Raw genomic sequence first — 1,147,841 nt, forward strand, 5'->3', positions numbered from 1 at the left:
CAAGATCTTGCAAATAAGGTTCCATCCTACAAAACAGCTTCACGCCTAGTACTTGTTACTTCTGACTCATAAGAGCCAGAACTCTACCAAATAGCGAAGATCTGGCCTTAATGCAATACAATATACCATCTATTCATTAGTAACAGAGGATTTTAAAAAAACAATTAAGATCAGAGTTTTAGATCTCTGCAACACTCAAAACATTCTGTTAAAAGAATCTTTTCTTTCTTACCTTAAGCCAGGGGTTGGGAAACTTTTTTGGGTTGGGGGCTACTGACCCACAGAAAAAAAAAATCAGCTGGGGGACCTCACACAAGTGAAAAGCAAAGTGAGAAAACGCTGGCTGAGAAGGACAAAGACTCTCCCCACAGTCCTCTTGCACAGAGCCTAGGGGGGCCCAGACTAGTGGTTTCTATGTGAGGGGGTGAGTGGCTTGAGTGCCAGCACAGACTCCTCAATGCTGTACCTCAGGGGCCAGATCCAGGCAAGCAGGGGGCCGGATCTGGCCTCTGGGCCTCAGGTTCCCCTCTCTGCCTTAAGCCATTAACACCTATGTAAACTTTGTTTGAAATGTAATTGTGTGAGTGTCTTGGCACACTCCCACCCCCACCCCACAGCCTGTTTCAGGTCCTTGGCAAAGGAACTCTTAGGCCACGTCTACATTGCACTCTTTCATGCAAGAACAAATGCAAATGAGGCACGGTGATGAATATCACCGCACCTCGTTTGCATAGTTAATGAGCCGCCATTTTGCGCAAGGGGTTTTTGCACTTGTTCACACTGCTCCTTCTTGCACAAAAACCCCCTCTTGCGCAAGAGCTGTTCTGCTGCTTATTTTCAGGCAGAATGGCTCTTGCGCAAGAGGGGGTTTTGGCGCAAAAGGAGCAGTGTAGACTACTCCATCTTGCACAATAGCCCCTTGTGCAAAAATGGCACCGCATTTGCATATGTAGATACAGCCTCATAGGTATGAAAGAAATCCTCCCTCCTTTAGCTGCCCAAGATAACATCTACATAACAAATTTACCAGAGGCTTCAGTTTGCACAGTTCCTAAGGAAACACATAGCTCACAATCATCTTACTCTTTCATTCAAAGTCTTGCATTTCACCTCTCACAGTGACCCCTCACAACAGGGGGTTCTTTCCCTTTCCCCCAAATCCTTACCAAATACCTTAATTCCAGCAGAAAACTGTCTCTCCTCTCTCCCTGCCCCCATTTGCAGCCTCTGCACATGTAGACTGAATGTCCTGTTTCCTGACAGGGAGGGAAGCTTTCCAAGCATGGAACTCAGATTTTAAAAGGTGGGGGACAGGGGAAAAGTGATCAGAGAGATGGGGGTATTTCCCATTTTCAGTGACATGGTTGGGAGGAGTTTGGTCTTGCTCTCGCTGGAGGAGATGGTGATCTGATTTTAAACAGGGTTAAAGTATGAAAGCACAGGAGAGGGGAAAAAGAGAGGTGCTGTCTTGTTACCCCGGGGGGGGGGGGTAATGCAAATTGGCAAGAGCAGGAGGACAATAGGAGGCAGAGAAGTAAAAACCAAAAACAAAATACAAACAAAAAAACCTCAACAGTCCTGCTCTGAATGGGCAGCAGGGGAGTGGACACAGGGAAAAGAGGGGATCCCTGCCCAGCCAGTTCCCCCAATGGAAGGGCTAGGCCAGGGGATAAGCGGTGGGAGGGGGGAGGCTGTTGACCTGTTAGCAGTTCACAGGGCAGGGGAGGATCTGGGAGCAAAGCAGAGAACTTGATTGGATCTGGCAGTGCCAGTAACTTACTCAGCTTATCCCACATGGACGGTGGCAGGCAATGAAGCATGATCCCTCCTCCCCTTCAGGCGGCACCTTCACCATGATCTAAGTCACATGATCCCAAGTACTTCCTGCCTCCTTGATTGGAGAACTTGCTCCCCCCAGCAGGTACAGACCTTCAGGGTGTGGGGGTGCAGGGGAAAGACCCAAGTAGAATCTGGAGCCAGTAAAGCTAGTGTCCTTCCCTCCCTTCCCCAGACCATCAGCTTAGCTGCCTGCCATGTGTGCCACTGAAAATCAACTGTTGTGACACTTACGCATAGGCTGCCAACCCCTGCTCTAATAGAAATGAGCTTTTTTTTTTACGAGCCAGCTAATAAAATCCAAGAGGTTCCTTCCTTAGGGGTTTTGCTGAGGTGGGATGTATGTGGAGTCTCTGATGTCTATTAAGGTGGGAGGCGTTCACGATGCATTTCCCCACAATCAAGGCATGTATCTGGTCTCTCTCCCATGTGGGTTCTCTCATGTTTAACGAGGGCTGATTGTATAGTGAAACCTCTCCCACACTCATTGAATTTATATGGTCTCTCCCCCATGTGGGTTCTCTCATGTCTACTAAGGGCTGATTGCTGAGTGAAACCTTTCCCACACTCAAGGTATTCATTGGGCCGCTCGCCAGTGTGGATTCTCTGATGTAAAATAAGGTGTGATCTCAGAGTAAAGCTTTGCCCACACTCAAAGCATTTATGGGATTTCTCTCCCCTGGGGATAATCTCCTTTTCATTATGGTATGATAGTTCAATCAAACACTTGAGGCACTTACAGAGTCTCTCTCTTGTGTGCCCTCTCTGGGGCAGAAGGCGGCCTGACTTCTCAGTCAAACTTTTCCAACAGTCAGAGCATTCACAGGGTTTCTTTCCATTGCAATTTGACTGCTGGACTAGAGTTTCCTTGGGATCCCTGGATCCTCTCCCACCTTCACTAGATTCTTCCGTTTTCCTGCTTGGATTATGCTCCAGCTGCTTCTCTGCTCTGTGTCAACTGCCCCAGGATTACCCGCTCTACACACTGGGAAAAATCCCTTACAGCTCCTTCCAAAAATGTTCCCTGTGATTCTACAGTGCCAGAACCTTCATGCTGTCAATTCTCTTCGTTGTTCTTCCTCACTGACCTATCACCTTCAGGGGCAGAGAGAAACCAGACAGGACTCACTATCTGTGCTGGGAGGAAAGGGCCCACATGGGAATGACAAAGACAGAAAGCACAACAGAAAAATATCATGAGTTTTTGTGGGCACGCGTAAGCTCATGATACTATCTACGGGTATGTCTACACTACCCCGCTAGTTCGAACTAGCGGGGTAATGTATGCATACTGAACTTGCTAATGAAGCCCGGGATTTGAATTTCCCGGGCTTCATTAGCATAAAGCCGGCGCCGCCATTTTTAAAAGCCGGCTAGTGCGAACCCTGTGCCGCACGGCTACACGCGGCACGGGCTAGATAGTTCGAACTAGCTAGCTATTCCGAACTATCTGTACTCCTCGTTCGAACTATCTAGCCCGTGCCGCGTGTAGCCGCGCGGCACGGGGTTCGCACTAGCCGGCTTTTAAAAATGGCGGCGCCGGCTTTATGCTAATGAAGCCCGGGAAATTCAAATCCCGGGCTTCATTAGCAAGTTCGGTATGCATACATTACCCCGCTAGTTCGAACTAGCGGGGTAGTGTAGACATACCCTACATGTTTTGTTAGTCTTTAAAGTGCTACCAGACTATTTGTTGTTTTTTAAGTTTATCTGTACAGACTAACTCGGCTCCCCCCTGAAGCTTTGGAACAAAATAATAGTTTGGGGGACTGAGACATTGGATTCTTCCCGCCCACTCCACCCAACTACTCCCCAGGAAGGAAATGTAGGGTGGAAACTCCTGACAGCTAACTAGGTGGCTGTGGAGTTATGACAGATATTTGCCAGGATGATACCTGCAAGATGATACCTGCAGCTGACATGGGGCAGAAGCGAGGGTTCTCACTCACTGTTCATTTTTGGGAGTCCCAGCTTTCCCTGCACTCTCTGGAAGGTTTCTGTGTACATTTCCTTGACTCCTCACCTATGTGGGTTCCTCTCAGGATCCCCATTTTATTGGAGAGTTGGAGATGTGGGACCCACAGCTCTTCCCCTTGTTCCAGCTGAGTGATCAGCTCAGGTTTGGGAAAGGAGAATCCTGCAAAGGGGTGAGATCAGGCAATGTGAAGGTACATAGGCTATGTTTATACTGGCATGATTTTCCAGAAATACTTTTAACGGAGAAGGTTTTCCGTTAAAAGTATTTCCGGAAAAGCGCGTCTAGATTGGTCCCAGAGTTATCGTTATAACAATGCATTTTTGCGGAAAAGTGCGTCTAGATTGGCGGCGCGCTTTTTCGCAAAAGCAGAAGCCCGGAACCATTTTGAAGAGGGCAAAAGGCCACCAGACCTTTCTGGGGGTGGGGCCGGAGCTCCATTCAGACACGTGCTTAAAGGGGTCTCGCCGGACAGCCGTTTGTCGCCTGCTCCCAAGAGTCATCCGCCTGCGCGATGTGGATGGTACCATGGCCGGCTTCGCTGCCCGCGGGTTCCCCAACTGCGGGGGAGCCCTGGACGCAACTCACATCCCCGTCCAGGCCCCGAAGCATCGAGCAGCCCATTTCATGAACAGGAAGGGGTACTGCTCGATTGTTCTCCAGGCCCTCGTGGACCACCAGGGCTGCTTCCTGGACATCTACAGGGGCTGGTCCGGCCGGGCACACAACGCCCGCATCCTCCACAACTCCGGACTCTTTTGCAGGCTGTAGGCGGGCACCTACTTCCCCCAGCGGGACTTGACTGTCGGGGATGTGCCTATGCCCATCTGCGTCATCGGGGACGCGGCCTGCCCCCTGCTGCCCTGGCTAATGTGGCCCTACACGGGGCGGCTGGACCAGAGCAGGGCCCGGTTCAACAACCGCCTCAACTGGGCCCGAAATCAGGTGGAGCTTGCCTTCGGACGTTTGAAAGCCCGCTTCCGTTGTTTGCTCACCCGTCTCGAGATGGGTGAGCGGAATGCAACGGAGGTGCTGGCTGCGTGCTGCGTGCTCCACAACATTGTGGAGCGGAGTGGGGAGGCCTTCCTCCCTGCATGGAATGGCAGCCGAGGCACAGACGTTCGAACAGCCCCACACAGCTGCCGTCCGCCAGGCGCGCCAGGATGGGGAGCGCATCAGAGAGGCCCTGATGGACATGTTCGCACAAGCCCCGTAGTAGGGTCACCTGGGTCTCCCCATACGACTCCCTCCAATCCCCTCCTCTTTCCCACCCCCTCCCCTTACCTCCCAGCAACACTACAATCGTCCCCTTGCATCTAGACTATGTTACATATTCTTTTGTGTGCGTCTTTTAACCTTTCTTGCTTGTTTGTTATCTATGTTAATATAGTTGTGGTTTAAATTTTACTTAAAAGTCTCAGTATTTATTTATGCGCCACAAACCAATGACCACTTAAAGGGACCACCGGTGATAGAATACAGCATTTGGTGTCTGCATTTTGTAACCCTTTTAAATTTAGGTGGCTAATTGGCATCTCAAATCATTTATTACAGTTACCTCGAGTAACACAATAACCAACACAATAATCAACAGAAAAATTGTCTTTTTATTTACAAGGAGGAGGAAGAGACCTTCAACTGGGACGGGCAGGGGGAGGAGCTACAAGGACGGGTGGCCCCTGCGAGCGCTCCTGCGAGGGCGGACCTGCACATGCGGGGCAGGCTGAATCAGGGCAGGCTGCACGGAGAGGTGGGCAGGAGCAGGGGGCATTACAGGGGCGGCAGGGGGCATGGGCAGTGCTACGGGAGGGATGGCGGGGGTATGGGGTACGGCCATGCCATAGTGAATCGCGTGCGCGATGTGTGCTGTGAGGTTGGCCATGGAGTTGGCCATCCTTGTGCACTGGGCCTGGAAGGCGCCCCAGGTCTCCTGGCACCATTGCATGTCCCCCTGGACGCGTTCCTGAATGGAGCCCTGTATTGCCTCCACCACCTGGACATGCCGGCGAAGGAGCTGGTCCCGGTGGCGGAGCCTGCGCCTGCGTGGTTGGGCAGCTGGGGGTGCCACCGCTGCTGGATTGGAGGGTCCCCGGCTTGTGCTCGGTCCCGCTGCAGGGAAGAGAAGAAAGGATGGATCAGTCAGGGAGGCCGGCCACTGTCCCCACACCTCATGCCCTCCACCCCTGAGCCCAGGTGACCCCAAATTGTGTGGCTTGGGCCCACTGGGTTCCCCTCTTACCCCCCGTGTTGTATGTTTGCAAGGAGGACTGCCCCTGGAGTAGGGTCCTCCTCCATGTATTGTAACCACCGGTCTGTGTCCTGGCCCTGTGGAGGGCGGGAGGGCGCTTGTGTTGCGTTAACCTGTGGAACTCCCTGCCGGTTGAGACTGTGAAGCTTTGGGCTAATCACTGGTGTTTGACAGGGAGCGAGATGCATCCCCACACAGTGCCTGGGAGCACATCTGACAGAGGTGGTCTGGGCTCTCAGATCCCCATTACGTGGGATATCTCCTGGACGGAACCAGAAGAGTGACTGGGGGGGGGGGTTGTCCCATCCTTGCAGCAAAACTCAGGGTGGCCCTAAGGGCCGCCCGAGCGCTTCCTCCCCTTCTCCCTCCCACTATCCCTCACACAACCCTGGTAGCCCAGGGACATGTGTGGCCACAGTGGGGACTTCCCTTGGGGAGCCAGCCAAGGCACCGGGAGCAGGCGAGGGGCTCGGTGGGGGCCACGGTCACAGGGCTGTGACGCTGCAGTTTGCCCAAGAGCAGCTGGCTGTGCCTCACAGTCAGGCATGGGACAGTGTGCCGTTTTCTGTGCTGCACTGTCGAAGCAAAAACACGCTCCTCTGTGTTTAGGCAGCTAACAAACAGCTTTATTAATTAATAAAGCACAGCATGAGCCAAACGTGGTCACAGCAGAGCCAGACCCAGTAAGGCTGCTAATACAATCAATCCTAGTATCTTTATACCCTTAGCCAAACAGTCTGACGTCAGGGCATCCAATTACAGAAATCCTCAATTAAATTTGGAAAAACCAAACCTTATCAACAAGATGGCGGACAGGTGCGAGGGAGTACATCTCCTGTCCCAACCAGCCCAATTAACACATACCAATAGCCCATCCTGTAGGCCTCTTCTCACGGGGTGACAGAAAGTTCACTCTGGTCTACGTGCTTGAGAGAAAAGCTGAAATGGTTTCTGATATACAAGATGCCTTCTAGCTAAACATGAAAATGGTTTACACCCTTGGCGGAGGTGCGGGCTCTGGGCTGAGTCCCTGGAGCCCTGGCCGGTTTCAGCCGGCATCCACCCTTCCCCCTGGTCCCGCCGAATGTGTGTGAGCAGCACGGTCCCAGGTGTGCCCTGCAGCTGGCTGCCGCGGCCACATGCCACTCGATCACCAGGCTGCACGTGGTTGCACGTGCTGCTTGCTGCCTAATGCTACACAGCATGCAGCTCATGTGGCCTGAGTGACATGCTCTCTCCCTCCCCCCTCTGAGTGCCTGGCTCCCCCCCCCCCCCGCCCTCTGCCCTTGTGAGTGCAAACTGCAAAGACTCAGTGGTGGATCCTTCCCCAGCCTCGGAGGAGCTGCTGGAGGGGGCCTGTTGGCTGGCAATGCTGGCCGCCTCCCCTGAAGTGCTGCTTTCCTCTCCTTCCCCCGCCTCGGTGGTTCGGATGACGGGAGGGCTCTGGCAGGTGTCCACCGGCACATCTGGGCCTTGCGGGGCTGACTGGCCGAGGATGGCATGCAGCCGGTCATAGTGGGGGCAGGTATCTGGTCCTGGCCCCCACCCTCGCTGGCCCGCATGTACCCGAGCTGCAGCTCCTTAACCTTTGCCCGGACCTGGTCAATGTTCCGGGCAGGGTGTCCACGCTGGGCCAGTGCCTCGGCCATTCGGCCGAAGATATCGGCATTGCAGCGCCAGGACCGAGTATCATGGAGGCCCTCCTCCTCCTGCCAGAGGTCAAGGAGGGTCTGCAGCTCCCTGGGGGTCCAGGAGGGAGCCCGTCTTTTGCGGCCCCTGGGGGCCTCCTGCGCTGGGAGTGCAGGTGGCTCAGCGCCCGGAGCTGCCATGGCTGGCTCAGATGGCTGCTGGTCAGGGCAGGGGCGCCGTGACAGACCTCAGGTCGCAGGTCTGAGGCATGCTCCTGCCACGTGCACTCAGCAGCCTGCGTGTTCTTTCAAGAGCTCGGGTTACCAGGAAGTCCGGGGATCCTACGGGGTCTCCAGGTGTCCAAACTGCTTTTTTCCGTTTATTCTGCTTTTTCGGAAAAGCGTTAGCTAGCTGTCTACACTGGCCCTTTTGCGCAACAGTTTTTCAGAAAAAGGACTTTTGCCCGAATGGGAGCAGCAAAGCTTTTCCGGAAAAGTGGCTGATTTCGCACAGTAGATCGTCATTGCTTTTGCGGAAAATCAAGCGGCCAGTGTAAACAGCTGGCAAGTTTTTCCAGAAAAGCAGCTGATTTTCCGGAAAATCTTGCCAGTCTAGACACAGCCATGGAGTCTGGGCTCAGTGTGTGTCAGAAGGAACATTCCCTGATCTCAAACTGATCCTATGTGGGACTGGGGTAACTCCGACATCTTGACAACAGCAGACTTCTAGGGGAGAATGGGCTGGGGGATGTGATGAAGTCAGGATTGTAGTCACTCTATTTGCCTTCTTATGCTCTATGTGGTTTTATTGCCCTGTAGTAACCCCATGTGGGTGCCTCAGTTTCCCAGAGCACGGCACCACTATTTAGATGAGGATGGGAAATTGGGGGTGACTCACTGAGGGTGGATGCCCAGGTCAACATATTCACTATGACCCAGGCTCATGGCAATCTGAGCGTAGGCGGAGTGTGTGACCAGATGACACCTTTTGCTGGAGAAGCTGAAAAAAGGCTTGAGATGGGGCTAGCTGCCAGAAGGGGTTAGCTAGAAGTGTGTTAGCATCTCCTCTTGGCTACCCAGGGAACTGGCACTTCCTCCATCCCTTGGTGCTTGCCAGTGCAGAGCAGATGCCTTTCTGAAGCGCGTTTTGGTGCAGAACTCACAACTGTGTCATGCAGGAGGCTCGTGGTCTGGAGGAAGGTGTCAGATTAGAACTGATGTTTCCATGTGATTTGATGTTTCCTCTCCTGGCCTTACAGCACTGAAATCTCTGCAAACTGCAAGTGTCACTGAGCAGCCTCTGAAGTGACAGCCCCAGAACTAACCCTCAGGCCTGCGCTGCACTAGGACTTTACCTCCACTTTAGCCACAGATGGATGATTTTGTAGTTGATGGGTCCACACTACAAAGTTGACCTTATGGGCCAGACAGACGCTCTCCTCACCACAGCTCAGTCACTCAATGGAGCCCAAGCTGCCAAGTCATTGAGTGGTTGAGTGGCACTTTCTGCTTTCTGTGCACGAGGAGTTACGCTGTTCCTGACTGTCCACGGCTGAAGCTGTGCCAGTGCAGATGCAGTGTGGCCATGATGTCGCTGCTATTGGCCTCCAGGAGGCTCCCACAGCTCCCTGCACTGACTGCTCTGGCCACAATGTCTGCCTCCGCTGCTCTCCCGCTGGGCTCAAAAGCCCCTGTAACGCTACTAAAGCCAGGGGGGCCCTGTCAGCCGACGGTCAGGGCAGTGTGTGTGTGTGTGTGTGTTTCCGAGAAAAGGTTTAACATCCGTGTCTTTACTGCTAGGACTGGGGTTCCGTCGCAGAGGGTGGCCAGCAGGCCAACAGACGCCCCGTTATATAGGAAGAGCTTATTACACCTTAGATTTTAGCTGCTAGAACACAGGGGTTCCTTCGCAGCGGGCAGCCTAGGAAAGGCTGAAAAGGTGCCCCAACGGATCTTGTCACCTGGGAGTGACACAGATCCAAACGCCCAAGCTCTCCCTATGTCTGTCCCTTTATGACCAGCTGAAGTTCTTTTAAATTGTGCTTGGTTCTATTACAGCAACTGAAGGAGTCAGGTTAAAGCTTACACAGTTACAGGTTTATTAAAGAAGCTTATAAATCACATGGTTACAATGGCTATTGCTCTATTTCTTAAATGCTAGCAAATATATATATATATATATAGGTCTTAAAAATGATTACAGGAAAAAGGTAAAGATAGAAAATAGAAATAATGGTACCAAGTGACAGCTTAATCTTTAAAGAGCTCTAACACTATGTATATATATACTTAAACAAAGGACCACATCCAGGTACAATTTTTACCCCTTTCTGTGCCTCTTGACTCCAGCGTGTCAGGCCAGGGCCGGTCTCTCAATTCCTAGGAAAGACGAATACGAGGTGGGCGTCCCCTCTGGAACCTCGGGAGATCAAACACCAAACCCGACCAGCAGATAGATGGTAGATTGACACTCAGAGAAAATGCGCTGCTGGACCCATCTATATACCCCTGGGGGCCCGTATCCTCTTTCTTATCTAAGAGGCCAAATTCTATTGGTCCGTTTTGTGGCGCCAGTTCTTACAAGCAAGTTTCAAGTGAATTTACACTTGCAAGAGAGATAACTAAATTGTGAGTACTAAACATTTTTTTACTGGGCGAGAGATTCCTCCCCCCCGTGGACGGTTGTGTGTTCGTATCAATATGGGTTAAGTCAAGGACACTCCTTGGCAGCCTCTTGGTCAGCAATTGACATGTCTCTGTTTACAGCCATTCATGGTCACAGCAGCCTGGGCCTTCTGCTCTGTGTGCCCTGTATGCTCCAGGCAAGCAAAAATGGATGTTACAAGGGGGGGGTTCCTGTCTGGCTACATTCCACCCCCTGATACGATACACCACGTCCCAGGATACAAGATGGCGGTGATACCAGCACCTCTTGCCCACCTTGGGGGAATCTTGAAGTGCCCGATGGCCGGAATAGAAGGTTCAGGATCTAGGAATTGGCTAGGGTCTTTTCCTAGTGCTGTATATCGAATGTGCACAGAAAAGATGGCTGCCTTAACTAGACATTGCACAATACATAGGGTTATGCAGAAAATGATTACAACAATTATAATGGTTAGAACAGTGGTTAAAATAAAGTGTAGGAAAGGAGTTAGGGAAAATTCTAGCTCTTGGGCTAACCAATTTAGCCATGAGATGTTTACATTCTTAGTTACAGCATGACTTACCCCATACAGTCCGTTGCCACTTCCCTTGCCTCCCCCCAAAGTTATTTTGAGGATTGCGGTGGTCGCTGTCATCAACCACACTGGTCCTGATTGGGAGATGTCGCTTTTGTTTCACCAGTTGTTTGGGCTGAGAGGGACAAACTCGATTCCCAGTCTAGTAGAGGAGTCAAGTAAGGTGTTCTGGTACAGCAGTAGCAGTTGGAATGAGGAAGAAGACCATGGTGAGTTGGAGTACCATGTCTTGCTTCAGCTTACGTTTTTTTCTATAGTTTAGTCTAGTCTATAACAACAGCAATTGCAAGCGCTGCAACAGCAAGCGGTATATATACAAAAAGTTCATGATGGTTTCCTGGATCCACACCAGCGCTGGGAGGGATCCATCCCACTGGAGCAATTTTCGGGGCCATTGCCTCAGTATCCTGTAATAAAACAAAAAGTTCGCCGGTCTTGGATACAATCCAAGCCTCAGTAATGGTTATTAGTGTTAGCCCAGCGTCTGCAGTGGTCCAGACTCCTTTTCCCTTGTAGGAGTGCAGTACGCGGATCGAGAGAAGGAGCGCCAGGACCGAGAGAAGGAGCACCAAGATCGAGAGAGGCAGCGCCAAGATCGAGAGAGGCAGCGACAGCATGAGTTGGCCATGGCAGAGCGGAGAGCCGGCGAGGCACCGGCTGTGCCAAGAGTGGATGGGCCCCAGGGTTCCGGGACTGCCAGATGCTTGGAGAGGCTTGTGGTGGCCCAATTGAAGGACATGGGCGACCTAGACGGGTTCCTCAGCTCCTTTGAGAGGGCCTGTGGACTGCACGGGTCCCCCCAGCTGACTGGCTGCAGGAGCTCATCCCTGCACTGAACCAGGAGGCAGCCGGAGTGCTCAGTCAGCTGGAGGACCTACAGCCAGGGGATTACAGCTGAGTCAAGGAGGCCCTGCTGCACAAGTTCGGGCTGACCCCCGAGATGTACAGGAAGAAGTTCCGGGGGGTGCAGAAGGAGCCACGGGAGACCTATGTGGACCTGGCCTCCCGCCTGGCGCAATACTGCCGCAAGTGGGTGTCTGGAGTCGGAGCCTAGACAGGAGAAGAGCTGCTCAAGCTGGTCATGATGGAGCAGTTCTTTGAAGCGTGCCCACCCAAACTGAGGCTGTGGCTCAAGGACCGCAGACCAGAGAACCCCCAGGAGGCCGGGAGACTGGGGGATGAGTTCAGGGAGAGCCGGTCCAGGTGTGAACGGGAGTCCCGGAGAGAAAGGGAATCGCGCAGAGACCGGTTCTCAGCTGAGCAACGGAGAGAGACACCTCCGAGGTGAGCCCCAGGGACCAGGACCAGTCATCGATACCCCAGAAAACCAGCCAGGACCCAGGCAGAGCCGACCCAAAAGGGCCTGCAGAACCTAACTTGTCATCGCTGTGGGCAACGAGGCCACAAGAGGGCTCAATGCACCAGACACAAGAACAGGTCCCATGACCTGGGACTTTCCAGGGTTAGCTGGCTGGGGCGGGAGGAAGGGCAGGATGCCCCAGAGGCAGGGGCTGGCCGGCAAACCTCAGCTCAAAGGAGGGGGAAAAGGATGCTCAGTGCACCTCCCCTGGAAGGTCTGACCCTCGGGAGGCGGATTTCTCCGTGCACCGGGTGGGGGCAGGGCAGCCTCTGCGGAGGGACTGCCTCGTGCCCCGGAGGTGGATGGTAGGAAGGTGACGGGTTTCTGGGACATGGGGGTGGAGGTGACGCTGGCCCGACCTGACATAGTGGCCCCAGACTGTATGCTACCCGACACTCAGCTGACACCGAGGGGCATAGGTGGCACCCCATTTAAGGTACCCGTAGCCAGGGTGCATCTGAAGTGGGAGGCCAAGGAGGGCCCCAAGGAAGTGGGGGTGCACCCGCACTTGCCCACCGAGGTGCTGATGGGGAGTGACCTGGAGGAGTGGCCAGACGAACCCCACAGGACGCTGGTCACCACCCGTAGCCACAGCAAGCGAGGGGCTGGTGGCCCGGAACTCGAGGAGGTTCCCCAACAAGGCGCCCAGGGCCCCGTCCCAGCAGACCTAGAGTTGGACCTAGGCAGTGGGGGAAACCATGGCCCTGTCCCAGCCCCAGCCGCTGAATTCCAGGCGGAGGTGCGAGCGGATCCCTCCTTGCAGGCCCTGAGGGACCGGGTGGACCTGGGTGCAGCTCAACCCCTAGGAGGAGATTGCCAGAAGTTCCGGTGGGAGAGGGGATTTCTGTACCGGGAATGGCTTCCTCCCGGGATGGTAGGGGAGTGGGGGCTCCAGCGGCAGCTGGTGGTCCCCCAAAGGTATCGCCGCAAGCTGCTACACCTGGCCCATGACATCCCGTTCTCGGGACACCAGGGGATCCGGTGCACCCGGCTGAGGCTGCTCCAAAACTTCTACTGGCCGGGGATGTTTGCAGCTGTCCAGCGGTACTGCCGCTCCTGCGACTCCTGCCAACGGGTGGGGAAGGCCCAAGACAGGAGGAAAGCTGCGTTGAGACCCCTGCCCATCATAGAGGAGCCTTTCCAGAAGGTGGCGATGGATATTGTGGGGCCCTTCAGCAGAGCGACCCAGACGGGGAAGAAATACATCCTGGTGGTGGTGGACTTTGCCACCCGCTACCCCGAGGCCGTGGCCCTGCCCTCTATCGAGGCAGACACAGTGGCAGATGCACTGCTGACCATTTTCAGCAGGGTGGGGTTTCCCCAGGAGGTTCTCACGGACCAGGGATCCAACTTCATGTCTGCCCTGCTCCGGTGCTTATGGGAGAAGTGTGGAGTCCAGCACACCTGGGCCTCGGTGTATTACCCCCAGACCAATGGGCTGGTGGAGAGGTTCAATGGGACTCTGAAGCAGATGCTACGGACCTTCATGCACAAACACCCGCAGGACTGGGACAAGTACCTACCCCACCTGCTGTTTGCGTACAGGGAAGTGCCCCAGGAGTCCACGGGGTTCTCGCCGTTCGAGCTGTTATATGGGAGGCGAGTGAGGGCCCCCCTCGACTTACTGAAAGACGAGTGGGAGGGGAAGGTCTCCCCGGAGGGTGAGCCGGTCGTGGAATACGTCCTGACATTCCGGGAAAGACTTGCCGAGCTCATGAGCCTGCCAGAGAGAACCTGAGCAGGGCCCAGAGGAAGCAGAAGGTCTGGTACGACCGCAATGCACGGGCCCGCGCCTACGCTACCGGGGACCAGGTGATGGTCCTGATCCCCGTGAGGAAGAACAAGCTGCAAGCCACCTGGGACGACCCCTTCAAGGTTGTTAAGCAACTGAATGAGGTGAACTACGTGGTGAAGCTGATGGGCCGGACGCGCGGCCGGCGGGTGTATCATGTTAACATGATGAAGCCGTATTGGGACAGAGAGAACTTGGTGCTGGCCGTTTGTAAGCCCTGGGAGGAGCAGGGGGAGGATCCCCTGGTGGGGCTGTTCCCTGGGACCGGAGAGGACTCTTCGCTGGAGTCAATTTCCCTCTCGGACCAGCTCACCCCGGCCCAACAGGCCGAGATCCGAGAGGTGCTGCGCTCCCGCCAGCAGCTGTTTGCCAACAAGCTTGGTCTCACCAGCCTGGCTGTCCACCGGGTGCAGACAGGCACTCACCCCCCGGTGCGCTGCTCCCCATTCAGGGTCACGGGGAAAACAGCCCAGGACCTGGAGAGAGAGGTCCAGGACATGTTGGCACTGGGGGTGATCCAGCCATCCTCCAGCCCCTGGGCCTCTCCCGTGGTGCTGGTTCCCAAGGACGGGTCGATCCGGTTCTGCGTGGACTACCGGAAGCTCAACGCCATCACGGTGTCCGACGCCTACCCAATGCCAAGGCCCAATGAGCTCCTGGACAAGCTGGGAGGAGCTCGCTACCTCACCACCCTGGACCTCACCAAGGGCTACTGGCAGGTGCCGCTAGACCAGGAGGCCAGACTGAAGTCGGCTTTCATCACGCCGCTGGGGCTCTATGAGTTCCTGGTCCTGCCCTTCGGCCTCAAAGGGGCGCCGGCCACCTTCCAGCGCCTGGTGGATCAGCTGCTGCGGGGAATGGAGAACTGTGCCCTAGCGTACATAGATGATATCTGCATCTTCAGCCAGTCCTGGGAGGACCACGTGGCCCAGGTCAGCCAGGTACTGGATTGGCTGAGGGAGGCTGGGCTGACCGTAAAGGCTGGGAAGTGCAAGGTTGGAATGGCCGAAGTATCCTACCTGGGCCATAAGGTGGGGAGCGGCTGCTTGAAGCCAGAGCCAGCCAAAGTGGAGGCCATCCGAGACTGGCCTGTACCCCAGACCAAGAAGCAGGTCCAGGCTTTCATTGGGATGGCGGGGTACTACCGGAGGTTTGTACCCAACTTCAGCTCCATCGCTGCCCCGATCACAGAGCTGTGCAGGAAAGGGAGGCCCGACAGGGTGGTCTGGACGGAGCAGTGCCAGAGGGCTCTCTGTGCACTGAAGGAAGCCCTGGCCAAGGCTGGGGAGGGGGCTGGGACTCCCCCATCACAAGGGGGGCACTGAGGCCTCTTAGCCCCAGTTCCTGTAACCAGATTACATCTGTGCTGTGCTATATCCTGGAGAAGCAATAAACTACCTCCATTCTACTGGCTGGTGGAGTCTGTTCATGCCATTTCGGGGTGCAGGAGACGGGGGACCCCAACGCGCCATCACACATAGATACACACTCTATATAAATAGATAAAGACCAGTAATGAATCTTCTGGCTCATTACTAGATTTTTTTTTCTTGCTTTCTGCTGAGCTGGGGGGAAAGCACTGTGTTTCACTATTCAATCACCAGACTACAGGCAGTCCCCGGGTTAAGTACAAGATAGGGACTGTAGGTTTGTTCTTAAGTTGAATCTGTATGTAAGTTGGAACTGGCGTCCAGATTCAGACACTGCTGAAACTGACCGCCAGTTCTGACTTACATACAGAATCAACTTAAGAACCCCAGGCGTCCCCAAGTCAGCTGCTGCTGAAACTGATCAGCAGCTGATTCCAGGAAGCCCGGGGCAGAGCAACTCTGCCTGGGGCTTCCTGTAGTCAGCGCTGGTCAGTTTCAGCAGAAGCTGACTTGGGGACGCCTGGGGCAGAGCAGCTGGGGTGCTGCCGGGTTGGTCCAGTAGTGCCCAGAGTGGGCGCTGCAGGACCAATCGGCAGCGCCCCAGCTGCTCTGCCCCAGAGTCCAAAACAAAAGCCTGGTCTGCTGGGGGGGGGCACACTAGCTGCGCCCCCCCCCCCAGCAGACCAGGGACACGGGGAGCAGAGCCGCAGCGGCAGCGGGGTGCTGCGCCTCTGAGGCTTTGCTCTGGCAAAGCCTCAGAGGCGCGGGACCCCCCCGCGGCTGCGGCTTCAGTCCGGGTGCCTGTGGTCTGCTGGGGACCGTCCCCAGCAGACCACAGGCACCCAGAGTGAAGCGGCAGCAGCGGCGGTTCCCCGCGCCTCTGAGGCTTTGCTCTGACAAAGCCTCAGAAGCGCGGGAACCCGCCCGGTGCCCCTGGTCTGCTGGAGACGGTCTCCAGCAGACCAGGGGCACCGGAGCAGCTTACGAACGGGGCTTTCTCGCCCCGACCTCCGGGGCGAGAAAGCCCCGTTCGTAAGTGCAGATCCGACATAAGTCGGATCCGCGTAAGTCGGGGACTGCCTGTACAGGGAAAAGGAAATAAAGGCCTCAGTTCAAAGGGGGATTATTATGCTTGGTTCAGAGCCACAGGCTTGCTGAGAGCCTTACTGGAAAACTTCTAAAGGATCCTCCCCAAGTCTTGTGGGAGAGATCACTGAACCTACCTTCCTAGAGAAGCTAGATAAATTCATGGAGGTTAGGTCCATTAAAGGCTATTAGCCAGGGGGTAGGAAAGGTGTCCCTGGCCTCTGTTTGCCAGAGGCTGGAGAAGGATGGCACGACACAAATTGCTTGATCATTGTTTTCAGTCCACCCCCTCTGGGGCACCTGGTGCTAGCCACTGTCGGCAGACAGGATACTGGGCTAGATGGACCTTTGGTCTGACCCAATATGGCCATTCTTATGGTCTTATGTTCTTAAGTGATTATGGAGGATAACTAATGAAAAACAAGTTCAGAGGTGCAAAATGAGGGAAGCAGAGGGGGACACAGGGCAGAGAATCCCAGACAGTGCCCACTGCTCCTCAAAGCAGTCTATGGAGCAGTGGATGCTGCCCAGAGGAACTCTGTCTGGATAGGTGAGATCAGGGCGGAGTGGAAATAGGCCAACAGTTGCAGAGCATCTCCTGGTATTGTAGATAGCAGCCTTGGTCAGGAGCCTGCAGGAGGAGGTTGACAAGAAGGTCCTGCACCTTCATGGGGCCATGTACAAAAATGAAGAGGTACGGGGAAAAGTGCGGCCAGAACCTCAGCAGAGCTGGAAAAGGGGCTGCAACCTGGCACACTTGCACAGCACTATTACCAACCCCCACAGGTCAGACCCCAAAATATCATGAGCATGGGCAGTCAGTATTGTAGGCAAGGGAAGGCACAGCCTTCCCAAAACTGCCTACATGCCTGACCACCTAAGGCCGGAGCTACTGCTGGGGAAGGCTGGGCTGTGGTGCAGCAGTCCAGCTCCACCTGGCTTCCAGGGAAGAACAGGGCCACTGTGCAGCAGTCCAGCTCTCCCTGGCTGCCCAGGAGTGCCGGGCCGGGGTTACAGCTGTGGGGGAAATCTCACTCCCCTGGGGTACAGAGCCCCAGAAGGGTCCGAGGCTGGAAGTCAAATCAGTGAGGCAGGAGAGAAACCTAGAAGGAAAACTTTATTATGCATGCATGCAGGCTGACAGCAGAGCAATAGCAGTCAGCCCTGAGATACAGGTTTAGGGATCCTTTATACAGAATGCTTAGACAGTTCAGTTGTGGATTGTTTTCTTTAACATATCAAAGTCTCAGCAGAAGTACTCTGAGACATTTCTGTTCATACCAGGAGTGCTAGAAGTAAGTTTTACAGTACAAAGCCACATCAGAACTTGAGTGGAGAAGTCTACAAGGCAAACTGTGACAAAGATAAGGGTTTACATGACAAATTGTGACAGACTAGGAGTCTTCACGAACTTGAGATAGGCATTGCAAGGTTCTTGATTAGAGTTAATTTGATTTCTCTCAGTTACAGGGAAAGAGGCCTGGAAAACTTTTAACCCTTACAGCAGTTTTCTTTTAGAGAGTTTTTATTTCCTGCACAGTCCCCCCTTTAGACACAATTGGAGTTATTTGATTTTTCTCCCACACAGCACAGCAGCCCTGGCTCTCCACATTGCTTGGAAGGATCAGTGAGTAGGCACGGTAGCTTTGGGCAGAAGGGGTGGGGCTGGGACTTGTCTTCCCCAGCTGGCCCCAGAAATATGAGGCTGTATTTTTAGTCTTTTGATTTTTGAACATCAACCCTCTCCCCCATTTGCCACATGTGTGACAATTAGTGCTGCCTACTATTACTGGACAGTGATTTTGACATTTGCTGCAGGAGGTCTTGTTACCTGCACACATTTCCTTATCCTTTCCACAGTTTAGGGACACGCACCTTTACCCAATTCCTAGGGCTCAAAGTGCAACCCTGTTAATTTAAACACCTTCCTTTACCAAATTCCTAGGGTGTAACTTCCTGAGGGTCTGCAGGATCTTTTGCCACTGAAAGAACCTTACAAAGTAATATTCTTATTCTCTATTGACAATTACCAAGCAAGCAAAATACACATGCTGAGCACACAGTGTCATGCTCACCAATCCTGATCAAGACAAGCAAACTTCTCATTGGCCAGGCAAGGTCAGTGTCTCTGGATCCTAGTTGCTGCACGTCAGGGTCGTACAGCGGAGTTCTGGCAGCTCTGATCTTGGAGGTGAACTCTTCTTCGAGGTCTTTCCTCCTCCTTCTTCTTGCTGTTCCTTTCTTCCTTTCCTCTTTCCCTTTCCTGCTGGTCTCCTTGGATCCCAGTTTATATAGTGAAGCTTGAGTCCTTCTTATCTATACTTTAACCAATTATTTTACTAACAAATCTTAACATACTGTAACAGAATTACCTAATCAATTATACCCCACCACCTTAGTTGATTTACACCTAGCAAAATTAATTATATAGCAGACAGAAACAGTTAAAAACCAGAGACCATACAAACAATAGGAAAGTGAGGACCATAATCATAGAAGGAGGATTCCACAACCTCAACTATTGATAAACAGTTTCTTGCCAGACAAAATGCTGTTAACTATTTTCTCTACCCATCTTGCATTCTATTTCTTTATCTGGTGACAATGACTGCCATTAAGATAGGATTGCCTTCTAACAGCCTGGCATGACACTATTTTAATGCAATTCAGATAGAATGTGAGTGTGTGACTTCAAGCTTTATAGCTAATGGCTGCTGCTCTTTAATCTGGCTGCAGAGGAAGGCTTTAGGCCTTCCAATATGACAACAGGGAAAAAACCATATTGTTACAGCCAAGGCAATATTGGGACACTGACACTTAGCTACCTTCATAATCCTGGGCTGCATTGCCTTCATAAACTTCAGGTAGGGTTGCCAGGTGTCCAGTATTCACCCAGACAGTCTGGTATTTTCGCCTCCTGTCCGTTAAACAAAATTCAGTCCGGTATTTTCTGAAATTTTCCCCGGACAGGAGGCGAAAATGCTGGGCACCTGGCAACCCTACAAACACTCAGCGCCTGGCCCCCCCCAGCTCGCAACACCCCCAGCCCCCATGCTTACCTGGTTCCGCAAGGCTGCCGGCACAAAATGGCTGCCAACCAAGAGTAAGCAATACTTCCCCTGGGTCTTAATGCTCAATGTCTCTCCTGTTCCTAGTCCTGCACTCACTCTCAAAGGGGACATGCTGTTTTATTTTTTGCTTAGGTCTTGGAGTCCTTTTTTTTTTTTTGCTTGGTCTCCCCCATCCCCCTTTTTTTCCTTCAACAGAATTTTTCCCTGGTGGGTTTTTTTTTTGGGGGGGGGGGGGGCGGTGTTCGGTATTTTTGTTTCAACCATCTGGCAACCCTAACTTCAGGGCCGGGCTAAGGACTGAAGACTGTAGATCTTTCTTGTTATTTAATAGTTGAGCCTAGTATTTATATACAGCCAAATTAAAAGTGTACTTAGTTACACAAAGCATGATAATATTAATGGCAACTCCTGGGAGGCAGGTCCTATAGAATGTAAGACTTAGAGTGCTTCCCTCCACACTGGTGATACACATAGAATACATGCAGCCACTGTGCGATATGCCGATGACACTCACAGGGACAATGGAGTCAGGTCCATATTAACTGCTCTCTTAACTTAGCTAATTTCTTGTAGGTGTCACCACAAATATGTAATATGTATGTATATAAGTTGTGAAGAGAGGTTTGTTCAGCAAGGGTATACCATGCATAAGGGGCAGCAGGGGAAAAAGTGCAAAATCAAGAAAAAGGGGAAACATACAGGCACAGACTAAAGCTTTGGTGGAGTAGAGGAAGTGAGGGAAAAGGTCAGTTAAATTTGTAGTATAGTATTTGCCAGTGAACCAGCACACTAACCTTTCCTCAAACCCTCAGGCTGGCTCTGTGTGTCTATGGGTGTGTCTAGACTACTGAGTTTTGTCGACAAAAGTGGACTTTTGTCGACAAAACTATACCAACGTCTACACTACCGCTGAGTTCTGTCGACATAACGTCGACAGAACTCAGCAGTTTTGTCGACACTGGTATCCCTCATTTTACGAGGCATAACACCTTCTGTCGACAGAGTTCTGTCGACAGAAGGTGTCATTGCCTGTAGGGTTGCGTCTAGACTACAGGGTTCTGTCGACAAAGCAGCTTGCTTTGTCGACAGAACTCAATATGTCTGGATGCTCTTTGTCGACAGAAGTTTTGTCGACAGATACTGTCGACAAAACTTCTGTCGACAAAACCCGGTAGTCTAGACGTTCCCTAACATAGAATCATAGAATCATAGGACTGGAAGGGACCTCAAGAGGTCATCGAGTCCAGCCCCCCGCCCTCAAGGCAGGACCAAGCTCCGTCTGCACCATCCCTGACAGATGTCTATCTAACCTGTTCTTAAATATTTCCAGAGAGGGAGATTCCACCACCTCCCTTGGCAATTTATTCCAATATTTGACCACCCTGGCAGTTAGGAATTTTTTTCTAATGTCCAATCTAAACCTCCCCTATGTTCAGGAGTCCTCTTAAAACCTTGAACTGTAGCAAAGAACTGTTTGTATGTAGACTGACCCAAATCCCAAGTGGCTTTGTGTGGGGCTCTGACAGAAATGGTGTCAGACACAGCAAACCATCAGCTTGATTTATTATTGGTAACGGACGGGATCCCTGGAATGGCAGGGACTCAGCGCTGGCCGGGGGATTATTTTGATGTGCAGGTTTGTGGTATGTGTGCGCATGCCACACAGGGGCTGCAGGCTGAGGGACTAAGAGTGGGGAGGAAGGTGCCTGGGGCGCGGGGGTCGGGGTTGCCCAGCCAGGGCTGTGCTGGGGCTGCCAGGGTTCCCCGCCCCAGCGCTGGTTTATCTTCGCTCGCCTTTGCCGAGAGGTTTCCACTTCGGACGGGCCGGCGGGGGCGCGTCCGGGGGCGGGGCGCCGAGTCCCGCCCTGCGGCTACAGCGGCCTGATGGCGGGCGCGCTCTGCTCGGCGGGCGGCGGCCGGGGGCAGCTGGAGCTGGAGCTGGCGCGGCTCCGGGAGCCCGCGGGCGGGCGCTGCTCGCGGCAGGCCTGGAGCCGAGACAACCCGGGCTTCGAGCCGGAGGAGGCGGCGGCGGCAGGGCCGGGGCTGCAGCCGGAGCCGGACGTGGAGTGGGGCAGCCGCGCGGCCGCCTCCTCCCCCGGCGCCAGCAGCGCCCGCGGCCCGAGCGGGGAGCCGGACAGCGGGCGGCGGCGGCGGCGGCGGGGGGAGCGCGGCGGGGGGGCGGCCTCCTGCCCCAGCCGGGCCGGGGGGGACACGCTGGCACCACCCCTGCCCCCGGATGCAGCCCCGCTGCCGCGCCGAGCAGCCTGGGCCAAGCGCCTGGCGCGCCGCTTGCGAGGTAGGAACCAGCCCCGCGGCCAAAGCATCCCCCACCCGGAGCCACCCCCGTCCTGCCCCGGGGGCTCCCCCTCCCTGCTCCCTAGGAACTCAGCCCCCCCCAGCCGCGCCTCCTCCGTCGCAACCCATCTCCTGTCCTTCCCTCCCCGCTCCATGGCCTCAGTGCCCCTCGCCCTGAGCCACTTTATCCTGCAAACCTTGAGCCGCCCCCCCCCGTCCCCATGGGTTCATTGCCCCCACACAGCCTGAGCCACCCCCCGTCCCATCCTATGGGCTCTGCACCGCCCCCATTCCGGATCTGTTCCCCTGTCCTGCCCCGTGCACTCAGAGCTGTCACCACCCTGAGCCTGCCCCATCCTGCCCCGTGGCCTCAGTACTTTCCACCCTGAGCTGCCATTCTTCCCCTGTCCTGTCCCCTGGGCTTACATAGACACACTTACCCACGCTTGCCACTGGTGGTTAGTTACCAGTTGCTCACATTAGCCTGCTGGGCAAGTTGGCTACGTGTGAGGAATCCAGGTTCGCTTCTGCCAGGACCTAGATTCCAGTCTGATTATGGCAGGATGGAACCCAACTCTTATAGGAAAGCAGGCCTCCTTTTATAATGGTTCTTCTCCATCAGGATTAGTAGGTTTTATAGCATCTTGCTGTTTTTCTGGCAGATATCTGTTACCCCAGTTGTTCTTGCCCCTTATCATCTTTGTTCCATCATGCTAAGCTGGTTTGGATAATGAATATCTTATCCCAATTGATAAATGCTCGAGTTTTCCCTCAGTGTCCAGGGTTGCCGATCTGCTCTCTTTTGTTTTGCCTTCTAGTCTGTTGTTCAGTATCCCTGGTTCAGTGGTGGCCTTCATATCACTCACATGTTCCTTACGCTCACACATAACAAGGATTAAAAGCAATTTTTTTAAAAGCAAAACATTGCATTCTTTCACTATGCTGTGTTATGTGCTTTAAAACTAAACAAAATAATAATAAAAATCCAAATCTATTTCTATAGTAACTCTAAATCATTTCTATAACTATAAAAATCAAAATCTATTTCTAATTTAAAATATTAGAACTTGGTACATTAAAACTTAAATGCTTAAAATGTCACTAAAAATAAAAAATAGGATTTATTTCTACTACACTGCTGTGTTCCTCCCATCCTGCCCAGTCGCCTCAGTACCCCTCCCCACTCCAAGTCACTCCTCATCCTTCTCTGTGGTCTCAGCGCCATCCCCACCCTGACCTGCCCCCACTCTCCTGTTCCCTGGGCTCAGCGACACCTCCTTTCTGAGCTGGCCCCTGACCTGCTGCATGGGCTCAGCGACACCCTCATACTGAGCAGTACCCCATCCTTCCCTGTCGGATCAGCTCCCCCTGCCCACCCCGAGCTATACCTCATCCTGTACCTCTCCCACTGTAACCCATCCCCCACTGTGCGCTGTAGGCTCAGCTTGTCCCCCCTTCTAAGCTGTCCCGTCTTGCCTCATAGGCTCAGTGCCTCCCCCCCACGAGCCACATACCCCATCCTGCCCCGTGACCTCAGCATTCCCCTGCCCTCCCCTCCCCCCGCCCTGTCCTGCCCTGTAGACTCAGGGCCCCTGTCCCAACCCTCTGTCCTGCCTTGTGGGCTCAGCACAACCCCTATTCTGAGCTGCCCCCCTGACATGTCTCATAGGTTCAGTGACACCCCCACTCAGAGCCACCCTGTGGCCTCAGCGCCCTCCCCACCCCAAGCTGCCCCCGTCCTCCTCGTGTGCTCAGTGACCCTCCCCAACCCTGATCTGCCCCCTGTCCTGACCCATAAGCTCAAGGCCCACTGCCCTGTCCCGCCCAATGGGCTCAGTGCCTCTCCCCACCCTGCACCGGCCCTTGTCCTGTTCCGTGGGCTTAGTGGCTCTTCCACCCACTCTGAGCTGCCCCCAATCCTGACCTGTGGGCTCAGCACTCCCTCTTCTATCTCAGCCCCCTTGTCCTGCCCCATCGGTTTAGTTATATTCCCTCCTATCCCCCGTTCAGTCCCCCAGTTCTGTCCCATGGTCTGAGGTTGCCTGAAGTTCAGTTCCTTGAGCCCCCTCTCTTGTTCCCTGATTTGCCTACCTAGCTTGAATTAATGAGCTAGTGTAGACATACCCTAAGAGTGTATCTTAGCGGAGCTGCATGTCCTTCCCCCCTGGCTGGTAGGGTTACCAAGTAGACCCTCCCCCCCAAACTACCGGACACATTTGATCATGGGGAGGGGAGGAAGGAACCGGCTGGGGAAGGGGCAAGGCTGGCCAGGAGGAAGGGAGGCGGGGCTGGCGGAGGGGTTGAGGGCATGGGGCTCGCCGGGAGGAAGGGGGGTGGAAAGCAGAGCTGGGGAGGGAGCAGGAGCCGGGGAGGGGCTGGATGGGAGGAGGGCAGGAAGCAGAGCTGGTGGCGGAGGGGGGAGGAGGAGGAGGGTGCAGCCACTGGCCGCAGCCTGTGCCCCGGCAGGCACTCCCTCTAGTTGCTAGTAGAAGCCGGGCAGGAGTAGGGGGCTCCCCCACTCCTCCTTCCCGGTGTCTGCACGCAACCAGAGGCTCCCAGCTGGGAGGCAGGGCCGTGATTGGCGCTGGGAGCCTCTGGTTGTGTGCAGAAGCCGGGCGGGAGGAGTGGCTGGGAGTCTCAGCCAGTGCCCCCGCCCCGCCTGGCTTTTGCACGCGACCACAGGGCTCCCAGCATCATTTGCGGCCCCGACTCCCGGTGGCTCCCCCGCCAGGCTTCCATCCGGTGCCCAGCCGGAAATTCAGAAAATACTGGACATTGCACATGTCTGGTATTTTCTGAATTTTTCTACTGGTCAGAGGGCGCAAATATAGGACTGCCTGGTAGAAATCCAGACACCTGGCAACCCTAGTGGCTGAGGGGGTGGGGACTGGAGGCCCAAGGCCTCCCCCCTTGTTGTGAGGAGGGACTGGAGCCATCAGGTCTCCTTCCTTTTGGGGGCGGTGGGGGACCAGGAGCTGTGCACCCTCCCTCCTTGCAGGGGGGAGCAGGAGCCTCACTCCTCAGCCCAGCCCCCTGGCAGCTGGAGGGAGAGAGTCCGGCCAGCCTCGCCCTCACCCAACCCCCCAGCGGTTGGGGTGGTGGAGGGAGAGTCAGGGCTAGCAGGACCTCAGTGGGGTCGGGTGCCTCAGCCTGGACCTCCCCGGTGGCTGGTGGGAGAGCCGGAGCTTCCTACACCCCGGAGAGGGGGGTTGGCGAGCATAGTGAGCAGGGGGCACAACCCCTTAGTAGCATTTTAAATTTGTCTTTGTTGAAAATCATGTTGTTGTCCATAGCCCAATTTTTCAAGATCCCTTTGAACGTAAGTTCTATCTTTCAAAGTATTTGAAATCTTCCATCCCCCTCCCCAGCCTTGTTGATCCATATGATTGCAAATTTGATCCATATGATTTTGGTCCTTACCTCCAGATCATTCATAAAAATGTTAAATAACACTGGAGCAAGAATATAACACTGTGGAATCCCACTTGAGACCTCCTTCCATTCAGATACAATTCCATTAATAGTTACTCTTGCTGTTGTTTAACCAGTTATGTATCCAGTTAAGGTAGTTCTACGAAGCTTGTATTTCTTCAGTTTAAAATCTTACAGAAGAAAGTGCATCAAAAATTGTTTCATGGTTTGTGTCACACAAAAATATATTAATTCAAGTACATTAGTAATGTGACTAATAGGTGATGCCATATGTGTATTTTTTTAAAAAAATTCTCTCTAAAGGTCTGTGGGGTACAAGACTGATGGAAGAAAACACGAGCAGAGAGAGATACCTGAAGAGTGTTTTACGAGAACTGATCACATATGTGATTTTCGTTGTGGTCTTGTGTGTCTGTAAGTACCATTTTCTATTTAACATTCCAAGTTATATTCTTGTCTGTTCTGTGACCCAAAAGTGAACAGTGAGGGTCCCCTCCACCCACAGATGATATTCTAATGGTTAGGCTAGGAGGCTGGTATTTAGGATACTTAGATTCTGTTTCTAATTTTGCCATTGACAGGGTGGATTTAATTTAAATCTCTAGTCAGGAAGATTTGATTTAATCATGGTTTTCTACATAAAAGTGCATTCTTGTTGGTTGTTTTAACCTTAATACGTATTTTTCATGATTCTAAGATAGACATAGATTTCATTTTTAGGAGGTATATACTATACATTTTTAAGCAGCTATATCAGAAAATGAATGATTGTTTATTTCATTTACCACAGATATTTGAAGCAGATATGTATGAAGTCATTGGGAGGTAAACTATCTCCAAGTTAATCATTAATATTTGGAGGATTTTCTTGCCATGCTGTACTAGGGGAGAACATCACCAGACAGACATTTACATGGTTTTATTTAACTAAAACAACAACAACATTATGTATTTTGATTTTTTTCCCCAACAGAAAGCATTAACAAAACAAGCATATACACTTTTTAAATGTAAACATAATTCATTTTTTTAGAATCAGATTTGTTTTTGTTAACTTTCTTTTAACTATTTCAAGCAATTATAATTTAGTTTTTGTATTTTAGAATATATGTCAGGTCACCATGAGAAACTTATAATATTTCCTTTTGCAACTAACTTGGTCGTCTTCACCTTCATATTTTCCTGTTTGTTCATAATCTGGGGAAAAAACCCTAGTTTTCCTGCTTTATCAGGTCCCAAACAATTTCTTAATTTGGAATGAATTAGTTCAAAGGAAGAAAATATTCTTTCATTAGCAGTAGCTTCTTCTGCTGGTGTAGAAAGTGAGATTATCACTTCAATAGTCTCTGAATCCAAGTGCTTAAGTGACTTCCACCAGTTAACTGGTGTGACTTTTTTTAAAACAGCAGTAAAATATTTCATAGATTCATAGAACACTAGAACTGGAAGGGACCTCAAGAGGTCATCGAATCCAGTCCCTTGCCCTCATGGCAGGACCCAGTACCGTCTAGACCATCCCTGATGTCTATCTAACCTGCTCTTAAAATATCTCCAGAGATGGAGATTCCACAACATCTCTAGGCAACTTATTCCAGTGTTTCACTACCCTGAAAGTTAGGAAGTTTTTCCTAGTGTCCAACCTAAACCTCCATTGCTGCAGTTTAAGCCCTATCCTCAGAGGCTAAGGAGAACAATTTTTCTCCCTCCTCCTTGTGACACCCTTTTCGATACCTGAAAACTGCTATCATGTCCCCTCTGTCTTCTCCTTTCCAAACTAAACAAAACCAATTCGTTCAGTCTTCCCTCGTAGGTCATGTTCTCTAGACCTTTAATCATTTTTTTTTGTTGTTCTCTGGACCTTCTCCAATTTCCTCTACATCTTTCGTGAAACATGGTGCCCAGAACTGGATACAATACTCCAACTGAGGCCTAATCAGCGCAGAGTAGAGTGGAAGAATGACTTCTCTTGTCGTGTTCACAACACACCTGTTAATGCATCCCAGAATCATGTTTGCTTTTTTTTGCAACAGTGTCACACTGTTGACTCATATTTAGCTTGTGGTCCACTTTTTCCCCTAGGTCCCTTTCTGCAGTACTCCTTCCTAGACAGTCGCTTCCCATTCTGTATGTGTGAGACTGATTGAAATAGGGGGCCTCCAGCCCTTCCCAGGGTGCCCTGCTGGCCCCTCTGGTCATAACCAGGAAAACTCCTCTCCTCCCAACCCTCCCCGGAGCCCTTAAAGGGGTAGAGTCTATTTGGCCACAGTGCCTGTGACAGTTCCAGGCCTGCCAGCCCAGAGCCAGCAGTTGCTGCCCATGACCCAATTGCCTCTTCATTATTGAGGCAAAATAACTTTAAAAAAGGATTTTTACACCTTTCTGCCACATACTTAGGCAGCTGACTAAGGTTGTCAGAAGCAAAAACTATGGTATTACATAGTGCTTGGAATTATTAGAGGTCTGAATATACTTTGAAAAAAAAGTTATAAAGTCTCTCAAACAATTTAATTTCATTTGTAATATTGTTCTGCAATGGCCAACACAGATACGTATGTTTTCATATTATTTAGGCCTGGTCTACAGTAGTGAAGAAAATCGATGCAAGATACACAACTCCAGGTAGAATTGATGTACCTTGTACTGATTTTCTGAGGTGGCCCCACAGCGGGAGGTCAACGGGAGAAACAGTCTCATCAATTTCCCTTACTCCTTGCGAGGAGTAGGAGTACTGGTGCTGACAGGAGAATCCTCAGCATTCGATTTAGTGGGTCTTTACAAGACCCGCTAAATTGGACCTTGGAAGATTGATCATCAGAGCATTGATCGTCCAGTAAGTGGAGATGTGGCCATAGTGGTCCAAACATAGTGTAGGGAAACTGGTGGGGTTCTCTGTTCTGCCCCATATTTCAGCTTTGCAAAATATAAAAATTTACCAGCCTAAACATAAAATCTATTCCCCGATTTTTTTTTTCTTCTGATGGTAGTTATGAAACTAATATTTTCCTTGACTGTCAGAAGAATTACTTGCTGCAGTTTAATATAATTTTGGAAAGCTGGGCTTATTTTGTATGCTCCTTATTTTTAGCATGGCAATAAATACACAATTTAATATTTTCAAGACCAATTAATTTTAAACTAAAATATGAAGTTGTAGCTTTGAGAGCAAGTATGATTTCTTTGGCATTTTCCTTAACTTTTTAGTACAATAGTATGTCAGGTGAATTAGTATAAACACAGTACCAGCATTTCTATCATTGTGTCACCCAACAATATTCAGAACTAGTAAAGATAAGTGATAAAAATTCCAGTTGATTATTTAAAAAACAAAGAAACAGGATATACAAGGCTTTGATGTAGATCTACATTTTATTCTCCTGCAGAGTTATAGCACTTCTAGAAGACATAACTGTTCATAGATCTGTCAGCTGAGTAACTTGATGCAAACTCACATTAGATAGTCTTCAGGCAAAAACATTTCCTACAAATATTTCGTGCACAATTTCCCCCTCTAATGTTTTTAAAGCGGGGAAAAGGAATTACAGTATTTTGAAAATACAGTCCTTTATGTCAAAAAGACATTTTAAACATTTGTATTTATTTTTCAAGCAGTTTGCTTTTGATTTTTTTACAGTTGTGAGTCCTGCAGTTATTGTTTGGCATAATTTAGATGGCCATTTTTTAGTACAAGAAAAGTGGGAAAGAATTTCATATGTTACTAGTATTTTTAAATTGAGTGTGAGTCGGTATGCTGTATTATTAATTCATACATTCACCATTAAAATGTAGAAGAAAATGTTCTTCTTTAAACTTGTTTATAGGAGGCTTTAACTTTTAAAACTGTGTATATTGCATATTATATAGTGTGTGTGTGTGTGTGTGTGTGTGTATATATATATATATATATATATATATATATATATATATATATATATATATATATATATACATACACACACACACACACATACATACTGTGGCAGAGCTCTAATTGTACCTCTTGGTTCCCATGTCTCCTGGTGTTTTTTTAATATGCCTCAGACTCATGGTAGCTCTCCCACTACCTCTTGTCTCTCCCAGAGGCAAGGGTGCCCACTTAATGAGCCATTCTCATCACAGGCAAGTCACTGACTTGGGGAAAATCCTTCCATGGTCCTAGGCTCCACTTTCTTCTTGGTGGCAGCCCACCGGGTGAGGGCAGGGTTGGAAGAACCTGGTCCCTCCCACTTACTCTGGGTTCTGGCCCTAGGTAACAACCACTAGTAGGGCTCTTGTCCTTATCCCCACAGAATAATAGCCTCTCCCTGGGCCACTTCTCCAACCACTCCCACAGAAACTTCTCCCACTTGTAACCTTCAGTTCTCTTCCACTCTGCACTTCCTCCTCTCCAGTCTGTCACTCTTCTCCTTCACCCTCCCCTGATGAACTCTTAGGCATTGAATTATGCCTTACTTTGTGTCTGAGTAATCCTATTCCTATGCAGCAAAGCACGTAATCGTATGAGTAAGCATGTGCTCAAGTGTTTGCTGAATAAGATTGGGATTTCTTTAAATGTTTAAATATTGTTGAATCAGGTATTTAATAATTTTCAGTGTCTGCTTCTAATGGTGCATTGGGGAAGCAGTATGTCTACAAACAGCACCAGTACTATGCTCTATGAATAGGCAGAATGTTAGAGACCGTTGCATCTGCTGCTACTGCTACTACTACTACACTTAACGTGCGCAGTGTGCCTATAGAAAAGGAATAAAAAAACAGGACTATGTAGCACTTTAAAGACTAACAAGATGGTTTATTAGGTGATGAGCTTTCGTGGGCCAGACCCACTTCCTCAGATCAAATAGTGGAAGAAAATTGTCATAACTGTATATACCAAAGGATACAATTAAAAAAAATGAACACATATGAAAACGACAAATCAAATTTCAGAACGGGGGGGGGGGGGGGAGGGAAGGTAAATGTCTGTGAGCTAATGATATTAGAGGTGATAATTGGGGAAGCTATCTTTGTAATGGGTAAGGTAATTAGATTCTTTATTCAAACTCAGGCGTAAAGAAAAGGAGTGGGCAAATTCCAGACCATGGGCCACTTCCTATCCATTTCCACTCCTGCCGTGGACTGCTCCAACTTTTGTCCGTGGATCGGTCCTGCACTCAGTAACTCTTCCCCCTCCCCTCCATCAAAGAAACCAAAGTCTTCTTTCCATCCCTCTTATAACTTTTTCTGTATGGTTCTCAGCCAAGGACTAGTCCAATCGGAGCAAAAACTAAATATATATTTAGGGGTATCTAAAGATCTTTTAAAGTTTATAATAAATAGCTCATTATTTATAGTTATAGGTATCTCAAGTAGGAATGTGAACGACTAGTCTACTATCCGATAAGCAAATATATATTAGAGGGATAAATACCAGGGAGGGAGAGGAATTATTTAAGCTTAATACCAATGTAGACACAAGAACAAATGGATATAAGGTGGCTAGTAGGAAGTTTAGACTTGAGATTAGACGAAGGTTTCTAACCATTAGAGGAGTGAAGTTCTGGAATAGCCTTCCAAGGGAAGTAGTGGGGGGCAAAAGATCTAGTTGGCTTCAAGATTAAACTAGATGGGTTTATGAAGGGGATGGTTTGATGAGATAACATGATCTTGGTAACTAATTGACCATTCATTATCAGTGGGAAATAGGTCAATGGAGGGATGATAGGAGTTACTATAGAGAACTTTCTGGGTGCCTGGCTGGTGAGTCTTGCCCACATGCTCAGGGTTTAGCTGATTGCCATATTTGGGGTCGGGAAGGAATTTTCCTCCAGGGTAGATTGGCAGAGGCCCTGGGGTACAGATCACAGCTGGAGGATTCTCTTCATCTTGGGGTCTTCAAAGTATTTGAAGGTTCAATATCTGAGATATAGGTGAAAGGATTATTCTAGGAGGGGTGGGTGAGATTCTGTGGCCTGCACTGTGCAGGGGGTCAGACTAGATGATCATAATGGTCCCTTCTGACCTTAAAGTCTGAGTCTGAGTTGACAGACTAGTCGCTCCCCCCCCCCCCCTTGGTGCCCCTATCAGAAAGAGGCAGCAAGGGGGAGGAGACAAAATGGGTGCTTCAAAGTGGCAGAGCTGCGTGGAGCCCGGGATCAGCTGGAGTTTGAGTCCTCAGCTGACTTGGGGCTTCATGTGGCGCTGCCACTTTGAAATGCCATGACGAGCACAAAGCCAGCAGGGGACTGCTTGACTTTCCCATGCTCCCCACAGCACTTTCACCTTTCCAGTGTAGCAACAACCCTGGGGCTATTGCTATACTTCAAAGGCGGAGGCATGCTTATCAACTAACCGATGGTCAATGCAAATTGCATCAACTATTGGATTAGCCAGTTAATCTAAATTTAACATCCCTAATCTCAAGAAAGCAGAGTTTTAACATTAAATATTTTAAAGCTGATTGCCACTTCTTCTGTATTCATTTTACACGAACGGTAGGTCTACACTGCAGTTAGTCACCCACAGCTGGCTCATGCTAGCTGGCTTGGGCTGTAACTCTTTCCATCTCTTGGGATCCTAGAGTCTGAGCTATATGCTGAGCTCAAATGTCTACATCTCAGTTAAGTAGCCCCTTAGCTCTATGAGCCCAGTTCAGCAGCTATGGCCAGTCACAGGCTTTTAATTGCCATGTAGACACAGCAAAAGACAACTTCAGTGTGATTAATAGTGATTATTGGAGGGAGGAGGAAAAGCTTGTCTTGAGTTTTATTGTAATTAGGAATGTCAGCACTTCTGTATGAAATACAATTGGATGCTGTTGAAATTTTAAACTTGGTTCCATCTTTTTCTCTCCCCCTACCAAAAATGTCTCCTGCAGTGACGTATGGGATGGTGAGTTCCAGTATGTACTATTACACTAGGGTAATGTCACAGCTGTTCTTGGAAACACCTTTATCGAAAATGGAGAAAACCAATTTCAAAACCTTATCCACCATGGAAGACTTCTGGAAGGTGAAGGGAAAACAATCTTATTATTACTGTAAATTAGTTATTTTTTCTCCTCTGGACTCTCAACTTTAATATGTAAATATTATTTAAATTTTCCATCATAACCAACAATCTCTTAGATATGAGCTACACTTTGCTGGTTTAGTAATGTTGCCTGGGAATGTAATTTTTTTGTAAATACACTTTTATTCTAGCAAAAATGCTTTGCTACTATCACTTATTTTGTTCAGCAAACTTGTATAAGCCATATGAGCAAAAGCATTCTTTTGTCACTATAAGCTGCATCTACACTAGAAGGATTTACTGGTATATTACACCAGCAAATTTTTGTAGTGTAGACAGAGCCACAGTTATTGAGGGCACTCAAATACAAATGCTGAATTTAGGAATCTAGATGTCACACTGGGTTAATACTTGGTTAGATTCACTTCTGGAACCTGGATTTCAATCATGAAAGATAATGCTGGTTTTCATATACTAATTTCATATACTAATACTAATAATAATTTCATCTGAAGAAGTGGGTTGTGCTCACGAAAGTTTATGGTATACCATCTACATGTTTTGTTAGTCTCTAAGGTGCTGCAAGACTGTTGTGTTTTAAATTTTTCCATATACTAATCCAGTTACCTATCAGATCTGTATGCTACTGACCTAATTGATAAAACACCTGCAAAGTTCCTGTTATGTGCTGCATCAAGAATTAGTAATGGTAGTCTTGTTGATTTCATTGTTACAGTAGAAGCTCAGTTATGAACTGATCTGACAGCCACATACCTCATCTGGAACTGTAAGCATGCAATAGGGCAGTGCCAGAGATGAAAAAAAAAAAAAGCAAATGCAGTACTATGTTAAACTATAAAAAAGGAAAAGTTAAAGATAAAGAAAGGAAACAATTCTTGTGCTGGTTTTAGTGTAAATTAAGATATTAAAATCATTTTTTTCTGCAGAGTTTCAAAATTATATTAGGTCAATGTTCACTTTTAAACTTCAGAAAGAACAGTCATAACAGTTTGTTCAAAGTTGTTTCTAAACTCCTGAGTTGGACTGTACTTTGTGTTTAAAGCTAATTACATGTATAACTGTTTGCAGCATTTGGACCTTTGTTTGCATTCCCTTTTTTTGCACTATTATCAGGGCTGGCATGTCAATACAATAGTCTTTGCATTGTGCAGAGGGTGGCTGTAGCTGTCTGCTCAAGCATGACAATGCAATAATTAATACATAGTGTGGCTATGTGACGTACTAAAAATATTTAAAACAATTTCAATATACCAAAACTAATTTTATTCCTCTAATCCCTCGGAAAACATACTCATCTACAGATTTAAGGTAATATTTTTCAAAAATGACTTTTGCACTTACACTTCTAAGTCCCATTGACTTTCAAAGGCACCAAGTCAATTTTGAAAAAATACTTGGGCACTTTTGAAAATTTTACCCAATAATAATTGTTCATAAGTCACTTTAATTCATGTATTTTAAATTTCATATTTTTCATCTTTGTAACTCAACCAGGCACATTATTTTAATGTTTAATACAAAAATCTGTGCTCTATTGACTCAACTGCAATGAGCATAAATATGAGTGAAGAAGAGAGATGCATCTAGCTGAATTCATGGCAGATTTATTGGGAATATTTTCCTAGTGCAGACATGGCCACAGAGGATCTCTCCATTTTTAAAAGAACTCAGAATCCTTCATTATTCCTTGCTCTAGTCCAGGGGTGGGGAGCCTTCACAGAAAAATCAGTCTGGGGCCAGACACAAGTGAAAAGCAAAAAAATGAAAAACCACAGCCTCTCTGACCTGACCTCCTCAAAGATATGCTCCCCAACTGAGAAGCAGATGTAAAAGGCATACCCCTCACTTCCCTCAAGCTCCAGCCCAAGGGTGAGGGAGCACTGCTGAGGCTCAGAGTTGGATTAACTCTTCTGGGGGCCTGGAGTTGTGAATTTTGTGCCCCCCTAGGTTCTGGGGTGGGGATAAAAATGAGGGGTTCAGTGTACAGGAGGAGGCTGCTAGGGAGTGGATTGGGGATGCAGAATCTGGGCTGGCGGTAGGTTTCAGGAGGAAGCTGGGGTTGAAGGTGCAGGGTCTGGAAGGGAGGATAGGTGCAGGAGTGGGCTTGGGTGTAGAGTCTGGAACAGAGGGTGTAGGAACAGGGTGGGGTGCAAAGTCTGGGCAGGAGGTAGGCTGCAGAAATGGGGTGAGGATGCAAGGTCTGGGTGGAAGGTGAGGTGCAGGTGTGGGGTGCAGACTCTGGGAGGGTACAGCAGTAAGCTAGGGGTGGGAGTACAGGGTCTAGGTGGAAGAGGGCAGGAGATTGGGCGCCTACCTGGCGCAACTCCTCGTGGGCAAAGGTATCTTTGTGTGGCTCTGTATGCTGCAGGAAAGCACTCCCTGCAGACACTGCCCTTCTACTGCTCCCATTGGCTGATGATTCCTGGCCAATGGGAGCAACTGGGGATAGTGCCTTTGTGTAGTGTAGGCCATATGTAGGCCTGCAAGGGTTACATTTCTATTCTTCTAGGCCAGCCATAAATCCTGCTGGCAAAATCATCAGCTGCAGCCCTATGCTTCCTAGCTGAGAACTGAGTATGGGATAAATAACATGACCTCGGTTCTCAGCTCCATGGGAATGTTGAGAGTGGCATTGAGCCAGTGCATGCACACTCAGTAAACAGCTAAGGTATAAGATCATTGGGAGTCCTGCCCCTGGTGAGTTTCACCTGGGACCCCAACCTCGAGCATGCCCGGATTTCCCTCAGCTGGAGTCGCGTCACCCTGGTGCGTGGGGACAGGAATGGGACTTCCCGCAGACTGACGGGATGTAAGCATTTACAAGTGCCTGTTACTCTTTTATGCATTGCTTTGCCTGTGCTTATTGATGTGTCACTTGGCAGTAGCTGTGTAACCAGTATTTGGCAGCATTAGCCCTGTAATAGTAGTGATGTAGAGAAATTAATAAAAGCAACTATCCCTAATCTACTCTGTGTTGAAGAGAATCCATAATCCTGTTTGTCAATGGCCCTGTGAGCTGACAGCCTGCAGGGAGCGTTTCCCTGCAGTGTAGGAGCCGTCTTCTCCCTATGCCAGGCAGAGCTGGCTCACAGCTTGCTTGATCAGTCCCATGAATCGCCGGGCTTTCCCATCCCTGCCCCCCTGCCAATCAACATGTAAAATACATCCTCGGCAGGAGTGGATGTGTGTAAAAATGTCAAGTGTTGGTTTAGAGAGAAATTAGCATCCCTAAAATTCTTTTTCCTTAGTTCACAGAAGGCCCTTTGCTGGATGGTTTGTACTGGGAGATGTGGTACAACAATAAAACCACGACAGAAAACAGAAGTTTCATTTATTATGAGAACCTGCTTTTGGGGGTGCCTCGTATTCGGCAGCTGAAAGTAAAAAATGGGTCATGCTCAATACCTGAGGATTTAAAAGATGAAATTAAAGAGTGCTATGATGTTTATTCTGTTGCTAATGAAGATACTGATCCTTTTGGGCTCCAAAATGGAACAGCGTATGTATTTCTCCTCATTCTCATAGACTTGTGTTCATTCTACAATTTTGTGGATGGTTTTTAACTGATTCTTCAGTGGTATTTGCCAAAAGCTGTATACTATTTGGCCATGTCTACACTGCAGGCTTCTTGCGCAAGAACTTGCGGAGCGTCCACATTACAAGCCCGTTCTTGTGCAAGAAAAAGTACAGTAAAGTGTAAGAATACAGGGCTTTTTGCGCAAGAGTTATTCCTCTCCCCATGAGGAATAAGCCTTTTTGCGCAAGAGCTCTTGCGCAAAAAGGCTAGTGTGGTTGGGCAACAGGGGTTTCTTGCGCAAGAAACCCCTATGGTTAAAATGGCCATCAGAGCTTTCTTGCACAAGAGAGCATCCACACTGCCACGGACACTCTTGTGCAAAAGCACATCTCTTGCGCAAAAGCACATGGGAGTGTGGATGCGCTCTTGTGCAAGAACTTTTGTGCAAGAACTCTTGTGCAAAAAGTTCTTGCACAAGAAGCCTGCAGTGTAGACATCACCTCTGTCAAGGTGACAAAGGCTTTATGAAGGCTAATTTGTAATGTATTTTGTGCAGAAATTATTTGTACAAAATACAAGCAGTGTATGCATGCTTTTTGTTTCATTAAGCAAAAATACAACAATATCCTGGGAGGTTAATATGAGGGGGAAAGGAATCCAGGAGAGCTGGCAGTATTTTAAAGAGGCCTTTATTGAGGACACAGGAATAAGCCATCCCAATGTGCAGAAAGAATTTCAAATATGGTAGGCGACCCAATTGGCTTAGCAGAGAGATTTTTCTGGGAGCTTAAACACAAAAAAGAAGCTTACAAGAAGTGAAAACAGGGACAGATGACTAGGGAGGAGTATAAAACTATTGCTTGAGCGTGTAGGGGTATAATCCAGAAGGACAAAGCACAGTTGGAGTTGCAGCTAACAAAGGATGCGAAGGATAACAAGAAAGGTTCTACAGGTATGTTAACAAGAAGGTCTGGGGAAATGTGGGACCCTTATTGAATGGAGGAGTCAACCTATGACAGAGGATGTGGAAAAAGCTGAAGTACTCAATACTTTTTTACCTTATTGTTTACAGATAAGGCCAGCTCCCAAACTGCTGCACTGGGCAGCACAATATGGGGAAGAGGTGGGTAGCCCTTAGTGAAAGAACAAGTAAAGAACTGTTTAGAAAAGCTTAGACATGCACAAGTGCATGGGGCCTGATGCAGTGAATCTGAGGGTGCTGAGAGAGTTGGCTGATGTGATTGCAGAGCCATTGGCCGTTATCTTTGAAACTTTATGGCAACTGGGGGAGATCCTGTCCAGTTGGAAAAAGGCAAATGTCCATCTTTTGGGAAAAAAAATGAGAATCCAGAGAACTACAGACTGGTCAACCTCGCTCAATCCCTGAAAGAATCATGGAGCAGGACCTAAAAGAATCCAGTTTGAAACACTTGGAGTAGAGGAAGTTGATCATGAACAGTCAACATGGATTCATCAAGATCAAGTTATACCTGACCAATCCGATTGCCTTCTATGATTAGATAACTGGCTCTGTGGATATGGGGAAAGTGGTGGATGTGATATACCTGACTTAACCTAAGCTTTTGATAGTCTCCCACAGTATTCTTTCCAGCAAGTTAAAGAATGAATGAATGGATTATAAGGTAAATAAAGAGGTGACCAGATTGTCAAGCTCAGCAGAAAGTGATCAATGGGTCGATGTCTAATTGGCAGCCTGAATCAAGCAGAGTGAGCCAGGGATTGGTTAGGGGGCCAGTTTTGTTCAACATCTTGATTAATAATCTAGATGCTGGGATGGATTGCACCCTCAGCATGACTGTAGATGACACTAAACTTGAGGGAGAAGTAATAACACAGGAATGGCCATAGTGGGTCAGACCAAAAGTCCATCTAGCCCAGTATCCTGTCTTCTGACAGTGACCAATGCGTGGTGCCCCAGAGAGAATGAACAGAACAGGTAATCATCAAGTGATCCACTCCCTATCATCCATTCTCAGCTTCTGACAGAGAGGTGAGGCACACCATCCCTATCCATCCTGGCTAACAGCTATTGATTGACCTATTCTCCATGAATGGATATGCTGGAGTGTAGGGATGGGATCCAAAGTGACAGAGACAAATTGGAGGATTGGGCCAAAAGAAATCTGAGCTTCAGCAAAGACAAGTGCAGACACTGCACTTAGGACAGAAGAATCCCATGCACTGCTGCAGACTGAGGACCAATTAGCAAGTGGCATTTCTGCAGAAAAGGACCTGGAATACAAGATAGGAGGGTGTTGAAATACTGGAATGGGTTACTTAGGGAAGTAGTGGAAACTCCATCCTTAGAGATTTTTACAGCCATTCTTGACAACACCCTGACTGAGATTTTGTTTGGGGTTGGTCCTGCTTTGAGCAGGGGAGTTGGAAGAGATCTCAGGCTAGTTGAACCCTAATCTTCTATTATACTAACTCCCTGTGTCAATTGAAAATAATCTGTTGTCAAGACTTAGTTGATTTACTGTGACTTGTCATTATCTGTTAATTTTGTCTGTTAATATTAAGCAACTTCATAGTGCAACTTTATTAAGCAACTTTTTTCTTAGTAGGTCTTAAAAATCCCAATAGCTATACTTTTAAATGATATAATTATATAACAGCATATATGCGATGTTATATATGAAAATAATAACATATTCTCTCTCTTGGAATTTTAAACTAGTTGGATTTACACCAGTGAACAAGATTTGAATGGGAGCAGCCATTGGGGGCTGATTGCCTCATACAGTGGGGCTGGTTACTATCAGGATCTGTCAAGAAGCAGAGAGGCGACTGCAGCACAGATTGCTAACCTTAAGAAACACTTGTGGCTGGATAGAGGAACAAGGGCCACCTTTATTGATTTCTCTGTATATAATGCGAACATCAATCTATTCTGTATTGTCAGGTATTTGTAGAACTTTGGATAGTATTTCTGCTCTCTCAAATGAAATTGCACAAACAGTAGATATGGGATTTGCTTTATTTTGTATAATGGGAATTAATATGCACTGAATGTTACTGTGTAGTGAAGTCCTTTAGGAACTCTTCAGCAAAAGGAGGAGTTATTTGTATTATAACAATTTCCATCCCAAAGATTACATTTGGATAGCTTTTGGAATTAACATCTACTGCCCTTAGGTAGTCCCTTGGAAAAACAACTAAGTATCCTGCCCACTGACTTCATAGAGACTTGCCTCCTTTCTCTTGTATACTTTTTCCTTCTGATTGACAATTTTGAAATTAAAAATATTTGACTAAAGTTTTTTTTCCTAGTAAATCCTGTTCAAGAAGAAAGTATGCATTTTTCATTGTGTTCAGAATTTCTGTCCGCTATCACTACTAGGATAACTTAGTACATTTGAAAGAGGTTAGCTGGAGGAAGTAGAGCCTGGGTAGGATTATGAGAGCATCTTTTTGATGTTGGGGATGATTTATCCTAGATGAGTTAATGAACAATGTAGCTTTATTTATTCTGTCAGATGCATGATATAACTAGTTTGTAAACATTAGGGTTTTTTTTGTGACTTTAAAAAAATCCCAATATTTGTTTTAAATTCTGCTGCAATTACCAAAATGGTATGAAATCCATGACTCTGTTCCAAAGGGATGCTGTTGAACCTTAATAGTCACATGCAAAAAAAAAAAAAATTCCTTACGTGTATTAGTAACAGCGCCTACAATTAAGAAAAGGCCAACATTTATTTTAAATTGCCAGAAGGGGTTTTTTGTATTATATTTTGCCTGGACAGTGAAACTAGACAAATCAGTTTCAATTCCTGATACAAAAGGTGCAGACAATAGGAACTAACATTTAAAGCATACGCAGATTGGATACGCAATTAGGAATTTGTATGAGGGCTGTCAAGTGATAACCAAATCATGATTAATTGTGTGATTAAAAATTAATTGCACAATTATTTGGGCTGTTTAAATAAATGCCATATTTTTTAATATATTGATTTCAATTACAACAGAATACAAAGTATAAAAGAATAAACTTTTTGTATTACAAATTGCTCCATAAAACACAAGAAATAGTTTCTTTTGTAATTGTTATAGTATTTGTAATAAAAAATATAAAGTGAGAACTGCACACTTTTTAGTCAATGTTGTAATTGAAATCAATATACAGGCAGTCCCCGGGTTACGTACAAGATAGGGACTGTAGGTTTGTTCTTAAGTTGAATCTGTATGTAAGTCGGAACTGGCGTCCAGATTTAGCCGCTGCTGAAACTGACCGCCAGTTCTGACTTACATACAGAATCAACTTAAGAACCCCAGGCGTCCCCAAGTCAGCTGCTGCTGAAACTGATCAGCAGCTGATTCCAGGAAGCCCGGGGCAGAGCAACTCTGCCTGGGGCTTCCTGTAGTCAGCGCTGGTCAGTTTCAGCAGAAGCTGACTTGGGGACGCCTGGGGCAGAGCAGCTGGGGTGCTGCCGGGTTGGTCCAGTAGTGCCCAGAGTGGGCGCTGCAGGACCAATCGGCAGCGCCCCAGCTGCTCTGCCCCAGGGTCCAAAACAAAAGCCTGGTCTGCTGGGGGGGGGGGGGGCACACTAGCTGCGCCCCCCCCCCCAGCAGATCAGGGACACGGGGAGCAGAGCCGCAGCGGGGTGCCGCGCCTCTGAGGCTTTGCTCTGGCAAAGCCTCAGAGGTGCGGGACCCCGCCACGGCTGCCGCTTCAGTCCCGGTGCCTGTGGTCTGCTGGGGACCGTCCCCAGCAGACCACAGGCACCGGGACTGAAGCTGCAGCCGCGGCGGGTTCCCGCGCTTCTGAGGCTTTGCTCTGGCAAAGCCTCAGAAGCGTGGGAACCCGCCCGGTGCCCCTGGTCTGCTGGAGACTGTCTCCAGCAGACCAGGGGCACCGGAGCAGCTTACGAACAGGGCTTTCTCGCCCCGGAGCTCGCAGGTAGCAATCCGCCACCTTGACCTCCGGGGCGAGAGAGCCCCGTTTGTAAGTGCGGATCCGACATAAGTCGGATCCGCGTAAGTCGGGGACTGCCTGTATTTGAAAATGTAAAAAACCAGCCAAAAATACATAGTAAATTTAAAGTAGTGTTCTGTTGTTTAACACCGTAATTAAAACAGATTAATCATGATTCATTTTTTTAATTACTTGTATGAGTTAACTGCAATTAATCAACAGTCCTAATTTGTATACATACTACCTGGCCTTACACAATGCTGTGTGTGTGTGTGTGTGTGACTTGAGTGCACCTTAAAATCTGAGAAAAGGAATTTCTAAGTGTTCGTCCTCATTTAGTTTAACTGTAACATTTTTAAAAATTAAAGCCCGTGAAAAAGTTTGTTACTGCTAGATGTTTGTAAAACTCCCTGTTTGTGAGGTAATTTCCTTTTTGTTTCAAACAATTTTTTTTCTTTTTAAAATGCAGGTTATTGGTGGAGTTTCCAGCAACTGGAGGTCTCATTACTTCTTGGCAATTTCAGCCAGTGAAGCTTACCCACTACATTTCTACTTTTGATTTCTTCCTGGCAGCCTGTGAAATGGCCTTTTGTCTCTTCATGCTTTATTATATAGTAGAAGAGATCTTGGAAATACATATTCATAAACTGCATTATTTCAGGAGTCTCTGGAATTGTCTTGATATTCTCATCATTATGGTGAGTATTGGCTTATGGATTTAAATATTTACAGTATTCTAGTACTGCTTTAATTTAAAAGGTGTTCTGGAAGAGTTGAATGCGCTCAGCACTAGTAGCATGAGTACAGGCAACAAGTGTGTGTTGAAAGGGACAACATTCTAATTACATGACTGCAGTAAGACTTCTCATGGCAGAAGATACTATTCAGTGTGAGTCTCCCTCTCTCCAACCCCTGCTATGCAGAGACGGGGTACAGAGGCAGAGGGACAACCTGACTTCAGCACCTCATGTCCCCCTGCTCTGTTCAGCTAGCAGGATAATCCTGGAAGCAGCTGGGCTGCAGGTCAAAGGAGATGGGGGAGGGGCAGCTGAACACACGCTGCTGGCTGCAAGTATGCACGCTCTGCTAATCAGCTGCACAGGCTGGAGAGAAATGCTTGGCGGGCCAGATTTGGCCCCTGGGGTTGATTTTGCCCACCCCGACACTTATAGACATACATTTACCAATACTGTAATGATTGAAATAATAGAGAGAGACATAATCAGAAGCTAGCAGTGTCTTCATTTTTATACTAGACTGTTTCACTGCTCTCTAATCTTTGGCAAGTCACTTTAACTTCTCTGACTTAATATTCTGTCTGTAACACAGAGAATAAATCCATACAAGGAATTTCTTTTTTTTCTTTTCTTTTCCTTCCTTCTGCCATTTCACATTTTCCAATCCCAGTAAAGTTCACTTCTGAAACCATTATCCAGCCCATCCATTAAAATAATCAAGATGGGAGTCATTGTTTCAGGCCATCTGTAGCCTGACAGACAGACATGAGTTCATCGATTTAAACTATGCTCGTGTTTAGAAGGTGTTAGGCACATGAGAGCTAGACCTGTTTTATTTTAAATGAAAGCTTTGATTCTGGATGTTATGCAGGCTCCAGTAAATCCCGATTGTGGGATTTTTCTTAAAGATTGGTATGGCAATCTATTTATGTAGTGGCATTTAAAACCTATTGATTCAAGTGTTTTCTTGTTTATATATTTTTCTACCTAGTTATCAGTAGCAGCTATAGGAATTAATATATATAGAAGGTCAACAGTGGACAGGTTACTGAAGAAACAACTGGAAGATCAAAATACTTTCCCCAATTTTGAACCTTTGGCATATTGGCAAATACAATTCAACAACATTTCTGCTGTCACTGTGTTTTTTGTCTGGATTAAGGTAAATAATATGTCTGTTTGGAATGAAGCTTTTTAGCACATATGCTAATGCAGTGTTTCTCAAACTTTTTTTTAAAAGTACTCCATTTAAAAAAAAAATTATAAAGTGCTCCCAGTAACTACAGTTTTCAGACATGCACATTTTTTTTCTACCATTGCAACACATTTATTTAAACTACTTAATCATAGCCGGGCGGACGATGAAATTTTGGGGTGTAAAAAGTACAAAAATAATAAAGCATTGTAAAAAAAAATTTCAGTTTTCTCCAAATTGACGTACTTCCCAGACTTCTCTTGAGAACCCCTGAGGGTACTCGTACCACTGGTTGAGAAACACTGTGCTAATGTAACTGAAAGAGATATATTTGATCTGTTAATGTACCCTGGAAACAACAGACTGTCTTCCAGGTTTGCTCACATTTCTGCTGAGGCCAGTCATAGAACATTTCAGACCAAAAGCATAACTATGTGCAAATGAAAGCAGGGTTATTATTTTGAAACCTAATTTTAGATTTAAAAAAAAAAATCGGTGAAAGCTCCAGCTGTGTCCCATGGGTCCAGTCCAGCACTTCAGGGGGTTATTGTACACCTCAGAGGCTCGCTGTGACCCTCCACGCTGCCTCATGCCAAACCAACCTGATCTCCTTTTTTGAGAAAGTAACAGTTTTTTTAGATAAAGGAAATGCAGTGGATCTGATCTACCTCGACTTTAGTAAGGCATTTGATACAGTACCACGTGGAGAATTATTGGTTAAATTGGAAAAGATAGGGATTAATATGAAAGTTGAGAGGTGGATAAGCAACTGGTTAAAGGTGAGACTACAGCGGGTCATATTGAAAGGTGAACTGTCAGGTTGGAGGAAGGTTGCTAGTGGAGTTCCTCAGGGATCAGTTTTGGGGCCAATTTTATTTAATCTTTTTATCGCTGACCTTGGTACCAAAAGTGGAAGTGTCCTGATAAAATTTGCGGATGACACAAAATTGGGAGGTATTGCCAATTCAGAAAAGGATCGGGATATCATACAGGAAGATCTGGATGACCTTGTAAATTGGAGTGATAGCAATAGGATGAAATTTAATAGTGAGAAGTGTAAGGTTATGCATTTAGGGATTAATAACAAGCATTTTAGTTATAAGCTGGGGACACATCAGTTGGAAGTAACGGAGGAGGAGAAGGACCTTGGAGTCCTGGTTGATTATAGGATGACTATGAGCCGCCATTGTGACATGGCCGTGAAAAAGGCTAATACGATCTTGGGATGTATTAGGCGAGGTATTTCCAGTAGGGATAAGGAGGTGTTAGTGCCATTATACAAGGCATTGGTGAGACCCCAGTTGAATACTGTGTGCAGTTCTGGTCTCTCCCACGTTTAAGAAGGATGAATTCAAACTGGAACAGGTACAAAGAAGGGCCACTAGGATGATCCGAGGAATGGAAAACCTGTCTTATGAAAGGAGACTCAAGGAGCTTGGCTTGTTTACCTTAACCAAAAGAAGGCTGAGGGGGGACATGATTGCACTTTTTAAATATATTAGAGGGATAAATACCAGGGAGGGAGAGGAATTATTTAAGCTTAATACCAATGTGGACACAAGAACAAATGGATATAAGCTGGCTAGTAGGAAGTTTAGACTTGAGATTAGACGAAAGTTTCTAACCATTAGAGGAGTGAGGTTCTGGAACGGCCTTCCAAGGGAAGTAGTGGGGGCAAAAGATCTATCTGGTTTCAAGATTAAACTAGATGGGTTTATGAAGGGGATGGTTTGATGAGATAACATGATCTTGGTAATTAATTAACCATTCGTTATCAGTGGTAAATAGGTCAATGGAGGGATGATAGGAGTTACTATAGGGAACTTTCTGGGTGCCTGGCTGGTGAGTCTTGCCCACATGCTCAGGGTTTAGCTGATTGCCATATTTGGGGTCGGGAAGGAATTTTCCTCCAGGGTAGATTGGCAGAGGCCCTGGAGGTTTTTCGCCTTCTTCTGTAGCATGGGGTACAGATCACAGCTGGAGGATTCTGTGCATCTTGGGGTCTTCGAAGTATTTGAAGGCTTCAGTATCTGAGATATAGGTGAGAGGATTATTCTAGGAGGGGTGGGTGAGATTCTGTGACCTGCACTGAGCAGGGGTCAAACTAGATGATCATAATGGTCCCTTCTGACCTTAAAATCTGAGTCTGAGACTCTTACCTTTTCTAGAGGCTAGGGTCACAGCTTACTGAGCCATCCTCATCACTGGCAATGTCAAAGGACTAGAGTGAAACTCCTCTGTAATTCTGGCCTCCCTTTCCAGGAGCAGATTTTAATGGCGTGAGGAGGGTTGAAGGTAGCCTGGATTCCAGTCCAGGGACATTATGCAGCGGCAACTGTCAGGGTTTTCTCCTTAGCACCGATACAACAACCTTTTCCCAGGGCCACTTCCCCAAATGCTCCCCTAGTACCTTCTCTCTGGTATCTGAGCAAATCTTTCCTGCTTCAGACCAAATACTCTTTCCTTTTTGCAGTCCCTAGCTCTGTAGCAACACACTTCCACACAGTGAGGGGAGACCAAAGTTGTTGAGAAAAAAAAAAAAAAAGCTGTACCTTTAAATGGCGCTGCGCTCCTTACTCCCCCGCCCCTGCCAGATATGGCAGGGGAAAATTGTCTCTACCGGGCTTCCATCCAAGGGAAACAGGAAATACTGGACATTTCACATATCCAGTATTTTCTGGTTTTTCTACTGGACAGGGGACCCAAATAACGGACAGTCCGAGCGAAAACCAGACACCTGGCAACTCTACTCTTGATATATCTGCCCTCCACCAGACTGTAGCCAGCTACCCTGAGTCTGTCACAATTCACCATCAATTACAGTAAAACTCCATTAATCCGGCATCCAATGCTCTGGGACTCCTGATGGTCTGGCACCATCAGGAACCCGGAAGTGCTGGGGCAGCCGGACAGGCTTCCCCCATTCAGCTGCTGCTGAAACTGACCAGCAGCTGAATCAAGGAAGCCGGGAGCAGAGCAGCTGGGGTGCTGCCAGGTTGGTCTCGTAGCGCTGCCCCTCGGGGCTGCGGGACCAACCTGGCAGGACCCCAGCTGCTCTGCCCCGGGCTTCCTGGAATCAGCCGCTGATCTGTTTCAGCAGCGGCTGAATCGGGGACCCCTGGGGCAGAGCAGCTGGGGTCCTGCCAAGTTGGTCCTGCGGCGCCGTCCTTTGGCGCTGCGGGACCAACCCGGCAGCACTCCAGCTGCTCTGCCCCAGGCGTCCCCAAGAGCAGCTGGGGTGCTGCCGGGTTGGTCCCGCAGCCCCGAGGGGCAGTACTACGGGACCAAGCGGGCAGTACCCCAGCTGCTCTGTCCCAGGCGTCCCCAAGAGCAGCTTGAGTGCTGCTGGGTTGGTGCCGTAACGCCGCCCCTCGGCGCTGCCGGACCAACCCGGCAGCACCCCAGCTGCTCTATTGCAGGCATCCCCGATTCAGCTGCTGCTGAAACTGACCAGCAGCGGCTGAATCAGGGACGCCTGGGGCAGAGCCGGACTATCGTAAGGGGGGGCTATGAGGGGTCCGGGGTGGCATCCCCTCCAACCCCACTCCAGACCCCTCATAGCTCCCCCTTCTGATAGTCTGGCATATCTGAGAATCCAGCACCCCCTGGGTCCTAAAGGTGCCAGATTATCAGAAGTTTACCGTATATGAAAAAATCAGTCTAGTTTGTAAGTGGGTCAAGGAATTACAAAACTACTAGCCCTAGTTGGTTCAACTGTAGCCACTTTATCCATCCATCAACCTATATACAAAAGTCCTGGTGTTAAGACATGAATAGTTTTTAAAATGTGTGGGTTCCATATTTTCCATGATTTCTGTGTTGAGACTACATACTCATTAGTGTTTAATATGATAATATTTTTGCTTTAATTGAGTCTGTCTTGTTGCCGCTCACTTTTTTTGTTTGATTCCCTTTTTGTGACTTTCTGATTTAGTCAAATTGGAAATTATACCAATACCAAAGCCTTACACTGGGGCAGCTGGTTTTAAATTGTGTTTTCTGTCCAACCATGTCTATGGAAAGCCTGTTCTGATTAATGGAATGTTAGGATAAGATGACTAGCTTCATCGACTGGTAGTTATTATGGGATGTAATTAAAGATTTAGCCATTTAATAACTAAACTTCAAAATGGAGCAACTTCAAATCTGTGCTGTTCTAATTACAGAACATGAAGGCTTGATAATATTGGCAGTTTTTTCACAACTGAAAGGTCTAGACACTTTTTAAAATGGGAATAGCCTCTTTGGGGTTCCATGTTCAGTGTGGCTCAGTGATTTCCACATCATGTTTGCTTAGGCTTTGTCTACACTAAGAGTGTAGGACAAATTTAGCCACATAAGGTTGATTTTTATAAACAATGAGTCTACTCTTCTAAGCCTGTTCCATTGACTTGAAAGGCGACTGAAGTCCATTTCAGGACTGCAGCTTTTCACAAGGAGTAATACAAAGTTTGACTTTGCATGGTTTAATTTACGGTAGTGTAGACCCAGTGTTGCAAAAGTCAACGTTCTTGGCCTCTGGGAGGCATACCATGGTGCCCTGAACTCTGGCCAGAACTTGCAACTCTACTGCTCTCCAAGTGAACAATAAAGCCCCCAGACAGTTTGAATTTCATTTCTTGTGTGGCCAGTGTTGTGAGCAGGCAGCACATGTGGCCATGAATTCCCTGAGCTCCAGTTCCCAACGGTGCAGAAAAGCACCAGCATGGAGTGCAAAGGAGACCTTGGACCTCATTGAGGCATGAGGAGAAGAATCCATTCTTGTGGAGCTACAAACCAGCAACTGAAATGCTGATATCTATGTGAAGATTGCAAAGCCCATGGTGAAAAAAGTATCCATGAGGGATTCCCAGCAGTGCCATATTGAAATAAGAGCTGAGGCAGTCCTACCACAAGACAAAGGAGGCAAACAGACAGTCTGGTGCATCACTGCAAACATGCTGCTTCTACGACCAGCTGCATATGATCTTAAGGGGGTACCTGATGAACTTCCCAAGACAGACTATGGGACTATCAAGACATTCAGGGCAGCAGTGTGGAGGAGGAGGAGATGGAGGAGAACAAGGAGAGTGGCTAGCTGATGAGCAACGAGAACCAAGATCTTTTTATAACCTTCCTAGGATGTCGCACAGTTGGGCACTGATCCCAGGGAGGGCACTTCTGGTGATTTGACTTGTGTTTTTTTGTGCTACAAGTGGATTAAGGCAATTGGGTGTGATGTGTGGTTGTGTGCACGCAGCATAGGGAGCCCAGAACAGCTTGTTAAGATGTTTGGAGATGGAGTGAAAATAATCCTTGCACATCTCCATAAAGCTCTCAGATGAACTCTTTCCTTCTCACAAGGTTTCTGGGGAGGCCTACCTTAGTCCATATTCATGGTAAGACACCATTCCATGCTAAGCCAGGAGTAATTGGTCTGGTATCATTGCTGCACAAAGCATTGCAGCATAAGGCCCAGATTTCTAGCCACATTCAGTTAGCATCAGCTCCCTGTTACTGGATGATTTGGAGAAAACCGATATCTCACATGGCAACCTAGATGAAGGAGGGAAAGCTATTAGCTGCTGCCTCTTTTGCTAGTGTGGCTTCAGCTGCTGATACCTCCCCCTCTCTTTCTACTGTCCTCTAGGGATGTAAGTGACTAATCAACTAGTTTCTTCCCCTCCACCCGATGCCTCTATTAGAGGCAGCAAAGCGGGGGGAGCAGGAGCTGGTGCTGGGGGGAGCTGACTTAAAAGCTGGTTTCCCCCAGCACCATCTCTAGGAGAGGCAGGGGATAGTAGGGACCGGGCGCAAACCAGGAATCAGCTGATTCCAGGCTCACACCCAGCACCAGGACACTGCGCCTCTGCTTTTGAAATGTATTAAGAGCCAGCCAGCTCTTAAAAGGCAGAGCCGCAGTGGGGGTTAGTTCCCAGGGCTGGGAGCTAATCCTGCTGTGGCTCCTGCTTATCAACTAGTGAATGGAAATTCCATCTACTAGTCGATTAGTTGATTAAACTAAATTTAACATTCCTACTGTCCTCCTGCCCACGGCATTCTCCCAGGAAGCAGGGTGTGTCAAACACAGATGAGGAAAGCCACACGAGCTACCCCTTTGCCCCACTGGCATGACCAGATCTAATTTCCCCTCCCCCTCTCAATCTCCTGTGGGATGTGAAAGTAGCAGTCTCCTAGCAAAAAAGGTGTGCCAGTCACAAAGGGGTGCCACATGAGCCACCACCTTGCCCTGCCAGCATGACCAGACCCCGTTTCTCCTCCTGCCCACAGGATTGTGCCCTGGCAGACCCCTTACCATGCCTGCCTCTAAACTGCATGAGTCCAGATGCTCCCTTGAGAACTCTGTTGTGTACCTACTGTACAGTGGCCAGTTTAAAGCACAGTTGGCTTTAAAACTGGCCATGCATAAAACTTAATTTCCAAGCCTGTGTGGTTTGCTTTGTGCTGTGTCCTCCTTATTGCCCTGGTGTCTGGCTAGTCAAAATCTCTGGATAGGCACTGTTCCTCAGTTCCCCGCCCTGCCGGATAACTTCCCCCTTGCTCTCACAAATATTATGGAGCACACAGCAGCTGCCACCGGAAAGGGACTGTTGCATTCACTGAGGTCTAACCTAGTAGGTAGACTCCTAAACCTTCCCTTTAAATGTCCGAAAGCACATTCCACCACCACTGTGCACTTGCTAAGCCTGTAGTTGAACTGCTCCTTGCTGCAGTCCAGGCTGCCCATTTACAGCTTCTTGAATCATGGGAGGAAGAAGTAGACTGGGTTGCCAACAATCACTATTGGCATTTCCACCTCTACATCATGCATCTTTCCCGACCATCCCACTCCGATGTCAGTGAAATGGCCCTTGTGATTCACAAGTGCCTGCAGCACCATTGAGAAGTATCCCTTGTGGTTTATGCTCCATCTATCACCCCACTGCATGTACTTCTCCACTGTCAGAGCAGGTCTCATTCAAGTGCTCTTGAGCTTCAAGTCAGGGGAAAGCCATTTGCAAAGTTCAGTGAAAGTGGTCTTGCACATTCAGAAGTTATACATGCACTGCTGATTGTCCCATACCTGCAGCACTATGAGGTCCCACCAGTGTGTGCTTCTGTACTGGGGTGGAGTGGCCGCCCACTGACCCTGAGGAGGAAGATCCCCTCTGCCTACCAGTTGAGCTGAGGCTGATCCTGACCGGAAGCCAGGGGGAAGGCCAGAGCTATAAAAGCCCAGCTAGCAGCCTCAGTCAGGGCTGAGCCTGCAGAGGGTCGTGACGTTTGCTCAAGGCTCTCAGTCTGGGAGGCTGAGACTGGGGCCTGGTCTGGGCCTACAACCCGCCTGAGGCCGACTACCTGCTCCCGGCCTGGGCGGCTGTGACTGAAGCCTGGCCTGGGCCTCCAACTTTCCAGGAGCCAGAGGCTGACTACTGGCTACCTGCCTGGGAGGCCAAGACTCGGCCCGGCCTGCATTCCTTAGCAGGCCTGCGGAGGACCCAGAGGGCCATCTGGGTTCCGTGCCCAAGCCCCTGCCCAGGAAGCTGCTGCCGCTGCCAAAGCCAGAGGCTTGGCCCAAGCTCCTGGCAGCACCTGACCCTGCAGACTGGCCCGGATGCCTGACCCCACCTGCACCAGGAGACTGGCTGAGTCCTGCAGACCTGAAAGCCGCAGAGGACTGGAGTGGGCTGCCGGGACCCCGGTGGGATGAGACCACCTGGACTCTGCTGATGCCACTAGCAACCCAGGTACTGGCTGAGAGGGAGAACAGAAGTCGCCCAAGGGTTAGTGAGGGCTGCTAAAGGTCCCAAGGCCAGTATGTTTTGGGCTGGCGCGTACGCTGAGCCCATAGCAGTCTGTATTGCTGTCCTAGGGCCCTGGGCCGGGATGCAGTGGAGTGGGTAGGCCTGTGCCCCCCCTGCCACCCATCTACTGGGTGGCAGTCTCCCCCCTCGCCACGGCCTTATTTGTCCGCTGCAACACCCTGAACCAGGGTCTGGCTGTGCTTGCTAAACTGACTGTACTGTTTGTTTGTTGCCCTGCCCTGAACCAAGGGCCTGGCCTAACTGACTGGGGTTTGTTGCTGCCACACCCTAAGCCAGGGCTTGGCCAGCCCCAAAACTGACTCTGCACGCGCGCGCGCGTGTGTGTGTGTTGCCCCACCCTGAACTAGGGCCTGGCCCACCCATAAACTGACTTTGCTGGGGTGTTGCCATGTTCTGAACCGGGGCCTGGCCGATACTTAACTGACTCTGGGGTTGTCTGTTGCCATGCCCTGAACCGGGGCTTGGCCCATCCCCAAACAGGCTCTGTTAACTTACCGCCCACCCTGCACCAGGGCCGGGGCTAGATAGAGAGGGTCTTTATGTGCCACCCGCCTGAAGGAATGCCAGGCATGGACTAGTGACTTAGGGACTTGCCTAAAGGGGCCAGTGCAGTGGGGGCGGAGTGGCAGTCCACTGACCTGGAGGAGGAGGAACCCCTCCGGGAAGCTGAACTGGCTACAGCTTGTCTGATGGCAACAGTACTGGTGTTTCACTGGGTCCAAAGGGTTAAATATCTGCGATATTTCCAATTTGCTCAAGTCAAGTGCTTGCCTGAACAGTGTGTTTATAGGATCCCAAGATTCATCCTCTACTTCTTCCTGGAGTGCCATTCGTACTTCACCATTAGGTGCACTAATGTAAACATCATTATCACAATGCTTTGATGCACAATGGGACCCATGAGGGGGTCCGTGCTCGTACTGCAATGGCATCTGCGTGGGTAACCAGGGCCAAAAAAAGACGCGAAAAGTCTTGTTTCCTATTGATCTCAAGCAAGGGGGTCGGGAATACACAAGCGCATTATGGGACGCTGACAACATGAATCCAGAACTGCCCATTGCACAGTTTTAGTCCCTATGTGCCTGGGAGCATAAACCAGAACGCGAAGCAGCACAGGCACTGTGGGATAGCTCCATGGCAGTTTCTCTACTGGGGATGCACTGCTTCGAACCTTCGACTTTACATAATCAGGTAGTAAGAAATCAGCCTTAATAAATGTAATCTTATCTCACAGCATAGATATGACCTTAGTTTACAATAAAAATGTCTTTTCCTAATTCCCAACCCTGACAGATTATCTTGGAGTCTGCGAGTCATGCTGGGTTATTCCCTCCACACGTAATTGCTAATAATAAAACTTCTTTGGACCAAATCAGGCTCTTAGGTTGCACAGGTGTCACAGTCAGCCCTTAGTGGGCTTGTTTGTGTATAATTCACCAGAATTTAAGCTCATTCCATTCTGCTTATGAATTGAAGAATAGAATCCAGCTGAGGCCACCAGAGCTGTGTAGGATTAGCAGGGTTGATGGGAGTAAAAACAAATAACAATTAACTTCTCTTACTTAAAATTAATATAGCACTCAGGGAGCTGATTTTCTGAGGTAGAAGTTGACACGTTTGTAGTCACTTTTCTGAATAGAATTGCCCATAGGAAAATTAGGTTTTAGAGTAGCAATTTCCAAATTGGAGGGCAGAGGGATTTCTGAAGAGTCTGCCACTCTATTTTCCTAACTTGCCTGTCTCAAAAGCGGTATTGTATAGTGCTGCTGTTGCAACCTTGCTTACTGTACCTCAGATAACAATCCCATTTAGAAATTCTGTCTAACAAAATGAGAGAGTTGAGATTCATGTTTTTGGAAGACTTATCAAGTGTGAAGACATTATTTTGACAGAACCTACATTGCCCGTAGCTGTAGGACACTTCTATTACAGCTTTTCCATCTTGCAAGAAGTAGTTTATAAAATATATAAAATTCCCTCTGGCTCTTCTGTGATCTCATTTTATGCTTCCAAAATTTTTTAGTAATCTATTAATTTCTGGATATGAAGGTGATAATAACTCAATGATAGTAACTCATTGTATCGTGATGTGGAGAGAGGGAACCTTGAAATATGAGTGTATACTACATGGCACTACTTAAAGTACTCTGGTAAATCCAAATCCCCCGTGATAGGTTTTTTTTCTGTCCATGTCCATCTTTGCTTTCTGCCCCCTCGAACTGCGGAAGCTGTCTAATGGATGGGCACCTGAGCATTAGATTGGAGGGAAAGAATTCCTGCTGCATGCTTTAGGAAGTAACACAGATTTATTATTAATTTACCAAGTAACTTGTGTATTCTACCTCTATGATATAAAACAAAACACAATTATGTACATTTTTTACACCAAAGAGGTGATTAATATTAAATAAAAAACAATCTCAGTATGTCTGTTAGGTTAGATAAAAATGTATGCTTCAGTATTTTTCCCTCCATCATACTAGTTCTAATGTTGGCAGTCCAACATCAGCACAACTTTGCATTAAAACCAATGGACACATATAGTGGAGCAGAATTGGAAATTTGGTTCTCCCTCAGTGACTTTTCTTCCCATTTCTAGTATGAGTGTTAGAAAGGATATTTCTAAAAATAAAAGTATATTCATTTTCTGTATCTTCATTATTAAGTTCTCTTGGATTAGAATACACTGTGAGTGTGAGAGGTTAAAAAAGCTGCTCATTTATAAGTAGTTGTCTCTTGTTTTTACATCTTTTAACAGCTCTTCAAATTTGTCAGCTTCAACAGAACAATGAGCCAGTTATCTACCACTATGTCTCGCTGTGCCAAAGATGTCATTGGCTTTGCTATTATGTTTTTCATTATTTTCTTAGCATATGCTCAGCTGGCTTACCTTGTGTTTGGAACTCAAATTGATAACTTCAGCACTTTCCAGGACTGTGTGTAAGTATAATAATAAACAGCAAATGACCTCCGCTACCTCATCAAAGACAGAAGATTTTATAATAGCTCCAGATAAATAATGAAAGTTCTAGACAGCTGATGTAGATGTATGGGATTTCTAAAAACTGAATTAAACTTTTTAGAAATTGTTTCGGTTATATATTTATATTTATATTTTTTGGAAAAAAAAACCCTTCACTCTACAATCACAAATAAGACAATTGCTTATAACAAAATTATTTTCCTGAGAATTGCAAGTATTTCATGACAAAAACTATATTAAACATAGACTTATACTTTTCCCCTTAACATCTGAAGAGATGAGCAATTCTTCCAAATAGGTAGAAGTGATAGGCTTTTAAGAATGTATCATTGACTATTACATTACTTTACATTGTAGTAGTGAATGCATGTAGTGATTACACAGTAGCCTAAAAACTGCAGTACATCTTTATAACTACCTGTGACTAAGAATTGAATACTGCTTATTAGACATTATTAGAAATTATTAGTAATTAGCAATTATTCCAAGATTACAGGATAATTATTTAAAAATGTCTAATTTGTAAAAAGGTTGGATTTAGTTTAATTAGGTTCTATTCCTCTGTGACTGTGGTGAAAAAACTTAGCTCAAAATAGAGTGAAATGTCACAAATTGCTGCCAGAATTCAAAAATGGTTTAACAGATAGCTGTGTTTTTGTTTTGTTTTTAAAGCTTTACTCAGTTCCGCATCATTTTGGGAGACTTTAACTTTACAGAGGTTGAAGAAGCTAACAGAGTTTTTGGACCAATTTATTTTACTACATTTGTGTTCTTTATGTTCTTCATCCTTTTGGTATGTAAGCTTTTGTTTATGAAGGAGGGCAGGTGTCACACTTGAGTTTTAAGTTACTTTCCTTTTTACATCTCTCAGTCTTTGGGTGACAGCAAGCTTACAATGCAAGTGGAAACATAACCTTTAACAGATGCCCATCTCCACACTCTATTTGTCTTTCAAAATAGAGTTGCATTGCATTGCCACAGTTCTTCAAGTGTTTTCCTGGTTCAAGAATACAGGATACCCTTACAATTCGCGGAATCACTATTCATGTTTTTGCATATTTGCAGGTCTCTCCTGCCCTCCCCTTTGCATCCCATCCCTTAGCCTGGGAGGAGGAGAAGAACGTGACCTCAGGGAGCAGCAGTCAGGGTCCCCCTCCTGCAATCACTGCAGAGTCCGGGAGCCACAGGGAGCACACCAGGGCTCCTGATCCCAGTGATGAGTTCCCTGTGGCTCCCAGCTCTCCATTGCTCACGGCCCTGTTTTAAAATATTTATGGAGCAGTGGTACCCTTTCTTCAATAAGATGCAGAGAAAGATGGGATCTAGCTTGTTTTGATCAAAGTCAGGGTATGTCTACACTACAAAGTTAGTTCGAACTAACTTTCATAGGCACTACACTAGTGCTCCGTTAGTTCGAATTTAATTCAAACTAACGGAGCGCTTAGTTCGAACTAGGAAAACCTCATTTTACGAGGATTAAGACTAGTTCGAACTAGCTAGTTCGAATTAAGGGGTGTGTAGCCCCTTAATTCGAACTAGTGGGAGGCTAGCCCTCCCCAGGTTTCCCTGGTGGCCACTCTGGCCAACACCAGGGAAACTCTTCTGCCCCCCTCCCGGCCCCGGACTCCTTAAAGGGGCACGGGCTGGCTACAGTGCCCGTGCCAGGTGCAAGCCTGCCAGCACCCAGCCAGCAGACCCTGCACCTGGCACGGATCGAGCCACCCACCCGATGCCCCCCAGCCCTCCCCCTCTTCCCGGGACCAGGCTGGCAGCTCCCGGGAGCTTGCCCGGGACCGCAAGAGGCGGGCACCCGCCTGGGCTAGTGCAGACATCGTGAACCTCGTCCACGATCTCCGCACTAGGCACAGGAAAGTGGCCGTCTAGGGCAGGAGAGCTGCCAGCCTGGCGACCCAGGAGCAGGTGTGCAAGAGAATCAAGGGGGTCCAGTGAGACCCCCGACCCTGAGCTTACAATGGCCGTCCTGGGTCAGACCAAAGGTCCATCTAGCCCAGTAGCCTGTCTGCCGACAGTGGCCAACCCTAGGGACTCTGGAGGGGATGGACCGAAGACAGTGACCAAGCCATTTGTCTCGTGCCATCCCTTTCCAGCCTTCCACAAACTTTGGGCAGGGACACCACTCCTACCCCATGGCTAATACCACTCCATGGACCCAACCTCCATGACTTAATCTCACTTCCCTTTAAACTCTGTTCTAGTTCTAGCCTTCACAGCCTCCTGCAGGAAGGAGTTCCACAGGTTGACTCTCTGCTTTGTGAAGAACAACTTTCTGTTACTGGTTTGAAGCCTGCTACCCATTCCTTTCCTTTGGTGTCCTCTAGTCCTTCTATTATGGGAACTAATGAAGAACTTTTCTGTATGCACCCTCTCCACCGCACTCCTGCTTTTAGAGACCTCTATTCTGTCCCCCCCTCCGTCTCCTCTTTTTTCTAAGCTGAAAAGTCCCAGTCTCTTTAGCCTCTCTTCATATGGGACCTGTTCCCAACCCCTGATCATTTTAGTTGCCCTCCCCTCTCCCAGCCTCTCTCTTCCCCTCTCCCACCTCCTTTTCCCAGTCTCCCCCAGTTTTGTTCAATAAAGACAGATTCCATTTTGGAAGACACGTTATCTTTATTTTGTACATCAAGAAGAGGGGCTAGGAAAGGGTAAGCGGAAGGAAGTGAGGGAGGAATGGGGCACGAGCCCCCGATGGGGAGCACTGGGCTGGCTCTGTGGGCTTCTGGGGGTGGAAGCTCTCCTGCAGCCCCCCAATTGCCCCCTCTCCCCAGATGGCAGCCTGCGGCAAGTGCAGCCGGGCTGATGGCCGAGTGCTGTGATGTGCCCAGTGTGGGTAGTCCGGACACTCCGAGCCAGGACTGCTTTGCAAGCGGGGCACCCCTGAGAACTCTGTCCAGGGTGGGGGTCGGGACCCTTTAAGCACAGCCCTCGGCTAGACTGAGACAGCATCTCCACGCTCTATGTCCTTCTCTGATGCCCTGCCGGCACTGCTTCCGGCCATCCTTAAGCCCGGTTCAGGGTCCACTTAATGTGGACATGCTAGTTCGAATTAGCAAAACGCTAATTCGAACTAGTTTTTTAGTCTGGATCCGTTAGTTCGAATTAGCTTAGTTCGAATTAATTAATTCGAACTAAGTTAGTTCGAATTAACGTTGTAGTGTAGACATACCCTCAGGGTGTTATGATTTTAGAACTCTTTTTAACAGCCTAGGCCCTAGAAGGAAAATCTACAAGGTTTTGATGCTATTATGGAGAAAGAACAGAGATGAAAAAATCTACAAAGAGCCTTAGAAGCTAGTTATATTTTTTTTCTTTCACTGAAACTGTTATAGGCCAACATCACTTTTGAAAATGGGACTTAAATGTTTTAGGGACTTCACTTTTGAGAATTCTATTCCAGATTTAAAAAAAAAAAAATCCTTTAATTAAAAGAGTATTAGTATTCTCTTGGAATGCTTCATCCACAGATTGATTACATTTGGTGGTAAAAGCAATTTCAAAGCCACTCACAATATATGTATACTTTTCCAATTAATTAGATGCTATAAAAGTTAATCTCAAATCTTGGGCTTCCACATGATGATTTGTTATGCTACTGATAACCTATTATGTGGGACAAGATTTTTTTTTATATTGATTCTGTGGTTAATTCAGTACTATTGTGTGAAACAGCCTTCTACATTATTTCATGATGTCTCTTATCTAATGGGAGTTTAATATATTTTGGGGGTGTTATGTTTTTTTGCATGTGACAGGTGTTGAGCTCCTCTATAGTACTATAATTATTATGAGATTAAGAAGTTTGTGAAAAATGTAGCTGGCCTGAGGAAGAGTGAGCTAGAAACAGCATATGGGACACTTGAACTTACAAGGGATGTTAAGCAGGTTTGAAATCCATTGTGAAACATCTCAAAGTTAAAACAAAAGGAGGTTGGTATTTTACAGGAGGAAAAAGCCCTTTTAATTAGATTGTGACAGCATCACTGATGGGCGTGGTCCCACAAGAAGTTGCATCTACTTCATTGGTATTGTTACATAGCAGAGTAAACCTCATACACTGTGGCTGTTTTCTTTTTATAATGTTATGGCCTGTCGGAATTTGCAGGTCTACACCATTTTCAGGTATTGTTATTAGGGCTTAATGGAATTGTATTGAAAGCTCCTGTAGAGCAGTCACTAATGTGATACAAAGCAGCATTCTTAAATTTTGTTGTAAATTGAAGATAATAAAATGAGCATAAGTCAAGGGTGAGACTCAAGCCAGACATTTTAATTGTCCTGGCCTTTGGTGTATTGCACACTGACATAGTGATACATTTTAAAAACAACTTTTAGAGAAAAAAATACTGAGAAATTTTAGAGCAGTCCAACTAATGCCTGTCATTTGCTCAAAGACAGTGGTTTGAGCATTGGCCTGCTAAACCCAGGGTTGTGAGTTCAATCCTTGCTGAGGCCATTTGGGGCAAAAATTCATCAGGGATGGTACTTGGTCCTGCTGGGAAGGCAGGGGACTGGACTCGATGACCTTTCAAGGTCTCTTCCAGTTCTAGGAGATGGGCAATCTCCATTAATTTAATTTAAAAAAACACTTGTGGGGCATATATGAGCCTGATTGGTATATTGATACATATATTTACTTTTTCAAGTAGTTAGTGTATGTCTGGTACATTAAATATTTGACACGTAGTAATTTGAAATGGTTGACTTACTCACTGATATCGTTATAGCAATTAAATTCTTATCAGACTTCATATTCAGGAAACATATATGTGCCCAGTAGCTGATTGTGTTTTAGACCTGCTGTATACTAAAAATGTAACTGCATTTGTAATCAGTTAATTACACTGTCATCTGAGCTGATTAATATAGTTGTGTCCACACACAAGCTTTTATGTCATCCATCTATGTTAGTAGTGAAGCTATGTCATGCAGTCTAAATCATGTATAACCGCCTTCTGGGAAAATCTGGGCAGCTATTTGAAACCATCTAAGCAGGGGACAGTTGGACAGGAGGTCATGTGTGCAAAAGAGAACTAACATCTTGTGGGATATTACCTTCTGAGATGTCTTGCCACAGAGAATAATCAAATAAGTGACAAGGGCAGGATTTGTGGTCCTATCAATAGTACAATGAAAGTGTTCCAAACTATAACAGGAAAACTTTTAACTGCCTAGAAAAACTGCTGGAAAGGCAGAACATTAATAATGGCCACATTTATTGGAATAATAATTAGTACAGGTTAAACCAGCACAGTGGAGAGTGCAGCTGTGACCTGGGTGGGGGTGCAGTCCCGGCAGTGCTGGAGGCAGTGGGGCTGGTGGAAGTGAATGCAGGAGGCAGCAAGCCTGGGGGCAGAGCCGACAGCTGGTAGAGGAGCCTTGACTGCCCCTAGTCTGGCAAACACCATGGTCTCACGGGTGCTGGACCAGGAAGGTACCACCTGTAATAATCAATTAACTGTGCAGTTTACTGGTTACATTCTCAGTTAAATGTTGTAGTTACAGAACCTTAAATTTCAGTATCTTGACTGTTCAATATTACTTTCTAACTAAGATCACTCCTGCCTTTAAAAAAAATTGTATCCATAGTATGGATTTTCTAGGGTGTTTGTAAGATTGCTATAGCAGTAGTAATAGTCAGGCATGCTGATAAACTCTAGAGTTGTATTTTTAAGATGATTTTTTTAAATTTATTTTTTTAAACAGAACATGTTTTTGGCAATTATCAATGATACTTATTCAGAGGTCAAATCAGATATGGCCCAGCAGAAGGCGGAAATGGAACTGTCTGATCTTATCAAAAAGGTATAAAAAAATTTGTTACAAATTTCAACATTTGTTTTGGCCAGATTCCAGAATCACTGCTGCCTGGTTTACCGTATAAAATACTAAACTACTGTAAGGGCAACGCTGAGTACAATTTAGTGGTGAATAAAGAAAAAAAAAAACCAGCGGGCAGTAAAGACAAGTCAGTCCGAATTAAGTACAAATTAAAATGAATTAGTAACCTGACACTTGGAACATTGGATCCAATCTTCTTGAATATGATAAAATGGAATAGCGGAATCTGCATTGATAAAGAACTATAGATCTGGAATTGGATTAGACTAACCCTAGGATTTCGTTTGCTTACTTTATTTTGAATTCTGACTTGCAGTATTTCTGCTCCACAACCATATGTGCACATCCATATGTGTATGTGGAGCTGTTGATTGCAGCCACTATTTTGGCTAATAAAATAAGGGGTGGCTGGGTGTGTAATATCTTGGCCTAGATATAAATTTGTCTTCTAGAAAGTGGCTTAAATTTATAGCCAGCATCCTCTAAAGTTTTGAATATGGCTGTTAAAATGGTGGAGAAAACTAAAAGTGTTATATTTTTGCAGTGAATTGGTGCAAAATTGTATTATCAGAATATATTTCAAAATGTGATGTTTTACAAAATGAATAAATAACATAGTTTGTTTTCTACCCATAGCTATAGAATTAAATACCCAAATAGCATTGACATTCAGTTTGAGTTGGGTATCTGAATTTTTTATGCTCCTTTGGTATCCTAACCTCTAGTTGCAGATAGTGTAATTCATAGAAACATGGAAATGAGAGATGGGTAAGACTTACTGAATTATCTTGTCCAATCAGTGCCTAATGTCCCAGAATAGTCAAGGAGATGACTGAGGGGATATCTGAGCCATTAGTGATTATCTTTAAAAAGTAATGAAAGACTGGAGAGATTTCAGAAGATTAGAAAAGAGTAAATGTAGTCTTTCACCCTCCATCTATAAACAAGGAAATAAGGATAACGTGGGGAATTACAAAGCAATCAGCTTAACTTCAGTACAGAAAAGATAATAGAGCAAATAATTAAGCAATCAATTTGTAAAATAAGGTGATATGTAACTGCAAGCATGGATTTGTGAAGAACACATTTTGTCAAAGCAACTTAATAGCTTTTAGAGTAACAAAGTTTGTGGACTGGGAGGAAGTAGTAGATGTTGATGTATCTTAACTTTAATAAGATACTATTTTGTATGATTGTCTCATAAATAAACTACATGGGCACTATAAGGTGGGTGCATAACTAATTGGGAAATCGTTCCCAGAGTAGTTATTTGTTTTTTCACAGCAAGGGCATTAGGGGAAAACTTCCTACCTGTCAGGATAGTTAAGCATTGGAATAAGTTCCTTAGGGGGTTGTGGAACCTCCAGTCACAGAAGGTTTTAAAGATCAAGTTGGACAAACTCCTGGGCTACGTCTAGACTGGCATGATTTTCCGCAAATGCTTTTAACAGAAAAGTTTTCCGTTAAACGCATTTGCGGAAAATAGCGTCTAGATTGGCACGGGCCCTTTTCCACAAAAAGTGCTTTTACGGAAAAGCATCCGTGCCAGTCGCCATTTTCGCGATCGGGGCTTTTTTACGCAAAACAAATCTGAGCTGTCTACACTGGCCCTTTTGTGCAAAAGCTTTTGCGCAAAAGGACTTTTGCCCGAACGGGAGCAGCATATGAGAGAACATGAGATCGTCAGTGTTCTTGCGGAAATTCAAGCGGCCAGTGTAGACAGCTGGCAAGTTTTTTTGCAAAAGCAGCTGCTTTTACGGAAAAACTTGCCAGTCTAGACACAGCCCTGGAGACTGAACTAATAATCTCTCAAGGCCCCTTCCAATCTTACAGGCCTATGATTCTTCCAGTGCTTGTCAGAAAATATTAAATGTGGTTTGGTTTTATTCAAATGCAGGCAATCTTCTTTACGTGAAACAAGCAAAACAAAATTAACTATATTAGTAGAAGTAAAGTTTTATTTTCTCTCTTACTTTATTTTCTGTTAGGGATACAGTAAAGCCATGATCAAACTTAAACTGAAAAAAGCTACTGTTGATGACATTTCAGAGAACTTACGACAAGGTGGGGGCAAGTTAAACTTTGATGAACTACGACAAGATCTCAAGGGGTAAAGAAACTAGTATTTTCTATCTTAAACATATGCAAAGGATCCTTCAGATTTCCTCAAGGCCTGTAGGATGTGAGGGGGAGGGAAGTCCTTATTAAGGTACATTAAAGCAAATAAAAAACAATATGTGAGAATACTTCTGTATCTGGTGGGTTGCTAATAAAGCTTACACTTTCTTTTGTATCTAATGGAAGTGTTCTTATGTAAATAAATAGGGTGCTGGAAAATCTACAGTCTGTTAAGATATTCCAAGGGCATTGCAGAAATAAAACCCCTAACAAAAATGGAGGTGAGGGAAGAGAGAAATAATGTCTAATGGTGTGAGCTTGAGTGAGGTAATTTGATTTTCTTTGCTTGCTGCATCATACTAGTTATAAGCTGGACCCTTCCATGTTCCATGAGGCGTTTTGGCACCATTATTGAAGAGGATTGTTAACTCATTGAGAGAAGGGTGGTAGTTACATTTAAGTAGGACCCTGCTCTAAAGGCTTACCAACAGTTGCCCTCTTTCTAGCCTCCTGTTTTTTTTGGAAGGTTAGAAGTTGGCATTTGAACAACTTAGTTGCATTTTTTATTCACATTTTTTATTCATATTTTGTTCTCGGTCCTGAGAAGGGTTTTAGATTTGAGGTGGTATTGCAATCCATAGAGAACAATTTTTCTGGTATTTTTTTCTTTCCAGTCTCTCAATAGCCTTTGAGTTGACTTGTCTTCAGGATTTCATGAGGATGGATGGGGTATCAACAAGACAGGAACACATCCACTGTAACCCAGAGACAAATGAAGAATATTTCCTCCCACAAATGCTGTTATAAATGGGGTCCCATAAAATTTCATTTAGTTGCCTGGCCAGTTAAGCAGAAGTACAAATCAAAATGTTTCATGAAGAGTCACCTGCATGGAGAGGATAGTTAAGACTAGGGCTCCTGCTGGTCAGATGGCATTACTGTATTCTCTTTTTTCCCTCACATAATTAAGAATGTGGGTAACAGTAAACTGTCCTGAATGCAGTCTAGAGAAGAGGGAGTAGTGTTGTTGGGGAGGAGGGGGGTGGAGGAACTTCTAAAATAATGGTCTGGGGCCAGGACTGTTAGTTACATGTACCCAAGCTTTGCCAGCATAGTTAGTGGGTTTTGATTTGTGATGGAGAAATTTGTAGGCAGCACTGAATTAAGCAAGTATTTTGTCTTTTAGAATCTTTGCTATAGTTAAAACTTTTTGTTGTCTTCCCCTGCACCTTCACATTCTATATTTTTTGCCAATCAAAAAGGGGGATCTATTTTACCTTCTTTTCAGGAAGGGTCACACTGATGCAGAGATTGAAGCAATATTTACTAAATATGACCAGGATGGGGATCAGGAATTGACAGAACATGAACATCAGCAAATGAGAGATGATCTAGAGAAAGAGAGGGTAAGTCATGCTTTAGGGTAATTGCAAGACCTTAAACAGTTGGGTCCTTGAAGTTTCTAAGCATCAATTCTCATTTGCATTAGATTTTCTCTTACTAATCTATTATGTTGTCTAATATTCACTCCCAGCAAAGTTATAAAACGGTGAGAAGTAGTTCTATCAATGAAGTCATGCGCCTTTGATCTTCAGCACACAGGTGAGAATCTAAGGATGACTTGTTTGTTTTTCATGAAGGAAGATCTAGATCTGGACAGGAGTGTTCTACCACGTCCAATGAGTGGTCGAAGCTTCCCTCGCAGTCTGGATGACTCTGAAGAAGATGATGATGAGGACAGTGGACACAGCTCCAGAAGAAGAGGCAGCAGTTCTAGTGGAGTTTCATATGAAGAATTCCAAGTGTAAGTGTAAACACTGGCGCTGTGTTCTTTTAAAATATATATATTGTTCTCCAATATAATTTTTGGTATTAACCAAATGAAAGCTAAGAAATGTATTACAAAGCTAACTTTGTAAATAGCTATTATCATTTGAAATCTGTTCTTGCGTTCAAGCTGTTAAAAGATCTTGGATGAAAGTGGAAACAAAAGAAATATCAGCACCCAGATTAAATTAACCAACTTAAAAAGTGTCTGAGAGGTAGCTATGTTAGTCTGTGACTTTAAAAATAACAAGAAGTCCTTTGGCACTTTAGAGACTCACTATGGGTATGTCTAGATTGCAAGCTTCTTTCGAAAAAAAGCATCCACAGCTCAACACTGGATTGAAAAAGCGATCTGCTTTTTCAAAAGAGAGTGTCTGGACGGCATGGATGCTCTCTCGAAATAAAGCCCTGATTGCTATTCACAGAATGGCTTTCAGGGCACCTGTGATTTTTTGATTGCCTCTTATTTCAAAAAATGTCCCTGTTCTACATCCATACGTGTCTTTTTTTTTTTTTTTTCAAAAGAGCTCTTTCAAAGAAGGCGTTCTTCCTCGTAATTTGAGGTTTACCAATGTCGAAACCCCCTCCCCCGCGTTCTTTTGATTTAATTTTGAAAGAACATGATAATAGTGTGGACGCAAGTGAAGTTTTTTTCGAAAAAAGGGCAGTTTTTTCGAAAAAATGTAGTCTAGACATACCCTATATATAGAGCCGTGGTCACCAACCAGTAGATCGCTATCTACCGGTAGATCTCAGGGGTTCTAAGAGTAGCTCTTGAGCCCTCTCTGAACTACGCGCTTGCACAGTACATTTACATTAGATTTCCTCATTTGAGGAGCAGCTACTCACTGAACTAAAGGATTGTCAGGAATTGGTATTACATAAGTAATATAGCTATGCATTTAGCTGAAGTGGTCTCTTTCTGAAGGCCCCAGTCACAGCAAGCATGAATGGAGTGGTTATGATTTAGAGTAGCTGGGACCTGATTGATCATCTTCCTTGTTCAGTACTGATTGTGTGTAATGATCCCAAACTGTATTATAATCAGATATCTGTGCAATGGATATATTTTCCTTATTCCCATGTAGCAGCATTTCCCAAACTATGGGCCAAGGCCTGGTACCGGGCTGTGGGAAAAAATACCAGGCATCAGCGTGGCTGGTGATTTCTGGGAGGGGAGAAGAGCGGAGTAGGCTGGGAGGAGGTGGGGGGGGAGGGGAACTGGCTGCTGGGAAGCAGGGTTGGGGGCGGTTGTCCCGCAGAGATCAGGGCAGGCGGGCGGCCGGCTGGCGGAAGCAGGGTTAGGGGTAGTGGGGCTGTCCAGCAGCAATCCGGGCGGGCGGCAGAAGCAGGGTTGGAGGCAGAAGGGTTGTCCCGCGGAGATCCAGGCAGGCGGGCTGGCGGAAGCAGGGTTAGAGGTAGTGGGGCTGTCCAGCAGCAATCCGGGCGGGCGGCAGAAGCAGGGTTGGAGGCAGAAGGGTTGTCCCGCGGAGATCCAGGCAGGTGGGCGGACGAGCAGCAAAAGCAGGGTTAGGGGTAGCAGGGCTGTCCCGTGGAGATCCGGGCGGGCGGGCAGCAGAAGCAGGGTTGGAAGCAGCGGGGTTATCCTGTGGAGATTGGGGAGGGCAGGCGGCGGAACCAGGGCTGGACGGGGAAGATCAGGAGGAGGAGGATGGGAGAACCAGCTGCCGGAAGCAGGGTTAGACGGGGGCAGCGGTGCTGGTTGGGGGGGTCATTGTGGGAGTGTGGCTGACCGGAGGAGATTGGTGGTGGTGGTGGGGAACCGGCCACCAGAAGCAGGGCTGGACGGGGGCAACAGGGCTGGACTGGGGAGATCGGGAGGAGAAGGGGGAGGGAGCGGGACTGACCCGGGCACATGTGGACCCTACAGACCCTGGCAGATGAGTGAGTCTGACCGGGGATTCCATTTTCCCTCCCTCCTCCCCTCCCACATACCCTCCCTCGAGTAGTTGCGAACTGTCTGGCTGGTAGACACACTCAGGCAGCCTGAGCACATCTACCAGCCAGGCAGTTTGCAGCTAAGGACTGATACACCTAATTATAATGAAACTTACCTCATTAGAAAATACCAGACAGTGTATATGTCTGGTAACGTCTCAATTTTTCCTGGACTAAACCCTCAAATACTGGACTGTCGGTACAAAACCGGACACCTGGCAACCCTACCCTTCCTTGCACCCTCCCTCCTAGCCAGATACTCTACCCCCAATCTGCTCCTGCTCCCACCTCCTGGAGTGCCCATGCGGCGCCAGGTCCCCCAAGCCCTGGCCCAGGCTGGGCGGAGGATGCAGCCGGGTGAAACACTGGAAAATGTATTCATTTTTCATTCTTTTTTTAATATGTGTTTATATATTTGGGCTGCAAAAAACAGTACTGAAAAAAACGGGTTCCAACTAAAGTAAAAAGTTTGGGAAACCCTGATCTAGCCAGTTTTCTATGCACCTTACAGTCCATTTATCCAATCCATGTTCCCTTAACTTGCTGGAAAGAATATTGTGGGTGATTGTATCAAAAGCTTTGCTAACGCTGGCACTGAGGGCTTTGGGAGGACCAGGAACAACTTATTTGAATATTCATCATTTGCTTAATGAATGTGCAAATATGCAAATGAATGTTACCAGTCCTCCAAAAGCTCGTGAATGTATTGACTGGTCCCCATGTCAAAAAGTTTGGGAACCCCTGCCATATGGGATGTAGAACATGTCAGTTGATTTGCTTGAGATGGCACTACCTCCAACAACACAATTTACACTTGTTACTTGCTTTCTAAATCTCCCTTCACTGAAACATTTCATTAACGTTAAGATTGTATGCTATGTTCACCAGCTTGTATGTGACAGAGTGAGTGTGTGGACAGATAGTAACTAGGTCTAGGGAAAAAATAAACCTAGATGCCATGTTTCCGTAGACTCCATAATCAGTTATTCTCAAACCATCATCAAAAATAAAATGATCATAGAGAATTATTTTATATACATATAAAAAACAATTATGTCTGTAAACACCTAGCTCAATTAGCTTACATAGAGACCAGAATATGGAACCCTACTTTCATCGTGGAAATGTGTGTCTCTCTCAAGACATAGCAACACTTCTACTTATTTTTTTTCTTCTCTCTCAAAGAATTGCATTGTCCACCCAGGATACTATGGAAGTAGCACTCTTTTTCTCTGTGGAAAGCAGAGTGCCTCAATCTTCTGTAGCAAACACCAGAAGTGGTACTGACCAGCTCTTGAGTGAGTCCCACCCGGCCCTTCTTTACTGTACAATTTATATCAGGGCTGGGCAAAATATCACCCACAAGGCTGAATCCGGTGCACCAAGCCGCCAGATCCAGACCTGGGAGCCTCATCCAGCTCTCCGCCTGCCCTGCTCCCAATCAGTACTCTGGAAAGCCTGCTGCAGGGCTTGGAGTGTAGGGTTTGAGAGGTGGTATAGGTGCAGGAGAGGATTCTGGCCTGGAGAAGGATGTAGGAGGGAGGGAGTGCAGGTTCCGGGAGGGGTTGTGACCTGGAGCCAGGAGTGCTTGATCTGGGAGGGAGTTGTAACCTGGGGCAGGGGATTGGAATGCAAGGTTTGGGAGGGGGTATAGCTGCAGGAGAGGATTCTGGCCTGGGGGAAAGGTGGAGGAGGAGGGAGTGCAAGGTCTGGGAGAGGTTATGACCTGAGGCATGAGTGCAGGCAAGGGTGCAGGAACTGGGAGGGAGTTGTAACCTGGGGCAATCCCCTGTCCCAGGTCACAACCCAAACCACTGCACTCCTACCATAAGTCATAATCCCCTCCCAGACACTGCACTGCCTCCTGTACCCCAGTCCCCTGCCCAAGGTCACAATCCCCTCCTTCTCCCAAATCCCAAACCCTTACCCCAAGCTCCCTTCTGCACCAACCTCCATCCCAGACTCCTCATCTATATTAATGTAATGGAAGAGTGCAGCCCATGCCACTTCTCAAATTCTTGGAGCTGCCCCCTCCCCCATAAAAAATGATTGTCCACTCCTGGTTTATATATGATCCCTTAAAGAGAAGGAAATAAGAGAAAACAATTTAGAATTTTGCATTTGCTGTTGCACCTCTCCCTTGTTGAAAAAATTACAAAGTTATTCCACTGTCTTTTGGTTTTGTAGCTTTAATAAAAGTGTACAGATGTCATCTGATAAACTTCCCATTTCTTACAAGTCGATTGGCTACAACCAAATTAATGGTTTAAAAATGGCAATAACATTAAAAATTAGCAAATATCTATTGCCTTCAGGCTGGTGAGACGAGTGGATCGCATGGAACATTCCATAGGGAGTATTGTTTCCAAAATTGATGCTGTTATTGTAAAGCTTGAAGCAATGGAGCGAGCCAAGTTGAAAAGGAGAGATGTGTTGGGAAGACTGTTGGATGGAGTTACAGAGGTAAGGAACATTCATTATGATATGAGTAGTTAAGTCGACTGATCAATAACTAAAGAGCTATTTTCCTCTCAAGTAAGATGATCTCATTTGTTTTCTTTTCTACTACTTCACACATAGGATTGTGATAACTGAGATGGCACTTTGGCAATGGTAAGCTAGTAACTTATAGCTTGAGTTTATTTCCAAGCACTTGATCAAAGTTGTGCCAATGACTATTTATCATAGGGAATTAACACATCCCTGCGTGAAGATTCTGCCATATCATGACAATGGGCACAGTATGAAAGCTTCTTGTCATTATTCTGCAGCTGCTACCACAGCACTTTCATTTCTTGTTTAGAAGAGACAGTGCTTGGTTTAGTACGTGTTTCTCAAAGTGGGCTAATAGGCCACTCCTTTTTTTTTTTTTTTTTTTTTTTAAAATCTGAAAGCTCCGTAGCCACAGAGCCCAGTGGCTCCGGTTCACTGTATCCAGCTAAGGCAGCTCCCCTTGGCAGGAAACAGTGAACCAGAGGCAATGGTAATCGCGAGGCTCCATAGCTATGGAGCCCTTATATAAACAAACCAAAGTGGCCCATTAACAGCTTTGGCCCACTTCGAAAAATACTGGTTTAGTACAAAGCCACACTTCACAATGAATTCATCTGAGATGTTTTAGAATATTGTATGTACCTTCTTCCAGAATTTTGATCACAATCAAATTTGGAAGCTTACACATTGAGCTGATACCTTTCTTTGCATTTAGGATGAAAGATTGGGACGTGACAATGAAATCCACAGGGAACAAATGGAGCAATTAGTGCGAGAGGAATTGGAGCGTTGGGAGTCTGACGACACAGTTTCCCGAATGAGCCACTGCTTGGGAACACCAGTTGGCCTAAATAGCCAGCCTCGTTCTAGGAATTCTCGTCCATCCTCCTCTCAATCAACAGAAGGCATTGATAGAAGCGGAGGAGGGAATGGTGGTAGCAATATCCATGTGTAATATTCTTTGTTTTTTAAATGTCATTCCTGTATTGTCACAGTGAATGCACTATTTACTATTTGTTTTCCAAAACCAGTGATGAATGTTAAACCTACCAGTGTCCCCAGCTAAGGTTTGATCAGTAAGCCATAGGAACATCAAATCTACAACCACTATGTCAGATGTAGAGGGGCATTAGATTCCTACCCCACTAAATAAGGTGGTGTTCCCATTGCCACCTAAACTGGCTTTAGGATCATAATGCACCAGCAGCATTGCTTAAAAAGTAACTGCACTTACAGGATCTGTGCCTGAGGAATTTTATAGTTTCCGTATCCTCATTCAGTAAATACAACTGTTCTTTTTTTTTTTCTAAGAACTTCCATCTTAATGTTGCTACACAGCAGGAGTTCATTTTGGTTAAGTAAAATAGGACAGTAAGGCTACATCTACACTGCGGAACTATTTCAGGATACTGGAGGTATCCCCAAAATAGCTATCCCGCATCTTAACAGCAAGCCCTTGTACACCTCATTCCATGAGGAGTAAGGGACATTTTGGAATAGTGGGCTATTTCGAAAATTATGAAATAAGCTATTTTGAAATAAGATCAAAATAAGATATGCAATTTGCATAGCTCAAATTGCATATCTTATTTTGATCTATGATGCAGTATAGACACACCGTAAGACTCTACTTTCCCATTAGATAATGTTGGAGAGTAGTTTCAAAGTCGTTGTGAAATAATGTCTTCTAAAAGTTTTGATTAATAGCTAGCCAAAAATACATTTAACTCTCAACTTAAATGTTTAGATTTCCAGTGCTTTATAATGCAAAATATTATTCTTAAATTCTAAAATATATTAATAAGATTTCCTATATAGTTATTCCTGTCAATTATTCCACACTAATTACAAACAAGTAACACTATCTTCTTCTTTTGGAGTTTTCATTTAGTGTGCTAAGATTTTCTTCAATTGATTTTTAAAGTAACATTTCCTATGTGTCAGTGAATTAATGGCTTTTTTTCTTTAAGGGCTTGTCTGTACTGAGAGGATTGACCTTGCGGAGGTTGATCTTCTAGTGTTCGATTTAGCGGGTCTAGTGTAGACCCCCAAATTGAATGCTCAGGGCAGCCCCCATAAGTGTCCTGTACTCCTTATTCTGCAAAGAGTAAGGGTAGCTGATGGTAGACACTGTGGTGGCTTGGCTTAAGGTAAGCCATTTTGCGTAGCTGGATGATGTACTTTAAGCTGACCTGCCTGGTCTAGTGTACACCAGGCATAAGACAGAAGGTTTTGTTTAGTTCATTTTTATTATGAAGTAGAAGTATATGCACGTGACATCTTATTCATATTTTAGTGTTTTAAAAGAAACTCTATGGAAACTGCCTCTTACACATAAGAGCGACAAGGTGGGTAAGGTAATACCTTTTATTGGAATAATTTCTATTTACACAACTAATAGACACTACACATATCTTTCTGTCTATTCATAGCTGGCTTTTAAGGACAAATTTTCAAAAATGAAGACCTTGGAGCTTCATGTTCATAACTGTACATGCAGAAACTGGGTAAACATTAGTTGTGAAAATCATCAATGAATCTTGGTGGTGGGGGTAAACAGGATTGACATTTTGAACATTTCTGACCAGCTTTAGCAAGTATTCATACCATTTCAAAGGCAGGTGCCTAATTAGCTGCTTATGTATGCACTTAGCTAACCTGCATGAGCAATTGCAGTTATATTTTTGCATGTAAACTTTTTTCCTGGAGGGAACTATATTGCGTTTTTCTGAAATTGTTCTTTTAATATAATTAGCACATTTTAGTACAAAATTTGCTAGATTTGAGACAGCAGTAGAGCTTTGAAGCAGCAACAGCACTGACACTGAAGTTGGAGGCAAATATTTTTACTATTTTTATAGTAACATAAGTTTTGTTAGTGAAATATGGAGTCTTCACTCAAGCCTAAGATTTACAATAGGTTTAAAGGGGAATAGAAAGCTTAATATTCAAATGAAGTACACAATATTCTAAAGTGTGGATATTTGTAGCATGTAAGAAGGAAAATATCTGTGCCTTTTTATTGATGCTGGTGGCTTTTATGTTGTGTTTATTATTGCCTCGGATAAATAACCCTGAGTACCTTATATTTCGTGTTAGTATTTTTGGTTTGCTATTGGATCAAATACAACTCCAAAAATTCGTTTTCAAGCACGTGTAGTTACATTACATTGTCATCTAAGACCATTCCATATGATCAAGCACTTTACCTTGATAAAAACAAAACTTTTCATATGTTTACAAGAAAGTGCATGTTCGATATCTCAGATGAAAGGACTTCTCCCCTACAGAGAGCTGAAATTTCCCAATAGTGGTGGTCAAGCGCCACCACTGCCAAATAGATAAGAAATTAATCCAAATGAATTTACAGCAGAATAGTTCAGGTTAAGATTTTATCACTGTTGTTTTCAGTAAAGGGCAGGGACAGGTCACAACCAGTAAACAAAAATGTATGGGAAGCCCTGATTTGTTCCTGACTTACTAAAAATAACTGGCAAAAGGGGGTTGATGAGGGGATGAGAGCCTGAGTCCTGCTGCAGGAGGGAAGAGGGATCCAATACTGCTGGCACTGTGGCTCTCAGGTGTGTGGGGCCCACCGAAGCCCAAAGTGGCTCAAAGCTCTAGGGACCCTGACAGCTCTAGGCTATTAGCACTTGGTCTGTTAGGTAGTAAGAGTATCAAAAGGCCAGATATGGTATTATGTGGCATATATTTAAAGTTTAAAACCAATCATCTGACCAAATGATTTGGCTTCACATGAAAGGTTGCTAGTGCTCAGGTAAAGTGATCTTTTTTTATAAAGATGAGATGTGTTGTATGTCTATTGCTACAATATGCTAAAGAACTAAGGAAATTTGCATGGGGAGAGTGTTTGTTAGCTGTGCCTTTTCAAAACACTACAGCTATCACTGTGGTTTAAAATGTGTTATAAAACTTGTACCTTTTCTAAACTAATATTGAACAATTTTCTTAGTATGTTAATTATGAAAACCAAAATGTTTGTATTCATAGCTATATTCATCTATATATCTGTAACGTGTCGTTACTTAATAACAAACTTCATTTTGAAGTGCAATAAGCTTTCAAGGAGTACCCATGTGTATTGACAATGTGCCATGCAATAAATACATGGCAACTAGACAAATGTGTTATACATGTCTTATTTTAAGTTTAGATTTTCTTGTAACTGTAACTTTGTTTCTAGAGTAAAGGGTTTCTTCTATGTAAATGTAAAGTCTTTGAATTAACATTTGGTCTTATTAGGAAGCTGTTAATTATGTAAGTCTTCCAGTGTTATCAAAGATTTTTTGCTCTATAATACTGAGCGCTTTATTTCCTAATAAAGATTTTACTTACGAATACCACCATGTATGAGTATTCCGGACAAAAATAAGCTGCATTTAAATCTGTCTCAGTATAATGAATGTCCTATATTTGACAAGTTGCTTCTTTCTTTCCCTTTCTTCTTATCCTCTAATTCAGTTTCAAAAATTAAAAAAATACAGCTGTAAGACCATACCAATCCTCCCCTTTGGTAGTGTTCAAAGTAAAGTGAAGGCCTACTCAATGTCACTTACTGCCCTGCCTTCCTGTACTAAGGATCTGCATTACATAAGAGAACAAAATTCTCATTCAAATTCACTTTATAGCATTTTAAACTACGTATTTGTAGGTAAACAAGTTTTGATATTTTTCAAGTGCTTTCTGAGCTAGCTGCCTGTCTCTGTCAATAATGCAGAGTAGGCCTTTGTCACCTTACGATGTCAAATAGAAGAGCATATTTACGCATATTTACATCTCCCTTCTGTTCTGGGACTTCTACAGCATTTCATGGTCCCTGGAAATCCTGAGCCTAAATTGTAAGCTGTCAGCACTCCTTTGCTGTTTTTATGCCCATGAGATCTAGTACAAACTGAACATAGTTATCAAAATCTTTAATGTAATCTTTGAAAATGTTAAACATTTTAGGCCATTCACTATTAAAATCACATTGCATTGTGTTATATTAAATGCTTGTTAACTCATCTGAATTAAGAGAACTTCTTCAGGAAACGCAGTTTCAAATACGCAATAGTAAGGAAGATTAATGTCATGCACAGAAGAGCCACATAATTCCTCCACATGCCCCAAGCTGAAACTTCAATGCCTTGTATTTTCAAATATTCTTCTCCTGTGCAGCTAGTCAATACAAATTAAAGTTTAAAAAGTTAACCCTTTGCAAAGATCTGTAACTGAATATTTAATTTGTTTTCATAATTTTGCTGAAAATATTGTGGTTCAATGCAAACAGAATGGTGACTGAGAATAGATTAAACGGTCCAAAAAAACCCAGTTCTAACCTTAACTCAAACATTGAATTTGAACATTGATTATTCAATTTGCATCAACCTGCATAAGTAATTACTCTATTCAATTAGCTTTGGACCTTTAATACTTTTTAGGGCCTCAAGCTAGCAAATGTTGCAAATCAGCAGGTTGCATATTGTGGAGAAAAGAAAAATCTGAATCTCAAAGTCTTTGTGAAAAATTTAACAAGACTAGCTGGATAGAATCTACCAGAGGGTACCAGGGCCAAGTGTACTCTTCCCTTCACTATTCTTTGGCAATACACTGTGGGGTCTTTTTTCAAAGTGCAATTTTCTATATGCTAGAAGAAATTATTACAAATATATAAGGCACATTAAAAATAGTCTGAGTCCTTTTCTGCACAGGAAAACTTTCCATATCCTGAAATGGTATTCAAGACCAGCTCTTTAACTGTTTCAGCCTCACTACCTATACTCTCAGATTCTTTACCTTTTCTAGCTGTTCACTTGAAATAGATTTAAATATCTAAGGCCTGGCCTAAAGTGGGAGTTTAGGTCGAACTTAGCCTCATTCGGTTGAATTTCTAAATAGTGAGTCCATACCACCAAGCCCGTTCTGCTGATTTTAAAGGCTGATAAAGTCGATTTTGATACTCCTGCTTTTCATGAAGTGTAACGCTAAATTCAACCTCATGTGGTTGACTTTACAGTAGTGCAGTTGCAGTGCTGTGAAAGTCAAAGCGTTTGGCCACCAGGAGGTGTCCCACAGTGCACCATGATGATCACAGTGCCAGCATGGCAAGCAGTGCTCAGAGCAGCCAGCACACCTCAGCACATCTGACTGAGTTCCCAGTATCACAGACAAACACCAGCATGGGGCACGCAGGAGATCCTGAACCTCACTGCTGCGTGAAGAAAGGAATCTGTTCTTGCAGAACTAAGAACCAACAAAAGGAATGCAACATTACAAAGGACATGCAGGAGAGAGGATTTGCCAGGAACACCCACCAGTGCCACATGAAAACAAAGGAGCTGAGGTAGTCATACTAGAATACAAAGGAGGCAAACAGATGGTCTGGATCATTGCCACAAACATGCCACTTCTATGAGCAGCTGCATGCGATCCTAGAGAAGGACCCAACCTGTGGATTCCTCCCAAGACACCCCTCTGGCAGCTTTGGGTAACAGTGTGGAAGAGAAGTGGTGTTCAGCTGGTGAGCAGGATAACTGAAGTCATTGATAGCCAGGATCTTTTTATAACTTTGGTACTAATCCTGGGGAGGACCCTTCTGGTAAGTTCACATTTTTCATCATGCTACAAGTGGGTTAAGGCAATCAGGCAAGATCTGTGGTATTCACTGTGCCTGCACAGAGCAGGGCCCCAGAACAGCTTGTTAAATGTTTGGAGATGGAGTGTGGGAATAATCCTTGCACATCTCCATAAAGCTCTCATATAGGAACTCTTTAATCCTCACAATTTTTGGGGAGACCTGTCTTATTCCATCCTACATAGTAAGGCACCTTCCCATGCCAAGCCAGTAGTAAGTGGTCTGGCATCACTGCACCACAAAGGATTGCAGCATAAGGTCCAACTTTCTGACCACAGTCAGTCAGCATCTACTCCCTATCGCTCTGTGTGATTCAGAGAAGATTGATATCACACATGGCTACCTGGATGAAACAGGGAAGCTACTAGCTAATGCCTCTTCAGAAAACCACGTTGGCTCACCCCCAAAGAAGCATGGTTTCAGCCTCTGCTCTGTTGTCATGCTTGGACCACCTTCCCCCTCCCACCTGCATGTGGGAAGGGAAACTTGCACTCTACTGGCAAATGGGGTAGGAGGGGTGTGTCAAACCCATGGGCTCCCAAGTTCTCTCCCCTTCACAGGCTCAAGTCCTGGCCTGTCCCCTACCATGCCTGCATCCAAACCAAGACCAGCTGCTCCCCTAAAAACTCTGTTGTGTACATTTTACATAGTGGCTACTTAAAACGTAATTGTCGCCTTATACATTCTTCCTCATTCTGGCAGACCCTGAGTACACTCTGGATATACTTCAGCACAAGGCTCACCATTGTTAATATGATTGTCATAATGCTTTGATGCTGAAACAGGATCACAATGCGTTCTATGCTTATGCTGCTATGGCATCTATGTGGATAACCAGGGGGAAAAAGGACACAAAGAGACTGTTTGTCATTGCTTTCAAGCAGGGGAGGGAGCAGGAGGAGATGAATGTATTATGGGACGCTAACAACATGTACCCAGAACTGCCTGCTGCACACCTTTGGTCCCATTGCGCATTGAGAGCATAACCCATGAAGCAAAGAGGAGCAGGAAAGAGATGTTACTCACTTTGTGCAGTAATGATTGCTCTTCGAGATGTGTCCCCCTCGTGGGTGCAACACAGTTGGTATCAGGCTCGTCCTGACACCACAGATCGGAGATTTTCAGAGCAGTGATTGGATGGGCTGTGCATGCGTGAGCAGAGAGCGGCACTCCTGCCTTTAAAGTCGTGCACACAGCCTGTTTCTCCTCTGTTTCTTCTTTGAAACCCTCATGGGCTACTATTATTGCCCAAAGAAGTGGGGAGGAGGACAGGTATTAGAGCACCCACAGGGACACACATCTCAAAGAATAATCATTACTGCATGAAGCAAGTAACTTCACTTTCTTCTCCAAGTGATGTCCCCTTGGGTGCTCCTCAGTTGGTGACTGTGTAGCAGTGCCCATTGAGATGGATAGTGGGTTTTGATCAGTTGCTACAGATTGTGGAGAGAACCACATTGGCTACTGCAGTATCTGTTGTGGAGCATGATGGAAGGTGTGAAGGTGTGATTAGACAACCATGTTGCCACTCTGTGTATTTCCTAGAGTGAGACTCCCTTTAGGAAAGCAGCAGATGTCGCCATAGCTCTGGTAGAGTGGGCCTTTGGATTTGTTGGTAATGCCCTATTCTGGAGCAAGTAGCATGTAGTAATGCATGACTTTATGAGCTTTGATATGCACAGGGAAGACAGTGGTTTTCCCTAGGACCTCTTGGCCAGGAAAACCATCAATCTCTGAAATGATCAAAAGGACTGAGTCCTATCGAGATAAAAGTCAATTGCCCTTCTGACGTCCAGAGTGTGTAATATGGCTTCTTCCCTGGAATGAGGAAAATCTGTGGGACGCAATCATACCGGGATATAAAATATATAGAAAGGATAGAGCAGGCCGTGTGGGTGGCGGAGTGGCACTGTATGTGAAAGATAATGTAGAATCAAATGAAATAAAAATATTAAGTGAATCAACATGTTCAATAGAATCGCTATGGATAGTAATTCCATGCTCCAATAATAAGAAATTAGCAGTAGGGATATATTACCGACCACCTGACCAGGACAGTGATACTGACATTGAAATGCTAAGGAAGATTAGAGAAGCTACCAAAATAAAGAACTCTATAATAATGGGGGATTTTAATTACCCCAATATTGACTGGATACATGTCACCTCAGGAAGAGAAGCGGAGATAAAATTTCTCAATGGCTTAAATGACTGCTTCTTGGAGCAGCTGGTGCAGGAACCTACAAGGGGAGAGGCAATTCGTGATTTAGTCCTGAGTGGAGCGCAGGATCAGGTCCAGGATATAACCGTTACAGGACCGCTTGGGAATAGTGACCATAATATAATAATATTCAACATTCCTGTGGTGGGAAGAACAACACAGCAGTCCAGCACCCTGGCATTTAATTTCAAAAAGGGGAATTACACAAAAATGAGGAGGTTAGTTAAACAGAAATTAAAAGGCACAGTGACTAGAGCCAAATCCCTGAAAGCTGCATGCAAACTTTTTAAAGACACCATAATAGAGGCCCAACTTAAATGTATACCCCAAATTAAAAAACATAGCAAGAGACCTAAAAAAGAGTCACCATGGCTTAACCACCATTCAAAAGAAGCAGTGAGGGACAAAAAGGTATCTTTTAAGAAGTGGAAGTCCAATCCTAGTGAGATAAATAGAAAGGAACATAAACACTGTCAAATCAAGTGTAAAAATATAATAAGAAAAGCAAAAAAAGATTTTGAGGAACAGCTAGCCAAAAACTCAAAAATAAATAACAAAATGTTTAAGTACATTAGAAGCAGGAAGCCTGCTAAAAAACCTGTGGGTCCCCTAGATGATCGAGCTATAAAAGGAGCAATCAAGGACGATAAAGCCATTGCAGAGAAACTAAATAATTTCTTTGCTTCAGTCTTCATGGCAGAGGACGTTGGGGAGATTCCTGAATCTGCACCGTCCTTTGTGGGTGATGAATCCGTCCCGGATTGAAGTGTCATTAGAGGAGGTTTTGGAACAACTAGAAAAGCTTAATGTTAACAAATCTCCAGGACCGGATGGCATTCATCCAAGGGTTCTAAAAGAACTAAAATGGGACATTGCTGAGCTATTATCTGTGGTTTGTAACCTATCCTTTAAATCGGCTTCCATACCTAATGACTGGAAGGTAGCCAACGTGACACCAATATTTAAAAAGGGCTCTAGAGGCGATCCTGGCAATTACAGACCGGTAAGTCTAACTTCAGTACCGGGCAAATTAGTCGAAACAATAGTAAAGAATAAAATTGTGAAGCATGTAGAAGAACATGATTTGTTGGACAAAAGTCAACATGGTTTCTGTAAAGGGAAATCCTGTTTTACTAATCTGTTAGAGTTCTTTGAAGGGGTTAACAAACATGCGGACAAGGGGGATCCAGTAGATATAGTATACTTGGATTTTTAGAAAGCCTTTGACAGGGTCCCTCACCAAAGGCTCTTGTGTAAATTACACGGCCATGGAATAAGAGGGAAGGTCCTTTCTTGGACTGAGAACTGGTTAAAAGACAGGAAACAAAGGGTAGGAATGAATGGTAAATTTTCAGATTGGAGAGGGGTAACTAGTGGTGTCCCCCAAGGGTCAGTCCTGGGATCAATCCTTTTCAACTTATTCATAAATGATCTGGAGAAAGGAGTAAGCAGTGAGGTAGTAAAGTCTGCAGATGATACAAAACTGTTCAGGATAGTCAAGACAGAAGCAGACTGTGAGGGACTCCAAGAAGATCTCACCAAACTGAGTGATTGGGCAACAAAATGGCAAATGAAATTTAATGTGGATAAGTGTAAAGTAATGCACATCGGGAAAAATAACCCCAACTATATGTACAGTATGATGGGGGCTAATTTGGCTACGACAAATCAGGAAAGAGATCTTGGAGTTATCGTGGACAGTTCTCTGAGAACTTCCACGGAGTGTGCAGCGGCGGTCAAAAAGGCAAATAGGATGCTAGGAATTATTAGGAAAGGGATAGAAAATAAGACCCAGAATATCTTACTGCCCCTGTATAAAACTATGGTACGCCCACATCTTGAATACTGTGTACAGATGTGGTGGTCTCACCTCAAAAAAGATATTTTGGCCGTGGAAAGGGTTCAGAAAAGGGCAACTAAAATGATTGGGGTTTGGAACGGGTCCCATATGAGGAGAGGTTAAAGCGACTGGGACTTTTCAGTTTAGAAAAAAGGAGACTGAGGGGGGATATGATAGAGGTATATAAATCATGAGTGGTGTGGAGAGGGCCGATAAAGAAAAGTTATTTATTAGTTCCCATAATAGAAGAACTAGAGGACACCAAATGAAATTAATGGGGAGCAGGTTTAAAACTAATAAAAGAAAGTTCTTCTTCACACAGCGTGTAGTCAACCTGTGGAACTCCTTGCCAGAGGAGGCGGTGAAGGCTAGGACTATAATAGAGTTTAAAGAGAAGCTAGATAATTTCATGGAGGTTAGGTCCATAAAAGGCTATTAGCCAGGGGATAAAATGGTGTCCTTGGCCTCTGTCTGTCAGAGGCTGGAGAGTGATGGCAGGAGACAAATCACTTGATCGTTGTCTTCGGTCAACCCTCTCTGGGGCACCTGGTGCTGGCCACTGTTGGTAGACAGGATACTGGGCTAGATGGACCTTTGGTCTGACCCAGTACGGCCGTTCTTATGTTGTGATTTTTGGGTAAAAAGTGGGCAGGATTATCAGTTCATTAATATGGAAATCTGAGTTTACTTTGGGTAAGAAGGACAGGTATGGCCACAGGATGACCTTGTGCTTGTGAAAGGTATGGAGGCGAGGCCAGGAGAGCTGCTAGTTCACTGACCCGCCTTGCAGAAACCATCACCAAAAAGAGCAACGTTTTCATGGTAAGAAAGGTAAGTGGTGTTGGTTCGAACAGTGGTCCTGTGAGTGAGTGTAGGAACTGTTTTAAGTCCCACATGGGGGGAATGGGTTTTTGAGTTGGGTGAAGGTTCTGCAGGCCCTTCCGGAATCTTTTTGAGATGAGGTGTGCAAATATGGAGAACCCATCAATGAGAAGGTGGAAGGCTGTACTTGCGGCCATGTGCACCCGGAGCAATGAAATTGACAAATTTTGTTGTTTCAGAGGCATCATGTACTCCAGTACTTGGTGGAGAGGCACCCCGGATGGTTCGAGTATCCTGTGTGCACACCACTGTCTAAACTGGTGCCACTTGTATAGGTAAGTCTTGTGTGTCGTTTGTCTCCTGCTGTGCAGCAGAACATTTTTCACTTGTTAGGAGCGCTGTTGCTCCACTTCCGAGAACCAGATAGGTACCATGCCATCAGGTGCAGCGTTTGTGGTTGGGGGTGAAGTTTTGACCCCTGGTTCTGGGAGAGCATATCTGGGCAATTCAGAAGCAGGTAGGGAGGTCATAGAGACAGGTGATAAAGACATGTGAACCATGTCTGTCAGAACCAAGCTGAGGCTATCAAGTTCACTTGGGCCCCATCCGTCTGTATCTTCCGGAGGACTCTGGGAATGAGAGGAATGGGTGGGAAGGTGTATAATAGGTGCCTCCCTCCCCCCTGCCCCGAGTGAGAAGCATGGTATCGCCTAGGGAGTTGCGCCCTATGCCCATTTTGGAGCAGTACTGGGGACATTTGGAGTTCTGTGTGGTGGCAAAGAGATCTATCTGTGGTCTCCCCCATTGGTGGAACAGCTTGTGGGTGATCTGATTAGTTACCACTCATGTTCTGTGAGAAATTTGCGGCTGAGGGTATCTGCCATATTGTCCTTGTCTCCAGGTAGGTATTCTGCCGAAATGGTAATATTGTGGCAGATGCACCAATTCCAAAGCCCGATCACCTCTGTGCATAGTAAATGGTATCTCACACCCCCTTGGCAGTTGATGTAAAACATAGTTGTCATACTGTCAGCAAGGATCCACATGGAAGAGCCTTGGATGTAAAGGAGGAAGTGTTTGCATGTGTTGTGCACTGCTTGAAGCTCGAGCAGGTTTATGAGCAGTCTTGACTCATCTTTCGACCATTTTCCTTGTGCAAACTGTTGTTGGAAGTGTGCCCCCCCATCCCATCATAATTTGTTTGGACAGCTGGTCCTGATGGAAAGGCACCCTGTTGCAGAGGTTATGTGCCTCTGTCCAGGTGAGGACTTTTGGTGGAGGGGAAACATGCCTGTGGATCTGATAGCTGGTTGGTGTGTACACTGAAGAGGTCCAGTGTTGGAAACTATGGAAGTACAGCCAGGCATGCGGGACAACATATGTGATAGCTGCCATGTGCCCCATAAATTTGAGGCACATTATGATGGGTATCATGGGGTTAGTGGTAATGGTCATAACGAGATTTCTTATATTGTCGAATCGGTGATTGAGGAGATAGGCTCGAGCTGTTGTAGAGTCTATATGAGCCTCTATGAACTCCAAAGATTGTGTGGGACATCATATGGTTTTCTGCTCATTGATAATGAAGCCCAGTGACTGAAACATGGTCTTCATGAATGTGATCATGTCTTAGTTGTGAGGGACCTCGGATAAGACAGTCATCTAGCTAGGGGAATATTGTGATCCCATTGGTCTTAGATGTGCCATTGCCACCACGAGAGTCTTGGAAAAGACTCTGGAGGCGGAGGAGAGTCTGAACGGGAGTACTCTGTATTCAAAGTGGTTGGAGACTACTGTGAATCATAGAAAGCGCCTGTGGGCATGGTGCATTGTGATGTGAAAATATGCTTCTTGAAGGTCGAGGGCTGCAAACCAGTTTTCCCCCCCTCCCCCCGTCCAGTGCTGGAATTATTGTGGTGAGCATGACCATTTTGAAGCGTTGCCTGCCAAGGTATTTACTTGGCACAGGTCCAAGATAGGTCTACATCCTCCTGTTCTCTTTTTGGTGAGAAATTGGTTGTAATAAAACCCCCTCCCTTTGTATTTTTTGGGGACCTGCTCTATGGCTCCTATTTTTGAGAAGGTGTAAAACCTCCTGGTGAAGCAGAGTCTCGTGAAAGAGGTCCCTGGCGAGGAAGGGAGAGGGTAGGGAGGTTGGAGGAATTGTCATGAAGGGGTGTGACGGGGCGAGGCAGCCCCGCACTGAACCTACAGGGCCCAGCCAGGGTTACCTGGCTGCAGAGGCCCCTCCCTCACAGCCCTACCGAGCATGCCCGGGCTGCAGCAGGGCTATAAAAACCTGGGCCAGGACTCAGTCAGGGGAGGCAGCCGAAGGAGAAGGACTGGAGAAGGGAGCTCTCCCTCAGTGGTTGCCAGGGACTCCAGGAGAGGCCGGAAGGAAGGCGGAGGCGAATCGGTGCAACCCAGAGACTGCCTGCCGAGGGGACGCTGGCCTGGAGATCGCAGCCAGCTGGGCAAGTCCAGGGGAAGGAAGCCCGGGGGTCCAGGTAGGAAGTGGCCCAGGGCAGGAGCAGGAGCCGCCGCTCCCGTCCCGAGAACCTCGGCGCGTTTCGGCTGGATGGCCCCGCTGAGAGAGTGACCCGGTACCTGGTCGCTCACAGGGCCCTGGGCTGGGACCCGGTGGAGTAGGGGGGGCCCGGGTCCCCCTACCTGGGGTGTGCCCCCGCTACAATGACAAACTGCGTTGTGGATTTGGCCTTGCTTAATGGGCCAGCTATAGACTGTTTTGTGGACTCAGGCCAGGGGCCTTAGCCCTGCTTAAAGGGCCAGCTATAGACTGTTTTGTGGACTCAGGCCAGGGGGCCTTAGCCCTGCTTAAAGGGCCAGCTGTAAACTGTGCGGACTCCAGCCAGGGGGCCTTAGCCCTGCTTAAAGGGCCAGCTATAGACTGTTTCAGGGACTCAGGCCAGAGGGCCTTTGGCCTGGCTTAAAGGGCCAGGGAGAGACTGTATCACAAGGGGTCGGGGGCCCAGGCAGGAGGGGCCCGCCACACGGGGATAGAATAACCACGGTTGACGATTTCTAGGACCCACAGGTCTGTTGTGATTGCTGCCCACTGATTGTGCAAGCGGTGGTGAAATATATCGTGCTTGCCTGGTACTGTAATTGGGGGGAGGTCAGGCAGACCCTCGATCAAATTTTCAAACTTGCTGCCTCGGGGCCTGGGTCTCAGAAGAGTGGTTTTTGGGGCTCTTTCATTGGTTTTGAGGTCTGAAGCAGTTTTGCTCAAAGTGTAAGTATTGGTGTTGTCTAGTGAAGGTTGTGTCCCTGTGTCTCTGATAGGGTAGTGCTTTCTTTGGTAAGGAGGAGTATACATCCCCAATGTGTGAAGGGTAGTGCGCGAATCTTTGCTAGAATGCAGTGCATCATTGGTACCTGCAGCGAACAATTTTGCTTTGTCAAATGGCAGGTCCTCTACTTTGGCCTGGAGGTCCTTAGGGACTCCCGCTGCTTGCAGCCAAGATGAACATCTCATCACCACGGATGTTGTAATGGACCTAGCCGCAGTGTTTGTGGCATCCAGGGCCATTTGCAACACTGTACAGGATATAGTGTAACCCTACTTAATGATTGCCTTGAGGATAGGTCTTTTATCCTCTGCAAGATTGTGCATGAGTTCAGTTTATTTCGTGTAGTTGTCAAAATCATGATTTGCAAGCAGTGCTGTATTATATAAGTTAGCTATGCGTAGCTTGGAGGGTTGATGAAGAATACACTTTTCTCCCAAACACATCCAGGTGTTTATGGTCCTTGTCCAGTGTATGTGTTTTGTGTTGTGGGTTCTTGGACCTTTCACTGGCAGCAACAACCACTAAGGAGTTTGGTTGAGGGTGCAGGCAGAGAAAGTCCTTGCCTTTAGATGGCACAAAATACTTCCTATCAACCCTTTTATTAGTTGGAGGGGCCATGGCAGGTGTTTGCCAGATTTCATTGGCTGCCTCAAGGATTGCTTCATCTAGAGGCAATGTGATTTTAGACTTGCAGAGAGCTGTAGGTTCTTTATGAGTTTGTGCTGTTTCTCCCAGCCCTCTGATAAAACTACCTCCTGACTGGTAGCCACTCTTTTAAATAGGTCCTGGAATTGCTTGATATCATCAGTGGGTGTTGGGTCTTTTGGAATAACTGCTTCATCAGGAGCAGAGGATCATTCGGTGCTATATCAGATCAGTGGACAGTTGGGTCATCCTTAGTCTGTCCTTCCTCTAGATCTGAGCTCTCAGATGGGGAATGTGATGCATCTGGGTGCATGGAGGGCAGTGACCTTTGTGTGGGTGTAAGCGGTGTAGTGGAAGTGTGTCGTGGTGCCCAGTAACAATAGGGGGACCATCGGCTGCAATGAGTGTCATAGTAATGCCAATTAGTGTGTCACAGGGGATGTGGTGGTCTGTATGCCCCATAACATGCATGTGCCCCATCTGGGGAGGAGTGTTGCAAGGAGAACATGCTCCCTATATCCACATGGTAGGTAGGCACTGAATTGTGATAAGGATGGTGAGTGTAGCAAGCCCCTTGTTCATAGTGGGGATTGTGAATGGTGTCGTGGTGAAGGCTCAGGAGGGGACAGGGTCCCTATGCCTCCTGTCATGTCCTGGTGGCGCTTGTGTTTTGTGACCTGAGGAACGGCGATGGGGTGCAGGCTTGTGACCCATTTCCACACTGGTTGGCACCTGTGGTGGTGTCATAGGTGTAGCCATGACCCCAGGGGATCTAGAGTTCATGTAGGGTACTAGGGGGTGGCTGGAGCTAGCCCTATTGGTTTTCTGTGCCACAGGCAAATGTTGTGCTATAGGCTGGCAATGTACCAGGGATCTTGAGTGTGCCTGCAGCGAGCCAGATGCCCTTAATGCCAGTGGTGCCCTTTTTGTGGTAGCTGATTTTGAGGCCTGTTTTGGGAGCGTCTTTGAGCCTGTTATTGAGGAGGCTTGAGACTTTGCCATGCCTGAAGTGCCTGACTCATCTCCTTTGCTAATTCTTGAGGGGAGAGAGTGAGCTGGTGAGGGTCTAGTTCCTAAGCGTGTTCTCTGAGGAGAAGGGCTTGGATGTTTGCCTTGAGGGGAAGTTGTGCTCAAGCCCCCTAATAATTATGGAGGTCTAGGGCTCTATCCATAGACGGCGTGTGCACTGTGAGCTCCCTTTCTTTGCGAGCTCTGGTTGTGAGGCTACGGCAATGCACACATTTCTGAGGTACATGTATGTCTCCCAAACAGCGTATACATTCGCTGTGGGCATCAGAGGCTGGTATAATTTCTCAACATTTGCCGCATCTTTTCTCCTTAGGAGAGTTTGGCACGTCTCCCAGAAGCTAAGACTGCTTGTGGGTTGCTGGTTTCTGTGTCCTGTTTCTTTTGTTCGCTTGCTGCGGCTTGCCGCTGCGTGGCAGTAAAATCTGGTAGTGGCTTTTTGTTGTTGTTGTTTTCTGTGTAAAAAGAAGGTACTCCTGAGTGCCTCAGGACTATCTAAACTGATAAGATGGTTCTGCTTTGTCCTGCAGAGCATGCTGAGGAGGAGAGAACCAAGCTCTGTCTGTGGCCAAGGGCAGTGAAGAAAGAACTGAGGAGAAGCGGGCTGCACGTGCTACTTCGAAGGCAGGAGCGCTGCTCACGCATGTGCAGCCCGCCCAATTGCTGCTCTCAAAGTCTCTGATCTGTGGTGCCAGGACAAGCCTGACACTAACTGTGGAACACCCATGGAAATACCACTCAAAGAAGAACTGTGGGATTGCAAATGCATTGCTCTCAAAGTTGACAGTAGCTATCCTGGGGATGCGCTGCTTTGAGCTGCATGAAATTCTTATGCACTGTGAGGGTATGCACCTTCAACTTTACAAAATCAGGTGGTTTTTTTTATACATTTGACCTTATCTCATAGTGTAGACATGGCCTACGCTTTATGTGACTCATCTGAAATGAATGCGATACTGCTTCAGAGCCTAAGTATTAAATTATAACGACATAAATCCAATAGTAGCTGAGGTATCAGGCCAACAACAACAAAATCTCAAATTCAGATTTGTAGTTTACTGAATTTGGGCTCTTTGCAAGAACATATTTATAATGACTGAATACTTACATTGTAAATGGACTAGAAGTCAGGCAACTTACATTGACCCCAGTAACACTGGCGTTCTGGCAAAAGTTTAGACCTGTAAATTCATTAATTTGCAAAGCCTTAAAGATAAAAACAAAAATGTTAGGTATTCAAGGGGGAACCACTAACCAGGTTTATTAAATTACTACATACTAAACAAACCTACAGAAGCTTCCTTTGAAGTAGATATCAAAATTGTAAGCCACAATCTGAAAAAATGTCTTTTTTCTAGGCTGTTGGAAAAAATCCTTCCACTGAAAACTGGTTAGTCTAAATTTCAGCTGAATCACATTTAAAGTATTGGTAAAATACAGTGCAAATACCTCTTTGTGACATAATTCGTGCACATTGTCTTTGCCATACATAGATACAGGGCCTGCTGCTGCACATACTGCTAAGGGGAGACCTACACAACTGAAATAGAGCAAAAATGTCTCTTGGAGCTAAAATGATATTGCTAGTTAATTTCTCTTATGATATAAGACACAAGAGAAAGTTACTCACTTGCGCAGTAACTGAGGTTGTTTGAGATGGTTGTTCCTGCGGGTGCTCCACATTAGGTATCTTTGCATCCCTGCACCTCAAATTGGAGAATTGTGGTATCATTGCCTTCATTAGGCTATTCATGTGGGAAGCCAGCACATGCATTTTGGAGCCACTATCTCACATGCACAGCCAGCTGACCTTTTGGTTCCTTCTCTGCCTCAAAAGATCAAGGATGTTCTGAAGCAAAGGGGAGGAAGGGTGGATAATGAAGTACCCATAGGGACAACCATCTCAAAGAACCTCAGTTACTACACAGGTGAGTAACTTGCTCTTCTTCAAGGAGTGTCTAGGTGACTATGGAACAGAATTCATGCTTGGAGGAGGGGTTTCAGAGTCTATGGTTGCATGGTGCAGATGACACTAAGCTAGGGTGAGGGCACTTGAGGGCAGAGATAGGGTCCAGAGTGACTTAGACAAATTGGAGGATTGGGCCATAAGAAATCTGATGAGGTTCAACAAGGACAAGTGTAGAGTCCTGAACTTGGGACAGAAGAATCCCAAGCATTGTTACAGGCTAGGGACCAACCAGCTAAGTATGGTAGTAGTTCTGCAGAAAAGGACAAAGAAGTTACTCACTTCTGTGCAGTAACGATGGTTCTTTGAGGTGTGTCCCCGTGGGTGCTCTACGTCTGGCGTCGGGCTGGTCCCGGCGCCACAAATCGGAGCTTGCCAGAGCTGTGTTCGGCTGGATCGTGCATGCTCGAGCCGGTTTCACGCCTTTCATGTGCAGCGTGCGGTCCGGCACCCACCAGTTTCCTCTCACCGCCCCTCTGCAAGACAGAAACAGAGGAGATTCCGTAGCGGGGAGGAGGGCGGGTCGTGGAGCACCCACGGGGGGACACCTCAAAGAACCATCGTTACTGCATGGAAGTGAGTAACTTCTTTTTCTTCTTTGGGTAGTCCCCGTGGGTGCTCCACATCTGGTGACTGGAGCAGTAATCTGAGTTAGACGTGGGCTGCAGAATCACGATTTTGGTGACTAGGGAGTACTGCTAGAGCCACTGCTGAATCAGAAGCTAGGTGCTGCATGATTGCATAGTGCCTTGAAAATGTGGTATTGGAAGACCAAGTGGCTGCCTGGCAGATGTCGCGTAAAGGGACTCCCCTAACGAATGCTGCTGGCGTCGCCACTGCTCGCGTCGAGTGGGCCCTTGGCTGCGATGGGAGCGGCTTGTCGCGAATGGTGTAACAGGTGGTAATGCAGGAGACGACGAGTTTCAAAATACGCTGGGCCGAGAGGGTTTGGCCCTTAAAGCGGCCTGACGCTGAAATAATAAGGCGATCTGTTTTCTGGTTGTTGCGGGTTCTATCTATATAGAATGCCAATGCCCGACGGACGTCCAGGGTATGCAGGAGCGCATCCCGCTGAGAGATGTGAGGCTCTGGATAGAAGCATGGCAAAACGATCGGCTCGTTAATATGAAATTCTGTGCAGACCTTAGGTAGGAAAGCCGGATGAGATCTCAATGTTACAGATTCCTTACTAAATACTGTACAGGGGGGCGATGCCATTAGTGCTGCCAGCTCGCTGACCCTACACGCTGATGTAACGGCCAAGAGGAAGAGTACTTTCATTGCCAGTATAGGCCAGGGTACCGTCGCCAAGGGTTCAAAGGGAGGACGCGTCAGGGTGTCCAACACGAGGTCTAGGCTCCATGTGGGTGGTGGGGGCCTGCGAGGTGGATTAAGGTTAGTCAGGCCTTTGAGAAATCTTGTGACCATGGGGTGAGAAAAGACCGACCTGCCCTCTACCGGGCCGTGAAAGGCCGCAATTGCTGCTACATGGACTCTGAGTGATGATATGGAGAGCCCAGCAACCTGTAACTGAAGGATTATAGTCCAAGAGGACATGCGGTGGTGAGAGAAAAGGGTTTAGGCCCTTTGGAACACACCAACGTGTGAACCTAGACCATTTGGATAGGTAAGTTTTCCTGGTAGAGTCTTTCCTGCTATGCAGCAATACCCGTTTCACCTGGTCCGAGCAAAGACTCTCGGACGCGCTGAACCATCTATCATCCATGCAGTTAGATGCAGAGTGTTCAACTTCGGATGCATAAGGGCACCGTTCTGCTGCGTCAGGAGGTCCGGTCGATGTGGGAAGCGGTATGGTGGTCGCGTGGACAGCTGCAGGAGAGTTGAGTACCATGGCTGTCTGGGCCAGGCCGGAGCTATGAGTAAGACTCTCGCCTTGTCCATGAGGATCTTCTCGAGCACTCTGGAATGAGCACAACAGGGGGGAATGCATATAACCGTGATGTTCCCCAGTGTCGGAGAAAGGCGTCTTCCAGGGAACCGGTGCCTGCTCCTGCTCTGGAACAGTATGCTGCGCATTTCCTGTTGGACCGAGTGGCAAAGAGATCTATCATCGGATGGCCCCAGCGACGGAAGAGAGGTAGGAGGACATCCGTACAGATCACCCACTCGTGATCGTGATGAAAGTATCTGCTCAATGCATCCGTGATGGTGTTGTTCGCACTGGGTAAGTATGATGCGACTATAATGATGTCGTTTCGAATGCACCACGTCCATAAGCGGACTGCCTCCATGCAGAGGGACCGGGACTGGGCGCCTCCTTGTCTGTTCACGTAATACATCATGACGATGTTGTCGGTGAGAATTCTGGTTGTCGTGCCTCTTATATGCATCCTGAACTGTCTGCAGGCATGGAACACCGCCCACAACTCGAGATGGTTGATATGTAACACCTGTTCCGATGCGGACCAGCGGCCCTAAGCTGTTTCCGTGCCGATGTGAGCACCCCATCCCACGAGAGAAGCGTCTGTTGTTATTTCCTTTGACGGTTGTGTCGCATGGAAGGGGACTCCTGACAACATATTGTTGGGGTTGGCCCACCAATGGAGGGACTTCTTTACATGTACGGGTAGAGCCACGAGTTTTCGGGTGTTGTGTCTGACGGGGTTGTACACCGTGCTCAACCAATGCTGCAGGCACCGCAAATGCAACCTTGCATGCCGCACGATGATCGTAGTGGCTGCCATATGGCCTAGGAGCTGCAAATATACCCATACTGGGAGTGTTGGAGCTTGTAAGACTGTGCCTATTAAGTCCTTTATGACTTGGAAGCTCCCGACTGGAAGATGAGCTCGCTCTGAGAGAGAGTCGAGTCGGGCTCCTATGAAGGTTAGAGTTTGTGTCGGTTGCAGACGCGATTTTTGCATGTTTACAATGAGGCCGAGGGAGTCGAATAGATCCCGTGTCGCGGCTACCATGTAATGTGTCTCCGACTGCGTGTGACCCTTGATGAGGCAGTCGTCGAGATACGGGAAAATTGAGACCCCTGTTTTGCGTAGATGGGCGGCCACCACTGTTAGTGTCTTTGAGAACACTCTTGGGGCCGATACCAGGCCGAAAGGGAGCACCCTGTATTGGAAGTGCTCGTCTCCCACTACGAACCAAAGAAAACGTCTGTGCACTACGTGCATCGTGATATGAAAGTATGCGTCCTGTAAATCTAGGACTGCGAACCAGTCTCCCTTGTTTAGTGCCGGTATGAACTTGGCCAGCATGGTCATCTTGAAGCGCTGCTTTCGAATGTAGCGATTGAGGCCTCTCAGGTCGAGTATAGGCCTCTACCCCCCAGACTTCTTGGGGACTAGGAAATACCTGGAGTAGAAGCCTTTCCCCCGGAACTCCGCGGATACTCGTTCTATGGCCCCAATCTGTAGAAGGTGGTAGACCTCGTGTTGAAGAGCGACCCCGTGAGATGGGTCCCTGAAAAGGGATGGGGTGGGTGGGGTAGTGGGGGGAACTGAGGTAAAGGGGATTGTGAGGCCTGATGATATCACTTCCAGGACCCATCGGTCCGAGGTAATGCTGGTCCATTGATGACGGTATGGCCTCAGCCGATGATGGAAGAGGTTGTTTGCAGGCTTCTGTGTGAAGATGACGAGAGACTTGTTCGAGTCCTTGACATGGGAGTCAAACCTGCTGCTTAGAAGCAGGCCAAGCAGATGTTCGATTCTGTTGCTGTCGCTTGCGCTGTGGGCGCTGTCTAAATCTGGACTGGTCAGGTCCGCGTTGTTGCTGTTTGAAGGATGAATAGTCGTACCTCCTTTGGAAGGGATAGTATCGTTTACGCTTGAACGGAGGGGTGTACGTGCCCAAGGTTCGGAGGGTAGTACGAGAGTCCTTTCCCAAATGTAGAATCTCATCGGTCGTGGAGGCAAACAGCTTCTGTCGATCAAACGGCAGATCTTCGACCTTGGACTGCAATTCTTGAGGGGCTCCCGCTGACAGGAGCCAGGAGGCTCTCCGCATGGCGATGCCCGTCGCCATGGCTCGTGCAGCCATATCCGCTACATCTGCGGCGATTTGAAGTGATGTTCTACACGCGGTATACCCCTCCTGGACAACAGCCTTTAAAAGAGGTCTCTTGCTGTCGGGAAGGTGTTGCATCAGATCCGGAAGCTTTGAATAGTTATCAAAGTTGTGGTTTGATAGGAGGGCCGCGTAGTTGGCGATTCAGAGAAGTAAGGTTACGGAAGAATATATCTTACGGCCAAATAAATCCAATTTTTTAGAGTCCTTATCCGGGAGGGAGGTCTTAAAATGGGGCGTCTTAGCTTTGTGGCGGACAGCGTCCACTATTAAAGAATTAGGCTGTGGGTGATTGAAAAGAAAGTCTAGGCCTTTGGAGGGGACGAAATATTTTTTGTCCGCCCTTTTATTCGTAGGTGGTATAGATGTTGGCATCTGTCAAATCTCCTCAGCTACCTCCATGATAGCCTCATCTATAGGGAGGGCGATCTTCTGTTGATGTTTAGGATGTAAGTTCTTAAACAGCTTATGCTGTTTCACCTCAGCCTCCGTGAGTTGTACCTCCTGAGACTGCGCCACTCGTTTAAAGAGGTCTTGGAACTCTTTAAGATCATTTGGGGGTGATGTCTCAGCCAAGGTTACCGCTTCTCCCAGCGCGAGCATGGAAGAGCGAACACTAGGAGACATATCCAGTTCCGTTTCGGAGAGCTGGCCTTCTTCCATGTCTGATTGTGGATGAGTGGGTGGGGAGCGTGGTGGTAATATAGGTCGGGGCGGAGATTGATTCCGAGGTTCAGAATGCATCGAGCGCGGGCTGGTCGATCGACAGGAGCATGGTGATCTGTGGCGAGATTGCGAGCGGCTGTGATGGGGTGACCCATAGTAATAGGATCTATGGTAATGCATGGAATGTCGATCAGAGGCTGCAGGTGATGAACATCTAGAGGATCCCACGGTGCCGTGCCTGACATAGTAAGTGCTGCGTGGCACACAAGTTGGGGAATGGAATCGCCTTGACAGGGATTGAGATCTGGAATATCTATAATGTGAGCAGCTACATTCCCTATAGTGATGGTGGCGAGAGGATAAGCTTCACCTATGATGCTCCTTGCGCCCCACTGCATGGTGTACAGATGTGGAGGGGTGAGGCGATGGCTCTGGAGAGAGGGAAATTTCATGGATGTTCGTCCTTGGTGCTGCACTAGTAGAAGCTGCTTCTAGCTGCTCAGAGATTGCAGGCTGCAAGCTTGGAGGGTCAGGTGGCTGTGCTGTTGGAGTCATTTGTTCAGTGCTGGGTACCATGGGTGCCGGGGGTGCTGAAGACAGCTCCCTGTGGGGGGGGGGGTGTGCACTGCATTCAAAGAGCCAGGCACCGTCGGTGCGGGGCAGGCTGTGTCTTTAAGGGGCCCCCCTGCCATCTGCGGTGCCGGAGGCAGCCCCAGCCGGGAAGTGCTGGCTGGCTTCTTTGAAGTGGCCGCACGGACTGTCTTTGAAGTTGAAGTGCCCGGCTTATCACCTGCGCTCACCCGCTGCTGCGGGGCAATCTGCAGGGAGCGAGCAGGAGAGGCTTTCTTCCTCTTAGGGGAAGACATAGCCGGGGAGGGAGCCCTCCGCTTTCCTGTGGTCGGGTCCGATGCCGAGGAGCCTGGAGCGCTGGAAGGCAGGAGAGCCTTATCAAGGAGGATCTCCTTCAGCCGTCTTTCCCGCTCCTTGCGGGCTCTCATCGTGAGCTTGGCACAGTGACGACATTTTTGGGGGATATGTGCCTCCCCAAGGCAGCGGACACAAGCCGAATGTCCGTCAGAGACAGGCATTGAGTCCCTGCACATAGTGCACTTTTTGAAGCCGGGGGAGCCCGGCATACTGGCTGTCTGAAGGGGGTTTTCTCTCGTTTCACCAACTGCCCCTTTCTGTCTCCTTTAGGAATGGTAACTATGCCTATTTTATTATTTGAGTCTTGTTCAAATAAAGGGTCGGAGAACTACTGAACTTAGCTCAAGCGGAGCTAGCCGGGTAACAATGTAACTCTTCTTACATTTTTACTTTTTTTTTTTTTTGTAAACTAGGAGTTGTAACAGGTAAATGTCCGTAGAAGGCAACAATATAACTATATACAAATGGTAACTGTTTCTTTTGCTATCATTATGCTGCCTCTCTCTTTTTTCTTTTTTTTTTTTTTTTTTTTTTTTTTGCCAGAGCCGCGGCAAATGAGTGGTTTTAAATGGGCAAATGAAAGCCATCAAGGGTGTTTCCAATGCTGGGACACCTCAACATCTGAGTAATCATTTACAAACAGCCTCCTTTGTTTTTTAAGCAGTGGTTGGTCTTAGGAAGACATGTGACCACCCCAACTGGTAGGGTCTGACAAGGTAATTTTCCATGTAAAGGGAGAATATAAAACAAAGAATTCCTGCCTAAAATGAAGGCTATTTAAGATGCAAAGTTTTCAAGCTTTGTCTTTGGCTGGCACGTCACTCCCAAGAGAGTAAACCAGAGACCCGAGGGAAACAAGATCTTCCCTGGCTTGGAGGTGTAGCTGAAACAAGAACAGTTTATGGGGAAGTTTGCAATAAGCTTTAGGGTGTTAGAACTAGCTAAGCATTTTCTGTTGTTTAAAATTTTTAATTTACTTTGCCTGTTTTCACTTGCAACCACATAAATCCTACTGTTTATACTTAATAAAATTACTTTTATTTATTATCAAGCCTAATGTAAATAATTATTACCAGAGGGAGCAATCAGTGTGTACATCTTCCTTTCATTGTTAAAGAGAATCATGCCTAAATGATTTATTTGGAGTTCTGATCCCATTTGGGGAGTGGGTTTCCTGGAAGCTGTGCCTGAAACTGCATTCTCCTCATACCTGAAGAGTTTCAGTGTCTATATTGCTCTTTGGGGGTGGGGAGCAGTGATCTTAGCTCTGTGTCTTGGCTAGGGGAGACCAGGATATCTGGCCCAGAAAAACAGGGTGGTGAGAAGCCCCAGAGAGCAAAGAAGTGAGTATCAGTGACTTTATCAGCACACCGGGAAGCAGCCTCAAGGGGTTTTCTGTCACAGATGGAAATGATGGAAACCTGCACTGGGAATTTTGTGGCTCCTTTGGCCCTCCACCAACCCTTCAAAAGGTCTGTCTTGCGGTTAATGGCTGAGAACCAGATGATTGTTCATCAGTTGCCTGCGCCTAGTTTGGTGCTATTTTCATCTGTTGTCATAGTGTCTCTGGAATTGTGTAAAAACCCTTCTCTGTTTTCATTTGGTTGCAGGGACATGGATCCCTGAGGTCTTCAGGGTGGACCTTGTGACCTTAAGTGTGGAGAAAAGCATTGGTGGACTCTACAAAGAGTTTGGAACTTTCAAATGGCAGATCTTCCTCCATCAACTGGACTTCTTTTGGAAACCCTGAAAGTTTCAGTTGGGATGCACACTGCATTACCACTGTGGTGGAGACAGACCGGGGTGGGCTATAGTTTCTGATAGGGGCCACTCTAAGATTTTGGAAAGTGGTCAAGGGCCGCACTCTTCCATGGTATTAATGGAGGAGATGTGGGGTCTGGGATGGAGGTTGGGTGCAGAAGAGAGCTTAGGGTAAGAGATTGGGGTGCAGGAGGGAGAATGGAGACTGGGAGGGAGTTTGGGTGAAAGAGGCAGTTGTGACCTGGGGCAGGAGAATGGGGTGTAGGTTTTGGGATGTGACCTAGGCTAGGAAGGGATTGTGATTTTGGACAGGAGACTGGGCAGGAGATTAGCAATTCTGAGTTGTATGGTAGCAGATGAATAGGCTTTCCTGCCAAATGAATCCAGCTGTTTCCAATCCCTGTCATAAGGGTGGTATGGGTGGCATTCTGCATGCCCCTCTGGTTCACCACATTGACCACTAAAGAATTAGGAGTGGGATGGGTGAAGAGGAAATCTGCTACCTGGGTGCAACGTAATATTTTTTGTCCAATCATTTTCATGAAGTAGCGATGGTTGCAGGAGTCTGCCGGATTGTTTTGGGTAGATACTTGAGCACTAAATCAATTGGTAAGGCCAGTTTAGCAGCTGCAGAGGCATGGAGAATGTCCATAGGCCTATTTTGTGTTTCTGGTGGTTATTCCAGAGAAATCTCCAAGGTATCTGCCACTCTTTTATATAGCTCGTAAAATGATTTAAAATTATCTCCTGAGGTGGGTGGCAGAGGCATACTAATCATCTGGTGAAGAGGAGGTATATATGTGTGGGCACTGGAGAATCAATGATAGCTTGATCCTCCAAGCCTTCAGCAACCTCTTCAGGATCTACGACTGATGGAGGAACTGATGGAACTGGAGAGGTTTGTGAGCTATGCGATGCAGCTGGCTGCTGAACAGGTTGAGGGTCCTACACTCTATACATAGTCCAGGGTCTATACATAAAGCCAGTTAGGTGGTATTGGCAGTGGTGGAGGACCCATGAGGAGGCTGCCACTGTGTTGGTTGCTGCATTTGCCTTGGTGATGTGCAGCTTAGTGTAAGGCTGAAGAGATTTCTTCCTTCTCATCACTGGATGGTAGATGGGCTGACCCTGCAGGAGAAATAGAGGCTGAACTGGGAGGTCATCCCTGGTGCCGCTCATACTGAAGAGCAGTGTTCCTGGTGCTGAGGTGACTACCAGATATGCATGGCTGGTAAAGTGCTGCAGTGTGGGGAAGAACCATGCTGACATAAGTGCCAGAAGCAGAGCAGGTAGGGGAGTCCGTACTGACAGTGGTGACTGCTTGCTATGATGATCCAGTGCAGTATGTGGCTTTGTTTGTGCTGATAGAGACACTTGAGGTTTCAAGTAAGAATCTGTATTAGAGCTGGCCCGTGCTGGGTCTTTTGCTCCTTGGGTTGTCTCAGTACCAGATGTACCTAGTTGCCTCATGGTCCGGTGCTTTCAGTGCTGCTGGTGCCAGGGCTGGTTTTCTTTGGCAAAGAGTGCTTTTTTTAGGAGAAATCACCTTGAGATGACAAATGGTAGCACTTTCTGGAGGTAGCAGTGGGAGTGGCATCTCTGGAGCTTGCCCCTGAGGAACCTTTCTTTTCTGACACTGCCACAGGAGATAGTTGTCTGGGTGGTGTCGTATGCTCTGGGTTAGGGGCTGAATGAAGCAACTTCTCCATAAGCAATAGCTTACATTAGAGCACTCTGGCTTTCTGGCCCTTGCAGTGAGAGCACTTTTGGGTAACATGTGCCTCACCTAAACAATGGGCACACTGAGAGTATCTGTCAGAAATAGGAAGGGAGAATGTGCAAGTCAGACAGTGTTTAAAGCTGTGGGAGACCAAGTATGTCTAAAAGGTGGACAAGCCACCAAAGTGGCAACAATTTTTTTTTTAAGAGAAAATCCAGGGGAAACAACTAAGTAAAATGAGGGGAAAAAAAAAAAAAAACAGTGAAAGTTAAGGATTTCAAGACTGATTGCAAAGGTGACTGCTAAGTTCCAACTAAGACCAATGATGGTAGAAAAGGAACTGAATGGTCGGCTGGCTGCTCATGGGGGATAGCAGCTCCAAACAGCACATGACAGCTGTCTGCATGGTCTCCAATTTGAGGTGGAGGAGCAGGAAGTGGAGCATCCACAAGAACCCTCCTTGAAGAAGACTGTCTTTTCCTTTTAGCTTTTTCAATAATTTATTTTATATGATAAATCTCTGAAGCATCACTTTTCTTCTTCTTCCTTACAATCCCCCAAAACTGATCATCTTGACTATGTATACTCCACTAAATTTTGTAATTATAAAGCCAGAACGAACCACTGTAATCCTCTAATCTAGCCACCTGTACTATCCAGGTCACAGAAGTTCCTTAAATTAATTCTTGTTTGAATAAGAGCATATATTTTAGATACTGTGTTCAGCAGTACAAATCCCTTTAAGTGACATGATTTAGGCAATGGCCACACAAATCAGAAAATAAGGTCTGAATTATGGTTATAATATAAATGACATAAGTGTATAGTTTCAAAGATCAGCCACAGGAGGCCACTTCTACAGCAGCAATAGGGATACAGCTTTCAGATTAGCACTGCTAAGTTCACTGTAGCAAACTTGTATAAACATTTGAAAGGGCTACACTTGTTTATTTGCGTTACAGTTGTGCCTAGAGGCCCTTACTGAAATCAGGATTCTACTGTGTAAAGCATATATGAGCACACAGTAAGTTCCTCATCTGAAACATTTACAATCTAAATAGAAAATGTGAAAGAGATATAGAAAAAACAGGATTTTGGGGGGGGGGGTTGTGGAAAAGAAAGCGACTTTTTCCCTTCTTGGCAGCTATTGCTGAAATTGACACAACCTGTTTTTTAAATATCCCACCCTTTGCATAACCTATAGCACACTGATAACACAGACCTGCAGTTATTAAAATGATAGGACAATAAAGAGATTATAAAATAAGCAATGGACGAAACATAAGAAATGCAGGTGTGCTGTAGGAAGTTATTCATATTTCTAAGATGAACTGAAAAACACCATTACAGAATATGCTTAAATTACAAAAGCAGAAATTGTGTGTTGTGGAGAGCAGTTTTGCAACCTGCTAGGGATCTAATAGAGTGTCTCAAGTAATCTTTTTTCTGGACCCACTGATATTTATGATTCTGTTTTATCTATTGATGGCATTTTCTTGTGATATTCTAATTTGTATTACAATACATACATGATACTGAGACCTATTGCACTATATTAAGAATGTAAAAAGACAGAGAACATATCTATGTAAGTTATATTTACCAATTATAACTGGAATAATATTGTTTGACATTTCTTATAATGATGATCTCTTTCAAAAGAATGCACAGAAAATGTAGCACTCACTGTCAGGCCATATCGAGGGATGCTGAAATATTTCAGCCAGAAAATCCAAGATTCGATGCTTGTGAGATTTACCAGCAAGCCAGAGAAAATCTACAAACAGTAAAGAAACTATCAAATGTATGTCATGGAAATTTTGCAAAGTCCTAAGTTACTTTAGATTGTAACATGCTTAGGGTGCTTGTCTACACTTGAAATGTCCTCTCCACCACTGAGGTTGTAGCTAAGTCAATAGGAGAATTCTTCTGTTGGTGCTATCTACAAAGGGACTTATATCATCTTCATATGTGGTTTAGTGTGTGGATTTTTCATACACCTCATGCAATAACCTAATTTTCTAGTGCTTTATTCCATTTATAGAAATAATTCCCATTAATGTTAAATGTACACATGCACGATGAGTATACAATCCTAAACTTGGGTTTGATCCTATAAGACTTACCTGCTCCCTGTCAATAGGAATTGACCCTTTGTTCCCAGAGATGTTTAGTTGTTCCATGGTCTAGGACAACCAGGGACAAATCTTTACAGGACAGTTTCTACCTGGAGCGATAGTGACCTGCTGAGCCATCACTAATTTTTTGGCAGGTATAGTAAAATGAAGGCCTAAAACAAAATCCCATGTATCACAGGCCTGGTTTAAAGCCTGAGACCTAGCTAACAGTAGAGAAAACATGGCTAACATAAAGCAAAACTAGGCTCTGAGTAAGAGGCAGGCCCCTGCTCACAGAACTTGGCATGAACAGAGCTGAGAGTGCAAAACACTAATTGGTAATAGGCCCAAGTGTAGAAGAGTAATTGTTACTGATAATAAATTGAAAGCATATGGTACCACCAGCTCATTAAAAAAGACCTTGATGCCCATTCTCCACAGATACAGACCCAGGTTCAGGAAAGGGTCTAAAATGACAGCATGATGGATAGAGATGATCTAATCAAACTACAAGTTGCAGGGTGTTGGGTGCTATCTAAGAAGTGTCAGACGGTAGCAACCTGACACGTCAACAGTAATGTGTAAGTTGTTAGTACCTGTATATAAAGTGGTGTCTTGGGGTGACAGTCTTTGTATGACCAAGGAGACAGTGGAAATTTCCCATTGACTGAGTCATTCCATTGTTAATAAGGTACATATGCATAGTGGTTCAGTAGACTCTACTGACAACCATTACTGTACTTCGCTTAACAATAAACATGGCCTGGCACCTTTGATCCTTATCTGGTTTGTGGTCTTTGGGTGCTCTCCTGGGGTCTATTGTGAAGACTAAGACTACATCTAGACTGCTTTCTTCTGCCAAAAGAATATATACAAATTATGAGCTAATTTGCATATCTTCTTCTGATCGCATTATCAGAAGAGGTTTTGTTGAAAAAGAAAGCAGCTTAGACATGGTTCTTTCAAAAAAACAACCACCCTTTTTCAAAAGAATCCTGCATACCTCATTTTTTTAGGAAAAAGGGTTCTTTCGAAAAAGGGTTTTTTTTCCCGAAAGAACTGCGTCTGAACTTTCTTTTTTGACAAAACCTCTTCCAATAATGCGATCAGAAGAAGATATGCAAATTAGCTCTGAATTTGCATATCTTTTAGCAGAAGAGGCTACCTCTAAACTGCTTTGTGTGCAAGCTGACACGGCCCACATCATTAAGCACACACGCAAACAGCTTTCTGATTATCATCATCAGTGGAGCCAGAGACCTATGAGGACACCTTGGCAGTAAATCCTGACTGCTTCCTGAATAACTGCAGCAGGAAACAGGATTTTCACACAGAAGCATGGATTTTAAGCCTCCTTGTATAGCATGAATCCTTAGGAAAATGAGCCTTTATCTGGTCTCCAGGAGCAGGTAAGCTTGGAATTTCCCTTAAATCATACTCAAGTGAATTGGAGCTTCACTTTTTTAACCTTTGGCATCCTAAAATAAGAAGAACTCGAGGGCAAATATGGTAATTCCTCAGCAACATGACCTAAATCTAGAAACAAAAGGCCTTAAATCTTTGACAAGATAAGCAATGAGTAAAAAATAGAAATAAAACTAGCAGAAATCACCACCATCATGCAAAGGAAAAGCTCTGAAATCTGCTCTGGAAGAGCAAGACAGTAGATTTTCTCTGGATAGATAGGCATTATTTTTATCAGAAGGAGACAAAAATACTGAGTTCAGGGACTTTGAATAGTCTGTTCTATTCCACAGACAAGCATAGATTGGTGAGATGAGGAGGTTACTTACCTTTAGTAGTAACTGATATTCTTCAACATGAGTATCCCTGTGGGTGCTCCACAGCAGGTGTGTCAGTGCATCCCAGCACCATAGACCCGATTCTTCACAGCAGTGCATGGGGGGCCATGTATGCACTGCAAGGGAGGTGCGCAGGCGCTGCTCAGGACTACTGCACATGCCTGGCCACCCTCCGCTCAGTTCCTTTTCTACCTGGACACCTGGCCTGATAAGAAAAAGGATTCTGAAGTAGAGGGGAGGGAGAGTAGTGGAGCACTCACTGAGACGCTCATCTTGAAGAACATCAGGTACTGCCAAAGATGAGTAACCTCCTCTTTGAGACAGAGAGATGTCCCTGGGGGTGCTCAATAGCAGGTGACTGGAAAGCAATGTGTCCAATGGCGGCAGGGACTTCAGATCAGGTAAGTAGGCCATTGACAGGACAGCCTTTGCCACTCTTGTGGAGGAAAGAGGTCCCTGAGAGAGTGCATAGTGCCTGGCAAAGGTTTGGTCTGAGCTCTGTGTAGCACATATGTCTTTAATAGGGACCTTGTGAGGGTAAGCAACCAATGTAGCTACTGCCCTGGTGGAGGGTGCACAAATCAAGGTAGGTGGTGGCAATTGGTTTTGGTTGTAACATATTTTGATGTACTCTGAGATCCAGTGTGACAGTCTTTAGGATGATATCTGCTGTCCCTTGTTATGATCTGCGATAGAAATACAGGCTATGTCTACACTGTAGGCTTTTTGCGCGAGAACAGCCATTCTTGCACAAAAACTTGTGGAATGCCTACACTGCACGTGTGTTCTTGCACAAGTACATTTTCAGTAAGGCGTCGGAGCAGAGGACTTCTTATGCAACAGTTATTCCTCTCCCCATGAGGAATAAGCCCTCATGCGTAAGAGCTCCTGCGCAAGAAGGCAGAGTGGACAGGCAATAGGGATTTCTTGCGCAAGAAACCCCTGTGGCTAAAATGGCCATCAGAGCTTTCTTGCGCAAGAGAGCATTCACACTGCAATGGACACTCTTGCGCAAAAGTACATATCTTGTGCAAAAGCACACGGCAGTGTGGACGCACTCTTGCTCAAGACCTTTTGCTCAAGAACTCGCAAAAAGCCTGCAGTGTAGACGTAGCCACAGAGTTTAGGGGACACGCCGAAAGGTCTTGTTTTAAGGAGGTAGGGCACTTTCCTTCTATGTACATCAAGGGTATACATCTGTGCTCCAAAAGTATTGGCATGAGGCTTGAGGAAGAACACAGGTAAGTGGATGGTCTGGTTGATGTGGAAAGGTGATCGTACCTTGGGGAGGAACTTGGGATGGGTGAGCACAGACACCTTTGAAGAAGATAGTGTATGGGGGAGGGGCTGCCATTAGAGCATACATTTCCCCTACCTGATGGGCCAATGTTATCGCCACTAGGAATGCCATTTTCAAGAATAGGAGAAGAAGCAAGGATGTAGCCATGGGTCAAATGTCCCGCGATGTATGTGGAATGGTTATATCTGAGTATAACGTTTGGAGGCCTTTCAGGAATTGCTTCATTGTGGGATGTGCAAAAACCAGGGTGTCATCAGTTTTCATATGGAATGTTGCGATAGCTGTCAAGTGTATCTTAACTGAATTGACAGATGGGAGTTTTGAAGGTGCAATAGGTAGTCAAGTATCACAGGTAATGGTGCTGTCTCCAGACCTATATTGTGGGGAATAGCCCAGTAGACAAATCATGCCCATTTGTCCCTCTATGGGAGCGTCCAGACTATCGCGCTGAGCCGACAAACAGCTGATCAGCTGTTTGTCGGCTCAGCGCGGCAGCCATGTAAATTTAAATGAAGCGGCGATTATTTATTATTTATTTATTATGTCCGGTACCCTAATCTACATGCCTCTGGCGACAGAGGCATGTAGTCTAGACGTACCCTATGTCTTGCGAGTTGAGGGGGCTCTACTGTGGAGAAGCACGTTTTATACCTGGGTGGAGCACTGTAGCTCTATCCCTGAGAGCCATCTAGTTGCCAGGCTTTCAGGTTCAGTGTTAGAAACTGTGGGTATGGGACTTGGAGCGCTGGTTGGAAAAGGATCTTCGGATTACTTGGAAGCATGATTGGAGGACATAGAGCCATTCTCTTCAGGAAAGGGAAAAGAACGGTTACTTACCTGTAACTGTTGTTTTTCGAGATGTGTTGCTCATGTCCATTCAAATGAGGTGTGCGCACTGCGTGCACCGTGTCTTCTGGAGCGTTTTCCCTAGTGGTACCCATAGCGCCAGCAGGGCGCCCCCTGGAGTGGCGCCACCATGGCGGGGCATAAGTACCCCTGCCGGCACTGCCCCACCTCAGTTCCTTCTTGCCGGACACTCCGACGAAGGGGAGGTAGGGTTGGAGTCGAATGGACATGAGCAACACATCTCGAAGAACAACAGTTACAGGTAAGTAACCGTTCTTTTCTTCGAGTGGTTGCTCATGTCCATTAGAATTAGTTGACTACCAAGCTAACCCACTTCAAGGAGGAGGGGTCGGAGCAGTCAGAAACAAAAGTCCACGAAAAGTTGAACAACCCAAACAAATGTATTCAACCAAGCGAACACAGAAAAACTTGTATAAAGTGCAATGTGACACTGATAAACCAAACATATTTACAATACAGAGATGAGGACTGCAGAGCCCACCCTTGTGTCCTGCCTGGCCTGTTGTGCCAGCGCATAGTGCGCCGTAAAGGTATGGAGTGATGACCACGTGGCCGCCCTGCAAATTTCAGTGATTGGAACCTGCGCCCCAAACGCGACAGAAGACGCCTGCGCCCTGGTAGAGTGTGCTGTAACCCGGGGCGGGACCTTCCCGGCCAGGGCGTAACACTCCCTGATGCAGCCTGTGACCCAGTTGGACAACCTCTGGGTTCAAATGGGGAGCCCTTTCACCCTGTCTGCGACAGCAATAAACAGCTGCTAAGACCTGCGAAAGGGTTTGGTCCTATCAATATAAAAAGTTAGTGCACGCCTAGCATCCAGGGCTCCTTGGGTGAGGCGTGAGGTTTTGGAAAGAAAACCGGGAGTTAAATTTCTTGAGACAAATGAAAACGTGATACCACCTTGGGGAGAAAAGCCGGATGGGGGCGAAGCCTCATGTTATTATCAGAAAACACCAGGTAGGGCGGATTTATAGTCAACGCCCTCAATTCGGAAACCCTGGAAGCCAACGTAATGGCCACAATGAATGCAACCTTCCAGGAGAGGTGCTTCAAAGAACACGTAGCCAGCGGCTCACAGGGGGGTGACATAAGCCTAAACAACACGAGGTTGAGGTCCCAAGCTGGGAGAGGGGGTCTAACCGAGGGATACAACTTATCTAAACCCATAAGGAACCTTTTGACCACTGGGTCAGAGAACAGAGAAACTCCTGCCAAACCAACATGGAAGGTGGAGAGAGATGCCACATGGACTTTGATGGAGGAGATAGAGAGGCCACTAGACCCAAGTTCAAAGAGATATTGCAGAATGGATGGGACAGGGGCACAGGATGGGTGCACTCCCCTGTGGGACGCCCAAGACGAGAAGCGCTGCCACTTAGCAGCGTATGACAGTCTGGTAGAAGGTTTCCTACTACTTAGGAGCACCATCTGTACCTCCTGGGAACATTCCCTTTCTGGTTGGTTCAACCATGGATAAACCAGGCCGTTAGGCCTAGAGTCTTGAGATTCGGGTGAACCATGATCCTCCCGTCCCACGGTTGGGTTAGGAGATCCCAGGCTGGCGGGAGCATTATCGGCTCCTTGGTGGACATGTCCACCAGTACAGGGAACAAGAATTGTCTGGGCCACCTGGGGGCTATCAGGATGACCGTGGACCTGAAGGTCTTGACCCTGGTCAGAACCCTGGGAATTAGAGGGAATGGGGGGAAAGCATAAAGGATGCCTGTCGGCCACATGACCGTCAAGGCATTCCCCCCAGGAGTGTTCCCCCAGCCACAATAGGGAGCAGTAACTCCGACACTTGGTATTGCGTGCTGAGGCAAACAGGTCTAGTAGGGGATAGCCCCACCTGCAGAAGATCTGACAAAGGGCTAGTCGTGGGCTCTGAAGGACCTGCTCAGAGCATCGGCCAGTAAGTTTTTGCACCCTGGCAGGTACTCTGCCTGCAAAACTATGTTGTGCTGTACACACAGTTCCAGAGACTCAGGGCCTCGCGGCAGAGGGGAGGCGACCAGGCACCCCCCTGCCTGTTGATGTAAAATACAGCTACCGTGTTGTCCAGGCGGATTAGAACAGAGCGGTGAGAGAGCTTCGACAGCAAGGTCTCGCACGCTCTCCTGTCCCAGTGGCCCCTGGATTGGTTGAATGCCGTTGCCAGCCAAGCCTGTAAAGGTCTGAGTCTCATCCGGGCATGGCGGACCATGTACGTACACGCCACCATGTATCCCAGCAACCTCGAGCACACCCTGGCCATTGTGATGGGGGACTGGGCTAGTTCGGAGACCAGCTCCACTATGGCCAAGAACCTGGCTCTGGGGAGAAGTGCCCTCGCCACTCTGGCATCCAGGTAGGCACCCACGAACTCAAAGTGCTGAGAGGGTGTCAACGATGACTTTTCCTCGTTTAGCATGAGTTACAGCCTTACGAAGAGGGCCCTTGTGAGGGATACGTGGGCCTCTACTTGTTCATAGGAACGAGCACGAATTAGCCAGTTGTCCAGGTACGGGAACATGTGTACCCCTGATCTGCGGAGGAACGCCGCCACGACTGCCATGCATTTTGTAAAAACCCTGGGTGCTGTAGAAAGGCCAAATGGGAGCACAGCAAATTGGAAGTGGCAGCGGGACACAATAAATCGGAGGAACCTCCTGTGGCTGGGTCATATTGCCACATGGAAGTAGGCGTCCCTGAGATCGAGAGTGGCATACCAGTCTCCTAACTGTAGATCCGGAATGACAGAAGCCAGGGTAATCATTCTGAATTTGGATTTCACGACCACCTTGTTGAGGTCCCGTAGATCTAAGATGGGACGGACCCCGCCCTTGGGTTTGGGGACTAAGAAATATCAGGAGTAAAAACCCTTGTCCTCCAGGTGCGGTGGAACCCTCTCTACCACCCCCTTTTGGAGGAGCGTGAGCACCTCCTGGCGGAGGGTGTCTTTGTGAGAAATGTCCGTGAAAAGGGACGGGAAAGGGTGGTTGGAAGGGGGCAAGCTCAGAAAGGGGATGGTATAGCCACTCCTGACTATGTTTAAAACTCAGGCGTCGTTTGTGATTTTTGCCCAGGCTTGAGCAAACCGGGATAACCTGGCCCCAAACAGGGGGCCAGGGTGGGAGGCTGGTGTGCGACTCTCTGGGAGCCTGTCATAATTGCTGCTTGTGTTGTTGGGAGGGACCTTGACCAACCCCACGGGGGTTGTCCCATCTCGTGCGGCGCCTTCGGCCCTTTGAGGCCGAGAAGCCCGCAGCCACCCCCGTGCTCCCACCGGAAACACGAGGACGGTGTCTCCAGTATTCCCCATGGAGGATCTGGGACTGCGGCCTCCCCTGCTGTCTATATGGCAGCTGACGACGCTGAGGAGGAGGCGTGTGGATCCCCAAGGACTGAAGGGTAGACTTTGTGTCCTTGAGCGTATGGAGCCTCGAGTCCGTATGCTCCGAGAATAATGCCTTGCCGTCGAAAGGCAGATCTTGGATAGTAGACTGGACATCAGGAGGTATTCCAGACACTTGAAGCCAGGCACCATAGCGCATGACCACACCTGACGCCATGGTGCAGGCTGCACAGTCGACTGCGTCCAGGGAGGCATGGAGGGCTGTACGGGCGATGGCCTTATCCTCAGAGGGTCATGGCCGCAAACTCCTGACGTGACTCAGCAGGGAGCTTATCCTTGAACTTATCCATGGCCTGCCAGGTATAAAAGCATAACAACTTAGCATCGCCTGCTGATTAGCGATGTGGAGCTGCACCCCACCAGTGGCTTAGACTTTTCAGCCCATTAAGTCAAGGTGCTTAGGTTCCCTAGCTTTCGGGGACGGGCCCGGCTGGGGGAGCTTTTCCCTCTGGGACTCTGCCTGGACAACCAAGGACCCCGGGATAGGTTGGGAGTACAAGTGCTCGTGCCCCAACTGGGGAACATAGTAGCGCCTCTCGACACCCTTTAAGGTAGGGGTCAGGGTCGCCGGTGTTTGCCACAGGGCATTAGTAATTTTAGCCCCCGTTTTATTAAGTGGCAAAGCCAGACAGGCGGGCGCGTCATCCGAAAGGATATCGACCATCAGATCTGTGTCCTCCACGACGGGTTCCACCGGGACACCTAGGTTGGAAGCCAGACGCCGGAGCAGTTCCTGATGTGCACAGGCATCCATGGTAGGCAGGGCTGGTGCCAGATCCGCAAGGGCCTCGTCAGGAGATGATGATGACGACAACTACTGTATCGGTGCCGGATCTACCGCAGGAACCGCATGCGGTACTGGTTGGACATAGGGCACCGCCTGCGGGCATGTTTCCGGGACGGGGCCTGTGCCTGTGCCGCAAGGTCAGACATAGGTGGCCTCTGGGGGAAAGGAAGAGGTCGGGAGAACGACGCCAATGGTTGTGTTCGGCGACCCGAAGCATCCGACACCACAGAGGGGGGCACAGGCCCCTTCCACTGGTGGCAGGTCCACGGCGTCCAAAAAGGCCACTGCGGATGAGGCGGCCAGGTCTGCTGTATCTGTGAATGGTCACATCGATGCCAGGAATGGGGCCTATGGACTGAGGAGGCTCCCGAAGACCCCGACCTGAGGGATGTCACATCGGAATCGGACGAATAATTGGACTCTGGCCAGGGAGGTGCCGACGAAGAGTGGGGGGCAAACCTGGCCATGGACTCGGGCTTGCTGGCATGTACACGGCTGGGACGTGCCTGTTGCGACACCGGGGGGCCCAGGCCCGGTGCCAAGAGAGTTGCTGGCACCTGCGGCACCGGGGGACCCAGTGCCGAAAACGGTGTTGGCGCTGAAAGAAGTGCCGGGAGGCCAGAGCAGAGCATGACGGTGCCGAGACGAACCCGGAAGAAGACGACATCACTGTCGGCTGGGGCACCGGCAAGGTCCACATGGTCGGTGCCGGTGCTTGCGACGGTGTCGAGACATGCGTCGGTCCCGAAGAGCCCGGTGCCGAGGAAGGCGACGGTGCCGCAGACGTTGCCACAAGGCTAGAGTGGTACGGCACCGGTGCAGCCAAACGAGGAGCTGGGAGAGAGCTCAGCATCAATGGGGGTTGGGCCCAGATGGGTGCCGAGTGAGGCTGAGGATCAGGCATCGATAACTGCGTTGATGTCGAGGCAATCGGTACTGGTCCTGTGAGGGACAGTCCCGACGTGTAAGGTGCCTGAGCCTGCCGGTCATGCTGGTGCGGAGGCGAAGCCAGAGCCAACACGGCCTCTGGCGTGGGTGACCTCGACCCTTCTGCCTCAACTGACGACAGAGGGGAGGTGGTGAGACTGATGAGGTCTTGTGCCACCTCAAAGGTATCCGGCATGGACGGATGGTGCGGGGGCAGTTGCCCTGGGCTGGAAGGGTGTTCTGCTCGCTTACGCCGCACCGAAGAGGATGTGTGCACCGGTGAGTCGGCACCACTGTGCCGGGCAGGCGTGGTCTTCCGAGACGGGGACCTTCTGTGAGACTTTTTCGCCCTCTTGGATGCCGGAGAGTGAGACCGGTGCCGGGATCTCGACGCCCGGGCCCGAGGCAGGACATCTCGCGTGGATGCCGGTGCACTGCGCACCGTAGGGTGGCCAGTTAGTACCAGCTGTAAAGCCGTTTCCATGAGGAGAAGTTTTAGGCGGGAGACCCTCTCCCTTTTAGTGCACGCCTTGAAAGACTTACAGATCTTACAGGCGGCTGCGAGATGGCTCTCACCTAGACACTTCAGACAGCTGTCGTGTGGGTCGCCTTTGGGCATGAACTTTGCGCAGACAGTGCACACCTTAAAGCCTTACGGCCCTGGCATTCCTCACCCCCAAAGGGGGAGGAGGAACAAAGGACAAAGGAGACACTAACTACCTAATAGAACTATTTACAATGTTAAGAGAGAAACGGGAACCATTAACTAAGCCTATCTTTGTAATGGTTAAGATAGTTGGAGTCTTTCAAATCTGCACTTGAAAGGGAATCCTCTGAACTGGCATTCATACTAAAATTCGACACTCTCCGCAGGGGACTTAACAAAGACTCCAACTATCTTAGCCATTACAAAGATAGCTTCCCCAATTATCACCTCTAATACTATTAACTCACAGACATCTACCCTTCCCCACCTCTAATATCATTAACTCACTGGCATTCACCTTCCTTTCCCCCCCCCCCCCCGCATCCCCCTTCTGTTCTGAAATGTGATTTGTCCTTTACATATGTGTTCATTTTTTTAAATTGTATCCTTTGGTATATATGGTTGTGACTATTTTCTTCCACTATTTGATCTGAGGAAGTGGGTCTGGCCCACGAAAGCTCATCATCTAATAAACCATCTTGTTAGTCTTTAAAGTGCTACATAGTCCTGTATTCTGTTGAGAAGGGGAATTAGAGGGAAGGCATATAGTAGGTGATAGGTCCACTTGAGAATGAGGGTGTCTCTGAGGAAGCCCTTGCTAATGCTGACCCTGGAGCAGTACAGGGGACACTTTTTGTTTGTCTTTGTGGCAAAGAGGTCTCTCTGGGGTATCCTCAAACTTCAAAGATTGTAGCAAGGACTCTGTGATCGATCTGCTACCTGTGGTCCTGAGACAGGGTGGTTCTTAGTGCATCTGCGGTGGTGTTTAAGTTCTAGGAAGGTGGCATGAATTTATGGTGATAGCATGGGTAAGGCACCATTTCCACAAGGCCTTTGCCTCTGTGCATAAGGCATGGGATTGGGCTCCACCTTGTCTGTTTATACAATATATGCAGGCGATGTTGTTGGTATATATTCTGATGTGTTTTTCGAGTATGTGAGGTAGGAAATGTTGAAAGGCAAGCTGAATGGCTCTGAATTAGAGGACACTAATGTGTAGGGCTCATTCTCCTGGCTCTGAGTCATGAAGTCTTCATGTGTGCCCCCCACCTTGTAAGGGAGGCTTCTATAGTGATGACCACCATGGGCTCTGAAGTTTAAAAGGGGATGCCTTGGCATAGATTCTCTGGTTTTGTCCACCATAATATTGCACTTTTTACTGTGGGAGGAATAGACACGGTTTTGGTTAGAGGGTGGAGATTTGGCTTATAGGCCAACCTGAGCCAGCCTTAAAGGCATCTCATGAAGAGACGAGCATTTCGAACAATAGGGTTGCAGGATGCCATGTGGCCTAGAAGCTGAAGATATTTGTGCATGGTGACACGTGGTATTAGGCACAGTCCCCAACTCCAAATCACATGAGGTGGGGGAGAAGGGGATGCTTTGTACCTCCAAATAACACCTGGGAACCCCCCTATTCACCACTTCAATGTGACAATGTTAGGCTTGGCACAGCAGATGCCTTGTGACGCATTTAACAAGGCATGGGGGGGGGGAACAGGGGCCTTTTAGGTCAGGGCCAAGGTTGGGAGAGGGAGGGAGAATTGAGAGGCAGAACTCCTGGGTTCTGTCCTGGCTCCAGGAGGGGCCTGGAAGCCCAGAGATCCCCCCACATCTGCACCTCCTGGTGGCGACTGTCCCGGGGTAGGCAGGGCTGAGAAGGACTCAAGAGTGTGCGGAAGGGCAGTTCTGGAAGCTTTCCCCACTGACTTCAGAGGCGCCATCTCCCTGCAGCTGCTTCAAAGGGGGAGGGGAGAAGCTGTGGTCGGAGCAGCTCCCAGTGCCAGCTTCCTGCCACAAGGCTTGTCCCTGGTGCTTGCAGCTTTAAGAGCTGTCAGGTGACAGGAACTATAGAATTGTGATTAGTCTGGACAGAGTGGCCACGAGGGCACCTGTGTTTTTTCCTGGAGGCCTCTTCTTTCAAAAGAACTCCCTTTCAGAAAAAGGTTTCTTCCTTGTAGAATGAAGTTCACTGCCGCTAGAAAACCCCCTCCGTTCTTTTGACTTTCTGTCAAAAGAACTCAATAGGGCTGTGTCTAGACTGCATCCCTTTTCCGTAAAAGGGATGCAAATTAGACACATCACAATTGCAAATGAAGCGGGGATTTAAATCCCCCCCGCTTCATTTGCATAAACATGGGTGCCGCTTTTTTCCGGCTCGGAGCTTTGCCCGAAAAAAGCACCAGTCTAGACGGGGATCTTTCAGAAAATAAAGCCTTTTACAGAAAAGGGATGCAGTCTAGACACAGCCTAGCGGTATTGTTTTTCCAGAAAAATGCTGCAGTGTAGATGCCCCCCCAGTCTCCTGCCCTGAGCCCCTCATATACCCACCCCAGACTCCTGCAACCCCACATCACCAGCCCTCTGCCACAAGATTGACAAAAGACAGTTTGAAACCTCAAAGAAATGTGTGAAAAGACGAAGCAGCAGCAAAAGTCCCATTAAATAAAGTCTGTGAGTACAGTGTTTCATTTATGCTATTATTAATCATTATGTTAATTATCAATAATATTATGTTGTATATTTTCAGTCATGCAAAAAGGCATTCTTATACAGCTCTTTGTTGATCACTTGTTCTACGTTTTGATATAGGGGCACTCTGGTTTGAAAAGGTTGCTGACTATTCTTAAAAAGGTTTAGCCAGTAGTCTTAAAAATCCAAACATCTCTGCTGATATTATTTAAAATGCATGTAGTTTTAAAAACATTAATTATGAACGGTATTTCATTGTAATTTTTGTCACACAACAAAAAATTGAGGGGAAAAAGCAAAAAATTATTACTTACAATCATAAAAACAAAGCAAATACTTATGAGGAGATTGGCAACAGCCACAACGTCTTGTCCCGTTGCTATAGCCAGAGCCATAGAACTGGCTGTGTAGGCGACTAGTATAAGGGTAACCATCATGATAAAGAAGGCCTCAATAGTTGGCTTGAAACCTAAGAAATGGGGGGAAAAAATCAGTCTATCTTTTTTATATTAGGGTTTTAGTGTGTACTATGCATATAGCTTTTTTTTTAGTACCATAATACATCGTTTGCAGATAAGGAGTATCATCATCCATAAATATACTGTCTTAGTGCATGAATAATACTTTAAAGAAAATAAATATCTTTGATTATATTAGGAATTAAGAATGAAAAGCTGTACATATTGTACAAATAATGAAGTCAATTAAAAGGCCAAATTAAGTAGTCCAGCTGCAGGGAAAGAGCAGAAGAGACATCTCTCTTCCTACTCATTCCCACTCATTAAGCAACCTTACTCTTTCAAATGCCTTCCACTTCCTTTGTCTTGATTTCTACCCTTGATTTTTACTCTCATGCTATCTACTCCTCACCTTAGTTTATACCTTAAAATATCAGATTCTATAAATTACTGTATAACACTTTTGCATGCAGTTTTCCTTCTTCCCACCCCTTTCTGTTTTCTATGCTTGCCTAATTTAGAGCACTATTTATTAATTTTTTTACTTTCACTCATGGTAAGCAATCCTTTTGATTTGATTGTATTAAACTATAATCTAAAAAAGAGAGAGAAGATGTCTTTAAATATTTGTTAAGCTCCATACAATAGTACTATATTTTCTATCATGAAGAGTAATAGCTGGATAGATCCTCACCTGGTGTAACTTGGGGCAGCTCTATTAATATTCATGGAGCTATCCCAATTTACCTCAGCAGCAAATCTGGTCCAATAAATTTATTAGAATGGTTACAAGTAGCAAAGTAAAGTTCTCTTGCTTCGTAACTAGTAGATTGAACAGATCATAAAAAGACACATAGAATTTGGGAGGAATACATAAATCAGTGTAAATGTGCCCCCTTATCAAAGCTAACTTCAGATTTGTATTAACAGTAAATAGTTTCAAAGCATTTTATTTACCCTACTCCCAGAATTAAGGCTTTCTATAAGCTTGTGTTAAAAGGGAGTGAAAAAATAAAAAATGGGACAAGGAACATAGTCTGATAAGGAAGAAGTGCAAACAGACTACCCACGGATACCTGTATTATTTGCCAAAAGAAAAAAATGAATGATCATAGTTCATTATGATGCAGCTTTCTTTTATGAGATACTTGCCTATTAAGAAATAATTTATAGAGGTAAAGATGATGCCTGGTAAAGTCCTCATGGGTATTAGATCGGCCATTATCTTTGAGAAAAAATATGCAGACACTCTGTAGTAACCACTGATATATTCATGTCTAGAACACAGAAATATATATGTATATTACATATTATATTTCAGTAATAAATTATATACACTGGATTTAGACACCCAACAGCCATAAATTTTAATGTGTTCAGGGCACTTAAATCCCAGTAATCGTCTATAATGACCAATTTACATTTCAAGAGCCCTTGATACTTTATGATACAGACTACATAGGAGTACTGACCTAGCTTCTCTTATTGTGCATTATTTTGTTTATTTTAGTTAAGTGTTATATCATTAATCCCACCTCTAATCTAAACAATCTCAATCTCTTCAAGATACTGTAAACACCTCTCAGGGATAGATTAGATACTTGGCCCAGCCATGAGTGCAGCAGACTAGACTTGATGACCTCTCAAGGTCTTGTCCAGTCCTATTATTCTATGGTTTTCATATGAAACTGTGCCTCAAGTCATATTCTGTGTACTCTTTTTGAGATTGGATGCCCTGGATTGAAGACCGATGCAAAAAATCATTTAACTTCTCAGCAGTATTTTTAGTCCTTAATTGTTCCCTTTGGATACGTCTACACTAGCCCCCTAGTTCAAACTAGGGAGGCTAATGAGGGCAACCGAAATTGCTAATGAAGTGTGGGATATAAATATCCCGCGCTTGATTAGCATATTCCCGGCTGGTTGCCATTTTGGAAACTGACTAGCCCAAAGTAACTGCCCGCGTCTACCCACGTCACAGAAGCGCGATTCCGAGATAAACCCCTTAGTTCGAATTAACAGTTAAATCTCATTCCATGAGGTTTAACTGTTAATTTGAACTAAGGGGTTTATCTCGGAATCACGCTTCTCTGTCACGTGTAGACTGAGGTTTAACTGTTAATTCAAATGATAAGGTGATAAGGTCATTGCGGAGAAACTACGCACTAGTCTACACTGGGGTGTTATTCCGAAATAACCTCCTTTAGGTTGAATGTATAAGCGGAGTGTCTATACTACAAAGCCCATTATTTTGAAACTAGCCAGTTAGCCCGTCATAAGATGGGATTTTCAGTTCTCTCCTTCACATCGGTCTTCTCTTCTGAGCCTCTGGTCTCTCGCTCCGTCTCTCTCTCTCTCTCTTTCTCCTCCTCTTTCTTCCCCCCCCCCCTCAGCTCTCCTCCGCCTTCTGCCTCTCTCTCTATTTCTCTCTTTCTCTTCTCCCCCTCCTGCCTCTCACTCTCTCTCTGCTCCATCTCTCTCTTTCTCTTTTCCCCCTCCTGCCTCTCACTCTCTCTCTGCTCCATCTCTCTCTTTCTCTTCTTCCTTTCCCTCTCTCTCCACTCCTCTGTCTCCGTTGGGGATGCATGCTTGTCCAGGCCCCGCCCTCTGGGCATGTACGACACTGCCCCACCCCCCTTCGCCTCCCACCGTGGCACTTGGCTGACTTCTGTGCTACTCAGCCGGGTCGCCACGCGGGAGCAAGTGGCGCAAATGGCCTCTCTCTCTCTTCTCCTACTGCCTCACCCTCTCTCAGATCTTGTCCGCCTCCTGCCTCTCTCTCCCCAGTTTTGTTAAATAAAGAGAGTTTCTATTGAACACACGTGTCCTTTATTTTTACATCAGGAAGGGGGGCTAGGGAGGGGTAAATGGAAGGAGGTGAGGGAGGAATGGGGTACGAGCCCCCACTGGGGAGGACAGGGGTGGCTCTGCGGGCTCCTTGGGGTGGAAGCTCTCCTTCAGGGTCTCCTGGACCCTGACAGCCCCCTGATTGACCCCCCCCAGATGGCAGCCTGAGGCAAGTGCAGCCGGGCTAATGGCCGAGTGCTGTGATGTGCCGAGTGCGGGCACTCAGGGCACTCCAAGACAGGACTGCTTTGCTGTCCCTCATTGAGGTAGACAAGCAAGCGGGGAACCCTGAGAACTGTCTGTCCGTGGTGGGGGTCGAGTCCCTTTAAGCACAGCCCTCGGCTAGCCTGAGGCAGCAGCTCCACGCTCTAGGTCCTAACCTGATGCCCTGCCGGCACCTGTTCCAGCCAGCCTTAACTTCGGTTCAGGGTCCACTCAATGTGGACATGCTAGTTCGAATTAGCAAAACACTAATTTGAATTAGTTTTTATGTCTAGATGCACTAGTTCAAATTAGCTTAGTTAGAACTAAGTTAGTTCAAATTAGTGCTGTAGTGTAGACACACCCTTAGAGAGGAAACTGACAGGCCTTTTTTCAGGTGCATGATATAGTCGAGGATTACATGAAGAGGTAGAATGCAATAGGTCACACACCGAAGTGTGAAGCGCTTCCACATATAGGTGGAATTATATAGGTATTGTGAGTGGTGTGCCTTCTACTCTGGAGTAGAACAGCTTTTACTTGTAGGGAACATCTTTTCTATGCTTTCGAGAACCAGGTAGGAACCAGGCTGTCAGATGCAGAGTGTCTAATTGGGAATGGAGAAAAGTGCCTTCATTCTGAGATAGGAAATCTGGGTGAGTCAGAAGAGGGTAAGGAGATCGAAGAGACATTTGAGAGAGATAGGGAAACCAGGTCTGTCTGACCCATGACAGGGCTATGAGGATGACTTGAGCCAGACAGACCTGGTTTCCCTATCTCTCTGGATGACTTGAGCCAGACAGACCTGGTTTCCCTATCCCTGTGGCAATTGTGCTCTTGGGGGTGGCTGGCATTTGAACTTTCTGAGGACTCTGGCTTTGAGTAGAATGGGAGGATAAGTGTAGTGGGGATGAGCAACCAAAGAAATTAGATGTGCAGACCATCTTCCCTGAGCAAAATAATTGGGTAGGTGCGTGCCTCACCTAAGAAGAGAAGTATCTGTCGTGATCTGGTTCAACGGCTTGGCTTGGTGGAATGTGACACCCACAAGAAGGTTGTCTAGACTTGTCTAACATCATAGCAAAGTGAGTACAGAGACTTGCTTGCGAATGTGGTATTTGGAAGGGGTGGATACTAAAGCAAGCCAGTGTTGAAGGCAGCGAAAGTGCAGTCAAGCATGTTGAACCATGTATATCGTTCATGGCCCATGAGGTAAATACAGATGAGTACTGGTACTGTAGGGCTTATAATATGATGGACACCAAGCTTCTTATTGCCTTGAAATGGTGGTGTGGAAGATAAACCCACACTGCCAGGGAGTCCAGGCAAGATCCTATTAACTCTAAAGTTTGGGTCTAGTTTAGGGTAGACTTCTGATGGTTTATGATGAGGCCGAGAGAATCAAACAGCCTCTGAGTAAATAGCATCATGTTCTTTGTGGCTTGTCGGGAAAAGCCTCGTATGAGGCAATCATCCAAGTAAGGAAAAATCATGGTGCCTCTGTGACATAGAAATGATGCCACTACTGCCAGTGTCTTGGAAAAGACTCTAGGAGCGGAGGAGAGTCCAAAAGGCAGGACCCGATACTGGAAATGTTCTGAGGGTGACTGTAAATTGAAGAAAACATCTGTGCGCCAGGTGAATTGTTACGTGGAAGTAGGTGTCTTGGAGGTTGAGATCTGCAAAGGAGACTCCCTTGTCCAGTGCCAGGATGATTGACACACGTGTAATCATTTTGAACTGCTGTTTGTGAAGGTATTTGTTTAACTGTAAAAGATTGAGGATTGGTTCCCACCCACTCTTTCTCTTTTTCTGTAAGTAGTTCAAGTAGAATCCCCTGTCCTGATATCTTTCGGGCACCCTCTCTACAGTTCCTATGTGAAGGAGATGTTCCATTTCTCAGCGAAGGAATGTTTCATGAGAGGGGTCCCTGAAGAGGGACAGGGAGGGTGAGGAGGTTGGTAGACAGGTGGTAAGAGGCAGGGAGTATCCACATTTGATGATCTCTAAGACCCAATGGTCTGTGGTAATTGCAGCCTCTTGATCAAAAAAGGGGTACAAACGGTGATGAAAGGTCTCATGTTCACAAGCAGGGCCGTCCTTAGGCATACACAGAGTACACAGTTGCGTAGGGCACCAGTATTTCTGGGGCACCACTCTGAAGAGAGAAACAGGAAGCAGAGAGCAGGCGACAGCAGGGCTGCTGGGTCCTAGAGAGAGCTGAATGAGCACAGTCTGAGGGAGGGGATTGACTGCTGGGGTCTCTGGGAAGGGGAGCAGGTAGGGGCGGGGGAAGGAACTTACCTCTGTGATTCTCTCCCCTAGCATAAGGTGAGGCAGGCTGGCTGGGCGGCTCTGTGCCAGTATCCCTTCTTCTCCCCTCCCCCCACGGAACATCCCTCTCCCCCACAGAGCACCCCTCTCTCCCCCCTCTGCTCCGGCAGGGCTGGATTTGGTGAGGTGCTGGGGGGGGGGGGGGATTGGGTGAGGGGCTGGAGAGGAGGGGGGCTGGCTGGCTGAATGCTGACTGAGGCAGGGGCGGACTGGCCCAACGGGCCGTCCACCGAAGGGCCTGCTGGCGGCAGATTAAAAACCCTGGTGCCGGCCAGGGCACTGTGGCTATGTCTAGACTGCAGGCTTCTTTCGAAAGAGGCTCTTTCGAAAGCATCTTTCGAAAGAGCCTCTTTCAAAAGATCGCGTCTAGACTGCAGGCGGATCTTTCGAAAGAGAAATCCGCTTTTTCGAAAGAGAGCACCCAGCAAGTCTGGATGCTCTCTTTCGAAGACGGCCTCTTTACATTGAAGAACGCCTTCTTTCGAAAGAGGAACTTTCGAAAGAAGGCGTTCTTCCTCGTAAATTGAGGTTTACTGCCATCGAAAGAAAAGCCGCGTTCTTTCGAAATAATTTTGAAAGAACGCGGCTTGAGTCTGGACGCAGGGGAAGTTTTTTCGGGAAAAGGCTACTTTTCCCGAAAAAACCCCTGAGTCTGGACACGGCCTGTGTGGGGCCAAGGCAGCGCATGTGCGACGTGTTTAAACGCCGTGGAACATCTGAGAGGGGAGAAGCCTCAGCGTCTTCCCTCTCAGCTGGTTTGAGCTCTGCACATGGATGCTGCCACTGGTAGGGTTACCAGGTTAGAATCCTTCAAAAAAACCAGACACACTTGATTGTGGGTGGGTGGGCGGGTGGGGGGGGCAGGAAGCAGAGCTGGGGGTGTGTGCAGTGGCGCTGGCCAGGGGAGATCAGGAAGAGGAATGGGCCAGTGGGAAGCAGAGCTGGGGCGGTCAGGGCATTTGATACATCAGGAATGCCTGTCAGAGGCAGGCATAGGGTCCTGACACGTACTGTACTTCTTGAAGCCCGGAGATCCCGGCATAGTTGCTGTGTAACGGCAAACTTGACAGTGAAGTCCTTAAAAGGGTTGGGGTTTTTTGAATGAACTATCAAAACTACTACAACTATTAACTAAGAACTACTAAACTAATATTTTCTCTCAGGATCAGAGGGGAAGAAGTTCACTCCATCTGTGACCGAGAATGGTCAGGAGGAACTGGCGAGAGCCGCACCGCATGCTCTCAGAAATGACGCGAATGGCACAAGGCGCCAGACAGGCATGTGTGGTCCGTCTAGATCACTGCTGACGAATCTCTGATCTGTGGCACCAGGACAAGCCCAACACCTACAGTGGAGCACCCACAGGGACGCTACTCGAAGAACAACAGGTAATCATCATGTGATCCCTCTCCTATCATCCATTTCCAGACAACCTGGGTATGTCTACACTACAGCACTAATTTGAACTAACTTAATTCGAATTAGTTAATTCGAACTAAGCTAATTCGAACCAGTGCATCTAGACCTAAAAACTAGTCTGTTAGTTTATAGTACTGCTCTGCAATTACTTTATCATCTTTGACTGCTTCTTTAGCATCTCAATGGTCCAAGGGCCCCACTGGTTGTTTAGCAGGCTTCCTGCCTCTGATATACTTTAAAAAACATTTTTCTATTACTTTTTGAGTTTTTGGCTAGCTGTTCTTCCAACTCCCTTTTGGCTTTCCTTATTATATTTTTACACTTAATTTGACAGAGTTTATGCCCCTTTCTATTTTCTTCACTAGGATTTGACTTCCACTTTTTAAAAGATGTCTTTTTATCTCTCACTGCTTCTTTACTTGGTTGTTAAGCCATAGTGGCACATTTTTGGTTCTCTGACTGTATTTTTAAATTTACGGTATACATTTAAGTTGGTCCTCTATTATGGTGTCTTTGAAAAGTTTCCATGCAGCTTGCAGGGATTTTGCTTTTGTCACTGTGCCTTTTAATTTTAACCTCCTCATTTTTGTGTAGTTCGCCTTTCTGAAATTAAATGCCACAGTGTTGGGCTGCTGAGGTGTTTTTCCCACCACAGGGATGTTAAATTTTATTACATTATGGTCACTATTTCCATGTGGTCCAGTCACATTAACCTCTTGGACCAGATCCTGCACTCCACTTAGGACTAAATCAAGAATTGCCTCTCCCCTTGTGGGTTCCAGAACCAGATGCTCCAAGAAGCAGTCATTTAACGTATGCTGGAATGAAGAACCTCGTCAGTTTTGGTGACAAAAAGGTTTTCTTTTTCCAACGGGAGATCCTCCACCCTGGTTTGAAGGTCCTTCAGAACTCCTGCTGCTTGAAGCTATAGACTCATAGACTTTAAGGTCAGAAGGGACCATTATGATCATCTAGTCTGACCCCCTGCACAGTGCAGGCCACAAAATCTCATCCACCCCTCCTAGAATAATCCTCTCACCTATATCTCAGATATTGAAGCCTTCAAATACTTTGAAGACCCCAAGATGCAGAGAATCCTCTAGCTGTGATCTGTAACCCATGCTACAGAGGAAGGCGAAAAACCTCCAGGGCCTCTGCCAATCTACCCTGGAGGAAAATTCCTTCCCGACCTCAAATATGGCGATCAGCTAAACCCTGAGCATGTGGGCAAGACTCATCAGCCAGACACCCAGAAAGTTCTCTATAGTAACTCCTATCTTCCCTCCATTGACCTATTTCCCACTGATAATGAATGGTCAATTAGCTACCAAGATCATGTTATCTCATCAAACCATCCTCTTCATAAACCCATCTAGTTTAATCTTGAAACCAGATAGATCTTTTGCCCCCACTACTTCCCTTGGAAGGCCGTTCCAGAACCTCACTCCTCTAATGGTTAGAAACCTTCGTCTAATCTCAAGTCTAAACTTCCTACTAGCCAGCTTATATCCATTTGTTCTTGTGTCCACATTGGTATTAAACTTAAATAATTCCTCTCCCTCCCTGGTATTTATCCCTCTAATATATTTAAAAAGTGCAATCATGTCCCCCCTCAGCCTTCTTTTGGTTAAAGTAAACATGCCAAGCTCCTTGAGTCTCCTTTCATAAAACAGGTTTTCCATTCCTCGGATCATCCTAGTGGCCCTTCTTTGTACCTGTTCCAGTTTGAATTCATCCTTCTTAAATATGGGAGACCAGAACTGCACACAGTATTCCAACTGGGGTCTCACGAATGCCTTGTATAATGGCACTAACACCTCCTTATCCCTACTGGAAATACCTCGCCTAATACATCCCAAGATCGTATTAGCCTTTTTCACGGCCATGTCACAATGGCGGCTCATAGTCATTCTATAATCAACCAGGACTCCGAGGTCCTTCTCCTCATCCGTTACTTCCAACTGATGTGTCCCCAGCTTATAACTAAAATTCTTGTTATTAATCCCTAAATGCATAATCTTACACTTCTCACTATTAAATTTCATCCTATTGCTGTCACTCCAATTTACAAGATCATCCAGATCTTCCTGTATGATATCCCGATCCTTTTCTGAATTGGCAATAGCTCCCAACTTTGTGTCATCCGCAAATTTTATTAGGACACTTCCACTTTTGGTGCCAAGATCAGCAATAAAAAGATTAAATAAAATTGGCCCCAAAACTGATCCCTGAGGAACTCCACTAGTAACCTTCCTCCAACCTGACAGTTCACCTTTCAGTATGACCCGCTGTAGTCTCCCCTTTAACCAGTTGCTTATCCACCTCTCAACTTTCATATTAATCCCTATCTTTTCCAATTTAACCAATAATTCCCCATGTGGTACTGTATCAAATGCCTTACTAAAGTCGAGGTAGATCAGATCCACTGCATTTCCTTTATCTAAAAAATCTGTTACTTTCTCAAAAAAGGAGATCACGTTGGTTTGGCACATTCTACCTTTTGTAAAACCATGTTGTAATTTGTCCCAATTGCCATTAGCCTCAATGTCTCTAAATACTTTCTCCTTCAAATTTTTTTCCAGGATCTTACATACTACAGATGTCAAACTAACAGGCCTATAGTTACCCGGGTCGCTTTTTTTCCCTTTCTTAAAAATCGGAACTATATTAGCAATTCTCCAGTCAAATGGTACAACCCCTGAGTTTAGAGATTTATTAAAAAATTTTGCTAATGGACTTGCAAGTTCATGTGCCATTTCCTTTAATATTCTTGGATGAAGATTATCTGGGCCTCCCGATTTACTCCCATTAAGCTGTTCAAGTTTGGCTTTTACCTCGGATATGGTAATATCTACCTCCTTATCTTTAGTCCCATTTGTTAACTTACCATTATCCCTAAGCTCTTCATTAGCCTCATTAAAAACTGAAGGAAAGTATTTGTTCAAATATTGGGCCATTCCTAGATTATCCTTAACCTCCACTCCATCCTTAGTAATTAGCAGTCCTACTTCTTCTTTTTTTGTTTTTTTTCCTGTTTATATGGCTATAAAACCTTTTACTATTGGTTTTAATTCCCTTTGCAAGGTCCAACTCTACCTGACTTTTAGCCTTTCTCACTTTATCCCTACATGCTCTAACCTCAATAAGGTAGCTTTCTTTACTGATCCCTCCCATTTTCCACTCCTTATATGCTTTCTGCTTTTTCTTAATCACCTCTCTGAGATGCTTGCTCATCCAGCTTGGTCTAACACACCTGCCTATACATTTTTTCCCTTTTCTAGGGATACGTGCTTCTGATAGCTTCTGCAACTTTACCTTAAAATAATTCTAGGCCTCCTCCACTTTAAGATCCATAATTTCTTTAGTCCAATCAACTTCCCTAACTAATTTCCTTAATTTACTAAAGTTAGCCCTTTTGAAATCAAAAACTCTAGTCTCAGATTTATTTTTGTTTATCCTTCCATTTAATTTAAACTGAATTAGCTCATGATCATTCGAGCCAAGGTTGTCTCCTACAACCATTTCATCTATGAGGTCCTTGCTACTCACCAAAACCAAATCTAAAATAGCATCCCCCCTTGTTGGTTCAGCAACTACTTGATGAAGGAATTCATCAGCTATCACATCTAGGAAAATCTGAGCCCTATTACTATTACTAGCACTTGTTCTCCAGTCTATATTTGGAAAGTTGAAATCTCCCATGATTACAGTTTCCATGAGTATTTACTTCATTAAAAACATTAAAGAGGTCTCTATCCATATCCAAATTGGATCCTAGTGGTCTATAACACACCCCACGCACTATCCCAGGGGAGGATCTGTTAGTTTTCTTCCCCAATGTGATTTTTGCCCAAACAGACTCTGTCTTCTCCATTCCATCACTTTTTATTTCTTTACAATCTACCTCATCTTTGATATACAATGCGACTCCACCACCTTTACCCTTATTTCTGTCTTTCCTAAACAGCACATACCCTTCAATACCTGTACTCCAGTCATGGTGAATGCCTTATCAAAACAGAAGTTGTCATTGCTCTTGCAGCTACATCGGTGGAGTCAAGAGCCATTTGGAGGGCTGTGCGTGATGTAGTGTAGCCCTCCTGAACTACTGACTTCAGGATAGGTCTTTTCTCATCAGAGAGATGTTACTTGAGTTTAGTTAGTTTTGTGTAGTTGTCAAAGTTGTGCTTAGTGTGAGTAATGCAGTAGAGTTAGCTATTCTAAGCTGCAGGGTAGAAGAGGAATACATTTTCCTACTGAATATGTCCAAACACTTATGGTCTTTTTCCTGCAGAATGGATTTGTATTGAGGGGTTTTGGACCTATGTTGTGCTGCATCCACCACCAGCAAATATGGCTGTGGCTGGAGAAATGAAAAGTCCATGCCTTTGGATGGAACAAAATATTTTCTATTGGCCCTCTTGTTCATTGATGGGGCTGAGACCGGTGCCTGTCAGACCTTGTCTGCCACTTCCATGATAGCTTTATCTATCGGAGGCACGATCCTTGATTTTTGCAGGTGCCTAGAGAGTCTTTAAGTGTTTGTGTTGTTTCTCCTGGACTGCTGATAATACAACCTCCTGGATGGTGGCGACTCTTTTAAACAAGTCCTGAAATTGCTTCAGGTTATCCATTGGCAATGGGTCATCTGGAATAATAGCCTTGTTAGATGAGGAAGAGGACTTATCAGTTGGGGAGACATCAGGTTGTTCTGCATCTGCATCTTCAGTAATGTGGCCCTCCTCCATCTCTATGTCCTCAGTCAACTGGGGAGAACTATGAGGATGAGAGATAGGTATAGGAGCTGGTGTTGACAATGCCATTGGTCAGTGCCATAAGGGTGGCCAATAGCGGGGAGAGTAGTGGGAATGATAGGACTAGTCCGGGTACCAGTCATAAGATACATGTGCTCTAATGGGAGATGAGTGTTGGGATGAGAATACACTCCTATGATCATCCTCGTAGCTGCTATAATGGGATAATCCTGGTGATCGAAGTGGACAAAGGAGAACGAGAGTGATGCCTCAAGGGAGAGCCATGACGGCTTCTAAGTCATGGTGCTGTAATCAGTGCTGGCTCATGGTACTCTAGGAAGTGCAAGGCAGAATGGTGGTGGCTGAAGGAAACGTCATGCGGTTCTGTGAAACTCTATGCCAAAGGAGTGGGGAGGCTGCAATTCTGGGCTTGGCATGCAAGGCAAGGGCTTAGCATATTTTGATTTTGCCGATGCTGAGGTCTTAAACGGTGCTGAGGACTTATCCAGCTCCTGGGGACCTGCCCTTTTCAGGGCTGAAGGCAGCAGTGCCATACTGGGTGGTGCGCGGCTTTGGGTCCATTACAGATGCAGCACAGGGGCATCCAGTGCCATAGGAGCTGGGCTTATCTCTCGTACTCACTACAATCTCTGTTCTTTGTAGAGTTGGGCAACGAGGAGCTCAAGCCCTTAGTATGCCTGCTGGCATTCTCAGACTGGCTGAGTTCGTCCTCACTAGTTTGAGACTCTAGAGCCTTGTCAAAAAGCAATGTACACAGCCTCAGACTCTTTGCAGGCTCTGGTGGTGACACTGCAGTAGTGTATACATTTCTGGGGAACGTAAGCCTCACCCTGACAGCATATACAAGATGAGTGATCATTTGAGGCAGGCATTGGGTCACGGCATTTCTCACATTTCTTGAAGCTCGGGCATGTTGCTAGTCTTTGTCTCTTCTTCTTGTCACTTTTTTTTTTTGCTCCGCTCTACATGAAGGTTTGGGTTTTATTTATTTATTTTGGATGGTGTGAAGCATAGTCCTCTGAGAGAAGAAGTGATGATGTGGTCACTTCATCCCCCCAAAAAGATATCTTGGCAGTGGAAAAAGTTCAGAAAAGGGCAATAATGCCTGCCATATGAGGAAAGATTAATATAACTTGGAATTTTCAGCTTGGAAAAGAGAAGACTAAGAGGAGATTCAATAGAGATTCATAAAATCATGACTGGTGTGTAAAAGATGAATAATAAAGAGTTATTTACTCTTTCCCACAACACAAGAACTAGAAGGTATAACAGGGCAGGTTAGATGGCTTGATCATAAGGGGGAGAAAGGCAACTCTAAAATAGGAACTGCTCTGGTTAATTAGGGGCAGCTGAGACAGGGCAGCTCTAAGGCAAATAAGGGCCAGATGAGGTGACTTCAGGCTGCCACGAGACCTCATTAAAAGCCTTCCCTGTGGGGAAGGGTGAAGAGGAGAGTGGAAGAGGAGCTTGGAGGGAGGCGGAGAGGAGATACAACTGATAAGGTTAGAGTCAGAGAGAACGGCAGCACTGCCAAGGGAGGAGGAAGAGAAGTTACTCACCTCTGGAGCAGTAACAAAGGTTCTTCGAGGTGTGTCCCCATGGGTGCTCCACATTTGGTGTCGGGCTGGTCCCGGCACCGCGAATCGGAGCTTGCCAGAGCTGTCATCGGCCGGATCACGCGTGTGCGAGCAGCTTTCGCACCTTTGATCAGCCATGCGCGATCCAGCCCCCACCAGTTCCTCTCACCGCCCATCTGCAAGAAATAAATTAACGAGATTCCGTAGCGGGGAGAAGGGCAGGTCGTGGAGTACCCACGGGGACACACCTCGAAGAACCATCGTTACTGCACCGGAGGTGAGTAACTTCTCTTTCTTCTTCGGGTAGTCCCCGTGGGTGCTCCACGTTTGGTGACTCCGGAGCAGTAATCTACTAGATGTGGGCTACGGAATCACAATTCTGATGGCTTGGCAGCACTGCTAAGGCCACTGCTGAATTGGAAGCCAGGCACGGCACAATCGCATAATGCCTTGAGAGCGTCGTGTTGGAAGACCAGGTAGCTGCGAGGCATATGTCACGTAGAAGGACTCCTCTCACAAAGGCTGTTGACGTAGCCATTGCCCGCATAGAGTGGGCCCTAGGCTGTGATGGAAACGGCCTCTTGCAGATGTCATAGTAGGTAGTAATGCAAGAAACGACGAGCTTTGAAATGCGTTGGGCCGATAGGGGTTGGCCCCTAGAATGCCCTGAAGTGGAAACAATAAGACAGTCTGTCTTCCTAGCATCGTCTACACTGGCATGATTTTCTGGAAATGCTTTTAACGGAAAAGTTTTTTGTTAAAAGCATTTTCAGAAAAGCGCGTCTAGATTGGCAGACGCTTTTCTGCAAAAGCACTTTTTGCGGTAAAGGGTCCGTGGCAAATCTAGACGCTCTTTTCCACAAAAAAGCCCTGATCTCCATTTTCGCAATCGGGGCTTTTTTGCGGAAAACAAATCTTTGCTATCTACACTGGCCCTTTTGTGCAAAAGTTTTTCGGAAAAAGACTTTTGCCCGAACGGGAGCAGCATAGTATTTCCGCAAAAGCACTGACAATCTTACATGAGATCGTCAGTGCTTTTGCGGAAATTCAAGCGGCCAGTGTAGACAGCTGGCAAGTTTTTCCGCAAAAGCAGATGATTTTGCGGAAAAACTTGCCAGTCTAGACACAGCCATTAAGAGGGGTTTATTTCGCACCTCTCTATGCTGCCCTGTTCTCCATTTTTGTTTGTTTGTTTAAAGAACGGGACTTAAATGTAACAGAAACAGTAGCCACCACAGAAAACTATGACTAGAAAACTTGCAGAAATGTATCCTTTCTCTTTTTTTTTTTTTAAAGGAAGCTCAGAAATGAAAGACTGTAACTAAGAGGAAAACTGTAACAATATACAAATTGTAACTGTTTAAGTTCCTAATGTTATTGACGTCTGTCTTTGCTTCTTTGTCCCCTTTGTTCCCCTCCCCCCCTTTTTTTTCTGAGGTGATGAGCCCCGTGGGGCTAAGGGCTGCTGTGGCAACAGTATCGGAGAGCCGCGCTTCCAACTATAATTCTTAAAAATGAAATATCAGAGTTGTTTTGTTTTCTCTTTCTTTTGAAGAACAAAGCAGTAAACCACAGAGGGTAAGAAGTTATTCTGTAAGTCTTTGTTTATCTTATTGTGAGGTAAATGAGGAGATGAGGAGAGCTCCGTCCGTGACCAGGGGTGGATGAGAAGGAACTGGCGGGGGCTGGATCGCGCGTGGCTGATCAAAGGCACGAAAGCTGCTCACACACGCGCGATCGGGCCAATGAGAGCTCTGGCAAGCTTTGATTCACGGCGCCGGGACCAGCCTGACACTAAACGTGGAGCACCCACGGGGACTATCCAAAGAAGAAAGGGGAGGTGCTCCAACAGGGAGTGTTTGGGCTCCCTCCCCCAAGCAATCAGAGTCCAGCTGGTAACTGGGGAGGACTGGTAACCCAGCCCAAGCTGACCAGAAGCATCTGTCCTGATAGCCATTTTGCAAAGGGACAATCCTCCACAAAATGCTGAAAGGGGAAAGAAAAACCTATGCTGCAGTACCTAGACTTGAGACTGTGGACTGAGCAAGGGTCTGGGACCCAGGAGTGGGACTGACCCTGTCACAGGGGTCACAGAATGAAATTAATAGGCAGCAGGTTTAAAACAAAGAAAAGGAAGTACTTCTTCACACAACACAGTCAACCTGTAGAACTCTTTGCCAGAAGATGTTGTGAAGGCCAGGACTATAACCAGGTTCAAAAAAGAGTTAGATAAATTTGTGGAGGATAGGTCATGACTATTAGCTAGGATGGGAAGGAATAGTGTCCCTCACTTCTGTTTGTCAGAAGCTAGGAATGGGTGACCAGATCACTTTATGATTATTTGTTCTGTTCATTCCCTCTGGGCACTTAACAATGGTCACTGTTGGAAGACATGGACCTTTGTTCTGCTCAATATGGCTGTTCTTATCTGCTTCTACATACTATACAGTGAAATATAAGTACAATAATTATATTCTAGTTAATGTATTTTATAACGACATTGTAAAAATGAGAAAATAAGCAATTTTTTCAGTAACAAATGTGCAATGGCACTTTATTATTTTTATGTATCATTTTCATAGCAGAATACTCGAACTGGAAGGGACCTTGACAGGTCAAGTCCATTCCTCTGCCCTCACAGCAGGACCAAGCACTATCTATATCATCCCTGATGGATATCTATCTAATCTGCTCTTAAATATCTCCAATGATGGAGATGCCACAACTTCCCTAGGCAATTTATTGCAATGGTTAACCACTCTGACAGTTAGGAAGCTTTTCCTAATGTCCAACCTAAATCTCCCTTGCTGCAATTTAAGGCTATTGCTTCTTGTCCTATCATCAAAGGTCAAGGAGAACAATTTTTCTCCTTCCTCCTTGTAACAACATTTTAGGAACTTGAAAACTGCTATCATGTCCCCTCTCAGTCTTCTCTTTTCCAAACTAAACGAACCCAATTCTTTCAGTCTTCCCTCACAGATCGTATTTTCTAGACCTTTAATCATTTTTGTGGCTCTTATCTGGACCCTTTCCAACTTTTCCATGTCTGTCTTGAAATGTGGTACCCAGAACAGGACATAATACTCCAACTGAGACCTAATCAGAGCAGAATAGAGTAGAAGAATTACTTCTTGTATCTTGTTCACAACACACCTGTTAATGCATCCAGAACCATGTTTGCTTTTTTTGCAACAGTATCACAATGTTCACTCATATTTAGCTTGTGTACCAGTATGACCGTTCGATCTCTTTCTGCAGTACTCATTCCTAGACAGTCACTCCACTTTTTTTAAGCACTTGGAAGAGAGGACAATGATCAGGAATAGTCAACATGGCTTCACTAAGGACAAGTCATGTTTGACCCACCTGACTGCCTTGTCTGACAAGGTGACTGGCTCTGTGGACATGAAGAAGGTGGTGGATGTGATGTACCTTGTCTTTACCAAAGCTTTTGATATGATCTCCCACAGCATTCTTGCCAGCAAGTTAAGGAAGTATAGATTAGATAATTGGGCTGTAAGGTGGATAGAAAGCTGGCTAGATTGTTGGGCTCAACGAGTAGTGATCAATGGCTCGATGTTTGGTTGGCACTTCATATCAAGTGGAGTGCCCTAAAGATCAGTTTTAGGGCCATTTTTGTTCAACATTATTATTAATGATCTAGATAAGGGGATGGATTGCACCCTCATCAAGTCTGCAGATAACACTAAGCTAGAGGGCTCTCCCTCTAGGGGATAGGGTAGGGATAGGGTCCAGACAAATTGGGAGACAAATTGGAGGATTGGGCCAAAAGAAATATGCTGAGTTTCAACAAGGACAAGTGCAGAGTCCTGCACTTGGGATAGAACAAGCCGAAGCATAGCTACAGGCTGGGGACCAACTGGCTAAGCAGCAGTTTGGCAGAAAAAGACCTCAGGATTGCACTGGATGAGAAGCTAGATATGAGTCAACAGTGTGCCCTTGTAGCCAATATGGCTAACGGCATATTAGGATGCATTAGGAGGACCACTGCCAGCGGATCTAGAGAAGTGATTATTCCCCTTTATTCAGCACTGGTGAGGCCACCTCAGGAGTTTTGCTTCCATTTCTGGGGCCCCCTTTACAGAGAGGATGTGGACTCATTGCAGAAAGTCCAGTGGAGGGCAACAAAGATGATTAGGGGATGGCACACATGACTTACAAAGAGAGGTTGAGGGATTTGTGCTTATTTAGTCTACAGAATAGTGAGGGGGGATTTGATTGCAACCTTTAACTACCTGAAGGAGATTCCAAAGAAGATGGAGAGAGGCTGTTCTCAGTAGTGACAGATGACAGGAGCAATGGTCTGAAGTTACAGTGGAGAAGATCTAGGTTTGATATTAGGAAAAACTATTTTACTAGAAGGGTGGTGAAGCACAGGATTAGGTTACCTAGGGAGATGATGGAATCTCCATCCCTATAGGTTTTTAAGTCCCAGCTTGACAAAGCCCTGGCTGGGATGATTTAGTTGGGGTTGGTCCTGTTTTCAGCAGGGGGTTGGACTCAATATCCTCCTGAGGTCTTTTTCAATCCTATGATTCCCATTCTGTACATGTGAAACTGATTGTTCCTTCCTAAGCGGAGTACTTTGCATTTGTCCTTATTAAACTTCATCCTATTTACCTCAGACCATTTCTTCGGTTTGTCCAGATAATTTTGAATTATGACCCTATCATCGAAAGCACTTGCAACCCCTCCCAGGTTAGTATCATCTTCAAATTTTATAAGTGTACTCTCTATGCCATTATCTAAATCATTGATGAAGGCATTGAACAGAACCGTTCCCAAAACTGACCCCTACGGAACCCCACTATATATGCCCTTCCAGCATGACTGTGAACCATTAATAACTACTCTCTGAGAATGGTTCTCCAGCCAGTTATGCACCTACCTTATAGTAGCCCCATCGAGATTGTATTTCCCTAGTTTATTGATAAGGTTATGTGAGATCATATCAAATATTTTGCTAAAGTCTAAGTATACCATGTCTACCACTTCCCCCTTATCCACAAGACTTGTTATCCTATCAAAGAAAGCTATCAGATTGGTTTGACATTTGTTCTTTACAAATCCATGCTGGCTACTACCTATCACCTTATTATCTTCCAGATGTTTGCAGATGAGTTCCTTAATTATTTGTTTGATTATCTTTTGCACATAAATTAAGCTGACGGCTTTGTAGTTTTCTTGGTTGTCCTTATTTCCTTTTTTATAGATGGGCACTATATTTGCCCTTTTCCAGTCTTCTGCAATCTCTCCTGACTTCCATGAATTTTCAAAGATTTTGTAAGTAAGTAGTTTTTAAGTGAAGTGAAACTTGGGGCTACATAAGACAAATTAGACTCCTGAAAGGGGTACAATAATCTGGCAAGATTGAGAATCACTATCCCAGATTAAGCATTTCTAAGAAACACGTGTTTAAAATATCAAGAAATTATTTCATTGTAACATTTGATTAGTTTACGTATGAGCAGCTGATTGTGGCAAGAGAAAGTTATATTTAAATTCTGCACCTAGCCAATAAATCTTTTAGGAGCCTCACTCTTCTTAAATAATATCCGTGGTAGAGCATGAATGACCTAGGGAAAAAATATTTTCTAAAATTCTCCAACTCCTGTTTATATTCTACTTCTCCTTAAATTGCTACTTCTCCATGAAAGATTTGTAGCCCCAGTGACTTTATTCAATTCGGGTATGTCTACACTTGCACCTAGTTCGGACTAGGGATGAAAATGCAGGCATTCGAAATTGCTAATGAAGAGGGAATTGAAATATCCAGTGCTTCAGTAGCAAGATCTCACCGATGTGCTAGTTCTAATCACAGCTGATTCGAACCAGGACGTGCGTGCTGGGACGCATTAGTTCGAACCAAACCCCTTGGTTCAAAGTAATGTTACTCTTCAAAAAATGAAGCGCAAGATATTTAAATCCCTGCTTCATTAGCAATTTCAAATGCCTGCATTTGCATCCCTAGTCCAAACTAGGGTGCAAGTGTAGACATACCCTTCCTCTCCCTGAAGATAAATATCATGACTATTCAGTTAAGAAAGAGGAACATTATCACAACTTTAAAAGTTGCTTTATATTTCTCACACTTTAAAAATGCCATATTATTCAGCTGTGAAAAATCACAGATCTGAAAACTGACTTCTATTACACTACCCAATAGTGGAGTTTTTTACCATATCTATTAAGCCTATAATAATTACAACTAGTTTCTGGTTTGGAGCTCTACTTCTACCAAGAGACTTTAGTAAACAGGCTAAATTGTGTGGGGTAAAGTGGGGTGATTTATTCAAGCTTTGTCTCCAGCCCCAGAATAGTTGTGTTTTTCTATTAACAATGTTGAAATTCTTATTATCAATAAACTTTTGAGTTAATATCATAGAAAAAGAGATAGGCTAGTTCACCTCTATCGTAGCACCAAATGATAATAATAATTGCATCACTAGTCCCTAAAGATGACTGATAGATAACCCCTTGGTTATCTACATGGTGACTTTAGACTAAAACTTAAAGGTAAACTGATACAGCACAAATAAAACAACATGCAATGCTTTCTACTCCACAGAGATTTACCTACATAAATATCTTTTTTTCTGTGACAAAAAGTTCTATGGTTGTAACACTGCTCAAACACTGATTGGTGGTCAAAAAGAATAAAGCACCAACTCTGTGGAAAGAATAAACAATTAGTAAGAAAATTATGCAAATAGTTTTTTGTGAATGAGGAAGAAATAGCTATGCCATTACTATATGAAAATGGAATCAAGATTCAGGAAGCAAATTAATTGTTTACTGCAAACAGTAGGCTTTTGATCTTATTTTAGAAAATAATCAAACTTCTGGCTGATGACAGATGAGCACCAGGGTTCCCTCTAAGCTGCGCACTTGCTTGGGCATGCAGAAAAAACTTCCACCCCAACCATCACCTACACAGAGCTACACAGCTGGTTTCAGCAGCCAGGGCTGGAGCCAGGTCTGTCCCAAAGCCTGCAAGGAAGACTCAGGGCAGGAAGGCAGTGAAGGCATCATTGGAATTTCCCCCATGTCCCCTGAGTTAAATCATTCCAGTGAATCATCCAAAATAATTTGTATCGAATATCAATTTTCTGTATGAACTTTTCCCTGGCTGCACAGGAGTATCTCTGCTGACATGGCTCCCTAATCAGTGGCGGCCCATCAATACAGGTAAATTAGGCAGTTGCCTAGGGTGCCAAGATAAACGCCGTTGAGGGCTTTGGAGGCGAGGGCACCGATCGCGTGCTGATTGCACATTTTGCCTAGGGCGCCAGTTGCCGGCAGCTCATCTAGGGCCGCTCCTGTCCCTAATTCTGCTGATAGGAGACAAGAATCATAGGACTGGAAGGGATCTCGAGAGGTCATTGAGTCCAGCCCCCCGCCCTCAAGGCACGACCAAGCTCCGTCTACACCATCCCTGACAGATGTCTATCTAACCTGTTCTTAAATATCTCCAGAGAGGGAGATTCCACCACCTCCCTTGGCAATTTATTCCAATATTTGACCACCCTGACAGTTAGGATTTTTTTTCTAATGTCCAATCTAAACCTCCCTTGCTGCACTTTAAGCCCATTACTCCTTGTCCTGTCCTCAGAAACCAAGAGGAACAAATTTTCTCCTTCCTCCTTGTGACATCCTTTTAGATATTTGAAAACCGCTATCATGTCCCCCCTTAATCTTCTTTTTTCCAAACTAAACAAGCCCAGTTCATGAAGCCTGGCTTCATAGGTCATGTTCTCTAGACCTTTAATCATTCTTGTCGCTCTTCTCTGTACCCTTTCCAATTTCTCCACATCTTTCTTGAAATGTGGCGCCCAGAACTGGACACAGTACTCCAGCTGAGGCCTAACTAGTGCAGAGTAGAGCGGCAGAATGACTTCACGAGTTTTGCTTACAACACACCTGTTGATACAACCTAGAATCATATTTGCTTTTTTTGCAACAGCATCACACTGTTGACTCATATTCAACTTGTGGTCCACTATGACCCCTAGATCCCTTTCTGCCATGCTCCTTCCTAGACAGTCGCTTCCCATCTTGTATGTATGGAACTGATTGTTCCTTCCTAAGTGGAGCACCTTGCATTTCTCTTTATTAAACTTCATCCTGTTTACCTCTGACCATTTCTCTAACTTGCTAAGGTCATTTTGAATTATGTCCCTATCCTCCAAAGAAGTTGCAACCCCACCCAGTTTGGTATCATCTGCAAACTTAATAAGCGTACTCTCTATCCCAATATCTACATCATTGATGAAGATATTGAACAGTACGGGTCCCAAAACAGACCCTTGCAAAACTCCACTTGTTATCCCTTTCTAGCAGGATTTAGCACCGTTAACAACAACTCTCTGACTACGGTTATCCAGCCAATTATGCACCCACCTTATCGTGGCCCTATCTAAGTTATATTTGCCTAGTTTATCAATAAGAATATCATGCGAGACCGTATCAAATGCTTTACTAAAGTCTAGGTATATGACATCCACCGCTTCTCCCTTATCCACAAGGCTCATTATCCTATCAAAGAAAGCTATCAGATTAGTCTGGCATGACTTGTTCTTCACAAACCCATGCTGGCTATTCCCTATCACTTTATTACCTTCCAAGTGTTTGTATATGATTTCCTTAATTACCTGCTCCATTATCTTCCCTGGGACAGATGTTAAACTGACCAGTCTGTAGTTTCCTGGGTTGTTCTTATTCCCCTTTTTATAGATGGGCACAATATTTGCCCTTTTCCAGTCTTCTGGAATCACCCCTGTCTGCCATGATTTTTCAAAGATCATAGCTAAAGGCTCAGATACCTCCTCTATCAGCTCCTTGAGTATCCTGGGATGCATTTCATCAGGACCTGGTGACTTGCTGACATCTAACTTTCCTAAGTGATTTTTAACTTGTTCTTTGTGTATCCTATCTTCTAAACTTACCCTCTCTCTGCTTGTATTCACTACGTTAGGCACACCTCCAGACTTCTCGGTGAAGACCGAAACAAAGAAGTCATTGAGCATCTCCGCCATTTCCAAGTTTCCTGTTACTGCTTCTCCCTCCTCACTGAGCAGTGGGCCTACCCTGTCCTTGGTCTTCTTCTTGCTTCTAATGTATTTATAAAAGGTCTTCTTGTTTCCCTTTCTGCCTGTAGCTAGTCTGATCTCATTTTGTGCCTTTGCCTTTCTAATCTTGCCCCTGCATTCCCGTGTTGCTTGCCTATATTCATCCTTTGTTATTTGTCCTAGTTTCCATTTTTTTATATGACTCCTTCTTTATTTTGAGATCATGCAAGATCTCCTTGTTAAGCCAAGCTGGTCTTTTGCCATATTTTCTATCTTTCCTACACAGCGGAATTGTTTGCTTTTGGGCCCTAACAACGTCCCTTTGAAATACTTCGAACTCTCCTCGGTTGTTTTTCCCTTCAGTCTTGCTTCCCATGGGACCTTACCTACAAGTTCTCTGAGCTTATCAAAATCTGCCTTCCTGAAATCCATTACCTCAATTGTGCTGGTCTCCCTTCTACCTTTCCTTAAGATCATGAACTCTATTATTTCATGATCACTGTCCCCCATACTGTCTTCCACTTTCAAGTTCTCAACTAGTTCCTCCCTATTTGTTAAAATCAAATCCAGAACAGCTTCTCCTCTGGTAGCTTTTTCAACCTTCTGAAACAGAAAGTTGTCTCCAATGCAGTCCAGAAACTTATTGGATAGCCTGTGCCCCGCTGTGTTAGTTTCCCAACATATGTCTGGATAGTTGAAGAAAGCAGCTGGGGAATAAACAGGAGGCGAGCCAGAGTCACCAAGGTTGCAGGGGTGGGAGAAAACGTTAAACACACTTTACAGTAAAAAAAAAACCCTAAGAAGGCAATGATAAAAGGGCAATTTTCTTCCTGTGTTATGTTAAGTATTCCTTCTTCTAATGAGCAGCAGGCAAGCCAACCACTTCCCCCATTTCACTTTTTTCATATGGGTTTTGTCTTTTATTTTGACCTCTTTTCATTTTAATGTGGACACCCTGCCTTATTCAGGGTGGTGCTAAGCCCCCACCCGGTCTGCTGAGCCGTATCAGATTTGCAAGCCATCTCAGGATCAAGGCTAAAGAAAGGTGCCAGCTTTCTGCTTCTACAAGGGATTAAGAAGGATTTGTACCTGTTCCCATTTACACACAGGACATTACACATTTCACTGGTCAGCCATGATACTGCTGTGTCTTTAGTCCCAGGACAGATTCAGCATGATTAGGGGCAGAACAAGTGCCCCCTTGCCAAAGCATAAGAACTGTGCTGCAGAAGGGGTTGCTGTGGGAGGGTGAAATTCCAGGGGAAAATTGAAATGAGAGAGAGGACTTGTAAAACAACCAGAGCCAAAGAGCAGCTTGCCTCCTTCCCTGTCCCTTCTCCAAGGTCTTACTCTGCTTACTTTGTGGAGATGGAATACAGAGAAGGGAACATCTTGTTATCAGCACCCCCTCTTTTACCTCCTCTACCCTGCAGAGCAAGCAGGAGGTTCCTGGGGGGGGGGGGGGAGGGTAGCTCCAAGGTAGAGGACAGGAGTGTGGTAGGGTTGCTACCTATCTTGGAAAGGAAGATTGAAGAACAAATCTGTCACAGTGTCACGATACTGGGCCAGATTCTGCTGTAAGGTGATGGCTGGCACTACCCGTAATTGAGATAAGAATGTGGTTGCTTCTGAGCCAAGTTGCATCATGAGTGTGTGATGCTGTGCCAGGAGGGTTTCATGATAGCACATTGGGACAGAAAGTGGTCACCTGATATTGTGACTGGATGCTGTCATGCTGCAGTCCAGTATCATGACATCGATGCACTATGATCAGCGTCATGATGATGGAGTTGCTATGTGGGAGCCCAGGAGGAAGAGTAGTGGGGCAGGTACCAGGGTCAGTACCAGCGGGGGAGGAAGTTGGGCTAAGGATAGCTGGAGCCTAATGTTGAAGCTGGCCAGGTGGGGGGCTAAGGCACCAGCCATCTGTACTGGGGGAAGGTACTGGGTGCAAGTAAATTCCAGGGGTGGGGAGAGGGCGAGGTGCAGGGTTGGACACAGCTCTCTGGACAATGGTGCTTGGGCTGTGGGCCCCAGGCCCAGGTACTGGCTGTTTGTGTTTGGGAGGGGCAGTTAGCCTGGCCCTGGAATATATAGTGGTGGCATATAAGGAGGCAGATTGCAAGGCTGGGCACAACTACGGGGGGAGGCAGTTAGCCAGGCCTATGCAGATACCAGCTGATTGTGTGTGCGCACAGGCAAATGGGGCATGCACAGTATGTGTTGGGGGCAGAGGCCAGCAAGCTGGGTGGTTTTCAGGGTGGCTGGGTGCAGAGTCATGCACCTTGTTAATGTTGTTAGTAATTGGTGGGTGCCACAGTGGCACACATACAAGCAAGCACACATGATGTTAATATTGGTGGAGAAGACAAAACTCACACTGATTGGATGGAAAATCTTAGAACACTGGTGGACGCTACTTCCTATATTGTTCATCAACTCCCTTTGTTGTATATACCTTAAGTACTGCTTCACTACAACATAACTTTATGGAGCTTATAAACTCAGGGAAGGAACTGTGTTTTTGTTTGTACCTGTACAATACCTTGCACAGTGGTGTACTGGTCTATGGTCCCTTGATGCTAACACAGTACAAATAAACACATCCCATATTTCATCTCTCACAACTTCTTTAAAATATAATTTATTTTCTACGGTGTTCTACAGAACAAAGGCTAAGTGCAAAATCAAAAAAAAAACTAAAGTGTGTATTTGTATGCAAATATTTAGTTTCCATGCTTATTTACCTGTTTTGAATGCCACTGGAATCATTTTTTATTCCAGAGAAAATGACTCCTACAACTACTCCAAGACCAGTTGTAATACACAGCTGAAAGAAAAAATCAAGTAAGAATTTGCATGTTGTTACAGAAAATTATAATTGAAAATGTAATAATCACAGTAATGACTTAGCTAAACACCAGTAGCAGTTACTTATTAATGCAGTGACAAAAATGTTTAAAAAATACTGTAGAGTACTTCATTGTCTTCTATTTTCATTTTAAGTTCTGACAAGAGAATAATGTGATTTTATAAACAGAGTATTATATTACTAAAAATAGTTTAATTGCAGAAGATATAGATAACTACTGAACAGTTCAAATGTAGGAGGATTGCTTCAAACAGATATTAAAACTGATTTAATAATAAAGGGATCCAGAGATATGCTCCTTACTAGAAAATAAACATCTGGTTCTTTCACTATTGCCTCAGTAATCAGCTCTAATATCAGCACAGAAAGTCTGTTGTGGAGCCAAAGCAGGTCTCCAATGTAAACTCATGACAGCAATGAGAGAAAATAATTGGCATTCTGAAACGTTTCAGATTAAAAAGCAACATGAATAGCATCTACTAAAAACTGAAGTGCATCTGTGGACCAGGAAAAACAAAAGGAAGTGTGATACTCAGCACAGAAGATGACATAGAAAGATAAATTGACAAATTTGAAATTATGTCTTCCTGGAGGGCATCAGAAACATGTCATCACTAATTCTAAGAGGTCAGCTGATAATATAAGCAAGTCCAGCTTTAACATTTTTAAAAAATCAGTAAATATACATATCAGCTCAAAAGTCACTCCTGACTAGGACTTCTAGCTTTGTTATGAAAATACAGAATGTAACATATTCTTTGTAGATTATTTGTATCTATTTGGGAATTTGAAGTCAGCACGAGTGTCTAAGTTTTAATTATCTTTCCTATGTATCAGCAATAGAGTAGAAAATACAAGCGGATTTGCTTTCTATATATCTATGGTTTAAAGCTTTCATAGTTTTATAAATTTAAGATAAAAAGGAACCAATGTGTAGAGGAGCACATGGATTGGACATGGATCAGACAGACATCTCCTAGGGGAGGATCTATTAATAGAGATTCTGTATGTTCTAGAGGATGGAAGATGATAAAAGTATGGGTAAGATCAGTGCTGGCCTTACCACGAGGTGAACTGAGGCAGCTGCCTCAGGTGCCAGATTATGGGGGGGGGGGGGGGGGGGGGTCACTTGGACCCAGAGTGTAGAAAATTGTGTCTGCTGCTGGTGCATATGTAAGTAGCAGAGCAGTACCATGAGAGGAGTAGAACAGGAAGAAGGCAGAATTGAGACCTTTCAAAGTTTTGGCCCAAGCAAGAGGACATGGAGGTGTCATTTCAGCTCCCCGCCCAAAATGTTATGGGCTGGCCCTGGATAAGATCAGGTGAGAAACAATCAAATGAAAATGAATCTAACACATCAGGCAATGGCGGACAGATAAATAGTGATGAGTTTTAAAGTGCTTATACATAAATGCTAGAAGTCTAAATAATAAGATGGGTAAACTAGAATGCCTCATATTTAAAGGAAAATTTTGATATAATAGGCATCACAGAAACTTGGTGAAATGATAACAATCAATGGGACCAGGGTACAAAATATATCCTAGGTTCAGAACAGGTTGTGCTGGTGGGGGAGTGGCATTGTACATGAAGAAAATATAGAATCAAATGAAGCAAAATGTTCCATAGAATCCCTATGGATATTAATTCCATGCTCTAATAATAAGAATATAGCAGTAAGGATATATTATCGACCACCTAACTAGGATAGTGATAGTGACTATGCAATACTATCAAAATAAAGAAATTCAATAATATTGGGGGATTTCAACTATCCCCATATTGACTATCAACTATCCCAATAACCCCATTCAACTCAGGACAGAATGCAGAGATAAAATTTCTTGATACTTTAAACTTAAAAAGCAACAAATAGTCTGGTAGTACTTTATAGACTAACAAAACATGTATGGTATCATGAGCTTTCGTGGGCACAGCACGCTTCTTCAGATGACCGGAGTTTTGAGTTTAGGACGTCCAGGCTGAAAATATAACATAATATATAGTAAAAAACCAAAATAAAATATTTTGGGCCTAGACATCCTAAACTAAAAACATTGGTCATCTGAAGGGGTGGGCTGTGCCCATGAAAGTTCATGGTACCAGCTACATGTTTTGTTAGTTTATAAAGTGCTACCAGACTATTTGTTGTTTTTTAAGTTTATCCTGTACAGACTAACTCGGCTACCCTCTGAAACTTTTGATACTTTAAATCAGTGTTTCTGAAGGTGTTCCATGGGAACACTTAGAGAAACACATTAACTGTCTGCCCTGGTGTGTTTACTTACTGGTGCAGTGGTCACAGAGCCTCATGGCTCCCATTGGCTCTGTTTCACTCTTTGCAGCTTCCCGCGGTTCCCCTTGGCTCCAAAGGATGAAACAGAGCCAATGGGAGCTGCGAGTCTCTGTGGCTGCGGCGCCCATAAGTAAACACACAAGGGCAGACAATCAATGTGTTTCTCTAAGGGTATGTCTACACTGCCCCCCTAGTTCGAACTAGGGTGGCTAATGTAGGCATTCGAAGTTGCAAATGAAGCCCGGGATTTAAATATCCCGGGCTTCATTTGCATCTTGCCGGGCGCTGCCATTTTTAAATCCCCGTTAGTGTGGACTCCGTGCCCGCGGCTACACGCGGCACGGAGTAGGTAATTCGAATTAGGCTCTCTAATTCGAACTACCGTTACTCCTCATGGAACGTGGTGTACCGGTAGTTCGAATTAGAGAGCCTAATTTGAACTACCTACTCCGTGCCGCGTGTAGCCGTGGGCACGGAGTCCGCACTAAGGGGGATTTAAAAATGGCCGCGCCCAGCAAGATGCAAATGAAGCCCGGGATATTTAAATCCTGGGCTTCATTCGCAACTTCGAATGCCTACATTAGCCACCCTAGTTCAAACTAGGGTGGCAGTGTAGACATACCCTAAGTGTTCCCACAGAAACACTTTCAGAAACACTGCTTTAAATGACTGCTTCTTGGAGCAGCTGGATCTGGAACCTACAAGGGGAGTGGCAATTCTTGATTTAGTCCTAATTGGAGTATAGGATATAGTCCAAGGGGTAAATATAACTGGCCTGCTTGGAAATAGTGACCATAATGCATTAATTTCAGAAAGCGGAACTACACAAAATGAGGAGGTTAGTTAAACAGAAATTAAAAGGTACAGAGACGAAAGTAAGATTCCTGCAAGCTGCATGGAAACTTTTCAAAGAGACCCAACTTAAATGTACTCCAAAATAAAAAACACAGTAAAAGAACAAAAAAAGTGCCACTGTGGCTCAACAACCTAGTAAAAGAAACAGTGAGAGATAAAAAGGCATTGTTTAAAAAGTGGAAGTTAAATCCTAGTTAGGCAAATAGAAAGAAACATAAACTCTGTCAAATTAAGTGTAAAAATTTAATATGAAAAGCCAAAAAGGAGTTTTGAAGAACAGCTAGCCAAAAAATCAAAAATAGGAAAATGTTCTTTTCAGAACATCAGAAGCAGGAACTGCTAAATAATTTCTCAAAAGACCGGAAACAAAGGTTAGAAATAAATGGTAAGTTTTCAGAGTGGAGAGAGGTAACTAGAGGTGCCCCCCAAGGGTCTGTACTAGGACCAATCCTATTCAACCTGTTTATAAATGATCTGGAGAAAGGATAAACAGTGAGGTGGCAAAATTTGCAGATGATACTAAACTGCTCAAGATGGTTAAGACCAAAGCAGACTATGAAGAGCTTCAAAAAGATATCACCAAACTAAGTGATTGAGCAACGAAATAGCAAGTTAAAATGAATGTTGGGAAATGTAAAGTAATGCACATTGGAAAAAATAATCCTAACTATACATACAATATGATGGGGACTAATTTAGCTATAACTATTCAAGAGAGATTTTGGAGTCATTCTGAATAATTCTCTGAAAACATACACTCAATGTGCAGCAGCAGTCAAAGAAGCAAACATAATGCTAGGAAACATTTTAAAAGGGATAGCGAATAAGACAGAATATCTTATTGCCTCTATATAAAACCATTGTTTTATATCTTATTGCCTCTATATAAAACAATACTGCGTACAGATGTATTGGATGTATTGGTATTGAAAAAGGTTCAGAAAAGGGAAACAAAACTGATTAGGTGTTTGGAATGGGTCCCCTATGAAGAGAGATTAAAAAGACTAGAAAAACAACGAGAAGTGCTCTGGCACTTTATAGACTAACAGATTTATTGAACCCTTTGTTTGATGCAACTCATTTTAAATAAACACTCACCCTCTAGTCCAGTGGTCTCCAACCTTTTTACACCCAAGATCACTTTTTAAATGACAGAACAAGCCAAGATCTACCACCCCGCCCCTTCCTTGAAGCCCCGCCCTCTCCATTCTTCTCCTCTCTATCACTTGCTACCCCCAACCCTTATACTGCTACTTTTTTCCCCAATTTTTCTGTAGGAAGAAGTTTTTCCAACGTTTGGCCTGTCTAGACTGGACCAAATGTCAGAAAAAAACCTTCTTTTGGAAGCCCCCTTATTCCTCATGGAAAGAGGCATATAGGAATGACCGAAAGATCATGTTTGCTCTTCCACTAAACAAAGTGGAAGAACAAACGCATCCCTGGATACAGAAGAGTTTTTCTGGGATATGTCCAGAATCCTGAAAAACTCCTGCAGTCTAGCTGTACCCTCTCGCTGGGTTGAGACAGGATGTGTAGGCTCCAGGGTGGGAATAAGGGATTTGAGTGTGGGAAGGGGTGAGAAGTGCAAGCTCTGGGAGGAAATCTGGATGCAGGAGGAGGTGGATAAGGGAACGCTGGCTCAGGGAGGGGGCTCCAGGCGGGGCAGTGTTGGGGTCAGATGTAGGGTTAGGGTACTAAGCAAGCCACAGACTTCTGGATGAAACAAAAGACAGGACTATGCAGCACTTTAAAGACTAACAAGATGGTTTATTAGGTGATGAGCTTTCGTGGGCCAGACCCACTTCCTCAGATCAAACTGTGGAAGAAAATTGGCATGACCATATATACCAAAGGGATACAATTAAAAAAAGTGAACACATATAAAATAGACAAATCAGATTTTAGAACAGAGGGGGAATGAGAGGAGAGGTTAATGTCTATGAGATAATGATATTAGAGGTGATAATTGGGGAAGCTGTCTTTGTAAAAAGTGCTGTATAGTCCTGTTTTTTGTTTCAGCAAGACCAGACTAACACGGCTACGTCTCTATTACTAGACTTCTGGATGTGAGGGTTCAGGAATTTGGGTTGGGGTATGTGAGGGGCTCAGGGCAGGGGGTTCCAGTTAATGATAGGCTCAGATGTAGGGTCTGGGGGAAGGAGGAGTGCAGGAGTGTTATGATGCTGTGGCCAGATGGGGGATTGGCCCCAATTGGGGGTTTGTTGGCCAGGCTTCATTTTTAAATAAAATACTATGTCAAACACAAAAAGTTTCTGCATTGTCTTTATTTCTGAAAAGGGCAGGGAACCTTTTTTGAGTCAGTGGTCACTGACCCACAGAAAAGTCAATTGGGGCCACACAAATGAGATGCAAAAAACCCCTTCCTCCAACCCCTCCCCCCCCCCAAGCTTCATGTGGCCCCAACTGTGTTGGTGGGAGCAAGGGACATAGTACTGGGGAAGGGTGCTAGTGGGTGCTTGGGCACGGGACAGGGTGCCAGTGGGGACAGGTTTCTGAGGCTGGGGAGTGGGGAGAGGGAACAGAGGGCTGGGGAGTGGGGAGAGGGAACAGGGTGCCAGGAGGGCTAGGGACAGGGTGCCAGTGGGGACAGGTTTCTGAGGGTGGGGAGAGGCAACAGAGGAGTGGGGAGTGGGGGTCGGGAGGGCAGGGGACAGGATGCCAGTGGGGACAGGTTTCTGCAGCTGGGGGAGGGGAGGGGAGAGAGGACAGGGTGCCGGGAGGGATGGGGATAGGGTGCCAGTGGGGACAGGTTTCTGAGGCTGGGGACAGGGTGCCGCTGGGGACAGGGTGCCGCTGGGGACAGGTTTCTGAGGCTGGGGAGTGGGGAGAGGGAACAGGGGAGTGGGGAGAGGGAACAGGGGGCTGGAGAGTGGACAGAAGTAAGGGTGTGTCTAGACTACATGCCTCCTTCGACGGAGGCATGTAGATTAGCCAGATCGGAAGAGGGAAATGAAGCCGCGATTAAAATAATCGCGGCTTCATTTAAATTTAAATGGCTGCCCCGATCTGCCGATCAGCTGTTTGTCGGCAGATCGGGGCAGTCTGGACGCGACGCGCCAACAAAGAAGCCTTTCTTCATCGGCACAGGTAAGCCTCGTGAAACCAGGTTGGAAATGCGTTGTGTGGAGAGCTGTTGGCCTTTTGAACGTTCTGCTGTAGATAAAAGAAGACTCTGTGATTTTCTGAAAACATGTGTTCTTTCAAGATAAAAGGCCAGCGCTCTTCTGATGTCCAGTGTGTGTAAGTGCATCTCTTCCATGCTGGAATGAAGTTTCGGGTAGAATGTCGGCAGGCTTATGGGTTCGTTTATATTAAAGACAGAGTTCACCTTTGGTAAAAAGGGAGGGTGAACGCAAAGCACTACCCTGTGCTCGGTAAATAATGTGTAGGGCGGATCAGCAGAGAGAGCCACTAACTTACTCACCCATCGTGCCGAGGTTCTGTCAAGCAAGAACGCCACCTTCATAGTGAGCATGCAGAGATCGCATGTTGCAAGTGGCTTTAAGGGGGGGCAAGTCAAAGTGTCCAGGACCAGACCTAGGTCCCACGGTTCTGGCGGAATCCTGAGTGGGGTACAGATTTATGAGCCTTTTTAAAAATCTTTTGGTTAATGGGTGAGTGAATACTGAATGATCATCAATGGGAGATTGGAAGCCTGAGATTGCCGCCAGGTGAACCTTGAGGGAAGATATCGCCAGGCCTGTCATCTTTAGATGTAGGATATAATCGAGTATTTGCTGGATAGGAAGGGAAAGAGGGTTGAAGCCTCTTGCTGAACACCAGGACTGGAACCAATACCATTTGTGGAGGTAAGTCTTTCGAGTGGTGTGGCGTCTGCTGTGTAAGAGCACATGTTTTACCAGCTGAGAGCACCTCATTTCCAGGGTTTAGAGCCAACTACGAGCCATGCGGTGAGGTGCATGCTATCGATGTACAGGTGGATTATTGTACCCTGCTGTTGAGACAGTAAGTTGTACAGCTTTGTTAGTTGCTGTGGTCGGGATGCTGACATTCGCGATAGTTGCATTAGCCAAGTCTGTCAGGGCCAAAAAGGCTCTATCGGTATCACTATTGCACCATCCAATACTATCTTCTCCAGTACTCTCGGGATGAGTGGGAGAGGGGGAAAGGCATACAGCAAGTGGTGATGAGTCCAGTCGAGTAGAAAGGCATCTCGTAAGGAAGCTGTGCCGATGCTTGCTCGCGAGCAATAACGATGGCACTTTTTGTTGAGATGAGTGGTGAAGTGGTCTATAATGGGAAATCCCCAGTGTTGGAAAAGATCACGGATGACCTCGTTGTGCAACTCCCATTTGCAGTGCTTGACTAACGGTGGAGAAAGCCGCTCGCCAGTCCCACACTGCCCATGCGCAAGACCCGCATTGCGCATGCACACACCGCAAATGAACGGGGCGCCCGGCTGACATCTACTCGCCACGGGCAAGTAGATTCGATACTTTGTCGAGCCCTGCCCATTCGTGTTGTGGGATGAATTGTCTGCTGAGGGTATTGGCAATGGTGTTGTCCTTGCTGGGAAGGTATGTTGCGGTAAGGGTAATACCATGTTGAATACCCTAGTTCCACAATTGGATGGCCTCTGTGCAGAGGGATTGAGAGCGAGCTCCACCTTGCTGGTTGATATAGTAAACAGTACATATATTGTCAGTGAGGATCTGAACTGTAAAACCTCGGATCATGTGAAGAAAATGTTTGCAGGAGTTGAATACCGCTCGTAACACAAGGAAGTTTGTGCTGCAGAGACTTTTGAGGCATCCAGAGACCCTGAGCCCAATGGTCTTGCAAGTGAGCACCCTACCTGAGTAATTCATCCATTGTGATTTGAACTGTGGGTTTCTGATCATGGAAGGGGACACCCGTTAGTATGTTCTTGGGATTGTTCCACCACACTAGTAAGTCCCTGACATCTTTTGGAATGGAGATTGTCCTGTGTGCTCTGAACACTTGGTGTAAATACTGTGAATAGCCAATGTTGAAGGCCCCACAGATGAAGTCTTGTGTGAGGCACCACATACATGGTGGCAGCCATGTGTCCTAACAGCTGTAGGCAGGTAAGTATACGGGTTTTGGGAGCAATCGATAAAGTTTGAACTAGGTCTTGGATGATGTGTAACCTTTTTAGGGGTAAGTATGCTCTTGCAGTTAATGAATTGAGCCTCGCACCAATGAATTCTAGGGAGTGATGAGGCATTAGGGAAGATTTGTAGAAACTGATTATGAGCCCCAGAGCTTTGAACACTGTCCTCGTTATGGTGACCACCAATGTACCCTCGTCCCAGGTGGAAGCCTTCAGTAGACAATCGTCTAAATAAGGGAAGAGCGTGATGCCGAGACGCCGAAGGTAGGCAGCCACAACCAGGGCTGGCTTTAGGAAGTGCGGGGCCCAATTCGAACCACTTTGGCGGGGCTCCACCCGCCACCCAGGATTTTTTGATGAGCACACACACACAAAAAAAACAAAAAACAAAAAACAACGCACCCACAACATGTAGTTGAACATTAAAAGAAAAAATGCCATCCTTTATTATGCAAAATTTTACACATAATTAAATCAGTTGCCTTAAGTGCAGGTCAAATATTTTCAACTGCAAACTATCCAATCTTTTCAATAAAGTTTAAAGTTTGATTTTTAAAAAGTTACCAGAAAGCGTTGAAGTTTTCTGTTACATTGATTTACTTTTTAAATAGCAAAAATTGAGTCTTTGTTAAGAAAGTGTCAGTTCTGTGGTCAAATTCCAGTCCTTAGTGATTTCAGCACCAATGATTTCACTAGGTAATATGGTACCTCACCACCATTGCCTCCTTTGCACTGCCCTTCAACACACTGCCTGCATGTTGCGTCCAGGGTCAGTCTAGACAAGATTTTATCAATGATTTTTCTCAAGCGATCACTGAGACAAGACAAGGACTCTTAGTTGATTCTAGTCAGCTCTGCCTTTAAACACTGGGGCTGTGTCTAGACTGGCAAGTTTTTCCACAAAATCATCTGCTTTTGCGGAAAAACTTGCCAGCTGTCTACACTGGCCGCTTGAATTTCTGGAAAAGCACTAACGATCTCATGTAAAATCATCAGTGCTTTTCCGGAAAAACTATGCTGCTCCCGTTCGGGCAAAAGTCTTTTTCCGAAATACGTTTGCGCAAAAGGGCCAGTGTAGACAGCATAGTACTGTTTTCCGCAAAAAAGCCCCGATCGCGAAAAAGGCGATCGGGGCTGTGGCGGGTTTACGGTTGCGAGCACTGCTCCCCTACTTCCTCCCACGAGGGAGAGAGGGGGCTCCGCGGACCCTCCGCCTTAGTCTGCCCGGTATGCGGGCCGGGTGTGATCACCCATCTGCCTCAGCCGACAGAGGGGGTTCAGCGGACCCGTCAACGCGTCACCCTTGGCGGGGCTAAAGGTTCGGCCCGACTGCGGGCCTTTGGGTCCCAGCCCCTTTTCTCGCCCCTCCAAAGGGCGGTTGTGCGTCCATAGGGCTGGGTCATGACCACTGTCCTCACGGTGCCCTTGTCGTGGGGGTGGGGAGGGGTCTGGTCACTTGAGGGTGCTTTAGGGGTGGGGGTGTGAGTGTGTGTATGGGGAGTGGGGGACCTGGGCCCGCCCTCTCCTCTGGGTCCCAGCCCGAGGCCCTAAGTGGAGCTCGGTGCCTACAGGCCGCTCTCCACGGCAGACGGGGCCGCTGCCCTCAACTCGTCTGCCCACTGGTGCCAGAAAGGCCCCGCCTCGGGCTCCTTCCACTCCCCGCCTGCCGGCTCCCTCGGCATGGTGTGCGTTGGGTCACTCACCCCGCCAGAGATGCCGGGTCCATCCCAACGTGATCCGCCAACTGCAGGCACTGTCCTTCTTCGTTGCCCGGGGGGCAGGAGGCTTGGTACCCCTGGAAGCCAGGGTGGCTGCTTCTTCGCTCCCCCAGTCCTAGGCGTCTGGCTGCCACATTTAAAGTCCCCGGGGAGTGATGTCAGGAGGGTTAGCCCCGCCCCGCCAGCACCTCCCTGGTGCGTGCCCGACGCACCCCGGCAGGACACTGCTCGGCGGCTCGAGTCCGCCCCCGCTTTCCCCGGCACGTGCTCGCCCGCGCAGCCCTGTGTCCTGGCTCCGGTGGTGCAGAGCTGTTCCCGCCGCTGCCGTCCGTGGCAGCCGTTCCCTGGGCCGGGGGGGGAGTTCCTTCCCCGCGGCTAGTGTGGACCCTGCCGGGTCTGTCACACACCTCCCCCCTTTGGAGAGGTTGGTTGCGGGTTGGGGTCTGTTCTCCTAGCCACGAAAAGAAATCCGTGTTAAGGTGGGTGGCCCCTGGTCGGTGCACTACCTCGAAACAGTAGGGCTGCACGGCCAGGTACCACTGCATTATGCGGGCATTTGTATCCTTCATAGAATTTAGCCAGACCAAAGGGGCGTGATCCGTCACCAACCTGAATTTATCTCCCCAAAAGGGGAGAAGCCAGTAGATGACTGAGGGACTTCCCTTACCACAAATAAAAGCCCGGGCAGCATCAGGTCCCACCCCCAGGGGTCATCCTGCACAAACCATCGTAACATCCCCTTCAGGGTCTGGTTAAATCGTTCGACCAGCCCGTCGGTTTGTGGGTGGTAGACCAACGTCTGCAACCGTTTGATTTTTAACATTTTGCAGAGTTCTTTGATGACCCGGGACATTACATTCGGACCTTGGTCGGTCAGGATGGCCTGTGGCAGGCCGACCCGCGAGAAGATCCTCAGGAGCTCTCGCGCCAGGGTCGGGGCCTTTGTGTTCCTTAAAGCGACGGCCTCAGGGTAGCGGGTGGCATAATCCACAACCACCATGATATATCAGTTCCCCCTCCCCGACAGTTCCAGGGATCCGACCAGGTCCATGGCCATCCACTCAAATGGACTTCGACTATCGGGAGGGGCACTAACAGGGCTCTCGGGACCCGGGGCGGGGCTGTATTTTGGCACTCGGGGCACAACTCACAAAAGTACCGCACGGCCTGAAAGACCCCTGGCCAATAGAACCTTTGCAGGATTCGTTCAAGCGTTTTCTCGCGCCCCACGTGTCCCGACCAGGGGTTAGCGTGCCCCAATTCCAGCACCTCCCGACGGAAGGAGGTGGGGATCACCAGCTGCTTCCGGACTTCCCCGCCCTGCTCGGTGGTGACCCGATACAGGCGATCGTTCCATACCTGGAATTGTGTCCCTTGGGTCGGCCTAGTTACTTCCGGCTCCGTTTCCTCTGGCGCAGTCGCTTGGTCCCAGGCGTTCTGCAGAGTGGGGTCCATCCTCTGCTCCATCATGAAGTCCGGATCTGCCTCCAGCTCCATACAGGTCCCCTCTCTCTGGGGCCCTCTGGGGGGATCTCCCTCCCCAGCCTCCTCCGTGCCTGAGTGCTCCCGACTCCTTAGCAATGGCCCGAACCCCAGCCAGTCACGTCCCATGAGCATGGGGTAGGGCAGGGTCCTGGCCTTGCCTACCCTCCACATGCGGTCCTCCCCGCCGCCCGTTATGTGGACCTGGACGGTTGGGTACGCTTCTACCTCCCCATGGACGCATCTCATCCATACCGGCTGGCCTTCGGGTCGCCCGAGGGGGATGAGGTCGGCCCGCACGAGCGTTACTGAGGAGCCGGAATCCACTAGGGCTTGGACCGCGCGTCCCTCTATTGTCATTTTCCGTAGTACCCGATTCCCTTCTTCGGGGTCACCGTACTCTAGTTCAGGTCGTTCTCCCTGATTCAACATGCAGTCCATCAGGTGGCACTCCCGCTTGAAATGCCCCTCTTGGCCACACTGAAAACATGCCCCCTGGGGTCACGGTCGGGCCTCCTTCAGGGCCATCTCCAGCCACTCCCCCCCTTCTGCCTTCTCCAGGGGCAGGCTGGGCCAGACGGGCGCCAGCCGAGGGATATTGTCCCTTCCCTGTCGAACTCCCGGCGTTGGCTCCCACTCGGCGGGTTTACCCTGGGGCCTGGGCCCCCCTACCTTCAAACCTGGCAGGGTCTCCCGTCTGCTGCCGCCGTCTTCTCGCTCGGCCAGGAGGTGGGCCTCCATCAGGGTGACCACCTCGTGGAGGGTCGTGGGCTGGTTCCTCCGTACCCACCTTTGGCCCTCCCGCGGCAGGATGTATACGAACTGCTCCATTACCACCATCTCTGTGACCCGCGCGCCGGTCTTGTGCTCGGGTTCCAACCAACGGTTAGCCCACTCCTGCAGTTGTTGCACCACCGCCCGAGGTCGGTCGCCGGGCCTAAACACCTCTTGGCGAAACTTCTGCCGGCAGGTCTCGGGGGAATGGCCAAGCTGGTCCAATATGGCCTCTCGCACCTTGTGGTAATTCAAAGCGTCAGTGATCGCCAGGCTGCGATATGCCAGCTGGGCTGGTCCACTCAGGTAAGGGGCCAGCAAGGTGGCCCACTGCTCCGATGGCCATCGGGCTGCTGTTGCCACGCGCTCGAACGTGGTGAGCAACGCTTCGGGGTCATCCTGGGGTCCCAGCTTGGTAAGGCGCAGGGGTAGGTTGGGTCCCTCCCCATTTCCTCTGGGTCTGCCCGTGGTCGTCCCCCACCTTCGCTCCACCGTCTGCTGCCACTGGTCTTGTTGCATGGCTAATTCCTGGATCAGCTGTCTCTGATGCTCCTGAAATTGGGTAGTCAGCTGCTGGACCAACTGCTCTTGTTGAGCCTGCTGCTGCTGAGTCTCCCCGAACCACTCTAAAAACTGTCGGGGCTCCATAGGTTCGTCCACTTCGCTGGAGGCTCCCGTTGAGGCAATCGATTGCTTTGCCTGGTCTCTTTCGTCTGTGGGGGTATGTCTACACTACCACCTTAGTTCGAAGTAGGGTGGTAATGTAGTCAACCGGAGTTGCAAATGAAGCCCGGGATTTGAATTTCCCGGGCTTCATTTGCATGTTGCTGGGCGCCGCCATTTTTAAATGTCTGCTAGTTCGGACTCCGTGCCCCGCGGCTACACGCAGCACGAACTAGGTAGTTCGGACTAGGCTTCCTATTCCGAACTACCGTTACTCCTCGTTCCACGGGGCTAGTGCGGACCCTGCCTGGTCCATCACAGGGGCTTTTTTGCAGGAAAAAAAAAGTGCTTTTGCGGAAAAGCAGCCTGCCAATCTAGACGTGCTTTTCCAAAAATGCTTTTAACGGAAAACTTTTCCGTTAAAAGCATTTCGGAAAATCATGCCAGTGTAGACATCGCCTTAGGGTATTAGGCTTAACTGGCTTGTTCTGTTTATTTTCATTTAGTAACTTAGTTCTTTGAGATGTGTTGCTCATGTCCATTCAACATAGGTGTGCGTATGCCTGTCACATGCACCAGTGCTGGAAAATTTTCCCTAAGACTGCCCTGGGCTCTCTGCTGCTCCACAAGAGACCACAGAGAGATTGGGTGTGTTACCACAGCACTGAAATCACCACATCACTCCGGTATGAATGATGGACAGACTATTTGTGAGTCTTCCTCATCCAAGCAGTTGATGATTTAACCAGCATGTTAAGAAGCCATGTGAAAACACTTGGCGTGTCCACGGTGAGGTAGGGTGCATTGTCTCTTTCCAGAGAGGGTTGTCATGACTTGTGTGTCTGGGTAAACAAGCTCTTTGTTTGCTTTGTGAAGAGGTGTGATGTTCTGACTTCCAATTTCAAGGGATTTGTTCTTTTGTTTTTGGGCTGCACATTGCCTAAACCTGAATGGAATTAGCTGCTACAATGCATTTCTGAGTTATTCTGACACACAAAGTTAAACCTGTGCAAAAAACCCCATGTCCAGTGAGAGAAAGCTCTGCTGTCAGAAGAAGTCAATTCAAAGTCTCTTCAATTTTCTTCAAAGATCGCGTCTACCAGGCAGTGGGGTTTTTACTGATAGTTCCTTTATATTTTTGAAGGGTGACTAAATGTTAACTGGATCTTGAGTAATGTTAACAGATTGCTTTGGGCCCAATCCTAGCTTAGTTTAAATTGGATCAGGCCCTTTGTAAGCAGGTTGGGAAGAGGTCTCATTTGGCAGTTAAGTATTACTTACATAATATAGGCATTGCCATCATGGTATTGACATATACATTTCTCAGCAGCTTTACATATAAAATAGTTCAGCCCCATTGACCTCTATGAGAAATGTACCTTTCAAGCAGTTGTGGTGAGGGTTACTGACATGGTCTTCTTCACCCTGTAATTGTCATGATTAGTTCAGTATTTCCAGGATGGATTGTGAAAATGGAGGACACTCAATAGTTTTGCAGTAACTTAAAAAAATGTAGTTTCAGTACATTTAGGGATGTAAATTCTCATTAATCAGTTAACCTGTTAATGTTAACTCACAGCATGGCTGCTGTTGGCTCTCAGCCCCCTCTGGAGTAGCTCCTGTCCACAGGAGGCTGGACTCCCCACAGAGACACTGCTCCAGACATTTGCGCAGTCCCTGACTGCCAGTGGGCCCTCCCACAGACAGGGACTGCTCCAGAGGAGAGCAACCCCTGTCTGAAGTGGGCCCTCTGTGGGGCTGCAGCAGCCTCCTGTCTGCAGCAGGTGGGGAGCTGCTCCAGCCCCCAACGATTACCAATTCATTGGAATTCGTAAGCATCTTCCATTAAGAGGACTAAGGAAGTAGTCCCATGAAACTGTGGGATAATTCAGGATGACTCCTAGGCCCAGAGTCAAATGGGGCTACATTTACTATGTAAAGTAAAAGGTCTCAGATCTTGAGACCTATTGAATCGACTTAATGGACCTCTAGTGCTGCAGTGTCATGGGACGCTAGGTCTGGGGCCTGGGTTAATGCAATTGTAGAATAGTTGGATGGGGGCATCTTATTGTGCCCAAACCCATTACTCTTGGTAGAGGACAGTGAGAGGAGTTCTGAGAAGGGTCACATGAAACTTCTGGTCATGTATCCATCTTGATCCCAGAAGTACTACCCCCAGGGGTGGGACTTTCCTGTGGCAGGTGGGTGTGGCTAACAGGGGTCGGGGCATGGCTAGCCAGGGTCAGAGGGTGTGGCTGTGTCCCTATTTTTGCTTCAGAAAATATGATCACCAAACCTATAGATTAAGCTGGAGAGGGAGTTGAGTCAGCAGGCTGCATGCCCTCCGTAAGACTGGTCCAACCTGTTTCTCCCCACTGTTTCAATGAGAGTGAAAGAAAGGCTCCCTAAGGAATCTCCTGTGGCTGGACTGTGCTTTGGGCCAAGAGCTGAAATCACTGTGAGTTGAAATCACTAGATTTGGTCCAGAGCCAAATCCACCACAAGCCAGTGGAAGATGCGATGAGCAGCTAGTAGGGTGAAAATGTAGAGGTGTGGGGAGCAGCCAGCAGAGAGGAGGCAGTGAGGGGCGACGAACGGCCAGCAGAGCAGCACCAGAGCAGTGAGCAGGTTGATGGCGAGTGACCAGTACAGTGGGTGAGATGCCTCTTACCCCACTCCTCCCTTCTCCCCCACTCAGGATGGATGGTGAACTCTGCAGATCACCTCTCAACTCTGGTCTGCCTTGACCAAGAGCAGTGACAGTGAGTGGCATACAAAGATGGGTTGGGCATATGAAGGGGACGTTTACATTGCTGGGCTTGAGAGGAAAAGGACACTGCTGAACCTACTTGAGCTTGGGATATTCATTCATGGTTTTGGTTATGAACTTTGTTTGTGGTGTTTTCCCAAAATAATGCCACATTACTTCCCTCCCCTTTTAATAAAAGTTTCTTTTCCACACTCAGACTCTGTGCCTGCGAGTGGGGAAGCATTGCCTCCCAGAGGAACTCAGGGGTGTTGTGTGAATTTCCCAGGTTACTGGGTGCAGGCTTGAGCCGTGCTCACCCACAGCCGATTCTGTGATGGATCAATGGAGAGGAACTCCTAGATAGTTAATCCAACCCTGACTGCTGCTGGTGCTACCTGACAGAAAGGTTATATCATCTTTACTCATATTGAGAAGTATATTGCTCCATAAGTTGTCTCATTTAAATCAATGGAACCAAATGCAGAGTATAAGATATTCCATGTAAGTAATGATGACATGATCTGGCCTGAAGTCAATAGGAATTTTGTCCGTGTTCAGACTACTAGAGCTCATTTATTTCTGAAAATGCAGCCCATTGCTTTGGAAATGATTATCACATAGAGAACATTCTGACCTTAGCACGTGATAAACAGATGTAGGACTGGGTAGCAGAAAACCTTTAACATATACAGTAGAACCTCAAAGTTATGAACCCCTTGAAAATGGAGGTTATTCATAATTCAGAAATTTTTGTAACTATGAACAAAATGTTATGGTTGTTCTTAACACTGAACATTGATTTAACATATAATTGAAACTTTATTATGAAAAGGAAAATTAAAAATAAAAGATAAATGCTGCTTTCCCTTTATTAATAGTTTATTTTCACACAATACTGTGATTTATTGTACTTTTTTAAAATCTCTGCTGCTGCCTGATTTTGTGTTTCCAGTTCCAACTGTAGTGTATAGGTGACTGGTCAGTTCACAACTCTGATGTTTGTAACATTGAGGTTCTACTGTATTTGATACTTAGCAAAAGTGCCAAAGGCAGCTCTGAAAAGAATGAAGGTCTATTTCTCTGTTAATGATCTATGACTATGTAAAGATTTCCATAATGTGAAAGAGTTTAAAGTCATACTGTTAGCTTATCAGTCAGATGATTTTTTTTTTTTGGCCAATTTCTTAATTATTAGAAGCCAAAATTTTGTATTTCAATCAAATTCATCTTCAGGAAGAAAAAGACTATTTATAAATATTCATGTATTGAAGATTCACTACAATTACCTGGGCCGTGGAGTTTTGTGGATTATATATCAAGTTTTTAAATGTGCGTCTCGACACCCACTTGAGCTGGTGTAAGAAGGAAGTGCTGTATGTTATTTGTTGGAAATCTGCACTCATCCTCCTTTTATTTTTCAAAGACAGTTTCTCTAATTCTGCTTTTGTTTCTTTGTAGTAAAGGGAACTGGAAAACAGCTCTGCTAATCTCTCAGCAATAGTCTTATCAGCTCTCACCTCTTCAATGGTTTCTTCAGATTAAAAAGAAAAATATTGTTGTAGGAGCAGTAGTAATAAAAAGCTAAAGACACAAATTACTTCATGTCAGTTTAGGTATGCTGAAGTTTTCTTTTTTTTTCTTCTTTCCCAAAAGTGCTCCTTTTTATTCTCAAAAATCTCTTACCATAAATAAATAGAGATGAGATTGAACCAGAATCCCATATCCAAACCTGCAGAATGGTACAACAATTCAGATCAGGATCAAAGTTTCAAAGCTCTAGTTAATTTCCGTATCAGGCAAAAGAGAGAATCCCAGCAGCAGGATGGCTAGGACCAAGTTAGGGATTATATGGAAATGTTTATGGAAATGATGACATGCACTGTACAATTTATTTCTGGGCACCGTCTCCCAGGTATTTTAAGTGAATAAAACTGTGACCTAGTTAAATTACATTTATTGCCGCCTGCTTTTCTTTCATTATGGCCAGAATGTGTAATGGCAAACTAAACATATCCCAGAATAAATTGTGTGATTTAGATGCCAAGACTGAAGAGGTGGAAAATAACTAAGTAGAAATACTTTGTTACACTACTCAAGTACATTTTTTTAATATTTGTACTTTACTCAAGTAATTTATTTCTTTAATACTTTGACTTTTACTCAAGTCGTTTTAAGTACTTAGTGGGGTTCGGAAAGCAATGAGTAACTGACAGTTGAGGAAGCCAACATTCCGATTTGCTAAAGCACAGCTGCATGTGCAAAGCATCCAATTGTCATGCAGTGATGATTTAAAAAAAATAAATCAAGAAACACAATGACCCTGCCAATGAAGGAGCCTTTTAATAGCTGCATCAACACATTTTCATTCAAAAACAGTATATATGCAGGGGTGGAGAGCCCCGAGCCTTCAGGGCCAGATCCAGCATTTTGGGGAGAAGAAGTGTGGTACAGCGCAATGCCACTCCCCCTCCCCCTGGCTGGGGGAATGTAGTGCTGGAAACCACTTATGGGAAGGTTTCCCCACTGCTCCCATTAGCCAGATTTTGGCCAATGGGAGCAGCGGGTAGCGGCAGGGAGCACAGAGCTCCCCCTCATGGCCAGCCCCTACACTCCCATCCCTCTCCTATGCCTCCCCTCCCACCCAGCTCTCCCAGCCCTGGTCCGCTGCTGCACACTCCCACCCTTCCAGACACTCCACCCTTCCAGACATCCCACCCTCAGCCCACTCCAGCACCCAATCTTCCACCCACACCCCAACCCTCACCCCCATCCCTATCCCACTCCTTGGCAACCCCCTCCTGCACACTGAATCCCTCATTTTTGCCTCACTCCAGAGGCTGGGAGGGGGGGCTCACAAAATCTACTAACTCTGGGACCCCAAAAGAGTTAATCTGCCCTGTGGAAAGCCCTGAAGCTTGGTCCTCCCTGCCTCCTCCCCGCTTCCTCCCCACTGTGGGGCTAGAGCACAAGGGGAGCGAGGTCTCTCAGTAGGGGGCGACATCAGTGAGGGTTTTTAGGGTTTGTGTGGGGTTTTTTTTGTTTGGGGGGGTTGCCTCTCACTTGCGTGGCCCCCCAAAGGATTTTTCTGTAGATCAGTGCCCCCGTGACCCAAATAATGGTGCGCTATGATAAATCAGGTGGATAACCATAGATTTCCATAGGACAGCTACTTTTTACTTCTGGATACTTGAGTACAATTAATGTGTGATACTTTTTGTACTTTTACTCAAGTACTTTTGCAGAAGGATACTTCGACTTTTACCTAAATTAATTTTTTTTCTAAATAGCAGTACTTTTACTCAAGTAATTTTTTAAGGTACTTTTTCCACCACTGCAAGATTGTCACACAATTTTCTGTTTGTGTTCTCAGAGAGCTTATATTTTCTGAATGCAACTTTCTAAGAAGTTCCTTAAGAATGTAAAGCAGAAAATTGTTAAAATCTTGGAAGCTGAATCACACAATCTAGCCTTAATCAAGTAACTGTAGACACAAAATTAGAAGCAAAACTGTTTTCCACGTTTAGATAAGAAGTAGCATATGGAACAATGCCTCCTCTACCATACAAATGACTTGAGACCTCTGGAGTGGCTGTTGTTAACAGACACAGTGCAATTGCACCACAGGCATGTCTTGAAGCCCAGAGACTTGGAATCTGACCTGAATATGGGAATATCCTTGTATACAGAAGGAGTGTAGGCAAGCTCTTAGTTAAGTCCTCCTCCCAACAGGCAAAACACAATTTAAAAATGAAGGTTACTCACCTTGAGCAGTAACTGGAGTTCTTCGAGATGAGTGCCCCATGGATGTTCCACATCTGGTCTTGGTGCCATACTGGCATCTGGATCGGAGATTTTCAAGAAGTCCCCGAATGCCAACGATGGTGCCAACGATGGTGCCAATGTCATCAGTGCGGTGGCCTTTGCTGGCACCAGTTTAGGATGTTTGGATCTTTTGGGATTGATACCTGAGCTGGCAGGCAGTGCCATGGTGCCACAGACACTGGGGGCATCATAAGTACTGACACTTGATGACCTCAGCCTTGTAGAGGACTGTTTCTTAGCAGAAACAAGGAGAAGTCCTGTGGCACCTTATAGATTAACAGATTTATTGGAGCATAAGCTTTCATGGGCAAAGACCCACTTTGTCAGATGCATGTTGCACACAAAAGCTTATGCTCCAATAAATCTGTTAGTTTATAAGGTGCCACAGGACTTCTCCTTGTTTATGGAGATTCAGACTAACACGGCTACCCCTCTGATACTTGTTTCTTAGCAGAAAGATTCCTGTGAGGTACTGAGGAGCTCCTCTTCTCGGGCATCTTCTTGCCCTGAGGAGAACCTGGAGGCGATCGTACCACTGTAGGTTGTGATCCCAGGTGAGAAGCAGTGTGCAAATTCTTCTCTAGTAGAATTAACTTCAATCAAAGGTCTCTATCCCTGCAAGCTCAGCCAGCGGTTCCCAACCTTTTCCAGATGGGGACCCATTTTGACAATTCAGGAAGACTTGGTGACCCAGGGCAATTCAAAAAATGTATGAATGGCTCCTTAAGAGCCACCTGGGGAGATACCTGGTGACCTTTTTGAAACGCAATGGTGACCCATATTTGGGTCCCGTCTCATAGGTTGGGAAACCCACCTAGCCTTAAGTTTGGCCCAGTGAGGGCTGTGCTGAGGTGAATAATCTTCTCTGAGGCATCTGACGAATTGAGAATGTCCCTCAGAAACTGGCATCACCTCTCTGCAGGAAACAGTGTTTGAAGCCTGGAAAACCAGACATCTTGACAGAAGAAACAAAGTTTGTTTGTTTTTTAAACTACTAACGAACTAACAGTAAAAGTAACATGAAGAACAAGAACTATCTAACAAACTAGCTAAAGAAAAGGAGGTTACTCACCTTAGCTGTAACTGGGGGTGCTCCACAGCAGGTGTCAATGCGTCTCAGTGCCACAGAGTGGAACGAGATGTAACGGTAGTTCGAATTAGAAAGCCTAATTCGAACTACCTACTCCGTGCCGCGTGTAGCCGCGGGCACGGAGTCCGCACTAACGGGGATTTAAAAATGGCGCCGCCCGGCAAGATGCAAATGAAGCCCGGGATATTTAAATCCTGGGCTTCATTTGCAACTTCGAATGACTACATTAACCACCCTAGTTCGAACTAGGGTGGTAGTGTAGACACACCCAAGGTAACCTGCTTCATACCCAAGGTGAGTAACCTAGGGGTGGTCCACAGCAAAGCAATTTGTCTTATGGTGATAGGGACTTTGGATCAGGGAGGTAAACACTCTTTAGTATGGCCTTTGCTACTATTCTAGAGTGAAAAGGGCTGGAGGAAAGTGCACAGTGCTTAGCAAAAGTTTGTTATGATGTCCATGTAGCAGCACACACATACCGTCAATAGAAACCTTCCTCAGGTAAGCAACCAAAGTGGCAACTGCTCTCATGGAGTGTGCACGGACTGAGGTATCTGGTGATAAATTATTCAAATTGTAGCACACTGTGATGCAGTCAGAGATCCAATGGGATAATCTTTGAGATGATATCTGATGCCCCTTGCTACACTCTGCAATGGAGACGAAAAGTGTTGGGGACGACCTATAGAGGCTAGTTCTGTGGATATAGAAAGAGAGCGCTCTTCAGACGTCAAGCGTGTGCATCTATGCATCGAATGGGTTGGCATGAAACTTGAGAAAAAATACAGGTAAGTGTATTGTTCGATGAAGGTGGAAGGCAGAACATACTTTAGGTAAAAAATTCGGATGTGTCCATAGAGAGACGTTGTCCTTAAAAAAGATGATGTACGGTGGGTCTGCCATTAGGGCAGTCATCTCTCCCACCTGATGTGCTGACTTTATTGCACCTAGGAACGCCATTTTGAGCATTAAGTAGAGAAGAGAGCATGTGGCCATAGATTCAAATGGAGGTTTTGTGAGCATGCTTGGTACCAAATGTAGGTCTCTCAGTGCCTGTGGGGCAGCAACATCAGGATATAACACATGTAGGCCTTTGAGGAAGCATTTGATTGCGGGATGTACGAAGACCGTGGTGTCATTAACTGTCATGTGAAAGTGTTATTGCTGCAAGATGTACTCTAAGGGTATGTCTAGACTACATGCCTCTGCCAACAGGGGCATGTAAATTAGGAATACTAACATAGTTAATGAAGCGGGGATTTAAATATCCCCCGCTTCATTAGAATAAAAATGGCCACCGCATTGTGCCAGCTCAGCTGTTTGTTGGCATACACCGGCAGTTAAAGACGGGGATCAGTCAACAAGGAAAGCCGTTGTCAACTGATCACTTATGCCTCGTGAAACAAGGTTTACAGAATCGGTCGACAACGGCTTTCCTTGTCGACCAATCCCCGTCTTGACTGCTGCTTTGTGCCAACAAACAGCTGATCCAGCACAACGGGGTGACCATTTTTATTCTAATGAAGCGAGGGATATTTAAATCCCCGCTTCATTGACTATGTTGGTATGTCTAATTTACATGCCTCCTTCCGCAGAGGCATGTAGTCTAGACATACCCTAATTGAGCTCATAGAAACGTGGGATTGCTTGAGATACAGTAAGTATTCAAGGATTACAGGTAGAAGGGCATCCTCTAGCAATATGTTACAGGAAGCGGCCCAATGTACAAAAGAGAGAGTTACTCGCCCTGTGCAGTAACGTCTGTTCTTCGAGATGTGTGTCCCCATGGATGCTCCACTCGAGGTGCTGGGTCCGTCCCGGCGCCGCAAAACGGAGAAACTTCCACAGCAGTAGCCCTGACGGCCCGCGCATGCGCTTCTGATGCCTCGCGCCATTCGCGCCGTTACAGCTGAGTGCGGGCTGGCTCGTCAGTTTCCTCCCAACCGGAAGCATCTGAAAGAGATAAACAGAAGCTCCGAAGCAGGGAGGAGGGTGGGTCGTGGAGCACCCACGGGGACACACATCTCGAAGAACAGACGTTACTGCACAGGGTGAGTAACTCTCTCTTCTTCGTCGAGTAGTGTCCCCGAGGGTGCTCCACTCGAGGTGAGTACAGAGCAGTGGTCAAGCACTATCGGTGTGCTTCGGACTTATGATCTCTGTGCTGTGGCCAAGACTGCTTGCGCCACCGCTGAATCATTTCTCAATATTTTCGCAAGAGCATAATGCTTGGCAAAGGTGAGCGAGGATGACCAGGTTGCTGCACGGCATATGTCCTGTAAGGGTACCCCTCTAAGGTACGCAGTAGATGCGGCCATGCCTCTGGTGGAATGAGCGCGAGGTCATCCTGGTAAGGATTTGTGTCGTAGGGCATAACAACGTGAGATACAGGAGGTGATCAAATTGGAAATACGTTGTGTGGAGAGCTGTTGACCCTTGGAGCGCTCCGCCGTAGCTATAAAAAGGTGCTGAGACTTTCTGAAGGCGCGTGTTCTATGCAGGTAGAAGGCCAGTGCTCGTCTAACATCGAGGGTATGTAAACGTGAGTCTTCTGGCGAGGAATGAGGTTTCGGATAGAATGTTGGCAGAATTATGGGCTCGTTTACATGGAAGGGAGAATTTATCTTCGAAAGGAAGAGAGGATGAACGCGAAGCAGAACCCCTTGTTCAGAAAATAAAGTGTATGGTGGATCGGCTGAAAGGGCGGCCAACTCACTAACCCGCCGTGCTGACGTGATTGCCAGAAGGAATGACACTTTCATTGTTAGCAAGCGCAGGTCGCAAGTTGCTAACGATTCAAAGGGGGGACAAGTTAGTGCGTCCAGTACCAAAGATAAGTCCCATGGCTCCGGAGGGATTGTGAAGGTCAAATATAGGTTATCAAGTCCCTTTAGGAACCTTTTAACTAACGGGTGAGCAAATAGCGAATGTCCGTCGATGTGCGGGCAGAAGGCCGAGATTGCTGCCAAGTGCACTTTCAACGAAGCATTCGCTAAGCCCTCTGTCTTCAGATGGAAGATGTAGTCCAAAGTATGCTGTGCACCGGTAAAGAAAGAGGGTCAAAGTCCCTTTCCAGACACCACGCTTGGAACCGGTGCCATTTGTAGGTGTAGGCCTTGCGAGTGCTATGGCGTCTGCTATTCATAAGTACGTTTCACTTCCTGAGAGCAAGTCATTTCCGGTGGCTGAAACCAGTTAGGAGCCAAGCCATAAGATGCATGCAATCGATGCTCGGATGCAGCATCAAACCGTGCCGTTGAGACAGTAAGTTAGGCATCAGTGGAAGTCGTTGTGGCTGAGCAACCGACATTCTGGACAATTGTGTCAGCCAAGTCTGTCGAGGCCAATAGGGTGCTATGAAAATCACTGTTGCACCCTCCGTCGCTATCTTCTCCAGTGCCCTCAGAATGAGAGGAAGAGGCGGAAACGCATAGAGAAGTTGGTGAGATCCCCAATTGAGCAGAAGAGCGTCCCCCAAGGAATTCTTGCCAGTACCCGCCTGTGAGCAGTAATGATGACACTTCTTGTTGTGACGAGTGGCAAAGAGGTCTATACTCGGGAACCCCCAGAGACGGAAGAGACCGTGAGCCACCTCATTGTGTAACTCCCACTCGTGCTGAGGAAGGAAGTGTCTGCTCAGGGCGTCGGCGATGATATTGTCTTTGCCTGGGAGGTACAATGCAATAAGGATTATATTGTGGTGGATCGACCAGTTCCACAGTCGTATCGCCTCCGCGCACAGGGATCGTGAACGGGCCCCGCCTTGTCTGTTGATACAGTACACCGTGCATATATTGTCGGTGAGGATGTGGACTGCACGACCTCGGATCCTCTGAAGGAAGTGCCTGTATGCATTGGATACAGCTCGGCGCTCGAGGAGATTTATGTGTAGAAGTGACTCCTGTGCCGACCAAAGTACCTGAACTCGATGTAGTTGCAGATGTGCGCCCCAACCGATCAGAGAAGCATCCGTTGTGATCTGCACTGTGGGTCTTCGTGCGTGGAAAGGGACCCCTGATAACAAATGTTGCGGGTTGTCCCACCATATTAGTGAAGTCCTGTCATGTCCGGGAATGGACACTGTCTTGCTCACAGCGTGTACCCCCTGTGTGTAGACTTTGAATGCTGTGTGTAGCCAATGCTGGAGACTGCGTAGATGAAGTCTCGCATGCGCCACCACATATGTGGTGGCAGCCATATGTCCGAGCAGTTTCAGGTAAGTCAGTATGCTGGGTCTGGGAGCAATTGAAACCGTACGTACCAAGTCCCGAATCATCTGGAATCTTGTTGCAGGCAAGTATACTCTCGCACTCAGTGCATCGAGTCTCGCGCCGATAAACTCCAAGTCCTGACTCGGTGCCAAGGATGATTTGCCGAAATTGATTATGAGGCCCAGAGCCTCAAATACGGCTGTGGTGGTGGTCACTGCCCACGTAGCCTCCTCGCGAGTCGGGGCCTTTAATAGGCAATCGTCGAGATACGGGAAAATCGCGATATTGAGGCTTTGGAGGTAGGCAGCTACCACCGCCAGGGTTTTGGAAAACACCCGTGGTGCTGCTGACAGACTGAAAGGTAACACTCGGTATTGGTAATGTTCCGCGCCCACTACGAAACGAAGGAATCGCCTGTGGGCCGGGTGAATGGCTATGTGGAAATAGGCGACCTGTAAGTCGAGGGACGCAAACCAATCCCCTTTGTGGAGAGCCGGGATGATAGAAGCTAACGTGACCATTTTGAATTTTTGTTTTCTCAGGTAGCGGTTGAGTTGACGCAGGTCCAGGATAGGCCTCCAACCCCCTGACTTCTTCTGGGTGAGGAAGTACATGGAATAAAAACCTCTCCCCCGAAATTGAATGGATACCCTCTCCACGGCTCCTATAGTAAGTAGTCGGGACACCTCTTGCTGTAGAAGGTTCTCGTGAGAGGGGTCCCTGAAAAGGGACGGGGAGGGCGGGAAGGGGGGGGGAATGGAGTTGAAAGGGATGGCATATCCTGAAACAACTATGTCGTTGACCCATCGATCGGTGGAAATCAGAGACCAGCGATGTTGATAAGGCCTCAGCCGATGATGGAATAAAGCTACCTGATTGTGTGATGCACCCGACAAAAGAGTTGCACGCAGTCCCTCGACCGACCCATCAAACTTGTTGCCGGCCCTGCTGCTGACCGGAAGTCTTGCCAGGTTGTTGTCTTCGCTTTTGCTGGCGTTGTCTTGGTCTCTGTTGTTCATATGGCTTGGGGCGGAATGTTGTGTAAGAGAAGGGTCTCTGTTTGTTGTAGGGCGTATACCTCTTACATTTATACGGAGGCGTATACATGCCAAGCGTTCTAAGAGTCGTACGGGAGTCCTTGCCCGAGTGGAACACCTGATCAGTGGACTGGGTGAAAAGAGACTGACGATCGAAAGGTAAGTCTTCCACTTTGCTTAATAACTCACTCGGGGCAGCTGCTTGGTGCAGCCACGACCCGCGATGCATAACTACCGCAGTAGCCGTGGCTCTAGCTGCTGCATCAGCCGTGTCTAGGGCGATCTGAAGCGCTGTTCTGGCCATTGTGTAGCCCTCTTGTATTACCGCCCTCAAGATCTGGCGTTTTGAGTCTGGTAGGTGCTCTAGAAGAGGAACTAATTTGGAGTAGTTATCGAAGTCGTGATTGGCAAGAGAAGCCACGTAATTGCACATCCGGAGAACTGAAGTGGCAGAAGAATACACTTTTCTACCTAAAATGTCCAGGCGTTTAGCCTCTTTATCACTTGTGGTATTTTTATTTTGGGCCGTCTTTGATCTTTGCTGGGCGGCGTCCATAACAAGGGAATTGGGCTGGGAATGCGTAAACAAAAAGTCCATCCCTTTTTGATTTATAAAGTATTTCTTGTCCGCCCTCTTGTTAGTCGGTAAAGAAGCGGCGGGGGTCTGCCATATATCATTTGCGATTTCCAGGATAGCCTCATCGAAGGGCAGAGCCAGTTTTGATTTTTGTGAGGACTGCAAGTTCTTCAGCAAGGGATGTTGCTTTTGCTGTACGTCCGTAATCTGGATACCCTGAGATTGTGCCACTCTGGCAAAGAGCTCCTGAAACTGTTTGTGATCTTCCGTGGGGGATAGTTCACTAGGAAAGACAGCATCGTCCGGAGATGATTGGTTGGCCGGAGAGTCAGGGGTCTGTGGTTCCCTATTTGGAGTGTAGTTGTTTTCATACGCGTCCTGACTAGTAACTGGCATCCTGACTAGTAACGCGTCCTGACTAGTAATCGCCGGCGAAGGTGCGCGAGGTGGAGACGCTGGGCGTGTGGTTTGCGGAGATCGTGATTGTGGATATCGCATGTTATGAGGACACCGGCGGTCATCATAATGACGGTCCCATCTCCGACCGTGAGTCGGGGATCGTCTAGGAGTGTAGGCTCTAGACTCCTCGCATCGACGTGAATATCTCGAACGTCCCGAAGACCTCGGTGATATAGATCTGTCAGAAAAACGAGATGGTGAACGAGAATACAGTGAGCCCTCGCTACTTCGCGGTTCGACCATCGCGGATTCACGACTTCGCGGACTTTTTTCATTACGTATGTATATATTATAAAAGAAATATATCGCGGATTTTCCGGAAATTTCGAAAATAGCCGCGATATATGAAGACCCCAAATATTTTGTTAATTCCATTAAATATGGTGTCCCTACTTCGCGGATTTTCAGCTATCGCGGTCGGGTTTGGAACCTATCTACCGCGATAAACGAGGGTTCACTGTAATAGGAATAGCGTTGTTGATTGTGGTAGCGATAGTGATGGTACGACGGTGATCGCTGCGGTGATCTATGATATCGGTCTCTAGTGGAGACATAATGAGAAGCACGATGGTTTTCAGAGCAGATTGAAGCTGGTGACCAAGGTCCCAGAGAGAACCGTGCTCTTTCAGGCGTGAGTGAAGGGGTCCGCACGCGCCTTGACTTGAAGGGCACCTCATTCGGCACCGAACAATCTGCAGGAGAAGACGGTGCCGTTTGAAGTGGTGTAGTCCCGGTGGCATGGCTGCCCTGGGGTTGAATCAGCAGTGCCACGGGAGTTAACAGCTGTGCCGGTGCCGGAGGAGGCTGCGGTGCAGAGTGCTGTACGGTGCCGCTGGCCACCTGCGGTGCCTGAGGCGGCACCGTTGCTTGCGGCACCGCAGGGAGCAAGGTCTCATCAGCTGGCACCGTGGGCATGCGTGCCGGCGGAATTGTCATTGACTGCGCATGCGCAGTATCAGCCGGTGCCGGGGCCGCCATTGCTGCTTGTGGCCCGACCGTTGGAGCCTTTGCCGGTGCCGAGTCTGCCCGCGGTCCCTTACAGGGAGCCCGCATCGGGTCTTTTGATCCAACCAAAGTCGGAGCTGAGGCACTGCGGCTCTTGCCCGGCTTCTCTGTCGGGTGCCTCGGCAAAGAGCCAGAGATACCCGGTCTGTCCCGTACGTTCCTGTGCTGTGGCTCGGCATTGTGGAGGTCCTTTTCAGGTGAACGGGACAAGTGAACTCCCGAGGTAGCGGGAGAAGACGTGGTTGCATCGGACTGGAGGGCTTTATTGAATAAAATCACCCTCAGCCTCATTTCTCTATCGCGCCGAGCGTGGGCTGTCAGTTTCATGCAGTGAGGGCACTTCATAGGGATGTGCCCGTCCCCTAGGCATTTAACGCAGCGCGAATGCCCATCTGAGTCTGGCAAGGCCTCCTGGCACTGGGAACATTTCTTGAAACCAGGCATTTTGTCTTTTCTTTCCTTTTCTCTCTCTCTCTCTCTTTTTTTTAAAGGCTACTACAAAAAGTAAATTAGGATGGAAACAAGGAACTTGAGACTAACTAACTAACTAAGTAAAAACTACTAAGAACTATTAACACTATCCTAACTCTAAACTGCCAAGTGGCAAACAAATTTCTAAATGAAACTCCCTTTTTTTTCCCCCTCAGGCCGGAGAGGGAGCACGTCCTAGGTCCGTCTGCGGCCGCGGACGGTTGAAGGAAACTGACGAGCCGGCCCGCGCTCAGCTGTAACGGCGCGAGGCAACAGGAGCGCATGCACGGGCCAGCAGGGCTACTGCTGTGGAAGTTTCTCCGTTTTGCGGCGCCGGGACGGACCCAGCACCTCGAGTGGAGCACCCTCGGGGACACTACTCGACGAAGAACAAGACCTTTAGTTACTGTATGTCTTCCTTGTTGCAGGGTCCCTGTTGTCCCATACTTGGCCTGAACATTGTAATTCTATGCTTATGAACCATCGAGCTACAACGCCTTGAGGTACAGTATGAAAAATTGTGGATGGGGAGCTTTGGGTCCTGGTTGGAATAGTATACTCCTGTTGCATGTGAGTGTGATCGGGCGATGTAGGGTCATTCTGTTTAGGAGGCGAAACCACAGTTGCCGGGGTCAACAAGGTGCTATTAGGATAACTCTCGCTTTGTCCTTCCATATTTTGATGAGTACCCTGTTGAGGAGGGGAAAGGGAGGGAATGCATAGAGTAGGTGATCGTCCTACTTGAGGATAAGAGTGTCTCTGAATGAGTGCTTTCTCATGCCTGCCCTGAAGCAATAAAGTGGGCACTCGAGGAGTAACAGTAGTTCGAATTAGCCTAATTCGAACTACCTACTCCGTGCCACGTGTAGCTGTGGGCACAGAGTCCGAACTACCGGGGATTTAAAAATGGCGGCGCCCGGCAAGATGCAAATGAAGCCCGGGATATTTAAATCCCGGGCTTCATTTGCAACTTCGAATGACTACATTAACCACCCTAGTTCGAACTAGGGTGGTAGTGTAGACATACCCTCACAAATTATGCATATACATGTGATTACTGACTGGTGTAATTTGCATGAGAGAGAAGACACTATAAATCTAAGGCATCTTGCAGAGGGACCCCAGGTCTTGTCTTGTCAACATCAGAGCATCGATCCAGATCAGCAGAAGCTTGGCTTCACCCCTCCTCCGTCTAACTCACTTAGCCAGTGCAGTTAGGAGGAGCAACTATTGGTAACAACAACAAGACGGAGTGTGCTTGTGTGTGTGAGTACACATATCAGTGTTTCTCAACCAGTGGTACGAGTACCCTCAGGGGTACTCGAGAGAAGTCTGGGAGGTACGTCAACACAACTGAAATTTGGAGAAAACTGAATTTTTATTTTAAGTTTTATAGCGCTTTATTATTTTTGCACTTTTTACACCGAAAAATTTCATTGCCTGCCTGGCTACGATTAAGTTGTTTAAACAAATGTGTTGCAATAGTCAAAAAAAATTGTGTGCGTCTCAAAACTGTAGGTACTGGGGTACCTATAATTTTTTTTTGTTTTGAAAAAGGGGTACTTTTTTTAAAAAAAAGTTGAGAAACACTGTTATATATCATGCATATGAGAAGTGTTGATTGATATATGTGCTACCAATAAAAGGGGTGTTTTGCCTTTTCCCCCGAAAATATCATGTGCAGTAATTTTAAGTACAACACTGTGATCTCAGGCACCGTGCTGTTCAGCGTCGTACTTGGTGCCGAGTTTTGTGAGGCAGGCACTGAATAGCCTGTCACCTCTATACAGGCACCATGTGAGCCACGTTTATGGAGAGCTTGATCAATACCGGATTATCATAGGTGCTGTGAGGCATGATTTGTCAGCTTTTCTCGCCTGCCTCTCGGTCAAACACCATTTAGGCAGCTGCAGGTCTTGTGGCAGAGAGGTGACAGATTTCTTCGGGGATTTTCTGGGTTTGTCCCCCTTATCATTGGCAATCTGCTGAGAGCCCGGGTCTGAGGAAGGGTGTTTGCCCTTCTCAATCATAAGCATTTTTAAAGGGAGATCTGTCTCTCCGTATTTGTGCATTAAGTTTAATGCAGTGTAGGCAGTCCTGTTGAACATGGGTATCCCCCAAGATACTTGATGCATTTTGCGTGGCCATCTGAGGCCAGCATTGCCTTATTGCAGTCTGTGCAACGTTTAAAACCCGATGAACCTATCAACCCAGGTGGGTGATCTTAAGCAGCAGGAGAACCAACTTGGGGAAGAATGGTGGTTTTGGGGGATGGAGGGATTGCAAAGAACTTGGCAAACAACTATGGAGAAGAACTTGGAGTTAACTAATCTACTTATCTACAAAGAACTATTGAGGAACAAAAAGCACTGCAGAGGTCCATCTTGAGCTGGGGACGGTATGAAGGAACTGAGGGGAGGGTGGCTGCACATTCGTGGTAGTATCAGAGAGCGCCATGTGCCTTGCATGCCGCACATGCGCGACCCCCAATGCAATGCTAGGAAGAATCCACTCTGCAGCACTGAGATGCACTGACACTTGCTGTGGAGCAACTATCTAGATCTGAGAAGAGTGCAGAAAACTGCACAGCTCCATCTCAGGCTGAGGACAGTTGAGAAGGAACAGGAGAGCTCGGGATGCATATGTGTGCTACTGATGGGTATAGCATGCACCGTCGGCGCCATGCATGCATAGCCCACACAGGGACTGCTTGAAAAATCTCTGATCCAGGCATCTGGATGGCATCAAGACCAGACGTTGAGTATCCACGGTGACTTCTCTCAAAGAAGAACTAACAAATTAAATCCTAAAAAGCTAAATGAGCTCACAAAGTGAGTTAGGAGAAGTTATGCTGCACAAAGGCACATGCTGCAGGCATTCCAGCTCATGCTACAGTTAATAAGGAGCAGAGTAATAGTTCCACCCACTCCATCTCTTATCTCCCACCTATGATAGCCAAAGAGGTCTTTAGGACATCAGGTGGGGCCCTTACAGTTGCTGCTTTTCAAAAAGAATTGCAAACAATGAAGATCAGTGTGGACAATCATTCGACCGCTAGATCCCATACCTGATAAATTCCATTGATTGACAGATTCTGATTTACTGAATGTCACAGCAGTTGAGTCTCCATTAATGATATCCAGAAAAAAATCAGCAGGATTGTTGTATGGCTCACATTCATAGCCTGAAAAGAAATACTATCAGGTATCTAAAGTCATTCAATAGATGGGAGATATATTTTTCAATATTAAGGGTAATATTATTAAAACTTGTCTTACAGGGAAATCAGACACTCCACTATCAAAAGGGACCATCTATGTAACAAGTCAGCTTTACCAGAGGCAAAAGTAGAGTCAGCCAAAACTACAAAGTGTGTGGATCTTTGGTTCCAGAATTTTGATTCATTCCATTATGGCAAAGTTCAGATTTGGATTTGGATCATCATGTTTTTAAATGCTTGTCTAAAATGGGGCTTTGAATGAGACACTGAGTTGTCTGAAATCTATCCAGACCAAACAGTGATAAATTTAGGGTGGCATAAACATCTAAAGGGTTTGTGGTCTTTATATTTGAGAATGTACCCATCACTTTTGACTGAAGTACATTACACTGGTTTACAGCTAAATCCCTGACTCCTTCTGGATTCCAGGGAAGCATTAGTAGTCTCAAGTATCTTTTCCATTTGGTTGTGAACATTTTTCTCTTTGATGAATCTCATCCATGCCTTTGTAATTTCCTTGTGGGATTCTCATACTATGTTTCATTTGGGACTAGACCATTTGGAAACAATACTTGGTTCAGAACTTGGCTCACTTAGGGTATGTCTACACTACCCTCCTAGTTCGAACTAGGAGGGTAATGTAGGCATACCGCACTTGCAAATGAAGCCCGGGATTTGAATTTCCCGGGCTTCATTTGCATAAACTGGGCGCCGCCATTTTTAAATCCCTGCTCGTTCGAACCCCGTGCCGCGCGGCTACACGCGGCACGAACTAGGTAGTTCGGACTAGGCTTCCTAGTCCGAACTACCGTTACTCCTCATTCCACGAGGAGTAACGGTAGTTCGGACTAGGAAGCCTAGTCCGAACTACCTAGTTCGTACCGCGTGTAGCCGCGCGGCACGGGGTTCGAACGAGCAGGGATTTAAAAATGGCGGCGCCCAGTTTATGCAAATGAAGCCCGGGAAATTCAAATCCCGGGCTTCATTTGCAAGTGCGGTATGCCTACATTACCCCACTAGTTCGAACTAGCGGGGTAGTGTAGACATACCCTTATTGAGCAGGGCAGACAGTACAGGGATCATTACAGGATTAATTCTCCAAGGTTTGAATAGGGTTCCTCTTATTCATTTTTGGATGCTGTGACAAGGTCCTTGACCAGGCCCCTTGCCCTGGGACCCCTTCTTCAGCCACAAATCACCAGGAGACCCTCTCTTGTGCAATCACCCATGGTTTTTTTTATTCCTTGTGCCAACTTCCCACCACCTTCTATTTACAAAGCTTGGTTATCCCAGCTAACTCAGCTACCTTCTCCTTCTAGCTGGAGTGCACACACACTCGGCTACTCTCTGGCTTCTCCCTCGCCCTCCTCTGGCTGCCTTATATAACCCTCTGGCTAATGAGGCCCATAGCTGCTTCCATTAGCCCTTCAGACATGGGCTTATTCAGCTAGCTGTAATTGACCTTTTCAGAGAGGCTGAAGTGGCAGAGCTCTGGTTTAGCCAGCAGTCTGTCACAATGCAATTCAAGGTTTTGATAGTAACATATCAAATTCTGCAAGATTTGGGACTCAGCAACCTAATAAATAACTTCTCTCTGTGTGTGCATTCTGTATAGGTGCAATAAGTTGCGGTGCTCTTGCTCAAAAGTAGTCCTGATATACAAACATCCAGGATTGCAGGCAGGATGTTATTAGTGGAGGGCCATTGACCATGGAGGTAAGTGCTCTCTAAGCTGTGTGGCTACACGGCCATGCAGGAGCCTATTAGCACCGTGCTGGGACTCAGGGATGTAGCAGGGAAAACATGCCTGCAACAACAGAGATTTGCCACAGTTGGAGGAGAAGCATCTCTCCCATGCAGCCCATGTGCTACTGTGGGAAAGAGAGACAGCTGAAGATAGTTCTCTCTCTGTGCTGTAGCCCCTGGGAACCCTGTACCCCAAACCCCTCATCCACGGCCTCATGCCAAAGCCTGCACCCCCAGCCAGAGCCCCCACTCTTCCTACACCACAACCCTCTGCCCCAACCCTGAGCCCCTCCTTCCCAGCAACATCCAAGAACTCTCTCCTACTTCACACCCCAGTTTGTTGCCCCAGCCCAGCATCCTCAACCCCTCAGCCCTACCCCCACCACATGAATTTTGTTATGTGTACATTTAAGACTTTTTAATTAAGATATGTGGTTAGTAAACATGTAGTTGTTTAAAATATTAAAAACTGCTATATCTAATTGGTCATATCTCACAGTCCTTTTGATTCAAGCTCTACAGGAAGATAATGATTGTATACACTCACTTTGGTCTTGGGATCTAAAGCTTTATCATAGTCCATCATCTCAGAGGCCACAGTGACAGATATCATCGCTTAAAAATAAACCGTTTTTGCTACATTTTTTTATACCAACTGCATTTTTAAACAAAATATCATTCCTTACTTATGCTGTAGGGGCCAGATCTTCTAAAGTATTTAGGTGCCTAACTATCTTTGAGATTCTGTGTCAAAATCAGTATACTGTGCTGAAAGACCAGATGCCAACATCAATACAATGTGCTGTAAGACCATCATTGTGACTTGAGCTCCCTATGAAAGCTCACCAATAGATTTGAAGTATTGTAGAGCATTCCGAGCAGGGCCATGGTACAACAGTTTTCCTGCAGCCAGTAACGTCAAGCTATCAAACAATCTGAATATGGAGAACCTGGGCTGATGGATTGAAAAGACTATTGTTTTCCCATGAGTTGACATCCTGAATGCACAAAAAAGAAAAAGGCATTAAATAGCTGCAATTGTCTCTTTTCTGTTATATTTTCTTTTTGCTATGAATGCCTAATAATACTCATAATCTGAAGTCAAGACAAGCATATCAGGTCAAAACCTGAGTTCCTTTCAATTTTTACTCAATCCTTACTTAAGTAAGGGCCCATTACCTTCAATAGTAGCTTGTTTAAGTAAAGTGCAGGACTATGTAGCACTTTAAAGACTAACAAGATGGTTTATTAGATGATGAGCTTTCGTGGGTCAGACCCACTTCCTCAGATCAAACAGTGGAAGAAAATAGTCACAACCATATATACCAAAGGATACAATTAAAAAAAATGAACACATATGAAAAGGACAAATCACATTTCAGAACAGAAGGGGGATGAGGGGGGGGGGGGGGAGAGGGAGGAAGGAAGGTAAGTGTCTGAGTTAATGATATTAGAAGTGGGGAAAGTTAGATGTCTGTGAGCTAATGGTATTAGAGGTGATAATTGGGGAAGTTATCTTGGTAATGGGTAAGGTAGTTGGGGTCTTTGTTCAATCCCCCCCGGAGAGTGTCGAATTTTAACATGAATGACAGTTCAGAGGATTCCCTTTCAAGTGCAGATGTAAAAGGTCTTTGTAGCAGAATGCAGGTGGTTAAGTCGTTGAGACAGTGTCCTTACTGGTTGAAATGGCAAGAAATAGTTTTTTCTTTGTGATCTTGTCTGATATCTGTTTTGTGGGCATTAATCCTTTGGCGAAGTGTCTGAGACGTTTGTCCAATGTACATAGCAGACGGACACTTTCGGAACGATAGCATAAATTATATTTCTGGATGCGCATTCAATATTCTCTTGCTGACTTAATAGCTGAAATGAGGTGAAAGGCCATATATTTTCCAAAGAAAGATTTATAGAAAACACATTCTTGTATAACTACTTGTAACATCTCAGAAAAGCTGTATGTTGTTTCACAAGATATAACTGAGCAAACAAAACAGAAAAAAGTTTTAAAGGGCCAAATCCTAAGGCCCTTATTATGCTGAGCAAAGAGAAAGAGGGAAGAGTCGAGATTCTAACTTCCCAAAGCTACAGTCTAAGGACAAAGTAATTAAGTTACTGCAGAAGTATTTAAGTGTAAAGTAAAAGAACAAGTTAAAAATCACTTAGGAAAGTTAGATGTCAGCAAGTCACCAGGTCCTGATGAAATGCATCCCAGGATACTCAAGGAGCTGATAGAGGAGGTATCTGAGCCTTTAGCTATGATCTTTGAAAAATCATGGCAGACAGGGGAGATTCCAGAAGACTGGAAAAGGGCAAATATTGTGCCCATCTATAAAAAGGGGAATAAGAACAACCCAGAAAACTACAGACCGGTCAGTTTAACGTCTGTCCCAGGGAAGATAATGGAGCAGGTAATTAAGGAAATCATATGCAAACACTTGGAAGGTAATAAAGTGATAGGGAATAGCCAACATGGGTTTGTGAAGAACAAGTCATGCCAAACTAATCTGATAGCTTTCTTTGATAGGATAACGAGCCTTGTGGATAAGGGAGAAGCGGTGGATGTCATATACCTAGACTTTAGTAAAGCATTTGATACGGTCTCGCATGATATTCTTATTGATAAACTAGGCAAATATAACTTAGATAGGGCCACGATAAGGTGGGTGCATAATTGGCTGGATAACCGTAGTCAGAGAGTTGTTGTTAACAGTGCTAAATCCTGCTGGAAAGGGATAACAAGTGGAGTTCCTCAAGGGTCTGTTTTGGGACCCGTACTGTTCAATATCTTCATCAATGATGTAGATATTGGGATAGAGAGTACGCTTATTAAGTTTGCAGATGATACCAAACTGGGTGGGGTTGCAACTTCTTTGGAGGATAGGGACATAATTCAAAATGACCTTAGCAAGTTAGAGAAATGGTCAGAGGTAAACAGGATGAGGTTTAATAAAGAGAAATGCAAAGTGCTCCACTTAGGAAGGGACAATCAGTTCCATACATACAAGATGGGAAGCGACTGTCTAGGAAGGAGCATGGCGGAAAGGGATCTAGGGGTCATAGTGGACCACAAGTTGAATATGAGTCAACAGTGTGATGCTGTTGCAAAAAAAGCAAATATGATTCTAGGTTGTATCAACAGGTGTGTTGTAAGCAAAACTCGTGAAGTCATTCTGCCGCTCTACTCTGCACTAGTTAGGCCTCAGCTGGAGTACTGTGTCCAGTTCTGGGCGCCACATTTCAAGAAAGATGTGGAGAAATTGGAAAGGGTACAGAGAAGAGCGACAAGAATGATTAAAGGTTTAGAGAACATGACCTATGAAGCCAGGCTTCATGAACTGGGCTTGTTTAGTTTGGAAAAAAGAAGATTAAGGGGGGACATGATAGCGGTTTTCAAATATCTAAAAGGGTGTCACAAGGAGGAAGGAGAAAATTTGTTCCTCTTGGTTTCTGAGGACAGGACAAGGAGTAATGGGCTTAAAGTGCAGCAGGGGAGGTTTAGATTGGACATTAGGAAAAAATTCCTAACTGTCAGGGTGGTCAAATATTGGAATAAATTGCCAAGGGAGGTGGTGGAATCTCCCTCTCTGGAGATATTTAAGAACAGGTTAGATAGACATCTGTCAGGGATGGTGTAGGCGGAGCTTGGTCCTGCCTTGAGGGCAGGGGGCTGGACTCGATGACCTCTTGAGGTCCCTTCCAGTCCTATTATTCTATGATTCTATGAAAAGGGAGTTACTCACCTTGTGCAGTAACGAGTGTTCTTCGAGATGTGTGTCCCCATGGGTGCTCCACTGTAGGTGAAGGGTCGCCCTGAGCCTCAGATCGGAGCTTTGTATAGCAGTTTCCCCTGTTGAGCCACGCATGCCCAGGAGGCGTCTCGAGCCCTTCCCGCCTCCTGAGGAGCGCGGCTCAACCCCCTCCCTTTCATGTCCTCGTCTCCGCCTGAGTAATTTCGACTCCGAGCAGAGGGGAGGCAGGGAGGGTCATGGAGCACCCACGGGGATATACATCTTGAAGAACACTTGTTACTGCACAAGGTGAGTAACTCCCTTTTCTTCTTCGAGTAGTGTCCCCGTGGGTGCTCCACTGTAGGTGACTACAAAGCAGTATCCAGCATATGGCTGGAGGGAGCCAGAGTCAATGTTTGGCAGTGGTGGAGAGCACTGCCGTGGCAACTGCTGAGTCACTCTTAAGTTGTGGAAGAATAGCGTAATGTTTAGCAAAGGTATGATCTGAAGACCATGTTGCTGCCCGGTAAATGTCTCTTAAGGGGACATTGCCCAGAAAGGCTGTAGAAGCAGCCGTGGCTCGCGTAGAATGCGCTCGTGGTGGGCGTAGCAGCGGTCTATTGCCCAGAGAGTGGCACTTAATTATGCATGTCGATATCCACTTTGAGATTCGTTGAGATGATACTGGTGTCCCTTTGGATCGTTCAGCAATGGAGATAAAAAGTCTTTCAGATTTACAAAATGGTTTTGTTCTTTCTAGGAAGAAGGCAAGAGCGCTCCGGATGTCCGGAGTGTGCAGGCTGGCATCTGTCTGCGAAGAATGCGGTTTTGGGAAAAAGGTAGGTAACACGATTGGTTCGTTGAGATGGAATTCTGTACAGACCTTTGGCAAAAACGTGGGGTGGGGTCTAAGTATGACCCTATCCTTTGTGATAACTGTGTAAGGAGGCTCTGACATTAATGCTCTGAGTTTGCTCACCCTCCTGACGGAGGTGATGGCTAAGAGGAAACAGACCTTCATAAACAGGAAAGGAAGTGGTACTGTTGCCAGTGGCTCAAAGGGAGGTCTGGTGAGGCAGTTCAAAACAAGATTTAGGTCCCACAAAGGGGGTGGGGCCCTATGTGGTGGGTACACATTCTGGAGTCCCTTGAGGAATCTTTTTGTAATAGGATGGTTAAAAATGGAAAAGCCATCTACTGATGTATGAAATGCTGCTATTACAGAGAGGTGTACTCTTAGGGAGGAGATTGACAGTCCTGATGCTTTAAGGTCCAGAATGTAGTCTAGGATGGTATCTAGTGGTGAGGCACGGGACTCCACTTTGGCTCGCTGACACCAGTGACAGAAACGTGTCCATTTCTGTTGGTAAGTTTTCCGAGTAGACTGTCTCCTGCTGTGGAGGAGGACGTCTTTTACTCTCTGGGAGCAGTGATTTTCTACCTCCGAGAACCAGAGAGAAGCCATGCCTGAAGATGCAGGGTATTGAGTTGTGGATGCAATATCCTGCCGTCGTCCTGAGATAGTAGGTCCATCCAATACAGTAGTGGGTAGGGAGGCTGGAGCGCTAGCCTGTGAAGGTATGGGTACCAGGTTTGGCGAGACCATGATGGCGTAATCAGGATGACTAGGGCTTTGTCTCTCAGGATCTTGCGCAGGACTCTTGGGATGAGCGGTATGGGAGGAAAGGCGTAGTGTAGGGGGGCTGTCCATTTGATTAGGAAGGCATCCCCCAGAGTGTTTGCCAAGTCCCGCACGTGAGCAGAATTGGGGACATTTGGTGTTCTGGGTTTCTACGCAAAGAGGTCAATCAATGGCCATCCCCACTGGTGAAAATTGTGTTCGTCAGCTCCGTATGTAACTCCCATTCGTGGTCCGAGGGACAAAGTACTTCCTGTCGATTCTCTTATTAGTTGGTTGAATGGATGCAGGTGTTTTCCAGAGGTCTTCCGAGGTCTCCATTATTGCCTCGTCTATAGGCAGGGCAATCTTGCTATGTAATGTAGGATGGAGATTTTTTAGCAATTGGTACTGTTTCTTCTAGACCTCCTGCAGGGAAACATTCTGACTTGTCGCTACCCTCTTGAATAGTTCCTGGAACTGTTTTAGATCATCAATTGGTGAAGAATCTGATGGTACTACGGCTTCATCTGATTGTGTATCGGGAGCATCAGAATGTGTGACATTTATTGAATGAATGTCTGATTCATTGTCAGAGATTCGGTCCACCTCTTCATCTGAAAGAGTTGCTGGAGGTAGGGGCTGCGGCCGAGATGAGCTTCTCCGGGATGGAGTGGAGTGAGTTGGGGAGCGTCGTCCACATGGCTCCCCGTGTTCCCAGGGTGGTGGATAAGGTGGGGGGTGGGTAAGACCAGTATGGGTGCAATGGGTTCTGTTGTGGTGAAGCCCTGTAATGATGGGAGCGAGACTGCCTAGGTGATGCATGTCTCGAGGAATAAGACGTGCGGTGGTCATCCTCAGGAAGAGGAGCGTCTTGGCCAGATAAGAGTGACGTAGACCTGGGAGGGGATAGCCTTGATGGGGACCTCCCAGGTGAGTAAGATGTGGAAGGCAGGCACTGATAGTAAAGGCTGCTGTGTGAGTCAGTTTCCTGCTGAGACTGATCCCTAGCAGTCTCATCTGGCTGCCTGTCTGGTTGTGCTGGCAGCGTTAGTGCAGCATCATGCTGCTTAGTTGGAGCTGGTGTCGGGCGCTTAACAGGCTGTAATTCGCTCTGCTGCGGTGCCGTGGCTTTAGTCGGCACCACAGCTTTAAGCTGTGCTGTGGCTTTCGGCGCCGCTGGAGCTTGAGGCAGCGTCGGGGCTGGAAGCGGTGCCGCGGTTTGAAACGGCACCGTGGTTTGCTTCGGCGCCGGCTTTTCTTGCCGTGCCGACTGTTTGGAGCGCTCCCGGGCCCGCTCAGCTGTAGCACGCCCCGATGCCGGTGTGGAGCGGGAGGATCGCCCCGAAGCCTTCGTAGCAGGGGTCCTCCCGCTCTGGTGTGCCTCTCCTCCATGTTTTGGAGAGGAAGAGGCTGGTAGGGAGCGGGATGGTGAGGGTCTGCCCCATGGCTCACTCCTGGAGGGTAGGGGGGGGCTCTTGTCGCGTTGCCGCCTGTTCCCCAGCGGGCTGTAAAGCCTTTTCAAATAAAATCATTCTTAGGCGGAGCTCTCGGTCCTTCCTGTCTCTCGCCATGAGTGAATTGCAATGAGTGCAGCTGTGGGGAGAGTGAGATTCCCCCAAACAGCGAATGCACTTTGAATGCCCATCTGAAGCAGGATTAGGATCCCAGCATTGGTCACATTTTTTAAAGCCCGAGGAGCTGGACATGGCCGGTTCTCTCATCTTTGAGCTTGTTCTATGTATTTATTTGGCTGTTACTGTTGTTCTCGTCTGTCTCCGTGTGTTGGGTTTTTTTTTTTAAACTCTTTTCTTTCTTTCCTGTGTTGAACAGCTGTGAGAACGCCGGTACCTCAGAGTCCCGGTTTGAAGCGGGTTCAAGCCCCTTGAGGGGGGATTTAGGTAAGAAAAGGTTACTCACCTTGTGCAGTAACTTCTGTTCTTCGAGATGTGTGTCCCCGTGGGTGCTCCACTACAGGTGTCGGGCTCGTCCCGGCGCCGCAAACCGGAAACTTCTTCGTAGCAGTAGCCCCCTCCGGAGGACCGCGCGTGCGCAGTGTGTCCCGCGGCGTTCGCGCCTTTTCTGCGTCGCGCGGTCCGACCCGCCAGTTCCTCCTAGCCGGAACATCTGCAAGATACAAGAGAGATCTCCGAAGCAGGGAGGAGGGCGGGTCGTGGAGCACCCACGGGGACACACATCTCGAAGAACAGAAGTTACTGCACAAGGTGAGTAACCTTTTCTTCTTCTTCGAGTGATGTCCCCGTGGGTGCTCCACTACAGGTGAGTATGAAGCAGTCACCCTCGCACTGATTGTGCTTCGGATTTACTTGTGCACGGACGAAAGGACTGCTTGAGCGACTGCTGTGTCAGCGACCTTGAGACGGTCAAGGGCATAGTGTCTAGCGAAGGTGGATGCGGACGACCATGTCGCTGCCCTGCATATGTCTGTAAGAGATACATTTTTCATAAAAGCCGTGGAGGCAGCCATACTTCTGGTTGAATGCGCTGTTAGCGAACAGGGCAGAGATTTCCCCCTGAGAGTGTAGCAACGGGTGATGCAGTTAACTATATGTTTGGAAATACGTTGGGACGACAGCTGATGACCTTTAGAGCGATCAGCGAGTGATAATAGCAAACGCGGAGACTTCCGGAATGGACGTGTTCTGTCAAGGTAAAATGCCAATGCCCTTCTAATGTCCAGAGTGTGCCAGCGGGCTTCCTCCGGTGTAGCATGCGGTTTGGGGTAGAAAGTAGGGAAGATTATAGGTTCATTGACATGAAAGGACGAGTTGACTTTTGGCAAGAAGGATGGGTGACATCTCAGTGAGACTCCCTGCTGAGTGAACATCGTGTATGGCGGGTCCGCTGAGAGTGCTGCAAGCTCTGAAACTCGCCGAGCTGAGGCTATTGCCAGGAGAAAGGTAACCTTTATCGTGAGAATTTGTAACTCACAAGTCGCAAGTGGTTCAAATGGTGGGCGGGTAAGGGTGTCCAGTACAAGGCCAAGGTCCCATGGCTGCGGGATAGGCTTGTGTGGTGGACAAATATTGGAAATTCCCTTGAGAAATTTCTTCGTAAGTGGATGAGAGAAAACGGAAAAGCTCTCTATGGGAGCGTGAAAAGCCGAAATAGCTGCCAAGTGTACTTTTAGCGAAGCAGCGGCCAATCCTTGGGAGTGTAAATGCAGGACGTAGTCCAGAATACGCTGGATCTGCACATTTAGGGGGTTAATGGCTTGTGGCCGGCACCAGGCTGAGAAACGACGCCACTTATAGATGTACGATCGTTGGGTGCTGTGTCGTCTGCTTTGCACGAGTACATCCATGACTGCTTGGGAGCAGGTTAACTCTAGGCCCTGGAGCCAGTTAGGAGCCAAGCTGTCAGGTGCAAGCGGTCGACATCCGGGTGGAGAAAGTTGCCGTTTTGTTGTGAGATCAAGTTGTTGATCCTTGGAAGACGTTGAGGTCTGGACACCGACATCTGCATGAGTTGCGTGAGCCAAGTCTGGCGCGGCCAGAAGGGAGCCACGAGGATTACTGTCGCCGAGTCTGATAGTATTTTCTGTATTACCCGCGGTATCAGCGGGATTGGGGGAAAAGCGTAGAGGAGATGGTACGCTCCCCAATTGAGAAGGAAGGCATCCCCCAAGGATTGGTTGTCTATCCCCGCTCTCGAACAGTAAGAGCGGCACTTCCTGTTGTCGCGAGTGGCAAAGAGGTCGATCTCTGGGTAACCCCATGCCCGAAACAGATCGAGGGCTACAGAGTGAAGGAGCTCCCATTCGTGTTGGGAGTGGAATGATCTGCTGAGCGTGTCCGCAATTATATTGGTTTTGCCGGGGAGATAGGAAGCTACGAGCGCGATCCTGTGGCGGATCGCCCAGTTCCACAGGCGCACTGCTTCCGCACACAAAGTCCTGGACCGGGCCCCGCCTTGCCGGTTGATGTAGTAAACCGTGCATATGTTGTCGGTAAGGACTTGTATGGTGGTCCCCTGTATATGTTGGACAAAGTGGCGGCATGCGTTGAAGACTGCCCTGAGCTCCAGGAAGTTTATATGGAGTAGGGATTCCTGATGGGACCACAGTCCCTGAATCCGGTAGTGCAACATGTGCGCCCCCCAGCCTATTAGCGACGCGTCCGTGGTCAATTGAATGGATGGGGGCTGGATCCGGAATGGAACGCCTGCTAGAGTATTGGCAGGTAGAGTCCACCAAACGAGCGATTTCCTGACTCGGGCAGGGATGGTTATGAAAGTGTTGATATTGGTAATGCCCGGTTTGTAGGCTATGAGGAGCCAATGTTGCAGACATCGCATGCGGAGGCGAGCATGGGCTATGACGTATGTGGTAGAGGCCATGTGGCCCAATAGTTTCAGGCAGGTAAGGTAAGAGACCTTCGGGGCTGTGAGCAAGACGTTCGATAGGTCTCGAATGGTGTCGGCTCTGTCCGTAGGCAGATACGCCATAGCAGTGGTAGAGTCTAGTCTGGCCCCAATGAACACGATGGACTGGGCCGGAGTTAGAGTAGATTTTGGCAGATTGATAATTAGGCCAAGGGTCTCGAAGATGCCTTTTGTAGTGGCAACTGCCATCTCGGCTTGTTCTCTCGAAGGTGCTGAGAGGAGGTAGTCGTCGAGATAAGGGAAGATGGTGATCCCCGCTCGACGGAGGTATGCCGCTATGACTGCCATGGTCTTTGAAAATACTCTCGGAGCTGCGGATAGGCCGAAGGGAAGTACCGCATATTGGTAGTGGTCGTCTCCGACGGTGAATCGCAGAAACCTCCTGTGAGCTGGATGGATAGGAATGTGGAAGTATGCGTCCTGCAGGTCGAGAGACGCGAACCAATCCCCCTTTTGTAGTGTTGGAATGATGGAACCCAGAGTAACCATCTTGAATCTGTATCTTCGCAGGTAGCGGTTGAGACCGCGAAGGTCTAGTATCGGCCTCCATCCCCCCGACTTTTTCTCTGTGAGGAAGTATCGGGAATAGAACCCCCTGCGATGGAATTCGGGAGGAACTATTTCCACTGCACCTATGGTAAGTAGGTGTACTACTTCCTGTCGTAACAGATTTTCGTGGGAGGGGTCCCTGAAAAGGGGTGGGGAGGGAGGGTTGGTGGGAGGCAAGGTGGAGAACGGAATGGTGAGTCCTGAGGTTACAATCTCCCTGACCCAGCGGTCTGTGGTGATGGCAAACCAACGAAGGGAGTATGGATACAGACGGCGGTTGAAGAGTTTGGTTACTCTCGCGTTGGGTTCTAGCTGAGGGATGGCTCGCAGACTCTCGATCAGTATGTCAAACTTGCTGTCTAGATTGTTGCTGGTTGTTGGCCTTGTTAGGTTGCTGGCGGCGACGTTGGGGGCGCTGCCTCTGTCTATGCTGGTCGTATGGCCTAAATCGTTGGTTGGTATAGTAGGAAGCCGAAGAAGGAGGCGGCCTCTGCCTGTTATATGGCCAGGCTCTCCTGCGCCTGAAGGGCGGGGTGTACATCCCTAGAGTTCTTAACGTATTTCTAGAGTCTTTTCCTGAGTGAAACACTTGGTCTGTGTTTTGAGCGAACAGGGATGCTCGGTCAAATGGGAGGTCCTCCACCTTAGGGTGTAGATCCTTTGGCACGGAAGCCAGGTGGAGCCAAGAGTCTCGTCGCATGACGATGGACGTCGCGGTAGTGCGGGAGGCCGAGTCCGCGATATCGAGGGATATCTGGAGCGCATTACGGGCCACTGTGTACCCCTCTTGTACTATGGCCTTCAGTACCTCCCTTTGGGAATGTGGGAGATGCTGTATGAGCGGCACTAACTTCGAATAGTTGTCGAAGTCGTGGTTGGCAAGATGGGCAGAGTAGTTTGCCATCCTCAATGTGGCCGTAGCAGATGAATAGACCTTTCTGCCTAGCAAATCCAAGCGTTTGGCCTCTTTGTCCGCGATAGAATTTCTCGCCTGCGCGGATCTCGCCTTTTGCTGTGCTGCGTCAACCACGATAGAGTTCGGAACAGGATGGGTAAAGAGAAACTCTGCATCCTTGGCGTCGATAAAATATTTCCTGTCCGTGCGTTTGTTGGTAGGAGGCATAGACGCCGGAGTTTGCCAGATGTCATTGGCTACCTCCAATATCGCGGCATCGAAAGGAAGAGCTAGCTTGGATTTACTAGAATGTTGTAAATTTCTGAGCAGCGGATGGTGTTTTGGAGGCGCCCCCGAGGTGCGTAAGTTTTGTGAATCCGCTACCCGTGTAAAAAGCTCATGGAACTGCTTATAATCATCTGCTAGAGGGGGTTCGTCGTTAAACACCGCATCATCAGGAGAAGAGGAAGCGACATCTGTCGGGGAGGCCACTGACTGGTGTTCCGCCACTGGTGACTGAGTGGTATCGTCCTGTGGGACCGAAGTCGTGGACGCATCTCCCGTAGGCGCTGGTGGGCGTTGAGCCGGTGGAATAGAGCCTTGGGTCGTTGGCGAATATATTTGCTGTCGGCTCGGAGACAAGGGTGAGCGCCTCGATATTGATCGTGAACGCTCCGAATGCGGTGAGCGGTGACGAGACGCACGATGAGAGTATTGTGGAGAATAGGACAGAGTGCTCCTATGACGATAATAGCGGGAGCGGGTAGGTGATCGAGGGGAACGAGAACGGTACGAGTAACGGTACGGCGATCTGGAGTAGTATGATCGGTGATAGTGAGGCGGTGTGATGGACCTTCTCGGGGATCTATAGTAGCGGCGTGCAGGAGAGTACTCGTGATAGTGGCTCCGCCGTCTTTGAGGTGAAATCGAAGGTCCAGGCGAGAAGGCTGCCCTGTCCGAACCTGGAGAAGGGGTACGAGGGTGGTGTGTTTTCCTCTGTGCCTTCGTCGGTACCGCTCTAGAAGTATGGGGGACCGGGCTATCTGGGATCGAGATAAGTGAGGCCCCATCAGAGATTTCCCCTGGAAGGCATGGTGATTGAGGCGCAGGAGGCGAGGAAGGCGGAAGCACTTCTTGTCCCGACACCTGAGGGTGTAAGGTCGTCGGATCCGGTGCCGAAACGGGAGACTGAGACGGCTGCTCCACTTCCAGCGATCGGTCGGTGCGGTGCGGTGCCGACGCGCCCTGAGGATGAGGAGTGGCTGCGTCGCTAGGCTTTGGATGGGATCTGGGTGCCGAGTGTTTCCTCGGTGCCGTGTCCGGTGCCTTAGGTTGTTGCGGCTTAGGCTTCGGTGCCTGTTTAGGCTTCGGTGCCGGGCCGGCCACCGGTGCCGTCTTAGTCGGGGCACGGTCATGCGCCGACGGTGCCGATTGCCTCGGTGCCGAGGACCGCACCGAATCCGGCTGCGGTGCCGCTCGGAGGCTCGGTGCCGCTGATGATGGTGCCGACTCCGGACGGGTTGGCGGGGCCGATGCCACAGAGAGTACAGGGCTCGGCGCCGATGTGCTACGGGCTTTGGAAGGCTTTTCCATCGCCTGTGGGTGGCCCGACGCGGCTCTCGAGTCTGCCGCACTTAGGCTCCTGGACGAAGCGGAGGCCTTTTCTTTGGTCTTGTGCGTACCCTCGGTCTCTCGCTCTGTTGACGTCGGCGGCTGAAGAGCCTTGTTGAAGAGGAGCATTTTAAGGCGCATCTCTCTGTCACGCCTCGTGCGCGCCGTTAGCTTGGCGCAATGGCCACACTTCTGAGGGATATGGCCCTCCCCTAGACAGCGAATGCAGCGGGAGTGGCCATCCGACACCGGCATAGCCTCGCCGCATGATGCGCACTTCTTGAACCCGGGAGAACCGGGCATGGTTCGCTGAGCGGGTGTAACCCCCGGGATTAAAACAGGGGGTTGAAGTAACAGGGGTGTTTTTTTTTTTTTTTTTTTTTTTTTTTTTTTAAACAATTAACCAATCTAACTAACTAACGATATAACACTGACTAACACTACGTTGGGAAGGGGCTAACTGGGAAACAACTGAACATATATCTGATTTTTTTAACTAAACGATTCCTCCTCAGGAGAGGAGCGTGTTCCAGATCCGTCTGCGGCCGTGGACGGTTAGGAGGAACTGGCGGGTCGGACCGCGCGACGCAGAAAAGGCGCGAACGCCGCGGGACACACTGCGCACGCGCGGTCCTCCGGAGGGGGCTACTGCTACGAAGAAGTTTCCGGTTTGCGGCGCCGGGACGAGCCCGACACCTGTAGTGGAGCACCCACGGGGACATCACTCGAAGAAGAAGTGTATTGTTCTTGTTACTAGGTTGTTTTTTTGTTTTTTTTTGAAAGAAACAAGGAAAGCTAACTTGGAATAACAGGGGAAAAGAACTATGACTAAACTGGGGAAAGGAGAGTAGTCAGAGAGTCTGACAGGGAGCTCCTGTTTGCTCCGTCCGCTGACGAGGGCGATTAAAGAGGAACTGAAAGGGAGGGGGTTGAGCCGCGCTCCTCAGGAGGCGGGAAGGGCTCGAGACGCCTCCTGGGCATGCGTGGCTCAACAGGGGAAACTGCTATACAAAGCTCCGATCTGAGGCTCAAGGCGACCCTTCACCTACAGTGGAGCATCCACGGGGACACTACTCGAAGAAGAACTAACATTGCTATTCTTTCCAATGAGGTGTGGCATTTCCTCACCCATTACAAACAATGAGACAGAACTGGCAAGATAGCTAACTGTGCATGCATAAGATTTCTACATCTAAGTCCCTTTCCCCAGGCAGATCCTCCAAAATAGTTTGTTACTACAAACTCCTGGTCTCTTTTGTGGGGTGTGGGACAGAAGAAAGAGTCTGACCCACTATAGTGAGGCAGAGTGGCCTTCCACTGACTTAGAAAAGGAGAAGCCACTTTGTGATTCTTGGTGAGCAGAGCCATGCCAGACTCACCCATCTCCTGGAAACTAAGGGGTAGGACAGGAAGCATGAATCTGAGCCAGGGAAGTGAGCAGATGTCTCCTGGCTGCTACAGCTCCCTGGACTGCACCTTGCCACACTATACCCTGCTGCTGGAGAAGGCTGACCCGGGTGAAAACCTGCCAGGACTGCTACTTGCCACATATCCTGAAGAGGCCAGGAACAACTCTGAGCTGCAGATACATTTTGGTGGGAGGGTAGAAATTAGCTCAGAGACAGCTGACTATAGTCCGATTGTTTTGCTGCCTGATTCTAGGCTGGATGCCTCCTTATCCAGTTGTGGAACTATCTGCCACTGTTAGGGCCTTGGGCTAAGACCTGGTAGAGTACAGTAGGGCTGGAACCCCTACTACCTGCTGCCAAACCCATTCTTGAGGTGACAACCTCCCCACCTTAGGCCAAGGGGCCAGCATTTGTCTGGAGTCTGCCAGAGCTAGGATGACAGGCTGTATGGTGTTCTGCCCTGCCTGAGGGCCTGAGCTCTGCTTGCTTGTGGCTCCACTCCTATACCCTAAGACTGTTTGCTCTGTCATGCCTGTGAGTCTGAGCCCCACAACTATTTGATTCCTTCACACTGAGGGCCTGAGATTGTTTACCTTATTCTATCCTGCCAGAGCTGCCTTGACCTCACTGCTTGAATCTGCCCCACGTCCCCCACAAACTGGATACAATTTTGTGGTGACCTTGAGGCTTTTTTTCGCCGCCTCCACCTCTGAGAATATTTCCAAACTACCAATGAACATCAATCTGACCTACCAGATCCCCCCTATCAACACCAAAGGAAAAACAATTCTATATGGACTCCCCCTGACGGTCGGAATTACAATCTGGATTTCTATATACAAAGCTTCCGCAACAACGCACAGACTGACATTATTCGCAAACGACAACAAGCGACACACAATCTCAGCTGCGCTGAACACCATGCCATCCAGAGTCTCAAAAACAACCTGGACATTATAATCAAACCAGCTGACAAAGGGAGTGCTGTGGTCATTATGAATAAGGCCGACTATAACCAGGAGGCAACCAGACAACTCTCAAACACATTTTACAAACTTCTCTCCTCTGATCCCACCTCGGAATACCAAAAGAAACTACACTGTCTCCTTAAAAGCCTCCCCACAGCTACTCGGGAACAAATCCACACAGAAACACCTTCTGACCCCTGACCAGGATTGTTCTATCTACTTCCCAAGATCCATAAACCTGGACACCCCGGACGTCCCATCATCTCTGGTATTGGCACGCTCACTACTGGTCTATCCAGCTATGTAGACTCTCTTCTCAAACCCTTCGCAACCAACACCCCCAGGTATCTCCGAGACACTACTGACTTCCTAAGGAAACTACAAAACATTGATAACCTCCCCAATAACACCATCCTTGCCACCATGGATGTAGAAGCTCTATACACCAACATCCCACATGAAGACGGATTACAAGCAATTAGAAACACTATCCCAGAGGACACTACTGCCAACCTGATAGCAGACCTATCTAACTTTGTTCTCACCCACAATTATTTCCAGTTTGAGAACAACTTATACCTCCAGATCAGCGGCACAGCCATGGGTACATGCATGGCCCCACAGTATACTAACATCTTTATGGCTGACCTAGAACAACGTTTCCTCAACTCCCGTCCCCTTTTACCCCTTCTCTACTTACGCTACATCGATGACATCTTTATGATCTGGACACATGGCCAAGAAACACTGGAGATATTCCACAGAGATTTCAACAACCTACACCCCACCATCAACCTCAGCCTGGACTATTCTACACGAGAGGTCCATTTCCTGGACACGACAGTACAAATCAACAATGAAAAATTAGACACCACTCTCTACAGAAAACCCACTGACTCATACAGTTACCTACATGCTTCCAGCTCCCATCCAGCACACACCATACGATCCATCGTCTATAGCCAAGCCCTTCGATACAACCGCATCTGCTCTAATCCCACTGACAGAGACCAGAAACTTCAGGATCTCTACCAAGCATTTATAAACCTCAACTACCCACCCGGAGAAATAAAAAAGCAAATTGAAAGAGCCAGACGAATACCTAGAAACCATCTACTTCAAGACAGACCCAAGAAAACCAACAATAGAACACCACTTGTCATCACCTACAACCCCCAACTTAAACCTGTCCAACACATTATCAACAAACTACAGCCTATACTGGAACAGGATACCAAACTCCAAGAGGCTCTGGGAGACAGACCCATAGTCTCCTATAGACAACCACCTAACCTCAAGATGATTCTTACCAACAACCACAGGACATACCACACTAATACCAACCCTGGTACCTTCCCTTGCAACAAACCCCGTTGCCAGCTTTGTCCACATGTTCACTCTGCTGATACCATTATTGGACCTAACCAAGTGAGTTATAAGATCAAGAACACATATTCCTGCACATCCAGAAATATAATTTATGCTATCATGTGCCGAAAGTGTCTATCTGCTATGTACATTGGACAAACGTCTCAGACACTTCGCCAAAGGATCAATGCCCACAAAACAGGTATCAGACAGGATCACAAAGAAAAAAGTTTCTTGCCATTTCAACCAGAAAGGACACTATCTCAACGACTTAACTACCTGCATTCTGCTACAAAGATCTTTCAAATCTGCACTTGAAAGGGAATCCTCTGAACTGTCATTCATGCTAAAATTCGACACTCTACATGTGAGTTTAAACAAAGGATCTAGCTATCTTACCCATTACAAAGACAGCTTCCCCAATTATCACCTCTAATATCATTAGCCCACAGACATTCACCTTCCCCCCCGCACCCCCCTTCTGTTCTGAAATTTGATTTGTCCTTTTCATATGTGTTCATTTTTTAAAATTGTATCCTTTGGTATATAGGGTTGTGACTATTTTCTTCCACTACTTGATCTGAGGAAGTGGGTCTGGCCCACGAAAGCTCATCTAATAAACCATCTTGTTAGTCTTTAAAATGCTACATAGTCCTGTATTTTGCTTCAGCTACACCAGACTAACACGGCTACATTTCTATTGCTTGAATCATGACTCCCCTGAAATGAGGTGGTACTCCAGTGATATAATGAGATTGAGTGACCTCCCTCTGAACCAGAGAGGGGAGCGATAAATACTAATACACTGCATGGATAGCAGAATTAGAAGGAAATTTCATTTGTGGAAGCCCATAGTTTCCTTTCCCAGATATATGGAGTTAATTTCTATCAAAGACCTTTCTATCAAAGTTCTTTCCAGTCACCTTTTTAGGAGCAGTAAGACAGCATTGGCAGTGCTGGCATCCAACCCAGTAGTTGGTTCATCTAAGAACAAGACTGCAGGATCAGTAATAAGTTCCATTCCAATATTGGTCCTTTTTCTCTCTCCCCCAGAAACCCCACGAATAAACTGGGTGCCAACCTAGTGCAAAAAAAATTAACATCTAAAAGAAGAGTTGTTTTTTAAATAAATAAGTTAGTTGTTAGTCTCAAAATCCAGGAAAACAGTAGAGCCAACTTCAGGTGTTAGACCAGAAATCAATATTTACATGGAATAACACATTCACATGATTTAGCAATGCATCAAAAATAAGCCAGTTTTCTAACAAAAAAAATCCATTAAGAATCCGTTAAGATAAAGTTTGTAAATTTAGGTAACTTTTAAAAAAGCCTTATTAGAATGCTGTAAGTTTAAAATAAGAAAAATCTTTCTCCATACTGCTAATCCCTATGATTTCTAAGCACCGCAAGATAAAAAATATATGTATAGACCTGTACTTACAGTATATGAATGGTGCCACAAATGGTGGGATGTTAGGGAGCAAAGAGCAACACTATTATCAAAAGTGATTACATATAAAATGCACATTCTAACTCAACAAATCTGATTCCTGCATGTATGCAGTCACGTCTAGTGACTTTCAGCACAACAATAATATGTACTGCAATTTACTTCCATTAGCGACACTAAGATGGTGTCTGTTCTTTTCACAGAATTATTTTATTAACTTCCATTTGCTCAACCAATCAGTAACATCTGCACACTCCCCCATTCACTTAAGAGGATTGCATAAGTATCATAAGGAATCATTTAATATGCAGTATCTTTATTATGGGTGAAAATGTGTTAGAAAGAAAGATCCCAGCTTCATTTAAGAACCCAAGGTTTGTCTCAGAGATGGAAGTTTAAAACACACTTTTTGAATCGCAAATTGAACACATTTGATATAGAAATTACTGAGCTATTACGTATAGAATATCATAATGGCATTTTCCAATCTCTTTTCATTAAGGTAGTCTTAACTCTGAATTCCTTTTTTTTCAAATGCTATCTTGTTTGTAACTACAACATCCTAAGGTTTATTTGTTAAATATTATGTAATTTCAATGATTCCTCAGCTTTTTGTTTGATAATATTAAATACTATGTCGTGCTATACTATGTGTAATTACCTTAGAATCTGCAACTTTGACCAAACCCAGTTCCCTGATGATTTGGTTAACTCGTTCCTTCTTTTCCTGTTCGGGCACAATGCTTGGCAAACGGAGTGCAGCTGAGAACTCAAAATTTTCTCTCACTGTCAGAGTCCCCATAACCACATCATTCTTAGAAGACACAAAATATTAGCAAGGTCTAGTTTGTCTTAATTTTTTCTTTATTTATACCAACATGTAACAATATTGTAACAAGCATGGAAAGAAAAACCATACAAGACCAAGGTTCATAAATATACTTTTGATGCAAAAATCCATGAGAATTTTCCATCACCAAGAAAAATCTTTTCAAATACATGCTTCGTCTTTTACAATTAAATGTTCTGTTAACATCGTTTAACTTCCCACAGTGTTATCTGTGCTGAGGGATTTCCTGCCCATGAACTGGAGTGATTCCCCAGCACAGAGCAGTCCCAACCTGTTTACTTGGGCTGGAGAATGCCTGGCAATGGCCTGTGGAAACTTCTCAGGAAATAGAAGCCTGAGGGTATGTCTACACTACCACCCTAGTTCGAACTGGGGTGGTAATGTAGGCAACCGGAGTTGCAAATGAATCCCGGGATTTGAATTTCCCGGGCTTCATTTGCATCCCTCTCCTTCACCCAAACTCCCTCCAGATCCCACACCACCTCCTGCACCCCAATCCCTTACCCCAAACTTCCTTCTGCACCCAACCACCATCACAGACTTCACATCTCCTCCACTAATATCATGGAAGAATGTGGTCCTTCACTACTTACAAAATTCTTAGAGTAGCTCCCCATCAAAAATTATTACTCACCCTTGCCCTAGTGGTTTGGATATGCAGTGCTAGATAATCTAAAATCATGATAGAGATCTATACAATCCTGACTGGTGTGGAGAAAGTAAATAAGGAAGTGTTACTCCTCATAATACAAGAACTAGGGATCACCAAATGAAATGAATAGATAGCAGGTTTAAAACAAATGAAAAGGAAGTATTTCTTCACATAACTCAGAGTTAATCCATGGAACTCTTTGCCAAAAGATGTTTTGAAGGCCAAGACTGTAACATGATTCAAAAAAGGGTTAGTTAAGTTTATGGTACATCAATGACTATTTGCCATGATGGGAAAGGATGGTATCCCTAGTCTATGTCTTCCAGAAGTTGGGAATGGGTGACGGGATGGATTATGTGATGATTACTCATTCTGTTCATTCCCTCTGAAACAGCTAGCACTGGCCACTGTCAAAAAATTTTACTTGACTAGACAGACCTTTGATCCGATCCAGTATGGCCATTCTTATTTGGAAAACCCCAGTATAGGGAAAGCCCATTCTTTGAATGGGATTTTACCATGTTAGGGAATCCATAAGGGCTAGGGACGGGGCTTGGGGCTTACCTTCACCCACTGCCCATGGGAGCAATATTCACAGAGCAAGCCCCGGATAGAAAAGCATGGAAAAGACAAGACACAAAACATTTTTTTTTTTTGCTGATCCCACATTAAGGTTGTCTCTGAGAGAAGTAACTGCTCAGAAAAGACTTTAAAAATAAGTAGAGCCATTTTCTGATCTCCATAGAAATGGTCAGAAAAAATGTATATATATTAATTGTGTTACTATAGTTTACACCTTTATGCCTGGCTTTAAATCTGGCTCATAGTATCCAGAAATATTTCACTAGATAGCTATGTTAAATCTGAATATTATTCTGCTAATTGGTGCCTTAACTGTATTACTATGTCTTTTGCAAACTGTGGTCTATCAAAGAATACTTCAGGAGTTTGTCGAATTTTAAATCTCTTTAAGCTCAATATATAGATTTGTTTTAAATAAGAAAACTGAGATCATTTACAAGCTTACAAAGCCACTTTTTTGGTCATACACGGTTGATCCATAAAAGAAAGTTACAGTAACTCTCTACAGTAACTCCTGTGCAGTAAGGGGGATTCTTCAAGATGTGTTCCCCTGTGGGTGCTCCACTCTGGGGTGCTGGTGCATCCTTGCGCTGGAGACTTTTCTAGCAGTGCCTTGCCATGCTGCTCATGTACACAATAGCGTCTTCTTGTGCCATTAGTGTCTATCAAGAGTGTGCATGGTGCCTCCGTTCCTTCTCTATCTTGGTTCTAGCCCCCAAACAGGTTCCAAAGTAGGAGAAGGAAGGAGGATAGTGGAGCACCCACGAGAACACACATTTCGAAGAACCCCCGTTACTGCATGGGGTGAGTAACATTCTTTTCTTCTTCAAGCGATGTCCCTGTGAGTGCGCCACTCTGGGTGACTACAGAGCAGTGTTTGTATCATGAAGGTGGGTTTGGAGCCCTGTTCCCAAAATTGAGAATAGCACCGCTTATCTGACTGATGTTGCTGGAGAAATAGCAGAGATAAGAGCATAGTGTTTGGCAAAGGTGCTACCATGCAAATGTCCTCTAGAGGAATGTTGTTAAGGAAGGCTGTGGTAAAAGCCACTGCTCTTGTGGAGTGAGCTGTGATGATGCTTGGCAGCTGATTGTTATGAGTGGTATAAGCATGTGTGAATTCAAAACGAGATCCATTTGGATATTTTCTGAGAGGAGACAGCTTGACCCCTGGAGTGCTCTGTGAATGACAAGAGGAGTCTTGTTGAGTTTCTCTAGGGTCTCGTTTGATCGAGTTAGAAGGCAAGTGCTCTTTCAAAAAAAGGTGCTATGTAATGCAAACTGTTGTTTTTCAAAAGAGAGCATCCAGACTGCCTGGGTGCTCTCTTTGAAAAAGTGGCTTGCTTTTTCAAAAGTACTGGATGTATCTAGATGCTCTTTTTTGAAAGAGGCTTTTTCGAAAGATACTTTTGAAAAAACCTCTTTCGAAAGAGTCTTGCAGTCTAGACGTAGCCTCTCTGAGCAGATAGTTTTGGCATTCTGGAGACATGAAGTTGCCATGTCTTCAGATGAAGTCTCTCTGGATCAGAATGGAGAATGTGGCCGTGGTGTAGAGTAAGGAGGTCACATTGTGGAAGAAAGGTCTGAGGATCTGCTGTCGCTAATCTGTGCAAGTAAGGGAATCAGGTTTGTCTCGACCATGCTGGTGCAAGGAGAATTACCCAAGCTTGGTCTTGTCTGATTTTCATTATTATTCTGTGAATTAGAGGAAGAGGTGGGAATGCATCCCATTTCAAGAGAAAAGCCCATCTTGTAAAGGGCTGCTCGGGAGCAGACTAGGTGGCACTTTCGATTGGACATGGTTGTGAACAGGTCTATGTCTAGTTGTCCTCATTTGTGAAAGACCTCCTGCAGGGCTTAAGAGTCTAGTTCCCACTAGTGTTGGTCTGAAATAACGCAGCTAAAGTTGTCTGTCATCACATTGAGTGTCCCTGGTAGGTACGTAGCAATAGGGGTGATATGGTGCGTAATACACCAATTCCATCGTCTCAAGGCTTCTGTACAGAGGGAGATGGACTGGGCTCCACCCTGCCAACTGATGTGGTACATGCACCGTGTGTTCTCTGTCATGATATTGATCATTCTGTGTGTTATGCATGGGAGGAAATGATAGCGTGCATAACAGACTGCCCTCAGCTCGAGCAGGTTGGTGTGGAGCATTTGTTCATTGTAGGACCACTTGCCTTTCACTGTATGGGGTTCGAGATGGACTTCCCATTCCAGAAGAGACGTGTCCATCGTAATGGTAACAGTGGGAGCAGGTTGCTGGAAGGGTACCCTTTGTAACATGTTGTGAGGCTATGTCTACCAATGTAGCAAGATAAGGACATGTGGTGGCATAACAACAGTTTTGATTAAGGAGTACCTGGAGAAGGTATGGACTGTAGCAAGCCATGCTTGTAAGCACTTCATGTGCAGTATGGCCAGTCTCACCACATACGTGGTTGCTGCCATATGACCCAGAATTTTGAGGCATTCACGCACTGTGATATTTGGCATTTTGCAAGCTGTGGCTATAAGCCCTGCAAGGACCTTGAATCTGCATTTAGGTAGTGTTGCCATGGCTGATGTGAAATGGAGGCGCACTCTATACATTCTAGAGTCTGGAGTGTGGCTTTTGATAGTTTGTGTGAAACCCAAGGTTGAGTCAGAGAAAAATGGCTGTGTTGACCATGACCTGAGTTTCCTGGAATGACAAACCCTTTATGAGGAAGTTGACAAGGTATGGGAATAGTATTACTCCCAGACAGCAGAGAGGTGCCAATACTATGGCTAGAATCTTCAAAAAATGTCTGGGTGCTATTGAGAGTCTCAGTGGGAGGATGTGATACTGATAGTGTTGTTTGCCCACTATGAAATGTAAAAAGCGTCTGTGTGCAGGATGGATCATTATGGGGAATAATGGATGCGTATGCATCCTGAAGGTCAAGGGCCAAGAGCCTATCCCTGTGGTCTAATGCAGGTATAATTGTTGCTAGCATCACCATCTTGAACTTTCTGTATGTTACATTCTTATTGAGTTTCCTTAGGTCTAAAATGGGCCTCCATCCTTCGGTTTTCTTCTGTGTTAGGAAATGGTTCTGTGTGAAGTCTCTCCCTTTGAAAGCCGATGGCACTATATTTCTGTCTAAAGTGGTACCAGAGTGGTTGCCTGTAGGACTCTCTCGGTCTTGAATAGTTATTATATTTGAGCCTCTTGTTAGGTATTAGCATGCATCTGATGAAGTGGGTCTTTGCCCACAAAAGCTTATGCTCCAACACTTCAGTTAGTCTATAAAGGTGCCACAGGACTCCTCGCCACTTTTGCAGATTCAGACTAACACGGCTACCCCTCTGATACGTGTTAGGTAGTGTATAGATGCCTAGGGTTCTTAAGGTTGTCCAGGAATCTTTCATAGAATGTAGGACTTTGTCTGTTTTGCCCACAAACAGATTGATCTTATCAAATGGGAGGTCTTCCACCTTTTGCTGCAGCTCCGTAGGAGCCACGAGGCTCTGTGCATGGCTATAGCAGTCGTGGTTGTGTGAGCTGCAGTGCCTGCCACATCCGTTGCAGACTGTAAAGCGGTGCAGGAAATTGTGTGGCCCTCTGGAATAATGCTATGGAGCTGGGGTCTCTTCTGCTCCGGAAGAAACTGAAAAAGCTCCTGAAGCTTGGAATAGCTGGTGTAGTCATAGTCAGCAAGCATAGCAGAGTAGTTGGCAACCTTAAGCTGTAACATTGCAGATGAATACACTTTCCTGCCTGGGATACCTAAACACTTAGGCTACGGCTGCACTACGAACATTTTCTGTGTAGACTGTGCATGTTTGTGCAAAAACCTCTTCTGCAAAAAGGATCGGAAGAGAATATGCAAATGAGTGTGAGATATGCAAATGAGCACTCTATTTGCATTTCCTCTAACAGAAAAAGTTTGTAGTGTACCGTAGCATGATGGTCTTTAACTTTGGGGGTAGACCTCATGTTTGGTTCCTTTGTCTTGTGTTGGACTGAGTCCAAGACCAAGGAATTAGGTGTTGGGTGAGAAAACAGAAAGTCCATCACTTTGACCAGGACAAAATATTTTCAGTCAGCCCTTTTGTTGGTGGGCATTGTCAATGCCAGTGTCTGCCAGGTATTGTCAGCAGGGTTCATAATGGGAAGTGATGGGAGGCTGAAATGTATGCAAGAGCCTATACCGTTTCTCTTGCACCTCTTGCAGATCTCATTCCTGTGCTAAAGCCAGCCTCTTAAACAGTTCCTGGAACTGCTTAGTGTCATCTGTCGGAGGTGGAGTAGTCAGAATGATAGCCTTATCTGGCAATGCAGAAGATGTGTGGAGTGGAGACTCTATCCTCTCCCTCAGAGAGGGAGTCCTCTTCCACTGATTGTGGATGTTTGGGGGAATTCAGTGCCATGTCCATAGGTGTGGACTGGGAAGAATGTGGCGGTCTCTTGGCCGGTGTGGAAGAAGCAGTATGGTGGCTCCTGTGAGAAGACCAAGTATCCCAAGGATGCCACTGACCAGGGTATGGAAGCAGTGGATACGGCCAATGATGAGAATACCAGTGCAGTGATGGTGGACCTTGTGATGGTCTTGTGGAGTGGGGATCTCACAGGGGATGCCACTGAGTGGGACGAGTGCTGAGAGGAAAAGCGACTAGGTTGGCCGCTGTTTGCCTCACTGACAGCAATGGAGCTGGCAATCTAGGTGAATGTATAGAATTCACTGACAATGCTGGTGACAGTGGTGATGGGGGGAACCAAGGAAGCACAGGTGGCTGATGTGGTAGGATGTCTGGCACAATCACACAATGGTGCCGAGATGGGATGTGCCATGGGCGGTGCCAACAGTACCAAGTTGGCGTCAGAGTCCGAGGTGGAGGCATATCAGTGCAGGATCTTTTGAGTGCCACATCAAGTGCCATGTCCAGTGCTGTCTTCTGTGCCGACTTACGATGTTTGGTTGGCACAGTGGATGGCAGTGCAGTCGGTGCTTACAACTTCTGTCAAGGCTTTGAATAAGCTCTCTTCTGAGGCGCTGAATGTTTAGGCTGGGGTGGGGAACCTTTTTTGGGTTCTACAGAAAAATCAGTTGGGGGCTGCACATAAGTGAGAAGCGGAAAAAAACACCCTCACTGTGGCCCCCAACTGAGAAAGAGGAAGACACTCCCCACATTCCCCCCCCCCACACACCAGAGCCTAGGGGGGCCCAGACTAGTAGATTTTGTGCACTATAACCCCCAAGGAGGCAGCAGGGGAGCTGGAGCAGCAGCACGGGCTCTCCAATGCTGTGGGGGGGTGGGACCCTGAGCCTCAGGGGCTAGATCTAGGCAAGCCAAGGGCCGTGTCCGGCCCCCAGGCCTGAGGTTCCAACCCCTGGTTTAGCCCGTGCTGTGCCTGAGATGCCAAGCTTGTTGCCTATGCTCACCCTGCATGAACTCAGTGCCAGAGGCAGTGATTTTGACATAAAAATCCCTGCTTTCACTTTGGCCTCATCTGAAGAGGTAGAGGAATGACTTTTGTCCATATCTCTGGACTTATCTACATCCTTGGCTCTGGGAGGTGAGTCATAGATATGTCTTGAGCCTGTTGGTGTGGTCTAGCCTAAGTCTGGCAGTGAGGTTTGAACAGTGCAAGCATTCTGCATCATATGTGCCTATCCCAGGCACCGTATACAGGAAGCGTTGCCATCTGAGGTTGGCATGGCCTCTTGGCAAGAGTCGCAGTGCTTAAAACCTGGGGAACCAGGCATGTTAGAATCATAGAGCTAGAGGAGACCTCAGGAGATCATCAAGTCCAGCCCCCCTCCCAAAGTAGGACCAATCCCAAAAAAAATCAACCCAGCCAGGGCTTTGTCAAGCTGAGACATGAAAACTTAAAGGCTACGTCTACACTGGCCCCTTTTCCGGAAGGGGCATGTAAATTTCAGCAGTCGTCGTAGGGAAATCCGCGGGGGATTTAAATATCCCCCGCGGCATTTAAATAAAAATGTCCGCCGCTTTTTTCCGGCTTTTAAAAAAGCCGGAAAAGAGCGTCTAGACTGGCCCCGATCCTCCGGAAAAAGTGCCCTTTTCCGGAGGCTCTTATTCCTACCTTCAAAGTAGGAATAAGAGCCTCCGGAAAAGGGCACTTTTTCCGGAGGATCGGGGCCAGTCTAGACGCTCTTTTCCGGCTTTTTTAAAAGCCGGAAAAAAGCGGCGGACATTTTTATTTAAATGCCGCGGGGGATATTTAAATCCCCCGCGGATTTCCCTACGACGACTGCTGAAATTTACATGCCCCTTCCGGAAAAGGGGCCAGTGTAGACGTAGCCAAAGGGATGGAGATTCCACCACCTCCCTAGGTAACCCATTCCAGTGCTTCACACCCTCCTAGTGAAATAGTTTTTCCTAATATCCAACCTAGACTTCTCCCACTGTAACTTGAGATCATTGCTCCTTGTTCTGCCATCCATCACTACTGAGAACAGCCTCTCTCCATCCTCTTTGGAACCTCCCTTCAGAAAGCTGAAGGCTGCTATCAAATCCCCCCTCACTCTTCTCTTCTGCAGACTAAACAAAGCCAAATCTCTCAGTCTCTTTTCATGGGTCATGTGCTCCAGCCTCCTAATCATTTTGGTCACCCTCCACTGGACCCTCTCCAATGCGTCCACATCCTTTCTATAGTGGGGGGCCCAGAACTGGACACAATACTCCAGATGTGGCCTCACCAGAGCCAAATAAAGAAGACTAATCACTTCTCCGGATCTGCTGGCAATGCTCCTCCTAAAAGGCTAATGGCAAATTAATATGCCATTAGCCTTTTTGGCTACAAGGGCACACTGTTGACTCATACCTAGCTTCTCATCACTGAAATCCCCAGGTCCTTTTCTGCTGAACTGCTAGAGTATGTTTACACTACAAAGTTAATTCGAACTAACAGCTGTTAGTTCGAATTAACTTTCATGGGCGCTACACATGCAAACCGCTAGTTCAAACTTAATTCGAACTAGCGGAGCGCTTAATACGAACTAGGTAAACCTCATTCGGCGAGGACTAATGCCTAGTTCAAATTAAGTAGTTCGAATTAAGGGGTGTGTAGCCACTTAATTCGAACTAGTTGGAGGCTAGCCTTTCCCACCTTGCCCTGGTGGCCACTCTGGGCCAAATCAGGGAAACTCTTCTGCCCCCCTCTCGGCCCCAGAGCCCTTAAAGGGGCACGGTATGGCTACGGTGCCAGGTGCAAGCCTGCCAGCGCCCAGCCAGCAGACCCTGCACCAGGCACGGCATGAACCAGCCACCCACTGCCACCCAGCCCTCTGCCTCTTCCCGGGACCAGGCTGGCGGCTCCCAGGAGCCTGCCCGGTGCTGCAAGAGATGGGCGCCCGCCTGGTCTAGTGCGGAGATCGTGGACCTCATCCAAGTTTGGGGGGAGGCCTCCAATGTCCACAACCTCTGCAATAGACACAGGAAAGTGGCTGTCTAGGGCAGGATAGCTGCCAACCTAGCCACCAAAGACCACATGCGAACCAGAAGCAGGTTTGCATGAAAATCAAGGTGGTCCAGTGAGACCCCCGACCCTGAGCACTGAGCTTAGAACATAAGAATGGCCGCACTGGGTCAGACCAAAGGTCCATCTAGCCCAGTAGCTTGTCTGCTGACAGCGGCCAACACCAGCTACCCCGGAGGGGATTGACCGAAGACAATGACCAAGCCATTTGTCTCGTGCCATCCATCTCCAGCCTTCCACAAACAGAGGCCAGGGACACCATTCCTACCCTCTGACTAATATCACTCCATGGACCAAACCTCCATGACTTTATCTAACTTCTCTTTAAACTCTTTTATAATTCTAGCCTTCACAGCCTCCTGTGGCAAGGAGTTCCACACGTTGACTATTTGCTCTGTGAAGAATAACTTTCTTTTATTAGTTTTAAGCCTGCTGTCCATTAATTTCATTTGGTGTTTTCAAAGGCCAAAACATCTTTTTTGAGGTGATGAGACCACATCTGTACACTGTACTGAAGATATGGTGTCCCATCTTTTTATACTTCCCCTCCTCCTTCTTCCCCTGGCTTCCCCCTTCCAGCTCCCTCCTCCCAGGTTTCCCCCTCCCCTCTCCCACCTCCCTTTCCCAGTCTCCCCAAAGGTTAACCCCCCCCCCCTCAGTTTTGTTAAATAAAAAGAGTTTCTGTTTTTGAACACACCTGTCCTTTATTTTTTACATCAGGAAGGGGGGCTAGGAAGGGGTAAGTGGAAGGAGGTGAGAGAGGAATGGGGCATGAGTCCCTGATGGGAAGGACTGGGGTGGCTCTGCGGGCTCCTCGGGGTGGAAGCTCTCCTGCAGCCCCCCGATTGACTCCTCCGGATGGCAGCCTGCGGCAAGTGCAGCCGGGCTGATAGCCGAGTGCTGTGATGTGCCGAGTGAGGGCACTCAGGGCACTGCAAGCCAGGACTGCTTTGCTGTCCCTCATCAAAGTAGACAAGCGGGGAACCCTGAGAACTGTCTGTGTGGATGGGGGTCAGATCCCTTTAAGCACAGCTCTCGGGTAGCCTGAGACAGCAGCTCCATGCTCTAAGTCCTAACCTGATGCCCTGCTGGCACTGCTTCCGGCCAGCCTTAACTTTGGTTCAGGGTCCACTCAATGTGGACATGCTAGTTCGAATTAGCAAAACACTAATTCGAACTAGTTTTTAGGTCTAGATGCACTAGTTCGAATTAGCTTAGTTCGAATTAACTAATTCGAATTAAGTTAGTTCAAATTAGTGCTGTAGTGTAGACATACCCCCACTTACCCAGTCGGTTCCCAGCCTGTAACAATGCTTGGGATTCTTCCGTCCCAAGTGCAGGACTCTACACTTGTCCTTGTTGAACCTTATATTTCTTTTGGCCCAATCCTCTAATCTGTCGAGGTCGCTCTGGAGCTTATCCCTGCCCTCTAACGTATCTACCTCTCCCCCTAGTTTAGTGTCATCTGCAAACTTGCTGAGGGTGCAATCCATCCCCTCATCCAGGTCATTAATAAAGATGTTGAACAAAAACAGTCCTAGAACCAATCTTTGGTGCACTCTGCTAGAAACCGACCGCCAACCTGACCTCGAGCCGTTGTTCACTACCCATTGTGCCTGACAGTCTAGCCAGCTTTCTATCCATCTTACAGTCCATTTATGTTGAACGAGAATGACGAAGAATCTGGTTGGCTTTTGGTTTTTTGAGGAAAAAGGGTTTTTGTTTTGTTTGTGATGAACAGGAAGGGTAGGAGTCAAAAACTTGGATATGAGGAAAAACTGAAGGAATTTAATGGCTTTTTTGTTTGTTTGTTTGTTGTCAGGTGAAGAAAGGGGAGCTCAGTCTGCTGCTGAGGACAGTAGAGAAGGAACTGAGGCACCGCATCACACACACACCTAACAGACACCAACAGACGAGAAGACTCTACTGTGCATGTGCAGCACAGCACAGTACTGCTATAAAAATCTCCGGTCGCCAGCACAAGGATGTACCAGCAGCCCAGGGTGGAGCACACATGGGGGACATCACTCAAAGAAGAATCAACTGCTACTCTTCCACAAGCCAGCCCTTTAGTCACCACCCCCAAAAAATTATTGGGAATAATTAGTCAATTATAATTCTGACATGCTCACCATTTTTGACAGTCCTTACAATAAGTCATACTCCTCCCTATAACTACGCCTGTAAGGCCGTATCTATACTCAGGGGCGGATGAGAGTTTTGCGGGGCCCAGGACAGCACAACTTCTCGGGGCCCCCCTTGGAGAAAAAATAGAAAAAAGGCGTCAAATGCGCAAATTGAAGGCTATTTTCATATTAAATGTGAATTGGGTAAATTTGATAGAAACTTAATTTAGTTGGATAATTTTTATTTCAATTATATTGTAATTCATTCTTAAACAAAATTCTGCATTAATAATTAAAAATTTTCATTTGTATTTAAGTCTATTATAGCTGTCTAGCTCTTTTGGCAGCACATTCTTCAATTATGTCATTAAAGTCCATTTCTTTACACAGGTTGTTTTCAATTGATATAATTGAAAGACCTACAAAACGCTTGTAGTTTGCATAGCCCACCAGTCGCTCCCAGCTCGCTGCCTCTGGGCGTGGAGCCTACTGAAGCACGGGGCCTGGAGCAGCCGCTCCGCTCGCCCTGCCCTATATCCGCTGCTGTCTACACTAGGGATGTAAGAGTATAACCGTTTAAACAGGTAGCTAATATGCACGTGCTTATCGGTTACCCAAATGGTTACATGCTGCCTCCCGGTCCTACTCCCAGGGAGCTGGCTGCTGCCCCATGCTGCAGCCTCTGTACCAGAGGCAGCAGCTAGCTCCCTGGGACTGGGGCAGCAGGTGGGAGCCAATACGCCTGGGGAGCCAGCTTAAAAGCCAGCTCCCTGTGCACACTAGCTCCTGAGGAGTCGGCTGCTGCCCTGCACTGCTAACTCTGTGTGAGAGTCTGCAGCATATGGCAGCAGCCAGCTCCCCAGGAGCGGTGCCGGCAGCTGGGAGCACACTGCCGGCCAACCCTGCTCCTGGGGAAGCCAGCATGTAATTGTAATGGTGAAAATTTTTATCAACTACACGTTTACAATACAATACACTGGAGCTGGAAGTAAGCCTTCCAGTCTGGGTAGACCAGGGTTTCCCAAATATGGGTCACTATTACATTTCAAAAGGGTCCCAGGTAGCTCTTAAGGAGCCATTCACACATTTTTTGAACTGCCCTGGGTCACCAAGTCTTCCTGAATTGTCAAAATGGGTCCCCATCTGGAAAAGGTTGGGAACTGCTGGGGCAGATAGACTCACACTAACTCTGCTCAAGCCACTGTGCTAAAGATAGCAGTGTGGAAGTTCCAGCGCAGGCACTCAAGACCACCTGACCCCCTCAGTCAGAATTCAAGTGGCTACTCTAAATCTCTTTGGCTACGTCTACATTGGCATGATCTTGTGCAAATACTCTTTAACGCAAGAGTTCTTGCGTTTAAGTATTTGCGCAAGAGAGTGTCTACACTGGCATGTGCCTTTGCGCAAGAGATGTGCTTTTGCGCAAGAGCATCCGTGCCAGTGTAGACGCTCTCTTGCACAAGAAAGCTCCGATGGCCATTTTAACCATCGGGCTTTCTTGCTCAAGAAATTCATGTTGCCTGTCTACACTGGCCTCATGCACAAGAACAGTTGCACAAGAGGGCTTATTCCTGAGCGGGAGCATCATAGTTCTTGCACAAGAAGCACTGATTTCACACATTAGAATGTCAGTGTTCTTGCGCAAGAACTCCCCACCTGTGTAGACAGGAAGCATGTTTTTGCGCAAAAGCGGCTGCTTTGGTGCAAGATCGCGCCAATGTAGACAGCCTTCTAGAACTGTAACATCCACATTGCTATTTTAGCACGCTAACTTGAATGAAGCTAGTGTGAGCATAGGTGCAAGAAACAGAGGTGTGAGGTGATGCAGCAACCTTAGATTTTGTGCCTGGTGTCCTGGTTGCCAAGCACATGTCCAGGCACACCGACAGAAAGGTAAGGGGGCAACTGCCCTGGGATCCAGTGATACAAAAGGCCCAGGATTTTCAGCCACTGCCACCACCACTAATACTGCAGTGGCCAGAGGCTCGGTCCCTTTAAATTGCTCCTGGAATGTTATGCGGCGCATTCCAGGCAGCACCAGGGGCGGCCCGTCCATATAGGCAAACTAGGCAATTGCCTAGGGCCCCAAGTTAAATGGGGAGAAATGGGGCACTAAATGGTGGTGCAATATCATTGAGGGATTTGGAGGTAGGGGCACTGATTGCATGGTTCGCCTAGGGCGCAAGTTGCTGGCAGCTAGTCTAGGGCCGCTCCTGGACAGCTTTAATGGCCGGGGCGGAGAGTGCAGTGTGAGCAGCACTAAGGGCTGGCTGCCCCCAACCCTGCCACTTCTGCCTGAGGCATCACCCCTTCTGGAAGCATGGAGCAGGGTCCCCCTTGCTTGCCCCCATCCAGTCTTGCCCAGGGATCCAGCAAATCTATTGGCCCCTCTGCCCGTAGCTTACTGGGAGACTTCACTGCCAGTCCTGCATCCTGCTGGACTACCAATTCTGGGACCTTCACTGTTGGCCTCAGGGTTCTGGCTGCCTGACGCACATTCTTCCAGCTGTCGGCCCCACTGCAGTGGGGTTCTGAAGCAAGGGCAGAATTTTTGGAGGGTAGGGAGGGTAGCAGGCGTGTGCTCAAGGACGCAGCTTGCTTTTTATCCCGTTCTCTGGACACTAAGGCTACGTCTAGACTGCATACCTTTTTCATAAAAGGAATGCAAATTAGACGTATCGCAATTGCTAATGAAGAGGGGATTTAAATCTCCCCCGCTTCATTAGCATAAAAATGGCTGCCACTTTTTTCCGGCACGGAGCTTTGCCAGAAAAAAGCGCCAGTCTAGACGCGGATCTTGTGGAAAATAAAGCCTTTTCCGAAAGGTCCCTTATCCCTCTTAAAATAAGGGATAAGGGACCTTTCGGAAAAGGCTTTATTTTCCGAAAGATCCGCGTCTAGACTGGCGCTTTTTTCCGGCAAAGCTCCGTGCCGGAAAAATGCGGCAGCCATTTTTATGCTAATGAAGCGGGGGAGATTTAAATCCCCGCTCCATTAGCAATTGTGATACGTCTAATTTGCATCCCTTTTACGAAAAAGGGATGCACTCTAGATGTAGCCTAAGAGAGTGAGGGGAAAATACTTACATTCCATGCATGTCCCTCACACCTGGTCAGGCAAGCACAAAGGCAAGCACAGAATGTAAGTACTTCCCCCTCACTCCCTTAACATCTGGGGAACAGGATGAAAAGTAAGCCACGGCCCGGAGCACATGGTTGGGTTTTTTTCAGTAATTTTTACACCATAATTCTCACTATAGGTATGAACTAACTATTAGTGTCTCAGGGGGCTAGCAGTTAGTCTGCAACTTTAAAAACAACTTTTAATAAAACAAGTGGTCCTCTGTCACATGCATCTGAAGAAGTGGGTCTTTGCCCACGAAAGCTTATGCTCCAATACATCTGTTAGTCTATAAGGTGCTACAGGACTACTTGTCGCTTTTGCAGATCCAGACTAACATGGCTACCCCTCTAATACTCTGTCTCCTTAGATACTAACAAAAATATATGTATAGTATCATGAGCTTTTGTAGGCACAACCTAGATGAGATGATCTTGCGTCAGTTAATGGTTAATTTTAAAACAAAATGCCTTTCTCTAGAGGGAAGTTAAAACAGTAAAGGCAGATAGTAACCGCAGGTTCATTTACCTGTACAACATATCCGGAGATGCATTTAAAGTTGGCAGGCCGAGGAGCTCCGTTTATCAAAATCTCTCCAGATAGCCCATGAGGATCTTTCCTTGCAGCTATAATATCCAATAGCCTAGAAAAAGAAAAATCAGGCTCCCAAAAGGATTCTGAAAATTAAATCTTTGAACACTGGAGTAAGTGGTAGATAAATCTGCACACAAATCTAGTTAACTAACTTTATGTTGTGCAATCAGTTTTGATGTTGACAAGATCTGCTCACCTAGTAAGCAGAGATAAAACTGTCAGGGTTAGGGTTCCCCAATTTTTATGGGGTCTTTATGCTGGCCCTGGCAAAGGTTTCATTAGCCCATGAGCTGCTGTGATATATGCCAGCTGGATAAGTTCCCCAAATGTATATTTACATCACAAATGAAGTTTGTACACCTAAATCAAGTATCTGAACTCCAGATACCCTATTTTTGAGCATGGAAATCTGAGATGCTTTTGAGGAGATATAGGTGACGTTTGGGGCATAATTAAGAGTGTGGATTAAAGTCAGATTTAACACATGGTTTCTGTGGTCTTAATAATCATTATAAAGGATCACCAACTGAAAATAATAGAAAGTGGGTTTTAAAAAAAGCAAAAGAAAGGTTTTTTTCACACAATATATAGTAAACCAGTCAAACTCCTTGCCAATGTTGTGAAGGCCAAGACCAGAACAGGATACAAAAAAGAACCAGATAATCAATGGCCATTAGGCAAGATGGGCAGAGATGGTGTCCTTAGCCTCTGTTTGCAAGTACCTGGAAATGAATGATAGAGGAAAGATCACTTTATGATTGCCTGTTGACTCCTGGAGCACATGGCACTAGCTATTTGGAAAACAGGGCACTGGGCTAGAAGGATCTTTAGTCTGACCCAGTTATAACCATTCAAGTATTCAGGCACATTTTCTGTTTGGCAATGGTTTCTCAACATGATGAATATGCATAACATAAAACAAGTCATTTAATGGCTTCAACACTTACGAAGATTTGCCACTTCCAGTGGGTCCCAAAATTGCATTAAGACCGGGTCTCATAATGCCACTGCAAACAAAAGTAACATTTCTCGAATTCACTGTTTTATTTGTAGATTTAATTCATTTAATCTGAAGGCCTTGAGTGTTTGTAAAAAAAAATCCTGTGGAAACTGGTTAAGTTCCACAGTAATGTGAAATTACAAGACTGCAAACTTTGTAATGATCTTCTAGCGATTAATGTTTTAGTTTTCAAATATACAAAATTACTAGTTGGCTGCACCCCCTGCTCACTACGCTCACCAACCTCCCTGCCTCCCCTCTGGGTGCTATGGCCTCCCACCAGCCTGCTCCTGCACCCTCCCCCTTGCCCCACATCCTACCCCCAGAATGCTCCTGCACCCTCCCTCCTGGGCAAACTCTGCACCATCATCCCCTCCTGCACCTCACCTCCCACCCAGATCCTGCACCCCTATTCTCATCCCACTCACTGGCAGAGATGGGGAGTGTGTGTGGGAGGGGAGAGGGAGAGACTGCATGGCTCCTGCCTCCCTGAAGAACCAGGGAGAGGGAGGCTAGAGAAGCTGCTTGGAGCTAAACATGGGCTGGGGGAGGCAAGGTGATGCTGATGACATCGTCCCGCAGGACAATTTTTTAATATATTTATAAAAAGAAAGAGATATTATAATTTCATAGGCTTTTTAAAAACAACACACTTAACTCCTCTTTTTCTCCCAAAGTTCAGGTCTGATTGCATACCTACTGTAGTGTGGACATTTATACATCTTTCCTTACATTTTTTCTGACAAACCTGTGACTTATTCACAAACCTGACCAGAAAGCTATTTATCATCAGAACTAAGGGAGGCCTTGTTTTAAGTGTCTGCACAATGGTTTCCAAACTCACAAATACAACAGAGTTTCAATATGAATTTCAAATTTCAACTGAACTGGTATTTCTATGCTGTGTTGCAACCACCACTTCTATATAAGGGCTCTAAACTACCAGCTGAGATAATTTCTTCATTTTTAAAAAATTATCACACAACTTTTATAAAAATAATAATACATCTAATTGGTGATATACTGGTACAGTGTTCAGTTTAAATTAAACAACACACAACTGATATTATAATCCTCTTGTATATGTATCAATATCACATTAATTGTATTTTATAAACAAATACAAAAGTTAACATAAAAAGTGTGAATTCAAAACCTGTATTTCTTAGTTATTTCATCTGTATATTCATTCCTGAAAGTATTTGATGGATGTTGAGATGAGGTTATTGACTAACTTGTATGAAAAAGAAAACAAAATCAACATACACCAGATACTTTAAAATACGTACTTGATATCTTTCAAAATTTGTTTAGCAATTGCTTTTTGACAAAATAAAAAGCCACTCTTCACTTTCACTCTGTAGCAGATGTTGTGAAAGGTCACAGTAGCTTCTTCAGGAAACTTTGGCTTTTCTATTGAGGACAGTTTTCTCCAAGGTAAGCCATTGGTACTGGGTTCTGATATCTGAGTACTGCTGTGTGGCTGGTTCTCTGACATTCTGGAATGATGCTTTTACTGTTTATAACAAAAAAAATATAGTAAAAAGTATCATAAGCACATTCACAATATAAAATCAATAGAAACAAATAGTTAAAATAGAATTTTAATGTTTTTGTCAGAAGATAAACCTACATGTTCGGCAGTGGCCACCAACCAGTAGATCGGGATCTACTGTTAGATCTTGGAGCCTTTAACAGGTGATCCTGACAGGAGGCTGTCAAGTGCCAGCACTTCATCTGTCCCTGTAAGTACTGCCGTGTTGCTCCTGCCCTCTTTCTTGGAGCTTCCCCACCAGCCCGAGGAGCCTCCTGCTTTCTGTGCAATGTCAGGGTACACATGCTAATGTCAGGGTACCACATCTGAACAGAGCAGGGAAGGGGGCAGGGATGGAGAGAGTTTGCTGGCTACTTTTGGGAGTGGAACAGAGCCAGAGAAGGGGTGAGCCTGCCTTAGTCCTCTGCGCTACCACCCAGAAGCCACCTGTGGTAAGTGGTGCCAAGCTGGAGCTCATATTCCAAACCCCGGCCCCAGTCCTGAACCCCTCTTGTACCCCAAACCACTGCCCTAGCCCCAAGTCCCCCTGCACCCAAACTCTCTCCCAGAGCCAGCACCCTCAACCCCCTCTAGCACCTCAACTCCCTGCCCCAGGCTCAGCTCAGAATCCCTCCCACACAACAAATCCTTTAGCCCAAGATCAGAGTCTGCATTCCCTTCCCCCGAACCCCAACCCTCTTCCCCCAGTCTGATAAAAGTGAATGAAGATGGGGGACTGAGGATAGTGTGAGCAGGGGTGGGGCCTTGGAGAAGGGACAGGAAGGAGGTGGGGCAAGGGTATTTGGTTTGAGGTGGATCCTGGATTGCATTTAAATTTAAAAAGTGATCATGCTTAAAAAGGTTGGAGACTACTGATATATGGTAATATTCTTGATACAGTAATATCTTTGTTATCCAGGACACTTGGGGATTAGTGAGTTCTGGTCATCTAAAAATTCCAGTTATCTGAGGGTCCCAGCTGCTCAGCTCAGTTTGGGGCAGGGTGTCAGGCCAGGAGGGAGGGTACAAGAGGGGATTTGGGGCAGGGTGTCAGAGCACGCTGGGAATACGGTCTCAAGTCTTGGTGGGGGGAGGGGAGTGAGTGAGGGGGATTTGGGTGTGGGGTCTGAGCACGAGGGGGGACACTTACCTGGCTTGGCACCCTGCTGCAGCAGGGAAAGCCTCCAGGCAGCATGCTCTTGTTCCTCGGGGTGGGAGGAGGGAGGGGAGAGCTCAGTCTTCTCCCCCCCACCCCCGCAGTGGGGAACCCAGCGCAATTGCAACACCAGGTCAGGCTTCCTGCTGGCAGGGCATGGGGGGAGGGTGTAGACTGGGGAGAGGGTGCAGGCTGGGGAGAGGCGTGGGGAAGAGAGAGTAGCAGTGCACGAGGGGGCAGCGACCCCGAGCGCACCCCAAGGGGGGAGCAGCAGAACCCAAGCACATCCCAGGTAGGGGGCAGCAGAGCCTGAGCACACTCCAAGTGGGGGGGCAGCAGAGTCCGAGCTGAGTTCCGCACAGGTGGCAGTTTAAACACGCTGAGGTCTGAGAGCAGCTACTTAGCACCTCATAGGATTGAGATAGTAGATTTCAGTATTGAGATGGTAGATTTCCTGTCCAAAGGAAGAAAAGAGAAAAGTAAAACACACACCTTGGACTTCAGAAAAGCAGATTTTGACTCCCTCAGAGACCTGATGGGCAGAATCCCCTGGGATGCCAACATGAAGGGGAAAGGAGTTCAGGACAGCTGGCAGTATTTTAAAGAAGTCTTATTGAAGGCATAGAAAGAAACCATCATGATGCGTAGCAAGAGAGGCAAACATGGTAGGAGACCGGATTGGCTTACGGGGGAAATCCTTGGTGAACTTAAGCACAAAAAGGAAGCTTACAAAAAGTGGAAACTTGGACAAATGACCAGGGAGGGGTTTAACTCTATAGCTTGAGAATGCCGGGGGGGTTATCAGGAAGGCGAAAGTGCAAATGGAATTGCGACTGGCTAAGGATGTGAAAGGTAACAAGAATAGTTTCTACAGGCATGTTAACATGAAGAAGGTGATCAGAGAGGGTGTGGGCCCCCTACTGGATGAAGGAGGTAACCTAGTGACAGATGATGTGGGGAAAGCTGAAGTACTCAACGCTTTCTTTGCCTCTGTATTCACAGACAAGGCGGGCTCCCAGACTACTGTGCTAAGTGATGCAAGATGGGATGAAGATGGACAGCCCTTAGTGGGTAAAGAACAGGTTAGGAACTATTTAGAAAAGCTAAACGTACACAAATCCATGGGTCCGGACTTAATGCATCCGAGGGTACTGAGGGAGTTGGCAAATGTCATTGAGGAGCCTTTGACCATTATCTTTGAAAAGTCGTGGAGATCGGGAGAAATCCCAGATGATTGGAAAAAGGCAAACGTAGTGCCCATCTTCAAAAGAGGGAAGGAGGACGATCCAGGGAACTATAGGTCGGTAAATCTTCCCTCGGTTTCTGGAAAAATCATGGAAGGGATCCTTAAGGAATCCATTTTGAGGCACTTGGAAGAGAGAAAAGTGATTAGGAATAGTCAGCATGGATTCACAAAGGGCAAGTCGTGCCTGACCAATCTGATTAGCTTCTAGGATGAGATAATTGTCTCTTTGGATGCGGGAAAGTCAGTGGATGTGATATACCTTGGCTTTAGCAAGGCTTTTGATACGGTCTCCCACAATATTCTTGCCAGCAAGTTAAGGGAATGTGGAATGGATAAATGGACAGTAAGATGGATAGAAAGATGGCTAGAAGGCCGGGTCCAGTGGGTAGTGATCAACGACTCGATATCAGGATGGTGGTCGGTTTCTAGTGGAGTGCCCCAAGGTTCAGTTCTAGGACCGGTTTTGTTCAATATCTTTATTAATGACCTGGATGAGGGGATGGATTGCACCCTCAGCAAGTTTGTGGATGACACTAAGCTAGGGGGAGAGGTAGATACGCTTGAGGGCAGAGATAGGATCCAGAGTGACTTAGACAAATTGGAGGATTGGGCCACAAGAAATCTGATGAGGTTCAACAAGGAAGAATCCCAAGTATAGTTACAAGCTGGGAACCAACCAGTTAAGTAGTAGTTCTGCAGAAAAGGACCTGACAGTTACAGTGGATGAGAAGCTGGATATGAGTCAACAGTGTGCCCTTGTAGCCAAGAAGGCTAATGGCATATTAGGTTCCATTAAGAGGAGCATTGCCAGCAGATCCAGAGATGTCATTATTCCCCTTTATTCAGCTTTGGTGGGGCCATATCTGGAGTATTGTATCCAGTTCTGGGCCCCCCACTACAAAAAGGATGTGGACGCATTGGAAAGGGTCCAGTGGAGGGCAACCAAAATGATTAGGGGGTTGAAGCATATGACTTATGAGGAGAGGCTGAGGGAGTTGGGTCTGTTTAGTCTGCAGAAGTGAAGAATGAGGGGGGATTTGATAGCAGCCTTCAACTTCCTGAAGGGAGATTCCAAAGAGGATGGAGAGAGGCTGTTCTCAGTAGTGACAGATGGCAGAACAAGGAGCAATGGTCTCAAGTTGTGGTGGGTGAGGTCCAGGTTGGATATTAGGAAAAACTATTTCATTAGGAGGGTAGTGAAGCACTGGAATGGGTTACCTAGGGAAGTAGTGGAATCTCCATCCCTAGAGGTGTTTAAGTCTCGGCTTGACAAAGCCCTGGCCGGGTTGATTTAGTTGGAATTGGCCCTGCCTAGAGCAGGGGGCTGGACTTGACGACCTTCTGAGGTCTCTTCCAGCTGTATGGTTCTATGATTCTATACCCAGCCACCCGTCCCCGTCCCAGCAGCAACAGCCAATGTAGCTGCCGCCTGCATACATGGATGAGAAGGAGGCTGCACGGTACCGGAGGCCCTGTGGGACAGGGGCAGTCTTGCATGATGGGGGGGGGGGGCAGTCAGAGCCGCGTGCCTCCAGAATCCCACCCCTGCCAGCAAAGCTCCAATGGGAGCTGCCTACAGGCTCTGTAGGGGGCGGGGGAGTAGAATTTTTTTGCTGAATCCTTGCACCATTTGGGAAACACTATCCTAGGAAAATTTGCCAGTTTCTAAAGTTTTCTGGATAGTTAAGTGTCAGATAGCGCAGGTTTTACTATACTCTCAATTCTCCTGATTGCTCTTTAAAAAAAAAAATCAACTATACAATAACAGATTATTCATCTTGCTGTAACTGACGTTCTTCGAGATGACCATCGCTGGGGGTGCTCCACAGTAGGTGCCTCAGAGCAGATTTTTTATAGCAGTGCATTGGGGCCGTGCATGCATTGCGCACGGTGCCATGGGATTCCCGGTACCTTCACACATGCGCAGCCACCCTCCCTTCAGTTCCTTCTCTATCCGGACCCCGGCATAGGGGAAAGGCTTTTTTTTTTCAACGTAGAGGGGAGGAAGGGAGGATAGTGGAGCACCCCTAGGGACACTCTACTCGAAGAACATCAGTTACAGCAAAGTGAGTATTCGAGAGAGAGAGATGTCTGGTGACTGCAAAGCAATTTCTGTTAAGGAGGTAGGGACTTCGGATCAGGCAGGTAAGCTGTCTGTAGTATGGCTTTTGCTACTCTTGTGTAGTAGAGAGGCCCAAAGAAAAGTATATAGTGCTTCGCAAAGGTGTTTCCTGATGTCCATGTAGCAGCAGTGCATGTGTCATGTATCGAAACCTCCCTAAAGTAAGCGCCCAAGGTGGCGACCGCTCTAGTCGAGTGTGCCCAGATTGAGGTAGGTGCTGGATGATGCAGTCAGAAATCCCATGAGATAATCTTTGGGATGATATGTGACTTCCCTTGTTGCACTCAGCAATGGAAACAAAGAGTCATGGAGATGATCTAAAAGATTTTGTTCTGTAGATGTAGGAGGAGAGCACCCTTCGGACATTGAAGGTATGCATCTGTGCCTCGAAGGCGTGAGGCTTTGGAAAGAATACAGATAAGTGTAACGTTTGGTTTAGGTGGAAGAGGGAGCGCACCTTTGGTAGAAACTTGGGGTGCAGTCACAATGAGACTTTGTCCTTAAAAAAGATGGTTAACGGTGGGTCCGCCATCAGGGCAGCCCCCTCACCGACTCTATGTGCGGACATTATTGCAACTAGGAATGCCATTTTATGGTTAGGCGGAGTAAAGAGCACATAGCTGTGGGTTCAAATGGAGGTTTTGTGAGCATCATCAGTACCAAGTGTAGATCCCATGGTTCCCAAAAAGCATTAATATCGAAATATAGGGCATGTAGGCCTTTTAGGAAATGCTTAATTATAGCATGTGCAAACACTGTGGTGTCATCAACAGGAATTTGGAAGGTTGTTATTACTGCAAGATGGACTCTGATTGAGCTCAGGGAACGTTTTGATTGCTTGAGATGTAGTAGGTAATCGAGGATTGTAGAGAGGGGGGCATCCCGCAGTAATATATTGCGGGAGGCCGCCCAATATGCAAAACGAATCCACTTGTTAATATAAGTCTTTCTTCTTATAGGGGCCCTGCTGTGTAAGGGGACATCTTGCACCTGTTGCGAGCATTGGCGTTCTATGCCCATGAACCATCGAGGTACCATGCTTTGAGCTGAAGCGTAGGGAATTGAAGGTACGGCGTATCGGTCCTTGGTTGGGATAGTATGGTCGGGCTGTGTGGAAGAGTGATTGAGTGATGTTAGACCATGCTGTTCAAGAGGGGAAACCATGGTTGTTGGGGCCAGCAAGGTGCTATTAGGATAATAATATTGGAGATTGCCTATCTCCTAGAACTGGAAGGGACCTTGAAAGGTCATCGAGTCCAGTCCCCTGCCTTCACAGCAGGACCAAGTACCATCCCTGACAAATTTTTGCCCCAAATCCCTAAATGGCCTCTACAAGGATTGAACTCACAACCCTGGGTTTAGCAGGCCAATGCTCAAACCACTGAGCTATCCCATTGGCACTCTGGGATAAAGTTTTCTGTTAAAAGCATTTTTGGAACAGAGTGTCTAGATTGGCACGGACACTTTTCCGCAAAAGCACTTTTTGCAGAAAAGCATCCATGGCCAATCAAGACGCGCTTTTCCGAAAAAAAGCCCCGATCGCCATTTTCGTGATCAGGGCTTTTTTGCGGAAAACAAATCTCAGCTGTTTACACTGGCCCTTTTGTGCAAAAGGGACTTTTGCCCGAACAGGAGCAGCATAGTTTTTCCGCAAAAAGCACTGATTACTTACAGTAGGAAAAGCGGCTGATTTTCCGGAAAAACTGGCCAGTCTAGACACAGAATGGAGAGTATCCAGCTTGACTCTGAACACTGATGTATCAGTAAGGATGCAAGTTAGAAGATGTGCCTCTAAAGACCCAGATTCAGCAAAGCAATTGAGCACATGTGTACTTTTAAACATGTAAGAAACCCCAGTGACTGCAAGCTCGGCTCACACAACGCCGATTTGATATAAAAATCATTAAGAAAAAACCTGGAGCTCCCCCACACTCCAAATACATCCACAATTCCATTTTTCAAAACAGAGTGGCTGTGTCTAGACTGGCCGGAAAAACTTGCCACCTGTCTACACTAGCCGCTTGAATTTCCGCAAAAGCACTGACTTCCTGACGGCTCCGTGTTGATCCCCAGATAAACCCAAACCGCACTGCAGGCCGCAAACAAACCAGCCATGGGCAGCATGTGGCAAATGGACCATGTGTTGAGTAGCCCTCAGTACTTGATCCTGCCACGAGGGCAGGGGACTGGACTCTATAACCTCTCAAGGCTCCTTCCAGCTGTAGTGTTCTGTGATTGTATACTGCCCGCATAGGGTTAGATAGGGGCTGGTGCCCCTTAGAAGGGAAGGGGCCCCAGAACTCATCCATACCTCCGTAAGCCAACTTATGCCCCTTACCCTCGGACTGAACTGGAGACAGCGCCCCCTAGAGGAGTCTTGTAGCCTCCTGAGCACCGGTGGGATTTTGGTGCCAGGCCCCTCCCTCAAGTGGATCCCTTGAACTGGGGGTCAGGTCAGGCCCTGTTCTCTCCCACACTGTGGGATCCCAGTGGCCAGTCCCTGTGGTGCCTCTAGGCAGGTGTCGCGATGCGAGGGAAGTGAATTGGCTAGGTCCGAAGCATTCCCCCCACAGGGCTCAGCAAACCTCAGGGTGGAGCTGAGCAGATGGGAGAAGCAGGGGTAGGAGGGTGACTGCTAGGTATCAGTCTCTGCCCCTCGCTGTTGTTAGTTGGGCTGCACCGTGAGCCAGCGGGCAGCTCCCAGGACTGTCTCCTTTGAGCAGGGTGGCTCAATCGCAGCACGAGCTAGCCAGGGCGTCACTGCTGAAGCCCCACCCCCACCCCACCCCGTGATTGTTCCCCGCATTAGCCAGTTTACAGCGAGTCGGGTTATGCCGGCCCGTGCTGCAGTCACGTCTTCGCTATCCATGAAGACAGCCCCTGCACCACTGGAAACTGAGCTTTTAGTTCGGCCTGGTGTGTCCCCTCAGGCATGTCACAGTCCCCACTGTGCCTCAATTTCCCCAGCTGTAAAATAGGAACAATGCTGTCCTCCTTGGGAAAGCCCTCTGAGTGCTACCAATGGACAGAGTGAGGGCTGGCAAAGATTAGCCTTGCCTTGGTCATGTGAGCTTGGTATCCTTCCAGCAGGCGTATGGTGCTGTCAGTTGCTTGACAGCGCTTTGTGTCCGTATGAAATCAAGTGAGGTGGTCCAGTGACAAGCGGGTGAGTGGCTGAAAGTCAGTGGGCACGGAACAGGGTGCCAGGTGGTGGGTCACTGGCAAATTCAGCGTACGGTGAAGGGGACTCCCCCCACCTCTCAGCACTTGCGGGCAGAGTTCACAAATTACAAAGCTCTTCTCCCTTCCCCTCCAGCCAAGCTATCACTTTACTCCAGGTCCTTCACATGTGCTGTCCCTTGCCTTGGCTGGGCACTGCTCCAGGGCAGGCCTGGCTCTCCTAGCCCAGAATCACAGAAGTGCCCAAAAAGTGGGGCGGGGGGGGGGGGAGGCATAAGCACTCAGACCTGTGATCCTCCACCCTGCTATTCTTGCCCCACGGCCCCCACCCACACACTGTCCCCCCCTCCAAAAAAATGCTCCTGAGCTACCTCTTCCTTCCAAGACCCACCCCCCACTTGTGCTCTCCCCCTGCCATTACCTGCCCTTACATGCCTCTGGCCCCCCACCCCTGCTCCGAGCCCTCTGGCCCTGGCCTGCCCGACCATGGGTTGCTGCTAGAAACTGGCAGGTTTTCTACCAGCTGATGCCAGAGCCAGGCACCCAACCTCAGCCAGAGCCTTCCCCCCCCCCCATCCTCCCAACCAAATCTCCCTCCCACAGAGCCAGGCACAGGAGGAACCGGCTGGGTAAGTTCATCTTACTTTTAAAAGAGGCCGCTCCTGCCGGCTGCCTCTGCTCGCAGTGTGTTCCAGGCAGCAGCACGGAGCCCAGCTGCCGGCTCACTGATCTAGCGTCAGGTGGGCCTGCGCAGCATGTGCTCTGCTCCCACCCCAGCCCAGCATCCCCCTAGAATGGCACCTGGGGGCAACTGCCCTTCCCTGTCCCCCCTTCGCTAGACCTCTGTCCCAGGAGCAGCAACACTGCAGCCCAGCTCTTGCAGCTGCCCGCCACGCGGCCCAGGACTGGAGCTGGGGCCAGTTGCCCCGTAGCATCTGCCTGGCTGCTTCTGGGGCAGGCCATGTGGCAGCTTCTTCTGGGTCCAGGGCCACAGTGCAGCTGTCTCCAGGAGCAGCCACAGCAGAGCCAGCTCCAGCAGGTGCCCATCACATAGCCCACTCTGGGATCAGCCTGGCAACCACCACCAGCAGCAGCTAACCTGACTGCATCACCATGCTGCTTCCTGGCTCTGCTTAGGAGGTAGGCAAGATTAATTTTTTTTTACAACCTAGAAGGAATTTAGGTATGTGTATATATTGGCATTGTGGATGGCAGTGAGCATTTATGGCTGGTGTGTCATAGTCAATGTGTGGGGTGACGATCGGAGTGTAGGCGCGTACAGGCAGTCCCCGGGTTACGTACAAGATAGGGACTGTAGGTTTGTTCTTAAGTTGAATCTGTATGTAAGTCGGAACTGGCGTCCAGATTCAGCCGCTGCTGAAACTGATCAGTTTCAACAGTGGCTGAATCTGGACACCAGTTCTGACTTGGTTCTTAAGGTGAATCTGTATGTAAGTCGGAACTGGCGTCCAGATTCAGCCGCTGCTGAAACTGATCAGTTTCAACAGCGGCTGAATCTGGACACCAGTTCTGACTTACATACAGATTCACCTTAAGAACCCCAGGCATCCCCAAGTCAGCTGCTGCTGAAACTGATCAGCGGCTGATTCCAGGAAGCCCGGGGCAGGGACTTCCTGTAGTCAGCCACTGGTCAGTTTCAGCAGCGGCTGACTTGGGGACGCCTGGGGCAGAGCAGCTGGGGTGCTGCTGGGTTGGTCCAGCAGCGCCGCCGCTCCTCGGTGCTACTGGACCAACCCAGCAGCACCCAAACTGCTCTGCCCCAGGCGTCCCCAAGTCAGCCGCTGCTGAATCTGACCAGCAGTGGCTGAATCAGGACGCCTGGGGCAGAACAGCTGGGGTGCTGCCCGGTTGGTCCAGTAGCACCCAGAGCGGCGCTACGGGACCAACTGGCAGCGCCCCAGCTGCTGTACCACAGGTGTCCGGAGGAAAGCCACGGAGCACGGGGGCAGCGGGACAGCCCAGACGCGCCGTGGCTGTCCTGCTGCCCTCGGGCTCCGTGGCTTTGCTCTGCTTTGCTCCCCGTCCCCCTGGTCTGCAGACCAGGGGGACGGGGAGCAAAGCGGCGGAACACGCGGGCAGCGGACAGCCCAGACGCGTCTGGGCTGTCCGCTGCCCAAGCGCTCCGAGGCTTGGCTCTGCTTTGCCCCCCCCCCCCCCATCTCCCTGGTCTGTAGACCAGGGAGATGGGGGGGGGGGGGGCAAAGCAGAGCCAAGCCACGGAGGACGCAGCCAGCTGACAGCTGTCAGCTGACCGCGCGCTCTGCGGCTTGGCTCTGCTTGGCTCTGCTTTGCCCCCCCCCCCCCGTCCTCCCGTCCCCCTGGTCTGCAGACCAGGGGGAGGGGGGGGGCAAAGCAGAGCCAAGCCGCGGAGCGCGTGGGCAGCGGGCAGCCCTGTCCGCTGCCCACGTGTTCCGCCGCTTTGCTTCCTCTCCCTGGTCTGCTGGAGACCAGGGAGAGGAACGCCCCGTTCGTAACTGCGGATCCGACGTAAGTCGGATCCGCGTAACTCGGGGACTGCCTGTATATGGCTGCAGCGTGGATGCAGTGTAGGTGTTGATGGGGGTGTAGGTGTGTATATGAGTGCAGTGCAGATGTTGATGAGGGTATAGGTGTGTATAAGGTTGTAGTGTGGATGGGCTGTAGGTGTATATATGGGCGCAGTGCAGATGGGGTGTAGGTGTTGATGGGAGATGTGGAGTGTATATGGGTGCAGTGCAGATGGGGGGCAGATGTGTATATGGCTGTAGTGTGGATGGGGTGTAGGTATGTATATGGGTGCAGTGCAGATAGGGTGTAGGTGTTGATAGGGGTGTATATGAGTGCAGTGCAGATGGGGTGCAGATGTTGATGAGGGTATAGGTGTGGATAGGGTGTAGGTGTATATATGGGTGCAGTGCAGATGGGGTGTAGGGGTGGATGGGGGTGTAGGGGTGTATATGGGTGCAGTGCAGATGGGGGTGTAGGTGTGGATGGGGGTGTAGGGGTGTATATGGGTGCAGTGCAGATGGGGTGTAGGGGTGTATATGGGTGCAGTGCAGATGGGGGTGTAGGTGTGGATGGGGGTGTAGGGGTGTATATGGGTGCAGTGCAGATGGGGTGTAGGGGTGGATGGGGGTGTAGGGGTGTATATGGGTGCAGTGCAGATGGGGGTGTAGGGGTGTATATGGGTGCAGTGCAGATGGGGTGTAGGGGTGTATATGGGTGCAGTGCAGATGGGGGTGTAGGTGTGGATGGGGGTGTAGGGGTGTATATGGGTGCAGTGCAGATGGGGTATAGGTGTGGATGGGGGTGTAGGGGTGTATATGGGTGCAGTGCAGATGGGGGTGTAGGGGTGTATATGGGTGCAGTGCAGATGGGGTATAGGTGTGGATGGGGATGTAGGGGTGTATATGGGTGCAGTGCAGATGGGGGTGTAGGGGTGTATATGGGTGCAGTGCAGATGGGGTATAGGTGTGGATGGGGGTGTAGGGGTGTATATGGGTGCAGTGCAGATGGGGGTGTAGGGGTGTATATGGGTGCAGTGCAGATGGGGTATAGGTGTGGATGGGGATGTAGGGGTGTATATGGGTGCAGTGCAGATGGGGGTGTAGGGGTGTATATGGGTGCAGTGCAGATGGGGTATAGGTGTGGATGGGGGTGTAGGGGTGTATATGGGTGCAGTGCAGATGGGGGTGTAGGGGTGTATATGGGTGCAGTGCAGATGGGGTATAGGTGTGGATGGGGGTGTAGGGGTGTATATGGGTGCAGTGCAGATGGGGGTGTAGGGGTGCATAAGATTGCGGTGTGGCATGTGTGGCTGAGGTGGGGTTAAACTCCTCTCCCCACACCCCTACACTTACCTTGTTTCGTTCACAGGGGAGGCGCTGGTTGGAGTGTCGGCTGCTGCTGAGGTCCCAGCCTCTTTCCACTCCTGCACGCACCTCCGATGCTCCGTGGGGCAGCCAAGCGGAAGGGCGCGAGCTCTGCCAGTCACGTGGCAAGGTGGGCTAATGGCGGGTGCTCGGCTGAGAGGCTGGCGCCTGTCCATCCCGCCTCAGGCAAGCCCTCTTGCCCGCGCGCCGCTGTGCCTGCCGCGCCCCACCCCGCACGTGCAGAGCGTAACGGCCGCAACGGGCTAGTGGAGCGCGCGCGAGTTTGAACAGTCCGGCGCGGGAAGCAGCTGTTCTGTGCCCCGTGCGCAGCTGGCCCCTTGGCCGTTGCTGTTGCTGTCTCTCCCTCCCGTGCCCAGATCCCGCTTGGCTGAAAGTACGAGCGTGGTTTCTAGCGTGAACAGGCTGTTTGGTGCCGCGCGAGCTTTTTCTGCCAAGTGATGATCCTGAAGAGCTGTGCAATAGAGCTCTAACGCGCTGTGCAATAGAGATCTAACGCGCTGTGCAATAGAGCTCTAACGCGCTCCCTCGATATTGCTCATTTATAGGTGCATAGAGTTTCAAGAACCTCACGTAAAGCGGTGTAGGAACTAGGAAGATAATTCGCTAAAAATCAATGGCGCACTCAGTTAAAAGCTTTATTTGTGAGCATGGTACAAACCCGTAATCATTGACTTGGAAGTTTGCTGATTTTAAGACATTGGCATTGCTAAGCTGATGACTACTTTGTAACTGTATTATATGATTATTAGAAGGCTTTGCATAAAATATCAGTTTACATACAAACATATCTGTAACACAGGGGTGTCAATTGAATGTGCTGTATAGTTCACATGATATCTAAATAGATTCATAGACTTTAAGGTCAGAAGGGACCATTATGATCATCTAGTCTGACCCCCTGCACAGTGCAGGCCACAGAATCTCAACCACCCCTCTTAGAATAATCCTCTCACCTATATCAAAGATATTGAAGCATTCAAATACTTTGAAGGACCCAACATGCAGAGAGTCCTTCAACTGTGATCTGTGCCCAATGCTACAGAGGAAGGCGAAAAACCTCCAGGGCCTCTGCCAGTCTACCCTGGAGGAAAATTCCTTCCCGACCCCAAATATGGCGATCAGCTAAACCCTGAGCATGTGGGCAAGACTCACCAGCCAGACACCCAGAAAGTTCCCTATAGCAACTCCTATCATCCCTCCATTGACCTATTTCCAACTGATAATGAATGGTCAATTAGTTACCAAGATCATGTTATTTCATCCAACCATCCCCTTATCATAAAATCATAGAACTGGAAGAGACCCCAGAAGGTCGTCAAGTCCAGCCCCCCACTCTAGGCAGGACCAATCCCATCTAAATCAACATTTAGAGTCTAACATTTTACTCTATGAAAGGTCAGAAGAAAACAAATGATATATACAATTGAAATCAGTTCAATAGATGTTCAAACATACATTTTATATTTTAATTAAACATACAGAAGGTGAATAGCAATAATCAGTTATACTATACAAAAATTGTGTTAGGCAATTAGCAAGGTGACTGACCATCATGTCCTGAAAAGATGAAAAATAAAATTTCCACAGATGACACAGAGGCAGCAAGGTGGGGGGAAGTGACTAGTTGACTACTCTCTTAAATCCCTAATACCCACCACCCATGATTACAACCCACCAATGTTTTTTTCAAAACGTGTTTCACTAATGCTGCATTAATGACAAGAGGTATTTTCTTCAGCCCCCAAAACAACCTTTTGTGCCCACCATTGAGAGAGCCATGAACTTTTCAGTGATTAGAAAAATCAAAATAAAACTATTCACATGTATACTTGGACATAATCCTGCAGCCCTATTGACCTTAAATGAACAGTAAGGACTGCTGAAATGGGTTCTTTTTACATGCTTTTGTAATTTATTATTAACATATTTTATTTCAAATTACAAATTTCACAGAGAGAAAATGGGTCAGTACCAGAACTGGCAGGGGCACCATTTGTGGGCGCTAGGGGGCAGTAGCCTCCTGCTCACAAGTTTGGATTTCATGCTTGAGGTGTGCTTAAAGCTATGGTGACCATATTTTCTGAACCAAAAATAGGGACACATTAGCCCTTAGGGACACAGAGCCCTTAGGCCCTGCCCACCTGCCACAGGAATTCCCACCCATGAGCATAGTACAGGCAGTCCCCGGGTTACGTACAAGATAGGGACTGTAGGTTTGTTCTTAAGTTGAATCTGTATGTAAGTCGGAACTGGCGTCCAGATTCAGCCGCTGCTGAAACTGACCTCCAGTTCTGACTTACATACAGAATCAACTTAAGAACCCCAAGCGTCCCCAAGTCAGCTGCTGCTGAAACTGATCAGCAGCTGATTCCAGGAAGCCCGGGGCAGAGCAACTCTTCCCCGGGCTTCCTGTAGTCAGCGCTGGTCAGTTTCAGCAGCGGCTAAATCAGGACGCCTGGGGCAGAGCAGCTGGGGTGCTGCTGGGTTGCTCCAGTAGCGCTGCTCCTCGGCACTACTGGACCAATCCAGCAGCACCCCATCTGCTCTGCCCCAGGCGTCCTGATTCAGCCGCTGCTGAAACTGACCAGCAGCGGCTGAATCAGGGCCAGAGCAGCTGGGGTGCTGCCGGGTTGGACCAGTAGCGCCCAGAGCGGCGCTGTGGGACCAACCGGCAGCACCCCAGCTGCTCTGCCACAGGCGTCCGGAGAAAAGCCTAGTCTGCTGGGGGGGGGCATACTAGCTGCACCCCCCCCCCCACCCCAGCAGACCAGGAAGACACAGGCGGCGGACCGAGACGCACCGCGGTCCCGCCGCCTGGGTCCTCCGCGGCTTTGCTCCCCGTCTCCCTGGTCTGCTGGAGACCAGCAGACCAGGGAGATGGGGAGCAAAGCCTCTGAGGACGCCGGCAGCAGGACAGCCGCGGGGCGTCTGGGCTGTCCCGCTGCCGGCTTCCCCCGCGGCTTTGCAAAGCCTCGGGGAAGCCGGCAGCGGAGCAGTCCAGGCGGCCTGGGCTGCCTCGCTGCCCGAGCCCCCCTGCAGCTTTGCAAAGCCACGGGGAAGCCGGCGGCGGGGCAGCCCAGGCGCGCTGCCGGCTTCCCCGCGGCTTTGCAAAGCCGCGCGGGGGGGGGGGGGGCTCGGGCAGCGGGGCTGCAGACCAGGGAGACGCAGAGCAAAGCCCCAGAGTACACGGGCGGCAGGACCGCGAGGTCCCGCAGTCCATGTACTCTGGGGCAGCCCCGTTCGTAACTGCGGATCCGACAAAGTCGGATCCGCGTAAGTCGGGGACTGCCTGTACTTCCAGGGTCAAGATGGACATATGACTGGAAGGGTGTCATGTGACCGCTCTAAGAATTATTCCCATCATCCTCTACCAGTAGGGATGTGTTTGGGCAATATAGAAGCCCCCCCATGCAACTATACAGCAATTTCATTAACCCAGGCTCCAGACCTAGGGTCCCATGACACTGTAGTGCTAGATGAGATCCAGGATGCTAGTCCTATTACTCTGCAGTGTAGATGCAGCCCCATTTGACTCAGGGCCTGTGAACTATCTCACAATTTCATGGAGCAACTTCCTTAGTCCTCTTAATGGATGATGCTTACTGGCACTGGCGTGCGCACGGGGTATGCCAGGTGTGCCCAGGCACACCCTAATGTTTCAAAAGGGGAGTGAGCGAAGGAGTGGCGCTCTGGGGAACGGACGCCGTGGCGGGTTTGCCACGCATGCGCGGCCAAAACCGGAGGGGCTTAGGACCCCATGGAAAGAGGCGGCAGGGACACAGCAACATCACCCGGCCGCCCCATCAAGCGAGGTGAGTTTAAACCCCGGGCGGGAAGGCAGGCGGTGCCCAGGGCAGGGGCTCGGGTGCAGCGCAGCTGGCCTTGGAGGAGAGGTCGGGGGCAGTGTGAATGGCCTCAGGGACAGCGCAACTGGCCTCGGGGTAGGGGTCGGGATCGGGGGCAGCGCAACTGGCCTCAGGAAGGGAGGGAGGAGGGGGAGCTGGGGTTGGGGGCAGCGCAACTGGCCTTGGGGGGGGAGAGGGAAGGCGGGGCCAGGAGCAGGATCGGGGGCAGCGTGGCTGCCTCCCCCCCCAGAGTTGCTTCCCATCCCCTCTTCCTCCCGGCCAGTTCCTGCCCCCCCAGCCAGTCCCTCTTCCTCCCTCCCGCCTGCCCAAGATCAAGTGTGTCCGGTTTTTTGGGGGAGGGTCTACCTGGCAACCCTATGAGTCGGACCCGGTGCAGGCACCAAGTGATGGGGACTGCCGGAACTTTGGGAACCAGAGACTGCGGGGTGGGGGTTTGTGGCCCAAAAGGGGGTTGAGAAACCTAAGAAAGACAGAGTAGAGGGAGCACCAGAAGGGTGACAGTCAGGGAGACCCTAGAACTCTGTTAGGGTATGTCTACACTACCACCCTAGTTCGAACTAGGGTGGTTAATGTAGGCAACTGAAGTTGCAAATGAAGCCCGGGATTTAAATATCCCGGGCTTCATTTGCATCTTGCCGGGCACCGTCATTTTTAAAGCCCCGGTAGTTTGGACTCCGTGCCCGCGGCTACACGCGGCACGGAGTAGGTAGTTCGAATTAGGAGATGGAGGGGGGCAGGTGGAGGGGGGCAGGTCTCAGGAAGGCTGAGGGCAGTGAGAAGGGCAGGACTCAGGACAGCAGAGGTGGGTGAGGGATTGGGGGGGGCAACAGGCACCAGGGGAGCTGATGGAGTAAGGGGAGAAGACAGGGCAGCAGAGGGGAAGGTGCATGAGCGGACTGGGGGTAGGGTGTCTGGCCAAGAGGGAGAGTCCAGGAGGCGACTTGGTCCCAGATGAGGGATTTTTCTGGATCAGGGGAGATCACTTCTTGCCCCCTGCTGCCCCACCCCCTTCACACTGGGCTTCCTGGCTCCCTCCTCTCCCGAAGCCCAGCTGAGCAGCGTGTCGGTTCCCTGCGCCTCCAGCCCAGCCGTGCGCCGCTTTTCCACACCTGCCAGCCAGACCAGTCATGCACTGCTTTTCTGCTCCCCCAGCCCAGCTGAGCTATGTGCTGCTTTTCCGCCTTCCCCCATCCCCAGCCCTGTATTTGCTTTTGCGTGCTCGCAACAGGCAACACCTACCGCTGCTGCTATTGACTGGATTCCCCAGCAGCAGGGAAAGCCTGGGAAGCATCCCTGACTCCTATTGTATTCCCCCAGCTGAGGAAGGGGGAGGAGAATCAGGTGCATGCAGCCACTTCTAGCTTCATTTAGAGCCTGGGGACTTTTCGGGACATTTCAGTGCTGCACGGAGCACCAGAACAGGACATTAAAAATTGGGACTGTCCTGGGAAATCTGGGACTGATGGTTAGTGTAGCTTAAAGCACATGCCCTGACTCCAGAGACAGTTCTTAAATGCATTTGGGCAGCTTGCAGTTTTGCCTTTGGGACAGGTAGTTTGCTATAAAAAGAGGGAAGGGCAGGATGATTAAGAATAACAAAAGGCTGGTTATTCAGGTAACAGCACTTAAAAGATGGGAGAAAATACAGGCATCAGTGTTGTGCTGCAGGCATCTGCATTTGGATCACTGCTGTTAAACTTCTCATAACTGTTCATGAAAAAGGGGTAAACAATGACTAAACTAAAAAACTAAAAAGCTTACTGAATATTAGGAATCAGTAGGAAAATGAATATATAATAAGACAAAAGACCATATTGCCTCTCTATAAAATCATTGTGTGCTCACATCTTGAATACTGTATACATATCTGGTCACCCCATCTAAAAATATATATATTGAATTTGGAAAAGGTATAGAAAGGGCAACAGAAATGATTAGGGGGAGGAACAGCTTTCACATGAGGAGAGATTAACAAGACTGGGACTTTTCATCTTGGAAAAGAAATGATTAAAGGGGAGGGGATATGTTAGAGGTCTAGAAAATCATGAAAGGTATGGAAAAATAGAATAAGGAAATGTTATTCATTCCTTCACTAACATATCACAAGAAGCTCACCCAATTAAATGTATAGGCAGAAGATGTAAAACAAACAACATTATTTTTTCACAGTCAACTTGTGAAACTCTTTGCCAGGAGATGGTGGAAAGGCCCAAACTATAATAGGATTCCAATAAGAACTAAGGGTATGTCTACATTACAGCGCTAGTTCGAACTAAATTAGTTCGAATTAGTTAATTCGAACTAAGCTAATTCGAACTAACGCGTCTAGAACTAAAAACTAGTTCGAATTAGCGTTTTGCTAATTCGAACTAGCAAGTCCACATTGAGTGGACTCTGAACAGGGCTTAAGGATGGCCGGAAGCAGTGCCGGCAGGGCATCAGAGGAGGACTTAGAGCGTGGAGATGCTGTCTCAGGCTAGCCGAGGGCTGCGCTTAAAGGGTCCCGACCCCCACCCCGGACAGACAGTTCTAAGGGGTGCCCCGCTTTCAAAGCAGTCCTGGCTTGGATTGCCCGGAGTACCCACACTGGGTACATCACACCACTCGGCCATCAGCCCGGCTGCACTTGCCGCAGGCTGCCATCTGGGGAGAGGGGGCAATCGGGGGGCTGCAGGAGAGCTTCCACCCCCAGAAGCCCACAGAGCCAGCCCAGTCCTCCCCATCGGGGGCTCGTACCCCATTCCTCCCTCACCTCCTTCCACTTACCCTTCCCTAGCCCCCCTTCTTATTGATGTACAAAATAAAGATAACGTTTCTTCCAACATTGACTCTGTCTTTATTGAACAAAACTGGGGGAGACTGGGAAAAGGAGGTGCGAGAGGGGATGAGAAAGGCAGGGAGAGGGGAGGGCAACTAACATGATCAGGGGTTGGGAACAGGTCCCAGATGAAGAGAGGCTACAGAGACTGGGACTGTTCAGCTTAGAAAAGAGGAGATGGAGTGGGGACAGGATAGAGGTCTCTAAAAGCAGGGGTTGGGTGGAGAGGGTGCATTCAGAAAAGTTCTTCATGAGTTCCCATAAAGAAGGACTAGAGGACACCAAAGGAAAGGAATGGGTAGCAGGCTTCAAACTAGTAAGAGAAAGTTGTTCTTCACAAAGCAAAGAGTTAACCTGTGGAACTTCTTGCTGCAGGAGGCTGTGAAGGCTACAACTAGAACAGAGTTTAAAGAGAAGTGAGATCAAGCCATGGAGGTTGGGTCCATGGAGTAGTCTTAGCCAGGGGGTAGGAGTGGTGTCCCTGCCCAAAGTTTGTGGAAGGCTGGAGAGGGATGGCACGAGACAAATGGCTTGGTCACTGTCTTCGGTCCATCCCCTCCAGGGTCCCTAGGGTTGGCCGCTGTCGGCAGACAGGCTACTGGGCTAGATGGACCTTTGGTCTGACCCAGGGCGGCCATTGTAAGCTCAGGGCTCAGGGTCGGGGGTCTCAGTGGACCCCCTTGATTTTCATGCACACCTGCTCCTGGGTGGCCAGGCTGGCAGATCTCCTGCCCTAGACGGCCACTTTCCTGTGCTTAGTGCGGAGATCGTGGACGAGGTCCACAATGTCTGCACTAGCCCAGGAAGGTGCCCGCCTCTTGCGGTCCAGGGCAAGCTCCCGGGAGCCGCCAGCCTGGTCCTGGGAAGAGGGGGTGGGCTGGGGGACATCGGGTGGGTGGCTCTGTGCCGTGCCAGGTGCAGGGTCTGCTGGCTGGGTGCTGGCAGGCTTGCACCTGGCACGGGCACCGTAGCCAGCCCGTGCCCCTTTAAGGGGTCCGGGGCTGGGAGGGGGGCATAGAGTTTCCCTGGTGTTGGCCAGAGTGGCCACCAGGGAAAGCTGGGGAGGGCTAGCCTCCCACTAGTTCGAATTAAGGGGCTACACACCCCTTAATTCGAACTAGCTAGTTCGAACTAGGCTTAATCCTCGTAAAATGAGGTTTTCCTAGTTCGAACTAAGCGCTCCGCTAGTTCGATTCAAATTCGAACTAGCGGAGCGCTAGTGTAGCGGCTATGAATGTTAGTTCGAACTAACGTCCGTTAGTTCGAACTAACATTGTAGTGTAGACATACCCAAAGTAAGTTCAAGGAGGATAGGTTCCTTAAGGGCTACTAGCCATAATGGGCAGGAATGGTGTCCCTACCTTCTATTTGCCAGAAGCTGGACATGGGAGACAAAGGATGGAGCATGATGATTGCCTCTTCTGTTTATTGCTCCTGAAACATCTGGCATTGGCCACTACAGTATTGGAAGACAGGCTATTGGGCTAGAAGGACCTTTGGTCTGACCCAGTATGGCCATTCTGATTTTCTTATCTAGAGCTGAAATGTATCTATCAGAGGGTATGTCTACACTAGAAAGTTAGTTCGAACTAACGTCCGTTAGTTCGAACTAAATTTCCTAGGCGCTACACTAGCGCTCCGTTAGTTCGAACTTAATTCGAACTAACGGAGCGCTTAGTTCGAACTAGGTAAACCTCATTTTACGAGGACTAACGCCTAGTTCGAACTAGCTAGTTCGAACTAAGGGCTGTGTAGCCCTTTAGTTCGAACTAGTGGGAGGCTAAGGCTTCCCAGGTTTCCCTGGTGGCCACTCTGGCCAACACCAGGGAAACTCTATTGCCCCCCTCCCGGCCCCGGAGCCCTTAAAGGGCCACGGGCTGGCTACTCACTTTGTGCCAGTTGCAAGGCTGCAAGCACCCGTGCCTGCACAGCCTGCACCTGCCACACAATGAGCCAGCCATCCGAGGGCTCCCAGCCCTCCACTGCTCCCCACGACCAGCCTGGCGGCTCCCGGGAGCCTGCCCGGGGGCGCAAAAGGCGGGCGCCCGCCTGGTCAAGTGCGGAGATCGTGGACCTCATCGAGGTTTGGGGGGAAGCCTCAAATGTCCACGATCTCCGCACTAGCCACCGGAACGCGGCCGTCTACGGACGCATGGCTGCCAGCCTGGCCGCCAGGGGCCACCAGCGCAGCCGGGAGCAGGTGCGCTGCAAGATTAAAGACTTGCGGCAGTCCTACTCCCGGGCCTGCCTGCCAGGGGCTGACCCGGAGGCCTGCCCCCACTTCCATGCCCTGGACCGCATCCTGGGGCCTCATGCCGTCCCTGCCCCCCGGGACGTGATTGACCCCGGGGCAGAGGGACCGCTCCTGGAGACGGAGGAGGAGGAGGAGGGCTCTGAGAGCCAGGAGCCTGCCGCCAGCCTTCCCAGGATCCGGGACCCCCGAGGCACCCCACAGAGCCACTCGCCTGCATCATCAGAGGCCGGGGAGGCGTCCACCTGTGAGTACCCTCGTGTTCCCCTTATGTGTACGGGGGGCTGGGGCGAGAGGGAGCCCCGGGACCGTGCGCCTGGGCCTTGCCCACCACGGAGCAGCAGCTGGGGATCCTGCAGGGGCCCTGGCCTTGCAGAGGGGAGCTGGGTTTCACACACCTGGGCCCCTGGGGTAATTGACCGCTGGTCTTCTTGCACCACAGCTGCAGCACCGGGGCCTGCAGGGCGCACGACACTGCCTGCAGTAGCCGCCCGCGCCCGGGCAAGCAGGACAGCCAGGAACCAGGAGGACTACCAGAGGCGGCATCTCTGGTTCCTGGACCGACAGCTCCGTCTCCAGGACCACTGGGTCCAGGAGGACCTCAGGCTGCGCCAGAGGAGTCTGGAGGCCCTGGAGGAGCAGGGCCGTGCCCTGCGAGGCCACCTCCAGAGCCTGCTGGACCGCTTTCCATTTCCTCCTCCCCCCCCTGCTCCCCCTCTTTCTTCCCCTCTTGCTCCCCCTGCTCCTCCTGCTTCCGCTCCTGCTTCCTCCACACCCCCTGTCCTCTCTGCCCCCCCCTCCACAACCATTCCCCACCGACGCCCCCGGACCCGCAGTGTGGCGAGACGGGAGAGGCAGCCGGACTCCCACCCCTGAGCTTTCCTTTCCCTTCCTCCCTTCCCTCCCCTCCCCTTCCAGCTCCCTCGTCCCAGGTTTCCCCCTCCCTTCTCCCACCTTCATTCCTCCCTCCCCCACCCCAGTTCTGTGAAATAAACAGACGTTTTTGTTGGAAAAACAGGTGTCTTTATTTGACAGTAGGTAGGGAGGGGAAAGGGGAAGGGGGGGGGTAGGGTGGAAGAAGGCCCCGGTGGGGCATGCAGGGAGAGGTCAGTCCTCCTCCTCCTCCACCAGGAAGCTCTCCCGCAGGGCTTCCCGGATCCGGATGGCCCCCCGCTGGGCTTCCCGGACAGCGGCGGTGCGGGGCTGACCGTAGTGTCCAGCCATGCGGTCAGCCTCAGCCATCCAGGCTGGCAGGAAAGCCTCCCCCTTCCGCTCACACAAATTGTGGAGCACACAACATGCCGCCACCACGGGAGGGATGTTGTGCTCGGCCAGGTCCAGACGGGTGAGGAGGCATCGAAAGCGGGCTTTCAGTCGCCCGAAGGCCCCCTCCACCACGATGCGGGCCCTGCTCAGCCTGTTATTGAAGGCCTGGCGGGAGGGATTGAGGTGCCCCGTGTAGGGCTTCATGAGCCACGGCTGCAGTGGGTAGGCGGCATCCCCCACCAGGCAGACGGGCATGTCCACGTCCCCGACCCTGATGTGGCGGTCGGGGAAGAAGGTCCCGTCCTGCAGCCGCTGGCACACGGAGGAGTTCCGGTACACCCGTGCGTCGTGTGCTTTGCCGGACCAGCCCACATTTATGTCCGTGAACTGTCCCCGGTGGTCACACACGGCCTGCAGGATGACGGAGAAGTACCCCTTGCGGTTCACGTACCGGGACGCCTGGTGTTCCGGGGCACGGATGGGGATGTGCGTCCCGTCGATGGCCCCCCCCGCAGTTGGGGAAGCCGAGGGCGCCGAATCCCCGGATGACGGCATCCGGGTCGGCGAGGCGGACCACCCTGCGGAGCAGCACCCGGTTGATGGCCTTGACCACCTGCGGAGAGAGACACAGCAAAGCGTCAATCAGTGGGGCGCCCGGGTGGCTGGGAGCGTGCGTGCCCTGGCAGTGCCCCGCGCCCCACTCCCGGAAGCAACCCCCCTGGCGGCGTGTAGTACGGCCGGGACAGCCCGACCCCTCCGGTGCGGGGCGCCTTCGCCTCCTCCCGCCCCCCCCTTTGTCCCTGGGGCGGCCCATCCCCTCCTCGCAGCCCCCCTCCCCCCCGGCTCAGTGGCCGACGAGCACCGTACCTGCATGAGCACTGCTCCGACAGTGGATCTCCCCACGCCGAACTGGTTCCCGACGGATCGGTAGCTGTCCGGCGTGGAGAGCTTCCAGAGGGCGATGGCCACCCGCTTCTGGAGGGGGATGGCGGGCCTCATGCGAGTGTCCCTTCTTTGCAGGGCAGGGGCGAGCCACTCGCAGAGCTCCAGGAAGGTGTCCCTCCTCATCCTAATGTTCTGGGTCCACTGTCGGTCGTCCCAGCGCTCCAGGACGATGCGGTCCCACCAGTCGCTGCTGGTGTCCAGACGCCAGATGCGGCGGGGCACGCCGGTGCCGGGGCGCCGCCGCGGCTCCTCCACGGCCCCCAGGGCGGCCAGGCGGAGAGGCAGGGGGCTGACGTTCCCCAGGTGGTGCCAGGCAGCCTCGAGCCATTGCTGGCAGGCTTGCAGCAGCAAGTCCAGAACGTGCACCAGAAGGTGCAGGGCGAGCCGTGGCTCCATGTTGCCACCTGCGGTGGTCCCCCCCGAAGGGAAGCACCGACACAGACGGGCACAGAGACCAACGCTTTGCTGTCCCTCAGCGAGGTTGGCAAGCAAGCAGGAAAAGCTGAGAACCGGCTGTCCAGGGGGGGTCCCTTTAAGCACGAGCCTCAGATAGCCTCAGACAGCAGCCACACAAAGCAACTGCTGACCTGATGCCCTGCCAGAACCGGTTTCAGCTGCCCTTAAATGCCCCCCTGCGTCCAATCAGTGTGGACGCGCTAGTTCGAACTAGCAAAACGCTAGTTCGAACTAGTTTTTAGTTCTAGATGCGCTAGTTCGAACTAGCTTAGTTCGAATTAACTAATTCGAACTAAGTTAGTTCGAACTAGCGCTGTAGTGTAGACGTACCCTAAGATACATGTAACCCACTTGACCCCACTCCCCTTCCAGAGCTGAGGGGGAGCCCAGGAGTCCTGACATGGTCTCTCTCTCTCTCTCTCTCTCTCCACAGAGTTAGTAACAACGTAAGAATATACATTAAAATGTTAAGGCTAACTAGTGTCCCTTAAATGCCTTTCTACAAGATGTCAGAATACTTTAGAGTTAGAGCTGAGTGGGTCTAATACTTATTTAATTTTATTTTATATAGGAATTAGATACAGTGGTTCTGCTAACTGCTAAGTTGTCTGACAAAAAAAGCAGAGTTTTTCAGTGCCTTAGTAGCCCTGGGATAGAAATGATGTGGGATGGGGGGGAGAGGCGGAAGGAATTGCTTCCCCCCATTTGGTGCATGGTTTGTAGCGAGCATGCTCAGTAACACCTCTGAAGCTGCGGTCCTCAGTCTGCCTTCCATGCTCTCACTCTTCTCCCCCATCACAGCATGCCCAGGTCGCCCTCCCCATCAAAATCTGAAATGGTGTCCCTGCGGACTGGCAATACTCAATTTATTTACAGATCATCTAGAAGAGTGTAAATGTTGAGAGAATAAAATTTGTGGCTGACACAAAATTATTTAAATTAATCAAGACTAGGGAGGATTGTGTGCAATTTCAGGAGGACTTAACACAATTAAGTAATTGAGCTACCTAATGTTAAATAGAATTCAGTATGGACAAGGGAAGTAATGCATATTAGAGGGAACTTTGCATGTTCAATTATTTGAATTGTTTGTTTTTGAATTGTTATCACAGGAAGAATCATTGAAAGCAGCTCACTGAAGAGGTGCAACGAAGGAAAAGATGTTAGCCCCATTAAGGAGAGCCAAATACAGAAAATATTATTATACCATCAAAACCAGATGGAAAGTCTTTTGAGTAACTCATTTATTTTTGCCCATTACATTAAAAAGACACATGGTAGGTACAATAGCAAAAATCCAAAAATATCATTGCATAGGAGCTGAGAAGTATTCCATTCAAGGAGAGCAGATACAAATACAACAGAGTTACATAAATGAACAGAAACAAAATACAGGACTATGTAGCACCTTAAAGACTAACAAGATGGTTTATTAGATGATGAGCTTTCGTGGGCCAGACCCACTTCCTCAGATCAAATAGTGGAAGAAAATAGTCACAACCATGTATATTGGTTAGTCTTTAAGGTGCTACATAGTCCTGTATTTTGTTTCAGCTACACCAGATTAACACGGCTACATTTCTATCACTATAAATGAACAGAACAGAGAGTGTCATTACAGTAGACCTATCTATTTATATAAAACAAAAATAGGAGGGTAGGATACTTGAGATAAGGAAATTTAAAATGCAACAAAGTAATAAATTTACCTGTTGAAACTACATTTTAACATATAACAGCTGTAGTATGTTATAAGAGAATATTACCAACTCTCAGAATTTGATCATTAGTCTGGCAATGCTTAGTGTTTTCCTTAAACCCTCAACTGCTAAAAGCAAGAAATTACATGAGCCATTTCAAAGAAGTGTCTAGCCCACGGTTGCAGAGTAACAGTTGAAAATAAGAATCAAATGCACCCTACAAGGTCAAACATCAGAATACAAAAATAACCCCCCAAAATTGTTTTTAAATCTCCTGATACCAAAGTAGATTATTGGTCTGTTGTTGTATGGTAATTTCTGTATTCCTAACTGAAATATTGTTCAAAGAGAACAAATGATATTTGGCATGTATATTTTAATGCACATTTTTCCATGCATGGCAGTTAAGGATTTTTTATTCAGCAATAAATGTTTCTACATTATTGAAGCCATACATCTGGCTAGGAAAGGTGGGGCAGAACCATAACTTCATCTTCTGTTTGTTCCTCCAAGTCCTTTTGTGGCATTTTGCACCCCAAGGAATAACACAGCCCCAGCTTTCCCTCAACTGACCACAGGGGCTGCAATTCTTCCTAGCTCTTATCCAGACTACTTGGATATTGGGCTCCTTCTTAACCTTCCCTTCCCTACCACCAATTATGCAAGCATGTAAGTGCCAGGCAAAATCTGGCTCATGGTACATTTTATGATTACAGCATACTGGAGAATGTGTGTGGAGGAGGGAACAAAGAGATAAATATTAAAAGAGTTTACCAAGGCCTTAAAATAGATAAATATATTTTTTGTCAGAATACATAGGTGTGGGAAGCAGCCTACACAACAGGTGCTGCACATAGGCGTGTGCAGCACATTTCATTAGGGTGTGCACCCAGGGAATTTTTTTTTAAATTTTTTAAAGGTGAACATTTATTGAATACTCAATCATAAAGGACATTATTTTTATTCATCAAACAAACTAAAGAAACTAAAACTTAACTAAACTTATTTTTTTTTAAATTAACAACTAAACTTTACTTAAAAAATACAAACTTAAGTATGAGACATTGTACTTCTTAGTTTGTTTTTTACATGTGCAATTTGGTGCTTATTGTATAATACAGCAATCCATACTTTAAAATTAAAAGAGCGTATCATGTAATTAAATTAAAACTCAAAGGCACTTTTTTTTTGAGACATTATAGGGTTACCAGGTAGTCTTAAAAAAATACCACTTCATGGGCGGGGGGAGGGGCTGGCCGGGAGGAAGGAGGGAGGGGAGGGAAGCAGAGCTAGGGGGGGGACGACTGGCCAAGGGGAGATCAGGGGGGGTGGCCGACGGGAAGCAGAGCTGGTCGGTGGGGGGAGGGCGGAGGGCAGAGCAGGGCTGGCCAGGGGAGATCGGAGAGAAGGGGGGGTGGCCAGCAGGAGCAGGGCAGGCCAGGGGAGCTCAGGAGGAGGAGGGGAGAACTGGCTGCTGGAAGCAGCGCTGGTGGGGGGTGCAGTGGGGCTGGCCAGGGAAGATTGGGAGGAGGAACCAGCCGGTGGGAGGCAGAGCTGGCGGCGGGGGCAGGGGTTGTGTACAGCAGCGCTAGCTGGGGGAGAGGAGGGGAGAACTGGCTGCCGGAAGCAGGGCTGGCTGCAGGTGCAGCAGGGCTGGCCGGGGAAGATTGGGAGGAGAAGTGGGGGAGAACCAACCGGCCAGCCAGGAGGGGATATGGGGGGAGGAGCATATCAGCCGGTGGGGAGCGGGACTGACCCAGGCAGTGCAGATCCCAGGGTGCTCCCACTCCACGCATGGTCCAGGCGAAGCGCGATTCAGTCCAGCTGCAGCTCCACCACACACTTGACCAGTGTGCAGGAGCACGGACTGGGTTGCCCCTCTTCCTCACATGCAACCAGGGCTCCCAGCGCTGCCTCCCATCTACTCTCCCTGCCAGGTTTTCGTGTGCCCAGTCCAAAAATCAGAAAATACAGGACATTGCACATGTCCGGTATTTTCTGGATTTTTTTTTACCAGAGCCCCAAAAAACCGGAATGTCCAGTAGAAAACCGGACACCAGGCAACCCTAAGACAACAGGGTATGCCTGGGCACACACGGCATACCCCGTACACACGCCAGTGGTGCTGCAGCATCTCCAGGTTTTGAACCCAGCTTTCCCATTCACCCAGATGTCCCAGCCTCTGGGCAGCCCCTCCAGGGCTCTGTGGCCCCAATAGCTTCAGTACTCCCATGGGTTATGCCTCCTGCCATCCCAAGGGCCCAGGCTGCCAGTCCTGCAGGCTCTGTTGCCACTCAGGACCCACTGCCAGCCCAAGGCTCTGCAACTGCCTCTAGCTGTGGCTTGGTTGCCAGCTATCCCAGACTGGATGAATTGAATGCCATTTGTGGCAATGGCGTCCAGTCCATCAGGTCTGGGAGAGCTGGCAACCCTGGGTGTGACTCTAGCCTGGAACAATGAGGGGTGGCAACAGGTGATGGGGAGTGGCACAGCTCAGATCCCTCACTCTAAAAATAGTTCAGCACCACTATCAGAGGATCACTCTGGATGTGCAAAATTAAGAATATCTTCAATGATTTGCAACCATGGAACCTTTTCTTTGTGGATGGAGTCATTAAGTATTACTATTTCATACTTGTTCTGTATTTTAACAAATAGCATATACTTTAAAAATGCCTTTCAACTGGTCTAATGAAGAGATGAATACCCTTTTGTATGTTTCACGACAATAAAGTAAATTCAAACATACGTTAAACTTCAGGACAGTGCATTTCAGTGAAGATTTTTAACTTTGTTAAATTTTGAGGCAAGAGATAAAACATACAAAAGAATATTAACAAAAAAATCAAGTCAGTTTTCTAACTTACTTACTTATAAAACTACCCAGTGTGAATGACCAATTCATTTATACCTTTGTTTTAAGATAACTTTTTCATGAAGCGTAGTTTCAGATAAGAAATTGTAAGGAAAATTATTGTCATACATGCAAGAGCCACATGATTCTGCCACAGCCCCCAGGAAGTTGCCTCAATTCCTTGGTTTTTCAAATATTCTTCTCCAGTACAAAACCTACAAACAAATATACAGATAGATTTTTAAAAGTGAATTCTTCGTTAGGTATCTGTTACTTAAATTGGAATACCACATGACAATGAAGGCATTTTTGCAACAGCCAAGTCTTAAGTGTGTGGATGTGGAAGAAGGAGTTATTTTGAAAAAAGAGGCCTCCTGAAAGTAACACAGGTACCCTGCTGGCCACTCCATCCATACTCATCACCAGGGCTTGCCGAGCAGCGGCGAGCCCCGCTCGCCAGCCACGCGGTTCTGCGTTCTGCGCATGTGCAGATCGCTCCGTGCCGGCTCTTCCGGGGTGTAATCTACTCGCTACGGGCAAGTAGATTACACTATTTGTCGAGCCCTGCTCATCACAACTCTCTAGTTCCTGTCTCCCAGCAGCTCTTAAAGCTGCAGACGCAGGCAAGAAGCTGGCCTTGGGAGCTTCCAGACACCACACGGCTGCCAGTGCCTGATGTCTGGGCACCAATGTCTCAGCCACAAGCCCCTCAAGATTCCACAGGCCTTTCTAGGGCACATGCATAGGGCTCCTAGGAGCCTGCCAGGGGCCGGAAAAGGCAAAGTCAAAGAGCTCTGGCAGGCTTACGCTAGGGTGAGGGAGTGCAACTCAGGTTCTGCAGCAGGACCACACTCCTGCCCCTATTATAATTACCTGCACCACATCCTGGGGGGCGGTGCAGCCCCTTCTCAACCCCTGGTGGTGGACTCAGGGCTGCAGATGCCCGTCGTCACTTGCCTGAGGGTCCCAGCCCTCAAGGAGGAGGAGGAGCTGGAAGAGGAGGAGGAAATGGCCAGCACCATCACCCTGGAGCCGGTACCCCAGGGCCTGGATGTCTCCCAGGCATCCTCCAAGGCCAGGGAGGCATGATCAGGTAAGCGCTCTTAGTTTTTCACATGCACACGGCGGGGGTGGCGGGCACAGAGGGGCTGCGGTGCGATCGTCATTCGGCCTTCTCAGCCTGGCCATCACACTGCAGTCCATGCACGTGGATGCACTTGCAGTGCCAGTCTGCACCATGCTGCCCCAGGAAGCAGCCCCAGAGCACTCCTGCTCACAGCTCTGGGGAGGCCAGACACACTTCTGACCTCTGTGGGGGGGCTGTCCTCCCACCACCTGCCACTGCTGGAAGAAGGCAGTGGACAAGGACATACACATGCACGCACACAGACTCTGGAGTGTCGCACACGACACACAGGCATGACTTCATGCTCGAGGTACCACCCACTCCCGGGGACAGTGCTGCCAGGCACAGGTGTATGTGTGGCCCTTCTCCCGGGACATCACCGTCCACAGCCCCAAGAACTGTTGTTCTCTGCTCACAGATGAGGACAAGGCCTCAGGGACAGTGTCTGAGCACCTCTCTTTATTTTCTCCAGCCGGACCAACCGTGACTGTGGAGCAATCGGCAGCAGCCAAGCCAGTCAACCGACCCCAGGGAAGCTGCAAGCGTCAGAAGGTCCAGGAGACCATCATGAGGGAGCATGTGTCTGTCCTCCAGGACATACAGCAGATGCTGGCCCAGAAGGTCCAGGATGACGCTCAGAGGTGGGCCCGGATGTGGACCAAGCTGCTGCAGCAGGGCTGCAACATGTGTGTAACTGTCTGGGAGATGATGGCGTACCCGGCCGCAGTCCCAGTCCCTGCTCCAGCTGCTGGCCCCCCTCCCATGCCTGACCCCTCTCCAGCCCCCTCTCCTGCCTATCCCCCTATCCTCCCAGGAGCCCCCCATCCCCGAGGTCGCCAAGGTCCCTGGACATGAAATAGAATGAGCACCCAAATTACAAGCCAGTCTCAGCCCCAGCTCTGAGCCTCTCTTCCCCCCTCCAAGGTTCTCACCCCGCCTCCCCATATCTAGGGTCTCAGACCCCCTTCGTCCCCAGTTACATTTATCTCAAATAAAACCAAAGTTACATTTTTGAAGACTAAACATGCCTGTTTATTTGGTCTGCAGGGAAGGCAGGTTGTAGGGGGAGAAGGGAGGGGTTGTTGTGGGAAAGGCAGAGAGGGGCTAGGCATAGGCACCTAGCGGGGAAGCCCTTGGGAGAGTTACTGGGGTCCTTGAGAGAAACCCTTCCCTCAGGATGTGCACCCCCCATCTGATGGGCCTGGAAGATGGCAGCTGTGTGCAGCTGCTCGAAAGCCCATCCCTTCCAGCCCAAATGGAAAGCCTTCCCCTTCCTCTCCACAATGTTGTGGTGAACAGAACAGAGATCACCTGGGGGATGTTGTGCTCCCACACATCGAGACAAGTCAGGAGGCACCTGAACCTCACCTTCAGGTACCCGAAGGTATATTCAGACTGCATGCGGGCCCTTCCCAGGTAGCCATTGAATCTGGTTCAGGTGGCCAATATATGGTTTCATTAGCCATGGCATGAAGGGGTAGGCCGCGTCCCCTGCAATGCACAGTGGCATCTCAACATCCCCGACCATGATGTTGCACTGGGGAAGAATGTGTCAGCCTCCAGCTTCTGGTAGAATCTGGAGTTGTGGAATATGCGGGCGCTGTGCACCTTCCCTGACCAGCTGATGAAAATGTCTGTGAAATGTCCATGGTGGTCAACCAAGGCCTGCAGGACCATATAAAAGTATCCCTGTGGTTTATATACTGCGTGGCCAGGTGATCAGGGGCACAGATGGGGATGTGGGTTCCATATATAACCCCCCCCCCATATTTGAGGAAGCCCAGAGTGGCAAATCCAGCCATGATGGGGTCCAGGTCTCCCAAGCGGATGACCCTGTGCAGCAGGATGGTGTCTATGGCCCTCACCACCTGCAGAAGGAGACAAACAAAGAAACAAAACAGAGAATCAAAGGGGGTACCTGAGCCCTTTGGAGGTCCCCAAGCCTCCCCTTCCCCTCAAAAAAACCCCAACAGCCAGCCCCTATTAAGCCTGCCCTTCATCCTGCTCCCCCCTCCCCACAAGGCTATGTGAGGCTGGGACTGCAGAACCCCCTATGGATGGGACTTTCTCCCCCAACCCCAGGTGACTCCCCGCACCTCAACCCCCCCCTTTTCCGAGGGTCCCTTTTTCTAGTACTTCCCCCCCCCCTTCCAGGGACTGCAGCCCGACAGTGCCTTACCTCCATGAGGAAGGTCCTGACAGTCAAATTTCCCATGCTGAACTGGTTGCCCATGGAAGACCAGTAACGGTCTGGTATTGCGAGCTTCCAGACGGTAGTGGCGATCTGCTTCTCCAAGGGGATGGTGGATCACATCTGGGTGTCCCATTATCAGAGGGCAGGGGTGAGCCAGGCACACAGCTCCATGAATGTCTCCTTCCTCATTCGGAACTTGTGGAGCTCCTGCTGGTCATCCCACCGCTCCATCACCAGCTAGTCCCACCAGTCAGAACTGGTGTCCAGCCTCCAGAAGCATCTCTCCACTGTAGGGTGCAGTTGCAAGAGCATTGCTCCTGCCCACAGGCAGAGGTTCTCAAAGATGAGCTTGGAGTTGAGCTCATGCAGGACCATGAAGACAGCCTGCAGAAACTGTGCAGCCATCACATGCCCACAGGCAGCTCCAGCTCTATGCCAAGGAGTACTGCAGTGTCCAAAGGAAGGGAAACCAGAGCACGCAGAGGAATGCTTTGCTGTCCCTCAGAGAGGTAGGCAAGCAAGCAGAAGAACCTGAGAAACAGCTGTCCAAGGGGGCCCTTTAAGCACGTCTCAGGTAGCCTCAGGCAGCAGCACCCGGAAGCAACTGCTGACCTAATGCCCTGCCTGAACTGGTTCCAGGAGGCCTTAAATACGAGATAGAATCCAATCAGTGTGGACACTATCTTTCGAAATAGCACACTGCTATTTCGTTGAGCTTTTTGTGTGTGGATGTGCTATTTCGAAATAAGCTTTTCCGGAAGACCTCTTCCGGAAAAGCTTATTCTGAAAGAAGCTTGCAGTGTAGACGTACCCATAGACCTTTTATTTGCTTGAGGGCATGTCTACATTTAAAATACGGCATGAATGTGACTGCACTATGGTAGTGTTTAAGTGAAGACACTATAGTAGTGAAGGTTTTCCTGTCAGCTTAAGTACCCCACATCCTGCACCTAAATCAATTCTCGTGTCAACCTAGAACTGCCTACACCAAGGGCTAGGCTGGTTTAACTGCTTCACTCATGGTGGATTTCACACATCTCTAAGTGACAGTGTTATACCGACCTAATTTCCTACTGTAGACTAGGCCTTAGTCTCACTGAATATGTCTACACTCCATCTGCGAATGAGCCCTTTAATCTGGATCCACAAACTTGTGTTAACAGGGCTTGCGCTAATCTTCTAAAACTAGCCGTGTAGTCATGTAGACCTTGCTTTGACACTTTGGGGCTTTCAAGCCTCCTGCCCTATGCTTAGGAACCCAAGGTGCAAATGTGTACCCAACTAATTTTAGCATGCTATCACAAGATGCACTTGTTGAGAGCCTTGTTTCCAGATGCAATGTAAAAATAGACTATTAGAACTGGAAAGGGCCTCAAGAGGTCTTCAAGTCCTGCACTCATAGCATACCCACTGTGCCTCCCCAATCTGCACATCCTTTCCCCAGCAATGTTGTTGTGAGGATAACTACATTAAAGAGTGTGAGATGAACTATATAAGTACCCAACCTATTCTTTTCAATATGTACTTTCATTTTTCACGTAGTATGATTAATAGTTTAGTAGCAGTGAGCTTACCAGGTGAGTGGGTGAGTAGATATTGCAAGGTTGCCTGATACGCTGTTTTATGTAGGTTTTTTTAATAGACATGATGAATGCAAAATCACAAAGACTTATCAATACTGCAATGCATATCTGTAGTGGGGTGGAATGGCCGCACACTGACCCCGAGGGGTAGAAGCTTCTCCCAGAGCATTGGAGGGCAGAACCTGGCCCTGCAACCCTCCTGACCGGAAGCCATGACACGGGGCCAGGAATATAAAAGGCTGGCCAGAGAGGCCAGTTAGGGCCCAATGGCAGAAGGAGCTGGAAGCCTACCCTATGTGCCCAAATGAGGAGCTGAACCCAGGGGAAGCCAAAAACTGGCCTAGGCCGCTGGGCCCACAACTGGGTGACTGCCTAGAAGGACTGCTTACCTGGCCAGAGGTTCCAAAGCGATGGAGCCCTAAGGACCTTTACAGGGCCCAGGTACAGCCCGAGGCAGAGTGTGAAAAGAGCCCTGGGGTAGTCGACCACTGTTTGGCTGGGCCAGAACCAGGTCAGTGTGTTGCAGTACAAATCTCCACTGACCCAGCAGCAGACTGCTCTGCTGCTACTAGGGCCCTAGGCTGGAACACAGTGGAGTGGGTGGGCCTGTGTCCCCCCTGCCACCCAACTCTTGGGTGGCAGTTTCCCCCCTCCGCTGTTCCTGAACAGCAACCTGAACCTGCCAGATCCCTGCCTGAGCAAGGGGGCCTACCTGGATTTGTAGCGACTAGGACTTGAGAACTGTTTATTTGTTTGTTTGCCGCCCCTCCCTGAATAAGTGACTGGGCTCAGAACTGTTTGTTTGCTGTGACACCCTGAATAAAGGCCTGGGTTCTGAACTGTTTATTTGCCTGCTGCCCCGCCCTGAATCAGGGTTGGCCGGAGAACTGTTTGCCACTGACGGCTATCTGAGACTGTGGACTGTCCCAGAGCTGAAAAACCACAGCTAATTCCCGGAAGAGACTAAGCTGAGTGTAGTGGGGCAGAGTGGTTGCCCACTGACCCAGAGGGGGAGGAGCCCCTTCCGAAGCTCTACTGCACTACAATACCTTTACTGTTTCTTTTTTTTAAATGGCCTTTGCAGCATGTGATCGCAATACACACAATGCCAAATAAATAAATAAATAAACAAACCCTAAACCCAAATGCTTTTTTCTTATTCTTAAAGAAATATTACTGTAAAGAATCCTACTGTAGGTAGTGAATGCACCTCCAATTCTCTAACATTCAAAAAACTCTTGAAATCTTGTGGATGCCTTGTAGTGGGATTTATTTTAATGCAAAACATATACTTACGGTTGGCTAAGTTGTGTGCAGTTCATATCCGTCGGACTTGTATTAGTGCTATCATTGCAAAATTTCAGATCAGTAAATTCATTAATTTGCAAAGCCTTTTAAGATAAAAGAAGAAAACAATAACTGAATAGCTATTTAAAGTGATTGTGAATATTCCATATTTTGCCCAGGCCTGGCTTATGATCTCAGATAATTCCACCTTTTCTAATATAATGGCATATCTTATTTTGATTGTAAAAGTATAGTTGAATACATGATATAAGAATATAGCTTATTCAGCACCCCATATACAGCAGCTGTCTATCCCAGCACTCTCAAAAGCAAGGGTGGGCAAAAGGGCCTTCGCAGGCCGCCAAGCGGGTTGATCCGGCCCATGGAGGCCCTGCCACTGCCCTGCCCCCAGGCCAAATAGTGCCTGAGGGCAGGGGGGAAGCGCATGAAGTTTTCTCCGTCCTACCCCTGCCCTGAAAGGAGGGCGTGCAGCACGCTCCTGGCAGGGCGGGAGGAGGCTTCACGTACTCCCCTACCCCCAGGCTCCGATTGACTCTATTTTCCATGATAACTGCATTACTAACTTAGCTGCCTAAAAATAATATTATTGGAGTTAGAGATGGAAAAGATCCAACTCTTATCAAGTCCACCTCCTGAAAATGCTCATATAATTCCACCTATTCACTTTCAGGGTTTTTTTTAGATAAATATTTTGTGTGACTAAAGCAACTTTGTGAAGAACAGCAAATCTCTCTTGTTTTTAAATAATACAGTACTGTTTCATCTTATATAGTGTTTTTGCAAACTATAGCCCAATATAGTTATAACTGAGATATAGTTATTTAAATACCCACACATCTCTGCACATTTGAACTGTCTGCAGATAGGAGACACTGACTCCTATACAGTAATCACTTTTAGCTGTTGTATCTGTAACCCCCTCATGCCTTTTGACTAAAGTGTGCCATGTCAAGTTTTAATTTCAATATGTTTTAACAGCTTGCCCTTTGCTCACTAATCAATGGAACTTGGATTCATTTTTCCCATCAGATGTAGATGATCCCTTTTCATGAATGCTTCTAAACCCAATGCACATGAAAACATAGCACTTACTGTCATGGCATATCGAGGAATGCTGAAATATTGCAACCAGGAGAGCCAAGACATGATGCTCGTGAGATTTACCAACAACCCGGAGAAAATCTGTAGACAGTAAAGACATAATAAAAAAAATCTAAATTTCATTTCACAGGAACTGTTCTCCATGCAAATCACTATTACTAACCAAATGTGCACAAGTAACTCCCATTAGATCTATGTGTTTTACAGAAGTCTATACCATATTACACTGGGGAATAATAAGAGGTTTATGTCCTCCAGTCAGACCAAAAATAACTCCTACAGAGATTGGTTATGCTGGTTTACTTTAGAACCTCAAATCAGGGTTTTGCTAAGATATGGTTTTTAAATATGAAATTGTATTTTCTATTTTCCAACCTCACTGCCTTTGCTTCTTTATGGCAACTGGACAAAAACAAGGCAAACAGACACTTTTGAAGAGCCATACTGAGTGTATCAAGGAAGAATTTTCCCAAATGGTCCTGATATCACTGTCTGACGCTGTGTTTCCCTAGGTGGAAAGCTAGATATTCTCTTATCCACACTACATTGCAGCCCACATATACCTCTTTTGTCTGATCTATTAATATAATGTCAAATTCTAGTTTGCTAGGGCATGTCTACACTATGGGTATGTCTACACTGCTACCCTAGTTCGAACTAGGGTGGCTAATGTAGTCATTCAAACTTTCAAATGAAGACCAGGATTTAAATATCCCGGCCTTTATTTGCATGTTCCCGGGTGCCGCCATTTTTAAATGCCCGGTAGTTCGAACTCCCTGCCCACGGCTACATGTGGCGTGTGCTAGGTAGTTGGAATTAAAGCTCCTAATTCCAACTACCGTTACTCCTCCTTGCAGGAGGAGTAACGGTAGTTCGAATTAGGAGCTTTAATTCCAACTACCTAGCCCGTGCCACATGTAGCCACGGGCAGGGAGTTCGAACTACCGGGCATTTAAAAATGGCGGCGCCCGGGAACATGCAAATAAAGCCCGGGATATTTTAATCCCGGGCTTCATTTCCAAGTTTGAATGACTACACTAGCCATCCTAGTTTGAACTAGGTTGGCTAGTGTAGACATACCCTATGAGAGAAGACCACATCTATTCTGGGCGATTTCTGGGCACCCAATGTTGAGAAAGTGCAAGGCCCTGTCCCCAATATGGGCAAAAATCGAATGTTGTCTGAGATAGTACGTCAATATTTATGGACCCTACAGGCAATTCAGAGAGCAAGGAGGCACCGTGGAGAGCTTGGCAGTCCGACCTATGCTTTCGGTGTTCACTGAGTCAAAAAATTGAGAGTGGTTGCTTATTAGGGATGTTAAATATCGGTTAATTGAATCGTTGAGTAACCTCATCAATTCTTATTGGTTAGTCAACTGTTCTATAGTTTCTTGGGGCAGGACCAGTAGCCAGTCCACTCTGGTTTCATCCCTGAGGAGTACCCTGCCAACCTGCCTGGAGTTTAAAAAAAGCTCCCCCTCCGGACCAGCTGCCTGTCGCCTTGTGCTGCTGCCTCTGATAAAGAGGCAGATCCATCAGAAGCCAGGACTGAGCCGGGCTGCTGGCCAGCCTGCTAAAAAAGTTACTGGCAAGGCGGGAGGAGGGAAATGCTTGTAGTCTGTAGCATTAACCTATACGCTTTTGCTTATCAATTAATTGGTTAATTGACTACACTATTATATCCCTACTGCTTACAGGGGCTCATGTCAGCTGTGTCCCAGAAGGCATAAAGGAGCCACGGTGTGCACTTGCCTTTTTGTGCCCTGGTTACTTGTGCAGACACCACAGCACTATGAGCATGGAGCCTGAGGTGCTGGAAAGCATTGCCATGCTTATGTCTCTTGTGCTGTTTCATGGCACAGTACTTGGAGAGCACCCCACATGTTGTTCCACCAGGAAGAGAAGGAAGAGAAGGAAGAGTAGGACAACAAACCTCAGCGTGGCCCAGAAACCCTGCTCAGGCAAGTCCTGGTGCTCATGCTACTGTGGCTGCCACTCACTCCCTTGGATACAGTGGAACACTGCTTTTGGCATTAGGAGACAAGCTCAGACTGGTGGGAATGCCTCATCGTATGCAGGGATGGGATGATAAGAAGTGGCTGAAGAACCTCCACATCCCCTGAAGCACTGCAAATGGCTCACCCCTGCTCTTAGACAACAGGATACCTGCACAAGACCCACTCTGACCTTGCAAAAGTGCATGGTCATTGCCCTTTGGATGCTTGCTACACCAGACAATTATCACTCAGTTGGAACCAGTTTGGGGTGCAGAAATCAACAGTCGGGTCTGTTCTTATACAAGTAGCCAAGGCCATCAATAACATCCTACTATGGGGATGTGATTCTGGGGAACGTGGACAACATCATGGAGGGCTTTGCTGCCATGGGCTTCCCTAACTGCAGAGATGCCATAGATGGAACGCACATCCCCATCCTGGCCCCTGACCACCGTGCCTCAGAGTACATCAAGGAGAACTTGCTGAAGGCGTTCACAGATCTCAAGGGATGCTTCACTGACATCAATGTGGGAGATCAGGAAAATCCCATGAGGCACGCATTTTTCAGAACTTCTGCCTCTTCCGAAAGATGCATGCTGGAACTTTTTTCTCAGACCAGACCATCATAGTCAGAGAGTTGGACATGTTCATAGTGATCCTGGGCAATCCAGCCTACTCCTTGCTCCCCTGGCTCATGAAGCCCTACACAGTCTGCCTGGACGCCAGCAAGGAGGAGTTCAACGACAGGCCGAGCAGGTGCAGAATGGTGGTGGAATGTGCATTCAGATGTTTAAAGGGCAGGTATAGGAGGCTGAGGCTGCCCTGAGAGTTTGAGCAGTCGAACACTAGTGCCATAAGGAGAGCACAGCAAGGGCAGTGCTAATCAGGGACACCTTGAAGGACAGTTTTATGCAAGGCCAGGGTTGAGACTTACCCTGGTGGCTCTCCACAAGGTGCCCCGGCATTCCCTGTGTTTGCCTTTCATCCCTCACTCCTCCCCTCCTTTGCCATGCTATCCCTACCCAACCCTGCTCCTGCAGTTCAAGCAATAAAAAGACCGTTGTTCAAAGACAGGAGTATTTATTTGGGGAAAAACTACAGGGAATGGAATGGATTGGGAACTAGAAGAGGGGAGAGGGGCTCAGGAACGGGAGTGGGACTGCCGTCTTGCCTCCAGATGACCTGGAGGTTCCGGCTGCTCTTGAGGTTTCCCCCGTGTCCTGGGGCCTCGGCAGCCCCTTCTGACCTTGGCAGTGGAACCCAAGGGATGGGTGGAGGGCTGGTCAGTGGCCTGTTCTAGGCAGGTCATCATTCACTCCATCAAAGATGTCAGGGTGGGGAACATTGTCTCATGCTAGCATGTGAGCTGCTCCCTGGTGGCCTTCCTCTCCTGCTGCTCGGCCCTCCTCTCCTTCCGCTCAGTGACCCAGTCCTGCCACTCTGCCGGGATCTCCTACATGAGAGAGTGCAAGCCATACATTTGCGCCCTGAACATGTTGTTCCTGGTGTGTTTTTGCCTGCTGATGTGAGCCAGGCAGGCAGCTGCAGTGGGAGGTTTAGGATGCACCGAGTTGGCAGCTGTCCCAGTTGTAAAGAAAAGTTACAAGGGTAGACATCACAATAGACACTTTGTGTGAAGCCTACCCCAATCCCTTAGCCTACACTGACGGTCTCAGTTCAGATAATTGTGATATGCTTCATGCAAGACCACATTTTTGCTTTAAAAGGGGCACTTTACAGCAGATGCTCAGATGTCTCAAGGGAGCAGTGGGACACACTTGGTCTGGAGGCAGGCAGCCATGGTAATGGGACAGCCAGACCACGAACCTGCAGGCGGAAAGGGGGTGGCAGCAGAGGATGGCTTCCTGGTGTGTCCAACACATGCAGCTTCTCAGATAGTGCAACTTTCCCAACCATGCCAGGAGCCTGTAGGTGGGAGCGGGATAGGAGTGGTTCGGCTTCCAGCTGTGTCTGACACACGCCAGGTCTGGCATTGCAACTTGCTGGAGAGAGTGCTTCTTTTCCTGCTCATGGGGGGAGGGGAGAATATGTGAGAGGCACTCATAGCTTGCGGGAGAGAATCCTTCTTTTCCTGACTGTGGGAGAAGGGGGGATGTGTGAGCAGCGCTCAAGGTTTGCTGGAGAAAGTGCTAATAGGTTCCCCTCTTCCTCCTCATCCCTCCAGGTTCCCAAGCAAGATATCAGTCTTTTCCACATCACCGCAATTGATCAGGAGCGAATGTGGCCTGAACTTGGTTTTTATGCTGCAGTGCTGTGTGGTTCCATGACACTAGACTATTTACTTGTGGCTTGGAGTGAGGAAGTGTCTTACTGCGGAGGACAGTAGAAGGCTAGCCTCGCCAGGAACTTTGTGAGAAGGATCGAGGTATTCCTTATGTGAGAGCTTCATGGAGCTCAAAACTCAAGACTGGTGCTCCATCTGCAGACACATGAAAGAGCTATTCCACACCCCCCACGCTGAGCAGGCAGAGAGAGAGAGAGTGCCACACACACCCACCCTATTGTCTGATCCTGCTTGTAGTAAGACAGTTAAAGAACTCACTGTAAGTGCCCTCTACAGGGTCATCAATGGCTTGGGAACGTTCTGGGAGAAGTGGACTGGCTCCAACGTCAAGAGCAGCTCCTGGCTCTCGGACATTTTCATCTAGCTAGCCTCTTTCTCCTACTACTCGTGGCCCTCTGCCACCCTGCTTTCCTGCAGGCTGACACCAGGCTTGTCTTGTCCCAACTCGATGAACAAGGTGGGGGAGCTGTCTGCCCCCCTTCCAGAATGGCATCCAGCTGGTTGCAGAAGCAGCAGGTGTGAGGTGCCACCCCAGAGCATCTGCACCACACCTTGGCCTTCTGATAGGACTGCCACAGTTCCTTGATTTTCACAATGCACTGCTCAAAGGTCCTGGCATGGCCTTTCACTGTGAGGCTGGCTGCAATCCTGCCATAGATATAGGCACTCTGTTTTTTGGTCCTGAGCTCTGTGAGGATGGCTTCATCCTCCTACACCTTGATGAGGTCCAGGATCTCCTGACCACTCCAGGCTGGAGTTTTTCTGTGCCCCTGGGAAGTGGAGGTTGTGGGAGCACAAGAACTCACTGTCGTTGCAGTGTCAGACAGATTGGTGGTGGAACTCATGTCCACATGTCCCGCGGTGTGCTGTTCGCTCACAAAGGGCTCGCAAAGCTGGCCAGATGGGACAGGCCATTCTACAGTTCCAGGGGCTTTTTGAGCTCAGTGACAGAGTACCAGAGACACAAGGTATGGCCAAAGTAGTCAGCAGCTACGTGAGGCTTCCCAGAGGCCAATTGGGTTGGATTTCTGGCAGCGCAGCATCTACACTAGCCTAGCTTTGGCTATACATGGTCAGGAATAGCATTACTCCTCATGAAAACTAGTACTACAGGATTCTACCTAAGTGCTCCCTAAACATGGCACACAGGCTTAGTAGTGTGGATGAATTACATAGCTAATCAACCGTGGAGGGCTATATTTGGTGTAAAGTCCTACTGTAAACCAGAATGAGACCCATTCTGACAATGGAGAAGTGTGTGGCAATTGCCCTCAGACAGCTAGGGTATGTCTACACTACCACCCTAGTTCGAACTAGGGTGGTTAATGTAGGCAACCAAAGTTGCAAATGAAGCCCGGGATTTAAATATCCCGGGCTTCATTTGCATCTTGCCGGGTGCTGCCATTTTTAAAGCCCCGGTAGTTCAGACTCCGTGCCCGGGGCTACACGCGGCATGGAGTAGGTAGTTCGGATTAGGCTCTCTAATCCGAACTACCAGTACACCTCGTTCCATGAGGAGTAACGGTAGTTCGGATTAGAGAGCCTAATCCGAACTACCTACTCCGTGCCGCGTGTAGCCGCGGGCATGGAGTCCGAACTACCGGGGCTTTAAAAATGGCAACACCCGGCAAGATGCAAATGAAGCCCAGGATATTTAAATCCCGGGCTTCATTTGCAACTTCGGTTGCCTACATTAACCACCCTAGTTCGAACTAGGGTGGTAGTGTAGACATACCCCTACTGGTTAGATGGGAATCAGTTTGGGAAAATCTACAGTGGGAGATGTAGTGATCTAAATGGCCAAGACAATCAATCCCCTCCTGATGCATAGAGTAGTGACCCTTGGAAATGTGGAGGACATAATGGAAGGCTTTGCTGAGCTGGTGTTCCCCAACTGTGGTGGGGTGACAGACAGAACATATATTCCTATCTTAGCCCCTGATCACCTTGCCAAGGAGCACATAAACTGTAAAGGGTACTTTTCGATGGTGCTGCAGGCACTGGTGGATTACAACGACCAATTCACTGACATCAGCATGGAATGGTTTGGAAAGGTGCATGATATGTGCATCTTTAGGAACTCCTGTCTGTCCACAAAGCTGCAAGCTGTACATGGGTACAGCCTGGACCACAGTAAGGAGTAGTTCAACTTCAGGCTGAGCTGGTGCAAAATGGTGGTAGAACATACTTCTGGATGTTTAAAGGGAAGGTTCTGTAGTTTACTGACTGGGTTAGACCTCAGCAAAATAACATTCCTATTGTGGTGGCAGTCTGTTGTGTGCTCATGTTATGTCCATAATATTTGTGAGGGCAAGGGGAAGGTTTATGGTACAGGGTGAAGTCTTAAGGCAGAGTACCTACCCACACATTATGAGCAGCCACACACCAGGGCAATAAGGAAAGCTCAGTGAGGGGCAATGATTCAGAGATACATTGAAAGATGGCTTTATGAATGGTCAAATTTGAGAGTCATGCCTGTTGCACTTAACAATATGCCCCAGCTTTCACTATGCTTGCTTCTTCTGTTCTCCTCCATCCTCAAAACAAGCAATAAAGAGACTGCTGTTTCAGACATCATGTGATTTTATTTAGGAAACACAAATTAAAAGAAAAGGAGTTCAGGTTGGGAGTGGGCGGGGGAGGAATCAGTGATGTGGGAAGGAAAGCCTTTTGCTCTGGCGATACAGCATGGAGGATGCCCTTGACTTCACACACAAACATACACAAGTGTTCTAGGGCCCCAGGAGAGAAGTCTATGGATCCCGGTAATGAGGGAATGTTACTCTGCAAAGGCTGGAGAGGGGCCTCTGCAGGAACACATCCTGGAAAGCCACCATGTGGTCCATCACATTCACCATGAATGACAGTCTCTTCTGGTTTCTTAGTTTCCAGTCCCTGAATGCTCGCCTGTACTCACATTCAGCATGTATCTCCTCAAGGAGCATGTTCCTCCATTCCCCTAATACAGGGGTGGCCAACCAGCTAGAGACGAAGAGCCAAAATAGGGGTGGATAGAGTGTGAAGAGCCATGTACCAGGGGGTGGAGGAAAGAGCTGTTGAGCAAAAAAAAAAAAAAAAAAAAAAAATTTCTCCGCACGTCGGGAGAAAATAGGTGCTGGTACACCATCCCGGGGCATACCATCACAAAAAAGCACTGGGAAGGGGTGAGAGGTACAAACTCTGGGAGGGAATTTGGGTGCAGGAGGAGTAGAGAAGAGGATGCTGGCTCAGGGAGGGGGCTCCAGGATGGAGAGTGTTGAGGTCAGGGGGAGGGTTGGGGTGCTGAGAAAGCTGCAGGCTTGTGGCTGTGAAAGTGCAAGAGTTTGGGCTGGGTTCATGAAGGGCTCAGTGCAGGGAGGCTGGGAGTATGATGGGCTCAGGACACAGATTTGCAGTGTGTGGATGGTCCAGGAGTGTTGTGGCAAAAGACTGGGGATGTGGGGGTGCAGGAGCTTGGGGATGTGAGAGGCTCAGGACAGGGGGTTCCAGTGTATGATTGGCTCAGGTTTGGAGTCTGGGGGGGTGCAGGCGTGTTATGATGCTGCGGCCAGATGGGGGCTTCGCCCCAATTGGCCAGGCTTCATTTTTAAATAAAATATTATGTCAAACACAAAATCCCCCTCTTCTCTCCTCCCCTTTCCTTCCCCAGAGCCAAACACCTCCCCTCCCTGCTGTAACCCAGTCCCCTTTCTTCCCCAACCTTATGTCCCGGTCCCAACAGACACCACCACTTGAAACGCAACCCCCACCTTTTCCATTATTTTCAATGGGAAAATTGATCCCGTATAACACGTTTTCACTTAACACGATCATTTTCTGAAACATATCTATAGTGAGGAATTACTGTAGAGTCGCAAATCCTGGCCAGAGCCATCATAGCAGTGCACTGTGGTACACCTCTCAGAGGCCCAGAAAGTCGACTTTCACAATGCTGCATGTACACTATAAAGTCAATTTAGTTACTCCCTGTGAAAAGGAGTACCACCAAAACCAACTTTAACAGCCTGTGAAGGTGACAGTAGTGTGAACTCACTGATTAGAAAATCAATCTAATGTAGTTAACTTCTACCTAAATGCATAGTATAGATCACACCTAAGCCTCCTGTCTGCTCCCCCACCATGGATCAGCTCAGGTTCTCTCTAGATGTTGCTGGTTGCAACAGTCCTACAGGAAACTATGCATTAATTGAAAATCATACAGCACACCACACCCACTCTTACCTCTGGCATGATCCATCCCCTCTTCTTCCCCATGATTCTTACCACTAAACCTTGACCCTAACTACAACATCAAATACAAAATCCACCATAACCCCACATTTCTGCAGAAGTTCAGAAACAAGACTGAATTTTGTGATTTTCGTTAATGTATGCAGGTGAGCTGACAGACTCATTAGACCCCTGGATGAGGTATGGAGGGGCCAGCTCCATGCTCCCGAAAGGGGCGGGGCCTTGGGTAGAAGGAGCAGGGCTGGGGTAGCAGGCCATCATAGCCACTTGGACTGTGATGTCGGCCCTTCTTCCAGCACTGTCCTGAGGGGCTTTGGCAGCAAATTAAAGCGTCCGGGACTCTGGCTACACCGCCACAGTAGTGGCAGCAACAGCTGGGAGCGTTGGGCCCCTTTGAATCGCTGGATCCTGGGACAGCTGCTCCCTTTGCCCTGCCCTATTGGAGGGCCTAAATGTATATATTGGGACAAAGTGGAACATAAAAGCTCCAGATTCTTGATTTTCTTTTGCAGAATTCAAATTCAGATCTCAATCTGACTCTGAATTTCACAGCTGCTTTGGCTTATGTCTAAATAAATAAAAACATAATTATGCTACTCACAATCATAAAAACAAATGTGATGGTCATGAGTAGATTAGCCACAGCTACCACATCTTGTCCTGTTGCAATCGCTAGCGCCATAGAAGTGGCTGTGTAGGATACCATCATAAGAGTAAACATCATTATAAAGAAGGCATCTGCTCTTGGCTTCAAACCTTAGGGAGCAGAACAAGAAGGCTGTCAGTATATCCTAACATATGTAATTGACCTCACTTATTAGAACAAATTTTGTGAGAGGATTGATTCAAGAAATGTCTGCCTTCCCCCCCACCAAACCATGCATTTTGGATTACTATCTGCAAGTCCCAAGGATCGGTATCCCAAATTCCTATGCCCTGCTGGTTCTGAGAAGTTCACAGGCACAAAGACAAGGGAATTTGTCTAGAATCAGTGGTTCTCAAACTTCTTGGCCCGTGGCCCACGTGGCTCAATACAGACCTTTCCGTAGACCACCGGTTGCTAATGGAAACTCCATTAATTACATAATTACACCCAAGCCATTTTGCTAGTGCTGAAGCTAGGGAGAATGGTTTAATTTAATCAGTAAGAAAGGGCTTTTCATAGGCCAGATTAACTTTTCTGGGGTTCCAGGGTTAGTGGATTTTGTGGATCCCCCTAGCTCTGGGGTTGGGACAACAATGAGGGGTCCAGTGTGTGGAAGAGAGCTTTCAGAGAGAGATAAGGTGCAGGATCTGGGTAGGAGTTAGGGTGCAGGTGGGGGTGAAGGTGCGAGATCTGGATATGAGGTGGAGTGCAGAGTGGGCTGGAGGTAGGGTGTCTGGTCAAGGGGGAGGGTGCAGGAGCAAAGGAGGATGCTGGAGCAGGCTGGATGTAGGGTGACTGGCAAGGAGGGAGGAGGCAGGAGTGTGCTGGAGGTAGATATCTGGCCAGGAGGGTGGGGACAGGAGCAGGCTGGTGGTAGGGTGTCTGGCCAGGGGGGAGGTGGCAGGAGCAGGCTGGGGGAAGGGGGGCTGGCCAGGGAGGAGGATGTAGGAGCAGGCTGGGTGTGCAGGGTCTCAGCGAGATGGGGTTGTGTGAGGGGGCTGCAAGTGTTGGAGTCTGGACATGAGGGGGCACTTACTTGCCTTCATACACTGCACTGATCCCAGACACTGCCTCCTGCTGCTCCCATTGGCCAGATTCTGGCCAATGGGAGCAGCAGGGAAAGCCTCCAAGCATTGTGCCCGCGTGCTGCTATTTCCCCAGCCAGAGGAGGGTGAGCACTTGTTCCCTGCAAGCTGGATCGTGCAGAGAGGCTTGGGGTCCCCCCCCCAGCAGGAATCCAACACTGGTGCTCCAACCATCTGGGGGAGGGAGGAAAAGGCTGCAGAGCCAGCGTGGGCTCTCTGCTGAAGGAGGAAGAGGGGGCTGAACTTGAACCACAAACCACCTGGGAGGCGGCCGCGGACCAATAATGGTCCATGGCTTTCAGTTTGAGAATCATTGATCTAGAACAGAATTGGTATGTGTATTTGTGGAAGCAGTTGAGGGATTGTAGATGGAATTTTTCAGTTACATGAAGGGAGAAAAAGCTGTAATGTGTCTCAGCCAAGCCAAGGTAAAAGAGGCAGCTTCTTGATTCACTAGTGGCTCAAGTTATCACCATAGAAAAACTGTGTAGAGAGCAGCTCACACCTCACGCCATATAGCAGTTGAAATCAGCAATAAGCAATGCACATCAAATAGTATTTCACTTGTTTCCAGTGGGGACAGGTCACCCATGAGTATTGGAATGCCAAAACTCCCAGGGGGTGCTTGGCAACTGTAGATTAGGCATGGGTTTCTGAATCACCTCTGTTTCATGTAAATATTCTTACTGTATAGCCTAATAGTGCCCTGGTGGCTCATCTCTTTAAGGAAAAACTCAGACTAGAGATGATATTTGTTCTGTTCTTGCATTATGCTAATAGGGATGTTTGAACAATTTGTATAGTGGGGGTGTAGAGAGCCATTGAACCAAGCTGTAAATTTGTATATGAAATTGCTTCAAGCCAAAGGGCGAGACAACACCATCAGCACTCTTGGTTCTGAAGCAATTTTCTTTTTAGTTTTAATACAACTTGTGGATAGGGCACTTACCTAACATGAAATAAATTATACAGGTAAAGATGATGCTTGGTAAAGTCCTCATGGGTATTAGATCAGCCATTAGCTTTGAGATGAAGTATGAAGACACTCTGTAGTACCCACTGATATATTCATGTCTAAAACACAGAAATATATACAGCATATTTCATACCGCATCTATTATAAAGCAATCAAACTATTTTCAATCAAACCATTTTCACATATGGACAGGTTTTGATAAATCATGCATGCAATTCCAAATGGATAAATAAGAATGCATTTCTGCACATACTGTAATTACACATACAAATGGCCAATGAGATGCATAATTACAATTTTGATCATTACAAATGCAAATATGCATGTATATTGTTGTACACAATTGTGTACACAGACCTCTCAGTATTACCCATAATCTTTAATGTACAGCTTGCATAATGAAAACACACAACTTACAGAAAGCCTGTAAAGTTCCCGGTACCCAATTACTATCAACTCCATATGATTCTGGTAACAGAAGTAAGCAAACAACTTGCAATGTGACTATCTAAACTATGAGGTTTTATGGATAAAACCATCCACACAAAACTATCCACACAAGTGATGATTTAATTTGCAAACAATCTACTAACAGGATTTAAAAATATGTTTGCAATGAAAACAACTTGCAATGAATAATTTGATCAGTTTGAATAACTAAATGGTCATATGTGGATGACAATTTAATAAGGTGACAAAAAGACTAGCAGTTGAATAAGCATTGTTAACAACAGAAAATGTAACCCATTACATCCAGCTTCACTTACATAAATATCTTTTTTTCCACGATAAAAAGTTCAATAGCTGAAATACTGCTGAAACATTGATTGGTAGTCATGAAGAACATTGCTCCAACTCTATGGTAAAACAAATATTTACACTTACAAAATCAGCTACATACATTCTTTATTAATTTATTTTGCATATATTTTCAGTACTTTTATTAAAGACCATGTCTAAACTCTTCTGAAAAACTACTGGCATTCACCATTATGTGCTTTTCTACTCCACATACTCCATAATTCATGCACAAATTTCCTGTCTTTCCTTATTTCTCAGCAGAGATTTAAAAATAGATACTGTAGGATGGATTTATATAACTAAGAATTCTTTACAAAATATAAATGAGCAAAGTATATTTTATTATGCTTTTCTGGTCGTGTTGGTTTCCTTAACTAATTCATAACATTTAATAACTCATCACCAGAGAAGCAAGGTATCATTAAGTGAGATTCATTAGCTGAATCCTGAATAATTGTGTCCCTAAAATAGACCTGGGAAAACAAGTTTTAAAGCATTTTCATTCAAACAGCTAAACCAATTATCTTCATACATGTATTAGGGATGTAAGCGAGTAGTCAAGTAGAATCATCAAATCATAGAACTGGAAGGGACTTCAATAGGTCATCGAGTCCAGTCCCCTGCCCTCAGGGCAGAACCAAGCACTGGCTAAACTTATTGGATAGTTGAGGCGAGTACTTGACTACTCGCTTCCTCCCCCCCTTGCTGCCTGTATCAGAGGCAGCAAGGGGGGTGGCAAAACAGGAGCCGATGCTGGGGGAAGTCAGCTTAAAAGCTGGGAGGAGTCACCTGCCGCCCTCAGTTGACTCTACCAGAGATAGCAGGGAGTGGGGAGAAGAAATGGAGAGGAGGCTGCTGCGAAGCAGTCTCTGTCTGCGGTGGGCCAAGGTTCGCTGTGGGCAGATGCTGCTCTGGCAGCAGCCCCTGTCTTTGGGGGTCCCAGTGGGGAGCAGCCCCAGCCCATGGCTAGCCCATGGCCATCCTGGGCTGCCACGAACAGGGGCTGCTGGATCCAGTGCAAGCCAGGACTGAGCAATCCCAGCTCACGTCAGCCCAGGACCACTGTGCCTCTGCATTTTAAATGTAGTAAGAAATGGGCCCTTAACTGCAGTAAGGCTCAGCGGTCCTAGAGCTAGCATGTGCCAGGACTGCTTGGTCCCAGCTCACACCAGCTCCAGGAGCCACCTGCACTGCGGCTCTGCATTTTAAATGTAGTAAGAGCCTAGTGGCACTTACTGCATTTAAAATGCAGAGACACCGCGGTCTGGAGCCAACACCATCTGGGACTGTTCAGTCATGGCTCACGCTGACTCTAGGAGTTATCTCCACTGCGGCTCTGCAGAGCGGCCCCCCCCCTTATCAACTAATCGTGTAGTTGATACAAATTGTATCGATTACATGATTAGCCAAATAACCACTCTTCAACATCCTTAACGTCTATTACTTTTTAAGTTTTAATGAGTTTTACTAAACAAGTTAAGGGCCTCAGTCCACTCTTAGGTTATGTCTACACTACAATTTTTTGCGGCAGAAAATATGCTAATAAGGGACTCATTAGCATGCGTTGCGATGTCATTAGCATATTTTCTGCCGATTCTTTTTGCGCAAGGGGTTTTTGCCCCAAAAGAAGCAGTGTAGCCACTTCCGTTTTGCGCAAAAACCCCTTTTTCCACAAGATCCTTATGCCTCTCCCGGACAGGCATAAGGACCTTGTGGGAAACGGGTTTTTTGCACAGAACGGAATCGGCTACACTGCTTCTTTTTGGGCAAAAACCCCTTGCGCAAAAAGAATCGGCAGAAAATATGCTAATGACATCGTGACATGCTAATGAGTCCCTCATTAGCATATTTTCTGCCGCAAAAAATTGTAGTGTAGACATTACCTAAGAGTGGACTGAGGCCCTTAACTTGTTTAGTAAAACTCATTAAAACTTAAAAAGTAATAGACGTTAAGGATGTTGACGAGTGGTTATTTGGCTAATCATGTAATCGATACAATTTGTATCAACTACACGATTAGTTGATAAGGGGGGGCTGCTCTGCAGAGCCGCAGTGGAGATAACTCCTAGAGTCAGTGGGCTGGGAGCGGCAAGCCCCAGACCTACCTTCACTGACTGCCCATGGTCCCTACAACTCAACTCTGCAATGAACTCTACGTAGTTGGAGAGATCTAGCCAAATATTGCTCACAGCAGGATTAGAGATTATTTTGTAATTTATGTTTTATAGGTATGCATTTGCTTTAATGTGGTAGCTCACAAAAGACAAGAAAAGCTCATTTTTAACCTCAAATTTTCATTATGGTGATAACACATAGGTTTTATCAGCCCTATTGATATTTACTGCATGAGTTGACTAACCTGTTTTGCACACCGGTAAAATCATCTTTTATCCCAAAGAAAATGGCACCTACAACTAGACCCAGGAAAATTGTAACACACAGCTAAAATAAAATAAAATAAAATAATTTAAAAAGAGAAATACAATATCCACTTGTAATGAATATTTTTAAAAGTTCAAAATTGCAAAAACGACATAAATATTTAGGTGATGACTATAGTTTGACAAGAAATATATGTATGCAACTAGAGACAGAGCGATGAGAGATGAGAGAAGGTCTAGAGCATATAAACGGTAGGGGTGGAATCCACAAATGCATAGAGGTGCCTACACCCTCGACTATGGTAGTTTAAGTATTTATACACATTGGGGCAGTCATTAGGCCAGAAAAGGGGTGGAGGAAATGACTCGATTGCCCAGTGATAGGGAAGCTACCTGAGGCCAGTTCCCCTGCTCTAATCATACTTCCATTTGTTATCCACTGTAGAACAGCGTCAGCAGGAGAGACTGAGTTCTATGGTTAGAGCATTCTTCTGAGAGGTAGAAGATACCTGCTGAAATCCTTTCTCCCCCTGTAGCAGAGAAGGGGAATTTGACATGTGTCTTCCACAACCCAGGTGAGTGCTCTAATCATTGGCTAAAAGTTTATAAAAAAGTAGTGCCATCCCCACCTCCTTCAGTGGCTGCTTTTGGGTGGTAAGGAGCAGCTACCTAACTTATTCCCACAAAAAATGCCTTAAGTACTTAAACTAAATGACTCCAGGTAGTGGATGCCCATTTGTGGATTGCTGAGTAAAACTAGGCATCTTCCTACCACCTAGATTTAGGTGCCTAGCTCCCAGAGAGAGTTGACTCACCTCTCTGGTAAGAATTTCCTGTTGGCTAGCTGAGGCAAGTCATATTCTGTTTCTTTAGACAGTTGTTTTGGAACTGACTTTTCACTCTAAAGATGGGCAGGATTTAACCCTAAGAGTAAGATTCTTACAGCTTTGCACTAAATAGCACTCTGCTCATGGAGTAAGTGTTATTCAACATAAGTAAGGGTATCCGAATCTGACTCTGTGGAAATAGAAACATGCAACTTGGATTTTTTTTTAAAAAATAGCAAAATTATCAGTGGATTCAGTGATATAATCAGCATGATTATATCTGCGTGTCACAATTTCTTAACACTAAGTAGAAGTGAAGAAAATCTCAGAAAAAATAATAGTATTGGGCAGTTCAATCATGATTAAGCATGTGGGACGCATAAGTCTTAACACTGTAAAGCATTTGATACATGTTAAAAACCTGCCGAAAGGACCAAATGTCAGGGATAATTCAGTCACTAAGCCAACTATAGTGAGAAAAAAGGATCATATCAAAACCAATTTAGAGAGGATTAGCAAACATGGCTTAGTGAACTGTGTACCATTTATAGACTGGGTTTGAAATCCATTTTTAATTAGGTTTTGGGAAATAGAAAAGATTGTGAGAAAAAAGCCAGAACCATTAACCCTAGAGTAATATAAAGCACTTGAGAGCATAATTCTTATCACAAGGTCAAGCTTTTGCACAGCAATTATTTGAGATATCCATACCTTCAACATACAGATATACACATACAAAGCTTTTTAACCCGAGGGACTCTGAACACATTTCTCTTTGCTATTGATTTTATTTTACTCAAGGGCTGCATCTAGACTGGCATGACTTTGCGCAAATACTTTTAACGGAAAAGTTTTTCCATTAAAAGTATTTGCGCAAGAGAGTGTCTACACTGGCATGGATGCTTATGCACAAAAGCATATATTTTGCGCAAAAGCATCCGTGCCAGTGTAGACGCTCTCTTGTGTAAGAAAGCTCCGATGGCCATTTTAGCCATCGGGCTTTCTTGCGCAAGAAATTAACATTGCTGTCTACACTGCCCCCCTTGCGCAAGAATACTTGCGCAAGAGGGCTTATCCCTGAACAGGAGCATCAGAGTATTTGCGCAAGAAGCACTGATTTTGTGCAGTACAAGGTCAGTGTTCTTGTGCAAATACTCGCGGCCAGTGTAGACAGGCCAGTCTAGATGCAGCCCTTAAGATGTTTTTTCTTAATCCAGACAACTTATAGAAACTTTTATTATGGGTTGGATTCCTTCTCGTATTCAAATGGGAGTGCTACTGGAGTAAGGCTCTCCAGATCTAGTTAATTAATGTTATTTCCTAATTTCTTATCCCCCAGAAGAAATCAATAACAAATTGTTTATTTAAAGGCAACTTGTAGATTTTAAAAATCCATGAATGTCATAGTACTCTGCTGAATTTCCAAAAATACAATGTTAAGAAGGTCTTGACTCTTCACTATAAATATGCTTCCCCTACTTTAAGACCTGCCACAACCACACTATGTTTACATTTTGCATTGCACATTTTAAATAGCACATCATGTACTTTAGGTGCAGCCATCAACTTTATATGTGAAGTTGCATATATATTAGAAGACCATGAAAATATCTCTGTCTTTGACTTAGGTCCTAGGACATAATTATGCTATATAACACTTGCTAATTTTCTTTCCTTTGGGAGTAAAAACAAAGCACAGTGGGCCAGATCCTGGCATACAGATGTATTGCCTAGTGTACAACTCAGAGGTAATAACCAAATTCTGAGAGCCAGCTTTTCCTGTAATGTGGTGGTAGGGGTGCCAAGGACTACTTGCAGAGTAAGGTACTACTTATTGTGAATCAGTGTGGCAGAACTGCGTCCTTAATGATGTAATGTGAGGAGAATCAGTCTCTGCACATCTAAAATAAAGGTAAATGTAAGCTAATGAATTCTTGAATGTTCCTGTTATGCTCTTTATTTAGGATCATTTAGCTCCACATTTTATAGCTCAGAGGTTCAGATACAATTTTAGGTGCAAATTTACTATTTTTAGATTCTATTTTAGGTGCAAATTTTAGGCCAAATAATTTGCAGGTGCAAAATTGTGCTTAATCCATCTTCAGATTAAATGTTCTAAATCAAATCAGATTTACAACTGTTAACTATGATTACCTGAGCTACAGAGGCTTGAGGGTTGCCTATTAAGTTTTTCAATGTGCGTTTAGAAACCCACTTGAGCTGATGGAAGAAAGAAGTGGCATATGTAATTCGTCTGAAAATTGTCTTCACTTTCTTTTTATTCTCCAAAGAAATTTTCTCTAATACTTCTTCTGTTTCTCTGTAGTAGGTGGATCTGCAATAGTGTTCTGCTAACTTCTCTGCCAAAGTCTTATCACGGTTGATGTGTTCTTCAATGTTATCTTCAGGTTAAAGAGAAAAAAATACTTTATTACCTTTTATTGAATGTACAGAAAAAAAAGTAATTCTCCAGCAATCAAGCCCATAAAGTTACACTGAAGATTTTGTTGCTAATCAATGAGATAGCAATTACAGTGGCTTATTTAGTTAAATTAATCCATTCCATTCAGTCTAGAACAGTGGTTCTCCATTTTTTTGGTCCATAGTTCATCTTACTCAATGCAGTCCTTTCCAGGGACCTTCAGAAAACCACCCATGTTCACAAAATGGGTGCAAGAAGGCTGGGGATATGGAGTTTAGCCAGGAGGTAAGGTGTAGGAGAGGGCTAGGGATGGGGGATCGGGCTGGAAGGAGGTTGTGTGCAGTAGTGGGAGGTTTGAGTGGGAGATAGGGCATTGGCGTGGACTAAAGATCAGGGTATGAGAAGAAGGGACAGGGTGGAGGAGTGGGGTGGAGATGTGGGGTCTCAGTGAGAGGGGTCCATGAGGGGGATGAAGTTGTGGGGCCTCGGTATGCCACTCCCAGGCACTGCCCCCCACTTTCATTGGCCATGATTCCTGCCAATAGGAGTAGCTTGGAATGACTCCAGGTAAGTGGTTTCCTGCAGTACTGTCTCCCAGGAGGGAGGAGGAACAGCAGCAGGTGGAGTCACTTCCTTCCCCCAAAACTGGATCTGGCCCTCCAGGCTTCCCCATTCCACAGTGGGAAGCTAGAGTTGTCACTCCAACATCACAGGGGAGTGGGGGGAGGCATGGGGATAAAGTGCTAGTGCAGACTTTCCGCTGACGGGGGTGCCCTGAGCCCACAGCCCACCTGAAAGATTGTCAGGGACCACTAGGGTACGTCTAGACTACAGGCTTCTGTCGACAGAAGTTTTGTCGACAGATACTGTCAACAAAACTTCTGTCGACAAAGAGCGTCTAGACTACATTGAGTTCTGTCGACAAAGCAAGCTGCTTTGTCGACATGGTAGTGTAGATGCAAAGGACAGTTTACATTCAATAACACCTTCTGTCGACAGAAACTCTGTCAACAGAAAGTGTTATGCCTCATAAAATGAGGTTTACCAGCGTCGACAAAACTGCTGAGTTCTGTCGACATTATGTCAACAGAACTCAGCGGTAGTGTAGACGCAGGTATAGTTTTGTCGACAAAAGTCCAGTTTTGTCGACAAAACTCTGTAGTCTAGACACACCCCTAGTAAGAACAGTTGTATCTGCCTAATCACCCAAATCAGCTGATCTATGTCATTTTGAAAAGTATTGCGTTAATTTTGGTTCCTCAAATCTGTCAAGTGTTAAAGACTCAATATGTAAATAAATATTTTAAACAATTCATGGTTAGACTGGTGAAACATAAGAGTTGCATGGAGGGCAGATTTCTCTAGATCTTAGATGCTAAATTTAGCCCTTAAAGGTTTATATTTTACTTATATTGTGCAGCAGAAATTATATCTTAATAATGGTTTGTTTAAACCATTGTTAAATCACTTATAAAAATGAATTCAATATTGGCTAGGTATAGTATAGTTCGGAAATGTCATTAATGTGCCAGCACTGAGATTTATAGGCATTAAAAACACACCCAAGCCTTTATTATCCCTTTATTTCTATTTATTTTCATGTTTGATTCAATTCTGGATTATTTACAGTATATGCCTTTGGTGTGGGAGGACTTGAGTTTCTCATCTGGGGCTTGATCCCGCACTCATTTGAAGTCACTGATAAAGCTCTTAATGAATGTAATGGGCCAGGATCAGGCACTTGTTTGTTATAGTCTCTGAAAACTACAAATTTATTTTTTAATTTAGAACAAAAAATACTAGTAATTACTTTAATTCAGTTGAAATCAAAAGAAAGTCCCTGAGAGGCTTTTGATACTGTGTAGGAATCATTCTGCAACCTTGACTGAATCTCTTCATTCTTAAGGGGTATATTTTCCTCCTACAGCGTGTGTGCATATAGCTCTTGATCCAAAACTCACTATACTGTATGGTCACTTTAGGATCAGGCTGTAAAAGGGGAAAATAGACTCCCTCAAATGAGAGAAAATTTACTCGGAATGAAGGGTCTCAAAGCCAATCATTCCTTGACTAACTTTTCATCACAAAAGTTAGGGGTTATCTGTGCACAAAAGTTGTGCTGCTTTTACCACAGTGGCATAGATCAGTGTTTTTCAACCAGTGGTACGAGTACCCTACAGGGTACTTGAGAGAAGTCTGGGGGGTACATCAACACAACTGAAATTTGGAGAAAACTTAATTTTTGTTTTAAGTTTTACAGCACTTTATTATTTTTGCACTTTTTAACACCCCAAAATTTCATTGCCTGCCCTGCTATGATTAAATTGTTTAAACAAATGTGTTGCAATGGTAGGAAAAAATGTTGTGTGTCTGAAAACTATAGGCACTGGGGGTACTTATAATTTTTTAAAAAGGGGGTACTTATATATAGGGCTTGACAAACCGTGGCAAAATCTACTTGCCAGCCCCACACTGCGCATGGAGAAGACCCACATTGCACATGCGCGCACCACCGGTGAACGGGACGACTGGCTGAAATCTACTTGCCACAAGTGAGTATAATCACTGATTTGTCGAGCCCTGCTTATATATATATTTTTTAAAAGGGTACTTTATAAAAAAAAGGTTGAGAAACACTGGCATAGATAAAAGTGGGACAGTGCCCCCTACTGTGAATATAGTTATAGTGGTATAAAAGGTGCTAATGCCTATGTAGAGATTATTCCTATATGTTAAGATGAACAAAAGATGGACAAACTACACTAGTATAAATCACTTTTATACTAGTGTAACTGCATCCAAACTAGGGATTGCACTAATATAGCTTTTTCATTTTTAAATATCACATCCTAACAGTTATAGGTGTACATAGACTGTGTGTAGAGCAGACATCTCTTTTTATAATTTTGTTGAGATTAAAAAAAAATCAATCCCTATGTGGGGTTGTAGTAGAACAGTCCATATCAGTGTTAATGTCATTATGATAATCATGTATGGTTTAGTTCCTGAATAAATTGATATTAATGATCAATTATCTCAGCTGAATTTATGAGCAACAAACTAACATTGCCTAGATGGAAAAACAAAATCAATCTGATAACATGACAAATATTTTATGCATTAAGTATACATGCAAAGCTAATATTATGATTTACAGCACATAGTTAGAAAACATCTTAGTATTTTGGTACTACTGTATCACAATTTGGCACTGAATGTGGTGTTCATGAAAGACAATGGGAGTTTTGCTATTTATTTCATTGGCAGAGCAGTCTTTACTGTTGGGGGGAAGGAGACACATGTAATTATTGCCTTTCATGGAACAGCAATGGATATTAAATGTTACACACAAAAGTTATTTCATGCTGTACATAATCATGAGATGGCTTCATAAAGGGAGATTTTGTAGTGAAGAAATATTATAGAAGATTTTGTCCCTCTCGTGTGTATAATGCGGGTGTCTAAGTAACTCTTGAATTTATGTATGGAAGAAACTATTACTGTTAACTTAATGCACCTGAAAGTGATTTTTTTCATTCCTGAATTGATACATCCAAAACACATTTTATCACCCTGCAAATCAGCTTCTAACTTTATGAAGAAATTCAGTTTCATACCTAGGTCAGCATCATCAGTCTTGCTTGATGCCACAGCAGTTGAGTCTCCATTAATGACATCCAGAAAAAAATCAGCAGGGTTGTTATATGGCTCACACTCATAACCTGCAAAGAAACACTCTACAATCATTCTACAGATGGTAAGATGTGTTGTAAAACACCTGAAGTGATATACCCTGGGCAAGACTATGATACCGTTACCTATGCTGAGTGGGAATCTGCACCACTATGTGGTCCAAATGGCATGAACTACTACTCAGCATGAGTAAGGATATTGCAAAGTAGCCTTATCAAAGCTGCCATAAAAAGAAAAGCAGTGAGAATTCAAAATAGCCAGAGTGATAACTAACAAATGAATCCTAGAATCATAGAATCATAGAGATGGAAGAGACCTCAGCAGGTCATCAAGTCCAGCCCCCAGTCCCAACTAAATCAAAGCAACCAGGGCTTTGTCAAGCTGAGACTTAAAAACCTCTAGGGATGGAGATTCTACCACTTTCCTAGGTAACCCATTCCAGTGCTTCACCATCCTCCTAGTGAAATAGTTTTTCCTAATATCCAATCTAGACCTTTCCCACTGTAACTTGAGACCATTGCTCCTCGTTCTGCCATCCGTCACTACTATGAACTTTCTCCATCTTCTTTGGAACCTCCCTTCAGGAAGTTGAAGGCTGCTATCAAATCCCCCCTCACTTCTCTTCTGAAGACTAAACAAACCCAAATCCCTCAGTCTCTCCTCATAGGTCATGCGCTCCAGACTCCTAATAATTTTGGTCACCCTCTACTAGACCCTCTTCAATGTATCCACATCCTTTCTATAGTGGGGGCCCCAGAACTGGACACAATACTCCAGATGTGGCCTCACCAGAGCCAAATAAAGGAGAATAATCACTTCTCTTGATCTGCTGGCAATGCTCCTCCTAATTCTAACTGCATGTCTCTTATTGCTTGCATTTTGACCTTTAAGTTGGTACTAATAGTCTTGAGAAGTCATTTTTCTGCTTCTTGTGGCAGTTTTAAATATTTGAATTTACCAAACTCACCTATTTATAGGTAAAGTGACTAAACACCAGGCGAAACACTTCAAAATTCAGAACCCAAGACTTCCCAATGTATTTTGTTTCCAACTTTAGGTAAATACAATTGGCATTTTGTTTTCAGTTGGTTTGGTAGTTGAGCATTTTGAGTCACATTCTACAACCAATACTTAGGAAAAAACAATATTGGCATCACTGGGAATTTTGCCCATGTAAACATTGTGAGATAGGGCTATGTTGTTAGAATGCTTTAGCTCCAGGTTAGCAAACCATTAAACATGTGAAGTTCATGAGTAAATCCATTCCCATTCAACAGAACTTGAACATATGCTTAAAGTTAGTCATGTGCTTAAGTATTTTACTGAATCAGGGTCTCTGTGTACAATTCTTATATCAGTTCAGATCTAACATGCATTACTCTTTACTTTTAAATAATCACTAATAAGCACAAAGGGTGACAGTTAAGGGTCAGCCTTCACCCTCAATTCTGCATTTCTCGACTTCTGAGTGCTTGGTTTTTCAATTTTAACTTTGCATTCATATTATTGTCATATTAAAAAAGCTATTATTTAGTATGTTTTGTATGGGAAACAATGAGACACATTAATCATTGAATCCCGTGAGTCAAGAGTCATTTTTACTTTTAAAAGTCACTTTTTAAAGCAAAGCCATATTTTAAGCATGTTTCAGTCAGTGTCTACGGCTGTGACTACAGCCCCAGAAGAAAGCTCACCAATAGATTTGAAGTATTCGATGGCATTCTGAGCAGGGCCATGGTACAGCATTCGTCCTGCAGCCAATAATGTCAGGTTGTCAAACAATCTGAATATGGAGTAGCGGGGCTGATGAATGGAAAATATTATTGTTTTCCCGTGCCTTGACATCCTGAATGTAAGTGGAAAATAACAGAAGTATCAACTATCTGAGCTCTTTGTGGATTTTTCTTCTTTCAAATTCCTTCAAATACAAATCAATAAAAAAAACACAATTCAATCTGTTGGAGAATCCAATGCATGGTACAAAAAGAATCAAACAAGCCCAGCAATACAGTAACTGCACATTAACCATTTTAACCACATTTTAATTGCAGATGTATGGCGTACATCTTTGTCAAAACTGGTTCTTTCCCAGGGATTCCATTGCAGTCACCTTTTCAGGAGCAGTAAGACAGCATTGGCAGTGCTGGCATCCAATCCAGTAGTTGGTTCATCTAAGAACAAGACTGCAGGGTCAGTAATGAGTTCCATTCCAATATTGGTCCTTTTTCTCTCTCCCCCAGAAACTCCACGAATGAACGGGGTGCCAACCTAGTGCAAAACAGATAGCTTGTGTCATTTTGTCTGACATGAAAGTATTCACGCAAAGAACATCCAACACATGTAACAGCATATTAACATCTGGGAGAAATTAGTGATTACATTATCACCATGGATTCAGGGGTTCACATTCTAAAACTGAACAGTGTACATTGGAAAGTTGCAACAAAAAGGTCTGCCATAAAAGTTTTCACCCTCAAATCTAAGTTTCTTCATGACAGTCTTGCTATGCAAGTTACCTGCTTTCTGCCTTCTGGTAACTACTGTCCTGTGTCTGGTAATTTATGGATAGACACAGAAGTAATAAGCCTTTTCTTCATTTTTATAGGCAGCTGGGTTAGTGTTTATTAGCCTTTCTGCTATTAGACTTATTAATAAAATTAAAAAGTTGCTAAAGTACAGCCATTTTGTCATATAAAATTATTTAATATTTGCTATTCGGTTTAATAGAAGAAAGATCCTGAATCATGGGCCTGGTGCAAGTGTTGAGGTCTGAATCAAAGTGAGCAAGAATAACAGGCAGGCCCTGTCAAAAGCAGATGTTTGCTTGCAAATCAGTGTCCCAGACATGAATTTGGCACTAGTACTACTAGCACTGCTAAAAAAAACATGGAATGTGTCAATACATTCTGCCGGAACAATATAAGGACACCCCAACCTAGCACACAATAAAATGGTTTGACAAAATTGATGAATAGTGATATTTTGTCTGAAGCATCAGGGGTGAAAGTTCAACAACACGTGGTGAATGGGAATGTTTTGTCTGAAATATCAGGAAGCATGTCATAAAACATGTAAGATGATATATAAGGGGTGTATCAGATTGTCTGTCTCGCTCTATAAATGTTGGGATACCTTTCTTTAACTCTTTGTCCAGCCAAGGGGGCGGTAGAAACTCCTGCTACTGACTGAGCTTAGTCCATTGCAATGGGAATACATAGTTAGTGCACCTGTAACCATTGAGCCAGGACACTAGGAATGTCTTTTATTGACAATAAACCTGGGCTGGTGCCTTCATACCTTATCTGATTCTGTGGTCTTTGGAGGTTCTCACAGAGTCTGCTATGCTGGCTATCTGCGCAGAGCCAGTGCAATATATAGTGCAGCACACACATGCAGATGAATGGTTATCATTGGACAGATCAAAATGCCTGTCAGGACACCACCTAGTGACATCTGGCCACATTAGGAACCATACTATGACAGTTCACACATCTATTTACCTTGGAATCTGCCACTTTAGTCAACCCCAGTTCCCTGATGATCTGATCAATTCGTTCCTTCTTTTCCCGTTCCTTCACAGATGTGGGGAGCCTGAGTGCTGCAGAGAACTGAAAATTTTCTCTCACTGTCAAGGTTCCCATCACCACATCATCCTAAATAAACAAAATTATGTAGGTAATGTTCATTCCAGACTTCATTTTTCCTCTTCTGGGACTTGCATATGCATCCTATTTGTGGACTTTACATGCATAAAGTGCATTTATATGGCGATGACAGCTGCTAAACTCAAGTAGGACAGCTCTTCAAAACCTGAACAGCACATCAAATGTTTGCTTCAGTTATAGTCTCTGCATGTTTGTATAAATTTATGACAACAAGGGACTTTTCTACATGTATCAAATTCTAGAAATATCACTTATTAACACATATTTACACCCTTCATATGCCTACCTGACCAGAGTGTTTTGCATAGCTGTTAAAGACGGGCAGCACAACAAAAATTCAAACTTGGATTTTCCTTAATACAGTTGAAAATTGTCAACAAAATGTATCTGGATTTGGTCCTTCCCAGGTGCTTGCCCCCTCCTCTAGGAAGCTGAGTACCCTCAACTCCAACTGCCTTTCATGGAGGTTAAAGGTAGGTGCTCAGCATTCTGCAGAATCAGTATCTAGAATGAGTTATTTTTTTCAATTGTGAGTAAAATCTTCCTTCAAATATCTGAGGACATGTTTTGGAAATGTGATCACTGCAGACCACAACTAAATAAAACTAAGAAGTGCAAAGAAATTATGAGGACAACTCCATGGTGTTCTGTGAAGCTGCTGATTTAAACTAAATGTTCTCTTGAGGTTACCAGAGCAGACGGTGGGCAGCCTGGTCAGGAGGAATGAGCTCAATCTGGAGAGTGAGGAGCCACTGAGTTTGAATGCACCACAGCTAGATACTGCCATATGCTGAGCACTGGCCCCAATGAAATTAGCCCACGTTTACTTCAAAAACATGAGCATGAGAATGAACACACACATGCTTAAAAATAAAGTGTGTGTTTAATTGTTTTGCTGGCTCACAATGCTCAGCAGCTTGTGGGATTTAGCAATTCATGTTGGCTAAACGGTCTCAGGCAAGTTCCCTGACATTCCTGTTTTAATTTGCCTCTCAGTGAAATGGATATAATAATAATTATTTATTAGTAACTATTACGTGTTACTTCCAAAATGGGAATATGTTGGGGGTAAGAAATATCAACAAAGCAAATGAAAACCAGAACTCTATGTGAGTACATTCAGTTCTATTACCTCCCTTGGAGCAGCATTTGCATAACTAAATACATGCACTGTGGAAACAGTTCCTTGATACTGGGCTTTGTTTATAGTTTACTAGGGGGCTGTGCTCCCTGCTCGCTATGCTTACCAACCCCCTTCTTGGGGAGAAGGTGGCTCCAGCTCCCGCTCCTCCCCACGCCCACTCATACCCCGGCTGGGGAGGGCCAGACCGAGGCAGCCCCAGCTTTCCAGCAGCCAGGCTGAGGCCTCAGCAACTCCAGCTTCCCTGGCCAAGGCTACAGCAGCCCCAGCTCACCCCCCAGCCACAGGAGGCTTCCAGGCTGTGAGAAGCTTGTAGGTGGCTTTCCCTGCTGGCCCGGGGGCAGGAAGGAGGAAGCTCCTCTGAGCTAGGCTGGCTGATGGGTTGGAGGCTGGGCTCAACATGGGTCGAAGCTGGCCGCAGTGTGGGTCACTTTTGGCTGGGGGAGGGTGAAGTGAAGAGCAGCATGCAGAGCTGGCAACCCAGATCAAGTGGGGAGGCTTGGGGCCTTCCCCCCATTTCACTCCGTAGGAGTGCTGGTGCTGGTGCTCCAATCTTGCCAGGGGCTGACTTGGCGGGTGAGAGGTGTGGGGGAAGGGGCAGCAGGGAGTGAGGAAGCCACCAGCAGGGCGAGCATGGAGCTCGCTGTGTCCCATCGCTGTGGATCATGCTGCCCACAGGGCTCCTTCCAGTTCAGCAACAGCTACCCCTGTGCCCAACCTGTTGATGCTATCAGGCAGTCCTGGTCTTTATAAAGGAGTGAGTCAGGGAGCTTGCGAACAGGGACTGCTAACAGGGAGTTTGGAGAGGGAGTTCTCCAGGTGGAGAAGGAGCTTATACAGGACCCTTGAGGGAAGTGGCTGTCTGTAGTGTGTGTATGTTTGTGTTTGGAGGTTTCTTACTGTGTGCTGAGCTTGTGTTTGTCTGTCTGGGGTTGGTGGGGTTTTTTTTTCTCCTCTTCCCCTCCACCCCATGGAGTGTGTGCCGTGGCTGGCAGGTGGAAGCTGTGAGCTTCTAATCAGGGTTTGAAATCTAGAAGCATCTGCTCACTGATTGAGCCTTAATCAAGGGGAAGGGCTATCAGACAGTCCAGGACTTTATAAAAGAGTGAGTCAGTGACCAGGGAGCTTGGAGAGGGAGTTGGGAAGGGTATAAGATAAACTCGCCATTCTTTAAAATCTTTCCCTACACTCCGACCCTTCAAGGAGGCATTTAATAACAACTGAGGAATCTCTCCGAAGGAAGCCAGGTATGGATGTTGATAGGTCTGCTGTTGTTACCTGCACAGCACGTGCCATGTTTGTCTTCCTGCCAGAAGAAAGAAGGGATTTCATCTGTACTAAGTGCAAGCTGGTTACCATTTTGGAAGAAAAAATTAGAGGACTTGAGGCCAAAGTATCGACCCTACGTTCCATCAGAGAGAATGAAGACTTCCTTGATAGAAGGCAGCATTTAATCCTGCAGGCACAGCAGGCTGAAGAGCCCGTCAGGGCAGTACAGGACAAGAAAGATAACTGGCAGCATGTAACCTCTAGAAGAAGAAGAAGGCCAACTCCCCTACTCCTGTAGAGGTAAGTAACCACTTTCAGGCTGTCTCCACAGGCACTGCGGTGGAGAATGCTTTGGCAGAGACCTCTCAGGGACGAAATCAGAAGGGAACACCATCTACCGGAAGGCATGACATGTGTAGTCCTAGGAATGAGGATTCTATGACCTCCACTCCAAAAAGAAAAAGACGGGTGGTGGTGGTCGGGGACTCCCCCCTAAGAGGGACTGAGTCATCCATCTGCCATCCAGACCTGCAATCTTGAGAAGTATGCTGCTTACTGGGAGCTCACAATCAGGATGTGACAGATAGTCTTCCAAAATTGATCAAACCTTCAGATCGCTACCGCTTCCTGCTTCTCCATGTGGGAACTAATGATTCAGCCAAGAATGACCTTGCAGATTATGTAGCGCTGGGAAGAAGGATCAAGGAATTTGAAGCACAAGTGGTGTTCTCGTCCATCCTTCTGGTTGAAGGGAAAGGTCTGGGTAGCGATCGTCTAATTGAGGAAGTAAATGTGTGGTTGCACAGGTGCTGTCGGAGAGAGGGCTTTGGTTTCTTCAACCATGGGACTCTGTTCTGGGCACAAGGATTGTTAGGAAGAGATGGGATCCACCTAACCAAGAGAGGAAAGAACATCTTCACGGGCAGGCTTTCAAACCTAGTGAGGAGGGCTTTAAACTAGTTACGTTGGGGGATGGTGACCAAAGCCCTGAGATAAGTGAGGAAGTTGGAACACAAGGAGGAACAAGCAACAAAGGAGGACCCCTGACTCAAATGGAGAAGGCAGGGCGATCAACTGGCTATCTGAGGTGTTTGTACACAAATGCGAGAAGCCTGGGAAACAAACAGGAAGAATGAGAAGGCCTGGCCCAGTCAAAGAACTATGATTTGAGTGGAATAACAGAGACATGGTGGGATGACTCACATGACTGGAGTGCTGTCATGGAAGGGTATAAACTGTTCAGGAAGAACGGGCAGAGGAGAAAAGGAGGAGGAGTTGCATTTTATGTAAGAGATCAGTATGATTGCTAGGAGCTCCAGTATTTAGAGGGAGAAAAGACTGTTGAGAGTCTATGGGTTAAGTTTAGAGGTGGAAGCAACAGGGATGGTGTTGTGGTTGGTATCTGCTATAAACCGCCGGATCAGGTGGATGAGGTTGATGAGGCTTTCTTCAGACAACTGAGAAGCTTCCAGATCACAGGCCCTGGTTCTCATGGGCAACTTTAATCACCCTGACATATATTGGGAGACCAATACGGCAGTACACAGACTATCCAGGAAGTTTTTGGAGGTGGTCTTGAATGACTATCCAGGGAACTACAGACCAGTCAGCCTTACCTCAATCCCCAGAAAAATCATGGAGGAATCCTCAAGGAATGCATTTTGAGGCACTTGGAAGAGGGGAAAGTGATCAGCAATAGTCAACATGGATTCATGAAGGGCAAGTCATTCCTTACCAATCCGATTAGCTTCTGTGACGAGGTAACTGGCTGTGTGGACATGGGAAAATCAGTGGATGTGATATATACCTTGACTTTAGCAAAGCTTTCGATATGGTCTCCCACAATATTCTTGCCAGCAAGTTAAGGGAATATGGATTGGATAAATGGACTGTAAGATGGATAGAAATCTGGCTAGACTGTTGGGCCCAATGGGCAGTGATCAATGGCTCGATGTCAGGTTGGCGGTCGGTTTTTAGCGGAGTGCCCCAAGGATGTGTTTTAGGACTGGTTTTGTTCAACATATTTATGAATGACCTGGATGATGGGATGGATTGCACCCTCAGCAAGTTCGCAGATGACACTAAGCTAGGGGGAGAGCTAGATACACTGGAGGGCAGGGACAGGGTCCAGAGTGACCTGGACAGATTAGAGGATTGAGCCAAAAGAAATCTGATGAAGTTCAGCAAGGATAAGTGTAGAGTCCTGCACTTGGGACAGAAGAATCCCAAGCATTGTTACAGGCTGGGAACCAAATGGCTAAGTAGCAGTTCTGCAGAAAAGAACCTGGGGATCACAGTGCATGAGAAGCTGGATATGAGTTAACAAAGTGCCCTTGTAGCCAAGAAGGCGAATGGCATATTAGGGTGAATTAGGAGAAGCATTGCCAGAAGATCCCGATAAGTGTTTATTCCCTTTATTCAGCTCTGGTGCGGCCACATCTGGAGTATTGAGAGAGAGATAATAAAGGGAATGACTTTTTTATTTAATATTTAATCAGACAAAAGTTTAGGTATCTCCCCAATATCTTTGTTTTAAAAGAGTACTGCTCAGTGATGGGCAGACCATTTGTAGCAGGAGTCCGTCAAATGTTCTCTTCCTTAGCCTGTAATAAACCATGGCTACGTCTACACTGGCATGATTTTCCGGAAATGCTTTTAACGGAAAAGTTTTCCATTAAAAGCATTTTCGGAAAAGCGCGTCTAGATTGGCAGCGCGTCCGTGGCCAATCTAGACGCTCTTTTCCGCAAAAAAGCCCCGATTGTCATTTTTGCGATCTGGGCTTTTTTGCAAAAACACTACTGTGCTATCTACACTGGCCCTTTTCCGGAACAGTTTTCTGGAAAAAGACTTTTGCCCGAACGGGAGCAGCATAGTTTTTCCGGAAAAGCACTGATGATTTTACATTAGATCGTCAGGGCTTTTCCGGAAATTCAAGCGGCCAGTGTAGACAGCTGGCAAGCTTTTCCGGAAAAGCGGCTGATTTTCCGGAATAACTTGCCAGTGTAGACATAGTCCATATGTATTACATTTAAGACAGACAAGAGAGTGGGTAATGCATTCATTTATTTTCCCACTAACGCTATAACACCCTCTGGGTATGTCTACACTACAGCACTAATTCGAACTAACTTAATTCGAATTAGTTAATTCGAACTAGTGCATCTAGACCTAAAAACTAGTTCGAATGAGCATTTTGCTAATTCTAACTAGCATGTCCACATTGAGTGGACCCTGAACCGAGGTTAAGGATGGCCGGAAGCAGTGCCGGCAGGGCATCAGATTAGGACTTAGAGCGTGGAGCTGCTGTCTCAGGCTAGCCGAGGGCTGTGCTTAAAGGGACCCGACTCCCACCCCGGACAGACAGTTCTCAGAGGTTCCCCGCTTGCAAAGCAGTCCTGGCTTGAAGTGCCCTGAGTGCCCACACTTGGCACATCACAGCACTCGGCCATCAGCCCAGGAGGGTCAATCGGGGGGCTGGAGGAGAGTTTCCACCCCGAGGAGCCCGCAGAGCCAGCCCAGTCCTCCCCATTGGGGGCTTGTACCCCATTCCTCCCTCACCTCCTTCCACTTACCCGTCCCTAGCCCCACTTCCTGATGTACAAAATAAAGGACACGTGTGGTCATAAATAGAGACCCCCGACCCTGAGCCCTGAGCTTACAATGGCCGTACTGGGTCAGACCAAAGGTCCATCTAGCCCAGTAGCCTGTCTGCCGACAGCGGCCAACCCTAGGGACCCTGGAGGGGATGGACCGACGACATTGACCAAGCCATTTGTCTCGTGCCATCCCTCTCCAGCCTTCCACAAACTTTGGGCAGGGACACCACTCCTACCCCCTGGCTAATACCACTCCATGGACCCAACCTCCATCACTTTATCTCACTTCTCTTTAAACTCTGTTCTAGTTCTAGCCTTCACAGCCTCCTGCAGCAAGGAGTTCCACAGGTTGACTCTTTACTTTGTGAAGAACAACTTTCTGTTACTAGTTTGAAGCCTGCTACCCATTCCTTTCCTTTGGTGTCCTCTAGTCCTTCTATTATGGGAACTAATGGAGAACTTTTCTGTATGCACCCTCTCCACCCCACTCATGCTTTTATAGACCTCTATCATATCCCCCCTCCATCTCCTCTTTTCTAAGCTGAAAAGTCCCAGTCTCTTTAGCCTCTCTTCATATGGGACCTGTTCCAAACCCCTCATCATTGTAGTTGCCCTCCCCTCTCCCACTCTCTCTCTTTCCCTCTCCCACCTCCTTTTCCCAGTCTCCCCCAGTTTTGTTCAATAAAGAGAGATTCTATTTTTGAACACAATTGTCCTTTATTTTGTACATCAGGAAGGGGGGCTAGGGAAGGGTAAGTGGAAGGAGGTGAGGGAGGAATGGGGTACGAGCCCCCGATGGGGAGGACTGGGCTGGCTCTGCGGGCTTCTGGGGGTGGAAGCTCTCTTGCAGCCCCCCAATTGCCCCCTCTCCCCAGATGGCAGCCTGCGGCAAGTGCAGCCGGTCTGATGGCCGAGTGCTGTGATGTGCCCAGTGTGGGTACTCCGGGCAATCCAAGCCAGGACTGCTTTGCAAGCGGGGCACCCCTGAGAATTGTCTGTCCGGGGTGCGGGTCGGGTCCCTTTAAGCACAGCCCTCGGCTAGCCTGAGACAGCAGCTCCACACTCTAAGTCCTCCTCTGATGCCCTGCCGGCACTGCTTCCGGCCATCCTTAACCCCGGTTCAGGGTCCACTCTGTGTGGACATGCTAGTTCGAATTAGCAAAACGCTAATTCGAACTAGTTTTTTAGTCTGGATGCGTTAGTTCGAATTAGCTTAGTTCGAATTAACTAATTCGAACGAAGTTAGTTCGAATTAGCGTTGTAGTGTAGACATACCCATACTGAACAATTTTGGTGAAGTTTGGCCCTGAGGATGTTAAAATGACAAAGGCAGATTATAGTGACTGTAGGCTGACTTACCTGTACCACATATCCAGAGATGCATTTAAAATTGGCAGGCTGAGGAGCTCCATTTATCAAAACATCTCCAGATAGCCCATGAGGATCTTTCCTTGCAGCTAAAATATCCAAAAGCCTAGAAGAAGAAAAATCCATCACCTTAAAGATCTCTGAAGTGTACATTTTCAACAAGCTGTAGGAGTTGGGGCTAGTGAAAGGCAAATCTGGCAGACAAATAACAGTGTATAGCCAATTGTGCACAAGCTTTCCCATGCTAAACATTTGGGCTGTGTCTAGACTGGCCAGTTTTTCCGGAAAATCAGCAGCTTTTCCGGAAAAACTTGCCAGCTGTCTACACTGGCCGCTTGAATTTCCGCAAAAGCACTGACTTCCTACTGTAAGAAATCAGTGCTTCTTGCGGAAATACTATTCTGCTCCCGTTCAGGCAAAAGTCCCTTTTGCGCAAAGCTTTTGCACAAAAGGGCCAATGTAGACAGCTCAGATTTGTTTTCCGCAAAAAAGCCCCGATTGCGAAAATGGCGATCGGGGCTTTTTTGCGGAAAAGTGCATCTAGATTGGCACGGACGCTTTTCCGCAAAAAGTGCTTTTGTGGAAAAGCGTCCGTGCCAATCTAGAAGCTCTGTTCCGAAAATGCTTTTAACAGAAAACTTTTCCGTTAAAAGCATTTCTAGAAAATCATGCCAATCTAGACGCAGCCTTGCAATTATAGTTCAGATTTTTAAAATCCCCTCAAAGAAGAGAATTGGCCTGTTTCAGTAAAATACACCCCCTACTGTGATTGATCCATAAGGGGAGCATGTCAGGAAACCATTTACTAAAAATAAATGAATTGATATATAAATGAAAATAAATAAATTAATACAATTGGCTCTCCTTTTCTTTTTTTGTCTTTTTTATTGCTGTTATATAAAATTTCCACTTGGAATGAAATTCTGCTCTAAAATCTATGGAATTATTAGCTCAAAATCTTGCATTTGGAGTGTTCACAAATATTTTAAACAAATACTAGGGGGCGATTTCCCCTGCTTGCTGCACTTGCCAAACCCCCTGTATGGTTGCCCCATCTCTCCCACTAGCTGCCAGAGAGAAGCAGGTCAAGGCAGAGCAGCCCCAGCCTGTCCTGGCTCTCCCTCCTTGCTTGGCCTGGGGCGGGGGAGTATGCGACGCCTCTTCCTGCCCTGCCAGGGGCAAGGGTGCCTGAGAAGGGGGGGTAAAGGGGCTCCCTCATCCCCAGACCAATCATAGTCTGTGGGTGGTGTAGCCCAGAAACATTCTGGCCTCACCCCTTCCAGTTTAGGCCCCCACCCTTTCCAGGGTGGTCCAGGGCTACTTCAAAAATTTTTAGAAAGAAAGAAAGAAAGAAAGAAAGAAAGAAAGAAAGAAAGAAAGTTCTTTCATTGATTCAACACTTACGAAGATTTGCCACTGCCAGTAGGTCCCAGAATTGCATTCAGTCCTGATCTCATAACCCCACTGTAAGACAAAACCAATTCCTTGTTTTATTTATAGGCTAGTTCTATTCATTGCAGAAATGTGCTATGCATCAAATCCTTTTGGGTCTAGTGAAGATAGTTGGTCACATAAAATAATTACGATTCCTGCTTAGTTAACATTGATAACTTAACATAAAAAAGATATCCTACACTGTTAACTAAAAAGTACAACCCAGAAACCATAATGATCAAACAATAGGAAGACATATGTTGATGTACAGCTGTATACTGAGCACAAGCTTACTAGAGAATACATACGTGGTCTTAGCAAGAATAGTTCTCTGTCTGAACATCTGATCATCCAAATCAGACAAAAGGCAGATGGAGTGGAGTACAATATAATTAAAGTTATTGAGTAGTAGTGAATTGGACATGACTTCTCAGTGACAATATTTTTTGCCCATTCCAAATCCCAGAACAGAGAGATCATCAGATAGATATTTGGAGATCCTCTCTGCTAGTCCAGTGTTTCTCAACCAGTGGTACGAGTACCCTTAGGGGTACTCTAGAGAAGTGGTACATCAACACAACTGAAATATGGAGAAAACTTAATTTTTGTTTTAAGTTTTACAGCGCTTTATTATTTTTGTACTTTTTACACCCAAACATTTCATCGCCCACCCGGCTACAATTAAGTTGTTTAAACAAATGTGTTGCACTGGTGGGAAAAAAATTGTGTGTGTGAAAACTGTAGGTATTGGGAGTACTTATAATTTTTTAAAGGGATACTTTATAAAAAAAGGTTGAGAAACACTGTGCTAGTCCACTGGTCTGATGCAGATTGATACAGCTTCTCTGACAACAAGTGAGTTGCCAAGTTTCTAATAATCACTCAGTCAGCTAGTTTTGATTTCTTTGTACTGGTATTTGTGAGTTCATTGCCGCCTTTCAAAAGTAGTTACATATACTCTCTATATAAATGGTCATTCGTACATCTCATTGTCCATTTCCATGGTCAAATTCCAACTTCAGTGAACCAAGCTTCATTTACATACACACAGACATGTATGTGCATCTGCAACCTCTATTTAAGTCCAAACACCTACTCAAAGCACATCAATCCCAAATAAATCAACCCAGCCAGGGCTTTGTCAAACCGAGATTAAAAAACCTCTAGGGATGGAGATTCCACCACCTCCCATTCCAGTGCTTCACCACCCTCCTAGTGAAATAGTTTTTCCTAATATCCAACCTGGACCTCCCCACTGCAACATGAGACCACTGCTCCTTGTTCTGCCATCTGTCACTACTGAGAACAGCCTCTCTCCTTCTTTGTTGGAACTCTCCTTCAGGCAGTTGAAAGCCACTATCAAACACCCTTCTCTTTTTATAAATAAGCCCATAGGTCATGTGCTCCAGCCCCCTAATCATTTTTGTTGCCCTCCACTGGACTCTCTCCAATGTGTCCACATTCTTTCTGTAACGAGAGGACCCAGAATTGGATGCAGTACTCCAGATGTGGCCTCACCAGTGCTGAATTGAAAGGGAATAATCACTTCCCTAGAGATGCTGGCAATGCTCTTATTAATAGACCCGATATGCCAATTAGCCTTCATGGCCACAAGGGCACACTGTTGACTCATATCCAGCTTCTCATCCACTGTAATCCCCAGGTCCTTTTCTGCAGAACTGCTACTTAGCCAGGTGATTCCCCGGTCTGTAACAATGCTTGGAATTCTTCCATCCCAAGTGCAGGACTCTGTATTTGTCCTTATTGAACTTCATCAGATTTCTTTTTTTGTCTGCTCATGCAATTTGGGGCTAGTTATGAGAATTTGGCCCTTACCACTAAATCTTTCATCTTTAACAATTACTAAAAGAAGGGAAATGTTGATCATTATCTCGGAAACTACTGCCTACTGAGTCTACTGCCTACTATGTTTTATTGAAAGAGCTGTCTCCAAACCAAATGACTGCCAACTCAAATACATACTTAATATCATTTCCTTCTGGCTGTTGAGCTTGAAATAGTTCTTTGCATCTAATGAAGAGTCAATAAGTCAGGTTTCCAAGTATTTCTTTAAATATAGATGTCCTTCCTACATGACAAATGCCTCTCTAAGGGTGCAGCATTATTTTGGAATAACGGCATTTATTCTGAAATAACAATGTAAGTGTAGAAACTGTAGAAACCATTTCATATTTAGCTAGAAGCCATCTTGTATAACAGAAACCATTTCAGCTTTTCCCTCTCGCACGTAGACCAGAGTGAACTTTCTGTCACCCCGTGAGAAGAGGCCTACAGGATGGGCTATTGGAATATGTTAATTGGGCTGGTTCAGACAGGAGATGTACTCCCTCGTACCTGTCCGCCATCTTGTTGATAAGGCTTTGTTTTTCCTAGTTTAATTGATGATTTCTGTAATTGGATGCCCTGACATCAGACTGTTTGGTTAAGGGTATAAAGATACTAGAATTGATTGTATTAGCCAGCCTTACTGGGCCCGGCTCTGTTGGGACCACGTTTGGCTCACTTGGCTTTACTGATCAATAAAGCTGTTTGTTTAGCCGCCTAAAAGTGAGTGAAGCCTTTGCTTCGACATAAGTGTCTACACAGCAATGCCATTATTTTGAAATAAATTAGAAATAACAGACGGCTTATTCCAACTTCTGTACCTCATTCCACAAGGAATAACGCCTATTCCAAAATAGCTATTTTGGAATAGAAGTAGTGTGAATGCTCCATGGCTGCTATTTCGAAATAGCTTCCTCCCAGGGCCATTCAAACTAATTACTCCCCAGTGCCTCCTGGGGCTCTAAATCAAGATAGCATGTCCACATTAGGGAAGCCTGCCTCAGACTAATTTTGAGGCTTCCCTGTAGTGTAGACTTGCTATTTTGAAATAAGCTATTTCAGAGTATTTCTTCCGGAATAGCTTATTTCAAAATAAGCGTGCAGTGTAGATGAACCCTTACAGAGGGATGGCCAGAGAACAGTATATTACATGTCTGCAAAATACCTATCACGTGAAGGTTGCTACAATAAAAATAAAAAATGTATCGCCGTTTTAGTTTCAGATCAGCTGGAATTTATGAGCTTTTCACATACAATTTTGGGAGCATAGAAACTGGAGAGCAAAAATAGGCCCCTTCCCAGTTTGGATATGACCTGAAGGCAGAACTACATGCATAGCTTTGAATATCAGAATCTTGGGAAGATTTAGTCTCTAGACTGCAAACTTTTTTCGGATGAAGCTTTTCTGGAAGAGATCTTCCAGAAACACTTTTTTCGAAAGAGAGTATCTGTAACCCATGCACCTAATAGGGAGCTATCTCTTTAAGAGACCCCTGTGGGGTAGGTAAGAATGTTACTGTTGCTGGGCAGATTTAGCACTCCACACCCAGAAGTTTCTGGAGTTGAGTACACTGTAGTTTGGGGTCAGACTCCATGAGCAATCAGGCAGGGTCAGACTCCATAAGCAATCAGGCAGGGCGGATGCTTTTCTAAGGCTTGTGTGACCTGGAAGAAACTAAGCCAGGAGCAAAGAACTGATTTTAGCCAAATTGTTCTTGTGCACTTGCTCAGCTCCTCTGTAAATGTAGCAATGGGGGAAAGAGTCATTTCTATTTTGTTATTCTGAGTTTTTGTACCAGAGGGGTAGCCGTGTTAGTCTGAATCTGCAAAAGCGGCGAGGAGTCCTGTGGCACCTTATAGACTAACTGAAGTGTAGGAGCATAAGCTTTCGTGGGCAAAGACCCACTTCGTCAGATGCATGGAGTGGATATTTCCAGAGGCAGATATAAATATGCAGGCCAGAATCAGGCTGGAGATGATGAGGTGGATCCAATCAAGGAGGATGAGGCCCACTTTTACGTAAAAGAATCAATGGACACAAATCTGATATTAGGAATGGCAACATACAAAAACCTGTAGGGGAACACTTCAATCTTCCTGGACACACAATTGCAGATCTAAAGGTAGCCATCCTGCAGCAAAATAACTTCAGGACCAGACTTCAAAGAGAAACTGCTGAGCTACAGTTCATCTTCAAGTTTGACACAATCAACTCTGGATTAAACAAAGACTGTGAATGGCTCGCTAACTACAAAAGCAGCTTCTGCTCTCTTGGAATTCACACCTCCAGATCAGCTACTAGAAGTGGGCCTCATCCTCCTTGATTGGATCCACCTCCTCATCTCCAGCCTGATTCTGGCCTGCATATTTATACCTGCCTCTGGAAATTTCCACTACATGCATCTGACGAAGTGGGTCTTTGCCCACGAAAGCTTATGCTCCTACACTTCAGTTAGTCTATAAGGTGCCACAGGACTCCTCGCCGCTTTTGAGTTTTTGTATTTTCTTGTAACAGGGTTTTCTTTAAGCCTGTTCGCTTGTGAGTTAACTGACTAGTTAATCAGTTAGCTGACTGCCTAGCAGTGATCCACAGCAAAGGAAGAGTCTGCCTGCACTCCAACTGAGGATTCCCTACACACAAGTGGAGAGATCATTCAAGGTATGTCTACACAGCAAAGTTATTTCGAAATAACTGTCCTAGCATCTACACAGTCAAACCGCTATTTCGAAATAAATTCAAAATAGTGGAGCACTTATTTTGAATCTGGTAAACCTCATTCTACGAGGAATAATGCCAAATTCAAAATAGCTATTTTGAAATAAGTGCTGTGTAGACACTTATTTCGAAATAGGGGGCCTCCAGCCTTCCCAGGATGCCCTGGTGGCCACTCCAGCCTCAACCAAGAGCACTCCTCTCCCTCCTCCCCTCCCCAGCGCCCTTAAAGGGGTAGACTCTGGACACAGTGCCTGTGCCAGCTCCAAGCCTGCTAGCCCAGAGCCAGCAGTCACTGCCCCATACCCAGTGGCCCCAAAACATGAGCCAGCAAGCCACTGACAGCCAGCCCTCCACTGCTCCCCAAGAGCAGTCTCCAAGCGCCCACCTTCTCCGGGACGGCCCAGAGAAGGTGGGTGCCTTCCTCGTCCAGAGCGGAGTTTATGGACCTTATTCAGGTTTGAGGGGGATGCCTCCAACATCCATGATCTCCGCACTAGATGGAGGAACTCAGCTGTGTATGGCAGGATAGCTGCCAGCCTGGCCACCAAAGGCCACATGCGAACCCAGGAGCAGGTTTGCATGAACATCAAGTTGGTCTGGTGAGACCCCCACCTCTGAGCCCTGAACTTCCCCTCCCCCTTCTTCTCCTTGCTTCCCCCTTCCAGCTTCCTTCTCCCAGATTTCCCTCTCCCCTCTCCCACCCGCTCTCCTCCCCTCTCCCGCCTCCTTCCCTCGTCTCACCAGAGTTTCATTCCCCTTCCCCTCCCCCCAGTTTTGTTAAATAAAGATAGTTCGTGTTTATGAAAAAAGGTGTATTTTATTTTACATCAGGAAGGGGGGCTGGCAGGGATAAGTGGAAGGACGAGAGGGAGGAATGAGGCACAAGCCCCCAGTGAGGCAGACCAGGGAGACTGTTAGTGCTCCTCAGGGTGGAAGCTCTCCCTCAGGGCCTCCTGGATACTGACTGCCCCCCGATGGACCTCCCAGATGGCAGCCTGCAGAAAGTGCAGCCAGGCTCACAGGAACGCATCCACGAGAAGCACCAGAATGCCCAGGGGCAGCTCCAGCTCCATGTTGCAGAGTGCTATGGCGTCCAGAGTGAGGGCAACCGGACACGCAGAGACAAAATGCTTTGCTGTCCCTCATCGAGGTAGGCAAGCAAGCAGGGAAACCTGAGAACTGGCTGTCCGGGGGGGGGGGTCCCTTTAGGCACAGGCCTCAGATAACCTCAGGCAGCAGCCACACAAAGTAACTCCTGACCTGATGCCCTGCCGGACCTGGTTCCGGCTGGCCTTAAATGCGATTCAGCATCCACTCAGTGTGGATACACTATTTCGAAATAGCAAAATGCTATTTCGAAATGTATTTTGTGTGTAGACGCATTTTTTTTTTAAAATAAGCTATTTCGAATGAACTATTTCTTATTGTGTTTGTGTGGACTGAACTGTTCAAATTTTACTTTTCATTTTCTCTTATGTTTACTGTAACTATGACCATTACCTCTGGGTTATAAAATAGCTGTGTTCTGGTGTAAGAATTAGATTATTTGTTTCTTCATAATATTTTATAAAGTTATTTAATTAAATTCATTTCTTCAGTTTCTTTTGGCATTTAAATGTAGGGCAATCCTTGCTGAAATTCCTTACAGATACTCTGGGTCTCCAACACAGCTGTGAGAGTGGTGGTGGTGGGGGGGGGGGGGGGGTTTAGACACTGGAGAAAGTCCGTGAAGACTAGCCCACCCATGGTTACACGTCTACACAGCAAAAGCGCATCAAAAAAGTGACCTGCTTTTTCGAAAGATAATGTCCACATTAATTGGATGCTATCTCACATTTAAGGCCACCCGGAACCAGTTCAGATAGGGCATTAGGTCAGCAGTTGATTCTGGGTGCTGTTGCCTAAGGCTAGTTGAGACACATACTTAAAGGAACCCCCTGTACAGCCATTTCTCTGCTTCTGCTGCTTGCTTGCCTACCTTGCTTTATTAGTGCGTGCTCTGGTTGCCAAGCTTTTGGAGGCCACAGCATTCTTCTTGCTATGGAGCCGGAGCTGCCCCTGGGCATGCAATGGCCCAACACTGCCGTGCTGCAGTTTCAGCAGCACTTTGTGCAGGCTTCCCTCATGGCCTTGCACAAGCTTGACATGGAGCTCATCCTTGAGCCCCTCTCCTTGTGTGTTGGAGCAAGACCCTGGAGGCTGGACACCAGTTCCGACTGGTGGGACTGGCTGGTTATGGAGCGGTGGGATGACCAGCAGTGGCTCCAAAACCTCCACATCTGGAAGGCCACCTTTTTGGTGCTGTGAGCCTGGCTTGCCCCTGCCCTCCAACGACGCAACACCCACCTGCAGCCCGCCATCCCCCTGGAGAAGCGGGTTGCCATCGCTGTTTGGAAGCTCGCCACCCCAGACAGTTACTGGTCGGTGGGCAACCAGTTTGGCATGGGGCTGTCCACTGTCAGGGCCCTCCTCATGGAGGTAAGACACTCAGGCTGCAATCCCTGCAGGAGGGGGAGGGGAGGGAGTCCTGGAAAGGAGGACCCTAGGGAAAGGGGGAGGGGTGCAGGGGGAAGCCCCGTCCCCAGGGGGAGTTGTGCTGTCCTGCCCTCACACAGCCCTGCTGGGGAGCGGCCTCCTAGGGGGTAGCTCCTGGAATGTTTGATGGGGGAGGGAAAGGGGACGGGCACTTCCCAAGGGCTTAGACAATCCCTCTCATTCTCTATTTCTTTGTCTCCTTCTGCAGGCAGTGAGGGCCATCAACTCCACCTGGGAGACCTGGACCCGATCATCTCAGGATTTGCTGCCCTGAGGTTCCCTAACTGTGGGGGAGCGATTGATGGAACCCACATCCCAATCTGCAAACCAAATCATCAAGTGTCACAATATATAAAACACAAGGGCTACTTCTCCATGGTGGTGCAGGCCCTGGTCGACCACAGACATTTTCATCGGATGGTCAGGCAGGGTGCACGATGCCCGCATTTTCAGAACCTCAAGCCTTTACAGGATGCTGGAGGCTGGCATATACAGAGGGCTTGTGGCTGGGACATGCATCCAATTCAGTGTGGCAGGGAAAGCTGCGTGGTCAGGTGCTGCTCCCAGGGCTGGCTTCCTGCCACAAGGCTTGTCCAGGGTGCCTGCAGCTTTAAGAACTGGCAGGAGACAGGAACTACAGAGTTCTGATTACTTTGGATGGAGTGGTCACCAGGGCACCTGTGTTATTTCCTGGAGGCCTCTTCTTTCAAAAAACACACCTCTTCCACATCCACATACACCTTTTTTCAAAAGAGCTCTTTCAGAAAAAGGCTTCTTCCTCGTAGAAAGAGGTTTACAGCTGTTGGAAAAAACCCTATGTTCTTTCAACTTTCTGTCGAAAGACCACAATAGCAGTGTGCATGTGTCATTTTTCTGGGAAAATGGCCGTTTTTCCAGAAAACCCCAGCAGTGTAAACATACCCCAGTCTCAGCACAAGAATTTAAAGTTAATTAAATTAATAAACCAAAGCATAGGAATACAGTATTTTCATTGGTGAGGGTGAATCTTTTGGTGTCTGCAAGTCACCTGGAATAAAATTTCTGTTGGGTATCTTCTCTCACACTGCGCTGTGTGGTTACATAACTAAATAGATTTTTGACCAATCAAGAAACTCCATTCTTGGATATATATGAATGATGCATGTGAACATTATAAGTTAACAATGTCTGAGTTAGCAACAGGCAGGCAGAGGGCTCCCTCAAAATCAGTATTTCCCTTTGAAATTTGTAATTAACTTTCAAACTTTTAATTTTCAAAACTTTCTACACATGGCAATGCCTGATGGCTATTTCTTGCTCTGTGTCATTGGATTCTAGTAAGTTCTTTCTGTGATCTGGCATAATTGGTATTTTTCATAAGGCACCACTTTCCCCCTACCCTATAAAAATGTCTAGAGGTTCTGCTTAAACAGCTGAAATAGAGCAATTAGATAAAGATGTCACAAAAATAGTTAAAGACAAAGGATGAAGTAGGGACTCCTATACAGAAACCAATTGGAATTAAAATAGAAAACGACTCTGAAATGTTATCAGTCATGCTTATAATTGGGCAGAGATGGTTGGGGGTATTGTACAACTGAAGCATGTTCCACACTTTAAAAACTGCCCAGGAAACAGATCATGTTCAATCAATTTTCTTGAAAAACCACAGAGACATTAAATGCAAAAGCAAGCTGTCACTTTCATCCCAGGAAAAGGAATAGCTGTTAATAATTAATAAAGATTTGTACATACATAAGAACATAAGAACAGCCGTACTGGGTCAGACCAAAGGTCCATCTAGCCCAGTATCCTGTCTACCGACAGTGGCCAGCACCAGGTGCCCCAGAGAGGGTGGACCAAAGAAAATGATCAAGCGATTTGTCTCCTGCCATCCTTCTCCAGCCTCTGACAAACAGGCCAGGGACACCATTTCTATCCCCTGGCTAATAGCCTTTTATGGACCTAACCTCCATGAAATTATCTAGCTTCTCTTTAAACTCTATTATAGTCCTAGTCTTCACAGCCTCCTCTGGCAAGGAGTTCCACAGGTTGACTACACGCTGTGTGAAGAAGAACTTTCTTTTATTAGTATTAAACCTGCTCCCCATTTACACTTTATTTATGCTTCAGTCACTAATCACTGGCAAGTTTACTATTCAATTTTATTAATAAAAAACCCTGAAAATGTCTAACACACAACATGCTACCTCACAATGTGAGAAATCATCATCTGATTCCTCTTAAGTACCCCTGTTTGGAAAACCTTCCAAGGTCTTTAGAATGCACCGTGGGAATCACATTAAAGTAATTGTGGTCTAACTGTGAATAATTAATACAAAGACCCATCATGTGAGGAAAGCTGCGTGAGCTGACTCTATCTGCCCTGGGAAATGTCAAAGATACTTAATATTGTCTTTCCAGCGAACTGTTGGGCAAAATGTTAATTCCAAGAACCATAGAGCAATGTCAGGTTATAATTAAAATGAGTATAAAGTTAAAGGCCAAAATAAATTTTCTGTCATTATTAAGAGCCTGTTGACTATGTAGCTACCAAACATGAGAAGGATCTTGCGGTCTTTATTCAGGCAAGACTGTCACTAATGAGGAGAAAGGACTATAGGAGCTGGACTAATGGTGTTAAGCATGAGGATCCCTTCACTTACTAAATAGATCATTATTAGGAACAGTATTTACCCTGATATTTTGGGGAAACTGACACACATGAACTATGTTATGAATCCAATTATTAACTGTGACCATCTAACTCTTTAACATTGCTACCAGAGATGTCCAAATCTGGAGGTTTAGTTCAACCCTTTATAGATATACAAACCAACAGCCATAAACTTCCCCAAAGCTCAAGTTTTCCTGTACAGGCCCATATGCAGAGGAGGAGCAAAGGGTGTGAATGCACCCCCCAAAGTCCCTCAGGGTCTGCCAGACGTGAGGGGGGAGTCAGTCCCTCCCCTGTAGTGACAGAAACAGCAGCGTGCCAGAATTCACTGCTTAGAGTGCAGAAGCAGCTCAGTGGAATGGAGCATGTTCAGTAGGAGCTGCTGTGGCTGCTACACTCATGTGGATTCACACAATGTTCCTGGCTTGCATTAAAAAGAGATTCAGGGGCCAAATCACAGCAGGGGGATGGGCAGGGTGTGAGCAGGGGGCAAAAAATTAACTAGCGGGGGGGGGGGGGGAAGGTGCCAAGCAACTTTAGGGTGAGGCAGAAGAGGGGCTGGAAGGGAAGAATCAGGTGTGGGGGGGAGGGTAGGAGCTGGGGTTTGGCTGGGGAGGGGAGGACTGTGCAGGGGTTTGCTCGCATACAGGAAGAGGGAAGAGGGTAACAGTTACCGAGGGGGGTGAGCCATCTGCCAAGTGTGCAGAGGCAGGGGTGGGAGGGGCAGAAAGGGGTTTTTATTTCCCTTCTCAGAGTTCTTTAAGGCGCATGGGAGTACAGGGCAGCTATGATTGTGCTCTTAAAGGTACAGCTGCCCTATTGCCTCGGCCCTCACTGTTAGCCCCCACAGAGCCTCTCTCTCTGCACTGCTACAGCACAAGGGACTGAACCTTGTAAACATCCCACATGCGGCATGTAAGGGAGTGTGCAACACATTTTGAAGCAGAATGCAGGACAATGTAGCACTTTAAAGACTAACAAGATGGTTTATTAGATGATGAGCTTTCGTGGGCCAGACCCACTTCCTCAGATCAAATAGTGGAAGAAAGTAGTCACAACCATATATACCAAAGGATACAATTAAAAAAAATGAACAAATATGAAAAGGACAAATCACATTGCAGAACAGGAGGGGGATGCGGGGGGGGGGGGGAGGGGGAAGGAAGGTAAGTGTCTGTGAATTGATGATATTAGAGGTAGGGAGAGTGGGATGTTTGTGAGTTAATGGTATTAGAGGTGATAATTGGGGAAACTATCTTGGTAATGGGTGAGATAGTTCAAACTTGCACACATTTTGAAGATTTAGAAGTCTCTTATCAGTGTATATGTCAATGTCTTATATCTCATAAGAGTTCACAATTAGTCTTATCAGTTGCTCTGATCCCATGAATTGCACTTCCATCCTTGTAATCCATTTTAGTTAGTTTTGCTCCTTTGCAAAAGCTACTTTTATTGCTCTGTGCAATGCATGTCATTGTACTATTTGTTTTTATTTTAATAGCTCTTTTCTGTATATGTAGCTCACAATCATTTACGTAACTAGTAGTTACTGGTTTTAGCAATTCTATCTGTGTTTCTCTTATAGCACTTGCTGTTTTTGTACTTTGATGATTTGTACCTTGGAGGTTTTTTTTTCCTTTTTATAGCAAAAGTTTTATTCTGTTGGGTCTATTACTACCAGCTCTGTGTTCTTGGGAAATGAGGGCATGGTATCTAGACTATCTGACTCATGAAGGACTTCCCTCCACCCCCGGTCTCTGCGTGAACCAAAGCAGAGGCTGCTTTATGGCAGCCTGCCCTGCCTCCTCCCCATGCTGCTGCCTCTGCTGGAGGGCCAGGCAGCACTATAGAGATGGTGATAAGGGTAACCAGCTTTTAAGCCAGCTCCCACCAATACCAGCTCCTGCTTCTCCCCTCCTCCCTTGCTTCCTCTGATACAGGGCAGCAAGGGGGGGATGCGAGTAGTCAACTCGATTACCCAATAAACCTTGGCTTATCAGGTAGTCAACTAGTTGCTTACATCCCTAACCTAAACTCCTCTGAAAGTTCCCCTAACCTCATGTGCATCACTCCATTAGTATACAGAATGGAGAAAATAAAGTCCAAGGCAAGAACCACATCCTGCACCCTCATCCCTAGCCTGCTCCTGCACCCCAGCTCCAACCCAGACTCCCCACATCTCTCCTACACTTCCCACCCTCTCAGACCTACATCCCTACCCTGTTTCTGCAGATACATTACATTTGTTCTTTCTTCCTCTGTTGTTTTTGTCAATCAGAAGTTAAATCACCTATACTATATATGAATGAACATTCAGCGTGGTACTATAGTTCCATGATCTCTGCCAAAAATTGCTTCTGATTTCAAACAAATTAGTCTGTTTTTTTCTTTTTCTGTTGTATCTGAGACTTGAGAATTCTTCTGAATGCAGATTGCATTTTTGGTCAAAGTTACATAATATAAGAACAGCCATACTGGGACAGACCAAAGGTCCATCTAGCCCAGTATCCTGTCTGCTGCCAGTGGCCAATGCCAGGTGTCCCAGAGGGAGTGAACAGAACAGGTAATCATCACTTGATCCCACGCCTGTCATCCATTTCCAGCCTCTAACAAACAGAGGCTAGGGACACCATTCCTAACCATCCTGGCTAACAGTCATTGATGGCACTAACCTCCATGAATTTATCTAGCTCCTTTTTGAACCCTGTTAAAGTCTTAGTTTACGCAACATCCTCTGGAATTAGAAGGGTATTTAAAATGTTTTTTAAAGGAGGATATTTTTCTGAATATGTAGCTCAGAAGTTATGGAGTAACTTCCAAAATCTTTCCTGACACTCAGCTCGCATCTCGTCCAGTAACATATTCCTCCACTCGGTTACCCACTCCACGCGAGGGATTGCATTTGCTTCTTGAACATGTCTTCCCTGGTCCATTTTGTACCTTCAGATTTGTGTGAAGGGGACAGTTGGTGGAACCAGGGGAATAGGCAGCAAGCTCCCTGCTGTTCCCACTGTAATGAAAAGTCACAAGGGCACAGGAGATACATTGTGGAGCCTAAAACCTAATCTGTTAACATATAGTGAAGGTCTCTGTAAAGACAATGGAGATATGTTCTGTGCAAGGCCACAGTTATGCTTTAAAGAACAGCAGGTACACAACAAAGTTCTCAAGGGATGCAGAATTGTCAAGTTGCAGGCATAGTAATGGACCTGCCAGGGCAAGATCCTGTGGGCAGGAGGAGGAATGAGGTCCAGTTGTGCCAGAGGGGCAGAGCAGCAGCTGACACTGTGCCCCCTGTGTCCAGCACACCCTGCTTCCAGGAGTGCTACTTTCCCTTTTCCCACAATAGCTTGCAGTGGAAGAGGAAATGTGGTCCAGTCAGACTTCCGGACCAGGACCACTCCTCTGTGTCCGGCACACCCCGCTTGCTGGGAGAGTGCTACTTGTGGGCAGGAGCTTGTGGGCGAGAGAGGGAATGGAGTCGGGTTGTGAAAGCTGAGCAGGGTGGTGGCTGATGTAGTGCCCCTCTGTATCCAGCACACTCCACTTGCCAGGAAAGTGCTACTGTTGATTTGCAGCTCTGCAAGAATGGATTCCTCTCCCAATGCCGCAGGGAGAACATCCTTCACACTCCATGCTGATGCTCGTCTGTGCCCATGGGAACTGAAGGTCATGGATCTTGAACTCATGGCCAGATGTGCTGCTCAAGTGTGCTGCCTGCTCTGAGATGTGCTCACCATACTGTTCACATGGGAAATTCAAAATTTCCTGGGGCTTTTCCTTTTCAACCGGAGATCAATAGGGTCACAAGTCCTGGCCAGAGCGGTCACAGTGGGGCACTGTGGGAAGCCTCCCAGAGGCCAAAAATGTCAACTTTCACAACACTGCATCTACTCTACCATAAAATCGACCATGCATGGTCGAATTTAACGTTACTCCTTGTGAAAATCAGGAGCACTGAAATGGACTTTAGCAGCACTTAAGGTCAACAGAATGGTCTTGGTAGTGTGGATTCATTGTTTAGAAAATCAACCTTATGTGGCTAAATTCAACCTAAACTCTTAAGGCTCCGTCTACACTGGCATGATTTTGCGCAAATACTTTTAACAGAAAAGTTTTTCCATTAAAAGTATTTGTGCAAGACACCGTTTATACGGGCATGTGCCTTTGCGCAAAAGATTTGCTTTTGAGAAAAAGCATCCGTGCCAGTGTAGACGCTCCCTTGTGCAAGAAAGCTCCAATGGCCGTTTTAGCCATCGGGCTTTCTTGCGCAAGAAATTAACATTGCTGTCTACACTGGCCCTCTTGCACAAGAATACTTGTGCAAGAGGGCTTATCCCTGAGCGGGATCATCCGAGTATTTGAGCAAGAACCACTGATTTTGTACATTACAAAGTCAGTGTTCTTGCGCAAATACTCACGGCCAGTGTACACAGGCGGCAAAATTATGCGCAGCCTTAGGTCCTGCAAACCTCATTTTTGAGGAATAAGGGATTTTGCACAAAAGGTAGGGGGTTTTTTGCAAAAAAAATGGCCCCTTCTACACTGCGTTTTTTTCCACAGAAACCTCTTCCTCAAAAAGGATCGGAAGAGACTATGCAAATGAGAGCATGAGAAATGTTAATGAGTGCTTCATTTGCTTTTCCTCGTCCGCAAAAATGATGCCACGTAGACGTAGCCTTAGCGTGGACCAGGCCTCAAGGTATTAAGAGATGATATAAGGGTAAAGAGCAGTATACATAAAGTTCCAAACTTTCAAGCATTCTGGGAGCTAAAATTAGAGAACTAAAGTACAATTACATAATGGAATGGCAGGTTATACAACTAACTGTCATGACCTGCAATTCAGACTTATATAACTGGAAAGTGGCAAGCATTGTACAAGGAATCCTTGACAACAAGAGTAATATCATGCAATTACTAGGTTATAATTGTAATAGAAAACAGTGCAATAAAATTGTGGGCATTGAAACACTCACATGCATTTATCTGATTACAGAATAATCACTCTTTGCTACCTTTAAAGTCTTGAGTCTGAACTCAAAGCTAGGGCCAGGATTCTCAAAAGTTATGCTGCTATGCAGCTGAGTAAATGACCTAATTTGCAAAAGAGCTGAACACCTAGCAGCTTCTGTTGAAGTCAGAATTCAAAGATGCAAGCCCTTTTGGTAATCAGGTTACCTTTTTATTTTTCCTAAATATGGACTTTGGAGCCTACAAGATTTTTTGAAATCTTGACCAAATTTGGTATACTATTATTACACATGCATTCATGGCTCTATGACTTATCTGAGCCTGTCAAGAAAGTTAATCAAATGAGTATGTACTCTATGAGACAGACGTTAAAATACATACTTGATATCTTTCAAAATTTCTTTATCGACCTTTTTTCGACAACATATGAAACCGCTCTTCACCTTCACTCTGTAGCAGATGTTGTGAAAGGTCACAGTAGTTTCTTTGCTGCTTGCTGGGTCCAGAGAGGATTGCTTTCTGCTGGGCAAGCCATTTATACTTGACATTTGAATACTGATGTCTGACTGGTTGTCTGTCATTTTGGAAGGATTCCACTTCTGTAAACAAAGTTTTTTAAAAAAAGGCATTATAGTTATTTAAAGGGGAGATGAAAGAGCATCCTAGATGTAATGCAGCAAACTTAGCTTATGTTGTATATAACATCCAATAAGTCTGCAATAAGATCCACAGCCAGGATCAAAGTTGCTGTGCAACTTTAATTCTATCCCTTTTGATTACATGACTGCATACTATTTTTCCCATTGAACCCCTGCCTTTTTTTTGTGCGCATGATGAAAGGGCTCACAGAATGGGTAGCTATTCTATATTACTTTTTATAATAATTGTTAATAGCATTGTCTTCCGCAGAGATTAAAACCCTCCTCTGAATATAGAATTATTAATGATAATTTCCTCATGAGTTGTCATGGTACTCTCATAATCACATCTTAGTGCTTAGCAGTCATTACTGACTTTTTCTTCACAACACCCTTGTGAGAAGAGACAGTATAAGCTTCTTTTTATAGATGGGGAACAGCATAGAGATTCAAGGCAAAATTGTTAAAAGTGTTAACTAAGTTTGGGTGCTCAATTCGGGAAGCCAAGCATCTAGACTAGCTAATGTTTTACAGCACTTCATGGCTGTGTCTAGACTGGCCAGTTTTTCCAGAAAATCAGCCGCTTTTCCGGAAAAACTTGCCAGCTGTCTACACTGGCCGCTTGAATTTCCGCAAAAGCACTGACTTCCTACTGTAAGAAATACTATTCTGCGGAAATACTATTCTGCTCCTGTTCAGGCAAAAGTCCCTTTTGCGCAAAGCTTTTGCGCAAAAGGGCCAGTGTAGACAGCTCAGATTTGTTTTCCGCAAAAAAGCCCCATTCGCGAAAATGGCGACCAGGGCTTTTTTGCGGAAAAGCGCATCTAGATTTGTATGGATGCTTTTCTGCAAAAAGTGCTTTTGCGGAAAAGCGTCCGTGCCAATCTAGACTCTCTGTTCCGAAAATGCTTTTATCAGAAAACTTTTCCGTTAAAAGCATTTCCGGAAAATCATGCCAATCTAGACGCAGCCTAGATGTTCACAACACAGTCTGCAAATCAGAGACATGGGAACTAGAGGTGCAGGGGGTGTTGCAGAACCCCCGGGTGCTCAGCCTAGCACCTAGGTCCTGGCTGCCTCCACATGCATCATGGGCTCTGCTTCCAGCCCCATGCCTGGAGAAACATCTGCCACCCACACTGTGGGGTCTCGGCTGCCAGTTCCACACCTGGGATCATGGTTGCTGCCATGCACATTGGGGAACGGAGCTCTGCTTTGGCCCTGCGTGCTACCTTAAAAAAACATGTAGTCCTGTAGCACCTTAGAAACTAACAAAAAATATATATGTGGTATCATGAGCTTTCATGAGCAAAACCTTCTTCCTCAGATGAGAGTGGAGAAAAAAAATAACCAATTTTTCTCTGTTATCATGTCCTTCAAGATTTTAGAAACAGAGTATCTCAGCAAGGGCACCATTTAGGGAGCTGCCCCTCCCCTGAAGTTTGAGGCACTGGATTTCATACTTGAGGTCTGTTTAAAGCTACATGCCCTGGCTCCCAAGGCAGTTCTTAAATGCAACAGAATTTGAGCTGCTTGCAGCATTGCCTTTGGGGGAGGAAGTTTGTTATAAGAAGAGGGAGGCAGGTGATTAAGAATAAGAAAAACCTGGTCATTCAAGTAATTAAAGGATTGTGAGATCATCATGAAAACATTTCTGGGTACTCCATTCAAAAGACCTGGGAGAGGGAGGAGAGTAGCGATGAGTATGGTGTTGCTGGGATTTGCATTTGGACCAGGACTGTTAAACTTTTACAGTTACCACTTTTAAATATTAAAAGTGGTAACATTTCCAGATAACTATTTTGAGAAATTCTGTAGTAAGTGCAAAGCTAACTGCAAAGAGTTATAAAGGGATCTTACAAAATTGGATTACTGGGCAACACAAGAGCAAATGGAATTCAGTGTTGATAAATGCAAAATAATGCACCGGGAAAAATATAATCCCAACTATGCATACAAAAATGATGAGTAGTTGCCAGAAAACATCTGCTCAATGTGCAGTGGCAGTCTAAAAACTAAAAAGCTAACAGAATATTGGAAAACACTAGGAGAGGAATAGATAATTACAAAGAGGCAAAATGATATTTTCTGTATTATTATATGGTTACATCTTGAATACTGCATGGAGCTGTTGGTATGCTAGGTGGGGGAAGGCATTGCCTTCCCAAACTGCCAATCTGCCAGCCTGGCCCCACCCATGTCTGGCCCCCAGAACGCAGGGCCTCCGCAAAAGGGGTGGGGCTCAGGTTGGGGCAGGAGGCTTGCACATGGAATGCTGCATGCAGATCTGGTCACCCCATCTAAAAAAGATATATTGGATTTGGAAAAGGTACAGAAAGGGCAACAGAAATGATTAGGGAGATTAATAAGACTGGGAATTTTCAGCTTCGAAAAGAAATGGCTAACAGGTGGAGAAATATGTCAGATGTCTAGAAAATCATGAATGGTGTAGAAAAATAGAATAAGAAAACGTTATGCATTCCTTCACTAATATAACACAAGAGGCTGACCCAATTAAATGTATAAGCAGCAAATTAGAAACAAAATAAATAATTTCTTCACAGTCCACCTGTGGAACTCTTTGCAAGGAGATGGTAGAAAGGCCCAAACTATAACAGAGCTCCAATAAGAATAAAATAAGTTCAAGGAGGAGAGGTCCATCAATGTCTATTAGCCAGAATGGGCAGGGATGGAGTCTGTGGCTTCTGTTTGCCAGAAGCTGGGAATGGGCAACAGGGATGGATCATTTGATGATTGCCTCTTCTTTTCATACTTTCTGAAGCACCTGGCATTGGCCACTGTTGGAAAACAGGATATTGGGCTAGATGAACCATTGGTCTGATTTAGTATGGCCATTCTGATCTCATATAGAGCCCAAATGTATCTGCCCCCTGTTGTAACCCACTAGACCCTACTCCACTTCTGGAGATGAAATAGAGGCCAATAATCCTGACAGTCTCTCTCTCTCTCTCTCTCTCTCCCCCCACAAAGTTAGTAACAAAGTTAGAATACATATTAAAATTTTAACTAGCATCCATTAAGTGACTTGATGTTAGAACACGTCACAAGATGTCAGAACATGTTAATATTAGAGATGAATGGGTCTAATATTTATTTCATTTTCTTTCTTTTATATAGGAATTAGATACAGTGCTCTTGTCAGCTAATTGCTAAGTTATCAGCCAAAAAACTAGTTTTCCAGTGCCTTAGTATCTCTAGAAAAAGGTAATGTGTGTGTAGAGGGGGGGGGAGGGAAATGGGTTCAGTCCCCCACCTCCAATTTGCTGCTTGGCTTGTACTGAGCATGCTTAGTAACACTGATGAAGCTGCCTTCCTTAGTCTGCCCCACCCCCATGCTCTCACTCTCTTCCTCCTGCCATTACAGTTTGCACAGGTCACGCCCTTCCCCCATCAACATCTGAAATGGCGCCCCTGGAACTCAGCCTCTCACACCTAATTTTTTGTAATAGATTTGAAAAAGAAAAACAAGCTTTCTGGCTTTTTCAATTCCAAGTCACTCTCTTAACTTTGAACAAACTAGTCATTGTACTGAAAGAATTCAATAAACAGAACTAAAGAAAATATTTTCTCTGCACCTGCAGAAGAATCCACATTTCTCAAAAGCTGGGTTTAGTTCTTCAACAAACTCTGGTTCCCGGTGCTTTGTCAGTGACTTCCACCAATTTAGTGCTTTGACTTCCTTTAAAACTTGGCAACAAATATGTACTGTTTAAGATTATTTTATTTTATTTCAATTATTATAAGTTTAAGACCATTAACAGATTGTTGATTTCAAACTGAATTTAAAATAGTTTTTTACATAAACATGCATTTAGTTTCCACTGAAAATCCAATTTAAATAAAATAATCTGGATTTTAAATTTAAAAATGCTAATTTTTTATTTTTTAATAATCACCTATTTATATCTGCCCTGCAATGATTGTATTCACAAGGAATAGGTTTGTGATCCAGACTTCTGCATTGAGAATGCATACCCATCAGCAGCCAGATTCTCCATCCCTCTCTAAAGAAAATACAGCTCTTGTAGCAGGAACTGGGATAAGGAAAAGGTACAAAGTACTCAGCCTAGCATATAGTTCAGCTGGAGCTACTATAGAAAGCATTTTACAAACAAGACGAGCTTGACTGCAGCATTCTCTTGCCATGCCTCCTTCCTTCCCTGACATGCCCTGTTATGCTCCAGCGTATCCCCACACCAAGGGTGGCAAAGGGTTAACAGAGTCTTTCTGACATCTCTTTGTCTTCAGGGTCTGTTCTGCTCAATCTATAGCCACTTTATGCCACCAAAGCATCACAAAGAGGCCACAGTACAACACAGAAGCTGACCCAAGATTTGTTTTGTTCAGGTTTTACAACAGACCATTGTGGCATCCTCTAAAATTGAAATTACACAAACTGATTCTGATAATCTTTCCACTATTAAAGAGACACTTTCAAGGCAACAGACCTAAAAGAAGACTCACCATGCTATGTTTTGATTCATGTATGCTCTCGGATTTACAGGACTCTCTATTAACTCTTTTCTTGTAAGTAGGTAGATTGGTGCCTTTCATGATAGGTTAATCCAATGCCTGATTAAGTTGTTTTCATCTGGAATTCCCCAAAGCAGCTTAATTTTTGGACCTTTAACCAATTTGCTCTGAGCACAGATTCTTCCAATATTCCACAAGAATAGATGGAGAGGGCTCTGAGTTACTACAGAGAATTCTTTCCCAGGTGTCTTGCTGAGGGTTTTGCCCACATGGTCAGGATCTAAGTGATTACCATATTTGGGGTCAGAAAGGAATTTTCCCCCTGGCCAATTAGCAGAGACCTGAGAGTGCTTTGTCTCCCCCTGCAGCCTAGGGCATGTGTCGCTTACAGGCTTAAATTAGTGTAAATGGTAGATTCTTTGTGACTCGAAGTTAACCAGAGGTTAGATGTCTATTACGAATGAGTAGGTGAGGTTCTGTAACTTGTAATGTGCAGGATGTTAGACTAGATTGTCACATTGGTTCCTTCTAAACATCATGTCTATGAGTCTAAGAAAGTATTTGATATTGTTGCTGTTCATCAAGAAACCAGTGGGTTTATACAGATAAACATTAACTTAGGGAACAGTGGCCTCCCTGTCAGTGATAATTTACTCCAGGGCTGCATTTGATAGATAAACTACATAGAAGTGTAACTGAAGCTTTGACAGCACATTGGCTGCCTTATAATCTTTACTGAAAGCAGAGATGTGAAGTGCAGCTTGCGTGTTAAAATTGCTGCTGCCAGTGGCTGAAACAGATATCTTTTTGAATGACACCCAAAGAGGCCTGGCTACTGTTGAGACCTAGGTTTCTGCACAGTTGTTCTGCATGTATTTATACTCTGTCTCACTCTCTTGGGTGGCCTCTTTAAAAGCGATATTTAGAAGATAAGGACACCCTTTCCCCATCTCTCCAGTGCATTAGGACAAGATCTTTAAAGTATTTTGTTCAGCAGCCTACAGTGATACAAAAGATCATGCAATGAAACTTTAAAAAAAACATGAAAAAAGAAAATTGTTTTAGGAGCAGAAATGCAGTTCATTGAAGTCACTCCTGGCCTCAGCCATGCCCAGAATTCTATGCAACTGGAACAAGTATCCCCTTCATATAGCAAGCTAAAGTAACTTCTTTTGTTTCAGGAATTCCCCTACATCAAATTAACTCCCAGATGCCCTGTTTACTATAGATCTCTACCTCCTTAGCATGGTCAGAATGGCATAAAGTGATTGAAGCACAATTTAGAATTTGGTCTGCCTTTACATTTAAAATGGACTTTCCTGAGCTTGTATTGCTTTAAAGGTCATACAACATTGTACCACACATAATAATATAATAAAAATAAAGTGTCAAATATGTTTGGCATGCAGAATGGATCCCCTGTAATTCAGGAACACAACAAACGATCTACTCTGATAAAATAAGCAGGGAAAAGCAGCATTCAGTCCTGCTGAAGTCCGTTTGTGCCTACATTTATTGCAACTGACACACAATTGTTCAGTTTTAATTAATACTGAAAAATAAATATTTTGCTGTTCCAGGTGGTGTTTTAGTCACAAATTAAAATCTTTGCTACCCCCTCTCTTCTCTGAATCTTGTCACTAACAATCTTTCATTGTTGCAATTCCTCTGGGAGAAATTGATGTCTCTAATCTTGTGCCAAAAAGCAGCAATATAGTATGTATGCATGGTGCAATATAGTATGTATGCATGGTGGGTTGGGGTGGACTTTTCATTTGCTTTTGTTTTGAACGTTTTTCTATTAATAATGTAAACATTCAGTTAGAGATTATATAGTTAATACTTTACTCAGCAATAGGAATATTTTTTATAATTCAGCAAACCTAACCACGGAACGATACAGGCATGCTCCTTTTGATGTTTGCTTTGAGAAAAGAGCAAAGGTTGTTAACATGCTTTACTATTAGCTGTTTTCTCAGAGTGGAATGTTTGTGTAACATTATTTTGGCTCTGATCTGACAGTCTTTTTGCAAGTATAACTCCCAGAGGACAAAGAAAATATAAATCAAAGTAATGTATGTATGTGCAATGAAATTCCATTTCCAATTCACAAAAAAACTCTACAAATGTATGCTTATCTACTCAAGATTTTTATAGACAGGTAAATATGCAATCACATAATGTGTCATGTCATCATCTGTAGGCATCAACATAAGTAAATACTCAGAATAAAGTTGTTGTGGTCAGGAGTATTAGTCCAGTCAGAGGAACAAAGGGGAACACATCATCATTATATCAACTTTGGTTCAATTAAGTTATTTTCTCCATAACTGAAATGTCACCCATGTTGATGAGCTATTCCTGAATGGTGTATGCTATACTTGTTCTCTTTCAAAAAGTCTTCCCCTAACACTCATCTTTGCTATAAAGAAGTGATTCATTAATGGCATTATTTCTTACCCCAGCAACTAATTTAGAAAAAACAGTATGAAACTATGAAACTCTTTGAATCAAATAGCCGTGTAGTCCCACCAATATTTTTTATGGACTAATATTTCACACTAGACAGATGATCTCAGAATAAATCTAAAAAATCCTAGTTGAATACATTCACACTAGGAAGTTGATGACTTCTATTTATATGATGCAATGATATAAGAGCAACCTTTACAGATGTTTAAATCCTAATAGAAACAATTGTGAGGGTGAGGATGTTGTTTCAGTAATGGCTAAAGTGCTGACCACACAATAGATAAATCACCAGATTTTCTGTCACAACACAGTCTTCCAGTTATTTAATTTCTCCATTTTTCTGTGTAACCAGGTTGTTCCCATTAAGCCGGTTGTGTCTCAAGAAAGATTCTTGCTTTCAGACCTTCCTCTGCGTCCCTTCAAGGCAGAAGTTCAGTATCCATAATCTCTCTCAAACTATTCATCATATTACCAAGTCAGGAGACAAAATAATTTATCTGGAAACATTTAAAATACTGGATTTCCATATTTAAACTTTCTTCTAATTGAACACTAAAAATGCCCTCTTTAAAGAAATCATCATATCTTTCTGTCCATAGCTGTAATGACTGTTATAACATTTTCCAGCTCCAAAGAGGAAGACACCTTAAGTGTGTGAATCGAAGCAGACAAAGGCAGTTTTCCATGCATTGTATATTGACTTGCCTACTTTAAAGGCCTGCTTCCCCACTCACATATGGCAAGGTAAGTAAGGAGTCAGTTAAATGAAATGAATGAAATCTCAGAGGGATAGCCGTGTCAGTCTGTAACTTTAAAATAATGTAAAAAGAAATTTAAAAAATATTGCCTGTATTTTTGTTAGTCTCTAAGGTGCTACAGGTCCATTCTTTGTTATTTAAGGTTTTTTTTAAATCAATGAAGTTATAAGGCTATCAAACCAACAAAAGTCACTGCAGAACCGGGCCTGAGATTTTTAAAGCAACTTTACTAAAAATGAAGCTTCAGGGGGTAGCCAAGTTAGTCTGCACAGGATAAACTTTAAAAAACAAAAAATAGTCTGGAAGCATTTTAAAGACTAACAAAACATGTGGATGGTATCATGAGCTTTCGTGGGCATAGCCCACTTCTTCAGATAACCAGCAGAAGTGGGCTGTGCCCATGAAAGCTCAAGATACCATCTACATGTTTTGTTAGTCTTTCAAGTGCTACCAAACTATTTGTTATTTTTTTAAGTTTACTAAAAATATTTGCCAGCCTTAAGATATTTTATATTAACAAGAGACTACGTGAACTCTTGTGTTAGCAATCACAAAACAGTAAGCAACTGGCACTGGACAAGTTTTCTAAATCATAAAGGAAAAATGCTTATAATTCAGTAATACAATTGCAAATTGCAAAATTCAACAAGACATTTTTTAACTAGTTTTCAAAAAACCAACCAGTATATTTCTAGGTATTTCACCTCTTCAAACAAACACATCAAGAGCTAACGTTAACTAAGAATATATAGTTTTAGAGCCAAAAACAACATTCATTGGTGTTAACAAGTTTTCCTAAGTAAGTATGATCAAGCCTTTTTTAAAAGATCCTAATTTTCAACACTCTGTAAACCTGTTGGCCACTCATTAGTTAAGTTCTTACTTCTTTTATTTATAATGGGTACAAAGTTTAACTAGTGCACACTTTCAGGTGAAACCCTCCATTAAAACATATTGTAACTGTGCATTTTATTTCTCTATATAAATATAAATACATGCAATGTATATATATACATGTTATACGTTATACAACGATTTATTACTCATGTACACGGAACAGAGACAGATATATGTATGTACACAAGAATGTATTTATACAGGAAACCAATATGGTATACATGGATTTATACATAGCATGATCCTCATTTTCATTTTTTGAGGAAATTAAAACCATTTGGGTAAAAGAGTATTCATGGATTCAGAAAATCTGGTAAGTTAATATGTAACTGGTATGAGGATGTGTAACCCGGGGACGTGTAGTTTATAATCAGAAAAAAAGTTTTTTTGTGTACTAAACAGGCTTGGATAAGTGAGCTCTTGTGTATGTATGTGTATTGTATGTTTGTGCCATATACATCCAAACTTCTAAGTAATAAATTTAGAACATATTTGTATCCCTCTCTTGTTTCCCATAAAGAGCGGTTCAGCTCTTTAACTATTCAGCTTACAGTCTTAAGTGAGTTTTTCCTCTCATTTAATAAAATACATTCTTATTTTTTATTAGAGGGGTAGCCGTGTTAGTCTGAATCTGCAAAAGCGGCGAGGAGTCCTGTAGTCTATAAGGTGCCACAGGACTTCTCGCCGCTTATTCTTATTTTGGACATCTAATTTTGTTGGTAAATTAAATGCAGTGGATAATTCCAGATAAATCACAAAGCATTTTCTTTCTCACTGTCAGTCAAACCAGCAGTGGAATCTTTTTCATTAGTTAGTTGGTGGCAGAATAGCACTTCCACTAATGTTTTATCACCTCTCCACTCCCCTGGCTGTTCAAGAAAGGAAACCAATCACTAAAAATGTTTAAAATATGACTATCAATAAGGTTGAAATGCCCCAGTTGACTTACCAGTGGATCTTGGTCAGTGAAGAAGGTAGCAGCTGTGAAGTGCACTGATACAGGCAGGTACTGGGAGCAGAGCTGCAGTCAGGGGAAGAACAGCCAGTGGCGAGCGCAGCAGTGGTCCCAGTCTCTTATGCAGCTCAAGGAAAGTGAAATCTTCACCAGGCTTTCTGTAACATCAAGGGCTAATCCACAGGAAACTCAGCTTCCCCTTCTTTCCCTCCCCCCGAATCTTGCAAAAGGCAGTTACCTCCCCTCCTCTCTGCTGTTGAAATGAGAGAGGCTCCCAGTCCAGGGATAGGAACAGAGGCACATGCAGCTCCTAACTTTAGGTTGTTTTTTTTTACTCAGGGTGCCACAAATTTACTAAAGTGATTGGCCCCAGGAGTTTTGCAAAACCCCATCCCCCCACTCAGTTACTGCCAGTGGCTGTGTCTCTTGGGACACAGCACCAAACAAAAGGCACTGCCAGTATTGACTTTCCAACATAGTACAGCAGTGCCATCAACTATGGACTCATAAAGATTCCACTAAACGGGCTAATTATTAGTATGTTTTATATGCTCATAAAACACATGGTACTGATTGCAACTTGTAGTGGGTGTTTTTCCTACCAGAACTCTACCAGCCTTCTCCCTCAGGGAGGAAGTATAGTCCATGACAAACCATGTTCAAAGCATTTCAGTAATCATGGTTAAAACTAGACTGGAGTAAGGCTCAGCCAAAATGATGCTGACCACTTTTCCTGGTTAACGTCCTGGAAGTCCATGTTATTTCATCTCTGCATTTGGAACCTGGGAGATATATGAGCTAGCAGAAACAACCCCCTAAAGGGCCATCACACTGAAAGGATAACCAGAGCACAGCGTGCACTGGACACACCTCATCCAGTCACCACATCTGTCTCACTCTAGGGCACCCTAAACATTGGCTTTGCACTAGCAGGGGATTTTCCTTTGACAGAGGAATACCCAACTGCCTCTTCACTCAAGTCCCCATTATGCCACTATAGCAGTACAGAGAGGACTTAGCCTGGGCTGAGGAGCTGACCTCTGAGGATCAGATTTTGCAGATGACTGCAAAACAAACCTTGAGTTTCCAAAGCTGGCTCATTAGAGTATTAAAACATCATCTCCTTTCTTTCATTGTGGTTGTATTATCCAGGACGTACATCCATGTCCTTAAAAGTTAGTTCTTCAAACCAACTAACACCTAAAAGAAGGAACTTTGTAGGTGATTGGGTCGGGGCTACTGATATTGGAGGCATCTTTTCCCTCTGAAGTGAGTCTTGTGCCTGAAATTAGTCATACCTGTCCTCCAAAGCTAACAGCATCCAACATGTTTGAAAGTCACTTGGACAAAATAGCTGGTTTACTTGCCCATATTTTCAAGGCATTCATGGAGACCCACTACTCTGAGATTATTAATCTGAATTTTATTATCAAGGTCCTTGACTAGATTAAAAGCCCCTTAATTAGTTTATTGCTCAAAATCATTCCTGTTGAAAATATGACACGTACAAATATAAACTAAGGATTTTTTCAGTAAGAATGCCTTTTTACTTTCTAAAAAAAAGGAAATATAAAGTATTTCTACAAGAGAAACAATCCTTTCTTATCTCTTCTATTCTTTATTTTATTAATTAATTTTTATGTAAATAGTTTTGTGAAAAGGTATCTATACAAGTCTCTAGGCCTTCCAATACTCAATATTACAGCAAGTTTAGCAGCACTAAACAATCAATCAGACAGGAATTTATCCAGCCAGTCACCTATGAGAAAGTTCCTATTCACTCCATCATTCCGGGAACATACCTATAAGCCTTTTCAAACTAGGAGGCTGTGTCTACTTAAGAGATCCTCCGGAAAAGGCTTTATTTTCCGGAGAATCACGTCTAGACTGGTGCTTTTCTCCGGCTTATCTCCAAGCTGGAAAAAAGCGGCAGCCATGTTAATGCAAATGCCGCGGGGGATATTTAAATCCCCCGCGGATTTGCCTATTCCAAAGTGCTACATTAGCATCCCTTTTCCAGAAGGGATGCCAGTGTAGACGTAGCCAGAATGCAAAATTTCGATTAACTGGCTAATCGAATAGTCGATGCAATTTGCATTAAGTATTTGATTTGTCAATGAGGGTGCCTCTGCCTTTGAAGTGTAGCAGCCCCAGGGCTATTGCTACACTTCAAAGATGAAAGCGCAGCACAGGGCCAGTGGGGGACCGTGCTCCCCGTGGCCTGTCAAAGCAGCAGCGCTGCAGGGAGCCCAGCGTCAGCTGAGGACTCTGAGTCCTCTGCTGACCCTGGGCTCCATGCGGTGTTGGTGCTTTGACATGCTGTGGGGAGCCCGGCGTCAGATTTCACACAGCATTGCAAAGCTGCAGCGCTGTGTGGAGCCTGGGATCAGAAGGGAAGTCCTCAGCTGACCCCAGGCACCATGCAGCGCTGCCACTTTGAAATGCTGCATGCAACCCAGGAACATCTGGACTCCCAGCTGGCCCCAGGCTGCATGCGGCATTTTAAAGTGGCGGACCCAGGGCTCAACATAGTGCTGCCCAGGCCAACAAGGGATTCCCAACTGGCTGCACGTGACACTGCTTTGAAGAACCCCCTTTTCTCTCCCCTCTTGCTGCCTCCTTATGATAGGGGCAGCAAAGGGAGGGGGAAGCGACTAGTCAACTAGCCTGTCAACTATCCGATAAGTATTTCTTTATTGGATAGTCGACTAGTCGTTCACACGCCTAGTCCAACCCCCAGTCAAATTGGTTTTTGCAGCATGCCAGGAAGGTCACCAATTTCTTAGACTAAAGAAGGGGATCTGTCTCCAGAGACCTGGGCCCCCCACAGACAATGCCCTGCCAACAGTTCCCACTCTTAAGTATGATTTACACTGGGGATGAGGTAAAAGAGAAAAATGGAGCTAGCAAACCAGTTCTCTTGGCCCTTCCCACGGATGATGCACTAAAACTGAAAAACACAGTCCGAGGTAAGGCTCTTTTCTTGTTGCTGCTTTTAGTACTGTTTAGTCATCTATTTTGGGAAGACATCTGCTTACAAGTCATTTAATCATAGACAGCCAGTACAGAGTCTACACATTTTTCAAGATGCTTTGTCATTACAAGACCCCACTGAAGTTCATGTCAAAACTCCCATTGACTTTGATATTGCACGATCAGGCTCATAGTGCTGTACTGCTCAAAACAGCAATTGCAGAAATGATTGGGTTTCATTCCTCAGCATCTCTCAGTAATGTCCCTTTACAGGATATAAATAAATATATAAATAAAAAGATGTTTTTTCTAACCGCTACTCTGGCAAACAGAGCCTAGGACAACTGAGCATCATCAACCTTAACAGAGGTTTGCCCAGCAAACATGTCATGCTCAGCTATACTTGTGATCCCAATGACTTAAAATTATGCCCTCAGTGACAACAGTGTCTGTATATTGCTAGAAAGCCAAATTGCTCTGCTATTTTCTCAGCTAAGAATGCATGACAGACACTCATAAAGCAATAGATATATACACCTAACAGAACCTATAAACATCATAAAAACAGAATGCAAACTTTAGTAACAAATTACATAAAGGGTTTGTCCTTTCAGATCACCAATTTATGATCACCTGCCAGGTCCATTACAGAGCAAAATCATTTCCTCCTGCAGAACAATTCAGTCATGAAACAGACCTTGGACTCACTCATATTCCTTTCACACAAAACTCCTGCTCAAGCCTTACATGAATCTGATGAGCAGGTCTGGCCCCTTGCAATGGGATTCATAGACTTCATAGTGCAACCACCACCTCCAAGGAGTTAATTTCCAGAACTGCTAATTCCCCACCTGTGGTTCATTATTTGACTATCAAAAGTTGTGATAAAAAAACTGCAATTCAGGCAGAAATGGGCTTCTGCCAGGGAGGCAAGAAAGTACATAGGAGAGAGCAGCAAGGAGCTGCTTTAAGAACAGATCCAAAAACCCATTGGGGCTGGGGTGAGATTGCTGGAAAACAGTTAAAAGGGACTGGACAAGCCCTCTCTCATCTCTCTATCAAATGATGTCATGCTAGACAATGTTTCATAACAATTTTTCAGCAGCCTCCATGTGACATTTAATATTAACTATTATGAAAGGTCATTGTCTCATGTAGCCACAATTTTGTTTAGCAAAGGCCCAAGCACAGATGTCCTGACGCTCTACTTTGAACCTTCTTGGGTTATATTAGGTGCTGTATGCACTGTTACTGCATTCACTATTCTGAATTCACTATTCACTTTGGGCTCGTCTACACTGGCCCCTTTTCCGGAAGGGGCATGTTAATTTCACCTATCGTAGTAGGGAAATCCGCGGGGGATTTAAATATCCCCCGCGGCATATAAATAAAAATGTCCGCCGCTTTTTTCCGGCTTTTAAAAAAGCCGGAAAAGAGCGTCTACACTGGCCCCGATCCTCCGGAAAAAGCGCCCTTTTCCGGAGGCTCTTATTCCTACTTTGAAGTAGGAATAAGAGCCTTTGAAGTAGGAATAAGAGCCTCCGGAAAAGGGCGCTTTTTCCGGAGGATCGGGGCCAGGGTAGACGCTCTTTTCCGGCTTTTTTAAAAGCCGGAAAAAAGCGGCGGACATTTTTATTTATATGCCGCGGGGGATATTTAAATCCCCCGCGGATTTCCCTACTACGATAGGTGAAATTAACATGCCCCTTCCGGAAAAGGGGCCAGTGTAGACGTAGCCTTTGTATGTTAAAGATACAAAGAGCTCCATTTTGCCTTTTTTTAATTTAAATTCCTTAATCTTAGTTTAAAAAAATGGCAGAGGGAGGAGAGTAGATCACTCTGGTGGCGGAGACTGGTAATAAGCAGGACTGGAAGTATGTTGTTGTGAACTTTGGAAGAAGCCATGGGGCTTGGTTCTGATCTCACACTGATACGAGTCAGGAGTAACTCCACTGAAGTCAATGGAGTTAGTGATCAAACTGGGAAGGGCTAATCAGTTCTGAGTCTGACCTGTGCACTTACACTGGATACACTGCTAAGGAGAAAGGTGATTGTTGCTGAGTTCCCTGAACTCCCACTAATTTCGGCTGGAATGGAGGCCACTGAGTAGCTCACAGAGTATGCCCATAATCACATTCTACATCACTCATTCAGACGCCAGATTTCTTACTGTTCATTTGAGGGGCACATTTTGCTCAGCCCCTCCCAGAAATACTCTCCCAAATAGTTGCTCAGAACAATCACTATTAAAGGGGAAACACAGTCACACTGGTGTTTCTAAGTCCCACTTCGAGCACAACATGAAAACAGCAATGCAGATAAAAACCGCAGCAGCAAAAGTGACCCTGAAAATCCCACCTCTCAGTTGTGTTATAAAGATATTGCTTCCCAAACACTGATGCCTCCTGTCACATGTCATTTGCAACACCCCTTTCTATGCTGCCTATCTTATCTTTACTCTCAGCTGGCTTCCCTAGAAAGAAAGGAAGTAACACCCCACTGTCCAACAAATACCGTATTCATGGGGGGTGACTTAGTTAACAGAAACACTTAAAAGAACAGCCCAACTACATTAAAAATTGTTATTCAAGTATGACAAGATCAAGCTAGATTTCTACAGAAGAGTAATCAAAGTAGCCCCAGATTAAATAGGTCTCCTTTCCCCGGGTAAGGTAAAAATGGCCTAGTCCAGAACAGTATGGGCAGTAAGTGAAGTTAGGGCTTGGGGGGGAGAAGCACCCAACCCCACTCCCAGCCCTTCCGCTGAGACCTCGCTCCCCTTGGGAGCAAAGCCACCTCACTGCGCCCCCCTCCCCCACCACCACCATGAGGAGGTGGGACAGCATGCCACACGTGTGCCTCCCCATGGGGAAAGGAGGAGGGCAGGCATGCCCCAGTCTCCCTGGCCCTGAAGCATGGGGGAGGGCAAGTGGCAGGCAGCCTCAGCCTCCCTGGCTCCAGAGCAAAGAGAAGGTGGGTGCCCCAGGCTGCACATGGCCCCAGCCTCTCTGGCCCCAGCGCATACGGAGGGATGAGGGCGTGCATCCCCAGCCTCCCTGGCCATGGAGCACAGAGGGCAGGGGGCTTCAGCCTCCCTGGGCTGCACATGGCCCCAATCTGCCCAGCCTGGAGCATGGTAAGGGAGTGGGGGCTCCAGCATCCCGGGCCAGAGCACTGGGAAGGGAAGAGTGCATGCATCTCCAGCCTCCCCGGACAGGAACACCAGGAGGGCAGGTGCTGGGGGCAGCAACACAGCATCCTCAGAACACCTATAGTAGGGGTTCCGGGGGCAGAGTCTGGGCAGGCTCAGGCAAGCGGTTTGCAGAGTTGTTGACTCAAGTCCCACGACTTGAACTCGAGTTCGACTTAAGTCGCCTCGGTGACTCGACTTGAGACTCGAGTTGGGTTCATTGTTTGTGACTTGAGACTCGACTTGAGACTTGCTAATTTTTTAAATCGACTTGGTGAAAAAATTGTCCGAAAATGCCGCTGTTCTGACGCACCCAGAGGGGCGGTCACGACCCGCCTCCCAGCTGGGAGTCCCAGGCTGGGGGCCGCGATCGCCACTCTGGGCATATCAGAAGGCTAGCGGGGGTGGGAGCAGTGGCTAGGAGTCCCAGCTACATTGTTGTGGGTTACTTTTCTTTCGAAACGGTGCAATACATGGTGAATGTGTTTCATTGTTTTGTTGTTGTTTTGGACACATCTAAGCGCAATTTCCAGTTTTAACATAGAGATACGACAACAACAATGCAAAAATAGTCTATTGGCTTGGGATTTGCGAAAATCTTATTGATATATGTGTATGTCTATTCATGAAATTTTATATTAATACGCCATTTTTGAAATTTCAAAGTGAACAAAAAGAAAAAAAGAAAATAAAAATATTAAAATAATCAAAAAGTTAATATCCATCTATGAAGAATGAGCAAGGAAACTCAAAATGTCATAAACTTTGGATTTATTGATTTGACCAAAAAAACAGAAAACACAATCAGCGAAGTGCAAATTCTGTGGGGTTGTAATCACTGATGGCATTGCAACAACTTCCAATTTTTTGCGCCATATAAAAACACATCCGGGAAAGCACAACGAGTACAAAAACTATCTGCGACAAACCACGATCGATCCCGCCTCACAGTGTAAAATATCGGATTTCATTATAAAGCATGATGATCAAGGTGTTTATGGAATAAATCATCCCAAACAAAGAAGAATAGTCAGTTCTTTGGTTAGGGAACTGATAATCGGTTGCTCACTACCAATTTCAATAGCAGAAAAACCACAGTTCAGGGGATTTTGTCATGTGTTGGATCCCCAGTCACGAGAAATAAGTCGATCTTCGGTTATGACAGAACTGGACAATTTGTACCATAATGTGAAAACTGATGTGTTGGTACTTCTTACTGAGGCGGACACAATTGCATTGATGCTTGACATCTAGTCAGATAGAAGAATGAGAGGCTTTTTGGGAGTAACCACCCACATGATAATACGGTACGCACTCGTGACAAAATTGTTGTCATGTGAAAGGTTCCTTGGCCAGCATACTGGGGAGAAAATTGCAGAAGTGTTTGAGAACATATGTGATTCTTATAAAATCAAGGATAAAATTAGATATGTTATAACAGACAATGCTGCGAACATGCGTAAAGCATTCACTGTAGCATTTAACAACCATGAATCAGAGCATCAAATTGATATGCAAGATGACACTTTGGAAAATGAAGAATTATGGGAAGACTTAATCCCAGAAGTCATTACAGCAGTCATCCATCATGTAAACTCAAGCGGACCTCCAATTAAGAGACTAAGTTGCTTTGCTCATACTCTGCAACTTCCTGTCGGGGGTGGTCTCAAGGAGGTGAAGTTATATGGTGCCCAGGCAAAAGTGTCAAAAATCTGCAGCCTTCTTCACACAAGTACCCTATTCAAGGAAGCCTTTGAAAGAAGGTTTGGTCTTCAAGCTAGTATTCCCCAAACCAATGCCACCAGGTGGAACAGTACCCTCAGACAAACTTTTTTGACCCTGGATGAAGAAAAGCTGAAACACATGCTTGAAGAACAAAACCAGTATAATTTAAAACCCAGCCAGAGGGATTATTCCCAACTAAGAGAACTAGCGTTGCTACTCCAGCCATTTCTGGACACCACAGATAAAGTGCAAGGGTGGTTGTGAAGTGCCCCAAGGGATCGCAGCTGACACTAGAGACATTATAGATGGCTGCTATCTTAGGGCACATCCACACAGCAGCGTTATTTCGGAATAACTGATGTTATTTTGAAATAACAAAATGCACATCTACCCAGCAAGCTGTTATTTTAAAATACTGTCCAGTTGGAGGACTTCTTATTCGGACTCCTGTAACCCTCATTTTACGAGGAGTAAGAGAAGTCGAAGGAAGAGGAGGTTACTCACCTGGACAGTAACTGATGTTCTTCAAGATGAGTGTCCCAGGAGGTGCTCCATATTAGGTCGGTGCACCGCCACCAAGCCTACAACTGGAGATTTCAGAGCAGTGTCCCTGAAGCCTAGGTTGCAGGCATCACGCATACATGAGCCCCCACTCCCCTCAGTTCCTTCTCTACTCCAAAATAATCCCATTAAGGAAGCCAGGATTCTGAAGGGAGGGTAGTGGAGCACACATGGGGCACTGTCCTTAACATGGATCATCTCCATTTTGTAGTTCTGCAGGGCAGTCTCCATCTCAGAAGCTTGGTGTTGGGGTCCTTTCATTTGCGGTGCAGACCCTGGAGCTGTTTTACTGCTCCCAGCATGGACTGGAATCAGCTCTGTGGCACAGTCATTCTCTTCTAGCTAGACAATTAGCTGGGCTTTGGTGAAATTCCCAATGTGCACATTCCTCTCTCTTTGCACAGCTTGACAACATCCTTCTTAGGAGATTGCTTTAGGCCATCTTTCCACTGTTCCCAAGAGGCTGTGTACTCACAGGTCTGTGCTTGCAGTGCTCCATAGTTCCCAGGAAGAACTTCAGTGTGCAGCCTCCTTGAGAGTCACAATGCTTTCCAGGGGTTAGTACATAGACCCCTCTCTTCTACAGTTCTCAGGAGGAACCCCTCCTAGGGTGTGAAACCCCCTTTTTGAGGATCTCTCTCTTGGGTTAAGCCATTGGCCCCTCCACCTTCTGGAATAGCACATCACTTGTTCTTGTTAGTCCCCCTTCATGGGGGATAAGTCCAACAGTACTTATTACAAGAATGGGTAAGAATGGTGTCCCTAGCCTCAGTTTGTCAGAGGCTGGAAATGGGTGACAGGAAAAGGATCACGTGATGATTACCTGTTCTGTTCATTCCCTCTGGGGTGTCTGGCATTGGCTACTGTTGGAAGACAGGATACTGGAATAGAAGATACCTTTGGTCTGACCCAGTAAGGCCATTCTTATGTTCTTATCACAAAATATATGCCAAATTTCTATGCATATTTATATTAGCTGCATTTTACAATCAGCACTCATATTAATTAGCGCAGCACTGTGCTCTTTAATGAAGAAATTTTAGAGCAGATCTGAGAGCTGCTCATGAATGAATGCTGATACTGTGGTACTGCTAAGAATACTTACTGTACTGTACTGTTTCTTTCTGTTTTGAGTCAGGATTCTCCTTTAATTGAATCAAGTGTCCTCTTGTGGTCAAAAATAGGTACTAACTTAACACATCTGACCATGCTTCTGTTGGGGAAACAGACAAGAACAAGCACTTCATCGTGCATCTTACTTCAGAGAGAAAAAAAGTTTGAATTCATGTTTTCAACGATTAATAGCCACGCTATTTCCTATATCTATAGAGACATTAAAGGAACACAGTTAATATGTGTAAGTCACAACATTGACCTGCCATTAGAAAGATTAATAGCATACAACAGACATACACTGATCCCAGAGTCGAATCAAGTAAAACTTCAGCACTTTAGCTGGAAGCAACTTCAGAGTCTGACACTAATACTGCAGTCACTTGGGAACAAAGAGGCCTATTGTGCACAGACCAACAGCCAATGATTGCTAGATGGAAATGAAAGAACTGTTTCCTTCACTCTGAATGTTCCCTCTCACTCTCTGAAACTGTACTTTGTGCTGAGTCAAGTTCCGAGTAGGTGTTAGGAGAGGGTGAGCGCGTGAGAGAGAGAGCACAAGCAGTGAAATCTTAGAAACTGTTCACTGCTTCTTAAGACAGACACTCCTCACTTACCATCCATGCTTCAGACTGGAGCAGCTTCGCTGTGTCTTCCTCTCCCCAACCCCTTCTCTGCACAGCTAACTGGAGAATCCTGGGAGAAGCTTCTAGCTGCGTTTGGAGCCTAAGGACTTTCCGGTACATTTCACTACTACATGGGACACCGGGACAAGAGATTAAAAATCAGGACTGTCCTGGAAAATTTGGGATGGATGGTCAGTGTAAATATAAGGCAAAGTTGAGTTGTGAGCAAGAGGCAGGCCCTGCTCATAGAATCTGTCAGACAGAGGTACTAGGCACACATTCCAGGATAGTATGAGAACATCTCAACACCAGCACACTCCCCCTAGATAACAAGAACATACTGACCCATCCTAAGAATAAGGTCAGGATGACAACGTGATAGAGAAGAATGTTTTTATTGAACCAAAATAGATAAGGTAAAAGGATGGCATCCAAGCACATCAGACAGCAGCACCCTAATACATCAGAAGTGATGTGTAACTTGTTTGTATCTGTGTATAAAGATGTATCTCAGAAGTGCAGTCTTTGGGTATGTCTACACTGCAGCATTTTTCCAGAAAAACTGCCATTTTTCCGAAAAAAAAAAAAAAGACTTGCATCCACACTGCTATTGCATTCTTTCGACAAAAAGTCAAAAGAAGGGAGGGGTTTTTCCTGACAGCAGTAAACCTCTTTCTATGAGGAAGTAGCCTTTTTCCAAAAAAGCTTTTTATAAAAAAGGCAAATATGGAGGTGGAAGAGGGAGTTTTTTTAAAAAAAGAAGTCTCCGGGAAAAAACACATGTGCTCTGCTGGCCACTCCATCCAAACTAATCAGGACTCTATAGTTCCTGTCTCCTGCCAACGCTTAAAGCTGCTAGCACCTGGGACAAGTATTGTGGCAAGAAGCTGGCCCAGAGAGTTATACCTGACCACGCAGCTCTGACTGCCACAGGCCTTTCCAAACATGGCCCAGCCTCAAGCCCCCCGAGACGACTGGGCCTCACAGGGAGCACCACTAGGGCTCACAGGACCCAGCCAGGAGCATAAAAAGGCATGCACTGTCATGGTCTGAGGCAGAGATCCTGTCCCTCCTGGAGCTGCGGGGTAAGGAGAGCCTGCAGGATCTCCGCTCCCGGCGGTGCAATGCCAATATCTACAGCTGGATGGCCGAGGCTCTGGCCATGAAGGGCCACCCCCCAGCCCCCAGAACTATGGTGCAAATGAGGAGCAAAGTGAAAGCTCTGCCAGGGCTACTCCAGGGCCAGAGAGCACAGCTCTCACTCCGGGGCAGGACCCTACTCCAGCCCCTACTACCAGGAGCTCCACCAAATCCTGGGGAGTGGTGCAGCCCCTTCCCCACCTGTGGTGGTGGACTTGGGGCTTGAGATGCCCATCATCACCCGCCCAGGGCTCCCTGGCAAGGAGGAAGAGGACAAGCTGCAGCAGAAGGAGGAGATGGCAAGCACCGTCACCTTCACCCTGGACCCGGTACCCCAGGGCCTGGATGTCTCGCAGGTATCCTCTGAGGGTGGAAGGGATCATCAGGTGAGTGCTCTCAGTTTGTCACATACACAGGGTAGAGGAGATGGGCGAAGAGGAGATGGGGTGCGATCGTTGCTCGGCCTGCACATCGTGCTGCATTCGGTGCATGTGGAAGCATGTGCAGCACCATAGAGTGCCACGCAGCCTCAAGAGGCAGCCCCAGAGCACCTCGGGGTCCCTGCTCACAGGCTCTGAGGAGGCCATACACACATCTGACCCCTGGTGAGACAGCGCTGCCAGGCACAGATGTGTGTGCAGCCCCCATGGAAGGCCAGGCTGCTCCAGGTCCCTCTCCCACTCATGGGATCCTAGCGTGGACTGACACTTCCCTTGCTTGTCCATGGGACAGGGGAAGCATAGTCCCCCGGGCACATCGGGGCTCCTGTGAAGCAGGGCCCACTGTGTAGGCCACACATGGCCTTGCTCCTGGGACATCCCCATCCTCTGGCTTGAGGACTGTTGCTCGCTGCTCACAGAGGAGGGCACGACCTCAGGGAGGGTATGTCTACACTACAAAGTTAGTTCGAACTAACGGACGTTAGTTCGAACTAACTTTGATAGGCGCTACACTAGCGCTCCGCTAGTTCGAATTTAATTCAAACTAGCGGAGCGCTTAGTTCGAACTAGGAAAACCTCATTTTACGAGGATTAAGCCTAGTTCGAACTAGCTAGTTCGAATTAAGGGGTGTGTAGCCCCTTAATTCGAACTAGTGGGAGGCTAGCCCTCCCCAGCTTTCCCTGGTGGCCACTCTGGCCAACACCAGGGAAACTCGTCTGCCCCCCTCCCGGCACCCGACCTCTTAAAGGGGCACGGGCTGGCTACGGTGCCCGTGCCAGGTGCAAGCCTGCCAGCACACAGCCAACAGACCCTGCACCTGACATGGACTGAGCCACCCACCTGATGCCCCCCAGCCCTCCTCCTCTTCCCGGGACCAGGCTGGCGGCTCCCGGGAGCTTGCCCAGGACCACAAGAGGCGGGCACCCGCCTGGGCTAGTGCGGACATCGTGGACCTCATCCACGACCTCCGCACTAGGCACAGGAAAGTGGCCGTCTAGGGCAGGAGAGCTGCCAGCCTGGCCACCCAGGAGCAGGTGTGCATGAAAATCAAGGTGGTCCACTGAGACCCCCGACCCTGAGCCCTGAGCTTACAATGGCCGTCCTGGGTCAGACCAAAGGTCCATCTAGCCCAGTAGCCTGTCTGCCGACAGCGGCCAACCCTAGGGACGCTGGAGGGGACGGACCGAAGACAGTGACCAAGCCATTTGTCTCGTGCCATCCCTCTCCAGCCTTCCACAAACCTTGGGCAGGGACACCACTCCTACCCCCTGGCTAAGACTACTCCATGGACCCAACCTCCATGACTTGATCTCACTTCCCTTTAAACTCTGTTCTAGTTGTAGCCTTCACAGCCTCCTGCAGCAAGGAGTTCCACAGATTGACTCTTTGCTTTGTGAAGAACAACTTTCTGTTACTAGTTTGAAGCCTGCTACCCATTCCTTTCCTTTGGTGTCCTCTAGTCCTTCTTTATGGGAACTAATGAAGAACTTTTCTGTATGCACCCTCTCCACCCAACTCCTGCTTTTAGAGACCTCTATCCTGTCCCCCCTCCGTCTCCTCTTTTCTAAGCTGAAAAGTCCCAGTCTCTTTAGCCTCTCTTCATATGGGACCTGTTCCCAACCCCTGATCATTTTAGTTGCCCTCCCTTCTCCCACCCTCTCTCTTCCCCTCTCCCACCTCCTTTTCCCAGTCTCCCCCAGTTTTGTTCAATAAAGACAGATTCCATTTTTGAACACAATTGTCCTTTATTTTGTACATCAGGAAGGGGGGCTAGGGAGGGGTAAGTGGAAGGAGGTGAGGGAGGAATGGGGTACGAGCCGCCGATGGGGACGACTAGGAAATAAGAGGCTTGCTGGTGTACTGAATGTTCTAAACAAAAGCCCCAGAGACTGGGGGCTTCCAGGCAGAGAGGACAGGAGCATGCACTCCTGTTTGTTGATATAAAACATTGTCATTGTGTTGTTTGTCAACATTGAAACATTATGACCTGCCTGGTAGGCTTGGAAGGCTTGACACACAAGGTGCACTGCCCTCAGTTCTCTGACATTAAGATGGGGGGTCAGGTCAGCTGGAGACCAGAGACCGTCTGTTCTGAGGCCTGCTAGGTGGGCCCCCCAGGCTAAGTTCAATACATTCATTAGCTAAAGTTTAAGAAGGGGACCCCTGAGCAAACTTCCTGCTAGTTCAGCCACTACAGGAGGGATTCTAGCACCATGGGAGACAGTGTTACTAGTCTAGTTAGTTTGTCCCAGGCTGGGCAACATACTGACACCAGCTATGACTGAAGGGGTCTGAGTCCGGCATGTTGCACCACATATGTACATGCCACTATGTGACCCAAAAGTTTCAGGACGTTCCATAAAGTGGTAGTGAGGAATTGCCTAAGGCCATGAGTGATAGAAGTGACAGTTTGAAACTTCACTTCTAGGAGGTATGGTCTTGAGTCAAGTCCAGAACTGCCCCAGTAAACTCTATGCTCTGGACATGGACCAGAGTGGATTTTACCTCATTGAGGAGGAGACACAGGTTGTCAAAAGATGCTCAGATAAATCTTGTCTGAGTTTCTGATTTCTGGAAAGGTTCTTGATGAGCCAGTTGTTGAGGTATGGAAACACCTGTACCTGGCTCCTGAGCAGGAATGTGGCAATAACTGCCCTACACTTCATGAACATCCAAGGTGCTGTAGAGAAGCCAAACAGAAGTACTCTAAACTGATAATAGGTTTGTTGATCACACACCTGAGGTACTTCCTGTGGGGCTGATGAATTGTGATGTGAAAGTATGTGTCCTTTAGTCTATTGGATCCAGGGATCGGATGATGGAGGCAAGTGAGAATATACGGAATTTGAGTTTCTGCAGATCTAGCCTGGGCCAAATTATTAGGCTTGACTTTTGGTATTAGGAAGTATTGGGAGTAAAAACCCTTGTCCCTGAATTTCTGAGGCACCTCCTTCACTGCTCCTGTAGCAAGGAACAACTGCACCTCCTGAACAAAAAGTTGCTCATGAGAAGGGTCCTGAAGAGGGACAGGGAAGCAGCGTGGAAGTGGGGAGGGTAGAGAACTGGATGAACTATCCCCTCTTTACTGTGCGAAGCACCCATTGGTGATGAAGGGTCATGCACAGTAGAAAGGGGATAATCAGGACAAAAAGGTAAGATGGGATGGATTCAAGACCAGGTGTGGTACACCATCCTCAACTGTGCCTTCAAAAGACTAGCTTAAACATAGATGAGGGCTTTGGTTGCCCTAAAGTCTGACTCAGGGGCTGACATGGTCTCCTGCTGCTGCTTCTGTTTGCCTTCTTGAGATTTTGGGTCAATTCTGTTGTTCTATACATTGAAGAGGTTGTGGCCTGAAATATCTCCTTTAGGTAGAAGGGTATGTAAAGACCCAGGAATCAGAAAAGTATCAGAGGGGTAGCTATCTTAGGGTATGTCTACACTACCCCTCATTCCACGAGGAGTACAGTTAGTTTGGATTAGAAGCCTAATCCAAACTAGCTACTCCGTGCCGCGTGTAGCCGCGCGGCACGGGGTTCGAACTAGCCGGCATTTAAAAATGGCGCCGGCCGGCTTCATGCAAATGAAGCCCGGGAAATTCAAATCCCGGGCTTCATTTGCAATTGCGGATGACTATATTACCCCCGCTAGTTCGAACTAGCGGGGTAGTGTAGACATACCCTTAGTCTGTGTGCGCAAAAACAACGAAGAGTACCGTGGCTTCTTAACAACAAACATTTATTTGAGCATAAGCTTTTATGGGCAAAGATCCAATTTGTCAGATGTATTAGAATGGAAAATATTATAGAGGCAGGCATGAATATAATAGCACATGACAAGAAGGGAGTTACCTTATCAAGTGGAGGACCAGTACTAACTAGGCTAATTCAGCCAGGATGGATGTGACCCACTCCAAGCAGTTGCTGACAAGGTGGGAATAGCAAGTGTGGGAAATTGCTATAACCCATTCCCAGTGGCCTTGCATTCCTAGACACTGTTCAACCTCTTATCCAAGACAAAATAGTTAAAAAAATGATTGACGAATCCAAACAGAACATCCAAGAACTTAAGAGCCCCAGTCTTGCAGTGCACTAATGCACCCACTGACTTCTATGTGGGGCTCTGTATGGACACAGAAGTCTGTCCAGTTACTGGCAGTTGTACGGCCAGAGCATAAGCCAATCAAAGCCATTTATCAAACTTGGGCAGGATTGTAGGGACTCCTGAGTGCAAACCTAGCTCTTTCACTGAATCTCTGTGTGTCCTTAGCAAGTCCCATATCCTATGTGTTTTACTCCCCTCTCTTCAACATATACAGTGGGGTAACAACTAATGATCATGTCACGTGGGCTGGTCCTGAGGTGGTTGAGCACTCAGCATATCAATGAAAGACTCTCCTAATTGGTTAAGTAAGGAGCTTGCAAACAGATGCAGTAGGGAAGTTTTGTAAGGGAATTTAGACGGGAATTGCAAGAGTCAGCTACATCTGCCAGACATAGTTTCAACTAATACCAATAACTCCTATGCCAAGACACAAAACCTGCAAAAGTAAAAATAATGCAGGCAGAAGTCCAACAGCAACATGTAGGCTATCCCTTTTATTGCATTGAATACAGCATCTTCCCGCCTCATGGGCATATGTGAGAGTTTGGTGAAAAAAGTTCTGGGCCGCCAGAGACAAAGAACAGGCTTTGAAGCCAGAGTGGCTGAACTGGAGGACCTATGGGAAGACAAGCAGCAACATAGATGACACTTTCAGGAACAAAGTAGTGCAGTTTCATCTCCAGGCTGACAGCCTCTGTCTTGCTAAGGAGGATGAATGTCTCAGCAAAGGAGAACATCAGGCTGGAGCAAAGGGAAATAATCCCATAGTTGGGATCCTCCTTTCAGATGATGTCACATTGAGGACATATCTCATGGAGAGAAATCCCAGTTTCTAGAAAGAGTGAGGCAATAGTAATGGGGAATTTGATTATTAGAAATACAGAACTGCATGGTAAATTGCCTTCCAGAAGCAAAGATTCTGGATCTTCTGAGACATAACGAGTCTGGGCTAAATGGACCCAGACTCATCACATCTCAGGAAATCCAGAAACAAACTGGTCTAACAATGTGCACCATTGTCATTCTTCTGAGCACCTGAGCCTAATAAAGGCTTATGAGGGCTCAATCAGGAAGCCCTAATCCAGAAGAAGCTCCAGAGACCAGAGACTCCTCTTGGAGTTAGTTAAAAAGCTACTGCACCCTCAGCAAGCTTGCAGATGACACTAATCTAGGGGGAGAGGTAGATATGTTGGAGGACAGGGATAGGTTCCAGAGTGATTTGGACAAATTGGAGGATTGGGCCAAAAGAAATCTGATGAGTTTCAAAAAGGACAAGGAAGGAAGAATCCCAAGTACTGTTAAGGCAGGTGACTGACTGGCTAAGAAGCAGTTCAGCAGAAAAGGACCTGGGGATTACAGTGGATGAGAAGCTGGATATGAGTCAACAGTGTGCCCTTGTAGCCAAGAAGGCTAATGGCATATTAGGGTGCATTAGGAGAAGCATTTCCAACAGATCCAGAGAAGTGATTATTCCCCTTTATTTGGCACTGGTGAGGCCACATCTGGGGTATTGTGTCCAATTCTGGGGCCCCCACTGCAGAAAGGATGTGGATGCTTTGGAGAGGGTCTAGTGGAGGGCAAACAAAATGATTAGGGGACTGGAGCACATGACCTATGAGGAGAGGTGGAGGGATTTGGGCTTATTTAGTTTGCAGAAGAGAAGAGTGAGGGGGGATTTGACAGCAGCCTTCCACTTCCTGAAGGGAGGTTCCAAAGAGGATGGAGAGAGGCTGTTCTCAGTGTGACAGATGACAGAACAAGGAGCAATGGTCTCAAGTTGCTGTGGGGGAGGTCTAGGTTGGAGGTCTAGGATGGGGTGAAGCACTGGAATGGGTTACCTAGGGAGGTGGTGGAATCTCCATCCCTAGAAGTTTTTAAGTCTGGGCTTGACAAAGCCCTGGCTGTGATAACATGGGGTGTGTCTAGACTACAGAGTTTTGTTGACAAAAGTGGACTTTTGTCGACAAAACTATACCTGCGTCTATACTACCGCTGAGTTCTGTCGACATAACGTCGACAGAACTCAGCAGTTTTGTCGACGCCGGTAAACCTCATTTTACGAGGCATAACGCCTTCTGTCGACAGAAGGTGTTATTGCCTGTAGGGTTGTGTCTAGACTACAGGGTTTTGTCGACAAAGCAGCATGCTTTGTCGACAGAACTGAATGTAGTGTAGACGCTCTTTGTTGACAGAAGCTTTGTCGACAGTATCTGTCGACATAACTTCTGTCGACAAAACCCTGTAGTCTAGACGTACCCTTAGTTTGGGTTGGTCCTGCTTTAGACAGGGGCCTGGACTCATGAGGTCTCTTCCAGCCCTAGGATTCTACTCTCATTGGTGTTTCCCTGGAGAGCAGAGGCTAATGGACAAAGAGACTGAGAGACTGGTAATGTCCTGGGCTATCCTTGTGAAATTAAAATAAACTTTATTGATTTAAGTTACTTCTTACTGAGTTCAGGTGAATACCTTTGGGGTCCCACTGTATTAAAATATAAATATACAGGCAGTCCCCGGGTTACGTACAAGATAGGGACTGTAGGTTTGTTCTTAAGTTGAATTTGTATGTAAGTCGGAACTGGTACATATTGTAGGGGAAACTCTAGCCAAACATTTCTCCAGAGCTCAGTTTTATTCTCCCACACCTCACTTGCCTCAGTCCTTTATTCTCAAGCGGAGGTGTCTGCTGAGAAAAGCCGGTCCGTGTCTCTCTGGTCTGCTGGGGGGAAGCAGCTAGTGCGGGGTTACCGCACCCCGTTTGTAAGTAGGGATCCGATGTAAGTCGGATCCATGTAACCCGGGGACTGCCTGTATGTGTATGATTGTGGTACTGTATGAACTTTGGCGGATACTAACACACCTCTGATTATCAGCTGTTTTCAAGCCACCTTCTGAAAAGGTGCAAATATATTAAGTCAAATTGGATCTTCAGGGACCAACAAAGAGGATTTGTGGATAAACAGCCTGATTTTAAACTGGTTTTGGGCCTCCTTTCTGATTAGCAAATAGATAGGACTTTTGGTTCAAGGTGGACCCAATCCTTGCCTTACACACAACCTCAAATATAACAATGAGATGACAAACAAGATTGTTTCACACGGTACATACTATCAAGCATGACAAAAGTAAAACCAATGCTTTCTTGTAACCAACACAGCTGATGGAGAGGAGTCAAGAAAAGACCAGGGAGAATGGTAAAAATGTGAATTATTCCTCCTGGATCATAACATTTTGGGAAAAGAAATATTGCAGACAGCTTTTGACACAAAACATTTATTAAAAGACCCTTTAAGCTTTCAAATATAGCAGTTAGCCTGTTCACAACATACAGCTGCTTCATTAAAAACACGCATTTTAAAAAACCAGAACATTCATTTCAAATGAAGCAGCAAATTAATTATGGATTTTGATTACATCAAATATGTACACCAAACCATGATGAATCTAAGTAGTCCCAAGGGAAACTATGCAACAAGTTTTCACAATTGCACTTTTGCATTTATAGAGTTATAACATGCGAAGTCCAAGCACTGAAAACACAAGGTAAGGAGGAAACTTTGTAGCTGCCTCTGTGCTGAGGAATAGCAGCTTCAACAGTAAGGAACACTCCTGTATGGTGGCTGTACAGTACAGTCAGCTAGTTGGATAACTGACCTACCCATTTATCTAACAGTGATAAACAGTTGGTCAAATATGAAGAACTAATCTTAGTTATTTTGTTTTATTGGTATCAATTGTTTGCTAGTTTTGTATTAACTGGAAAAGTCAAAAGTCTTTAACAACAGCATTTCCGTCTACCAATAGACAGAGGGTGGAATTCTGACCTTACTGAAGTCAGTGGGAGTTTTGCCATTGACTTCAATAGGGCTAGGATTTCACCCTGACTTAATTTTCCCCAAATACATAAGCAGCAACCCTGGTAATTTGTTTACCCACCACCATTCCTTTGACCGCAAATTTTACTCCTTGACTATTCATAGATTCATACAGTTTAAGGTTGGAATGGACACACAACTACTCTGATCTGTATTTCACAGACCAGGGAACTTCATCCAATTTCCACAAAGCCCATAACTCAGGGGTGGGAAAGATGCAACCAGTGGGCCACATCCAGTCTGCCAAGTCACTGAATCCCACAACAACCTCACCGGGACCCTTAGGGCAGAACAGCTCATGCTGCTTTAAACCTTCAACCCAGACCCCATACTCCCTCCACAGAAGTGCAGCCTTCGACCATTTAGCAAAATCTTGGAGTGGCCTCCCATTAAAAATTATTGCCCACTCCTGCCATAATTTCTGTGTGGGCTAGAGTATTCTCTCTTCATAAAGATATCCAAACATTATTTAAACATCACCAGTAAAGAACAATTCACCACATACACATTCTCCATTTATCTGGAGGAGAAAGAGCTGTAGTTTCTTTTGACTTCAGTACTTCTTGGGCATGTCTACACCGAGGAGTTATTTCAAAATAACTCCCCTATTTCAAAATAACAAGGCAAGTATCCACACTACCAAGACTGTTACTTTGAAATAATAACTCCTGTTTATGAAGAGGAATAAGCTTATTTTGAACTAGTTCTTTCAGGAGTTATTATTTTGAAATAACCTGGTGGTGTAGACATAGCCCTTCAGTTCTCCAAAGATCTTGCCAATGTCCTCCAGCAAAGAGAGAAAAGTAAGGCAAACTGAACCCTCCTAATTTTCCTATTAAAATAAATGGTTATGTGTACAATTTTTAAAATACTGAAACAGTCTAAGGACTAGACTGACATAGCCATGAGTAGCACCTAAATCCACTGAAATTTCCTTTCAGCACTATTAAACATGCATACATGCCTGAACATTGGGCTCAGAAAACACCTTTGTTTTCCTGGGTGTCTGGCTGGTGAGTCTTGCCCACATACTCAGGGTTCAGCTGATCGCCATATATGGGGTCAGGAAGGAATTTTCCTCCAGGGTAGACTGGCAGAGGCCCTGGAGGTTTTTCGCCTTCCTCTGTAGCATGGGGTACAGATCACAGCTGGAGGATTCTCTGCATCTTGGGGTTTTTAAACTATTTGAAGGCTTTAATATCTGAGATATAGGTGAGAGGATTATTCCAGGAGTGGGTGGGTGAGATTCTGTGGCCTGCACTGTGCAGGGGGTCAGACTAGATGATCATGATGGTCCCTTCTGACCTTAAAGTCTATGAGTCTATGCTTTGCAGTTCACCTCTGAGATACAGTTTAGTTTGTAATACAAAAGCAATTTCCTGTCCATTGATATAATAGATGCTTATGGGGTAAAAAAAAGTCTAAAATTCTATTTAATTAATTTCACAAAATGTTCAGGTATGCCGGTTTAGTGCTTCAGTAAAAGCCTTTTACAATAGACAACTGCTATCATAAAAGGCCACAATAATTACAGCTGTACAGATTTTCAGATCAAATTTTGTTCCTACATTTTAAAAGATCCTATTAGGCAACCGATTTTTGCTGGTCCCTTGGGGCTTACAACAGGTTTCTCTGTGTACGTGTTAAGAGTTGCCAGAGACATCAGGAGTCAGACAGACTAGAATATATTGTTTTAAAACACTTCTTTGATGTAGAGAAACACTTAAGTCTGACCTGGATATCTTGATATTCCACATAAGCAAATAGCTGACTAAAAGTTAGAAGGATACTGTTAATGTGATCCTTAAATACTATCAGAATGGATCCCCTGCCTTCCAACAGGTTCTAATCCATCAAATTCACCTTCAGTGCCCCCAAAATTATATTCAATTAATCAACATTTGCTACATTCAGCTCATTGACTAGTTCTCAAAGTCCAAATCATCAGAAATAGGAGCTAAGGGAAGGCAGGGATAACACTAATATGCACCCATTCCAGTGAGCTATGAAATAGCATAGGATATATATATCTATATATAATTTACATGTACTGTTTCACAAACTCTTTACTTACAAAAGCAATATAAATATTATTTATTCCATATAGTATACTTAGCAATGAGACAAGCAGGGCATTTTCTGTATATTCAAAGCACTTCAGTACAATATTAAGCATAGTTGCCTAAAGGATGCTCATGCATCTTTAAATATATGCAGAGAAATATCGGGAATGGCTGTACAAAGCACAGGAAGAATTAAAGCAACAGAGGTCAAGATTCACATTGTTCAAAGTGTTTGACCAAGCAGCTCAACAGAATTTTCCATCAGGTGATTTATTTAATTTTAAAATTTTTCTTGCCAGAAGGAGGTCTGAAAAATGAGAGGGCAAAACTAACAAAAACTAGACTCCAATTTCTCTCTGCCTAACTTTAGGTATGCTGGTGACTAATCAGTGTAATTCTGTAGATGTTAGGAGTTGTACAGCTGATTTACAATGGAGTAATTGAGGCACTCCCAGACAGCTCTTTAGTTGGTTTGAAGTAGGACAGTTCACAGAAATCAACATGGCACAGTTAGTTTAAAACTATCTAAGAATCTGCCCTTTGTGCCTAATTTAACACTGATTCTCATATTCCCCCTTCCACATTAAAAACAAAAATAAATAAGGAAAAAAGAAAGAGATGTTGTCAACTTGGAAAAAAATCATATTTCTGTCAGAAAATCTGACAGCTACTGTTTTCACAAGCAACACCCAAAGTTACAGAAGCTTAAAAAAAAATAAAAAAAATCAGTAAAAACCAAAAAAGTATATTTCTTCCCGTGGTGGGTTGTCTACCGTACACTGGCATGGAAGTGGTTAACGCCAGGAAAGAGTGGAGGAAAGTCCTCCAAGTGACCTAGAGTGCCTACCATAGCTGACTGGCAAGGGTAGAGTTTCAGGAGGGCAGTGGGGGCAGCCAGCGTGTTTACCAGGATGTAACTTGCTTTTCTTCCTGTTCCCCAGACTATCAGGGAGCGAGGGGAAAGTACTTGTATTCTGTGCACACGCCTCTCATTCCTGGCCGGTGAAGGGAAGAAACTAAGGAGTAAATCATGGAATGCAAATACTTCCCCCTTACTCCCTGATAGCCTGGGGAACAGGAAGAAAAGCAAGCCACTTCCCACTGTGCACAGCTGCTGCCCCTCCCCCTGCTCTCCCGTAACTCCGCCCTTGCTGTCTGGGCTGCACCAGTCAAAGAGGGGCTGCAGGGAGCAACCAATCTGGGCTCTGCATGGTTCATGTAAAAGAGGCTGCAGAGCCAGAATGGGCAGTCATGACCCGGGACTCTGTGGGTAAGGCCTGGGTTCCTAGCAGCTAAAAGAGGTGTTAGCAGCATGGCTATGGCAGCTGCTGGCATGGACTGGAGCGAAGGAACTCCTAGCTGGCTGCTGGGAGTAAGCTGCAGAGTCCCTAAATTAAAGATGGGGAAAGTGTTGGGGCAGCACATAAGTGGCCCAGGGAAAGCTACTGAACAGTGGGAGAGGATGCAGCATGTAACTCTCTGGGTTGGGACCCAGAGTAGTGAACAGGCCTGGGTTCCCCCACTGTATGCCACTGATGGAAATAGGTAGAAGGATGGACTGTGAAGTACTGGTATCCAGAAGGGGGGAGTACTGGCGGTGATAGAGCTGAAGAGTCAAGTCACAAAGAGGTCAGGGCAATTCCTGGAGAGACTGCCAGCAAAAATATGACAGACTGGTGGGGTGCAAATCGCAAACAGGGAATATTATATCCTTCCGCTAAACCCTAGAGTAACCAGGAGGAAGCACCAGTCCATTGGTAAATGTTGCACCCTGTGCCACTCCCCTTTTTCCAGTTTACTTTGTGCAGTTGAAGGGACCCTTTGGTCAGTCAACTAGCGGCTGCCTTTTCTAGAGAGCAAGAAAGTCCTTATTTGTTTTTTTAAAAGAATAAAAGAATATTCCTGTTGCATTGTTTCCAGAGAGCTCTACTAGAAAATGGAATAGTGAACAGTGCCTCTTAATTTGAAAAAATACACTTTTTTGTACCTCTGTAGATCAGCATTATGTTCCTCACAATGAAGTTATGCTAGGGGTCTATAAAGAGGGCTGTAACATGGCCTCCAAATCACATATTGGCCAGAGATGTAGGAAAGCAGAGACCCTCACAAAGCCCCAGGCCAATGTAGAAAAACCCCTGGCTGCCATGCATCTTTAGCTCCTGGCCTGCACACATACTTCAACTTGCATAGTGTGGACATCAAGGTATTGTTCTACTCAGCAGCATTAACTTAGACAGGACTTCTGGGCTAAATTTACACTATTGTGTCATAGGACACACCTACACAGAAGGAGTAAAGCTGGAATAAGCTATGTAACTTGAGCTAAGTTAATTGCATAGCTTAAGTTGAAATTGCTTATTTCAGCTTTTGGCACTGTCTACACAGCAGAAAGTCCGAGAAAGAATACTCTTCCTCCAATTTCCCTTACTCCTTGTGAAATGAGGGTTACAGGAGTCGGAGTAAGCAGTCCTCCAGCTCGACATTATGTCAAAATAACTGCATGTAGTATAGACGCAGACTATGTTATTTCAGAGTAACGCCAGTTATTCTGAAATTACACTGCTGTGTAGATGTACCCATACTGTGCTTCACAGAATATCCTCTTCCTGAATCCTCACCAGATATGCAACTACTTTTCATAGGATTCCCTTGAAGTACACAAGGATTTTTTGGTGGCTGTGTCATTGTGGAAGACATAACAGGCCTCTTTCATTCCTCATCATTACAATGTGTTTGCTCCCCTGTGTATTGTACAAAGAGGGGAGCACATGGTTCAGTCTATACAGCATATCAATCTTTCAGAATATTAGATAAAGCAGTAAGAAGAAAAACATGTATTGAATACTGCCCAGCACCTCGTCTATTGGCACAGAATCACCCATCATCTGGGACTAGAAACAAAACAAGTCAGTGAAATGAACATCTATCTAAATTCTGAAAACAAATAAAAATGGCAAAAATGGAACATATGTGATGAGGATTTGTTAACAGTAAGCTTAGTATTTTGTACAATATTGGGAGAAAAATAAATGAGCAAGATTATCAACCTAGGTACAGATGTGTTCTCGTGTAGCATATGGTGTACAGGTTATTGCACAGAAAATCTCATTCCAACAGGTCCTCATGCCCACCTTCCGCTTGAGGCAAAGCTGCGGCTAAATGAGAAGCTGACCTCAGAATTTTTATATTTTCCCCATGCTCCAAACGGTACTATGACAGCAGTGCTATTATCTTCAGTACCGTACTGTATAGCCTGAGAAGAAAAATAAATCATCATCATCATCATAATTATCGCTTCCAAAGTACTATTCTTCTGTGAACTTGAATTTTTTTTTGTATAGGAAGGCAGGTATCCAGCCCCACAGGTCCAAGAGACCGTAGGCCTCAAAAAGCCTCGGTCTTCAGCATCTGTCTTCTCCCAGCTCTTGGAGTCATTTAAGCAGCTACAGTGTTGTCTGGGATCCCAAGTACTACCCCCAACTTCAGCCTATGTTTGAAAAAACAAAGTAAACCCCATTTCTTGAATTCCCAATCCTACTACAGATTGTGCCAGACAGCTGCTATAATATCATCTGTGCACTGTAATGGATCTGTTAGTTTGAGAATACTGAGTACAGGCAGTCCCCAGGTTACATGGATCCGACTTACATCGGATCCCTACTTACAAACGGGATGAGGCAACCCCGCACTAGCTGCTTCCCCCCAGCAGACCAGGGAGACGCGGAGCGGCTTTTCTCAGCAGACTGAGGGAAGTGAGCTGTGGGAGAATAAAACTGAGCTCTGGAGCAATGTTTGGCTAGAGTTTCCCCTACAATATGTACCAGTTCCGACTTACATACAAATTCAACTTAAGAACAAACCTACAGTCCCTATCTTGTATGTAACCCGGGGACTGCCTGTATTGCACATTCTATTTCCTGCTAAGCTACATTATCCTATATCATCATCATCAAAGCACTGGTTGAGCCAAAAGTCAAACATTACCTGCTCAGTGACAACATGGGCTGCTTCAGTCGGATCATGGCACTGGCTAATAAAGTCACATATCTCTTGACTGTTCACCATGAAGTTAATGCCATCTGTAGTAAGCACCAGGAAGCCATCACTTCCATGATGTAACTGTAATTAGCATAATATAAATTGCCTTATAAATAAATTATTGCAGAGAAGAACAATTCCACTTTTTTTCTTTGTCACAACAGACTTCTGCTGTTGTTGCTGTATGCTCCTCCATTTTCTGAGTGATACCGACAGCACCACAACTTTAAATTATTTCACCACATTGTTTTGAAGCACTGGCACACAAGAATATCTAAGTTAACCATATTCCAACATCATAAAGTAAATTACTTCAGGATGCTCCCAGTATGTGGTAAGAACCCTGTCCTGGGTTCAATAAACTGAGGCCAAAAGCCTGCCAGATATGTATTGCACAGTTAATAGTTAACGACCTCAAGTTATTACAGATTTTAAGGCCAGAAAGGATCATTCTGATCATCTAGTTTGACCTGCACAATGGGCAGTGGGCTCTGTCCTCAATCTGATTGGCACCTGCCCTAAAAATATCTATATGTCCATCTATTAAAGATGCAAAAAGTTAACTAGTTAGCCTGCTATAGCAGCTCCCTGCCTGCCCTGGGCAGGGAGCTACTCAAGCCCTGAAGGGCCCACTGTAAGCAGGTGCTGATCTGGCCAGTGGCCCTGTCTGTGGCAGGACCGGCCCCTCTGCCACAGGTTACACACTGTGGCTCCCTAGGAGTTGGCTGTAGAGCCTGCAGTGAAGCCTCCCAGGAACAGAGCTGTCAGCTCCACTCCCCAGGAGGCAGTTTCACTATGGCAGTGAAGCTTCACCCCCTGGGAGCAGAGCCACCAACCTTTGCCTGCCCGCTCCTGAGGAGACTTTGCGACTTCACTAAGCTTTATACAGTAGAGTCCCTATCATCCAACCTAAACGGGACAGACACATGGTCGGATTACCGAATATGTGGGATGATATGGACTCTACTGCAGAGAGCAACAGAACAGCTGATGCCGCTCCTGCGCGGAAAGTCCCCGGCAGAGTAGCATTAGCTGTTCCCTTGATCTCTAGGAGAAGCTGCTGCTGCTGCTGCTGGGATGCTTCCAAACAGAAGCAGCAAGCGGGACCATTCTCCCGGCCCACGCTGTATCCAACCCTGTAGCTCCCGGGGACAAAGTCCCTGGGAGCTGCAGGGCCAGATAAAGTGGAGTGTTGGATTACCGGGTGTCGGTTAATCCAGACTCCACTGTACTGCAGAGCCCATAGTGCATATAACCACTAAGATTTTTAGTGGTTACACAGTTACCTTTTTTAATGACCTTTTAACTCTCTGCTATCTATATAGGTTCACCTCGGATAGGCCCCCCCAATGTCTGACTCTCTTCCCATCCTGAGGCCACAGAAGGGGTACTGACAAGATTATGTTTAGGTGAGAGTAGAAGGGAGTGAGGTGGAGGTAGGCAGTGTGCTCTGTAAGCATGTACTTGTGCAACCACTCAGGAGAGATTCAGATGCCACCCAGCTGATTAGCAGTGTGCCCACAACTAAGTTTTTTGTTTCTACTAGTGGTGCACATTCACACATGCCTCAATGTATATAAAATATTTATTCTACCCAAGGACAGAAAAAGTCTGCACATGGATAGAAAAGATTAGAAGGAACACTGATGGTCAGGAAGTTGGGGGAGGGGAGAAACTGAGAAAAACACATTTAATTAATTTTGAGAAGCTAACTCATTTTTCTACATGTGCTGAACAACTGTGGAGTCCAATAAAATGCGTCTTGCAGCTCTATAATTTCCCTTCACAGGTGCGCAAAATGCAAAAGCTTGCTATTTTTCAATTATTTAAATTCTGGCCCAATCTGTGCAAATCAGCATATCAATCCCACTGCTGAGGTGACATTTTCCTAGTTAATTTCAATAAAACACAACATACATTCATTACAATTAGCTAACGGTAATCATGTTTTACTCCCTTTCCCATCACACACACAAACTAACCTATTTGCCATTGAACAGAATCTGGCCCAGTAATAATCTGGAGTGACCATGCTGACTACAGCATAAATAAAATCAGAATCTGGTCCACAGTTAGACAAAAGGTTCCAAAGGCATTTTGACTACTAGACACAAATGCTGTGCACACCACATGATCCAAATGCTCAGGTTCAATTATCCTTATTAACCAGACTCTCTCTTACCTGAACCCTTTTAGTTTCTGGCTCTGCTATCACTCCATTGTTTTTAAGATCCAAATCTCCTATACTCCGTGTCATTGCAAGTCTACCATTCACATGAGGCTGCCCCAGACTGTTCCAGGCTATAAAGCCACCACATGTTTTTATCCTGTTCAAAACACAAAATAGGAGAAAGAAAATATGAAATAAAAGTTCAAACCAACAATTAAAAAAAAAAAATGTAACATTTCTGCCTGTGCCTTTATCTTGGATTATACTATATAGAGGAGTGGGGAGGTTATGGAGGCAGAGATATTCACAGACTCAGATATCTATTCTCTGAAGGACTTCCAAAAAGAGATTTGGCTTAAGAGACTGGGTTCTGGATGGGAAACATGTGCCCAGGAGTTCTAATCTTGGCTCTACCTCTGTGTCCTTGGATGTTCCAGTCTAGGGGTACGTCTAGACTACATGCCTCTGTCGCCAGAGGCATGTAGATTAGGCTACCAGGCATAGTAAAATGAAGCGGCGATTTAAATAATCGTCACTTCATTTAAATTTACATAGCTGCCGTGCTGAGCCGACAAACAGCTGATCAGCTGTTTGTCGGCTCAGTGCGGTAGTCTGGACGCGCGGGGGTCGACATCAAAGGCATTTGTCGACCACCCAGCTATGCCTCCTGGGATGAGGTATACCTGGGTGGTCGACAAATGCCTTTGATGTCGACCCCCGCGCGTCCAGACTATCCTGCTGAGCTGACAAACAGCTGATCAGCTGTTTGTCGGCTCAGCGCGGCAGCCATGTAAATTTAAATGAAGCGGCGATTATTTAAATCGCCGCTTCATTTTCCTATGCTTGGTAGCCTAATCTACATGCCTCTGGCAACAGAGGCATGTAGTCTAGACGTACCCTTAGTTCTGCACTCACCTCTAGATAGAAAAGAAAGCTGTGAGGATGAGTTTCAAGATGTAAAGTGCAGTGGGCCAGAGCCACAAACCTAGTAAATTTACACGAAGTGCCATTGACTTCAGTGGAGTTGCACTTATTTAAAGCAGATGGCCCTATTTATTTGATTCCCCTTTACTTAGAACAAAATTAGTCATGTAATAATGTAAAGAGAGTTTGAACAAGGCTGTCCCAAGCGATGTTATTAGCATAACTGAGCTGTACCTTTCCTTCTCGTCCTTCCTTTCTGGAGTATGATCAATGGTGAGTTTTATGGCTTTTCCCTTTCGACACAACAGTGCACGACTGTCCCCAACACTGGCCACAACTAGTTCAATACCATCTCGCAGCAGGGCCACTGTTGCAGTGGTCCCAGCATTCAGCAGAGTTGCTACAAACATCACAAGAGAAAAGATTTAAGACTATCCGGCAATGTTGCTGCATTTATAACAGAACAAGAACTTTAACTGTCAAAATCATGTGTGCTTTAAATTACTCCGTCAACTAGATTTAAGTTTCAACTAGACCTATGAAAATAATGGACAGTGGGGGAAGGGGAACATGCTTTAAGGGAGGGGGTAAAGGTGGTCTGTGCAACAACATGGCTCCATGCAAAGAAGGAAAGTATGATAAACAGGTGTTGGGAAAAACAGCTGCTCTTAGGGTCTGTGGCAGATATCGTTTCTATTCCGATTTTAGATACTGGAATGTTACCCCCCCGCTACAACGTTCATGGGCAGCAGTCAGGATAAAATCCCACTGCAGAGCTTTTCTCCCGTAGAGTGGTAATTCAGTAATACCAATGAGAGTTGGATCTACGCTTTGGAAGAAGAGACATTTTACAGTTCCTTCCTAACCTTATGCTCTGATGCCTTCCAGGTCTTTAGTTTTTATAAACCAACCATTTCCCTCACTCTGCCAGTAGGACAATGTTGCATCCAGCACTTTTTCTAACTATGTAGGACAAAACTCTCTTCAGAGCCTGTCACTGTCATTCTTATTCATTGGAAGGTCCCTGACGAGAACAAACATACTCCAGACCTCATTCTGCCCTGCTTGGCACCCTGCGTAATAATCCATGTGGCTGCAAAGTAGCGAGGAATATTACTACAGGTTGAAACTCTCTTAATCAGGACTATCTGGTCCCGCAACTGGGACCAGAGTGTCCCAGTAGAGGGCTAGTGCCTGGGAGCCCTGCAAGCTAGCAGTGCAGTGGGGCCAGGAGCACCATGCATGACAGCAGGAACCTGGCGCAGAGGGTGCAGTGGGAACCCAGGGCATGAAGGCAACAGGGCTGCTAGGCTCTGCTGCAGGAGCCCGGTGTGTGCACAGGTGGTGAGGCTGCCTGGCACAGCAGTGGGAGGCCGACCAGCAGAGGCAGTGGGGTTACTTGGTGCAGCAGCAGGAGTTGGGTGCAACAGCAGGAGCCCTGTATGCAGAGGTGGGGAGGGGGGGGCACCTGGTAAGGCAGCAGGGCCAGCAAGAATGGGGAGCCAGCTGGGAAGGCAGTAGTTGGGCCAGGGCTGGAGGGGACTGGCAGCAGGGAGTCCAGAAATGACCACTCCTGGTCTGGCAAAATCCATCATCCAGGATCGGTCAGGTCCAGAGGGTGCCGGACCAGGGAGGTCCAACCTGTAATTCACAATGGCCTTGATGGTGCCATTTTCCATAGGTATAAGTTAACTACATAAAACCACAGTGGAAAGCAAGATATGTCCTCTGCTGCCTTCCCTCCTCCTTTACCCCCTGCTCGGGTTGAAGAGCACACTCAGTGCTAGGGAATATTTTATTGTTACTAGAATGGATTAACTAATGCAATTATATTTAGAGATTCTGGTTTCTACTTTCTATTGTACTCATTTTCTGTAACAACCCTGGGAAAAGTATTTTTTGTAAATTAATATGAATAGTGATGGTACCACTGTGAGCACAGACTAGCTGATGAAATGAATGAAATGAAGTAAACCCCCCAAGTTAAAATAATTATTAAGGAACAGCTCCCCCTTTATTGCTAACACACCGTGTAGGCAACATGGTGCTGTGACGTGTTACTGCAGAGGAAAGCATGGACAGAAAGAAATATGGCCTAGAAATTAAAAGCAGATGTAAATTCAGTTGAAATCCCCTCCTAAGCTGGGCCATATTCTGGGGTTTGTTTTGTTTTTGTCAATAGTTTTTATGAACAGATTCAAATATACAGCTGGCATTGTTTTGGTTTAAGCTAAAAATCAGAATCCCCATTTATATTCCTCTATTTTCATGTGAGAAGGGAATAATAATTCAAGATCTTCTTGCAACCTCTCCTTTTCCTTAAAGTATATGGACTTCAATCCTGCCCACACCTATTCACACTTCAACAATGCACCTGGGATTGACTGGGGGCATCACAAGGAGCTGGCTAAACCGCATTTGAGGGACTCAGGAATTCCACCCTGCCAGGGCAATCCCTAATTACAGCACAAAAATCTGAACAAGGGGCCAATACTGAGGGCAAGAATCTGGCCTTACTGGTTTAATTAATGCATTATGGGTCTGGTTCTGAGGGATTCTCGTTGTCAGCGAGTCTGAGATTTCAGCACATCGCATAGCTAGCCTCTTTCATTATTACAGAGTATGATTTTCAGATGTGTTAAGCACTGGCAGCTCCAATTGACATTCATTGTAACTGTGGGCACTCAGCACCTCTGAAAAAAAGTTAGGCTTATAAGAGGCTTGAGAGGATTTTTCACATAGACAAGTGTTTAAAGGTGCATTGAGCCTTGTTGTAGAATGAAAACAGTGAGTTGATGAATGAAAAAAATAAAGCAAATCTATAATAGAGTCTAAACTAGACCTTCACTACTATTAAAACAGGTATTATTACTGCACTGAAATCTAGTTCAACTATTTCCTCAAAGTATCAATCAATGTCACAACTAACTCCACTGTAATTTGTATCAGATCTTTGATTATTTAGGAACTTAGGTACCACTAAATTGGCTGTAGCTTGTAAGTATTTTAGTTAAGCGTTTGCATTTTACTTTCAATTTTAAGAGACCACACAAGAATTAGTGAGTTACAGGCCCACTTTGAAACATACTTAAAATATACCACTAAAATTTAGCAGTCAAATCTGAATATTTTAGCAAAGCCAGTAAAATACCTGTTTTAATTGGACAGTTAAAGCATAGTGAAATGAAAAGCCTACATAAAGCTACTTTTAATTCATGCTAAATATCTTTTGTTTAGAAATTAAAAGCTAATGAAGATTTGCCACTAGCCTCTGATATCATTCCTTGCTTTTGGAACTGTAATGCAAAATATTGAATGCTATATTCTAAAAGGCATAAAAGAGAATCATTGCACAGTTCATAAATTCTATTGCGACTAAATATTTTGGGATGCAAGTAGCCTCAACTTTTTAAAGGCACAGCAGACACATACATCCAAAATACTCTTGAGTGTTTAAAAAAAAAAAAAATCAAATCAACCATCAGTATCAATTTTAGGAATATCACTGCAGAACCAGACATTAGTATGGTAAATCTTGGTACGTACCATAGTGATAGGCATCTTACAATTACCTATAGGCCAAATAAAAGCTAAACATCATAGTTTGGAAATAAATACACCCATTCATACTCCCTTCACTGGGTCTGATTCTGCTCTCAACAAGACCACTCATGAAGATAATGCTCAATGAGAGTAAGGGACGTAGAACCAGGCTCTCACTAAATTTAAGGGTGCTTCAGATTCATTTGGGTCACTAACACAGTTCCAAAATCTAGGAATTATGCATGTACCAAATTTCTAGCGCTTTACTACTAGTGCTTCTATTTTAGTTATTGGCACTTTAAAGATATGTTGCATCATCACATACATTGGATTTAATATTTAAAAGAATAAAAAAATGTTTTCACTTTTTCCTAATAGTATCACTATAAAACTAAGATCTTTCAATAGGTTCTTAACACTCACTGGACAATTTTTACTGCATGTCATCTCAACTAATGGGACAAAGAAGATGTGGGAACCTTCCAGTAGTCCAGGCTAGGAACCGCTGGACTCCTTCACCTGGGACAAAATTAAGCTGATCTCTCTTTCCACTGAAGCCCAGCATATAGCGTCCAGGGCCTCCAGTTCTAGAGCTGCTGACCAGGTACAGACTCTGCCACAAATAACACGTACACAGAGGCAAATAGGAAATTCACCCAGGGATTTTGTTCAGAAAAAAAACAAACCTGCAACACTGGAGATGACAGAACAAGAGCTGCAAAGAAAGGGGACATATTCACTTTGGGTTTGCCTGCTCTACTGTTCACTAGTGGTATGACAGAATAGGCAAGTACTAGGACAATTATTAATAACCAATTTGACCATGGCTCAATCTTATCTAAACATATACATGGTCTCAAATATATTCACTTTTATCAATTATTTTCCCCCTTACACTTTCACTATAGCTATGTGTCACCTCTGTTGCAGCTTCCGCCTAAACAAAAGGCACAATGTATTTTAGTAACAGTATTGGTGACCAAACAAATCAAAGGAAAATGCCCAGCCATCTCATATTTGGCAAAGACAGACATTCTAAAGTGTATTGCAATTATACCAATCAACTTGTTCACAGTCTTCACTTTCAAACAAAAATGTTCTAAGGAACAGACTGCTAAAAACAGTTTCATAGCCAATGGCTGATTCATGGCTCGTCAGGATGCATTGAAAACTGAATGTGGTTAAAAACCCTGGAAAAATATTGAAATTAAGTGGTTTCTAACTTAATTATATATTTCAGCAGCTCTCTCTATTCCTCAGTGTTGCAGGTTAACATATTAAAAGAATAGTCATGTTTTTGAATGGTAACTTTAAAGAAAATTGATTCAGTATTTTATTGTCTTTCAGACCTTCATTATTTGCTCAGCATAAGATTTCAAGAGTGCCCCAAACAAATACATCAACTAACAACCAACCATGTTCAATTAGGTGGCTATTCCAGATATGAATGGCCAGTGTCATCAGATTCTGATAGGATGAGCACTGAAGTCAGTGGAAAAGTCCCTACTGTCTCCAATATGTATTGGATTAGGTTTTGAATAAACTGAAGCAGTAGTGGCACCGTAACTGGATGTCCTAGGCCAAGTCAGTAGAGTTGGTGGCAGGTTTTTCGTCAAGAAACTTTGTATGTACAGCACTAATTCTCTATAAGGTGGAGAATGTTTTAAAATGATCCATCATGAAGGGTCTCACCTTGCATCAGTGTTTCTCAAAGTGGTACAAAAAACCACTTTGAGAAACCCGTTAACTGGCCGCTCCAGTGTGTTTACTGACCCGCACAATGGCCATGGAGCCTCGTGACCATTGGCTCCGGTTTGCCAAGAGACATAAACATACCAGAGCAGCCAGTTAACATGTGTCTCAAAGTGGTTTTGCAGACCACTTTGAGAAAAACTGCCTTGCATGCTATGTCAGGGTATCTCTAAGCTGGGGGCTGGGACAGCTTCTTTTCACAGCTAGCAGAACAGTCCAGGTGGAAGGATGCAAGGCAGAGAGAGGAGCAATGGCAACGGGGAAAGCTGCAGGACCCTGGATTTATTTCCAAAGCAATAAGGCAAAAAGAGGAAACACCTTCCTAATGAGGGGGTTGTTTAAGTTGTACTGCTTCAGTTCTTGGCAAGGGTGTTTATTCATCTCTGGGCCACTGAAATAAGGAGAAAAATGCAGCTTTTTAACATTTTAAAAAAATACACAGTCACGATGTCTAGAGCAGAAATGTAACACAACTTTAAAGATGTACAAGCTTGTAAGGCATATAGCCCTTGATCCAAATTAATGAGAGAAGGAGCTTGTTGCATAAATTTCAAATAACCACTTTGCTCTGAACGCAAATTTAAAAGGCTAAAAACTAAGCAAGATTCAAAAAGGGATTGATTGAACACGTATATGGACAGTAACAATACCCAATTACAACAGTTAATGCTAGCATACATTTTTGGAAGAGATATTATACTTTATTCTTCAGTGGTTAAGCCAAACTCTGTTAAGAATGTAAGGGAGACCTACCATGGAGGACATATTATCTTACACATGCCTACTGTGGAGTTTTTATGCCTTCCTCTGAAATATCTGGTATGACCATTATCAGACAGGATGCGGAACTAGATGGACCACACTCCAGTGTTGCAAATCCTGTGTTTCCTAAATACCCATCTGTCTAGGTGATGTGCAAGAGACACAGATGAATGTGTAGCTTTTTTTTTTTAAAACATTCAAAACTTGATTAAGCATTACTGTATATATTTTAAATATGTTAGCACCTGAAGGAGTGATTTAAAAATAAGGACCACTGTTCCTAGAAGAATGCACAGATTGTGAGACCTGTTCAATTTCTGTCATAATTAAGCTGATGTTTAAGTTGTTTAAAAGTATTTTCTGTTTTAGAAATAGAGATTTGCCCAGTGAGGCCCTGATCCTGCAAACACACACACACACACACGTACGTACGTATGCGCAGTATCAAGTCTTCAGTCATCGTAAAAAGTCATCGTAAAAATCCACTGTACTTTAAAAACGTAAGTTAGAAGTACAGGTCCCCAGCCCAAAGAATCAACAGATAGATGACTCTATCAGAAATATGTAATTGAACTATTGGTTTCCAATTCCCAGAATGAAGCAGGATTTAAATAGGAAGACATGTTTAGCTGCCATCACACATGTCCTGAGCAGCCTGTATTCCAGGATCATTGTTTCCAAGAGACACACTTGACTTTATCACATCTAGAATAGCCAAAAACAATTTGTAGCTTTGCTAATCAAGCATTACGTTTGTGATAAGGATACATGAAAACATTTCAATTTTATTTAACTTTTTTAAAATCTCAAAAATATTTAGTTTTCAACACCACACATGCAAAGAATTAATTTCATTAATAAAGTAGTATTTGTCTATGTCTTTACATTCCATTACTCCAGTCCTTTATGGCCTGATTTCAGGGACTGTTCAGCACCTAGCAAAGAGGGCTAAGGACCATCAGCACCTACAACAACATGAGGACTGTTGATAACTCAAAAGAAATACTCAGCATGCTGCAAATGGGGCCCTTTAATGTATGGAAACCACTTCCTGATGATTATCTTTACAGAGAGGTTCCAAGACCACTGAAAATAGGACAAGTAGTAATAGACTTAATGTGCAGCAAAGGAGATGTAGGTTAGCTATTAGAAAAATTTTCTAGTTCTAGCTTGGGAATAAGCTTTCAAGAGAGACTGTGGAATCAGTGGCAGGTTTTTAAGAACAGGTTGGACAAACACCTATCAGCAGAGCTCGACAAATACACTCACCCGCAGCGAGTAGAAATTGGCAGCTGGCGAGTAGTTACTGGTCTCGTGGAGCAGCATGGCTCTGAGAGACATCTCAAGGGACTCCAGATAGGATTGCCAGGTGTCCGGCGGGGCGGGGAAAGTGGCTGGGAGGTGATCAGCGCTGGCTGCGTGTGAGGAGGAGGAGGGGCAGCCCGGCCCATGCTCTTGCACATTGGTCAAGCGCATGGTGAGCTGCAGCCGGACTGACTCCATTCGCTGGGACCGTGAGCCCTGGGATCTGTACTGCACAGGTGAGTCCTGCTCCCCGCTGGCCGATTGGGTTCTTTCCTAAAGGGCCGGCTGGTGGCTGCTAGAGGAGGGAGAAACCCAGCAAAAGTCACTCCTGGGAGCGGATGCCGGAGTTCTGGCTCAGCACGGCCCTTTCTCTCCCCTCCAGCCCCCGCAGAGACGTAACGAAGGGGGGGGGGCAGTTGCCCCCCACCCTCCGGGTGCCACGCTGCGGGGGGGAGGCGCTGGGCGGGCTTGGATGAGCACAGGAACTGCTGGTCAGCTAAGTGCTGCTCTAGCTGAGCAGCACTCTTTAAACTGCAGCTGAAACAGCCAGCTGGGTGGGAGGAGCAGTAGTTTTTAAGCAAGGTATGTTCCTCCCTGCAGGGCTGGGGGTTGATTGGGGGCATGTTCCCCCTGCTACTGGGGGTGCCTTGCACTGGGGGAAGAAGGATGTGTGCGTGGGGGGGGGGCAATGCTCCCCCATTCACCTTAAAAGAGGGACCTTCCAGAAGCAGCTGCTTGCTGCTTACTCCCAAGGCATCCATAAGTGCAGCCTTCACTCAATGAGCCCACTTCACTGGTCCCATTGTTCTTATTGTGGCTTCCACCTTTCTGCAACCACTGCAAGTGCCCAGAGGGTTTTCTTTCATGCCTTACCCATTTACACCACATTCACTCAACAAGACAAACAGTTTAGCAAGGAGGCAGGAGGAGGAAGGGGGGGCGGGAGTACAAAGTCTACAAGATTTGTATGTAAAAAGGCTTAATACAAAGTTTCTATGTTCTGTAAAAGTATACAGAGTTTTATAAAAGGACATAATATGTTCCACAGTAACAAATTTGGCCTTTTCCCTCAGGTACAAAACACCCTCAGTACGCTTCTGGTATGAACCCACTTACACACACTGTGTGTGCGCGTGTGTGTGCGCGCGCGCGGATTCCCTGCCCACCGTATTCCTGCTAATAGGAGCCAAAGCTGGTGTGGGGACTTCAGTAAAAATTGGCACCATGTGGCCCAGCTCCAGGCCCGGCACGTGGTCTGGAGCCGCGGAAGCAGCTGGGGCCAGGGCTGCTGGGACTTCTGGGGCCCAATCACAGACTCCAGACCCGCCAACTGGAAGGCACAAGGTGGGGGAGGGGAAGGGGGAAAAATAGGGGGAAGGGTGGCAGAGAAAGGGGCTTGTGCTGAGGGGAGGGGGGCAGGTCAGGAGAAGAAAGGGGAAGGCACCAAGTTTGGAGGAGAGACAAATGCCGGGGGACAAGTGGAGACAATGAGGAAAAGGGCAGGAGGGGAGGTGTCAGTGGGAGGGGGGACAGGGTGATGCTGGGAGAGGAGAGGGTAAGGGCACTGGGGGCTAAAGGGGAAGGTGCTAGGAGAAGGCTTGAAAGAAGGGGTGGGCATGAGGAAAGCGGGGATGGAGCAAGTCATGTGTGAGGGCACAGGGGCATGTTGAGAGGAATGGGGGCAGAGGGTGGTGAGCTTCAAGGAAAAAGAGGGCAAAGGGGGCAGGAGCAGTGAGAGAAGGGGGAGGCACCAGGAGGGTGCAGGTGCCAGGGAATTCTGGGGGTGAAGCAGAAGGGCAGACCCTGCAGAGGAGGGACCAGCACCAGAGGAGAGAGGCAGGGCAGGTGTGTAGAGGGAGGTGTTAGAAGAGGGGGTAGCTCACATGATCAGAGTGGGGCTACTGGAGGAGTGGGCACGGGGGGAGAGAAGGGCTGGTGGAGGGGGGCAGGTCTCAGGAAGGCTGAGGGCAGTGAGAAGGGCAGGAGTCAGGACAGCAGAGGAGGGTGAGGGGTTGCGGGGCAGCAGGCACCAGGGGAGCTGATGGAGCAAGGGGAGGAGACATGGCAGCAGAGGGAAAAGGCAGGAGGTTTATAAGATATTTATTAACAACTTGGGTGATATTTATTAACAACATATTAGTAATTACTGTTCTTATTCTTATTAGAAATTTATACCATTAAAAAAAACACTTTGGGGGGAGGGTGGTGAGTCTCTTTTTTGTCTGGCGAGTAGGGTTTTCCACAATTTGTCGAGCCCTACTTATCAGGGATGGGATAGATCAGAACTACTCAGGTTGACAAAGCCCTTGCTGGGTTGATTTAGTTGGGATTAGTCCTGCCTAGAGCATGGGGCTGAACTTGATGACCCTCTGAGGTCTTTTCCAGCTCTATGATTCTAGGATTCTAACTCGTAGCCCATGGGCTGCATGCAGCCCACTGCCCGTTTCTTTGCAGCCCCGCGGTGCAGTCTGGATTTATGTGGGGCTTAACTCACGGCCCGTGGGTGAGAGCCAAAGTAAAAAAGTAGTCAATATAATGGTCGTGTGTTTATATATATTTTAGTAGTTAAATTCCTGGACTGTCATTGCTTGTTAAAAGTTGTAATATGGGTAGAAATTGGGTAAATATTGCATTTTATTAATATCACCAGAACGGACTTAAATGGGGCCTGTGTGTTGTGTAGTCTTGCCTTAATCTTTGTATTCATGCCTGTCAGTGAGAAAGAAGCTATTTGTATATATATATTTGCATGTATATGCAAACACACTTAAGTTGTGGCCATCAGCATGTGCTGTGAGTATCATTGTGGCCCCCACAACTTCTAAAGTTGAGAAGCCCTGGTATAGATTAATTTAGTTCTACCTCAGCAACGGGGGGCTGGACTTGACTGCCTGCTAACTCCAGCCTTGCATTTTTATGATTCTATGAAAATTACTCATGAAAACTAACATACCTCTGCTTAATTTTCATGTTCTTGAGCAGTATTAGCGAAAAAGCTTTACCTAATGTCTTGTAACTTAGCTTTTGCTTAGCTGTTCTCAAGTTTACCAGCATTTGAATCAGATTCCTAATAAGTTAATGGGGCATTTTCAGAGAAGTGCTTAGTGGTTTAGCCATCCTGTTCAAGATGGTGAAAATTGCAAGGTAAAATCTGACAGCATTTTGAAAGCTCACACTTACCGCTCAGCTTATGAATTAGATTCTCTTTAGCTAATTCAATAAGCCCCAAAGTACTAAATGCTGTAACTATTTTCTGCATAACAAAATAATATTTTAAATGCCAATATTTTCTCTCATTACACTGTGTCTTTCTCCTCATGGAGCTGCTGTGAACACGATAAACTTCCATTAAGTGGATCAGTTTATACAAGCTCTTGTATGAACATAGTCTGATAATTAAGGGGCCTTCAAGATTAGCCATTTATACAGAAGCATTTTACATTATTCAGGTGGATGAGAAGCAAACGCACTCTTACTTTTGCATTTCAGACCATTTTAGTAAAAATCGCTGAATTCACAATTCAAATATGTGACTCAATTCTTCATCTCACTCTCCCAAAGTTAGTTTCTACTAATCAGAGGTTATTAAAAAAGTAATGCCAATTATTTTGTATTACTTCTTCAGTCAGGTTAAATATATTTTTAAATAAGTAAATACCACCTTACTCATTTAAAAAAAAAAATCAATGTTAATAAGCTCTCTCATTATCCATTTATGCTGTTTACTTTTCGTACTTCAATTTGAACAAAAACTAGGTCAACGGGTTTCATTTTCTAGTTTTCAAACACTAGACAACACAGCAATATTTTGGCTGCAAACAGCAAAGGGGAACATTGAAAGTGTATACTGGCATTTTCTAATAGCAAAAAGCATTTCATTCAATGTGATCAGCAGTACAAAATGGCTGAAAGATAGAATTTGCCAGCCACAGGAATAGCATCCCAGTGTCACAGAAGTCCTCTGCTAACCCACTTCCCAGGGCCAATTTCCATGTGCTCCTATACATGCCAGCTGTTCTAACAGCCTCTTGGGCCACTGACAGGTGGCAAAAACATATGCTAGTGGACTAACTCACCATACTGCCAGCCTGGGATTAGGGGAATACAAAAATTGCTTAATATCACCTTTCCACACAAGCCATCCTAAGGCTTGCAGCAAGCTCCTTGGCCACAGCTGAGGATCTAGGGCATAAAGTTTATTTTCCTACTACAGGCAGTCCCCGGGTTACGTACAAGATAGGGACTGTAGGTTTGTTCTTAAGTTGAATCTGTATGTAAGTCGGAACTGGCGTCCAGATTCAGACACTGCTGAAACTGACTGCCAGTTCTGACTTACATACAGAATCAACTTAAGAACCCCAGGCGTCCCCAAGTCAGCTGCTGCTGAAACTGATCAGCAGCTGATTCCAGGAAGCCCGGGGCAGAGCAACTCTGCCTGGGGCTTCCTGTAGTCAGCGCTGGTCAGTTTCAGCAGAAGCTGACTTGGGACGCCTGGGGCAGAGCAGCTGGGGTGCTACTGGACCAACCCAGCAGCACCCCATCTGCTCTGCCCCAGACGTCCTGATTCAGCCGCTGCTGAAACTGACCAGCAGCGGCTGAATCAGGACCTGGGGCAGAGCAGCTGGGGTGCTGCCGGGTTGGTCCAGTCGTGCCCACAGGCGCTGCAGGACCAATCGGCAGCGCCCCAGCTGCTCTGCCCCAGAGTCCAAAACAAAAGCCTGGTCTGCTGGGGGGGGGGGGAGCACACTAGCTGCGCCCCCCCCCCCCAGCAGACCAGGGACACGGGGAGCAGAGCCGCAGCGGCAGCGGGGTGCCGCGCCTCTGAGGCTTTGCTCTGGCAAAGCCTCAGAGGCGAGGGACCCCGCCAGGGCTGCGGCTTCAGTCTGGGTGCCTGTGGTCTGCTGGGGACGGTCCCCAGCAGACCACAGGCCCCCGGACTGAAGCCGCAGCCGCGGGGGGGTCCCGCGCCTCTGAGGCTTTGCCAGAGCAAAGCCTCAGAGGCGCGGGGAACCGCCGCTGCTGCCGCTTCAGTCAAAGTGGCAGCAGCGGCGGTTCCCCGCGCCTCTCAGGCTTTGCTCTGGTAAAGCCTGAGAGGCGCGGGACCCCCCCGCGGCTGCGGCTTCAGTCCGGGTGCCTGTGGTCTGCTGGGGACCGTCCGCAGCAGACCACAGGCACCGGGTCTCAAGGGGCAGCAGCAGCGGTTCCCGCGCTTCTGAGGCTTTGCTCTGGCAGGGGCACCGGAGCAGCTTACGAACGGGGCTTTCTCGCCCCGACTTCCGGGGCGAGAAAGCTCTGTTCGTAAGTGCGGATCCAACATAAGTCGGATCCGCGTAAGTCGGGGACTGCCTGTATGTCCTTTTCTCTTTTAAAGGCATAACTACATTAATTTTGTTTTTGTATATCAGTAATATCTACCATCTGAATTTCTTTGAGCCTGGTTTGTTACTTAAGCGCAGAAGCACCAAGAGGGCACGTTTAGATGCTATTTCTTCCAAAACCTACAGAATAGCATTTTAAAATTGGTGACAGTGTATTTCTCATCATTGTCTGTGTGTGTGTGTATATCTATATCTATATCTATATCTATCTATCTCTCTCACACACACACACACACACACACACACACACACACACACGCTGGAGTTACCCAGTGTTGCTCAGGACAGTTGATTTAACTGAGGTGAGGAGCCTGAGCGGAGGGAGGGGGAAGGGAGCCACGCACCCGCCACCAGCGCCCGAGCCCGCCCTCCGCCGGCCTTAGTGAGTGACTGTCCCTGCTGCTTCCCCTGGGAAACTGCTTCTCCCCGCACTGCCAAGCTCTGTGCAGCCCCAGGGAGAGGCATCGGTCTCTCATCTCTTCCCTCCCACAGTCCCTTAAAACCTTCTCCTGGATAAAAGGTTATCCCATGCAAAGTTTGGTTGCGGTAGCTTATAGTGTCCAAGTTATTAGCACGCGCGCGCACGCACACGCACACACGTACCATTATAGAGTACATTACTTTTGGTAAACATACATTTTGACAGTATCCCTTTAGGATAAATGCTCAGTGGAATGTTGGTCAGAAATTCAGCCTCATATCAGCTCCCCAGATAAATTTCAGAGAGGTATTTCATATTTAAATTAAGGTGTTCAAGTGTTACGAATGTCGTTTCATTTGTAATAAATTCTCAAAGCAGATGTGTTAAATAAAATTGTTTTCAATGCCAAACATTTTATTAATACAAAACACCTCCGCAACTATTTCTAAAAGCATTTCCTCTTCGTTTAACCATTGCAAAGTAGAATGCAGTCATTCTACCTACCATCAACAGATAAGTGAGCATGCCTCGCAAATGCTTTGTCTATTTCTAGAAAAGCCTTGGTCAACACGGTTTCCAAATTCTTCTCCTGAGCAAGGAATTCTCTAAAAACAAAATGAAGACAAGGGTTCAACTTCTTCCACAAAGACACCACTCCTGCCACAGCAGTTCCCACAGGTTTGTCTCCCCACTACAAAAGCTGAATCATGTAATATCATCCTTCTGGGGTAACGAGAAGCCATTAGCGTGCTGCCTTGGCCTTTGGATATAAGGGAATTTGACCCCCCAGGATTGGTGGTTTTTAATTGTTGTATAACTCTGTTTTATAAAGAAAGAATGCAGCCTTCGTTTAAGCTACCTTAATTATGCAAATGGAGTGCTACAAGTGGTAAGCACTGCAACTTGTAACTCCCACATGCTTTTGGGTAGATCCAAACCTGAAGGATGCTGAGCACCTTCAATTTCACAACGAATTCAATGGGTTTGGATAGGCTGGGTCTGGAGAGTAAAATACCATCCTCCCCAGTGAAGAGAATACACATAAGGACTACAACCACTTACACCTTGTGCTGTCCCTTTGCACAGAGGAAGTTTCAGCTTAGGAGACTAGAAGAGGGCAGCACTAACTACCCTCTAACTCAGCTGATAAGTCATGAACTGACTTCAATACATTTGTTAGTCTCTAAGGTGCCACAGGACTAATTTTTAATGTTAGACTAATATGGCTACCCCTCTGACACTGATAATTACTAGGAGTTTTTATAGAACCTGACTTTTCTATACTTCAGAAGGGTAAAAAACAAATGGTTCATCATGGCAAAATCTAATCCCAGACACTATTATGGCACCAGGGAATCCTTCCAAACTCCAGAAACAAGAGGTGAATAGTGTGACAGAAGTGCCAGAATGTTTTATATTTCTATGTTCAAAATTACTCTGTATGATGGTTGGCAACTCACTTAGTCTCTCTGTGCTGCAGCCTTGAACTACTGGGTGCTAATGGTAATGCAAATAATAAATCAAACCCTAGCTTACGTACTGAATGTACTTTTCCATGTACTTATCACAGAAATCAGCTGCTGCAGCCCCACCATGCCCATCATACACTGCAAAATACAGGACATCATCTGTCAGCTGAGCGTAATCAAACCGGTCCTCGTTTTCCTTCCGCTTTCCAATCTGAGTCGCACAGCCCACGTTGGCCAGACTGATTTTGGGAATTGGTTTCCCATACTTTATGCTTGTTGGGAGGAGTATGGGCTCATCGATGCGATTGTCCCAGATACCGAAGGTGTCCCATGTGGCTGGACGCCCACTGCCGTCTGGATCGAAGCGGGAAGCCCTGCGTTCTGTGGTGGAGCTCTGGCACACAGCAGTCCAGCGTTTGTCGTCTTGCAAGAGGCGGGAGGTCAGTAGTGCTCTTCCTCTCACTTGATACCCTCCATATCTAACCAAATTAATTAAAGCAGCTGTTGACATAACTTGATTCCACGACACTTTGTAGTGAATGAAAGATCAATATACAACTTCTGGAATGGCTTCAAGGACAATGTGAGAACTGGTCAGGAAACAAGAAATACAGGAGAGGGAAAATTCAAGTTATACCGTCCAGAAAACATTTTCACCATCAGAGATCATTATAGAATCATAGAATAATAGGACTGGAAGGGACCTCAAGAGGTCATCGAGTCCAGCCCCCCGCCCTCAAGGCAGGACCAAGCTCCGTCTACACCATCCCTGACAGATGTCTATCTAACCTGTTCTTAAATATCTCCAGAGAGGGAGATTCCACCACCTCCCTTGGCAATTTATTCCAATATTTGACCACCCTGACAGTTAGGAATTTTTTCCTAATGTCCAATCTAAACCTCCCCTGCTGTACTTTAAGCCCATTACTCCTTGTCCTGTCCTCTGAAACCAAGAGGAACAAATTTTCTCCTTCCTCCTTGTGACACCCTCTTAGATATTTGAAAACCGCTATCATGTCCCCCCCCCTTAATCTTCTTTTTTCCAAACTAAACAAGCCCAGTTCATGAAGCCTGGCTTCATAGGTCATGTTCTCTAAACCTTTAATCATTCTTGTCGCTCTTCTCTGTACCCTTTCCAATTTCTCCACATCTTTCTTGAAATGTGGCGCCCAGAACTGGACACAGTACTCCAGCTGAGGCCTAACTAGTGCAGAGTAGAGCGGCAGAATGACTTCACGAGTTTTGCTTACAACACACCTGTTGATACAACCTAGAATCATATTTGCTTTTTTTGCAACAGCATCACACTGTTGACTCATATTCAACTTGTGGTCCACTATGACCCCTAGATCCCTTTCCGCCATGCTCCTTCCTAGACAGTTGCTTCCCATCTTGTATGTATGGAACTGATTGTTCCTTCCTAAGTGGAGAACTTTGGATTTCTCTTTATTAAACCTCATCCTGTTTACCTCTGACCATTTCTCTAACTTGCTAAGGTCATTTTGAATTATGTCCCTATCCTCCATAGAAGTTGCAACCCCACCCAGTTTGGTATCATCTGCAAACTTAATAAGCGTACTCTCTATCCCAATATCTACATCATTGATGAAGATATTGAATAGTACAGGTCCCAAAACAGACCCTTGAGGAACTCCACTTGTTATCCCTTTCCAGCAGGATTTAGAACCGTTAACAACAACTCTCTGACTACGGTTATCCAGCCAATTATGCACCCACCTTATCGTGGCCCTAGGTTATATTTGCCTAGTTTATCAATAAGAATATCATGCGAGACCGTATCAAATGCCTTACTAAAGTCTAGGTATATGACATCCACCGCTTCTCCCTTATCCACAAGGCTCGTTATCCTATCAAAGAAAGCTATCAGATTATTTTGGCATGACTTGTTCTTCACAAACCCATGCTGGCTATTTCCTATCACTTTATTACCTTCCAAGTGTTTGCATATGATTTCCTTAATTACCTGCTCCATTATCTTCCCTGGGACAGACGTTAAACTGACCGGTCTGTAGTTTCCTGGGTTGTTCTTATTCCCCTTTTTATAGATGGGCACAATATTTGCCCCTTTTCCAGTCTTCTGGACTCTCCCCTGTCTGCCATGATTTTTCAAAAATCATAGCTAAAGGCTCAGATACCTCCTCTATCAGCTCCTTGAGTATTCTGGGATGCATTTCATCAGGACCTGGTGACTTGCTGACATCTAACTTTCCTAAGTGATTTTTAACTTGTTCTTTGTGTATCCTATCTTCTAAACTTACCCTCTCTCTGCTTGTATTCACTACGTTAGGCACACCTCCAGACTTCTCGGTGAAGACCGAAACAAAGAAGTCATTGAGCATCTCTGCCATTTCCAAGTTTCCTGTTAACAGTGGTTTGTACTGCTAAAAGCAGCTAGACAGATCCATCCACAAGATTCACCAAGAAATAATCTTACTCAGAAACTAGCCCATAGATTTTTTTTATGGAAATATGTTTTTGAATATGCACAATTTGAATACGCCTTATGCAAATAAGGGCATATAACCTATCCACTGAATGAATATGTATATTCAATTTATATGCATGCATCATTTCTGTATTTAAAATTAGAAATGTGAAGTATAAACCTGTTTATTAATCTAAGTGTGCCAGGGAAAGCCATTAGCAGTACTCAAGTAACTTAATTGCCCCAGAACTCAAGACAATGATCCATGATTAGTACTTGTATTTCCTGTGAACCTAGTCCTACAAAGACATGTGTCCATATCACCTGATGCTGGAACCCATTTTGAATATAGTACTTTTCCAAGAGGGTGGGGAAAAATCTATTTATAGCCAAGGAACCAGACAAATAGGGGAATTGGCAGTTGGGAGATACCTCCTGCTTACCACCAAGATGACCTCTGGAAACATCTAAGACTGACTGGGGGGGGAGGGGGGAGAAGGGGGAGCCCAAGCTAGGAGGCTGCCTAGCTTGTGAGAAAAGATCATTAAAACTATTGTTAGGGCAAGAAATTATATACAATAAGGTTTTTAAGAGTATTACACTAAGCTGGTGTGTTGTTTTATTTAGCTTAGTAATTTACTTTGATATGTTTGTTATTACTTGCAACCACTACTTTTTATACTTAATAAAATCAAATTTATTTATGATTAAACCCAGTGTAAATAATTGCTACCTGGGAAGGAACAACAGCTGGGCATCTCTCTTTCATTGATAAAGCAGGTGAATTTTACGCAAAGCAAGATAAATTTATCTGGGATTTTGATCCCATGGGGGCTGTGCACCTGGGTACTGTGTCAGGTCCCTGTGACTATGCCTTCCCAGAGCTAATCTACTTCAGTATCTCTGTCACTCTTTTGTGGGCTGTGACGCCCAACTCTGTGCCAGTGGCAAGGGAGACCAGAGCTTCCGGCTCACCAGGACAGGGTGGTGGAGTGCTGCAGAGGGCAGGTAAGTGGACTCAATGGTGTCACATTACCGAATTGGAGGGAAGCAGCCAGATCGCTGCTTCACCCCTAGGTGGGGGCGTTGGCCCCAGAAATTGGTACAAAAGGGAGCCATATGGGGTATTGAATGGGAGCTTGTTGTTTTCTCATCCTGTGTACACTATTTATGTGAGTATATAATGTCTGTGTGTGTAGATCTGTAATCTGTGTGGAAGCTGAATATTTCTCTGAATGTGGTTAAGCATTGCTATGGACAGGCTGAGTAGTGAAGCCCTGTGGAACAATGGCCCTTGATGGCCCAAAGACACACCTAAAGCATGAGGGCAGACACCTAAGAGCGGCCAGCAGAGAGAGGCTGAGGACCAGGTGACCTGCTGCATACCAGAAGAGGCCAGGAAGGGGGTATAAAGAGGCCATGTGGTCGATGCCATTTTGTTCTCAGCTCAGCACTTCATCCCAGAGGCAGCTCTGCAGGGATTGAAGAGCCCGGAAGACCTGTGAACCCAACCTGATCGTAGGATGTGCAATAAGAACTTTTAAACCAGCAGCTGCAACATCTCTGCTAGAGCCTGCATCGAGGACTGGGAGATTCGGTGCATGTAACGTACTGTACTTTAATAACCTTACTCTCATGCTTTTCTTTCTTGTAATAATAAACCTTTAGATATAGATTCTAAAGGGTTGGCCCAGCGTGATTTGTGGGTAAGGTCCAGAGGGTAAATTGACCAGGGATCTGTGGCTGGTTTCTTGGAACCGGACAGGACTTGTTCGGGGTAGGTGGGATTGGGTGTTAGGACCCCCCACCTGCGTATGAGGCCCGGGGCCATCTAGGGCACGGATATTGCTGGGGTGTCGGAGGGGTTTTGCTCGGGAGGCTTCAGGCAGGCAGCTGAAGCGCTCTGTGGGACTGGTTTGTGGCCTGTGTGGAGAGGTCACCAGTCGGGGGCTGTAAGGAGCCCCGGATTCGAGCAATTCGCCCTGAGCGGACACCCTCAGCTGTGCCCAGACACGGCCCGGTCCGTCACAAATGGTATGACTAGCCCATCTAATGACAATCTCTAGAGGACTCTGTCACCTAACCCATCACATGGAGTTCAAATATACAGTACTGCAAACAGACCAAAACAAGGCATTGGATGATCATTTCTGCTGATCATTTGGCTGCTGACTAAAATTTCTAACAGTTTAACAGTAGTAATAAAATGAACGTTAGTGACAATGACTTAATAGTTTGGTTGCTCAGAGAAAACCATAACAACTCACACTGTAATGTGAGGGCAGACTATTATAAATTACCTTAAGAACATAAGAATGGCCGTACTGGGTCAGACCAAAGGTCCATCTAGCCCAGTATCCTGTCTGCCGACAGCAGCCAATGTCAGATGTCCCAGAGGGAATGAATGGAACAGGGAATCATCAAGCAATCCCTCTCCCATCACCCATTCCCAGCCTCTAGCCTCTGTCAGACACACCATTCCAACTAATCCTGGCTAATAGCCATTGATGGACCTAACCTCCATGAATGTATCTAGTTCTTTCTTCAACCCTGTTAAAGTCCTGGTCTTCACAACTTTCTCTGGCAAGGAGTTCCACAGGCTGACCATGCACTGTATGAAGAAAAAAACAACAACAAAAACTTCCTTTGGTCTCTTTTAAACCTGCTACCTATTAATTTCATTGGTGACCCCTCAATCTCGGGTTATAGGAACAAGTAAATAATTTTTCCTTATTCATTTTTTCCATACCAGTCATGATTTTACAGACCTCTGTCACATCCTCCCTTAGTCTCCTCTTTTCTAAGCTGAGAAGTCCCAGTCTTTTTAATGTCTCTTCATATGCAACCCATTCCAAACCTCTAATCAGTTTTGTTGCCCTTTTCTAAACCTTTTGCAATGCCTTTTTTTTTTTTTTTTTTAAAAGAGGAGGCAACCACATCTATATACAGTATTCAAGATCTGGGCGTACCATGGTTTTATATAGAGGCAATAAGACATTCTCGGTCTTACTCTATCCGTTTAATGATTCTTAATATTCTGTTTGTTTTTTTGACTGCTACTGCACATTTACTTATTCCCACAATATAAGAACATGGGGCAGGGGCAGATGACTGTTTTGCAGGGCCCCAGGCAGCGTAACTCCGCGGGGGCCCCCCCCTTTGCCACGGCGCATGCACGGGGCTTTTTTAAGCGCGGGGCCCGGGGCGGCCGCCCCGTTCGCCCTGCCCTATATCTGCCCCTGACTAGGGGGCACCAAATGAAATTAATAGGCAGCAGATTTAAAACAAACAAAAGGAAGTTTTTCTTCACTTAGAGTACAGTCAATTTCTGGAACTCCTTGCCAGAGGACGTGGTGAAGACTAGGACTAACAGGGTTCAAAAAAAGAGTTAGATAGATTCATGGAGGTTATTAGCCAGGCTATTAGCCAGGATGAATAGGAATGGTGTCCCTAGCCTGTTTCTCTGGAGGTGGGTGACAAGGATCACGTGAGGATTACCTGTTGTGTTCCCTCCCTCTGGGGCATCTGGCATTGGCCACTGTCAGCAGACAGGATACTGTGCAGGCAGACCGTTGGTCTGACCCAGTATGGCTGTTCTTATGTTCTCTAACTATCCACAATGACTCCAAGATCTCTCTCTTGAGTAGCTGTAGCTAAATTAGCCCATCATGTTGTATATATAGTTGGGTTTATTTTTGCCAATGTGTATTACTTTACATTTATCAACATTAAATTTCTTTTGCCACTTTGTTGCCAAATCACTTAATTTGATGAGAGCTTTTTCAAGCTCTTCACAGTCTGCTTTGGTCTTAATTATCTTGAGCAGTTTAGTATCATCTGCAAATTTTGCCACCTCACTATTTACCCTTTTCTCCAGATAATTTTTAAATAAGTTGAATAGGATTGGTCCCAGTACAGACCCTTATTTCTTCGAGTGATGTCTCTGTGGATGCTCCACTGTTTGTCTGTTGGTGACAGGTCACCCGGAGCTGCAGATCAGAGCCTTGTAAAGCAGTTTACCCAGTTGGGCTGTGCATGAACAGGACATCTCACAGCGTATGTATCTGCCTGAGCGTCCGGCGCACGCAGCCAGACGCCACCTCTTCGATTCCTCTAACTGCCCTCGGTTGTGGACAGAGCTTCAACTGCTGTCTCAACTACCCATACGCAGTCTAGACACAGCCAAGTGGTGTGGAGAGAATGAATAAGGAAAAGTTATTTACTTGTTCCCATAATATATGAACTAGGGGCCACCAAATGAAACCAATGGGCAGCAGGTTTAAAACAAATAAAAGGAAGTTCTTCACACAGCGCAGTCAATCTGTGGAACTCCTTGCTTGAGGAGGTTGTGAAGACTAGGACTAGAACAGGATTTAAAAAAGAATCAGATAAATTCATGGCGGTTAAGTCCATTAATGGCTATTAGCCAGTATGGGTAAGGAATGGTGTCCCAACCTCTGTTTGTCACAGAGTGGAGCTGGATGGCAGGAGAGAGATCGCTTGATCATTGCCTGTTCAGTTCACTCCCTCTGGGGCACTTGGCATTGGCCACTGTCGGCAGACAGGGTACTGAGCTGGATGGACCTTTGGTCTGACCCAGTCTGGCTGTTCTTATGTTAGTACAAGGTCCTGCCTTTCGGCACCTCGAATATTTTTGAAAGTGCTAGCTGTAACCACAGCATATCTACAACAACATCTAATCAATTTTTCATACCTCGACAACTGCTGATAAAAGGAAGGTCACACAAGGAAACTAACTCCATGATAAACAAGACCAAAGCCCTCTTCAGTCGCCTCAGCCTTCTCATCAACGAACAAAAATCAACTCTACAACCTGCTCAAAGCATAGAGTTCTTTGGCACTCACCTCAACTCAAGTCTGAGCCTGGGCATACTTACCACAACAACGATTCACAGCTATTCAAGATCTTATAAGTATCCTATCCATGAGCCCTTCTACCATGATACTTACCTGCCTGCGGTTGATGGGTCATATAGCTGCAACTATTTATGTGGTCCAACATGTCCACTTACATTTCCGATGCTTTCAACTCTGGATAGCATCCGTCTACACCTCATCTCGCCATCCACTACACAAAAGATTTACTATACCGCCATACGTTCTTCTCTCTTTATGTTGGTGGATGTCTGTTTCTCCTAGATACAGAGGCAGCTTCCTGCCAGCGGCCCGCCAGCAAGCAGGGCAGCAGGGCGGCTTCATAGGTTGCATTTCTGCAGGGCATCCCAGACTGCCTCTTCCCTGCTCCACCTTCCTTTCAGCAGGTACGCCAGGCCAGTTAGCAACAACGGGGCCTGCTCCAGTTGCACCACTGACAGAAGTGACAAGCGGTTAGAGGGAGGTGCTGGGAGAATGCTTGAAAGAAGGGGTGGGCATGAGGGGGTGAGAATGGAGCAAGGCATGTGTGAGGGCACAGGGGCATGAGGGGAGCAGAGGCAGAGAGTGGTGAGAGGGTGGGCATCAGGGAAAAAGAGGGCAATGGGGGCAGGGGTAGTGAGGGAAGGGGGAGGAACCAGGGGGGTGCAGGTGCCAGGGGATTCTGGGGATGAAGCAGAAGGGCAGACACCTGCAGGGGAGGGACCAGCACCAGAGGCAGGCAGGTGTGTAGAGGGAGGTGTTAGGAGAGGGGATGAGGAGGGGTAGCTCACTTGATCAGAGTGGGGCTACTGGAGGAGTGGGCACAGGGGGGAGAGAAGGGCTGGTGGAGGGGGGCAGGTCTCAGGAAGACTGAGGGCAGCGAGAAGGGCAGGAGTCAGGACAGCAGAAGAGGGTGAGGGGTTGGGGGGCAGCAGGCAACAGGGGAGGAGACATAGCAGCAGAGGGAAAAGGTAGAAATTTATAAGATATTTATTAATAACGTGGGTTATATTTATTAAGAATGTATTAGTAATTACTGTTCTTATTCTTATTAGGATTTTATGCCATTAAAAAGCCACTTTGGGGGAAGAAGGGGGTGGCGAGTCCCTTTTTTGTCTGGCGAGTAGGGTTTTCCATAATTTGTCGAGCCCTGGTCATCATACCATACTTTCACCAAACATTATGCGGTACTATTACAACTGACCTCAGATTCAGTGGTGGTGACGACTGCAGTCTTATACACCATCACCTAACGGTGACTCCGACTCCCACTGTCCAAATCAAACACTGCTCTGTAGTCACCAAAAGTGGAGCACCCACGGGGACATCACTCGAAGAGGAAAAAGTTACTCACTTCATGCAGTAATGACTGTTCTTTGAGATGGGTGTCCCTGTGGGTTCTCCACAGCCCTTCTTTCCTCCCCTCTTCTCAGAGTCTTAGTTACTCAGGCGTAGATAAGAAATAGAAGGGGAAGAGGTGGGGCTGTGCTCGCTTCAGGCGTGAAAGCAGCAAGATGCCTCCTGCACATGCATGGCCCAACAGGGGAAACTGCTTTGCAGGGCTCTGATCTGCAGCTCCGCGCTACCTGTCATCAAGAAACAAACAAACAAACAAACACGAGGACATACATCTCAAAGAACAGTCGTTACCGCACAAGGTGTGTAACTCCCTTTTACTTCTCTCCAATCTGAAAACTTACTATTTATTCCTACTCTTTGTTTCCTGTCTTTTAACCAGTTATCAGTCCATGAGAGGACCTTCCCTCTTATCCCGTGATAACTTACTTTACTTAAGAATCATTGGTGAAGAATCTTGTCAAAGGCTTTCAGGAAATCTAAGTACACTATATCTACTAGATCTCCCTTGTCCACGTTTGTTGACCCCCTCAAAGAACTCTAGTCAATTAGTAAGGCATGATTTCCCTTTACAGAAACCATGTGGACTATTCCCCAAAACATTATGTTCGTCTATGTATCTGACAATTTTATTCTTTACTATAGTTTCAGTTAATTTGCCATGTACTGACGCTAGACTTACTGGTCTTTACTTGCCAGGATTACCTCTGGAGCCCTTTTTAAATATTGGCGTCACATTAGCTATCTTCCAGTCATTAGCTACAGAAGTTGATTTAAAGGATAGGTTAAAACCACAGGTAGTAGTTCCGCAATTTCACATTTGAAGTTCTTTCAGAACTCAGTGACTTGCTACTGTTACCTTTATCAATTTGTTCCAAAACTCTTTTAATTACCTTAATTATGCAACTGCTGAAAAACTGGCATTGTTGCCCCATAGGGAAGTAAAGGATATTAGACTAAAATGACACAAAATAAAAATATACAGTTGCCAATACAAGGCACATGATGCCCCATTTTGGCAAATTTCTTCAGGGTCTGATCAATATTTTCCAGAACAAATCACTAAACAGAATCATAATTCTTTCTCTTCTTCCTCTACAACAGTTTTGAATTAATTCACTTAAGAATTATCTTAAAAGTATTTCCATGTCCTCACACACACTCTTTGCATAGATAACTTTGCCTGAGTGCACTCTTTATAATTTGTTCCCTCTGAAATTCTATGCTACTTGATGCTTCAATTAGATATCTCCAATAACACAAAGAAAGATCATTCCCACCTGTTTTCATATGGATGGGATCCTAGACCACTTCCCAAATCAAGCAGGACAGTCATTATTTCAGAATAAATAAAATACCCTGTGATAGTCAGGCTAGAGGCTACAGGGGAGCGCAGGAGGGAAAATATATTAGCCCTCGATTAAATAGGTTCCAGTTCCCAAGATAAACTAGCAAACCGGGGGAACAGGGGACCATCCAATTTGAACTGGTGGAAATTCTCAGCTAGTAGGTGGACAAGCGACAGAAGAAGGTGGCTAGTCTGAGGAGCATTCTTATCCATGAGGAAATCCATGAGGGTACAGTAAAGTCTTGGTTATCCGACCTAAACGGGACCGGAGGATGGTCAGATAACCAGAAATGTCGAATAATAGGGACGGCAGCAGCAGCAGCTGGTGGGAGCCTCCCAAACGGGCTCCGCTCTTTGTCTCGGGGGCGGTTGGCACGCTCGCTGTCCCCTCCCCAGTGGATTCCAGATGCCACGTCCTTCCCCTTCCTCCCTCCTCCCCCAGGATGCCTGGACATGCCCAAGGCCCCGGCGCTCCTGCCTCCCCTCGCCACACACTCCCCTCCCCTTCCCCTCCTGCCTGGGCCCGGACTCCCTGCTTGCTCCGGCCGGGTCCAGGCCTGCTCCTAAAAGCAGAGCCGCTAACACGGCAGGACAGCCAGGATTGGGCCCCGAGCGGGACACGGGCCCAGCATACCTGAGCGCCGGGTGAGTCCGCAGCACAGGTGTGAGCTGCCCCAGGTGTGGGGTGGGGAGGTAGGGTTGTCAAGCCCGCGCTGCATGCCCTTGTGGTATGAAGTGTCCCTGGAGCCCCATGCCATCATGTGACAGGCAGCACCATCGGATAAAACAGAAGGTCAGATTAGCGAAAGCCAGATAACCGAGACTTTACTGTATTCATCCAAGGATGTAGCCAAAATACAGGATTTTAGTATTGGCATAAGAACATAATGATATATCAGGGTGCGGAACCTAAGGCGCGAAGGCCGGATGTGGCCCCCAGCTTGCCTGGATCCAGCCCCCCAGGCTTGTGGCTCCCCCCAGCATTGTGGAGCCTGTGCTAGCACTCCTGCCCCCCCACTGTTCCATCGTGGGGCTGAAGCACACAAAATCTATCAGCCTGGGCCCCCCCAAAGCTCTGGTGTGCAAGGAGAATGTGGGAAGTGGCCTCTGACTAAGAGACACATCAGTGAGGGTTTGGTTTTTCTTTTTTGCTTCTGTCTTGTATGCAGCCCCAAAATGATTTTTCTGTGGGTCAGCAGCTTCCAACCCCCAAAAAGGTTCCCCACGCTGGCCTATATAATGATTTGCTATATGCTTCTATTCCTCCTGATTTCTCATGATTAGGCAATGTCTACACTGCAAGCTAAGTCTTTTAGTAACTATGTAATCCATTGTCTGGAATGCTCTGTAAAATTGTTCAGTGTGAGTGCAAGAATGTGTGTGAATTTCATCATGAAGATCCAGATGGTCAAAAAGACTTGAGAGACTTGGAAATTATCAGAGAACATTCACTGTACCTTAGGCTGAATGAATTAGCAAAATAGACAAGCTCAGAAGACAGGCAGACACTCCTTAAGGTAAGACCACAAACAAAACACAACTAAGGCTGACCATAAATGTCTGAGGGTAACTGGGGGGAACTCCCCAAGATTAATATTTCAAGGACTGCAGCATGACACTGCAAAACCCAGAGACTCAAATGGGGTGTGCTTGCCATAAGACTCTGGATTGGGTCCTGCAAGCCAAGCCTCAGAAGAGCCTCAAATCACCACTGATAAACCTCAACTCTTCTCTCATGTTCAAATCTTACTTGGCCAATAAGACTGACTTGAGCCATGGCAGACTAGTAACTATGAATCATCTGCAGGACGTGTGTGTGTGCGTGCTGTTTTTCATACTGTATTCTTATGAAAAACACAGCATATTGCCTTTTCCCTGGAAAAAGATCCCGTGTGCTTCTCACCAGCATAGGAAGCTATCCAGCTTCACATCACTGAAGGAGGAGGAGATTGCTCTGTCAAAGAGAGGACACTGGGTGCCAGTTACTTCTGGCAGCAGGCAGTACTCCACGCCTACACCCAACCCCTCTCCCCCCAATGGTGAAGGAGAACCATTATGCTGCCCTGGAAACAAGAGATAAGAAATCACTATGATGTGATTGGAATAATGCAGACTTGGCAGGACAACTCACATGATTGGAGCACTGTCATGAAAGGGAATAAAAGATGGAGGAGTTGCACCATAGACAAGAGAGCACTACGATTGCTCAGAGCTCCAGTATAAAACAGGTGAAAAGCCTGTTCAGAGTCTTTGGGTTAAGTTTAGAGGTGGGAGTAACAAGAGTGATGTCGTGGTCACTATCTTCTGTAGACCACCAGATCAGGTGGATCAAGTAGACGAGTTTTTCTTCAGACACCTAACAGAAGTTTCCAGATCACAGGCCCTGGTTCTCAAAAGGGAGTGCAATTACCCTGACATCTGCTGGGAGACCAATACACAGACAATCTAGGAAGCTTTTGGAGAACGTTGGGCACAACTTCCTGGTACAAGTGTTGAAGGAACCAGTCAGGGGCCATGCTCAACTTAACCTGTGCTCGCAAACAGGGAGGAATTAGTAGGGAAAAGTAAATGTGGGTGGCAACCTGCACAGCAATGATCATGAGATGGTCGATTTCAGGGTCCTGACCAAAGGAAGACAGGAGACCAGCAAAATACAGACCCTGGACTTCACAGAAGCAGACTGACTCCCTCAGGAAACTGATGGGCAGAATCCCTTGGGAAGCAAAATGCAGAAACAAACCATCCCAGTAAACCATCCCAAATATGGTAGGTGACCAGCTTGGCTTAACAGTGAAATCCTTGGGGAGTTAACACACAAAAAGGTAGCTTACAAGACGTGGACACTTGGACAGATAACTAGGGAGGAGCATAAATATATTGCTTGAGCATGTACAGGGATGTAATCAGGAAGGCCAAAACACAAATGGAATTGCAGCTAGCAAGGGAAGTAAAAGGTAACAAGAAAGATTTCTACAGGCATGTTAGCAATAAGGTGGTCAGAGAAGGTTTGGAACCCTTACTGGATGAGGGAGGTATCCTAGTGACAGATGATGTGGGAAACGCTGAAGTACTCAATGCTGTTTTTGCCTCTGTCTTCATGGTTTTTTTTTCTCCCCTTAAAGAACCACGTGAAACCTCAGTCTAGACTTTCAAAATACCCTTTTTCGAAACAGCGATTGGACACAAATATGCAAATGAAGCATGAGATATTTAAATCTGTGATTCATTTGCACTTTCGATCGGGCTCATTTACATCCTTCTTTCAAAAGAGGGACGTAGTCTAGGCATAGCCTTTGTGTGGCAAGAGAAAAAAAGGGAGTTGAGAGACAAAGAATTATTTAAATCCAGGCAGGACTACCAGGCCTCCGAGGAATTCGGAGCATGGGAGTGGACTGAACGAAGAGGACACTGGAAGTAAAAGGGGGAAAAAAATGGATCTAAAATGGTTCAGGGTAATCTCTCTATTTTGTGGTTTGGTTTGAACTGCTCTGTGTGAATCTATGCCTCCCCTCCCTCTTTACCATTTAAGACTGTTTCCAGAGACTTCTCTGTGTTCTAATTTGCTTTCCTTAATTGCTCTGTAACATCTAGCAACAAAGTATGCTTTATCAAGTTTATCTTTTGTTTTATAATTTTTTTTTTTTTTTTTTAAATCACCTTTTTAAGGTGATTATTTGATTCTTGTGTCCTAGAAGGTCTGTCTGTGTATCTGCATGCTTCAGACTCAGGGGTCAGCTACCAAAGACTGCAGCTTATTTTTCCTCTTTTCCCTGGGAGTGGTTTCAAGTGTTCATCCCTGGTTAGGGATTTCAAAACAAAACAAAACAAAAACCACCACACTTGAAGGTGGCAGTGATTCCCCAAAAATCTGTGTATTATTTATTATTCGGGAGTAGGGGGGGTTGTAACCAGTACCTGTAGACGCAAGGTTTTGAAGCTTTCTTGCAGGCACTCACCTTCTGCACTCAGAGTGCCAGAGTGGGGAACATCCCTCACACAAGGTATGAAGGGGGCAGGTGACCAAAGCCCACAGATAAGGAAAAAAAAAAAAAACCCATGGAAATCTGGGGAAAGGGTCAGAAATGTGGGTAGTATGGGCTGTAAGAGCAGAGATCAAGGAGAAACAGATGGAATGGGCAGTGGGGAGATCAGTATCTTAAATGCCTGTATACAAGTATGATAAGTATAGGGAATAAGTAGGATGAACTCATAATGCTAGTAAATGAACATGACTATGACATAGTTGGCATCACAGAGACTTGGAAGTATAGAAGGGTATAGTCTGCTTATGAAGGACAGGTGAGGAAAAATTGGAGCTGTTGTTGCCTTATATAATAAAAATGCATACACTTCATCCAACGTTGAGATGGATGTAGGAGACAGACTTGTTGAAAGCCTCTGGATAACGATAAAAGGGGTAAAAGTGAGGGAGATGTCATTGTAGGGTTCTACTATAGGCCACTTAACCAGGTAACAGAGGTGGATGAAGCTTTCTTTAAACAACTAACAAAATCGTCCAAAGCACAGGGGTTGGTGGTGATGGGGGACTTCCAACTACCCAGACACATGTTGGGAAAATAAGGCAGAAGGATACAGACTATCCAACAAGTTCTTGAAATGTATTGAAAACATTTTTTTATTCCAGAGGTGGAGAATGCTACAAGGGGAGATGCTCTTTTAGATTTGATTTAGGGATGTAAAATTTGGTTAAAGAGCTGAAAATCTTTGCAGTTACATGTATAAAGCTTTATAAATAAGATTTAGATTGCACAGCCTGCTGCAAAGCCTCCCTGAGAGTGGGGTCATAAGTCCTTGCCAGTCTGGAACCTGGCTCCTCTCTCAGACCAGCTTCCACCTGGCACCCTAAGGCAGCAGTGCAGGGTGGTAGGTGGCTCCCCGGGAGTGGGGCCGGATTACGCTGGCTGCCCCCGCCCCCAGGGACTATAGAATATTCAAGTAATGGATAAGAATTCATGGGGTTACTCAACTATTCAGTTACCCGATATCTAGAAGTGGATTACTACTGTACCAGAGTTTGTTTTCCAGAGTTCCAAGTGTTGATTTATGTTATTGAAACTCAAGTCCTTCTGAGATGCTTGCTCTTCTAAACCTGATTAAGGATGTTAGATATCGGGTAACTGATACAGAGGCAGCATCACAGGGTGGCAGCAGTCCCTGTCCGGGAGGTGTCCGTGCTCCCTGCGGACAGAGGCTGCTGAGGAGAGTGAGTTAATGGTATTAGAGGTGATAATTGGGGAAGCTATCTTTGTAATGGGTAAGGTAGTTGGGGTCTTTGTTCAGCCCCCTGCAGAGTGTCGAATTTTAGCATGAATGCCAGTTCAGAGGATTCCCTTTCAAGTGCAGATTTGAATGTCTTCTGAAGTAGGATGCAGGTGAGTAGGTCATTGAGACAGTGTCCTTTCTGGTTGAAATGGCAAGAAACTGTTACTCTCCGCAGGGGGCTGAACAAAGACCCCAACTACCTTACCCATTACAAAGATAGCTTCCCCAATTATCACCTCTAATACCATTAACTCACAGACATCTACCCTTCCCCACCTCTAATATCATTAACTCACAGACATTCACCTTTCTTCCCCCCCCCCCTCCGCATTCGCCTTCTGTTCTGAAATGTGATTTGTCCTTTTCATGTGTGTTCATTTTTTTTAATTGTATCCTTTGGTATATATGGTTGTGACTATTTTCTTCCACTATTTGATCTGAGGAAGTGGGTCTGGCCCACGAAAGCTCATCATCTAATAAACCATCTTGTTAGTCTTTAAAGTGCTACATAGTCCTGTATTTTGTTTCAGCTACACCAGACTATCACGGCTACATTTCTATCACTATTCTAAATCCTTTTATGGTTCTGAACTCAGAGAAAACCTGCATAAAAGAGATATTATGTTGCATAAATCAAGAGGGAAATTATGCCACGAGAACAGGGATTACCAGAGAGGCAATATCTACATAGACAGACTCTAAAACGTATGGCTGTGTCTACACTGGCACGATCTTGCACCAAAGCGGCTGCTCTTGCGCAAAAACTTGCTGCCTGTCTACACTGGCCATGTGTTCTTGCGCAAGTAAACTGACGTTCTACTGTATAAAATCAGGGCTTCTTGCACAAGAACTATGATGTTCCCACTCAGGAAGAAGCCCTTTTGCGCAACTGTTCTTGTGCAAGAGGCAAGTGTAGACAGGCAACATGAATTTCTTGCTCAAGAAAGCCCTACGGTTAAAACAGCCATCAGAGCTTTCTTGCACAAGAGAGCCTCTACACTGGCATGGACGCTCTTGTGCAAAAGCAGACGCCAGTGTAGATGCTCTCTTCTGGAAGAGCAGTGTAGACTGCTTCTTCTTGCACAAAAGCCTCATTAAGTATGCAAATAACACATGGCAATATTCATCGCTGCACCTCATTTGCATATGTTCTTGTGCAAGAGCACAATGTAGACATATCCTTAGTGTTTACATAAAATTGGAAAGCTATGAGAATTACAGTAATAAAAATAACTCTTCTTCCTAGCATGCAGCATGCTTGTCTTCAAGGAAGGAAACAAATGAGAGGAAAGTAGGTTTCATTTCCCTTTCCCCTGTTAATACCAGTCTAGAAAAGCCAAAAACTTTCTAAAAATTCAAAATTTCTCTCCTTTTGCTGCCCTTATCAAAACCCATTTTGCACCATGCTTTTCTCAAGTAGTGCACTCAGCAATCACTTTTTGGTAAATGACTAATCTAAGAGCAGATACCCATGGCAGGAGCCAACTTCTGCAGGCACAGAAACTACTTAGGTTAGAAACAAGAATTTACAATCTGCTTCCGCTGACTCAATAGTGCGTCCTCGTTAAATCGTGTTACCCCTTCGCTGGGGGCTAAACCAAATATTATTCTTATATTTCAGCATCAATTAATTGATTTTATACTAGGGCTCGTCCAAGGTTTTCCAAGTCTTGAATTGTTCTGACTGGGAGCACAGAGAGTGGCAAGGGATTGCTAGTGCAAGCAACCCACAAGTAAACAGCACGGTGGGTGGGACTCGGGAACTGGGTACTGACTTGTGACACGCACTGGGCAGGGGAGGCTGCTTTGGTTACCTGACCTACACTGGAAGGGTAGCAAAGGCACAAGCCCCAAGGGCAAGGCTCTAAGGAAAGCACTGGCAGCTGCAAGGCTCGCGCTCACTACACGCAGCAGCCCCACCCCCAGCCCAGCTGCCAGCGCCTTGCTGCGGGAAGGCGGAACGCGCCCCCATCCTGCAATTCCCCCTCCCAATTACTATCCGGGTTGTTTGTGAGACTAAGGAGCCCTCCGGGCCGCGGTCTAAAACCCGCAGGGCTCTACCCTGCGCCGAATCCGCCATCGCTCCTGCCCTGCTGTGCTGCAGGGCAGCGCCATTTGCCTCAGCAGCTACCGAGATAAGGAGCCCACCGGCCCGTCACTCCCAAGCGATCGCCTCCCTGAAGAGCAACTCTCAGCGGCGCGGTGCCTCCAACACGCCACCGAGGGGACAGGCGACTAGAGCCGGGAAAGTGTCACCGGATTAAAACGGGGCCGTCCGTTCCGCAGGGAGCGTTGTGCGCGCCTGCGGAGTCACCGCAGCCAGGTGCATTTCCCCACAAAATGGGGGAATCCCGACTGATTTTTAAGCACACAAAAATGCGGGTCAAGAGCGGCAGAGCTCATGCCCGTGCAGACGTGGCTGGGTGGTGTGGCAGGACGAAGAACTCGGAGCCAGCAGCCAGGCGGCTCCGAGACACAGCGGAGGGGCAGGCTCAGCGCCGCTCTTACCTGGGTGAGAGCCCGTTAAAGGGAAAGGCTGTTTCGCCCTTTCGTTCCAGCGCACGCAAGGGAGCGGGCGTGTTCTCCGCCAGCCACCCGGCGCGAGCGAGCGAGCGATCCCCCTGCCGCGGCCGTCCGGGCGAAATTCTAGAACCTTTTATTGCAAGTGCCTCCGCAAAGGAGGAAACCCGACTCCCCGTCAAGCTGGCAGCTCCCTTAGCCAATAGACCAGGGATGGGGCAGGAACGCATCCGCCCCCATTTCTCTGCAAGGGCCAATGGCATCTGAGAACTCGAACGAGCCTCCTTCCCGCTCCCCTGGCCCGGGACCCAGCCTTGCTCTCGAGGCAGTGAGTGGCTTGCTGATCCTCCCACGTCTCGTTGGATTGAAACCGCTGTGAAGGGAAGGGAGCGCGAGGGGGGAGAGCGGGATTAGGTTTAGTTTCATGGCATGGCAATGAAGTGACAGCATTCCTATCCCTGGGAGAGCAGTGATAGAAATGTAGCCGTGTTAGTCTGTTCTAGCTGAAACAAAATGCAGGACTATGTAGCACTTTAAAGACTAACAAGATGGTTTATTAGATGATGAGCTTTCGTGGGCCAGACCCACTTCCTCAGATCAAATAGTGGAAGAAAATAGTCACAACCATATATACCAAAGGATACAATTAAAAAAAATGAACATATGAAAAGGACAAATCACATTTCAGAACAGAAGAGGGATGTGTGGGGGGGGGGGGAAGGAAGGTGAATGTCTGTGAGTTAATGATATTAGAGGTGGGGAAGGGTAAATGTGATTTGTCCTTTTCATATTTGTTCATTTTTTTAAATTGTATCCTTTGGTATATATGGTTGTGACTATTTTCTTCCACTATTTGATCTGAGGAAGTGGGTCTGGCCCACGAAAGCTCATCACCTAATAAACCATCTTGTTAGTCTTTAAAGTGCTACATAGTCCTGTCTTTTGTTCCTGGGAGAGTAGTTTTCTTTCCCACTTCTGGCCCCAACGGACTAGTGAAGGGTTAAGTGTAAGGCTCTGAAGTTGAGTGCATCGGGAATTGTATCAGGCTGGAGAGGAGACCAGTGGAAGATTAAATTGTTCTTTGTGCAGTGGCTAAAAGCTAGGCCATGGGGCAGAGGGGAGCCCCAACAACATGCTGCTGCCCCAGTTTTCAACCTCAGCACTAGCCTCACTCAGACCTGCCCTGATGCGCCTCCCCTTGTGTTTTGTGCTGGGGCCAGAGACTGAAGTAGCAGTGCACAGTGCTGCTGGCAGGAGAGCATGGTGGCAGGGCTGGCAGATACTGAGCTGGGGTTGAGTCTGCATGTAAGTGAGTGGGCCATGGCTCACTCAGGCCCACCCACAGCTACACCCCTGTGGTAACTTGATCTCCGTTACTTCTGTAAAAGCTGTAAAAACCATTTTCATATTTAGCTAAAAGCCATCTTATATATCAAAAACCATTTCAGCTTTTCTCTCAAGCACGTAAACCAAAGTAAACTTTCTGTCACCCCGTAAAAAAAGGCCTACAAAATAAACTATTGGTATGTGTTAATTGGGCTGGTTGAAACAAAAAATGTACTCCCTCGCACCTGTCCGCCATCTTATTAATAAGGCTTTGTTTTTCCAAATTTAATTAAAAATTTCTGTAATTAAATGCCCTAATGTCAAACTGTTTGGTTAAGGGTATAAAAATACTAAAATTAATTGTATTAGCAGCTTTACTGGGTCTGGCTCTGCTGTAACCACGTTTGGCTCATGCTGTGCTTTATTAATTAATAAAGCTGCTTGTTAGCTGCCTAAACACAAAAAAGCGTGTTTTTGCTTCGACACTTCCAACTGACCTATGTAACTATGTTTAAAGGTAGGATCTGATGTAAGTACACCAAAGAAAATATAGGTGCACTAGTTAAATCTAGCCCATTTTGTGTTAAATTTCTGGAGAAGAGTAATAAAACATCATAAGACACACGTGACAATAGATTAAAACAATAGAGCCTTAAAGAGGTTTCTATCTATAAAGATCTTGGCCATATATGTGTACATGCAAAGTCATCACAATGCAATTGTTCTCCTTTTTCAGAGTTACCCACAAGTATCATCTTCTTTTGCAATGCCAGCTTTACTCTCTGCTCTGAATCTGACATGAATGTCAGATGACCCTCTTCCAAATCCTGAAATGTACAGCTAAATAGGCTTAGCATCAGCCATGGAATCAGCACTTTCATCATAACAATAAGTCTTTGCTACTAAATGTATTTACTTCTGGTTTCCAAGTGGCAGAAATTCAGGCAAAGAGTCTTCTAATAGAATCCATTCCCATGGTCTTCCTGTAAAACAAGAGTTAAACAGCCATAGCAATAGCCAAGATACATCAGAATGTTATGTGGTTTCCTGAAGATACACACCCTTGTCAGCATTCAGAATTGAATCCATGCTGGTAAATCTTCTAGAATAATCAAAAACAACGAGGAGTCCTGTGGCATCTTATAGACTAACAGATTTATTGGAGCATAAGCTTTCGTGGGCAAAGACCCACTTCATCAGACCCACATGCATCTGACGAAGTGGGTCCTTGCCCACGAAAGCTTATGCTCCAGTAAATGTTAGTCTATAAGGTGCCACAGGACTTCTCGTTGTTTTTGCAGATTCAGACTATCATGGCTACCCCTCTGATACTTCTAGAATAATGAAACTCTCTGTTCTTACAACTTATTTCCATGGTTCTAGCATTCACTGAATCGATGGGTAAATAACACAAAGAAAATAACCCCTCTACGGAAACTACTTAATATGGGATCCTAAAACCTGGAATTTTTCCTGACAGGAGCGTTCCTCTTTGAAATATATCAAAGTGGTGTAGTGATGAAAAACAAGGGGTTAAATTTCAAAGCAAAGATTGTTGTTATTGGTATTACAATAGCAGGTAGGGCAACAACTGACACTGGTGCACTTTTGTACTCAGCGTCAGATTTAGGGCGGGGCGGCTGTCCCGGGCCCCGCGCTTCCTGAGGCCCCGCGCATGCGCCGTGTCAAAGAAGGGGCCCCGCAAAATTTCGCTGCCCTGGGCCCCGCGGTGCTGCTCTGGGCCCCGCGGCACTCTCATCCGCCCCTGTTTGTACTAGGCATTGTAAAAACAAATACTGAAAGACAGTCCCTGCCCTTACCTGTTCACAGTCTAAATCTCTGATCCAGTTAATAATATGCTTAACCCTAAGCTAAATAGTCCCACTGACCTAAACAGACAAAAAGTAGAAGAGGAAATGCAGGCACAGTAACTTACAATAGTCACATAGCAGTTCACTGGCAGATCTGGAAAGAAAACTCTCCATCTAGGACCTTATCCACACTTACTCCATTAGTAGCGTTTTAACTGTCTTAAGTTGAAATTCTCTCTAAACCTTGTCTGTTGCTGTAAAAGCAGCATATATTAATGCTGTGCTAAATTACAGCATCAGTTAATGTAGATGAAATACAATAGACCAGATTCTGATTTAAGTGAGGCCTTTGTAAATCAGGAGTAACCTGACTTCAATGGAGTTACTACAGATTTACCCAGGTGACTCTGAGTTCAAAATGTGGAATTAAATCTACTGAGAGAAATTATAAACACTATTTTAAAAGTTAATTTACCATTGTAAGAATTGTATTTTAGCTGACAGCTAAAATCTTCAGGCAGTTGTAATTCAATGGTAGGAAATTATTCTTTTAATAATATGTGGTGAATATTTTAAAACAGGCTCTTAAAATGTATCCATAGCAGCTGCTCTTCATCAATTTGTTAGAGAGCATTATTCAATACTAAGCATTAATTAAGCAATTTTTGGGACAATCTGTGTTATATACAGTCCTTTAAAATAGTCCCATCCCTCTTTAGACCATGTCTTGTTTGCAATCTGCAAATCTGCTCCCTCTGCTTTCAGTTCCAAACCTGAAGATAAATCACTGAGTAGAGATGATTGTAATGCATGGAACGAAAGATCAACGCCTGCCAGATTTCTTTCCATACAAACAAGCATGCACCTCCCTCTTATGAAACAGTATGCAGATGGGTGTAGGCACTGACTTGGGATTGCTATTGGTCAACTTCTCAGCCAATGGCTGCAAAGAAAATAACATTTTTTTTCTTCTCATTTATATACCCTGGGAAAGAACATGCTTGTGATCTATAGTTACTGTTCAAAGCTGTATCATATACAGCTCTTAAATGAGCATAATTCACACGTTTTTCTGAATAGTAATTTTACCTTTGACTCTGTGTGCTGTGCTTTTTACATTTGTATTTCCCCATCTATTGGCTTCTTGTTTACCAGCTATTTGAGGCTGGTGTGAGGTTTAACAAGGAAATACAGGTTGTGGTGTCTTCATTCATTATGTGTATACTACCCAGGCTTGTGTTTCTGTCTCATCCAAGAGACGTTTCCAGGGCATGGATGAGAGCAAGCTCTCTGAGGCTCAGTAACAGAGGGAATAGTGGTGGCTTGTGGAAAGGAACTGAAAGACATAGGAGCAGAGAATTGTATCTGCCTTTGTGAATAAGGGCCTTTGTATCCTGTTTGTTACTCACTTTGGGATTCAATTCAATCCCCAACTGTGACTGGGTAATTGTGGGGCAGGCTTTTCATCTACATCTGACTAGAACGAAGCTTTTTCTTTCTGATGTAGATTTTTCCTCTCCGGGACAGGCATAAGAATCTTGCGCAAAACGGGGGTTTTGCACACAAAAAAAAGTCCACACTGATTCTTTTTGTGCAAAAACCCCTTGCACAAAAAGAAACACCAGGGCGGGAGCTTCAGGTTGGGAAGGGCAGCCTTTTGGTTTGTGATGCATCCCTGGGACTGAATAAGACGCTGCCCTTGACTCCCTGCCCCCACACAAACTCTTGGGCCCGGAGGAGAAGAGGCTATGGAACTTGGGAAAGAGGGAACATTGGTCCACAAGGGCCAGAGGAGGTGCCAGTCCAGGATGGAGTCCTGGAGTGCCACAATCTGGTCCATCACATCCACCATGAATGCCAGCATTCTCTCTTGGTGCCTCACTTCCCATTGCCTGCAGGGTATCCTTTCCTCATGCTCCGTGCACATCTCTTCCAGCAGTGTATTCTTCCTCTTGCTTACGTGCTCTCTGTCCCAGTTGGCAGATTGCATTTGTTCCCTGAACATCTCTTCCATGGTCTTTGTGAATTTGTGCCATGTGGACAGCTGGCAGAGCTGGGGGAATGTGCAGCAGGCTGGCTGCTGTTGTCACTGTAACAAAAAGTGAAGGGCAGACTTTACAGGACATACATTGTAGAGTGTAAAGCCTAATCTATTGGAACAAAAGGAAGGTCTGTCTAAAGACAATAGGGACATGTTATGTACAAGAGCACAGTTATGCTTTTAGGCAGTCACGTTGGGGCAGGGTTTTTTTGTTCTTAAGGGAGCAGCTGGACTCGGTTTGGTGGTAAGCGTGATAAGAGATTGGTGGGGTGGAGGTTCTGGTTCTGGTTGTGGCAGCAGGGCAAGTCAGGGGCTTACATGTTCAGCCCCACCCTTCACCCCCCATTTGCTAGGAGAGTGCAACTTTCCCTTGCCACAGGAGCAAATGGGCAAGCGGGTGGGAGGAAGGAGGTGGTCCAGTTGTGGCGGCAGGGCAGGGGCTTGTGCAGTGCCTGTGCATTCAGTATCTCCCTCCCATTTGCCGTGAGAGTGCAATTTTCCCTTGCCACAGGAGCAAGTGAGTGAGCAGGTGGAGGGAGGCGATCTGGGCATGGGGGCAGGGCAGGGGTTCAAACCATGCTTCATTGGGGATGAGCAAATGGAGGTTTACTGTAGAGGCATCAGATAATAGCTTCCCCCTTCTTCATCCAGGTTGCCATGAGAGATCTCAGGCTTTTCTGAATCACACAGAGTGATAGGAAGCAGATGTTGGCTGAATATGGCTAGAAGCCTAGACCCTATGCGGTAATGCTTTGTGCTGCAATGATGCCAGACCACTTACTGCTGGCTTGGCATGGGAAAGTGTCCTACTGTGGAGGATGGAATAAGGCAGGACTCCCAGAAACCTTGTGGGAAGAATTAAAGAGTTTCTCTGAGAACTTAATGGAGATGTGCAGGGAGGATTCCTGCTCCGTCTCCAGACATGTTACCAAGCTGTTATGGGGATTCCCCGCTGTGTAGGCACGGTGGCCACCACAGATCACATCCAACTGCCTTAACACACTTTTAACAAGATAAAACATGTAAACGTACCATAAGTGCCATACCCGGGATTGTGAGATGTCCTGGGAGGAAGGGATTATCTCCAAAGTTATAAAAAGTTCTTGGCTCTTAGGGTCCTCAGTTGCCCCACTTGCTTGCTGACCAGTCTCCTCCTCTGCCTCTTCCACCAGGCTGTGTCCACACCACTACCTGAGGCTGACTGAAAGTCTTGGGAGGAAACCACAGACTCGATAGGGAAGCTGGTCAGGTCAACCCTAAGGATCCCCTCATAGAAGCAGCATGTTTGTGACAATGCTCGAGACCATAAGTTTGCCTCTTTTTGTCTTTTGATCTGAATCTTTTATTTTCATGTGGTACTGCTGGGCATCCCTGGCATTTCCTTTCTCCTATATTCCCTTGTGATCTTGGCATAGATTTTGCCTTTAATTTTCTAGTTCCCCTCTCCACACAGCAATGAGATCCAGAACCTCCTGCACACTATACTGGTGCTCATCTGGGACTCTGGGAATTCATGGAGCTCATGGTCAGGTTTGCTGCTCAGGTGTGCTGCATGCTCTGAAGTCTACTCACTACACGGGGCCATTCAGGAAATACAATTCAAATTTTCCCTGGCCTTTTTCCTGTTCACCTGGAGAGCAGTAAAGTTGAAAGTTGTGGCCAGACTGATCATTGTAGGGCACTGTGGAATATCTCTCTGAGGCCAAGAATGTCAACTTTCGCTGCACTTTCTCTGCAATACTAGAAAGTTGATCATCAAGATCGAATGTAGCGGTTAATCCTCATGAAAGCAGGAGTACAGTAATCACTGTAATAGCCTGTTAAATTGATGGAACGGGCTTGGTAGTTTGGAGTCATTGTTTAGAAAATCATCCTCATGTTCTAGAAGGCTTTCTGCATCCATATTCCTGAACTGGAGAAGCTCGTATTGGCTCAATGTAAAGACGTGGGGGACATGGACGGGTTCCTCAGCTCCTTTGAGCGGGCCTGTGAACTGCACCAGATTCCCCCAGCTGACTGGCTGCAAGAGCTCACCCCCATGCTGAATCAGGAAGCTGACAGGGTGCTCAATCAGCTGCAGAATCTGCAGCCGGGCGACTACGAATGGGTCAAAGAGGCCCTGCTGCACAAGTTCAGGCTGACCCCAGAGATGTACAGGAAGAAGTTCTGTGGGGTGCAGAAGGAGCCAAAGGAGACACATATAGATTTGGCCTCCCGTCTGGCACAATGCTGCCGCTGTCATACCTCAGTCTCTTCATACCTCGGTACCTTCGGTGGTCTGGACTGTAAGTGTCAGCGTCGTCTGGTCAGGGTTGTCCTGGCGCGCTCCTGGCAGGACCTCTACTCCGTCAGTGATGAGAAACTTTCGGCTGCATGCAAAACAATCGGAACTCCCTTTATCTAGAGTGTTAGACCCCGTGTACTTGGGTCAACACAGGAGATCTCCGAGAGGCCCAAAAACGACAGATGCAGGCAAGGTTTGAAATCAATCAAGCAGGTTTATTGTCAAATGCGAAGCTCTACCAGTTGGTAACAGAGATCAGTACAATGTTACACCACTGGGCACTATGGTGTACAAGGTATCAACACCGGGCAGGCCTATTGCCATATAACAGATATTAACAGCAGTTAGTCAAAGTTAAGCTACTGTGCATTCTGTAAATTTAGGCAATGACACCTGCTGTTCAGGCGCCTAGTGCGCTCCGCCCCCCCAAGGTTGGCCGGAGAGCACCCTCTGCGGTATCCTTTTATAGACAGGTACAAACAACTTACATCATTTCTTTACGTACGGGTTACCACCCTCTGTTGCTTAGATACCACCCCTTACCTTACGGAAGGGGGGCTTACTTACTATCCTTCATGCTGTCAATTCCGACCTGGTCCTGAACCTAGGTCGGTATGTGAATTCGTGTTTAGGGAGTTTTTATACCAGGACATTCCTTAAGATGTTCCGTTACTCCCTTTCAGCTTACAGTCTGTTCTCCGTGTCTCCCTGTGTCCTAATTTACACAATTACACAGTTATGAGTATCTGAGTTACTGAACCAAAGTCTTGCTCACTAGATTGCAGGCCAGTTGCTGTTTTCATGTTACAGGCCTTTACTACAGCCGCAAGTGGGTGTTCAGGGTCGGAGCCCAGACCGCAGAGGACCTGCTTAAGCTGATGATGCTGGGGCAGTTCTATGAAGCATGCACACCCAGCCTGAGGCTGTGGCTCAAGGACCAGAAGCCAGAGAAACCCCAGGAGGCTGACGGATGAGGTCAGAGAGCTGGTCCGGGTGTGAACAGGAGTCCCGGAGAGAGAGGGAATCGTGCAGAGACCAGTTTTCAGCGATGGAGAGAGTCACCTACAAGGCAAGCCCAAGAGACAAGGACCAGCCATCTGTGCCCCAGAGAACCAGCCAGGGCCCGGGCAGAGCTGGCTTAAAAGGGCCCGCAGGACCTAACTTGCCATCACTGCGGGCAAAAAGGCCACAAGAGGGCTCAGTGAACCAGGCACCGGGACAGGTCCCAGAATCTGGGATTTCTCAGGGTTAACTGGCTGGAGCAGGGGGGAACGGCAGGCCACCTCAGAGGCAGGGGCCTGCAGGCAAACAGCTCAGAGTGGGGGGAAGGATGCCCAGTGCACCTTTCCTGGGAGTTCTGACCCTCAGGAGGCAGATTTCTCTGTGTACCGGGTGGGGGCAGGGCGGCCCCTGTGGAGCGAGTGCCTCGTGCCCCTGCAGATGGATGGCAGGGAGGTGATGGGCTACTGGGACACGGGGGCGGAGGTGACGCTGGCTCGGCCCGAGGTAATAGCCCCAGACCACATCATACCTAACACTCAGCTGACCCTGAGGGGCATAGACGGGACCCCATTTAAGGTGCCTGTAGCCCGGATGCATCTGAAATGGGGGGCCAAGGAGGGCCCCAAGGAAGTGAGTTCAGGCTAGTGAAATTTCAAAATGGCGACCAGACAGGAACATGCAAATAAAGCCTGGGATATTTAAATCCCGGGCTTCATTTGCAACTCCAGTCGCCTCATTTGCCTATCTAGCTCGAATTAATGAGCTAGTGTAGACATACCCATAGTGTTTTCCTTCTCATGCAGCTCTACACCAGTTAGTCATTACACGCATATTCATAATCTGTGAGAGTCATCATATGCATATGCAGGTAGACATCCGTAGCACCTCTTCTGGATGGTATCTCAATGCTGCCATATTCACCGTCGAAGGAGGTGCTTCTAAAATCAGGCACTTGCTGTTGACTCCCAAGGCCGTCCATATATCTTTCAATGAGCCCATTTCACTGGTCTCATTGTTCTTGGATCTGGCTTCCATCCCCTCTCCAATATAAGTGCCAGGAGGTGCTTGCCTTTCATGCTGTCATAACCATGAGGGCTGACCAGCAACCTGGTGACTAAGGGGTTAACTATGTCTCCTGTCCATAGCCAGGTATCTGGTCAGCCAATAGTAATGCAGGTAGGGATTTCAACCTGGGACAAAAGAATTTTTAATTTTTTCTCCTTTGTCTGAGTCAGAGCAGTTTCTCCAGGGGTACTAAGGGAAACAGAAAGACACTTCTCTCCCCAAGAATGGACTTCTTATATGTATAAGTAGGGCAAAGTCTAGATAGTCTGTTAGGTTTTATTTGTTTTCTGGTTTGGGGATGTGGAAATGATGTCTGTGCTATTAAAAATGTTTTTTCTCTCTTTTGTAACTAAGTTTTGAGCCCATGGGAGGGTCGTCCATGTGTATATTAATTGGTGACTCTTTTTAATCTAGTCACTATGCTTGCAACTATGGTTTTGTTTTGATAATAAAAGTTTCTTTTTTCTTCTAATTAACCTAGTATTGATTCATTTTGGTGTCCTAGTTTTACCTGTAAGGTCTGGCCATCTGGCTGGCTAAGGAGTCAGTTACCACAGACTGCAGCTTGTTTAAATACAGAGATTTATGATTAATACAGAGATTAATGAGATGTATCTACACTTGTGCATTATTGCCACTGCATATTGAGGGGATATTTTCAGAGAACTATCTATCTACAATGACTCCAAGATCTCTCTTGAGTGGCAACAGCTAATTTAGTCCCCATCATTTTATATGTATAGTTGGGATTATGTTTTCCAATATGCATTACTTTGCATTTTATCAACATTGAATTTCATCTGCGATTTTGTTGGCTCCGCTTAGTTTTGTGAGTTCCCTTTGAAGCTCTTCACAGTCTGCTTTGGACTTCAGCAGTTTCATATCATCTGCAAATTTTGCCACCTCATTGTAAATATATTGAATAGGATTGGTCCGACCACAGACCCCTGCAGGCTACTTCTCTCCATTCTTAAAAATGACCATCTTACCCTTTGTTTCCTATTTTCTAAGCAGTTATCAGTCCATGAGAGGACCTTCCCTCTTATCCCGGGATAGCTTACTTTGCTAAAGAGCCTTTGGTGTCAAAGGTTTTCTGGAAATTAAATACACTATATCCATTGGGCTCCCCTTGTTCACATGCTTGTTGACCCCCTTAAAGAATTGTAACAGATTGAAGAGGCTCAATTTCACATTACAAAACCCTATGACTATTTTCCATCGACTTATGTTCAGCTATGTATCTGACCATTATGTTCTTTACTATTCTTTACTATAGTTTCAAACAATTTGCCCAGGACTGAAGTTAGATTTGCCACCTTATAATTGTCAGGATCATCTCTAGGGCCCTTTTTAAAAATTGGCATCATATTAGCTACCCACTAGTTATTTGGTAGAGAAGCATTTAAAATATAGGTTGCACATTATGGTTACTAGATCTGCAATTTCAAATTTGAGTTTTTTCAGAATTCTTGGGTGAATAAAGGAAGAAAAGAGAGTAGTAAAATACACACCTTGGACTTCAAAAAAGCAGATTTTGACTCCCTCAGAGATCTGATGGGCAGAATCCTCTGGGATGCTAACACGAAGAGGAAAGGAGTCCAGGACAGCTGGCAGTATTTTAAAGAAGCTGTATTGAAGGCACAGAAAGAAACCATCCCGACGCGTAGCAAGAGAGGCAAACATGGTAGGAGACTGGATTGGCTTACAGGGGAAATCCTTGGTGAACTTAAACACAAAAAGGAAGCTTACAAAAAGTGGAAACTTGGACAAATGACCAGGGAGGGGTTTAAATCTATAGCTCAAGAATGCCGGGGGGTTATCAGGAAGGCGAAAGCACAAATGGAATTGTGACTGGCTAAGGATGTGAAGGATAACAAGAAAGTTTTCTACAGGCATGTTAACAAGAAGAAGGTGATCAGAGAGGGTATGCGGCCCCTAATGCGTGAAGGAGGTAACCTAGTGACAGATGATGTGGGGAAAGCTGAAGTACTCAATGCTTTCTTTGCCTCTGTATTCACGGACAAGGTCGGCTCCTGGACTTCTGCACTAAGTGACGCAAGATGGGATGAAGATAGACAGCCCGTGGTGGGTAAAGAACAGGTTAGGAACTATTTAGAAAAGTGAAACGTACACAAATCCATGGGTCCAGACTTAATGTATCCGAGAGTACTGAGGGAGTTGGCAAATGTCATCGAGGAGCCTTTGGCTATTATCTTTGAAAAGTCGTGGAGATCGGGAGAAATCCCGGATGATTGGAAAAAGGCAAACGTAGTGCCCATCTTCAAAAAAGGGAAGAAAGACGATCCAGGGAACTATAGGCTGGTCAGTCTTACATCAGTCCCTGGAAAAATCATGGAAGGGATCCTTAAGGAACCCATTTTGAGGCATTTGGAAGAGAGGAAAGTGATCAGGAATAGTCAGCATGGATTCACAAAGGGAAAGTCATGCCTGATCAATCTGATTAGCTTCTATGATGAGGTAACTGGCTCGGTGGACATGGGAAAGTCAGTGGCTGTTATATACCTTGACTTTAGCAAGGCTTTTGATACAGTCTACCACAATATTCTTGCTAGCAAGTTAAGGGAATGTGGATTGGATAAATGGACGGTAAGATGGATAGAAAGATGGCTAGAAGGCCGGGCCCAGCGGGTAGTGATCAACGGCTCGATGTCAGGATGGCGGTCGGTTTCTAGCAGAGTGCCCCAAGGTTCGGTTCTAGGACCAGTTTTGATCAATATCTTTATTAATGACCTGGATGAGGGGATGGATTGCACCCTCAGCAAGTTTGCGGATGACACTAAGCTAGGGGGAGAGGTAGATATGCTTAAGGGCAGAGATAGGGTCCAGAGTGACTTAGACAAATTGGAGGATTGGGCCACAAGAAATCTGATGAGGTTCCACAAGGACAAGTATAGAGTCCTGCACTTGGGACGGAAGAATCCCAAGAATAGCTACAAGCTGGAGACCAACCAGTTAAGTAGTAGTTTTGCAGAAAAGGACCTGGGGGTCACAGTGGATGAGAAGCTGGATATAAGTCAACAGTGTGCCCTTGTAGCCAAAAAGGCTAATGGCATATTAGGTTGCATTAAGAGGAGCATTGCCAGCAGATCCAGAGATGTCATTATTCCCCTTTATTCGGCTTTAGTGAGGCCACATCTGGAGTATTGTGTCCAGTTCTGGGCCCCCCACTGCAAAAAGGATGTGGGCGCATTGGAGAGGGTCCAGCGGAGGGCAACCAAAATGATTAGGGGACTGGAGCATATGACTTATGAGGAAAGGCTGAGGGAGTTGGGTCTGTTTAGTCTGCAGAAGCGAAGAGTGAGGGGGGATTTGATAGCAGCCATCAACTTCCTGAAGTGAGGTTCCAAAGAGGATGGAGAGAGGCTGTTCTCAGTAGTGACAGATGGCAGAACAAGGAGTAATGGTCTCAAGTTGTGGTGGGAGAGGTCCAGGTTGGATATTAGGAAAAACTATTTTACTAGGAGGGTAGTGAAGCACTGGAATGGGTTACCTAGGGAAGTAGTGGAGTCTCCATCCCTAGAGGTGTTTCAGTCTCGGCTTGACAAAGCCCTGGCTGGGTTGATTTAGTTGGGATTGGTCCTGCCTAGAGCAGGGGGCTGGACTTGATGACCTTCTGAGGTCTCTTCCAGTTCTATGGTTCTATGATCTTCATGCTTAATTACTGTTTATCAGTTTGTTCCAAAATCTCCTCCAATGACACCTCAATATGGACAGTTCCTCAGATTTGTCACCTAAAAGGAATGGTTCAGCTTTGGAAATCTCCCTCACATACTCAGCCATAAAGACAGATGCAAATAATTCATTTCGTTTCCCCCAATGGCCTTATAATCTTTAATAGCCTCTGTGATGGATAGGAGGAGTGCTGGCCAGCACCCAGTGACTAAGGGTGTGTCTATACTACAGCGTTTTTTTAAAAAAAGTGGCCTTTTTGAAAAAATTTCCCCTGCATCTAGAGTGCCGCTGCATTCTTTCAAAATTAAATCAAAAGAACGTGGTAGTTTTTTCGACCGCAGTAAACCTCATTTTACAAGGAAGAATGCCTTTTTTCGAAAGTGCTCTTTCAAAAAAAGGCGTTATTGAATGCAAACAGGGCTTTTTCGAAAGAGAGCATCCAGACTGCCTGGGTGCTCTCTTTTGAAAAAGCGGCTTGCTTCTTGAAAGTACTGGTTGTCGTCTAGAGGCTCTTTTGAAAGAGGCTTTTTCAAAAGTACCATTTGAAAAAGCCTCTTTCAAAAGAGCCTCAGGGGTTAAACTAGGGTAGCTAGCAAGAGTGTTGGCAGGGGGCCAGAGGAACCAATGGGGATACAGTGCTGAAATCTGAATTGTATTTAGATAGCTTGTCTGCTTTCTTTGAAAGAGAATTCTAAGTTAAGGACTTGAGGGAACAGATGCAGTACCTTGCCCATAAGAAATATTGGACATGGGAGTGAACGAGGCCTTGAAGTACAGATCAGCACAGATCATGAGTAGAGGAAAAAAGTATATTTAGTCACGATCAGAGTATTTTTCTTTCGTTGTTTGGTTAAACTTCTCTGTGTGAACCTATGCCTTCCGTCCCCCATTCACTATCTAATTAAGAGATGTTCCCTGTGTTTTAATTTGTTTTATTTTATTGCTCTGTAACACCTAGAAACCAAGTATGCTTTGTCAAGTATATCTTTTTGTTTTTTTAATACAATCACCTTTTTTAAGGCAATGATTTGATTCTTGTGTCCTGGAAGAAAACAGGAAGTCTGTGTGTATGTCTGCCTGCCTGCCAAAGACTGAGCAGTTAGCTACCAGAGACTGCAGTTTGTTTTCTCATTTCTTTTTTGAAGCTCTCTTGGGACAAAAGAACTTGGGGTACCCCTGTGGAAGGAATTCAGGTGTTCCCTCCTGTTTTTTCAGGGTTAAATCACTTGATGGTGGCAGCTTTTGTTGTTGTTTTTTTTTCTCCAAGTCCATGAATCTGTGACTCTCCTGAGTTTTGTAAACAGAGCCTATAGAGGCAAGGTATTTAAGGTCTCTTGCGGGCCCCCCATCTTCTGCACTTGGAGTAGCAGAGTGAGAAACAGCCCTGACAGTCCCATAAGCATCTTCATGGTTCAGTGGCCCCAACAGTTGTTTAGCAGGCTCCCTGCTTCTGATGTACTTAAAAATTGCAATTACTTTTTGAGACTTTGTCTAGCTGTTCTTCAAATTCTCTTTGACCTTCCTAATTATATTTATACATTTCATTTGACAGAGTTTGTGCTTTCTAATTTCCTCACTAGGATTTAACTTCCACTTTTAAATCTATGCCTTTTTCTCTCTCACTGCTTCTTCTACTTGGTTATTAAGCAACAGTAGCACTTTGGGGTATACATTTAAATTAAGCTTCTATTATGGTGTCTTTGAAAAGTTTCCTTGAAGCTTACTGGGAATTTCAGTTTTGGCATTATACCTTTTTAATTTGTTTAAGTAAGCTCATTTATAAAAACGAGGAGGCCTTTGGCACCTTAGAGGCTAACAAATTTATTAGGGCATAATCTTTCATGGGTAAAGCCCACTTCATCAGATGAATTGGAGTGAAGTTTACAGAGGCACGGGTATATAAGTAAGTATGACAAAGGAAAGAGGGTACTTGTATAAATGAGACTGCAGGACAAATAAGCTAAGTCATATTTAAGAGGCATTAGCACCAAAAACAAAAAACAAAAAAACCCAAGCCAATACTTTTTTTGAAGTCAGGGGCCCCTCATAGTCTGATGTTCTAAACTGTATCTTTCTTAGTTTGTGTATAAATCTGGCACTGGGATTATCCTGCAACTGCTTCCACATGGTGGTTTCATCTGTACCATTGCAAATCTTTGCAGGTTAGATGGGCCATGCAGCTGCAGGAATAGGGTAGGCCAAATGCTTTAGTAGGGGAATCAGCAACTTTTTCAAACCAAAGAGCCAAACTAAATCAACATTTAAAACAAGAGATCAACAAAGAGCCGTATAAGAATGTCTATTTGCGTGACTGAAAATATACAAGTTAATATTATTGATAATTGACATAATGATTAATGATAGCATAAATGAAACATTGTATGCACAGACTTTATTTAATGGGACTTCTGCTGCTGCATCTTTTTTGCACATTTCTTTGAAGTTTACATCATAACTGATCAAATCCAGCTTCATGCAGCCATTCAGGTGGTATTCTGTCAATCTTATGGTGGGGGACTGGGAATATAGGGGGGCACAAATCTGGGTTAGAGTGTATGAAGGGTTTAGGGTGTGGGGGGGTGCAGGAGTGTTATGACAGGGATTAGGGATGTGAGAGTGCAGGAGCTTGGAGATGGGGCGTATGATGGGCTCAGGGCTGGAATGTGGGGGGTGTAGGAGTGTTATGGTGCTGTAGCCAGATGGGGGCTGGTCCCCAACTGGGGGCTTGTCAGCTAGATTTCATTTTTAAAATAAATAAAGTAAAATATTAAGCCCAGCACAAATGGTTTCAGCATTGTCTTTATTTATGGGAGGGGCAGGGAAAGGCACGGAACCTTTTTGGGGTCAGGGTCAATTGACCTACAGAAAAATCAGTCAGGGACCATGCAAGTGAGATGCAAAAAAACCCCCTAACCCTCCAAAAAAAACCAACCCTCACTCATGTGGCTCCCAACTGACACACCTGACTCCCCAGCACTCCAGCCTCATGTGGGAAGAGGGGGACGGGGAAGACTGGATTGGCCACCAGGGCCACTGCCAGGCCCAGAAGACTGGCCAACACGGCCAAGGCTGCTTCCAGGCCTGGGAGATTGGTCCCCCTAATACTTTCTCCCTGGTACCTCAGTGAATCTTTCCTTTTTGCAGTCCTCAGCTCTCCAGCAACACACTTCCTCCTTTCAGTCCTTCACTCTTCTCCTTCCTCTTCTATAAACCTTTTAAAGTAGCCCAGAAGACCTAATTGGCCGCTGGTACCTGATTAGCCTGCTTTTTCAGGCAAGCTCTTAAAAAGCCTATCTGTAGCCAGACAGCCCCTCCCCCCCATCTCATCCATCTTATTTTGCCTCTCTGAGGTTCCTCAAGCATACAGGACAGAGAAGGAGCAATAATATCAGCATAGTCTATGCTGGCTCATCTGATCCTGAAAAGCTGAAAACATAGATATGAGGAGAGAACGATTAAGGCAATAAGCTGGCCTCGAGGCTGCGAGAAGTACCCGGCTGGCACCCATGTTGATTCGAATACACACAGTCCCTGGGAGAGGAATTTCCCACTGAGAAAAAGAATCCCCAGTACTTCCAATTTAATCCTCTCAACTCTCTCTTACAAGTGTAAATTAAGTTCACAACTCCCTTGTAAGAACTGGTCTCACAAAAGACAGAACAGCACCATTTGGCATCACAGATAAGAAAGAGAAATACGTGACCCAATGGGTATAAAGGTGGGTACAGCAGCGCACTCACTTTTGAGTGTCATTCTACCCTCTACCTGCTGGTCGGGTCAGGTGTTTGACCTCCCGAGGTTCTATGGGGACGCCCACCTCATATTTTTGTCTTTCCTAGGAATTGAGGGACCGGTCCTGGCCTGACACGCTGGAGTCGAGAGGCACAGAAGGGGGTAAAAATTGTACCTGGATGCGGTCCTCTGTCTTAAGTGCACACAGACTTAGAGCTCTTTAAAGATTAAGCTGTTACTTGGTACTATTATTTCTGTTTTCCTATCTTTATCTTCTTTGTAACCATTTTTAAGATCTATATTTTGCTAGCAGTTAAGAAATAGAACAATAGCCATTGCAACCATATGATTTATAAGCTTCCTCAATAAACCTGTAACTGTTTAAGCTTTAACCTGACTCCTTCAGTTGCTGTAACAGAACCAGGCACAATTTAAAAGAACTTCAGCCGGTCTTAAGGGACAGATATAGGGAGAGCTTGGGCATTTGGATTTGTGTCACTCCCAGGTGGCAGATCCGTTGGGGCACTTCTCAGCCTCTCCCAGGCTGCCCCCTGCGAAGAAATCACAGATTCTAGCAGCTAAAATCTGAAGTGTAATAAGCTCTCCCTGTACACTTATTGGGCACCCGTCAGCCTCCTCCAGGTTGCCTGCTGCAAGGGACCCCGGTCTCAGCAGTTAAAGTCTCGGGTGTATAGCACATACACACTGCCCTGACCGTCGGCTGACACTATCTGCCTTGATTATGTAGCAGCTGTGTCTGGCAGTTTATTCAGGAAACAGAAAACCATTCACCCAGCTCCTGGTATGTCTTCCCTCCATCAAACTATTGTAGCCAGCTACCCTGGGACTGTCACACTGTGTTAAAACTTTTGAAAGACAGAATGTTCATCTTCTTATACCTGATACAAGGGGTGCTGGCTGTGAGGCACTAGAGAAGAAATGCCCAGAACTGGACCACACACATCAAAACAATGCTTTTCTTATGGTTGCTTTTATTGAAAGGAAGGGGATCAATAAATACTACCAGTGTAATGTCCAAATTGACAACAGGGTGTTCAAAGAGGGCTGTATATTCCGACACCATCCATGTCACTGAGTATTTGCCACAGCAGATTTGTTGTCTCTGTTGGAGATTAGATTATGAATTGTATCAGACCAGTCAGCCAGCTAAAGACATTTTGATTCAAGTTTCATTGCAAAACAATGGGAGCAGCCCTGCATACTTCTCTTTTAATTGACTGTTTTATTTAAATCCATGCCCTTTGCTGTCTCTGTTTGTGACGTGCAGGTTTTACTTTCCCTCCTCTCTCTGCTAAGGAGGGAGGGCTTGGATAGGAAGCACAGTTTCAGTTTCCTGCAAAGACACACCTCTTGTCTCTTTCCCTTTTATGGACTACAGGGGGTGGAGCAACCAGTGGAGATTTAAACCAGTAGTTTCTTCCCTTTATCAGTCACCAACATTGACACTCACAGAGACTACTATAACTTAGAGAAGCAGTATCAGACAAGCACTTGAATCATACAAGGAACTTCCATGGGCTAAAAAATCCATAGGCTGGTTCTGTTTTTCTTTTGTAAACATTTTAAAGAGCAAAACCCTTTTCTCTCTCCATTTACTGTGGCAAGCAAAAGTTGAGCAGCAGAAGTATCCTTTCCCAAGTGGATTCCAGAGGACTTTGCGTTTATCAGCTGTTTTTGCTGCATCTGGAACGGTTTCGACAATCCAGTGTGTTGTGGCTGGCTACTTTTCTCTGGAGTGCTGAATACAGCTGGAGAATAAGAGCATACCTAACAAAATGACAAGGGACTGCCAGACAGGCAGGCAACAAACAAGCAGCCAAATGAGTTTATTGTCACCACCTCCTCAACTAGCAGAAACAGCATTCTCATCTTTGTTTTTGTTTCCAAAACCAAACTGCCATCCCAATTTCTTCAAGAAACACCCCCAAGAAATCTGCCAGATAAATTGCAAAGTGAGCTCTCTGGCTGTCGTGGAGAAAAATGGAAGTGTTCTCATTTTTGACAAACAAGGCGAATACCACCAGGATCCTCCGCAAAAACCTAGTGAGTATTTGTTTTCCAGACCCAAGGATCAGGGATGACACAGCTCCAGAGATGTCAGGAAACTGCACTGCTTTACAGCAGCTCAGGATCTGGACCAATACCTGAATATTTTCTTTCTTGTTGTCATGTACCCAAATCTAACCCCTTTAGAGTTAAATGTGGGACAGAAATGGAAAGTGTGATTTTGTAATGCATTATTTTTACATTGCATTAATATTTATATTCTTCCTCTTTAAACTAAACTTATCACAGGAGATCAAGGTAATTTAGGTTGATTTTTCACAGGAAACTCCAAGTGGTTTGTAATTTATCTATTCTTGCTGTTCAAAAGCTGTTCAATTGCCTACTGCCACTCTTATTTCTGTCTTCTCGCCTAGATAAGTTTCCTTTCTGTTGTAAAAGTGCCAGTTTCGGTTTCCATTCTAGAGATTGAGCAGAAAGCTATTCAGGGACAGTCAAGCTTCTTACAAAGCTGCCAGGTGATAGATGATGTATAGAAAGCCACTTCTGGACTTCAGACTACTTCTGACTGCTGGAGGAATAACCCTTTCTCTCAGAAAAATGGGAACTTTATTGTTGTTACAGATACTTGACTCATGACTTCTCAGTGATCTGAGTGCTTGGGCTTCATGGTGATTTAGTTTAAGGTAGGGCTGTCAAGCGATTCAAAAATTTAATCACAATTAATCATGCAATTAATCATGTGTGCCTCCCCATTGAAACGCTGCAGCGTTTCAATGGGGCAGCGCTGCATGGAACCCGGGTTCAGCTAGAGTCCCCAGCTGACCCTGGGCTCCATGCAGCACTGCCCCTATGAAGCACCATGGTGGCGCATCAAAGGGACAGCGCAACACGGAGCTCAGGATCAGCTGTAGTGCCTAGCTGATCCTGGGCTCTGCGTTGCGCTGCCTCTTGGAAACACCGCTCCTACCCCTCAAAGGGAGGGCAACACAGTAGGAGCCCAGGACCAGCTGGAGTCCCCAGCTGACCCTGGGCTCCGCTGCCCCTTTGAAACACGTGGAGGCGGCACTTCTAAGGGGCAGCCACCACTCAGTTGATCCCTTGTTAAGCTGTGAGGCAGCTGCTCCTTTGAAATGCCGCATCTGCGCATTTCAAAGGGACAGTGGAGCCCCGGGGACAACTGGGGAGTCCCCAGCTGATTCTGGCCTCTGCCTTGCGTTGCCCCTTTGAAGCACGCAGTGGCACTTCAAAGGGGCAGCGCAGCATTAACACCTGCGATAAACGCATTAACAAATTTAACATGTTAATCCTAGACTGCGTTTATCGCAGGTGTTAATGCATGTCAATTGACAGCCCTAATTTAAGGCACATTTAAATGAGAGGACCATAGTAACTTAGACCAATAACTTCTAGATGCTGAAGAAAATGAGGCACAAATAGTAAAATGGTGTGAATATCCAATGTGCACTTACATGTAGTGGAGCTTCTGTTACATGTGATGCATGCTTAAGCTTCTGCGCTACAGCCCAATTTTTAGATGAAAGCTATTGACATAACCATCTTCTTCTTTTCACCCTTCTTCTGAGTGATTTTCAGTCAAGAAACAAACACACACAGGATCCTCTGTTCAGGAGTCGTAGTCTAATAAGAATGAAGTCCATATGAATTACTAGGGATGTTCCTAATTGGGAAACGGAATAGAGTCTGTGACAAAGGGACCTGTTGGGTAGACAAATCTAAGTTAAAGAGGCAATGGCTAATTTTTGCTTCCCTTTTTGTTACTATTACAGAAGAAGAAGAAGAGTTACAAAAGCTAAGTGAACTATAAAAGTTTTGGAGCTTCAGGGGATAACCGAGTTAGTCTGTTACAGAAAAAAACAACAAATGGTCTGGTAGCACTTTATACACAAACAAAACATGTAGATGGTATCATGCGCTTTCGTGGGCACAGCCCACAGAAGTGCATGATACCATGTATGGCTGTGTCTACACTGCACCCCTTTTCCGGAAAAGGGATGCAGATTAGACACTTTGGAATTGCAAATCTTGAAAGTAGGAATAAGAAATCCTCCGGAAAAGGGCTTATTTTCCGGAGAATAGCGTCTGGACTGGCGCTTTTCTCCGGCTTATCCCCCAGCCGGAAAAAAGTGGCAGCCATGTAAATGCAAATGCCGCGGGGGATATTTAAATCCCCCGCAGATTTGCAATTCCGACTGGTCTAATCTGCATCCCTTTTCTGGAAAAGGGGTGCAGTGTAGACACAGCCCCCATGTTTTGTTAGCCTATAAAGTGCTACCAGACCATTTGTTGTTTTTTTCTATAAAAGTTTTGGTGATTTCTTATCTTGTTGCGCTTATCAGATTTTTATTTATGGGTGTAACCATTTTCTCTGTAGGACAGTAAATCCCAGCAGCAAGCACAGAGTAGTAGGCCATGAGATTCAGACAGACAACCAGACTATGGACAACAGTAAAACTGACTAGTTTCTTTTCTGTTGTCCATACTGAGCGATGTGCAAACAAGACAAAAACAGACAGAAAAAAATGGTGACAAGCTAATTAGAGTGTTTCAAAACTCTGCTTTGTTTGTAGTAATTTGCTAGGCTGACAGAAGAATGGAGTGCTCAGCTCTTGCTGAAGGAGATCGGGGGCTCAACACCTCTGAAAATCAGGTCCTAAATTATTATTAGTTAGGCCACATTCCACTCTGATGGGGAGACTGGAAGCAAAGCAGCCCTTTGGGGATTCCTTAGGCCACAGAAATGAGCTCTACAGTGTTTCTTTCTCTAGTCTATGAGATGTTGTGGGAAGGCTGAGAAAGTTGTGCAGGCATGGATGGTGGGTATACAAACTGTATGGATGCACTGGAAAACACCAACACGTGTGGGGGTGAGTAAGTAAGGTGCAACCATTACTGAAATCTATGGACCACACTATTGCAGGTCATCTTGGTGCTCTGCATCCCACCTCTGCATATAGAAGTGTGTGCCTGAGAATGGTCACATACCAGTAAGGGCATATGTGCAAAGTCCAATGATTAAGTTTGTGCCAAGAAGCAGTAACTCATTCTGTAATCATTAATACATAGAATATAATTGCTGTGTAGCTTTTAATATTTTCAATATCTCAAAATGATTGTGGATTTCTATCTTGATCTACTCTGCAGAATACATGAATACAGGAAAGAACATGAGGGTGCATTCCTTGGATTTTGAAGCTGATCATATGCTCATTCTCTCCTCGGAAGGAAAGCTTTCTGAGCACAGCATTTCAAACACAGCTAATAAGTCGCAGAGCAAGGAGAGGTGAGTAGGATGGAATGGTTTTCAGAGGAGAATGTGGGACTTTCCCAGGTAACATTAGGGCAAGAGAGATAACCCAGCTATAGCCATTGGGATGTGAGGGAAGAATATAGAAAGCCAATAGTACACAGTGGCAGAAACTGAAATAGAGAGGTATTTTTGGACCAATATTTCCCTTTCGCCTAGGAAAGAGTTTATCAACAAAAACAACAACAAAAATAGGTGTGAATTGTAAGTTAGGGTATGTCTAGACTACGTTGCTATTTCGGGATACTGAAAGTATAGTTCACTTTTTTGGAATAGTGCCTTATTTTGAAATTTGGTGCTGTATAGACAGCACCAAATTTCAAAATAAACTCTTTCGATTTAGACTCGGAATAAACTACACAATTTGCACAGTGCAAATTGCGTAGCTTATTCAGACAGAAGGGTCCTGTCTAGATGCATCCTTAGAGGTTAGCTTCATTTATACCGAAAATGTGGCCAATGCCCTGAAAGACCAACCATGCTGGAACCAGGCTTGAGCATCGCTGGAAGGCATGTGTGACCCCATGCTGATTCCTGTGGTTAAATTTTAGTCCACTGAGCATGTCTGAGGACAGCAGTGCTAACAAACAGGCCTTTTTCTCCTATGTATGACAGAAAAGTGCGTCCTACAGCAATGGGCTGAAAGGTGCTACTGTTATAAAGAATTTTTTGAAGTTTACAGGATCTTTTTAAAAAGGTTTTATTTTTCGAAAGATCCGCGGCCATGTTTATGCTAATGAAGCACAGGATATTTAAATCCCCGCTTCATTAGCAATTTCAACATGCCTAATCTACATCTCTCTGTTGACAGAGATGTGTAGTCTAGACACAGCCCCAGTGACCTTCAGGAAGCATATAAGTGCACTACCATCAACTGCATGATGTTGTATTCTGTAATCTTGCCCCAGTCACAGTTTTAAAAAATATGTAAATATAAAGTCTGGTCCTCCTTTAGCTTCCATTGGTGTAAATCAGGATAAGCTCCGTTGGACCTGATGGAACTGTACCTGTGCAGAAGCAGTATGATTAAGGTTAGAGGCAGGGCCAGCCCACAACATTTTGGCACCTGAGGCGGGGAGCTCAAATGATGCCCCCATGCCCCCTCACTGCACTAGCAGCAGACATGATTTTCTACACTATGGCTCCTAGTGGTGCCCTCCCACAATCTGGCACCTGAGGTGGCCGCCTCAGTTCGCCTCATAGTAAGGCCAGCTCTGGTTAGAGGCAAGGATATATGGCATTTGTTGGGTGCTGATGGTGGTAGAACTGTATAAGCATAGATTCACAGGTGGGCTACTATTGGATTAAGATTAGAATAATTTATGTTGGGTTCACAGCACTGAATGTACTTTTTCCAGACTGCTGAAAGAATTAACGAACAGATACATTGTCCAAATCGCATGTGGTGACCATCATTCCATGGCACTGTCTAAAGGTATTCTCCATGCTTCAAGTTTTCTTCACATTATTAAATAAGAGCATTGTAACTGTCTTCTCCAGAGCTAAAATGTTAAGTATCACAATTAGTTAATGGCATTATTATGTAAAAGTAAATATCGGATTGGAAACTATTTCATTGGAAACTATTTCCTCAGAGAGGAAGGATGGTCCAGTGATTAGGGCAATAACTTGCAACTTGGGAGACCTGGGCTCATTTCTTTAGTCTGCCAGAAACTTCGTGTACAACCTCTGTGCCTTATCTGTAATTTAGGGACAATAGAACTGCCCTCGTCAAAGGAGTGTTGTGAGGATAAATACATTATCCTGAGATGTGTTCTGATACTATGGTTATGGTGCTATGTAAGTACTTGGGATCAATATAACTCATTGGCTACGTCTAGACTGGCATGATTTTCCGCAAATGCTTTTAATGGAAAAGTTTTTCCGTTAAAAGCATTTGTGGAAAAGAGTGTCTAGATTGGCATGAACGCTTTTGCACAAAAGCACTTTTTGCAGAAAAGTGTCTGTTCCAATCTAGATGTGGTTTTGCGCAAGAAAGCCCTGATCGCCATTTTTGCCATCGGGGCTTTTTTGCGCAAAACACTTTTTAGCTGTCTACACGGACCCTCTTGCACAAATACATTTGTGCAAAAGGGCTTTTCCCAAACGGGAGCAGCATAGTATTTGCGCAAGAAGACTGACAATCTTATATTAGATCGTCAGTGTTTTTGCTCAAATTCAAGCAGCCAGTGTAGACAGCTGGCAAGTTTTTCCGCAAAAGCAGCTGCTTTTGTTGAAAAACTTGCCAGTCTAGACGCAGCCATTATGTTTTTACATGACTATATTAATCTGTGAATCTCACATTGTGCTGTTCTCTGAATGTGCATGCTCTTTTGCTCCAAATGACAAAATATGTTAATTTAATATTAGATGAAAGAAAATGAGGATATTTTCATATTGCCTCCTGTCAGATCTCTTCCTGTCACTTGTTCCTAGAAAGAAACAAACAAAAAACCCCTACTCTGAGCCATAATTAATTCTTCATATTAAAATTGTGTGAATCACTTATGTAAATGTCAAAATTAGTTTTTTTTTAACTTTTTAAAATATTAAATATATAAAAGTGCCACTTTCCCGTTAAAATAAATGAAGAAAGCTAATCATTATGCCTCTGATGAGCTTATCCCAGAGCAGGATTGGATCCTTAGAAGGTAGCAGAGGACACCTATGTCTAGTAGACTAGGCATAGGGCTGGGAGACAGAAGATCCTTGGTTTATTCCTCTGCCAGTGAGTCACTGTGTGCCCTTGGACATGTTATTTACCTTTGCTATCTCTCTTTCTACATATGTAAAATAGGGGTGATAACGTGCTTTGAGATCTATAGATGCAAGTGCTGTGAATTGCAGAATGTCAGGGAAGGTTACGACCCATGACAACCAAGCTCACGGGTGGGGGATGTGTGGGAGAGGGCAATTGCCCAAAGCGTGGATAATTTAAAAGGGTTTGCGGGTCTCTAGTAGCTGCAGCTGCCGGCAGTGCAGCAGAGCTAAGGCAGGCTTCCTGCCCACCCTCAGTCCGCACCTCTCACAGAAGTGGCCAGCATATCACTGTGGCCCCGGGGTGGGGGAGAGGAAGTCTCCATGCATGTGAGTGCCAACTCCACAGATCCCATTGGCTAGGAACTGTGGCCAATGGGAGCTGTAGAGGGCAGAGCCTACAAGTAGCAGTGCACGAAGGCCTCCTGCTCTCCTGCCCAGAAGCTGCTTCCAGAGGGATGTGCTGGTCACTTTCAGCAGCCACCCCAGGTAAGTGCTGCCCCTCAGCACCCCAACCCCTCTCCAGCCCTGAGCCAGCACCCAAACTCCTTCCCAGAACCTGACCCTTCACCCCTTCCTGCACCCCAACCCTTTGCCCCAGCCTAGAGCCTGACTCTAACCCCCTGAACCCGAACACCCTCCCAAAGCCCAACTCCTGCTCCCCTCCTGCACTCCCAACTTCTGCCCCAGCCTGGTGAAAGTGATGGGGATGAAGTGAATGGGGAGTAGGACGGGGCAGAGCCTCAGGGAAAGGGCAGAGTAAGGGTCTTTGGATCTGCACATATACACACAAGCATGCAGAAGCCCTGGTGGCGCTGGAAAAGCTCACTCTGAAGCACAGTGGGCAGCTTGCTGGGCAGGCACAGCACCACCCAAAAGCCAATGGACGTAGGTCTGGCTTGTGTGTGTGTGGTAGCCCATTGATGGTTCTGCCCTGGGGCCTGGAATTGCTCTCAGCACACCGGATCACAGCTTTAGTGCACATTCCTTATTTTCACACATCAGAACCAAGTCCAGTGAGTCTGGAACTGATTTAATACCCCCTTGGTAGCAACAATGTGTTTTCACAACCTGACACCTTGTCAGTATCTGATGACATCATTTGACAACGGGATGATATAACATGATTGTGCACTGAGAATATTGGTTTTGGGTCAATCTCCATGGGTATGTCTACACTACCCCCCTAGTTCGAACTAGGGGGGTAATGTATGCATACCGAACTTGCTAATGAAGCCCGGGATTTGAATTTCCCGGGCTTCATTAGCATAAAGCTGGCTCCGCCATTTTTAAAAGCCGGCTAGTGCGAACCCCGTGCCACGAGGCTACACGCGGCACGGGCTAGATAGTTCGGACTACGTAGCCATTCCGATCTATCTGTACGCCTCGTTCCACTAGGGGGGTAGTGTAGACATACCCCATCAGCCCCTCCATCGGCTAACCTCACTGTGTGCCCTTTAGATTGAAACCTGTATGTTTGAAAATGTGATTGTTTTCTTCTCTTTCTTGTGTTAAGGAGGTGAACTTTTTACCTGGGGACAAAACTCATACGGTCAGCTTGGCACGGGGAAACACCTCTCTACTTGTGAACCACAACTTGTGGAGGAGCTCAGAGACATCCCCCTGGCTCAGATTGCTGCAGGAGGAGCTCACAGCCTTGCCCTGTCACTCTCAGGAGCTGTTTACTCATGGGGGAAGAACGATTTTGGACAGCTGGGCCTTGGAGACACAGAAAGTAAGAAAGACACAGAGCTCGCTAGCTGAGACTCCCCTAAAAAGGCTTTTAAAAAAAGTGGTAGTCATTCTAAGGATGCTTATAAGAATTTATTAGGCCTTTGTTTGCTTCAGAATTTATTAGGCCTTTGTTTGTTGACTTACCATTGTGGTCAATCTACATTGTTTTTATTTTCAGACAAATATAACCCTTCATATATTAGAGCTCTAGAACATAAGAAGACTGTATATATCTCGTGTGGCGGAGAGCACACTGCAGTTCTCTCACAGGTTTGGTTGAATTTGAATTCATTCACTTCACAGAGCAGAAGGAAAGCCTCGCCTAATAGAGCTGATACCAATGGCTAGAATGTTAACTCCCTGCAAAGGCCATGTTTACATTTATGGGAATTTGAAACTGGCCCCTGGAAGTTGCAAACGGAATTTTGTAGGACCATAGTCTACTTAAATTCCCACAGAAGATTAAATGAGTTGTTCTCATTCAGCCATTGATTATCAAAGAACCCAGTGAACATTCTAGTAGTGTCTGGCAGAAATTGATACTTTGAACACAACTACATGGGGACTGGATGTCTCAAGGCAACATCAACAATACGCCGTTCAACTGTCAATGATGACCAAACGTTATTACTTTTTGCTGTCTTTTATCATGTTCTTATTGATAAACAGGACCACTGGCAACAATCCTGGGCCTCAAGCCCAAACAATAAACGGGTCCTGTAGGATGAGGTCTGTCTGACATTTGGATAGTGCTGCACCTGTGCTACTGGTGCCCTGCAAACTGCTGCCAGCTGTGCTGCTGGCATGTTCCCTATTTTATTCTCATCCCGTGAATAATAAATTTTATGTGCACCAAGGTATGTGCAGATGTGCACCACCAGTAGAAAAAAAAAGCTAGCTAAACTATATATATTTTAAAAATAAACTTAAAAAACAACAAATGGTCTGGTAGCGCTTTATAAACTAACAAAACATGTAGATGGTATCACAAGCTTTCATGGGCACAGCCCACCTTTTCAGATGACTGGAGTTTTGAGTTTAGGATGTCCATACCCAAAATAAATAGGGGAGAAGGAAGAGGGAGTGAAGGAAAAAAAAGCAGGGGGCGGGAAACAAGAGCAGAGGGTATAAAAATATCAAAGGGAAAATCAAACAGGCAAAACTGGTAATCTATAAGCACCTAAAGATTGGATAGTTAAAAGAAGCAGATAAGGATCATTGGATAGCAATTAGAGAGGAAGAGTACTAACGCAAGAATCTACACAGACAAAGGGCTGTTGGCACCTTCATTGAATGTTAGGTTGATAATGTCCCACCCATCCGTTATCTCGATTGAGGTGTGAGAATTGAATTTGTGGATGAATTGTAATTCCAATGCCTTTCTGTGTATTTGGCTTGCAGAATTGGTTTGTGACAAGACAGCCACCTGGAGATCTTTTAAAGAATGACTAGGTAGATTGAAGTGTTCTCCAACAGGTTTCTATGTGTTCCTTTTGTGGCTATCTGATTTGTGTCCATTGATTCTTTCCCTTAGGGACTGTCCAGTTTGGCCAATATATATAGCTGTGGGGCATTGCTGGCATTTGATGGCATAGATCAAATTACTGGATGTGCAATTAAATGAGCCTTTGATTTGGTAGCTTATGTTGTTGACTCCAGTGATGAATTCGCTTGTATAGATATGTGGGCAGAGTTGACATCACGGCTGATTGCAGGGCTGGGTTCCTGGATATTTATGATGTGATTGTGTAGCATGGTTACCAGAAAGAATTCGTTTCAGGTTGGGGGGTTGCCTGTAAATGAGAATAGGCTTTTCCCCCAAGGCCTGTGAGAGTGAGGGATCATTTTCCAAGATGGGTTGCAGATTGTGTATAATGCAATGGAGGGTTTTGAGTTGTGGACTATAGGTAATGACAAGTGGAATTTTGTTATTTTCTCTTTTGGGTCTGTCTTGAAGTAGTTCACGTCTAGGTACTTTTTTGGCTCTGCCAATCTATTTTTTCACTTCTCCAGATGGGTATTTCAGTTTTAGGAATGCTCTGTAAAGATCCTGTAGGTGATTGTCTCTCTCAGTGGGGTCGGAGCAAATCCGGTTGTATCTTAGGGCTTAGCTACATACCATAGATTGAGAAATGTATCTGGGATGGAAGCTGGAGGCAAGAAGGTAAGTGTAGTGGTCGGTGGGTTTCTGGTATAGGGTGATGGAAATGTGTCCATTATTTAACTGTACTGTAGTGTCCGGGAAGTGGATTTCTCGTGTGGACTGGTCTAAGCTGAGGTTGATGGTGGGGTGGAAGTTGTTGGAAATCCTTGTGAAATTCTTCAAGAGTCTCTTTTCCATGGGTCCATATGATGAAGATGTCATCGATGTAGCGTAAATAAAGTAGGTTGTTAGGGGGCGAGAGCTGAGGAAACGTTGTTCAAGGTCAGCCATAAAAATGTTGGTGTATTGTGGTGCCATGTGGGTGCCCATGGCTGTGCTGTTGACTTGGAGATAGAAATTGTCTCCGAATTGGAAGTAATTGTGGGTGAGGACAAAGTCGCACAGCTCTGTAATCAGGAGTGCAGTGTGGTTATCAAGGATGGTGTTCCTGATGGCCTGTAATCTGTCTTCATGTAGAACGTTGGTGTAAAGAGCTTCTACATCCGTAGTGGCCAGGATGGTATTTTTCTACATGTTTTGTTAGTCTATAAAGTGCTACCAGACCATCTGTAGCTTTTTAAGTTTATTTATTAGGTTTATTCATATGAGTAAAGTCCTTAAGCAAAGGACTATTCTCATGAGTAAACTTACTCACACGTATACATAATGCAGGATTAGGCCTTATTTTAGCATTAATGCATTTGCATTTGTATCATCCACTCTCTGATCTGTGGCCTATAACGTGTTATGTCTTACATGTATGCAGTATTGCTGTAGCCATGTGGGTCCCAGGCTATTAGAGAGATAAAGTGCACGAGGTAATATCATCTCTTGACCAGCTTCTCAAAAACTTGTCTCTCTTGCCAGGAGAATTTGGTCCAACAGAAGATATTACCTCACCCGCCTTGTCTCACTAATGTCTTACATGGATAGTTGACTATACTTGTGAGTTAACTTGTGTAAGCATTCACAGGATCAGGCCCCTAGTTGGCAATGATTATTTTTTAACAGTGTGTGCTATTCTGGGATTATATGACCCTGATGTCTGTATGTTCTTCTCCAAGGATGGGCTGGTGTATACCTTTGGTGCTGGAGATTTTGGGCAACTTGGTCACAACTCCACCCAGAATGAGCTGATACCTCGTATTGTGGCTGAGCTGTTTGGAGCAAAGGTGTCTCAGATAGCATGTGGAAGGTAGGAAATAGCAATGTCCCTGAAGCTTTATAAAAACAAGGAGATAACTTTGCAGATGTTTTTGGGAAGCATTAGAAGATATTAGGAAAAGACTTTTTTTCAGATCCCTTTATTTTAATGAATCACAGCTGATAGAATATTGATCAGACACACATTTTATTTATTAATTTTCCCACACACACATCCTGCCAGCATTGAATTTCATGAGAGCAAAGTCCTTCTCCAATGGAATGAACTGATTTAAAAATTGTACTGTGCCCATAATCCCTGGCTATTGTACTCATCAAGTGATGAAGAATACAAACAGAAAAAGACCATCAAGTTACCTAACAGGGAAGAAATCTACCAGAATTTCCAATCAATCCCTGTACAACCAGGGAAAATGGTGATTCCTTACAATCTAACTGTGAATGATGGAAACTATGAAATTACATTCATTCATTAAGAGTCTAATACAGTGCCCACTGAAATCAACTAAAAGTCTCCCATTGACTTGAGTGGGCTTTGGATCAGGTCCTGAAAACAGGAAAATATGTATGCTTGCCAAATGGAAAAATATTAAGCCAGAACACTTCACTGTGGCTACCTCTAGACTGCAAGCCTTTTTGGAAGGAGGCTTTTCTGAAAGATATTTTCGAAAAAGCCTCTTTTGAAAAAAAGCATCTAGACTACGACCAGTACTTTCGAAAAAGCAAGCCACATTTTCAAAAGAGAGCACCCAGGCAGTCTGGATGCTGTCTTTTGAAAAAGCACAGTTTGCATTGCATAGCACCTTTTTTCGAAAGCGCATTTTGAAAAAAAGGTGTTATTCCTTGTAAAACGAGGTTTTCTGTGGTCAAAAAAACTGCCACTTTCTTTTGATTTACTTTTGAAAGAACGCAGCCCCAGTCTAGACACAGGGGAAGTTTTTTTAAAAAAGGCCACTTAAAAAAAAAACCTATAGTCTAGACATACCGGGCTCGTCTACACTGGCCCCTTTTCCGGAAGGGGCATGTTAATTTCACCTATCGTAGTAGGGAAATCCGCGGGGGATTTAAATATCTCCCGCGGCATTTAAATAAAAATGTCCGCCGCTTTTTTCCGGCTTTTAAAAAAGCCGGAAAAGAGCGTCTACACTGGCCCCGATCCTCCGGAAAAAGCACCCTTTTCCGGAGGCTCTTATTCCTACTTCAAAGTAGGAATAAGAGCCTACTTCAAAGTAGGAATAAGAGCCTCCGGAAAAGGGCGCTTTTTCCGGAGGATCGGGGCCAGTGTAGACGCTCTTTTCCGGCTTTTTTAAAAGCCGGAAAAAAGCGGCGGACATTTTTATTTAAATGCCGCGGGGGATATTTAAATCCCCCGCGGATTTCCCTACTACGATAGGTGAAATTAACATGCCCCTTCCGGAAAAGGGGCCAGTGTAGACGTAGCCACCCTGTTTGTGAAAGTAAAGAGCTGTCTGGAAGCAGTGGAACAGTGTTCCTTTAACTGAAGGTGTATACATTGTTCTTTCACTTCTGTATCCTTATTATAAGGAGTATCCTGCAAATTTGACTGGAGGGCTTCTATAGCCTGGTTCTCAGTAACTTTAATAGGAATTACCCCATGTACCATTCTGAAAATTTGCTTGTCTGTGTTATCCTAGCTTGCTCAATGGCACTTTTATGTTGTCCATTTTCCTTCTCTGAACAGATGGCACACACTCATCTATGTCCCCTCCTTGGGAGAAGTCTATTCATTTGGCTGTGGAGCAGAAGGTCAACTGGGAAATGGGGACACATCTAATCGGTTGACACCACTGCCTGTCGAATTCCCTTCAGATTGGGTGAATGGTGGAAAACTCAACCAGGGTAATTTACAGAGTAGATCTTTGTGAGCTATACATGATCATTTTAGGTCCCAACTAGGAAGGAGTTTGGTTTTTAAATGAAAAACACATTTTGCTTAATGAGAAAAGTGAGATGAGCATGACAAAGAAAGGATTCAGAACAAGAAGATTCATCCCTAAACACTGGATGCAATGCAATTAAACGCAATTGAAAGCCTGAAGAATATCATATAATCACAGAAGACTAGGGTTGGAGGAGATCTGAGGAGGTCATGTGGTCCAACCCCCAGCCCAAAGCAGGACCAACCCCAACTAAATCATCCCAGCCAGGGCTTTGTCAAGCCAGGATTTAAAAACCTCTAGGGATGGAGATTCCATCACCTCCCTAGGTAACCCATTCCAGTACCTCACCACCCTCCTAGTGAAATAGTTTTTCCTAATATCCAACCTAGACCTCTCCCACTGCAACTTGAGACCATTGCTTCCTGTTCCATCTTCTGTCACCACTGAGAATAGCCTGGCTTTTTACTCTTTGGAACCCAGCTACAGGTAGTTGAAGGCTGCTATCAAATCCCCCCTCACTCTTCTCTTCTGAAGACTAAACAAACACAAATCCTTCAACCTCTCCTTGTTACTAATGTGCCCCAACCCTCCAATTCATTTTGTTGCTCTCCACTGGACTCTTCAATTTATCCGCATCCTTTCTCTAGTGGGGAGCGCAAAAATGGATGCAGTACTCTAGATGCCACCTTATCAGTGCTGAATAAAGGGGAATAATCAGTTCCCTCGGTCTACTGGCAATGCTCCTACTAATGCAGCCCAGGATGCCATTAGCCTTCTTGGCAATGAGGGCACACGATTGACTTGTATCCAGTTTCTCATCTACTGCCATCTTCAGGTCTTTTTCTGCAGATTTGCTGCTTAGCCAATCAGCCCCTCTCCTGTGGCAGTGTTTGGGATTCATCCATCCTAAATCTCATCACAAGTGCCATCAACTCCCATACCAAACTTAGTTTTAATGAAAAGGACAGATGTCTTTTCAACAGCAGACCCTGGTGTTTATTAGGGTTACTTATCTGGGATGGGCGGGGGTGTTAATATTTCTATCAATATGCTGCTTGTGTCACTTGTGTTCTCATTTGGAGCTCTAGTTCTCCCTTCTGCCAATTCCCTCCCAATGGAGCTATCCTGAAGAACTTAGGTTCCCCAGGGTGGGTTCTTCCCACCCTAGAATCAGATGAACACACACACCCTAACAGAGCACATCTGGGAAAACTGGTTTATCAACACTCACAAGCTGACCCCTCCTATGTGTCTGGACTCAGTAGGCTGGGTTGCATAGCAATGCCAACCTCTGATCTTATGTGCCCTTGGACTTAGTGAGCTGGATTAAACAGCACCTTAAGCTGCTACCCTCATATATCCCCAGGTTAAGCACGTCCCTATTCCCACTTTCACTCCATGATCATTCCTCTAGTAACCCACTTGATGAGCAAACCCTATAGGATTTTGGGGTGCTACAGGGACCTTCTTCTTAGGTACAAGGAGCGTTGCAGCAGAGTTAATGGGAAAGCCAAAAACAACACCCCCTGGGGGTGGGGAGGAGGAGAGGGAGAGAAGCAACCAGCTTAACCATGGAAGTCATTTATTTCCAGGTAGGAACCATACAAGGGGAGCAAAACAAACAAACCAATTACAATATTAAATCTAACTTAAATCTGATGACAAAAGTGAAGGCTGGCAAACCATAACTGATCACATAAGGCAGAGTCAAGAGGCTATACTTAGAGAGAGAGACAGATCTCACTACCCCATGAAGCTTGAATTAATCTAGGTTCCCAGGTGGTGATGGTAGCTGGGGGTCCAGAGTGCTGGAGACAGACAGAGCAGAGCCCCAAGCTCAGTCAGAAGATGAAATCCCAATGGAACTGATACAGCATTTAGATCCACGAATCAGAACCCTTTACTTGAGCACGGGTAGGGATTTTTGTAGGGAAACAACAATGGTTCAAAAAGGAATAGTAGATTTGCTTATGGGCAAGCTGATGATTCGAGGAACTAACGCAAGAATCTACACTAGAGGAATGATCATGGAGTGAAAGTGGGAATAGGGACGTGCTTAACCTGGGGATATATGAGGGTAGCAGCTTAAGGTGCTGTTTAATCCAGCTCACTGAATCCAAGGGTCACACCCGTTGGGGTGGGGGTAAGAAGCAGGAGCCAGGGCTGGGGGAAGCTGGCTTAAAAGCCAGTCCCCCCCAGCATTGACTCCATAATGCCGTCTCCCCCCCATTCGCACAGCAGCTGCCTCTATCAGACACAGCAGAGGAGAGGTGGGGGCAGGGAAGGCTGCCGCAAAGCAGCCTCTGCCCATGACACTCCCAGGAGCATCCTTCATCCCACAGAGCAGCCCCTGTCCACAGCTGCTCGGGCTGGCTGCAGAGGCTGTTCCAGCAGCGGCCCGTGTAGGCGGGGGTCCAAGCAGGGACTTTTGTTGTGAAGGAGCTCTTCTTCATGGCAGCCCTGCTGTGGCTCTGCATATTAAATGTAATAGGAGCCGGGCTGCCTGCCCACCCAACTCTTTGTTTAAATTGCAGAGCGTCAGTGGGGGTTAACTTCCTTTATCGACTAATTGTGTAGTTAATAAAAATTATATCGACTACATGATTAGTGAAATACCCGCCTCTTAACATCCTGAGTTTGAGGCACTGGGATAAATCCAGATCTCTCTCACATATCAGTTGAAAATGCACCAATATTGAAGTCAGAACAAATTTAGTTACTTATTCAAAGTTAAATATGGAAAATAATGAGAAACACCAGTGCAACAAAGGAAACAGACTCCTTCTTTAAGATGTATTATAATCTTAAAGTGATTCTGGTTAACTAGCAGTGGACAGACTTTATCCTTCTCAGAAATGGGGTTCCTCTGGGTTTTATGTTTATGAGAATGTGACTTTCCTTGGGTCTCTTTAGGCTTGATAACCACTGCACACCACTCTTCTGTGGAAGGAGCTCTGCTTCTGTGTCGCACATCTCAAACTAAAACCGTCCATGAATGAGAGAAAATCCAGGTTCCCTCAACTGGGGCTTCTCTACAGCTTACATCTTGCCAACCAGAAGATGCAGGAACTTGCATGCTGCTTTTAGATTGGCCATCCACCCTCTTTCAGTGACTTAGATGAGAATGTCCCTCGGTTGCTTGCTGATCCCATCGTGGACAGATGTATTGCTTCACCATGATAAATAAATGTTATATAGAATCAATTCTGAGGGCTCGGAGCCTTCAATGAGTTTCTAAAGCTTGTGGCTGTGTCTAGACTGCATCCCTTTTCCGTAAAAGGGATGCAAATTAGACACATCGCAATTGCAAATAAAGCAGGGATTTAAATCCCCCCCCCGCTTCATTTGCATAAACATGGCTGCCGCTTTTTTCCGGCTCGGAGCTTTGCCAGAAAAAAGTGCCAGTCTAGATGGGGATCTTTCGGAAAATAAAGCCTTTTCCAAAAGATCCCTTATTCCTCTTAAAATAAGGAATAAGGGATCTTTCAGAAAAGGAAATGCATCTGACGAAGTGGGTCTTTGCCCACGAAAGCTTATGCTCCTGCACTTCAGTTAGTCTATAAGGTGCCACAGGACTCCTTGCCGCTTCTTCGGAAAAGGCTTTATTTTCCGAAAGATCCCCGTCTAGACTGGCGCTTTTTTCCGGCAAAGCTCCGAGCCGGAAAAAAGTGGCAGCAATGTTTATGCAAATGAAGCGGGGGGGATTTCAATCCCCGCTTCATTTGCAATTGCGATGTGTCTAATTTGCATCCCTTTTACAGAAAAGGGATGCAGTCTAGACACAGCCTGTGTGTTTTTATATGCCTTGTCCATTCACTGACTTTTCTAGGATAGGGAATGGTTCTTTGACTCATTCTTTTCTTCTTTATTCTTTCACAGGAAACAATACCTCTGAAAAGGTGATTAAAATTATTGCAGGAGGAAACCAAAGCATTGTGCTTCGCTTGAAGAAAAAGGTATGCAACATATCTGATATGTTTTTAACAATGTAGCTCATGGCCTAGGCTTCTGCTTTACTTCAATTAAGCCAGATATGAATTTGCATTTGCCCCATAACAAGTTTTTCTTCCAAAATCACAGTAATCTCCCTACCTCCCTCAAATTGTGTTAGAAAAGCAAATCTCTCTTTTATGTTTTATCTTGACATCATTTCTGTTTGTGGCACTTTCTACTAATTGGAAGTCCGTTTGTTCACTCACCGTTGGGCCCACAGAAGGCTGTGATCCTAGCTAACCAGAGTCCCATGGACTGGGCTTCTAACCTCATTAACACTCTGGCCCTTTTTATATAGAATCCATATGTTACTTTGAACGGAATTGCCACAGTGGAAGACAAGGAGGTGGATAAATGGATTTCTAATTTGGATCCTAAACAGTGGGAGAATATAAAGAAGTAAGTCAGATCCCCGATGATTTTTTCTATTAATACTGTAAACTCTAAACTTTATAAACACTGGTATTTTCTAGATACCACCCTTCCCTTTCAAAAAATCCTGTAGCAAATGCAATAAAAAGGATCATGGCAGAGATGCAGAATTGGTTATTTGCTGTTTAGAGACTCAGTCCAGCTTTCTTTACTTCATCTTTGCTCAGCCAAAGCTCACATTAAGGGCTTTATCATTTGGCCCTTAGTTATAATTTTTATGCAAAGAGATGGAAGTGGATATTTCCTGAGTACAGAGGTTGAGACCCAAAGGCCATCTTTAGGAGGATATCCTCTATGGATGTAAACAAGTAGTTGACTATGCAATGATAAGCTTATTGGTTAATCTAGTCAACTACTCACATTCCACCTTCCCCACTTGCTGCCTCTATATCAGAGGCACAAGGTGGAGAGAAGCAGGAGCTGGTGCAGGGGGAAGCCATCTTAAAAGCCGAGTCCCCCCTGCACCTGCTCTGCAGTCCCGCCTGCCCCCCCCTCCACTGCTGCCTCTGATAGGCAGCTACGAGGGGGGCAGGGGACGGGCCCAGTCTTAGCTTGGACCCCCCATGGACAGGGGCTGCTGCGAAGCAGCCTCTATTTGCAGCTAGCCTGGGCTGCCATGGACAGAGGCTTCTTCACAGCAGCCTCTCCCGCCCCATCGCTTCACTCCCAGCAGCCTCTGTCCACTGGGAGCTCGGACTCTCCACAGACAGGGCTATTGCCATCCTGCACTGCTGTCTCCGTATCAGAGGCAGTAGCATGGGACAGCAGGCAGCCTGTCTGCACGGGGCTGGTCTGCAGAGGCAGAATTGCGTGATGGCAGGGTGCTCTCCAGGAGTGAATTTAGAGCGCACTGGCTGATGCCTATGCCCCCGGGGACTACAGAATAGTCAACTAATCGCTTAGAATTCATGCAACTATTCAATTATTCTATTACCTGCTATCTAACATCCCTAGTATCTGCTTATAATTGCAAATATAGAATTGTCACTAGTGTTCTTGGGAGTTAAGAGCATACATTCAGGGAGAGACTCAAGCCAAAGGATAGCGCCTAAAGCAAAAGAGCCTAATGCAAAGTCCATTAAGCAGAATGGCTGAAATTTTCAGGAGGACTTCAGCATGCACAGTTTTGGGGCCTGATTTTCAGAATTGCTTAGTTCTCTTTTAGGCCCAGAAATAATTGGTCAGATTTTCAAAATAATTTGGTACATAGGGAATCTGGAATGATGAACACTTTTGAAAATCTCACCTTTTTGAATTTCCTGAAAAGGAGCTACCTTTCTTTTGGGAAATCTGACCCCAATTATGCATGACGACTACTTCAAAAACTAGCCCACAACTCTTGAAAATCTATCCCACGTGGCTAATCTGGCTCTCAGTGATTTTCCAATTATTGTTAATCTAATATAAATGGCAAGAAAAGTGCCATTTAGAACAGCTGGGATCTTTGAGTCACAAACTGACTTGTGCACATTTTTGCATTTTATTCAGACTGAATACCTGTTACTTCTGGTTTCATTGGAATGATTAATTTTGGTTGTTGATTTTATTGTTGTTCTTTTAAATTAACAGGACTATCTGGCTGATCTTTTCATCTGCGGCTTGTATCAATGGAAGTTTCTTGGAAAAAAGGTAGAGTGCACTAATTTGGAAAAAAAATACAGGTTGGACCTCCCTAGTCTGGCTCCCTTTCCAGACCAAAGAAGGTCGGGGGCAAGGGAGGGAGAACAGCCTCTCCACTGGGCTCCCTAGCTATCTGGTACCACTGCCCATGGCTGAGGCAACCCTGTAGGCTCTGACAGCCCCGCCAGCCCCGGGAGCCATGATGGTGGCTCTGCAGGTGCTCACAGCCCTGCCAGCTGTGGGCTCAGCAGCCTGCCCCCTTCTTGGCCCTGTCGCCTACAGGCTTGGTGGCCCCCTCGGCCCTGCAGACTACGGTAGCTCCACTGGCTCCCCAGCCAGTCCAGCTGTGGGCTCCACTGCCCAGTGCACTCCACTGCCCCGCTGGCCTCACTGACTGGCTCTGCTTCCAGTCTCCAGAAACCTCTGTGCTGGGGTTCTCTAGTCCAACAACATCCATGGTCCTGCTAGACCAGAGAGTCCCAGAACAAAGAAGTTCAACCTGTAGTGCATCAACTGTGTTTAAATTGGTCAGAAATTACAATGAATATAGACATTGATAGGATTATATAAATTTGTAAAATACAAATTCTATAGAATATTTTTCAAGGAAAAACTAAAATTCTCCTCAGAGCCATATAACAAGATTTTAAAAAATGAATGCCTAAAACTAAGCTTCTAAATTCATATTTAGGAAATTAAATAAGCAGTCTGATTTGTAAAGGTGCTGAACAAATTCAGGAGCCATTAAGGTCAATGGGAACTCTTGCAAAATCTAGTCATTTTGTTGCCTAAATATGGATGTAGGAACCAAGACTTAGGCTATCCAAATTTGAAAATTTGTCTGTCTTCAGAAGTCCTTTCTCACACTAATGTAAATGAGTACTTTACATATGTGGAGCGGGCATAGGATCTGAACAGAGATTCATCATGTGGATATGAGAAAAGCACTTTACCAAAAATGAAGATAAGACAGGTTGTCTCATACTAACATTTACTGTTAATGAACTTATATTTATATCTCATCTTATACCCAGAAGGATTCAAAATCTTTTCACAAATGTTACTTTACCCAGCACTGAAATGCAACCACTTCTAGGGTGGAATATGTCAACCATCTGACTAACAACACAAAGCCATGCTAAGGGTGTGTCTAGACTACACCTCTCTGCCGACAGAGAGATGTAGATTAGGCACATCGAAATTGCTAATGAAGCAGGGATTTAAATATCCCGTGCTTCATTAGTATAAACATGGCCACCGCTTTTTTTTGACACAGAGTATTTTTTTAAAAAAGCGGCAGTCTAGACGCGGATCTGTCGAAAATAAGCCCTTTTTCGACAGATCCTGTATTCCTCAAAAAAGGAAGTTTACAAGATCTGTCGAAAATGGGTTTATTTTCGACAGATCTGCATCTAGACTGTTGCTTTTTTTGGAAAAAGCTCCGTGTCGAAAAAAGCGGTGGCTATGTTTATGCAAATGAAGCACGGGATATTTAAATCCCTGCTTCATTAGCAATTTCAAGTTGCTTGATTTGTATCCCTCTGTCAACAGAGGGATGCAGTCTAGACGTAGCCTATGTGAATAGGGCGTATGAAATAGCATTCAACTGATGCCAAAGTGAGAATTTCTTGGTAGGCAGAATATAATTATATTAATCAGAATCATGATTTAGTATTTCTAAGAATGTACATTCCCTTTACACATAAAGGTATTGTGAAATGCTCCAAAGTTTAGCCAGTAATAAATAGTAGAGGAGAAGATCTTTCACATCCCTGATTTTTCTTCTCTTTAGTGGGGACAAACATTTTAGGACCTCCAAAGAAATCTCAGGAGTAGATATGTCAGCAGTGCTTCTTTTTTATGAGAAGATGAACAAGAAGCCAAAAGTCGCTTGTGAGGTAAGAGGTGGTATAGAAATGATACTTTTTACACTCATACCTGATAGCTTTCATCACAGCATTTTTTTTCCACAAAGGAAAGCTGACAAAAATGTAGGTCGGGAGTTTTCAATTGTTTTACAGACTCTTAAGGCTACGTCTACACTGGCCCCTTCTTCGGAAGGGGCATGCTAATTTTGAACTTGGGAATAGGGAAATCCGCGGGGGATATTTAAATAAACATGGCTGCCGCTTTTTTTCCGGCTTGGGGAAAAGCCGGAAAAAAAGCATCTAGACTGGCGCAATCCTCCGGAATAAAGTCCTTTTCCGGAGGATCTCTTATTCCTACCTGAAAGTAGGAATAAAAGATCCTCCGGAAAAGGGCTTTATTTCGGAGGATCGTGCCAGTCTAGACGCTTTTTTCCGGCTTTTCCCCAAGCCGGAAAAAAAGCGGCGGCCATGTTTATTTAAATCCCGCGGGGGATATTTAAATATCCCCCGCGGATTTCCCTATTCCCAAGTTCAAAATTAGCATGCCCCTTCCGAAGAAGGGGCCAGTGTAGACGTAGCCAAACAGAAACGGGAAAAAACAACTCTACCACCTCTCAGAGCTGTTTCCAGTGGAGCAAAGAGAGTGTTGGCATTTTTTGTATTAATTTAGGAGTTGCCAAGATGTTATGTCAGTGAAGGCCATATTGACGTAGGTTGATATGTTTTCTGGTGTTTTTAATTTCTGTTATGCTCGTTTTTCTAATTCAAACTCAGAAAGTTTCAGACTCAGAAAGGGGAAAAACTGATTCAAATTAAAACTCAGCGATCTGCAAAATGTTGGTGTAGATGTAGAAGGTATGCATTATGCTTGGAATTCTACCAACACAGAATGCAAGATGGTTCCTGTCCCAAAATCACTTAAATCTCTAAAATGAGAGGCATATGGACAAGAGAGATCAGATCTCCTGATTCCCTGTTCAGTGTATAAAGGAAGACAGTGCATGAAACTATGAAGTCTGTGTTGTTCTTGCTGCTATAAGTAATAAATTATTGTGGAAAAATTCCTCTGCATTTTTAAATTTCTCATCTTCCCCTACTACTTCAATCCACCAGGTGATCTCTGCAGTTCAGAAATTGCTGTCATCACTGTCTTCCTCTCCCTGCTCACCTGAAGCTCTCAGAGTCTACTTGATCATGCCTGTCCTTTTACGGGGACAGGGTACCGTGTCTGACTGTCCTCTTGACCAGCTAGCAAAAGCCACCCTGAGTCTCCAACAAAAATCCCTGAAAGTTCTTGGTATGGTCTGATAGAGTATAACTGGATCACCTCAGTTCTTGAGCACTTTTGGGGGGTATGAGGAGTGGGGTTGGAATGGGCAGGGAAATCATAGAATCATAGAATAATAGGACTGGAAGGGACCTCGAGAGGTCATCGAGTCCAGCCCCCCGCCCTCAAGGCAGGACCAAGCTCCGTCTACACCATCCCTGACAGATGTCTATCCAACCTGTTCTTAAATATCTCCAGAGAGGGAGATTCCACCACCTCCCTTGGCAATTTATTCCAATATTTGACCACCCTGACAGTTAGGAATTTTTTCCTAATGTCCAATCTAAACCTCCCCTGCTGTACTTTAAGCCCATTACTCCTTGTCCTATCCTCAGAAACCAAGAGGAACAAATTTTCTCCTTCCTCCTTGTGACACCCTTTTAGATATTTGAAAACTGCTATCATGTCCCCCCTTAATCTTCTATTAACTTCAGTGGGGCCAGAATTTCACTCATATATTTTCTGCAAGCTGGAAATATTTTGATAAGCTGTTTACACAGAAATGCATGCTAAAGGATAACTTGTATGGAGCAGTCTACAGATAAAAGCATTATTTGAGTTTGAGATTTACTGGTTTTCTCAGTTCATTAAAAAACAAAACAAACTGCTGTTTGTTCGACAGACAGCATTTACTGAGGACATGTTGCATGTTATTTAAGGGAGAGGTGTCAACAGATATTTTCTTTACAGAATCCTTATGGTCAAATCTAGAAATATCCTTTTTCAAGGACCTAGTGAGCATGTATCAAAGAGTTTCCGGAATCAATCTATCTCATTTCATCACGCAAGTCAGAAACTCTAATGATGTTACCTGTGAATTGCACTTGAATTGGACTCTGAAAATGCTGCAGATTCTTTACCAGGTAGAAAAGCATTTGGCTCTGGTGGGCTAGAAAATACACATATAATTAGAATTTATTTCATGTATTAATTTCTTGAATTTATGAACACATGGCTTTCATACCTGAAATCCAATTGCTGATTACAAAGCAGTACACACTTTGTCTGCTCAGTGCTAAGAAACAGGAACTGTAATGTCAGATTATTGTTGCTTTGCCCCATAACCAGACCCCTTTGGTCCACTACACAAGAATAACCTGCATAGGGGTCTGCAATTAATGAGCCTGAACTGTTTCCCTCTTATTCTTCCATTAGGGAACTGTTCTGTCTTGTTGGCCCTACCCTAGGGGCAGGTTGAAATGTGAATGTGATGTTTGCTGTCTGCACTTTAATGCTGCAGAAGTTCTTTCACACTAATCAGCTGCTCTGTGGCCACAGAACATGGGGTTCTCTCTCCTTTTATTATTGCCCTGGCTCTGCAGCATCCCATACTCTACCCTTCTTCATGTTTTACCCACCACTGCATCCACCATTTTTTTAACTCTCTCAACAGGCCCATGTGCCAATTCTGGACACATGACTGACTTACCACTGGATTTGCCCCTGCTGTTGGTTTACAATTTGGGGACACATAGAAAGTTGGAGAATTTACTGTGGGATACATTTACACACTGACTCTTGAGCCTTAGACCATGTGGACCCTAAGCTAATGTCTTTGCTGGAAGCCATGGATTTGTTTGAATTAGCTATGCTTGAGTTTTATATACTGACCTGAACAGAATCTGTTTTTCTTCTGATTCCTCTCCCTTTTCCCCATATTTGCCACTTCTAAGTAAAAAGCTTTTCTTTGTCCCTCTGCTCCCCCTTTGGTAGAATTTTCTCCCTTGGGTAATCTACTCTGAACATTCATTATGTCATTTTAAAATATGGCATAATACAAAGGGCCTGATTCTTATTTACACCAAGACCTCCCTCTTCTTTTCTGCTCTTGTAGTGAAGAAGAGCTTTAAATGGGTGTAAAACAGTATGTGCTCACTGTTAGAACTATGTAAAGGAGCTTTGGTGTAAAGAAAATCAGGCCCATGGAATTCTCAATTAATACACACGGTAGATTATGATTCTTAGCTATATGGTTCTATATTTATTGTATTGTTTTTGCACTTCTGTGCTCATACATTGCTTTGCTATGTTATGGTACACATGCAATATAGTTATGTTTTATAAATTAAATGCTCCTAGCTCATGGGATCTGCTCTCAGTTTCCTTTTAACACTGTCTGCATCAATGCAGGTGAACTCTAGTGCTGGTTTCAAAATACAAGAAAACAACTTCTATGTACCTGAAGTGAAAAAGATTTGGAGCCAAGATTGGAATCTGAATGAAGGAACAGTAAGTATAACATCTTTCCAAAAGTGCAACAGATCTTCTTGCTAATGTTTAGGAAGTTGAAAGTATTGGGGCCAAATCCTTGGGTCCAGCCCTTCTGTCCTTGGGTCTAGCTTTATATCCCCCCCATTCCTAGAGCAACAGAGTATTAGGCTGGCCCCAAGGCATCATTCATAACAGTAAGGTTTTTCTAAATTGTGCCAGTTGCCAATGGCTTCCAAGGGTTGTTTTGGTGGTTGGGATTGACTGGACATAGGTATGCCCAGTTACACCTCTTTTTTCCATGGTCACATTCACCCCTTCACTGGTGGCTGAGAAAAAGAGTTGGTATAGGAGTCAATATTGGCACTACATGATCTGGAGATTCCTCCACACCCGAGGTGGCCATATCCAGTGTTCCCTCTAAGATTTTCCATCCATGAGCAGAGTGAGTTTTGTCTTGTGAACCAATATTGAGGTCATGTGCATTTGTTCAGATATGTGCAATGAAGATTAATATTTAAACATGATTCTTCTTACTTCTGTAAAAATTAACTTTTTTATACATTTTATTAGTTTCTATTTTGTATGAAACACAACTTTCACCCTATCGCCCTAAGTCCATGGACATATTTTCCTTAATATGGGTGTTTTCATTAAAATTAATTTGATGAATACTGCTATTAGTTTTCTTAAACTGTGAAATGTTCCAAAACAAAGAAAATAACTTTAGTCCAAGTCCCACATGTATCACAAAATGCAAGTATCAGTTTCCTCTCCCCTTCAAAGGGCTTACTTTAATTCTTGTCACTATCAAAATGTTTACAGGAGACCTACAATATGGTCTAGAAATTTGTATTTAAAATAGTGCTTGGCATTTTAGATAATACAGATATATAAAACAAAGCAAATATATGAGCAGTCCCCCTCCATGATGATTCAAAAATTCCTCAGACACAACATAAAAAAGGGGCACCATGATATTAATGTTGTCCTATACAAGAGACACTTTCAAAAGGCATCAATTGTAGCAGTAGCACAAACCAATACTACACCACAGGAAAATCCTGAAGGGCCCAGTGTGGTAAGCACACAGTCCATGGCCGCCCCTTTTCCTCCATTTTCTCCCATGGGAATACTCCATTGACTAAAGTTGCATAAGAAGATATTATATAAAAAGCAATTAAGTTAAAGAGCCTTTGGTCAAACCTAAAGCATACTTTGGACAAAAAAATGCCAGTAAAATATACAGAGAAGAGAGCTCTACTCAAGTCATAACCTGAAAGCTTTTCAGGCACACTAAGGTGCTATCCATGCACTACAGCCTCAGGAGCAGCCACTATGCGACACTGGCTCTGGCCCCAGCCTGGCCTTGGTAGCAGCTGCCATGCAGCCCTAATCTTGCCATGGCCCAGCCCCAGGAGCGGCTGCCACGTGGCTCCAGCCTGGGCCCAAGGGCAGCCATAACACTGCTGCCAGGGGCTGACACCATGTGGCCGTAGTCCCGGCCCAACCTCAAAGGCAGCCTCCATGAGGTCATGACCCCCCTACTCTCCCAACAACCCCACAACCATCAGTTCACCTTCCAAGGAAGGTGAGTGCTGCTACATGGCTCTGCTGAGGAGATGGGCAGGATTCAGATTCTTTGTGTGCACTCATACAAATGCGCACCCTGGAAGGAACTTATGCCATGTCTAGTGGCCATTCATTGCAAAGCCCCTCCAAGGAAAGCAGGATCTGGCCTTCTGTATTTCCTCTCATTTTTGTGTTTATCCATCAGAATCACTATGCTTTTATACAGTCCTTTGAAACTTTTCACCAAGAACATTATAATTTGCTTTTAGTCATGGAAGGGAACTCTGTGATAACTTGAAACAAATCTTCACTCTAGATTTTGTTTGTTACTCAGACTTCTCTACAAACTATTTTGCACTGGTTTAACCAAATGCATGGCATGAAATCCTTGTAGTTATACTGGTGCAAAGCCCACTTTTGAATTATATTAAAATTGACACAACCCATTTTTAAACTTATTCAAGAGTGTCCATACAAGGTTTTGTACTGCTTTAATTTAAATGAGTCTTATATAGGAACTAACCAATTAGCCCATCATAAGACGGGATTTTCAGGTCTCTCCTCCATGTCGGTCTTCTCTCCTGAGCCTCTGGTCTCTCGCTCCGTGTCTTTTTCTCTCTCTCCTCCTCCTCCTCCTACTGCCTCCCCGCCCCTCTCAGCTCTCCTCCGCCTTATGCCTCTCTTTCTCTATTTCTCTTCTCCCCCTCCTGCCTCTCACTCTCTCTCCACTCACCTCTGTCTCCGTCGGGGATGCACGCTCGTCCAGGCCCCACCCTGTGGGCACGTATGTCACCGCCCTGCCCCCCTTTGTCTCCCTCCTTGGCACTCGGCTGACTTCTGCGCCGCTCAGCCGGTCGCCATACGGGAGCAAGTGGCGCAAACGGCCTCTCTCTCTTCTCCTCCTACTGCCTCGCCCTCTCTCTCTCTCAGCTCTCGTCTGCCTCCTGCCTCTTTCTCCATCTCTCTCTCTTTCTCTTCTCCCCCTCCTGCCTCTCACTCTGTGTTTCTCTTCTCCTCCTGCTGTGTCTCTCTCACTCTCTCTCTCGCTGTCCTCCGCTTCCTCCGTTCTCCTCTCTGCCCCCTCCATGTCCTCTGTGTCTGCTCCACTTTCCTCCTTTTGAATCTGGCACCCTTTCCTGATGTCAGAGACACATGCTCGGCCAGGCCCCGCTCCTTTGCTGTTCCCTCTGGGTGGCACTGTTGCCTCCTGCCGTGGCGTTCGGCTGACTTCTGCACCACTCAGCTGGGCCGTTGCATGGGAGCAAGCAGCGCAAGTGGCCGTTTGGGCCCCGCGCTCCCCATGCAGCACACCCATGCAGCATGGGGAGCGTGGACCCCAAATGGCTTCTTGCGCCACTTGCTCCCATGCAGCAGCCCTGCTGAGTGGCACAGAAGGCAGCTGAGTGGCGCAGAAGGCAGCCGAGCACCACGGTGGGAGGCAACAGCGCCTGTCAGAGGAAACAGCCAGTGTTTCAGTGTTACAGAGTCACAGACATTGGGCTACTATATATATGATATGAAGAAATTTCATCTTGGAGAACGGGGTCTGACTATACGCATCTCAGGCTGATTGAATATTGTGACAAAGTCAGGTCAGAGGTCTGGGATAAAGTGGAAGAAAGGCAGCCCTTTTTCCTACGAGGGAAAAAAGCCAACTCCCTTGTTAATGAGCAGTGAGACAATTAAAATATCTGACAAGGAGCTGTCTCAGGCAGATTAGAGATCAGCTGAGACAGTGCTACCTTGGATCAATTAGCACCAGCTCACTTCACTTCAGGCCTTCTGGAGATCTTTTAAAAGTTTCCCGTTACGTGGAAGAGAGAGAGAGAGAAGCAGAAGCAGAAAGCCACACTTATAGTTACAGAGCAAGAAAGAGGAGGGGAGTAAGAAATGCAGTAGGAGAGTCTGGGCTACCAGGTTAACTCACTTCAGGTACATCCATGATTTGGCACTGATGGCTGAAATCAGCAGAGACCAGGTGTAAATTTCATCCTTGAAGTAAGTCTCTTGTATCTTTATCTAATAGTGGACTTTGGTTCTGAGCATCATTTGTTCTTAGTTTACAGAGTTTGATGTCTGTTTGCTTGTCATATGCTTGCTACTTGACTGAAGTATACAGCATGGTTTGTTGAGAGGTCTGTGTTCTAAGCCTACTGGCCTATTAGGTGATGCTGAGTGCTTCTTAGTGAGGCTTTGATCCCTTAACCCTTCAGGAACTGTTAACAAGGAGACCAGGCTACTCTCAGTTTAAGCATGTGTGGGCTCTGGAGATCAGAGAGGCTGAACTAGAGGAGCTAAGGAAGACAGAGGGAGATATAGTTGAGACTTTCCAGGGTCCCACCCATGAGTCTGTCAGTTTCAGTAATGCTGAGGATGAAAATCTTGCGGAAGAAGAACATTAAAGTGGAGCAAAGGGAAACAATCCCATGGGACCCTTTTTCCAGATGTCACAGTATCCTCTCACATTGAGGATACTTCTCCAGGAGAAGAGATCTCGGTTAGAGATGGCTATTAGAGATGGAAGAATCAGTTGTTAGAAATATACATAGCTGGGTTTGTGGTGATCGAAGTAACTATAGAGAGTTGCCTGTCAGGCATGAAGGTTCCACATCTCCCAAGACATCTAGAAGGCCTATGTGTAGTGCTGTGGAGGAACTGATGATAATATTTACATATAAGTACCAGTGATATAGGGAAAGGGAGGAGAGAGATCCTGGATTCCAGATGTAGGATATAAGGTGAAAAATTGAAGTCCAGGATCTCCTTGGTAGTAAGATCTGAAATGCTTCTAGTTCTATGCACAGGGACAGTTAGGCAGAGCTTCAGGTTTTTAATGTGTGGATGAGACAATGATGTAGGGTTTTAGGTTTATTAGGAACTGGGGAACCTTTTGGGGAAGGAGGAACCTGTACAGAAGGAATGGGCTCCTCCTAAATCACAACAGAATAGATAATCAATGGGAACAGTAATACCAGACTACAAAATACATAGGAATGACAGAGCATTCTGATGGGGAAATAGCACTAGATGTGAAAGGATGCATGAAATCAAATATAGAGAAAAAACTAAACTGTACCACAAATCTCTATAGATAGAAATTCCATGCTTGGATAACTAGAGTAAGAAAGAAAGAAATGAATGGAGATACCTATATCCTAGAACTGGAAGGGACCTTGAAAGGTTAAGTCCAGTCCCCTGCATTCACAGCAGGACCACATACCATCCCTGAAAGATTTTGCCCCATATCCCTAAATGGCCTCCTCAATGATTGAACTCACAACCGTGGGTTTAGCAGGCTAATGCTCAAACCACTGAGCTATCCCTCCCCTTACAGTAGAAATATACTACTGATCACCTGAGCAGGCTGGTAACGATGACATCCTCTAGGACAGGGATGGGGAAACTTTTTTAGCTTGGGGACTGCTGACCCACAGGAAAATCAATCGGGGAACCACACGAGTGAGAAGTGAAAACAAAAAAAACCAACCCTCACCAACATAGCCCCCAACTGAGAAGCAGAAAGACACTCCCCATGTTTCTCTCAAACATCAGACCCTGGGGAGTGGGCTAATGGATTTTGTGGCCCACCTATGCTCTGGAGTGGAGCCAAAAATGAAGGGTTCTGTGTGTTGGAGGGGGCTGCTATGAAGCAGGCTTGTGGTGTGGGGTCTGGGTGGGAGGAAGGGAGAAGGAGTGGGTTGGGAGTTTGGGAGATTGGAAGGATGGTAGGTGCAGCAGTGGATGAGGATGGGAGGGCTGAGTGGGCAGAGGCATAGCGAGCGTGTTGTGTGCCCGGGGGCAAAGGAAAAATTTGCACCCCCTCCTCCTGCTGCGCAGCAGATCCTTTAACCTAGTGCACAGCTGAGCCCAACCCTGGGGGGGGGGAGCTTGTACTGAGTCTTTCCCCACCCCACTCCAGTTTGGGGCCACCACTGCCTCCCCCTGCACAAGCTAACCCACTGGCGGAGATGGAGGAAAGTCAGGCTGGGGGCAGAGAGGCGGGGAGGAGGCTCCAGCCACTGGCAGCAGGCAGAGGAGGAGCAGATGAGCCAAGGGATAGCAGGTTTGGGTGAAGTGGGGCACTTACCTGGCAGAGCTCCCTGGAGACACACACATACCTCCATTCTAGGTTGTATCAACAGGTGTGTTGTAAGCAAAACTCGTGACGTCCTTCTGCCGCTCTACTCTGCACTAGTTAGGCCTCAGCTGGAGTACTGTGTCCAGTTCTGGGCGCCACATTTCAAGAAAGATGTGGAGAAATTGGAAAGGGTGCAGAGAAGAGCGACAAGAATGATTAAAGGTTTAGAGAACACAGGACAAGGAGTAATGGGCTTAAAGTGCAGCAGGGGAGGTTTAGATTGGACATTAGGAAAAAATTCCTAACTGTCAGGGTGGTCAAATATTGGAATAAATTGCCAAGGGAAGTGGTGGAATCTCCCTCTCTGGAGATATTTAAGAACAGGTTGGATAGACATCTGTCAGGGATGGTGTAGTCGGAGCTTGGTCCTGCCTTGAGGGCGGGGGGCTGGACTCGATGACCTCTCGAGGTCCCTTCCAGTCCTATTATTCTATGATTCTATGATTCTATGTTCCCTGCTGCACCCGGGCACTATGATTACGGCCAATCATAGTGACAGGGGAAAAGCCTCCATGCAGTGCTTTTCTGCACTGCTGTTTCCTGAGGGGCGGGGAAGGGGTAGGGAGACAGCGCATAGAGCTGCTTTCTCCCACCACCAGGCAGAGCCTTAGCGCAAGGGCTGGATCCAGGCAAGTCAGGGGCTGCATCCCCACATCTACTCTAGGAGAACAGAGAAGTTTTAAAAATAGGAAAGGCAATAATTATGGGGGGTTTCCATTGTCCCCATATTGACTGGGTACATGTCACCTCAGGATGGGATACTGAGAACATTTCTAGACACCATTAATGACTGCTTCTTGGAGCAGCTTCTTCTGGACCCCTCAAACATAGGTAATTCTTGATTTATTCCTAAATGGAGCTTTATGGGCAGAGGGAAAGGTGTGGATGTGATATTACCTTAACTTTAGCAAAGCTTTTTATACAGCCTCCCTCAGTATTCTTGCCAGCAAGTTTAAAAAGCATGGCATGGATGAATTGACTATAAGGTGGATAGAAAGCTGGCTAGATCATCAGGCTCAACAGGCAGTGATCAATGACTCAATGTCTAGATGGTAGTGGGTATCAATTGGAGTACCCCAGGGGTCAGTCCTGGGGCTGATTTTGTTCAACGTCTTCACTGATGACCTGGATGAGGGGATGGATTGCACCCTCGGCAAATTTGCGGATGACACTAAGCTAGGTGGAGAGGTAGATAGGTTGGACGGCAAGGATAGGGTCCACAGTAACCTAGAGTAACTTAGAGTAGTAAACAAAAGGCTGGATATGAATCTACAGTATATCCTTGTTGCCAGGAAGGCTAATGTTGCATATTGACCTGCATTGCCAGTAGATCGAAGAAAGTGATTATTTCTCTCTGCTCATCACTGGTGAGGCAACATTTGTAATACTGTGTCCAGTTTTGGGCCCCCAACTAAACAAATGATGTGGACAAACTGGAGAGAGTCCAGCAGAGGGCAACAAAATTGATTAGGGAGCTGGTGCAGCACATGACTTATGAGCAGAAGCTGAGGGAACTGGGCTTATTTAGACTTCAGAAAAAAAGAAGGGATTTGATAGCAGCCTTCAACTTCCTGAAGGTGGGCGGGGGGGTTCCAAAGAAGCTGGAGAGGGGGCTGCTCTCAGTAGTGCTACATGACAGAACAAGGAGCAATGCTCTCAAGCTGCAGTGGGGGAGGTCTAGGTTGGATATTAGGGAAACTATTTCTGAGGGTAGTGAAGCATTGGAATGGGTTGCCTAGGGAGGTGGTAGAATCTCCATTCTTAGAGTTTTTTAAGGCAAGACTTGAAAAAGCCCTGGCTGTACTCATCCCAATGGGGCTGGTCCTGTTTTGAGCAAGAGGTTTGGACTGGACCGCCTGAGGTCTCTTCATCTTCTGTGATCCTATAACTGAAACTGTGCCACCATGGCTAAACAACATAATAAAAGAAGCAGTGAAAGGCAAAAAGGTATCTTTTAAAAATTAGAAGTCAAATCCCACTGAAGAAACTAGAAAGGATTCTAAACTCTGGCAAGCCAATATAAAAAACAGAATTAGACAGGCTGATAAAGAATTTAAAAAACAACTAGCCAAAGACTCAAGAACTATCAGCAGATTGGTTTTTGAGTATATCATATGTAAGAAGCCTGCCAAACAATTAGTCGAGCCACTGGAAGTATTAAAAGAGGGCTCAAGGAAAAGAAAGCCATTGTGAACAAGCCAACCAAATTTTTTGTACCCACCTGTACTGAGAAGTGAGGGAGATTCCCACACTTGAGCCATACTTTTTAGGTGACGAATCTGAGGAACAGTCTCAGATTGAGATGTTCGGAAGAGGTGGTTTTGGACCAAACTGATACACTAAATCATAATAAGTCACTAGTCTTTCATTGAAAGAACTCAAACGTGAATTGCAGAGCTATTAAGTGTGGTATATAATAGGGATGTTAAATATCAGTTAATTGAATAGTCGATTAACCTGAATTCTTACCAGTTACTCAACTAGCCTGCCAGCCTGCCTAGCTCCTAATGCACTTTAAACACAGAGCTGCAGCAGTGGTAGGTCCTGGACTCATTGCAAGTCAGGACTGAGCCAGGCTGCTGGCCAACCTGGTAAACAATTTACTGATAGGGAAGGGGGGGCCGGAAATGCATGTAATCTATAGTATTAACCTATAAATTTTTGCTTATTGGTTTATCAACTATACTACTACATCCCTAGTGTAGTCAATGTCTTCCACCAAAAGTTCTTAAACAGTGTAAGCAATCATGGAATAAGAGAAAATTGTCCTATGGATCAGTAACTGGTTAAAAAATAAGGGGAAAGGGTAGGAATATATGGTCAGTTTTCAGAAAGGTAAATAGTTATGTCCTCAAGATGTTTATTAGAATCAGTGCTATTTGACACACATACATGATTTGAAAAAGGGGTAAATAGCAAGGTGACAATTTGGCTCTCACAAAACTGAGTGACTGAAAAACAAAATGGCAGATGAAATTCAATGTTAAAAAATGTGAAGTAATACACATTGGAAAACACAATTCCAACTGTACCTACAAAATGATGGTGTCGTCTAATGTAGCTGTTATCACTCAAGAAAGAGATCATAGATATTGGAGTATTGTGGATAGTTCTCTGAAAACACATGCTCAGTGTGTAGCTGTAGTAAAAAATAGGAAAGGAATAGATAATAATGCCACTATAGAATCAAGGTTAAAAAATTATTAGGAAGTTGGAATAGCTTTGATATAAGGAGATTAAAAAGACTCAAATTTTTTAGCTTGAAGAAGAGATGGCTAAGGGTGGGTGGGGGGGAATATAATAGAGGTCCGTCTATAAAATCATGATTGGTGTGAAGGAAATTAATAATTAAGTATTATTTACTACTGAACATAACACAACAAACTAAGGATTACCCCATTAATAGCCAGCAGGTTTAAAACAAAGGAAAGGAAGGACTACTTCACACAACGAACAGTTAACTGAGAGACTCATTGCCAGGAGATGTTGTGAAGGCCTAAGCTATAACTGGGTTCAAAAAATAATTTGATAAGTTCATGAACCATAAGACAAGATGGTCAGTGATGCAACTCTATATTTTGGGTGTTGTACACCCCTGAACAACAGAGGATGGCTCACTTGATGATCGTCGTCTTGTTCATTCCCTCTAAAGCTCCTGGCATTGGCCACTATTCTTACGTTCTTACATTTTTAGCAATGAAAAAATTTTTTTTATCGTCTAGCAATGAGTCACAGAAGTCAAAATACCCTATCATTTAAGTACTGATGAAAACAAGATTTAGGGTACATCTAGACTGTGGCACTATTTCGGGATACTGGAAGTATCCCAAAATAGCAACGCTGTGTCTTTAAATGCTACTACTATTACCCAAAATAGCAGGCACACTATTCGAGAGTCCCTGTAACCTTCATTCCACGAGGGTTAAGGGATTTGTCAGAATAGTACCTTATTTTGAAATTTGGCACCGCCAAATTTCAAAATAAGCTCTTTTGACCTAGACTCGGAATAAGCTACACAATTTGCATAGTGCAAATTGCGTAGTTTATTCCGACAGAAGGGTATTGTACAACCTTACTGATATCTAAAGTAAGGGGAGAAAGAAGGAAGACTCTACAATATTTGCCTCCTCTTCTTGGACTCCAAATATAGTCTCAATAATGTCTTTCGGCTTTTGCCTAATGTTGTGCATCATGTGGAAAATGGACTTTACCATAGTTTTGCTCCTTAAATAAAACTGAATGGTTGTACTTATAATCCAGTGACTGTAATCATACTGCAGTGATGCTTTTAGATAAGTAATTCAGTCATATAATTCACCTTCTGGTTCTATAAAGTAGTTGTTTAAAAAATGGCAGTGTTTACGCTTCAACTGCAATGAAATTATAAATCCTATATTATGAAGCAAAATAAAATTAATAAGGTTAAGAAAGGGATCAGGAGAGAGGAACGCAGAAATAACAACAAAAAACACTAAAAACCCAGGCTGAGGTTTTTCCTCATTCAAAATTGAAACTAGTAATCAGTTTTTCTTTTTGGTGTCATCTTTAATAAAACTATGTATAATATCTGTTTCAATATTTTCTAAAATACCAATAATAATGATAAATCACTCTGCTAAATGTGTGCACTAATTACTTGTTGGTCCAGATGAGATGTTTACATGTATGTAACTCATTTTTTTCTAGAGTGCTTTGCAGTTATCTGAAGTATGAATTAAAGCATTAAAAATCCATTTTTCTTTTATTAGACTCCAGAGCAGTGGAACAAAATCCAGAATTCAAAGAAAAGAGAAATGGTAAACTATAGTTTATATCCCATTAAAAACTGACCTTTGAACTCTATCATTATAACCTCCTACTTGTTGTCTTCATGAATTTTACAGGAACACTCGGTAAGCCAAAAATTCCCAGACAGTTAGGGTACGTCTAAACTACATGCCTCTGTCGGCAGAGGCATGTAGATTTGTTTGTTCAGCAAAGGTAAATGAAGCCGCGATTTAAATGATCGCAGCTTCATTTACATTTACATGGCTGCCGCGCTGAGCCGACAAACAGCTGATCAGCTGTTTGTCGGCTCGCCGCTAGTCTGGACGTTCCCCCTGTCGACATCAAAGCCCTTTGTTGGCAGCCCCGGTAAACCTCATTCCACGAGGAATAACGGGGCTGCCGACAAAGGGCTTTGATGTCGACAGGGGGAACGTCCAGACTAGCGGCGAGCCGACAAACAGCTGATCAGCTGTTTGTCGGCTCAGCGCGGCAGCCATGTAAATGTAAATGAAACCGCGATCATTTAAATCGCGGCTTCATTTGCCTTTGCTGATCTGTCTAATCTACATGCCTCTGCCGACAGAGGCATGTAGTCTAGACACAGCCTCTGTAAAGATGGTTCTAAGTCAAAATCTACTATTTGTTTGTGAGAGTTTGTCTGTGTGTCTAAGAACTCCTCCTAAACAGTAAGTACTAGGACTAAGGATGTTAACTAGCCATTAATTTACTAGTTGAGTAGTTGATGGAATTTCCCTCGACTAGTCGATAGGCACTTCCACATTCCTCCTTCGAAATGTACAAGAGCCCCCACTGGGGCTCTTCCACATTTCAAAGGACGAATGTGGAACTCTGCGTGCAGTCGAGGGCCAGTGGGAAGTCCTGCTGACTCCAGGCTGCACGTGGGCCAGCTTTGAAATGCACAAGAGTCCCCAGCAGGGGCTCTTGTGCATTTCAAAGAGGAAGCACCCTCATGGAGCCCAGGGTCAGTGAGGGACTCAGATTGACCCGGGGCTTCATGCTGTGCTGCCAACTTGAAATGCAACGCAGAGCCCAGGGTCAGCTGGGGACTGTTGACCGTGGGTTCCACATGGCATTTCCCCAGAACCCAGCGTCAGCTGGGGACTCCTCAGTTGATCCCGGGTTCTGTGGAAATGCGGCGCAGAGCCTGGGATCAGCTGGAGAGTCCTCAGCTGACCATGGGCTCTGCGTGTCACTGCCGCTTTGAAACACTGAGGTGGCGTTTCAAAGGAGAAGCGCCACACAGCTGAGTCAGGGATCAGCTGTGAGGCACTGCCCTTTAAAATGCTGCCTCGGCATTTCAAAGTGGCAGTGCTATACATCTGAGCACGGGCCGATGAACTGTGTGTTGCTGCTGCTTTGAAGTACCCCCTGTTCCCCCCCAACTTTGCTTCCTCTATCTGATAGAGGCAGCAAGGTACGTGTGTGTGGATGGGGGGTGTTGTGTGGTTCAATTTATTTTAGATCCAGGGGAAACCAGTACACTTCAGGGCTACTTAACCACTTTCTTATTTATTGCAAGCTTTAAGCAGTTAATACAGTTGTTTAAGTTTACAAGCCTTAAGAACAGTTACTATACAATTTAATCCTTAAATACTATAAATTCTAAAGCAAATAATACAGCACAAAGCAATGCAAAAGCAGTTACTAAAAGATCTACTATATACAATAATAAACCCTAATTCACCTTACACTTCACCCGTATGCTGCCTACAGTGCCAGGCAGGAAGTCGTGGTTCTGTCTTTTCCCACCCATAAGAATGCCACCACTGACGTAGCCAGTGTGAAGGGCCTAATCACTTCGGCTACGTCTACACTGGCCCCTTTTCCAGAAGGGGCATGTAAATTTCACCAGTCGTCGTAGGGAAATCCGCGGGGGATTTAAATATCCCCCGCGGCATTTAAATAAAAATGTCCGCCGCTTTTTTCCGGCTTTTAAAAAAGCCGGAAAAGAGGTCTACACTGGCCCCGATCCTCCGGAAAAAGCGCCCTTTTCCGGAGGGTCTTATTCCTACTTATTTCCTACTTCCGGAAAAGGGGCCAGTGTAGACGTAGCCTTCTAGTTACCTCTAGCAGGATGTGTGGGTCAATCCTGCCCATTCCCTCCCACCAATTGTTCTTACTAAACCCAATTTATACAAAGAGACACTTGGTCGTTCTAATAATTTTTGAAGTGGCCCCCAGCCAAAAATTATTGCCCACCCCTGCTCCAAAATCATTCATGCTGCACTTTTTGCACAACTGTGTGGTAGCTGAGGGGTGCATGGGAATCTGGGGCAGGAGCCTGCAGGAGATGAGCATCTCAGGTACTTAAAGCCATGGTCTAGAGCAGGGTTTCTCAACTTTTTTTTTATATAAAAGTACCCCCTTTAAAAAAAAGTACCCCTAATACCTACAGTTTTCAGATACACACTTTTTTCTACCATTTGTTTAAACAACTTAATCATAGCTGGGCAGGCGATGAAATTTTTGGGTGTAAAAAGTATAAAAATAATAAAGCACTGTAAAACTTAAAAAAAAATTCAGTTTCCTTCAAATTTCAGTTGTGTTGACATACCCCCCCAGACTTCTCTCAAGTACCCCTATGTGTACTCATACCACTGGTTGAGAAACACTGGTCTAGAGGAGGGAAGCACCTAGCTACAAAGTCTGCAGCTGCCTAGGGCAGCGTTGAGGATTTGGTCCCAAGTGCTGCTGTGACAAGGGTCAGGCATGCTCAGACTTGGAATTGCCACCTCTCCTGTGGCTAGTAGCTGTAGCTTTCTAAGGCTAGCCTCTGGCAATTGACCCCTTGGCTGCATTAAGCTAGGAGTAGATAAAGAAACTGGCGTTATGCTCAAGGAACAGAGGTCATCAATAGGAAAAGCGTGTCAGAGGAAGCAGGTCAGGCTTACAGGGGAGAATAGCCCCCACTGACTGGCTGCGGAGCATATCTAAGGTAGAAGGGAAACCAGCATTGACATAGATGGGGGTGACCAGGTAGTAGAATAGCATGTAGATATGAGCAGAGGAAGAAAGACAGATGACTTCTGGTTCCCTGGGGATAAGTCCTCACTTCGGAGAAATGGTGATTGTAAGTGGCTTGCTCAAATGGCAGGATGGGTGCTGGGGTAGAGATTTGTCAGAATTGATCAGGTAGCTGCTGGCTGTGAAACTTTATTGAGCTCTGAGGCTAGGATCACATATAGTGGCTGGTGAAATAGGGTGGTCCTGGACACATAGCTGTAGAATGTTAGAAGGAAGGAGATAAATTTGTGGGGAGTTTCCTCTGATTGCAATCAAGTTTCTGTTCACTGTGGATACTGGTAAACCCAAATGGGTACAGCTCAGGGTACGTCTAGACTGCAAGCTTCTTTCAACAGAGCCCATTTTTTATCTGGTTTTGAGGTGTGGACAATCGGCTTTTTCAAAAGAGAGCATCCAGACTGCATGGACACTCTCTCGAAAGAAAGCCCTGATTGTTATTCACAGAATGGCCACCAGGGCACCTGTGCTTTTTTTCGACTGCCTCTTCTTTCAAAAAATGTCCCTGTTCTGCATCCACACATGCCTTTTTTTCAAAAGAGCTCTTTCAAAAAAGGCGTTCTTCCTCATAATTTGAGGTTTACCAATGTCGGAAAAAACCCTGCGTTCTTTCAATTTAATTTCAAAAGAACGCGATTGCAGTGTGGATGCAGGTGACGTTTTTTTTTAAAATGTATTCTACACATACCCTCAGTGAGGAAGCTGTGTATGGTAATCCTGTGCAGATATGTATGTTCAAATGGAAAAACACTTCTGAGATTCAGTAGTGGGTACACTGTGGCACTGCCACACCTGGCCTACACTCAGCAGGGGCCTTGAATGACTACATGGGAGCCCACAACTATGTTTGGTGCTGGGCCCACAAAATTTAGTCTGGCGGTGACCACCATCTCCACAGTGTACAGCTTCAGATTATTAGGGAAGAGCTATCGTTCCTTCCAATTACTACAAGAGGAGCCATTAGGACAGCAGGATAAGGGAAATATTGGGTGTTCTGCTTACACCTGCTTTTACAAATAAAACTGAACTGCAAACCTTTGTTTAAAACAAAAAAAGTGTAAAATGGCCTTGTGTGGTGAGCTTTCAACACTCACTTAATATTTTCATTTTTCATATGTTACAATAGTTTGAGAGGTCATCCGCTGTGGTAGAAAAACAATGGTGTTCTGCAGAGTATAATTGTATATACATTTTAATTAACTAACACTGCATTTTTCTTTCTAGACCCTTCTAGTTGTAAAATTGTACAATGCTATTCTTCTTCCCCTGCAGCTGGGGAGATGTAATCGAAAGAGGGATGTGACTCTCTTTTTTTCATCTGTGCATTATTTTGGATTGTTAGGGTGGTTTTTTTTTAAGCCCCTAAGATCCAGATCTTCTAATTTGTAGAAACTAAGCTGGTCCCTGTTGACTTCAAGGGGTTTCCATGGTGATAAAATGGTTGAGCTACTCACAGCAAATGACAGGAGCAGGCTCAACCTATTCAAAATGAATTTGAAAGTATGCCAGATTGAAACTGTAGTAACCTAACAGAGAAATATTTGAGTAGCCATTGATACTATAGTGAAGGGCACAGTTCTCAAGCCATTCAGATATCTCCAAGCCAGCAGCATTTCTCATACATTTGCTGCAAATTTAATCATAAAATGGTCCATTCTCAAAGGCTAGGCTGTATTCAGATTTTGTAAATTTTGCAATTTAGATGAAATCCACAAATATCTGTCAACCCTTGGGTTTATAACCCGAGCCCAGTGTCCCATTTAGTTGGTTATTATATTGCTTTAAGAGTATTTATCATGCCTTAAATTTCAATGCTAGCTATGATTAAAGAGTTGTGTCAAACAGAACTGAGGGAAGTGAAAACATCTACCAAATTCAATAGATTGTGAAAAAATATGCTAAATTTGTATATGCTCTCTGGGAATTTCTACTGCCCATGCTCATTGCTAATAATAATGCCCAGGGCCAATTTACCAAAGCAGCTCTGATTTCAAGAGGACAACTTCTACAATGAGGTATTGTGCATAAGGATGTAGAATGTCAGGAATTGAGGTATTTAAAGTGGGGGGAACAGACCTGTAAGTGGCTATTTTAACACAAATGAGGGATTTAATTTTTGCACATCTCTTTTATTAATATGGCCTTGATGTTCATAATGTGACTTGATAGAGGAAGAACTGACAATCCAGCTTGTCTTTGACACTAGTGTTCAGGAGTTACGACCACAAAGTGACATTTTAAAACTCATTTTCAAGAGGAAAATGTAACTTTCTTATTATTTCAGAGGGCTTTGTTGAAACTGACTGAATACCCTTGCATCTTTGACATGCAAGATAAAATTGTGGTTTACAATATTGACCGCCAAATTCTGTGCCGTATACATAATGTAAGTATCAAAGTCAATGAGGTTTTTTTAAATGTTTTTTAAGCCAAATGAATGTAAAGCATGTGACACCATCTATTGTGTTTTGTAGCCAATCATTTTCCTAAATTGGTGGTGTTTGAGTATTAGAAGAGAACACCTTGTGCATGACGTGTGGCATATTTTAAGGAGCGAAACACCTAAAGCATTTGAGAACTTCTTGAAAGTAAGAAATCAAGCTTGATTATTTTGTTAGCTCTGAATATATTGCTCTGGAAAACTTTGCCTTTAATATAGCTAATATCCACAAAGGAGATCTTTTTAGCATTTAGTAGGCATTTTAAAATCCAGTTAAAAATGAATGGGGGGAGAGTATTGTGGAAGTTACTTAAAAGCAAGTTCTATGTGGGCTAGAATCCTGACAGGAAAAGCTTCATTCTTGGCACACCTGGCAATTAAACTTTGTTTGGTTAAAACAAATGGCTAATACAAATGTTTGGGGTGGGGGAGGGGGGAGTAACTGGCTGGCTAAGAGAAATGGTAATACGCACTCTGTGGAAATCCCACTATAGGGTTATAGAGGCTTCTATTTCCCAGACTTATATTATCAGCACTACCTGATGGAGTGCTCATGCACTGCTTGGTCATCCGCTTGTGTAGACTACCTCTTGGGTAGTCTGCTGTATGTGAAAGTTATGGTCAAGCAAACAGATGTCTACAAAACAAGATATCTCCATGACTAGCACTAGTGGCCAAGTCAGTTCTTGGCCCCAGAGACTAAGTGCTGCTGTTGCTATTGGAGATAGTCCCCCGCCCACCACGGATGAGATGTACTAGTGGCACAGTCTGGGAGATGGCTTGTGGTGTTGCTACCTCTGCAGTGCAATCATGTAGCTAAAAAGGAGGCTTCAATTTCCATTTCTGTTGATCTGGCAGCAGCTACACTGGAAAAACAATTGAGTGAATTAAGGACTTTAATAGAGACCTGTGTAGAACTCACCACAGCATCATAGGGTCAGATCGGCTTCTGTTTTCCAAACTCCTAATAGCACTACACAGTGGAGTACTCAGATTATCCAATCTGTGCCACAAGAGAAATGCAACAACTCTTATTTGTTTTTCTTTTGGCTGTGGTTCTTCTTCCCTGCCACACTGCCAATGGTTCCCACCCTGTGTCTACCACAGCAGTGTGAATATGCAGGGTCACTGTCATTTATGCCATGCTTTACAGCATTGAATGTCTGACTATAGTTTTGCTTCATTAAGAAACACATCAAAAATACCCTCTGCCCTCCCAAACTATAACTAGTTGATTTTCCCTAGAGCATCTTACTAATGTGCTTTTAATTTTTCATTAACTAAACATCTTTAGTATTTTCCTGCGGTTTGGTTTTTGTTTATATGCATTCATATATTGTGACAGACCTAAGCCAGCAGCCTGCCACACTCTTGTCCTATTGGGGTCCAGGAGGACCCTCCCCCAGTCTACAGGTAGGATCCAAAGAGCCCTAGACTCCAACTGATTCTGGGGGACAAAGAGAAAACAGGGATGGTCAAAGGGTTAAAACAAGGGAACTGGATGGGGATACCAAGCAGAGAGCCCTGGACAGAGCCCACTGTCCCTCAAAGGTCTTGAGAGGGGCAGCGTCTGCTGGCTCTTAGTGGAATTCTGCCCCGATGCATGAACGGATACAGGAGCAGAAATAGCCCCTTCCCCCAGTTGCAGGCCTCTCCCTCAGCCAACCTCTGCTCCCTAGTCTTATAAATTGCCATGTTGGCCATAGAGAGGAGGAGGTCCCACGACTCTGTGGGGCCATGGATGGGATGTGCATAAATTAATAGGTGAGAGGAGAAGTGCACCCAGAACCTCAACAAGAGACAAATGGTTGGGGAGGAGGAACACCCTATCCTGTATCTTAGCAGGAAACTCTTCCCAAGGGAGCAAAAATATGCAGTAGTGGAGAGAGAATGTCTCGCCGTTAAATGGGCAATGAAAGCCTTGTTACATCTGCTCAGACAAGTTTATTCTCATGGTGGATCATGCCCCTCTCCAGTGGATGCAGCAAAACAAAGAAAAGAATGCAAGTGACCAGGTGGTTTCTGTCCCTCCAGCCATTCCAGTTTTTGGTGCAACACAGAGCAGGAAGCTGCCATGGGAATGCCAATGGGCTGTCCAGAATGCACTATTTAATGACCCAAGTTGGCCAGTCACCTGGTATTGAGCCAGTGGGATGATGATATGTGACAGACCTAAGCCAGCAGCCTACTACACTCTGGTGGAAGGCAGGTATACAGGGCACTGGATAAGTGGTTTTCTCTTTCCAGAGTAAATTACTAGAGCCTGCTGCAATAAAAAGGCAGGAAAATACCTAGGGCTAATTAAATAGATTGCTCCCTCAGGCAAGTCACTCAACACTTGCAGCCAATTACAGCCAGTGGAGGTACTTTAAAAAGTCTCCCCCAGTTAAGGAGAGGTGGAAGACAAAGAGGGATGGCCCAGAAAGAGAAAAGGAGGAACAAGAAGCTGGTAGAGCTGGTTAACAGGTACCAGAGGGAAATATTTTGGAGGTATTGTTTGGAGAAGTGGCCCAGGGAAAAAGCTGCTAAGTTGGATGGAAAAATAACTGACTGCTGCTACTTTAGGGTCCCTAGGTCAGAACCAAGATTAGTGGGCAGGCCCAGGTTATCCCCAAACCTTCCCCCACACCAACACAGTCTGTTCTAGGAAGGGAGACCAGGATTATCAAAGGGTTTTCATCCCCAAACCATGGAGTAGCCTGTGATGAGTATGGTTTACTGCTATGGACTCTGCCTCCTGTAAAGAGAAGGGTTAGGTATAGAACCACAGAGAATCTGAGACTAATATTATCTGCCAGTAGCGTGAGACCTTTGAGGCACGGCCAGAACTTTGCCACAATATGTAAACTACCAACCAGTTAAATACAAGTTCTATGAAAATAGGATAAATATTCTCATACTTTACCTCATAGTATTGGACATCATAGTTTGCTGTCGTCATGGGCTATATACAAAGGGGTGGGCTCTTGTTTCCCAGAGTTAGTCATGGATCACTAGTGACAGTTCATCTTGCAGGTGGTCTGTAGGCTCGGGACTTGACGTGCCCCTCCCCCGAAACAGAGAACCTGTGTTGGTGCTTTAGTTCTGTAGCTCCCCCGTGAGGTTAGAGCACCACCACTGGCTTCCCACTGCTGAGGGAAGGAGGGGAAGGCTCGTAGCCTGGATCTGGCTTGAAAGGGAACCATCACCTCCTGGCTGGGGGAACAGCAGTGCAGGAAACTGCTAGCCTGGAGACTTTCCTCGTTGCTCCCATTGGCCAGAATCACAGCCAATGGAAACAGCAGGGGTGGTGCCTAGAAGCAGAAGGTGCAGAGCCACACACACTCTGCTCCCACCGAGACCCTGCACCTTCTCTCCCTCCCATTCCTAGCCTGCTCCTGCATCCCCACCCACCCAGAACCCCCACCCTAGGCCACTCCTGCACCCTACTTCCCAACCAGACCCTGTCACCTTCAGTCTGCTCCTGCACCCTACCTGTCACCCAGACCCCACACCCTCAACCCACTCCTGTACACTACCCCCTGGCCAAACCCTCACCCCCAGCCCACTCCTGAACTACCTCCCAACCAGACCTTACACCAATAGCTTCTCAGCCTGTCCCACCCCCACACAGGCTGCAGGGGCGATGTAGGTCTGTGAATAAGAGCCTGAGGGGAGGGGAGATGGTCAGAAACCAGCCAGGGGGATTGTGCTAGGGCATGGGGGCAGCCTTTCCCTACTCACAGCTGAGAAACACAAATGGCCTGGCAGCCATTTTTCTCAGCAGCGTGTGGGAGCTCGGGCAAGCAGGGAGTCTGCCTGAGGCTTCCTGCTGTGTCTACAGGCCAGGTCTGTGCACCCTATATTATCTAGGCCTGCCCTACACACATTTTGTCAACATGGGTGGTTGGCTGGTGGCCTGTGGAAAGGTTTGGTTTGCATTGAACATTGTGGGCTGCAGGCCAAAAAGTTTGAGAACCACTGCATTAGAAGATCCATCCTATGTTAACTAGTTACCATATATGTGACTAGTCAGATGCATTTGGCATAAATCTCAGTACCCGGATAGATACCCAACACAGACCTGACTCTTCAGTTTTCACATGGAAATATGTTACCATGCTGTAAATGGAAGCACATTTCCAACCTAAGCTAAAAGATTATGTAGGAAGATTCTTCTGCTCCTTCTTCCTTATCCTCTTGATTTTTATGTCAGGGTGACAACAGCATGCCTAATGATGATTTGTACATAGATGTTCTAACTCATGTACAGGTGTCACTTTTGCTGTCACCAGTCTGTCTCAACAATAGAGCTGTCTTTGTCTGTCTAGGTGGAAGCTCCTACTTTAAGTTAAGATGACTGGCACTGTTTGACTACAGGCTGTCTACATGGTGGGGTAATGCACTATATATGGCTGTGATTTTTAATGCAGAAAATGTGGTGTTGGGTTAATTGCGCTCTGTAAACCCAGCTTTTGCCCAAGGATGGTTCCCTATTGCTCTTTAAAATAGTTTCAGACAGAGCTATGTTGAAATGCACCATCAGTGTATCCAGACCAATACATATACATGTTCCTGTGCTTTATAAAACACTGCACTCCCAGGCTGTGTCTACACTGGCATGAATTTCCAGAAATGCTTAAAACGGAATACTATTCCGTTTTCAGTTTTTCCGGAAAAGGAGCGTCTACACTGGCAGGCTGCTTTTCCGGAAAAGCCCTTTTCCCGGAAAAGCGTCTGTGGCCAATGTAGACGCGCTTTTCCGGAAAAGAGCCCCGATCGCCATTTTCGCGATCGGGGCTTTTTTCCGGAAAAGACTACTGGGCTGTCTACACTGGCCCTTTTCTGGAACAGTGTTCCGGAATAAGGACTTATGCCCGAGCGGGAGCAGAATAGTTTTACGGAATAGCGGCTGATTTTGTACAGTAGAGCATCGTTGCTTTTCCGGAAATTCAAGGGCCAGTGTAGACAGCTCGCAGCTTATTCCGGAAAAGTGACTGATTTTCCGGAATAAGTGGCCCAGTGTGTAGACAGCCCCATAGTGTGCATTACCCCTAATGGAGATGAAGACTTAGGTTCTCACCCATTTCTAAAAGTTACCTAAAGGAGGGTACTCTAATAGGCCTGATTCTCAGCCCTGCTCCGTTCTTTTACTACTACTTTTCCCCAGTCACCATAGATCTTGCAAGAGGCTGGGGAGAGGATATGGTTGGTAACTGCCAGACTACTGCTATCCACTGGCAGTTGGCACAGATTTCAGGATTCCCTCATGCCATGAATAGACTGGCCAGTTCTGCTATTCTGGCAATAATAATGCCTATTTCAATAATGACAAATGCTCTGTCAGAGAGAGATCTTGGAGTCATTGTGGATAGTTCTCTGAAAACATCCACTCAGTGTGCAGCGGCAATCAAAAAACCCCCCAACAATGTTAGCAATCATTAAAAAAGAGAGCATAAGACAGAGAATATCTTATTGCCTCTGTATAAAATCATGATATGCCCACATCTTGAATACTGCATACAGATATAGTCACCTCATCTCAAAAGAGATATCTTGGCATTGGAAAAAGTTCAGAAAAGGGCAACAAAAATTATCAGGGGTTTGGAACCATCCCATACGAAGAGAGATTAAAAAGATTGGGACTTTTTAGCTCAGAAAAGAGGAGACTAATGGGGGATATGATAGAGGTCTATAAAATTATGACTGGTGTGGAAAAAATAAATAAGGAAAAGTTATTTACTTATTCCCACAATATAAGAACTAGGGGGTCACCAAATAAAGTTAATAGGCAGCAGGTTCAAAACAAAAGGTTTTCTTCACTCAGCGCACAGTCAACCTGTGGAACTCTTTGCCAGAGGATGTGGTAAAGTCTAGGACTTTAACAGGGTTAAAAAAAAAAGCTAGATAGCCATTGGTGGACCTGACCTCCATGAATCTATTAGCCAGGATGGGTAGGAATGATGTCCTTAGTTTGTCTATAAATGGGTGACAAAAGAGGGATCCTGTGAGGATTACCTGTTGTGTTCCCTTCCTTCTGGGGCATCTGGTATTTGCCATTATCAGAAGATCGGATACTAGGCTAGATGGACCTTTGGTCTGATGCATTATGGCCATTCTTATGTTCTTAATTCGCCCTATAATTTAACTAGAAAAACTACTTTTCACTTCCACATCTAAATAAAACCTACAGAATTACAGATGCCTACATGGATGCTATCTAAAATGTGGCTGCATTTCAGTAGTGTCTGAAGAGTTCTTAATACAGAATCTGTAAAGCACATGCAGATATGTTTGATTTATTATACTCTATTTCCATAGCACTCCACTGCAGACACCAAGTCATGCCAGCAAGGCAACAGAGAACCTATTTAAAATAATGAATCAGTGCACAAAGTTTATTCTTTATCAAAGAGATACAGCACCCTTGACATGCTTGTGGTGTAGCCTTAAAATACACCCATAGGTTTTAATGGGACTATGGAGGAGGAACAAGAGAACATTATTTCTCTCCTAGCAGTAAATTAGGCCATTGTGCAAAAAGCTACATTTTCAGATGGCATTGGAAGAATTAATAAAGACCTCCACTATTGCTAGTCTTGAGTAGGAGACTACTGCAACAGCATGGAATATAATAGTAAGGTTTGGGTAATATAATAGGTGGGGGTGGGGGCTCTTCCTCCCCTCCCCCCCCACACACCCAAAGCAGCCACAAGGGTAGCAAGTCATTTTTGTGGTGCCTTCCAAGCTTTTGCCTTATTAATTGTGTCTAAAAAGTTTAATACCCATCCAGGTCCAAAGGTGAAAGAACATGTAGACTGGTATGGTAAGAGGAAGAAGCAGACTGTAGAAACACAAGCTCGTTGTGCTGGTGCAGCCCTCTGGGAAGTTTTCATCCACACTGGCTGAATAAAGCAGACCAACTAAGGACAATAGTGGAACAAGTACAGTTAGCGTAGGCAGAGACAGGAACATTTTTCTTCCCAGGTACTGTGGATGTAGGTTAGTGCTCAGGTTTTGCTGTTAAGAACAGCTATCTAGGTTTTCTTTGATTCTTCATCTTGGATCTTTCTGTCAATCATCCTTGCGGCCTGAGGGATCATATTAGGAATGCCATCAGTGATTGGATACGCAATGCCCAGTTCTTGGTTAATTAGTTCATTAGTGGATTCTTCATACCTGATCAAATAATGTAAAAAATGTGAACAGTAGATAAAAAGACTTGGTGGGAGGATGTTTACTGAGGGTGAGAAGACAAATGAAATAATGATCAACATATGTAGCTAAAAAATATTAGAATTATCCTAACAAAGTAATCAGGAAGTTCTCAAAGCAGAAAAACATTCCTTCAGTAAGAGATACTATATAGAATGGAGGCAGGATGCAACTCTCTTCATAACAAAATGTATAACATTTAAATTATGAAAATGAAAACTCCTTAACCAGTTGGGCACCTTATGCCCCTGCAGTTGGGAATTACGATTGTGTAGAAAATTCCATTCACCTTGGTAGTATTTCACAGTTACTTACTCATGCAGTATTTTATTATTGTGTTTGTGTCTGCAATATAGAAGATAGATGTAAAAATAAATTATGGCAAACTGGAGCTTCTGCAGAGCATGTGTCCCAGTCATGAATGCAAAAGATTATATTCTAGTTCCAATTTTTGCTGTGTTTATTAATCCTAGTAGGTCCAAATAGCATGCCCATAGAGGGAAACAGGTGAAAATGAAGTGAGAGTATTTGAGAGTATTTGACATACAGGCTCCTTCCATTTTAAACCGCCTCCCAGCAAGAGGATATGTACAATTCAGTTAACAGGAAACTACAGAAACAGGAAAGCCAGTGACTTCCCAAGATGGACTGATGGGATATGTTATCGTTCAAACTAGCTTTAGGGCTGAGTTTAAAACCAGCTCCTCTGTTGTGATTAAGGGCAATTGCTATGTTCAATGAGACAGTGAAATTTCACACCTGCTTTGAAATCAGCCGCATATAAAATTGTCACTCTTAGTGAAAATCGTATCCCCGAAGAAGGGGGATGGGGAGGGTCACTCGGCTGGCCGCTGCCGAGGTGCAGGGGGGAATGCGTCTGCGGCAAAGGGCAGGAAGGAGCATTAGGGACGGGCCTCACCTCAGTGGCTTCTTCGAGAGAGGGCAGACTAGGAACTGCAGCAGAGCCGTATCGAAGAGCTGCTGTTGCTCCCGGCCCTTCTGCCCGCCCGAGGCGCGTCTCAGGGCTGCAACCCGCAGCCGCCTGTTAGCAGCAGCTCCCGAAGGCTGGGACTGGCCGCCCAGCAGCGCTGAGACTAGCGTCCTGCTCCCGTACCACCCTCGCATGGCCGCCGCGCCTGCTGCTGACTCACCGGGCCGCCGGCTCTGCAACGAGTTCCTGTGCGACAGGGACCCGCCTCCCGGCCCCGAGCGCTGCCCGCGGCGCCCACTGAACGGCGCCATTCCCAGCCGCTGAGCTTTCCTGACAGTGGGTGAATGGACCGACGGATGGGTCCCGCTCCCTTCGCGTTCAACCGGATCTGGAAGCGGAGCGGCAGCTGCTTGGGCACCTTTGGAAAAGTTGGGCAGTTCTCACATCTGTGCTCCCCTAGACCTGACATTGTACTGCTGTGGCAGGATTAGGGACCGTTCCTTTTAGGGGGTTACTTTTCAGTCTGTTTTAAATCTCATTGTGATGACACAGTTTTTGTAGAGTTTAGATTGTTTTTTCTTTGTCAGCAGGTGTTCAGGTTGTTAGTTGATTTCAGCGGGACATTGGAATTTCTTTTGAAATCTTGCTCAACACATTAGAGCTTGAGTGCTGTAAACCAGGGCTACTCAACAAGCTGTCTAGAGCCTCATACAGCCGGGGGGCATTTGTTTGCAGCCCACAATGCAATTTGGGTTTAGGAGGGTGGGATCCTTTGAAGATGGCCTCTACTGGGAACATGCACCACAATGGCAAGGCAATGGAGTGAGCATTGAAAGATGCAAGTGCACAGGCTGGCTGGAACAGAAAGGTACAGGATGTCTGCATTTCTAGCTCTCAGGGAGGAGGTGCTGGGACTGCCAGGGTATATTGTGGGAAATGCTGGCTGCTTAGCTTTGTGGGCAGAGCCTGAGAGGTGCTGATTGGCCCACAGTGATCTGGACAGATTAGAGGATGGGGCCAAAATAAATCTGATGAGGTTCAACAAGGACAAATATAGAATCCTGCACTTGGGATGGAAGAATCCCAAGCATTGTTACAGGCTGGAGTCCGACTGGCTAAGTAGCAGTTCTACAGAAAAGGACCTGGGGATTACAGTGGATGAGAAGCTGGATATGAATCAACAGGGTGCCCTTGTAGCCAAGAAGGCTAATGGCATATTAGGGTGCATTAGGAGGAGCATTGCCAGCAGATCCAGAGAAGTGATTATTCCCCTTTTTTTGGCTCTGGTGAGGCCACACCTGGGCTATGTCTAGACTGGCCAGTTTTTCTGGAAAATCAGCCGCTTTTCCGGAAAAACTTGCCAGCTGTCTACACTGGCCGCTTGAATTTCCGCAAAAGCACTTACTTCCTACTGTAAGAAATCAGTGCTTCTTGTGGAAATACTATTCTGCTCCTGTTCAGGCAAAAGTCCCTTTTGCGCAAAGCTTTTGCGCAAAAGGGCCAGTGTAGACAGCTCAGATTTGTTTTCCGCAAAAAAGCCCCAATCACGAAAATGGCGATTGGGGCATTTTTGCGGAAAAGCGCATCTAGATTGGTACGGATGCTTTTCTGCAAAAAGTGCTTTTGCGGAAAAGCGTCTGTGCCAATCTAGACACTCTGTTCCGAAAATGCTTTTAATGGAAAACTTTTCCGTTAAAAGCATTTCCGGAAAATCATGCCAATCCAGACGCAGCCCTGGAGTATTGTGTCCAGTTCTGGGCCCCTCACTATATTAAGGATGTGGACGCATTGGAGAGGGTCCAGCGGAGGGTGACCAAAATGACTAGGGGTCTGGAGCGCATAACCTATGAGGAGAGACTGAAGGATTTGGGTTTGTTTGGTCTGCAGAAGAGAAGAGTGAGGGGGGATTTGATAGCAGCCTTCAATTTCCTGAAGGGAGATTCCAAAGAGAATGGAGAGAGGCTGTTCTCAGTAGTGAGGGATGGCAGAACAAGGAGCAGCGGTCTCAAGTTACAGTGGGAGAGGTCTAGGTTGGATATTAGGAAAAACTATTCCACTAGGAGAGTGGTGAAGTACTGGAATGGGTTACCTACCTAAGGGGTGGTGGAAACTCCATTCCTAAAGGTTTTAAGTCTCAGCTTGACAAAACACTGGCTGGGTTGATTTAGGTGGGATTGGTCCTGCCTTGGGCAGAGAGGTGGACTTGGTGACCTCTTGAGGTCTCTTCCAGCTCTATGATTTGGGTGCGGCACTGTGGTTTATGGCTCAATCTTTGTATTCATGCCTGTCAGTGTGAAAGAAGCTATTTCCATATATATTTGCACGTTTATGCAACCACACTTAAATTGTGGCCCTCGGCATGTGCTGTGAGTATCATGGTCCCCGGGGCTTCCAAAGTTGAGTAGCCCCACTCTAAACTTTTGTTTTCAGAGATTTATACCTTGTTCAGGACAAATGGTTCCAGTGGGAAACTGGAAAAAGAAAATCTAGGGTGTTTAAATTTTAACCTTGAGTTTAAAAAAAGAAGAAACAAAAATAACAAATACTTGGTGCCTAATGTCATTCAGCATAAAAATAAGAGAAAAATATTAAATTTTGGCATATGAGCTCTTCCCCATAACCCATATTTCTACCTGAAAACTTGCTGAGATACAGAAAAAATCTAAACTCTCAAACTGGGTCATCAAATGCCCCACTACAGCACTTCGTGTTCAATGTCACAGAGCTTCCCTGCCAGAAAAGGGTGGTCTACCAAATCTTTCAGTAATAAAAAAAAGTAACTGAAGTCATAGAAGCCATATTTTCTTTCAAATGTGGACACTGCTACTGGATTTTGAAAATGCTATTTACAACTGATACAGTACAGCTGGAATGGAGCAACAAAACAACTAGAAGGTGACATGGAGGAGCAAAGTGAGGAAGGGAACACATAAAAGAAACTGGAGTAGAAAAATGCATAGGGGAATAGAATGAAATTCAAAGAAAGCACATACATGAGAAAAGAAACCAAAGAGCGAGAGAGATGTACTGTGTCAGGAATGAGAGAGCACAAAATAATGGGAGTGAGAGCCTGAATTGCAGATGTTCTTGAGGACATTTCCTTGGATTCTTTTACATTTTAAACTGGGACCTATGTGACTGCTGTATATGTTACTTTTTCATGTAAGAATGTCTAACACTCATTTTCAATTAACGAAGTATTGCTTTTATTTACACAACAGTCAGGCTTGGATGTTCAGGCCACTCTTACCTGGGTAATTTATTCTATCCAGAGATTCTGAAATTATTGTGACCCAAAAGTTCATGTGATTTATTACCACCAAAATGACAAGAAGAAATTACAGCTTTAACCACCTTTTGAGAGTATAGAGATTTCTGAGAACCCATATACAAATGATGCCCAACAATAAATACATATACAGTAAAACTCCATTGGTCTGGCATCTGATGGTCCGGCACCATCAGGAACCCGGAAGTGTTCCGGGCAGCTGGACCATTGGAGCTGCTCTGCCCCCGGCTTCCCCGATTCAGCCACTGCTGAAACTGACCAAGGGGCGGCGCTACCAAAACCCTCTTGTGCAATGCCGTTACCCCTATTACTTGACAGGAAGAATGGCATTGCGCAAGAGGGTTTTTCTTGAGTAAGAAGGGGCAGTGTAGACGCTCCTTCTTGCGCAAGAGCCTCTTCTGAAAAAAATGGTGGCTCATTAGGTATGCAAATGAGGCTTGGCGATATTCCATGCTTAGCCTCATTTGCATATTACTCACGCAAGAAGCCGCGAGTGTAGACATAGCCCATGGGTTGCAGACCAACAGTAAGCCTGAGGATGATATCCTGTGCCCATGGAAGTCAATAGAAGTGTTGTCACTAATTTCTCTGGAGTAAGGATTTCACTCCTTATGCATACTAACACTCAGGTGTGGCTCCTCAATAATACAGTGGATGCCAATGGCTGTCTGGCATTTTCAACCGCACTAAGGACAAAATAGTAATTTAAAAACATAAAATATTGGTGAAGTAATTTGTGAAAAACTGGGCAAGGGAAGAATTAGTGCCTTGGGATAAATAAGGGATAAGGATCTAAATTGTCAGACTATGGTACAGTACTGTCAACTTCAAACATTCAAAAAACCACTATTTGGAGCCCCAAAATTATAAAACAATCTTAAAAATGCATATGATCTTTAAAAATAATATAGTTCAGATTATTTTTCATTGCTTTCTGTTTTTTGACCCTATATTCATGTTTTCAAGCTTGCTTCTGCAACTACAAAAGCTAGACTTTTCCCCCACAAATTGAAAGAGGAGATTCTTACATATGCACATGATTCCTAGAGCTGAGGCTTTCAGAAAAATACCTACTAGCACAAGACTCATGATAAAATTGTGACAGTTGACAATACTGTGGCATAGGCCCTTATACCTTTTACTTCTTCCATCTCCATCTTTTGTGGGTATTCACTTTGCAGCTTTTGTTTGCAGAGGTGGGAATGACAATCCTACAGTCTCATATGCATGAACTGCCCCTTGTGCCTGCATTCAGCTTTTTGCAGATTCATGGCCCAAGTAACAATCTAGTGCTGGGAAGAGTTGTGCATGTGATCATTTCAGTATGGACATGAGAACAGTGATTTTTTTTGGATCTTTTGGGGAACTATTCAGGTGCAGTTCATTGGAGAACAAGGTATTGATGATGGAGGGTTGTCCCAGGAGTTCTTCACTATCATTACAAGGGAACTGTGTTGTCCAGAAGCACAGATATTCAAAACTTTTGAGGACTCCAAGCTGATTTGGTTTCCTTCTCAGGTGAGTTAAGATATTATTTTTAATCTTAATTTAAGAAAAGTATCCTGCAAGCTCAGTGTCTATTTGGGGAAATCCTGGCGTCCCACGTATGACCAGATTCTCAGTTAAAGGAGTTTCCACTTCATATGTAGGGCCTTCATATTTTGTGCTGTTAAATAACAGGCACAGGAGTCTGTATATATGCAGTTACCTCCTTATTTACCAATTGGGCATGTCTACACTGCAATCAGGAGGTATAATTGCAGGCCCTACCTGAGCAACTTTTGAAGCTAGCCCAAGTAACAGTTGCAGTGATGCTACAGTGGCAGGGACTATCTCTGCTGCAGCTTCATTCCTATGGATAATCAAGCTAGCTTTGATCAAGTTAGATCAAACTTAGCTCAAGTGTATCTACATGTGCTGCAATCACACCTTCCAACTGTAGGTTAGACATAGTGGCTGCGTCTAGACTGGCATGATTTTGCGCAAGGAGAGCGACTATATTGGCATGTGCCTTTGTGCAAAAGCATCCGTGCCAGTGTAGATGCTCTCTTGCGCAAGAAATCTCCGATGGACAAGAATACTTGCACAAGAGGGCTTATCCCTGAGTGGGAGCATCAAAGTATTTGAGCAAGAACCACTGATTTTGTATAGTACAAAGTCAGTGTTCTTGCGCAAATACTCGTGGCCAGTGTAGACAGGCGGCAAGATTTTGCGCAAATTGCACAAAATCTTGCCAGTCTAGATGCACCCAGTGACTGTAAGTGTAAGTAACTTGACCAGGAACTCAGTAGCAAAAAAAAAAAGAATGAATACAATTCACAGAGCCCTGTCTCCTGTCTTTAACCTGACTAGATGCACTCCTTCACCAGTGTAATTAAAATAAAAGTCAGTAATAAGAGGTTTTTTTTTTTTTTTTTTTAACCACACAAATCAGGTTCCAAGAAGTGATGACACCTTTTTCCTGATTGGTACTCTGTTTGGAATGGCACTGTATAATATGAAGATCGCGCCCTTTCTTTTCCCTCTAGCTCTGTACAAAAAGTTGCTGGATATTCCACCCACTCTAGAAGACTTAAAAGAGCTGTCTCCTATAGAAGGGAGGTATGATAAAACAATTTCCCCAAGCTTTTTGCCATGAAATAAAAATTGTGGAGAGTTTAATTTGTGGTGCATAGAAATCACTAAAACCACAGCTAACAGCAGTAAATTCAAGTGCATGCCTTCAAAGAATCATATTGCTTATGATATGATAATTCATTCCAGTAGATGGACATGAAGCACATGTAAGAAACCTGAGTTAGCTTTAATTGAGTTAACATGAGTATCAGTAGCAGTTACTTCACTAGCTTCAGCATAGGCTGTACAAGCCTACCCGGGGCTCTTATGATGAAGTTTCACTGCTATTGATTCTCACTCTAACTAGATTACAGCTAGCTTGGGTATATCTACATGTGCTGCAGTCGCTCCTTTGATTTCACGTCAGAGCTGAGACCCCAAGCTTTGGTTCCATTAGGGTTTGAAGAGGAAATTTCAGATATGTATAGATGGAGATGGTTATTCAGTAGATAATATTCTTCTCCGCAGTTCTGTTTTGAACAGATGTCCTGTCATCATAGATGGGGATCCCATGGTACCCATTCTGAATAAGAAGTAAAGGCTACATCTACACTGCAACGTTATTTCGAGATCCTGGAGTATCCTGAAATAGCTATCCTGCATCTTAACAGCAAGCCCATCATTTTGGGCTCACTATTCTGACATCCCTGTAAACCTCATTCCACAAGGAGTAAGAGACATTTCAAAATAGCAGGATAGTGAAATAAGATCGAAATAAGATACACAATTTGAGCTACGTAAATTGTGTATCTTATTTCAAACTACGGTGTAGTGTAAATATAGCCTAAGAGATCAAGATTACAAAGCTTGCATGGGAACTGATTTTTATTTTGTAAGAACATGTCTGTTAGTACCAGTGTCTTGGACAGATTCCAGCTTGGTTACTTGCACTCTGCCTACCCAACCTCCTCCCCATGCTACTTCACTTATGTCACTAACTTGCACAGCATCTATCACCATGGCAATGAGGTGTTTCTCACAAAATTAAAAAAACAAACCATGAATTACATCAAGGAACCTGCAAAAAAACCCCAAAAAACTTCACTTCTTGTCCTGAACTGCTGTGTGGTGCTGCCATGCAGTTCAAAATAATTCTTCTCTACCATCATGCTGGCCAGGTTGAAATTCTTTTTTTTTTTCAATAAGCATAGCAGACTTGGACACAGTTACTTACGTCAATAGGACCATTCACCAATTAGAGACTAATTTGGGGGACATTTGGAATGAACAGTGCCACATAAAGTGTAAGACTTAAAATATGTTTCTATGTGTTGAATTAGAAACTATTTTTCTAACTTGTGCTAACAAAAATTAGAGTCCATTTCTACATTGCTTCTTCTCTGACAGGGCTCTTCAGGAAATCCTGAATGAAGACTATGACGACATCCTTGAGAATATGATGATGGATTTTACAGTAAGCCATTATCATCCTGCTTATAAGCCCAACTCTGCAAATACTTCTACATAGAGTAACTTGATTCATAAGCTGTCCTAGGCTATGTCTACACTACACTGTTCTTCCAGAAAAAGCTACGCAAATTGCGAACCACAATTTGCATAGCTTTTTCTGCTTTTTTCGGAAGAGGCTTTTCCGACATCTGGCCCATCTACACTTCACCAAATGTCAGAAAAAAAACCTTTTTTTGGAACATCCCTTCTTCCTCGTAATACAAGGTTTACAGGGATGCCAAAAAAAAAGGTTTCAGAAGAGCAGAGGCATTCCCTGGACACAGCAGTTTTTCCGGGATACTTGTGATATCCTGGAAAAACTCTGTAGTCCAGACATAGCCCCAATGAGATTCAACACAATTGATCATACATGTTAAGTTCTCACCTTCATAAGTGTTTGCAGTATCTGGCCTCCTGTAAAAAATAAGAATGGTATTGCTAAACAAGCATTTAATTTTTATTTGACCTTTGACTGCTGTAGATAATGAAGGAACAAGGAGGATCAATAGTTTCCATTGAACTTAAAGAAAATGGGGCAGACATTCCAATCACAAAGCATAACAGGTAATTCATAATCTCTTTGTCCTTCCCTCCCCTTCTCTTTGAGCATCTAATGTTTTAGTTTGTCATGGAGGAAGTTTAGATTTAAATATGTGTATTGGTACTAAGATTTTTCTCATGAGCAAATTGCTTGTTACATAGGACAGAAAGATAGTTGAAAGTAAAAGTTCATGAGCCTTTCAGTGTATCAAAAATAACTTCAATGTTGGGGTAACTGGAAGATGATGGTATTTGGCCTATCTTATGCAGAAAATCAGAAATGGTCCAATTAGGTTAAAAACCTCTGAAACTGAAAGCCCTATGTATATTATTTAAAATGGGTGGAGGTTATATAGAGAGTAGAATATTCCTATCACAAATAAAATGAAGAATCAAACTGAATTAAAACCATGTAAATAATTCTGTTGACTTAAACGGGAGTTATACCACCATAAAACAGCAGAAAATGGACCAGGAATTTTGTTCATAAATGTACATACAACACAAGATAAAGAATTCCTGCCGTGTCATACTCTGGGGCCTTTGGCTACTACTATGATATAAATAATAAGAATGACCTTATAAAATATCTCGATACTATATACATTTTTATTAGTCTCTAAAGTGCCACAGGACTACTAATTGTTTATAAAATATAAAAATAGTACAGGAAATGCATTCATGGTTGTGACTGAATTGACAATCATTTCTTTTTATGTACATAAGTAATCCTATTGAATTCAGTGCACAAAGTTTCTTGCATGTGTTGGATTAAGGCCACCTTCAGGAATGACCTGTTATAGGTTGCTGCTCACTGTTTCAGTAGAAGCAAGAAATCAATAGCTTTCAATTGATATCTTTGCAGGAAAGAATACATTAATTTGTACGTGAACTACGTATTCAATGAATCGGTAAAGAGACCATTCAAGGAATTCAGGAAAGGGTTTTTAAGAGGATGTCCAGCTAAAAAGTGGAAACTCTTCCTTCCTATTGAGTTCCAAACTGTTTTCCGTGGACATACAAAATATGACTGGGAGCTGCTGGAAGAGGTAATTTAATTCAGCAGCACATGCACCTGCTTTATTTGCTGACTATAGGTTCCTGGTCTTAGTTGTTTTGTTGAATGAAAGAAGGGTCCTGAAAAGAGATGAGGGACTTTTCACTTAAGTTCAAACTAGTGACCCAATTTATTAACCCTAATGGCTACACGTTATTTCAGGACTAAAATGTTGATGATTTTCCCACTGTCTCATTTTAGAGCTCCGTAGCTAAAGAAATGTGATCTGGAGAGGCACGTGCTCCAGAAAACATCATGATTTAGGCACTCAAAGTAAGACAGCAAGAGAGTGGTGCCTTTGCTGATTATGTGCATATAACAGGCCAGCTGACAGGGGAGGGCAAAGGGGGCAGCTACTCTGGGAATTATTGATTTAAAAGGGCTGGGGGCTCCTGGCCACTGATGCTACAGCAGCAGTTGCTGGAGCCCTGGGCCCTTTAAGTTGCTGCCAGAGCCTTGGGTGGCATGCGCCGAGCAACACTGAAGGTTTGGTTGTGGTGTGGTGCACTTCCAGCTGGGCCCCAAGGGCTCTCTACAGGCTGCTGTGATAAGTAGCAGGCAGCCAGGCAAGTGAAAGAGGATGGCTCTGAGTGCTCCCTCACTGGTGTGGAGCTGCCCCAACCCAACACCCTCCAAGTACCCTTTAAATAAGGCAGGGGGGATTGAAGCCAAGATTCCTACCAGGATACTGCTTGCTGTTTCCTTTCCTGTCACTGTCAGCGGGCAAGAGAAAAGTGTAAAACATGCACACATTCTTCTACCTCCTGGCTGCTGAGAGCAAGGGACAGAGGAGTGAGCAACTCTCGCTGTGAGCTTTGCTCTTGCTCTGAGTATAGCAAAGGGGAACAGCAAGCAGCATCCTGATACAGATCTTGGGGATGGGGGCACCTCAATTGCCCCGGCCCACATCACACCCACTCCCCTATCCCATGTATTAACCCCTTTGGAGGGGTTGCAATATGACAATGCCTGTAAGAAATTTAAGTTATTTTCACCTCTCCAAACAACCGAATACAGGCAGTCCCCGGGTTACATGGATCCGACTTACATCGAATCCCTACTTACAAACGGGGTGAGGCAATCCCGCACTAGCTGTTTCCCCCCCAGCAGACCAAGGAGACGCGAAGCTAGCGCTCCTCCCAGCAGACCAGGGAGATGCGGAACGGCTTTTCTCAGCAGACACCTCAGCTTGAGAATAAAGGACTGAAGGAAGTGAGGTGTGGGAGAATAAAACTGAGCTCTGGAGAAATGTTTGGCTAGAGTTTCCCCTACAATATTTACCAGTTCCGACTTACATACAAATTCAACTTAAGAACAAACCTACAGTCCCTATCTTGTATGTAACCCGGGGACTGCCTGTATCCTTTTTTGAAAGTGTAACAAGCCTTGTGAATAGGAGGAAAGCAATAGCTGTGATATATCTCATCTTTAATAACTCTTTGGATTCTCACATGACCTTCTCATAAACAAGTTGTGAAATATAGCCTAGACAAACATAATAAGGTAAGAGCATAACTAGCTGGAAAAGAGTACTCAGAATAGTTATCAACAGTTCACAATTAAGCTAGAAAGGCATATTGAATAGGATCCAGCAAGATCTATCTTGGTTATGATTCTAATCAATATCTTCATAAATGATTTGGATAATGGCTTAGAGCGCTCACTTGTGGACAATGACAAAAGTGGGAGGAGTTAAAAGCACTCCAAAGAATAGGATTAAAATTCAAGATGATCTTTTGGAGAAATGGTCTGAAATAAATAGGATTAAATCCAATAAGGAACAATGCCAAGAACTCCACTTAGGAAGGCATAATCAATCACAATCAGGAGTGGCCCGTCCATATAGGCGAACTAGGCGGTTGCCTAGGGCACCAAGTTAAATGGGGCACCAAATGGTGGCGCAATATTATTGAGGGGTTTGGAGGTGGGGGCGCCGATTGTATGGTTCTTCTAGGGCGCCAGTTGCTGGCAGCTAGTCTAGGGCTGCCCCGATCACAATTGCACAAATATAAAATGGAAAACGACAGCCTACAAAAGAGTACTACAGAAAGGGAGCTGAGAATTATAGTGAATCACAAACAAAATATCAGTCAACGGTATAAGGGATTGTCTTTATAATAGTTTGCGCAGGGGGCTGAACTAGATGACATTGCAAGGTGCCTTCCAGTTTTACATGTCTAGATTAACTGGGCAGGGCTATTTTTATTCTCATTGACAGAATACAAACTACACAGATTATGAAAAGTCTGATCAAACCATCAAGAATTTTTGGGCTCTGTTTCATGAACTTCCAGAAGAAAAGAAAAAGAATTTTCTTGGTAATAAGAGGCACATTAAATAATGCACTAAATATTCTCTTTATTTAAAAAATGGCTGTAAAATAATTATTTGTGTAAATTGTTTTTTTTTCTGCATTTAGCTTGTTGTCACCATTTCCATGTCAGAGCCTTCTCTGCCAAATTTATTTCTCTTTCTATGGGTCTCTCTTGGATTCTGCCCCAGTGCATTTTACTGTATTTCTTTTATTCCTAACATCTATTGTGATCTCACTTTATTCAATCTAAGGCTAATAGAGATCCAGTGGAGGTGATAAGTCATGAACTAGAATGCAGCTGAAGCATGAGGTACTTGATTAGCTTCACAGCAATTACCTCATGGCTACGTCTAGACTGGCATGATTTTCCGCAAATGCTTTTAATGGAAAAGTTTTCCGTTAAAAGCATTTGTGGAAAAGAGCATCTAGATTGGCACGGACGCTTTTGCGCAAAAGCACTTTTTGCGGAAAAGCATCCGTAGCAATCTAGATGCGTTTTTGTGCAAAACAAATGTGAGCTGTCTACACTGGCCCTTTTGCGCAAAAGCTTTGCACAAAAGGACTTTTGCCCGAACGGGAGCAGCATAGTATTTCCGCAAGAAGCACTGATTTCTTACATGAGATCGTCAGTGTTCTCGCGGAAATTCAAGCGGCCAGTGTAGACAGCTAGCAAGTTTTTCCGCAAAAGCAACTACTTTTTAGGAAAAACTTGCCAGTCTAGACACAGCCCATGAGTTTTATTTAGTTTGATTAAACGGAAGAATATCTACTACTTAATTCTTCATCAATGTAACCCCATTGACTTCAGAAGGCTAGAAATGAAAGAACATGACATTGGATACTAATGGAATAATGAACTACAGCCATAGCATGAAATTAAGTAGTTCAGCTAGAAATAATTTAGAAGTGTGTGTTAGAGCAGAGACTTCTACCATTTTTCCCAATTCTCTGTTTGCTTGGTTAACAAACTTATTAGTAGAGCTGGTGTGCAGATTTGTCAAATATTTTTCCGACAGAAAATGCCATTTCTAAAGGAAAACTTAAATTTTGCTCTTTGATTTTCCAGAAAAATCTAAACAAAATGTTTGGGGTCAGATAGACCCAAATTGAAAACATTTTGATTTTTTAAAATGAACCAACATGTTTAGTTTCAGATCAGTTCAGCATTAATCTGTACTTACATGAACTGTCCTAGAGCATTATGGAAATTGTCATTCAGTAACTCATAACTTATTTTCTTCTATGGGCAAGTGCTCTCTGAACTGCATTTTCCATGATATATCATGCTGGTTCAACCAGCAAGGGAGTCCTGTCCCTAGAGGAGAATGGAGACATTAAGCACCAGCACTACAACTCCCATCAAGTGCCATAATAGCTCAGGAGGGACCCCAATTCGTTTTGACTTGGTTCATCATTAAAATTTTCCCTTTGGTTTGCTGAACCAAATTAAAATGTTTCAAATTTGAGAGTACTGAAATGTTTAATTTTGATTTAAAATGTTGCACAAAAATGTTAAGACATTTTGTAATTGACATTTTCATGAATTTTCCATTCCATGAAAAGTTTTGAAATTTAGACTTTTTGGTATGACAAAAAATATAAAAATTTCCTCACAGGACAGAAAGGTTTCAAAATATTCAAGTACACTATGGCTTTGTCTACACTGCGGCTTTTGCCGCAAGAGCCTATGCAAATGAAACATGGTGATATGCTAATCTGCACTTCATTTGCATAGGCTCCTGTGGCAAAGACACGGTGTAGACAGTGCCTCAATGCAAAACAAAAAACAAAACCAGTATCTTATGCAATTACCTGTATATTTACTTTGCAATTCTTTTTCTCCCTGACCTCAGTATTATTATTTTAGTGTGTCTTTTGTCTGTATCTGTTTGACTTTCTTTTCTTTTCCTCCCCTTAGCTTTTCTGACAGGAACAGATCGAATCCCTGCTGAAGGAATGAGACATTTTGATTTCACTATTGCAGACCTTAAAAAAGAAAACCCAGACTATTTCTATCCCATTGCCAATACCTGCTATCGCATCTTGATGCTGCCCAGATACAGCAATGAAGAAATCCTTCGGGAAAAGTTCCTGACTGCCTTAGAGCTTTATGAAAAATTTAGCCTATCGTAAATTGTGACCAAGAGGAATTTAAATTTTTTTTTTCATATCTTACTTGTAATATTCTTCCATTGCTAGCTTTTGTTGAGGGAGAGACAACCAAATCCTGTCTTATTTTTTACTGCACCTTAAAAACCATTCAGATTCATTCATCTATTGGAATTGCCTTTGACTCCAGGCCTGAGAATCACCTCTATATTGTAGAACAGACACTGAACTAACCAAATGCAACATTGACTAAACCAAAATTGGTATTGATAAAATGACTTTTTCCATGAATGATCTCTCTTACAATGGATAGAAAGTATATAGACATACATCGAGAGAGATTTTTTTTATATGACAGGGATTTCAAAGGGACCTAGGTAGTATATGTATCTAAGGCATTGAAATTCAAAGAGAGTTGAGCATTTGGATTTGTGTGAATGAGTCTTATATTCCATTCCAAATCCTAGCCTTAATATGTATCAAAAGAAATCATTTGCATAATGATTATACAATATGATTTATACTAGTTTGACAATGTATATAATTGGAATTTTTGTCCCCACATCTAACTCGATGTGGGATGAGGTATACCTGGGTGGTCGACAAATGCCTTTGGTTGACCCACGCGCGACACTCAGCGCGGCAACCATGTAAATTTAAATGAAGCGGCGATTATTTAAATCGCCGCTTCATTTTCCTATGCCTGGTAGCCTAATCTACATGCCTCTGGTGACAGAGGCATGTAGTCTAGACGTACCCCTAGACTAATGAAGGGTCACGAGTGGCCCTCCTTCATCTCAATGGGCCGCAAGATTGTCACGTGGTAGATTTGCTGATTGCGCTTGCATACCCAGAATTTGTAGGGTGTGCCAACTGAACCACAGCAGCGATTTGAATGCAGAGGGCGTGCATGGCTCTTGGTAAATGTTGCGTGCAATTAGCACACACTTTCTTCACATGTCCTTGCTTTCTGTGCATGTCAGTTTAGTAACACCAGTAGGAAAAAACTACATGGATGGAAACCAGCGGAATCTGACAACCCTGCACATGGGCAGCAGTAAACAAAATGTCTCCGGGACCACACCCACTGCTGATCTAACTTTACTACCTAATGAAATTCTGTGTTGGGCAAAATCACTCTCCCAATCTTAGCGCTCATGCTTCCTACATTCCCACCATTTAAAAGAATCTTGCTGCTTCCCACATGTTCACGCCTAGGGGTTTCAAAGGCCTCTAATGGTACAGCTACACTGGGGGGGGGCAGAGGGTTTCCAGAAGAGGAATAGTGCTTGCATTTGCATACATTCAGTTTTTTTCCCCCAGAAGAGGCTTTTCTGCCATTTGGCTCCCTCTGCATGGACTGTAGACTTTGCTGGAAGCTGTATTCTTAAAACATTAATGCAAGGACCTTGCATTTCCAACAAACATCAAAATGATGTGGCTGTAAGTAGTTTTTTTACAGGGTGTTTGGTTTCCTAAGCAATTATTGTTTTCAGAAGCATTATATATTTTAAAATAAATGGCATTGCTGAACTCTTAAGGTCCAATTGCACAAACAGCTCCATATGAATGGATCCCGTAGTGAGCTCTGGGAGCTGCCTGTATTTTGCACGATCAAGGCATGGATAACATTATGAAATATTGTAAGCACTCCAGACTACATTCTTCTGTATATTTTGTTGCTTGTAAAACATTTAAATATTGCATCTTTGTCACGGTCAGACAGCAGTACTCATGGCTTACCCCGAGTACTGCATGGTTGATAGACCTTGTTGAATATGTCAATGGTCAGGTAGCTAAAACAAGTTTCATGGGTAAGCAGAGCTGGCTTAAGCTAGGGGCTGACTGGGGTGTCCCATTCTAGACTGGACTGGCTGGGGGCAGGGCTGCACATGCGCCATGCGCCCAGGGTGCATGAATGGCTCAGGCTAGCCCTGTGTGTAGGAAAGTGTTGAAATAAACAAGAGTCTTTCACACTTACAGTTGAGAGTGTTTTTCTTTGTTGTATAAGCAGCCCGCTGCTGCAGGGGAAGAGGAGGGCCGCTGTATAGCCACCAGCGCCCCCCCAGGGGGCCTGCACCAGGCAGTGTGGAGGGGTTGGCTGCCTCTGGCTCTACCCCTTCTGCTGAAGGCCTTGCCCTTTCCAGGAGCGTGGCACCCTCGCACCCCCCACCTTGCTCTGGGGCCTGGCATCAACACGCAGCCCCCCCAGGCCTACCGCAGGCGTGGGGGGGAGCGGGGTGTGGGCGGGGCCGGGCCCGGCAGTAGCTGAGCGCGTGTGGCGGTTGAGAGAACCAACGTCCTGGCCCGCGCCACAGCTTCAACCGCTCTGCTCCCCCCGGCAGCGCCCAGCCTCTGATGACGGATGTCACAGCGCATGCGCAGGACGACGGCGGGTTGCCGCGGCAGCTTGGGGCTCGCGGGTCTGCGCGCGGCGCACATCGGACAGTTGGCGGCGTCGCGCCTCCGCACGTTCAACACACCTTCCCCGGAACAGCCACCGCCCGCTAGCCCACGCTACTGACGTAAGCTCGCGGTCGGGGTTGACAAATAGCTGCGCGTCCCCGCCTTCCTGTCTCTCCTGTCCAACCAGGCATTAGCTCGGCCCTTCTAGGAAACGACGATTGGTGCAGCCAGAATAGTACTGGGGCTCCCATTGGACATCTCGACGTGTCAGTCAGCGACGTAGGGCGGGCTGCTCTTGTGATTGTTGTGAGGGTCCCGTAGGCTAAGGCCCAGCCTAGCCGGAGGCAGCTGCTGGAGGTGAGTGGCGCTGCCGCCCTGTCCGGGCTGCTCCCTGCTAGAGCCCGTGCAGGGGTGGGCAGCTTGGGGAAGCCCGGGGCCGGGCTTGTGACTGCGGAGGGGAGGCCGCTGCTGGCAGCTTGGCCCCTCAGCCGCCTTTCCCCGGCCGCGCCCAGCGGCGAGGGGCCGGAACCGCTCCCGTGTCGGGGCGAAGCCAGGGCTTGTGAGCGATGCGCTCAGCTGCCGCGGAGCGCAGCCAAAATCATTATGGACACGAGCCCTGGTTCAGGCAGCTTCCCGTCCGCTTCTCCTTCCTGTCCCTGCCGGCATTGGCAGCCGGGCTTTTCCTGCAAGACGGGGGCTTTTGTGTTTTCTCTAGCAACTTAGCTAATCGAGTAAGGGTTGGTCATTAGTGAGGCAGCTGCCTTCTTGCAGAGTTTGGCACGATCCAAGCGTCAAATGTAGCTGGGTTTATTGTGGGTTTCTACCTCGTGTTTGATACCTACAGTAGAGATACCTACTTAGTTCTATAGTTTGAGTGTTTATTTTTTACCCATTTCTCTCCCCGCCTGGCAAAGACCAGTGTTTTGTTTCTTTTGGCCTGATATTTTCAGAGATGCTGAAAAAACCCTGACTGTCAGCCTCAGGTGCTCTGCAGCATCTTTGGAAGGCAGGCCATGTGTTCCAGAGCATGGAGCTTTTATACTTGTGAATGTGCATGCATGTGCAAGCAGCATCTGCAAACTGCACCTTGGCAATGGGATAGTAAGGTAAAAGATAAACTGGTTTATGTTACCAGTGAGTGAGTCTCTGTGACTTAGATATTGGGCATCCTCTACATTCTGTGCATACAGATTATACACTAGCCTACCTGTACGTTGATAGAGAAATGGCTTTAATAAGTTGGGGTTTTTGTAGCCAGTTGCAAAATTCTCAGGAATTGTGAATGGCTGCCATGATTTGTCAGTCTACAAAGGGGTATGTTTCTGCACACATCTATTGCATGCATCTAGTTTAATCTAGCTGCATACATATAGAGTAATATATGAAACATTAACCCATATAGAAAATCTTTATTAACAGGTTAATGCTCTATGCTGTACAGTACCTCTGAGCATTAAAGTATCAGAGGGGTAGCTGTGTTAGTCTGGATCTGCAAAACTGACAGAGTCCTGTAGCACCTTATGGACTAACAGATGTATTAGAGCATAAGCTTTCGTGGGAAAAGACCCACTTTGTCAGATGCATGCATCTGACGAAGTGGGTCATTGCCCACGAAAGCTTATGCTCCAATACATCTTAGTCAGTCCATAAGGTGCTACAGGACTCCTTGTCAGAGCATTAAAGATATTCTAAAATTGCACAGGCACATTAGGGTGCTTGATCCTGCAAACAGTTTTCACCGTGGCTACGTCTACACTGGCACCCTTTTCCGGAAATGCTTAAAATGGAACAGTTTTCCGTTATAAGTATTTCCGGAAAAAGCGCATCTACATTGGCAGGATGCTTTTCCGGAAAAGCACTTTTTCCGGAAAAGCGTCCGTGGCCAATGTAGACACGCTTTTCCGAAAAAAAGCCCCGATCGTCATTTTTGCGATTGGGGCTTTTTTGCGGAAAAGACTACTGTGCTGTCTACACTGGCCCTTTTCCGGAACAGTTTTTCCGGAAAAGGACTTTTGCCCGAATGGGAGCAGCATAGTTTTTCCGGAAAAACACTGACAATTTTACAGAAAAATTGAAAAGCGGCTGCTTTTCTAGAATAAGTGGCCCAGTGTAGACACAGCCCGCATGTATAACTTTAGTCATGTGAGTAGCACCACTGACTTCATTGGGGCTGCTTACCTGAGTAATGCTGTGTTTCACAAGTTTGGGTCCTGATTCCATGTTCACTTGCATACAATTGATTTTTAAGAACAAAAATTGGCTTCCATCCATCTTGCATAAGGCATGGCAAATATTCTAGAAAAATGGATTTTTATCATCTTACACTTTTGCTTCTAGCTCTTGAGGTTGGTTAGGTAACTTCCTATAATCACACGAGGAGACTATTAGATACTATGTTGGTAAAAAAAGAACTACCTATGTTTAGATAGGCTTTGTCTGCACAACTAATTTTTCTTGGCACAATTTATGCTGCTTTAATTAAAACAGCTGCTGCATGTGCACACTATCTCCTTGTGCATTCACACTAACAGATCTCATTGACACAGAGAGCAGTGCACTGTGGTGACTATTCTACTGCACAGCTGTCTGCAGGTGCTTTGGGAAAGATTTGCAATGCCTCCACATACGCCACTAAATCAGAGGTTCATTTAACTGCACATCCAGGAATGTAATCTGTCATCAAATGCCTGCAATGCCCCACTACAATATGTATTGGACAAACTGGACAGTCCCTACGGGAAAGAATTAATGGACACAAATCAGATAGCCGTAAAGGGAACATACAAAAACCTGTAGGGGAACACTTCAATCTACCTGGGCATTCATTAACAGATCTTCAAGTGGCTGTTTTGTTACAGACCACTTCCACAAGCCAAATGCACAGAGAAGGACTGGAACTACAATTCATTCACAAGTTTGATACTCATGCTAATGGATTAAATAAAAATACTGGATGGCTGGGACATTATCAACCGACCAAACAATGAAGGAGCCAATGACTCTGTGTGTATGGTGCCTGGTGTTAGTACTCTTCTTCTCTATTGCCTACTAATGGTTCTTATCTGCCTCTTTTGACTATCTAGTCTTTAGGTGCTTATGACTGTTTTTCCTGTTACATTCCAACTTGGCTTTCCCCTTAATATTTTTATACCCACTCCTCTTCTTGTTCTCCTCCTCCCCCCCCTCCTATTTATTTTAGTATCTGGACATCCAACACTCTGGTCATCTGAAGAAGTGGGCTGTGCCCATGAAAGCTCATGATACCATCTACATGTTTTGTTAGTCTATAAAGTGCTACCAGACCATTTGTTGTTTTTTTAAGTTTATCAAGATATAATGTCACATGACGCAAGTTCTCAAACACATCTTTCCAGGGGCATGCTTTTCAACTGATCAGGTATGGGACAGAGGGAGGAAGAGGAGATTGGTGTGTCTAGGGACAGGGTGACTAACCTATCCTGAGTTGGGGGCAGGAGATACATTCTTCATATGAGCTCTGGCACTGCTTGGCACAGCAGTCTCTCCCAAAGCAGCCTGTTCTGCCTGCAGATGTTAAAAAATAGTAATTTTAATAATCAACTAACTGCTAAAAATTCTTAGCAGTTACATGGTTACTCAGTGCTCCTACCTAGGGACAGGTCCGGCAGCCAGTTCGTTCCTGGCCCCACTTCTAAGGAATATCCCTGTCACCCTGCATTGCTGCCTCTGTGTCAGGGAGGCAGGAGCTACCCTGGGTGCTCTTCCTTGAAAACTTGGACTGGTGGGCTGGGCCAGCTTGCTGGTGTAAGTTTTAAATTCAAAGCATGGAGAGATGGCGGGAGGGTTATTGCAGTTAATCAAGATCGTTAATTGATAAGCAATTGCTTATCGATTAACCAGTTAATCACATAGCTATTAATATCCTTATCTCTGCCTGCGTAGAGCAGGGACGGTCCAGTAATTTGCTCCTTGTTCCCCAAATAGAGCAGCATGTTCATCTGTCAGATACTTTTCAGAGATTTGAAGGGTGTGTGTGTGCATTTCTGCAGGGCAACAAAGATCAAAACACTGAACAGAGCTTGGGGCGGGCATTGTGAGACACAGGTAGAAGCCAATTCTGTCAGTAGTACAAACAGCAGTGTCTTCACTCAGGAGCAACTAGTGTAGGAGGGTCCAGGGGGCCACCAGGGAAAACCACTGAAAATTTTCAGCAGTTTCACATTTACATGTGTTGGGGAGAGGGAGGCGAGCACCGGCGTCTGCCTTTCACCTCCACCCTTGTGCTACTGCCTCTGTATCAGAGGCAGCGGTGCGAGGGCCGAGGGCGAGAGGGGTGGCTTCGTGGGAACCGGCCTGTGCAGGGAGCCATCTTAAAAGCTGGTTCCACATGCGTACTGGCTCCCACCTGCCCCAAAGGCAGCAGGGGGGGCTTCGTGTAACCATGAGGGTTAACCGATGAGCCCAGGCTCATCGGGTAACCATGTACACAGTCACATCCCCAGTGGCCACTTCTGCATGCAGTAGTCCAGATGTGGGCGTACCATGGATTTATGTGGCAGCAGTATATTTTCTGTTTTATTTCTTAATTCCCAGCATTGTGTTTGCTTTTTTGACTGCTGCTGCACGTGAAGTGGCTATTTTCAGAGAACCATCCACATTGACTCCAAGATCTTTCTTCAGTGATAACAGCTAACTTAAATTCCATCATTTATATGTATAGTTGGGAATGTTTTCCAACATGCATTACTTTGCATTTATCAACATTGAATTTCATCTGCTATTTTATTGTCCAGTTACCTACTTTTGTGAGATCCTTTTGCAGCTCTTTGTTGTCTGCTTGGGACTTAAATATCTTGAGCAGTTTTATATCCCCTGCAAATTTTGTGACCTCACTATTTATCCTGTTTTTTTCTAGACCATTTATGAATATGTTGAATAACGTTGGTCCTAGTACAGACCAGTGTTGGCTCTACTATTTTATGTCTATATGCGGAATGATTTTTGTTGTGTGCCCACTCATTCATATGGAACTTTTGAAAATGAAATCTTCTTTCCCTAAATGCCTCTTTCCCAGTCTTGGCAGCCCTGAGTCCCTGTGCAGGTCTTAATAGCCAGTGTGTGGGTACAGATCCTTGGGGGACACCCCTGTTTTCCTCTCTCCCTTTTGAAAGCTGACGATTTATTTGTTTCCTTTTAACCAGTTACAAATCCATGAGAATGGGCTTTCCCTCTTATCCCATGACAGTTTACTTTGCTTAAGAATCTTTGGTCCGGGACCTTGTCAAAGGCTTAATGAAAGTCTAAGTACACTATATCAACTAAATTCCCTCTTGTCCACATGCTTGTTGACCCTTTCAATTAATTCTAGTAGATTGGTGAGGCATGATTTCCCTTTGCGAAAACCAGGTCGACTCTTCTCCAACAAGTTCTATTCATCTGTGTGTTTGACAATTTTCTTCTTTACTATTATTTCAAACAGTTTGCCCAGGATCATCTGAAGAAGTGGGTTTTTCCCACAAAAACTCATGATACCATCTACATGTTTTGTTAGTCATTAAAGTGATACTAGACTATTTGTTAAGTTTTTCCTGTTACCGACTAACTTGGCTATCCCTCTGAAGCTTTATTACTGTTTAGTTATCAATTAATTCCAAAGCCTCCTCTAATGACACCTCAGTCTGGGATAGTTCCTCATATTCTTTTTAGGTGACAAACGTCTTATGTTTGGGACTCTCATGTCCTCAGTTGCAAAGACTAGGGATGTCAACGTGTTGTCAAGTATTAATAACCCTAGGCTTATTGGTTAATCTTATTGACTAGACACATTTCCCCCACTTCCCCCCTACCCCCACTGCCTCTCTATCGGGGCAATGGAGGGTGGGGAAGCAAGAGCCAGTTTTAAGCCAGCTCCCCATAAGCATCAGATCTGTGGAGCTGCCTGCCCCCCCGCACTACTGCCTCTGATATGGAGGGTGAGGGGGCAGGCAGGAACTGGTACACAAAGGAAGCTGGCTTTCACGCTGGCTGCATGTGTGTATTAGCTCCTGTGAGTTGCTTGCTCAGAGGCATCAGCGTGGGGGAGGGGAAGTGGGCGTTGATACGAGTGGAGCTCAAAGGGTTCCTTGTGCTGGGTCAGACAGCAGTGTGGGGGGCAGGGGAGGCTTCTGTGCAGCAGCCTCTGTCCATGGCATGCCCAGGCTCACTGTGGACAGAGAATAGTGATAGAGATGTAGCCGTGATAGTCTGGGGTAGCTGAAGCAAAATGCAGGACAATGTAGCACTTTAAAGACTAACAAGATGGTTTATTAGATGATGAGCTTTCGTGGGCCAGACCACTCTCCCTCTCTCTTGCCCCCCCCAACCTCCTCTTCGCAGAAAGGGGCTGCTGCCTCTCTGTACTGCTGCCTCTGTATTACAGGCAGCAGCATGGAGTCATAGTGGGCTCCCCAGGAGTGGGGCTGGGAGTGCACTGGCTCCGGGGATTATTGAATAATCATGTAACCACTAAAATTTGATGTGGTTACATGATTATTCAGTTAATCACTATCTAACATGCCTAGTGAAGACTGAAACAAAGCATTAATTTAGTTTCTTTGCAAAGGCTTTACTGTCTTTGAGTGCTTCATTTAGCATCTTGGCCATCCAGTAGGTTGACAGGCTTCCTACTTTTGATATTTTTTTCCCCCATTTGTACCGGTAATCTAGTAAAATTGATTCTTTCCTCACTTACATTAAATACATCATGTCCTTCAGTTTTGAGCAGAGGATAGATAGCAGCCTCATAGCTCTCCCATCTGGGAAGGCATTACTAAAAATATCCCCTGCAGTGAGGGATTTTCTTCTTTGCCTGCGTTTCTCAAACTGTGAGTCCCGACTCTCCGGGGGGTCACAAGCAACTTGGGGGGGGGGGAGGTCATGAGCAATTTAGAGGAGGTCAAGGTATCACAAAGTTTGAGAACTCCCTGCTCTTTGCTATTGTATTGCAGATACCACATCAAAGAAAGTTGGTATTTGCAGACGTCTCTTCTTTGCTTACCATCGGAGAATCTCTGCAAACAACATGATCTGCTGCAATACTACTCTCATCTGGCGATGTTAATGCAAACCACAGGTTGAGGTGGTTGTGTTCAGATTTATATTTCAGGTTTCATTGAAAAATCAGTGAGAAACACAGCAGACATGGGCTGTGGTTGGGTTTCTCAAAGATCTTTCATCTTGCAGCTTCTGAACTAACTTAAATAAGGGACTAGTGACTTGAAGTGAGTCACCAATAGGGATGCTAAAATTTGTTTATAAATGTAACCGTGTAACTACTAAAAATCACAGTGTGGTTACACACACTGTGGGTGCTGCAGTATTAAGCTTATTTAAGCTTGATACTGCAGAGCATGCAGTGAAGCCTTCCTGGGAGCAGGGATGACAAGGCTTATTAACAGGCTCGCTGTATGTAAGACATGGTAGGCAATTGTTCAGCTCTACTTGGCATTGGTGAGGTCTCTGGAGTATTGAAATCCTCCTTCCCCAGCATGCACGAGCCCTCTCTTCAGCAGCTGAGCCTGGGCCGCCGCTATCTCTCAGCCATGCTCATTCAGGCAGAAGCAGCTCTGTCCCACTCCCTGTGCAACTGCCACGGTGAGCATCTAAATGTGCCACTGGAAAGAAAAAGCCCATTCTACTTCCCCACCAATCTGAGGTGCGCATTTGATCCCACACACTTCCCCCCTCCCCCACATGTTGCGTCTGCACTCTGAGATAATTTATGGGGCTTTCATTTTCACAGGCTGGCACCTTTGGAAAAATCAGATTCCATTTTCCAGAGGTGCCTCAAGTTGGGCACCTGTAATGGCTAGTCACTTTTGAAAACTTAGGCTTATGTGTATGTGTATATATTCCCTTTGCCTACTGCCTATCTGGAAAATTTCAATAGGGTGGTCATCAGGATAAAGGGTTGTCTACATTAAATCAAGTAAGTTAGGTCAACAATTATAAGCTGCTTTAATTACATTGGTTGTGCATATCCACACGGTGTTGCTTTTATCGGTGAAGCTTGTCCAGTCATTGCTTTTGCAATGGCAGAGACAGCGTTGCATTGTGGGAAGCTACTTTTTGCCACTGGAAGCTCTGGGAATAGATTATGGTGCATCATGGGGTGTGCTTGCCGTTCCATGATGCAGTTATTTCCATCCCATAATTCCATGGGCTTCCATCTTTGTTTTGTGCTGTTTTTCAACAGCCTTTGTAAACTGTGCACCCATCATCTCTGTCTGACAGCATGGATCCTGAGTTGCTGACCATTGTGGTGATGAGCGTTATGAACACAACACGGCTGGTCCTGCATTATTTCATGAGCTGTGAAACAGAGAATGAATCGGTGGTGCCTGCCCTGCTGGCTGCCATGGAAACAAATAATTCAAGACTGCTGCTGGCATTCACGGAACAGCTGCACGCGGTGGACCGTCGGTACTGGGCTCGGGAAACAAGCACTGAGTGGTGGGATCACATTGTGATGCATGTATGGGATGATGAGCAGTGGCTGCAGAACTTTCGGATGCGCAAATCCACCTTCCTGGAATTGTGCACAGAGCTTGCCCCAGCACTGCGGCGCAAGGACACCAGAATGAGAGCTGCTCTCACTGTGGAAAAGCGAGTGGCAATTGCTGTGTGGAAGTTGGCAACACCAGACTGCTATCGGTCAGTCGCGACTCAGTTTGGAGTTGGAAAGTCCACTGTGGGGGCTGTGGTGATGCAAGTGTGCAGGGCCATTAATCGCCTCATGCTACGAAGGACTGTGACTCTTGGCAACGTACAGGAAATAATTGAAGGCTTTGAGGAAATGGGATTCCCTAATTGTGGCGGGGCAATAGATGTAACTCATATCCCAATTTTGGCTCCAGACCATCTTGCGAGGGAGTACATCAACCAAAATGGTTACTTTTCAATGGTCTTGCAGGCGCTAGTAGATCACCGGGGCTGTTTCACTGACATCAATGCGGGGTGGTCAGGGAAGGTGCATGATGCTTGCATCTTTCGGAACACTGGACTGTATAGGAAGCTGCAAGCAGGGACTTTCTTTCCAGACCAGAAGATCTCAATAGGGGATGTTGAAATGCCAGTAGTTATTCTGGGAGACTCCGCCTATCCCTTGCTTCCATGGCTTATGAAGCCTTACACTGGGAACCTAGACAGCAGCAAGGAATGCTTCAACAACAGGCTCAGCAGGTGTCGAATGACCGTCGAACATGCATTTGACCGATTAAAAGGCCGTTGGCGCTGCCTTTTTGGCCGGTTAGACCTCGATGAGGAAAATATTCCCATGGTCATTGCGGCCTGCTGTGTTCTGCATAATATTTGTGAAGTGAAGGGGGAAAAGTTTCCTCAGGGGTGGAGTGCTGAGGTTGATCGACTGGCTGCTGATTTTGAGCAGCCAGAAACCAGGGCAATTAGAGGGGCACAGTGTATGGCTATTCGAATCAGGGAGGCCTTGAAAGAGCATTTTGACAATGATTCCTAGTAATGTCTAAGCATTCAGCCAGGCATTGTTTACTTACCTCCTTGAATGGCCCCCATAGGGCTTGCTTCTTGAGCTTTAATTGTAGTGAACAAATGTTTCTGCATATAGCCGCTGTGTTTAAATGTTAGCACCAACTAATGTGTGTATGACACAAATAAAAAGTCAATTTGTATCAAAGAAGGAAGTTTAATAATAGGACAAAACAATTTTTTTGTCAAACTAGGGCAATGGAAATGAGATAAGTCTCTTAGTTATGGCTCTCGCGGCTGAGTGTAACTCCAACTTTCACTTTGAAACCAGTCCCTATGTGTGGAGTACAAGGATTTCTGCAGGGGACCAGGAACATGCACAAAATGTGGTGAGACGCTTGGGCAGGCATGGAATGAAATTCTGCATTAGCTGCAAGGGAACTCATACAGAGGAGTACTCTAACTGCAGCATGATGAGGGGCTTAAGTATCTCTGTCTGGTTCTCCCAGTAGCTTAATCATCTACTCCTGTCCATCTCTTCTTTCCAGGATATCCAGGAATTGTCTCCCTGTATTCAATTATTTCATAATGTGTTGTATCTGCAGACTTAAGCACTGAGTGAAACTTACCCTCCTTACTCCTCCTGGTTCAGTGCCTTACCTAAGGGTATGTCTACACAGCAGCGTTATTTCGGAATAACATCTGTTATTCAAAAATAACAAAGAGCGTGTCTGCACTGAAAGCCGTTATTTCGAAATAATGGCCAGCTGGAAGACGACTTACTCTAAATCTTGTAATCCTCATTTTTATGAGGAGTAGAACACTCTTCCTTTGACTTCCCTTACAAGTGCCTGCAAGAAAAGCATTCTTCATTTCACTTCCTGCTGTGCACACAGTGCCAAAAACCGAAATATGTTATTTTGACTTAAGCTACGCAATTTAGATAGCTCAAGTTGCATAGCTTAATTCGACTTTGTCCCTGTTGTGTGGACATACCCTAACAGAGATATTCCTCTGGTGTGGAGTAGGGATGTTCAATTTAGTTTAATCAACTGATAGACTACTCAATGGATTTTCCATCGATTAGTCAATAAGCAGGGGAGCCGCAGCGGGGTTAGCTCCTGGCCCCATTGTGATTCTGCCTTTTAAATATATTAAGAACCAGAAGGCTCTTAATACAATTAAAAGACTGGAGTACAGCGGGGGGACCCAGGAGGAACCGGGAATCAGCTGTTTCGGCTTGTGCCCAGGTCCCCCCCGCTGCGCTTCTGATTTTTAGATGTCTTAAGAGCCGGTAGGTTCTTAATCCATTAAAAAGCAACGGGGCAGTGTCTGTGACTGGGCATGAGCCGGGAATCAGCTCATTCCTGGCTCACGCCCGGTCCCCCTTACTCCTCCTTGCCTCCTCTTCCCCCTCCCCTCGCGGACATGGTGCACTGGCTCTTGCTCTCCTCCTCCCCCCTCCCTTCCTCCCTAGTGTGGAGGAGTGAGTCTTCAAGGACACATGCGCAGAAGCCAAGGAAACAAGAGACAGTATTGTGAGTAATTCACAGCTGTGAATCACAACTTTTATACACACTTCTTTCTCATTGTCCCACGGGTAACACACTGGTTGGCACAAGTCCCAAATATTGTGAGTTTGGCAAGATGCAGGGGAGAACTGGGAAGAATGAACAAAGGTTGGGGTGGTTTGCAAAGCACCAAGGGAGACTCTTCTGAATAATGATACCCTTTTCCATAGGCTGGGGTAATCAATATTTCATTTCTAAGGGCAAACCAGGATGCAAGGATGTGTCTCTTGCTTGCATGTGGCTTCAGACCAGCTCTGTGTGCTGCTTGCCTATGTGCCACTCTGGTTTCTGCAAAAATAATTGTGACGTGGTGCAGCAAAGTTTCCTATAGCATCAGAGCAGCATAATCTGCCAATTAACTTTTGGAAGGGGATTGCAAAATACCTACAGGAAAGTTTCCTAGATACCTCTATGGAGGATTCCTGGGACATCCCAGTGTACGTTAACACTTTTCTGCAGCCTTCTCACCCCACCAAAGATGCACTGGCTGTGCCGTGTCCCTTTCATGCCCTAGGACTTGGGCCATAGGAATCGGTTCCTATTGCTGGAGTGGCGCTATGACTTCACAGCTGTCTCTTCTCATAGACCCGGTAGATCTAATAGCTCTGGTGTACTACACATGATCTGCTGTATGAATGGTCTGTGCAGAAGACCAGGAAGAGGTAAACAAGAAGAGGAATGTTAAAAATTCCCAGGACCACAAAAGTGGGAGGGATGCATGCATGTATACCTTCAGGGCAGTGGAGTTCAAACTGCTCACCAGTCAGGATGAGCACTGTGGTCACCTCCTGAAGTCCAATTAGGATGACATAACTAAGAGCAGTGTTTATGCTGATGCTGAGTCTCTGTCTCAGAAAGTTCTGTGCCACTCGCGGAGGTGGTTTTATTATGTCTGCATAGCAAGGGAGTTATATCTGTGAGAGAAAGCATTTCAGTGTGTTCACCTTCATTGTTTGTCAATACAAGCTGACTTTTGTCAACGAAACTGTGTTGTGCAGACAAGGCTGAAGTTTTTTTTTTTAATAGAGCTTGCAGACTCTAACTCCAAATAACATGAGTTTCCACTCACTACATTAAGGGCGAGGAGAAGTAAAGGCCTTAAATATAATTGGGAGTGGAGCAGAGAGCTTCCAGTTTGAGTCTCGTAGATAAGGATTCAGGAAACACAGTCCATTTGAACACGACACACACAACTTGCTGCATTCTTACATGATGGAGTTTTAAAAAAAGAATGTTAACTTAAACTTTAAAATGCACAACCTCTTAGAAAGAAAGCAGTAACAGATGGGACTTATGAGACCTTTGGAAATTTTCTGATTTGTCATCCTTTGAAATAGGAGAAACATTTGTGTCTTGAAGCTTGTCTCTACTACACAGTGATGGATCCACCATCCATCTGCTTACATGAGATAAATCAAGTGCTCTCCTATCAATTCTTGTATTCCACCAAGATGAGAAAAGTATGCAGAGTTTGGTGGAGAAGCAGCCCCTGTTGACTTATCTTGTGGAAGATCAACTCGGGAGTTAGTGTAGACACGACCTTATTCTGCTTCATGCAAATATAGCATTTCTTGGGAAACATCAGTAAAAATCCCTGAGGGTATGTCTAGACTACATGCTTCTGTCACCAGAGGCATGTAGATTAGGCTACCAGACATAGTAAAATGAAGCGGCGATTTAAATAATTGCCGCTTCATTTAAACTTACATGGCTGCCGCTCTGAGCCGACAAACAGCTGATCAGCTGTTGGCTCAGCGCGATAGTCTGGACGCGTGGGTGTCGACATCAAAGGTATTTGTCGACCACCCAGGTAAGCCTCCTGGGATGAGGGTTACCTGGGTGGTCGACAAATACCTTTGATGTCGACACCCACTCGTCCAGACTATCGCGCTGAGCTGACAAACAGCTGATCAGCTGTTTGTCGGCTCAGCGTGGCAGCCATGTAAATTTAAATGAAGCAGCGATTATTTAAATCGCCGCTTCATTTTACTATGTCTGGTAGCCTAATCTACATGCCTCTGGCGACAGAGGCATGTAGTCTAGACGTACCCTGAGAAATGTAATAATGCCCTTTACAGTTATGGAGATGGTGGAAACAGACCTTCCTAAAAACATGTTTCTCGTCAGTGTTAGCACTAAGCTTTCAAAAGAGCTGAGCACACAACATCTCTCAGAGTTGTTTGGGGCTGGAGGCTTTGATTTAAAAACACAGCAAAGGGCTCTAGGCTCCCAGCCTCGTCACTACCATGTTGCCTGGCAGCCACCTGGTGTTGCTGCGACTCTTTAAAGGGTTTGTGGCTGGGGTACTGCCATGATTTGGAACTGAGTGTCATTTAAAAAGGATCTTGCTGTGTGAACCACTGCCTGGAAATTTGGGGGCATGGACAGCAGGATATAAATAGAAACAGGCCAGATGCAGTCTGCAGGCCGGATCCAGCCCCTGGGCCACATCTTGCCCAGCCCTGTCTCAGAGTGAACACTGAAAATGCAGCCTCATTCTGGATTACTCTGGCTGTATTGTTACCGAGAGGCTGGATAGTGGGATTCTCAGATGGGGGTGTGAGTTTAATGCAAGTGGATATCATTTTAAAAACCATCAAAAAACCCCTGCACATTTTTACCACCCTGCATTCTTACCTGTTCTTAGGGAAGTACTGTGATACTCATCATGAAGTGGTAACTAAGTTTATCAGCTGGGGTGTATTTTTTATTGTCATCAACTACAGGTTGTCTTTCACCAGGCATCTGTGTCCAGCATAATCAAAAACCAAAGCACAGGTTGGACCTCCCTGGTCTGGCATCCTTTGAGATCTGACCAGTCCTGACCAAGGGAATTTGCTGGACATGGGGAAGTTCCCTGCCACCGGCCTTCCAGTTCACAGCCCCACCTTTCTGCAGGCTCCTTTCTGGCCTCTGGCCCCACTACTGCTGGCTTGGCCAGAACTCGGTGGCTTTGCCAGCTCCACTGCTGCTGGCCCCACTGGGCTTTCAGCTGCACCGCCAGACCCCGTGCCATTGGGTTCCAGGCTGCATCACTGGCTAGCCTGCCTTGCTCCTGGCTGTTCCACCCATCCTGCCTGTCTATGGGCTCTGTGGTCCAGCAACATCTGTGTTTCTGCTTGGGACTATATATGTAAGAGCCAGTTTGAACAGTTTGACACAGCTCTGTCAGGAATCTTGACAGGTGACTTCCGCTACTCTAAAGGATCAGATACTCTCTGGTGCAGAGGATTTAGTCTATATTGTGGTTGGATGGGAGGTGAGGGGTGGTTGAGAGGGAACAGCCCTGAACGTGTTTAAAAAAAAAAAAGCCACCCAAGACAAATAGGATTTGCAGCATGTTGTAAAGCAGTGATGGGCAACCTGTTGGCCCCTCATGCTTCTGTGTGTTACCCACAAGACATTTAGTTTACTCTTGGCCACACGCAGCATTATCAGATTCCACTGGTTTCCATCCACATAGGTTTTTTTCCCTACTGGTATTACTAAAGTGACACATCTGTGAAGCGAGGTGGGTACTGATTGCGCACAGCACTGACTATGAGAGCCGTGTACTCATCTTACATACAACCCAAGTGCTGCTACGGTTCATTTGGTACACTCCCCAAATTATAGGTATGCAAGTGAAGTTAGTAAAAAAAAAAAAAATACACGATACAGGAGACCTTTACAGTTCACAGAATCAATGTTTGCATTTCCACATATTCACAGAGGCCTGTGGCATGGGGCAGAGGCTAGAAGCCAGAGGGAACTTGCCACAGCTGCCAGGAGCCATGCTGAGTGCCCCTTGGCTCCTGGCAGCTATGGTGAGTTCTGGAGCCATGGAGATCTTACCAGGGGGCTAGGAGCCAATGCTCCCAGTATTCATGAATGTCACCATTTGTGGTGGATGTGGGAATGCATCCACCACAAATGACACAGGTTTCCTGAATCAGGAGACCATGTTGGTAATGACAGTCTTGCAGCCCACAGAGATGAGGGCCACTCATGCAGCTTACTCAGTAGCCTAGATTGTCCTTTGCTATTCTAAAGAACCCAGCGAAGGACTCCCCATATCCATTCCAGGAGAGAACTTCACCCTTCTCAGTCCTGACTTAGTGGAACTGAGAACAGCTGACCACAACCAAGATATAGAGCAAGACATAATAACTCAGCTATTTAGTGCCTGGATTCCCAGACTTTTGTCCCCTACCCCTTTCCTTCCTCCCCTAAACTAAAATTAGTCTTCTTCTGTTCCTGGACAAAAGGAGTCCTCTGAAGTTTCAGATGAGCAGCTTTATTGTTAGTGCAACACGTTTTAACAGATGACCCATATACTTTAAGATTAGGCTTAATGGAGAATTTACTCAGCTCTCACAGTTGCTTCTTCTAGAATGAGTGAGCTAGGGATTTTTAGCAGGCTGGCCAGCAGCCTGGCTCAGTCCTGGCTTGTGATGGGTCTGGGACCTACCCCAGTTTCAGCTCTGCATTTCAAGTGTATTAAGAGCTAGGTGGGCAGCAGCCCAGCTCAGTTCTGGGTCAGGTTAAGTCTGGGAGCTCAGACCCTCCACCCCCTCTCCCCCGACAGAGGCTGCTGCCACCCTGTGCTGCTGCCTCTTTCTCAGAAGCAGCAGAACAGGGCGACAAACAGCTGGTCTATGAGGGAAGCTGCCTTTAAACTGGTTCACCTCGCAGATCAGTCCCCACCTGGCACCCTGTGCTGCTTCTGCTGCTTCTGATACAATGGCTGCTGGTCCCGCCCCCAGGGACTATAGAATAGTCTACTAACCAATAAAATTTTGTGGGGTTACTCGACTTCATTTAACCGATATCTAACGTCCCTAGAGTGAGCTTGATTTATGGCACTGTGAAGTATTGACTGCATGTTTTCTTCTTTCCTTCCTGTTTTGTATATCTTTTTGGTTTTTGTCCCATGTTATTCCCTCTGAAGGTGCTGGCTGCTATATGGCTTAGTGGACCCAACAGAGGATGGGGAACCAAGAGTTCTAGTAACTTTGGGCAAGTCACTGCAACATCAGTATCTTGTTTGTATATCTCTGTAAGTTGTGACACTGTTGTGATGCTCCATGTGAATTGTTTGCGGTGCAGCTTTTCTCCTGTACATGTCTCCTCATTGCCTTGGGGGCTGGTGGGAGGAGATTTGTGCACAGACAATGTATTTAGGTTATGCTCAGTAGTGCATATTTCTTCTCTACCTGGATTTCTCAGCTAATAATGTACTGTAGTATTGCACTTGGCCAGCACCCTGTAAATAATTGAGGTCAGTCTAATCAAGAACTGTTTAAGTTTTTTTTTTTTTTTTTTTTTTGCAGATACAACAAAGCACTTCTTTAAAGTCTGGTAATTGCCCAAAACACTGCGCTAACACAGTTATAAACTGTTGTGCCCAAGCCATTTAGATTAGAGCAGGTTTCCTTACATTTCATTGCACTGCGATTCTGATAATTAAAAATTATTACACAACCTTAGGAGTTGGGACAAAAGTTTGAGCCTACTCAAGCCTGGCTGCCCTGGAGGTGGGGATAGAGCAAAGTCCAAGTCCAAGAGTCTGAGGCAGAAGAGTTTTGTCTAAATAACAATACTTAACACTCTTACAGTGCTTTTCTTTGCTTCCTTTTAAAGTGTTTTGATTCATAAGCACTGTATCCCTATTTTATGCCTGGGCAGCTAAGGCACAGTAGCTGTAACTTACAAGTGGGGAGTGGAGCCCACATGTCCTAGTTCCCCTGTCTAATGCTCTATTTATTGGTAAGGGTTAAAGAACAATCCATGTAGCAAGTACAGTACACAAATGTTATTAGACAGGAAATACTTTTCTTTTGGTTCTGCTTCCTGCTCAGAAAACTAATGTGTGGCTACATTGCTTGTTGATCACCTTTCATTTCTCCTCTTCCCCAGGAAGGAAGAAGCTACATGACTCCCTGAAGAGCGAGAAAATGTTATGTTGGGGGTGTTGGTCTTTTGGCCAGTCTGGGATAGGTAGCAATCTCCAAGCAATCATCCCTGAGCCACAGGTATATGGCTTCATGCATGACAGAAACATCAAGGAGGTGGCTTGTGGAGGCAACCATTCTGTTTTCTTACTGGAGAATGGAGATGTTTATACCTGTGGCTTGAACACCAAAGGACATCTAGGCCATCAGAGAGAGGGAAGCAAGCCAGGTACATGGATTTTTTGCATACTTCAAACACCAACTGCAATGGTGGGGTATGTGTGCGTTTGATTCTTCATGTGAAAACTCTTGTATGAATTCTTGGTGACTCAATAATAAATGGAGCTGATGGGGCTGCTTAATTGTACAAAATTAAGGTGCAGGATAAGGGGTATGAGTTTAGTTATTGGAATCGATAGTTAAACTGTGGAGTGTGGGGAAAAATAACCTGATATATCCAAGCATTGCCTAAAGGTAGAGGCTTCAATATGGGCATAGGCAATCTGAAGCAGAAGTTTCCTACTTTGCATATATGCGACTTGCTTTCTCCTATCGTTCTAGCAAGGGAGGGCTGTTAGTCACACTGCTCCTCTCCTGCCTTTGAGGCTTTACTGTTTGTGGAATCACAGGTTTCATTAATGAAGGGGTTGAAATCTTAAGAGCAACCCTGGGAGTTAATCCTGCTCCTGGTGGTCTCAATGGAAGCTTGGTCATTGATATCACTGGGAGCAGATTCATTTTAAACATAGTTGTTGGTAGCAGCGTTTCTTTAGGCAGATGGGGAACAAGAGGGGTTTTATTATTTCTGAGATCCCTGTAGGAGGGTGTCCTGGGGTACAGCCCTCATTGCCAGACTGTCGCCGCCTCCTGGTCATGCTAGGGATTAGCTCAAGGCTGATGCTCACATGTGTGATCTGCACACTAGCAGTTGGTCTCTATTCCTGTCTATGGCCCCTCTCAACCACCAGAACCACAGCATTGTCTTTGTAACTCTGGCAAGGTCATCATCTGGGTTTCCCTATTCTGGGGGATGGTATCTCTGTCCAACAATCCAGCCACTTCCTCAGTGGCAAGTAGTGGGGATCTTGGCCCTCCCACTTGGCCCAGGGATCCTGTAAGTAGCAGTTTCTTGCTGCTCTTTTCTACCCTCTGTCAATGCTGCTATATTTCCCTGGGCCACTTCCCCATGGTCCCAGCTAGGGGTGTGAAAGACTAGTCAACTAGCTGATAAGCAAATGCTCATTGGATAACTTCTATACTAGTCGACCAGTCACTTCCTTCACCCACTTGCTGCTTCTATCAGAAAGAGGCAGCAAGGTAGGGGAGAAAAGAAGGTAAGGTTTCAGAGTGGCAGCACCGTGTGGAGCCAGGGTCAGCTGGGGACTCCCCCGCTAACCCCGGCTCCACATGGCGCTGCCGCTTTGAAACGCCATGGGAAGCCCCACCAGGTGTTTCAAAGTGGCAACACTGCGTAGAGCCAGGGTCAGCGGGGGAGTCCCTAACTTCATACAGTGCTGCCACTTCAGTCCCCCGCTGGCCTACTGCTCCCCGCCTCGCTTTTGCCTTTGAAGTGTAGCAACAGCCCTGGGGTTGTTGCTACATTTCAAAGGTGAGGCTCCCTTTTATTGCACTGACTATTCAGGTAGCCAATTAATCTAAATTTAACTCCCTAGTCCCAGCACCAGCATTCTTTAATTTTTTATGTCCATATGACTTTTGTGATATGTATCAATATGGAGATGATGTATCACATAACAAAAGTCACTCTGCTCATGAACAGTATGTGGTGGGGATGGGGCCGAGAGGCTGGAGCTTAGGGCTGGGGCAGAGGATGGGGATGCAGAAGGCTGAACCAGGTACAGGAGCTAGGGTGGGGCTGAGGATGAAGGGTTTTGGGTACAGGCTGCCCCACCCTGCCTCCCGCCCCCAGCAGCCCTCTTTCACCACAGTTGTTCAGAGGAAGGTGAGAGTTGCATCTCTATGGCTGTGGCAACTTCAGGGGGCACAATTGTGGACGAGGTACCTGCCCCCCATTCAGGGCAGATCTGGGTTAGGATGGGTGGAGGCCAGGGAGGCTGTCGCTCCAGGGCAGCTTTTTGCTGAGGCTGGTGTACAGAGGTGCCTGTCTCCCGGTCATCACAGTTCTACAGTGGCGCTGATGGAAAGAGGTGCCTCTGCCCTGGCCACACCGGATTTGGGGAGAAGCATCTCTTCTTGCTGGAGCACAGAGCCCCCACACAGCTTAGAGGGAACATAGTCCAGCACATTCTTCACCCTTACCTCAAAGCATTCAGTGGCTCAGTCCCAGCATCTTGTCAGGAGCTCCCTCTTGCTCCCCCAGTTCCTGTCAGCAGTTGCTCTGTCCAAGATGCTTCATTTTCTCAGCCTTTCAGGTATACTGTCCTTACTTTCTGGGCTCCTTGGGAGCAGTTGGCCAGGAATAGTTGCTCCCTACATCTCATCTCTGTCTGTGCTTCTCACAGAGATTCATTGCCATTGCTCCTTCTTCTGGGGAAGGGTGTAATCCCTTTTAGGCACCAGGTCCAACAGGATTCTCAGAAGAATCTGTGCCAGAGTCTGTCCCTGTCCTTCTTCCTCTTGAACAAGGTAGTGCCTGCCCTTTCCTACCTAGCAGAGCCTGCGTATTTTCAACTCCTGCTCCTCTCTTGTGCCCATGAGGGTGAGTCGATCCCCTTATTTTGTTTGCTTTGTTTTTGTTGTTGTTTGGGGTGTGTGTTTGTGGGGAGGGGGGAGGAGTTACAGACCTTACATAAAATTGGTCTTTATGGAGCTGCTTTGTATCTTCCTCACTCCAGTGTGTTCCAGACAACTGGATTTCTTGGCTGTGATTTTTTTACTGAAAACAGAATATTAAATGTTTAACCTTCCCCACCCCCAAACCAGCACTTTTCACCTAGGCATCCCCAATTTAGGTCAAGGCTATGTCTACCCTGTGCAGTAGAGTTATGATTCCCCTGCTTGTGTACTCATACTCATGCTAGCTCTAGTTGAGGTGATGTGAGGATAAATAGCAGCCTGTCTTCAGGAACTTGGTAGCAGCCACGGAGGCTTGACTGAGCCTTGTCAAATATAAACCCACCTGAAACTGGGACGTGTAGACTGAATGTGCCTCTACTACAGTGGTTCTCAAACAGAGGTCTGCGGATGGACTATGGCAGTGGGGATCCTGTGATGGCTGTCCAGCCTTGTGGGGGCCCCCCCATGAGGTTGGAGTGCCAGCTTCCTGCTGGGGTGTTGGAGAGGGTAGAATAAAGCCCCGAGCCTCCCTGCTGGACCTGGCTCATGGGGAATAAGCATAGCCAGAAGCAGCTCCATACACTGCTGCTCCCCCTATTGGGGGAACAGCAGTACACAGCGGCACTGCCTGGAGGCTTTCCCTGCTGCTCCCATTGGGCAGAATCTGCCCAAAGGGAGCAGTAGGAGGCTGTGCCTGGGAGCGGGTGGGGACACAAAGGCAGATAAGGGTTCCCTCTCCCCTTCATGCCCAAACCCCGCACCCCCAGCATGTTTCTGCCTCCTTCCCCTCTGGCCAGACACCTTAACCCTAGCCTGCTCCTGCATCCTCCTTTGCTCCTGCCAGACACCCTACTCCCAGACTGCTCCTGCATCCTACCTCCCTCACAGACCTTTGCAACCTCACCCCCTCCTACACCCCACTTCCCACCCAGATTCTGTACTCTCATCCTCATCCCACCCAATGGCAGCCCTGTCCTGCACACTGAACTCCTCATTTTTGGAGAGCCTATGGGGGTCCACAACTCCAGAACCCCAGAAGAGTTAATCTGGCCTGTGGGAAGCCCTGAATCTCAGTCCTCCCAGCATAGGGCTGGAGCATCAGAGGAGTGAGGTATTAGGGGGGCCACATAAGTGAGGGTTGGGAGTTTTTGGAGGGGTTGGTTTTTTTTGCTTCTTACTTGTGTGGTCCCCGACTGATATTCTGTGGGTCAGTGGCTCCCGATTCAAAACAGTTCTCCACTCCTGCCACAAATAAAGACAATGTTGAAAACTTTTGTTGTGGACATAAATTATTTTCCTTTATTTAAAATAAAGTTTGGTAAACTAACATGAGAAAGTTAAAGTGCTTAATGTATTTAAGTGATAGAAATGTAGCCGTGTTAGTCTGGGGTAGTTGAAGCAAAATGCAGCTCATCATCTAATGTATTTAATAATTTCAATTAACATTTTCTTTTTTGCTGGGTAAATTAAACCTTTCTCCCTTGGTGCAGCACTAGTAAAATAGCCTGGGCATAATTATAGATTTAACAGTGAGTTTCTGTTAGCCACTACTGATCCATTGAAAGGTTTGCATTGAGCAGGATGGACCATGGGCCAAAAGTTTAAGAACCACTGCTTTACTGCTACCTGTGCTACTATGACTATGCTGCTATTTGTACTCATGTTAGCACAAATATGTGAACCACACCCATAAGGTGTTATTTCAATAACTAGTGTTATTTCAAAATAACTTAGTCTGCGTCTACACAGCAGGCAGTTATTTCGAAATAATGTTGAAATACTCTCAAGCTAGAGCATTTCTTACTCTGACTTCTATAAACTATAGCTTATTTTGAGTTAAGCCCTGTTGTGTAAACGCACCTGAATAGCATAGACACTGCCTGGGTGTTGAAATTTATCATCTGTTCCCATGTGTTTGGTGCATCTAGAACAATATGGATAATTAAAGCTTCTGTGTTTTAATGGGATGCAAAGACTGAAATAATAGAAGACTTCATTCTTCAGGGCATTAGCCACCCACTGAATGGGAGATTAGGAAGCAACTTCGTCTGTGGAACAGGTTATTTCTTATTTGTTTACTCTGGAGGGTTTTATACTTTCCTTTGAAGCATCTGGTGCAAGACCCTGTTTTGTGAGAGGGTACTGGACTGCTTGGATATTGGGTCTGATCATCTGTTGCAGCAGTTCTTAACTGGGGTGGGGAGAGAGTGGCAGAGGGAACATTCCCTTTCAGACCTTCTAAGGCAGGAGTTCCCAACCTTTTTCGGTGCCCATACCCCCTTGGCTTTTAGTAAACCTTCCTGTACTCCAATTCAATATTAAAGGAAATAAATTCTAGACTCTAGAATCCACAACTTTTTTCACTAACACTACCACTTTTGGACTATTTCAATTAGGATCATCTAGTTATTTACTAAATATTCCTTGTACCCCCTTGACAAGTTTCTCGTACCCCCTGGAGGTACTTGTTCTAGGGGATGTGCTGAGCCTTCCCACTCAGAATTGCAATCCCGTTCAGTCAAATTTGGCAGAGTGGGTTTGGGATCTGTCTCACGGGGACATGATGCCACTCCATCATGACAGTAGGGTGTCCGGGCCAAATTTGTGTGCATGCATCGCAACTGGTGCATGGGGATTGTAATGCTTCCTAATGCTCTTCTATGCTGAAATGAAAAAATACTGCTCTGAAAACTGTGGATATTGAAATACCTGCTTTTTAAAAGGTTTACTTGCCTATGGACAGTAGACAACAGAATCAAAGGACTCATTTTATCCAAAGTAGAATTTCCTTTGTTGGATTCATCTGAGTACCCAAATGGTCCATTTGTAAGTCCTTTAGATTTCAAATTAAACCAATTTTTATTTAAAAAAAATCCCAGGTCATACAAAAAGTATTAGTTTTTTTTTCTAATGTTCACCCTCGTTTTGTTTGATTCAAATTATGTCTATAATATAACTTGTTTTATTAGGAAAAAAATGGCATGAGCTATGTATATTGTGGTGATATAATTTGTGTATATATGCAAAGTTGCCTGTTAAAGCAAGGCTCTGTACAGTCTAGAAGATGCATACAATAAACAAACTGGCAAAGCTAACAGCATATTAGGGTGAGTTAGGAGGAGCATTGCCAGCAGTGATTATTTCCCTTTATTCGGCACTGGTGAGGCCACATCTCGAGTATTGTGTCCAATTCTGGTCTTTCCTCCTTCCCTCCCCCCCTCCCTCCCCTCCCCATTACAGAAAGGATGTGGACTCATTGGAGAAAGTACAGTGGAGGACAACAAAAATGAGTAGGGGGCTGGAGCCACATGACTTGTGAAGAGAGGCTGAAGGATTTGGATTAACTTAGTCTACAGAAGAGAAGAGTGTGGGGGGATTTGATAGCAGCCTTTAATTACCTGAAGGGGAAGTTCTAAAGAGGATGGAGAGGGGCTGTTCTCAGTAATGACAGAGGACAGCATAAGGAGCAATGGTCTTAAGTTGCAGTGGGGGAGGTCTAGGTTGGATATTAGGGAAAAACTATTTCACTAGGAGGGTGGTGAAGCACTGGAGTGGGTTGCCTAGAGAGGTGGTAGAATCTTCAGTAGTAGAGGTTTTTAAGTTCCAGCTTGATAAAGCCCTGGCTGGGATGATTTAGTTGGGGTTGGTCCAGTTTTGGGCAGGGAGTTGGAATCTATGACCACCTGAAGTCTCTTCCAACCCTATGATTCTGGGGTAGCATGCAAGCTGTGACTTGCATATGCAGCTGAAGATACTGATAAATTTCATGCCCACTATGTACACATTTGAAACTGTTAGCAGATATGATTTAAATATCTGACCAACTAAAATGGGAAGAAAACAAAAATCTATATCAATACATTTCAGAACATAAGGAAGTATTCAAAACTTAAAAAGAAACAAAGGCAGGAAAAAGAATGAAGCTGAGTATTATGTGCTGAAAATGGTGTAGACCAGTTATTAATGGCTAATGGCTCTAAGACTCAAACAGTAAACTGTTCATTCAAATGAAAAGCTTTATTTGGGAATTAGGATGTTTTGTTTTCTTAAACTGGGAGGTGGCATTGTGTTTTGAATTCTGTTTTAGATCTGCATCAAAAGTCATTGAATTCCATTTATCAGAGCATTAATCTACTTTGTTCCATGGTCATTCTGTTGACCAAAATAATCTCTAAAATTTACCCAGAACCCCGGAAAAAGTATTAGTAGTTTTTTTCCCCATCAGTTTTTCACCTGTTGTTGTTGTAATAAAATTCCCGGGGAAAATTAGATAAAGTGAAAACAAAGAGCCTTACCCATTTTTGTAAAAGGAGGGCTGGGGGGAGAATGGCCCAAATAAAATAAAAAAAAGATATTTGCAAATGGTTGAGAAACCTTGTCTAATTGTAATTCCTTTGGTCCTACAACTTATTTTTCAATTTGTTATTTATAGAGCCTCAGGTTTCAGATGTGCCTAATTCACTTAGGAGAACAACTTCCATTGTATTTCTGTTCCTAAGTGGGACTTTTGAAAACCCACCAGAATCAGACTAAAATGTAAAACTCAGACACTTGTGTGGCATAGTAACCACTTGGGTCTTTTTTTTTTTTTTTTTCCTCAACTGGATAAAAATATTTCTTCCCAGAAATTTCTTCCCAGATGTGTTGCTGTTGTATATAATGGTATCCCAGTCTTGTTTGGAGCTTCTGTGCAAAGTTACTGTATGGAGACATAAGAGATTGTACAGAAAAATTTTCAATCTAAATACACAGGAGTGTCAAAGATGGGAGGAAAATGGAGACACAAAGGCTGTGTCTAGACCGCAGGGTTTTTTCGAAAAAAGTAGCCTTTTTTCGAAAAAACTTCACCTGTGTCTAGACTACAGTCGCGTTCTTTCGAAATTAAATTGAAAGAACGCGGCTTTTCTTTCAACGGCAGTACTCCTCATTTCACGAGGAAGAACGCCTTTTTTTGAAAGCGCTCTTTCGAAAAAAGGCGTTCTTGAATGCAAACTGGGCTTTTTCGAAAGAGAGAATCCAGACTGCCTGGGTGCTCTCTTTCAAAAAAGCAGCTCGCTTTTTCGAAAGTACTGCTTGCAGTCTAGACGCTCTTTTTCGAAAGAGGCTTTTTTGAAAGTATCTTTCGAAAAAGCCTCTTTCGAAAGAGGCTTGCAGTCTAGACGTCGTCGAAGTGTTAGCACTGGGAATAGAACCAGCTGTCTTGAATCCTTCTATCCACTAGATCATGCTGCTTTCCATAAGGATTTTGTCAAGGCTGAAGTGTGGGATTGGGAGGATGGGATACGAAGCCCTTGGATTGATCCCAAGATCATGTCTTCACTGTGACCACTGAGCCACTGCACCATCTGAGATAATCTCAGATTTAATTGCTTTTTAAAATGTCACCCAAACCACACATACTCAGCATTTCTCCAGCTTTTTAAATTGTTCAAAGCAGCATTTTGGCTCGCACCTGTCCAGGGTTTAGTGCTAGCTATATGAAAGATCGCTGGGGATGCTCAGGAGCGCTGTACACAAAAAGAAAGGAAAGTGTCTTCCATCTAAACAACTCAATTCCTTTAAACATATACAAGAGTCTGAATGGTAAAAGTGATTTTTAAAGCTCCTTAAGGCTCCCAGCTGGTTGTTTCAGGAGACATACCTGCATTACAAAATTAGGTTGAATTTATTGAGGTTGACTTTTAGCATCCGATTTTACAAAGTTGAAGGTATTTGTTCTCACTAGGCACATGATATCAAAGGAGCGTAGTCCCATTACCATGGCTACCTTCAGCTTATGCACTGTGGGTAACCATCCCACAATTTCTGCTGTCCATTTGGAGTTAGACTCCCAATGCCTCATGACACACAAACATTGTTGTAGGTGGTTCTAGGTATGTGTCATCAGCCTCTTGTGATGCACTTATCTCCTCCCTCCCTGCTTGAAGGCAACAGCAAACAATCATTTCATGCTCTTTTTTCCCCTGGTTATCCATCCAGTTTCCATAGTAAGGCAAGCCTGGACCCTGCTCAGATGCACACAGCTGTGGCAAACATTGCAAACAGCTTGCACTTTATGCTGTAGTTTGGCCAGAGCCTTATCAGGAGCCACCACCATTAGGAAGAATGTGAGGATACCACGGGCACTGATGTGCAGGAATCCATTGAATGGTGCAATTGGCATATGCAAAAAGCACTTGGGCACGTTGGCACAGTGACATGCCAATTTGGGTCCTGGGAAACGGGCACAGACTTGTGGGACCGCACAGTTATACAGCTATGGGACAATGACCAGTGGTTGCAAAATTTTTGCAGGTGTAAGGCCACTTTCATTGAAGCTTGTAAATTGTTCCCCTCCTCCCCCCGTAGCACAGCAATAACACAATAGACCTGTTCTGAGAGTTGAGAAGCAAATGGTGATAGCCCTGTGGAAAGATGCAATGTCAGATAGTTACCGGTCAGTTGGGAATCAATTCAGAGTGAGTTAGTCTACAGTAAGGGCTGCTTTGATCCAAGTAGCCAGAGCAATCAATAGTCTTCTGCTAGGAAGGATAGTGACTCTGGGGACTGTGCAGGATATAGTGGATGGCTTTTCTGATATGTGGTTCCCTAATGGTGGTGGGGTGATAGATGGCACTAGACCACCTTACCAAGGGATACTTCTTGATGGTGTTGCAGGCACTGGTGGATCGCAAGGGCAGTTTCACCAATATCTGCATGGGGTGGTCAGGAAAGGTGCATGACCTGCTCATCTACTCTCTTCAAAAAATTGCCATTGGAGATGTTGAAATGCCAATAGTTATTCTTGGAGAGCTAGCCTACCCCTTGTTTGTATGACTCATAAAGCCGTGCACAGGCAATCTAGACAGCAGTAAGGAGCAGTTCAATTGCAGGCTGATAAACAAAATGGTGGTGGAATATGCCTTTGGCCATTTAAATGGACACTGGTGCACTTTATTGACTAGGTTAGACTTTGGCGGAAGCAGTATTCTCATGTTGCTGCTTTCTGTGTGCTCCATAATATCTGTGAAAGTCAGGGAGAAAAGTTTCTGGCAGGGTAGCGGTGGCAGTTGAGGCATATTGCCTAGCACAGTGTTTCTTAAAAAGTTTAAGAAACACGAGGAACACCAAACAATTTTTTTTTTATGGCGAACACCAAGGATTTTTTGGTCGAGCAAAAAAAACCAAACAAACAGCCCCCCGGGAAAATTTGTTGAGCAAAACAAAAAAAAAACCACTGGACCAGGAGGGAGGGTAGAGGGCAGACTTGGGGCAGGGAGGGTGTAGGAGGGGACTTAGGGCAGGGTGTCAGAGCAAGCTGGGAATGTGAGGTCTTGGGAGGGGGGTTTGGGTGCGGGGTCTGGGCATGAGGGGGGACAGTTACCTGGCTTGGCACCCTGCTGCAGCAGGGAAAGCCTCCAGGGAGCGTGCTCTTGTTCCTTGGGCGGAGGGGAAGGGTTTGGAGAGCTCAGTTCCCTCCCCTCCATGCAGCGGGGAACCCAGCGCAGCTGCAGCTCCAGGCCAGGCTTCCCACTGGCAGGAAGGGGAGGGAAGAGTAGAAACCCTGACCATCCCCGCCCTATTAAACTCTGCCGGGGGGGAGACTGGGGAGGGGAACAGGGGAGAGAGAGCAGCAGTGCATGTGGGGCAGCAGAGCCCAAGCGCACCCCAAGTGGGGGGGCAAGCAGACCCTGAGCGTACCTCAGGCTGGGGAGGGAGGGAGGAGTGGCAGAGCATGAGCCGGGTTCTCCGCAGGCGGCAGTTTTAAAACGCCGAGGTCCGGGAGCGGCTCTGGCTTATTGGTGGCTTGACATGGAATGGTCAAGTAAGATGTCCCACCACAAAGGACGGAATGAGGCAGCCCTCCCCAGAAACCTTCTGAGAGGGTATCTCAATGAGAGCTTTGTAGAGATGGTCAGGTAGGATTCCCACTCCATCTCCAGGCACATTAACAAACTTTTCTGGGAATCTCTCACTGTGTAGGTGCACTGGCTGCCACTGTGTCCTAATTGTTCAGGGCAGATAAAAAAGATTAAACCCAATTACATTTAGCTACTGTAGTATAATTGCAAATTTGAACTCACCTGAAGTGCCCTCCCTATCATCAGAGTTCAGCAGCATTAAGTCCAATGCAGGCGTTGTTTTGGTCAAGGCAGGGCCGTCCAGGCTCCCCTACACTTACATCCTGGATAACGTCCTAGCAATGTCAGTCTCCTCATCAAGTCCAAATATATTAGGGTATGTCTACACTACCACCCTAGTTTGAACTAGGGTGGTAATGTAGGCAACCGGAGTTGCAAATGAAGCCCAGGATTTGAATTTCCCGGGCTTCATTTGCATCTCGTCGGGCGCCGCCATTTTTAAATGTCCGCTAGTGCGGACTCCATGCCGCGCTACACGGACTAGGTAGTTCAGACTAGGCTTCCTATTCCGAACTACCGTTACTCCTCGTTTCACGTGAACTAGGGTGGTAGTGTAGACATACCCTTATTGAATTGCAGTCTCAGTGAGATTGGGGATTGCTGAGAGAAAAAGTGGTCTGTTCTATTACCAGTTAACAGTAGTACATATGTGGGCAGACAAAGAAGGTTATTATAATGGGTGGTGTGCTCCTGAAATTAGTTGTACTAGGTCACTGTGTCCACTGCTGGCTACACTCACCAACCCCTCCTCCCCCCCCCCCCCCCCCCCCGCCCGGCAGCTATGCTCGCCAATCCTCCCCAGGCCTTTGTGCCCTACTACCAGCCTGTTCCTGCATCCTCCTTTGCTCCTGCACCTCCCCCCATGGCCCCACACCTTACCACCAGCCTGCTCCTGCACCCTTCCTCCTGCCTAGATCTTTCACCCCTTCCCTATCCCAGTCACTGGCAAAGACTGGAGGGGGGCACCTGGGAGGGAGGGAGGTGGCCATGTGGCTCCTGCCTCCAGAGCAACAGGGAGGGGGAGAAAGAGGGCCGCTGAGAGGCTGCAGTTGGTAGGGCTATCAGGGAAGAGGCCGATCAGTTCAGAAGGCAGCCAGAGCCAGGGGGCAGACCTGGGTAGCCAGTGGTGCTGGTAGCATGGTGTGAGGAAGGGCTGCAGCCAGTAGGGCTGTGCAGGAAGAGGCTGCTCAGTGGGGAAGGCAGCCACGGGGCAGGCTCGGGAGGCTGGTGGTGCTGCAGGGGAAGAGGCCAGTCAGTGCTGAAGGCAGCTTGGGCCAGGGAATGGGGAAAGGAGTTGGTAGTGGCAGCCTAAGATGATCCCCCCCTCCCCCCCCGCCGTGGAGGCCAGAGGAGCTGCCTGGAGCTAAATATGGGCTGGGGGCAGGGCGACATAGATTATGTCTCTCTGTCGTCCCCCAGGAAATTGTTTTTATATATATAGAGAGAGTCTATATTAATGTCCAGTGACCCGAGTCAAGATCGGTGGCCCTGTTGTTCCAAGCACTGTACAGTCGTATAGGGAGCTATGTTCCAAAGAGCATGCTGTCTAAAAGCCTTCACTGACAGTGGTGTTCAGAAGAACATATGCCATGATTTAGTTATTTGGAAGGATAACAAGAGCCTTGTTGTCTTTTAGGATGGGGTTGGGAGAGAAGGTAAGTAAATGGGGAAAGTGAAGAAACATTGATAGCATGGACTAAAACATGCTTAGAATAAAATTAAATGGACACCCTTCTCCCTCTTTTAGGCTAATAAGTCTATTGCTATTTAATAAGGCAAGGAAATCATTATTAGTTTGTAAACACTGGAGGTGTGTCTACACAGCAGTGCCATTTTGGGATAACCTCCATTATCCCAAAATAGTGTTGTCCGTGTCTTAACAGCACGCCTGTTATTTCAAAATAATTTCAAAATAATGGGTGGCTTCTCCATCGAGTGGTGTCCCTGTGGGTGCTCCACTTAGGTGTCAGTGTGTTCTTGCACCGCTGATCAGAGATTTTTTGGTCAGCAGTGCCCCTTGCGCCATGTCTGCGGACTCCGTGTCTCTTGGTGCTGCCGTTGGTTGAGTGCGCATGTGGTGTGATCCTCCCTCAGTTCCTTTTCAACCATTCTTAGCTAAAGATGGAGTCAGAGCTCTTCTTTTTTTACAGGAAACCAATGAATAGCATAGTTAGTTTAGTAATAATTCATAGTTTTAGTCAGTCAACAATACTTTTCAACGTTTATTTAAAAAAAAAAAAAAAAAAAAAAGCAGCTGCCGGGGCTTTTTTCTTCGTAAAGCTCTCCCGGCTTTAAGAAATGTGACTTATGCTAGAACTCAATGTCTATTTCAGATGAACATGCATCCTGCATTAAGTGCCTTGGAGAGACTCATGCAGTGTTTAAGTGCCCACATTGTCTAAACATGACAGCCAAAGCCAGAAAAGACCGTGAAATGCAGCTCAAAAATCTCCTCTGGGAGAAATCCCTACAATCATCAGGGAGTAAGTCTGAGGAGATACGGGGGCTGCAAAAGCCCATTGACAGGGTTGCCTTACTACCCCATAGAGGCTCTCAAGTTTCACGGGCTTCCCCGGCACGCTCATTGCCAGCACTGTCCCAAGCCTCCTGTTCCTGGTGCTGTCAGTCTCCAGCACTGTGGAGAAACATAAGACCACATTAGGCAGGAGAGCTCAGTCAGAGAGCCTAAGCGCTTGGCACTGGCTAGTGCCACTAATGCAATGGCACCGACAAAGCCTGATATGCCAACACCGCCGGCTCCCACAGGCACCTCTGCACTGCCTGAACAAGCCATTCCTGGGTAGCCTGAACACAAATGCACTCCGGCACTGGAGTATAAGAAAGCGTTGCAAAAGACGTGTCATTTACAAGCTGACACATCTCGGATACAAGGAGCCTGTTCACCACGCTCCCCTGTGTTGTCTCATGCCAACATGCACAGGCACTTGCCAGAAAGGGCTCCCCACTCTCCTACGCTGCTGTCACCACACACACTATGGTAGTGGGCAGCAGAGATGATTTTCATTATGCCATTCAGCCCCATAGGGATCAGTGACTTCTTGGCACTCCTATCGAGATCATTCTCTACAGTAACCATACCATCTTCTTTGAGTGGTCCCCTTGGGTGCTCCGCTCATGGTGTCGGGCTCATCCTGGTGCCGCAGCTCAGAGGCTGTTTGCTTAGCTGTTTGCAGGCGGATCGCTCCTGCACACTGTGCAGCACGCGCCGTTCACGCTCTTTGATCTTTGCGCGCACCCAGCTTACCTGACCGTTCCTCTCAACTGTCCCTGGATGCAGACGGAGCTTCTATTCTCTACAGCAGGGCACTCTCTGCCACAGCAGCACCGTGACTGTAGCCTGACTTCTCCAATACGCAGTCCGGGGGACACAACACAGCAGTCAGACCTGGAAGATGGACAATTGTCTGAAGCTGACAACCATCTGTCTGAAAATCCAGTTCCTGACCATTCACCCTCTTCAACACACGAGGCGGTTTTCTCATGGGACATGTCCCTACCAGATGATTTTAAGCAGTTCCAAGACCTCTTCAAGTGGGTGGCTCAGTCCCAAGAAATCCAGATAACAGAAGCAAAAACGAAACAGCATCGACTGCTGAAAAATTTGCATCCAAGACAGAGAGCGAAAGTGGCCATCCCTATTGATGAAGCCATTATGGAAGCAGCAGACATCATCTGGCAGACACCGGCTTCAGTACCACCAACCTGCAGGAGAGCGGACAGGAGATATTTTGTCCCTTTCAAGAATTTAGAATTCCTCTTCAACCGTCCGCAGCCGAACTCACTGGTGGTAGATGCAGTACAACAATGGGCCAAGACACCACAGTACAAGACAACACTAGATGCCAAAATCCACCAACCCCATCCCTTTTCAGGGACCCATCTCACAGGACCCAGTTGAAAGAAGAGGCTTATCATTTGCTCTCCATAGGGGCCATAGAGCCCGTTCCTTCTCAGTTCAGAGGAAGGGGCTTTTGTTCATGGTATTTTCTCACAGAGAAGAAGACCAGAGGATGGAGACCCATCCTCGACCTCAGGAAGTTAAATAAATACCTCCGCCGTCAAGGTTCAAGATGGTGACCCTTGATAATACCATCACTAGAGAAGGACGATTGGTTTGCAGCCCTTGACTTGCAAGATGTGTATTTTCATATAGCGATACATCCAGCTCACGGACGTTTTCCCCGTTACACTATCAGCGATGATCATTTCCAATATCGGGTCCTACCGTTTGGACTTGCATCTGCTCCCAGGTTGTTTTCAGAAACCCTGGCAGTAGTAGCAGCTCACCTGCGGCTCAGAGTCGTGATCATATTTCCATATTTAGACGACTGCCTTATAAAAGGCAGGTTGAGACAAAAGGTCCTACGCATGGTGGCACTAACCAGGCAGACATTTCTATTGCTTGGGCTCATAATCAATGAGCAAAAGTCATCTCCAGATCCTACGCAGACTATAAATTTCATAGGTGCATGTCTGGATTCCACCACAGCCCATGCGTACTTACCTCAAGAGCGCTTCCAAGTTCTATACGAGCTGGCCACAGTAGTCATCCATGCCCCTACAGTCACCATACTTACCTGTCTCTGCCTCATGGGGCATATGGTGGCCACCACCTTCGTGGTCCAACATGCGAGACTTCATTTTTGCTGTCTCTAACACTTGTTGGCATCGGTGTATATTCCAACAAAGCACTCCACACACAAAGTGATAACCCCAACTCCTCTAGTTCGCAGATCCTTGAGTTGGCGGTTAAACCCCAAAAATCTGCTAGCAGGGGTTCCATTCAAATGTCAGCAGCCATCGACCCAGTGGACTACAGACACCTCCCTTTTGGACTGGGGGGCACACATCGATGGTATGTCCGTGCAGGGCAGATGGTCGGCGGCGGAGGCAGTTTCTCATATCCACCTCCTAGAGCTAAAAGCTGTATTCCTTGCTTGCAAACACTTCTGCACACATATAACTGGTACAACCGTCTGAGTGCTTACAGACAACATAGCAACTATGTATTATGTCAATTGACAAGGAGGAGCACGATCCCGATTACTTTGCGCACAGGCAGTCCACTTATGGAACTGGTACATAAGAAACTGTACCATTCTGGTAGTATCCTACTTACTAGGCATGAGTAATGTCATGGTGGATGCTCTGAGCAGATGTTTCCCTCAGGATCACGAGTGGGAAATCGACCCCGATGTCTTGGACAACATCTTCTGAGCTTGGGGATCACTGCAAATAGACCTCTTCGCGACCTACAGAAACAAGAAGTGTCACCTTTACTGCTCCAGAGGAGGCATGGGCAAAGGCTCCCTTGGAGATGCACTGCTAATCCGCTGGGGAGTGCCTCCGCTCTATGCGTTCCCACCAACGGTACTTATTCCGAGAGTAATCCAAAAAATCAAGGAAGATTCAGCCCGGGTCATATTCCTAGCATCAGCCTGGGCAAGACAACCGTGGTACCCGTTCCTCCACAGGATGTCCCTGTTACCACCATGTCCCTTGCCACTCCTTCCAGAAGCAGGGGTCTCTGCTACACCCCAGACCATCTGATAGCGTGGCTCATAGCTGGTTCAGGGTAGAGGAGCAACTCTGTTCAGAGGCTGTAAAGACAGTACTGTTGAACAGTAGAAGACAAACGAAAAGAAAAACTTACCTGGCAAAATGGAGGAGGTTTGTTGCTTGGTGTGAGAGAACTGGCATCCAACCACACTCTGCGCCAATACATGAGATTCTTGATTATATCCTTTCCCTACACCAGGCGGGCCTTTCGATTTTTATGCTGAGAGTTCACCTCTCAGCAATCACCACCTTTCATACCACCACTGAAGGCCATTCAGTCTCTGCTCATCCCATGACCAAAAGAGTGCATAAGGAAATAGCTAATCTTAAACCCCCACGAAGACTCATCCCTCCTACTTGGAGCTTGGATTTGGTCCTTGACACATTAACGTACCTACCCTTTGAGCCACTAGCCACCACGTCGTTATCGATGCTCAACACAAAGATGATATTCTTGTTGGCTGTTACGTCCGCCCGTAGCGTGAGCAAACTGGCAGCATTAATGGCAACACCACCCTTCACAGTTTTCACCAAGGACTCAGTCACATTACGTACCCATCCAGCCTTTATCCCTAAGATCGCAACACAATTTCATATAAAGGAACCCATCATTTTACCCGTTTTTTACCCGAAGCCACATGCTTCGACTTGAGACTTGCTACTCCATACACTCGACATACGTCAAGCATTAGTATTCTGTATAGACAGAACACGGACCTGGTATAAGACCGACTGTCTAATCGTGTTGTAATTTTGTAATAATTTAATTGGGTTTATTGATGTATAGTCTAGGTACTACGTGATATTCTAGCACTTCAGCTTTGGTAAGATGGATACTGCACCAAGAGACAAGTAGGACAGAGAGTTGAGTGGTGGAGCTAGCATTAGGAAGATCGATGAAGCAGGGAAGGAGAAGACAGAGGAATTTGAGGGCCACTCACCGATTCCTCACAAGAGAACTGAGAGAAAATGTCAGACCGGGAAAGTCCTTCCATTCATGAATAACCCACTTTATTAGCACCCTAAATACTTGTCCTACATCTGTACCTTAATTACATGTGCTTTGATGCACATTAGTTGCACATTACATCAGCCCAGACTTTCAGGAATTTCGGTAGTCACAGTCTTGGCCAGACTTTCAAGAAAGCCTGACATGCTTTGTACTGTGCTCCCAGGAAAATTGGGTAAAACATGTCACAGTGAAAGTTGCTAGTCAATGAGTTCTCCTAATAATCTGTTTCTCTTTGCTGCCGTGTGCGTCTTGGGTTTTTAAATCTATATTGGTCATAAATCCAGCATGTCTGTGAAGCATTGCAAGAGAAATACACAAATGGTTGTGAGGTGGTCTGTTACCATGGTTGTTGAGGGGGGGCCAAGTAAGCATCTCAAACAAAAGGTGTCATTCAGTTTTTGTTTAATTGTTTGTATTATAATTGTATGTATTGCGTTTCCCAATCAAACCTGGGATTTCAGTGTGCTAGATCCTATACAAACATACTTCTTCTTTACACCCAAGTATATATGGTATATGTACACGGCTATAATGTCCACGCATAAATATAAGAAATGCCCTGTTGCTTAGTGGGTTTCCTGTCTTCCTCAGAGCAAATTGGAGCATTGGCAGATCAGCACATAGTCCATGTTGCCTGTGGAGAGTCTCATTGTGTGGCACTCAGTGACCAGGGCCAGATCTTTTCATGGGGCGCAGGTAGTGATGGACAACTGGGGATCACTACTACAGAACATTTTGTGGCAGTACCAAGGTAAGGTTTACAGAAACCAAATGCTAAAGTTTTTATATGTAATGGATAAAGTGAGATCTTCTAGTTCTTCTTCCTGGGACTGGGCAAGTCTCTTCATTAACTTCAGTGGGTTCTCTTTCTTTTAAGAGTAATAAAGGGAGAACTTTTCTCTCTATCCATATTCTGCTTGTCAAGTTAACAAGGCCCTTTGGTTTTGGTTTTTACAAAGAAAAAAAAACTCAGGTTCTATAAAAGCTCTTATTTGAGTTTCACTGATTTCTCCCTGTTCCCCCCCCCCCCCCCACCAATTAATTTTGGACCACTCAAGTACATGAAAATTCAGAGTGCTTAAAAAATCGAATCCATTACATTATTTATCTGAATAATAATGTAGTGTAAGTATAAATGTAAAACTTTCAAAATGAGGCAGTGTAATGGAAGATACCCATGCACATGTATATATCTGTGCTCAGGTACTCATAAAAGAAGAGCTGGAACTCCCTGCATCCAGTTTCTTTCTCCCATAGGAGAGATGGCATCTCTGTAACATGGACTGCCTTGTTACTGAGCCACCCTCTCGCCTTCCAGGTGAGAAATACTTCTATTTTGTCCATTGCCTTTTTTCTGTCCTCCCATCCTTCCCTACTAATTGGGACCCTGGAAATAGAAGTTGATTTTTTTTATACTGTGTGTTTTTGGTTTTGGTTTTGGTTTTGGTTTTGGTTTTGGTTTTGGTTTTTGTTTTTGTTTTTGTTTTTGTTTTTGTTTTGTTTTGTAATATAAACCAATACATTCCTGGGAAATTTTAAGTAAAATAAAAACTAAAAGTAAAGGTCCTTGTAAGTCATTCATTCCTTTTGGTTCACAGATGAGGGTTTTTTTAAGTTCTCCTGCACAGTCCAATTAATACACTATCACAGATTCTGATTTCTCAAGACAAAAAAAGGGGCATGAATTAGCAGATACATTTTTTTTCTGATGATATAATGTTTTAGAACTTTGTATGAGAAGTGGTGGGAGTTAGGATGCAATGGAAATGTTAATTGGCACCCAACTAATCTCTTACTCCCTAAAAATTCTTTTACTATGGGATCGGTCTTCCAAAATTAGAGAAGTAAACTTGGATGTATAATGAGCACTGTGATTTTGGACCGTTCATGCAACATTGCCTATTCATTCATGTTATTAGTTGAATTTATGGGATACCACAGTTTAATAAGGAAGCTACAAAACTGTCTATTGCTCAGAAATCTTTAGATAGTGCTGATGTTGTTGGCATTTGTTTAATCTGATTTGTTTCTATAATTCCAGAGTGCTGAAAGTCTATAAATGCATAATAAACTTGTTACTGTCTTTAAAATGATGAAAAACATCACCTTAATTGAGCTATCTTGTCCCTGTACATATTGAGTCATATCTCCTTACTTCAGGGGCAGATATATGCTCTCTCTCTGACTTGTTCCTGGTAGCCCCGCAGAAACAGTACAAGAGGGAAGAGCAATTTTGAAAGCTCTCCTGGGTTGTGCATCATGAGCTGGACTGTTAACAGATTTTAGAGGGGTAGCTGTGTTAGTCTGTTGCAACCAAACAACAAGGAGTCATGTAGCACCTTAAAGACTAAACTTAAAATGCCACAGAGCTGTTAATGATGTTCCAGTTTCAGAATCGTAATGATGCAGGATCTGAAGGAATTCACCTTGGCTCGCAGATGTCAGATTGACTCTTCTTGGAAAACATCTCTTATGAATTGAGCAGCGTTGTATAGAAATCGTTTAAGCAAACATGAAATCCCCCCCGATGTCATTTTCTGAGTGTTTCGGAGGAATAACTGCTCCTTAAGAGCCTTATACCACTCTCCATGCAAGACCTTAGGATAGCATATCCCACATATTGACATTAGCAAACACCAGACGTGGTGACATACCTATTCTAAGCAATTTACAAATGATAGACCTCAGCTGTACTGAAAAAGGTTGCATGGCTGTATTAAGGGTATGTCTACACTGCCACCCTAGTTCGAACTAGGGTGGCTAATGTAGGCATTCGAACTTGCAAATGAAGCCTGGGATTTAAATATCCCGGTCTTTATTTGCATATTCCCGGGCGCCGCCATTTTTAAATGCCCAGTAGTTCGAACTCCCTGCCCGTGGCTACACACGGCACAGACTAGGTAGTTCAAATTAAATCTCCTTGTGAGGAGTAACAGTAGTTCAAATCGGGCAGGGAGTTTGAACTACGGGGCATTTATAAAAGGCGGTCCCCGGGAACAAGCAAATAAAGCCCGGGATATTTAAATCCCAGGATTCATTTGCAAGTTCAAATGCCTACATTAGCCACCCTAGTTCGGACTAGAGTGGCAGTGTAGACATACCCAAAGCTATTTGATGTCTATAATCAAAAGCTTCAGAGGGGTAGCCGATTTAGTGTGTAACTGGAAAAATTTAAAAAACAACGGATAATCTAGTAGCACCTTAAAGACTAACAAAACATGTAGATAGTATCATGAGCTTTCGTGGGCACAACCCATTTGGGTTGTGCCCACAAAAGCTCATGATACCATCTACATGTTTTGTTAGCTTTTAAGGTGCTACTAGAGTATCCGTTCTTTTTGAAGTCTATGATGTTACTCAGCTGTCCCAGGCATGTTTTTAGTCACTCCACTGCTTGTAACAGGAATGGGTGTAATTGTACTCTCAGAATTAGGATTATATATCATCACTTCAGGGGGAAACAGATGTTGCAGGTAAAGTACGAGTTTTGGTTTAGAATAAACACAATTGATGGACTCTAATACAGAGATCGGCAGCCACAAATGGGCCATATGAGTGGCCCTCCTTCACCTCAGTGGGCCACAGCAGCCACTGGGGTTCACCTGTGGCCCTTGTGTACTGGGGCACTGAAGCCCTTCACTTACCTGCTCTTCCTCTTCCCTCCCAGCACTTTGAGTGCACGGATCTCCTGATTCGTGACCCATCCTCGTTCCTCCCCTTCCTTTCCAGAGCTGGAGCATGACGAACAGCTGATTCACAGCATTACAGCTCTGAGAGAGGGGGGGAGGAGTGGGGATGGAGCATCCTGCTGAGAGGGAGCAGGAAGGTGCAGGAAATGAGGGGTTCTAGTGCCCCAGTGTGCGAGAGGCATGTGGGGTAGGGGGACAACCAAGGGGTCTGCAGGTGGAGCCCCAAGTGGGCCACACGTGCCTCCTAGGCTGCAGGTTGCCCACCATAGCTCTAATAACATTGCGTGTATATGGTTGCTTTTTAAAATAACCTTTCCTCTTTAGGTTAATAAAGAACTTGAACCAACAGATGATACTGCAGGTTTCCTGTGGCAACTGGCATTGCTTAGCTCTTGCGGCTGGTACTGTAACATTCAATCTATGTTGTTAAAGATAATCTTCCTTGTGTTGTGATAATGCTTAGAGGCCAGGACCCCATTGTGTCAAGCTCTGCATGCTTATATAACAGAGACAGGCTGGCTCAAAGAGCTTGCAATCCAAGTAGAAGACTATGGAAAACCACTGGATACCACAAGCAGAGAGGGAGCCCAAGGAAATAAGACAATTCTGGTCATCAAGAAAAACATTGATTTCCGCACACTGGATGCCTATCTGTGGCAGATGGGATTTTTTTCAAGTGTTTCAGTCTTTGTGTTAAAAGAAGTGCATGATTAGAGTCATTAAGAAAAGCATTCTTGGGTGGTGTTCTTCAGCATGCAGTACATGTGCCTTTTTTTGTTTGATGGTACAAGCCATAGTAGTTTTACACTCTATCCATGCACTGTTTTACCATTCTATCTGTTTAATCTCCTAGTTCAATCACACACTTTATTATTTTACCTGGTAGCTCCATAGTGCATGCTTTTGTAGCCAGTAGCATCTTGCTCAAACTCCTGCCTTCAAGTAGCAATGAAACCCACAGCACTGTTTCTTATTCAGCTTAACAGATTTGGGCACATTTTAGTTACTGACTTCAATTGTCTGTCTTTATTTCAGATGGGCAGTTCTTTACATGGGGACAGAACAACTATGGCCAGCTGGGCCTGGGTAAAGAATTCCCCTCTCAAACAAGCCCACAACGCGTCACATCTCTTGATGGCATCCCCTTGGCTCAGATTGTTGCTGGTGGAGCTCACAGCTTTGCCCTGTCTCTCTCCGGAGCTGTGTTTGGCTGGGGAAGGAACGACTCAGGACAGTTGGGCTTAAGTGATGAGCAAGGTATTGGAACACTTAGCAACAAAGGATGAGCTGATTGCTGAGCATGGCTTTGCTTTTTGTAATAATTCTTCATTGTGCCAAGGGGCCTGTAGGAGAGAACACAGGAAAGTGATTCCTCTCTAAGGGCCCATAAGCCTTCCATATCATGAATGGAAAGAAACTGCATTGGAATTAACAAGGTCAAAAAGACCGTGGCCAAATATTTGTGATTATTAATGCTTTATAACCTCTCCTTTATTCTTGTTCCTTTGAGAAATGGATGAACATATTTAAAAGGGGTTCGAGATGTTTCATGTGTGGTTTCATGAAGGCTAAATCTTTTCTCTAACGTGAGTGACTCATCTAAGGTATAAGCCATTGTGAATTGCTCTTAATGAACATTAACAGCATGATCTATAGGCATTTACAAGTATTTCACAGCAGTAGGTTATTTAACTGATTTAATGTTCTGTCTCTCTGTAACAGTCCATAGAAGTGTCATGCCAGGCAGCCTTCCCAAAGCCTTGCATCAGAATGATGGCCATAGGGAGAACAGACCAAAATGCTATGGTTCTGTTATGCTTCAGATGGGGGAAAAAAATCTATTGAATACCATTGATCTCCCCTTTCCACCTTGAAAAAGCACCTGTTGGATATATAGGCTAAGGATTTCAAAAATAGGTACCTAAAGTTAAATTATAAAAAGGTGGCCTGATTTTCAAGAGTGCAGAGTATGAAGCTGCTCACATTGAAATTAAACAGCTACTGGATATTCATCTTTTCTTGAAGTGCCAATAGCACATAGAATCATATTGTTTGTGTTTAAGGTTTTCTTGCTGTGTGCTGAGGTTGTGTTTGGCTGTTTGGTTTTTTTTTCCCTTTCCCTTCCTGTCCCCCCTCCCTCCCATGGAGTGAGAACTGTGGCTGGCAGGTGGAAGCTGTGAGCTTCTAATCAGGGTTTGAAATCTAGAAGCCTCTGCTCATTGGTTGAGCCTTAATTGGGGGAGGGGCTATCAGGCAGTCCAGGGCTTTATAAAGGAGTGAGTCAGCAACCAGGGAGCTTGGAGAGGGAGCTGGGAATGGGGTGAGATACATGTGCCATTCTTTAAAATCTTTTCACTACACTCATGCACTTCAAGGAGGCATTTAATAACAACTGAGGAATCTCTCAGAATGAAGGCAGGTATGGATGGTGATAGGTCTGCTGTTACCTGCACATCATGTGCCATGTTTGTCTTTCACCCAGAAGGCAGAAGGGATTTCATCTGTACTAAGTGCAAGCTGGTCACTATTTTGGAAGAAATAATTAGGGGACTTGAGGGCCAAGTATTGACCCTACTTTCTATCAGAGAGGAGGAAGACTTCCTCGATAGAAGGCAGCATTTAATCCTGCAGGCACAGCAGGCTGAAGAGCCAGTCAGGGCAGTACAGGATAAGGAAGAGAACTGGCAGCATGTAACCTCTAGAAGGAGAAGAACGCCAACTCAAGTATCCTCCATCCCTGTAGAGGTAAGTAACCACTATCAGGCTTTCTCCACAGGCACTGTGGTGGAGAATGCTTTGGTAGGGACCTCTCTGGGAAGAAATCAGAAGGGAACACCATCTACCAGAAGGCACGGGATGCGTAGTCGTAGGGATGGGGGTTCCACAACCACCACTCCTAAAAGAAAAAGACGGGTGGTGGTGGTCGTGGACTCCATCCTAGGAGGGACTGAGTCATTCATCTGCCGTCCAGACCTGCAGTCTCGAGAAGTGTGCTACTTACCAGGAGCTCGCATTCAGGATGTGACCGAGAGTCTTCCGAAAGTGATTAAATCTTCGGATTGCTACCCCTTGCTGCTTTTCCATGTAGGAACTAATGATATGGCTAAGAATGATCTTGAGCGGGTCACAGCAGATTCTGTAGCACTGGGAAGAAGGATCAAGGAATTTGAAGCGCAAGTAGTATTCTCGTCCATCCTTCCGGTTGAAGGAAAAGGTCCGGGTAGGTGGTATCGAATTGAGGAAGTAAACATGTGGTTACTCAGGTGGAGTCGGAGAGAGGGTTTTGGTTTCTTCGAACATGGGACTCTGTTCCAGGCACAAGGATTCATAGAATACTAGGACTGGAAGGGACCTCGAGAGGTCATCAAGTCCAGTCCTGTGCCCTCATGGCAGGACCCAGTACTGTCTAGACCATCGCTGATAGACATTTATCTAACCTACTCTTAAATATCTCCACAGATGGAGATTCCACAACCTCTCTAGATAATTTATTCCAGTGTTTAACCACCCTGACAGTTAGGAACTTTTTCCTAACGTCCAACCTAAACCTCCCTTGCTGCAGTTTAAGCCCATTGCTTCTTGTTCTATCCTCAGAGGCCAGGAAGAACAAGTTTTCTCTCTCTTCCTTGTGACACTCTTTTAGATACCTGAAAACCGCTATCATGTGCCCTCTCAGTCTTCTCTTTTCCAGACTAAACAAGCCCAGTTCTTTCAGTCTTCCTTCATATGTTATGTTCTCTAGAACTTTAATCATTCTTGTTAGTCTTTTCTGGACCTTCTCCAATTTCTCCACATCTTTCTTAAAATGTGGTGCCCAGAACTGGACACAATACTCCAACTGAGGCCTAATCAGCGCAGAGTAGAGTGGAAGAATGACTTCTCATGTCTTGCTCACAACACACCTGTTAATACATCCTAGAAACATGTTTGCTTTTTTTGCAGCAGCGTCACACTGTTGACTCTTAGGGTATGTCTACACTACCCCGCTAGTTCGAACTAGGGTGGTAGTGTAGACATACCCTCATTTAGCTTGTGGGCCACTATAACCCCTAGATCCCTTTCTGCCGTACTCCTTCCTAGACAGTTGCTTCCCATTCTGTATGTGTGAAACTGATTGTTCCTTCCTAAGTGGCTCACTTTGCATTTGTCATTATTAAACTTCATCCTGTTTACCTTAGTCCATTTCTCCAATTTGTCCAGAACATTTTGAATTATGACCCTATCCTCCAAAGCAGTTGCAACCCCTCCCAGCTTGGTATCATCTGCAAACTTAATGGCTGTGTCTACACTGCACCCCTTTTCCAGAAAAGGGATGCAGATTAGACACTTCAGAATTGCAAATCCGCGAGGGATTTAAATATCCCCCGCGACATTTGCATTTACATGGCTGCCGCTTTTTTCCGGCTTGGGGATAAGCCGGAGAAAAGCGCCAGTCTAGACGCGATTCTCCGGAAAATAAGCCCTTTTCCGGAGGATTTCTTATTCCTACTTTCAGTGCAATGTCAGCTTCTGGTAATCAAAAGTTTAGGAATACTTGAAGTATGGTATGGCCTGCCTGATGATCTTGGCTAATAGCTCGCTTACCATGAACTTAGCAATTTTTTTTTAACCCAGTTATACTTTTGGCTTTCACAACATCCTCTGGCAATGCATTCCACAGGTTAACTGTGCAGTGTGTGTGAAGTACTTCTGCCTTTTCTTTGTCTTAAACCTGCAGTTTATTAATTTCATCAGGTGACCCCCTCCTAATTCTTGTGTAGTCTGAAGGGGTAACTTCCCTGTACACTTTATCCATGCCATTTATGGATTTATAAACCTCTATCATATCCCACCTAAATTTGCCTTTTTTCAAAGCTGAACAAGTATTTTTTCATCTCTCTTCACGTGGAAGCTGTTTCCTGCCCCTGATTATTGTTGTTGCCCTTCTCTAGATCTTTCAAAGTCTAAAATACCTGTTTTGAGATGGAGCAATTAGAACTGCATGTAGAATTGAAATTCATTATATTATTTTGTATTTTATTATGTATACCTTTCCTACTGGTTCCTAACTTTGTCACCTTTTTGACTGCTGCTGCAAAGTGAGCAGATGATTTCAGAGGACTATCCACCAGTGTTCCTGCTAAGATTTTCCATCCATGAGCGGAGTGAATTTTGTCTTGTGCACCAATATTGAGGTCATGTGCGCTAGTTCAAATGTGTTCCACCGTCTCACCCACAGCCCTTTCCCAGTCACAAAGAATAAAAAGAGCTGTTAATCAGAACTTCCCCCCTGCCTTATTATGGCTGACCCAATGTGCCAGTGTACTGTATTTGTCCCGCAATCTGCTTATTGACCACCTCTGCAGTTTTGAATTTCTGCTGCAGATGTGATTTAATCCTGGCATCAAAGTTTCTTTAGTCGGAAAAAAAAAAACCTTATTCTAGCTATAAAGAAAACAAATCAAAGCAGGAATTTTTTCAAAAAGGTGTTTCAAAAAAGTTTGCCCAACCCCCCCCCCCCTTCCCACTAGAGACACTTTGGGAAAAATCGGTAGCCTACAGCCCTTGGCATGATGACCTATCTCAGCCTGGTGGGGTTGCGCAGCAACATTAGCTAAACTCCCACCTTCCCTTAGGATAGGCCCTGACTACATTTCTTCTCCTTGCAAAGCAGCTCCCAAACCGTCCTGATTAAAATACTGGAGCATCAGCAGCAGACTCTAGTGTCTCTCTCTGCTCCCTCCCTCCATTCTATATGCAGCTGTGTCCTTACGGGATCAGCCAATCTTTTTCCATTTAAGGTGTGCAGCCGGAACCCCTCTCAGATCTTTTCCTGTTCTCTGTGGCTGCCTTGGGTTCCTCCATCGCTCCTGTCTGCGTGGCCACTGGAAAAAAGCCTCTCCTTGGAAGAGACACAGACTTAGCACAAGCAGGCAGCAGCAGCAGATCCTGCTGCAGTGTAACTTTCTCAGCTATTGCTCTGCCTAGGCATGCATCTCCTTCTCCCTACGCTCCCTTGACTGATGCCTCTCTGGGGAATTTGACCCTCCACTCGCCTGTGCCCCCCCATGTCCTGCTGGCTGCCGTGCCTTCAGTGAGGCCCCACGTGGTGAAGCAGGGGCGATAGCAGGGGAAGGCAGCCGCACACACTGCCTTCCTGGAAGCCCATTGCGTGGCCGCCTCCCTACACCCACAGGCGCAGCCCCCTGCCGACCCTATGGGGCAATGCGAGCCTCCCCACCCTGCCACCGGGCTGCTGTCTCAGGGGAGGGGCTTAGAAGGTTAGGGTTGGGAGGGGAGGTTGCCCAGGGCCCTGCACTCCCATAGGAATGGCCCTGCTTGTCCACATGCTTGTTGTCAGTCTCAAAGAATTCTAATAGATTGGTGAGGCACGATTTCCATTTACAATAACTATACTGACTCTTCTCCAACATACTGTGCTTATCTACGTGTCTGATATTTATGTTTTTTACTATAATTTCAGCCATTTTGCCTAGTAGAGGTTAAGGATGTAATAGTGTAGTCAGTGAACTGACAAGCAAAAAGTTATAGTCTAATGCTATAGACTACACATTTCCCTCTCCCCCCACCAGTAAGTTTTTTAGCAGGCTGTCCAGCAGCCTGGCTCAGTCCTGGCTTGTGCCAGGTCCAGGACCTAACCCCGCTGCAGTTCTACATTAAATGTGTATTAGGAGCCAGGTGGGCAGGTACCCCAGCTCAGTTTTGGCTTGTGCTGAGTCTGGGAGCTCAGACCCCCCCAAATAGGGGCTGCTACCATTCAACACTGCTGCGGACCAGCTCCTGCCTAGTTCCCCGTGCTGCTGCCTCTATACAGTGACTGCCGGCTTGCCCTTGGTGACTATAGAATAGTCAACTAACCGATAAGAATTCATAAGGTTACTCAACTATTCAATTAACCGATATTTAACATCCCTAATAGAGGAAGCGCCTCTCTTGTCTGGGACTTTGTGGTCCAGCAACATCCAGGGTTTGGCAGGACCACAGATGTTGCTAGACCAGAGAGCCCCAGCCACAAGAAGTTGAAAGTGGCTGGGAGTGGAGTCAGTATGGTGGGAAGCAGCCCACAGGGCTGGTGACTTGGGAGCCCCATGAGGGACAAGGGCAGGGACCCTGGGAGCAGGGGGCAGCAGAGCCAGGCAGGTGATCTGTAAGAGGTCAGGCCTCTGGGTTTTCCCAGGGCAGTGCACAAGAGGGGAGCCCCAGTAGAACCCGGAAGTCTGACCTCCATCAAACTTCCTTGTTTGGGACCTCTCAAGTTGCAAGGGTGCTGGACCCGGGAGGTCCAACCTATACTGAAATCAGGCTTATTCACCTGTATTTGCCAAGATTGTCTCTGGAACTTTTTAGAAAAGTTGGTGTTGCAATACCTCCACTCCTACCCCCTCAACCCCCCACTTCCAGTCACTTGGTACAGAAACTGATTTAAGCAATAGATTACATAATACAATTAGCAGTTCTTTTAGAACTCTTGGTGACTTATTACTGTTTAATGTATCATTGCCCCCTAAAACCTCCTGCACTAACACCTCAATTTGGAATAATTGCTCAGATTTATCACCCAAAAGGAATGGCTTAGGTGTGGGGATTTCTGCCATATTTTCTGTATTGAAGACTGATGCAAAGAAATTGTTTAACTTGCTGGCTACAGCCTTGTCTTTCTGGAGTGCTCCTTTAGAATCTTGATTGTCCTACTATATGGTGGACTTCCTGTTTCTGGTGTACTTGAAATATTTTTTCTTTAGCTTTTCTGTCTCTGTCCTGGCAAATTATTTGTTGATCTGCCTTGCCTTGCCAGAGTTTGTGCTCCTTTCTGTTTTCCTCACTAACTTTAAAAACTGGAAGTTCAATCTATCAGAGGAGTAGCATCTGACGAAGTGGGTCTTTGCCCACGAAAGCTTATGCTCCAATACATCTGTTAGTCTATAAGGTGCCACAGGACTCCTTGTCGCTTTTCCAGTTTTTAAAGAATACCTTTTCGCCTCTAACCACTTCTTTAACTTTGCTGTTTAACCATGGTGTCATTTTTTTGGTTCTCTTACTTTTTTATTTTAATTCAGGACATGCAATTAGTTTGAGCTCTATTACGATGTTTTTAAGTAATCTCCATGCAGTTTCCAGGCATTTCATACTTGTTACTGTTCTTTTTGAATTTTCATTTAATTAGCTTCCTCATTTTTGTAGGCTTTTTGTAGGCTTTTTTAAGTTAAGTGCTGCTGGGGTATGGGTCACTTTAATATCTTTCTTCCTGTAAGGATGTTAAAATTACTACATTATGGTTGTTATTACTAATCTGTTCAGGTATATTGACATCTTAAACTAGGTCTTGTGCACCACTTAGGACTAAGTGAAGAATTGCCTCTCCTCTTGTGGGTTCCTGGAGAGGCAGCTCCAAGAACTCCCATTTGTGGTGTCTAGAAATCTCCCTGAGCATTTCACAGTCACTGTCAGATAGTTGGTAGTATATTCCTACTGCTATACTCTTAGGCTACGTCTACGCTGCAAGCCTCTTTCGAAAGAGACTTTTTCGGAAGATATTTTTGAAAAAGTCTCTTTTGAAAAAGAGCGTCTAGACTGCAACCAGTACTTTCGAAAAAGCAAGACGCTTTTTCAAAAGAGAGCACCCAGGCAGTCTGGATGCTCTCTTTCAAAAAAGCACAGTTTACATTACATAGCGCCTTTTTTGGAAAGAGCACTTTCGAAAAAAGGAGTTCTTCCTCATAAAATGAAGTTTTCCGCGGTCGAAAAAACTGCCGCGTTCTTTCGATTTACTTTTGAAAGAACACAGCAGCAGTCTAGATGCAGGGGAAGTTTTTTCGAAAAAGGCCACTTTTTTTCAAAAAACCCCTGTAGTCTAGACACACACCCTTTTTGTTCAAGCATGTCAGACTTTTACTTGATTTGACTGTCTTCTTTCTTACATATATGGTGCCACTCTCCCACCAATACAACCTTCTCTGTCTTTCCTATATATTTTAGACCCTGATATTATTGGGTCCTGTTGATTATCCTCATTCCACCGGGTTTCTAGGATGCCCACTATGTCAATATCTTGACTTAAAGCCAGGTATTCTAATTTACTTTCTTAGTATTTACAGTTCTAGCATCTATGCTAAGTGAACAAAGACTTATAACCAGGGTCACTGTAGAATAAAGCAAGCAGCAGTGTATTGGTAAGGGCAATTATTACATATGAAAATGAAGACTTAAAAAGTCCCCTTGATCACATTTGAACTAGTCTCAGGTACTCTGGTCTTCTCAGATGCCTTTTTTTAATCTTCTCCCCCCCCCCCCCCCTTGTAGGATATTCTCTTTGGGTGAGCCAGTTCTTTGTGACTCCACAGGGATCATCTGTGTCCAACACAGCTTCAGATGACAGATCTCAAATGTGTTTCTTCTGTTCCAACTAGAGCTGGGCTGAAACACTAACTCCTTAGCTCTCTACCTCAGCCAGTTTGAAATCCAAAGTGTCCTTGAGTTGTGACTTTACAAGTTTCTTTTGTGTCCCCTGCAGTGTGAGTTTGTCCAGGGTCTGCAGAACTGAACTCTGTCATATTTGGTTTTTTGACTATACATTAGCTACCTGCTCACCTGCTTGCTTTGGCTGGATCCCTCTGTGGCCTTAGTTAGGTCACCTAAACGTTGGAGATGGAAAGTACTATTAAAGAACTTAAAAATCTGATTTTCTTCAGAGGTGCTGAGCACCTGCAGCTCTCACTGATGACACAGTTGTGGGTGTTCATCATGGCTGAAAATCAGGCTGTTAGAGGTTTTCAAGTACTTTAGCATCTTATCAGTAACTTTCCTCTTTTGCTCTCTTGTCTCTAATGCAGACCGAGAGGCCCCTTGCCATGTGAAGCTCTTACGGACTCAGCAGGTCGTCTACATTAGCTGTGGAGAAGAACACACAGCAGTTCTTACAAAGGTAAAGGCAAGAATTCCCTATTTCTTATTTACTGAGTTGGCTTAGTTTAGCTTTCTGGGTGATATTAGGGATATAAATGGGTAACTGCTTAGCCATCGACCTGGCCAGGCTGGAGCAGCCCACTGTGCAGCAGACCTGGCTGTGGGCAGGGGGTGACTCTACCCTGTTGGATCCCAATTACCTGGTTACTTTTTAAAATGGGTTTTACATTACGTTTAACTGGTTAACTTTTTAAACGAGATTTTTCATCCCTATGTGATTTTAAAAAAGAACCATGTGGCTTTTAACACCTCTTTTCTCTCTCCTGGCCCCAATATGATTGTCTTTTAAGTATGAAAACTTGTTTTACTTAATTCTTAAAATGAATCACCAAACCACCCAATAACACCCAGTTCTGTAAAGGGGACATTAATATTTGTTGATTTGGAATTTTGATTGAATTATTTTTAGTCACACCCACTTACTGTGCCTTGGTAAGATATCAAAACCACAGTGTTTAACAATAAAATCCAAACCTTAGCAAAACATTGGCAGAACCCCCCCAAAATCATCTCATGAGCAAATATTACAGTCTTCTGCCTCTGGCCTCCTCAAAGATACACCCAAACAGGTGGACATTGCATTATGCCTTGAAAGTTAACACAGAGCTGTTGGACAGGGAGTAGACACCAAAAATGCTGACCCACCTGTGGGGGAAGCTTCTTAGCAATTTGTGGTATTTGTGATCATCTGAAAGTAGCTGGGATTGTTAACAGATGGTGGAGGAAGAGTATGTGTGACACAGAAGTACCTAGAGATAGTTCCAGCAATTGAGTTAACTATTTTGGTTTTATAAATTCTTCCCTGTACATTGCACTGTCAGGAATTGTGAAAGCTGCCTTTTAATACACCTAAATAAGTAGCACAGTCTCTCTTTAAGCTGGGAAATGGTTGTGAAACAAGACAGAGAGATTGCTGTCAGAAAATAGCTCACTAAACGGTGCATGGGCTCTCTGATTTGCTAACAGAGTGGAGGGGTGTTCACATTTGGTGCGGGTTCCTGCGGGCAGCTTGGCCATGATTCCGTAAATCATGAGGTTAATCCCCGGAGGGTTCTGGAGCTGATGGGCAGCGAAGTATCCCAGATCGCTTGTGGCAGGTGAGTGACACTGTGGAGTGAACGGTTCCATCTTGTGGAGGGTGGACTAGATGATTGCTCTTGTATTTTTTCAGGTGCAAATGGTGGGGTTAGTTTCTTCTCTGCATTGTAGATCACATATACAGGTTATAGCTTCTTGTAGGTCTGAATGTTAATGTTCTCCGTAAATGAGATTGGTTCTCATTTGGGCTGTTAATTATGCTAGATCCTGGTGCTGTGTAAGATCCCCCTATACAAAAACAATACAACTGGATCCCAAAGTATTAGTACCATTAGATGAGAGCACTAGTGAGACCTCATCTAGAATACTGTGTGCAGTCCTGGTCTTTCATGATGAAGATGAGTTCAAAGTGGAGTAGGTGCAGAGAATGGCCACAAGGATCATCAGCGGAATCGTGAGAGGAGACTTAATGACCCTAAAAAACTGATGCTTCAGAGGGGTAGCAGAGTTAGTCTGTAACAGGAAAAACTAAAAAACAACAAATAGAAATCATGCGCTTTCGTGGGCAAAACCCACTTCTTCAGATGACCGGCATGACACCATCTACATCCGTGGTCACCAACAGGTCGATTGTGATCCTGTCTGCCCCGCCCTCATTTCCCTCCCACCCCTGAGAAGCCCCACTACCTACCTCAAGTGAAAATGGAGGTAGTATTGGCTTCCTGGGGATGGACAGAAGTCCCGCAGCTTAGCGCCACTTCCGGCGATTCCGGAAGTAGCGCTAGCTGCTCTGCCGGGTGTACTGCGGGAGGGAGCATTGGCTCCCTGCACCGCACAGGAGGGGTGAGTCGGCCCCGGGGCAGGCGCGCGCAGGGTTTTCCTGCGCTGTGGCGGGGGGGGTCAGCCCTGGGGCAGGCACACGCTGGTTTCCCTCTGGGGGGGGGAATCCTGGGAGGAGGCAGATGCAGGGGAGACTCTGCCTCCACTGGCTCCCCACTCCCCGAACTCTGTCCCCACTCCCCTGTCCCCAGCCACAGAATTCTGTCCCCATTCCTGTCCCCACTGGCACTCTGTCCCCTGCTGCAGAACCCTGTCCTCTGCCCTCCCAGCACCCTGTTCCCTCTTCCCTGCCCCCCGCCGCTGCAGAACTCTGTCCCCACTAAATGTATAATTATAAATGCTTCATTTTAGATTTAAATAGCATGAATAAAAAACAGACCATTTATTTCATAACTATAAACACGTGATTTTAATTTTATACATCACATAATTTAAAATAAACTGTTTATCAGTGTGTGTAAATAAGGGCTGGGGATAGCAAGTGATGGACAGGAGGAGAATAGAGAGGGCAGGGCTTCAAGGAAGGGGCGGGACGGTAGATCTTCGCCTGTTTGGAGATTTAAAAAGTGATCTTGGGTGTAAAAAGGTTGGAGACCACTGATCTACATGTTTTGTTAGCCTTTAAAGTGCTACCAGACTATTTGTTGTTTTTTATTTGTTCCTAAAAAACTGAGGCTGAGGGGATGTATGAATTCAGTCTCTAAAAACATCTGAAGGTGAACACCATAGAGGTAGACAAGTTATTTAAGGGCCAATATTGGCACAAGAACAAATGGATATAAACTGGCCATTGGTATGTTTAGGCTTGACATTAGGCAAAGGTTTCTAGTCAACAGAAGAGTAAAGTTCTGGAACAACCTTCCAAAGGGAGTAGTGGAGGCAAAAATTCTAACTGGTTTTAGGACTGAGCTTGATTAGTTTATGGAAGGGATGGTGAGATGCGTTTGCCTACAATGGCATATGGCCCATTCACCAATGGCCAGAGATGGGACATGAGTAAGGAAGGCCCCCCCGAATTACTACAGAGAACTTTTTCCCAGGTGTCCACTCACCATATTTGGGGCCAGGAAGGAATTTTCTCCGGGTCAGTTTGCCAGAGACCCTGTGATTTTTGCAAGTGGGGCACAGGTCACTTACTGGTTTCTACCAGAATAGATGGTGGATTCTCTGTAACTTGAAGCATCTAAATCAGAATTTGAAGTCTTCTGTAACTATGGCCAATTATTATGGCCCTGTAACAGGAGAAGGTTAGTGAGGTTGTGTGGCCTACAATGTGCAGGTCCGACTAGATGATCATGATGGTTCTGTCTGGCCTCAAAGTCAGTCTTAGCTGCATTCTCCTCACCCTATTTCCAGCCTTGGTCATAGAAAGAGAGAGTAAGTAGCCTTGTGAGGTGGACAGACCTTTGAAAATGGATAGGCCAACACAAGCAAACTTATTACATTTATGGAATGCTTAAGAGGATGGTGAGTGTGTTTGCACACCAACCTATGCATAGGGCTCCAGATGTGTCCACATTCTTCATATTAGCATAGGGAGTTCTTGTTGCACTTTATTATGGCTGAATGCTTCTGTTTTGATGCAAATCAGCAATCTGCTATTTTATGTAAATGCTGATTTATTCCAGCTGAGGTTTTGGCTCCTAGTTTTCATGGTTAGTTTTTAGTCTTCTTTAAAAATATTATTTAAACATGGTACAAATATAGCTCTCTTCATTGCAGACAGCACACTCTGGCCTTTGTGCCTTCTTCAGGACTGATCTATGCCTTTGGCTGCGGAACAGAAGGCCAGCTGGGAACCGGACACACATGCAATGTTAAATGCCCATCTCCAGTGAAAGGTCACTGGGCGGCTCACAATGGGCAGCTCTTAGGTCGAGCTGGTAAGTGTTCTGTTTCTGTGTGTGACACACCGTATTAGTGCATCAAAGAGACAATCACGGCTGAAATGATCTGAAGACATTTTGCATTTGACTGCAAACAACAAAAAACATAAGTGGGGAGAGCCCTGAGAATTAGCTTGTTCCTTTCTCATTTTCTGCATATCACTGAGCACATTGAAACATTGATGAATTGTGCAGTGGCTGACTGCTGGGAAAACATTCCATCATAATTAGGGAATGAGGACTTTTCTCTTCATAGAGAACATGCTGGCTTTCTTTATACCAATATTACAAAATAATTTACATCTTTTATTTGAATATTCAAAAGTAAATATTTAGTTGGTAAAACATGACTAGGAGATGGATCTTTCTTATTGTAAGCCCTGATCCAAAACTCAATGAAGTCAATGTCAGGGTTCCCATTGATTTCAAAGGCCTTTGGGTCAGGCCCCTAGTTCATACATTTGGCCAAGTGTGCTCTTCTATTGGAGCGAACATGTGTGTGGTCACAAATGAACTTTGAAGTAAACTCATAACATTTGAACCAAGAACAGTTGGATATAGTTTCAGATTTGATTTCTGAAAATCAAGGTATAAAACCTTTTCCTGACTAACGTGGACCTGTCCCCTGCCATCTCAGAATACTCATGATTAGCGCTTATATTCACTCACTCCTAGCATTAAAGTAATACTAGATTTTCTTTATCATACTTAACATATTTGATTGTCAGCTATCTGTATCAGGATTTTATTTAAACAGAGATCATCAATTTGAAAATCATATTTCTGTCTGAAAACTAACTGCAAGTACCAAAAGACTACAAAAGCTGAAAGAGAAGTTAATTAAATTATATTTTTCCTCTGGTTTAAAGCTATAATTACTCTGTCCATTAAACAGCATTTTGTGTAGTCAGTTTTCTTGGTTTGCCCATTATAATCAGTTTTTGTAAATATTATAAATATTAACAAAGGAGGGGGAAAATTGAACATTTGTAAGGACTTTAAAAAATAAAGCAAACCCTGTATTTCAGGTATCACTATTTAAAGAGTGTGCTTTACTTGGGAGATAAGAAATTCTCATAAAAGTGAAAAATCAACATGACATTAGGGATATTCACAGCTCACAAGATTTGAGAGTATTGTCACAGCTTTGGCCAAGACAGATAGGGTACATATACACAGCAGGGCTAAAGCTGAAATAAGCTATGCAACTTGAGCTATGTCAGTTGCGTAGCTTAAGTCAGAATAGCTTATTTCTGCTTTTGGCACCATCTACAAAGCAGGAAGTTTGAGAGAGCGCACTCTTCCTCTGACTTCCCTTATTCCTCATATAATGAAGGTTACAGGGGTCTGAGAGAGAAATCCTCCAGCTTGAGGTTATTTTGACATTATGTCGAAATAACTGATTGTAGTGTAGACACAGACAATGTTATTTCAGACTGACGTTATTCCAAAATAAGACTTCAGGGTAGACATACCCCTTGGCTGTTTCTATATTGGCGCAATCTTGCGCAAAAGTGGCCGTTTTTGTGCCAAAACTTGCTGCCTGTCTATACTGGCCACGAGTTCTTGCGCAAGAACACTGACGTTCTAATGTATGAAATCAGGGCTTCTTGGGCATCATAGTTCTTGCGCCTACTTAGGAATAAGCCCTCTTGCGCAATTGTTCTTGCGCAAGAGGCCAGTGTAGACAGGCAACATGAATTCCTTGAGCAAGAAAGCCCTATGGTTAAAATGGCCATCAGAACTTTCTTGTGCAAGAGAGCGTCTACACTGGCATGGATGTTCTTGCGCAAAAGCACATCTCTTGTGCAAAGGCACACGCCAGTGTAGACGCTCTCCTCTGGAAAAGTTTTTGCACAAGAACTCTTCCTCAAAAGAGTTCTTGTGCAAAATCATGCCAGTGTAGACATAGCCTTCGTGGTAAATACCAATATTGATTTTTGTCAGAATTACATAGATAGAACAGGGTTAAACACCTTGGAATACATATATTATGTTACTCGTGTATTAATCCTGCATTGTTGAAATCAGAGTTTTAATCATTGCCTTTTTCATTGGCAAAAGATGCAAAAATAGAGGCCCTGATCCTGCAGTAGGTTCTATACAAGTGCTTGGGACCATTTGTCTGACTCAAGTTGTAGGATCTGAATATAAACTTTTCCCCACATGGTTGTTGGGATTGTCAATTGCATTTAATTATGACTCATCGCAAAGTCTCTCTTGTCCTACTCTGCATCATGGTGTTTCTTCTGTGATACAAAAATTAAGTCTTCATGCACCCTTTTATTTTAAAGCTCCAAGTTCTGAGCATCTGCTAGCAAGGTGCTGCCCTTGACCTTTGTCAGAGTTGAGGGTGCAGAAGGTCTTAGGGAATAAAGGTGCAGAGTTGAAAGAAGAAGGAAGCTTTTGTTAATGGATCAGTAACGCTTTATATCTCTTTCTTCAACAGATGCCTTTAAGTATCACATTGTTAAACACATCTTCTGTGGAGGAGACCGAACATTTGTACTTTGCTCCAAATATGAAGTAAGCAAAAAATGCTTTTTCTCTTCTCTACAAGGGAGGAGGAGGGGCAGGAAAATGTGTCTGCTGTTGAATTGACATTGGTAGCATCAATTCTGAAAAGAATCAGGGTTAGCGTTTCTGATTAGCAGCAGTGCAAATTCTACACTACTGAGTTTTGTTGACAAAAACTGCCTTTTGCTGACAAAACTGAGAGTGCAGTTTTGTCAGGAAAAATGCCCAGTTTCCATTACAAAAGCCTTTTACTCCTATGGAAAACTTTTTTCTTTTTCCCCTTCCTTTATTGTTGACGAAGAACCAGTATAGACACTGGTGTTTGCGTTGTCAGACAGAACTGGTGCTCTGCTCAATGTTTAGATCGCTGCTCCCCTGCAGGCATGCATCCCTCCCCTTTCAAAGGTCCCAGAAGTATTTGACATCTGAAAGTGCTGCTGTTTGGGAAACAAAGAGCAAACTATTGGCATGTTCCTGTTCTGCCCTGCACTAAGAACGCAGCAGCAGGCAGACTGCTGCTGCATGGCGGGGATGGAGACTATAGTGCTGCTTTGACATTCCTCAGCACAGAGAGATTACAAAGTTTATTCTTGATGCAGCTCCCAGCAGCTAAGGGGATTGTGGGAGAACTTTGAGGGAATCCCAGTTCTGCCTTTCCACAACACTGCATGTAGGATACATACCCATATGTATTGCTCTCACTGTTGATGATCTAGACATGATCTGTTAACAGAGGGAGCAAGTATGAACACCCTTTAGCAATATTTGTTTTGTCAACTTTTGTGTCAACATAAGTTTTGTCTACAAAACTTGGTAGTGCAGACATACCCTAAAAGAGGGATATTTGTCATTTGTAGAACAGGGATCCCTGCCTCACAGCGGGCATGCTGATGGTGTGCCAACATAAACACATGATAGAATTTTGTGAATTTAAGATCTATAGTGGTGATAGGCAGGGGAGGGAGGGAGGGACTGTTCTCCCCCTCCCCCCCATTTCCTCAGAGTCAGGTGCTTTAAAATGTTAAGCATCCTTTTGGGCTATGTAAATAATAAATCGTGCAGTCATTGTTATAAAACCAACCCCTTGCTTCACCCAATCTGTACTGGGTAAGAAAATCAAATTCTCATTTTTTTTCCCCTCCTCACTCCCAAAGAAAATTAAAAAGGGAAAATCTTTTTTGGGGGTGTCTGAGGCATCCTTTTAGGGTAGTAGATGGTGTGGCAGCCCTGTTATCAGAAAATAAACTGTACAGGCCACCCTAGCTATAAGTCTACAATATGTTTAAAAAAACTTGGACTTATAGCAAAATAACTTAAAGTGGGGAATTTTTTCCCCATGTCTGACTTCCATTTGTGCAAATAGTGGGTGTGGTGTGTTTTTTTTTTTTTTTTTTTTTTTTGCATACAACTTAAGAGTGGGGAATGGGAGGACTTATAATGCATCAGTTCCTATAAGTGTCAATGACTTTAGTGTGGAATGGATGTACAGGCAGTCCCCGGGTTACGTACAAGATAGGGACTGTAGGTTTGTTCTTAAGATGAATCTGTATGTAAGTCGGAACTGGCGTCAGCCGCTGCTGAAACTGATCAGTTTCAACCGCAGCTGAATCTGGATGCCAGTTCTGACTTACATACAGATTCAACTTAAGAAACCCAGGCGTCCCCAAGCCAGCTGCTGCTGAAACTGATCAGCGGCTGATTCCAGGAAGCCTGGGGCAGAGCAACTCTGCCTCGGGCTTCCTGTAGTCAGCCGCTGGTCAGTTTCAGCAGCAGCTGACTTGGGGATGCCTGGGGCAGAGCAGCTGGGGTGCTGCTGGGTTGCTCCAGTAGCGCGGCTCCTTGGCGCTACTGGAGCAACCCAGCAGCACCCCAGCTGCTCTGCCCCAGGCGTCCTGATTCAGCCGCTGCTGAAACTGACCAGCAGCGGCTGAATCAGGACGCCTGGGGCAGAGCAGCTGGGGTGCTGCCGGGTTGGTCCGGAGCGGCGCTGCAGGACCAACCCGGCAGCCCCCAGCTGCTCTACCCCAGGGGTAGGCAAGAAAAGCCTGGTCTGCTGGGGGGGGGGGTCACTAGCTGCACCCCCCACACCCACCCCAGCAGACCAGGGAGACGGGGGTGGCAGGACTGCCCAAGTCCTCCACGGCTTTGCTCCGTCTCCCTGGTCTGCTGACCTGGGAGACGTGGAGCAAAGCCGCAGAGCACGCGGGCAGCGGGACAGTCCAGGCGGGCCTTGGCTGTCCCACTGCTGGCGTGCTCCGAGGCTTTGCTCCCCATCTCCCTGGTCTGCTGGTCAGACCAGGGAGACGGGGAGCAAAGCCGCGGAGCACGCCTGCAGCGGGACTGCCCAAGCGCGCCTGGGCTGTCCCGCTGCGGGCGTGCTCCAAGGCTTTGCTCCCCGTCTCCCTGCAGATCAGGGAGATGGAGAGCAAAGCCGTGGAGCACGCCCGCAGCGGGACAGCCCGGACGCGCTTGAGCTGTCCCCCTGCGGGCGTGCTCCAAGGCTGTGCTCCTGGTCTGCTGGGGGGTCCAGCAAAGCCGCTGGACCCCCCCAGCAGACCAGGGAGAACGGGAGAAGCTTTTCTTGCTCCGGAGGACCCGGGTGGCGACCCGCCGCCCGTGAGTTCCGGGGCGAGAAAAGCCCCGTTCGTAAGTGCGGATCCGACATAAGTCGGATCCGCATAAGTTGGGGACTGCCTGTAAATCAGGGCAACATATAGCAGGGATGTCCTGTATTATGTGTTTTCTTAAATACTGAAATCTGTATCTTTTCACAGAATTCCTTGCCTGCTGATGATTTCCGGACCATAAATCCGTTACATTACACTTGGTTAATAAATGATGAAACTATAGACATTTGGAAACAAAAGCTATTAGAACAAAACAACTCTAATTCTATCAAGTAGGTGTTATTGTACAAGCCACATTTTTTAATAACTTTAAAAAACTGTTTCATTGGCAAATCTGGCATCTGTGCTTTAGAATTTAGCAACATTTTCTTGTTTGGCTCTCATTCATAGTAAAAGGAAAAGCTAGTAGGTGAGGACTCATCTTTTAGAAAACTTTGTTCAGATGCAATCCTTTTAAAAATACATATTTAGGCATATTTTACTACACTCCGAATATTCTACAAAGTTTGATTTGAAAGTAGCACAGAAATCTAAGGACCAAACTTAAAGAATCATCATCCAAATCTCAAAAGAATTTCTCTGCGTAACACACACCCATGGTATGTTTGGACTTCAGTTAGTGTTTATTCAGAAACCCTGAGATGTTCACTTTTTCTCTAAACCAGCACCAATTCCTAATTTATATCAGGAATGCCAGGTCAGATCTAGGAAAGCCAGGAAGATATGTCAGAGCTTTCTCAGACCCCAACTGAGAGGATGGAAGCATTAGATTCTGAAGAAACTATTTTTTTTAACATAAGTTTGGAGTTCACCAAAAGAAACTAAGAATTTTAAATGGTCTGATTTAAAAATCTGTCCCCTCTCTACTGTGAGTGCCCCTGAAAAAGCATAGTGAATGAAGAGAGGACGTGCCAGCCACTTCCTTGAGCATGTCACTAAACCTCCGTGCCCTGCAGTTTCTCCACTTACAATATAGGAGTGGTTTTGAAAATACTTTTGCATACAAGGGATAAAAGGGAGACAATTTGATACGTTGGTAAAAGCATGAATGAGCTGTTTCTTTTTGTCTTTCCACTCCAAGCAGTGAGGCTGTGCAGATATTGTCATCGGCTGCCTGTTGGAATGGAAGCTTTCTGGAGACGAAGTAAGTAGTCAATGGGATCAAGAAACCTGGCTTCCCTTGTGCATGCTAACCTGTAGAGATAGAACAGTTGTGAGGGTGTTATTTGTCAGTTAACTTTCACTTTGATCCCTGAATAGTATCAGACTTGAATTGCTTTATTAAACACTAGAAGATTTACCTGGCATTGCTTGGGTCCTTATGTGTAGTATTTAAAAAAAAAAATTAAAAGGAAAATGTACATGCTGTGTTTAAATGATTGTATCAGGGAGGGAGTTTGATGTGTAGGGGGGAGCTGAGGTGGGGGGGGGGACTTATGGAAAGGGGCTAGGGATGCAGGAGTCAGGGCAGGGGACAGGGGCTAAGGGAAGAGAGATGGGTGTGGGGGCTCTAGGGTAGGGAATGAAGGATGCTGAAGTGAGAGCAGGGAATGGGCGGCTCACAGCACAAAGCTCAGTATAAGGGAGGGCTCAGGGCAGGGAGAGGGGTTGCAGGATTTAGGGCAGGGGAGGGGGTGTCAGGGAACAGTTTGGTGGGGGGGGCTCAGGCTAGGGGGTGGGGGTGCAGAAGTCAGGGCAGAGGTTTGGATTTTGGGGGGCCCTGAGGGCAGGAGGTGGTAAGTGCTGGAATTTAGGGCAAGCGGTGTGGACTCAGTGTAAGGGTTGGGGGTGAAGGAATGAGGGCAGGGGGCTGGGAGTGCATGGGAGGGGCACAGGGCACAGGGTTTGATGTGAAAGAGGACAGAAGGTGCAGGACTCAGGGCAGGGGTCTAGGAGGTTGAAGGGGGAGCTTATCAGTGCTGGCCATGGCAGTAAGGGTGGGGCTACTTTATTGGTGGCTTCTGGGGGGACCAGGGCTGCAGGGGCTGACCCTCATCTGCAGTCTGTCTGGACGGGGGCAGGGATCTGGAGGCTGGCCCTGGCCTCCAGCCCACACCCCTCCACCCCCACTTTCTAGTTAGTCTAGAGGGGGCAGAGCTCCAGGGATCGGCCCCGGCCATCAGCTGGTGTAGGGAGATGGGGATATGGGGCTGGCCCTGGCCTCTAGCTGCCTCCCCACCCCCTACTCCACGTCCTGCTTCTCCTGAGTCGGTGGGGATCTAGTAGCCAGCCCTGGGCTTCTGCACTCCTCCACTCCAGATGCTCCAGGGGGCAGGGATCCAGGGCCATCCCCAGCCCTCTAGTCTCCACCCAGTCTTCTGCTTGTTAGGGAGGGGATCCAAGGGCCAGTCCCAGCCTCCAGCTGCCCCCGTTTGCCCTTCAGCTGGTTTGCAGGGCTGGCAGAGCTCTAGGGGCCAGACCCAGCATCCAGTTGCCCTCCAGCATCCAGTTGCCCTCCAGCCTCCTGTTTCTCGGATGGCGGAGGAGGGGCGGGGAGCTAATGTCTGCGCCAATCCTTCTGCTGCCACTCCGACGGGGGGGGGGGGCGGGGTGTGTGTGTGTGTGTGTGTGTGTGTGTGTGTGTGTGTGTGTGTGTGTGTGTGTGTGTGTGTGTGTGTGTGAGAGCTGCTCCCCTAACTTCTGGTCTTCAGCTGACCTGGGGTTAGGGGTGGATCTGCAGGAGCTAGCCCTATCCTCCAGCTGGGGTGGGGGAAGTTGGGAATATGGGGAGCTTTTATTGGCTTCCAGCTGCCCTCCACTGCCTTGCAGCTTGTCCGGGGAGGGGGGGGAGGAATGGAGGGGGAAGGGAACTTACAGGGCTCTGGGGGGCAGGCTCTAGCTGTTTCTCTGGGGTGGGTCAGGGATTTGGGGGGCTGGCCCTGGCCTCCAGATGCCCCCACCCTTCCACCTGCAGCTGGTCAGAGAGGGGACAGGGTTTTGGGGGCCAGATCCAGCCTACAGTTGTGCCCTGGTCCTGCAGCTGGTTTGAGGGTTGAGAGGTGGGTCTCTGGGGACTGGCTCCAGCTTCCAGCTGCTCCCCCCACCCTGAAGCTGGTCCAGGGAGGTTCCAGGGACCATCATCTCCAGCATCCCAGTAGCCCCCAGTGGTTCCTCCCCCCCCCCCCCTCCCCAGCCTGCAGCCTGTCTAGGAGGAGGGAGGGCTGGAGCTCTGGAGACTGGCACTGGCCTCCAGCTGCTGCACCTGCCCTGATGCTGGTGTGTGTGGGGAGAGCTGGTCTGCAGCTGCTCTGGAGAGGCCAAGGCTCCTGGAGCTGTCACAGGCCTCCTGCTACCCCCCCTCCACCCTGCAGCTGGTCTGGTGCTGGCCTCTCCTTGCGGGAGGTTTTTGTTGGGAGGGGAGCACCTCTCCTCTGGGGGGGGGCTCTCTTGGGTGGGGGATCCCCCCGGTCCAGCACGGTTTGGGGTAGAGAGGCTAATTACCTTATCCAGTGTCTGGCCATATAAAGCCCAATTCCCAGATGACTACTCTTGTGCTGGTGCGGCTGTTCCCAGTGGTCACTTTTGTGTATAACTGTCCTAGGGATGTAATAGTGTGGTTGTTTAACCAATAAAGAAAAGCTTTAACAGGTTGGCCAGCAGCCCAGCTCAGTCCCAGATTGCAGTGGGTCCAGGACCTACTCCCACTGCAGCTCTGCATTTAAAGTGTATTAGGAACCAGGCAGACAGGCAGCCTGGCTCAGTTCTGGCCTGCACTGGGTCGGGAGCTCAGCCCCGCCCCCGGACAGGGGCTGCTGCCTCTGTATCACAGGCAGCAGTGCAGGGTGGCAGGGGCTTCCCCAGGAATGGAGCTGGAGTGTACTGGCTGCCAGCTCCACCCCCAGGGACTATGGAATAATCAACTAACCAATAAGAATTCATGAGGTTAATTGACTATTCAATTAACTGATATTTATCATCCCTAAACTGTCCCCTGCGCTTACTTCCCCTAGTGGTCAGTCTGCAGTATCGCTGTCCCCTGATCCCCTCCCTTTCCATGTTATAGAAAACAGTCCCATTCCAAAAGCATGTCGGTCTTTGCCCACGAAAGCTTATGCTCCAATACATCTGTTAGTCTATACGGTGCCACAGGACTTCTTATTGCTTTTGCAGATCCAGACTAACACGGCTACCCCTCTGATACTTGAGTCCCATCCCAGGCACTTCCCATTTCCCTGGAACAACCAAGCCCTGACCTTGCTTTAAGTTAGGAGAAGAGGAAGCAGCATACCAAATTTGGTGGCCAAAGCTCTTAGGCTGTGTCTACACTGGGCCACTTATTCCAGAAAATCAGCCGCTTTTCTGGAATAAGCTGCGAGCTGTCTACACTGGCCCTTGAATTTCCGGAAAAGCAACAATACTCTACTGTACAAAATCAGCCGCTATTGCGGAAAAACTATTCTGCTCCCGCTCGGGCATAAGTCCTTATTCCGGAACACTGTTCCGGAAAAGGGCTAGTGTAGACAGCCCAGTAGTGTTTTCCGGAAAAGCGCGTCTACATTGGCCACAGACGCTTTTCCGGAAAAAGGGCTTTTCCGGAAAAGCAGCCTGCCAATGTAGACGCTCCTTTTCCGGAAAAACTGAAAACGGAAAATACATGATCTTATGGTAGAGTAGGGTTAGTAAGGTGTGACCCTGTAAGAACAAGGAAGTAATTTCAATTTGGTGGTGTCATCCTTTGGGCTTCTCATTTTTACACACGTGGCCTGTTAAAAGTGAGATAATTCAAAAGAAGATGACAAAGATGTGTAAAGGGTTAGAGAGGGTGACAGATGGAAGGAAGCTAAAGGAAGTGAATATGAACAGCTCACTGGAAAGACCAGGATGGGTTGTGACTGCTGTGTCTATCAACTGTTGGGAGTGAATAGCATAAGTTGAGGTTGAGGGCTTTTGTTTATGAAGACATGATGAGTCACGGCTTGCAGTTAAGTGAGGGAAGACTTATTACACTGGGCAGACATTTCCAAGAGTAACTCAATCAGGAAAGAAAAACGCCAGTTGTTCTTCCCATCTTCCAGTGGTGTGGAGCCTTCAACTTAGGCTTTCTGAGAAGGGAAAATACAGCCATTTTGGAAGTCTTTGGGTGCAAATGCAGGGGGTTTTTAATTTAAAATATCCTGTTTTTAAACTTAAAAACTTCTGTTTAGTAACCTACAACCTCATTTGAATGTGGAAGATAAGCTGGGTACAGACAATATGATACCCCCCCCCCCCCAACAACTGGAAAACGTTAATGGTTCATTGAACAGTAACTATCACTGATGGAAACAGCTGTGATCTGAGACTAAGGGGCACATGAATCCTGGAGTGTGATTGCTTATAGCCTTCATAATGTGAGATGTAAATGTGTTTTAAATATGTAAGTTTATATGAAGACTACAAGTATCTTCGTAGGCTTGGGGACTAGGCCCTGCTGCATCACTTCTGATGCACTGCCTGCCTTGAAGCTTAGTTATGCTGTTGCACCATTGGGCATGGACAAAGGGGAGACAGCCTATTCACCTACTATGCGTTCTTGACTCACACACTATTATCATCGCCCCAGTATCCTGCTTCCACACCATATGAGTCAGGGGTGTTCTTTCCAGTGCTGTTACAGTAATGATACCAATCCCATCGCTGGCTGCAGCCATAAACTGACAAATTCAGAATATATCTAATAGATGTCTTTCCTTTCTGGGAATGTATAGTGTTGGGCAGGCATAAGGCTGGCTAGTTCCCACAGTAGCCTGGGGAAATACTTGCAGCTGGTGCTTGGGATGTATGGAGTGCGAGCTCCTTCTCGCTGCCTCCTGCTGCCCATGTGCAGCGCTGCACGTGGGTGGGGAGGACGCCCGGGCCGTAACGTGATGTCACGGCCCTGGATTTTAAAAGTCCTGGGAGGCCACATTGTGGGGCCTCGCTGAAAGGAGAAGGGGCTTGGGCGAGGAGAGGGGAAGGCACCAAGAGACGGGTGCAAGAGAGACAAATGCCAGGGGGCCAAGGGCAGGAGGGGAGGTGTCAATGGGAGAGGGGACAGGGTGATGCTGGGAGAGGAGAGTAGAGGGGAAGAACATTGGGGCCAGAAAGGGAGGTGCTGGGAGAAGGCTTGAAAGAAGGGGTGGGCAAGAGAAAGGTGGGGATGGAGCAAGGCATGTGTGAGGGCACAGAGGGGCAGGAGGGGAATGGGGCAGAGAGTGGTGAGGGGGTGGGCATCAAAGAAAAAGGGGGCAGGAACAGTAAGGGAAGGGGGAGGCACCAGGAGGGTGCAGGGCTAAGGGAAGGTGCAGGTGCCAGGGGATTTTGGGGTGAAACAGAAGGGCAGACACCTGCAGGGGAGGGACTAGTACCAGAGGAGAGAGGCAAGGGAGGTGTTAGAAGAGCAGAGTGGGGCTACTGGAGGAGTGGGCATAGGGGGGAGAGAAGAGCTGGTGGAGGGGGGCAGGTCGCAGGAGGGCTGAGGGCAGTGAGAAAGGCAGGAGTCAGGACAGCAGAGGAGGGTGAGGAGTTGGGGGGCAGCAGGCGCCAGGGGAGATGATGGAGCAAGGAGAGGAGACATGGCAGCAGAGAGAAAAGGTTTTAAAATATTTATTAATAACTTGGTATGCTGCCCACAGGCAGTTTGTTTGCGACCCGCGGTGCAGTTTGGGTTTATGTGGAGATCAACACGTGGCCCGTGAGTGGGAGCCAAAACAAAAAAGTAGTCAGTGTAATGATCTTCTGTTGAAATGCGTTTTAGTAGTTAAATTCTTGGACTGTCATTTCTCATGAAAAGTGCTGTCACATGGGTAGAAATTGGGTAAATATTGAATTTTATTAATATCAGCAGAACTGACTTAAATGGGGCCTGTGTGTTGTGTAGTCTTGCCTTAATCTTTGTATTCATGCCTGTCAGTCTGAGAGGAGCTATTTGTATATATTTGCTTGCATATGCAACCACACTTAAGTTGAGGCTCTCAGCATGTTCTGTAAGTATCAGTGTGGCTCCTGGGGCTTCCAAAGTTGAGTTGCCCTAGCTCATCCCTGACAGGTGTGTGTCTAACCTGGTCTTAAATATCTCCAGTGATGGAGATTCCACAATGTCCCTAGGCAATTTATTCCAGTGTTTAACCACCCTGACAGGCAGGAAGTTTTTCCTAATGTCCAACCTAAACCTCCCTTGCTGCAATTTAAGCCCATTGCTTCTCATCCTAACCTCAGAGGCCAAGCAGAACAATTTTTCTTCCTCTTCTTATGATACTCTTTTAGATACTTGAAAGCTGCTCTCATGTCCCTTTTCAGTCTTCTCTTTTGCAAGGTAAACAAGGTCAATTTCTTCAGCCTTGCCTCATATCTCATGTTCTCTAGACCTTTCATCATTTGTGTTGATCTTTCTCTGGACTTTCTCCAGTGTCTCCACATTTCCTGAAATGTGGCACCCAGAACTGGACATAATACTCCAGTTGGGGCCTAATGTAGGCTCATTCCCTGTCTAGGAGATGTGAGACTAGGTGGGTTAATTTCCAATCCTCCTGTTTATTCTTTTCCTAAGCCAGGAGGGCACAGTAGTTCTGATGGGGGGTTGGAGAGGGGATGGAAGCCAGATCCAAGATCAATGAGCCCTGGGAAGTGGGCCCATTGAAAGGAGACTGGACGTGTGGATGCCTTCGGGGTCAGCAGCAAGGGCCTGCTTTGGGAAGCCCCCTCTTTGGAGGTGAATGTGGCAGCATTGAGACATTACCCAGAAGCAGGCGCCACAGACACTAACTGCAGATTCATGGGACGGCTCTCATAGATCTTGCACATGCATAAGATGATAGATCTGCAGGAGGGGGGGCAGTGGCGTAGTGAGGGGGCCAGAGAGGTCAGTTGCCCCTGGGAGAAAAATAATATAAAATGGATCAAAATTATAGGTGCTTTGTGAATATGCTGACTTGAGAGTGGAAAAATTTCATATTATCATATATGATCCCTGGTAACCCATCTCAAATATGAAAAACTAGGTTGATACCTGTTCATATCAGGAGCTGCTGAATTCAGTTCACCATTTGTAGTATCTCATTAGGATGTTTAGTGGAGAAGATGTTGTTGTTGTTTGTTTTTTTTATTTATACTGTGGGCAAAGTATGGGCTCGCAAGAATTCCTCCATTGTGTGGGTGCGTTTTTTGGTTTTTTTGCTCAACAAAAAATCTGGGGTGGGGGTGGGGGAGCCCGGCTAAAGTGGTTCGAATTGGGCCCCACACTTCCAAAAGCCAGCCCTGCCCTCAGCCAGCTTGATGTCTGTCTCTTCATCTTGGGCAGTTCCAAGTGAGATGCAGCCTTTTGCATTTGAAGGTATCTTTCAGGCTGAAAAGAAAAGGATCTGTAGGTTGATCTAAAACAGTGGTCACCAACCAGTAGATCGAGATCTACTGCTAGATCTTGGAGCCTTTGACAGGTGATCTTGATTGGTTTGGCCAAGAGGCTATGAAATGCTGGCACTTCAGTTGCCCCTCCATCCATTGTCATGCTGCTCCTTCCCTCTGTCTTGGAGCTATCCCCCTGGACGCCTCCTGCTTGCTGTGGAAGGGAGAAGGGGGGATGCTGATGTCAGGGTGTCCCCCTTCCCCACACTCCCGTACCCCATCTCTTGGCAACACAAATCTCTGTCACTCTCACACACTGTGTGTTTGTCAGTCTCACAAACACACACTGTCCTTCATGCTCATCTCCTGACCCAGCACATATACAGAGGGTTGTTACTTCTGTTACTGCTTACAAAGTGGGTTAGTTTTGGTTTTTGACTGGTCCGTGCATTTCATCATTTTCATAATTTTCATTTCTCTCTTACGCTTAAATTTAACTCTTTGGCTGCATCTAGACTACGTTCTTCTTTCAAAAGAGAAATGTAAATGAAGGAAATCGAAAATGCAAATGAAGTGCAGATTTACAAATCTCACGCTTCATTTGCATGATCGCGTCCGATCGCTTTTTCAAAAAAGGTTATTTTGAAAAAAAGCAGTCTAGACGCGGTTCTTTTAAAAAAAACACACCCTTTTTTGAAAGAACCCTTATTTCTTAAAAAATCAGGTTTACGGGGTTCTTTCAAAAAAGGGTTGGTTTTTTTTGTTTAAGAACCGCGTCTAGACTGCTTTTTTTTTTCAAAATAACCTTTTCGAAAAAGTGGTTATTTGCATAATTGTGTCTGAAGTGTGAGATTTGTAAATCTGCGCTTCATTTGCATTTTCGATTTCCTTCATTTACATTCCTCTTTCAAAAGAAGAATGTAGTTTAGACACACCCATTTGAGTAGTGAGTTCTCAAATGCCTAACCCAGCATTTCCCAAAGTATGGGCCGCAGCCTGGTACCAGGCTGCAAGAAAAAAATACCGGGCCTCAGCATACCTGGTGGCTGCCAGCAAGGCCGGCCTTAGGCCGATTCGGGCCCCGCGCCCCTGAACCCGGAAGTGCCGGTGAGTTACAGAGCCGGGGGCCCTGCTCCACCAATATGTAGAGATGGGTCTCTCCCCCGGCTCTGCCTGGAACGGCCCTCCCGCACGTCCTCCCACCCCGGCCTGCAGAGCATCCCCGCTGTGCGCGGCTCCTCCTCACTGCCTGCTGCTGCCCATGTGCGGGATTGCACATGGGCGGGGAGGACGCCCGGGTGTGATGTGACGTCATGGCCCAGGATTTTAAAAGTCTTCGGAGGCATATGGCGGGGCCACGCTGGCTCCGACGGCCTCCGGCCCCACAATGTGGAAGGCAGAAGGTAGGGAACGGGCTTGGGCGGAGGCGGCAGCGGCAGTGGTGGCAGGCTTGCACGGAGGGGGAGGAGGGAGAGGAGTGGAAGGAGAAGGGGCTTGGGAGGGGAAGGCACCCAGGGACAGGATGCAGGAGAGAGAGACAAATGCCTGGGGGCCAAGTGCAGACAATGAGGGAAAGGGTAGGAGGGGAGCTGTCAGTGGGAGGGGGGACAGGGTGATGCTGGGAGAGGAGAGGAGAGGGGAAGAGCATTGGGGGCTGGAGGAGGAGGTGCTGGGAGAAGGCTTGAAAGAAGGGGTGGGCATGAGAGAGGTGGGGATGGAGCAAGGCATGTGTGAGGGCACAGAGGGGCAGGAGGGGATGGGGCAGAGAGTGCTGATGGGGTGGGTATCAGGGAAAGAGAGGGCAAAGGGGCCAGGGGCAGTAAGGGAAGGGAGAGGCACCAGGAGGGTGCAGAGCTAAGGGAAGGTGCAGGTGCCAGGAGGAGGGGATGAGTTAGTCCGGCCCGGGGATTCTATTGTCCCCCCACACACATCCCCCCCCTCAAGTAGTTGCGAACTGTCTGGTTGGCAGACACACTCATGCAGCCTGAGCACATTTACCAGCCAGGCAGTTCGAAACTACAAACTGATACATCTAGTAATAATACAACTTACCTAATGAGAAAATACCAGACATGTTATATGTCTGGTATTTTCTCAGTTTGTTTTTTATGTGTTTATATTTTTGGGCTGCAAAAAGCAGTATTGGAAAAAAAAGGGTTCCAACTAAAGTAAAAAGTTTGGGAAACCCTGGTCTAACCAGCTTTCTTACAGTCCATTTATCCAATCCATATTCCTTAACTTGCTGGCAAGAATATTGTGGGTGACCATATCAAAAGCTTTGCTAAAGCTGGCACTGGGGGTTTTGGGAGGACCAGAAACAACTTATTTGAATATTCATCATATGATTAATGACTATGCAAATGAACATTACCGGTCCTCCAAAAGTTCGTGAATGGATTTACTGGTCCCCGTGTCAAAAGTTTGGGAACCCCTGGCCTAACCTGTCATGGCTGGAATAATTATCCCTGTGGTAATTGCTGCTCCTGGAGTGGTTGGCATGTCCCTGTAGCCCCTGAGAAAGGCAAAGGAGGGGGTCTCCACATGCTGTCCTTGCCTGCAGACACCACTCCTGCAGCTCCCATTGATCAGTAATGGGGAACTGTGTCCGATAGAAGCTGTGGGCTCAGTGCCTGTAGATGAGGGGCAGCACATGGAGCCATTGCTGTACATGCCAGCTGCTTTCAGGAGTGGTGCAGGGCCAGGGCAGGAGTAAGCCTGCCTTAACCCCACTGCTCCATCACCCGGAAGCCCTGTCAGTTAAATGGTGCCAGCCAGAACCTGCTTCCCAAACCACTGTCCCAGCCCTGAACCTCCTCCTGCATCAAAACTCCTGCCCCAGACGCAACTCCCCCTGCACCCAAACTCCTTCCCAGAAATCCCTCCTGGACCCCAATCCCCCACCCTGGGCTAAGCCCCGAACCCCTCCCACTCTCCAAACACCTTGGCCTAAGACCAGAGCCTGCACCTGCAACTCCCTACCCCAGTCTGGTGAAAGTGAGTGAGGATGGGGGAGAAAGAGGGTTGGAGAGAGCAGGGTGAGTTCTCGAAGGGATGGAGCTGGGGCAGGGCCTCAAAGAAGGGGCGGGAAGGAAGCCAGGCAAGGGTATTTGGGGTTTGAGGTAGATCTTACATTGCGCTTACTTTGAAAAAGTGATCTTGTGGTTAAAAAGGTTGGAGACCACTGATCTAAAACCAATTGCAGGCCATGAAAATCCTCATTTTAACCGTATTGGGAGTTACATTGGGTCCTTATGCTGGCCTTAGGAAAAATTGCACCCTAAGTGAATTTGTATTTTGGTGTCCTCCACATCGTCCCTGGCTCCTCAACCCTATCACCTGAGGGCCCTCCTCCAGTGTTTAATTTGCATTAAAGAGATGCCAGAGCTTAGCCCTGATTGAAATTGTAAGGACAAGTCTACACTGGTAAGTTATTGTGCAGTAAATCTGCCATCAGTGCTATAATTTTCCGGCAGCCACACTGACAATTCACTTAGTGTGCACTAGCTCTGTAGTTAGTGTGCTCTAGGTAAACCACATTTGTGATAAGCTTGCTGCATTCTGGATGGTGCATGGGTATGCCAGTGTGGACACCATGGTGTAGTACTGCATCGTGACTGGCCTCTGGCAGCCTTCCCACAACTTCTCTGGTCATCTGTTTGAACTCTACTGCCCTGCTCAGGTGACAAATCAGCTGACCTAGACCCACCTGCAAGTACTACAAAGCACTGGATGATATATTTTGAGGTAACCCCACCTCAATGCCGAAGACCCCCATAGACCCTTTGAGGTTTGAGGGGGCATCCAGGAGTGGACTCAGACAGGAGGAGGAAGTTGTGGCCAAGTGTGCTGAAGGGAAGAGGGATCCAGAACCAGAGGAGGACTCGGCATCCTTAGAGGCTTGTAGTCAGGAGCTGCTTTGTAACCCCAAAGAGGTGAGCCACTTGCAATCTTCCAAGACTCTTGATGCACTCAACACACAACTGCATGCAGCTTAGCTCTGATGAATGGCACTCCCTGCTCCCAGTATAACACATCAGATGGCAGGACTCCATATGAAACATGGACATACAGAAATCTGTGAAACTCTTGATGCTTGCCTCACTTCCTGCCTTCCCCCCACTGACAATAACTCAGCCTCTGGACTCCTATGCAACAAGTTTTACTGACTTTCAGCATCAAATTGCTGTCTGAAAGCATCCCTGATCTTTAGGACCCTGCACTGTGCTCCTCTACTGGCCCTGGACTCGGGCAGTTCAAACTCAGCCTCCAGGCACTCTGCCTCAGGGTCCTGTTCTGAATAAAGCTTTCACTCTTCCCTTCACAAATATTATGGAGGGTACAGCACATGGAAATAACTATAAGGATATTTTTTTCTTCGAGTAGTGTCCCCGTGGATGCTCCACTACAGGTGTTGAGCTTGTCCCGGCACCGCAATCTGGAGAGTTTTAGCCAGCAGTAGCCCCTGGTAGACTGCGCATGTGCAGAAGCCACCTCGCGCCGTTCGTGCCCTTTCTGCGCAGTGCAATCTATCGCCAGTTCCTCCTAACCGTTCATGGCTACAGACAGAGTTGGAATGCGCTTCTCTTCACCTGAGGAGAATTTGAAGATTGGTTATTTGTTCCGTCCCAATTAGCCCTCCCCCCATCATAGTATAGTTAGTTATAGTTAGTTAGCGAAAATTTTAAAAAACCCAAAAAACCCAGTTTTTCCTCTCGTTCCGTTTGCCCTCAGGCACGTTCGTTCGAGTCATGCCCGCAGGGTTAAAAAAATGTGTCGTATAGTGACACAGTGTCGGCCTGTGATAGACACTTCCGATGTATACGCTGTTTGGGAGAAGGACAATCCTGCAAAAGTGCAGCCATTGCTTAAAATTGACCTCCAGGGCCAGGCGAGACAGAGAAATGCGCCTGAAGATACTCCTCTTCAATAAGGCGCTTCAGCCTTCATCTGCAGATGACCGTTCGGAGGCCCCAACACCCTGTAAGCCCCACAAAGGGAAAAGCTCCACTCCATCTAAGAGTGTAAGTGCGGGGAACTCACCGAGCTCTTCGGGACTCCCAACCAAACATAGCCGGAAGAAATCTTTCAAGGGCCGTAGCATGTCGGCGCTTAGCCCTGCGCTTTCCTCAGTAACGCCACCGCCACCCCACGCGGCACAGTGCTCTGAGTCTGCACCTGCGGCAACAGCACCGGGTGCACGGACAGCACCGCAGCCACAGTCAGCACCATCCAAGCCGGCGCCGAGGGCTGTGTTTGAGCGCCACGCCCAATCAACTGTGCCTACTTCTAAGCCAGTGCCAAGAGGCGAGCTGACGCCGACACACAAGCCGGAACCAAGAGACGAGCCAGTGCTGAGACCCCACCCAGCACCGGTGTTCTGTGATTGGACTTCCTTTTCTTGAAAGATGCCTTTTTGTCCCTCACTGCTTCTTTTACATGGCGGTTAAGCCACAGTGACTCTTTTTTAGGTCTCTTACTATGTTTTTTTAATTTGGGATATACATTTAATTTGGGCCTGTATTATGATGTTTTTAAAAAGTTTCTATGCAGATTTCAGGGATTTGGCTCTTGTCATTGTGCCTTTTAATTTCTGTTTAACTAACCTCCTCGTTTTTGTGTAATTTCCCTTTTTGAAATTAAATGCCAGAGTGCTGGACTGCTGAGGTGTTCTTTCCACCACAGGAATGTTAAATGTTGTTATATTATGGTCACTATTCCCACGCGGTCCTGTAATAGTTACCTCCTGGACCTGATCCTGCGCTCCACGCAGGGACTAAATCAAGAATTGCCTCTCCCCTTGTGGGTTCCTGTACCAGCTGCTCCAAGAAGCAGTCATTTAAGCTATTGGGAAATTTTATTTCTGCATCTCTTCCTGAGGTGACATCTACCCAGTCAATATGGGGATAATTGAAATCCCCCATTATTATAGTTTTTTATTTTGGTAGCCTCTCTAATCTCCCTTAGCATTTCAATGTCACTATCCTGGTCAGGTGGTCGATAATATATCCCTAGTGCTATATTTTTATTGTTGGAGTATGGAATTACTATTCATAGTGATTTTATTGAACATGTTCATTCATTTAATATTTTTTTTTCATTTTATTCTACCTTATCTTTCATATGTAATGCTACTCCGCCACCCACATAGCCTATTCTATCCCTCCGATATATTTTATATCCCGGTCTGATTGTGTCCCACAGATTTTCCTCATTCCACCAGGTTTCTGTGATGCCTATTATGTCAATCTCCTCCTTTAATACAAAGTACTCTAGTTTACCCATCTTATTAGTCAAACTGCTAGCATTTGTGTAAAAGCACTTTAAAAATTTGCCACTGTTTATTTGTCTGCCCTTTCCTGATGTATTAAATTCCTTTGTATGTGGTTGTTTGTCTGCTCTGGCCCCTTGTTTGTCCTCTCCCCTCCTCTCTTTCTCACTACAGCCTAGAGAATCTCTATCAATGGATTCTCCTCTAAGCGAAGTCTCCATCCGATTTACATGCTTCTCCGCACCAATTGGCTTTCCCCCATCTCCTACTTTAAAAACTGCTCTATAGCCTTTTTAATGTTCAGTGTCAGCAGTCTGGTTCCACCCTGGTTTAGGTGGAGCCCATCCTTCCTGTATAGGTTCCCCCTCTCCCAAAAGTGTCCTCAGTTCCTAATAAATCTAAACCCCTCTTCCCTACACCATCATCTCATCCACGCATTGAGACTCTGAAGCTCTGCCTGCTTACCTGGCTCTGTGCACGGAACTGGAAGCATTTCCGAGAATGCCATCATAGAGGTCCTGGATTTCAGTTTCTTTCCTAGCAACCTAAATTTGGCCTCCAGGACGTCTCTCCTACCCTTTCCTACGTCATTAGTACATACATGTACCACGACCACCGACTCCTCCCCAGCACTACACATAAGTCTATCTAGATGCCTCGAGAGATCCTCAACCTTCATGCCAGGCAGGCAAGTGACCATACGGTTCTCCCGGTCATCACAAACCCAACTATCTATGTTTCTAACGATCGAATCACCCACTACTAACACCTGCCTCTTCCTAACAATTGGCATTCCCTCCCCCTCAGAGGTATCCCTAGTGCGAGAGGATACCGCAACATCCTCTGGAAGGAGGGTCCCAACTATGGGATGGCATCCCTCTGTTCCCATTGAATGCTCTGCTCTCCTGAGCCTTTCATCCTCCTTAAGAGCACTGGGGCTCTCAGATAGGAGATGGGACAGTACTACAGTGTCCCGGAAAGTCTCATCAACATAGCTCTCTGCTTCCCTTAGCTCCTCCTGGTCAGCCACCCTGGCCTCCAAAGCCTGAACTCATCTCTGAGGGTCAAGAGCTCCTTGCAACGGGTGCACACATACGCCACCTGCCCACAGGGCAGGTAATCATACATGTTACACTCGACGCAATAAACATGATAGCTCCCTCTCTGCTGCTGGGCTTCTGTCTCCATTTTTCTTATGAACAAGTTTAATTATAAACTGGGCTTCTTTTTAAATGTTTGGAATATAGATTATTATAAAAGTTATGTTTAAAGTAGGTCAGAAATCACTAGCGCCCTCTAACCTTCCCCTCTAAACTCCGTCTCAAAACTCCCTGTTTGCTGCTCCTGTTTGCAAGCTCCCTGGTTGCTGACTCACAGCTTTATAAAGCCCTGGTAGCCCTGCCCCCTGACTAAGGCTCAGCCAATTAACAGAGGCTTCTAGATTTCAAACCTTTAGAAGCTCACAGCTTCCAGCTGCTGGCCACAGCACACACTCCTTCAAAGAAACAAATCAACCAACCAACCAACCAAACGCATCCACCTTCAAATTCTATTGTTGTTGATGCAGCTCAGCAGAAATCAAAGACAGCTCAATCAAAGAACACACCTTCCGAGAAGGACGCAAAACGCCTTGATTTGTTCGGTAGGAAGGTTTATTCATCTGCGACAGCCACCCTTAGAATGGCAAATTACTCTGACCAGCTCGCCAATCGTGACTTTGATAATTATGCCAAATTGGTTCCTTTGATGCAACATCTACCAGATTCCAAAAAAGAGATCCTCAAAGCGGTCGTGCAAGAGGGCTACACGACAGCGCGTACAGCACTTCAGATTTCCCTAAATATCGCAGACTCAGCATCCTGTATGATGGCAACGTCGGTCGTAATGCAATGCGCTTCTTGGTTACACCTTGCCTCGGTGCCTAAGGACCTACAACCCAAGGTGGAGGACCTTCCCTTTGAGCGCTCTTCTTTGTTCGCTCAAAACACCGACCAGGTCTTCCACTCCGGTAAGGACTCCCTAACTACATTAAGAACGCTTGGGATGGATACGTCCCCCTTCAGGCACAGAAGAGCATGGCCCTACAATAGATAAAGGCCTCTCTCCTATACCTCGCAGCGATTCAGGCCTTACGACCAACACAAGCAAATGCAGTGACCACGACGACGGCGTCAGCAGCCTACCAAGACGTAGAGTCAACAGCAGTCTCGGCAGCAGGTTTGACATGCCCATCGAGGGGTTGCATGCCATTCCCCTTTTAGAGGTCTTCTCACAAGTAACCGGACTATTCCATCACCAGTTGAGACCCTACCGCCGTCGTTGGTTCGCCATCACCACAGATCAATGTATTAGGGAGATTATAACATCCGGTCTCTCTCTACCCTTTTCCACCCTTCCCCCTTCCAATCCTCCTTCCCCATCCCTTTTCAGGGACCCCTCTCACAAAGTCCTGTTGTGACAGGAAGTCATGCGTCTACTTACCATCGGAGCGGTGGAGACTGTCCCACGTCAATTCAAGGTTTCTATTCCCGATACTTCCTCACGCAGAAGAAGTCCAAAGGATGGAGACCGATCCTCGATCTTTGTGGGCTCAACTGTTATCTAAGAAAACAGAAATTCAAGATGGTTACTCTGTCATTCCAACTCTGAGCGAAGGGGACTGGTTCGCGTCCCTCGACCTCCAGGATGCCTATTTTCACATTTCCGTTCACCCAGCCCACAGGAGATTTTTACGATTCACCCTCGGCAACGACCACTATCAATACATTGTGCTTCCCTTTGGGCTTTCCGCAGCCCCAAGGGTATTTTCAAAGACCCTGGCAGTCACAGCCGCCTACCTCAGATGTTCCGGAATCGTGATTTTTCCGTACCTCAACGACTGTCTGATAAGAGCCTCATCAGTGGGTGAGGCACAAGAGGCGGTAGCTACTACCAAGGACACGTTTGAGGTTCTTGGTCTTATCATCCTACCGAAGTCCTCCCTGGTCCCATCCCAATCCATCGACTTCATCGGAGCAAGACTGGACCGCTACTGCCTATCTACCAGTTGACAGACCTCAAACTATTAAGGATCTAATAAAGATTCTGCTCACCACTCCCGCGGTTTCTATACTTGCGTGTCTCCAGTTGCTAGGTCACATGGCAGCAGAGATGTACATTGTTCCACATGCCTGGCTCCACATGCGATGCCTTCAACACTGGCTCCTTCTAATCTACAAACCGGGCATCGACGATACCCGCAAACTTACCTTTATCCCCGATCGGGTGAGGGACTCCTTCGCATGGTGGATCGACTTGAACAACACACTAATGGGCATCCCTTTCCATGCCCAAACCCCATCCGTCCAGATCACCAAGGATGAATCCCTCATCGGCTGGGGAGCACATATGCACCATTACCAAGTCCAGGGTTTGTGGTCACCTCATGAGTCCCTACTTCATATAAATTTTCTAGAGCTCTGGGCAGTTTTCAACGCATGCCACCAGTTCTTTCATCACTTGCAGGGGACCACTGTACAGATCCTCACGGACAATATATGCACGGTCTACTACATAAATCAACAGGGCGGTGCCAGATCCAGATCCCTGTGAGCAGAGGCCATACGCCTGTGAAATTGGGCGATCTGGCATGGTATTATGCTCACAGCTGCTTATCTTCCCAGCAAGAGCAATACCATTGCAGAGGCTCTGAGAACCTTCCATTTGCAACACGAATGGGAACTGCTCGACAACATAGTCCGCAATGTTTTTCAGTTTTGGGGATACCCGGACATAGATCTCTTTGCGACTCGGCGCAACAAGAAGTGTCGTCTTTGCTGCTCGAGAGCCGGCATAGTGACCGACTCAAAGGGAGATGCTTTTCTCCTCAATTGGAGAACGTACCGGTTGTTATTTGCCTTCCCACCAATCCCCCTCATACCAAGAGTGATAGGGAAGATACCGGCAGATGGCGCAACGGTAATACCGATAGCACCGTTTTGGCCCCGTCAAACCTCATTACCACAACTCATACGGATGTCCTTATCTCAGCCGCAGCGACTTCCACATGTGAGCAACTTGCTCTCACAGCAACACGGCACTCTCCTGCATCCGAGCATCAACTGATGCCACCTCATGGTGTGGTTCCTGATTGGCTTGCTCCCAAGTGGTGAGAGAGGTATTGATACAAAGCAGACGTCAAACGACCCAAAGGTCTTACCTTTAAAAATGATGTCGCTTCCAGGCCTGGTGCCAGTCACAAGGCACGGATCCTTTGCACGTACCCATCCAGCAAATCCTGGATTACATTCTTTATTTACGTTCCCAGAATTTGGCGCTCGCTTCATTAAAAGTGCATTTAGCTGAAATCTCAGCTTTCCACCCATCTCTAAAGGGTGTTTCAGTGTTCGCGCATCCTGTCTCTTAAGAGATTTGAGGGGTATGGCCAATCTCCACCCACCATGTAAAACTGCTCCAGAACCATGGGACCTAACACTGGTGCTTGATACTCTAACCCGCCCACCATTTGAACCCTTAGCAACTTGTGATCTACAGACTCTCACCATGAAAATTGCCTTTCTTTTAGCTATCACCTTCACATGACGAGTCAGTGAGTTGGCAGCATTGTTGGCCAATCTTCCATATACACTGTTTACTCATCAAACTGTGACTTTACGATGCCACCCCTCGTTTCTTCCAAAGGTTAACTCATCTTTCCACAATAAGCCCATAGTCTTTCATACGTTTCACCCTAAACCTCACTCCACTCCAGAACATGCATGTTTGCACACCCTGGATGTCAGGAGGGCGTTGGCTTTTTATTTGGACAGAACGCGTCCCTTCCGGAAATCACAACTCCTATTGTTGTCAGTCGCAACACGATCTAAAGGTCAACAATTGTCATCTCAGCGTATTTCATCACATACCATGAACTGCATCACCTGCTGTTACGGTCTTCGAAATAAGCTCTTGCCCTGTAAGCCATGGGCGCATTCGACCAGGGCTATGGCCACTTCCACAGCCTTCCTGAAAGACGCTTCTCTGCGCGACATTTGCTGTGCAGCGACCTGGTCTTCCATGTCTACATTCACCAGACACTACGCTCTTGAACGTATCACGGCAGCAGATGCAGCAGTGGCTCAGGCAGTGCTCTCTTCCATGCACAGAAAATTCTGAAGCACGACACTAGCATTGGGCTACTGCTTCATACTCACCTGTAGTGGAGCACCCATGGGGACACTACTCGAAGAAGAAATTGTTACTCATCGTGTGCAGTAACATCTGTTCTTCGAGATGTGTGTCCCCATGGGTGTGCCACGACCCGCCTTCCTCCCTGCTTTGGAACTCTTACGATTATGTTTTTCAGATGTTCCGGCTAGGAGGAACTGGCGATAGACCGCGCTGCGCAGAAAGGGCACAAACAGCGCGAGGCGGCTTCTGCACATGTGCAGTCCACCGGGGGCTACTGCTGGCTAAAACTCTCTGGATTGCAGTGCTGGGACAAGCCCGACACCTGTAGTGGAGCACCCACGGGGGGACACATCTCGAAGAACAGATGTTACTGCACAGGATGTGTAACAATTTCATCATTCAACAAGTCCAGCTTCCTGTTCAAAGATCAACATCCTTCAAATGGCCAAAAGCACCTCCACATCATTCTGTACCTGCTCAGCCTGTTATTGCACTGCTCCTTGCTGCTGTCAATGCTCCCTGTGTATGGTTTCATGAGCCATAGCATTAAAGGTCTGCAAGGATCACAGTGGGCATTTCCACTTCTTCCACAATGATCTGGGAAGAAAGTCTCTATTTTCAGCTTTCTGAATAGACGGGTGTCCCAAAAGAGGATATCCGTGCACTTTTCTGGACCAACCTGCATTAATGTCCATTGTGGAAGAAAACAGTGTTCTCACTCTGCATTTATAAGCAACAAGTAGCCAGAGGCAGTTTTATTATGAGCTGCAGCAAGGGAAAAACTGGTTCGGACAGAGGGGTAAGGCCCCCCCCCCCCGGGCAGATCTTTGAATACAAGCAATTATGAAGCAGTTTATATACTGTCTATTAAATATAATAACAATAACAATTAGTCTCCTTCCCATTACAAACACCAGTGGCTAACAGTTATTTTAGTTCCACCCAGATGCTCCTTATCTCAAGGTCCCTGCCAGAGTCAGAATTCTATCCTTATCTCCGGATGGAGGCGAGAGGCAAAGGCAGCATCTAATTACGGATCTCGCATTGTCAGGCCACAGACTTAGCCTGACTCTTGCTCTCTTGTTAACAAGACCAAGATGGCTGCACACAAATTCCCTTATTCCCTTTTCCTGCCTCCACACCATGAAATGTCCACTGTGATTCACACATGCCTGCAGAACTGTGGAGAAATACCTCTTGCGGTTAATGTATATGGAGACTAGGGCGGTCTGGTGTCAGAATTGAAATGTGCTTGCCATCTATCACCCCTCCTCTGTTTGGGAAGCCCATCTGTTCAAAGCCATCCACAATTTCATGTACATTGCCCAATGTCACAGTTTTTCAAAGAGGGATGTGATTGATTGAACCTGCACCCTTCCATCAGCACCAAGTCCAATGGTTGACCTTCCCACTCTGAAATGATGGGTGATTGAATGAAAGCTGTCTGGAGTAGTCAGCTTCTACATTGCAATCGCCATGTGCTTCTCCACCAATAGGGCAGCTCTCTATGATTCTATGACTCATTTGCTTGTCCTTGCACTGCAGGATGGGGGTTAACTCAGCACACAGTCCCTTGAAAGTGGCTTTTCTCCTCTGAAACTTCTGCAGCCACTGCTTGTCATCCCAGACTTGCATGATGATGTGATCTCACCACTCGGTTTGTTTCCTGAGCCTAAAAGCAATGTTCCACTAGGGTCCACCTTTTCATGAATGCCACAAGAAATCTTGTGTTGTATATAGGCTGAGGAGGCAGAGCATACAGCACTGAAGCTGTTGAAAGATGGCACCAAAAATGCGGATGGAATTGAACGTGTTGCTGGGATGTGAAGCAATGCACGATGGGGCTTTGGGACAGGACCAAGGATGACCTGCACCTCCCCACAATCCTTAGCAGCAGAAGAGGAAGAAGTGCTTGGGGGGATAGTGGCTCAGAATGCACCGCTCCAAAAGGTGCTGCAAGTGCTGTGAGTGTGGTCACACTAATGCACCAGCAATTGACTGTGGACACCCAATAGTGTTTTTGCTGCTGTGCTCCATGACTGCCAGCGCTTTACATCTGCTAGTGTAGACGTGGCCTAAGTTACAACAATCACACATTTTCAGTTCCTCACACTAACAGCAGGAACCCCAGTGACTTCCAGAGAATGGATGAGGTTTGCAGGATATGGGAGTAAAGAAAGGAATTTCCTTATTTTTAATCTTGTTGCAGTATAGAAATATGCACAGAACTGTGCCCAATGAACAGCTTTGAGAAGGACCCCCACCCTCAAGGAATTTGAAGATATTGTACTGTTAAGTACAACCTGTAGTAGAAACAGATTTTTAAAAAAGAGCCTGAGGTAATGGATTAGAAATCAGGGACTGATTGAAAGGTAAATGGGTTTCAAGGTCAGAGCTGGCAGGCCGTGGGACTGGGGTACTAAAAACAGTATTTCAGGTGGCCACAGCTCCAGTCCCAGCACGTGGTCCCACCCCGGGAGTAGCTGGGGCCTGGGCTGTGTGACAGCATCAGGGACCGGGACCAGGGTATTAAAAATAGCACCCCAGCCCAGGCTCCAGCCCCCCGCAAACTGGGCAGCTGCCACCACATTGAAGACAGAAGGTGAGGGAGGAGGGAGACCTAAAGGGAAAGTGGGGTGATAAGATAAAGGGGCTTGTCCTGGGGGAGGAGGAAGAGGAAAGGGCCAAGGCAGGAGAAGAAAGGGGCAGGCACCAAGGGGCAGGGTGGAGGAGCAACAAATGCCAGGGGGCCAAGAGAAGACAATGAGGGGAAAGGGCAGGAGTGAGGAAGGAAGGGAAAGTATCAATAGGGGTGCGAGAAAGGAGGGGACAGGGTGATGCTGGGAGAGAAAAGGAGATTGTGGGAGTGAAGCAGAAGGGCAGACACAGGGAGGGACAGTGGGAGAAAGAGGAAGGAAGAAGAGGGGAGGAGTGGTGCTGGAAGAAGAGAGGTTGAAAGGAGGGGGGTGGGCATGAGAAAGGCAGGGGATGAGCAAGTCGTGTGAGGGTGCAGAGGGGCATGAGGAGAACTGGGGCAGAGAGTGCTGAGGGGGTGGGCACCAGGGTTAAAGAGGGCAAGGAGGGCAGGAGCAGTAAGGGAAGGAGGCGGCACCGGGAGAGTACAGGGGGTAAGGCAAGGTGCAGGTGCTAGGGGGATTGTGCTTACAGCATTTGTAACACAAAATAACACAGAAATGTTCAACCAAAGGCTTTGCAGCTAAGAACATGGAGTTAGTGATCAGACAGCAGTTTTCTGTAGCTCAGAACCACCAAGGTAAATGGTTGCATAATGTACAGAAATGTTACTCAATATGTATTTTAAATAAAAGAGGACCATGAAAGTTCTTGCTCTACAAGGACCTTTGTCCGTTTTAATCTCTATATATACAAAAAGGTAGAGAAAATATTTTTCTCTGAATTCTTTGAATGTCTTTGTTAGAGGACATAAAATGAAGTAAATACCATAATACATCACTCTTTTTACATAATTTACTTTAAAACAATTTGTTTAAAATAACAGCTTTCAGAACCAGATCCAAAGTCCAATGAAGTTAGTGGAAAGATTCTCATTAACTTCAAGGAGTTTCAAAACAGACCCTTAAGTGTCCTTTTTTTCTTGTCTGATTGATTTAATTTAAATCTGCAAGAAATTCATTAAACCCATCCAGCATCTGCTTAACTTTACACAAATTCCTTTTATAACCTTTTCATGTAAATACACAGTTCTTTACTTTGAGTTGATCACTTGAAATGATAGTCAAGTACCTGCACACTCTTGCATAAAGCAAATAATTTTATTTGTCACCTTTGTTATACATTATTTTTATTAATAGACATTCAAGCTTTGAAGAATGCTTATGAGTGGATCAAATCAGACAAGGGAAATCTGCACTTGATTAATCAGAGAGCTTTAGCTCTGATTTATATGTCTTGTGTGCAGAACAAGCTTTCTATGAAACTACTTTTTCTAAGTTGGCTATTTATCTGTATTAAAAAGAACCATCTAGAATTATATTAGATTTACTCACCTCAGAATAAAAATAAAGAGCCTGAAAGAGTTTTCACAGAGGGAAAACTGTTGCTTGCCATTTTAACCAGATTGACCATTCTCTCAATGACCTTAAATGACCATTCTCTTAATGACATGCATATTGCTTCAAAGAGAAGCCTCAGAACTGTCATTCATGTTTAAATTTGACACTTTACATATGGGCCTTAACAAATATGCTAATGTCAGGTTCAATGTCAGGACGGCGGTCGGTTTCTAGCGGAGTGCCCCAAGGTTCGGTTCTAGGACAGGTTTTGTTCAATAGCTTTATTAATGACCTGGATGAGGGGATGGATTGCACCCTCAGCAAGTTTGCGAATGACACTAAGCTAGGGGGAGAGGTAGATACGCTTGAGGGCAGAGATAGGGTCCAGAGTGACTTAGACAAATTGGAGGATTGGGCCATAAGAAATCTGATGAGGTTCAACAAGGACAAGTGCAGAGTTCTGCAGAGTTCTGCACTTGGGACGGAAGAATCCCAAGCATAGTTACAAGCTGGGGACCAACCAGTGGACCTGGGGATTACAGTGGATGAGAAGCTGGATATGAGTCAACAGTGTGCTCTTGTAGCCAAGAAGGCCAGTGGCATATTAGGTTGCATTAAGAGGAGCATTGCCAGCAGATCCAGAGATGTCATTATTCCCCTTTATTCGGCTTTGGTGAGGCCACATCTGGAGTATTGTGTCCAGTTCTGGGCCCCCCCACTACAAAAAGTATGTGGGCGCATTGGAGAGGGTCCAGCGGAGGGCAACCAAAATGATTAGGGGGCTGGAGCATATGACTTATGAGGAGAGGCTGAGGGAGTTGGGTCTGTTTAGTCTGCAGAAGCGAAGAGTGAGGGGGGATTTGATAGCAGCCTTCAACTTCCTGAAGTGAGGTTCCAAAGAGGATGGAGAGAGGCTGTTCTCAGTAGTGACAGATGGCAGAACAAGGAGCAATGGTCTCAAGTTGTGGTGGGAGAGGTCCAGGTTGGATATTAGGAAAAACTATTTCACTTGAAGGGTAGTGAAGTACCTGGAATGGGTTACCTAGGGAAGTAGTGGAGTCTCCATCCCTAGAGGTGTTTATGTCTCAGCTTGACAAAGCCCTGGCTGGGTTGATTTAGTTGGGATTGGTCCTGCCTAGAGCAGGGGGCTGGACTTGATGACCTTCTGAGGTCCCTTCCAGCTCTATGATTCTGTGATAATTATCTCACACATTACAAATAGCTTCCCCAATTATCACTCCTAATATCATTACCTCACAGACACTAACCTCCTCCCCTCACTCCCCCTTTGTTCTAAAATCTGATTTGTCAATTTTATGTGTTCACTTTTTTTTGATTGTATCACTTTGGTATATATATAGTCGTGCCAATTTTCTTCCACAAATTGATCTGAGGAAGTGGGTCTGGCCCACAAAAGCTCATCACCTAATAAACCATCTTGTTAGTCTTTAAAGTGTTGCATAGTCCTGTCTTTTGTTTCAATAAAATAAATAATATATCTTGCACTATTATATTTAGCTGAAGATTCTAAGTTTTGTAAATCTTATCTCTCTGTCTATAGACCCATTTCCCCATTGGTGCACTTTACTTGTATATCTTGTATCTTTCTTATACTCATATGTGTTTGGGGCTTGTTTTTGGTTTTAGAATCGATGAACATTTTAAAACCAGCCCCAAAATCCCAGGAATTGACCTGAATTCCACCAGAACGTTCTTTGAGAAGCTAATGAACTCCCAGCATTCCATCCTGCTAGACCAGGTATAAAGGTGTTATATAAGTGTATTAAAAATAACTGCTTCATAGTCCTTTCAGAAGGGTGTGTGTGTGTGTGTGTGTGAATGTTAAATATGTGAGTTGGTTTTTACTGAAAACTGCGGGTTAGATCCTAAACTGGTGTGCATCAACATAAAATCCAGTAATCTCAATAGAGCTACTCAGATTTTCACAAGATGACAATTTGTCCATGATATTGTTTTTAAAAAGGGGTTGCTGTGTGTGTGTGTGTGTGTGTGTGTGTGTGTGAGAGAGAGAGAATGTCTTAGAAAAGGTTTAATAGTAGAGCGCTGTAATTAGGACTTTATTACTTCACAGAACTTTTAGTAGCACATTTTGAAATGTCACATAGAAACGAACCTAGAGGAGGGTTTTGGAAAGTGGAGTGACAAATAGCTCACTTAAACCCCCAATACTCTAATAATAAAGTAACAAAAATAAATAGAACAAGGGTTCAGGTCTGCAATAAGGGTTTTTAGCATCCATGTCAGATTTAAATGCACAAAATCTTAAACACTGGATTAAATGTTACCTTTTTCCTATTGCTGCCCTTGACTCCCAGAGTCCACTCTGCAGTGTGAGCAGATAGCAATGTCAGCCTGGATTTTCCAGCTTCACAAAGTACATTCTTGCTTTTGTGGGTTATCTTCAGACCCTTAACCATGTGGAAGCTCCCGTAGCAGGGTAAAAAAGAGCTGGGAATGAGACTTGTGCCAGAGATTGTGAGCATGTATGTGTGGTGCACACAGTTTTATAGATGAATACTGAGCCAGCCAAGCCTCTTATTGTTCTTTTGGGATGTATGCTGAGTTGCTGCCTTTTGTCATTTTTTCCCCTCAGATCTTAAAGAGTTTTGAAAGCTTTTTGATTCCTCAGCTATCTAGCTCCCCACCAGATGTTGAGGCAATGAGAATCTACCTGATTCTCCCTGAATTCCCCCTGTTTCAAGACTCGAAGCATTACATAACGTTAACACTTCCTCTGGCGATGGCCATTCTGCGACTCGATACCAACCCCAGCAAAGTATTAGGTAAGGGATCAGCATCATAGGTGTACCTTGTTCTGTGTCATGCCTTTACTACCAGTTTGGAACACTAGAGCGGGGGAGAAGAGTCATTCACAAAACACAGATTTAGGACTTCAAGGCTATGTCTACACTCGCGGCTTCTTGCACGAGAAATATGAAAATGAGGCTAAGTGTGGAATGTCGCCGAGCCTCATTTGCTTACCTAATGAGCCACCATTTTTGCAGAAGAGGCTCTTGCACCAGAAGGAGCTGTCTATACTGCTCCTTCTTGCGCAAGAAAAACCCTCTCGCGCAATGATGTTATTCCTGAAAATCATCAGCGTAACAGCATTGTGCAAGAGGGTTTTTCTTGCGCAAGAAGGGGCAGTGTAGACAGCTCCTTCTGACGCAAGAGCCTCTTCTGCAAAAATGGTTGCTCATTAGGTCTGCAAAAATGGTGGCTCATTAGGTATGTAAGTGGGGCTTGGCAATATTCCTCGCTTAGCCTCATTTGCATATTTCTCGTGCAAGAAGCCGCAAGTGTAGACATAGCCCAAAAGTGCTCCGTCTTGGCTTAACTCTTCTGTTGAGCTAGCACTGGCTTCATTGATAGGCCAGTACTGAGTGCTACTCATGATGCTCCATTGATGGCTGGTTTGAGATTCAAACACTTGATCCTTACTCTCTTTTTTCTTAGAGACCTTAATACCAGCCGTGCCTCATCCATGAAACAATGTCTATAGAAATCCTAGTTTCTTGCACTGTATAGAAGACTGAAAGAATTGGGTTTGTTTAGTTTAGAAAAGAAAAGACTAAGAGGGCACATTATAGTAGTTTTCAAGTATCTAAAAGGTGGTCACAGAGAGGAGGGAGAAAAATTGCTCTCCTTGGCCTCTGAGGATAGGACAAGAAGCAATGAGCTTAAACTACAGCAAAGGAGGTTTAGGTTGGACATTAGGAAAATCTTCCTGCCTGTCAGGGTGGTTAAACACTGGAATAAATTGCCTATGGAGGTTGTGGAATCTCCATCACTGACACTATTTAAGAGCAGGTTAGACAGACACCTATCAGGGATGATCTACACAGGGCTTGGTCCCATTGTGAGGGAGGGACTGGATTCGACCTCTCAAGGCCCCTTCCAGTTCTATGATTCTGTAGATCTGTACAGGGTGCTTGTACTCCTCCCTGCTAGCAGCTATTTTTTTAAATACTGAAACCTCCATGGGAGTAAATCCCCAAATAATGGCTTATTCCCAATGTTTGAAGTTAGTGGCTGAATTCCAGATGCTATTTTGTTTTTCACAAAATTTAAAGGCAGGCTGGTTCTAGGGGTTGTGGCCTGTGTTGCAAGCAGAGCAATACTAGAAGCTGAGAGGCAGTGTCGCTGTAGAGGGTAGGCTGGGGTTATTGCATTTGACTAGGGAAGATCTCCCCTTCTAAATAAGGAGTATGGGCAGAACTTTAACACTGATGGGATTTTCAGAGGTCATTGGGAGAGAGGCACAGCCTGCAGGCAAAATGGAGTGAGAGGGGCTAGGCAGAGGGATGGATGGATGCATACAGAGAGAGGAGCGAGCAGTTCTCCTTCGTTTAAGAAGGAACAATGGGTTTTCAGCAAGAATCCTGCAAAAGTCAATGTGGGCTCAACCACTGCTCGGGATGAGGCTGCTGACAAGCAAATTGGTCATTGCTGAGAGGGGAAATAGGAGTGGAGGGAAGAGAAAACATTCCCTAAGTGGTCGTGGGATTCAAACCTCTGCTTAGCTGACTCCTAATCCAATTGCCTATGAGCATCATAGGAGGGGAGTAAAGAGAGAGCTTGAGAAAAACATTAATGAGCTGTTTTTAGTTGTAGCCGATCTGATCTGAAGGAAGTGATGGTGTCATTCCAATTTGGTAACATTTTATACCTGCTTTGTACTTGTCTTGCAGAAATATAAATGACTACACTCCGGCTATGGTGAACTTGAATCCAGATCGCGGTGTATAATTTCATGAATAGAACTGTATTGTTTAAGGATGGAGTTGGGACATGGGAGTTATTCTGGACCTAAATGGTGTTGTCTTTGTTGCCCATCTTGACTCAAGGGTGTGATGCTTATGCTGTCTCGTGTTTTGGACAGGTCATGCAACAGCCACTCTGGAAGTGGGTTAGCTTATTGGCAATCATTGGAGTATTGGATTATGGTTGTAATTTGCCCTTCAGACTTCAGGACATGTGGCTAGTGAATAGGAATACAAATTATGACCAAGGTGGTGTGGGGAAACTTCCAGAAGCTCTGCTGCGTAAAGGAGTCCTTGCTTACAATCTTACAATCTTTACTTCACAAAAAAAATATATATTATTGCTTGTGTCAGTTTTTCAGAGCTTCTTTTAAGGAAACTATGGAGCCCATCTTTAAAATAGAGAAAGAAGGTACCATATATTGTATTATAATATATCTTCACAGATTCCATCACTATAATGCCTACTATAGCAAGTGCTCTAACAAGAATATTTATTTTATTTTCCTCTAGATAACTGGTGGTCTCAAGTATGCCCAAGATATTTCCTGAGGTTAGTAAACCTCTATAAAGGCACCGTAATTTATCTCCTGAATGGAAGAAAAACATTATTAATCCCTGTCCTGTTCAGTAGTTACATTACAGCTGCTCTCAGACTGCTAGAGAAACTACACAAGGTAAGAGGCAAGCATGTGTATTTTGGAATGCTGCACTGGCAGCATTTCTTTTCCATACCAATTCTTCTAGCCATGTTGTAAGGCCAGGGCAGTTGCAACCCGGGATACTAATTCACAAGCCCTAGGATGAGGAACCATGTTATCTGCCAGAGCCATTTTTAATTGCAGCCAAGGAAAGGGCTAGAGTGCTGGCACTTAAACTGAACTTGAGGCTACATTTTTTACATTCATAGAACATTGAAGCAATTCAATAAATAGCTATGCTTCAGTAAATACCTCAAGCAGTGGCAAAGCACGTGGAATGCTGTGCGTGTGCGCGCGCACACACACAATTTTTATTGTATTTTAGCTTATTTCCATGTTCAACAAATTTATTGGATGCAAGCTAAAATCTGAGTTCTTTTCTGATGCTCTCATTGGATCTAATCCTGCAAGCTGCTTTATGGAGGCAGTTTTAAGCATGCAGGTGGATCCCTCCTCAATGAAGAAAAAGAGCTTGTGTAATTTAAAAGGGGGGAAATGTGCATATCCCCTAAAATTTAAAAAAAAAATGTTTTCTTAATCAGGTGAATCTGAAGATTAAACATGTGGAATATGACAAGTTTTATATCCCAGAGATTTCCAATTTGGTGGATATTCAAGAAGACTATCTTATGTGGTTCTTGCAACAAGCAGGAATGGTAAGGTGTTTTTAGTGAGTTATGAAATTGCTATCCATCTTCACCACATCAGTGCTATCTATACATTTATAGTGCTATCTAGGATTCTATTATTTTTATTGGCTTTAGTATATTTTCACTTGAAAAAACGTTTCTTTAGAAAAAGATTTAACATTGTAGTCTGATTCTCAGTGGGTCAGTATTGCTGTAGTTGACCAGCTTTCAGAATGGGAAGAAAATACTACGTGTAGTTCAGATGGCATACCTATAGAACATGCTGACTTATACCTGTATATAATCACCCTTTCAAAAGGATAAGTAAAACTTTAAATGGCAAAGTTAAAGATCATCAAAAGAAAGGACCCAAGGCAGAACGGAATAATCAGGCTGACTTAGAAGCTAAATAGAGAACATTAAGTGCACCCTGCTGGCAACCCCCAAAACAAAATGTTGTAACAAAGATTCAAACAAAAGCGCCGGAGAGTACAGACGAAAGAGTGTTGCATTGTAGAACAAAGATCTGTCTCTGAAATCTCTCTTTAAAAGGGCTAGTGATGGAGGAGACATGAAATTATATATCTTACACATGATCAAGGGGAGCCATCAAGGCTCAATCAGTTGAAAGTCTGTTGGAAATGGACTGATGGCCTTGTGTAAAATCTGATATTGACCAATATGCCAGAAATTTCATGCACTGCTGGCAATGCAGATTAGGAGAGAAGCAAGACTCCCTTAAAATCCCAAAGGATATATGATGGATGGTTCAAGTCAATTATACCACACAGATGAAATAAATACCTCTTGGTAATAGTGGCTATTTTCACAAAATGGATCAAAGGTTTCCCTCCCCTGGCCTGGCCCTGCTACAGTTGCCACTGCTACATAAAGGCACTTCTTACTTGGCTTCAAGCTGCTGCAGTGAGAGAGGGATGGGAGTAGTCCTCTTTCCCTGGGGCAGCCTGCACCCCGAAATCCTCATCCCTGGCCCCACCATATAGCCTGAGTCCCCAGCTGGAGCCCTCACCCCGTACATCCCAACCCTCTGCCCTCGCTCTGAGCCCCTGTCCCACACTCCAGACACCACAACCCCTCCACTGCACTCCCACACACTTCGTGTCAAACATCACCTCCATACTGGTGCACATATAAATTCTGCAAATGAAGAGTTAGAGGGAATGCTGGACCTTACCCAATTAGTATGAGAGCTCTATGGAATCAAGGGTAAACGGCCTGCTTATTAGAGGTGGAGGGCTGCAAGACAATTAGAAGCAGCTGATAGGTAGATAGGTAGATTGGGGCCAGCTGACTGCACTTCAGGCCTGCTGGAGGCCTTTAAATTCTCCCAGTTAGAAGGTGGGGGTGAGAGTGAGAGAACGGAAGGAGAGGTAGAAGAGAGAAGGAGAACAAGTGTTTGAGACAAAATACTAGAAGTTATAGAGCTAGACATAGCAGGGAAGGAGTTCCAGAAGGAGTGGCTGAGCTCTGTACCCCAGAAACCAGCTGCAAGTCCCACCCCTGAGAAAGAGGGAAGAATGCCAGCCCAAACATGGTAGTGTAGATGCTCTCTTGCTCAAGAAAGCTTTGATGGCCATTTTAACCGTGAGGGCTTCTTGCGCAAGAAATTTATGTTGCCTGACTACACTTCCCTCTTGTGGAAGAGCTGTTGCGCAAGAGGGCTTATTCCTTGTGGGGAGAGGAATAACTGTTCTGGAAGAAGCCCTGTTTTACAGCTCTATACTGTAAATTTACTTGCGCAAGAACGCTCGTGTAGTGTAGGCAGCAGGCAAGTTTTTGTGCAAGAATAGCTGTTCTTGCACAAGAAGCTGCCAGTGTAGACATACCCTAATAGTAAAACCTAATACATTTATTGAAAAGTGGATTAAAGGAATATATATGTTAAATGAAAATTGTAGCATTTGGTAGTTGACTGAACTTAAAAGTTGTGGGCTTAGTATTTATTTGTGTGAAATGCTTCATCTCTAGCTTTACTAGTGGGACTATTAAGAAGTTAATAAGGTATATTTTGTTGATTTCTTGGAGTGAAATTCACCCATTAATTGAGACCTACCTGACATAAAAGCTTTGACGTGGCCCTCTGCTCAGAAGTGGAAATGATTGTGAGTCTTTTCCTACAAGAGGAAGAAACTGGAGTTTTCATCTGAGAAGATACAGGTTTAAAGGAACTGGATCTCCTCTGACCTAGTCCATTTGAAAAAGCACGTCATGGAATATGAAACCAGAAGAATTAATTTTTGTCTTTATCTCTTTCCACAGAAAGTGAGACCATCTATTATGCAGGTAGGTTAAAAAAAAAAAGACTCTTCAGTTTGCAAGTGCTTGTCCAAGTCTCAGATAAGAACTAAAAATTTATTTTCTCCTTTGTAGGATGCAGTAACCCTCTGTTCTTATCCTTTTATCTTCGATGCTCAAGCCAAGACCAAAATGTTACAGACGGATGCTGAATTGCAGATGCAGGTAGCCAGCTCTCCTCTCTTTCATTGTGCCTATCCCTAGTCGTCTTTCCTGCCTTCTTCCACATATTTAGGTGACATTTGCTAATAGTTTATACTTGGGCAGGATTTCATTATTTGTGTAGTTGTGTGCCGTCTGGCAGCTATTAAGTTTCTGAAGTCTGTCTTACTGATGGATTTCACTGAGGCACTGCTAGAACCCTTACAGCACAATAATTCTTTATGTAAATAAAGATATTTCATTAGGAGAGGTTCACTGTGATCAGAATTGTATTTTGCACCTTGCAATACATTGAGCAATGTGGGATTTTCATTATGTTCCACTAAATGGATGACATCAAATATGGCTTCTTTCTGGAAATCCTGGTATCGATTGACTGATTCTCAAAAATCTTAGTGATGTTCTGTCCCCTATGCCCTTGACCACAGTGAATGAGATCAAGCACCAAATCTGCACTGAATTTGTAGCCAGTGTTAACATCTGATGGCCTTCAACATAAACACACTTATGTGCTATAGAGAGTGGAATCTAGATCTCTAGTGGAGGATGGTGGCTAATAGTTGGTCAGATATAATACATCTCTCCAGTAGATGTAAGCGATGCCACATTTTAGTTAGCACATTAGAGTGCTTTCTTTTGTTGTTTGTGAATGTAAAAATGGTGGTTGTCAACAACAATGGGGTCATTTCCTTCAACATTCACCATGGCAGGTGGAACTAATTAGTAATTAGTCACCAGTTAAAATGTAGCACAGGTTGCCAATGTCCAAAAGTCATAGAATCATAGAGCTCGAAGAGACCTCAGGAGGTCATCAAGTCCAGCCCCCTGCCCAAGGCAGGACTAATCCCAACTAAATCAACCCAGCCAGAGCTTTGTCAAGCCAAGACGTAAAAACCTCTAGGGATGGAGATTCTACCACTTCCCTAGGTAATCCATTCCAGAGCTTCACCACCCTCCTAGTAAAATACTTTTTCCTAATATCCAACCTAGACCACTGCTCCTTGTTCTGCCATCTGTCATTACTGAGAACAGCCTTTCTCCAGCCTCTTTGGGACCTCCCTTCTGAAAGTTAAAGGCTGCTATCAAATCCCCCCTCACTCTTCTCTTCTGCAGACTAAACAAATGCAAATCCCTCAGCCTCTCCTCATAGGTCATATACTCCAGCCCCCTAATCATTTTGGTCACCCTCCGCTGGACCTTCTCCAATGTGTCCACATCCTTCCTGTAGTTGGGGGCCCAGAACTGGACACAGTACTCCAGATGTGGCCTCACCAGAGTCGAATAAAGAGGGATAATCACTTCTCTGGATCTGCTGGCAATGCTCTTCTTAATGCACCCTAATATGCCATTGGCCTTCTTGGCTACAAGGGCACACTGTTGACTCATATCCAGTTTCTCATCCACTGTAATCCCCAGGTCCTTTTCTGCAGAACTGCTACTTAGCCATCCCCTCATCCAGGTCATTAATAAAAATGTTGAACAAAATTGGTCCAAGAACAGATCCTTGGGGCACTAAGCTAGAAACCAACTGCCAACCTGGCATCAAGCTGTTGATCACTACCAGTTGGGCCTGACAGTCTAGCCAGCTTTCTATCCATCGCAAAATCCATTTATCAAATCCATATTCCCTTAACTTGCAAGAATATTGTGGGAGACCATATCAAAAGCTTTGCTAAAGTCAAGGTATATCACATCCACTGACTTTCCTATATCCACAGAGCCAGTTACCTCATCATAGAAGCTAATCAGATTGGTCAGGCATGACTTGCTCTTCGTGAACCCATGCTGACTATTCCTGATCACTTTTCCCTCTTCCAAGTGCCTCAACATTGATTCCTTGAGGATCCCCTCCATGATTTTTCTGGTTACTGAGGTTAGACCAGACTATAGTTCCCTGGATTGTCCTTCTTCCCTTTTTTAAAGTTGGGCACTACATTTGCCCTTTTCCAATCATCTGGGATCTCTCCCCATCGCCACGACTTTTCAAAGAAAATGGCCAAAGGCTCCTCAATGACATTTGCCTGAGTACCCTTGGATGCATTAAATCTAGACCCATGGATTTGTGTATGTTTAGTTTTTCTAAATAGTTCCTAACCTGTTCTTTCCCCACCAAGGGCTGTCCCCAGGTCTTCCCATATTGCGTCACCTGGTGCATTTGTCTGGGAGCTGACCTTGTCCGTGAAGACAGAGGCAAAGAAAGCATTGAGTACTTCAGCTTTCTCCACATCATCTGTCACTAGGTTACCTCCCTCATCCAATAAGGGCCCCATACCCTCTCTGATCACCCTCTTCTTGCTAACATGCCTGTAGAAACCTTTCTTGTTACCCTTCACATCCCTTACTAGTCGCAATTCCTATTTGCGCTTTTGCCTTCCTGATAATTCCCCTGCATTCTCGAGCTATACAAGTTGTTACCATCTGATGGCTGTTATGCGGACTGTGTACAAAGAGAGTGCCTAATTTTGTAAGTGACAGGTTCCTACACAGTTAAAAACTGCCACCACAGTTGTCACTAGTGGTGGCTCTAGTTTTGGTGGATCATTGAAATACAAAGAAACCTGGCACCAGTCACCCACTCTCACCCCACACAAGGTAAGCCCTTTGCAACCTCAGCACCCAATCACAAGGCAAGTCCATGACCCCCTCCTTTGACAGCCACTAACAATAACTCAGATCCTCTCTCTCACTCACACAATGCACTTGCATGTTGGTGTACAGACAACTGCTGTATTTTCAACAGTTTTGATCTGTCATTGATTGACTATGACAGGGGAACACTGCAACATCTTTGACCAAAAACTTTTAGCATTACATGTGTATTAGCAGTGTATTATGATGATAATGCAAATCTTTAGACCCACATTAAAAAAACCTTAGCAGATTACATTATTTTTCTGTAAACTGGGAAAGCTATTGAAAATCAGCCAGGCTGGTTCAAATACCAGTCAGGTAGTTACTCAACTTGTGGAGGGACTAAAAGTTGAATGCTCCACAGAGACTAAACTACCACCTCACTCCTTGAGGAAGTCCTTCTAAGTCATGATTGAGACACGTTGTTTGGTTAGCATAGGAGCAGCTTGAATTGCAGTTTCCTATGTTGCATCTGTTCTGTATATTGAAGACTTCAGCCTCCTAAGAGGCAGTTTATTTATGAATACATACTGTTGTGAAGAGAGAGGGTTGTTGCTGTTGTAACAAGAGGGAAGGAAAGAATACCAAGGACTGGTTACAAACTGGTAGGTGGTGGTGGAGGTATGGCTGTCTCCACTCACCAGTGCCACAATAGCCTGTTTTTTTTAGTTTTTCTCTTTTTTGTGTTGTTTTATAGGTGGCAATCAATGGAGCAAATTTGCAAAATGTTTTCATGCTTCTCACTCTGGAGCCTCTGCTGGCCAAAAGCCCTTTCCTAGTTCTTCATGTCCGCAGGAGCAACCTGGTTGGCGATGCTTTGAGGGAGCTGAGCATTCATTCAGATATTGATTTGAAGAAGCCTCTGAAGGTATGATCCCTTCAGTAGTTTTTCCCCTAATCTTCCTTATTTTCCTTGTTTCCTTTTCCTTTGTCTTGCAAAAAAATGCCCCCTCAATCCCTGCTACACACACAGTGAACTCAAAATAAGGTATGCTGACTCCTCCTTGGCTATAACGAGTAGCAAGGTATTATCCAGCCAAGGAGGGGATGAGTCAGCATGCTTCCTCATCAGCAGGCTTTATTGGGACTGGTTGACTCTGTGTGCTCTCCTTCTTCATTGTAAAAAAACCAAATAAAGGAAGCCACAGGAAGGGGTTTGGCATCTACTGTGGAGGACTCCATTTTGTGGCTATTATCTGGGTGTGGATGGTGAGTTGGGAGTAGGGTGTGAGACCAAAGCAAAAACAAACTCCAGAACAAGTATCTTGTTTTTACACAGATTGTTCAGTGTCTTTTTGCCATTTTGAAGAAAGAACTAAATAATGAGTGGGTTCTATGTCTGAGAAGCCCCACAATTCAACAGCTGCTAGTATCAGTCCCCCTAACACCTCTGAATAGAGAACTGTTCTTCTACTTGTGGGGAGGGCCTGTGCTGTTGCCCACAGGGAAGCTGATTATTTATTGAATTATCCAATTAAAAATAAAAGTTGTCTTAGTACTTCGCTTCCTTACACACACAAAGCACTGAAACAGACCTGTTGTTGAAGTTGTTTTTGTATGTCTCAGTTATTAATTTGCATGACCTATGGTTAAAGCTGATGCTTCTAATCTACAGTTACATTTGGCATCCTGATCAGTTCTTTGTTTTCATGGCAGGTGATCTTTGATGGGGAGGAGGCTGTTGACGCTGGAGGAGTCACAAAAGAATTCTTTCTCTTGTTGCTAAAAGAACTCTTGAATCCCATTTATGGAATGTTCACCTTCTATCCCGAATCAAACCTGCTGTGGTTTTCAGATATGGTGAGTCTTGTGAGAGCACACGTGCTACAATGAAGTTAGTGAGAAAAAATAAGCTGCTTCTCATTTTTTTCCCCCATGATGCAAGAAAGGTCATCTCTCCTCCTCTGGTGAAAATTAATTTAGGACCATTAACTTCAGTAGACCTATGCCAGTTAGTCCTATTTGTCTAGTATTAATCCATTAGACAAAAATGTATAAAATCTTAGTTGGTGGTTAATAATGAAAGTGAAAATAGATTCTTTTTACTGTTAACACTGAGAATTTAGGCTGTTGTAATTGATAAGGGTAGAACAATTGAATGGTGTGTATTAATTGCTTAATTTTATATTTTAACATCTTAGCTATAAACTTGATGTAGAAAATCAGAGACTTCTAGCCATAAGGACTTCAAATTTCTGCTCTTTGTATAATTGCAATCAGTACACTACAGTATCTCATTAATGCTGTTTAATGTGCAATGCCAGGAAGCCATGATATAATTATTATAACAACAAAGTTATTCTGACTTACTTACCTCTGCAGATGGTATTTTGAGTAGTGTGGAATGAATGTCAGTATTATTCAGGAGATGCTTCACTCTCTTCTTAGCTAGCAAAATTGAAAATTACTTTAGTGGATAGTGTACTGAAAGGCTAAGAATAATTGTAGTTTAAATGTGAAAATATTTTGTTCATATGGTTGCGAGGTTTGTGCATCACTGTTGTCACTGATGCACACATCTTTAACTAAACAGCAATGAAGAAGGACATGAAACACCTCACTAGTTGCCTGTAAGCTCCTGAATAACCGTTTTCTTATGCATGACTTTTAAATGAAAATAGGCTAGTTTGTTTGGCTTGAAACAGTGACTTACAGTATTAGGAATGGAAACATTGTGGCCTTGGGAACCTGGCTTTTTGGGGGGGGGGGGGGTCCAACTTGAGGGATGTACAAATGGTATAATAGATTAAAAGTAACTTTGATATTTGAAATTTGTCTGTAACAGTGTAAAGCGGTGATTCTGCTGCTAAGGCTTCAAACCCTTCCAGTCTGTGTGGATTAGGTATTCTTTTCACAGGGAGCTCATGGCAGGATTGGAGCCTACAAGTGATATTTTTACATCTGTTCCTCTCCAGTATCTAGGGCCAGTTCTTTAAGAATAACATTATAAATAATGATTTACAGTACCATTTACTGTGCAGGAGGTGTTATCCAAACAATCAAAGAGGACAGTCTTGGCCCTAAGATGCTGACAGTTGAGGGCCAGATGTTCATAGGAGCTTAGCTTCCATTTTGGCAATTAACTGAAATGGCTGTGTTTTCAGAAATACTCCATATCTCTAGGGGAGCTGCTTGGGGGCTGAAAACCTGGGTCCAAATTGTGTTGCTCCAATGTATGTATATTTGCAGGGGGAATATATATTTGTGTACATTAAGCTGCACAATTAATTTTGTTCTAATTGTGACTTCTCTTTGTGTTTGAAGTGTTTTGTAGAGCACAACTGGTTTCACTTGATTGGCATAGTATGTGGACTTGCTATATATAACTTCACTGTGGTAGACCTCCATTTCCCGTTGGCCCTGTACAAAAAGTTGTTGAATGTGAAGCCCTGCTTAGAAGACTTAAAGGAGCTGTCTCCTACAGAAGGAAGGTATAACGCTGAAGAACTATTTAGGCTACTGTTCTGTTCCGACTTCTTGCGGGAACTGGGAGGAGAAAGTGCTTGTTAGAGGACAACATATATGAAACAGGTTAATAACTGGTTAATATTAGTTAAATAAATGACCTGTTGTCTTGATCAGGTAGTTGATTCTAGGTGCCCTGTTCCACCAAAGTGCTTAGTTCTAAGCACGTGAGGAGTCCCATTGAAATCAGTATGCCCTCTCACATGCATAAGAGGCTGGCTGAATCAGGACCAGAGTGGAGTAGAATCATGGGGGGGAGGAGGCTGCTTGTCTTTTTGCACTTCACTGTTGTCCAGTGGCGACATAGGGATGTGGTGGAATGTATGTGGGGGTTTAGAAAGATCTGGGTTCTCGTTCCAACTCAGTTGCTGGCCTGCCTGGGGACCTTGGACAAGTGACATTGCCTCTCTTGGCCTCTGTTACCCCATTTTTGGTCTGACTCATCTGTTTAGTCTGTAAATTCTCTATAATATAAGCTTTGCCATCTGTCCATTGCCTGGCCCAATAGGGCTCTGATCTCTGTCAAAGCCTCTGTGAGCAACCGTGATGATAACTGGCTAGAAAGACAGTCAGATGTTAAGAAGAAAAGGCTTCTCTTGAGATGTAGACACTGAAGAGTTGCTTCTCCTGCCTTGTTTTTTTCCTAGCTCCTAGCAGGTTGTGAGTGTCATGTTACATGAGATTCTTGAATGGATTATCATCTGCTATCAGTTACTATGTGATCTTTTTTTTTTTAGCTCCGAGTTTTTAAACAAGATTTGATGGGGTACAGGGAGGGGCTGGAAAGATACAGGAGTCCTGCAGCCACATTTTGGGAGACATCAATAGGACTCTAAAAAATAGGGCTATAGTGTGTGTCTTCCCCCTTTCCTCTGCCTTTTCTGCAGCCCTCATGCCTATCTTGTCATCCTCCAGAGCTAAAAATGGAATGCTTTTTTGCAAACACTGGACCACTCAACAGGATTCCTGTTCTCGTCAGCCACGGACTAGACTGAGTATTAGTAGTATGACATTTAGTAGTCGACCTCCTTTAGGCAGCCTAGAGTTTATCTTTGTCTTAGCCTGCTACTCTGACTTAATGTTATGCATTTTCACTGCTGGGGTTTCTTCCTTTAAACTTGAAACACAGATAGTACTGCTTCTTGGATGTCTGATTTGTCTTTTTCTCCTCCCTCCCCTACCTCTCTTGCAGGAGTCTTCAGCAGCTTTTAGATTATCCTGGGGATGATGTAGAAGAAACATTCTGCCTGACCTTTACAGTGAGGAGAATTAATAATGTTTGTCATTTATATGATTTGTTCTGTGGGTGCGTGGACCCAAACAAGCCCATAAAATGTGTGCTGCGTATTGTAGAAATATTAAAAATCCTCACAGGTATTCTGCTGTTACTGTGTATATAGATCCAACTCCCATTTTCAGAAATGACTTAGGCACTCAGGAGTCTGTTTCTGGGAGTGACTCTCAGTGAGATGTAAGTGCCAAAATCCCTTTTGAAAATGGGGTTTTGGCTATGAAGTCAGTTGGCTGCTTTTGAAAATGTTACCCCATCTCAGTCTTTTTTTTTCCTTCTCATAGACTCCTAGGGTCAGAAGGGATCGTGATTATACCTTCTGTCCTCTTGAATATTTCTGTCATTCTGTTTTTAGTAAAAAGTGCAGATTCCTTTTGTGTCTTCAAACATTTACAGTGAACAATATTATTATTATGATTGTGTCAAACCTTCTTTGAGTCAGAACACTGAAGTACATGACTAGAACATTGGTTTTGGCAGACTGAAATAGTGAGGCCCCAAAAGATTGTTTCCCAGTTTATAAATGCAATTGATAGCCTTTGCAGTGGGATAGAAATGGTTATGGTTCACTGGCAGGCCTCTGGCTGAGATGGTCTGAGTTGGATCAGGATATTCTGGGTAGGCCCTAACTTTACAGGTAGGCACTTATCAACTTCCTGTTTAAATGGAGGTGTGTCAGAGGTTGAGGTGGATGCATTAGTGCAACATCTGAGCATGCCTGTTGTTAAAGAGAAGGCATGAAAGCTTGTTTCTTAAAGGGTAGTAATTAGAGTTGATATGGCTAGATTCTGGGATGGATATTGTGAAGAAACCTTACCTACCTTACTGTGCTCTGAGAAGGCTAGACTTTTGTGTTGTTTGATAAAAGGAGAACTTTTAAAATAAAGCTTCAGAGGGGTAGCCAAGTTAGTCTGTAACTAGAAAGGCTTAAAAAACAACACCTTAAAGACTTTAAAGTGCTATTCGACTATTTGTTGTTTTTTAAGCTTTAAAATAAAAGCTGTCTTATAGACCTTATCTCTAGAGCTAACCAGTTCTGGGTCTAAACACAGGTTTGTTCTACAATTCAGGGTGAGGTCATATAGCACTGATCATCACATCCACCTAAAAATGAACAGTTAAAATAGCCTTGTATAACTTTACCCAAGCTCTCTTATGCTTGGTTTCAGGTAAAAAGGAATTCTTTCATGCTTTGAAATGGATTCATAATTTTGCCCAAAAGGTCTGAAGGAGATCTGTTTTGTGGCTCATTTGTGCTGGCTGGCTAAAAATGTGGCCCTTGACATTTTAATTGAAAGACTTCAAAATAATGCAGTTATGTATGGCATTCTGACTTTGTCTGCTAATCTACTATGTGAGTAGATTAATTGAGCATCCTGTGTTATCATTATTGAAAGAAGATTTTGTTAAGCATTGGTTAAATGTAGTTTTTGGAGGGTATCCGTCTCTTCTTTTTCAGCGTGACAGTATAGCTTGGTTGTCTTCCAGGTTTGCATTTGGCCTTGATTGCAAATTGTTGTCTAAGGAGCAAGTGTTGTCTATGAAAAATTATTTACGAACAGCAGGGTATCTGTTTTTTTTTTCTTTCTAACTTACCTTGTCTGTTTTTCCTGCCTCCTTTGTTCACCCTTTGTTTGTCAGTAGCTGCACAGTTTATCTGGAATGAATGAAAGAACCTTTCGTCCATTCCTCAAGCTTGTGTGGTGACACACAGAGTATAAAAACAACCTTTTTTTAATAACATAGATATGCAGAGAAAGTTATGGCGTGACAGAGCAGAAAAAGCTAATACCCGAAGGAGACAAAATTGCGGTGCAAAAGGACAATAGGTGAGTTACTATAATTGAGCAGCAATGGCAACTGAAAATTGCTTTTTTGGTGCTGCCTATGGGTAGGGCTATACAATAATGAACTGAGGCAGGAGATAGATGGGTCAAAATAGGGGAAATATTGGGCTACAGTTTCAAAAGATGAGACCCATTTATAGTGTTCCCTCTAACATTTTCTATGCTTGGGCGGGACAAGTAGGCATTCTAGGGATGGAGTGTGGGCAGGATCAGGGAACTTTTATCTGTGGACTGTGCCTTCTCACACATAGCATACCAGCCACCCATGCAGATGCATGTTTCAAAGAGCTTGCAAATAAGGTTTCATCCTATAAAAGAACTAGCATCACATCTGGTACTTGCTTCTTCTGATTCATAAAAGTCAGAACTTTACCACAAAGATCCGGCCTTAATTCAATACAATTTGCCATGTATTAATTTGTAACACAGGATTTTAAAAAATCATTAATATCAGAGTTTTAGATATTTGCAACTCTCCAAAAAATTCTGTTTAAAAGAATCGTTTTCTTTCTTGCCTTAAGCCATTAAAACCTATGTAAACATTGTTTGAAATGTAATCATACAAATGCCCTGGCACCCCCGCCCCCCCCACCCCCATGCTGCCTGCTTTCCCTCCCTCCCTTCAACCTAGCCAGAGAGGATTGCCATCTGGATCACAGCAAGTGAGTTGGGAGAGACCTCAACAAACTCCCCCCCAACTTGCACAGATGCCAGCACCCACCCACTCCCCCCCATCTACCGCTGTTCAATCTGCTCCCTCCAGCCTAGCTGGGGGCTAGGATAAAGTCCTCCTTCTCAGACTTGCAGGCACCAGCTGTGTAGCTTGGAGTTAGGACCAGATGCACAGCACAAACTCTCCAGCCCTCCCCCACTTCACCCTAGGACATGGCACAAACTCTCCACTTCCACCTCACCCCAGTGCCAGCATCCCCCACTTTTTTCCACCTATTCCATACAGTCAGCTTCTCCCCCTCCCCTTCCTAGCTCAGGAGAAGAGAATGCTGGTTTTCTGCTTCTACCTTCTCTCCTGGCACATTCCGGACTCTCCAAACTCCCCTCCCCTGACTCGTCCCATCCAGTCACTCCCTCCTTTTTCTCCTCTCCCCAAATGCCCTTAGTCTACAACTTTTGCCCTAGCCACTTATTCCTTCCTTCCCATCTCCTCTCCCTACCTGCTCTCTGAGCTCCTCCATCTGAATTAGGCAGCTCTGTTGAAAGCTGCTCAGCTGTCCCTGTCCCTAGTCAGTCAGATAAGTTCCCACCTTCATGGGAGCTCTGCGCCTCTGAGTGGAGTGCAATAAATCGCTGTGCGGCCACATAGCTGCACAGCTTACAAAGAAGTTAGCCCATTTCGGCATCTAAATGTGTGACCTGATTTTCAAAAGAGCTTAACTTCCTACTCTCCCATTGGTAAAAGTCTGGTGTATGTCCCTCACCTGCACTCTCACTATAAGGCCCAGTCCATCACTTAAGTCCTTAATGCATCTGATAATCTCCAATTGCAACTGATTGTGGGGGAAACCAAATCTGAAAACTTGCGTCAAGATTGGAATAGAAGACACAGACATCAATACAAACAGCCCTTTCTATACCTGAACCAAAGATGAAACTTAAAATCCTCCGATCCAGTGTGGAGAGATTCTTTGCCATTCTCTTTGGTATGAACATAGACACTGCATGCCTGCACAAGAGAGAAATAATTACACCAAACATCCCTGTCATTTATATTGGTACAAATGCTGCAGGCAGCATTTATGGCAACACAATACTTGAATGTGATAAAAAACTGATGAAAAACACTGTTATGAAAGACCATGATATAAAGGAATTTATCATGTCTCAACTTGGCCAAAGAGCAGTAGTTTGTATTTACAAACTACCCATGAACAGTTTGCATGACTGTCACCTGACAGAAAAAAACATGCCTTTTTATAGGCAACTTCAACAGTCACAGAATGACCTAGGGACACTCCAACAATGACAACGATGAAGAGAAGCTGAAGAGTGTGCAGCAAACAACTCAACTCTGCTGTATGACCTCTGAATAAATACTTCTTCCAAAGAACAAGATTGGGAAAATATATTTCTAGCTCTTGCCACTTCTGAAAATGCAGGTGATTCCTTTCTGAAAAGCAGGGAGGTTATGGCAGCTATCCCTATCCCAAAGGTCAATGCATGTCACAATAGAGGCTGCTTCCAGCCCAGGAAAACATAGTACCTACCAAGATTCAATTTCACAAAGACTGACTGGGAAGGCTTTACCTCTGATTTGGATGAATCCATCTGTATTAGTATTCTGACACATGAAAACTCTGCAGAATGTGTCTTGCTGGTCTGGAAGATTGTCTAAAGAACATCACGGGGGAGGGGGGGGGTGTTGGACATTATAAGTTTAGACTTTCAGAATAAACCCACCAACAATATAGAAGAGATTCAGAATTGTTGACTTGGATCTCCTAGGTGAATAAACCACTGGAAATGCTTGTGGGAGAGATGAGAAAAGAGTGGTGTGAGTGAAGGAGACTGGTGGTTGAAACATCAAACCTGTGTCACAATTGCCAAAAAGCATGCAGATGGCAGAATGAGGAGCAATGGTCCCACGTTGCAGTGGGAGAGGTCTAGTTTGGATATTAGGAAAAACTATTTCACTAGGACGGTGGGGAAGCACTGGAATGGGTTACTAGGGAGGTGGTGGAATCTCCATCCCTAGAGGATTTTAAGGCCTGGCTTGACACAGCCCTGGCTAGGATGATTTAGTTGGGGTTGGTCCTGCTCTTAGAGGAGATTGGACTCAGTGACCTCCTGAGGTCTTTTCCAGCCCTAGGATTCTATCTATGATCCTAAACAGGAACCCAGCCCACAGGGCACAATGTGAAACAAAACAAATCCAGTGAGAGCTTCACTTTCTCCTCAGAGAGACACCTAAATCATAGTGATAGTTATCAAAACTCTGAAACTCACTCATGATAGCAATGAAAACTTTGAAATGTGGAAAGGCAGCTGGGGTAGCTAATGAACTATTACTAACCCTAGAGCACAAGAGCACAGAATTATCCACCTTAACAGTACAAATACTCAGGCTGTGGAGACAGGCCAAAGTGCTTCCTGTACTCAAACCACATAAAGGCCTTAACTGTGCAAAGATAAGTGACCAGTGTCCTTAGTCTGTTCAGCCTAAATAAGTGTTCGAATATGGGTCGAGTAGTTTAGATGATGGGCAGCTGATGGATGAATAAGCTGATTTTTGCCCAGGATGTTTATGCCGTGGTCAGGTTGTACTCCTAATTGAATACAGGCACTCCCTGAGTTACAAACATCTGCACCTACAACAGAACCTCAGCTGCAGCCCCAGGGAAATAGGCAAAAGGTGCAGGTGGTGAGCAGTGGAAATGCTGGCTGGAAGACTCCAAAGAAACAGAGGGTGATTGCGCAATTGGCAGCTGGAGAACAGCAGTACTGTGAACAGGAAACCAGCACTTCTCCCCACTGCTGGCTGCACGGCTTCTCCCTGCTCCTCTGGGGTTTTCTGACCTGCGCTTGCGCCGCTTGCCGCCTCCTAGGCAGTGCGGACTGGGTGTATAGTTCTCATAGACTGGCAAAAAGTAGCAGGCACCAGTTGAATACTAAAAAGAAAAATTCACTCAAATTGGTATAACCCCTTTTTTTGTGTGGACCCTGTTATGCTCGATTGAGGTGTTTCTAACAAGCAATACTCTTATAAGCACATTTACATCAGTAGAAATACATTCACAGTAGGGTTGTATCACTTTAACTCTGTTGGCAGTGGACTGCACTCAGCTGCATTCAGACAACACGTGGAAGGTGTGAGTATCTCTTCCACAATTGGAGAATCAAAGAATCAACAAATTGTGGCACATCATGGACAACTGTCCCATTACCATGTACAGTCGGGGTCCCACCCGCCTATCTCAGAAGCATTAGAATAGCTTTTGAATATCAAGATTCACTTATAATCCTAGACGGTTGCTTTCAAATGCTATATGAAAGAAGACGATGAACTCTGTTGGTGTGTCTACCTATTTAGTAAGCTGCAGCAAAATCTGTGTAGAAATGCTCTAATATTATAATCTTTTCTAGATGAGCCATCTGTTCACTTTATCCTAGTGTATGAACCATGACGCCCTCTTCTGGCATTCACCAATGTTGCATGAGTTCACTTAACCATATTAGCATCTTTTAATTTAAGACAATTTCACAAGATACATTTATTTGTAAGAATGAACACTTCAACGGAATCGCTTCTTTCACATTGCCTGGCCTTCTGTGTAAATTAGAGCAGTCTCAGGGCTGTCTTGAACATCATCTCTGTTTACTAGGGCCCCACTGTGAATTCTTAAAAAGCCAGAAATAGCCATAGCACTGGGCACTTGATCCACAACACTCTCCTTCTCAGCTCTCCTATTTTGTCCTCCAGCCTACTCTCAGCATAGCCTCTACATTAGGGGTGGAAGCAAGGCTGGTATACAGCTCTGGCACTAGTTCTGCATTGACCATGGAGGCCCTTGTGTCAAGGATATTAAATTCTCAGGGAGTAATTTTTGTCTCTGCGAGTCCTTTACACTGCCAAAATGGTTTAATGAGATCTTAGTATAACTAAGAATCAGATTCTTTGCCTTTTGCTGTTTTCTGTCTTGTTAGGTTAGCTGTGACTGGGATGTGTCTCACTCTTGAATGTCCTTGTATCTTTTCCCTTCACAACCCTCAGCACGCAGAGCACTCCTGCTAATGGGAAGGAGATGGGTATTACAGTATGTTTAGATCAAGGCTTTTAAAAATAGGAATTCCAGGTTATGCTCTTCTGAAGTGCTGCACACCCACCAGTTGCCAGTGAATTATGTCAGACAGGTGCCTAAATCTGGACTTATTAGGCTCTTATTTTTTGAAAATCTTGGTCATTGTCTCTGTCACTTTGATTTGACCCCCAGTCCTGAGTAGAGCATCAACTCAGGGCATCAGGATTCAGCAGATCAGGCCAGAGAAAGCAGGAAATGCTGGGCTGAGTGATTTGAGGAAGTCTCCACTGCCATTGCCTGAGGTCAAACAAGTCTACAGTGCCTCTTGCTATCTGCTACTTTACAGTCATGTGTACCATTACTGGGAGCCTCGAGACAAGCATTTCATTCAGGCCCTCTGAACAGTGTATCCATTTTATTCACAATAGGCAGGAGCCCTCTTTTTAAACCTGATTGGGTCCCTGTAGCTTCCAGCCCACAGTGTGAATGGTCACTTCCTAATAAAACTGAGTTTGACTAAAACTCAGTAATGTGAATAACAGTATTTTCTTTCTTCTTTCTTCCCTCCCCTTCTCTCAATACACTAGACAGGAATTTGTTGATGCCTACTTAAATTACATCTTCAGTCTCTCAGTCCATGAGTGGTATATTGCTTTCTCCACTGGCTTCCTGAAGGTGTGTGGAGGAAAGGTCCTGGAACTCTTCCAGCCCACAGAGCTGAGGGCCATGGTAGTAGGAAACAGCAACTACAACTGGAAGGAATTGGAAGAGGTAAGTTGACATGGCGCATCTTTTCTGTTTGTCTTCATGGACACAGAAACCAGTAAGAATGTACCAGTGCTAATCTGGGACACTGGTTTCCTACTCTGACACAGACTCCATATGTGACCTTGAGCTCATCATATAGTCTCTGTTTCAGTTCCTCATCCATAAAATGAGGGTAATAGCACTGCCTTGCCTCACAATTGGTGTTGGGAGGAAAAATCCACTGAAGATTGAGAGTTGTCCAGAGATGGTGGGAATAGGGGCCACATACGTACTTAGCAGATCATGTATCACATTGTAGTCTTAAGTATGGCCATGATTTTTACACTGGGTGTCCTCTGCAAGGAGTTGGGATGGGGTATAGTCCTCAACCTCTTCTGGGAACTTTTATCCTCATTATATAACACCTTTTGCTGATTCCCTTGGAAGTCATTATCACCATTAAGCTGCCCTGCCTCTAACAAAGACTGACAGGCCAGTATAGAAGGAATTCTACTATCTTTGTTTAAGGTTGAAGTCTGAATTCAGTGGAGCAGGGCCAGCTTTAGGCCGATTCCCCGGAATGGGGCCCCACGCCTAAGGGGGCCTTGCTCCCGGCGTGCAGCACATGCGCAGTCTCCCTCCTCCCCCCCTCCGGGCGCGCAATGTATGCGCAGGCCCCTGGGCACACGGCGCATGCAGGGCCCCGTGCTTCTTAAAGCCGGACCTGCAGTGGAGAATATGAAAACAGAACTCTCTCTCAGGGAGAAATTCAGCATGAGGCAGAGAAGGCAGTAGAAGGCCACAAGCTTCAGTAGAACTTGGGTACTGCTTAGGGCTTGTGCTGCCCTACTGCATGACAGTGAATTGTACTCTCTAAATATAAGCATGTGATCTAGTTTCTTTCCCCATTCCACACGTATTATTGGTTTTATTAGAACATCAGCAGTTGCTCTAGAATTTCTAAACTGTGCTTTTTATTACAGTTTGCACCTCCGAAAACTGGCACACTCTGGTCCGGCTGCAGCCATGGTCCAGCAGGATCATGGATGCTCCTGGACCAGAAAGCCCAGGAGCCGGAGGGCTGGGGGCAACAGGGTTGGCAGCCTGGCTGGGGGCAGTGCTGGACTGGGACTGGAGCTCCGTGGCAGCATCGGGGTTGGGATCAGAGCCCCTGGCAACCCATGGAAGTGTAGGGCCGGGACCAGAGTTCCCCAGTATTGGGCTGGGCTGGGTCCCCCCCGCCCCAGCAGCCCCCAGGAGCATTGGGCCTCAGGAGTATGGAGCTGGGGCCAGAGCCCTATGGCAACTCGCAGCAAGCAGGGTCTGGGCCGGAGCCTGGGCCACCCAGGGAGCTGGCAGCAGCTGGGTAAACAGCCCAGCCAGATTTGGGTGGGGGAGTGAAGCAGGTTGCCTGGTGGGGCAGCCTATTGGGAGCAGGAAGTGCGTTTGGGGGGGGTCAGTGGCAAGGGACTTTCCGGGGTCCAGAAAATTCTCTTGTTCAGGACCAGTCAGGTCCAACCTGCAATTAAATGTTGAAAGCATATCACCAGCTTTTATTCTTAGGATTCCAAGGAAGGGGAAGTTAGTCCTTTCTCTCATAAGGGAAACGTTTGTGACTCTTTTAACAGTGTGCTGTCTACAAGGGGGACTACTCTGCTACACACCCAACAGTGAGAATGTTCTGGGAAACCTTTCATGACTTTCCCTCAGAAAAGAAGAAGAAATTTCTTTGTAAGTATCTTGCAGTGGTATTAGCCACATCTGGAAATTGTAGACCCAGATTTGAACAGCAGCTATATTGTGTACATGTAGAGTAGCTGCACTGACTCTTGCTGCACAGATAAAGTGGAAAGGTTGGTGTCTCAGTAATATCCACTAGCTAGAATAACTTTTGCCATTTTCCTCCAGTTTCTTTTCTCTTCTATTTTAAGTTTTGTACTAAAAATCCCGGTAGGCAAGTGGTTTTCAAATGTATTTGGTTGTGCCCCCTTCTTTGTGTCTATAGTCACTTATGCTCCCTTCTTCCCAAATACATATATTGCCACCCAGCCCTGAAGGCAGCACTGTGCCAGCAGCAGCACAGAAGTAAAAGTAAAAATGGCATTTGTCAGTGTCACACTTTACAGCTGATTTTGCATCCCATCACCCTCTTTATTTCTGTGCTGCTGTCAGCTGGACCCATGCCACCACCTGAGGGAGTCAGCGGGGCAAAGGAAAGGAGAGCCGAAGCAGAGTCAGACTGTGCTGTCTCTGTCATGCCATTCCCCCACTTGTCAGGTGTGCATAGCCCTTCTGGACAAGCCCCAGCTGTTCAGGGCTTGAGAACTGCCCATAGTTTGAGAATTTCTGCTGTAGTCCCATTCTAGTGATGGTGGTGGATGGTATTAGCATTGTCAGAAAGACACTGCAATTTTTTTCTCTACTGGCCAGAAATAACTGTAATTTTGACTAAAAGCATGTTGTATTAGTGAACCAGTTTTCCAAGGCTCCAGTTGTGAAGGAGGAAAAAGAAAAATGCAAAAAATAATAATTTCTTTGTAGGGGGACGTATAATGCAGCCGTATCTACTGTGTACCACATAAGCACCGTGCTTTGATAGGAGAAGCCAAAGCTGCAAATATCAGGCCAGATCTTTCATCCTGGTCAGCATGAACTTTTAAGTGAATTTAGCAACCTTAACAATGATCTTTGAATCCCTGAAAATCCTTCAGCTAAATCCTTTCTCTAGTCCTTAATGCTAAAATATCATAGACTCCTAGTATAATAGATCCCTTCCACTCCCTGAGAAGTCATGAAGTGCAGTCCCTCACGGCAGGACCAAGCACCATCTAGACCAGGGGTTCCCAAACTTTTTGACACGGGGACCAGTAAATCTATTCACAAACTTTTGGAGGACCTGTAATGTTCACTTGCATATTTGCATATTCATTAATCAAATTATGAATATTCAAATAAGTTGTTTCTGGTCCCCCCAAAACCCCCAGTGCCAGCTTTAGCAAAGCTTGATATCGTCACCCACAATATTCATGCCAGCAAGTTAAGGAATATGGATTGGATAAATGGAGTGTAAGACAGGCAGAAAGCTGGTTAGACCAGGGTTTCCCAAACTTTTTACTTTAGTTGGAACCCTTTTTTTTTCAGTACTGTTCATATAACATGTCTGGTATTTTCTCATTAGGTAAGTTTTATTATTACTAGATGTATCAGTTTGTAGTTTTGAACTGCCGGGCTGGTGAATGTGCTCAGGCTTCATGAGTGTGTCTACCAGCCAGACAGTTCGCAACTACTTGAGGGTGTGTGTGTGGGGGGGGGTGGGGGGAGGACGACAACAGAATCCCCGGGCCGGACTAACTCATGCTTTGGGAGGGAGTGGGGCAGCGCTCCGAGATCTACATATGATCAGGTCAGTCCCACTCTTCGGTACCGGGCCGCGGCCCATACTTTGGGAAACACTGGCCTAGTGAGATTGCGGAATCTCCATCACTGGAGATATTTAAGACCAGGTTAGACAGACACATGTCAGGGATGAGCTAGAGCAACTCAACTTTGGAAGCCCCAGGAGCCACACTGATACTTACAGAACATGCTGAGAGCCTCAACTGAAGTGTGGTTGCATATGCAAGCAAATAGATACAAATAGCTTCTCTCAGACTGACAGGCATGAATACAAAGATTAAGGCAAGACTATACAACACACAGGCCCCATTTAAGTCAGTTCTGCTGATATTAATAAAATTCAATATTTACCCAATTTCTACCCATGTGACAGCACTTTTCATGAGCAATGACGGTCCAAGAATTTAACTACTAAAACGCATTTCAACAGAAGATCATTACACTGACTACTTTTTTGTTTTGGTTCCCACTCGCCAGCCACATGTTGATCCCCACATAAACCCAAACTGCACCGCAGGGCTCAAACAAACTGGCTGTGGGCAGCATACCAAGTTATTAATAAATATTTTTAAACCTTTTCTCTCTGCTGCCATGTCTCCTCTCCTTGCTCCATCATCTCCCCTGGCGCCTGCTGCCCCCCAACTCCTCACCCTCCTCTGCTGTCCTGACTCCTGCCCTTCTCACTGCCCTCAGCCTTCCTGAAACCTGCCCCCCTCCACCAGCCCTTCTCTCTCCTCTATGCCCACTCCTCCAGTAGCCCCACTCTGCTCATGTGAGCTACCCCTCTTCTAACACCTCCCTCTACACACCTGTCCTGCCTCTCTCCTCTGGTGCTGGTCCCTCCCATGCAGGTTTCTGCTCTTCTGCTTCACCTCCCGGAATCTCCTGGCACCTGCACCTTCCCTTAGCCCTGCACCCTCCTGGTGCCTCCCCCTTCCCTTACTTCCCCTGCCCCCTTTGCTCTTTTTTCCCTGATACCCTCCCCCTCACCACTCTCTGCCCCATTCCTCTCCTGCCCCTCTGTGCCCTCACACATGTCGTGCTCCATTCCCACCTTTCTCATGCCCACCCCTTCTTTCAAGCCTTCTCCCAGCACCTTCCCCTTCTAGCCCCCAATGCCCCTCCCCTCCCCTCCCCTCCCCTCTCCTCTCCTCTGCTCTCCTCTCCCAGCATCACCCTGTCCGCCCTCCCACTGACACCTCCCCTCCTGCCCTTTCCCTCATTGTCTGCACTTGGCCCCCTGGCATTTGTCTCTCCTTCACCCTGTCCCTTGGTGTCTTCCCCTCCCAAGCCCCTTCTCCTTCCACTCCTCCCCCTCTGCCCAAGCCCCTTAACCCTCCTTCCCCCCCCCCCACTGCCACCGCACAAGCCCTTTCCCTGCCTTCTGCCTTCCACATTGCAGGGCCGGAGTCTGTGCTCAGGCCCCGGAGGCCGAACCCGGAGGCAGCCCCGCAATCTGCCTCCGAGGAGTTTTAAAATCCCAGGCCGGGCTGTGACGTCACATCTAGCCCGGGCGTCCTCCCTGCCCACGTGTAACGCCACACATGGGCAGCAGCAACCGGTGAGGAGGAGCCGCGCACGGCAGGGATGGGCCAGAGCCTGCTCCAGACAGAGCTAGGGGAGAGACCCAGCTCCACATATTGGTGGAGCAGGGCCCCCGGCTCTGTAACTCGCCGGCACTTCTGGGTTCAGGGGCACGGGATCCTATTCGACTGAATCAGTCAAATCAGCCTAAGGCTGGCCCTGCCGGCAGCCACCAGGCATGCTGAGGCCTGGTATTTTTTCCCTGCGGCCTGGTAGTTTGGAGAATGCTGATCTAGATCATCCCTGACAGGTGTCTGTCTAACCTGCTCTTAAATATCTCCAGTCATGGAAATTCCACCACCTCCCTAGGCAATTTATTCCAGTGCTTAACCATCCTGACAGGAGGTATTTCTCTTACCTGTGTTTTGTTTAGAGTTGTTAGTAGTCAGTTGCAGTTGGGGGTTCCCCTCCTTTTGTTTGTTTTTTGTTCCTTGACTGAGTTTTCCCTGTGGCAGACAGCGGGGGTTTAAGAATTGCCTCACTTGTGGCAAGCCTGTGCCCAGAGGGGAGCCACATACGGCTTGCCTCAAGTGCTTAGGTGAAGGACACTTAGTGGATAAGTGCACTGTTGGCAGGAGTTTCATGCCCCGGACGAGAGAGAGTGACATCAGCATTTGAAACTCCTGCTCATGGAGTCAGAATTTCGATCCCTGGTGCTGGACCTGACATCACTGTCTTCGCTGCATAGTGTGCTGGCCTCCTTCCGTGTGGGACACATTGGTGCCTCATAAAGAAGGCCCGAAAGAGCACCGGCATCCCTCCCCTGCACACAGGATGAGCTTCTCTGCTGGGCACCACTCTGTCTCTGGTGCCACATAAGAAAGCCAGGTCTAGCTGAGGCTAGTCTCTGGCCAAGAAGGCTACCAATCACCATCCATTGGCATGTCCCGTGGCGGGCACTTTCAGGACTGTACTGTGCCACCAATGCCATCCACTGAGGCTGGGGCCATGAGGCTAGGGCTGGCAAGTTGGGCTTTGTTGGATCCCTCTGAGCAGGAAGTCCTTGAAGAGGATCTGGATCCCCCTTCAACGCTGGACACCTTTAAGGCAACAAGGGATCTTATCTGATTGTGGAGCACATGGCACCAGCTCTGATGCAGTCTATGCCTCCTTCACTGGCACAGGCACTGACACCAACATCCTGGAGAATGTCACTCCCAGGGAATCCCTACATCATCTTCCAAATCCTGCTTGCCAAATTTTTGCTGTGGCCTGCATCCTGGGTATTTTTGGAATGTTACCTATAAAAGGTGGTGAATGGGGTTGACTCGTAAGGATGTCAGTATTTATCTGGTTAACCAGTAAGCCTTGTCCTTAATGGGTGAGGCTTATCAATTAGCCTTAACTGGAGCAGCTCCCCACTTGCCATGGGCAGGGGGCCACTCCAGCTCTGTCAGGGGAGGCTGGGGTCTGCCATAGACAGGGGCTGCTCCAGCCCAGCCGATGCAGCCCCTGCCTGTGGGGGGCAGAGGAGTCCAGCCCTCCTGCCTATCTCCCCTTTAACCAGTTAATTAATTAAACAATTAAATGGGATTTTACACCCCTGTTGACTCCGCTGGGTTACAAGGCCCTACCTGTACATGCAAGTAGTGTACTGTCTGATGCCCTGGCATCTACTAGCAAAAGGCTTCCTGGTGATTATGTGCTTGTGGCTAGAAGATCTAAGAATTAGCCTGAAGTATGAAATTCCTTCCTAGACCTCCCAATATATTTTAAACAGTCCCTCCACTCACAATAAGACAGTTCATTTCCAACTTTGCCTTCGACCCTTTTTATCTCTTTAGTGTGACCTCTTTCCTCTCCTTCCTTTTTTTCTTTGGTTATAGCAAATTGTGGTTTTTCTTTTATGTTTAATTACTGCCTAGTGGAGCTATACTGCCATGCTCCATATGTGTACTTCGGCAGCATTCAGGATTTCACCATGAATATTATTTGAATCCATCACTAAGGCTATCTTCTTTCTAACACCAGGGATGGACCCCTGCTATTACGTTTGTTTGTTGACCAAATTACCACAATTAACCTCCTCAGAAAGCTGTAGGGATCTCATTTTATATTCATGATATGAGGGTATTGCGTACTTTTTCCAAGCAGATATGTTTGTAATGATACCATCAAGCAGGCTAGCTAGCATAGAAGTAATTTACACTAACCCAGACAATGCAACAGGTTTGAGATACAAACATATAGCAGAGTTTCATACCTTCATATACATAAGTAAATAGAAATGATAACTATACAGGAACACTTCTGCTGGTCCCAACGGGCCATCTTGTTAGGCAGGTCTTACTTTTTCAGTTGCAGATAGAGATGTTTCAAAACTTTAAATAAAAAGTCCACTCATTCCCAGGATGTTAATATAAAAAGTTAGATTACAGGCAGATGAAATTGCACAAGAATTCATTTGTCACTTTACAAAAATAATGTTCAGAGTCCTAAAACAAACAGGATATTTTCTCCTTATTTATTCTTGCTTCATTTGTAAACTGTCATGAACTGAGTTAGGGTATGTCTAGGCTCCGTCAACGGAGCCATGTAGATGAGTTATTCGACACAGGAAAATGAAGCGTCGATTTAAATAATCACTGCTTCATTTACATCAAAATGGCCGCCACGCTTTGCCGATCAGCTGTTTGGCGGCACAGTGGGGCAGTCTGGACATGCCACGGTTGACAAGGGATGCCTTTGTTGACCGCTCCAGTAAACCTCATTTCACGAGGCATCTTTTGGAAAATAAAGCATTTTTAAATGAGGGATAAGGGATCTTTCGGAAAAGGCTTTATTTTCCGAAAGATCCGCGTCTAGACTGGCGCTTTTTTCCGGCAAAGCTCAGAGCCGGAAGAAAGCGGCAGCCATTTTTATGCTAATGAAGCGGGGGGGATTTAAATCCCCGCTTCATTTGCCATTGCGATATGTCTAATTTGCATTCCTTTTACGGAAAAGGGATGCAGTCTAGACACAGCCCGTCATACTCTCTGTGATCCAGATTGTCACAAAGTGTTTCCTCATACCCCCAAACTGCCAGCCTAGCTCTGTTACCCTGTGTGACTCTATTACTGTTAAGCACACACTAAGTGCACTGACTGTACCCTCCCCCATTGCTGCCAAAAGTTTTTTCACGTGTAACTCCCACACACACACACACTCTAGCATGATGGTCCTTGCCCCTCAGTCTCACTGCCTTCATACTCCCAAACATTCATGAGCCCAATTGCCTGGAAATTCATCCTCCATGAACTCAACTGTTGCACATTCCTCCTCTCCCCCACCCCATTGATATAAGCGGCACTACATCTAGCCTGTTCCTCCATGCCTTTGTGTGAATGTCCCTGTTGTGTTCATATTTTTTTTCTTGAACAAATGTGCCCCAGTGTATCAAGCCTTAGTCTGTATTCTTGGCTGACCTCCTTGGCTTCATACTCACCTTCACGGCCCTCATATACCAATAAGCCTATTCTCTGTGAGCCTGTAGGCCCTTGATTGCCTCAGTTTTTCTCATTGATCTCTTTCATGACTCCCACTATCCCCTTGCTTTTGCTCTGTGACTGTTTGCCGCCCCATTTCCTCTAAACTCACCCTCAGTGACCCCTACACGTCTCAAGCTTGTGGGTTCGTGCCATAAGTCCTCCACCATGATTGCCTACAGTAGGCCAAGCTGGAAGACTGGATGCTATTTCAGCCTTGCCGAGGAGTGGGTGCGAAGTCTAGGAGCAGATTCTAGGTTGCATAGCACTGGAAGTCCCAGCAAGGCAAGCAAGAAGGATGTCTTAGATTTCTGGATTGGTGTGGCCCTTAGTTATAGTCAAAGTAATCCTGCAGTTTGCTTTATCTTATAGCAACATCACTATAGCTGCCAGCAACACTAGAGTCCAGACTAGTAGGTGCTTAGAGCATGCTCCTTAGTCCACATCTTCTGCCCTCCCCTCGCACATGCCTAGCTTAAATCGCTTGCCCCATTGGTACAGCATATGGTGCCTTGGTCATCTAGGCATTAGGGTTCAGGCAAGGAGGTTGTGAGGTTGGGTGTGGGCTTTCCCCCCCTTAAAGCCTCTTTGAGGATAGGGGAATAGGGATTTGCCTGCTAGTGTCAATGCTTTTCTAACTCGTCTATTTCCTTTCTACTCTCAGTGTTCCTGACTGGCAGTGACCGCATCCCTATCTATGGCATGTCAAGCGTACGTATCATCATTCAGTCCACACTGCGTGGGGAGCAGTACCTGCCTGTAGCTCATACCTGCTATAACCTTCTCGACCTGCCCAAGTACCGCAGCAAGGAAACCCTGAGCATGCGGCTTACACAAGCCATTGACCACTATGAAGGCTTTAGCTTGGCCTGATTGCCAAGAGACACAAACACAACAAATGGAGGGGGTGTTATTTTTGTAACGTAATGGATTAGAATGTTTTATAAAAATACTAGAATCAAAAGGCACGGAGGCCAAGTGTGTCCCAGTCACTCATCTCTGGTATTTTAGCAGAGACACTGTGCACCGAAGTCTCAAACCCACAGCAAACAAAATCAGGTCAGCCTTCTTTTTTAGTGAGTAGTTTTTATCCCCTAGCAGTGGCTTGCAGCTCTCTCCCCCCACCTTTTCTTTCTCTCTCCTTTTCTTTCAATCTTAAGTTCTTTGATCTTTGCTCCTCTTTGCATTCCTGGCTGTGGGTGAAACAATGATTTTTTGTAAAAACTGTCCACCCTTCCCTTCTCCCCAGTGCAAACTTGCATAGAATTACTAAACTTCATCCCCATTTCCCTCCTCCCTCCAGAACAGTTAGGTACTGGGTTGGGGGCACTATGCAACACTTGTCTCTGATCTCCCTTCTTACGGTATACACTCATTCCGTTTGCACCAGATTGTGGATTATGTGTTTTTTCTTCTGATTGGGTCTTTGTGGCATAGCCTTTTTTAAAGGGTTAGGTCACTTGTTTTAGTTCTGAAGAAAAACAAAATGTAGAAATTTGTAGCTTGGTAGAAGCTCCACTTACGAATCCAACACATACTACAAGTCTGCAGTAGTTCTAGTAGTTAACCTAGTTCTAGTTTCCCGCCTCAAAGGCAAGTGATCCTGATAAAATGTGAGCTGCCAACTTCAAAGAATCAGAATCTAATCTACAGGACTATGTGAACCTACTTTTGAAGGCTTGTTCATGTTTGGAATCAGATGAAATCAGGATTTTTAGTGCAACATTTCTACTTGACACTTCGTGTCACCCTTAAATTCTGGGACTTATGGCAATCTTTGTTATGAAGCTTTTGCTGATCATGTTTGAAATGTACATGAATGGTAGAGAAGCGGATGAATTAACTATCCATTTCCCATAGATTAATGAGCTCTCTGTTTTTTTCTGCTCCATAATCAGTTACAATGGTGAACAATCACTCATTTCCCAAGAATATGTGTAAATCGAATTTTAAACTCATGACTGTTGGAGAATGGACATTTATAGAACAGACTATTTATGTTCCATGTTTGATTTGCAGTATTGAACTTTGCACTTCCCTAACGAAAGGTTGTAAGCATGGGGCTTTTTAAATGTATTGATTTAAATGCCTGTTTATAAGACAGATTTAAAGACAAATATTCAGCTATAGCAAATGTAAATTTTCTATGTGTGCGTGTACATAGTTCCGTATTATGCAATAAATTTGATGTTTAATTCACTGCTTCACAACTTTTTGTTTGAAGGTATGGAAGGGGTGGAAATATTTGATGTGGGCTTCCAGTTTGGAGAGGAGCATTGTATGGAAGAGTAAATCTTTCTCACGCCTCTCAAATCTGCTTGCTTCCTTAGTCTTTTCCTCCACACTAAGTGACTTTATTTGTACATGCTATAACTAATGGCTTCCTTCCTGCATCAAAGAGGCATGTTAGTTAGCTTCCTTTCAGCTGCACCAGTAATATAGAGCAGACAACTCAATTATGTGGTGGGAGCATTTAAAGGCCCACCTTCCCTCCTAGAAATCAGAGCTTCTTTGAACAGTGTGAAAGTCTCTGCCCCCAAAGCACATATTGGCCAAATAGCCCAGACCAGACCAGACGAGAGCAGCAGAAGTGCTTACCATTGATATTGGCAGACTGCTGCCAATGTACAAGTAATTCTGTAAAATGTTGTTTTGAGTATCAGCCCCAATAGCAGTTTCTTTAATCCTGGTGATGCATTGTGTGCAAATGGGAATTTCCCCAGGCCAGAGCTCCTGCACCCAAGGGAAAGAACGTCTGATGTCCATTAGAGGGCTGTTGTATTGTCTATTACTGTCATTACAATCTGGAAAAGTCCAAACTGCTGAAAACATGGATAAGGTGGGACAGAGAATCATCAAAGATTAAGGTTGGAAGAGACTTCTTGAGGTCATCTATCCAATCCCAACTAATTATCCCAGACAGGGCTTTCTCAAGCCCCAACTTAAAAGCCTCTAAGGATGGAGATTCCACTGCCATTCTAGGTAAGCCATTCCAGTGCTTCACCACCCTCCTAGTGAAATAGTTTTTCCTAATATCCAACCTAGACCTCCCCCACTGTAACTTGAGACCATTGCTGCTCCTTCTGTCATCTGTCACTACTGAGAACAGCCTTTCTCCATCTGCTTTGGAACCCACCTTCAGAAAGTTGAAGGCTGCTCTCAAATCCCCGTTCACTCTTCTGCACACTAAATAAGCCCAGTTCCCTCAGCTCCTGCTAATAAGCCATGTGCCCCAGCCTCCTAATCATTCTGTTGCCCTCTGCTGGACTGTCTCCAATTTCTTCACAGCCTTTCTGTCCAAAACTGGATGTAGTACTCAAGGGCTACGTCTACACTGGCATGATTTTCCGAAAATGCTTTTAACAGAAAAGTTTTCCATTAAAAGCATTTTCGGAAAAGCACGTCTAGATTGGCAGGATGCTTTTCCGCAAAAGCACTTTTTGTGCAAAAGCGTCCGTGGCCAATCTAGACGCGGTTTTCCGCAAAAAGCCCCGAACGGGAGCAGCATAGTATTTCCAGAAAAGCACTGACGATCTTACATGAGATCGTCAGTGCTTTTCCGGAAATTCAAGCGGCCAGTGTAGACAGCTGGCAAGTTTTTCCGCAAAAGCAGATGATTTTGCGGAAAAACTTGCCAGTCTAGACACAGCCGAGATGTGGCCTCACCAGTGCCAAATAAAAGGGAATAATCCGTTCCCTTGATCTGCTGGCACTGCTTCTATTATTGCAGTCCAATATGCCATTCGCCTGCTCTGCTACAAGGGCACACTGTGACTCTCATCCAGCATCTCTTCTGTAATTCCCCAGGACCTTTTCTGCACAATGGCTGCCTAACCAATCAGTCCCTGGTCTATAGCAATGCTTGGGAGTCTTCCCTCTTACATATCGCATTCTGCACTTGTCCTTGTTGTACCTCATCGGGTTGCTTTTGGTCCAATCTTCCAAGTTGTCTAGATCATGCTGCACCTGATCCTTACCCTGCAGCATATCTACCTCTCCCCTCCCAGCTTAGTGTCATCTGTGAACTTACTGAGTGCACAATCCATTCCCTCAGCCAATGACGACGTTGAACAAAAACAATCCCAGGACCACTCCCTGGGGCACTCGGCTTGATATCGCCTGCCAACTAGACATGGAGCCTTTATTGAGCCTGACAACCTAGCCTGTTTTCTTTTCTTACAGACCATTCATGCAGGCCATATTTCTTTCACTTCACAGCAATAATACTATGCGAGACTGTAGTTAAAGCTTTGCTTTATGTCACATCCACTGCTTTTCCCATAGCCACAGAGCCAGTTATAGCACCATAGACGGAAATCAGGTTGGTGAGGCATAACTTGCCATTGGTGAAGCTCTGTTGTCTGTTCCTGATCACTTCCCTCTTCTCCAAGTATTTCAAAATCAAGTCTTTGAGGCGCTACCCCATGATTTTTGTAGTGTTTGAGGTGAGCCTGGCTCCGCCTCCATCCCCTCTTTGAAGACGGGCACTAAGTTTGCCTTTTCAGTCACCTCTCCCGATCTCCACAAAGATAATGGCCAGCGGCTCTGCAACCACCTCAGTAACTCTCCCAGTACGCTCTGGCACATTAGATCTGGCCCCCTGGGCGGGTGTGTATGTCAAGCTTTGCCAAATTACTCTTAACCTGGTCTTTCACCACTGGGGGCAAAAAAGCATTGAGTACTTCAGCTTTTTCCACCTCATTTGTTCCTAGGTTGCCTTCCCTGTCCAGTGCGGGACCCACATGTTCCCTTGTTGCTAACATACCTGTAGAACCCCATCTTACCTGTGTCATCCCTTGCTAACTGCAACTCTGATTGGGCCCTTGGTCAAAGTCGGGGGGAGGGGGAGCGGAGGGGGGAGGAGTCGAGGCGCCATGCTACTGAAAGGGGTAGGTCCTTGAGCAGAAGGGGTGGAGCTGGAGGCAGCCTGCCCTGAGCGCCACCTGAAGTGCACCTCCCCCCTAGGCAACCCTCACAGCTGCCCAGACCACACCACATGATGCTCTGAGCGTGAGTTAAATGGCCCAGGCTCTGGCTACACCACTTCTGCAAAAGTAGTGGTGGCAGCCAGGAGCTGTGGGCCCTTTTGAATCGCCGGGTCCCAGGGCAACTGCCCCCCACATCAGCAGGGCTGGGGCTTCCTGATTACACCCCTGCATGCTTGAGAAATGTATTTATACTCTTCCTAGACATCTGGCCAAGTTTCCATTTCCAGGAAGCTTCCTTTTTGTGTTTAAGCTCCCAGAAGATTTCTCTGCTAAGCCAGGCTGGTTGCCTGGCCTATTTGCAGGGAAATCCTTTCACTTTGTCACTTTCGATGCTGGAGCTGGGATAAATATTTTCATTTGCTCTGCAGGAGTGTGTAGGATGGGACCAGCATTGCCTCCATTGTAGTCTTTGAAGTGGTTTGGCTCTGATTTCTGTGCCGTTGGACTGGTGTGGCTAGGGAGCTTTTTTTAATATGTCCAAATATCCAATTACTTGTTAAAGATCAACCCCAGTTGCAGTAGGGCTAAAAACTCAGCGGAATATGGGGGCTGTTGGGAGAAGGGATGCTCTGAGGCCTCACACACCCTCCTCCCAGCAGCCAGCACTGGGGAAAGGGGTAGGAGGGGGCTGTCAGAGGCCAGTGTGAAGTGATGACCAGTCTAGCCTTCCCACCCAGACAGAAGCTCTGTGCACGGAGCTGACTGACTTGGGGAGAAGGGGCTGATTAATCACCTGTGACACTCTGCTGCCCCACAGCTTGAGAGAATGCTACTGATGACATCATTGTCATCCCACAGGAAAAACTTTATAGGTACAGTAAGAAAACTGCATTGTAGCTGTGTGACTGCCCCTGACAGATTGGCTTCAGCACTCTTTTTTAGCCTGCTTGATGCCTTCAATCAGCTCTACAGTGAAGCCATTGAGAGAATACAAGGGTACACAAATGAGTCGGGGAGGGGGGGGGCGGAGAGACTCTGCTTTTACATATCCCTGTGTTTGAGACCAAGAAAATACAAGCCATGGCACAGGATACAAGAAGGCAGCTGTATTGTCTCTATTTTGTCTTCAGTCCTATTTCTTATCACTGGAGAAACTTCTCTGCAAGCTGAAGAACGGACTGAATGACCCATTCAAGCTTTGAACAGCTTCCAGGGCAACTGAAGCCGGCAAACTTACCAGTACTGCTAAGAACCTCATCAGTGGACTGAAGTAGTAGGTGTGCATCTATTTGGTTTACCAGTTAATCACTCGCTTCTTGTTCTTCTCTAACACACCTCTCCTTTTAGCATATTTTTGGGTAAGTTCCAAATTAATATTGCCCATGGGATCTTTATGGGGGGAAAAGGCAACGCTGCATTTCTTAAGAATTACAATGGCAAAGGCGTTAGCACCCATTCCATAGACACCCCATGCACTCTTGCCACTAATTGGCATAGTTACTAGTCTGTTGCTTACATTAGCCTGGTGGCCAAATAGGCTAAGTGTGAGGGAGGAACCAGGTTCGCTTTGGGTCGGACTAAGGTGCCAGTCTAATAATGGCAGGACGAACAGTGGCCTCCAATCTTTTTAACCACATGATCACTTTTTCAATGTAAGACCTACCTCAAACCCAAGTACCCTTGCCCCACTTCCTTCCTGTCCCTTGAGACCCTACTCCACCCCTTCTGAGGCCTCACCCTGCTCACTCCATCCCTCTTCCATCCCCATCACTCACTTTCACCAGGCCAAGGGGTTCAGACCAGGATGGTCTCTGGACTTAGCCCAGGGTGGGGGATTGGGGTCCAGGAGGGGTTTCAGGGTGCAAGCTTTGGGAAGGAGTTTGGGTGCAGGGGGACTCGCATGTGGGGCAGGAGGTGGTTCAGGAAGCAGGCTGTGGCTGGGCACCACTTAACTGAAATGGCTTCCGGGTGATGGAGCAGTGGGGTTAAGGCAGGTTCACTCCTGGCCTTGCACCACTCCTGAAAGCAGCTGGCACGTACAGCGATGGCTCCATGTGCTGCCCCTCATCTACAAGCACTTCCAATGGCCCCAATTTATTTTACCAAACCATCAAATAGCCCAGAGGCAGGACGTACATAACATTTATTTCTGCCCATGGTAATCTGTACCAAATGCCAGGGCTATTTGCTAGCACCCTAGCTCAGGACATAACACAGCAAGGCCCTCACCACAGAAGAGTATAGTACAGGGGTGAGCAAAAGGGCTCCGCAGCCAGATCCAGGCCGACAAGCAGATGGATCCTGGCCATGGAGGCCTTGCTGCCCCTCCCCCCCCCCCCCCCCCCCCCCCCGCCCTCATGCCAATTAGGACCTGGGGGTAGGGGAGCACCCAAAGCCTTCTTTGCTCTGACCCCACCCTGCGAGCAGCGTGTCAAAGCTTAATTGGCCTGGGGGCAGGGGAGCACAGGAAGCCTCCCACCCTGTGAGAAGCACAGGGCGCTTTGAAGTGCAGTGCACTCCCCTACCTCCGGCCAATCAGGGTCTGGGGAGCTGTGTGAAGCTTCCTTCGCCCGGCCCCTGCCCTGCGAGGAGCCCACAGCACGTCAAAGGGCCACGTACTCCTCACAGGGCGGGATGCCTCCCGTGCTCCCCCGCCCCCAGGCCCTGATTGGCTTGGGGGTGTGGGAGCATGCCAACCCTCTTCCAGGGCATGGATGCATAGTGGGAAGGGGGGCAAGGATGCTCCCCCACCCCAGACCAATCAGTGGCCAGGGCTATTTCAAAAAATGTTTAAGTGGCCCCCAGGCAAAAATTATTGCCCACCCCCGGGTATAGTATCTACCCCTGGAGTTGGGTGCAGTTGCTTTTTTCCTCTTCTCATCCATAATCTTCACCAGAAACAATCCTAATGAGGGTAACCAAGTCTGTTGATTGTGGCACCAGTCCCTTTTGTTATTCATTCCTACAGACATTCAGTGGCATGCAGTCGGCAAGGATGATAGAAACATGCAGTCAAAATAATTTTATTTCCTTTTCTTTTATACAAAATACAATCATGTACAAAAATGTACACATAACATTTGTCAATCATTTTACGTTGAAAAGACACTATAGATTCAAATACATTTTGTTCACATAAATCATGTAAACATAGAACCGGGCCCACACTGGCTAAGATTTCATTATTTATTAAATATCTCATTTGCATGAGTCAGCTATGAAGTTGCTTTCACACAGAGAGTGAAGTCTGCCAAAGTGATTTCTCTAGCCATGCACCTGGCTTCTGAACTCCAAAATCAAATGTGTGTGCACACTGGCTCACACAATCATTTGTGTAAATATATGCCTCACTATGCATATACATACACACACAATAAAAGATGGTTCACCAATGCATGCAGAAGTCCACAAAGAGGCACAAGTGGGCACAAGGATCATTTGAACATACAAGTTGTAGCAAGCATTCAACACCGTGTCACACAGAACAGATAATATACGGGCTGGACAGAGTTTGACGTCCTGGATGCCATCTTGAATAGCTTGGATATGCAGATGTACAAGGCCAAGAACTTTTACAATTCTTTCAGCCAAGGACAAGACACTTCAAAAATACATCAGTGCAAGGCTAGCACAGTATATGGTTCCTTCATGGATAAAGCTAATGTGATAATCCCCTAAATCTCCTGTCCAAAAATAAAGAAGTAAATGATGCAATGATGGTTTCCCTAGGGAGAAATCTATTTTACCCAAAAGAATGCAACCCTTTGTCATCCTTTGTTTTTAGAACCGTCCTATAAAACATGTGGCTACAATGACCTCTTTTCCTTCGTGCTCTGATACCACATTCCAGGCTAATTTGCCCTCCAAAAATAACAGTCTGCAATATATGGAAGAATGAATAATAATGTTGGGTATACTTCCCATACATTTCCACCACAATCTGCTCTCAACCTTGGTGGAAAATGCAAGGTAACAGCAGAAGTAAATGGATTCTTGGTTGACTTAGCTGACAATTACAGCTTTTTGATGGGGGAAGAGGTAATACATATTTAGTTCTGCTTAGTTTTCCTCCTGGCTCCCAAAAAGAGAAATCGTGCACTGTCAGCTCGGGTATAGTAGGTGAAAACCTCGTCCTGCTGTGATCAATGGCAGAACTCCTATTAATTTCAGTGGGGTCAGGATTTCACCCCATAGATTTAAAAAATATTTTTAACTACGCTGATTCAAGGGAAGGTGGGTGATTTCTCCACCTCTCATGCATTCACCACTGAGATAGAATGAAACTGCTAATATCCCAGCTGAGTGAACGTAAATGCTCAGCAGAATAGGCGAATAGATTTGTTGCAAAGTGATTAAGACTCTCGTTCTGTTTGCATGCACTAGCATGCAGCTGCAAGGCTCAGTTTGCAAATGCTACCATAGGGATGTTTAAAATTAAATGGAAAATGGCTGAAATGAACTTTAAAAAAATTGCTCCAATATTAGGTTTTGAAAAGCCTGGATCATGTCATTTTACAGTCCTGGATCCTGGAAGTCGGTATTAGGCAGTTGTGGATGAAAGATGAAATTTCCAGTAGTGCCTAAGGATGTTAGACGACTTTCAGTGGGAGTTGGGTGCCTGTCTCCCTGAGGCTGCTTTGCAAAACACCCCCTAAATGCACAAACAGGACTTAAGTTGCCCTAGATATTTCCCCCCTTGCCTACCAAAATAAGAGACCTATAGTTCAATAATGACTCCTAGTGGAAAAGCAAGAGGAACCACTCGATGTTATGCATTTAGCTGTACTGCAAAGATTTTGGCAGGAGGTGGACACAGTGTCAATGCACTTAAAAGGTTTTTTCTTGTTCTTGTTAGCCACGTCTAACAAGGATCCCAAGGTAGAGAATATTTCTAGAGCTAGTAATCTCTCCAGAACCAGAAATATTTTGAATGTACCCACTGTACAAAGCACTTACTTTCTGAAATACACAGAACATGAGACATTATTCATAACATTAGCTGCTGTAAACAGAGCAGCTGTTAACTATGTGCATGATTCTCCAAACTAGCACAGTGTCATTGCTAAAGATAACTACCTAAATATGGCACTTCTTCCTCAATGCAAAGCTACTTTCCCCTGTAGAATGAATAACGATGTGCAAATTCCACTCCCCCCAATCACTGGCCACCAACCCAAATTTTCCTCCCCCATCAATAAGACACTCAGAAATTGCTGTGGACCCTCTCACCAAATTCCTGGAGGATAGAAAACGTGAATATGCTAATAGTACCATTCTGCATATCGCCTGCAAAGCTAATGCCAGTCTTGTGTATAACAAAATCCATGCCACAAGTATGCAGCATGTGAACTGCTGCACCAGGCGCCTCTGCGTATTTAACAAACACCATATCTAAACAATATTACATCAAGGCTACAAATAAAGCTCTAACTTCTAACCAGCTATTTCCATTACAACCTAGACATGAGATCTGTATAGAAGCAGGCACAGTGAGATCTTACTTTTTACCCACATTATATACTACAGGTGCTGGACAGCAAGCAAGCTTCTCTCAGACACAAGGACTATGTCTACACTGGCAGGTTATTGTGCAAGAACGGCCGTTCTTCCACAGAGCGTCCACACTGCCCACCCGCTCTTGCGCAAGAAGATTTACAGGATGGAGTGGTAAGAGAGGGCTTATGTGCGCAAGAGCGATGCTCTTTTCTAACAGGTGTAAGCTCTCTTGCGCAAGAGGGCAGTGTGGATGCTCGGCAGGAATTTCTTGCGCAAGAAAGCCCTATGGTTAAAATGGCCATCGGCGCTTTCTTGCACAAGAGAGCATCCACATTGCCATGGATGCTCTTGTGCAAAAGCACAACTCGCACAGGGCAGTGTGGACGTTTTCTTGCGCAAGACTCCTTGCACAAGAAGTTCTTGAGCAATAACCCGCCAGTGTAGACATAGCCAAGGCCTCATACCATGACTTGATGACACTTATGAATTTTTGCACATACGTGTAATAAAAAACTGATCCGTAACAAGAGATAAGATGTTTTAGTTACATCATATTTAACATCTAGTAAATGATTGTTTACTCCAAAGAAAACAGAATAAAAATAAAAGCTATCTGTGAAAATTACAAGTGTTTGCCATCTTAATCTTTTTTAGTCTTACCCATTATATTTATACCGTTTATTATCATCATCATCATCTTTACATTAACCTCAGTAATTTATTATGCTACCATCTGGTAATCTGCAACCACAAGTTCCTGAAAAAACAAAAGGACAAGTGCCTTTTCAGCCATGGGAAGCCAGTTCTACTCCATGGAAGTATATTTTATCTTTTTCTAATAACTTACTCTTTTTATGTGAAGTAGATACTTGTATAGCACCTCACACCTATTAAAAGCATGCACTTGCATTCAAACATGTTTTGGGACCGGCTCTGTTCAATATCTTCATCAACGATTTAGATATTGGTGTAGAAAGTACGCTTATTAAGTTTGCAGATGATACCAAGCTGGGAGGGATTGCAACTAATCTGCAGGATAGGGTCATAATTCAAAATGACCTAGACAAATTGGAGAAATGGTTTGAGGTAAATAGGATGAAGTTTAATAAAGACAAATGCAAAGTGCTCCACTTAGGAAGGAACAATCAGTTTCACACATACAGAATGGGAAGCGACTGTCTGGGAAGGAGTATGGCAGAAAGGGATCTAGGGGTTATAGTGGACCACAAGTTGAATAGGAGTCAGCAGTGTGATGCCGTTGCAAAGAAAGCAAACATGATTCTGGGATGCATTAAGAGGTGTGTTGTGAGCAAGACATGAGAAGTCATTCTTCCACTCTACTCTGTACTGGTTAGGCCTCAATTGGAGTATTGTGTTCAGTTCTGGGCACTGCATTTCAATAAAGATGTGGAAAAATTGGAGAGGGTCCAGAGAAGAGCAACAAGAATGATTAAAGGTCTAGAGAACATGACCTATGAGGGAAGGCTGAAGGAATTAGGTTTGTTTAGTTTAGAAAAGAGAAGATTGAGGGGGGACATGATAGCAGTTTTCAGATATCTAAAAGGGTGTCATAAGGAGGAGGGAGAAAACTTGTTCATCTTGGCCTCTGAGGATAGAAGCAGCAGCAATGGGCTTAAACTGCAGCAAGGGAGGTTTAGGTTGGACATTAGGAAAAAGTTCCCAATTGTCAGGGTAGTCAAACACTGGAATCAATTGCCCAGGGAGGTTGTGGAATCTCCATCTCTGGAGATATTTAAGAGTAGGTTAGATAAATGTCTATCAGGGATGGTCTAGACAGTATTTGGTCCTGCCATGAGGGCAGGGGACTGGACTCGATGACCTCTCAAGGTCCCTTCCAGTCCTAGTATTCTATGATTCATGCAAGCAGTAATACACTTGAGAGCCTGAAAGTGAAACAACAATGGAATACTGAAATGAAAAAAAAATACAGCAATGATCAGATTTTTGCATGACTTTTTTTTGGGGGGGGGGGGGAGATAGCAGGGGTTTATCAGTACCTGGATAATTTCTGAATCGCAGTACATTTTATTAAAATTCTTTTCAATCAGTTTGCAGGGGTACAGAGACTTCATGGAATTAAGCTGGAACAGGGGATATTCATTTTGTGGTTTTGTTTAACGAACAGCTTTTTAATAGGGTTGCCATACATTCATTTTTTTCCCCGGACATGTCCTCCTTTTTGGTCCTTAAATCTCCGTCTGGCAGGGTTTTTTAAATATCTAAAAATATCCGGGTTTTGCCCTGCTCATTCTTTTCCAAACAAATTTAGATCTGTTTATATAGAACCTCGGAGCAGCCCGCCTGCCCCGCCCGAGGGAAGCACAGAACCCAGCCGAGCCCCCGAGCTGCATTCTAGGGGCTGCAGCCGGGAGATCCCGGCTCTTCCACATGCTCAGGCATTCCCCAGGGTGCTAATTGGCATACCCACAATGCATTGCACACTGTGACCTGAGTCCCTGGCCTGTGAGCTGGGTTTGCTCCTGACCTCTGATTCCTAAAGCTCGGGCTTACAGGGCACCCATGCAACAGGCCGCAGAAGGGGTTGGGAGTCGGCGTGTGTCCTCTTTTTTGAAGGTTCAAATATGGGAACCCTATTTTTAACAACAGAGACCTAGACAAGGCTATTTAGAGTACTATTTTGACTATAGAGGTTTTATTAACTTTCAAACTTTAAAAATATAATCTCTATAAAGTGCACCATCATACTTACAATTTATATAAAGGCAATTGAAATCATACCAATGCCATGTGTAAACAGCGGTAGCGAGGCAGTCAGAAAACCTTAGTCTTAGCAATTTAAAAACAAAATCCTTTGCTATTGGTCAAGAATTGTCAGAGGCAACAAAACAGTTCATTATCAGTACACAATTAAAGTAGGCTTTTAAACAACAAAATGTATTCTTTGTGATTTCAGGAGTTTTGCATAAAGGCTTCTGGACACTGGTGACTAATCAAGAGCACAGTAATTTAGGTATTAAGGAAATAAGGCCCTGATTCAGCAAAATGTTTGTGCTTAAGTCCATCTCTACTCACAGAAACAATAGCCACAAGCTTGAATCCCAAGCATGTACTTATTTCAACAGGATTAGATGCAGGACTAAAATTTCAGCACTTCACTTAACTGAAGCCTCCAGTACAAAGGCAACCAGCAGAACTGATTTTTCAGGAATCCAGCAGCCATTTTTAGCCCTATCATTTCTGCTACTAAACACTACTGCCATGTTAAAGAGTTATGCCCGACACACCCAACCGTCCCACGTGCCCTCTCAACTAGCAGATGGCTGGTGTGAAGCACAATGGCACCACTGTCATTTGCTGGAGCCCTTAGACATCCTGTGGTCAGCCAGTTGGTCCCCCATTTTCAAAAGTAGCCTCTACATTTGTGTGCCTACATAGAGACACATCTGGGGCCTGGTTCTCAGAGATGCTGAGTGCCTAAAACTCCCAGAACAATGGAAGCCTGAAAACTCAGGCCCACGGCTGAGCACCCAAAAACTAAAGGCCACCTTTGCAAACAACAGGCTTCTATCTCTCCTACGTCGTTATTGCTCTGGGTGGAGAAGATAATTATGTGATTGATGAAGAACAACCTGGAAAATCTCCCTAAGTGCAATGAATCTGATGACTAGCAAAAGAAAAAAGACAGCACTTAACCGGTTTTATCTTTAACGTGCTACTTTTCACTATCGCTGTCTGATGCCCGAGTCCCTAAGTTCCCTCTAAGCTGCACAGCTTCCTGTTAATAGCGGTGTGTGTGTGTGTGTGGGGGGGGGGGGGGGGGGGGGGCGGCTTTAAGCCCTGGGGGAGAGAGGGTTCACCATGGCAGCTTTTGGCAGCGCTGTGCCGGGGTCAGCAGGCCAGGATGCCTCTCCCTTGGCTGCTGCAGCTCCGCACTGGGGCTCACAGGCTGAGGTGCCTCTCTCCCAGGGCTTAACAGGAAGCTGCCCCAGAGCTGCTGAGGTTGGGGACTGGTGCCCCTTTGTTGGCCCCCATCCAGCCTGGCCATGCCTGGAGCTACAACACCTGTGGAGAGGCCTCTCACATTGTCCCAAGCTGCAGTGGGGAGAAGGCTGGGCGAGGGAGTCCTCTCTCCCCCAGGAAAGCCTGTACCCAAATCCCTTCTCCCTCAGCCTCACCCCAGAGCCCTCACTCTGCACCCCAAACCCCCAGGCCTGAGCCCCCTCCCACAACATAACCCCTCAGCCCTTCCCCTGCCACACACTGTCCATCTGCAGAAAGACGTTTGCCATGTGATACATCACCTCCATATTGGCGCATAAAACACAAGTCATTCTGCACATGGACATGAAACCATTGGACGGAAAACTACAGCAATGCGGGGAAAATGTGCTTGAGGAATATGAACTGTCAAGTATCTTGGAGCCAGACTGTCCTTGTGTGTAGGCATGGGGCTGGCTCCACACTGAGCTCTCTGTACAGGCAGGCTTCCCAGGCCTTCTGACCCACACATGGTCAAGTGCAATCCCTGCACTCAATATCCACTGGCTCCAATGGGATCAGCGTGCCGGAGGAAGTACACTGGTTGGCTCCACCAGTACGCAGCAGGGATGAATCCACCCAAGGAGTCTGCACTAGTTCCAACTAAGGGCCTCTCCCTGGGCTGTGTGAAGCTGCACATTCAGGCTTGAGGGTGATCCAAGGAATAAAGGAGCCCAATGGCTCAGCACAACAGAAATAAGAACCTTGCCCGTTTTTGAGCTCATTTCCCCTCAGAATAGCAAATGTCTAATATAAGCATCCCTGTCTATAATTCATTCACGTTTTCCTTTCTGAACATTGTTCACGTTGATTTGAGTGTTACACGTTCCACTTCTGGACTGAGACTCACACACTTCCAAGGGCAGAATCTGTCTCAAAGTTTTTGATTTCCTGAAGCATCCTCTCTACTCCAATATATTAATATGTACAGCTATGATCAGGAAGAAAAGACCACGAGTTCACTGTGTTCTATATCCCCATCACTACAATTCACACTTGGTGCTGCAGTCCATTTGGTCTAGGGACGTAAGTGACTAGCTGATCAGTCACTGCTCAACTACCTTATGCTTGACTAGTCTTCCCCCCGACCCTTCCCCATGCTGCCTCTATGAGAGAGGGGCAGCAAGGGCGGGGAGCAGGAGCTGGTGGGAGCTGGCTTAAAAGTGCTGGGGGGAACCCAGCTGTCGGGGAGGGGAGGGGATGCAGGGGACTGGGCGCAAGCTGGGAATCGGCTGATTCTAGGTTCATGCCCAGTCCCAGACGCTGCACCTCTGCTTTTTAACATGTATTAAAAGCTGTCAGGGTCTTAATGCATTTAAAAAGCAAAGATGCAGCTGGAGAGGGACCAGGAGTGAGCCGGGAATCAGCTGTTCCAGTTCGCGCCCAGCTCTCACGCCTCCAGCCCCCCTGCTTTTTAAATGTATTAAGAGCCTGGCAGCTCTTAATACATTTAAAAGGCAGAGCTGCAGTAGGGTTAGCTCCTCGGGCCAGGCGCTAACCCTGCTGTGGCTCTGCAGTTTCCCCCCTTATCAACCAATTGAGTAGTCCATGGAAATTCTATCAACTACTCGATTAGCTGATTACATGCAGTTTAACATCCCTAATTTGGTTTTACCATTTCAGTGCACAAAAGAACAAAGCTTATGGGCCATGCAATATGGACTGTCCAGCTCATTATTTCATGTCAATATTAGACCTTGAAAGATCAGGAGTATGTCTATGTTGACATGGGCAGATATTCAATCTGTTTATTAGAAACCTGAACATCTCAGCTACTAAAACCTAATAAAGTTGAGAGTGCTGCCATCAGCACTTCTAATCTGATCCAAATGCCCAATCACAGTACTAGTGTCACAATTCAAAGTACCAGCTAAGATGCACCTAACTGTAATGCTGAACTTCCTTTAATAGTGTGTGTCTGGTCAGAGGCAACTACCATCTACCCAAGCAAAGTGACAGCTAGAAAACACCTTGGTAAGAAAATCAAACACGGGGAAGAGTCCCACTGAAGGCCAACATAGCGGGCAGGGCTCTGATTAACAGCCAGCCTCTAACACACCATGTGGTAACTGAAAAGACCAATTCCAAACCACCAAACCCACAGGTAATCCGAGAGCCTGAGCTCGCTGTCGCATGGAGAGAACAGCCTCGGTGCTTCCCGACATGCTTTGCAGGACAAGGCACTCCGTTGAGAATGAGGGGGAATGTTCTTCACGGCTATTCATACAAGCCAGCCTCTCACTATATTCTCTGGGAAAAGACAATCCGACTCTGCTCCTCTAAACATGGCGGGATTGGCAAGCAAATCAAAGGGCACCTTCAGGGCAGCCTCTGAGCCTCGCACTACTTCTCTCTTGCTGGCAACTCCAGTCTAGGTGACTGGCCTGGTGGTCAATGGACAACGCCAAGGGCAGAGAGTGATATAAACTAACCTTCCGCACCCTCCCACCTCTAAAATTGGACTTTCAGTTCTCGGGGAGCTGCTAAGCCCCTCATTGTAGGGCTCGTGCTGCATTCTTCATGCATTCATTTGGTTGTCTCGGTCTCTTCTTAGCCTCTCTGTGAAGTCAATCACCTCCATTACATAATCTTGGAACTAATATCTCTTTTACTGATCAGGACTTCCAGCAGCCTCAGCTTTGCCTTAATCTGCTTGTATTCATTGTATTCCTCAGCCATGGGAGTGCGATCTTCTTTCTGGACGTTTCTAACAGAAACAAGGAGGAGATGTGAGATTTTTCTGGCAAGATTATTATCCCCCTTCCCTTACTTGTCATTTGGAGAGGAACATGGTGAATGTCATTTGTATTCAGCTACCAAAGAAAAAAAGGTGCAGAAACAAAGCAAATCATGGGATGTGAAACTCAAGGTATTTCCCTGTCAACCAGGGGCAGATGACTGTTTTGCGGGGCCCCGGGCAGCATAACTCCACGGGGCTCCCCTTTGCCACGGTGCATGCGCCGTGACACCATGCGCATGCGCAGTGGCGCCACGGCGCATGCGCGGGGCTTTTTTAAGCGCGGGGCCCGGGGCGGCCGCCCCGTTCGCTCTGCCCTATATCCGCCCTGCCCTATATCCGCCCCTGCTGTCAACTCTGAAAGTGACCTTGATATTATTCTATAGTCAAAGCAGATGGACATCTTTGTATCAGAGCCAGTTATACTGTCCCCCATGGATTTCAAACAGTACTTGGCTCATCATGTTATAACAGAAGCTCTTATGAGTAGGTACCCCTTTTCCAAAGGTATAATAGCTTCCATTTCCAGTTCTCCAGACCATAAATCTGGAGAAGGAATAAATACTACCAATCCTGGGATCTGGACCACAAATTTTGGGCAGAAACTTCTGCAACTGTGGAAGAAAGGAAACTTTTTGTTTCAAGTTAACTCCTGGTGCTTTTTTAAGTTGCCCAGAGATTCAGAATGCTAGAAAAAGTTTCTGCAAGTGATAAGCTAGACTAGAGGACCAAAAGGGCTAGTGAGATTGTTGAAGGTGCATAAATAGATGAATTTAACACATGGATATCGTCCGTTCATATGCTGTATAGATAAATGTCCATGTGCTAGTGTGTAGGTGTATGTACACACACACACACACACACACACACACACACACACCCCAGCAGCAGACACAACTGAAGTGAATTCACATCTGTATTCATTTTGTAAGCTCAGATGCTGTTCACAGAACCAAATGTTCAGCTGCATGCTTTGGAGAATCGGGTCATCTCAGTCATACTGGTTTGTATTATGGCCAATGGGAACCATGTTCACATAAGGAGAAAATTCAGCTCAGAGTTTCTGATGCCACTTGAGCCCTACCCAAAGTGGGCCTACTCTTGTTCTCACTAGAAGACCATCCTTCCCCCTACTGTATGTATTTTCAGGATGCAGGATCTCTACAATCTAGGATGTAGCATGTTACTTCTCAGGAAGGATTCTCAAATACTGAATAGACACTTTATATTCACAATAAGGTGACAGGAAACAGCCAGCATGGATTTGTAAAGAACAAATCATGTCAAACCAATCTAATAGCTTTCTTTGATAGGATAACGAGTCTTGTGGATAAGGGAGAAGCGGTGGATGTGGTATACCTAGACTTTAGTAAGGCATTTGATACGGTCTCGCGTGATATTCTTATCAATAAATTAGGCAAATACAACTTAGATGGGGCTACTATAAGGTGGGTGTATAACTGGTTGGATAACCATTCCCAGAGAGTAGTTATTAATGGTTCACTATCCTGCTGGAAAGGAGTAACAAGTGGGGTTCCGCAGGGGTCTGTTTTGGGACTGATTCTGTTCAATATTTTCATCAACGATTTAGATATCAGCATAGAGAGTACGCTTATTAAGTTTGCAGATGATACCAAGCTTGGAGGGGTTGCAACTGCTTTGGAGGATAGGATCATAATTCAAAATGATCTGGACAAATTGGAGAAATGGACTAAGGTAAACAGGATGGTTTAATAAGGACAAATACAAAGTGCTCCACTTAGGAAGGAACAATCAGTTTCACACATACAGAATGGGAAGCGACAGTCTAGGAATGAGTACGGCAGAAAGGGATCTAGGGGTTATAGTGGACCACAAGCTAAATATGAGTCAACAGTGTGACGCTGTTGCAAAAAAAGCCAATATGATTCTGGGATGCATTAACAGGGCGTGTTGTGAACAAGACATGAAGAGTCATTCTTCCACTCTACTCTGTGCTGATTAGGCCTCAGTTGGAGTATTGTATCCAGTTCTGGGTGCTACATTTTAAGAAAGATGTGGAGAAATTGAAGATAGTCCAGAGAAGAGCAACAAGAATAATTAAAAGTCTAGAGAACATGACCTATGAAGGAAGACTGAAAGAATTGGGCTTGTTTAGTTTGGAAAAGAGAAGATTGAGAGGGATGGACATGATAGCAGTTTTCAGGTATCTAGAAGGGTGTCACAACGGGTAGGGAGAAAAATTGTTCTTCCTGGCCTCTGAAGATAGAGCAAGAAGCAATGGGCTTAAACTGAAGCAAGAGAGGTTTAGGTTGGACATTTAGGAAAAAGTTCCTAAAAGTCAGGGTGGTTAAACACTGGAATAAATTGCCCAGGGAGGTTGTGGAAACTCCATCTGTGGAGATATTTAAGAGTAGGTTAGATAAATGTCTGTCAGGGATGGTCTAGACAGTACTGGGTCCCGCTGTGAGGGCAGTGGACTGGACTCAATGACCTCTTGAGGTCCCTTCCAGTCCTAGTATTCTATGAGTCTATGAACAAACATATTGTGAAAAAGAAATAACACACATTTAACTAACAAGTTTCACATTTTGAGAGAACTCTTCTTGCATTGTTTTATTGTGTTGCTATTTTTAACATGAATTTATTCCATGAATTGCCCTTTTAGTGCCAAAGTAGTGTTTGCAAAGAGTACAGATGGGAGAGAGGGACACATTTCTGCAAACAAGAATACTACGCTGTCCCAAAGACTTACATTCCTAGGTGTTTGTTGGCTCTAGACCAGTGGTTCTCAAACTTTTTAGCCCATGGTCCACCTGGCTCAATACAAACTTTTCTGTGGGCCACCAATTGCTAATGGAAACTGACCGTTAATTACATAATTACTCCCAAGCCATTTTGCTAGTGCTGCAACTGGGGAGAACGGTTTTAATTTAACCAGCAAGAAAGGAAGTATTAAATTATTATACTGATTAAGCACTTTAACTTTAGTTATCAAACTTCATTTTATATTAAAAGCGACGAGGAGTCCTGTGGCACCTTATAGACTAACTGAAGTGTAGAAGCATAAGCTTTCGTGGGCAAAGACCCACTTCGTCAGATGCATGTGATGCATTTTATATTAAGTAAAATGTATATCCAATACAAAAGGTTTCAATGTTTACTTATTTATGGCAGGGGTGGGGAGCCTTTTTTGGATCGGGGGCTCCTGACACACAAAAAAAAAAAATCAGTTGGGGACCATAGATGAGAAGCAAAAAAACCTCCAATACCCCCCCCCCCCCCCGATGTGGGTGCCTACTGAGACACCTCACTCCCCTGGCACTCCAGCCCCATGGGCCCAGGGGGAAGGACAGGGAGGACTGAGGTTCAAGGTTTTCATGGGCTGGATTCACTCTTCTGGGATTCCTGGGTTAGTGGATTTTGTGAAACCCCTCAGTCTCCGGGGTGGGGACAAAAATGAGGGGTTCAGTGTGTGGGACAGGGCTACCAGTGAGTGGGATGGGGGTGCAGGATCTGAGCAGGAGGTGGGGGATACGAGGGAGTGAGGGTGCAAGGTCTGAGTGGAAGGTAGGGTGTGTGGCCAGGAGGGAGAGTGCAGAGCATAGTTCCACCCTAAGGTGTGCACCTGCACGGCCACGCACAAAAATTTCTCTGCCTGCCCACCACCTTTGCAGAGTCGCATGTGCCCATGGAAGGTGAGCTGCTGTTGCTGGGTGGGGGAGGAGTCGGGGGGGGGGGAGAGGGAGAACGGGGAAGGCTCAGCTGGGCAGCTCTTTACTGTCCCCAACTCCCCAGGGCTGCAGCCAGGGCCACATAACTTCCCTGCTGCTCCGGAGGCCGGAGCTGGGGCCAGGTGACTGCAGCAGGGGCTCCTCTGTCTTCCAGGGCTGTTTGGCCATGGCTGCTCTGTCTGCCAGGGCCAGAATCAAGTGGCCACAGCAGCAACTCCTTCACCAGACAGGGTCTTACCCCCAGTGTAGGTAGGGGGACTCCCTATCTTGCTAGAACCAATGTAATAGCTCTGTGTTCCCCCCCCCCCCCCAAGCTCCCAAGATATGGGGCATTTTGAAGAAAAACAACAGCAGGTGGACTTGCTCTTCTGACAAGATGGAAAATACAGACAGCACAAAGGGGGCTTAGACATATCTTTCACTCCTTCAGCATTGATGCACTGTGCTCATGCCTTAGTATCCTAATGAAAGTTGAGAGATGCTGTAGTTCAAACTTTTCTGCTGGATCTCATGCGTCCGATATTGCTAGCAAACCTGCCGACACATCCTTTTGGTGTTTGAATTCTGGCAGTAATGACAGATTCATGGGACTGAAAGGGAATTAATCTATTCTACATCTCACTGGGGGAGGGTCTGGGAGAGGGCTATAAAGAGAGGAAGTTGGCCACTGAAAATTAGTACTGCTGAGCTTGAGCCATGGACCACCTGTAAAGTGGGCTGTAGGCTGAGAACCACTGCTCTAGATTTTCTCTCATGGTTTATGTGAGCATATGAGGGGGAGCTAGGAACACAGAGGTTTTCCTTTTGGTGCCACTGCTGATTTAGGGCAAAACTGTCAAAAGGTCTAAAGTCCTTTAGGAGCCTAATTCCTTGTGAAGTATAATGGGGTTTAGGCACATTTGAAAATTTTACTCTTAACCTCAATGGGCTCGGTCTCACAGAATTAATGGGAAGATTCTCACCAACTTCAACAGGCATTGGGACAAATGCTCTGCATCCAAGCTTCCTCGTCAACAAATAGAGGATAATACCCATCTTAATGGATGGAGTGAGGATTAGTTGTGTAGCATACATAGAGCACTTTTAATTTTCACAGCCTTATGCTCTCAGCAAGTATTTCCAGCAGTAGTTATACAGACAGACAGATGAGTGAGAAATGAATTACCTTCCATTTTGTCGGAAAAAATTGTCTTCAAACTCTCTCAATTTTTTTCTGATCTGTTTTTTCTCTTCCCTGACTTCCTGGAGCTGTTCTAAGAGTTCTGGCCTGTAGGGTTAAATTACAGATGTAAAATTACATAGACATTTAAAAAAGGAATGGCATAATAATTTTACAAAAATATATGTAGCATAAAGATCCACGCCAACAAACACTCCCTAACAAATTGACATGACTCTTAAGTTTAAGAATGTCAAGTGTCCCACTACTAATCAGCAAAACAGCTAAGCATGTGCTAAGGTCCCTCTGGCTTCAGTGAGATTTAATCACATGCTGTGGGTTGTTGCATGGAATCAAACACTTGGCTTAGTACAAGAAACTTGACATACATAGAAGCAGCATGAAGGTTAGAAAGCCCCATGTCCTGGCTACTCTTTGAAGGCATCTTATCATCCACGGGAGAAATGAAGCCATCAGCCTCATCTTCTAGTTGATCCAAGAAACTCCGCACACTGAAATCTGGCTTCACGGTAACTGTGAAGTCTGGTTTCACACTGCTGTCCTCATCAGAACCCTCCTCTTCTTCCTACAGAGACACAGTGCCCCCAAAACAAGAGGTTACTACTTCTCTCTGCAGGCACAACCCGTATATTATCTTTCGCCACAAGCGCTGGCCTACAGATATGAAAAGAAGTGGACAGAGTAAGCACCTTAATTGCTCTAGAAATTTACAGACACCTAAAATATCAGTCATAATCCCTCTCCCACAATCCATTATTAGTAGAAACCAGCACCAGAGAATTATGACAGATTGGAATAATCACAAGAGAAACTCTAAATAAAAACAGAAACCTGAAAACGTCTGAAGGGAAACAGCAGGGAACAGGTGACATGATTTTTGAGGACCATAACAGCTTCACTGCCAGTTATAAAACTGCACCATGGAAGAATGATTGCCAGTGCTTTTAGTTGTGTACTTTTCTCACACTTCATCTTGCTGACTACTTCAGAAATCAGTACATGAGTCTGTGTATCCAATGTGCTGTGTATATTAGCTCTAAATATTATGATGAAAAGGGGGAAACAGCTCAACCTCAGATGTCCAGGAGAGTTTACTACTCTCCTTTGTCAGTGGGAGAGAGAAAAGTTTAGACATTTCACCCTGAAGGACTGAAGTGAACTCATAACTCATTATGAACTATGCAACACATTTTCCACAAGTAGAGGAAACGATTTGGCCTAATTTTAAAATGGATTACTCCCCACTCCCTACAGAAAACTATGGAGATTATAAATCAATGCAGCCTACCCGGGTGGAGCTGGTTCAAGTGGCTTGTTTCAGTTCTACCTGCTCTGCACACAGTCAGAGCTGCCAAGAATTAGTGCAATTCAAAAACATGCTAACAAGCTATGCCACCCAGCATTACAAGGATGGCAAGACACAGCACAGAATTAATTGTCACTTATCCGGGACACTAGTGCCTCACATTACAATTATGGCCACAGATCGTCTGCAAAGACTTCAACTGAAGGGAGCAAATCAGAAGGTTACTTAGTAAGAATTCAGCTGGAAATGCCTCAGACAAACATACAGGAGCTTGCATTTAAATGGGCCTCGACCTGGTCTCTAATTTGTCCCCATAATCATCAAATCATAATCAAAACTTCTGTAGCACGTGCACCAATAGTTACAGACTGGAGCTGCATGTAACTATCTGTATCTGCAGATCAATCCATTTTGCTATTTTTTCATGCTTGTGGGCATCTTTCTAAAAAAGCCATAAATACAAATATAACACTTTAAACCCAATACTGTAGTGCATCAGTTTTCCTGGTAAACAGCTTTCCAATAAATGGACTCCCACTCAAACTAAAAGGCAGCCTACCCACTTGCATCAGACAGCCCCATATAAATTGCACTAGAATTTCCAACCCACAAATTCCGTAAGAAAATAAGAATTCTGTCAGGAAAAACAGGCTCTGCGACTTACCTGGATGGGTAACTAATCCTGTATCTGCTGGGCCAAAGAGGGAAACAAATTCTAGAGCCAAGGGGCACTCAGAGACAATGTCCTGCTGGCAGCCCCTCTGGTTTACCCCGAGGGAACTCCAGCTGGAGCACCTCTGCAATGACTTTACATGGGGAGAATCAATTAGCTGTGTCTTAGTAAGGCACAAAGGATTAACACCAGCTCCCTTACCACCACCCAGCAATGTTGGGGATGCCAGTGTGGCTCTTGGGAGTGTTGGTTGTAGCTCCCCATGTGACTCATGCACTCAGCTGGTGAACTTCTATAATCACACTTAGCTTGGTATCCTACCGGGCTCCAAATGAGCACTGCACTGCAGGGGTAAGTATCAAGAGAACTCATGGTATGTCTACACCGTAATTCAGAGGTGGGGAACCTCAGGCCTGGGAGCCTGATGTGGCCCCTGGCTTGCCTGGATCCAGCCCCCAAGACTCAAGGCCTCCCCCTTCCCCCCTACAGCATTTAGGAGCCTGCACTGGCACTCCAGTCCCTCCCCCTCCCGCTGTTGCCCTCGGACTGGAGCTCACAAAATTGACTAGGCCGGGCCCTCCCTAGGTTCTGGTGTTTGAGGGGAATGTGAGGAGTATCTTTCTTCTCAGTCGGGGCCACAGCAGCGAGGGTTTTGTTTTGTTGTTTCTCACTTGTGTGCAGTGCCCGACTGATTTTTCTGTGGGCCAACAGCCCCCAACCTAAAAAGGTTCCCCACCCGCTGTAATTGGCAGTGTGATTTAATCTAGGTAGCATGAGCACCAAGAGAAGTGAAATGGGGTCATTGGTGTGGGCTGTACAAACCCCTCCGGGACTCTGTTTAATTACACAATCCTAGCTACACAAGAAAGTTGGGTCTAATTAATGACATCGGTCAAAGGTATGAAAAATCCACTTCCCTAAGCAGCACTGTTGATTTCACCTTATTTTCCATGTAGACAGATATACATTGACAGAACAATTCTTTCATTGACCTGGCACTGACTCCTTGGGGAGGTGGACTATCTATGCCAACAGGAGAAACCCTCCCATCGGCACAGGTACCATCTATACAAAAATGCCACCATGACCTCGCATAGCTCAGCTCCTACTGTGTGTTAAACGTAGACAAACCCTTGGGCAGACAGCCACAACTTCGCTCTGCTGGTACTCATGCAAACTAAATCAAAGCTAGCTCAGGTACATCTACACGTACTCTTCAGCTGGGAAGAAATCACAGCACAAAGTTGATGATGGAAAATTAAAGGACATTTAAAAAAAATATGGCCCTTAATTCAGGCTTGGTTCAGAAATTATCTATTAAATATTAAGAACAATTCACTGAGGAATAATCAGCCATGTAAATGCACAGCCACTTAACATGTATAATATTGTAGCTTCACCTTAATTACACTAATATGTACTTCATATATGCAATTAATATTTGGCCTGGAATAATTATCCCATTAAATATAAATCAAAGAATATTTAGTTTATGGTATCCAAAATATTTTTGAATGGTAAATAGACAAATGGGCAGGGGGAAATGAAATCAGAATGCATTGCAGCATGTGTCTCATTCAAACTGATAATGAAAATGCACACAGATAATTGTGTCATATGCTAAGATTCTAGGTGCTCATAACTGGAATTTCTTAAACAAAAGTAATATGGATCAAATTCATCCTTGGTAAGTTAACTATTTAAGGCACATATAGTTAGGCCAGTAATGAACCTGTCCCAGTGACTGGATATCAGTGTTCAACACTGAGAAATGCCAAGCCATGACAGCACAGGGTGAAAAATTCCAACCAAACAAACCAGATCAAATATTCACTTACTCTGCTTCTAGAAGTGCACTTTCAAAAGTGTAAAATAAGAACTGAACATACCCAGAAGGCAAACAGATATGGGTTAATGTCCATAACCTATACATGCATGTGAGTCTAAACTCTATTCGTATTAAGGGAAAACACAACCTAAATATAGAGTTGCATAAAAGCCTTAGAGCTTTGGTGTGAGAAAAAGAACAGCAAAAAGCTTGAGAGGAATATTCAAAAGAAAAAGATGTGCAACTAATCAATAATTGTGAAGTTTTTACAAAGTAAAATACATGTGGAGAGGGAAAACACAAAGCCAAGAAAATATTGTAGGCTGATCTGCATTAACAGAAAGGAGGGATTTGTTCAAAACTGGCTAGGCTTAAATGGCAACTGTTTTGTTTTATTTTGGTGGGTTTTTTTTTTTTTTTTCAGAAGGGAGACACTGCAAAGAACCAATCCTAATAAAAAATCTCTATCATTGTCAGGAAGGGGAAACTGATGCAGACTGAGCAATTAGTTAAGCAGCTGGAGGTCTTCACCTTTATCTCCTTGAAGAAGGAAGCAGTTTCGCCCTCGATAATTGGCTGCAGCAAAGGGCTTCTCCGCTTGCTGGAGGGGGAACCCTGTGACAGGTGTTAACAAGTATGTTACATTGTGAACCCCTTTCTCCTCCACCGCCTGCTCTCCTCTCATCTTCATGACTTTTGTGACTCATCCAGACCATGGTAAGAAAACTGCTTCTTAAACAGAAAAAAACTTCTGGCAAAAACCTTGAAGCAGAGAAAGATTTTTTCAAAGTTGCTGCTTAGCAATAGACATCAGTGCCACATGAGTACAAACAAAACACTATGCACGGAAGGGCCAGCTGTGTATGAGCAGGAAAACAAATACTTTCAGAAAAAAAAAATCAACAAAAGCAACCCCATAGTTAGCTAGCTACCTTGTATGCCCTGCAAAGCTCAGCTGGGCCAATTTTCAAGAGAGCTCAGCACTCTTAATGGAATCCAGACTTTCAATAACTCAGTCCATTTCTGCACCTAATTGACACGCCCAGGTTTTCAGAGGTACTCTGTTGCCTTGAGCTCTCACTGTTCTTAGAGGGCTGGGGAAGGGAAAACACATTCACCAGTGTTCTCATTGGCAGCTAGTGGGTGCTGACTGAGCACCTTTGAAATTCTGGCGCTGGAACGGGAACTGAGTTCCTTTGAGAAGGTGGCTCTAAACTGCTAAGAGATGGCCATTGGGTTGGATGGCATCCCTCTACTTGCTGGCTTAACATGCCTCGTTCACGCAGATAAACATTCACAATAGCGATTCTAGGAGTTTTGTTTTTTCTTTAAAATACAGCAGGACATCATGAGACTGTCCAGGAAAGTGTGTCTGCCTGCTTTGAAAAACTCTTCACCAGTCTGTACTTCTGGAACAGGAACACTGTTAGAACAGCAGCCAAGACATAAGCATGGCCTGGCAGAAGACATGGGGTAGCTCATAAAACAAAGAGCAGGCATACACCAAACAGCTTACTTTCACTGGTGAAATGAATGTGTTTTACACTACAATAATTTTAAAGCCAGTGATGAGGATGGTACCAAGTTGCATAACACAAGTAGCCTCACATCGGGGCTACTGACTATAAAAACACATGTTCACGGAACTGATGACAATTGCCCAGCAAGACCGATGCATGGGATTCCATGGACGTGCTAGTGCACCTTGCATCAACTTAGAAAGCAGCAACCATTTATACATTCTGCTAGTAAGAGCTGAGGGTTGGGGTACTGCCTACCCTGTCCTCTCCTTCAGCCATGGGGACTAACTGGGCAGGCTAGCTGCTAGTGTAATTGAGCCCTTCAGTAGTGTGGGCAATACACAGATCTCTCTACTCCTGCCACTTTACGTGACCCAGACAGGCTATGATATTGAGGAAAAAGGTGGTGAGGGCCTTAGCCAAAACCAACATAATGAAAAAAACCACAGCAACCACAAGGTGAAAAGAGCTAAACATCCAGCTACGGGCACTGGAGTCCTTAACCAGCTCTTCACTATTCCAGTTGCTTTGGTATCACTTGACTTGAAGTCATTCAGATACTCAGCTCTGTGGGGACGTGGGAGATTGGGCCTCTGTAACTGTGTGGGGTGCAGACGAGTGATTCTCCTCTCCTCTCCTCCCTCACCAACCCAAAGCAACCCCCAGAGAAGTGCTATACTCACAACAACAGGGATGGCATTGGCCCTGGAGAGGATCTGTTTGACCAAACGATATCGATCATACAAGGGTTTCATCACCTGGCGCTCATTTTTTGTTACCTGAAAAGCAAGAAAGAATGGGACCATGAGACTGGCAGCAGATACTCCAGTTCGTAATATGTGCTCCTGCACTCTCATTTATCTGGGGTTAAAAAGGGTGAGGCACTAACAGCATGGTCCTGAGATTAGTATAGGGTGAATTTTATCACACTGATAGCCAGCGTGCCTTATGCCCTGGCCCTGACCGGATCTTCCAATCCTTAGCCTAACCCCCTCCTTGCATGGTGCTTTATAATGTGGATTACTGGAGCAAAGACATTTAAGGCTCAAACTAGTAAGTATATGTCATCACAACCGCCCTTGTCCACTGAGCAATCTGCATCTGAAGCACTTTTACACTCATAACCAAAGCACAGATTCTTATGTCTGGAATCCCAGAACAGGGTGATAATTTTTACCTAGGAACAAGTCAAAGGAGCTGTGAGGACTGAATGCTTTCCCTCTGAGGCTGCTTCCCAAACATGCTGATCGACAGACCTTACCCTAAATTGACATTGCAATGACACTCCTCTGCACTTCTCTCCTAAGATGCCTCCTAATTAAGACAGAATTACTCATTTTACTCTCCAGCAGGGATTTTCCTACACGCCTCCCCCCATGGGGGTGTATACCCCCCCTGAATTTCCCCAACACCCTCTCCCCAGTTTTGTGAACTAGTTACATGCCAATTTAGTCATTGTTTGGAAATTTGAATTGAAATTGAAACATTAATACACACTTTAAAAGCATATACAGTATATGATAAGATATGTGTATCTGAAAAAGTAGAATAGATTTGAAAAGTATGAACATAGATTAGCTTCCTTATACAGGCAGTCCCCGGGTTACGTACAAGATAGGGACTGTAGGTTTGTTCTTAAGTTGAATCTGTATGTAAGTCGGAACTGGCGTCCAGATTCAGCCGCTGCTGAAACTGATCAGTTTCAACAGCGGCTGAATCTGGACGCTAGTTCTGACTTACATACAGATTCAACTTAAGAACCCCAGGATCCGCGGCTTTGCTCTGCTTTGCTCCCCGTCCCCCTGGTCTGCAGACCAGGGGGACGGGGAGCAAAGCAGAGCAAAGCGGCGGAACACGCGGGCAGCTGACAGCCCAGACGCGTCTGGGCTGTCCGCTGCCCGCGTGTTCCGCCGCTTTGCTTCCTCTCCCTGGTCTGCTGGAGACCAGGGAAAGGGAGGGCCCCGTTCGTAACTGTGGATCCGACGTAAGTCGGATCTGCGTAACTCAGGGACTGCCTGTACAGCTGTTTTTTATGACAATGTCTGTGCATTCATTTTGGTGATGTTGGCCAACCTAATAATTTCAAATTATGATTTGTAAGCAAAGTCAAAATGAGCTCTCCCTGACAGCTAGGGATGAGCTGGGGTCTGGGGGGAAAGGCTTCAGGACTAGATTGTATTTACATTCATACCTAATCTACCTAGGTATCCAGCAAACAGAGCTGTGTTGCCCAAGTAATAGATTTTGGCTGGGGTTGGGTTACAAATCACTTTCGGGGGAGGGGGGATGAAATGTTGTTGTTGTTCTTGTATGAGTAAAGGTCAGTAGAACTGTACTTAACCTGTACTGATTGAGGGCATCAAGAGAGAGGGTGGGGACAGGTGTTTTGCTTGATGGTCTGTCTGAGTCACAAGTACTATTTGACCTGCCCCTCTCCACTGTTTAAAGACAGAGCTGATTAGGCTCCATATATAGTCTTGTGTTTTGTTACGTGACCACTACAGCTGAAATCACTGATAATCAGGTCTAAGTGCTTAGCCCTGCTGCGGCGACAGCATTCCTGTGGGTACAGTGTTTTTGTGTAAGAGACAGCTCAGACTGCACTAGCAGCGAGGTTCCCCCACTGAGAGCTCAGATGAAATCACTGAGAGCTGGGTGGAACCTCAAGAGACCCACTTGCAGACTTCACAGTGGCAGGTGGCAGCAGAAGGAGACGGTGCAGGGCCATTGGCAACAGAGCGATGGAGTGAACGGTGGCACAATGAACAACAGTGGCCAGAGCGAACAGTGAGCGGCTGGAGGAACAAGCAAGGTGCCTTCTTGCCCCCCACCTGGGAGGTGTAGTCACATGAAAGCACCTCTGAACTCTGATTCTCCATTGACCAAGGACAACATTGGTGAATGGGGTGAGGTGGAGGGAAAAATGAGGGGCACGTTAAATAAACATTTGTTTGTTGGACTATATTTTAGTGACTTTGCTCCAGAATGCTAGATTTGTGACTGGAATGGAAACTTATATAAATGTGTTTCCTAGTAGGCCAAGATTTTTAAGATGCATTATTTGCCAAGGTTATCATCTCACATCATTGCTATCCTGAGAGGTTATTATGTTGGGGAGTTTCTGTACTAAACATCTGTATTATTATAATTAACTTTTACATAAGAATGGTCATACTGGGTCAGACCAGTGGTCCATATAGCCCAGTATCCTGTCTTCCGACAGGGTCAAGGCCAGGTGCTTCAGAGAGAATGAACAGAACAGGTAATCAAGTGATCCATCCTGTTGCCCATTCCCAGCTTCTGGCAACAGTCTAGGGACACTCAGAGCATGGTATTGCATCCCTCCCCATCCTGACTATTGCCATTCTCTATCTCGTAAATCTCCTGTTGAAACCACTTGGGTCATTAAACAATGCCATCCAGGCATCTGCTACATCAGTAGTAGATCTTTGTCCAGCAATAGAAGCTACATTTGGATCAATCAGAGAGCTATCCATTGAAAAAGTATTGGAAGAAGCAAAGATTTCAGTCCAGAAGTTGACTAATGAAGGCATTTATATGGAATCCTTAAGTGAAGAGGACAAGAAGTGTTTGTTAAGACAACGGAAAAAGTACACAGACTTGATTCTTAAAAATCTACAACAGCGACTTCTAGATCCTACTCAACCTCTACGTAGCTTTTACAGATGCCTGTCCTATAAAACATCGACAGTTGAGTGGAGTGAGGCACTACCGACAATGAGGCTGCCATGTGCTCAGGACAGAATAGAGAATTAGAACACAGAGTGGAATATCACATGACGAATGAAGATTTGACTTCAACTTCTTTTTTATCATCACTCGCGGTTCGACCGGATCTTTGTGCTATGTTTCCTGGGATGAAAGAAGTAGGAATTCATCTCTTGCTACTGCCAGTCACAACAGCTACAGTTGAGCGTTCTTTTTCATCACTGAATAGAATTTTGTGTTCTGAAAGAAGTCACCTTCTGCCTGATCATGCGAATGAACTCATGAGCATATTAACTGAAGGAATAGAAGTACCGGACATACGAGAAGCCACCAAAGATGAACGCATTGCATTCGAGCAGTTCATTAACAGAGCTGTGTAAAATTATAACAAGAAACCAAGAAGGATGGAGACGTAGTGCTTCATAGAAGGCTTGAGTAGCCAACTTTAATTTGTATGATTGTAAAACATGAGTTAAATCTAATAAAATGGTCATGAAATATTTTTCAGTTTTTACTATGGTAACATACAGCCCACCTTCACCCTCACAGTCTCGCCCCTGCCCCTCCCCCGCCCCGGTAAATTTGAACACCCCCCACCCCTACTTTCAATTCCTGGGGAAAACACTGCTCTCCAGCTCATTTTCTGGAACAAAGCTAGGGAGTAAAACCCCTTTGTAGGAACTGGGGTGAATGGGGGGGGCGCGTTAAAGTTATACTAGCTACTAGTGATGAATGAAAAAGTGAAGCTCTACGCCAAGGGTTGGCAACCTTTCAGAAGTGGCATGCCAAGATTTAACTTACTCACGTCTATTTATGGATCTGTGTGCTGGGTGGGGTGGGGGAGGGAGTGGCAGGCTGGGTACGGTGACCATATTTGCTAAACCAGCTGCAGCTAGGGAGAACGGTTTAATTTAAATGATTAAACAGAGTAAGCGTTTTAACTGTCTCATGCTAGTTTATCAAACTTCATTTTAAATAAAAGAAAATATTAATTTATGTTCAACACAAATGGTTTCAATGTTTTCTTGTTTATGGTGGGGTGGGTACCTTTTTTGGGTCAGAAGCCACCGACCCACGGAAAAATCAGCTGGGGACCACACAATTCAGGAGCAAATAAACTCCTCCAAAACCCCCCAACCCTCATTTATGTGGCCCCCCAACTGAGACAACTTTGCCTTGCGATCAACTGGCAGTGCCCCTGCGATCATACAGTCAATTGCGATAGACTGGTTGAGGACCACTGTTGTAGCGGTTGCAGTATCCAGGTGGCATATGCTCTTGGTGGAGCTGTCAATGGCTTATTGCAAAGACAGTGGCATTGTAATATATAGAAAGATATCCATTTGGAAATTGGTGTGCCCTTTGAGTGATCTCCAATGGATAAAAAACAAGCGTGAAGACGTGCGGAATGCCTGTGTCCTGTCTATAAAAAAGGCTAGAGCCCGTTGAATGTCCAGGCTCTGAACTAGAGTGCCCCTAAAGGTTTTGGGAAAAATGGGTAGGACTATGGGCTCATTGATATGAAAAGAGGTGCTGATTTTGGGTAAAAATGTAGGGTGCAGTTGTAATGTTACTTTGTCCTTGGTAAAGCTTGTATAAGGTGGACCAACAAACAGGCACCTATCTCACTAACTCTTCTTGCCAAGGTAACAGCTATTACAAACAGCACCTTCATTGTAAGGAATGAGAGTGAGCGGGTGACCATGGGTTCGAAAAGGGGTCTCATAAAGCAATCTAAAACCAAGTTTAAGTCCCATCAGGTTGCTGGGGCCCTGTGAGGAATCTCCTGGTGATGGGATGTGCAAAGACGGACAATCCATAAACCTGTTTGTGGAATGCAGTCAAGGACAGAATGAAATGGAACCTTGTGAGGATCAACATATGTCTGTTGGCAGCAGGAGAAAAACAGTTTCCATTTCTGCAGGTAAGTGGTTCTGGTGCATGGTCTCCTGCTATGGAGGAGAACGGTTCTTACTTGCTTAGAGCACAGAGATTCAGCACCATGGAACCAGACAGGGGCCAGGCATGAAGGTGAAGAGTATGGGGCTGAGAGTAAAGTAATTTGCCCCGATTCTGGGAGAGGAGGTCGTGTCAGTGTGGAAGCAGATAGTTTGGTAGACATGTGTTGGAGGTACAGGAACCAGGTCTGTGTGGACCAGGATGGAGCTATCAAAATGACTCTAGCTGTGTCTGACCAGATCCGCAGGATTCTGCACAAGATGAGTGGATGGGTGGGAAGGCATAATACAATGGTTTGTTCCAGAGGATTAGGAATGCATCGCCCATCAACCCCTTTCCCAGTCCCACCCAGGAGCAGAAACGGAGACACTCGGCATTGTTCCAGGTTGCAAAGAGGTCTATTGATATGTAGCCCCAAAGGCAGAAGACAGTTCCCACTTGTGGTCTGTGGAAAAGTTGTGCCTCAGAGTATCTGCCATGATGTTGGTGACACCAGGTAGGTATGCTTTTAGGGTGACCCCATGATGGAGGCACAGTTCCGAAGGCGGTCTGCTTCCGTACAAAGGGATTGAGAACGAGCCCCACACCCTGCCTGTTTATATAAAGCATGTATTGTCTGTGAGTACGCAAACGGTGCAATTGGTAATGGTGGGAGCAAAGTGCTTGCATGCATTCCTGATGGATCTGAGCTCAAGAAGGTTGATGTGTAACATGGTTTTGTGTGCACTGACCATTTTCCCTGACCAGTATGGTGGTTCAGATGCACCCCCCCCCCCCCCCCCCATCCTATCAGTGAGGCATCCGTCAATCTGTATTGATGGTTCGGATTATGTCTAAGACTTCAGAAGGGACAAAATACTTTGTCAACTCCTTTACAAGTTGGCAGGATGGAGGATGGTGTTTGCCAAATGTCATGGGTTACCTCTATAATGGCCTCGTCAATTGGTAGTGCAATCTTTCCCTGAGAGGGGGGATGGATGTTCTTTTGGAGGCAGTGCTGTTTCTCCTTTACCACTTGGTGCTGAATTTCTTGGCTGGTGGCCACCCTCTTAAAAAGTTCCTGAAATTTTTCAAAATCACCAGTGGCGTGCATATCCTCCGGAATTACAGCTTCATCAGGTGATGAAGATAAACTGTTAATAGACACGCTCCCTGGAGCTTGTTTTGATATGATTGTCTGGGATTTGATCCTACTCTTCCTTCAACTCAACTGTAGTCGGGAGGATGTGAGATGGCGAGGCCGGTGGAAGCCTCCTTGCTGGAGTAGACAGGGCCATAGAGCAATGTCTATGGGATCCCCAGTACTCCCATGGGGCCCAGCGGGGTGGATAATGAGGAGGAAGAAATAGCCATTCCAGATACCATGGCAGGTGGTGGGTCTTTCACGGTAATGGTGATAATGACAGAATGTAGTTGGAGAGGAGTGCTGTGAGGTAAAAAATTTCCTCTGATCATCCTCAGCAAATCGGATGCATTCATATAGCAGCAGAGATCTGAAACAGCCTGGAGATGTGCAAGGTGAAAACGGCAACAGAGAGGGTTCCCTCAATGGGGGAGGGAAGCAAGGCGCCTGTCATTCACGTCAGGTGCCAGTGAGGCACAAGTAGCTCTGGTCGGTACAGTATGGTCAACATATGAGGAATTTTGTGCTGGTACTGGAGCCTCTGGGGGAGGAGGCTTCGAGGATGGCGTCAGCACAGTGGGAGGTGGCCCCAAGGACTTGCAGGGCTGTTTTGCTGCCAGTTCCGATACATTGTCCAGTGCTAGGTCTTGAGATGCCACAAGTGCCAGTGCTGAGGTTTGGCATGGTGACCTTCCCAGTGCCAATGATGACTGTGCTGGTCAAGGGGTAGTGTGTGTTGCTGCAGAAGCGGTGCTTGTAGAGGATCTTGGCACCATAATGCCAGAGGTGCCGGGAGTGTCTCCCCTGGTCATCCTGGAAGGTGGATTGGGAGTGGTGACCTCACAGGGGAGGCTCTTTTCTTAGAGTGTTTCTGAGGCAAGGAGCCCTTTTCTTAATTGAGTCCCCCAGAGGCCGAGATGGTTGCGGCTCCTCCGTCGGCTGCATAGCCTTTTCAAACAATATCACAAGGAGCTGGCACTCCCTGTCCTTTACTGTGAGGCTGCGGCAGTGGTCACCTTTTTGGGGTCCGTGTGCCTCCTCCAAACAGCATATGCACAATGCGTGACTGTCCGAGATGGGCACAGGGTCATTACACTCTTGGCACTTTTTAAACCCGTGAGCCCAGCATTGTGTTGTGAGGTGGCCGCTCAGTAAGCAATGGGGTGGCTGTAAGACCTCTTCTTATGCTTTCTCCAGTATTTTTCTTTTGTTTCATTTTTTTAACTGGGAAAAAAAAAAACGAGAAGCAGGAGGACAAGGTCGACTGTAGCTGGAGGATGAGAGTAGAGCAGGGCCGCTGCCACTGCGCTGGTCCCTCCGAAACAAAGGTGTTTTTTTTAAACAGGTAATAGGAATGAGTAAGCTAACTAGCAACAATACAATTCATTATAGGGTTGGCCGCCTTCTGCACATGCGCAACCTGACAAACTGCTAAAAAAAAAGCTCTGAACTCCGGCTCTGGGATGACCCGTCACCAACAATGGAGCACTTATGGGGACATCACCCGAAGAAGAAGAATGGCTTTCATTGTAGTAAAGGCAGTTTAGGCTGGACATTAGGAAAATCTTCCTTTCAGGCAATTTATTCCAGTATTTATGCACCCTAAAGGAGGTGGTGAAATCTCACTCTGAGTTTTTTAAGAGCAGGTCAGACAGACACCTGACGATGATATCGATAATATTTAGTCCTGCTATGAGTGTAGAGGGGACTGGACTACAGGATATAGGCAATAATCATAATGTGGCCTTTGGGCAGCCATGTAGTTGGGGTTTGGCGGGAGAAATTAAAATAAATTATTTTAGAACAATAGGCTGATAAGCAAATATTTCAGGCATGAGGTGGAGGATGGGATCAGGGACTCCAATGCTACAGCACGCTGAAGAGGAGAGAGAATGTGTCAATTTCGCACCTTCTGATACACTGGCAGCAGAGGGCAGGTGAAATGGAACTAGAAAACTTTAGCATTTACCAGAGCTGTGCAGTGTTTAAATGATTGTTACAACAGTCTCAGAAAAAGGAGCCAAATAACTTTACTCACACTCATACCTTTAATGTCACAAATGAGTTTCCCTTTACATCCAGCCAACCTCCACTACTGCAAGGCTTGGGAATACCAACCATAATCAGGAACCAGTTGCTTCGACATACACTAACGGCAGCAGTTAATGCAAGGCTAAAAGCACTTATCAGAACATTGCACTCACATTCTGAACATTGCACTGAGTAAACGGAATGTGGCTTTCTTAACTTAGTGGGCTAAGCCCCCTGCTTGCTACACTTGTCAACCCCTCTCTCTGGGTGTTGACAGCCCCAGTTCTCCCCCCACAAGTGGGGGTGTTTAGTATACTTTTAAGGTGGTGGTTAATTACCACAAGCAAAGATAATTCAAGCAACTGTTTCACATGAGTGCCGCTTTACATACCGGTCTTCCATGAATGCTTTCATAATACAAGAGTGCTTTCTGAAGAGCTACTTTCTCAGCTGCTATCTGATCTCTAGTCATGTCCTATATAAAAGATGAAAGGAGGGGAAAGAGGAAAACAAGTCATACTTTTACATTCGGAACACTGAGTTGTAGCTTTATCCATGTCCAGACCATGGTTTGAAAGAATAAGCCATATTATTTTTCAATGAAGACTGAAATACTTGCCACTACATCCCCAAAGCCCTTACCCTGTGATGCACTTTAAAAAATAATTTCCATAAGAAGTCCACATTATGTGCTATGGCAACAGATTACAACTAATGACATTTAGATTTGAGCAGTAAGGGCTTGTGGGTTCATCAAAGGGATTCATTCGTTTTTATGGTGCTTTGAAAATAGGAAGTGCTACATAATCATCAAGGTTTATTATTTTATCTGCTATAAGAGGTCTTGATAGCGTTAAGTCTTTTACAAGATACTTTTCCTTCAAATGCAACACCATACACCAGACATTCCCCTGTCCCTGCACCTAATATTACAGGAGGCCTCACATCTCTCAACTTGCAGCTTTTTCTCCTCCAAATCCAAAGTGATGAGAGAATTCTGTCTGCACCTTCCCTAAAAACATTTTCCAGGATGACATTTTTATTTTTCAAAAAAGGTTGTGCTTAGTTGACATGTCAGTGCACAAGGCCTTAATGTACAAAGCTATCAACATTTCAGGAACTCGTTCCCTCCGATACAGACTGCCTCTCTGCTAATCACCTTCAGAGACAACCATGTGGCTAACAGGGCCAGATATGAAACTCTTAAAGAGTGGAAACAAAGTCCTCTGAGACAGGGTGATGGACTTTGAACAAGCTACCAAGAAAAATAAGGCTAATCGAAAGCATGCCCATCCTCAGAAAATGTGAGAAGACCCACATGATTTGCTAAAGCTTTCCCACCAAAAGAGAAGATAGGGAAATCGCAACATGGGAAAGGGGAATCTACAAACAAAAGCATGCTAAACATTTCTTGGAACCTGGGAGAAGCAAAGGATGGAATACATTATGAAATTCAGTATGAAAATCAATTCTGTACTTTGATCCCCTGGTTACAGAAAAACAAGCGAGAAAAAATAAGCAAGACAATATTATCATAATTAAAAGATTATTTGAAAAAATGGATGTAACTGTGCTCTGGTGAGAAATCAAACTACAGGCAGTCTCCGGGTTACATGGATCTGACTTACATTGGATCCCTACTTACCAACGGGGTGAGGCAACCCCGCACTAGCTGCTTCCCCCCAGCAGACCAGGGAGACGCGAAGCTAGCGCCCCCCCCCCCCCCCAGTAGACCAGGGAGACGCGGAGCGGCTTTTCTCAGCAGACACCTCAGCTTGAGAATAAAGGACTGAGGGAAGTGAGGTGTAGGAGAATAAAACTGAGCTCTGGAGAAATGTTTGGCTAGAGTTTCCCCTACAATATATACCAGTTCCGACTTACATACAAATTCAACTTAAGAACAAACCTACAGTCCCTATCTTGTACGTAACCCGGGGACTGCCTGTACTTTAAAAATGTTTCATGTTACACCTATGTCAATGTCACTAGATTCTAAATGGAGCTGTTTGCAAGATCTTGCATGGTTTTCAGAAGCTGTCATACAGCTGTGCTTTACAAGACTGTATTTGAAATCTTGACACCTAATCTGATCTGCATGCATTGTACCTTAATGTCCCCAGGCCGGTTTGTCTCTGTTCGTTTTTCTTGCAGCTTCTTCTGGATGGAGTCTAAGGTCACCTCAACTGCGGGTTTTGCAGCTTTATCAGACAGATCCTGCTTCTTGTCATCTTCCTTCTCAAGTTGAGACCCAAAGCTCTTTGGGAGCGTGTTGCTCCGCTGGCGCATCACAGGAACCAGATCTTCTTCTGATATCTTTAGTTTTGACTCTAGGTGGATTTTTTTGGGGAGGGGGATAGAAAAACAAAATATTTTCAGTTTTCCCTAACAAGTCTGTGAATCATTTCAAGACAGATCAAAGCCTATTCTAGGTCATTTTCCCTGCCAGTTACTCACCTTTAAGCTGCTTCCGGAATTTTGCCAGTTCATTTGTCCATTTCAGCACCTCTGGGTTGGCTGCTTTGTCACTGTGGGAAGGCTAGAGGAAGAGAACAGAAATCCACAGTGAAATCATTCTCAAAGGAGTGGAAAGAGAACTTCAAACCAAGAGCTGTATAAAAACAGGTTTACTGTGTACAGCAGAGGATTGGGCACAGTAGAAAGAGACAGCAGCTTATGCTTGCCAATCACAGTTCTATTTAACTGTCACTGTAGATTGGGACTACTTTCTTAAAACTTCCTGCCTCAGATTCTCCCCCTGTAAGACATGAGTTTTCATGCAGGGGTGTTGCACTCACATGCAGGGGTGTAGCAAGAGTTAATTCATGTGTGCAAAGCATGTGTGGAAAGAAACACTGAAGCATTACTGCTATCATCCACAGCTCCAAACCAAGGTTGGAGGACACTCTTCTCGTCTGATGCCAACTTTTCCTAACTTAGACAAGACTGTTTCAGAACTAACCTCTGGAGTTTAGATCACTAGCAAACATGGGTATGGGTGAAACTTTTCTCCCATAGATTGCTTCCTGTGCAGCAGAAGAAAATGTCAGCAGTGACTGCAGTACAGTTCACATGTGTTGCTCAGCACAGAACTTTGCAAGGGTACAGGAACCAGGAATTGCCCTCTCTTCCTCTCCTGAATACATGAAAACTCTGCAGTTACTGCTCTCCCCAGAGCAAAAACCTCACTAAAACAAGGTGTGCAACCCATTGTGAATAAATAAGAGATTTTAACATAACAATTCTCACACAGTTACCAGTTTTGGGCTTATTTAGTAAACAGTTAATAAAAATCCTAGCAATTTATTAGGTTACTTTGTGTGTGCACTCTCCGTACCTATTGCTTTGAAAAGGAATTCACTTTGCAGTGCTAATACATGAATATGTGCTTTCCACCGGCTGTGCGGTAGCTCCACCTCCCTCTTGTTTCCAGGTACTTGGACTGCACCTGAAAATCTCCCCTGAAGACCTCTCAGCTTGAGTCCTATTAATTTTCTTACATTTGCTCATTTCCAAAGAACTTACTCTGTATTTCCTCTCCTCCTCAAATTTGTCCTCAAACTTCCTTATCTTTTTCTTAAGCCCCTGAATCCTTCGGGTCAGCTGTGCAGGCGTCAGATTCTCTCGGTCATCTTCGTAAGATCCTAAAGAAGAACTCCGCCTCCTGTTAGGAGCACAGAATGCAGTTACACCTTTGCAAGCAGCCAGTGTACATCTGCATGACTGTAAGTACATTCAACACCCACGCACATCATGAAGCCAAATTCAGGCATGATATAACCGGTAGATCAAGGGCTAGAGTCCAGAAGCAGGGAGACCAAGAAATCTGAAGAAGTGGGCTGTGCCCACGAAAGCTCATGATACCATCTACATGTTTTGTTAGTCTATAAAGATCAGACCATTTGTTGTTTCTTTCTGTAACAGACTAACTCAGCTATCCCCTGAAGCTCAAGAATGGGGACTCAAGTCTCTTTGCAGATGACTGAAGGCGAGTATGCCAACCATTTCAGAAGAAACAATTGAGAAGAAACTAAGCAAGGTATTTAGGAGAAAGCAGATCCATCGATTTACTCTTTAAAAGGAGGTACAAGACCTGAAAATTAGCTTGCCAACCCCAAAGACATGATGGAGAACTGGTAACTTGCCTTCCCTCCTGAAGAGTTTAAAAAAGGAGGTGAGGAAGCAGCACTTCCTCTGGGGGAGCAGAGTTTGGGCATCTAATAGAAAGGTGAGGGAATATTTTTATATTGTTCATTGTCCAGAGTTTAACACATTTCCCAAAGAGCAGGAATTCTGAATAAAAACTCCACTTCTGCCTCACTACTTCCAGGTATTTCATACTTCTGAAGCAGTTCAAATTACTCAACCTTTAGCCCGAAGGATAAAATAAGAACATTAACACCTGGGATGAACTACAATTGGGCTAAAATTAATAACCTATTATGTGCTATTGTTCCGATGGAATTTTAAAAATTATATATGTGGTTTTTTTACATGTACACACTCGCATGACCTGGAACTGGTAAAAAAAATAGGGACTAGGGGGGACTACATTTGTTTTTCCATTACTTGCCACAGTTTCTACCAGATTTATCATACTCCATTTAAAAATATTTCTTATCTCAGTCCACATTTCAGTGGGATGAAAGTTTTTATGGGCAAGTTACAAATCATGTAAAAACACATATTGACCAGTATATAGGATATCACAACACAGTTTTGACCACAGCACACCCTAGGCTTCATCATAATTAGTACTTAAACTGCTTCTTATCTGAGGATGACATTGAAATCTTTTACACGGGAAGGTAAGTACCATTATTCCTATGTCACAGAGGAAGAAACCTGGGGCACATAAAGTTAAGTGACTTTTCCAAAGCAACACAGAGAGTCAATGACCATGCTGTAAATCCAATCAAGTATTCACTGCATCACACTGCCTCTCCATAATGACAGACACTCAACAGCAAGATGGGACAGCCTCCTTAGTATCCTAAAAGTACAAACAACATGGATCTGGAAGCCACCCCAGAACTAGAAATCACGGCACTAGAAAATGTGGAAGCTTTGGAAGGTGGGAAACACCAGCCCAACCACGCATAAGGCTCCATGGCATTATCTTGATAAATGAGAGGCTGTTAATTACCATACTGCAATTCTTTACTACTGGGCAGCATGGGAGCAAAGCCTGCAGCTCAGATGGCAAATATGAAACCACCACGTACCTCATGAATGAATGAGAGTTAGGAGGGGAAGGAGGCACTTCTGTATCATCCAGATACTGCTGGCTTTGCCCATAGGCATAGAAACGAGGGGACAGCATTGGATCACTGTCCTCGTCCAGAAGCTGGCGAATTAGACATCCAGCCTGTGGGGACAAGTGAGCTTCATCGGAGTCTAGGCCATCTCGTTGCCAGGATGAGAAAGCTGGGACGGGCTCTGTAGATTAATTGAAACAACTCAATGAAAACGAGCTTTACAATTTTCCTTATTCTAAACGCATTCAATAATCACCACAGACATGGGCCCGTTTTAAAAACTAGGGACGCTAGCTATTGTGTAACTGAATAGTCATGTAACTGCATGAAATCATAGCGGTTACACAGCTATTTGATAGTACCTGGGGGCAGCCAGTGCACTTCCAGCTACGCTCCCAGAGGGCCCCCTGAGCTGCTGCCTCTGTATCAGGCAACAACGTGGCTCAGTGGGCAGAGTCAGCCCACAAGGGAAGCCTTTAAAAACCAGCTCCCTGCACAGACTGCCTGCCTGCCACCCCTGTCCACCCTGTGGGGGGGAGGCGGGGGGGAGGGGAGCGCAAACTCTCCTCAGACAAAGGTTGCTCCACAGCAAGCAGCCCCTGTCCATGGGGGGTCCAAGCTCCACGCTGACAGAGGCTGCTGCCATGGAGCAGCCTCTATCTTTGTGGAGTTCAGACTCCCTGTGAACAGGTACTGCTGCCGCAGAGCAGCCTCTGTCCATGGCGGGCCCAGCATCTGCTGCCCCTCTGATAGAGGTAGGAGGGCGGAGAGGAAGGCAGATGGCACTAGTGCTAGTGCTGGGGGAAACCATCTTTTAAGCTGGTGCTAGGGGGAAACTGTCTTGAAAGCCATCTCCCCTCATGTATGGGGCTCCGGCCTAACACCCTCACCTCACAGGCAAATCTGGTGCTCATGGGAAGCCAGCTTTGAAGACAACTTCTCACTGTCATCAGCTCCTGCTCCCCCTCCCCCTCTCCCCTTGCTGCCTCTGATGCAGAGGCAGCAGGAGGCAGGAGAACATGTATGCAGTCAACAAGATTAACTGTTAAACCTAGGTATAACGGTTAATCATGTTGTCGTCTGCACAATGAAATCCCTATTTTAAAACCATATTCTTCTCAACCTTTAGGGAGAGAGCCTGATGGCACCCATGGTTATCATTTATCTGTGTGCAAAGTGAGTGCAGAATGAGTGTGAAATGTCAGAATGGAAGCACTCTAGCCAGGTGCCAATGACTACACAAGGTGCCAGGCAGTGGAGAACTAAGCATTAAATCTAGCCAGTCATCACTGCTCATTGATTCAAACAGACCAAAAAAAAATGTACAGCACCTTCTCCCTTTACTGTCCAAACCATGTCCTTTGGGCCTGGAACTGAAAAGTTGGGAATATATTCAAGTACAAAGGAGGTAGCTCAGGGCTACAGAACAGTACATGCAGAAGGAATCAGTAGACTCACAAGACAGGCACAAATACCATTAACAAGGTGATCACGTTGCTGTAACTCACTCTTCTTTCCCCTACCTTATCCCTTTCCCTGTGTCATGGCTAAAAGTAAATTTTTATCTCATTGGGGCGTCGCCCATATCTTACTGCTTAGTCCTGTGCCTAGCGTTCCACAGCTGTAAAAGCATTGATAGTAAATCATCCAGGCTCAATTATTCTCAGGTTAAAAATTAAAAAGACACCAGGACCCACCCAGTCTCTTTCACACGCTGTTAATAAATCTGAACTCCTATCCCTGGGTTGAGTTAATCGGCTGAAAGTGAAAGTAACCACAAATGAAAGAACTGAGGATGTGAGAAAGGGAAATCCTTTTGGAGAATGCTGATTAGCATACTGGAACAAACTGAAAAGAATCATCTCAATCTCATGATCAGTCTGTCCAGATGCCATAAGGGTTCTAACATTCTCGTTCAGATAGTTGACTAAGCCGGTTTGCATGCTCCTACTTAGCACCACAGGATTAGATGATTTAAGAGCTGTGCTTTGAACCTGTAATTCTAACAAGAAGTCCTGAAGTCAAACAACAAAAAGTTATAAAAAACCATCAAATAGTGAATGCTGAATCATTGGAATGGGCCTGAAAACTGCTGTAGTGTCATTTGCATTCTATGGATACAGTCTCTGATTTTGATCTTATACCAGTTAGAGAGATTGGCCTTTTTTACTCATGGAAATTTTTAAAAAAATAGCACTTCCATTTACTGCATAATGTTACATTTCCAAATTCCTGTTCTCTTGTAAAACTGCATGGCTCAATAGGTTTAAGGTACTTCACATTCCTCCACATTCCTGAATACATGAGACTATTAAATTCAGTACTAACTGGGGTATAAAGTGTTTTACATTATTCTGCATCAAAGGCTAAATGGCATGGGATCAGTCAGCGTGGAAATTGCACTCTTCAGCCTCAATGACAGATGCTGCTCCCAGAAAGTTAAGTCACTCCTGAAGTAATAGTAGGTGGTATTAATACTAAATGTGTTATATTTTTATTAATCAGCAAATCAAGTAGTTGATGGAAATTCCATCAACTACTTGATTAGTCAATAAGGGGGAAGTGGGGTGCTTGCTGTCCTGGCTGTGCCTCTGCCTTTGAAATGTAGTAAGAGCTGCCTGCCCTTGCTGCCTCTGATACAGAGAATCTAGGGTACAGAGAAGAGCAACAAGAATGATTAAAGGTCTAGAGAACATGACCTATGAAGCCAGGCTTCATGAACTGGGCTTGTTTAGTTTGGAAAAAAGAAGATTAAGGGGGGACATGATAGCGGTTTTCAAATATCTAAGAGGGTGTCACAAGGAGGAAGGAGAAAATTTGTTCCTCTTGGTTTCTGAGGACAAGACAAGGAGTAATGGGCTTAAAGTGCAGCAGGGGAGGTTTAGATTGGACATTAGGAAAAAATTCCTAACTGTCAGGGTGGTCAAATATTGGAATAAATTGCCAAGGGAGGTGGTGGAATCTCCCTCTCTGGAGATATTTAAGAACAGGTTAGATAGACATCTGTCAGGGATGGTGTAGACGGAGCTTGGTCCTGCCTTGAGGGTGGGGGGCTGGACTCGATGACCTCTTGAGGTCCCTTCCAGTCCTATGATTCTATAGGGCTGGAAGGGACCTCAGGAGTCTTCGAGTTAAGCCCCCTAGCCAAGGCAGGACCAATACCAACTAAACCAACCCAGCCAGGGCTTTGTCAAGCCGAGACTTTAAAAACCTCTAGGGATGGAGATTCCACCATTTCTCTAGGTAACTTATTCCAGTGCTTCACTACCCTCCTAGTGAAATAGCTTTTCCTAATATCCAACCTAGACCCCCCCAACTACAACTTGAAACCATTGCTCCTTGTTGTCATCCATCACTACTGTAAACAGCCTCTCTCCATCCTGTCTTCCAAAGCACTTGCAATATCTCCCAGCTTAGTATCACCCACAAACTTTATAAATGTACTTTCTATGCCATTATCCAAATCACTGATCAAGATATTGAATAGAACCAGTCCCAGAACTGATCCCCGTGGAACTTCACGTTATAGTAGCTCCATCTAGGCTGTAATTCCCTAGTTTGTCTGTGAGAAGATCATGTGAGACTGTATCAAAAGCTTTACTAATGTCTACATATACCACATCTACTACTTACCCCCAACCACAAGGCTTGTTACCCTGTCAAAAAAGCAATCAAGTTGACATGACAAGATTTCTTCTTGACAAATCAATGCTGATTGTTACTTTGGTTCAGGGTGGATTTGATTTTAAATCAAATCGATTTAAATGAGGATTTAAAATCACTAGTCCTGGAGACTCAATTTAATCTTTTTTTTTTTTTTTTTTTTTTTTTTTTTTTACATAAAAGTGCATTCTTGTTGGTTGTGAAGAATACATATTCTTCATAACTCAGAGACAAATGTAGGTTTCATTTTTAGAAGTACACACTATACATTTTAAACTGATTTCCTTTGAAAACTTTTCAGATTTGTTTTCCAGAATCTCTCTCTGATACTGTGAAAATGAATGATTGGTTAGTGGTCTCATTTACCCCAGGATAAATGAAGCTTATATTATGAAGTCACTGGGCAATGAACTAGCTCCAATTCAACAGATTAACCATTAATATTTGGAGGATTTACACTTGCCATGCTGTACTAGAAGCAAAACATCACCAGACAGACATTTAAATTATTTTATTTAACTAAAACATTATGTATTCAAGATTTTTTTCTTCAATAGTAAATATATTTTAACAAAACAAGCATATGAAATTTTTGAATTTAGTTAAACCTTCAAGTTTTTTAAAATCAAGTTTGTTTTTCTTAACATTGTTTTAAACTAAAATAGTTAAATATTTGTTTTAGAAAAACAAAAATTAAAGCAACTGCATCAGCCAGGTCAACATAAGAAACTTCAGATATTCTAAAGCTAACTCCAACTTTTTCACCTTCATTTTCCTGTTTGTTCATAATCTGGGAAAGAAAAACAAGCTTTCCTGCTTTTTGAGGTCCCAAACTATTTCTCAATTTGGAATGAATTATTCCAAAAGAAGAAAAATATTCTTTCTACACCAGTAAAAGATGCTAGATAAATAAGGCAAAGTAGACAGAAAACTGGGAGACAGACAATTTGCTTTGCCACTCCAACAATATTTCATTTCCCCCTATGCAATATTCCACTCTCTCATTTAAAAAAAATGTCTAGCTCCAGGCACTGGGAACATTATATAGCATCAGCTGTTTTCACTATCATTTTCATTGTGGTAAAGGGTAGGAGAATAGGTTTGGGGCCTGAGCTAGTAAATATTTGTGGTAATTTTGCAATGCAGTGTTAGACTATGAAAGCAGCAGAGTGTACCTTCCACTCCTGGAAGTTTGATCCAAATGTGATCCACAACAATTAGATTAAAATCCTTTTGTGATGGGAGCAGTTCTAGAAAAACTCTGCTTTATTCGTTGTCAGCCTGCACTGACTCACTGACTCGGGTTCTGTACCCTACTGCTAGGGTAGCCTGCAATTTACAGGCAGCTAAGATAAGCCACCATTGCTCTTTGTGAAATGCATTTTATCTGTGCCTCATCTTAACACTGAATGCAGAAACAGTCTAGTTCACCCTGTGAACAGTCTAGTTTACTCTGACAGAATAAAACATGCTCCATTTGAATCAACTGAATGTATCCCACTAAACCATGGCATTTCTGTCACTGCTTATGGGCACCACAGTGAAATTCACTCTGGTGCAAAGGGCAAGTGCAAGGCCCTGCAGGCCCTAAGCACTGCAGAGGCTGCACCAGAGTGACTGTGCACACTCTACATACCACAAAACTGGTCTGTGCACCAGATACATGGGGGAAATCCAGGGAGGGCCCATGTCAGGAGCTACAGACTGTTTTTATGCAGATTTTGAGATTTGCAGGTGCTACTCCAGCTGTGTGTACATGGGGGGAGGGGCACATTGCACCTCCCCAAATTCTTCCAGCATAGAATCTAAATATAGTTAGGCTTTAAGCCGACAGAACAATTCAGGGATGCACATTGTCACACGGGTCAGACTGCCCAGACTGTAAGAATAGGGGGCAGACTGTCACTCCTTACTCATGTTTGTGAGCAGTGACTGATGGGCCATCTCAGAGAATCTCGCTCTAGATGTGGAAGTTATGTATAAGTTTGAGTTAGCATCTTCCTCCTTCAACTGCCAGACTCACTGCACGTTGACAGCTGAAATAGGTTCATCATCTGTTGTCCACCAAGACACAGAAGACACCATTTTGCTGCACTTGCACTGCGACTATAAAAGTGACATGTGGAGAAAACTGATACATCTCTCCTATGCTCCAGCTATCCCTTTTGCAAACCTTCTCTTCCATCACATATGCATTTTAAACAGGCAAGAAGATGACAAACAGATTGAAATAAGTGTTTTTTAAAGATAATCGCATACCCTTTCCATTTTTATGAAAAAGGTCCAGAGTCTACATGCAAGGAAAAGCTTCTCCAGAAGAGTTTGTTATATTGGAGCTAAAGCATATATCATGTGACGGGTCAGTTTCTGGGAGATGGGCTAATTGGTCTATTCTCCCCTTGATGTACTTACGACTCTGTTCATGTCAATGGAAGTTATGCACAGACATCAAGGAAAGAAAATAATCTTCATTTCAAAAGGTTCAAGTGACAGTAGAATACAAAGGGAAGACTCTTGCCTCTATCACCTTTGAAAACACAAACACTTCTATGCTTGTCCAAACACTTCAGGTTATGGCAAATTAGAATCCCAACTAAATATAATGAATCAGAGGTCTCTTGAGAAATTTCTTTGCGGAACATGTTGCACTTTAATTAGATGTGCTGTACATGTTGATATCATCTAGGTAATTCCCAGCCTGGAGGTGTGGGTGGAGAAATTCAATTCTACTGAAAGTAGCTGGTGGCCTAACTTTGAATCAGGACACTCACTGCTAATGGTTTGGTCTTCCCAATGCCACACTGTCATCACAAGTCCCTCTTACATGGAAGGGACAAGAACATGTGTCACGTACCCCGTGGAACTAGGAACAAAGAACCTGCTCATTCAAGCCCGGCCAAAGAGTTTGCAGGGCCCCATGTGGCACACTCACAGTAGCTGCGCCCTGTGGCCAGGCAGTTCCCAGCCAGGGCAACAAGCAAGTAGCTGGGAAGGCAGGTGCAGGGCAGCGTGGGCCTTGAAGGCACAGGACCCCAGGCAACCATCGTGTTCACCTTGCCCTAAGGCCGGGTCTGTGGCCATCCTCAACATGTCATGCTACTCACAGGTTTTGTTTTTCAGAGTAGCAGATCCAGGCGCCCTCCCCTACCCTACCCTTCCTCTCCCTCTCCTTTTTCTATATTAAGAGCCAAGCTAAGTTTTAGGACTAACCACAAAAGCATACTCACGTGCACTCTAGAGAAAGGCATCATAATGATCTGATCCTGAAAGATGCTGAATGTGTTCAATTTCTCTTTATGTCAGTGGCAGTGGAGTTGCTCAGCATCTTGCAGTATTCGGCCCAAAATGTGCAATTCAACAATATGCGTTTTTAAAAAGTGTTTTTTTCTTAGCACTTTGCACATCTCTGGGATAGATCAGAAGGCCTGGCCATTTTGCTGACAGGAGAATGCTAATTATAATTAAGTTGATCCCTTTCTCACAAACATGCTGCGTGTACTGTTTAAATTACCCAGGAGTACCATTTCAGTGTATATTTAACATGCAATGTGAACAATAAACAAAACTCCTGCATTAGTCTCTGCTAAATGCTATACAGGCAGTCCCTGGGTTACATACAAGATAGGGACAGTAGGTTTGTTCTTAAGTTGAATTTGTATGTAAGTCGGAACTGGTACATATTGTAGGGGAAACTCTAGCCAAACATTTCTCCAGAGCTCAGTTTTATTCTCCAACACTTCACTTTCCTCAGTCCTTTATTCTCAAGCTGAGGTGTCTGCTGAGAGAAGCCGCTCCGCGTCTCCCTGGTCTGCTGGGGAGGGGGGTGCTAGCTTCGCGTCTCCCTGGTCTGCTGGGGGGAAGCAGCTAGTGCGGGGTTGCCTCACCCCGTTTGTAAGTAGGGATCCGTTGTAAGTCGAATCCATGTAACCCGGGGACTGCCTGTACTGAAAAGATCATTGTGTGCACCTAACTATATGTGACTTGTTAAAGTAAGTGAAAAACAACACTGGAAAACCAAACTAAGACACAACATTAAGATATTAAGTTGCTTGCAATTCAAGTATCCCTTTGATTGGTGAATGGAATTCTTCATGGAGTAGACCACAGTCTAGGGAAGCCTGTCTCTAAGGACCATTAACAGACAGTCTTATTCCTGATTTTGGTATCTATATAGGGTGGGAGCAGAGCACAGGGAGAAAGCAGGAAATTCCCTTTTGTCTATAAAATACTAAATTTTGCTTGAATGGGATCCATGAAAAGAATAATTCTTAATCAAAAGGCACATTCATTGTAACAAAGGATCAAACACATTTCTCCTCCTTTCCTTAAGTTAAAATCAGACTTAAAAAACAATCTAATATTCCATTTTCAAGTTTCTCCAGACTTCCACTTCTGTATCCAGATCAAAATACGTTTTGGCCAGGCACTATAAACCCAAAGACACACCCACCCTAATCATGTTTCCCTCACTCACTCTTTCTGTGTCATACCAAAAAGTACACAACTGTACCTTCCCAGCTGTTGTCATCGCACAATGCTGTCAAGTCCAGCCGAGGCACTTCTGAGACGAAGCTATCTTCCTGACCATCAGCATCTTGGTTCCTCTGAAATTTAGTTTCAGGAATGCTCGGGTGCTCCTGAATCTTCATGCTCGAAATCTGCTATAATGCCAAACATCCACCAAAAATTTTAAATTAAAAAAAATAATTCTCAGAGGGAGGGGGAAAAAAAGCTCCTGCAGCTGCAGCAATAAGTGTGTTCCTTTAAGCTACATGATCAAAACCAAACAGTCCACAACGCTTCCAGCTCAGTGGAAGCTAAAAATGCCCTGCTCAGTGACCCTGAAATGCTAATTGGTCACTCATACTGGCAAAAACATCCGTCCATCTGCTTTCCTTGAACTTTTCCAGAAAGCCAGAAGGAGCTACTGTCCCAACAAGCACATGTAGCTGAAAAAGTCTCTAATCACTGATTGAGAAGAACAAGGCTGGAGGAGGAGGGGTGTGAGTTTTTAAAGGAAAAAATCTCTTTGGTGTCAACAAAAATGCTCGTTGTTGCTGAGGCTACAGTAGCAACGTGGTGTCTTTAAAAAGCAGCTGTTGCTGCTCCTGAAGCAGCAGCAGCTCTGGAAAGAGCAGGACCCATTCACGAATGTTCTCATGCAGGCTGTGCAGGCTCAGATCAATTAGTGCCAGCTAAGCTGTGCTATCTGCACATGCCCTGATTTCCTGTGGTTTGTTTTCTAGCTGGGCGTGGGGAGAGCAGAACTATTTATGGATGAGCTCTGGGCATTAAGTAATATTGCGCAAATCCAAACTACAGTAGGGTTTGGCATCTCAGCTGCAAGTAGTGCGGACCCCGGGAAAAAGTAAAAAAATGCAGGGAAAGCAAGTATCTTTACAAAAAAAAAAAAAAGGCACAAATTCTTGTCAAGTAAGTGATCCATAATTTATATACAGCAGGAAGCAACTGCTGCTTGCTTCACTATTATTCACCCACTAAATACTACATAGGCTGTGTGTGTTCATGCAAAAATCACTACTATTCTCCGCCCCCTCCAGATAGATTGCGTGTATGTGCGCGCACATTGTAGATCACCTTCTGATCTTATAATCAGTTCTGTCACTATCAAACAATCAGCTTTCTCTGAAGACTGTTAAGGCACAGGAATCTGAACAATCCGGAATAATGACATAACTACTCAGGACGGGGTGGGGGGGTTCAGAGACAAAGAGTAAGTAAATACCCCTACACAAACACAAAGCATTTAGCGTGGACAGCAGTAATGTATATAATCACTACTGTTTTATAGAACACACAAACTGTTATGTAAGACAGGTTGGACCTCCCTGGTCCAGCTCCCTCGGGATCTGCATGGTCCTGAAGGAGGGATTTTGCTGGACAAGGGGACAATAGTCATTTCTGCCCCCGCCACTGGTCTCAGCCCAGCACTGCTCCTGGCCTGGCTTTCTGGCTGGCTTCTCACATGCGACCAGCCGTGGTGCCCTGCCACAGCAGCCCACATTCCCACCATTGGGGATCTCAGCTGTGTCATGGCAAACCACTGCCCTGCTGCCCCACCAGCCCTGCTTTGGCAGCACCGGCCCTGCCAACTCCTGTTCCAGCCCCACACCCCTCACCCACAGCAGACTGCTGTTCAGTCACCAGGGTTCCTGACCCCATCAGCCCTACTGGGGCAGCATTGGCCCTAATGCTGAGGCATGTGGTTCCACTGCAGCCAACCACTGCCCTTCCGGAGCCCACCGGCGTTCCGGCCACCCTGCTACCAGCTCAGCTGGACTCCTGCAGAGGGCTCCCAGCCACTGGCCCTCCTGCAGCCAGCTTGGTTGGGTTCCCAGCTCCCGCAGGGCTCCTGTGTCTGGCCCTCGATTGGGTCTCTTTGGTCCAGCAACATCTGTGGTCCAATGTTGCCAGATCAGGGAGCCCTGGTTGAGAGAGGCTCAACCTGTACTTGATGTTTAGTAAGCAGAGTTTATTCTTAACTGATAGATCACAGTAAAGTAACTGAAAGGCAGAATGTTATAAACAAGCACAATGACCTTCTAGCAATCTAGAGAATGACACAGATGATTACACTGTCCATTTGTGTGTCTAAAAAACTTGACTCTAAAACCATGGTCACCAACCAGTAGATCGCGATCTACCGGTAGATCTCGGAGGCTCTAAGAGTAGCTCTTGAGCCCTCTCTGAACTGTGCACCTGCGCAGTACATTTACATTAGATTTCCTCATTTGAGGAGCAGCTACTCACTGAGCAACAGCACAGGTGAGTAGCTGCGAGAAATGGTGGGATTTTTTTTTTTAAAGTAGCAGTATAAGGATTGGGGGTAGCAAGTGATGGAGATGAGGAGAATAGAGAGGGCGGGGCTTCAAGGAAGGGGCGGGGCAGTAAATCTTGGCTTGGTCTGTCATTTAAAAAGTGATCTTGGGTGTAAAAAAGTTGAAGACCACTGCTCTAAAGAGAATTGTCATTGTACAGTGATGCTGAATCCAGCCCAAACTTCAAAGCTGCACAGAATGAGTGGTCAGAATTGACATTCTGCATCTAGTGTGACCTTAACTCATTCATGAATTGTGTCCTACTCACAATATTCTAAGACGTAACAATTTGTATTGTAGTCAAAGAAATGAATAGCCCACATTAGAGAAAACTGCAAAGAGAATATGCAGGTCTTGATTTAAAAAAAAAAAAAAATCACAACCTTGATGCTGAAGATCTTGGTATTTGTCAATATTGCTATGTTATGAATTTGTATAATTTTACATTTGATTTCTATTTAACAAAAATAAGGCAATGTTAGCAGGTATTTACTATGAACTAGAAACTTAATTTTCACTGGTTTACACTAAATCAAGGAAATATGTGACAACACTAAATGCATGTACAGTGAGCACAAATGTAAATTCACTACCCACTATCTTACAAACTGCTTCCCACACATGGACTTAAAATATTTCCTCATACTTAACAAAAACATGTTTTTCCCTGAAGAGATTTAAATGATTACAGAGTCCTATAATAACAGGATTTATCACAGGGCAAAAACAGTGTTATCCACTCCCTAAAGGACAAACTGTACCATTTTATAATCTGCTCTCATGTTGTCATCATACTAATTTAAGACTGAAAATCCTGCAGTGAGCTTTTAAAGTAATGCAATTAATAAAAGCATCTGAGGAGGAAAAAAAACCAAGTTATACGCTCACTCAACTATAGTATAACGAGAAAGTAAGAATATCTTCAGCATTCAGAATAAACATTCAGAATAAAAAGACCATATAGCCCTGGTCTACTCTAGGGCTTTATTTCAAAATAATCTCCCTTAGGTCAAATTTATAAGTGGAGCCTGTTATTTCTAAATAAGGGGCTACTTATTTTGAAATTTGTACTTTTGCTTTTCTCGGGGAATAATACTAATTCTGAAATAGTTATTTCAAAATAGTGTTAGTGTGGATGCTCCTGTGCTGCTGTTTCGAAATAACTACTCCCCAGAGTAATTTGAACTAATAGCAATAGTAATTCGAGTGATTACTGGGGCTGTAAGTCGAGGTAGCGTGTCCACATTAATGGAGCCTTCCTCAGACTAATTTTGAAGCTTCCCCATAAGTGGGGACACAGAAAAAATTGGGAGTTAAGTCGAAGTTAGTTATTATGAAATAGTTTCCTAGAGTAGACATGGCCTTAGAGGGCAGCAACCAGAAAATGTAATTTACCTTATTACCATCATTTATACTTATTACAGAATTAATTAACTGTTCCACAACAACCTTATAATTTCATGATTCACAATACATATCTGGAGCAGATATAAATGTATGTTCCAGTTGGGTATATTTCACCACACTGTAAATATTTCTATCAATGTAATTATTTAATGACTTTTCCTCTGAGGTCACATAATTGATTATAATATTTGAAATTCTTCCTTAAAAATGGATGTCCTGTTATGGCAATCAAGTTACTCTCAATTCTTGAAGACAGGGTCTACTTACTCATGTAGCTCATACGGCTATGAATAAACCATTAGGCATGCTGAAGAATAACTGGCATAAAGCCAAAAGAGACAAGACAGATGTCTTCCAATGCAACCTAATGCATTTGAATTAATATTCTAAACCTACATTTCCCATGGAAAGTGCACTATTTTAATGACAAAAATTATCTTTTTGGTTGCCTGGTGGAACTGGTTTCCAGCTTCTACCAAAATGAACTGGAAATATATATAGCAACAGCAAATATGGGAAGAAGCATGCTTGAGGGGTCAAAATATTACCATTCCTTACAAATCTAAAGGACTGTGTCACTAAACTTACTGGCTTCACCTCCTGAAGTCTCTTCCAACCCTGGGATTCTATGATCATATACCATTGATATAGTAACATTAACGATAACATATTAAAATGATACACTTTCTACATGAATTTCAGAAACCTCTTTCACAGTTACATTTTGTTAGAAGCCAATATTGTGCTATTGTGCTTACAAATAATTGGGACTGCAGTTGATGCTGCTTAGAGTTTAACTGCATGACTAATTCAACAAATCAGGTAAACTATTTACATGATTTATTTGTACTTGGCAAAACTGGAGCTAAAAAAAAAAATCAAGTCCATTCACTGTCCATGGGAAATGTAGGTTTAGAATATTAATTCAAATGCATTAGGTTGCATTGGCGCACACCTGTCATCTTGTCTCTCTTGGCTTTATGCCAGTTATTCTTCAGCATGCCTAATGGTTTATTCATAGTAGCATGAGCTACATGAGTAAGTAGACCCTGTCTTCAAGAATTGAGTGTAATTTGATTGCCATAACAGGACAGATCCATTTTTAAGCAAGAATTTCAAATATTACAATCAATTATGTGACCTCAAAGGAAAATACATGTCATTAAGTAATTACATTGATAGAAATGAACAGTTGTTCATTTTAGAGATTGAAGATTAGGCAGGGGCAAGCAGCATATTCCAATGCTGGTCATTAGAACAGTGGAGGAGAATGATATATAGATATCCATGAAGCAACTCAACAAAGTAGAGGTAGCCTTTTATGCTTATTTCAACTCTGCCTGAGGAATTATGGTAACAATGATTATTGTTTTGGTTGCAGTCAGTGTACAAGGTGCTATCTAAACAGAGAAACTCATGATTCCTATTCTTATGTGCGTGTAACATCTCAAATGTTAGAAAGAACTGTAAGTGTGTCAGAACTGAGTTCAGAAGTCTGTATTCTACTAAAATCCAGAACTGGATGTAGCTCTTCAACATTTCCACTAACAAATTATTAAATCTGTGAAACAAAGAACCTTTCAAGAGGTGCAAGACTCAGTCCATTCTGTGGCTAGCCCCTGAATTATGCAAGTCTCACTGCAACTGTTGCAGATTTGCATAAATATAAAAAATACTGTAAGAATTTTAGTGATTTAACTGGAGGGAGGGGGGGGGGGGAAATACCACCCAATAGGAACCCTCTATTAGCTCATATGCCATTAAATTCAATTTATTTTACTCAATCCCTGTCATTTTTAATGTACTGCACAGTTTGTGCTGGAATTGCACTAACTGCATGAGAAATGTTGGCAGGTGGAAGCTAGTGGTTTGTGTAGTAGAACTTCCTCACCCTTTCTCTTTTTTAAAATTCTGGAGAAATCTGGGAAGCCGTTCTCGGAATGAACACATCAGCTGGATGTCAATATAATCAGCAGTTAATATGCTGACAAACAGACTGACATAATTAAATTTCAAAGTCGATATGGAAATGAATGGGTACAAGTTAATAAGCCTCTGAGCGCTACTCTTTCAGGCTGCATGCAGACCCAGGTAGACACCATTTACACTGGTTACATTACGTTTGTGTCTGGAAAGGTTTCCTTTGAAACCCTAAATGCTAGAAGCTGTTATTTTAAAATGAAAGTTTAGATTCTGGAACATGTGTCTGCAATAAAGGATGGGCTCTGGCAAATTCCAAAGCTCCAGAAATACAGAATGCATGCTCTACATGCATGCACGCTGGGTCCACTCTTAACCAAAATCTGTATGAGCAACAACCAATCCCAAGTTTTTTCTGCTTGGAAGCTGAACAGATCTTCTTCAAAATCCTGATAATGGAGGTGAGGTGGGCGGGTGGACGGGATAAGTAAAAGTCTTTCACTTACTGTGAATGAGTTGTTTGTTACAAAAGGTATGTTTCTAAGCTCTCCTAAGCAACAGGCTTACAAGGCATAAGGAATGTAGAACTACCCTGAAGGAATGCATATTTTCTTGATCTTGTAATTCCTATATAATGCAGCATTAACCCGGAGATCACACTTTTCTTACTGAATTTTAAATTCTTCATAAAGAGATATTCCAGCTATTTTTAAATAAAAGGAAACAAAATCAAACAAGTTTGAAATCCAAGGGTCCATTCTTGCACATTCCTGTGGAAGTTGCTGTCCATAGGGCAGGTTGCCATGTGGGAGCCTGGAGGCAGACGCCTCCGCAGACCCGTGACTTCTTCCACATAGAATGGAGAAGTGGGGGCAAGGCACAGTTGAAGCCTGTACCCCATAAATGTGCTAGTGGAGCAAGTATGGAGTCATAGATCATTTCCCTCCCTGGAGACAAGGGGGCACTGGGGACTAGAATGAGCACTTCTGAGTCACAGGCTCAACTCTGATCAAGTTGAGAGCTTGTGGCAAAGCTACAAATGGATTGGTTAAGGCAGTGCCACCTCCCTCATTGAAAATAGCCTGCATAGCAAAACATGGCTCGCATAACCTCTCAGCAACATGCCATGACAGTGCCATGCTGAGCCAATCGTGGTCTCCCTATGCTTCCTGCTTCTTGAGAGTGGCACTACTGGAAATCAAAGGGCCTAATAACGTAAACAAAACAGCAGCAGTTATTTTTAAACAACGCAAATGTGGGTTTTAAAATATCAGCTGCAAACTGCCTCTCAACCACCAACCCGTGATGTGGAATACAGATAGGTTTTGTACACAATAGTTTTGTCTTTTTCTCATCTCCCTCTACTACTGGTGCAGTAGTAACTAAGGGAGCACTGGTGCATCTGCAGTCTCCAGTGGCATTTTAACCTGCTGGGCAGCAGTAAATGAACCTGTGATTAAAATGCTGGCAGAATGTTTATGCTGGCGCTCCTTTTATGGCATGTCCCAGGAGAGCTGCACTAGCTGTACTGCAACTTCAAGGGAAAACAAAAAGTCTAGTGCAGACAGTGCCACGGGTTTAGAAATGTGGGGTAAAGAGATGGTATGAATGCTTTTCAGGTCATAACTCCAATTAAACCAGATCTAGCTGGCATCTCAGTGTACACTTCTTAGAATATTTACAGAGTTAACAGGCAAGCCGCCAGAGTAAAAAATGATTAACATAGGGAAGAAACAGAAGCTATCTAAATGAGTAACTCCCTTCCTCAGTTCACAATCCTCAAGAGAAGAAGAGGGGAAAATCAACTTGCATCAGATAGCAATCATGAACTTGTATCCACCAAAACTGGGGAAATTATTTCAGAAAAAAAAACAGGCGATAAGTTAATTTCAGTACATGGTGAGCTAATCTGTCACATGCCCCTGCTCACTAGGATCTTCATGGAACTCAGTGTCAAAATGCTGACTTCAATGACTCTTGTTTTTTGGTAGGTAGGGGTCACAGCATGGGCAGGCAAGATATGGCCCATAGGCTGGATCCAACCTGCCCAAGTCTTCTGATCTGGCCCACAGCCTATGACCCTGCTGAGACTCTGAGGCAGGTTCTCTGCCTGCTGCATCCCGAAGTTGTTCAAAATGGCTGGCAGCCGGAAGCGGGGGGGGGGTCTTTGCATGCTACCCCTGCCCCCAGGCCAATCATCGCATCTCCTATTGGCTGCCAATGGGATCAGCATGCAAAGTCAATCCCCATCTCAGAGGCACAGGGTAACAAGCAGCACATGGATGAAGCGTCCAGATGTTTTGAACAGCCTGGGGCTGCAGCAGGCAGGTAGCGTTTCAAGGCCCTTGTTCAGCTGCTGGCTGGGAACCACCCAAGGGAAGTACTCTTGCTTCCCAACTCCCTGCCCTAGGTCACCACCCATATGCTCTGCATATCCATTGCCTGAGGTCACAACTCCCTCCCACACCCTTCCTCAGGTGAAAATCCACTCCTGCACACAAAACCCCTCGCAGACCCTGAATCCCAATCTCCTGCCTGAGGGCACAACCCCCTCCTTCACCCTTTTCTGTACCCCAAGCTCCCTTCTACACCAAACATCTGTTCCAGATCCTGCACCTCCTCCATAGAAAAGTGTTGCTCTTGACCATTTACCAAATCCTTGGAGTGGGCCCCCCCCCCCCAAAAAAATTATCATCCACCCCTGGGTTACAGGGAAAGGAATGTTTTTAGATCCTCATTATTCAAGTATCAGAGGGGTAGCTGTGTTAGTCTGGTCTGCATAAACAACGAAAAGTCCTATGGTACCTTATAGATGAACAGATTTATTGGAGCATAAGCTTACTATTCAATTATGTATCCAAGAGAAAAACAAAGCAAATTCCATTTTGGAGGTCAGGAGAGCTGCCGCTGAGTTACAACTTTCATTGGTGCATTTCCCTTCCCAGCCAGCTAATTACATAATCTCACAACTTTTATTTTCTTTGATTTGTTTGTTTTGCCCAGAACCAAATCTCAAAAATATTAAGATACCAACCTGTGAGTGTCTGAAAAACACATCGTCATTTTCATTTTCTTTGCTGTTAAAAAAATAAAAGAAACATAAAAATAAACCAGACTGTCCCATAGTGAACGCACAGACATCTGTATATTCCACTATCTGTATTTTGGCTACCATTGCCAATGCTTTATTTTCTAAAAGGAATTAGAGGGTGCTTGTTACTGCTATTTAATACAGTAAATGGTCAAGCCAACTAGCCACACTCAATGAGCCAAATAGCCACATGTGGCCAGCATGTTGGACACCACAGCTTAAGCTGTTTTATGTGGCATGGGGGCCAAGCACCTTTGTGGTATACAAGAGAGACTTTCCTGAAGAGCCAATCTCCTCTCTACAATAACCACATGAGCCCCACATTGGACACGTAGCTCCACTACAGCAGACTGAACATTACTCCTAGGGACTATTGAGGGTCTGTCTATACAACAGATGGAAGCGTATTTCCCAATGCTAGGAGACAAACACTCTAGCCCTGCTTGAATTAGCATACTAATGTTAGCAGGGTAGCCATGGTAATGGGTGTAGGGGCTAGTGCCTGAGTACACACCACTGCCCATTACTTGCTCTACTGTGCTAATCTTAGCATGCCATCTTGAGCAGAGCTAGCGGGTATCTTTCTGCTTGCTCTGGGAAACATGCTCCCAGCTGCAGTGTGGATGTACCCTAAGGAACAACAATCACATCACACATGACCACTTGGAGAGCAGAACATAAGACATAAAAGTCACCTTTCATCAGACAAAACCTCCATGTCATCAGGTCCTGTTGTGGCTATCGGCCTTGTGGAGCTAAAGCTTTCCATGTTCTGTAACACAGCAAATATTAAGACAATAAGCTAGATAAAAGGAACAATAATGCTGGAGGCCATTACAACACTGTATCCAAACCAAGTTCTACATAGAATAAAGGGACACTCACTAGTTTCTCTTTCATACAGTTACAATTTCTCTTTCATACAGTTACAATTTTAAACGAATGCTTTGTTGTCAGTTTCCTGCAATAAAAACAACAGCTTGGCACTAAAACAGTGTCTTTCACCAGAAGACCTTAAAAAGTGTTTCATAAAGAAGAGTTATGTGAGACTTGGATTATTGTCCCCCTTTAATAGACTGGGGAAAAGAAAAAGAAGAGGGCAAATCTTTTAACAAGTGTTGGTAACAAAATCCAGGACACCTTCCACTAGCCAATCCTATGCTTTTAAGGTTAAAGCAACCAAAGTAAGAGAGTTGCCTCTAAACACATATTAATGATGAACACTGTTTTGTGTTATTCTTGGGGAGAATCCTAAAGTGCCCATTCTTGAAAGAGGAAGAGACTAAGGAGGAAAAATGACAGCTATGTAGATTATAACAATATTAATGCAGGACAATCAATTACAAAATCTTGTTTTGAGGTTTACTCTGGTGATCAGCTATAAAAAATATTAATCTCATTCATCTCAAGATCAACAAATTATTAAAAGAGCCTGGATTCCTATCCATCCTTGCTTGCTTGTGTAAAGAAAGGCTTATAAATGACTTGCTTCAGTTTCATCAGCATGATTTCTGATGCTGCACTGTGATACGATCCCAGCCCCTGATCGTAAGTCTGTTTGCATCTCTTATGAGTTTCAAAGCTAAATTCTAAAAGGAGCACAAAGCATCAGACATGACAATGGGTGCACAAAGAGACCCACATGTGAGCACAGCACAGAGAAATGGGATATGCAAATAGAAAATTATGAACACACAGAGTACAAATGTTGGATTTTGCAAGTGTAACTAATGTGATAATCTAATCTTTAATTTGATTAAATCAGTATTTTTTAAGCCATCATTCAAGGTTAGACATCATAGACATACACTATATCTGTGAGCAACACATGTAGTTCATTTGTAGTCCGTGCTGAATATCTCCCATCTCTATAGTATCAATAAAACCTGATAAACGAGAGGGACTAGGAAAAGCAAACATAAGTGAGCAAGTTCTGTATATACTTGAATGTCTGCTTATCCAAAATTATTTTCCTACGGAGTTTCCTTGAAATCAGAAGCCTGTTTCAAAAATCACCATTATTACTAGATGAATTCAATGTGATCATGTCATGCGTGCTTATACAATTTTTCAGTTCTTATGTATGGTATGTCTCCTTCCTTGAAGGCAGCCTCCAATTATATTAAATAAAAGAAAAAGTCTTCTGCTGGCACATCAGAGTGCAATTCCTGCGCAATACTCTATGAACATAGAGAACAGAATTCCCAAAGCATTCATGATGTGGAAACTCCTTTCTCTTTAAAATCCAACCAGTTCTCACTTCTATGCCTGGTCCATCTTGAACTTTAGACCATTTAAAGAAAAGTAGGGGTATAAGTTCTAATGTTTATCATTTGGTTTTGCTGAGGAGAGCTAATTGAACGGAATTTCTCTTTGACTTGCCCTTCACACTCTGGGTTAGCTGCTATGGAGCAGCTACGGCCAAGTCTCCACTTAGTTAACCCCTGGGACACACCATAAGCAGCAGCTGCTCTGACAAACCGGAGCAGCCCCTGTCCATGGGTGGCCCAGCCTGATCAGGGCAACCCTTGTCCTCCAGAACACAGTGCACTTCTTCAAAACAAACATCGCATTTAATGGGCACTCACCTATAGGAGACTTTGGAATTCAACCACCGATCAGAGAAAATATTCCAGAGCTGTAAGGCCTAATCTTTTCTCAAGTGGTGCTAAATGTTTGTGATGTGCTTGGTATCATACAACATTACATGCTTGTATTTATCAATTCCCCAAGTTGAAATACACTGTAAGCTCTAACTTGCTAACAGATTATTTAGAGCCCGTGTTGCCTATAGGGAAAAGTCTGCAGTAATTTTTGTGGATTGTTACTATGGTCAAATCTTCTATTGGGAAGGTCAAACAGGAATCACACACATGCTGTGATTCAAAGCAAGAGGCAGCCCAGTGTAAACCTATGTCTTCTATAGGTGGTGTCATTCCACTGAGTTTGCTGTTTGCAGTACATTGAAAATGTGCCAGTTATATCTGCAGCCAAAAACTGTGATCTATGAATTGATCACCTTTCATTCAAAAGGACTAACAAAGCACTGTGCAGCCTGAACCCATCACTCCTGGGAGAGAGGGCAACCTCCAAATAGACCCACTGGTAATGCCCTTCTCATGCACTCGCTATAGGTTAAATCTCCCTGATCTGGCACTCTTGGGATCTGACTGGTCCTGAACCAGAGAATTTGCCCAGTCCAAGGGAGGACAATGCCAACCCCTCTACCACCAACCACTGGCTCCAGCGGCTCTGCTGCTCGTGGTCAGTGATGGGTTCTGTAGCTGCAGGGGGCTTGGTTCTTCCCTAGTCCAGCAATGCTCCTGGCTCCAGCCTACCCCTGGGGTTGCCAATGATGTCAGACCACGGGTGTTACCGAACTAGGAAAGTCCAGATTAGGAAGGTTCAACCTATACAAACCCAGTACACTGTAAGATACACTGTGATGGAAAACTACTGAACAGAATTAAAAAAAGGACACTCTACAAGCTGATGGTCCAATGTATGAGGTGCTGAACAGTTTCAACCCTACTTAACTCTTACACAGTTGGAGACATATTTCAATTCCCGACTCTATTTTTGAAGCCATATTGTTTTGCTTTACTAAAAGCAAAGCCAGCTATGTGTATACTAAGAGGGTCAAGGTCCCACCTCCAGTCAGACAGCCTTGGTGCTGTTGAGGAGGGTGAAAGTCTCAGGGAAGTAGGAATATTCAACTGGAGCAGAGGGAAACGATCCGATAATTGGGACCTTCCTTCCAGAAGATGTAGTATCTTCTTTCACTGAGGATACCTCTCCAGGAAGGGAACTCCATTTATTAGGAAAAGACAGGTATTAGTAATGAGGGATTAGATTATTAGAGACATAACTGAATTTGCAGTGACAGGGAGAACCACATGGTGACTTTCCTGCCTGATACAAAGGTTGCAAATCTGTTCAGACATCGAAATAGACTTATTTGCAATAGTGGGGAGGAGCTGGTAGTCATGATAAACCTATGCTGCATGTAGATACCAATGACCTAGGAAAGGATAGGAGAAAGGTTTTGGAGGCCAAATTTAGGCTGCTAGGTAAGAGACTGATGTCCAGTGTTCTCTGAAATGCTTCCACTTCCATGTGCAGGGCCTTGCAGACGGGCAGAACTACAGAGCTTCAATGTGTGAATGGGGTGATGGTGTAGGGAGGAAGGATTTAGATATATTAGGAACTGGGAGCCTATACAGGAAGGACGGGCTCCACCTAAACCAAAACGGAACGTGACTGCTGGCACTTAACATTAAAAAAGTCAGAGCAGGGCTGAGGAAAGGCTAATGGGAGCAGAAGAGCACATGGATCAGACAGACCATCCCTTACAGGAGGGTCTATTAATCGAGTTTTTCTATGTCCTAGTAAGTAGGAGAAGTTGGAAGATGATAAATTATGGGTAAGACCTGATGAAAAACAGTAAAATGAAGGGGGAAAAAAAAAGAGTCCCATTCAATCACATCAGGTAATGGCAGACAACAAAAAAAAGTGACAAGTTTTTAAAGTGGTTACACACATATGCTAGAAGTCTGAATAGTAAAATGGGTGAACTAAAGTGCCTTGTCCTGAAAGAGGATATTGATGCAATAAGCATCACAAAAACCTAGGGGAATTAAAATAAATCAATGCAACACTGTAATACCAGGGTGCAAACTATATGAGGACAGAACAAGCCATGCTGATAGGGCGAGTGCAACTATATGTGAAAAGAAGCATAAAAATCAAGTTAAAAATATTCAATGAACCAAACTGTAACAGAATATCTAGGGATATTAATTCCATGCTCTAATAAGAAGAATATAGCTGATGGGATATGTTACTGACCTCTTGACAAGGATGGTGATGACTATGAAACACTCAGGGAGATTAGATAGGTTATAAAAATAAAAATCATGATGATGATTGAGAATGACGACGATGAAGATAATAATAAAAATAATAGATTTAATCTAGGCAGAGAAAGTTTCTTAACACCTTAAATGACATTAAAAAGCACAGTGCCAAGTGTGAAATCTCTGCAAACTGCATGGAAACTTTCCAAGACACTATATAATAGAGGCTAAACTTAAATGTAAACTTAAAATGATAAAACATAGTAAGAAAACCAAAAAAGTGCCACCGTGGTTAAACAAATAAAGTAAAAGAAGCAATAAGACACAAAAAGGCATCATTTAAAAAGCACAAGTTAAGTCCTAGGAAGGAAACAAAAAGGAGCATAAACTCTGGCAATTGAAGTATGTAATAATAGGAAAGGCCAAAAAAGAATCTGAAGACCAGCTAGCCAAAACCGCAAAAAGTAATAGCAAAAAAAGTTAAGTACATCAGGTGTAGGAAGCCTGTTAAACAACTAGTGGGCACTGGATGATCGAGAGCACTCAAGGATAATTGCAGAGAAAATAAAAGAATTCCTTACATCAGTCTTCATGGCTGAGGACATCCTCAAATTTGTCTCCAAAAAAGAATGGCTTAGGTTTGGGAAACTATCCCAGGGTAGTAGCCCCCACTGCACGCTCCCCACATGCATTGGCTCTTGCAGAGCTACCTCTTCCACCTCCCGGTATGTAAACATGTATCCACTGAAAATTTCAGAGGGTACACGTTTAAAACACATGTTAACATTGCTACCAGATTGAGGTGTCAAAGGAGGTTCTGAAACAAACAGATACACTAAGCAGTAATAGGTTACCAGAACCAAATGGCATTCACCCAAGAGTTCTGAAAAAACTCAAATGTGAAATTGAGATCTACAACATGATTTGTAACCTATCCTTCAAATCATCTTCTGTACCAAACAACTGAAGGATAGCTAATGTGACACCCATTTTTTAAAAAGGGCTCTACACATGATTCTGGCAATTACAGGCAGGTAAGTCTAACTTCAATACAGGCAAACTGACAAACTATAGTAAAGAACAGAATTGTCAGATGCATAGATGAACATAATTTGTTGGGAAAGAAAGAACGTGGTTTCTATAAAGGGAAATCCTGCCTTGTCAATTTACTAGAATTCTTTGAGGGCGTCAACAAGCATGTGGAAAAGGGATATGGTAGGTATACTTAGATTTCCAGAAAGCCTTTGACAAGATCCCTCACCAGAGGCTCTTAAGCAAAGTAAGTTGCCATGGAATAAGAGGGAAAGTCCATTCATGGACTGATAATTGGTTAAAATATACAAAACAGAGGGTAGGAATAAAAACATAATTTTCCAGAATGGAGAGAGTTAACTAGTGGCGTCCCACAGGGATTTGTGTTGGGACCAACCCTATTCAACATATTCATAAATGATCTTGAGAAAGGAGTAAACAGCATGGTGACCACAGAGGATACAAAATTACTCAAGAATATAAAGTCCACAGCAGACTATGAAGAGCTTCTAAAGAATCTCATAAAACTAGATGACTGGGCAACAAAATGGCAGATGAAAATCAATGTTGATAAATGCAAAGTAATGCATATTGGAAAACAATCCCAACTATATAATGGGGTCTAAATTAGCTGTTACTACTCAAGAGACAGACCTTCGAGTCAGTCTGAGTAGTTCTCTTAAAGTATATCAGTTCAAAAAGCAAACAGAATGTTGGGAATCATTAAGAAAGGGATACATAGTAAGATAGGAAATATCATATTGCTTCTATATAAAGCCTTGGTACACCCACATCTTGAATACTGTGTACAGATGTGGTTGCCTCATCTTAAAATTTTTATTTATATATATATATATGATTTGGAAAAGGTTCAGAAAGGGGCAGCAAAAATGATTTGGGTATGGCATATATACTCCCATATAAGGAGAAATTAATAAGACTGGGACTTTTCAGGTTGTAAAAGAGACAACTACGGGGAGGTATGATAGAGGTCTATAAAATCATGACTGGTGTGGATAAAGTAAATTCAGAAAAGTTATTTACTTCTTCACATCATACAAGAAATAGGGTCATCAAATGAAATTTATAGGCAGCAGGCTTAAAATAAACAAAAGGAAGTACTTCTTCACAGACTGTATTGTCAACCTGTGGAACTCCCTGACAGAGGATGTCGAGAAGGCTAAGACTATAACAGGGTTCAAAAAAAGAACTAGATACATTAATGAAAGATAGTTCCATCAACAGCTATTAGATAGGATGGCCAGGGATGGTGTTCCTATCCTCTGTTTGTCAGTCCTGGGAATGGGCAACAGTGGATGGATCACCTGTTCTGTTCATTCCCTCTGGGGCACCTAGCACTGGAAGACAGGATACTAGGCTAGGTGGACTTCTGGTCTGACCCAGTAAGGCTGTTCTTACATTAGATGTGAATTTTGCCCCTCTGTAGACATGCTGCACTTGTTGAAAGTGTAATGCTGGATTGTTTGTGGCCCTATCTGTTTACATCTGTGCCAAGTCTAAGTGATTATATCTGTGTAAATGACTACATAATGTATAAGGCTGTGGAGCATGATCTTGCTTGATTATGAGTGGGATGCTCTTTCCCAACCCGATACTGATACTCTCTGCAAATTGTGCAGCATGTTTGCTTACCACAGGGCTATCCTGGTTGTCGTTAAGCTCAGAAAGTTTGGTGCTGGATTTTTGCCGTTTTGGTTTATTCCTTTCTCCAATATACCCAGAGTTGTTTTCTTGTAATTTTTCTACTTCCTGAGGAGTCAGGATACAATCTTCACGGTTTCCAAATCCAGAAGGAATGTTTTCTTTGTTAATTACCTCTCTGAGGAAGGAAAATTACATTACAACAAACTGTTTTTATAAACACAGTCCTATTGCATTTATGCCAATGGCAAAGAAATGCATTATGCTGAATAGTGCTATTCTGGAATTGTCTCAAACCCCATAAAGCCAGCATCTACATTTCATCCTATTACAGGAGAAACAATACATGCAGTGACATCCTAAATCCTGTCTAGGAGTTAAAAACAGGTACACTACCGATCACGAGAAAAAATGGTGATCAGCACTTGGGACCTGACACAACTCTCACCAAAGTCAGTGGAAAGAATGGATCAGCCCCTCGTTGTACTAGTTATTTTTATGAAGTTGTGTGGGTTAACTTTCCCAGAGACAAATGTTTGTGGGTTTTTTTGTTTTTAGCATCTAACAACTTCTAGTAATTTCTAATACAATTGAAAGCAATATTTGGGTAAGTTCTTGGGGTAAAAACATGAGGCATTTCCATGGCATGCTCTCTTCCCCCTCCCCCCTTTGTGTGTGTGTGTGTTTTTGGGGGGGGGGAGGAGTGACAAGTAACAGACGATGGGATGAGAATGAAAATGCCTCATCAACAATAACTGTGCTAGAGGACTATATGATGTGTTGTGCTGTGTGGAAATTAGCTTGCTTTAATGTTCCTTATCAGACACTATGGTAAATTCTTGTTTTGTCTAGTTAGATCTGTGTGCTTTCCAGAAATGTCATCTATGCTCATCTTTGCCTCCTTGCTTAGGATGCTGGAGATCTTTTGCTAGCTCCCTTTCCCTGCAGTTGTTCTTCCATAGTGCCACTATATGCAATAACAAAAAGACTTTCAAAAATGCACACTTCACAGTATTTCTTCTATTTGTATATCAATACATATTTCCTTCCTCCCAACTTCTATGCTTCCTTTGCCTAAATGCACATCTATCATTCCAGAGATGGAAGGCTGGAATGGTGCGTAATGGGCTGTCAGCATGCACAGCACTTTTATACAGCAAAATTCTTCTTTCAGTAACATTAGTGAAGTTATTCTAGTGTGGCACGGTGTAAATAAGATAGGAGAATCTAATCTTGAAGCTTGGTTAGTCCTCACGAAGGAGAAAGTATTCTGAATTTTTAAAATGCTCTAGTTATTTTCTAGGTCACAAGTCATTTCTATGCTTTGTCTCTGGAAAAGGTAGATGACAGAAAATTAAAGGTAAAGGCTATCAGAGCCACTTAACTTTGTGCAATTATTTTTAACACTCAGATGTAACTCATTACACTTAGACTCTAGATCGTACAGCGTGCAAAATATAAGCCCATGCATGCATTTATGCAATATTATCTTAGTTGTATGCTGCCATCATTTTGTGTGGCTTTAGATTGGTGTCCAGACAGCAAGGAGATTAAAAAAGCCAGCCAAAATAAAAAAGGTCTCAAATGAAATTTTCAATTTTCACAATTTACTAGAATAGATTCCAGGACAATTTATCTCCATGAAACAACAAATAAACAGTGCCATTAAATTATGACTTTTCATTTACTTTAAAATCAACATCTGCAGCTTTAGAATCAATACATTAGGATCAATACAGTACTGAAGAGAGAGAGAGAAACTAGAAAGCACCAGTTTCAAATACACAGTGCAATGAAGAAGCTGTGCAGAAAAAAACTGCAATGCTACATATGTTGCCAAACATGTACACCAGCTTACCTGAAAAGCCAGTCAGAAATATTTTTGTGATAAATTTCTCAGCTACTTTAACATTCCATCTTTACCAAAAATCATAGTGCATTCTCCAGCACTGAATTTTTAAATCAAGATTTTTCTATAAGACATGCACCAGCAATGATTTTGGGGATGTTCTTTGGCCTGTGTTATGCACAATGGTCCTTTTTGGCTTTGGAATCTATATTCCTGTGTCAAGAAGCATGGATTCCAATTTTTGAGCTGGGCTGTCTAAAGTTAGGCTCCTATATAAAAGTGACTTGATTTAAAAAGATAATAAGGGCTGCAGATTTAGTAACATTTGTGGGTGCTCAGCAGCTCTAAAAATAATGCAATTTTTATAAAGGCACCTATAACATGCATTTAAGAACCTAACTTGAGGCCCTTAATTACACAAACACTCAGGGCCTGAATTTCAAAAAATGTTGGCCATAGTATACAGTTGTATTCAGTTACTGCCCTACAAAAATAGAAATATTTAAATTTCCCCTCATGTACTCATACTTAATATTCTTAGGATGAAGATTTCCATATATGTATTTTGCAACAGCTTAGACTGTGCAAACATCTTGCCCACTGAAAAATACTTTATTTTTTCAAAGTGGGGAAAGGTCACATTTTTCCCCTTTCAGTAAAAAAAAAAAAATCCTTATATCTGTGTGTGGACACCACCTCTGTTAAGAATACAATGGTGACATCTGTATTATGTGACATCTGTGTGTTGTCATTAGGAGTATTATGTATCCTTGCAATGCATTAATTTGATCCCAATTTTGCAGCTGTTTTGTTATACAAAGGCATTTGAAAATATTATTTTTATCCAGTATTAACATGCAAGAATTGATTTATTTCCATGGATGGTGTTATTTACAGATAGATACATATAATTATAACCAAAACTGTACACTATTTTTAGGCCAACACCTTTCAGCCCATTTCACAATGAATTACCATAAGGTCCTTGTTCTGCAATTCACAGCTCCAAATAAAGTCTATGGAGAGACACAGGTGCAGCAGTCATTTGCAGAACTGTACCCATGCTTTAATAATGGAGCTACCAACAGCTTTGCCTATTTAATGGCTGTGATTATGAGGCTATCAACCAAATATAATTTTAAAGGAAAAGAAATGATCATACACGTCTCTGTTTCGTTGAGCTTCATCCTGCTCTTTGTGATGCCTCCTCCTCTGCCTGGAGGACACATTAGAAGAGGCAGACGACGTTCCTGACTCAGAGTCTTCTGAACTCTGCCCACCCGAGCCATGAGTATCGAAGATATGCTGTTCCACGGCTGAGCGGATTGTCTTCTCTAAATAGCTGTCAAGACGAAAAATGTCAACTGAATTTACAAACTTATCAGAAAACCTCTCTTTTTTAAAAATTACAATTTTTAATAACCGCAGTAGTGTCAAAAACATACTAAAAATTGTATAGACAATTGTATAGACATCTGCCACATTCTTCAGCTGAGGGAGCATAAATATGAGGCATCTAAAAAAAAAAGTGACCCTACTACTTTCAATAGCTGCTATGGATGCTCAATACTTCTGAAAATGAGTCCATTTTTATTTAGGAGCCTAGCTGTAGACTCCTGATTTAACAGAACAAAGAGCTTATATACACTATTTTGAACACAGACTTTAAGACTGAAGTGATTAGATAACCCACACTAAAGTTTTTTGTTTTGGGGGATTTTTTTTTTGTTTTAAAGTTTATATTTAAATTCACTCCCAGTTTTGAAGAAGAGAGTGACAGAGTTGAAAGAGATACAACATGGGGAAAACAACCAGCACTTCACACTAGATGACTCATGATAACTCCCCAAAGTAGGGGGGCATTTTTGGTTTAGATAGCTGCTCTGAAAAGTATCTTTTTACATGAGCTGGGTATGTACTCAAGGAATCCAGTCCGATATTCAATACCCTGCCTATCAGTTCCCACGAACAAGACAGTCAGATACAATATCTGGATAGTACAACCTGTCTGAATAACAAAAAGCAAACGGGTCAAATCTGACAATGACCAACAGCCATTTCAGTAACCAGGTGGAACAAAATTCAGTGAAAATGATAGCACCTGTGAGAATGATGAGTAGCTAACTTCTCACAGATAAGATGATCACAGAGTAGGGCAACTCATTAGAAACTTTACTCAGATTTATATTAGGGATGTTAGCATATAATTGTTTAAATGATTAACCAATAAGCCTAGCTGATCATCCAAATGACTACAAGCACAAACATCTCCTTGCTGCCTCTGTATCAGAAGCTGCAAGATAGCAGGAGGGGGAAGCCGGTGACCATCGGGAACCAGCTTTTAAGCCATCTCCTCATGCATGCCGGATCCCGCAGAGCTGCTGCTCCCCCACTCCCATACTGCTGCCTCTGTATCCCGCAGGGTGGCAGGCAGGTGCCACCCTGCGCTGTTGCCTCTGACACAGAAATAGCAGCTCAGGGTGGCAAGGGATTCCCTGGGAGTGGGGCTGGTAGCTCATATGCTGCCAGCCCTACCTCGGGGGGAGGGGAATAGCATTTTGGTAAACATATAACTGCTAAAAATTGGTGCAGCCAGACGATTACTAAAATAACTGATATCTAACAATCCTATTTTATATGAACACACAAAAAAGTGTCCAATTCTGATCTCATGCTCTTATCACTGATGCAGCTTCATTGATTTCAGTGAAATGAATCCTGTTTGATTCTTGTATGAGACTGAAATCAGAGCAGAGAGCTGCAGGGACTGTGTTTTAAACCACTCTGCTGTGTGTCTGAGGGTCCCAGCAGGGTAGTCCGTGGGCTGTATTTTGTCCAGCCCTGCCATAAGGTCACCAAAGAGTTTATAAACTTGTTGCTAACCACTTTATTATCTGAGTTTGTAAACCCTGTAAAGATTAAACAAAAAAATAGCAATATCAAAAAAGTGTTTTAACTCTGCTAAATGTGCGTATGAGTATTAGGGATGCGAACAACTAGTCGACTCTCCGATAAGCATTTTACTGATCTGATAGTCGACATGCTAGTAGACGAATTGCTCCCCCCCCCCCTTGTTGCCTCTATCAGAAAGAGGCAGAAAGGGGGAAGGAAGATGAGGGGGTGCTTCAAAGTGGCAGCGCCATGTGCAGCCCAGAGCCAGCTGGGGCTGCATACAGTGTTTCAAAGAAGTAGCACCACATGCAGCCTGGGGTCAGCTGGGGACTCAGAGTCCCCTGTGCTCCCCGCAGCACTTTTGCCTTTGAAGTGTAACATCCCTGGGGGACTACAGTATTCGATTATCTGATTAAACTAAATTTAACATCCGTAGTGAGTATAGATTGGCAAGAACAAACTCATGTGCCAAATTTGTGACCTGACTGTCAGGCAGATAATACAACTTACACTACAGTTAGGTTATGTTTCTTGAAATCTCCATGACCTGCATAAATATAATATCCCGTGGGTGTGGGAAAGAAGGATATCCAGGCACTTGAGTGGAAGTGGCTTATGATCACTATACACAATTAGATTTGGGGAAAATGCACTTTTTCTTTGGGCAGTTCTAGGCTGTTACAGAAAAATAAGAGAATAACATAACATTTTAAACATCTTAAGCAGACAACAAATGACAGCAACAAAATTTAAAAAAAGAGTTACTTACTCTCCAGTAGCAGGAATATTACTGCTGACTTGGGATACATGGGCACTGTGGAAAGGGAAGAAAGATCTAATTACCAAAGTACTGTCATGGAACACCTGAAGGGGAACTTAGGCTTGTTTTCCTCTCGCTGCCTTTTCTCACACACTACAGAATCTAGTAAATTAAAAGGTATGATCCACCAACAGGAATTCATTTTCTGGAATTACATATGCACACAACAAGATTCTGACATTTCCCATACTATTTGACTCACACTATTAGAATGAATATTTGGGCAAGGCTAGTGCACTCAAAACTGGATTGCTTGCCATTCACTACCAAGAGACTGCAGTCAAAAGGAAGGCATTTTAACTATTACGGTTCTGCTACTGAATATTCTGCAGCTAGGGATGTTAGATATTGAGTAATTGAATAATCATGTAACTGCATCAAAACTCAAGAGGCTACACAATTATTCGATAGTCCCCAGGGGCAACCCGGTAGCCAGTGCACTCCTAGCCCCACTCCCAGGGAGCCCCCTTCCATCCCCAGAAACTGCTGTCTCTGTATCAGAGGCAGCAGTGTGGGATGACAGCAACCTCTGTCTACAGCAGGCCAAGCTCCCCCGCTGACAGAGGCTGCTCCAGTATCCCACAAAGCAGTCTCTGTCCACAGCGAGCCTGGGCCTCCTGTGGACAGAGGCTGCTCCAAGGCAGCTGTTGAATCCGGTGATCGTGGGAAGCTGGATCCGGCCTCCCCTCCTGCTTGCTGCCCTTGATACAGAGAACGCAAGGGAGAAGGGGGAGAGGGGAGAGGGGAGAGAATGCGTTTATTTGATAGGATTAACCAATAAGCTCAGGGTTATCAGTTAATGGTGTAGTCAACTACCGTATTTTCCGGCGTATAAGACGACTTTTGATGTTAAAAAACATCCCCCCAAAATCGGGGGTCGTCTTATGCGCCGGGTATGCGGCTTTGCAAAGCCGCGGAGGGGCTCCGGCGGCGGGGCAGCTCAGGCGCGCCTGGGATGCCCCGCCGCCGGCTTCCCCCGAGGCTTTGCAAAGCCGCAGAGGGGCTCCGGCGGCGGGGCAGCCCAGGCGCGCCGGGGCTGTCCCGCTGCCGGGGCGTCCTCAGAGGCTTTGCTCCCGGTGTCCCTGGTCTGCTGGGGACCGTCTCCAGCAGACCAGGGACACCGGGAGCAAAGGAGGCGCAGGGGTATAAGACAAAACCCTATCTTTTAACTAAAAAATTAGGGGGTCGTCTTATACGCCCAGTCGCCTTATACACCGGAAAATACGGTACACACGGACATCCCTATAGCTGTAGGTCATACTTAAATTTACTCAAGCTCTGTTCTTTTCAATCAAGATTTCAAAATGTGCACTATCGTGAGGCAGAGTGGCTGCTCACTGACTTAGAGGGGAGGAACCCCTCCCCGAGCCTTGGTGGAAGGAGGCCTGCTCCCCCCACCATCTTGCCAGAAGTCAGGGGTGGGACAGGAAGCACAAAATGCAGGCTTGGATGCTTAATTGGGGCCAAATTCCTTTCCTGGAAGGCTTGAGTTGGGACAGTGCTATAGACTTAAAGCCAAGGACTGGCCAGAACCACAGACAGACCTTGACCCAGAGTAGCTGCCAACCCTGAGAGATTCCAACCCTGAACGACCCACAGGACCTGCTACTGAGCCAGATATGCTGGGAGGGAATAAGGAAGTGGCCCAGCAATAGCCGAATGTTAGTGTGGCTGAGACCGTGCCCATGAGTGAGTCAGCATGCTGCACTCCAGACCCGCACTGACCCAGTGGCAGAGTAATCTGGCACGGTTAGAGCCCTGGGCTGGGACACAATGGAGCGCGCGGCCTGCACACCTCCCCCCCAGAATTAGGAGACCTGTTTGTTGCTCTGCCCTGAGCCAGGGTCTGGGCTCACTGATCGCTTGTTTAAAGGCTCGGCATTCACTACTGCTGCCTGCCCCGCGTGATGGCTAGGCTTACTCACTGTGTGCTCGGCCTGACCATAGGCCCAAGCCACTGAACTACTGGTGCGACTGATTCCCTGTGTGCGACTGAGCCAGGTGTGGGTAATGAGGCGAAGTGGCTGCCCACTGTCCCACAGAGGAGAAACCCTTCCCTGAGTCCCATCCCCAACGGGACGACATGCACATTATAAAGGGATTTAATGTTTAACAGGCTTTCAACTACTTACCGGGAAAAGGCAACACACATTTCCTTTTCGTAAATCCCTCCCTTCCCCGATGTTTTTCCATGTTTTTAGATTCCCCAACTAGGGATGTTTGCGTATAGCTATGTAAACAAGTACCGACTACAGGCATTCCCCTTCCCCCGCCTCTGTATCAGAGGGAGCAAAGGGAGAGGGGGAGGCAGGAGCTGGGGCTATAAGGAACCAGCTTTTAAGCTGTATCTCCAAGAGCACCGTATCCCATGGAGCCAGTTACTCCCCCACCCTCACCCTGGAACTGCTGCCTCTGACAAAGATACAGCAGCATGGAGAGTAAGGGGGGCAGGCAGGAGCCAGTGCACGTGGGAAGCTGGCTTTCAAGTCACTTCCCCACACGTGTCATCTCACAGGGAGCCACCTGCCCCCCTTTGCTGCCTCCCACAAAGGCAGTGGAGGGGTGAGGCAGGCAGGAGCTGCTGCTTTAGAAGAGCCATCTTAAAAGCTAGCTCCCCATGAGAATAGGCTTCATGGAGCTGCCTCCCCACCCTTGCATGCTGCTGCCTCTATTAGAAGCAGCAGCACAGGGCAGGGAAGCGGGGGCAGGTGGGTTGCCGGAGCAGCCCCTGTCTTTGGGGAGCTTGGGCCCTCCACAGACAGGAGCTGCTGCTACCCCTGCTGCTGCCTGTATCAGAAGCAACAGCGTGGTGTGGCAAGGGGCTCCCTGGGAGTGGGACTGGGAGCACACTGGCTACCGGCTCTGTCCCCAGGGTCTACCAAATAATCCTATAACTGGTAAAATTTGGTTACATGATTACTGAATTATAAACGACATCTAATATCCTTAACCCCCAACCCTTTTTTCTTCCTTTTTTCTCTCTGTCTGTGAGCCTAGAAAAGTCGGCAGAGAAAAGTCGGAAAAAGATATACACAAATAGCAGTTCGCAATTTGTGTCTTTTTCCGCTTTTTTCCCCTTACAGAGGCTTTTCTGAAATTTGGCCCGTCTACACAGGGCCAAATTTTGGAAAAAAACTCCTCTTTCAAAACATCCTTTCTTCCTCTCACCAAGAGGAATACAGGGATGCTGAAAGAAAATGCCCACTTTTTCGGAAACTGTTCCAAAAAAGCGGACGCATTCATTGGATGTGGCAGAGCTTTTCCGGGATACTGCTGGTATTCCAGAAAAGCTCGGCAGTCTAGACATAGCCTAAGTCTGACTCTAAGCTCAGGAAGAAATAAAATAACCTAATTCTAGTTGTCACCACTCACTGTTCAAAGCACTTTCAAGTAAGGTGAAGTGCCAAATGACCATTACTCCTCTGCTTTCTAACTTCAAACTCAGATTAGACTAGGCCTAACAAAGTTGCACCCCTTTCTTGTATCATCAGAATCATAGAATCCTAGGGCTGGAAGAGAGCTCAGGAGGTCAATGAGTCCAGCCCTCTGCCCAAAGCAGGACCAACCCAACTAAATCATCCCAGCCAGGGCTTTGTCAAGCCAGGCCTTAAAAACCTGTAGGGATGGAAATTCCACCACCTCCCTAGGTAACCCTCCCAGTGCTTCACAACTCTCCTAGTGAAATTGTTCTTCCTGATATTCAACCTAGACTTGCCCCAGTACAACTTCAGACCATTGCAGAATGAGGAGCAGTCTGTCACCACTGAGAACAGCTTCTCTCCACCCTCTTTGGAACCTCCCTTCAAGAAGTTGAAGGTTGCTATCAAATCTCCCCTCACTCTTCTCTTCTGCAGACTAAATAAACCCAAATCCCTCATCCTCTCCTCCTAAGCCAAGAACGTTACCATTGCTTAGCTTTGTTGATAAGAAGGAACAAGAAATTTTATTCCTCCTGTTCATCACACCTACAATATTAAACAAACCAAGTAAGAGAGCTTAAATGGTGCATTTGGCTTTATTCTCTTTTCACCAAGAGAATTAGTAGCAGGGTTGACTGGTGTACTGAGAAATAAACTGCTAGATTACAAGATGGACTTTTCAAAGTCTCACTCCCAAATTCTTCGTTTACTGTGCCATTCTAAAGGATATTTACTGTTTTTAATGTATACATGCAAGGGGCACACTTTCATTGTTGATGATTCAACAATGGCTATTACTTTTAATCAATCAGTTTCTAAGATTTCCTCCCTCTTTTCTCTAACCCCCCTCTAGCTTCCCTGCAGAGACCTGATGCCAGGCAAAAGTCTGGAGCACTCACTCACCTCAAACATCAGGCACGCTGTCACTTCACTAAGAGTGGAAGGGCCGGGGGATTGAAATAGGTATGAGGAGATAAATAAAAGTGTCACAAAAAGTCATCCAATAGCACGTCTCTACAGGCCAAGGATCGCGATCTACCGGTTGGTGACCATGGCTTTAGACTGTTAGGCACAACCAGTATCTGTGTATTTCTGCCTCTGTTAATAATCTCCAGTAAATAACATGGAAATATTTAATGAGAAATTCTCAAAAAAGCTAACAGCAAAGAAATACTTCTGGTAACATTCTGGTAATATAAAGGTAGGTTTTCTGAACTTGGGTGGCTGAAGTCACTTTGTCCTCAGCTGCATGCTTCACAAGGCATGCTATGAATGCCCAAAACACATTAAACAGTAAGACATGACAAGTAATTAAATGCCTCAAAAGAGCAGCTTTGTTCATTAAATCAGTAAAACAATCTGAACTCATGTCCTGCTTGGTTAATAATTTGCTCCTTCTCTGTTTGACACTTTGATAAATACAGTTGATTATTTTCATTACATTATACTTCTGTAGCTCCTCCCCATGACCCACTGACATTTGGAGAGCTATTCAGTTCTGGGACTTTATTCCACCTCACCCTCAGAACCAGCCTAGTCCACAAACACCAACCCCTTGCTGACTGCACAACTCCCTTTTATTTCTTTCTGGGGGGGGCAGGGGGGAAGATGAGGATCTGAATCAATAGTGTCTTTCAGTGTTCTTATATCCAACTCACTCAATTTACAGCCTAACTCTCATGAATGCATCAGCCTCTCCCAGATGCACTCTGTCACCTCACTGTACCTTTTCCCATGCCTAGGGAAAAAATATTTACTTCATGGGCCACAAGCTCTAGTTCCCTGTCCATCTCAGACAACTGATGCTACATTTTTCTAGCACTATTCCACTAATTCAGGGCAAGCCATTAATATTTAGCTACATCAAGGCCAAAACATTCAGACCTGGGTGCATAAAGGTAGGTTTCTAAGTTCATATGTAGGTACCTATTTATGGGCATCATTTACAGGTACTGAGCAACCCCAGATCTTATTGCTATTACTCCTCGGGTCTCAATAAGGGTCATATATACTGTTCCATTTGGGACCATTATGCAAGTGGATTTATTTCTGTGCAATAGCTGTTTTTATTTGAATTATTTCGAATCTCACTTAAATGTTACAAAGCTGGGCACCTTCATTGACAGGGACTAGATTTTCTTTGTGCACAAGGACAAAACAGGAGTAAATTAACTGAAATTAAGGCATTCCAGTGGTGCAAAACTGATTTAAAATGAGAATCTGACCCAAAGGATCTGTTACCAAAGAATAAGCCCTTAGTCATTTCTGCCTCTCTTCTCCTTAAGTTATATTGCAAAGAAACTGCTGACACTAATACAGGTTGGATCTCTCTGGTCCAGCACCCTCAGTTTCTGACCAGTCCCAGATGAGGGATTTTGCTGGATCTGGGGAGGACATTTCTGGCTCCCCTGCCACCAGCCCCCCTGGCCTGGCCTGGCCTGGCAACCTTCTGGCAACCTCCCCACCTCCTGCTGGCCCTCCCCACTTGGCAGCCAGCCACTACTCTTAGGGCTCCAGGACCCATCGGGCAACCATGCACCAGGGCTCTGGGACTTGCCAGGCAGCTGCTGTGGCTCCCTACCCTACCAAGCCACCGTCACGGCTCCCAATCCTGCCAGCCTAGCCACATGCCGGGTCTCCCAGCCTGATGCCACACAAGTGGCAGCCCCATTGTCAGCTTGCTGTGGGCAACCCGCTGCCCTGCCACTCCCACAAAGATCCCTGCTTCTGGCCTTTCACTAGGACTCTCTGGTTCTGCAATATCTGTGCTTGATCATGGACGTTGCTTGACCAGAGAGTCCCCGTTTAGAGAGTTTCAACCTGTACAACAAAAGCTAGAAATTACAGCCTAGCATGAAAGTAGGCAGTCTGATATGGCAGAGGCATACTTTGAGATAACTAGTTACTACAGGTTGAATCTCTCTACTCTAGAAACATCTGGTGTGATTTTAGTTGGCTGGATGTCCACTTATCGAGGATGTGGCCAAGTTTCCTGTGGTCCCATAAAGTTTGTTTATAGCCACCAATCCTGGCTCTCAGTGTTCTGTGCTGTTATTTAGGGCTAATTTACCCCCAAATGTTTTCTAATAACCCAGTAAGCAGGGGAAGTGTTGGTAACTCCGCTAGATAATATTCTCTTATTTGACACCAGTCAGGTCCCAAGGGTGTTGAACTAGAGAGGTTCAATTTGTAGTGGGATATCTTTGAAAATTAAGTTTAAAAGACTGGGTGAGAGTCTCATCTCTGCTCTAGATGCCCTGAGGATCTCTCCCCCCCTCCCCCAACTTCCTGCAATGCAAGCACAGCAGGAGACAGCCATAAGGCAGTACTCTGAGAACCCTAGTATAACAAAACCAAGCATAGGGAGGTGGTTAGGAAGGGGGGTGGAGAAAGGATGCAATATAGATGCTGCGGCAGGTCTGCATCACACAACTCTATGGCGACTCTGGGTAGTACTGTGGCCCTTAGAGCAGCCCAAGAATGTAGTCCTAACTTAGATAGGCTCTCAGGGCAGTCTAAAATTGTGCAGGAGTCCTCTCCTGCTCTCAGGGCAGCTCAGGACCTGGAGATTTCAAAGGTTGTTTAAGCCACATTAGCCCCACCCCACTCAGTCTACTACAAATTCTGTGTTTGCATCTATTAGAAGCTGAAGAACACACACACAGCATGTTCTTAAATCCGGTTAACTAACTTGGGTTAAAATAGCAATGAAGACCCAACAATCTGGTTTGAACCCAAGTGAGCAGCATGTAATCAAGCCCAGGGTGCCCTTCAGGCTTTAACTGATGCTGTTAAACTGAACTCCAAGCCAAGACTCCCTCTCTTGGCTGCTATTGTAATCCTAGTGAAGAACGCACTTTTTTCCCCCGCAGTGCAGATGTACTCTGAGAGGCACAGTCCAGCATTTCTCCTGTTGTGATTTGTAAGAGTAAAGCTACCAATGTGTAAATGAGGGTGATTTCATTTTACCGTTGGTCCCACCCTAACCCATAGCTCCCCCTGATGACAACAGGAAAAGTTAGGGTACCACAACTCTTCAGCTCTTTAATGAATCTCTTAATCTCAAATGAATATACTGCGTCATGATTATGAATTCAGCTTTCCAATATCCACACCTTGTGTAAAGTTTATCATTTACTTATTATATTAGTCATATGATTAATGTTACTCAGGAATGACGATCTTCTTTTCTTCCACCCTAGGAATTAACAGGCACAGTAAAGCAAAAAGTATTATTGCCAAATATTAAGGATTGCAAGTCAAAGCATACATAAAACGTCCATAATGGGTTATATCAAATGTTCATGTAGCCCGGGATCCTGTCTTCTGACAGTGGCCAATGCCAGGGGTTCCCAGAGGGAATGAACAAAAAAGTAATCATCAGGTGATCCCTCCCCTGTCACCCTTTCCCAGCTTCTGACAAACAGAGACCAGGGACACTATTCCTATCCATCCTGGCTAACACTACCAGTACGGCCCTGAATTTATCTAGATCTTTTTTGAACACTGTTAAAGTCCTGGACTTCACAACATCCTCTGACAAAGAATTCCACAGGTTCACTGTGCATTGCGTGAAGCACTACCTTCTTCTGTTTGTTTTAAACCTGCTACATATTAATTGCATTGTGTGCCTCCTATTTTTGTGTTATAAGAAACAACTTTTGCTCATTCACTTTTTCCACACCAGTCATGACTTCACAGACTATTATCATTCCCTCTTCGTTTCCTCTTTTCTAAGATGAAAAGTCCCAGTCTTTTTAGTCTCTCTTCATATGGGACCGGTTCCAAACCCCTAATCAGTTTTGTTGCCCTTTTCTTAACCTTTTGCAATGCCAATATATCTTTTTTGAGATAAGGCGACCACACCTGTATAAAGTATTCAAGATGTGAGCGTACCATGGTTTTATATATAGGCAATAAGATGTTCTCTGTCTTATTCCCTATCCCTTCTTAAATTATTTCTAACAATCTATTTGCTTTTTTGACTGCCGCTGCACACTGAGGGTACGTCTAGACTACAGGCTTTTATCAAGAGAATTAGTGTCGACAGATACGGTCGCCAAAGCTTCTGTCGACAAAGAGCGTCTAGGCTACATCCAGTTCTGTCAACAAAACAAGCTGCTTTGTCGACATGACAGCATAGATGCAAAGGACAGTGTAGATGCAATAACACCTTCTGTCAATAGAACTCTGTCGACAAAAGGTGTTATTCCTCTTAGAATGAAGTTTACAGCCATCGACAAACCTGCTGAGTTCTGTCGACGTTATGTCGACGACAGCAGCAGCAGTGGAGACGCAGGTATAGTTTTGTCGACAAAAGACCACTTTTGTAAACAAAACCCTGTAGTCTAGACACACCCTGAGTGGATGTTTTCAGAGAACTATATACAAAGGCTGTGCCTAGACTGGCATGATTTTCCGGAAATGAGTGTCTAGATTGGCACGGATGCTTTTCCGCAAAAGCACTTTTTGCGGAAAAGTGTCCATGCCAATCTAGACGTGCTTTTCCGCAAAAAAGCCCCGATCGCCATTTTCGCGATTGGGGCTTTTTTGTGGAAAACAAATCTGAGCTGTCTACACTGGCCCTTTTGAGCAAAAGTTTTGCGCAAAAGGGACTTCTGCCCGAACGGGAGCAGCATAGTATTTCCGCAAAAAGCACTGATTTCTTACAGTAGGAAGTCAGCGCTTTTGCGGAAGTTCAAGTGGCCAGTGTAGACAGCTGGCAAGCTTTTCCAGAAAAGTGGCTGATTTTCTGGAAAAACTGGCCAGTCTAGACACAGCCAATGACTCCAAGATCTCTCTCAAGTGGTAATAGCTACTTTAGTCTCCATCATTTTGTACGTACAGTCAGGATTAGATTTTAGCAGTATGCTTTACTTTGTATTTATAAAATTAAAATTAATTTGCCATTTTGTGGCCCAGACGCAAAGTTTTCGGAAATCCTTTTGAAGCTCTTCTCAGCCCGCTTTGGTCTTAACTTTCCGGAGCAGTTTAATATCTGCAAATTTTTTCACCTCATTGTTTACCCCCGTTTTCAGATTGCTTATGAATGTTGAATAGGATTGGTCCCAATACGAATCCCTTTGGGACACTACTAGTTACCTCTCTCCATTCTGAAAAAACTTACCATTTATTCCTATGTTTTGTTTCCTATCTTTTAAACAGTTATCAATCCAGGAGAGGACCTTACATCTTATCATAGGACAACTTACTTAAGGTCCTTCACCAAAGGCTCTTATCATAGTCTTTCTGGAAATCTAAGTACATTATAAACACTGCATTCCCCTTTTCCACATGGTTGCTGACAACCTGAAAGAACTCTAGTAGATTAGTATGGCTTGACAAAAATGCGATATGAAAACAGTTTCTATAGCTTTTTAAAACAAAATGTTTCCAAAGCCTGGTAGACACACAATTCCTCTGCTTTAACAATGGGATTTTCAATGTTTAAATGTACCAGAAGAATGCAAATGTTGGAAATCTGTCTTAAAACTCTTTATTCTCCAGAATTGAAATGTAAGGTGCTTTCGCCTTTATAGTTTAAGGCAGGGATGGGCAAGACAGCCTGTGCAGACTGGATCCAGCCCACCAAGCCCTTTTAAATCAGCCTGCAGTCACTCTGCGGCTCCCTCGCCCCAGGCGAATCAAGACCAGGAGACAGGGAGACATGCAAAGTCTCATCCCCCCGCCGGGGCACGTGGCACCAAAAGATTCTCTCTAGGCACCACGTGCTCCTGGCAGGGTGGGGTAGCAAAGACTTCACGTGCTCCCCCATCCCCAGGCCAATCAGGGTCTGTGGGTGGTGGAGCACACAAGGTCTCCTGGCCCTGCCTCTTCTGCCTGAGGTCCTACCCCTTCCAGGGTGGCCCACAACCACTTCTAAGATTCATGAAGTGGCCCCCCCTTCAAAAATTATTGCCCACCCCTGGTTGAAGGTGTGTAATATACTTTGACTAGTCTAGAATTTACAAGTCCATTATAAGAAATGTGCTTGATGCTGAAATCTGATGTATACATTTTCATAGCAGAAGAGGACTGCGGTTTTGTATATAAAATCTGAAAATGGTGAGTTTAAAAGATGATCTGCTGCAAAATCCTTGTGCTGGTAAGGACTTGATTCCAACCTTCTCAATATTTTTGAAAGTTCAGATTTAACCACTATTAGTCTTATATAACGTGGTACAGATTGAAATGCTCTTGTTTGGGACTCTCTGGTCCGGCAGGACCACGTATGTTCCAGGACCAGAGAGTCCCGGTGGAGGGCTAGAACCTGGGAGCCCAGTAGGCTGGCAGAGCAGTGGGAACCCGACACGTGGCATGGGGCTTCCCAGCAGAGTAGTGGGAGCCCCATGCGTGGTAGTCGGGAGCCCAGTGCAGAGGTGGCAGGACTTCCTGGCGGGGCAGCAGGGATCAGCAAGAGTAGGGGTGTCAGCTGGGAGGCCGACGGTTAGGCCCGGGCTGGAAGCTGGGAGGCCAGAAATGAACACTCCAGTCCAGAAAAATCCCTTATCTGGGACACGTCAGGTCCTGAGGGTGCTGGACCAGGGAACCTATATTATATAATGTTCTCCTTTTATTCCTTGTTTCAGTATAATTGCTTGTGACTGGAGTACACTGGTACCTCCTGTTCAAAGCAGAGACATTTCAGCGATACAAGGGCCCTGGCTAAGGCTAGAACTCTACTGGAATAGGGCCATGAGCACAGAGCTATATACTCCATGCTCCTTTCACCCATTCCACTTTCATCTAATGTACGTACAGTGGAGCACAGAACCAGACAAGAATCAGTTAATTTTTAAAAGGAGCTCAACACTCAAGTGAATCTGACTAGCTAACATTGGAGTCTGATCCTCTCCAGAGCTGCTCAAGACATTGTTATGTCAGCCCCATAAATGACAGCCAATAACTCTACATAGATTTTTCAATTTTGTCCTAAGAGGTCCCTCGTGCTTTATGAAAACTGGCTTATGAATATAAACATGCATAACTCAAAGATGCTTTTAACCTTATGTAACCTATCAATTTTAATGTTATCTTCTAAATCTACATGTGCTATTTTTGTGCATGTATCATTCTTGTATGAGACGTTAGAAATATGAAGTGCAAATCTGTTTACAATTTTAAATGTGCTAATGAGAGCCGTACTAGTGCCCTTGAAGCCTAATTATTTGGCAATCACCTCAATGACTTGTAAACAGCTTTGTTTGTCCTGTGAGCCCAAGCAGTGGTTGGTGTTAGAAAGACGTGAACATTACACCTGGTACTAAATCCATTTTGGAAGCTCATTTTTCCATGGAAGGCAGGGATGTAAAACAAAGGATTCCCACCCTGGAGAAAAGTCTATTTAAGCAATGGGAAGCTATCAAGTCTGTGTCTTCAGATGGCTTCTGAAACTGCCTGACATACTGTAAGAGAGAGGGGAAAAAGAACTTTAAAGAGGGCCGGAGACTCAAGTCATACTTAAACTTTGTGTCTCATTTGAAGATTATGCCTGAATTAAGAACATTTCTTTAGGGTAAGATTCTGCCTGCAGTAAGTTTCTTAGTGAATTAGAACTAGCGATGCATTTTCTTTTCATTTTAATTTAGTAACTTACTTTGATCCGTATGTTTTCACTTGCAACCTCTTAAGTTCTACTGTTTGTAAACAAAAGTGTTTTTATTATCAGGCCCAGGATAAATAATTGTTACTGGGAAGGAGAGGGGAGCAACCACAGTGCATATATCTTTCATTGATAAAGGAAGCTTACCCTGATGAGCTTTCACAGTGTAAAACTTAACATAGAGAAAGATGGATTTATTTGGGGTTCTGATCCCTCACTGTGCTGTGCCGTAGAACTGCGTCCTTCCAGAGCTGAAGAGATTAGTGTCTGCTTTGCTCTAGAAGGGGACAGTAGCTTAGTGTGTCTGTCTTGTCAGGGGGAGACCAGAAGATGTGGCCAGCAGGAGACAGTGGCGGAGTGTCCCAGAGAGTAAGCAGGCAGTAGCATGTTCAGCACACTGTGGGAACAACCCAATGGGCTCTTCAATGACCACACCCCATTACTGCATGCCTTGCCTGTACACACCCCACAGGCTAAGAATCTGGTAAGTAATGCTGCACTGATGAGGCCATTTCTCTTCTGTAACATGGGACATATTAAAAAAAGCAAGAGTGAGAATGGTGGATTCAAAAAGAGAAACAACAGGATAACACTCAGGAAAAACACCTGATGTGTGCATGCAATGCAACTTTAGTCAGAGAAATCAGCAACATGTGTGTTAGGCTTGGTATCATTTTAATACAGTACTTATTAGCGAGATACCCCTGCATATCAAAACAGCCCATTAAAAACAACTCATGAAACATGCAATTTTCATTTTCCATTCCTCTGGTTTATATCATAGACTCCTAGCACTGGAACAGACCTCAGGAGGTCATCAAGTCCAGCACCCTACCCATAGTAGGACCAACCCCAACTAAAGGTAAGGAAGTGCTTCACCACTCTCCTAGTGAAATAGTTTTTCCTCATATCCAACCTAGACCTCCCCCACTGCAACTTGAGACCATTGCTCCTTGTTCTGCCATCTGTCACTACTGAGAACAGCCTCTCTCCATCCTCTTTGGAACCTCACTTCAGGAAATTGAAGGCTGCTATCAAATCCCCCCTCACTCTTCGCTTCTGTAGACTAAATAAGCCCAAATCTCTCAGCCTCTCCTCATAAGACATGTGCCTCAGCTCCCTAATCAGGATTTACCCATTGAGAAATTTCTTTATAAAGAAGTCTATATGAATATACCCAGGCCATTACCAGGGCGAGGCAAGTGAGGCACTTTCTTTGGGTACGGCACTTCCTTTGGATACATAGCTGAGGGGATGCAAAAGAATAATATAGAAAACTAATTCTTTTAAGACAGGTACTTATTTTAAGACAGTGCCCGCTTCCGCCCCCCACCCATTAGCATAGGCCAGCCCACAGTTTACATGTCAGGCTGCACATTGCCGCTGAGGGGGCGCAATTTTATATTCTTGCCTAAAGGCAAAAATTAGCTAGTTATGGCACTGGAATATACACTTCACCACAGACCTCTATTACCTTCAGAGTTTATAAAACTAGGCTGGGCACAACTGCCTTTACTTGGAACTGACTTTGCCAGCTGCTACTTGTACCTGAAACTGATTTATCTAACACATCTAAAATTAGCTTTCCTATTATATAAGCTAAGTAGTTCACTCCATGTTACATAACAATTTCAGTTGTAATGTTAAGATAAGCTTTCATCGTAAGGAATTCTGGAACATATATGTCCTTCAAGCACAAACTTCTAGGTCAAGCAATCACCAGCAAGGTTCTCCTTTTCTTTTATTATTGGAATATTTACATTGCAAAGTATTCAATATGGCATTGCTGAGCAACTGAAATAGGTTGCCTAATCAGGCTTAGTTGTACGCTCTAATTTCTAATAAAAATCCCCCAAAGATGGATATTTTAATAGTGTATTTTAATAATACTGGGTTAAGAACAATTTTGATTCAAAATAACATGTGGAACAATTTAAATACTAATTCTTGCCCTTAGGTTGTTCCATTTTCTTTTTTTTTCTTTTTTTTTTTTTTTTTGGTAAGACCAAAGAAAGGAAAATTCTCACTAGAAAACACAGATCAAGTGACGGAGTTTTAAACATTACTAGGGGGCTGTACCCCCAGCTTGCTATGCTTGCCAACCCCCCCCCCCCTCACTGTCCACTTTCACTGGTCCTTCTCCTGGAGTACGGAAGCAACAGTGTAGTCCAGTGTCTCCCAATTTTATTTGGCCACAGAACCCTTTTAAACTCTAAAGAATTTCAAGGAACCCCTGGCCTACAGAAGCAGGAGGAGAGAGAGGGAGGGAACCTCACAGTCTGATATATGGAGGATAATAATGCCAGGAGGGAGGTTTGAGGAGGGGGCAGGGTGTCAGGCTACAAAGGAGGGGTCTTGGGGCAGGGTGTCAGAGCATGCTGGGAATACGGGGTCTTGGCGGGGGGAGGACAGTGAGAGAGGGCAGTAAGTGAGGGATTTGTGTGCAGGGTCTGGGCATGAGGGGGAGGACGCTTACCTGGCTTAGCAACCTGCTGCAGCAAGGAAAGCCTCCAGGCAGCGTGCTCTTGTTCCTTGGGGGAGAGGGAGCTCAGTGCAGCTGCAGCACCAGGTCAGGCTTCCCACTGGCAGGGCATGGGGGGGATAGGAGTGCAGAAACCCCAACCTTCTCCAGCAGGCTGGGGAGGGGTGTGGGGGAGAAAGAGTGGCAGTGCATGGGGGGGGAGCAGAGCCCAAGTGTGCTACAAGGGGGGAGCCAGTGAGCCCGAGCATGCCCGGGGTGGGGAGGCGGCAGAGCCCGAGCCAAGTTCCGCTCGGGCAGCAGTTTAAAAGGGCCAAGGTCTGAGAGCCACTATTCGGCGTCTTGGCCCAGCCACCTCTCCCCAACAGCAGCCACAGTAAAAACTGCCCCCTGCACACATGGAGGAGGAGGAGGAGGCTGCGCGGCACCGGAGGCCCCATGGGACAGGTAGTCCTGCGGAGTGAGCCATGCTCTGCACAGGGGTGGGGGCAGCCGCAGTGGATGATGGAGCAGCCAAAGCTGCACACTGCCAGCAGCCCGCCCCCCGCTGGCAAAGCCCCAATGGGAGCTGCCTATGGACTCCGCAGGGGGCGAGGGAGTAGAATTTTTTTGCTGAACCCATAGCGCCAGTACAGGCGACAGTGACACGACGTCACACTCATCCTACAGGAGAAAAATGTAATGTATAGAGAGAGCGATGACATTTGCAAAAGTGATTGAATGATCTGCTAGTTGGCAGAAGCCAACTATTACACAGTGTTTGGAATCTGAACAGCTCTTCTTCACACCCAACATGTTACATAACCGTCTGCATGAAATTACTGTACTACCATACAAACCCAGAACCCATTACACTCCTACAACCCATATCTCTTTGTATTTACATTAATGATTCAGGTGTTACATCAATAATACTGCAGATGATGTAAAACGTGGCCAACAGTAAAGCAGGACAAATAAAATGGACCACCTGGCAGATACACACACTCTGATTCAAAGGGTTCCCTCCACCCCCTTGATGGAACAAAGCTGATCACAGCACATGTCATTTGCTTCCCTGGGGCAGCAATGACAAATTTTAAAAAGTCACATGGGAAAATCTGCCACCTACCCCAGGAGCTCTGAACTAAGGAAGGACCAGACGTTGCTCAGCCTGTGCCGGCTTTCCTGCCAAATTAATTCCACCTGGCAACCAACCTAAAAATTACACATTTCTGATGTGCGATAAACAACAAAGAGTTACAAGCTGCTAGCTTTATTTACTAGGGATGTTAAAATGTGGGTAATTAGGGGACCATATAACTGCTGAAAACCTCAGCAGTTACACTGTTACATGCGCCCGCAGTGGCTCCCTGGGAGCTGGTGCGCACCAGGAGCTTATAGTGCCACTCGGGGGAATGCCCCTGTGATGCCATCACTGATTCAGAAGCAGCAGCAGCAGCATGGGGTGGCAGCCAGCTCCCCAGGAACAGGATGGGAGCTTGGTTATAACCATGAATGTTAACCAATAAGCCCAGGCTTAACCTGCTCCCAAGATGTGCCTTGGATTAGCCAATCATCTAAGTGCAGAAAAACATCACACATTTCATAAAAGACCCAAGGTGTTATGGCCAGGCTGAAAGGCGGCACCATGAATTGATTATGATGGTCCTCCACTATGAAGAGAAGGAATCAATGTTGGGTTGGCATGATGGAAATGTGGAAGCTACTGGGCCCCTGGGATTGAGCGAGGGAATAACTGGGGCCAAAGACAACATATGAAACTTGAGCTCTTTTAGGAACACATTCAAGTTTGAGATATAAAGGGGGGGTCTGCGCTGTATCCTACCTTTGGGATAAGAATGTACTGGGAGTATCCCCCTGCCCCCTAACTTCTGAGGAACCTCCTTAAGTGATCCCATCTCCTGGATAAGGAGTTGCTCATGAGAGGGATCCCTGGAGCAGGATGGCAAGAGGGGGTGAGAGGAAGGGAGGGTACAGAACTGGACAGAATATCCCACTCCTACCATACTCAGGACTCAGCGGTCTGAGGTAATCTGGGTCCAGGCATACCAGAAGTGGGTTCACAACTGGAAGGGAAGGATCCGGAATAGCTAGTGCTCTGCCCTCAAGTGCACCCTCAAAATTATGACTTAGGCCCCAGTGGCTGCTTAGAGGAACCCTACTCCTGAGTAGATGAGGATCGAAGAGATCTGCTGTTGCATTGACCCCCATGATGGATGCCTGCCTGCTGGCTTGGGAGGACCAGTGTAAAAACATAACAGCGGGTGCAGTCATAATTCCTCCACTGAGGGGCTGGCATATCGATGCCTAGGGACTGCAAGATCCTTCTAGAATCTTTGAGGCTGTGTAGGAAGGTGTTCGTCTTACTGGCGAATAGGTTCACCCCACCAAACGGTAGGTCCTGAATATATGTTGCACCTCTACTGGTAGGCCACACACCTGCAATCATGTGCCTGGAGCACAATCCTGGTTACCGTGTGGCCTTCCTGCAGAACTGCTGTGAACACCTGCTTTGTGTCTGAGGGGAGCAGCTCCTGGAATTTGGAGAGCGCATTCTAGGAGTTGAAGACAATAACTGAGGAGCACCTGCTGGTTCAAGGCCCACAGCTGAAGCATCCCAATGGGATAAACCTTGTGCCTGAATAGGTCCACCATTTTTGCATCATTTTTTGGGGCAGCTCTGAGCTGACTGACACTTGCAATGGTTCACAGCATCCATCACCACCAACCCCAACTGGGGGTAGGTATAGAGGTGCTTATAGCCCCTCTGCAGTACTAAGTACCACCTATCAATCCCTTTGGCTGTGGATGAAATTGAGGCCAGAGTCTGCCAGAGCACCTTTGTGGGGGTCTGGACAGACTTAATGTGAGGCAAGGCCACCTGTGCCAGATCCTCAGGTGAAAAAACATCCATGATCTGATCAGACTCCTCAACCACCATTTCCACTAGAAGGCTGTGGAGCTGGGCCACACACCTGAGCAAGTCCTGGTGAGCCTTAGAATGCTTAAAAGGAGGGGGCAGGGAGGAACCCCCCATTGCATTTGGTGAGGAGACCGAGGCCACCAGGGAAACAATCATCCTGGCCCACAAGGTCTCCCCCACTCAGCATCCCCTTCAGGTTAAGGGTCAGGGAGAGTCACTGTAGGTGGGGCCACTGCAGGTACATGCACCTCTTCTCCCAAAGAGTCCTGCACGAGAAGGTGGGCTGGAGCCATCAACAAGGCAGACAGTGGCTCCCAGGTGGAGGGTGCCACCAAGATGGCCCTGGAAGGTGGGGCCTTGGCCCTGGCCCATTGTGTCCAATAGGGCCAGTCATTGGGAAGGCCAAGTATGTGCTTGTGACAGGTGCCTCCAGAGGTCAGTGCTGGGATCGGTACCAACAGCTCCAGGATCCTGCTTCTGATGTGTACTCTGATGCCGACCAGGGAGGAGGTGAACTGTATGGTGCTGCCGATCAGCACTGAAAGGAGCGTTCGTGGATGCTCATGGCAGCAGGCTTCCCACGGTGCCATGATGCCAGCAGTGCTGAAGATGTCGTTGGTGCTGGGGCTGGAAGAGGCACAGGAGGTATCTAAGGCGGTGTTGTGGCCGCAGGTCCCAGTGCCAGAAGGGTCACCTGTACCAGACACTGGTGCCAAGAACGAGCATGAGGAAGATGGTACCACCACACCACTGTAGCTGTGCCACCAAGAAGGGGGTGGACATGCCACAAATTGCACTGATGCCATGAGTTTAATGAGATCTTGTGTGGCCTTAAATGTATCTGGAGTGGTGGGAAGGTCAAAATCCTCATCCACTGCCACTGGAGCGTCCATACACAATGGACTCGATGGACCTGCCGTCTGGACCGGAATCAACAGTTCTGGGGCTGAAGGACTCAGCCTGGGTAGCCTAGATACGGTGCAGGCCATCTCCAAGGCCTTACTAGACTTCCTGGAGGAGGAATGACCCCGTAGCTGCTTCTTTTATAGCATTGGGAGGAAGATCTCCAAGAGCAATTTTGTGGGGAGGGATAGCTCAGTGGTTTGAGCATTGGCCTGTGAAACCCAGGATTGATAGTTCAATTGCTGAGGAGGCCATTTAGGGATCTGGGGCAAAATCTGTCAGGGATGGTACTGGGTCCTGCTGTGAATGCAGGGGACTGGACTCAATGACCTTTCAAGGTCCCTTCCAGTTCTAGGAGATAGGCATCTTCATTCATTCATTTATTTAAGCCAATCTTCTGCACAGGAGATCAGTGCAGATGGTCCCTGAGCAATTCTGGACACGGCTCCGAGGTTGGCACACTGTGCATTGATGGAGTTGGAGTGTCTGGCTGAGTCCTAAGTGACGACTCCATGAGGATAAACTTAAACCATTGGTCATTCTCCCTTTTAATCTGCAGTGCAACCCCCCTGAAGATATCTTGCAGGTGACCTTCTCAGATACTTTGGCAGGCAGTGCGTGGATCCCTTCTTGGCCTCAGCTTTCCACCTTTCCTGCACTGTTTGAATTGCTGGGCCCATGCATGTCCCAGGTGCATGAACAATAGGAGGACCCCCCCCCCACACACACACACACACACTAATCTACACTACAAAGAACAATTAAAGACTGCAATGCTAGGAACTAACTACTTGTGAAATATTTTACATCCTCATTACTGATACTGAAGGTAGAACTAACCAGGGCCAACCCACCACATTTTGGCACCTGAGGCGGGGAGCTCAAATGACACCCCCATACCCCTCGCTTGGGCCAACATTTTGAAAGGTCTCAATTCTGCCTTCTTCCTGTTCTACTCTCATGGTGCTGCTCTGCTACCTACATATGCACCAGCAGCAGACAATTTTCTACACTATGGGTCCTAGTGGCGTCCCCCCACAGTCTGGCACCTGAGGCAGCCGCCTCAGTTCACCTCATGGTAAGGCCAGCCCTGGAACTAACAGCATATTAATGAAATGTGCAGATACCTGCTTTAGCATCAGAGTTGCAAACACCAGTTGAGATACAACAATAAAGGAAACCAAAGTCAGAAAGACAGACAGAAAAAACAACAAAATAAGATTCCACAAGGAAAAAAATTTAACATAAAGAAAATAAATAATCTGGACACATATACTAACCCTAGGAATCAGTAATTCTGAGGAGAGCTAGCTAAGAGTGACATTTCCAAGCAACAACTGAAAGGGGAAGAGAGAAATACAGTGAGAGTCCACCAGTATCTGAAATAGGGATGTGAAAGTTTAACCAGGAGTGGGGCAGCAGGCAGGAGCTGCATGTGCAGGTAACTGTATAACCACTGAATTTTGCAGCAGTTACACGTTTACCCAGTAACCCACTTTTTACATCTCTAATCTAAACACCAATGTGGGAGGGGAATTATTCAGTGACAGACAGAGAGATAGCTTGGAGTGATGTGTTTGAAATGTCAGGCTATCCAGCCCTGATGCTTAAGTCAGCACATTAAAAATAATCAGGGCTCGACAAATACACTCGCCCATGGCAAGTAGATTTTACCAGCTGGCGAGTGCAGGGGTGGACTGGCCTGGTGGGCCGTTGTGACAGGCTGGCTGAAGCCTGCACTACGGGCGGCGTGGCCCCATCCGATCCGCTGGCTGGTGGAGAAGCAGAGCGCCGCCGGGAAGGGGGAAGTGCAGCGATTCTCAGCGCCAGGCTGCCCACGTTCAGCTCCGATGCGAGGAGGTGGGGCACGAGCCAGAGGGCAGGATGCCGACAGACACCAGGACGCTGGCATGATGCGGCATCCTGACGTCACGGCCGGCAATCGCTGGATTCAAAAAGGCTCTGGCAACCCCTCAAAGTGGAAGACAGAAGCCAGATAGGGGAGGGGGAAGGAGAAGTGGCTTGTGCTGAGGGGAGGAGGTCAGGAGGACGAGGAGGAGGAGGAGAAGAAAGGGGAAGGCACCAAGGGACAGGGGTGCAGGAGAGACAAATGCCAGGGGGCCAAGTGTAGAAAATGAGGAAAAGGGCAGGAGGGGAGATGTCAGTGGGAGGGGTGATAGGGTGATGCTGGGAGAGGAGAGGGTAAGGGCACTGGAGACTAGAGGGGGAAAGGGGAGTTGCTGGAAGAAGGCTCGAAAGAAGGGGTGGGCATGAGGAAGGCGGGAATGGAGCAAGGCATGTGTGAGGGCACAGGGGCATGAGGTAAATGGGGCAGAGGGTAGTGAGGGGGTGGGTATCGGGAAAAAGAAGGCAAAGGGGGCAGAGGCAGTGAGGGAAGGGGGAGGCACCAGGCAGGTGCCAGGGGATTCTGGGGGTGAAGCAGAAGGACAGACACCTGTAGGAGAGGGACCAGCACCAGAGGAGAGGCGCAGGGCAGGTGTGTAGAGGGAGGTGTTAGAAGAGGGGTAGCTCACATGATCAGAGTGGGGCTACTGGAGGAGTGGGCATAGGGGGGAGAGAAGGGCTGATGGAGGGGGGCAGGTCTCAGGTAGGCTGAGGGCATGGAGGGCAGGAGTCAGGACAGCAGAAGAGGGTGAGGGGTTGCGGGGCAGCAGGCACCAGGGGAGTTGATGGAGCAAGGGGAGGAGACATGGCAGCAGAGGGAAAAGGCAGAGATTTATAAAAGATATTTATTAATAAGTTGTTAATATCACCACCCAAGTTATTAGTAATTACTGTTCTTATTCTTATTAGGAATTTATGCCATAAAAACCACTTTTTTGGGGGGTGGCGAGTCCCTTTTTTGTCTGGCAAGTAGGGCTTACCATAATTTGTCGAGCCCTGAAAATAATGATGCACAAGTGATGTAATGAGAGATGGCATTGGCTAGCCACAAGAATTCCACCACACCTGACCACCAGGGTGATCAACTCTGGTGGCTAGCCCATTCTACTGCTTACGCCACTACATCCACACTTATTTCAAATGTGCTGAGTCCTGAGTTGGGGGGGAGGGGACGGGGCAAACCTCCAGCTGCAGAGCAGACATACCCTGAAATGAACCAGGCTGTGACAGTCTTTCAAGAGCATAGATGGAAATATTATAGATTGGGACTTTTAAAACTAGATCAGACAAAACCCCAGAGAAAGATCCTGCATTAGCAGGATAGATTAGATTATCCAGTCAGTCTGCTCCATTGATAACCTCTGTAATTCCTCTTTGATAAGCAACGTGTTGCTCCTTTGCACATGTCTGTATATAGATTTGACAGACACAGGCATTTAAAAGTGTGTAAAATGAACATGTAGTTTTTGCGAGTAAAAACAGAGTTAAACAAGTCCACAAAGACAGACAAGAACATACATAAAAGAATTATTTAAAAAACCCTCAAAATTACAAACATCATAGTCACAAAAATCTTAGCAATTTTTTTTTTTAAACGTCAGCAAGTCTCAGCATGGTGAAACTCATACTGCATTTCTGTCCCTTTCCTGCTCCCAACTTCCCCCACTAGTATAACAATTTATCTGGCTATAACCTTTAAGATCTGGAAACATGTCTCGACTGGTATCAATAGGGCATATCACCAGTAAAGCCAATGGACTGTGCCACTTTACACCAACGGAGAATTTGGCCCCTACTTGACATCAGGAGAAACAAGGCGAGTGAATCGTTATCTTTTATTGGCCCAATTTCTGTTGGTGAAAGAGAAAAGCTTTTCAGTTTACATAGAGCTCATCTTCAAGTCTGTGAAAGGCACTCAAGAGTCTTTCAGCTAAGTACAAGCTGTGTTTAGCATAAGAAGCTAACCTGCTGTAAGAAACAATTCAAGGTAAAGTGGGCAACTAACATGTCTGCAATGGTAGGCTGAAGGGACGTTAGGGTTAATGGATTGTACATAGATTACTGTAAGGAGCCGATTAGGACCACATCCTGGAAGAAATCTTTTCCAAACTCTCTCTTCCGGCCTTCAAACCAACTATCCTTGACAAGCTCATCAGAAGCAAGCTCCCCACAGGCCCACCCCCGCAAACTCAAAGCAACACTAGGTATTTTTGCATCTTTTGTACTGTTGATCTCTATGGATCATCTACTAACTAAAATTTATTAGTCTGACATTAAATCAAGCAGCACACTTATAAACTTTGATTTTTTTAATATATAATCAGAGGATTCATCCACCCCGCTGGCTGATGATATGAGGACAATAAAAATAATCTTAAACTTGATGAGAGCTTCTTCACACATTTCTGGCATCATTCCCAACATTACATTACAATATCATCAAGTTCTTCCCACAAAGAGAATCAAACAAAAAGGAAGGATGGATGAGCAGGAGGAAATACCTTAAATAGAAGGGTGACATAGGCCGCTCATCTTCTTGGGAACTAGAAATAAAACAAATTTAAGTTAGTATGTAGCTCTGTTCTTTATATGCAAGTTAATTTGTAGCAAAATACTTGTTCTTTCAAAAACAAGATAAAAAAACCGTATATCTGGCCCAGCAGCTATATTTAATTTGTGCATTTTGTTCTACATTAACTTATAGAAAGGAACTTTAAAATATAGTTCTGAAAATCCTGACATCCCAATTAATTTGCCAGTGATCACAAATGTGGAACAATCTGCTGTAGAACTGTCAGGAGTCACCGCAATTCTGCAGATTTCAGGCACTATTCCAATAACAATACAGAAATTCTGCAAACAGAATAACCGGGGCCTTTTGCTTCATGCAGTATCCGATTTCAATAACCTCATAATAAAGGGAAACAGAAAAGCTTCTGTGAAACAAGATTTAAAAAAAAAAAAACTTTTCACATGCCAATTTAGTAACCAGGAATGCACAGAGTTGATTTCAGAACTGATTTACCACTCCAGTTTTATGCTAGTTTTACTTCATTTAAATGAAATGAACTAGTACAAAACTGAAGTGATAGTCAGGGGCGATGTGTGGAAAAGACACAAGGAGCCATGTGCCACAAACACCAGGGGTGGAGGTAGTGCTCCCTGTAAAAAGCTGTGCACTTGTGTGGCTGCTCAGAAGACATTCAACTGCCATCCAACTGATTTGCAGTGTGTCCACAGCTAAGTTCTTCGTTTCTACTGGTGGTGCACATTCACACATGCCTCAGTGCACATAAAAATGCATTCTGCACATGCATGGAAAAAATATGCACATGGATGGGAAAGATTAGAGGGGAACATTGGTGGGAGGGGCAAGGGCCAGCCAGCAGCAAGCAAGGAGGAAACCCTGGCACCCACAGTAAGAATCCATCCTTCTGCCTGCTCTCACCATCAGCGGCAAAGAAAGCAGAGCAATGCGGCCCCAGCCAGCTCTGCTCCTTCAGCTGCACTGCTTGGAGCAGGAGTAGAGCCGCCCCACATTCACCAGAGCAACAAAGTCACGGAAGCAAATTGAGCTGGGGCTACATTACTCCACTTCCCCACTGCTGCTAGTAAGTGTGGGGCGGGAGGAGAGCGGATTCCTGATGCTTAGTGCTGGTCTGCTGGCTCCGGGCCACCACAGTTGGGAAAAGAGGTGGGGCAGAAACACAGCAAGGGCAGGGAAGGAGCGGAGCAAGGGCAGGGAAGAGGGGGGAAGAAGGCAGAGCGAGGGCAGAGAGGGTCAGGGATCATGGGGGGCAACAGGCCATAATCTCCTCTTCACCAGTCGCCCCTGAATACAGTGGTGAGAGTCAGGGCTGAATAAAACTCAATTTGTAAACTAGATATAAACATACATTGGAAAAAAGCAGTTCCTCCTTGAGTCCCACCGACTCAATTGGAGATCATTAGCCAAAGTTAAGCATAGGTTCAACTCCATTGATTATAGGGCTGTGTTAAACGTAGTGCTAAAAGGATTCTCCTGTCTGAAATATTGTTCAGAGTTTTGCCTTTGTATTGTTTTAGTGCTATGATCTTATTTTTATGCACATGCTTAATTTTTCTGCTGTGAATAGTTTCCCTCAAATCGATTACTCAACAATAAAGTGAAGTGCTTGCAGGATCAGGGCCTAGAAAAGTCTACCAGAAGTCTGTTTACTATTAGTAGCGTAGAAAAAGAAAAAGAAAAAAAAAGAAGATTAGGGACTCATGTCAAAGAACTGTGTTGCAGTCTAGGTTATATCTAGATAAGACACTGGACAAATATTCAGTGCTCCCATTTCAAGCGTGGAATTTCCAGATTCTAACACAGATTTACCAGTGCAGGAAGATATTGTTTCTGGCACTATCAGCTCCTGTAACACCTTCTTCCAACACACACAGAATCGTGCCCCAGCCACGAGACAAACTTCCCTAATCAAACCATACAAAAATAAACATTATGGTCAGATGTGCAGGGTAGATATGCACTTTGAGTACAGATCTTAGGGGGCAGGAATTTTGCCTTACTCTGTGCACACAGGACATGACCTTGTGTGAGGAGAAGTCTTCCCAATGTCTTCACTGAGCTCTGAATCAAGACCATCAAAAAAGCTGTGTATATTTTGGAATTCGTATGCATTTTAAACAAAGTAATAATAGTAAAAGATTTGAATAACTCATGTGCACCAGAAACCAAGTATTTCCCTCTAGTCTCTCCATTGTTTCACACGCTTGATGTCAGGATCACAACCAGGATGTCAGCTGCAGTGGTCAGAGCCAGGGGAATGGCCAGGCCTGGAGGTACAAGTGGAGATTAGAAGTCAAGAATCAGGACCCTGGGATACCCAGGAGTGGCAAGTCAGAGATAGTGATCAGAAGCTGAATGCCAGTCAAAGGGTGAGCCAGAGATGTGGTTTGGAAATAGAATCAGGGGAATCAAGGTTGGAGAAGGGCAGGAACTGAAGTGAGCACAAGAACAGGCTGGGCAGAAACAGACGCAGAAAGCAGGACTGAGAGCAGCTGCAGCATGGACAGTGTTGAGCAATCAAGCAAGCTCTAGCTGCTACTATGTCAAATAGCACCCGATTTTGTAAAGTGAATGGTGAATAAGAATTTGACATAGTTTGAAGTAGCACATCCCCAGTAGGGCAGATACCACTGATTTTGAGAGTGATTCACTGTGGGTAGCTATCCCACAATGCCTGCACCCCTTTGCATTCTGGAGTATGCTCCCTGTATACACTGCCACCAAAATTGTGCAGCGGGTTGCTCTGTGTCCATGTCATTAACATCCCATAATGCACTTTTTCCTCCCTCTCCGCACCTGCTTCAGTGCAACATCAAACGGTCTCGTCTCACCCTTTCCCCCCTTGGTTATCCACACAGACACCCTAGCAATGTAAGCATAGATCCGATGGGGGATCCCACTGAACATCAAAACATCATGAGGATTATTTTAACTTTGAGTGCACCTAAAGCTGGAGTATGTCCAGAGCATATCCAGAGTCTGCAGGAACAAGGACAAACCCCAGGAGGCCATGAACATACTCCTATGCGAAGCACTTGAGTTGAGCGAATGGCACCAGCATTCCATCCGCTGGACACAGTGGAACACCATTCCTGATGCAATCAGACAAGCACAGATTGGTAGGGACCCTCTGTGATACTGGCATGGGAAGATCCATATACATAAAATTGCTTTCCCCTGCCCTGGAAGTGCAAAAAATACTGAATGAGACCAGCTCACACAGTGGAGAAGCAAATGGCAATTGCCCCGTGGAAGCTTGCAATGCCAAACAGCTACCAGTCAGTTGGGAATCAATTGGGAGTGGGGTGTTGTGATCCAAGTAACCCAGGCAATCAATAGCCTTCTGCTACTGAGGGTAGTGACTCTGAGAACTATGCGGAGGACAAAGTGGTGGGCTTTGCTGTGCTGGGGTTCCCTACCTGTGGCAGGACAATAGATGAAATGCACATCCTCATCTTGGCACTGGACCAGCTAGACAAGGAGTATATAAACCAAACGGGGCACTTTTCAATGGTGCTGCAGGGACTGGTGGATCTCAAGTCCTGTTTCACCCACAACGTGGGATAGTCAGGAAAAGTGCATGACATGTGCATCTTTAGGAACTCCTGCCTCTTCAGCAAGCTGCAGTTTTTTTCCCAGACTGGAAAATGACAATAGATGTTGAAATGCCAAAAGTGATCCTCTGCAACCCAGCCTACTCCTTGTGCTAGTGAATCAAGAAGCCACACACAGGGAGCCTGGACTGCAGTAAGAAACAGTTCAACCACAGGATGAGCAAGTGCAGAACAGTGGTAAAACGTGCTTTCCGGCATTTACAGGGAAGGTTCTACATTCTATTGACTAGCTCAGACCTCAGCAAACGCTACGTTCCCTTTGTGGTGGCAGCCTGATGTGAGTAAGCAGGAAAAGGTACGTGACAGGATGCGGGGGCTGAGACAGAGCATCTAGCAAGAGATTTAGAGTGACCAGACACCAAGGTAGTACGGAGAGTAGAGCAAGTCAGGGAGGCTTTGAAAGAAAGTTTTATGAATGGCCTGTTTTGAGAGTTATGCAAGTTGCTGTCAATGAGCCATCCCTGCATTCAGTGTGCTTGCCTATAACCCTGCCCCATTCCACACAAGCAATAAAGAGACCGGTGTTCAGAAATCACACATTTTTATTTAGGGAGCACAGCAGGGACTGAAAAGGAGTCCAGGGTGGAAGTTTTGGAAGTGGGGGTGGCAGCTGATCACAACAGCAAGGAGGATAGTCTTTTGCTTTGCCACACATTCCTGGGGGTTGAGTGTGAGGCTGCCCTGGATACAAGTCAACAGTGTGCCCTGGGGCCACGAAGGCTAGGGACATACTGGGCTGCATTAGGAGAAGCATTGCCAGCAGACGTAGGGAAGCGAAGTGATTATTCCCCTTTATTTGGCACTGGGGAGGCCACATCTGGATTATTGTGTCCAATTCTGGGCCTCCCATTACAGAAAAGATGTGGGTGCATTGGAGAAAGTCCAGCGGAGGGCAACAAACATGGAACACATGACTTAAAAGGAGAGGCTGAGGGATTTGTCCTTATTTTGTATACAGAAGTATGAGGAGGGATTTGACAGCAGCCTTTTACTATCTGAAGGTGGTTTCAAAGAGGATGGAGAAGAGGCTGTTCTCAGTGGTGACAGATGACAGAACAAGGAGCAATGGTCTCAAGTTGCAGTGAGGAAGGTCTAGATTGGATATTAGGAATAACTATTTCACTAGGAGCGTGGTGAAGTACTGGAATGGGCTACCTAGAGAGGTGGTGGAACCTCCATCCCTAGAGGTTTTTAAGTTCCAGTTTGACAAAGCCCTGGCTGGGATGATTTAGTTGGGATTGGTCCTGCTTTTAGAAGAGGGTTGGACTTGATAACTTCCTGAGGTTTCTTCCAGTCCTATGATTTTGTGGCAGGGACATGCTGGGGTACAAGTCTGAGAGCAGGAGGGCAGAAAGTTGTCTGGACAAGGTGGCAGAACAGGGTAGTGGCTCCTCCCATTTGCTGAGAATGTGCAACTTTCCCTTCCCTCAGGAGCTAGTGGGCAGGAGGGGGGAGAGCATCCAAGCACAGTGGCAGGGCAGGAGCTCATTGACGATGAGCAAACAGTTTTACTGCAGAGACATCAGCTAGTGATGAGCTTCTCCTGCTTCCTCCAGGTTGCCATGTGAGATCTCAGTCTTCTCCAAATCACAAAGAGAGCAGATTCTGATTGCCTGTGACCAGAAACCTGGACCTTACGCTGCAGTGCTTTGGGCTGCAATGATGCCAGACCACTCAATGCTATCTTGGCATGGGAAGATGTCCTACCATGGTAGGACGAAAGAAGGCAGGTCTCCCCAGAAACAGTGAGAGAGGGATTTAAGAGTTCCTCTATGAAAGCTTTATGGAGATGCACAGAAAGGATTTCAGCTCCATCACCAGACACATTAACAAGCTGTTCCGGGACCCCAGCTGTGTCGGCAGAGTGGCCACCATAAATCACATCCAATTGCCTTGACCTACTTTTCACAAGATAAAAAAATGTGAACTCACCAGAAGTGCCCTCTCCAGGATCACTGCCCAACTGAGATACATCTGGGAGAAGGGGATTGTCTCCAAGGTTATAAAAAGTTCTTGGCTCTCCGTGACATTGGGTGCTCCACTCGCCTGCTGACCATTCTCCTCCATTTTGCTGACCCAGACTGTCTGAGTGTCTTGGGAGGAATCTGCAGATTGGCTAGGAAAACTGATGCTCATCTGTGATATTAGGGACTTACAGAGCTCATGGTCAGGCATGCTGCCTGTTCTGAGGTCTGCTCGCCACGCAGGCAGTGAAATTCAAATTTTCCCAGGGCTTTTCTTGTTCACTTGGAGAGAGATAGAGTTGAAATTCGTGGCCAGAGTGGTCACCATGGGGTACTGTAGGACACCTGCCAGAGGCCAAGAATATCATCTTTCAAAGCGCTGTGTCTTCACTACCACAAAGTCAAATTTAGCGATTACTCCTTGTGAAACAGGAGTACAGAAAATTGACTTTAACAGCCCTCAAAGTCAACAGAACAGGTTTGATGTGTGGACTTACTGTTTAGAAAATCAAGCTAACGTGGCTAAGTTCGACCTAAACTCCCAGCATGCACTGTGTGTTGCCAGGAGATAGGCAGTCAGCTCAAGTAGGATCTATCACTTAAGATGTCCCAGCTCTTGAGAAGAAAATCCAGAATCTTGGGCTTTGGTCTTCTCAGAAAAATCAAGAGGAAAACTGAGTTAGTTATATGAAAGTTACTACTGATCTTTATGTTTACACGAAAGGAGTTTTCGAAAAGTTCTGAGAGCTGGCCTAATTCTGCTTACACTGAAGTCATAAAATCATAGAATGCCAGGGCTGGAAGAGACCTCAGGAGGTCATCGAGTCCAACCCCCTGCCCAAGGCAGGACCAATTCCAACTCGATCATCCCAGCCAGGGATTGTCAAGCCAAGATTTAAAAACCTCTAGGGATGGAGATTCCACCACCTCCCTAGGTAACCCATTCCAGTGCTTCACCTCTTTCTTAGTGAAATAGTTTTTCATAATATACATCCTAGACCTCCCCCACTGTAACTTGAGACCACTGCTCCTTGTTCTGCCATCCATCACTACTGAGAACAGCCTCTCTCCAGCCTCTCTGGAACCTCCCTTCAGGAAGTTGAAGGCTGCTATCAAATCCCCCCTCAATCTTCTCCTTCTGCAGACTAAATAAGCTCAAATCCCTCTGTCTCCCCTCATAGGTCATGTGCTCCAGCCCCCTAATCATACTGGTTGCCCTCCACTGGAGCCTCTCCCAATGTGTCCACATCCTTTCTATAGTGGGGGGCCCAGAACTGGATGCAATACTCCAGATGTGGCCTCACCAGTGCCGAATAAAAGGGAATAATCACCTCTCTAGATTTGTTGGCAATGCTCCTCCTAATGCACCCTAATATGCCATTAGCCTTCTTTGCTACCAGGGCACACTTAGGTCCTTGAGTCAATTGAATTTGATTTTGGTAAGTGTAAACTCCCCAACTCCGTTAGGGCGAGGTAAGCACCGAGGACTAGTGAAATACCTATCTCTGGCTCCATGGTTTAAGATGTAAAGCAGTATAATTTTGTAAATTTACAAAAGCATTTTGGTATACATGTTTAAGAACAGAAGTAAAAAAGTCTTTCTGGATTTGTTGCGACAGGGCCAAATACTGTACTCTGGCCTATATCATCAACTCTCACTGGAGTCAAAAGGAAGATGACTGAGTATCTAGGAGGTGAGCTTCACTCAGAGCCAGCAACACACAATGCTCTTAAAAGAGCAAAATCTGCCACTGGCTGTATTCATGGACTCTAGCCTGTGTTATTACAGCCCGACCAAAATGAACATGAAATAAAAGTAGCCATTAACATTTAAATAAAAAAAAAAAAGAATGAAAATCAAACCAGCAGAGAGAGAGAATGAATTACAAGCATGTTTCTGCATTATCCTCTTCATCCCCACTGGAATGCAACTCAGAGACTGAGCTAGACAAGATGACATTTTTCATGATGAAATAACTCCACTCTGAGAAAACACCTTTACTTTTAGGTTCCATAGTGGTCTAGAATACTAAGGAAACACAAAATACCACAAGAAAGAGGATGGAGGCTACTGCTGATGTTACAAGATCTGGCAAAAACCCAGGATGACTCCTCTGCAGTGCAACAATGACTCTACAACATACCCATTCCTATGAGTGATCCAAGAATTCAACCGCCCATGGAAAATTTGTTCTTCATTTTCATAGATTAGTTCTGAAATGCTTAGGCAAGATTATACTCAGCTTTATACAGATGAGTAAGGCACAGAGAAAGGAGTGGTTTGTGCCCCCTCCTGCACTGGCTGGTTTAGGTGTTCCTGTATGGGGGAGCACACAATACAGTTTTCAAAGGTGCTGTACAATCAGGTTCCCTCTGCTGTGTCAAGTCACCCAGGTTATGTCTACTCCGCCGCATCCAGGAAATGTGTTTGCACTTCCACTTTTTTTTTTTTTTTTTTGCAGAAGTGCAAATGCGCTCTTTCGGAAACCCCTGTATCCCTCCTTCTGTGAGGAAGAAGGAGGTTTCTGAAAGAGGGGATTTTTCCGACATTTGGCCCAGTCTAGACAGGGAGGGATAGCTCTGTGGTTTGAGCATTGGCCTGCTAAATCCACCCATCCCTGAGTTCAATCCTTGAGGGGGACATTTAGGGATCTGGGGAAATCTGTCAGGGATAGTACTTGGTACTCCTGTGAAGGCAGGGGACTAGACCCAATGACCTTTCAAGGTCCCTTCCAGCTCTGAGATATACCTAGCTCCGTATGTATTTATTTATTTTAAATGGCAGAAAAGCCTCTTTCGACAAAAGAATAGGGGAAAGTTATGCAAAATGCAGAAGCTTGAGTGGGTAGCCGAGTTAGTCTGTACAGAATAAACTTAAAACACAACAAATAGTCCGGTAGCACTTTAAAGACTTCCAACACTCTAGTCATTTGAAGAAGTGGGCTGTGCCCACAAAAGCAAAATGTGGAGCACATTTTACGTAGCTTTTTCTGACAAACTCGTAGTCTGGAGTTTGCCTCGGTTAACAATTCTGTGTAAAGTCAGAACAACACCTGCCTCCCAGGAGTGCAGAAAGGAATGGTTAGTGCTTGTAGAGTACTCTGAAGAATTAAGAGAGTCACATAAGTGCCAATTATTATTGCTTTGTAGACAACAAAATACAGCATGTGTAAATATTCTACAAGACTAACTATAATATAAAGAAGCTAATCACAACGGCATATATAGCTTTCTTATGAGTGCATTTTTGCCTCATCTGTGGCATAATCTTTAGCAATAAAAAAGTTTCTTATAAATTCGTGAGGCTAGAAGCCGTGTTGCCATCATTTACGTATACTTCAATTACACTACAGCTTTACTTATCACCTGAATGCTAGTACTGTCCCAATGGATACACAGAACATAAAAAATAAGCCCAGGTGCACAACAATCCACAGTGATGTCAGAACTTATAGATATCAATGTAAGCCACTAGAGCAAAGTGGTCTAACTCAGACAAACCTTCAGGGAGGCTATTTCTCACTCACCCCAAGCAAATCCTGACCTCCTCCTTGCTGTTTAAACACAAAAAACCCTTGATTTATCTTTAGTTTTCCTTGCTGCTAAGAAATATTGTATTCCTAGCTCCTACTGAGCTGATGTGGAGGGGGGGGGGGGGGGAGGAATGTAAGGAATTGTGCCATGTAAGGAATGTACTTGTGAACTGTGACTCAATTCAAGTCTAAAGAGAGGGTTGTTGCTGTGTGTATTTTTGTAGAGAAAACAACATGTGTAAACCATTTTTATGAACTGGGTAAATGTGAGCACAAGCTTTTGAATGGTTATAAAATACAGAATTCTGCCATTGCTTACTCTGAGCATTTGTAAGGCTGCACTGCACTAGCTCCCCAATATAGGATCGTGCAAGTGCTCAAGATTTTACCATGCCTCTGGGTGAAGCCAAACATTCACAGTCAATGCATCTGTAAGTATCTGTCCTAGAAGCATCAGAGGGATAGCAGAGTTAGTCTGTAACAGGGGTGAGCAAAAGGGCCTCCGCGGGCCAAATTCAACCCGCCAATCGGGTTGATACGAACTGCAGAGGCCTTGCCTCTCCCCCACCCCCAGGCCAATCAGGGCCTGGGAGAAGGGGGCAGCATGTGCAGTTTCTACCACCCTGCACTTAGAAGTGCTGCACGCTCCTGGAGGTGCGAGAGGAGGTTTCATATGCTTCCCCGCCCCAGGCCCTGATTGGCCTGGGGGTGGGGAAGCACAGGAAGTCTCTTCCCACCGCCAGGAGCACTGGTGCTTAGTGAGAAGGGGGAGCAAAGGGGCTCCCCTACCCCCAGACCAAATCATGGTCTATAAGTGTGTAAGCCTGAAGCATCCTGGTTCCTGCCCTTTCCTTTTGAGGCCCCTCCCCTTCCAGTGTAGACCCTGGCAAAAAATTATTGCCCACCCCTGCTGTCCCAGGAAAAACTTAACAGTAGGTTGGCCCCATGAAAGCTCAAGATAGACTAACAAAAATGTAGATGGTAAGTGTTACTAGTCTAATTGTTATTTAAGTTTGTCCTACAAGCAGTTTCCTTTCTTTTTGCAACATGGGCATTACAAGTAGACTGTACCTCCTACTGGCCTGTGTTCATGTTCTCAGTGAAGAGTGTATTAATTATTTTCCTCCCTCTCCCCTGTTATAATGTATTGGTTTTGTTATTTCCACTGCAGCTCATCTGAAGAAGTGGGTTTCACCCACGAAAGCTCATGATATAAGCCTCTAAGGTGCCATGGGACTACTTGTTTTTAAAGCTACAGCTACCCCTCAGACTTATGAACTGCTTATGCTTCTCTTTGGGTAAAATAAGAACAAGAGAATCACTCCCAAAGCCTGAGTTAATTCTTGACCATTTTGACTGACAGTTATGGATGTGGGTAGCCAATACACAGGACTGAAACTTTTAATCCCAAGATATCCCAGAATCCTGGTAGCCCAAGGTACTTGACCAATCACACCCGTTTCAGAAAGGCAGTTCTACAAAGGTAGGGAGACTGGAAGACTATTTTAATCCGTGATCTAGTCCTTGATTTGTTTTAAAATTAGAATAGTGCAAGTAGTACTTTGAAATGCCAATGTTTTCCATTAGAGACAAAGGACCCACATATCAGCAGGATTGCGCTGCTCAGTCAAGGTCATGTTTTCCTACTGCCCCCACACCAGACTGCATGTTTGTTTTGTCCCCAAGCGCTAGATAAAAGAAAGGCTCTGCTTTCCTCTCCATCATAGTTCAAAAAGCTACCCTGGACTTTAAACAATTTATTCTGGAAATAGACTGTTGATGCTAATTTTAATAGACAAATGGAAGATCTGTAGCAATGCTTATGGTATCAGTTTACTACTGGTAACTATGCTAAATCAGATTTTGTTATTTTGGGCTCACCTGGGAAATCTGCTATTCTGAGACCAAAAGACATCAGTCTAGCTTTCTTCCTTCAATTCAGAATGAGTATGTAAGAGACAGTAACACACTGTGTTCGCAAAATATTTTAGTGACACTTAGGTTTGCTTATTTTGCTGTTCAACATGTATAAATCTCTGTAGCGTATTTCTTAATGAAGTTATTGGAAACATAATAAGACCTTAGAAAAACCGATACATTATGGTATGGTATTATTTTACATGGAATGCATAGCTTTCCTCACAAATTCTTCAGCACCAAGGTTTCTTTAAGTGCATCCATGTGCCTGCACAACTGCCTAATAAGCTCTGTGTAGGAGCTTAGGGCTGCTGCACTGGGAGATACCACATTTCTCCCCTGGCCAGGGTAGTTCCCAGTAGGGGACGGATGAACACAAAGGGGCTATGGGGCAGTAGGCCAGAGCCCGAGCTAAGGGGAGCACCTGGGCGGCAGCCCACAAAGCCTTCTGTTCAGGGCCCAGCCCTTCCGGAGAGCAGGGAGGAGATCGTGGAAGGTGGCTCTGCACACTGCCGTTCTGCTCGCCCTTGCCGTCCTTGGCTGGAGGCACATGACCATGAACACCAGAAAGCTCTGTCCCCACAGGTGAGCACTGAGCCACCTGTCCCTCCCCCAACAAATGAGAGCTGCCCCAGGTAGCTGTCCTGTTACCCATTTCCCTGCCTTAGCCCTCTCTATTACCGTAGCTGCCTCCTAGACCCACCCCTGAGCCTTCTCTTGCACTCCAACTATAGCCCAAACCCCCAACCTCCTGCCCCGCGCCCACTCCCACTCCAAACTCCTTGACCTCAGCCTGGAGCCACCTCCTGTTCTCCAAACACCTCACCCTTATCCCCACCCCCCACCCCGAACCCTAAGACTCCCTCCCACACTCAACTCCCAGTTTCAGGGATGGAGAGGACTCTCCAATTAGGAAGGCAGGATAAGGGATGCCCTGAAGATAGGGAGCTGTGGTAGGTACTGGAGTGGCCTAGAGAATAGGGCATTGGCCTAGAGACCCTAGGGTTGTACCCTCAAGCCCCACCTACCCTGATACTGTTCCTACACCCAACACCAGTTGTCTCATGATGAAAGGAAAACATCAATACACACACTTTGGACTTCAGAAAAGCAGACTGGCTCCTGCAAAGAACTGATGGGCAGGATCCCCTGGGATGCGAACATGAGGGTGAAAGGAGAGCAGGCAGTATTTTAGAGAAGCCTTATTGAAGGCACAGGAACAAACCATCCCGCTGCGCAGTAAGAAAAGCAAATATGGTAGGCAACCAGCTTGGCTTAGCAGTGAAATCCTTGACACGCTTAAACACAAAAAGGAAGCTGACAAGAAGTGGAAAGTTGGACAGATGAGTAGGGAAGAGTATAAATATATTTCTTGAGAATGCAGGGCTGCAATCAGGAAGGCCGAATTGCAGCTAGGAAAGGATGTGAAGGGTAACAAGAAAGGTTTCTACCGGCTTCTTAGCAATAAGAGGGTGATCAGGAAGGGCATGGGACCTTTATTGGATGAGGGAGGTAACGTAGTGACAGATTATGCGGGAAAAGCTAAAGAACTCAATTTTTTTGCCTCGGTCTTCATAGACAAGGTCATCTACCAAACTACTGCACTAGGCAACCCAGTATGGGAAGGAGGTGGGCAGTCCCCGGTGGAGAAAGAACAGGTTAAGAACTGTTTAGAAAAGTTAGACATACGCATCATTGGGATTTAATGCATCTGAGGGAGTTGGCAGATGTCATTGCAGAGCCTTTCGCCATTTTATTTGAAAACTCATAGAAATCAGGAGATGTAAATGTAGTGCCCATCATGAAAAAAGGGAAGGATGACAATCCAGGGAGCTACAGACCAGTCAGCCTTACCTCAGTCCCCGGAAAAAAAAAAATCACACAGGGGATCCTCAAGAAATCACTTTCCCTTCTTCCAAGTGCTTCAAAAGGAACAGGAATAGTCAACATTGATTCACCAAGGGCAAGTCATGCCTGACCAACCCAACTGCCTTCTTTGATGAAGTGACTGGCCCAGGGGAAGTCGGTGGATGTGATATACCTTTATTACAGCATGTTGGGGCCCCCATAGCAGTGAGAACAGACTCCGCCAGCCAGTAGAATAGAGAGGGTTTATTGCTTCTCCAGGATACAGCACAACATAGATGTGATATGGTTTCAGGAGGAAGGGCCAGGCAGCCTCAGACCCCTTGGGTTGGGGGGGGTCTATCACCCCCTCAGTTTAGTCTGTTCCCTTCATGTTTCCCAGCCAGAAACTGCCTCGCTCCCAGACTCTGCACCACAACCAGGTGTTCGTCTCCGCCTCCCTTTCTTTGTCTCTCCCCCTAGGATGAGCTTTGCTAACCACCTAGACTGGGACTAAATGTCTGGACCAATAAACATGTGGGTGAGTCAGTGGGAATCACACATCACGGATCAGGGGAACCCCAGGTTACGGAGCAGACACCCACTACGTCACAACCTTGACCACATAATTCTTGCCAGCAAGTTAAGGAAGTGTGGATTGGATAAATGGACTGTAAGGTGGATAGAAATCTGGCTAGGTTGTCAGGCACAACCTGTAGTGGGGGAAGGGATAGCTCAATGGTTTGAGCATTGGTCTGCTAAACCCAGGGTTGAGAGTTCAATCCTTGTAGAGGCCATTTAGGGATTTGGGGCAAAAATTTGTCAGGGATGGTACTTGGTCCTACTGTGAAGGCAGGGGACTGGACTCAATGACCTTTCAAGGTCCCTTCCAGTTCTAGGAGATAGGCACCTAATCTCCATTAATTTAAAAAAAAAGTTAAACAGCTTGGTGTCTGGTTGGCAGTCGGTTTCAAGTAGAGTGCCCTAAGGATCAGTTCTAGGGCCAGGTTTGTTCAACATCTTTATGAAAGACCTGGATGACAGGATGGATTGCAACCTCAGCAAGTTTGTGGATGCCACAAAGCTAGGGGGAGAGGTAGATACATTGGAGGGTAGGGATATGGTCCAGAGTGACCTAGACAAATTTGAGGATTGGGCCAAAAGAAACCTGATGAAGTTTAACAAGGACAAGTGCAAAGTCCTGCAACTGGGATGGAAGAATGGAAGAATCCCAAGCATTGTCATAGGCTAGGGAGCAACTGGCTAAGCAGCAGTTCAGCAGAAAAGGACCTGGGGATTACAGTGGATGAGAAAATGGCTCAGTCAGTGTGCCCTTATAACCAAGAAGGCTAATGGCATATTAGGGTGCACTGGGAGGAGCATTTCCAGCAGATGTAAAGAAGTTATTCCCCTTTATTTGGCATTAGTGAGGCCACATCTGGAGTCCAGGCAGTCCCCGGGTTACGTACAAGATAGGGACTGTAGGTTTGTTCTTAAGTTGAATTTGTATGTAAGTCGGAACTGGCGTCCAGATTCAGCCGCTGCTGAAACTGACGAGTGGCTGACTACAGGAAGCCCAAGGCAGAGCAACTCTGCCCTGGGCTTCCTGGAATCAGCCGCTGGTCAGTTTCAAAAGCGGCTGACTCGGGACGCCTGGGGCAGAGCAGCTGGGATGCTGCCGGGTTGGTCCAGTAGCGGCGCTGCGGGACCAACCCGGCAGCGCCCCAACTGCTCTACCCCAGGCGTCGTCAGCGAGAAAAGCCTGGTCTGCTAAGGGGGGGAGGCACACTAGCTGCACCCCCCCTCCCCGTCCCCGCAGACCAGGGAGACGCAGAGCAAAGCCGCGGAGCACGCGGGACAGCCCAGACGTGCCGCAGCTGTCCCGCTGCTGGCGTCTTCCGAGGCTTTGCTCCGCATCTCCCTGGTCTGCTGGGGGGGGGGGGGGGAGCCCACCCCAGCAGACCAGGGAGACGCGAAGCAGCTTTTCTCGCCCCGGAGGATGCGGGCAGCGGGACCATGGCGCATCTGGGCGTCCCGCCGCTCCCATCCTCCGGGGCGAGAAAAGCCCTGTTCGTAACTGCAGATATGACATAAGTCGGATCCGCGTAACTCGGGGACTGCCTGTACTGCATCCAATTCTGGGGCCCCCACTACAGAAAGGATGTGGACACATTGGAGGGTCCAGCTAAGTGCAACCAAAATAATTCAGGGGCTGGAGCACATGACCTATAAGGAGAGACTGAGGGATTTGGGCTTATTTAGTCTGGAGAAGAGAAGAGTGAGGGGGGATTTGATAGCAGCCTTCAACTTCCTGAAGGGAGGTTTCAAAGAGGGAAGAGAGGCTGTTCTCAGTGGTGACAGATTGCTCCTCATTCTGCAATGGTCTGAAGTTGGTAGTGGGGCAGGTCTAGGTTGGGTATTAGGAAAAACTATTGCACTGGGAGGATGGTAAAGTGCTGGAATGGGTTACCTATGGAGGTGGTGGAATCTCCATTCCTAGAGGTTTTTAAATATTGGCTTGACAAAGCCCTGACTGGGATGATTTAGTTGGGGTTGGTCCTGCTTTGGGTAGGGGGCTGGACTCGACCTCCTGAGGTGTCTTCCAGCCCTGCGATTCCTCTGCTCCCACTGCCAACACTAACAGTACATGGGTGGAATTAATTTTATGTTCTCCAATATGCAGGTGATGTGTCATCTCAATATTGGTGAACATAAAATTCATTCTGCATATGGACATAAAAAAATTAGAGGGAACACTTCAGCATTTCAGTATTTTAAAGACTATATGGTTTGAGTAAACTGTAATAGACTGAAATACCTAATTTATTTGTATTGCATGGGTTTTTTTAATAGTACATGTACTCCTTCCTCCATAACCATGGGCAAAAGGGAAGGGTTGCTAATGGGAAATGTGATCAAGCTACTTCAGGTTCTTGGAAGAGAAGCAGCTGCAAACCAAAAACATTGGCAATTTTATTGACGGAGGTGATGGAGTGGAAAAAAAACCCCCATAACAGCCACTAGAAATAAAATTATGCAAATAAGAGGAAACAGCCTTCAGCTACTAAGAGATACCACTGTGGTTTCCTACTTTAAATCACAGAAAGGGAAATGTGGCATTTCAGAAACCACTGTATAGTAACTGCTAGCATGTTTTAACACTTTTTTTTTTTTTTTAAAAAAAACATTGACCAAACCACTGCCCTTCATCAGTTCTGTGGATGACCTAAAGATCAAATTTTATATCCAGCAAACTTAGAAAGAGATTATGTCTATAGCTCCTTTCTTCTCAATGGCCTTGATGCAAGGTACTTAAGGACATGCAGAACTTTAAGCATATCAGTAGACCCACTGATATCAAATTAGGCAAATAAGCACTTTTCTGATTGGGGCCTATGCAGCTGTATATTAGATACTTATTCAGTAACAGTTTTCCTGAGCCTGTGTGTCCAGTTCTGGGACCCCTACTATAGAAAGGATGTGGACACATTGGAGAGGATCCACTGGAGGGCAACCAAAATGATTAGGGGGTTGGAACACATGACTTATGAGGAGAGACTGAGGGATTTGGGTTTGTTTAGTCTGCAGAAGCAAAGAGTGAGGGGTGATTTGATAGAAGCCTTCAACTTCCTGAAGGGATATTCCACAGAGCATGGAGAAAGGCTGTTCACAGTAGTGACGGATGGCAGAACAAGGAGCAATGGTCTCAAGTTACAGTGGGAGAGATCTAGGTTGGATATTAGGAAAAACTATTTCACTAGGAGGGTGGTGAAGCACTGGAATGGGTTACCTAGGGACATGGTGGAATCTCCATCCCTAGAGGTTTTTAAGTCTCGGTTTGACAAAGCCCTGGCTGGGATGATTTAATTGGGGTTGTTCCTGCTTTGGGTAGAGGGCTGGACTTGACCTCCTGAGGTCTCTTCCAGCTCTATTATTCTATGCCACATGTATAATCTGAAAGGCCCTTAACACAATATTTCAGGGACCAACTTTGCATTGACTTGGAAAGTTCAGAGGAGTCTCCTACTCCATTTGCCACAAAACCTGACCTGCTCTCTTGAGGTATTGACCCAAGTGAACCTTGCCTTAGCTTGTAAGATTTATGGCTTGTGGGTATGCCTGCAGGCTACGAGGAAAGCCAGATGATCTCTCAGTAAGAAATTTCCCTATTACATATCAACTCATTGAGCCTCTGTGTAGATTAAAGCACTAGTTTATGAGACTTTATATATAAAAAAAGGCCAGTTTTATAAAAACAAGCTTCTCATAACAGTCAGAAGAACTTATTTTTAGTTAAACTATCTTTCAACAGCAAGCCTCAGGGGCCAGTGCCAAGTCTACATAACAAGTCATTCTCTTTTAATACCTAGAGAAAGCCATTATATAGTATGTACATGGCTACTTAAACCACTACCTAATGTGTACAACTCTGTACACTGCCTCAATAATATGTACTGATTCACAAGAACAAGGCGGTGAAGGACTGCATACTTAATCATAGCAACCATCCATCTTGCCTGTGTTCTCACATTACAAAGCATCAGTATGGAAAGAGACATTATTTTAACTAGGCTATGATTTTGGTCCAGGGATCACAGCCTTCAAGGTAACTGAACGGGAATAAATTCCATACCACATTCGCAATATCACAATGCTCAGAGTGGTTCCCCGCTCCATGGGACAGTATCCACTTCAAGCATTGTGACCTCGACCACTCAGGTTGGACATTCCTACCTTCCTTAGATGGAGACAGAGGGACTGCCAGCCAAACTCTATTAGCATTGTGACAACACACAAGGCCATAATGTCACTCAGTTTTGGATCATTTGCTCCCATTTATGGAGTAGTGCTGTGTCCATGTGGGCCAGGCTGCAGAACCCAGAGCAGGGAGCTAGGCCCAATCCCTTTAGATAAGAGCCATCACAGAAGGGGTGAGTGAAAGTGGGCTTGCTCTTCTACACCTCTCATGGACTCTCCATCCCTCTCCAGACTTTCCCTTACTTATTTTTTTAACTCAGACCTCTGCTATGAAATTTATTAAAAATGTTGGTGTCAAAATTGTAGCGCTAATTATAGTATAGCAAGATCAGCAAAGTGGAAACACTCCTTCCCATTGCAAGCTAAATATTGAACTTTAGTTACATCTCTTGGAAACTTATGATTCTGTAATGTTGTAAATTATTTTCTGCTCAGTATCTTATATAACTTATGTTTATCTTTGTAAGCTGCTTTAAATAGTATTCAACATATAACTGATATAGTCTCCCCCACCCATCCCTTTTTTGAAGATTAAAATTAGCTGAGGTTTAGATTTTTAAAAAAGGGGGACAGGGCAGAGTCTTGTCTCCTGACTGGCGGTTTGGCAATGTCCTGCAGTAGATTTAAAAAAAAAAAACCAAACAAACAAAAAAACAAACAAACAAACAGAAAATAAGTGAAGAAGGATGTGAAAGGAATGACTCCAAGTGTACTCCAGCCAAAGTTGCACCCTTTCCTAGAATTTAACACTGGCAAGTTGTATAAAGCTTACACCAGTGGTTTTCAAATTACGGGTTGTAACCCAGTACTTGGTCTCATTGCTGCAAAATGATCAGTTGACCAGCGGGGGCACTAAGGCAGGCTACCTGCCAGTCCTAGCACCACTGACTGCACTGCACCCCAGCAGCAGCTGGCAACAGGCCCAGCTCCTGGGAGGAAATGGGGGAGGGGCAAACAGGGCCTGTACAACTGCCCCTACTGAGCACTAGCTCTACACCCCCATTGGCTAGGAATCTTTTACAGGCTTCTTCTGGATGGCAGGATAGTGTGCAGTGCCAGGAGAGGCAGGAAGCCTGCCTTCGCACCCTCACTACACCACTGACCTGGAGCCGCTCAAGGTAAGCCCCTCCAACTACAGCCCTCACACCACTAAATCCAGAGCCTCCTCTTATGCCTCAAAGCACTCATCCTCTGCCCCACCCCAGAGCCCACACTGTAGTACAGTGGTTCTTAACCTTACTGCAGCCTGCACCCCTTTGGTTCTCAAAATATGTTCTCGCACCCCTTATTAAAAATCATTGAAGTAGGTCATTTCTTTAAACCCAAGATATATCATAAAAATGTGGCTTCTCTTGCACCCCCAGAAAGGGCATCTCGCACCTCCAAGGAGTACGTGCACCCCAGGTTAAAAACCACTGCTCTAGTCAAATTATGTTGAGTCATGGGCATCAATTTTCTTGAACTGGGTCACAGGGGAAAAAAAAGTTTGAAAACCACTGGCTTTCATTATTATAAAATGTTTGTAACAAAATGGTGACAGTCACTGCAGTCTTTTTGTTTCTGGATTGCTTCTTAAAACTTGATGGGTGTTAAGTGAACATACAGGCCCAATTTTTCAGTGTACAAATCTAGATTTTCTTCCACAATCTGCTAGGTCTGACAAGATAATTAATTGAACTTGGTTGTAGATAGCATATTAACTTGAACTATGCTTCATTCACTGGTTTCAGTGCGCAATGAGCTACAGATCTAGCAGATCAGGCCTGGGACTTGAAGAGATATGGATTGTACTCCTGGCTCTGTTGTATCCTCCATGTCTGACTTAGCAGATGTCCTTAATTATCTGAATCTCAGACTCCACAACTGTAAAATGAGTTTAATAATGCCAACAACTCCTCTCCCCAAGTTAAACTGTGATTTTAATGTTTGTAAAGCACTTGAAGTTCCTAGGAGGGAGTTCAAAGGATCAATATGATTTTATGTTCACCTGCTCATTGTTCTAGGGAGAAAAAAAAAAAAAGCTAAAACAAACAACCTGTTTATAGTTTCAGGGGTGAGAACCACACATACACACAAGAATAGGAATGGCTTACTCCATCTAAAATACAATTCAACTTATAAAAGCAGAGATGGTAAATGAAACAGATTGGTGATTATGAACAAGTTTCACTTCTTAACCACATCATTGGCCCGTAAAAAGGTTTACAAATATCTGACAGTTTTCTTATTCCTTCCTCCAGTTTACTCCGGCAGACAATAAAAACATTAGAGACCACTTATTTGCCGGTAGAATCTAAATCACATACATGGCTCTCTGATCAACCAGCTCCTTGAACCTGAAACGTGGCAAGTACATTTTATGAAAGCAGCCACGTTTCAGCTTCACTAAGCCGTAATAGGATATATGCACTCAGCTAGAATACAGTAGGAGTGAGTAGCGCTGCTAATAAGAACTTTATAAAGTTTGTCACTTATTCAGAAGAATATTTAATGTATAACAAAAAAGAGAAAAATGTCATTGACTGATGCTGCTTTGGAAAACAGGAATGCCACAAAGTACCTGATCTACTCAACGTTCCACCTTGTGTGCCACAGTGAAGTGCACTCTTGGCATGCATGCTGTGTTTCTCTCTTACAAAGACAGCAAGCCTGGTCACATACCAGTCCTTAGATAAGCATCCGTATAAAGTATGAAATGCGTATTTACAGCACACAATTATCCGCATAGTATTGTATAATTGTATGTCAGAATATCTAGACAGACCTTCATCTACACGATTTAACTTGACTAGATCTCTGCAAATTTTTCAGCTGAAACTTCTTTTGCCAAGAAATGCAGATTTGGGTTGACCAAAACATTTTGCTCATGTGTGTATTTTGCTTCAGCTGAAACTGGAAAAAAAAAGTCAGAAGTATTGATGAACTGAACCCTTTCACTTACAAAAGTAAATATAATCGATCTTGGGGCTAGATTCAGAAGGAAGTCATAGGCCGACAGTTGTGGGCATGACACAAACTCATCACAGAAAGATGGTTTGTGCCCCCAAGATCTTACAGTCTATTTTGTGGTTATGAGCCCTGATCCATGATGCAGAGGCCTCTGCAAACCTGAGGGCAGGATTCAGGCCATGCTGGGAAGAGATTGGTTTTCTGAAAAGGGAGTAGAGGACTGAAGCCCATTGTACATGCGCTTCAATTTGCTAGTCTATAGAGTAGCACTTAGAGGTTGTTAGGTATCAAGCAAGCCAATGGAAGCAGTGCACCCAGGAATCTAAGGATCTGTCTTCGTTGTCAAAAAAAAAAAAAATGTTTAACCACAGGATACTTTAACACACATCCTCTCTCCAGCTGTAAAGTATTAATGGTGCCAAAGCACTGCAGTTTTACCACAAAGCAAACTAAGCAAGGTGAACACCCCTCACCTAGCTAATTTTAAGGAAAATATAATAGCTGCCTTATCGCTATGAGGATAGGTAAGGCATAGGATAGGACAGCAAGATAGGAAGGGCACTGTGGTCCCTCTTAAAAAAAAACCACCACACACACACACACCCCCAACCACCAACCCACTGATTGTGCAATGGAAACAGCCTAAAAAGAAAGGAGATTCTAGGTGTAGGTTGTTCTAGGATGAAAGAATTGTGTGATGGAGACATATGGTAGAGGGCTCACAGGACTTTACCTACAACTGCCTTGAGGTTGCAGAAATTAGGTGGTGTAGAAACCAAGAAGATACAATATTCATGTAGCTATCCTAAACTGTTATTTTAAATAGGAAATCCAAATGACTTTACACCATGTGCTGAGTTGTGTCACCATTTTTTAAAAAGCTTCTTTTTTAAATCAACTGTATTATTGTTCAAGTACACTGCATTTCTAGCTTCTCTCAAGCTAATCATTTTAATTAACAGAAACAAGTAGCACAGTCATGGCAGCCCTGCGAATAAGAGGGCTTTCTTCAGCAGAGCACACATTTACAGTCAAGGGGCTGCTACAGCAAACACAGTAACAGCTACTGGTTCCAACAGTAGAGAGACTATCTTGGAATTGAAATCAGCACAATAAATACTTCATTCTGTGTGTAAGGCACAGCCAGTATTTCTGTTTCCTGCAGTCATCAATACGAAGGCCTCTTGACTAGATTGCTGAAAAACAGAAGCCCTCCACCAATATTTCCTCTAATTTTTGTTTTTTTACACCAAGACCTGTGATTGTGCACCACTAGTAGAAACATGCGAGTGGCCACTGTTAATTAGCTGGATGACATTTGAATCTCTCCTAGGTGGCCACCTAAGTGCTCAGTCTTTATCTGCACAGGCCTGATTCTCCATGACCCCTGCAATATTTTCAGCAATGTAGTTTGGACACCAAATTCAATGACTGTTTTTCATTGCAAAGAAAATACAGCAGCTTCAAAAGCTATTAAAATAACACTAATTCCAGTGGAAAAAATATCAATCAGTGCATTTACTAGTCTTCAGTTTTCATGAAGGTGAGTAGTCACCATATTTTATTGATGAGGGAGGCAAACGTGCACCATTAAGAATAATCAAAACACCAGCCGCCAGCAAAAATAACAATCAACAGATCTATTTCATTTTTTCCCTATTTGGTTAAACATTTCCACTGTAAGAGCCCAGTTCCAATTTATCCTACAGTTTTAGCACAGGCACACAGCAGTCACTGATCTCTGTGTTTGTCTACATACCATGAAAAGAGAACAATCCTTTGGTGAAAACCCCAGCTTCTCTGGTTTCTAAGGTAACTGTAAAGGAGGATTACACCTGACATGTATTTAGGTGAAAGTATTCAGGGGATCCAGACATCTCTTTTTCTGTCAGGCCAGCTGTTAATTCTTCATTACTGCACTACAGCTATCCATTACAGGAAAGGTATGGGAACCTCTATCAATCAATACTGGAGAATTTTACTAAGGGAAAAAGACCTTTTAGGCATCCAAATCTCTTAGCACCCTTTCAAGATATCTGTTTATGCTCTCATGGTGGGATTCCTGCAAAGGAATCAAGTAATTTTTGTACTAAGCACTGAAACCTACACACACCACACAGCAAAAGATGTGGCTCATCTGCTTCCATAGGATTAGTAAAAAGTGGTCAGGGAGGCAGTGGTACTGCCTCAAGAACCCTAAATATTCAGCAATTTGCTCTTAAGAATTCCCTATGCATCTATGTTTTAAGGTGGAGGAGGCTAAGGAGGCAAATCTAGTAGTACTTTACACACTGAGCTAGTCAGGAGTAGGAGGAACTTTCAACAATTCCTTAAGTCTCACTCAGCAGTGGGGGAAAAAAAGTCACATCTTGTAAATTTCTGGTTAAAAATTGTCCATATAGAATGCACACAGTACTAATAAAATATACACGTACTACTGCCATGGCATCACTACAAATGTGGTAACCATTAATATAAGCAAATCTAAAAAACTAGCTAGTAAAAACAGTAATATACCTTTGCAGAGGCATGATTTCACAAGCCATTCGTGAAACAAACGTGTCTATTCGTAACAAACAACTGTTTCTTCCACAACAGGGTTTTTCTCTGCAGTGTAGGTCTTCTCACACTACCAACCGTGCATTCCTATCTTCTAGTCAGAGAGGGACGCAGGATGAACTGCAATAGGCTACCCAGGGAAAACTCAACGGAGAACACAGCAAGCTAGCGCTCAAGGACCCTCGCCAAACTTCTCCAAGTAAAAGTAAGGCTGCGTGATCGGCTGCTTCTCGCTACAATACGCTGCTGCAGTACTCTTTGACCTTTTGTTCCGGAGAAGCAGCTGAAGCCTCTAGCCAATCAGCAGTGGTAGCTGCAACAGTTCTGTCTGTCTGTGTCTGTCTACCTCCTCCTCCTCTCCTGTGGGCTTGGCTTGCCATCCTGGTAACTTGAAACTTCCCCCAACAACAGTCCCGCTGCTGAGACTGACAATCAGAGGACACGCAGCCAATGGCTGCTCCCGAGAAACACACACGCAGCCTCTTAAGGAGACACAAGGTTCCAGCAAGAAGCTGCACTGACAAGAGGAGGGAAGTGCTAGTGTCAGCCACGCTAAGATCACCAGCAAGAGTCAAACAAACAAGTATCAGCAGGTTTCTCTAGAGGCACCATTCTTCGTGACCCCGTGCATGCCATGCCTGCTTGTAGTTCCTGCAGATAGATATTTGTTTGCACCCTGCTGCGGGCATGTCTGCTGCAGATTGCAGTACTGGCTCCAGACTTGTGACATCACGTCAGGCACGTAGCGCTCGCTTCTTTGGGGGTGGAGGACAAGAACAGAACATCCTTTGATGCAACCCACTGCCCTCTTGCTCTTAAATAAACAACAGGTGCCACCAACCACTGGGAGCCACATACACAGCCAATCAATGGGGGCGGAATGGTTTCTGATGATTAAGGGAGTGGATGACTCCACAATGAAAAGCACATAAAACACGTAGCTTTAGGGATTTAAACGTCATAAAGTCACATCCATAGTCCAAGGGAGATCAGAATCTTGTTACACTGAAAATCCAAGTTAAAACTGCAGAGCCATTTAAGTGGAAGAGGTCTTTTTCTTTCAAGTTAATTTTGTGCAAGTTAAAAATGCCAGACTGAAAGCCCTGATGACTGAACTCGATTTGTCCCCAGAGCAGGAACAATACAGGCAGCAGCATCTTGTATTTAAGCATAGCACCTTGCTCAGAAAACCAATTTCAGTTAGGGTCTCCAGGTGCTCCCAAAATGCAAGTAATTAATAATGATGGTAACCACTTAAAGCCATCCTAATCTACCATAGAAAGGATGCTGCACCATCAAGCCCTACCCCTCTAGATACAGCTTATACTTGCAAAAAGGAACTTTTGCTGCTATAGCTTATAGTGGTTTCTCGGGGGGAAGAGAGGAGGAGTGACAATGGCAGATTTATCCAGCATTGCTGGGGTCTGTGTAGGTAGGGGCTCAGGGCAGAGGGTGGGGGGTGCAGGAATCAATGCTGGGGGGGGCAGAAGGAGGACTGAGGTGGGCTCACAGGGACAGTCCATGGTGGCTCAAGTGGGTGCTGATCCAAAAACTGCAGCTCCTTAGGGTGCCTGTGGCCACACTGCCTGGCTGCCAATTCCTCCCAGGGGGGCCAGGTCTCAGCTAACCGGTACCGGCTGGCGACTCAGGGGGCAGCCCACAGCTTCTTCAGGGGTGGGAGGGGATGTGCTGTCCAGCCCCAGCCTACCTCTCCTCTAGGGTCAGAGGGAGTGAGGGCTGCACTGCTCAGCCCTGGCCTCTTCCTGGGGGGAGAGAGGGGAAGGGGCTGCGCTGACTGGCCCATGTCTCCTCTGCTGGGGCCGGGTGTGGACTGTGCTGCCCAGCCCCGGCCTGCACTGGCTGGCAGCTCTTCCCCAGGAGGTGGATCCTCCTTCGCTGCAGCCAAGGGAAAGGAAGAGGGGCTTGGAGAGGGGGCACTTACCCATGGTTAGCAATATGGAGAGCTTTTGCCCCAGCTGGCCTCTCTTCCTAGTGCGGTTGCCTCCTATGGTCACTCTGCAGTATAACCGTCCCCTGCGCTTGGTGGCAGTAGTCATTGCAGAGCATAACTGTCCTTGCTTTCAGACCCCTTCTTTTCTGTGGTATGGAAAACAATCCCATTCCAGGCACTTCCTGTTTTCCTGGCACAACCAAACCTTGACTTTAAGTTAAAATGAGAGGAAGCTGCATATCAAATTTTTAGTGGTCCTAGATCTTATTGTTTAGGAGGAGTTGTTGAACAAATGGACTCACAGATGGATGGACTCTCAGAGGGACACACACACAAATACAGAAACTCTATAAAACGGGTTGGCAACCTTTTCAAACCAAAGAGCCAAACTACATTAAAATTCAGAACAAGTGTTCAACAAAGAATAATATAAGAATCCCCATTTGCGTGATTGAAAATATACAACTTAATATTGGTGATAACTGACATGATCGTAGAATCATAGAATACTAGGACTGGAAGGGACCTCGAGAGGTCATTGAGTTCTGTCCCCTGCCTTCACGGCAGGGCTCAGCACTGTCTAGACCATCCCTGATAGACATGATGATTAATAATAGCATAAATGACACATTGTTTGTACTAAGAGTCATTATTTGATGGGACTTCTGCTGCTGCATCTTTTCACACATTTCTTTGAAGTTATTATCATAACTAGTCAAATTCACATTCATGCATGCATTCAAGCGACATGAGTAATTGCACATTTTGTAAATGTCGAATTAAATATTCATTTTAATTTTAAAAATTGTGTGTATTTTGGGAATGACAAAAGAGCCATATTTGGCTCCATACTGAGCCATATTTGTCTCAAGAACCATAGGTTGAAGACCTATGCTCTAATATATAGTGAGAAATAAGTTCATCTACATAGCTTTTACCAGTCTAGAAATGTTATTTTAAAAAAATCAATCCTGAAACAACACTACTATACTGGCATAAATTGCTAACAAAGACCCAACTTTGGTGGCTACTGCAAATGCTACATTCATAGGCAGGATGCCAAACTTGCATCCTTTGTATTCACAGTATAGATACAATTTAATAGAACGCTGAGCAAAACCTCTTTCCTAAATTATCATAACTAGAAGCTTATTTGTATTTTGAAAAAGTCATCCTGAGTTTTAAATTAATGACTAAGAACCACTGAAAATACAATGACCTATTCTAATCATGCGCACAGTTCCATGGTGTGGAGCTGTTGTCTCCTAGTGAACTGAAGAGACTGAGATTAAAACCCCAGTCTCTCTCAGACATTTATTAACTGCAAAGAGATTCTCAAGAAATCACTGCTATCCTCAGCAAGTTGTACCAATGTTTCTAAAGATGCTTAAAATCCAGCGGCACCCAAATGATCTCTTTGAACCTTATTAGTAATTATCACATATTATGGCATTGTGGCAGTGTCAACGAGCCCCAGTCATGGACTGGAGCCCCACTGGGCTAGGCACCACATAAACAGAACAAAAAGATAGTCCCAGCTTCAAAGAGCTTAAGCTTTAATTCCAAAAAAAGCAGTGTCTTAATAACAATGATCCAAACTGTAACCTAGTATAAACAAGGACAGTTCCTTTAACCTCAACAGAATGTATCAGGTATCTGGCCAGGTGGCTTTTCTAAAGTAAACACCCTTCAAAGTTCAACAGTTATTTAGAAAAACATCAAAATAACAGAATCTCTGCAATGAAATTAAGCAGATAATAAATATTCAAGTTTTACTGTACACACACTGACTGATGCAAATATAAAAAAGATCGTAAAGTGGTGTTTTACTAAATTAGATATAGCTCTGAAATGCATCACTCTCTAAACACTAAGGGTATGTCTACACTACCCCCCTAGTTCGAACTAGGGGGGGTAATGTAGTCAGACGGAGTTGCAAATGAAGCCCGGGATTTGAATTTCCCGGGCTTCATTTGCATAAAGCCAGCCGGCGCCATTTTTAAATGCCGGCTAGGTCGGACCCCGTGCTGCACGGCTACACGCGGCAGTCTAGCTGCCGTCCTACTCCTCTTCCTCCAGTTCCAGCAGCTGGACCACCCGGGTGACCACTGCCAAGTCGACCTGTGCCTGCAGGGCCTCGGCCCTTGTGTCCCCCAGTATAGTGTCCAGGTGGTGGTAGTGGGGGCAGGTGGCGGCCCCAGCCCCCCTGCACTCACTGGCCTACACGTACACAGGCAACAGGTCTTTGACCTTGGCCCAGACCTGTTCAAGGGTCCAGGCTGGGTGTCCTTTTGCAGCCAGTGCCTGGGCCATCCGGGCAAAGATGTCCGTGTTTCACCTTCTGGACTTGGGGTCCCAGAGGGCACCCTCCTGTCCCCAGAGATCCAGGAGGGCCTCGACCTTGACGGTGCCTCAGCATGGGGCCTGCCGCTTGGTGCCCCTGTGGGTCTGCTGGGTGCTCTGGGGTGGCTCCTGGGTGAGGCCTGCAGGACGTCGCGGTGGCTGGGCAGCTATGATGACTCCCTCTGGCTGCTGCTCAGGCTGTGTATGCTGCGCAGCTCCACAGGGTGCCTGTGCCTTTAAGGGGGGGGCCGGCTAGAGGGAACCAGTGAGTGGTGATTGCATGTACAGAGTATCGGAGAGGCTACCTGCGTTTTTTCCCCAGAGGCCAGCTCTTGCACAAGAAGCCCCTGCTGCACGTCCACACTGCCTACTTGCGCAAGAGAGCTTGTTAGAAAAGAGCACAGCTCTTGTGCAAGAAGCCCTCTCCTCTGATGCCGTACTGTAAATCTTCTTGCACAAGAGTGGGCGGGTAGTGTGGACACTCTGCGGGTTCTTGCGCAAGGAGCCTCCAGTGTAAACATAGCCAAAAAGAAATAACCTTTACGTATGTAATATCTCTCTAGTCTGACTCCTATATTCTATTCGACTACTTCTATCCTGGTTTTAAGAATCCATGCATCAGGACACATATATTGAATAGCTAGGAAACTCAGCTTTCAAAACTTGCATTCAGTATTTGCACTTGAGAGCACATTTAAAATAGAAGAATACAGGAATGGCCATATTGGGTCAAAAAAATGGTCTATCCTGCAGCCAGCATCCTGTTTCCTGACATTGACCAATGCCAGATGGTTCAAATGGAATGAACACAGCAGAGTGAAAAGCTCCATCCCCTGTTATCCACTCCCAGCATCTGGTAGTTAGAGGTCAACGGCAGGGGTGGTTAATATTTTCCATGGGGGGGGGCACACCAAGAATTCAGTAAATGATCAAGGGCCACACTTTTTTATGAAGGGAAGTGCAGAATCTAGGACGGAGGTTGGGTGAAGAAGGAGCTCAGGGTAGGGGACTGGTATACAGGAAAGGGCGTGGGATCTGAGATGAGGTTTGTGTGAAAGAGGGAGTTGTGATCTTGGGCAGGAGATTGGAGTGCAGGGTCCAGAAGGGGGTACGAGTGCAGGAAAGGGTTCTGACCTGGAGAGGAGTGTACGTGGGGGGCTGGGGTGTACGTCTGAGAAGGAGTTATGACCTGAGGGAGGACGGTGCAGAGGGTTTGGGTGGTTACCTGGAACAGAGAGTTGGGGTGCCGGAGGAGGTGGGGTTCCAGAGGCAGGCTCTGGTCAGGAGGTGTTTACCTAGGCACCATGTACCACTCTGCACCACATGCCGGGGAAAGTGGGTGACTTTGTGCCCTGCCCCCACTTCCCACCCAATCGTGACAGTGCTCATTGGCCAGATGATTGGGCTGGGGTAGCACGCAAAGTCTTCCTCTCTCTCACCTGCCCACAAGGGTCATGCACTGCCCAGAGGCACATGGAGGGAGCAGCCAGCTATTTTGAGCAGCTGCATTCTGCCCTCGGGCCATATCTGATTTCTCCTCCTCATCCTGAGGATCTGAGCAAATATGTTTTAACAAAGAAATATTATTAATAATATTTATATGGATTTTATTTGGATCATAGGCGCTTCAAGCCAGTACCTGTCTCCTACACTGTATATACTGCACCCAGCACAATGGAGCCTCAATATGAGCTGCGGCCCCAGCCACGACTGTAATCCAAATAAATAATAAATAGCTTACACAATTTTTAACAATACAGATGCAGGCACCATACAATGGAGGAGAATGGACAGGAACTGTACATTTCAAATAGTATAAGGAGAGTGCACTGCAGCAACAGCACAGCTTAGTTCTGATGTTCTCAGTATACTCCTGTTGATGCCCCCAAATCTGCTGCTTCCACATTCTCTGTAGCTGCTGCTAATGGCCATTTAAAATGCTGAGCCTCAAACTTCCTCAAGCTGAGGAATGCTGGGGCTGGGGAAAGGGACATGGGATGGGCCCACCAGTGATGGGATATGTAAGGTCACCACTAGCTACTTATTTTACAATAAATTTAAAAATAAATTCTCCAAAACCTGGTACGTGATCCCACATTGAAACTTTCCATGGACAACTGAACCAGACATTCAGAGCGTTTCTCTTTGAGATTTCTATCCAAGAATTCCCAAGAAATGAGCAGTGACTTTGCTGCCCCACCTAAAAGAAATGTGAACAATGCCACCCTTCAGCAAAATTTACTCTTGGAATTGAACAATTTTGCTAGCTGAATACAGAAGCTACTTTCTGCTATATTCCTCAATTTTTTAAATAGGAAGGGTCTCAGTTTAAAGGAAGGCCTAAATAATCTTCTGGATAATGCCATTTAGGAACTAAAATTCTAATGATCTATCAGCCGGTTCTAATAACCCTGCTTTCATAGCAACATTGACACCATCAGCTTTAAGATACATTAAAGCCCAGATGTGCCAGGCACAGACTCGGGGGAAACAGTGGCCAAAACCCTTTAACTACATGTTAGCTTCCATGCTGATGTAGGTCATATGAATTAGTCATGAGCAGTCAGCTCCTTGGAGCCAAAAGACATCCCTCCATTAGCAAAAGTTTGCCAGACATCAGACAGGGATACTAAAATCTGCACCTCTTTGTCCCTCACAGCAGGAGAAGGAAGAGTTTGCATTTAAAAAACAAAACAACAAAAGCAATGGACAGTCCTGCAGAGGCACAGGGGGCTAAAACTGTGCTAAGCTGTTTGTTTGATGCTTGCTACTGTTGACAGGTTCACTGAAAGACGGTCATTAGCAATGCTTCTTTAAATTGTTTCAGATGTGGTGCTCTGTTGCATAACAGAGTCACAGCCATGCATATTATAAAATGGGGCTGTTTTTGAGAAAGAGCAGCAGTACTGATATAGGCATCCTGCCATTATCTGATCTCTCTCTCAAATAAGTGACTATTTGCAGCACATAATTGTCCATAGTTTCCTGTTAAATTAAATGTTTTAGTTACCTAAAAGCAATTAAATAAACTGACCTTTAGCTAAGTAAACCATCTTGTATAGTATAGTTTCTTGACTTGATATTAAATGCACCTGATATTTACTGGGCTGTGTTTATTTTTCATATAAAACAGCAATTATTGATGTAATGGTCACTTTGGCCACTGTGGGATCCCCAGTCTCTCTGAGTATGTCTACACTACCCTCCTAGTTCAAACTAGCGGGGTAATGTAGGCATACCGCACTTGCAAATGAAGCCCGGGATTTGAATTGGGCCTCCTTCTGCCTCCTTCGAACGCGGCACGGGGTTCGAACTAGCCGGGATTTAAAAATGGCGGCGCCCGGATTATGCAAATGAAGCCCGGGAAATTCAAATCCCGGGCTTCATTTGCAAGTGCGGTATGCCTACATTACCCCGCTAGTTCGAACTAGCGGGGTAGTGTAGACATACCCTCTGTTACCGAGGCAGGGGGGATAAAAGTGTTGTTACCCTGATTATGTGAATCAAGGACAATGGACTGGTGGAACTGTTTATGACAGAGGGATTTGCCATAAACTAAGTAGCACTCGCTAGACAAGGGGCATGGGTTCCAAACCCAGTCAAATTGAGAGAGGCTGGGGACAGGTCTTTGTACCTGGTGGTGGGGCCCTGTCTGAGAGCCTAAACAACACGGATTGCACCGCCTCCTCTCTCCACTGTGGAATATCAGAACTAATTTGGATTCCATTAGGAGTCTAGTTGTGAGCTGCAGAGTTAACTTCACTGTGGGCCAGTGGAGCACTAGCACTGAGGTTCCTCTATTATGAGCTGAACTTGCTGAAGAGCTGAAATCACTGTTGCTGTGGGGAGCCTGGCGTTATGCTGTGGAAGAGCTGAAATCACTGTTGCTGTGGGGAGCCTGGCGTTATGCTGTGGAAGAGCTGAAATCACTGTTGCTGTGGGGAGCCTGGCGTTATGCTGTGGAAGAGCTGAAATCACTGTTGCTGTGGGGAGCCTGGTGTTATGCTGTGGAAGAGCTGAAATCACTATTGCTGTGGGGAGTCTGGCGCTATGCTGCTGAGCTACTAGCAAAGCAGTTTGCAGGGACAACCAACAAGCGCAGGCGGACTGCAGAGCGGTTTGCGGGGACGACCGGTGGGTGCAGGCGGACAGCAGAGTGGTTGGCGGGGACGACCGGCGGCCGGTAGGAGCGGCAGCAGACAGCCAGTGGAGCAGCTGCAGGAGCAACCAGCTGGCGGCCAGGGGCGTAGACCGAGATGGCTGGTGGATCCGGACAGTTCGTGGGACAGCTGAGGCGGCTCACTGCACAACAGGTAGAGTGTGGCGGAGTGACTTGCATTGAGGGCAGCAGCAGAACCCTACGGAGAGGCGGCGCCATCGGCGGACCACGTAAGGTGTATCGATTCCCGCCCCTCCAGGTTGGGATGGTAAAACCCTGCCGGATGAACTTTTGAACCCTGGGGCAGCACTGACCCGGGGCAGAGACTTTTGGGGTGTTGGACTTTTGGGACTTTGGGTGATTCGTGGCTGGGGGGAGGATCTTTGCTCATGTTTGGTCTATGAATCCGAGTTGTGGTGTTTTCCCAAGTTAATGCTGATGTCGGTTACCTCATGTTATTAAAGGTTTGCTGCTATACTGAGGCTCTGTGCTTGCGAGAGGGGAAGAATTGCCTCTTTGAGGTGCCCAGAGGTGTATGTAAGATTTCCCAGGTCACTGGGTGGGGGCTCGAGCCGGTCTTGTATTACCTTGTTGGGAGGAGACCCCTAGATACTGAACCCGGCCCTTGCTGCTATTAACTCGGCCTGGCAGAAGGGTTACTCTATCAAATCCCCCCTCACTCTTCTCTTCTGCAGACTAAACAGGCCCAATTCCCTCAGCCTCGCCTCATAGGTCATGTGCTCCAGCCCCCTAATCATTTTCGTCACCCTCCGCTGGACCCTCTCCAATGCGTCCACATCCTTTCTATAGTGGGGAGCCCAGAACTGGACACAATTCTCCAGACGTGGCCTCACCAGAGCCGAATAAAGAGGAATAATCACTTCTCTGGATCTGCTGGCAATGCACCTCCTAATGCAACTTAATATGCCATTATCCTTCTTGGCTACAAGGGCACACTGTTGACTCATATCCAGCTTCTCATCCACTGTAATCCCCAGGTCCTTTTCTGCAGGACTGCTACTTAGCCATTCAGTCCCCAGCCTGTAACGCTTGGGATTCTTCCATCCCAAGTGCAGGACTCTGCACTTGTCCTTGTTGAACCTCATCAGATTTCTTTTGGTCCAAACCTCTAATTTGTCTAGGTCACTCTGGACCCTATTCCTGCTGTGACGGGGCATCCGAGCCCCGCACTCCTGATAAAATGCCGCCACCTCAGGGAAGAGGGCGAGCAGCGTGGCAGTGGCCCGATAGCGCATGCGCTGGCTCCTCAAGCCGCTCGGACATGGTTGTGGGGAGCGTGCGTGGGACGGGGGGAAAGGAGGTGTCTAGCGCGCAGCATACCCAGCATCCGCTGCGGTGTGCTATTTAAAAATGGCGTGCCGCACGATCAGAGAGGGAGGTAGGTTAATAGCTGTGGGGAAGGAAGTCTCAGCGGCAAGGACCCAGAGGGGGAGGATGGCTGCAGGGGAAGAAGCCCCGGCAGCAAAGATCGGGGAGGGCAAGGGTGGAAGCCCTGACTGAAAGCCTCTCAGAACAGGACCATGAAAGAACTGAGGACCTGGGCGACCGACTTCGCGGGTAGCGGTCCGTAAGGTCGGTGAGGTAGGAAGTGGTCCAGGGCGGGGCCTCTTGGCTGGGCCTGTGAGTTGGCAGAGTAGGAAGTGGCCCAGGGCGATGTCCCCGTCAACCAAAAGGGGGAGAGTGTGGTTTTCTACCCCACAGGGCCCTGGGCTGGCACCCGGCAGAGAGGGTGGGCCCGGGTCCTCCTACTCCTCCCCCCGGCGCCTGGGTATGCCAATGTAGGTTTTTGTTGGCCATGTACCAACTGAGGCACTGCCAATGTGAATAAAGACACTCTGGGACAAGTAAGGTTGTGATAATTGAAGGATAACGGTGCGGCCGAGGGTGCTAGGACCACAGGTCTCAGAGTGGATCACGTGGAACACTGGCGAAATGGGTGGAGGGAACATAGCTAAATTGTAAGGACGGTGGAGGAAACACAGCTGAGTGCCCCTCCTCGGGGTAAAAGCTACAGAAAAGGGTGTGTGTGTGTGTTCCATTCCCCAAATGCACCCTTACACCTGCCCTCTAGCATATCTCTCTCTCCCCCTCTCCTCTCCTCGAAGGTCATGTACTCCAGACCCCTAATCATTTTGGTTGCTCTCTGCTGAACCTTCTCCAATGTGTCCACATCCTTTTTGTAATCAGGCACCCAGAACTGGATGCAATACTCCAGATGTAGCCTCATCAACACTGAATAAATGGGAATAATCACTTTTCTAGATCTGCTTGCAATGCAACCAAATATGCCATTAGCCTTCTTGGCTACAGAGGCACACTGTTGACACATATCCAGCTTCTCATCCACTGTAATCCCCAGGTCTTCTTCTGCAGAACTGCTGTTTAGCCAGGTGGTCCCTAGCTTGTAACAATGCTTGGGATTCTTCTGTTCCAAGTGCAGGATTCTGCACTTCTCCTTATTGAACCTGATCAGATTTCTTTTGGCCCAATCTTCCAATATTTTTAGGTCACCCTGGACCTATCCCTACCCTCTCCCCTTTGTTTAGTGTTGTCTACAATCTTGCCAAAGGTGCAATCCATTCCCACATGCAGGTCTTCAATAACCATGTTGAACAAAAGTGGGCCCCCTTGATGCCTATCACCAATCAGACATTAAGCCATTCCTCACTACCTGTTGAGCCTGATTATCTAGCCATCTTACAGTCCATTTATCCAATCCATACTACTTTAGCTTGCTGGCAAGAATTCTGTGGGAGCCTGGATCAAAAGCTTTAATGTTATCATTTTTATATTATTTTCTCTGGAATCTCTGAAGTTTCGCTATACCTTAAATGTGGACCTTGACAAAAATAACTGAATACCCTTGTTATAGAATCTTATGGTACCATCAATTCAAAATAAACAATTCCTGCTAAGAAGATTTGGAATAAATGTTCAATCTTGTAAGTATCTTGGAACAGAATGTGTTTGAAAAATGCTGCATACACTATGCAGAGCAATAATAAACAAATTATGTTTGGGTAATTTCTAACAGTGATATAACTCACTACAAATCCCTACTTAATCCTAAAATTCTGATGGAGTAAAATAAAATAAGGAAGTATAAAAATCATGAGAGTCCTGAATGATTCAGTGAATTGATAAAGGGATAACAGAACCTTTTGACTCTGGGTCAAATTACTGCCACGTTTGGCAGTAATGACTGGAAGTAATTAATAGCAGAAGGACATTTGGGAGTTTCCTAGTCAACCACAGCACCATTGCACAGCACCATTGCACTTAGATTATGCTACCACAATTGGCAGTGACCAGGGACCAAAAGATACGGAGACAAAACTATTTTCTGACCCCCGATCAAGGGATCTTTCTGAGTCAGGCTTGAGGCATGCTGCCACTACAGTGAAGTGCAGATTCCACTACTTGCGAGTAAGCAGACCCTTTCTCTACCCAAATCACTTACAAAAACAATTTAAAACGTTTTGCCTTAGGCCATGAGGTAGAAGGATTTTACAGGACAGAAAATGCTCAGATTACAGATACAAATATAATGGCAGGAGCACCAACAGATAAGCCTTCCTTTCTAACCCCTCCTCCCTAGACATCGACAAATCACAACTGAGCTCCTTCAGCAAACACTGCACCCAACACAACATTCAACTTCAAATATTTTTTGCAACCTAACTGGTGACCTTTACTTGTGATGGCCAAGAAAGATACTCTGTGGAAAGCACAACATGAAGAAAAAAGTTACACAACTTCAAGTGCAAGAATAACTGGTATATTCATGTCTAATCCTGCTACATTCATCTTGAGTGCTGAACAATGTAACCAGCACATTAGGGAAAACACCAAGAATAAAAGAGAAAAGGATCCACTGATTCTTGAGAATTAAACATTCAATGCCTGGTGCTCAAACTGTCAATTCGACCAGTTTATAATGAGCTGCTAGGGAGGTGTAGAAATGGAAAGCTAGGTGTTAGGGCTAAGAATCAAATGAGATTTGAAGGATGGATAAGCTGAAACTTCACAGCCACTGACTGCTGCCTGTTCTTCTATGCAAGAGCCCATTGGTATCTCATGCTTGAAAAGGCCTCCAAACTCTTCAAGGAGGTGTGTAGTCCAATTTGTTTAAGGCGAAATGTAGCATGGACAACTCCATCTGACTCTTCAGATATCAGAATAAGTGATATGAAAAGTCCATCAGAGAAAAGCTCAAAGTAAAAAACACATCATCCTATTCAGGCCTGAGCTCTGGTAGGAGTTTCATTTCAGATTCCTCTTTATGCCTGAAGTGGGATAAAGAATCATTCTTGGAATGGCATGTGTTTGTTGGGACTTGTAAGCTGTTTGGCTCTGGGAGGGGCACCTCCCTTTCGAGGTCAGTGGGCGGCCACTCCAATCCACTATGCCTGGTTTAGTCCTCTGGGGGAAAATTAGCAGTGGTTCTTGTCTCCCGCCGCGCCCTTGCCCCAGGCAGGCGGCAACAAATAGTCCAACCCGAGCCTTGATTCCCCCACTCCCTTACCTCAGGATGGAGTGGCAAAGTAAACAATAAGAAGCCAGGCCTTGGCTCAAGGCAGGGCAGCAAAATAAACAGTCCAAGGCCCGGCCTGGGTTCGGGGCAGGCCAGCAAAATAACAGTCTGAAGCCCAGCCTTAATTCAGGGTGGGGCAACAAAGGCAATATTCAAAGCCTGGCTTTGGTTCAGGGCAGGGCGGCAAAGGAAAGTGTTTGAGGATCCCAGCCTTTCGTCAGGGCAGGGCGGCAGGCAAACAGTCTGGAAAAGCCCAGCCTTGGTTCAGGGCGGGGCGGTAAAGAAAACAGTTTGACAGTTTAAAGTAGCATTTGTCTCCTTGCTGGGGAGGAGCAGGCAGCTCAACTGCAGTGGCAGAGAGAGGGAGACTGCCACCCGGTAGGTGGGTGGCAGAGGGGACGCAGGCCCGCCCACTCCACTGCGTCCCAGCCCAGGGCCCAAGAAGCAGCAGTACCAACTCCTGCTGGGTCAGCAGGGGCTCCAGCCCCAAACACGTTGACCCAGGCGTCTAATTGTCAGTGCTGTTCCCTGGGCCACTTCCCTTCTCCCCCTCAGCATGTACCTGGGTAGGTCTCTCGGGGAGTCAGAAGGTACCAGATCCAGCTGGGGTCCCGGTGGTCCAGTCTAGTCCACAGCAGCTTCTCCAGAAACCCTGGTGCGGTAAGCAATCCCTCCTGGTTCCGGTCCAGGAGGAGCCCCGGCAGCCAAGCCAGTTCTCCACCTCTCCTGGATCCAGCTCTTCTCCTGGGTGTACAGGGGAGGCTTCTGGTCTCACTGGCAGGCCTTTTATCTCTCTGACCCCACCTCCTGGCTTCTGGCCAGGTGGATCATTAGGGCCAGGTGCAACCTACCAAAGCTCTGGGAGGGGTGCCTCCCCTTTGGGATCAGTGGGCCACCACTCCGACCCACTATAGGGCTGCTGTGGTGCAAACAGCAATCTACACTGCAAACAGCAATCTGCAGCAGGTCTGTGCCAGCCAACTCAGGCTCCCAGAGATCCAACTGAGGGACTGTTTCACTTCAGGGTAGACTTGGGCTGCGCCTAAGCTCTGGGAACCTCCCACTTCACATGGTCCTAGAGCCCAGGCTCCAGTCAGAACCTGGAAATCTACAACTGCAAATAAAGTCTCATAGCCCAAGTTAGCTTGCAGAGGCCAACTGTAGACACACCCTTATAGTCCTTGAGCCCCCAGAATAGTTTCCAAAAAAGGAAAGGAAGTCACTTTGCACATAAAATTGAAGACGACTCTTTTTCCCCGATAGCCTCTAAAAAGATCGGTCAATCGAATGTAGTTTCTCACATACATGTTAGACCTTTTTCTACATGTACAACTTTTCATTCAAATTAGGATTAGATAATTTCTAAGAGTAAAAGAATTCACTAAAAATCACAGGTTTCTGAATCCATCCCTACTTGATCCTAAAATAAACTAAGGAAGTATAGAAATCATGAGATACGCTTCTGGGGCCAAAGGAGCGCACTTCTCCCCAGGCTGCAGCAGCTCTATGCTGGGGCCGGGGGAGAGGCACATTCTTCTGAACCCAGCAGGGAGCTTCCACAGCCGGTGGAGAGGGGGCATCTCCCCGGCCATGGCAGCTCCGTGCATGGTAGCCCTGACCTGCTGCACAGAGCTTATTAGACAGCTGCTTGGCCAGATAGCTTAGAGTAGCGGTTCTCAAACTTTTTGGGCTCCAGAGCCCTTTACATGCGTAAAAATTGATGCGGAGCCCCTGCGGTCCACTGATTGTATGTGTTGTACTTATGCGGAGCCCCAGCAGTCCATGGATTGTATGTGTTGTACCTATCGATGCTTCCAGTTTGTCAACCTCGCGGAGCCCATGGAGATGTCTCGGCTCTGCAGAGCACAGTTTGAGAAACACTGACTTAGAGGGAACCCTGGTGTAGACAAGCCCTTAGAATGCTCTTCAGCTCTCCTGCCCCCACTATACCACCAGAGAAATTCTAGGTAAAGAGGAAAAAAAAAAAGTTGCTAGAAACAAGGTGTCAATGCCTATGTGGATTAATAGTAAGGTGCTTTGAGTCTAGTGTACAGAGCTTAAGCCCAAGAGGTAGTAATTTACCTGCCCTGGGCTGACGAAGACAGGGCATAGGGGTTTGGTTTTTTTTTCAGTCAAACCAGGTGTTTTATGAGTGGAAAATAATGTGTTCACATGTTATTTTAATTGACAGTATGACCTGGACAAGGGACAAAATGGAAAGTTCTGACCACACAACTCCTAGATCACAATCACCTAAAATGAAAAAAACATAAATCACAAGAGTCTTTGTTGCTTTTGTTCTGGAAGAATGCAGTTCTTGAAAACTCATTATGTAACAGCTCCTACTGCCAGCGTCTCTCAATACAACAAAGAAGGGAATTGATTGCATATGAGGGTGGAGACAAATGTACTCTCAAAATTAAGTGAGTTAGCTTTGAAAAACTAACTCAATAGAGCCTAAAGCACAGAGAAAACACATCTCAATTAAATGAAAAAAATTTGCCTCACTAAGACTTTTTTATTAAAGGTAATAATAGAGCCCCACAAAGGTGCTAGACACTATTCAGACATATAGGAAGATATTCCTTGTTCCAAAAAACTTACACTCTCTATTCTCAACCTCACCAGGCCTAAATCTTTGCTCTGTCGTTGAGAAATCAGCAATTTTCTCCAAGATTCAGGGGACCTTACAGGTTGGGAATTGTTGTTTGGCTCTGCTCCCTTATGTAAACCTGTTACAGAGGCTCCGAAGTGATAAGAGAAGTTGTTAGTTTGAGTAATAAATATGTACCAAATGTAATGCCTAGATAAACGTAACAATAAAAAAAGCTCTATGTGATTTGTGCAATATGTAATCCAGTTCTTATCATGTGCCACAGAACAATGATAAGTTTTTGCTTGTGTTGCTTTTATAGGAGTTGATAAAAAAAAAGACCACCACAAAGAAGGAAAGAAAAGGGAAATGTTTATATTATGTACATATTTTCAAGTGTACTACTGACACCTCTGCAGTTTACAGCTCCAAGACACAAACATCGTCCTTAAGAATAGGGTGCGGCAATGTACACACCCCACGCCCTGTTTTAACGACATGAACACGGGATCAATGAACTGACAGAAATTAGAACAAGAGACTATATAAGGGTATGTCTACACTACCCTGCTAGTTCAAACTAGTGGGGTAATGTAGGCATACCGCACTTGCAAATGAAGCCCGGGATTTGAATTTCCCGGGCTTCATTTGCATAAGCCGGGCGCCGCCATTTTTAAATCCACGAGGAGTCATTCCACGAGGAGTACAGCTAGTTCGGATTAGAAGCCTAATCCGAACTAGCTACTCCGTCCGCGTGTAGCCGCGCGGCACGGGGTTCGAACTAGCCGGGATTTAAAAATGGCGGCGCCCGGCTTATGCAAATGAAGCCCGGGAAATTCAAATCCCGGGCTTCATTTGCAAGTGCAGTATGCCTACATTACCCCGCTAGTTCGAAGTAGCGGGGTAGTGTAGACATACCCTAAGTTACTTGGTGAAAGAAATGTCAGCATAAATGAAGCTTTCCTTTGAAAACATTCAAAAGGTGAAAGCTATCACAGAGTAGCTCTGCTGGCAAATCCCATGGCAGTTGAGACTGTTGCCATAAACAAAAGTTTATGATCTATGCCACACAGAGAGAATGGAGAGAAAGCACTCCAAAAGCCAGTTTACACTTTATGACTTCAGACTTGTTACTGTAATATTCAAGGTGCAGGAATCTTCAAGTAATTTTTCTTTAAATTTCCCTGCAGATTTTTCCCCCACCACCTGAACATGTAAATTGGTGATAAAGGCAGGTACTAGGAAAAATGCTTCTTCTCCAGATAAGCCTGTGTGTAACGACTGTGTCTGTCAAGTAGGGTGTTAGTCTTGACCTTTAAAATACTGCCAGGATCAAGAATGGATACAGCCCTAATATGCAATAGCTAAGAGCGTTATGCAGCGAAGTCTTATTAATTGGCAGGGGAGTCATGATATGATGTTAACAGGTCTATAGGTAACAAACACCTGGTAGTCTGCAGGAACAGACACATCCGGAAAGGACCTCTACTCAACACAACACATCCCACTCTGGGCTTTGGCTGGGGAAGTATTTTTCACTCTTCCCTTTGGGCTGTAGAAAGCCTTGCCCTTTCTATTAGTTCACACATTACTTCAACTTTTATGTTAGAGACTTTGGCAGAAGGAGGCCTTTCCTCTTTTGTGATTGGTTACTGAATAAGCATCACACACCCGGTTTCTGAAACAAAAAATAATCCATTTGAGCCTCAATCCAAAACAGTTAAACCATGAATAACTTTATGTGAAAAATTAGTCCCAATGAAGTTAATGAGACCAGTGCTTCAAGTTAAGCGTGTGCTTTGCTGAATAAAAGCAAATGTATGTTCCTCTTTGCTCCTTGTTTTTCTGCTATTGTATGCAAAGCTGTTTGCCCTTTGCATATAGTTTAAAGGTGATATAATTCTTGAGAGAACATACACATTAGGGCAGTGGTCCCCAACGCAGTGCCCACGGGTGCCATGGCACCCGCTGGGACATTACTGTGCACCCGCCGAGTGATCAGAGCCAGCCCCGCCCGCGGGCACACGGTGCAAGGGCAGTGCCGGCCCCTGGGCGTGCAGCGTATGGGCAGCCCCGCCCCCAGGCGCGCGGTACATGGGCTGTGCTGGCCTTGGGCGCATGGCGTATGGGCATCCCCGCCCCTGGGAACGCAGCGCAGGAGCGGAGCCGGCTCCAGGCGCGCAGCGCGTGGGTGATGCCGGCTCCTGGGTGAGCGGCGCCAGCCCCGGAATTGCAGCGCATGGGTGGCACCGGCACTGGGCACACAGCACATGCACGGCCCCGGCCCCGGGCACCCGGCAGCCCCAAAAGGTTGGGGGCCACTGCATTAGGGACTAGCACAAATTGCTGGTACAAACAGTATTCCACCTATTTTGGAAAGACATTATCTCTCTTTATACACACCAAAATATGTAAACCTCAAAATCTGTATCAACAGTCAACATATAGTATAAGACAGGGAATTCAGAAAAGGTAAAATACATATATTATGCTTTGTAATATACCTTGACTGCAAATAATACTTTGCACATTTAAACTTATAAAGGGACCAGTGCTTAAACCAATGTATTAGAATTCTTTGAGACAGTCAAGAAATATGTGAATAAGGGTACGTCTAGACTACCGTGTTTTGTCGACGGAAGTTTTGTCGACAGATACTGTCGACAAAACTTCCGTCGACAATTTGCGTCCAGACACATGGAGTTCTGTCGACAAAGCAAGCCGCTTTGTCGACAGAACTCCGTAGTCTGGACGCAGTGTTACAGGCAATAACACCTTCTGTCGATAGAGTTCTGTCGACAGAAAGTGTTATGCCTCGTAAAATGAGGTATACCAGCGTCGACAAAACTGCGGAGTTCTGTCGACGTTATGTCGACAGAACTCCGCGGTAGTGTAGATGCTGGTATTGTTTTGTCGACAAAAGTCCACTTTTGTCGACAAAACTAGGTAGTCTAGACACACCCTAAGGATGATCAATGGATAGACTTTGGGAAAGGTCCAACACCAAAGGCTCTTAAGCAAAGTAAGCAGTGTTGTGATAAGAGAGAGGGTCCTCTTGTGGATCAGTTACTGGTTAAAAATAGAAAACAAAGAACAGAGGTAAATTGTGGGGTAACCACGAATCTGCACTGGGACCTATGCTGTGCAAAATATTTATAAATGATTTAAGAAAAGAGGGTGAACAGTGAGATGGCAACATTTGTATAAGATACTAAATTACTCAAGATATTTAAGGCCAAAGCAGCCTGCGAAGAATTCCAAAAGGATCTCACAAAACTGGATGACTGGGCAATACGATAGGAGAAATTCAATGTTCATGAGTGCAAAGTAATACACATTTGGAAAACATAATCCAAATTATACATACAAAATGAGCAAGTCTAAACTGACACTCAAGAAAGAGACCTTACAGCCATGGAGGATAGTTTTCTGGAAACATCTGCTCAATGAATAGTGGCAATACAAAGAGCTAAAAAATATTAGCAATTGTTAGGAAAAGGGATAGATAATAAGATAAAATATTATATTGCTACTATGTAAATCCACAGTACATCTATATCTTGAATACTGCATAGAGCAACCAGTACTATATCTCAATACAAGTATATTACAATTGAAAAAAGTACAGAAGAAGTCAAGAAAAATGACCAAGGATCTGAGGAGAGATTAAAAAGACTGGGGGTATGTCTACACTATAAAGTTTTGTCGGAAAAAACAGCCATTTTTCCGATAAAACCTCAGTTACGTCCACACTGCAATTGTGTTCCTCCAAAAGTAAATCAAAAGAACATAGGGGTTTTTCCAGCGTTGGTAATCCTCTCTCTATAAGGAAGAAGCCTTTTTAACATAAAAATGGCTGTACTGGGTCAGACCAAAGGTCCATCTAGCCCAGTATCCTGTCTGCCCACAGTAGCCAGCACCAGGTGCCCCAGAGAGGGTGGACCGAAGACAATGATCAAGCGATTTGTCTCCTGCCATCCTTCTCCAGCCTCTGACAAACAGGCCAGGGACACCATTTCTATCCTCTGGCTAATAGCCTTTTATGGACCTAACCTCCATGAAATCATCTAGCTTCTCTTTAAACTCTGTTATAGCCTTCACATCCTCCTCTGGCAAGGAGTTCCACAGGTTGACTACACGCTGTGTGAAGAAGAACTTCCTTTTATTAGTTTTAAACCTGCTACCCATTAATTTCATTTGATGTCCTCTAGTTCTTCTATTATGGGAACTAATAAATAACTTTTCTTTATACGCCCTCTCCACACCACTCATGATTTTATAGACCTCTATCATATCCCCCCTCAGTCTCCTCTTCTCTAAACTGAAAAGTCCCAGTCGCTTTAACCTCTCTCATATGGGACCTGTTCCAAACCCCTAATCATTTTAGTTGCCCTTTTCTGAACCCTTTCCAAGGCCAAAATATCTTTTTTGAGATGAGGAGACCACATCTGTACACAGTATTCAAGCTGTGGGCGTACCATAGTTTTATATAGGGGCAGTAAGATATTCTGTATCTTATTTTCTATCCCTTTCTTAATAATTCCTAGCATCCTATTTGCCTTTTTGACCACCGCTGCACACCGTGTGGACGTTTTCAGAGAACTATCCACGATAACTCCAAGATCTCTTTCCTGATTTGTCATAGCCAAATTAGCCCCCTCATACTATACGTATAGTTGGGGTTATTTTTCCCAATGTGCATTACTTTACACTTAATCCACATTAAATTTCATTTGCCATTTTGTTTCCCAGTCACTCAGTTTGGTGAGATCTTCTTGGAGTCCCTCAAAGTCTGCTTCTGTCTTGACTATCCTAAACAATTTGGTATCATCCACAAACTTTACCACCTCACTGCTTACCCCTTTCTCCAGATCATTTATGAATAAGTTGAAAAGGATTGGTCCCAGGACTGACCCTTGGGGGATATGACTAGTTACCCCTCTCCATTCTGAAAATTTGCCATTTATTCCTACCCTTTGTTTCCTGTCTTTTAACCAGTTCTCAATCCAAGAAAGGACCTTCCCTCTTATCCCATGGCCATGTAATTTACACAAGAGCCTCTGGTGAGAGACCTTGTCAAAGGCTTTCTGAAAATCTAAGTATACTATATCTACTGGATCCCCCTTGTCCGCATGTTTGTTAACCCCTTCAAAGAACTCTAATAGATTAGTAAGACATGTAAGAGCTCTTTCGGAAAAAGGTGTGTGTGGACGAGGAGGAGGGTTTTTTTTGTTTTTTTTCCGAAAAAAGAGGCCTGCAGGTGCCCTGGTGGACACTCCATCCAAATTAATCAGGACTCTATAGTTCCTGTCTCCTGGCCCCTCTTAAAGCTGCAGGCACCCTGGACAAGCCTTGTGGCAGGAAGCCGGCCAGAGAGCAGCACCTCACTGCGCGGCTCTCTCTGCCACAGGCCTTTCCACTCATGGCTCAGCCTCAAGCCCTCCGCAACTCCCCTGGCCCTCACAGGATTAAGTTCTACCAGTTTGTGAAATTTGTTTCCATGCAATATTAAACTTAATATAATAAACTGAAAAAAGCAAAAATGAATTGATGCACTTTTATTACAGTTTGGGTCAGAAATTTTATTTCTGAAGTATTTTAAGATACCCTTCTTCCCTCATCACTGGCTCATACCAGAAATAGTTAAAGAGTCCCCCTCCCCCACACCTCCAGCCCAGGAAACATAAAATTGAAGACATAAAAATAGCTTAGGGATGTATCCTGTTCATAAGAGTTTATTTGAATATTTTCCACAGTTCACAGCTAGCATCTTGGAAATACATTAGTCTTAAATCATGGATTTCTTAAATTCCATTTCTAAGAGTGTTAGGGCATTCTGAAATCTGGGGGGATCATGGTCCCCTTGCTTAATAGGCATGCAGCATAATGCTCTATTCCATGCGGATGGGAATATGACGCAGGCCCTATATAACGTGAAAGGTGCTGGCTGCTTTAAGATTAAAATATGAGCATCAGCATCATTTACAATATTCCTACAAAGCTACACACCAGTTTTATGTCCTGGCTCTATATTAATACTCTGAATAGAAACACATTTACCAATGTATTTTATGAAAAGAAAGGAACACTAACCTGCAGAAGAATGCAGCACTGTTAATGAAAGAGATTTCATCTGCTAGATCCATCTCCTGCAAACATGCACTGCTGTCAGTTAATCGGAGGCTGACCTGAGGAAATCCATATGACAACTCAGGCTGTGGCAAGAGGCATTCCTGTATAAATCCTTCCCTCGTGGACTTTGCAATCTAGAGAAGAAAAGAAAGAACAAAATGAAAATGAAAGATGAGCAAGGCAGCCTTTCCAGCTAATTGGTTACAGAAATACATGTTAGAATAGTGTATACATAACAAAGAATGGCAGGCTGCAAGACATGTGTATAAAATACATATGAACCAAATCTTTTACTAGATGAATACAATAAAAAAATGTAAAGACCGAAAAGATGTATCAGTTGATAACATAAGAGCGCCAATGAAATTAACCAAAAGATGGGAATTGCAGTCACCAGAAAGTTACTTTCAACATGATGACTATCGTAGATGACTAAAAGACAATTTTTTCTTGAGATCAAAAGGAAAAATAGACTGTGAAAGATAGGAAGTAGTAGCAATGGAATTAAAAACTGTTAGGACTGCTCATATTTTTAAACATTAAAGTTAATGTCAAAACAAACTGTGTGATTGCTCTCCAGAATAAATATATTTACAAGGATGCTCAAAAATAGCAAGGTTTAATTTTTGGAAAAATCTCTCAGTGATGAATCCCACACTCATACATTAATGCATGACTCTCACTGACATACACAGAGAGAGACAGACAGACTTTTACCCTGAAAGTATAGGAAGCATAAACAGGTCTCCAAAGAAAAAAAATTTACAACACAAGAAAAATATTAGTTCTTTAGAAGAGAGGTAGCTGTGTTAGTGTAACTTAAAACAAAAAACAAAATCAACAATGATCCTGTAGCACCTTAGAGACTAACAAAAGTATATAAATAGTAACATGAGCTTTTGTAGGCACAACCCACTTTTTCAGATGACAAATGGAATGGGCTGTGCCCAGGAAAGCTCATGATACTATTTATATACTTTTGTTAGTCTCTAAGGGTACGTCTACACTACAGCGCTAGTTCGAACTAAGTTAGTTCGAATTAGTTAATTCGAACTAAGCTAGTTCGAACTAACGCATCTAGAACTAAAAACTAGTTCGAACTAGCGTTTTGCTAGTTCGAACTAGTAAGTCCACATTGAGTGGACTCTGAACAGGGCTTAATGATGGCCGGAAGCAGTGCCGGCAGGGCATAAAAGGAGGACTTAGAGCATGGAGATGCTGTCTCAGGCTAGCCGAGGGCTGCGCTTAAAGGGTCCCGACCCCCACCCCGGACACACAGTTCTAAGGGGTGCCCCGCTTGCAAAGAAGTTCTGGCTTGGAGTGCCCTGAGTGCCCACACTGGGCACATCACACCACTCGGCCATCAGCCCGGCTGCACTTGCCGCAGGCTGCCATCTGGGGAGAGGGAGTAATTGGGGGGCTGCAGGAGAGCTTCCACCCCCAGAAGCCCGCAGAGCCAGCCCAGTCCTCCCCATCGGGGGCTCGTACCCCATTCCTCCCTCACCTCCTTCCACTTGCCCTTCCCTAGCCCCCCTTCTTATTGATGTACAAAATAAAGATAACGTTTCTTCCAACATTGACTCTGTCTTTATTGAACAAAACTGGGGGAGACTGGGAAAAGGAGGTGGGAGAGGGGAAGAGAAAGGCTGGGAGAGGGGAGGGCAACTAACATGATCAGGGGTTGGGAACAGGTCCCAGATGAAGAGAGGCTACAGAGACTGGGACTGTTCATCTTAGAAAAGAGGAGACGGAGGGGGGACAGGATAGAGGTCTCTAAAAGCAGGGGTTGGGTGGAGAGGGTGCATTCAGAAAAGTTCTTCCTGAGTTCCCATAAAGAAGGACTAGAGGACACCAAAGGAAAGGAATGGGTAGCAGGCTTGAAACTAGTAAGAGAAAGTTGTTGTTCTTGACAAAGCAAATAGTTAACCTGTGGAACTCCTTGCTGCAGGAGGCTGTGAAGGCTAGAACTAGAACAGAGTTGAAAGGGAAGTGAGATAAAGTGATGGAGGTTGGGTCCATGGAGTCCTATTAGCCAGAGGGTAGGAGTGGTATCCCTGCCCAAAGTTTGTGGAAGGCTGGAGAGGGATGGCACGAGACAAATGGCTTGGTCATTGTCTTCGGTCCATCCCCTCCAGGGTCCCTAGGGTTGGCCGCTGTTGGCAGACAGGCTACTGGGCTAGATGGACCTTTGGTCTGACCCAGTACGGCCATTGTAAGCTCAGGGCTCAGTGTCGGGGGTCTCAGTGGACCCCCTTGATTTTCATGCACACCTGGTCCTGGGTGGCCAGGCTGGCAGCTCTCCTGCCCTAGACGGCCACTTTCCTGTGCCTAGTGCGGAGATCGTGGACGAGGTCCACGATGTCCGCACTAGCCCAGGAAGGTGCCCGCCTCTTGCGGTCCAGGGCAAGCTCCTGGGAGCCGCCAGCCTGGTCCCGGCAAGAGGGGGTGGGCTGGGGGGCATCGGGTGGGTGGCTCTGTGCCGTGCCAGGTGCAGGGTCTGCTAGCTGGGTGCTGGCAGGCTTGCACCTGGCACGGGCACCGTAGCCAGCCCGTGCCCCTTTAAGGGGTCCGGGGCCGGGAGGGGGGCATAGAGTTTCCCTGGTGTTGGCCAGAGTGGCCACCAGGGAAACCTGGGGAGGGCTAGCCTCCCACTAGTTCGAACTAAAGGGCTACACAGCCCTTAGTTCGAACTAGCTAGTTCGAACTAGGCGTTAGTCCTCGTAAAATGAGGTTTACCTAGTTCGAACTAAGCGCTCCGCTAGTTCGATTCAAATTCGAACTAGCGGAGCGCTAGTGTAGCGCCTAGGAAAGTTAGTTCGAACTAACGTCCGTTAGTTCGAACTAACTTTCTAGTGTAGACATACCCTAAGGTACTACAGGGCCATTGTTGGTTTTTAAGTTGTAGTAGTTCTTTAGGAGAGCTACAGAAGTCTTGTAGGAATTAGGCGTAAAAAGGAGGGACTGGATGAATTTCCTTGAATTAATCAGGGGTACCAGGTTTGAAGACATTTTGGTGGTCCCAGAATGCCTAGATCCTGCACTCTTTCCCACCCAAAGTCCCTCCCCCCATACACACCTGCCTAAGCCTTTGAGATGGAGTTTGGGTGGGGGCTTTGGGCAGGCCCTTGGAGAGAGTTTGGGTGCTGAGTACAGGCTCTGGGCTAGGGTAGCAGTATGGGGTGCAGGAGATTGGGGTGCAAGAGGAGGTACAGGCTCTGGGAGGGAGTTTGGGTGCAAGAGCGGGTGAGGGGTCAGGCTCTGGGACTGTATTTAAGTTTGGGAGGGGTGTAGAGTGCAGACTCTGAGATGGAGTTTGGGTGCTGGGTGCAGGCACTGGGCAGGGGTAGATGGGGGTGCAGGATGGGGTATGGGGAGAAGGCTCTGGGAGGAGGTGGGGTGCAATGGGTGCAGCCCCTGGTACCTGGCACAACCACCTCTGTCAGTGGCTTCTAGGCAGGGGTGGGCCAGGGGAGTCTCCATGCACTGCTATCCATAGGCATTGCCCTCACAGCTTCCTATTTGATGCAGGGCCACTGGGGGCAGCATGCAGAGGCACCCCCAGAAGAATGCAGGTTTGCACATGTTGGCAGCCATTCTAGCCCTGCTGCTCTGCCTGTGGTGAGAGTCCCCAAGACATTTTTATATCAGCCGGCGAGCCATAGGACACAGAAGGGGGGTGCATGCGGGAGTGGCAGGCAGGACCAAGGGAGAGATTCGGCCCCAAACTGTGATGGAACCAGACCCAGGCCAGGAATATTCCTGGGGCCCAGGACCCATAGAACTCGCTGCCCATGGAAGTAATTACACATGGAACAACTGTTACTTGGGGAGAAAAGGGATTTATATTGTTCTGTTGCCAATGACGCCAATGTGTGGCCCATGACAAATTTTGTTTACAATTGCCCACGTGCAGGGTTGCCAGATTCCTCTGGTTTCAATCTCCATAGTTTTTTCCCCACCAGTGTTACTGAAGTGACACGCGTGTTAAAGAAAGGGCGTGTGAAGTGTGGTGGGAGGTGACTGTCCCTAAGACTGGCTGTGGCCTTTCTTCGGATCATGGATGTTTCCAGATCAGAGAGCCCTGGGGCCAGGAGCTCAGTGGCAGCCTGGCTGGGGCTGATATTCTAGCCAGGACAGAGAACGAGGAGCCAGCTGAGGTGAAAAAGGAGCCAGCGGCAAGGAGGGGCAGCAGGCTGGGAGAGGGGGAGGGACAGTGGCAGGGGACCTCCCTGGTCTGGCAAATTACCTTTTTCAGGACCAGTCACGTCCTGAAGGTTCTGGACCAGGGAGGTCCAACCTGTGTAATACCACTGCTGGGTGGTGCTGTGTATCACATACAAACTCTGAGGAACAATTATGCTTGAAGGACCACATCTAAGGCTAGGATTTTCATTGCACAATTACAACACATCAGTTACACACAGAGATGAAAAGAAATGCTTCATTCTCTATTTAATACTATTTGCAACTTAGCAACATGACAACATTGTAGTATAACACCATATTAATGTGGTTATTTGCCCCACAACATAACACACAAATAGGAACAATGTACTTTTATCCTAACTTCACTGCGTTTTTTACATCCTTTTTGGCCCAAATTCTGTTTTCATTTACACCCATATAAAACTGGAGCAACTCCCTTTCATTGAATAAGATTATTCTGCAACTAGAACCTCTTTCATCCAGATGAATGACTGAAAGACAATGCCCATTATCTGGTACTACAGTTTTTAAGTGAGTCTATGAAAAAAATACCATAATGACAATGATAAGGACCCTGGATACTGCATCAAAAAATGAACAGTGAAAAATGAACTTCTCAAGAGGTTTAGCATAGATCCGTGAGGCATGCAGATGAGTGAACTCTTGCAACAGGGTGAATCACCAGCACCACTGGCCATTTGTTCATACCCTAGTCATGTCCAGGAATGAGGAACCACAAAGTGACATAGTGCTCTCCCATCAGCCCACAAGGTGGATGGTATTGCCCATAATGGCCCCACCTTGGCACAGCAGCAAGACTCAATAGACTGCGGTTCAGTGTCCCCTCCTTTCCTTCCCCTTCCCTCCTGACACACATCTATTTTCAGTGAGGATTTGAGTTTGTTGTTTACCAAACTGCAGCCACAGAGCCAGAGGCTCAGCTAGTGATTTTTACACTGGCACAGCAAATGCAACATTCCCTGCAGAATCCGGGAAAAAAATCAGGTCATGTAGCTATCATTCCTCCCTCACAGCAACAACAAAGAAATGTTAGAAATGTTCTCACATAGCAGAAAACTCACTGATCGATATCAAGACGCCCTGTAACACAGTAGATCAGAAGCCAAGAAGTAAACGTCTAACCTTCACCTTCCTTGTGTTGAGAACAACAGCCATAGCTATCCTAGGGAATTTCTACCCTTGATTTTAACATCAAGCCTGCACAGCTTCCCGGATCGCCGGGAGCCAGTGCTTACAGCTTCAGCCCCACGGGGGGAGAAAATGGATGCCGAGGTTCAGGGCTTCCAGCATGCAGCATAAACACTTGCCTGGACTGGATGAAATTAAGCAGGAGCCTGGATCCAGCCCGTGGGCCAGAGGTTCCCCACTCCTGTTCTACACACTGGCCTGACAAAGGCTGGTTAAGAACAGGAGTCCAAGGGCTATACAGTGAAAGCTAGTAAGGGTAAATGTCATGAATTTGGGAGGTTAAAAATGTAGACAAGTTTCCCTTCCCCAATCCCTCACCCTTCGACTCTTTCCACATTCACCAAGGATATTCTTCAGCCTGGGTCATACCCCAGCATAGGTTGCATAGGCAGAGTTGTCAGGTGTCTGGTTTTCGCCTGGACTGTCCATTATTTGGGTCACCCATCGGGTTAAAAAAAAAAAAAAAAAAAAAAAAAACAGAAAATACCGGACATGTGAAATGTTCACATGTCCGGTATTTCCTCTTTCCTTAGGATGGAAGCCCGGTGGGGACAATTTTCCCCTGCCACATCTGGGAGTGTGTGGAGGGGGAGAGGTGAGTGAGGAGTATGGGGCCATTTAAAGGCACAACACCCCTCCTTTTTTTTTTGATCAACAACTTTGGTCTCCTCCCCCTCTGCCCTTTTTTTTGGCTCAACAAAATTTTTTCCCCAGTGTTTTTTTTTGGCGGTGTGTTTGGTATTTTTTGTTAAACCGTCTGGCAACCCTGTGCATAGACAATCCTGTGACAGTCAGGAGGACAGAATCCTCCCTTTGCAAGCTCTACAGCAGCAGGGCCCTCACATGGCTGCCCTAATACAGTCAGCACTAGCAACCTTTGCCTCCTTGTGCTGGGGTTAATAGATTTATGGGTTCTGCCCTGAAGTCCTGCCTATTTATGTCTGTCCCATCCCCCTCTCTGCAAGGAGCCCTGCCTCCAGCTCATAAGAGCCACATTGCTGGGGTCTGCTGTTGCACTCTGTTAGGGTCAGTATTTGCTGCAATCCCAAATGTATCCTTAATTCCTCACAAACAGGGCAATGCTAACACTATATAGCAAATTTGTGTGGGTTACTATTCTCCTAAACAAAAATCAGAAACTCTCTGTTGTGTTCAAAGGTCAGCCCAAGGGAGGCAAAGCTATTGCATACATGAGAAGTTATTTGTAGTTATTGAGGAATGATTTTTTTTTTAAAGGCAGGATTTTGCTTTGGGAGATGCCTTAAAAATTCTGTACATTTCCCACCATATCCACAAAAGTGTTAACCTCACTATGATTGTTATCAATGTCTTGCATTCCCACCCACAGAACACAGTAATCATGTTAAAAATAGGAGTTGCTGAAGACTGCACTGGAGAAAAAAAGAGAGTTACTCTCCCTGTGCACTAGCGAGGTTTCTTCGAGATGTGCGTCCCTGTGGGTGCTCCACTCTGGTGCGTTCTTACGCTGGTGCCCGGAGATTTTTCTAGCAGTGCTCTGCTGCACCGCATATGCTCTATCACTAATCTGTGCAAGTAAGGGAACCAAGTTTGCCTCAACCATGCTGGTGCAATCAAGACCATAAGAGCGCATTCTTGCCTGATTTTCATGATAATTCTGTGCATTAAAAGAAACAGTGGGAACACGTATAGGAGGGTTGTGCCCCATTTCCGCAGAAAGTGTCTTCTACAGATTCCTTTCCCTGGGCTGCTCTGGAGCAGAAAAGACGGAATTTTTTATTGGCTTGGATTGTGAATAGATCTAGGTGTGGCTGTCCCCATTTGAGGAATACTTCATTGAGGGCTCAAGAGCCTATTTCCCATTCATGATGGTCTGGGAAGATACGGCTGAGGGAGTTTGCTGTCACATTGAGTACCCCTGGGAGGTAGGTGGCTAGGGGGGTGATGTGGTGTGTAATGCACCAGTTCCATAGTCTCAATGCTTCCATATGCAGGGAAGTAGACTGGGCCCCACCCTGACAGTTGATATAATACATGTACATGATATTGTCTGTCATGACATTGGTTGTCTTGTGAGATATGTACTCTAGGAAATGACAGCATGCATAATGGACTGCCCTGAGTCTTAGCAGGTTGATGTGTAATGTTTGTTCGCTAAACTACCATTTGCCTTGTACAGTGTGGGGTCCCAAGTGGGATGGATCTGTAGTGATGGTAACCGTGGGGGTTAGTTGTTGAAAGGATACCCCCTGTAGTATGTTGGTTGGTTCCGTCCACCAGTCCAGAGAGTTGAGGGCATGTGGTGGAATAGTGATGGTTTTGGAGAGGGGATCTCTGGAGGGAATATAGAGAGTAGCTAGCCAACACTGGAGGCACCTCTTGGGTAGTCTGGCCAATCGCACCACACAGGTGGTTGCAGCCATGTAGCCCTGAATTTTGAGGCATTTGCACACTGTTGTTGTTGGGGTTGCACATGCTGCCATTATGAGGTTCTGAAGGGCTCTGAATCTGTATTTTGGTAACACTGTCCTGGCTGAAATGATATTGAAGCGTGCCCCTATGAACTCCAGAGTTTGAGGGGGTTGGAGTATAAATTTTTGGTAGTTTATGTGAAAACCAAGTTCGAGTAGGAGGTTGATGGTCGTATTGACCATGATCAGTGCTTCTTGAAACGATATGCCCTTTCTTAGGCAGTTGTCGAGGTATGGAAATACTATTGTGCCTTGGTGTCGTAGGTCTGCCATAACAACTGCCTGAGTCTTGGAGAAACTCTGGGGGGCTGTTGGAAAGCCAAATGGGGGAACTCAATATTGGTAGCATTAGTCTCCCACCATAAAGTGTAGGAAATGTTTGTGAGCAGGATGTATCGTTATGTGGAAGAATGTCTCTCGAAGGTCGAGAGCTGAGAGCTGATCTCCTTGAAGGCTGGAATAATTGTGGCTAATGTTACCATCTTGAGCCTTCTGTATGTTACGTATTTGTTGAGCCTCGTTAGATCTAAAATGGGTCTCCACCTACCAGTTTTCTTTTGGTTTAGGAAGTATGTTGAATAGAATCCCCTCCCTTGAAAGGCTGTTGGCACTGGCTCTATCGCTCCTATATGCAGAAGGTGTTGGACCTCCTATTGGAGGAGGATGTCATGACAGGGGTCCCTGAAGAGGGACATGGAGGGGTGGGGATGGGTAGGGGGAATAGCGATGAAGGGGATGGAGTAAGCCCACTTTGATGAGCTCCAGTACCCATCTATCTGATGTTATTTGTGCCCACTGGTGTAAAAAGGTCTGGAGGCAGTGACTGAACTGTAGTTGTCCAGTTGATGATGTGGCCATAGCAGGGGTGTCTCTGGTTCCTAACCAAACCTTAAAATTCGCTGCTTACATGAAGAAGGCTGGGACACTGTGGGTTGCTGCTGGTGCTGAGGTCTGTGCTGTTGAGCTCTGTGTTTTTGTCTAAAATTGTACCAAGGTTGCTGTCTGTACTGCTCCATAGCTCTTGGATAGGTGTTGTATCTGAACTTCTTACTAGGTGGTGTGTACATGCCAAAAGTTCTGTGTGTTGTTTGGGAGTCCTTCACAGAGTCTAAGACTTCATCCGTTTTTGCAGCAAAAAGGTTAGTTTTATCGAATGGGAGGTCGATTTTGTGCTGTAGCCCCTTGGGTACACAGGATGCCTGGAGTCATGAAGCCCTACACATGACAATGGTGGTTGCAGCGGTGCATGCTGCGGTGTTGGCCATGTCTTACCCTAAGCAATTATTCTAATAAACTTTTTCATAAGCTAAGCAGCCGCCTAGCTTGGCCCTGATCCTCCCCCCTGTTCAATCTTAGATGTTTCAAGCAGGCATCCTAGGTAAGTGGGGGTAAGGGAGGTTTCCTGGCTTCTGGCGACTGTCCCTATCATTTGCCCAAGGTGAGAATTCTTTGGTTTCAGTTCAAGTTCCAAAATGGGTTTCAGCATAAGGTGGCCTGAGCACATGACTTTGCAGGACCAACCACAGTTTGGGATTTCTGGAAAAATATGATTACTTACCTTTGGTAAATGTTCTTTGAGATGTATTGCACATGTCCAGTCCAATAGGTGGTGCATGTGCTGTGTGAACAATCATTGTAAAGCTTTTCCCCTAGCAAGGGACCAGGCTGGCCTGCAGACTCTGCAGCTATTGTCAAGAGCCATCACCCAAGAAGAACGATGTCTCTATGGAGACTGTGGCAGTACCATAGCTGGCCTTCCTTTATGGCGTGGTCCCACAGCTATAGGCGTGGGTGGCACTGGCATTGACAGGATTTCCTGTGCTGCCTGCTCATAGCGTTCCAATAGGTGACATGCAAGCAGTTTACCTGGAGGAAGGGTTGGAGATCAATGCGCAGCTCTCTGGAGAACTACCCTCCCAAACGCTGCAGCATCCCAGGCTTGCTGCGTGATGGTGCAGTGTCTCATGAATGTGTGTATGGAGAACCACGTCACTGCTCTGCAAATGTCCTGACCGGGGACTTGCACAAGGAATGCCAGCAAGGAAGCCTGCACCCTTGTGGAGTAAACGGTTAGGATCAGAGCTGGGACTCTGAGCAGGTCCTGATGCAGGACGTGATCTAGGAAGAGAGACACTGGGACAAGATGGGAAGTCCCCTCATCCATTTTGTTATTTCAATAAAGAATTGTGGTGATTTACAAAACAACTTAGCGCATTCAATGTAAAAATGTAAATACACCTGACCTCCATGGGCAGAAAAATGTCCTGGTTGACATGAAAGTGTCAGAAACGCCAGGAGCTGACAGAGTTGCCCCTTTTCCTTATAAAAGCCCTGTGACGGGGTGTCTGGCCCGCACTGGCTTTTTAAGGGTAAAACCCAGCCCTGGGAGAGGGCTGAGTGCAAAGCCCACAGCTGAGACAGGTATTGCCCATTAGGGCCCAGCTGTGCACTGTATAAATAAGGACTCCAGGAGTGTGGAAGGGCAAGACTCTTGTTCTAGCTGGGGAGCAGGAGGGAAGCTGGAGGCTTCCTGGGACAGAGCAGTGCTGGGGAAAAGCAGGCAGGGCTAGGGAAGCTCTGGCCTAACCTCATTCTCAGGCTGCAGAGCCGTAGGTCTCAGAGTGCTAGGGCTGCAGGGAGGCAAGATAGGCAAAAGCAGCAGGCCTGCCCCCATCCAATGATGAGTGGCCATTTCAGACTGCAGTTTACCCCTGTGGCAGGGGTAGATGACGACTGGCAGTGGGTCAATTAGGCAAGGTGGGCAGAGGAAAAGAAAGAGTTACTCACTTTGGGTGTGTCTAGACTACAGGGTTTTATCGACAAAAGTGGACTTTTGTCGACAAAACTAAACCTGCGTCTACACTTCCGCTGAGTTCTGTCAACATAACGTCGACAGAACTCAGCAGTTTTGTTGACGCTGGTAAACCTCATTTTACGAGAAATAACGCCTTTTGTCAAGTGAGTTCTGTCAACAGAAAGCATTATTGCATCTAAACTGTCCTTTGCAGCTACACTGCCATGTCGACAAAGCAGCTTGCTTTGTCGACAGAACTGGATGTAGTTTAGACACTCTTTGTCGACAGAAGCCTGTAGTCTAGACATACCCTTTGTGCAGTAATGGTGGTTCTTCGAGATGTGTCCCCATGGGTGGCTCCACTCTGGGTTCTGGTGCGTTCTTGCGCCAGCGACTGGAGACTTTTCTAGCAGTTTCTACTGTGCCGTGCACATGCCACAGTACCCCCTTGTGTCATTGGAATCCATTAGGCACACGCGGCACAGCTCCTCTATTCCTTCTCTACCCGTTGGAGCATAAGGCTCCAAAGCAGGGGAAGAAGGGAGGGTAGTGGAGCATACACTGGGACACATCTCGAAGAACCACCGTTACTGCACAGCTTCTTCTTTGAGTGGTCCCCATGGGTGCTCCACTCTGGGTGACTACAGAGCAGTTGTCAGCTCACAGAGGTGGGTTTGGAGCCATGTGGTAGTCACTGTGGACAGTACCATGTGTCCCACTGCCATGGAAGATGTAACACTGCTCTACAGCCAAAATGCTTCTGAAATAAATGTAGTCAAACTTTACTAATTCTGGGTCACTGAGAACGAAAATGATGCTTAAAATTGTTGATTGGCTCTAGTTTTCAAGATATGCTATTGGGTCAGTATATACAACCCTTGACTTGTGAGTGGCAGAGGATAAGTGAGTTATAAAGGGAAGGGATCTCAGTTTAAACCAGAAATTACTAAAATACATCTTTGACTGGATCTATGAATAAATCTATGACTGGGTTTGGACAGTACTTGCTTTTTAGGTAAAACAATGAATGATGCAATCTGAAGCTGGTATTGCATCATACATGATATGAATTGCATCATGTTATTCCTAGAAGTCATGGAGCTTACATCACTCTGCTGAACAAATTGCCCTATATCAGCTCTAGAAATCATACAGTGTCGTGCTCTCTTATTTGTCAGTGTTTGATTTTGCAAAGGGACACATTTCTGTTTAGCCAAAGTGAGCAGAGATGTCTCGTACTTGTGTGAACAGTGCAGATAACTTCTGCTATGTTTGTGGTGAAGTGACTTTTGCATCACAAAAGCGCAGTATAACCACTATGGTTAAGAAAGCCTATCACCTATATTTTGGCTCCAACAGTCATTGGAACCTGGGAGGAAAAGTGTTCAGCATCCACCACTTGTTGAATCAAGGAAGATTTTGTTACCACCCTTACACATCAAGCTGGGTCTGATGAAGAACTTTGTCAAGGCCATGGAAAAAACACAAGCAGCTTTCAAGTACAGGCAGTCCCCGGGTTACGTACAAGATAGGGACTGTAGGTTTGTTCTTAAGTTGAATTTGTATGTAAGTCGGAACTGGTACATATTGTAGGGGAAACTCTAGCCAAACATTTCTCCAGAGCTCAGTTTTATTCTCCCACACCTCACTTCCCTCAGTCCTTTATTCTCAAGCTGAGGTATCTGCTGAGAAAAGCCGCTCCGCATCTCCCTGGTCTGCTGGGGGAGGGGCGCTAGCTTCACGTCTCCCTGGTCTGCTGGGGGGAAGCAGCTAGTGCGGGGTTGCCTCACCGCATTTGTAAGTAGGGATCTGATGTAAGTCGGATCCATGTAACCCGGGGACTGCCTGTACCTCCGTGGAAAATTTCCAAGGTTAAGTGAAGCTAAGATAAAGGAAGGTGTCTTTGTTGGTCCTCAGATTCGTGAACTTCTTTGAGATGATGCATTTGACGATGCACTGCGTGGCAAGGAAAAGACGGCATGGAAAGCCTTCCAGTTAGTGGCAATAAATTTTCTCGGAAACAACAAGACAGACAACTACAGGTTGTTGGTGGAAAACCTCCTCAAGGCATACAAAAGCCTTGGTTGCAACATGTCACTAACGATACATTTTTTGCACTCTCATCTAGATTTTTTTCCACCAAACTACAGAGCAGTGTGCGACGAGCACGGCGAGCGATTTCACCAGGACATTGCAACAATTGAGAAACGCTATCAGGGCAAATGGAGCCCATCAATGCTTGCAGACTATTGCTGGACAGTGACAAGAGATGCTCCATTTAATGAATACAAGAGACAAGCCAAGAAGCATTGAGTAGACACTGAATAGGACTAAACTATGTACATAATAGTTTTTTGCCTTTTGTTTCATAATAAATTTTATTTATATAACCCTTTTGCTGATTTTTAAAGTGTTACATAAACAGGACAGGTGAAATATTATCATGTAAAGCAACCATAAACACATGAAAAGACCTAGGTTTACAATTTATGATTAAATCTCTACTATCTACACAATATACATAGACGTAAAATGTAAAAACTTAAATATCTTGGAAACAGTAGCCAATCAGTTGTTTTAATTGTCATATTTGAATTCAGCACATCAAAATACATAATAAATAGCACATTTTATCTCTGAAGCAGATGACTTCTAAAAAATTGTAGACCAGTGTAAATGAAGAGGAGAAAGTGTAATGTTGCGCGAATGTGTGGTCAGATGACCAGGTGTTCGTGTTGCAGATGTCTTGAAGAGGAACACTGCTAAGGAAGGCAGTTGTGAAAGACATCGCTCTGGTGGAATGAGCTGTGTTGCTTTCAGGTAAGTCTTTGTCATATAATGTATAACATGTTTGAATACAGGAGGTGATCCATTTCAAAATCCTCTGAGATGAAACTGCTTGTCCTTTGGTTTATTCAGCGTAGGACAAAAACAACGTAGGGGAGACTCGCCAGGGTCTGGTTCGTTCCACATAAAACTCCAGTGCTCTACAGATATCGAGAGTGTGCCATGCGGCCTGAACTGGATTGGCATGCGGCTTAGGAAAAAAGGCAGGTAAGTGTATGGGTTCGTTGACGCGGAAGGGAGAAGGGACTTTGGGGAGGAACTTCGGGTGGGGTCGGAGTATCATTCTGTCCTTTGTGAACACCGTGTATGGGGCTTCAGCCATCAAGGCGGTGAGTTCGCTCACCCTCCTACTGGAGGTTATTGTGACCAGGAAGGACACCATCATGGAAAGGTGAGACCAAGAACAGGTGGCTAGAGGCTCAAACGGTGGCTTTGTCAGGCTTTTTAGAACATGTTTCAGATCCCAGACAGGGATCAGAGGGCAGACGGGTGGGAAAGTGTTTTGCAGGCCCTTAAGGAACCATTTTGTTATCAGATTAGCGAGGAAGGAAACCCGATCGGTGGAATGATGAAAAGCTGCTATGGCAGCAGCGTGGACCTTGATGGTGCTAAGAGTGAGGCCTGACTGTTTCAGGGATAATAAGTAGTCCAACAAAATAGGGAGGGGGGCGGACTCCGGATGTGTTGTATGTGAACAATTAAACCAGTGAGAAAATCTATTCCATTTATATAGGTATGTTCTCCTGGTGGACTGTCTTCTACTGTTGATCAGTATCTCTTTCACTGGCTCTGAAAAGGAATTTTCGGCATCCTGGAGCCATGAAGGAGCTAGGCATGGAGATGAAGCTTGTGGAGTTCTGGATGGAGAGTCCTCCTGTAATTCTGTGACAGGAGGTCATGATGGAGTGGGAAGAGATATGGGTCCATCATCACCATCTTGTGAAGGTAAGGATACCACATCTGTCTAGGCCACGCTGGTGCCACTAGTATGACCCGAGCTTGGTCTGTCCTGATCTTGTTGAGGACTTTGTGTAGGAGAGGAAAGGGAGGGAAGGCGTAGAGGAGAGGAGTATCCCACCTGATGGAAAAAGCATCTCCTAGGGAGTGTCTCCCTAAGGCTGTTCTGGAGCAGTAGAGACGACACTTCCTGTTGTTTTTCATGGCAAAGAGGTCTATGTCTGGTTGGCCCCCCTGATAGAATAGCAGAGAAAAAGTATGTCTGTCTATCTCCCATTTGTGTTGATCGTAGAATGTGCGGCTTAGGGCATCCGCTGTGACGCTGAGTACCCCAGGAAGGTCAGAAGCTATTGGGGTGACCTGATGTGCCAGGCACCAGTTCCATAACTTGATGGCTTCCGTGCAAAGGGATGGGGACCGTGCACCCCCCTGCCGGTTGATATAATACATGCAGGAGGTGTTGTCTGTCATGATGGTAATGGACTTATGAGCTATGTACGGTTCGAAGTGTTGGCATGCATATCTGAGTGCTCGTAATTTGAGGAGGTTGATATGAAAGGTTTGTTCCATGAAGGACCATTTGCCTTGTGATGTTCCCTAAATGGGCTCCCCAACCCGTAAGTGAGGCATCTGTCGTAATTGTGAGTATGGGGGGTTGGTGCTGGAATGATTTAGGTGAAGGAGATTTGAGGTAAGCCATATGCAGATTGCCTCTGGACATAGGCTTTCTGCAAGAGAGACAGTTCTTAAACCTCCATTGCATGCCACAGGGGGAAACTTGAACAGAGAACAAAAAATAAACAAAAAGCAAGGAGGGCAGACCCCCAACTAAAACTATCAACTAACTCACTCTTAACAGTAACAGCTAACTGACTATGAGCAGGCAACAAGCGAAGAAAACAGCTACGGTTGTCTTGCAGAACAGGAGAACAAATGCTCCAACAACCCTCTCTGGCAGTAAGAATGAACTGGGGGGAGTGGTGCCGCTCCAGGGGGCTCCACAGGTATTGCAAGGGGGAAAGGCTTCTGACCAACATGTACACAACACCCCCACTCACCTACTGGAATGCACATGAGCAATCACTGGAAGAAGAATAAAACCATTCACAGGTTGCTGGCTTGATCAGAGAGCCATTAAGTTTCTATAGTATCAGTAATGGCTCTCATTAGTACATTTAGAATTATAATCAGTTCCAACCTTCATATTTCTAATTTCATATACAGTGTAAGAATGACACATGCACAAAAATAGGATACATTCATTCAACAGATTATAACTTTTAAATTGATATGTTACATGAGATATTTTGTCTAAAGCATCTCCAAGATATGCATATTCATAAACCATGGGGGGAACCCCATTACAAACAGAGCGGTGTGCCTGCCAATATACCCATTTTACTGTACCTTGCTTTGTGGCATTGACTTCGGTGCCTCTCTTTCTAAAGTTCTTGTCAGACTGATTGGCAGGGACTGCTCACAGGTGGCCTGAAATAAGGAGACCCCAAAAATAAAGAGAAAATAAAATATTTAAAACTCAACATGCACACACAAGAGAGCAACTACACAGCAAAAGCGCATCAAAAAAGTGATCCGCTTTTTTGAAAGATAGCATCCATTCAGTGTGGACGCTATCTTGCATTTAAGCTGTGATTACTATGGACAAAGTGGCCACCAGGGCACCTGTGCTTTTTCGTCTTCTTGCAAAAGAACTCCCTCTTCCCTGTCTGCACACACAACTTGTTCCAAAAGAGCTCATTCGGAAAAAGGATTCTTCCTCATAGAAAGAGGCTTACCAATGTCGGAAAAAACAGTGGTGCTGCATGGGGACCACGGTGCTGCATGGGGTGCTGCATGGGGACCAAACGGCCGCTTGTGCCGCTTCCTCCCCCGCGGCGGCCTGGCTGAGTGGCGCAGAAGTCAACCGAGCACCACGGCGGGAGGCAACAGCGCTGCCCAGAGGGAACAGCCATCGTTTCAGCATTACAGAGTCACAGACATTGGGCTACTATATATATGATAACTCCTATTTCCATGAGCAATAATGCTTATTTTGAAATAGCAATAGTGTGGATGTCCCACTGCTGCTATTTTGAAATAACTACGCCCCAGAGTCATTCAAAGTATTTACTCCCCAGTACTTCCCAAGGCTTTACGTTGAGGTAGCGCAACCATTAGTCCCTGCCTGGGACTAATTTTGAGGCTCCCCTGTAGTGTGGACACGCTATTTCGAAATAGTCATTTTGTGAGTTATTATTTTGAAATAAGTTATTCTGAAATAATTTCCTAGCATAGACATGCCCCAAAAGGGGAAGAAAGGGACACTTCTGTGGCTTTGCTACATCTCCTGAAGTGATATGAGAAGCAACATCAAGCCTCTCCAATCCCCTGTCTAAACAGATGCTGTTACGTTTCAGAGCAGGTACATACAAGTAATGGCACTCTCTGTGCTGTCAGCTGGACAGCGGCTACACATGTAAAGTGCTCTGGTAAAATGGTATTTGGGTGGAAGACACCCATGGGGAAATACTGTGTGTGGACAGGAGCCAGGTTGCACTTTTCTATCCAAGTCAGCATTCAACCAAGGTGCTAGCATATTGTTGAGAGGCACCCTGCTACTGGTGGTGCCTTCTTTCACCGGAGATATACTATCAGGATGAGGTCTTGAGGGTTTCTGGTAATTTAAAACAAACAAAAAACAAACAAAAAACCCACACAATTTTTTTGGTAAAAGTGTAAAACTGGCCAGGCTCTCACCGGGTAAATATATTCTGCCTGCCTAGATTCCCCCAGCAATTCAAACTCAATAAAGGCATCTCTCCCTTCCAATCCACAACTGCTGGGTAGCCTTTGTTGATCAATACTAATCAGTAGTCACATTTCATCACAGACATGGCTGCATGACAATGGATAATTGTTTATTATTCAACTGTCTATAATTGCAATTTGAACAGCACTTTTGAGATTGTCTAGAAAGAAAGGCATGAGATGTACATGAAAGGAAGCATTATAAGTGGGCAGGTTTCTTAAATCAGTTTACTCACAGACCAGGTGACAATGACAATAATGAAATGGGGAACTGATTTTAATTCTTTGAGCATTATTTTTCAGTTTCATGCCACAAAACTCAGTCAAGACCATATCTATGTACCCTGAGAAATCTGCCCTAAAGCATGAGTAACGTCTTCTTTTAGAACATCCACAGTGCTATTCATACTAAGGATATTAGATATCATTTAATTGAATAATCGTGTAACCACGTCACATTTTAGTGGTTACATGATTATTCATTAGTCCCTGAAGGTAAGGCAAGCAGCCAGTATGCTTCCCGCCTCACTCCTGAGGAGCCCTCTACACCACTCCATGCTGTTATCTCTGATAGAGGCAGCAGGGTGGAGGTGGAGGAGAGGCACCTCTGCACTAGAGTCGGTGCAGCACTGACCCCTGCCTGCCCCCCACTTCGCTGCCTATGTGGGAGGCAGAGGGGGAGGAGGAAGCAGGCGGCTCCGTGGAGTTGGCACGCATGGAGATCCAGGCTTATCAGTTAATCATGTAATGACACATTGACATCCCTAATCCATACACAACAGTCCAATTATACTGTCCCCTTTCCTGGATGGATTGTCAAGGGACAACTAGTTCTGACATGACACAATCCCGTAAATGAAGAAATTAGGAGGGTGCACCCAGGTTTTTTTATGGCCTTGTAAATCAGAAGTATGCAACACATGACAGATATCTAATCTGCATACGTAACTCTCTTGTTAATGTGTGCCTACTCAACTTGCTTATCTCTAATAATCTTTAAACTAGCAAATACCACAGAAAGACGTCACCACCCATTTAACCATTATGCCAATATAAGATAGTGGTCCCAAAATGTCAGGGTCATTGAACTGCACCCAAAATTAAGGAATAACAGCCTTGACAATTTCTTCATTGGTTTGAGATGGTAAATTTACAAAATGGCCTGAGTAATAGGCAGTGCAGAGCTGCGCTTTCCCAGGAGCAAAGCAGGGACTAAACAGTAACATGGAATATTCATTCAGTCCCTGCTTCCCTACTGATCCGTCCGAAAAGCCTGAGCTCTCCGAGGCACAGCTTATGTTCTTGTGCCCAGTGGCTGAGCAAGGACGGGGGAGGAGCCAATTCCTGCCCCTGCCCTTGCCCATCTGTGAGAGAGGAGAAACACACAGGTATGAAGGCAGTCCATGGGCCCTGATCCTACTGCCCTCTGTAGGCTGACAGCAAGAATGACAGTGATAGAGATGCAGCCGTGTTAGTCTGGTCTAGCTTCCCCAATTATCACCCCTATGTCATTACCTCACAGACACTAACCTTCCCCCCTCACCTCTACTCTGTTCTAAAATTTGATGTGTCAGTTTCACATGCGTTCATTTTTTTTTGATTGTGTCAGTTTGGTATAAATGGTATATCTTTTTCCAGAGCCCCCCTGAAACCAATCCCCCCAGAACCTCCCCATGCCAGCCCCCAATATTGGCCTGTCCCCAGAGTCCCCCCCCCAGTGCCAGCTCTGCCCCCATTCCCCTCTCACTACCAGTTCAGCCTCCAGAGAACCCCAGCATTAGCCCTACCCCTGGAGTCCCCAGTGCCTACCCCACCCAGCCCTGCACTGCTGCCCACATGGCAGCAGCTGTGGGGGCTGAGGCTGGGGTACACTGCCCAGCCGCTCCCCTACTGTCGCAGCTGTTCGGAGAGGCACTAGCCAACCAGCACCGGGCAGGGGCGGGGTCTCCTCCTGGCTGCAGAAGAGAAGTTCGCTGCATGGTACGAGGGCCGCACAGCGCAGGGTCTTCTCCCAGCTTCAGAAGAGCAATTCCCTGTGTGGTAGGAGGGCTGCATGGAGCAGCTCCGCTCAGCCCTCCTGCCACACAGAGAAGCACTCTTCCATGGCCAGAAGACCCCGCCCCGGCCCAGCGCTGGCAGGGCAGGACACGCCTCTCCCAACAGCCAGGACGAGAGAGCTATACTCTGGATCCCAGAGCCAGGGGTGGATATAGGGCAGGGCAGAAAGGGTGGCCGCCCCGGGCCCCGCACTTCAAAAAGCCCCGCGCATGCGCATGACGTCACTGTTCATGCGTCGTGGCAAAGGGGGGGCCCCGCAGAATTACCCCTGGCACCTGGGTGAAAAGTGGAGATAGCTGCTAGGTGGACCTTAATCGAAGAGGAGGATAACCCCTGGAGCCTAAGACCCAGAAGATAGTTTAGGACCATGGGGACTAGGGCATCCATAGGGAGCACCCCCCTCTGGGTAGACCAAATATAAAACCGCTTCCACTTAGCCAGATAAGTCGCCCTAGTGGAAGGTTTCCTGCTCCCCAGCAATACCTGATGCACACGGGCCGTACAGTGAAGCTACGAAACTGTCAGCCACGGAGCTTCCACGCCATCAGGTCCAGGGACCGCAGGTCTGAGTGGTGAAGTCCTGAGTGATCAGGTCGGGGACTAGCATGAGCACAACTGGCCTGTCCCCTGACTCGGGAGGGTGGAAAACCAGTGCTGCCGGGGCTATGCAGACGCGACGAGGATCAGAGACATCCTGAATTCCCGCACCTGCAGAAGCTCCTAGTGGATCAGCGGGAACGGTGGGAACGCATACAACAGACCCTCGGGCCACGGAATTAGCAACGCATCTCTCAGAGAGCCCCTTCCCAGTCCCATGAGGGAACAGAACCCCAAGCACGTCCTGTTCTGGCACGTGGCGAACAGGTCCAGATGGGGAAACCCCAACTGTGGAAGATATCCAGGGCCACATCCACCCGAGGGTCCACTCGTGGCCGGAGAAGGACCTGCTAAGTCAGTCGGCCAGAGTGTTCTAGGAGCCCGGGAGATAGGTGGCAGTCAGGTGGATACCCATCCCGATGCAGAGATCCCACAGGTGAAGAGCCTCCTGACACAGGTGAGGAGAACAGGCCCCGCCCTGCCTGTTGATGTACGAAACCACCGACGTGTTGTCGGACAGGATGAGGACCAATTTGCCTCTGAGCTGGGGGAGGAAGGCCACACAGGCGAGGAGGATTGCTCGCAGCTCCCTGACATTGATGTGCAGGGAGAGATCGTCCCTCGACCACATACCTTGTGTCCGCATGTCTCCGAGATGGGCCCCCCAACTGCTGTCTGACCCAACTGTCACGAGCCTGAGGGTCGGTAGCGGCCTGGAGAATGGGACTCTGGCACAGACCTCCTCCTCCCGGGCCCACCAGTGCAGGGAGCGAAGGATGTCAGGGGGAACTGTCACCACTCTGTCCCATACATGAAAGGGAGGGTTGTGAGTCTGCACTAGCCACATCTGCAGTGGGTGCATGCAGAGCCCGGCATGCTGTATTACATAAGTGCACGCGGCCACTAGGCCCAGAAGACGCATGCAGGCCCTGGCAGTGGTTATCAGGAACATCTGCATATCCTGAACCACTGACCTGATTACCAGGAAGCAGGATCTGGGGAGGGAGACCCTGGCCACCGTCGAGTCCAGATTGGCACCCACAAACTCTATTAATGCGGTAGGTACCAGAGTCAATTTGGGCACATTCAGAAGCAGACCCAGCTCCTGAAAGAGTTCCTGGGCCAGGGGGATGTGGCCCCGTACCTGGTTGGTGGAATGCCCCTGGTAGGAGCCAGTCGTCGAGGTATGTGAACACCTGGACACCTCGTTTTTTGAGAGCTGTGGCGATGATGGCCATGCACTTCATGATACCTGGGGAGCCTTGGAGAGCCCAAAGGGGAGGGCCGTAAACCGATAATGTTCCCTGACCATCATAAAACGGAGGAACTGACAGTGGTGGGGCACCATAGAAATATGAAAATATGTGTGTTTTAGATGGAGGGCAGCGTACCAGTCTCCGGGGGCTAGGGAAGGAAAGAGGGATGCCAGAGTCACCATCTTGAATTTCTTCTTGATGATGAAGGCGTTGAGGTCTCAGATGTCCAGGATGGGACAGAACACACCCTTGGGGACCAGGAAATACCGGGAATAGAATCCCCTGCCTCTGCAGCCCCCAGGGTCAGGAGCTGAAGCACCTCCTCCCGCAGGAGAAGCTTGAGAGAGGGGTCCCTGAAGACGGATGGGGTAGGGGAATGGGAGGGATGGGGAGAACATAAGGGGATGGCATGCCACCTTTCCACCATTTCTAGGACCCAACGGTCCAAGGTAATAGATTCCCAGGCCCGGTGGAAAGGGAATAGATGGTCCCGGAAGGGGAGGGATGAGGCTGGCAGGCTGACCTCAAGCGTACTCTCAAAACCCTTTGTGAAGTCCCGAGGATTTACTGGGTGGACCCTGACTCTGGTCCTGGGTCGGCCGGGAATGGTGTCTGCCATTCCTCCCATTGCCGTTCCTCTTACAGTGACAGAAGTTAGCGTGTGCGCCCTGCTGGCAAGACCTAGGGGCAGTCCTGCCTGAGAAGGAGCGCTGAAGTGAATCCCCAAGGATTTAGGGTGGCCTGGATATCTTTGAGGTCGTGCAACGTTGGTCCATCTGCTTGGAGAATAAGGAGGGTCCCTCAAAGGGGAGATCCTGAATGGTGTTCTGTAGTTCAGGGGGCACCCTTGCAGCCAGGAGCTGTGGTGCATAACCAGGCCCGTACCCACCGCACGTGCAGCCGTGTCAGCTGCATCGAGGGCAGCCTGGAACGCTGCCCTAGAGATCTCCCTGCCTTCCTCCGAGAGGGCTCTAAATTCAGGCCAAGAGTTCCTGTGGAGTTGCTCAGTGAACTTATCCATGGAGGCCCAGGTGTTGTAGGCATAGCACGACAGCAGAATCTGCTGGTTCACTATACGAAATTGTAGGTCTCCTGAAGCGTAGGCCTTCCTGCCTCACAAGTCCATTTTCTTGGTGTCCCTATTTTTTAGGGTAGTACTCGGTTGAACTTGCCTCTTCCTTTGGTTCACCACCAGGATGACCATGAACCCAGGAGGCGAATGGGAGAAGAGATATTTGTTCTCCTCCTGGGACACAAAATACTGGTACTCGGCCCTCTTGTCTGTCAGTGGGATAGAGGCTGGGGTTTGCCAGAGGAACTTACATATTTTGGCCACCATTTTGTTAATAGGGAGGGCCACTCTCGTAAGGGTATCCCACTGCAGGATGTTGACAGTTGGGTCGGAGTTCTCTGACACCATCTCAGCCTGGACCCCCAGGTTCTGGGCCAGGCATCGAAGGAGGTCCTGGTGTGCCCTCAAGTCCATGAAAGGCATGGAAGGAAAAGTGTCACCCAGGGCCCCATCAGGGGAGGAAGATGAGGACCCTTTTGGCCCCATCTCCACAGGGGTCTTGGCCTGAGAGAGGACCTGAGAGGCTGCTGCTGAAGTCACTGTGGGAGGCTGGACCAGCTGGCCCTCAGGCTCTGAGGGCCTAGGGAGATTTGGCCCAGGGGAAGTGACTGCCCCGACGTGGGTGACCGGGTCAGTGCGGTCACCAAAGGGGGCGTCCTGGACCCAGAGAGGACCAGTCTAGAGGGGCCCATGCCCTGGCTCTGGTGGCAGGCCCATGGGGTCCAAAACAGCCATTGAGACAGGTCTGGAGCCTGAGGGGGCCAGGACTGCTGCATCACTGGTACTGGAACTGGCTGCGCCCACTGATGCTGTTGCTGATGAGCGGAGGTACTCCAGCGCAGTGATCGGTGGGAGTGGGACTGGTGCTGGGACCTGGACCTAGATCCCCTGGACGACCAGGTGGACTCTGCCTGTGAGTCGGTTGAATACTCTGACGTCGACCATAGCAGGGTGGAGGAAGAGGCAGTCAGTGACCTGGCTGATGGGGCGTGCTGAGCCATCGACTCTGATTTACCCCAGTGCTGGTGGGGAGGGGAAAGAGGCATGGCCAGGCCCGGGCCCAGGAGGCTCTGAACGGAACCAGAGGTTGCGGTGGCTAGTGCCGCGCTCAGTGCCAGCCAGGACCCTTGCCCTGGTGCCGGGTCTGGTGCCAAGGCACAGGCCAGGGTTGAGGTCGCCATCAGTGCTGGCTCTGTAGGCGGTCGCACACTCAGGCCTGGAACAGCATGGGAGGTGACCATAGTGGAGCAGTGCTTCTTAGGCTCCGATGACGAGGCGCCCAGTACCCTAAGCGTCGCCCCGAGTCCCATTTCTTTCCTGAGGCCAATGCCAGAGTAGGAGAGGGGCCCAGGGCTCTGGGAAGTCCCCAGTTGGGCTGGCATCCCGGTGTGGACTTGGTTGCTTACCTGACCAAGAAGGTCTTGGCTCGGCGCCTGATGGTACTACGTGCCCCACTTGAGGGTGCATGGAGGGCATGTGCCGTGGGGACGACCTACCCTGATAGACCTCCTCTTCTTCTGAGGCACTGGGGATTGGGAATGGTGCCGAGGTCTGCGCGGTGCCAGATAGGCACGTGAGTGGCCTGACATCTCCCACACCGAGGCTGGTGCATTCCTCATTGCCGGGTCCGACACTGGTGCTGGTCATAAAGCCGCCTCCATTAGAATGATTTTCAGGCACGACTCTCTCTTCCGCTTCATCTGTGGTTCAAACGCGTTACAAATTCTACAGCATCGGACAAGTGAGCCTCTCCCAAGCACTTAAGGCAACCAGAGTGCAGGTCACCACAGGGCATAGGCCTTTGGCACTTTTCACAGGATTTGAAGCCCTGAGGGCCAGGCATGTCCTGCCGCACGTACAGAGCAAGGACTGCAATGAGTCCTTAGCCCTCGAAAACATTACTTAATTACTGCTTAGAGAACTGATAAGAACTGTAACTGTTGAAACAAAGAATGTTAGATGCTAAAGGGCACTTGCTAGGCGAGAGCAAGAGCACGTTCCAATGACTATCATGTGTGGTAAGAAGGAACTGAGGGGGTGGAGGGCCAGCAGGGGTATATATTGGCTGGTATACCGGTGCCACTCCAGGGGGCTTCCCTGCTGGCCCAATGGGTACTGCTAAGGGAAATATTTCCAACGACGGGTGCATGCTACATGCACACACTTACATGGAATGGACATGAGCAATCACTTAAAGAACTTTTTTTATAGGTATAGTAAGATTTTCCAGTGTTTGTTTTATTCTTATATAAACTTAATTTTGGGATAAAGATAAGCTGAGGTTAAAGTATGACATCAGGAATTGTGGGAGGAAGGGAAGAGAGAAGGAGAAGTGAAGAGGCAAGGGAGAGGAGAGATGGGCACATTGGACAGCAAAGGTGAGGACTGCAATGTTAGGAGAGGGGATTGGATGAAAAGGCAACCTTAAGCAACAGCAATACAGATAATGATGGAGGAGGCAGAAATACCCCTCATTAAAATTTCACAATTCAGTGAATGATGAAATCAGGAGGCTGCAAAAGCGCCCCCTGTTGCTGCTGTTCTCCGTGGCTGTGTCTACATTGGCCCCTATTCCGTAATAGGGATGCTAACGTAGCACTTGGGAATAGGCAAATCTGCGGAGGATTTAAATATCCCCCGCGGGATTTGCATTTTCATGGCTGCCGCTTTTTTCCGGCTTGTAGGTAAGCCGGAGAAAAGCGCCAGTCTGGACGCGATCCTCCGGAAAATAAGCTCTTTTCCAGAGGATCTCTTATTCCCACTTTCAAGTAGGAATAAGAGATCCTCCGGAAAAGAGCTTATTTTCCGGAGGATCGCGTCCAGACTGGCGCTTTTCTCCGGCTTACCTACAAGCCGGAAAAAAGCGGCAGCCATGAAAATGCAAATCCCGCGGGGGATATTTAAATCCTCCGCGGATTTGCCTATTCCCAAGTGCTACGTTAGCATCCCTATTACGGAATAGGGGCCAATGTAGACGTAGCCCATGTGTATAGAGGGGTGGCTGTCTCATTCTGGCCAGTAGGGGTTAAAGCAGTCTGGAAGAAGTTTGAGCAGGGTCATGACCAATCAAAAAGAGGCTTAGAGGGAGCAAATGGGAGAACAGGTTACTGGGCAGCCCTTGTTATACTACTAGCCCTAGTAGTGCCCTACTTGGTAGAGCAGAGGTCAGTGGGTTCCTGACCAGGGAGGGTGCAGGACTGGTTCCCAAGAGGAAATACCTTAGAGAGAGCAGTGCTGGCCAGGCTCAGGGGAGTGGGAGAGAGGCTCCAGCCTGACACCTGCCAGGCTGCAGGTCTTGACACAAGGGCCAACAAGGTGCAAGGGTCACAGTGGAAGCAGCCCAGAAAACAGGAGGCAGTAGAAGGGGCAAAAGGGACAGGGGACAAGGCTGCCGTTAGAGGGACCCTGGTCGAATCTCAGACTGGGTCCCCCACTTTATTCTTGCATCACACCTAGCCGCACTGAGGAGTGACCTTTATGGACTGTGGCTAGCTCCTGAGTGAGGGGCTACACTGAGGCTGCAATTGGCCATGGTGGCAATGCAAGGCTGAGGACTGCTGATACCCCCAGAAGGAAGGCAAGAAACCAGTGTGGTGGGCACTGCCAGAGGGCAATGTTCTGAAGAGGACACCATGATTCGGGGAGCGACATGGATCTAGAATAGAGTATGGAAAGAGCGCAGAACTGCGACAGGTGAGACACCAGCCAGGAGAAGTGTGAGGGCAGACCTAATTCCCAGTGACTGGGAGGAGGCACTGTGGCAGTGAGTCATAACCCTATTACAGTGTGGATTGAGGGTTTGGAACCTACTGAGAGTGGTACCCTAGGATGAACCTACTAGACCTGTAAAGAGGTGTTGGAGGGCTTTGGCATACTTGCATTTTCAAATTCTAACCAGTGCTCACTGCACCAGATTCTGTGTTGATTCATACTCCATGCAACACCACAGAGCTCAACAGGATCGCATTAGGGTATAAATCAGAGCAGAATCCAGACCAAACTCTTCAGCTGTGTGAACATGGCAGTTATTGTAAGTCTCCCTCTGGCCAGCAATACATGGGAATTACCCAATAGCTTTGCAAGACTAGGCTTTGCACACAAACTACGTGCAAGTTGCTGGACTGTGTGACCCAGGGCAAACCAATAAAATCTAGTAAGTAACTGTATTTGTGACAGGGAGCAACATGCTTCTACCGTCTGCTGATGCATTTTGTAATCTGGAACCCCATTGACCTACATACTGAACTAATTATCATTCTTTTTTCAAGTTCCACTGTACCATCTAAAATTTATTAGACAATCAGCAGGTTTAGGGACACTTGCCAGAACAAAAGGAAGTGACTTTCAGGAATGGCAGAACACACTCTGTCAAAGGGTCCATTAAACACAAGTAGGCTCTCTGGGTTCTCAGACTACAGATGTTGCCGGACCAGAGAGTCCCAGACCAGAGAGGTTCAACCTGTATTTATGTAGCTTTGAGTAAATAGGTGCTCTTACTCCTTTTGTCTGAATGTCTGGTTAGGATATTCAAGATCGGCTGTGAATAACACCAAACATTCACCACAGGTCTACAACTAATTGCTTTAAGAAGTACAGGTCTTTCCAGGAGGGTGACCCTTTACTGAGGGTCAATATGAGGAACTATGAACTTTTAGGCTGGTGCATGACTGAACTTTTGCCAAGGTGGCCCTGGGCACTATACTTGCTTGTGTTGGAAACCTACCTCAGTCACTATTAAATCCATCTTTATATTTTAACAAAATGAAATCATCAGAGAGGTTTTCTGTTTAATCATAGACACACATATTTTAATTTAATAGAGTATTAATTTGTTAAATGGAATAAACTTTAAGGGCATCAAAAGGCAAATGGCAATAGAAAATTAAAATCATTAGAAGAGAGAAATGGTGGTAGCAACATATGTAGGTCAATACTAGAGAAATATACCAGCATTAATACCTTCAATCCAGCCTGTGAAGATTTCTAGACTGCACTCTGCATAGTCTCGTCTGTATCACAGTATTGCATCAAAAGTGAAAGGGCAATATTACAAGTACTCACTTTCACTAACATAATTCTTGCTAGCTCTTCACATGCATGATTTTCATCATCCTTCTTTGTGTGCTCCAGCTCAAACAAGGTATTATAATTTTCCAGCATTTTGGCCATTATTTTGTTGCAGATTTCCTGTTCTTTCTTACCCTCAAATCCAGAAGGCACGCTGCAAAATGGATGAAACATCAAGCAGAGCATTAGAAGGACTTTAAATACCAGTATCCTTAGACATAGCCATCATATTGAAATAGATACAGGTATAGTCTTGATGGTACACAGAAAAAATTCCTTTCCGTATGAATGGACTTTCAATGAAAGAAGTTCTAATCATTCAAACTTTACCTTGGTTACAATTAGGGATGTTAACATTAACCGTTTACCAGATACCTGGGGAGCAGCCCCTTGCTCACCATGGACAGAGGACTACTCTGTGAGCTCCCAGCCCACACAGGGACATTTACAGCCTCTCTCCAAGTTACGAGTGAGTTACGGACCAAACACTTGGCCGTAACTCGATCTGTTCGTAATTCAAACCCCATTGAGTTACACGCGACCGCGCTGTTCGTAAGCGCGGGTCGCGTTCAGAACTCGGGGACCGCCTTTACGACCGCTCCATGGGAGCTTTGGTCGTATGTGCGAACGGTCATAACTCGACCATTCGCAACTCGGGGAGTGGCTGTAATCGATTAACTAATTAAACGGGATTTTACATCCCTAGTTATAATCATTGCAGTTTATTCTCAATTTCTTTGACCTGCTATTAAAAATATGGTCACACCTTATATTATATGGGACATCTATAAATAATTTACAGAGAGTTTAGAAATTGCTAAAGGGAGATCACAAGCATGCTACAGACAAGATCTATATATTATATAGATGGTTAACATGTTGGACTCTAACAAGAACTGATTACCCATGTATTAATCATTTCTTAACAACTGATTAGCAATTAGTCATTTATAACCCCGTAAACTTTAACACTTTAAAGTGTGACTAAGCATTACACCTGCTCTTATGTCCCTCTGACTATTTTTGTAGTTTTACAATTATATTTTCTTATTTTCAAAAGATTTTTCTCTCTTCCAGTGCCATGAGCCAGACCCACACAAACAACAGGGCAACTAACTACTTGACTGTCTCTGTATCAAAGTGGTATTAAAATGTGTAACGTAAACACACTAAAACATTAGCGGTTTAACACACTGTCTCTGTTATTCCCCTTACTACCTCAACCCTGTGGACTTTCAATAACAGGAAAGCTAACTGTACTGCTTCTTAACTCCACAGGCTTTTGCCAGCCTCAGTATAGAATTTAAACAATCCCTTTGCACCAAGTAAACAGACCCCTATGATATCAGGCCCCTTTCACCATAATATCACAGAAAATACTAGTTGTTCTGTTCCCAAAGGACCAGACACATGTCATGAGTCTGCCCCTTCATTATCCAATAAGGCAGGGTTGGGGAAACTTTTTTTTGGATTGGGGGCTGCTGACCGATAGGAAAAAAAAATTAGTCAGGGGCTGCACAAAAGTGGGGGAAAAAACCACAACCCCTCCCCCCCCAAAAAATAACACACCTCCCCTCACTGACATGGCCTCGGACTAAGAAGCAGAAAGACACAAGACACTCCCCACAGTCCCCTTGCATACCAGAGCCTAAGGGGGCCTGGGCTAGTAGATTTTGTGGGCCCCTCTAGGATTGGGGGTTGTGCCAAAAATGAGGGGGTCAGTGTGTGAGAGGGGGCTGCTGGGAAGTGGGCTTGGGATGTGGGTTGGGGAGCCTGAGAGGGTTGTAGGGTGCCAGAGCAGAGAGGGATGGAGGAACAGACTGGAGGGGGGTGGCAATTTTTTAGAGAGACATTATTAAGGGCACAAAAACAATCTATTTCACTGCACAGGAAAATTAGGCAGTATGACAAGAAATCACCCTGACTTACCCAGGAAATACTGAATGATCTAAAAGTTTAAAAAGACCTGCAAAATGTGGAAACTAGGTCAAATGACAAAGGATGAATATAAACACAAAAATGTAGGAAGCAAAATTAGAAAAGCTCAATCTAGCTACAGACAAAGGGTAACAAGAAAACATTCGACAAACAGATTAGAAGCAAGAGGAAAACCAACAACAGGGTAGGCTCATTATTCAACTATGAGAAACAATAATAGAAAACGTGGAAATGACAGAGGTGTTTAATGACTTTTTTGTTTCAGTTTTCACCAAGAAGGGTGATGGTGATTGGATGCCTAACATAGTGAATGCTTAAGATTAAAATTGGGTTTGTTTAGTATGAAAAAGAGACGACTGAGAGGGGACATGATAACAGTTTTAAAGTATCTAAAATGGAGGTGGGTAAGAGGCGCCCAACGCACAGGATCCGGCCTGTCAAGCTGCTATATCTGGCCCATAGCTGCCTTGCTGGGACCCTTAGGCAGAGAGCAGCTGTAGCTGCTCTAAAGGCTGGCTGCTCTCTGCTCTGAATGCTGGGCAGGGAGGAGAGAGGCTTCACACACTGCCCCACGCAGCAGCAAAAGCTCTAAGCTCCCATTGGCCAGTTTCCAACCAATAGCAGCTGAGAAATTTTGCTGGGGGCGGGGGCAGCATGTGAAGCATTCTCCCTCCCTTCCCCCCAATGCCCAGAGCAGAGCCATACAGTGCAGACAGCTCATGAGCCTGGCCAGAATCCTCTCCTTCACCCATATTCCCTCCCTGCCCCAGGTCACCACCCAAATCCTCTGCACCCCCTTCTCACAGGTCACAACTCCCTCCCGGACTCTGCATGCCCTCCTAGAGCCCCTCATTCAGTCCAGAAACCTCCCTTAGTCCCTCCTGGAGCCTGCACCCCAAGTCCCTGCCCCAGATTCCCTCCTTCACCCAAACTCCCTCTCAGATCCCACACTCCCTCCTACACCCCAACCTACGTCCCAGACCCCACACTCCCCATCCCCCAGAGAAGTGCAGCCCTTGACCACTTGCCAAAATCTTGGCATGACCCACTCATTAAAAATTATTGCCCACCTCTGATCTAAAAGGTTGTTACAAAGATGAGCAAGAAAAATTAATCTCAAACTCTGAGGATAAGACAAGAATTAATGGGCTTACATTGATTGCAGCAAGGGAGGTTTAGGTTGGACATTAGGAAAAACTTCCTAACTGTCAGGCTGGTTAAACACTGGAATAAATTACCTGGAGGGTTGTGGATTCTCCATTATTGGAGATTTTTAAAAGCAGGTTCGACAAACACCTATTAGAGAGATCAGGGTGAGCAAGATCTGGCTCACGGCCCACCAGGAACCTCAGTCAGGGTCCTTGTTTGCCATGTCCCCACAGCTACTCAGAGCAGCTGTCTGCAGGAGCCATGTGCTTGTGTGAGCACTGCAAGTCTGGGTGGGGGGAGGGGAGAGACTTTGCATGTTACCCTTGCACCCAGCATGATTTCACAGCTCCCATTTGCAAGAGTAGCAGCACGGGAAGTACCCCTTCTCCCAGGGCTCACAGCATTCAGAAAAGCACATGTCCCCACAGCCTGTGCAAAAGGCAGGGAGCCTGGCTGAGGGACCTGCTAGACTGGTGGCAGGAGCCAGACAGGTAAGCGCCTCTCAGCTACTGCCTGCCTCTGGCACCTCAGCGTCTCCCTTCCCCCAACCCTCTGCCCCCCCCCACAAAAATCAAACTCTCTGCCCCCAAACCTCCTCCCAGATGCTACACCCCAATGCCCTGCCTTGATCATAACCCAAAGCCCTGCACCCCTGCTTCAGGTCACAACCTCCTCCCAGACCCTGCACCCCCCTCCTGGACTCTGCATTCCCTCCTGCCCCAAATCACAACCCCCTCTTACACACAACCCCTCTCACAGATCCCACACCCCTTCCTGCACCCCAAACTCCCTTCTGAATATCAAAGAGTGTAACCATTGACCACTTACCAAATTTTTGCAGTGCTCCCACTCATCAAAAATTATTGCTCAGCCTTGAGCTAGATGGTGCTTGGTCCTGCCCTCAGTGCAGAGGACTGGACTTAATGTCCTCCAGAGGTCCGTTCCAGTTCTATGATGCTTTGTGTATGTCTAGGTCCCCCTCTGGTGTTAGCCCACACATAGGTTAAAGCAGTGGTTCCCAACCTATTTATACCAGGGGACAACAAACCCATTCACAAATTTTTGGTGGCTCAGCAACATTTTATTTGCATATACATTATGCAAATTACAAATATTCAACTATGTGAATAAAATGTTACTGCTTTGCAAAAAGTTTGTGAATGGGTTTGCCAGTCCCTGGTATAAAAAACCCTGGCTCCCAGAGCCAGCCCTTACCCCTAGAGCTTCCCACCCCTCCACTACCCCTCAGTGCCAGCCACTGACCCCAGAGTCCCCTGCACCCAATCCCCCCATTACTGACCTCTCGCCCTCAGAGTCCCCTAGTGCCAGCCTCCTTTCCCAAATGCCTCAGTTGCAGTCTCCTGTTTCCAGAGCCCCACTGCACACAAACCCTCCAGGCCTCCCTGTGCCAGCCCCCAGTTCTCAATATTAGCCCCGTCTCCAGTGCCAGACCTGCCCCCTAACTCCCTCACTACTAGCCCCACCCCACTTACCTAGCCCTGCTGCTGCCTCCCAACAGCCAGCTGAGTGCTTCCTGCATGGCGGGAGGGCTGCACGGAGCCCGCAGCGTGCTGGGCCCCTGCTAAGTGCCACGGCAGCTGGGCTCCATGTGGTGCTTGGCCCCTGCTGAGCGCCGCGGCAACTGGGCTCCGGGTAAGCACAGCTATAGTGCTCAGCTGGGGCCAACTGCCATGTGGAGCCTGACTACTACAGAGGGGTGGAGGCTGGGAGCCCGGTGTGTGGCTCAGATGGGCTGCCCGTTGGGTGAAGCGGGGCGGGAGATGGGAAGCCTGGTGTGGCCGCAGGGGAGGGACTGGGGCCAACAGCAGGGGAGTCAGAAATGATGTTCCCTAGTCTAGTAAAATCCCTCATCTGGGGCCAATAAGGTCCTGGGGGTGCTGGACCAGGGAGGTCCAACTTGTAGGCTGTATGCTATGTCTGTACAGATAATAGTGGCACTAGTGGCCATAATAGGTACAAATCAAATGGATAACCCCTGTTGAAATGTAGGTCACATTTTAACTTTTGCAAATTAGGCAATAAAGCAAAAGCACAGTTTGGATCCTTGGCTTTCATACAGCAAATATGCTTAGCAAATAGCCCCTTCACAAAATCAATATATTCCGCTCCAGAACCCCAAGAACTGCTTGACACGTAGACTGGGGAATACAAATGACTCTCATTAATTACACATTAAAATTCCATTTGGTTTTTACACAGATTTTATTCTTCCAACCAGTGAAAGACTTAATTCTATCTCAACACCTTTTCTTCTTCTTTGTTCTTCAGATATAACAATGCACAAGTAAACCAGAGAATTTACTTTAAACACACGCAGACACACACTTGAATTTGTACATTGGCAATCTACAAAGGGGTATAATGTTTTAGATGTGGATGAAATAGTTATGTATGGCAAATACATGAAGCAGAAGTGCAATTCATTGTTGACCTAAATCCCCATAGCCAGGATTGGAGTGCAGGAGAATTGGTGGGAACAATAAAGAAAAGGTGCATGCAAACAGGAAAACATGCACTCTCTCTAGAAGTTTCATTCATGCACCAGTGAATGGTGTAACACTGTAAAAAGCAAATATCATGATGACATAGGAATTGGATTAGCAAATCAACCCAACAGTTCATCTTGTCCGGTATGCTATTTCTGACAATGACTAGTATCAAAAAACAACAAATACTACCTTTATAGTGGACAATTAAGGTATTTATATCTTCTAGGGAGGTAATAGTATAACCATTTAAGTGGTTACCCGATAAGCATGAATTTACATGCCAGCTCTCATGAGGATATAAGGTGTCAAACTGGCTCCCACCTGTTGCCCTGCTCCTGAGGAAGTGGGAACTGACTTAAAAGCCAGTTTCTGGTTCACACCAGTTCCCAGGGAGCCAGCTGTGCTGCGGGCTCTACAGTAGAAGCTTTATACAGGTATCCACTGAGGTTTTTTAATGGTTACACAGTTACCTAATTAACCACTGTTTAACAGCCCTAGTCTCTTCTTTATCATGCTAATGTCTACATTCAAGTAACCAATCTCCCTAACAGAAGTTCCTGCCTCACAGGGCGTATGCAGTATTTCCACTGGTTCAGACACCCAAATTTGTAGGTTGCACTGGTCTCTCAACCACTATCACAGAAGCATGTCTGTTCGGGAAAGGTTTGCATGAAGGAGGGTGCTACTCTACTGATTGAAGAGAGGACTCCTCCCAGCTCTCTCTCTTCACAGCAGCCCCGGCATGTGGGGGGAACACCCAGGGGCCAGGCCAGAATGGGGCCTGTGGCTAAATAAGAGATGGGACTGGATGAGAGCCGTGGCTGCATGGGGGCTGCTGCAGGATCGGGGCTGGAGTCAGACCGCCACAGACAGATTGGGGCCAGTCCCAAATTGGAACCGCCACGGCTGGATGGAGAGCTGGGACCAGGCTGCTACAACTGAAAGGGGCCGGGATGCTGCAGCTGGGATGACACAGCTAGTCGAAGGCTGAGGCCAGCCCCACTCGTGGCAGGATCTGGGCTGCCGCAGCCAGATGGAACCTGGGCCCAGGCCCGGACTGGGGTAGATGGAGCTGGGGGCTACCTTGCTACATGAGGCAGCTCAGGGCTGCACTGCCTGTGGCAGATGCAGGAATAGTTGGGGGGTACGGGATGGGGCAGCCCTTCACCAGCTGCCACAGGTTCTTAGCCTGTGCAACTTCATGAAGTGCCTGCACAGTACTAAATAGGCAGCTGCGTGGCTGCTCAGCCGTGTAGCTTTCAGGGATCTTAGGTTTCTGGTTGATCACTAAGTGTATAACTCTCATGGTTGTATCTCAGAGGGTCTCCTGCATAATACAGTTTTATTACATAAAAAGTCTCCTTGTTATTTGGTATACCACAAAACATGAGACAATGCTTTATAAGACTCCTGCTGAATAAAAATAGAGACATCAGGAACCAAAACTCTAAATATGCCTAGTTGTGTCTAGAACATCCACTATGAAAATCTCATGGACACTGTCCTATCTACCCTTCCAAACACAATTCAGGCCTCACATCAAACCCAACAGGCCAAAGCCAAAAGGGGAATGAGCCCATTGTGCCATGTTTTTGAAGGTGGCATATAGCACTCTTTGCCTCACTTCCTTGCTTTCTAACATCACTGCACAGAGCCTGGTCCCAGGAGATCACAAGTCAAACTACTGTTGGGTGACCACAACTTCCACCCTATTCCCAGAAGGACATCGGAGCATGTCCTACGCAGGAATGTGTTTCACCAAAAAAAAGAAAAGGAAACCCCCTAGCAGAAGGCTACATGTGCAGACCCACACTCAGCTGTGAGCAGGTTTCAATCAGATTGCAACTTACTAGTTGTAGATTGATAAAGGGAAGGTTACTTACCTTGTGCATAACAAATGGGGTAACTACAACACCCTGATTTGCTACAATGGCAGCTCAGAGCATGGCTCCTCGATGTCTTTCTCATGGAGTATAAGACTGCTCAGAGCAGGTGCAACATGTTTTACTCCATAGCAGGAAACCTCCAACTCGATTCACCTACTCATAGCAGTGGGAGCAATTCACTAACTGATCTACCACCAAACAGGTGGAGGCAGCACAGGGCCCCCTCCTACTTATACTGGATTACCTCTTGACACTCAATCAGGATTTTCAATTAGTTCTCAGAATTCATCTACACTGTGGTGCTATTTCAGGATACTTCCAATATCCTGAAATAGCTATTCTGCATCTACAGCACTCCCGTTATTTTGAAATATCTTTTGAAATATCGGGCATGCTATTCCTATGTCCCTGTAAACCTCGTTCCACATGGATTAAGGGATTTTTTGGAATAGCCGTTTATTTCAAAATGTGGCGCTGTGTAGACAGTGCCAAATTACAAAATAAGCTATTTCAAAATACACTCAAAATAAGCTATGCAATTTGTGTAGCTCAAATAGCTAAGGGTGCAGTGTAGACCCACCCTCAGAGTACATCAACCAGTGATCAGTAGGGGTGAACCAATAGCCATTGGACTAAACAAACAATATTTAATATCTGTACGTTTCTTTTGTTCACGGTTATAAAATGTGTAAGATGCGTTATAAAATCCTGAAACTGCCAAATCCATGTTTAACAACATTCAAATTTACATTCTGTATAAACAAAATTCTTCTGAAGAGTCATCACCACCCACCGGAAAGTGTTCTCCAGTTACCACTCTACCATCAACAAAGGACAGGAAAAGGACATAATGCCTATTTATAGAGAACAGCTGCAAGACAACATCAGAAACAAAAATGTTCCTGTCGATCACAGTAATAAGCCTCCACTTGAGACAATTAAACTTATTTTATCACAAAAGAGCATCCGCCTGCTTTTAAAGGCACTCACAATTTGCATTATTTTAAATTTCATCAGTATGGTTGTCTTGACTTTTCTGCTGATCCATCCCATCATCATTCTATAAAAGAGATTTCATACAGACCTTCACGCACCAATTTACAGGTTTAAGTAATAAAAACACAGAATAAAGTACAGTGAAAGCTTTGTTATCCAGCATTCATGAGGAATGGGGGTTGGCAGCAGTTTTCCATCTAAAATGTTTCATCCATGAGCAGAGTTTTGTCTTCTGCACCAATATTGCGGTCATATGTGCTTGTTTGGATGTGTGCCCCATGGCACCCTCCAGTTACTAATATCTTCGATATATATGTTATGGAAGAAAGAATATTAAAACAAGGGATAATTAACACTATGCTGCAGCTATTCTCTGCCCCTCAGGGCCAATAGCAAAACAGATGGGGGACAAGGCATGAGGGAGACCGAAGGGGCTGGATGGGTACATGTAAGGAGCACATGGAAAGAGACCACTAGCCAGGTGAGGGAGAAGCTGCACCAATCAGTGGAAGCATGACTCTTTCCTGAAGGCATCAGAGAGCTCGGGTTTACAAGGCCTTTGTTAATGGTGCTCCCATAGCTTCACTGGAACACATACATTCTGCCTACCAAGGAACTCACACCGCCTTCCTTCACTCCAATATCTGACCTCCTAACCCATGTGGCCCTGGCCTAAATCACATCACAGTATGCCCTGAACCTGTAAATGAAGCAGAGTCTCCTTTTTATGCCATTTTATGATCAGATAAGAGGCCTGCTCTTAGACAAAACCTATTTTATGGAGATCCTAGTTTTGTGATTTCTTGACTGGCATTTCTTTTATAAAGTTCTCTGTGACTGAAAGTTCTCTATATATATTTAAAAAAAAACACTTTTCCTGTGGGACAACAGAGTGATGTTATTACGTCACTCTGTGTCCTGCCTGCCTCCTCCCCCTCGAGCCCAATCTCGCTGCTTCCCTTGCCACTTGAAATTGCTATTTTAAACCAAGGCCCTACACCCCTTCCTCACCCCCACCCCCACCCCACAGGGCTTTCAACACCAAGAAACATGGCACAGTAGCTAGCAGACCCCACACTGCAGCCGTGACAGCCCAGCAGTGGGGGAAAGGTATGAGGGCAGGGTACCATGCTTGGGACAGCAGCCTGGGGACAGGCACTAGGAGCCGGGCTGCCAGCCAGGTTTATGTGCCATCAGCGGGCTCTTGGGGCTCCTCTGCTGCCAGACTCTTGGGGAGCTGGAGCACGGTGCCCAACCGCCCGTCCAGCTGCCCCTGTAGAGACTTGCCCCTCCACAGCAGCTGACAAAGCACCTAGCCACCTGGAGGACAGACCTGTCTGCTCCTTCCTTTCCACTCCCAGTGGGTGAACGGGCAGCCCTGAGCTCTGCAGGCAGGCTGGGCAGTGAGCAGTGCAGGCGAGACCGCATGGGTTGAACAGCAGCCCCCAGAGCTGCTGCTGTTTTCACCACCTCAGCAGGTGGCAGTGCCCCAGAGCACCACATGCACACGGCACTACCTGCACCTTACTGCGCCCCACACAGGGTGGGCAGGCACCCCTGCACCTCCCCGGCCACTGGGGTTAGAGCCGAGCCTGGCGCGCGCTGTGTCTGGGAGGGGCAGTTAGCAGCTGCCCCTAGAACACAGCCCCGGCCGCCAGAGCAGCCCTCCCCCGAACGTGACCCCCAGCCCCAGAGCAGCTGGAGCAGCCACCTCCCAATGTGGCCCTGGCCCTGAAGCAGCTGCCCGCCATGTGGTCCCAGCTGCTGGAGCAGTCACACCACTCACCTTTCAGGTCCAACAGGAAGGTGAATGATACTGGTGGGTGGGCTTAGAACTGTTTGTATGCGGCCATGCAGGCATGCACCCTACATAGAACTTAGGTTGCCAGTTAATTGAATGTGCCAGATGATAAAGCTTCTTGCTCTGCTCTGCCCCCTACCAGCAGCTCCAGATCCTGGCAGTTCTGTGCAGATTGATGGGGAAGGAGGTGCCTGCTTATGACATCAGCTGGTGGTGCCAGCTGTCAGAAGCCCCACAACAGCTGGCTGGACATGCCAGAGTCAGGTGCACACACCTGAAGATGTGGCTGGGGGCAATACTGGTTAACCAAGTTTTTCAGTTAACAGTGTGCTGGATAACAAAGCTTTCACTAGCGGAAAAATCAGAAAGTATAAAAGAAGCATGTTTTTAGACATGATTTCAGGAAAAATAATATCCAGGACCATAGTTCACCGGCACTGACAGATGGAGGTATGAATTATATCTTACCAGAACACAAGCTGTTTGGTCTGCACAGCTTACAAATGTTGCTGAGAGACCTGTGAAGCTTCTAAACTCCTTGAATACGGCTATTTGGTTTATACAGTTTATAAAAATCCACAGATTATGAAATATACAAATATTTTGTGAAGCTTAGAAACAAGGCAGGGTTTTAATTGCTGAGTGTATCATTTCAAAATTACAGGAGAGGAGTATGGAGCTTATAAACCATGGTAAGTGTACCTCTCAGATGTGGGACATTTTCTATGGTAGTCAGTTGCAGCTGACTACCATAGAATTTGGAGACAATACCCCAAAATAAAATAGCTTAAATAAGGATCCCTGACACTTTGTCACTTGATTTTTGTTGTTGCTACTGCTCTGATCCAGTTAAAGCCACTGTGGTTAATTAAAAGTTACATTTTATTTAAAGACTTTTTGAGAGAAATGTCCCAACGTGGTGTTTGGGGCACTATGTTGTCTTTCAGATAACACATCAAATTACAGTCACAGCCATACTTGCTCTTTGGGATCCTATGAAATCCGAGCATTTCAGCCACATTTCAGAAAATGAGACCATAAGGAGCCTGAACCAAATGGAAGATAGCCATTGGCTTTTACGAGCTTTGCATCAGGCCTAATCTGCCTACAAATTCTCATGTCAATTTAAAATAGCTGAAGCCTTCGTTTCCTGTCCTAAATTATGTTAGTTGTTGAGCAGTCTCCTAACAATTGACAAATTAAGCCATGAGTAGGGAACCTCTTTTGGGTCAGAGGCCCACAGAAAAATCAGTTGGGGGCTGCACACAAGTAAGAAGCACCCCCCCCAAACAAAAACAAACCCTGACTGAGAAGGAAAGAGACTCCCCACATTTCCCTCACATACCAGAGCCTACGAGGACCCAGGCTAGTAGATTTCGTGTGCTATAGGATAGCAAGAGGGCTGGAGCATCAGCGCAGGCTCCCGAATGCTGGGGAGTCCTGAGCCTTGGGGGCTGGATCCAGGCAAGCCGGAGGCCGGCCTGAGGTTCTCCACCCCGGCAGCATTAAACCCTGGAGATGGCTCAACTCCACCGAAGAGCAGAGAGATTCCTATGTACAGCTTGAAATATTATTTCCAGATGCCAAGTTCTATATAATCACAAGATATTATTGTCATTAATTTGTAGAATATGACACTAACAGCCCTGATATTAAAGGCTAGAAATTGCCCTTCATTACATTTTATTTTATAAAAAATTGTTAGTTTGATATAGAGATGTAAAGTCTCCTTGAATTGGTTAACTGGTTAAAGATTACATTTAACCACTTAAATGGGAACCCACAGGCAGAGGGCCACTCCAGCCTGGCCTGAGCTGTCCCCAGCATGCAGCATGGTGCAACGGGTGCAGTGAGGCTGGAATGCCCCCAGCCTGTGGAGCAATGGGACCGGCCAGCTGGAGCGCCCGCCCGCCCCCCCAGCTGATGGCATGGTGGACACAGCTGGGCTGGAACAGCACCCCTCTCATATCAGGCAAGGTGCTGTTCCAGCCTAGCCAGGCTTCCGGTTAACTGATAACCATCACCTGGTAAGGGTGATGCTTACAGGTTAACCACTGACATCCTTTGTTGTGGAAGGTCTCTGGACATGTCTTTCTAAACTAAAAGTTCTCTCTCTCACTTTCTTCACAATTTACACCAGATGCTAAAACTTTGCAACTATTTGTGACTGTTTCTACGTTCCAAATGAGAAAAGGAAGTCAAATGAATATATTGCATTGTTCTCACCAAGTGTTTTTGTCAGTATTTAATTTGATAACAAGGATGGACCTCCCTGTTGCTGACATTGGGAGACTTTTTCACTGTTTAATAGCTTTGTTAATAAAAAATAAATTGTTAACCTGGCCTTATTCATCACCTAGTCAAACTAAAAAAAAAAGGAAATATTTATGTAAAAAAATCCATAAAACAATCCAAGTCTTAAATTGTTAGCTGACAAACAAGTTCTAAAACACACACCAAGGCTACGTCTATACTGGCAGCTTCTTATGGAAGAACAGCCGTTCTTCTGCAAAAACTTGCCGGCTGTCTAGACTGCATGAGTGTTCTTCCAGAAGTAGATTTAAAGTATAGTGTTGTAAAACAGGGCCTCTTCCAGAAGAGTTATTCCTCTCCCCATGAGGAATAAGCCCTCTTGCACAAGAGCTCTTCCAGAAGAGGGCAGTGTAGACAGGCAACATGAATTCCTTGCGCAAGAAGCCCCTATGGTTAAAATGGCTATCAGAGCTTTCTTGCAGAAGAGAGCGTCTACACTGCCATGGATGCTCTTGCGCAAAAGCACATGCCAGGGTAGATGCTCTCTTGTGGAAGAGTTATTGCGCAAAAAGCTGCCAGTGTAGACGTAGCCCAAGTAATTGACACTACTAGAAATCACTTCAGCATTCAGCGAGCTCTCACAATCAATAGGGGGAAATTAAGAGTAGTCAGTGAGCACTATAGATGTGTCAGCTGGCAACCTTTTAACATTGTAACAGAAAAGGAGAGAGAGAAGGAAAACTGTCAGCCAGCACGCAAAGCAACAACAAACAAAATACTCATTATTGACCTAGTAATTATTTACACTATGGATGTCAATGGTTAGCCTGGTGGCCTGCCTGGCCAGAGTTAACTGGTGGCCTGGCTGGCCAGAGCAGCCTGTTGTGGGAGTTCCGGCCAGGGTGGAGAAGCCCCTGCCCACACTGGAACCCCGGCCCGACCAGTGCAGCCCCCTCCCACGGTAGAGGGACACTCCAGCCCAGCCGACTCCTCACCCATCCCCGTTTAAGCAATTAACCAGTTACACATAACATTTACCCGGTAACTGAATGAATGGGATTTTACATCCCTTACACACACAACCTTTTTTCTGGAACATACTAATTTTTAGCAGCATAAACTCTGGAGGAGTTTTGCAACTTTTCATGCTTTAATTGCTATTTCCATTCTCCTAGATCATGTCAGAACACAATTCTGTCTTTTGTCATGTGGGGGTAGCACCTCTAGCGTGCTGTTAGTCTGCCTCCGTGTTTACATAAAAAAATTAAGACAAAAATCTAGAGTTTGTGCATGATAATCCCCTCTAGTTCAAACAGCTGCTGTGAGGTACAAAGCATGAAGTAGAATTGTCAGAAATGGAAGAGATATTCAAGGATCTTGGAGAGTATTACAAACAACAGTATTCAAATTAGAGCTACAAAAATAAATCCCTCATCTACTTCAAACTACACCCTTACTAAATATTTCACTTTGGACTATGGAACTGGAACGAATTGTGAGGATTTACGGAACCCCTCTGCCTTGCAGCTCTGCTCCTCAGTGAATAAAAATCAGCATGTCTGCAACTCTTAGCTTCTGCGCACACTCAGGAACAGTCTTATTCACCAATAGATTTAACTCCATCGGTGCTGACCCGTAGGCATACACAAAGTCATGCAAGGGTTTGTGCAGACTGAGCTCATAATTGGGGTAAAACCTGATTAGCAGAACTCAGTTTGCCCTTGTCTGTTCTCAAGGGTCAGCCCCAGAAAGCTACATCAACTGCTGAATTGGAACAATTCCCCATTATGGTCAAGGCTTACTAGAAGAGCAGGAAACCTGCATTGTTGTTATATTTTTCTTGACTACACAATGGCATGTGGCATGGCCATACCCAAATAAAAACAGACATACATGGGAGGCACCAACCCATACCCTCCTGTGGAATACCCATGAGAGGTGCTCTGAGGACCTAGGAGATTCTAAGAAGTCCACCTATAGGAATCTTGTTAATGCATCTCCCATGAAGGGAAGAATTTCCTAATCTCCACAGATCCACGCATAGCCAAGATGCTCTACCTCTATGCACGGTCAGCTCTTCCCTGCCCCTCCTCTCCTCTCTCTTTCCCCCTACACTAGCATGCCACCATTCACAACCCAACCAGTTCTTACACAAAATTCCCTTTTCTAACTGGCATATAGACATGGATCCTTCCAGCAGTACTCACTCAGGGTATGTCTACACTAGAAAGTTAGTTCGAACTAACGGACGTTAGTTCGAACTAACTTTCCTATGCGCTACACTAGCGCTCCGCTAGTTCGAATTTGAATCGAACTAGCGGAGCGCTTAGTTCGAACTAGGTAAACCTCATTTTACGAGGACTAACGCCTAGTTCGAACTAGCTAGTTCGAACTAAGGGCTGTGTAGCCCTTTAGTTCGAACTAGTGGGAGGCTAGCCCTCCCCAGGTTTCCCTGGTGGCCACTCTGGCCAACACCAGGGAAACTCTATGCCCCCCTCCCGGCCCCGGACCCCTTAAAGGGGCACGGGCTGGCTACGGTGCCCGTGCCAGGTGCAAGCCTGCCAGCACCCAGCTAGCAGACCCTGCACCTGGCACGGCACAGAGCCACCCACCCGATGCCCCCCAGCCCACCCCCTCTTGCCGGGACCAGGCTGGCGGCTCCCGGGAGCTTGCCCTGGACCGCAAGAGGCGGGCACCTTCCTGGGCTAGTGCGGACATCGTGGACCTCGTCCACGATCTCCGCACTAGGCACAGGAAAGTGGCCGGCTAGGTCAGGAGAGCTGCCAGCCTGGCCACCCAGGACCAGGTGTGCATGAAAATCAAGGGGGTCCACTGAGACCCCCGACACTGAGCCCTGAGCTTACAATGGCCGTACTGGGTCAGACCAAAGGTCCATCTAGCCCAGTAGCCTGTCTGCCAACAGCGGCCAACCCTAGGGACCCTGGAGGGGATGGACCGAAGACAATGACCAAGCCATTTGTCTCGTGCCATCCCTCTCCAGCCTTCCACAAACTTTGGGCAGGGACACCACTCCTACCCTCTGGCTAATAGGACTCCATGGACCCAACCTCCATCACTTGATCTCACTTCCCTTTAAACTCTGTTCTAGTTGTAGCCTTCACAGCCTCCTGCAGCAAGGAGTTCCACAGGTTAACTATTTGCTTTGTGAAGAACAACTTTCTCTTACTAGTTTCAAGCCTGCTACCCATTCCTTTCCTTTGGTGTCCTCTAGTCCTTCTTTATGGGAACTCCTGAAGAACTTTTCTGAATGCACCCTCTCCACCCAACCCCTGCTTTTAGAGACCTCTATCCTGTCCCCCCTCCGTCTCCTCTTTTCTAAGCTGAACAGTCCCAGTCTCTGTAGCCTCTCTTCATCTGGGACCTGTTCCCAACCCCTGATCATGTTAGTTGCCCTCCCCTCTCCCAGCCTTTCTCTTCCCCTCTCCCACCTCCTTTTCCCAGTCTCCCCCAGTTTTTTTCAATAAAGACAGAGTCAATGTTGGAAGAAACGTTATCTTTATTTTGTACATCAATAAGAAGGGGGGCTAGGGAAGGGCAAGTGGAAGAAGGTGAGGGAGGAATGGGGTACGAGCCCCCGATGGGGAGGACTGGGCTGGCTCTGCGGGCTTCTGGGGGTGGAAGCTCTCCTGCAGCCCCCCAATTACTCCCTCTCCCCAGATGGCAGCCTGCGGCAAGTGCAGCCGGGCTGATGGCCGAGTGGTGTGATGTGCCCAGTGTGGGCACTCAGGGCACTCCAAGCCAGAACTTCTTTGCAAGCGGGGCACCCCTTAGAACTGTGTGTCCGGGGTGGGGGTCGGGACCCTTTAAGCGCAGCCCTCGGCTAGCCTGAGACAGTATCTCCATGCTCTAAGTCCTCCTTTTATGCCCTGCCGGCACTGCTTCCGGCCATCATTAAGCCCTGTTCAGAGTCCACTCAATGTGGACTTACTAGTTCGAACTAGCAAAACGCTAGTTCGAACTAGTTTTTAGTTCTAGATGCGTTAGTTCGAACTAGCTTAGTTCGAATTAACTAATTCGAACTAAGTTAGTTCGAACTAGCGCTGTAGTGTAGACGTACCCTCAGTTCTCAATTAGGGAGGTATAGTCAGTTAAATAGGCAACCATGCAACCGCTGAAATTCTTAGCAGTTACACAGTTACACATGCTGCGGGCTCTTTAAATAAGGAGCTGCCAGCTCCACTCCCAGGCAGGCTTCTCTGCCACAGAGAAGCCACCTCCCAGTGAGACAATGTGTAACCTGCAGCAAGGGACTGGGCTGGGCCCACCACGAATAAGGGTTGCTCTGGCCAACTGGAGCAGCCCCTGCCTGCGGTGGGCCCTGCAGGGCTGGAGCATCCCCTGCCCAAGGCAGGTGGGGAGCTGCTCCAGCTCCTCTGGTTAACTGTTTAGAGAGCCAGTTGCCGGTTAACCAGTTAACTTTTCATGCCCCTCATTTCAGTAGCAACTCTACCATCAGCAGACTTTACAGAATAAAATGCCACCGAGTGCAGCTGCATCCCAGCTCCATCTCAGCTCCACAGCCCTGTAGGAAACCTTCCACAAACCCCATCTCTCGCAAGTAGAAAAGGCCTCTCCGGTCTCATCAGGAGTATAGAGCTCAGGAATGCCCATACTGCCTCGCCTGGCTCACCCACGCTCCATAGGATGGCTGTGGTGTCAGAGGCTGGGGCTGGCAGACTGGGGGCTGTGCCACACCCCCTGCACTCCCAGCGCTGGAGCCACTCTGGCCACCCAGTGCTGGGGCTCGTGGCTTAGCCATTGGAGTGGGACTTCTGGTTAAGGGTCTGCTCTGGGGCCATGTTGCCCGCTAGAGCTCTGGAGCCAGGGCAGGGGGCAGTCACATCGCTCACCAGCTTTCCAGCACTGCAAGGAGGCTGGGGCCATGTCACCCCCGAATGATCCAGGGCCAGGACAGGTTGTAGCCATGCTGCCTGCTGGCTCTCCAGGCAGGGCCATGGGGGGTGCTACCTTGGGTCAGGGAATCAGGGCTAGCAACCTCACTGGAAGGGAGGAAGGTGGTGGGCAGGGGCCAGCAGTGGCCAGAATGGGGGCAGTTGGGCTCTGGGGAACATAGGAGTGGGGCCTTTGCAAGATAGGATGAGGCTGGGGGGCTCTGCCATCTGAAACTCCATCACATTGCTCTCCAAAGTTCACATTAGCACTGAAGGAGTCCATTACATCCTTGCCTTAGCCTTGCTGCACCGCCAACCAGAAGCCAGAGCCCACACCCTGAACCTCTTTCAGATCTAAACCTCTGGCCCCACCCCCACCTGCCTTGAGCCCCCTCCTGCACCACACACTCCCTCCCACCCCCTCACCCACTACCCAGCCCTGTACTCATGAGCTGTCGTACAATTTCCATGGCCAAAACGTTTGCCACCCTGCTCTTGGAGCACAGCTCCTTTCAGAGCCACAGTCCAAGTGGAACAGGATCACACACTCCGGAATCAAGTTTGCAAGTCTCATCTTCTGGAAGTATGGAGCAGGCAGCATCCAGCAGCAGCCCTTCTTCCCTAAATGCCCCATCTGGATATTATGCAAAGAAGCCTCCAAGCTGAGTGGCAGCAAAGGAAGAATGTTGTGTAATGTGATTTTCTTCCTTCTGCAAACGTTGGGGATTTTCTGCTCCGTTTTGCTCCAGTTCACACCAAACAAACTGCTTAAAAAGCATTTGAAATTGCCAGCAAACTCCCTCCCCCTACTCCACAAAGGACAACTGTCACCCCAAATGTTACCCCTAAAGCCTGCATCCATTGTCTAGGGAATGTATTGGATCAACTGAATCAATGTGAATTCTGACTGCTTCTCTTGCTGCCTGCTTTGAAACTGGTTCAGCTGAAGTGAGACAAAAAGAGAGAAAAAAACAGGAACTTACTGAAAACAACTTGGTCCAAAAATAGTGGCCAGATTGGAAATGTTCATTCTGTTCTCCACGTGGTGCTCAGCAACTTGGGTCAAGAACCAGCACAGGTACTTCAGCAGGGAGTAGTTGGCATCAGGCAGCTCTTGTATAAGTTCTTTCAAGCTGTTCTCTTTCTCAGCATCATTTCTAGTGTCTGGGAAGAAGAGGAGGAGGGAGAACATGGTTTCTGAGCATGATCCTCCATCATCTCCAATTTATTCATGGACATTAACTATAGCAATTAAATAGATGGGATAAGCTTCTGCTATGAGGGTGGCCTACACGCAGTCTTGCCCTGAAATAACTAAATCAGAAACTGACACAAGCCTGTGAGTAGACCAGCCCTTATTTATACTGATTAAATCCAGATTAGTTCAATTAAACTCAGCACAGTTATACATGTGTGACAAACCTTGGCCCACAACTCCACCCTGAAAATATACTATTCAAACAGCCTGCCTTTTTTAATTCCGCCACTCCAAAAAGTGCACCCACTCATTCATATATGGTATCTTCTTCTTCATCTTATTTGACTGAAATGTCTCTGGGCAGGACACTTGCCTGTTCCTTTAAAGCACTAAGTGAATTCTGTGCACTACAATAAATGACCATGGCTTGAAACACTTGCCTGAAACCTCTTAGCCTAAGCAGGACCAGATTTACACCTTATGCCCCACTAGGCACAGCATCTTCAGGACAACCATCCTCTCCTACCTACAGCTGACCTTCAAGTTTCTTGTAAAAAATGAAACTTTTAACTCACTTTTGTCATTTACGTACCCACAGAATGCTGGAGCCACTAGGCACGTGCCTTCTGTGCCTAATGGGAAATCCAGCCCTGACTCTACGGACAAACCAAGATGAAACTAGCTGTGTAACACAACTCCTAGAGCCACCGTCACTACAGTTTAGTCTGTGTTGGTTATTCAGTACTGTGTTTATTTGTATGTCAATACTTCAGTGCCCTTCTTCTTGGCTTCACGACACTTTTTCTTTCCCACATATTACCACATCTATTCTTAAGGGCTTTTCTCCTTTCCAATACCTCTGCATTTATCTTCTTCCCTTTCTTCTTCCACTAAGTCCCAAAATATCTCAGTATGTACCATACTTCTCAAAGGGTACGTCTACACTACAACGTTAATTCGAACTTAGTTCGAATTAGTTAATTCGAACTAAGCTAATTTGAACTAACGCGTCTAGAACTAAAAACTAGTTCGAATTAGCGTTTTGCTAATTCGAACTAGCATGTCCACATTAAGTGGACCCTGAACCGGGCTTAAGGATGGCCGGAAGCAGTGCCGGCAGGGCATCACAGGAGGACTTAGAGTGTGGAGATGCTGTCTCAGGCTAGCCGAGGGCTGTGCTTAAAGGGACCCGACCCCCACCTGGACAGACAGTTCTCAGGAGTGCCCCGCTTGCAAACCAGTCCTGGCTTGGAGTGCCCGGAGTGTCCGCACTGGGCACATCACAGCACTCGGCCATCAGCCCGGCTGCACTTGCCGCAGGCTGCCATCTGGGGAGAGGGGACAATTGGGGGGCTGCAGGAGAGCTTCCACCCCCAGAAGCCCGCAGAGCCAGCCCAGTCCTCCCCATCGGGGGCTCGTACCCCATTCCTCCCTCACCTCCTTCCACTTACCCTTCCCTAGCCCCTTTTCTTGATGTACAAAATAAAGGACAATTGTGTTCAAAAATGGAATCTGTCTTTATTGAACAAAACTAGGGGAAAATGGGAAAAGGAGGTAGGAGAGGGGAAGAGAGAGGGTGGGAGAGGGGAGGGCAACTAAAATGATCAGGGGTTGGGAACAGGTCCCATATGAAGAGAGGCGAAAGAGACTGGGACTTTTCAGCTTAGAAAAGAGGAGACGGAGGGGGGACAGGATAGAGGTCTCTAAAAGCAGGAGTTGGGTGGAGAGGGTGCATACAGAAAAGTTCTTCATTAGTTCCCATAAAGAAGGACTAGAGGACACCAAAGGAAAGGAATGGGTAGCAGGCTTCAAACTAGTAACAGAAAGTTATTCTTCACAAAGCAAAGAGTCAACCTGTGGAACTCCTTGCTGCAGGAGGCTGTGAAGGCTAGAACTAGAACAGAGTTTAAAGGGACGTGAGATCAAGTGATGGAGGTTGGGTCCATGGAGTGCTATTAGCCAGAGGGTAGGAGTGGTGTCCCTGGCCAAGGTTTGTGGAAGGCTGGAGAGGGATGGCACGAGACAAAAGGCTTGGTCACTGTCTTCGGTCCATCCCCTCCAGAGTCCCTAGGGTTGGCCGCTGTCGGCAGACAGGCTACTGGGCTAGATGGACCTTTGGTCTGACCCAGGACGGCCATTGTAAGCTCAGGGCTTAGGGTCGGGTGTCTCAGTGGATCACCTTGATTTTCATGCACACCTGCTCCTGGGTGGCCAGGCTGGCAGCTCTCCTGCCCTAGACGGCCACTTTCCTGTGCCTAGTGCGGAGATCGTGGATGAGGTCCACGATGTCCACACTAGCCCAGGCAGGTGCCCGCCTCTTGCGGTCTCGGGCAAGCTCCCAGGAGCCACCAGCCTGGTTCCGGGAAGAGGGGGAGGGCTGGGGAGCATCGGGTGGCTGGCTCGAGCCGTGCCAGATGCAGGGTCTGCTGGCTGGGTGCTGGCAGGCTTGCACCTGGCACGGGCACTGTAGCCAGCCCGTGCCTCTTTAAGTGGTCCGGGGCCGGGAGGGGGGCAATAGAGTTTCCCTGGTGTTGGCCAGAGTGGCCACCAGGGAAAGCTGGGGAGGGCTAGCCTCCCACTAGTTCGAATTAAGGGGCTACACACCCCTTAATTCGAACTAGCTAGTTCGAACTAGGCTTAATCCTCGTACAATGAGGTTTTCCTAGTTCGAACTAAGCGCTCTGCTAGTTCGAATTAAGTTCGAACTAGCGGAGCGCTAGTGTAGCGCCTATGAAAGTTAGTTCGAACTAACATCCGTTAGTTCGAACTAACTCTGTAGTGTAGACATACCCAAAGTTATCCTATCACATTCTCCCTATCATTCATTCCATGGGCTCTTTTCCAACCCCAAAAGATGGCTCTTGGACAATGAGATGTGTTTCTCTGTAGCTCTACCATTCTCTTTGCTATGTGCCTGTAGTAGGGATGTTAAGGACTAGCTGACTAGTTGCTTCCCCCCCCCCCCGCCCTTGCTGCCTCTATCAAGAGGCAGCAAGGGAGGGAAGTGGGGGGATACTTCAAAGAGGCAGCGCCACACAGAGCCCGGGGTCCAGGGCTCCATGCAGCACTGCTCCTTTGAAACGCTGTGGCAGCATTTCTAAGGGGCAGTGCTGCCCTATCGACTATCGAATAGCTGATGCAAAAATGCATCGACTATTCAATTAGTCAATTACATGATACTTAACAGCCTTAGTCTGTAGCTACTCTATTGTTCCCTCAACCTCTGGTTTTCAGTTCCCCTTTTTATGATTCACTCCAGTGACATGTGATTAGTGCTTATTAAGTGCTCAGATGACACAGAAAAAAGTGCCATAAGAAAAGCTAATGAACAGATTTGTGAAAATTTACATTAGCCTTTTCAAAAGATTTTTTTTTTGTTTTGGTCATTTGTTTTGGCATGCCAAGTTCCTGCTGTTTTGGAAGAGGGCTGTGTTTTTGTGCAGTCTGCGCAGAATGCTTTGCAAAAGAAGGGAGAAGACACCATGTTGTGGGCTTGCCTCTCATGGCTGGAGACTAGGATTGAGGATATATAAAACGCTGTTACTTCTGATGATGTAAGATGGAGGTTCTACTTTAACTTTAACACCTAAACTGGTGTTTTTATATAGTGCCCTCAGTTTCAAATACCAGTAGAGGATAATTCCATATACTAAATCACTGGTACAAGGACTTCCAAGGCAATCACATTTTCCCAACTCTCTTTAACAGAGTATGAATAAATTTAAGAAAGTAGTTACCATTTTTAAAACAAACTTTAGGATTTTTATTTTCATTACTGCCTTATGTCCATTTTCAAAGTGAATTATATATTATCTTAGCCTAGGGGAAGAAGAGTGCTGAGCATAAAAAATATGAATAATCAAAATTGTTAAAACTGCCACAGTTTGGGGACTGAGGCATGATTGTTAGGTTGGCACGTGCTTTATATTTTGCACAGTCAGACATCCTTACAGTTAAAAATTAAACAAGACTTATCTTGCATGTAATTTAGGAAGATCAGGCAATAAATGTTCTCACACCTGCCATTCAATATAGTTTTTCATAAATTAGCTAAACTGGAATTACAGCATGTTGAAATACCAGAAACAACTGTTTTTCAGGCTATGATTTAGTGCTTATCCAATGTGCTGATATGAAATGTGCTTTTAAAAAAAATCAATGCACATTACAAATTAAACTTATTTCTATCTCTTTTTATACTACATGGTTAAATCAGAAATCATTCATGGTCTGTTATCAAATGTATGTGTAAACATACCTGCCAATTCCAGCACACAAATTCATTTTAGTTGTAGCTTTTCTCTCTGCAGCCAAAAGCTAGCTCCTTCCTCAGAGAGAGAAGGTCAAACATGGCATGAAACAGATTTGTAAAATTCAGCTCGCTCACTTATCTAAGGCACATTTTTTTGAAAGATAAGCAATAATATCATTAGCTCTCTCTCTCATCACCATCCATTAGCACATGGTGACACAGTAGCTCCCTCCCCCCTTTTCCCATTTCTGTCATTTACTGGGGCTGGTAAGACTTGTGAAAATTCTGAAAGGCTGGCATAATAAGGAACAATAAGGACGTTAATAATATCTCAACTTGCACAGATAACTACCATCTATCTTTTTGTTTTAACAGCAACTGGTAAAAGCGCCAGGTCAGTATCACTGCCATGTGGCCAGAACACTAGATTGAACCTTGACAAACACTTCCGATATCTAGCATCTGTAGTAATCAGTTATTTTAGTAATCCTGAAGCTGCAACAATTTTTGAAAGTAGGAATAAGGGATCTTCTGGAAAAGGGCTTATTTTATGGAGAATCGCGTCTACACTGGCGCTTTTCTCCGGCAAAAACCCTGAGCCGGAAAAAAGCGGCAGCCATGTAAATGCAAGTGCCGCGGGGGATACTTAAATCCCCCGCGGATTTGCAATTCCGAAGTGTCTCATTAGCATCCCTTTTCCGGAAAGGGATGCCAATGTAGACACAGCCAGAGGGTGTGGGGCCCCTAATGGATGAAGGAGGTAACCTACTGACAGATGATGTTGGGAAAGCTGAAGTACTCAATGCTTTCTTTGCCTCTGTATTCACGGACAAGGTCGGCTCCCGGACTAATGTGCTAAGTGATGCAAGATGGGATGAAGCTGGACAGCCAGTGGTGGGTAAAGAACAGGTTAGGAACTATTTAGAAAATCTAAACGTACACAAATCCACGGGTCCGGACTTAATGCATCCGAGGGTACTGAGGGAGTTGGCAAATGTCATTGAGGAGCCTTTGGCCATTATCTTTGAAAAGCCGTGGAGATCGGGAGAGATCCCGGATGATTGGAAAAAGGCAAATGTAGTGCCCATCTTCAAAAAAGGGAAGAAGGATGATCCAGGGAACTATAGACCGGTCAGTCTTACCTCAGTCCCTGGAAAAATCATGGAAGGCATCTTTAAGGAATCCATTTTGAGGCACTTGTAAGAGAGGAATGTGATCAGGAATAGTCAGCATAGTTTTACAAAGGGCAAGTTGTGCCTGACCAATCTGATTAGCTTCTATGATGAGGTAACTGGCTCTGTGGACATGGGAAAGTCAGTGGATATGATATGCCTTGACTTTAGCAAGCCTTTTGATACAGTCTCCCACAATAGTCTTGCAAGTTAAGAGAATGTGGATTGGATAAATGGATGGTAAGATGGATAGAAAGATGGCTAGAAGGCCGGGCCCAGCGGGTAGTGATCAACAGCTCGATGCCAGGATGGCGGTCGGTTTCTAGCAGAATGCCCCAAGGTTCAGTTCTAGGACCAGTTTTGTTCAATAACTTTATTAATGACCAGGATGAGGGGATGAATTGCACCCTCAGCAAGTTTGCAGATGACACTAATCTAGGGGGAGAGGTAGACACGCTGGAGGGTAGATATAGGGTCCAGAATGACTTAGACAAATTGGAAGATTGGGCCACAAGAAATCTGATGAGGTTCAACAAGGATAAGTGCAGAGTCCTGCACTTGGGATGGAAGAATCCCAAGCATTGTTACAGCCTGGGGACTGAATGGCTAAGTAGCAGTTCTGCAGAAAAGGACCTGGGGATTACAGTGGATGAGAAGCCAGATATGAGTCAACAGGGTGCCCTTGTAGCCAAGAAAGCTAATGGCATATTGGGGTGCATTAGGAGGAGAATTGCCAGCAGATCCAGAGAAGTGATTATTCCCCTTTATTCAGCACTGTTGAGACCACATCTGGAATATTGTGTCCAGTTCTGGGCCCCCCACTATAGAAAGGATGTGAACACATTGGACAGGGTACAGCAGAGGGCGACCAAAATGACTAGGTGGCTGGAGTGCATGACCCATGAGGAGAGACTGAGGGATTTGGGTTTGTTTAGTCTGCAGAAGAGAAGAGTGAGGGGGGATTTTATAGCAGCCTTCAACTTCCTGAGGGGAGGTTCCAAAGAGGATGGAGAGAGACTGCTCTCAGTAGTGATGGATGGCAGAACAAGGAGCAATGGTCTCAAGTTACAGTGGGAGAGATCTAGGTTGGATATTAGGAAAAACTATTTCCACTACCAGAATGTAGTGCTGGTTCCCAAGGAGGACGGGTCGGTGCGGTTTTGCATTGATTTTCGAAAGGTTAATGCCATATCAAAATTCGACGCGTACCCAATGCCTCGTATTGACGAGCTCTTGGAACGGCTCGGGCGTGCCAGGTACTTGTCAACAATCGACTTAACGAAAGGCTATTGGCAGATCCCACTGGCAGCTGACGCCAAGGAAAAGACGGCCTTTGCGACCCCCTTTGGCTTATTCCAGTTTATTACTATGCCGTTTGGTCTCCACGGGGCAGCCGCCACGTTTCAGCGGCTGATGGACCAGATCCTCAGTGAACATCGGGGCTACACGGTCGCGTACATCGACAATGTGATCATCTTCAGTGCCTCATGGGAAGAACACCTGCGCCACCTCGAAACGGTGTTACACGCACTCAGGCAAGCCGGGCTAACAGCCAGCCCGAAAAAGTGCCAATTTGGTAAGCCGGAGGTGTCCTACCTGGGATACACAGTGGGAAATGGGCAATTAAGGCCCCTGTTAGACAAGGTACGGGCAATTCGGGACTACCCCTGTCTCAACACAAAGAGGCAGGTACGGCAATTCTTGGGGCTGGCCGGATATTACAGGTGGTTCATAGCTCAGTTTGCCTCATTAGCGGCCCCGCTAACGGACCTCACTAAAAAGGAGCAACCCCAACGGGTGGTGTGGAACTCACTGGCAGTACACGCGTTTGAGACACTAAAAGAGTGCTTAGTCACGAGCCCGGTGTTGCGCCAACAGGATTTTGAGAGACCCTTCACGTTGCAGACTGACGCCTCAGAGGTGGGGCTCGGGATGGTTCGGGCGAAGGAGGAAGGGGGGGGTCGAACACCCAATTGCCTATCTGAACAGGAAGTTATTTCCCCATGAGAAAAACTACGCGACTATAGAGAAGGAGGCGTTAGCTATCAAATGGGCAGTCGATTCTTTAAGATATTTCCTTGCAGGGAACCACTTCACGCTGGTGACTGACCATGCTCCATTGAAGTGGATTCAGACCATGAGAGATACGAACCCACGGATAATGCGCTGGTACCTGAGTCTACAGCCCTACCATTTTGACGTCTTGCACCGACCGGGCAGAGACAATCAAAACGCGGACTGCCTCTCACGTATACCCGAGGGAGGGCACAAGGGGGTGGAAAGCTTAAGGACTACTAAAAGGGGGGAGGCGTGTGACGGGGTGGAGCAACCCCGCCACCAGCCACGGGTGGAAGGACCGTCTATGGCTGTAAGAACCGCCGGGTCTGCGACGGCAGCCCCGGGGAACCCACCTCCGGTCTGGTCTCGAGACGGGCAGGGGCCGGGGAAGACTGCGGCTGACCGGCCCGAGGGCGGGGAAGACGGCGCGCCGCAGCGCTCAGGATGCCGCAGTGCTCATGCAAAATGGCTGCCGGGAACCCGGAAGTGGGGGAAACTGCCCAAGGGGAGGATAAAAGGGGCCGGATGGGCCAACGAGAGGGGGGGAAGGGAGCAGGAGAGGAACAGAGGGGTAGGTACCGGGCTTGGGGAGGAACCAGCGGGTTGGGAGCCCGAGCGGCTCACCCCAGGGTGGAGTGGGGAGAGTTGAGTTCGCCGCCGGTGGGGTCGTGAGGCCCAGGGAGGGTCACGGAGCCCGTGAGCAGGCGAGTTTAGGGGCAAGCCCCCACCTGCTTCCACTGGGAGTTACCACTCCTAGTGTTAGGGCCCTGGGCCGGGGTTCGGGAGCGAGGGAGAGCCCGGACCCCACCCCGCCGGCAGCGGCTGGTGCATTAAACCCAAAGCCTTTCTTGTTTTGGCGTTTCTGTTTGTTGGCAATACGGTCGGGACCAGCGGGTGGATCGTGACACCATCTCTGACAGACATTTATCTAACCTACTCTTAAATATCTCTACAGATGGAGATTCCACAACCTTTTGTTTTAAACCTGCTACCTATTAATTTCATTTGGTGGTCCCTAGTTCTTATATTATGGAAACAAATACAGAAGTTTTCCTTATTTGCTTTTTCCATACCAGTCATGATTTTATAGACCTCTATCATATACCCCACCCCCCCAATCTCCTCTTTTCTAAGATGAAAAGTCCAAGTCTTTTTAATCTCTCTTCATATGGGACCTGTTCCAAACCCCTAATAATTTTTGTTACCCTTTTCTGAACCTTTTCTAATGCCACTATATCTTTTTTTAAGATTAGGCAACCATATCTTTACACAATATTCAAGATGTGGGCACAGCATGGTTTTATATAGAGGCAATAAGATATTTTGTCTTATTCTCTATCCCTTTTTTAATTATTCTTAACATTGTTTGCTTTTTTGACTGCCGCTGTACAGTGAGTGGATGTTTTCAGAGAACTATTTACAATGACTCCAAGATCTCTCAAGTTGTTGTAGCCAAAATAGTCCCCATCATATTGTATGGATAGTTGGGATTATTTTTTCCAATGTGAATTACTTTACATTTACCAACATTAAATTCCATTTGCCATTTTGTTGCCCAGTCACTTAGTTTGGTGAGATCTGCTTTGGTCAAAAAGAGTACAGTATCCAGTGTGCTGAGCTCTTTTGAAAATCTGGCCCTAAAGAGTGAAAAGGAGGAAGGAGAGAGAGAGCAACAGGGAAAAGGGGGAAAGTGAAAGCTGCTCTCAGGTGAGTAAAGTGACAACAAAGTTTGCTTGATTTGTTTGTGTACATGCATACTTAAAAAAAAAAGTTTCAGATAACAAGATGGAACAAAGTTGAGCAAGAAAAGCCTTGATGGAGGACTTAAAGAAAAGAGAAAAGTCAGAGAGAAAGGAATAGCACATAGCATAATGCATAGAATCAAGAAATGCACAGAACATGGGGCATTAAAGAGAGAGAGGTAAGCAGACTATGACCAATGAGCAGAGGGAGAGGAATTTGAAGTGAATACAGTGGTGTGATCATTTTGTCTCTGGTGTTCAGGTTTGTGAGAGTTATTCAAGTGCTTATATATGGGTATACCAGCAGATTCATTGCAAATGGTATCCATCTTTGTGTATGTGTGGTTTTTCTCTTGTAAACCATGAAGATAGTGGGTCAAACTATTTTTGGGTTACAAGTTGTTAAAAGTGTGGCATGTCTCTACCCACTCACATAACTGAATAATGGGGACAGCTTTGTAATGGATCATTATATTTCTATACATATTGGCTGCGTCTAGACATATTGACTGCATCCGTTAAAAGTATTTGCGCAAAAGCCCGTCTATATTGGTCCCCGAGTTATCATTACAACTATGCGCTTTTGCGCAAAAGCGCGTCTACATTGGCGAGATGCTTTTGTGCAAAAGCAGGAGCCCGGAACCATTTTGAAGAAGGCAAAAGGGCACCAGCCCTTTCCGGGGGTGGGGTCTGGAGCTCCTTTGAGACACGTGCTTAAAGGGATCTCCCTTGACAGCCGATTCTCTCGTGCTCCGTGCTATAGGACCTCTTGTAGAGACTGACAGCCGTAGCAGTTTTTGTGGTTTCACTCTGCCTTTTTGGACACCACTGCCTTTTGCCTTTTAGTGCCTTTGCCTGGTTTTTTTTCCATCTGCCTTATTTTTTGTGACATGGGGTCAGGTGGGTGGCCATGTGCCTGCTCTGGCCCCTTCCGGCCATTTTGGAGTCCCTGCAGCTGGTGCTCCAGGCTGCTGCCCTCCTCTTCCAGGACCTGGAGGCGCAGATCGCTCTGCACTCCCTCACCAGGGAGGCCATGGCGTCCCTGTGGCATCCCCACCCCAGTACGGACCGGTGGGACCAGCTGGTCCTGGGGCAATGGGATGACCAGCAATGGCTCGACCAGCAATGGCTCCGGAATTTCCGCATGAGAAAGCAGACGTTCCTGGAGCTATGTGCCTGGCTCGCCCCTGCGCTCCAGAGAACCACCACCTGGCTGCGGGCACCCATCCCCGTCAACAAGAGGGTTGCCATTGCAATCTGGAAGCTGGTCACCCTGGACAGCTACCCATCGGTGGCACACCAGTTCGGGGTGGGCAGATCCACCATCGGTGTCATCACGATGGAGGTAAGTCCCAGAGGGAGTGGGGTGGGGGGAGGGTGCTGCACTCCATGCTCAGGGGCAGCCAAGACTCCAGGCTGGGTCACCCAGGGGTTTGGGCCGTCCCGCCCTTGCACAGACCTGCTGGGGGGGGCGTGAGGCAAGGGGGCCCTGGTGTGTATGTGTGTGCGTGAGCACAGAGGGCATCACAGGGGTGGGGGGGGGGCGCCCAAGGGAGCGCACACTCACACTGCCTTATGTGATGTGTTACCCTGTTTCTCTGCACCCTTCTGCAGGTTGTCCATGCCATCAATGACGTCCTGCTCCCGAGTCATCCGCCTGCGTGATGTGGATGCTACGGTAGCCGGCTTCGCTGCCCTCGGGTTCCCCAAACGCGGGGAGCCCTGGATGCAACCCATATCCCCGTCCGTGCCCCGGAGCATCGAGCGGCCCATTTTATGAACAGAAAGGGTTACTTCTGTATCGTACTCCAGGCCCTCGTGGACCACCGTGGCAGCTTCCTGGACATTTATGCGGGCTGGTCCGGCAGGGCACACGACTCCCGCATCCTACAGAACTCCAGGCTGCTTCGCAGGCTGGAGGCGGACCCTTAGCTCCCCCGGCAGAAGTTTACTATCTGGGATGTGCCTATGCCCATCTGTGTCGTGGGGGACGCGGCCCATCCCCTGCTGCCCTGGCTAAAGTGGCCCAACATGGGGCGGCCGGACCAGAACCAGGCCCAGTTCAACAACCGCCTCAACCGGGCCTGCAACCCAGTGGTGTGCGCCATCCGCTGCTTGAAAGCCCGCTTACATTGTTTGCTCACCTGTCTCGAGACGGGTGAGCGGAATGTCCCGGAGGTAGTGACCGCGTGCTGCGTGCTCCACAATCTTGTGAAGTGGAGGGCAGAGGAATTCCTCCCTGCATGGATGGCAAGTGAGGACCAGGCCTATGAACAGACCTGCACAGCTGTCATCTGCACCAGGATGGGGTGTGCATCCGGGAGGCCCTGACGGACATGTTCTCCCAGGCCCCATAGTAGGGTCACCTCGGTCTCCCTTTACAACTCCCTCCCATCTCCTAACCTTCCCCCTCCCCTTTCTTCCCAATTAAAAAAAAAAAACACTTTGTTTGTTGTTTAACACAAACTTGTAAGTTTTTATTTACAATGGGGAGATCTAGGATGGGAGGGGGAAGAGACCTTCAACTGGGAGGGGGAGGAGCTACTCCTGGGAGGGTTGGCCCGTGACTGCTTGTGTGGGGGCGGACCTGCACATGGGGGGCAGGCCACATCAGGGCAGGCAGCACAGGGAGGTGGGCAGGAGGGGGCAGGGGCCATTGCAGGAGGGGGCAGGGGCAGTGCTAGGGGAGGGATGGCGGAGGTTTGGGGCAAGGCTATGCCATAGTGGATGGCATGGCCAATGTGTACAGTGAGGGTGACTACTGAATCAGCCATGTGGATGCATTGGGCCTGGAAGGAGCCCCAGGCCTCCTGGCGCCACTGCAGGTCCACCTCCACACGCCAAGTGATGGCTGCCTCAACGCGCTCGACGGCCTGTACGTGGTGCCGAAGGAGCTGGTCCCGGTGGTGGACCCGCCGCCTTGGTGATTGGGCAGCTGTGGGTGCTGCTGCCGCCACAGGGCTGGAGGGTCCCCAGCTTGTGCTTGGTCCCACTGTAGGGAACAGAAGAAAGGACGGGTCAGTCAGGCAGCCCAGCCACTGTCCCCACCCCTCATGCCCTCCACCCCTGAGCCCAGGTGACACCACAGTAGTGTGGCTTGGGCCCACTCGGTTACCCTCCTCTCCCCCATGTTGTACGTTTGCATACAGGACCACCCCTAGAGTAGGGTCCTCCTCCGTGTACTGTAACCACTGGTCTGTGTCCTGGCCCCATGGAGGGTAGGAGGGCGCTTGTGTTGCGTTAACCTGTGGAACTCCCTGCCAGTGGAGGCTGTGAGGCTTTGGGCTAATCAATGGTGTTTGACAGGGAGCGAGATGAATCCCCACACAGTGCCTGGGAGCACATCTGGCAGACGTAGTCTGGGCTCTCAGATCCCCATCTCATGGGATGTCTCCTGGACGGAACCAGGAGAGTGACTGGGGAGTGTCCCATCCTTGCAGCAAAACTCAGGTGGCCCTAGGGCTGGCCCGAGCACTTCTCCCCTCCCCCTCCCACTAGCCCTCACACACATAGCCCAGGGACATGTCTGGCTGCAGTGGGGACTTCCCTCGGGGGGCCAGCCAAGGCACCAGGAGCAGGTGAGGGGCTCAGTGGGGGCCATGCTCACGGGCTGTGACGCTGCAGTTTTCCCAGGAGCAGCTGGCTGTGCCTCACAGCCAGGCACGGGACAGTGTGTCATTCTGCGTGCTGCACCCTGGCAGAGGTGCGGGCTCTGGCCTGAGTCTCTGGGGCCCTGGCTGGTTCCAGCTGGCATCCACCCTTCCCCCCGGTCCCGCTGGATGTGTGAGAGCAGCACAGTCCCAGGCGTGCCCTGGAGCTGCCTGCCGCAGCCACATGGTTGCACGTGCTGCACACTGCCTAATGCTACACAGCCCATGCAGCTCACGTGGCCAGAGTGATGTGGTCTCCCCCTCCCCCCTCCAGGTGCCTGGCTCCCCCCTCCGCCCTTGTGAGTGCAAAGTGCAACACTCACCGGTGGATCCCTCCCTGGCCTCCGAGGACGCACGGAAGACATCGGGGTTGCCGGAGGGGGCCTGCAGGGTGGCAGTGCTGGCCTCGTCCTCCGACCCACTGCTGCGGTCTCCTTCCCCCACGGTGGTCCTGGTGATGGGGGGGAGGAAGAAACACTCTGGTGTCCCAGCGGTGCTGGCTGGCACAGGATGCGGTGGAGCCGTTGGTAGTGGGGGCAGGTGTCGGCTCCTGCCCCCTGGCCCTTGCTGGCCCGGACATAGCCCAGGCGCAGCTTTTACTTTTGCCCGGACTTGCTCCAGGGTCTGGGCTGGATGTTCCTGCTGGGCGAGCGCCTGGGCCATGTGAGCAAAAATGTCTGCATTGCGGCGCCGGGAGCGGGTGTCATGCAGGGCCTCCTCCTCCTGCCACAGGTCCAGCAGTGCCTCCAGCTCCCCTGAGGACCAGGATGGGGCCCTTCTTTTTTGTATCCTTGGTGCCTCCTGTTGCTCCCTCCCTGGAGCTGCCATCCTGCTCTGGGTGGCATTGGGGACAGCAGAGGCCGTGTGGCACAGCTCTGGCCAGAGGTCCCAGAAGGGCTTCTGGCTCATGGCCTTAGCAGGCTGCGTCTGCCTTTAAGGGGTCTCTGGTTACCAGGAAGTCCGGGAGCTGCTTGCAGCTACAGAGCCTCCAAATGGCCACTAGGGCTTTTTTTTTTTTGCGCAAGAGGGCTTTTTCCTGAACGGGAGCGTCAGAGTATTTGCGCAAGAAGCACTGATCTTGGACAGTAGAATGTCACAGTTCTTGCGCAAATTCTCGCGGCTGCTTTTGCGCAAAATCTTGCCAGTCTAGACGCACTCATTGGGTTTCTCTGAATGAGCAGTAAGCATTAGCTAATCATCTAATGCAAGGATACTCAACACGTGGCCCCTTTGTTTGCGGCCCGTGGCCTGGTTTGGGCAGAGGGTCTCACAGTGCGGGGTCCATGGCAGGAGCTCACTCTCCCTTCTCCGTGTAGAGAGGAGCCCACGTTGCCACTGCAGCCTTGCGGTTGGCCACAGCCATGACTCAGGGTGCACAAGCAGCTCCAGCCAGCAGGCAGGGAGGTGAAGCAAACTCCCACTCCCCCCTCGAGATACACGTGGAGGAGTGCTGCTGCCATGGTAAGAGCAGCGCTCCCTAGGTTGGTCCCATGGGGCAGGCAGCAGGTTGGGCTGAGCCGGGCTCTGCCAGGCCAGGCAGGATGTCCTGGTGCGAGTGGCAGGCGCTTCCCCCACTTCATCAGCAGCAGCAGGTTGGGCTGTGTCAGCCGGCTTTGGGGCTTCTACTTTCCTCCAGTGGAAGAAGGCTAATTCCCTACCTTTGTAGTCAGTAAGGGTACCTCACAGCAACTTGTCACAGGTGTCTTGTTTTAATATATTTTATTCCACACATTGCTCATTAAAAGTGCTGTCATATGGGTGGAAATGGGATAAATATACCATTTTATTAATATCAGCAAAAATTACTTAAATGGGGCCCGCCTGTTGTGTAGTCTTGCCTTAATCGTATTCATGCCAGTCAGTGTGAAAGCAGCTATTTGCATATATATTTAAATGTGTACGCAATCACACTTAAGTTGTGTCCCTTGGCACAGGCTGTGAGTATCACTGTGGCCCCTGGGGCTTCCAAAGTTGAGCAGCCCTGATCTAATGCAACCTCTTTTTTGCCAGCCTACTTAATCCCTTTTGCCACATAACTCATTGCGTGGCACTTAGTTCTGTTCAGTCATGGGAAACGAGTAAAGTTTTACAATTGCCATTATGGCTAATGGGGAGTGGAGAATTTTGAAGTAATCTTTTATTCACTTATACACCATCCTAAAAATATATCTATGTCAGCTCATTTATCAGATACAGTGACATATTTAAGATGTGGCCCTGCCTTAGTGCAACAGATCACACCTTGTTTAAGTCAATAAAAAGAAATACCATAAAGACCAGCTTCTAGAATAATGTGATCAAGTAGCTCAGGGCAGGGATAAAGTACCCAACCCAGGAACATGATGTAGAAATGAGTCTCATAATTCACTTCATAAAGCAGTATTTATTCTCCCTCTATACAACTTTGCCTCCTTACTGTTATTATTTCTTCAAAATGAAATGCAGCTTCAAGTACTATTATTGGTTGATAAGTATCTTGTGCATTTAGACAGACAAGTTGTTCTTCTAGTTCCTAGCTAACCTTGATATTAATCAAAATAAAAATACAAGTCAAACAATGCTGAAGAAACAAACAGCAATAGCCAATAATAGTCGGGCCTGTATTATTACAATAGAGGATTTGAAATACTTTGATGAAGGGGTCAACCCCCATTTACATTTGCAGAGATAGCTCAGTGGTTTGAGCATTGGCCTGCTAAACCCAGGGTTGTGAGTTCAATCCTTGAGGGGGCCATTTTGGGATCTGGGGCAAATCTGTCAGGGATGGTACTTAGTCCCGCCGTGAGGGCAGGGGACTAGACTCAAGGACTCTGATCCTTCAGCTTCAAAAACACAGATACAAAAACAAATGAGCTAAGGTAAAACCCTTGGCAAAAGTCAACATTTCAGATCAGGGTAATTTGTAAATGACCTGTATGTATTACAGATAAAAGTTCATTCACACTTCAATATTTACAGAATAATTCTTCTTAGCTTTCAGACATCCATCAGATTCTAGCTTTCCTGGCAATGCTATAACAGAACTAAAATTAGGACTTATTGTGGAATAGGGTAGCAACCTTAACCATTGAGGTGCTTCCACAGCTTCATTATTAAACTGTATTGTGCAAAGAAAGTGTTCGTAAATTACACAAATAAATCAAATAGTGCAGGTTTTCATGTTTATGGAAGAAAGCATTTTCCATCTAATAACGTAATTGTTCTCTTATACAACTATGTTTTCTACTCAAATTGTTAAAAGTGTGTGCATGCATGTACATGTGCAGGCATATACATTGGGACGAGATGGTGGTTGATGCTACTGGAAATCCAAAATGGAAAGAGCTAGACAATAAGAAATGCTGTGGAATGCTAGTTCCCAAAAAAGGAACTACAGGTAAGGTTATTGAGGGATTTTACGTGTACTCACCCTGGTAAAGTTGTATAAATCTGGGATGTGAAGCAGAAGTGATCACTCCATCTGGCAGCTCCCTCAGAAACAGTTTCAGAAGACTAGCTACTGAGCACACATCAGCATCTTTAGCCAGCTCCACTTCCTCCCCTCGGTCATATTTCAGACGCAATTGATCCACCATTTTCATGTTACCATTCACCCTGAAGAGACCTTCCTGTGTCAGCCCTGTAATTATATATTAAACATAAGTAAAAACAGCAGGCACTCTGCTTTCAGTTAGCACACCCCATTGATAACAGTACCATGCTGTAAGTAACCAAGACACCCAAATATCACAAAGCTATTAGCCAGTGGATTCTCTGAATAAAATAATAATTAATATTAAAGACCAGATCCTATATGTCCTATAAGTATCTATCAAACATCGAAAAAGTCTAACAACAACAGGACAACTTCTGAATATTCAACACCACACTGGATTTGGGCCCAAATGGCTGGAAGCTATTTCCACATACATTAATTGGTGTCCAGTCAGGTCTTGATCCTGCCAAGACTTATGTAACATTTATGTGAACAGTTCTTTATTTGCTCCAGTGGATCTGTTCAGGTAAGTAAAAGAAATCTGTATTTTCCTCAGAGGAAGCAAGAAAAGTTCATTACAATCCTAGGACATTCCTAGATTGAAACACATAGGGTGTGTCTAGACTACAGGGTTTTGTCGACAAAAGTGGACTTTTGTCGACAAAACTAAACCTGCGTCTACACTACTGCTGAGTTCTGTCGACATAATGTTGACAGAACTCAGCAGTTTTGTCAACTCTGGTAAACCTCATTTTACGAGGCATAACGCCTTCTGTCGACAGAGTTCTGTCGACAGAAGGTGTTATTGCATCTAGGGTTGTGTCTAGACTACAGGGTTTTGTCGACAAAGCAGCTTGCTTTGTCGACAGAACTGAATGTAGTCTAGACGCTCTTTGTCGACAGAAGCTTTGTCGACAGTATCTGTCGACAAAACTTCTGTCGACAAAAGCCTGTAGTCTAGACATACCCTTACATAGGCCTCCACAACACTGACAAGGCAGTATATTTAAAAAACAAACAAACAAACCACACCTCAGTAACCAAAACTTAGCATTCTTCCAAAACAGATATGCAAAATTACTCTTTAATGTTGACACCGCCTACTAAATGGGTTAAAAACATAGATGGAATATTTTAAAGAGAGACACTGTTAAAACACAAGGCCCAACTTGCAGAATACACCTGTGCAGAGAAAACAATATTGTTATGTAAAACACTATTCTGTCATCTGCTAGACAATGGAAACAATAGAACAGTAATGAATGGCATTTCTGTGAGAGAAGTTGGGCAAAGTAACAATTTCTCATACAGATAAAAAACATCTTATCTTCCAAGAGAGTCATTCTGAAAAAAGGTCTAGGCTAGATGGCTTTGGGAAAAAAAGAAGAAATTTTAACTAGGGATGTTAAGTAACTAGTCGCAGAGGTACAACAGTCAGACTGGCACAAGCAAGGACTGCTTCAATCCCTGCTCGCGCCGTTTCCCGCTGCACCTCTGCCTCCGCTGCCACCGCCCCGCTCCTCCCGGGAAGACAATGCTGGGGGGAACCTGCTTTTAAGCGGGCTCCCCCGCACTCCAGCTCCTGCTCCCCCCGCCATTGCTGTGCTGGTTAAACTGCTGTGCCTCTGCCCTGCCCTGCGGGCTTTTGCCACATTTCAAAGGGAGAGGCGGCGGCATAGCCGGGAACCCTGGGCAAGTGGAAACTCAAGCAATCTCCACTTGCCCTGGGCTCCCCGCTGTGTCTTACTACATTTAAAAAGCATAAGTGCAGCCAGGACAGCAAGCGCCCCACCCCTTATCGACTAGTCGAGTAGTCGATGGAAATTTCATTGACTACTTGATTAGCTGATTAATCAAAATTTAACATCCCTAATTTTAACACTTGCAGAAATAACTTAGCCTCCCCCATAAAATGCCAATTCTGACCAACAGCTAGCCCAGTTATCTTGGATGGGTATTCAATTCAACATGAACTTGAACTGGGGTTCTGTAGTAGATTATCCACATCTAACGTCAGAGGTCAGCAGCAACACTCAATTGTGTCTTCACCTAGTAAGAGTTCCAGAATGGAACTGAATCTGAAGAGGCTTATACCAATAACACTATTACATGAAAGAGACTGTGTTAAGTTTACCGTGCTGGATCAAATATTCTACTATATCCCACACGATTGCTGGGAGGCCATTCTTGGTAAGTCCTTGCTGCTGGAGGTCCTGGAGACTCACAGCGAACACCTTCTGACAGGTATGGTCTCTTGGATTGTTCACTGGCGGGGCTGCTATCTTTTTCATGTCCTCTTTCAGCCTCACTGCTGCTTTGCTTTGCTTAAAGGAGCACAGGAAAATATAGCAATCAAGATACATTTACTATAAGAGGTTGCATGGTTACAGCACAAGCATGTCAGTTAAGAATTAAGCATTTGGGGTTTGAAATAGAAGAGTCTGGCTGGATTTTTTGTTTGTTTTACTTTAATCCACAGCAAACTCTCTATGAAGTAGCACATTATAAATGGGTAGGACAGAGAAGAAGTAGAGAGAAAGGAAAAAAAGTAAGGAGGAGGAATCCAAAGCCTCCTATTCTCAGGTATGGTGAATAATGGACTGTTGTATCCAAGCTATACTGCTACAGTAATCAGTGGGCCAGACTCAGGAGAGACTATGTATGTCAGCTGCAAAATCTGAATCACCAATTTAGACTCAGTTTTTAAGGCCAGATGGAATCACTATGATCACCGAGTCTGACCTCATGTACAACACAGAGAAAAGACCCTCCCTCACATAATTTCTGCATCAAGCCCATAACTTCTGGTTGAACGAGAGCATTATCTTTTCAAAAGATAACCCACCTTGACTTAAGAGTTGAAGAATCCAGAAGATAAAGTGTCCAGATAAAATCTAATGGTAACAAGGTAAGTGACAGAAAAGGACAGAAATGTAAACCAAGATACATAAGGTTGGGTTGAAAGGGAACTGTTCATCTACCCTAGGAGAAAATACAGCAGTAGCTTAATTCACCACACATCACATATTGAAGTCCACAATTTATAGGCAGGGTTTGATTGTTATATGTAATCATAATATAAACTCATCCTAATTCACTCAACCAACATTTTTTTTTAAAGTGTTTGCATATATTTCTGGCATCAAGTTTATTAGCAGCTAAGTGGACTGTAGGCGATCACCCATGACACTGGAATTTCAAGTGTGGTGCATAAGAAACAGCTGGATCCAGGAACGCATTAAAAATAAGCAGGACACCTCCCTGAAACCTGGTAATATTCTCTTCCGGTAGAAATGTTTCAAGTCTTATCTATGATTTGTGTGTTATAAGATATAGGGAAGCAGAGCTATTTAACAATACTCATACCTATTGTTTCTTTGAAAACAAAACATTACAGTACTATGTTGTAATCTCTTTAAATTCAACATGATGTTTAGATTCCACCTCATAACTTGAACATGTGCTCAGATTTTGCTATTAAGCCAAGCTTCTCCTTGTTCCAGGTATGAGAGAGAATTTGCATTAATCTTACCAATATTGCTGCATCTTTTCTGGTCAACACAGCTTCTCTGAGGAAATATATGCTAGTATCAGGACTTAGCAACCTAATCTTATCTGTTACGTTCCTGGACTGTGTTTGTCTGACGTATATAGAAGATGTGACTTGTGTATCTAAGGCTATAGAACAAGTTATAAATATCTCAAATAATATTTGAGAAAGAGTACAAGTCCATGTAATTAAAAAAAATGCATTGTAATGATCACCTTATAAATACATATGATAAATAAATATGTTCAAACTCCAGCTTCCACCAAGATATCATTTTAAAAATATTTCTTATGAGAATTATAAGTGACTACCATAAACTGTTTTCATTTAAGTTATATGCCAAGCAAAGATTAGGTTATAAAGACTAGACAAGTAATAAATAATTCACATTTTTATAGCACCTACCATCAGAGGATCTTGAAACACTGTTCTACATAAGGCCCCAAACTTGTAAAATACTAATGCATTCTCTGTGGCAATCTCTGAGCAGCAAACATAATTCTATCTAATCTGAGTTGGGGGGAAAAATAATCAAAATATGGTTATACTTGTCCCCTTTTTGAAAATACAGTAAATCTCACTAATCAGTTGCTTTTTTTAGATAAAGCTATGAAAGTTTAGGGCACTTAACCATTTTTGCTTAATAGCATTGCAGAGTGTACACACAAGACAGCACCTTGAATATTAGAAGACTAGCCACACTTCTGCAACTTTAACTTTTTCTCTTTTCAAATTGCTAATTATCTTTAACTACATGGGACAATTTTTTAATCACAGACCAACTGTAAATCTAAATTTCACCATCACTAGACACTGTTTTGAAGGGGAAACATTTCATCTAAGCATAAAATAAAATGAAAAGGCTAGGATCAAAGACAAAAGAGAGGAAAAATACCAATCATACCATTTCAGTTTCCTGAATTAACTAAAAGCATGCCAGCTCTAGTATATGTATTGTGTTCCCATTGTAACAACCTCATAGACTAGGTGTCCAATACAAACAGGAGAGAAAGCCTGTATTTCAATTCGGAGTAAAAGTGAGAGAAGCTAAGCAATACTCACTTACCACTTCTCCCCTCTCCCTCCATGCAAATAACTATGCCTCACAGTGCAAGAATATTTTGGATGGAGCAGAAGAAGAAAATCCTGAACAGATCCATAGTGGATGGTTAGTTTAGATTTTGCAAGATTAAAAAGTAAGTCATCCAGACTCAGACATGTTAATATTAGATTTTGTAAGATTAAAAAGTTAAGTCACCCAGTCTCAGACATGTTGATAATCTACAATTCCTTTCCCTGGAGTTGCACACTGTTAAGTTTATGCAGTTTAATAAACTAGTGGTTGGAAGAGGCCTACCTCAGCCCACTTGAACTAATCACAGCATACAACAGACAGCCTGTACTTACACAGATGGCTAATGCGCCTGCCCCCATTCTTTCAGGAAGTGTCTGGACGATGAAGATGAGATGAAAGCATTAAGCAGAGTACAGAAGGCTACTAAGATTTCATGCCATGAAAGCCTTTAAGTCCAGGAAGACAGACAAAAATATAAAAAAATTGCTAAAGAATTCTTATTTTATTGGATGAATCACTGAGAAGTTAGCTTTTTCTTCTTAGACTCAATACACATGGCTGGGATCAGCCCCTGCAGTTGAAATCTGATTCCAAGGAGTCCTTTATTAGCAGTCTGGAGGAGTCATGTGACCTGGTACTTAAGTCTTTAACATCTCAATCAATTACCAGGCATTTATTACATGCCAGCAGTCCAAAGATTTAACCCAAAAATTTACAGCTGATGTGTCCTACAGAGGAACATCACCCTGAGGCTAATCTCCCCTCACATAGAGGCTGCCACTCAGTGACTCTGCCTCACTAGTGTCATTATTCCCATTTCTGATTTAATGCCTGCTAGAAAACTCAAATATACTTTGAGGTGGAACAAATCCCTTTGTGAAGGCTCCACAGGACAATACTAACCAAGACACAACTTTTCAATTTTCTGAAACACTGCTCATTTTTCAAAACAAAATGCATTCCACACAGAGTACATACTATATACGTCACTCCCTCTGTATCACTATAACTGCTCCCTAACATTTTAGCCTAACAAACTGCAGTTGCCACTCAATTCAAAGTAGTAAATGCAAAAATCCCTTTTCAAATTTTGGCAACAAAATAATTAAGTAGCTATTTACAAACATGATACCCTTCCTGAATTGCATAACAGGGGAAAGATATAGGCCTTTGGTCAGGCAGAAGCAGAAAGTGTGGGGAGCACCTGTAGTTGATGGGATTAACCAATAAGCACAGGCCTATCAGTTAAGCATGTAGTCAACTACACTATGACATCCCTTGTTAAGCCATGGTGTTAGAAAACATAGTAAGAGAGCCAAAAAATACTACCGTGGCTTAACAAGAGATATCATAGTGTAGTTGAGACACATTGTCTGGTTTCTCCTGTATTAGTAAAATGAAGGTTAAGAAGAACACAGTTCTGTGTAATTTTTGTGAAAAGCACATTAGTGGCTTAAGGAGGGGAATGAAATAGGAGGATGTTGATTCAAATCCACTGAGTCCCGTAATTCTTTAAAGAAAATAGAAAACTAAAAGACAGTTGACATTAGCTGCTCCTGGGTAATGATTAACTGTTACCCCGTAAGCATCACCCATGAAGTGATTAATTGGTTACCAGTTCACATCCCTAACTTAAATGCCACCTCTGGGAAACCTCCTCCAGTTCAGGAAGGGTGTTGGCTGTGACTTTCAGAGCCCAGGTCTGAATGTTCTTCAGAAGTAAAGGTGGCAATCCTGAGATTCCCTCCCCACAACTTCTGAACATCCATTATCCCATTTTGGGTTGGAACTCAAGTTACAATAATGTGAAATTTCAATGTAAACATCTGAAATTGTGAAAGTGACTAATTTTAAAAACCTCTGGACATGAAATTCACCAGAATGGTCCACGAATTTGGTAGGGCCCTAACCAAAAGTGCATGAGGCTTACTGGTATGCTTACCAGTTAACCACTCATGCTCACTAACTCTGGCAGCAGAGGGGCTGGTGGACTGGGTAGAGGGACCCCATGACTGTGACAGAGCCAGCAGCAGGACATCACAGCTGCAGAGGAGCCCAATGGCTGAGGCTAGGCAAAAAGGTAGGACTTAGATTAATATGGTTAACCAGTTATGTGCTACTGTTTAACTAGTTAACTGTTTTAGCATGTAAAAAAAATTCTACAGTTGTAAGTTGTACTTCCATGACAAAGCCACTGCACTACAGCACTTGTTTGACTAACAAATTTATTTGGGCATATCATAGAATCATAGAGCTGGAAGAGACCTTAGGACTGGAGCCCACTTTGTCAGATGCGTGAAGTCAAATGATGACGTGGGCTCCAACCCAGGAAAGCTTATGCCCAAATAAATCTGCTAGTCTTGAAGATGCCACAGGACTTACTTCTTGTTGCTGTTGTTTTGTTGAAACAGACTAACATGGCTACCCTTCTGAAACTGTTCAGACCAAACCAGTTGCCCAAGAAGAGAACTAAATACAACTTCAAGAATTGTGCCCCCAACTCGGGTTACAATAGCAATACTAGGTAAATGAATGGTATATAAGGTAGCATATAGGAACATGTACTGCAGGGAACCAAAACAGCACAGAGGGCTGTTTAACCACTGCCCAAACTGAGAGGTACTAGTCCAGAGCACAGAGCTGAGAGTCATGGCTCCCAGGGCACTTTCACAGCTTTGCCACTAGTTTTTGGGCCATCCTGCCAGCAGCTGCTTCCAAGGTTGACTATCTAATGGCTCACATTGAAGTGGAGGGCCGCGAAGTCGAGCCCCCCGATTAGGGGTTACTTCTGAGGGTGTAGCAGGGCTTAGCACAGCTCTACAGGCGGCGGAGCTGTTTGTGTCACAGCCGGGCGCTGCCAAGAGCCATTGGCGAGTGGCCGGAGGCGGCGCCACGCACAGATCTGCACCCAGCCAGACCGAGGGCGAAGGCAGGCGGGCACCCGACCCCCCACCGCCACCGCCAGGAAGGGAGGCGAGATCCTAGCGGGGCTCCCCCGCCAGCCCCGCACCATCTCCCGGCAGCTGCGCAGGAGCGAGGCGCTGTTCTCCCCGGAAAGGCAGGGGCAGGCCAGGGCGGGGGCTGAGCTGCCCCCCCTTTCTCTTCTCGCCCCCCCGGCACAAAGCCAGGGGCTCCCGCGGGGGGGGGGGGGGCTGCGGAGCGGCTCGGAGCAGCCAGGGGTGTCACTCCCCTTCCCCAGAGCCCTCCAGCCGCCGCTGCGGCTCCTCCTCGGCCAGTCCCCGCTGCCCGGCGCCGCACTCGCATGCAGGCGCTAGAGGGCGACCCCCGCTAGGAGCGCAGCAGCTCCGGCCTCCGCCTCGTACCTGCGTCGCAACGGGAAAGCCGCCGCTGCTGCTCCTCAAGGTGCTTCCCAGCCCTAACGCGGCCCCTTCCTTCTCCTCCTGGCCCGCCTCATTGTTTGCAGCTGTGGGGCCCCCCCTCCGCGGGCTGTGCCTGGCTGGGGTAAGCAGGGGCACCTCCCAGCTGTGTTTGTAAACACACTCCACGTGCACGCTGCCTCCCCGCGATTCACCATCGCGGTACGCCCCAGCCGCCGCCCTCCTCCCGGCACTGGCATAGGGCGCTACGCCGAGCGCTTGCGGAGGCTCCGCCTGAGGCCAGCAGCCGCCTGCAAAGCAGCGGGGAGTGGGTGGGTGCACAGCGCCCCGCCTTCCTGTCTCGCGCCTGCGGGCACCACGTTCCACCTTCTCCCCCCCCTTTGCGGGGAGGACACAAGGCGCGGCAGCCCCGCCCCAAGCAAGCGAATTGCCTCCCAGCGCCTGCTTGGTTCTAGCAAGGGGAGGCGGGGCACAGGGGGGCACGAAATCTGGCGTGGGCCTGTGAAATCCATTGGAGCGTTGCCATTCGCTGCAAGCTGTAGTTCTCTGTCCCTGCCGGCCCATAGCAGGGAGGGTACAGCCCTGCCTCGCATGTTATTAGCCTTCTTTTACTACAGCCTCGCCTAGCTACGTTGGCTGCAACGCTACCACGACTCTCACTCCATGGCTGTGTCTACACTGGGCCACTTATTCCAGAAAATCAGCCGCTTTTCCGGAATAAGCTGTGAGCTGTCTACACTGGCCCTTGAATTTCCGGAAAAGCAACGATGCTCTACTGTACAAAATCAGTCGCTATTCCGGAAAAACTATTCTGCTCCCGCTCGGGCATAAGTCCTTATTCCGGAACACTGTTCCGGAAAAGGGCCAGTGTAGACAGCCCAGTAGTCTTTTCCGGAAAAAAGCTCCAATCGCGAAAATGGCGATCGGGGCTCTTTTCTGGAAAAGCGAGTCTACATTGGCCACAGACACTTTTCCGGAAAAAGGGCTTTTCCGGAAAAGCAGCCTGCCAATGTAGACGCTCCTTTTCCGGAAAAACTGAAAACGGAATAGTATTCCGTTTTAAGCATTTCCGGAAATTCATGCCAGTGTAGACACAGCCCATGGTTATTACAGGTATAGTAAGACAGGGCCAGTTTTTTCAGCTCCCTGTGAGAGTGAGAACCTGCAAGTGAAACTGACTCCATAACTAGTCCCAACCTAAACCCACAAGGCATCCAGTAGGGGAGCAGATTACTATGGAATTTTCAAAAGTCTTTTCCAGTCAATAGTCCATAGATGCTATGTGACCCCCCCAACCACTTCAGGCTGGCGGTGGACAGGCACAGAGCAGGCATTCCCTGTGTGATACCATTTCCTAGACTGCTCACAGGGAAAAGGTGAGTTACTGATAAGAACATAACAACAGTCATAACCAAAGGTCTGTCTAGCCCAGTAACCTGTCCTTTAACAGTGGCAAATGCCAGATGCCCCAGAGAGAATGAACAGAATAGGTAATGGAGTGATCCATCCCCTGTCACCCAGCTTCTGACAAAAAGAGGCTAAGGACACCATTCCTATCCAGCCTGGCTAATAGTCATTGATGGATCTATCCTCCATGAATTTATCTAGTTCGTTTTTTAACCCTGTTAGTCCTGGTCTTCATAACATCTTGTGCCAAGGAGTTCCATGGGTTGATAGCATTGCAAGAAGAAATCCTTTTGTTTGTTTTAAACCTATTACCTAGTAATTTCATTTTGCGACTCCTTATTCTTGTGTTATGGGAACAAGTAAACAACCCTTCCTTATTCGCTTTCTCCACACTAGTTACAATTTTATAGTTCTCTTATCCCCCTGTAGTCTCTTTTCTAAGCTGAAAAGTCTTGGTCTTTTTAATCTTTCCTCATATGGCAGCTGTTCCAATCCTCTAATAATTTGTATTGCCCTTTTCTGATAAGCGACAGCCAGTGAAGAATAACGGGGACCCTATGCAGAGGAGGCTATCCTATAGCAGCAGGAAAAAGAAGTGTTCCACCAGGAAAAGGTAGAAAGATCATTGTTTTAGGGGGAGCAACAGCCTTTTCCTTGGCTGGCTGTCAGTCTGCTGATCATGGCAAGGTAGGTGATAAACTGAGACAGTCTCTCCACTGTCCCTACTTTCCTTTTCTTACACTCCCTCCCCCCCCTCAAAAAAAAAACCAGGGAAAATATTCTGTTGAGGAAAAAAAAGGGGGAGACCAAAGTTGTTGATAAAAAACAAAAGGACCCCAAGAGTTATTAAGCAAAAAATAAAATAAAATATCATGGCCCCTTTAAAAAAACCCTTTGAAGCTTTTTGCCAGTAGCCATCTTGTTTTCCTGATCAAGCCAGGAGACAGCTTCCCTGCGGAACCAGGTAAGCAGGGGGAGGTCCAGGGAGCTCGGGGGGAGACCTGGGGGCCGGGCCCGGTTGCTGAGTGTGTGTACGGTTGCCAAGTATCTGGTATTTTTGCCTCCTAGCAGGAGGAAAAAACACAGAAAATACCAGACATTTTAGGTGTCCGGTATTTTCTGAATTTTTTTTACCAGTCCGGAGGCGAATATACCAGACTGTCCGGGTCAATACCGGACACCTGGCAACCCTAGCCTCATCCAGCTGCTCCCTCAACTAAAACCAAAACAGACCAGAGCCCACATTTTCACAGGTATTTAGACTCAGAACTACTATTGACAATCTGGGCCCTTCATACTAGCCAACTGTGCCAATTCTTCATTACGTTTAGAAAAAGGAGACTGAGGGGGGATATGATAGAGGTATATAAAATCATGAGTGGTGTGGAGAGGGCTGATAAAGAAAAGTTATTTATTAGTTCCCTAAATAGAAGAACTAGAGGACACCAAATGAAATTAATGGGTAGCAGGTTTAAAACTAATAAAAGAAAGTTCTTCTTCACACAGCGTGTAGTCAACCTGTGGAACTCCTTGCCAGAGGAAGCTGTGAAAGCTAGGACTATAATAGAGTTTAAAGAGAAGCTAGATAATTTCATGGAGATTAGGTCCATAAAAGGCTATTAGCCAGGGGATAAAATGGTGTCCTTGGCCTCCGTTGGTCAGAGGCTGGAGAGGGATGGCAGGAGACAAATCGCTTGATCATTGTCTTCGGTCCACCCTCTCTGGGGCACCTGGTGCTGGCCACTGTTGGCAGACAGGATACTGTGCTAGATGGACCTTTGGTCTGACCTATGGCCGTTCTTATGTACATTCATTCTCATGTTATTTCCCGTTCCCCAGCTCTTTCCAGTTGGCCCATTAGCAAGAGAGAATAGACAGTAAAAGGCCTAGTCTTTCTGGGAATGAATAGGTCAGCCAGTGAAGAATGGCTACAGGAGCCCTACAGAAATATGAATATGTCACACAATACTGGGACCCATTTTGAATTCTGTACTTTTCCATGGAGGGGTAGGGAATTAAACAAAAGTTTTCCCTTATGGAAATTCTATATAAGGCAGGGGAAGAAAACAATTATGATCTTCAGCTAGCTTTTCCTTTGCCTCCCCACCCCAAAGAGATACTTGGAAACAAAGAGACTGTAACTTAAGGCAGGAAAGAGGGGAAAGAACAGCTGGACCCAGGCCAAGAGACACCTGGTCTGTGAACAGGGGTGAAGCATAGGGAGGAGCACAAAGAGTCAAATGCCCTGCCCTTGGAGGGAAAGGGCCAGGGACCAGTAGCACCTGCAGAGAGAGAGAAAAAGAGTGTGCAAGTGTGAAAGGAGTCACCCTGTGTGTGACACAGACTTTGTGACTCAGATTGAGTATGTGGGGCACAGAGACTGGGTGAGTATGTGTGGCACAAACGGGAGAGTGGGTATGGAAGTGTGTGTGTGACAGTAACTCTGGATATGTGGCAGAGAGATAGTGTGGCACTGACTGGGTGTGTACGTTTGACAGTGACACAAAGTGTGTGTGTGCTGGCTCTTGCCAGGTAAGTTTCTGAGATAAATTATGCTCTGTCTCCTTAAGACAGGGAAAGCTGACCTTCTCTGTTGGCTTCCCCCTGCCCCTGCAGTGCAGAGAAGGGATACAGGAGGGGCGAAGTGTGTATGTGAAAAAACAGTGCCTCTTAATGGAGGCACTCCTTTGTGTCACTTAACAGCCCTGCTTCAGACTGGAGCAGCGCTTCTGTGTATCTACCTGTCCCCAACCCTTGCTGTGCAGAGTTGGGCAAGGTAACACCCTGACTTCAGCATTTCTCTTTCCCCTCCTCCCTCTCCACAGCTAGCAGGAGAATCCTGGGAGCAGTTCAGCTGCAGGAAGAAGCATGGTGGGGGAGAGGCAGTGAACAAGTATGCTATAAGTATGCACGCTCCGCTAATCAGCTGGTCAGATGAGAGAGAAATGCTTGGCAGGTTGGATCCAGTCCCTGAGTGTGATTTTGCCCACCCTTGCTTTTTCTATATATTTTAGAGTGTGTCTGTCTGTGTGTCCATTTGTTCAAGAACTCCTCCTAAATGGGTAAGAACTAGGTACCGTCAAATTTGGTATGCAGCTTCCTCTTCTCCTAACTTAAAGCAAGATCAGGGTTTGGTTGTGCCAGGAGAACCGGAAGCCCCAGGAAAGGGTCAGTTTTCTATAACATGCAAAGGGAGGGGCTGCTGTTCCAAGGGACGCAATATGAGGGTGACTACTGGGTGCAGGGAGCCTGCTGGGAAGAGCTATACTGCAGAGTATCTACAGAAGTGTTTTTTAAACCGAGTTCTGTGGCACACCAGTGTGCCACAGAGAACAGAATTCAAAATGGCAGCCCTTAAAGGGGCAGATGACATTTTTTTCCCCTCAATAACTTTCTCCCCGGCCCTCCCCCCCCCCTTTTTTTTCTTCCCCTCAACAAATTCCTTGGTGTTCCTCATTTTAAAAAAAAAAGATTGTTTGGTGTTCCTCGGTCTTAAAAAGTTTAAGAAACACTGGTCTACAGGGACCTCCATACCACCAACGGAGTGGCCAACAGAGATGGAGCTCTGCCATTTTGCCTGCCAGCAGAGCAAGTGACTGGGGCCCACCTGCCTGGGAGACAGCCCACCTGCCCTGGGAGGGTTAGGGGGAGGGAGATAGCCCCCACTGACTGCCAGGGATAAGCCAGTGGGTGGGGTGCTCAGTCTCTGCTTCCCTGGCTTGCCCCCACTCCTTGCCCTGAGCCCCTCCTCACCTCCTGCCCTGACTCCTGAACCCTCCACACCACCAGCCTCCTGCCCTGAAAGACCCAGGCAACATCGGGTAAGTCTTTTAGTACAGCTGGTCCCCAAGTTACAAACGCATTACAGACCAAACACTTGCCCTAACTTGGAACCCATAGAGTTACATTGCGACCGCACTGTTCATAAGCGTGGATCGTGTTCGTAACTCGGAGCCCGCATTTACGACCGCTTTGCTCATAAGTGCAGATGGTCATAAGTCGAGGTGGCTGTAAGTTGGGGACCGGCTGTATTATATAAAACTGCCTACATCAGACTGATGTTTAATCCTCAGTGAAGGGAAGGAGTGTTTCAGATTCAGACTTCTGAAAATAATTACAGGGAAGAATTCAAGCTGGTACTTATAACTGAATGAACAAAATCTTGCTTTTGTGGGCACTACAGATGATAGCTGCCATATTAAATAATGCCCTGGAGAGTCATCCTCACAGTGCAGAAAGCTGATTGCTATGCTTGTCTGATGGAAATTAATCTAGACTTCAAAGTCAAATCTTGTGTTCTCTGTAGAGAATTTAAAGTGTTATCAACATTTTTAACAGCATTAGGAAATTATCCTAATTTAAATGACATATGTAATGAAATGAAATGAAGCAAGCCAATCAAGTGCATGTGAGAAATCTCCAGCATGCTGGCCCTGGCATGCTCATTATTGAGAGAAGTGTCCTCATGGCACTAAAGAGACAGACTTCATCCATCATTGGTCCTTTGCACAATAAGAGCAAAAATTGGCCAGGCAGAGGTGTCCAAATCCACTCCCCCTGCCTGCTCTTATCTTCCTAGGGAGGTGCCTCAGGAGACCATATACTGGAGGAATTTGGAGGCTGCGTCTACACTGGCATGATTTTGCGCAAATACTTTTAACGGAAAAGTTTTTCCGTTAAAAGTATTTGCGCAAGAGAGAGTCTACATTGGCCTGTGCTTTTGTGCAAAAGATGTGCTTTTGTGCGAAAGCATCCATGCCAGTGTAGATGCTCTCTTGTGCAAGAAAGCTCCGATGGCCATTTTAGCCATCAGGCTTCCTTGCACAAGAAATGAACGTTGTCTGTCTACATTGGCCTCTTGCGCAAGAATTCTTGCACAAGAGGGCTTATCCCTGAGCGGGAGCATCAGAATATTTGCGCAAGAACCACTGATTTTGTACATTACAACGTCAGTGTTCTTGTGCAAATACTCGTGGCCAGTGTAGACAGGCGGCAAGATTTTGTGCAAAAGCTTTTGCACAAAATCTTTCGCTTTTGCACAAAATCTTTCGCTTTTGCACAAAATCTTGCCAGTGTAGACACAGCCTTAGAGTATCAAAAGCATGAAGAAGTGACTTGATTGTGGTGAGTATCTTCATCGGGAGAAAACACCCTGGGAGGGGGGAAAAGAGGGGTTGTGCGTCCTTAATCTAACAGAGAAAGGCATAGCAAGAACCAATGTCTGGAAACTGAAGCCAGACAAATATAAATCAGAAATAAGGCACACATTTATAATGATCAGGTTGTTACAACCCTCACGAACAACCCCCATAAATGTTCAGTAGGCCTCTGCATTGGACCTAAAACATGTGCTCTTGGTTTGCTGCATAGAGATAAGCAGGGCTTGCTCAACTGCGGCAAGCCCCGCTCGCCAGCCATGCTGTCCGGCAATCTGCGCATGCGCAGATCATTCTGCACATGCGCAGATCGCCCGAATCCGTCTCTTTCGGGTTGCAATCTACTCGCCGTGGGCAAGTAGGTTGCATTATTTGTTGAGCCCTGTAGATAAGGCAGCTATCTTTGCAAAAGGGACTGTCTAAGCCAATTGCCTATGCTATGCACTGGAATAGTGCCAGCTCTCCTAAGCCTCCCTAGTAGCTGTTATGTGTACTGAGTTCCACCAAAGCTGTGGACCTTCTGGTTTATTGTTTCCCACTTCAGGAAGTACATGACAGTGTAAACAATTACCACCCGGACCTTACAAAGGGATTTCACATTTTACTCACAAAGGTAGAAGAAGCATACAGGTCTATAAAACAAACAACAAACCCTACAGACATTCCCTTCTTCCAATGTCCTTGCCTCTCCAAGAGCCCTTTGGGCACTAGTCAGTGCTTCTTGTGTTTTCAAGCCCTTCCTACACTACTCTCCTCCTGCTTAGCCTTCAGGTTCTGATTCAGATCGTGCCTCTCCCACACTTCCCTTGAGCTTTCCTTTGGTTGTTCAGATCTCACAGTGAAAAACCCTCCCCATCAGGGTTCCCCCTAAGCTGCACGCTTGTGCGGCCGCACAGAAGAAATTTTAGGCCCCACCTACGTCATTTATAGAGCCTCACAGCAGCACTCACCATCACTCACTTTCCTGCTGGACCAGAAGGTGAGTGGTGGTGGTGGCAACCTCGCAAGGGCAGCTGCTCCCGCTGCTTCAACAGCTTCCTTGGCTCAGGGTGTTCTCCATGGCACAAACAGCTAATGGAAGTGAAGTTCTGCTCTGACAATGGGATATATAACCTATATAAAAAATAATTCTGCCAGGGAACTGATTTTTTATAGTGGTGAGGCAACTGAACTATAGAAGTGGTAGGATGTTGAGGAAGTACCTAAGATTAACAACATTAACGTAATTCTCTGGGGAAATTCTTGTTCACTCATGCTCCTCTCTGAAGGTCAGTCCTTTTAAATTTTTTCTAGACTACTGGTCCTCAGAGTCCAGGGCCTGGTGGGAAGCCATGAGCAGTTTACATGGGGTCCACCAAAATAAACTCAGCTTCAGCCCCACTTGGGACTTGGGGAGGGAGTACCACCTCTCTACTCTCAATTCACCCAGCCTGTTTGGGTTGGAGAGGGGGCTCAGCCAAAGATTGCAGTGTTGCTCCAGAAGAGAGATTTCCCCCCCACCATTAGAAGAGGTTTCCATGCAGCCATTGACACTACATGTACTGCTGCTTCGGCGGCAGCCAGGGCTGTTTGGCAACCTATATTTGGCTGATCTACCAGGACGGGGCTGGTAGCTGGAACTCTGACTCTTGTATCATCTGAAAAACTCCAGTCAACTGAAGAGGTGGGCTGTGCCCATGAATGCTCATGATACCATCTACATGTTTTGTTAGTCTTTAAAGTGCTACAAGACCATTTGTTGTTTTGAACTCTGAGTGTACAAGATAGGTGAGATAATACAGTTTTGGACTACATTATATTGGTGGAAGGTACAAGCTATCAAGCTGCACGTGTCTAGTGAAGGCAATCAAAATATACAAATTGGAATGGAATACTAAGTATCAGGGTAATGCATGTTGGAGGAGGTGACTTTAAAAGACATGGGCAATTGAGGGTCAATTGAAGGAGAGCTTTGTGTAGATTGAAAGCTTGTACCTTCCACCAACAGAGGTGCATACAGCAAAAGATTCTGCCTCACCTGCCTTTTGTCTCTCATACCCCGGTATCAATGTGGCTATAACAGCATTGCAAAACACTTAACCCTGTCATGCAACAGGGGTACTGCACTATGTTTCTTGGCTTCAGTTGCATATCATAAGGCAGGGTTACAAAAATTAATGAGATCATATGATAGAGATCACTATTCACTGTCATGATTACAGTTATAGAATTATGGCACCATCTGCCTGGGGACAGACTGATCCTGTGATGTCTCAGGAGGAGCTCAGAGAAGGAGTATGCCTCATATGAGAGAATGGACTAGTGACAGGTGTTTGGAAAGTTGATACAGCCTAACATGTCCTGAGTTTTGAATTTTAATTTCTGAACCTCTGTGCTAATATGGATGCAAGTGGTTGTAGCCAGACATGAACCCCATCTTGTCTCCCCTCCCCCGAGAGCAAGAGAAAGGCAGTCAGCCTTTGATGTCCTGGGAACGCAGGTGTGCTGCCTGTCCCTGACTCTACCGTAAACAGAAACCAGACAGTAAATTGGCTAGCTGACAACTGGGAGGCCTCCCATCGCGCTGATGGCTAGTATCAGTAATTGACACGCCTGCACTGTCCCAGGAGAGGAATCTTCACCCATCACATACCAGAGGTGCCCATTGTCTGCATTTTCCCAGGTGTGAATTATGCTTTGCACCCTTCGTGGGAAACTTGGCATTCAAAGCCATTTTTCCTAATTGGCCACTTGAGACCAGGAAGAAGCCTACATGACCCAAGGGGTATAAAGAGGGGTTTAGTAGCCCACCCCATTTGAGCTCCAATCATCTACACCTGCTGGCAGGTATTGATTGTCTCCCGAGGTCAGTGGGACACCCAACCTCGTCCTACTTCTTCCCGAGGAATTGAGAGAAAGACTCTGGCCACGCCAAGTCTGGAACGCAGGGGTGAAAATATATATACCTGCTATGTGTCTATTTTGCATGCATTTAATAAGAGCTCAGAGAACCAAAGGGTTTCATGGTACCTGTAAGTGACTTATTAGTGTAATTTCTGTCCTGTCCTTTGTAGTGGCTGTGTTATCTGTAACACAGCAGTTGCATTTAACAGCTAAGTTTACCCTGTAACAATAAAATAGTAACTGTTTAAGCTTTAACCTGACTCCTTCAGTTTCTGTAACAGAACCAAGCACAATTTAAAAGAACTTCAGCCGGTCATAAGGGACAGGTATAGGAAGAGCTTGGGCATTTTGGATTGTGTCACTCCCAGGTGACAGACTGCCCGCTGCGAAGGGATCCTGTATCCTAGCAGCTAAAATCTGAGGTGTAATAAGCTCTTCCTATAAACTCGGGGCTTCTGAGAGCCTGTTGGCTGCCCTCTGCGATGGGACCCCGGTCCTAGCAGTAAAGTCACAGACATTAAACTATTTTTCGGGGCGCCCTCCAGCCTCCTAAGCTGCCCACTGCAACGAGACTTTGCGTCTCAGCAGTTGAAGACTTGGGTGTAACACACACTCACACACTGCCCTGACCATCGGCTGACAGTGGTATCCACAGTCTGGGTCCAATTACTACTGACTGCTGAATGCTCCCTAGGGATACTTCACCATGTCTGAGTGTTTAGTTTTTACCATGAGTTGTCCCAATATAGCAATAGGTTTCACTACTCATGTGTTTATCGTTAAGCTTTGGGGTTTTGCTGGGTGGATAATTTAAACATCAATTGTAAGGCAAAGAAATGGAAAGAGTGGATAGGGCCTTTCTGGTTTGTATTCTGACTGCAACTTTTATCTTAAGGTAAAAGGGTGGGCAAAAGGGCCTCTGTGGGCCATATGCAGCCTGCCAAGCGGGTTGATCCAGCCTGCGGAGGCTCTGCTGCTCCCCTGCCCCCAGGCCAATTAGGGCTTGGGTGAGGGAGTGCGTGAAGCCTCCTCCTGCCCTGCGAGGAGCACATGGTACTTTGAAATGCCGCGTGCTCCTCACAGGGCAGGGGTAGGGCAGGAGGAGGCTTCGTGCTGCGTGAAGCTTCCTTTGCCCTGCCCCTGCCCTTCGCGAGCGTGCGGCACTTTGAAGTGCCATGTACTACTCACAGGGAGGGAGGAGGCTTCCCGCGCTCCCCCGCCCCCAGGCCCTGATTGGTCTGGAGGTGGGGGAGTGTGGGAAGCCTCTTCTCACCCTATCAGGGGCATGGGTGCCTAGTGGCAAAGGGGCTCCCCCAACCCCAGACCAATCATTTTTAATGGTCGTTAATGGTTCATAGTCAGATTATGTCATAGAGCAGGGGTGGGCAATAATTTTTGAAGCGGGACTAGTTAACAAATTTCAGAAGTGTCTGCAGGCTGACTGGAAGGGGTGGGGCCTCAGACGGGAGAGGTGGGCCATCTGCTGTAAAAAGACGCCAATAGACTCAATTACTATGCCTCTCACTGAAGAGACAGTATGTTTATGGAATGAGGGACTCAGCCCTATAAATTACACAATGCATAGGCCAAACATAAATAAAGAGCGCAACAACACAAGAAAGTAATTAAATTGTAATAATAAACTGCATACAACATTATCCAAAGATTATCATAGAAGGCAACACTTGTAAAATTTGTAATAATAACACTAACATTTTGAGAACACTTGTAACATTTGTAATAACAACAGTAACACTAAACATAGGGCACTGAAAATTAATACTTAGTCCTGCCATGAGTGCAGGGGACCAGGGGCAGATGACTGTTTTGCGGGGCCCTGGACAGCATAACTCCGCGGGGCCCCCCCTTTGCCACAGCGCATGCGCCGTGACGCCATGCGCATGTGCGGTGGCGCCACGGCGCATGCACGAGGCTTTTTTAAGCGCAGGGCCCGGCGCGGCTGCCCCGTTCGCCCTGCCCTATATTCGCCCCTGCAGGGGACCAAACTAAATGACTTTGAGTCCCCTTCCAGACCTATGATTCCATGAAATAGTATCAAAGACCCTTTGTTTCCTCCCACCCACACTAAGTATATTCAATTAGGTTTTCTGAGATACAACAGATTCCCACACTTGACTATAAAAATGGCATCATTGTAGACAGGGCTCGACAAATAATGCAATTTTCTTGCCCGTGGCCAGTAGATTACAACCTGGAAGAGCCGGGTTTGGGCGATCTACGGTTTGGCGAGCCCTGATTATAGATATTTTTATCAAAACCAGTTGTAAAGAGATAGGTTATTGGACATTTAAAGCTACTTTTTAAAGGAAGCTGCTAAATGATTAGCTATGTTTTTGAAACTCCTTGAAACACAGGATCACTTCAGAACACAAATTATTTTTTTTTTAAATTAGAATATTTATTTAATGAAATGAATGGTACGTGTATGCTTTATTAATTCATTAAAAGACACTCAACAAGGAAAATCATTAGCCAGCCCAAACCAGATTTTTTTTGCTGTGCTCCTGGGCAAGATGGTGCTGAGAAAAGCTCCAGAATCCAGCAAGAGGGATGGGTGGGACCTGGGGCAGAAGAGGTGGGATTGAGAGCTCCCCTACCCGGAGCTTTGCTTTGCCTGGGGTCCCTGGCTTTTGGCCGATGGACGGGACCTGGAGCAGAGGGAGAGTGCCAGGGGTTAGCCTCCTCCCAGAGTTGTCTGGGGTAGAGGCTTAGATTTCATATCACAGGGCTCGCAGCTCCTGTCCCCCACTGCAAGCCTGTTGCCTGGCAGCTGCTTGGCAGGCACAAGCCCTTTGAATAGAAGCAGTTGAAAGGGCTCATGCCTCTGGGCAGCTCCCAGGCAACCAGCCAGTGGGGCAGAGCTGTGAGCTCTTTCCAACTGCTTCTGTTTAAAGGGCTCATGCCTGCTGGGTGGCTGCCAGGCAACGCAGCCACCCAGCAAGTGAGCCCTTTAAATAGAAGCAGTTGAAAGGGCTCGCGTCTCTGGCTCCCTAGCAATGCATTAGAGGTGGGGGAGCTGCAAGCCCTTTTAAGTGTTTCTGTTTAAAGGGCTGGCACCTTCCCTGCGCCTGTTGCGTAATGCGTTGCCTAGCAGCATGGGGACCATAAGAGCCTTTTAAATAGAAACAGCTCAAAGGGATCCCAGTGTCTCTAGCAATTCACTAGAGGCTGGGGAGCAGCAAACCCTTTCAGCTGTTTCTATTTAAGCCCTTTTAAGTGTTTCTGTTTAAAGGGCTTGTGCCTTCCCCGCGGTTGCTAGGCAAGGCATAGGGAAGACGTGAGTCCTTTAAATAGAAGCAGCTAGAAGGTCTCATGCCCTCTCCTGCTCCCAGGCAACAGGCTACAGTGTGCGCCTGAAACTGCCTCATGGGCCAGATCAAAGCCCTAGGACTGCATGCCAGCTCCAACTTCTCACACACACACCCCCAACCCAATCCCCCTCTCCTCCCCCAAAGCCAGGCACACCCCCTCCCCCAACCCAATCCCCCTCACCCCGCTCTAACCTAATTCTTGGGTCCTGGAGCCATTGCTGTGGCACATGCACTGAGTGGCCAACTTTGAGCATGAGCTGGCCAGGACGCCGTACGCAACCCAGTCCCCCTTCCTTTTCCTTCCCTTTCCCAGAGCCAGACACTTCCGCTCCCTGCTGTAACCCAATCCTCCTCCTCACAACCTTATGCTTAGGTCCTGGAGCCAGAGCCGCTGCGCCGCATCCGGGATGCCATGTGCACCGCCCTCCCCCCACCTGATTCCTCCCCCTTCTCCAGAGCCAGGGCCTCAGTGGAGTCCGTGTGAGACTGGGGTGTGAGTAATAAAGACATTGGACTCAGCCTAAGTGTGGGTGTAATGAACTAAAGCAGGAAAAGGGGCCAGGAGCCTTAGGGAGGGGACAGGACCCTCTCACACATGTCTAAACTACTTTCACTCTTTCGATTGTTCTGTGTAGCCTAGATGAGCCCTTAGGGTGCTCATCTCCAGATGACACAGTAACACAAAGTCTTATGAAGTCCTTTTCTTAGCACATGAAGAGGTTGTTAGTCTCCGAAAAATATGCTTGGTGTCCAATAGATTTGTTTTGCAGTAATCTTTTGAGAGTGGCTGTGGCAAGTCAAGTTGGCTTTATTTGGAGCTATATTTGGAGACAGTTTTTTGAGACAGAATAGCTTTGTGGGAACTGGGCATTGATATATGGGCCAAAATTTCTGCCTGTGTGCTATGTGTGGTTGTCTCTGTGCCAGGACTGATATGTACACATAAGTACAGCAAATTGCACTTAGATTATATCCAGATGCCACATCCCTGATTTCTTGCCTGTAATACCCCCAGAAGTTGACCTGCAACACCATCAAGAAGTACCCCAGGAGGTTTATGTACACTTTGGCAAGGTGGTCTAGTGCCAAGGTAGGGACATGACTCCATCTATCGCCCCACCACGATTAGGAAACCCCATTATGGCAAAGCCATCCACTGTGTTCTGCACATTTCCCAGAACCACTATCCTTTCTAGCAGAAGGCTATTGATTGTTCTGACTACTTGGATCACAGCATCCCGCACTGTAGATTCACCAGCTCTGAATTGATTCACAGGTGACTGGTAGCTCTCTGGCATTGCAAGCTTCCATTGCCGTTCGCTTCTCAACTGTCAGAGTGGACCTCATTCTGGTATTGCTGTGCTTCAGGGTGGGGGAAAGCAATTGACAAACTTCCATGAATGTGGCCTTCCCCATACAATAGTTTTTCAGCCACTGGTCATCATCCCATAGCTGCAGAACTATGTCTCCCCTCTCCCCCCTCCCCCCCCAGGTCTGTGCTTGTCTCACAGCACCAGAATCAGCATTCTACTGTGTCAACAAGCCTGACTGCTGTTAGCATATGCCAATTGCTCCACTTAATGGGTTCCTGAATGTCTCTGTTCGTGGCCTCCGCACATTCTTCTTCTCTCTGGCAGCTCCTGGTCAGGCTCTGGATAAATTTCAGCATAGTGCAAGAGGTGTTTGCAATGCTTGCCACAGCTGTTTGCAGATGAAAGGGGTCCATGTTTGCCATGCTGTGACATCTGCATGAAGAGCCAGGGAAAACAAGGCACAAAAAGATTGTTTGCTGTTACTTTTAAGCATTAGGGCTACGTCTAGACTGGCACGATTTTCTGGAAATGCTTTTAACGGAAAAGTTTTCCATTAAAAGCATTTTCGGAACAGAGCATCTAGATTGGCACGGACGCTTTTCTGCAAAAGCACATTTTGCGGAAAAGCGTCCGTGCCAATCTAGACGCGCTTTTCCGCAAAAAAGCCCTGATTGCCATTTTCGCGGTCGGGGCTTTTTTGGGGAAAACAAATCTGGGCTGTCTACACTGGCCCTTTTGCACAAAAGTTTTTGCCCGAACGGGAGCAGCATAGTATTTCCGCAAGAACACTGACAATCTTACATGAGATCGTCAGTGCTTTTGCAGAAATTCAAGTGGCCAGTGTAGACAGCTGGCAAGTTTTTCCGGAAAAGTGGCTGATTTTCCAGAAAAACTAGCCAGTCCGGACACAGACTATGGGAGGCTGATGACATATATCCTGGACCACCTGCTGCATTATCTGGGTCTCATCAGGCACTGGGAGCCAAACTCAGAATGCAAATGGGCAGCAGGAACTGTGCAATGGATACCCACGGTGCATCACTGATAAAGGTAGGCATGCTACTAGGGATGCACTTCCTGTGCCCAATGAGGATCTGTACTTTGTAAATTTGGCTTTGTAAATTTGGCTTTTAAAAAGTTGACCATAATACATTTGACCTACATACCTTAAGTTTCAAGTCCATGGGCCCTAGACCATCCTCCCTTCCACTACAGATAGCACTGATGTAGAAGCACAGGTGCTACTAGATTCTACTTCTACTGAAATAAGGGTTAAAAATTTGAAGAAGATCCAGCTAAAAATAGTATGTTTTGCTTGGACAGGTGAATCTTTTCTGCCTTTTTTGGAATATGCAGCATTTACTTTTGTTTCTATTGCAGCTAACCAGCTATTCGCTTTGGGTGTGTCTACACTGCATTCCTCTTTCGAGAGAGGAATGCAAATGCAGACGAACGAAATTGCAAATGAAGCGTGGTTTTGAATTTCCCGTGCTTCATTTGCATAATCGAGTCCGGGTGCTTTTTCAAAATACCCTATTTCGAAAAAAGAAACACTGTCTAGATGCGGTTATTTTGAAAGAAAACCCTTCTTTCGAAATAACCCTTATTCCTTATAAAATGAGGTTTAAGGGTTATTTCAAAAGAAGGGTTTTCTTTCGAAATAACCACATCTAGACAGCGTTTCTTTTTTCAAAATAGGGTATTTCAAAGCGCCTGGACGCGATTATGCAAATGAACATGGGAAATTCAAATCCGTGCTTCATTTGCAATTTCATTCATTAGACACACCCTACATATGCATAGGAGGCAGTTAGAACTACACATGGATCTTTACTAGAGCTGGGCAACAATTTAAAAAAACTCCCATGTTCCGGATTTCATCATCAGCTCCTGATTTAGACAACTTTGTTGTTTCTCAGCAAACCATTTTTGAGGTTTGATGTGAAAACAGTGAATCTCCTATTCTCCACATAACCTGGAATACACTTTATGGGTTTTGCAAATTGCATTGCAAAGAGTCTTAAGGGTTTTGTTTTCTCTAATGCATCACATATTTGCCCCCCATGACAGGCAGTCAGTCAGATCTGATTAAATGTGGTAAACCCTGTGGCTACCATTTTCAAAAGTCACAGGTGATGTTGGGTTCCTGAAGCAATACCTTAAAGGCAGCCGTATTTTCACAGGGCAAAAATTTAGCACTTTGAGTGTCCCAATTTTGGACGCCAAACTTGAAATGCCCTATCGCTTTTTGCTGATATCAACCAAAAAGAACAAACCCACTGAGAACGGCTTACATGGACTCCTGAGAAACCCTTCTGCTTCTAGGGTTACTCACAGTACATGGAGTCCTGTCATGCTTACAAACACCCTGTGAGCACTCTGGCTGGGCTGGCATTATCTGCCAGTTGCCAATTCCTCATTCTCTAAATTCAAACACGTTTGGAAAGTGTACAACTACTGTCTTATCTTCTAGTGGCCTTTAAAATATTTTCCAGAAGTCTGGTGGGTTTGCTAATTGCATGAGAAGCCAGCAGACATAATTTAGAAACTTGAATCAAACAATGGTGATTTGCCAAAATGGGCTTCTCTCTGTGAGGGCAACATTAAAGATTCATCATCTTTACTATCCAACTTTAGTCTCCCACCTGCTCACACGATTCCAGATGAGTGGACAATTGAATGTCACCAGATTCGCTGCACAGCTCCCATGCAGAAATAACTCCATTAAGATGGTGCAAATTTGTGTAAATTACTTAAGCAAACAGTCATACAGAAGACTACTGGAATCTTACTAAAACCAGATAGAATCATAGAACTGGAAGGAATCTTGAGAGGTCATCAAGTCCTGTCCCCTGCACTCACAGCAGGGCCAAGCACCACCAAGACCATCCCTGACAGATGTCTGTCTAACCTGCTCTTAAAAATCTCCAACAATAGAGATTACACAGTCTCCCTGAGCCATTTATTCCAGCAGTTAACCACCCTGACAGCTAGGAAGTTTTTCCTAATGTCCAACCTAAACTTCCCTTGCTGAAAGAAGCTTCTTATCCTGTCATCAGAGGTAAAGGTGAAGAATTTTTCTCTCTCCTCCTTGTAACAACCTTTTAGATACTAGAATGTTATGTGCTCTCTTAGTCTTCTCTTTTCCAAACTAAACAAAAATTATTAAAGATCTAGAAACATGACTTATGAGGGAAGACTGAAAGAACTGGGCTTGTGATTCTCCTCTGGACCCTCTCCAAATCTTTCCTGAAATGTGGAGTCCAGAACTGGACATAGTACTCCAGTCGAGGCCTAATCCACACAGAGTAGAATGGAAGAATGACTTTCTCATGACTTGCTGATAACACTCCTGTTAATGCATCCCAGAATGTTTTCTTTTTTGCAAGTGTCACATTGTTGACTCATATATAACTTGTGGTCCATTATGACTGGTAGATCCCTTTCTTTCCACAGTATTCCTTCCTAGGCTGTAATTTCTCATTTTGTATATGTGCAACTGATTTATTGTTTCCTAAGTGGAGTATTTTGCATTTGTCCTTATTGAATTTCATCCAGTTTATGTCAGTCTGTTTCTCCAGTTTCTCCAGGTCATTTTGAATTATAATACTATCCTCCTAAACACTGGCAGCCCCTCCCACTTGGGTATCATCCACAAACTTCATAAGTGCGCTCTCTTTCTCGTTATTTAAATAATTGAAAAAGATATTGAACAGAACTGGTCCCAAAACTGATTCCTGCAGAACCCCACTTTGTATGCCCTTCCAGCATGACAATGAAGCAATGATATCTACTCTCTGGGAACAGTTATCCAACCAGTTATAGCAGCTCCATCGAGGCTGTATTTCTCTAGTTTGTTAGTGAGAAAGTCATGCAAGACTGCATCAAATGCCTTACTAAAGTCTAAATATACCACATCTACCGATTCAACTTTCCTTTATCCACAAGGCTTGTTATCCTATTAAAGAAAGCTATTAGGTTGGTTTGACATGATTTGTTCTTGACAAATCCATGCTTACTGTTACTTATCACCTTATTCTCTTCTACAGGTTGGACTTCCCTGGTCCAGCACCGTCGGGACCTGACCAGTCCCAAACGAAGGAGTTCGCTGGACCAGGGATGATCAATTCCGGCTCTTCTGCTGCCAGCCTCCAGGCTCCCCCTGGGGGCTGCCAGCCTCCCAGACAGCTTCCTCTTCTGGCATCCCTAGCTGTGCTGCTGGCCCTGGACAGGCTCCCTAGCCCTAGCAGCTAGACCACTCCGCTCATGGCCCTGGCTGTGCTTTGGGCCAGCAGCCCCCCCAGTTGCTGGACTGGCTCTGCTCATGGCCCCCTGGCTCTGGGCCACCGGATCCCCGGCCATGGAACAAGCTCCACTCCTTACCCTCCTCCAGCTGCTGACCATCTCTGCTCCCTATCCCCTAGCCTGGCTATTGCTCTGCTCATGGTCCTCCAACCATGGAACTGGCTCTGCTCCTGGCTCCCATGAAACTTGATGGGATAATACACGATTGGAATATTGGTATAGAAGGGTACAGCTTGCTCAGGAAGGATAGACAGGGAAAAAAGGGAGGAGGTGTTGCCTTATATATTAAAAATGTACACACTTGAACAGAGGTGGAGATAGCCGTAGGAGATGGAAGTGTTGAGAGTCTCTGGGGTAGAGTAAAAGGGGTAAAAAACAAGGCTGATGTCATGCTTGGAGTCTACTACAGGCCACCTACCCAGGTGGAAGAAGTGGATGAGGCTTTTTTTAAACAACTAACAAAATCATCCAAAGCCCAAGATTTGGTGGTGATGGGGGACTTCAACTATCCAGATATATGTTGGGAAAATAACACAGCGGGTCACAGACTATCCAATAAGTTCTTGGACTGCATTGGTGACAACTTTTTATTTCAGAAGGTTGAAAAAGCTACCAGGAGGAAAGCTGTTCTAGATTTGATTTTAACAAATAGGGAGGAACTGGTTGAGAATTTGAAAATGGAAGGCAGGTTGGGTGAAAGTGATCATGAAATCATAGAGTTCACAATTCTAAGGAAGGGTAGAAGGGAGAACAGCAAAGTAGAGACAAAGGATTTCAGGAAGGTGGATTTTGGTAAGCTCAGAGAACTGATAGGTAAGGTCCCATGGGAATCAAGACTGAGGGGAAAAACAACTGAGGAAAGTTGGCAGTTTTTCAAAGGGACATTGTTAAGGGTCCAAAAGCAAGCTATTCTGCTGTGTAGGAAAGATAGAAAATATGGCAAAAGACCTCCTTGGCTTAACCACGAGATCTTGCATGATCTAAAAATAAAAAAGGAGTCCTATAAAAAGTGAAAACTAGGACAAATTACAAAGGATGAATATAGGCAAGCAACACGGGAATGCAGGGCAAGATTAGAAAGGCAAAGGCACAAAATGAGCTCAAACTAGCTACAGGAATAAAGGGAAACAAGAACACTTTTAATAAATACATTAGAAGCAAGAGGAAGCCCAAGGACAGGGTAGGTCCACTGGTCAGTGAGGAGAGAGAAACAATAACAGGAAACTTGGAAATAGCAGAGATGCTTAATGACTTCTTTGTTTCCATCTTCACTGAGAAGTCTGATGAAGGAATGCCTAACATAGTGAATGCTAGTGGAAAGGGAGTAGATTTAGAAGATAAAATAAAAAAAGAACAAGTTAAAAATCACTTAGAGAAGTTAGATGCCTGAAAGTCACCAGGGCCTGATTAAATGCATCCTAGAATACTCAAGGACCTGTCAGAGGAGGTATCTGAGCCTCTAGCTATCATCTTTGGAAAATCATGGGAGATGGGAGAGATTCCAGAAGACTGCAAAAGGGAAAATATAGTGCCCATCTATAAAAAGGGAAATAAGAACAACCCACGAAACTACAGACCAGTTAGTTTAACTTCTGTGCCAGGGAAGATAATGGAGCAATTAATTAAGAAAATCATCTGTAAACACTTGGAAGGTGGTAAGGTGATAGGAAACAGCCAGCATGGATTTGTAAAGAACAAATCATGTCAAACCAATCTGATAGCTTTCTTTGATAGGATAATGAGTCTTGTGGATAAGGGAGAAGCAGTGGATGTGGTATACTTAGACTTTAGTAAGGATATGTCTACACTACCCTCCTAATTCGAAATAGGAGGGTAATGTAGTCATACCGCAATTGCAAATGAAGCCCGGGATTTGAATTTCCCGGGCTTCATTTGCATAAAGCCGGCCGGCGCCATTTTTAAATGCCGGCAGTTCGAACCCCGTGCCGCGCGGCTACACGCGGCACGGAGTAGCTAGTTCGGATTAGGCTTCTAATCCGAACTAGCTGTACTCCTCGTGGAATGAGGAGTGCTGCAGGGTAAGGGGAAGTGCAGCAATTCTCGGCGTCAGGCTGCCTGCATGCAGCTCTGGTGCGAGGAGGCGGGGTGTGAGCCAGAGGGCGGGACACCGGCAGATGCCAGGATGCATGACGTCGTGGCCAGTAACGGCCAGATTTCAAAAGGCAGAAGCCAGGTAGGGGAGGGGAAGGGGCTTGTGCTGAGGGGAGGGGGGCAGGTCAGGAGAAAGGGGAAGACACCAAGGGGCAGGGTGAAGAAGAGACAAATGCCAGGGGGCCAAGTGGAGACAGTCTAGACAGTACTTGGTCCTGCCATGAGGGCAGGGGACTGGACTCGATGACCTCTCGAGGTCCCTTCCAGTCCTAGTATTCTATGATTCTATGATTCCTGACTTGGCTTTGGCTCTACTCACAGCCCCCTGGCCAGGCTCCAAGCCTCTGATCCCTCTGCTGCTGGACTCCCAGCTGGTCTCACTCCCAGCCGCCAGTGCTCTCTGGATCAGAAAGGTTCAACCTGCACATGTTCATAAATGGATTCCTTAATTAATTGCACCATTATCTTTCCAGGTACAGAAGTTAAGCTGACTGGCCTATAATTTCCTGGCCTGTCTTTATTTCCTTGTGATAGATGGGCCCTTTTCTAGTCTTCTGGAATCTCTTGCCTGGGAAATGTATGAATTACTGTGGCATTAATTGCTTTGCATGAAGTATGAGCCATAATCATGAAGTATGAGCCACTTCAGGATAGGGCAGTGGTTCTCAAACTTTTGGCCCGCTGCTCATCCCACTCAACACAAACCTTTCTGCAGACCACCAGCCAAACACCCATAATTACAAAATGGATACAGGACAGGGTGGGGGTATGAATTCTGGGTGGGAGGTGAGAATGTAAAAGGGTAAATGGTTAATGGGTAGGGGTACAGCCCCCTCTTGCTGCAGCTTACCTGGCAGGACCCTGAACTGCTGGAGCAGCCCCACTGCCTGCAGTGAGGTGGGACCCCAGCTGGCCAGAGCAGCCCTGCCACTGCGGTGGGCTTTTTGCTTAACCAGATAAATGAGTAAAATTATATTGTTTAACCAGTTAACTTTATAAAGGGGTATTTACCTCTTTAGTGGGAGGAAGGATGCAGGATCAGGCTGAGTGAGGGGGGGTCTGGCTGAGAGGGAGGATACAGGAGCGTGCTGGGGCTGGGTGGGAGGGAAGGACAGTGCAGGAACAGGCTGAGGGTGGGGGGTCTGGTGGGAGGGAGGGTGCAGGAGTGGGGTGAGGAGGGTGCGGGATTTGGGCATGAGCAGGGTGCTTACCTGGCTCCAAGCCCCCCACCACTCCCAGGCACTGTGGTCACTGCTCCCCTTGGCTGGAATTCCAGTGAAAGGGAGAAGTGGGGAAAACCTGCAGGTGAGCAGTTTCCTGTGCTGCCGTTACCCCATCTGTCCTGGAGTAAGAGGAGCAGCAGCGCACAGAGCTGCTTCTTCCCCCTGAGATTTGGGTCCAGCCCAGGAGGCTTGGGGCTCCCCTCCCCGTGCAGCAGGGTGGGGCTGGAGTGCCAGTGCAGGCTCCCTGGTGCGAGTGGGAGGGTGAGCCCCTAGTCTGCAGCCTACCTGCAAGATGGTCGCGGACCATACCTTGAGAACCACTGGTATAGGATGGAAATGTAGCCATGTTAGTCTGGTGTAGCTGAAACAAAATACAGGACTATGTAGCACTTTAAAGACTAACAAGATGGTTTATTAGATGATGAGCTTTCGTGGGCCAGACCCTGAGGAAGTGGGTCTAGCCCACGAAAGCTCATCATCTAATAAACCATCTTGTTAGTCTTTAAAGTGCTGCATAGTCCTGTATTTTGTTTCTGATATAGGATAAGTGTTGTTCCATAGACACGCTGATTGCGTATAACAAACGCAACACAAGGTGGCAGTGCACTACAGTATTTTAACAGCAGCTGGTCAGTCATGCTTCTAGACTCTCCATTGCTCATTAGGTTTCTACTTTTTTATTACTATTATTCATTCCAAGTGTGCAAGTCCATGATGTCCCTCTAGAGAAACTATTTCTCAATGTCCCTGCAGTTCTGCATGGTATTATTGTAACCCTTCAGCCAGGTAGTGCCAGCAGCAGCCAGGGCCAGGTTCACTATCTAGGGGTTCCTCTCTATCCATCCAACAGACAATTGGCTCGAGCCCCCAACCAGTGACCTAGGAAATTCACACAACACCCCTGGGTGCCTCTGGGAGGCAATGTTTCCCCACTCGCAAGCAAAGAGTCTGAGTGTAGAAAAGAAACCTTTAATCAAAGGGGAGGGAAGTAATGTGGCATTAATTTGGGAAAACACCACACACAGAGTTCATAACCAACCCACGAGTAAATGTCCCACCCCATGTGGTTTGGGCAATGTCCTTTTCCTCTCAGGTTCTTAAGTCTAGCAATGTAAATGTCCCCTTCACGTGCCCAACCCTTCTGTGCACGCCACTCGCTGCTCTTGGTCAGGGCAGACCCACAGTTTAGAGGTGCATGGGCAGAGCTCACCTCCCATGCTGAGTGGGAGGAGGTAAAGAGACATTTTACTCTGCTATTCACTCGCCATCCACCTGCCTGCTGCTCTCTGTCGTTATCCTGCTAGCCATTTGTCTCACTTCGCTGATGCCACTCTGCTGGCCTCTCATTGCAGCTCTCCGTCATCTCTCTACTGGCTACTTACCATACTGTTGTCACTCTGCTAGCCACATCTTCTGCTGGATGGTGGTGGATTTGGATGTGAGCCAAACCTAGTGATTTCAGCTCTCAGTGATGTCAGCTCTTGGCCAAAAGCATAGTCCAGCCACAAGAAATTCCAGCATCCACTGGAGTAAATTTAAAATAATGAAAGAGACTCCTTATGTTCTAGTTCTATCTTTAGGACAGGGGGAGAGACAGGTTGAACCAGTGTTACAGCTCATACCTGGAGGTCATGCAGGCAGCTGATTCAGAGTCCTCCTTTCCCCCTCTCACTTCACAGAGCTTTGGCAGGGGAACCATCTGAGGTTTTTTACCCTGACAGTCTCTTTGAACTGAGGTAAACACAGTCTGACTTTTCTGCATTTCCACAATAATCACAAGCAGTTGTGATCATATCTCACAATTCCTGAGTTTAGTATTAACACAATTTGGGACCCCACAACAGCCAAATTGGTTACAATGGGTAAAACACCATAGTAACAGTTGAATATATAGCAGGCCTAAGCAAACTGAGTGAACTGCATTTACATACACATGCCCAGAATCTCATTCTTTCTTAAACTGAGAATGTTTCCCTCCTTTGTGCCATGTTAAGCACAGACTTTCTTCTTTTGTAACCCCTCACTAATTACAGACATTGCAATTAGTATTAACACAATTTGTGACCCAACACCAGCAAAATTGATTGCAATGAGCAAAACACCATTATAACAGCCGAATATCTAACACACTTAAGCAAAGCAGGGGCAAACTTCAATTCCATCCACACTGCAGGTCAGGATGCTGGTCGGTTTCTACCGGAGTGCCCCAAGGTTTGGTTCTGGGACCGGTTTTGTTCAACATCTTTATTAATGACCTGGATGAGGGGATGGATTGCATCCTCAGCAAGTTTGCGGATGACACTAAGCTAGGGGGAGAGGTAGATATGCTGGAGGGCAGGGATAGAGTCCAGAGTGATTTAGACAAATTGGAGGATTGGGCCACAAGAAATCTGATGAGGTTCAACAAGGACAAGTGTATAGTCCTGCACTTGGGACAGAAGAATCCAAAACATTGTTACAGGCTGGGGACCAACTGGCTAAGTAGCAGTTCTGCAGAAAAGGACCTGGGGATTACAGTGGATGAGAAGCTGGACATGAGTCAACAGTGTGCCCTTGTAGCCAAGAAGGCTAATGGCATAATAGGTTGCATTAAGAGGAGCATTGCCAGTAGATCCAGAGATGTGATTATTCCTCCTTATTCAGCTCTGGTGTGGCCACATCTGGAGTACTGTGTCCAGTTCTGGGCCCCCAATTACAGGAAGGATGTGGATGCATTGGAGAGGGTCCAGTGGAAGGTGACCAAAAAGATTAGGGGGCTGGAGCATATGACCTACGAGGAAAGGCTGAGGTAGTTGGGTCTATTTAGTCTGTAGAAGAGAAGAGTGAGGGGGGATTTGATAGCAGCCTTCAACTTCCTGAAGGGAGGTTCCAAACAGGCTGGAGAAAGGATGTTCACAATAGTTATGGATGGCAGAACAAGGAACAGTGGTCTGAAGTTACAGTGGGAGACGTCCAGGTTGGATATTAGGAAAAACTATTTCACTAGGAGGGTGGTGAAGCACTGGAATGGATTATTTAGGGAAGTAGTGGAGTCTCCATCCCTAGAGGTGTTTAAGTCTCAACTTGACAAAGCCCTGGCTGGGTTGATTTAATTGGGATTGGTCCTGCCTTGAGCAGGAGGGCTTGACTTGATGACCCCCTGAGGTCTCTTCCAGCTCTATAGTTCTATGATTCTACGAAAGAAACTCAAAAGAACACAGAGGTTTTTCCAACATTGGTATTCCTCTTTCTACGAGAAAGAAGCCATTTTCCAAAAGAGCTCTTTCGGAAAAAGGCGTGTAGACGGGGAAGAGGGAGTTCTTTCGCAAGAGAGATTACTATGCCACTCCATCCATAGTAATCACAGTTTACATGCGAGAGAGCCTCCACACTGAATGGATGCTATCTGTTAAAAAAGCAGATTGTTTTTTCGATGTGCTTTGGCAGTGTAGATGCTCTCTTTTGGAAGAAGTTTTTTCAGAAGATCTCTTCCGGAAAAGCTTCTTCTGAAAGAAGCCTGCAGTCTCAGGATCCTTTGACTGGAGTTTATATGCTCTCTTCCAGCCCTCATGGCAAAGCTGTACACTTCTTTAAAGGTGTGACAGGGCGCTTGCCCTGCACTGGCCCTTTAAGGGCAAACCCCAGCCCGGAGCAAGGGTTGGGAGTAACACCCCAGCTGAGGCAGGCCTCATTAATTAGGGCCCAGCTGGGGCCTATAAAAGGAAGGACTCCTGGAGGGAGGAAAAAGATGGGCTGCTGCTGCTCTGGGAGGAGAGCAGGGATGGCTTAGCTGCTAGGAGAGCAGGAGGTTTTGACCCCCAATGTCCCAGAGGACCTACTGGGGAGCCAGGTATGCACAGAAGGGGAGAATGGAAGGAGCCCAGGAATAGCTGACAATGCTCTGGCTGAACCAGAGCTGGTGTCAGCGTGTTGTGGTGAGGATCCCAGCTGCTCTGCTGCTGCTAGGGCTCTAGGCTGGGATGCAATGGTGGGCCTGGGTTTCCCCCCCGCTACCCAACCGCTAGGTGGTAGTCTCTCCCCTCTGCTACTGCAGGCCAACCACCTGCACTTTTCAGATCTCTGCCAGAACGAAGAGACGTGATTGTGTGTCCCAACTTGAATTACTGTGTGTTTGTTGCCCCACCCTTAACCAGGGCCTGGGCCTCTAAACTGTATAGCCCAGTGGTCACCAACCGGTCGATCGCAATTGACTGATCATGGTGCCCCTAAGAGTCAATTGCCATGACCTGCTGGCTGGGCAGCTGCCTCTCTTTGATCCAGTCCTGCTGGAGAGTGGCACAACCTCAGTGGGCTGCACACTGCGGCTGCCCCTCTTGTTAACTTGCTGGCTGGGAGGAGAGAAGAGGAGGGAGAAGAGGTGCACATGCGCACACACACGCATGTGTCCCTAGCTCTTGTCTCCTGCTCCAGGTGGGGGTGGTGCTAGACCTGCTCCACAGAGCTGGGGCTGGGCAGCCTTAGGTGACCGATGGGTCCAACCCTTGAGCCACCGGCTCATTGACAGATGTTGCACAGGTGGTTTTGGAAGACAGGGTTGGGCCACAATTGCTGTAAAAGAGCTGTCTTTCCTTCCTTCAATCAGGACAAGGTGGTTTTTCTCAAAAGTGGACAGTCGCACTCTGACACGTCTTCCCTATCCTAGGCTGCTGTCTCCCAGTGTGGGGTGTCAATGCCACATCTCTTGATGTTTATCTCAAGGGCGTCTTTAAAGCATTTCTTCTAGCTTCCCCCTTTCCTTTCTTCCCTAGAGAGTTGGCCATACAGCAGCTTTTCTCACCGCGGAGGACGTGGGCATTGCTATGCTCCTTCTTAAGGTTCCCCTTACACCAGTGGTCCCCAACCATTGGAGGTTGCCGGGTGCCAGGGGGCGTGGCCATTCGCCCACCAGGCGCCAGAGGGTGAGGACACTTGCGCGCCCGGGGCTAGCACCCCCTCCAAGCGCCGCGCGCCCAGAGTGCGGGCGGCCAATCCGCGGTGCTCCCGGGGCCGGCGCTCACCATGTGCCTGGGGCTGGCTCTGGCACCATACATGCGCCACGTACCCAGGGCCAGACCAGCCCCGAGCACTTGGTGGGCGCACACAAATGCCCCTGCAGGCGCTATGGCACCGTGTTGGGGACCACTGCCTTACACCCTCAACAGCTTCAACCTCAGCAACAGGAGTCTCTGGGCCACAACACCCATTGGGGATGTGACAGTGTGTACCAGCCCCTCATGGGGAAAGCTAGGCATAACCAACCTCACCTGGCTGAAGAAGCCCTGCCCCCACGGCCCTGCTGGGCATGCTCAGACTGCAGCCCAGGTATAAAAGACTGGAGAGAGGCTCAGTCAGGGCCTGAGGAGGCACTGCCGGAGCTCCTATAGGTGAACCGCCAGAGGGACACCCATACCCTAGGTAAGGAACAGGAGGAAAGAGGTGATGCTGGAACTCCTCCTGCAGGCGAACCACCAGAGAGACTGGCCCTAGAAACCAGCCAGCAGGACACCGGTGCTACAGAAGAGCTGGAGGAAGGACCCTGGAGGGAGTTCAGCTGAGTACACTAGGAAGTAGGCCAAGGTGGGAGATTGATTCAGGGAAGTTCAGGGTGTTGCTGTGGGATTCCCTGCTGAGTGAGCAGTGGCCCGCACCTCTGCTATTAGGGCCCTGGGCTGGGCCCCGGAGGAGTAGGGAGGGCCCAGGTCCCCCTACCTCCCTTTGCCCATGTATTCCCTTTGTATCACTTAAACTCCTCTGGGTGCTCTATAGCCCTTTTTGGTCCTACTTGTAAAGAACATAGAACAGGATCAGTCAGCAGCCATCTCTCTGCTTGCAGCCTATGTGCTCCCAGCTTAAACAAAAGGAAGTTTTTCTTCATGCAGCGCACAGTCGACCTGTAAAACTCTTTGCCAGACTTGAAGACTAGGGTTCAAAAAGAGCTATATAAATTCATGGAGGTTAGGTCTCTCATGATTATGAGGGTTAGGCAGCAGCCTGGAGATCAAGGGATTAACTACACCTAGCCAGGTGAAGTGGCCAATAGGAATGTAGGTTGGACTTTCAAACTGGGACACAGGAATTTGGTTTTTTCCCCCTCCTTTTGTGTGTCTGAGTGAGTCCTCTGCAGCTACAGGGAGGGACAAGTCCGAACTATCTAGTTCGTGCCGCGTGTAGCCGCGGGCACGGAGTCCGCACTAGCGGATATTTAAAAATGGCGGCGCCCGGCAACATGCAAATGAAGCCCGGGAAATTCAAATCCCGGGCTTCATTTGCAAGTTTGTATGACTACATTAACCACCCTAGTTCGAACTAGGGTGGTAGTGTAGACATACCCTCTCTCTCCAAGAAACAATTCTTCACTTTCTGTAAGTAGAGTAAAGTTTAGGTGGTTTCGTTAGGCTTTATTGTTTTAAGGGGTGGGTATGGGATCTGATATCTGGCACTGCTTAAGAGATGTTTGGCTTTTCTTTTTAACTCAGTTCTAGCCCATGGTGTAACTCCTCAGTGGCTGTGTCTAGACTGCCTCCCTTTTCTGTAAAAGGGATGCAAATTAGACATATCACAATTGCAAAAGAAGCGGGGATTTAAATCCCTTCTGCTTCATTAGCATAAAAATGGCTGCAGCTTTTTTCCGGCTCGGAGCTTTGCCGGAAAAAAGCGCCAGTCTAGAGGCAAATCTTTCGGGAAAATAAAGCCTTTTAAAATAAGGGATAAGGGATCTTTCCGAAAGATTTGCGTCTAGACTGGCGCTTTTTTCCGGCAAAGCTCCGAGCCGGAAAAAAGCAGCAGCCATTTTTATGCTAATGAAGTGGGGGAGATTTAAATCCCCGCTTCATTTGCAATTGCGATATGTCTAATTTGCATCCCTTTTATGGAATGCATAAGGATCAGATGGAAAGGTAACAAAATATACTCATGGGCTGTGTCTAGACTGCATCCCTTTTATGGAAAGGGTATGTTTTCCATAAGTATATTTTGTTACCTTTCCATCTGATCCTTATGCTTGCAACATGGATTTTTGTTGTAATAAGTTTTCTCTTTTCTTTTTATTAACCTGACATTGGTTACTTGTGTGTCCTGATTTTTATAATAGGGGGTGAGATTTCCCAAATGACCTTTCCCCTAATCTCGTTATTAATATTTGGGTGGTGGCACCGGAAGTTTTATTCCCAAAATCTAGGTTTTTAAGATTTTGGGGGAAGTTTTATACCAAAGCCTGGTAGCTAAGGCTTTGGGGTACATTTGCTGGCCCCCACTTCTGCATTTATCATGCAAGAGTGGGGAAGGAGCCATGACAAGGTCCATCAATAGCTATTCCCCAGAATGGGTAGAAATGGTGTCTCTAGCCTCTGTTTGTTTGGAAATGGATGACAGGAGAGGGCTCATGTGATGATTACCTGTTCTGTTCACTCCCTCTGGGGCATCTGGCATTGGCCACTGTCTGCAGACAGGCTACTGGGCTAGATGGACCTTTGGTCTGACCCAGTATGGCCGTTCTCGTGTTCTTAGTGCTGAGACCCTCCTGGGGGGCAGAGGATACATCCTGGCAGGAACAAGGAAGTTCTCCCAACATGCTGCAGTTTGTAGTCCACAACTTGTAGTTCCCAGGGCTGCTGCTGAAGGACACTGGACCTTAGGCTATACCAGGAATTTTTTTCTCACATTTTATCTTGTTTTTCTAGTCATACTGGATATGCCATCCTAGCGTACATTTCACCACCCAAATATCACCTTGAGAAATGTAATTCAAGAAGTCTTAACTAGCACTGTATTTGTACACAATTTATAAAAATCCCATCTTATATAACAAGCATTATAAAGGTGGCTAAGCTGCAAATGCATAGTTACATCCAGACCCTGTAGATTGGCCAATGATTTGAAGACTAGCACAAGGGAATATGCAGCAGTGAGATCTGCTGTTAACTGCTCCGTCTGTCCTCAGTAAAAACAGGATGTTTCTTATGAAGTGAGCAGTCGACTACAGAAAGGCCTTGCCATCTGCTGTTTGCAGTTTCACCTGTTAGCAGTGAGTTGTGCTGCACTGGCATGAGCACATGGTGCAGCATTCTGATGCTTTCTCGGTGTGTTGTACTAAAAAAATTACGATTGCTAATTGCTTAATTATGGCACCAAAAAAAAAAAAAAGAAAGAAAAGAAGCAAGTGATGCAGACAATGGTCATGAGGCTAAGAAGGGGGAAAAGGTGATGACTTTAAGCCAGAAAGTTGAATGACTGGATAAGTCTTGCAAGTGATCATGGTGTTGCCTCAGTAGCTAGAATGTACAGTATTAACAAGGCTTCTGTGCAGTATATTAAAAAGGGAGAAAAACATAAGGGATGTGTTGCTGCAAATGTGCCAGCTTGTGTGAAGGTGTCATGTGTGAGTCATGCTCCCATAACTGAAACAATGGAAAAGGCATTAAGCATTTGGATTGAAGACATGGCACAGAACTGAGCACCTGTGAATGCTGTTATAATTCAAGAAAAGGCTTTGAGCTCATGAAAGCATTTTGTGCAAGCATCAGGTGGTGAGGCAGGCAGTCATGACAGTGCAGTATCATTCACTGCAAGCATGGGGTGGTTTGACAAATTTATAGAGGAATAGTTTATATAATATGAAGTTAACAGGGAAATTGGCATTGGCAAACCATAAAACAACATGGAATTATCCCTCGCAGCTTCCCATCACAATGTTGCTTTGCAAACCCATCCCTGTTAATCCCCTGACCTGGAGGAACAGTAAGATTCACAGGGAGCGAATTCAAGGAACAGTATGGAGTACTTTGTTTTGAAGTTGTTTGACTACGCAGTATTATCTTTGTATTAGAGTTTGGTTGGAAATCTACTGCTTTGAAGTTAAAGTTGCTTGTTGGCTGTGAAACAGCAGGCTCATTTCGGACAGCGAGTTGGTTTTGTGTGGCAATCACCCTTGCCCACCCATATTCACAGTTTTTGGCATTCCTGGATATCTCTAGAACATAATCCCCCTCAAATACAGAGGCTTCCTGCTCTGGTCATTCATAGATCTCAGGGTGCTACATCAGAGTGAGTAAGCAGTATACACCACATTTTACAGATGGGGTCCAAGTCACAGACATTATATCGTCCTCAATGAGGACCTAGGCAACAATCTGTGCATTTGTTACATCCACACCAGATAGCTAATTCGCTGCATCTAAACTCAGTGTGAAAACAACGCAGTATCTCTGGGTGACTGACAATGCAGTTGCTTGCCTCACCACAGCACAGATCAGTGTGAACACACCAAGCCTGTGCTCTGCTCCCTCCTCAGCCTCCTTCTGTTGTCAATTTAACGACTTAGTCCTAACCTTGAAAGCAGTTCCCAGCTACATTAGCAACCATATCTCCACCTATGAACTGCCGTGGTCCTGTCACAAAGCCAGCCATGAAGATCTGCAGAAGGTCCAAAATCAAAGCCGCCTCATCTGATAGGATCCAGTTCTTACACTGGGAGTTTGAACCAGAGCATGAATGCCATCACTGCGGTGCTGAGTGCTGGGGGAGGATGAGACAGATTTGGCTCCAGTCTGCATAGGTATTCACTGATGCCTAGTCTTGGATCACGTATCAGCCTTGCACAGCAGCCATGCTGGAGTCTGAGGACCAGGCCTAAAATACCACTGCTGCCTGCACACCATCAGTGAGCTACCACTTCAGTTCCATGAATGTAAACACCTACACATACAACAAAGGGAAGTCATCAGATTTTCTCTTTGAATGCCCATTTTTTGCCAGTTTTAAGGAAACTTATAGGGCCAAAAAGCTCTAAAAGTTGACAGTAACAGATACTTAAATCTATTATAGCACCCAGATCCCTAGACGGTGTAAATCAGCATTATTTTATTGATTCCAATGGAGTTACACTAAGTTATACCAGTGATGATCTACTTAAGCAAGAGAATCACAAGACACCTTCCCTTCATCCCAAAATACACATTTATGGAGTTCTTCTCATCTGATGACTGACAAACTCCTGATTCTTGGCTGTTTCTCTGCTCTGGGTTAGCACTGATCCCTGAGCAAAGTGTTCAGTCCCATGAGGAAATTCATGCTGCATGGGGCTGCTGTCCCCCCCAGATACTCAGACCACTGCCTACTGAAAATGGAGTTGAAGGGTCAAGCAGCTCAAAGAAGGCGTGCCACATAGCCCTTACCCTTTCAAACACAAGTTGATATAAAAATAGAAGGAATGAAACCACATTTGATCCTACAAAACATTGGATAGTAAATATTTTCCCATGAGATGGCATGTGAGGCGTATACTTTTTAAAGCTTTGAACCTTCTTAGTTGCTTTTGTCTGACTATGAAATGCCTCCGATCAGGGGCTTGGTGACATTGTGAACCACCTATGAGAGAGCACTCTTATGAAGTGTGCTTTTCTTGATACTGGCAATTATTTTGTCCCTGCACTCAGGACTGAGACAGGCATAATCTTTTCCACAGCCATTAGACAATGGACAGAACAAAAGCTTTTATTTGCTGGAAACAGACAAAGGCCTGAATCTGTGCTGCCTGGCACTTTGTGTCTCCTACAGCTGGGCAAAATGTCCAACACAACTGTTCTGATCTGCTACATTCACTTCACACAGGTTGCAATTACCACTCAAGTAATGGGGCCGTGAGGAATTCGGGACTATAATGTTAAACTGTTTGATACAAGGTTGCACTTTTATCCACATAAATGGGTTGTTAAAAAAAACCTGAACAAATCATTGAAACCTTGAAATAAATGCACAAGGCCTGGTTCTACTCTCATTCCAGGGAGAATCAGGAGCAGCTTGGCAGATATTCGTAGAGTTACACTGGTGGGAAACTAGCATTCGTAGGATGAACAGCAGGCCCACAAGCTTCATTATAGATTTGATGGCCTAACAAACAAACATTCTCAGCTGTTATAAATTATCATAGCTCCATTAAAGCTATGAAACCACAAGCAACAATGATTTATAGTCCGAGGATCTGGCGCAAGAATCTTAATTTTTATTCAGCCACATAATTATTTCAACATTGTTCCAAACTTCTTATTGTGAATCTTCTGCTTGTATAACCCTTCTGGCAGTAGCAACAGCACAGCCAGGGCCAGGTTCAATATCTAGGGGGTCCCCTCTAGCCACCCAACACAGAACTGGCTTGAGCTCCCACCTAGTAACCTGGGAAATTCACACAACTCCCCTGGGCGCCTCTGGGAGGCAGTGCTTCCCCACTCACAAGCACAGAGTCCGAGTGTAGAAATAGGTATTTAGTAGGATATAACGTGGCATTAATTTGGGAAAACACCACACACAGAGTTCATAACCAACCCATGAGTAAATGTCCCACTCCAGGTGGTTTGAGCAATGACCTTTTCCTCTCCAGTTCTTAGGTCCTGCAATGCAAATGTCCCCTTCACATGCCCAGCCCTTCTCTGCCCCTCACTCACAGGGGTCCTTGGTCAAGGCAGACCCAGGCTACGTCTATACTTCAAGGCTTTTCCTCACGTGGAAATGTAAATGTTGCATATATTCATCATTTTTTCAGGAAGACCGGCTCTTGTTCAGAAGGGGTTTTTTGCACAAAAACGAGCTGTCTACACAGCTTTTTTGCGCAAAAGGGATCCAAAGAGGAAATGCAAATGCAAGCATGACATATGCACATAAGTGCTCCATTTGCATTTCCTCTTGTGGAAAAGCCTTGCAGTATAGACGTAGCCCCAGAGTTCAGAGGTGCAGCCGCTGAATTTACCTCAAATGCTGAATGGGAGGAGGTAAAGAGACATCTTACTCACTCTGCTGGTCAGAAAAGTACCTAATTTTTTGAGGACATTTGACATGTGTAACAAATTAAATTCCTCTTAAAATTTAGATTGATGAATATTGTTGTAACAATTCAGTGGTCTAGTTTTGTTCCCATTTATCATAGGGTAAATTTGGTACAACTCCAGGAAGTGGCGGGGGGGGGGGGGGAGGGGGAGGGGGAGGGGGAAGGGAGAATGAAACTATAAACCCCCTGGGATGAGGACAAAGAGCTCATAAAATGCTGAAAGATTTATCTGGGGCTATGTCTAGACTGCAAGCCTCTTTCGAAAGAGAGCGTCTAGACTGCACGCGGAATTTCGAAAAAGCAAGCCGCTTTTTCGAAAGAAAGCACCCAGTGAGTCTGGATGCTCTCTTTCTAAAAAGCCTGTTTGCTTTCAAGAACGCCTTCTTTCGAAAGAGCACTTTCGAAAGAAGGCGTTCTTCCTCGTGGAATTAGGTTTACCACCGTCGAAAGAAAAGCCACATTCTTTCGATTTAATTTCGAAAGAACGCAGCTGCAGTCTAGACGCAGGTGAAGTTTTTTCAGAAAAAGGCTACTTTTCCCGAAAAAACCCCTGAGTCTGGACACAGCCTAGGAGAGAACCTCATGTTTTGCAGGAGTGTGACAGAAAGGGATAACTTGTGAAGAGACCAGAGTTCCAAATCCCACAGGTCTCAAGGCTTCTTGGGGAGGAAACCTCTAATCTCATGATGCAGTCCATAATCTATGTGCACAAACAAATATGACCATATCATCCTCTTTCTCAAGCAGCTTTTCTGATTCCCCCATATTACATTTTGTTAACTAATTAAAATATATGCTCCTTTGATTAAAAAAAAGAAAAAGTCTATGGGCTTGCATCAGCCTTTCTCAGTTCTTTAGCCAGATCTTCTGTTGGAGTAACTTCATCTTGGACCAGATCTCGAAAATGACAGATCTTGTATTGACACTACCTGAAAACCTGGCCCCTTGCTCTCCCTGTTTAGGTAAAGGGCCAGAAAGTGCTGAATAATTCCACTGCTTTTGGTGTAAGAATATTCTCCCCTGCAGAAGACTTCCAGTATCTCTCCATCTTATTGATTTTGTTGAATCTCTTCCCCCCCCCCAAATTGATCTTCAGCATCCTAATATATGGAGATATGCCTATCTCATAGAGCTGGAAGGGACCTTGAAAGGTCACTGAGCCCAGTCCCCTGCGTTCACAGCAGGACCAAGTATCATCCCTGACAGATTTGCCCCAATCCCTAAATGGCCCACTCAAGGATTGAATTCTCAACCCTGGATTTAGCAGGCCAATGCTCAAGCCACTGAGCTAGCCCTCCCCCTAGGCTTGCTTTTCTCTCCTATTCATACTTGATAAATTTCCAGCAGCCTCTGTACATTACATCAATTTTGTAACTGCATTTGACACATAGTTAAGAAAATGCACACCCCCACCTTAAATACAAAATACCATGAGTGCAACATAGCAAAAATAGCATTTTATCTCAGCCTCAAACTTTCAACTGTTATTTGTGGCTGTTGAGCTGCAGAACAAATGAAGTCAAAGTTGAACAAATGAAGTTAATTCCTAAAGGGTAGATTTAAAGAGCTGCTAGAGGCTCATGGAGAAGTCTGAAAAATATAAGAATATTATTTTCTCCAACATTTTACTGACTTAAGACATGTGTATGAAAACAGAGGAACAACACTCATGAAAACAGGATTCAGAAGCACTGAGATTAGAAGGAAGATGTTTTCCCACCCCAATATTCCATCAGATTTCCCCCCTCCATCACTGAGGAGGGTACATAAAGCCCAAAACCCCAGCCCACACAGTCCAGGTCTGCAGAATCTGGCTATGGGTATGTCTACACTTGCCCCCTAGTTCGAACTAGGGAGGCAATTGAAGCATACCGAAGTTGCTAATGGGATTTAAATATCCCACTCTTGATTAGCATATTCGCGGCCGGTCACCATTTTAAAAAAGCCGGTCGCCCGAATTAACTTGCTGCGTGTAGACACGGTAGTCCGATCCAAAACCCTTCTCTCAAATTAACTGTTACTCCTCGTTGCACAAGGAGTAACAGTTAATTCGAGGGAAGGGTTTTAGATCGGACTACCGCATCTACACGCGGCAAGTTAGTTCGGGCGACGGGCATTTTAATATGGCGACCGGCCGTGAATATGCAAATCAAGCGTGGGATATTTAAAGAGATCCTTGAAGAATTTCACGGGGACTTCAATAACTTCCACGCTACCATCAACCTCAGCCTGGATCAGTCCACATGAGAGATCCTTGACACTACAGCACAATTATGGACAAATTTCCATCACCCTATACTAGAAACCTACCAACTGCTACTCTTACCTTCATGTCCCTAGCTTCCATCTCAGACACATTTCTCAATCTATTGTTTATAACCAAGTCCTAAAATACAACCAGATTTGCTCCAATCCCACAGACTGAGACAAACACCTACAGGATCTATCTGGGCATTCTTAAAACTGAAATACCCACCCAGAGAAGTGAAAAAACTGATAGGCAGTGCCAAAAAAGTACCCGGACATGAACTACTTTAAGACAATCCCAAAAGAGAAAACATCAGAATTCCACTTGTCATCACCTACAGCCCACAACTTCAACTTCTCCAATGCATTATCAACAATCTACAGCCCTATCCTGGAAAATGACCCCTCAATCTCAGAGGCCTCGGGGGAAAGGCCAGTCCTTGCCTACAAACAACCCCCTGACCTCAAACAAATTTTTTCCAGTAACCATGCAACACACCTCCATCATAATCACCCAGGAACCCACACCTGCAATCAGCGCCAGTGCCAACTCTGCCCACACATCTACACTAGCGATTTTATCACTGGACCCAAACACATCAGCCACCAAATCAGAGGCTCATTTAACTGCACACCCACTAATGTGATCTATGCCATCAAATGCCAGCAATGCCCCTCTGCCATGTATATTGGCTAAACTGGACAGTCTCTACGAGAGAGAATTAATGGACACAAATCAGACATCCAAAAAGACAATATACAGAAACACTTTAATCTGCCTGGACACTCATTAATGCATATCTGTGTTGTTTCAAGCCAATTCCACAAGCCAAATGCACAGGGAAGGATTGGAACAACTTCATTTACAAGTTTAATTCTTATGCAAATGGAATGAACAGGGACATCCTGCGGGCTCACACACTACCTTCCACATCCTAATGACTTAAGAACAATTAGCACCTCCACTGTTTGTTTGTTTATCAGCCTCTTGTAACTACTTGAACCATCTTCTCTCTTTCCCCCCTTCCTTTTCTCTCCTTTTTCCCCTCCTTTCCCCCATCTCCTTCCCTTATTTATTCTTGGATTTGGACTTCTTATACTCCAGTCATCTGAAGAAGTGGGTTGTGCCCACAAAAGCTCATGATACAATCTGTGTTTTGTTAGTGTTTAAGGCGCTACTAGACTATTCGTTTTCTTTAAGTTTTTCCTGTTAGGCTATGTCTAGACTGCAGGCTTCTTTCAGAAGAAGCTTATCCGGAAGAGATCTTCTGGAAAACTTCTTCTGAAAGAGAGCATCCACACTGCAAAAGTGCATCGAAAAAGCGATCTGCTTTTTCAAAAGATAGAGTCCACACTGAATGGATGCTATCTCAAATTTCAGCTGTGATTACTATAGATGGAGTGGCCACTGGGGCACCTGTGCTTTTTCCTCTTTCCTCTTTTTTCAAAAGAACTCCCTCTTCCCTGTCCACACACGCCTTTTTCCAAAAGAGCTCTTTCGGAAAAAGGTTTCTTCCGCATAGAATGAGGATTACAAATGTCAGAAAAACCCCTCTGTTCTTTCAATTTTCTTTCAGAAGAACGTGATTGCAGTGTGGATGTAATTGAAGGTTTTTTTTTTGTTTTTTTTTAAATGGCCATTTTTCCAGAAACCCTTACAGATTACATTAGAGGTTATGTCTATCTTGGCTACCCCTATGAGTATTATAATATCAGTGCCATCAATCATGTTTTGAACTTGCTGAAAAATTGTAAATATATCACTAAAATCTTGTGCTGAACTGATGCCTATATATATTGTGGCTAGAGAAACTAAAGTTCAGCATTTTTCTACTATTAAAATGAAACATGGATTTTATTATTTCAATCAGAGAATTTTGTGGGGTTTTTTGTAATGGAAAACTGAAAAATGGTTTTCTTTCTTTTAGTGCTTAGGCATCATGGAAAGCGGTGTTAAAGCAAACAGACTACTGTAAATAGCTCCTAAAGTTGATGCAATAGCCATACATGGGGTAGGTTAAAGGGTACAAAAATCCACTTAATTCTTCATTCCTTGTTACCAGTTTGGGTATGTCTACATTGCATTCCTCTTCCGAGAGAGGAATACAAATACAGATGAACGAAATTGCAAATGAAGCACGGATTTGAATTTCCTGTGCTTCATTTGCATAATTGCGTCCGGGCGCTATTTCGAAATACCCTATTTCGAAAAAAGAAATGCTGTGTAGAGGTAGTTATTTCGAAATAACCCTTACTCCTTATGAAATGAGGAATATGATAAAACAGAAGATTCTGAAAGCCTTGTTAAAGTATTAACAGTGCTCACATGAATTGATTGCCAGGATCACAATACTTGCTGTTTTTCTTAGAGCTCAAGCTCTTGGAATCACATGAATGTATTCAACTTTTATTAAAAAAAAAAAACACAAAGGTTCTAGCATAATGGATTGAAAACATGAACTCTAAAGGTTCAGAAACCAGAAGGGCCCAAATGATAAGATTGGCTTAACAATCATTTATCTTATTTTGAGGGAGGGTCTGATTCAAAGTTTGAATGTATGGGGGAGATAATCCTTGGACAAGGCAAAATGGGGTGATGTGAAGTAATACCTTTTTATTGACTGAACTTTTGGTGGCAAGAGAAACAATATTTCAATTCACACAGACGTGAAAAAGAGATCTGTGTGGCCCAAAAGTATGTCTTGTTTATGAGCAGAAATTGGTCCAATAAGATATACCACCTCACTCACCCTGTCTTTCTGAAATCAGAGTATAAAGAACAAAGTAATAACTGTCTACACACTCTAAACCCCTGCTGTTGTCAAATAATTCTCCAGATACCTATGTCCCAGGCTTAATTCCCTTGTAATCAGCTTTGATTATTAATTAAGAGGAAATGATTTCCTGGAGGCATGCACCATGACTGAGATGAGAGATCACACCACCTTCTTCATCTTTCACAGCCTAGGTGCAAATCCCTCAAATGCTAAGTGTGAATAATGGCAGTACTGACACACAATTAACAGCACTGGTGCTGCTATCGGGCTTTGGGACTCTTTGGGAAATTGGTAGACCTTTAAGAGCAATCAGAATAATGTAATCAAGGATATTTCAGTTTTCTGCAACAATCATTTTAGTAGTTTCCTTAATAAGCATCTGTAAAGTGAGAAATCTGGGGTTTTAAAATTCTGAATCCATGATTCAAAATGCCTCCAAGTTCCAACCAGGTAAACGAGAAAGGTCTAAGTCTAAAAGGACTTCAAATAAATGTGCAAAAATGACAAGCACACAACGAAGTGAAAACAACGTCACAGGGTGCTCCTGAAATATCACAGTGCTTATTTTTATAAGCAAAGTCAAAAATAGGAATATAGAGGCTTCTTTAGGAAACTCAGTTTTTCATTCATAATATCTTGTTTTCATTAATATGTTGTCTGTGACTTTAAAAATATTAACACAAACAGCCCATTATACTACTTGATTTGCCATTTTGGCAGTATTTGCTGTCTTCAGTCATAGTACCCTAATGTGACCATTTTGGCTAGCACTTTCAACTCTGCTGCACTCCCAGCTACACAGGGAAAAACCCTGGGAAATTTTAAATTTCATTTCCTGTTTGGCCAGTATGGCGAGCCCAGCAACACAGCTGACCATGATATATGCCCAGGGTCACTTGGAGTGTGCAGGAGATACCGGATCTGATTGCTGTGTGGAGAGAGGAATCTGTGCAGGCAGAACTGAAGCAGCTGAAGAAACACTGATATTGATGCCAAAATCGCACAGGGTGTGGTGGAAAAAGGATACTCCTTGTTAAGAGTAAAAGTAATAACTGTCACTTCACTGTCTGGCCATTCATGAAAGTGGTTTTCACAGCCCCTCTGATTCACAGTGTCCCTCCACATATTTTCTTTATTGCCTTGATGTATGGCTGCTTAGACTTAGTGGCTAGGTGATCTGCCTCGCCCCCCCCATCCCCTATGAGAAACTTTCCCCCTTACATTCACAGATATTACGGAGCACACAACAACTAGGCACAATGATGTCTAAAAGCGTCCCTTTCAATAGCTAAGGGCACATTCCACCACCATGCTGCACTTGTTCAGCTTGCAGTTGAACTGCTCCTTACTGCTGTTCAGGCTGCCTGTGTATGATTTCATGAGCCATGGGATCAAGGGGTCGGCTGGGGCTCCAAGGGTAACTACAGGTTGAATTCTCTTGACTGGTATTGTCTGGTCTGGTTTGGCAACATCCATGGTCCGGCACAGATGTTGCGGGACCAGAGAGTCCCTAAAGAGGACCAGTGGCGAGGATCCCCGTGGGGCCATTAATTCTTAAAACTAATAACCACTAGAGTAGGAGTTTCTTTGGGAGATAGACTCATAGACTTTAAGGTCAGAAGGGACCATTATGATCATCTAGTCTGACCCCCTGCACAGTGCAGGCCACAGAATCTCACCCACCCCTCCTAGAATAATCCTCTCACCTATATCTCAGATATTGAAGCCTTCAAATACTTTGAAGACTCCAAGATGCAGAGATCCTCCAGCTGTGATCTGTACCCCATGCTACAAAGGAAGGCGAAAAACCTCCAGGGCCTCTGCCAATCTACCCTGGAGGAAAATTCCTTCCCAATCCCAAATATGGCGATCAGCTAAACCCTGAGCATGTGGGCAAGACTCATCAGCCAGACACCCAGACAGAAAGAGTTTAGAAATTTTCTTTAATCTCAACATCACTCCTGGATGAAGGTCAGAGGGATGCCCTTTGTCAAAGTGAACCACACTACAAACCAAAGCTGGGTGTAGTTTATGCTTGTGGAAAGAAAGCTACTGAAAACTCCATAACACAGTACCCTTGGATATGCTGGTGGGTGTTATGACAGGAAACAGAAGGCATTAGCTGTAACACAATGCAGCGTGGCCTCCTCTGAACTGTCTGAAATGGGGGCAAAAAGCTGGAGCAATGCAGACCTCCTTCTAGTTAGTATGGTCACAAACATCCACACACAAGCATAACAGCCCAGGCATGTAGCATTGCTCCATACAGTAGAGACTCCTGGCCAGGAAGTAGGGTTGCCAGTATTTGAGCTTTCTGTTCGGGAAACAAATTGAGAAAATATAAATCAGAAAATAAAAATGTCCAGTATTTTTTAAATTAGATGTAATGTAGATTGTGATGTAATGTCAAGTGTGTCTGGTATTTTTGTTAAAACAATCTGGCAACCCTACCATGAAGCCCCGCCATAGTGCATGGGCCTGTGAAATTGTTTGTAACACCTGAAGGGCCTTATACTCAGTATGCACTATTTTAGTAAGCATCCTACAGAGGCTTTGATTTTTTCGACCTGACTGGCAGCCACCCAATGTAGCTGCTCACTGGTATTTTATCCCTCTCACTTATCACTATTACTAGAGACTTTAACAAAGACTGGAGTTCTTTTGTGCTACTCAGAAAAAACACAATGTCTTACAGTCAATACAAACAAAGGGAAGCAAAGCTGAGAAGTGTGGTGATACAGCAGGGAAAAGAATGCCCATCTTCTGGCTTCCAATCTAGAGTCCAATTCCCTGAATCATGCTGCTTCTCCCGTAGCTACAGTCTCATCCCTGTTACTTGCATTATGTAGTCTGTGTCCTCTCATTGCATGCTAAGGGCCTGATCCAAAGCCCTTTGAAGTCAATGGGCACATTTTTAATTAGTTCACTGGGCTTTGGATCTGGGCTCAAGAGACCACTCTGTGTTCATACAAATCCCACTGCGATATTGTATAGAAAGAATACTAACCAGATGTGTACTACTGGAACAGTCACTAATGTATCACTGTTGTTGTACAATTGCACTAAATCTGATAAAGCTGTGACCCACTCAGGCCCACTGATGGGGGTGGGGGAAGGGCAACTGCCCCGGGGCCTGACAATTCAAAAGGTCTCTGGGCTCGCAGCAGAGGCTGGAGCTCCAGGCCCTTTAAATTGCATCTGGAGCACTGCAAGTATAAGTCTTCTATGACATCACACTTAGCAACATGGAGGAAGAGGAGTCCCTTACATTTTTATATCCAGCAAGGATCATTATGATCATCTTCTCTGACTTCCTGCATGACAAAGGCCAGATAACCTTACCTAGTAATTCCTGCATCCAACACATATCTTGGGGCTGAGCTAGAGTAGATGTTTGAGAATTGCATTCAACCTTGAAGAGTTCAAGCATATGCACACATCCTTAGGTGTATTGTTCCAAAGATTTCTTGCTCTCATTGTTAAAAGCATGCATCATAGTGTTAGCTCCATCTTATCTAGCTTATGCTTCAAGACACTAAATCTTATTTCAATTGTCTGAAAGATAATCTTAGTTGTAGGTTGGGTGACTTGAAAAATTTCCTGCTGCAGATGGGCTAATACACTTGGAGCAAGCAAAGAAGCTGTAATATTTTGTGACACACAGCATGACTTTTGGATGACCTCTGGCAAACAACTCACACCTGGCTCATCTCTTATGAGAGTATCATGAAGAAAAATATTCCCTCAGGCTCTGGATGAAGGCTGGTGCACTAGTCACATGCAAAGACTTAATTTAGGTTTATGTAATTACAAGGCTAGCCAGCATTCCAACCCAGTAAGCCAGAGGCAGAGTAAGAGAATACAGTACCTTTTACTTGTAGGTCATCAGTTCAAATCCAGCCCAGGCAAGAGTTATTACTGCTTTCTGGATCTTTGGTGGATGAGATGAAAGGGATAGATATTCAGTGCAGTTTCCAGCAGCTAGATACCTCAGCTGCAAAAACTGCTACCATAATTGGCACCATTTAGCCTCCTTGCTGGCCATTTCAGCGAAGGTGAAAGGACTTGTTGGCATTAGAAAATGGGCTCATCCCTAGAGGCAGGCCCATTGGGTGAGGCTGGAGGCAATTTAATTATTTGTATTTATCATAACTGTTTGTCTTAGCTTTAGATTCACTGAAGGGTTTATACATTCACTGAAGGGTTTATACAATCTGAACAATTTGTATGATTTCACTAGCAATATTTGTTTCTTATAGAGCTGTTCACTCCCATCATTTAATTATACTTTAGAGCCGGGCTACTCAACTTTAGAAGCCCTGGGGGCCACAATGTTACTCATAGCACATGCCGAGGGCTGCAACTTAAGTGTGGCTGCATATACATGCAAACATATATGCAAATATCTTATTTCACACTGACAGGCACGAACACAAAGATTACAGGATTACACAACCCTCAGGTCCCATTTAAGTCAGTTCTGCTGATATTAATAAAATGCAATATTGACCCCATTTCCACCCGTATGACAGCACTTTTAATGAGCAATAAACTTCAAAAACAACAAATATTCTGGTAGCACTTTATAGACTAACAAAACATGGAGATGGTATCATGAGCTTTTGTGGGCACAGCCCACTTCTTCAGATGACCAGAGTTTTGAGTTTAGAATGTCCAGACCCAAAATAAAGAGAGCCCACAACATTTTGGTACCTGAGGTGGGGAGCTCAAATGACGCCCCCATGCCCCCTCGCTGCACTAGCAGCAGACACGATTTTCTACACTCTGGGTCCTAGTGGCGCCCCCCTCACAGTCTGGCACTTGAGGTGGCCGTCTCAGTTTGCCTCATGGTAAGTCCAGCCCTGGTTAGAGGCAAGGTCTCCATGCATTTCCCCTGCCGTGAGTGCCAACTCCACAGATCCCATTGGCTAGGAACTGTGGCCAATGGGAGCTGTAGAGGGCAGAGCCTACAAGTAGCAGTGCATGAAGGCCTCCTGCCCAGAAGCTGCTTCCAGAGGGATGTGCTGGTCACTTTCAGCAGCCACCCCAGGTAAGCGCTGCCCCTCAGCACCCCAACCCCTCTCCAGCCCTGAGCCAGCACCCAAACTCCTTCCCAGAACCTGACCCTTCATCCCTTCCTGCACCCCAACCCTTTGCCCCAGCCTAGAGCCTGATTCTAACCCCCTGAACCCGAACACCCTCCCAAAGCCCAAATCCTGCTCCCCTCCTGCACTCCCAACTCCTGCCCCAGCCTGGTGAAAGTGATGGGGATGAAGTGAATGGGGAGTAGGACGGGGTAGAGCCTCAGGGAAAGGGCAGAGTAAGGGTCTTTGGATCTGCACATTTACACACAAGCATGCAGAAGCCCTGGCGGCGCTGGAAAAGCTCACTCTGAAGCACAGTGGGCAGCTTGCTGGGCAGGCACAGTACCACCCAAAAGCCAATGGACGTAGGTCTGGCTTGTGTGTGTGTGTGTGGTAGCCCATTGATGGTTCTGCCCTGGGGCCTGGAATTGCTCTCAGCACACCGGATCACAGCTTTAGTGCACATTCCTTATTTTCACACATCAGAACCGAGTCCAGTGAGTCTGGAACTGATTTAATACCCCCTTGGTAGCAACAACGTGTTTTCACAACCTGACACCTTGTCAGTATCTGATGACATCATTTGACAACGGGATGATATAACATGATTGTGCACTGAGAATATTGGTTTTGGGTCAATCTCCATCAGCCCCTCCATCAGCTAACCTCACTGTGTGCCCTTTAGATTGAAACCTGTATGTTTGAAAATGTGATTGTTTTCTTCTCTTTCTTGTGTTAAGGAGGTGAGCTTTTTACCTGGGGACAAAACTCATACGGTCAGCTCGGCACGGGGAAACAGATTGACTCTACCTGTGAACCACAACTGGCGGAGGAGCTCAGAGACATCCCCCTGGCTCAGATTGCTGCAGGAGGAGCTCACAGCCTTGCCCTGTCACTCTCAGGAGCTGTTTACTCATGGGGGAAGAACGATTTTGGACAGCTGGGCCTTGGAGACACAGAAAGTAAGAAAGACACAGAGCACGCTAGCTGAGACTCCCCTAAAAAGGCTTTTAAAAAAAGTGGTAGACATTCTAAGGATGCTTATAAGAATTTATTAGGCCTTTGTTTGCTTCAGACTTACCATTGTGGTCAATCTACATTGTTTTTATTTTCAGACAAATATAACCCTTCATATAGTAGAGCTCTAGAACATAAGAAGACTGTATATATCTCGTGTGGCGGAGAGCACACTGCAGTTCTCACAGGTTTGGTTGAATTTGAATTCATTCACTTCACAGAGCAGAAGGAAAGCCTCGCCTAATAGAGCTGATACCAATGGCTAGAATGTTAACTCCCTGCAAAGGCCATGTTTACATTTATGGGAATTTGAAACTGGCCCCTGGAAGTTGCAAACCGAATTTTGTAGGACCATAGTCTACTTAAATTCCCACAGAAGATTAAATGAGTTGTTCTCATTCAGCCATTGATTATCAAAGAACCCAGTGAACATTCTAGTAGTGTCTGGCAGAAATTGATACTTTGAACCCAAGTACATGGAGACTGGATGTCTCAAGGCAACATCAACAATACGCCGTTCAACTGTCAATGATGACCAAACGTTATTACTTTTTGCTGTCTTTTATCATGTTCTCATTGATAAACAGGACCACTGGCAGCAATCCTGGGTTCCAGGCCCGAACATTCAATGGTTCCTGTAGGATGAGGTCTGTCTGACATTTGAGTAGTAAACACTAAGCACCTAAAGATTGGATAGTTAAAAGAAGCAGATAAGGATCATAGGATAGCAATTAGAGAGGAAGAGTACTAACGCAAGAATCTACACAGACAAGGAGCTGTTGGCACCTTCGTTTGTTTGTTTTATAATAACCCAGCCATCCATTAACTCCACTGTATATTTGGCTTGTAGAATTGGTCTGTAACAAGACAGCCACTTGGAGATCTTTTAAAGTGTGACCAGATAGTTTAAAGTGTTCCCCAACAGGGTTCTGTATGTTCCTTTTGCAGATATCTGATTTGTGTCCATTGATTCTTTCCCGTAGGGACTGTCCAGTTGGTGCAATATATATAGCAGTGGGGCACTGCTAGCATTTGATGGCATAGATCAGATTACTGGATGTGTAGTTAAATGAGCCTCTGATTTGGTAGCTTATGTTGTTGGCTCCAGTATTGAATTCACTTGTATAGTTATGTGGGCAGAGTTGGCACCGCAGCTAATTGCAGGGCTGGGTTATTGGATGCTTATGATGTGGTTGTGTAGCATGGTTACCGGAAAGAATTCGTTTCAGGTTACAGGGTTGTCTGTAAGTGAGAATAGGTTTTCCCTCCACGGCCTCTGAGAGTGAAGGATAATTTTCCAAGATAGGTTGCAGATTGTGTATAATGCATTGGAGGGGTTTGAGTTGTGGACTGTAGGTAATAACAAGTGGAAATAAGCAATGACAGTCCAGGAATTTAACTACTAAAACGCATATCAACAGAAGACCATTATATTGACTTTCTGTTGTGCAGTATGTTCCCAGTGGAGGCCATGTTCAAAAGATCCCACCCGCAGGCCACATGTTGAGCCCCACGTAAACCCAAACCGCACTGCAGGCTGTGAACAAGTGGGCCTCATGTGGCCCATGGGCCATGTGTTGAGTAGCCCTGCTCTAGACAGTGATTGTTTTTAAAGGTATAGAGAACAGCGTTAATAAAAAAAAGTTTAAATAAATAGAATGGGCTATTTAAAGTTATGGTGGAGAATTGACATGGTAGAAAATAGCATTACAAATCATAGTTAAAATTGCCCCTCCAAGCACCAAAGTCGGAAATGGCACCCCTGTTCCACAATCAAGGGGAAGAAATATCTGCTCTTCTTGAGAGTTGTTACTGCCTTCTCTGCTCTGCCAGGGTCTCCATCCTCATCTGTCTACCTGACAACTCTTCAGACAAACCTTGGCTCTCTCCCACCATGGAGTGCTCTCCCTGGACAGCACCAGTACATAGTGCTGACATGCATGTATCATTCTAGGTTATGGACACTTACCTCTGTTGAGCATCACATAGGTCCCTCTGTGACCCACACCATGATCATCACACGGTACCATCCTCAAACACTGCCCCTTGCAGCTCTGCTGGTGTTTAAAATCATTTGCTCAGACCAGGAATTAAGAGCAAGTTACCCCTTTGTAGGGGCTCATTTACTAACTACAAGTACAACCCTACCTCATTAGCTCCTCAAGTCCAACCCTTCTCCTGGCCTGAGGTCAGTCTTAACAAGCATCCTCTCTGAGCGCCCTCCTCCCCAAGCAAGGTTACAGTTCCCAAGAACTCATGCTCCTCAGAGAATTTCATAACTTTCCTGCTGGAACTGAGTTGTGTAATTGTGGGTACATCTAGAATGTGGGGCTTTTCTGGGATATCAGAGGTATCCTGCAGAAACTCTGCTGCATCCAGGAAATGCGTTTGCTCTTCTGTTTTTTTTGTGGAAGAGCAAATGCGCTCTTTTGGAGAGCCCTGTATGCCTCGTTCTATGAGGAATAAGGGCTCCTCTGAAAGAGAAGGCTTTTCCGCCATTTGGCCCCATCTTGACAAGACCAAATGTCAGAAAAGCCTCTTCCAGAGAAGCAAACGGAAGAAGCTATGCAAATTGCAGAGCATGATTGCAGAGCGTAGCTTTTTCTGAAAAAAGGCTATAGTGTAGATCTAGCCTGCGCTATAATCTGCCCTGGGTGTAATTTCCACCTTGCTCCCTTTTTAATCCGTTACTTCACCTGCACTCTTGAGGAGAGTCGTCTAGTTCTGCAGTGAACTCTGACTAGCTCAGGGATATTGTTGAAGGGAAGAGCTACATTCTCTCCTCTGTATGCAAAACCTCTACACAGCTGCACTCATCACCACTCCACAGTCAGGTCCTGTCTCAACGAGATTTGCAGGAAAACAATCATAGTCCCCTCCTGCTTCTACTGCCTTCTCAGGGAGCCCCTCTCCTTAGGACCCTTCCATCTCTGAAATCACCCTTCTTGGGCAGCACTCCCGTCTCTGTTTACCAGCCCCCAGTGATTGTTAGTTTGCTGCTTGGCTAGCCGCTAATAGCTTACAAGAGGGCTGAGACGGGCTCAATCTTCTTAATCCCTTCATAGGTTGAATGGGGCCTTTGCTGAGCACTGTGAGCAATTCTGTGTGGCAGCTTTCTGAAGAGTGGCAGGGGAGTCCCTGAGTGCTCCTGCTATAGCTCTCTGCACATTTTCCAACACTGCTCAGCAGCCTGTGGGAACTGAGCTCTTAACAACTTCACCCACCTGCAATTTTCTAATTTGCTGCAATAACTGAGTGTAACAACGCATTAGCACAAGCAGGTTTCTGAGCATTAATTAGAAAATAAAATAAATGGAATGCCAGGATTAAAGCAGCACGAACCACCCAACTGCAATGTTGGTGCTGGAGCACACAGCAGGCAGGGAGAGACAGGCTTTCTTCATAGTTAATTCAGCACTGAGCTACAAGAACGGCAATTCCTTTACAGGGTAGCCACCATGCCACTAATTAGTTGATCCCACTTTCCAGGACTCTTGTAAACATACAGGTCTACATTTTCAAAAAATGTGCACCTTTTTAGCAAAATCAATCCCCCCCTCCCCCAATTGCAGTTATGAAAATAGGGTTATCAGATTATTTCAAAAAAATACTGGACATACTTGATCTCAGATGGGGCTGGGGACCAGCCGGGAGGGGAGCGTGGCTGGCCGGGAGGTCGAGGGGAGTGGAGCTGGCCAGAGGAGATGGGGGGGACGGAAGCAGGGCTGGCTGGGGGAGATCAGGGGAAGGAACCAGCCGGCGGGAAGCAGGGCTGACCGAGAGAGGGTTGCGGGGGAGCGAGGCTGGCCGGGGGGAACCGGCTGGCAGGCAGCAAGGCTGGCAAGGACGGGGTTGGGAGGAGAGGGGCTTGCCAGGGGAGATCGGGGGATGGAACCGGCCAGTGGGAAGCAGGGCTTGCGGGGAAGGGATTGGGGGGAGTGGGCCTGGTAGGGGGAGATCAGGGGAAGGAACTGGCCAGCGGGAAGCCGGGCTGGCTGAGAGAGGGTTAAGGGGAGCGGGGCTGGCTGGAGGGGGGGTGGGAACCCGCCGGCGGGGAATGGGGCTGGCCCAGGCACACACAGATCCCGGGTGCTGCCCATCCTGCGCACAGTCCTGACGGGGTGCACAGGTGAGTCCAGTCCTGGGGAGTCCATCCCTCCCCAGCCCTGCCCCCCCCATTGTGTAGTTGCGTACTGCCTGGCTGGTAGACATGATCACTCAGTGTGAGTGTATTTACCAGCCAGGCAGTACGCAACTACGTACTGATACTCATGATAATAATAAAACTTACTTAATTAGAAAATACAAGACATTTATACGTCCTGTATTTTCTCAATTTATTTCCTGGATTGAAAGCTCAAATACTGGACTGTCCAGTTCAAAACCAGACAGCTGGCAACCCTATATGAAAGGGGTACACATGTGCTGCCATTTCCTAACTGCTAATTTACATGGAGCTGCATGCACAATTTACTGCAGGTTCACATTTTGAAAATGTAGCCTGGGGTGGGGAACCTTTTTAGAGTCAGGGGAAAAATCCTCTGGGGGCTGTCCACAAATGAGAAGTAAAAAAGAAAAAACAACCACCCCCGACCTCACTGGCGTGGCTCCTCATAGCCCAAAGCATAGAGGGGGCCAGGCTAGAAGACTGTGTATGCTCCAGCTCCATGGGACGATGGTGGGCGGGGAAGCTGGAGCGCCAGCATATGCTTCCCAATGCTGGGGGGAGTCCCAAGCCTCGGGGGCTGGATCCAGGCAAGCCAGGGGCTACATCCAGCCCCTGGGCATTAAGTTACCCGCACGTGTAGGCTAAAATTTTCAATCATAACTGCCTACAGTGAAATAATTAATGTTAAATTGTATGATGCTATAGTCGGGTGCTCAGCACTGCTAAGAATTAGGTCATTTCTATTTAAATGCTTGCTCATAGATTTCAATTCATAACTTTAAAAACGTTGGTTTTAGAAAATAGCAATAAGCATGCAGCGTGTTTCTCTCTGTGTAACAATCACCTCCATTTTGAAATGCCATAAGAAAGTGCCTAAGCTTTCCACTTATAGTACATGTTGCATAGTGTCTTTGAACAAAAAGTGAGTCCAAAAATGCTTTGCAGTTTTATTTTCTGGTTTCATAAACCACAGGTTACTAAGCTCAGGTTGTTCCAGTGTGTCATCCTTTCAGGTTGCAAATCTTATGGCCTTAATCATTATAATTCAGCTGCATAAATGGGACCAAACTGATTCTTGATGTAAGATGATGCAACTTCACTGGAGTAATTTCATGGCATTGGATCAGCAGTGAAAATGGGCCCTATTTCTTGGCTGCTTAAAGTCATGCTCATATGAATGAGCTCCCAACTTACTGTCCACTTGTCTTTGTGGTATGGTATTGAGCAGTGATGGGTTTATACAAGCAATCCAATAAGTGTCATGTTGTCGTAAGCCCATTCTGTGGGGTGGATGGACTTTCAACTATAGCATGAATCTGTACCCTATTAAGAATCACTGAGCAGGGAAGGAAAGGGAGAGCTCTCATATATTTTGCTAGTGGCTATATACAAGAGACTGTCATTTACAAGAGAGAGCAGGAAAACCCTTGAAAACCACATTGGGATTATCTGGCATTTCAACAGCCTGCCAGACCATGGCACAGGATGAACAGAAATGCCCAGACTTGAATCCAGGAGAGCTCATTATTGAAACAAGTTGTGTCATTGTCCAAAGCACTAGGCTGTCAGGAAATGGCATGACCCCAAGCTGCTAACAAAAGGGCGTGTGAAGCCCCATGCACGTGTAGCACAGGCAGCAACGTCATGTGACTTTTGGGGACAGATCCTCATCTGATGTAAATTGTCATAGATCCATTTGAGCCAAAGCAGCTATGATGGTTTACATGAGGTGAGGCTCTCAGTGCTCCAAGCACTGCAAGAGCAGAAAGCAAAGTGCAACTCATCTATGTGCTTTAGGGTTGACAGCTCTAGCGACCAGACAGGACACCATTCATGGCAATAGTGTCTGGTCTGCCAGTTGGGAAAGTTGGCATCCCTAACGTGCTCCCCAATGTAGTGCACAGATGAGCTAGGCAGGCCGCCTGTGATGCTTGCTGGAAGAGAGCAGGCAGGCATATGGCAAGACCAATTCTCGCTATGTGACCGAACTGGTACATTGTGTCCGTCCTTCTCTGTGCTGTCTCTGTTTCTCAGCACCCTTCTACACAGGAGGAACGTGGGGAACATAAAGGATGGCATTGGTGATTTAAGTTACAGTTCCACAGCACAAAATGTTTGACCTGCAAACAAGATTTGCCTCCCGTCAAACTGTGCTGGCTGTATCACATTCACCCACCTCCACCAGGCGATGAGAGTCTAAGGAGTGTCTACATTGCACTCAGAGATGTGACTACAGACCATGCTGACATGCCTGAGACAATTTGAATAACAGCAGTGAAGTCAGCGCAGCATGGGCTACCTAGTCCATAATTCTCTGTTTCATTTTCCTTTTCCATTCCCTGGTTATGGCCTTCTCACCCCATTCCTGTTTTTAGTTGCCCCCCAAAATCATTTGGGCAATGGGGTCAGTTGACTGAGGGGAGGAGGGGCTTTCAATGTTGGAAGACCTGTGCCCAGCCACCTCCCAGAACTGAACAGAGCGGTAGGTACGAACTGTGCTGCTGCAGTCTCACTGCTACTGGTCTGGGAGCTAGCAAGATCAAAGCTCGCTACAATCTCTTTTCCTCTCCAGCAGGGACTTTATTGCATTCCTGGGCCAGGTCTATGCTTGGAGCTGGGGGTACACTCCCACTGGGGCTAGCATGCTTAGGAACACTAGTGTAGCCACGCAAGCACTGGCAGCAGCAAGCAGTAGCATGGACTAGCCTCTGCTGCTGTAGCTGAGGGAGAGGTGCCTCTCCCCCAGCCAGGCAGCTCTCTGTGCGGCAGCCCTAAGCCCCGAGGCAGGGCTCATGAAGCAGCTGCACAGCCGTACTGTCACACAGCTCAAAGGGAACCTTGGTCTTTGCTAGGCACTGGGCCTCAGGACTACATTCAGAAAGCACTCTTTGGTTGTTATTGCTTGTAGAAACTCATAGCCTTGGAGCAAAATCCAGTGACTCTTCTAAACCTATTTGTTCTCCACATGCTCAGTCCACACCCAGAGGGCCACAGTAATTAATTATAACCCCCAAGGAGATTACTTAGATTCCCGGGGCTCTGTCTGCTGGCAGCTCAGGGAGAGGTACTCTGAGTTTGCCTTGGCTCCTCCGCCCTACCAGGGACAGAGTCTGCTTGGCAACCCATAGGGAGTGAGATGCCCCTCCCAGGGAGTTCTGGAGGGGAAGGAGGAGCTGTGGTTGGGGGGGATCTGGAGCCAGCCAGGGCAAGGGGAGGGTTGGCTGTGTGGGAGCTAGTAAGCCCCAGGCCTGCATGCAGGGTTCCCCCTGAGAACTAGTCTCTAGGGACCTGAAGGCAGGATCCCTCCGCTGGGTTTTATGTCTCCACTGTTGACTCCCAGTTTGTGGAGTTTGCTGGGAGGCTTCCCCAGCCAGGCTGAGTTGGCTCTCCAGCTCCCTGGGTGAGACCAGTCACCACATGGTCAGCTCTGCTCTGTCTGCTGGTTCAGGGCTGCTGCCTGCTGTGTGTGTGTCTGAATGCTGGGGTAGGAGATCATAGTTTGAATTTTGGTGCAGTTGTGTGGCCTGCACCTTGAGCAGTGCACCTCTTTGTGATGAGGAGAAATTCTGGGACTGTAGCAGCCTGATTCCTGACTGATGAGGATCCCTGCCAGAAGAGACCAGCCCCTCTGCAGTGACTGAGTGATCTCTGAACCTGAGGCTCATTCACAGAGTGTGTGAGTGAACCATCTTTTAGTTAGTCAGTTAGGGAATTTGTTTGGGGATTTTATAACATGCTGCATATTAAACCTGTGGAGGGATTTACCACCTTCTCCCACTTGGGAGTCCTTTGGGCTGTACTGGACCCCGTCAGCCCCACTGCTAAACCACTGCAGAGAAGCAATTTGTGGTCATAAGTCATAAAGGGCCCCAACAAAGTATGTCTACCAATGGGACACTGACCTTACAGTTGCTGGGCACCGGTGACCCTAAAAATAGTGTTTTACCCTGTTCTGTTATATTTGTCTCCTGTTTAACATAATTGTGTTTATTACAGTGTATGTGTTTGTGTATTTTCTGGGAATCTCCAACTATCTGTCAAATACGTGGGGATTCCCCTGGGTTAGAATTTTCCTCCCAAGCTGCCCTGGTGACCCTGCCAGGAAGGAGTGAGGGGGGTGGAGGCACCGCCAAATAAATCCATCGGAAAAAATAAAGTTGAGTGGCTGGCGGGATCCAGAAGAACCCAGACCTGTCCACCAAAACCTGTAAGCAGATTGGCATTAAAGAAGGTAACCAGGTGGAGAGGGGGTGCTGCATAATTAACGTATTGTATTTATTGTGGAAACAAGATGTAAAACAGTGAACAGGATTTCCTAAGGGGCATGACCAGGTTAATAATGTAATGTTAGTGTCACTGAACAATTTCTTTACATGCTCGTTTCTAAGGTTATGTCTAAAATTAATGCTAAAGTACATTCTAAAGTCTAGAAGTAGCTCTACTTTCAACAGTACATCACATTCATTCGGACTATAAAAAGAATGAAGCCACAAGAATAGCAGTCAGCATTAGGAGCCCATACATTAGTTCTACTGTGACACAAATGGGTTGTGCCTGTCTTTTTAATGTCATTTTGTAATGGCCAGGTATTTAAAGTTCGCTCATATCTTTCCATTTAACTTCAGAGGCAAGTTCCATTAATTCCGCAGTGGGCTGCTGAGACTAAACTCATTTTTAGACTTGGCTTTATGTGCCACAAATGGACAGATCCTTCTGCAGCTTTTCAAGATCGGTTCTAAATTTGTGAGTTTAATTCAGTATTTATGAAACTCTTTCTCCTTTACCAGTAGCAAAGTTCTTAAATGAATGAAAAAATAAGTTATGGTGTTAGAACTACTTAGAAGGGTTTGGCAGATAATGGATAATATTCTGAAGCAACATCTGCTAGAGTCTTTGCCAGCAGCATTCATATGACATACATAATCTTTGCCAAGGTTTGACATTAAATGCTTAACATTGCAAAAGGAGTGATGTTCAGGGGGTTGTGTCTTCATAACTCCATATGTGTGTGTGAAAAATGGGCTCTTATATTTGCAATCACCAATTTTACATGTGACAATGTGGATTTCTGCAGAGGCATGGAGCCAGAAAACATATCTGCAGGCTTGTCATTGTACGCTCCTTTGATCTGGATCCCAAGACCAGTTAGCTATCTTCCAGCAAGGCACCAGAGATCTCCATCAAGGCCAGAATCCTTAGCTCTAGGCTGTAAAGTATTCTGCAGCTGCCACTGCTATTCCAGAGCAGTAATGGACCACCTGGCTCCTGCAGTCCAACTTTCATTCAGAGAGGATAGGGAACAGTTAGGGAGAAATACAGTCAGAGATACATTAACCTCCGACCCTGCACGTATCCCCGGGCCCCTTAACTCCTGTGGTATGGCAAGAGGGTCCTGATCCTACTCCCATGCAGGAGCAGAGTTTTACCTGGATGCTGCTGGCATCCTGCCCCCTTGTAAAGAGGAACTCACCAATGTTGTTGTTTCCTGGACTCTCTTTATCCATCGGCTGGAAAATAATTATTTCAGTAACAAGCAATTAGACATTTTTTTGCTAAAATAATGAATATTTGCTACTAGGGACACCATCACAGAGTAGATTAAAACTGATATTTCTCCATTTACTATTCTGGCATTAAGTCAGTGCCTAACATGACATTAATGTCATGCATTGGTAGTAAGCATGTAAAATGTGTTTGTGAGAGACACACCATTCCAAACCCTTTACTTCACACACATTCTTACCTGTCAAACATATCACCAAAGGCAAAAATACTTCCTCTCTGCAAAGCTGGTACTTGTTAAAAGGGTTGCCTTCTTTAAACCTGCCTGAACGGTGAGGCAGCCCCGCACTGAACCCGAAGGGCCCAGCCACGGTTACCTGGCTGCAGAGGCCCCTCCCCCCCAACAGCCCTACCGAGCATGCCCAGGCTGTAGCTCCACTATAAAAGCCTGGGGAAGGACTCAGTCTGGGAGATCAGCTGGAGCAGAAGGACCTGTGAAGGGAGCTCCTACACAGCTGTAGCCCGAGACTCCAGGAGAAGCCGGAGGGGAGGCGAACTGGTGCGACCCAGGGACTGCCTGCCGAGGAGATGCCGGCCTGGAGATTGCAGCGAGCTGGGCGAGTACAGGGGAAGGAACCCCAGGGAACCAGGTAGGAAGTGGCCCAGGGCAGGAGTGGGAGCCTCCTCTCCCGCCCAGAGAACCTTGGTGCGTTTCGACCGGATTGCCCCGCTGAGGGAGTGACCCGCTACCCGGTTGCTCACAGGGCCCTGGGCTGGGACCCGGTGGAGTAGGGTGGGCCCGGGTTCCCCTACCTGGGGTGCGTCCCTGCTATAACCCTAAACTGTGTTCTGGACTCAGGCCGGAGGGCCTTGGACTTGAGAGAGTAGGCGGGAGGGGCCCGCCACAGGTGAATAGAATTCCCACTCTCCAACCCTCCTTTGCCAAAATTTGACACAGATGCATTATAAACACTGAAAAAAACCCAAAGCTGGTCAGAAAAGCACAAAGGGGAAAGTAACAAGTCACTACCTTTCAAAACAACTGATGCTTTTAGTTTCATTTTGGGTATTTGACCTTCATAGCCCCAGCAACACGTTTTTTTTTTTTTTTTTTTAAATACCTACACTGGCCAAGATGGGCAATTAAATTGAGGCTCTTAAATCTATACTGAATCACTGTAATAGGTGGCCTGAAAAAGGTCAGGGAAATGTGTGGGACCTCACTGAATGGGGACTGCAAGTTACTAAAGGATGATTTGGAAGAAACTGAAGTTCTCCATGTTTTTTTCTTTTTGCCATGGTCTTCACAGACAAAGTCAGTTCCCAAACTGGCAGCACTGTATGGGGAGGAGGGTGAGTAGTCCTCTATAGTGAAAGAACAAGTTAAGGACTATTTAGAAAAGCTGGACATGCACAAGTCTATGGGACCAGATCTAATACATCCAAGGGTGCTGAGAGAGTTGGCAAATGTGATTGCAGAGCCATTGGCCATTATCTTTGAAATCTCATGGTGATTGGGGGAGAAGCAACTGTAGTTTTCATCTTCAAAAAAGGAAAGGCTGCGGCTCTGGAGAACTATAGACCAGTCAGCCTCACCTTAGTCCCTGGAAAAATTATGAAGCAGAACCTCAAAGAATCCATTTTGGAACTACTGGACGAGAGGAAGGTGATCAGGAACGGTCAACATAGATTCACTAAGAGCCTGACCAACCTAATTGCCTTTATGATGAAATAATTGGCTCTGCAGATATGGGAAAAGTGGTGGTTGTGATATATTTTGACTTTAGCAAAGCTTTTGATATAATTTCCCACAGTATTGTGGCCAGCAAGTTAAAGAAGTATGGATTGGATACATGGGCTGTAAGGAGGATAGAAAGATCACTAGATTGTCAGGCTCAATGAGTGGTGATCAATTGCTCAATGTCTAGTTGGCACCTGGTACCAAGCAGAGTGCTCCAGGGCCAGTAGTGGGTCCAGTTTTGTTCAATATCTTCATTAACGACCTGGATGAGTGGCTGGATTGCACCCTCAGCAAGTTAGCAGATAACACTAAGCTGGGAGGAGAAGTAGCCACATTGGAGGGTGGGGAAAGAGTCCAGAGTGATGTTGACAAATTGGAGGATTGGGTCAAAAGAAATCTGATTAGGTTCAACAAGGAGAACTGCAGAGTCCTGCACTTTGGATGGAAGAATCTGAAGCACTGTTACAGGCTGGGACCAACTGGTTAAGCAGCAGTTGTGCAGAGAATGGTCTGGGCAGCACAGCAGAGGAGAGGCTGGATATGAATCAACAGCGTGGCCTTGTTGCCAAGAAGCCTAATGACATATTGGGCAGCATAGGAGGAGCATTGCCAGCAGATTGAGAGAAGAGATTATGTCCCTCTATTGGGCACTGGTGAGGCTACCTCTGGAGTACTGCTTCCAGTTTTGGTCCTCCATCACAAAAAAGAGTGTGGACAAATTGGAGAGAGTTTGTCAGAAGGCAAAGAAAATGATTGTGGGGCTGGAGCACATGACTTATGAGAAGAGCCTGAGAGAACTGGGCTTAATTTGTCTTCAGAAGAAAAGAATGAGGGGGCATTTGACAGAAGCCTTCAAATATCTGAAGGGGGGTTCCATCTGCTAGGCAGATGACAGAATGAGGAGCAATGGTTTCAAGTTGCAATACGGGGAGATCGGTGCTGATATTAGGGAAACCTATTTTACTAGGAGGGCTATGAAGCACTGGAATGGGCTCCCTAGGGAGATGATGGAATTTCTATCCTTAGAGATTTCTGAGGCCCTGTCTGTAAAAGGCCTGGCTGGGATGATTTAAGTTGGGATTAGTTCTGTTTTGAGCAGAGGGTTGGTCTAGATGACATCCTATGCACTCTTCTACCATCCCTAATCTTCAATGATTTTTCAAAATGGCTGAACACCTTCAGCTGCAAAAGACTCCAGAGGGACTCAAGAGCTCAGCACTTGAAGATAAAGCCAGCTGGCAACATGGATAAGGACCGGCTCAGAAACATAACTTTAGCTCCCCCCCCCCTTTTAAAAAAATTTTCAGCCACTGTCACTTGTACAATTACAATAAATATACACAAAACCAAGTAGTGAAAGATTAGATGTAAAAAAACCTCCTGTAGATAGCATTGACTTTTGAAACCTTGAATTAAAATTTCAAGTGGCAGAGGTGTAAATGGTTACACAAGAAGAAAGGTAGTGAAGACAAGTCCAAAATATTGATGCTTGTACTTTTTATATAAACTTTGGTATGTGGTAAATAAAAAAAGTTCCCCTCTTAAAAACAGTGCATAGTACTTTAATATTTCCCCCCACATACTGATAATATAATCATCATCGAATATCTTTTCTTCACTGAGAAGAAGCCTATCATTTAGTTATGATAGCCATCAACATACCTATATTTCCATCCACAGTATTTAGCTGCTAGAGTTTGGTTCCAAGTTAGTTTACCCATTTTTGTTATCACTGCACCTCTGGCAGCAGTGTAAAGTTTCAAAGCACTCGGTCATTGAAGATAACCTTTTGTATTTTGCTATTCCTGACTTGTCTGTCTTTTCAGCTGACTTTGGATCATCTTCCTCAACTTATGGCTGGATTCAACTACAAGATTCTGGAACACTTTTCAATACAATCTTTCTGCTGCTGCTCAGCTCCAGCTGATGTTAAGGGACATTAAGGGTGCTCAGCACCACTCAGAAGTTTCTCAGTGCTTCACAGAATGGAGTCTTAAAACATGAGAATACGGACATAGTGTTTCTTTTCAAATTTCCCAATTAAAAGCCAATGGGAAATCAATGGGAGTCTCTCTCTCCTTCTCAACAGGCTTTGGATCAAGCACTAAATCTCTAGAAATTTATCTTTGTACATTTATTTTAAGTGTTGATGATGACATGCAATAATGGAGAATTAAATCGCATCTAGTTCCATTAAAAATGAATGCTAGCATTACTACTAACAATAACTTGAGAGAACACACACGCTTTCCCCACATTCCTGGATAAACTTCGCCTGTGAGTTTGTTTCATAAGGCCCATATATAACAGGGGGGCCAGCAGACTGAAACGTTTCACCTCCAGTGTTGCAAGTTAGTTTCACCAGTTAGGTTTCATGACACAACAGCATTTACATGCATCAGCAAACAATGAACATCTAGGAATATACAATACCTGTGACTGTTGTAGACACAGACTCTTCATTTCAGAATAAGCAAAGGGCAAGAAAACAAATAAAATGAACCATTGTGTTCTTGGCTACAGGATTTGGGGAATCCCTAGAAAAGCCCCTATCACTCAAGTTTTCCTCCTGGCTTCCTTTTCCCTATTTTTCTCATCTCTTCTCTCCTCTTCTGCGATCAAAGGGAAGGCCTAAGTGGTTGATTATCCTTCTTTGAGAGAGGGGAGAGTCATGTTTCCTGCCACTTGGAGGTTAGTGGACAGAATGAGTCCGCCCATCTGGTCATTTCCTAGAACGGGCTAGCAGAGAGCACACAGATCTTGAGCCTATTGGCCCTGTCCAACCAATGCAAAACAGAACACAGATCAACAACTTCAGACAATGGCAGACTCCACATAGCTTAGGGACTGTCCTGCAAATTGCCTGAGTCAGAATTCTCCTTGGCTTTATGTTTCATTGATCCTAAAAACTGGCTCAGGTTCCCACTCTAGAAAAATTAAGTAGTCCTGAAGTCAAGATGGAAACAACCTTTTTATTCTCTTTAACTCCACTTATTCCAAATCCATGCTGGCCACTTACAGCTTTCTAGGAGATACACCAACATGGATCTTGTACTCTTTCCTCTTTTTCCACATTTTTTTCCTGCAGCAAATTTAATTCAAGGTTGCTTCAATCTGATACTCTACCTTCAGTTTCAAATTTCAAGCTGGGGCTTTTCAGGCATTTTTTACTCATGGGAAAGATGGCTGTCATTCAGTTTCACTTTACATTTGGACCTTCTCTTCATCATTCTGTATAGCATTCCTTCATACCATTAACCATTTAACTGTTGCAGCGTGGTCTTAGGACACAAAACAAGGGAAGTGCAAGATGTGGGTTACAGAAAACAAACAGGACTTTTGTCAGCATTTTTTTTGTCCCAACAAACTGATCACACTTCTGATTTTGACACCAATAATGGCTGAAACCAAGAGCAAGTTTTTGCAGCTAGTGGGAGGATAGCTACATAATCATATTCCTTGCTAAAAGCCACAAATCTAGGAGATTGTCAGTGCTGCCACAAACATACGGTTCCTTTTGTTGATGGTGTAACCTCCAGTATCTCCAACAAGGTTCACTTTAAACATGGTTGTCTAGATAGTTTATGTAGGAGAAAGCTTTAACCCAGCATTTAACTATCAAGACACTTAAATTCTGCCCTAGTAGAGCCAAGTAAAAACATACACTAGTTTACATGAGCTGTGCTGGTGTTTATTGACTTTTTTGACACATTATTGCTTGGCTTTGAAAGCATTTCAGCATGTGGTAGTGCCCACGTACAGTTTCACTGACATTTGAGTTTATCTTTAAACAATATTTTTAAGGATCATAATGTCGTTATGCTCTGCTGACCACCTCAGTCTTTCTGCTGATGTTTGAGCAGTCTTTTGGACACAGCCGCCAGGCCGTCTAGCCTCTGTAAATTTCAGTTTATACATGTATTGGCAATACTTTACTTTGAGTGAGGTTGTTCAGTTGTGATGAGGGATGGACAGGCTGGATAATGTTACAACTAGAAACAGCTTCAGGGAATTAAGATAGATCTTGCTGATTCCTCATGAAGCAAAACAATTCTTTTACTCAGTTCATCTACATGTTCATCCTCGGTCATTAAGCGCCAAGCAAATGTTGGTCTAAACTGAGCAAACTGAGCTGCATGATGAAGTCCATGGAATTCTGTAAATAATCATTAGCCATTTATTCCCCCAGGACTCTCTGAATCATACATGCATATGCTCATATTAACAAGTTTGTACAGGAACAATTCAGACTAGTATGAACCACAGAAGTTTATAACACGGGGAATAACGGACGAAGGGATAAAAGGCTCTTCAACTGACATCACTTCACAGGGCAAGAGGCACAGCTACAGCAGATGAGAGTATGAGCAGAACTGAGCTGAAGTCACAAGAGTAAAATAGCACAAAGGCTTAAACCGGAACACATACACACACACACACCATAGAAAATATTGATAACCTCTTTGGTGCCAACACAAATACAAACATGGTAAGAGATGCCAAACTTGGCAACTTGCCTTACCAAACAATACTGCCACAATTCCACATAAAAATCCATATGAAATTCACAATGCTAGGAGGGGATGGAAAGAAACAAAAAGTATGAAATTATAAGTTCAGTAGAAAGTCTGGATGTCACTTTAAAGCAGTGTGAGATGGGAGGGTGGAGGAATAGAATCAGAATGCACCATAAGCCTAAAAATATGCCAAAAGGAAAGTTCAGAATCAATTGAGCTTAGATGTAATAACTTTCATTGAACTAGGCTAGGTATTATATTATACAAGCTATGTGGGACTTACCCATAAATTTTGACTCTATCGGTGAAAATCTCGGGGCTGTTTTTGAGACAAGTACTACATACAGTACTTTTATATTGTGTAACCACATCATGATCAACGGTATAAGAAGTCATGTGGCATTGCAGACAGGAATAAATGATGACCACCATTCATGATCAATCTTTGGTGGAAGTAAAATAATTCCTATTTAACAGTCATCCTCAGCAGGAGTGCAAAAAATTAAATCCATCAAATCACAAAGTGTCGAAGACAGATCTATAAATCACAGTCATGTTCCCAAATATCCTGCATACTTTAAAATTAGGAAAATTAGCAGGAAATAAACACTCACGCTTGGAGAATATTGCTAATCTTGCAAATGTGAGAACATACACTAGAAACACTGCTGTATATCACATTTTGGGGGGAATAGTATGCTATCATTGATTAGCAGATGCTATTTACTACTATAATATTATAAACACAGTAAAGACTGTCTCAGAGGCTTCTGCCACTGCACAGTAATTATTTTAAATTTACAATACAAGGATTTATAAAGTGTGCATGTCAAATATGAACTGGGCACAGGATAAATTAAATGAAATGGTCTTAAAGGCAGCAATAGAACTAAGAACATATTGGAAAAAAAAGATTTAAACAAGAAGTCAGGAGGAAAAACATCAAGACAATATTAGACAGACTGGCAAACAGACCCCTGGCCTCTTTCTACCTCAGATTATTATTGTGTGTCATTAACGACAAAGTCCAAGATTTTCAAAAGGGATTTACACAAGGCAGGTGCTCAGCCCCATCTGAGAATCAGCTTCCTTTGCACTGACTAAAGTTGGGCACCCAGAAACAACAATAGCTACTTATGAAAATCCCAGCTAAAATATAGTAGCACAAGTCATCATGTACTCTCATTAGCCATGGGCAAATCTAGGTAAGCGTTCTTCCATATTTCTCCAGTGTCAGTCTGCATTGCCTGTATGCACACTCCACTTATTTTCAATCCACATAGCTGAAAAAAAAATCATTAAATGTCAGTAAAGATCTTTTTCTTCCTCTCTCACTCCTTGTTTTGTGCTCAAAAGCCATGTCGGTTTAGGCCACTTCTTCCTACTCAAACTGGCAGTCTCTCACTTGGATCTCTGCTCTTATCTTTGTTCTTCACCTCAGGAGTGTTATACCAACTGCAAAGTCTGCAAACTTCTGTTAAAGGTACTGAGCCTTCCTGAGCTAGCCTCAACATGTAAAATGAAAAGTGGGGGAGGGGCAAGGACTACAGACACTTTTGGAAACACCCAAAATAGCATACAATACATATAGAAAGCTGCACTCAGAAGCAGATACCATGCACCTTTCTTAGTGAGAAATGTCTTCTGAATAAGTTATTTGACAGAATATCGAATTCCTTTGCTCTCACAAGATTCTATATTCTAGGGCTTCCCAAACTTTTCCAGCCACGGAGCTCCTATGGGGAGTGGGGAGGGAGAGGGTTCCTGAAAATCTGGCAAGCCCTTAAAGCATGTGGATTTTTAATTCAATAGGTACCCAAATAAATATACAAAAAATAGAATTCTAATCTTTGCCTATTTCTTATATATTGTTCCCACCCCCCCTCCCAAGAAAACGATCAGAAAATTAGTAACAACTGTCATTAATATTTTCTTGTGGAGCCCCGAGACCTATCATGTGGAGCTCTAGGGCTTCACGAAGCACACTTTTGGGAGATCCTGCTATACTCTGTGGCTATGTCTCCACTATGACTTTTGCTGCAAGAGGCAATGCAAATGAAGCGCGGATTAGCATTTTCTCGTGCTTCATTTGCATACTCTCTTTCGTTCCGTTTTTGTGCTAGGGTTTTTTGCGCAAAAACAGGCAGTGTGGCCGTGGCCATTTTGCGCAAAACCCCCTTTTTCTGCAAGATCCTCCTGCCTGTCCCAGAGAGGCATAAGGATCTTGCGGAAAAAGAGGTTTTTGTGCAAAATAGCCAAAGCCACACTGCCTGTTTTTGCACAAAACACCCTAGCACAAAAACGGAATGAAAGAGTATGCAAATGAAGCACAAGAAAATACTAATCCATGCTTCATTTGCATTGCCTCTTGTGGCAAAAGTCAGGGTAGACATAGCCTGAATGTATCATCAGTCATATAACTCACTTAAGGCCTGATCCAAAACAAACAGATGTCACTAGGAATCTTTCTACTGATTTTGTGAGGTTTTGCATCAGGCCATAACTGCTCCATGCCCAAACTGAAGGTGGGGAAATACTTTCCACAAAAAGTACAGATAACATACAAAATGTAACAATGACACAAGGTAAAAGCTTTGCTCTCTAACTGTAATTAATCAGAATTAATGTTTTTTAATAGGGCTAAAAAGATAGCCGGTTGCAGAAGCACAGCTTATTACAATGATAAACTTCTTTTATCATCAGTGTATAGGATATCACAATGGCTTGCTTTGCAGAAAGGAAAACAAGCAGCAAGATAAGACATGCTGCTGGCTGAAATCTAACAGCACAGCTGGTTGCCAGAGCCCCAAAACTCAGCCAGGATCAAAAAGCAAAACTTTACAAAACACAAAACAAAACTTAAACATAACCCCTTTACTCTCCAAGAGCATGAATGCATTACCCAATAAAGAGTGGACTAGACTATTTCTTGTTCTCATTTAGAATGATCCTGCAACTCTGCCTTTCCATGTCTCTCACAAGTTACATGCTCATCCAGAACATCTGTAACATACAAAACTATTATCCTGTGATCATTTATATAGTGAAGATCAGATCCTTAGCTGTGTGTAAATCAAGATATTCAATTGACTCCAATGGAGTGGCCCCAATTTACAGCAGAGGGGTATCTGGCTCCTGAAGTTTATGCTGCATGATTTCAGCATATGCATGTATGTGACGTTAAACAGATTGTGGTACACGGACATACAGATCAATGGGTTGCATTAGTTATTCTGCACATCATGGTGTAAGTACACGTATGACATGAATTACATTGCACTATTACAATAGTATAGTTGTTACCTTGAGTCACCATGGTATTGTGAGTAGCAGCCCCATATTTTGTGGAAAGTACTTGCTGCTTTTGAGTTTTGGTATTCAGCTCACAAAGAGCTTGATTCTGCACTGGTTTGCCATTGCTTACAGTGGGTGCAGGATCAGGCCATAATAGTGGTATAAATCATGAATGGGAGTTTTGCTTGAATAGCTCTAGGCCCAGTACTAGATTTTAGTAACAGTCTGTTCTACCTTGAACCACAGCAGATGATGACTAGAAACATTCCTACCTAGTTCCCATAATGCTACGTGCACATTTGTGTCTGTACATATTAAACTAGACATCTGTTTAACTGAAACGTAAGGCCAAACCCTAAGCAGCTGCAAGACTGACATATATCCGTGAACTTGGGCAAAGTTAAGCACATTTCCACCTTCTGTGAATCTGGCCCATGAAGATGAGTTGAAATAATTCAAAGTGAGTATTTTACTCAACTAATTTATCCTCTTATGACATGGCTACATTACAATTAAAACCTGTAACTGCCTGTGCATGTTGACTTGGACTCTCGGGGCTCAGGTGAAGGTGCTGTTTAATGACAGTGAAGATGTCTGGGCTTGGGTGGGAGCCCAGGCTCCCAGACATGATGAGGTGGCAGGGTCCCACACATGGTGGATATGATTTAAATCAAATGGTGTACATCACGAGTCAGGAAGAATCGATTTAATCATGGTTTTCTACACAAAAGTGCATTCCAGTGGGAGAATGGAATGGCAGATCTCAAATCAATGAAGCCTACACTCAGGGTGTATCTAGACTACAGAGTTTTGTCGACAAAAGTGGACTTTTGTCGACAAAACTATACCTGCGTCCACACTACCGCTGAGTTCTGTCGACATAACGTCGACAGAACTCAGCAGTTTTGTCGACGCTGGTAACCCTCATTTTACGAGGCATAACGCCTTTTGTCGACAGAGTTCTGGCGACAGAGGGTGTTTTTGCATCTAGGGTTGTGTCTAGACTACAGGGTTTTGTCGACAAAGCAATTTGCTTTGTCGACAGAACTGAATGTAGTCTAGACGCTCTTTGTCGACAGAAGCTTTGTCGACAGTATCTGTCGACAAAACTTCTGTCGACAAAACCCTGTAGTCTAGACGTACCCTTACGGTATGGCTACACAGCAACATTTTGAAAATGTTATTTCGAAATAACTGCCCGCTGTGTAGATGCAGACTGAGTTATTTCGAAATAAATATTGAAAAACTGTCAAGCTGGAGGACTTCTTACTCCAACTCCTGTAACCCTCATTGTATGAGGAGTAAGGGATGTCCAAGGAAGAGTTCTCTATTTTGAACTAAGTGCTATGTAGACACTCCCAATTTCAAAATAAGATACGCAATCGGCATAGCTCAATTCGCATAGCTTATTTCAAGTTAAACCCTGCTGTGTAGATGCACCCTTAGAAACACCTCAAGACTTCTGGAATATGCTGCTCAAACAGTTTCACTTTTGTTTCCACTGCCTGTCCCTCCTTTCTCACATTTATTTCCAGACTTCTTCTCCTTCTCTAGACCTATGCCACCCACAACAATCTTCTATTCACTGAACTTTTTGAAACGTTGTACTTTTATAGATAGGTAAGGGATTGGCCCATTAGGAAGGCAGGATAAGGGACGCCCTGAAGGTAGGGAGGTGGGATGGGTTCAGGAGTGGCCTAGGGGCACTTGCCTGGGGCATTTGCCTGGGGGATGGCAGGGTTGTGGTCTTGATCCTCAACCACTCTGGACATGGCTGGACTGCCAACACAAGTTGCCCCAGAGATAGAGCTGGCTCCCCCATTAGAAAGGCAGGCTTAAGGGACACCCTGAAGGTAGGGAAGTGGGGTGGGTTCTGGCCTGGGGACAGCAGGGTTGTGGGCTTTGAGCCCTGCCCAACCCAGGTTCAGGTGGACTGCCAACACCAGTTGCCCCTGGGACAGATCTGGCTCCCCCATTAGGAATGCAGGATTAAGGGACACCCTGAAGGTAGGGAGGTACACAAATCTGCAAAGGGGCAATAGGGTTGGGGTCTGTTACTTATCACCTCTATATTATTTATATAAAAACACTTTTGTTATTACCAAGCATGTTATCTCAGGAGACAAGAATCCACAGTTTGAGAAGTGTAAAACTAAGCATCTCTTATGGTCTCTCCTAGATTGAACACTGAGTTCCACTGGGTAGATAGAAAGATTAACCTAAATAATCTATGCAGAAACCTCTGCAACACCACAAGATTAGGCCCCTAATCCATTAACTATTGGAACTCATTTACAAAACATTTTCTTAAATATTACCTGAATTACAATTTATAATCCCTATTCCATGAGGAGAGATATCTTTGAGTTATGATGCATCTTAAAACTATCTTTAGAGATTTTTTTTCCTCAAAAAGCATTATAAAAGCTATTAGATTTAAATAAAAATCAGATTTAAAAAATTATAAAAAAATCATTGATTTTTATCTACCCTGGTCTCAGAATATGGGTCCAGCCTGAGCCCAAATATTTACACTAAATAGCTTCTCAGCCTGAGCCAGATGACACGGGCCAAACATGGCTTTCTAATTTCACTGTAGACACTTTTATTCTACATGTAGAATGTCAGCAAGTAAACCAGGATTTTCTCAGGGTAATTCAATTGTTTGAATTTGTTCAGAGTATCAATACCATCTGTTTACTTTATGAACCGATTATTAACAGTTTTCTGTAAATAGCTATTTAGGGTGGTGCTGCTATTAGAAGCTCTTCTCCCTGACCAGCTAAGCAATACTTTTAGAATCGAGAGGAGGAAGTGTCTGAAGATTCTATGAGGCCTTGACACTCCCCGGCACGGGTAACATTTTGTGGAGAGGTAACAGATAAGAAGGAATTTTAAATAAGTTTTTTTTTCTCTCAATCTCTCAGAGGCCTTGCTGGGGGCATTATTCCTATACAGGTTAGGCCTCTGTAATTGAGGATTACAATGAGGATTTTAAATATATTTTTCTCTCATCACTGTGCTTGGTCCTACTTGCCAAGAGTGCAGTCAGTACTATGGCTGGTTGATTTAACCTCTCCCATATCTTGTTTAGTTGTGTCTGTTGGAATCTTTTCTCTTGCAGTGACAAGCCATGTCCAACTGTATATAAAATGTAATACCTCTGAGTACTTCTGTGTGTAAATGTAAGGTTATTTATGAGCACTTAGGTGTGCAAGCCTGGAATTCGTGTTCCATGAAAATCTGTATAAAACTTAATTGCATTAATGTTTGTTGCAACATGATTAAATTACTCAGAATCTGCAAATTCACAGGTAAGGTCCCAATGCAGCAAACCCACCACAGGAAGTGCTCCCACAGATTTGTAGGATGGGGCAACAATTTATCTGCAAGTTTTTGACTAATCCTTCAAGCGTTCCAGTTTGGAATTCCTACCAACTTTTAGGGCTTGAGTAACAATAGGGGCTCCAGTCAGTTTGCACATGTTCAGAATCTGAGCTGGATCTCTCCCCCTGGAGTTTGGAACAAAGATTTACCAACACACAGAAAGGTGACTAATGTAAGATTGCTTGCATCTTGAACACAAGAGAATTTAACACGTTTCTTTGGAGACTGGAATGATTTGAAAGCTCATATTTGATTTACTCACCACTCTCCTCTTTGGAAAAAATATGCCTGAAAGCTCTTTTCTTTTAAAATAAACAGAATTCTAAAAGGAATACAGAGTACAGGCAGTCCCCGGGTTACATGGATCCGACTTACATCGGATCCCTACTTACAAACGGGGTGAGGCAACCCCGCACTAGCTGCTTCCCCCCAGCAGACCAGGGAGACGCGAAGCTAGCGTCCCCCCCATCCCCCCCAGCAGACCAGGGAGACGCGGAGCGGCTTTTCTCAGCAGACACCTCAGCTTGAGAATAAAGGACTAAGGGAAGTGAGGTGTGGGAGAATAAAACAGCTCTGGAGAAATGTTTGGCTAGAGTTTCCCCTACAATATATACCAGTTCCGACTTACATACAAATTCAACTTAAGAACAAACCTATAGTCCCTATCTTGTACGTAACCCGGGGACTGCCTGTATTCCCCATCATTACTTCTCTACTTCTGAATTTTAATGGCTAGAACTAGCAATTCTCCTCATCAACAGTTATATTTTTCATTAATGAATGCTGGGATTTCCTAACAACCCTAATGGTGCTAGGAAACCAAATCTTGTTACATTTCGAAGGGGAGCTGAGCACCTAAACTACTTTTGGAAAATGTTCACAAACACTTACACTATTCTTTCTGCTACAGGAGATCCCATTCTCGCTGCAGTAAATTGACAATTTAAAATTGTGCTTTTGCTAAGTGCCTAGCTTTTTAATTGACAGTAGATTGGGTAAGAGTCTACTATGGAAATAACAAAGGGGTGATGCCTTCACTAGTAGTGACTACTCTGAAAACTTCAGGTAAGAATTTCCACAATCACCACATCATAATCCCAGATAATACAACTGTGCGGTGGGGTTTATTTCCGCCTTGGGGAAGGGGAGGTACCTGTAGAGACACAAACCCCTATCAGTCTAACACAGAAGAAGGAGCAGGTCGGACACAGCAGTTAGGTCGCCTAAAGTTCTGCAGAATGGATTGAAACACATTATGCTGCCTCCCTTTAAGTTTCTTATTTGAAGATGTATCTGAGGAAATTGATTTCCGGGTCTGCGTGCTTTGTGCCCTGATCAGTTTCTCATGTTCTCGTATTTGTCTTTGTAAGTGATTTTGGATCGCAATCCCCAGTGACTCTGGGTCTAAGGAAGCACCATATACCTCCCATGTCATGCCTTGTTCATCCCATACAACATCTCTGACGTACTTGGATTGCTGCACGTGCACTTTTGTCTCTGTGGCTATTGTGGGCTTTTTCTTCTTTTCCCCAACATGTGGCAATGGTGGAGCAGAGGTAGAACAAACTGTTGGTTCCTTCCTGATTTCACTGGCCTTGCTGTCTTGGTGCAGTGGAACTGTTGGTGTCACCAGTATATGGGCGTCATGGGTAGAATTCACATTCAACTCAGATGTCAGTCCTGCTTGCAGACACAAGCTGCTGGACTTCTTTGGCTGATTACTTTCTTCTAGTACTTTACCCTGCTCTGTTTGAACTGTGTCTGGTGCATATACCTTCACAGAGCCTGCAGCAGCTCCAGTAGGGGTGTTTGCCCCAACTTTAGCATCAAACAACAATAGCTTTTCCTCCTCCTTTGGCTTTATTTCTGTTTTGACATTAACGGGACTGGATTGCATTTCATCAGCACTCTGGAACTGCGAGTGCTTTCTATCAGTGTCGCCACCGGCTGTGCTGCACAGGGTCTCTGCCTGCTCAGTCCCAAGGGAGACATGCCCGGATGACTGCTTACTTTCTGAATCACTGACACGGTGTGGAAAATTGTTGCTGGCTTCAGGAATGGCTGCAAATAGAGATGGGTGCGGCTCACCCTCTCTAGCCTGCTGAGGTGCGGCAGGCTGATTACTGGTGTTAACCATAATCTGGTAAACAGGTTTTGCCTTCAGTAAGATTGCAGCATCTGATGACAGCTGAGGAATGTCAGCTCTATCTCTGGTCAAGCAGACTGCCTGTGTTTCCGCCTTATCAGCAAATATTTCTTGGGTGTTCCTGACCCTTTGTGGGCATGGACAGGCAAGTGCTGTGTTACCTGACAGCAGAGGACACAGGGTGTCAGGAGGATCTTCTTGATGCTTTTGCAGTTTGGCAGGCTGAGCTTTCACTGTATCTGTGACAGCTGCTGGGACAGACGCTTCTGACATGATACCAGGACACCAGGCTGGCTTTTTGAGTGATGCAAAGTCACCAACAAGTTCTGATTGAGTCAGCCCATCACTACTCTGATAAATGATGTGCAATTGCTCTTCTGCCTCTGGAGGAGGATTTCCCTGCAGAAATGCAGCAAACATACTTGGGCTGGTGGAAGCTGACTTGCTCTCCATACTGGCCACTGCTTGCACCTCAGCATCACACCATGTCCTGTTTATTGCCTCTTGAACTGTGCCTTCAGGCTGAACTGTCATCGTACCTGTGTCTCTGAACCTGGAAAGCTGGAGCAGCATTGGCTCTGTTTTCTCCATCTCTGGCTTGCATGCTGGCTGCGATCCCTTAAAGCCAGACTGTGGTAAAGCCTCATTCCCCTGTGCAAGTGCAGTCCTAAAAGCGGGACAGGAATGCACATCATTTGCAGCTCTTATCTCTGCTTCTGAATTAACTTGTGGCCTGATCCTCAGATCAAAGTCCCTCACTGGAGTGACTGCCAGAGAGAAGCCCGGGTCAGTTATTTCCACCACTGTTTCTTTTTTCATTTGTATTCTTTGCAGGGTATTTGCCTGAGAAGAATGGTGACTGGACTCACAGCTCTTGATAGCGTTGCCTGGGGAAGAATAGTTTAACTCCTGAAGTTCTGCTGTATCATTCATTCCACAGACCTTCATTGCACAGTCATCAGCTTGTGCCAGTGATCTTGATGGGTCACTTTGCATAAGCTGGTTGGTATTGTGGGTAGCTGGCAGCATATCTGTTGCATGCCCAGCTGCACGGGTTCTTGCTAAAATCTGTGCTTGCTCTGGGGAGTCACTGTTGCCTTTTTGCTCTGAGTTACTGGCCGACTCAGTATATGCAGGAGACACTTCTTCAGGTTGGCTGAAGGACCCAGGCAAAAACATGTCTGGCTGGCTAGTGTCATCCCCCCAGAGTTGCTCACCCCTTTGAATGTCGGAAACTACAGTACAGTTCAGATCAAACAAGCAAACTCCAGTAGGTTCAGCTGTGGTGTAAGAAATGCCATTAGTGCTCCTCTCTATGCTTGTTTGTTTGTGCTGGTGCGTACTGGATTGCAGATCTCCCAGGCCATCTCTCTCATCAGAAGCAGCAACCAACAAAAGTTTGGCAGACCTCACAGGATCAGGCACCGTCCCCATAGAATTTGCCTGAGCTGTAGTTTGCAATTAGCTTTCTCCAGCAATTCTCTTGCAGAGCAGTGTTTGTATAAAGGGGGTTCCTGTCAGGAACAACTTTATTGTAGAGCCAACCTATAAAAGAAGGAAACACAGCATTAACAGCAATCAGATTTAAGCATGGAAAATAGCCAGTACAGATAGTTTTTAATATTTAAGGGAGGAGATGTTCAAAGGCATAAAGGGCGGTTTGGTGCTTCATTTAGAATCACAGAATCAGTACCCCCATTTTACATATGGCAAAATGGAGTCCCATACTGGTGACATAGAATCATAGAAGCCTAGGGGTGGAAGAGATCTCAGGAGGTCATCGAGTCCAGCCCTCTGCCCCAAAGCAGGACGAATCCCAACTAAATCATCCCAGCCAGGGTTTTGTCAAGCCGGGACTTCAAAAACCCCTAGGGATGGAAATTCCACCACCTCCCTAGGCAACCTGTTCCAGTACTTCACCACCCTCCTAGTGAAATAGCTTTTTCCTAATATCCAACCTAGATCTCCCTCACTGTAACTTTAGACCATTGCTCTGCCATCCGTCACTACTGAGAACAGCCTTTCTCCATCCTCTTTGGAACCTCCCAAAGGTAGTTAAAGGCTGCTATCAAATCACCCCATTCCCCACACTCTTCTCTTCTGCAGTCTAAACAAGCCTAACTCCCTCAGCCTCTCTTCGTAAGTCATATGCTCGAGCCCCCTAATCAGACTTGCACTGATTCAATACAAATTAGGGCCCTATTTCCCCTTTATGCCTTTGAACATCTCTCCCTAAGTAATTTTTCATTTACAGAATAAAAAAATATTTGAATTTCAAATATTTTCCTATGATTATTTATTGTTATTTATGATATTTTTCATATGATTATTTCCAAGAGATAGCTGCTAGCTGCAAATGCATCAAAATCTGCCCAGGTCGTTGAATGATAGAGTAAGAATGTTGTGCATTCATTTAGCCATGTGATTGACCTGGCATCAAAAGTTATCAAAAATATGGAAGTGGAATCTGTATTGTGTTGTTGCTTTGTGGAAAATGTTCTGCAGTCAAAATTCAATAAATAAAATTGGTCTGTTCCTGCGGAAAGGAAGTTTGGTCCCAAGGTTATGGCGTTAGCCTGAGACATGGGAAATCCAGGTTCAAATTCCTGTAATGAGCCAGACTTCCTATGCGACCGTGGGCAAGTCACTTAGGGAACATTTACAAAGCAAGGCTAGAGTGGAAATAAGCTATGCAACTTCAGCTACATTAACTATGTTGCATAAATTGGAATAGCTTATTTTGGCTATTCAGCAGGAAGTCCAAGGAAGAGCACTGTCCCTCCAACTTTCCTAACTCCTCGTAAAATGAGGGTTACAGGCGCTCGAGTAAGAATCCTCCAGCTTGACATTATTTTGACGTTATGTCGTGTAGACGTGGACTATGTTATTTCTGATGAAGGAATGCCTAACATAGTGAATGCTAGTGGGAAGGGAGTAGGTTTAGATGATAAAATAAAAAAAAGAACAAGTTAAAAATCACTTAGAGAAGTTAGATGCCTGAAAGTCACCAGGGCCTGATGAAATGCATCCTAGGATATTCAAGGAGCTGATAGAGGAGGTATCTGAGCCTCTAGCTATCATCTTTGGAAAATCATGGGAGACAGGAGAGATTCCAGAAGACTGGAAAAGAGCAAATATTCCTCTTTTTATAGATGGGCATTATAAGAACAACCCACGAAACTACAGACCAGTTAGTTTAACTTCTGTGCCAGGGAAGATAATGGAGCAAGTAATTAAGGAAATCATCTGTAAACACTTGAAAGGTGGTAAGGTGATAGGGAACAGCCAGCATGGATTTGTAAAGAACAAATCATGTCAAACCAATCTGACAGATTTCTTTGATATGATAATGAGTCTTGTGGATAAGGGAGAAGCGGTGGATGTGGTATACCTAGACTTTAGTAAGGCATTTGATATGGTCTCTCATGATATTCTTATCAATAAACTAGGCAAATACAACTTAGATGGGGCTATTATAAGGTGGGTGCATAACTGGCTGGATAACCGTACTCGGAGAGTAGTTATTAATGGTTCTCAATCATGCTGGAAAGGTATAACAAGCGGGGTTCCACAGGGGTCTGTTTTGGGACCGGCTCTGTTCAATATCTTTATCAACAATTTAGATATTGGCATTGAAAGTACGCTTATTAAGTTTGCAGATGATACCAAGCTGGAAGGGGTTGCAACTGCTTTGGAGGATAGAGTCATAATTCAGAATGATCTGGACAAATTGGAGAAATGGTCTGAGGTAAACAGGATGAAGTTTAATAAAGACAAATGCAAAGTGCTCCACTTAGGAAGGAACAATCAGTTTCACACATACAGAATGGGAAGCGACTGTCTAGGAAGGAGTATGGCAGAAAGGGATCTAGGGGTTATAGTGGGCTACAAGCTAAATATGAGACAACGATGTGACACTATTGCAAAAAAAAAGCAACATGATTCTGGGATGCATTAACAGGTGTGTTGTGAGCAAGACATGAGGAGTCATTTTTCTGCTCTACTCTGCACTGGTCAGGCATCAGAAAGATGTGGAGAAATTGGAGAGGGTCCAGAGAAGAGCAACAAAAATTAGAAGTCTAGAGAACATGACCTATGAAGGAAGGCTGAAAGAATTGGGTTTGTTTAGTTTGGAAAAGAGAAGATTGAGGGGGGACATGTGTGACGGCACAGTCGGGGTTCCCCCGATCCTGCACCAGCCGGTAGAATGGGGGGGCGGGGTTATTGCTTCTCCAGTATATAGCACAGCATAGACATGATGTGTTTACAGGAGTCTGGGCCAGGATACCTCAGAACTCTTGAGATGGGATCTCTATGCCCCTGGATTCCAGCCCTCTCCTTAGACTGGTTCCTCCATGATTCCAGCCCAAGACTGACCCTTCCCCCAGCACACACTTCCTGTGTCCGGTGTCCTCCCTTAACAAGTAGAACCGTCCTGAGGCCCCTCTTGCTGGGCCGTGCTTACAGACAACTGCCAGTGGGGGTCCTCCACAGCCCACTGCCCAAGCATAGCAATCAGCAAAGTACTGACACTACATCACAACATGTGGGCAAGTCAGTGAGAATCACACATCACAACACAGGGGGACCCCGGGATACAGAGCAGACTGCACCCCCACGACTCCACAACATGATAGCAGTTTTCAGGTATCTAAAGGGTGTCATAAGGAGGAGGGAGAAAACTTGTTCATCTTGGCCTCTGAGGATAGAACAAGAAGCAATAGGCTTAAACTGCAGCAAGGGAGGTTTAGGTTGGACATTAGGAAAAAGTTCCTGTCAGGGTGGTTAAACACAGGAATAAATTGCCCAGGGAGGTTGTGGAATCTCCATCTATGGAGACATTTAAGAGTAGGTTAGATACATGTCAATCAGGGGTGGCCTAGACAGTACTAGACTGGTCCTGCCATTAGGGCAGGGGAACGGACTTGATGACCTCTCGAGGTCCCTTCCAGTCCTAATATTCTATGACAGGCATGTCCAAAGTCCGGCCCGCGGGCCAATTGCGGCCCGTGTTCCGGTTTAATATGGCCCCCCAGGTAATTTGGCAATATCTATCTTTTATGGCCCCCAACGAATCCATATGTATTGAGATGAATACATTGTAAAATCTCAGTAAAATCTCTAAAAAGTTGGTCTAAATCAGTTATAAATATATTTGGACACAACATGTATACTTGGTGTTATGTTCCTGTTCATATTTTTTGAACTTAAAAGTTGACAGACAACCTTTATTACCAATAATATGTAATGTACTTTACAATGTTCCTGACATATTTCAGCTTCCTGGATTTTTTTTTTCATCTGGCCTTCAGATATGAAAGGCAGATTTAACACCTGTTTAGATTTGTCATCCATGTGACGAAATGAAAAGTATGCCGTTTGCAATAAACTTTGCATAAAATAGTTAATTTGCATTTACTTTTAATGGTTCAAAGAATGTCAGGCAAAATGGTCGGCCCTCACGCATGTTCACTTCATCAAATCTGGCCCTCTTTGAAAAAAGTTTGGACACCCCTGTTCTATGATTTCAGAATAATGCCAGTTACAAAACACCAAGACATAAAGGACCTACACTGAAGATTGTGAGGTCCCTAAGAGTACGTCTACACGGTGGACCTATTTTGGGATATGGGAAGTATCCTGAAATAGCTGTAAGTTGAAATAGATATTGTGAAATAGATTTTGAAATAATGAATGGCTTAATCCGATATCCTGGTAACCCTTTTTTCACAAGGGTTAAGGGGAATTTCAGAATAGTGAGTTATTTTGAAATTTGGCGCTGTGTAGACAGTGCCAAATTACAAAATAAGCTATTTCGAAATAGCATAGAAATAAGGCACTCAATTTGCGTACAGTAAATTGCGTAGCTTATTTTAAGCTAAGGGTACTGTGTAGACACACTTTAATAGTGCAGTGGAAGTACTGAAGATAGACAGTATCTGGCAGGTCTCTTGTATTTTTAGACAGGTTTTACTTCATAAATACTAATCTGCTAAAATGATCTGTTAAAGTAAATATTGTGAACTAATGTTAAGGAAAATGCAAGGATTGATTCTGGAGGTGCTACTGGAAAACAAATCTGCATTAATAATCTTTCAAAAGCATTCTCAACAATTGTAATAGACTAATTTACAAACTACAGGCATATCCTGTGTGCACAATTTTTTGTCCACTGCTGAGGTGCAGCCATGTGTTGGATAAAACACAGCTAAACTCAGCACCACTGCAAAACAGGAGATCAAAAACACTCTTCAGAGAGTAGGGAGAATTTTAGACAGAGGAAGCAGAATTATTCAGGACTCCAGAGAAACTCTCATTTCGAACTAAGAATACTTTTAAAAAAGATATCCAAGTTGGCCAAACTCTTCTCTACTGAAGTCATTAGTAACATTCCCATTGATGACAATGGATGCAGACCTAGATCAATGGTGAGCACTATGGAAAATCCCTGCTTTGTTCCTTTACATAGTAAGTTGCCTGTCTCCCCCACAAGACATTCATATGAAAACTTCTCCAACACATCCATGTCCAGGGAGCATAAGGCAGTGACTCATTATACTGGATTCTGTACTTCTATATCTGCCGCTGGCTTACTCAATGACCTTGGGCAAGTAATCCCTAACCCTTTACTAGATGAGGGAGGTAATCTAGTGACACATGATGTGGGAAAAGCTGAAGTACTCAATGCTTTTTTTGCCTGTGTCTTCATAGATAAGGTCAGCTCCCAGACTATTGCACTAGGCAACACAGTAAGGGAAGGAAGTGCGCAGCCCTCCGTGGAGGAAGAACAGGTTAAGAACTATTTAGAAAAGTTAGACATACACAAACCCATGGGGTCAGATTTAAAGCATCCAACGGTGCTGTGGGAGTTTGCAGATGTCATTGCAGAGCCTTTGGCTATTATCTTTGAAAACGCGTGGAGACAGGGAGAGGTCCTGGATGACTGGAAAAAGGCAAATGTAGTGCCCTTCTTTAAAAAAGGGAAGGAGGACAATCCAGGGAACTAAACACCGGTCAGCCTCACCTCAGATCCCATAAAAATAATGGAGGGGATCCTCAAGGAATCCATTTTGAAGCACTTGGAAGAGAGGAAAGTGATCAGGAATAATCAACACAGATTCAGCAAGGGCAAGTGATGCCAGGCCAACCTGACTGCCTTCTGTGATAAGGTAACTGGCTCTGTGGACAATGGGAAGTTGGTCAATGTGCTATAACTTGACTTTAGCAAAGCTTTTGGTACTGTCGCCCACATAATTCTTGCCAGCAAGTTAAGGAAGCATGGATTGGATAAATGGACTGTAAAGTGGCTAGACTGTTGAGCTCAACAGTTAGTGATCAACGACTCGATGTCTAGTTGGTGGTCAGTTTCAAGCAGGGTGCCCCAAGAATCAGTTCTAGGGCCGGTTTTGTTCAACATCTTTATTAAAGACCTGGAAGAGGAAATGGATTGCACCCTAATAAAGTTTGTGGATGACACTAAACTAGGGCAAGTGGTAGATGTGTTGGAGAGTAGGAATAGGGTCCAGAGTGACCTAGACAAACTGGAGGATTGGGCCAAAATAAATCTCATGAGGTTCAACAAGGACAAGCGCTGAGTACTGCACTTGGGACGGAAGAATCCCAAACATTGTTACAGGCTGGGGACTGACTGGCTAAGCAGCAGTTCCACAGAAAAGGACCTGGGGATTACAGTGGATGCAAAGCTGGATAAGAGTCAACAGTGTGTCCTTGTAGCCAAGAAGTCCAATGGCATATTTGGGTGCATTAGGAGGACCATTTCCAGCAGATCTAGATCCCCTTTATTTGGCATTGGTGAGGCCACATTTGGAGTGTTGCATTCATTTCTGGAGACCCCACCATAGAAAAGATGTGGATGCATTGGAGAAAGTTTAGCGGAAGGCAACCAAAATTACTAGGGGGTTAGAGGGCTGGAGCAGATGACCTACAAGGAGAGGCTGAGGGATTTTGGCTCATTTAGACTGCAAAAGAGAAGAGGGGGCAGGGGATTTGATAGCAGCCTTTAACTTACCGGAAGGGAAGTTCCAAAGAGGATGGAGAGAGGCTGTTCTCAGTAGTGACAGATGGCAGAATGAAGAGCAATGGTCTCAAGTTGCAGTGGGGAAGGTCTAGGTTGGATATTAGGAAAAACCTATTTCAATTGGAGGGTGGTGAAGTACTGGAATGGGTTACCACCTAGGGAGGTGGTAGAATCCCAAAGTTTTTATGTTCTGGCTTGACAAAGCCGAGGCTAGGATGATTTCGTTGGCGTTGGTCCTGCTTTGGGCAGGGAGCTGGACTCGATGACCTCTTGAGGTCTCTTCCAGCCCTAGGATTCTGTATCACCACTCTGGGAGTCCATTTTGCCATAGTAAATGGGGGTGCTGATGCCAATGTCATCCATGTAAATGCATCTGAGGATGCTGAGACAGTTGGCTGATGTGACTGAAGAGCCACTGGCCATTATCTTTGAAAACTTGTGGTGATCAGAGGAGATCCCAGATCACTGGAAAAAGGGAAACGTAGTGCTCATCCTTAAAAAAGGGAAGAAAGAGCATTTGGGGACCGAAAGACTGGTCCATTTCGCTTCAATCCCTAGAAAAATCATAGGGCAGATCGTCAAGGAATCCATTTTGAAACACTTGGAGGAGAGCAAGGTGATCAGGAACAGTCCTTGGTGAATCCTTGTTGGCAAGTCATGCCTGACCAACCTGATTAGCTTCTATGATGAGATAACTGGCTTTGTGGATGTGGGGAAAGCAGTGAACATGATATACCTTGAGATTAGGAAAGATTTCAATGTAGTCTCCCACAGTATTCTTGCCAACTAGTTACAGAAGTATGGCTTGGATTAATGGATTATAAATTGGATAAAAAGTTGGATATATTATTGGACTCAACAGGTAGTGATCAACAGTAACCCAGCCTGCTCCCTGGGCTTTGTCAAGCCAGAAACTTAAAAAAGTCTAAGGATGGAGATTCTACCACCTCCCTAGGTAACCCATTCCAGTGCTTCATTATCCTCCTAGTGAAATAGTTTTTCCTAATATCCAACTTAGACCTCCCCCACTACAACTTGAGACCATTGCTTCTTATTCTGACATCTGCCACTAGTGCTAATAGCCTAGCCCATACTTTCTGGAACCTCCCTTCAGGTAGTTGAAGGCTGCTATCAAATCCCCTCTCGCTCTTCTGAAAATTGCAAGTAAAGTACAAGTTTACAAATAACCCCGAAATATTCGGAAGTGTGCCAATGGTCAGTTAAAAGTGTTGATACTGCCAAACACCAAGATTCAACAGTAACTAATCAAGCCTTCAGAACCATGAAATTTGCTTAAATCACAAAATTTAATAACAATAACAATAAAATAAATAGTGGCTTCTTTTTATTTGCTGTCTGGTTTTTGAATCTTTAGTGTTCACATTTTCAAACCTCTGTTCATAAAGAGGAATAGAACCATTTTGTTTCAAATGAAAGCTGAGAGTCCATTCTCGTCACATGACTCCAGGAACAGGGAATTTTTAAAAAGCACAAAATATAAACATGGATTGCAATAAAACTGTAAGAACTGACAACACCATGACAACCTGTGCTCTGTCCCAGAAACATCAGCCTCCCCTCTGGTCTTTTAATTTAGGAAAAGACAAAAGTCATTGTCCTACAATGTGTTATACAAAATGTGAACCACAGAGCAACAGTTTTGAAAACTTCCTCCATACACACAAAAGTGTCTGAAATCAAGACTGTTTGATTTTCACTTCAGATTTTTTTCCTGGGAGTGCTGTAATTTTATGGTGTTATCATATGAGGAGGTTTTGTTTTATTTTTCTCCAGGGGCCTCTATTAATAGGTTGCCGTTTATTTTCTCTTGGTATCCGAGGGACCTAGATATGTCATTATGAATGAGAGACCAAAAGAATTAGAGACAAAAAGATAGCTTACTGCAAATAAGGTAATCCCTTTCAAACATTTTAATTTCTTAACTAGAGACTTCATCCTGCCAGTTTGAGCTTCAGAGCTGAGCAAAATGAGTCAAAATGCTCAGAATAAGATACTATCCTATGTTACCATCACATGAAGACGATGGATGATAGGGGATACACCTGGATTCCCTGAGCTTTGTAAGGAAAGTGGCTATAGTTTCTCAAAACATTGGTGTGGTCATAGCCATCTCTCTCACTTAGCAGGTTACACACTAAAAGCAAAGCTAAACTGTTAGCTAGTAGTATTTGAAACCCCATTTCCCTTATGCACATAGGAATACAACAGTTATTAGTGCTGAGATGTAGACATTAATCCTGGAAGGGACAATGTGCACTGGCAAGATGGGCTGGTGACACACCTACAGGGATTTATTTGTGAGATGGGTGTCAGACTGTCTTACTGGATGAGGGAGGTAACCTAGTGACAGATGATGTGGGAAAAAGCTGAAGTACTCAATGCTTTTTTTTGCTTCTGTCTTCACAGAGAAGCTCACCTCCTAGGCTACACTAGGTAACACAGTATGTGAAGGAGGTGGGGAGCCCTCTGTGGAGAAAGAACAGGATAAGAACTATTTAGAAAAGACAGACATACACAAACTCATGGGTCCGGATTTAATGCATCCGAGGGTGCTGAGGGAGATCCAGGGAACTATAGATCAGTCGGCCTCATGTCAGTCCCTAGAAAAATAATGGAGGGGATCCTCAAGGAATGCATTTTGAAGCACTTGGAAGAGGGGAAAGTGATCAGGTATAATCAACATGGATTCACCAAGGGCAAGTTATGCCTGACCAACCTGACTGCCTTCTATGACAAGGTAAACGACTCTGTGGACATGGGGAAGTTGGTGGATGTGATATACCTTGACGTTAGCAAAGCTTTTAGGGTATGTCTAGACTGCATCCCTCTGTCGGCAGAGGGATGCAGATTAGGCAGGTCGACATTGCAAATGAGGCAGAGATTTAAATATCCCGCACCTAATTTGCATAACAATGGCCACCACATTTTGCTGACTCAGCACTTTGTCGGTAAAAAGCGGCAGTCTAGAGGGGGATCTGTCGAGGAAGAAGCCTTTTTCATCAGATCTCTTATGCCTCCTGCAAGGTTTACAGGATCTGTAGAAAAAGGCTTTCTTTCTCTACAGATCCCCCTCTAGACTGCCACTTTTTAATCGACAAAGTGATGAGTCAGCAAAATGTGGCGGCCATTGTTATGCAGATTAGGCACGGGATATTTAAATCCCTGCCTCATTTGCAATGTCGACCTGCCTAATCTGCATCCCTCTGCTGACAGAGGGATGCAGTCTAGACATACCCTTAGTGTGGTCTCCAACAGTATTCTTGCCAGCAAGTTAAGGAAGTATGGGTTGGATAAATGGACTGTAAGGTGGATAGAAAGCTGGCTAGATTGTAAGGTTCAACGGGTAGTGATCAATGGCTCGATGTCTGGTTGGCAGTCAGTATCGGGTGGAGTGTCGTAACAGTTGGTTTTAGAGCTGGTTTTGTTAACATCTTTATTAATGATCTGGATGAGGGGATGGCCAGCTGCCAGCTCCACTGACTCCAGTCCTGGCCAGGGCTGCCCTCCCCACTGTGCCAGCCCCCACCGGGGCTGTGCTCCTGGCCGCCAGCTCAGCCCAGGCGGTCCAGCTGACGCTGGCCAGCCACGGTTCTCTGGTCCAGCAATATCCATGGTCCTGTGGCTGAGCCAGAGTGTCCTGGATTTTAAAGGTTCAAACAGTATTTCTGATTATAGTCAGAGTCTGTATTTCCAAAACCAATTTCTTCCAATTCATATGGAAGTCAGGTGTCATTGGTTGCTTCTGATCAACAATGGAGACCAAAGATTGTTCTTGAGGCTGCAGTTTTGTAAAATTAACATGTACACTTACCAACCCTTGTACAGAATTTATTGACGGACCCTTTATCATGAGGATTTTTTTAAAATGTTTTACTCAACCTGGTGAGGAGAATGGGTAGAATATTGCAAAGTTGCTCTTCTGAGACTGAAGTGCATTCCCATTATCCATTAATTGATGCTCATACTGTCTGATTGTCTCCTGCCCTACACTAGTCATAATCATACAGTAAGGTTAGTAGGGACCATCAGATCAAAGAGTCTGATTGTATCTCACAGGCTGTCAGAACCACCTTGTGTCCGCACCCTAAATCCAACAACCAACATTAGACCAAAGAATTACAGATGACAGGAGACTAGGCTCTTGTTGCTCTGGGGAAGTACCTTGGGGGAAAGGGTGGAATGGGGTCAGGGGTTGTCCTAGGCTCTGCACTTCCTTGGGATGGTGCTGCAGATCCTCATCTAGTGTAAACTGAGAACTCCACTGAGATTAATGAAGCTGTCAAGTTGCACTAAGGATCTGTGCCGATAACTTCAATATATGAAAAAAAATCCTCATGAAATAATTAGTTGTTTTGTGGGTGGCATGTTTGGGTTTTAAGAACAAAAAACAAAAACACCAAGCATCAGTCTAACATCTGCCTTTGACATAAATCCATCAACAGCCCCCACAAGAACTGATCTCACAACAGAAGTCCTTCAAAACTGCTCAACTGTCTCTCAGACATCAGCCCCCTTCATGCTCTTCCTTCCCCAAAGCTCAAATAAATAGATACATTTTGCAACATCTAAAACTCTTGCTGAGGCCACTGGCATGACAGGATACTCATAAATTAGAAAGGAGAGGAAAGGAATAGGATATGAAGAGGAACAATTTGGGTAATTGCTACAGAGAAATATACGCTTGTACTCATGTTTTCTTTGTAATGGTAATAAGCGGGGGGGGGGGGGAGGAGGAGGTGAGAATCCCATGTACAAAGTATGTGATAACACAGTACTCTCATTTTGGCCAGAAGGGAATGCCTACCAATCACTCTGAAGCCTACAGAAATTTTTCTAGAGCACAGTAGCAGAAGAAACATGATTTTGTGGCAGCTGAGTCCTCTCCCTGACTCCCACAGCCCAAGGAGACAGTTTTGGAAGGCGCTGAGCATTCTAGTTCTAAACCAGACAAGTACTTATGCACATGCTTAACTTTAAGCATGAGAGGTAGTCCCACTGCTACTCCCTGGTGCTCCATTGGCTGTGGAGGCTTTTTCTGGTCACTGTGGGGAACCTGGAGAAGCAGCTGGGAGAGTCTGTTCTCAGCAGGAGCTTCCAAAACACAACCAGTATCTCTCCTAGATTGAGCTGTTTCTTTTTATACTGGCCTTGCACGGTGAGCATGCTCGGTACGGCTGGAGGGGCAGGATTTACTCTGGCCTAGTATGGGGTATGCTCACCCCATGACATACCCTCCCCCTTAAGAGGGGCCCTTGCTGGTGCTCTTTCCCTATTTCCTCCTCTCCCAGCCTGGAGAAGAAATCAACAATGCAGATTGAATGATTTAGCTCACGGAAGTCATAGGGCTAAGGGGACAGGTACCACTGCATGATCTGGGGGTTGATATATTTCAACTTTGCAGCCATTGAAGGGGTGTGTGATCAGTGATCAGCTTAAAGGTAGCTCTGAGCAGGTAGTAACATAGGGCATTAAGAGTCCATTTTACTACTAGAACCTCCTTCTCAATGTTTGAGTACTGCCTCTCCCCAGGGAATAATTTACAGCTCAAAAATAGAATGGGGTGTGTTCTCCTCCATCAACCTCGTGGGACAGAACAGCCCCCAACCCTAGTCCTGAGGCATCAGTTTGAAGCACAAAGTCTTTTGTGAAATCTGGATGTATGAGGACAGTTTTTGTGTTAGTCTTGAGGGTCTGGAAGGTCTCATTGTACCGATCCATACATTGGACTTATCAAGGGTGTTAGTTTTAGTCAGGCTTGAAAAAGGGGCTGTGATTGTAGCAAAACCAGGAATGAAACATCGATGATAACCTAAAATCTGATGCCCTTGCTTCTCTGTCCTCAGGGTTGGCATCTCCGATACTGATTGATAAGGTGCAAGTCATGTCACAGCTTACCACCTCCCACCACGTACCTGAGATAGGTTACGTCCTCTTGCCTGAAGTGGCATTTTACTGGGTTGGCAGTAAGCCTACCTGCTTGTAGAGCTTAGGGGACATGATGGAGGTGTTGAAGGAGATCTACCCTGTTGCTATGTATAGGGTTGCCAGGTGTCCGGTATTCACCCGGACGGTCCAGTATTTTCGCCTCCTGTCCGGTAAAAAAATCAGAGAATACCGGACACCTAAAATGTCTGGTATTTTCGGATTTTTTTCCCCGGCCTGGAGGTGAAAATGCCGGGCACCTGGCAACCCTACAAACACTCAGCACCTCGCTCCCCCCACCCCCGAACCTCCCCTGGCTCCCAACACCCCCAGCCCCCCAACCCCAGCCCCCATGCTTACTTGGTTACGCAAGGCTGCTGGCACAAAATGACTGCCGAACAAGGTTGGGTCTTAGTGCTCAACCGCTACCCTGTTCCAATCCCTGCACTCACTCTTAAAGGGGACATGCTGTTTTAATGCTGTTTTATTTTAATTTGTTTTTTTGGCTTAAGTCCTTGGAGTCCTCTTTTTTTCCCCCCCTTCAACAACTTTGGTCCCCCCCCCCCTTTTTTTTCCTTCAACAGAATTTTTTTCCTGGTGTTTTTTTTTGGGCGGAGGGGGGTGTTCTGTATTTTTGTTTCAACCATCTGGCAACCCTAGCTATGTAGGCTACTGCACTTTATTCATTAGCCTTTGGAAGGTGGCAGATGCTCCATGTAGCTCAAACAGCATTGTGACAAATTGGTAAAGGCCATGTAGGGTGATGAAGGCAGTCTGTGTCCAGGAGTTAAGCAAAGCTATTTGCCAATACCCTTTTGTTAAGTCTATTGTTGATTGAAATTTGGCTCCCCTTAACCGCTTGAGCAATTACTTGATTCGTGGCATCGAGTATGTATTGAACCAAGATATGGTATTAACATTACAAAAGAACCTTGTAACTGCCCCACAACTCCTTTTTGGGTCAGGACCCACAACCTGAGAAACACAGGTCTCCCCTGTGAAATCACAGAAGAGACCAGATTTCACAAGGGGGAGACCAGTTTTCATGGCCTGTGATGTGTTTTTCATGGCTGTGAATTAGGTAAGGTCCTAATTATAACATAACATATACCATTCTCCATTAATTAAAATCAGCTTCTCTTCACTTTGCTGCATCTTCATACTTTGCACTGAATCATAGATGACTGTACCAGTCTTACACTCACTCAGGTTTCTGTGCATCATGCTACAAACTGGGGCTCCATCTTGGAAAGACCCATCCGTGCAGGTCCTTTTGCAGGATCAGGGTTTAAGGCTGTGAAATGTAAAACTGAAATCAGAGAAGTTAACATTTCTTTTTAAGTTTACAGAAATGTTCTGATTTGGCAATAGTTTAATGTTTTCCTTTGAAAGGATGGTCCATTTTCACTGAAAATCTTCATCCCCATGAGCTGCCAATGCTGGCAGGAGGTAGTGTCAGAAAATGGAACACTTTGCTAGTAAAGCTCTGCCTATTGCCCCAAAGTGGGCAAGGTTGTGACTTTTGCTTTTCAGTCAATCAGATCTTGACTTGACAGTCTCATTCCTGATACTCTCTCAACATACCCAACCAGGAACAAACTTGTCTCCTTTTCTTCTCCGTTCCAAATTGAAGCACAAAGCCCACTATGATGGGCAAAAGCCCTGGGATACAAAGGCATACTTTATATGTATGTCTCTGTCCAAGGTTAAAAGTGCTTGTAAAAAGAGCCCAAACAAGCATGCTTCTGGAATATATGTAAAATTCCTTGCCGGGGAAAAAAAAACAACAACACTGCAAAAAGCCCAAGAGTCATTTTCTTTCAAGGTGAAAGGAAAGGATAAATGAATTACAAGTATATAAAAATAGCCAAATCAAAGAATGACTAGACAATCTGCCAGTCAGTCAACTACAACAGTTATATAAGCCAAGGTTACACTTACATTTGCCTCACTGCAAGCCATGAGTTGTGACTGGTTCGCAAAACCCTGCTTGGTTTCTTTTTATTGCACATTGTTACACTTACTCTGCTACTTATCCACATGTTAATAATTCCACATTTGAGGTTTCTCAAAGGCAGCAGGGCTGATTTCTGGCATAAACACCCTTAAAGTGCACACACACAGGTGACAACACTGAGCATTTATGGACCAACAAGATACCTGTCAGACAAGCACTTTCTGTTTTTTTCCTCTTTCTTTTTAAGATGAAAATGGCGATGAAATCAAAAAGCTTCACCCAACAACTTTTTTAAAAAATGAATGAAATTTAGTGCCGTTGGAATGTGACACCATGGGAAATGAACTCCTATGTCTCCAGAGAGCAGCTATAAAAGCAGCAAGTGGCCATTCAAACTTCCCAATACTGAGTAGTTACCTCAGAGGAGCAAAACGTAGCATAATACAGTTTCCAATAACCATACAATTTTATTCTCTCTATTAAGGCTCTGCCAATTAGTGCCATGTGGGATTGCAGCTTTTATGATGGGGGCATCTGTCTACTGGGTTCTAGTTAGATACCAATAACTCATTCCATAGAGATGTGAGAATCTAATTACTCTCTGTAAAGGGGCTGGACTCCTCAATGGTCGGGATGCCCCAAAGTTGGGGTCAATGTCCGTTTTTCACAGGACAAATATGGCCCTCTGGGCCTCGTCCCAAAGTACAGTTCCTGCTAACGAGGGTAAATGTGGCCCTGCAGACTGAGTTCCAAACACTCTCCTCTTTCTCACAGTTACTCCGGCCTAAAGGCCTAAGCCACAGGTAGGTCTCCCCAAACTGTTAGGGAGCAGGGTCATTGTGGGGTGGGGAGGTAGCCCCTCCCACTCCACCGGGTCCCTGTTGGCAGTGGATCTCCTCACCGCCTGCTCAGCGGACGAAGCGTGCTGAGCTCCCGGGGGACAATCCTCTGCCCTGGGCCACTTCCTACCATCCCTGGTGCTGCTCAGCTCTCAGGGCATTGCTCAGAGGGTCCCACCCTCCTGAATGGCCTCCCTCGTTCGGGCTGTCACTGGGTCTGCGGCTGAAGTGACTGCTGCTTGGTTCGCTGCTCCTGGGGCAACTGTGGTTGTGCTGGCTGCTGCTGCTGCTGCAGGGGAGGCTCAGGAGCTCTGGCCTGAGCTCCTTCCTCTCTGGCGGTCCCAGTCTGGAAAAAGGGGCTGTACTTCTTCCACCTACAGAATCTTAGCCCCCCCCCCCATCAAGTTGAGGTATGCTCTCCCCATTCACACTCTCTTATTGTGTAAGAGAACCAAAGAAATGCCACTGTTGCTTAAAAATCAAGTAAAAGAAACAGAGTGACACAAAGGCATTGTTTAAAAAGTGGAAATTAAATCCTAGTGAGGAAAATAGAAAGGAGCATAAACTCTGTCAAATGAAGTGTAAAAATATAATGATGAAGGTTAAATAAGAATTTGCAGAACAGCTACTGAAAAACTCAAAAAGTAATAACAAAATGTTTACGTACATCAGAAGCAGGAAGCCTGCTAAACAACCCGTGAAGCTACTGGATGCTCGAGATGCCAACAGACTGATCAAGGACGATAATGCCATTGTGGTGAAACTAAATGAATTCTTTGAATCGGTCGTCACATCTGAGGATGTGAGGGAGATTCCCAAACCTGAGCTATTCTTTTTAGGTGACAAATCTGTTGAACCATTCCAATCTGAGGTGCCATGAGAAGTGGTTTTGGAATGAACTGATAAACTAAACAGTAACACATCAACAGAACTCAAATGTGAAATTGCAGAACTACTAACCATAGTTTATAAACTACCCTTAAATCAGCATCGGTAACAAATGACTGGAGGATAGCTAATGTGACACTGATTTTTTAAAGGGCTCTAGTGGCCTGGCAATTAAATGCCAGTAAGTCTAACTTCTGTACTGGGCAGTACTGGTTGAAACTATAATAAAGATCAGAATTGTCAGACATGTGAATGAACATAATTTTGGCGGGATGAGTCAACATGGTTTATGTAAAGGGAAAACATGCCTGACCAATCTATTAGAATTCTTTGAGGAAGTCAACGTGCATGTGGACAAGGGGAATGAAAAAGTTACTCACCCTGTGCAGTAACAATGGTTCTTCGATATGCGTATCCCTGTGGGTGCTCCACACAGGTCTCGGTGCGTCCTCACGCTGGTGATCAGAGATTTTTGCCTAGCTGTGCCTTCCCACGTTGCAAATCCGCAGTTGCCCACTCATGCTGTTTTCATCCATTAGCTGCACACGTAATGCAGGTTCCCCTCCATTCCTTTTCTATCAGAAATCTTCTAACAGACTCAAAGTAATAAGAAGGAAGAGAAGAGTAGTGGATATCCACAGGGACACCACTCGCAGGAGAAGACGACATTGTGCAGTATCGTCACAGTGTGCAGTAACAATGGTTCTTTGAGATGTGTGCATCTTGAAGAACCATCGTTACTGCACAATGTGATGTTCCTGAACAATGTCATCTTCCCCTTCAAGTGGTGCCCCTGTGGATGCTCCACTCAGGTGACTAGCTAGCAGTACCCGATGCTCATGGTGGTGGGTCTTGGAGTCAATTGTGAGAAGAGGCAAAGACTGCATCGGCAAAAGTGGTGGTAAGTATGGGACCCTGCTGCAGAGCGTAGTGTTGTGTGAGGGTTGGATGTTAAGACCATGTCGCTGCTATACAGGTACATTATACAGGAAAGCAGTTAATGTGGCCATCGCATGATTGGCATGCGTGGTGATAATCTGAGATGGTTCCCTTCTCTGAAGATGGTATGAGGTGTATATGCAATTGGCAATCTACTTGGAGATACGCTGCGCAGAGATGGCTATATGTGGGGGCCAGACACAGCAATAAAAAGTCTGTCTGATTTCCTGAATTCCTTGGTTCTATCTATGTAGAATGCAAGGGCCCATCTAGCATCCAGAGTACGCAGAATCGCTTCACTTGGGAAACTGAGGGGTTTTGGAAAATAGGTGGGTAAATAAATGGGCTCATTAATATGGAAGTCTGATATAACTTAAGGAAGGAACTTTGGGTGAGGTCTAAGGTCCTTAGTAAAAACAGTATATGGTGGATGAGCCATTAGGGCTGCAATTTCACATACCCTTCTGGCAGAGGTTATAGCTAGTATGAAGGCCACTTTAATAGCTAGATGTTGTGGCTAGGCTGTCGCTAGTAATTTGAAAGGTATTCTTGTGAGTGTGCCGAGCACTAGTTTTAAATCCCAAGGTGGCACCAGCAGATGTAAATTTGGATTTGTCTTTCACAAGCCTACTAACAAGCGCTTCGTGATGGGATGTGCAAGAGAGAGAGAGACCATCCACTGACCCGTAGAAAACTGTGATGGCGGACAGGTGGATGCGAATGGAGCGGATAGAGAGGACTGTGTCCCTAAGGTCCATCAGGTATTCAACTATGGTAGATATCAGAACAGTATTTGGTTGCAGCGAACGTTGACCGTACCACTCTTGAAATAGTCTCCATTTGTTTTGATAGGTATACCTCAGAGAGGAACGCCAACTATTCAAGAGGATCTGCTTCACGCTCTTGGAACACGCAAGTTCCTCATTTTAGAACCATGAAGAAGTTATGCTATGAGTTTGAGAGCCCTCAGATTGGGGTGGAATGTTTTGCCTTGATGTTGGGTCAGCAAGTAGGGTCTGTTGGGGAGGGTAATTGGGTGAGCAATTGATAGATGATTCAGGTAGGGAAATCACGGTTGCTTTGGTCAGTAGAATCTATTAGAATCACTGTGGCTCGGTCGGCGTGAATCTTGTTGATCACCCCGGAGAGCAAGGGGGTTGGTAGAAAGGCATACAGAAGGGTGGGTGGTCCAGGGTATGAATCCTAGAATCCTAGGGCTGGAAGAGACCTCAGGAGAGCATTGAGTCCAGCCCCCTGCCCAAAGCAAGACCAACCCCAACTAAATCAACCCAACCAGGGCTTTGTCAAGACTGGACTTAAAAACCTCTAGGAATGGAGACTCTACCACCTCCCTAGGTAACCCATTCCAGTACTTCACCACCCTCTTAGTATAATAGTTTTTCTTAATATCGAACCTAGACCTCCCCTACTGTAACTTGAGACCATTGCTTCTTGTTCTGCCATACAATCACTACTGAGAACAGCCTCTCTCCATCCTCTTTGGAACCTTCCTTCAGGAAATTGAAGGCTGCTATCAAATTCCCCTCACTCTTCTCTTCTCTTCTCTTCCTATTCCTTGAAATTTTGGAGGGACTGACCCTAAGCTGACTAGTTTTTACACCTCTACTTGTACAAGGGACTTGTGAGAGGGGTCTCTGAAGAGTGACAGGGAAGGAGGTTGGGGAGGAGGAATAGAAATGAAGGGGTTTGTGTAGCCAGTATTGATGATTTCAAGAACCCACTTGTCTGTAGTGATAAGGGTCCATTGATGCTAAAAGGGCCTCAGACGGTAGTGGAAAATAGGGGTCATACGCATTGGATCACTGGCGTGGTCGCTCAGACCCTCGACCACATCTTCAAGTTTGCTGCTTGAATGTGGTGGGTTGGTTGTTGAAGGACTCGTTGTGTTATGCCCTCCTTCTGCTGGACTGTTTTTTGAGTCTGTGATGATATGGTCTCTGCAGCTCTCGGTCTTGGATATGGAGTATACCTGCGCCTGCTTAAGGCTCACAGGTGCAGGAGTCCTTCATTGAATGGAGGACTTCGTCCGTCTTGGCTGCAAAGAGTTGGTTCCTGTCAAATGGGAGGTCTTCTACTTTGGTCTGCAGCTCCTTTGGGACAACAGAAGATTGTAACCATGAAGCTCTGTGAATGATTATTGCAGTTGCTGTGGCCCTGGCTGCTGTGTCCACCACATCCACAGATGCCTGAAGGGCTATTTGCACTATTGATTAACCCTCCTTCGTTATGAATTGGAGCTGTGTCTCTTTTGCTCTGGAAGGTCTTGCAGGAGCTCTTGTAGCCAAGTATAATTTGCGTGGTTGTAGTTAGCTGGGAGAGCAGTGTAATTTGATATTAGGAAATGGATGGTGTCAGAGGAGTAAACTTCTGCCACAAATTTCTAACCAATTATGTTCCTAGTCCTGTGGCATGGTCTTATACTGGGGATTTCTCCCATAGGAGGCTTTTAAGTCTCATTTCGCGGACTTCTCTGGCTCTGGCAGTCATGTTCTGGCAGTGAGGGCATTTCTGTGCCACATGGCCTTCACCAAGACACTTTATGCAGGAAACGTGCCCCTCAGATGTAAGCACAGAGTCTCTGCATGAATGCCAGGGGAGTCTGGCATTTTGAGGAGAAGAACTTGTGGGGTTCAGAAACTTGGAGAAAAAACAGAAGGAAAAAATACCCTGGGACTGCTGTGACTCCGTCTTCTGCTGAGGATGGTAGAAAAGGAACTGAGGGGGTCCTGTGCTGCATGCACAGCTAATGTACGAAAACAGAGAGAGAAGGTGACTGTGCATGTACGGTGAGGGAAGGCCCTACTAGGCAAAAAACTCCAATTGCCGGCACGTGCATGCACCGAGACCTGAGTGGAGCTCCCACAGGGACACCACTCAAAGGAGAACCAGTGGATATAGTGTTCCAGAAAGCCTTTGACAAAGTCCCTCACCGAAGATTCTTAAGTAATCTGTCATGGGATAAGAGGGAAGGTCTTCTCATGGACTGGTAACTGGTTAGAGCAGGGTTTCTCAACATGGGCTGTGGGCCCGCTTTGGGAATGCCACCAGAAGGACAGCGCTTCTTTGTCTACCTGAAGGATCTGTAGTCCTGGAGCCTCAGCTCCTCCCATTGGCTCTGGTTTGTTGTTTCCAGCCAACGGGAGCAGCGAGAAATGGCGTGGCCCTGCGACTTCCCTTGGTGTAGAGATCGTCCAGTTTAGCCAATATACATGGCAGAGGAGCATTGCTGGCACACAATGGCATATATCATATTAGTGGATGTGCAGGTGGATGAGTCCCTAATGGCGTGGCTTACGTGGCTAGGTCCTGTGATTGTGTCGCTTGTATAGCTATGTGGCCAGAACTGACATTGGTGTTTCTGGATAGGTGTTTCTATGCGTCTGCTGGTAAGTATTTGCTTCAGGTTAGGGGGCTGTCTGTAGGCGAGGACTGGCCTGTCTCCCAAGGTCTGTGAGAGTGAGGGATCGTTTTCTTGGAAAGGTTTAGATTGTCAATGATGTTCTGGAGGGGTTGTAGCTGGAGGTGAGGCCAGTGATGTTCTGTTATTTTCCTTGTTGGGTCTGCCTGTAGTAGGTGACTCCTGGGTACCATCTGGCTCTATCAATCTGTTTCTTCAGGTGGGTATTTTAGTTTAAGAATGCTTGATAGAGGTCTTTTATCAAGATCTTTATCTCCATCTGAGGGATTGGTGCAGATACAGTCGTATCTTAAGGCTTGGTTGTAGACAATGGATTGTGTGTCCTGGATGGAAACTAGAGGCATGTAGGTAAGAATAGCGGTTAGTAGGTTTCTGATATAGGATGGTGTTTATGTGGCTATCATTTATTTGTACAGTTGGACCTCCCAAAAATAAGACTCTCTGGTCCAGCAACATCTCATGTTCCTGGATCTGGGAGTCCTGGCTAAGAGCCTCAATGGCAAGAGGGTTGGCGGCTCAGAGTCTGACAGAGCCGGGGCTGGGACCAGGGCCAGAGTCCCGGTAGTGCAGCTGGGGCTGAGGTAGCCCCTGTAACAGGGTTGGGGATGCAGCAGCCACGGCAGCCATGGTAGCAGAGCTGTGGCCGGGGACGCAGCAGCCCCGGTAGTGGGGCTGGGGATGCAGCAGTCTGGGCTGCTGGGGCTGCAACAGTCCATAATCTCAGCAGGTGGGAGGCTGGGGGGCCGGTAGGAGGGATCTCCCCTGGTCTGTCAAATTCTCTCATTCAGGATTGGTCAGGTCCAGGAGGGTGCTGGACTAGAGAGGTCCAACCTGTGGCGTAGTGTCCAGGAAATGAATCTCTTGTGTGGACTGGCCCTGGCTGAGGTTGATGGTAGAGTGGAAACTGTTGAAATCATGTTGGAATTCTTCAAAGGCCTCCTTCCCAGTGGTCCATATGATGAAAATGTCATTCATGTAGCACAAGTAGAGGAAGGATGCTAGGGGAGGAGAGCTGAGGAAACATTTTTCTAGGTCAGCCATAAAAAATGTGGCATAATGTGCAGCCACATTGGTACTATAACAGGTTCAAAAAAGGACTAGATAACTTCATGGAGAATAGGTCCATCAATGGCTATTAGTCAGCATGGGCAGAGATCCAACACCATGTTCTGCATGTCCCTCACCTCTGTTTTACAGAAGCTGGGAATGAGATGGGCTGAATCACTCAATGATTGCCTGCTGTGTTCCTTCCCTCTGAAGCACTTAGCATTTGCTACTGCAAGAGGATAAGATACTGGACTAGATGGACCTTTGGTCTGACCCATTCTGGCCATTATAATGTCCTTCCATAGAACCCACATGCAGCTGCCCCTGCAATAAAGCACTAGACCCCACTCCTCTCCCAGAGCTGAGATAGAACCCAAGAGTTCTAATGGGATTTCACTCCCTCTGCAGAGGCAGGAGACATTTAGGTTTAAAATTTCAGTATATATCCTTACTTTGGTACTAAGTGATTTGCCACAAGATGTCAGAACACGTTATTAGAGCTGAGTGGGTCTAATATTTGCCTTTCTTTTATATAGGAATTAGATACAGCGCTCCTGTCAGCTAATTGCTAAATTATATGCCATAAAACTACAACTGTCAAGTGCCTAAATAGCCCATGAAATCATGGTTAAAGTTGCTCCCTCCCATCCACAATCTGAGATGGCACCCCTCAGGGGAAAAGAAGGCTGCAAACAGCACCTCCAAATTGGTGCACATAAGAAAATTCATTCTACTCAGACACTGCTCCCACTGACCCCCCTCTCCTCCCATCTCCGGACAGGCCATATCTACCATGGCTGGAACTGGAGAACAGTGCTGAGCACAAATGCTCTGAAGCTGAAGCATCAATTAGGATGCTTTGTATAAAATGTTAGGGGAGCCAGGGAAAGGAGTTCTCAATCATAACTTCTGCTATTCATTGTGACTAAACTGACAGTAGTACCTCTGTGGGTCTATCTTTAGCTGCTGCCTCCTCCACACCCATCAAATGCCTGAACCAGACAAGGAAGAGAAAGAAGATAACTTGAGACATCATATTTACAGAGTGAGATCCATCAGACTGTAAACAGAGACCCTGGAGGGGGGAATATATCAGACTGTAATGAAAAAGAAATAGCAGGTAGGAGAAAGGCCCAGGAGTCCCAGCAGGAAAAGGACAAGATGATGCACCAGGACATAATGGACCTGCTCCATCAGCAAACAGAGATGGTGCAAACTCTTGTGGATCTACAAATTCAACAAGCATAGACTCATCTCTCCTGCAGTCAGTGGAGAACTCTGTTTTAGTGCACAAACCTCATTCCATGTGGCACTGGAAGTCAAACCCCTACCACTCCATATTGAGGGGGCAGTGTAGACACGGATTCACATATACTGAACTGAGGGAGTCATGGTTGCTAAATGTGTAGCCAAAATGGAGTGAAATGGACATGAATACTCTTTCCCCAGGATTTAGTTTTGTTCCTTTATTTTAGAAGTTTTTATTGTATTTGTCTTTTAATAGCACATAGATACTAGGCATTGCTTTTGGTACACCATAAAATCTATTTGGGGGAATATAATTTATCTTTATTATTTCACAACATATGATACAGAATGCCTAGTGTCTCCTGAAAGCACCCACTGTGTGTTACTGTGCAGGGCAACAGAAGTTATGGAAACCATGACATATACAGAGTATGAAGATAAGGGTACAGGTATCATCATAAAATTAACAGAAGCATGAACAGTATGGTATTCCAAATTTATCTGAAGCACCACACAATTCCTAACATCCCCCAGCAATTTAAGGGGCATTACTATAACTGACTGTTAAAATGTTCAACTTCCCTCAGCTACAAAGCTCAAGGTTGAGTGCTTAGTAGGGTCGTACGATGGCATGTAATTGAATAGTGGTGTAACCGCATGAAATTTTAAGCATTTGCACAACTATTTGATAGTCCCTGGGGCTCCCGGCCCCACTCCTGGGGAGCCCTCTATCATCTCGTGCCATCTCTATCAGAGGCAGCAGCATGGGGCAGCTGGCGGGAGCCAGTCCATGAAGGGAGCTGGTTTCAAAACCAGCTCCTCATGCAGACCAGTTCTCACCTGCCACACCGCACTGCTGCCTCTGACCAGCCAACACTGATGTCTGTGAAGCACCCAAGTGATGCACCAACACTTGCCTAACTACAGAAAAGTAAATCCTGTTGGTTGATGTGCTCTGTGGCAAGGTGCCAAAATAGAGATTCAAAAGCCATATATAACCCAACCACAGTATGGGAACCCCATTGCTGTAAATCCATCTGCTAGTTCCTGCACATGACTGAGAGTCTCAGTCCTGCATTGCAGAAGACAATTAATGGACCTGCAAACTTGCATGACAACTGCCTCCACTTTGAGATTGCCATTTACTTTTCCACAGTCACTGCAGCTCTCATTCGTAGAGGGAATGCAGAGAGTGCAACACACAGATTCAAGATTGTGGCTGCTGCAGCCACAGCTCATCATCCCAAACCTAAATTACAAGATGATGCCACCAGTCGCTGCTCATTTCTCAGGTCCAGAAGTGGAGCTCTGCCATCTGCAGCTCCATTACCTCCACCAACAACTCTGAATTGGTTTTAGCTATATTCCCAATGAAATCCTCATGTTCCCTGCTGCTCTGGTTCTTCTTGTGGCTCTGCTATACCAGAGGATTCCATATCCTCGGTTTGCAGTGCTCATAATAATACTGTAGAACTGCATGGGCTCCGTGCTTCTGACAGATGGTGGACAGTGAGGGGGCTGCATGTGTTTGTGTGATTTTTTTTGTTTTAAAAAGATGTGACAGTTATGGGATAGATATGGAGAAAGTTGCATGATGGAAACTTCACTCCTGAGCCCCAGTCACCTCTGTGCAATTTATTTCTGCTCCACCATGAATTGCTCAAAAGACAGAGGGGTGAATGATGATGAGTTGGACTCTGGGTTACCTACCCATGGTGCACTGTATTGTGCATCAGCCAACTTCACTGATGTGGGTGTGGAAAGGGGACAACTGCCCCAGGGCACAGCGATTCAAAAAGGCCCAGGACTCCTGACTGCTGCTCCAGGGTGGTGCGCTTCAGACAGCATTGAAGGGCTGGCAGGGGGAGGCTAGCCCTCAGCCATAACTTTTCCAGAAGCATGAAGCCACTCCCTGCCCCCACTTTGAACAGAGGTTTTGTAAGCCGTTCGGCTTAGTCCTGGGTCCAGACCTGTGCTCAGGTCTGCAAATAAATGCCCAGCGATCCCTTCAAGCCCCAGGTCCTGAGAACAGGGAAGGCCAGGCAAACAGACAAACAAATAGCCGTTCCTAGTTTGTAAGGCACAGGATTCCCTCCACCCCCCACCATTAAGATCAGCTCCCGATCTCCAGGGTTGGGCACCTGATCCTCCCCCACCCAGGACAGACAATTAACATTTGCGTTTTCTTTTCCAGCTGTATGGTAAACACGTACTGTTGCAGGGTGAAATACCACCGAATTATTCTGGCATCAAGAGTCTTCCATATTCTGCAGCTACTTTAAGGGGGCATGATCAGTCACTAGTATAAAAGAGTTCCCGAGGAGGTAATATCCTTGATGGCCAGGGCCGCCCCCTCAATGACGGGAAAGATTCTGTTCCCTGGGAAAGAGTTTTCTACTAATCTAAAGGATGGGGTGTTCCTCCCCATCCACATCTTGTGAGAGTACTACCCCCAGCCTGACTTCCAAAGCATCTGTTTGCACAAAGAAGGGTCAGTCGAAGTCACAGCTCAGCAGGACGGGTTCTGTACATATCGCGCCCTTCAGGGTCTAGAAGGCTTCCTCGCATTCCGGGGACCACCGGACTCGTTGCAGGCTATTCTTGGTCAGAAGTGCCGTAAGGGGTGAAGCAACGGCCGCAAACTGAGGCGCGAAGAGGTGGTAGTAGCTAACCACCCCGAGGAACTGCTGTACTTTCCACTTCATGGAGGGCACAGGGTACTGTTGTATAGTCTCTACCTTTTCGACAAGGGAGGGGGGGGGACGCCAATCCCCGTCCAACCAATACCTCAAAAAGATGGTCTCCTGCCATCCGATGTGGCATTTCTTGGGATTGGCAGTAAGGCTGGTGTCTTGGAGTGTCCGAAGGATGGCCGCCACTCATAATAGATGCTCATTCCAGTCTCAACTGTACATGACCACATCATCTATGTAGACCTCTATGTAAGCTACATTGGGGCTCAGTAAATGGTCCATCATCCTCTGGAATGTAGCTGGGGCCCTGTGAAGGCTGAAAGCATCTACACAAAATGAAACAGGCTCGAGGGGGTGGCGAACGCCGTCTCCTCCTGGGAGCTCTGGTCCCAGGGTATCTGCCGATATCCCTTGGTGAGGTCCAGGGTCATAATGTACTGTGCTATTCTGAGGTGGTCTAGCTGCTCTTCTGTTCGGGGCATCAGGTAGGCATCACATTTTGATATCGCATTTACCTTAAGGAAGTCAATGCAGGATCGAATACTCCCATCAGGCCCAGAACCAGAGGGCTCCTCCATTCACTGGTGGATCTCTCGATGGCTCCTCGGTCCAACATAATCTGAACCTCGCTCTCTACAGTGTTTTTCATCCATCTCAGGAGGGGATGGTTCCCCTCTTGCACTATCTGTCCGGGAGGTGTCTGAATGGAATGGGCTATGACTGTTGTCTGGCCAGGGCAGACGGTGAAAGTGTTCTTAAAAGCTTCTATCAGCTTTTGGACTTGCTTGCGCTGGTCTTCTGACAGTGTCACCCAGGTGTGGTCCTTCTTCCTCAGCCAACTCTGGTACCTGGGGTCTCAGCGCTGGCTCAGGTGGATATGGATTGATTAGTAGCCATTCCAGCGGTCGCCACAGCTTCACCAGGTTGACATGATAAACCTGCTGCTTCCTCCTTTGGTCAGGCGGGTGTACCTCATAAGTAACCAGCCACATCTGGCAGGTGACCTCATATGGACTCTGCCATCTGATCATGAGCTTTGATTCCTCTGGGGGGAGTAGAAGGAATACCTGGTCCCCAGGCTCAAAGGTCTTCTCCTGGGTCTTCTCCTGGGCTCCCAGCAGCAGTTGTATCTCTCCTGGGTGCCCTGGGCAGCCTGAAGGTTTTCTCAAGCCAGGGCTCCTGCTTGGTCCAGCTATTCCTGGAGTTGCAGGACATACTGGAGGAGGCTCTTTGATGGGGAGGGGGTATGTTCCCAGGCTTCCTGAATCAAGTCGAGCACCCGACAGGGCTGATGCCCACAGAGGAGCTCGAATGGTGAGAAGTAGGTGGAGACTTGGGGCACCTCCCGTATAGCTAGTAGTAAGGGTGGAAGGAATTGGTCCCACTGCTGCATCTCGGTGGGTGCGAAATTCTTCAGTATCCCTTTCAAGGTGTGATTGATCTGCTCCACTAGTCCATTGGCCTGTGGATGATATACCGTCGTCTGCAGCTTTTGTATGCTCAATAAGGCGCATACCTGACGGAGTAGCTGGGAAGTAAAATTGGTCCCCTGGTCCATCAGCAACTCCAGGGGAAGTCCCACCCAGGCAAAAATATTCATTAGTTCTGAAGCAATGGCCCGAGCTCCAGTGTTTCAGAGTAGAATAGCCTTGGGAAACTGGGTTGCATAGTCAACCAGGACTAGAATGTACCGATACACTGCTTTGCTTCATAGTAGCGGCCCCCTAAGTCAAGGGCAACACATTTGAAGGGGGTCCCCACCACTGGAAGGGGGACGAGCGGCGTTTTCTGGACCCCGGCACCAGCAGCCAGTTCAGACTCAGGGCAGGAGTTGAAGTAGTCCACTACCTTTTGGTAGTCCCTGGGCCAATAAAACTGAAAGAGGGCTTGAGCCAGGGTTTCATCTTGGCCCAGATAACCAGCTGCAGGGATATCGTGGGCTAACTTTTAAACGGCTCTCCGGTGGTGGCAAGGCACCTGTAGCTGGGATTGGACCTCCTGGGTCTGCGGATATCGGGACACCTGGTAGAGACAGTCTGCTACTAGTTTGAAAAGGGTCCCAGGCTCAAGTGTCTCTTTTGTAAACGTGCAGCCCCTATACCCCTTACTTAAGGGGTTGGGTCATGTCCACATTCTCCACCATGTGTAAGCCGTTCGGTTTAATCCTGTGTCCCAGACCTGTGCTCAGGCCTATAAATAAATGCCCAGCGGTCCCTTCAAGCCCCGGGCATGCCAGGCAAACAAACAGATATCAGCTCCCCAATTCGTAAGGCCCAGGCCCTGGTTCGGGAAAGGGCAGCAAAGCAAATGCAGTCCCACAGTTAGTAAAGCCTCAGGCCCTAGTTCAGGGCAGGCAGGCCTACAAATAATAGACCACTGGCAAGAGAAAGGGGGAGACTGCCATCCAGTATGTGGGGTGCAATGGGGGAATGAAGGCCATACCTACTCCATTGCGTTCCAGCTCAGGGCCGTAGCAATGGCAGCCCTGGCTGCCACTGGGGTCAGCGAGGATCCAGCCTGCAGAGGAGTAGGTAGGGCCTGCATTCCTGGCCTGCAACATGCTGAAACCCTACAGGATGATGAGGTCAGCCTACTGTTGTCAGCTTCCCCTGGGCCACTTCCTGGATCCCCTTTGATGCCTACCTGGCTCCATAACAACTGCAAGTTTTCAGGGTCTTCACAGTCCAAACCCTCCGTCTGTGTAAGAAGGATCTCCTTGGTGTGGGGGCCCGGCAGTCCTCAGGGCCCTACTTGCTCAGGAACTCATGGAAGGCCTCTGCTTTCTCTAGCAGCTGGGCCCCTAATCTTACTTGCCCCGCCCCTTGGCTTCTGGGTAATTAAAGCATCAGGACATGGCTCAGCCCACCCAGGCTCAGAGAGGAGTTCTTCCCCTTCTGGGTCAGTGAGCAGCCACCCTTGCTCACTACAGTCAGAGTTTATAGTCACCTATGTTGAATGGACATGAGCAAGCACTTGAAGAAGAAAAGATAGTTACCTGTTCTGTAATTGGTGTTCTTCAAGATGTGTTGCTCATGCCCATTCAACATCCCATTATTCTCCCTTCTGCTGGAGTTCTGCCAAGAAGGAACTGAGGAGAGGGACCGGGGAGTGCCCTATACAATGTGGCAACTATGCACGACTCCAGGGGATGCTGGGGACTTTGGTCCCTATTGGTACTTGTGACGGGGCAGCCCCCGCGCCCCGCACTAACCGGGCGCCGTCCCCGACATGCTGGGGAGAAGCGGCGGCTCCGCGCCAGCTCCTGCCCTGCGCAGCTTGTTCTGCCGTGGGCGGGGCCGAGCGGGGGACCCGACCAGCTGCGCCCGGCCACGGCGCTGCTTCTATGGCCAGTCAGGAACACTGGGGCGCTGACACTGCCCCGCGGCACCGACCCGCGCAGGCGCACTGGCAGGAAAACCATCCCCCACGGAGGGGGCGTTCCTGCCCCGCTACGGCGGACGTCAGGGCAGCAGGACGCTTAAAAGAAGCGCCGCCGCCAGAGTGAGGGGGGGGAGACGCGCAGCCAGAAGGAGGACGCGGAGACAGAGGCACCTCAGACCCCGTCTGCGCAGACCCTCGGGATCCAGTCGCCACGGCGGCCCGGCGAGGGAGGTAGGAAGCGACCCAGGGCAGGGTGTTGAAACCCGGGGGGTTGGTGTGTTTAGGGGGTTCCATCCCCCACCAACCAGGACTGAGGGGATCAGTGTATCCCCCCGGACCTTAGGGCCCTGGGTCGGGGCTTGGAGTGAGGGTGGGCCCGAGCCCCCCAACCCCCCAACGCCGTCGCAGACGCCACTCACTGTTGACTGAGCGTGGACCGACCCTGCCAGACTCGGGGCAGGGCTCTTGGGTGTTCGAGGAGCACGAAGAGGACGAGACCTTGGGTGAGGGGAACGGAGGGGAAGGCGGAGGACCCTGCGTGGCCCTCGAGTAGGGCAGTGCCGATGCCGCGCCTCGCCACAGTACTGCTTAGGGAAAAACTTCCAGCACTGGCATAGGAATGTGACTAGTCGAGCATTCCGCGCTCCCTTGCTGCCTGTGTATTAGGAAGCAGCAAGTGAGGGAGAAGCAGGAGCCGGTGCTGGGTTGCTTAAAAGCCAGCTTCCCCATGAATGCTGCTGCTCCATGATGCCGCCTGCTCCACCCCATGCTGCTGCCTGCACATGCCCAGCACCTACATTTAAACTACATTTAAACTACAGAGCCCCATGGGGGTAGCTTCTGGACCTGGCACGAGCTGGAAGAGAGCACCTTTCCTTATCGACTAATTGTGTAGTCGATACAAATTGTATCGACTACACAATTAGCCACCTCTTAGCAACCTTGCACTGGTTCATGTGCAGAATTACCACAAATGGTGTGTAGTCAGAGAAAGATGAAGTCTGGTCAGCGATTAAAATAATGGAAATTCACTGAAGCGTGTGATTAACCTTAGAAAGTAGATCTGTGGTAATAATCTCACCATTTTTATCCTTGACTGCTGGGTAGAAGAATGTTGAGAGGTTTGCAGCTGCAACAGTTAGAAATAACATCCCTAGACAGGCAAGAAGGAAGGTAAATTTAGATGAATGGGCTAATTGAATAGTTGATGCAATTTGCATCAACTATTCGATAAGGGCATCTCTGCCTTTGAAGTATAGCAACAGCTCCAGGGCTGTTGCTGCATTTCAAAGGCAAAAGCACTGACCCCATGCTCTCTGTGGTGTTTCAAAGTGGCAGCACTGTGTGGAGCTCTGGGTCTGGCCCCAAGCTCCATGAGGCACTGATTCTTTGAAGCACCCCGTCCTCTCTCCTCCCCCTTTGCTGCCTCTTTCTTATAGAAGCAGCAAGGGGGGGGGGGGGGGAAGAGCGACTAGTCGACTAGGGTGTTGACTATCTGGTAAGCATTTGCTTATTGGATAGTCAATTAGTCCTTCACATCCCTATGCCTGTCACCTCAGAAGTTGCTTCCTGTTTCTTTACATTTTCACTGTGCTTTGCTGCTATCTGTTAGTGACAATGGACAGAGTACAAAGTACAATATAATCTCAGTAAATTGCCTCTTCCTCAACACTCTGCCTGAAAACAAGAGGAAAAAAAAATACAGTAAGCTAGAGCCACTTGCCATCTGATGTATTAGTGCTCTGCAGGAAACCAAATGATTGCAGGTCTGAAGCCTTCAGTGCTAGGAAATAAAAACTGAAGCAATTTACTGGCATCTTTATACCCCAGTAAACACTCTTTTGAGGACACTGAGTCCAAATTGTACATCTCACTAAGCAAGAAGGGACAAACCTGCTCACTTGAATCACATTACGTTATTATTCCACTGAGGTGGGACTATTCATTTAAGGCAAGATCTGACCTGCATACCTCAGCCTCTTTTCTCACTGTGGATGTTTACACTATTTCCTTTATAATATGTTGGGTTTGAGCCCATCAACATCTTTACAGAAGATAATTTTTCTCCATCCTTTGAATTTTTGCTTATTTGAAAACTGGCTGCACAGAGAGAGCATAAAAGCTAAGTGTTATTCATTTTTTATTATTACAAAAAAAAGCCATTAGGGTGTCAGAGATAACTGGAAGGTTTTAAACAAAATTAGACAGTGTAGTTATTCCTGTCTGTGTGGCCCTCTAATATGTGAGTGGAAATGATGTTTGTTACAATGCTAAATGAATTTGTAATCGTTACAAGCTGTACATTTACCAGAGCATCTTTCATCTCAGAATGGAACTAAAGCACTTGGTTCTGAACCAAAGCCAATGGGAGTCTTTTCATTCACTTCAATGGGCTTTGGTTTGGGGACTAACAACATACCATAAGGCAGAGCCCTCTCTGAGCCTATAGGCAATAAGCAAATATACCACTAACTCACAAAGAGAGGACACTTTAGAAAAGGATACCCATGAAAATTCCTTCCCTTAAAAAAATGCCATTGTATCTTCAATATCCAAACAGGGTATTGGTTTAAAAAGTACTGGTTCCTTTGAAAGATCTTGCCCACATGTCAGCCCTGAGAAAATAAGACTGATGGTATGAAACAAACTGGTCAGATCCTTCTCTTTAAAAAAAATTGAGTACGTAAGACTTAACAGAAAATGCGAATTTCACAGCAAGTGGCCTTTATTTATATAGCCTAGCGATGTGAAAGGTTAATGGGTTAGCTGGTAAGCATGATCCATGACAGGGGCTGCTTATCAGTTCTGGGTAACCGGTGGGAGTTGGAGTAGGCCCATGCATGCCACAGGATAACCAATTAAATGGGATTTTACATCCCTAATATGGTCAGAGTTCAAGTCTAAGTGCAGTCCTCAGCAATCATCATCAAAGGGAAAACTTGAATGTGGGAAGATATAAAATAGATTCATAGAATGGTCCCTTATCTCGGGACTGTTTGGATTGTAAAAGGGCAGAATAACTGAATGAAACTTCAGAGATCCCCAGAGATATTCTAGATAGCCCTGAGACACTTTTGGAAAACTGGCAGATTACATCTCTGCTACTATATTGAATTACAGATTGTGACTCATCTGTACTTGTATTTTATCTGCTTTAACTCATCAACAATGTTCATTCTTTTTTAGCTAATAAATCTTTAATTAATTTACTGAATAAATGACCGCTAATGCTGTCTTTTGTGTAAGGTCTGGAGTGGACCTGGGGCAGGAGGAGGTGAGGCAGGGCCCGAGACAACCTCTCTCTGCCCCAGGCCCTGCCTCTTCCTGCCCCTGCTCCATCCACACTCCACATGTTCCCCCAAGTCTCACCCCGCTCCACTCTCACCCACCTCTTCCTGTCCTTGCTCCACCCCTTCTCTGCCACTTCCCACCCTGCCCCTATTCTGCCTCTTCCCTAAAGCCTGCAAGCACTCCGCTCCCAAGCAATGTCAGGAGCAGGCAAGGAGAAGCAGGGCTGGTAGAGCTGCTGGCTGCATCCACGTCACCAGGCTTTACGTGCCCCTGAACTGCAGGGCCCCCGAAAACACAGAGCCCAGTGAGACTGATGGTTCTGCCAATTGATCTGGGTTAAAGGACTGGTCTCTTGGGACTGGAAAGAGCCTGATGAGGTGTGATTTGGGGTTTACATGATCCTTAATCACGAAGTCCAATTTATCAGCTAAAGAGATGCCTGTGACTCCATGGTAAGACTGATACACTGATCCAGGAATGCACGTTTGTTACTGGTTTGATGAAATCTAATAGAATATACTCCCACATTGGGATGTCCGTCCTTGTTTTCTGGCAGTCTGCCCTGAAGTAAACACTCTCAGTTATGAGCCACTCCTGAAAGCATGACAGTGAGTGAAAGTGGTGAGTTGCCTCTTGTTTTGTGCAACATGTGTCTTAAATGTATTTATCACGGAAGCTTGGATGATCATTACATGCTCTTTTATCACCCTATCTGCTGATAAATTCTCAAAATAGCTACAGTTATCGGATAAATTCTTGAGCTTCAGCTACAACTTGGGAATTCACCTCTGCACAGACACAAGCTGAAATCAGAAGTATAAAACTTTAAAAAAATAGGCATGCCAAAAAAAGAAGTTACTTCACTAAAATCTCCCTTCCCCCACCCCTGGATTATTGCATCACATAATCCATCGAATTGTTTATAATTCCACTGCAGTGGAGGAGATACAATATGCTTGATACAACAATTGAAAGAGCTCCATTTTGTTTTCATGCCATCAAATAGTGAGAATTGATTATTGTGCCAGTCCTGGACTGGATCCACATGCCCTCTAGTGTGGCCCCATCCCATGTCTGTGTGTCTAAAACCATATCAAATATTAGTACCTTTCAGAAAAACTGTTGTGACAGGATTAGAACAGAAGGTTATAACAAAGTAGTCATATTGGAATACGGGAGGTGTCTAAAGGACCTTCCCCCAGCCTAAAGGGAGGGTCCAGAGAGACCAGAATAGAAAGTGATTCTGGGGGACAAATAAAGAGAAAACAAGGATGGGCGTAAGTGTCAAAGGGTTAAAATGAGGGAACTGGATGGGGACAGCAAGCAGAGCCCCAGACAGCACCCACTGCCCCTCGAATGCCGAGAGAGAGACAGCGGACACTGCCCAGTGGAGCTGTGCCCAGATGCCTGAACGGATACATGAGCAGAAATAAGCTCCATAGTTGCAGGCCCCTCCGTCAGCCAACCTCTGCTCCCTGGTCTTATAAATTGTCATTTTGGCTATAGCCAGGAGGAGGTTGATGAGGAGGTCCCGTGACTTTGTGGGGCCATGGATTGGGTGTGCATAAAATAGGGGAGGGGGAAGTACAGCCAGAACCTCAACAAGAGGTTCTGGAGGAGCCAAAAGAGGGGCTTATAAGCTGAATAGGTTTAGGCCTGAGCCCCAGATTTGTGCTTAGGATCGTAAACAAACAGTTAATGCTAAATTAGTCCCCATTATATTGTATGTATAGTTGGGATTATTTTTTCCAATATGCATTACTTTACATTTATCAATATTAAATTTAATTTGCCATTTTGTTGCCCAAACACTTAGTTTGGTGAGATCTTTTTGAAGCTCTTCACAGTCTGCTTTGGTCTTAACTACCTTGAGTAGTTTGGCATCATCTGCAAATTTTGTCACCTCACTGTTTACCCCTTTCTTTAGATCATTTATAAATAAGTTGAATAGGATGGGTGCCAAGACAGACCCTTGGGGGACCCCACTAGTTACCCCTCTCCATTCAGAAAACTGACCATTTATTCCTACCCTTTGTTTCCTGTCTTTTAACCAGTTATCAATCAATGAAAGGACCTTCCCTCTTATCCCATGATAACTTACTTTGCTTAAGAGCCTTTGGTGACAGACCTTGTCAAAGGCTTTCTGGAAATCTAAGCATAATAGATGCTCCCCCTTGTGCACATGTTTGTTGACTCCCTCAAAGAACTCTAGCAGATTAGTAAGGCGTGATTTCCCTTTACAGAAACCATGTTGACTTTCCCCCAAAACAGATTATTTTCATCTATGTGTCTGACAATTTTATTCTTTATTATGGTTTCATCTAATTTGCCTGGTACTGATGTTAGACTTACCGATCTGTAATTGCCAGGATCACCTCTAGAGCCCTTTTTAAATACTGGTGTCACATTAGCTATCTTCCAGTCATTAGGTATGGAAGCTGATTTAAAGGATAGGTTAAAAACCACAGTTAATAGTTCAGCAATTTCCCATTTGAGTTTTTTTAGAACTCTTGGGTGAATGCCATCTGATCCCAGTGAATTGTTACTGTTAAGTTTATCAATTTGTTCCACAACCTCCTCTAATGACACCTCAATTTGGGACAATTCCTCAGATCTGTCACCTAAAAAGAATGGCTGAGGTTTGGGAATCTCCCCAATGTCCTCAGCTGTGAAGACAGAAGCAAAGAATTGATTTAGCTTCTTCACAATGACTTTATCATCTTTGAGTGCTCTTTTAGCAACACGATTGTGCAAGGGCCCCACTGGTTGTTTAAAGTTTAAAACTCAGGTCCGTCTGCAGGATGAGGCAGGGGTTGGGTCTCCTCACTGGTTTTACCACTATAAGGGGGAACCTGTCATCCCAGGGGAGAGGTTGGCGGGGGGGTGTGGGGTGTGCAGGCCCCATCCGCTCCACTGTGTCCCAGCCCAGGATATACAGGTACCTCTAACTAGCCTTCTCCAAGGGTTCCACCAGGCCTAAACCAATTTGCTCAAAGGGAACCCCCACCCACGGCAGCACTATCAACGGGGCCTTAGATACCCCCTTTTGGTTGATTCACTAACACTCTGGGCAGGACTCACAAAAATCTCCGCTCTCGCGGTGTATATTGGGCCAAAAGAAACTCCAGGCCCCTCGCTGCAAGGTACAGCCTCTGTGAATGAGTTCAGGTGGTGGCACTTCTCACACACCTTTGGCTCCTGGCGGTGGGGATTTGTAAAAATTGCTCTAAAAACATCACCTCTGCTACCTGCACCCCTGTCCGTCTCTCTAGTTTGATCCCCTGCCAGCAGTAATCTCGCAATTTTTGCACTATGGCCTTCAGCCTGGCCCCTGGCAGGTACTGCTCCTGACGGAATCATTGTCAGTACGTCTCTGGGCTAGTGCCCATTTGATCAAGTATCGCAGCTTTCACTCTGTGGTAGTCTTAGGCATCCTGAGGGTCTAGATTATGGGTAGGCCACCTGGGATGGACCCATCAGATATGGTTCTAATATGGTGGCTCAGTGTTCCTGCAGCTACCTGGCCACTGTAGCAACTTTCTCAAATGTAACCAGGAAGGCCTCAGAGTCATCGCTGGGTCTCATCTTGCTGAGGCAGATCTGCAATGCTGCTCGCAGTCTGATCTCCTGGTGGCTAGAGACCGGGGCCGGTGCAGACCTCCACAGTGTTGCTAGTTGCTGGAGGCACTGGTCTTGTTGGGTCTGATGCAGGATGGTCAGCTCTTGCAGCATTTGTTGCTCCTGCTGCTGACTTGCTTGCAACTGCTGCTGAACAACCAACTGCTGAGGTAACTGGTTTTGTTGTTGCTACAGCTGCTGCTAGTTCTCCAGCAGCCACTCAACCAGCTTACCAGTCTCACTAGCTCCCTTGCCTGGGTCTTCAGCTCCCACGAGCTCTTCAGTCTCACTAGTTTCCTTGCCTGGGTTCTCTACAGTGCTATCCACTCGTCCCTTTATTTCAAGGGCAGGATCAGGCCAATGCCCACATTCTCTGACATGTTGTTGAGGTGCAGCAAGCCCTTGGAGGTCCCTCGAACACACTCTCTGGACTGAGTGCCCTAACAGCCACCGAGTCTATCACCGAACAGCTCAGCAGCCTCAGTCAACACGTATACTTCTCTAGTTAGGGTATTATGGCCCAGCGGCCTCAATCAAAATGTGCACCCTTCTATTCAGGGTATTATCCCTCTGAACCATCTGGTTGTTGGATTTTTCCTCCCCTGGTACAAGAAATGAATGCAATAATCTAGATGCACCAGTACTTCAGCCATATGGAAAGTGATGCTCTGTTCTGGGACAAAAAAGAAAAAGGGAAGAAGATGTAGCAAGAAGTATTGTCTTAGGAAGAACAGATTCAGTCATTGCCACCTGACAGGAGAAATTGATTAATTTGGCGTAGGATAGGAACCTTTCACTGACTGTTTTTTGTTCAAGATGTGGGCAGGAGAAACTCCTTCAATAACTAGTCAGAAAAAGTCCAGTGGAGGTGACTGGAAAACTGCTCCCTGCAACCAAAGTCAAGAGTGCGAAGAGGGCTAAAAGCCCACTCGACTTTCCTTCTCCAAGCCTTTTCCCCTCTCTGATGCAGGTTATACTTAGTGAGAAGATGTTGTGATAAACCTCTGTTTGGAATATTTTGAGCTTGGAATGTCCATGCAACACACCAAATCCATACACAACTGCTCTACTTTACAAACATTAGCTGTAAAATTTTGTTGCAAGACACTGGATGAAGTCTTTACTGCAGGTTTCACTGACTAATCCAATATAGTCTACAATGTTTTCTCTGCAGTGCAGGCAGAAAACAAAAACCATGTACCTACACTTGTTCAACTGGTCCATTTAACTCCATCCCTTTGCACTTGGAAGATCTGAAACATTTCTCTCAATGGTAATGGGACAAGTTCTTCAGGACACCCAGAATACACTGATACAAACTTCGATGATGTACTAAGTGTGAACACCCTAAAATGTCTGTCAAATTCAGCAATCATGCATGAATTCACTAAGTCCTGGTACTGCAAGCTGTTCTGAATAGGCAAATCCTTATGCCCCTGGGGAGCCCCACTGCAGTCAATGAATTCTGCTCCTGAGTTGCAGGATCAGGGCATATAGTAAGCGTGATGGGACACAGGTTGCAGAAGCGTAATCTAGAACACAAGAACGGCCATACTGGGTCAGACCAAAGGTCCATCTAGCCCGGTATCCTGTCTGCCGACAGTGGCCAGGTGCCCCAGAGGGAGTGAACAGAACAGGTAATCATCATGTGATACCTCTCCTGCCATCCATTGCAGCCTCTGACAAACAGAGACTAGGCATGAGAGGCCAATTATATAGCTTGGGTGCACCTATAACAGGGTTCAAAAAGATCTAGATTAAGTAATGAAGGATAATCCCATCAATGGCTATTAGCTAGGATGGCTAGGAATGGTGTCCCTAGTCTGTTTGTCAAAAGCTGGGAATAGGCAACAGGGGATAGATCACTTGTCTGTTCATTCCTGCAGGGGCACCGGGCATTGGCCACTGGCAGCAGACAGGATATTGGGCTAGATGGACCTTTGGTCTGACCCAGTATGGTCATTCTTATGTTCTTAGAGGGTGGGCCAGGACTAGTTAGAAACGAAGCCAAGCTGGAGTTTTTGTCTCCATAAAAAGCTGGGAAAATCTGTCTGGGGAGGAAACTCAAGAGGAGAGAAGTCGGTGGAAATGCTAAAAAGCCTGTGTAAGGAGAGGCGTGCACCAGCCCTTGGACTGGGGGGATTGACTGAACCTGGGAAGAGCAGCAGCAAGAAAGGTATGCCTCTGCCAAGGATTGCCTGCTGAGCTCAGGCTGAAAGTTAGTATACATTTTTAGTTGGACAGCTGGGCCCTGGGAGAGGCCAGACTCTGTGAAATGGCCAATCAAGAGGCCAGGAAACCCTTGCACCAGGGTAGGCCACAAGAAGGTGGGGAAGGTGAGTCAAACAATGTTGGAAACCACAGCCAGTCAGGAGGGAGCATTTTGGATAGAGTGGCAGCGACTACTCCACACAAGGACAAATGAGATGATAAGCTACATATCCAATCAATGTCCCTATTACTGTTTATACTCTTCAGTGTCCACCTAGAACTAAGGCCTTGCTTCTGCAGTGTCTGCAGATACATAAGATATCTATGTTCCCCTGTATATTCCAGGAACCTTTTTGGGTAGATCCCTGCCAATCATCTCTATCTCATCTGCTCTCCCTTCATTCTGAATCAACTGCCTATATACAGCTGACTGCCAGGACACTGCTGGTTGATTTCATATATCAGAATTGTAAGTACCTATAGTGCTCTGGCTCTACACCTCAGTTAACTGGCCAAATTTAAGTATAAGCTACTGCAACTCCATTGATTTCAGTGGGATTGCACCCTTTAACAACAGATCAAATTTCACCCATTCCATTTACGCTAGGCAGGGTCCTGTTTGATAGCTACATAACCTGCTTAAAATAATTGAGGTTAACTTGATTGCTAGCTACATGAACTCCTGTGGTCAAATAACTGGTAGTTAGAGGCTAGTCTGACTAAACAAGGCTTTGCCCACTCACTTTGACCACAGCTGAGTTTAAGCAGTTACAGAAGTGTAGGAGGAAATGCTTAGTAGGTGAGATTCATTACTCATTAGAAGATGGCAAACTGTCTTAGTGCAGAACACATGCTACTGGGTTATCTTGGCATGTGATTCCGGGACTCAGATAATTATTAAAAGGTAGCTCACTCTGTTATACACCTGATTGTTAAAAATATGACTAGAAATGCAATATAAGATAAATGAATTGGCTCTGCCTTTTTTGTTAGTTAATTACAAATATTATTACCTCTGTTCCCCTTTCAGCTTTTTCTCTTCCTGGCAATTCGGATGTGTGGCTCAGTAGATATTGTGTAGGTTCCTTCCCTTCATCTGACTATTTGGGTTGGTTTCCAACAGGAACACCCACTCACATTCTGACAGGCCCGATGCTACGGACACCCGTGAACAACAGCGTATGGGAACACTGCTGAGGAAACCTTGTGCGCTGGATCAAGGCATTCAGTGTATTTGATTTGGTTTTGGGGACAAAGTGGCGGTGTAGTTAGCGGCCATTTCTTTGGCAAGGCTGCATTCCTGCCCTGGCCAGGTAGGAAAAATAATATTCTAAAATGAACCAAGGTATATAAAAAAATATTTTTCCAGAGCAATTTCCCTGTATCATGCCAATGCGTATTTCTGATGTGATGACCAGCATTCTCTATTTGGAATTTTTCCAGAGAACGCTTCCCTGGCCTCGTACAATTTGATATCCTAAAAACTATGGATGGAGCAGAACTGCACCACCACAACGATTGGGATTGTGCCTCACTCCCTCCTTGTCCCCTTTAGAGTGATTTGAACACTGAGGGAGGGGGCAAGGAAGGAGTAGCCAGGAGGAAACAGTTCCTATCCTGGCCAGATCTGGGACTATTATTGTCAGTTCTTTGTGTCTGGGATGCTCAAGGAGAGGGAGAAGACTGCTTGTGTTTCCCCCTTCATGTGCATCTGCAGAAGGGCCAGAGGCAATCTGCCTCCTAATGTTAGCTAATTCCTGTATGGCAAAGGGAATGGATGGCTAAACCAATCAGCTCAATCCCATCAAACCCGTTTATGAAATCTTTCTGTGGTTACCACCAATGCAACTATCTGTAAGAATACAGAATGGGAAGCGACTGTCTAGGAAGGAGTATGGCAGAAAGGGATCTACAGCTTATAGTGGACCACAAGCTGAATGAGAGACAGCAGTGTGATGCTGTTGCAAAAAAAGCAAACATGATTCTGGGATGCATTAACAGGTGTGTTGTGAGCAAGACATGAGAAGTCATTCTTCTGCTCTACTCTGCGCTGGTTAGGCCTCAGTTGGAGTATTGTGTCCAGTTCTGGGCACCGCATTTCAAGAAAGATGTGGAGAAATTGTAGAGGGTCCAGAGAAGAGCAACAAGAACGATTAAAGGCCTAGAGAACATGACCTATGAAGGAAGGCTGAAAGAACTGGGTTTGTTTATTTAGAAGAGAGAAGATTGAGGGGGGACATGATAGTCATTTTCAGGTATCTAAAAGGGTGTCATAAGGAGGAGGGAGAAAACATGTTCATCTTGGCCCCTGAGGATAGAACAAGAAGCAATGGGCTTAAACTGCAGCAAGGGAGGTTTAGGTTGGACATTAGGAAAAAGTTCCTAACTGTCAGGGTAGTCAAACACTGGAATCAATTGCCCAGGGAGGTTGTGGAACCTGGATATTTAAGAGTAGGTTAGATAAATGTCGATCAGGGATGGTCTAGACAGTATTTGGTCCTGCCATGAGGGCAGGGGACTGGACTTGATGACTTCTCGAAGTCCCTTCCAGTCCTAATATTCTATGATTCTATGAAAATGACCATACAAAATGGATCAACACAGGGAAGTCCATCTCAGTTAGTTTAGACACTGGTTTAATTGGTTAATTCTACAATTCCATTGTTCACATGCCAAATCCAACATTTCACTAATCCCATGAAGCTAGAGTTTGGCTCTATTCCTCTCTGATGGAAATCAGTCCCTTCTGGCTGGAACATCTTTCACTTCTTCTCCAGCTCTTTGCATATGGAACAGTAATAGGCTTGCCAGATACCTTCACAAGAAATCCCGAACACAGTGGGGAAAAAATGTGGTTGAGACCAAAAAAAAAAAAAAAAAAAAAAGACAAGACGCTGCGCCCTTTAAATTCTTGCACACCCCCTGCTCCTTCCGCCCCCGCCAACCTTCTGTCCAAGAGAAACAGAAAATACCAGACATTTTACATGTTCCATATTTTCTGGTTTTGTTTTTGTTTTTTTTTACTGGACAGAAGATGTGATTTCTGGACTGACCAGGTGAAAATTGGACACCTGGCAACCCTAAACAATAAAGACAGATCAGTGTTCCAGGCAGTCTTGGGCAAAACAATACTTTCACAAAGCTTTTCCCCCCCAATTTGTGCTCAGTTCTTCTAACTTCACACATTGTCTTCAATGTAGCTACTCCTAAATTACAGAGGTATCAGAGAACAGCAAGACTCTTTGAGTATCCTCTAAGCTGGCCTGGGCACAATATAGCCAGCAGGCTCCAGGCCGAAACATCTATGATCCTACCAAACCAATAAGTTAGAATATTATTTGGCATGATCATAGATGTTCTCTCCAGCAGTAGGGAGCCCCAGGCAGGCTCTCCTGCTTGCCCCACAGACTCGCATGCTGCTCAGAAACGCGGCTGATAGGCCCTGTTTCTGTTTCAAACCTGGAAGGGAGGGGGAAAGCTTCAGGAGCTGCCCCCACCTCCAGCACAATCCCATTGACCAGTTTCTGGCTAGAAACTGGCCAATGGGAGCTGCCTGTTTGAATAACAGGAAGCCAAGAAGACCCAAGCCCCCTCTCCTTGGGTCAGTTATTCACACAAGCACATGGTTGGGCAGGCAGGCTGGCTGGTTGGGAAACATTTTATGCTCTGCAGGAAGACAGACTGATTTGGCTGCTGACTAGTAAGTCTCCTTGCCAGAGTCTGTCTCTGGCACCCCAGTCCCTTCCTTCCCCAACCCTCTGCCTCCCCAATCAACATACCCAAATCATCTGCCCCCCTCTTGCACCCATACTCTCTTCCAGATCTGGCACCCCAGTCTCCTGCCCCAGATCACAATCCCCTCCTATCCTAGGTCACACCGCAAATCCTGCACTACAGTCCCCTGCCCTATATCACAACCACCTCCTTCACCCAAAGTCCCTCCCAGACTCCATTCTCCCTCCTGAACCCCCAATCCCTTACCCCAAGCTGCCTTCTGCACCCAACCACCATCCCAGACCCCGCATATCCTCCATTAATATCATGGAAAAGTACGGCCCTTGACCACTTTCCAAAATCTTGGAATGGCGCCTCCCATCCAAAATTATTGCCCACCGCTGCCCTATAGAAAACTACAATAGAGTCTATTGTAACAGTTCACTTGGTCTCTATTAATCTCTGTTGGCTTTTGCTGGACAACCAGTAGCCCCAGTGGGCTTTGTTGCTGTGTTCCAAAACCTACTACATTAGCTAGAACTCATTTGAACTAGTTTAAAAATTCCCAACTAGAAACATTACTAATGACCTGTTTTCTCACTTCTTGCATCTCCTTGTAGCTCAGGTAGAAGACATACTGGATTGCTCTCTTACACCAACAAATGCCAAAATGGAGCCAGATATTTAGCCAACGCATCACACTGTCAGAAGGGTTTTATACAGAGAAATGAACATAACTTGTTGGGAGCCACTGCAATTTGTCTTGTCAGAAAAAAATCCACTTGTTAAAAACAGTTTTATCCAAGTGGTTGTAATACTGCTTAAAGAGTTCCTGCTTCCCAGTAATTGAAACACTTTTAAAGCCCTTATGAAATGGAGCAAAATGCAGGACAATGTAGCACTTTAAAGACTAACAAGATGGTTTATTAGATGATGAGCTTTCGTGGGCCAGACCCACTTCCTCAGATCAAATAGTGGAAGAAAATAGTCACAACCATATATACCAAAGGATACAATTAAAAAAAATGAACACATATGAAAAGGACAAATCACATTTCAGAACAGGAGGGGAATGCAGCAGGGGGGGAGGGGGACGAAGGAAGGTAAGTGTCTGTGAATTGATGATATTAGAGGTGGGGAGAGTGGGATGTCTGTGAGCTAATGGTATTAGAGGTGATAATTGGGGAAGCTATCTTGGTAATGGGTAAGATAGTTGAGTGTTTGTTCATTCCTTCTCTGAGAGTGTCGAATTTTAACATGAATGACAGTTCAGAGGATTCCCTTTCAAGTGCAGATGTAAAAGGTCTTTGTAGCAGAATGCAGGTGGTTAAGTCATTGAGAGAGTGTCCTTTCTGGTTAAAATGGCAAGAAACTGTTTTTTCTTTGTGATCTTGTCTGATATCTGTTTTGTGGGCATTAATCCTTTGGCGAAGAGTCTGAGATGTTTGTCCAATGTACGTAGCAGACGGACACTTTCGGCACATGATAGCATAAATTATATTTCTGGATGAGCAGGAATATGTGTTCTTGATCTTATAACTCACTTGGTTAGGTCCAATAATGGTATCAGCAGAATGAATATGTGGACAAAGCTGGCAACGGGGTTTGTTGCAAGGGAAGGTACCAGGGTTGGTATTAGTGTGGTATGGCTGTGGTTGTTGGTAAGAATCATCTTGAGGTTAGGTGGTTGTCTATAGGAGACTATGGGTCTGTCTCCCAGAGCCTCTTGGAGTATGGTATCCTGTTCCAGTATAGGCTGTAGTTTATTGATAATGTGTTGGACAACTTAAATAACAACTTAAACCTTAAAGTGCTACATTGTCCTGCATTTTGCTTCAGCTACCCCAGACTAACACGGCTACATTTCTATCACTTGTGAAATGGAGGTATTCACCCCACAGTAGCTTTGGAGGGGTTAGCATAAGCAAGAAAGGCCAATTAGCCATAGGCTGTACCAGGAAGAGAGCCAAGATGCAATGAGGTTTAATTGAGAATGAAGCTCATCTGGGGAGAAACAGGCAGGGAAACAGAGTAGGAGGACATCAGTCACAATCCCCAATACTAGCGGGGAAAGGAGGGAAGGAGAATTCAAATCTGAGCTGCTGTGTTGACTGAGGGTCCCTGGATTGGAACTCGGTGTACAGAGCAAGCCCAGGTTCCCTACAAGACACTGCAGGAGTGGTGTTCTAGAAACAACCTGTATGGGAAGGAGGAGGACGTCACTGTGACTTGAGTGATGACTAATCCACAAAGAGGAAAGCACTGGAGCTCCCAGGGCACAAGAGATGCCCTAGAACAAGTGAGGGGGACAAAAGGCACCAAACAATGTGATGAACTAATCCCCAGATAAGCCAGTAGGAGGTGCCAGAGCAGTAAGTGAGCCGCCCTCTCCTCACTCCCACCCCATTACACATTCCAAGAAAGGATAAAAATATAATTCTTTGCCAATATGATGAAACACAAAGCCTACAGGGGCTGATGTCCCACTCCTTTAACCCCCTGAGTAGCTATTTACAACAATGCAAAACAGGAATCAAATGCTACCAAATCACAGTGTTTTGTACCCAATTTGCACAAGTGTAAACAACCAGATAAAATTCAAGGAGTTGGGCCCCACAGTCTGTCAAAGGTGAAAGTAAGCTGGTGCACCCTGGTATGCAGATCCAGTAAGAGCTGGCTGAGCTGTGGCAAAAGCCAGCAGGATGCTATTTAAAGAGCTGACAGGGACCTGGTTGCAATAGGACAGTACCAGTAAGAATTTTTAAGTAACTTTCACTGCTGACATCTGTCTAGTCCTGCAGCTTCCTCATTTTTAACTGCTTCACTGCTTTTTCTGTTTCAACTTCTGAGGTTAATTCAGTGATGAGATCCATTTTGCCTTGCCAGCTAAATTGTTCATCTTACATGCTAGAATATCTGTGAATGGACCAACTGCAGGGTTCAGCACTTTGCTAAAATGCTCCTTCCATACTTTCAACACTTTCTGTCATTTGGCATCCATTTATTTGTTGCCTCTCTCACCACTTGCATTGTTGGCTTCATTAAGTTGTATGGAAACAATCTTTTCTTATATAATTTTCATGTGGCTGGATTTTAACTGCAACACATTATTTCTCATTAGTTTATGATCACAGCTACGCCCAGCATTTCAACAAACTCTAAAAGCTGGTGGGACAAGTGCTCTCAACACATTAGGAAAAATATATATGAAGAAATGCAAGTAAGAGGAAGTAGCAGAGGACTGGCTAATGACAATAGTTGTACCAATCTTGAAATAAGGAGATCTTGCTGATCCAAATAATTATAAAGGTATAAAATTTTATCAACAGCACTGGGAAAAATCAAGGTGAAAGTATTGTAATTTGTCAACAATGTTTTAGAGAAATAGCAAGTGAGAAACTGTGGCTTCAGACCTGCCCAACGTTGTTTAGGGTTAAGTTATCTGTCTTGTGCAGATAACATAATACAATTTACAGAACATCTGAATTAATGATGATATTCTTAGATAATTGATTAGTCCATTTGGACTCACTTGATTAAGTGCTTGCTTGTTGGAAAAGGGACTATAGATCAAGTGTTGTACCATTTCTCTGTGGCCCTTCAAGAAGTAACATCTTTTGAATACTTATAAAGATCAGTACCGATATTTCCCTTGAGAATGAGGTTACAGGGGTGTAGCTTTACAAGTGCTGAACAGAAGTTGATGAAATTATGAACTGATACAAACATCAGATTTGATACCCATGTAAAACTTATCAAACCAGGGTACTAACAGAATTACTCTATGGTTTGTAACCAATTACATTAAATGAAACAGACATCAGAAAGCTGGAGGCAGTCAAAATGAATTATTCAGAAAATGGCAGGTGTAAAGTAGAATGATTTTGAGAGAAATGAAGACAGAGTAGGATGTGAAAAGAGGATATGGCAGTTGCTGCAACTGAAAAAAAGATGATGATGGGGACACTGCAGAAGACAAATAGATAACAGGATTTAAAAAAAGAGGAAATCTAGTCTAAGTCTATCAGACTTACAGACTGACCACCAACTATTTGGTGGGAAGTCATATGCAGTTATATGCATAACCAGACTGGGATTAATGGAAAAACAAGTAATGGACAAATGGTGATGCTATACTACTCTCAGTCTCTTACATCATCATCTTTTCATCCCAAAGACTGCTTTAAGTAAAATGGGTCAGAAGCAAGATAATTCACTGTTAAGTCCTCTTTGTTTTGCTCTACTGAAGAAAAAGGGACCTAGAGCTGTCCTACTTCTGCAACAGAGAACTTCCACCCACCCTTATCCTAATCGTAATCCATTCCAGTGCTGGTTTTGTATCCTCTGCCTATTTATGATTCATTGCTATTGTTATGATTCGTTACCATTTTTATGGGCCTGTAAGCATATATCAGATTCTAAAAACAAATGAGGAAACAAGGTCTCTACCTTTTGGCATTTGAAGGGCCCACTCCTGCAAACATATTCATGTGAGCAAGTTCTCCCACTAAATCTTACCTGGCGAACATGAATTCATAGAGTCAGGACTCAATCCTGATTAACGATTCAAATAAAATAATTGGGGTGAAGAATGGGTATAGACAGAAGCAGTGATCAGGTTCATATGTGAATGGTAAGTGCAAATAGTTGGCTTTAAGGGAAAATTGCAGAAAAATTTGTAAGCCAAGGAAAAATGCTCATAGTTCCAAATTCCTGCATTTTCCACTGATGGTAGCTGCTCAGCACCTTTGAAACTCAGGCTATTTATTTTGGTGTCTAACTATAAATTTAGTTGCCTAATTTTAGGCACACAAAATTGAAGGCTGTGACTTTGCTTTCTCTGCCTTGTTTTTGTCACAAGAAGCTAGTGGTGAGAGTCCAGGTTTGTAAAATGTTCTGAACTGTATCACACGGAGCAAATGCAAATCCCATTAAAGTCAATGGATGCTAGATAAATAAATGGATAAATAAATAAAATAAATGGATGCTAGATAAGCTCTTATAAACATTTGCTATCATAATTTGAAAGGAAGTTATTTTCTTTTACAATCCCCTTTTATAGTTAGTCATCTTCTCTAGCTGTACCACTTTACCATATGCAGTCCTTAGCAGCGATTAGTATTAGTGTTCCCTACCTGAACCAGCACTCCTTTTGCACAAAGGAAAGATTAGCAGCAAAACTGACTGCGTAAAACCTTACACAGGTTGTTTGTTTTATTTTTTGGCTTCTCCTTTATAAATTGAGGTCTTTGTTTGCTCTCACATTTGCGTCACTGGAAATGATGAACCAAAAGATCTTCATTACTAGCAGGCACTCTGGGAGGCTGATCATACCAGCTAATATTTGTGTGACATTCTCCTAAGAAAACACACACACACACACACACACACACACACACACACACACACGCCTACACACGCCTACACACACACCCACACACACCCACCCACACACACACACACACACGCCTATTTGTTTTCTGGATCACAACAGCAGCTAACATTATGCATGACCTTGATGCCTCGCCAAGAGATGGATGTGACATTTATTAAAATGGTTCAGATCTAGCAGGATATAATTTAATTGATATCTATAGCTATAAATATATTTTCACAAAATTCATTTTCCACCTTTATAGATGCTTTTTGACCAAATGCTTGAGAGAGAAAGTTTTGACTGTTGCATGCTCAGAGTTTTGTGGTTTGGTTTTGTTTTTTTCTGACCACACCTATGGCATTTGAAGGGCCCATTAACTAAGGGTTCATTTACTTCCCTTCCTCTCCCCCATCTCCCACACACATTTGAAAAAACAGCTACATAACTATCGCTAACAATAATCCTGAACTACATCTCTTCCAGCCTTTCAATTAGGCAGATTGCTATTCCTTTAGAAATGCAAACCATTGTAAATTATATACACAGAGACTTCATCCTTCACTACCTACTTGGAAAACGCTAATAATAATAAATCCTCTCTGATTTACAGGATGACATAAAAGGATCAATATGGTGTGCAATGGTGTTAATAGCCAATGATCTATGAGCAAGTTCAACAGAAATTTGTTCTCTGTAGCTTCTGACTGCTCTGCAGGCTTTTGCTACTTGGACACAGTGGCTGCCAAATCATGATGCATGAGTTCCACATCACTGACATAGCAGATGATTTATATAAAGAAATTATGTATGTTGGGACAGACTGACCTGAATTAATTCACTTTTAAAGATCACTACTAGCAGGCAACTAGACATTTAAAAACAAAGGTCTAAATTCAATGCACTTGCAACATATATGTCATCTGTTAACTAGCAGGTAAGTAGGGGGCTCTGCATCAGAACAGGATGGTGTGTTGTAATGCAAGAGTTGGATTGAAACTCAAGATCAGGATCTATACTCCTGGCTCTCCAGTACCCTTCTTACATGAACTCAATTTTTCTCTTTCTCTCCTGCCTCAGTTCTAATATAGCTTTCACCTTCTGTCTTATCTACATAAGCCCCAATCCTGCCAGCAGTTGTGTGCACATGTACCCGTGACTAAGGGAATGTCTGCACTATGAGCTGGATAGGATGGAACAATAGATCCAGCGGGTGTCAATGTATGGCATCTAATATGGACATGGTAAACTGATCACGAAGGGCGCTCCTGTCAACTCCAGTGCTCCACCAAAATGAGAAGCGTAAGCAGAACTGACAGAAGATCATCAGCTGTCCACTTACCTTGGCGAACATACCACACTAAACAGACCTAAGTGCGTTGATTTCAGCTACTCTGCTGTGGAGACTGATGCCGGGTATTTGCTGGGGTAGTGCAGGGTTGAGGGTTCGAGTTCTGTCCTACTCTGCCCACCCCAGGAGTGTCGGGACAGCCAACACCAGTTATCCCTGGGATGGAGCTGGCTTGTGCATTCAGAAGGCAGGATAAGGGACACCCTGAAGGTAAAGAGGTGGGGTGGGTCCTAGAGTGGACTAGGGGATAGGGCATTAGGAAGACAGGATAAGGCAACAGCTAAAGGTTGGGGGGGGTCCTCTTGTGGCCTAGGGGATAGGCCATCATCCTCCAGAGCTCAGGGTCATGGGCTTGAGCCCCACCACACACACACCATTCAGGTAGTGGCTTGACAGGCCAACACTAGATGCCCCAGGGATGGAGCTGGCTGCTGTTGAAGGAAGGCAGAATAAGGCAGGGTGATGGGCTCCAGTCCCTCCCCAAGCTCACCCAGATAGGCACAGGGAAGCCAACACCAGCTGCCCCAGGGATGGAGCTGAAGCAAGGCAGAATAAGGCACCAGCTAAAGGTTGGGCCATGAGGTGGGCTTTCAAGTGGCCTAGGGCATCCTCTGTCCACACCTTTCCTCCTTCATTCCTCTCCTCTCCTGCTCTCTTCCTCTCCCTCTTCTCAACTCCCTCTTCCCTACTTACATAGCTGAAAGCTGCTGAAGTTGCATAACTTTGGTCAATAGCCCATGGTAGTATAGACAAGGCATGAGTAGAGTCAATTACATGACTGGAGCCATAGATTTGGGTCAGTCTCATATTAAAAAAAACCTAACTTGTTCTGCACTTTTAAGGACAGGAACCATCTACTGCTATCTATATGTACAATGATTGTCATCCTATTCCTAGAGCCGTGGTCACCAACCCATCAATTGTGATTGACAGGTCGATCGCGAGGGCTCGGACAGTGAGAGCTCACAAGGCGTTTGGGACCCCCCCCATTTCCTCCCACCCCCAAAAAGCCCCACTACCTACCTCCAGCGACAATGGAGGTAGTGCCGGCTTCCTGAGGGGTGGACAGAAGTCCTGCAGCTGCGCGACACTTCCGGGGGTTCCGGAAGTGCGCTGGCTGCTCCCTACTCCAGGTCTGTGGCATGCCAGGAACTTGTGGGGTGTGGGGGGAGTCCCCAGAGGAGGCACGTGCCGCGGCTTCCCTCCTTTGCGAGGGGAGGAGGGAGTCATCCCCGGAGGAAGCATGCGCCAGGGTTTCCCTGCTCTGCGAGGGAGAGGGGGAAGGAGTCCCAGGAGGAGGCAGGTGCAGGGGACTCCCTGTCCCCTGCAACACCCTGTCCTCTGCCCCCACTGGCACCCTGTCCTCTGCCCCAGCACCCACTAGCACCCTTTCCCAGTACCATGTCCCCAGTTACCACCAGCACAGTTGGGGTCACATTAGAGAAGCCGGGGGGGGGGGTTTGGAGGAGGGGTTTTTTTGCATCTCATCTGTGTGGCCCCCCAGCTGACTTTTCTGTGGGTCAGTGACCCCTGACTCAGAACAGGTTCCCCACCCTTCTCATAAATAAAGTCAATACAGAAACTTTTTGTGTTTGACATAGTATTTTATTTAAAAACTAGCCAATTAGCCCATCATAAAACAGGATTTTCAGGTCTCTCCTCCACGTCCTATTCCCTTTCTATCTCGGTCTTCTCTCCTGAGCCTCCGGTCTCTTGCTCCGTCTCTCTCTCACCTCCTCCTGCCTCCCCCCCTCTCTCTCTCAGCTCTCCTCCGTCTCCTGCCTCTCTTTCTCTTCTCCCCCTCCTGCCTCTCACTCTCTCTTTCTCTTCTCCTCCTCCTGCGTAGGGAGTGTGGAGCCCAAACATCTGTTTGCACCGCTTGCTCCTGGGTGTCTTCCTATGAGCTCCAGCTGCCCCCCTGCACCGTTTCCCTTCACCCCAGCACTGATCCTGCAGCCTCCCAGTTGTTCTCCACCTCCCTCTTCCCCCTCGTTCCCCTGTCCTCCCCCTGGCCATGGTCTGTTCATGGCCAGGGGGCGGAGCTTAGAGGTGCTGTCATGACTCATGTCACCGCCCCGCCCCACTTCACCTCCCGCCGTGGTGCTCAGCTGCTTTCTGCACCGGTCAGATGGGCTGCCGCAGAGGAGCCCAAAAAGCTGCTTGATCTGCTTGCTCCCCCGAAGCGGCCCGGCTGAGTGGTGCAGAAGTCAGCTGAGCGCCACGGTGGGAGGCAACAGCGCTGCCCAGAGGGAACAGCCAGCATTTCAGTGTCACAGACATTGGGCTACTATATATATGATGGAGCCTGGCCAACAAACCCCCCAATTGGCATCCTAACACTCCTGCACCCCCCCAGACCCCATATCTGAGCCTATCATACGCGACCCACCTGCCCTGAGCCCCTCACATACTCCAACCCAAATTCCTGCACCCTCACATCCACAAGCCTGTGGCTTGCTTAGTACCCCTACCCTCCAACTGACCCCAACACTGCCCAGCCTGGAGCCTCCTTTCCAAGCCAGTGTCCCCTTCTCCACCTCCTCCTGCATCCAAATTTCCTCCCAGAGCTTGCGCCTCTCACCCCTTCCCATACCCAAATCTCTCATTCCCACCCCAGAGCCCCACACATCCTGTCTCAACCCAGTGAGGGAACGGCTAGACTGCAGGAGTTTTTCTGGGATTCCAGATATATCCTGGAAAAACTCTTTTGCATCAAAGGACGCTTTTGTTCTTCCGCTTTTTTTTAGTGGAAGAGAAAAGATGCTTTTTCGGTAACCCCTGTATTCCTCGTTCCACGAGGAATAAGGGGACTTCTGAAAGAAGGGTTTTTTCTAACATTTGGTGCACTCTAGACAGGCCAAATGTTGGAAAAACCTCTTCCTACAGAAGAGTCGGGGAGAAAAAGTGGCAGTGTAGTGTGTATAGGGGCTGGGGATAGCAAGTGATGGAGAGGAGGAGAATAGAGAAGGCAGAGCTTCAAGGAAGGGGTGGGGTCTTGGGGGATGGATGGGGCGGTAGATCTTGGCTTGTTCTGACATTTAAAAAGTGATCTTGGGTGTAAAAAGGTTGGAGACCACTGTCCTAGAGTAACGGGTCCTTATCTTGATCAAAAAGCCTCTAGGCACGACCACATATTATCATAAAGTGTACTATCTTCTTAGCTAGGAAGTTAGATCATATTACAAAGCTTTTGGGTTGAAGCAGATCTATTGAGGAAGCCAAGACGGAATCTCCCTTTCAGGATAGCACAATTGACACAGGGTATCATGGACTGGAGCTCTCTCTTACACATCCACAAGATACTTTTTCAGATGCACTCACTCATGCAATTCATGAAATCACCAGGAAGGTGCACTGCCTACTGTGCCCCTGCCAAAGTTTTAATTGCTAAATGGGGTGTTCCCTCATGCCCCCTCCCTGTTTCTCTGTGTGGCCCTCCCTTGCACCCCCTCCCCTAAGAGGCACCAGTCACCTAGGCCCTGTGTTAATGCTCGTTTATCTGGGCCAGAAGAAGCAGTTGAATTAGAAGTCCATAAACTACCATCCTGTCAAACTATCCTCAACTCAGACCTGAGCCCATGTTTTTCTTAGCTCAGCGTGTCAGCCAGGTCCAGAGGCAAAACACAGTGAAAAAGCTGCCAATCTTTTCTGATTAATTCTAACTGTTTTAACACTGCAAGAAAATGTTCCATCATTACCTACATAAACTCTCTGAACGAAGCAGTGATGAAATGGATATAAATCATATTGCAATATGTGGCATTTCATTGCAATGAACTACAGTTGGTGAATACTAATTCCACTAAGCAATGGTGGTGGTATGCATAAAATTAGTCAGCAGCCTATAGATCTATGATGAGTTCTATTTATCAAGTGCACGAAGTCTCCAACACCAGCATGCGTTGATTAGCTCTGCCATACGAGATAATTAATCCCTTACAGGATAGGATGAGTGGAAGTGAAAAAAGAAAACCAATTTTTAAGAGGGACCCAGACTGGTGAGGAACCAGATCCTGAAGAATTCAGGGGTGGGACTGGCTGTTCTAAGGAATAAATAGCAAAGCATGTAAAACTACATACGTTATAATGCTCTGTTTATGACAGCTCTGCTATAATGCTTAGTGCTAATTAAACAACTGGCCCTTTCAAAAACTGACGACATGATGTGGTTGAAAGAAGATAGTGTGGGGCCAGAGGTTTCTTACAGGTAAGTGTATACTGTCCATTAATGCTGGCAAATGTTTTACCAAACATGCTGAACAGACCAGTGCTTGGGGATGTGGAGAGAACGAGATACATAATACCAAGAATGAGATAGTGAAAGTAGAAAGAAACAAACCAGGGCAAGATTCCATTCACCTTAATTTTTAATATAATTTAAGGGAATTTTGCACTCAGGAATCTGGGCATGAATAAAAGGGAAAACATAATATTACTGTTTCCCACTGAAAGGAGTATGCTATACAGCCTGACAACAAGAAAGGAGGGATTTCCCACTAAGAGGAAACCTCCTAGCTGTCACTTTTGAATTACAGAAGATTTAAAACCAGGTCTCTGGGACAGAAGGCTAGTCCATTAACAAAACGGCACCACCTCCCCTTTAGACTCCAACCTTGACTCCAGTTTAAAATTATCCTCCGCTTCTACCACAGCAGTTGTATCATTATATCCCTGCACAGATATAAAATTTGTATCCATATCTGCATCCATATCTGGAAAGCAAGCCACAGATATCCGCATCCACATCTGTTATACCTACAGATATAAATTTACAGATTTGTATGGCTCTACATATCACCATCCTCCCTCCTCCCCCACCATCTTTGATTCATAGCTTCTATCTTCCACCTTCAAGACAATGCTGCCATTGCTAAAAAGTGATACTCCTATGTTCTTCCTCAATCCATTCCTCCTAGTGCTACCTCAGTCTCCTATTGAAAAACAATTATTTTCTGAATATAAATTCTTATGCTCAATCATTTTGTGTCTTATTATAACCTTGGTCCCACATGGATTTTTCCTAGTAGACAGACCTCTGAATGCTGCTACCTCCATTTACAGCAGCACAGCCTAACAAACTCTTCTATTTATGAAAGCTAAGGGGCTATGCCCCCTGCTCGCTATGCTTGCCAACTCCCCTCTCTCTAGAGGTAGGCAGCCCAGGATGCTAGGGAGGGCTGAGCCGAGGTGTCGCTGGGCCAGTCCCCACTCACCCTCCCAACCATTGAGCAGGGCTGAGGCCGGGCCAGCCCCAGCTCTTTCCCCCTTCCCCACCCGGCCACCAAAGAAGTCATTAAGCACCTCTGCCATTTCTAAATTTCCTGTTGTTGTTTCTCCCTCTTCACTGAGCAATGGGCCTATCCTGTCCTTGGTCTTTCTTTTGCTTCTAATATATTTATAGAAAGTCTTCTTGTTATCCTTTATTTCTCTAGCTAATTTGAGCTCATTTTGTGCCTTTGCCTTTCTAATCTCGCCCCTGCATTCCTGTATTGTTTGCTTATATTCATCCTTTGTAATTTGATCTAGTTTCCACTTTTTATGACTCGTTTTTTATTTTTAGATCGTGCAAGATCTTGTGGTTAAGCCAAGTCAGTCATTTGCCATATTTTTTATCTTTCCTATGCAGTGGAATTGTTTGCTTTTGGGTCCTTAATAATGTCCCTTTGAAAAACTGCCAACTCTCTTCAGTTATTTTCCCTCTTAGTCTTGCTTCCAATGGGACCTTACCTACCAGGTCTCTGAATTTACTAAAATCTGCCTTCCTGAAATCCATTGTCTACATTTTGCTGTTCTCCCTTCTACTATTCCTTAGAATCATGAGCCCTATGATTTCACGGTCACTTTCACCCAAGCTGTCTTCCACTTTCAAATTCTCAACCAGTTTCTCCCTACTTGTTAAAATCATATCTAGAACAGCTTCCCCCCAAGAGCGCTCTCAACCTTCTGAAATAAAAAAATGTCTCCAATGCAGTCCAAGAACTTATTGGAGAATCTGTGCCCCACTGTCTTGGTTTCCCAACATAAGTCTGGATAGTTGATGTCCCCCATTACCTCCAAATTCTGTGCTTTGGATGATTTTGTTAGTTGTTTAATAAAAGACGCATCCACCTCTTCTACCTGGGTTGGTGGTCTGTAGTAGACCCTTGGCATGACATCACCCTTGTTTTTTTACCCTTTAACCTAACCTGGAGACTCTCAACACGTCTGTCTCCTACGTCATCTCCACCTCAGTCCAAGAGTGTACATTTAAATGAAATGAGCTCAGAAACAGTTTCATTATTTTGTCACATTTTCCCTTTTATTTTAGTAGTTTATTTACCACAAGACTGTACTGTATTTGCTTTGTTTTGGGGGAAGGAGGTGAGGTTTCTGATGCTGCCTCACTTGCCTACTTCCGCTTCCAAATGAGTGGTGTGATTAACTTGGACAGTTAATAACTCTGTGTTCATAACTCTGAGATTCTCCTTATCTCTGTAAATTCCCCACAACACTAATTTACTGAAAGGAAGGGACAACAAATGCTGGTTCTTAGATAAACATGAGCTCAGTATTTCATACTTCGAAGAGGTGAATTTGTATGATTTTGTCATCAGAATGACATGGACTCTTTTAGCACCCTTAAGTAGCTTCTTTGTGGTCTGATAAAAGACATCACCTGGAGAGTGCAAAACCAAATAAGTGGAACTAAACACCCCCTGCCTCTCTTTTCACTGTACTATAAAGTAACTAGATCTACTATCTACAGTTAGGATAGACATCATATTGGAAAAATGTGCCCTGCAGTTGGATTCTATTTAAAATATCAGAATCTTTGTCTTTTTTAATGTTAACTACTCACTGTACTTGGGAAAAAGAAATCTGATATTTTGCTAATATTAAGTTTCCCACCATTTACCTTATTATATCTGAGGATCATATTAGTTCAGGGTGAAAAAGACTTATGAAAGCATAAAGTCTGTCTCTTCAAGAGGATAGGCTACAGTACCCCCACATGGAGACTATAAGAGTGCATCTACACTGCACCCATAGCTCGAAATAAGCTACGCAATTTGAACTATGCAAGTGCTGTAGCTTATTTTGAGTTAATTTCAAAATAGCTTATTTCGAAATTTGTCGCTGTCTACACAGCACTTATTTTGAAATAAATCACTATTCCAAAACATCCCTTACTGCTCATGGAATGAGGTTTACAGGGACAGTGGAATAACAAGCCCATTATATTTAAAATAACAGGCACGCTCAGAAGACACAGAATAACTATTCTGGGATACCTCTGGTATCCTGAAATAGCACTGCAGTGTAGATATAGCCTAACCAGTGAAACAATTCATTGTGAACAATATTTGTTGTATATTTGGCATTTTCCTCTCTTTCCCCTCCATTAAATAATTATACCCAAATAAATGTGTCCATTCTTCAGCAGTGCTGCCTTTTATCCACAAACCCCCTCTTTCTAAAACTGATATATTGAATGGAATCATGAGTGTTGTGGATTACACTTTTTCCATGTTTACACAGCAAAGTACCCACATATCTGCTGTTTCATATTTGTCACAAATATGCAAACTCAAACATTTGGCTACCAATTCTAAAGAAGTGAGTTACTCAACTTTAATAAGTAACAGAATCACTACAATTCAAATATCAATCAGTGCATGTCTTTGTTGCTACAAAGCAGTTTCCGAGTTCAAAGTCTGCATGTACAACAGAATGGAAAACACACACATACACCTGGTTTTATTTTGTTAGAAACTAATGTAAAACATTTATTCAGCGACACTATGTGAAGCAGTCTCTTTCTGGGGAGAGGGATAGTTTAATTTCCTTTGATTCAGAAAGTATCAGGAGTAGTTGTATTTCAGTAAAACACCCTTTACTGCTATTCTTCTATGCCTTGTTCTGTCATGAAATCCCTTGTAAGAAGGTGAAGTGTGAGCCACAAAGCAACACAGGAACCTCAATTGCCAAACTGCTGCCCTGGGGATGTGGCACCACTGTGATCTACAGAACTCTTTAGCAGCTGCCATCTCACCTCTCAGGTGCATAACCTGTCACTGTAAAAGCTCCCAACATGCCTAGGTTTTATACCCTCGGGCATGCACACTGCAGCTCACTGTGGGTGTATGGACACCTATCTCCTGCCTAAGCCTCAGGGTAGGGAGAGGGAGAACGTGGAGCAGTCTGGTAGGACACCTTTGATCGTGCATACAGGAACAGATCCCATTCAAAATCTGGATTGAGGAGAAGGTAGCCCACATCAGAGCTTTTAGCTCAATGGTTACAGCATTAGCCAGAGATGTGAGAGACCCGTCAATTCTCCCTGCTCACTGCCAGAGCGGGAAAAAGGGATTTGAACAGAGGTCTCCCACCTCTCGGGACAGGACTCTAAATAACAGCCTATGTGGATCCCCCCCTCTTCTGCTCCACGGTGAATGAGTAACAAGAGGACTGGAACAATAGGTGGGGGGATTTAACTACTGAGTTAGGCTCTCTCCCTCTTTCAATGATTATGTGGGTATTCGCAGTGGAACAGTAACTGGTCCAGAGAGCAGATGGTCATAAAACAAAAATAAAAGAACACAATTGGTTTCAGACTGACTTCAATTATTTGCAACTCATCAGAAAAAATTCATGCTAGGTTCCTATCTATTTTATCCTCTCTAGTTTCACTCTCATTCTGTATCTGTAAATTCTGAAAGTATCAGCCTGCTTCTGTCTTTTGTGTCAGTGAGAAAACCCACAAGTAGTTTATGATCCTTAATACTAATGATTGGTTGCTCCCTTTAGCTTTTATTTTATTTTTCAGGTAGGATTTGCAAGGTTTTACACCTCAAACTTGTACTAATATAATCTACCTGCTTCTAAGGTATCCTGAATGGGAAGACTTGTATGAGTAAGTACAGGTCTGGGTCTTTAATGTTGGCAAATGAAGCACTGAAAAAAGAAAGAGGAGAGAAAATGGGTAGACGTGCGTGTGCATGTAACATAATTGTAACTGATATTCTTTAAGTCACAAAGAAATATTACTCCCACTATTGTGATGAGTATTGTATAAATATTTAGATAGGATAACAGATGGCAACCTAGAATGTGTTTTTAGACTTAACTTGCAAATAGTTGAAAACACAAGTTTATATTGGAAATGTTTACCGATCCTACCTACCTAGTGAATACAGTAAATATATTGGGATAGCATAGGGATACAGACTCAGATAGAAGGAATTCCTATAATCCTACGCATGTGCTGTGAAGAAGGCAGAGAAATCCTGATTTTCTGTTGCCAAAGAAGCAGCATAGTTCTGTCCTGCAGAACTTTTCCACAGCATAAATCACTGTGTAAGTACAGACTCTTTCCATTCAGATTGGGGCATCTGTTTCTCCATCCCCAAAGCTTTTACCCATGAAGTCCTACAAGGCTCAGTTCTCTCCTACACATTATTCAATGCCAGTATGAAGTGACCGGGATAGGAATACATGGACAACACACATCTCTGCATCTCTTTACATCACCATCTCCCAGTTTTCTCTTGGCCTAACTGATATACTAGGATGAAGAGCAGGCAGCTGAAGCTGAGCACAAGCAACACTGAGGTGAGGGAAACGAAGCACTTTTGGCTTTAAGGACTTGCCTATTCTGTAATGCCCCTCGTGTTTGAAGGTGTCTATCCTCAGATTGTTAAGAAAGTCCACATCACTTCAGTCCGGTTAGGCTGCTAAATGCCACTGGTTGCTCAAAGAGCCTGTATTAAAAAATTCCCACTTCTCTGTGCCAGAAAGCTGAATTCTATCACATCAGACTTAGTGCTGTCCATTTATACATACATACATGAACTTCTGGCACGCAACTCATTATATAGAAGAATTAGGCCACACATCCCAAATAAAGCCCAAACTGATGCAAAAACAACCACTTAACAACACAGGTCATTGTGAATGCATTGCGAACACACCCTGCCCGCCGGCTCTTACTACATTTAAAATGCAGAGCCACAGTGGAGGTAGGTCTCAGACCCGGCACGAGGGTTGGTCCTGGCTCGCACCGGGTCCAGAAGCCCCTATCTGCAGGGCAGAGGCAGTAAGGGGTGGGAGGGAAATGTGAGTAGTTGACTCAACTACCTGATAAGCTAGGCTTACTCAATTACTCGCTTACATACCTAGTGTATATTAAATATTAATTGTGATTAATCACAGTTGTAATCGCATTGTTAAATAACAGAATACTAATTGAATTTTATTAAATATATTTTGGATGGTTTTCTGTATTTTAAAACATACTGATTTCAATTACAATACAGAATACAAAGTATACAGGGTTCACTTTTTATTATTATTGCAAATATTTGCACTGTAAAAACAAGCAAAATTGTTTTTTTAGTTTACCTCACACGAGCACCATAGTGCAATCTCTCTCAAGAAAGGGCAACTTATAAATGTCAATCTTGCTACATAACTATATTAAAAAACAAAACAGTAAGAATATAAGAATAGCTATATGGGGGCATCTAGGCCAGTATCCTGTCTTCCAACAGTGGCCAATGACAGATGTCCCAGAGGAAGTGAACAGAACAGGTAATCATCTAGTGATCCCTCTCCTGTCATCCATTTCAAGCCTCTGACAAACAGAGGCTAGGGACACCATTCCTACCCATCTTGGCTAATAAGTATTGATGGAACTAATCTCCATGAATTTATCTAGTTCTTTTTTGAACCCTGTTAAAGTTCTGGTATTCACAACATCTTCTGGCAACGAGTTCCACAGGTTGACTGTGTGCTGCATGAAGAAAAACTTGTTAGTTTAAAACCTGCTAGCTATTAATTTCATTTGGTGACCTCTAGTTCTTATGTTATGGGACCAACTAAAGAACTTTTCCTTATTCACTTTCTCCATATAATGTAAATATGTATAGCCTAGAACAGGGGTGGCCAACGCACAGCTTGCGAGCCGTACGCAGCTCTTCAAAGGCAAAATTGCGGCTCCCACACCCGTGGCTCTTCTCACAGTCCCCTGCTCTGACCTTTTTTCCTTGTCTGAGCAGGGCACTGCTTGGCTCAGTGAGATGTGGCTCTTAAAAGGGCAGAATTTGGGGTTGTTGTTTTTTGCTCAACATCTTCCCGCTTGGTGCAGTGAGATCTGACGCTGCGGCTGATGGAAGCCTGCTTGGGCCACACGCAGCTCTGAAGGGGGCAGCATTTTTTTGTTTGTTTGTTGCTCGACAACTTATTTCTCTCGGCTCTTTGTGCTGTATCCACCACTATTTTGGCTCTTCATCTGCATCAGGTTGGCTACCCCGGCCTAGAAGTCCACTAAGTTCTACTACTTGCCCAGCCAGTCACTCAGACAAACAAGTTTGTTTACATTTATGGGAGATAATGCTGCTGCTGTCTTATTTACAATGTCACCAGAAATTGAGAACAGGCATTCACGTGCCCTTTTACAGCCTGCCGCACAAGATATTTACATGTTATGTATACTAAACATTCATATGCTCCTCCATGCTTCAACCAACTTTCCAGGAGACAGGCTTCCATGCTGATGATGCTCGTTAGAAAAAAGAATTTTGACTGAATTATTTGGGGGAGAACAGTACGCCTTCTGTTCTGTTTTACCTGAGTTCTGCCATATATTTCATGTGATAGCTGTTTGAGATGTTGACCCAGCACATGTTGTTCGTTTGAACACTTTCACAGCAGATTTGACAAAACAAAAAGAAGATAATGTGAGATTTCTAAAGATTGCTACAGCACTCGACCCAAGGTTTAAGATTCTGAAATGCCTTCCAAAAATCTGAGAGGAACAGGGCATGGGACATGTTTGAAAAGTCTTAAAAGTCTGATGCAGAAACTATAGAAGCTAAACCACCAAAAAAGAAAATTAACATTCTGCTGATGGCATCGGACTCAGAGCCAACATTCTGTTGATAGCATCTAACTCAGATCCCTAGCCTTCCCTAGTTGTGACCGAGTGCAATCACTGAAGTCCCCTTGGATTGTCCCTCTAGTGTACTGATCGTGCTATTGACAGCCAGCTCCCTGTTCCTTGGGGCTCCCCACCATCCTGTCCTGATGGGCTAGATCTTCTGCTATCCCCCAGCCAAGGCACAGAATTGGGGTTATGCTCCCACACATACACCGCAGAGCAGCACAGACACTAAACAAGTTCAGTTCCAAGAGTGCTAAGCTATAAGGGCTCAGTACCCAGGAAATCACCCACAAAAAGGGATCAAATCCCCAAATAAAATCCATCTTTGTATGAAAGTTTTACCCAGAGAAAGCCTATAAGGATGCCCATCCACTTTATCAATGAGAGATATGCACAATGGCTGCTTCCCCCAGATAACTAGGGATGTTAAAAAGCGAGTAATTGAGTAACCATGTAACTACTGATAATTTCAGTGTAGGGTGGCAGCCAGCTCCCCGGAAGCTGATGTGCACTGGGAGTTGGCTTTTAAGCCAGTTCCTGGTGCATACTGGCTCCCTCCAGCTGCCCTGCTCCCGGGGAGCTGGCTGCCACTCTGCACTGCTGCCTCTGTACCACATACCAGCTTCTGTCCTGCTCTGATACCGAGCCCACAGTGCAGGGTGGCAGAAGGTTCCCCAGGAGTGGGATGGGAGCCTGTGCGTCCGTTCATGGTAACCAATAAGTCCAGGCTTATCGGTTAATCATATGTATGGTTATACTATGACATCCCTGCAGATAACACTAATGTTACACTGTACCTGACAGTTTAAAAAAAAAAAAAAAAGCAGGATTTAAATGGCTGCAAGTGAAAACAGTCAGATCTAAGTCACCCATCCAATTAAAATGAACAGAAAATTCATAACTAATTCTAATTCACTAACAAACGTGTTACATGTTTAGAGTCAGAATTAAAAGCTGTTCTTATTTCATGTAAAAGCTTCAAATCAGAGTTGATCTTTTACTCTGACTTGAGTCTACAGCTTCTTCAAAGTTCTTCTGTATCCTCCTTGAGTGGGCCAGCAAGTTTCAAAGGCCAGCTGAAGACAAAAGACTGATAGTTTCCCATTGTTTAAATAAAAGTTTCCTGCTCTGGGGAGACAGTCTGTTTGGCATATCCCACTCCCATGGAAAAATAATAGGCTCAAAATGGATTCCAATACCAGCTGGTACAGTCACATGTCTTTCTAGGACCAACCATCATTTGGGCTTTTAGGAAACAAACAAGGCTATTCACAGGTTGATTTGATCATTGAGTCAAAGTTTCCTGGGCACCAGTATCAATCCTCATTAACACATTTAGAATTATAAACAGATTCACACCTTGTATTTGTAGCTTCACAGACAAGAATGATACATGCACAAATATAGGATATACAGAGTCAGCAGACTGTAACCGTAAAACGGATGTTACGTGACCTGTTTTGCATAAAGCATCTTTGAGTGATGTATATTCATAAGCCAATTTTCACAAAGAATGGGGGAGTGTTGCTTCTATAAACAATAAACAGGCAGCATTATCTAAAAGAAACAAACAACCAAAATACCCAACAACAAAAAAGCATCAAACTAAAAAAAAAAAAAAAAAATTGTCTGAGTGACTGGCTGAACAAGAAATAGAACTAAGTGGACATATAGTCTCTAAAGGTTTAGATTATTTTAATTTTGAATGCAGTTATTTTTGTCAGTTATTTTCCATTTGTAAGTTCAACTTTATTCATAAACAGATCAGAGTGGATACAAATCAATGATTTTTTTCTAGAAAAAAATTAAATAAAATACTAAATTTCTCATGTAACAGTTAATTAAATCTTGTCACAAACATGCTATACATACCTTTACAGTCTCATAAAAATTAATTAATGGCTCTAGTCTGTCCAGCCTAACCATTAGCTCTTGCTTACTGAAAGTCCTGGGCTTTCAATTTCTGTTTTTTAGCAGACTAAAAGTAACACATACCAAGAAAGACACAAACTGCATAGGACTGTTATTGTTTTTGTTTTGTGCTTATGTGGTGGTGGATCTTGGCCAAGCATAGTAGAGGAATTATGAAATAAAAGACAGAGAAAATATATAGGAAGGGACGGAGACAGCATATAAAGGAACAATGGAGTAGACTCAAAAGAAAAAAGGAGGAAATTATTCAGCTTGCATGCAGTTTCCTATAGTCACTTTTGCCACAGAAAAACGGTCCTGGCATAAGAGACACCCTATCTGGGAACATTTTGAAGAAATTCAATCCCAGGGTAAAAAAGGAAAAATGTGTCAAGTGTCAGCAGTGCAAGAATATGAGGCAGGGCCTAGTTTCAAGAGTGAAACATCATAAGGAAAACCGCTTTTTAGGAGAAAACGATGTGGATGAAGACACAGACAAGCAGATCAATTGGTTAGTAATGTAAATCATTCACTTTGCATTGCATCATTCTATAAAAGTCTCTCTATGCCTTTTAATGTACGATTTGACAAATACATTCCCACGCTGTTTGCTCTGTTGGATGTTGCTAGAAAAATAAGTTTAGCTTATGGCTTGTTTAAATAGATAACTAGGTTTAGAATCTATATTACTCAAGAATATAAAATAGAAAGCAGCAGTAAGAGAAATCTAGAGTTGCCAGTTGCCACCATCTTTTTCTTATTTTATATTACATAATACATGCCCCTTATTTTGTAACTTCATGGCCACAGACCATAATGGTGATGCCATAAATCTATTCCCTATTTCACTTCAGCATAACTCAGCTTTCCCAAGGGAAACCCATTTTATACTTGTTTTCTCAAAAAACAGAAATGCTAATGAGTTCAATGGGACTTACGCCAAAATTAAATGTTCTCTAAGCTAGCTACAGTTAGTCTTCTCACTTTATATTTATTTTATTACAAATATTTGTGATGTAAAAACAAAAGAAATAGTATTTTTCTATTCACCTCATACAAGTACTGCAGTGCAATCTTTTTCAGGGCGGACGGATTTAAATCATAGATTTAAATGACAATTTAAATCACTAAAAAAAATCTGAGTCCTGTGTTGTCACTGAAATCAATATATTTAAAAATAAAACATCCAGCAATATATAAATGGTATGGCATATATATGGTATTCTATTACTGTTTATCAGTGCTATAAATCAGGATTAATTCTGTAATAATTTGACAGATTTACAACATATGTATTGGAATTGTAATTTTATGAGAGAGAGCAAAGAGAATTCTTTTTTCTAAATGCCAGCAAAATTATAAGAGTCTTTTTTTTTTTTAAACAGAGCTACATGTCCTTATGCCTGAAAAAACAGCTGTTTTTGCGCAAAAACTGGTGGAGCGTCCACACCTCAAGTGTGCTTTTGCTCAAGTAAATCGGCAGAAGAGAAGGCTTTTGGCAGTACAGTTATTCCTCTCCCCACGAGGAATAACTCCTTTTTGCGCAAGAGTTCTTGCACAATAAGGCAAGTTTGGACACTCCAAAAAAAGCACAGGTGCTCTGATGGCCAAATGGCCACCAGAGCTTTCTTGCGCAATAGTATCCATGCAATGTGGATGCTCTCTTGCGCAAGAGCATATCACTTTTGTGATGCGCTTTGAGGTCTGGATGCGATTTTGTGCAAGAATTTTTAGCGGAAGAACTCTTCCGCAAAAGGCTTCTTGCACAAAAACCCTGCAGTGTAGACGAAGCCTAGCTGACTTCAGGAGAAGGAAACAGTGGTGCCCTTTTATTACTGAATTACAGATCCCCCCCAATGAATGAAGCAATGTCAGGGGGAGAACAAATTGCTTTAATACTGCCAAATGCAAAGCTATGCATTTAGGTAGAATGAATGCAAGTCTAGGAGACTATTCTGGAAAGCAGAGACTCTGAAAAGGACATAGGGGTTGTTGTTGATAACCAACTGAAGGTGGAGCTCCCACTGTGTTGCTGTGGAAAAAAAGACTTACTGGAATCTTTGAAAGAAAAAACAGGTAAATATTGAGCTGAACCAGAGAAGTGTTATCATCTGTGAGATCACTGGTGGAATACAAAGTACAGCGTTAGTACTCATATTTTATAAAGGAGACTGGGAAAAGGTAGGAGTTCCAAGAACAGCTACAAAACATGTGTTTTCTGGAAAATGTACCTTAGAGCTTGATCTGTTTAGCTTAAGGAGGCAGTTAAGGGGCAATTTAATTACTGTCTATAAGCAAATGTCAAGAGAGAAAATATCTGATACCAGATGGCTAGCATTACAAGATCCAATGGCTGGAAGTTGAAATCAGAAAATTCCAAACTGGAAAGAATACATACATTTGTAAGAGTGAGGGTAATTAACCACTGATGCACATTTTCAAGGAATGTGGTAAACTCTCTATTACTCCCGGTCTTTAAATCAAGCCAGATACCTATCTAAGAGGTATACTTAGCAGAACCATGAATTGTTGGGCTAGATGCTCGAATCCCTGGGAAATATTCCACAACTTGTGTTATGCAGGATGTTACACTAGATTATCATAATGATCCTTCTGGGATTTAAGAGCTGTGAAATCCATTGGCAGAGCTAGTTATCCTTCCTGAAAAAAGCAGGACAAACAAAAACAAAAAGGTGGGATAAAAAATGCAGATTCACTTGTGAACTACTGTGACTCCCATACTGTGTAAAACATCAATCTGTGATTTTCAGGTCAACTGGAGTTTTGTCATTGGCTTCAGTGGAAGCAGGAGCAGAGTTTCAGAAGATTTACAAACCATGAAGTATAGAACTGCAGTAATGCTCAACGCGAGGATCCTCAATATTTTTTATCTATGGACCACATCTTATTAGAGGAATTGTCCTCCCATTCCTTCATAGACAACCCTCATTTCTTCTGGCAATCACTGTACAACTACTGGCAACTGCAACACCAGCTTACAGGAAAAAAGTAACACTAGGAAAGTATTTAATGCAATTTTAATTTCTATTGATTCATTTTAGCAGCTGGAAATAAAGATAACTAACATCACATAACCAGCCAGCTCTCAGCATGCTGCCACTGAATTCAAAGGTTGAGGACCTCTAGTTTAGGAAAGACAGGGTAATATATGTATTTTCATTCATGGAGATGTATGTCCCAATGGACAAAGATTGGGACGGAGATACAATATAGCTCACTGGCTTTTTTCTATTCTCTTTTAGGATGCATGCAGTGAAACCTCATTCTGTCATCCACTTCACTTTTATTCCACTAAATCCTTCCTTTAAAAACAAAAATCTATGCAAAAAATCAAGGATTTTGAAACAAATGAAACTGCAAAAAGATGTTTATCATGGTAAACACACATGGAGTGTTTTGTTTCCCATCACTTGTGTCTGGGCAAGTACTTGCACTATGCAACAGTGCTGTTGCTAGCTTAATTTCTTTCCATTACTGGATAGCAAAGCAACACTGCAGTAAAACTATAAACTCATTTTTACCATTAAAACTCCTGTCTTTTGCAGACAGAAATATAGCACACTGTTCCCCTTCTCTTTCTTTAACGTGATTATTCTGTTTATTATTTTCATTATGAAAACTAAAAACCATAACATCTTCCCAGAGACAAACCACAGAAGTAAATGCAAATACAAAATAATTCAGAAATAATAAACCGAGCAATTATCTTTTCAAAACCCAGATGGGTCTTTTCCCCACCTATACTATGGAGAGATGACCATTACAAACGCTAGCTGTTAAGAAAAAAAATGCAGCATTTATGACTGGAAAAAAATAGGTTAGACCTATTGATGCACTCCTTACCCAGGCAAAACTCGCAATGTAGTCACCACGAAGACAAATCTGCCCTCTTACAATAATTAAGAGGCAAAATTAGGGCTTTGGTGACTTCAGTGAAGGGTTTGCCTACTTATGTTTTCATTGTTTTTATCACAGTATTGCCTAGCAGTTCTAACTGAATGTGCCAGACAGTAGTACAGACATGTAGTAAGCGGTTTGACCACAGGCTGGCATCTGAGAAAATGCAATGTAAAATGTGCAACAATTCTCTCTCCCCTGTCTAGGTGTGAAAATAGGTTATGCATCTGGGCCTGCATCCCATCGGTTCCGTTTATCTTCCTGCTGTTGTAAACATTTCTTCCAGCGGCGCCCAGGAGCCAGACTCCTTGCAGAGGGGAGTAACCCCAAAGCCATATTAGCTTTTAGCAAACCATTTTCAGGTGTTTTGGACGGGCCTGAGCTCTTCCCCCGTGCTGCATTAGGACAGAGACGAGGCTCCAGCCCTTCCTAGACTGCGTTCGCCCATCTCGCTGCACTGGTCACCCTCCCCCGCGGCCCCCCACACTTCAGCCTCTTAATTCACAGCGACAACCTTGGGCTGCAGCGACAGGCCACACACGCATCCCCCGGCTGGCTCTGCCCTACTCCCCTTCCCCAGACAGGTGTTGCTGCGGGTCCCTGCGCAGGCAGCAAAGCATGGGGGGGGGGGGAGGGGGCATTTCTATTCGCCCTATTTGCCAGCCCCGTTCCCAGACGCTGCAATGACAGTGCTTGGGGGGCGATTTGCGGCGGTCCGAGTTCGCCTCCAGGGACAAGGGGGCTCGCCCCCTCCGCCGCAAAGACGCCGCGCTGCAGCGAAGCAGGACTGGCCCGGGCCCACGGGCAGGGGAAAGGCACCGGGGGCTCCCCCCCCCCTTACCTTCAAGGCCGGCGGCGGGCGGGAAGCCGCTGCGGAGGCAGAAACGACCTTGCCAAGACATTCATCCTCGGCGCAGCAAAGGCAGCGCCTCCGCGGGGCCCGCTCCGCTCCCGCCAGGCACGAACAGCTGGACGCGGAGCCGCGCGGGGAAGTGCGAGCCCCGCCCGGGAGCCAGCCAGGGGGCGGGCCGGGCTGCAGGTGCTGGGCGGCGCGTCGCGGAGCCGCCAGGCAGCCCGAGCCGAGAGCGCGGGGCAGGGGCCCGGGCAGCAGCAGCAGCAGCTGCTCTCCCTGCTGCACGCGCGCCTCCCGTGGCCAGGGCCGGGGCTGAGCCTCTCTGCCCCCCCCCCCAGACATAGTGACTCCCCCGCCCGCCGGGAACAGGTACTGCCCCCACCTCGGCCATCCACCGCCACCTCCCCCCTACTGTCTGCCCCCTCGTCCCTGGGGATGGGGCCTGACCCCACACCGCCCAGCCCCTCCTTCCCCCATGGATGGGATTGAGCACCTCTGCCCCCCACCAATTGCCACAGGAGCTGAGCCCTTCCACCCTCTCCCCCGGGAGCAGGGACTGAGCCTCCCCAAGCCAGCCACCCCCCTCCTCTTGGAGACAGGGATAGAGCCACACTGGCCCCCTGCCATCCCTGCTCTCTGCACACATGGACACCTGTTCTCCTTCCACTGGAAGTGTCTGGCTGACCCGCCCCCTTTCTTGCAGCTGGCCCTTCCTTGTTGCCTGCCCTCCCCTCTGTTGCCCTCCCCCTTTCTTATGTGCCTTTGCACCTCCACTTTTATTTTGTTTGGCACCTGATTTGCCCCTTCTTCCTTAGTTATCTCCCCCACCGTTTCACTCCATCCAATTAAAAAATCCCTGCTCTCTGCCCCTTTTCCCACAGGGACAGGAACTGACCCATCTGTCCAACATGCTTGCCATCTGCCCTCCTCCCAGGGTAGGGACCAAGCCTTTGTGCCGCCTCCCCCCCCCCCCCCCATGTCTGCCATCTGTCCCAGGGACAGGGACTTTTTAACCCAGCTGCCCCCACCTCTGCTTTCTATCTGGGAAGGTGGCCGAGGCCTCTTGTTTTCCATTTCCACCCTGTCTTGCTACTCCCCAATTGCTGCCACTATCCTTTGGGCAGGCGGGTAATTCAAGGGAGGTGCAAGTGTTTGGAGGTCTTGCTTCCCTGTGGCTATCCAGGTTCTCTCCCTCAGCCTGTTTGCCCCAGGACATGCCAGCCAGCTCCACTTGGGCACCCAGGGGTCCCCCTCCTGCCATCTGTCCCGATTGCTTTTCCCACCCATAGGAAGGAAAGCTTCAGGATGCACCCAGTGTATGTCTGTGGGGGATGGATTAGTGACACCTTCCCTGGCAGGAAATGTCAGATCATGGAGCTGCCCAAAGCAGCAACTGTAGAGGGGCTGCTGAGGGTGCTATGCCCAGGCATGCATCTTGGCTACTTTGCATCAACTGTTATGTCTGAGCAGTATCAATTCTCTCGAGCTTATAACAAGAAATGATCTGTATGTATTCTAGATACAGGTGGGTATAGGAGTGCAACAAAGCGGGAACTGCATTCACTCTATATTCGCTCTGTTTGCCTTGTGGTGTTGTATGTGATTCTGCTGTCCAGTGCTGTTCTGTAATAGCACTATGTGTTTGTGCATGCCTCAGTTTCCCTGGGCGTGGCAATACTATCTAGACGAGGCGGGGGAGGCTGGCCATGACTCACTGTGGAAGAATGTGCAGTCTCTCATGCCCTGAGAACCAGGTGACAGCAGAAGCACCTTTGGCCCTGGAAAGGGAACAAAGAGGTAGGCGGAGCTGACTCCAGGTAGGGGACTAGGGCCTGGGGAGATGAGTCTCTCTCTCAGCTGGTTTTAGGAGGAGAGAGGAGGGATAGAGCAGGAAAGGGGGGGGAAACAGGGCACAGAGCCCTATCCCCAAGATGGATTGCACTGACTGCTCCTTGTTCCTGTAACAACAAGCCTATGCTACACTGCACCCCTGGGAATGAATAAACCTTCTGTTCTACTATCTGGCTGAGAGTCACATCTGACTGCGGATGGGGGTGCAGGGCCCAGTGACTTCCTCACACCCCCTGACAAGGCGGCCACAATTTTTTTGTGGGATGAAAATAACTTAAATTTCTTCTTACAGGTACTGTTGTATTGCACATGCCCTCTACCACCACCCCCACCCTCCACCGCCGGGAATGGCTCATGGCATTGAGGGGGTTGGGATTAGGGATGTTAACTAGCAATTAATTTGCTGGTCGAGTAGTCGATGGAATTTCCATCAATTACTCAACTGTTGATAAGCACTTCTGCATTCCGCCTTTGTAATGTGCAAGAACCCCAGTAAGGGCTTTTGTGTATTTCAAGGTTGGAATGCCACTTGGAGTCCAGGGCCAGCGAGACGTCCCACTGACTCCGGGCTCCATGCCGGCGCTTCTGCTTCGAAAAGCACAAAAGCCCCCGTTGAGGACTCTTGTCCATTTCAAAGCTGACATGCCGCTTGGGACCAGTGGGAACTCCTCAGCTGATCCCAGGTTCCGCGCGGTGCTTCTGCTTTGAAATGGTAGGTGGAGCCCGGGATCAGCCGGGGACTCCCCAGCTGGCCCTGGGCTCCACGTGGCACTGCTTCTTTGAAAGGCCATGAGGAGCCTGACACTGGACTCCCCACGGCATTCAAAGTGGCAGCGCCGCACAGAGCAGCTGACCCCGGCCTCCATGTGGTGCTGTCGCTTTTCAGTACCCACTTCTTCACACACACCCCTTGCTGCCTCTATGCTGTTGACTATCCTAGTTGGGATAGGAAGGTACCTAAAAGACATTTCAGTATGGTATGGAATGTGGGGGGCTCAGGGCAAGGGGCTGGGTTGTGGGAGGTGCAGGAGTCAGGGCAGGAGGTTAGGTTATGGGGGTGCAGGGCAGAGGGGTGAGGAGGCTCAGGCCGGGGTTTGGAGGGTGTAAGCAAGTTCAGGAGTCAGAGCAGGGAGGTATAGGGGCACTGTGCTGCCTAGTCATCCGAGCACCAGGGCCAGCTGAGAACTGAACTGCCTTGCTGTCTGAGTAACGGGATTAGAGCCTGGGTGTGCTGTGGTGACTCCAGCAACATCAGAACCCAACTCGCAGCTAGCCGGTCCCTTACCCGTGCAATGCACCGAGGTGCACCCACCTTACTTTCTTCTTTGGGGAAGAGGGAGACTCATACATATAAAATTAATAATTATTTACCAGGGCTGCTTGTGCAAATTAGGAAAGCATGGCTGCAAAAAGCCACTTGCTAGCAGAGTTACAAAATTTACTTCTCAAATTGTGGTAAATGTGTATGTGCATACCGGTACAACTCGTACTGTGACTTTCATATACAAATCTGGTCTCCACTTTGAACATTCTGACATTTGCATGCATTCTGTAGTAATGACAAGCCTCCGGGTATACCCTCTGTACTTCAAAGCTGGGCTTAAAATTGTCTAAACATTTTAGATGGTATTTATTTTGCTCTTCCTACTAGTATGAAATTCTGTCTATTTCCTGCAAACAGGGACCGTCAGGGGTGATGTGTAGGGAAGCTTGAGGGGACACATGCCCTTTCCCCTCCAGCTCACCGAGTTTTGTCCCCTACATGTTGCTCCTGAGGTCCCTTTTTGCTCTGGGCACTGTGCAAATACACAGGGAAATGAATGAGATGCCCATTTAATCCTGGCTAGTGACCTGCACCCACATGCTTCAGAGGAAAGCAAGGAAGCAGAATCCCTCTAACATCAGTGCCAGTCTGACCTGGGGAAAAATTCCTTCCTCAGCCCATGCATGGTGATCAGTTAGACCCAGAGCATGCAAATAAGGAATCACCATTGAGACCAATACATATAATAGTGCATTGTTACAAAAGAGTGACTAGAATGTTTTTTGAAGGTAATATAAGATGTTGAATAAGAAAAGTGTCACAGTTCAGGGCTACTGCCCATGTGAACTCCTCCCCTCGTGTTGTCCACTCAGGTCAACCACTTTTAGGCTCTTGGTTGCTGAATCATGTTTTAGCTGTACAATTGCATCTATCTCCCTCATTGGCAGTTTTCCAGATTGAAAAGTTCCCTGCCTTCACTGTGAATTCCCCAGCTAATCAACAAGGAATCTTGTGGCACCTTAGAGACTAACAGATTTATTAATTAAGTCATAAGCTTTGTGGGTAAAACCCACTTAATCAGATTAATTGGAGCTGAGTTTACAGAAGCATGAGTATATGCTATATCACAGGCAGCAAAGGAGGACAAGGTGGGAGCCGGTGCCCATGGGGAACTGGATTTTAAGCCGGTTTGCCCACCCACCGCTGTCTCCCAGAGACAGCAGTACTGGGGGCAGACGGAAACTGGTGTTCAGGGGGAGCAAACTTAAAAGATAGAGAAGCAGCAGGATGGAGGGCGAGGGGCGCAGGCAGAAACTGGTACAAGCATAAGATTGGCTTTCAAGCTGGCTCCATGTGTGTATTGACTCCCATGGAGTCACCTGCCCTCCTCTGCATGTGCTGCTGCCTCTGATATCAGAGGCAGCAGCAAGGCAGAGGGGCAGGTGCAGCTGAGACACACAGTGAGCTGGCTTTTAAGTAGTCACTCTGCGTGTTCTAGCTCCGTGGAGCCACCTGTCCCCCTCTTGCTACCTCCCACAGAGGCAGTGGGGTGGTGGTGGTGGTAGATGGGACCTGGTGCTTAGGGGGAGCTGGCTTAAAAGCCAACTCCCTATGAGCACAGGCACCGCAGAACTGCCTGTCCTCTCCCATGCTGCTGCCTCTGTATGAGAGGCAGCAGTGCGGGGAAAGGGGGCAGGCGGGAGCCAGTCTGCGCTCGGAGCCAGCTTTTAAACCAGCTCTCTGCATATGATGGCTCTGTGGAGCCACCTGCCCCACACATTGCTGCCTCTTTATCAGAGGCAGCAGAGTGGGGTATGCAAGAACCGGCGCTCATGGGGAATTGGCTAAAAACCTGGCCACACTGTGTGTAAATATGTAACTGCTAAAATTTCAGTTAGTTACACAAAAACATGATAGTTAACATTCCTAGACATAGTTTCCCACTTCAGATGTTACATAATATCCTACAATAACACTACCCTTTGCATTTTTACTACAGTGAACTCCTAAGATATTTAAACTTAATTGAATACTACGGGTTGTCCAGAATACTGCAGGAAATTGCTATACTTGTCACAGAAGGGTAGCAGAAATATGAGGTATAAGGTGTGTGGATAACTTGCTGAAAGAAATAAAAGGGATTCATGCTCATGGAAACATAGGATATGGAATAACTGAAAAAATTTCCAATGTAATGTAACCTCCAAGGAGATTACCTAGATTCCCAGGGCTCTGTCTGCTGGCAGCTCAGGGAGAGGCACACTGAGTTTGCCTTGGCTCCCCCTCCCTACCAGGGACAGAGTCCGCCCGGCAACCCATAGGGAGTGAGATGCCCCTCCCAGGGAGTTCTGGAGGGGAAGGAGGAGCTGTGGTGGGGGGTTCTGGAGCCAGCCAGGGCAAGGGGAGGGCTGGCTGTATGGGAGCTAGTAAGCCCCAGGCCTGCATGCGGGGTTTCCCCCTGAGAACTAGCCTCTAGGGACCTGAAGGCAGGATCCCTCCGCTGGGTTTTATGTCTCCACTGTTGATGCCCAGTTTGTGGAGTTTGCTGGGAGGCTTCCCTAGCCAGGCTGAATTAGCTCTCTGGCTCCATGGGTGAGACCAGCCACCGCATGGTCAGCTCTGCTCTGTCTGCTGGTTCAGGGCTGCTGCCTGCTGTGTGGGTCTGAATGCTGGGGTAGGAGATTATAGTTTGAATTTTGGTGCAGTTGTGTGGCCTGCACCTTGAGCCTTGCACCCCTTTGTGGTGAGGAGAAATTCTGGGACCAAAGCAGCCTGATTCCTGACTGATGAGGATCCCTGCCAGAAGAGACCAGCCCCTCTGCAGTGACTGAGTCATCTCTCAACCTGAGGCTCATTCACGGAGTGTGTGAGTGAACCATCTTTTAGTTAGTCAGGGATTTTATAACATGCTGCATATTAAACCTGTGGAGGGATTTACCACCTTCTCCCACTTGGGAGTCCTTTGGGCTGTACTGGACCCAGTCAGCCCCACTGCTAAACCACTGCAGAGAAGCAATTTGTGGTCATAAGTCATCAAGGGCCCCAACAAAGTACGTGTACCAACAGGACACTGACCTTACAGTTGCTGGGCACCAGTGACCCTAAAAATAGTGTTTTACCCTATTCTATTTGTCTCCTGTTTAATATAATTGTGTTTAATATAGTGTATGTGTTTGTGTATTTTCTGGGAGTCTCCAACTATCTGGCAAGTACGTGGGGATTCCCCTGGGTTAGAATTTTCCTCCCAAGCTGCCCTGGTGACCCTGCCAGGAAGCAGTGAGGGGGATGGAGGCACTGCCAAATAAATCAATTGGAAAAAATAAAGTTGAGTGGGTGGCGGGATCCAGAAGAACCCAGACCTGTCCACCAAAACCTGTAAGCAGATTGGCCTTAAAGAAGGTAACCAGGTGCTACAGTAACATTTTGGGTAATGAAAATCTATGTCAGTTTACACTGCTGAAGCTCGGGTCCTTTGTTTGTTATAGTGTTTGTATCTTAGTTTTGTACACGTTCATTGTGAGATGCCTAATAATGAATACTGTCTTATAATTATATTCAATCATGTTTTATACAGCATATTTTGTGTCCTTTAAGAAAAATGGTTAAAAATATTGTGAAAAGTAAATGAAAACAACCCAAATGCGCACACTGTGTACCTGATCTTGCATTTCTTAATCAGGCATAAGTAGAGCCCTGCCCAGATACAGATGTGGATCTTCAGAAATGATCTGTAGATATCTGCAGCCACATTCATGGATGTGGATACCCAGGGATGTAAAATGGATAGCTGTGGATTTGTAGGGCTCTTGGCATAATTCCCATTGAGAATTGTGCTGAAAAACACCATAAACACAGTTTTTATTTATCAACAGTTAGGTTTCTGATGGTGTATTGGTTTCTCAGGCCCCCTTCTTAAGAACAAAATATAAGTGAATAAAGAAAAATATTCTCTTTGGAGTGGGAAGATAGTGTTGTCTTCTAATATGAAAGAGCTGTATTGTATGATGCCATATCTGTACCATTAGAGCCAGGTCCATTATGAAAGAAAACAGTATGTGAAGTGGTGTGGTATGTGCACTATCTCTGATCATGCACTCGCCATACAACCCAGGGAGTGCAGTAAATAGTCATTCCACGTGCTGCACAGCATCTCATGCTTCTTTCACCTTTCACATACTTAATGATCTGTACCAGGCATCTCATAAATGAATGCACAGTTCTGCCACAATAATAGCACTCTTACATCATTAGACTGGGACAGATAATGCAGCTTATGGGGAGGGAGAATGGGTACAGCTCACAGTTTTCTTCACGATTTTCTGAATTTCTCCCCTTAAACTTTCTGGCTTAAAAAAAAAAACCCAACAAAAAACCATAAAATGAAAAATAAGCTAATGTGAGCAAAGTCTACATTTATTTAACGCCACTTTGTTATATTAATCCTTACACCAGTGACTACAGCTTCAGCAGTTATGTCACATTTCATTTTGAAATACTTGATGAAACAAAGTGCTACAACACCAGCGAGTTCTCAGATAGCCTCAGCATAGGTCTCCTGACAACTTCTGATTCTAGTTAGCTGCAATTTCCTTGTTATGATGGGAACTTTCTCGTCTCTGTCATTACACTTGCGTTGTTGGTTGTATAGTGCATTTACATGTGATTAATTCTACATTCTGTTATTTCCTTTTTACACGTTTTTCCTATTCAGTATTGTTCCTGCAAATGTGAAACATGCTGTATAAAACAAAACCTCATCTCATGAGTGGCTTATAACAATCATGTGATGAAATTTTCAGAGGGGTAGCTATGTTAGTCTGTAACTGGAAAAACTTAAAACAAACAACCAATAGTTTTGCAGAACCTTAGAGACTAACAAAAAATGTAGATGGTATCATGAGTTTCCGTGAGCACAACCCACTTCTTCAGATGAATGGAGTTTAAGGGGTTCAGTTTTCAAATAAATAGCACAGAGAGGGGATGGGAGAGAGAAGGAAAAAGGAGAAAAGGGGAAAGAAATTGTCAATTAGAGTGTCTATGCTAAATGAAGCTGATAAGACTACTTAGTACCCACTCTAAATACCCTTTGTTTGGTTTTTTTATGTCATCAGGATGTGAGAGGTAGTGAGCCATCCAGCCAAAGTCTTTATTTAGACTTCTGTTGTAGATATCAAACTTGTAAATTAAATTAAGTTCTGTAGCTTCCCTGTTGAAATTGGTCTAAAATAATATAGTGACAGCCAGACAAGTACCCAGACATCAGATGCTTCAAGATAGGCCCAACAAAGAAAACAGGACGCTACTTGTCATCACCTACAGCAGTGGTCTCCAACCTTTATAAGCATGAGATCACTTTTTAAATTTAAGTGCAATCCAAGATCTACCTCAGACCCAAATATCCTTGCCCCACCTAACTTGTGCCCCTTCTCAGAGGCCCTGCCCCTGCTCACTCCATCCTTCCCCCATCCTCCCTCACTTTCACCAGGCAGGGGCAGCAGGTTGGGGTGCAGGCTCTGATCTTGGATTAAGGGATTTGGAGTGTGAGAGGGGCTCTGAGCTGAGCTTGGGACAGGCAGTTGGGGGTACTGGTGGGGTGATGCAGGCTCTGGGAGGGTGTTTGGATGCAGGGGTGCTCAGGGCTAAGGCAGGGGTTTGGGATGCAGGAGGGGGTTCATGACTGGGCTAGGGTTTCAGGATGTGGGCTCTGACTGGGCACTGCTGACCTCAGGTGGCTTCTGGGTGGTGGTGCAGTGGGGCTAACTCACCCCTGCCATTGCCCTGCACCACTCCCAAAAGCAGCCAACAAACTCCTTCCCAAGCCCTGTTGTGCCCCCTCTCTCCTCTGTTGAGATAGGATACAGTGTGGAGAGGGAGCACCTTGACATCAGTGCCCCTCTTCTTCCTCCCCTGCTCATCAAGCAGGAGGCTCATGGGGGGGAGGGGGGAGGCAGTTCCAAGGCAAAGGGCAGGAGATGCTCAGCAGTAGGGGGAGGGGCAGTTGAAGTGCTGTGCTTGGTAGGCTCTTGGCCAAACCAGTCAGGATCACCTGCCAGAGGCTCCAAGATCTACTAGTAGATCCCGATCTACTGGTTGGTGACCACTGACCTACAGGCCCCAACTTAAACTCCTCCAATGCATTATCAACAATCTACAACCTATCCTGGAAAATGATCTCTCACGCTCACAAGCTTGGGGGAAAGGCCAGTCCTCACCTACAGACAACCCCCTCGCCTCACACAAATTCTTTCCAATAACCACACAATACACCTCCATCATACTCATCCAGGAACCCACCCCTGCAATTAACTCTGATGCCATCTCTGTCCACACATCCATTCAGGAGGTATCATCACAGGACCTAACCATGTAAAGCACTACATCAGAGGCTCATACAACTGCACATCTACTAATGTGATCTATACCATCAAATGCCAGTAATGCCCCACTGCCATGTGTATTGGGCAGTATCTACGAGAAATAATTAATGGAGACAAATCAGATATTTGAAAAGGCAACACACAGAAACCTGTTGGGGTACATTTTAACTTGCCTGGGCACTCATCAATGGATCTCAAAGTCACCATATTGTTTCAAACAAATTTCAAAAGCCAGCTGGAGAGAGAAGCTACAGAACTTAATTTCATTTGCAGGTTTGATGCCTATGACATAAAAAAACCAAACAAAGGGAACTTAGACTGGGTACTAAGAATTCTTATCAGCCTCATTTAGCAAGGACATTCTAATTGTTGATTTCTTTCCCCTCCCCCTCAAACACTCCGGAACCCCCTGTCTTCACCTCCCCCACGACCCCAGCCCCCATACCCACACTCTCTCCAACCCTCAGCCCTGAGGCCCCCCCTCCACATTCCATCCCACACTTAAATTTGTTACAGGCACTGTCCTATCATGACCATCCCTCCCCCGGCCCCCCTTAAGGTGGGAGGGTTGCAAAATAGGGCAGTACCTGTAAGAAACTGAAGTTACTTTCACCCCTACTAGTGATAATTATTATGGCTAAAAACCCCTTGAGTTTCGGCAAAACTGTAACCTATCAGGCATGTAGAAGGAGGAGCTAAGCACAGAAATATAGAAGTATAATGGGGGAACAGATCAAAGCAACAGCCCATGTAATCTAGTTTCTTGTCACAGAAGCCAGAACCATCTGCTTCAAAGGAAGGTGAAAGGTACCTTTGCAGTGAAATAACTTATCCAGATGGGAGACTTTTTTCTAACCCCATTAATTAGAGTCTTGAAGCATAAAGCTTTATATTCTTAAGAACACTTTATCCAACTTGTAGTAATTGTGGGTGTTCATATTCACCATATAAATATCTAATCCTCATTTGAATCCTACTAAGCTTTGGGCTCAGTGGACTCCCATGACAAGGAGTCACAGGATGATTGTCTCCTCTGAAAAACAGTTTGTCTTTAATTTTTCAGATTGCCAGTTCATGGCATGCTCCCTTGTCTTGTATTATGAGGAAGCGTCTGGTTTGCCGTTTTAAACTCTTCTCCAATCCCCTCTTATCAATCTGTTCTCCACGCAAGCAAACCCAATTTTGTCAATTTTTTTCTCATTTATATGTTTTCCCTTTCCTATTACTAAGTCCAGATCTGTAATATTATTGTCATCAGACATTGCTACTGCTGTTTGTTATGTTAGCTCTGTTTATTAGAATGAATATGAGTTAGATCTTGAATAAATGCTTGTTGTCAAATGTGATGGCAGTTATTTTTAGAAACTGCATATAACTACAGGCAGTCCCCGGGTTACATGGATCCGACTTACATCGGACTAGCTGCTTCCCCCCAGCAGACCAGGGAGACGCGAAGCTAGCGCGCCCCCCAGTAGACCAGGGAGACGCGGAGCGGCTTTTCTCAGCAGACACCTCAGCTTGAGAATAAAAAACTGAGGGAAGTGAGGTGTGGGAGAATAAAACTGAGCTCTGGAGAAATGTTTGGCTAGAGTTTTCCCTATAATATGTACCAGTTCTGACTTACATACAAATTCAACTTAAGAACAAACCTACAGTCCCTATCTTGTACGTAACCCGGGGACTGCCTGTAGTAAAAACTGTTCTGCCTGAGTCTCTCACGAAGAACAGTTTATTTAGGTGTAGCTGTAAGTTATACTCAACAAGCAACAAAAGTATCCCAGTATTAAGAACCCTTTCTGTTTCTGCTATAACTTTATTTATAGGCAGGGTAACCAAAGTGGAATACGATATGATCTCAACATATTACTGAAAATTTTATAATTCCATTATTTTATGTATCTCTTTATACATCCGAACAGTTTTTAAATGCTATGGGGAATCAAGAAGAGGCTTCTATTGAGTAGACCATAGTGATGCCAGGACATTTTACGGGCTAGTTAGTTCATTTGGAACCCAGCCATCAGTATGGGTACTTAAGATTATTTGTTCCAATATGCATTACTTTGAATTAATCAGCTATTTATTTTATCAATCATGCACCTAGCTTTGCTGGCTCCACTCTCTTGTTATATGCAGTTCATTGTAATTTGAACAAAACTTTCATTTTGTGCCATCTGCAAACACCTTTATGTTCACCCCATTAACACGTATGAAAACACTGATGAAATAGATACTGATTATATTAAATTTGGTGCATTTAACATAAAGACATAAATCTGCTATTTTATCTGTATTTTGATCCAACTGAATAACATAGGGTATGTCTACACTACCCTCCTAGTTTGAACTAGGAGGGTAATGTAGGCATACTGCACTTGCAAATGAAGCCCGGGATTTGAATTTCCCGGGCTTCATTTGCATAAGCGGGGTGCCGCCATGTTTAAAACCCCGCTGGTTCGAACCCCGTGCAGCATGGCTACACGGGGCACGAACTAGGTAGTTCGAACTAGGCTTCGTAGTTCAAACTACCGTTACTCCTCATTCCACGAGGAGTAACGGTAGTTCAACCTAGGAAGCCTAGTTCGAACTACCTAGTTCGTGCCCCATGTAGCCGCGCTGCACGGGGTTCGAACCAGCGGGGTTTTAAAAATGGCGGCTCCCCACTTATGCAAATGAAGCCCGGGAAATTCAAATCCCGGGCTTCATTTGCAAGTGCAGTATGCCTACATTAACCTCCTAGTTCGAACTAGCGGGGTAGTGTAGACATACCCATATATATTTTCTAATCGTTTAGTTTTAACTTTAGAGTTAATTTGGGGACTATTTTGTGTCCTTAACCCCACTCTAAAGTTCTACTTAGAAAAACAGAACATTCTACTGTCTTTAGAGTTTTATACCATGCCAATCACCATAGTTTTTGAGTATTTGATATATAGCAGTGGTCCCCAACCTATTTGTGGCCAATAGCACATTCATGTTTTCAGAAGAGTGTGGCGGGCGCCAACAATTTTTCAAGGCTTATTTTGTATGTATACATTAAATAATATGAAAACATCATATTTAATATATGAATCTACAAGATAAAAAAAGTAATTTTACATGTAAAAGGTATTAAATTATTCAGCAATTACTCTTTCACCTTACCATGTGAATTTGCTATTTTCATATTAAATGTGAATTGGGTAAATTTGATAGAAACTTAATATAGTTGGATAAGTTTTATGTTAATTATATTGTAATTCATTTTTAAACAAAATTCTGCATTAATAAAAAGGGGGGGATGTCCAAATGTTGTTGAGCAAAAAAAGCACCCTCCCCCCCCCAAAAAAATCATGGCACCTTTAAATCTCACACTCCTCATCCCTACTATGTCTCCTCCTCTTGCTCCATCAGCTCCCCTGGTGCCTGCTGCCCCCTCAACCTCTCACCCTCCTCTGCTGTCCTGATTCCTGCCCTTCTCACTGCCCTCAGCCTTCCTGAGACCTGCCCCCCTCAACCAGCCCTTCTCTTCCCCCTGTGCCCACTCCTCCAGTAGCCCCACTCTGATCATGTGAGCTACCCCCTCTCCTAACACCTCCCTCTACACACCTGCCCTGCCCTCCTCTGGTGCTGGTCCCTCCCCTGCAGGTGTCTGCCCTTCTGCTTCACCCCCAGAATCCCCTGGTGCCTCCCCCTTCCCTCACTGCCCCCTTTGCCCTCTTTTTCCCTGATGCCTACCCTCTCACCACCCTCTGCTCCTGTTCCCCCCATGCCCTCACTCATGACTTGCTTGCTCCATCCCCGCCTTCCTCATGCCCACCCCTTCTTTCAAGCCTTCTCCCAGCACCTCCCCCCTCTAGCCCCAATACCCTTACCCTCTTCTCTCTCAGCATCACCTTGTCCCCCCTCCCACTGACACCTGCCCTCCTGCCCTTTTCCTCATTGTCTCCACTTGCCCCCTCACCCCCGGCATTTGTGTCTCCTCCATCCTGCCCCTTGGTGCCTTCCCCTTTCTTCTCCTGACCTGCCCCCCTCCCATCAGCACAAGTCCCTTCCTCTCCCACCCTTTCCCCCCATTCTTCTCCTTCCCTCCCTTCCCTTCTGCCTTCCAGTTTGCAGGGCTGGAGTCTGCTGCAATTGGGCCCCAGAAGTCCCTGCAGCCCAGGCTCCAGACCACGTGCCGGACCTGGAGCTGGGTCACTCGGCGTTCACAGCCCCGGCCCATGACAACACGACCGCCCCGCCAGGTGCGCTCACCGCCGTCCCGCCTCTAGCCAGGCTTTGCTCCCCCACGCCCCACTTGGCACATCTCCTTCCTCCTCCTTCCCCAATCCACAGCTGGCCATTTTAAAAAACGGCGCCGCAACGCCACACTGACGTGGCACCACCCCCTCCAGAGCACTGCATGTGACTTCAACCCCTGGCACCACCTGGATTGCAGCCCTGGCACCACCTGGATTGACGGCGCATGCTCACGCCTCTCGTGGCCATGCCCGCTTTTCCTTCCTCTGGCCCGGTACCTTTCCCGGCGGGGTCAGCTTGCCGGCCTCCTCATCAGAGTCCCTCAGCCCAATGGGGTCCTCTGGCAGGGCTGTAAGTGCCAGCAGCGCCCCTACCGGCTCCAGTGCAGGAGTGTGGAGCCCGGTGGCTCTGTCCCGCCAGGCCAGTCCTCGCATGCATTAGGGTGTGCCTAATGCAGACTAGGTGGGTGCACATAAATGCCCCGGTGGGTGCCATGGCTCCCGCAGGCACCGCGCTGGGGACCACAGATATATAGGATGACCCTTTAAGTAAACAAGGAAAATTAAATGTAACATTGTATAAGAAAAATGTTCATGTCTTAGACTAGATTCTGACTGTGCAGTGAATGGGGAGGGAGTAAGGAGCAGGACAACCTTGTATGGAAGTGGTTCTCAAACTGCAGTCTGTGTCCTCAGTGGGGAGCCTGCACTGGTGCTCCAGCCTCGATCCCTCCGCTCCCGCAAGGTTGGAGTGCCAGCTTCCCGCTGGGGGCAGGGCGGAGGGAAGAAAGTCTCACTGGATCTGGCTCATGGGAAAGAGTGGAGCCAGAAGCGGCTCCGCATGCTGCTGCTCCCCCTCCCCCAGGGGGGAAAACAGCATCGCACAGGCGCATTGCCTGGAGGCTTTCCCTGGTGCTCCTATTGGCTGGAATCTGGCCAATGGAAGCAGCAGGGGGCTATGGCCTGAGACACGGTGCCTGGGAGCAGCGGGGGTGTAAAGGCAAGTAAGTGCCTCCCCTTCCCCTCATGCCCAAACCCTGCACCTCCACCCTCTCACACAAACCCCCACCGAGACCCCACACCTTCAGTCTGTTCCTGCACTCTCCCCCGGCCACACACTACACCTCCCTTGCTTCTGCTCCCTTTCCCCTTGACCAGACACACTACTCCCAGCCTGCTCCTGCAGCCTACCTCCCACCCAGACCTCACCCCCTCATGCCTAGATCCTGCTCCCCCATCTTTACCTCACTTGCTGGCAGCCCCATCCCACACAGTGAATCACTCTTTTTTGGCCTCACCCCAGAGCCTAGGGGAATCCACAAAATCCACTAATGCTGGAAACCCAGAAGAGTTAATCTGGCCTATGGCAAGCCCTGAACCTCAGTCCTCCCTGTCCCTCCCCCTTCCCGGTTGGGATGCCAGGTGAGTGAGGTGTCTCAGTTGGGGGTCACATCAGTGAGGGTTGGAGGGTTTCAAGGTTGTTGGATTTTTTTGTGCTTCTCACTTGTGTAGTCCCCAACTGATTTTTCTGTGGGTCAGTGGTCCCTGACCCAAAAAGGTTCCCCTGCCCCGCCATAAATAAAGACAAAAGGTTTCAACATTGTGTTGGACATAAAGTAAAATATTAATTATATTTAAAATGAAGTTTGGTAAACTGACATGGGAAAGTTAAAGCACCTAATCTATTTAATACCTTTGCTTAATACTTCCTTTCTTACTGGTTAAGTTAAATCGTTCTCCCCAGCTGCAGCACTAGCGAAATGGAAACTCACCGTTAATTACATAATGATGCCTGGGCCATTAGCAACTTGCATTGAGGGGGGTTGTATTGAAATGGAATGTACCTTTTCGTTTGAGGTGAGTGGAAGGCTGTTTCAAAAACCATTGCGCACATCCTGGCACCCTTTGTCCAAAAGTAGCCAGGGTGTGTGCAATCCCTCATGTACTAGGGAACTGAGGGGAATATCTTGCCCTACTGACATGCATTGTCCCCAATGCAAGGCTTTTCCAAACAAGCTCAGTCTAGCCCTTCATCCAAAAATTACACAATCATCACCATCTGTTCTGCCTGCTTTTCTTGAGAGTGCTGGTTTTGTGGAATGCAGGACATCTCTGCAGAGTGCTCATATTGCAGACTGTAGACTCACTGAGCTTGTGGTCAAAGTCTCAGAGGGGTAGCCATGTTAATCTGTAACTTTAAAAACAACGAGGTCCTGTGGCACCTTAGGCTACATTTAGACGGCAAACCTCTTTCGAAAAAGAACGTCTAGACTACAACCAGTACTTTTGAAAAAGCAAGCTGCTTTTTTGAAAGAGAGCACCCAGGCAATCTGGATGCTCTCTTTCGAAAAAGCCCAGTTTGCATTACATAGTGCCTTTTTTTCAAAAGAGCATTTTTGAAAAAAAGGCATTCTTCCTCGTAAAATGAGGCTTTCCGTGGTCGAAAAAACTGCTGCGTTCTTTTGATTTACTTTCCAAACAATGCGGCAGCAGTCTAGACATGGGGAAGTTTTTTCGAAAAAAGGCCACTTTTTTCGAAAAAACCCTGTAGTCTAGACACACCCTTAAAGACTAACATAGATAGATAGATAACTTTAATCAGCAAAACCCACTTATTCAGATGACCTTGAGAGGAAACTTTTGGTAAGCTTGCTGGATAGTTCACAGCTACAATGCTTTTGCCCTTTTTTGTTTTTAAGTAGGGTCATGGCACCAATCACTTTCTGTTGGCCCAATCCAACTCCCATACATATTAGTAGGAGTCTTTCTGCTGACTTCACTGGAATTTGGATCAGATCAGACAACAAAGCAAACACATTCTGTTTCCATTGGAGTAGCAAAGATGTCAAGTAAACAGAACTCTTTGGCTACGTCTACACTGGCCCCTTTTCCGGAAGGGGCATGTAAATTTCACCAGTCGTCGTAGGGAAATCCGCGGGGGATTTAAATATCCCCCGCGGCATTTAAATAAAAATGTCCGCCGCTTTTTTCCGGCTTTTAAAAAAGCCGGAAAAGAGCGTCTACACTGGCCCCGATCCTCCGGAAAAAGCGCCCTTTTCCGGAGGCTCTTATTCCTACTTCAAAGTTCCAAATTCAAAGTAGGAATAAGAGCCTCCGGAAAAGGGCGCTTTTTCCGGAGGATCGGGGCCAGTGTAGACGCTCTTTTCCGGCTTTTTTAAAAACCGGAAAAAAGCGGCGGACATTTTTATTTAAATGCCGCGGGGGATATTTAAATCCCCCGCGGATTTCCCTACGACGACTGGTGAAATTTACATGCCCCTTCCGGAAAAGGGGCCAGTGTAGACGTAGCCTTTTAGTGTGAAGAGCAGGACACTTTTGGGAATATTTGAAGCCAAAATCTCTTACAAAAATGTTAGAGATTATATCAAATTCTACTGGGCTAAAAAGTAGCTAGACTCTAGTTGACTAGACAAAGGGAGATTATTGAATGAAACTGAACCTAATCCCAAATCTTTTATTCTTTTAGAGTGTGTCTACACTGCAGTATAGCTTGAAATAAGATGCACAATTTGAGCTACACAAATATCTTATTTCAACCTTATTTCAAAATAGTTTATTTTGTAATTTGGCACTGTCTACACAGTGCAAAATTTCAAAATAACCCGCTATTCTGAAATGTCCCTTACTCCTCATGGAATGAGGTTTACAGAGATGTTGGAATAGCAAGTCTGAAATATGGGCTTGCTGTTAAGATTCTGGTATCCCAAAACAGCATTGCAGTGTAGAAGTAGCCTTAGGGTGCATCTACACTGCACCCATATGTCGAAATAAGATAAAGCAATTCGAGCTCTGCAAATTGCATATCTTATTTCAATCTAATTTCGAAATAAAGTGCTATTCCAACAAGTCTGAATGAGGGCTATAGGGATGTTGGACTAGCATGCCCGTTATTTAGAAATATATTTTAAAACAATGGTGTGTTTAAAGACGCAGAATAGCTATTTCGGGATACTTCCAGCATCCCGAAATAGTGCTGCTGTCTAGATGTACCTCTATAAAAAAAGATAACAGAGATAACAAATCTTTCACTCTCTCATAAAAGAGATAACACAATTTGAATGCATGTCAGCACAGGAAAGATAACTCATTGCCTGCTGCACCTTTGATGGGAATTTACTATCACAGGGTTTAAGTGAGTCAACTGACTTAGAGCCTCATCCTTTGGACAGGTGCTAAGAGACTGAACCTTTGTGGTGATTCTTGTTCTTTTTAACTCTCCATGAGAATCTAGAATACAGAGGAGCCTCTCATTGGAATAAGCTGCCACTGGCCACACTCAGCAAATCTCCTATATCTGCTAATTTCCAGGTTGCTACAGTGAGTTGGGTGGATTTGAAATGGAAACCAACACTATTAGCTTAAATTTCTACCGACTTTGGGATCTGCAGTCAGAAAGCCTAAAAGAGCCTAAGCAAATGGTAAAATGAAGAGTAAATGCATGTGTGTGATTAAGTCAGCTCCCTAAATCACACATGTAGAATGTCTTCACAGGAGATTAGATGCTGGAGGATAACACTTTGCTGTTCTGGTGCCAAAATAATTGTATTACAAAAGGGCTAATCAATAGACATTTGAATGTTACTGTGATGATAACCATGCAAAGTGAACGAAAAATAACTCAGAAAGTTGTTTTTTTCCTGGGGTCAAATAAATGAAGCAAAAAGAAGCCATTCTAATTGTACAATCTCAGTAGGATTAAATTACAATTTATGTCAAAACCAGGAACTGATTTTTTAATAGGTCCCTCCTCTTACAATGTCTTCTAAGTGTGTAATTCCCCCCCACCATACCTTCTCCTTCCCTTCCTCCTGCCAGAGTGGGGAAACTTGGCAGCTCCTTCAAGGAAGGAAAAAGCTGTATTATTTCCAGTGCTTGGGAAGAGATGTTAACCATTTTCCTGCTCCCCCTTCTGTTCTGCAATGTGATTTGTCCTTTTCATATTTGTTCATTTTTTTAATTGTATCCTTTGGTATATATGGTTGTGACTATTTTCTTCCACTATTTGATCTGAGGAAGTGGGTCTGGCCCACGAAAGCTCATCATCTAATAAACCATCTTGTTAGTCTTTAAAGTGCTACATTGTCCTGCATTTTGCTTCAACTACCCCAGACTAACACGGCTACATTTCTATCATTTTCCTGCTAGGCACTAGACAGTATCTAGTCACCCACGCTATGTCTACACAGCAGCATTATTTCAGAGTAACTGACATTATTCTAAAATAACATAGTGCATGTCTACACTACACTACAAGCCTTTATTGTGAAATAATGTCGAGCTAGAGGACTTCTTACTCTGACTCCTGTAACCCTAATTTCATGAGGAGTAAGGGAAGTCAAAGGAAGAGTGTTCTTCCTTTGACTTCGTGCTGTTTAGATAATGCCAAAAGCCAAATTATGCTGTTTCGAACTAAAACTACGCAATTGTCATAGCTGAAGTTGCGTTGCTTAATTCAACTTTATCCATCGTGTAGATGTGTCCCCAATGATAAACGCTACTACGAGAATACATATTACCTTGAGGCCAAGGAGATAAAACCTTTGTAAGTATTACAAAATATCCATTCTTTGTGTGGAAGAAAAGAGAAAATGTTCTTACTCATAGTGTACTTAAAGGAATCTACAGATTCATTTAGTTACAGTTAACTCTTGGCAATACAGGCAGTCCCCGAGTTACGTGGATCCGACTTATGTCGGATCCGCACTTACGAACAGGGCTTTCTCGCCCCGGAGCTCGCAGGCAGCGGGACCGCCCAGAGCGCAGCGGTCCCGCCACCTCGATCTCCGGGGCGAGAAAAGCTGCTCCGGGTGCCCCTGGTCTGCTGGGGACCGTCTCCAGCAGACCAGGGACACCTGGAGCAAAGCCGGGGAGGCGAGGGGTCCCGCGCTCTGAGGCTTTGCTCTGGCTTTGCTTTGATTAGTTTCAGCAGCGGCTGAATCAGGACACCTGGGGCAGAGCAGCTGGGGTGCTGCTGGGTTGATCCAGTAGCGCCGAGGAGCGGCGGCGCTGCTGGACCAACCCAGCAGCACCCCAGCTGCTCTGCCCCAGGTGTCCCCAAGTCAGCCGCTGCTGAAACTGACCAGTGGCTGACTACGGGAAGCCCCTGCCCTGGGCTTCCTGGAATCAGCCGCTGATCAGTTTCAGCAGCAGCTGACTTGGGGACGCCTGGGGTTCTTAAGTTGAATCTGTATGTAAGTCAGAACTGGCGTCCAGATTCAGCCGCTGTTGAAACTGATCAGTTTCAGCAGCGACTGAATCTGGACGCCAGTTCCGACTTACATACAGATTCAACTTAAGAACAAACCTACAGTCCCTATCTTGTACATAACCCGGGGACTGCCTGTACTATAGTAAAGAATAAATAAGATCAAATCCCTCAACCTCTCTTTATAAGTCATGTGCTCCTGCCCCCTAATAATTTTTGTTGTCCTCCACTGGACTCTCTCTAATGTGTCCACATCCTTTTTATAGTGGGGGGCCCAGAATTGGACGCAAGACTCCAGATGTGGCCTCACCAGTGAAGAATAAAGAGGGAATAATCACTTCAGTTTATCTGCTGGCAATGCTCCTCCTAATGCACCCCAATATGCCATTAGCCTTCTTGGCTTCAAGGACACACTGTTGACTCCTACCCAGCTTCTCATCCACTGTAATCCTCAGGTCCTTTTCTACAGAACTGCTGCTTAGCCAGTTGGTCCCCATCCTGTGGCATGCTTGGGATTCTTCCATCCCAAGTGCAGGACTGTGCACTTGTGTTTGTTGAACCTCCTCAGATTTCTTTTGATCAAATCTTCCAATTTGTCTAGGTCACCCTGGACCTTATCCCTACCCTCCAACGTATCTACCTCTTCCCCAACTTAATGTCATCTGCAAACTTGATGGCCAAGGGTTCAATCTATCCCCTCAGCCAAATCGTTAATAAAGATGTTAACAAAATCAGGTCTAGAACTAACTCTTGTGGCACTCCACTTGATACTGACCGCCAACCAGACATCCAGCTGTTGATCACTACCCTTTGAGACTGACAATCTAGCCAGCTTTCTATCTACCTTACCAATCCATTTATCCAATCTAAAGTTCTTTAACTTGCTGACCAGAATACTGTGGGAGACCATATCAAAAGCTTTGCTAAAGTCAAGGTATATCACATCCACCGACTTCCCTATGTCCATAGAGCCAGTTACCTCATCATAAAGGGCAATTAGATTGGTCAGGCATGACTTGCCCTTGGTGAATTCCTGATCACTTTCCTCTCTTCCAAGTGCTTCAAAATGGTTCCTTGAGGCTCCCCTCCATAATTTTCCCAGAGACGGAGGTGAGGTTGACTCGTCTGTGGTTCCCTGGGTTCTCCTACTTTCTTATTTTAAAGATGGGCACTACATTTGCCTTTTTCCAATTGTCCGGCACATGACTGCATGAGCCCCTACAATGTCCCAGTCCCCACCCCTTGCGTTTTTTTCTCCATGCAGCTGCAACAGTGACTCTGTTAGGCACTCTCCTGGATCCTCCAGCACAGATCAGAAGGTGAAAAAAATGTACACAGGATGAAATCTTTAATGAACCAATGCAATCTGCCTGCACTGACAGAGCACAACTGAATGCTTGGAGGAGAATGATGTTACAGAGCATACTCACTGAACAGGAGGAGAGGAGAACATGCAGGGAACACAACTGTAAGATGTAGGATGAGACCTTGAGGCACATGGGGGATCAAACAGAGCTGATGAGGTACATGAAGTAGAGGTGCAGGAAAAGTATCAGGAGTACAGAGTTCCCATGTACTCTCTGATAAACCACGAGGTTTACCGGTAGTTCGGAATAGGAATCCTAGTTCGAACTACCTAGTTCGAGCCCCGTGTAGCCGCGCTGCACGGGGTTCGAACCAGCGGGGTTTTAAAAATGGCGGCTCCCTGCTTATGCAAACGAAGCCCGGGAAATTCAAATCCCGGGCTTCATTTGCAAGTGCGGTATGCCTACATTACCCTCCTAGTTCGAACTAGGAGGGTAGTGTAGACATACCCTTACTTAGCCTGCGTTTTACTGCTCCTTACTGCAGTCCAGGCTGCCTGTGTATGGCTTCGTGAGCCACAGGATCAAGGGGTAGACTTGGTCTCCAAGGTCTCTATTGGCATTTCAACATCTCTAATGGTAATTTTCCAGTCTGGGAAGAAAGTTCCATCTTGTGGGTTTCTGAAGAGACTGGAGTTCCTAAAGATGTGCACATCATGTACCTTTCTCTACCATTCCACACTGATGTTGGCGAACGTGATCTGCCAGTGCCTGCAACACCCTTGAGAAGTACCCCTTGCAGTTTATGTACTTTTTGGCAAGATGGTCAAGTGCCAAGATAGGGACATGAGTTCCATCTATTGTCCCACCTCAGTTAGGGAATCCCTTTGCATTGAAGCCATCCACTATGTCCATCACATTTCTCAAAAATCACTATCCTTCCTAGCAGAAGCATGTTGATTACCTTGGCTACTTGGATCACAGCAGTCCACCCTTGATTTACAAACTCCAAATTGATTCCCAACTAACTGTAGCAATTTGGTATTGCGAGCTTCCAGGAGGCTACTGCCACTTTCTTCTCAACTGTCAGAGTGGGCCTCATCCTGGTAACGCTGTTCTTCATGAAAGTGGCCTTACACATGCAAAAGTTTTGTAGCCACTGGTCATCGTCCCATAGCTGCATAACTATGTGCTCTCACCAGTCCGTGCTTGTCTGACAGCACCAGAATCAGTGTTCCACCGTGTCAACAGGACCTACTGCTACAGCATATGCCAATTGCTCCACTCAATGGTTCCTGCACTTCTGTGTTTGTGGCCTCCTCGCATTCTTCCTTTTGCCCTGTTGTGGTGTCTGCATGGATAACCAGTGAACAAAGGGTGTGAAAAGATTGTTTGCTGTTGCTTTCAAGCAGGGAGGAAGGGAGAAGATGAGTGCATCATGGGAGGCTGATGACATGTACCCAGAACCACCTACTGCAATGTTTCTGTCCCATCAGAAATTGGGAGCCTAACCCAGAAGGCAAAGAGGCTTTTGACAGGCTAACCCAGAAGGCAAAGAGGCGTAGCGAAGAGGGTGCAAGCTGGAGTGCCACGCCAGAGGGGCGCCGGGCTGGGCTGGGAGCAAAGCGCACGCTGCTCTGGCCCACGTGATGCTTTTGAACAGAGACCGGGAGTTGGCTAAGTGCTCCCGGCTCTCTACACGCTGCGAGCTGAGGCAGCAGGGCTGGGTGGCAGCAGAAGCCACTTTAAAGGTTAGAATCCCTTACCCGGCTGTTCTCTTCCTCCTGTGCCTGGCTCTAAGGTTACCAGGTAGACCCCCCAAAAAATGGACACACTTGATTGTGAGTGGGGGGAGGGACCAGCCAGGAGGAAGGGGGGCGGGCTGGCGGGGGGGTATCAGGAGTTGGGGCGAGAGCTGGACGGGAGGAGGGGGGCAAGAGGAAGGGGCGCGGGAAGCAGAGCTGGCGGGGGCGGGATGCAGCTGGAGTCCAACAGGCCGTGCCCCAGCAGGTGACCCAGCCCCCCCAAGAAAAAGCCGGTGATGGCGTTACCTCACCCAAAGTTCATCTTTAACTTTTTGTTTTGCACTGTGGCTTCCCCAGGTCTGTCTTCCTCCCTCCCTGCTCCTGGGGCTACAGACAAACAAGCCCCAGAGCCACTTTGAAAAGGTGCTGATTTGAAGCTGACTTTGAAGAGGTGCTAATTTCCCCCGGACAATAGGGGCCTTGGAGCTCGGCTCCTTCAATAATCCTTGATTAAAATAGTGATAGAAATGGAGCCGTGTTAGTCTGGGGTAGCTGAAGCAAAATGCAGGACAATGTAGCACTTTAAAGACTAACAAGATGGTTTATTAGGTGATGAGCTTTCGTGGGCCAGACCCACTTCCTCAGATCAAATAAAGCCTCGAATGTGGGCAGAGTTGCAAACAGCTGCTAGCTCAGACTCAGGAAGCAGCTCAGGGAACAAGCGGCACACATGCTTTCTGAGTGCCCGGACTTGGTTGCGGGACCCCCAAGCACCAGCTTAGGGGTCCCTCTCCCCACATCCAGACCCCCACGAGTACCCTGCCCCGGCCCCCTGAGTGCTGTGCTCTGCTTCTCACCCCCCCGTCCACACCCCCCACAAGTGCCCTGCCCCCCGTCCAGACCCCAATGAGTGCCCTGCGCCCCCTGCCCAGGTCCCCTGAGTGCTGTGCCCTGCCCCCCCATCCAGACCCCCCATGAGTGCCCTGCCCCCCCATCCAGACCCCTACAAGTACCATGCCCCCCTGCCCAAAACCCCCACTGGTACCTGCTCCCTTGCCCAGACTCCACAAATGCCCTGCCCCCCCCAGACTCCCATGAATACCATGCCCTCCTGCCCAGAACCCCCATTGGTACCCTGCCCCCCTGCCCAGTCCTGAGTGCCCTGCCCAGGGCCTCACCTGCCCCCTGCTTAGGGTGCCCCCTGTTTACGGCCTCACCAGGACTCTGCTCCTGCCTCCTACCTCCTGGCCAGACACCTATCCCCAGCTTGTTCCTGTAGCCTATTTTCCTTCCAGATTCTGCACCCCCATTCCAATCCCACTCACTGGCAGCCTTGTCCCGCACACTGGATCCCTCATTTTACCCCCACCTCAGAGTGTGGAAGGGCCCACAAATTCCACTAACCTTCAAACCCCAGAAGAATTAATCTGGCCTGATGCTTTGAGCCTCAGTTCTATCTACCCTCCATGGGACTGGGGTGCCAGGGCAGGGAGGTGACTCAGTTGGGGCCACATCAGTGGAGTATGGGGAGGGGGGCTAGGAGGTTTTTTTTGCATCTCACTTGTCTGTTCCCTGACTTATTTTTCTGTAGGTCAGTGACCCCTGACCCATAACAGGTTCCCTGCTCCTCCCAGGGTCGAGCTCAGCTATGCGACAGATTTGGGGCCCCCACCATTCGGCAGGAGGGGGCACCAATTTTGCCTTCGCCCCCGGGTGCCTAACACCCTCGCTACGCTTTTGACCAAGAAAGTTTATTGGCTTTTGACCAAGAAAGTTGGCAATAGTCTGTCTACTGAGATTTTCTTCCCTCCTAATTTGTTACTCCAAAGTGATCTATAGAAAAGTAACCTACCTAAGACAGCCACTGACTTTGCCTTAATCACTGTATTCAGTGCCAGGCATTCAAAACCGTTCCCAGCTGATTTTCAAATGTTATGGCTAGGGCAGAATTTTTAAGAGTTCATCAGTAGAACTGTGAGGAAGAAATTAGGGAGGGATTTTGAGATTTCAAAATTTGGCTTCATTTTGAATCTGAATGAAACCCCAAATTTTTCAGTGAAGGAAAATTTTGGGGAAAAAAAGTTAGTTTCAGATTGATCAACATGATGTCATAAAAATATTTTAAAAAATCTAAATGAAAATTACTTTCAAAGTGAAAAATTCAAACGTTTATACCAAAAATGCATTGTATGAACTTCTCTTCTTGTATTTCTCCATAAGATATTTCACTGAAATCAATGCAGTTTTGCAAAGGTTTTTGATTTCCACGGAACTGCATTTTCCAAAAGAAAATGATTCTGTCAAAGATTTTTTTGTACTAGCTCTACTCATCATCCATTAATTTACCTTAATTCGGGCCAGATTTTCATAAGTGCTTAACACCCCTCTTGTACCCTTGCATGCTGAGTTCTATTGAAAATTCTGGCCTTCCTGCCTAGATGCTGTTGTGATAGTCACATTAGGAAGGATTTTTGAAATAAAGAAATAAATTCTTAGTGCTCTCTAAAAAGTTATCCAGCACGTAAGCTGGCAGTCTGCCGAGCCAGATCCTTAGGTGGTATAAATGGGTGCAGTTCCAGTGACCTCATGAGAATTCTCAGAAACTTAATGACACTTTCTCTCTCTCTAGTTCAATCATATTTTCCCTCATTCAGGGGAAAGATCAGTGGCAGCTATGCTGATTTTAGCTCTTTGGAGGGCCTGCAGGTTCACTATGAATAAAAGAAACCATTTGAGACTTGTTTCTTATACTAAATGGTAGCTTCCTTCTGTTAATCAGATTAACATTTTGAAGCATATCTTCCAAGAACTTGGGCACTGATCAATTTACTCCTTTTCTCTTAGGCTATGTCTACACCGCAGGCTTCTTACGCAAGAGCTTTTTGTGCAAGATTTCTTGTGCAAAATGTTCTTGCGCAAGATGCGTTCACACTGCCAAGTGCTTTTGTGCAAGAGATGTGCTTTTGCGCAAGAGCATCCACGGCAGTGTGGACACTCTCTTGTGCAAGAAAGCTCTGATGGCCATTTTAGCCATAGGGGTTTCTTGCGCAAGAAACCCATTGCCTGGCCACACATGCCTTTTTGCGCAAGAGTTCTTGTACAAAAAGGTTTATTCCTCATGGGGAGAGGAATAACTCTTGCGCAAAAAGCCCTGTGTTCTTACGCTTTAGTGTACTTTTTCATGTGCAAGAACGGGCTTGAAGTGTGGATGCTCCACAAGTTATTGCGCAAAAACACCTGTTTTTGTGCAACAACTCTGCAGTGTAGACATAGCCTCTATGCGTTGGTATGAAAGAAAGAACTGAGAAAGCAACTTTGGGTTCATGGGTCTCCTTAAGTTACAAGGCGTTTCTGGCTCACTGAAAAGCCAGGGATCGTTCTAAGATATTTGTCAAAACTTGGGAGCAAGACAGTGAGGAGTAAAATGTTCCAACCTTTGGTAAATATTTTGTTAGAGTGAATGTTGAGAAAACAGTTTTCGGTGCAGAGGAAAGCACAGAGACAGAATCACTGTCTACATGACTAGTTGTGTGCATGAAACTGCTTTCACCTCCATCGTTAATTCTTACCTACCAAGGCATGTGCTGAGTTTTCATGATATTGGGCACATAATTCACTGATTTTTTAAATCATATGCCTATCTGTAATACTAACCAAAACCACCCCTACCCCAGAAGCATACCGACTCCCCAACCACCAAATTATTTCGAAGATCTCGGTGAGAAGGATCTCACCTCTATCCTCATTAGGTTACATCCTCCCTTCCTGTACCTTTGCCCCAGCAGCATCAAGTGCCACAGCCTCTCTCGTTGTCAGATCTCCCCTTCCAAGGCACTGGAGAGATCAAGCTGAAAAATCAGGGCTGGCCCTGCTTCCCTTTTCATCATCAGGCATAGTTGGTGCAAGGTCTTTGCACATTATCTCAAGACAGGATTCACAATGTCCATTTAACTAAAATAGAGGCAACTAGGCAAAACAATCCCCAGCCCCGTCCTCTATAGCTTCCTTATTGTATAAGAAGAAAAAATAAAGACATCAATCAAATTGTGCTATCATGGCAAATGCATCCCTAGGAGGCCATATACTTGGCCCCATTGTGTAAGGATTTGCATGTAGAACTTCAAACTGCATTCATGTCTGGCTAATAAGAATCTATACCCGATTTTCCTCTTTTCCCATAATTTTAAACAACGTAACTCCAGCAATTTCAGTAAGTTGACTTACGTGGATGTAAATGAGAGGAGAATCAGATCTTGGTGTGCATGCTGTTTCCTAGAATTACAAAACACCTTTTTTACTGAAGCTTTGTCCAAAACATAAATCATTTTAATTAATTGGGAGGGGGAAGCATAAAGACAGCTTGACATTATTACCACCGTCTCAGTTGTAAACCCAAAGATTTACTAGGTAGCTTTCTGGGAAACATGCTGAAGTCAAGAAATTAATTTAGAAAAATGTCAGAAGCCAAGTAACCGGTCTTATTTGTTTTGCCACAATTATATTTTAGATCCCATGGCCACTAGTCCAAGTGAAGTCCATGTCTGTACAATCTACTATGTATGACACCATGGGTTCTCAGTACAATCTCATTCCTAGGTGCTACAACTGGCCAAACAATATTCATCAAATATTTTTTTCAACTGATTTCACAATATTGGGCAAATAACAGCCTTAGCCTACATCTTCACTGCAAGTTTTTTTTGGCAGAGAATATGCTAATGAGGGACTCTTTAGCATGCGTCGCAAGCTCATTAGCATATTTTCTGCTGTTTCTTTTCACGCAAAGGGTTTTTGCGCAAAAAGAAGCAGCGTGGATGTTGGGGGGTTTTTTTTGCACAAAAGCCCTGTATCGCACAAGATCCTTATGCCTGTCCCAGAGAGGCATAAGGATCTTGCACAAAACAGGGCTTTTGTGCAAAAAAAACCCCCGTCCACTCTGCTTCTTTTTGTGCAAAAACCCCTTGAACAAAAAGAAACAGCAGAAACTATGCTAGTGAGAGCATGACTCAGGCTAATGAGTCCCTCATTAGCATATTTTCTGCCAAAAAAACTGGCAGTGTAGACGAAGCCTTGCTGTTATTTTAGTTCTACAGAGAACAGTTTAGTACGACAGATAAGCATACAGTTAAAAAACCAGTGAATTATTTGCCCACATGATTAATTGATGAATACTAGTTGCCCAGCTCTAGTCCCTAGGAATTAGGCACACTTAACTTGAAGCAAAGGGGGAACACAGTGCTGCTCCCTGCAGTGAGGACACCAGAGCAATCCTATCAGAGGTAGAATCCTAGGGCTGAAAGAGACCTCATGAAGACATTGAGCCTAGCACCCTGCTCAAAGCAGGACCAACCCCAACTAAATCTTTACTTGGATTAGAGGCTGTGAAATTTACTATGCACCTGGCTACTACAGGCTGAACTTCTCTAATCCGGCACTCTCTGGTCTGGCAACATCAGTGGTCAGGCATGATTTTAGTTAGCTGGATGTTCACTTATGGTTTCCCATGGTTACATAAAGTTTGTTTACAGTCACCAGTCCTGGCTCTCAGTTCTGTGCTGGTTTTTAGCACTAATTTATTCCTAAATGTCTTTTAACATCCTAGAAAGCAGTATTGACTTCCCACGGGGTGGCTAATCCTCTGGATCAGCACCAGTCAGGGTCCAAGGGTGCTGGACTAGAGCGGTTCAATCTGTACGCACTTTCTCTGGGCAAATTGCTCCAGGAGAAGCAGCCCATGAACTCCCTTGAGAAAAGCAGCTACAATTCTACTAGCATTCATATGGTTTATTGTAGGGGCTGGGAAGTCAGCTTTCTACAACTCTCTGCATGCCGCTATTTAAGCAACATACTAAATAACAAAGCCACCATCATTTGTAGACTGCAAGCTCCTCAGGGCAGAAACCTCGCCTTTTCCATGGTCTCTACAAGATGAAACAACAGTGTCTCCATTTAACACATAAGCTACCGAGGGCTGAGTTCTGGAATATTCAGCATCTGAAGTATTCTGTTTAGATGAATGGCGATGCTAACTGAGGTCACGATTGCTATGGCTTCTGTTGAGCGGAATGGAGGGCAGCCATTCCTGTCAAGGACAGTAGGGTCAGGGTCCCAGAAACATGAAATCCATTAAAGCACATGATCCAACCAATATTTGTTGGGAAATTCACAAAGCTTTGGAGCAAAAGTTAAAGTTTGCGTTGAGCTGAGTTTCTGGTATCTGCCTAAGTTATTCAGAACTAAGAAAATAAAACTTGGTTGGTCTAATTCTCATTTTCACTATAGCCCCTTTACACTCTGGCATGTAATGTACGTTAAGCAAAGGGACCTTAAGCCTGGTCTCTATACAGTTTTTTGTACTAGTGTAAGTGTTTTGATTAAGAGTGTACTTTTTGTAACCAGTTATTATGCTAGTGTAGACTTGGTCATGGTGGTATAAAGGTGTCATATACTGGTAAAACTTATTCCCCCTCTTGTATGGGAAGAGATTTGATGGCAATGTAACTGTATCCCTACCATGTGGATTGTACCACTTTAACCACACTGGTATAGTTCAAGTCGTATGAAGATTGTAAACAAGCCCTCCATGTAAATGATAATCAGGCCCCTTTGTTTACCCTTGAGTAGCCCATCAGGGATCATGGAGGGGCTCTTTCCCCTCCAAGTCAGTGGACGGCCACTCTGACCACTGAGTCCTTGAAGTCCTTACTCTCGGGCCTGTGGTCAGACCAGAGCAATAGTTGGTGGGTCAATCACCCTCTTCAGGGCTGGCAGCTCTAGTCCTCGGCCTCGGGACGATGCTCAGGTTGAGCCAACCATCCAGGTTCTATATAGCCCTGGCATGGGATCAGAGCAGGATGGCAACCAAACAGTCAGAACAGTGGTCCCAGGCCCTGGTTTGGTTCAGGGCAGGGCAGGGCAGCAAACAAACAGTACAGTGGCCCCAGCCCTTCATTCTCAAGGTCTTTCTGTCAGGCACCTTTCACCCCATTAACTGTAGGACTCTTGTACATTTTAAAGCTGGCGGCTGTGTGCAGCCCAGGGCCCGCAGGAAGTCCCTTGTGCATTTCGATAGGCGCTTCCGCATTTCAAAGTGGAAGCACCCACGTGGAGCCCAGAGTCAGTGGGACTTCCTGCTGGCCCCAGACTGCACGTGGAGTTCCAATTTTGAAATGCAGAAGTGCCTATTGACTAGCCGAGTAGTCGATGGAAATTCCATCAACTACTCAACTAGTAAATTAATCATTATTTAACATCCTTAGTTGGAAAGAGACAATATAGGCCGTGCTCCTGTTCCCTCTGAGGACAACGGAAGCAGGTTTGGATCCACAATAAAACCAAAATACTAGAAAAGGCTCATGGTTGTGGTGGAGAACATGGTACTTCCCCATAACAGTTCTGTAACTTCCTCATAACAGCTACAATTTACACTAAAGCAACATCTTTATAACGCCCGCATGCTGAGGAAAAAAAAAAAAAAGATGGAGAGAGAGAGAGAGAGAGAGAAAGAAAAGTAGCAGTTTTTCCTGGAAAATATTAAATTTTCAAACATATCCCTATTGAAGCTCAATAGCTATCACTGCCTAAGTTCAGATAAGAAAAATAACAACTTTCTGTAGAAAGGGGAGGGAGCTATAAAAGTTCCTGTTCATTGGATATGCGGAGACTTGCTAGAATGGGCTTCACGGATTCTACCCAGACATTAATTTATGTTATGAAGTGAGTTGGAGCTAATAAGTTAATTGGAAGTTTCACATACAGGAAAGTGATATAGTGTGTTTGTAGTGTAATCAGCACATTGCTTTTCCATACTGGTCAGCAGTGGGAATCTCTCAGCACAGCATGTGGTGTTTGCCAACTTGTGTTAATCTTGTTTCCATAGGAGGCAGAAGCACGATTGCTTTCCATAGAGCACCTTGAACCAACCTCAACAATTACCCTCCAGGACTTAGTTCAGACACAGGGAATACACAGGGAAAAAAGAATACAGTGTGTGCATCCCTAGGCTGCGTGGTGCTGAGGTGAAGACAACTGCCTTAATCACAAACAGAAAAATATAGAGGGCTGTGGTGAGAGAAAAGTCAGCTGCTTGAGAGGTTTCCCCTTTTTCTGTATCATCTGGGCTACATGCAGCCCATTGCCCTTCTGCAAAAAAATGGAGATATGACTAGGACCCAATATTCTTTACTGCCTATGTGAACAAAAATCTATATGACAAAAGACTAGTTCATGCTGCACTCAAAGCAGATTCACTTCTAGTATACATTAGTTTGTATGAGACCAGAATCTGGCCTGGAACCTTAAAGGCAGATTCTAATACCTTTACTCAACGTTTAATTGTACTGGGAGTTGTTATCATTGAAACAGATCTTGGCATATCTTGTGGGGTAAGTGTTATTAAAAGCGATGTAGGGTATGACACTATGCCTTCATATTTTTGTAACCCCTCCTGTTCGCTAGCCCAGTGTGAAGTTATTCAGCATAGGGGAAGGGTTGTGGGAGGCTAGGCCTGAGGCTGCTTGGTGTGCTCTGCATTGTGTATTGTGTGTGTGTGCACCTCAGACCAGACCCACTCAGACAAGCCACCAGGAACAGGCTTTATTCTGTAAAAAACATAAAACAGGATCACATTTGAGCAGCCCCTCCTCTCAGCATGCAGCCTGTGTGCTACTTCTAGCACAGTCCCTGTTGAGACCCTGCCGGGGGCAGAGGGTACATCCTGGCAGGAACCAGGAAGTTCTCCCAACATGCTGCGGTTTGTAGTCCACAACTTGTAGTTCCCAGGGCTGCTGCTGAAATACACTGGACCTTGGGCTACATTTTTATGGAAATATATGTTTGAATATGAATATGCATAACTTGAATATCCTTTATGTAAAGTAGGGCAAACAACCTATAATTCAAGAGCCTGTGATCCCCTAAATGTGTATATTGAATTTGTATGTATGTATCATTCTTGTGTGTGAAGTTACAAATATGAAATGTAAACCTGTTTTACTAATTCTGGGTCTTCTAGTGAAAGCTGTCAGTGGTACTTAAGGAACTTAATGGCCCGAAGATAATGGTCTGTAAATGGTTTTGTTTTTCCTGTAGGCCTAAACTACAAACATGTAACCATGCCACCTGATGTTGGAATCTATCTTGAATATGACATTTTTCCATTGGGATGGGGAGAATGGAACAAAGACTTTCTGCCCTGGGAAAATTCTATTTAAGGGATGGGAATCAATCAGTTATAGTCTTCAGGTGGCTTTTGAAACAGCCTCTCCACCCTAAGAAGATACACAAAAGCACTTGAAAGAAAAGAGAATTGTAACGTGAGGTGTGGAGGAGCATTGCTGGGCCCGGTCAGAGGAAAAGATTAGCTCAGACTTGTAGAATTTTACTTGAAATAAGGACTTGAGTGAGGACTTATGATTTGTAACAACTTCTCTTGGTGTATTTGGTGTAGCTGGTGTGTTTTGTTTATTTTAGGTTAGTAACTTGCTTTGATTTGACTGTTTTCACTCACAATCACTTAAATCCTACTTTTTATACTTAATAAAACACTTGTTTATTATCAAACCGAGTGTAAATCATTCTTACCTAAGGGGGAGGGGGAATCACCAGCTATGCATATTAGCCAAATATATGAGTAAATTTAGGGAACTGTGGGTTGGATGAATGGGTGCACTGTGGATTAACTGTGGGTGCGCTGTGCAGTGGCCGCTAAATCTGGGCATCATGTAGCAAAACCCTTTTGTGCATGTGGACCTTTACAACTTCCAAGGCTCTTCAGAGTTCTTTCCCACACTCATAAACACTGATGTCTCTCAGAGCTTTCTCTCTGGAGGCCTGCTTCTGGGTCCATGGCTCTCTCTCCTGACCCTTTGCTCGAACTCCAGGTTTGGGAGAGGGTCCCAGCTCCTCCCACCAAACTCCCACCTTACTTCTATTGTCTGAAGTCCTTTCTGCATTAGTTCCCTGACTTGGCACCAGCTCAGCCTCATGCTCCTGCACTCTAAAATGATGCACTAATTGTTCTATGACTCCAATTAACCCTTTCATTACTATTGTGGGGGTTCATACCCCATTACAGACTGATTCACTTCTGTCAAATCATCAGACTCATACTGGCATAAAAATGCAAAGGTTTATCAGGCACAATATATATAGTGATTCAGATCCCTCTCTTGTATAATACCATTGTAGGCAGTGGAATTACTCTTGGGATAAATAGGGCCCAATATTTATAGCATATCTATGTACTGTACAAAAATACAAATTGTCTTTAGCAAATATCTAATATATCTCTTCTAGCTATCTGTGTAATAAAAATCTGCTGCAATATTTATTTACTGTGTTATTCAGAAGCTGGAAGTGAAGCCTGGAGTCACATGAATGGATTTGAGAGAGCACTGTTTGCTTTTCAACTGCAAGGCTATAACACTGCAGGGAAATTTGATTTATGAAACCTACCTTCCATGTCTGCTCTGGTTCCTGTTCTGTTGCTTAATTTAGCAACAAGAAATGCGCTTCTGATTGGCTGCCCATAAAATATCCCTGTGATTAGTCTCTCTCTAGTGTGGGTCCCTTTCTTCAAGAATGTGAATGCATGTTGTGTTGCATACAAACAGAATGGGCTAAGGCAAAAGCTGCCTGGCTTTATGGTGATCAACCATACACTTTCTGCTGGCAACCCTGAAATCTCTCCTTAAAACACACCAATTTCAGCCTTCCAGTTGCCATTTCCTACACTTCCACCTATGCTCTCCCTAGTACTTTATTCTTAGTAACATATCCTTCCAAATAAAATTGTGAGCTCTGAGTCAGGGACCACAGGTTATCATCTAAATTAGTATGCCAAACAGAGGCAATATTTAAGATGATATGAGCTATGTATCAGTAAGTGGATGCAAGTAAATGTAACAATCTTAGCTGCGCTAACTTTCCACACTGAGTAACTGAGGTTATGTCTAGACTGCAGAGCTTTTCCGGGATACCTTTGGTATCCCGGAAAAGCTCTGCCACATCCAAGGAACACATCTGCTTTTTCAGAACACTTTCTGAAAAAGCAGACGTGTTCTTTTGGCATCCCTGTATTCCTCATTGTATGAGGAAAAAGGGATGTTCTGAAAGAGGATATCCATCTGTGAAGAATGAGCAAGGAAACTCAAAATGTCATAAACTTTGGATTTATTGATTTGACCAAAAAACCAGAGAAAACGCGATCAGCGAAGTGCAAATTCTGTGGGGTTGTAATCACTGATGGCATTGCAACAACTTCCAATTTTTTGCACCATATAAAAACCCATCCAGGAAAGCACAACGAGTACGAAAACTATCTGCGACAAACCACGATTGATCCCGCCTCACAGTGTAAAAATCGGATTTCATTATCAAGCATGATGATCAAGGTGTTTATGGAATAAATCATCCCAAACAAAGAAGAATAGTCAGTTCTTTGGTTAGGGAACTGTAGGGGATCCCCCCCTGTGCGGGGGGGCTTACGTTCGCCCCCCTCGGTTTTCCCGTTATTAATGCCTTGACGCGACCAGTTTCGATTGGTTTGGATAGGCGGTTGGACGGGGGAAGGGGGTCCGGGCCCGCCCTCTCTCCGGACCCCAGCCCAGGGCCCTAAGGTCGGGGAAAATGCTCCCCCACCTAGCAGGGGGGGTCGAGACCCCTAAACTCCCCTGCCCTCAGGGTCCGCGTCCCCGCCCTGGGCTGCTTCTTCCCCCTCCGGTCCCGCAGGCTCACCTGGGCCCTTCCTCTGGGCCTGCCCAGGGCCTCCAGTAATGCCGGCCCCTCGCCGGTTCGTGGGGGGGGGTGCGTCTCCTCGGCGTCTTTTTCTTTGGCTGGTTCCCTCCGGCTTTTTGAGCTGCCCGCCGGTCGCAGGCAGATTACGTCACCCCCCTCGTCAGTCTCCGGCCCCTCCCAGGGCCGTCCTCCCTGTGACGTTTCTATCACGTCAGCTTGGCCCCGCCCCCTCCCTGCGCTGCCGGCCGGCCCCGGCTCGTCACCCGGCCGGTGTGCCGGCACCCCCATCCCTGCACTATCTGCCGGCCCCGGCTCGTCACCCGGCCGGTGCGCCGGCCCCCCCGTTCGGGAAGGACGGGCCGGGATCCGCTCCCCTACGGGGGGTGAGTCCTTCCCCCGAGGTCGCGGCGCCCCGGCGGTTTCCGGGAGGGGCGGGGCTACCCCGCCACACACCTTCCCCCTTAAGTCCGGTGCCATACTCGCGGTTCTGGTCTCTGTGTTTGCCGCTGACCGGGATAGCCAGTCCGCGTTCCCGTTGGCGGACCCCGGGCGGTGCACGACTCGGAATTTGTATGGCTGTAAGCTGAGGTACCATCTCAAGATCCGTGGGTTAGTGTCCTTCATTTGCTGCATCCATTGCAGCGGGGCGTGGTCCGTCACCACGGTAAATTCATCGCCTAAAAGAAAGTATCTTAGTGAATCGACAGCCCACTTGAGGGCCAATGCCTCCTTTTCAATTGTTGCATATCCCTTCTCCCGAGGGAACAGCTTACGACTCAAATAGAGGATGGGATGCTCCTGTCCCTCCTCCTCTTGCGTCAGTACCGCCCCCAACCCCACTTCTGACGCGTCGGTCTGTAAGGTGAAAGGTTTGTTAAAGTCGGGCTGGGCCAGCACCGGGGCCCGGACCAACCGGTCTTTCAGCTCCTGAAACGCGTCGTCGCACGCCGCGGTCCACCTCACCCTCTCGGGCTGCCCTTTCCTTGTGAGGTCTGTCAGTGGCGCGGCTACGGAGGAAAAATTCGGGATGAACCGTCTATAATAGCCCGCCAATCCCAGGAACTGCCGTACTTTCCTTTTTGTCGTCGGGGTGGGGTGTTCCCGTACCGCCTGGACCTTATCTACTAGGGGCTTCAGCTTCCCTCTCCCTACCGTGTACCCCAGATACGAAACTTCGGCCCTCCCAAATTGGCATTTCTTTGGGTTGGCCGTGAGTCCCGCTTCCCTCAGTGCCCTTAATACACTCGTAATGTGCTCTAAGTGTTTCTCCCATGACTCACTGAATATCACAATATCATCAATATAAGCCGCTGCGTAGTCCTGATGATCCCTTAAGACCTGGTTCATGAGTCTCTGAAAGGTCGCAGCAGCCCCGTGCAGTCCGAACGGCATGTTTTTGAATTGGTACAACCCAAAGGGGGTGGTGAACGCCGTTTTCGCCTGGGCTTCGGGGGAGAGGGGGATCTGCCAATACCCTTTCGTTAAATCGAGGGTCGACAAATAGGCGGCCCTCCCCAGGCGTCCCAGTAACTCATCTATCCGCGGCATGGGGTATGCGTCAAATCGCGAGATCGCATTAACTTTACGGAAGTCAATGCAGAACCTCGTTGATCCATCTGTTTTGGGCACCAAAACGATGGGACTTCGCCATTCGCTACGAGATTCCTGTATGACCCCCCACTCCAACATGGCTTGGAGTTCTTCCTTCGCCGTGCCCCATAACTTCCGGGGAAGGGGGCGCATATTATCTCTTACCACTCTGCCGGGTTCAGTCTCGATCTTGTGTTGTACTAGCGAGGTCTGTCCGGGTCGGCTGGTTAGGACCGTCCTGAACTGGTCGAGAAGGTGGTGCAGCTGTTCTCGCTTTGGGCCCGGGAGCTCTTCTCCGACCCGTATGCCCTCGATCCTCACCTCCGGCTCCCCCCACGGGCCCAGCTCAATGTCGGTGTCCCGGGGGTCAATCAGGAGGGCCTCCCGTGGATGCCACTTCTTTAAGAGGTTGACATGGTAGATTTGGGTTGCCCGGCGGTTCCCGTCTACCCGAACCTCATAGTCGACCGGGCCGAGTTTCCTGATTACCCGGAAGGGTCCCTGCCAGTGGGCCAGGAGCTTGGACTCCCCGCTAGGCAGCAACAGCAGAACCTGCTCGCCTGGTTCGAACTCCCTCACCTGCGCCTTTCGGTCATAGTAGGTCTTCTGCCCTTCTTGCGCCTTTTCTAGGTTCGCTCGGGCCCGGCCCGCTAGGTTGTGGAGGGTCCCCCTCAGTTTCTGTACGTACTGGGCGGCCCCCAAGGCAGGCGATACTGACGTTTCCCATCCCTCCTTTACGAGGTCCAGGATCCCCCTCGGCCGCCGCCCGTATAATAGCTCGAAGGGGGAGTACCCGAGCGACGCCTGCGGTACCTCTCTGACGGCGAACATCAGTGCGGGCAGCAGCTTATCCCATTCTCGGGGTTCCTCTTGTGCGAACTTCCGCAGCATCCCCTTCAATGTGCGGTTGAATCGCTCCACCAGCCCGTCGGTTTGGGGGTGATATACTGACGTCCGGAGCTTCCTGATCTGCAAGACCTTACACAGTTCCGTCATAACCTTCGACGTTAAATTCGTCCCCTGATCTGTCAATAACTCCCGGGGCAGCCCGACCCACGAGAATAGCTTAACTAATGCTTCCGCTATGGCGGGGGCGGTGGCTCTTTTCAGGGGCACTGCCTCGGGGCACCGGGTGGCGTAGTCTACGATGACCAGGATGTAATTATGTCCGCGCCCAGATTTCTCGAGCGGCCCTACCAGGTCTAATGCTACCCTCTCAAAGGGGGTCCCTACCACCGGCAGGGGCACCAGGGGAGCCGGCGGGACCCGGCCCCCGGCCGTTCTTTGGCACTGGGGGCAGGAGTTACAGAAATTCTTGACCTCCTGGTACACCCCCGGCCAATAGAACCTCTGGAGTATCTTCTGTTGGGTTTTTTCCCGGCCCAGGTGCCCGGCCCACGGGTGTTCGTGGGCCAATTCCAGGACCTTCCACCGGTACGGTCTTGGGACTAACAGCTGCCACCTTTCTTCCCCAGGGAGTTCCCCCGCAGACACCCGGTACAGGCGGTCCTCTTTTACCTCAAATCGTGGCCCGTCCGGCTGATTGGGCTGGTCCCCCTCCTGCGTCTCGCTTGTCGTGCGCACCTGCTCCCAGGCTGCCCGTAGGGTGGGGTCCTCGCGTTGTTGAGTGAGGAAGTCCCCTTCTTCTACGTCAAGACGGACGGTGGGTGGTGTCCCGGCGTCCGGGCCCCTTGCTGACTCGGCCCCCCCCTCATCTTGCTCTCCTTGGGCTACCAAGGTCCCCTGCCCAGTTTCTGGCTCCCTTTTAGGATGTCCTCCGCTATCCCACTGTCCTAGGAGCCGCTTCAGGCCGGGCCAATCCCGCCCCAGCAGGAGGGGGTATGCTAACTTGGGGCCGACGGCGACTACACAGTCTCCTTCCAACTCCCCGTCCCCTATCCGTACCCGGGTCGTAGGGTAGTAGTGAATGTCTCCGTGGACGCACCGGAGGGCTATGGGGGCACCCCGGGCCCGCCCGGGAAGTATCACGTCCCTTCGGACTATGGTTTGCCCGCATCCCGAGTCAAGGATAGCCTCCACCGGGTTCCCATTAACCCACAGTCGTTTAATTACCTGAGCTGCGCCGGCCGTCTTCCTGTCCGAGCTCCCCGCCCGCCTCTGTCCAAAGGTGCAGTCCATCAGGGTGCAGTCCCGCTTGTAGTGGCCCTCCTGGCCGCACTGATAGCAGACCACCTTCGGGGCTCCCTCGGGTGGCGGGGTGCCCGGCCTCGTTTCGGTCGCCTGGTCTCCCCTGGTCTCACCGATCGGCTTGTTCCACCGAGGTGCCAACCTCCTCGTCGGGAGGGGGCCCAAGGAACTCCCGGCGCTTTCCCCAGCCCGCTGGGTTCCCGTGGGCTTACCCGTCCCAGCCTCGTTCCTTCGGTGTTCTCTCGGTGCCCCAGCGGCTCCTTTCCCCTCAGGCCCTTCTGCGGCTAGGTAGTGTTCCATGAGGGTCACCGCTTCATCCAAGGTCTCCGGAAGGTGCCGCCGGACCCACCGCTGCCCTTCCGCGGGGAGGATGCTGACATATTGCTCAAGTATCACGAGGTCTGCCACCTGAGCCCCCGTCTTAGTCTCGGGTTCAAGCCATCTCATCCCTGCTTCCTTAACTCGTTGCGCCACCGCCCGTGGTCGCTCGCGGGAGTCGTACCTGGCCTCTCTAAACCGCCGGCAGTGAGTCTCGGGGGTTACCCCTAATTGGTCCAAAATAGCCTCTTTAACTTTATAATAACATAAGGCATCGCTGGCGGACATCCCTCGGTATGCTAGCTGGGCCGGCCCCGACAGGTAAGGCGCGAGGAGGGTGGCCCAATGCTCGGGTGGCCACTTCGCGGCGGCGGCCACCCTCTCGAACGTAACCAGAAATGCCTCGGGGTCATCTTCCGGCCCTAGTTTCGTCAGCCTTATGGGCAATTGGGTGCCGACCCCCTCTCCTCCTCCCGACCCCGCTACCGCCCCCGGTACCGTCGTTGGGGTGCCTCGCGCCATCTGCTCCTGGCGCTCCTGGAGCTGGTTGAGGAGCTGTTGCAGCGCCTGCATCTGTTGCTGCTGTTGTACCTTCTGGGTCTCTGTCCACCACTCCAGAATTTTATTGGCTTCCATTGTCTCCTGGTGATCAATACTTTGTTAATCCTTTCCCTTATCTGAACCCCCGTTTCGGGGTCCACTATACCCACATTCTCCACCACGTGTAGGGGATCCCCCCCTGTGCGGAGGGGCTTACGTTCGCCCCCCTCGGTTTTCCCGTTATTAATGCCTTGACGCGACCAGTTTCGATTGGTTTGGATAGGCGGTTGGACGGGGGAAGGGGGTCCGGGCCCGCCCTCTCTCCGGACCCCAGCCCAGGGCCCTAAGGTCGGGGAAAATGCTCCCCCACCTAGCAGGGGGGGTCGAGACCCCTAAACTCCCCTGCCCTCAGGGTCCGCGTCCCCGCCCTGGGCTGCTTCTTCCCCCTCCGGTCCCGCAGGCTCACCTGGGCCCTTCCTCTGGGCCTGCCCAGGGCCTCCAGTAATGCCGGCCCCTCGCCGGTTCGCGGGGGGGGTGCGTCTCCTCGGCGTCTTTTTCTTTGGCTGGTTCCCTCCGGCTTTTTGAGCTGCCCGCCGGTCGCAGGCAGATTACGTCACCCCCCTCGTCAGTCTCCGGCCCCTCCCAGGGCCGTCCTCCCTGTGACGTTTCTATCACGTCAGCTTGGCCCCGCCCCCTCCCTGCGCTGCCGGCCGGCCCCGGCTCGTCACCCGGCCGGTGTGCCGGCACCCCCATCCCTGCACTATCTGCCGGCCCCGGCTCGTCACCCGGCCGGTGCGCCGGCCCCCCCGTTCGGGAAGGACGGGCCGGGATCCGCTCCCCTACGGGGGGTGAGTCCTTCCCCCGAGGTCGCGGCGCCCCGGCGGTTTCCGGGAGGGGCGGGGCTACCCCGCCACAGGAACTGATAATCGGTTGCTCACTACCACTTTCAATAGCAGAAAAACCGCAGTTCGGGTGATTTTGTCATGTGTTGGATCCCCAGTCACGAGAAATAAGTCGGTCTTCGGTTATGACAGAACTGAACAATTTGTACCATAATGTGAAAGCTGATGTGTTGGCACTTCTTACTGAGGCGGACACAATTGCATTGACGCTTGACATCTAGTCAGATAGAAGAATGAGAGGCTTTTTGGGAGTAACCACCCACATGATAATACGGTACGCACTCGTGACAAAATTGTTGTCGTGTGAAAGGTTCCTTGGCCAGCATACTGGGGAGAAAATTGCAGAAGTGTTTGAGAACATATGTGATTCTTATAAAATCAAGGATAAAATTAGATATGTTATAACAGACAATGCTGCGAACATGCGTAAAGCATTCACTGTAGCATTTAACAACCATGAATCAGAGCAGCAAATTGATATGCAAGATGACACTTTGGAAAATGAAGAATTATGGGAAGACTTAAACCCAGAAGTTGTTACATCAGTCATCCATCAGGTAAACTCAAGCGGACCTCCAATTAAGAGACTAAGTTGCTTTGCTCATACTCTGCAACTCCCTGGTCTCAAGGATGTGAAGTTATATGGTGCCCAGGCAAAAGTGTCAAAAATCTGCAGCCTTCTTCACACAAGTACCCTATTCAAGGAAGCCTTTGAAAGAAGGTTTGGTCTTCAAGCTATTATTCCCCAAACCAATGCCACCAGGTGGAACAGTACTCTCAGGCAAATAAATGCTTTTTTGTCCCTGGATGAAGAAAAGCTGAAACACATGCTTAAAGAACAAAACCAATATAATTTAAAACCCAGCCAGAGGGATTATTCCCAACTAAGAGAACTAGCGTTGCTACTCCAGCCATTTCTGGACACCACAGATAAAGTACAAGGTGAACAGGATGTTACGATTTCAGCAGTGGTGCCATCAATAATTGGACTATACTACCACCTTTTGGAATTTATTCCCACATACTTGGGGAACATGGTTAGAGCTTTAAGAAGCAGTATTGAAAAATGTTTCATTGGCATTTGTATTAATGCTGGTTTGATACCATTATCAAATCCTTTAGATGACACAGAAAAATCACTATGGCTTTCAGTCATTTCATGTACTTTCTGGTGGCCGTGTTAGATCCTAATTTCTGGTGGCTGGAAAAAATTAGTTCTGATGATGCTAAAACTAATGCTGTGAAAGCAGAAATTGTTTCACAACTTCAGCAGCTTTGTTCAAACCGTCACAGTTTATCTGCCTCTAGCTGTACTGGCTGTGACAATGTCTCAAACTCTGATGCTGATGGCCCACTAGTTAAAAAATCAAAACATGCATCCTCACTGTACATTAATCAAAGGCCAGCTAACACCACCACACCACAGCCAGGAAATTTTGATGATGAGCTGTGGTGTTATCAAGAGCTAACTGCTAAGATACCCCCAACAGATGATGGAATTGATGTGATGTCTTTCTGGAAAAGTCATGGAAAAAGCCTTCCGTTGTTGCACAAGGCTGCTATGAGTGTGTTTATGGTTCCTGCCAGTAGTGCACTGGTTGAAAGGGTGTTTAGCCAAGGAAGGATTGTGAGCCCACATCATGCCAAATTGTGGTGGAAAAGATAGGAGGGTATGTCTACACTACCCCGCTAGTTCGAACTAGCGGGGTAGTGTAGGCATACCGCACTTGCAAATGAAGCCCGAGATTTGAATTTCCCGGGCTTCATTTGCATAAGCGGGGAGCTGCCATTTTTAAAACCCTGCTGGTTCGAATCCCGTGCAGCGCGGCTACACCGGGCACGAACTAGGTAGTTTGAACTAGGCTTCCTAGTTCGAACTACCGTTACTCCTCATTTCACGAGGAGTAACGGTAGTTCGAACTAGGAAGCCTAGTTCGAACTACCTAGTTCGTGCCCCGTGTAGCCGCGCTGCACGGGGTTCGAACCAGCGGGGTTTTAAAAATGGCGGCTCCCCACTTATGCAAATGAAGCCCGGGAAATTCAAATCCTACTTTCAGGTAGGAATAAGAGATCCTCCAGAAAAGGGCTTTATTCCGGAGGATCGCGCCAGTCTAGACGCTTTTTTCCGGCTTTTCCCCAAGCCAGAAAAAAAGCGGCGGACATGTTTATTTAAATCCCGCGGGGGATATTTAAATCCCCCGCGGATTTCCCTATTCTGATGTACCTGCTTTGCATGACTTTTCCGGAATTTGGGGCCAGTGTAGACGTAGCCATCGTGTGTAGTTTGTTACCTTTTAGCTGACTAGTCAAAAACTAAACAAGACTACTAGTAGTTAGCAAGTACATCAAGTATGATTCGGATTTATGTTAATAAATGAAAACAGATAGTGATTATTGTTATTTATCGATATTGATGGCTTGGACAAAAGTGACTTGACATTTTTTAAATTAAGCCTTGAGACTCAAGACTCGACTTGAGAGTTGAACTGTAGTGACTTGAGACTCGACTTGGACTTGACAATGATGACTTGAAGACAACACTGCAATACTGGTTCTCAATCAGAGGTATGTTTAGCCCTGGGGGTATGTAGAAGATGCCATGGGGTACATCAACTCATCTAGATATTTGTCTAGTTTTACAACAGGCTACATAAAAAGCACTAGCACAATTATCTGAAAAGGTTGAGAGCCACTGTTATGTTACTTATCATTAGGTTCTGCCATTACTTTTTCTACTCCAAAAGACTAAGGCTATGTCTAGACTTCAGGCTTCTTTTGGAAGAAGCATTTCTGGAAGAGATCTTCCGAAAAAACATCTTACGAAAGAGAGCATCCACACTAAGTGGATGTTATCTCACATTTAAGTTGTGATTACTATGGATGGAGTGACCTCCAGGACTCCATTTACCCTCACAGCAGTCGAAAAACAATGAAAAGAAAGATGATATTTGGAGCATGGAACGTTCGCACCCTCTTGGACAGGGAGAATACTGTGAGACCTGAGAGAAGAATGGCCCACATAGCAAGAGAACTGGCACGCTATAACATTGACATAGCCACCTTGAGCAATACCAGACTTGCAGAGGAAGGATCCAGCTGCAAACTGAAAGGAGGTTACACCTTCTTCTGGAAAGGCAAGCCAGAAAACAAAGACAAAATCCATGGAGTGGGACTTGCCATTAAGATTTCACTTCTGCGCCAGTTTCCTGACTTACCAACTTGCATCAGTGATCGTCTAATCAAGTTCCACTTCCCCCTCAACCCCTTTCATCACATCACAGTCATCAGCGCTTATGCCCCCACTCTGACCAGCAGCGATGAAGCAAAAGAGAGTTTCTACAAGGACCTTGATCGTCTTGCGAAAGCAACTCCTCCTAGTGACAAGCTTCTCCTGTTGTGGGACTTCAACGCCAGAGTGGGCAAGGACTATAGGAACTGGAAAGGGGTGCCGGGGCATCACGATGTTGATAACATGAATCCCAGTGGCCTCCCTTTGCTGATCTCGTGTGCAGAAAATGACCTGACAATTACCAACACTCTCTTCAGGCAGGCCGATAAATACAAGACCACATGGATGCACCCGAGATCAAAACAGTGGCACCTGATTGACTATGTCATCAGTTGCAGGCGGGACATGCGTGATGTTAAGATCACTAGGGCCATGTGGGGAGCTGAGTGCTGGACTGATCATAGACTCATCAGATCTGTCCTTATGCTGCACATTACAGCATTGTACCGCAAGAAGCCCAAGGTTGTCAGACCTTCTTTCAGCATTGGGAAGCTGCAACTTATTGGTCATCGTGAGCAATTCGCAGCCTGCCTTGATGATGTGCTGACATCCCATGGACTCTTGACTGGAGACCCAAAACAAAAATGGGACCAGTTCAAAACCTTGGTGACCGAGTCAGCTAAGTCGACACTAGGACTAAAAAAGAGAGTTCACCAAGACTGGTTTGATGAAAATGATGAGACCATTATGAAGATCTTAAAGGAAAAACAGAATGCATTTTTGGTATGGCAAAATGACCAGTCCACAATCTCCAAACATGACCATTTCAAGCACCTTCAGAGTCAGGCACAAACAGCACTTTGCAGAATTCAAGATGAGTGGTGGGAGAGAAAAGCTGATGAAGTCCAACATTATGCTGAAACTAAGAACTCCAAGATGTTCTTCAGTGCTATCAAAGCTGTATATGGACCTTCAAAGCCAAGTACTGTAGCACTCCTGTCTGCAGATGGCATGACCCTCCTGAGGGAAAAGAGCAGCATCAATGATAGGTGGAGAGAGCACTTCAGCAACCTTCTCAATAGCCCTCCATTGTCGACTCTACAGATCCCTAGATCAGAATCCCACAATAGACAGTCTTGACGTGCCCCCTACAATGGATGAGGTCAAAAAGGCAATCAGCCAGACTAGCTCTTGCAAAGCCCCTGGGATAGACGGTATTCCTGCTGAAATTTTCAAGGGAGCAGGACCAGTATCACTCGAAGCCTTTCATAGCATTTTGACCAGCATCTGGGAAGAAGAAGACATGCCCAAAGACTTTAGGGATGCCACAATCATCTCACTCTTTAAGAACAAGGGCAATAAAGCTGACTGTGGAAATTACTGGGGCATCTCCCTTCGCTCTACTGCTGGGAAGATCTTGGCTCGAGTAATCCTTAACCATCTGATCACCAGCATCTCAGAGGAGAACCTACCAGAGGCACAGTGCGATTTCCGTCCAGGTTGCAGCACCAATGACATGATCTTTGCTGTTTGTTAGGTCCAGGAAAAGTGCATAGAGCAGAACTTGGATCTATATGCCATCTTTATAGACCTGACCAAGGCATTTGACACCATCAACAGAGAAGCCCTGTGGATTATCATATTAAAATTCGGCTGCCCGAGAAGATTTGTCATCCTCATACGTCTGTTCTTTGTTTTTTCAAATGGCGAGTTTTCAGATCCATTTGAGATATCCAATGGCGTGAAGCAAGGGTGCGTGCTGGCCCCAGTGCTATTCTACCTCTTTTTTATGTGCGTCCTCAGGATTTGCTGCTCTCCCCCCTTCAATCTCTATTGAAGGAACAGAGTTAAAAACTGTGGATGTGTTTAAGTACCTCGGCAGCGTGATAGCCAATGATTGCACCCTTGACAAAGAAATCAGTGCCAGGATCTGAAAAGCCAATCAGGCATTAGGATGTCTGAGAGCATGAGTGTTGAATCAGCACAATATTTGACAGTCCACTAAACTGAAAGTGTACAGGGCTGTAGTCTTGACCATCCTCCTATATGGATGTGAAGCCTGGACCTTGTACAGAAAACATGTGAAACTACTGGAGCGCTTCCACACACGCAGTCTGAGGTCATTACTGCACATTCGATGGCAGGACAGAGTCATGAACTTGGAAGTCCTTGACAGAGTAGGAACCACAAGCATTGAAGCCATGATTCTGAAAGCCCAGCTTCGTTGGACAGGGCACGTCATTTGAATGGAGGAATCAAGAATTCCTAAGCAACTGCTCTATGGTGAACTCTCCCAGGGCAAAAGGAATCAAGGTAGGTCTCGCAAGAGGTATAAAGACTGCGTAAGGGCTATCATTGCTCATGCTGGATTAAAGCCAAAGCAGCATGCAGAAGACCGAACAGGCTGGGGTGCTCTTGTACAACACACGTATGACAACTTTGAAGAGCAGTGACGCATATGCCTGATTGATGCTCGTGAAAGGAGAAGAGCAACAGTAGCAATTATACCAATAGAGACAGGACAAATCCTTTGCCCACGCTGTGAATGCCCATGCCGTTCAAGGCTTGGATTCCTCAGCCACATGCGAGTCCACAACTGATGAGCCTGTGCAAGCTCAAGATCGTCATTGTCGGACACAACGGACTACCAACAAACTATGGACGGAGTGACCACTAGGATACCTGTGCTTTTTCCTCTTTCCTCTTCTTTCGAAAGAACTCCCTCTTCCCCGTCCACACAAGGCTTATTCCTCCTAAAAAGAGATTTACCAGTTTTGGAAAAACCCCTCTGTTCTTTCAATTTTTTTTCGAAAGAAGGTGATTGCAATGTGGACATAAGTGAATTTTTTTTGGAAAAACACTGTTTTTCAAAAAAAACTCTGTAGTACAGACATAGCCTAAATCAGTCACTTGAAAGTTTTAAAAAGAACAGGGAGGGCAGTAGATATCAGGGGGAGAAGAGGTTCTCACTGAAATGAATTAGTTAAGACGTGAAGTTACTGAGGGGTATGACAAAGAAAAAAAGTGTCTTTTCTGCTGCACTGTGCAAAAGTCTGTGCAAGTTCTGTCAAAGTTGCCTTGGGCAACAAGGAAAATTTCTAATCTTCAGCCATTCAGTGCTTCCTGTCTGTGACATAAGTATGTCATTATCAGGACACTGGCATAGAGAGGTTGTGACAGCTGTTTCTTTCATGTCACTGTTTTCTAAGACAACAATTAGACTTGGCCATCTTTCAGAATCGAAAGGGGGAATCTAATGAAGGAAAATAAAAATAATTCAACCAATTGGAGCAGCAGTGTTTCATTACTATTTGTATTACACCAGCATCCAGGGGCTCAAATCAACATCATGGCCCCATTGCACTAGATGCTGCAAATATATGTAGTAAGAGACAGACAATTCCTTCCTTGGACTCTTCAAAGCTAAATGTAAAAGAGAGGAGAAAGGGTGGGGAGGGAGTTGATTTTTGGCCACACTGACTAGCAAATGTGAATTCATTCTAATCAGAGCCCCATTAATGAGGAACAGCTAATGTAGAAATACTCTGTAGCTCAGACTGGTTTGGATTTTGCATATTTTCTGTCAGAAATGTGGTCCAAACTTAATACAAACCATTCCAAGAGAAGAGGCTTGTGAAGTGAAACAGACTCACTTTCCCCCAGGATAAGGTGTGGCATGTGCCAATATTTTAAGGAGTTGTGGAGGACAGATTGAATGCTTACAGAAAAAGAGGATTTTCTCAGCAGTTGGGTTAGTCAGAGTCTACAGTGTCCTTGTATTACCACCCTGATATATAACCTTAAGGCTCACAACAACTGTGGGCTCCTAGTTCTCACAGCTGGATTGGTAAAAGTGAAGTAAATAGAATAATTTGGAGGTCTCCCTCCCTCCCCCAAAAAAGAGGAGGTTGGACTGTAATTGACTGTAGGAGCTAGCACTGATTGCTATGCCACTTGTTAAAAATACAGCCAAGATCTATGTGTCATTGATGGCTGTTTAGTTGCCTTTATTAAATCCATCAATGATTTCAGTTTCCTTGGGAGCAAGGAGACATCAACATTAACAAAAGACATTTTAATGGGTTGTTGGGGCCCAAATCCTACCATCCCTGTTATATACAGGGCTCATACCAGGAGGTAGACTTTTGTCAGCAGTCTTGGCCAAAAGGCTCAGAGTAAACTAGGCAGGGAGACAAATGAACTTCTCTGCACAGATGATCCCTCCTATCCTGAGGAGGTGTGGGGAACTTTGTCAGAACAGTGGCAGGGCAGGTTGTGCTGCTACTACTCAGGCCAAGGTGACTTTATGGACAATCAGCAGTCAGCTTATAGGGCACTTTTCACAATCACTGAACACTCAGAAACTGGAAGGGAAGCAAAGTCTAAATGTAACAATGTGGCAGAGCTTCCTCCTTTTCACATTGTTGGAACCAATTGTGAGCCACTAAATCAAGCTATCAGTGTTTTGCCTTTGAGTTCTACATGTAGATAAACCACTCCCAGAAGTGCTGTCACCAGCTAGCAAACTATTCTACAAAGATAAAATTCACCTCCCCCCAGCTTTTCATAGTGCATCAGTTTATCAGTTTGAACTGTGGAAGTCACATTAGAGCAGTGATTCTAAACTTTGTGGTCCATGGCCCACCTGGCTCAATGCAGATCTTTCCATGGACCACCAATTGCTAATGGAAACTAGTGGTGTAACTAGGGAGAATGATGTAATTTAAATTATTAAATAGATTAAGCATTTTAACTTTCTCGTGTTAGTTTATCAAACTTCATTTTAAATAAGGTAAAATATTAATTTATGTCCAACATCAAAGGTTCCCATGTTTCCTTTTTCTATGCCAGGGGTTTTGGGTTGGGGACCACTCACCCACAGAAAAATCAGTTGGGCACCATGCAAGTGAGAAACAAAAAAATCTCCAAAAAACCCCCAACCCTCATGATGTGGCCCCCAACTGAAACGAGGAGTACAGATAGTTCAGAATGGCTACGTAGTTCGAACTATCTAGCCCGTGCCGCGTGTAGCCGCGCGGCACGGGGTTCGCACTAGCTGGCTTTTAAAAATGGCGGCGCCGGCTTTATGCTAATGAAGCCCGGGAAATTCAAATCCCGGGCTTCATTAGCAAGTTCGGTATGCATACATTACCCCGCTAGTTCAAACTAGCGGGGTAGTGTAGACATACCCAGAGGGAGTTTGGGGGCAGCAGGAGGTTGGGGGAGTAACACAGAAAAGATGAGAGGGTGAGAATGCAGCCAAATAGCTGCACATCAAAACCCTTATGCCTGGTTGATTAATGTGCTCCCATCTGTGGAAGGGGAACAAACACGGGGGCCTTTCTGGGTTGTGTTGGAGATGTGTGGTTCCTGTGGCAACTATATGGCTCTGAAACTAGGAGTAAAAGAAGAACATGGATTTACTTTTATATGTAGGGGTGTGTCTAGACTACAAGGTTTTGATCAACAAAAGTGGACTTTTGTGATTGTGTATCAAATCACAATCTGCTTTATCAACAATAAGTCTTGTGGCACCTAGACTAACAGATTTATTGGAGCATAAGCTTTCATGGGCAAAGACCCACTTCCTCAGATGCATGTAGTGGAAATTCCAGAGGCAGATATAAATATACAGGCATAAGAAACTTACTCTTCATTAGAACTCTTTTCTGTTTGTTTCTGCATATAATCACATCACTATGAATGAAGACAATCCGTGTACATTGGATTGCTTCTTTCATGATCCATTTTTGCTGTTGGTATGAAATTTCCATTCCCTTTCTTAGAAAAGGAGGTAGGACCAAGTGTAGAAGCCTCTGATTTTTACAGGGAGGATCCTTTGTGCTGCAATCTAGCCTTTACCGTTAACCCCTGCCACGGAGGGAATTTCGGGGGGGGAGGGGGTGAGGGAAGTGCTTGCATTCTGTGCATGCCTCTCACACCTGGCTGAAATTCTGCCCTTGACCCCTGCACTTTTCTGCCACCTCTGCCCCTAACCCCAGCCCTGTGCTTCCAGCATACCCCACCACACTGCCCCGCGTCCAGTACCCTCCACCCTCTTGCCCAGCAACACCAATGCTCAGTTGCCCCTCACCCTCTGGCTATGGTGCCCTGGGCCTGGGCCCAGTTTGAGGAGCCCTAAGGCTGCCCCTACACCTGAGGCAGCATTTATTAACGATCTTGCAAATTATCAGGCAAGTGTGTTGTGTTAAAGAAATGTATTCTCATTTATCAATTTTCCATTGTTGTTACTTGTCTCTTATGAGCCATCTGGTACAGTCATGAGTCAGGACTTCCTGCTACTAGCCATGAACAGTTTTGGCATTATTATCCTCATAATCTCGACAACCAATGCAGACTTGGAAGGGTTTGCAGAGTGCTGGGAGACCAGATGGTAGGGACAGAGGAAAGCTAATGGAAGATCCAAGAACGCAGAGTAGGTGAAGAACTGGAATAGTAGCATCTGGAGCAGTATGGTTCACTGGTAGTAAAAGTATAGGGAAATGACTCAGATTCACACCTGACTATAGACCTTGTGTTAGCTGGAGCATGTTAACTATGTATTGCGAGAAACAGGAGTATTGTTTAATATTATATTTACTACAGTAGAGCCAACCAAAGACCAACCAAGAGAGGGCCTATTGTGTTGGGCACTGTTAAATTCAGTAGCAGGCAGTCCCTGCCCCAGAGAGCTTATAATCTAAAAAATTATGTCTACACACATGGCAGTACGTGGAGAGCAGACACTGCATACCCACCTAACAGGTATAAATAGTACAGAGAGGAACGGCTTACATTCCCTACATGCCTCCCTACATGCCATTCAATGCTTCCCCAGTTTACACTGCTATTTTTCCCTGAAGCCAAGGCCTTCGCTGTGGCATAGAGCTACATGTATAACCACGAGTGTGGAGAAAGCCTAACTAGATAAGGCAGACCCAGGGTAGAAGAAAGGAGTAGAACGGAGAAACAGGCTGAGTTGCTCACCAAGGCCAGACCATTATCTTGTCCTCACAGAGAGAGCTCGCCCCCGAGGAATTTCCCTCCCCTTGCGAAAGGAATGTTGGGGAAGTCATCCGCTGCTGAGGCACAAATCTCCTCCTGCTTCCCATCCATATAGAGGGAGGGCCACCGGCCAAGGTTCAGACACCCAGTCTATGGCAAAGGGACCAAAACGTGATATACACTCAAGCCAAACATAACAGTCACCTGTTTTTACAGATTAGCTGGTGATTGCACATTGTAAATCCAAAATTAATTCCCATACACTCCAAGTGCTAATTCAAATGATTCTTTACAGTGCAGGCTCTCTTTGGGGCTCTGCACCCCACTGAGCAGGAAACTGTGGCCTAGTCATTTCTAATTTGTTCTCTTGTTCTGCTACTTAGCACATGTTTGAAATAGTTACCCCGGCATGTGATCCATTAATGTGATCCATTAGTGAGCCGTGTAGATCACTATCAAAGTTTTAATGTGGTTTACCTTATGTAAGTGACAACACCTGAGAAAGCATCTTCTAGCCCAGGGGTGGGCAATAATTTTTGCAGGAGGGCCACTTAATGAATTTTGGTACTGGTCACAGGCCGACTCCACCCCCAGAAGGGGCGGAGCCTGGGCCAGAAGGGGCTGGAGATTAGCCTGCCTCCAGAGTTTTTATGTTCTTAGCAGCAGGTCCCACCGCTCCCTTCACCCACCCTGGGAGCGGCCAGACAGCCAAAACCGGCTTCCCCAGAGATGGAGCTGGATCCCACATTAGGAAGGCGGGATAAGGGTCGCCCTGAAGGTAGGGAGGTGGTCGTGGGTTCTGGAGTGGCTTAGGGGATAGGGCATTCACCAGGATCAGTAGCGGCAGGGCAGCAATTTAAAGAGCTCACAGCTCTTAGCCCTGCCACTTCCACAATGCCTGACAGTTGTGGCTATTTAAAAGGTTCACGGCTTCAGCCCATGCCAGGATAGCAGTGCAACCAGGAGCTATGAGCCATTTAAATAGGATCCTGCTACATGAGCCACTGCCTGCAAATTCGGTGGTATGGGCAGCAGGATATAAATAGAAAACAGCTAGATGCAGTCTGCGGGTCGGATAAAAGGGTTGAGAGGGCCAGATCTGGCTGTTGGGCCACATCTTGCCCAGCCCTACTCTAGCCAGAGAGGTTTGTGCTATAAACAGAGTCATGTGAAACCTTTGTCATTAGTCGTGTAAAAGAAGAGAAGTTGCATAGGTTCGAGGTGTTGTTATCAATGCAAAGTTCATTCCAGCAACACAGAAAGCTTTCAGAACTGTGGAACGTTTAGGGTAAGTCTACACTATGGAGTTTTTTCAAGGCAACGAATGTCGACATGTTGGACAAATCTGAACTTCAATCCCTGTGTATCTTCTATGTTTTCCAAGTTCAGACTTTCTGGACTCTAGCTTCATTATATTTTTTTTTCCAGAAAATCAATTGTATAGCTTTTTCAGAGCCTTTTGAAGATTCTGCAGCTTATAATAGTGCTCGTTGGAGTAGATGGTATCTGCAATGTGTATAGGAAAGTTCAGAGTTAAACTTTTCTCTGAACAAAGTTGGTACTTCTCTGTTTTCCTAAGAAGTTTGCAGCAAATGTGCAGCCAGCTATCTTTTTGGGTTCAGCTTACAAGCATTTAACTCCAAGATGTGGGTGTCAGAGATTCAACTGATAACCTGAAGATCAGTAGAATTCATCTACTGACCTATCACTGACATCAAGATAATGTACACAGTGACTTAACACTTGACACTCATTTGCATCATTCATGTATGCACATTTTCTGAATGTGGTCAGAGAGCCCTTTCACTTTTCCCAACTTCGGAGTCTTTCAGTGTTGCACTGCATGCTTCCAACCAGTCAGTTGAGTTTCTTGCAGAAAGATGGTGAATATTTGCTTGCCTTGGTCAGAACCAGTATCCAACTACAGGATTAATAAATGACAATGCACTTAACACTGGCCTCCAGTTTGTCGTGGGTGGTATCTTTTGCCTAAAGAGAAAATACTATGTCAGCCAATACCAAATTCTACAGGCCTCTTTCCTCAGATCCCACTAAGGAATACACTAAGAAACTGCACCATCTGCTTAGGACACTCCCTAAACAAACACAGGAACAAATCGACACACCCTTAGAGCCCCGACCAGGGTTGTTCTATCTATTACCCAAGATCCACAAACCTGGAAATCCCAGACGCCCCATCATCTCGGGCATTGGCACTCTCACTGAAGGACTGTCTGACTATGTGGACTCTCTGCTCAGACCCTACGCCACCAGCACTCCCAGTTACCTTCGTGACACTACGGATTTCCTGAGAAAACTACAATGCATAAGTGATCTTTCAGAAAACACCATCCTAGCCACCATGGATGTAGAGGCTCTCTACGCAAACATCCCACATGCAGATGGAGTACAAGCTGTCAGGAACAGTATTCCTGATGATGCCACAGCACAACTGGTGGCTGAACTCTGTGAATTTATCCTCACACACAACTATTTCAGATTTGGTGACAACATATACCTCCAGACCAGTGGCACTGCTATGGGCACCCGCATGGCCCCACAATACGCCAACATTTTTATGGATGACCTGGAACAACGCTTCCTCAGCTTTCGTCCACTTACACCCCTTCTCTACCTACGCTATATTGATGACATCTTCATCATCTGGACCCATGGGAAGGAGACTCTGGAAGAATTTCACCATGATTTCAACAGCTTCCACCCCACCATCAACCTCAGTATGGACCAATCTACATGGGAGGTCCATTTCCTGGACACCACGATACAAATAAGTGACGGTCATATCAATACCACCCTATACCGAAAACCTACCTACTGCTATACTTACCTGCATGCCTCCAGTTTCCATCCCGGACACACTACATGATCCATTGTTTACAGCCAAGCACTGAGGTACAACCGCATATGCTCCAACCCCTCAGACAGAGACCTACACCTACAATATCTTCAACAAGCATTCTGTAAACTGCGATACCCACACGAGGAAGTGAGGAGACAGATCGACAGAGCCAGACGTGTACCCAGAAGCCTCCTGCTACGGGACAAGCCCAAGAAAGAAACCAACAGAACACCACTTGCCATCACCTACAGTCCCCAGCTAAAACCTCTCCAACGCATCATCAGTGATCTACAACCCATCCTGGACAATGATCCCTCGCTTTCACAGGCCTTGGGAGGTAGGCCAGTCCTTGCCCACAGACAACCCACCAACCTGAAGCATATTCTCACCAGCAACTACACAATGCACCATAATAACTCGAACTCAGGAACCAATCCTTGCAACAAACCTCGGTGCCAACTCTGCCCACATATATACACCAGCAACACCATCACAGGACCTAACCAGATCAGCCACACTGTCACTGGTACATTCTCCTGCACATCTACCAACGTAATATATGCCATCATGTGCCAACAATGCCTCACTGCTATATACATCGGCCAAACTGGACAGTCCCTACGTAAAAGAATCAATGGACATAAATCTGATATTAGGAATGGCAACATACAAAAACCTGTAGGGGAACACTTCAATCTTCCTGGACACACAATTGCAGATCTAAAAGTAGCCATCCTGCAGCAAAAAAACTTCAGGACCAGACTTCAAAGAGAAACTGCTGAGCTACAGTTCATCTTTAAGTTTGACACAATCAACTCTGGATTAACAAAGACTGTGAATGGCTTGCTAACTACAAAAGCAGCTTCTGCTCTCTTGGAATTCACACCTCCAGATCAGCTGCTAGAAGTGGGCCTCATCCTCCTTGATTGGATCCACCTCGTCATCTCCAGCCTGATCCTGGCCTGCATATTTATTCCTGCCTCTGGAAATTTCCACTACATGCATCTGATGAAGTGGGTCTTTGCCCACGAAAGCTTATGCTCCTACACTTCAGTTAGTCTATAAGGTGCCACAGGACTCCTCGTCGCTATGTCAGCCATGTTTGTTTGAATAAACTGTTTCCCAGCATTAACAGCCTTGTTGCGTATTTCTAAAACTGGCTTTGACAATGATTGGCTTATATGGCTTCCTGCATGTCGATGAAGTCCAGAGGATTGGCATTTTGTAACCTTTTCACACAGTTTGTCAGCATTGGTTTTGCTGATCTGTCTGGTAAGCTGAGCTCCTCCACTTTTGTTATATAAATCCATGGCATGCTCACATCTTGAATACTGCATGCAGTTCTGGTCACCTCATCTCAAAAATAAAAGATATATTGGAGTTGGAAAAGGTACAGAGAAGGGCAACTAATGTTTCTAGGGGTATGGAAAAGCTTCCATTTGAGGAGGGGTCAAGTCAAATAGTGGCCATGACTCTTAGGCGCAGCCCACACAACCAAGCAAAACCCCTGCCCCCCTCCCCTGGGATCAGCCATCCAAACCCCTTGCTTAGCGAGTACAGTTCAATTGAGGTTGACTAGTACTTAGTTTGTAACAAAAGTGGTGCTAGGGTTCATGCAAGCTTCTTACTTTCATAACTGATGTGGCAAGACCAAAGGTTTTGGGGCTACGAACTGCCAAACCTAGAGGTGCCAGGGCTCAGCCCTGGCAAAAATTAAGCATTGATGGTGGGCCCCTCAAGATAAGTACAGTCCAGCTGCCCTCTGTTCACACAATAAAAAAACATTTTGTGACTCCTACATTCAATACTGAAATGATTTGTAACCCAGCACCAGCCCAAATGGATCACATGAGCAGCAGAGCTCTGCCTGCAGGATGCCTAGGCAGAGGAGGTGAAAGTCCATGTAAACAAAAGTCTTCAGAAGTCTTCTCTCTCCCATGGCTTATCACGAGCTGTCAAGGGAGAGCTCATTCAGACCTTGCTTACACATCAGAATTGGAAACTGAGGTTGGGCAACATTCTTGAAAGTAATGTGCCAAGATTGTCAGAAAAAACAGCAAGTGTGACAAAGCTAGTCTTTGTTCAGACTTATCAAACCTATTATACTTTTTCAGGTAGAAGTGTCTGATCATACAATATATATTTGCTTTTACAGTGTGTATTAATGTTTCAATTTCAATTCAAATTTCCAACCAATGACTAAATTGGCAATACTACAAGTTGACCATTGGGGGAATTCATGTGTGTGTGGTTACAACTCCACTGGAGGGAATCTTGGCTCTTTCCAGGCATTTTTGCTCATGCTCAGCTCTAATTTACAGATTATTTTTTGCACACACAAAAAGATACCACCTCAAATACAAGTGCATATATTCTTTCTAGTCTAAACTTTTTTCCTTACTCTGGGAGAGCAGAACCTCCTTGCTCCCCAAACACTGAGAAACAAAAAACTTCAGACAGTTTTTAAAGTGAATCTCAGTTCTATCATCTACCACATTTAAGAAAATTATGCTTTTATGTGCAGTTGTGGGTCAAAGCATTCCCACTCTATCTTCCTGTGTATTTAAAAGCACACAGTCTGACAGGCAGAGCTGAGTGCCTATAAATGGTTATTTGGTATTTATAGCAACTAAGTATCCAAACTGTATTACGTCTGCAGTGATGCAGGGCTTCTATTTTAAAGATAATATTTATTTATCACACCAGAAGCAGCCAGCGTCTGGAAAGGTTATATCCATAAAGTAAACACAAAGCTCTCCCAAACAAAATATAACCTAAATGGTCTGTTTGTATTCAGTATTGGATTTTTAATCTGATTTCTCCATTTTGTAAGGGGGCAAAGCGAATACAGGATCCATAGGAAAAACGTCCAGAATGTTGTATACTCTGTGCAAGAACTACTGCTCTCTCCTCTCACGTTTACTTCATTGCTATCAACACCATTGACAAGAAACAAGTGGTTGTCAAGAGCAGAAAGACTTTGAGTTTCTTTCCTGTACTGCAAGGTTTATCTGTGGCATGTTTACTCTCCACCACTTTTACTCTCTGATAAAGAGGGTTTCTGAATGTCTTGTTGTTTAGGTAAACTGTTATGTACTAGTGATAGAAATGTAGCCGTGTTAGTCTGGGGTAGCTGAAGCAAAATGCAGGACAATGTAGCACTTTAAAGACTAACAAGATGGTTTATTAGATGATGAGCTTTCGTGGGCCAGATCTGAGGAAGTGGGTCTGGCCCACGAAAGCTCATCATCTAATAAACCATCTTGTTAGTCTTTAAAGTGCTACATTGTCCTGCATTTTGTTATGTACTAGATATTCCTGTCCTCCCTCCTGTATTGGCTGCTTAGAGTTGGGCAGGGGAATAGGTTGGATACTGAGTCTGTTCTCTGGGCCATCAGGAGGTAATAGGGTGACATCTTGGAAACCCCTTAATGTAGTGTTGCCAGGCAGGTCTGGCATGTTAGGATGTTGCTCCCTTCTGTGATGACTTCACCTCCAGCTCCTTACATCTCCAGAGCCTTACGGTTATGGCTCCAAACAGCAAGATTAGCCAGAGTTGGCAAAGCCAGAGAAGGTGTAGGAAGGGGGCCAGGAAGAGTGAGGCTGCACTGTGTACCATGCTGTTTAGAAATAATCTGCCTGGGATAAACAGTTGCTATGCTGCACTGAGAACTATCCAAGCTTACTAGCTCCTGCTGTTGGAAGGGGATAGTGGATACAAGTATTTTAGACCCTGGTAGTTAGGCGTCTTGGGGATTGGGATGTGGAATAAGATTTAACTCGCCAGTCCCATGAAGAACAAATATGGAATATAGTTACGTGGAGATGTTGAGGATTTGCCTTATCACGGATAACATAGAATGGAGAGGAGCTGAGAAGAGGATGTAGATCAAAATGTTCTCAAAATAGTCTAATCTGAATCCTCTGCTCTTCAAGGCCAGACAGGACCTGTAAGTCTCACTTCCTTCATACAATAGGCAATAGAATGTTATCTATCATTTCCCATTTCAAGCTTATAACTTGGGAATGGAGCTATAGTATCCTTTATACAAGGTTTTGGTTTAATGACTCAGTTGGCTACCATATCCCTTCAAAAATGGCTCCCTCGCTGTTAAAATTCTGTGCCTCATTTCCAGTTGAAAAGTGTCTTGTTTCAACTGCCAGCCATTCTATCCTATTATGTTTTTATCTGTTAAATTAAAGAACCCTTTGGGATCAGATGTTTCCCTCCCTGCTTCTAGGTACTCAGCCTACAATAAAGGCCTCTCGTAACATAAACAGATTTTCCAGGAGACAGTAACACAGTTACGCTTTCCAGACTTCATCTTGTTCCTGTAGTTCTGCTCTAAACCCTCACCATGTTCACCATCCTTTTGAAAGATTAGGCATCAGAAAGGGATGCTGCATACAGTGCAGTGTACAGAGCAAGGTTCTGCCCACACACAGAGGAAATGTTAGACATGCCCATCTCATTTGCAGAGTTGTGCAGCAGCACTCACCACCAATCACTTTCCTACTGGACCAGAAGGTGAGTGGTGGGTGATGGCGGCCTGGTGGGTTCTGGCCGGGCCATGTGGTGGTACTCAGCTGCCTCCCTTTTGCTCTAGCTGGAGCTGGCACATGGTGAGCTAATAGAAGTGAAGTTCTCCCCTGACAATGGGATATACAATCTGTAAACATAATAATGCTGCCTGGGAACTGATATCGTTTTTGGACCACATTATATTGGTGGACGGTACAAGCTATCAAGCTGTGCATGTCTGGGGAAGGCAATCAGAGTGAGGTAAATAGAAATTGGGATGGAATACTAAGTATCAGGGTAATGCATGTTGGAGGAGGTGACTTTAAAAGACATGGGCAGTTGAGGGTCAATGGAAGAAGAGCTTTGTGTAGATTGAAAGCTTGTACCTTCCACCAACAGAGGTGCATACAGCAAAAGATTCTGCCTCACCTGCCTTTTGTCTCTCCTACTCCGGTATCAATGTGGATATAACAACATTGCAAAACTCTGAACCCTGTCATGCAACAGGGGTACTGCACTATGTTTCTTGGCTTCAGTTACATATCATAACGCAGGGTTACAAAAATTAATGAGATCACATGATAGAGATCACTATTCACTGTCATGGTTACGGTTATAGAATTGTAGCATGGTCTTCCTGGGGACAGACTGATCCTGTGATGTCCCAGGAGGAGTTCATAGAGGGAGTATGCCTCAGATGAGAGAATGGGCTAGTGACAGATTTTGGAATACTGATTCAGCCTTACACAGAGCTACTCAACACGCAGCCCATGGCCTGTTTGTTTGAGGCCCACGGTGCGGTTTGGGTTTACACAGGGCTCAACACGTGGCCCATGGGTGGGATCCTTTGAACATGGCCTCCACTGTGCACACACTTCATAATGGTGAGTCAATACAATGGTCTTCTGTTGCTACGCGTTTTAGTAATTAAATTCCTGGACTATCATTGCTCATTAAAAGTGCTGTCATATGAGTGGAAATCGGGTAAACATTGCATTTTATTAATATCAGCAGAACTGACTTAAAAGGGGCCTGCACGTTGTGTAGTCTTGCCTTAAACTTTGCAGTCATACCCGTCAGTGTGAAAGAAGCTATTTGCATATATTTGCATATATATGTGCAAGTATATGGAACCACACTGACGTTGTGACCCTCATTATGTGCTGTGAATATCATTGTGGCCTCCGGGGCTTCCAAACTTGAATAGCTCTGGCTTAACATATCCTGAGTTTTGATTTTTAATTTCTGAACCTCTGTGCTGATATGGATGCAAGTGGTATCCACAGCCAATTACTACTGACTGCCAATTGCTCCCTAGAGATGCTTAACCATGTCTGTAGCATTTAGTGTTAACCACGAGTTGTCCCAAGATACCAATAGGTTTCACTACTCATGTGTTTATCGTTAAGCTTTGGAGTTTTGCTGGGTGGATAATTTAAATATCAATTGTAAGGCAAAGACATGGAAAGAGTGGATAGTGGCCTTTCTGGTTTGTATTCTGACTGCAATAAAGGATCTTCCGGAAAAGGCTTTATTTTCCGAAAGATCCCCGTCTAGTTTTTTCCAGCAAAGCCCCGACCCGGGAAAAAGCGGTAGCCATGTTTATGCAAATGAAGCAGGGGGGGGGGATTTAAATCCCCGCTTCATTTGCAATTGCGATGTGTCTAATTTGCATCCCTTTTACGGAAAAGGGATGCAGTCTAGACACAGCCTATGACTGGGAAAGGACTGTTTTAGTATTTTTTCCTCCATAAAATTTTATACATGTATATGAAAACCATACTTGTTACTAACTCGGGGGTACACACCCAAAAAAGTGCACATGGCCTTGATATTGGTGCACAAAACAAAACTCACTCCACTCATGAACGGAAAATCTTAGAGGGAACACTGGTACAGAGGTATCCTTGCCTTCACAACTCTATTATGCTCATGGTGGCTTGGCTGGGTCAATGAAGAAGCAGCATCCTGGAGAGCATGTGTCTCAGATTATTGTTTCTGGGGCAAAACCCCAGTATAACTCAAATTTTGCATGCTTCTACATCAAACAAATACAACTGGGCAGTTTGCCTCGAGTCTCACTTTGAATTTCTCATTTGACCCTGAAACTCAGGGAGGTGCAAGATAAGACCCAAAGTCAAATATCTGCCAAACACTTTGCCAAGTGAAACATATCGGATATGGCCTGAAGTTGTATTACTTTTTCCAGTCAGTCCCCTTTATTTTAACTACAGTTCAACAGCCATAAATATTTTTAGAAACAATGAAAGAAGTGAAAAGTAAAGAAGAAGCAGGCAAATCAGAACTGACTACTATTGATTTTGTGATAAAGGCACCACAGAGAACAGCTGTTAGTTACTGTTATAGAGACCAATCTTGTTTAGTTAGCTTAGAGCCACCCCCCCTTGCTGTACATCAGAGCTCTGCTGCTAGCATTAGCATAGAATTCAGACAAGTATGGCTTATGGGTGGGATTTTCATGAGTGCTCAGGGCAGACCTAACTCTGCTCCCATTTTGGGTAGTGATAAAACTTCAATTGATTTCAGTGGGAGCGGAGGCAGGTTAATGTTGTGTGCTTTTGAAAAATCCCAACCTATGTTTCTTCCTACTACACCCATGAACTACACTGTGACTCAGTCCTGTTGACTATGCACAACTCCCTCTTTCTTTAGGAGCTAGAGTCTCAGCTCTGTGTAGAAGTGTTCAGCACCTTACAAACTATGCCATTAGAACTGGACCATGCTGTCTGGTTTAGCTATGCAAGGTAAGTGCAAGTGTGGGTTGGAAACTATCTCTTCTCATCTGATCCTGCTGGCTGGGGACTGGCCCAATTCATGGCATCCTGCATCTTATTCTGGGCTCCCCTTATCCCCTTCCTTAAACGAACTATAAGGTCTGGAGTTTGACAGAAGCATGTGAGGCGTTTTTAAGCAGACAGAAACTTTATTAATCAGATAGAATGGGGTTCTCAAAAAACCCACAGGCTCAAGTAGTAAATGCACAACAGGCAATTAGTTGTGTGTGCAAAGACAAGTGCATCACGTGGTTCCCAGAGCTAGTAAGAATCTTGCAAAGAAAGTGGGGTTACATATGGTGGTGTTCCACTCATAGTGCTGCTGCAGAGAGCTGCTAAGCCATGAGTGGGCAATCATTTTTTATGTGGAGGGCACTACAAGATTTTGGAAAGTGGTCAAGGGCCGCATTCTTCCATGACATTAATGGAGGAGGTGCAGGATCTGGGATGGAAATTGGGTGCAGAATGAAGCTTGGGGTAAGGGATTGGGGTGCAGGAGAAGATGTGGGGTCTAGGAGGGAGTTTAGGTGAAAGGGATGGTTGTGACTCGGGGCTCTGGATAGGGTGCAGGGGTTTGGTTTGTGACCTGGGACAGGAGACTAGGGTGCAGGAAGGGGTACAAGGGTTTAGATTGAACCTTAGACAGGGTATGGGTTCAGGAGAGGAACAGAGTGTTTGGTTTATGGGGGGTAGGCATGCAGAGGGTTGAGGGGAGGGGCGGGATGAGGAGCCAGAGGCAGGTTCTGGCCTGGAGACTTACCTGTGTGACTCCTGGCCAGCAGCCCAGCACATTTCTCAGGCAGCTTCTCTGCCTGCTCTTCACCTGCATAGGCTGCAGGGGTCATGTGCATTGGTGAATAAGAGCCTGAGGAGAGGGGGAGTGGTACTTCTCATGCTGCCTGTTTTCAAACATGCAGCTCCCATTGGTCAGAAATTAGCCAATGGAGTTTTGCTGAGGGCAGAAGCAGCACATGAAGCACCACTCCTCCCTCTCCTGTGCTCACAGCTGAGAAAGAGAAACAGCTACAGCTGCAGCAGCTTGTTTTCTGAGTAGTGCATGTGAGGAAGCCTGGCAAGCAGGGAATCTGCCTGAGACTCACTGCTGCATCCATGGGCTGGATTCCATGGCTTGGCGGGCTGGATCCAGACCCCCGCAGTCGATCCACACTGTGCTGATTAAGCCGCTAAGACACCTTTCTGCCTTCTGGGGCTCCCCACCACTGTGTTCTGCTGGGCCAAAAGCTCTGCTATCCTCAGCCAAGGCCTAGAGTTGGGGTTTTCACTCTTCTGCGGAGCAACAGACACTGAACCAACTCAGCTCTGGGAAGACTCACTGTAAGGCCTCTGATAGCATTCAAGAAACCAACCTCCAAAAGAGACCAAAACCCCAAATAAATCCATCTTATTCTATGTAAAAGGGTTACACAGAAAAAGTTCAGAAAAATGTTCAACCCTTTATCGATGATATGGGGATATACAAAATGGTTGCTCCCATACAGGTAACAATTATTTACATTGGGCTTGATAATAATCAAAGTTGTTTTTATTAAGTATAAAAAATAGGATTTAAGAGATTGCAAGTAAAAACAGATAGGTCAAAGTTAGTTAAAGCAAGTAACACTCCATCTACTTGTAATACACGGAGGGTGTGTGTACACAGCACCCTAAACTTGAAATAAGATACGCACTTTGCACTACACAAATTGCGTAACTAATTTTGATTCTATTTCGAAATAGCTAATTTTGAAATTTGGCACATCTATACCGTGCCAAATTTTGAAATAACGCGCTGTAACCGAGGGTTACAGGGATGGCAAAATAGTGCGCCCATTATTTCAAAAAATATTTTGAAATAACAGGCGGCTTGCTAAGATGTGGTGTAGCTATTTTGGGATACCTCTGGTATCCTGAAATAGCTGCGCTGTGTAGATGTACCCTAAGAAACTTGTTACATGCGGTTTCTTACCCATAATAGTTGTTTTTTATGTCAGGTGAAATGCTTTAATTCAGAATTGATCTTTACTCTACCTGGGTCTACAGCTTTTCTGAGTTCTTTAGAATTCTTTGTTTTCAGGTTTCTTCACGTGTATCCTCTTAGGCAGTTTCAAAATCAGCTGAAGACAAAGACCTGACTGCTTTCCATTCCTAAATATACATTCCCCCAAGGTGGGAACCCTTTATTCAGTCTCCCCATTCCTATGGAAAAATACTAGATTTAAGATGGAGTCCAATACCAGGTGGCATGGTCACAGGTTCTGAGCCATTAAGTTCCTAAGTATCGCTAATAGTCCTCATTAGCACATTTAGAATTAAAACCAGATTCACACATCATATTTCTAACTTCACATACATCATACATGCACAAAAATAGAATGTACACGTTCAGCAGATTGTAACTTTAAAAATATGTTACCTGACCTGTTTTGCATAAAGCATCTTTGAGTTATGCATATTCATAAGCCAATTTTCATAAAGCATGGGGGGGGGGGGTGCCAGAGAGGTGTAGGTTGAATATTAGCAGTAACTACTTCACTAGGAGGGTGGTGAAGCACTGGAATGGGTTACCTAGTGAGGCGGTGGAATCTGCATCCTTAGAGGTTTGTAGGCCAGGCTTGACAAAGCCCTGGCTGGGATGATTTAGTTGGGGTCAGTCCTGCTTTGATTGGACTAGATGACTTCCAGAGGTCTTTTCTGACCCTAATCTAGGATTTTGCTAGAATAAACATTGCTGGACTCTAGAATAAACATTGCTGGGCCCACATCTTTCTGTGCATTTCACAGTTTGCATATTCATTATCTTTGATGCATAATCTGCAGTAAAGGAAAATGCTGAATATCCTGGAAGCCTCTCACAAATGTGTGAGAGTTTAGTTGCAATAGTAGTTACATGAAATGCTTTCCTACTCCTATGTAAATTTATCTATCATTGTAAATTAGGTGTTTGGGGAGGTGGAACAACTTCTCAAAAATCCAAACTCAGCCTAATTGAGTTAACTAAATACATAGCTGCGAAATCAAGTATTCCAGTGCCATTTCAACTGAGATAAAAAGAGATCTTTAAAAAAAATTGGGAGAAAAATGTCCCAGAAATTCTAGTCCAAGAGTTAGATCCTCATAAAATAAAGTAGCTCCATTGAATTCAATGGTTTATAGCAATTTACACCTGCTTAAGATCTGCTTCCTAACAAGGTAGTGAAAAAAGGAAAAAATGTGGTTCTGGCCATCTTCCCACAATAATAAAAATTAAATCCACCCACCCTCCCCTGCTGTGAAGTAGACAGGTCATTTTACTCAAAGATAAAACTACTAATTAGATTTCTTACTGGCAACAGTGCGTGTTCACCAATGGCTTAGACTGCAGCACTGCAGAATCCAGAGAGCTTCCTTGTCACTCCCAGCAGGAGAGGAAAGTAGTGCCACCTAGTGTCTTTATGAAATATTTCTCTGATAAACATAAGATCAGCCATACTGAGTCAGACCACAGGTCCATATACCCAGTATCTCATCTTCCGACAGTGGCCAATACCAGGTTCCATAGAGGAAATTAGCAGAACAAGTAATCATCAAGTGATCCCTCCTTTCAGCCAGTCCCAGCTTCTGACAAACAGAGGCTACGGGCACTGTACCTATCCATCCTGGCCAATAGCCATTGGTGGACCTAACCTTCATGAATTTTTCTGGTTCTTTTTTGAAGTCCTGCTCTTCACAACATCCTCTGACAAGGAGTTCCACAGGTTGACTGTGTGTTGTGTGAAGAAAAACTTCCTTTTGTTTGTTTTAAACCCGCTGCCTATTAATTTCATTTGGTGACCCCTAGTTCTTATATTATGGGAGCAAGTAAACAACTTTTCCTCATTTACTTCTCTACACTAGTCATGATTTTATAGACTTCTATCATATTCCACCTTAGTCTCCTCTTTTCTAAAATGGAAAGTCCCAGATTTGTTCATCTCTCCTCATATGCCAAATCTCTAATAATTTTTGTTGTCCTTTTCTGAACTTTTTCAGATATCAAGATATCTTTGAGATGAAGTGACCACATTTGTATGCAGTATTCAAGATTTGGGTGTACCGTGGATTTATATGTGGGCAATAAGATATTTTCCGTCTTATTCTCTATCCTTTGAACTATTCCCAACATTGTTTGCTTTTCTGACTGCTGCTGCACTTTGAGTGGATATTTCCCGAGAACCAGCCACAACGACTCCAAGATCTCTCTCAAGTGGTAATACCCACTGACTCCGAAAGGAAGGCGCCCCTCCCAGAGCCTTGGTGGGCAGCACATGGCCTTAATGACACACCTGGCTGGAAATCAGGAGGCGGGGCCAGAAAGATAAAAGGCCGGCTAGAGAGGCCAGTGAAGCCCTGGCAGGTGAAGGAGACAAAAGCCTCCCCTGCGGACTCACTGGAAGAGCTGGACCCAGGAGAAACTGAGGATTGGCTTGGGCCACTGAGCCCACAGCTCACTGACTGTCTGGATGGACTGCTCACCACACCAGAGCTTCGGGAGTGATAGAGCCCTGAGGACTGGCCCTGGATCCAGGTACAGAAGAAGGGGGAGTGTAGAAGGAGCCCAGGGAAAGCCGACCGCCTGTAGGCTGAACCAGAGTCAGGTCAGCACGTTGTGGAGTGGATCCCTGCTGACCCAGCAGCTGACTGCTCTGTGGCTACCAGAGCTGGGACGCAGTGGAGTGGGTTGGCCTGCCTTCCCCCTACCACCTCACGCCTGGGTTGCAGTCTCCCCCCTTGACTGTGCCCAAATTACAGCCTACATCCACGGACCCCCACCAGAGCAAAGGGATGCAGCTGGGCGCTCACCTTAAGACTATTTGTTTGTTTTAGACTATTTGCTCTCTGACCCACCCTGGACCAAGGCCAGGCTTTTGAACTGTCTGCTTGCTGCTCCACCCTGAACCAAGGTGGGGCTTGAGACTGTTTGCTCACCACCCTGCCCTGAACCAAGGCTGGACTTTTGACTGTTTACTTTGCCATCCCACCCTGAAGCAAGGGCTTGGGCCTCCGAACTGTTTAACTTGGGGTGCCGCGCGGTGCTGCTGTGCTGGGCGAGAGCACTTCTGGGTGCCTCAAGGGTGCCGTGCTGTACTGCCGTGCTGGGCGGGGGTGCTCCTGGGCACCTCAGGGGTGCCGCGTGGTGCTGCCGTACTGGGCAGGGGGGCTCCCGGGCGCCGTGCCGTACTGGGCGGGGGTGCTCCCAGGTGCCTCAGGGGCGCTGTGCTGCTGGGCTGCCAGGCCGGGTGGGGCCCAGGGTGCAAAAATGGCTCGGGCTAGCCAGCCCAAGACATTAGGGTGTGCCTGGGCACACCTGGTACACCCCGTGCACACGCCTATGCAAGGCACATCTCCCCTTCCCTCCCCCCACTCCCCACACCACACCACAGGCAGCACAGCGGCTGAGGTGCAGTCTTGGGCCAGCTCTCACGCCCAGGGATAGCAGGATGTGATGGTGCGAAGACCTGCCATCCTCACCTTGCAGAGTGGGACTGGGTTTCACCCACTGTGTCCCCAGGGAGAACTGACCACTTCTCTTGTTTCACCACAGCTGCAGCACCTGCGAGTGCAGGGTGCACCACCCCACCTGGAACATCAACCTGCACCCAGGCCAGCAGGCGCACCCACAACCAGGAAGAGTACCAGCAGCAGCACCTGGGGTTACAGGAAAGGCAGGTCCACAGCCAGGAGCACTGGGTGCAAGAAGACCTGCAGCTGTGGTGGGAGAGCTTGCAGGAGCAGGGCCATGCCCTCCGCAAGCACTTACAGACCCTAATGCAATGATTGCTGCCTTCTACTGCTCCAGCCCCTGTGGCCACCCCAGCTATCGCTCCTTTTCCCACCCCTGCTCCGCCTCCTTCTTCTGCCCCCTCCATCCCTCCTGCCCCCCCCCTCCATACCCCCCGGGAACGCCAAGGCCCCTGCACCCACAGTGCTGCAAGACAGGAGGCCAGCAAGACCCCCAACCCTGAGCTTCCCCTCCCACTTCCTCCCCTTGCCTCCCCCTTCCAGCTCCCTCCTCCCAGGTTTTCCCCCTCCCCTCTCCCGCCCTCATTATGTTAAATAAAGAGTTTCTGTGGCAACACAGGTGTTTTTATTGTACATCAGGAAGGGGGGTTAGGGAGGGGAAGGAGGTGAGGTTGGAATGTAAGGCACAAGGCCCCAGTGGGGCACACCAGGGGGACTTCACTCCTCCTTCACCTGGAAGCTCTCCCGTGGGGCTTCCCAGATGCGGACAGCCTCCGGAAGGGCCTCCCGGATGGCAGCCGTTTGGGGCTGTGCGTACTGGCCAGCCAGGCGGGCAGCCTCTACCATCCAGCCTGGCAGGAAAGCCTCCCCCTTCCTCTCACATAAATTGTGGAGCACACAACACGCTGCCACCACGTGTGGAGTATTGTGCTCGGAGAGGTCGAGGTGGGTGAGGAAGCATCTAAATCGGGCCTTCAGCCGGCCGAAGGGCCCCTTGAACACAATGCGGGCCCTGCTGAGCCTGGCATTGAAGGCCTGCCGGGAGGGGTTCAGGTGTCCCATGTACGGCTTCATCAGCCAGGGCTGGAGGGGGTAGGCCGCATCCCCCACCAGGCACACTGGCATGTCTATGTGCCCGACCCTGATGTGGCAGTCAGGGAAGAAAGTCCCGGCATGCAGCCTCTGGCACATGGAGGAGTTGCAATACACCAGCGCATTGTGTGCCTTGCCGGACCAGCCCACATTGATGTCCATGAACTGGCCCCGGTGGGGGGAGATGGCCTGCAGGATCACAGAGAAGTACCCCTTGCGGTTGATGTACAAGGAGGCTTGGTGTGCCACAGCATGGATGCGGATGTGCGTCCCGTTGATTGCCCCCCCCCCAGCAATTGGGGAAGCCCCGGGGGCCGAACCTCTTGATGACCAGGTTGGCAAGGTGGACAACTCTGTGGAGCAGCACCCTGTTGATGGCCTTGACCACCTGCAGAGAGACACGCAAAACCAAGGGTCACTGGGGTGCCTGGGTGGCTGGGAGTGTTCGTGCCCTGCGCCCCACTCCCGGGAGCAACCCCTGCTGCAATCCTGGCCACCACGGGCAGTCTGTAGCACATCTGGGACAGACCGAACCCTCCTGGGGAGGGCACTTACATCACCTCTTCCTGTTTTTCCTGGGGCACCCCATGTCCTCCTTGCAGCCCCTACCCCCGGCTCAGTGGCCAGTGACTGCCGTACCTGCATGAGCACCGCTCCGACGGTGGATCTCCCCACGCCGAACTGGTTGCCGACAGATCAGTAGTTATCCAGCATGGAGAGCTTCCAGAGGGCGATGGCCACCCGCTTGTGGAGGGGAATGGTGGGTCTCATGTGTGTCCCCCATTGCTGCAGAGCAGGTGAGCCACTTGCAGAGCTCAAGGAAGGTGTCCTTCTTCATCCTGAAGTTCTGGGTCCACAGTTGGTCTCCCCAGCTCCAGGATGATGTGGTCCCACCAGTGGCTGCTGGTGTCCAGACACCAGATGCGGCGGGGCACGCTGGTGTCTGGCCGCTGCTGCTGCTGCTCCTCCACAGCCCCCAGGGTGGGCAGGGGGAGGGCCAGGGGGCTGGCCTGCAGCAGATGGTGCCAGGCAGCCTCCAGCAATTGCTGGCAGGCTTGCAGCAAGACATTCAACATGAGCACCAGGGGCAGCTCTGGCTCCATGGTGCTGAGTGCTGTGGTGTCCCAAATGAGAACGACCAAAGCAGACAGAGAGGAAAACGCTTTGCTGTCCCTCAGCGAGGTCGGCAAGCAAGCGTGAAAGCTGAGAACCAGCTGTCCAGGGGGGGTCCCTTTAAGCACGAGCCTCAGACAGCAGCCACGCAAAGCAATTACTGACCTGATGCCCTGCCGGAACCGGTTTCAGCTGCCCTTAAATGCGATCCAGCATCCAATCAGTGTGGATGTGCTATTTCGAAATAGTTTTTGTGTCTAGATGCGTTATTTCAAATTAGCTTAATTCGAATTAATTATTTCAAATTAAGTTAATTTGAAATAGCGCTGTAGTGTAGACATACCCTTAGAGCAGGAGGGCCAGCTGACAGGGCATCAGGATTGGCAGCCCATCTGGGCCCCCCCCAGCAGCATGAGGCTGATGCCAGAGCCCTTTGGCATTGCAAGGCCAGAGTCCCCATGACAACCCCCATGAGTATGGGGGCAGAGCCCCTGGCTTCCCCTGTTTGCACAGGGCTGAGGCTGCATGGGGCTGGGTGGGGCCAGGATCAGAGCCCCAGTCCTGCAGTTGCTCGGGACCGAGGCTGGGGCTGTGCTGGACTGGGGTCGGAGCCCTGTGTCTTGCCCTAGCTATGCAGGGTCGAGGCTGGAGCCATGTGGGGCTGGATCCGTAGCCCCATGGTTACACCTGGCTGTGTGGGACTGGAGCCCTGCAGCAGGAGCTGGAGCCTGTGCTGCCCATGGAGCCAGCAGTAGCTGGGCAAGCAGCCCAACTAGGTTGCAGGGGGAAGGGCCAGGGAGGGTTGCCTGCTGGAGCAGCCTGCCAGCAGTGGGTGATGAGGTTGGGAGCTGGAGGCAGGACACTTCCCTTGGTCCAGCAGATTCTCTCATTTGGGACTGGTCAGGTCCAGATGATGCTGGACCAGGAAGGTGCAACCTAGAGCTAATTTAATCCCCACAATTTTATACTTATAGTTGGGATTATTTTTTCTAATAGGCATTGCTTTGCATTTATCAACATTAACACTCATCTGCCATTTGGTTGTCCAGTTGCTTAGTTTTGAGAGATCCTTTTAGGAGCTCGTCACAGTCTGCTTTGGACTTAACTAGCTTGAGCAGTTTTGTATCATCTACAATTTTTACCACATTGTTTACCCCTTTCTCCAGATCATTTATTTATTTATGGCTTTTATACTTCCTGCCCCTCCCCCAGGCTGCTGATCCAGCAGGGGCAGGCTCCAGCTTAGCCCATCCAGGCTCAGAGAGGGGTTCTCCCTCCTTGTGGTCAGTGAGCGGCCATCCCTGCTCACTACATGCCCTTTTAAAAAATTGATATTACATTAGCTGATTTAAAGGATAGGTTACAAACCACAATTAGTCGTTCTGCAATCTCACATTTGAGTTCTTTCAGAACTTTTGATGGAATGCCACCTGCTCCTGGTCACCTGTTGCTGCTTAGTTTATCCATTTGCGCCTCTTAATGACACCGCAATCCGGGACAGCCAGCTTTGTCACCTAAAAAGAATGGCTCAGGTTTCGGAGTTTCCCTCAGGTCCTCAGCTATCCTCAGACTGATGCAAAGAATTTATTTAGTTTCTCCTCAATGACCTTTTCATCTTTGAATGCTTCATTAGCATCTTGATTGTCCAGTGGCCCCACTGGTGGTTTAGTACAGTGTTTCTCAACCGTTTTTTATAAAGTACCCCTTTAAAAAAAATGTGTAAGTACCTACAGTTTTCAGACACAGAAATTTTATTCTACCATTGCAACACATTTGTTTAAACAACTTAATGGTAGCTGGGCGGGCGATTAAATTTTTGGGTGTAAAAAGTACAAAAATAATAAAATGGTGTAAAACTTGAAAAATTCAATTTTCTCCAAATTTCAGTTGTTGATGTACCCCCCAGACGTCTCTCGAGTCCCCCTAAGGGTTCTCAAACCATTGACTGAAAAACACTGCTGTACAACATACTCTTGATGCTCAATAATCATCATTGTTCAAAATCAAATGACGTTAGAGACAGAAGATGGCTACCTGATCTGGCTTGGTCTAGAGAGTAAGCCCTGGTCTACAGTGGGACGTTATTTGAAATAATCCCCTGTGACGGTGTGTTGGCAAGCCCCCGACCCTGCAGCCCCATCTGTGGCCAGATGTCACTCTCAGCCGGTAGGTAGGACAGAAGGTTTATTGGTTCACAGAGACGCTGCTAATAGCAAGACTATATGCATAGGCATAGTATGATCCATGGACACTGATGAGTAAGCATGCTGCAACATTCTGTACTGTTTAATAGAGCGGTCTTTGTGGATAGCTCCTATATAGACTATACGTTGTAGCAACCTAGTCTGGAGGTGACAAAAAGGGGTAATATGGACATGCACTAGGAGCTGTGACTTGAGCATAGAACTAATCTGTTCTACATTTACCTCATCTGTAACCTGAAGCTAATGAACGCAATGTTTCCTTGCCTTTGTAGACTGCTTAGAAAACGATAGATGAAAAACTCCCTATATAATTATTAAAAATTATGGACCAACTGATAAATATAGTGAGGTCCATATAGTGCAGATACAAGCCTTCATAGCCAAGTGTAGAATTAGACAAAAGTGTGTATTTAATCCTTGTGGCTCATATTTCATAGAGTCTGAGGTCAGAAAGGAATACGGTGACCATCTAATCTGACTTGCATAAAAAAGACCATAAAGCTTCCACAAAATAATTCCTGTTGGAACTAGAAAAACATCCAACCGTATTTTAAAAATTCGTAATGATGGAGAATCCACCACTACCCTAGGCAAATTGTGTCAATGGATCATTGTTAAACATTCACATCTTATGTCCAGTCTGAATTTGTTTAGCTTCAGTTTCTAAGCATAGGATCTTTTTATACCTTTGTCTGCAAGATTGACAGAATAATTTGTTCCCCATGTAGTTATTTACAGACTGTGATCAAATCACTAATGAACCATCTCTTTAAGCAAAGTAGATTGAGCTCCTTGAGTTTACCACTCTAAAGGCTGTTTTCCAATATTTTAGTCATTCTCATGGTTTTTCTATCAATCCTCTCCAGTTGCCAGTGATTGACTAATATGGCATGTAGTCAATGAAAGAAGTATATGGCAGCCTCCTCTAGTGTTCAACATTTTCATGTAACGACAGGCAAGAAGCATATTTCAGAGCACAAATCCTAGTCCATCTCTAGTACCACCATTGTGCTAAACAGGGGGGCGGACAGAATTGTCAGCCCCCTCGGCATAGTGGGAAGGGCCAGCTCTGCGCTCCTGGAAGGAGTGAGGTTGGGGAGCAGCCAGCCTTCAACCAACCTGGAGTATGCATGCCACCTGGAGCTCTAGCCACTGCCATAACCACAATAGTAGCAGCAGTGACATTTGGGAGCTCTGGGCCCTTTTGAATCGCTGGGTCCTGGGGCAGTTGCCCCCTTTGTCCTCTCCATCAGTGGGTCTGGTGTGAAAAGTTCAGGTGATTGGTCTTATGGTTATAATGTATATAATTTTACATTAACATTGTGACCCACAATTTCATAACTGTGTGTCCATATATTGTGCAAGCAGTGATGCATGTGTAAAATACTGAACATATGTTCCCTATATTTTTGCAGAATAGGATGCCTCCAGAACCCAAAAGGGGAGGGGGGAGGAATCTGCTGCTCTTGTGCACTGCTTAAAGAGAAACGCTGTTACTGTAACTGATGCATTCAAACATTTCAGGCATATTAACTTTGAATTTCTCATTTGCTCCAGGGTATCCACTCCAGTTTTAATAGAGACATCAATTGTATCTGACTCACTCCAGTGGAATGACATTAATCTTTTAGCAGGTTTGTAACCTTGTAAATCATATTAGGGAAAGCTGAACACCAGTGAAAGCCCAGATTATATTTTAAACTGGTTATAGTCAGCATCACTAAAGGGAGATTGAACTAACATTAAAATCTCCTTCTGTGTTCTTGCAACAGTGAAGTAATCTGCCAAAGTAACTTACAAAAGTGAAGTACTCCTGGTATGGACTCATGCACTTAGTTTCCATGCTTCAGCTGCTAAACATTACTGATCCATTTCAAGGTCTGCCTTTTCAATGGTATTATATTCTCTGGACAGTCTAATGAAATGAGTGCTCTTATTAGCAGCTCTTTGGCAGAACTAAAAAAGAATGCCAGAGAGATTTTTCATTTTCTTTGACTAGAATGCAAAATAAATCTGACACAAGATTCTGCCCAATTGTAGCATTTCAGGACATGTTTCTAGTTATTAGAACTATCTCAGAAGCAATTGTCAGTTGTTCTACTGCTTTCTGTCTACTTGTACCAAACCAGTTTCCCAGAAATCTTTTGAGTGCATACAGTCAAGTTGACATCTTCCTATCCATGCTCTCCATGCAGCATAGAGTCTCTAATAATAGCTGTTTTTATACAATTAATTATCTATGCTGCCACAGAGACTTCTTTAAATGTTGGACCTAGTTCTGTTTCCATTAATGCCAATGAAAAGATTCCCATTGACTTGAATGGGAGCAGTTCTAAATCTTATAAAAACATTTTCTTTAATTCAGAATGCCCATGCTGAACCAGAGGCTTGTGCCCGTGCATAAACCCAGGAAACTAGAGAGGCTGAGCCAATAACTGTGCTGAATGGTGTGTATCATGGTTTCAGCACACAAGATAGAGATGCAGAGCAAGCAGAAGTTTATGCTTTAAAAACATCTCAGGATACTCAAGATGATGAACAACTTACCAGAGGAACCTGGGATCAGTCTAACATGCTAGAGTGCTCACTAAGGCCTATGTCTTGAAATTGCACAAACTAGATGTTCTCCAGAGCCAGTGATGTCACAACAGCCTGTTCTGTGACATCAGAACAAACAGAAGAAGGTCTTGAGTAAATCTCACAGGGTGAGTCTACACAGCAGCGTTATTTTGGAATAACATCTGTTATTCCGTTAAATAAATTCAAAATAATAGATGGTTTATTCCAACTTCTGTAAATGTCATTCTACGAGAAATAACACCTATTCCAAAATAGCTATGTCAGAATAACAGTAGTGTGGATGCTCCATTGCTTCTACTTCGAAATAGCTTCTTCCCTGGGCCATTCAAAATAATTACTCCCCAGTGCCTCCTGGGGCTCTAAATCGAGGTAGCGCATCCGCATTAGGGAAGACTGCCTCAGACTAATTTTGAGGCTTCCCTGTAGTGTAGATGTGCTATTTCGAAATAAGCTATTTTGGAGTATTTCTTCCGGAATAGCTTATTTTGAAATAAGTGTGCAGTGTAGATGTACTCTCAGAAAGTCTCTTGCTTTGACATCAGCCCAGCCAGCTAAGGGCCAGTAACCTCACAAAGTTCTGTGCTTGGACATGGACTCGTGTAACTAGAAATGCCGAGTTAACTCTTAGACACGTTGTCTTCACATCCCCTCAGCAAGATGCATGTGTTAAATCAGGATTCATAAAGCCCCGTACCTTGACACTGATAAATGTAACCAGTAACCTTTCTGCTTTGACCGGAGTGAACAGGATGAAGCAGATGAACTGGTAAGATTGCCTCTGAGCTGCTGAGCAGATGTTTAAGCAGATAAGAATCTGTATTCCCACATATTCCCCCTTTAACAAGAGAGAGAATTCCCCTCCATTCTCTCTCCTGAAACTCTGAGCAGCTCCCACTCCCACTGCCTTTTCATGGCTGGGTGAAATGAGGATGCATCAGCCAAAAGAATCTGACATGCAAGCAGTAAGAGCAGATCATGCTCCATGTTATCCCGCTTGCAGGTAGAACACGGGCACCAGATTGGAGAAGAATAGTCCAGGCATTTTGACAAGTGCCATTGGATCTCTGATACTGACCTGTGCTTGTGTTGTCCTACATGCCATTATGGCATAGTTAGTGGGTGGCTCCCTGAAAAAAAAGTCATGATTCCAGGAATCAGAAGAACCCTGGTAAAATCCTGGTCCCATGGAAGTAAACAGGAATGTTGTTACTGACTCCAATATGAGGTTTTCATTTTGTATCTTTTTCTTTTCTCAAAATAGGCAAAGGAAACAGACTCCCTCCTGCTGTTTCTCTTGATTTTCTTTGCCTGTTTCTGCTTCTGGCAAAAGGTCCATAGTGACACTAGAATATATTAATCTGGAGACATAAGAGGATGGGAAAAATTAGCTTGTTTGTATAGGTATAAAAAATGTGTTAGGAGGTGAAGCAGCGTTCCCCAAAATAAAAAATGTAGAAGAGGCAAGGAACAGGAGGGACAAAATAAACCCCTATTGAAAATGTAATGCCATTATAAAACAATGGAACAACAGTGTTCAAATTTTGAGCAGCCTTGGTCTGAAGGGCATTACGGATGGATGTAAAAATGATGAAAGACAGAGAAACTACTTCTATATGAAAGGATAAACAAATGGACTGTTTACAAGATAAAAAACCAGAGTCAGAAGAGTATTTTCCTTAGTGTAGACTAAAGAAAAAAATTGGATGAATGTAGTCAAAATAAGGTTGAGAATATCCCAATGCTTCCAGGAAATAATCATCCTCCACTGGGGAGGGTTATATTACTTAATATTTCCAGAACACAAATGAGACAGAAATGAAATTTCAAAGTTTATTGGCAGGTGGTATTGTTCAAATGGTAGCAGGCTCCTGGCATCTTAGGAAGTCATCTCAGGGTGTTGTCATTGAAGGGTTGTCTCTTTTTGCCATAGCAGAAGTTGCAGAGTGGTGGGTCGATGACTTGCACAGAATGGCAGAAATCAGGAAATTAATATCTCCTTCTTCTCCTCCTTCTCCTATGAGATCTACGTCTACGACCTCTCCTCCTTCGGCCATGTCTTCTTCTTCTCCTCCTTCGATGTCGACCCCCACGACCGCCCCTTCGCCGCCTTCTGCGACGGCTCCTGCTCCTGCTCCTGCTGCGTCTGTATCTTGCCATTTCCGGAGAAGGTTTTGGCTTTCAAGATCTCCGCAGCTGGAGCACCACCTCCCCTAGGAGGCAGCCAACCTGTCTGATGGGATTTCCTTTGCTCTTGGCTTAAGTTGGCAGCTCTGGCCTTTATATAGAGGGACTAAAGACGATGACAAATTCCCCCCCGGGTCACTCACCTGTGATGAAGTATAATGGGCTCCTTCAGATATGGGCACCAATTTTACTGTATAGCAAAGTGTCCATATAAGGGAAAAAAAAAACTCGTGTGACCATGTATGTCCACTTAATACTCCTATTAGTTGAAATGACTATATAAGGACAAATCCAGAAGTTTTACACTAACTAACCATAAAATGGCTGTTTGCTGAAATGACTGTGTAGATACACACCCTGAAATTTAGACAGCAAGAAATTATATTTTCTGAAATGGTAATATAGGGCAAATTAAACAGTCTGTAATGCCTACACAAAGTGCTATTTTGTACTAAGCTCCTGGAGGGTTCTCTCATTCATCTGTGATTAGCTATTATGGAATTTACAATATCAAATTAATTTCTTTTTAAGACTGGGTATACAAGAAAGTATAAACTGTTCCAATGACAAGGGGAATATGTTCAAGCTTTTTATGAAACAACTTGGCTGCGTCTAGATTGGCATGATTTTCCGGAAATGCTTTTAACGGAAAAGTTTTCCATTAAAAGCATTTTCAGAACAGAGCGTCTAGATTGGCATGGACGCTTTTCCGTAAAACCACATTTTGCGGAAAAGCATCCATGCCAATCTAGACGCGCTTTTCCGCAAAAAAGTCCCGATTGCCGTTTTTGCGATTGGGGCTTTTTTGCGGAAAACAAATCTGAACTGTCTACACTGGCCCTTTTGTGCAAAAGCTTTGTGCAAAAGGGACTTTTGTCTGAACGGGAGCAGCATAGTATTTCCGCAAGAAGCACTGATTTCAGACAGTAGGAAGTCAGTGCTTTTGCGGAAATTCAAGCAGCCAGTGTAGACAGCTGGCAAGTTTTTCTGGAAAAGCGGCTGATTTTCCAGAAAAACTGGCCAGTCTACACAGCCCTTGTGTATTGTAAAGAAATAATATGAGAGAAAGAGCACATATAGTGTAATAATATAAAGGAAATTATGTTTCTTCCTGAAGTTACTATGGGCAAGAAGTGGTGGGTAGAGTGAAATTCAAAAAAGTCCAGTATCATCAACAAGTTTGAATTTTAATCTTCCATTATGTTTGTATGTTGATGAAAAGAGATTGCTGTGTCCATTCCTCTAGAGAGAAATTCCCTTCTGCAACCGTTCTAATGGTGAGGATTTGTCACATCAAGAATAGTATATTTCTTCAAATAAGGAAAATATATAGCATATGGATGTTACAGAAGCTCGATCCTTTTAATAAAATAATTAATCATAATTCATGTTCATTATTTTTCTTAGTGTCAGAGGAAATCTAGCATTGTTCCATATATGACTAAGAGATGAATGCTTTACCCAGCTTCCAAAAACAAACCACTTTTTATTCCAATTATTAAATAAGAATATCTTTAAGGATCACTAAAGAACCTAGGCTTTTAGGATTATTTTAAAACCCCAAAATCTTTAGTGTGCATGAACTTTGGACCTGAGGGATTGGGGAATCTGTAGGAGGGAATAGAACACACTATGCAAAATAACTACAAGAATTGTGTGTGTGCTGATCTGATTTCTTAATAGGCTTCTTGTGTTGCAGAGGGGGAAGGAGTGTTTTGGATTATGAATGTTATAAAGGAGGGATACCTATCTATAACTTTGAGAGGATGCTTTTGAAAACTCACCAGTTCTCTGTATGTTCATGACATCTCTTTTCAGAGGAAAGAAAAGAATGAAAGGTGAGCATGAATCCAATCAAAGTCCAAGCAGACATAATCCAGCACTGAAAATAATCAGTGTAACAGCATTGCGCAAGAGGGTTTTTCTTGCGCAAGAAGGGACAGTGTAGACAGCTCCTTCTTGTGCAAGAGCCTCTTCCGCAAAAATGGCGTCTCAGATATGCAAATGAGGCTCGGCGATATTCTACGCTTAGTCTCATTTGCATAGCTCTGGCACAAGATCGCGCCAGTGTAGACATAGCCTTAGGGAATATGTGTGGGTGTGCCAAGTAATAACCACTTACTCAGCAAAGCTACATTACTGGATCATTCAGATGAATACAATGGTTTCAGAATGAATGGAAGTGTTCTTTACCGCAGGCAAATACCTAGGAATGAGTACTCAATATTTATCCCCGCAAAAGGTTTTAACCACAAGTTACACAAGATTCCACAGTAAGATTGAAGCCTAAGAGATTGAACTAGCATTATTACATGGGAAAATGCTTAAGCTCTTAGTCTGAAGAATTTGTTAGGATATGCATCAAAATGATGGGTAAGTTAAGGAATGGAATCTGAGAGGAAAATGCCATGCTCTGTTATAAAATCAGGACAGACCTGAAGTATGAGATGTTGCAGCACTGTTCAAATCTTCCCCCATTCTGCCCCCCAGGAATGAAATGGATAATACTGAAAATATGCCATAATAATCATATATGCTTTCTCTGGAACAGGACTGCTTATCCCATCTGGGGGCTCCGAAATATGTGAAAAAAATATGAGCAAAGTTAGAGAAATTTCCATACAGAAAAGTGAAAAATTGGGACAGTTTATAGAGAAAAATATAGAGACACAAGAGGGCAGACTGAAGAAACAGTAGGGATGAATGTAGTAAAAAGGATGTGAGAATCCTGATGCTTCAAGAAACACCTGGGCTCTGAGATGGTGTAGAATGGTGGTCTCACTCCTATTTTCTATGCCCCAAGCTCAGAGGCACCTTCTTAGCATAAAATACCTTGTGCCATTTACAGTATTCTCTTCTGCCACCTATACAGCCTATGCAACCACAACCCAACAGTGGAGAGAGGACTCTCATGGCTCTGACTCTACAAGACTGCCAACTGTCTGTCCTCATCTCTCTCATCCCACTCACCCTTTTCCTCCCCTTCATACTTGTGGCTTTTGTACCATTTGGGCTAATGAGCCGTTTAACTTTCTCAAGCCAATCCCAATTTATCAGCCAGGTGCAGTTTCCATTCCGAGGTGCACTGATGGTAACTAACTGGAGCCACAGGACTGCTGTTGTCCTGTGCCGTTATGGATTAGTTAAAAAATCCCTGTATCCTGTCAAAACCACAATCCTTATTTTTCAAATACAGTAAAATGCCAATAGTCCAGTATCCAATTGTATGGCACTCCCAATAGTCCGGCATCAAAATGGCAAGAGCCTAGTCAGTGGGCTTCAGCAAAAAACAAGTCATAAGGCAGCAGCGGCAGCAGCTGAACCAAGAGAAACCGGATGGGACCGAGTCAGTCTGCCACTGGCATTGTGTGACGCTGGACAGTGCTTGTGCTACAATAAAAAGGGTTAAAAACACTTTATATACAGTACATACTCTGTGTGTGTGTGTGTGTGTGTGTGTGTGTGTGTGTGTGTGTATTATATATATATATAAAATCATCTTATAGTACTTCCTGATAGTCCAGCATATCTGATAATCCGGCACCACCTAGGTCCCAAAGGTTCCAGATTATCAGAACTCTACTGTACATACAAAACAGCCAATGAGACTGAGAAATGAAATTTCAAAGTTTATTGGCAGGTGGTATTGTTCAAATGGTAGCAGGCTCCTGGCATCTTAGGAAGTCATCGCAGGGTGTTGTAATTGAAGGGCTGTTTCTTTTTGCCATAGCAGAAGTTGCAGAGTGGTGGGTTGATGACTTGCAAAGGAGAATGGCAGAAATCAGGAAATTAATGTCTCCTCCTTCTCCTCCTTCTCCTATGAGATCTACGTCTACGACCTCTCCTCCTTCGGCCATGTCTTCTCCTTCTCCTCCTCCGATGTCGACCCCCACGACCGCCCCTTCGCCGCCTTCTGCGACGGCTCCTGCTCCTGCTCCTGCTGCGTCTGTATCTTGCCATTTCCGGAGAAGGTTTTGACTGTCAAGATCTCCGCAGCTGGAGCACCACCTCCCCTAGAAGGCGGCCAACCTGTCTGGTGTGATTCTGGTGAGATAAGCTTGTGGGTCGAGCTGGCTGCTCTGGCCTTTATATAGAGGGACTGATAACTGTGACAAAACCCACCCGGGTCACTCACCTGTGATGAAGTATAATGGGCTCCTTCAGATATGGGCATCAATTTGACTGTATAGCAAAGTGTCCATATAAGGAAAAATCAGCTAATGTGATCAAGTATGTCCACTAACTTTTACTATCAAACAAGTTGACTAACTATGAAAAGTGACAGTTTTGACCCTATATGGTTATAGTTGCTTGCTATTCATACTTCAGGTTTTTTCCTTACATGGTCGCTTCAACAAAGACTGCCATTTTATATCTTTTAACATGACCACATAACAGAAATTAAATAGACTTTAATATAACTTTTATTAAAATCAGCGATCAATGTTCATATGACTTAATCTTAATACTAGAGCCATTCACCAAGGTCCCAAGTCTGGTGGAATCCTAAATGCTTGCTCAGTCATCAAAAGAGAGGGATCACTATTAACATTAAATAGAAATATCTGTATGACTCATAAATAGTCATAAATAGAATAATTTTTAAAACTGAGTTTCCTTTGTTTAAATGAGCTCAACAGAAAATATCCATAGGATTTTTGTTATTTCTGTTCACAGAAAACAGAACACAACATGCAAAATTGTTTTTAAAAAATTGTGTGTTTATAAAATTTCTTGGTGAGCTTCTGATATGTTACAGAGGGGGAAAGAATATTTTGAATACTGAATATTTACAAAGGAGGGATAGCTTACTTTATTCTTAGGGAGAATCCTTTGCAAAATCTCTCTGACATGACCATGACATCTCTTTGTGGAAAAGAGAGGAGAATTAAAAGTAAGTAAAATCAAATTAAAAGAAACACGGTGAAAATTTAGTTACATTTGCTGGAGACAAAATATTTGGTTCTTAAAGGTCTTTTTTTAAACACATATCTCAAAATTTCACAAAACTTTAACAAAACTTGTCAATAACATTTCTCCTGGGAAGAACAATTACAGATTTGGGCTTTCCATTTTTTCCTAGACAAGCATCTTTCACATCAAGAAAAGTAGATGACCTGGGAATGAATGTCTGTCTTTATGACAGATGCAACAGATTTACCTCCGAAAATATCATAGCTGTTGAATGCTGTGATATATCATTCCTCTAAGAGGCAGTTTACATGGAAACACTCCAGAAGATATTCCAAATTAACTGAGGTTGTGAATGTAAAAGGTTAAACTGCATGGAACCCCGTGTGTACACTCATTGGGGATGTCTACACATCAACATTATTTTGAAATAACTAGTGTTATTTTGAAATAAGTTACACAGTAGGCAGTTATTTCAAAATAATGTTGAAATACTGTCAAGCTGGAGGACTTCTGACTGCGACTCCTGTAACCTCATTGTACAAGGAAATCAGAAAAACAGTGCTTTATTTTGAAATAAGTGCTGTGTAGATGCCCCCAATTTCAAAATAAGCTATGCAATTGATGTAGCTCAATTTGCGTAGCTTATTTTGAGTTAAGCCCTGCTGTGTAGACGCACCCATTCAGAATTAAAATGGATTTATTTAGTTTAGCTTAGCTAAACCAAATTAAGACCACTTTAATTCTGAATGAGAGTATCTAGGGGTGAAAGTAAAGTTAATTTTTCCTAAGGCACCTCACCTAAGGCGGGGGGGGTTTATATGACCTTCCTACATAACCCTCATGTCCTGCTCCCTACCCAGGACCCCACACTTCCCCTTCACATCCCACATTATGGAGGTGGGGGTACAACTGCCAGAGAAGCTGATGGCAGTTCTGCTGCTTTCCCTGCTTTCTTCTGCCCCTACTAGCGGGGAAAAGAGCAGAAAACCCAGCCCTGCCCTGCCTCTCCGCAGAACTGCCTCTCCTTTGACAGGACCGTGGGGGCAGGGCTGGAGGTTCTGCACCTTTTCCCACTGGGAGGGGCAGGCAGTGAGGAAAGTAGCAGAATGCTGGCAGCTCCAATGGCTGCCATACTGCTCCCAGTTCCCTTCCCAGCCCAGTTCTCCTGTGGGGCTGCTGCTATACAGAGGGACAAGAGGCATCTCTGTGGGGAGGTACAGTGTCTTTCCAAAACACTGTACCCACTCTAAATAGCTGGTTCAGTGTACTGGACTTTGCCAGCCACTTTCTCACCAGTATGGCTGTACCAGCATAACTTTCTCAGAGGTGAAAGTTAATTCAGATTGTCCATTCCTGTGTAGATAAGCCCTAAGGGTACGTCTACACTAGCTCGTTACTTCGAGCTAGGTAGGGTAATTAGGGCAAGCGGAGTTGCAAATGAAGCCCGGGATTTAAATATCCCGGGCTTCATTTGCATGTTCCTGGGCGCCACCATTTTTAAATCCCCCTTAGTTCGAACTCTGTGCCCGCGGCTACACACGGCATGGAGTAGGTAGTTTGAAAGATCCTAATTCGAACTACCGTTACTCCAGTGGGCGGGCATGAAGGGCAATAATGATGACATGCTTTCGTAGTATAGTAAGCATACATGTTGGAAAATAGGCTGAAAATACACATACATTGGAGAATAGGCTGTTTGCCAGGATGTGCAGCCAAACTGATAGGTGAGAAAAGGAATGGAGTAATACTGAAAATATAATGCCCATTATAAAATCAGATAATTCCAGAAGAATTTTGCAGCACTGTTCCTCAGAAGTCCCAATAAGGAGTGGAATGGATAATAAAATATGCCATCATTTAACCATACGACCCCTCCTAACAACAGTGTTCAAATTCTGGGCAGCTTATCTCACTTGGGATTTTAGAGATAGGTGAAAAAATGAACAAAGGCAGAAAAACTTCGATATGAAAAGAGAAAAGGGGTAGGAGGTACATGAATGATAGAAATTCGGTGCAGAATTAAGACCAGAGAATCCTAATCCTTTCAGGAAATAACCTCTAACTGAGAGGTCTAGGAATAAACTGTAAACTTCATAAATATAGTCAATATTTCTAAACCTATACAAAGATCCAATGAAACCGAGAAATGAAATTTCAAAGTTTATTGGCAGGTGGTATTGTTCAAATGGTAGCAGGCTCCTGGCATCTTAGGAAGTCATCGCAGGGTGTTGTAATTGAAGGGCTGTTTCTTTTTGCCATAGCAGAAGTTGCAGAGTGGTGGGTTGATGACTTGCAAAGGAGAATGGCAGAAATCAGGAAATTAATGTCTCCTCCTTCTCCTCCTTCTCCTATGAGATCTACGTCTACGACCTCTCCTCCTTCGGCCATGTCTTCTCCTTCTCCTCCTTCGATGATGTCGACCCCCACGACCGCCCCTTCGCCGCCTTCTGCGACGGCTCCTGCTCCTGCTCCTGCTGCGTCTGTATCTTGCCATTTCCGGAGAAGGTTTTGGCTTTCAAGATCTCCGCAGCTGGAGCACCACCTCCCCTAGGAGGCAGCCAACCTGTCTGGTGGGATTTCCTTTGCTTGTGGGTTGAGTTGGCTGCTCTGGCCTTTATATAGAGGGACTGATAACGATGGCAAAATCCACCCATGTCACTCACCTGTGATGAAGCATAATGGGCTCCTTCAGATATGGGCATCAATTTGACTGTATAGCAAAGTGTCCATATAAGGAAAAAACCAGTTGTCCTGATCATGCTTTTAAATAGCATTATCAATTGAAATGACTATATAAGGACAAAGCCTCAAGGTTTAACCTTATATGGAAGTATAACAGCTCTCTCTGTTGAAATGGTAATATAACAAGAAGAAAAAAACCCAATGGTTGCAGCCAACTATGAAACTATGGATTTTTTTCTCTGTATATTACCCTTGCATTGTTGGATTAATTTTTAAAATGTTTGGGTGATTTCATTTAAACTGTGGATTTATTCAGGATACCTATATTTGGTGGGATTTCCTGAGCTTGTTGGTTGAATTGACACTATGATCTTAGAGGCATAACATATTTGTGAAATAATTCTCCAAAGACTAAAACAAAATCCATGATTTGAATAAATTGTGTCAAATCTCCCTTTCCACTTCAGGCAAGCAAGAAGTTAACCCACTATATTTCTAGTATTGTACTTTTTTCACTAGAATGACCAGTCGTTCAATAGGAGGAGTTACAATTTGAAAATAATAGATTAGATTCTCTATTATCTATTGAACTAATTTGCAATTCACACTGGTATAACTGAGAGGACAATCAAGTCAATCATTTTGCACTGGAAATGTTTATGGACTTTTCCACTTAATATTCAAATGGGTTACCCAACCCATTGAGAATTGCTGCTCTAAATAGCAGATCCACCCCAATAACCAAAACAGGGCACTGCAGGAGAAACTTTTGAAATTATTAATAAATAGCTATGTGAGTAGAAAGTCTTAAGAAGCAGGTCATCTCCCCCAACATTAATCCTCGATATCTTTGTGTACGTGTTTCATTTACTGTCGGTCTTAGTTGGAACATGCTCAGTTTGGTTGATATATTTTATTTATTTTCACACCTCCCTCGACCTTCCTTCTGTTTTCCCATTATCCTCAAACTCCCGGCAATATGTTTCCTCCTTCCCACGTTCTCGTCTCCCTCATAGTTTCCTGTCCAACTTCCAAACAGACCTATATTAGTGTCACATTCTCTGAGGGCAGCCCAGGTTCAATTTCTTCAGAAAAAAGATGGGAGTCCTCAGCCAACTTTCCTGCACAAACCTTTCCCCCCCCCCCTCAATAGTGTTTCTCTGGCTTTCATAGAAAAAAAAAAACCTTTGCAGTTTAAAGACCTTCAACTTGAGAGCAACAGCTACTGAGCCAGTAACCTCACAAAGGCCTGCACTAGAGACCTCACAAAAGGCTGAGGTTTAACATGAGCCCAGAGCTGATCTAGCAAACGTTAAAGAGACTTGAGCTTTGATAAGTGCCAACCTCTTCACATTACCCTAGCAAGGCACAGGTGCTGTGCCAAAGACATCATCCTAGGAATAAGGAGGTACTGAGCTAGCATCCTGACTAAGTTCCATTTGAAGCAGGAACTCTGTGTCAGGGCTATTATCAGCCCAGTATGTTGAATGTATTGAGCCAGTAACCTCACAGCAATCCATTCTGACGTCTCTGATATCAATCCAGTATGCTACATTTGATGAACAAATAACCTCAGATGCCTGTAGTTGGTCATAAGCCCTGAAACCTAGAGGTCCTGAATCATAAAGGACTGTTGCCTTGGCACCAGTCTAGAATTCTAGAATGTGTTCAGGTTTGACTTAACCCCAACAAGCTAAAGGTCCTGAGCTGGTAACACTCCAAGGCCTGTACATTTATATGAACTCAACACACTATAATTGACAAGCTAGTGACCTCACAGAGACCTCTGCATTGATTTCAGTGAATAGTTAGCAGATGCACATGGGAAAGAAAATAAGCTAGTGAACTCACAGAAAGTGCTTGAAGTCCCTTTTGTTTTTCTTGAGTGATACAATAGGGATTTAAAGAAGAGCTGGGGAGCTGGCCTTCTGTAGTTATTAAAACTCAGGCTATTTATTTGGAATGACTACAACATTTGGAATTCATTAAAAGAATCAATTCTATTTTAACATGGAGTGGAAAATGAAACAAACAGTTTGCTTGTCTCAGTTGGCAATCTTCACAGAATAAATATCTATAATCCAACCCTTTATTCATTTTAATCACAATATTTTTCAATTGGGAATTCTATCAGTCCAATTACTGAAGCTTGCAACAACTGAATAATTTTATGAACTAGTGGTTACATTTGTAATTATAACCTGCATTTTGAAAACTTTAGCCATCAATCAGACATCAGATACTGTGTTTTGTGTAAAGCTTCACAAGCCAACCAAAATCCATTATTTAATCAAATGATACCTTCTTGAGCAATAAATACATGCCTTCATTTGTATCCTGTTTGCATTACTGAGGGTATGTCTACACTTCTACACTACAGTGTTATTTCGAAATAACGCATCTAGACATAAAATGCATTTCGAAATAGCGTTTTGCTATTTTGAAATAGTGTATCCACACTGATTGGACACTGAATCACATTTAAGACTGGACGGAACTGGTTCTGGCAGGGCATCAGGTCAGGAGTTACCTTGGGTTATCTGAGGCCTGTGCTTAAAGGGACCCCCCCAGACAGCCACTTCTCAGGTTTCCCTACTTGCTTGCCTACCTCGCTGAGGGACAGCAAAGCATTTTGTCTCTGTGTGCTCTGGTTGCCCTCACTCAGGACACCACAGGACTCTGCATCATGGATCTGGAGCCTCCCTTGGGCAATCTAGTTCTTCTCTTGGACGTGTTGCTGCGAGCCTGGCAGCACATTCTGCAGGCAGTAACAGTCTCCCTGGTGTGTCCCACTGGGGGCTTGTGCCTCATTCCTCCCTCACATCCTTCCACTAACCCCTCCCCCTGCTGTACAATAAAAGACGTGTTCATTACAACAAAGTCTCTTTATTGAACAAAACTGTGTGTGGGGGGGAGGTGGGGGGAGTGAAACTGAGGTGAGACTGGGGAAAGAAGGTGGGAGAGGGGAGGAGGGAGGGTAGGCGAGGGGAGGAGGAAACCTGGGAGGAGGGAGCTGGCAGGGGGAGGCAAGGGGAGGAAGGGGGAGGAGAAGCTCAGGGCTCAGGGTTGGGGGTTTCGCCGACCCAACTGTCGAATTAATTTCGAAATAGCGGTTGGCTTGTGTAGATGCTAGTACAGTTATTTCAAAATAACAGCTGTTATTTCAAAATAACTTTGCTGGGTAGACATACCCTGAGAGTTTTGCTACAACAAATGTACTAACAAAAACAACATTTTGTTAAATATAATTGCCTGGGCAAATGAGACACATACTGAATAAAACAACATAAAAGCATGGTAGTGTTTTTGTGGTTTTTTTTTAAATAAATAGACTTTAAATGCTGCCTGTTACTTCTAAAATTACAATTTATATAAATATAGAAAAATAACTTACAGGTAAAGAGAGCAGTGCCAGTTTAAGGTGAGTAAAATTTTAATAAAGATTTCCCAACTCACATTAAAAAATGAAGATGCCAGTGTACATATAATTGTTCTAATCAACAATCATTTCAATAATTTAATTTATTTTTAGGACTACATCACAACTATAAACATTATTGGACCAACAAACAACTGGATAATGCTAATATTGTACATTTGTAATGCATATATTGGGCCATATTGGATTAATTAGCTTTTGTATGTGCATTATAATAAATTATAGCTCAAAATATTTTATATGAATCATTTCACAAGAGTATAAAAATTCTAGGAGCAGGGAAATGCTATTTAGTGCAACATGCTTGTCTCTAGTTTAGTTCATTTTCAATGGATAATGTTAAGGCAAAAATTACTTTTCAAAAAGCATACAGATATAATTATCTCTGTTACCAATTGCACTTTAAATTACTACATCTGATAATCAAGGCACAGATTATTTTTACAAATATGCAGAAATGGAAGTGCACTTAGTATGCCCATAAAACAGATAATTTTTGCCCATTTCCTGATTTGCATGTGCTCTCATGATTACTGTGCATGTAAATTACATATAAGTATTTTTGTGCACACTGTTTCTAAAATGTGTGCTAAGGTTCACTTTTCATTAATGATGCTTTTTGTTTATTTTTTGTATTTGACTGCTTGGGCACTAAAAATAGACCATTTAATTTAATTTTTGTTTATAGTAATTTTCTAGTTAGTTCCACTTTCAATTTCTAATATACCGCACAAATCAGTTTTATGTTACAATCCTCCAAACCCTTACACACTTCAGTAGTTCCACTGAAGATGGTAAAATGGATACATTCAAATACATAAAGTCACTTGTGTATATGTGTTTGTTTCAGGGCTTTGGTTTGCAAACACTTTAGGGGGATGTTTATCTGCCTTTCTAGGAAATTGTTTCCATTTGTTTTACAGGAAAACAAAACTATTTTTACTAGAGTTAGATTGTGAAAAGGCTTGCTTTTGCAGAACTTAAAGTAAGGGTCACTAACACTAACAACAGGATCCCCTGGGATCTTAAATTCATAATTCTGCTAGACACTAAAGACAAGCAACACTGGATTTATGGCTTATTGTAACAGTCTGTAACCAATTGACTCCCCTTTTTGTCCTATGTCAGCAGAGGTGTTAACAGTCCCCACTGCCATTAATGGTCCCTAACCACCAATGCTAAACAATCTATTCCTCTTCACATTTTGCTATGATGGTGGGAGCTTATTTCCCAGTCCCGAAGAACAGCTCTGGGTAACTCAAAAGTGTGTCTATGTCAGGCGTTGTTTACATGCCAATTGAAGGACAAAACTTTTGTTATTCACAGGTGTTTAAATGTTCCCTCCCACATGAAAGAAAAATGTTTTACCTTGGCAAGCAGCAGAATAAACAGCTTGTTGCAAGCAGGCGCGGTAGCAAGGCAAACCATGCTTATAGGGGATGGAAATATTTTGTCAGCAAAAGTGCCAATAACAGCATTTACATGGTTCAGCATTTAGTGACACGTTCATCACTTTTGGCAAATTAAATATCTAGAATTCTGCAGAATTTTGAATTGTTTGGTGCAGAATTCCCTCAGAAGTTTCAGCATGCTGTGGCCCAGTTTAAAACAGCAATGCACCCTCACAGTGAGCTACAGAGATGAAGTGATGCAATGAGGCTAGGGTTCAGTAGTTGATGGAAGTAAATCATCCTATTCTAGGTGCTAGTTCCCTTGGTACCATAGATGCCAGCTTCCTCTGGGTGCAGCTCAACTCCCTGCTCCCTGCTTTGGCAAAAGGAGATCTATAGTTTCTTTCAGATCTTTGAACTCGGATGAACACACTGTAGAGTTTGCATTAGGAACAAAGCCAAGGCTGGTAAATTACCCATAAATTATGGTTGATATCTGACATCTATATTTTCATTCAAGGGAGAGAAAGCAGATCAGCTTATAGATATAACATTATCCATGGAATTTCTTCTGCATTCAGTACTTCATGAACACTCTGAACTGGTTTATTCCTAACCAAAATATTTTCTCTAATGACTGACAAGTCTCCCCCACCAATATGTGCCAATGTAAAAGACTAAGACTCTGCACAGCTGTATTTTTACCATTTATAGAAAGATATTTTGCTATTCCCATGCAGACTCTAATACATTGCAAAGTGAACTGCAAATTAATTACTTTCAATCACTCTGGAGAAATTCATTCAAACATCAAATGCAGACGTTTCTTCCTAAGCTAAAAAATACTTACGTTCTCTGGGTTTTCAGCTTCTTTGGAAAAAAGTTAATTGTCCTACATATTGAAAATATTGACAGGTCATTTTGTAGTTTCCACTTTAAGAATAGAGACTGATGTTAGAGGGCTTATCCCTTCACCCACCCCATCCATTTCCGTAGTCCTTCCCACGTGACTAGAGAACAGCAATACCTGAAGTCCAGAGATGCAAACAATTCAGTGTTTACTGGGGTTGGCTTCCAGCAAGCGTGAATCTAGTTTCCTTTTTTCCCTTGCTCCCCCTTTCCTTTGTTTCTTGCTTACTTTCTGCTTGCCTCCAATTTATATAGTAACATTCTCAGATATACTTTAACCAATCATTTTACTGAAATTTAACTAACCAATCCTAGCATATTGTAACATGATTATCCCACAACCTGGATTAGTTTACACCCAGTAAAATTATTTCTACAGCAGACAGAAACAATCAAAGAACCAGAGACTATTCAGATAAACACTAGAGAAGTGGGACCATAATGGGAATGTCTACACTGCGGAGGTTTTCCGGGATACCAGAGGTATCCCAGAAAAACACCACCACATCCAAGGCACACTTGCTCTTCCACTTTTTTTTTGTGGAAGAGCAAATTCACTCTTTCAGGGAGCCCTATATACCCTGTTCTACAAGGCATAGGGGCTTCTCTGAAAGAGGAGGCTTTTCTGCCATTTGGTCCCATCTAGACAGGGCCGAATGGTGGAAAAACCTCTTCCAAAAAAAAATCCCTTTAGCACAGACCTCGCCAATGACAAAACAATAAAGAAATGGGGATTTCACAACCCCAGCTATTGATAAGTGGGACCTTGTCATACAGAAAACTATCAAGCTAAGTTTTCTTTAAGTCTTCTAGGCTCTTTCGTTTATCTGGAGGTGATATATTTGATTGCCTTTCTAACAGCCCAAAATTGCAATATTTTAGTGTGAGAGGACATGACCATGCATTTTCCAGCTTATGACTGCTCCTGTTGCTTAGCCAAAGCAAGGCCTTAGCATAAGAACAAGGCTTCAGACTGTTACAGTGAGAGAAAACCCATGCACAAGAAGACTGTGATATTGGTTCTTTGTGTTTATAAACCTGTATCTAGCTAAATAATAAGAATACACCTAAATTTTTAAAGTACAGGCCTTTATAGGCAGACCTGAATATCTACATCCTAATAGCTGAATAGCAAAGAAAATCAAAAGGAAGAATATAATTCTCTATCAGTAGTAATAATGATTGTGCTTCAGAAGTACATACCTTTTCCATGCTCAAAACAGTTTGTAAACTTGTGATAATAAATATGCACTATACCCCTAACAAAGTAGATAGACAACAGTATGTGGACAGATCTTAGGTGAACATAGTGGCATTCAAATGTTTGAGCTGCAATTCCTTTTGAAATGTTCAGGTCTAGACATTTACAAGATATAAAATAATTATGTCTGGTTGGTATGTGTTTTGGTCACATGACTTGAAAGAATCTAAGGGTGTTCCATGTCTTCAAAGAATGTAATCAGCATGAAGGGAGCAATGCAATTTGTGCAACTAATTTTATTGTGTACTGGGCATTTCTTATAAACCCAGTAAGTCAAGGCTTTGACTTCTAAACCAGACTTCGATGATGCCTATAGCTTGTTCATGAACCAAACTCCCATAATTCTCTATTGTCATGGTAAGAAGTGAAAAATACAAGCTTGCTAAAGTCAGTAAGAAAGTGATAGCAACCTTCGATATAGTGCCTGCTCTTTCAACTGAGCAAGCAACATTGTTACCACAGTAAGTAGGAATACATATAATACTCATTATTTTGTTATTGGTATAAGCAGCAGATGTTAACTATAGAGTTAGGAAATTATGAAATATGACAAGTCTGAAAATATACTTACATATATTTGGTGGAGTATAGAGGAACTGTCAGGAGCCCAAATTGTGAACTTCCTCTTCCCCCACAAGAATTTAGGTTTATAACTAGGGTAACCAGACAGGGTGACTCCTCTTAGATGCTCCTAGAGTACAGCATCAAACTCAGCCATCATTTCCACAATTTTAAGGAAGTTTCCATTGTTTGGCACATACAGCTGATCTGAAGTGCCACACAGTGCTAGGTTTTGGGTAGCAAGCATTCTCACAATGGTGATGAGCCTTTTCAGAACATTTTGCCAGGACAAAGACAACACGTGCTTCTTTCCTTATAGCCAATAGAAATGCACAGCCATGATTAATAACAAAAGTTAATTCCCCAAGTGTTTTAATTTGTGGCATTTAAAAAAAGATGCAGTTTGGGCTTGTGAAAATGAAGCCATAATTTGGCTGGTGTTAAGGGAGTGCAGAGCCCAGAAATCAAAATTTAATAGATGTGTCGCCCATAAAAACACTTTGTGAAAACTGCTGTTAGCTACACATTTTTTATTGCGACACTGCTTTCTAAGGAGATATTTTGCCTAATTGTATCTAACTGTGAAGGCAATAGTACTTGATGAGGGTGCCTAAGAATTCTAAAACGACTTGCATAATGCAAAGACAAAACCAGTTGGAAGGATAATGTTAGTCAACACCAGAAGTGTTCCAGAAATTAGCTGGGGAAAAAGTAACAGAGCAGTAGCTCACAGACACAGCATATATATTTGTGATTAACCTTTCAGTAAGACACACATCTTACAGTGAGGGATAATTGCTAACAATCACATTTTCGGGGGTTAATCCTGTGTTTACCCCTTTGCTTCACTAATATGTATCTTGTTTTCTCCCAGACAGATGTTTTTCCTGTATTCTAAGTTTCCTTTTTCCTGTTCTACATCAGACTTATTGTTCTGGCTTTCAGCTCAGTGCTGTGATAACAATGGCTGCATAAAATGCTCTCATTATCCAGTTGTGATGGCTGACCTCCCTCTTCCTTTGCATGTGTCTTCTGGTTACAGCATATTCTTACAGAGCTGAATCAATGCCAATTCACAAGAACAGAGCAGACTGGGACACATATCATTTCTATTAAGTCTTTCTTTATAGAGTATAATTTGAAGTATGAGGCATTCATTTAAAAGCTTTGAAGAATTCATTACTGAAACAGGAGGCCATTGCCAAGTTGTTCTTGTAGCTGACTTATTTTCCTCTACTATAGTTCATAGTGGTTATTGGCCAAGTAAGGTACTATTCAATGTACTGGGCAGATTACAGTTCTTACAGTGATTAATCAATCTGGTGGATAGATTAATATTACTTGTTTTACAGTAACATCAGGGCCCCAGTGTGCTAAGTACGTATACATACCTTAGCAAGCTGTATCTTAGCCTGCTTCACTGACTGGTTATGCCATAGGCCTGCCTCCTTTCTAAGGGTGCATCTAGGCTACAGGATTTTTTTTCAGAAAACCAACCGTTTCCCCCCCAAAATTTCACCTATGTCCACACTGCAATCGTGTTCTTTTGACATTGGTTCTTTTGGGTTTTTTCTGACATTGGTAAACCTCATTCAATGAGGAAGAATGCCTTTTCTGAAAGAGCTCTTTCAGAAAAAGGCATGTGTGGACGTGGAACAGGCATTACATTAGAAAGAAGAGGCCTCCAGGAAAAAGCACAGGTGCCCTGCTGGACACTCTGTCCATAGTAAGCACAGCTCTATAGTTCCTGTCTCCTGGCACCTCTTAAAGCTGCAGGCACCCGGGACAAGCCTTGTGGCAGGAAGCCGGCCTTGCAGCAGGATCTTGACCACGTGGCTCTGACTGCCACAGGCCTGCTGACAGATGGCAGAGCCACAAGCCTTCCCCCCCCCCCCAAGTCCCTGCTGGCCTACAAAGGGAGTAGCCCTAGGGGTCCCAAGACCCACCCAGGGGCACCAAACACCAGATGCCTTCATGGACTGGGTCAGAGACCCTGTCCCTCCTGGGGTGGGAGGAGGAGGCCCTGAAGGATCTCAGCTCCAAGTGCTGCAACGCAGACATTTATGGCTAGATGGCCGAAGGTCTGGCCCACAGGGGACACCACCCTTGCACCCTCAACCAAGTCAAGGGCAAGGTCAAGGAGCTCTGGCACGGGTATCCCCCAGCCAGGGAGCACAAGTCTCGCTCTAGGGCAGGACCAAACTCCTGCCCATACTACCATGAGCTCCACCAGATACTGGATGGTGGGCAAGCCCTGTCTGCACACGTACTGGTGGACTCAGGCTTGGAAACACTTGTGATCGCCCGGCTAGAGCTCCTGGAGGAGGAGAAAGAGGAGGACAATACAGGAAGTTTTGGGAGAATGTTGGGGAAAACTTCTTGGTACAAGTGCTGAAGGAACCCACCAGGGGCCCTGTGCAGTTTGACCTGCACAAACAGGGAGGAACTAGTAGGGGAAGTAGAGGTGGGTGACAACCTGGGAAGCAGTGATCATGAGATGGTAGATTTCAGGATCCTGACCAAAGGAGGAAAGGAGAGTAGCAAAATACACACTCTGGGACTTCAGAAAAGCAGACTTTGACTCCCTCCGAGAATTGATGGGCAGGATTCCCTGGGATGCTCACATGAAGGGGAAAGGAGTCCAGGAGAGCTGGCAGTATTTTAAAGGCGCAGGAACAAACCATCCCGATTCAAAGCTAATATGGTAGGCGACCAGATTGGCTTACCAGGGACACCCTTGGTGAGATTAAACACAAAAAGGAAGCTTACAAAAAGTGGAAACTTGGACAGATGACTAGGGAGGAGTATAAATATATTGCTCAAGAATGCAGGGGAATTATGAGGAAGGTGAAAGTGCAATTGAAATTGTAGCTAGCAAGGAACGTAAAGGGTAACAAGAAAGGTTTCTATAGGCATGTTAGCAATAAGAGGGTGATCAGAGTGGGTATGGGGCCCTTATTGGATGAGCGAGGTAACCTAGTGACACATGATGTGGGAAAAGCTGAAGTACTCAATGTTTTCTTTGCTTCTGTCTTCACAGACAAGGTCAGCTCCCAGACAAATGCACTAGGTGACGCAGCATGGGAAGGAGGTGGACAGCCCTTGATGGGGAAAGAACAGGTTGGGAACTATTTAGAAAAGCTAAATATACACAAATCCATGGGTCCAGATTTAATGCATCTGAGGGTTCTCAGGGAGTTGGCAAACGTCATTGCAGAACCTTTGGCCATTATCTTTGAAAACTCATGGAGGTCGGGAGAGATCCCGGATGATTGGAAAAAGGCAAATGTAGTGCCCATCTTTAAAAAAGGGAAAAAGGACAATCCAGGGAACTACAGACCAGTCAGCCTTACCTCAGCCCCTGGAAAAATCATGGAGGGGATCCTCAAGGAATCCATTTTGAAGCACTTGGAAGAGGGGAGAGTAATCAGGAATAGTCAACATGGGTTCACAAAGGGCAAGTCATGCCTCACCAATCTGATTAGCTTCTATGATGAGGTAACTGGCTCGGTGGACATGGGAAAGTCAGTGGATGTGATATACCTTGACTTTAGCAAAGCTTTTGATACGGTCTCCCACAATATTCTTGCCAGCAAGTTAAGGAAATATGGATTGGATAAATGGACTGTAAGATGGATAGAAAGCTGGCTAGACTGTCGGGCCCAATGGGTAGTGATCAACGACTCGATGTCAGGTTGGTGGTCAGTTTCTAGTGGAGTGCCCCAAGGATTGATTCTAGGACCGGTTTTGTTCAACATCTTTATTAATGATCTGGATGAGGGGATGGATTGCACCATCAGCAAGTTTGCAGATGACACTAAGCTAGGGGGAGAGGTAGATACACTGGAGGGCAGGGATAGAGTCCAGAGTGACCTGGACAGATTAGTGGATTGGGCCAAAAGAAATCTGATAAGGTTCAACAAGGACAAGTGCAGAGTCCTGCACTTGGGACGGAAGAATCCCAAGCATTGTTACAGGCTGGGGACCGACTGGCTAAGTAGCAGGTCTGCAGAAAAGGACCTGGGGATTACAGTGGATGAGAAGCTGGATATGAATCAACAGTGTGCTCTTGTAGCCAGGAAGGCTAATGGCATATGTGACAGCATGTCGGGGTTCCCCCCGATCCTGCAGCCCCGTAGCAGCAAGAACAGGTTCCACCAGCCAGTAGAATAGAGAGAGTTTATTGCTTCTCCAGGATGCAGCACAGCATAGACGTGATGTGGCTACAGGAGTCAGGGCCAGGATGCCTCAGACCCCTTGAGATGGGATGCCTGGGCCCCTAGACTCCCAGCCCTCTCCTTAGTCTGTCTCCTTCATAGTTCTAGCCCAAGACTCCCCTTCCCCCAACACTCACTTCTTTTGTTCTGTCCCTTCCCTTAACTGGCAGGACTGGTACGGTCCCTGTCTTGGGGCCCTCAAGGCGCCCCCGGCTGGGCAGTGCTTACAGACAGAGGCCAGTAAGGGTCATCCACAGCCCACAGCCCAAGCATAGCAACCAGCAAGGCACTGACACTGAATCACAGCATATTAGGGTGCATTAAGAGGAGCATTGCCAGCAGATGTACAGAAGTGATTATTCCCCTTTATTCGGCACTGGAGAGGCCACATCTGGAGTATTGTGTCCAGTTCTGGGCCCCCCACTATAGAAAGGATGTGGACGCATTGGAGAGGGTCCAGCGGAGGGTGACAAAAATGGTAAGGGGGCTGGAGCACATGACCCATGGGGAGAGACTGAGGGAGTTGGGTTTGTTTAGTCTGCAGAAGAGAAGAGTGAGGGGGGATTTGATAGCAGCCTTCAACTTCCTGAAGGGAGGTTCCAAAGAGGATGGAGAGAGGCTGTTCTCAGTAGTGAAGGATGGCAGAACAAGGAGCAATGGTTTCAAGTTGCAGTGGGGAGGTCTAGGATGGATATTAGGAAAAACTATTTCACCAGGTGGGTGGTGAAGCACTGGAATGGGTTACCTAGGGAGGTGGTAGAATCTCCATCCCTACAGCCCCAAAGCCCTGGCTGGGTTGACTTAGTTGGATTGGTCCTGTCTTGAGCAGGGGGCTGGATGACCTCCTGAAATCTCTCCCAGCTCTATGATTCTAGGATTCTATGAAAGGGGTAAACACTGAGGTGGCAAAGTTTGCAGACAATGCTAAACTGCTCGAGGTAGTGAAGACCAAAGCAGACTGTGAAAAACTTCAAAAAGATCTCACAAAACTAAGTGACTGAGCAACAAAATGGCAAATGAAATGTAATGTGGATAAATGTAAAGCACATTGGAAAAAAATAACCCCAACTATACATACAATATGATGGGGGGCTAATTTAGTTACAACTAATCAGGAAAGAGGTCTTGAAGTCATCGTTGATAGTTCTCAGAAGATGTTCACAGAGTGTGCAGTGGCAGTCAAAAAAGCAAACAGGATGTTAGGAATCATTAAAAAAGGGATAGAGAATAAGACAGAGAATATCTTATTGCCCTTATATAAATCCATGGTGCACCTACATCTTGAATACTGCATACAGATGTGGTCTCCTCATCTCAAAAAAGATATACTGGAATTAGAAAAGGTTCAGAGAAGGGCAACTAAAATGATTAGGGTTTTGGAATGGGTCCCATATGAGGAGAGATTAAAGTGACTAGGACTTTTCAGCTTGGAAAAGAGACTAAGGGGGAATATGATAGAGGTATATAAAATCATGAGTGGTATGGAGAAAGTGAATAAGGAAAAGTTATTTATTAGTTCCCTAAATAGAAGAACTAGAGGACACCAAATGAAATTAATGGGTAGCAGGTTTAAAACAAATAAAAGGAAGTTCTTCTTCACACCACACATAGTCAATCTGTGGAACTCCTTGCCTGAGGAGGTTGAGAAGGCTAGGACTATAATAGGGTTTAAAAGAGAACTAGAAAAATTCATGGAGGTTAAGTCCATTAATGGCTATTAGCCAGGATGGGCAAGGAATGGTGTCCCTAGCCTCTGTTTGTCAGAGGATGGAGATGGATGGCAGGAGAGAGATCACTTGATCATTACCTGTTCCGTTCATTCCCTCTGGGGCACCTGGCATTGGTCACGGTTGGAAGACAGGGTACTAGGCTGCATGGACCTTTGAGCTGACCCAATATGACCATTCTTATGATGTTACGCTCCCCCACGTCGAGGCGTGTCAGAAGGCACCTGAACCTGGCCTTGCAGTGCCTGAAGGCACATTCCACCTCCATACGGGCCTGGTTCAGGTGCGCATTGAATTGTTCCCTGTTGGGGTCCAGGTGGCCAGTGTAGGGCTTCATGAGCCATGGCTTGCAGTAGAGGCTAGAGTTCGTAAATATGAGGGCATTGTGTGCCTGGCCTGAGTACCCTACAATAATGTCTGAAAACTGTCCCTGGTGGTCGACCAGGGCCTGCAGCACCACAGAAAAGTAGCCCTTCCTGTTTATATACTGGTCAGCTCGATGCTGTGGTGCACGGATTGGGATGTGGGTCCCATCGATTGCTCCTCCGCAGTTCAGGAAGATAAGGGTAGTAAATCCATCCAGGTCCAGGTCTCCGAGGTGTGACCCTGCACAGCAGGATGGAGTTGATGGCCCTCACCACTTGCAGAAGGAGATATAAAAACACACAAAACAGAGAATGAGAGGGGGTGCCTGAGCCCTTGGGAGGTGCCCTTCCCCCTCCACCCTACCAAACACCCCAGGAGCCACCCCCAATGAGGCTGCCCCTCCAGTAGCAGGGCCATGTGAGGGTGGGATGGCACAATCACCCCCCAAGGATGGCTCTGTTCCCACCCCCTCTGTCACATTATTGGATTTTGAAGATCATTGCTGCACCCGTGTGTGGGGGGAGTGTTTGCCCCAAAAGTCTGTACAAGGGAGCCATGTGAGGTGTCACATGAAAGCTTATGTTCTATTGATTCTGTATATACTATTCATGTATTTGTATGATATCTGTATGTGGAGTTATGAATATGTACTCTGAGTTTATGCTGGAAGATTCTCTGTCTGAGATAGAGCAATGGGCAAAGAATGTTGTCAGTGACTATGCTAACTAGCAAGGCTCCAGGGACAATGGCTCTCTAGGTGCCAGTACACGCCTGAGGAATGCGCCTGGAAATCAGGATACCTGCAAACCAGCCAATATCTGATGCCCACTGATATGGGACACGGGGATATATCACTGGGCCATGTGACCTGCTCTGGCCAGGAAGATGCCAGGAAAGGTATATAAATGCCATGTGGTAATCTCCATCTTGTCTCCAATTCTGCTCCTCATCCCAGATGCAGCCTTGCAAGAGACAGAGAGCCAGGAAGAATCGTGGACCCATCATGACATAGAATGTACACCAGAGACTTTCAAGAGAGCAGCTCATAACATCTCTGCTAAGAGGCTATATCGAGAACTTGGTGATTTGATGCATGTAATGTATTCTCCTTAACATCCTTACTCTCAACCTTTTCTTTCTTTTATTAATAAACCTTTAGATTTTAGATTCTAAAGGATTGGCTCAGCGTGATCTTGTGGGTAAGATCCAGAGAGTAAATCAACCAGAGATTTGTGGCTGGTTCTCTGGGACCAGAAAGACCCATTCAGGGTAGGTGAGATTGGGTTATATAACCCTTCAACTTGTGGAAGGCCCAGGGCTGATGGTGGCACAGGGAGAGCTGGGGTGTCTGAGCGGTTTTGCTCAGTGAGACCGGTTTGTGACCTGTTTGGGAAGGTCTCTGGTCTGGGGCTGTAAAGAGCCCTTGTTTTGAGCAAATCTTCCTGAGCAGACACCCTCAGCAGTACCCAGACCCGGCCCAGTCCATCCTCTTCACTCCCCCTTCCCTTTCCCGAGGGTCCCCCTTTTCTAGGACTCTTCACCCCAAGAGTTCCTTACTCCATAAAGGGAACCCCGATGGTGGACTTCCCCATGCCTGTAGCTGTCAGACGTGGCGAGCTTCCATACAGCAATTATGACCCACTTCTCAAGGGGGATGGCGGGCTGCAAGTGGGTGTTGCATCTCCAGGGGGCAGGGGTGAGCCAGGCACACAGCTCCAAGAATGTAGCCTTCCACATGCAGAACCTACAGCATGGCTGTGTGGGGCCATCACATGCCCAGAGGCAGCTCTGGCTCCATAGCCAAAAAGAAAAAAAAAATGCTGTGGTATCCAACAAATCTGGGCAACCAGAGCACACACTGAAAAAGCTTTGCTGTGCCTTAGAGAGATAGGCAAGCCCACAGCAGAACCTGAGAAATGACTGTCCAGGGGAATCCCCTTAAGCACGCGTCTCAGATAGCCTTAGGCCTAAAGGAAGGTTGCCTTTATTTATGCCACCAGAGGAAGGTTGATTCATTTTTTTAGATGGTTCGGTTTCTGTATCAGAGGATTGGTTGTTTAAGACTTCTGACAAAATGTTCCACACCTCATCCCTCAGATTTTGGAAGGCATTACAGATTCTTAAACCTAGGGTCTAGTGCTGTAGCTGTTTTTAGAAACCTCAGATTTGTACCTTTGCACTTTGTAAAATCTGTTGTGAAAGTGTTCTTAAATCTAACAACATATGCTGGGTAGGGATGTTAAAGACTAGTCAACGACTCGATTCCCCCCCTTGCTGCCTCTATCAGATAGAGGCAGCAAAGGGGGGAAGAGAGGGTACTTGAAAGCAGCAGCATCGCACAGCTGAGCCTAGGGGTAGGGCATCAGTCTCTAGAGGGTACGCAAAGTGATGGGGTTGAGTCCGGTCTCTGTCCGCCCACCCCAGGAGTGTCTGGGTAGTCAACACCAGCTGATCCAGGGCTGGAGTTGTCAGGAAGGAAGAATAAGGCATCTGCCGATGGCAGCCAGGTGGGTGGGTTGAGCCAAAAACAACCACCAGGAACATTTTGTTGCGGCCCCTTTAATTTAAAGCGCTGGTCTGCTCTCCTGCTATGTATGTCGGGGCACAGAGCCCGGAAAAGAAAATGGTGGCCGGATTGAAGCGCTGTGTAACCCACGGGTTGCTCACCACTGGCCTAGGGGATAGGACATCAGCTGCCAGAGCACAGGGGGTGGTGTGTTAGAGCAGCAGGGTAGCCAACACCGGCTGCCCCAAAGCTGGTGGAAGGAAGGATAAGGCAACTGCTGAAAGAACAGCAGTAGGCTGGGTCCTCCAGTGGCCTAGAGGTTGTGGCATTGGTCTGGGGACCCCACAGTTCAGATTTTGAGCCCTGTCCACCTGAGAGCATCACAGTGGTCAGCACCAGCTGCCCCAGTGGGAAAAGGGGTGCTCTGAAGATAGGGAGGTGGGGTGTGGTTCCTGAGTAGCCTAGGGGTTATGGCAGTGGCCTGGGGAACTCCAGGATTGTGGGTTTGAGCCCTGCTCACATAGGAGCATTACTACCTGCTGCCCCAGGAGGGATAAGAGGTGCCCACGGGGTGGGGTGGGTTCTCATGTGGGTTAGGGCATTGGCCCTAAACCTGATCTGCAAGAGGGTGCCTCTAGCTTAGACAGGATAGCCCAGTTTCATAAATATTAAGTCCAGGGCAGTCTTGCTAAAACTGCCAACAGGCCTACCAATTTTTGGAGTGATGGACACTTATAGTTTGGATATTGGACCAAGACACCTTTTATTCAATTTGGTATCTACCAGCCTTCACCACCTAAGCACTACAAAGAAGTTGGTCAAAGCTATAGTAGTACAGGGGGTTTAGTGTAAGAAGCTGCATTTTGTACCATTAACAGAAAATTGGAGATCATCCATCTTTTTGTCTATTAAATGATCATCCACATTTATTGGCTCTCAGGGGTGACAAGTTGCTAGAGCATAGATATATATGCATTAAAGCAGAAAATGTCACAACAGGTGGGAAAACTCAGTTTTGCTGAAGGCAGAACTCCCTCTGAAATAATTTGTTCTTGCACTTCAAACAGATCTCTGAGCATATGAGTTTCTGGACCGCTCTGGCAGAATCTGCTAAGGTGCTTGGGTTTACCTGCTATTGATACATGCACCATCCCATCTATGAAAAACCAGAAGCTGGCTTTCTTGTTTCAAATTAAACTATTTTCCCCATAAGAAATTTAAGGGAGGAAACAGTTTTGTGAAACCCAAAACTTCTGAAGAAAGTTTCAAGAGGTTAGGAAAATTTTCAGGGATGCTAGTGTCTAAGGACATGACAGTCTGTACTTACTGCCTGTTAGTTAATAGCTGGTCTGTGAGTGTTCACTTGTGTCCCTGTTGAACTTCTGTTTTACGTGGATCCATACAATACACTTTAAAGACAGCCATAGTGACTAAATATTTAGCATGGCTAGGAAGGTACATTTATATAACTATACTACAGAATAGGAGTTAGTTGACCTGGTCTTTGGAAATACATTAAACAATTAGCTAGTCTGTTTCTCTAAAGTTCCTTTATGTAATATACTCCAATTTGTCTCCTTTTTAAACATTTCATTTTATCATTTGGTCTAGAAAGGAGGGAAAAAACCATGTTAAACAAACAAAAATTATCACTGCAATGAAGAGCCAAACAAGTTGTAATCTTGGTTCGTGGCTATTAACAGGAAAGCCAATAGTCCTTTAAAATGTATCCAAAGAAAATTAAATGTGTGAAGAGCAGTGCTGGGAGTCCACATAATGACCCAGAGTATGAGATTCCATCTAGATACATGGTTGTACAGATGAACAAACTGATTAGAGTCTGCTACTCACAACTGTAAACTAAAGTGTATTAATCACTTCACTTCCAAGTCTTCATCTCTTCGTCCAGGCTGTATAACTGATGTCACATGAAGGAGATACACATCTCAGGCTGCCTTTGCCTGGCTTTTGCAAACCAAACCACACAGCTTAGCTTTACACGCATGGCCATCAGGGTTTATATAATTTCTGGTGGTGCCTAGAACAAGTCTAAGCAAAAGCCAAAGGATGGACTGGGGAAGTCATGCTGAGCCCCAGGCTTTGGGAAGCTCCACAATTCAGGGGGATGTGGAGTCTAGGGTGGGCTAAGGCATTAATGGGTGGCCTGGTACCTGCAGCAGCGAGTGACCTCGCCCCAGCCCACGCCGCTCCAATCTCATAGACTTTAAGGTCAGAAGGGACCATTATGATCATCTAGTCTGACCCCTGCTCAGTGCAGGCCACAGAATCTCACCCACCCCCTCCTAGAATAGTCCTCTCACCTTTATCTTAGATATTGAAGCCTTCAAATAGTTTGAAGACCCCAAGATGCAGAGAATCCTCCAGCTGTGATCTGTACCCCATGCTACAGAGGAAGGCTAAAAACCTCCAGGGTCTCTGCCACTCTACCCTGGAGGAAAATCCCTTCCCAACCCCACATGTGGCTATCAGATAAACCCTGAGCATGTGGGCAAGACTCACCAGCCAGACACCCAGAAAGTTCTCTATAGTAACTCCTATCATCCCTCCACTGACCTATTTACCACTGATAATGGTCAATTACTTACTAAAATCATGTTATCTCATCAAACCATCCCCTTCATAAACCCATCGGCTACATCTACACTGGCATGATTTTCCGGAAATGCTTTTATTAATTAATTAAAATGGGCCCCAAAACTGATCCCTGAGAACCTCCGCTAGTAACCTTCCTCCAACCTGACAGTTCACCTTTCAGTATGATCCGCTGTAGTCTCCCCTTTAACCAGTTGCTTATCCACCTCTCAACTTTCATATTAATCCCTATCTTTTCCAATTTAACCAATAATTCCTCATGTGGTACTGTATCAAATGCCTTTCTAAAGTCGAGGTAGATTAGATCCACTGCATTTCCTTAATCTAAAAAATCTGTTACTTTCTCAAAAAAGGAGATCAGGTTTGTTTGGCAGGATCTACCTTTTGTAAAACCATGTTGTAATTTGTCCCAATAGCCATTAACCTCAATGTCTCTAAGGGTATGTCTATACTACCCCCCTAGTTTGAACTAGGTAATGTAGTCATACGGAGTTGCAAATGAAGCCCGGGATTGAATTTCCCGGGCTTCATTTGCATGAAGCTGGCCGGCGCCGGCTAGTTCGGACTGCGTGCCACGCTTTTGTGTTTTGCACAAAAGCGCATCTAGATTGGCACGGACGCTTTTCTGCAAAAAGTGCTTTTGCGGAAAAGCGTCCATGCCAATCTAGACGCTCTTTTCCACAAATGTTTTTAACGGAAAACTTTTCCATTAAAAGCATTTGCGGAAAATCATGCCAGTCTAGATGTAGCCATCATGTTGGGTAAATACTCATTCAAATCTTGAGTCAGCAGGAAAACTTTTAAAGACAACAAGTTTCTGCCAAAATTCATTCTTTAAGGAGTCTTAAATGAAAAAAATCATGTTGAAGTTTTCCTCTGATATACTCCCCTTTTTTCAGCCATCCCAACAGTAGACCTCTGCCATGGTCTGCTTGGGTACTTCTACATTGCAGAGGAAGATGAAAGCTGCCGCCATCCATCTTCCAGAGTTCAGATTAGTGCTCTAGTTAAACCGCTAATTCAAAGTGAGGGGCACTCCAGTAAATGCTAGTAACCCTGCTTTCATGAGGAATGAGGGAAGTTGAAGAGTGCAGACAGCACCAAAAGCCAAGTTAAGCTACTTTGACTTCCGCTATGCAATTAACATAGCTGAAGTTGAGTATCTTAACTCAACTTTGTCCTGTAAACAAATCCCTTCTGCTCTCAACTCCCACCTTTGGAAAGGCTGTTCTTAAACCATGGCACTCTTGCCCCTTCCCCATCTGGCTGCAGCAAGTTACATAAGTCTCTGCTTTTGTGTGTCTGAGGCTAGAGTTCTACCTGTGGCACTGAAGGGAAACCCAGAAAATGACATGTAATCACTACCAGCATGGGTCAGAGTTAAACTTAGTTTCCCCTAACTATGGCTTTACACTGATTGAGTCAGAAGCAATAGGAGAAAGAATCTGTCCTGCTCCAAGGTACCTAAGGATTCTCCCTTGAGATGCTTGTCGTTCTTAGAAAGTTAGCAGCCCTACCACACCATTTCACCAAAACCTTTGATATAGAATCATAGAATAATAGGACTGGAAGGGACCTCAAGAGGTCATCGAGTCCAGCCCCCTGCCCTCAAGGCAGGACCAAGCTCCGTCTACACCATCCCTGACAGATGTCTATCCAACCTGTTCTTAAATACCTCCAGAGAGGGAGATTCCACCACCTCCCTTGGCAATTTATTCCAATATTTGACCACCCTGACAGTTAGGAATTTTTTCCTAATGTCCAATCTAAACCTCCCCTGCTGCACTTTAAGCCCATTACTCCTTGTCCTGTCCTCAGAAACCAAGAGGAACAAATTTTCTCCTTCCTCCTTGTGACACCCTTTTAGATATTTGAAAACCGCTATCATGTCCCCCCTTAATCTTCTTTTTTCCAAACTAAACAAGCCCAGTTCATGAAGCCTGGCTTCATAGGTCATGTTCTCTAAACCTTTAATCATTCTTGTCGCTCTTCTCTGTACCCTTTCCAATTTCTCCACATCTTTCTTGAAATGTGGTGCACAGAACTGGACACAGTACTCCAGCTGAGGCCTAACTAGTGCAAGTTTTAACTAGTGCAAGTGCACGAGTTTTGCTTACCACACACCTGTTGATACAACCTAGAATCATATTTGCTTTTTTTGCAACAGCATCACACTGTTGACTCATATTCAACTTGTGGTCCACTATGACCCCTAGATCCCTTTCTGCCATGCTCCTTCCTAGACAGTCGCTTCCCATCTTGTATGTATGGAACTGATTGTTCCTTCCTAAGTGGAGCACTTTGCATTTCTCTTTATTAAACCTCATCCTGTTTACCTCTGACCATTTCTCTAACTTGCTAAGGTCATTTTGAATTATGTCCCTATCCTCCAAAGAAGTCGCAACCCCACCCAGTTTGGTATCATCTGCAAACTTAATAAGCGTACTCTCTATCCCAATATCTACATCATTGATGAAGATATTGAACAGTATGGGTCCCAAAACAGACCCTTGCGGAACTCCACTTGTTATCCCTTTCCAGCAGGATTTAGAACTGTTAACAACAACTCTCTGACTACGGTTATCCAGCCAATTATGCACCCACCTTATCGTGGCCCTATCTAAGTTATATTTGCCTAGTTTATCAATAAGAATATCATGCGAGACTATCAAATGCCTTACTAAAGTCTAGGTATATGACATCCACCGCTTCTCCCTTATCCACAAGGCTCGTTATCTTATCAAAGAAAACTATCAGATTAGTTTGGCATGACTTGTTCTTCACAAACCCATGCTGGCTATTCCCTATCACATTCCCAAGTGTTTGCATATGATTTCCTTAATTACCTGCTCCATTATCTTCCCTGGGACAGACGTTAAACTGACCAGTCTGTAGTTTCCTGGGTTGTTCTTATTCCCCTTTTTATAGATGGGCACAATATTTGCCCTTTTCCAGTCTTCTGGAATCTCCCCTGTCTGCCATGATTTTTCAAAGATCATAGCTAAAGGCTCAGATACCTCCTCTATCAGCTCCTTGAGTATCCTGGGATGCATTTCATCAGGACCTGGTGACTTGCTGACATCTAACTTTCTTAAGTGATTTTTAACTTGTTCTTTGTGTATCCTATCTTCTAAACTTACCCTCTCTCTGCTTGTATTCACTACGTTAGGCACACCGCCAGACTTCTCGGTGAAGACCGAAACAAAGAAGTCATTGAGCATCTCCGCCATTTCCAAGTTTCCTGTTACTGCTTCTCCCTCCTCACTAAGCAGTGGGCCTACCCTGTCCTTGGTCTTCCTCCTGCTTTTAATGTATTTATAAAAAGTCTTCTTGTTTCCCTTTATGCCTGTAGCTAGTTTGATCTCATTTTGTGCCTTTGCTTTTCTAATCTTGCCCCTGCATTCCCGTGTTGCTTGCCTATATTCATCCTTTGTTAGTTGTCCTAGTTTCCATTTTTTATATGACTCCTTTTTTATTTTGAGATCGTGCAAGATCTCCTTGTTAAGCCAAGCTGGTCTTTTGCCATATTTTCTATCTTTCCTACACAGCGGAATTGTTTGCTTTTGGGCCCTTAACAACGTCCCTTTGAAATACTTCCAACTCTCCTCAGTTGTTTTTCCCTTCAGTCTTGCTTCCCATGGGACCTTACCTACAAGTTCTCTGAGCTTATCAAAATCTGCCTTCCTGAAATCCATTACCTCAATTGTGCTGGTCTCCCTTCTACCTTTCCTTAAGATCATGAACTCTATTATTTCGTGATCACTGTCCCCTATACTGTCTTCCACTTTCAAGTTCTCAACTAGTTCCTCCCTATTTGTTAAAACCAAATCCAGAACAGCTTCTCCTCTGGTAGCTTTTTCAACCTTCTGAAACAGAAAGTTGTCTCCAATGCAGTCCAGAAACTTATTGGATAGCCTGTGCCTCGCTGTGTTAGTTTCCCAACATATGTCTGGATAGTTGAAGTCCCCCATCACCACCAAATCTTGGGCTTTGGATAGTTTTGTTAATTGTTTAAAAAAGGCCTCATCCACCTCTTCCACCTGGCTAGGTGGCCTGTAGTAGACTCCTAGCTTGATATCACCCTTGTTTTTTACCCCTTTTAGCTTAACCCAGAGACTCTCTACACAGCTATCTCCTACGTTCATCTCCACTTCAGTCCAAGTGTGTACATTTTTAATATACAAAGCAACCCCTCCTCCCTTTTTTCCCTGTCTGTCCTTCCTGAGCAAGCCGTACCCTTCCATACCAACATTCCAATCATGCATCCCATCCCACCAGGTTTCTGTAATACCAATGATATCATAGTTGTATTTATTGGTTAGCAATTCCAGTTCTTCCTGCTTAGTACCCATACTTCTCGCATTTGTATATAGGCATCTAAGATACTGATTTGATCTTGCCTCCCTGTTGTGCCCTGACCCTCCTTTCTCCTTGCTCTTATAGGCCGTAGTCCCCCCCATTTCCAACCCATCTCCCAGTCCCACACATGCAGCACTTACCTGTGGGCTTTGCTCACCTGCCCCCAACAAACCTAGTTTAAAACCCTCCTCACAAGGTTAGCCAGTCTGTGTCCAAACAAGGCCTTCCCGCTCCTGGAAAGGTGAACTCCATCTCCGCCAAGCAGTCCTTCCTGGAAGAGCACCCCGTGATCAAGGAAGCCGAATCCCTCCTGGCGACACCATCGTCGCAGCCAGGCATTCACCTCCAGGATGCACCTCTCTGCCCGGGCCCCTACCTTTGATATGATGGATTTTGATATGATAGGAGGAGGAGGAAGTCTGATGGGAGAGAGAGCTGAGTTGGGAAAGTTGTATAGGTTTGCAGAGGTAGTCATGGGTCAGCTCTGGATACACCCAGATCATCTGAGGTGCACAGGACCCTCTCCTCCCCATCCCTATACTTTAATGAGAGATTCCCAGGAATCTTATAAAAAAGTTTAACTAGGTGTGGTTTCAGGTTTGGCTCAAAGTGTCTACCCAGTTCATCTTGTGACCTGTTTTGTCTATGTGTACATGCATGCACCAGTGGCTTCACCGAAATCTCTGAGTGGTCAAATATGAGATTACAGTTCTGAATGGCACCTGACTGAGATCTAGGAGATGAATTTTTGCTCAAAAACCTGCTTAAGGAAGTTTGGCTGGCTCCGGAGAAGTGCTCCCTATAACCACCAGAGGGTGATGTAGTGTAAGTAAAATAAATTGCAATTAACTGTTTTTTAAAGTTTGTCCTGTATAAAGCAAACCAACTAGTAGCACCTTAGAGACTAACAAAACATGTAGCTGGTATCATGAGCTTTCGTGGGCACAGCCCTCTTCATCAGAGGACAGGAGCGTTAGAAGTCCAGATCCAAGAATAAATAAGGGAAGGTGGAAGAATCTGAACTTCAAACGCTCCTGTCATCTGATGAAGTGGGCTGTGCCCATGAAAGGCATGGTATAAACTAATCTGTTTAAGTTTTCCCTGTTACAGACTAACTCAGCTACTCCTTTGATGCTTTATTCAGGATATTCTACATAAAGCATCCTGCTCAGTAAGCAAGTACATTAGGATACAGTTCATTAGCTGGTGTTGCTGGATATTTTATCCCCTGCCCTCCCTCCAACACACATTCATTTTTTTGTGAGTGTGAAGTATTTCTTGCTGTCACAATTCACCATGGGACCAGCTCAATGTGGTGCAAGCTTCGTTGCTGACTGCCACCCTTGCTTATTACCCCACTAATGTTCTGAGCAACATACCCAGACAAAACTCACATTGGAAGTATTAGTTACATTCAATTTTAGTGATTAGCTAAAGTTAGACTTCCTGTGAGTGATCTTAGCCATCAGCATCACTTCTCCCCAACGTGACATCAGCTCTCTGATCAGAGCTTACAGATGCTTAACCATCTCAGTTGACACTAGCAGACTAGCATTGAAGTCCTGAGAGAACAGAACCTATTTAAGTAAAACTATACTTGAACATTTTAAGAGTGAATAGACATTCCTCAAATTGCTCGTCTTCTCAGTAGATGAGACTCACATCTCCCAGACTTCAACCCAGAAACTGTTCTGCCACCAAAAGCAGAAATAGTTGAGTGAGCACCCTCATCTTAATTGCTCTGCTTGTACTTTACTTCCAGCATTTTGCAGCAAGGGAGACAGGTATGAACTAGGTTTCAGAGATGGCCTAACCTTTTTAGGACATACTAAATGAAATACTCATTTTCATTATGCCCACTTCTGAATGCCACAAGAATACATCTCTGCAGCATCACCATGGCAATCAAAGGCTGTGTAAACAGGTGGAATAGGGACATTGCATAGATTCAGGTACCCTGTAGTAATTCAGATTCACAGTAATGTCCTTTCAAAATGAGGTCAGTTTTGTTGAAAAAGGTTGCATTTTACCATCTACATGTAATGGAGGTTTATGAAAATAGGAACATTTCTTAATGTGCACTGAAACGCAGAAGCCATCCACCATCCGGTATTTATGACTCCACTGCAAGTATTTTGCTTACCTCTAGTGAATGCAGTGGGAATCTAACCAATTCATAGGAGTTGTTCTGACCTTCTGAATGGGTATGAGTACAGATTTGCCAATGACCAGGAAAAGAGGAAAAAGTGAAATGAATTAAGGAAGAAAAATGCAATGTTTGGCCAGACTGACATGGTGGCAGGGCATCCAAGAACAGATACTGAGACAGAGTCTGAGGCTATGTGTAGATCTTCCAGAAAAAGTCTTCCGAAAGAGTGCCCTATGATAGACCAGGCCAGATCTGGGCACCACTGAGGGCGTCCGCTCAGGGTAAATTGCTTAAAACAAGGGCTCTTTACAGCCCCAGACCAGAGACCTTCCCAAACAGGCCATAAACCGGTCACACCAAGCAAAACCCATCAGATACCCCAGCTCTTCCTGTGCCACCATCAGCCCCGGGCCTGCACATTGGATTCTATAACCCCTCACCTATCCCGAACAGGTTCTTCCAGTCCCAAGAATCCAGCCACAGTTCCCAATCAATTTACGCTCTGGATCTTACCCACAAGATCACACTGGGCCAATCCTTTAGAATCTAAAATCTAAAGGTTTATTCATAAAAGAAAGAAAAGCATGAGAGTAAGGTTAAGGAGAGTACATTACATGCATCGAATCACCAAGTCCTCAATGCAGGCTCTCAGCAGAGATGTTGCAAACTGCTGTCTTAAAAGTTTCTGGATGGGTCTCTTAAGACATAAACCCTATGTCAGGATGGGTCCACAGTTCTTTCCAGCTCGCTGTTCCTCACAAGGCTGCATCTGGAATCAGTAGCAGAACTGAAGACAAGATGGAGATTGCCACATGGCACCTATATACCTCTCCTGGCATCTTCCTGGCCAGAGCAGGTATGACTAGTTTATGGCCTCTTTGGGAAGGTCTCTGGTCTGGGGTTCTAATATCTCCATGCCAGCTCTGGCAATGGCCTGAAATCTAATTAACATTGTGTTAATGTCGGTATTCTCACCCTCTCATAGTATAGGCATCTTGGCCATTAGCCATGAAAACATAATGGTGGTGTGCCTCAGTTTCCCCTTTTACTTAGCACATTATGGCTGGAATCTTCTTTGTCCTGTTGGAAGTGCCAAGATCAGTTACAGGCATTAACCATTAAATATCAACATCCCAAGGTCCTTTAACACACAATCTGTCATTTGGTACATTTCTTGACAGGTTCCATGGTTTTTCCAAAACATCACACACACACACTGTACATTTTTACAATTCTTGGTAACCACAGCACATTGGTTAGAAAAGTTAATATGAGTAATAGGAACAAATCCATATCCAGTGTACATTGACAGTACTTTCTCTCATGCCACATCTTTGGCTCCACACCACTGTAATTTTGGCCCTTCAGGTCAAATTTTCCTTTGGCAAAGCGAGTTTTGCCCTTTCCCCTTTTCCTGTGGATTCAAAACCTGAAGCCTCTGGCCTAAAAGACAAAGGGCTGGCTAGGTGTGTCTCCTGTGCTCACAATGGCCATGGAATTCTGTCTCCCCCCAGTCAGTAGGGTAACAACAATAAGCAGCCCAGACACCCTTCCGATCTTCTGCTTTGAGCTTCACTCCCCAAGATGGTCTGTCTCCCGGAGACAAAATCCCTTCTCACTGGCATGAGAAACATATACATGTCTTGTTTTAACCACATTGATTTCCCAGCAAGCTGGTCAAACAGTCACTTGGTTTCACAAGACTGTTTCAACTCTCTGGCTGTGCCTGCCTCATCTGAAACAATCCTCAGTCCCTCTGAGACTTCTCCACAACCATCCACACTAGATCTTTCTAAATCCAAGTCAGTGGAGTCACTGTTATAACAGAACAGTTCTGTCAGGTACTGAAACAAGTGCCTCTCACAACAAGCCGTTGCCTTTTACAGGCAGAGCTTTCTCCTGATCTTCCCCAAACAAGGAGCTTTTACTCTCTTCAGCCCCTGCAAACAGCTTGCTAAAACCACTGTAAGGACTCTCTTCCCTATAAGCTTCCTTAAGCAACGGTTCACCATTCTCTGGCCCTACAGCATCATTGCTCTGCTGAGCCACCATCAACTCCTGAGACTCCTTTACTCCCTGGATCACATCTGACCCATCAGGTGGATTCCTAGACAATCCCCTTTCAGGCAAACAGATTCATGAGATCCAAGGTCAGAGACATCTTCTTTCCCTTTGTAACTCTCTGGACTGGCAGCCTCAAGGCTCTGTCCTAACACATTCAAGGGAAGAACCCTTCTCTGTTCAAGGAACACACAAGCCCCTGAACCGTCTGATCTCTGGGATTCTGGCAAGATGCTGACTGGCTCTACCCCAGTCACAGCATCCTTCTTCCCAGCAGACACAAGCCTAGAACCACCCCCTTTCTGGGCTTTAACTGTATCCAGACCCAACGCTGGGACAACAGCACCGCTCTCAGCCATCACAGGCTATGGGGCACCTTCCTCAGACAAAGAACTGGGAAGAAACCCTTCCCCCATAGGCATGGTGCTGCCAAACAGACAACTAGAGACAGTCTCTCCTCTGTCCCAGCACCCCTGGCTGATCTCAGGCACACAGCTAGCGACTGAGATAGCTTCTTTCACTGACCCACTGCCACTCCCAGCAGCCAAACCACCAGCTTCTATGCACTGTGGCTGCTCACGCTGCACTTCTTCGCACAACTCACTTCCAGCTTTTGCAAGTGCAGTTTCACAAGCATCACCAGCCAATAACCCATCACTCTCCAGAACTCTATCTTGTTCCACAGTGAGGAATTTACCCTGGCCATCCACTGCAACCTGCTCCAGAGAAGAATGGTCTCCCAGCTCTACTTCGGATTCCAGCCTCACCTCTGAGACAGACAGGCACCCAGAACCCTCATTCACAGGCAGTGCTCCCCTGCAGACACACAGCTTATCTGCCTCAGGGAAACTTTTAGAGATCTTTCCCCTTGGTTGCAATAGGACTGACTAGCCCCACACAACTGCCCAGAATCACATGCACCCCCTTCACAAACCCCCATAAATGCTTTGGGGCTGTGCTACATCAGCCTGGTTAAACACATCTGCCATGTCATAATCACATACCCATATGGTTATATATTGAACTCCCAGGAGGATACAGTTTCTTCATAGAATCATAGAGCTGGAAGAGACCTCAGAAGGCCATCAAGCCCAGGCCCCTGCTTTAGGTAGGACTAAATCAACCCGGCCAGGGCTTTGTCAAGCTGAGACTTAAACATCTCTAGGGATGGAGACTCCACTACTTCCCTAGGTAACCCATTCCACAGCTTCACTGCCCTCCTAGCGAAATAGGATCCCCCTAAAATCCAGTAATGACACGCCCACAATGCCAAAATGCATTGAAAAACTATCTGCTTTTTTGAAAGATAACGTCCATTCAGTCTGGACCCTACATTGCATGTAAGCTGTGATTACTGTGGACTGAGTGCTTTTTCCTCTTCTTGTAAAAAAACTCCCTCTTTCACATTGTCATGCCCATGAGGTTTAGCCAGCAGCCTGGGGACTAAGGGGTTAACTATGTCCCTTACCTAAGCCAGGTAGAGTCAGCCAATAGGAACGTAGGTAGGAATTTCAAACTGGGACAAAGGAATTTTGGGTTTTTCCCTCCTTTGGCCATGGGCAAAATATTCATCAGCATGGCTCTGACTCAAGTTAAATGATCTGTAGTATACATTGTGTGTGTGGGGGAGGGGGGAGGGGGGAGGGGAGGGAGGCAGAGAGAAATGAAACCACTGTCATAAGAGTTTAACACCCACACCTGGAATTGGATTTCCAAGAGACCTTGGGTTGGTTCCTGATAAGGTACCAAAATAAATGGCCAGAAATTCAAAAGAGCTCAGAGGAACTTGGGGCCCTTTTGAAAATCTGACCCTGACTGTGGTATTGAGCATTTGAAAATCTGGAACAGTCTGTCTTCCCGTTTCTTTCAGTTATACCAGTTTATGTAAATCCTGTGTGTTTAGTCTATTCCATATTGTATTAAACAAAATGTCACTTATGTTGGTGTTTACTCTACAGGAAAGGGCAAAAGTTGCAGAGTATAATTTAAACCGAAGCCAGTGATAGTTTCTGCTTATATCTACATGGGTGATTTTGTCCTGGAGTGTTTAACTCCTTTTAACTGTTTATTTTATCTGTACTTTAAAACCATCCCATTTGTCAAGAGTGACAACTTAAAATCAATGGGAAAAGTTAACCTACTTTCACTGAAATTCTAGTGCTGTTCCAAGTATCTGAGATAGATTTGTTAGCTGATATCAAGAGAATTTGCTTATAAAGAGGGGAATAGTTTACTCAGGAATTTGTCTGAAGAATTTAGTAATTAGCCCTTGATTCTTCATATTTTAAATCTGGTATCTGCATGAATTTTCTAAAACTAAGATTGACTTACAAATTCTGAAAGTAGAAAAATGTGTAAGCCTGAAAATAATTTAGGGTGCACTCCCACTACTTTGGTAAGCTCCTTATTTACATTAATGGGGGCCATATGTTCTGTTTAAAGAAGCAAGATGATGAGGGGTACATTATGAGCCTAGATCTATGGTACAATTTTTAAAAACACTTATGTACAGACATGCCAAAATTAACTATAATTTCCATAGATGCACATTCTGAGTGGCATGTATCATGGGCTATTACTGTACCATGTAAAAATAGAGAGGAGATGAAACTGCAGTTCCATTCATATATTTATAATTTTCAATTGACATGTGCATAGAGAAGTGCTATACCTGCCAGGCAAATTCAGAAAAAATGATTTTCTAAGGAACTTTTTGTTGTTCTATATGTTGTATGCAACTAAATTAAATCAGGAAAGCCTCTTGGTCATAATCTGAGCAAACAAATAGATGTTCTCATCACTATTATTTACAATACATCTGATAATGAGCTTCTGGAAGGACTTTTCTAAGCTGTACATAAATGCAAGGAAAATGAAAGAGTATTTGCTAGTAGGGAAAACAGAGATAGACGAACAAATCTATTATAGATAAATGGTCCCAGTTTGCAGGTAGAGAATATTCTTGCTTTGCCACAAATGTGAGTAACGGGTAAAGTCTGTTGACCCCGGAGTAAGCCATGGACCATATTGTGACTCTAAGGTTAACAGTATAGGCCCCCAATTCCTACTGAAGTGGGAAGTGATTAGAGCCAGTCCTATAGTCGGTGCTACTTTCTTCCACCTCCACATTTACTTAATTATCACAGCTGTCATGATGAGGGAGATGCCCCACTTCCTGTACCTATTCAAATTCACATCCACCTGTCTACCAACTCCCTACCCCTGTGGAGACTGCTCTCCCCTTCCATGCTGAGAGAGGAGGAATGTGAGGCAGCAAGTGCAGAAGCCAGCTATAAATGCAGTGACCACTGGAGGTAGCCACACCACCAAAGGAGTGGCCAGCTGGAACCAGGGCTCACCATGTTGTCTCTGGCTCAGTTGTGTCTCTTTGCCTCAAAATCCTTGGCCCCAGTGCCAGACTGGGGGACGGAGGGCCCCAGTGTCCCATCCCCACTGTCACAGCTGTCCCCAAAGCACTGCCAGAAATAGGCAGTGCAGCCCTAGCCCCCTCCATTGGTAGCCCCCCTACCAGCATCGCTGGGCTACCCAGTGTGGCCACCAGTGACCAGTCTGCTATACCCAGAGAGTGCAGGCAGGAGGCTTGCACAGGTCCCCCTCCCAACTGCTGGGCCCAGGGAATGGTGGCAAAAGGTCTGGGCAGCCCCCCCCCCCCGGCAATGTTGGGTAAGTCTCTTACTATATAAATCTCTATACATATAAACATTTTTCCCACAGGACAACAGAGTGATGTGAAGATGTCACTGTGTCCCTGTGACAGGGTCTGCCCACTGCAGGGGGGGGGCACAAGCATGCCTATTGGGTGGATTACGCCCCTCCCCCATGGCCCTGCTAGGCATGCTCCCAGGGAAGCCTAGGTATAAAAGTCTGCAGAGCAGCTCAATGTGGGCTGACCTCCGAAGTGGGAGGAACTGCTGCACCAGAGCCAAAGCCAAAGCCGCTGGGCCAGCTGCCCCCACCACCATCCCTAGGCTGAGCGCATTCGCAACGCTGGCCACGCCATATAGCCCACCTATCTGCTGTCGCCGCACCAGCTGTGGATGCGCCAGACGTGCCTACCAACGCCACTGTTGCAGTCAGATCCTCATCTCCAGGTGGGACCTCCGTGAGTCGGGGAGAAGGTAGGAAGCAACCCAGGGTGGGGAGCAGGCAAAGCCCCAGCAGGCTCAGCGCGTTTTAGGGAAAACTCCCCACTGAGACAGTGGTGGAAAGCACCACACACTAATAGGGCCCTGAGTTGGAGCCCAGGGGAGAGGGCAGGCCCAGGCCCCCCCCTCCCCTTTTCCCAGACCCCACATTAAGTGCAGATACTATAAAGGACTAGGCCTCAGTGCCTGTTTTTAAGGGACTAGGTCGCCGAGCCTGTTTGTAAAGGACTTTAGCCCCATGCAGCTTGGGCTTGGGGTCGACACCCTGCCAGTCCAACAGGAAAAATTTTCCTCTTGCTGCCCCTCCACCCTCAGCCATGTGGCCTCTTCCCCCTGTCCTCAGTGGTTGGGGGGAGCCAAGGCTGCCACAGCCTCATCCAAGCAGGCCCTAGCAGCTGGAAATGCTAAGAGACCAGTGCTGGTATGGCACCAGCCCTCCCCAGCCCATTGCTGCTGGCTGGCACCCTGGGACAGACTAAGACCCTTGGTCCAGTATGTTGTCCTGCAGGGTCTGCACCCTGCATGTGTCAAAAGCCTCCTTCAACACTATCATGGGGAAGCCTTGCCATTCTGCAATTAAGCTCTTGGAGAAGTGATTTCTGGCTTTTGTGCCCCAACGCTGCAGGCGCTATAGCAAGCCTTCTGGGCAAAAACTTACCAGCCTCTTCATCTGTCCCCCTGCCCCTTGGTCCTTCCCCCAAAGAGAATATGTCTGGGGCTGGTGCACTACCTCACTAGCTGGGTTTGGTGAAGTCCCAGCAGTCAGATTATAGAATCAGAGCTGGAAGAGACCCCAGGAGGTCATCAAGCCCAACCCCCCCTGCCCAAGACAGGCCCCATCCTATTATTAAAAAAAAAGGGTGAACATTCTTGTCCTACCTTTAGGAAATCTGGAGAAGCAGCAACAAACTTGGTATGTAGCAAGGAAGAGTTAGGTTAGCGTAACTGGGTGTAGACTCACCATTGTGGTACCTCCTGCTGGCTACACTGGGAATTAGCTCAGAAGAGCCTGAGTGCATTACCTGTGGCTAGAGTCTCACTCATTGTTTCCTTGCCTATCTCCACCATCTGTCTCTGGATCCACATTGTTCCCTTGGACCATGGCACCTACTTCAGGACACAGCTTTCTGGCTGTACTCCCAGTTCTGTTCTTGCCCCTTCCAAAGGGAGTTCATCTGCAGTCTCTGCACCTGCACACTCAGACAGCAGGCAGTCAGCCTGGATAGGCCATTAGAAAAGACAATAGGACTCAGAAAATATTCATCTTCCTCGATCTTGTGAAGCTTCCTGCAGGGTCAAATCACTTGGTACTAGACCCCATCTTGGACATCCAGTATTTTTCCATTAAGAAAGAGTGGGGGATAAACTGAGAAACAAAGGAGTCCTGCCATGTGCAAATTCTATTTAAGGCTGGGAGGTGAGCTATTCTTGGTTTTTTCTACTGCCACCCCACCCAAGAAAGAAGCCTGCTAACAGGAGAACTAAGTTGGAGAGAGGGACAGAGGCTGAACCCAGGAGAGAAAGATCTAGCCCCTGAAAAGCATACCTAGAAATGAAAGGCGTGAGCAGTGTAGTTTGCTTTCAAGAAACTCTGAAACCTCCTAACGCTTAGCATGAAAATTTTTTTGTAACCAGCACTAACGTATTAAGCTTAGTTTTTGTATTTTGTTTTATTTGCTTTTCCTGCTTTGATCTGCTTGCTATGCCTTAAAATCACTAAACTTTATCTTTTGTAGTTAATAAACTTGGTTTTGTTTATTCTAAAACCCAGTTTATACAATTCATGGAGGCTTCGGATTGACAGAGGGGGTGAACTTCATGAGCTTGATTATAATACAAAATGACATTGTCTTGCACTACATGAAGATCTATACACCATAAGCTCATGAAAATATTTGCAGTTTAGTGCATTTGAAAGCAAAAACAAAAAAACCCTTCAAAGTTGTTTTTTAAAATCAAAGGATAAAAATCAAGCTTGGCAGATACAAGTTACGGTTATTCAGCAAATGAGATGAATGTTATAGTACAGTAGACATCCGATAATCCGGAACCTATGGGACCTAGGTGGTGCCAGATTATCAAATATGCTGGACTATCAGGAGGTACAATAAACTGGTTATATATACACACACACTATATACTGTATATAAAGTGTTCTTAACCCTTTTTATTGTACATCCTGTATACAGTATACTGTAATGTTTTAGTTTAAGCCTTTTTTACCCTTTTTGCTCAGTTCAGCTGCTGCCGCTGTTACCTTGTGACTCATTTTTTGCCAAAGCTCACTCACTAGGCTCTTGCCATTTTGATACCGGACTATCAGAAGTGCCAGACTACTGGAGTTTTACTGTACCATGTTTGGAGATAATTGGTTTGTTTTGTAAATCTCATTGGGACTACAAGACTACGAATGACGACTATATGCTGTGGAACAACTTGTCCTACATAAAACCAAGACAGACATTTCTATGGCATAGTCTGTTACAACACAAATAATCTAAAAAAAATTCTAGACTATGTAATTTCAAAGTATAAACCCAAGAGAACAGTTAAAATTGTGGTTTCATCTTAACTGTATAATTAATGATTTCCAAGTTCTTGATTATTTGATATTAAAGTTCATTAATAAAGTTCATTAATATTAGGGAGAGGGATTATCTATTTGTTTTGGGCTTCTGGGTATTTAATCAATTCATATGCAGTGAGTGGGTGATTTTAATTGTCAGATGCTGAGGTGTCACATGTCCCTTTGTTTGGAAAAGGAAGCCTGGATATAATCCCAATTTCACTTGTTTTATTTATACAACCTTGCCCCCAAGTCCTGAAACAGAAGGCCACAAAAAGGACGTCCCATCTTTCAGGGAATGCTACCAAATAACGCCTGCATCCCAATTAGCAACTCTACTTGAAGAGTTAGGAATATGGCAGAGAGCAAACCCCTTTTCTGCCTGCATAGCTCCCTCAAAGAAATTACAACAGAACCAACAACATGGCATTTTAACCAGGACTAAATATTTATATGCTGTCTTACCAGTTTTTTCTTACCATGTGAGCAAAGGCACCATCTGCTGGTCCCTGCCATAAGAGTGATTTGCAAAAAGTCTAGTTCATGTGTATTTCATTAAAATATACATTATTTGAGGACAGGATAGCTCTGGGGATGGGTTCCAGAGCCTTCCATTCCTGGGTAGGCACCTGGGTCCACCACATATGAAGGTTACCACCTCTGGTGGCTGTTTGTCAGGTAACAAGAAACAATCAATTCTGGTAGTATCAGAGACATAGTGGCATAGAGCGGATTATCTCATCAATCCTCTTGTGCCTCACACCTTACTTGAATTGACATTAGCACAGTGCTGTTATGGGTGTTTGTCCTATGGCTGCTTTTGTTGCCTTTGGTTGTGGATGAACAAAGGATCTCTCAAGCATTGCATGGACAAAAAATAATTGTAAAATATATTTAAAAAATGGTAATCAACAGCAATCTTTAGGCTGGTAAAGAAGGAAACCCCCTAGATTTATGACTAATAGTTGTTTGTTTTCCCTTGTGAAGCAGTTTTTATATATATATATATAAAAAAAATAAACAGACATACTGTTTTTCTCTGCTATTTTTGAACTGGGCCATATCCCTAAAGAATTTCAGTTTCCTGTTCAGTGGCATCTCAGTAAAATGATTGCAATATACACAAAGATCATCTGGGAATCACTTTGAAAACACTTACCATTCTGTTTGTGCAATACAATATAAATCTACTGCAGCAAAGTGACTCTTGTTCCGCTCTGTTGTCCAAAGCCCTGCCCTATTTAGCTAAATAATCGTAGTAATTTCAAGTATGGTTCCTGCTAAGATTAAGACCAAATGGATATTTGGAAATATCCCTTTTTGTATATAACATTTATATTTTGCTTTTGGTTCATATATGAATTCGGTAAGCGTTGCCCGTTCTTCCAACATCAATGTTCCATCTCTCCCCAAGTTCTTGCACAAAAGTGCATGCACACTGTCATGTGCTTTTACGCAAGAGCGTCCACAGCAGTATGGACCCTTTCTTGTGCAAGAAACCCGTTCCCATCCACACTAGCCTTTTTGCACAAGAGCTCTTGTGCAAAAAGGCTTATTCCTCATGGGGAGAGGAATAACGCTTGCTCAAAAAGCCCATTCTTGTGCAAGAAAGTTTACAGTAGGTAGTCAGAGGGCTTGTAGTGTGGACGCTCCACACGTTTTTGAACAAGAATCCTGCAGTGTAGACGTAGCCAAAGAGTATACTATACTTACTTTCCACCCATCCATCCACACACCATTCCTTGAATTAGGCAATCACAATAGGTAATCCCATTTTCCTGAAACTACAGGCCATACATCAGAGCCTGGTTCCCAGGACACTCCCCCCCTCCACCCGTACTCCCCAAACTGTTTCCAAATATAGAAAAAGTGGAGAGTAAACAGCGTTGTGTGCCTTAGTGCCTTCTAAAGGACAAGGGTATAGCCAACAAAAATAAAGCAGTTCTTCAAGGACTAAAAATTTGCTGAGATACTAAAAAAAATTGTTGGTAATATCTGGAGACTCGCACCACAACAACAACAGCAGGGGAAATTACAGGAGAACTTGCAAAGTGAACATGTTTATAGCAAAGTTCCACTGATCAGGCCAAACCCTGAGGTGTTCATTCCATTTCTACTCAAGCTAATTTCTAATGAAATCAAAATAAAAAAAAATCTGAGCATAGTGAGGCAGAGTGGCCACCCACTGACATGGAGGAGGAAGAACCCCTTGAGGCTGACCCCGACCAGTCACCTGACCAGAAGCCAGGGCTGAGCCTGCAGAGGGAACAGACTTACTCAGGGCTCCCAGCCTGGGAGGGGGAGGTGGAGGCCTAGGCCTGGCCAGGGCCTCCTACCTTCCTGAAGCCAGTGGCCAACTACCTGCTCCCTGCAGGGGAGGCTGAGGCATGGCCTGGCCCACCTACCTTCTCAGACCCTGCCCAGAACCCAGAGGACCAGCCTGACCCCGCCCCTGCTTAGGTACCGTGAGAAGCCACTGCCAAGACCAGGGCCGTGGCCCCATCAAAGCCTACCCCAGAGGCATGGTTCAGATGCCCGATGCCACCTGCCCCAGGAATTGAGCTGAGCCCTGCAGACCTGCAAACCACCGGGGACTGGGCTGGATCCCTGGGACCTCAGGACAATGAACTGCCCCAGGACTCCCTGCCTACACCGCTGGAACTCCAGGTATCAGCTAAGGGAGAGCATGGAAGTGGCCCAGGGATTGGTGGGGGCTCTTAATGGCCCCAAGGCCAGCATGTTTTAGGCTGGAGCCCCCGCTGAGCCCATAGCAGCCTGTCTTGTTGCTCTTAGGGCCTTGGGCCAGGGCGCAGTGGAGTGGGTGGGCCTGTGCCCCCTCTGCCACCCACCTATTAAGTGGCAGTCACCCCCCCACTCCCTCCGGCCTCAGGTGATCAACCAATACCACTCCTGAACAAGGGAGACCCAAACTGTTTCCTGTTGCCACACCCCAAACCAAGGGCCTGGCCTACTTATAATTGACTCAGTCTGCCAGTTCCCATGCCCTGAATCAGGGCTTGGCCTATCCCCAACCCAAATGCTGTGGACTTGTTGCTCCTCCCTGCACCAGGGTCGGGCCTGTATATAAGAGCTAAATGGACTCTGTGGTGTGGTGGCTGGCTGAAGGAAGGCATACTACACAGAGCAAAAATGAAGAAGAGACCTCAGAATTTCCAGAGAAAGTGCATTTTCTTCTTGAGCTCTTTCCTTTGTGGGGCCTGGTCCAAAGCATGTTGTCAGTAAGAGGCCTTCCATTCACTTCAATGGGCTTTGAAACAAACAAGACATTAGTAACAGGACAAAGCCAACAACTTCTTTTGTTTGTTTCCTTCTGAGCTTTTTGCTTGCTACGGCTTTTTCTTTATATCCCTGAGCCACTAACTTAGAGGGCAGAGTGATCATACGAGCTACTAAGAAGAAGAATGCCTACATCTTGGCCTACGCAGATCTCAAAGTACTTTAACAAAGGAGGTCAGCCTCATTATTCCTGTCTTATAAATGGGGACATGCTCAAGAACTCATTTCATTGTTTGTCCACCCTCTCTGCAAGCTACATAGTGCTATCAGCTATAATCCAACACATTGAGACAAATGCAGCATCCAGAACAGTAATTCAGAACCCAATGCCCTACTGAGAAAATAGGGGCAAGCTGTCTCCCCATGTATTTGTTTTTATACATCCCAGCTTTTTGCAGGGTTTTGGGACAACAGCGTTACTTAAGAATTATGGACATTATTCCAAAATAACTTTGAGCATCTACACAGCAAGCCAATAATTTTGAAATAATTTTGAAATAACAGACTTGTTGGCTTCTGAAAACCTCATGCTCTGAAGAATAACACCTCTTCCAAATAGCTATTTTGGAATAGTGTGTATAGAATCAGAATCATAGAATAATAAGACTGGAAGGGACCTCAAGAGGTCATCAAGTCCAGCCCCCCGCCCTCAAGGCAGGACCAAGCTCTATCTACACCATCCCTGACAGATGTCTATCTAACCTGTTCTTAAATATCTCCAGAGAGGGAGATTCCACCACCTCCCTTGGCAATTTATTCCAATATTTGACCACCCTGACAGTTTGGACATTAGGAAAAAATTCCTAATGTCCAATCTAAACCTCCCCTGCTGCACTTTAAGCCCATTACTCCTTGTCCTGTCCTCAGAAACCAAGAGGAACAAATTTTCTCCTTCCTCCTTGTGACACCCTTTTAGATATTTGAAAACTGCTATCATGTCCCCCCTTAATCTTTTTCCCCAAACTAAACAAGCCCAGTTCATGAAGCCTGGCTTCCTAGGTCATGTTCTCTAAACCTTTAATCATTCTTGTCGCTCTTCTCTGTACCCTTTCCAATTTCTCCATGTAGATAGTATGTAGATAGGGTGGCTGGAGTGTTTTTTTTTTTTAAATAATTGGCCTCCAGTTCTTCCTATAGGTGTCCTGCTAGCTTCTCTGTCCACACTCATCAAGACTCTGTAGTTTTCCCCTGAAGCCCTTAAAAGCTGCAGTCACAGGGGAAGGGCTCGTGGCATGCATCAGGCCGTGCTAGTCCTCTGCCACATTGCAGCAGCCTGCACAGCTGTCACCACTGCCATGAGCCACCTCTGTGCTCCATCTGAGCCCACCACAGCTCCATCTGATCAGGCAACAGTCTCCCAGGACCTTTCCAAGTGATGAAAGAGGTGCACACCTTCCTGGTCTGGTGCAGAGATCCTGCTTCTCATTGAGGTCTGGGGCAAAGAGGCAAACTTCCAGAATCTCTGCACCAGATGCAGGAATCCCAAAGTCTATGGCCAGATGGCCAAGAGCCTGGGCACCAAGGGCCACACCCGCACACAGGAGCATATGAAACTGAAAGAGCTCTACCAGCCAGGCATATGCAAGGGCCCTAGAGCACAGTTCCTGCTCTGGGGCAAAGCCCCACACCTGCCCTTACTTCAAGGACCTGGACAACATTCTAGGGGTGGGTCAGTCCTCCCTCCCCCCAGTAGTGGACTCAGGGCTGGACATGTCTGTCATCATCCTCCTCACAAAGGAGGAAGAGCTGGATGTGGCCAGTACCCCATACCCTGGATGTCTCCCAGGCATCATCTGAGGCTGGGGAGGGCACATCAGATGAGTGCCATTTCTTTCCTTACACACAGGGTGGTGGGTGGCGAGGAACTGAGACCTGCTTCTCACTCTGCCTTCTCGGCCTGGGGATCACGCAGGAGCCTGTGCACGTGGAGCACAAGCCCCAGGAGGCTGCAACAGAGGACCCTTGTGCTATTGGCCACAGGGTTTGGGAAGCCTGACACCCTCCCACAAGGAGGCTGAGGACATGGAGAGACAGAGGCATGCCCGCATGCTCAGGGCAGCACCTGCTCCCAGGGACAGCATGGTGAGGCACAGCAGCATCTGCTTCTCATGCCTCCCCACAACACTACCCCCCTCTCCTCTAGCAGGCAGGGATACAAGTCCTCTCCCCCATGAGACGCAACCACTGCTGGACCCAGTGTGAGTTGCATGGAGGGAAGCCTAGCTGCCCCATCTCCCCACTCCTGCCCAGAGGATCCCGGCCTGGCCAGCACTTTTGGAAGCCTGCTGGTCCCCTGTAGGAAAGGGCCCACTGCCTAGGCAACAGATGGCCTTGCTCCATCTCCCCCAAGACCTTCTGGTTCCCGCTCACAGATGAGAACAAGGTTTCGGGTACAGTGTCTGACCTTCTTTGTTCTCTGCAGACAGACCAGCTATGAGAGGGGGGTGATTGACACCTCCTGTGGCAGCCTCTTGACCCCGAGTGACCGGCCAGCACAGGAGAACCCAGGAGGAATTCCAGCAGGAAGACATCCCCACATTGTGAGCCCTGCACAAGACACTGGACCAGAGATTGGAGGACAATATTCAGCTGTGGTGAGAGACCTGTCAGGAGATGCTGGAGCAGGGCCACACCATCTGCATGACTGTACAAGCTCTCATCACCAGCATGGTGCCTGCCACTGCTGCTGCTCCTGCCCCTCCTACTTCTCCCCATATCCATCTCCCCACTGTGGCCACCAAGGTCCCTGCACCTGAGGTAGTGTGACCACTGGAGCCACACCCCGAGCACCATGGGAGGCAAAGGGCAATGACATGAAGCCTCTGAACTGTCATTCATGCTTAAATTTGATACTTTACAAATGGGACTTGAAGATGCTAATTCTCACCCATTACAAAGAGCTTCCCCAATTATCTCTAATATTACATCAGACATTAACCTTCCCCCCTCATTCCCCCCTCTGTTCTCAAAACTGATGTGTCTATTTTATATGTATTCACTTTTTTTGTTTGTATCGGGGGGGGGTGTGTGTGTGTGTGGTCTTGCCAATTTTCTTCCACAATTTCATCTGAGGAAGTGGGTCTGGCCCATGAAAGCTCATCACCTAATAAACTATCTTGTTAGTCTTTAAAGTGCTGCATAGTCCTGTCTTTTGTTTCAGCTAGACCAGACTAACACGGCTACATCTCCATTACTCTTATAATGGGGTTAACAAAACCACATACTGAGCCTAGACAGAAGGAAGATGAGGTTCTTCACTGCTTACAGGCAATCAGGATGACCACATCCCCACTCAGCTGGCAGAATTTGCAATTCTGGAGGCTTCTGCCCTTAGCTGGGACCAATATAGAAAAAAAGCCCAGAGGGAGAATAGAAAGGGGGTGGAGTAGAAAGACATAAGATAATAGAAGGAAACTATCCTGTGACAGGTTGCTGCTAAGACATTCACAAAAACACCTCTCTGACGTGGCCCAGGCAAAATTGTTGGATGGTCACGCGGGTCCTCTTCTGGCTGTCCTTGGTCTACGGCTACTGGCTCTTAGCAGGAGACCCAGCGTGAAGCCTTGCCTCCCATCCCATCAGCCTCTGAAGACCAAATACATCACAGCACTCTCAATTCACCCTCTGCCAACAGTCCCTCAACCACCCTAGTGCAGCACATCAGAGACCATGTCAAGGCTGTTCCCCACTGGCACAACAAATGCAGAAGTTGGGGCTCTGCAGAGCACCCCAAAGCCTTCTCTACAGCTTTGGTACATAAATTCCTCCCTCGCCCCCTCAAATCCTAATACTTGGACTTGGGAGAATCCGCTGCCACCACTTAAGTAATTTCACCAAAAATTGGGGAAGAAATGTTCTCCCTAAAATGTCTGGGGTACCCTAAGCTCTTTTCCTCTGATAGCTGACCTCCCAGTCAACATGCAGACAGACCTTCCAGGACACAAAAAAAAACCCAACCATTACCATTTAATTAGAAAAAGAAACAAACGTTTAGAATCAAAACAAAACTACAGTTGCAAGCATAGTGAAGGACAGCCACAGTGAAGGACCACTTGGGAATAGTGACCGTAATATAATATTTAACATTCCTGTGGTGGGAAGAACACCTCAGCAGTCCAGCACCCTGGCATTTAATTTCAAAAAGGGAAATTACACAAAAATGAGGAGGTTAGTTAAACAGAAATTAAAAAAGGCACAGTGACTAGAGCCAAATCCCTGAAAACTGCATGCAAACTTTTTAAAGACACCATAGAGGCCCAACTTAAATGTATACCCCAAATTAAAAAACATAGCAAGAGACCTAAAAAAGAATCACTGTGGCTTAACCACCATGTAAATAAAGCAGTGAGGGACAAAAATGTATCTTTTAAGAAGTGGAAGTCCAATCCTAGTGAGATAAATAGAAAGGAACAAACTGTCAAATCAAGTGTAAAAATGTAATAAGGAAAGCAAAAAAAGATTGAGAAACAGCTAGCCAAAAACTCAAAAAGCAACAAAATGTTTAAGTACATTAGAAGCAGGAAGCCTGCTAAAAAAACCTGTGGATCCCGTAGATGATCAAGCTATAAAAGGAGCAATCAAGGACGATAAAGCCATTGCGGAGAAACTAAATAATTTCTTCGCTTCAGTCTTCATGGCTGAGGATATTGGGGAGACTCCTGAATCTGCACCGTCCTTTGTGGGTGATGAATCTGAGGAACTTTCCCGGACTGAATTGTCATTAGAGGAAGTTTTGGAACAAATAGAAAAATTTAATGTTAACAAATCTCCAGGACTGATGGCATTCATCCAAGAGTTCTAAAAGATCTCAAATGGGAAATTGCTGAGCTATTGTCTGTGGTTTGTAACCTATCCTTTAAATCAGCTTCCATACCTAATGACTGGAAGGTAGCCAACGTGACACCAATATTTAAAAAGGGCTCTAGAGGCAATCCTGGCAATTACAGACCGGTTAAGTCTAACTTCAGTACTGGGCAAATTAGTTGAAACAATAGTGAAGAATAAAATTGTGAAGCATGTAGAAGAACATAATTTGTTGGACAAAAGTCAGCACGGTTTCTGTAAAGGGAAATCCTGTCTTACTAATCTGTTAGAGTTCTTTTAAGGGGTTAAACATGCAGACAAGGGGGATCCAGTAGATATAGTATACTTGGATTTTCAGAAAGCCTTTGACAAGGTCCCTCACCAAAGGCTCTTGTGTAAATTACACGGCCATGGGATAAGAGGGAAGGTCCTTTCTTGAATTGAGAACTGGTTAAAAGACAGGAAACAAAGGGTAGGAATAAATGGCAAATTTTCAGAATGGAGAGGGGTAACTAGTGGTGTCCCCCAAGGGTCAGTCCTGGGACCAATCCTTTTCAACTTATTCATAAATGATCTGGAGAAAGGGGTAAGCAGTGAGGTAGTAAAGTTTGCAGATACCAAACTGTTTAGGATAGTCAAGACAGAAGCAGTCTGAGGGACTCCAAGAAGATCTCACCAAACTGAGTGATTGGGCAACAAAATGGCAAATGAAATTTAATGTGGATAAGTGTAAAGTAATGCATATCGGGAAAAATAACCCCAACTAAACATACAGTATGATGGGGCTAATTTGGCTACAACAAATCAGGGAAGAGATCTTGGCGTTATCGTGGACAGTTCCGAAAGCTTCCACAGTGTGCAGCGGCGGTCAAAAAGGCAAATAGCATGCTAAGAATTATTAAGAAAGGGATAGAAAATAAGACCCAGAATATCTTACTGCCCCTGTATAAAACTATGGTACACCCACAGCTTGAATACTGTTTACAGGTGTGGTCTCCTCACCTCAAAAAAGATATTTTGGCCGTTGAAAGGGTTCAGAAAGGGCAACTAAAATGATTAGGGGTTTGGAACGGGTCCCATATGAGGAGAGGTTAAAGCGACAAACTTTTCAGTTTAGAAAAGAGGAGACTGAGGGGGGATATGATAGAGGTCTATAAAATCATGAGTAGTGTGGAGAGGACCGATAAAGAAAAGTTATTTATTAGTTCCCTAAATAGAAGAATTAGAGGACACCAAATGAAATTAATGGGTAGCAGGTTTAAAACTAATAAAAGAAAGTTCTTCTTCACACAGCGTGTAGTCAACCTATGGAACTCCTTGCCAGAGGAGGCTGTGAAGGCTATAACAGAGTTTAAAGAGAAACTAGATAATTTCATGGAGGTTAGGTCCATAAAAGGCTATTAGCCAGGGGATAAAATGGTGTCCTTGGCCTCTGTGTCAGAGACTGGAGAAGGATGGCAGGAGACAAATCGCTTGATCATTGTCTTCGGTCCACCCTCTCTGGGGCACCTAGTGCTGGCCACTGTCAGCAGACAGGATACTGGGCTAGATGGACCTTTTGTCTGACCCAGTACAGCCGTTATGTTCTTATGTAGTGCCTTGATGAAAGGGCCACCAATTGATCTAAATACTCAGGGTGACCCCCACCCTTGGATCATAACTTTAGTTATGAAAGAGAAAACAAACCTTAACAGCTCAGACAGTTCCACATTCCCAAATCAGGAAAACAACAAACTCCTACGAGACTATTTAAACTTTGCTCTACTTACACATTGTAACAAGTCTGTTCTTGGAGAAAGACAGGCCTCCCATCTCCTTCAGTCTTGGAAGAAACTGCTGTGCTTTTCAAAGGAGGGTAAGAAAGATTCCTTTGACCCAGTCTGAAATTCCTACCTGCATTTTTATTGGGCTGACAAGGTACCAGGATAGGGAGAGAGTTAACCCATTAGTCACCAGGTGCTGGTCAGCACACCTAATCCAAAGTAGAGCACAGGATCTGGTCCAAGAGAAATACAACCGGACCGCTTGGAAATGCTGACCATAGGGGAATAAAATTTAACAGCCCTGTGGTAGGAGAAACACCTCAGCCGCCCCACTGAGTGGCACTGAAGTTTAACAAAGGGGAGCCACGCAAAAATGAGGTTAAAAAGAAATTAGAGTTAGTGACAAAAGTAAAATACCTGAAAAGTTTGCATGCAGCTTGCAAACACCATAAGAGGAGCCCAAGTTAAAATGTGTACCCCAAATTTAAAAAAATCCACAGTAAGAGAACCAAAAAAATGCCTCCGTGGCTTAACTACCAAGCAAAAGAGGCCATGAGAGAGATAAAAGGTCATTCTTTTAATTCAAATGTGGAAGTGAAATCCTAGTGAGGGAAACAAAAGGAGCATTAACTGAACAGTTACAAGTGTTGTGGCAGCCTGAGAACAGGGAGCTGGCCAAAGCCTCAGGAAGGGCAGATATGCGGGAAGCTGGATTTGTGGCCTTATGTTCCCTGAATAGGCTGTTAAAGACTATGGCCAACCAGCCACACCTGAAGCATGGCTGGCATCAGCCTAAAGGGAGGACTAATTGGAACACCTGCAGTCACTTAAGGTGGATGTGTGCACTATAAAAATACTACCCAGGCAAGGCTAGGGGAAGAAGAAAAGGGATGGACTACAGGAGAACTCGAGGAGAAGGGAGCAACCCAGAGCAAGAAAACACACCCAAATGAGCTGGTGTGAAAGTTTGCTCTGCTATATCAGGAATGCGGTATTGCAGGAGGAGTTGGGGAAGTGGCCCAGGGAGGGGCCGCTGCTCAGGGGGCAAGGGCCAAGCTACAGTCTGCTTGGGGCTGCCCCTACTATAGGGCCCTGGGCCGGAACCCGGAGCAAGTGGGTGGGACCAGGTTCCCCCCAACCCTGCCCTATGGCTGGAAGGGCCAGCAGGGACTGGAAAGAGGCACTGGAGGCAGGGTATCCTTGCCTTCATGTCAGTAATTAGGGACACTGTGAGCCTCTGAGGCCCACAAGAACCTGCCAGGAAGTGCAGGACCCACAGGACTTAGCCCAGACTTTGCCACAGTGTAAAAACATAATAAAAGCCAAGAGGAGAGTTTGAAGAGCAGCTAACCCAACACTCAAAAAGGAATAGCAAAATGTCGTGTAAGTACATGAGAAACAGGAAGCCTGCTAAGCCACCAGTGACTCATAGACTTTAAGGTCAGAAGGGACCATTATGATCATCTAGTCTGACCCCCTGCACAGTGCAGGCCACAGAATCTCAACCACCCCTCTTAAAATAATCCTCTCACCTATATCAAAGATATTGAAGCATTCAAATACTTTGAAGGACCCAACATGCAGAGAGTCCTTCAGCTGTGATCTGTGCCCAATGCTACAGAGGAAGGCGAAAAACCTCCAGGGCCTCTGCCAATCTACCCTGGAGGAAAATTCCTTCCCGACCCCAAATATGGCGATCAGCTAAACCCTGAGCATGTGGGCAAGACTCACCAGTCAGACACCCAGAAAGTTCCCTATTGCAACTCCTATCATCCCTCCATTGACCTATTTCCAACTGATAATGAATGGTCAATTAGTTACCAAAATCGTGTTATTTCATCCAACCATCCCCTTATCATAGAATCATAGAACTGGAAGAGACCCCAGAAGGTCGTCAAGTCCAGCCCCCTGCTCTAGGCAGGACCAATCCCATCTAAATCAACCCGGCCAGGGCTTTGTCAAGCCGAGACTTAAATACCTCTAGGGATGGAGACTCCACTAATTCTCTAGGTAACCCATTCCAATGCTTCACTACCCTTCTAGTAAAATAGTTTTTCCTAATATCCAATCTGGACCTCTCCCACCACAACTTGAGACCATTGCTCCTTGTTCTGCCATCTGTCACTACTGAGAACAGCCTCTCTCCATCCTCTTTGGAACCTCCCTTCAGGAAGTTGAAGGCTGCTATCAAGTCCCCCCTCACTCTTCGCTTCTGCATGCAAACTTTTTAAAGACACCATAGAGGCCCAACTTAAATGTATACCCCAAATTAAAAAACATAGCAAGAGACCTAAAAAAGAATCACTGTGGCTTAACCACCATGTAAATAAAGCAGTGAGGGACAAAAATGTATCTTTTAAGAAGTGGAAGTCCAATCCTAGTGAGATAAATAGAAAGGAACAAACTGTCAAATCAAGTGTAAAAATGTAATAAGGAAAGCAAAAAAAGATTGAGAAACAGCTAGCCAAAAACTCAAAAAGCAACAAAATGTTTAAGTACATTAGAAGCAGGAAGCCTGCTAAAAAAACCTGTGGATCCCGTAGATGATCAAGCTATAAAAGGAGCAATCAAGGACGATAAAGCCATTGCGGAGAAACTAAATAATTTCTTCGCTTCAGTCTTCATGGCTGAGGATATTGGGGAGACTCCTGAATCTGCACCGTCCTTTGTGGGTGATGAATCTGAGGAACTTTCCCGGACTGAATTGTCATTAGAGGAAGTTTTGGAACAAATAGAAAAATTTAATGTTAACAAATCTCCAGGACTGATGGCATTCATCCAAGAGTTCTAAAAGATCTCAAATGGGAAATTGCTGAGCTATTGTCTGTGGTTTGTAACCTATCCTTTAAATCAGCTTCCATACCTAATGACTGGAAGGTAGCCAACGTGACACCAATATTTAAAAAGGGCTCTAGAGGCAATCCTGGCAATTACAGACCGGTTAAGTCTAACTTCAGTACTGGGCAAATTAGTTGAAACAATAGTGAAGAATAAAATTGTGAAGCATGTAGAAGAACATAATTTGTTGGACAAAAGTCAGCACGGTTTCTGTAAAGGGAAATCCTGTCTTACTAATCTGTTAGAGTTCTTTTAAGGGGTTAACAAACATGCAGACAAGGGGGATCCAGTAGATATAGTATACTTGGATTTTCAGAAAGCCTTTGACAAGGTCCCTCACCAAAGGCTCTTGTGTAAATTACACGGCCATGGGATAAGAGGGAAGGTCCTTTCTTGAATTGAGAACTGGTTAAAAGACAGGAAACAAAGGGTAGGAATAAATGGCAAATTTTCAGAATGGAGAGGGGTAACTAGTGGTGTCCCCCAAGGGTCAGTCCTGGGACCAATCCTTTTCAACTTATTCATAAATGATCTGGAGAAAGGGGTAAGCAGTGAGGTAGTAAAGTTTGCAGATACCAAACTGTTTAGGATAGTCAAGACAGAAGCAGTCTGAGGGACTCCAAGAAGATCTCACCAAACTGAGTGATTGGGCAACAAAATGGCAAATGAAATTTAATGTGGATAAGTGTAAAGTAATGCATATCGGGAAAAATAACCCCAACTAAACATACAGTATGATGGGGCTAATTTGGCTACAACAAATCAGGGAAGAGATCTTGGCGTTATCGTGGACAGTTCCGAAAGCTTCCACAGTGTGCAGCGGCGGTCAAAAAGGCAAATAGCATGCTAAGAATTATTAAGAAAGGGATAGAAAATAAGACCCAGAATATCTTACTGCCCCTGTATAAAACTATGGTACACCCACAGCTTGAATACTGTTTACAGGTGTGGTCTCCTCACCTCAAAAAAGATATTTTGGCCGTTGAAAGGGTTCAGAAAGGGCAACTAAAATGATTAGGGGTTTGGAACGGGTCCCATATGAGGAGAGGTTAAAGCGACAAACTTTTCAGTTTAGAAAAGAGGAGACTGAGGGGGGATATGATAGAGGTCTATAAAATCATGAGTAGTGTGGAGAGGACCGATAAAGAAAAGTTATTTATTAGTTCCCTAAATAGAAGAATTAGAGGACACCAAATGAAATTAATGGGTAGCAGGTTTAAAACTAATAAAAGAAAGTTCTTCTTCACACAGCGTGTAGTCAACCTATGGAACTCCTTGCCAGAGGAGGCTGTGAAGGCTATAACAGAGTTTAAAGAGAAACTAGATAATTTCATGGAGGTTAGGTCCATAAAAGGCTATTAGCCAGGGGATAAAATGGTGTCCTTGGCCTCTGTGTCAGAGACTGGAGAAGGATGGCAGGAGACAAATCGCTTGATCATTGTCTTCGGTCCACCCTCTCTGGGGCACCTAGTGCTGGCCACTGTCAGCAGACAGGATACTGGGCTAGATGGACCTTTTGTCTGACCCAGTACAGCCGTTATGTTCTTATGTAGTGCCTTGATGAAAGGGCCACCAATTGATCTAAATACTCAGGGTGACCCCCACCCTTGGATCATAACTTTAGTTATGAAAGAGAAAACAAACCTTAACAGCTCAGACAGTTCCACATTCCCAAATCAGGAAAACAACAAACTCCTACGAGACTATTTAAACTTTGCTCTACTTACACATTGTAACAAGTCTGTTCTTGGAGAAAGACAGGCCTCCCATCTCCTTCAGTCTTTGAAAAGCACAGCAGTTTCTTCCAAGGAGGGTAAGAAAGATTCCTTTGACCCAGTCTGAAATTCCTACCTGCATTTTTATTGGGCTGACAAGGTACCAGGATAGGGAGAGAGTTAACCCATTAGTCACCAGGTGCTGGTCAGCACACCTAATCCAAAGTAGAGCACAGGATCTGGTCCAAGAGAAATACAACCGGACCGCTTGGAAATGCTGACCATAGGGGAATAAAATTTAACAGCCCTGTGGTAGGAGAAACACCTCAGCCGCCCCACTGAGTGGCACTGAAGTTTAACAAAGGGGAGCCACGCAAAAATGAGGTTAAAAAGAAATTAGAGTTAGTGACAAAAGTAAAATACCTGAAAAGTTTGCATGCAGCTTGCAAACACCATAAGAGGAGCCCAAGTTAAAATGTGTACCCCAAATTTAAAAAAATCCACAGTAAGAGAACCAAAAAAATGCCTCCGTGGCTTAACTACCAAGCAAAAGAGGCCATGAGAGAGATAAAAGGTCATTCTTTTAATTCAAATGTGGAAGTGAAATCCTAGTGAGGGAAACAAAAGGAGCATTAACTGAACAGTTACAAGTGTTGTGGCAGCCTGAGAACAGGGAGCTGGCCAAAGCCTCAGGAAGGGCAGATATGCGGGAAGCTGGATTTGTGGCCTTATGTTCCCTGAATAGGCTGTTAAAGACTATGGCCAACCAGCCACACCTGAAGCATGGCTGGCATCAGCCTAAAGGGAGGACTAATTGGAACACCTGCAGTCACTTAAGGTGGATGTGTGCACTATAAAAATACTACCCAGGCAAGGCTAGGGGAAGAAGAAAAGGGATGGACTACAGGAGAACTCGAGGAGAAGGGAGCAACCCAGAGCAAGAAAACACACCCAAATGAGCTGGTGTGAAAGTTTGCTCTGCTATATCAGGAATGCGGTATTGCAGGAGGAGTTGGGGAAGTGGCCCAGGGAGGGGCCGCTGCTCAGGGGGCAAGGGCCAAGCTACAGTCTGCTTGGGGCTGCCCCTACTATAGGGCCCTGGGCCGGAACCCGGAGCAAGTGGGTGGGACCAGGTTCCCCCCAACCCTGCCCTATGGCTGGAAGGGCCAGCAGGGACTGGAAAGAGGCACTGGAGGCAGGGTATCCTTGCCTTCATGTCAGTAATTAGGGACACTGTGAGCCTCTGAGGCCCACAAGAACCTGCCAGGAAGTGCAGGACCCACAGGACTTAGCCCAGACTTTGCCACAGTGTAAAAACATAATAAAAGCCAAGAGGAGAGTTTGAAGAGCAGCTAACCCAACACTCAAAAAGGAATAGCAAAATGTCGTGTAAGTACATGAGAAACAGGAAGCCTGCTAAGCCACCAGTGACTCATAGACTTTAAGGTCAGAAGGGACCATTATGATCATCTAGTCTGACCCCCTGCACAGTGCAGGCCACAGAATCTCAACCACCCCTCTTAAAATAATCCTCTCACCTATATCAAAGATATTGAAGCATTCAAATACTTTGAAGGACCCAACATGCAGAGAGTCCTTCAGCTGTGATCTGTGCCCAATGCTACAGAGGAAGGCGAAAAACCTCCAGGGCCTCTGCCAATCTACCCTGGAGGAAAATTCCTTCCCGACCCCAAATATGGCGATCAGCTAAACCCTGAGCATGTGGGCAAGACTCACCAGTCAGACACCCAGAAAGTTCCCTATTGCAACTCCTATCATCCCTCCATTGACCTATTTCCAACTGATAATGAATGGTCAATTAGTTACCAAAATCGTGTTATTTCATCCAACCATCCCCTTATCATAGAATCATAGAACTGGAAGAGACCCCAGAAGGTCGTCAAGTCCAGCCCCCTGCTCTAGGCAGGACCAATCCCATCTAAATCAACCCGGCCAGGGCTTTGTCAAGCCGAGACTTAAATACCTCTAGGGATGGAGACTCCACTAATTCTCTAGGTAACCCATTCCAATGCTTCACTACCCTTCTAGTAAAATAGTTTTTCCTAATATCCAATCTGGACCTCTCCCACCACAACTTGAGACCATTGCTCCTTGTTCTGCCATCTGTCACTACTGAGAACAGCCTCTCTCCATCCTCTTTGGAACCTCCCTTCAGGAAGTTGAAGGCTGCTATCAAGTCCCCCCTCACTCTTCGCTTCTGCATGCAAACTTTTTAAAGACACCATAGAGGCCCAACTTAAATGTATACCCCAAATTAAAAAACATAGCAAGAGACCTAAAAAAGAATCACTGTGGCTTAACCACCATGTAAATAAAGCAGTGAGGGACAAAAATGTATCTTTTAAGAAGTGGAAGTCCAATCCTAGTGAGATAAATAGAAAGGAACAAACTGTCAAATCAAGTGTAAAAATGTAATAAGGAAAGCAAAAAAAGATTGAGAAACAGCTAGCCAAAAACTCAAAAAGCAACAAAATGTTTAAGTACATTAGAAGCAGGAAGCCTGCTAAAAAAACCTGTGGATCCCGTAGATGATCAAGCTATAAAAGGAGCAATCAAGGACGATAAAGCCATTGCGGAGAAACTAAATAATTTCTTCGCTTCAGTCTTCATGGCTGAGGATATTGGGGAGACTCCTGAATCTGCACCGTCCTTTGTGGGTGATGAATCTGAGGAACTTTCCCGGACTGAATTGTCATTAGAGGAAGTTTTGGAACAAATAGAAAAATTTAATGTTAACAAATCTCCAGGACTGATGGCATTCATCCAAGAGTTCTAAAAGATCTCAAATGGGAAATTGCTGAGCTATTGTCTGTGGTTTGTAACCTATCCTTTAAATCAGCTTCCATACCTAATTGACTGGAAGGTAGCCAACGTGACACCAATATTTAAAAAGGGCTCTAGAGGCAATCCTGGCAATTACAGACCGGTTAAGTCTAACTTCAGTACTGGGCAAATTAGTTGAAACAATAGTGAAGAATAAAATTGTGAAGCATGTAGAAGAACATAATTTGTTGGACAAAAGTCAGCACGGTTTCTGTAAAGGGAAATCCTGTCTTACTAATCTGTTAGAGTTCTTTTAAGGGGTTAACAAACATGCAGACAAGGGGGATCCAGTAGATATAGTATACTTGGATTTTCAGAAAGCCTTTGACAAGGTCCCTCACCAAAGGCTCTTGTGTAAATTACACGGCCATGGGATAAGAGGGAAGGTCCTTTCTTGAATTGAGAACTGGTTAAAAGACAGGAAACAAAGGGTAGGAATAAATGGCAAATTTTCAGAATGGAGAGGGGTAACTAGTGGTGTCCCCCAAGGGTCAGTCCTGGGACCAATCCTTTTCAACTTATTCATAAATGATCTGGAGAAAGGGGTAAGCAGTGAGGTAGTAAAGTTTGCAGATACCAAACTGTTTAGGATAGTCAAGACAGAAGCAGTCTGAGGGACTCCAAGAAGATCTCACCAAACTGAGTGATTGGGCAACAAAATGGCAAATGAAATTTAATGTGGATAAGTGTAAAGTAATGCATATCGGGAAAAATAACCCCAACTAAACATACAGTATGATGGGGCTAATTTGGCTACAACAAATCAGGGAAGAGATCTTGGCGTTATCGTGGACAGTTCCGAAAGCTTCCACAGTGTGCAGCGGCGGTCAAAAAGGCAAATAGCATGCTAAGAATTATTAAGAAAGGGATAGAAAATAAGACCCAGAATATCTTACTGCCCCTGTATAAAACTATGGTACACCCACAGCTTGAATACTGTTTACAGGTGTGGTCTCCTCACCTCAAAAAAGATATTTTGGCCGTTGAAAGGGTTCAGAAAGGGCAACTAAAATGATTAGGGGTTTGGAACGGGTCCCATATGAGGAGAGGTTAAAGCGACAAACTTTTCAGTTTAGAAAAGAGGAGACTGAGGGGGGATATGATAGAGGTCTATAAAATCATGAGTAGTGTGGAGAGGACCGATAAAGAAAAGTTATTTATTAGTTCCCTAAATAGAAGAATTAGAGGACACCAAATGAAATTAATGGGTAGCAGGTTTAAAACTAATAAAAGAAAGTTCTTCTTCACACAGCGTGTAGTCAACCTATGGAACTCCTTGCCAGAGGAGGCTGTGAAGGCTATAACAGAGTTTAAAGAGAAACTAGATAATTTCATGGAGGTTAGGTCCATAAAAGGCTATTAGCCAGGGGATAAAATGGTGTCCTTGGCCTCTGTGTCAGAGACTGGAGAAGGATGGCAGGAGACAAATCGCTTGATCATTGTCTTCGGTCCACCCTCTCTGGGGCACCTAGTGCTGGCCACTGTCAGCAGACAGGATACTGGGCTAGATGGACCTTTTGTCTGACCCAGTACAGCCGTTATGTTCTTATGTAGTGCCTTGATGAAAGGGCCACCAATTGATCTAAATACTCAGGGTGACCCCCACCCTTGGATCATAACTTTAGTTATGAAAGAGAAAACAAACCTTAACAGCTCAGACAGTTCCACATTCCCAAATCAGGAAAACAACAAACTCCTACGAGACTATTTAAACTTTGCTCTACTTACACATTGTAACAAGTCTGTTCTTGGAGAAAGACAGGCCTCCCATCTCCTTCAGTCTTGGAAGAAACTGCTGTGCTTTTCAAAGGAGGGTAAGAAAGATTCCTTTGACCCAGTCTGAAATTCCTACCTGCATTTTTATTGGGCTGACAAGGTACCAGGATAGGGAGAGAGTTAACCCATTAGTCACCAGGTGCTGGTCAGCACACCTAATCCAAAGTAGAGCACAGGATCTGGTCCAAGAGAAATACAACCGGACCGCTTGGAAATGCTGACCATAGGGGAATAAAATTTAACAGCCCTGTGGTAGGAGAAACACCTCAGCCGCCCCACTGAGTGGCACTGAAGTTTAACAAAGGGGAGCCACGCAAAAATGAGGTTAAAAAGAAATTAGAGTTAGTGACAAAAGTAAAATACCTGAAAAGTTTGCATGCAGCTTGCAAACACCATAAGAGGAGCCCAAGTTAAAATGTGTACCCCAAATTTAAAAAAATCCACAGTAAGAGAACCAAAAAAATGCCTCCGTGGCTTAACTACCAAGCAAAAGAGGCCATGAGAGAGATAAAAGGTCATTCTTTTAATTCAAATGTGGAAGTGAAATCCTAGTGAGGGAAACAAAAGGAGCATTAACTGAACAGTTACAAGTGTTGTGGCAGCCTGAGAACAGGGAGCTGGCCAAAGCCTCAGGAAGGGCAGATATGCGGGAAGCTGGATTTGTGGCCTTATGTTCCCTGAATAGGCTGTTAAAGACTATGGCCAACCAGCCACACCTGAAGCATGGCTGGCATCAGCCTAAAGGGAGGACTAATTGGAACACCTGCAGTCACTTAAGGTGGATGTGTGCACTATAAAAATACTACCCAGGCAAGGCTAGGGGAAGAAGAAAAGGGATGGACTACAGGAGAACTCGAGGAGAAGGGAGCAACCCAGAGCAAGAAAACACACCCAAATGAGCTGGTGTGAAAGTTTGCTCTGCTATATCAGGAATGCGGTATTGCAGGAGGAGTTGGGGAAGTGGCCCAGGGAGGGGCCGCTGCTCAGGGGGCAAGGGCCAAGCTACAGTCTGCTTGGGGCTGCCCCTACTATAGGGCCCTGGGCCGGAACCCGGAGCAAGTGGGTGGGACCAGGTTCCCCCCAACCCTGCCCTATGGCTGGAAGGGCCAGCAGGGACTGGAAAGAGGCACTGGAGGCAGGGTATCCTTGCCTTCATGTCAGTAATTAGGGACACTGTGAGCCTCTGAGGCCCACAAGAACCTGCCAGGAAGTGCAGGACCCACAGGACTTAGCCCAGACTTTGCCACAGTGTAAAAACATAATAAAAGCCAAGAGGAGAGTTTGAAGAGCAGCTAACCCAACACTCAAAAAGGAATAGCAAAATGTCGTGTAAGTACATGAGAAACAGGAAGCCTGCTAAGCCACCAGTGACTCATAGACTTTAAGGTCAGAAGGGACCATTATGATCATCTAGTCTGACCCCCTGCACAGTGCAGGCCACAGAATCTCAACCACCCCTCTTAAAATAATCCTCTCACCTATATCAAAGATATTGAAGCATTCAAATACTTTGAAGGACCCAACATGCAGAGAGTCCTTCAGCTGTGATCTGTGCCCAATGCTACAGAGGAAGGCGAAAAACCTCCAGGGCCTCTGCCAATCTACCCTGGAGGAAAATTCCTTCCCGACCCCAAATATGGCGATCAGCTAAACCCTGAGCATGTGGGCAAGACTCACCAGTCAGACACCCAGAAAGTTCCCTATTGCAACTCCTATCATCCCTCCATTGACCTATTTCCAACTGATAATGAATGGTCAATTAGTTACCAAAATCGTGTTATTTCATCCAACCATCCCCTTATCATAGAATCATAGAACTGGAAGAGACCCCAGAAGGTCGTCAAGTCCAGCCCCCTGCTCTAGGCAGGACCAATCCCATCTAAATCAACCCGGCCAGGGCTTTGTCAAGCCGAGACTTAAATACCTCTAGGGATGGAGACTCCACTAATTCTCTAGGTAACCCATTCCAATGCTTCACTACCCTTCTAGTAAAATAGTTTTTCCTAATATCCAATCTGGACCTCTCCCACCACAACTTGAGACCATTGCTCCTTGTTCTGCCATCTGTCACTACTGAGAACAGCCTCTCTCCATCCTCTTTGGAACCTCCCTTCAGGAAGTTGAAGGCTGCTATCAAGTCCCCCCTCACTCTTCGCTTCTGCATGCAAACTTTTTAAAGACACCATAGAGGCCCAACTTAAATGTATACCCCAAATTAAAAAACATAGCAAGAGACCTAAAAAAGAATCACTGTGGCTTAACCACCATGTAAATAAAGCAGTGAGGGACAAAAATGTATCTTTTAAGAAGTGGAAGTCCAATCCTAGTGAGATAAATAGAAAGGAACAAACTGTCAAATCAAGTGTAAAAATGTAATAAGGAAAGCAAAAAAAGATTGAGAAACAGCTAGCCAAAAACTCAAAAAGCAACAAAATGTTTAAGTACATTAGAAGCAGGAAGCCTGCTAAAAAAACCTGTGGATCCCGTAGATGATCAAGCTATAAAAGGAGCAATCAAGGACGATAAAGCCATTGCGGAGAAACTAAATAATTTCTTCGCTTCAGTCTTCATGGCTGAGGATATTGGGGAGACTCCTGAATCTGCACCGTCCTTTGTGGGTGATGAATCTGAGGAACTTTCCCGGACTGAATTGTCATTAGAGGAAGTTTTGGAACAAATAGAAAAATTTAATGTTAACAAATCTCCAGGACTGATGGCATTCATCCAAGAGTTCTAAAAGATCTCAAATGGGAAATTGCTGAGCTATTGTCTGTGGTTTGTAACCTATCCTTTAAATCAGCTTCCATACCTAATTGACTGGAAGGTAGCCAACGTGACACCAATATTTAAAAAGGGCTCTAGAGGCAATCCTGGCAATTACAGACCGGTTAAGTCTAACTTCAGTACTGGGCAAATTAGTTGAAACAATAGTGAAGAATAAAATTGTGAAGCATGTAGAAGAACATAATTTGTTGGACAAAAGTCAGCACGGTTTCTGTAAAGGGAAATCCTGTCTTACTAATCTGTTAGAGTTCTTTTAAGGGGTTAACAAACATGCAGACAAGGGGGATCCAGTAGATATAGTATACTTGGATTTTCAGAAAGCCTTTGACAAGGTCCCTCACCAAAGGCTCTTGTGTAAATTACACGGCCATGGGATAAGAGGGAAGGTCCTTTCTTGAATTGAGAACTGGTTAAAAGACAGGAAACAAAGGGTAGGAATAAATGGCAAATTTTCAGAATGGAGAGGGGTAACTAGTGGTGTCCCCCAAGGGTCAGTCCTGGGACCAATCCTTTTCAACTTATTCATAAATGATCTGGAGAAAGGGGTAAGCAGTGAGGTAGTAAAGTTTGCAGATACCAAACTGTTTAGGATAGTCAAGACAGAAGCAGTCTGAGGGACTCCAAGAAGATCTCACCAAACTGAGTGATTGGGCAACAAAATGGCAAATGAAATTTAATGTGGATAAGTGTAAAGTAATGCATATCGGGAAAAATAACCCCAACTAAACACAGTATGATGGGGCTAATTTGGCTACAACAAATCAGGGAAGAGATCTTGGCGTTATCGTGGACAGTTCCGAAAGCTTCCACAGTGTGCAGCGGCGGTCAAAAAGGCAAATAGCATGCTAAGAATTATTAAGAAAGGGATAGAAAATAAGACCCAGAATATCTTACTGCCCCTGTATAAAACTATGGTACACCCACAGCTTGAATACTGTTTACAGGTGTGGTCTCCTCACCTCAAAAAAGATATTTTGGCCGTTGAAAGGGTTCAGAAAGGGCAACTAAAATGATTAGGGGTTTGGAACGGGTCCCATATGAGGAGAGGTTAAAGCGACAAACTTTTCAGTTTAGAAAAGAGGAGACTGAGGGGGGATATGATAGAGGTCTATAAAATCATGAGTAGTGTGGAGAGGACCGATAAAGAAAAGTTATTTATTAGTTCCCTAAATAGAAGAATTAGAGGACACCAAATGAAATTAATGGGTAGCAGGTTTAAAACTAATAAAAGAAAGTTCTTCTTCACACAGCGTGTAGTCAACCTATGGAACTCCTTGCCAGAGGAGGCTGTGAAGGCTATAACAGAGTTTAAAGAGAAACTAGATAATTTCATGGAGGTTAGGTCCATAAAAGGCTATTAGCCAGGGGATAAAATGGTGTCCTTGGCCTCTGTGTCAGAGACTGGAGAAGGATGGCAGGAGACAAATCGCTTGATCATTGTCTTCGGTCCACCCTCTCTGGGGCACCTAGTGCTGGCCACTGTCAGCAGACAGGATACTGGGCTAGATGGACCTTTTGTCTGACCCAGTACAGCCGTTATGTTCTTATGTAGTGCCTTGATGAAAGGGCCACCAATTGATCTAAATACTCAGGGTGACCCCCACCCTTGGATCATAACTTTAGTTATGAAAGAGAAAACAAACCTTAACAGCTCAGACAGTTCCACATTCCCAAATCAGGAAAACAACAAACTCCTACGAGACTATTTAAACTTTGCTCTACTTACACATTGTAACAAGTCTGTTCTTGGAGAAAGACAGGCCTCCCATCTCCTTCAGTCTTTGAAAAGCACAGCAGTTTCTTCCAAGGAGGGTAAGAAAGATTCCTTTGACCCAGTCTGAAATTCCTACCTGCATTTTTATTGGGCTGACAAGGTACCAGGATAGGGAGAGAGTTAACCCATTAGTCACCAGGTGCTGGTCAGCACACCTAATCCAAAGTAGAGCACAGGATCTGGTCCAAGAGAAATACAACCGGACCGCTTGGAAATGCTGACCATAGGGGAATAAAATTTAACAGCCCTGTGGTAGGAGAAACACCTCAGCCGCCCCACTGAGTGGCACTGAAGTTTAACAAAGGGGAGCCACGCAAAAATGAGGTTAAAAAGAAATTAGAGTTAGTGACAAAAGTAAAATACCTGAAAAGTTTGCATGCAGCTTGCAAACACCATAAGAGGAGCCCAAGTTAAAATGTGTACCCCAAATTTAAAAAAATCCACAGTAAGAGAACCAAAAAAATGCCTCCGTGGCTTAACTACCAAGCAAAAGAGGCCATGAGAGAGATAAAAGGTCATTCTTTTAATTCAAATGTGGAAGTGAAATCCTAGTGAGGGAAACAAAAGGAGCATTAACTGAACAGTTACAAGTGTTGTGGCAGCCTGAGAACAGGGAGCTGGCCAAAGCCTCAGGAAGGGCAGATATGCGGGAAGCTGGATTTGTGGCCTTATGTTCCCTGAATAGGCTGTTAAAGACTATGGCCAACCAGCCACACCTGAAGCGTGGCTGGCATCAGCCTAAAGGGAGGACTAATTGGAACACCTGCAGTCACTTAAGGTGGATGTGTGCACTATAAAAATACTACCCAGGCAAGGCTAGGGGAAGAAGAAAAGGGATGGACTACAGGAGAACTCGAGGAGAAGGGAGCAACCCAGAGCAAGAAAACACACCCAAATGAGCTGGTGTGAAAGTTTGCTCTGCTATATCAGGAATGCGGTATTGCAGGAGGAGTTGGGGAAGTGGCCCAGGGAGGGGCCGCTGCTCAGGGGGCAAGGGCCAAGCTACAGTCTGCTTGGGGCTGCCCCTACTATAGGGCCCTGGGCCGGAACCCGGAGCAAGTGGGTGGGACCAGGTTCCCCCCAACCCTGCCCTATGGCTGGAAGGGCCAGCAGGGACTGGAAAGAGGCACTGGAGGCAGGGTATCCTTGCCTTCATGTCAGTAATTAGGGACACTGTGAGCCTCTGAGGCCCACAAGAACCTGCCAGGAAGTGCAGGACCCACAGGACTTAGCCCAGACTTTGCCACAGTGTAAAAACATAATAAAAGCCAAGAGGAGAGTTTGAAGAGCAGCTAACCCAACACTCAAAAAGGAATAGCAAAATGTCGTGTAAGTACATGAGAAACAGGAAGCCTGCTAAGCCACCAGTGACTCATAGACTTTAAGGTCAGAAGGGACCATTATGATCATCTAGTCTGACCCCCTGCACAGTGCAGGCCACAGAATCTCAACCACCCCTCTTAAAATAATCCTCTCACCTATATCAAAGATATTGAAGCATTCAAATACTTTGAAGGACCCAACATGCAGAGAGTCCTTCAGCTGTGATCTGTGCCCAATGCTACAGAGGAAGGCGAAAAACCTCCAGGGCCTCTGCCAATCTACCCTGGAGGAAAATTCCTTCCCGACCCCAAATATGGCGATCAGCTAAACCCTGAGCATGTGGGCAAGACTCACCAGTCAGACACCCAGAAAGTTCCCTATTGCAACTCCTATCATCCCTCCATTGACCTATTTCCAACTGATAATGAATGGTCAATTAGTTACCAAAATCGTGTTATTTCATCCAACCATCCCCTTATCATAGAATCATAGAACTGGAAGAGACCCCAGAAGGTCGTCAAGTCCAGCCCCCTGCTCTAGGCAGGACCAATCCCATCTAAATCAACCCGGCCAGGGCTTTGTCAAGCCGAGACTTAAATACCTCTAGGGATGGAGACTCCACTAATTCTCTAGGTAACCCATTCCAATGCTTCACTACCCTTCTAGTAAAATAGTTTTTCCTAATATCCAATCTGGACCTCTCCCACCACAACTTGAGACCATTGCTCCTTGTTCTGCCATCTGTCACTACTGAGAACAGCCTCTCTCCATCCTCTTTGGAACCTCCCTTCAGGAAGTTGAAGGCTGCTATCAAGTCCCCCCTCACTCTTCGCTTCTGCAGACTAAACAGACCCAAGTCCCTCAGCCTCTCCTCGTAGGTCATATGCTCCAGCCCCCTAATCATTTTGGTTGCCCTCCGCTGGACCCTCTCCAATGCTTCCGCATCCTTTTTGTAGTGGGGGGCCCAGAACTGGACACAATACTCCAGATGTGGCCTCACCAAAGCCGAATAAAGGGGAATAATGACATCTCTGGATCTGCTGGCAATGCTCCTCTTAATGCATCCTAATATGCCATTAGCCTTCTTGGCTACAAGGGCACACTGTTGACTCATATCTAGCTTCTCATCCACTGTAACCCCCAGGTCCTTTTCTGCAGAACTACTTCTTAACTGGTTGGTCCCCAGCCTGTAACTATGCTTGGGATTCTTCTGTCCCAAGTGCAGGACTACACTTGTCTTTGTTGAATCTCATGAGATTTCTAGTGGCCCAATCCTCCAATTTGTCTAAGTCACTCTGGATCCTATCTCTGCCCTTAAGCGTATCTACCTCTCCCCCCAGCTTAGTGTCATCTGCAAACTTGCTGAGGGTGCAATCTATCCCCTCATTCAGGTCATTAAAGATATTGAACAAAACCGGTCCTAAAACCGAACCTTGGGGCACTCCACTAGAAACCGACCGCCATCCTGACATCGAAGTGTTGATCACTACCCGCTGGGCCCAGCCTTCTAGCCATCTTTCTATCCATCTTACCGTCCATTTATCCAATCCACATTCCCTTAACTTGCTGGCAAGAATATTGTGGGAGACCATATCAAAAGCCTTGCTAAAGTCAAGGTATAGAACATCCACTGACTTTCCCATGTCCACCGAGCCAGTTACCTCATCATAGAAGCTAATCAGATTGGTCAGGCACGACTTGCCCTTTGTGAATCCATGCTGACTATTCCTGATCACTTTCCTCTCATCCAAGTGTCTCAAAATGGATTCCTTTAGGATCCCTTCCATGATTTTTCCAGGAACCGAGGTAAGACTGACCGGCCTATAGTTCCCTGGATCGTCCTTCTTCCCTTTTTTGAAGATGGGCACTACATTTGCCTTTTTCCAATCATCCGGGATTTCTCCCGATCTCCACGACTTTTCAAAGATAATGGCCAAAGGCTCCTCAATGACATTTGCCAACTCCCTCAGTACCCTCGGGTGCATTAAGTCCGGACCTATGGATTTGTGTACGTTTAGCTTTTCCAAATAGTTCCTAACCTGTTCTTTACCCACCAAGGGCTGTCCATCTTCTTCCATATTGCGTCACTTAGCACAGAAGTCCAGGAGCCGACCTTGTCCGTGAATACAGAGGCAAAGAAAGCATTGAGTACTTCAGCTTTCCCCACATCCTCTGTCACTAGGTTAGCTCCTTCATCCATTAGGGACTGCACACCCTCTCTGATCATCTTCTTGTTGACATGCCTGTAGAAACCTCTCGTTATCCTTCACATCCTTAGCCAGTCACTACTCCATTTGCGCTTTCGCCTTCCTGATAACCACCCGGCATTCTCAAACTATACATTTAAACTCCTTCCTAGTCATTTGTCCAAGTTTCCACTTTCTGTAAGCTTCCTTTTTGTGCTTAAGTTCACCAAGGATTTCCCCTGTAAGCCAATCCGGTCTCCTACCAGGTTTGCCCCTCTTGCTACGTGTCGGGATGGTTTCTTTCTGTGCCTTCAATAAGGCTTCTTTAAAATACTGCCAGCTGTCCTGGACTCCTTTCCCCTTCATGTTAACATCCCAGGGGACTCTTTCCATCAGATCTGAGGGAGTCAAAATCTGCTTTTTTGAAGTCCAAGGTGTGTATTTTACTACTCTCTTTCCTTCCTTTGGACAGGATCCTGAAATCTACCATCTCATGATCACTGCTTCCCAGGGTTGTCACCCACCTCTACGTCCCCTATTAGTTCCTCCCTGTTTGTGAGGAGAAGGTCAAGCTGTGCACGGCCCCTGGTCGGATCCTTCAGCACTTGTACCAAGAAGTTATCCCCAACATTCTCCAAAAACTTCCTGGATTGCCTGTGTACTGCCGTATTGGTTTCCCAACAGATGTCAGGGTGATTAAAGTCCCCCATGAGAACCAGGGCCTGCCATCTGGAAGCTTCGCTCAGTTGTCCGAAGAAAGCCTCATCTACCTCATCCACCTGGTTCAGTGGCCTGTAGCAGATACCAACCACAACATCACTGCTGTTTGCTCCTTTAAACCTGACTTTCAACAAGTTTTTCTCCCTCTTTATACTGGAGTTCAGAGCAATCATAGTGCTCTCTTACATATAGTGCAACTCCTCCTTTTCTCCCCTGCCTATTCTTCCTGAACAATCTATACCCTTCCATGACAGTGCTCCAGTCATGCGAGTCATCCCACCAAGTCTGTTATCCCAATTAAATCATATTTCTTGGTCTGGGCCAGGGCCTCCAGTTCTTCCTGCTTGTTGCCCAGGCTTCTCGCATTAGTGTACAAACACTTCAGGTAACCAGTTGATTGCCCTATCTTCTCCATTCGAAACTGGGGTCCTCCTTTCTCGCTCCTTGCTCTATGCATTTCTTCCCGGTATCTGACTTTCCCACTCCCCTCAGGGTTTTGGTCACCGTCCCCCGACGAACCTAGTTTAAAGCCCTCCTCACTAGGTTTGCAAGCCTGCCCGCGAAGATGCTCCTTCCTCTCTTCATTAGGTGGATCCATCTCTTCCTAACAATCCTTGTGCCCGGAACAGAGTCCCATGGTTGAAGAAACCAAAGCCCTCTCTGCGACACCACCTGCGCAACCACGCATTTACGTCCTCAATTCGACGATCCCTGCCCAGTCCTTTCCCTTCAACGGAGGATGGACGAGAACACCACTTGCGCTCCAAATTCTTGGATCCTTCTTCCCAGCACTACATAATCCGCAGCAACCCGCTCAAGGTCATTCTTGGCCGTATCATTTGTTCCTACATGGAGAAGCAGGAAGGGGTAGCGATCTGAAGGTTTGATCAGCTTGCTAAGCCTCTCAGTGACATCCCAAATGCGAGCTCCCGGTAAGCAGCATACCTCTCGAGATTCCAGGTCCGGACGGCAGAGGGATGGCTCAGTCCCTCTTAGGAGGGAGTCCCCGACAACCACCACCCGTCGTTTCCTTTTGGGGGTGGTGGCCATGGAACCCCCATCCCTAGGACTACGCATCCCATGCCTTTCAGTAGATGGTGCTCCCTTCTGGTTTCTACCTTGTGAGGTCCCTTCCAGAGCTTTCAGCACTGCAGAGCCTGTGGAGAGAGCTTGAAAGCGATTGCTTACCTCTATAGCATCGGGAGAATCCCGTGCTGGCCTTTTTCCCCTTCTAGAAGTTACATGCTGCCAGTTCTCTTCTTGGTCACGTACTGCTCTCACTGGCTCCTCTGCCTGCCATGCTTGAAGGATCAATTGCTGCCTTCAGAGAGGATGAAGACTTCCTCAATAGATCAAGCGTAAGGTCGACACTTGGGCCTCCAGTCCTCTAATTTTTTCTTCCAAAATCTCGACCAGCTTGCACTTCGTGCAGATGAAATCCGTTTTCTTCCGGGAGGAAGACAAACATGGCACACGCCGTGCAGGTAACAACAGCAGACCCATCATCAACCATCGCTGCTGTCCTGGAGAAGGGATTTAAAAAGAAAGACAAGAGAACCTCCCGCCCTTCCCTCTCCCCTTCCAAAATCCCTCTCTAAACTCCCTGTTAGCAATCACCTGTTCGCAAGCTCCTTGGTCGCTTGCCCACTGCCTTATAAAGCCCCTCCCCCTACCAAGGCTCAGCCAATCAGCAGAGGCTTCTAGAATTCAAACTTTAATTAGAAGCCACAGTTTCCACCTGCCAATCACAGCCCCTACCAATCACAGCACAAACTATGGAGGGGAGGGGAGGAGGGAAAAAAAAGCCTCACTCAAACAGGGGAAAATAAACAAAAAACCAAAAGAACACACACCAACCCTCACTCACAAACACAAGCTCAGCATACAGCAAGAAAGCCCCAAGCACAACACCCACTTCCCTCAAGACTCCTGTATCTACTTCTCCTCTACCTGGAGAACTCCCCCTCTAAAGCCTCACTCAAACAGGGGAAAGAAAAAAAAACCAACACCACCACACACCAAACAAACAATCTCTGCACACACTAAGAAAGCCCCAATAACAAAACACACTTCCCTCAAGAGTCCTGTATCTGCTTCTCCTTCACCTGGAGAACTCCCTCCCAGTGGGAGGCCCCTGACCATCCAAAATCTAAAGGAGCATAAGACAACACGGTTGTTAGCGAAACAATATGAGTTTTCTGCTTCCGTCTTCATGGTGGAGAAGGTAAGGAGAATCCTAAACCTGAGCTGTACTTTTTAAGCTGACAAATCTGAGAAACTGTCCCAGATTGAGGTATTGCTAAAGGAGGTTTCAGGACAAACTGGTCAACTGAACAGGAATAGGTTACCAGGACCAGAAGGCAGTCACCCAAGAGTTCTGAAACAACTCCATATGAAACCACGCAAATATTCACTGGAGTTTGTAACCTATCCTTTGAAATCAGCTTCAGTCCCTATGGCTATTTTCCAGTCCGATTGGACCCCTATATACTTAAAGAAGGGCTCTAGAGGCGATCCCAGCAATCACAGACCACTAGGTCTAACGTCTGTACTGGCCAAATGAGTCGAAACTATGAGAGAGAGAGAATTTTATTCTTGACCATACACACGCGAACATCAGTTGAGGAAAGAATTCAACGTGGTTTCTGTAAAGAGAAGTCATGCCTTAACGTCCTTCGGGGGAATCCAGTGGATAGAGCGTAGACATTTCCAGAAAGCCTATGACAAGATCCGTTGCCAAAGGCTCTGAAAGCCAAGTGGTCATGGGATCAGAGGAAAGATCTTCTCGTAGACTGAAAGCTGATTACAAGACAGGAAACAAAGGGTAAGAATAAATGGTAACTTTTCAGAATCAGACACACACTAGCCATGTCCCCCAAGGGTCTGTACTGGGACCAATCCTATTCAACCAATTCATTAAGATCTGGGGAAAGGAGTAAACTGAGGTGGCAAAATTTGCAGCTGATACTGACTGCTCTGCTCAAGATAGTTAAGAACAAAGCAGACTGCCAAGAGCTTCAAGAAGAAAATCTCAAAAAACTGACTGATTGGGCAACAAAATGGCAAATGAAAGTTTGCTGATAATTAAGTGAGGCACACTGGAAAAAATACTGACGATACCGACAAAAGGATGGGGACTAATTTAGCTATAACCATTCCCAAGAGAGATCTTAGAGTTAACTGGGGAGATCAGACAACATCCACTCAATGAGAAAATCCTTGTACAAAGGGATCCAGAACACCACAGAGAATCTTGTATCACCTCTAGAAAAAGCCATGGTATGTTCATACCTTGCATATGGCCTACAGACGTGGTAGTTTCATCTCTAAAATAATCAATTGGCACTGGAAAAGGCCAACAAAAATGACGAGGGGTTTGGAACGCTTCCTGTATGAAGAGAGAAAAGCAACTGGGACTTTTCAGCCTAAAGAGAGGCAACAAAGGGATGATAGGATAGGGGTCTCAAATCAGGACTGGGGTGGGAAAAGAGGAAAGGAAAAATGTTGTTTACTTGTTCCCATAACATGAGAACTAGGGGGTCACCAAATAAATAGCAAGCCGGTTTAAGACAAAAGGGAAGTTTTTCCTTCATACTGTGCACAGTTAACCTGTGCCACTCCTTGCTAAGAGGAGGTTGTGAAGACCAAGACTTTTTTCCACAGCATTCAAAGGAGAACACGCAGGCCCATGTAAGCAGGCACTTCAGAGTCAAGGCGTGGATGAAATGATGGCATAGAGAGCAGGGCTTTAGATTAGCAACTGGGAAGGATAAGATGAGGGAAGGATGGGCTTCCCTTACACCAAAATAGAACCAGATTGCTAGCACTTAACATTAAAAAGCTCAGAGCTGTTCTTAAACTAAGGGCTGGGAGAAGCTGATAGGTGAGGAGCAGCACGTGGATTGGGCAGACACCTGTTAGGGGAGGGTCTATTAGAATCTCTCTTCTAGTAAGGAGGAGAGGCTGGAAGGTAATCAAGTACAGGTAAGATCAGATAATCAATGAAAGAATCTATCAGGAAATGGCAGACAGATCAATAGTGACATTTCAAGCACTTATACAAAACTGTTAAGAGTCTAAATAAGATAAGTGAACAAGAGTGCCTCGTATAAAAAGAGAATATTCATACAACAGGCATCACAGAAACTTGGAATGAGGACAACCAATGGGATAGTCACACCAAGGAATGTATCGGAAGAATAGAACAGCTCATGCTGGTGGGGGAGCGGCACTATACGTGAAAGCTAATGCAGAATCAAAGGAATCAAAAGGTTTCACAGAATCTCTGTGGGTAGCAATCCCATGCTCAAAGAAGAATATAGCCTAAGGGATCTATTATCGACCACCTGACTAGAATAGCAAGAATGACTATGAAAGACTAAGAGATTAGCAAGGCCATCACAATAAAAACCTCCATAATAATGGGGGATTTCAACTATCCCCACATTGACTGGGTAACTTGTCCCCCTCAGGACAAGATGCCCAGATAAAATGTCTGATACCTTATGTGACTGCTTCTTAAAACAGCTGGTTCTGGAACTCACAAGGGGAAATAGCAATTCTTGCCTTAGTTTTAAGTGGAGCACAGGAACTGGTTCAAGAGATACTGTAAATATAACTGGACTGCTTAGAAATAGTGACCATAATGTGCTACCGCTTAACATCACTGTGCTGGAAAAAAACACCTTAACAGCCTAACACGGTGGCATTCAATTTCAGAAAAGGAAACTATGCAAAAACAAGAAGGTTGGTTAAAAAGCAATTTAAAAAGGTACGTGGACAAAAATTGAAATCCCTGCAAGCTGCATGGAAACATTTCAAAGACACCGTAATAAGATGCCCAACTTAAATGGATGCCCCAAATTAAAAACACAAAGAAAAGCAAAAAATACCACCATGGCTTAACCACCGAGTAAAAGAAGCAGTGAGGGGAGAAGAGGTATTGTTTAATATGTAGATGCTAAATCCTAGTGAGGAAAAGACAAAGGAGAATAATCTGTCCAATTTAGTGTAAAAATAGAACAAAAGACACAAAGGAAGAGTCTGAAGAACAGCTAGCCAAACACTCAAAAAGGAATAGCAATTTTTTTTTAAGTACATCAGAAGCAAGAAGCCTGCTAAACCAGGGGGGGTCCACTTCATCATCAAAAGGCTAAAAGAGCTCTCAAACATATGTTGGGGAGAAACTAAGTGAATTCTTTGTTTCCATCTTCATGGCTGAGAATACTGGGGAGACTTCCCAAACCTGAGCTATACTTGAGATGACAAATTGAAGAATTGTCCCAGATTCAGCTATCACCACTAGGAGGTGGTTTCGGGAACAAACTTAAACATTAACAATCATCGGAACCAGATGGCACTCACTCAAGAGTTCTGAAAACTCAAATGTGAAACTGTGCAACTATTAACTGGAGTTTGTAACCTTTTAAATCAGCTTCCACTCCTAATGACTGGAGAATAGCTAATGGAATGCCAGTATTTTAAAAAGGATTCTAGAGAGGATCCTAGCAATTACAGACTGGTAAGTCTAACATCAGTACTGGTCTAAATTAGTTGACACTATGGTCTTCAAATCAAAAGCTACAGACATTCATAAACAGATTCCTAAGGTACATCCTTTGCAACAAATGAGGAGCTTTGTAACTGATCAGAGGTTCTTGTCCTGCTCTAATCAAGAGAGGTGGGGATGGCTAGGCCACACTTAGAAAACTATCTAGCATAGTCCGACTTCTCTCAGAATCTGCAAGGGAAACACAAAAGAGGAAGACCTCAGTCTCAGATCTTCTCCGCATCGTCTGAAAGACAACAACTGGGGTACTACTTGAGTCAGCTAGAAGTATGGTCTCGAGACACAGCCAAGTGGAAACTGGTAGAGGACCTATTCTCCACTGAGTACATGCATTTAAGAAGATGGCGAAAAATAAAATTCTCAGAGAAACAATTAGTTGGGGAAAAGAAGTCAACAAGGTTTCTGTAAAGTGAAGTCATCCCTTACAAGAGTTCTTGGGGGAGGGTCAAAAAACATGTGGATAAGGGGGAGCCAGTGGATACAGCGTACTTAGACTTCCAGAAAGCCTTTGACAAGGTCCCTCCCCCCCAAAGACTCTGAAAAAGACATGTGGAGATATGTGGAAAGAGAAGGTCTTCTCATGAACTGGCAACAGGTTAAAGAGACAGGAAACAAAAAGGGTAAGAATAACTAGTCACTTTTAAAAAGGAGAGGTGCGCCTCCCCCCCCCCCCCGTCCCCTGAGTCTGTCATGGGACACATCCTATTCAACCTATTCTAAATCTGGAGAACAGTGAAAAAGTCTAACATGTCTGGAAATGGAAGATAGTGACATTTTTCAAGAGCTTCTACGCAAACGCTAGATGTCTAAATATTAAGCGGGTGAACCAAAGTGCCTTGTATCAAAGGAGGCTATCGATACAATAGGTACCAGAGAAACTTGCTGGAATGAGGACAAATCAATGGGACAGTGTCACACCAGGGTATGTATCAGAAGAACAGAACAGGTCGTGCTGGTTGGGGAGCAGCACTAGCTGCGAAAGAAAATGCAGAATCAAGTGAAGTAAAAATCTGAAATGAACCAAAAGGTTCCACGGAATCTTGGAAGGGGGTAGTAATTCCATACTCTAAGAAGATAGCCATAGGGAACTGGCCTGGCCAGGATAGCGATAGTGACCATGAAACTCAAAGGGAGATTAGCGAGGCCATAATAGTGGGAGACTTCAACTATCCCCATACTAACTGTGTAACACCTCACCTCAGGATGGGATGCACAGGTAACATTTCTTGATACCTTCCAATGATTGCTTCTTGGAGCAAGTGGTTCTGGAACCCGCAAGGGGAGAGGCAATTCTTGACTTAGTACTAAGCGGAGCACAGGATCTGGTGGTCCGAGAGGGAAGTACAACTGGAACGCTGGGAAATGGTGATCATAGGGTCATAAAATTTAACATCCCTGGGATTGGGGGGGAAGAGACCTCAGTAGCTCAATACTGTCACACTGAATTTCAGAAAGGGGAACTACACAAAAATGAGGAGGTTGGTTAAGCAGAAATGAAAAAGGTACAGTGACAAAAGGAAAATCCCTGCAAGCTGCATGGACACTTTTCCAAGACCCCGTAAGAAAGGCCCAACTTAAATGTATACCCCAAATTAACACAGTAAGAGAACCACCAAGTACCAGCAGCAGCGAGTGAGAGAAAAAGGCATAGTTTTAAAAAGAAACGGAAGTTAAATCCTAGTGAGAAAAACAGAAAGGAGCATAAATGGTCCAATTAAGCGTAAAAGCAGCAGCTGCAGCAAAAAGCCAAAAGGAGTCTGAAGAACAGCTAGCCAGTCAAAAAAGTAATAAGCCATTCGGCGAAATGAAGCAGGAAAGCCTGCTAACCAACCAGCAGGGCCACTTGATCATCGAAATGCTAAAGAAGCACTCCAAGACAATTAGGTCGTTGCAGAAACCAAATGAATTCCTTTTTCATCTTCACAGCTGACGGTGTCGTCAGGGAGATCCCCAAACCCAAGCAATTCTTGTAGGTTACAAATCTGAGGAATTGTCCAAGACTGATGTGTCGCTAGAGGAGGTTTCAGAGCAAAGTGATCAAACTTCACAGTAACAAGTCAGTGGCACTGGACACCATTCATTGTCCAAGAGTTCTGAAAAGTCAAACGTGAAACTTCCCAACTATTAACTGGGCTTTGTAACCTAGCCTTTACATCAAGCATCTGTAGCTAATGAGCAGAAAGACAGCTAATGGGACGCCAATATTTTTTAAAAGGGCTCTAGAGGCCATCCTGGCAATTAGACTGGGAAGTCTAACATCAGAACCGGGCAAGTTACTTGTAACTATGGTCAAGCATAAAATGGTCAGACACATAGATGAAACTATTTTCCTGGGGGGGGGGGCACGCGGAGAGGAGAGGAGAGGGGAACCCAACATGGCTTCTGTAAAGGGAAGTCACGTCTTACTACTAGAGTTCTTTGACGGAGGGTGGAGGAGATGGGTCAACAGACATGCGGCCAAGGGGAGAAGCCAGTGGCTATAGTGTACTTAGATTTCCAGAAAGTCTTTAACAAGGCCCCGCACCAAAGGCTCTCATGTCAAATATGTTGTCATGGGATAAGGAGGAAGGTCCTCCCATCAATAGATAACTGGTTGGGGGGGGGGGGGGAAGGGACAAATGAAAAAGGGTAGGAATAAATGGTCAGTTTTCAGACTGGAGAGAAGTGCCCCCCCCCCACCCCAAGGGTCTGTACTGGGACCCAGCCTATTCAATCTACTTATAATTCTAGAGAAAGGGGTAAACAGTGAGGTGGCAAAATTTGCAGGTGATGCTAAACTGCTCAAGATGGTCTGCTTTGTTAACTATGAAGAGCTTCAAAGATCTCACAAAACTAAGTCAGTGGGCTACAGCATGGCAAATGAAAGTTAATGATGTCGATGAATGGAAAGTAACATACATGGGGAAAAAATCATCCCCGACTCTACATACAAAAAGAGGACTAATTTACCTCAACCACTCAGCAGAGAGATCTTGGAGTCACCAGGGAAAGTTCTTTGAGAACATCCACTCAGTGTGCAGCAGCAGCCAAAAAAGCGCACATGACGTCAGGAATCCTTTCAAAATAGACTAGAGAAGATGACAGTCTCGCATTGTCTCTACAAAAGGCAGCTTCAGAAAACGGCAGCATAAACGATGAGGGGTTTGGAGCGGGTCCCATATGAAGAGAGATTAAAAGAAGTGGGACTTTTTTCTACACTGAAAAGACTCTGGGGCGATATGATAGTCTATAAAATTGCAAAGGGGTGGAAAAGGTGAATAAGGAAAAAAGTGATTTACTTGTTCCCCTAAGAATTAAGGGTCACCAAATGACATTAATAAGTAGCAGGTTTAAGACAAAAGGAAGTTCTTCCTTCACACAGGGTGCAGTCAACCCACAGAACTCCTTGCCACAGGAGATTGAGAAGACCGGGACTCTAATAGGGTTCAAAAAGAGAACTACATACATTCATGGAGGTCAGGTCCATCAGCAGCGTCCCTAGCCTCCGGTCTGTCAGTCACAGCCTGGAAACCCATGACAGGAGAGGGATCACTTGACTCCTGTCTGCTGGCTCCCTCTGAGGCATCTCGAACCGGCCACTGTTAAAAGACAGGATACTGGCATAGAGGTACCTCTGGTCTGACCCAGTATGGCCGTTCTTAAGATCTTAACAGCTCCCTCACACACAAAAGCCATGCTTACCAGAGCTCCAGTTGGACCGTTCCCAGGAAAACTCCCCAGCTGGCTGATCACTCTGGCTGCCTCTGACATAAGCCTGCTAGGTTCCAAGCACCTTGCCTGCAACCAAATCAGCCCCAGAAAGCGCCCACCTGCAACAAGCACTCTCGACGGCCAAACACATTGAAAAGGGTCTAAAGTGGCTGGAAATGACAGACAAGTACCATTTTTCAAGGGCTTCTACGCAAACGCTAGACATCTAAACATTATGCATGTGAATCAGAGTGCCTCATATCCAAGGAAGCCATTGATACAATAACTTGATGGAGTAAGGTCGATGCCCGTGGAACTAGTATCAGTCAATTAAAATACCAGTCAAACAGGATCTTGGACAGCCAACTCAAAGTGAAGTCCCCACCCCCAATGGCAATACTCACCCCAGCTCCTATCACAGGTTTCCAAGGAAAGCTCCCTCTTGGCTGCTCCCTCTGTTTCACCTCTGCCTGGCTTTGGTGGAAGGCTGGTGGCAAGAGGAAGGAGGCCCAGCTCAAAGCCTTGCCCCCTATCCTGGCACCCCTTCGGGATCCACCTGTAACAAAGCACTCCCATTACACACCATTCAAAATGAGCAACACATGGGCAAACTGTCCCAGGAACCAGCACCACTGAAGGAGATCACCACACACAGGAAGCCTACGGTATTTAGCCCAACCAGGTCAGAACACAGCCCCACCACCCCCAATGGCAATACTCACCCCAGCTCCTATCGCAGGTTTCCAAGGCAAGATCCCTCTTGGCCGCTCCCTCACTTTCCCCTCTGCCTGGCTTTGGTGGAAGGCTGGTGACAATGGAAGGAGGCCCAGCTCAGAGCCTTGCCCCCTATCCTGGCACCCCTTCGAGATCCACCTGTAACAAAGCACTCCCATTACACACCATTCAGAATGAGAAACACACGGGCAAACCGTCCCAGGAACCAGCACCAGTAAAGGAAATCACCCCACACAGAAAGGCTACGGTATTTAGCCCAACCAGCTCAGGACACAGCCCCACCACCCCCAATGGCAATACTCACCCCAGCTCCTATTGCAGCTTTCCAAGGCAAGCTCCCTCTTGGCGGCTCCCTCACTTTCCCCTCTGCCTGGCTTTGGTGGAAGGCTGGTGGCAATGGAAGGAGGCCCAGCTCAGAGCCTTGCCCCCTATCCTGGCACCCCTTCGAGATCCACCTGTAACAAAGCACTCCCGTTACACACCATTCAGAATGAGAAACACGCAGGCAAACCTTCCCAGGAACCAGCACCAGTAAAGGAAATCACCCCACACACAAAGCCTACGGTATTTAGCCCAACCAGCTCAGAACACAGCCCCACCCCCAATGGCAATACTCACCCCAGCTCCTATCGCAGGTTTCCAAGGCAAGCTCGCTCTTGGCGGCTCCCTCAGTTTCCCCTCTGCCTGGCTTTGGTGGAAGGCTGGTGGCAATGGAAGGAGGCCCAGCTCAGAGCCTTGCCCCCTATCCTGGCACCCCTTCGAGATCCACCTGTAACAAAGCACTCCCATTACACACCATTCAGAATGAGCAACGCACGGGCAAACCGTACCAAGAACCAGCACCAGTAAAGGAAATCACCCCACACAGAAAGCCTACGGTATTTAGCCCAACCAGCTCAAAAGAAAGCCCCAACCGCCAGAAGCAACACTTACCCCAGCTCCTATCACAGCTTTCCACGGCAAGCTCCCTCTTGGCGGCTCCCTCACTTTCCCCTCTGCCTGGCTTTGGTGGAAGGCTGGTGGCAATGGAAGGAGGCCCAGCTCAGAGCCTTGCCCCCTATCCTGGCACCCCTTCGAGATCCACCTGTAACAAAGCACTCCCATTACACACCATTCAGAATGAGCAACGCACGGGCAAACCGTACCAAGAACCAGCACCAGTAAAGGAAATCACCCCACACAGAAAGCCTACGGTATTTAGCCCAACCAGCTCAAAAGAAAGCCCCAACCGCCAGAAGCAACACTTACCCCAGCTCCTATCACAGCTTTCCACGGCAAGCTCCCTCTTGGCGGCTCCCTCACTTTCCCCTCTGCCTGGCTTTGGTGGAAGGCTGGTGGCAATGGAAGGAGGCCCAGCTCAGAGCCTTGCCCCCTATCCTGGCACCCCTTCGAGATCCACCTGTAAAAAAGCACTCCCATTACACACCATTCAGAATGAGCAACAAGCGGGCAAACCGTCCCAGGAACCAGCACCAGTGAAGGAAATCACCCCACACAGGAAGCCTACGGTATTTAGCCCAACCAGCTCAAAAGAAAGCCCCACCCCCAATGGCAATACTCACCCCAGCTCCTATCGCAGGTTTCCAAGGCAAGCTCCCTCTTGGCCGCTCCCTCACTTTCCCCTCTGCCTGGCTTTGGTGGAAGGCTGGTGGCAATGGAAGGAGGCCCAGCTCAGAGCCTTGCCCCCTATCCTGGCACCCCTTCGAGATCCACCTGTAACAAAGCACTCCCATTACACACCATTCAGAATGAGAAACACGCAGGCAAACCTTACCAAGAACCAGCACCAGTAAAGGAAATCACCCCACACAGGAAGCCTACGGTATTTAGCCCAACCAGGTCAGAACACAGCTCCACCACCCCCAATGGCAATACTCACCCCAGCTCCTATCGCAGGTTTCCAAGGCAAGCTCCCTCTTGGCAGCTCCCTCACTTTCCCCTCTGCCTGGCTTTGGTGGAAGGCTGGTGGCAATGGAAGGAGGCCCAGCTCAGAGCCTTGCCCCCTATCCTGGCACCCCTTCGAGATCCACCTGTAACAAAGCACTCCCATTACACACCATTCAGAATGAGAAACACGCAGGCAAACCTTCCCAGGAACCAGCACCAGTAAAGGAAGTCACCCCACACAGGAAGCCTACGGTATTTAGCCCAACCAGGTCAGAACACAGCCCCACCACCCCCAATGGCAATACTCACCCCAGCTCCTATCGCAGGTTTCCAAGGCAAGCTCCCTCTTGGCGGCTCCCTCAGTTTCCCCTCTGCCTGGCTTTGGTGGAAGGCTGGTGGCAATGGAAGGAGGCCCAGCTCAGAGCCTTGCCCCCTATCCTGGCACCCCTTCGAGATCCACCTGTAACAAAGCACTCCCATTACACACCATTCAGAATGAGCAACGCACGGGCAAACCGTACCAAGAACCAGCACCAGTAAAGGAAATCACCCCACACAGAAAGCCTACGGTATTTAGCCCAACCAGCTCAAAAGAAAGCCCCAACCGCCAGAAGCAACACTTACCCCAGCTCCTATCACAGCTTTCCACTGCAAGCTCCCTCTTGGCGGCTCCCTCACTTTCCCCTCTGCCTGGCTTTGGTGGAAGGCTGGTGGCAATGGAAGGAGGCCCAGCTCAGAGCCTTGCCCCCTATCCTGGCACCCCTTCGAGATCCACCTGTAACAAAGCACTCCCATTACACACCATTCAGAATGAGAAACACGCAGGCAAACCTTCCCAAGAACCAGCACCAGTAAAGGAAATCACCCCACACAGGAAGCCTACGGTATTTAGCCCAACCAGGTCAGAACACAGCTCCACCACCCCCAATGGCAATACTCACCCCAGCTCCTATCGCAGGTTTCCAAGGCAAGCTCCCTCTTGGCAGCTCCCTCACTTTCCCCTCTGCCTGGCTTTGGTGGAAGGCTGGTGGCAATGGAAGGAGGCCCAGCTCAGAGCCTTGCCCCCTATCCTGGCACCCCTTCGAGATCCACCTGTAACAAAGCACTCCCATTACACACCATTCAGAATGAGCAACACACGGGCAAACCGTCCCAGGAACCAGCACCAGTAAAGGAAATCAGCACACAGGAAGCCTACGGTATTTAGCCCAACCAGGTCAGAACACAGCCCCACCACCCCCAATGGCAATACTCACCCCAGCTCCTATCGCAGCTTTCCAAGGCAAGCTCCCTCTTGGCGGCTCCCTCACTTCCCCTCTGCCTGGCTTTGGTGGAAGGCTGGTGACAATGGAAGGAGGCCCAGCTCAGGGCCTTGCCCCCTATCCTGGCACCCCTTCGAGATCCACCTGTAACAAAGCACTCCCATTACACACCATTCAGAATGAGAAACACACGGGCAAACCGTACCAAGAACCAGCACCAGTAAAGGAAATCACCCCACACAGGAAGCCTACGGTATTTAGCCCAACCAGCTCAGGACACAGCCCCACCACCCCCAATGGCAATACTCACCCCAGCTCCTATTGCAGCTTTCCAAGGCAAGCTCCCTCTTGGCCGCTCCCTCAGTTTCCCCTCTGCCTGGCTTTGGTGGAAGGCTGGTGGCAATGGAAGGAGGCCCAGCTCAGAGCCTTGCCCCCTATCCTGGCACCCCTTCGAGATCCACCTGTAACAAAGCACTCCCATTACACACCATTCAGAATGAGCAACGCACGGGCAAACCGTCCCAGGAACCAGCACCAGTAAAGGAAATCACCCCACACACAAAGCCTACGGTATTTAGCCCAACCAGCTCAGGACACAGCCCCACCCCCAATGGCAATACTCACCCCAGCTCCTATTGCAGCTTTCCAAGGCAAGCTCCCTCTTGGCCGCTCCCTCACTTCCCCTCTGCCTGGCTTTGGTGGAAGGCTGGTGGCAATGGAAGGAGGCCCAGCTCAGAGCCTTGCCCCCTATCCTGGCACCCCTTCGAGATCCACCTGTAACAAAGCACTCCCGTTACACACCATTCAGAATGAGAAACACGCAGGCAAACCTTCCCAGGAACCAGCACCAGTAAAGGAAATCACCCCACACACAAAGCCTACGGTATTTAGCCCAACCAGCTCAGAACACAGCCCCACCCCCAATGGCAATACTCACCCCAGCTCCTATCGCAGGTTTCCAAGGCAAGCTCGCTCTTGGCGGCTCCCTCAGTTTCCCCTCTGCCTGGCTTTGGTGGAAGGCTGGTGGCAATGGAAGGAGGCCCAGCTCAGAGCCTTGCCCCCTATCCTGGCACCCCTTCGAGATCCACCTGTAACAAAGCACTCCCATTACACACCATTCAGAATGAGCAACGCACGGGCAAACCGTACCAAGAACCAGCACCAGTAAAGGAAATCACCCCACACAGAAAGCCTACGGTATTTAGCCCAACCAGCTCAAAAGAAAGCCCCAACCGCCAGAAGCAACACTTACCCCAGCTCCTATCACAGCTTTCCACGGCAAGCTCCCTCTTGGCGGCTCCCTCACTTTCCCCTCTGCCTGGCTTTGGTGGAAGGCTGGTGGCAATGGAAGGAGGCCCAGCTCAGAGCCTTGCCCCCTATCCTGGCACCCCTTCGAGATCCACCTGTAAAAAAGCACTCCCATTACACACCATTCAGAATGAGCAACAAGCGGGCAAACCGTCCCAGGAACCAGCACCAGTGAAGGAAATCACCCCACACAGGAAGCCTACGGTATTTAGCCCAACCAGCTCAAAAGAAAGCCCCACCCCCAATGGCAATACTCACCCCAGCTCCTATCGCAGGTTTCCAAGGCAAGCTCCCTCTTGGCCGCTCCCTCACTTTCCCCTCTGCCTGGCTTTGGTGGAAGGCTGGTGGCAATGGAAGGAGGCCCAGCTCAGAGCCTTGCCCCCTATCCTGGCACCCCTTCGAGATCCACCTGTAACAAAGCACTCCCATTACACACCATTCAGAATGAGAAACACGCAGGCAAACCTTCCCAAGAACCAGCACCAGTAAAGGAAATCACCCCACACAGGAAGCCTACGGTATTTAGCCCAACCAGGTCAGAACACAGCTCCACCACCCCCAATGGCAATACTCACCCCAGCTCCTATCGCAGGTTTCCAAGGCAAGCTCCCTCTTGGCAGCTCCCTCACTTTCCCCTCTGCCTGGCTTTGGTGGAAGGCTGGTGGCAATGGAAGGAGGCCCAGCTCAGAGCCTTGCCCCCTATCCTGGCACCCCTTCGAGATCCACCTGTAACAAAGCACTCCCATTACACACCATTCAGAATGAGAAACACGCAGGCAAACCTTCCCAGGAACCAGCACCAGTAAAGGAAGTCACCCCACACAGGAAGCCTACGGTATTTAGCCCAACCAGGTCAGAACACAGCCCCACCAACCCCAATGGCAATACTCACCCCAGCTCCTATCGCAGGTTTCCAAGGCAAGCTCCCTCTTGGCGGCTCCCTCAGTTTCCCCTCTGCCTGGCTTTGGTGGAAGGCTGGTGGCAATGGAAGGAGGCCCAGCTCAGAGCCTTGCCCCCTATCCTGGCACCCCTTCGAGATCCACCTGTAACAAAGCACTCCCATTACACACCATTCAGAATGAGCAACGCACGGGCAAACCGTACCAAGAACCAGCACCAGTAAAGGAAATCACCCCACACAGAAAGCCTACGGTATTTAGCCCAACCAGCTCAAAAGAAAGCCCCAACCGCCAGAAGCAACACTTACCCCAGCTCCTATCACAGCTTTCCACTGCAAGCTCCCTCTTGGCGGCTCCCTCACTTTCCCCTCTGCCTGGCTTTGGTGGAAGGCTGGTGGCAATGGAAGGAGGCCCAGCTCAGAGCCTTGCCCCCTATCCTGGCACCCCTTCGAGATCCACCTGTAACAAAGCACTCCCATTACACACCATTCAGAATGAGAAACACGCAGGCAAACCTTCCCAAGAACCAGCACCAGTAAAGGAAATCACCCCACACAGGAAGCCTACGGTATTTAGCCCAACCAGGTCAGAACACAGCTCCACCACCCCCAATGGCAATACTCACCCCAGCTCCTATCACAGGTTTCCAAGGCAAGCTCCCTCTTGGCAGCTCCCTCACTTTCCCCTCTGCCTGGCTTTGGTGGAAGGCTGGTGGCAATGGAAGGAGGCCCAGCTCAGAGCCTTGCCCCCTATCCTGGCACCCCTTCGAGATCCACCTGTAACAAAGCACTCCCATTACACACCATTCAGAATGAGCAACACACGGGCAAACCGTCCCAGGAACCAGCACCAGTAAAGGAAATCAGCACACAGGAAGCCTACGGTATTTAGCCCAACCAGGTCAGAACACAGCCCCACCACCCCCAATGGCAATACTCACCCCAGCTCCTATTGCAGCTTTCCAAGGCAAGCTCCCTCTTGGCCGCTCCCTCACTTCCCCTCTGCCTGGCTTTGGTGGAAGGCTGGTGGCAATGGAAGGAGGCCCAGCTCAGAGCCTTGCCCCCTATCCTGGCACCCCTTCGACATCCACCTGTAACAAAGCACTCCCGTTACACACCATTCAGAATGAGAAACACGCAGGCAAACCTTCCCAGGAACCAGCACCAGTAAAGGAAATCACCCCACACAGGAAGCCTACGGTATTTAGCCCAACCAGGTCAGAACACAGCCCCACCACCCCCATTGGCAATACTCACCCCAGCTCCTATCGCAGGTTTCCAAGGCAAGCTCCCTCTTGGCAGCTCCCTCAGTTTCCCCTCTGCCTGGCTTTGGTGGAAGGCTGGTGGCAATGGAAGGAGGCCCAGCTCAGAGCCTTGCCCCCTATCCTGGCACCCCTTCGAGATCCACCTGTAACAAAGCACTCCCGTTACACACCATTCAGAATGAGAAACACGCAGGCAAACCTTCCCAGGAACCAGCACCAGTAAAGGAAATCACCCCACACAGGAAGCCTACGGTATTTAGCCCAACCAGGTCAGAACACAGCCCCACCACCCCCATTGGCAATACTCACCCCAGCTCCTATCGCAGGTTTCCAAGGCAAGCTCCCTCTTGGCGGCTCCCTCACTTTCCCCTCTGCCTGGCTTTGGTGGAAGGCTGGTGGCAATGGAAGGAGGCCCAGCTCAGAGCCTTGCCCCCTATCCTGGCACCCCTTCGAGATCCACCTGTAACAATGCACTCCCATTACACACCATTCAGAATGAGCAACACGCAGGCAAACCTTCCCAGGAACCAGCACCAGTAAAGGAAGTCACCCCACACAGGAAGCCTACGGTATTTAGCCCAACCAGCTCAAAAGCAAGCCCCAACCGCCAGAAGCAACACTTACCCCAGCTCCTATCACAGCTTTCCACGGCAAGCTCCCTCTTGGCGGCTCCCTCACTTTCCCCTCTGCCTGGCTTTGGTGGAAGGCTGGTGGCAATGGAAGGAGGCCCAGCTCAGAGCCTTGCCCCCTATCCTGGCACCCCTTCGAGATCCACCTGTAACAAAGCACTCCCATTACACACCATTCAGAATGAGCAACACGCGGGCAAACCATCCCAGGAACCAGCACCAGTGAAGGAAATCACCCCACACACAAAGCCTACGGTATTTAGCCCAACCAGCTCAGGACACAGCCCCACCCCCAATGGCAATACTCACCCCAGCTCCTATTGCAGCTTTCCAAGGCAAGCTCCCTCTTGGCCGCTCCCTCACTTCCCCTCTGCCTGGCTTTGGTGGAAGGCTGGTGGCAATGGAAGGAGGCCCAGCTCAGAGCCTTGCCCCCTATCCTGGCACCCCTTCGACATCCACCTGTAACAAAGCACTCCCGTTACACACCATTCAGAATGAGAAACACGCAGGCAAACCTTCCCAGGAACCAGCACCAGTAAAGGAAATCACCCCACACAGGAAGCCTACGGTATTTAGCCCAACCAGGTCAGAACACAGCCCCACCACCCCCATTGGCAATACTCACCCCAGCTCCTATCGCAGGTTTCCAAGGCAAGCTCCCTCTTGGCGGCTCCCTCACTTTCCCCTCTGCCTGGCTTTGGTGGAAGGCTGGTGGCAATGGAAGGAGGCCCAGCTCAGAGCCTTGCCCCCTATCCTGGCACCCCTTCGAGATCCACCTGTAACAAAGCACTCCCGTTACACACCATTCAGAATGGGAAACACGCAGGCAAACCTTCCCAGGAACCAGCACCAGTAAAGGAAATCACCCCACACAGGAAGCCTACGGTATTTAGCCCAACCAGGTCAGAACACAGCCCCACCACCCCCATTGGCAATACTCACCCCAGCTCCTATCGCAGGTTTCCAAGGCAAGCTCCCTCTTGGCGGCTCCCTCACTTTCCCCTCTGCCTGGCTTTGGTGGAAGGCTGGTGGCAATGGAAGGAGGCCCAGCTCAGAGCCTTGCCCCCTATCCTGGCACCCCTTCGAGATCCACCTGTAACAATGCACTCCCATTACACACCATTCAGAATGAGCAACACGCAGGCAAACCATCCCAGGAACCAGCACCAGTGAAGGAAATCACCCCACACACAAAGCCTACGGTATTTAGCCCAACCAGCTCAGGACACAGCCCCACCCCCAATGGCAATACTCACCCCAGCTCCTATTGCAGCTTTCCAAGGCAAGCTCCCTCTTGGCCGCTCCCTCACTTCCCCTCTGCCTGGCTTTGGTGGAAGGCTGGTGGCAATGGAAGGAGGCCCAGCTCAGAGCCTTGCCCCCTATCCTGGCACCCCTTCGACATCCACCTGTAACAAAGCACTCCCGTTACACACCATTCAGAATGAGAAACACGCAGGCAAACCTTCCCAGGAACCAGCACCAGTAAAGGAAATCACCCCACACAGGAAGCCTACGGTATTTAGCCCAACCAGGTCAGAACACAGCCCCACCACCCCCATTGGCAATACTCACCCCAGCTCCTATCGCAGGTTTCCAAGGCAAGCTCCCTCTTGGCGGCTCCCTCAGTTTCCCCTCTGCCTGGCTTTGGTGGAAGGCTGGTGGCAATGGAAGGAGGCCCAGCTCAGAGCCTTGCCCCCTATCCTGGCACCCCTTCGAGATCCACCTGTAACAAAGCACTCCCGTTACACACCATTCAGAATGAGAAACACGCAGGCAAACCTTCCCAGGAACCAGCACCAGTAAAGGAAATCACCCCACACAGGAAGCCTACGGTATTTAGCCCAACCAGGTCAGAACACAGCCCCACCACCCCCATTGGCAATACTCACCCCAGCTCCTATCGCAGGTTTCCAAGGCAAGCTCCCTCTTGGCGGCTCCCTCACTTCCCCTCTGCCTGGCTTTGGTGGAAGGCTGGTGGCAATGGAAGGAGGCCCAGCTCAGAGCCTTGCCCCCTATCCTGGCACCCCTTCGACATCCACCTGTAACAAAGCACTCCCGTTACACACCATTCAGAATGAGAAACACGCAGGCAAACCTTCCCAGGAACCAGCACCAGTAAAGGAAATCACCCCACACAGGAAGCCTACGGTATTTAGCCCAACCAGGTCAGAACACAGCCCCACCACCCCCATTGGCAATACTCACCCCAGCTCCTATCGCAGGTTTCCAAGGCAAGCTCCCTCTTGGCGGCTCCCTCACTTTCCCCTCTGCCTGGCTTTGGTGGAAGGCTGGTGGCAATGGAAGGAGGCCCAGCTCAGAGCCTTGCCCCCTATCCTGGCACCCCTTCGAGATCCACCTGTAACAATGCACTCCCATTACACACCATTCAGAATGAGCAACACGCAGGCAAACCTTCCCAGGAACCAGCACCAGTAAAGGAAGTCACCCCACACAGGAAGCCTACGGTATTTAGCCCAACCAGCTCAAAAGCAAGCCCCAACCGCCAGAAGCAACACTTACCCCAGCTCCTATCACAGCTTTCCACGGCAAGCTCCCTCTTGGCGGCTCCCTCACTTTCCCCTCTGCCTGGCTTTGGTGGAAGGCTGGTGGCAATGGAAGGAGGCCCAGCTCAGAGCCTTGCCCCCTATCCTGGCACCCCTTCGAGATCCACCTGTAACAAAGCACTCCCATTACACACCATTCAGAATGAGCAACACGCGGGCAAACCATCCCAGGAACCAGCACCAGTGAAGGAAATCACCCCACACACAAAGCCTACGGTATTTAGCCCAACCAGCTCAGGACACAGCCCCACCCCCAATGGCAATACTCACCCCAGCTCCTATTGCAGCTTTCCAAGGCAAGCTCCCTCTTGGCCGCTCCCTCACTTCCCCTCTGCCTGGCTTTGGTGGAAGGCTGGTGGCAATGGAAGGAGGCCCAGCTCAGAGCCTTGCCCCCTATCCTGGCACCCCTTCGACATCCACCTGTAACAAAGCACTCCCGTTACACACCATTCAGAATGAGAAACACGCAGGCAAACCTTCCCAGGAACCAGCACCAGTAAAGGAAATCACCCCACACAGGAAGCCTACGGTATTTAGCCCAACCAGGTCAGAACACAGCCCCACCACCCCCATTGGCAATACTCACCCCAGCTCCTATCGCAGGTTTCCAAGGCAAGCTCCCTCTTGGCGGCTCCCTCACTTTCCCCTCTGCCTGGCTTTGGTGGAAGGCTGGTGGCAATGGAAGGAGGCCCAGCTCAGAGCCTTGCCCCCTATCCTGGCACCCCTTCGAGATCCACCTGTAACAAAGCACTCCCGTTACACACCATTCAGAATGGGAAACACGCAGGCAAACCTTCCCAGGAACCAGCACCAGTAAAGGAAATCACCCCACACAGGAAGCCTACGGTATTTAGCCCAACCAGGTCAGAACACAGCCCCACCACCCCCATTGGCAATACTCACCCCAGCTCCTATCGCAGGTTTCCAAGGCAAGCTCCCTCTTGGCGGCTCCCTCACTTTCCCCTCTGCCTGGCTTTGGTGGAAGGCTGGTGGCAATGGAAGGAGGCCCAGCTCAGAGCCTTGCCCCCTATCCTGGCACCCCTTCGAGATCCACCTGTAACAAAGCACTCCCGTTACACACCATTCAGAATGAGAAACACGCAGGCAAACCTTCCCAGGAACCAGCACCAGTAAAGGAAATCACCCCACACAGGAAGCCTACGGTATTTAGCCCAACCAGGTCAGAACACAGCCCCACCACCCCCATTGGCAATACTCACCCCAGCTCCTATCGCAGGTTTCCAAGGCAAGCTCCCTCTTGGCGGCTCCCTCAGTTTCCCCTCTGCCTGGCTTTGGTGGAAGGCTGGTGGCAATGGAAGGAGGCCCAGCTCAGAGCCTTGCCCCCTATCCTGGCACCCCTTCGAGATCCACCTGTAACAAAGCACTCCCGTTACACACCATTCAGAATGAGAAACACGCAGGCAAACCTTCCCAGGAACCAGCACCAGTAAAGGAAATCACCCCACACAGGAAGCCTACGGTATTTAGCCCAACCAGGTCAGAACACAGCCCCACCACCCCCATTGGCAATACTCACCCCAGCTCCTATCGCAGGTTTCCAAGGCAAGCTCCCTCTTGGCGGCTCCCTCACTTCCCCTCTGCCTGGCTTTGGTGGAAGGCTGGTGGCAATGGAAGGAGGCCCAGCTCAGAGCCTTGCCCCCTATCCTGGCACCCCTTCGACATCCACCTGTAACAAAGCACTCCCGTTACACACCATTCAGAATGAGAAACACGCAGGCAAACCTTCCCAGGAACCAGCACCAGTAAAGGAAATCACCCCACACAGGAAGCCTACGGTATTTAGCCCAACCAGGTCAGAACACAGCCCCACCACCCCCATTGGCAATACTCACCCCAGCTCCTATCGCAGGTTTCCAAGGCAAGCTCCCTCTTGGCGGCTCCCTCACTTTCCCCTCTGCCTGGCTTTGGTGGAAGGCTGGTGGCAATGGAAGGAGGCCCAGCTCAGAGCCTTGCCCCCTATCCTGGCACCCCTTCGAGATCCACCTGTAACAATGCACTCCCATTACACACCATTCAGAATGAGCAACACGCAGGCAAACCTTCCCAGGAACCAGCACCAGTAAAGGAAGTCACCCCACACAGGAAGCCTACGGTATTTAGCCCAACCAGCTCAAAAGCAAGCCCCAACCGCCAGAAGCAACACTTACCCCAGCTCCTATCACAGCTTTCCACGGCAAGCTCCCTCTTGGCGGCTCCCTCACTTTCCCCTCTGCCTGGCTTTGGTGGAAGGCTGGTGGCAATGGAAGGAGGCCCAGCTCAGAGCCTTGCCCCCTATCCTGGCACCCCTTCGAGATCCACCTGTAACAAAGCACTCCCATTACACACCATTCAGAATGAGCAACACGCGGGCAAACCATCCCAGGAACCAGCACCAGTGAAGGAAATCACCCCACACACAAAGCCTACGGTATTTAGCCCAACCAGCTCAGGACACAGCCCCACCCCCAATGGCAATACTCACCCCAGCTCCTATTGCAGCTTTCCAAGGCAAGCTCCCTCTTGGCCGCTCCCTCACTTCCCCTCTGCCTGGCTTTGGTGGAAGGCTGGTGGCAATGGAAGGAGGCCCAGCTCAGAGCCTTGCCCCCTATCCTGGCACCCCTTCGACATCCACCTGTAACAAAGCACTCCCGTTACACACCATTCAGAATGAGAAACACGCAGGCAAACCTTCCCAGGAACCAGCACCAGTAAAGGAAATCACCCCACACAGGAAGCCTACGGTATTTAGCCCAACCAGGTCAGAACACAGCCCCACCACCCCCAATGGCAATACTCACCCCAGCTCCTATCACAGCTTTCCAAGGCAAGCTCCCTCTTGGCGGCTCCCTCACTTTCCCCTCTGCCTGGCTTTGGTGGAAGGCTGGTGGCAATGGAAGGAGGCCCAGCTCAGAGCCTTGCCCCCTATCCTGGCACCCCTTCGAGATCCACCTGTAACAAAGCACTCCCATTACACACCATTCAGAATGAGCAACACGCGGGCAAACCGTCCCAGGAACCAGCACCACTGAAGGAAATCCCCCCACACAGGAAGCCTACGGTATTTAGCCCAACCAGCTCAGGACACAGCCCCGCCCCCAATGGCAATGCTCACCCCAGCTCCTGTAGCGGTTTCCCCGACAGGCTCCCACGTCCCCCGGGCGGTTGCGCGACGCGCTTGCCCCGGGGCTGCTGCTCTCGCTCTGCCCAGCTCTGCCGCGGGGAGCGCGCCGGGGCTGCGGGCCGGGAGCGGGAGCAGGCGGCGCGCGGAGGGGAAGGCGCTGGCCGGGGCCGCGCTGCTGGCGGGGGGGGGGGCTCGGGGCGCTGCCGGGGGAGACCGGGGCTGGCGGGTCCCGCCGCTCACCTGCAGGAAACTTCGAGGCGCCTCCTGGCCACGCGCCGCCTTCGCCGCTGCTGCAGCCCGGGGCTCACCGGCGAGTCCGCTGGAGAAACGCGCTGCCCGCCCGACGTGCGGCGAGGTCTCGGCCGCGCGCTGTAATGAAAAGGGCGTGGCCCATAGACGCCTTTTTATACCCTCCTAATTGGGCGATACCACGTGCCGGCAATGAGGCGCACGCGCTGGGCCACGCCTCTTTTTTGGTTCCGCCCTCTTTTGGCGGGAAAATCGGCGCCTGCGCAGTCAGGGGACGCTGAGGCGCCCCCGAAGGTTGGCCGTGTTGGTGGGCGGGGCTAAGGCGGGTTGGGACGGCGCGCGAGGCCTCAGTGGTTGCGAATGCCGGAGCTGGCCGAGCTGCCTCCGCCCGCGCGATTGTCCCTCCGCGCGCGACGCCCCCTGCGGCAGCCCGGGCCCCGCCCCTCTCTCTAGCCCCGCCCCGCCCCCCCAGGGCGAATCCCTAGCGGTAGCTGGCCCCTTGCCATCCCCGCCTGCTCCTCTGCCCCCCTCTGTGTCTGGCCACGTGCCGGGCTGGTGCTGGCAAGAGCCGGGGAAGCGCCTCAGCCCACTGTCCCCGGGGAAGTGGGGGGGGGGGGCTGCTGCCCTGAATTAAGAGCCGAGGGCCCTGGGCACAGGCCGGTGCGCGCGGTTGGTCAGAGCGCGGCGCGAATAGCCCCAAGGTGGCGGGTTCGATCCCCGCACAGGCCACGGCTCTTGCTCCTCGGCGGGAGGCATTTGCCTTTTCAGTCTTCGGGGGTGACCAGTGCAGGGAGCCAAAAGGACCCTCCATAAAGTCTCCGGGCACCTCGGTGCTATAGCCCCTGCCAGGCCGGCACCGGGACAAGCAGGGCCGGCCCTAGGCACCAGCAAAACAAGCAGGTGCTTCAGCGGCACATTGCCCGGGGCAGCATGCAGGGAGCCCCCCGGAGGCCGCCCCAAGCTGGTAGCCCTGTGCCCGTCTGCTCGGAGCCTGCGCCTGGCTCCAGGGTGCTGGGAAGGCGGGGCACCTGGCCCTGGCGCGGGGTGGCCGCGACTGATGACACTGAGCCCGACGGGACAGGCCGTGGCTATGGTGGCTGCTCCCGACAGCCGCTCACTGGAACGGAGTTTAGGGCTTGGCGGTCACTGGGGCGGTCACTTGGCGGACACTGGGGCGGTCACTTGGCTGCCCCGTGCTAAGAGCCCCACGCCTGGCTGCTCGGAGCCTGTGCCTGGCTCCAGGATGCTAGGAGCTCTGCGTGGGCAGCCCCGAGGTGGGCCCCCTGCTGGGAGGGCCGCGAGGGGTGGCCACATCTGGTGAGGCTGAGCCCAGCGACCTCTTCTTTGCCTTTGTGAGAGTGGTTCCCCCCCCGCCAGTGTGCCCCCCCCGTAACTTCTCTCCAGCTCCCCCACAACTCCCCGACTGTGAACCCCCCTTGCCCAGCTGTGTCCCCCCCCAGCCTGTGTGCCCTTGCCCACTGTCCTGCAACCCCCCTGTCAGCCGACGGTCAGGGCAGTGAGTCCCTTATGACCGGCTGAAGTTCTTTTAAATTGTGCTTGGTTCTGTTACAGCAACTGAAGGAGTCAGGTTAAAGCTTAAACAGTTACTATTTTATTGTTACAGGGTAAACTTAGTTGTTAAATCCTACTACTGTGTTACAGATAACACAGACACTACAAAGGACAGGACAGAAATTACACTAATAAGTCACTTACAGGTACCATGAAACCCTTTGGTTCTCTGAGCTCTTATTAAATGCGTGCAAAATAGACACATAGCAGGTATATATTCTCACCCCTGCGTTCCAGACTTGGCGTGGCCAGCGTCTTTCTCTCAATCCCTCGGGAAGAAGTAGGGCGAGGTTGGGCGTCCCACAGACCTCGGGAGACAATCAATACCTGCCAGCAGGTATAGATGATTGGAGCTCAAATGGGGTGGGCTGCTGAACCTCTTTTATACCCCTTGGGTCATGAAGGCTTCTTCCTGGTTTCAAGTGGCCAATTAGGAAAAATGGCTTTGAATGCCAAGTTTCCCACGAAGGGTGCAAAGCATAATTTACACCTGGGAAAATGCAGACAATGGGCACCTCTGGTATGTGATGGGCAAAGATTCCTCTCTGGGACAGTGCAGGCGTGTCAATTACTGGTACTAGCCATCAGGGCGACGGGAGGCCCCTGGTTGTCAGCTAGCCCATTTACTGTCTGGTTTCTGTTTATGGTAGAGTCAGGGACAGGCAGCACACCTGTGTTCCCAGGGCATCAAAGGCTGACTGCCTTTCTCTTGCTCTCTGGGGGGGGGGGGGGGGGGAACAAGATGGGGTTTGTGGAAAAACAAGATGGGGTTTGTGTCTGGCTACACCCCCCCCCCCACTAGCTTACCCCTCTCTTTGTCTCCCCTGACTCAGCCTCTGCCCAACAATCCCACTTCCTGGCCCAGTGCAACCCTGCTGGGACCCCATCTCCTCTTCTCCTCTCCCCCCTGCCTCCCACCTGGATCCCCATCTCCTTTCTGGCTTTCTAAAGACTTCCCCCTCCCCCTACTCTCTGGGCCCTGAACCCCCCCCCCCCCACCCACACACACACACACACACACCTGCCCAGGAACCCAGCCAGCCCCCTTGTGCTGTGTTCTGACAACCTCACACCTGCCTGGGACCAAGGTGATTCTCCCTCTCCCTTTGAGGAAGGGGAACTCTGGTGTTCCCAGTGCCCGTGTCCCCAAGTCCCTTCCTGTCTGGGGCAGGAGAGCTTTTTTAAAATTGGAATTGTGATCCCATTTAAATAGGCTTTGCCTTAAATAATATACCTTTAAAATTAAATTAAAAATTATGGCCTAAATGTATCATAACCTATTTAAATAACTTATGAATTAAATTTAAAAATTAAATAGAACATGTTTCCCGTCAACTTTTAAAGACATTCTACCAGTTCACTAGTGTAAGTACCCAGAACCAGTGTTTACATCAGCAGTAGCTTCTTCTGCAGGTGAAGAGAGAATGTTTTTATCACTTTGGTTTATTCAGCTAATTAAATGCAATGATTAGTTCATTCACCATTGCAAAATGGAGAGTTAACAAAGCAGAAAAACTTGTTTTCCTCTTCTCTCAGTAAAAAACTGGTTATGAGAGCATTCTAACATATTGAAGAACATGATGACTAGATTTGATCTGTTAAATTCACTATGGATATTTCCTTTGTTTAATAAATTAATTTTAGATGCAAAATGTGTTTGGATACTTTTTTGTTATGTGTCCTTCATATTTAAGGTAGTTTTATTTCATACAAAAAGTAAATGTTGGTTTTGTTTATTTTAAATAGAATTTCCGTCCAGACAAGTTGATGCAAATCATATGTTTTTTTAAAAAGTAGCCATCACTTAGCAAATCATAAATGGGGTAAAACCTGTCTCTTAAGTGTTCGTATTACACACCATTTTGTAATAGAATAAAAATTTAAAAATTAAGAATCTGATTAAATGTAAGTTACACAATTATTTGGGGATTTATCTAGTTGGTAGCTGTACTGAGTGTATTCTTCTGGTTAGTAAATAGAAGCACCAAATTTGGCATAAAGGTTATATTTAGTTGTAAATCAACATGTTTTAAAGGTTGCTAATCAATAAGACTCATCATCCTTTAGGAAAATATTTTAAAAGTATAATTTAAATGATTCATTGCTCATTTAAACCTAGGTTTTCTGCTTGCCGGTTTAAATCCTGATTAAAATTAGAGATTTAAATTAAAGCTATTTATATCAATCCACCCTGCTTCAGAAGCTGTTTGTCTGTCCCTGAAGGAGAAAGTACATGGAATAGGTCCTAGGCTAGTGGGGTTTTGTTGTCTGGTACCTGTCTTGTTCTGGGCAGTTGAGCTGGGGAGTTGAAACAAGAGTTCACTTAATCCCTTTAACTGTTTCATTGTATAGTGAGGCTGATTCTTGTCCATGGATACCAAGAGTTGTACAGCTTATGTGTTGGGGTTGGAGTCTGAGTGATTATAAGGCTTCTAGTAATAAAATCCCTTTGCAGAGTGAGGAGTGGGACTGGGACTCCAGCACTAGGTGATGTGAACAGATGCATGCTTTGGAAGTCTTTAACTGGCTCGCTGTGGATGAACCTGCCCTCCCATTGTCCTCATGCGGGGAGTCCCTGGCACTCTCCTAGGAGACGAAAATGCCCTGGGGTTTGTGCTCCCCTTGAATCTCACACCCCACTTTCCAGGAAACTGCACAAGCTGCATTTGCACGCACACCCCCAGCAAGCCACACAAGCTGCATTTGCACATGGACCCTACCCTGACAAAAAAAAGGGGGAGGCGGCCAAAAATGTTTTGCTTGGGGTGGCAAGGCAAGGCACTTCCCCCCTCAGGCTCAGCTCCCGCTGGCGCAGCAAATGCTCCCACGGGGAGCCTGCCTGCACCCTCAGCCCCTGCCTAGCTATGCCGGCGCCTCCCTTCCTCCCTGCTCATTTGGCTGTGCAGTTTCCCCGGGGCTGGTGGGTGATCACTGCGCTGAGGTGAACAAGCGACTTTCTGGCTGATGCTTTTCCTTCCCCATGGCTTTGTGGCACAAACTCAGGCTGTAGAGGCTGGTTTGGCTGAGTTGCTTTCCTGCCCCTCCCGAGTTTTGTCCCTAGTTCTCTCTCTGGCTCCTGGAGCTGATGCCAGCAGAGCCTGGGGCTGCCCCAAGGGGCGAGTAACAGGCATCAGGGAAGTCCCCACCCGGGGTGGGCTCAGAGGGGCTGCAGTGAACATCTTTCTGCTACAGACCCGCTACTCAGCCTGGGCTCCCAGATCATGATGTCAGAGGCCAGAACCCAGGAAACTCAGCCAGCTCTAGGGCTCTGGATCCTGAGCAGAGACAAACACCAGTCTCCTCTGTCTGCACAGTAATCAGGAATCCCTCCCCACATGCCTGAGCCCCCTGGGCTCCCCACAGTCCCCAGGGACAGCTCAGCAGATGCAGATTCCATTGGCCCAGCTGGACTCACCAGAATGGAACCACGCCCAGTCAGGAGCGGGACTGAAAGAAGAGAAAACAAAACACAAACAAGAAGGGGGAGGAGACAGCTCTTTCTGTCTGGTTTTGAGTCTCAATGGGGCAACTGTGCCCCCCTAAGGCCTGTCCCTATGGCTTCTGTCACTGCTGGGCAAAGGGAGGCTGAATCCCAGCAGCTTTCTGCCCCAGCACAACTGGCTTTTGGGGAGAGTATGTTGGAGGGGGAGGGGGGCACTGGAGGCCTTTAGCCCCCTGACTGGCTCTGCCTGTGACAAGAGAAATGGGGATTTTCCTTTAGTGGAGAACATGGGTACTGATATCACTGTCTTTTGTATGCTAGGCAAGTGCTCTGCCACTTGAACTAATTCCCCCAACTGTGAGCCCTTCTCCTGCCCCATCCACCTTGTTCCAGAACCCACAATGTCCCTGCAGCTGCTCAAGGCTCCTTTTTCTGGAAGAGGCAGGTGGGAAACCGGCCCTTGTGGGCCAGCTAACTCAGCTGGATTAAGTGTGGTGTTGTTAGCTCCAAGGTCATGGGTTCAAACCCCATACTGATAGGTGGGATGGGGCCCATCTTCCTTTAGTGAACTGCTATGGACAGGAAAGCAGAAACAAGTAAAAGCCAGAGAGCTTTGCAGAAGGTAGGCCAGACATCTGGTAGGAGGAACCTCCACCATGCACAGATGCTGTGCAGGGCCAGCTTGCTGGGAGGAGGTTCTCGCCACCTTCCTTCCCCTCTCTCAGGGTATGTCTATACTGCCACCCTAGTTTGAGGTGTACCAGTAGTTCAAATTAGAGAGCCTAATTCGAACTACCTACTCTGTGCCGCGTGTAGCCGCGGGCACGGAGTCTGCATTAAGGGGGATTTAAAAATGGCGGCGGCGCCCTGCAAGATGCAAATGAAGCCTGGGATATTTAAATCCCAGGCTTCATTTGCAACTTCAAATGCCTACATTAGCCACCCTAGTTCGAACTAGGGTGGCAGTGTAGACATACCCTCAGCTTCCTTCTTCACCAGGAGGGTAGGGCTGAAAGGGACTTGTACCCTGCACCCAGCCTGCTCAGCTGCCTTCCCCAGAAGTAGAAGAAGAAACTTTTGGGAGGGCTCTTCTCTTGACCCCATTGCCCCAACCTGAGGTCCTGAATTCTTGCTGCCCCCCCTTATCCACCCAAATGCCCCCTGTGGGGCAGTCTCTCTGGCCCATCCTGATCCTCTCACACTCTAGGGCAGAGCAGCCCCAGGGCTAGGGCTAATCCAAGGGGCAATGGGTGAGGGGTTGGGGCTATAGGAGCTGAGAGTTTGCCTGAAACCTCAGGAGCCATGGTGAGGCACCATCCCAGGCAACTCTCTGTCAGCAGCAGAAGGGGATTGACAGGAGATGGGGCAAAGAGATCTCAGTGTAGCTAGTTGCTCTGGTTAGGGGTGTGGCCAAGACACAGACCTTACTATGAGCAGGATTTCAACTTGCACAGGGAAACCCTATTGGATTTCTAGTCCAACACTTTAACCACTCAGCCACACAGCTGAGAGCTTAGCAGTGCCCCTACGGAAACGTGTCCCCTTCTCAAGGGAGAGGTATCCAGCTTCACTTCCGCCTGCTCGCTGGTGCTGAGGGGTGCCTCTCCAGGTGCCCCAACTCTTGTCCCTGCAAGACACGTTGTGCAGGGACCATTGGGCCTTGTGCCACAGCACGTGCCTGGGATGCAGGACTGAGGAATTTCCCCAAGTAGATACAGAGCCCTCCCCCGACACTCTGTTCTGCTTGAGACCCTGGAGCCCTCCCTTGGGCTGGCTGGTGCCTGGCACGTGGGGAATTGCAGGAGGGGAATTAGATCTAGGGAGGAGATTCCTAGAGTCCCACAACAGTCACTGCCAGCATGCAGATGTGCAAGTCTGCCTGGGGTTACTGGGCACCCGGCCTGCTTTGTAGAGTTAGCAACAATGTCCTGATCACAGAACCCGAGGGCTCCCAGGCTATGCTGGGCAGCAGGCAGGGCTGCCTTAAGGAAAACTGTGCCCTGGATGAACTTGTGTTTTGGGGCCTCTGGCCCCCACAAAATGGTTCACCCCCTTGTCTGTCAGCCCCTTGGGACCCCCACCCCCATAACCCATCCTGTTCCCCCTTTGCCATTAACTCCTGCCCCCTCACTCCTACCCTGAACCCCTTATGCCCCCTGCACTCCAACCCCTGCATAACACCATCCCCACCCCACCCCTGCACTGCCAGTGAGTCCACCACACTGCCCCCTACCCCATGCGCCCCAGCCCTGATACCCAGCCAACCCCCATGCCCAGTAGACCCTCTACTGGAGATCTCCTCCACAGATCCCCTGTGCCCAGGCCCTTCTAACTACAGACCCCCCCCCCCCCACCAGTGCCCAGCCCCCTCCCTCAGACTCGCACAACTGCCCAGCCCCTCCCCCTCAGCTCTGAGACCATTCAGCACCAACATTCACTGTTCTCTGCTCAACACGGCACGTGCTGCATGAGGGTTGTTGACTGAGTCACTGGGGAGGCTCTAGGCTGGCAGGGGCAGGCACAGGCCAGTGGCTGCAGGAAGGCAGGAAATCCCCCTGCAGCCCCGCTCCTTCCCCCAGGACAGGGCTCCTGTCTCTCCCTGAGTGTCCAGCCTGGCCCGGAGACCCTCCACTTTAGCGCCTGGGGGGTGGAGGGTGGAGCCTGACAGTGTCAGCGACCAGCCATTTGTCAGTCATTTGTGGCCCCTTCTGGATGCTGTCCTCAAAGTTGCCACATTCATCTCCAAAGAGGGGTTTGAATTTGCTCCCAAAGAAGGTGCTGGCTTCTGACTCCCAGGGCCATCAGTGTGTCTGATCATTTCTCAATGAGCCCACCTGATAGATCTTAGTGTCCTGGAGTCTGGCTCCTGTCCCCTCTCCAACACTTGCAGCTGTTCCGAAATGCCTGCCTTCCACACCTTAGTCATTCAACAGAGCAATTCATATCAAAGGGGAGAGATCTATTAGACTCCTAGCAAAGAGACATTTTCTTTACCTTAGCTATTCCTAAGCACTATAACATTATATAAAAAGTCGTAATGCACCATTTCTATAATATAAGAAGACTTAATACAAAGTGATATATAGAAAGACTTAATACAAGGTTATATGAAAATGATACAAAGTTACATGCAAATTCTTAACACAGAGATTTATCTACATTTCCTTCCCTAGAGTTGGACAGCTGGATTCCTGAGAGCCAAACGCCACTCATCTGTGTGTGGGAATCAAGCAGGGCATGGCGAGAATTTCCCTCGCGTGTCTGATGCCCAAGCTCTAATACAGGGATCAGTAACCTTTACAAGGTGGTGTGCAAAGATTTAACATTCCTGCCCTGGACTGTGCCACTCTCCCGGGGATGGGGGGACAGAAAGAGGAGGGAGATTCTCTCCACCACATGCCTCTCTTAGTCTCCTGTGCATGGATGTGCACCCACCAGTACAAACAAAAACCATAGACATAAATATATATTTGAATAGTCCTTGGGCATGGAAGAAAATACATTAAAGCAAAGGATAATTAACAAGGAGCAAGGCTCATGGTTAATTATATATGAAATCAAATAAAAATAAAATTAACACTACCCTTGGCTGCAGAAGTGGGCTGTGCCCATGAAAGCTCATGATACTATTTACATATTTTTGTTAGTCTCAGGTGCTACAGGACCATTAGTGGTTTTTTAAAGTTTTTTAGTTAGGGTACATCTACACAGCAACATTATTTTGAAATAACTTAGTCCGTGTCTATGCAGCAGGCAGTTATTTCGACATAATGTCCAAATAATGTCAAGCTGGAAGACTTCTTACTCCAACTCCTGTAACCCTCCTTGTATGAGGAGAAAGAGAAGTCAGAGGAAGAGTGCTCTCTTTCAAAATAAGTGCTATGCAGATGCTCCCAATTTTGAAATAAGCTATTTCAAAATAAGCTACACAATAAGCTACACAATTCCAGTTAAGCTCTGCTGTGTAGACGCACCCTTACAGACTAACACTACTCCTCTGAGACTTGGAGTACATGAATCATCATCCTTTCTAACAAACAGATGCACTTTTCAAGATCTTGCAAATAAGGTTCCATCCTACAAAACAGCTTCACACTTAGTACTTGTTACTTCTGACTCATAAGAGCCAGAACTCTACCAAATAGCAAAGATCTGGCCTTAATGCAATACAATATACCATCTATTCATTAGTAACAGAAGATTTAAAAAAAACAATTAAGATCAGAGTTTTAGATCTCTGCAACACTTAAAACATTCTGTTAAAAGAACCTTGTCTTTCTTACCTTAAGACAGGGGTTGGGAAACTTTTTTGGGTTGGGAGCTACTGACCCATGGGAAAAAAAATCAGCTGAGGGCTTCACACAAGTGAAAAGCAAAGTGAGAAAATGCTGGCTGAGAAGGACAAAGACTCTCCCCACATTCCTCTTGCACACAAAGCCTAGGGGGCCCCAGACTAGTAGTTTCTGTGTGGCCCAGCCCTGTGAGGGGGTGAGTGGCTTAAGTGCCAGTGCAGGCTCCCCAATGCTGCACCTCAGGGGCCGGATCCAGGCAAGCAGGGGGCTGGATCTGGCCACTGGGCCTGAGGTTCCCCTCTCTGCCTTAAGCCATTAACACCTATGTAAACTTTGTTTGAAATGTAATTGTGTGAATGTCTTGGCACACTCCCACCCCCTGCCCCCCAGCCTGTTTCAGGCCCTTGGCAAGGGAACTCTTAGGCCATGTCTACATTGCACTCTCTCGTGCAAGAACAAATGCAAATGAAGCATGGTAATGAATATCGCCGCACCTCATTTGCATAGTTAATGAGCCTCCATTTTTCACAAGGGGCTTTTGCACTTGTCTATACTGCTCCTTCTTGCACAAAAACCCCCTCTTGTGCAAGAGCTGTTCTGCTGCTTATTTTCAGGCAGAATGGCTCTTGCACAAGAGGGGGTTTTGGCACAAGAAGGAGCAGTGTAGACTACTCCATCTTGTGCAATAGCCCCTTGTGCAAAAATGGCACCTCATTTGCATATGTAGATGCAGCCTCATAGTATTAAAGATGTGCATATGTGCATTTGCAGCCTCATCGTATTAAAGAAATCCTCCCTCCTTTAGCTGCCCAAGATAACATCTACATAACAAATTTACCAGAGGCTCCAGTTTGCACAGTTCCTAAGGAAACACATAGCTCACAATCATCTTACTCTTTCATTCAAAGTCTTGCATTTCACCTCTCACAGTGACGCCTCACAACATGGGGTTCTTTCCCTTTCCCTCAAATCCTTACCAAATACCTTAATTCCAGCAGAAAACTGTCTCTCCTCTCTCCCTGCCCCCATTTGTAGCCTCTGCACATGTAGACTGACTGTCCTGTTTCCTGACAGGGAGGGAAGCTTTCCAAGCATGGAACTCAGAGTTAAAAAGGTGGGGGACAGGGGAAAAGTGATCAGAGAGATGGGGGTGTTTCCCATTTTCAGTGACATGGCTGGGAGGAGTTTGGTCTTGCTTTCGCTGGAGGAGATAGTGATCTGATTTTAAACAGGGTTAAAGTATGAAAGCACAGGAGAGGGGGAAAAAGAAAGGTGCTGTCTTGCTACCCCCGGGGGGGGGGGGGGGAGGTATGCAAATTGGCAAGAGCAGGAGGACAATAGGAGGCAGAGAAGTAAAAAACAAAAACAAAATACAAACAAAAAAACCTCAACAGTCCTGCTCTGAATGGGCAGCAGGGGAGTGGACACAGGGAAAAGAGGGGATCCCTGCCCAGCCAGTTCCCCCAATGGAAGGGCTAGGCCAGGGGATAAGCGGTGGGAGGGGGGAGGCTGTTGACCTGTTAGCAGTTCACAGGGCAGGGGAGGATCTGGGAGCAAAGCAGAGAACTTGATTGGATCTGGCAGTACCAGTAACTTACTCAGCTTATCTCATGTGGCCGGTGGCAGACAATGAAGCATGATCCCTCCTCCCCTTCAGGCGGCACCTTCACCATGATCTAAGTCACATGATCCCAAGTACTTCCTACCTCCTTGACTGGAGAACTTGCTCACCCCAGCAGGTACAGACCTTCAGGGTGCGGGGGGGTGCCAGGGAAAGACCGAAGTAGAAGCTGGAGCTAGTCAAGTTAGCCGCCTGCCCTCCCTTCCCCAGACCATCAGCTTAGCTGCCTGCCATGTGTGCCACTGAAAATCAACTGTTGTGACACTTACGCATAGGCTGCCAACCCCTTCTCTAATAGAAATGAGCTTTTTTTTACAAGCCAGCTAATAAAATCCAAGAGGTTCCTTCCTTAGGAGTTTTGCTGAGGTGGGATGCATGTGGAGTCTCTGATGTCTAATAAGGTGGGAGGCGTTCACAATGCATTTCCCACAGTCAAGGCATGTATCTGGTCTCTCTCCCATGTGGGTTCTCTCATGTTTAATGAGGGCTGATTGTATAGCGAAACCTCTCCCACACTCAATGAATTTATATGGTCTCTCCCCCATGTGGGTTCTCTCATGTCTACTAAGGGCTGATTGCTGAGTGAAATCTTTCCCACACTCAAGGTATTCATTGGGCCGCTCGCCAGTGTGGATTCTCTGATGTAAAATAAGGTGTGATCTCAAAGTGAAGCTTTGCCCACACTCAAAGCATTTATGGGATTTCTCTCCCCTGGGGATAATCTCCTTTTCATTATGGTATGATAGTTCAATCAAACACTCGAGGCACTTACAGAGTCTCTCTCCTGTGTGCCCTCTCTGGGGCAGAAGGCGGCCTGACTTCTCAGTCAAACTTTTCCAACAGTCAGAGCATTCACAGGGTTTCTTTCCATTGCAATTTGACTGCTGGACTAGAGTTTCCTTGGGATCCCTGGATCCTCTCCCACCTTCACTAGATTCTTCCGCTTTCCTGCTTGGATTATTCTCCAGCTGCCTCTCTGCCCTGTGTCAACTGCCCCAGGATTACCTGCTCTACACACTGGGAAAAATCCCTTACAGCTCCTTCCAAAAATGTTTCCTGTGATTCTACGGTGCCAGAACCTTCATGCTGTCAATTCTCTTCATTGTTCTTCTTCATTGTCCTATCACCTTCAGGGGCAGAGAGAAACCAGGCAGGACTCACTGTCTGTGCTGGGAGGAAAGGACCCACATGGGAATGACAAAGACAGAAAGCACAACAGAAAAATATCATGAGCTTTTGTGGGCACGCGTAAGCTCATGATACCATCTACATGTTTTGTTAGTCTTTAAAGTGCTACCAGACTATTTGTTGTTTTTTAAGTTTATCTGTACAGACTAACTCGGCTCTCCCTGAAGCTTTGGAACAAAATAATAGTTTGGGAGACTGAGACATTGGATTTTGCCTCCCCCCCCCACCCAAGTACTCCCCGGGAAGGAAATGTAGGGTGGAAACTCCTGACAGCTAACAAGGTGGCTGGGGAGTTATGACAGGTATTTGCCAGGATGATACCTGCAGGGTGGTACCTGCAGCAGACATGGGGCAGAAGCGAGGGTTCTCACTCACTGTTCATTTTTAGGAGTCCCAGCTTTCCCTGCACTCCTTGGAAGGTTTCTGTGTGCATTTCCTTGACTCCTCACCTATGTGGGTACTTCTCAGGATCCCCTTTTTGTTGGAGAGCTGGAGATGTGGGACCCATGGCTCTTTCCCTTGTTCCAGCTTAGTGATCAGCTCAGGTTTGGGAAAGAAGAATCCTGCAAAGGGGTGAGATCAGACAATGTGAAGGCACATGGAGTCTGGACAGAGTGTGTGTCAGAAGGAACATTCCCTGATCTCAAACTGATCCTATGTGGGACTGAGGTAACTCTGACATCTTGACACTAGCAGAATTTTGGGGGAGAATGGGCTGGGGGATGTGACAAAGTCAGGATTGTATCCACTCTATTTGCTTTCTTATGCTCTATGTGGTTTTATTGCCCTGTAGTAACCCTGTGTGTGTGCCTCAGTTTCCCTGAGCACGGCACCACTATCTAGATGAGGATGGGAAATTGGGGGTGACTCACTGAGGGTGGATGCCCAGGTCAACATATTCACTATGACCCAGGCTCATGGCAATCTGAGCGTATGCGGAGTATGTGACCAGATGACACCTTTTGCTGGAGAGGCTGAAAAAAGGCTAAAGATGGGGCTAGCTGCAGCCAGGGACAAGCTGTGCAGGGTGGAAGTGAGTCTCGCTAGCTTGGGAGGCAGTGATGGGGGCAGGGTCCTTGGCTCTGGGACCCCTTCTCTCCAAGACGGATTGTACTGAGTGCTCCCGGTCTCTCTGCTACTAAGTTTGCTCTACATGGTACCCCTGTGAACTAATAAACCTTCTGTTCTATCTGCCAGCTGAGAGTCATGTCTGGCTGCATGTGAGGGTGCAGGTCCCAGTGACTCCCCACTCCTCAGTGACAGAGGGTGTTGTCATGCCCTCACTAGGAGTTTTAATGATCTGTGGGGACTTGCTCACATCCACACAGCCCTGGGGTTAATCTCCTGCCTATTTCCAAGTCTGAGGAAGCTAGAGCCTTCCCCATGTATGCAGCCAGTCCCAAGAAGGCAGGTGAACAGTGCATGAAGGAGAAATAATGTAGGCAGGACAGTTCCCTGCTTCTGGCCCCTGGAAGGTGGGGAGATGGGGATGAATTAGCATGTCCCTTAAGTGTCTGACTCCCTGTTCCCCAGAAGAATGGGGATGAAAGTGTCTCTCACACGGGGGCTGTGGGCTCCACTCCCCTCTCCTCTAACAGATCAGGGAAGAGCCTATCCTGAGGCAGAAACACTGGCCCCATAGCTTTGCTAGCTGCAGGCACAGGAATCCTTACCCAGCGAGGCCACAGTCTCATAGTTCTCTTGCATGATGTCCCTGTAGAGGGCTCTCAAAAGTGGGGCCAGCAGTGCCCCCTGCTCCGCAATGCAATACACAGACATCTCCTCAAAGGTCACCAGCATCTGAAACAACAGGGGCCCCCATTCAGTGCCTGCTGCCCCAGCCACAGCTCAACTAGCCACAGTGGAGGAGGTCCAAGGTGCAGAATCCCACCCCGCCCTGCTCAGAGAGGCCAGGAGGCTCCAGAGGAGAGAGAGGGGAGAACTCCTTGTGCCTCCCAGAAGATGGAGCAGGGCAGGGTCTTCTCAATCATCCCCCTGCCAGCCAGAGGCTGAGGTGGGAGCAGAGCTCTGCACAGGTGACAGGGACAGGAACCAGTCTCTTCCTAGTTCATGGCAGCCTCTGGTGATGCAGCAGTAAAAGCAATAGGGGTGTCAGGAATAGGATTTGACCCTTGGCCTCTACACAGAGACCAGATCCCCCATTGGGGACAAGACAGAGCCTTGAGTCAGGCACTTGATAACACTTGGATCCTCATATGGTATGGGAGGCCATTAGCAAAACTGCTGCACACAGTGTGGCTACCTCAGGGTATGTCTACACTACAGCACTAATTCGAACTAACTTAATTCGAATTAGTTAATTCGAACTAAGCTAATTCGAATTAGCGCATCTAGACTTAAAAACTAGTTCAAATTAGCGTTTTGCTAATTCAAACTAGCATGTCCACACTGAGTGGACCCTGAACCGAGGTTAAGGCTGGCTGGAAGCAGTGCCGGCACGGCATCAGGTTAGGACTTAGAGCTATCTCAGGCTAGCTGAGGGCTGTGCTTAAAGGGACCCGACCCCCATCCCGGACAGACAGTTCTCAGGGTTCCCTGCTTGCTTGTCTACCTCGATGAGGGACAGCAAAGCAGTCATGACTTGGAGTGCCCTGAGTGCCCGCACTCGGCACATCACAGCACTTGGCCATCAGCCCAGCTGCACTTGCCGCAGGCTGCCATCCGGGGGGGGGGGTCAATCGGGGGGCTTTAGGAGAACTTCCACCCTGAGGAGCCCACAGAGCCACCCCAGTCCTCCCCATCGGGGGCTTGTACCCCATTCCTCCCTCACTTCCTTCCACTTACCCCTCCCTAACCCCCCTTCCTGATGTAAAAAATAAAGGACACGTGTGTTCAAAAATAGAATCTCTCTTTATTTAACAAAACTGGGGGGGGGAGGGGATTAACCTCTGGGGAGACTGGGAAAAGGAGGTGTGAGAGGGAAAGAGAGAGGGTGGGAGAGGGGAGGGGGAAACCTGGGAGGAGGGAGCTGGAAGGGGGAAGCCAGGGGAAGAAGGAGGAGAGGAAGTATAAAACTATGGTACGCCATATCTTCAGTACTGTGTACGGATGTGGTCTCCTAACCACAAAAGAGATGTTTTGGCCTTGGAAAGGGTTCAGAAAAGGGCAACTAAAATGATTAGGGGTTTGGAACAGGTCCCATACGAAGAGAGGCTAAAAAGACTGGGACTTTTCAGCTTAGAAAAGAGGAGACTGAAGAGGGATATGATAGAGGTCTATAAAATCATGAGTGGTGTAGAGAGGGTGCATAAAGAAAAGTTCTTCATTAGTTCCCATAATAGAAGGACTAGAGGACACCAAATGAAATGAATGGGTAGCAGGCTTCAAACTAATAACAGAAAGTTCTTCTTCACAAAGCAAATAGTCAACCTGTGGAACTCCTTGCCACAGGAGGCTGTGAAGGCTAGAACTATAACAGAGTTTAAAGAGAAGTTAGATAAATTCATGGAGGTTGGGTCCATGGAGTGCTATTAGCCAGGGGGTAGGAACAGTGTCCCTGGCCTCTGTTTGTGGAAGGCTGGAGATGGATGGCACGAGACAAATGGCATGGTCATTGTCTTCGGTCCATTCCCTCCAGGGTACCTAGTGTTGGCTGCTGTCAGCAGACAGGCTACTGGGCTAGATGGACCTTTGGTCTGACCCAGTATGGCCATTCTTATGTTCTAAGCTCAGGGCTCAGGGTCGGGGGTCTCACTGGACCACCTTGATTTTCATGCAAACCTGCTCCTGGGTTTGCATGTGGCCTTTGGTGGCCAGGCTGGCAGCTATCCTGCCCTAGACAGCCACTTTCCTGTGCCTAGTGCGGAGGTCGTGGATGAGGTCCACGATCTCCGTACTAGACCAGGCGGGCGCCCGCCTCTTGCGGTCCTGGGCAGGCTCCTGGGAGCTGCCAGCCTGGTCCTGGGAAGAGGCGGAGGGCTGGGTGGCAGCGGGTGGCTGGCTCGTGCCGTGCCAGGTGCAGGGTCTGTTGGCTGGGTGCTGGCAGGCTTGCACCTGGCACGGGCACCGTATCTAGACCGTGCCCCTTTAAGGCCTCCGGGGCTGGGAGAGGGGCATCTGAGTTTACCTGGTTGTGCCCAGAGTGGTCACCAGGGCAAGCTGCGAAGGACTAGCTTCCCACTAGTTTGAATTAAGTGGCTACACAGCCCTTAATTTGAACTAGGTGCTAGTCCTCGTAGAATGAGGTTTACCTAGTTCGAATTAAGCGCTCCGCTAGTTCAAATTAAGTTCGAACTAGCGGTTTGCCTGTGTAGCACCTGTGAAAGTTAATTCGAACTAACGGCTGTTAGTTCAAATTAACTTTGTAGCGTAGACATACCCTCAGTTGGCAGAGCCTAAGATTCTTAATCCCACATTTATGGGTTCACCACCCATGCTGGGTGGTGCTTTCCTTTTACTCACATTCCCAGCCTACAAGGCAATTCACTTTCAGATTTTACAAGCTCTTAGTTGGAAAAAGTCTCTTCCTGTCTCTAAACTTCCATAGAGCCCAAGGGTACGTCTAAACTACATGCTGAACAAAGGCAAATGAAGCCGCGATTTAAATGATTGCGGCTTCATTTACATTTACATGGCTGCCGCGCTGAGCCGACAAACAGCTGATCAGCTGTTTGTCGGCTCACGCGCTAGTCTGGACGTTCCCCCTGTCGACATCAAAGCCCTTTGTCGGCAGCCCCGGTAAACCTCATTCCACGACGAATAACGGGGCTGCCGACAAAGGGCTTTGATGTCGACAGGGGGAACGTCCAGACTAGCGCGTGAGCCGACAAACAGCTGATCAGCTGTTTGTCGGCTCTGCGCGGCAGCCATGTAAATGTAAATGAAGCCGCGATCATTTAAATCGCGGCTTCATTTGCCTTTGCCTATGTGTCTAATCTACATGCCTCTGCCGACAGAGGCATGTAGTCTAGACACAGCCCAAGAGATGACACATTGATATTTCCATCCTCCTAGAAGAGCAGATGCAAATAATATTCTATTCCCACAGCCCACAGAGGAGAAAAAAATAACCTTGTCATCTGATTGTCCTCCTTCAGTGCTCTGTGGCGTCCTGTCCTTCTGCAGCAGCTCCAGCTCTGTGCAGGGACAATAAAGGCACATCTACACAGCAGCATTATTTTGAAATAAAGTGCCCATCTACACAGCAAGCCGTTATTTCAAATTAATTTTGGGATGGCGGACTTCCTACTCCAACTCTGGTAACCCCCATTTCACGAGGAGTAAGGGAAGTTGAAGGAAGAGTTTTCTTCTTTCCACTGCCTGCTGTGCAGACAGTACCAACAACCGAATTCAGCTGTTTCAAATTCAGTTACACAATTGATGTAGCTGAGGTTGTGGATCTTAGTTTGAATTTTGCTTGGCAGTGTAGATGTGCCATGAATGAGCTACTAGTTAAGAAGCTGACAAAGACCCATATGATGGTCTGATCCTTCTCTCCCCAGGCAGGGCAATCCCCTCCCATGGAGTTACAGTGCCCGGGAAGGATACACACATAGGCAGGAAGCAGAGCAGCTGGGGCTGTGTGTGAGACAGGAGTGGGACGGACAGAGCAGAGAAGGAATTGAATGGAGAAAGAGGGGTGCTCTTTCTGCCTGGGTTCGACACAGAGACCTTTTGTGCGTCAGGCAAATGGGATAACTGCATGGGAGAGAAACAACAGATGCTCTCCTCACCACAGCTCAGTCACTCAATGGAGCCCAGGGAACTGAGTCATTGTGGGGTTGAGTGGCACTCTCTGCTAGCCAATCAGCTTCGTGGGGAAGAGTATGGAGGAGGGGGCAAAGGGTCAGGACACTTATCGAAGGATCCAGCCTTAGGTGTCTGGCCCAGTATCTGGCAGAGCCTTAGGGACCCTGCAGCAGGGGGCTGTGTCCCTGCCCCATTGGCTGAGAGCATGGATGAGCCCTTGCTCCCAGAACTTCTCTGGTTCCTGTCTGGGCCAGTTACACTTTTGGCCCCAAATCGCACCCTCCCCAGGCACCGAGTTCCAGGGGCTGCTGTGTGATGAGAGGCCTCCTCTGTCTACTCCAACCCTGCTGCCTCATCGCCCTGGGCCTGTGTTATACGAGGGGAAATTAAACCTCCCTGTTCTGTTCGCTTTCCATGGAGCTGGGATTTCCATAGTGGGCCAATTGTCTGAGTGTCATTTGTCCTGAGGGGAGGCAACCTCTCCTCCTGCTTTCCCAACAGCCTGACTCTCTTCCCCGTCTCAATCCCTTCCCCTCGGCGCATCCATCTCCTCCTGGCTACCCAGGGAAAGGGCGCTTCCTCCATCCCTTGGTGCTTGCCAGTGCAGAGCAGATGCCTTTCTGGAGCACGTTTTGGTGCAGAACTCACAATTGTGTTATGCAGGAGGCTCGTGGTCTGGGGGAAGGTGTCAGGTTAGAACTGATGTTTCCATGTGATTTGATGTTTCCTCTCCTGGCCTTACAGCATTGAAATCTCTGCAAACTGCAAGTGTCACTGAGCAGCCTCTGAAGTTCCCATGTGTAACCCCAGAACTAACCCTCAGGCCTGCGCTGCACTAGGACTTTACCTCCACTTTTGCCACAGATGGACGATTTTGTACTTGATGGGTCCACACTACAAAGCCTGTCGCGTTGACCTTAAGGGCCAGACAACAGACGCTCTCCTCACCACAGCTCAGTCATTCAATGGAGTCCAGGCAGCCAAGTCATTGAGTGGTTGAGTGGCACTTTCTGCTTTCTGTGCACGAGGCGTTACGCTGTTCCTGACTGTCCACGGCCGAAGCTGTGCCAGTGCAGATGCAGTGTGGCCATGATGTCGCTGCTATTGGCCTCCGGGAGGCTCCCACAGCTCCCTGCACTGACCGCTCTGGCCACAATGTCTGCCTCCGCTGCTCTCCTGCTGGGCTCAAAAGCCCCTGTAACGCTACTAAAGCCAGGGTGGCCCCCATGCTTTTTCCGTCAACTTGTCACATGAGGATGAGTCAGAAAACAAATACTCCAACACACAAGTGAGAGGTGCCCTGTTCCTCTTCCACTGGTTTTACTGTTTTAACTTACTCCCCATTTACTTACACAGCTATTTGCCAACATTCAGAAGACTAGACCCACTCTTGCTTCCTTCAAAGCCAGTGGGGAAATGAAACTGTATGACTTTTGGGGAAATAGGATCAGGCCCAGGGCTGCGGAGAGACTTGTCAGGCCCCTGGGCAGGGTTGGAGGGGGACCATATCCATGTCCCTGAAAGGGGCAGGGCCTCAGATGGATTGGCAGGGCTGGGGCTAGTTTCCCCAGTTAGCCCTTCTGAGTGACTGGATCATGCCATGCAAGGTTCCAGCTGCAATTTAGAGGGCCCAGGGCTCTGGCCTCTGCTACTGTGGCAGTGGCAGCCGCGGGAAACTGCAGATAGGGTTGCCAGATGGTTGAAACAAAAATACCGACCCCCCCCCCCAAAAAAAACCAGGAAAAAAAATCTGTTGAAGGGGAAAAAGGGGGGGAGGGGAGGCCAAAGTTGTTGTGAAAAAAAAAAGACTCCACGGACTTATTAAGCCAAAAGAAAAAAAATTAAAATAGCATTTTCCCTTTAAGTGCAGGGATAGGAACAGGGAGAGTTTGAGCACTAAGACCCAGGAGAAACATTTCTTCCCCTAGCTCTTTTGGCCGGCAGCCATGTTGTGCCAGCAGCCTTGCGAACCAGGTAAGCGTGGGGGGGTTGGGGGCCAGAGGGCAGTTTGGGGGGGCGCCGAGTGTGTAGGGTTGCCAGGTGCCCGGCATCTTTGCCTCCTGGCCAGGGAAAAAATCAGAGTAAAGAAATCTGTAAGAGCTGTAGTTTATAGGCTGAGGGAGGCATAGCTCAGTGGTTTGAGCATTGGTCTGCTAAACCTAGGATTGAGAGTTCAATCCTTGCAGAGGCCATTTGGGGTAAAAATCCATCAGGGATGGTACTTGGTCCTGCTGAGAAGGCAGGGGACTGGACTTGATGACCTTTCAAGGTCCCTTCCAGTTCTAGGAGATAGGCAATCTCCATTTAAAAAACAACAACTCAGTTTATGGTAAGAGTTTATGGACTAGTCTAGTTGTAGGCAAAGTGAAGGGGACTAGTTAGGAGAAAGCTGTGACCCCAGGAGAGCAGCACCAAGAGCAGTTGACAGTTCTCTTCATTCTTCCCCCAGTTCCTCACACAGTTACATCATAGGTCTGGATGTAATTGCTGTTATTCCTCCCCACTTCTAGACAACTAAGAATTCCCTCCAGCAGCAATGGTGACTGGGACACAGACATAGGTGGGAGAAAGTTTGGGTATCAGAGTTTAAGCGGTGTGGCAGTAAAATGTCTTTGAACTGGACTGTAAAATGGCATGAACCTACCCTACAGGAGACTGCATTTGTCAGTGCTTCCGGCTAAACATAAACTCACATGCATTAAGAGATGATAGGCTGAAAACATCTTCAGTACAAAAGTGTTGTCACTGCTTATATGTAAGCAACAGCCCCATTGTTGTCTGGACTTCAGTGCATAAAAATGCCTCCAGGTCATAGCAATCTCATTACTGCTGCTATATTTAGACTACAATGATCTTGGAAGAAAGGTACGCAAAATGAGCTCTGCAATTTGCATACCTTTTTCCGGTAGTTTTTTTGGAAAAGGCTTTTCCAAAATTTGACTTGTCTACACTGGGCCAAATTTCGGAAAAATCTTCTCTTTCAGAAGAGCTCTTCTTCCTCAAGGAAGGAAGAAGACAGGACTTCTGAAAGAGCATGTCTGCTCTTCTGCAAAAAAAAGCAAAAGAGCAGATGCGCTCCCTGGACATGGTAGAGTTTTTCTGGGATACCTCTGGTTTCCCAGAAAAAGCCTGTCATGTGCACATAGCCTACAAGTCTAACACAACCCTACACAAGAGACTCATTTCAATGTGATCATTTTCAGTAGAGGAGGGGCTCCATATTTCACTGACAATTTAGAGACATTATTTTGAATAACCAAAAAGATTAAATTAAATATTCAGGTCTAATTGTTTTAGTACATTAGTTTCATAGGCATATTTTGTGGGATTATCTATACCCATAAAAATACTAGTAAATGTTATTTACATTATATAAATGGGGGGGGGGGAGGAGCAGGGATTCACAATGTAAATGTTTGTTTGGCTTTATGTTATTATTGACACAGATGTCTTTAAACTATGACTCATGTGAGTGGTAACCGCAGGTTGGGTTGACTTTTATCCTGGATGTAGGTTTCTATTAAAGGTCATGCATTCATTACAGGTGTTGGGAAAAAAGAATCCCGAGGGTTAGAAATCAACCCTGAATTTCAGACCTACTGTTTTCTCAGCAACCCTGGCACAAATAAAAGAGATATTCCAATTTTACTCTCAAATCTGGGGATAATAGGGCAGGCAGATCAGGAATATTTCTTATGTTGAACAATCCATAGAAACAGTTAATATAACAAACAATGTATTAAAAAAGACAGCATGTTTTTTGTGCCTGTGTAGGTGATTCACCATGGATTACATGAGGACATGTAATCTGTCCTCTTCTGATTTTTCAACTCGCTCATTAATCTGGATTCGTTTATTAAACTCCAGGGACACAGAAGAGGAAAGAATTTTTCTCTCAATTTCATTGGAGTGCCAAAATTTGATTAAGGTTTCTATTAAATTTTCAATTGAGCATCTGCATCATATTATAATTTTAATACTGCTGCCTAGGACATTGAAAATTTACAATTTTAGGATATTGAGTAGATTCATTAGTGTTTGCAGATCACTTTGCAGATGAAACCCTTTAAACCATAAGCACTAAATGTGATTAATATATTGTTGCAGCTATATTGGTCCCAGATAGGCACCTGAAGAAGCACTTTATGTCAGTTCATCCTTCATCAGCAGGAGTTGGACCAATAAAAGGTATTATCTCACCCACCTGATATTAGTAATTCAAGAACTGAGCCTAAACAGCCCAACTCTTTGGAAAACTTCAGATCCAGATCCAGATCAGCATTAGAACTCTGTGGCACAGACACAGTGCAAAAGACAGGGAGGAATTGGTGAGGTGATGCATCCTAGGAAATGCAGATAGGTGGTGAACCTACTCCATTGAGGAGAATGGGTATATGAGGCAAAAAAAACTACAACTCACAGGTGACAAAGCATTCTGAAAGTGAAATATTTTGGTGTTTGGTGTTCAGTTTTTCTGTGCAGAAACAAAATTTTCCATGGAAAGCAAATTAACTCTTTGCATAAAAAAGTGTTTAATTGAAAGCCCAATTTTACTTGAAAGAACAGTTCTACTGAAAACTATTCAAACATCCTTAATTGCACCTTATAAGTAGTCTGAATATATAAAGCTTCAGCTTCCAGACACTGAAACTTTTAATGTCTTTGTTAGATTAAAGAGCCCCCTGCGGTCAAAAATCTTTTCCCATGGTGATACTTACAGAACAAGATAAACTTAAAAAAACCCAAATAGTCTGGTAGCACTGTAAAGACTAACAAAACATGTAGATGGTAGTCTTTAGAGTGCTACCAGACTTTAGTCTTTAAAGTGCTACCAGACTATTTGTTGTTTTTTTAGGTTTATCATGTACAGACTAACTCAGCTACCCCTCTGAAGCTTCAGAACAAGATAAGATCACCTTTTAAACCTTTTCTTTGTTACGATTGTGGAGGTGAGATATGGCCAAGGTGTCATCAAGGATTCTAACTTCAGAGTTGGTCTTCAGAGATTATGTAGAAGGAAAAACTGACAGGATATGGAGCAGACAATGGGATAAAGAAGTGTAATATGACCATTGAGATTGTGAACCAGGATAATAGGGGATACTGAGAGAGATGAGTTAGAGAGGGCGAGAACAGGGTTTGGAAGGAAAGATAAGAAATTCAGTTTAAAAGAATGAATAACAAATTGCAACAGATTTGCAAGAAGTAGGCAACTGCATTTAATTAAAACACACTGCTATTTCATGTAAGAACACTGTGCAGCTTGCCAAAATTCTGTCTGCCTTATTGAAGTATAAACAGAGCTAGTAGTACTGAGATAAAACAGAAGCCAAAGCAAAAGGGTTTTTTAATTGCCTGTCCAACTCATGACTTTTTTCTGTGGAGTTAGTAAGCAGCCCCATACTTTATGAAGTAAGTAGATTAGATCATTCAACTAGGAATTCTACAACAGTAGGACTTGAAAGTAGAGGACAGATGGAGTTTCACCAAAGGCATTTGACATTGCACATCTGGCTATGCTGAAACAAAAGATTGTTGCCAAATCCCATTGGGCCAAAACCCTGAGGTCTTTTCTCCATTTTTAACCAGGCACATTTCTGCTGGGTTAACAGGAGTAGAAACTGAAGCTATGTCTAGACTGCAAGCATAGGCGTGCGCACGGGGTGTGCCGGGTGTGCCCAGGCACACCCTAATGTCTCGGGCCGGCTAGTGGCTGCTGGTGGAGAAGAGGGATTTGTGATGGAGCGCCGCAGCCCCTCACTTTAAATTCCCCGCTGCCATCTATGGGTCACTGTGGGGCAGAGAGCGCGCATGCATGGCATGCTCAAATGCCACACAACAGCTGAGAGGGTAGACGCCCGGGCATGGCGTGACATCACGGTCCGGGACTTTAAAACCATGTGGCCTAGCTCCAGAAGCAGCTCGGGCTCGACTACAAACGCTGGCCAGCCTGAGCCATTTTTGCGCCCCGGACCCCGCAGCACCACCCCTTATGCATCTGGGTGTGCCCCCACCCATCCCAGCAGCAACATGCAGTGCCCCTGGGGCAACCCTGCCCGACCTGGCAGCACCACACGGCGCCCCCGCCCGGCCCGGCAGCACAATGTGGCGCCCTAGGGGTGCCCCCACCCGGCCTGGCAGCACTGCGCGGCCCCCTTGAGGTGCCTCAGGGGCACCCCCACCCAGCCCAGCAGCACCGCGTGGTGCCCCGAGGGTGCCCCTGCCCGTCCCGGCAGCACTGCACGGTGCCCCGGGTTAGGGCCTGGCTGGCCTGTAGCTTGGGCCAGCTCTGACTACAGCCCCGCGAATTGGAAGGCAGAAGCCAAAGGTAAGGGAGAGGAGGGGAGGGAAAGGGGGAAAAATAAGAGAAAGAGGTGGGAGAGGAAGGGGCTTGTGCTGAGGAGAGAGGGGCAGGTCAGGAGAAGAAAGGGGAAGGCACGAAGGGACAGGGTAGAGGAGACACAAATGCCAGGGGGCCAAGTAGAGACAATGAGGAAAAGGGCAGGAGGGGAGGTGTCAGTGGAAGTGGGGACAGGGTGATGCTGGGAAAGGAGAGGGGAAGGGCATTGTGGGTTGGAGGGGGAGGTGCTGGGAGAAGGCTTGAAAGAAGGGGTGGGCATGAGGAAGGCAGGGATGGAGCAAGGCATGTGTGAGGGCACAGGGGCATGAGGGGAATGGGGGTAGAGGGTGGTGAGAGGGTGGGCATCAGGGAAAAAGAGGGCAAAGGGGGCAGAGGTAGTGAGGGACGGGGGAGGCACAAGGAGGGTGTAGACGAAAGGGAAGGTGCAGGTGCCAGGGGATTCTGGGGGTGAAGCAGAAGGACAGACACCTGCAGGGGAGGGACCAGCAACAGAGGAGAGAGGCAGGGCAGGTGTGTAGAGGGAGGTGTTAGAAGAGGGGATGAGGAGGGGTAGCTAACATGATTAGAGTGGGGCTACTGGAGGAGTGGGCACGGGGGGAGAGAAGGGCTGGTGGAGGGGGGCAGGACTCAGGAAGGCTGAGGGCAGTGAGAAGGGCAGGAGTCAGGACAGCAGAGGAGGGTGAGGGGTTGGGGGGCAGCAGGCACCAGGGGAGATGATGGAGCAAGGAGAGGAGACATGGCAGCAGAGAGAAAAGGTTTATAAAATATTTATTAATAACTTGGTATGCTGCCCACAGCCAGTTTGTTTGAGCCCTGCAGTGCAGTTTGAGTTTATGTGGGGATCAACATGTGGCTGGCAAGTGGAAGCCAAAATAAAAAAGTAGTCAGTGTAATGATCTTCTGTTGATATGCGTTTTAGTAGTTAAATTCTTGGACTGTCATTGCTCATGAAAAGTGCTGTCACATGGGTAGAAATCGGGTAAATATTGAATTTTATTAATATCAGCAGAACTGACTTAAATGGGGCCTGTGTGTTGTGTAGTCTTGCCTTAATCTTTGTATTCATGCCTGCCAGGTGAGAGAAGCTATTTGTATATATTTGGTTGTATATGCAACCACTCTTAAGTTGAGGCTCTCAGCATGTTCTGTGAGTATCAGTGTGGCTCCTGGGGCTTCCAAAGTTGAGTTGCCCTAGCTCATCCCTGACAGGTGTGTGTCTAACCTGGTCTTAAATATCTCCAGTGATGGAGATTCCGCAATCTCCCTAGGCAATTTATTCTAGTGTTTAATCACCCTGACAGGCAGGAAGTTTTTCCTAATGTCCAACCTAAACCTCCCTTGCTGCAATTTAAGCCCATTGCTTCTCATCCTAACCTCAGAGGCCAAGGAGAACAATTTTTCTTCCTCCTCCTTATGATACTCTTTTAGTATCAAGCTGCTCTCATGTCCCTTTTTGGTCTTCTCTTTTCCAAGGTAAACAAGGCCAATTCCTTCAGCTTTGCCTCATACCTCATGTTCTCTAGACTTTTCATCATTTGTGTTGATCTTCTCTGGACTTTCTCCAGTTTCTCCACATTTCCTGAAATGTGGCACCCAGAACTGGACATGATACTCCAGCTGGGGCCTAATGTAGATGGCTCTTTCCCTGCCTAGTGGACATGAGACTGGGCGGGTTAATTTCCAATCCTCCTATTTATTCTTTTCCTTAAGCCAGGAGGGCATAGTAGTTCTGATGGGGGCTCTGCAGGAAGGCTGCCTGCACTGCCCCCTGCCTGAAACCTTGTGCAGGTGTTAAACAGCTGTCCAGCCCACCCTAGAGGTGACTGCATTTCAGCGTGTCTGAAGCAACACAGCACCAGCAACGGCCAGGAGAATGGCTCCCGGGCATGGCTTGCTCATGACTGCTTCAGTCCCATTGAATGGGCCTCAGCCTCTTTTCTTCCCCTCCCCCACTTTGCAATGGGGCTGTAGACTCTGGGGGAGAGGGGTGGAGGCAGGCAGAGGTGTCTCTCTGCAGCAGATGTAGACACGTCTCTGTATTAATCATTCTCTCATTGAAGTTTTTAGCTTTGTAGTGAGTCCTTTTACATGGAACCTTTGTGTTACGTCTTGGTAGAATAAGTGAGGCAGAGACTGTCCCTGTGGGGTGAATGAGGTGAGAATGTTTAAGGCAGAAGGTGAGCACCTCTGGGCAGTTGCAAAGGTTGGAGAGGGGATGGAAGCCAGATCCAAGATCAATGAGCCCTGGGAAGTGAGTCCATTGAAAGGAGACTGGACCTGTGGATGCCTTGGGGGTCAGCAGCAAGGGCCTGCTTTGGGAAGCCCCCTCTTTGGAGGTGAATGTGGCAGCATTGAGAGACCACCCAAAAGCAGGCGCCACAGACACTAACTTCAGATTCATGGGACAGCTCTCATAGATCTTGCACATGCATAAGATGATAGATTTGCAGGAAGGGAGGCAGTGGCATAGCGAGGGGGCTGGAGGAGTCAGTTGCCTCTGGGCACCATACTAGGGAGGCGCCAATTTAATCCCATTCTGCTCCCGCCGTCATCCCTCAGCTCACGTGCTCCTACTCCGCCTGCCACTGGCAGCTGGAGCCTCCTCCCTGCCTCTCTGCTACAAGCCCGACCCGCCTCCATCTCCACTGGTGGGTTAGTGCATGGGGGAGCCCGGCCCCAAAGGGTGGGGTGGGGGAAGATGCGGTACAAGTTCCCCTCAGCTGTGCACCAGGTTCGGGGCCGTGACACATGGTGGTGGCGGGGTGGGCAGGGGCGCAAATTTTTCCTTTGCCCTTGGATGCATAACACCCTTGCTATGCCTCTGTCTGTGGTGGCAGGCAGGGAGAGGCATACCCACTTGCAAGGGTCCAATTCTGTACACTGTCATGTGTCCAATAATTCTTTTTCTTTCCCGGCCCAATGACCCATAATATGGGGTAACCAGAAAGATCCCGGGGCCAATTTCAATAGTGGACTGACTTTCCAAAGGTCTTCCTCCACAGATTGTCGATGGGCCCTTTTGACAATAATTTCCCCTAGTAACAATTCAGGCTCAACCCTGCTGGAGATATACTGTATCCATTCATGCTTATAAGTATCAAACAAATATCTTTTTCGTTGTTTTAAAAGGTGTTCTAGTACTTTAGCATTGCCTGATATTACCCAGAACATTTCATGTTCCAGTGATGATAAACTAAGAACTTGCATTTCGGTGCATCCCATTGCTAAGGCAGTCTTATTTCCCAATTCCAGCTGTTCCTTATATGCCGGCCAGGTGGTGGTGGTTTAACCATTTTCGCAGATTCCATGTCGCTTTTAAATGCCTATTTGTACCAAATCCATATTGGTATCTACCTGTGCGAGTATGAGACTCTCCTGTAGTTTTGATAAGGCACTCAATTTATTTCTAATTACCTTTAAATCTATTGTATTCATAATCCCTGTTCCAACACCAACCCCTCCTAATATGGTGTCTGCTAAATCTCGCTTGGTTGGACCATAGGGGCTTTGGTGTGTCTTTATAGTTAAAATCCATTTTCCTTGATTCCAAAAAGGAGCAGCCTGCCATGCCCAATAAAAAGGAGATATCATGCCTATAGAATTCAGGGAATCCAGAGAGTGGGTGAAATTCCCATCTACTGCCCCTTCTGCAATATTGGGGCAAATACAGTTAAAATGCTTATTAATCCTTTTCTGCCTCATGCAGTATTCCCCCTTTCCAAACACAATTATTAACAATGCTAACAATAAGACAGACGTCACAAGACAAGACATAAAAACACAAAACACAATTTTTGTCGCAACAATAAATCCATGTTACTTTAGTTGCTCTTCAGCTGGTACCAGCTCTTTCTGATGTTCTGAAAGACAAAAAGAAAATTGTTTTGCTCTCCCTTCCTCCCTGGGGGTGGCACATTACATCTTAAAATGCTTCTCTCTGTTACAAGTATTCTTGCTGACTTTTTTATCAGCCTGCTGTTACCCGATAATTACTTATGCTTTTGTTTTGTATACCAGCCAAGCCTCAGTAACGTCCACTCTCTGTGGGTTCCAGGTAAATCATTTCATTGCTCATTTATTAAATTAATAAATGGGGTAGCATGCCTCAGTTTCCCTCTGATACAGCAGATAAGGTTTTTAATAGTCTGTCTGTGGTGAAGCTTCAAATTATTTATGGGTGGTAACTGAGAAGCTTTACTGTTATAGTGATTTTCATTAACACACGGTGTTTGACAGTTAGCATTTCAGCAAACCTAAAAGGTTTTCTTTTCCTGAAAGAGAATGATATATATAATGTTGCAGGGTTACTTATGAACTACATTTATTCCCATATTAAACAGTAACATTGACATCAAATTTCTTACCAGTGGGTGCTCATAAATATCTCGCTATATCTAATGCCTTGTATTTGGACAATTTACTACAAAGGACGGTGCGTGTTATTCCTCTTGAAATTCTGAATAGCAGGCCCTTTTTATCCCTCTACTATTACTTACAGAAGATTCGAACTGTTCATTAACAGCCAGGCATTCACACGCACTTTCTAGCTTGCTTTCAGACCCAAAGTTATCAGCAACCTAGAGACTCAGCCTTGAAAAGGGAAACAGTGACATTCCAGAGCTTTGATTCTTTTCACTTTTAAGTTCTGCTTATAAAGCACACAGCAAAAACACAACCCCATTGTGGCTTTTCTTTAGAGTGCATGAGGTGTTTTACAGATTTTATGTATTCTCAATAAATGCGGCGTGCTGCCTTTTCCCCTATAAAAGTTCTCACATGCTTTGTTTAAGCATAACACATGGAGTGCAGCACGATGTTCAGGCCAAATGACAATCGCACCCCATCCCCTCTGTGCCTGCCTCCCTAGCCCTGTGTGTGTGACAAACTGTGAGCACTCACCTGATGATCCCTCCCCACCCTCAGAGGATGCCTGGGAGATCTCTAGGCCCTGGGGTACCAACTTGAGGTTGAGGGTGACTGCTGGCTGTCTCCTCTTCCTCTGCAGCAGGGAGCTCCAGAAGGGCAACATCAGTCATCTCTACCCCTGAGTTCACCACAGGTGGGGAAGGGGCTTCACCCCCCACCCCAGTATTTGGTGGAGCTTCTGGTAATAGGAGCAGGAGTGGGGTCCTGCCCCAGAGTGACAGCTTCGCTCCCTGAGCCCTGCCAGAGTTCTTTCACCTTGCTCTGGACCTGTTCTAATGTGTGTGGGGGATGGCCCCTCATGGCCAGATCCTCAGCCATCCAGCCATAGATGTCGGTATTTTGCCGCTGGGAGCAATGATCCTGAAGGTCCAGGACAGACGGGATCTCTGCCCCGAATCAACATGGCACATGATGTTTGGTGCCTCTGGCTGGGTCCTGGGAAGCCTGGTGGTGCTCCCCGTGAGGGCCAGGGTGGTGTCAGGAGGCTTGAGGCTGGGCCATTGGTCCAATTTTGTGTGGCAGTGGCAGCCGCGTCATGAGGTACAGCTCCCAGGGCCGGCTTCCTGCCACAAGGCTTGTCCCGGGTGCCTACAGCTTTAAGAGCTGGCAGGAGACAGGGACTATAGAGTTGTGATCAGTTTGGATGGAGTGGCCACCAGGGCACCTGTGTTTTTTCCTGGAGGCCCTTTCTTTCAAAAGAACTCCCTCTTCTGCATGCACACATGCCTTTTTCTGGAAAAGCTTTGGAAAGACCCCTCCATTCTTTCGACTTTTTGTCGAAAGAACTTAATGGCAGTGTGAATGCAAGTATTGTTTTTCTGGAAAAACGCTGCAGTGTAGACATACCCTAGGTATCAGAAACAGGGATTGAGTCCACTGAATTATGTCTGGCCATACAGATCAAGAGAAAAGGAAATTCTTCTCATAGGTGAAATTATCCATGAAAGCTGGACAAAGCACATACAGTGAAGTGCCTAGTTCCTAGTTTATTTCTATTTTACATTTTCCTAATTTGTAAAATGAAGTGGCTGAGAGGTCCAGTGGGTCTGTGTAACTGAAGTCCTGTAATGGCAAGAAGGTTATGGAGAGATTCACACTGCTTTCAAATTCCATAAGGTGTTTTTCTTTTCCAATATAGCTTCTCTTTTTAAGATGCAAGGACATTGGGAAGGGGGAGGCAAAAAATGAGAAATCATAATACCATAAGCATGAGCGAGTTTATTTTCAGATGCAATTACAACACAAAGCTAATGAACTGGAGTAAAGCAAATTTAATGCTTGAAGTGCTAGTACTCTCTTCACTTGTTATACACAATAGGAAGCCTTAAAGGAAAATTTTGCAAGTTATACAAAAAGGGTAAGACTACTAGTTTAAGTGTTGTTTCTTTTTTCTTTCTACCCAAGGTCTTAAATTTGCTCAACAGAAGTTGCATAATTCATAGCATTAATTATTTTCGTGTCTGGGGAAGTCTGGCATCACGAACAAGAGCTGTAAAAACCAACTGGACAAAGATCAACATTAATAGCTGCAGTATCAGTGGCATCTGAAATGAGATGACACATGGTAGTTATTATATAGGATGAGTGGGAGATTATATTTATTGAATTCAATTGTCTTACCTAGATTTTCCCCCTCAAAATATTAGCAGATGTCTTACTTTTATTATTTTTCAACAAGCCTGTGGACAAAGATGATCTGGTGGATCTAGTGTACTTAGATTTTTAGAAAGCCTTTAACAAGGTCCCTCACCAAAGGCCCTTAAGCAGAGTAAGCTGTCAGGGGATAAGAGGGAAGGTCCTCTCATGAATCAGTGACTGATTGGTGGTGTCCCGCAGGGGTCTGCACCAGGACCAGTACTATTAAACATATTCATAAATGATCTGGAAAAAGGGGTCAAGAGAAAGATGGCTAAATTTGCAGACATACAAAATTACCCGAGGCCATAAAGTCCAAAACAAAGAGTTTTGCAAAGAGTTACCAATGATTCTTACAAAACCGGGTGAGTGAGGGTATGTCTACACTACCCCGCTAGTTCTAACTAGCGGGGTAATGCAGGCATACCACACTTGCAAATGAAGCCCGGGATTTGAATTTCCCAGGCTTCATTTGCATAAGCCGGGTGCCGCCATTTTTAAATCCCGGCTGGTTCGAACCCCGTGCCGCGCGGCTACACGCGGCACGAACTAGGTAGTTCGGACTAGGCTTCCTAGTTCGAACTACCGTTACTCCTCATTCCAGTAACGGTAGTTCGAACTAGGAAGCCTAGTCCGAACTACCTAGTTCGTGCCGCGTATAGCCGCGCGGCACGGGGTTCGAACCAGCCGGGATTTAAAAATGGCGGCGCCCGGCTTATGCAAATGAAGCCCGGGAAATTCAAATCCCGGGCTTCATTTGCAAGTGCGGTATGCCTGCATTACCCCGCTAGTTTGAACTAGCGGGGTAGTGTAGACAAACCCTGAGCAATATGTAAGCGGGGGAATGGTCCCGCTATTGTGGGGAACTTTCCTGGCTTCTATACCACCCCGGTGAAATGGACCAGTGATAGGATCTGAGTCCCCGCTCCTACTTCCTTTACCCCATGGCTTCCCTGATCCTGAGGGCTCCCCTTCCACTCTCCTGAGTATCAGAGTCCTCGAAACCCCAACAAGGCTGGGCCCAGGTTTCCTGGGGCTTGATCCCCGACCTTGTAGTCACTAGGGGCAGGAGTTAGGGTGTCCCCACTCCGAGGTGCTCTCTTTACACTGCATGCTTTCTTGGCCCAGTGATCATTTCATAAGGTTCAAAGCAAATACAATTTATTAAACATCAAGGGTATGTCTACACTACCCCGCTAGTTCGAACTAGCGGGGTAATGTAGGCATACCGCACTTGCAAATGAAGCCCGGGATTTGAATTTCCCAGGCTTCATTTGCATAAGCTGGCCGGCGCCATTTTTAAATGCTGGCTTGTTCGAACGGAATGGCTTGCTAGTTCGAACTATCTAGCCCGTGCCGCGTGTAGCCGCGTGGCACGGGGTTCGAACAAGCCGGCATTTAAAAATGGCGCTGGCCGGCTTATGCAAATGAAGCCCGGGAAATTCAAATCCCAGGCTTCATTTGCAAGTGCGGTATGCCTACATTACCCCGCTAGTTCGAACTAGCGGGGTAGTGTAGACATACCCCAACTGATTAAAGAGAAAAGAATAAGAAAAAATGAGACTGGTTAAATGAGAACACACAGTCCTGCTCTGTAGCACAGGGACATCAAAACAGCAGCCTGCAGAGTGTAAGGACAGTCCACAGTCTCTTCCTTATAGGCCCCTTAGAGGACCTGGATGTGCTGCAGTGGGGGCTGCAGGCTGGACACACCTGTTCGCTCTGGCAGTGACCACACAGCCTCAAGCTCTAAGTGGCCAGACCCCTCTCCCAGTCTGGCCTGCTGGGTCTCTTGGCTGGTGATATCTCCCTGCCCAGAGCCTCTCCCCACACTTTGCTGGTCCCAGCTGCTCACCACACCCAGCTGCAGGCTGTGCTGCCTTGCCAGTCTCCAGCTCCTTGCATTGCTTCTCTGTCCCTTTTGGCTCTCTGAGCACTGCCGGTCTGCTGCTCAACACAGGGTCTGCGCTCCTTGGGCTGTGTGTGCCTGGCTCTGCTGTTGCAGGACTTCTTCTCCATACAGCTTGCTCCTCTTAGCAGTCTCTCAGCTCTCTCCTTGCTCAGAGACCCAGAACAATCCCAGCTCACAGGGAGGACGGGGCCTGGCCTCTCACTTTCCTCACTGGCCTGTCCAACCTGTCAGTCAGGCTGAGCTGGAGTGTTGGCTGCTTTCCATTGTCTCTGGGGTCTGTCAGTCTCATGGACCCTTCCCCTTTTGATACTGCGAGCTGGCAAACCAAAACTCCCACAGAGTTTTAGTAAGGGGCTAACAGTCCCCTTACAAATACAATGGCAGATGAAATTCAATGTTGATAAATGAAAAGTAATGAAAACATAATCCCAACTATACATACCAAAGGATGAGGGCTAAATTAGCAAAGTTATCACTCAAGAAAGAGATCTTTGAGTCATTGTGGATAGTTCTCTGAAAACATCAACTCAGTAAGCAGCAGCTATCAATAAGTGACCAGAATGTTGGACATCATTAAGAAAGGGATAAATAAGTAAAAAAAAATCATATTGCCTTTGTATAAATCCATCTTATACCCACATCTTGAATATTATATGCAGATGTGGCTGTGCCATCTCAAAAAGGATTTTGGAATTAGAAAGGTAGAGAAAAGGGAAACAAAAGGGACAAGGGATATGGAAAAACTTCCATATAGGAGAGCTTAATAAGACTGGGATTTTTCAGCTTGGAAAGATACTGTTAAGATAGGATATGATAGAAGTCTATAAAATAATGACAGGTGAGGAGAAAGTACAATCCAGTAGAGAAGTTGATTGCCAGATGAGCTGTTTTAAGCCATCTGAGAATGCCCCACACTGACAGAATTTTCAGCTGGCTAGTTGCAGTCAGATTCCAGGTTTTCTGGTTCCGTTCAGGTGACTCAGAGGAGCCAGGTCATGAAAGAAAATCCATCCCAGCTGTCCATTCTGCCTGGTATTGCTGATCTCAGATGGGGGGAATGTACCTAGAGCAATTAATGGCCATATTGTCACGTTACTGGAGTTTAAGGGAGCAGCCAGATCACTGTTACACCCATGGGGGGTGGTGTTTGCCCCAAAAATTGATACAAAGGGGGCCATGTAAGGCGTCAAACAAAAGCTTTCCTTCTACTGGTTCTGTATATGCTATCCATATACTTGTATAGTATCTGGGTGTGGAATTATGAATATGTATTCTGTCAATACTGGAAACTTCTCTGTTTGTGGTTGAGCAATAGACAAGGAATGCTCAGCCCACAGACATGCTAATGAGCAAAGCTCCCGAGAACAATGGACCTCTGAAGGCCAAAGACATACTTGGCCACTGATCATGTGACTGTCTCCAGCTTGGAAGAAGCCAGGTGGGGATATAAATATACCATGTGTCCGCCTCCATCTTGGTGCTCAGCTCAGCTCTTCATACAAGATGCAGGATTGCAGGGATCAATGAGCTGGAGAGAACTGTGGATCCATCCTGACATAGGATGTACACCAAAGACTTTTAAGCCAGCAGTTATAACATCTCTGCTGCAAGCCTGCATCAAGAACGGGGAGATTCGATGCATGTAATATATGATACTTTAACAACCTTACTCTGATTTTCTTTCTTATAGTAATATACCTTTAGATTTTAGATTCTAAAGGACTGGCTCAGCATGATCTTGTGGGTAAGGTCCAGAGTGTAAATTGACCAGGGATCTGTGGCTGGTTTCTTGGAACCGGACAGAACTTGATCGGGGTAGATGAGATTGGGCTCTAATATCCCTCACTTATGTATTAGGCCCCGGGCCATCTGGGGCACTGCTATTGCTGGGTTATCAGAGGGGTTTTCCTCGTGAGGCTTCTAGCTGGCTAGGCAGGCAGCTGAAGTGCTCTGGGGGACTGGTTTGCGGCCTATTTGGGAAAGTCTCCAGTCAGGGGGCTGTAAGGAGCCTCGAATTTGAGCAATGCACCCTGAGCGGATGCCCTCGGCTGTGCCCAGACTCGGCCTGGTCCGTCACACATATAAACAAGTATCAGAACATATACAGATATCGATATCGTGGTCCGACTTGAAAACATTTCTTCATTTTCAGAGATTCAACTATTTTGAGAACTATTCTCTTTCCAGTATTCAAAACACTGACAAAAGCCAATTGTGCCTCCCCCCAAATGGACTGAACTGTTCAGATTTGCTTTCAGCACAAAAATGATTTAGGAAGGCTGCCATTTCTGAAATTTACAACAGAAAAGTATTTGCTTTTACAATTTTTTTTCAGTCAGCTGAAAACAGCAATTATTGTAACATGTGCCATGTTTATGCTCTGGAGTTTGCAGCCTATAGTAGAGCAGGAGAAAAGAAAGTTGATGCTCTTGAGACTCTTATATAACACTGAAAAGCCACTGAAAAAACAGTGTGGTCAGCCATTTGCGTTAGGAAGTGAATGGTCTATTTAATGTTAAATATGATACTAATGGGGAAAAGATGTCATATTTAATCTATTAATATATTCTAGACTTCCCAGGGTGTGCTTTTCTCTTAGTTAAAGCATAGAGCTCTATGTGTTTCAAATACAAACTTTCTCAAAGTTGGAAGAGTATGGGAGAAGTGTGAACTGCTCCACCAGCTCTGCAGAGAGAGCAGAACACACTCCCTCATATGCCTATCCAACTCTGACACCCCATTACTGCTCACATGCTTCAGAGAGGGCAGGCCAAGCAGCAGTGTTAATATCATGTCATAGAATCATAGAATAAGGGACCTGGAAGGGACCTCGAGAGGTCATCGAGTCCAGCCCCCCGCCCTCAAGGCGGGACCAAGCTCCGTCTACACCATCCCTGACAGATGTCTATCTAACCTGTTCTTAAATATCTCCAGAGAGGGAGATTCCACCACCTCCCTTGGCAATTTATTCCAATATTTGACCACCCTGACAGTTAGGAATTTTTTCCTAATGTCCAATCTAAACCTCCCCTGCTGCACTTTAAGCCCATTACTCCTTGTCCTGTCCTCAGAAACCAAGAGGAAAAAATTTTCTCCTTCCTCCTTGTGACACCCTTTTAGATATTTGAAAACCACTATCATGTCCCCCCTTAATCTTCTTTTTTCCAAACTAAACAAGCCCAGTTCATGAAGCCTGGCTTCATAGGTCATGTTCTCTAAACCTTTAATCATTCTTGTCGCTCTTCTCTGTACCCTTTCCAATTTCTCCACATCTTTCTTGAAATGTGGTGCCCAGAACTGGACACAGTACTCCAGCTGAGGCCTAACTAGTGCAGACTAGAGCGGCAGAATGACTTCACGAGTTTTGCTTACCACACACCTGTTGATACAACCTAGAATCATATTTGCTTTTTTTGCAACAGCATCACACTGACTCTGTTGAGTCTAAAGGGGGAAAGATAACCTCATACCATCCTTCTGCTCCTGCACTCCTATACAATGCCAGGCACAGTATTGGCCACAATCCTTTGCAGGTCAAAGCACCGATCCTGCAAAGGGAGCTGGAGACCTTTCTTTCTGCACTAATTCCCACCAAAGTCAATTGATCTCCATGGTTAGACATCTCTTTTGTAGGATAAGGGCCCAATTATATAGTGTCTCCAAAACAAAGTCCTAGTTACGCCAATAGAATTTCCACATGTGGAGCACTACTGAATGAGAGAGCCTTTGAAAACTCGTGGCGATCAGAAGAGGTCTTGGGCAATTAGAAAATAGCAAATGTACTGCCTGTCTTTAAAAATGGAAAGAAAGAAAATCTGAGGAACTACAGATTTCACCTTAGTTGTCAAAAAATTTCAAGGAACCCATTTTGAAGCACTTGGAAGAGAGGAAAGTGATCAGGAATAGTCAACATGGATTCAACAAGAGCAAGTTATGTCTGACCAATCTGATTGCCTTCCGTGACAAGGTAATTTTTCCTCCCGCCTCCTTGTAACACCCTTTCAGGTATTTGAAAACTGCTATCATGTCCCCCCTTAGTCTTCTCTTTTCTAAACTAAACAAACCTAGTTCTTTCAGTCTTCCCTGATAGGTAATGTTTTCTAGACTTTTAATCATTTTTATTGCTCTTCTCTGGATATTTTTTCAATTTCTCCACATCTTTCTTGAAAAGTGGTGCCCAGAACTGGACACAATACTCCAATTAAGTCCTAATCAATGCATAGTAGAGTGGAAGACTTCTCGTGTCTTGCTCACAACACTCCTGTTAATTCATCCCAGAATCATGTTGCTTTTTTTGCAATAGTGTCACATTGTTGACTCATATTTAGCTTGTGGTCCACTCTGACTCCTAGATCCCTTTCTGCAGTACTCCCTCCTAGACAGTCACTTCCCATTCTCTGTGTGTGAAACTGATTGTTCCTTCCTAAGTGGAGTACTTTGCATTTGTCCGTAACCCTAAACTTCATCCTATTTACCATGGACCATTTCTCCAGTTTGTCCAGATCATTTTGAATTATGACCCTATCCTCCAAATCACTTGCAACCCCTCCCAGCGTGGTATCATTTGCTTACTTAATAAGCATACTCTCTATGCCAATATCTAAATTATTGATGAAGATATTGAACAGAACCAGTCTCAAAACAGACCCCTGCGGAACTCTACTAGTTATGACATTCCAGCATGACTGTGAATCATTAATAACTACTCTGAGAATGGTTTTCCAGCCAGTTATGCATCCACCTTATAGTAATTCCATCTAGGTTGTATTTTCCTAGTATATTGATAAGGTCATGCGAGACCGTATCATATGCTTTAATAAAGTCTAGGTATACCACATCCACCGCTTCCCCTTTATTTACAAGACTTGTTATCCTATAAAAAAAAAAAGCTATCTGATGGGTCTGACATGATTTGACATGGCATTATATATTTTTGTTAGTCTCTAAGGGTACGTCTACACTTGCTCCCTAGTTCGAGCTACAGATGCAAATGTAGCTGATCGAAATTGCTAATGAAATGGGGATTTAAATATCCCATGCTTCATTAGCATAATCTCGCCTGCACATTTTTCCACTCATTTATTCCGTTATTCCACTTATTTAAACCCCTACTTCATTAGCAATTTCAGTTGTCTACATTTGCATCCCTAGCTTGAACTAGGGAGAAAGTGTAGATGTACCCTAAGATGCCTCAGGACTACTTATCTTTATTAATGACCTGGATGAGGGAGTGGATTCCACTCTCAGCAAGTTTGCGGATGACACTAAGCTAGGGGGAGAGGTAGATACATTGGAGGGCAGGGATAGGGTCCAGAGTGACCTAGACAAATTGGAGGATTGGACAAAAAGAAATTTGATGAGGTTCAACAAGGACAAGTGCAGAGTACAGCACTTGGAATGGAAGAATCCCAATCACTGCTACAGGTTGGGGACCAACTGGCTAAGCAGCAGTTCTGCAGAAAAGGACCTGGGGATTACAGCTGGATATGAATCAACAGTGTGCCCTTGTAGCCAAGAAAGCTAATGGAATATTAAGGTGCATTAGAAGGAGCATTGCAAGTAGATCTAGAGAAGTGATTATTCCCCTTTATTCGGCATTGGTGAGGCCACATCTGGAGTATTGTGTACAGTTCTGGGGCCCCACACTACAGAAAGGATGTGGATGCATTGGAGAGGGTCCAGAGGAGGGCGACCAAAATGATCAGGGGAGTGGAGCACCTGACCTATGAGGAAAGGCTGAGGGATTTGGGTTATTTAGTCTGCAGAAGAGAAGAGTGAGGGGGGGATTTGATAGCAGCCTTCAACTTCCTGAAGGGAGGTTCCAAAGAGGATGGAGAAAGGCTGTTCTCAGTAGTGATGGAAGGCAGAACAAGGAGCAACGGTCTCAAGTTACAGTGGGGGAGGTCTAGGTTGGATAATAGGAAAAACTATTTCACCAGGAGGGTGGTGAAGCACTGGAATGGGTTACCTAGGGAGGTGGTGGAATCTCCATCCCTAGAGGTTTTTAAGGCTCGGCTTGACAAAGCCCTTGCTGGGATGATTTAATTGGGATTGGTCCTGCTTTGAGCAGGGGGCTGGACTCAATGACCTCCTGAGGTCTCTTCCAGCCCTATGATTCTGTGAAATTACCTCAGATCATGAAGTCACTGGGACTCTTTGCATGCTTAAGCATCTTACTGAAGGAGGGGCTAATATTAGTAAGTGACAGAAGAAAAGGAGTATAAAATTAATTACAAAAACAACTAGGGTTATTGTAAAAGCTCATCTCATTTGGAGAGCGGGATGTATTGATACTTAATTTCTCATTTGGAGAGCGGGATGTATTGATACTTAATATCTCTTTTACATTAATCTTCATCTTAACTAATGATGCTTCAAACTATATAGGTATAAACAGGAAGCGAGGAGTAAATATAAAAATGAACAAACATTCTCCCATGAGTCAGATATAAACTTAAAAAGATGATTAATTCCAGATCTTTCAGAGAATAAGCTTGCAATCTAGGCAGAAATCACTGAACCTCCTGGTTCCTGGTTAAAACATTTGTAATCAGAGTAAACAGCTCAAAGGTGAAGAAAATAAAATCCATGGCTTCCTATGTAAAAAATATAAACACCAGACAGCACACAGACATGTCTGACAGAGCAGCGTCATAGATGGACTTCCTTTTGTTCAGCTTTAAATTGCAATATGCAATACTGTCTGTGTTTGCCTGCCTGTCCTCATTATTGAGGATGGGCTCACAAGAGGTACTGGGTCTCAGTGTTTATGATTTTTTTTTTAACTTTCAGTTGCAGGGCATTGAAAGCCTGATGCAATGCTCACTAAAGTCTATGGGAGGCAATTAACTTGAGTGGGATTTGGACTTTTAGTAGTATTTCTTCTGGAAATTCCTTTCTGTGAAAAGATACATGTTAGGAGGAGCAACCATATCTATTATTCACAGAGACAAGAAATTCTAGTGGGACCTGCTTGATCATATGAGATATATATATATATATATATATATAACTTGTTAGCAAGTTTGAGGTACAGATCAATCAGTTTTCAAATCAAAGTGGTTGTTTCTTGTCATTTAGCTATCAACAAAACCCTCTAGTAACTGAACCTGTTTCAGACTTTAGTCACATTTCAGGAAGAGGGCCTCATGAGGCAATATTTTGTGTGATTCACCACAGGCAGATAAGATATTATGCCTTTGAAAAATTGCACCAAATACAGAATGTGAAAGATAACTTCTATTGCATTGATGTTTTCAAGGATTTCTTTAAAAGCTCTGCATTAAAAAAGGTTAAGAAGCTAACATGATTCATTTTCCCAGCACTATGAGTTTTAATAAAAGCATCGCAGTTAAGAAGTCCTTGAGCCTTTATGTGGTGTTCTTTGAAAAGTAAAAAAACAGGAATAGAATTCTCACATCTGCCAAGCTATCTAGCAGTTCTTTCATGCCACTCTTTTCTCCCAAAGAGAGTCACCACCCACACTGGCTACCCTGGGAGACTGACATTTGTCTATATCACTCCATGATTATTCCTATTAGGGTGTGTCTAGACTACAGGGTTTTTTCGAAAAAAGTGGCCTAGTCCCATGGGAGACATGTGTACACATGAAAGGGCTGACGTAGGCCCCAAAGAAGCAGTTTAACTTTAAAAGCCAATATCTGATGTGCCACATGTCCCTTAATTCACATTGCAATATAGTCTGACATCCAACAGCATAGAAAAACAATTATTGATTTAACCCATTGGCAATGGAAACACCTTTACTATGCTGTCAAAGAAAGTTTTTTTTAGACTTTACAAATAGAAAACGTATCCAGTACAGACAAAATACTGGCAGCTCTTAAAAGCAGTATTTAATTTTCCATTAAAAACATTAAAAAATCAATTATCTTCCATGTCTGTAAGTCCCCTATTCCAAGATTTCTGTTTCTAAGACCCAGATGAAATAGCAAAGACAATCAGAAAATATTAGTGGACCTCTGAAGGTCTATAGCAACAGGACAGAAATTAACCCTTAGCATTTATTTAACACACATCTGCTGCAATTTTCAAAAGAACCTAACAGGACTTGGGTACTTAAATCCTAGATATGCTTTTAAAGACATTACCCTAAATAAATGCAGTGATGATGTAGCCTACTCATCATTTTTGCTTCCTGATCACTTCTGTAGTGAGAAAACCCCACATAGACAGTACTGCCAGGGAAGTGGGGCACACCTCTGGGACACAGGCTATGTCTACACTGCAGCACTATTTTGAGATACCTAAGGTATTCTGAAATAGTTATCCTGCGTCTTAACAGCCAGCCTATTTTGAAATATAATGGGCTCGCTATTCTGACGTTCCTGTAAATCTCATTCCATGTTTCGGAATAGCGGGTTATGTTGACATTTGGTGCTGTGTAGACAGCGCCAAATTATGAAATAAGCTATTTTGAAATTGACTTGAAATAAGCTACGCAAATTGCATAGCTCAAATTGCATAGCTTATTTTGAGCTCCAGGTGCTGTGTAGACACATCCAGAGTGAGCCTAGAGACATGGATCTTTGTACAAATAGCTGTGGCTTCCCATGGGTTCCTGGGATACATACAAGTCACTGGGTATTTGTAGAGGTTGCAGCTGACATGCAGCCTGTTCTGTATTGGGAGGGTTAAACTCCATGCTCCTCCCCACCCCCTATGGGGACAAACCACTACGAGGAAAATGTCACAGATGATATTTCCTCAGTTGGCTCCATCTGGCCGAGCGTTACACAAGCACGCACTTCAGCTGTTGACAAAACAGTCTTCTACGCTGGACCTTGTACTGCACAGCGCTGTACTGTAAGAGATGGACCAGGGACATGGAGTTACTTTAAACAATCTCCCTAGACAGACTAGGCACGCAATGGAGCTGCTCTAAGAAAATAAATTCCAAAAAAATCTTAGCCTATATAGAGATGAGTGAAAGCCTATATGCAGATATCTGTACCTATTAAGCGCTAACTTTTCATCATTAAAATACAGAGGAAATAATGATTGTCTTGCCAAACAAGGGTACATGCTTAGCACTATAACCGAGACTGAACTGAACTCCTGATCTACAAGCCTGCTTGGACTCATGTAAGAACTGGCTTTCTTGCAAGATCTTGGCAACCAGAGATGAGCAAAAATTAAGATTAATTTGAGAGAGCTAAATTTCTGTCTCAGAAACACTCTAAATCATAGCTTTTGGGGGTTTGTGTTATGATATGTGAACTGTAATTTAAAAAAATAGCATTTTTTACAACATTCACTGATTTATGGCAACAATGTGATTTTGGGCCCTGCTGCAGAAACTGTTGCCAGAAGATCTAGATTGTGCTTGGTCCTGCCATGAGGGCAGGGGACTGGACTTGATGACCTCCCAAGGTCCCTTCCAGTTCAAGTATTCCATGATTCTGTGATTCTAAGACCTAACGAAGACCACATTACAAATATGTATAAAATTCCACAAATGTCTATAAAGGACTGCCTATGCTGCCAAGTTTCCAGCCCATACCCAGCCTTCAAAATACCAATTCTGTTCCTCCCCCAGCTTCATATTAATTTTGTTTCTCTATAACCTTCATCTTCTTCAGATCCATATTCTTTTTTCCTCCAGAGTGATAAGCCACTTTTGCCTCCTTACTGACATTGCCACATACCTGCTTCTCTCTCCCACAACATCACCCTCTGTTCCTACTGCAGTTTGAAGTGTCTTCATTCCCCACCACCTGGTGGGAGGGAAGCCCCTGGGGAGGTTTATCTCCCATACTTGTTATGGAAATATGTTTTTAAATATGAATATACTTAACTGGAATACACTTTCTGCAAAATGGGGCATATAACCTATCAATAAGGAGTTTGTAATCACTTGACTTCGTATTAGTCCTGCATTTCAAGTTAGAAATATGAACTATAAACCTGTTTATATATCTAGATGTGCTACAGGTTGAACCTCTGTGGTCCAAGACTCTGATCCGGCAACATCTGTGGTCTAGAAGGACCATGGATATTATGGACTAGAGAGCTCTAAGCACAGAGGTTGCCAGAGGCGAGGAGCACAGCTGGCCAGCAGAACCTACAGGGCACAGAGCCTGCAGCTGGCTGGGCTGGGAACCAGAAGGGGCACCAGAGCCTGCAGGGAGTGGGGAGGCAGCAGAGCTCACATTCAGCAGGGCTGGAAAGCTGGCAGGGGCCCTGGCATCTGCAAGGTATGGGGCCACCGAGCCCACAGCTGACAGGGCCAGGAAGGAAGGGGACTGCAGAGTTCATAGCTGCAGAGTGCCAGTGGGGCTGATGGGGCTGCGAGCTCATGCAGCGTCACCACTGGAGCTCCTGGGGCTGCTAGCGCTTGCAGGGCTACGGAACCTGCAGGGCTTCCCCAGCCTAGAGGCTGGGGCAGCAGTGGCAGGTAGCTGGGCAGAGGCAGGAAGAAGAGAAGCTGCCTCCCATCCACACCTTCCCTGCTCCTGAAAACTCCCTCATTTGGGACTGGTCAGGTCCTGAGGGAGCCGGACCAGGGAGGACCAACTGGTAGTAAAGGCCACTAGCAGTATTCAAGGAACTTAATGGCCCAGTATTCAAGACAATGATATGTGAATAGTTTTGTTTTTCCACTAAAGCTGGATTATAGTTGGTCCTGCCAACATATGTGGCCAGGTCACCTGATGTGGGAAGTCACTTTTGTATATTATTAAACCCAGCTTATATAATTGGTACTTTAGGGGGTTAACAGCTGTGCATACCTCTTGTTCTTTGGTAAAGGGAGAAAATAACTTATGTGTTTATTCTGTATGAAACTTTCATGCAGAATAAGATGGATTCATCTGGGATCCTTGTCCCTTTGGGGCTGTGCTCTTGGGTGCTGTATCAAGTCCCTGTGACTGAGCCTTCCCAGAGCTGAGTCTGTGTTGCTGTGCTGCGAGATGTGATGCCAACTCTGTGCCTTTGGTGAGGGAGGCTCTGGCTCAGTAGGACAGAATGGTGGGGCATCCCAGAGGGTAGGTAGGTGGCATCAGCCCACCAGGGCTGTTTGTGACCCAACTTGTCATACCCACTCATTGTGGTGCTGGGATAGAGAAGAGCAAGAGGAAGAGAGGAGATGAAAGTTAGGCCAACAATAGCAGTTTTGGGGGTATTTGATTCTGTGATTTTGGTTTTGTCTCCCTCCTGGTCTATGCATTGTATCACTTCTCAGCATTTCTGCTGGCAGTCATCATGCTGTGGGTGACCCACGGATGATAATGAGATTTCTAGCCCTCCCAGAGTGACTGAATATGTGAATAGGAAGTAGGAGCTGAGGTAGCCTGGCTTGGAATTAGATTATAAAGGTGGAACCAAAATGATAATCTGAATTGGGTCTTTAGAAAGATTTGCATAACGTACAACATGGCATCACTTTTTCAGGGCAGCTAGATGTATTTAATGTATGCTGACTAATGACAAATTCTAGCTAATATTAATGGCCGATGAAGGGTTTGTAAAGTGTTCAAGCTAATTGTTGCTTCCTGTGCATTTCCTAATCCTTTCTTTCTAATACCTCCCTGAACATTATGGTGCTGAGAAATATTATGTTGTGGTAAGTGCTAAATCCAAAATTTGTGTACTATCCTAAGACCATCTGTCTTTTGCCAGAAAACACAGCACACCTGCTTTTGCATGCTTTCAGATTTCTCTGTACTCTAAGAATCAAATATATCTATTCAACTGGGAACATTTGTACAGTAGCTAGATATACCAACAGATATTGCCTGGAAATGGCATAAATGCTCCACTGAACCTCATTTAGTGATGGTGTAGTCTCACAACATTTTGAAGGTTCCAGCTGGCTAGAGATGCAAATATGTGAATACTTATCAAAACTCTGAATCTTTTAGGTCTACAAGTTATGCTGGAAATGTCATGAGACCAGGCTCATATACAGGCTTATTTGTTCTTCGCAGTTCTAGTTGTATTGAAAATTTATTAAGAAAAACCTCAGTGCACTAGAAAGGAATCAGATTTGCACATTAGGGGTACATCTACACTACAGAGGAAGATCAAAGCTGCCGCTGTCGATCTTTCAGGGTTCGAATTAGCGGTCTAGTTAAGACAGCTAATTCGAAGCGAGAGGGGTGCTCCGATCAATGCTGCTTTCATGAGGAGTAAGAGAAGTCGAAGGAAGTGTGTTTAAAAGCTGAGTTAAGCTACTTTAACTTCAACTATGCAATTAACATAGCTGAAGTTGTGTATCTTAATTCAACTTTGTCCTGTAGTATAGACATACCTTTGGAGATTGACAGCCTCTTACTCAAATGTACTATATGTTCTGCACCCCATCAGTGTCCTGCTGAACAGAGACATATTCCACCTTTAGATAACTTCATTTCGGTGCCTTTTAAGTTGCTTGGTTTAAGTGCTGGGCCTAACCAATCTGACAGCAAGATGGTAATGAAAAGTTTGTCTTACAGAGCACCAAAAAGTTATCACAGTAATGACTTTCTGTTCCTTTATTGATCAGGGTAACATCTGAGCTATTGACCTAACAACGAAAAGCTATGTCTGTTATGAATTGGCTGAGCTGTCCTGTTCTCCATCAGTGAAACTTGAACCAAGTTAATATTAAATGTCATAGTGTTACTGCATTCCCTCACTCATATCCTCCCCAAATATAGACAAACTTATTAGTAGAAATTAGAAATAGTAATAAAAATTAACAGATAGTAGTAGTAAAATCAAACTCTTCAAGAGGGAACTGTAAAAACTTGGAAATGATCTAATGAGTCTTGAAGAGGTACAGAGCATATAAAGATTATGAATAAACATGCAAATACCATCATGATATTCCTACAGTAGTTCCTCTTTAAGATGTTCAAGAGTTACAGTAATCTTATGTTTCTAGAAAAAGGAGGCTGTCAATGTATTGCAGTTAAGTTCTGATAAGTACCCAAGAGATAAGCTGCGATGTTTTCTGAATCTTTTTGAATGTGCAAAATTGGTCTGAAAATCTTATACGGTTTGTGCTAATTCCTGCTTCTACCTTCTGGTGGGCGGGAATACACCAACATCTAAAGCCCCTCCCCACACCCTAACGGAGGAACCACTAGACCTAGGTGTCGAATGGCTACAAGGGACAACAAATGGGAAAAAAAACCAGGGATGGAAATGGGGGCACGATTAAGGCTACAGAGGGGGACCCTGAGCAGAGAACCTTGGACAGCAATCACTGGTCTTTGAAGGTACCCAGGAACACAGGCCAAAGGAGATATGATGTTGAGAGGAAAGAAGGCAGGTACCACAGTCCAAGTTCCTCTTTCTGGAATGGGGGATGCCCATCTTTGCAAGCACCCGGGTAAGGTTGATGAGATGGTCAATGAGGTGTGGATAGGATGATAATAAATTCGGAGGTGTGGGGAAAAGTATAGCAAGGAGGTGATCCTAGAAGAGACAGAAGAAGGGCTGACACCTGGTGCACTTGATGGAAATGTACGCCAGGGTCTCTCTTTCACTGAAGAAGGCACAGGCATCAGGGGAGGTCATGAACCATTCATGTACAAACCTGGCTCTGTGAAAGCGCCACCTGCTGATACCCCAATAGGCTGTGGGGCCAAGGTGAAATATGGACTAGGCCACTGAGGTTCCTCATCCTCCTTGGGAGACATGCAGTCCTGCCAGTTGGTGTTGGAGCAGGAAATTAAAGGTGTGAAGCATGAATACATACAGTTGTTTCCTGGGCACAGTTCAGAAATGGTATATAGGAGAATGCTGGTGAGGTTCATGGGATAGCAGCCCAATAGTAAATTCTCGAGGGCCAGGACTGAATGGCTGGTGGAATAGACTCACTTGAAGAAAGTAAGAGAAGCAGCAAGTAAGGCTACCCTCATCTTCTGGGGAACACGATGGGGGACAGCAGTAGTGACGGATGGCAGAACAAGGAGCAATAGTCTTAAGTTACAGTGTGGGGAAGTCTAGGTTGGATATTAGGAAAAACTATTTCACTAAGAGGGTGGTGAAGCACTGGAATGGGTTACCTAGGGAGATAGTGGAATCTCCATCCCTAGAGGTTTTTAAGTCTCGGTTTGACAAAGCCCTGGCTGGGTTGATTTAGTTGGGGCTGGTCCTGCTTTGAACGGGGCTGGACTCGATGGCCTCCTGAGGTCTCTTCCAACCCTAGGATTCTATGATTCTATGACACAAGGAGTGGATAGCCCTATGTGCCAGCAGAGCACCAAGGGATCCACCCAGTTCCTCCTATCAGTCCAGGAGATATTTGATAATGGATCAACCTCCATTGCACCAAGGAGAACTCTTCCACCTGTTTTTTTGTAGGAGGGGCACTGTAAAAAGATATTCTCACTCAGTGGCTGCTATGGAAGCTAGTCTTGGCAACCAGGTTCAGGTCCTTAGGAGGTGCTGCTGGAAGACCAGAAGCTCAGAGAGGTCTGAGAGAGACATCTTACATGGAAGTAGAAGAACGTGGAGCTCTTGGAGATGGCAGAGGGAAGCTTTTGCCAGGGCACTCTATGCCTGACTACCTGCTCTGCAAAGACCTGGAGGCAGAATAGGCCTGTCCCTACTCCTCCAAGGGGGTGCTTATGACATTTGCAAGACAGAAAAACTCCAGAATTTTCCTCTGGAGATGGCCAGGGCACGTGGGGATATGATTGCTTCCCTGGGTGCCAAATCATGGACAGGACTGACTGATTCAACACCAGGCCTAACCCCATCCATCTCCGTAACCAGTCAGACACCTTGGCCTCATGATTTAACCAGTTCTCTAGTGTGGATGGATCAGAGGCCAAATGCCCATCAGACCCATGTCCTACTAGATGGCCTCAAGTGCTAGTGGCCTCAGTGTATGCAAATTTGGCTCTCAGAGTCTCAACCCCAAGATCCTTTTGTGGAGGAGACAGGAAAATGGTAAAGATACAGAGCTGGGTAGTCCTGACACACCCATCATCACAGCCAATTTGGAAAGCTATGTAGTCAATTCCTTATGTCTGTTTTTTTTTCATTTGTTTAGTGTCAAACTTTCTATTAAGGTTAGCTGCACTTTTTAAGTTTACCACTGGAAAGCATCATGCTGCCACAAACTGCCTGCAGAAAGTTTGTGTACAGTGACACACAGATTTCTCCCAAATCGAAAATATCTGGCTTCTGTAACTTTGATTGCTTAGATAGACTTATAGATGTGCAAACTCAGCCTTATTTAATTAAACCTTTCCTACAGATGCTTTTAATTAGGCAGAGAAGTGGCTTAACTCCTGCAGTTATTCTCTGCAGTGTTCAGTTCCCCAGCTCCTTTGTAATTCTTTCTCCAACCCACACAACAGTGCTCAGAACTCCCACGTACAGGGATATTAAGTGAATGTTTCTGCCATCCTCAGCTACTGTGAGCTGTAGCACGTGTGAGTAATTCAGCCCGCTGGCTCTATGATTGAAAAAACAAGTGATTATCCCTATTTCTGCTTGTACCATCACTGCTCACCACAAGATTTTATTTTCCAGTCTTCACACCTAGTGAGGGGTTTTTTTACACTGGGCTTTCAAGGGTTCTCTATAGTGCAGACCCTTCAGCTCCACATTAGCTACTATGCTGGGAAGTCTATCCCTTCCCACGGATCCCTGATTGCTTAGTGGACAGGCAGAAAGTAGGATCTGGCATCTCTACTTTCCCAGGCTCCTGTTTGGTAAGAGAACTGGCAGGAAACCTCCCCCTGGCTTTCTGTGGCTAGTTACCCACCCAGAAAGTCTCCATGATCAGCTGGCACGGGCACATGCTGTTGCTGCAAGGGTGCAGGAAACCCAGCTCTCAAGGCTGGAAGACTGTCCCAGGGGAGGACTGAATGCATGGCTACTATGAAGTTGCATTGCACTGTGTGAGAGGGTCAGCCACTGGCTGAAAGGAAGAGGGTGCCCTAAGTGGTTTTCATGCACACAGCTGTCAGGTGGGCTATCATGCCCAATGGTCAGAGCCGTGGAAGTAGTTTGGCCTGGAGGTTAGAGTGGAATTGAGATGGAGTCAAGGACCAGGGCCACAGGAAATCAAGGGTCATAGTCAAGAGCAGAGTTGAGCCAAAGCCTGGGATCAGAAGCCAAATGCTAGAGCCAATGGGTGAGCCAGAGACTTGGTCAGGAAGCAGAACCTGGCATTTTAAGGAAAGGGTTGATGTGGGCACAAGAGCATATGGGGCCAGAGCAGTCACAGGAAGCAGGACCATGCACAGCTGCAGGCAGAGAACATGTGAAGTAGCCAGCAAGTGATGATGGCTGCTGATGGGTTTAATAGTAGTTTACTCCATCTCACCATCCAACAGACATGCAGTCAGTCAATCAGGCAGCTCTGTTAGGATCAACTGAGTCTTTTATAGGACAGTTAAAGGCAGGATAATGAAACTAGTTTCATGGTTCTGTTTATGCTGAAAAAGGCCCCAAGGTATTTTTGCATTGGAGCAAGTTCTGTGTGAATTCCTGCCAAGCATAAGGCTCTAAGAGGGTTCCCCACCAAAAAGCAAGGGTTGGGAGTTTGAACTAGCTACTAGAGAGGGGACAATCTGGTTTGTAGGACATATAAGTACTAAAAGAGAATCAGGCTTCAGCTTATTTTCTGCAATTGGGAAAGAAGGTTGCTTTTTTTTCTTGCTTGTGCATTCTGTGGGCCAGATTTTGATCCCATTACTCATACTGGATATTAATGTTAATCTGGGAGTAGTATCCTTGAAATCAATGATATGTGATAAAGCCAGACCAGACAGCTATATTGACCCTATAATGGTGAAAGTCCTATTCTCTATGGACTGAAAAGATTATATCAAAGGTTAACTAGAGACACCCAAGTCCAATTAAGGGCTGCTGCTGATTTTTTAAAACCTCTCTGTTGTATGTGTGTGTAGGTGGATACAGAAACAAGCTGTAGCAGGTTAATAGCAGGAAGGATAAATGTTTCTTCTTGTGTAGAAAACTGTTGTGCCTCCAGTTACAAAGTTAATTGCTGTTTAGGGAAGAACTGGTAACCAGGAGTTAGTGTAGACAGGCAATGCACTAGAGAGGGAGCAGTGAAAGGTATTTTGAGATTTTTTTTTCTTTTCAGTGTACTGCTGTGTCTTCCCTGAGGCCCACCTTGTAAATATTGATAATTAAACCAGAATGAAGAATAAAAGCCTTTTGGAGTAAGACTAGATCCTTTATGCCCCCACATGTAGGAGAAGTGCTGAGGCAAACTAGGAAAAAGAGGTGCCTTGCCACTGGAACTACTCATGGAGCAAGATAGTATTCAACATGAAGAAGATGTGACAGCCTAGCCTGTTTATTTTTATGAGGGGTGTATTTCAATGTATTGTTCATGGTCATATACTAGAAGCAATAGGAGGTTCTGTTGTCATTCACAGTTTGTGAAATGCAATTAGGTCTTGGTGTGTTATGCAATATAAGCTGGTGGCCTAGAAGATGATCAGTTGCCCCATTGCAGGATGGAAGTGTCTTGCTGAACACCTTGTGACTGGATCCCATCCCATTTGGCACAAGCTAAAGGGCAAGCTAGTAGACATTTCTTTACTGGCATATAGGGATCTCAGAAATGTACAACTGGAATATGACAATCATTACCTAAATTGAAGGAAGACAGGCTTGATAGCTCCATGGGTCCAAAGTAACACATATTGCAGTTAGATTTTTTTTTTTAATAACCAGCATCCTCGCGGGCATTCTCAATATAGAGGGAGAGACCCAGTCCATTTCCCATAGGGATTTCCATAGGCTTCACTGACTGTTGCTCAAGTCCTAAATAAGTCTCCTGGAGAGAGTTTCTTCAGAAAAAAAAATGTCATGGGAGAGTTTTTGCAGTGATCTATTTTGCAGTTAGAGAATCCTGGAGTTTGTCTATATGGGAAAGCTGACTGAGACATCTGTTGTGGTCTAGCTTCCTATCTGAACACTGATTCTGAAATAAAAACTCACTTGACTCCAGAATACTCAGTGTGCTTTGGAAGCAGAGTGATCTTTCTAGGATAAAATCACTTCTATCCATAATGGAATCCTCATAGGGAGTGACTCCAGAATAATTCATTCCCCTTTAAATGCACCCATTTCCCCATATCTGTAATTCCTTAATTTTTATTCTTGTCAATGTGGTATCTTAAACAGTAGTAAACTTACCCACTGACACTAACAGGAATTCATCTGTCGGTAAGAAATGTGATCTGCATACTGCCCTTTGTTTTATGAGATTAAACATCATTATGACTAAAAGGAAAGTCAGGATGTGGTAGAAACTTATCTTTAACAGGATGGGTGTGTTAGAATTCTATGTGCCAGGAACCTTTAAAGGCATTTTTGTATTTCTATGATCTCTTATTGTTCATTTATAATTCACCTGAGATTGAACTAGGTCATATGAAGTCTGTCAACAAGCAAAGTTTGCAAAAATAAAATTATTTAAAACAGCTTGGTTAGCTGATAGTTCCCATTTGGGTAGGCACTGTCTTAACAACTGGCTACATATACCCTAAATGATCCTATTTCAGGAAAGTGAGGAAAGGCTGGCAATAGGACAAAGAAGCTTGAACCACATTTGGAGAGTTATTAATGGCATAACTTGGGCAGGTGATGAAGGTGACAGGCACTGCATGGACTGAGCATTTTTAAACATGTAGGCCTTTATAAGTAAGGATCAAATCCTTATCCATGTTGCATAACACCTTTACATGTGTGGTCCCACCTGAAACCCCCTCTCCCATTTTTGACCCTACTTGTCTAACCATCTGTTCCCCTCCTTCATCTTTAAGATCTTTAATGCATTATCATCACTGTCTGGAATACCTCTCCTGTTCAATCCCTAGATATTTTCCAGTCTGGGTTTAATCTCTTACATTTCACTTAAACTGCTCTTCCGAAAGTCTAGTGACTTCTTCCTAGCCAAAGATCAGAACCAATATTATATTTTCATACTCCTTGGTCTGTCAACCTCCTTTGACATCAGTCATGCTCTTTAAAATCTTTTTCTACTTTGGCTTCTGTAAGTCTGTCTTCTTTTTATTCTTTATAAAGAATAAAGGTTATTTTCTTTATGCTCTTACCACTCTAACCTTTTCTTCAGTTTCATTAGGAGAATCCTCATTAGCCCCTCTCTAGCTTTTTGAGGGAGTCTCTCGTGACTCCATTCGTGGCTTCCACTTTTCCCTATTCACCTTGTCCCTGGGTGATCCCTTTCACAAACATTACATTAGCTATTAGCTTTATGGTGGTGATTTGCAGATTTACCTTTCCATTGTAGTAGCCCTCTCCCATCCTGTGGTGAATGGGGAGAGGAGAGCAGTAACTCAATTTTCTGGGACATCCCAGCTATTCAGTTAGCTAAAGTATTTTCTTCACAGTTAACTCTTTAGACCAACCTTTAATTACCTTGCCTGTAAGGTTGAAACTGTAGACCAGTGGTCCCCAACCTTTTGAGGTTGTCGGGCGCCAGGGGGCGTGGCCGTTCGCCCACTGGGCACCAGGGGGCGGGGACACTTGCGCGCCCGGGGGCAGCCCCCCCATAGCCACTTGCCCGGGGCCGGGGCCCCCCCCATAGCCACGCGCCCGGGAGGCCGGCCCCCCCCCCACAAGCGCCGCGCGCCCGGGGCCGGCGCTTCCCCCTCTCCCCTGCAAGCGCCGCGTGCCCAGGGCCGGGGCCGGGGCCGGCGCTTCCCCCTCCCCCCTGCAAGCGCCGCGCGCCCGGGGCCAGCGCTTCCCCCTCCCCCCTGCAAGCGCCGCGCGCCCGGGGCCGACGCTCCCCGCAAGCGCAGCGCCATGTGCCCGGGGCCAGGCCAGCCCGAGCACCTGGCGGGTGCATGTAAGTGCCCCCGCGGGCGCCATGGCGCCCGTGAGCACCGTGTTGGGGACCACGGCTGTAGACAATGGGTCCTAGAGAGTCCCCAAGAATGCTAGGGAAGTGGGAAGTGAGTTGTCAGGAGGCCAGGAGAGCCAATGGAAACAGATCATGGGCTTTTGAGTTGGAAGCAGGGAGCTGGGAGCCCTGTGAGAATGCAGTAATATCCATGCCGAGAGAAGGGCTGTCTTGAACTATAGCTATGTGAGTAGAACAGGGAATGTTTAAGCAGCCACAGGTTATGTTCTTTATTTTTGGGTTTGTTGGACTTTTCTGTGTTGAACACATTAACTACCCCCTTACACTGTAACTTTCCAAGCTGAATCCCAGGGAAGTAATTTTCTGTGAGTTTAACCCTTTTTTCCCTGTTGTTTTGTAACACCAAACAACTAAGTAACGTTTCACCAAATATGGGGGAGGAGGGGCGGTTAAGATCATAATCTGATTCCTGTGTTCTAGAAGGCAGGAGGTTCTTTGTGCACATGCCTATGACTGCATAATCAAGCTACTAAGAGAAATTAAAGTTCCCTTTGCAGCTAATTGCAGCAGCTGTGTTTAAAAGAGCTTGAGCGTATCCCATAGGAAGGAACTCACAAGTGCACCTTCCTGGGCTTTCAAAGTGGCTTTTGCATTTGTGTGGTGGCTGTGATACCAATCCAAGGCCAAGGAATCTGTAGTTGTGGGGTGTTTTAACACAAGCCTTTAGTGGCAAGGTATTTTAAAGTCTCTTGTAGGCCCTCACTTTCAGCACTTGCAGTGCCAGAGCAGGGAACAGTCTTCACATGTCCAAAGTAAAATCTTAGTCTTTCTGGCATCTCTTCATGGATAGCCAACTGTCACCTGGAGATCTTAATGACACACACACACACAAAAAAAAACCTTAGCCCCACCATCCTTTTTTCAATTATTGTGGACAGTCATTTTCCCTTGTCCCTCAGGTCCATAACTTGTGTTTCATGACCTTTTTGAATACCTAAATCTCTAAATGTAGAAATCTTGCCAATTTTATCTGCACAGCTTAAGGTCCAGTCCTTCCTTTCCACTCATATAGCTAAACTGCTCTAAAGCCTTTTTTGTATTGTTAACTACTGCTACATCTTCCTTTTCGGCTTGGCGTAATTGAATCATGCTGGAGTTGTATCTGTTCAAAAGACTACTGCAATAATCATTTTTCTGGATTATTGCTTAATCCACACAATCTCTGTCTTTGAAACCCACAACTAGTTTCCACTTCTCTATCACATCCAAACACAAATCTATTGGTTTTCATTTTTAAGGAATTTCTTAGCCTATACTGCCTGTCATACACAAACAAGATATTGAGTTAGCCTTCTGTTTGACCAGTAAGACCAGCCTCAACTGTCCAGTTGTCAATTTTTCCCACAAGCAACTTTGTGCTTTAGGTGTCACTGCTATGCATCAGAGGAACTACTCGAACAACTGCTAAGTTACATCATTGTTCTCCAAGTTGCTCCTTAAAATGTTACTTTGCTGTGAGGCAGACAAGAAAGGTTACAATGTTTAGATAGCTGGTGTGCTGTGTTCATGTCTTATCATGCTGACCAGTATCATCATCTTGTTACCTTGTGCTGCCATTTGTTGTATCTACTTTTTGACTTTTCATCTTATAATTTGACTATAAGCATTTGAGAGCCATATTTTGGTTCGGTATTTGTACAGCATTTAGTATACTGGGTCCCTGATCTTTAACTGGGGGCCTTAGATGCTTCACAATACAAATAATAATAAGATATCAAAAGATGGCCCTAATAAATTAGTTACAAATTGATCAGCAAAGAAATACTATAGTCGCTAAAAAGATTGGCTAAGGATCCTGGATACAGTATCTCTAATGCCAGTCAAGAGCTAATTCATCCATCACATATTCAGAGTTCACAACTTGTTTATTGCTTATTATTGGGCTTTTAAACCCCAATGGTATGATAAGCAAAGTTAGTACACATTTATTTTTAGAGGATAGGGGATTGACTGGAATATCAAAGGATGTTAATGTAATAAAAACAGTGCTATTCATGATTCTGTTTCAGGGCCAATGGTCACAGACAAAAGGAGTTCATCTCAAGATACATTGGGAATACAAAACTAAAGAGCACTGTAATGTTAGATTTAGAATTGTACCTGGATTTACTCTGATGGTATAGAACAAATAAACAAACAGCTAAAATACAGTGGAACATCCCTCAAATGGCAGCCTCTTAGAAGAATCTTGGATAACACAATTGCTGTTCTTTGAACCCTGGTAAATATTAGCCTCCACACACATCAAGCAGTCTCAAAATATATGCTATTAATGTCCATTATCTTCTACCATTATCAGAGCACCACACAGGAGACAAAGAGCCTTTCTGCACCCTCAGCAGATTTACAGACTGAAGTTTTAGATTTCTTTTGAGCAGCTCTTATTGATATGGACAGAAAAAACTGAACAGGCAACAGAGTTCTCTATGTAGCTTTTAGTAACAATTCCTCTGAAGTGGTAGTGGGTGGTGGAGACACATTGAAAGAGACTACAACCTCTATTAAATGAGCTGCTTGTCAAAATCCATAGCCCACAGAACTCACTCTGTTGGTATTCAGGCAATTATTCCTTTCCCATGGTGCATTTTATTATCAATTGCTGTTTCATTACATCACAGCCCTGCATGGCCTTATGCTGAAGGTCATGTCCTGGGATGACACCAGTAATTCATTGTAACTTCATTTATTTTTGCTAATGTGAGATCCACCCATTCCAAGAAATATAATAGTGGTGGTGGTGGTGGTGGGGTGAGGGAGAGGGGTAACACTGTCTGTTATCACCAGACAAGCTATGAAGCCCTTTCCAGTGCTAAGGTTCCAGTCTGAATCCAGCCCAATTTGTTAATGGCTTAAAGATATTCACTGTAGAGCCCTTTGGTTTCTGTGTGCTAATGTATTAGTGGTTCCAGTCTTTTCCCATTAAATATGAAGGGCAAGATTTTCAAGAGTGCTCTGTACCCAGTGACTCCTGTTGCCTACAACTGGAGGCAGGAGGAAAGGCGGAGTATTAACCAGTCTCCATCCTCTCTTCACAATGCACCTTTCTCTGCTTGAAGCCCACCCATCCACTCCTAGGATACTACTTCCTTTAACTCACTGTACCTTTCCCTTGTAGTCTCTGAGTATTTCTTGCAAAGTCCAGTTGGCTGCATACTGGGTCCCCAAGACCAATGGCAGTCAAGCTTCCTGAACGTAGCAAACTCTGAGGCTACGTCTACACTGGCATGATCTTGCGCAAAAACTCTTTAGCACAAGAGTTCTTGCATTAAAGTAGTTGCACAAGAGAGCATCTACACTGGCATGTGCTTTTGCGCAAGAGATGTGCTTTTGTGCAAGACCATCCTTGCCAGTGTAGACGCTCTCTTGTGCAAGAAAGCTCTGATGGCCATTTTAACCATAGGGCTTTCTTGCACAAGAAATTCAGGTTGCCTGTCTATACTGGCCTCTTGCGCAAGAACAGTTGCACAAAAGGGCTTATTCCTGAGCGAGAGCGTCAGAGTTCTGGTGCAAGAAGCACTGATTTCATACATTAGAACGTCAGTTTACTTGCGCAAGAACACACGGCCAGTGTAGACAAGCAGCAAGATTTTGCGGAAGAGCAGCCGCTTTTGCCCAAGATCGCGCCAGTGTAGACACAGCCTGTGGCTTCCCAAGTGAGATGTTCCAGAGACTGCCTTCTGCATTCACGTGCCTACATTTTGGACCACTGCTGCTGGGAACCCAAGACAAGCAGCTAGTGGACTTCTGTAGAAGAAGCTGAGCCAGCTGGAAGGGAAGGGCCAGAGTCTATGAGCATAGGAGCTGGCTATAGTGTTAGTGTTTGGGGGCGGGGGGGGGGGGGGACATGTGGCCTGTGAAGGGTTACAAAGGGGTTAGTGAAGAAGCAGCGTGGTGGCAGGGAAGGGAAGGAAGGGATTAGAGGTCTCTCAGGAAAGAAATGGGAATTTAAAGACTGGAGATCTTGCAGTGCTGTCTATCTCAATGATAACTTCCTCAATCTGCTAGAATGGAGACAGCACCAGTTTTCTTTTCCCCTGTTTTCAGGCAGCATTAACAAGAACTCATTCTCTTTGTGCCTTATCACATCCCCTTGGAAAGTGGAAAAGGTTTGCTCCAGGAGAAGTCCAAATGTGAATACACAGTATGTTAACAAACTGAAATTCATTAAGGGAATTATTTATGCTTTAAAATTATATTAAGGAGCCAGAGAGCTCCTGTTTCCAAGTGCCATGTGAACACTATGTAATGGAAACTCGGTGACTCCTGCAAGAAATACTAGTTCAGTAATGGGGGAATAAATTCTTCTGATGTATTCAGTGCAGAGTTAAATGTGGATTGTTAATAATGCTTTAAACAGAGCCTGTCTGCTTTTTCTGTCTCAGCAGATGCTGTTTTCCGCATGAGCCACAGACTGTGCCTGTCAGAATGATAGCACCTTCTGAAAAACAGGACTTCAGAAAAGCAAGAGTACGCTCCTCAGTGCATGTGCGTGTGTTCAGATGGACTGAGGAGGAGTCCAGGGTAATCTCTGGTGTATAAAGAAAATGCATCAAACATCTTAATGAAACGTTGTTATACTGGCCTCTGCCCTGGTCCACTTGGAGACAGAATTTATGGGGCCAGATTTTCAAATCAGCTCAGCTCCTGGTTACGGTCCAAATGTTTCACATGGTACTGACCTATCCCACAGAAAGGTGCTCAGACAAAAGATTATATGCATAATGGCACTGTTGGCAATATATAGTTCTAATGCTGTAAATCTCTCATGCAGCCTGTGCAGAGCTTGCAATTGAATTAGTGGAGATTATCATTGTTGATTGCCCACCAGAGGCTGCCCCAGCTCTTCCTGGCTGGCTCTTGTTTTGTCTACACCAGCAATGCCACAGTGGCACAACTTCAGCTGTAATGTCACAATGTAGACCCTAGTACTGTGAGGGAAGGGTACTTCCATCCACCTCTTCAAGAGGCGGTAGCTAGGTCAGTGGAAGAATTCCTTCATCAGCTTAGTATTGCCTACACAGTGACTTATGTTATCTTAACTACGTCATAGTGATGTAGTTCGGTTCACCAAGACAGAGTCATCAACTCGCAGCATTTGTTTAGGGCAATCACTGCCCTGTTCTTTACCACTAGGTATGCTGCATTCTTGGAATAATGCCAGATGCTGCTTGTAAGTGCTCTTGTTCCATGATGTGTGTCTATTACCAGGATATCTACAGAACTTATTACATTCCTCAGACTTCCCAGAACTCTATAACCATATCTCACACTTTACAATAGGTTTAATGTGACCCATAGAACCCAGACTCCTGCTCTCCAACACTTACTAAGTGGAGGTATGAAATGTAAAATCCAATGAGCATTTATCATTGGTTGACTTCTCAGAATAGGAAGGTTTAAGGAAATGATCCCAAGAATTGGGAATTCATCAAGTTTATTCGAGTAAGCAGGAAGTCAGGGGTAGGAGATGTAGCAGTGAACAGAGAGGCACTGATGGATAAGCTGAGGTCAAATACAACATCTTGTTCCCAGCGAGGTCCTGATTTGTTTGGGAGTCAGTCAATCCAACTGGAAAGCTTCATTTAAATAAGATATAAGGAGGACCTACTGATCAGTGGTTCAGATAAACTTAGAACCTATGTAACCTGGCTCTATCCTCCCTCTACTTCTCAGCCACGAATGTATGTGGCCTTCCTCTGAATGCCAACTGCTGGCAGAAAAGATATAACGCATGAGGGTGAAGCACCTGAGAAGGAACACTTTTTAAAAGGGGGTCTTTTAAAAATAACACATTCAGTAACTGAGTTTCTAGAGTAGGTTGTATACTATTTATATTTCTTTTTGATGTGCATAGTGTTTTAATAAACCTACATCCCAAGTCATTGGCAGGTTGCCAAGTGTTGTTGTTATGAAGTTAGAACTTTTGGTACTGAATTGTAGGAAAGGAGTGTCCCACGTTATTCATGGGCAACTTCTGGGGGCAAATAGCTATCAGCAAAAGAGCTTATTCTGGCTGAGATCGAGCATGAGCTATTTCAACCCAACTGATTTAGAAAAGAGTACGCAAGTTTCCACTGGGAATTGTAGTGAAAGGATCTTTGCAGTATATTCTGTACTGGGGCTGTTCAGAAAAAGTCCAACAGAACCATTTTCTGTCAGAAAAATGTAGTTCCTTTAAGATGCCTCATGATGTGTCTATTTCCACAACATTTTGTTCTGAGAAAAGCTCCCCCTCAAAAAATTCTCACAATTTTAAAATGCCTATTTCAACTTTTTCAGGGTGAAGTGATTTTTCATTTTGAAATGACTTTTTTTCAACAATTTTGTATAATGTAATATAAATATCTCTCTATAGTAAACCTCTTCTTGCAGGGCGACAGAGTGACATCATCACATCACTCTACATCGCCCCACCCTTCAACCTCAGTAGTCTCCAGAGGGGAAGAGGCGGCCATGATTCAGGGTTCTTTGTCCCCGCGTGGGGGGCACCTTGGGCTCCCCACTGGTCCCCAGCTCCCCTGCAAGAGGGCCAGGGACTGGCAGCAGCAGCTCCTTGCTATGCTGGGGCCCCCAACGCTCCAGGACCCAGCAGAGAAGGGCTGCCTACCACTGCTCAGGCTGCCGCTTGCATGGTGCTCCAAACTCGAACCCTCACCCCCCCCACACGATTAATGTGCCAGCATTGGCTTCTTGAGGGAGAGAGGCAAAACCCCAAGGCTCTGCGCCAGATTTGGCTTGCAGAGAAGCACGCATGCGTTGCTAAAGGGAGGGGGACCCCGGCCCTCCTCACAGCAGTGCACACGCTTCTCCACAAGCTGAATCCAGCACAGAGCCTTGGGATTTTCCTGTCTCTCCCTGGCCTGCTAATCTTGCAGGAGGAGCAGGAGGGGACAGTTCCAACCAGGAGTACCAGGCAACTCCCCACTGGGTCCCGGAGCATCTGGATCCCAAGTGCAGCGAGGAGCTGCTGCTGCCATCCTCGCCACCTCCTGGCTCAGTGCCAGCCCTCTGGTGACAGGAGGGCAAGAGGCTGAGGGATCAGGCCAGGGCTAGCTGTTGCTGGGGGTGAGGGAATAGTGGGGCCGAGAGGCCAGGGAAGGGGATGGCGGGCCGGGGAGGCGGGATGGTGGCCAAGAGGCATGGGGAGGCTAGGACTGACTATGGCCATGGTGGAGGGAGAGCCCGGGGAGAAGCTGGGGAGGGGTATGGGAGGCCAAGAGGCCAGGGCTCCAACCAGGGAGGGGGTGGAGGCTAGTGCTACCCCGGCAGCTGGTGGGGGAGGGTTGAGAGGCTGGCTGTGGCTGGCAGGGGCCAAAAGGCTGGGGCTGGCTGCAGCCAGAAAGGAGAGGTGAGATGCTTGGGCTGGCGTGGCCCCCGGTCCTCCCCTCCCCTCCCACAAACGCGGGGGGGGGGTGGTTGGTGAGTGCAGCGGGCAGGGGGCACTGCCCTCTAGCCAGGATTAAGATAAATCTGAAACCTTTCAGAATTTTGCTTCTGAGAACATCGAAATTTAGGTTTCATTATGATTCAAAATTAAGCCAAAATTTCCAGATTCTTTATGAATTAGAATTTTTATCCTTTCCTCAGATCTGTATTATACCATCCAGTGGTTTATAGCATTTCATCTGGTGCATCCCTCATTAGGAGTGACTATCATTGCAACAGGCTACAGTTCTGGTTACTGAATTAGTCCACACTCCTGAGAACATTGTGCATCTGGTTCACTTTATGCTTAAGAGTAGTCCAGAGAAAGCATGTGTTTTAGTTGAAGAAAATCACACACAAGCACAACCCAGGGAACTCAAACTTATGGCTCCAATTACAACTGCAATGTGGCATTAACATCTTTTTTACATTTATTTTTTCTCAAACTTAGCTGTGTGTGTGTGTGAGAGAGAGAGAAAGAGTGTGTGTGTGTGTGTGTGTGTGTGTGTGTGTGTGTGTGTGTGTGTTTTACAGAAAGAAGCAGTAAAAAGAACAAAGTTGTGAGGAGGGAAATGATACTACTTATCACATATGCAACTAAGCACAAATTAACTTACTTGAATGTGCAGTATAAAAATGTTACATCTGGTTTCTCCAGATATAATTTTTGTCCATTCAAAACCAGTAGGAAAGTGGTTTTAATGGTGTTATCTTTGATAAATAGATATCAGCATAGGCCTGTCACAGGGCATATCACTTACTGTCAGACTGGTGCCTCCTCCTGGACATTCTGGGGATTAGTTCAAGGCAGACACCCCATGTCCACATCTTACACACTGTGCTTCTGCCTGACGCCTTGGGACTCACATAGCCCTCTATACAACTCAGCCCTCCAGCTGTTTCACCGTCCATCTTCCCCCCCCCACACACACTTCTAGGGGGTAGTGTCTCAGGGTATGTCTACACTTGCACCCTACTTCAAACTAGGGATGCAAATGCAGGCATTCAAAATAGTCAATGAATCGGGGGGATTTAAATATCCCGCGCTTCATTAGGATGATCTCGCCGGCGCGCTAGTTCAAATCACAGCTGATTCGAACCAGGAAGTGTGCGCCAGGACGCGTTAGTTCGAACCAAACCCCTTGGTTCGAACTAACGTTACCCCTAATTTTTTGGGCCATTGTCCTATGACCCCAGCTGCTTTCTCACCCTGGCATCATGGCACTTAATTTCTTGACACCTGTTTGACACCTGCCCTCCCATCTCTTTTGCTCTCTCAATTCCTACTAGCAACTGACCTGTCCACGGTGCCAGATTTCTTTCAGCCTGCAGCTTCTTTTATGAGCCCACTGGGCCCTAATTAGCTACTTTTTGTGCAGCCTCCCTCCAACTGGCTGCCATCTGTTCAGCCATCTGAGATTGCTTGGAGGGTGCATCTCCATTGTTCCTTTCTAAGACAGGCTGTGGCAAGCCCAGGAGGCCTATGTTGGCCCCTTCTTCTCTGGTGTGGGGTGAATATCCTATCACAAGGTCTGAGCCAAAGATTATTGAAATTGTTGGGAGTCTTTCCATCAACTTTAGGATCTGGATCTGTTTGCATTATTACCTGGCCTTACCTAAGGACTATAAAGGGAATCTCATGTTTTCACTTTATTACCAAAGGCAGCAGCCAAATTTATAAGAATGACCCTTGTAGCATAGGACTAATAACTTCTGGTGTAGTAGCATTTATAACTACATATGTCAGTTTCTCATAGAATGACAGAAGTGTAGTGGCAAACCATCCTCTCATCCCTCGCTGTTTATAATGAGTGTCAAAATTAGAATTCTTATTATTGCTCTGTGATATTGGTGTCACAGAGAAGAGGAGATCTGATACTTGCCATTAAATCCACGGCTGGTGTTCCACTGGGTTGCTTTTTTCTCCTTTAATCTTTTCAGAAGCCCTGTTGCTTTTGTCAGCAAGATCTAGCAGGCTGAGGTAAGATAAGGCAATGAGCCTGAGGAGAAAAATGGTATGGTCAGTGAGCCAGGAGCGCGAACAGTGGGATTACTTACCAGTAGTTGGAACCCGCATTGTGTTGTCATTCCAGATCCATCACAGAAGGCTGTTACTGTGAATGTGGGCCATGGAACAGTTCACGGTATCTGTGCGTGGGGTATTTTCCAACATCCAAACACTCTGACAGTCTCTGCTGCCAATCTGTCTACATTGCAATTCAACACCCACGACTGGCCTGCATCAGTTGACTTGGACTCATGAGACTTGAGCTACAGGGGATGCTTTATTGTGATGTAGATGTTGGGGCGCAGGCTGGATTTGGGCCCTGGGAACCCTCCCCCCTCATGGGGTCCCAAAGTTCAAGCTCGAGCATGAGCAACTACATTGCAGTTAAACAGCCCTGTAGCCTGAGCCCTGCAAACCCAAGTCAGTTGACACAAATGAGTCATGGGTGTCTAATTGCAATGTAGACACACCTTAAAAGGCCTAGCCCTTATATCCCTCACAAAAAAGGTTATATAACCACCACTCTTTCTTAGCTAGCAGTAGTAAAATTTAGCATTAGTTATGGTACTAGTTTTAGTGCAGCCATTTGACTGTATCCCTGATTACAAGAAACATGATTTTCTGAGACTAGCAGCCATTGGTTCCTTTGGGGACGTCTAGACTGTGACGCTATTTCGGTATCCTGAATTAGCTATTCCATGTCTTTTGAACCAGCTTGTTATTTTGAAATAATGGGCTCACTATTCCAACATCCTTGTAATCTTCATTCCACGAGGGTTAAGGGATGTTTTGGAATAGTGGTTTATTTCGAATTTGGCACCGTGTAGATAGCACCAAATTTCAAAATACACTATTTTGAAATTAGATCGAAATACAATACGCAATTTGCGTAGCTCAAATTGTGTATCTTATTTCAACATACGGGTGCAATGTAGATACACCCTTTGAGACTAACTCAATCAAGTTGCACATTGGAGCTACTGTAACAAAGTGAACCAGCCAAGCACTTTTATTACAAGTCATAATTACATCTGGGCTCCAGATAATTGTAAACAAGTTTCAAAACAGTAATGCTTGTCAGTAATGCAGCCAGCCCTGGTGTGTGAAATTACAACACTAAAGAACTGAGGGTTTTATTTAGTGAACTTATTCACAGAATTTCACCTTTTTTGTGTGGCTGATGAACAGTCTGATTTTTCTCGAGTGTGTTCATTATTCAAAGCTACTCATCAAATAATTCTTGCCTTATGGTTGGTTTCATTATGAGTATTCAGTATGCAAATGAGCTGATTTGAATGGTTGCACAACTTATGGGACATTTTACTTCCTTAATTGCATAAACATAACTCTTAGAACCATGTTTCCTTAGTGAAAACTTGTAATTTTTTTTAAAACAGTTCAAACATTTACCTTACGCAAATGTTCTGGAATATGTACTTTAATTCAGTGTTTGGATTAACATTCCTGCCACCAGAGAACTTATTCGCCAGAGTATTCTGGGAAAGTAAATTAAAAAAGGTACGAACAGAGTGAAAATGAATTTATATTGCACAAATTAAGGTTTGCATTTTATAAAAAATAAATCAGGGAAAATAGCTTTGCTCTATTTGCCCAGCTCCAGTTATTAGTCTGTATCCACACTGCATAACTGGGGCCTTGTCCTCTGTTCTACTTTGCCTCAAGTAGAATGACAATTGGGAATCTCAGAAACCTTGAGGTTAGGATTTTTAAAAATCAGCCTTCTGTGAGAGGATATGGACAGACTTCCATCAACATACACCTACACAACATAGCTCAGCATGTTTTCTGACTCTTTACATTTTGTAATTCACTTTACCTTGTCCAGTGCTTTAATTCCACATATTTTTGTGCTGTCCTTAAGGCGTATTGCCCTTCAACTTCAGTATTAAACAGAAGTACATGAAGTGTTAACAGATTTTAAAAAAAGACCAAGCATGGAAACTGCAAACCATCTGTAACCAGTTCTTGATTACTCCCTTCCTCCCTAGTGAATAGAGTTTAGGGATATGAATTAGAACAACAGCCTGAAGTACCTTACTTAGGTCCTGCTTCAATAACCACAAAAAGAATACTTTCATTTGTTGATTTGAGAGCACTTAACACGTGTTACCATCTCCATTTCACAGGGGGAAAACAGTTAGAGGTGAGATCACTTGTTCATAGTGACATCATGTAAGTGGTAGATCCTGAAATATTCCAGCTCCAAATTCAGCAAGTAAAGTTGTACAAGGCTGTATGTGATCTATTAAAGCTATGAACTTACCAATTTTTTAAATGTCCTATAGCTACTACCAGTCCCTTGACCTAAAGCCCACCAAGGAGTCAACCTTTTCAGGTCAGTCCTTCTTTGGGGACAGTGAGTGGATATACCACTACGGCCTCTCAGAGCTCTAGAAATTATGGCAGCTGTGCAACTCTTTGTAATAATGCAGTATGTATTCTCTTCTGTCCATCTCACATGGGCATGGGGTCAAGGCTGGCATTGTTCCCAGCCCATGCTTTGGAGTGTGCCTGAGAGAGAATTCATAGTGCCTTCTTCTCATCTGTGCACACCTGATCAGGGCCTAAAACAACCTGGCTGCGTCTAGACTGGCAAGTTTTTCTGCAAAAGTGGCTGCTTTTGTGGGAAAACTTGCCAGCTGTCTACACTGGCTGCTTGATTTTGCACAAAAGCACTGATGTTCTACTGTCCGAAATCAGTGCTTCTTGCACAAATGTTTTGATGTTCCTGTTCGGGCAAAAGCCATTTTGCGCAAATGGGCCAGTGTAGACAGGCAGCTAAGATGTTTAGCGCAAAAGCAGGCTAAGCGGAAAAAAGCCCTATGGACGCTTGCAGACTCCGTAGCCGCAGTCAGCTCCCTGGACTTCCTGGTAACCTGAGCCTCCTTAAAGCAGATGCAGGCTGCTGAGGTCACAAGGCAGGAGCCATTTTCAGACCCCTGGCCACAGCTCTGCCACGTGGCCCCTGCCGTCCAGCAGACACTCCTCCAAGCACGATGGCAGCTCCAGGTGGGGATCAGCCACTCGCACCCCCAGCACAGGAGGCCCCAGGGCCAGAAAAAGAAGGGCCCCATCCTGGTCCCCGGAGGAGCTGGACCTCTGGCAGGAGGAGGCCCTTCACAAGACCCGCTCCCGGCGCCACAACGCCGACATTTTTTCCCGCATGGCCCAGACGCTCGCCCAGCAGGGTCATCCAGCCTGGACCCTGGAGCAAGTCCAGGCTAAAGTTAAAGAACTGCGTCTGGGCTATGTGCGGGCCAGCGAGGGCCACGGGTCAGGAGCCGACACCTGCCCCCATTACCAATGGCTCCACACAATCCTGGGCCAGCCAGCACCAGAGGCACCGGATGTCCCGGTGGACAGCAGCATGCGCCCCCCCCGTCACCAGGACCACCGAGGCGGGGGAAGGACACACCAGCAGTGCGTCGGAGAATGAGGCCAGCACTGCCACCCTGCAGGCCACCTCTGGCAGCCCCGATGTCTCCCGCGAATCCTTGGAGGCTGGGAAAGGATCCACCGGTGAGTGTTGCACTTTGCACTCACAAGGGCGGGGGAGGGGGAGGAGCCAGTTACCCGGAGGGGGAGGGGGACAGCACGTCACTCAGGCCACGTGAGCTGCACGCTATGTAGCATTAGGCAGGAAGCAGCACATGCAACCATGTGCAGCCTGGTGACCGAGCGGGATGTGGCCACGACAGGCAGCTGCAGGGCATGCCTGGGACTGTGCTGCTCACACACATCCAGCAGGACCAGGGGGGAAGGGTGGATGCCAGCTGGAACCAGCCAGGGTCCCTGGGACTCAGGCCAGAGCCCACACCTCCGCCAAGGGTGCAGCACGCAGAACAGCACACTGTCCAGTGCCTGGCTGTGAGGCACAGCCAGCTGCTCGTGGGAAAACCACAGCGTCACAGCCCCCACTGAGCGTGGCTCCCCGAGGGAAGTCCCCACTGCGGCCACACGTCCCTGGGCTACGTGTGAGAGGGCTAACAGGAAGGGGAGGGGGGGAAGTGCTCGGGCCGGCCCCTGAGTTTTGCTGCAAGAATGGTACACTCCCCAGTCACCACTGGTTCCGTCCAGGAGACATCCCACACAATGGGGATCTGAGAGCCCAGACCACGTCTGCCAGATGTGCTCCCAGGCACTGTGTGGGGATGCATCTCGCTCCCTATCAAACACCAGTGATTAGCCCAAAGCCTCACAGCCTCCACTGGCAGGGAGTTCCACAGGTTAACGCAACACAAGCGCCCTCCTACCCTCCATGGGGCCAGGACACAGACCTGTGGTTACAATACATGGAGGAGGACCCTACATACATACAACACGGGGGGGAGGAGGGAAACCGAGTGGGAGCAAGCCACACTACTGTGGTGTCACCTGGGCTCAGGGATGCGGTGGAGGTCATGAGGTATGGGGACAGTGGCCGGCCTGGTGAGGGAGTCCAAAGTGGTCTGCGCCTCCTGGTCCTGGAACAGGAGGGCACCAGCCTGGAGCACCAGCTGCAGGCACTCCAAAATGGCCGGCAGGGGCCAGAGCAGGCACATGGCCACCCCTGGCTCCATGGCAGACAAAACAAGGCAAAAGAAAAAAAAAACAGGCAAAAGCACTAAGTGGCAAAAGGCAGAGGGAACCACCAAAATTGCTACGGCTGTCAGTCCCTGCAAGAGGTCCTATAGCACGGAGCAGGAGAGAAACGGCTGTCCAGGGAGATCCCTTTAAGCACGTGTCTCAAAGGAGCTCCAGACCCCACCCCCGGAAAGGGCTGGTGCCCTTTTGCCCCCTGCAAAATGGTTCCGGGCTTCTGCTTTTGTGCAAAACCTCGTCGCCAATGTAGACGCGCTTTTGCGCAAAAGCGCATCGTTATACCGATAACTCCCTGCCAATCTAGACGCTCTTTTGTGTAAATACTTTTAACGTAAAAACTTTTCCATTAAAAGTATTTCCGCAAAATCATACCAGTCTAGACGTAGCCCCTTATTGTCAGCATGTTCAGGCAGCTCAGGTAACTTGCCTAAAATGATGCTAAAAGTTTCTGCAATTAAGTAAATTAAAATCTGATGTTAGGTTACAACACTTGCCTTTTGTTTACAGACACAGTAATTAGGAGTCTGGAGGCAAATTAGACAAATAGCTGTTTAAGAATTATAGCACTACAGGAGCTGGAGAGAGAGGTCTGGACCCTTATGAACTTCACCCACAAAATCCTCCAACAGGGTATCTAGGGACAACACACTCGCCTGGTGAAACTGCACCTTAGAAGCACTATATATTATTGTTATTATTTATCATTTGTATCCCAGCAGTGCCTAAACACCCCAAAATGCTGGCATTGGTTTGGACTGGTGGTCACAGAATTGAAGATGGCTCCTGCCTAAAGAGTTTACAGTCTAAAACATAAGACAAACTGCTAAACAGAGACCACAAATAAAGAAAATTGCCGAATGTTAAGTACATTTTTTGAGGCATAAAGATCTTGCACAAAAGAGGGGTTTTTTTTGCACAAAACGGACCTGTCTACACTGCTTGTTTTTGTGCAAAAACCTCTTGCGCAAAAAGCATTGGCAGAGAATATGCAAATGACAGCACGACAAATGCTAATGAGTGCTTCATTAGCATACTCTGCCGGCAAAAGGCTGCAGTGTAGACTTAGCCTAAATGCTAACTATGCTAGCCCAATAGACCCAAACTAAAAACAGCAATGCAGATGCCATAGTATGGGCTTCAGCATGAACTAGCAGTGCAGGTACATATCTAGGATCCTTGCTATGCTTATACACGCTGTGATGTTGTGTCTATAATGCTATCACCAGGGCTCGCCAATCCGCGGCGAGCCCCGCTCGCCAGCTGCGCTGTCCGGCAATCTGTGCATGCACAGATCGTTCTGCGCAGGCGCATATCGCCCGAACCCGGCTCTTCTGGGTTACAATCTACTTGCCATGGGCGACTAGATTGTATTATTTGTCAAGCCCTGGCTATCACACTTCGACCTGAAGTGTAAACATATGTCTGGAGATTTAGAGCCCCAAGACCCATTGAATGTCATACTAAGAAAGTCAACGCTTCATGAAAATCAAATGCTATTCTGTACACAAGGCCAGATCCACACTGCAAACTTTTGCTGTCATAGCTGTCAGTCGGGGATGGGAAGAGAGGTGATTCCAACCATCAGAGCTGTGCATTTGCTGTAGGATATATTGACAAAACATTCCGAGTATAGACCTTGCCTAAGTGTTTTTTGAGAATAGGCCTGAGGCTCCCAACTTACTTGGGCTTCATCTTGTTAGTCTTTAAAGTGCTACATAGTCCTGTATTTTGTTTATGCTACAAGTATATTGGATACCCGTAAAATGCTTTTATTGTGTTAAATATTTGTGAAAATTCTACATTCTAAGAAATACCACAGTTACTATCTTTACTGCAAACATCATACACCATGATAGTTGATGCATTCTCAATTGACTACATCTGTAAGCACATCCCCAGGTATGTCACTACATAAATGTTTAGTACCAGACTTATAAAATAGAATGCTCTGAAAAGCATGCAAAAATCTTATGAGAAAAAAGAAAAGAAAGACTAATAGGGAGACAGAAAACTTTTCCAAGATGGGTTGTACTCATGAAGATATTGAAACTGTATCTGTTGTTGTAGCATATACATTTCTGAAAAACAGACTTTTTGAACTCTACCCAACTATGTTTTTATAAAGTTCCTGTAACTCTCCATCTGGTGCACCCAGCAATAAACCAAATCATAAACATGTAGACACAAAAATGATCCGTGGATATCCACATCCTTGGAAACAGATACCTATGGATATAAAATGCATATCCACACATTTGCAGGATTCTAAATACAAAATCTATATCCGTATCCATATCTGCAAAAATGAGCTGTGAATATGCACATCCGTGGATATCTGTGGATTTACAAGGCTATGATAATATGGGAGGAAAGACAGGTGTCTGCAGTGAAAAAACCCATCTGTCGAAGAATGCATTAATATATTGGAAGAGGAGCTCTTTCTATTTTGTGCCCTGCACGATTCAGCTTTCTCAAAGATTTAACTACCTGAGATTATCACATTTGATTTTGTTGGGTTTTCATAAGACTGAGAATGAAAAAGAAAAATAAAGGTTGATGAATTAATTTTAATTTTGTTTACATATTAGAACATCAAGTTATCTGGTTGAAATGTGATGCTTTTAGTGCAGTACTTGGTCCAAGTGCTTTTTAGTTGATATATTATAAGTTGAGTGTTTCTTTATTTCAGTTTTGTTATATAGCCCCTGTGCAATCTGAGTAGCAGGTCTTCAAGATACAAAAGTGCCTCAAAGAAATTGCCACATCTTCCCTGCCAGTTACAATTGCCACTTAGTTAGGGGAGTGAGAACTTTTTATTTTGACCTTATTACATGGAATTTATAAATTACTTCTCTACAGTTGCACCATAAACAAACAAAATTTATCTCCAGATGTTCAATATTGAATGTTTTGTCCTTTGCGTTAGAGTTGCTGCTTGCAAGTATTTGTCTAACATTGATTATCAGCATGACTTAAGGATGACTTGGCTGGATGGTAGGTTAAATCTTACCACATGCTAGCATTTGCTGACCATCCACTTTGGTTTTTACATATTTTAGGTGGTTATCATTTAATTGTGTATGAATAAAAAACAATCTGAACAACATGGCATTGTATTCATATTTGCATTATTCTGCCCTCTTCAGTGCTACACAGTGTGCATATGTAACCTATCATATTCCTTTGAATGTCCTTTTCATTGTTCGCAGAGAGCTGGTGGGGAGAGGTAAAATAGAAAAGGAAATAGAAAACAATAGAGCTGATCTTCTGGTATGCAAAGGCTACTTTTCAATTCTCTAGCAGAGCCAAGCAGCCCTAAATTGAGCTTACTTGGCTGCTTGGGAATTACATATGCCTCTTCCAGGTCATGGACACAGGGAGTTAGGGCAGCTCCTAAGGAAGGTGTGGAAGGAGGCCAACTATCCTTTTTTCCTTGCTCTGTAAGCCAATGATCTTGCCCAAGATATTATCTCCAGTCTTGGGCACTCTAACCTCCTCCTTCATCTTCCTTAATACCCCCTTTGATCCCATTCAAATCCCTGTAAAATACAGCTTCTGTGATTCGATTGTGCTGTGTAGTTCCCAGATCCTACCACCCTATGGCAGCATTTCTGTAGCCAGGGATCCCTCCATGGCTTTGGAGGAGGATATGAGCTGTTGTCTTTGCTTTGCTCTGAGAGACAGCTGTGTCCTTGCCTGTTCCCTTACAGTCTCTCTGGACCCTGTTCCAACCTCCTTACAATATTTTAGAATAGTGGTTTCCAACCACCCATCTGCGGACCAGTGCCAGTCCACAAAACGCTGGCTGTCAGGCCACAGCTGCTCTGGAGGTCAGGGTAGGGAACACTGTCCAGCACTTCCCCTCCTGCCACTGCTGTGGGGAGAGGTGTGTCCCGCCTCTCAGCCAACCAGCACTGGGCAGAGGTTGGGTCTCCTCTTGATGAAGTTCGCTGCATGGTGGGAGGGCTGTATGGAGCCTGGCAAGGCCCTTCCTTCAGAGTGGCTCGGGGAGAGGTCACATGGGTAGTGCCACACAGCTTTGCCCCAGTCACACCACAGCCAGGCACGGCATGCCGGGAAGTGAGGTGAAGGGGTCATGTCGGCAGGTGGGGCGGAGTGCGGCATGCCGGTGGCCAGAGGCCCATGTGCAGGAGGAGCTGTAGCAGGACGAATCACCAGCACCAAGGAGGAAGCCGTAGCTGCATCTCTGGCCCCGCACACACCAAGCGTGGATCCCAGCCCCGCCAGGCCGTACCATGAAGAGGTAACAGGGGCCTCCCCATCCACCAGCTGCCTTGCCCTGGCCAGCAGGGGAGCCCTGGGAGCTGCTGGGCCTGCAGTCTGTGTGGGCTGGTGGGAGTGGTCCAGGACTGGTGGTACAATTCTCTCACACAGTGCGGCCACCAGGGGCCACAGCTGCACAAACACTGAATCATTAATCCCTGTGCACCTGCTCCCACACGCTGGGGCCTGTTACTTTTCACCCAAGTTGCCATGTGAGTCACTCCAAACAGCCACTCGGTAGGGTTGCCAGATGGTTTAACCAAAAGTACCGAACAACACCCGCTCCAAAAAAAAAAAGAAAAAAAAGAAAAAAAACACTGGGGAAAAAAATTCTGTTGAGAAAAAAAAGGGGGGGAGACCAGAGTTGCTGAGCAAAAAGTAAATAAAAAATCAGCATGGCCTCTTTAAGAAAAGGCTTTTTTGCTGGCAGCCATTTTGTTTTTCTGCTCCAGCCACAAGACAAGCCCCTGCAGAACCAAGTAAGCAGGGGAGATGGGGGGCGTGGGGGGCCTGGCGAGGGTCTGGGGGCTGGGCCTGGTTGCTGAGTGTGGTAGGGTTGCTAGGTGTCTGGTATTTTCGGCTCCTGGCAGGGAAAAAACATCAGAAACTACTGGACATTTTAGGTGTCCTGTATTTTCTGAATTTTTTTACTGGACAGGAGGCAAAAATACCGGACTGTCCAGGTCAATACCGGACACCTGGCAATGCTAGCTCTCGGGCTGCTGAATTGTGGGTTGTCTTAAGGGGTGGGGGGCTCTAAGAGGTGGGGTGCTGACCCTGAGGGACACTGGAGTGTCTGGGGTGCGGAGCTGCATGAGGGCATCGGGGGGGGGGGGGGGGGGAAGGGGTTGGGTGTAGTGGAGCTCTAGAAACAGAAGTCTGGTACTGGGGGGTCTGGTGCGGAGGCATGTAAGTCTTAAGGGGAAGGGAGCTAGTGGAGCTGAAGCTGACTGTGGTGGCTCTGAGACCTGGGGCTTTTGGAGGACCAGCAACATTTTATTTGAATATTTGTAGATTCATTATTTGCATAATGAACCACTGTTTTAGAACGTTTCACCTAGAACAGAGCATTCCAGTGAAACTGAAAGTGAGCAGAGAGGGGAGAGAAAAGAATAAAAGAAAGAAACTGGGTGATAGAAGAGAAATTGAGGGCAGGTGCAAGTGTCAGAATATGCCAACATTATCAATGAGGTCAGTGCTGATGACAACATACTCTACAGCAACAATCTGAGGTGAATAATGGAAATGAGTAGATGCCATGTTTTTCTGCACACCAATCTTCTAAGAATAAGACAGACCAAACAAAGCAAACTTCCTCTCCCTCTTTCCAGAGAAATATCCTGCACAGATACTGTCTGCTTCTAGAGTCTGGCTTATAGACAGATTCAAACATTAACGGAAAGGACAAAGTCTACCTTTGTGTTTCCACTGAAGAATGCATTTCTAAAGAACCTACCTCAACATGACAGGTATCATCAGACTTAGTTTCCTATCTCGTTAATTACCTTCTGGCGATCTCTTCTGTGATTCCACCTGCTGCTTCTCCAGCTGCTAGATTATTTTTTTTTTAGCTCAGAGAAGCCTTTTTGAATTACACAATGAATGTCAGGCTTGTTGTAAAAAGGGCTTATGTCTGGTTTTAAGGTGATGATATTGCCAGTTAAGAAATGCTCGTTATGAGCGTGATGGTTGTACCCCTTCTTTATACTGAAGTAACTAAATAAAAAAGTGAGCCATAATACCGATTAAGAATATGACAAACAATATGCAAAGAAACATGGAGACATTTTTGGCTAAATCTTCTCTATTGCACTTGTAATTCAGGAGTGAGTGTTGAAATTAATGTACCTAGGCCTGGTTCACAACAATATAAATGAAAGCAGTATTTGATCTTTTGATGTGTGACTCACATCTTTGGCAGATATTTATTTTTATTTGCATTGCAGTAGCATAGGGTAGATCTACACTGCGGGCTAACGATGAATTAAAATATGCAACTTCAGCTACATTAATTGTGTAGCTGAAGTTGAAGTAGCTTAACTCGGCTTTAGACGCTGTCTACACTGCAGGAAGTCGAAGGAAGAACACTCCTTCTTTGACTTCTCTTACTCCAACTTCTGTACCTCTCATTTTACAAGGAGTAAGAAGCCCATTATTTCAAAATTAACAGGCTTGCTGTTTAGACATGCACTGTTATTTTGAAATAACCTGAGTTATTTCTAAATAACACTGCAGTGTAGACGTGCCCTTACAGTGCTCCATTTAAGAACAGAGCTCCATTGTGCTAGACATTTAACAGACACAAGGGTACGTCTAGACTACATGCCTCTGCGCCAGAGGCATGTAGATTAGGCTACCAGGCATAGGAAAATGAAGCGTCGATTTAAATAATCGCCGCTTCATTTAAATTTACATGGCTGCCGCGCTGAGCCGACAAACAGCTGATCAGCTGTTTGTCAGCTCAGCTCTGTAGTCTGGACGCGTGGGTGTCGACATCAAAGGCATTTGTCGACCACCCAGGTATGCCTCCTGGGATGAGGGTTACCTGCGTGGTCAACAAATGCCTTTGATGTCGACACCCGCGCGTCCAGACTACAGCGCTGAGCCGACAAACAGCTGATCAGCTGTTTGTTGGCTCAGCGCGGCAGCCATGTAAATTTAAATGAAGCGGCGATTATTTAAATCACTGCTTCATTTTCCTATGCCTGGTGGCCTAATCTCATGCCTCTGGCGACAGAGGCATGTAGTCTAGACGTACCCAAAGTGAGCTAGGCTGTGCCTGGAGATCTTAAGATTCTAATTAGACATGATACACAAAGGAACTATTATCTCCATATTATAGATGGACACTGAGGGACAGAGGATCTGCCGAAGGTCACACGGGAGTCAGCTAGAACCATTAATCAAACACAGATTGCCTGTGTTCCAGACTGCTTTCATCCCAAGACAATCCTTCATCTCACATCAGTGTTCCCTCTAAGATACGTGGCAGCACAGCTTCACAGGTGATTAATCAGCCCCGCCCAGTCAGCAGCTCAGAGCTCCTTGCATGGAGCTGGTTGACTAGGCGGGGCTGATTAATGAAGCTGTGCTGCTCTGCATCTTAGAGGGAACACTGTCTCACACTTACATTTTAGATGTTCTTTTAGAGTGGAAAGAAAAGAAAAGGACTGGGTTATAGAAAATTCACCCTATGATATTCATTTTCGAAAGCAGCAACTCAGGGTTGCCTTCTTTGGGGATGACGCCATTTTTTTTCAAGCATATAATTAAAGTGGTATGAGGCAAAAAGTTCCTTCCTGTGTTTTTCAGCTGTACATCTGAGTTATGGTACATCTAGGAATTATATTTACAGTGTTGAAAGGGTTGATCCTCCCACATTCTAGCAGAAGGGTGGGAAATAAGTGGTCCGTGGGCAAGATGTAGTTCATCAGGGTAAGCACCTGATGGGATGCTGATGCTTTATTTAGCTGTGTGTCTGCAGCTGTTCCTGGCCAATAGGAGCTGCAGGAAGTGGTGCAGATTGGGACACCACTTCCTGCATCTTCCCATAGATGGGAACAGCAATCCGCAGCCAATGGGTGCTGCAGGCGGCTGTAATTGCTGATGCTCATGTAAGTAAAGCACTGGTGGCCCATGAGGAGTTAATCCTCCTGAACTACCTCCAGCTAATTGCCCACCCCTGTTCTATAGCAGCAGCAGATTCGTGGAAGAGGCGGTGGTTTTGTCATGCTAAAGTCAATCAAAATGGGTCATAGCAAATGACGATAACTACTCAATCACTTCAGTGAGCTTTGAATCAGGTCCCTGGAATATTTCTTCAGCAGTGGGCCAACTGATCTATCTAAAAGGGGCAGGAATAATGACACAACCCACACATTTTGACTTACAATTCACTAAAAGTCACAGGCTTTTGTCTCAGTCCAGCCAACACACTACACTATTGATGAAAATACTAACTGGGCAAATGGTATCTTAAAAATAGCCCTCCAACACTTCCTGCCTACTCAGAATGGAGAGAAAACCAGTGTAACCCCCTCTTTCCTCCCTGGGTTACTCAGGAGCAGGCCACACTCACCTATGTGCCTGGGAGCCTGATGGTTTTAATGTAGAAGGAGATCCTGAGTACCCCAGTGGTGATGTTGGATAGTTGGGGATTCCCTATCCACCCCCTTGCGGCTGTCCCTTGCTCCTAAAGGAATATACTGTGGCGGTGCCTCTACCTGGCTGGCCCTCTACACACTTAATGGTATGCCTTGGGAGCCTCCAGGAATAAACTTATTCTAGTAATAATCTGGATCTAACTCCAAGACAACAATTCTAAATAATATACATCTAATTGAGTAACTTAGAATTAACACACCTTTACTTAACAACTTAAAGAGATAGGGTTTAAGAGATTAAATGTGAATAAAATCAACTAGCAAAGTACACAGAAATAAAGGAAACTTATCTATCTGGCATTTACACTGTCACCATGTATCCCACCCCAGAGTGTGCCCTCCTCTGGATTGACTTGCTTGCATGAGTGCGCTGGAAGGTCTGCAGCTGAAGTGCAGACAGCACTGGGCAGGTTCTGTGTGTGTCAGTCCAGGCAGGCAGCCAGCTGCAAAATCCCACTGCCACTGGAACAGGTCCCACCAAATGCCTGCAACTGTGGTTCACTGGGCAGATCACGCTGGCTCTCTTTGGACGCAGAGTCAGTCTGTCTTCTGTGCTCTGACCCAGGCAGCACTTTCCCAAACAGCCACAGTAACTCACAATTATCTCTATGCAGCCTCTTATTAATCACAGGCACAGCCAGAGTCTCTCCCCTCCAGGGACAATCACCAACAGCCCCTGAAGCAGCCTACTAGATCCAAGTCCTGGCAGGCTCTCAGTAACAGGCTCTAGCTCCAACACAACAGCTCCTGGCCTGGAAAAGGCTCCCCATGAGCAATCTGGAGCCTCCCCTAACTCTCTCTCTCCATGCCTGGAAGAGTCACTGTTTCCCTCCTTTTTTCCAAGGGCTCATGGGAGTTGTAGTCTATAGGGCTAGAGTGCAGCACAAAGGATTCCCCCAATAAAAGTCAGAGGCTCCTATAGTAAAGGGAGCCTACAGCAGGAAACTGTTAGAAATCCACTGGGACCTCATGATGCTAAGAAGAGATTAGACATCATGTTATGGTGAGACCCAATTCAAGGGCCATTGAAATCCATAGGAGTCTTTCCATGAACTGTAACTGAGCTTTGAATCAGACCCCCAAAGTAGCCACATAGCTGGTGTGGTATATAAATATTTTATAGATACCTGTAGGCAAGACTAAAATACTGTTCTGCAGCTGTCTACAGCTGCATTTCAAGAAGGGCTCCAGCAACTAACAAAAAGCATTTTGAATATTCACCAAAGCCTGAATGCTCTGTGTTGGAGAATTACATTTTGATATCCAAGTCATTGGGTTCCACTCACTGTTGCTGTTAAGCCAGGGATGATGTAAAGAGATTCCCTGCTAGTTAGGAAACGCTTGGGTTTGCTGCTATCAGGTTTGCCAGCGTGGAAGAGTCCAAACTATTACTTATTCAGAAAATGTATCATGAAAGTGAGTACAGGACCAACGAACCCCAGGAAAGCACATGCATGTCCCAGTAAGTAAAACAAATGCATCGTGAAGAGTGTTATTCATATGCAAGGTGTTTCCCATAGTTCTCCAGATATAGTACATTGCAATTTATCCTAACCTCGTATTACTGTCTAGAGAGGGAATGTTATGGCTGAAAGCTCAGTTTGTAATTTATTATGGTCATTTCTTGCATTTTTCCCATTGACAAATCCAGTTTTCTCAAAATAATTGCATCAAAAGTATGTATAGCAAATCTTAATGACACCATGATTACAGTAAGAAAATTAATGAACTTGATTAGGAGTCATTAATACAGTAATTAAGGCCATCAAAATAGAAAAAAATCACATGGTTTTCCCTGGAAAATGGA

At 46.0% G+C, this 1,147,841-nt stretch overlaps 9 protein-coding genes and 2 long non-coding RNA genes across 43 annotated transcripts; 3 read left to right on the forward strand and 8 right to left on the reverse strand.

Annotated features, from left to right (window-relative positions):
• Positions 1–21,442: 21,442 nt before the first annotated feature.
• On the forward strand, positions 21,443–72,133 carry PKD2 (polycystin 2, transient receptor potential cation channel). The gene is made up of 15 exons (XM_075929562.1): positions 21,443–21,901; positions 25,636–25,746; positions 32,186–32,319; positions 35,589–35,839; positions 38,559–38,783; positions 41,269–41,497; positions 42,528–42,698; positions 53,295–53,476; positions 54,192–54,312; positions 59,241–59,339; positions 61,364–61,485; positions 62,782–62,899; positions 63,134–63,297; positions 67,595–67,742; positions 68,488–72,133. The coding sequence occupies exons 1-15, from the start codon at positions 21,490–21,492 to the stop codon at positions 68,725–68,727; spliced, it is 2,727 nt and encodes a 908-aa protein (XP_075785677.1). The 5' UTR covers positions 21,443–21,489; the 3' UTR covers positions 68,728–72,133.
• Positions 72,134–72,689: 556 nt separating this feature from the next.
• On the reverse strand, positions 72,690–216,526 carry LOC102448589 (broad substrate specificity ATP-binding cassette transporter ABCG2-like). 4 transcript variants are annotated; one of them, XM_075929563.1, is made up of 16 exons: positions 216,084–216,379; positions 204,275–204,501; positions 202,933–202,992; positions 201,920–202,034; positions 187,252–187,404; positions 186,064–186,221; positions 169,437–169,588; positions 166,692–166,808; positions 152,239–152,483; positions 135,175–135,257; positions 129,940–130,029; positions 111,338–111,462; positions 110,042–110,196; positions 97,043–97,132; positions 85,380–85,477; positions 72,690–72,950 (listed from the first exon to the last, which is right to left on the reverse strand). In XM_075929563.1, the coding sequence occupies exons 2-16, from the start codon at positions 204,481–204,483 to the stop codon at positions 72,803–72,805; spliced, it is 1,998 nt and encodes a 665-aa protein (XP_075785678.1). In that variant the 5' UTR covers positions 204,484–204,501; positions 216,084–216,379; the 3' UTR covers positions 72,690–72,802. The 4 variants fall into 4 exon arrangements, 3 of the variants coding, with proteins under 3 accessions (XP_075785678.1, XP_075785680.1, XP_075785681.1); XR_012904021.1 differs by having other exon boundaries at positions 72,912–72,950; positions 96,959–97,132; positions 216,084–216,526; XM_075929565.1 differs by lacking the exon at positions 129,940–130,029 and having other exon boundaries at positions 216,084–216,380.
• A 12,418-nt stretch (positions 216,527–228,944) lies between these two features.
• LOC102462623 (broad substrate specificity ATP-binding cassette transporter ABCG2) lies at positions 228,945–298,787 on the reverse strand. Its single transcript, XM_075929561.1, has 16 exons — positions 298,358–298,787; positions 288,531–288,748; positions 273,394–273,453; positions 271,981–272,095; positions 264,450–264,602; positions 263,060–263,217; positions 262,644–262,795; positions 260,874–260,978; positions 256,989–257,236; positions 253,986–254,068; positions 251,593–251,682; positions 250,799–250,923; positions 248,720–248,874; positions 239,576–239,665; positions 238,472–238,566; positions 228,945–232,487 (listed from the first exon to the last, which is right to left on the reverse strand). The coding sequence occupies exons 2-16, from the start codon at positions 288,728–288,730 to the stop codon at positions 232,337–232,339; spliced, it is 1,980 nt and encodes a 659-aa protein (XP_075785676.1). The 5' UTR covers positions 288,731–288,748; positions 298,358–298,787; the 3' UTR covers positions 228,945–232,336.
• A 7,871-nt stretch (positions 298,788–306,658) lies between these two features.
• LOC142829396 (uncharacterized) lies at positions 306,659–309,082 on the reverse strand. The gene is made up of 3 exons (XR_012903790.1): positions 308,543–309,082; positions 307,918–308,025; positions 306,659–307,693 (listed from the first exon to the last, which is right to left on the reverse strand). It is a non-coding gene; the product is annotated as an uncharacterized LOC142829396 (long non-coding RNA).
• Positions 309,083–317,490: 8,408 nt separating this feature from the next.
• Positions 317,491–359,912, reverse strand: PPM1K (protein phosphatase, Mg2+/Mn2+ dependent 1K). Of its 7 annotated transcripts, XM_006111051.4 has the most exons (10): positions 359,750–359,912; positions 352,593–352,699; positions 351,891–351,983; positions 350,609–350,840; positions 342,005–342,523; positions 340,969–341,069; positions 327,538–327,703; positions 326,392–326,536; positions 324,156–324,290; positions 317,491–323,424 (listed from the first exon to the last, which is right to left on the reverse strand). In XM_006111051.4, the coding sequence occupies exons 5-10, from the start codon at positions 342,442–342,444 to the stop codon at positions 323,293–323,295; spliced, it is 1,119 nt and encodes a 372-aa protein (XP_006111113.1). In that variant the 5' UTR covers positions 342,445–342,523; positions 350,609–350,840; positions 351,891–351,983; positions 352,593–352,699; positions 359,750–359,912; the 3' UTR covers positions 317,491–323,292. The 7 variants fall into 7 exon arrangements, with proteins under 7 accessions (XP_006111113.1, XP_025038669.1, XP_006111112.1 ...); XM_025182884.2 differs by lacking the exon at positions 351,891–351,983; XM_006111050.4 differs by lacking the exons at positions 351,891–351,983; positions 352,593–352,699.
• An 18,243-nt stretch (positions 359,913–378,155) lies between these two features.
• Positions 378,156–442,206, forward strand: LOC102463678 (E3 ISG15--protein ligase HERC5). The gene is made up of 24 exons (XM_006111053.4): positions 378,156–378,779; positions 381,906–382,044; positions 383,427–383,503; positions 386,342–386,560; positions 386,738–386,829; positions 389,767–389,897; positions 391,569–391,726; positions 395,647–395,723; positions 396,059–396,159; positions 397,762–397,821; positions 399,605–399,710; positions 400,794–400,977; positions 401,698–401,870; positions 403,138–403,236; positions 413,674–413,721; positions 419,019–419,120; positions 419,209–419,322; positions 431,963–432,106; positions 433,023–433,189; positions 434,552–434,618; positions 435,135–435,217; positions 436,059–436,242; positions 438,469–438,568; positions 440,483–442,206. The coding sequence occupies exons 1-24, from the start codon at positions 378,512–378,514 to the stop codon at positions 440,695–440,697; spliced, it is 3,108 nt and encodes a 1,035-aa protein (XP_006111115.2). The 5' UTR covers positions 378,156–378,511; the 3' UTR covers positions 440,698–442,206.
• On the reverse strand, positions 425,521–427,513 carry LOC102463421 (phosphatidylinositol N-acetylglucosaminyltransferase subunit Y). Of its 2 annotated transcripts, none has more exons than XM_006111052.3 (2): positions 427,288–427,428; positions 425,521–426,244 (listed from the first exon to the last, which is right to left on the reverse strand). In XM_006111052.3, the coding sequence occupies exon 2, from the start codon at positions 426,126–426,128 to the stop codon at positions 425,913–425,915; it is 216 nt and encodes a 71-aa protein (XP_006111114.1). In that variant the 5' UTR covers positions 426,129–426,244; positions 427,288–427,428; the 3' UTR covers positions 425,521–425,912. The 2 variants fall into 2 exon arrangements, with proteins under 2 accessions (XP_006111114.1, XP_075785694.1); XM_075929579.1 differs by having other exon boundaries at positions 426,040–426,332; positions 427,288–427,513.
• An 854-nt stretch (positions 442,207–443,060) lies between the features above and the next one.
• Positions 443,061–557,594, forward strand: LOC102463931 (putative E3 ubiquitin-protein ligase HERC3). 10 transcript variants are annotated; one of them, XM_075929570.1, is made up of 26 exons: positions 443,334–443,436; positions 450,045–450,175; positions 460,008–460,271; positions 477,884–478,043; positions 481,306–481,382; positions 482,017–482,238; positions 490,812–490,903; positions 491,911–492,041; positions 494,545–494,705; positions 497,158–497,234; positions 500,000–500,124; positions 500,934–500,996; positions 525,272–525,383; positions 526,239–526,428; positions 528,922–529,085; positions 529,652–529,765; positions 532,019–532,042; positions 532,130–532,219; positions 535,545–535,715; positions 536,504–536,647; positions 538,112–538,278; positions 539,505–539,571; positions 541,350–541,432; positions 546,792–546,975; positions 548,580–548,682; positions 556,060–557,594. In XM_075929570.1, exons 3-26 carry the CDS (start codon positions 460,046–460,048, stop codon positions 556,266–556,268), a joined length of 3,156 nt encoding a protein of 1,051 aa, XP_075785685.1. In that variant the 5' UTR covers positions 443,334–443,436; positions 450,045–450,175; positions 460,008–460,045; the 3' UTR covers positions 556,269–557,594. The 10 variants fall into 10 exon arrangements, 9 of the variants coding, with proteins under 9 accessions (XP_075785687.1, XP_075785684.1, XP_075785688.1 ...); XM_075929572.1 differs by lacking the exons at positions 443,334–443,436; positions 450,045–450,175 and adding an exon at positions 443,061–443,198; XM_075929569.1 differs by lacking the exon at positions 450,045–450,175 and having other exon boundaries at positions 443,289–443,436.
• Positions 557,595–567,811: 10,217 nt separating this feature from the next.
• FAM13A (family with sequence similarity 13 member A) lies at positions 567,812–902,954 on the reverse strand. Of its 12 annotated transcripts, XR_012904023.1 has the most exons (26): positions 764,841–765,434; positions 759,027–759,216; positions 756,827–757,036; positions 740,329–740,509; positions 721,894–722,053; positions 710,838–710,993; positions 710,449–710,529; positions 694,540–694,712; positions 649,660–649,701; positions 626,874–626,918; positions 624,375–624,554; positions 621,355–621,541; positions 614,509–614,585; positions 613,757–613,799; positions 605,067–605,217; positions 596,861–597,074; positions 595,161–595,299; positions 594,093–594,174; positions 593,745–593,965; positions 592,030–592,113; positions 583,480–583,575; positions 581,808–581,891; positions 577,838–578,034; positions 577,455–577,556; positions 569,707–572,546; positions 567,812–569,503 (listed from the first exon to the last, which is right to left on the reverse strand). XR_012904023.1 is itself a non-coding variant. In XM_075929587.1 (25 exons), exons 2-25 carry the CDS (start codon positions 759,181–759,183, stop codon positions 572,420–572,422), a joined length of 3,189 nt encoding a protein of 1,062 aa, XP_075785702.1. In that variant the 5' UTR covers positions 759,184–759,216; positions 902,825–902,954; the 3' UTR covers positions 567,812–572,419. The 12 variants fall into 12 exon arrangements, 11 of the variants coding, with proteins under 11 accessions (XP_075785702.1, XP_075785696.1, XP_075785695.1 ...); XM_075929587.1 differs by lacking the exon at positions 764,841–765,434 and adding an exon at positions 902,825–902,954 and having other exon boundaries at positions 567,812–572,546; XM_075929581.1 differs by having other exon boundaries at positions 567,812–572,546; positions 605,067–605,214.
• On the reverse strand, positions 833,207–931,782 carry GPRIN3 (GPRIN family member 3). Of its 3 annotated transcripts, none has more exons than XM_075929591.1 (3): positions 931,689–931,782; positions 930,048–930,095; positions 833,207–835,808 (listed from the first exon to the last, which is right to left on the reverse strand). In XM_075929591.1, the coding sequence occupies exon 3, from the start codon at positions 835,695–835,697 to the stop codon at positions 833,292–833,294; it is 2,406 nt and encodes an 801-aa protein (XP_075785706.1). In that variant the 5' UTR covers positions 835,698–835,808; positions 930,048–930,095; positions 931,689–931,782; the 3' UTR covers positions 833,207–833,291. The 3 variants fall into 3 exon arrangements, with proteins under 3 accessions (XP_075785706.1, XP_075785707.1, XP_006111122.2); XM_075929592.1 differs by having other exon boundaries at positions 931,673–931,762; XM_006111060.4 differs by lacking the exons at positions 930,048–930,095; positions 931,689–931,782 and adding an exon at positions 849,450–849,538.
• A 53,398-nt stretch (positions 931,783–985,180) lies between these two features.
• On the reverse strand, positions 985,181–987,950 carry LOC112545240 (uncharacterized). The gene is made up of 2 exons (XR_003088700.2): positions 987,073–987,950; positions 985,181–985,696 (listed from the first exon to the last, which is right to left on the reverse strand). It is a non-coding gene; the product is annotated as an uncharacterized LOC112545240 (long non-coding RNA).
• Between the last annotated feature and the right edge of the window lie 159,891 nt (positions 987,951–1,147,841).

Source organism: Pelodiscus sinensis, chromosome 5 (assembly GCF_049634645.1).
Source record: "Pelodiscus sinensis isolate JC-2024 chromosome 5, ASM4963464v1, whole genome shotgun sequence".
NCBI classification, from domain to species: Eukaryota; Metazoa; Chordata; order Testudines; family Trionychidae; genus Pelodiscus; species Pelodiscus sinensis.

Coding starts and splice junctions, on each gene's coding strand:
- GPRIN3 (XM_075929591.1), bottom strand. CDS start 835,697: ATGGGGACGGTGCCTGATCCTGTGAGGTCTGCCAAACTTTTGTTGGTT.
- FAM13A (XM_075929580.1), bottom strand. CDS start 765,419: ATGGGCCGGCAGGGACAGAGAACTACAGCTTGCAGCGAATGGCAACGC. Junction 649,702..694,539: donor AGTGCTGCATTCTTCTGCAG/GTTAGTGTTCCT, acceptor TTTTATTTCTAG/TTCCCAAGAAGATGAGCGGC. Junction 624,555..626,873: donor AATATTCCTGCTACTGGAGA/GTAAGTAACTCT, acceptor TCGTCTTGACAG/CTATTTAGAGAAGACAATCC.
- PPM1K (XM_006111049.4), bottom strand. CDS start 342,444: ATGTCAACAGCTGCTTTAATTAATTTGGTTAGATATGGAGGGTATCAA. Junction 324,291..326,391: donor CAGAAACTAAAAGGGTTCAG/GTAAGAGAGAGT, acceptor TGCTAATTACAG/TTACATCATGGAAGTGATGG. Junction 323,425..324,155: donor CCCATGTTGTCACTGAGCAG/GTAATGTTTGAC, acceptor TTTTCTTCTCAG/GCTATACAGTACGGTACTGA.
- LOC102462623 (XM_075929561.1), bottom strand. CDS start 288,730: ATGACAGACAACCAGTCAGACATCAGTATTCAAATGTCAAGTATAAAT. Junction 264,603..271,980: donor TCTCTGGATATGTGGTACAG/GTAAGTCAGCCT, acceptor TTGTTTATTTAG/GATGATGTGGTGATGGGAAC. Junction 239,666..248,719: donor TCACATTTGTTTTTATGATT/GTGAGTAGCATA, acceptor TACTGTCTACAG/ATTTTCTCCGGGTTGTTGGT.
- LOC102463421 (XM_075929579.1), bottom strand. CDS start 427,493: ATGCGAGGGTGGTACGGGAGCAGGACGCTAGTCTCAGCGCTGCTGGGC. Junction 426,333..427,287: donor CTCTCGAAGAAGCCACTGAG/GTGAGGCCCGTC, acceptor TTATTTGATCAG/GTATGAAGAATCCACTAATG.
- PKD2 (XM_075929562.1), top strand. CDS start 21,490: ATGGCGGGCGCGCTCTGCTCGGCGGGCGGCGGCCGGGGGCAGCTGGAG. Junction 41,498..42,527: donor TTGATATTCTCATCATTATG/GTGAGTATTGGC, acceptor TTTTCTACCTAG/TTATCAGTAGCAGCTATAGG. Junction 63,298..67,594: donor TCATATGAAGAATTCCAAGT/GTAAGTGTAAAC, acceptor TATTGCCTTCAG/GCTGGTGAGACGAGTGGATC.
- LOC102463931 (XM_075929572.1), top strand. CDS start 460,046: ATGTTATGTTGGGGGTGTTGGTCTTTTGGCCAGTCTGGGATAGGTAGC. Junction 478,044..481,305: donor CATTTTGTGGCAGTACCAAG/GTAAGGTTTACA, acceptor TTTCCTCTTTAG/GTTAATAAAGAACTTGAACC. Junction 548,683..556,059: donor AAAGAAGAAGAAATTTCTTT/GTAAGTATCTTG, acceptor TTCTACTCTCAG/TGTTCCTGACTGGCAGTGAC.
- LOC102448589 (XM_075929563.1), bottom strand. CDS start 204,483: ATGTCAGAGAACCAGCCACACAGCAGTACTCAGATATCAGAACCCAGT. Junction 187,405..201,919: donor TCTCCGGATATGTTGTACAG/GTAAATGAACCT, acceptor GTGTCTTCTAAG/AATGATGTGGTTATGGGGAC. Junction 169,589..186,063: donor GTCTTACTGCTCCTAAAAAG/GTGACTGGAAAG, acceptor TTGTGCATTCAG/GATGTCAACTCATGGGAAAA.
- LOC102463678 (XM_006111053.4), top strand. CDS start 378,512: ATGACAAGGGACTGCCAGACAGGCAGGCAACAAACAAGCAGCCAAATG. Junction 383,504..386,341: donor TTCCATGGCACTGTCTAAAG/GTATTCTCCATG, acceptor TCTTGTGTTAAG/GAGGTGAACTTTTTACCTGG. Junction 432,107..433,022: donor TGATTTGGTTTCCTTCTCAG/GTGAGTTAAGAT, acceptor CACACAAATCAG/GTTCCAAGAAGTGATGACAC.